Source organism: Bombina bombina, chromosome 6, assembly GCF_027579735.1.
Source record: "Bombina bombina isolate aBomBom1 chromosome 6, aBomBom1.pri, whole genome shotgun sequence".
In the NCBI taxonomy this organism is placed as follows: domain Eukaryota; kingdom Metazoa; phylum Chordata; class Amphibia; order Anura; family Bombinatoridae; genus Bombina; species Bombina bombina.
In genome coordinates this window covers 911,288,275-912,141,235 of record NC_069504.1, presented here as the reverse complement: position 1 = coordinate 912,141,235, position 852,961 = coordinate 911,288,275, and the positions used below count along the sequence as shown (strand labels likewise).

At 37.8% G+C, this 852,961-nt stretch overlaps 1 protein-coding gene across 1 annotated transcript; it reads left to right on the top strand.

The window, feature by feature from the left end:
- Nucleotides 1-40,330: 40,330 nt before the first annotated feature.
- SLC23A1 (solute carrier family 23 member 1) lies at nt 40,331-644,575 on the top strand. Its single transcript, XM_053718546.1, has 15 exons — nt 40,331-40,405; nt 95,013-95,059; nt 249,430-249,543; nt 273,803-273,960; nt 300,963-301,051; nt 417,360-417,427; nt 436,625-436,806; nt 438,475-438,595; nt 441,115-441,271; nt 451,001-451,148; nt 452,999-453,104; nt 480,173-480,302; nt 500,475-500,618; nt 570,360-570,455; nt 644,220-644,575. Exons 2-15 carry the CDS (start codon nt 95,027-95,029, stop codon nt 644,462-644,464), a joined length of 1,791 nt encoding a protein of 596 aa, XP_053574521.1. The 5' UTR covers nt 40,331-40,405; nt 95,013-95,026; the 3' UTR covers nt 644,465-644,575.
- Nucleotides 644,576-852,961: the final 208,386 nt, after the last annotated feature.

Sequence of the window (852,961 nt, the reverse complement as noted above, 5' to 3'; positions counted from 1 at the left end):
GAAGTCTGGCGGTGAAGGTCTTCTTTCAGGCGTCTCCATCATCTTCTATCTTCATCCGGAGCGGTCTTCCCTGATGCGCGGATCCTCAGCGGCGGCGGTCCAAAGTGGCGTGGAGGCTCCTCTTCATCCGATCTCCATCATACACTGAAAATTAAATGCAAGGTACCACATTCAATTTGGGGTACCGTGCATTCCTATTGGCTGAAATTTTGAAATCAGCCAATAGGATTAGAGCTACTGAAATCCTATTGGCTGTTCAAACCAATAAATATGGGGTACTTTGCATTTAATCTTCAGTGTGCGGCAGACAATTGCATGAAGAGGAGCCTCCACGTGGACCGCCGCCGCTGAGGAATGCCACTGAGGATCCGTGCATCGGGGAAACCAACTTCGCTCCTCTGCTCCATGCCGCCTTCGCTCCGGATGAAGATAGAAGATGATGGAGCTGCCTGGAAGAAGACCTTCTGCGCTGGATTTCAATAACTATTTGGGAGTTAGACTTAATTTTTGGTTGTTTTTGTTTTTAAGATTAGGGATTTAAAGGGCTTGTAAAAGAGCTAAATGCCTTTTTAAGGGCAGTAAAATGCCCTTTAAGAACAATGCCCATACAAATGCCCCTTTAGGGGCAATGGGTAGATTAGGTTGTTTAGTGTTAGTTTTTTTACTTTGGGGGGTTTGGTGGGTGGGATATTTTCTGTTGGGGGGGGACTTTTTTAAATGTAAAAGAGCTGTTTAACTTAGGGCAATACCCTACAAAAGGCCCTTTTCAGGGCTATTGGTAGTTTAGAGAAGGGGGTGTTTTTTTAGGGGGGCTTTTTTATTTTCATTGGGATTAGGTTTAATTTTTTTATTTTTGATAATTTTGTTTATTTTTTTCTTTCATTTTAGACTTTTTATTTTTTTTAATTTTAGATTAATTTTTGGTAATTTAATGTTAGGTTTTATTTTTAAATTAATGTTAGGATTTTTTATTGTAATTGTAATTTAGTTTATGTAATTGGGGTTAATTTAGGGAGTGTTATTTTAGGGGGCTCAGTAATTTCTTGTGAGCGGTTATGTGTTTTTTCGTTATTTCGTGCGGGTGGTTGCATTTTTTTTTAAGGCTTCGTTTTCCTACGCTGCATCCAGGTGGATTCTTTTGACTAAGCACACAGCCAACATTCCTTTGAGGATGCGTGCGCAACTGGTGACGGCGAAGGACACGTTACAAACGTGATTATAGTATATATATATATATATATATATATGTCTGTAAAATATATATATATATATATATATATATATATACACACACATTTAAATACTTTTTTGTTTTGTGAAACAGTTAACCAGAGCTCTGAGGACACGAGAGAGAGATTTAGTGGTAGAGAGTCTAGTGTAATAAAGGTTTATTCAGGGTAAGGGAGTTTACAGTAAGAGCTAATATGCTGAGGTTGGAAATTAATAGGGGGGGGGGTGTTCATGCCTTATGGGTTAATTACAGTGTGGGGAGTTCTCAATAAAGGGTGTGGTAGGTTGTACGATGAGTTAATCCAATAGGCAGAGTGTTTTAGAGTTTGAGTAAACATACAAAGGAGAAAGGGTGCTCCAGTGGTGATTAACCGGATAGAAAACATATATTTAAGGGACAGTATACACCAATTTTTATATAAATCTATATAATAGACACTACTATAAAAAATAATATGCACAGAAACTGATAGAAAAATCCAGTATAAAACCTTTTAATAACTTACTTAGAAGCTCCCAGTTTAGCACTGTTGATGAGGTTAGGCTGGAACACCCACTGAAAGAGGCTGGAAAAACAGGAGGAGCAGACACTTTCTTCCTGAAAAGACAGATAACATAGACAGGAGCCAGCAGGAGTCTCTAAACGAGCATATACATCTGACACTTTGAGGCTTGGTTAGGAGTCTGAAAATCATCACAATGTTATTAAAAAATAAGCAAAACTATGCATTGATACAAAACACTCCCAGATAGGGTATATAAATGGATCATCTACAAAAAAATGTATGCAACGGAAAATCTAGTGTACAATGTCCCTTTAAACAAACGTAAACAAACAAGTGTAAAGCACAGGGTAAATTAGCAGCCTCCCAGATGTGCATCACTGAATGCTAGAATATGCCTTACAGAGTGTCTCTAACCTTGTTGTATAAATAGGTTTAGAGTTTATTGCTGGGTTTTGTGGTTAGAATTTATTACAGGGGTCTGGTTGACTTAGAGCACAACCCCAATACAGGAAGTACTTTGTTGCCTGTATTTTATAGGTACAAGTGTTTTGTAATAGATAATGTATATCTATTTCTTTAAGTTGACCTGTGTTGCAACTGGTGTTTTGGTGTAAAAGAAAAAATAATTTATGAGAGCATGTTCACATACTGCAAGACATTGCTTTAAGACAGAGATGACATCAATTAATTAATTTTGTGGTTTCAGTTGAAAGTAATAGAATTGCAGTTCCTTTTGGCTTGTGGATGCCGGGCTATGGTTAGAGTTTTGATCGCTCATTACTGCTGGCAATGGGATTGCTGCAGTACATACTGTAAATGTGTAAAAATGTATGTATAGTGGTCCTCAGTTCTTCAGTACTTTAGTACTACTTGACATTCAGTATCCTATTTGTATATTGATGTTTTAGGTGATTATTTCTATCACTTTGGGCATCACTTCTTATCTTGCTTTTGTGCTTTTATGATGTATTGCTATTATGAAGTGTTATATGACAGCTAGTCCTTGCCCCCACTACCAACTAACTACTATCTCTTATTAGACATAATCATTCCTACAATATTTACTGTACCTTACTATTATGTTTCATAAGGTAGAATGTTTGAATGTGTCACAGACAACAACTACATAATAAATTGCCTCATCAAGGAGAGGGCAAAGAAAGAGGTGTCAAGGATTTTATAAAGATTCTCAGTGAGAATCAATTTAATTACTCCTTCAATGGCTAGTTTCTGGAAGATAGAGTACTTTCTTTGCATGTAAATCTTCTCTATGGAGTTGTGTTGACAGACCATCTTCAAGCATTGCTAGGATAGTTATTTTGCCTTCCCCTGTTTGCCAGGTTACTGTACTCCCTCAAGAGATCCTCTACTGTTAGTTACAGATAGTGGATGGGCTTATGCTGTACCCTGGAGATCCATCTTCTACAAGAGGTATGTGCAGTAGAGTGGGGTTTTACAGAGGGTAAGTACCCAAATCTCATATAGCCCACAGGCTAATTTCTGGTACAGGTAAGGTACACTGGACAGACAGGCCATTTATCCTTGTATCCTATCAAGGAATCTATTAATTAAAGGTATGCACTGGAGGGTTTGTACACTTGTAATACCTGCGCAATGGAAATTGATTGCGAAAAGACCATATCGCGACTTTTAATCTTGCCTACAGTTTGTTGTGGACAGGGCTTGATCTGTGACTCATTTTGGTGAAAGAGGAAGGGGTAAGAACCCTATTGGGGGGAGCAATATAGTACATTTTACCATTATACTGGTCATGGTAATTTTGGGAAAACGGTAATTCTCAGGGGCACCTAGGGTGCTTATAATGGTTTCTTTCTTGGAGGGCCTGAGTTTCTGAAACTTTTATTCCTCATAGATAGTTTTTGCCATGAAATTAGGGGAAGATTTTACGGGGTGGGGAATTCAGTTTAGTTATGGAGCAGCTGCTACCGGACTTACCCCATCTGAGGGCTGTCCCTTAAACATTATGCCACCTATTAAAAAATGTTTGCTATCTAAAGCGATGACTGTGTGCCCACCTGCTCAGCTTTGCAGCACTTGTTTAAGCTCTGTTCAACAATCTCAGTCAGTAGTCCCTAGTATTCCATCTTCTTTAGGTCCACCACCCATATATGTCTCTCAGGGAGGTGTTACAGAATTCGATCCTGTTGCTAAGTCATTTACAATTTGCTATTTCTGATGCTATGACTGCTATTTCCCCTGCAAAGCAAAAGGCTATTTCTTCAGGCGCTTCTACTATGGGTGATACCCTCTCTGGGTCATCAACACTTAGACTTTCTCAGGATCAGATTCCCAAACATTCCTTTTTCTTCTCAGATGGAGAATTTTCTTCTGATGACACATCATCAGATTCTGACATGGAACATGAGGATGTTACTTTTCAGTTGAAAATTTAACATTTATATTATTTGCTTAAGGGGGTTCAGGATTCTAAGGCAGTAGAGGACAAGCCTCTAAAGAAACTTGACGTAATTTTCAAGCCAATGGCTAAGACCAGTGAATCCTTTATGGTTCCTTACCGAGTGTCAGATATTATTTCTAAGCAATGGGAAAAACCAGGAGTTCCGTTTACTTCTACATTTTTTAAGAAACCTTTTCTGATTCCAGAGGCCAATCTGGAAATTTGGGGAACCATTCCAAAAGTAGATGGACAATATCCATTTTAGCTAGAAGAAACACTATCCCTCTAGAGGATATCACTTCATTTAAGGATCCTATGGACAGGAAGCTTGAGGGATACCTCAGAAAAACTTTCTTTCAAGGGTGTCTATTGTTTAAACCAGCAGTAGGTATTGCGGCGCTGGCTGGAGCTGCAGTGTAATGGTGTTACTCTATCTGATGTAGTCTAGGTGGATTCTTCCTTTAAGGATATCCAGGATGCCTCAATATAGCTAACTCTTATCTGTGATGATGTTATTTAGATTGTTTGTATTAATGCTAAGAATACAGCCTTAGCAGTCCTAGCCAGATGGGCACTTTGGTTAAAGCCATGGTCTTCTGACATGGTTTCCCAGACTAGACAATTAACTTTATCTTTTAAAGGAAAGAATTTGTTCGTTCTGGGCCTGGACTCTATTATCTCTATGGTGATGGGGCAAGGGAGCCTTTTTGCCCCAGTATAGAAAGGCTAGACCTAAGGGTAAATCTAGTAGCCTATTTTGTTCCTTTAATCAGAACAAGAACCAGAGATCTTCTTCTTCCCAGAAGGCGGATTCCTCAAAGTCCAACTGGAAGCCTTATCCAGTTTGGTACAAGTCCAAGCAGACAAAGAAGTCTGCTTCAGATGCCAAGCCTGCATGAAGGTACGGCCCCCGATCGGGATTCCTCTTTGGTAGGGGGCAGACTATGTCTTTTCCAAGAGGTCTGGTCTGATTCTTTTCAGGATCCTTCGGTGTTAGAGATCATATCCCAGGGATACAGAATAGGCTTCAGGTCTCGGCCTCCGCGGGAGAGGTTCATTTTGTCTAATGTCTCAGAGACCAGACAAGAGAGCTGCATTTTTTTAATGTGTCAAGGATCTGAGGGACATAGGAGTCAATTTTCCAGTTCCAATGACAGAACAAGGATGGGGGATTTATTCCAATTTGTTCATTGTCCCAAAGAATGAGGGCACGTTAAGACCCATCTTAGATAAAAAGACTCTAAACAGGTTTTTAAGTGTCCCCGCATTCAAAATGGAGACCATCTGGTCTATTCTGCCCCTAGTTCTTCCAGGTCAGTTTATGACAACAGTAGACTTGAAGGACGCATATCTTCATATTCTGATTCACAGGAAACATCAGTTCCTTTGGTTTGCATTTCAGGACAGTCACTTTAAATTTATAGCTTTCCCTTTTGGGCTTGCCATGGCACTTCGCAAAGGTTCTGAGCTGCCTTCTTTCAGTGGAAAGGGCTCAAGGGATTGTGGTAGCTCCTTACTTGGATGATTTATTGGTTTGAGTTCCATCTTTACATTTAGTGACTGTACTAACAGAGAAACTTCTCTAGTGTCTTCGCAGTTATGGTTGGAAGGTTGGAGTTCCATTGAGCAATAATAGATTCAGTAGCTATGAAGCTATTTCTAATGGACCAACGCATTCTTAAACTACTGTCTGCTTGTAGGACTTCAGTCTCTTCCTCTGCCTTCTGTCTCTCAGTGCATAAAGGTAGTGGGTTTGATGGTGGTGGCTTCAGACACTATGCCGTTTGCAAGGTTTCATTTGTAGCCTCTTCAAGTTATGCTGAGACAGTGGAATGGAGATTTCCAATCAGACAACATCACGGCTGTGGCTTACACCCAACACCAAGGAGGTGCTCGCAGTGCGTTAGCTATAAAAGAGGTTTCTCTCATACTGAATTGGGCAGAGATCAATCAATCAATCAATATTCCATCTTAGCCATTCACATTCCAGGGATAGACAACTGGGAAGCAGATTTTAGACCTTACATTCAGGGGAATAGTCCCTCAGTCAAATTCTATTTGATCAGTTGGTGGATCATTGGGGCTGCCCAGAGATGGATCTGATGGCATCTTGACTTAATCAAGTTACCCAGATACGGGTCAAGATCGAGAGATCCTCAGGCAGAGTTGATAGATGCCTTAGCTGCTCCTTGGCCCTATCATTAAGTCTACCTGTTTCCTCCAATTGTTCTCCTTCCCTGAGTCGTGGCTTGGATCAAACAGGAGTATATATTAGCAATTCTAATAGCTCCTGCTTGGCCTTGGAGAATCTTGTAGGCCGATCTGGTGAGGATATCCACTGCGCCTCCATGGTGCCTTCCACAACAGCAGGATCTCTTATCGCGAGGTCCATTCCTTTATCAAAATCTTTAGTCTCTTAGCTTAACTGCCAGGAGATTGAACGGTTAGTTTTTTCTCAGAGGGTTTTTTCTGAGACTGAAATCTAGAGCATGATCTATGCACGTAAGCCTGTGACCAGAAAAATGTACCATAAGGTGTGGAAGGTATATTTTTCTTAGTGCTCTAAGCGGGGCTATTCTTGGCATTCGGTTATAATTCCCCATATGCTACAGTTTCTTCAAGATGGCCTAGATAAGGGCCTCTCGACTAGTTCTATTAAGGGATACCATTATTTTCATCATATCTTATAATTTACTATAAAAACAATTATAAAATTTGAGGAAAAAAACACACTTTTTCTAACTTTGACCCCCAAAATCTTACACATCTACAACCACCAAAAAACACCCATATTAAATAGTTTCTAAATTTTGTCCTGAGTTTAGAAATACCCAATGTTTACATGTTCTTTGCTTTTTTTGCAAGGTATAGGGCCATAAATACAAGTAGAATTTTGCTATTTCCAAACCACTTTTTTTCAAAATTAGTGATATTTACATTGGAACACTGATATCTATCAGGAATCCCTGAATATCCCTTGACATGTATATATTTTTTTTAGAAGACAACACAAAGTATTGATCTAGGCCCATTTTGGTATATTTCATGCCACCATTTCACCACAAACTGCGATCAAATAAAAAGAATTGTTCACTTTTTCACAAATTTTTACAAACTTTAGGTTTCTCACTGAAATTATGGCACAAATGGTTGTAAATGCTTCTCTGGGATCCCATTTGTTCAGTAATAGCAGACTTATATGGCTTTGGCATTGCTTTTTGGTAATTAGAAGGCCGCTAAATGCCACTGCGCACCACATGTGTATTAGGCCCAGCAGTGAAGGGGTTAATTAGGGAGCATGTAGGGAGATTGTAGGATTATTTTTAGCTTTAGTGTAGTGTAGTAGACAGCACAATGTATTGATCTAGGCCCATTTCATGCCACCATTTTACCACCAAATGCGATTAAATAAAAAAAAACTTTACATTTTTCACAATTTTAGGTTTCTCACTGAAATTGTTTACAAATGGCTTGTGCAATTATGGCACAAATGGTTGTAAAAGCTTCTCTGAGATCCCCTTTGTTCAGAAATAGCAGACCTATATGGCTTTGGCGTTGCTTTTTGGTAATTAGAAGGCCGCTAAATGCCACTGCGCATCACAAGTGTATTATGCCCAGCAGTGAAGGGGCTAATTAGGGAGCTTGTAGGGTTAATTTTAGCTTTAGTGTAATGTAGTAGACAACCCAAAGTATTGATCTAGGCCCATTTTGATATATTTCATGCCACCATTTCACCGCCAAATGCGATCAAATAAAAAATACCGTTCACTTTTTTACAAACTTTTTCACAAATTTTAGGTTTCTTACTGAAATTAATTACAAACCGCTTGTGCAATTATGGCACAAATGGTTGTAAATTCTTCTCTGGGATCCCCTTTGTTCAGAAATAGCAGGCATATATGGCTTTGGCGTTGTTTTTTGGTAATTTGAAGGCTGCTAAATGCTGCTGCGCATCACACGTGTATTATGTCTAGAAGTGAAGGGGTTAATTAGGTAGCTTGTAGGGAGCTTGCAGGGTTAATTTAAAGGGACACTGAACCCAAAATTTTTCTTTTGTAATTCAGAAAGAGCATTCAATTTTAAGCAACTTTCTAATTTACTCCTATTATTAATTTTTCTTCGTTCTCTTGCTATCTTTATTTGAAAAAGAAGGCATCTAAGCTTTTTTGGGGTTCAGCACTCTGGACAGCACTTTTTTATTGGTGGATGAATTTATCCACCAATCAGCAAGGACAACCCAGGTTGTTCACCAAAAATGGGCCGGCATCTAAACTTACATTCTTGCATTTCAAATAAAGATACCAAGAGAATGAAGAAAATTTTATAATAGGAGTAAATTAGAAAGTTGCTTAAAATGTCATGCTCTATCTGAATCACGAAAGAAATTTTTTGGTTACAGTGCCCCTTTAAGCTTTAGTGTAGAGATCAGCCTCCCACCTGACACATCACACCCCCTGATCCCTCCCAAACAGCTCTCTTCTCTCCCCCACCCTACAATTGTCCCCGCCATCTTAAGTACTGGCAGAAAGTCTGCCATTACTAAAATAAGTTTGTTTTTTGTTTTATTAAAAACATAATTCTGATATGTAGGACCCCACTTAGCCCCCAACTTCCCTGATCCCCCCCCCCCCAAACAGCTCTCTAACCCTCCCCCTCTACCTTATTGTGCGCCATCATGGGTACTGGCAGCTGTCTGCCAGTACCCAGTTTGAAATAAAATATATATATATATATTTTACTATTTTATTAACAAATTACTCTTTATTTTCAACATCTAGCTCCCCCACTCTCTCCCAGATCCCTTAACTGAAAATTCCCACCCTCCTGAGACCTCTCCCACCTTGTTTGTAACCTTTATTGTGCCATAGTGTAGGGTTCCCATCCGCCCCCGTGTGCGCCCCTCACGCAATCCCGCCCCCCTCCTCCACCGATGGCCGCCCACCCGCCTCCCTGCATCAGCTCCCACCCACCAACGATCACGGCCATCGATGGCCAATGCATAGAGGGCCACAGAGTGGCTCTCTCTGCATCAGACTGGTAGAAAATGTTATTGCAGGATGCCTCAATATCGAGGCATCACTGCAATAACATGAAAGCGTCTGGAAGTGATCAGGATCGCTTCCAACACTTTTAAACACCAACAACGTACAGGGTACGTCCTTGGTTGTTAAGAACCTTTTTTTGTAGAACGTACCCTGTACGTCGGTCCTTAAGGGGTTAAACAACTTTCCAATTTACTTTTATCATCAAATTTTGTTTGTTCTATTGTTATTCTTTGTTAAAAGCTAAACCTAGGTGGGCTCATAATTTCTAAACCATTGACGACAGCCTCTTATCTCAGTGCATTTTGACAGTTTTTCACAGCTAGACAGCGCTAGTTCATGTGTGCTATATAGATAACATTGTGCTCACTCCCATGGAGTTATTTATGTCAGCACTGATTGGCTAAAATGCAAGTCTGTCAAAAGAACTGAAAAAATGGGGCTTCCTGCAGAGGTAAAAAGTATATTAATATAACGTGTTGGTTATGCAAAACTGGGGAATGGGTAATAAAGGAATTATCTATCTTTTTAAACAATAAAGATTCTGAAGTAAACTGTCTGTTTAAGAGAATTGTGTTACAAACAACAGTAGTCAACTGAATTTTTATGATGACTATTATAGCAGTGGGTTCACTAGTGACTTGTACTAAAATTTGGTGTCTCTTGATAATTGTGAATAAGTTATGCATACTAATTAAACTGATGGGCTTACTAGCTAAGCTACAATAGGTAATTCCAGAGATTTTACAGACATTTGAAGAAGTATCTTACTGTAGTGTAATGTTTGTTATGAAAATATGCTTTATTCTTTGTTCTCTTTGCATCCTTTGATACCATCCTCATCACTGCTAAACCATCTGAATGCATTTGTATTTGGGCATGATGGGCATACTGGACATGAATGCTCAATAGCTATATTGTCACTTTTAATATTTGACAACTATTCTTTTTTTTATTATTTAACAATATTTATGTATTGTAAATACACTGTGTCTGGTTTGGTATGATCTTTAAACAAGATGTAATATCTTTTTATACTGGATTTTAACAGTACTGAAACTGTAAAATGTGAACCTACTCCCTTGCAACATTGTATCTGTCTATAATATGTTCAAACGAGAGAGCGCTTTTCTAGTACTTTAAAGTACTTGCGCCTACATTATTGAACTCATGGTAACAAATGTGTGATTACAAGGAATAGACAGCTAAGGGGTTACTGTAGCACTCACTCTCACTCAAACAAGTTTATAATAAAATCATACATACTTTATTATTTATGTTATTTAAAAAAACTGGGATAAATATCCCTAGAAACCTTTAAATTACCCACAACCGTTTCTTAAACTAAAGTTTAAAAAAAATGATGGCTGCCAAACACTCCTCTGTTTCCTGGCCGAGAACTGGAAACATCGGCATCAGGTGGCTGGAGTGAGTGGTTGACCCGTTATCAAAAAGTGCGGAACAAACGCGTTTCAGCTCTATTTTCGCCTTTCTCAATGTTACACTTTTTTGGAAAAATGAATAAGCAGAGGCTTCAGGGTGCAGGACTTAAATACCCATAGACCAAATGCTCTCTACCAATCCGGTACACTTCCGGCGACCTCCGCCCCCATGTTAGCCAATCAGCTTATAGTTCGGCTCACGCCTATCTATATTCGTGTAGTGATTGGGGGGATATTGAGTGATATCGAGCATAGCTATGATTTGCCTGCACTTTGAATTAGAGATAATATGTAGTAAGCATTAATATGAAAAGTATACAATCCATCAAACTGGTGTGGTGACATATTGCAATGCTGTAATCGCTAGACTAGGTAATTCCCTGTAAGGTAATATTTGACATATTAAGCACGATGGATGGGTTACTTACTTATTAGCAAAAAAGAATTCTTGCTTTTTATTGTGACATAGTATTGTACCGGAAGAATGCTGTGCACTAAAGATTAATACTTGTGATTACTTGTACAATCATACTTCGATAATAACTTGGCTAAGTGAATTATTAATACCCTTATACAATCAGTAGATATACTATACAGATAACGGTAAAGACCATTCATAGGGTACTATGCATCAATAGTTCGATAGTTGTGAAGGGTGTATAGATATTGACATAACCATCTATTGATAGATATAATATTTATTTAGCCAGTTGCATCCACATAAAATGTGGTTTGCACTGAACTTATACACACACTCTTATTTAAATGGTATATATCAACTATATAGACTATACGCCTTCATTAATATTAATGTATATTCCACTTATATATCAAGGGACAGTAAAAATACTGCACCAAGATACCTAAAAGTTAGCATCCATCTGCTTAAAATATGTTTTACCAAATAATTATTTACCCACATACCATATGGCAGTGATCAGCTTCCTTAGTGCCAGGTTACAGGTACCAGGTGGGCAATATATGTATGTTCACTTAATAGATCATATTAAAATGCTCACAAATATTTAAATATACACCCAATAATTGTTAAATTCATTCATGCCATTGGGTATAACCAAATTCAGATTGAAAATCCATTTGGTTTCCATCTTTAACAATCTTTGTTCGTTGTCCCCACCCCTTATCCCAGGTTTTAGTTTTTCCAGTCCCCAATATTTCATTACGTTGGTGTTCCCCTTATGAGACATTAGAAAATGTTTGGCTACACTCGTGATTTGTTTCTTCTTTTCTACATCTCTCTGGGCTGTCCTAATATTGCTAAGGTGTTCAGTCATACGTGTGCCCAGGCATCGTGTAGTCATGCCAACGTAGAGTAAATCACAGCTACAGGATATGCAATAAATCACATTAGTGCTTTGACAATTAATATGTTCTTTTATTGCCCATTTTTTGCCAAACCTATCCATTGTATATTCTTTTTTGACCATGTGTTGGCACACCTTACAGTGTCCACATGCGATAGAACCTTTGTGTATAGGATCCCTTTTAGCATTCCTGTCATAGTGACTAGTTACTAACTTGTCATTAAGGTTGCTAGCTCTCCTAGGAGAGCTAGCAACCTTAATGACAAGTTAGTAACTAGTCACTATGACAGGAATGCTAAAAGGGATCCTATACACAAAGGTTCTATCGCATGTGGACACTGTCTCCTAGGAGAGCTAGCAACCTTAATGACAAGTTAGTAACTAGTCACTATGACAGGAATGCTAGAGCTAGCAACCTTAATGACAAGTTAGTAACTAGTCACTATGACAGGAATGCTAAAAGGGATCCTATACACAAAGGTTCTATCGCATGTGGACACTGTAAGGTGTGCCAACACATGGTCAAAAAAGAATATACAATGGATAGGTTTGGCAAAAAATGGGCAATAAAAGAACATATTAATTGTCAAAGCACTAATGTGATTTATTGCATATCCTGTAGCTGTGATTTACTCTACGTTGGCATGACTACACGATGCCTGGGCACACGTATGACTGAACACCTTAGCAATATTAGGACAGCCCAGAGAGATGTAGAAAAGAAGAAACAAATCACGAGTGTAGCCAAACATTTTCTAATGTCTCATAAGGGGAACACCAACGTAATGAAATGTTGGGGACTGGAAAAACTAAAACCTGGGATAAGGGGTGGGGACACCGAACAAAGATTGTTAAAGATGGAAACCAAATGGATTTTCAATCTGAATTCGGTTATACCCAATGGCATGAATGAATTTAACAATTATTGGGTGTATATTTAAATATTTGTGAGCATTTTAATATGATCTATTAAGTGAACATACATATATTGCCCACCTGGTACCTGTAACCTGGCACTAAGGAAGCTGATCACTGCCATATGGAATGTGGGTAAATAATTATTTGGTAAAACATATTTTAAGCAGATGGATGCTAACTTTTAGGTATCTTGGTGCAGTATTTTTACTGTCCCTTGATATATAAGTGGAATATACATTAATATTAATGAAGGCGTATAGTCTATATAGTTGATATATACCATTTAAATGAGTGTGTGTATAAGTTCAGTGCAAACCACATTTTATGTGGATGCAACTGGCTAAATAAATATTATATCTATCAATAGATGGTTATGTCAATATCTATACACCCTTCACAACTATCGAACTATTGATGCATAGTACCCTATGAATGGTCTTTACCGTTATCTGTATAGTATATCTACTGATTGTATAAGGGTATTAATAATTCACTTAGCCAAGTTATTATCGAAGTATGATTGTACAAGTAATCACAAGTATTAATCTTTAGTGCACAGCATTCTTCCGGTACAATACTATGTCACAATAAAAAGCAAGAATTCTTTTTTGCTAATAAGTAAGTAACCCATCCATCGTGCTTAATATGTCAAATATTACCTTACAGGGAATTACCTAGTCTAGCGATTACAGCATTGCAATATGTCACCACACCAGTTTGATGGATTGTATACTTTTCATATTAATGCTTACTACATATTATCTCTAATTCAAAGTGCAGGCAAATCATAGCTATGCTCGATATCACTCGATATTCCCCCAATCACTACACGAATATAGATAGGCGTGAGCCGAACTATAAGCTGATTGGCTAACATGGGGGCGGAGGTCGCCGGAAGTGTCCCGGATTGGTAGAGAGCATTTGGTCTATGGGTATTTAAGTCCTGCACCCTGAAGCCTCTGCTTATTCATTTTTCCAAAAAAGTGTAACATTGAGAAAGGCGAAAATAGAGCCGAAACGCGTTTGTTCCGCACTTTTTGATAACAGGTCGACCACTCACTCCAGCCACCTGATGCCGATGTTTCCAGTTCTCGGCCAGGAAACAGAGGAGTGTTTGGCGGCCATCATTCTTTTTAAACTTTAGTTTAAGAAACAGTTGTGGGTAATTTAAAGGTTTCTAGGGATATTTATCCCAGTTTTTTTAAATAACATAAATAATAAAGTATGTATGATTTTATTATAAACTTGTTTGAGTGAGAGTGAGTGGTGAGAGTGAGTGCTACAGTAACCCCTTAGCTGTCTATTCCTTGTAATTCCTTAAGCTATTTTATAAGGGGTAGCACCGGAATATAACTTATATTCTAGTCTTACCTAGCTTATAGTGTAGTGCCAGTTTTCTTTTTTTGTTCCAAAACAAATGTGTGATCCCATTTAGGAGTTCAATAATGTAGGTGCTTGTGAACATGTTTGGACTTAGTGTGCATAAAGGCACATCCCCTATAAAGACACAGTGACCAAGGTTCAATCTTGTTTGAACATATTCTGCAGATACCATGTTGCAAGGGAATAATTTCATGCATTACAGTTTCAGTACTGTTAAAATCCGGTATAAACATATATCATAAGAACTTCTAATAGAAACCCGTAGTCTCTATTTTGTATTAAGATCATGCCAAACTGGAAACATTGCATTTACAAAAATATTATAAAAACTAAATTTGTCAAATATTAAGTGACACTATAGCTTTTGAGCAATCATGCTCAGTATGCCAAGATACAAATGGCTTTCAGAGGGTTTAGTGGTGGTAAGGATGGATTTAGATTGCAATAAGTTAATCTCAGGAATTTTCCTCACAAGTTTCCACAGTGAACAAAATGTTTAATTCAAAACCAATTTACTGTAACATTAAGTGTGAAAGGGTGTATCAGTTTCAGTTGACCTCCCAGTTTCTGACCTGAAAACAAGTACTTGGCAAATGAAAAGACTTTTCTGTTGAAAAGGCGTTCACAGCTGTGGGCTTTTAACGCATGGATCCATCTTGCATGGTGATAACTTGGAAAAGTCGCTGACCAAGGCCTAGTAGAGGTGGTAAAGTTTGGTTCCAAATAGAATTTAAAGGGATATTCCAGCCAAAATTGGAAACCACAAGGGTGCATTTCGGTATTGAACAGAAGCAATTTTGTAATATACATTCATTAGCAAAAATGCTTCTAATAAAAGCTGTAGCTGTTTCAAAAGTGTATTTAAAGAGACAGTCAACACCAGAATTTTTGTTGTTTTAAAAGATAGATTATCCCTTAATTACCAATTCCCCAGTTTCGCATAACCATCACAGTTATAATTATACACATTTTACCTCTGTAATTACCTTGTATCTAAGCCTTAGCAGACTGTCCCCTTATTTCAGTTCTTTTGACAGACTTGCATTTTAGCCAATCAGAGCTGTCTCCATGGTAAATTCACATGCATGAGCTCAATGTTATCTATATGAAACACGTGAACTAATGCCCTCTAGTGGTGAAAAACTATCAAAATGCATTTAGATTAGAGGCGGCCTTCAATGTCTAAGAAATTAGCATATGAACCTACTAGGTTTAGCTTTCAACTAAGAATACCAAGAGAACAAAGCAAAATTAGTGATAAAAGTAAATTGGAAAGGTGTTTAAAATTACATGCACTATTTGAAACATGAAAGTTATTTTTGGACTTGACTGTCCCTTTAAGTATGCACCGTGCACCAGCATTTTAAACACAGCGTTTGATCGGAGAGCCTAAGGTGCTTGTACCAACTGGTAATGATTCAATTTGTTAATTGCTGACATGATACATGCCCCACTGATTATCTGAGCAACTGCATTATTTAAAATGTGGATGCAGTGACAATATCTAGCAATGAGAAAAATGTTAACACTAAAACAGTGATAACTCTTACTATAAGCATTTTTGCCAGTACATTTATATTGCAAATATGTTTCTATTCAAAGATGTAATAAATTTATGTGCATTTAAATTTTGACTAGAATGTCCCTTTAATGGAGATAAATGCTTTTATCAAACAGTTTTCAAACTTTACCACCTCAGTGGAAACTAGGCCCAATTCGGCTGGAAAGCAAAAAAAACATTTCGGGAGTAAATTGCTTATGGCCTGTTATCAACCCCAATGTTTTTAATCCCTTTCAAGTTAAAGGGACAGTCTACACCAGAATTGTTATTGTTTTAAAAGATAGACAATCCCTTTATTACCCATTCCCCAGTTTTGAATAACCAACACAGTTACATTAATATACTTTTAACCTCTGTGATTATCTTGTATCTAAGCCTCTGCAAACTGCCCCTTTATTTCAGTTCTTTTGACAGACTTGCAGTTTAGACAATAACTGCCTGCTCCCAGATAACTTCACGTGCACGAGCACAGTGTTATCTATATGAAATACGTGAACTAACACCCTCTAGTGGTGAAAAACTGTTCAAATGCATTCTGAAAAGAGGTGGCCTTCAAGGTCTAAGAAATTAGCATATGAACCTCCTAGATTAAGCTTTCAACTAAGAATACCAAGAGAACAAAGCAAAATTGGTGATAAAAGTAAATTGGAAAATTGTTTAAAATGACATGCTCTATCTGAATCATGAAAGTTTATTTTGGCCTAGACTGTCCCTTTAATATAGTTATATGTAAGCAATAGTATGCTAATAAAATGCTGAAACCTAGTAGAGTATTTTATTTTTGCACATTTATGCCCATTTAATTTGAGTAGGTTTAGCCATGCAAATGTTCAATTGAACCATAATAACTATCACATAAGTCAACTATCACCAGAAACTGATTAAGGCTTACAGCTATAGAAATATACACTAGTAAAAAAATAACTTACTGTCACTTTATTTCTTAAAATGGATGTCAAGCAATATTATAATGCTTCTGACAGACTAATTAATTGCATATTTGAAGGGAAAAAAAAAAGGTTTCATATAACAGAAAAAGTTGATGAAAGTATTCTAGTATTTATATGAACTATTTAGCAAATTATGAAGACTTCTATACATCCCTGTGCCTCGAGTTAGCAAATGTAATGATAAATGTGAAAAGGAAAGTGTGAAGGAAAGATAAGTACGTTATAAAATGAGACGGGAAAGGAGAAAAAGTAGTCTGATTTGAGCTGAATATAGTGATACTGAATAGTTGTTTCATTAATAGAAAATTATCCTAAGTATTTATTTGTAAATAAGTAAATATTGTTATTCTAGTATGGACAGCAAATTCCTAGTATGCAAAATGCCAACCTATTGAATAATCATTAATTGTAATGCTTCATGAGTTGTAGAAATGATTTATGTATATTTACCAAATGCCACTCTAGTCTATGTTTAACTTAAAGTGTTATGCATTAATACACCTGTCACTGATAGATATACTGTACATTATATTTGTGCTAGGCACATACAGATAGAAATGCTATTATTTTGTTTAGGGTTTTGTATACTTTGAACGTATCCAGTAGTTTAGTTGTTCCACATTTATTCAATCAATTTGTGACAGAATTTCGTTTGCTATTATTTTTCAAAGGAGAAAACCAGGCATGTTCTCTGGACCACAATTTCAATGCAGTTTCTCCAAATTAAATAAATCTACATTTCATGACCCCTCCAGGACACTTGCAGTCATAAAGTCATTCTTATGAAAGGAATTTGATATTTTGTGGCCAGGAAAAGGTTTTTTTTTTTCTATTATAGGGTTCCAAATAACATTTTACTGCAAATGCAAATCAAAGAACAAATACAAAACAGCACAGTCTTAAAGGGACAGTAACACCTTACAATTGTAATATCAAATGGTTTCTTATGCATAGTTAAACAACTTTGCAATATACTTTCATTATTTTGCCCCCTATTCATATAATTTAACTCTGAAAATTGTGTGTTTTCTTAGTCTGTAGTCTGTGCACATTCCAATGATAACCATGCTACATATCTGTCCCTGATTGTCCTCAGCAAGGAGATTACATAATGAACTGCAAAACAAGCAGTTTTTTTTCCATTGTAATTTGGCAGCCTTGCAGGAACATATTATATTGGCAGAGCTTGACGCTAAATCTTGCTAAATATACACGGCGGAATGAAACGTTTCCTTTCCTTGCTGATTCATGGTCCCGCCTTTCTTCTTTTCTGTAGAATCGGAGCAGCGCTATTTTTAGCTTTGTTGCGTCTGGATATGTGAACCCGCCTCATTCTCCGGCTGCGAACTGAGAGGCGTTCGTGTTTCTGCATGTCTTTAAAAGTTAAGGTTAGCAGCTATGTTTCCTTGCAATATGGTACATAGTAATAACGTTTTATTGAGACAGAAACGCTCCTTTTACCAGCTCAAGGTGTATTACATATTTAAATCCTTAAGTTAAGGGTTTATTAAATAATGTTGTTCTCACTTTTGTGTAGTAAACATCCTGGAGTAATTCCAGAGCAGGCTAGGATGTGGGACCAGATTGTTTATGGCTCTTGAGGACCATATTGTTTTGCTAAACATTTCTGGCCCTCATTTTAAAATATATCTTTTAAAAAAAAATAAGATATTCTTGTTTGAGCCTCTCGTTCTATAAGGAAATGATATCTGGTTAATTTGTCTATGAATTCTGTGCTGCATGATTAGCAAGAGCTATTGATGTACAGATAGGTCTGAGCCTCATGTCTCCTAGGGTAATGCTGTTCAGGCAATGCCACAGCTCTCTACTTAAACGTTCCAAGCCTCTGTGGCATCACATGCAGTGCCCTGTGGTTCCTCTCAATCTCCTTGAGAAGTGTATTTGCCTGCAGATTTCGCAGCTCAGGTATCCTCTGCTGTAACTGCAGCTTTATCTGCTTTTCCTTTTTACAGGAAAACTGCAAGAGGACATTTGAAGATTCAGATAAGGTTTTTGCTCCTCATTCTACTACGCAGATTGGTCTCTCTCTTAAGTCTGGTGAGGAGAATTTGCCAGTAACTTCTGTGGGTCAAATCTCAGATTCGGACAGTATAATTCCTTCATCTGATGCTGAAGTGGTCTCCTTCAGATGTATGCTTGCACACCTTGTGTACTATTAAAGGAGATTTTGGCTACTTGGATGACATTGATACCCCTGTCGTTGTCAACCTTTTGGAAGTTTTGTGAACTTTATCATTTCTATGATGTTCCTACCTATGAGAAAGTGTTTCTAGACGTGCCTTGGATATTCTCTCAGGAATAGGAGAAGCTAGGGATATCTTTCTCCCTGTCTCTCGTCTTTTAAAGGATTTTCCTGTCGCTGACTCCATTAAGATGCACATTGCCCTAAGTAGAAGGGAGCTTCGCTACTATGTTACTATGAGAACTTCGATCCCTATGGTAGCTGCTCCTTTACGGATCCATGGATAAGAAGCTGGAGGTTTAATTGTTTGTTTAGAGCAATGCCTTGTCTTTTTAGACTTGCTGTGCTAGCCGCTGGGTATTGTGGCTGAAATCTTGGTCAGCTGAGAAGCCTACATGTGGCTTAGTGGTACAGCCTAGGCTTTATAGTTCTGCAGTTGCAGGTTCAATATTTTATGTTTCCTCCAAATCCAAGCTTCTGAGTTTCCTTTTAATGATACATTGTTTGGACTTGGTCTGGCAGAATTATCCTCTGACTATACAGGTGAAAAAAGTTTTTTCTACCACACGTCAAGACAGAATAAAGGAACGTTTTCCTTTTCCTCTTTCTGCAGGGTCAATCTTGTCTTTTGGAGTCCAATGTAAAATTTCCTCCCAAGGGCAGATTTCTCCTTCTAGAGTATCTGCAACCCAGGTATGATGAGAGACATTCTTTGAACTGGGTTCAGGACCTTTCTCTCTGGTAGTGATAGCCTGGAAACGGGATCTAGGTATTTACCTCAAGTTTCTCAGGTTCTGACCTTCAAAGTAGTATCCATGTGGTTCAAGAGGGCCTGTTCATAACGAAGATAGACCTGAAGGATGTGTATTTGTTGTTCCCATGATTCAGGATTTTCTCACGTTTCTGAGTTTCGTCATCCTAGAAAGACTTTTAGGTCTTGGGGTATTGTAAGGGTGCTTTTCTGGACAATATATGGTTCAGGGGCCATCCTTCCTTCTAGCAAACTCTCTTTAAAGAGATCCTGTCCAATCTACTTTCCCATGGATGAGAAATGAATCTGGAAAAGGGTTCCTTTGTCCATCTACAAGGATGATTTATTGGGGGACCTTAATAGATTCTCTATCTAGGAGAATATTTCTAACAAGGGTCAGATAAGCAAGGATTTATTCATTTTCTTCTCTCTGCAGTCTACTGTCTAGCCAACAGCAAGCTCTAGTGGTCCGGTAGATAGCTTAGCCATCTTGCAACCAGGAGTTTGGGAGTTTGGATCTAGCTGCAGTTGATTTTACCTTAACTTTTCAGTGACCCAATGTATGGAGGTAATTGGTCTGATGGTTCAATGGACATCATTCCCTTTGCTATTTTTCATCAAATGGAGAACATCAGATCTGTCTTGGAGGATAGATCTAGATCAGTCGACAAGTGACTCTCTCTCATAGTGTTTTTTCAGGAGTATTTGTCTCAGGGCGCGTGCTTCTGGAGACATTCCTGTGTGACGTGACCATGGACACCAACCTGCTGGTCTGTGAAGCAGTCTGGGACTTGTTTAAGGTGCAGGGATTATGGACTCGGAATGTCTGCTCTCCTCTTTAAGATCTTGGAGTTGAGAGCGATTTACAATGCTCTGATGGCTTGTCCTCAGTCGTCCTTAGCTTGGTTTCAGTTGGACAATATCACCTCATTGCCTTACATCAACCATCAGGGAGGAACTCAGAATTCTGAACAGACAGTTATTTCATCCTGGGGAGTGTGCTCTCCATCCGGAGGTGTTCTCTAGGTAAACACTCAAATGGGGGGTTCCAGACATGGCTTCTGAGGACGTTTTCCGCAGAACGCCAAGCTTCCAAGGTTTGGTTCATGGTCAAGTGATCAGCAGAAAGCCCTGATAGATGTTCCGACGGTTTTGTTGGGATTTCAGTCTTGTATTCCTATTTCCTCAGTTTGCTCTCCTTCAACGAGTCATTGCTTGTATCAAACAGGAGAGAGCATCAGTGTTTCTAATAGCCCCTGCATGACCTCACAGAACTAGTGGAAAGGTTGTCTCTCCCACCTTGGAGACTGCCTCTGAGGATGGACCTTCTGATTCAGGGTCTTTTCCTTCATCCAAATCTCATTTCTCTGAAGCTGACTGTTTGGAGATTGAACGCTTAGTTTTGTCTAAGTGTGTGGCAGTTTTTTTCTTCTGAGTCGGTCATTGAGACCATGATCCAGGCTTGCATGCCAGTTACTGGAAAGATTTCCATAAGATATGGCATAAATATCTTTATTGGTGTGAATCCAAGGGTTACTCTTGGAGTAGGGTCAGGATTCCTAGGATTTGTCTTTTCTCCAGGAAGGTCTGGAGTAGGGTTGTCAGTCAATACTCTGAAGGGTCAGATTTCTGCATTCTCTATTTTACTACATAAATGTCTGACAGACGTGCCATATGTGCTATGTTCTTGTCTGGCCCTGGTCAGAATCAGACCTGTGTTTAAGTCTGTTGCTCCTCCTTGGAGCCTTAACCTTGTTCTTAAAGTTTTGCAGCAGGCTCCGTTTGAGCCATTCCATTCCATAGATATTAAGTTGTTATCTTGGAAGTTTTTGTTTTAATATTGATATCTCTTCTGCTCAGAGAGTGTCGGAACTCTCAGCTTGCAGTGTGATTCGCCTTATCTTATCTTTCATGCCGATAAGGCGGTTCTTCATACTAAGTTAAGTTTTCCTTCATAAAGTGGTTTCGGACAGAAATATTAATCAGGAAATTATTGATTCTTCTCTATGTCCTAGTCCTTCTTTTCATAAAGAACGTTTGTTGCACAACTTGTGCGTGCTTTCAAATTTTATTTACAAGCGACTAAGGATTTTCGCCAGTCTTCTGCCCTGTTTGTTTGTTTCTCTGGGAAACGTAAATGTCAAAAAGCTTCTGCTACTTCTCTTTCTCTCTGGTTGAGAAGTATAATTCGTTTTGCTTATGAGACTGCTGATCAGCAGCCTTCTGAGAGAATTACGGCTCATTATATGCGAACTGTCTCTTTTTGGATTTTAAAAGATAAAGCTTCTGTGGAACAGATTTGCAAGGCCACAACTTGGTTCTCTTTGCAAACTCTTCCCAAAATTAACAAATTTGATTATTTTGCCTCGGACGATGCATCGTTTGGGAGTGAGGTTTTTTAAGCTGTGATACCTTCTGTTTAGGTCTGTCTGTCTTGTCTTGGGTATTGGTTCCCAACAGTAATTGATGAAGCTGTGGACTCACCATATCTTAGGAAAGAAAAGAAAATGTATGCTTACCTGATAAATTTATTTATTTCCGGATATGGTGAGTCCACGGCCCTGCATTTATCAGATAAGCATAAATTTTCTTTTTACTAACACAATATTTGTGGTTATTCTTGTCTACTCCAGTAACAACTGATTGGTTCCTCTAAATAAGGGAAGTGGCGATTGGGGTTTTGCTATTGAAAGACAATTGAGGTAAACAAGGTGTTAATATGTTTAATAAATGTTTACACTTGGCTGGTATGTTATTCTAAAGCAAGACACCAGAAATGCTTTAGAATTTCAAAATGTTTAGTGTCACTTTTATATTAAAAAGTTAAAAAGTAAAAAATGTTTGAAAGGAAAGTATTAAGAGCAATTTAATCATATCAAAATAAATTAAATCAACAAAAATTAACCAATCCCATAGCAAAACACAGAACGGATTAATTATCATGAAGATAAAGTGAGTGTGCAAAAAAAGAAGGAGATTCATATTGACTGTTCACCAACCTCCTAAATCCGTATTATCAGGAGTTAAAACACACCTCAGACAAGTCTGTTTCTGAGGCATTTTATATCCGTTTTCCTTTCCTAGAAGACAACTTTATGTCAGAGCTAGACAGGATTGACTAGAACTACTTGCTAGAGGATGGAGGATCCTAATCTGGTGTTTTTCATTCCCAGCCCTCAGGGCACACTAACAGGACAGATTTTAATGATATCTAAATTAGGCATGTGCATTTGGAACATTTTTTTATGAAACAAATGCTGAATATGGCCTCCGCTAGTGGCATTCAACTATTTTCAGAGCCAGATTTGTTCTTATGAAAGTGCAACCCACTAAGATTTTGATTTGCACTGCTATCGCACATTCAGAAGAAGAAATGCCACTGGCGGCGGCCATATTCAGCATTTGTTTCATAACAAATGTTCCAAATGCACATGCCTAATCTGAACTAGAGCCCAGGTGAAATAATCAGTTGATAACCATGGTTACTAACCTGCGCTCACCCATCATTCAATCATTTTACCTCTGCTCTAGATGCCCATTTTTGGTGAACAACCTGGGTTGTCCTTGCTGATTGGTGGATAAATTCATCCACCAATAAAAAGTGCTGTCCAGAGTATGAACCAAAAAAAGCTTAGATGCCTTCATTTTCAAATAAAGATAGCAAGAGACCGAAGAAAATTTGATAATAGGCGTAAATTAGAAAGTTGCTTAAAATTGCATGCTCTTTCTGAATCACGAAAGAAATTTTTTAGGTTCAGTGTCCCTTTAAGTATTTGGAATGTTATAGCTTGTTTTATTTGGAGACACAGCTAGCCACCGTCATTATATTAGTTAGCTGCTCGCTGTTTTCAGTTCTTATCTAAATAACTCTGTTGGAGTCAATTAGGGATATATGTGTGACATGGTAAGGCTTGTAAAGTCTACTATGTACACTGTCAGTTATCATAAACAGAAAGTTCCGACGGTTTTGTTGGGATTTCAGTCTTGTATTCCTATTTCCTCAGTTTGCTCTCCTTCAACGAGTCATTGCTTGTATCAAACAGGAGAGAGCATCAGTGTTTCTAATAGCCCCTGCATGACCTCACAGAACTAGTGGAAAGGTTGTCTCTCCCACCTTGGAGACTGCCTCTGAGGATGGACCTTCTGATTCAGGGTCTTTTCCTTCATCCAAATCTCATTTCTCTGAAGCTGACTGTTTGGAGATTGAACGCTTAGTTTTGTCTAAGTGTGTGGCAGTTTTTTTCTTCTGAGTCGGTCATTGAGACCATGATCCAGGCTTGCATGCCAGTTACTGGAAAGATTTCCATAAGATATGGCATAAATATCTTTATTGGTGTGAATCCAAGGGTTACTCTTGGAGTAGGGTCAGGATTCCTAGGATTTGTCTTTTCTCCAGGAAGGTCTGGAGTAGGGTTGTCAGTCAATACTCTGAAGGGTCAGATTTCTGCATTCTCTATTTTACTACATAAATGTCTGACAGACGTGCCATATGTGCTATGTTCTTGTCTGGCCCTGGTCAGAATCAGACCTGTGTTTAAGTCTGTTGCTCCTCCTTGGAGCCTTAACCTTGTTCTTAAAGTTTTGCAGCAGGCTCCGTTTGAGCCATTCCATTCCATAGATATTAAGTTGTTATCTTGGAAGTTTTTGTTTTAATATTGATATCTCTTCTGCTCAGAGAGTGTCGGAACTCTCAGCTTGCAGTGTGATTCGCCTTATCTTATCTTTCATGCCGATAAGGCGGTTCTTCATACTAAGTTAAGTTTTCCTTCATAAAGTGGTTTCGGACAGAAATATTAATCAGGAAATTATTGATTCTTCTCTATGTCCTAGTCCTTCTTTTCATAAAGAACGTTTGTTGCACAACTTGTGCGTGCTTTCAAATTTTATTTACAAGCGACTAAGGATTTTCGCCAGTCTTCTGCCCTGTTTGTTTGTTTCTCTGGGAAACGTAAATGTCAAAAAGCTTCTGCTACTTCTCTTTCTCTCTGGTTGAGAAGTATAATTCGTTTTGCTTATGAGACTGCTGATCAGCAGCCTTCTGAGAGAATTACAGCTCTTTATATGCGAACTGTCTCTTTTTGGATTTTAAAAGATAAAGCTTCTGTGGAACAGATTTGCAAGGCCACAACTTGGTTCTCTTTGCAAACTCTTTCCAAAATTAACAAATTTGATTATTTTGCCTCGGACGATGCATCGTTTGGGAGTGAGGTTTTTTAAGCTGTGATACCTTCTGTTTAGGTCTGTCTGTCTTGTCTTGGGTATTGGTTCCCAACAGTAATTGATGAAGCTGTGGACTCACCATATCTTAGGAAAGAAAAGAAAATGTATGCTTACCTGATAAATTTATTTATTTCCGGATATGGTGAGTCCACGGCCCTGCATTTATCAGATAAGCATAAATTTTCTTTTTACTAACACAATATTTGTGGTTATTCTTGTCTACTCCAGTAACAACTGATTGGTTCCTCTAAATAAGGGAAGTGGCGATTGGGGTTTGGCTATTGAAAGACAATTGAGGTAAACAAGGTGTTAATATGTTTAATAAATGTTTACACTTGGCTGGTATGTTATTCTAAAGCAAGACACCAGAAATGCTTTAGAATTTCAAAATGTTTAGTGTCACTTTTATATTAAAAAGGTAAAAAGTAAAAAATGTTTGAAAGGAAAGTATTAAGAGCAATTTAATCATATCAAAATAAATTAAATCAACAAAAATTAACCAATCCCATAGCAAAACACAGAACGGATTAATTATCATGAAGATAAAGTGAGTGTGCAAAAAAAGAAGGAGATTCATATTGACTGTTCACCAACCTCCTAAATCCGTATTATCAGGAGTTAAAACACACCTCAGACAAGTCTGTTTCTGAGGCATTTTATATCCGTTTTCCTTTCCTAGAAGACAACTTTATGTCAGAGCTAGACAGGATTGACTAGAACTACTTGCTAGAGGATGGAGGATCCTAATCTGGTGTTTTTCATTCCCAGCCCTCAGGGCACACTAACAGGACAGATTTTAATGATATCTAAATTAGGCATGTGCATTTGGAACATTTTTTTATGAAACAAATGCTGAATATGGCCTCCGCTAGTGGCATTCAACTATTTTCAGAGCCAGATTTGTTCTTATGAAAGTGCAACCCACTAAGATTTTGATTTGCACTGCTATCGCACATTCAGAAGAAGAAATGCCACTGGCGGCGGCCATATTCAGCATTTGTTTCATAACAAATGTTCCAAATGCACATGCCTAATCTGAACTAGAGCCCAGGTGAAATAATCAGTTGATAACCATGGTTACTAACCTGCGCTCACCCATCATTCAATCATTTTACCTCTGCTCTAGATGCCCATTTTTGGTGAACAACCTGGGTTGTCCTTGCTGATTGGTGGATAAATTCATCCACCAATAAAAAGTGCTGTCCAGAGTATGAACCAAAAAAAAGCTTAGATGCCTTCATTTTCAAATAAAGATAGCAAGAGACCGAAGAAAATTTGATAATAGGCGTAAATTAGAAAGTTGCTTAAAATTGCATGCTCTTTCTGAATCACAAAAGAAATTTTTTAGGTTCAGTGTCCCTTTAAGTATTTGGAATGTTATAGCTTGTTTTATTTGGAGACACAGCTAGCCACCGTCGTTATATTAGTTAGCTGCTCGCTGTTTTCAGTTCTTATCTAAATAACTCTGTTGGAGTCAATTAGGGATATATGTGTGACATGGTAAGGCTTGTAAAGTCTACTATGTACACTGTCAGTTATCATAAACAGAAAGATCTTCTGACTTAAATTACAGGAAAAGGGTCAAAATAAAGTGTATTGCATTTTTTTTTTTCTACAAATAAGCATTTATATTACAATCTCAAATTGTGTTTACTGTCCCATTAACTGTTAATTTTTTCTAGGATCCCTTTTCATTACTGATCATCGCTAAGTAGATATCGTGTTACTATTACAGCTTCTTAGAACATCAAGCACAGCTATCTTTTGGGTCCAAAGATTACAGAACATTGATTTATTGTGTAACGCACCCGTCCTCACTTTCATCAAGATGGTTTAGTTGTCAAGAAAATTAGGAAGTTTACATCAGCTCATTTTATACTTCAAATGAGTGAAGCAGAAAAGGCCTCATTGCATGCGGAGGTGCTTGGGAGTCTGTGCTTGTATTGTATACTTTTATATATTTTTATGGCTCATATTACTTCATTGCTTTGTTTAAACAAAAACTGGCAATGCTTAAAATATGCACTTTTAATAGATATTAAACTGAAATCATTTGTAGCATTCATTTTAAAACGCCTATTTAAACATGAAAAAAATGTTAAAGGGACATGAAACCCATTTTTTTTGTTTCTTTTGGGATTCATATAGAACATGCCATTTTAAACAACTTTCTAAATAACTTTTATTATCTAATTTGTTTTGTTCTTTTGGTAGCCATTTTTAAAAGCATACCTAGGTAGGCTCAAGAACAGCAATGCACTACTGGGAGCTAGCTGCTGATTGGTGGCTGCAAACATACTGTATGCCTCTTAGCATTGACTCAGTAAATACATTTAGTTAGCTCTCAGTAGTGCATTGCTGCTCCCTCAACCAAGGATGCCAAGAGAATGAAGCTAATTAGATTATAGGAGTAAATTGGAAAGTTGTTTAAAATCGTATATGTTCTATCTGAACCGTGAAAGAAAAAAATTGTGGTTCCTTTCCCTTTAAGTGAGAGATATTTATTTTTATTTTGCACATCACCAGAAGGTGTGCTGGAAGCAAAGAAAAAATCTACGTTAATGTCCCTGTAAAGTATGGATGTATCTTTTATGCATTTGAAAAAAATAAGAAAATAAACATGATGAAAGCTGTTTACTTTGATATATAAAGTAACAGCATTTTTTTTTATTATTACCAAAGGACTATTTAATTACATATTACACACACCACACAATAGGCAGACACACATACACATCTTATACACAACCACATATACACACATCGCAAGCACTATATACAGACACACCTCATACACACACACACACACTTCACCAGTGCTATATGCAGACACATGTACACATCATACACACAAACACACATTACAAACACTATATGCAGACACACATACACATCATACACACAAAAACACTTACATCACACGCACTATATGCAGACACACAAACATACAGCATAAACACTAAATGCAGACACACATACACATCTTATACACAACCACACACACACATCACAAGCACTATATGTATACACACATACCGCAAGCACTATATGCAGACACACATACACCTCATACACACACACACAACACAAGTGCTATATGCAGACACATGTACACATCATACACACAAACACACATCACAAACACTATATGCAGACACATACACATCATACAAACACATCACAAACTCTATATGCAGACACATACACATCATACACACAAACACACACATCACAAACACTATATGCAGACACACATACACATACACATCACATGCACTATATGCAGACACTCATACACACACACATCACAAACGCTATATGCAGACACGCATACACACACACATCACAAGCACTATATGCAGCCACACATACACACACACATCACAAGCACTATATACAGACACACATGCACATCATACACACAAACACACTTACATCGCAAGCACTATATGCAGACACACGTACACATCATAAACACACACACATCACAAGCACTATATGCAGACGCACTCACACACACGCACATCACAAGCACTATATGCAGACACACGTACACATACACACATCATAAACACTATATGCAGGCACACATACATATCACACACACATCACAAGCACTATATGCAGACACATCATACACACAAACACACTTACATCGTACAGCATAAACACTATATGCAGACACACACATCTTATATACAACCACACACACACATCACAAGCACTATATTATTATTATTATTATTCTTTATTTATAAAGCACCGACAGATTCCGCGGCGCTGTCCATGGGTACAAAGATAAAAGTACAGTACAATACAATATAGAAGACACCAAAGTTTAACAAAACAAATACAGGGGGAATTGAGGGCCCTGTTCCCGTGGGAACTTACAATCTAGATGGGTAGGAGGGTGAGAACCAGGAGGTGGGGACTGCAAAGGTGAGAATGATGTTAGTGTGGAGTTAGATGGGGCAGCAGTTAGAATTAATTTTTTACTGATTTAGAGATAGGCTTCCATGAACAGAAAGGTCTTTAGGGAGCATTTAAATGAGGAAAGGTTAGGGGAAAGTCTAACAGCTCTGGGAAGTGCATTCCAGATGGTTGGTGCTGCACGAGAGAAGTCCTGTAGCCTGGCATGGGAGGAGGTGATGTTAGAAGATGCAAGGAGCAGGTCATTGTTGGATCTTAGGGGGCGGGCTGGAGTATATTTCTTGATGAGTGAGGACAGGTGGGGGGGGGGCTACATTGGTAAGGGCTTTGTAGGTCAGGATGAGAATTTTGAACTTAAATCTGTGGATGGGTAGCCAGTGAAGGGACTCGCAGAGAGGTGCAGCAGATACAGAGCGTCGGGAGAGGTGGATTAGCCTAGCAGAGGCATTTAGGATGGATTGAAGAGGGGAGAGGCAGGAGAGAGGGAGGCCAGTTAGTAGGTTATTACAGTAGTCAAGTCGGGAGATTACCAGGGAGTGGATTAGCTGTTATGTAGTTTCAGCACTCAGAAATGGACGGATTTTGGAGATATTGCGTAGATGGTTGCGACAGGAGGAAGAGAGCAATTGGATGTGGGGAATGAAGGACAGATTGGAGTCAAGTGTAACTCCTAGGACACGGACTTGGGGTGATGGGGAGATAGTGGTATCACCAACAGTGATTGAAAAGTTAAGAACCGGGGTAGAATTAGAGGGGGGGATTAGAAGGAGCTCAGTCTTGGACATATTGATTTTTAGGTGGTGAGAGGCCATCCAAGAAGAAATGCCAGATAAGCAGACACTGATGTGAGCAAGGACAGAAGGAGAGAGTGAAGGGGTGGATACAGAGGCGTAACTAGAAACCACAGGGCCCAGGTGCAAGAATCTAAGAAGGGCCCCCCACCACCCCTCCCCCTCCAAAAAAAGGTGAATTTAATAGATTTTTTTTTTTACATTTAACACAGAAAAAAATGTGAATCAGATTACATGTTTGCAAAACGAGGTACCCTGTGCCCACAGTCTGTGAGATGGTCTGACCCCATATTACTGTATAAATATAGTGACCCTATTTAACCCCCCAGTACTGTATATAGTAAGTTAGTGACAGTCTGTAATCTGCCGGTGAGATGGCTGGCTTGACCCTACCCGCCCAGTACTTTATAAAGTGACCATAGTAGGCAGTGACATGGTCCACCCCCCCATACTATATATAGTGGTACTGTATAATGACACTTTTTACCCCCTGCCCCCCCCCCCCCATGCTGTAGTAACAAGGTCTGTAATTTGCTGGTTCCACAAACATACACAAACATGCATAAATACACACAAAGTCACATACATACACACATAAACACCAATGGGTAAAACAGAAACACTAACCCCTGTAGTCATGTCACATACACACACACACACATAAACACCAATGGGTATAACAGAAACACTAACCCCTGTAGTCATGTCACATTCACATGATATCAGTGCAGGCAGTGGTATGTTAACGTTTTTTATATATAAAAAAAAATTATAAAAAAAAAAATTTTTTTTTAGCTGGGCCCCCACCCTCAGGGGCCCAGTCGCACCTGCGACCTCTGCACCCCCTGTAGTTCCGCCCCTGGGCGGATAGGTAGATCTGGGTATCATCAGCATAGATGTGGTAGTTGAAGCCATAGCTACTGATAAGTTTTCCCAGTGAGGATGTATAAATAGAGAAGAGTAGGGGACCCAGAACAGAGCCTTGAGGTACTCCAACAGACAGAGGCAATGGAGAGGAGTCGCCACCAGCAAAGGAGACAGAAAATGACCTATTAGAGAGATAAGAGTGGATCCAGGAAAGGGCAGTGTCAGAGAGCCCAAAGAAGCTGAGAGTCCATAGGAGAAGGGGATGGTCAACTGTGTCATAGGCAGCAGCAAATCAAGTAAGATAAGTATTGAGTAGTGGCCATTTTTTTTAGCAGAAAGAAGATCATTAGTAACTTTGGTGAGGGCAGTCTCAGTTGAGTGTTGGGAACGGAAGCCAGATTGTAAGGGGTCAAGCAGTGAATTGGAGGACAAGAAGTGGGTTAAGCGATCGAAGACTAGTTTTTCCAGGACTTTTGAAGCTAGCCGAAGCAGTGATATGGGGCGGTAGTTTGCAGGAGAATTGGGGTCGAGGGAGGGTTTTTTGAGGATAGGGGTGACCTTTGCATGTTTAAAGGAAGATGGGAATGAACCGGTAGTAAGGGATAGGTTAAATATGTGAGTGTGTATATGCAGACACACATACACACACACCGCAAGCACTATATGCAGACACACGTACACATCATACACACACATACATCACAAGCACTATGCAGACACACATACACCGCACACACACATCACAAGCACTATATGCAGACATACATACACATCATACACACAAACACACATCACAAACACTATATGCAGCCACACATACACACACACACATCACAAGCACTATATACAGACACACATACACATCATACACACAAAAACACTTACATCGCAAGCACTATATGCAGACACACGTACACATCATACACACACACATCACAAGCACTATATTCAGACACACTCACACACACGCACATCACAAGCACTATATGCAGACACACGTGCACATACACACATCACAAACACTATATGCAGGCACACATACATATCATACACACACATCATAAGCACTATATGCAGACACATCATACACACAAACACACTTACATCACAAGCACTATATGCAGAAACACGTACACATCATACATACAAACACACACCCACATCACAAGCACTATATGCAGACACATCATACACACACACATCACAAGCACTATATGCAGACACATATACACATCATACACACACATCACAAGCATTATATGCAGACACACATACACATCATGCACACAAACACACACACACATTGCAAACACTACCTGTATATGCAGACACACATACACCTCACACACACATCACCAGCGCTATATGCAGACACACGTACACATCATACACACAAACACACATCACAAACACTATATGCAGACACACATACACATCATACACACACATCACAAGCACTATATGCAGACATACGTACACATCATACACACAAACACACACATACTGCAAACACTATCTGTATATGCAGACACACATACTCCTCATACACACACACATCACCAGCGCTAAATGCAGACCCACGTACACATCATACACACAAACACACATCAGAAATACTATATGCAGACACACATACACCTCATACACACACACACACACACACACACATTACCAGCACTATATGCAGACCCACGTACACATCATACACACAAACACACATCACAAACACTATATGCAGACACACATACACATCACAAGCATTTTATGCAGACACATGTACACATCACACACATCACAAGCACTATATGCAGACACACATACACATCATACACACAAACACACACGCTTCACAAGCACTATATGCAGACACACATCATACATACAAACACACACATCTCAAGCACTATATGCAGACACACATCATACATACAAACACACACACACTTCACAAGCACTATATGCAGACACATCATACACACAAACACACACATCACAAGCACTACATGCAGACACATAATAAACACATATCACAATCACTTTATGCAGACACACAAACACACACACACATCACAAGCACTATATGCAGACACACATAACAAGCACTATATGCAGACACACATACACACAAACACTCATTGCAAGCAATATATGCAGACACATACACACAACCACACACACATCACATCCCTCAGCTCTCATAATTTTGTAATATAATACATTATATTCTTTGATGGTGGAACTCAAAGGGACATGAAACCCATTTTTTTTCTTTCATGATTCAGACAGAGAAAGCAATTTTAAACAACTTTCCAATTTACTTATATTATCTAATTTGTTTTGCTCTTTTGGTATCATTTGTTGAAAAGCATACCTAGGTAGGCTCAGGAGCTCCTGATTAGTGTCTGCACATATATGCCTCATGTTATTGGCTCATCCATGTGCATTGCTGTTTCTTTAACAAAAGATGCCAAAAGAATAAAGCAAATTAGATAAAAGAAGTAAATTGGAAAGTTGTTTAAAATTGTATGTTCTATCTGAATCACGAGAAATTTTTTTTTTATTTCATGTCCCTTTAAACTCTGGCATTAAAATGTCTTATTTTGTTTTTCCATTGATAATGAAATATATATATATATATATATATATATTATATTATATTATATTATTATATTAAAAAATAGTAAATTATTAAAGGCCAAGATTATGGGGTCCTACTATTAAAAATAGTGTTCAAAAATATATTCATTATTTTGCTTTATTGCTTGTTTTGAATTAAGCTGTTACTTTTCCTATTTATTTATTTTTTATATTAAATGCCATTTTTAATTTAAGCAGAGTCATTTTAATTAAAATATTTAATGAGTTTGTTCTACCAGTTGCTTCTAAACACTCAGAAAAAAACAACTCTAAATAAACATTGTATGCTTCCTTGTGGTAAACCGGATTAAGAAGTTTTCAAAATATTTTACAGTTATATACTGGAATGTTAATATTCTTAATGCAGTAAGTAAACTCCGCTACTATAGACGTGTGTTTCAAGTGCACTTTTGTATTCATTACAAACAATGTTAATCTATTTTCCAGGATATGAGAGATAATAAAACATGATAACAAGACTCAACAAGTTATTTCATCATATAAAATACAATCTATTAAAGCTCTTATACGTAGACTAGGGAGCTGCACTTCACTAAGAGGTCCTGATTAATTCCTTTATAGTGTTTATATTGTATTATAACTTGAACATTTTTGTTGTAGAAGGGAATCTATTTAGACCTCTGCAAGACATCATTGCACAAGATCTTTAATATTTTTTTATCATTTCTGTTCTGATCAACTATTTACACAACTGAATATCCTGATATGGGCTGCTGATTCAAAAGAGGAAAAAATAAATACATTTCTTACATCATCTGATTTTAAAGGTATGGATATTTTTGTTTATACCATTTCTTGGCTCCTACAGATTTAGATAATGGCTTAAAGGGCCATGATACCCACATTTTTTCTTTCATGATTTAGAAAGAGAATGCATTTTTAAACATCTTTCTAATTTACTTCTATTATCTAATTTGTTTTATTCTCTTGATAGTCTTTGTTGAAAAGCATATCTAGATATGCTTAGTAGCTGCTGATTGGTTGCTGCACATAGAAGCCTCATGTGATTGGCTCAACCATGTGCATTGCTTTTTCTTCAAATAAGGATATCTCAAAATGAAGCAAAATAAATAATAGAAGTAAATTGTAATGTTGTTTAAATTTGTATGTTCTATCTGAATCATGAAAGAAAGATTTTGGGTTTAGTGGCCCTTTAAGTATTTGAAAAACAAAATAAAAATTCTAAATTGTTTTTTGTTGAAGCGCATAAAAAAATGTCTGAAAACATGAGAACAAAGTTTGCATTTGTTTCCGATAAAGCAAGCGCATAAAAATGATCAAAAAGATGAGAAAATAATATCCATGGAAGTCATACTGTGATTTTCTTGTGATATGTTGATAAATTGTTAAATGGCACTTGAAGTTTTATTTGTACATTCTCAGCAATTAACCCCATATTGCAAAAGATCTGCATTCAAAATAAATACTTTTAAAACTTTCAGAAAAAAATGTGCTTTGTTTTGTGTCAATGAGACATACTCATTAAATATCATCATGATCAAAGGGACATGGAATCCAATCATTTTTTTCTTTCATGGTTCAGATAAAACGTGATTTTAAACAGATTTTCAAAGTACTTCTATTATCTAATTTGTTTTGTTATCTTTGTATCCTTTGTTGAAAAGTATACCTAGGTAGGCTCAGGATCTGCCGATTGATGGCTGCACATATATTCCTTATGTTATTGGGTCACCCAATGTATTCAGCTAGCTCCCAATAGTGCATTACTGCTTTTTCAACAAAGGATACCAAGAGAATGAAGCAATGTATGTAATAGCCGTAAATAGGAAAGTTGTTTACATTTGTATGCTCTCTCATTGGTTTTCAAACCTGTCCTCGGGCCTCCCCAACAGGCCAGATTTTCAGGATTACCTTGGAGAGAGCAGGTAAAATAACCACGTTTACTGATCACCTGTTCTCCAGTTCAGATATCCTCAAAATCTGGCCTGTTACGTAGGCCTTAGTTCAGGTTTGAAAACCAGTGCTCTATCTGAATCATGAATGAAACATTTTGGGTTTCATGTCCCTTTAAGTATATTTGCAAAATTGTTTTCTTCTATGTATTAAGCATAATTAAAGGGACAGTTCACCCAAAAACTTTCTCCCCTTTAAATTATTCCCAATGATACTTTTTACCTGCTAGAGTGTATTAAATTGGTTGCAAGTAGCTCCTTTACTCATATTTCAGCATTTGAAATAGCTGATTTAGCTTGTGGTTTCCCAACCTATACTGAAAGTTTTGATACTGGCGTATACGCTATTGACAAGCCTAAGTAAACACAGCCAGCAGAAGAGATTACACCCTCAGTGGGGGGCATGATAGTTAAGTAATAAAATGATAATTTTCCATTGTTCTCTCTATGTATTGAGCTTTGGTGTTCCAGACAATTATAAGATAAGGAAGCAAGTCTGTGTACATGAAAGTGATAACATAATGAGATCTGATATTACCTGAAGCTCAACCCATTGTAATAGGCTGTGGTTTAAAAGCACAAAACCAGCTACTTCATATACACAAATAAACCTGAAAATGCAATTTCTCAAATATTTTATACCCTGCAGTTGGTATAACAAGTCATTTAAAATACATTAATGGAAAAACAATTTTACAGTGTACTGTCCCTTTAACCTAGTTGAAAAATAACATTTTTGCATGTGCATGGCTAAATATCTGTGTGCTCATGCGTGTGCAAACATGCAAGAGGGCACAATACTTTCATTCATTCATATTTTTTGATAGTTTAAACCTTTATTGCTGACCCATTTCACACCTCTGTTCTAAAGCCATATTCACTTATAGGGGCATATTTATGTAAGTGCGAGCAGACATGATACGATGTAGTGTATCATGTCCGCTGCACATCGATAAATGCCAACAGCATATGCTGTCGGCATTAATCATTGCACCAGCAGTTCACCAGAACTGCTTGTGCAATACCGCCCCATGCAGATTCGGGGGTGTATTCGATCGGGTTGATTTCTGTCCGCCACGTCAGAGCAGGCAGACAAGTTATGGAGCAGCGGTCTTTAGACCACTGCTTCATAACTTCTGTTTCCGGCGAGCCTGAAGGCTCTCCGGAAACAAGGGACATCAAGCACAATTCAGAGCTTGATAATTGGGCCCCATAGTATTTAAACACCAATTAAAAGAGCTTTTTCTGTAAAGATAACCACACAAATCATACCTTGATTTTTTTAATGCAGACCAAGCACTTTTGAATAAGTATAGGATATGAATAGGATTTTTTTTTTATTTTGTCACTTATCAATTTATGCTGAAAATGAGTTTGGATAAAATATCTTACCATAAAAATATAAAATATAAAACTAACCACAATTCTGAGTCCCCAAATGGCTCCTTTAGATTTTGATAATGACTAGAGTATTTGAAGTTGAAAGAAAATCTATTCTCTGGTGTGGGGGGGGGGGGGGGTTGAATTCTGGCAAACCGCATAAGCAAAAAAAAAAAGTCTGAAGTGCTTGAGAACAAAGTTCACGTGTGTTTACTACAAAGCAAGCACATATAATAGATTAAAAAGAATGACAAAAAATAATCATATGGTAATGACTCTGACAATATGTACTTTATAAAAAATGTTTTTGTAACTTTTTTTGACAATAGCTCAGCAATATGTTAAAAAGCCACTAAACCCAAAAGCTTTCTTTCATGATTCAGATAGAGAATAGAAATTTAAAAAACATTACAATTTACTTCCATAATTTATTTTGCTTCATTTTTTTAAATATCATTATTTGAAGAAAAAGCAATGCACATGGTGAGCCAATCACATGATGCTTCTATGTGCAGCAACCAATCAGCAGCTAGTGTGCATATCTAGATATGCTTTTCATCAAAGAATATCAAGAGAATAAAACAAATTAGATAATATAAGTAAATTAGAAAGATGTTTAAAATTGCATTCTCTTTCTAAATCATAAAAGAAAAAATGTGGGTGGCATGTCCCTTTAATGAATCGTTATCTGCTAAAGAAACATTGAAGGGACATTGTATTACAAACATTGTATACTGTGGTATTTTAGAGTATGTTGTTTTAGCCCAACTGACATTTTAAGTCTAAGGGCCCCATTTACTAACTGACGAAAACCAACTAAGAAACATGTCTGCCTGTGTAAGTGGGCAGTGGGCAGTGTTTGTTATCTGCCTGCAGTTATCATTGCTTAAAAATATCCTTGTGCGATTGGTTGAATTCAGGGTGCTCGGAGGGGGCAGAGTGGTTACGAAGTAGAGGTTGTATGGTTGCTGCTTCTTAAAGGGATAGTAAACACCAAAAATGTTATTGTTTAAAAAGATAGATAATTCCTTTATTTACCATTCCCCAGTTTTGCATAACCAACACTGTTATAGAAAAATACTCTTTACCTTTGTAATGACCTTGTATCTAAGCTTCTGCTGACTGTCTCCTTATCTCTGATCTTTTGACAAACTTGCATTTCAGACTATTAGTGCTGATGCTTAAATAACTCCACGTGCATGAGCACAATGTTATTTATAAGAAATACATGAAATAACACCCTCTAGCTGTAAAAAAAACATCAAATTCATTCAGAAAAGAGGCGGCCTTCAAAGGCTTAGAAATTAGCACATGAGCCTACCTAGGTTTAGCTTTTAACTAAGAATATCAAGGGAATAAAGAAAATTTGATGATAAAAGTAAGAAAGATGTTTAAAATGACATCATCTATCTGAATCATGAAAGTTTAATTTGGAGTTTACTATCTCTGTGCCTCCAGAGCAGTACTTTAACTTTGCATTTAATACCTTTGTGAAATAGTACATGTTATTTATGCACTAAAATGTTCCTTTAAAGTATGTTTTTTTTATATATCCAGTCTCTCAAAGCAATTATGCACCATATTTCAAAAGATCAGCAGGCCAAGTGAAAAATAAAGTTAGCCTGCAGAAATACCCAGCAATGGCAAAAGGCCACAACACGGTTTTAGGGGTAAAAGTGATTTTGAGTAATTCTCTATGGTATTAACATCCTAAAGAGAGTAACGATTTCCTAAATATTTGAAACGCACACTTTAAAGTCAAAATTAAACTTTCATGATGCAGATAGAGCGTACAATTATAAACAACTTTCAAATGTACTTCAATTAACAAAATGTGCACAGTCTTCTTATATTTACACAATTTGAGCCACTAGCTCCTACTGAGCATGTGCAAGACTTCACAGAATATACATATATGCATTTATGATTGGCTGATTGCTGTCACATGATAAAGGGGGAGTGGAAATTAACATAACTTTGAAATGTGTAAAAAAAAAATCTACTACTCATTTGAAATTCAGATTAAGTGCTATTGCATTGTCTTTTTATCATGTTGGTTATGCAAATAGACTGTATTTACTTTTCCTTTAAGTGTCTACATTTAGCATAAAGTCACCTTTCTAAAACACCAACATGTAGGATTCTATAACTATATTTTTCAATAAAATGATTACTACTAGAAGATTTTATTCACATATTGTACAATATATGCTGAAAATGAGTAGGACTTAAATATCTAACCATAAAAATATAACATGCATTTTAAACTAACCAACATATTGATTTCCTAGACAGGTGACATATCATTTGGCAAATGTATGTATGCGCCTACCCCTGTCAAAGCTTACATAAAGGGATAGGAAACTTGAAAAGGGATAGGAAACTTGAACATTTTCTTTCATGATTTGGATAGAATAAACAGTTTTAAACAACTTTCAAATTTACTTCTATTTACTACGTTCTCTTGTTATCCTTTACTGAACATCAGTGCACTACTGGCAGATAGCTGAACATATCTAGTTAGCAAATCACAAGAGACAAATGTATGAAGGCACCAATCGACAGCTAGCACCCACAAGTGTAGGATATGTGCGTATTCTTTTTCAACAAGGGATACCAGGAGAATAAAACACTACATGGCAGGAAAAAGTGTTGCCACCAAAGCTTTTGCAAATGGATAACATTCTTGCAAAACTGCTACCATATTGTGCTGCAAACACATGCACGGTCCGGAGCTTAAATGATCTGCTTTTCAACAAAGGATACCAAAAGAACAAAGATAATTTGATGATAGAAGTAAATTGGAAAGTTATTATCCTTTGCTGAAGAGATATCGGGGCCTATTTAACAAAGGTCTGTCGGACCTGATCCTACAGTGCGGATCAGGTCCGACAGACCTCGCTGAATGCGGAGAGCAATCGGCTCTCCGTATTCACCATTGCATCAGCAGCTTTTGTGAGCTGCTGGTGCAACGCCGCCCCCTGCAGATTTGCCAGCAGGGGGGTGTCAATCAACCCGATCGTACTCGATCGGGTTGAATTGTGGCAATGTCTGTCTGCCTGCTCCATCCAGGGCTTGATAAATGGGCCATATCATTGCACTACTGGCAGATAGCTGAACATATCTAGTTAGCCAATCACAAATGTGTGCAGGCACCAATCAGCAGCTAGCACCCACAAGCGTATTATATGTGTGTATTCTTTTTCAACAAGGGATAACAAGAGAACAAAGCACATTTAAAAATATAAGTGAATTTAAATGCAATGACATGCTCTATCTGAATCCTGCAAGTTTAATTATGACTTTCCGATCCCTTTGAAGGGAAATGAAACCCAGTTTTTTTTTCTTTTGTTATTCAGAAAAAAGTTTTAAATTTATTATTACATTTGCTTACATCTATGCTTTTCAACAAAGGATACCAAGAGAACAAATACAAATTGATGATAGAAGTAAAATGGAAAGCTGTTTAAAATAACATGCTCCATCTGAATCATGCGGAAAAATATATGGACTTCATGTTCCTTTAAAAAAATAATTTAAGCACAGCCTAACATAAGATAATTGCATCAAAAATCATTGTATGTAGAATTTCACAAAATGCATTTAAACACTCACCCAGTTATCACAGAAACAAGGATGATAAAGGCCTCTATAGGGTTAACAGATGTATCTGTGTTACAGGGGGTTGTTAGAGACCAGAAATAATAAACAATGCCTCCTTACATGAAAACATTAGGCAGGTGATCACTGAGATATAGGAAGCTAACTCACAACACTTACAATGAGTAAGTGCCTCTGGGCAATTCCTTATTCCGTCACATCACCACCCTCGGTTTGGCGACTTCTGTCAGTAATGCCTGTCTGGATCTTCTGCTGAAAAGGGGCACAGTGCCATTGTCCCTGCTCCATAGAAAAAGTAAGCAAGGGCACTATGTTGTCCTGCACCCTTAAAGGGTTAATACTCAGTGTTTCATAGTTTAGCTTGATAACATTGTAAGCTTACTCCTGTAAACCCATCCCTTACTAGCAAGTGAGGTTTTTATGTTAAAGGGACAGTAGAATCAAAATTAAACTTTCATGAGTCACAGCATGCAATTTTATACTACTTTATATTTTCCTTCTGTTATCAAATGTGCTTTGTTCTTTTGGTGTCTTTTATTGTAGAGCAAACTAGGCTCATATGTGCTCAGCAGTGTTCCCTCTAAGGCCAGTTTTGTGTGCGGCCCAGCAGTGAAACAGTTAATTAGGTAACCAAACCCTGCAATTAGCAAACACTGCACAATGCAGATGGCAAGGTATGGTTCTCTTGTTAACTGTTTCACTGCTGGGCTGCACACAAAACTGTCCTTAGATGGAACACTGGTGCTCAGGGGTGTGCATGTCTCTTTAGTACTCTATGGCAGCAGTGTTTTGTAACAATATTTGTAGCTTTGTAATTTTGACTTTACTGCACCTTAAAGAGAAGTAGTCTTCCAAATTGATAATCATCAAAATATCCTTTGCAGTTTTAGTCTATATAGAGAGATTGAAAAGAAATGAGCAAACTGATCATGTAATCAAGTTTAATTTGCAGCTTTGACACATTTAAATGAAAAAATGACTCATTAAAAAGAAGCATGGAATTATTCAAATATCAGTCATGAAGGTCTAGAAATTATTATTCTAAAAATTGTCTCACAAACGTTTCATATTCAGCACTTTGTTATGTATTATACAATATCTGACTCATGCAGTATAGATGATATGCATACAAATGATCAGACAGGCATATCTGTGATCTATCAGATCGACTGGTAAATGTTTCTACGAATTGAATGCCTTGCAAGATTTTTCATAACATGGTCATTTAATACAATTATTACTCCTCTGTACAACTTTAAACATATATTGAGGCTTCTTTTTACTTTTGCTGCATCTAACAGAGCGATATTAAAGTGTATCACAGTTTTTTATGTCTACCGGCTGTGTTACTGTGTTTCAGAATCATTATAGGATTTCTACTGATCAGCCAGTGAGTGGTCTGTCCAAAAGAATGATGTGTACACGAAAAAGTACTTCCTGTTAGTGTCAAAATCAATTGAAACATCTTTAAATTATCAAATTTTTAAGCAAAAATATAGTTTATGTGTCTGTGTGTGTATGTATATATATATATATATATATATATATATATATATATTGTGTCTGTGTGTGTATATACAGTGTATATATATATATATATATATATATATGAGACCAACAATCTCTGGACCTGATTATACACTTATATGAGCTTGTTTCAGAACCCTGAGCCTTAATAGGAAGTTGCCCCCCACTTTGCGGCTATAACATCCGCAACTCTATTTACACAAATTTTTGGACTGTGTCTGTGGGAATTTGTGCCCATTCAGCCAAAAAAACATTTGTGATGTCAGGCACTAATGTTGGACGAGAAGATCTGGCTTGCAATCAGAGTTCCAATTCATCCTAAAAGTGTTAAATGGGGTTGAGGTCAGGACTCTGTGCATGCAACTGGAATGTAACCACCCAGTTGTCTAAACTGCCTTTATATCTTGTAGCATTAAAGGGATATGAAACTAAAACCTTTTATTTTGTGATTCAGACAGAACATATCATTTTAAAAAAAGTTTAAAATGTCCTTCTATTTAACCGTTACCCTGTCTATGATCAACCTTAATAAAAAAAATTATATATCTGAAAAAAAAATCCTTCTATTTCAAATGTGCTTTGTTCCCATGATATTGTTTGCAGAAGAGATACCTAGGTAGCAATTTTTTTTTAAACTTTATTTTAGAAGAAGCATAGGACTGTCACATACCATAAGAAAAAAATGAGACAAGATAAGAATTGTACATGTACAGTGATACATCTCAATGCATTACATGAGTAGTCAGTATATTGATATTTAACCTCACTCCACCATAAGAAGTTAAATACATTGACAGCATGCAAGTCCGACAGCTTCAAAATTTTCTGTTTTAAATAACACAACACACAGTGTACAAATAACCTTAAATAACTCAAAAAAAAAAAAAGAAAGAAACCATTGCGTCCTCTCCTCCCCCGCAACCATCAAAGCAGAAAGGGTAAGTCAGAACCGTCAAATTAGAAAGATGTTTAAATTCACATGCTCTATCTTAATCGTGAAATAATAATTTTTGGTTTCATATTCCTTTAAGATGACCCTTCACCGGAACTCAGGGGCTTAGTCTAAATCGTGAAAAACAGCCCCAGAACCTTATCCCTCCTCCACCAAACTTTAAAATAGGCACTATACATTCTGGTAGATAGCATTCCCCTGGCATCCGCCACAACCAGATTCTTCCATCAGATTGTCAGAGTGTGATTTATCACTCCAGAGAACATTTCCACTGGCGGTGCACATTACAAAACTCTAGCAGACGTTTTGCATTGCGCTTCTTAATGTGAAGCCTGTGCACAGCTGCTTGGCCGTGTAAATTAATTTCATGAAGCTTCTGATGCACAGTTCTTGAGCTGATGTTGCTTACTGAGGCATTTTGGAACTCTGTAATGAGTGACGCAAAAGCTGACAATTAAGTGCTACATGATTCAGCAGACACCCCTTTGTAGCTGGGCTGTTTTTGCTCCTAGACACTTCACAATAATAGCACTAGGGCAGATCTAGTAGAGCATAATTTTTACAAACTTAATAGGGCAAAGGTGTCATCCTATGACAGTGCCACATTTAGATCTTCCAGCATGACCCATTGTACTTAAAGGGACACTGTACTCAAAATTTTTCTTTCGTGATTCAGATTGAGCATGAAATTTTAAGCAACTTTCTAATTTACTCTTATTATCAAATTTTCTTCATTCTCTTGGTATCTTTATTTGAAATGCAAGAATGTAAGTTTAGATGCCGGCCCATTTTTGGTGAACAACCTGGGTTGTCCTTGCTGATTGGTAGATAAATTCATCCACCAATAAAAAAATGCTGGCCAGAGTACTGAAACAAAAAAAAGCTTAGATGCCTTATTTTTCAAATAATGATAGCAAGAGAACAAAGAAAAATTGATAATAGGAGTAAATTAGAAAGTTGCTTAAAATTGCATGCTCTTTCTGAATTACAATAGAAAAAAATTGGGTACAGTGTCTCTTTAAAGTTTCTGTGTGATTGCGTGTATGTGTGTAAATTTGTATGAGGTTTTATTTTACTAATTTGACATCAAAGACACACATGTAACAAGATGTAGATATCTTTTCCATCCACAAAAAATGTTCTACTTATATTTAAGCACAACGTGTCCAGATAAGGTAGAAAAATTAGGTAAAGTGGAAAAAGCATAAAAAATAAAATAGTTTATTTAAATTCCATAAAAAGCGATGACAAGGGGAAAGTAAGAAAATAAAACAATTTGACCGGTTTTGGTCCTTTGACCGTACTCATAGACCATTGTGTTACACGTGTTGTTACTAATTAAAATGGATTAGGACACATTCTGATAGGCTAAAAACAAATCAATCTAGATTAATCCCTTCTACCACTACAGAACAGGTGTTAAATGCCTTATACACCTAACCTTAATTTAACTTTATACATGTAAACCGGAGTGCAAAGTCAAAATACACACAAAAACACATATATAATTTTAGACTAGGCAAATTTTCACATCTTAAAAGTATACATATAACTGCAAAAATTGTATCATCTCTAAGCCTACAAAACCAAAAATAAACATAACGGATTTCACATAAATGGAAATTAATATATACAGAGAAAGTTAGCAAAATTTTTATATATATATATACAGGCAGTCCCCGGGTTACAGACATCCGACTTAAGTACAACTCGTACTTACAAACAGAGAAAATAGAGCTTTATCGACAATCCTTCTTTACAGGATAATCCAAAATACTGAAAATCCAATTGTCACAAGGACAGAAAGTGATGTGAAATTTTCTGAACAGGGGCACAGATAGCAAAACAAACTTTATCCTATGCTATCCAAAACTAAAAAAAATGTTTGGCTAGAGATTCACCTAAAAAAAGTGCCTGTTCCAACTTACATACAAATTCAACTTAAGAACAAACCTCAACTTAAGAACAAACCTCGTAACAAATCGTTCATAACCTGGGGACAGCCTGTATATATATATATATATATATATATATATATATATATATATATATATATCATACTCCACCCATTCAATAAGAGGAATTCATGGAATTAGTGCAGTCTAATATCTGGTCTAGGCATACACCAACTTCAACTTCAGCTTAGATAAGGCTGAGCATTTATGATTGCTGGATATATAGGATAGGTGTTCTTTAATACGTGTGCCAATCTCGCGGGTGGTCCTACCCAAATACTGCCTGTGGCAAAGTGTACATCCAATTAAATCATGAAGGTACTACTACAATTTCTAGAACCCCCAGTGTCAAAAGATTGTCCTGTTCTAGCAGATCTAAAAGAACTGTCAATATTGATGTGGTTACATGATTTGTATATTCTCTCGATCCACCCCATAAAGAGGTTTGCATATGATCGGGCAAATTTTGTCCCCATCGCTATTCCACGTCTCTGGAGATAGAATTGGCCAATGAACAAAAGGAAATTGGGCTCCAAGAGAAAAGAGATAACCCTAATCAAAAATTCTTTAAAGTCTTCACTCATACAGGTATCAAAATCCAAAAATCTCACTTCCTGGATTCCAAAATCATGTGGGACAGAGGAATAAAGGGAGACAACATCTATTGTTAGCCAGCTATAGGAATTATTCCATGTTATTTTGTTCAAAAGTAGCTAAAGCATGTACGCTATCCCTTAGATAACTGGGTAAATTGGTGACTAGAGGTTGCAACTTGCAAATAGTGGTCTACCCAGAGCGACAGAGGCTCCATTAGGGAACCAATCCCTGCCACTACTGGCCTATCTTTTACCTCCTTCAAACTTTTGTGGACCTTTGGAAGGTGGTGAAAGATGGGGATCACTAGATGGTCATCTAAAAGAGAGTTAAATGTGTTTTTGTCAATGAACCCCATCTCTAAACCATCATTCAAGATAGTTCTCAATTCTTTTTTTAATTTAAAAGTAGGGTCACCGTTTAAGCACTGATAGGTAGTATTATCATTAAGCTGGCGTAAAGCCTCACTAATGTATTCATGGTGATCCATAATCACTGTTGTTCCTCCCTTATCTGATTGTCGAATCACAATCTCAGTGTTATGTTGTAAATTCTGAATGGCTTCTTTCTCTTTTAGAGTAAGGTTAGATTTTGTCTTAGTTTCTAATTGTCAATAAGATGAAAACGGTCTGTGTGGTCATCAAGTGGTGCAATTTATTTTGCAAAGTAAACAGCAACACATCATACATGATACAGCAGGTCAGGTAAACATCCTACGTGTTTCATGCCGACAGGCACTTCATCAGGGTTAGTGAATACACTCCTCCTCCTCTACTTTATACTCTGGTAACAATTCACAATTACATTCAGGTGCATGAGTGATACTATGCTTAAAGTGATACATAGACTAGTTTAGTTCGGAACATAGGTACATCATTGAACAGTGCTATGGTGCTCAACACTAATAAAACAAAGCTAGCGTGAAATGCACAAAGCTAGCGTGAAAAACACAAAAACCACTGTTGATAAATAAATACGAAACCTAGCAGGGAGATGTGAATATTAGTGGTAATAGTGATAGAGTCGCACCATATTGCGGCATGGTTCATTTTGCCCATTCAACGATTTCCGTATATGTACATATAACCGTATAATATAAAGTATCAGTTAAGTAAACATATACACAGGGTTAAATAGTCCTTATTACAGCAATAGGATGCAACACATGTATAGATTATAGTAAAGATAAACAATAATAGATCACAATCTTAAATAATAATAATAATAATAATCCATGTTCCAAATGCATAAATGTGAACAAGTCAAAAAGACTAAAAAATTGCATATACGTATCTTAAAGGACAGAAATGCTCTAATTATACTAACAGGACTTGGAGTATATTAAAATAAAAAAAATTACCATCTAGGTAAGCAACAATTGCAGATATGTATAAATACATTGAGTAGGACGTATATGGCAACAATATATTAACTATTATCCATTATTTGGCCAAAGTATACAAAGTATCTTATCATATAACTTTCAATAAGGAAGTACGTTATTCCTATGTTGTACATTCAGATAATAAAGGAATAGATGAATATTGGTCACACGTGAACACCTTGAACACCTTAAATGAACTGTCTTATACCCATGGTTAGGTACTTTATTTACATTTCCATATAGCACACAGTTTAGACTATATTATAGTAAACAGTTAAAAACAGGCATGTGGTACCAATTGTCACAGAGTTGAAAGTTAGAATTTAGGCTATATGGTACCTAGTAAAGCACACTGAAAGTGTACAAAAGCACACGTCACTCTACTTATAAGCTGTAACAACATGTTGCAAACTATATATTATGACTGATTGCAGTCGCAATAGAACCATGTATGTAAATAATACACGATTACTATATGACTTACACACCTGTGTATGTCTTCAAATCCCATACCATATTAATACCTAAAGGAGTTCCTGTCTGGAGCAGATAGATCCAGTAAGCTTCTTTTTGGTTAAGCTTAGCTAGTCTGTCCCCTCCCCTAATATCATTTGGAACACAATCTATGGCCTGGAAAGAGAACATATTGTTCATACTGACCTCTGTATGCATTGCAAAATGTTTGGCAACCTGAGTTTTAGGGGGGTCAGCACCTATTGAACTGATGTGTTCTCTAATGCGATCCTTCAGAAGGCATGTAGTGTGCCCTGTATACTGGTTTAAGCATATCTTACATGTAATTAGATATACCACAAACTTTGAGCTACAAGTAAGATGATAATTGATTTTATATGACTCTCCTGTCACACTAGATCTAAATTCTTTCCCTTTGAAGACATATTCACAGCTCTTACATGGGCGAGTCCCACATTTAAAAAAACCTTTGTCTGGATTTAGCCAGCTTCTATTAGGTCTAACTGGGGTACGGAGATTCCTTCTAACAACGGTTTCTAGTTTTAGTTTTCTAGAAACACACTGTATGCCTTTCTCTGATACTTGTTTACCTATGAGTGGGTCTTTCTCAAGGATAGGCAATGCTCTCTTAACAATATTGCAAATCTGTAGACTTGTGCATGGCCGAAAAATTTGTTTAGTTTCGGTTCGGATCGATTCGGATGTTTTCGAATTTCAGTTCGAATTGATTTGAATTCGGAAAAATTTGAATGAATTTGGTTGGATTTGGTTCGGTTCGATTTGGAAATTCAGAATTTCTGTATTTTTTGGTATTTGTTAGGTGGGATGGGCTGTGTATTAGACTAGTATTATGTACTGTATATTAGTTGCAACCCATAGCAGAGTGATATAACCTAATATACTGTACAATACTAGTGTAATCCATGGCCATCCGAATGTAATGAATAAATCCGAACTCATTCGGATTTATTCGGTAGATTTGGTACTTCCGTAATTCAGAAATTCGAATCTATTCGAATCTCTGAATTAAAGAAATTTGTCCGAATTTCGATTAGTTTCGAATCGAAATGAACGTCTACAAATCTGCCCATATTGTCTAGTGTATGATGTAAGTAACCTAAAAGTATCTTTGGAGTACTGCTTCTGTGACTTACTTTTGTCCTTTAGTAAAGTGGACCTGTCTATCTCATTAACTTTCTCACGTATACTGTCTAGAGTCTCCTCTGGCTCTTAGTTTTTCTGTTAAATCATCAGCCTGCTTATTGTAAACATCCTGTCTTGTGCAATTGCGTTTTAGGCGAATAAATTGTCCCTTTGGAATTGCCTTCCTAAGGTGTGTGGGATGATGTGAATTAGCTCTCAGGATGGTGTTGTCTGATATCTTTTTCCTGTATGTCTGTGTAATAACTGCCCCCAGTGTCAGAATCCTTTGAAAGCAGTATGTCCAAAAAAGGAATTTCTTTGTTTGAAAACTCAAATGTAAATGTTAAATTCTTGTCATTATTATTCATATATTCGACAAAGTCAGAAATCAAACCTTTGTCACCACTCCAAATGAGTAGCAAATTGTCTAAATATTTTGAATAAAATTTAATTCTATCTCTGTATGGATTTGCAGAAGTAAACAATTTATCTATTTCAAAGGTGTTTAAGTACAAGTTTGTATATGAAGGTGCAAATTTTGCACCCATTGCAGTGCCACATTGTTGTACATAAAACTGACCCTCTAAAGAGAAAAAGTTATGAGTGAGTAGAAAATATACAGAATCATAAATGAATTTGATTTAAATCTCGTCAAAATTACTATACAAAGTTAACATCTGTGTCAATTCCTCAATTCCATGGTTGTGAGGTATACATGAGTAAAGTAACGAAACGTCTATAGTAAGAAAGATATCTTGCTCCTGTATAATCATGTCTTTTAGCATAGACAACAGATGTTTGGTATCTCTAATATACCCTGGTAATTGTTTCACTATTGGTTGCAGAATTGAATCCACATAGGCTCCCAACTTCTCACCAAGTGAACCAACCCTTAAGATAATAGGTCTCCCGGGGGCGATACAATGGTCTTATGTATTTTTGGTAAATGCTTGAAAACAGGGACTTGTGGATTATGAACCATAATGAATTTTGCACTCTTCTGTGTAATAAGATATTCATCTTTAGCATAAGTCAGGAACATACTTAACTCCTTTTTGTATTCACATCTCCCTGCTAGATTTCGTATTTATTTATCAACAGTGGTTTTTGTGTTTTTAACGCTAGCTTTGTGCTTTTCATGCTAGATTTGTTTTATTAGTGTTGAGCACCATAGCACTGTTCAATGATGTACCTATGTTCCGAACTAAACTAGTCTATGTATCACTTTAAGCATAGTATCACTCATGCACCTGAATGTAATTGTGAATTGTTACCAGAGTATAAAGTAGAGGAGGAGTGTATTCACTATACCTGATGAAGTGCCTGTTGGCATAAAATGCGTAGGATGTTTACCTGACCTGCGGTATCACGTATGATGTGTTGCTGTTTACTTTGCAAAATAAATTGCACCGCTTGATGATGACCACACAGACCATTTTCATCTTATTGAGTATTACAAGTTTATTGGAGGCTGGGACGCCTCTTCTATGAGTTTGTAGTTGTCGTTTTCTTTTATGCCTGGGAACGACACTTCCAGACAGGTCAGGGGACCGCAGCCGAGTGAAGCGCCAGTGAAAGGAGCCCATGTGGGGCTGTAGGCATCTTCTGCAACAAGGTGGAGCTCGGAGGTATTAACAGACTTACCAAGTAAGTCATGGAAAAAATTTTTCTCTGTTCTCCTGCTATCTTTATTTGAAACAGAAGGCATCTATGCTTTATTTTTGGTTCAGCACTCTGGACAGCACTTTCTTATTGGTGGATGAATTTATCCACCAATCAGCAAGGACAACCCAGGTTGTTCACCAATAATGGGCCGGCATCTAAACTTACATTCTTGCATTTCAAATAAAGATACCAAGACAATGAAGAAAATTTGATAATAGGAGTAAATTAAAAAGTTGTTTAAAATGTCATGCTCTATCTGAATCACACAAGAAATAAATTGGGTTCAGTGTCCCTTTAAGTGCCAGGTACTTGGATAGAATCCATGTATCCCATCTCAACTTCTGTTCTTTCAACTTAAGATGTTCAATATCCTGGAATAAATCCCCTAGTTTGGTATTAGAGTTGTCAGTGTTGAAAACATCATCTAAATCCAATAGGTCAAAGTCATCTTCATCTATTTTCTTAAGGAAGAAGAACTGTTCTGCATGTGGTGGATTATCCATCTTGGAAAAAGTGGCTTATTAGTGATGTCCAGAGAACATAAATAAATGGACAAGTCCCAAATGATAGAGAAGGGTACTAAGGCAAAAGGTATATATATACCATACATATGTATTAAAATGAAACTACTTTTTGGCTTATACTCCACGGAAACCAGGGAAGGAAATCCATATATAAAAATGTAGAAGAAAGTTGGTGTAGAGTTAGGCTAGCGAAATAAATGCAAGGGGGTAATGCAGTTTAAAATGCTAATGAGGACCGTGGATCGACCAATCCTACCACAAACTTTTAGCCAATCCAAAGCAAAACCGTTCCTTATAGCAGGGCATAAATAGTGTTAACTGCCCAAACAAAGACACTGCTGTCCAGATAAGTCACATTTTTAGGGAGGGATCTTGCAGAGTTGATGGATCATTTAAGATAATCTGAGAGCTTTAAAGAATCTGGCCTGTGTGATTTAATGCAGATTCCTTTAAATACCAGTTGTATTAGTTCCCTGACTTTTTTCTAATTTTTACTTAATGTGTACTTTACAACAAATAAAAGAAAAATTAAGTTAAGTACTTAATATTTAATGATACCACTTACTCATTCAATGTAGATATATTATACATCACTATTTAAAATTAATGCAGATCTGCAAACATGTTTTATAAGGAGATGCCACGTCTGATTCATTCCTTACACTCTTCGCTGCACACAGAAGCTTTTATTTGAAAGGCTCAGTGAAACAATACAAAGTTGCTTTCTTGAGGCAAATGTCAGGAACCAACAGATCAATACAAGGGAACTGGCACCTATCCTCAGCTCTTTAAGTGATGGTAAACTTGACATGTTTTAAAATCAGGTCCAGATTCTAAGTAATATTTTACAGGGACTTTAATTGATCACTTTTAATGAAGATGCAATGTATCTTACTTTTTTTTTTTTTTTATAATATTTTTTTTATTGAAGTCATAAATAGATACAGCCAACGAGTATGCCTCAAAACATATACAGAAAAGTGCAAATACAATATTGTTACATAAGTGTTACAAACATAACCCTACAGTTAGGGCTTAATGTATCCAAATAGCACACGCAATGTTATAAAACTTGGGCAGTGTACAGTGTGACTTCAGTTTTATAATAAAGGTAATAACAATAAGACAAAAATTGTCCTTGTCCTCCCTGGACCATATAGAAGGCAAATGCAAGCGTCGACTCTGATACAATTAGGGCCAGGGGGAAATTAGCTTTACTGATTAAAGGGGAGGGGATGCAGCGGGCAAGAGCCGCTCGAAATATAATGGGGGGGGGGGTGGATGGGGGATGGAGGGCGGAGCCAGTCAGGACGGCCATCTTATATTAACTATTATCGGGACACTAAGTGAGTATTAGTTTTAACTGCCAAGTATACTCTTAAAGATATCTAGACAGAGTATAAAGTAGTTATAAATATCGACATAGGAGCATAATGAGGTTAATCTCTAGGCCTGAACTGTAAATCTCCTATGTGTCAAAGATGAGCCCCTCTCCTAGGGGGGTGCCACCTATAGGCGATGCAGGAAAAAGGAGTAGGGATATGACCCGCAGGCAACCAGTACCGGCGGGAAAGGGAGGAGAGAGGCTCAGCATGAACAAATAATGTGCACCAAGAAGATAGACTAGTTTAATCATCTCAGTCCAGATTGGGTCTGTAGATAACCTATAACGACAGTTTATGATCCTTATGAGGACAATAGGTAAAATAGTATATGGAAGAGGGGCTGGTATAAGGGAGAGGCTAAACACCAAAATTATAACTCCTAGAAAACAATGTTAGACATACTCTCTGTAGGTAAATAAAACTAAATCTCAGTTAAAGATGTGAATATCAAACAGTATAGGCATGTAAGCGCCAGATAGAGAAATCGTGCTAAATCAGCTATCGTAAGCACATATATATATATAAGAGCACAACTACTAGACCATATGTGTAATTTTAGAGGTAAGCAGACATTATCAGTGTGACATTATTTCAACAAGCAGAGGTATGTCTAAGCAAGGGAAAATTATCTATAGCTGGCAGCATTGGTAGGAGCGGGTAATACAATCATGTAACTTAAAGCTACCAGAACCTGGTGGAGGAGCAGCGTTGCATATAAATAGAGGGAAAAAAAAAACAGAGATGTGGTACTTTCTTTCAGATTAGAAACATTAAAGCACTAAGAGAACATGGTGTAAACATCGGTGCATTAAACTATACAATAGGAGGTCCATACAAGAGAACACAGAGCTCAGGGATTTAACTTATTAGAGTAGATGGGAGATATGGGGATATGGTGCCAGACCATGTATCTAGTGTGGGATTGTATAGGCAGCAATATGTGAGCACATGGTATGACATGTAAAAAGTTCAGGCATAAACAGCATGCTAGTGGACACTCCTTCATAACTGTACTTTGTTTTAGTATACATCTTACAAAGAGTAACAGTGCAGGATAATTCCCAACAGGGGTATAACATGTGCATATTAATATAACAAGCAATTGGCTGTTATATATAGGCATCACCCAGGCCCAACAATGCTGGAAATATCCTGTGAAGGGAAAACAGATACAAAGCAGACATAAACTAATATTAGATAAACTGAAGCGTGAGGGTTAAAGCTACATCTTAACTAGTTATGTGTCCATACCCCCTGACAATCTAAGGGTCTTAAGTTAATAGCACTAATTTCCCAGATAAATTGAAAAAAAGGAAATGATGTTATGCTGAATATGCTTGTTAAACATTTACAATCATATATGCAATAATTGGTAAATATGAAATATCCTACTATACAAACTCTCCAATACCCAGATTAAATGGAATGCTAAAATTACCAAGATGGGGTATACTGTAGATTCGTCAGAGAGTAGAGTGTTTGCTGTGGTAGCGCATGCTTAGGGAGCTACTCCAAATATATCTTTGCTATCTCCTCTAATCGCAAATATGGTAGGGATGATTTACCAATAGTAGTTAATTTGGGGATGAATATGCTCTAAACAGCCCGGCAAACATATATTCAAGCTATTAATAAGCTGAGACTCTCTCGCATCAAAGATAAATATTAAATATAATGGAGTTTACTAGAGGGTCCAAGTCACCTAAGGTTTGTTTACATGAGGCCATTTACCCCCTGTATGGCATCAAGTCTACCAGGCTGAAATATAGAATAGATACCACAATATAGTACAAAGTGCCATCTCTTTTTAGACAATGATATAGGAGTGTAAACTTGCAAGGAGACCCACAGGCTTAATGTAGGAATAAAACATTACTATATGCAAACATCCAAGGCATAGGAGGGAGAGAGAAGCACCTGTGTACTAGCTTGACATCCCAGGGAATGGGTGAATAACAGGTCTTGTTAACCCTAACTATTAGTGATAAATGGTCTGCGTCTGAAATATACAATTATCTCAGTCTGCCTAATGCTGGAAAAACATAGTATGTTATAGACAGATGTATACATACTGCACCACATCCCTTCTGAATCTTATAATTTAGTGCGAGTGTATAAGAAAGCTGAGAGGTCTGTACTCTCCGAGTTTTCAAAATATCAAATAAGCTAGGAATGTGGTAAGGTCCATGCAGTACACTCAGATCGTCATACAAAGGAGATAAGCTCTTATTATGACACCAAGCACGCATCATTAGCGCAAATGTCCCACATCTGCCCATATAAGAGTAGCATGAGCTTAAGAATTTGACTGCTGTAAAATAAGAGAGGAGGAACATATAACCCACTGTAAATGAAAACATAAAAATAAACATCGGTGTAGGGTCAGATGGGAACAAGATCTGAGAGTAGCGTTTTAGTAATAGGCCCACATCATGGATCCCACAGGGTTCAGTCATATGGCCAGGTAGGAAGACTCAGGAGCTTGTAGAAGGGACTACCATTTGGTGTAAAGGGGGGCCAGTGGAGCACTAAAAAACAAAAAACTGCAGGTATACATCTGTCTTAGGAAAAGTGAACAGAAGATGCGTGGCGTCCCCTCATGTATACTTCAGAAGTCCGGTCATTACAGAAATGGCATATTAGTCAGGGAGAGACCTGAACAATAGAGAGCACAAACAGTCTAACCGACTCCAGTCAGTATGTCAGACACTTGGAGACCACTTCGATCCAGGGAGAAAATCAGTTTATCTAGGATCCTGTCCGGTAGCTGCTACTCGTAGATACAGAGGGACGCGTCCTCAGCTAAAACCTTGATGTCAGCTGAAATCAAGGGCGGGTGAGTGTCGCAACTTGCATACGCTGAATTTCTCTTGTGTGGAGGTAGGTGACCGGCCGTTCCGTGGTCTCCCAACGTGAGCAGGGCTGAACAGATAGCGCAGCTATATCCCCATGGGACCCAGGTGTGACCAAAGAGCTCTGTAGGAATCACTCTCATCGTCGTGGGTATAGTGTCACTGTTTGCGATTCTGTGAGCTGGCGGCAAGGGCTTCTTCTGGCTCCTGATTGCACGGGATGCTCCCTGCTTACTAATTTCCAAAAGGGGTTCCCTCTGCGTAGGCTGATGTATGGTTCTCTGCCGCATTAGACCTTTCGTATCATCCCGAGCAGGGCCATTGTAGAGTGGGTCCCACAGGAACACTGAGTGTTTCAATAATAATAAGGTTGGCCGTAGTCTCCACTATCTGTTCCACCCGTAGAAGGGGTTGCTCCATGCACATGGGGAGTTCTGTAGTACTCAGCCCGGCTTGCATCGTTATCTCCTGCTGCTCCATAGTAATCCTTAAGCTGAGAGATAGATCTTGAAAACTGGCTGATATCTGCAAATTGAGCTCCCTTAGAGCCTCATAGATAGCTGAAGAGACCTCCTCCATACTTGAAACCAAAACTTCGGCAGGCCGCAGAGGCCTGGGAATCTCCTAGCTGGCACTGTTAGTCAGAGGGTGAAACTGGTATAAAAAAATTAAGTAAAGAGGTCTTCTAATAACGTAAAGATAGTTCTGCAGGTTCAGGTTTAGTCTTAGGGCAAATTGTAGAAGATAAGTCCTAATTTATCTTGATATTAGAGAAATTTCAGCAGGAGCTCTCTGGAAACATGTCCGCTCCGTTTGGCTGTTGGCTTCGCACCCTGTAACTTACTTTTTAACTTAGCTGCGCCAATCAAATCTCTCTCGCTGTGGCCAGTAGATGACCTCCTCAATAGAGGGCACTGTTGTCAATTTTTTTTATTTGGCCACCAAAAGATAAATCAGTAACCAAGAAAACAGGATAACTTTAGAGACAGTCCTGGAGTCATTTGCTAATTATCAAACTACTTTAGAAGTAATTTGCACATCATTAGGCTTGTAAAGTCATCAGCAAAGGTAAAATGTCTGGATGATGACTTCAGAATGATTAGCAGATTACCTTACTGATTACTTTACAAGCATGAACAACCAGTGAATTGAATGACTCTAGAGTCATCTCATTTAAATATTTTGGCCTGTGGGCATACTTCAGGATGGCTGCTGATGACTAGTCTGGAGTCATTGATTACTTCAGAATGACTCTAGGAATATCATCCTTTTTGAATAGGGAAATAATAGTGATAATATGCCTGCTGCTCTGTATAATGATTTGGATGATGGATTAATGGACTGACAGACAAGCAAACTGCACTAATAAAAAGGCTCCCCACCATTAGGATTGCACACATTCTGCCATGCATATGCATAGACTGGCTACTATGGGCCCCCTGCACTTGGATCCTGGTGCAACTGCACCTGCTGCACCAATGGTAGTGTGAGCTAATGGTTTGAAATTGTTCTCCAATCGGTGCTCTAGCCACATGGCACTTCATTTTATTTTGGCAGCTAGATTGAAGTGGGCGGCTGGAGCATGAGGTATTAGAATGGCACAGCTAGATTATTAAGTAATTTACAGTGCACCTTTATTAGACTTGATCAATTAAAGTCCATCTAAAATATCACTTACATTCTGCACCTGATTTTAAAACATGTAAAGTTTACCATCACTTTAATGCACTGCTATTAGCATTCTGACCCTTACCTGTCACTCAAGCTGCCAGTAATTTCTGATTGGTCAAGGTAGGCATTCTAAACCAGTGATCTTTAAGAGGGAGACAGAGAAATGCAGTAACATTTACCACTTGAGTACACTCATATTGTTCAATTATATGGTCCCATCCTGCTTGCATATTCTTGCATGCATTTATTTTTTGCATTAGCACCAAAACTCCTGTATGACTTTACCCATATGGCCATATACTGTAGCACAATACATGTGCCCTCATGCAGCAGATGTCTTTGAATCTTTCTGTTAATGTCAGGAAACCCATCATACTATATATTAGGAAGCAAGGGACAGTTAAAAGTTTAGACTCATAAAGGAGCATTAATTCTCTCCTACATTACTAGAATAGAAATGCATAAATAGCTAAGTAAAATCATAGTCACGTTTGGTAGTAAAAATATCCTGTCATAGACTCCTGATTTAGAAACAAGAAGAAAAAGATGTCCTCATCTTTAAAAGTGCGGAATAATTTGTTTTAATTATTACTTGGCTGTTCCGAAGCTAAATAATGGCCACTGTCATTTTTGGCATCACATGACTATGATCAAAACCCTTGTCCTTGCCCTTGTTAAGTCTATTAATAATTCTCTGGATTAAAGGGACTTTGCAGTGTAACATGCACATGCTTTAATTAGCACTTTCTACCCTGGCTTAGTTATAAGGCTGCCACTGCTGATTGGCTCATCAGCCATGTCTTCTCAGACCAGCAGTTCTCTGCGGGCTCCCAAGTGATACAGTATTTTATATGGGCAGTAAAGTCAAAATTAAACTTTGATGATTCTGATAAAGCATGTCATTATAAACAATTTTCCAATTTACTTCTATTATTTAATTTGCTCCTCTGTTGAAAATCATAACTTGTTAGGCTCAGGAGCGGCATTGCACTATGGGTGCTAACTGCTGATAAGAGGCTACATATATGCCTCTTATCATTAGATAACCTGATGTGTTTAGGTACCTCCCAGTAGTGCATTGCTGCTCCTTAAACAAAGGACAGCACCGGAATAAAGAAAATTTGTAAAAAGACAGGCAAAGGGCTTTAACAAAGAGATACATACATATAAATCTTTAAATATGTATATATGTATAAATATGTGTGTATTTATGTATATATATATATATATGTATTTACAGACAAATATATATATATATATATATACATACATATAAACACATAAATACATATGTATACATATAGACATATATATATATAAAAGTGCTTTGAAACCCTTTGCAGTTAAGTAGAGGAAAACGTAAACTAATATTTATCAATATTCATATTTAATAAAGTGTTATACTGTGTATTTACTGTAATTATTTCACATTCCAATGTTCTGCACATAGGGGAATATGTTCTATGTATTTCTAAATAGATATTCATATATATATATATATATATATATATATATATATATATATATATATATATATATATATATATATATATATATATATATATATAAATCTATACCTATATAATATCATCTATATATAGATATATATTGTATCATAAGACATATATAGAAATATGTATTTATGAATAAATAGAACATATTCTTCTATGTGAACGTGAAATGTTCATATTTTTATATCGGGTTTGCGTGTGAGTAGGGCGTTAGGTTTTTCCCACTTTTTTTGCTCTATTTTGTGTTTAAATGCCACATTCATTACACATTCTTTATTCAGAAACCAAATTTTAATTAATCAGTTTGTCTATACACTCATGCCGTTCCAACAGTCTAATAATTATAGAAAAAAAATGCTTATGTATGTGTGTAATTTTATCAAAATATTGTTTATTGCTAACATTTCAAACTCATTATGCAAATTGTATACTTCAAAATGCCATCACCCACCTTTTTCCTTATGTACGCTTGCATAATACATTTCATAATAAAAATGTTTAATTATAGTAAAAATTAAAGGTTAAAAAAGGGTAAACCAAATAAAATAATACCATGTATTCCTTCAAATGTGCTTCAGTCAGTTAGACTTCCTTAAAATAACTCTTTAACCATATTTGCTTTTAGCAGTGTGCATTGCCAAACTTGGCCCTTCTTTATGCTTGGAACATTGCATAGTTTTGACAGTATTGCTCCTAATGAACAGCCCAGTGTTTGTTGTTCCCAGAACCACACATGTCATTGTTTGTGAGAAATGCAGATTATTTTACATTTATGAAGCAACCCACACTGACTAGTGTGCGGTTCTTAGCTTTAAAGAGATGGAAAATATGGTTGTCATTGATTAGCACATGTTTGAGAAGCCAGCAGTTTTTAAACAATACTAGTATACCTTAATTTACTGATACAACATTTTATCTTAAAAATAATAATTTAATATTAAAAGAAAATATGTTTTAATATTTTTTTTTAAAGCAACATTGGTTAAAGCAGTTGGCAGCAGTGTTCCTGCACCTTATGGCAATGCCTCAAAATAAAGGAAAATATTTACTGTAGCTATGTAAACTGTAACTATGTAAATACGTTGTTTTTGTAAAGTTAAAGAGCCATTAAAGTGGTGGTAAAGTTAGAAGAATTGCTTATTATATTTTGAAAGAATTATGTGTGAAATATTATAATTATTCTTTTTTAAATTTTTGCAATGCTTATAAATATTTTAATTTTATTATTATTTTAGATCTACTTCTTAGTCTGCTGTCTGACCCCCAACCCCCCCCCCCCCACCCCGGTTGTGCTATTTTGTTCGTCATGTGATGTTTTTCACTGTCACCCAATCAGTAGCTTTGCCGCACGGCTCACTTTTTCCACAATGCAGGCTAGTCTTACAGTAATATGCATGAGCGAAAGCAGCAAGATTAGTTGCCAGATGCATGCGTTGTATTTATTGGGTGTGCACTTACCTACTACATAGAGATAGATAGATGCTAGGATTGCTCTCTACGTCACTACAATACAGACAAAAAAAAGGATGGGGTAGAGGGAAGAAAAACATTCAGTAATAAAAGAAGTTAATTTTTTAATGTCAAAAATTTTAAATGTAATACAGCGGTTTACTTGTTAATATGATAAAGTTTCTACTTATACATTTATAAACATATATGATTTACCATCACTTTAAGCTCAATATTTAACAACCCATAAATGCCTATATATACATATATAGAGTAATATATATATATTATATATATATGTATCAATTAACAGGTGTTGACAATGACAATATAGAAATCACACCATCAACCTGTTAAAATAGTGACAATTTGACTCAACCATTCTGTTGTGTGTCCCTGTGTGCCACACTGAGCATAAAGAAGATAAAAAGCAGCAAAGCATTGTCTGAGGATTTGAGAACAAAAATTGTGGAAATGTGTGGACAATCTCAAGGTTACAAGTCCATCTCCAGAGATCTTAATGTTCCTGTGTCCACTGTGGGCAACATTGTCAAGAAGTTTACAGCTCATGGAACTGTAGCTAATCTCCCTGGACGTGGATGAAAGAGAACATTTTATCAAAGATTGCAATGAAGGATTGTTCGAATTGTAGATAAAGAACCTTTCAGACAAATTTAAGCTGACCTTCAGGCACAGGGTACAAACGTGTCAGCTCGCACGCAAGGAACACTATGGTAGGAGACCCAGGAAGATCCCACTGCTGAGACAAAAACATAAAAAGCCAGATTGGAGTTTGCCAAAACTTACCTGAGGAAGCCAAAATACTTTTGGGAGAATGTGCTGTGGACAGACGAAACAAAATTACAGCTTTTTGGTAAAGCCCATCATTCTGCTGTTTTCAGAAAAAGAAATTAGGCTTTTAAAGAAAAGAATACAGTCCCTATAGTCAAACATGGTGGATGTTTACTGATGTTGTGGGGTTGCTTTGCTGCTTCAGGCACTGGATGTCTTGACTGTGTGCATGGCATTATAAAATCTGAAGACTACCAAAGAATTCTGTGGTGCAATGTAGGGCCCAGTGTCAAAAAGATGGGTCTCCATCAGAGATCATGGGTCTTACAGCAGGGCAATGACCCAAAGCACACATCAAAAAGCACCCAGAAATGGTTAAAGACAAAGTGCTGGAGAGTACTGAACTGGCCAGCAATGAGTCCAGATCTAAATCCCATAGAGCACATGTGGAGAGATCTCAAAACAGCAGTTGGTAAAAGGAACACTTCCAATCTGAGAGACCTGGAGCAGTTGTCAAAAAAAGAGTGGTCCAAAATTCCAGTAGGGAAACTCATTGATAGTTACAGCAAGTGCTGGATTTCAGTTATTTTTCCCAAGGGGTGTGCTACCAAATATAAAATTGAGAGTGCCAATAATTTCGTCCAGTCCATTTTTGGAATTTTGCGGGGAATGGGTCAAATTTGGCTTTTTTTCTTCACTTTTTTTGTGTCATACCAAAACAAACAAAATAAATAAACCTAAGAATGCCTAAACATTTGTAACTGCAACAATTTTCTTGGCGAAGTGGTGCATTATCTGACAGAAATTCAGGGGTGCCAATATTTTTGGCCATGACTATATATATATATATATATATATATATATATATATATATATATATATATATATATATATATATATATATATATATATATATATATATATATAAAATTATATATGCACTCACCGGCCACTTTAGTAGGTACACCTTGCTAGTACTGGGTTGGACCCCCTTTTGCCTTCAGAACTGCCTTAATTCTTTGTGGTATATATTCAACAAGATGTTGGAAACATTCCTCTGAGATTTTGCTCCATATTGACATGATAGCATCACACAGTTGCTGCAGATTTGTCGGCTGCACATCCATGATGTGAATCTCCCATTCCACCACATCCTAAAGGTGCTCTATTGGATTGAGATCTGGTGACTGTTGAGGCCATTGGAGTACAGTGAACTCATTGTCATGTTCAAGAATCCAGTTTGAGATGATTTGAGCTTTGTGAAATGGTGCATTATCCCGCTGGAAGTAACCATCAGAAGATGGGTACACAGTAGTCATAAAGGTATGGACATGGTCAGCAACAATACTTAGGTAGGTGGTGGTGTTTAAACAATGCTCAATTGGTACTAAGGGGCCCAAAGTGTGCCAAGAAAATATCCCCCACACCATTACACAACCACCACCAGCCTGTACCGTTGATACAAGGCAGGATGGATCCATGCTTTCATGTTGTTTACACCAAGTTCTGACCCTACCATTTGAATGTCGCAGCTGAAATAAAGACTCATCAGACCAGGCAACGTTTTTCTGATCTTGTATTGTCTAATTTTGCTGAGCCTGTGCGAATTGTAGCCTCAGTTTCCTGTTCATAGCTGACAGGAGTGGCACCCGGTGTGGTCTTAGGCTGCTGTAGCCCATCTGCTTCAAGGTTCGACGTGTTATATGTATTCTGCATACCTTGGTTGTAACGAGTGGTTATTTGAGTTACTGTTGCCTTTCTACCATCTCGAACCAGTCTGCCCATTCTCCTCTGACCTCTTACATCAACAAGGCATTTTTGTCCACAGAGCTGCTGCTCACTCAATATTTTCTCTTTTTCGGAACATTCTCTGTAAACATTAGAGATGGTTGTATGTGAAAATCCCAGTAGATCAGCAGTTTTTTAAATACTCAGACCAGCTCGTCTGGCACCAACTAACATGCCACATTCAAAGTCACTTACATCCCCTTTCTTCCCGATTCCGATGCTCGCTTTGAACTTCAGCAAGTCGTCTTCACCATGTCTAGATGCCTAAATTCATTGAGTTGCCATGTGATTAGCTGATTAGCAATTTGTGTTACCAAGCACTGAACAGGTGTACCTAATAATGTGGTCAGTGAGTGTATATATATTTCTTTTTGTATTTATTTTTATATTTGCTGGGTGCATAAAATAGTAAAATTAATCAGTTGGGGGTATACGACTATTATTTCTGAAACATATGCACATTGAGAGAAAATAATGGTGGAATACCAATGGAGCATGAGGCTGCCTAAACAAAATAAAGCAAAGAAATTCTAACACCACATTTAAAAAATAATGTATCTATCTGTCTATATATCCATATGGATATACATATTTATTAAAATATATATATATATATATATATACAGGTAGCCCTCAGTTTATGCCGGGGTTAGGTTCCAGAAAGTAAGGTTGTAAATCGAAACCGTTGTAAATTGAAACCCAGTTTATAATGTAAGTCAATGGGAAGTGAGGGAGATAGGTTCCAGGCCCCTCTCAAAATTGTCATAAGTAACACCTAATACATTATTTTTAAAGCTTTGAAATGAAGACTTTAAATGCTAAACAGCATTATAAACCTAATAAAATAATTACACAACACAGAATATATAATTAAACTAAGTTAAATGAACAAAAACATTTGCTAAACAGCATTGTAAACCTAATAAAATAATCACACAACACAGACTTCACTTGCATTTTTCTGCAAACAGTTCTTTCTATGCATTCCAATCTGGACTGATTTATAGACAGGAAGATCTTGTTCCTTTGAAATCTGGTCAATAGCTCAGGTCTGGTTAAACAGATTCATTTCAGCTTGCTTGGCTTTGCTGCAACACAAGCGGACAGCTCCACCTACTCGCTATTTTAATAAATGCACTGCTTCTCAATGCTTTTCAATAGCAGTCACATGACTGAAAAAAAGGTTGTTATTCTGAAACGGTGTAAATTGAACCATTGTAAAACGAGGGCCACCTGTATGTATATATATATATATATATATATATATACAACAGCATTCAAAAGTTTGGGGTCACTCACTTAGACATTTTCTTATTTACCTTGAAAACATATATAAAATCATGAGTTTGAATAGGAAATATAGCCATTGACAAGGTTAGAAATAATGAATTGAAATATGAAGTGAAATAATAATTGAGTACTTCAAACTTTGCTTTTGTCAAAGAATCCTTCATGTGATCTGAAGAGATTTCACCGCATGCTTCCCACCTCCCACAAGTTGGATTAGCTTGATGGGCACTTCTTACATACCATATGGTCAAACTACTCCCACAAAAGTTCAATAGTGCTGAAATTTGGTGACTGCTTCTTCCCTAAATAGTTCTTGCATATTTTGGAGCTGTGCTTTGGGTCAGCCAAGGGAGGAACAGCTGATTTCCTTACACGGACTGGTCCAGACAGAGATGGCGCTGGAGGATGGCTACCGAGTCATGGCTGGAGGAGGTCTACCCAACAGAGGGCTTTGGCGGCCCTGGATTACTATTTGAAAAGATGCTAAAGGACCCCGACTTTGGGGATAAGATGGACGAAAGACTGGCTGAAATTTGCGAATACCAAGAGAGACTGATGGATCTCTCGGGAGTGCCTTGGCTCGAAGCCGATCTGAATTATATGATTGTCCAGGAATGGGAACTGGAAGTTGCATATGCAGAGCTGCTGGATCCCAACCAGCAATCTGGCTCCAAGCTTATGGTCTTGGACCAGGGGACCACCCTAGAAGAAGCGCTGGCCACAGGGCAGAGAGCCGCCAGCCTCTGTCCAGCACCTGCAACAGCTCCAGGAAACCTGGGAGCGGAGGTAGTCGTCCTCCTTCCCCTTACAGAGAACCTCTTGCAGGTAGAGATGGATGTCAATAACTCTCCCCAGCAGCAGAACCCCTTCCCGGGAGAGGAGACAGTTGGTCTCTCTCCCCAGTGGCAGAGCCAGGAGCCAGGGGAGGAGATAGTTGGTCTCTCTCCCCAGCGGCAGAGCCATCCCCTGGGAGTGGAGGTAGTCGTCCTCCCTCCCCGTAAACAGAACCCCTTCCCGGGAGAGGAGACAGACGGTCTCTCTCCCCAGCGACAGAGCCATCCCCTGGGAGCGGAGGTTGTCATCTTCCCTCCCCATAAACAGAACCCCTTCCCAGGAGAGGAGACAGTCAGTCTCTCTCCCCAGCGGCAGAGCCAGGAGCTGGGAGAGGAGACAGTCAGTCTCTCTCCCCAGCAGCAGAGCCATCCCCTGGGAGTGGAGCTAGTCGTCCTCCCTCCCCGTAAACAGAACCCCTTCCCGGGAGAGGAGACAGTCGGTCTCTCTCCCCAGCAGCAGAGCCAGGAGCCGGGAGAGGAGACAGTCTGTCTCTCTCCCCAGCGGCAGAGCCATCCCCTGGGAGCGGAAGTAGTCGTCCTCCCTCCCTGTAAACAGAACCCCTTCCCGGGAGAGGAGACAGACGGTCTCTCTCCCCAGCAGCAGAGCCAGGAGCCGGGAGAGGAGACAGTCGGTCTCTCTCCCCAGCGGCAGAGCCATCCCCTGGGAGCAGAGGTAGTCGTCCTCTCTCCCCATAAGCAGAACCCCTTTCTGGGAGAGTAGACAGTCGGTCTCTCTCCCCAGCGGCAGATTCATCCTTTGGGAGCGGAGGTAGTCGTCCTCCCTCCCCTTACAGAGAAGCCCTTGCAGGGAGAGATGGGTATCAATATCTCTCCCCAGCGGCCAAATCCCTTTCTGGGAGAAGAGACAGTCGGTCTCTCTCCCCAGAGGCAGATTCATCCTTCAGGAGCGGAGGTAGTCATTCTCCCTCCCCTTACAGAGAAGCCCTTGCAGGGAGAGACGGGTATCGATATCTCTCCCCAGCGGCCGAATCCCTTTCTGGGAGAGGAGACAGTTGGTCTCTCTCCCCAGAGGCAGCACAGTTTCCCATGGAGCGGAGGTAGCAGACCTCCCTCCCCAGCAGTAGATCTCCTTCTCGGGAGAAGAGACAGATGGTCTCTCCCCTCAGTAGCTTGGCAGGGTCTCTAACCTTTTCTTGTCCCGGACTATTTCTCACCGAGGGCAGGTGTTGCATTAGGCAAGGAGGAGAAAATCTTATACAGCTGGTGCCAAGTTTGGGCACCCGAGCTTTGCCTGCCCCACCAAGGAGCAACCTCACCCTCTGGTCTGGGGTGGGTCCACCAGTACTAAACTATCACAGTATCACGGAGAGAGGCAGTGTGGCCCTGGAACTTGAGGACCCTGGAACTTGTGGGACAGCAATTGTTTGGGAGCCAGCCTTGGCATACTTGTTTGGGACGTTGCCTTATGTGACTATCCCTGTGCCCAGGGTGCAGGGTATAAATGCCAGCCGGAACCTCCCAGGATGCCTCAAGCTCTGGAGAGATGGGATCACCTCTCCCAGCAACCGAGAAGTGGAGGGCCACCGTCGGACAGCCCCAAGCTGACCCAATAAGGGTCTAGCCGGGTCTGCCAAACTGGAGGGGGGTAGATGTCATGGATACCAGACAGCTAAGGCTACCCCACCCCCTACAACCTCACCCCTGTTGTTTCTCAGTGGTTTTGGGCTCCTCAGAGCAACCACAATCTCTGGAAGCTTTAATTTGATTGTCTTGTGAAGAGCTGGTGTATGACCAGGAAAACCCTCCTAGGCTGGCCGGGCTCCTGGAACTCCCGGTCAGCCACAGGACAGCAGGACACATGCTAACTTTACCCCTCGTCGCTCCAGAAACCATGTGCCCCAGAGCTCCGCTGTTTTGGGGATTAGTAGCCCCTAGGGAGGACAAGAGGTGGGGGAATTACCGGAGGGGAGCTCCTTTGGGAACTGGGGGTTTTGGACACCCCTATCCCCATAACTTCAACGGACTGTAACTCCGGTCCCCAGAAATGAATCATGCTGATTTTTTGACTGTGGCATCTGGGGACCGAGAGCTTTAAAATGACACCCTGTGTCGCCACTCCACCAGGATCACCCGAAACCGCCACCCCTAAGTATTGGGATTATGTTAGACTGTGACTCCTATGGAGGTGCGGGCTGTCTGGAGGGGCGGGAATGGTGGGAAAATTGTGGGATTGTCCTTTGTGTTATCAAGATAAGCTGTGTGTATAAAAGGAGTGTATGTTTTACAATAAAATCAGTTCTTGTTTAACCTGAATGCTAGTCTGTCTAGTTATTTGGGTGGACTCCAGCTAAAATCACTTTCCTGGGCTACATAGCAGCCTGTTCCAGGCAGAGAAAGGATGATCAGGCAGAGCTACCCAGTCTGGGTAGCTGGAGTCTGCCACAGGGTGGGACCCTGGGTACTGATGCTGTCGGGCATCAGGGGTGGCTATAGGCTGTGGTTACTTGCCAGCTACATAGCTGTAGTCGGCAGGGAGGAAGCAGGACCCCTTTGGCGGAGCTACCCAGTCGAGGTAGCCGGGGTATCCGTCACAGTCTGCATCTCACAAATATTCTTCTTTGTGATCCGAACACCTCAAACTTAGATTTGTCTGTCCATAACACTTTTTCCAATCTTCCTCTGTCCAGTATCTGTGTTCTTTTGCCCATCTTAATCTTTTCTTTTTATTCACCAATCTGAGATATGGCTATTTATTTGAAACTCTGCCTAGAAGGCCAGCCTCCTGGAGTCACCTCTTCACTGTTGATGTTGAGGCTGGAGTTTTGCGGGTACTATTTAATAAAGCTGCCAGTTGAGGACCTGTTAGGCATCTGTTTTTCAAACTAGGCACACTACAGGGAGTGCAGAATTATTAGGCAAGTTGTATTTTTGAGGATTAATTTTATTATTGAACAACAACCATGTTCTCAATGAACCCAAAAAACTCATTAATATCAAAGCTGAATAGTTTTGGAAGTAGTTTTTAGTTTGTTTTTAGTTATAGCTATTTTAGGGGGATATCTGTGTGTGCAGGTGACTATTACTGTGCATAATTATTAGGCAACTTAACAAAAAACAAATATATACCCATTTCAATTATTTATTTTTACCAGTGAAACCAATATAACATCTCATCATTCACAAATATACATTTCTGACATTCAAAAACAAAACAAAAACAAATCAGTGACCAATATAGCCACCTTTCTTTGCAAGGACACTCAAAAGCCTGCCATCCATGGATTCTGTCAGTGTTTTGATCTGTTCACCATCAACATTGCGTGCAGCAGCAACCACAGCCTCCCAGACACTGTTCAGAGAGGTGTACTGTTTTCCCTCCTTGTAAATCTCACATTTGATGATGGACCACAGGTTCTCAATGGGGTTCAGATCAGGTGAACAAGGAGGCCATGTCATTAGATTTTCTTCTTTTATACCCTTTCTTGCCAGCCACGCTGTGGAGTACTTGGACGCGTGTGATGGAGCATTGTCCTGCATGAAAATCATGTTTTTCTTGAAGGATGCAGACTTCTTCCTGTACCACTGCTTGAAGAAGGTGTCTTCCAGAAACTGGAAGTAGGACTGGGAGTTGAGCTTGACCCCATCCTCAACCCGAAAAGGCCCCACAAGCTCATCTTTGATGATACCAGCCCAAACCAGTACTCCACCTCCACCTTGTTGGCGTCTGAGTCGGACTGGAGCTCTCTGCCTTTTACCAATCCAGCCACGGGCCCATCCATCTGGCCCATCAAGACTCACTCTCATTTCATCAGTCCATAAAACCTTAGAAAAATCAGTCTTGAGATATTTCTTGGCCCAGTCTTGATGTTTCAGCTTGTGTGTCTTGTTCAGTGGTGGTCGTCTTTCAGCCTTTCTTACCTTGGCCATGTCTCTGAGTCTTGCACACCTTGTGATTTTGGGCACTCCAGTGATGTTGCAGCTCTGAAATATGGCCAAACTGGTGGCAAGTGGCATCTTGGCAGCTGCACTCTTGACTTTTCTCAGTTCATGGGCAGTTATTTTGCGCCTTGGTTTTTCCACACGCTTCTTGCGACCCTGTTGACTGTTTTGAATGAAACGCTTGATTGTTCAATGATCACGCTTCAGAAGCTTTGCAATTTTAAGAGTGCTGCATCCCTCTGCAAGATATCTCACTATTTTTGACTTTTCTGAGCCTGTCAAGTCCTTCTTTTGACCCATTTTGCCAAAGGAAAGGAAGTTGCCTAATAATTATGCACACCTGATATAGGGTGTTGATGTCATTAGACCACACCCCTTCTCATTACAGAGATGCACATCACCTAATATGCTTAATTGGTAGTAGGCTTTCGAGCCTATACAGCTTAGAGTAAGACAACATGCATAAAGAGGATGATGTGGTCAAAATACTCATTTGCCTAATAATTCTGCACTCCCTGTAATGTATTTGTCCTTTTGCTCAGTGGTGAACCAGGGCCTTCCACTCCTCTTTATATTCGGGTTAGAGACAGTTTGCTCTGTTCTTGGTAATTTCTCTCATGGAATAGCCTTAATTTCTCAGAACAAAAATAGACTGATGAGTTTCAGAAGAAAGTTCTTTGTTTCTGGCCATCTTAAGCCTGCTCCAGATACTCAACTAGTCTAATGAAGGCAAGTTTTATTGCTTCTTTAATCAGCAAAACAGTTTTCAGCTGTGCTAACATAATTGCAAAAGGGTTTTCTAATAATCAATTAGCCTTTTTAAATGATAAACTTGGGTAAGCAAACACAACGTGCCATTGGAACACAGGACAAAAGGTTGCTGATATTGGACCTCTGTATGCCTATGTAGATATCCCAGTAAAAATCAGCCATTTCCAGCTACAATAATCATTTACAGCATTAACAATGTCTACACTGTATTGATGATAAAGTTAATGTTATTTTAATGGAAAAAATAAATTGCTTTCCTTTAGAAAAAACAAGGAAGTTTCTAAGTGACCCCAAACTTTTGAACACTAATGTATATATATTTATTTATTTAAATATAAATAACATTTTCATTTGAGTTAAGAAAAAAAGGTATTTCCACTATTTCTTAACCCACCTTCGACTTTAGCAAACTTTGGCTTAGTGCACCTTCAGGTTAAAGCTTAAGCAAAAGCAAGAACAGTGTTTTGTAGCACGCCCCTTAGAAGTCTATGAGGTGAGGAAGTTAACGTCATAGTAGAGTAGACCCTTTTGTCTGGTGTAGGTTGAATTTAATCTTGACTATTTACATGATAAATTAAATATTTGAAACAAAAATCTCATTTGCAGTCACACCCAGGCAGTGACCCCCTATCCCCTTTGGCCAACCAAGAGAACTGGATTATCCAGAGTAAATGATAAATATATAAATTTAGATGCTAATCACTCAGCACAGCTGATGGAACGTGGATGCAAAGGAATAATCATGAGAAACACACAGAGTGAAAGAATAGGTATGTGCACGAGACGTTGGCCATGTAGTAGCATATGAGAAAACTAAACAGACTTTATAAGTCTTCTGCATAGTATAAGAACCAGGTTATGGAAAGAACACACAATCATGTTGCACTGTTTGGGTCAAAATAAGACTGGGGAGCACATTAAATGGCCACTGAAGTCAAAATTAAAGTTTTATGCTTCAGATAAAGCATGCAGTTTTAAAACAAAACATTCCACTATACTTACATTATCAAAATTGTGGACAAAGGTGCGCATTTTCCCAGGCTCCAGCTTCTACTGATTTTGTGATTGGTTGATGGCTGTCCCATGAAACAGTGTGGAGGTAGAGTTGAGTAAACTTTGAAATTTGCCAGAAAAACTAAAATAAAAGAATGTTCAGGGCTACAGATAATGTATGTCCAAGTGATAGAAACATAGAGAGAGTTTGACAGAAGATAAGAATCATAGACCCATACATTTTGCCAATATTTCCTATACATATGAATCAACCACTGTTTCTAAAAAGAAGTACTTCCTCAAATCTCTTCTAAATCTACTTCAAAGATTGGTAGGAGATTCTGATAGAGTTTAGGTTTTCTATTGTGATGAAGATGCACAAGGAGGCATTCTGGATAAATCCAACATGATTCTACTGGCTAGGTCAATTCACTTATGCAGTAATTGAAGTTAATTTATGTTTTACATTTTTCCCATAAGACCTTTCGACACTTAGTAGAAAAAAACAAAGTTTTTTTCTGCCAGAAGCTTTTTATTTTATTTTTTAATCTAGGAGCCAAATTGAATTTCCATAATGCCATGAAAATGTTAAATTTAATTAAATAACTTACTTTATAGTGGCTGATTTTTAAGTAACAATGTGTTCTGCTTGCTTAACCTCTACTATCTTCCATTTAACGTTTTGAATAATGAAGCAATGTCATTATTCTCTGCTTTTTATTTGTTAATTAACATGTGTTTTTCATTGATTTGAATTCTGAGGCTAGTAGTCCTGCTTTCCTTGAATGATTAATTTTAGTCCTACAGCAACAGAGCAGGTTAGTTCTGTGATTCCTAGAAAATATTTAATATGTAAAAAATTTCTGCACAATGCCTTTTGCGTTTGTTTTCACTCCAAAATGAATGATGTTAATCAACAATACAAAAATTAACAAAATAAGCATATTTATTTTTCTTTTTGTTTAATTTTTAGTTTAATTAAGGGGACAGTCTACACCAGAACTTTTATTGTTTAAAAAGAGAGATAGTCCCTTTATTACCCATTCCCTAATTTTGCATAACCAACACGATTTATATTAAAACACATTTTACCTCTGTGATTACCTTGTATCTAAGCCTCGGCAGACTGCCCCTTTATTTAAGTTCTTTTGACAGACTTGCATTTTAGCCAATCAGTGCTGACTTCTCGGTAACTCCACGTGCATGAGCACAAAGTTATCTATATGGCACACATGAACTAATGCCCTCTAGTTGTGAAAAATGTCTAAATGCTTTCAGATAAGATGCGGTCTTCAAGGGCTAAGAAATTTGCATATGAGCCTTCTAGGTCAAGCTTTCAACTAAGAATACCAAGAGAACAAAGCAAAATTGATGATAAAAGTAAATGGTAAAGTTGTTTAAAATTACATGCCCTATCTGAATCATGAAAGTTTATTTTTGATAAGACTGTCCCTTTAATCCTAAACCTATGTTTATTTTGCTTCTCATCTCTAATGTCCATTATCCCATTAAATATTTGGCAGTTTAAATATAACAATTAAAATGTTTATTTAAAAATATGTTTATTTTCTTAAATATATAAAGGTTATTTGAGGTTTTTTTTTTACTTAAAGGGATATTAAACAATTTGGAGATTGCAATAAAATGTCTCATTCTGTGTAGTAAAATAAATTGCAATACTGTACTTATTTCTTTTTAATGATTCCATTGTTCCCTTTCCTGTAAATGGCAGGCTTTCCAATTCCCATGAGAGTCTAACACTGCTATAATTTACACAGCCATTGCTTTATCACTCTAATAACTAACTTATTTATATATGTTCCTAATTGGTTTCAGCAGAGGAAATACATTAAGTATATTTACAAAGGGCATCTGGGTCACAGCATGGCAGTGCCCATTACTTTTTTTGAAGTCTAATACTTTATAATTATTTCTTCAATATTTAAACAACTGATGACATTTTAGAATATACATATTCATTTTATTCCCTGGCTAATCTTTGGCTGGTAGATGTCATGCAGTCATTAGAGCAATAGATTTGTTTTAATACATTGTAATGGGCACCAGAAGTTAGGGGATTAGTGACTAGAATTCCAGAAATAAGCTTTGGTCATGAGAAATTATACATTTTAGATATGTGTATTTTTAATAAACTTTCATTTAAATTTCAGTTTTCAGTAAAAAATGAACAACTAGTTAAGTGGTAGTTTTCTAAGTCTCCTTATTTGGATTAAATATATGTCACTTTAGCTAACTGGAGAGTCATAGCAACCTTACACAACAATGTATATGCCCCTCCATTAGCCAGCAAATAATCAAAATGCACAAGTAAGCAACAAACTCCAACCTTCTTCATCCCCATCTGTAGAAATAAATTACAATTGCTATCTGAGCGGAAAAAGCAGAGTTCAGGTGGATCCAAAATTACTTACAGGGGCAATATGCGTAGGCAGCATCAATACATGCAACTTATCCTCTTTCAGATGATTTAATGAAGGGCTACTAAAAAACAAATGAGAGCTACCATCTCAAAAGAACTAAGAACTTAAATGTAGAGTTCAATTCTTACAATACTAGTCATATTAGTAAACTATAAAAGAACCCAGGTGCACACACTCTATTGCAACCTCCCACTGAGTCATAACAATCTCCAGCTCATACACCTTTCGACTTACAAACACAAAAGAAGTGACTGCTATCTTTTTATATCAAACTCACACTCATCCAAAAAGATGGATTAAAATGTTATTTATTTCTTATCTTTTCTATTTAGTTATTTATTCAATTATTTTTTAAACCCAACAATTGTTCAGTTTCGTATTTTGAAATAAACCTTGCACATTTTTGTTATCTAAGTGCTATTATCTGGTGCCATCTACTCATTTTACTGTTTTTGTTAATATTTAATAATTGCATTTTCATGCTTTGCTCACAATTTTTTTTTTCAGTTTATTTAATAAAAGTAGATGTTTGTGTGTTATTGCTAAATTATAGGCATGTGCATTCAGACTATTGGAAAGCAATTAGCAATTATGGTGATCACCAGAAGCATTCTGCAAATTCAAATCTTAGTGTGTGAAAATAGCCAAATGCCACTGGCTGTCGCCATATTTGGCATTCATTTGATTCCAAATAGTCCAAATACACATGCCTACTAAATGCTAGATTATGAGTAACATGCTAAATGTTGCGCGCAAGTGAAAAAGGGGTTTTATTGAGGCTCTTTGCGCATGTCGGAAGTAGCGCGTGTATTATGAGTTGAAAGTAAATGCGTGGCTTGAGCACATTTGAATTAAACGCTTTATGTGCACCTCGGGTTAACGCTTGTGCGAAAATGTTTTACTTTTAACTTGTAATACGTGTGCTACCCGATGCGTGCAAAAAGCCTCCATCTAACGGTGTTAACGCACAAGCAGAAATGATAAATAGCGCTCCATTCGTAATCTAGCTCTAATTTAGTTAACTCTCCCTTAACGGAGTTATCCTCTTTTCAAAGTCTGTAGTAAAGACTAAAGTAAACATTATAAAATATTTCTGAATTCTATTACAGTAAAGAATGCTGCAATAAAAAATAATGTGACTAAAACTTATTTTTTACAAAGGATGATGTTTTATTGGCATTATAAAAATAGAGGTGAATAAAGCTGTGACTCCAAATCATATTCATTTAAGGATTTTAAGGGAACATCAATCTGTGCTGGGAATTAATCACTGTTGACAGGAGTTTTTCTGGGTGATTGGAGAATTGTAGATGTAGTAGTAACTATTTATCAAAGGTCAGTAGTGAAGACTACTACACACCTTTAAATTTGATTTCAGCAGTTTGAAAATGAATGAAAAGTCTTTTGAAGGTAAACAAGGCATCTTACATTAAGTCAGACAGCTTACAAAATCAGTGAAAACATAAGCTTACTGCGAGATCATATTGGACTAATCTAGTTAATCTCTTTGATTATCTAACAAACGTCCTAGACCAGGTTCAAGAAGTAAATGTAGTTTAAATATAGGGCGCGATCCGATATAGATCGCAGTTTGCGGCACAAGCGAGGGAACCCGCGTCGCCCGCAGTTTCAGCTCGCAACTTGAGCAATCCCATATATGTCGCCGTCAGATGCTAACGTGCCGTAAGTCTGACAAACCAGCGATGTCCAGAAATCTGCGCAAGTACAAATTTCTGGCGTCGCCAGTGACTTGCGGCACGTTAGAAACTGCCGGCGCCTACAAAACCTGACTAAAGTCTAAATCACCCGCACTGTCTAATACGCCTCCCTAACATAGCCCGACACATCTAACACGCCTCCCTAACATAGCCTGACACGTCTAACCCTCTATCCGCTATCCCCCCTCACTAGCCTAACAATAAAATATGTATTAACCCCTAAACCGCCGCTACCTAATAAAGGTATTAACCCCTAAACCGCCGCCAGCTATATTAAATCTATAACCCCCTAAAGTGAGCCCCTAACACCGCCGCCATCTACCTTACCTACCCCCTAAAGTGAGCCCCTACCCCGCCGCTATTTTAAAATTATTAACCCCTAATCTAATCCCCCTACCCCACCGCCATCTATATTAAATTATTTAACCCCTAAAATACTAAACTATCCCTACCACTAAACCTAAGTCTAACCCTACAAATAGCCCTGAAAAGGGCTTTTTGCATGGCATTGCCCCAAAGTAACAGCTCTTTTGCCAGCCCTTAAAAGGGCTTTTTGCGGGGCATGCCCCAAAGTAACAGCTCTTTTGCCAGCCCTTAAAAGGGCTTTTGGCGGGGCTTTGTCACAAAGTAAACTGCTCTTTTGCCTACAATCTACATCCCCCTACACCGCGGCCACCTATAATAAATGTATTAACCCCTAATCTAATCCCCCTACACCGCCGCCAGCTATATTAACTATATTAACCCTAATTATATTAGGGTTAATATCGTTATTAAATTATATATATATATTAAGTATAATAACCCTATCTAACTCTAACATCCTAACTAAACTCTTATTAAAATAAATCTAATATTAATATTATTAATTAAAATATTCCTATTTAAATCTAAATACTTACCTATAAAATAAACCCTAAGATAGCTACAATGTAATTAATAATTACATTATAGCTATGTTAGGGTTTATATTTATTTTACAGGTAAATTGTTAATTATTTTAACTAGGTATAATAGCTATTAAATAGTTATTAACTATTTAATAGCTACCTAGTTAAAATAATTACCCAATTACCTGTAAAATAAATCCTAACCTAAGTTACAAATACACCTACACTATCAATAAATTAAATAAACTACAAATATCTATCTAAAAATACAATTAAATAAACTAAACTAAATTACAAAAAAAAACAAACACTAAATTACAAAAAATAAAAAAAAGATTACAAGATTTTTAAGCTAATTACACCTATTCTAAGCCCCCTAATAAAATAATAAAGCCCCCCAAAATAAAAAAATTCCCTACCCTATTCTAAATTAAAACAAGTTCAAAGCTCTTTTACCTTACCAGCCCTTAAAAGGGCCTTTTGTGGGGGCATGCCCCAAAGAAAACTGCTCTTTTGCCTGCAAAAAAACCCACAATACCACCCCCCAACATTACAACCCACCACCCACATACCCCTAATCTAACCCAAACCCCCCTTAAATAAACCTAACACTACCCCCCCTGAAGATCTCCCTACCTTGTATTCACCCCGCCGGGCAGAACTCCTCATCCGATCGATGTGTTCCAGCAAGCGGCAGTGAAGTCTTCTTCCATCCGGGCGATGTCTTGAAGCAAGCGGCAGAGAGTCTTCTTCCATCAGCGACGTCTTCAAGCAAATCGGCATCTTCAATCTTCTTACTTCGCTCCTCCGCCGCGGAGCATCCTTCCGGCACGACGACTTCCCGACGAATGAAGTTTCTTTAAATGACGTCATCCAAGATGGCGTCCGTCGAATTCCGATTGGCTGATAGGATTCTATCAGCCAATCGGAATTAAGGTAGAAAAATCTGATTGGCTGATTGAATCAGCCAATCAGATTCAAGTTCAATCTGATTGGCTGATTGGTTCATCTTGGATGACGTCATTTAAAGGTACCTCATTTGTCGTTCAGTCGTCGGCCGGGATGGATGCTCCGCGGTGGCGGAGCGAAGAAAGAAGATTGAAGATGCCACTTCATGGAAGATGCTGCCGGAAGGAAGAAGACTTTGCTGCCGCTTGGAGAAAGACGTTGCCGTGAGGAAGAATTCTTCTTTTTCGCTTGGAGGAAGACGTCGCCGGGAGGAAGAATTCTTCTTTTCCGCTTGGAGGAAGACATCGCCAGAGGAAGAATTCTTCTTTGCCGCTTGGAGGAAGACGTCGCCGGGAGGAAGAATTCTTCTTTTCCGCTTGGAGGAAGACATCGCCGGAGGAAGAATTCTTCTTTGCCGCTTGGAGCAAGACATTGCCTGGATCAGATGAGGAGTTCGGCCCGGTGTGGTGAAGACAAGGTAGGGAGATCTTCAGGGGGGTAGTGTTAGGCTTTTTTAAGGGGGGTTTGGGTGGGTTTAGAATAGGGGTATGTAGGTGGTGGGTTGTAATGGGGGGGGGGTATTGTATATGTTTTTAAATGCAAAAGAGCTGAATTCTTTGGGGCATGCCCCACAAAAGGCCCTTTTAAGGGCTGGTAAGGTAAAGAGCTTTGAACTTTTTTTAATTTAGAATAGGGCAGGGATTTTTTTTTTATTTTGGGGGGCTTTATTATTTTATTAGGGGGCTTAGAATAGGTGTAATTAGCTTAAAAATCTTGTAATCTTTTTTTTTTTTTTGTAATTTAGTGTTTTTTTTTTTGTAATTTAGTTTAGTTAATTTAATTGTATTTTTAGATAGATATTTGTAGTTTATTTAATTTATTGATAGTGTAGGTGTATTTGTAACTTAGGTTAGGATTTATTTTACAGGTAATTGGGTAATTATTTTAACTAGGTAGATATTAAATAGTTAATAACTATTTAATAGCTATTATACCTAGTTAAAATAATTAACAATTTACCTGTAAAATAAATATTAACCCTAACATAGCTACAATGTAATTATTAATTATATTGTAGCTATCTTAGGGTTTATTTTATAGGTAAGTATTTAGATTTAAATAGGAATATTTTAGTTTATAATATGAATTAGATTAATTTAATATTAATTTAGTTAGGGGTGTTAGGGTTAGATAGAGTTAATATAGTTAATATAAATACTATAGTAACTATATTAACTATATTAACCCTAATATAATTAGGGTTAATATAGTTAATATATATAATGTAATAACTATATTAACTATAATATACTTAGGGTTAATATAGATAATATAGCTGGCGGCGGGGTAGGTAGATTAAATTAGGGGTTAATAATTTTAATAGAGATGGCGGCGGTGTAAGGGGCTTACATTAGGGGTTAATAATATTAATATAGCTGGCGGCGGTATAGGGGGATTAGATTAGGGGTTAATAATTTTTATATAGGTGGCGGCAGTGTAAGGGGTCAGATTAGGGGATAGATAAGGTAGATGGCGGCGGTTTTAGGGGCTCACAGTAGGGGGTTAGTTTATGTAGATGGCGGCGGGGTCCGGGAGCGGCAGTTTAGGGGTTAATAACTTTATTAGGGATTTTGGGGGGGATCGCGGTTGACAGGTAGATAGACATTGCGCATGCGTTAGGTGTTAGGTTTATTTTCTAGCTAGTTTAGGGAGTTACGGGGCTCCAATAGTCAGCGTAAGGCTTCTTACGGCTGCTTTTTGTGGCGAGGTGAAAATGGAGTAAGATTTCTCCATTTTCGCCACGTAAGTCCTTACGCTGCATATTGGATACCAAACTGCGCTGGTTTGGTATACCTGCCTATGGCCCAAAAAACTACGAGCGACGGCAGAAATATACGGGCGTAACTTCTAGGTTACGCTGTATATGTGATACCAAACCAGCGTAAATATTGGCGTCGCCGGCTTTTGCGGGCGACGATTTTTATCGGATCGACCCCATATTTAGTAAAACATCACACTGTCTCACACAGCTACATACAGTAATTCATAAACTGGATTACATTAGATTAGACTTAAAGGGATATTCTGGTCAAAATTTAAATGCACATAGATAAATTACATCTTTTAATAGAAATATATTTCCAACATATATTGGGAAAAATGCTTCCAGTGAAAATTATCGGTGTTTCAGTGTTAGCATTTTTATCTGCATGTGCATGTGAAGCATAGCTAGATATTATTATTACACCAGCATTTTAAAAACTGTAGTGGCTCATAGAGCCAGTGGGGCTTGTATCATGTCAGCAATGATGTAAATCGAGTCATTACCATATGATACAGGCACTTTAAGTTCTCTGAGCAAGTGCTGTGCTTAAAATTCTGGTGTGCTGTGCTTAAAATTCTGGTGCTCTGTGCATACTTAAATACACTCTTGAAACAGATACAGCTTTTACTAGAAGCATTTTTGCTAATACATGTTTATTGCAAAAAATGCTTCTATTCAAACGTGAAATGCACCCTTGTTCATTCCAAGTTTGGCTTGAATGCCTTTAAGAATAGTTAACTAGGTAGAACGTTGGTTTAAATGAATATGAAACCCATATTTTTTCCTTCATGATTCAGATATAGCATGCAATTATAAACAATTTTCTAAATTACTCATATTATCAAATTGTCTTTGTTCTCTTAGTATCTTTATTTGAAAAGCAGAAATGTAAGATTAGGATCCAGACCATTTTTGGTTCAGTGCCTTGGTAGTGCTTGCTGATTGGTGGCTAAATGTAAATTAATGGAATAAGTTACTATAGATATATTATATGTCATACTACTAACATAAATGTGTTCTGCAGTGCTATAAGTATTGATGCTCCTAATCTTAAAAAAAATATTTAGTTTGCAAGAACCCAAATATTAATTTTCGACTCACAGTTAGATTCACAAAGATAAACCTCATATCAAGCATGCTTACAGTTTGTTTCAATGCACTTTAAGTCATCACCGTATTTTAATGCTTGAAGTGAAAACAATGCAGTTGACAAATATAGATAACCATTTGGAATTTCTGTGTTGCAGTCTTTAATAGTCTTTGGAATTGGTTACAGCTTTTTCTCTTTCCAGTGATGAGACAAATCTAACACAAACGTAGACAACAAAGAGCGCAGCTTTGATTCAATAATACTTAATATTTATTGATAACATGTGCAATAAACATAAGCACTTACATTAAAAACAGAGGTAATGAGTTTCAGGAATATTCATCTCCCACTAGTCCGGGTAAACCACAGTTGCCATAACAACATTCTAGTTGATAATTGGCTACATATAGGTTAAATAGAAAGGAAATGTCTAACAAATCTTACTATGACTAAGTGTCGCATGGCACGAAACGCGTAAGGATTTGTCCTCTTTTCCTCCAGTACAATGTATTAATTTTGTGAATAAATATGCACGTTTTTTTAACTTTTCAAGTCTCCTGCGTGTAGCCGTTCTTTTCTTGTTTTTGCTCTTTATGGCCTGCTTAGCCATTGTGATGTGTACCATACTACAGGGTTGGTGTATATCGCCGCCTATATTGGCCTAGTTTTTAGTACCTGCCCTTTTCCTATTGGATAAAGATAACGGCCGGATCTAGAGCAATGCTAAGTGTCTCCGTAGGGGTTGACTTTCTGTTGACATGTGAATTGTATTGTCATACAGTACTGTGTAAGTGGATCTTTTACATTACACCTTCGATGTAGGTGGCGATGCTGCTTTGAATATATAGCTGGTACCAGAGCAGCATCACTATCCACTAAAATGTCTGGTAAAATGCCACTTGGCGATGCTGCGTTTAAACAATACTGTCGGTCCTCTTGAATATTTTGCCAGATTTCATAAAATCGCAATGGATCCCTTTTGAATTTCTAGCTGCCTTGTGGCACTTTCAATCATCATGGCCTTAGGATTACAAGAATATATGTGCACAGTATATGAATACATTTGTATCTTCTACAATTAGTTGAAAAAAAAATTTAAAAACTTTTTTAATAGATGTCTTTGTGATTGGTGTTCGCATTTCCTTCAAGTTTTTGTCAAACATGAACATTTTTAGAGTGTAATATATCTATAGTGGCAAAGAAAATGCTGGATAACACACTTTGATAATGCTGAAGCAAACATTTATGTCTATATAATTAAAATTTCTTATTTACTTCAAATAGTGCATCATGTACTAATAATATTTAAGGGAGTTTTTGCTAGATGACACTCTATGACAACGTTGAAGTGATACATTTTGTGATGTTCTTGTAACATATATGTGTACATCTATAAAGGGAATACTTCCAGATTCAACATTTGTTACTTTTGCTGTTACTAAATGAAGTATATAACATTTATTACTTGATAGATTTATATGCCATCTAGATGCACCATATGGTTGTAAAGCAGGTTAACCCATACTCATTATGATATTTATTGTTAGGGAACTATTTATTTGGTTACGTATTTATGTATTTACAACTAATGAATTAGTATTCCTACCCATTTTGCATTCAAGGATTGTGGTCTTTTTCTCTATTGTTAAAATACACTAATGTATTTAAGAAAAAACCCCACTGCTCAACCAACCACACTACAATTAACCACTAACGTGTCGTACTAACCTAACTGTGACTTCCCTACTTCACTTAACCATCCAGACCCTCTACTGCATCTATGCAAATAACTCCCCTAATCATGACTTTCTAATTCTTTAAACTCTTTAAACCACTTGCCCTTCACCACATCTCAGCCCCTAACAGAGACACCCCACTGCACTAACCACTAGAGCTCTCATTACACCTAACCCCTCAACTACTATTCTGTCATCATACCTATTGCCAACCCAAAGGGATCACCAGTAAGGAACTCCAACCCTTATGGCCCCCTCCACTAAATCAGCCCCCACCCTAAGGGTCACCAACTAAAGACCCCCAAAGCAGCAACTCTACTCTAAGGATCTTCCCCTATAAAGGATTCCCATTTTAGGAGACCCCGACTAAAGCAGTCCCTCTCCTTAAAGGGACATTTAACCAACTAATAGTAAGCTGCATGATAATGTACCTTCATATCTGAGAAGAGTTTTGAAATCAATAATTCAGCTTTATTTCGTCAAATCAGAATATTATTTTGTTTTTTCTTTTCATTGATTTCCCTGTCCCCAGAACAAAAGGATCCTTGTTAACCAACCACAAACTAATATATATATATATATATATATATATATATATGTTTAGGAAGATGAGTGTAGGTTTGGCGCTGAAGATCTGCCCTATAGATAATTCCAAACTAGTGTATGACTGGCTGCCTTCGAATGTCTAACCAGTGTGAATTGTGCCCCCAAGTACTCTTCACCTGTTAGATATAAAATAAAGAAAATATATAGGAAAAGGGAAAATGGAATATATTCAAATGGTGCCACACTCTGGAAATAAGCCCAATGTGTAATGTCTAATACAATTGGGAATAAGAGGACTATATAGTATAGTATAGTGTTGGCGCAAAGTGTATAGAGACTAGATAAATATAAGTTTGCTATGTGAATATAAATATAAATATAAGTCTGAACAAGGCAAATGGCAATCCTAGGCAATCTTTTTGGCCTTCTTTGGGCCTCATCAGTGAGGTGCAGTTGCAACGATTTCTATTAAGTATATACCACTGCTTAGTTTTTTTTTATTTATTGCAGTAATGAAACAGACTGTTTAATATCCCTTTAAAATATTGAGTTTAATATTCCTTTAAGGGATCCTCACTAAAGAAGCCCCCAACCACCCTAGGGACCTTTAATTAATATTTGATTCCTTTTGGTAAGTTTCATTCAAATCATCCACTAAGAGTGATCATAGTTCAAATTGAAACAATTTGCATTACAAACAAACCAGTGCTGCAATGGTTAAGGGGTTATGCATACAGACACAAGTAAGGCTGATAGCAGATATTCCAGTGAAAAGGTAAATGTTTTAACTTTTGCTTGTTTTTAAATGTAATAATAACTTTTCCCTCTTGGCTAGTAGCTTCCCTCTTTCTGTTAAACTATATATATATATATATATATATATATATATATATATATATATATATATATATATATATATATATATATATATATATATATATATATATGTGTGTGTGTGTGTGTGTGTGTGTGTATCTATATATCTATAGAGTCATTCTTAAAGTCTCCCACAGTGTTTGTCATTACCACCTCTTGTGGAAGTTTATTCCATGAATCAATCACCCTTTCTGTAAATAAGAGCTTCTGCACTTATATTGTTTATTCTCTGATTCAAGTCCAGTGAGTGCAGATCATTTACACATTTGTTACATATTCTGTTCCTGACACCCTGGCAGCTGCTCTGGAGAGGTGAGAGTGAAAATCCCTGCACATAGACACCCCCCCCCCCCAAATACATTGTGACTAGAAGATTAAAAAAGAACGTATATTTAAGTATATTTTTCAATGAATATTCCAAGATATGTCTCAATAATATTCTCCTATACAAATAAATGATACTAATAATAATTATAATATTGTGTTTTAATGTGTTGTATATATACTTTTAATAAAATAGACAGTAAATTACATCTTATAAAAAGCTTATATTTTCAAGCATCATATACTTGCAACTAACAACACAAGATTCATTTGTATTTACTTGTTGATATTATCACACAGTAAGTACATTTATTGCCAAAATGTTTGTTTTCTACGAGTATTTGATAAACCAACCACTTTTTCTGCTTCTTCCTTTTCATTGATTATAACCCCTGATTTATCTAATGATTTATAGCAGAATGTTGAGCACACAGCTAGATACATAAATAAGTATAATTAAAATAGTTAAATATAAAGGTTTTAGTGACAGTATGTGTCATTGCTTTAATTTACTTTTGTGCTGGCATAGTGTGTTTCAGAATATACTGTGACCTTAGCATTAATGATTAATTGTAATACATCACAAGAACAGTTAACATAAATTGGTTTATATTTACTGAGTCCACTCTTTCGTCTGTGTTTAACTATTAAGTGTACGAAAAAAGTGCACAGAAATATTATGTGCTCAACTAAATTATACTTGTTTATTTTGCACCTTCTCCTTTGTAGTATAATAATCCCAAATTGTTAGGGACTTGTTTTAACAAGGGATTTTATAAAGGTTTCAGTAAATTACTTTCTGCATGTAGTTTTCTAATCTATCTATCTATCTATCTATCTATCTATCTATCTACCTATCTATCTATCTATTCATACATATATACGTGCATATATATATATATATATATATACAAACACATACATATATATCTACCTATATCCTCTACATGTGTGTACTCTCACCTCCAGAAAGATAACTGCCAGGGTGCCACAAAATAATCATTCAAATTATAGGCACTCACTGGGATTTGATCAACAAATAAAAGTCAATCTTTATTCTGTGACGTATTGGGACCAGTGTTCCCTCTAAGGCCAGTTTTGTGTGCAGCCCAGCAGTGAAACAGTTAACAAGAGAACGAAACTTTGCCATCTGCATTGTGCAGTGTTTGCTAATTGCAGGGTGTGGTTACCTAATTAACTGTTTCACTGCTGCGCCGCACACAAAACTGGCCTTAGAGGGAACACTGATTGGGACCAATAGTGCCCCTTCCTCAGACAATTTCAAATGAGATACTAGACACACTTTTAAACATACAAGAAAATGTTGGAACGAAGTTCCACAAAAGAAATACTATATTAGCTCTCTATGCCCAGACTATTTCTCAGGCAGGAACTCGGTGGATAAAATATAACTTTTATTGATCCTTTTAAAAGATGGGCAACAATAAACAAATTAAAATCCTTATCTGAAATTCAGCTGTTAATTCTAAAGTGTCTCCTTATGTCAATAGTACAGCCTTTTAATTCTATACGTAATGTTACAGAGACACTGTGGTTAAAGTATTGAAATGACCGCTTTGTTCACTTTATTATGTGTGGGTTAGGCTGTCACTCTGGTTCAGAATTTGAATCAGAGTTTGATTACTTGGGTATTATTAATGGTATTGTTGGGTTATATACTAAGTGAGACTGGTTGCTGGATATCTCAGTGGGGTTAAGATGTCACTCTGATTCAGATTGTAATCAGAGTTTAATTACTCTGGTATTATTATTGGTGTTATTGGGTCATATGCTTGTTGTACCAGTTAAACCTTTATATTGGTGTTATATTTGCTGCTACTTGTCACTGTCAGCATAGCTGCTAGTTAATAACAGCAATTAGTTCAACACACTATCAACATAGCTGTTGGTTAATAATAGCAATTTATTCAACATACTTTAAACTTATCACTTTCAGCATGACTGTTGGTTAATAACCGTAATTTATTCAACACACTTTAAACGTATCACTTTAAGCATGACTGTTGGTTAATAACCACAATGTATTCAACATACTTTAAACTTGTCACTTTCAGCGTGGCTGCTGGTTAATAACCGCAATTTATTCAACACACTTTAAACATCACTTTCAGCGTGGTTGCAGTGGTCATTAACCGCAATTCATTCAACACACTTTAAATTTATCACTTTCAGCGTGGCTTCTGGTTAATAACAGTAATTTAATGCGAAAATGTTTGAACGTATCACTATCAGCGTGGCTGCTAGTTAATAACAGCTATTAATTCAACAAACTGTAAACTTCTAAATAATCTTGGGCACTATGTGTTGAGGTTATCGGATGACTTCAGTTTATTTACTATTTTTTGGTTTGGTTTGTAAATACCACAATATCATGCAACTTATATTGCTAGACAAAAATGCAAGTTTGCTGTATAGGTATAAGTTTGCAATCTGTGTCGTTACGATACTCCTTATTGATGAATGTCAAATTATTTTCTAGCTTTGTATATGAATTACCCAATATTTTGTACCCTGTGTTCACTAGATAAATATAAGTTTGCTATGTGAATATAAATATAAGTTTGCAGCCTATGTTACTGCGAACACCTATTATTTATAAGTTTCAAAATTAAACTCCAGCTTAGTTCATGCACAACCCGTGTTGCTGGATACATATAAGTTTGCTATTATAAGTATCAGTTGGTTATATAAATGTGAATTTGCAACATATGTTGCTTACAACTATATCAATACCAAGTTAACCCATCTATTTGCTTGCTGCCATCATTGGCGTAGCTGTTGGCTACTATCCGCAATTATATTTAGATAGACTGATTTCAGATACTTTAAAATTACACAAATTGGGACCCCATTGTCCCATAACACCCTCTGACGTGTTTTGCCAAACAAACTTGGCTTTATCAAAAGCGGCGGGCCACCGTGGTGCAGGATACTATCAGAAATGCTTAACAGAAAGAGCCAGCCAATATGTTGATTATAGATTAAGATAATTTGTACATGAATTACCATATTATGTACAAGATACTATGGAAGTATTACAAAAATTGGATAATATCTACATTGATGAGTACACATGGCTGGTCACCACCGATGTGGAGGCCCTATATACTTCTATAGAACATGACAAAGGAATTGAAGCAGTACAGTATTTCCTAAATCAACACTCTGAGGAAAGTGAATTACACAATGAATTTATTATTAACCTATTAAAATTCATATTACAATATAACTTCTTTACTTTCAATAATCAATTCTTCCTACAAACAAGAGGAACGGCAATGGGAACAGCATGTGCCCCAACATACGGGAACCTATTCCTAGGGTGGTGGGAGGCAGAACATGTATTTACGGAAATAAATACAGAATATACAGATAATATACCCCTTTGGCTGAGATTCATAGACGATATATTTTTCATATGGGAAGTGAGCCAGGAAAACTTACTTGAATTTCTAAGTTAATTAAATCAGAACAATTTGAACATTCGTCTAACATCAGAACACAGCCAAAGAGAAATAACCTTCCTAGACTTACAAATAAGTAAAGAACCTGATGGAAGAATCATAACAGATCTATACCGTAAACAACAGCTACAAATAGTACCCTAAAAAGCCTCCCCATAGGAGAATTTTTGAGCGTACGTCGCAATTGAACAGATCTGAAAACCTTCAACAAACGAGCTGAGGAGTTAAAAGAAAGATTACTGAAAAGAGGTTATAGCAAAACTAGTATTAAAAAAGCTAGATCAAGAGCATTTAGAACTTATATTAGAACTAATAGAAGAGAATTATTAACCAAAAAATCCCAAAAAGTGACAATAAAACTAGGTTAATCCTAACATATAATTTGCAGACTCCTCAAATAAAATAAATAATAAACAAGTACTGGCATGTTCTAGTATCAGACCCAAATTTGAAAAATCAATTAGGAGACAAACCAGAAATCAGCTATAGACGCTCTAAAAATATCAAAGACATGATAACAAGAAGTGACTACAGTGTAAAGAAAACAAGTACATCATTATCACCAGGATCATTCAAATGTGGAACCTCTTTCACCTGTCAGTACATAAAGAAAACAAGTACTGTAATGGACAGATTTGGTCGAACTCATACCATCAAAAAATACATAAGTTATAATACGAAGGGAGTAATATATGTATTACAATGTTCATGCCAGAAATACTACATTGGCATGACAACCCATCAACTCCCAGTTAGACTAATGGAACATCTGCAAAATATAAAAAATGCAAGAAAATATATAGCAGATGGCAAAACCATAACTAGTGGGGCATCCCACTTCCTGTCAAAGCATAACTCCAACAAAAAAGACCTTCAATGTTGGGGGATTGAACAGATATCATTGGGGATTAGTGGAGGAGATTTGGAGAAAGCACTCCTCCAATCAGAAGTAAATGGATATATTTACTTAACTCTGTATATCCAAATGGAATCAATGAGAATAATAATTAATATGTCTTTTTATAGACATAAAGATCAGTATAAACTCCTGTATACAAAAAAGTAACTTATGTCTTGAACCTATTATTATAGGAAATATAACTCAAAATTAATCTGAAAAAATAAAGAACAAAAATATGATAACGCAATAGTGAAATACAAAATCAAATAATATATATCTTAACATAAGAATACCCTAAGAAAATATAACAAAGGCCTGAAAATAGTCAGTAGAAAATGAAGTACAATAGGTAATTACCAAATTCATGAATTAGATAAAAATAATACTGAAAGTATAAGGGATAAAACACAAAATGAAGTACATCACTGAAGCAGTAATATTAAGTGAAGCATAAAAGGAAAAAACTAACCCAACAAGGCCACATTTGAATACAGTAAAGCCAATAGATCTCAAGGTACCCATATCAGCTCAGGATCTTAATCTGTGATGTTATCAACTATACCAGCCACTGAGTCAAAAACTCCTCAACTTAGTGAACATAGAAGGAATAATAAATAGTAACAATAAAAGAACAACTTTAAATATAGAGTACAATCCCCAACAGTTAGAATAAGCTAGATGAATTTCATGATATGGAATCATTAAAATTAGTTCCATAAGGAAGAAATAGCAGGTCGGACCTAGAATCACACAAAATTAACACTCACACTAAATTCACAAAGATAAACCTGTACACAAACACAGTTCCTACAAATCAGTAAAACTCATTCACTACTCACATAAAAAGCACATTATTGAACTCCTAAAACATTGGAGAATTATGAAAACACTCACACCTGAAATAACTTGGTATTGATATAGTTGGTTAACTTGGTATTGATATAGTTGTAAGCAACATATGTTGCAAATTCACATTTATACAACCAACCGATACTTATAATAGCAAACTTATATGTATCCAGCAACACGGGTTGCGCATGAACTAAGCTGGAGTTTAATTTTGAAACATAAATAATAGGTGTTCTCAGTAACATAGGCTGCAAACTTATATTTATATTTATATTCACATAGCAAATTTATATTTATCTAGTGAACACGGGGTACGAAATATTCAGTAATTCATATACAAAGCTAGAAAATAATTTGACATTCATCAATGAGTATCGTAACAACACAGATTGCAAACTTATACTTATACCTATACAGCAAACTTGCATATTTTGTCTAGCAATATAAGTTGCGTAATATTGGGGTATTTACAACTTTGGGCAGCGTTTCCACTCTCCTTGATAGCACGGGTCAATTTAATTAAAACTATTATTTTTCCGCGTTTGCTTTACCCATTGCAGAACCTCCCCTTATTTATTGTAAATAAGGATTTGAAACTAATCAATAGGCTATTCTCTAAATTTATTTGGAACAATAAAAAGCCTCGAATCACGCTCAATAGATTAATGCAAAAGAGAGGTGTAGCAGGATTAGCTTTACCCAATCTTCAACTTTATAATGTGGCCACTATGGCTAAAATAGAAATAGATTGGCTTTCTGGATCCAAAATAGTATCTTCTGAAGAGTTGGAAACTTTTTTGATTGCTCCATTTTCATTAAAAGCTATTTTACATATGCAAATACAGAAATTACCGCAGAATGTTAGTTGTCTTATTTCCATTAAAAATGTTGTATATGCTTGGCAAAATTCTGTACTATGTTAAATCTGGAGTACTCCTTCTCTGAATATTTACCTATTCTAGGTAACCCAAGTTTTCTTCCGGGATTATATTATAAAGTATTTAAAGATTGGGCTGGAAAAGGATTACAATATGTAAAGCAACTTCTTGATGGAGATTTTCAAATAATATCAGCTGAAGATATTTTTAGTAAATTTGCAATTCCTAGATCAAATTTGTTTGCCTACTTTCATGTATACAAAAATTCATTGTAGGAGACTCGTCGATCTCTTTGATGTATGATATTATGCTCAATAAGCAGAGTCAGCTTATTTGTGATAATTTATGTAAATTATGGGTCTCAATGATCCCTTCAATAGAACATGAAACATTCATTCAGAGTTTTGATTCAATAAGTAAATGTAAAGTACCAGTTTCTTGGTTTGAATCACATATGAAATTGATTAATAATTTCTATCTTTCACCATGGAGAATATCCAAGATGTATCCCTCTCTGGTTAATTTATGCCCGCGATGTGCACATGGCAGGGCTGATATTCTCCACATGTTTTGGACATGTCCTAAGGTTCGGCAACTTTGGTTAAAAATCATCTTCTGGTTTAATAAGTTATATAAAGTTACAATAGGTCTTTCTGCGGAAGATATTGTTTTTCTTTTTCGATCAAAAGATGTTCTGAACAACAATACCATGAATAGTTTAAATACAATTATTTTGGCAGTTAGATACTGCATACTTAAAAATTGGAAGGACAGACATGTGCCAGGTCTGGCCATGGTGTTTAAAGTCCTGCAAGATCAAATCGTCTTTGAATCATACCACCTATATGATGCCGCTGAGGATAAAATTAAGAAATTTTTATGGAGATGGTCCCCTGTAATATTATCATTTCCAACCCCATTGCAAAAATTGATTCTCTCCCCCTTCTTATTATCAACGAGCTTTGCGGAACTAACTCTATTAAATGTATTTCCACATAGCTGGATTGGGTGATATGGAGGGGAGTGTCGAGGGGTTTGGCAGCGGTGGCGGCATGGGGGGGGGAGGAGGAGGGGAATAGTCAGGTATGTATATATCTATATACAAGTCTATATAATCTTTCTTTTTTTTTTTTTCCTTCTCTCCTTTAGTTTAAAGGAAAATTAATAAATATTATTTAGGAGAAAAGGGAAAGGCAAGGAAGGAAGAAAAGGATAATAAGATTATAGCCATAGGCTAGGCAAGTACTAAGGATTAAAAAAGCTGTTTGGATTCTACATACAGCAATCAGGGCTCTCTGTATATATGAGACGAGGTATCCAGATGGTGTAACTGAAAGATCGATGTCACAATAGATAGGTGTAGGAGCACATACATATATATGAATATTAATGTTTAGTCTTTATACATACGGCATGTACTCATGGTAAATATGTCTTAATAGCATTTAATGGATCTAAAAGTGTCCGTATGGTATTTGAATTATGTTTTGGTTTTCAAGATTTAGTCTCCAAACTCCTAAATGGCGCTGTTTCTTTTGTTTGCTGTATAATGGACTAATTGGTTCTGAATAGAAGATATATTTAGAAAAAAGAAACGAGGTTTTGGTTAACAGTACTAGGAACATGTTTGATCTGTATGCTAATTATATTTTTCTTTTTGAATTACCAGACTAGGTATGCAACTTCAGTTCTTGCTTCTCTTATGTAGAAGAGCATAAATATGTATATTGTATATAATATGTATTTATTTTTTGTTTTTGTTTTTTTGCATTTTCGTTTGTCCTTATGCTATATGTCTAAAAGAAAAAAACCAATAAAAGAATTAAAAAAAAAAAAAAAAAGCCAATAGATCTCAAGGTACCCATATCAGCTCAGGATCTAAATCTGTGATGTTATCAACTATACCAGCCACTGAGTCAAAAACTCCTCAACTTAGTGAACATAGAAGGAATAATAAATAGTAACAATAAAAGAACAACTTTAAATATAGAGTACAATCCCCAACAGTTAGAATAAGCAAGATGAATTTCATGATATGGAATCATTAAAATTAGTTCCATAAGGAAGAAATAGCAGGTCGGACCTAGAATCACACAAAATTAACACTCACACTAAAATCACAAAGATAAACCTGTACACAAACACAGTTCCTACAAATCTGTAAAACTCATTCACTACTCACATAAAAAGCACATTATTGAACTCCTAAAACATTGGAGAATTATGAAAACACTCACACCTGAAATAGCTTGGTATTGATATAGTTGGTTAACTTGGTATTGATATAGTTGTAAGTAACATATGTTGAAAATTCACATTTATATAACCAACCAATACGTATAATAGCAAACTTATATGTATCCAGCAACACGGGTTGCGCATGAACTAAGCTGGAGTTTAATTTTGAAACTTATAAATAATAGGTGTTCTCAGTAACATAGGCTGCAAACTTATATTTATATTTATATTCACATAGCAAATTTATATTTATCTAGTGAACACGGGGTACGAAATATTCAGTAATTCATATACAAAGCTAGAAAATAATTTGACATTCATCAATGAGTATCGTAACAACACAGATTGCAAACTTATACTTATACCTATACAGCAAACTTGCATATTTTGTCTAGCAATATAAGTTGCGTAATATTGGGGTATTTACAAACCAAACTAGAAAATAGTAAATAAACTGAAGTCATACGATAACCTCATCACAAAGTGCCCAAGATTATTTAGAAGTTTACAGTTTGTTGAATTAATTACTGTTATTAACTAGCAGCCACGCTGATAGTGATAAGTTAAAAATTTGTTGCATTAAATTACTGTTTTTAACCAGCAGCCACGCTGAAAGTGATAAATTTAAAGTGTGTTGAATGAATTGCGGTTAATGACCACTGCAACCACGCTGCAAGTGATACGTTTAAAGTGTGTTGAATAAATTACGGTTATTAACCAACAGTCATGCTGAAAGTGATAAGTTTAAAGTATGTTGAATAAATTGCTATTATTAACCAACAGCTACGTTGATAGTGTGTTGAACTAATTGCTGTTATTAACTAGCAGCTATGCTGACAGTGACAAGTAGCAGCAAATATAACACCAATATAAAGGTTTAACTGGTACAACAAGCATATGACCCAATAACACCAATAATAATACCAGAGTAATTAAACTCTGATTACAATCTGAACCAGAGTGACATCTTAACCCCACTGAGATATCCAGCAACCAGTCTCACTTAGTATATAACCCAACAATACCATTAATAATACCCAAGTAATCAAACTCTGATTCAAATTCTGAACGAGAGTGACAGCCTAACCCACACATATAATAAAGTGAACAAAGCGGTCATTTCAATACTTTAACCACAGTGTCTCTGTGACATTACATATAGCATTAAAAGGCTGTACTATTGACATTAGGAGACACTTTAGAATTAACAGCTGAATTTCAGATACGGATTTTAATTTGTTTATTGTTGCCCATCTTTTAAAAGGATCAATAAAAGTTATATTTTATCCACTGAGTTCCTGCCTGAGAAATAGTCTGGGCATAGAGAGCTAATATAGTATTTCTTTTGTGGAACTTCGTTCCAACATTTTCTTGGACGTTGAATGAATACTAGCACCACTCCTCACTATATCTGATACATCAGAGGGAAATAATAATATCCCAAGTTATTCACAATAGAAGAGGAGCATGCTTTTATAGTGCCCTAGTCTAATTTGTGTGTAGAAACACTTCTAAACATGTAGACAAAAACACTAGCCTCAACTGTGCCAATGAAAGCAAAGCGTTTGCAAAGAATCCACCATGTGCATACATTTACCTGAACTCCGCCCTCCTAACATTACACCTATATATTTATCCAACAACTCCTTACAACAAATCAAATCCAGAAAAATAATACTATCAACTGTAATACGTTGCTTAATGCACATCGCCTGCTTACAACCTTATGACTCCTCTGAATACACCTTTTCACGATAGTTTAGAAACATCTCCGTTCTATTTATGTTATAAAGCTGTCGGTTTCAGACATACCTCTAAGGTGTTGCTATGACAACAATATGTAAGCGGCACCATCAGAAGTTAACATAACTTTACTGCTTGTTAACGAAAATTATATTACCAATCGTGATAGATAACTTTAATACACATCACTTACGCTCTGCAAAAACCCCTAAATGCTCTTTTTACCATTTTTGCAAAACATCTCTGCTCTGTTCCTGTTGCAAATGTTGTCAGTTTCAGACACACCCCTAAGGCTTCACTATGGCATCAGGATGTAGGCGGCACCTACAAACTTTCACATGACCAAAACTCACAGTGTTCATCATCAATGATAAATTAATATTGTTTTCCACATATATACTTCACCAACTGCTAACTAGATCCATATGTAAACAATTTAAGATTATTCCCGCTATCGATATTGGTCGCAACTCTATATAGTTTAAACTCTGTATGTCAAAAAAGTGTTTTTGTTATCTCTAATACAATTCACTAATTGAAGTTTCAAGTCGCCTCAAGACCAGTGAGTGCTTATTTTTTAATTATATTGAATATGGTAAAGCACCCTGACAGTTGCAGGAAGTTGGTGAGAGTGCATCTTCATATGGATCTATATATATATATATATATATATATATATATATATATATATATATATATATATATATATATATATATATAATATATATATATATATATATATATATATATATATATATATATATATATATATATATACTGTATATATACAGTATATACAGGGAGTGCAGAATTATTAGGCAAGTTGTATTTTTGAGGATTAATTTTATTATTGAACAACAACCATGTTCTCAATGAACCCAAAAAACTCATTAATATCAAAGCTGAATAGTTTTGGAAGTAGTTTTTAGTTTGTTTTTAGTTATAGCTATTTTAGGGGGATATCTGTGTGTGCAGGTGACTATTACTGTGCATAATTATTAGGCAACTTAACAAAAAAACAAATATATACCCATTTCAATTATTTATTTTTACCAGTGAAACCAATATAACATCTCAACATTCACAAATATACATTTCTGACATTCAAAAACAAAACAAAAACAAATCAGTGACCAATATAGCCACCTTTCTTTGCAAGGACACTCAAAAGCCTGCCATCCATGGATTCTGTCAGTGTTTTGATCTGTTCACCATCAACATTGCATGCAGCAGCAACCACAGCCTCCCAGACACTGTTCAGAGAGGTGTACTGTTTTCCCTCCTTGTAAATCTCACATTTGATGATGGACCACAGGTTCTCAATGGGGTTCAGATCAGGTGAACAAGGAGGCCATGTCATTAGATTTTCTTCTTTTATACCCTTTCTTGCCAGCCACGCTGTGGAGTACTTGGACGCGTGTGATGGAGCATTGTCCTGCATGAAAATCATGTTTTTCTTGAAGGATGCAGACTTCTTCCTGTACCACTGCTTGAAGAAGGTGTCTTCCAGAAACTGGCAGTAGGACTGGGGGTTGAGCTTGACTCCATCCTCAACCCAAAAAGGCCCCACAAGCTCATCTTTGATGATACCAGCCCAAACCAGTACTCCACCTCCACCTTGCTGGCGTCTGAGTCGGACTGGAGCTCTCTGCCCTTTACCAATCCAGCCACGGGCCCATCCATCTGGCCCATCAAGACTCACTCTCATTTCATCAGTCCATAAAACCTTAGAAAAATCAGTCTTGAGATATTTCTTGGCCCAGTCTTGATGTTTCAGCTTGTGTGTCTTGTTCAGTGGTGGTCGTCTTTCAGCCTTTCTTACCTTGGCCATGTCTCTGAGTATTGCACACCTTGTGTTTTTGGGCACTCCAGTGATGTTGCAGCTCTGAAATATGGCCAAACTGGTGGCAAGTGGCATCTTGGCAGCTGCACGCTTGACTTTTCTCAGTTCATGGGCAGTTATTTTGCGCCTTGGTTTTTCCACATGCTTCTTGCGACCCTGTTGACTATTTTGAATGAAACGCTTGATTGTTCGATGATCACGCTTCAGAAGCTTTGTGCTGCATCCCTCTGCAAGATATCTCACTATTTTTGACTTTTCTGAGCCTGTCAAGTCCTTCTTTTGACCCATTTTGCCAAAGGAAAGGAAGTTGCCTAATTATTATGCACACCTGATATAGGGTGTTGATGTCATTAGACCACACCCCTTCTCATTACAGAGATGCACATCACCTAATATGCTTAATTGGTAGTAGGCTTTCGAGCCTATACAGCTTGGAGTAAGACAACATGCATAAAGAGGATGATGTGGTCAAAATACTCATTTGCCTAATAATTCTGCACTCCCTGTATTTATATATATATATTAGAATTCAGAAGTGGTGCACTGCTCACATGGAAAAAAAGCAATAGAGTATAGAAAAATATTCAAATTAAGTATATACAGGGCAGTCTCAAAACTTTGACATAGGATCCCAAGCGAATAAATAAAATAGTAATTTGGAAAGTTATTTAATTTGTTATACTCTTTCTGAATCATAAAAGAAGAACTTGGGTTTCATGTTTGTTTAAGTGGCAGGCCTTTGAATGAGTACTCCTGGCAATTATCAAATTTTGAACATAGAAACAGTATGATACCAAAAACAATAACTAAATAAATAAATAAATAATTACAAAATAGAATATCACAATTAGAATAACAGAAAACACAAGAAATGTATTATTTAAACATACTCAAGGTGTTTTTATGCTTACATATAAAATAAGAAAACATTTACTAGGCTCTCTGTATTATAAACACCACTCAAATGTAGTGTGGTTAATCCATGATCTATAAAGATATCAGAAGCTGAGTCACCAGGAAGAGAAAGGTTTCTTTTAGATTTTTAGTGCTCCGGGTTTATGTGTAATGAAGTATAGCCCTTCACGGAGTTGTGACTCTTATGTGTTACTCTGTTACAGACAAAATTTGAAAGATGAAAATGGTTTCAGAAGATCAGAAGTCCAAGGTAAATTATATTGTTTCTTTATTAGTAGTTTATTTCTTACTATGACTAAAAAATAAATTAATTTCCAAAGATAAAAGTAAAGAATCACAGAGGACTGTATCAGCTCTGTGATCACTTGAATGTTTGTAATCAATAATTAGTATCTATGACAGAAATACTTTGGTAAATTTATTAAACAGATTGTGTATGAGGTTCTTGAGGTTTTTGTTCTTTTGCTTTTTTGCTTTTTCATATTTAGTAATCTATCTAGCTGTATATGATCTATCATCTATCTATCTATCTATCTATCTATCTATCTATGATCTATCTATCTGTCTGTCTGCCATCAATCTATCTTTCTATCTATCTATCTATTTATCTATCTATCTATCTGTCTGTATGTCTGTCTGTCTATCTATCTATGATCTATCTATCTGTCTGTCTGCCATCGATCTATCTTTCTATCTATCTATCTATCTATCTATCTATCTATCTATCTATCTATCTATCTATTTAACTATATAATCTATCTCTATGTAGTTCTATCTTTCTGAGTCTTGAATTTTTTTCTATCTTTTTTCTAATACTTTATAGCCTATGTTAAATAGGTAAAAGATAGACAAATGGATGAATTAGATAAAGATAAATGATAGATAGAAATGTTCACCTTGACAAATTCCAGTTGTGTGGGCACAAATCACGTAGGTTCATTATGTAGTGGGTCTGTTGGCCACTTTTGACTGTATCATACTTCTTTTTATACTTTGTCCAATATAAAAATATTTTTTATATCTCCCATTTTCATTCATGGAATGTAAATTAGAAAGTTAGATAGATATGTTCTATTTTAATGGGATTGTCTACCATGTCAATCCCATTAAAATATTATATTATACAGTAAACACTTGCTAAATTAAGATTTCAATGTGTTTAATATTTTTAGTGATTTATAGTAAATACACTTTTTTAATAAATTAGTTTAAATTGTCCTAAACACTGTCGAAAAAAAAAAGCATTTACGCTATACGGTCTTGCCACTTGGCAGATATGACAGGTCTGGAACCAAACCTTTAATGTGTATGCTCCCTATTTCTTTGATTTATCCAACTTAAGCATTCAAAGGGTTTTCAATGTAGATAATAGCAGAGTCATTGAGAGTTAAGGTAGAAAAGATAAATGGTTTAATACATTACATAAAATCTAATTTTATTAGTACAAGCACTTAAAAAGCTGTTTTCATTAGCAAAGGCATTAAGAATAGAATGATTGCTAAATATGATATTCAATTAAACCATATATAATAACATGGTGCTGATTTATAGATGTCTACAGGTATGTGACAGATTAAATATATACTGTATCTACTTTTATGTACTAAAATAGAAAAGTGTGGGATTGTATTCACATTTTTGTTCATGATATAAAGTTTAAATGATTACCATATTAATCCTGCAGAAAAGCAAGTTAATTGCATTCACTTTTCAAGACAAAGGTTTTGGGTTTTAAATCATTATCTCTTCCTTTTAAAATAGATTCATTAGGGCAGAAACAGTGGAGTAATTTGGAACTTACACATTAATTAGATAGTCAATGATAATGTTTCTAATAAGGGATGACAGATCAGTTGAGGATGATTTTTGTTCAATGTATTGCTTACCAAAGGGTTACCAAATGTTCAGTATTGAACTGGGCAGTCCGGTAATAGAACCACCTGTCCTGTAAACATTTAGAAAAAATTGACATTTTAGTTTCCAGGAATTTAAAAGGCCACTAATCCGTTTTTTATTGTGAATCGATTTGATTGTACTGCACACATAGAAACATAGAATTTGACGGTAGATAAGAACCAAAAAGGCCCATCAATTCTACCCATATTACATGTTAATTTTTCCTTAAGATAACTTTATGCATGTCCCAGGCATTTTTGAATTCCTTTACAGTTTTTGGCCTCTAGTTATCAAGCCGTCAACCGCAAATACGCTGGAATTCCGCAGCGTATTTGTGGCGAGGCTGATTCGCTGTAGTTATCAAGCCCTACAGCCCGGAAAAAGTAGAATATAGTGACGTAACATACGATCCGCCGGACTCAGTCCAACACAGATCGATGGTTACGTCACTACAGATGTTCCGAACGCAAGTTCGGCACAATCTGACTACTTTTGCTAGTTATCAAAGAACTAGCAGGTACGCTCGCCACTATTCCGGGCCAGCGTACCTGGTTTTCAATCCGCCGCCCTAGAGGTGGCGGATCCCATAGGAATCAATGGGAGTCTGACAGCAGCGAGAGCTCATGTTCGCTGCTGTCCGATATCCCATTGATTTCTTTGGGAAGTGTCTGCACCTAACACCCTAACATGTACCCAAGTCTAAACACCTCTAATCTGCCCCCCCTAAACCGCCGCCACCTACTTTATACTTATTAACCCCTAAACCGCCGCTCCCGGACCCCGCCGCCACCCCCCCTACACCGCCGCCACTATATTAAATGAATTAACCCCTAAACCTAAGTCTAACCCTAACACCCCCCTAACATAAATATTATTTAAATTAATCTAAATAAATATTCCTATAATTAAATAAATTATTCCTATTTAAAGCTAAATACTTACCTGTAAAATAAACCCTAAGATAGCTACAATATAATTAATAATTACATTATAGCTATTTTATGGTTTATTTTTATTATACAGGCAACTTTGTATTTATTTTAAATAGGTACAATAGCTATTAAACAGTTATTAACTATTTAATAGCTACCTAGCTAAAATAAATACAAAATTACCTGTAAAATAAATCCTAAACTAAGTTACAATTACACCTAACACTACACTATCATTAAATAAATTAAATTAATTAACTACAATTACCTAACATTAAATAAAATTAACTAAAAATAACTAAAGTACCAAAAAAAACAAACTCTAAATTACAGAAAATAAAAAAATACAAGAATTTTAAACTAATTACACCTAATCTAAGCCCCCTAATAAAATAAAAAGCCCCCCAAAATAATAAAATTCCCTACCCTAAACTAAATTACAAATAGCCCTTAAAAGGGCCTTTTGCGGGGCATTGCCCCAAAGTAATAAGCTCTTTTACCAGCCCTTAAAAGGGCCTTTTGCGGGGCATTGCCCCAAAGTAATCAGCTCTTTTACCTGTAAAAAAAAGAAATACACCCCCCAACATTAAAACCCACCACACCCCTACTCTAAAACCCACCCGATCCCCCCTTAAAAAAACCTAACACTACCCCCTTGAAGATCACCCTACCTTGAGCCGTCTTCACCCAGCCGGGCACAAGCGGTCATCCGATCCGTCCAGAAGTCTTCATCGAATCCGGGCAGAAGAGGTCCTCCAAGCGGCAGATGTCTTCATCCAAGCGGCATCTTCTATCTTCAATCAACCGGAGCGGAGCAATCTTGAATCCAGCCGACGCGGAGCCATCCTCTTCTTCCGATGTCCTAACACTGATTGAAGGTTCCTTTAAATTACGTCATCCAAGATGGCGACCCTCAAATTCTGATTGGCTGATTCTATCAGCCAATCAGAATTAATGTAGGAAAAATCCGTAATCAGCCAATCCAGATTGAAGTTCAATCCGATTGGCTGATTAGATCAGCCAATAGAATGCGAGGTCAATTCTATTGGCTGATCCAATCAGCCAATCGGATTGAACTTCAATCCGATTGTCTGACTACATCAGCCAATCGGATTTTTCCTACCTTAATTCTGATTGGCTGATAGAATCCTATCAGCCAATCGGAATTCGAGGGACGCCATCTTGGATGACGTCATTTAAAGGAACCTTCATTCAGTGTTAGGACATCGGAAAAAAAGGATGGCTCCGCGTCGGCTGGATTCAAGATGGCTCCGCTCCGGTTGATTGAAGATAGAAGATAGAAGACATCTGCCACTTGAAGGACCTCTTCTGCCCGGATTTGATGAAGACTTCTGGACGGATCGGATGACCGCTTGTGCCCGGCTGGGTGAAGACGGCTCAAGGTAGGGTGATCTTCAAGGGGGTAGTGTTAGGTTTTTTTAAGGGGGGATCGGGTGGGTTTTAGAGTAAGGGTGTGTGGGTGGTGGGTTGTAATGTTGGGAGGGTATTGTATTTCTTTTTTAAACAGGTAAAAGAGCTGATTACTTTGGGGCAATGCCCCGCAAAAAGCCCTTTTAAGGGCTGGTAAAAGAGCTGATTACTTTGGGCCAATGCCCCGCAAAAGGCCCTTTTTTTTTTAATAAGTTTTATTGAGGTGTGGAAAACAATTACAAAGCATATGAGAATTTACTAACACAAAAGCAAAAACAATACAAAATGCAGGGAAGTGTGCAAATATAAATGTAGATACAGTGTTCATCCCACACAAGTAAAAATGATATATATATATATATATATATATATATATATGCATTGTCACAACTTCATATGAACCAAAAATAGGCAAACTAATAGAAACCTCATTTTTCATAAAGATATTTACCTCCTAATGTTTGAGTAGGCCACTTTTGGACCCTCTTATAGATTAACGTTTTTTAATGGAGGACTGGTAGGTTGGACTATAGCCACTTTTGGGCCTGAAACTGTAAAAACACAATTATATACAAAGAGGGAAACAGTTTACTGTCACTTATAATGTGCAGGACCAACAATGGAACGATATATCGTACATGGCACATAATAGCAGTTAAAATATTACAAACAACGTGTGTCAACATGAAACTTAATGAATAATACTAGAGTGCTAGGTATAAAGCATGAGCTATGGAGGATCGGTTCAGCCTGTGGCCCCAGAGATAATGCATCATTGCAAAGGGGGCTTCCGCTACAGTCTGCATTAGTGGGGAAAACTTATTTATGCATAGCCCTGTAAATAACAAAAATTCCTAGCATACAAAACGCATGTCAGAACCTGGGGCTTTCTATCATGAATCTGCCAATGTCATGTCCCCAGAGCTGGGTATTAGTAGGTATCTTAAACGCCATTTAGCCCACTCCTACTTTAATAGCAAACATAGCAGCCCCAAGAGTATGAAGGGTGTTGCATGTCCCATCTAGAGTAGTAGGCCCGGCAGAAGACACAGGCAGTCTGGAGGAAAAGATCTGCAAGTGCAGTGCACCAAGTCTCACCATCTTGGGAACAACAGGCGCCCAGGTCAAGTTGCGATTTGGTTCGTGGTAAGTGACACCGCCATCATCGTGTAAATACACAAAGTCCACTTCTGCGTAGGGAGTTATGCAGTGCTGTACACCCAGGAACAGTGGGTCCTCGGGTAGAAGGGCAGCAAGAGGTGACGGGAGCCGTGCGGCCTGCGTGAGCGAATAGGTAGGTGCAATGCCAAAAGCAATTTGATCAAGTCTCTCTCCCCTACCAGCCAACAAGTCTGTTCTCAGCATCGGCGTGTCCACACCGAGTGGCACAACTGGGGTTTCTCTCGGGCACAGCACTCTCATCTTTCCAGCGGCACCCATCAGCAAAGTGCCAGTGTATACTACTGCTCCATATCCAGGTATAAGGCGGCTATTTCCTTGTACGGGGATGACCGCGGATTGCGGCTGCGGGATACTATGGGGAGAGACGGGAGGTACAGGGCTCTGTCTCACTGGGTTTCTTTTCTGCATTTCTAACATGGGCTCCACGGTCCGATCAGCATAGGCCTCTGAGTCCCGATCGCCATCATGGGAGTCACGTGGAGAAGGGTAGTTAGCGTAACACTGCGCAATCAAATTTTTCAGGCCAGCAGAGTGCTTATTGAGCATTTCATATATAGCTTCATCAGACATTCGTATATCGGCCTCCATTGCAACAAAATGTGTAGTCAAGTAGGACTACTCGTAACCCAGTTACCTGGGGGGGGGAAATGTGTGGTAGCTTAAAACACTGCGGCCTCTCAGACAGAGTCGCACTGTTTGGCTAAACAACATAGGCTGAAGACGCAATCCAGAAAGGCTCCTTCACATTACACATATGTCCAATAAAGATATAAGCACCAAACAATCTCAAAAATTCCTTAGGAACCTAAGTAAGGCTCATATATTTCATGAATAGAACAGGAGCTTCTCCAATATGCGTCCTGCCGGTTCAGCTCATCGCTCCGCCCCCGCAAAAGGCCCTTTTAAGGGCTATTTGTAATTTAGTTTAGGGTAGGGAATTTTATTTTCTGTAATTTAGATTTTTTTATTTTTTGTACTTTAGTTATTTTTAGTTAAAGGGCCACTAAACCCAAAATCTTTCTTTCATGATTCAGATAGAGAATAGAAATTTAAACAACATTGCAATTTACTTCCATAATTTATTTTGCTTCATTTTTTAAATATCCTTATTTGAAGAAAAAGCAATGCACATGGTGAGCCAATCACACGATGCTTCTATGTGCAGCAACCAATAAGGAGCTAGTGAGCATATCTAGATATGCTTTTCATCAAAGAATATCAAGAGAATAAAACAAATTAGATAATATAAGTAAACTAGAAAGATGTTTAAAATTGCATTCTCTTTCTAAATCATAAAAGAAAAAATGTGGGTGGCATGTCCCTTTAATTTTATTTAATGTTAGGTAATTGTAGTTAATTAATTTAATTTATTTAATGATAGTGTAGTGTTAGGTGTAATTGTAACTTAGGTTAGGATTTATTTTACAGGTAATTTTGTATTTATTTTAGGTAGGTAGCTATTAAATAGTTAATAACTATTTAATAGCTATTGTACCTAGTTAAAATAAATACAAAGTTGCCTGTAAAATAAAAATAAATCCTGAGATAGCTACAATGTAACTATTAGTTGTATTGTAGCTATCTTAGGGTTTATTTTACAGGTAAGTATTTAGTTTTAAATAGGAATCATTTATTTAATTATAGGAATATTTATTTAGATTAATTTAAATAATATTTATGTTAGGGGGGTTTAGGGTTAGGGTTAGACTTAGGTTTAGGGGTTTATTCATTTAATATAGTGGCGGCGGTGTAGGGGGGGTAGATTAGGGGTTAATCAATGTACTGTAGGTAGCGGCGCTGTAGGGGCGCAGGATAGGGGTTAATAAATGTAATGTAGGTGGCGGAGGGCTCCGGGTGCGGCGGTTTAGGGGTTAAACATTTAATTTATTTGCGGCGGGGTCCGGGATCGGCAGGATAAGGGTTAATAACTTTATTTAGGTGGCGGCGGTATAGGGGGCGGCAGATTAGGGGTTAATAGGTATAATGTAGGTGGCGGTAGGGTCCAGGAGCGGCGGTTTAGGGGTTAATATATTTATTATAGTTGCGGAGGGGTCCCGGAGCGGCAGTTTAGGGGTTAATAAATTTATTTAGGTGCGGTGGGGTCTGTGAGCGGTGGTTTAGGGGGTAAAACAGTATAGTATGGTGTGGGTGCTTAGTGACAGGGTAGCAAGAAAGCTGCGAAGAAGCCGATGAGCAGCGAGATCAATGACTGTCAGTTAACAACAGTCCGCTGCTCATCGCTCCGTACTTGGTGCGCGGCTTCTTGACAGCTTTCTTGATAACTTTGGCGAACGCATTCAGGTCCGCGGCAGCGATGTTAGGCGAGCTTAGGCGGGCGTATTGGGCCGGCGAATGCAGGTAAATACGGAGCTTCATAACTAGAGGCCTTTGTGTTTACCACCTCAAATGGAAGTTTATTCCATGAATCCACCACCCTTTCTGTAAAAAAATGCTTCCTCAAATTTCTCCTGAATCTGCTTACCCTCTAACTTTAGATTGTGACCCCTTATTTTGGCATTTATTTTTTGTGAAAAATGCTTTCAGCTTCTATTTTATTAAGTCCCTTCATATATTTAAAAGTTTCTATCATGTCACCTCTTTCCCTTCTATCCTCTAAACTATACATATTTAGATCATAGAGTCTTTCTTTGTACGTTTTATATTTTAGACCATGTACCATTTTAGTAGCCCTCCTTTGGACAGCTTCTAGTTTATTTATATCTTTCTGATGATATGGTCTCCTGAACCGTACACAAGTGTGCTTGTTTGAATATCAATACTCCCATACATCTGAAAAAACACTTTTAGGCCGCTTGTGGGTGCTGATTTAATCTACCTTTCAGCTGTCCATATTCTGCAGATATATTTTTCTTTCTTTTATTGTGGGTGGTATAGTCAATCAGAGGTCACGCCTCCCACCACATACAGAGAAAGCAGAGCACACGTCTGCACCTCTGCTTTAGAAGCTAAAGGGACATTATACACAAGATTTTTCTTTGCATACATGTTTTGTAGATGATCTATTTATATAGCCCATACAGTTTTGCTTATTTTAAAATAACATTGCTCTGATTTTCAGACTCCTAACCAAGCCCAAAGTTTTAGGAGAATACAGACGTATACCTACTCCAGCTTGCTTCTGTTTGTGTAAAGGGTCTTTTCATATGCAAAGGAAGGGGAGGGGGAGTGTCTGCTATTTCTCACTTGCAGTGGGTGTTCCAGCTAACCTTTTAAACAGAGCTAAACTGGAAGTCTCTAAGTACGTTGTTAAACAGTTTTATACTGGATTTTTATATCAGTATCTGTGCATATTATTCTTTATAGTAGTGTCTATTACATGCAGTTATATGAAAATTGGTGTATACTGTCCCTTTAATGCCTTTGTGTGTGTACTGGAGGAGAAAATCAAGCTTTTGGTATATTACTAGCAGCCTGGGTGGTGAAATGACTGATTTCTTTGTTACCAGATGCCAAGAGGATACAATCATTGCTCAACTGAAAAACAATGAGTAAATATTTACTGAAAGGATATTGCAGGACTTAGAACAAAGTAAATTATATCAAATTACATGTGCCATGCCTATAAAACGGTTACCTAATTTGCATATAAGCACAATTAAGGTGGCACTTCATCATAAACCTATATGGATCAATATATGTATTAAAAAGAACAGTTCCATCTTTAAAATGGATAGCCCATTTTAATGTCTTTCTGTTAAGCAATCGTCAAAAACACTGGAGTATAAAGAGACATAAATGATTAATAATAAAAAGTTAGCACTCCTAACTGACATTAAACAGCTTCAGGATTTATTGGTCTTGAGTTTGCCAATACATTGTATAGAGTTGTTGCACATGTATTTGTCTGGTGCTAGGTCTGCTTTGTGGGCAAAAATGTGCTGCATAGGACTTCAGTCTAGTTTAGTGTCATAACTGTCTGGTATGTGCTCACAACTGTCAAAGGATCATCTGTGGATCTTGTGTAAACTGTTTCAGTGCATACTTCTGTTTCTTCTCTCCTGGTACACCAACTTGGGCTTGTCATCATTCAGTAACAAGACCCCAGCTCATATTTTGTCCAGTCATACCTATGCAATACTACGGACCTCACAGAGGAAGAACATTTAGCCTCTTATCAGATCTGATCTCACCCCAACTTCTCTGCCCAAAAGCGTTCAGTCTGAACAATGCAAGAGCTTTGTTCCTTATATACTTATTAAAATGGTAGGCTTTTGGCTTGGGCCTCACCAATAGCTGATCAAGACTTAGTTACGTAACAGTGATAATTTCATGCAGACCTTCTGAATGGTTTGATTTACCAGAGCACAAAAAGTCAGCAGCATTTTAAACGCCCTGATATAAATCACTTGGACTGTAGAGGTGTACGCAATGTAAATTTAGAACCTTGCCCATTGACTGTTCTCATTTCTGTATTCCAAAAGAGTTTTCACATAAAATCAAATATATGTTCTAACCTTCTGTTACCTACAAAGCAGCCCCCATTACTTATTTAATTGTAAGCCTCCAAGAGAACCTAGAGAACAACCCAGACCCAGGAGATGCTATTGGAGATAGGACACATACCACAACGATTCCCTCATAAAAGCTATTCAGACATAAAAATAATATAAAATAAATGTTAGTTTAATTTGTCATGTGACAACAGAAAACTTCACATCTTAGGGAGTAAAGATGGAGCCACCCTAAGCTTATTGTCTATATTTCCTTAAAAAAATTAAAAAAAGCTCATCTGCTTGTGCAAATGAAAGTCGGGCAGTTGTATCACATTTTCTCTTTCTCTGTCTCTTTATATATTTATCTATCTATATAATTCTTTATCTCTGTGCTTCTCTATTTGTTTCACAGAGAAGAAGCAGAAACCAGATATTGACTCCTTCCCCAATGTGCTTAGATTAATATGGCTGCACCTCACTGACGAGGCCCAATGAAGGCTGAAACCATTGTCTGGGGTTGCTATGTTCCTTGTTAAGAGAGGGATTGCCTGATATTTCGAGGCTGGACTGAATGTTAGGTGGGCCCTAACATTTTTTTGCTCCAGGATCCTCTGTTGAGTAGGTCTGCTACTGAGGCAATCCCTCTCTGAACAAGGAACATGGCAGCCCCAGAAAATAGTTTAGGCCTCTAATAGGCCTTGTCAGTGAGGTGCAGTCACATTCCTCTAAGCACATTGGGCAAGGAGTCCACGTCTGGTTTGCCCTTTTTCCATTAGGGAGACTAAATACATACAGAAAGATAAGTGATCTCTCAGAAACAAACAACAGCTCAATAACTTGTTAGCTTGTTCTATAGCAATTTACCTCCTGGAAGCAGCTTCGTTTAGCCCGATAATGCTTTTCACAGAGAAGAAGGGGAAATGTGCTTAGAGGAATATGGCTGCACCTCACTGACGAGGCCCAATGAAGGTTGAAACCAATGTCTCATTGTTCAGAAAGGGATTGCCTGGTATTTCGAGGCTGGACTGACCTTGATATACTTTGGGAAAGTTCTTCTCTGTAAAAAGCATTATTGAAGCTGTACCCAAGAGGTAAATCGCCATAGAGCAAGCTAACAAGTTATTGAGCTGGTGTTCATTCCTGAGGGAGCGCTTCTCTTTCTGTATGTATTATTCTTCTCTTGCTTTCTGCCCCTTGGCTAACACGTTAATCTGATCCCCACTCCCCAGTTGTTTCTGATGCCGAAAAGGAAAGATTAGTTAAAAGGCTACATGGAACACACATCTTGTACCAGACTGAAAATAGCTGATTGTGAAAAATGTTAAATCAAATTCACCATTAACAATCATAAAACATAATTGCAAAGTATAAAGGTATTTAGACCCATGCATTAAACAAGCTACCCAATTGTTAGAGTATTTAACTTGGGACTAAATGCCTGATAAGCTAAAGCTCTTCACACCGAAAAGATTATCTCATCATTGCTGTGAGGTTCCTCAAATAATTTTAGAAAGGCAAATATTTAGCTTGATAACCGTATGAAGCCCTAAACAAGCAACCAGTCAGGGTGAAACGCGCGTATGAAACGCTGAACGCTAATTCTTACTGAGGGCAACAGCTGAGCCCTTCAGAACCAAGCCGGTCAAATGACAACAAGAAATAACAGTGCATAAGATTGACACACTCGTTGTGGGTATGTAACGAAATACGATGAGGAAAGTGCATGTAAGTATCGATTTGAGCCAGACACAGCGGAAACTACAATCAAGGTAAATTGTTTCTTTGATGGTTACAAATGTTGTCGTAATTTGCCTAGCAAGGTGTGTGGAAGTTCGACTATCCAAAGCCCTAATTCCTTGAGGCACAATACACGGAAACAAGCAGCTATTCAACAGATATAGAAAAGAGGGGGAGACCAATGGCACTACACTTTCACTTAAGGCTAAGCTCAGGATCTCGTTACTGTAGCTACTTCTGGGATAATTTCCAGATGTAATAGTTTATAATACTGGAGTCTGCGGTGCTGTGTACTTAGTTGCAACTTGGAAGACTGAGCGTGGTTAAATTAATAACCACTAAGAGTTGTACACAAATAGCACTCGTGAGCTTTGTGAATGAACTAGAATTAACCACGTATTACAAAAAGACTAATCAGTGATTGAAATGATAACTTTCTCAAGATATACAAAAACTACACTAAATTAAAACTTAACATTTATTGATTAAACAGTGCTAAAATTAGCGGAAAACTACATATAGTTAAAAACACTAGCTCGAGATAGAAACTATGTTTTATTCAACAAAGGACAGTATTTGGGTAGTTAATCTGGGGTCATTAGTAGGTGATGTCTACAACACTGACTTATTGAATATGTTGTCAGTATTAAATAGTCTGCAGAGTCAGTATGTAGAATGTGGGTATGGATAATACCAGGTGTTTTAAAGAACTGTTGTTGTGCGTTGATCTATTAGATTGACTGTTAATAGCAATATCAAAGTCCTTAGAATCTACTAATAGTGGATGGTTTTTAGTGATTAATCCCTATACACCCTAACTTTAGTTATGGCTGTTGAACAATAAGTAATGTGTATCTAATAGTCGAGAGGGTGGTATTCAGTATCTAAATTATTTGGTTGGAATACGCTGTAATGTTATTTTATGTTGTTTCTCCTTTTGTATGTGTCACACTTTCTCTTATTGGAGTGTTACCCAGATTCCAAATAGATTATGTTACACGTTGTTCTAGTTTTTTAATTTTGAAATTTGAAAATTTACTGTATTTGAGATGGACACATACAAGTTTTTTTTATATATTACACTGTGGTTTATTATTGTACTCCACAGATTAGATTTGACAATAAAGTTTTTCTCCCTTTAGCTAATTTATTTGATTCACAGAATTCAGCCACTAAAGGCAAGATAACGTTTAATGTACGTTTCTTTTTTAATATGTATTTCATCAGAGGTGAACAAATATATATACTTAATGTTAGGCAGGGAGATGTTTATGGTTTCTACCTTGTTCTCTAATATATATGTATTTAGAATAATATGGTAAATTTCATTGTAGGTAACACACTCAAATTTCTGGCCCAGTAAGGTGCTGCTACATGATATTGCTTAAGGTGCGTGTCTTTTACCAAGCAAGACTTTTTTTCAACTTGTGTCAATCTTTATCTAGTTGAAATACATAGATAGAGTGTTACACTTTTCTGTTTATATTGTGCTATATTTTTAGCAGACGTGTTCAAATTCTTTGTGACACTCGATGGGTCCTTTTGATTATCTATCCCCTCTTAGTTAAATTTACAGAGTGTTTTCTGTGAAAATAAGACTGTCTAGGTTTGACTACCCACATATATGTTTTTGTTTGACCCCGTTATGTTTGTGGCATGTAATTATAGACTCGGTTTTTGTGTTCACTTGTCCGGTAACGTCCGGTATTTATATGGTTTTTGTTTGGCGCTTTGCTGTTACACTTAAGTCTCCGTTAGTGCCTGTCAGCATCTTAGTAACGGTTAAATATTTAGACAGCAGTGCCTGTATTGTTAGCCTGTCCGGTATGGCTATTGAGTCAGGATTTAGCGCTCATATTATTATATCATTTAACACCGGTGTAACAGTCTGATTTGCCGGTGATAGTAAGGTACTATAGAGCTCCTGAAACAGTCATACCTGTGACTCGGCTAATGTTATTTTGTAAAAATGAAGTGGCTTTTTGTTGTTGGTTAAATTGCCGGGCTGGCAATATTATTCCCCAGCAGTAATTGCAAATTGGGTAGCAGCCACTCTCTAAAAAAGCCGGTCTAATTATATGAGTTCTGGTTCTCCTTTTAATGTATATAATAACGGCTATATCCTAATAGATAGCCTTTATGGTTTTTAACATAGCACTAATCGAAACTAGCAGCTAAAACACAGGAGCTCGCTAAGACTCCTCACCATTTCCCTGAATCCCTAACATGTTTCGCCGTAAACTCCGGCTCCGGAGTTTACGGCGAAACATGTTAGGGATTCAGGGAAATGGTGAGGAGTCTTAGCGAGCTCCTGTGTTTTAGCTGCTAGTTTCGATTAGTGCTATGTTAAAAACCATAAAGGCTATCTATTAGGATATAGCCGTTATTATATACATTAAAAGGAGAACCAGAACTCATATAATTAGACCGGCTTTTTTAGAGAGTGGCTGCTACCCAATTTGCAATTACTGCTGGGGAATAATATTGCCAGCCCGGCAATTTAACCAACAACAAAAAGCCACTTCATTTTTACAAAATAACATTAGCCGAGTCACAGGTATGACTGTTTCAGGAGCTCTATAGTACCTTACTATCACCGGCAAATCAGACTGTTACACCGGTGTTAAATGATATAATAATATGAGCGCTAAATCCTGACTCAATAGCCATACCGGACAGGCTAACAATACAGGCACTGCTGTCTAAATATTTAACCGTTACTAAGATGCTGACAGGCACTAACGGAGACTTAAGTGTAACAGCAAAGCGCCAAACAAAAACCATATAAATACCGGACGTTACCAGACAAGTGAACACAAAAACCGAGTCTATAATTACATGCCACAAACATAACGGGGTCAAACAAAAACATATATGTGGGTAGTCAAACCTAGACAGTCTTATTTTCACAGAAAACACTCTGTAAATTTAACTAAGAGGGTATAGATAATCAAAAGGACCCATCGAGTGTCACAAAGAATTTGAACACGTCTGCTAAAAATATAGCACAATATAAACAGAAAAGTGTAACACTCTATCTATGTATTTCAACTAGATAAAGATTGACACAAGTTGAAAAAAAGTCTTGCTTGGTAAAAGACACGCACCTTAAGCAATATCATGTAGCAGCACCTTACTGGGCCAGAAATTTGAGTGTGTTACCTACAATGAAATTTACCATATTATTCTAAATACATATATATTAGAGAACAAGGTAGAAACCATAAACATCTCCCTGCCTAACATTAAGTATATATATTTGTTCACCTCGGATGAAATACATATTAAAAAAGAAACGTACATTAAACGTTATCTTGCCTTTAGTGGCTGAATTCTGTGAATCAAATAAATTAGCTAAAGGGAGAAAAACTTTATTGTCAAATCTAATCTGTGGAGTACAATAATAAACCACAGTGTAATATATAAAAAAACTTGTATGTGTCCATCTCAAATACAGTAAATTTTCAAATTTCAAAATTAAAAAACTAGAACAACGTGTAACATAATCTATTTGGAATCTGGGTAACACTCCAATAAGAGAAAGTGTGACACATACAAAAGGAGAAACAGCATAAAATAACATTACAACGTATTCCAACCAAATAATTTAGATACTGAATACCACCCTCTCGACTATTAGATACACATTACTTATTGTTCAACAGCCATAACTAAAGTTAGGGTGTATAGGGATTAATCACTAAAAACCATCCACTATTAGTAGATTCTAAGGACTTTGATATTGCTATTAACAGTCAATCCAATAGATCAACGCACAACAACAGTTCTTTAAAACACCTGGTATTATCCATACCCACATTCTACATACTGACTCTGCAGACTATTCAATACTGACAACATATTCAATAAGTCAGTGTTGTAGACATCACCTACTAATGACCCCAGATTAACTACCCAAATACTCTCCTTTGTTGAATAAAACATAGTTTCTATCTCGAGCTAGTGTTTTTAACTATATGTAGTTTTCCGCTAATTTTAGCACTGTTTAATCAATAAATGTTAAGTTTTAATTTAGTATAGTTTTTGTATATCTTGAGAAAGTTATCATTTCAATCACTGATTAGTCTTTTTGTAATACGTGGTTAATTCCAGTTCATTCACAAAGCTCACGAGTGCTATTTGTGTACAACTCTTAGTGGTTATTAATTTAACCACGCTCAGTCTTCCAAGATTCAACAGATATACTCTGCTCATAAACTTACATGCATGAACAATATCAACAAGCATCATTTACAAAATAACCCCTAGAGTGTTCAGTCTCTCCATTTTGCACTTATATTTTTGACGAACATTTTAAGCCCTTTTCTAAACCTCAAACACCAGCATGATGGACTTATGGTATAATACATACATTGGAGATAAATAATTCTTGGAACATAACCATGGTCTTTAACAGCTGAACTTTTAGCTATGAGGAAATAGCGGTTTGTGCACTATCAAGTGGGCCCACGTTCGTTAATTTGTATATATTTAATTGTCTAGAACCAGCTAATAAATCATATGATTATGTAATGATAATTTTCTGTGTATATTTTTCTTCATCATTATGATTATACGATGCTAAACATATTTAATTATTGTATTTATCATTTGCTTAGTGATTAAGGAAAGTAAGCTCTTATAATACACCACTAGTATTGGAATACGAACACTATACTCTGGTGCCGGACAAAGGGCTATTTTCTTCTTTTTTATTTTCATATCTATTTTATATCCCCCCGAGCACATTGTGATCTGATATCAACTTTAAAATCAGATCAATTTAATGAGTCAGTGATATAAAAAATTGGAGGAGTGCGAATCATAATTAGTAAATATATATATATATATATATATATATATATATATATAGATATATTCATGTATATGTTATATATTTTTTGTTAATATCCTGTGATAAGCAGGACTCAGATAAAAATATATTGATTTTTTTTTACAATATGTACAATCTATACATTGAATGTTATTTTATGTTTGAGGGATTATATTAAAGTACAAATAACACATTTGTGCAATGTATCTTCTAAACAGATGCTGTGGAAATGTGTATAATAATAATCCGTGTTTTGTTGTTTGATATGAAGATTAACAGTTCTTGTTTAGTGCTGGAACATATTAAATATGGATTAAAGAGTGGGTTGACGTTGGATGGCCTGTTTTCTGTGCATGATAATTTATAATATTAATGATAGGCGCTGCCTCTATATTTGTATATATTTGTTGATATGTTACTCGTTTATACCTTATGAACATTTTACAGCAGCTCTATGATTTAATAGAACTTTTAGTTTCCCTTCAAAGTAAAATAGCACAGGCAAGCTTTTTTCATTCCTCCCCCAATAGTTATTGAAAATCAGAATACATATGTCTGTATGATAAACAAGGTTATCCACCTCTTGCAATATGTTTTATTCATCATTTAAACAGGATTTTACCTTTGATTTGTTTTTAACTTAATTTGTGAAGGGTCCATTACTTTCCTGTGAAAACTACAGAAGGGGGCGATGGTTTCTACAGGAAGGCAAAGGAGCAGGCTTTCCTTTGATGTGTTGCTAGGAGATATCTGTTCTAGCTGTAGTCAATTTCTTGCCCATGCACAGTAGAGGACTTTTGCCAGGGGAAGGGAATCATGTGACAGTAGAACTTAAAGGGACACTGAACCCAATTTTTTTCTTTTGTGAATCAGATAGAGCATGCAATTTTAAGCAATTTTTAAATTTACTCCTATTATCAATTTTTCTTTGTTCTCTTGCTATCTTTATTTGAAAAAGAAGGCATCTAAGCTAAGGAGCCAACCAATGTTTGGTTCAAAACCCTGGAGAGCACTTGTTTATTGGTGGGTGAATTTATCCACCAATCAGCAAGAACAACCCAGGTTGTTCACCAAAACTTATATTCTTCCTTTTCAAATAAAGATAACAAGAGAATGAAGAAAATGTGATAATAGGAGTAAATTAGAAAGTTGCTTAAAATTGCCAGCTGAATCTGAATTGCGAAAGAAAATTTTTGGGTTCAGTGTCCCATTAATAGTGATGTCGCAAACCTAAAATTTTCAGTTCGCGAACGCGAACGCGAACTTCCGCAAATGTTCGCGAACCGGGCGAACCGCCATAGACTTCAATAGGCAGGCAAATTTTAAAACCCACAGGGACTCTTTCTGGCCACAATAGTGATGGAAAAGTTGTTTCAAGGGGACTAACACCTGGACTGTGGCATGCCGGAGGGGATTCCAAGGCAAAACTCCCATGGAAAATTACATAGTTGATGCAGAGTCTGGTTTTAATCCATAAAGGGCATAAATCACCTACCATTCCTAAATTGTTTGGAATAACGTGCTTTAAAACATCAGGTATGATGTTGTATCGATCAGGTAGTGTAAGGGTTACGCCTGCTTCACAGTGACAGACCAAACTCCCCGTTTAACACACCGCAAACAACCGCAAACAGTCCATTTGCATAACCGCAAACTCCCCATTTGCACAAGGTTGGATACCAAGCTAGCCATGTACCGTTCCTTGTCCTCACTGATGTCATTGAAGGTCTCTTCCTCCACCCAGCCACGTACAACACCAAGGGTCCCCGAAAGGTGACAACAAGCCCCCTGGGATGCCTGCTGTGTTTGCTCTTCCACCTCATCAAAGCCACCTTCCTCCTCTGACTCTTCTTCAGACTCCTCTCTCTGCGTTGCCTCTCTCTGCGTTATTATAAGGTGTGTTAAGTAGTACTATTCCTATCAGTTTTATCCCTGTTATGTGCCTTTTTTTTAGTTTGGTTTTTGAAGCCACAGTGCAGCACCAGAGGCCAGAAAAATTAGGCATGTACACATGCCTGAAAAATTAGGTATTGTTGCAGCCGCTGCTGTAGCAGCGGCCAGAAAAATTGATGTTTGTTTCCCAGGCAGAAAGTGCACTAAAACATTGCGGCTTGACCCCTAGTTGGTGGCGGATAAGTCACGTAAGTCATCCGGCATTCAGAGATAAAATACAGCAGCGTGTGGACCATTTTTAGCCCAAGGCAGCTCATCTCAGCAGGCCTTTTTTAGGACTTAAAAAGCTCTGAATGTCCTCCATCAACAACACGTCTGTAAAGCGTCCTGTCCTTGCCGGCGTAATCGTGGGAGGAGGAGGATTACTTTCACCTCTTCCTCTGTTAGATTCCCGTTGTGCTGTGACATCACCCTTATACGCTGTGTAAAGCATACTTTATAATTTATTTTGGAACTGAGCATCCTTTCTGACTTGCGGTAATTCGGTAACATTTCAGGTACTTTCTGCTTATACCGGGGGTCTAGTAGCGTGGACACCCAGTACAGGTCGTTCTCCTTCAGGCTTTTTATATGAGGGTCCCTCAACAGGCACTGTTACAGAAGCATTAGTTATTTTGTTGTGAAGAAACTTATTTCCCAGCAGCAATGCCTGAACCAGCCAAGCCAGCGCCTAAGAAGGGCTCCAAGAAAACTGTAACAAGTATCATTTCATAAAGGGTTAACTCTGTTCAGTTTTGAGAAAACTATTTTCTGAGGCAGGTTTCCTAGCATATTGTGTACTGTAATTAAGTTTGTGATAAGCATTCACTGCTAGGTGATAAGAAGGACTCAATTGTTTTCTTGTGTGTACTTGTTATCTGCGGTGGCCTGTCCAAGGGCTTTGTCTAAATGTGTGATGGGGGATTTTATGCTTCCCCCCCTGGGAGTGCCCTGTGTGCATGTAACCTAAATAAAAAGCAGGCTGGGCATCCCAGTCCTCAGTTCTTGGTTGTCCCTCAATCGCAGCGTTGACTCGTTTTTGTGGGCAGAAGGGTATCCTAGCTGTACTACAGCTAAGGGGGATTATTCTACATTTGCGAGACTCATATAGAATACTATGGAAAGCAGTTTCTCCCCTCTTCAGCAATAGGAATCCAGGCTACTAAGCGGTCCATCTCTCAGCGAGACTAAGGGTAACCGTAACATTTGGCGGCAGCGGTGGGATTTTTCCTGGATTTCCTAGGAGAGGTACAGAACGGATGGAGAGCGCTTACGAAAAATTGAAGCGTACAACCCTAAAGGATTTACTTGAAAGCAGAGGGGGGTACGCCAGCAACCGGCCGAGGAGAGAGCTGATCGCAGAATTGACCGAACTGGATCAGAGCTTCACAATGGCGGAAACACCGACCACGATTAGTGACGAAAAAACCAGGATTGTTCGGGAGAGGCTCTCACTGTACGGGCCGAACCCCTCCATGGAATTGGTACAGCAGTTGATGGCGGAAGCGGACAAGGATATACGAGAGACTCGAGCCCACGAACTCAACCTAGCGAACGCACACCGCAATGCTGAAGCCCCGCAGGTAATCATCCCTGTCGAAAATGCTGGGAGGCCCAAGATACCCTATGCGGCATTTCGACCCTTCCTAGAGAGCGAGACAGGGATTGATGAATATTTGGCGGACTTCGAAAGGCAATGTGCCCTGCACCAGATTCCCAACAGGGAGTGGCCCACGATATTGTCTGGGAAACTATCCGGGCGAGCCCTGGAAGCCTTTCGTACTCTGGGTGCTGAGGAAGTGACACAGTATGAGCTAGTTAAGGAGACACTGTTGCGACGGTACACAGTAACTCCGGACGCGTATCGCCGACAGTTTCGGGGCACGAAAAAGAAGCCTAACGATACCCATATGGAATGGGCGCACCGAATGCGGAGAGCGGCAAATCACTGGATGAGCGGAAGTAAAGCGGTGACTGGTGAGGAAATTTTACAATTGTTTCTCTTAGAACATTTTTATAATGGCATGGAACAGCAAGGGAAGGAATGGCTGCGAGACAGGCGACCTTCTACCTTAGAAGAAGCAGCCAAATTGGCCGATGAACATTATGACTCCCGTCTTCACGAACCCAGAGAGGTTTACCGTGCACCCCCTCGTGCTGAATTCCGAGCCCCGGTGCCCGCAGGGCCCGCCCGACACTCAGGACCACCCAATAACAGCTCTGAGCGTCCCAGACCGACTTGCCACCGATGCAAGCAACCAGGGCATTTCATGGCTAGCTGCCCCCTTAATACGCACCAGACACCCAGGAATTACAATTACCCCTCTGGGGCATATCGTCCGGCCCGGACCCTCTGTGTTAACCAAGAGGCCCCTATGGAGGAATATTTGGGGCCGCTTCACGAGGCGGACCCTGTATATGCTGCCTCAGATAACCGCCAGCACCATCGGCAGAAGGTATGGCTCGAGGGGCGATCTACCGAGGGATTGAGAGACACAGGGGCTACTATCACGCTGGTACAGAGTCATTTGGTGCCGGAGCACAAGCGATCTGGACAGACTGTGGCCGTTAGAGTGGCGGGGGGGGATGTGTACAAAATTCCAACAGCTAAAGTGCATCTTGATTGGGGAGCGGGAAAGGGGGCTGTGAACGTGGGCATAATGGATAATTTACCTGCCGAAGTACTACTGGGCAATGATTTGGGCCCCATGACTTCTGCCTATGCTCCAGTATGCAACAACGAGGCGGACCCAGTGACTACACGGGCCCAAGCCCGGACGGAGCGAGAACTCTCACCAGTGCGGGAGACACAGGTAAGACCTACCCCGACATTGCCTGACATGTTAGGCCCCATACCCTGGGACACCCCAGATGCTTTCGAGACAGAGTCTAAGACTGACCCGACCTTACAAAAGTACCGGGAACGAGCAGAGACCGGAGGGGGCGGGGCAGATAATGAAACATTCTTATGGGAAAAAGGGAAACTATACCGCTGGACAGAGAAAAGGGGACAGCGTAGGCGACAGCTGGTAGTGCCCCACAAATACCGTCAAGAAATCCTCAAGATAGGCCATGACATCCCCTTAGCAGGCCACCTAGCTGTAACCCGTACCCTACACCGCATTACTCACACGTTCTTTTGGCCAGGGGTACACGCCGACGTTAGAACTTACTGTAACACCTGTGATGTGTGTCAACGAGTAGGAAGGCGAGGCGATCACCCTAAAGCCCATCTAGTAAATATGCCCATTGTAGAGGAACCCTTCAGCCGGGTTGCTATTGACCTAGTGGGACCACTGGCTACCCCTAGTCCCTCCGGTAAGCGCTACATTCTTACCGTAGTGGACTACGCTACCAGGTACCCAGAGGCTGTCGCCCTATCCAACATACAAGCGGATACGGTAGCGAATGCACTAGTACAGGTGTTCTCCCGGGTAGGATTTCCAAAAGAAATCCTATCCGACCGAGGCACCCAATTTACGGCTGAATTGACCCAACAACTCTGGCAGGTTTGCAAAATTAAGTCCCTCCTGAGCTCCCCATACCACCCCCAGACGAACGGGCTGTGTGAGAGGTTCAATGGGACCCTCAAGCAAATGCTCAAGACGTTCACTCAGGAATACCGAGACTGGGAACGCTTCCTGCCGCACCTCCTTTTTGCTTATCGGGAGGTGCCCCAGGAAACGACAGGGTTCTCTCCCTTCGAGTTGCTCTACGGAAGAAAGGTACGGGGACCCCTAAACCTGATCCGGGAGCACTGGGAGGGAGAGATGGAGACTGACGGTGTCCCCATTGTGCCATACGTGCTGGAACTCAGGGACCGAATGGAGCAATTAGCCAAATCCGTGCGGGCTAATCTCCAGTCGGCCCAGAGAAGACAGAAAGTATGGTACGATCGGGGGGCCCGAAAGAGAATCTTTACCATAGGACAAAAGGTGTTAGTACTTAAGCCGGTGAAGACAGACAAATTGCAGGCGTCCTGGCAGGGCCCCTACCAGATCGTAGAGAAAAGGGGAGACACCACTTATGTGATAGCTAGCTGCCACGACAACAATCTTAGAAAGACATTCCATGTAAACATGCTCAAGGAATATTTTGAGCGACCAGAGAACGTGACGGCCGTATGTTGTTCCCCTCAGGAAGGCCCCGACAGTCTACCCATTCCAGACCTATTAGAAAAGAGTCTCCCCACAGGTATAGTGGCTCAGGTTCAGATAGGAGACCGACTTAGCCCCACTGAAAGGGAGCAGCTCAACCAACTCCTACAGTCCAAACACCTCACCTTCTCCCCGAAGCCAGGGTACACTACTTTAACCACCCACCAGGTAGATACTCCGGGACAAGCTCCCTTGCGCCAGGCTCCGTACCGAATCCCCGAAGCAGTTAGGATAGGAATGAAGAAGGAGATCGATGAGATGCTCCAACTCGGGGTAATTGAGCCCTCCGATAGTCCCTGGGCCTCCCCAGTTGTCTTGGTGCCCAAGAAAGATGGGACCACCCGGTTCTGCGTAGACTATCGGAGGCTCAATGAAAAGACCGTGACGGACGCTTACCCTATGCCCAGGGTAGACGAGCTACTCGATCGTATAGCCAGGGGAAATTACCTGACCACTATTGACCTCTGCAAAGGTTACTGGCAGATTCCCCTGGCCCCGGAGGCTATCCCCAAGTCGGCATTCATCACCCCATTCGGCTTATATCAGTTTAGGGTAATGCCGTTTGGGATGAAGAATGCCCCAGCTACATTCCAGCGCTTGGTGGATAGGCTCCTGGATGGCTTCCAGAGTTTTGCTTGCGCCTACCTGGACGACATAGCGATCCACAGTGAGTCATGGGAGGACCACTTAGCTCACATAGGAATGGTTCTGGATCAGATCCGGGCTGCTGGCCTGACTCTGAAGCCAGAAAAATGCCACTTTGGGATGGCCGAGGTACAGTACCTGGGTCACCGGGTGGGGTGTGGAAAGCAGCGACCAGAGCCGGCCAAGATAGAAGCTGTCGCCAATTGGCCCACCCCCATCACTAAGACTCAGGTCCTAGCCTTCCTGGGCACGGCAGGGTACTATAGACGGTTCGTACCAGACTACAGCACACTTGCCAAACCCCTGACTGACTTGACCAAGAAGAACTTACCTCGACAGGTCCTGTGGTCTCCCCACTGTGAAACGGCTTTCCAGGCTCTCAAAAATGCTCTAATTAACGCTCCTGTCTTGGCGGCTCCAGCCCTTAACAAACGTTTTATCGTCCACACAGATGCTTCCATGTTCGGGCTGGGAGCCGTCCTCAGCCAAGTAGGCGAAGATGGAGGGGAGCATCCAGTTGCCTACATCAGCCGGAAGCTCCTGCCCCGCGAAGTCAGCTATGCAGCGGTCGAAAAGGAGTGTTTGGCTTTGGTGTGGGCATTAAAGAAATTGACTCCCTATTTATATGGGCAGGAGTTCACTCTGGTCACCGACCATAACCCGTTGGTGTGGCTGAACCGGGTCTCTGGAGATAATGGCAGGCTATTACGTTGGAGTTTATCGTTGCAACCCTTCAATTTCACCATTACTTACAGACCTGGGAAACAGAATGGCAACGCCGACGGGTTGTCCAGACAAACCGACCTCAGCCCCGCATAACCAGCGGTCTGGACAGCCTTAGTCTGCCCCGAAAAGGGGTCAGACCGTGTCTGCCAGAGTGTTCCACAGAAAGGGAGCACTGTTACAGAAGCATTAGTTATTTTGTTGTGAAGAAACTTATTTCCCAGCAGCAATGCCTGAACCAGCCAAGCCAGCGCCTAAGAAGGGCTCCAAGAAAACTGTAACAAGTATCATTTCATAAAGGGTTAACTCTGTTCAGTTTTGAGAAAACTATTTTCTGAGGCAGGTTTCCTAGCATATTGTGTACTGTAATTAAGTTTGTGATAAGCATTCACTGCTAGGTGATAAGAAGGACTCAATTGTTTTCTTGTGTGTACTTGTTATCTGCGGTGGCCTGTCCAAGGGCTTTGTCTAAATGTGTGATGGGGGATTTTATGCTTCCCCCCCTGGGAGTGCCCTGTGTGCATGTAACCTAAATAAAAAGCAGGCTGGGCATCCCAGTCCTCAGTTCTTGGTTGTCCCTCAATCGCAGCGTTGACTCGTTTTTGTGGGCAGAAGGGTATCCTAGCTGTACTACAGCTAAGGGGGATTATTCTACATTTGCGAGACTCATATAGAATACTATGGAAAGCAGTTTCTCCCCTCTTCAGCAATAGGAATCCAGGCTACTAAGCGGTCCATCTCTCAGCGAGACTAAGGGTAACCGTAACAGGCACGACAGCATGAAAGACCCCATTTGCACAAGGTTGGATGCCGAGCTACTCATGTCCCATTCCTCGTCCTCAGTGATCTCACTGAAGGTATGTTCTTCCCCCCCAGCCACGTACAACACCACGGGTACCAGATAGGTGACAACAAGCACCCTGGGATGCCTGTTGTGGTTGGTCTTCCTCCTCCTCCTCAAAGCCACATTCCTCCTCTGACTCCTCTTCCTCACAATCCTCTTCCAGCGTTGCCGCAGGTCCAGCAAGAGATGCTGATAAGGCTGTTTCTGGTGGTGATGGTGACCACAACCCTTCCTCTTCACGCTCATCTACGGCCTGATCCAGCACTCTTCGCAGGGCACGCTCCAGGAAGAAAACAAATGGTATGATGTCGCTGATGGTGCCTTCGGTGCGACTGACTAGGTTTGTCACCTCCTCAAAAGGACGCATGAGCCCACAGGCATTGCGTATGACCATCCAGTAACGTGGCAAAAACATTCCCAGCTCCGCAGAGGCTGTCCTAGCACCCTGGTCATACAAATAGTCGTTAATGGCTTTTTCTTGTTGGAGCAGGCGGTTGAACATTAGGAGTGTTGAATTCCAACGTGTCGGGCTGTCGCAAATCAAGCGCCTCACTGGCATGTTGTTTCGCCGCTGGATATCTGAAAAGTGCGCCATGGCCGTGTAGGAACGCCTGAAATGGCCACACACCTTCCTGGCCTGCTTCAGGACGTCCTGTAAGCCTGGGTACTTATGCACAAAGCGTTGTACGATCAGATTACACACATGTGCCATGCACGGCACATGTGTAAACTTGCCCAAATTCAATGCCGCCAACAAATTTCTTCCGTTGTCACAAACCACTTTGCCGATCTCCAGTTGGTGCGGAGTCAGCCACTGATCCACCTGTGCGTTCAGGGCGGACAGGAGTGCTGGTCCGGTGTGACTTTCTGCTTTCAGGCAAGTCAACCCCAAGACGGCGTGACATTGCCATATCCGGGATGTGGAATAGTACCTGGGGAGCTGGGGGGGTGCCGTTGATGTGGAGCAAGATGCAGCAGCAGAAGAGGACTCAGCCGAGGAGGTTATGGAAGAGGATGGAGTAGGAGGAGTAGAGGAGGTGGCAGCAGGCCTGCCTGCAAGTCGTGGCGGTGTCACCAACTCCTCTGCAGAGCCACGCATTCCATGCTTGGCAGCCGTCAGCAGGTTTACCCAATGCGCAGTGTAGGTGATATACCTGCCCTGACCATGCTTTGCAGACCAGGAATCAGTGGTCAGATGGACCCTTGCCCCAACACTGTGTGCCAGACATGCCATTACTTCCTTTTTGCACAATTGAGTACAGGTTGGGGATTGCCTTTTGTGCAAAGAAATTTCAGCCGGGTACCTTCCACTGCGGTGTCCCAATAGCTACAAATTTTTTGAACGCCTCAGACTCCACCAGCTTGTATGGTAAAAGCTGGCGGGCTAAGAGTTCAGACAAGTCAGCTGTCAGATGCCGGGCAAGGGGGTGACTTTGTGACATTGGCTTCTTACGCTCAAACATGTCCTTGACAGACACCTGACTGTGGGCAGATGAGCAGGAACTGCTCAAGGCAAGAGACGGAGTGGCGGATGGTTGAGAGGGGGCAAGGAGGACAGCAGTGGTTGATGTGGCTGAAGATGCTGGACCAGGAGGAGGATGGCGGCTTTGAGTTTGTGTGCTGCTTGTACTCATGTGTTGATCCCATAGGCGTTTGTGATGTGCGATCATGTGCCTTCGCAAAGCAGTTGTATCTAGGTGGGTGTTGCACTTCCCACGACTCAGTTTCTTTTGGCACAGGTTGCAAATGGCATCGCTGTTGTCAGAGGCAGACACACAAAAAAATGCCACACTGCTGAGCTCTGCAATGACGGCATTCTGGTGGTGGCAACGGCATGCGTTGATTGGCGTGCTGTCTGGCTTACCCCGGGTGCCGATGCTTGCTGTCTGACTGTGCCATTAGCTCCTTGCGACGACATCCCCCTGCTTCCAACTCGTCTCCTCCTCCTCTCTGTCTCCCCATCTGAACTTTCCCCCTGTTCTTCTTCTCTTCTAGCGGGCAACCACGTGACACCCACGGACGCATCGTCATCATCAACCGCTTCACTTGTATCTGACAACTCAGCAAAGGAAGCAGCAGCGGGTACCACATCATCATCATCATCATCACCCCATACGTCCATGTGTGTAATGCTGCCTGACTGAGACATATCCCTGTTATCTACATACTCTGTCAATAATGGATGCGCATCACTATCACTCATTTCTTCCAACTGATGTGTAAATAACTCCTCTGACAGATCAAGTGAAGTGGCTGTGGTGCTAGTGTTGGTGGTGGTGGCAGGCGGGCGAGGGGTAACTTGAGAGGTGCCCGAAGCTAAGCTGGAGGAGGATGGTGCGTCAAGGTTCCAAGCGGAAGCTGTAGAAGATTGGGTGTCCTGTGTTAGCCAGTCAACTATGTCCTCAGAACTGTTCGAGTTCAGGGTACGTGGCCTCTGAACACTGGGCATTATTCTAAGGCCAAAGGGAATCACAGCACCACGACCACGACGGCCCCTGCGGGGTGGCCTGCCTCTGCCTGTCATTTTTTTTTCGATTAGTGATACTATGCGTATAAGCTACTGTGACAACAGATATGAGTGGCACTGTGCACTGGCAGAAGTTGGCAGAGTAGACACTGTAGGCCTGACACACACGCTTGCAGACAACTAACTGCTATTCAATCTATTACAGTCAAAAAAAAATTTTTTTTAAAATGTACACTACTGTTACCCCAGATATGAGTTGCACTGGTGTGACACTGTGCCCTGGCAGGCACTGAAATGCACACGTGTGAAGGAAACTGACTGCTATTATTTCACAGTCAAAAAAGTGTTGTTTTTTTTAAATGTACACTACTGTTACACCAGATATGAGTTGCACTGGGGTGACACTGTGCCCTGGCAGGCACTGAAACACATACGCGTGAAGGAAACTGACTGCTATTATTTCACAGTCAAAAAAGTGTTGTTTTTTTTAAATGTACACTACTATTACACCAGATATGAGTTGCACTGGGGTGACACTGTGCCCTGGCAGGCACTGAAACACACACATGTGAAGGAAACTGACTGCTATTATTTCACAGTCAAAAAAGTGTTGTTTTTTTTAAATGTACACTACTGTTACACCAGATATGAGTTGCACTGGGGTGACACTGTGCCCTGGCAGGCACTGAAACGCACACGTGTGAAGGAAACTGACTGCTATTATTTCAAAGTCAAAAAATTGTTTTTTTTTTAAAAATGTACACTACTGTTACACCAGATATGAGTTGCACTGGGGTGACACTGTGCCCTGGCAGGCACTGAAACGCACACGTGTGAAGGAAACTGACTGCTATTATTTCACAGTCAAAAAAGTATTTTTTTTTAAATGTACACTACTGTTACACCAGATATGAGTTGCACTGGGGTGACACTGTGCCCTGGCAAGCACTGAAACGCACACGCGTGAAGGAAACTGACTGCTATTATTTCACAGCCAAAAAAGTGTTGTTTTTTTTAAATGTACACTACTGTTACACCAGATATGAGTTGCACTGGGGTGACACTGTGCCCTGGCAGGCACTGAAACACACACATGTGAAGGAAACTGACTGCTATTATTTCACAGTCAAAAAAGTGTTGTTTTTTTTAAATGTACACTACTGTTACACCAGATATGAGTTGCGCCTGGTGTGACACTGTGCCCTGGCAGGCACTGAAACGCACACGTGTGAAGGAAACTGACTGCTATTATTTCACAGTCAAAAAAGTGTTATTTTTTAAGTGTACACTACTGTTACACTAGATATGAGTTGCACTGGGGTGACACTGTGCCGTGGCAGGCACTGAAACGCACACGTGTGAAGGAAACTGACTGCTATTATTTCACAGTCAAAAAAGTGTTGTTTTTTTTTAAATGTACACTACTGTTACACCAGATATGAGTTGCAAAGGGGTGACACTGTGCCCTGGCAGGCACTGAAACGCACACATGTGAAGGAAACTGACTGCTATTATTTCACAGTCAAAAAAGTGTTGTTTTTTTTAAATGTACACTACTGTTACACCAGATATGAGTTGCACTGGGGTGACACTGTGCCCTGGCAGGCACTGAAACGCACACGTGTGAAGGAAACTGACTGCTATTATTTCACAGTCAAAAAAGTGTTGTTGTTTTTTAAATGTACACTACTGTTACACCAGATATGAGTTGCACTGGGGTGACACTGTGCCCTGGCAGGCACTGAAACGCACACGTGTGAAGGAAACTGACTGCTATTATTTCACTGTCAAAAAAAAGTGTTTTTTTTTAAATGTACACTACTGTTACACCAGATATGAGTTGCACTTGGGTGACACTGTGCCCTGGCAGGCACTGAAACACACACGTGTGAAGGAAACTGACTGCTATTATTTCACAGTCAAAAAAGTGTTGTTTTTTTTTAAATGTACACTACTGTTACACCAGATATGAGTTGCACTGGGGTGACACTGTGCCCTGGCAGGCACTGACATGCACACGCGTGAAGGAAACTGACTGCTATTATTTCACAGTCAAAAAAGTGTTTTTTTTTTAAATGTACACTATTGTTACACCAGATATGAGTTGCACTGGGGTGACACTGTGCCCTAGCAGGCACTGAAACACACACGTGTGAAGGAAACTGACTGCTATTATTTCACAGTCAAAAAAGTGTTTTTTTTTTTTAAATGTACACTACTGTTACACCAGATATGAGTTGCACTGGGGTGACACTGTGCCCTGGCAGGCACTGAAACGTACACGTGTGAAGGAAATTGACTGCTATTATTTTACAGTCAAAGAAGTGTTTTTTTTTTTAAATGTACACTACTGTTACACCAGATATGAGTTGCACTGGGGTGACACTGTGCCCTAGCAGGCACTGAAACACACACGTGTGAAGGAAACTGACTGCTATTATTTCACAGTAAAAAAAGTGTTTTTTTTTTTAAATGTACACTACTGTTACACCAGATATGAGTTGCACTGGGGTGACACTGTGCCCTGGCAGGCACTGAAACGCACACGTGTGAAGGAAACTGACTGCTATTATTTCACAGTCAAAGAAGTGTTGTTTTTTTTTAAATGTACACTACTGTTACACCAGATATGAGTTGCGCCTGGGGTGACACTGTGCCCTAGCAGGCACTGAAACGCACACGTGTAAAGGAAACTGACTGCTATTATTTCACAGTCAAAAAAGTGTTATTTTTTTAAGTGTACACTACTGTTACACCAGATATGAGTTGCACTGGGGTGACACTGTGCCCTGGCAGGCACTGAAACGCACACGTGTGAAGGAAACTGACTGCTATTATTTCACAGTCAAAAAAGTGTTGTTTTTTTTAAATGTACACTACTGTTACACCAGATATGAGTTGCACTGGGGTGACACTGTGCCCTGACAGGCACTGAAACGCACACGTGTGAAGGAAACTGACTGCTATTATTTCACAGTCAAAAACGTGTTGTTTTTTTTAAATGTACACTACTGTTACACCAGATATGAGTTGCACTGGGGTGACACTGTGCCCTGGCAGGCACTGAAACGCACACGTGTGATGGAAACTGACTGCTATTATTTCACAGTCAAAGAAGTGTTGTTTTTTTTTAAATGTACACTACTGTTACACCAGATATGAGTTGCGCCTGGGGTGACACTGTGCCCTGGCAGGCACTGAAACGCACACGTGTGAAGGAAACTGACTGCTATTATTTCACAGTCAAAAAAGTGTTATTTTTTTTAAGTGTACACTACTGTTACACCAGATACTGTATGAGTTGCACAGGGGTGACACTGTGCCCTGGCAGGCACTGAAACGCACACGTGTGAAGGAAACTGACTGCTATTATTTCACAGTCAAAAAAGTGTTGTTTTTTTTTTAAATGTACACTACTGTTACACCAGATATGAGTTGCACTTGGGTGACACTGTGCCCTGGCAGGCACTGAAACGCACACGTGTGAAGGAAACTGACTGCTATTATTTCACAGTCAAAAAAAGTTTTTTTTTTTTAAATGTACACTACTGTTACACCAGATATGAGTTGCACTTGGGTGACACTGTGCCTTGGCAGGCACTGAAACGCACACGTGTGAAGGAAACTGACTGCTATTATTTCACAGTCAAAAAAGTGTTTTTTTTTTTTAAATGTACACTACTGTTACACCAGATATGAGTTGCACTGGGGTGACACTGTGCCCTGACAGGCACTGAAACGCACACGTGTGAAGGAAACTGACTGCTATTATTTCACAGTCAAAAAAGTGTTTTTTTTTTTTTAAATGTACACTACTGTTACACCAGATATGAGTTGCACTGGGGTGACACTGTGCCCTGGCAGGCACTGAAACGCACACGTGTGAAGGAAACTGACTGCTATTATTTCACAGTCAAAAAAGTGTTGTTTTTTTTAAATGTACACTACTGTTACACCAGATATGAGTTGCACTGGGGTGACACTGTGCCCTGGCAGGCACTGAAACGCACACGTGTGAAGGAAACTGACTGCTATTATTTCACAGTCAAAAAAGTGTTGTTTTTTTAAAATGTACACTACTGTTACACCAGATTTGAGTTGCACTGGGGTGACACTGTGCCCAGGCAGGCACTGAAACGCACACATGTGAAGGAAACTGACTGCTATTATTTTGCAGTCAAAGAAAGTGTTGTTTTTTTTAAAATGTACACTACTGTTACACCAGATATGAGTTGCGCTGGGGGGACACTGTGCCCTGGCAGGCACTGAAACGCACACGTGTGAAGGAAACTTACTGCTATTATTTCACAGTCAAAAAAGTGTTGTTTTTTTTTTTAATGTACACTACTATTACACCAGATATGAGTTGCACTGGGGTGACACTGTGCCCTGGCAGGCACTGAAACGCACACGTGTGAAGGAATCTGACTGCTATTATTTCACAGTCAAAAAAGTGTTGTTTTTTTTAAATGTACAATACTGTTACACCAGATATGAGTTGCACTGGGGTGACACTGTGCCCTGGCAGGCACTGAAACGCACACGTGTGAAGGAAACTGACTGCTATTATTTCACAGTCAAAAAAGTTTTTTTTTTTTAAATGTACACTACTGTTACACCAGATATGAATTGCACTGGGGTGACACTGTGCCCTGGCAGGCACTGAAACGCACACGTGTGAAGGAAACTGACTGCTATTATTTCACAGTCAAAAAAGTGTTGTTATTTTTTTTAAATGTACACTACTGTTACACCAGATATGAGTTGCACTGGGGTGACACTGTGCCCTGGCAGGCACTGAAACGCACACGTGTGAAGGAAACTGACTGCTATTATTTCACAGTCAAAAAAGTGTTTTTTTTTTAAATGTACACTACTGTTACACCAGATATGAGTTGCACTGGGGTGACACTGTGCCCTGGCAGGCACTGAAACGCACACGTGTGAAGGAAACTGACTGCTATTATTTCACAGTCAAAAAAGTGTTTTTTTTTTTAAATGTACACTACTGTTACACCAGATATGAGTTGCACTGGGGTGACACTGTGCCCTGGCAGGCACTAAAACGCACACGTGTGAAGGAATCTGACTGCTATTATTTCACAGTCAAAAAAGTGTTTTTTTTTTTAAATGTACACTACTGTTACACCAGATATGAGTTGCACTGGGGTGACACTGTGCCCTGGCAGGCACTAAAACGCACACGTGTGAAGGAATCTGACTGCTATTATTTCACAGTCAAAAAAGTGTTGTTTTTTTTAAATGTACACTACTGTTACACCAGATATGAGTTGCACTGGGGTGACACTGTGCCCTGACAGGCACTGAAACGCACACGTGTGAAGGAAATTGACTGCTATTATTTCACACTCAAAAAAGTGTTTTTTTTTTTTAAATGTACACTACTGTTACACCAGATATGAGTTGCACTGGGGTGACACTGTGCCCTGGCAGGCACTGAAACGCACACGTGTGAAGGAAACTGACTGCTATTATTTCACAGTCAAAAAAGTGTTTTTTTTTTTTAAATGTACACTACTGTTACACCAGATGTGAGTTGCACTGGGGTGAGACTGTGCCCTGGCAGGCACTGAAACGCACACGCGTGAAGGAAACTGACTGCTATTATTTCACAGTCAAAAAAGTGTTTTTTTTTTTTTTAAATGTACACTACTGTTACACCAGATATTAGTTGCACTGGGGTGACACTGTGCCCTGGCAGGCACTGAAACGCACACGTGTGAAGGAAACTGACTGCTATTATTTCACAGTCAAAAAAGTGTTGTTTTTTTTAAATGTACACTACTGTTACACCAGATATGAGTTGCACTGGGGTGACACTGTGCCCTGGCAGGCACTGAAACGCACACGTGTGAAGGAAACTGACTGCTATTATTTCACAGTCAAAAAAGTGTTGTTTTTTTAAAATGTACACTACTGTTACACCAGATTTGAGTTGCACTGGGATGACACTGTGCCCTGGCAGGCACTGAAACGCACACGTGTGAAGGAAACTGACTGCTATTATTTCACAGTCAAAGAAAGTGTTGTTTTTTTTTAAATGTACACTACTATTACACCAGATATGAGTTGCACTGGGGTGACACTGTGCCCTGGCAGGCACTGAAACGCACACGTGTGAAGGAAACTGACTGCTATTATTTCACAGTCAAAAAAGTGTTTTTTTTTTTAAATGTACACTACTGTTACACCAGATATGAGTTGCACTGGGGTGACACTGTGCCCTGGCAGGCACTAAAACGCACACGTGTGAAGGAATCTGACTGCTATTATTTCACAGTCAAAAAAGTGTTGTTTTTTTTAAATGTACACTACTGTTACACCAGATATGAGTTGCACTGGGGTGACACTGTGCCCTGACAGGCACTGAAACGCACACGTGTGAAGGAAATTGACTGCTATTATTTCACACTCAAAAAAGTGTTTGTTTTTTTTAAATGTACACTACTGTTACACCAGATATGAGTTGCACTGGGGTGACACTGTGCCCTGGCAGGCACTGAAACGCACACGTGTGAAGGAAACTGACTGCTATTATTTCACAGTCAAAAAAGTGTTTTTTTTTTTTTAAATGTACACTACTGTTACACCAGATGTGAGTTGCACTGGGGTGAGACTGTGCCCTGGCAGGCACTGAAACGCACACGCGTGAAGGAAACTGACTGCTATTATTTCACAGTCAAAAAAGTGTTTTTTTTTTTTTTAAATGTACACTACTGTTACACCAGATATGAGTTGCACTGGGGTGACACTGTGCCCTGGCAGGCACTGAAACGCACACGTGTGAAGGAAACTGACTGCTATTATTTCACAGTCAAAAAAGTGTTGTTTTTTTTAAATGTACACTACTGTTACACCAGATATGAGTTGCACTGGGGTGACACTGTGCCCTGGCAGGCACTGAAACGCACACGTGTGAAGGAAACTGACTGCTATTATTTCACAGTCAAAAAAGTGTTGTTTTTTTAAAATGTACACTACTGTTACACCAGATTTGAGTTGCACTGGGATGACACTGTGCCCTGGCAGGCACTGAAACGCACACGTGTGAAGGAAACTGACTGCTATTATTTCACAGTCAAAGAAAGTGTTGTTTTTTTTTAAATGTACACTACTATTACACCAGATATGAGTTGCACTGGGGTGACACTGTGCCCTGGCAGGCACTGAAACGCACACGTGTGAAGGAAACTGACTGCTATTATTTCACAGTCAAAAAAGTTTTTTTTTTTTTTAAATGTACACTACTGTTACACCAGATATGAGTTGCACTGGGGTGACACTGTGCCCTGGCAGGCACTGAAACGCACACGTGTGAAGGAAACTGACTGCTATTATTTCACAGTCAAAAAAGTGTTTTTTTTTTTAAATGTACACTACTGTTACACCAGATATGAGTTGCACTGGGGTGACACTGTGCCCTGGCAGGCACTAAAACGCACACGTGTGAAGGAATCTGACTGCTATTATTTCACAGTCAAAAAAGTGTTGTTTTTTTTTAAATGTACACTACTGTTACACCAGATATGAGTTGCACTGGGGTGACACTGTGCCCTGACAGGCACTGAAACGCACACGTGTGAAGGAAACTGACTGCTATTATTTCACAGTCAAAAAAGTGTTTGGTTTTTTTTAAATGTACAATACTGTTACACCAGATATGAGTTGCACTGGGGTGACACTGTGCCCTGGCAGGCACTGAAATGCACACGTGTGAAGGAAACTGACTGCTACACCAGATTTGAGTGTTGGCACTTGTCAAGTGGGCACAGTATACGCCGTGAGCCTGACACATACTCTGGCAGGCAGGCAGGCAGGCAGGCAGGCAACTGCAATTAGATTACACAGGAAAAAAAAAGCAGACATGTTCTAGCCGTGAAAAGGGCTTTTTGGGGTGCTGTCCTTACAGCAGAGATCAGATAAGTCCTTCAGGACTGTAGTGGACACTGAATACACTAGCCTAGCTATCGATTTCCCTATTAAATCAGCAGCAGCTATACTGTCCCTCCTCTCACTAAGAATGCAGATTCCGAATGAATCTAAAATGGATGCTGTCCAGGAGGTGGGAGGGTCTGGAAGGGAGGGTCTGCTGCTGATTGGCTGGAATGTGTCTGCTGACTGTGAGGTTTAGGGTCAAAGTTTACTCAATGATGATGAATAGGGGGCGGACCGAACATCGCATATGTTCACCGTTCGCGGCGAACGCGAACATGCTATGTTCGCCGGGAACTATTCGCTGGCGAACTATTCGCGACATCACTACTTTAAGTTTTGTAATGTCTGCTCTCTTATCTAGCTGCAGGCATTGACATTGGTCATTTCTAAGTGCTCATTTATGAAGAAAACCAGTAAGTTATTTGTTGTTGTATAACACTTTTTCTCTCTCTGGGGCTCGCCGGAAACAGCAGTTATGAAGCAGCGGTCTAAAGACTGTTGCTCCATAACTTGTCCGCCTGCTCTGAGACTGCGGACATCAATCAGCCAAATCCTATATGATCGGGCTGATTGACAACCCCTACTAGCGGCCGCGAATCTGCAGGGGGCGGCATTGCACAAACAGTTCACAAGTACTGCTTGTGCCATGATAAATGCCAACAGTGTATGCTGTCTGCATTTATCGATGTGCGGCGGACATGATACGCTACATTGTATCATGTCCATCCGCACTTTAATAAATCGACCCCTCTGTCTCTTTTTCCATTTATCTATCTGTCTGTATATCTATCTATCTATCTATCTATCTATCTATCTATCTATCTATCTATCTATCTATCTATCTATCTATCATCTATCTATCTATCTATCTATCTATCTATCTATCTATCTATCTATCTATCGATCTATATCTCTGTGCTTCTCTATTTATTTCCCTCTATTTCTGTCATTCTTTTTTTTACTAAATACATACAGAAAGAGAAGTGCTCTCTCAAAAACAAACAACAGCTCAATAACTTGTTAGCCTGTTTTATGGCAATTTACAACTCAAGCTTCTTTTAGCCCAATAGTGCTTTTCACAGAGAATCTTTATCAGTCTGATGCTACCTAACACGATTAATCCAGCCCTTAAATACCAGGCAATCCCTCTCTGAACAAGGTACATGGCAACCCCAGACAATGGTTTTAACGCAAACTGTTTCTTTTTATGTTGAAGTTATCATATTTGTTTTTACAAATGGAGAACTGTTTTATATCCCCTTAAGCAGGTAGCTTTGTTTCTGTTTGGTGATGTTGCTTCCTAAATGTCATCCAATATGCAAGAGGTTAATTTTATTATGTTTTTCCCATGTGCACAACTCATGTTACTTTTGAAAGCTTTTTGGAGTACTAGGTAATAAGTCAAAAAGTGATGTCTGTGGTTTTATCAAATCCTCTTAGTGGAATTCAATATGTAAAAAATTTCACTGTAAATGTGTCTTTAAATATTATATATATATGTTTATAAGATTTAAAGTGGTCAGAAAAACAGAATGTTCTCAAACATAGAAATATTGTAGTGTTTAAAGTCTTAACATCAGCAATCTTTAAAGACAAATAATAAACAATGTATAATAATTAACTTTTTATAATATCAAGACACTTAATTGTGTTATTAATTTTATATTCTGTTTATCATATCTAGCTGTGTACAAGGGTCATAGTTTAGAAGTTTGATTTTATCAATATATTTAACTGTTTTATTAACTCAGAAAATATTCAGGTTTATTAAAGGGACAGTCTAGTCAAAATTAAACTCTCTTGATTCAGATAGGGCATGCAATATACTATTTACTTTCATCATCAAATTTACTATGTATTTGGCTCATATGCTAATTTCTAATCCCTTGAAGGCTGCCTCTTATGTCAGTGCATTTTGACAGTTTTCCTCAGCTAGACAGCCGTAGTTCATGCGTTCCATATAGATAACATTGAGCTCACTCCCGTGGAGTTACCTAGAATTCAGCACTGATTGGCTAAAATGCAAGTCTGTCAAAAGAACTGAGATAAGGGGCAGTCTGCAGAGTTTTAGATACAAGGTAATCACAGAAGTAAAAAGCGTAATAATATAACCATGTTGGTTATGCAAAACTGGGGAATGGGTAAAAGGGATTATCTATATTTTTAATCAATGCAAATTCTGTCACCTGAGCTAGTGAGAAACTTTAAACATTTTTACAAAATCCAAATGAAAGCCAAGATATGCAGTGTGAAGCAGACAAATATTGTTTTTTAAATATTACACAAGTATTTCAATATTTAAAATTGTTTAGGGGTGTATCTTAGCCCGAATCTCAATTTAGTAATTATCTGGTAAGTGAAGAACAATGGAGTTATATCTCAGTAATCACAAACCTCTACGACAATGGCAGATGGATTTTCTTTATCTTCAAAGATTATATTTCATACCTACCTTTTTACACTTTGAACACCTTTGCTTGGGAATCCTTCTGCGATTCTGGGGTCTTCCTAAATGCCTTAGGAATCTTACACTCTAGGAGAAGCAGTGGGTCTGTGGAAAGACATACACTTTTACTTTTATGATTCTTCTTACTTATCCTGAACTGACCAAACTGAGACAATACACTGATGGGAGAGATACCTTGACCTTCTAGGAGAGGCTAAAAAATGGTTCCATGAGTTAGCATTTGTCAAAAAGACACTTCATTGTGCCACTCTGTGGGAACTCTACCTATAAAATTAGAGTTAGATGGCACTTAGTCCCCGATATTCAAAACATTGACAGACCGATGAGAAACTGTGCCAAACGGCCGACAAGTGGTTATGTGTCTCCCATAGGCAATAAGAGGGATCGTGGCTTCAGCACTTTCAGTGGGCGGGGGGGTATTTGAAGTGTTCCTACACAGCACAGATAGTGCGCTCACTCACTAACCTAACTGTCACTAAGCCTTCACTACATAACTCACACTGTAAAGTCTAGCCACTGAAATTGTGGCGAGACAAACATGGCTGAAACCCTACAGGTAACCTATACTTCAGAGATTGGAATATACCACACTACTGGTGACGTATCCCAATCAAAATGCAGGTTACTCTACTGGAACATCCAGTTAACTCCCACAGAACGCCTATATCTACATCTTGTTTTCTCTATAACTGACTATTAAAGACAAAAAAAAACCCTTCCTATTATAACTACAGGAGCTATGCCGATACATTTATATACAATGTTTAAATGATATGCATTTTCCTGTATAATGCATAGTAATTTAATCATTGTATAGATTTTAAACATGTTTTTTTAACACTGGAAAAAAAACATGCTTAAAATCTATACAATACTTAAATTAATATGCATTATAAAGGAAAATGCATATCATTTAAACAATATTCATATATATACATGCTGTATATATATATATATATATATATATATATATATATATATACTGCTCCTCTAAGCTATTAAGCCCTTATGTGCCCTCACCCCCAGCACAACCTAACTCTGTATTAACCCCTAATCTTCCATAACCTATTAACCTAACCACCCTTAATCTTTTAACCCCTAAACCGCCACAACCAACCAACGCAAACAACCACCACCCTATTAAACCCTAAACCACCACAACCCCCAATGCAAACTAGCCCTACTCTACTTAAAGGGACAGTCTACACCAAAATTGTTATTGTTTAAAACAATAGATAATGCCTTTACTACCCATATCCCAGCTTTGTACAACCAACATTATATTATTATACTTTATAACATTTAAACCTCTACATTTCTGCCTGTTTCTAAACCACTACAGACAGACTCTTATCACATCCTTTTTTTTTTTTAGTTTTCAAAAGCTTTATTTAGATTCCATGAAAACAGTACATGAAAAAGAAAGAAATGCATTTACAAGAAATAAATAATACTGTTTTGATGGTCCCAGGTACAAGGATCACTAATAGTAACCGGAGACAGGTGTTCCGGAAGCTTGATGAAGAACTGCTTGTATATGCAATGTCTCTGTTATTCAAATGTCTCATGGTATCAAGCAGTAAGTTCATATACGTAGTAAGATAGAAATATCAGCAATGCTCCATATCTTGTTAATTATTATCTGGGTTACATGTGTCTCCAATTGTACAGTTTATAGTTCATCCCAAGGACCCTCATGAATAAATTATAACAGATTGGATATTATACACAATGCTTTATTTTTTTTAGGTGTAATAATGCACCCCAAACATTATACTCACATCCTGGCATGCACCAAACCATCAATGCATGGCAGTCAGTTATAACTAAAGTAAGAAGAAGGGGGGAAGAAAAGAGATAGAGGGGAAAGATATAGTTAGCCAGAGAGGGGGAGAGATGGGGAAGGATGGAGGAAAGGGAACGAGGGAGATGAGAAGAGGGAAAAAAGGGGGGGGGGGGAGAGGGTGCAGTGGCTAGAGTGGGCTACACGTTAGCCTTTAAAATATACTGGGTTTGGGCTTCTATGTGTCCGTGGGGTTCCAGAGTTCTAGCATGTATTCATGGAGTTCTATTTTATCGTCTCTCAGGTATCTAAAGCGTTCCAGTTGTAGGTGTCTATTTTTTTTGTTTTTTCCAGTCATCGAGTGTAGGCACTTTAATAGATTTCCAGTTTTTGGGAATAAGAGATTTAGCACTATTGAGCATTATGTATAAAAGATGTTTTTTGGGTTTATCAGTTATTTTAGGGAGGCCATGGAAAAGTAGGAGACCGGGCCCTCTGTTTAGCGTAATTTGTAATTTAGTGTCTATCACATCCAGAATTCCCTGCAAAAATGGTTTTAATAACCCACAGTGCCACCAAATGTGAGAGAGTATTCCCTGTTCCCCACAGCCTCTCCAAAATCTCCCGTCTGTCTGCTTATATATCTTTTTTATTCTGTTGGGTGTGAGATACCACCGGGAGAGAAATGTGTAGTTAGACTCAAGGAGTCTGGCTGAGACTGAGGCTTTTGTGTGATTAAGAAATATTTTCTTCCATTCCTTATCTGTGGGGTGAGGGGCCAACTCTCTGTTCCACTGTCTGGTGTAAGATGGGAGGGGTATCTCTTTGTGCGATATTAACAAGTGGTACATTATGGATATGAGATGGCCTGGTGTTCTAGGTAGTAAGCAAAGTGTTTTGAGTAAGATTAGTTGTCTAGTTAGGTTTTCTGGTCTTTTGTGTGTTAGCAAAAAATGTTGTAGTTGTAAGTGGAAATTCCAGGAGACCTGAAGACCAGAGCGCTCCAGGTCCTCCTTTTTTGAGAATTCCATCTGACAGCAGTCTATGAAATGTTGTTTGGTCCAGTTGCATTTTTTTTAGGATCAAGTTTTGCGTGTTCGTGAATGGTATGTCCGGGTTCTGAACAAAGGGAGCTAGAGGAGAAGGGTTTGAAGAAATGTAGGGGGATTCTATCAGAGTGTTATCCCATTGTGGGAAGAACTCCCTTAGGAATACATAGGAACTAGAAACTAATGTCTCGATTTAGAGTAAATCTATCCCAAGGATCCCACATTATGAGTTCCAAGTATCGCCCTCCCCACCTGAACCCATGTCTTATCTATTTGGTTGTTGCTCCATTCTATTTGATGTTGAAGGTTTATGGCTCTCATATATGAGTAGATTAGGAACCCTTAAACTGCCCCTCTCTTTCGTTTGATAGAGTGTGCTCCTTGTAATAAGTGGTCTAGCACTTCCCCAAATAAACTCCTCTATGATGCCCTGTAGTTTCTGCAAGTAGTGTGTAGGGAAGGGAATTGGAAGGGTCTGCAGCTAATACAAAACACGGGGAAGAATATTCATTTTAATTATTCCAATTCTTCCTAGCCAAGAAACTTTTTTATTTTTCCACAAGGAAAGGTCGCATGTAATCGAGTTAAGTAGATGTGTGTAGTTAGCTTCAAAAAGAGAATCAGGTGTCGGTGTTATATTGACCCTGAGGTATTTTAGTGTGCAAGTTTGAATGCGTAATTTGCAAATGCTCGAGAGTTGATATAGCTCAGTTTGAGGGAGGTTTATGTTTAAAATTTCTAACTTGGTTTGGTTCAGGTGGAAGTTTTACACTCTGCCATATTCCTCAAACTCCCTTGAAGACTCTGGAAGTGAAACTAAGGGATCTGTTAAGGAGAGCAGGACATCGTCCACATATAAGGACAGCTTGTGTTCTTGATGACCAATCTTAATCCCTGATATTTTCCTATTATCTCTGACTTTCTGTGCCAGCACCTCTATTGTTAATGCAAAAAGTAGTGGCGATAGCAGGCAGCCCTGGCAGTTGCCGTTGCACATTTGGAAGGTGTCATATAGAATATTGTTTATTTTAACCTGCACAGAGGGTGCCGAGTAAAGAGAGAAAACTTTGTTTATGAAATGATGTCCAAAATTCATCTTCGACAGGGTAGCCCTAAGAAGGGTCCAGCTAACCCTGTCAAAGGCTTTCTCAGCATCAGTGGAAACAAGTATGAATGGGATGTTATTACATTGTGCATAGTTCACAAGGAGGGCGGCTTTTATAGTGATCAAACCCCACCTGATCAGGGGATATTAATTTTGGCAAGAATTTGTTTAGTCTGGACGAGAGTATTTTAGCAAAAAATATTAGATCCACATTGAGGAGCGAAATTGGCCTGAAGTTTTCTGGGCTATTTGTTGGTTTGCCGGGTTTTGGGATGGTGGTGATGTGTGCCAGTAGCATAGAGAGAAGGGTAGCATGAGGGAGTCTAAGTATAAGTCAATTGCATGCATAGATGGGTTTATATCTCCTTCCTGTTGGACATCATTGGTACTCTGTATATTATAAAAATTGTGATAATATGCACCTCTGCAATAGCTGGACTATCAGAACATGTGTGGTTGTGTTGATTAATCATAGAGTAGATGTGTGATTTTAGTTGTTTTCTTTTCAAGGCCCTTGCTAATAGTTTGCCTGTTTTTTTTTTGTTTTGTTTTTTAAAATAGTTTTTATTGGTTTTCCAAACAAAATTGACAAAGTAGTATATGACAATTCAGAAATCAAAAAGTAAAGACAGACATTACACATATCATCACTAAGTGACAATGGTTACTAACATGAAATAGAACCGTCCATTGTATTCTTAATATGTTCTTTATAGTCTTTAGTTCCATAAATCTTTTCCTCTTCTGAGGAACTCTTTGGAGGCCACAATGTGCAGTCCTTAATTGTTGCCCCAGAGAGGTATATATATTACAATACTGTCTTATGAGCTGGAAAACCATATTTAACAATTTTAACAACATAGATAAACAAGTAGAATATAATATGAAATGTAGTGTATTGAGTCTGCAACATTTGATGTAATATATAGGATTTGAGATGTTAAGTATAAGTGTAGGAGTAGGGATCCATCCTCATCTTATAAATTATAATGTCCATTTATATCAGTGGGTAGGGATGCTCTATCTCTTTAGCAATTTAACTCTGCAGTATCTATTGATTTTAATATTGTTTGCCAATAGAATCTCACATCCAGGAATATGTCTAATTGATTTCTCCTATAAAACCCATATTGTTCTAAGGGTATAGTATCCGCGATTTTTGATATCCATTGCTGGATTGTGGGTATTGAAGCTGACTTCCAGTGTAATGCGATAAGGGATTTAGGGCTGTTCAACCATATTTTTTATTAAAATAATACGAATTTTGCAGCGACATTTAGGTGTTTGAGTTAATAGGGCCACTGTTGGGGTCAGCATGAATCCTGTACCACCTATTATTTGCAATGTCTGTTCAACCATCTTCCAGAAGGGGGCAATTTTAGGGCAATGCCACCATATATGTGCCATGGTTCCTGTCTCACCACATCCTCTTCAACATACCACAGTGGAAGAGGGGTATATTCTGTGCAGTCTATGCGGGGTAAGATACCAGCGCATAAGAATTTTGAACTTCATTTCAATTATTCGAGTGGAGGTTGAGGATTTACATGTGTTGCTAAAGATTTTCCTCCAAGCTTCTTCTTCTATCTGGAGACCTAGATCTTGTTGCCAGTGTATGGTGTATGTCGGGAGGGAAGCTTGTGTCGCTTTTTCTAAAGCCCTTTTTGCAAGGGAAAGGGTACCCCTAAGGGGTGTGGCCATAAGGCATATATGTTCAAAGGGTGTGGGGGGCCTAGTTAAGTCTTCTTTGTAATGGTTGTTGTGAAGGAAGTGAGTAAGTTGAGAGTATTTTAGCCAAGATGCAAAAGCTCCATTCAACATGGTTGCCATGTCTTGTCTAGATTTGAGTGTACGTTTATCTAGTAAGTTGATAATTGGTATTGACTCTGGTAATTCCCAGGTGACCCTGGTGTTCTGCAGGGGTTCATATCCACCCGTGAGTTCCATATTTGGTGATATTGGGGTGAGTGGGGACTGGGGCGAAGAAAGCTTTGGGTATTTCTGAACTAGATGGTCCCAAGTATCAAATATATGTTTATACAGAGGTGATGTATGGCATATCGCAGATCTTAGGCTCTTAGGTATCCAACATATGGAACCAGGCTTCGGGGCTTTTAGGATCTGAGAGTCCAGTGACACCCAAGCCTTGGCATCTTTTTTCAGGGGCCAGTCAAGTATGTGTTGCAGTGCTATTGAGTGGTAGTAAGATTCCAATTTCGGAACCCCCAAACCCCCCTCTCTCAGTGTTCTGTGCATTGTGGCTGCATTTATACGTGGTTTTATCGTGCCCCAAATGAATGAGTGAATATTCCTTTGCAATTGTGAGAGGTATAATTTAGGTAAAGTGATAGGTACCGTTTGGATGATGTATAATATTTTTGGAAGAATCAACATTTTTATTGCCTGGATTCTACCCCACCACGACAATGGTTTGTCTTTCCAATTTTGAAGGGTGTGTTGTATGGTGGTCTGTAAGGTTCTTTAGTTTGCGTCATATAAATGCGTTTTTTTAGGGGTTAGATAGACTCCTAGGTACTTCAACTGAGAATGTTGTAGTTTATATTGGGATATGGTTTTGAGAGATTGGGATTCTGTCTGTGACATTGACACACTCATGATCTCTGATTTTTTTGTTTATTGATGGAAAAATTGGACAACGCACCAAACATATTGAATTCCTCCATGAGGGCTGGAATTGAGCGTTTGGGTGATGTTAATGTTAGCAGGACATCGTCCGCAAACATTGATAATTTATATTGGTTTGGCCCTATATTTACTCCTGTTATATTTGGGTTAGTGCGAATCTGAGAAGCCAAGACTTCCATGACTAGTACAAATAAGATTGGGGAGAGTGGGCACCCTTGTCTCGTTCCATTGGTGATTGGAAAGCTTTGGGATAGGACTCCGTTTACCTTTACTTTTGCTGATGGGGACATGTATAGTTGAAATATTCTGTTAATCATGGTGCTGCCAAATCCAAATTCTTGTAATGTGTTTCTGAGAAAGTCCCAAGCAACCCTATCAAATGCTTTTTCCGCATCAGTGGAGACCAGGACCATTGGGATTTTATGTGTGTTAACATAATCTATTATGCATGCTGTTCTAATTGTGTTGTCCCTGGTCTCCCTGTGCAGAACGAAGCCCGCTTGATCTAAGTGTACTATAGACGGCAGCACCGAATTAATTCTTTTTGCTAATAGTTTGGCGTATATTTTAATGTCACCATTGAGTAGTGATATTGGTCGGTAATTACTTGGATTTGTCATGAGTTTGCCCTCTTTATGAAGGACAGTAATATGTGCTTCTAGAAGTAATGGAGACAAATGGTTCCCTTCATCTAAGGAGTTGAATAGGTTTGTTAAATGTGGAATTAAAGATTACTGGAATTTTTTGTAATACATGTTTGTTAGGCCATCTGGTCCTGGACTTTTTTGAATGGGGAGACTCTTAATAGCTACAGCTACTTCTTGTTCTAAGAAAGGTTCATCCATGGACTTGGCCAGCAGTTCAGGGATTGTAGGAAGATGTGCCTTTTTAATATATTCTTCTATTAGATTCTGTGTGCGTGTGTTATCTCCCATTGGGAGGTTATACAGTGTTTTGTAATACTTGCTAAAGGAATTTGCTATTTCCTTGCAATCAAAAATTTCTTTATTCGTTTTATCTAGCATTTTGTGTTTGTAATTCTCAAATGTTTTTTTACTCAGGGCTCTAGCTAATAGTGGGCCTGCTCTATTGCCTTCCATAAAATATTTTTTTTTAAGTAATACACTTTTTTATGCGTTTCCTTGGTTAGTAGATTATTTAACTCTTTTCTTGCTTTGACAAGGTTGTTATAGCTATCTGGAGTATCAGGGTTATCCATATGAAGCTTTTCAGCCTCTTTAAGATGTATTAATTGTGTATATTCCTGATTGTATAATTTGTTAAGAAGATCTTTCTGTTTAATGAATTCCCCTCTAATAACAGCTTTGTGGGCTTCCCATATTATAGTGGGGGTGGATTGTGGAGACTGATTGTGTCTAAAATATTCAGATAGGGTTTTTGATATTCTATCAGAAATTTGGGGCTGGAGTAGGAGACTATTGTCCAGTCTCCAACAAAAGTCCTTTATTGGTCTATCCGGCCACTCCAGGGTCAACATGACCGCGGAGTGATCCGACCATAGGGTTGGTGTGATATCTGTATCTCTTGTCAAAGTTAAACCTAGTTGGTCTATACAGATATAGTCCAACCTTGAGTGAGTTCTATTGGGGTTTGAGACAAAGGAATATGTTCTTTGGGTCGGGTGTTGGACTCTCCAGACATCCAGTAGGGAGGTGGATCTAAGACAGTGTGTTATTGTTCTGATGGTGCAATTGGATAGTGAACTTTTGGCTTGGGAGCAGTCTAGTTTGGGATTTAGTGCTACATTGAAATATCCTGCCAATATTGTGGTCCCTTTTGCTACCTCTGGTAGTTTTCCTATAATTTTTTAAAATTTTTTTTGCTTGTCCCTTGCTTAGTGCGTATGCGTTTGCTAATGTAATTGGTCTGTTGTATAGATCTCCCACAAGTATTATATATCTCCCTTCCGGATCAGAGTGTGTGTTGACGTTCTGTAACTGTATAGATTTATGTAGAAGGATCCCCACTCCATTTCTCTTTTTATGAGTGTGAGAACAGAAATGACCCGTTGGGTATTGTTTGGATGCAAATTTGGGTTCTGCTGCAAGTTTAAAGTGGGTTTCCTGAATGAACTAAATTTCACCCTTATGCTTGGTGAACCAGTTAAGTGCCACCGACCTCTTTGTTGGGGAATTCAATCCTTTGGTGTTCTGTGTTAATATTTTAACATTTCTAGTGCCCGTCATTATATTGGTCTGGATCTATACTGTCGTCTGTACACTCTGCTGTTGTGTGGCGCTATGTGTAGTGTCCCATGTAAGAGCCCCTGTACTACCTTATTTGACTCTTGGAGGATTCTGATGGACCCATTAATGTTGTGAACTATCAATTCTACAATAATCCAACAAATGCAGCTTCAGCTAGAGGACTTGGATAATCGGGGATGCCATAGTAACATCAGGATCCGGGGTGTCTCGGAAAAAACTACAACACAACAAATACCGCAATACCAGTTTGCCTGGTTTATCCACAAATTCAAAGTATTTCTTTTGGAGTTTTAGGGCTGTTTTTTGGTGGTCTATGGAGTGTAAGTTTTGTATTTCTTCCCTTGCGTGTTGAAGGTCTGATTTAATTAAAGTGTCAGCGGGCGTTTTTTTATGTTGTGCTTCCAGGTCATGTATCCTGGATAGGAGGGAAGCATATTTAATTGTAGTTTGTTTAGAAAGGAGGGCTTTTTGTTTAATAAGTTCACCTCTGAGTATGCATTTGTGCGCTTCCCAGATAATGTGTCTAGGTGACTCATCTAGGCCATTGTGTTGGAAATATTCCTTGAGCGTGTTTTCTACTTGGGTTTTGATTACCTGATTATTTAGCATGAATTCGTTGGACCTCCATATAAAGGGGGGGACAGGGATAGTGGGCCCTTTTAGCTTACAAATCACAGGGGCGTGGTCAGACCACGTCATGGGGAGTATCTGTGCATTCGTGACCAGGGCCAGGGTAGATTGATCTTTGAGTATATAGTCAATTCTAGTAAAAAGGTTGTGGGGATGTGAGAAAAAGGTATAGTCTCGTCTTGTTGGGTATAGAGTTTGCCATGTATCATGAACTGCTAGTTCCTCAAGTCTGGCATTGCATTGTTTGATTATTTTCTTTGGTATGGATGCTGTGGCTCTTGATGTGTCCAGTTGGGGGTCCAGAGGGAGGTAAAAGTCACCACTGATTATCAGTGCACCTTTTCGCAATTCTAGAATTTTATTTGTGAGAGAAGTCATAAACTTGTTCTGGCGTTGAATTGGGAAATAGGCATTAGCCAACATTACCATTATATTGTGTAGGGTACCCACAATTATTAGGAACCTTCCCTCTGGGTCTCATTCTATATGTGTCGTGAAGAAGGGGGAAGAATGTTTGATCAGTATTCCCACTCCATTTTTTTTCTGACTTCCTGAGGCAAAGTAGGAAGTGGGAAACTTAGAGTTGGGCCACCGTGGTTCTCTGCCCTTCTAAAAGTGGGTTTCCTGAATAAATAGTATATCACAATGTAGCCTGTTAGCATCTCTCAGCAAGTGAGATCTTTTCTCTGGGATATTTAGACCCTTTGTGTTCAGAGTCAACACCGTCAGGTTGTGCATGCTGTGTAGAGGCATTATGGTGTAGGGAGGAGGGGAGAAAAAAAAAGTGGGTGGAAGAAAATAGAAAGAAAGGGTTTGAGAGGGGGGGCAGAGATGGAAAGGAATCATTTGAGAAAATCTGTAATGGTACTCCCGCATGAGTCACATCTTTAAGATTTCTTGCCTTTTGAGAGATTGAGTCCTTGTCCTTATAACTCAGAAACTTGACTATGATGTCCCTCAGGGTCGCTTTAGGAGAGGGTCTTGGTCGTAGGGCCCTGTGCGCCCTTTCTAATGGGACCTCCGGTGAGCATGGCGTACCTTTTATTGTTTGAAATAGGTCTTGTAGGTACCCTTCTAGTGCATCGATTGTGACTGTCTCAGGGACCCCCCTGATCCGCATGTTATTCCTTCTTCCCCTGTTGTCCAGGTCTTCAATCCTGGACAACAAAAACTGTATGTTCCCTTTCTGGTCCTGAATGTGTTGAGAGTTAGTGGTAACATGCTTCTGCAAGAGCAGAGGAGACTATGATCAGCTGAGTCCCAGCTACACGTGGAGTATACCTCCAACGCTCCATAGGCAGCTTGTTTGTTTGTGTCTGCCTGGAGAAGCACCTTCGGAACTGGAGACGCCGGAGACCCCTGAAGGCAATTGCAGGCCGTTTGCCAAGGCCACAACCTGTATTCAGCCTGATAAGTACCGGAGCGCTTGGGGACGCAAAGAATGAAAAAGAACCGGTGAGAGTAAAGAGGCCTAGAGAACTGGAAACAGCTGAGGAGATCTAAGGTATTGAGCTGAGATCTCATACCTCAAAAAGGGGAGCTGTACCGGAACAGATAGGAGGAGTCCAGCCAAACCTGGTTTTGGTGAAGAAGGAGATTTTAGACACTAAAACTACTGCAGAAGAAGTGTCGCAAAGACCACAAGTATACATTTTTTTTTTTCGCTGATAAGCAGTCTTGTCTGGGAGGCTGTCCTGATATTGCCTTAAACGAAACAGTTTGTAAGTTGAGGTTGTAGAGCTTTACCCTCACCATTTATATATCGGGCTGTCAGCTCTGTCTATTTGAGGCTCTTAAGACCATAAAGGGGTGTGTAACAGGAGAGGAAACTACAAAACCCCTCACCACTTGATATATTTGAGACACTAATATCTGGGGGACCTACATCTTTTGGGTAAAAGTTTGCTTTAATACTGAGAAGGAGACATTACATAAGCGAATTCAAGAATCAAGAGCCATTGGAGTTCTTTGTTAAGGGACAGTTATTATAGATAAACTGGACTGCCTTATACCTGGATCTTTTTTTTTTTTTTTTCCTCCTTTTACTCCCTTGTTGTTTATTCCCTTTATGGAAATTTAGATATATTGAGGTGTGAGAGGTTATAACATACTAAGATTTGTTGTATGAAGTTTTTGGTATGATAAGGCCTAAAGGTAGAAAATAAGTGGTGATACTGAAATGTATATAGCATTAAGACTGTTCCATGAAATATGCTATCTGTATTACAAATAGTTAAAGCTGAGATTAACCTAGAAGGCTGATGTAAAATAAATCAATAAATACTCATTCAAAAGGTAGAGAAAGGGAAAGGGAGAGAGAGAATTTTTTCCTCTTGAATATATATGAGTTATATATGGAAATAGAATAAAAGTGTTGCCAAGACCAAACATAATATTTATAGCCTTATAATACGCAGATAAATAATTGTTGTAAATAAAGTTGAGGAATTACTGAAAATTGTATAGGAATTAAAGCAGTTTCTGTTGAACAGATATATATAAATTGAAAGTGACTTGTTGGTACCCTTTTTATACAGGCAATCACAACACTTATTAAACACATTTTATTTTTTTGTTTTCACAATAAATTAATTATTTTTTTTATTTATTTTTTTTTTTTTTCTCACTGTTACCACCACTAACAATATTAACACAATTTAGTCTAAACAAGCAAAGATTATATTTAAAGATAAGGTGAAAGGAAGAGAAAAGAAGGGAGGGGAAAGAAGGGAGGAGTTTAGACTGAATTTATTAATTCTTTATACACTATTTACACACTATCAGAGGGTCTTTTCGAAGATCGCAAGCATCATCACTTATTCACTTTTTTTCCCAGTCCTCACTGTAACACAGTGACACATTCCGAAATATAAAGGCTTATTTTTTTTCACTACCTATGGAAAAGTTCATCACTAATTCTAAAAATAGATCCCCTGCTATGCCTGCTAAAAAGGGTAAAAAACCTAGATCTGTTCTAGATAGCTCGATACAACAAATACACCTATACAAAATCCTGAGGTAAACATAATGTTCAATCAAATAGCTGACCTTATACTCCCCCAGTTCGAATCCCTAAAAAAAGATATAACGGGATTAACGAATGAATTCCGACAATTCTCAAATAGAATTGCTGAGGTAGAAACTAAGGTTTCTGAGCTGGAGGATTATAAAAACACCCAAGAAGTTCAACTCAGAGAATATGACGTTAAGATTAAAACTATGCAATCTAAAATAGAAGATTTGGAAGACAGGTCTCGGCGTAATAACGTCAGGGTGGTAGGACTACCCGAGACTAGAGAGTTTGATGATCTAATAAAATTTGCTTCACAAACGCTCCCTCAACTGCTCGGGATGAATACTCAACCAGAAGGGGTGTTAGTGGAACGGGCCCACAGGACAGGACAGATAAAGAGATTCAGTGATGGGTATAGTAGACCGCGTATAGTGGTCATATGTTATCTTAATTTTCAAGATAAAATTAACATCCTAAGACATTTTAGAAAATTAAATGCACTAATGATAGGTAATACACGCATACATCTTTTTCAAGATTTTTCAATAGAAACCTCTACTAAACGTAAGGAAATGGCTCCTTATTGCACAGCTATTATTAAGGCAGGATATAGAGCTAGAATGAGATACCCTGCACAAATACTGGTTGATCTGGATGATTCAACTCAAATATTTAATAATACATCAGAAGTGAAGCTCTTTTTTCAAAGATATAAAATAGATTTCAATGCTACAGAGAGGAAAAATAGAGCTACTTCCTAGCTATAAAATATTCAGGAGTTAAATTAAGTTCAGTTTAAGGAAGACTGTTCTAGGTATATGGAATGACTGAAATAAGGTTGACAATTGTAATTGTGTGTTTTCATCCTTCCCCCGAAAGGAGGGAGTATGAATTGAATTTTTTAAATATTGTTTATACTTTTAAAGTGCTACAGGTAATTAAAAAGAAGACAAACGTGTTACCTGAATATAAATGTTTTTTACACGGGGAGAGAATTAGCCTCCTTTTTTTTTTTTTTCTCTTCCTTTTCTCCATGCTCCCCCCCCCCCCCCCCCCCCTGTGATAAAAGGTATGAGAATATACAAAACTAGAAATGACTTCTGAGCTCAAACTAATATCATGGAATGTGGGAGGGATAACATCTCCAATTAAAAGAAAGAATGTTTTGAAGCAGCTTAAAAAACAGAAACCCGATTTAATTTTTTGGCAAGAATTGCATTTAAAGGCAACTTAAATTGATAAATTAAAGGTTGGATGGATTGCAGAGGTGCTGGCAACTCCATGCAATAGTAGGAAATGTGGCGTGGCTATTTTATTCCACAAGAACCTTAGTTGTAAGGTTATAAATCAGGAGTTAGATCCATTCGGTAGATATATTGTTATACAAATAGAAGTAAATAATAAACTTTGGACACTTTGTAATTTATATGGACCGAATGAACTTGATGTTCAGTTTTGGAATAAAATTAAGAATAAGCTGATTCCTTATTTGGACTGTAACCTAATGATAGCCGGAGATTTTAACATGACTCAACACCCAGAGATAGACAGGTTCAGATTGAGTTCTCCAAGATATTATGCAAGAGAAGCTAAATTTTTTAGGGACTTTTGTAAAACATTAAACTTAAAAGATATAGGGAGAATACAACATCCTGATATACGTAACTATACATGTGAATCAAAATCACATAAACATTTTTCAAGAATAGATCTATTTCTGCTAGAAGAGAGGCTGCTATCTCTGGATGTTGAGTCTCAAATCTCGGAGATCATTCTGTCGGATCACGCGATAGTGAGTATAAAATTACAGAGTTCTCCCTTAAGGGGTAAGAATAATAAAATTTTTCATTTTCCAAATTATATGTCAAATAATACACAGTTTAGAAATTGGTTGGTGGAAGCTTGGAGAGAATATTATAGAAATAACATGGGGTATTTACACAAAATAGAAACTTTCTGGGAAGCGGGAAAGACCGTCCTGAGAGGTGAGATAAAATCACACATGATTAAGAAAAAAAAGAAATATAAACAACAAGAGACCCAACTTGCTAACCAACTTAAAAATGCATACAGGAGATATTTGAGCGAGCCGAATAATACTCATTGGAATAAATATAAGCAAGCTAAAGAAGCTAGGGAGCTTTTTATGAAGGAAGCCTGGTCATTAGAAGATTTAAAAAAATAGAGCTTTCTATCAAGGATTTCAAGGTACTACTGCCAAGCATTTAGCAAGAATATATAAAATTAGGAAAAATAAAAATATAATAACAAGTATCAGAGATGGAGAGCGAAAATTTACCCAAACTACCAAAATTTGTGATATATTCCATAAATATTATAAAAGAATTTACTCTAAGGTAAAGATAGATGAACTAGAGCAAGATAAGTTCTGGCAGAGTATTAAATTACCAAAAATTACTGAAGATGATTTAATGATGATTAACCAGCCAATAACAATAGAAGAGTGTGAAAAGGCAATCAATGCCATGAAACAGAATAAAGCTCCTGGCCCAGATAGGCTACCTACTGAATTTTATAAAATTTTAATTAAAGAGGTAACAACTACTTTAACCCAATTATTTAACTATTATCTTTGCGAAAGCCAGATGAATTCTTTATATTTTTCAGACTCAATTATAACACTAATATATAAAAAAGGTAAAGATCCAGAAGATCCAGGCGGATATAGACCCATATCCCTCTTAAATAATGATTATAAACTGCTGATGGCAATGCTCGCCCAAAGATTTAAAAAAGTTATTGGAACAATAATTCATAGGGAACAGACAGGATTTATACCAGCAAGAAATGTAGCGCGTAATATTAGGAAAGTATTATTGACTATAGATAATTATTATAATAAAAAAAGAGAGAAAAACAAGATAAAGACAGACCTTGGGTTAATTATGCTAGATGCCGAGAAGGCTTTTGATTCAATTATATGGGAACACCTGTTTCTGACGCTTGAAAATTTTGGGTTTTCCGGTAATATAGTCAATATGCTTAGAAAAATATATAAAAACTCAAGATCGCAAGTATTAGTCAATGGTCTTCTATCACAGTACATTACATTGCAGAGGGGCACGAGGCAAGGATGCCCCTTGTCACCCCTCTTATTCAATGTGTCATTAGAACCATTGGCAATATGGCTTAGACAAGAATTAAAAGGTATAGCTTTGGGAGATCAGAATGCCATCTTATCCCTCTATGCAGACGACCTCATGCTGTACCTAAGTGATACAAGATATAGTATTCCCCAATCTCTTGAGTAAATTAACTGTTTCAGTACTTTCTCTGGCTATAGAATTAACCCGATAAAATCTGAGATCTTGTGGATTCACAAGACTTCGAATAGTAATTTTCTGCATGTCTTTAAAGAAGTGGATAATATGAAATACTTGGGAATTAAAATCTCAAAAAATCCAAGCGAATGGTATAAGCTTAACTTTGAGGATATATTTACTAATATGGCAGATGAGATGAAAAATTGGAAATTATATTATTTATCTATTTCCGCTAAGATTATGCTAATAAAGACAATCTTTTTTCCACGGATCTTGTATCTATTACATAATCTTCCTTTATTTATAACGAAGCAAGATACAAAAAGGTTTTATACAGCATGTTCACTGTTTATTTGGGGAAAGATTCGGCCTAGAATATCGAGGATTAGATCAACACAGTCTAAAAAATATGGGGGATTAGCGCTGCCAAGCATAGAATACTATAACTGGACCTGTATGATAAAATTTGCGGTAGACTGGGTAACAGAAGCAAATTATGTGACTTATCATGATATAGAAACAAAGCTCGTCAAGCCATTTGATTTGAGAGCCTTACTACTTACTACATTGTCCTGTGAAGAAGCTACCAAGCAATATTGCATATAGTTTGACTTTTGTTAACATTATTATTGCTTGGCAGAAGTACTGTAAGGAGCTGGGACACGACCCAAGGTCCTCATATTTGCTTCCCATTAAAGGTAACCCCGACTTTACACCGGGGATTCGGGATTTGGTATTTCTAGAATGGGAAAGGAAGGGACTTGTCTATGTATCCCAACTCTTTCAGGATGATAATAAGACATTACAGCCATTTGAAAATCTCTCTAGTAGATATGCCCTCTCGGCTAAGAATTTTTATTCTTATCTCCAGATAAGGAATTATGCTAGGCAAGTGTACAGAATAAGTGGATTCGAGTGGGGTGCTAAAGAGATTCCTAATGGAATTAAACTGTATGAGATAGGCGAACGATCAACGTCTTATTGGTATAAATCTTTAATTATAAAGTCTGGTCAAAATAATATAAGAGAACTTAAAGAAAATATAATGAAAATAATCCCAAATATAGCAGAGCAGGAGATCGAAAAGAGTATATCTCTTTCATCCCAAGCAACTAGTAATATAAGTTGGCGAGAAGCCCAAATAAAACTACTTAATAATTACTATTTAACTCCATATAGGCTATATAAGATCTCAAAGATTAGACAAACAAGTTGTTGCTTTAAATGTAAAGAAGAAGGGGCCTAGTTATCAAGCCGTCAACCTCAAATACGCTGCGTATTCCGCAGCGTATTTGTGGCGAGGCTGATACGCCTTAGTTATCAAAGGCTCGAGACCGGCAAAAGTAGAATTTTGTGACGTAAGCATCGATCCGCCGGACTCAGTCCGACACAGATCGATTCTTACGTCACTCCAGATGTTCCGCACACAAGTGCGGCACATTCTCACTACTTTTGCTAGCTATCAAAAAACTAGCAGGTACGCTCGGCACTTTTACGGCCCAGCGTACCTGGTTTTCAAAGCGCCAGCCTGGAGGCGGCGGATCCCATAGGAATCAATGGGACTCTGACCATAGCGAAAGTACAAGTTCGCTGCTGACAGACATCCCATTGATTTCTATGGGAGCTGTCTACACCTAACACCCTAACATGTACCCCGAGTCTAAACACCACTAATCTGACCCCCCCTACACCGCGGCAACTAAATAAAGTTATTACCCCCTAAACCGCCGCTCCCGGAGCCCACCGCAAGCTACTCTATACATATTAACCCCTAAACCGCCGCTCCCGGAGCCCACCGCAACTATAATAAATGTATTAACCCCTAAACCGCTGCTCCCTGAACCCGCCGCAACCTATATTAAATGTATTAACCCCTATCCTGCCCCCCCTACACCGTCGCCACCTATAATACATTTATTAACCCCTAATCTGCCCCCCCTACACCGTCGCCACCTATAATAAATTTATTAACCCCTATCCTGCCCCCCACTACGCCGCCGCCACTGTCATAAAATTATTAACCCCTAAACCTAAGTCTAACCCTAACCCTAACGCCCCCTAACTTAAATATTAATTAAATAAATCTAAATAAATTAACTCTTATTAACTAAATGAATCCTATTTAAAACTAAATACTTACCTTTAAAATAAACCCTAATATAGCTACAATATAAATAATAATTATATTCTAGCTATCTTAGGATTTATTTTTATTTTACAGGTACCTTTCAATTTATTTTAACCATGTACAATAGCTATTAAATAGTTATTAACTATTTAATAGCTTACCTAGCTAAAATAAAGAGAAATGTACCTGTGAAATAAATCCTAACCTAAGTTACAATTACACCTAACACTACACTATACTTTAATAAATTATTCCTATTTAAAAATAAATACTTACCTGTAAAATAAACCCTAAGATAGCTACAATGTAATTAATAATTATATTCTAGCTATCTTAGGATTTATATTTATTTTACAGGTAACTTTGTATTTATTTTAGCTAGTTAGAATAGTTATTAAATAGTTATTAACTATTTAATAACTACCTAGCTAAAAGAAATACAAAATTACCTGTAAAATAAATCCTAACTTAAGTTACAATTAAACCTAATACTACACTATCATTAAATTAACTAAATAAACTACCTACAAATAACTACAATGAAATACAATTACATAAACTAACTAAAGTACAAAAAATAAAAAAAGCTAAGTTACAAAAAATAAAAAATTAAGTTACAAACATGTTAAAAATATTACAACAATTTTAAGCTACTTACACCTAATCTAAGCCCCCTAATAAAATAACAAACCCCCCCAAAATAAAAAAAATCCCTACCCTATTCTAAATTACATAAATTTCAAAGCTCTTTTACCTTACCAGCCCTTAAAAGGGCCATTTGTGGGGGCATGCCCCAAAAAGTTCAGCTCTTTTGCCTGTAAAAGAAAAATACAACCCCCCCCCCAACATTAAAACCCACCACCCACATACCCCTAATCTAACCCAAACCCCCCTTACAAAAACCTAACACTAATCCCCTGAAGATCATCCTACCTTGAGTCGTCTTCACTCAGCCGAGCCACCGATGGAACTGAAGAGGACATCCGGAGCGGAAGAAGTTAATCCTCCAAGCGGCGCTGAAGAAATCTTCCATCCGATGAAGTCATCATCCAGGCGGCGCTGAAGAAGTCTTCGATCCGGCCGATGTCATCTTCAAAGAGGCGCTGAAGAGGTCTTCTATCCGGGCGAAGTCATCTTCCAAGCCGGGTCTTGAATCTTCCTTCCGCCGACGCGGAACCACCTTCTTCACCGACGGACTACGACGAATGACGGCTCCTTTAAGGGACGTCATCCAAGATGGCATCCCCTCAATTCCGATTGGCTGATAGGATTCTATCAGCCAATCGGAATTAAGGTAGGAAAATCTGATTGGCTGATGGAATCAGCCAATCAGATTCAAGTTCAATCCGATTGGCTGATCCAATCAGCCAATCAGATTGAGCTCGCATTCTATTGGCTGATCGGAACAGCCAATAGAATGCGAGCTCAATCTGATTGGCTGATTCCATCAGCCAATCAGATTTTCCTACCTTAATTCCGATTGGCTGATAGAATCCTATCAGCCAATCGGAATTGAGGGGACGCCATCTTGGATGACGTCCCTTAAAGGAGCCGTCATTCGTCGTAGTCCGTCGGTGAAGAAGGTGGTTCCGCGTCGGCGGAAGGAAGATTCAAGACCCGGCTTGGAAGATGACTTCGCCCGGATAGAAGACCTCTTCAGCGCCTCTTTGAAGATGACATCGGCCGGATCGAAGACTTCTTCAGCGCCGCCTGGATGATGACTTCATCGGATGGAAGATTTCTTCAGCGCCGCTTGGAGGATTAACTTCTTCCGCTCCGGATGTCCTCTTCAGTTCCATCGGTGGCTCGGCTGAGTGAAGACGACTCAAGGTAGGATGATCTTCAGGGGATTAGTGTTAGGTTTTTGTAAGGGGGGTTTGGGTTAGATTAGGGGTATGTGGGTGGTGGGTTTTAATGTTGGGGGGGGTTGTATTTTTCTTTTACAGGCAAAAGAGCTGAACTTTTTGGGGCATGCCCCCACAAATGGCCCTTTTAAGGGCTGGTAAGGTAAAAGAGCTTTGAAATTTATGTAATTTAGAATAGGGTAGGGATTTTTTTTATTTTGGGGGGGTTTGTTATTTTATTAGGGGGCTTAGATTAGGTGTAAGTAGCTTAAAATTGTTGTAATATTTTTAACATGTTTGTAACTTAATTTTTTATTTTTTGTAACTTAGCTTTTTTTATTTTTTGTACTTTAGTTAGTTTATGTAATTGTATTTAATTGTAGTTTATTTAGTTAATTTAATGATAGTGTAGTATTAGGTTTAATTGTAACTTAAGTTAGGATTTATTTTACAGGTAATTTTATATTTCTTTTAGCTAGGTAGTTATTAAATAGTTAATAACTATTTAATAACTATTCTAACTAGCTAAAATAAATACAAAGTTACCTGTAAAATAAATATAAATCCTAAGATAGCTAGAATATAATTATTAATTACATTGTAGCTATCTTAGGGTTTATTTTACAGGTAAGTATTTATTTTTAAATAGGAATAATTTATTAAAGTATAGTGTAGTGTTAGGTGTAATTGTAACTTAGGTTAGGATTTATTTCACAGGTACATTTCTCTTTATTTTAGCTAGGTAAGCTATTAAATAGTTAATAACTATTTAACAGTTATTGTACATGGTTAAAATAAATTGAAAGGTACCTGTAAAATAAAAATAAATCCTAAGATAGCTAGAATATAATTATTATTTATATTGAAGCTATATTAGGGTTTATTTTAAAGGTAAGTATTTAGTTTTAAATAGGATTCATTTAGTTAATAAGAGTTAATTTATTTAGATTTATTTAATTAATATTTAAGTTAGGGGGGCGTTATGGTTAGGGTTAGACTTAGGTTTAGGGGTTAATCATTTTATTACAGTGGCGGCGGTGTAGTGGGGGGCAGGATAGGGGTTAATAAATTTATTATAGGTTGCGGCGGGTTCATGGAGCGGCGGTTTAGGGGTTAAACTATTTATTTAGTTGCGGAGAGGTGCGGGATCAGCAGGATAGGGGTTAATAATTTTATAATAGAGGGCGACGGTATAGGGGGGGCAGGATAGGGGTTACTAGGTATAATGTAGGTGGCAGCGGTGTCCGGGAGCGGCGGTTTAGGGGTTAATACATTTATCAGAGTTGCGGCAGGGTCTAGGAGCGGCGGTTTAGGGGTTAGTAACTTTATTGAGTTGCGGGGGGCTCCGGGGGTGCCGGTATAGGGGGTAGAACAGTGCAGTTTAGTGTGAGTGCTTAGTGACAGGCTAGCAATAAAGCTGGGAAAAAGCCGAAGAGCAGCGAGATCGGATGAGTGATAACTCTCACAGTCCGCTGCTCATCGCCCCGCGGCTTTTTGACAGCTTTATTTGATAACTTAGGCGTATTTTTTCAGGTCCGCGGCGGCGAAGGTAGGCGAGCTTAGGCGGACGTATTGGGCCGGCGAAGCCAGAAAAGTAGACGGCTTGATAACTAGCCCCCGAAATGGCAGATATTATTCATTGTATATGGGCATGTCCGAAAATTAACCAATATTGGAGAAAAGTTAATTATTGGCTAAATAAATATCTAAAAAAAAAAAATTACTATAACCTTTCGACTGATCCTTATGCTAGACTCAGAAAGGAGAAGTAAAGGAGAACAACTTTTTATCAATTTTAACATAATAGCAGTTAGAAATCAACTACTTAGAGAGTGGAAAACATCAAAGATTCCTACCATCCCCGAACTAGTAAATATACTAACTCTTCAAATGATAATTGAGTCATATGACACTAAATTCAACTCGGAAATACATTTTCGAGCTTTCTTCGCAAAGTGGAAAAAATATATAAGTGCTGCTTGGCCAGCACCACTGCAACACCAATTTATTGCTAGATTCCAGAATTCTTCAATATTTCTTTCCCTAGTACTAGAGAGTGAGTTACCTTATCACTGGATAGATATAACTCAATTTGGGGTTTAATGTACTGACAAGGCTTGTTTTCCAAGGAGCGACCTTTTTTTTTTTTTTTTTTCTCTCCCCGTCTGTAATCGATAGCACTTGTAGAATATACCATGCTAGGTAATTATAATTTAAAATTTTGTCTGTAGTAAACTGTATAATGTGATGTAAAATCTATTCTTGCATGGTACTAATGATAATTAAAGATAATGAAGTAATCTTTGTAATAAGATGATGATAATATGATTTGTATGTTGGAATACTATTATTGTACGGTATTATTCAAGGTAAAAGTGTAATACTGGTAACGAGATTTATTTTTTTATTTTTTTTATTTTATGTTTAATGTTTGTATGAAAAACTTAATAAAAAGAATTTAATAAAAAAAAATAAAAAATACTTCTGCAAGTCCTCATGTTTAAATTCGAGTGTCTGGACTTGCTGGTTGACCTGGTGTAAGTCTTTTTTCAGGTCCCCAAACAGAGATCTCATCTCGGTCAGCACAACATTGATATCAGCTTTTGAAGAAATGGTATTTAGATCTTCTCTGGTTAGTAGCTCTTGTGGTGGTATGTCCGAGACAGATCTCCCATCAGGCACCAATGGTATAGAGGGTGGGGGGTCCATGTCCATCATGTCTGTGGATGGTGTCACCATCATGAGGTAGTTAGTTAGGCTTGCACTTTTAGGGCCCTTTTCTGATTTATTGTTTCTCCTATTAGACATGGTTCCGGTAAGTGTGAATTATTATTATTATTTTTTTGTCAGTTAAGGTCTCCCTATGAGGTTGGTGGCTGCTGCTGATGTGTGATAGCACGTATATAATAAGACCAATTTTGGTGTTTTGTGTGATTGCTCACTGGTCTCTGTTGTGCTTGTTTTAATAATTCCCTTCTGGACCAGCTATGTAGTGTTGACTGGTGTCCTGTACGCCTGTATTTGGGTTCAAAGTTTACAATGTGGGTTTCTGCAGTGTTCCTGCTTGGTTATTTGCAAGTCAGACAGCCTGCCCCAGTCAGATAGACCTTTAGCCCCTGTACTGTGTCTGTTGTGACGCAGGAAGATGTCCTGGGGCCTCTGTATAGGATAGCGTATATTTTGCTAGGGTTTTGTAGACAGTGTGTCCTTTGCCTGGGGGTTTATAAGTGAGAGGACCCCTGGATTTGTAGTAATGTATCTCACAGTCTTTAGTGTGTCCTCAGCGCACGCAGATATCTGGGATGCGGCCCAGCCGTTACTTAGTGTATACGTGCCCCACGTGTAATGGTGGCTGAGGTTCTCTAAATTTATCACTGTGTGACCTCCTGAGCCCTGTACCTAGCTCTCACCTGCCGAATCTGCCTTGTCACGATGTCTGCTATGCAACTCGGTGCTCTGCAGGTTAGCTCTTTATTTTGTTGTCTTTTATTTATTTTTTTTCCTCCACTTTTTTTTTTACTTACTCGGCGGTATCTGCACTTACTTCTAGGCTGGACCGCATATGGATGGTGTTCCGTCTAAGCGCTATTGAGTGCCGATGTCCGTCTCTGTAATCAGCTGTGTCACAGTACGATAACGATCTCCTGTCAGCTGTGGCTGTGATGCGTAGCAGCAGTGGGGAAGTCTTGTGGTCGGCTAGGCCGTAGGCGCCCACGCTATGTAAGGGGTCTCACTATCACTTCTTCCAGCTTTTGATGTATAGCCCCATGTGTCACCATGAGATGCCCAAGTTGTGGATACATTTTAGGCTAGTTAATACCCTGTTGTTTGGCTAAGTTCGGGTGTGGGGCTTGAGAGCCAGGATTTAAGCAGCCATCACCCTGCATGGCTAGGCTCCGCCCCATCACATGCTTTTTTATAAGCTTTTCACAACAAGAGACTGCTAATTCATGTGTGCCATATAGATAACATTGTGCTCACTCCCGTGAAGTTGTGCCGGACACAGCACTAATTGGCTAAAATGCAAGTCAATAGCTAATAAATAAATAGCCATTTGATCAGGGGGCTGTCAGAAGAGGCTTAGATACAAGGTAATCACAAAAGTAAAAAGTATATTAATATAACCATGTTGGCTGTGCAAAACGAGGAAATAGGTAATAAAGGGATTATCTTTCTTTTAAAATAATAACATTTTTGGAGTTGACTGTCCCTTAATCCCCCGCCAAGACCCCTAACCTAACACCCCCTAAGTTAAGCAAAATAACAAACATTAAAATTACACAAAATAAAAAAACATGTTACCAAAAAAATAATAATAAAACACTACCAAAAATAAAACCCGCCAGCCTATCTTAAAACTAAAGCCCACCCAAAAATAAAAAAAACCCAATACTAGCACTAAAACCCACTCTAACAATTTCCCTATGTACCCCTAAACCGGCATAACCCACCACCGCAAACTATGCCTACACTACTTAACCCCTAAATTGCCAATAGTCCATCACAATAAACTTTCTAACCTATTAACCCCTATACTGCCAATAGCACACCACAATAAACTTCCTAACTTATTAACCCCTATATCGCCATAACCCACACTGCCATAACTCCTACACTACTTAACACCTATACTGCCATAACCCCCACTGCAAACTACCCCTAGCCTATTAACCCCTAAACCCCCACTACCCCCAACACAAACAGCCCCTAACTTATTAACCCAAAAAACACCATAATCTCCCATTGCAAACACCCTCTAACCTATTAACCCCACAAACTACCACAATCCCTCACCACAAACACCCCCTAACCTATTAACCCCTAAACCACCACAACCCCCCAACTCAAACACCCCCCAACACAAACTATCCCTACACTACTTAAATACCTAAAAGCTAACCCCTCCTAGACCTATAACCTAACACCCCCTAAATTATAAAAAAATAACAAACTCTAAAATTAAACAAAATAACAAACACTAAAATTACACAAAATAAAAAACATTACCAAAAACAAAAAAAGCATTGCCAACCCCACCATTATGAGTATCCTAAAACTTAAGTCCCCTTAAAAAAAGCCCTATACTAACTCTAAAACCTACTCATTCAAATGCCCTGAGGGTATTTTGTAGGGCATTGTCCTAAAGTGATTTAACTCTTTTACTTTAACTTGGCAAAAAATATTCCTATTCTAAAACCAAAGTAATCCCCCAAACCCCAAATATAAAGCCTACCTTAAAAAAAACCTACTCTAAAAGTTGCCCTAAAAAGGACATTTGGTAGGACATTGCCCTAAAGTGATTATATCTCTTTTGGCCATACAAACAAAATCCCTATTCTTAAAAAAAATCCTATCCTAAAATGAAACCTAAGTTTAAAAAGAAACCCTATTTTAAATAAAGATTGCCCTGAAAAGGGCATTTTGGTTGGGCATTGCCCATAGAAGGGCATTTAATAGGGCCTTGCCCTAAAGTCTAACAGCTCTTTCTCCCAATACAAACCTACAAACCCACCCATTCTAAAAAAAAAATCCTAATCTAAAAGAAAACCATATCCTTAAAAAAAGGTTGCCCTGAAAAACATAATTTATGTAAGAACTTACCTGATAAATTAATTTCTTTCATATTAGCAAGAGTCCATGAGCTAGTGACGTATGGGATATACATTCCTACCAGGAGGGGCAAAGTTTCCCAAACCTCAAAATGCCTATAAATACACCCCTCACCACACCCACAAATCAGTTTAACGTATAGCCAAGAAGTGGGGTGATAAGAAAAATGTGCGAAAGCATAAAAAATAAGTAATTGGAATAATTGTGCTTTATACAAAAAAATCATAACCACCACAAAAAAGGGTGGGCCTCATGGACTCTTGCTAATATGAAAGAAATGAATTTATCAGGTAAGTTCTTACATAAATTATGTTTTCTTTCATGTAATTAGCAAGAGTCCATGAGCTAGTGACATATGGGATAATGACTACCCAAGATGTGGATCTTCCACGCAAGAGTCACTAGAGAGGGAGGGATAAAATAAAGACAGCCAATTCCGCTGAAAAAAATCCACACCCAAAATAAAGTTTAAATCTTATAATGAAAAAAACTGAAATTATAAGCAGAAGAATCAAACTGAAACAGCTGCCTGAAGTACTTTTCTACCAAAAACTGCTTCAGAAGAAGAAAACACATCAAAATGGTAGAATTTAGTAAAAGTATGCAAAGAAGACCAAGTGGCTGCTTTGCAAATCTGATCAACTGAAGCTTCATTCCTATACGCCCAGGAAGTAGAAACTGACCTAGTAGAATGAGCTGTAATCCTTCGAGGCAGAGTTTTACCCGACTCGACATAGGCATGATGAAACAAAGATTTTAACCAAGATGCCAAAGAAATGGCAGAAGCCTTCTGACCTTTCCTAGAACCGGAAAAGATAACAAATAGACTAGAAGTCTTTCGGAAATCCTTAGTAGCTTCAACATAATATTTCAAAGCTCTAACTACATCCAAAGAATGCAACGACTTTTCCTTAGAATTCTTAGGATTAGGACACAATGAAGGAACCACAATTTCTCTACTAATGTTGTTGGAATTCACAACCTTAGGTAAAAATTTAAAAGAAGTTTGCAACACCGCCTTATCCTGATGAAAAATCAGAAAAGGAGACTCACAAGAAAGAGCAGATAATTCAGAAACTCTTCTAGCAGAAGAGATGGCCAAAAGAAACAAAACTTTCCAAGAAAGTAATTTAATGTCCAGCGAATGCATAGGTTCAAACGGAGGAGCTTGAAGAGCCCCCAGAACCAAATTCAAACTCCAAGGAGGAGAAATTGACTTAATAACAGGTTTTATACGAGCCAAAGCTTGTACAAAACAATGAATATCAGGAAGACTAGCAATCTTTCTGTGAAAAAGAACAGAAAGAGCAGAGATTTGACCTTTCAAGGAACTTGCAGACAAACCTTATCCAAACCATCCTGAAGAAACTGTAAAATTCTAGGAATTCTAAAAGAATGCCAAGAAAAAATGATGAGAAAAACACCAAGAAATGTAAATCTTCCAGACTCGATAATATATCTTCCTAGATACAGTTTTACGAGCCTGTAACATAGTATTAATCACAGAGTCAGAGAAACCTCTATGACTGAGAATCAAGTGTTCAATCTCCATACCTTGAAATTTAAGGATTTGAGAAACCTGATGGAAAAAAGGACCTTGCGATAGAAGGTCTGGTCTTAACGGAAGAGTCCACGGTTGGCAAGTGGCCATCCGGACAAGATCCGCATACCAAAACCCGAGAGGCCATGCTGGAGCCACCAGCAGAATAAACGAACGCTCCTTTAGAATCTTGGAAAAAGAACTAGAGGCGGAAAGATATAAGCAGGATAATACTTCCAAGGAAGTGACAATGCATCCACTGCTTCCGGCTGAGGATCCCTGGATCTGGACAGATACCTGGGAAGCTTCTTGTTTAGATGAGAAGCCATCAGATCTATTTCTGGAAGTCCCCATATTTGAACAATCTGAAGAAATACCTCTGGGTGAAGAAACCATTCGCCCGGATGTAGCGTTTGGCGACTGAGATAATCCGCTTCCCAATTGTCTATACCTGGGATATGAACCGCAGAAATTAGACAGGAGCTGGATTCCGCCCATACAAGTATTCGAGAGACTTCTTTCATAGTCAGAGGACTGTGAGTTCCTCCTTGATGATTGACATATGCCACGGTTGTGACATTGTCCGTCTGGAAACAAATGAACGACTCTCTCTTTAGAAGAGGCCACGACTGAAGAGCTCTGAAAATTGCACTGAGTTCCAAAATGTTGATTGGTAATCTCGCCTTCTGAGATTCCCAATCCCCTTGTGCTGTCAGAAACCCCCATACAGCTCCCCAACCTGTCAGACTTGCATCTGTTGAGATCACAGTCTAGGTTGGAAGAACAAAAGAAGCCCCCTGAACTAAACGATGGTGGTCTGTCCACCACGTCAGAGAGTGTCGAACAATCGGTTTTAAAGATTTTAATTGAGATATCTTTGTATAATCCCTGCACCACTGGTTCAGCATACAGAGCTGAAGAGGTCGCATGTGAAAACGAGCAAAGGGGATCACGTCCAATGCAGCAGTCATAAGACCTAGAATTTCCATGCATAAGGCTACCGAAGGGAAAGATTGAGACTGAAGGTTTCGACAAGCTGAAACCAATTTCAGACGCCTCTTGTCCGTCAGAGACAGAATCAAGGACACTGAATCTATCAGGAAACCTAAAAAGGTTACCCTTGTCTGAGGAATCAAACAAACTTTTTGGTAAATTGATCCTCCAACCATGTTCTTGAAGAAACAACACTTATAAAAGACTGGAAAGGTTCTTTCTAGTGAAAATAAGCAAAGGGAATTGAATCCAATGCTGTGGCCATAAGACCTTAAACTTCTATGCATATATAGCAACTGAAGGAAATAATAGAGACTAAAGGAACCGATAGACGGAACCCAATAAAATTATCCCTTGTCTGATAGAGACAAGGACAGTGACACAAACTATCTGGAAACCTAAAAAAGGTGACCCTTGTGTGAGGAATCAAGAGCTTTTGAAAAAAAAAAAGATCCTCTAACTATGTCCTGAAGAGCAAGTAAATCATATGAGATTCCGCATCCTCAGAAAATAATCTGAATGAAAACAGAAAAATGAAAATATGCATTTATTGTATCTAATGAAAACAAATAATGCTATCAATGACCATAAAAAGGCAAAATAGTTTGAATAAAACTCCAAAACCCGGTTCCTCAAAAGGAACTGGAAGAAATACCCCAGAAGATTCCAGGTCTGAGCAGCGCTTGAACCCCATGGGTGCCCAGCCATGCTTCAACAGTACCCAAAATATATAGGACAGAAACACAGTTAAAGAAAGTGTTAGCCTTACTGGAATAAAATCAAAGAAATTTGGACAAAATAAATTTCAAAGAAGCCTTAACCTGCCCCTTACCAGCCAAGCTGGAATACGGCACGAACATCGCAATATTAGGGAGCTGATTTCGAACTCCAATTATAGACATGTTACTTGGGAAAGAACTCAGGAATTTGTTCCTTAATAAGAACAACCAAACCAGTATAAGCTTAAAGTTTTAGTCTTAGAACTCAATCTTGAAGCCCAGAGTAACAGTTAAGAGTTGAATCCAATAAAACAAATAATTGAATATCTTAGAACAAAAGAAATATGGATTTTTTTTTTATTTTTTTTTTAAAAATCACAAAATTCTTCTAGCTAAAAAAGCTAAAGACATGGATTAACCCTCATTTGCGAAAATATTCAATAAAATGAAGACACAAATGAAATTATTAGCATGATAGTCCAGTTTAAAGGTCCAGCCAATACAGTGGACTTGCATAATCAATAAATGCAAAACAACAAGACAAATGCAACAGCACCTAGTCTAGTAAACGTTGTCCCTTTAACAATGCTAAAATAAATCATAATCTGATACTTGATCTTAAAGTAAACAGAGAAAATTAAGCAATTGCAATATCCAAATAAATCACAGGACCAAGAAAAGTACCTGAAACTAAATAATTTTCCATAAATAAAGATACAACTAAAGGAAAATAAATACTATTTTGCTATAGAAAAAATAGCATAATTAGTAGAATTAGAGATAGCCCCAATAAATTGGAGAACCCTCCAAATTGAGTTTAACTGCTGGCAAAGAATATAGTTTAAAACCTTTGAAGAGGAAATAAAAGAAAATTCTCAGCCTATTCCATTCCCTAGTATGGGGAATTTGAAAGAAAACCTCTGAAAACACAGAAGAAATAAATAGGCAGAAATAATGTCAGCTAGTCTTAAAGAACTAGTTACCTTAATATCCAAAATAATCAACACCTTTTCAACAAAGAACAAATGTACTTTAATAATAGAAAAATAATAAAAAAGTAGATTTGTTAGTGTCAATATCTGATGAAGAAAATTTCTGAAAGAGAAAAAAACATCATCAGAGAAGGATAAATCAGTATGTTGTTGGTCATTTGAAACTTCAATAATTAAAAAAGAAGTGAAAAAAGACCTAAAAATTTTATTAGAAGGCACAAAGTCAGACAAAGGCTTTAAAATAGAATCAGAAAAATATTTCTTATAAATCTTCTAAATATTTCTTGTAAGAAAGGAAATATATAAAACATAAATACTAATGGATTCCGTATGTAAAAGTATAACATAATAACTTATTACAAACCATAGCTAAAGATAAACATTTATAACATTTAAAATAAATGAACTTAGCTTTGGTAGAACTGAAACTCAGTTAAGCGTTTTTCCAGAAGTGGCTTCTGATTCAGAGTCAATCTGAGACATCTTGCAATATGTAATAGAAAAAACAACATATAAAGCAAAATTGATCAAATTCCTTAAATGACAGTTTCAGGAATGGGAAAAAAATGCCAATGAACAAGCTTCTAGCAACCAGAAGCAATAAATAATGAGACTTAAATATTGTGGAGACAACAATGACGCTCAAATTTTTTAGCGCCAAAAAAGCTGCCCACATTATTTGGCGCCTAAACGGTAACGCCAACATTTTTTGGCGCAAAAACGTCAAAAAAAATGACGCAACCTCCGGCGACACGTATGACGCCGGAAATGACAAGAAAATTTTTGCGCCAAGAAAGTCTGCGCCAAGAATGACGCAATAAAATGAAGCATTTTCAGCCCCCGCGAGCCTAACAGCCCACAGGAAAAAAAAGTCAAACTTTAAGGTAAGAAAAAATTGAATTATTCATATGCATTATCCCAAATATGAAACTGACTGTCTGAAAATAAGGAACGTTGAACATCCTGAATCAAGGCAAATAAATGTTTAAACACATATATTTAGAACTTTATATAAAAGTGCCCAACCATAGCTTAGAGTGTCACAGAAAATAAGACTTACTTACCCCAGGACACTCATCTACATGTAGTAGAAAGCCAAACCAGTACTGAAACGAGAATCAGTAGAGGTAATGGTATATATAAGAGTATATCGTCGATCTGAAAAGGGAGGTAAGAGATGAATCTCTACGACCGATAACAGAGAACCTATGAAATAGACCCCGTAGAAGGAGATCATTGAATTCAAATAGGCAATACTCTCTTCACATCCCTCTGACATTCACTGCACACTTAGAGGAAAACCGGGCTCCAACCTGCTGCGGAGCGCATATCAACGTAGAATCTAGCACAAACTTACTTCACCACCTCCACAGGAGGCAAAGTTTGTAAAACTGATTTGTGGGTGTGGTGAGGGGTGTATTTATATGCATTTTGAGGTTTGGGAAACTTTGCCCCTCCTGGTAGGAATGTATATCCGATACGTCACTAGCCCATGGACTCTTGCTAATTACATGAAAGAAAGATCCTAATCTAAAAGAAAACCATATCCTTAAAAAAAGGTTGGTCAGAAAAGAGCATTTAGGGCCAGATTATATGTGCGCTGGTATTACAAGTACAGCGCAATGTGGTCGCATTGCGAGGAAGCATAGCGCTCACGAGGGCGCACTTCCATAGGCTCCAATGGGAGTCTCGTTCTGATGCTGTCACAGACAGCATCAGAACCTCACGCAGCGAAGGGGGTAAGCAGCACAGTGATTGGGCAGCAGTTTTAAATATATATGTATATAATTATATATGGCAGGCCCGGGGGTTAACTGCCTGTGACTTTGTAAATAGTGTAGCTTTATGCGAGTGCGATAGCAACCAAAGCTGAGCCTGTTTATGGGTCATGAGATTCGTCCGGTCTGGATGTGCTGTCCTTTCTCCTTGTTTTGCTTCCGCCCAGGGTGATTACAAAAGTCTGTGAACCCTGACTTGTTCTCAGTTTGTTTGATTATTAGCTTGCATTTGTGTGCGTGGCTGCAGTTGTGCGGCTGTATTATAGACTCAGGTATGTGGAAGAGACCTTGACATGGTACCTGGGCTTGTTCCATTTGACCAAATGTCGTAACTAACTCTTCCAGTTTTGCTTTAATCCTAGCTGAAAGCTTGTGAGCGAGTGCTGGACTTTTTATGTGTGTGCTGCAGTATATGATTATATACATATATATTTATTTATGTATATATACACATATTAACACATAAATATAAATGTATATTAGCATACATTTACATTGCGGTCTATGGGAACACACAGTTGTGCCGTTTTGTTTTTTTCTAACACCTCACTCCCACCAACTTTAACCCCAAAATACTGCCTAGTGCAGTAAATTTATTAAAATATAAAGATGCTGACATCTTTATTTTTTTAATAAACTACACCAGACAGTATTAAGGGGGCATTTGGGGCAGTTTTATAAAATTAACCAGAGATCTAATCTCTGGTTAATTTTATAAGTGTTAATTGCTACCTCGAGCTTGCGGTAGCAATAATGAGCCACTTATAATGGCTGGTTAATTATTTCACTCCCACAAACGCTATTTTAGAGCTCCACTTGTAATCTATTGGTGTGTTGGGTTAATAAACTATGCGCTGTGGGGGTAAAAGCTAGGGAGTCTCGAAGAAGTAATCTCACAAACTTCAAAGTGGGGGTAAAATCTGGATTGGATGAGACTCTTAAGCGCTTGTGCTTAATTACCCAATAAGGAAAGATAGTCTTACTATGTAGTTGGATTCAATGAGATCTATTTATTTTTAGAATTATAAATACATACAATAAAATTTAAAACAATAGAAATTGATTCTTAAAACAAATCTAACTGGTTGGCCAACCATACAGTGTGAATAAAATGATATAATATGTTTTCCAATCCCTGTTACTTAGTGTGTTATACAAACATATCTGTATATTTGAATTTTTGAATTTTGGTTTAATTGCAGATATTTTTTATGGATTTGATATAGTGGACTTGTGAAGAAGTATGGTATCCACAAAGAATATTCGCAATATTAATTCTTAATTACCATATTTACCATATTCGTTTGTTTAAAGCTGAACATACATAATTAAAATAGCGTCAATGGTATCAACAATATAATTAAAATAGCGTCAATGGTATCAACAATAGTAACAAATAATAAAAGTGAAACAAAAATAAAGTGATACAGTAAAAATCGTATAAGTTATGAAAGATAAAGTCTTTCTGCCGTGATCGTTAGAGTAATTGTTAATTGCTTTTTGTTAAAAGCGCTGTTGTTAAGTCCTCCGTGGGGATAGTATGTGCGGGCGTGCTGCAACACGTTTTTATCTAATTGCTATATATATTGCGATTATAAGTCACTGTTAAGTAGTTTTGGTTATCTGTCCTTCACATTAACTTCCTTAGTTGGTGTAGGTATAATAAATCTTACCCGTTGTTTCTTTTGGGATACTTTGTTTCTGGTCTAGTTTCTTTTTGTACCCAATTCAATCTTTACTGTGATGAATGTGGATCGGAAGCCGGGATAGCCGCTGCCGGTGTTGTAGTGGTTTCAGTATGTCGAGTTGGTTTGTCTCTGCGATTACACACACTTGAAGAAGTAGATGCTGGGGTATTGTGGTAGTGTGCTTTAACCGTTAATCCTTTTGTCAGATGGCTGGGCTTTTTGCCTGGTTCAGGTTTTCAAAACCTCTTGAATTGTTGCGAATGTGTTCTGTTTAGATCCGTACTCTATTTGTTTCAGAGTATCCGATCTGCAGGTGTCCACAGGTTTCTTTAGGCCCAATTATTAGGTAAGGTATTTCAGTTGTTCTTGGCGGTCCTTTGAAAGGAGGACTAGGTGCTTTGAAGGTTGTTCTTGAACGCTTCAGAATATCTTTCAAGCGTATTTGTTGGTCCGTGGTTTGATGTAGTCTTGGCGGTCCACTTCGAAAGTGGACTATGAAAATGTTCAGTGTAGCAAGGAGTAGGCAACGCGTTTCAGCTGATTAATACAGCCTTTATCAAGCATAAAGATCGGATACTCTGAAACAAATAGAGTACGGATCTAAACAGAACACATTCGCAACAATTCAAGAGGTTTTGAAAACCTGAACCAGGCAAAAAGCCCAGCCATCTGACAAAAGGATTAACGGTTAAAGCACACTACCACAATACCCCAGCATCTACTTCTTCAAGTGTGTGTAATCGCAGAGACAAACCAACTCGACATACTGAAACCACTACAACACCGGCAGCGGCTATCCCGGCTTCCGATCCACATTCATCACAGTAAAGATTGAATTGGGTACAAAAAGAAACTAGACCAGAAACAAAGTATCCCAAAAGAAACAACGGGTAAGATTTATTATACCTACACCAACTAAGGAAGTTAATGTGAAGGACAGATAACCAAAACTACTTAACAGTGACTTATAATCGCAATATATATAGCAATTAGATAAAAACGTGTTGCAGCACGCCCGCACATACTATCCCCACGGAGGACTTAACAACAGCGCTTTTAACAAAAAGCAATTAACAATTACTCTAACGATCACGGCAGAAAGACTTTATCTTTCATAACTTATACGATTTTTACTGTATCACTTTATTTTTGTTTCACTTTTATTATTTGTTACTATTGTTGATACCATTGACGCTATTTTAATTATATTGTTGATACCATTGACGCTATTTTAATTATGTATGTTCAGCTTTAAACAAACGAATATGGTAAATATGGTAATTAAGAATTAATATTGCGAATATTCTTTGTGGATACCATACTTCTTCACAAGTCCACTATATCAAATCCATAAAAAATATCTGCAATTAAACCAAAATTCAAAAATTCAAATATACAGATATGTTTGTATAACACACTAAGTAACAGGGATTGGAAAACATATTATATCATTTTATTCACACTGTATGGTTGGCCAACCAGTTAGATTTGTTTTAAGAATCAATTTCTATTGTTTTAAATTTTATTGTATGTATTTATAATTCTAAAAATAAATAGATCTCATTGAATCCAACTACATAGTAAGACTATCTTTCCTTATTGGGTAATTAAGCACAAGCGCTTAAGAGTCTCATCCAATCCAGATTTTACCTCCACTTGTAATCTAGCCCTTAGTAGGGTATTGCCCTAAAGTGATTACAGCTCTTTTGTAGAAAAAAACTCTAACGTAAAAAAAAAAAAATTCTTAAAAAATTCTAAAACTAAACCCCAAGATTTCTACTCAACCCAACTTGATTCTGGCTCCTACATGATCTGCTCCAGCGGTGCTCCTTTTCATCCATGATGCAGTATTCATCCATCTTCAAGCATCATCATCAATGGTCTTCTTCCACCCTGTCTTCATCCATCTTCCACCCGATGCGTCTTCTGATCTTCTTTTCTTCTTATCTTCTGCTCTTCCGTCCAGCTAAGGGCCTCTTTTTTTATAGGATTTTTTTTAGAATAGGTTTTTTTAATTTTTTACTTAGGCTTTTTCTTTTTAGAATAGGATTTTGTTATGTAAATGATTTTTATCGCTTCAGGGCAATGCCCTACTAAACCTTTTATAGGATAGTTTTTTTTTTTTTTAACTTGGGATTTTTTTAGAATAGGGTTTTTTTATAGGCAAAAGAGCTATAATCCCTTTAGGGCACTGCCCTACCAAAATTCCCTTCTAAGGACAATGCCCGACCAAAATGCCCTTTTCAGGGTATTTTTTCTTTCATACATGTTGTGAGAGTCCATGATCCATTACTCCTGGAAATTATTCTAGGAGGAGGCAGAGATTCGCAAACCCCAAGAACTCTATAAAACTCTCCCACCTCACCAGTCACTCAGTCTTGTCTTTGCCTCAGCTGGAGGTGGTCAAAGAATGAAGGGTTCTCAGATCGCGTTGAGGACCGTTTCACCTTAGAGTACAGTGTTTCTCAGAGGGATATATTTGGAGTATTGGAAGTGTACAGAGCCGAGGCTACTTAATAGTTAAAACTTGAAAATTTGATTCCGTATATTAAAAGTAATAGTACAAAATGATCAGTACACTCATAGTCTATCTTTGAAAAAGCAGAAAGCAAAAAGCGTCACATGGCATGCTGGCTGGGATACAGTGGGATGTGACTGTGAGTGTACTGATCCCTTGGTACTATTAATTTTAATATACAGAATAAAATATACAAGTTTTAACTATTAAGTAGCATCGGTTGTGTACAGGGATAATCTCACACACTAGTGAATAACCTTCAAACCTTTGATGTTTTTGATATTGCTTCGGTCTTGCTACTTGCAAACACTTGGAAGTTTCTGTGGCTTGGGATTGAGCCACTGCAGATATGTTCAGTGAAATGGTACTGTATGGGTGAATCTATCTAGTAGTAATAGGGTACCTCAATATACTCCTATTCCAGTTCCTATGCTGTTATGTTTCAGCACTGGTTTTGGCTTCCTACTGGTTTCCTCCAGTAACAGGTTGCCTTTGGGTAAGTACTATATTTTTATTTGTTTAGAACTATGTGAGCCGTTTAGGTTATCACTATATATATTGTTATATATGTAAATATCCTTGGCACAGTTATTTATATGTAGATATTTGATATTTCCCCTTTATAAATGTTTAATATGTTTATTTTTAATCGCATCATTTTTTTAATGCGCTTCATCGTTTTTCAGTGTTTTTAATTTTTTTATGCAGGTCTGCTTTTGGGTATGTCGGCGTGATAGTGTGCATACTTTTTGGCGGTCTTTTCTATTATATATGACGTAAGCTTGATGAGCGCCTCACTTTATAAGTGTGCTGTCTGGATGCAAGATGAATTTGTCTTGTGTTTTTTTAAATTGTACGTTTTTTTATGAGTTTCTTTCAGAGGGAGTAAGGGCTTTTCTTTCTTCAAGAGCTTTTTAAATGGGGATATTATCATTTAACTTTATGTTTTCTGCATTTAACTTTATTTTAATTTTTTTTTTGCAGTTATAGAGTCTGGTAATTCTGTCCCTAAATCTGCCTTTGAAGCTGGGTCATTTGAACAATTTCCTACCAGTGTTAAATGTTGACATTGTTATATACTAAGGTATTTACAACAGCAATCTCATGCAATAAATATATTAAGGATTTATTGCATTCTGACCTTCTGCTACTACTGTTTTTGCTTCAAAGGGTGTTATTTCACCTTCTGTTTGTTACGTACATGAGGAATATACCAGGTTTTCTTCTGAAAATAAGAATTTCATCCTAGCAACAGTGCTGAAATGATGTTGGCGTAAAAGCTCAATTCAGAAATTACCTTCTACTAGTTTTAAGCCTGCTAAGGTTAATGTTTCTAGTTTTAAGGATGCTGTGTCCTCAGTGTGGGTAGTTTTATATGTTCATCAAGAGTCTTCCTTTGATCTTTTTACTGACATTCTTTTTTTTAATTTCATGTTGAGCATGTTCATTCTATTTTTAAGGGAATTATTTGCTTTCTTACTCACTTTAGAAGTTAAAGGGACACTGAACCCAAATTTTTTCTATGGTGATTCAGATAGAGCATGCAATTTTAAGCAACTTTCTAATTTGCTCCTATTATCAAATTCTTTTCATTCTCTTGGTATCTTTATTTGAAATGCAAGAATGTAAGTTTAGATGCCGGCCCATTTTTGGTGAACACACTGTGTTGTTCTTGCAGATTGGTGGGTAAATTCACATACCAATAAACAAGTGCTTTCCATGGTGCTGAACAAAAAAATAGCTTATATGCCTTTTTTTTTCAAATAAATAAAGCAAGAGAACGAAGAAAAATTGATAATATGAGTAAATTAGAAAGCTGTTTAAAATTTCATGCTCTGTCTGAATCACAAAAGAAAAAAATTGGGTTCAGTGTCCCTTTAATGATCCTAAAGTAGATGGGGATATACATACTGCTTTTTAAACCCTTGGTTAAATCCCTTGGTGTAATTCTTATCCCTGTTGCAGTTTCTGTGATTATATCCAGAAATTGTACTGAACCAGGTATACTTTGTATTCCTTCTACAAGGTTTAAGAATTTGTATCTTTTTCAGGCTTCTCTTTTGAGATTTGGGAAGCTATTCCCAAAGTGGTTGGTGCCATTTTTACTCTACCTAAATGTACTACATTCCTTTGGAAGATAGTTATTCCTTTATGGTCCCTTTAGATAAGAGTTTATAATCCTTCTTTAGCAAGCAAGTTATATTTTCAGTCCAGTAATATAAAATATGCTGATGTGGCTTTTGCTTGTTCTTTTGGTTATATAGGGGCCTATTTAACAAAGGTCTGTCGGACCTGATCCAATCGGCCACCAGCAGGGGGGTGTCAATCAATCCGATCGTATTCGATCGGGTTGAATTGCGGCAATGTCTGTCCGCCTGCTCAGAGCATAACTGGTGTTTCTGGCAAGCCTGCAGGCTCGAATTACAAAAAGATATAGGCACAGTATCATGTAATAGGATTATAGAGGTAGGCCTAGATTTGGAGTTTGGCGGTAGCCGTGAAAACCAGCGTTAGAGGCTCCTAACGCTGGTTTTAGGCTAACTCCGGTATTTGGAGTCACTCAAAAAAGGGTCTAACGCTCACTTTTCAGCCGCGACTTTTCCATACCGCAGATCCCCTTACGTAAATTGCGTATCCTATCTTTTCAATGGGATTTTTCTAACTCCAGTATTTAGAGTCGTGGCTGAAGTGAGCGTTAGAAATCTAACGACAAAACTCCAGCCGCAGGAAAAAAGTCAGTAGTTAAGAGCTTTCTGGGCTAACGCCGGTTCATAAAGCTCTTAACTACTGTACTCTAAAGTACACTAACACCCATAAACTACCTATGTACCCCTAAACCGAGGTCCCCCCACATCGCCGCCACTCGATTAAATTTTTTTAACCCCTAATCTGCCGACCGCCACCTACGTTATACTTATGTACCCCTAATCTGCTGCCCCTAACACCGCCGACCCCTGTATTATATTTATTAACCCCTAATCTGCCCCCCACAACGTCGCCGCCAGCTACCTACAATAATTAACCCCTAATCTGCCGACCGCAAAGCGCCACCACCTACATTATAGCTATGTACCCCTAATCTGCTGCCCCTAACACCGCCGACCCCTATATTATATTTATTAACCCCTAATCTGCCCCCCTCAACGTCGCCTCCACCTGCCTACACTTATTAACCCCTAATCTGCCGAGCGGACCGCACCGCTACTATAATAAAGTTATTAACCCATAATCCGCCTCACTAACCCTATAATAAATAGTATTAACCCCTAATCTGCCCTCCCTAACATCGCCGATATCTAACTTCAATTATTAACCCCTAATCTGCCGACTGGAGCTCACCGCTATTCTAATAAATGTATTAACCCCTAAAGCTAAGTCTAACCCTAACACTAACACCCCCCTAAATTAAATATAATTTTAATCTAACGAAATTAATTAACTCTTATTAAATAAATTATTCCTATTTAAAGCTAAATACTTACCTGTAAAATAAATCCTAATATAGCTACAATAGAATGCGAGCTCAATCTGATTGGCTGATTGGATTCCATCAGCCAATCAGAATATTCCTACCTTAATTCCGATTGGCTGATAGAATCCTATCAACCAATCGGAATTCGAGGGACGCCATCTTGGATGACGTCCCTTAAAGGAACCGTCATTCTTCAGTTGGACGTCGCCGGAAGAAGATGGGTCCGCGGTGGAGGTCTTCAGGATGGAGCCGGTTGTCATCGGATGAAGATAGAAGATGCCGCTTGGATCAAGATGGTTGCTGGTCTGGATCGCCTCTTCTTCCCGGATAGGATGAAGACTTTGGAGCCTCTTCTGGACCTCTTCAGCCACCGGATGATGGATCGCCAGCCCCCGCTTGGGTTGGATGAAGATTTTGGAGCCAGGACGGATCGGTGATACCTGGTGAGGTGAAGACAAGGTAGGATGATCTTCAGGGGCTTAGTGTTAGGTTTATTTAAGGGGGGTTTGGGTTAGATTAGGGGTATGTGGGTGGTGGGTTGTAATGTTGGGGGGGGTATTGTATGTTTTTTTTTTACAGGCAAAAGAGCTGAACTTCTTGGGGCATGCCCCGCAAAGGGCCCTGTTCAGGGCTGGTAAGGTAAAAGAGCTTTGAACTTTATTAATTTAGAATAGGGTAGGGCATTTTTTATTTTGGGGGTCTTTGTTATTTTATTAGGGGGCTTAGAGTAGGTGTAATTAGTTTCAAATTGTTGTAAAATTTTTCTTATGTTTGTAGATATTTTTTTATTTTTTGTAACTTAGTTCTTTTTTATTTTTGTACTTTAGTTTATTTCATTGTAGTTATTTGTAGATATTGTATTTAATTAATTTATTGATAGTGTAGTGTTAGGTATAATTGTAGGTAATTGTAGGTATTTTATTTAATTAATTTAATGATAGTATAGTGTTAGGTTTAATTGTAACTTAGGTTAGGATTTATTTTACAGGTAATGTTGTAATTATTTTAACTAGGTAACTATTAAATAGTTCTTAACTATTTAATAGCTATTGTACCTGGTTAAAATAAATACAAAGTTACCTGTAAAATAAATATTAATCCTAAAATAGCTACAATGTAATTATAATTTATTTTGTAGCTATATTAGGATTTATTTTACAGGTAAGTATTTAGCTTTAAATAGGAATAATTTATTTAATAAGAGTTAATTAATTTCGTTAGATTAAAATTATATTTAACTTAGGGGGGTGTTAGTGTTAGGGTTAGACTTAGCTTTAGGGGTTAATACATTTATTAGAATAGCGGTGAGCTCCGGTCGGCAGATTAGGGGTTAATAAGTGTAGGTAGGTGGAGGCGACGTTGTGGGGAGCAGATTAGGGGTTAATAAATATAATATAGGGGTCGGCGGTGTTAGGGGCAGCAGATTAGGGGTACATAGGGATAATGTAAGTAGCGGCGGTTTACGGAGCGGCAGATTAGGGGTTAAAAAAAATATGCAGGGGTCAGCGATAGCGGGGGCGGCAGAATAGGGGTTAATAAGTGTAAGGTTAGGGGTGTTTAGACTCGGGGTACATGTTAGAGTGTTAGGTGCAGACGTAGGAAGTGTTTACGCATAGCAAACAATGGGGCTGCGTTAGGAGCTGAACGCGGCTTTTTTGCAGGTGTTAGGTTTTTTTTCAGCTCAAACAGCCCCATTGTTTCCTATGGGGGAATCGTGCACGAGCACGTTTTTTAGGCTGGCCGCGTCCGTAAGCAACTCTGGTATCGAGAGTTGAAGTTGCGTTAAAAATGCTCTACGCTCCTTTTTTGGAGCCTAACGCAGCCTTTAGGTGGACTCTCAATACCAGAGTTATTTTTATGGTGCGGCCAGAAAAAAGCCGGCGTTAGCTACGCGGGTCCTTACCGACAAAACTCCAAATCTAGGCCGTAATAAAAACCTCGGTGCTGCCCCTTTAAATAGCATGACTAACAAGGAAAGGGGAGAGAGGAGGGGAACAAAGAGGGGTTTGTTAAGCCCTCTTACATCTATAATATGTATGTTGCTGTATCCAAACAGCTTAAGGATATTGCTAGTCTGTAGTGGTATATATATACATAAAAAATTGAATTTTTATTAAATTTATAACATAAAAAGGTGATCTGTATCACCTAAGTGCCCCACACTAGATATTACCCTCAAGAACACCGTTCAGGCTGCAAGCTATAAAAAAGGCTACCTCCCTGTATTCCTGGCCAATAACTGGAAACATCGGCATCAGGTGTCAGAGGTAGCATATAAAAGCTTTAGCAAGCAGCACATACGGTAAATGCGGGTAACAGATTCATTTTAAAAATTAGAACAGCACAAATGCATTTCGGTCGCTATACGGCCTTTTTCAATGTGATACGATATGTAAAAGTGACAAGCCGAACCTCCGTAATCCAGGCCTTTTAAACCCCTAGTGTGTGGAGCTAAGACCCAATTATCAAGGCGGAAATAGGACCGCCTCTTAGATAGCCAATCATACACGATTTCTTACGTCTTGCCCTAATTGACAAAGAGATCAGTTTCCCGATTGGACGAAGTAGCAGAGAAACATCCTATCACCTATTCTTACCCAAGCAATCATTGCTTCTATATACAAGTCATTCTGTAATCTTGCTATTATTATATCACACTTATACTAGGCAAATATAGTGCACATAAACAATATTTGTTCCTCACGATCCTGAATGTGTATACACCGTCGCACTAATGCCGTAATTTCAAGTGCCGATTACTTCTCTGCATGTATGTTGGCGTTCAAACGTAGGCTGATGCCTGTGCAAACATCGGTTACGCTACATAACATTAGACAGGCAGCTATACATGCCAAATATTCCATATTGTAGGGACAGTCTGATGTTATGTTACAGGCAAATCTAAACTTCTAATATGCAGTTACATACGCTACTTGTTCCGCATTGCGCATTGTGAGGACAGTGTGATGTTTATGAATATGTGTTACGTGATTATAGTACCTTGTATGTTTGGTGATTCCTTGTCATATAGGTTTCTGAGGGTGTAGATGTAATTCTGATTAACCAACTCTTTGCCATCTAACTACACTTTGGGTGGCATGTTAGAAAGATATGATAATAATTGTATATGGGACATGCACATTCAGAATATTATCCATTCAGACATAATCAAAATAATAAATAAAAAAAAAATGTCATAAGGCTCCTTTCTAGCATAGGCTACCCAAACCTTAACCAAACCTTATTGACCTTTTAGTAACACACTTATTTACTATTTATAGTCTGATGGGTGGGCTCATCTCATTTATATCATCAAATGTTAGCTAAATCACAGAGAATTTATTCCTCACTTTAGCATTAGTCCATTTATATGATTATATCTTTAAGATAGCCCTTTCTGTGTTCACATCCCAAAGATTATGGGTATATTAGTTATGCTACTCATTAGTACACATTGGTACTGATCATTAATCCTCATTGCGTTCTAAACCGTCAATCATGATCATACAAATGTATGTCCAAAATTGGTCTGGGATAACTCAATTTAGGGCCATCTGATTGATTGTTTCAAATATTTGTCATATTGTGTTCATTCATTTTTGATATTATCAACCTTAGGCATATTATTGAGTATCTTCCACTAAACATATATTTAAATTAGCATTCTTTACAAATACACCCAAAAATTATTATTTTCATTCATGCCAAATGGCATGACGGAGTTCAATTTAAAAATCCATCCGGCTTCTTTTTTGAGTAAAGCCTGTTCTGTTTCTCCACCCCTAATCCCAGGTTTGATACACTCTAATCCCCAACATTTGAAAGACTTTGTGTTGCAATTATGTTTTTGTAAAAAGTGTCTGGCTACACTGGTGAGTTTCTTGCCTCTCTCCAAAGCCTTAATGGCAGATCTAATATAACTTAGATGTTCCGTCATCCTTGTACCAAGGGACCTTGTAGTCATACCTACATAAATAAGATCACATTCACATGACACACAGCATTTTACGTTAGTGCTCTTACAATTAATGTGGCTGCTGATCATCCACTTTTTGTGGAATCTGTCAAATATGAATTTCTTCTTTGTCATGTCATGTGTGGACATATGTTAAAACCTCCACATGCAATGGATCCTTTATATAGTGGGATTTTTTTTAGCATTTCTGTTAAAATGACTGGTTGTTAAACAGTCACTCAGATTATTTGCCCTTCTATATGTAAATAAGAGTAGTTAAGGAATGACCATGTCTAGTACATCATCAGCTTTCAGAATATGCCAATGTTTTCGAACAATGTTGGAGATTGATTTACTCTGGTTTGTGTATGTAGATATAAACCTAAGGGGGTTTGTGGATTCTTTGTTTCTAGGTTTCAGAAGATCAGACCTATCTCTGCTTAAGACTCTATTGTAAGCTTTTGCCAGAGTTTTCTTAGTATAACCTCTTTGTAATAATCTTGTTCTCAAGGCCTTCGCTGCTTGTATAAAGGACTCTACTGTGGAACAATTCCTTCGAATCCTAAGGTATTCACCTATTGGCAAGCTTTCTATGGTGTTAGGATGGTGGTAACTATCAGCACTCAGTATATTGTTAGATGATGTGGGTTTTCTGTATATGTCTGTTTTCAGACAATTTTCATCCTTCCTGATAGTGATATCTAAGAATTCCACTTTATGCTTGTCACTATTCATGGTGAGAAACAAACCTAAAGGATTCGTATTTAAAGCGGTTATGAACTCGGACAACAGCTCTATAGTCCCCTTCCATACAAAAAAGATGTAATCTATATACCTGGACCAGTGGGTGATGTATTGTGAAAACCGATTCATCATATCATGAAACACTACGGTCTCCTCCCACCAGCCCAGGTATAATTTTGCATAGGTAGGGGTGCAGGATGTCGCCATCGCTGTTCTGCACGTTTGCAGATAAAACTTATAATCAAACCCAAAATAATTGTGTCTTAAGACAAATTCCAATAGCTCTATTAAGAATTCCTTTGTTTCATTGGACATGTATAGCTGCCTGTCTAATGTTATGTAGCGTAACCGATGTTTGCACAGGCATCAGCCTACATTTGAATGCCAACATACATGCAGAGAAGTAATCGGCACTTGAAATTACGGCATTAGTGCGACGGTGTATACACATTCAGGATCGTGAGGAACAAATATTGTTTATGTGCACTATATTTGCCTAGTATGAGTGTGATACAATAATAGCGAGATTACAGAATGACTTGTATATAGAAGCAATGATTGCTTGGGTAAGAATAGGTGATAGGATGTTTCTCTGCTACTCCGTCCAATTGGGAAACTAATCTCTTTGTCAATTAGGGCAAGACATAAGAAATCGTGTATGATTGGCTATCTAAGAGGCATGCCTATTTCCGCCTTGATGATTGGGTCTTAGCTCCACACACTAGGGGTTTAGAAGGCCTGAATTACAGAGGTTCGGCTTGTCACTTTTACATATCGTATCACATTGAAAAAGGCCGTATAGCGGCCGAAATGCATTTGTGCTGTTCTAATTTTTAAAATTAATCTGTTACCCGCATTTACCATATGTGCTGCTTGCTAAAGCTATTATATGCTACCTCTGACACCTGATGCCGATGTTTCCAGTTATCGGCCAGGAATACAGGGAGGTAGCCTTTTTATAGCTTGTTTGCCATGTGCTGCTGGCAGCCATTTTACTCACCTCTCTTGCTGACTCTGGTGCATACTGCATGGTGCTGCTCATTTCCTGCACTTCCTTTTATGGCCCGACTGGTGTACTTCATCTGTGTTAGACAGGATGCAGTCTCAGAATTGTGATGTCATCACTTATTATTTAAAGGACCTCTGTTCAGTATGCTTTGCCCTTGCGTTGTCTCAGACCTGTTTGTGAGAGCTCCTGTGTATTACCTGGCTGTCTGACGTCCCTCCTGGTTCCTGATCCCTGGCTTGTTCCTGACTCTGCTGTTCTCCTTGTTCCTGATTCCGGCTCATCTGACTACTCGCTTTGGCTCCTGACTCGTCTAACTACCAGCTCTGGTTTTGATTCCTGGCTTGTGTGTGATTATTTTTGCACTTCTTGTCTCAGTCTGATTCCTGGCGCCCTGACAGTAGCATTAATACCTCTAGTAATGTCTTCCCAGTATGTTTGCAGAAGGGGGCATGACCACCATATATGGGAAAGAGTACCCATGCCACCATAGTGCCTCCAACACAGAGGGGAGAAGTTTGGGAATATACTATGGAGACGGTGCGGAGTAAGGTACCATCTGGATAGTAGCTTTTAATTCATCTCTGCAAATACTAGTGAAAGGGATGATTTTTTTTGGTTTCTACAAATATAGGGCTCCATTGCGCTTCTGTTAGGGTGGCACCAAGTTCTTCTCCCACTTGGATATGTATGAGGGTTGTTTGGCAGGGAAAGAGCCTTGTAAAAATGTATAAATTATAGAGATGTGGGATCTGTTCAGTGCGGGGGTGATGCAAAGTTTTTCAAAAGGAGAAAGGGGTCTGGTAAGGTCGTCTGTGAAGGGACTATTTATTATGGTGATTCTTAACTGTGATAGGGGAACCATAGATGGAATAGGGGACCCAAAATTTGTGAAATTTCCAGTTGTGAGCGAATTTGGCCTTTATTAAGCGCCATGTGTGCTGGGACATTTGAGGGAGAGTTTGCGACTATCGGGGTTTGTAAGGCGTGTGGTTTTAATAGAAGAGGGTTATTAAGAGTAGGGGTAATGGGAGATGGTATAGTCGAAATCGAATTATCTAAAGTAAGGGTTCTATCCCATACCTTTAATGTAGCGGCCACATAGTAATTTGCGTTAGCTTCTGGGGGTCTATATTTGGCCAGAGTCCAGCATAAGTCTCCGAGGTTATTTCCGCCTGCTAAAGAGGATTCTGATTGTACCCAAGGCTTCTCATGATGAGAGTGTTTCCATGCTACTATACGTGCTAAGTGGACTGCTCTAAAATAGGCAGTGAGATTTGGGGCGCCTAAACCACCATGTTCTCTATCAAGATATAAAGTGTTTTTGGTCACTCTGGTGTGTTTCTGAGCCCAAATAAAGGAATCAAACATTATTTGCTGTTGTATGATATATGAGGGAGGAATATCTAAAGGGAGGACCTGAAACAGGTACAGAAATTTGGGGAAAAGATTCATTTTGAGGACGTTAACACGGCCCATCCAGGAAAGATGTCCTTGCTTATACCATGACTCAAGGGATATTTGGGATTATTTTTGTAGGGGGATATAGTTGAGATCGAACAGGTCAGACTGGGTAGGGGAGATATCTATGCCTAAATAGCATATCTTAGTTGTGATCTGAAAGTGGTATGTGTCGTGAGAAACCCAATATCCTCCTCAGATATATGAAGAGGCATTAATTTAGATTTTTCCATATTAACAGAGAAATTCAAAACTTTCTTATAGCCCTCGAGTTCCGCAAGCAGTGCTAGCAGTGAGGCAGACGGGAACAAATAGTAAATATGATATCGTCCGCATAGAGTAGACATTTTTGTTGGGACTGTCCAAAAGTTATGCCCTCAATTCTATTGTCATTTCTGACCCTAGCCGCCAACACCTCTAAAGACAGGGAGAACAATAAGGGAGAGAGGGGACAACCCTGTCTCGTGCCATTTCTGATCGGGATCTTCTGGGATAGAGTGTTGTTAGTGCAGATTCTAGCGGTTGGGCCGTTATATATATCGCTTTTATGTGGGTAATTAGAATTTCAGAGAAGCCAAATTTTGACAGGGCGGCCCAGAGGAAATCCCAGTCCACCCTGTTGAAGGCCTTTTCCGCATCTGTGGAGAGTAAGTTTAATGGGGTGTTAGTGGAATTGGCAGTGAATATGGTTTGTAGGACACGGATAGTATTGTCCTTGGCCTCTCTGCTGGGGATAAAACCCTCGGTATTAATAAGAGTGGGGAGAATGTTATTAATTCTAGTGGATAACAATTCCGCAAACAGCTTAATATCAAAATCAATCTGGGATATAGGGCAATAGTTAGAGACTTGTTCCTCATTTTTTCCCGGTTTGGGAATAACAGTTATTGTGGCCTCCAATAGAGACTGCGATAGAAGGCAACCCTGGTCAAGAGAGTTGTACATTGTTAGAAGGTGGGGGCTTAGGTGGATTTTAAACAGATGATAGAATTTAGGAGTGAAACCATCTGGACCAGGGGCTTTACCTTGAGGGAGGTTTTTAATAGCTATTAGGATTTCCTGTAGAGTAAAATGTGCGTCCAGGGACTCGCTACTCTCCGCGGTGAGGATGGTGAGTTAGACTTTAGATAGGTAATTATTAATCATAGCAATTTTGGTTTTGGGGCTTGAAGTTGGGAGATTATACAGAGAGGAGTAGTAATTTGCAAATTAGTTGACTATTTACGTATTTTTAGAGAGTGAAAACCAGAAGGGTCTGAAAGCTTCAAAATAAAAGTTTTGTACCTTTTCTCTTTAAGAGATCTGGCCAGTAGACGGCCGGCTTTGTTACTCTCGAAATAGAATTTAGATTTGGTTGTAAGTGCACGCAGGTGGGCATATTTAATTGATTGAGAGCCTCTCTGGCCTGTAGTGACTGCAAGAGGCGTTGTTGGGAAAGGGGGGGTCGTTAAGAACAAATATTGCGCCGCCCTTTGTTTACGCAGTTTGTGTGTATGACTCAATATCACTCCTCTGATGTAGCACTTGTAAGTCTTCCAATTATTAGTGGCCGAGGTAGCATCTGGGTCATTAAAGTTGAAAAATTCAGAAGTTTTTTCAACTATGTCTGTAGTTATAAGTGAGTCTGAGAATATGTGATCGTTAAAGGAACACTCAATCAAAATTAAACTTTCATTATTCAGATAGAGCATGCCATTTTAAACAACTTTCCAATTTACTTCAATTAACAAAATGTGCACAGTCTTTTTATATTTAAACTTTTTGAGTCACCAGCTCCTACTGAGCATGTGCAAGAATAAGTGTGTATGCATTTGTGAATGGCTGATGGCTGTCACATGGTACGTGTATGCATTTGTGAGTGGCTGATGGCTGTCACATGGTACAAGGGGAGTGGACAAAGACATAACTTTTAAAAATTGCATTGTCTTGTTATCTTGCATTTGTTGATTATGTTGACTGGTCCTTTAAGTCTCCAGTGTTGTTGGTGCTGAGGTCTGGAAGACCAAGAGAAGGTGGAGCTGACCATACTGTGATGTGAATAGTCATACATCGAAAGCACTCCAGCTGGAGTGCTTTGGATGTATGACTATTTGGATTAACAAGATTTGGCAAATCTTACTCCGTGCCCCACAAACAGGTGTGCTGTTCTCTTTACTTTTTTGATTTTCCATACTGTGATCTGACCATGTGGTGTGATGTAGTTGAGAATCGATTAATGTTGACAGGGTGTTTTGGTCACAAAGAAGGTAATCTATGCGGGAGTAAGAATGTTGCAGATGAGAGAAAAATGTGAAGTCTTTTGTGGAAGGGTGCGTGATCCTCCAGGTGTCAAAGAAGGGTATTGTCTTTATAGCTTGCCAGTTAGCTTTGATTTGACTATATCTTATATATGATTTACCCTAGGATGTATCAAGTGCCGGATTAATTGGAAAGTTAAAGTCCCCCCCCTAGTATTATTGGGCCTTTGGAGATATCTACAATGTTATTGATTACTGTGCAAAAGAAGGAGGGGGATGGGCGATTAGGAGCATATATGTTGGCCAGAGTTAGGGGTCTGCCATAGTAAAGGCCAACCAGGATCAGTATTCTGCCCTCCTGGTCTTGATATTTTTGTAGGAGAACAAAGGATGCTCCCTTCCTAAAGGAAATACACACTCCGTTATGTTTTGATGGTCCGGAGCTTAGAAAATTTTGCTCATAATAAAAGTGCAAGAGAGTAGGCTCCCTGTTTTTTTAAAGTGTGTCTCTTGGATTATTACAATGTCTATTTGCTTTTTATAGAAATCATGGAATGCTATAGAATGTTTTTGTAGGGCTAATAAACCTTTAACATTTTGTGAAACTTAAAGTGGCTTATCATGTTATGATGCGCCATGGGTGCCTTGATGAGCTGGCAGGTGCTAGGTGTTAGATACGTGTATGAGGAGGCTGGTATGAACTACCACTGCTGCTGTTGGTGTATGCTCTGTACTAAAGAAAAGCACTGTTTGTAGCGAATTAACCAAACAATTAACTTAAACTGAAGAAGAAGAAAGAGTTAGAAGGGGGGGGTTTCAGGATCCGGAAGGGAATTAAGGAGAAAGGGGAGGGGAGAGAAAGGATCTGGCGGAGGTTAGTCTGACTGGAGAATGAGAGAATGGTAAGTAAAATAATAAATAAAACAGAGTGAGGAAGTACGACTCATCGGAGACCCCCCAGCAGGCACAAAAACAGGATTATCAGTTAATGCGCCTTTACAGGAGCTTTGTTTAGGGGGTGGAGGCATATACAGCTGAAAGCATTACATAATGGTAAAACAATGAAAATTACTGTAGTCTGAAGTGTGCACAAAGAGCAGTCCCTATCAACATCAACATTATATGAAACAGCACAAACACAAACAAACAATAAGTGCCCTGTAGGGCACTATGTTTCTACAAACAATTGTAGAAACATAGTGCAGATGAATGCAGTGCAATATGTGTTTCAACAACATTGTTTAGAGACCGCTAACAGATAAGATCTAAACTGATTAATTTGAAATAATCAACATTTGCTTGTAAACATCAAAGTTAACTTATTAGCAAGAAGAGCAACAATTTTAAGAGTTCTTGAGCTAGTTTGGGCGGGTATCACTTTAAATAAGAGCCATTTACAAAATAATTAGTATAGTCTGCAGGGTAATGGCTCCCTATATATGATACTCACTAGATCTGGGAAGAGTAGATCACCTTGCTCAAGATCAGGAGGTAACCAGAAGATTGGAAGGGTCAGGATTCTGTCTCTTTTTGGCTTGTTTGCCAGTAATTTCAGACCACAGTTTCCTTTGTGGTTTTGCAGGCAACGGTGCATTCTTTGACGATGAAGGATACGGCACGTCCGGGAGAGAAAGGTCGAGTTGCTTGCAAAAGTCAGGAATGCTGGCAGAATTGTGGCAGTCGTATTATTTCCCATCTTTAACAACTTGTAGAGAGACGGGGAAGCCCCATCTATAAGGTATCTTTAGTGAGCGGAGATGGTTAGTGAAGAAGGCAAACTCTCTTCTGAGCTGCAGCGTCCATGCGGAGAGATCCTGGTATATTTGGATTTTGGCGTCCATAAAAGAGAAGGATGGCTGTGCTCTGGCAAGCTGGAAGATCCTCTCTCTATCCCTGTAGCTTTGAAAGTACACAATGATGTCTCTAGGAGGCTGGTTATCTTTAGGCTTTGGTCGTAATGCGCGGTGGGCTCTTTCAAGAGGTATCTCCTCCATCACTTGTTGGTTGGTGATGGCCAGCGATTGAAACAAGTTTTGTAAATGATTAGGGATAACCTCTCTGCTCACAGATTCCGGAATCCCCCGGAATCGTAGGTTGTTCCGACGTGCATTGTTTTCTATATCATCCAGTTTGTTTTCTAGTTCCACAATCTGGGCTTGCTGTGTTTCAATGGAGTGGGACATGTCAGACATTTCTTTGGTTAGTTCCTCTCTGTCATCTTCTAGAATTTCTACCCGCTGACCAAGGTCATTTATATCTTTTTTCAAGTCCACACATTCAGATTTGATGCAAGACTTTACTTGATTGATAAGTGCTTCCATTGCCTTTAAAGTCACTGGTTCGTCTGTTGTGCACCCGAGTGAGGTAGGCGAGGTTGTAGGTACCTGAGGGGAGTCTAAGTTATCAGACAAGGATTCGTCATCACTACATATTTGAGAAACTTCTGCTTTCTTCTTTCTGTCTGCACTTTCTAAAAAGGTGTTCACTGAGTTAACAGTGCTACTGGACTTCAGGCCCTTGCCTGGTTTAGAGTTTTGCGGCCTGTGAGCTAAGGCTAGTGTGGAGGGCAAAGGTATTTTAAACGCTGAATGCTTGACCAAAGCCAAGAGTGTAAAGGGAGACTGTGTAATATAAACCAGTAAGGTAGGGTTTGATTTCCCAGGTTATATTTTGTGATTAGTGAGAAATCAGAGGAGTGACCTCTGTCTCTGGTATGGAGGTTCCCTCTGATGTAGATGTTGTATAATAAAGGGTGTTTAATAACTGCAGGGTGGGAGTAAACTGTTTCCTTTTTTAATTTCCTTTTCTTTTCTTCTGCACCCCTGTTCCTTAACAGAAAGGCTGAACAATTAAAACCAGACCTTAATGCAAGGATGAGACATTTAGGTAATAGATTCTGATTGCTTAAATCATATTGTGTGTGCCATAGAAGTTAACCCCACTGGAGGTGTAACCAAGCTGCTTATAAGGTGATAACCACCAAGACATGACAAATGTATCATAAATGCTTTTTCTTTTCTTTTTTTTAAAGACATAGGAGGTGTGTGGCTCTATGATAACTTTGTAAGAGGTGCAATTTCAGCATAACTGGGGGTGCTTGGTGCTGTGTCTAAGGTTCTGAACAATGTATTGACTTATCTGCAGTGAGTTCTTACCCCCCAAGATGGCGACCAGCCAAGAAGATGCGTCATACATTAAGCGGACATAGCGGGCAGATTATGGAGTGTAGTCCTATATCTCCTGAGGAGCTAGATGCCCGGAGCCTCCAAGCTGCTATCCGGTTGGTTTCTTCGACATGCTGGGCTCTGCTGATGAGGGCTGCTGTGCCTTGCTATGCAAGGTCTTTACTGGAGATGCGCCTTGAATGCGGCCTATGTCACGGGTCACATTTAAGTCCAAAGGTGCTTTTTACACAGTAGTGTCAGGATAGTTTGCGGTGGGATGTTGGTGGTTAGGAGGTTAAGTAGTGTCAGGATAGTTTGCGGTGGGATGTTGGCAGTTAGGGGGAAAGTAGTGTAGGGGTAGTTTGCGATGGGGATATTAGCGGTTAGGGGGTTAATAGGTATGGGGTAATTTGCTTTGGGGGTATTGTCAGTTAAGGGGTTCATAGGTTAGGGATAGTTTGCGGTGTGTATTGGCATTTAGGAGTTTAACGGACATTGTGCACTAGATTTTTATTTGCATAAATGTTTTGTAGATAATCCATTTATATAGCAAATTGTAAAAATGTATAGTTTTTGCTTATTTTTAAATAACATTGTGCCTCAAAGTTTTAGATGTATACTGATGTCTACAGACTCCTGGTTGTGTAATAGCTCTTTTCATATGATGGGGAGGGGGGTCTTTCTGTTCCTGCTTTCTCTGCCCCTTTCAGTGGGTTTCCCAGCCTAACCTCATTAACAGTGCTAAACTGGGAGCATCTAAGTAAGTTTTTAAAAAGGTTTTATACTGTATTTTTATATCAGTTTCTGTTCATATTCTTCTCTATAGCAGTGTCTATTACATGCAGTTATATGAAAAATGGTGTATACTATCACTTTAAGTAGTGTAGGGCTAGTTTGGGGTGGGGCATTGGCTGTTAGAGGATCAAGTAGTGTAGGGATATTTTCCGGCTGGGTATTGGTGTCTAGGGGGTTAAGTAGTGTAGGGGTAGTTTGCGATGGGATATTGATGGTTAGGGGGGTTAAAAATTGTAGGAAGGTTTTTGCGGTGGGGGGTGTCAGTTTAGGGATTAATAGGTATGTTTATTAGGTTTGGTGATATATTTAAAAGGGATCCTTTACTTTTACATTGTCAATGTAGGCGGTGATGCTGCTTTGAATATTTCGCCAGCATTGCCACCCATTGGGATGAATAGTAAAACATCTCTTTTGAATATCTCGCTTCCTTGTTGCACTTCCGATCATTGTGGCCTGAGTATTTGTCCTTTAGGGATGCTCTAATTTAACTTAAAGGGACAGTATACACTCATTTTCATATAACTGCATGTAATAGACACTACTATAAAGAATAAGATGCAAAGATACCGATATAAAAATCCAGTATAAAACTGTTTAAAAACTTACTTAGAAGCTTTCAGTTTAGCTTTGTTGAAAAGGTAGTTGGAAAGCCCACTGCAAGTGGCAAATAAGACACTTTCCCCCCCTCCCCCTTCTTTTGCATATGAAAAGACCCTTTACACAAACAGGAGCAAGCTGGAGAAGGTATACATCAGTACTCACATAAAACTTTGGGGCTTGGTTAGGAGTCTGAAAATCTGAGCAATGTTATTTAAAAATAAGCAAAACTAAACATTTTTTTTTTTTAAAAACTTCATGGGCTATATAAATAGATCATCTACAAAACATTTATGCAAAGAAAAAATGGGTGTATAATGTCCCTTTAATTTCAAACAACTCTGTGATTAAACAACTTACAACTACCTTATCCTGTATTTATTATCCATTACAAACATTTTGTTAATTACCTTTGATTATACATGCGTATTTGACAACACTGAGATACTTTAAAGTGCAATAGCGATCAATATTTACCTTTATGTACTGTATGTACTTTGTTTGTAATTGCTACCTATCTCTTTTCTCAGTTTGGGAAATACAAACTTAATATTACTGTGATTCACCTAGGCTGATAAGTGGCCCTGTGACACATTGGATCTCCTTTGTTAACATTTTCTAATATATGTAAATCCAAGAGTGGCCATTTATCCAACAGGAAGATGTTGTACTTTAAAATAGACATTTAAAAATTATTTGTCCTCTTCTCTACAGACTTACCTGGGTTTAGTTTCCTTTGAATTTATTATGTTATAAGAATTGTACTTGAGAATGTAATACATTTCTAAAAACCTCAATAATATTCTATCTATCTATCTATCTATCATCTATCTATCTATCTATCTATCTATCTATCTATCTATCTATCTATCTATCTATCTATCTATATATATATATATATATATATATATATCACACACAGAGAAAGTCCAGCACTCACAAGCTCTAGCTAACATTAAAAGCAAAAATGGAAGGGTAAGTTACCACCCTATGGGCCTTAAACCCAGACCTGTCTGGGGTTAACTGCCTGTGACCCTGGGGACAGCACAGCTTCATGTGAGTGCCATTGAGCACCCAGGGCTGAGCATGTTGCAGGGTCATGGGATGTGTACCCAGTCCATTCTGAGAGTGCAGGCCCCTTCCGTGTTTTGTATAGGTCTAGCGTGATTACATAAGCCTGTGTACCCTTCACTTGTTCCCAGTTTGTTTGATTGAGAGCTTGCATTGTTTGGCTGGTTTAGGGACCCAGGTTTTGGAAGGGACCTTGACGTGGTACCTGGGCTTGTCCCATTTGGCCAGATACGGTAACTAACCCTTACATTTTTGCTTTTAATCTTAGCTGAGAGCTTGTAAGTGAGTGCTGGACTTCCTCTGTGTGTTGTATTAATTTGTTTTGTAATTTTACCTATGGGCCTTGCACCCTGGGGACAGCACAGCTTCCTGTGAGTACCATTGAGCACCCAGGGTTGAGCATGTTGCAGGGTCATGGGATGTGTACCCAGTCCAGTGTGAGTGCAGTCCCCTTCCGTGTTTTATATATATATATATATATATATATATATATATATATACATATATATATATATATATATATATATATATATATACAGTATATATATATATATATATATATATATATATATATATATATATATAGTATTTTCAAAATAGGACTGCACTCGCTGGATTTAAGCCTGTGAGTACCATTGAGCACCCAGGGTTGAGCATGTTGCAGGGTCATGGGATGTGTACCCAGTCCAGTGTGAGTGCAGTCCCCTTCCGTGTTTTATATATATATATATATATATATATACATATATATATATATATATATATATATATATATATATATATATATATATATATATATATATATATATATACAGTATATATATATATATATATATATATATATATATATATATATATATATATATATAGTATTTTCAAAATAGGACTGCACTCGCTGGATTTAAGCATAAAACTTATTTTATTGTGGTAACGTTTCTGAGTCCACAGACTCCTTCCTCAGACCAGTATATTGCAGAGACTGGTATTCCAAAGGACTGGAATAACACTGCTGAGTATGAAGAGTATATATTATGGAAAAAAAATAATATTATTTTCTTTACACATTTAAACAGATTTTATTATTTTCTTTGTTTATAGCCCTTTTAATAGTAATTCAGAGTTTTAACAACTATAGTGCAAAATTATTCCTAACAGTTCAATGTTTATTAGCTCATTTATAGTGATCGACATCCATACACTGCTCAGTAGCCTGAAAGTAGGCAGAAATGTGTTGCAAGGAGTATTTTAATATTTATATGAAAGTTATAGTATGCAATGTGCATGAATTACTTTTTTTATGTTTTAAATTAAACAAATGGGATTAAAACTTTAACTGGATACCATTTGTTTGGTTTTGGTTTAAACACGAGTAGACTACTTATTAGGGGGTCTAGTCATATTCTTGTCATCACAGGATATACATTGTGGTGCCCTAACTTTTGTTTTGCAGTATAAGCCATGAATGCTTTTTAGACCTAGCAACTACCTGAGTAATTTGCTTGAATCATTATTTGTACAGATTATTTCCTTGTTTTTGCTAAATTTGAATGCAATCAATTATTTAATGTGAAGATTAGAATTTAATTTAAATTGTTGATTTAGCTGTAGGTATAATTTTGAGATGGAATACTTTTTCTTCGCCATAAGAATGATTGATTCGGACTGTGTAATTTGAATATACATTTGAAAGTTGCCAACCTTCCTAAAAAAATAAATTAACTGTTTTTCAAGTATTTGTTTATGTTTTTTCTATTTTAAAATAAACTATAAATAAACTAAATAAATCATGATAATTAAACAAGAAATGCATTTAAATTTCAATCACACAAATGAATATTGTATATCACAAATTAATAAATTCGTACACGTTAAATCATGACACTATGTACTTTTGTTGCATCTTTCTTCATTGTTTGGTATGTTGGTATGCTACATATACCACAACAATAGTGACACGCTTTGCAAGTATCTGCCTATTAACTGAAACATTGACACTCAGGAGAGATGATCAAAGAAGTCTCGCCGGTATGGTGAGGCCCTTAAACCAATTTAGAAACACAAATGTTATCTTGAGAAATATTTACTGTATATAGCTATATAGGGGCCTATCTATCAAGCTCTGAATGGAGCTCGAGGCCCCGTGTTTCTGACGAGCCTGCACTCTCGCCAGAAACGGCAGTTATGTAGCAGCGGTCTAAAGAGCGTTGCTTTATAACCCTGTCCGCCTGCTCTGATGTGGCGGACAGGAATTGCCGGAATTCAACCCGATCGAATACGATCAGGTTGATTGACACCTCCCTGCTGGTGCAATGCTGAATACGGAGAGCCGATTGCTCTCCGCATTCAGCGAGGTCTTACGGACCTGATCCGCACTGTCGGATCAGGTCCGCAAGACCTATGATAAATAGGCCTCTATGTGTTCTTTATGCAAAACAGAGACTCCTACATTACAATACAAGGTCTAAAAAAATCCCAAAGATTTCGCGTGATTTCTCTCCATGCTGGTGAGATTTTGAATATTAGGCCCTAAGAGAGAACAAGGTGCTCAGTGGTATATTTGCCTTTTAAGTGCCTAATAATCCACTATCTTTATTTCCAAGTACTATATTTGTGACTTATGACTAAAACTGCTACTTAATATAAAATGGTAAGTCACTTAAAGGAATAACTTTAAACTTTAATGATTCAGTTAGAGCAGCAATTTTAAGAAACTTTCTAATTTACTCCTATTATCAAATTTTCTTTGCTCTCATGGTATCTTTATTCGAATGTAAGGTTAGGAGCCGGGCCATTTTTAGTTCAGCACCTGGGTAGCGCTTGCTAATTGGTGTAGAAAAAATGGGCCGGCACCTAAGCTTACATTCTTGCTTTTTAAAATAAAGATACCAAGAGAACGAAGAAAAATTGATAATAGGAGTAAATTAGAAAGTAGCTTAAAATTGATGCTCTATCTTAACAATGAAAGTTTTATTTGGACTAGGCTATCCCTTTAACATCATTTATTTAAGAAGAAAAACAATTCCCTTTTTCAAGTCTTTTGCTACAGTAAAATCATTAAGAGGTTAGATCTTGTGCATTTTACAATATAATTATGTAGCTATGCTTTGATGGGATACTTATTACTAATATAGGAAACAGTGAATCTGCAGATACAGAAACGGTGGAGCGCAAAGAGAAGGGACAGAGGACGATCTAAGTGCAGATTAAAAGGTTTTCCACTTTATTAACAGATAAAAAGATGTGCACTTACAAGAAGTACCCTCAAACATATGAGATACGTCACAGCATAATACAGATATCCACAGCGTGATGAGAATTTCCAAAATATATTTTGCTACTGAAGACAACGTCTCTTTTTTCCCCCCTTTGTACACAAAATATATCTTAATCCTCCTACAACGAGTTATGGGGTTTCTCTTTATATGATAAATGCCACCTATGAGGCTTTCCCTCAACCCTTTAGTAATGATGACTGTATCAAGATAAAACTAGCTTTTCAAGCTATGGAGGAGGTGCCACTGAGGCAGCGGTAGTGCTAAAAAATGAGCCGGCTATGCATCCATCCCTCAACACAGCTCACCTGCTTCCTCCTTTACGTAAAATGGGCGTGGCCTTACTAATATAACAAGAGTTAGGGCACAATTTATCAAGCTCCGTAACTCGTACGCCTGCTCTGAGGCCGCGGACAGAAATCAACCCGATCTTATACGATCGGGTTGATTGACAACCCCTGCTAGCGGGGTGTCTGCAGGGGGTGCAGAGGGTGCCATTGCACCAGCAGTTCACAAGGACTGCTGGTGCAATGATAAATGCCGACAGCATATGCTGTCAGCATTTATCGATGTGCAGCAGCCATGATACACTACATTGTATCATGTCCACTCGCACATTAATAAATATACCCCTTAAAATCTTCAGAAGAATTATTTCAGATATTTTCAAGAGAAAAGTATTTTCAGAAAAACTGTTATTTAGAATCAGTTTATTCATCTGTATATGCTGTGTGTGTTCAAAGTAGCTAACTAAAAAGGTTTCTCGCTTCAAGATTTTTTTCACTCTAAATATTCAAGGGGATAAAGGGAGACAATAGTCTACTTTTATCTAGGCACTTCTAAAAGGGGACATTTTAAAACATATTACCATTTTTTAATGGATGTTTCTGCATTGAGTAAACAACCTGCAGTCATAGGGGCCTATTTATCAACGCGTCAACTATGTTGCATTTGTCTGCGTCAATAAGCTCACGAGACATCGCTGCCGCAGATCTGAATACGATCTCCTTATTTATAAAAAAAAACCTGTCAAAAACACGCGCGTCAAGTATGGTGCGAAGAGCATTGGACTGGTGTTAACTAACATTCATCAAAGTCGCGGTTATGCAGATTTTATGCAGACTAATACTAACTGTACTTATGAACTTCTGTTATCAAGTATTCCTATGTGCGGTGAACAATACTGATTCTCATAGAAACATAACACCCAAGATAATTCACTGTGTTTAGTTAGCAACATCCTGTTACAATTTGTTATTAACTGAGATTGTTTAGGAAAGTCAATTTTATATTTCAGTCTATTTCAGAATAGCTTTATTTATTGTTTTTATTGTTTATTAATTCTGGGGAGACTTCCCCAAATTTGTGCATAGCTTATGAAATTTCATTATTTATGTATACTCCGTTTTAAGTTTCTACCGAGGGTTTAGTTACAAATAAATTGTATTAATATTTTAAGTTTACTTTGGTTTTTCAATTTTACTTTGGTTTTAGTATTTACTTATCAATTTTTATCAACCCAGGGTCTGGTAACTAATAAATATTCATTAAATTTAACTCTTCACACTATTATGTTTAAACAATCAATTTGAACACTCACACTGTACACGTAATATTTTCAGGTATATCATTTAGATTATCACACGCTATGGCCTCTAGTTATCAATGTCTGTCGGACCTGATCCTACAGTGTGGATCAGGTCTGACAGACATCGCTGAATACGTCGAGCAATACGCTCGCCATATTCAGCATTGCACCAGCAGCTCACAAGAGCTACTGGTGCAACGCCGCCCCCTGCAAACTCGCGGCCAATGGGCCGCCAGCAGGGGGGTATCAATCAACCTGATCGTACTCGATCGGGTTGATTTCCGGCGATGTGTGTCTGCCTGCTCAGAGCAGGCGGACAGGTTATGGAGCAGCGGTCTTTGTGACCGCTGCTTCATAACTGCTGTTTCTGGCGAGCCTACAGGCTCGCCAGAAACACGGGGCATCAAGCTCCATACGGACCTTGATACATATGCCCCTATATACCCAATTTAGCACTTCATGCAACTTACATTTTAGAACTATTGATTTTTACACTCTACTGTACAAGCAGTACATTTAGACACGGAATTCTGAGTATCACTTGTTACATGTTAAGCACCTAATGCACTTTATCAGAACCTTCTGAGATAATTAATCAACACCTCTTGGGTTAAAATATAAATTTGAGATATATCACTGTTTGTATATTTAGTAGTATCTGTATTCACCTTTAATTAACCCTCCTCTATACACAATTTCCAGCTGATAGTTAATTATTCATCAAATGTATTTAGTTTAAGATTCCTTCAGCTTTCTTAGCGCCCTCACTCCCCATACACAATCTATTATGCAGATTTTCCCCAACTTTATTTATACCATTTCATAACTGTTCATGAACAAGCACATTTCTCTAAAGCTAATCTTTTATTTTTCATATGTTAATGTCCAAGAAAACAATATATCATAGAAAGTTATTTTTATATTGATTTGTTATATGATACTTTCACAGAAATTAATGTGTATTTGTATTTCTAGGAGTCATTTTTTATTTATTTTTAAAATTATTATTAATGCTAGAATTTGTACATATATCCTTGCACATACTCGTATATATATATATATATATATATATATATATATATATATATATATATGTGTGTGTGTGTGTGTGTGTGTTATTTCAGAAATCTTTTGCAAACGTATTTACATGTCCCTAAGTTCCTATTTTTGTTCTAAACAATGTTGTCTGTCATATCTCTGTGTTTATACAACTATATGTGTATATTGTAAATGTATTATTATTCTGAGCAGGAATAATTGCGAATATAACATGTAATCAGAGTATCATATGTATTTATTTGCAATCAATGGATATTTTATGTTTAAATCTTTTTAATGTAACAAATTTTTCTTTTCTTTTTCAAACATATTATTACAGACAAAGGTTATGTAGGAGATGTGGTAGTTCCCAGTTTTACACATTACCGTCTGGTAAACATACTTAGTAAGGATGAGCAAAACTTAACAGGTATAGAATACAATACAGCGAATGTCCAAGTAAAATCTAGTATCTTTGAATTCACATACCATGTTCGTTAAGAAAGCAAAAGGAATCTCTGTATCTCTTCTATATTGAGATGATTTCCAACTCCATGTTGTCAACTAAAGACATTAGATTAAACATAACCTTTCCATTTTAACCTTATCTAAACCAGGAGTAAATTAAGAAACTGGAAATGTTCAACATAACATACATAGAAAAATACAATATAACTAAAAAGAGATAAAAAAAAGGGGGGGGATTTGAGACACCGAGATTCTCTAAAGGGTCATCTTGAGAATGTGGAACTGTCTTACACTCTTAAAGGTCAAAAGTCTAGATTACGAGTTTGGCGTTAGGCTTAAAAAGCAGCGTTGGCCGATCCCAATGCTGCTTTTTAACGCCCGCTGGTATTACGAGTCTTGAAGGTACAGGTGTACCGCTCACTTTTTTGGCCAGACTTGTAAATACCCCAAATCCACTTACGTCAATTGCGTATCCTATATTTTCAATGGGAATTGCAAAGCGCTGGTATTACGAGTCTGCCAAAAAGTGAGCGGTACACCCTCTCCTGTCAAGACTGGTACCGCATTTTAAAGTCAGTAGTTAAGAGTTTTACACTACAACGCCATAGCATAAAACTCTTAACTAAAGTGCTAAAAAGTACACTAACACCCATAAACTACCTATTAACCCCTAAAACAGAGCTTTCCAAACTTTTCATGTTGGCGACACACTTTTTAGACCTACATCATTTCGCGACACAGTAATTCAGTTGTACTGGCAAACAGGAGGTTAAACTAACTTGTTTTAAGAGATACGGACACATACAAAAATGATATAATAACGAAATGTATTTACAAGTAACAGTATGTAAGCGTGCAAGAATTAAAAAAAGTTTAATAACACCAACGGCTACTTACTATTTTAATGGGATGTTTGAGGTTGATGGGATGAACACAATTTCAGAATATTTGGTGGAATATTAGATAAAGACACTCACATTTTATCATCAAGCATTTTTAAGCTTCCCCTTCCTATCCATATATCAAGAGCAGGAGCAGCAATGCACTACCGGGAGATAGCTGCAAAAAAAAAACCCCTCTGATTTCAGCTCAGCGTTTAAGCTGCGACCCTCAGTGCTCGGTGAGTCCGATTGACTACTGCCCCACTCACTGACTACACATGCAGTCACAAGCCGATTAAGGAGACTACACATGCAGTCACGAGCCAATTAAGGAGACTACACGTGCAGTCAGGAGCCAATGTGCCACCAAAGGGAATAGTTTCAGTTCCTGTTAAGCTGCGCCCATAGGTTAAGATGATCTGTGACCCCCTAGGTATCAATCACGTGTCAACCATGTGATGTGCGAAGCAGGCAGGCGGAAAGTCAGAAACCAAAAAAAAAAAGAAAAAAAAAATTAAATTTAAAAAAATTTGTGCTGAAGCAGGGACACACCTACACACTGCTGCCGACACACTAGTGTGTCCCGACACACAGTTTGGAAAGCACTGCCCTAAAACAAGGCCCTCCCACATCGCAAACACAAAATACATTTTTAACCTCTAATCTGCTGAACCGGACATCGCCACCACTATAATAAATATATTAACCCCTAAACCGCCGCACTCCAGCCTCACAAACATTAGTTAAATATTATTAACCCCTAATCTGCCGTCCCCAATGTCGCCGCAACCTACCTACACTTATTAACCCCTAATCTGCCGCCCCCAACGTTGCAGCCACTATATTAAATATATTAACCCCTAAACCTAAGACTAACCCTAACCCCCCTATTTAAATAAAAATAAATAAAATTACTATCATTAACTAAATTATTCCTATTTAAAACTAAATACTTACCTATAAAATAAACCCTAAGATAGCTACAATATAACTAATAGTTACATTGTAGCTATCTTAGGGTTTATTTTTATTTTACAGGCAAGTTTGTATTTATTTTAACTAGGTAGAATAGTTATTAAATAGTTATTAAAGGGACATGAAACCCAAACTTTTTCTTTCATGATTAAGTAAGAGCATACAATTATAAACAACTTTCTAATTTACTTCTATTATCTATTTTGCTTCATTCTCTTGATATTCTTTGCTGAAAAGCATATCTAGATATGCTTAGTAGCTGCTGATTGGTAACTGCACATAGATGCCTCCTGTGATTGGTTCACCTTGTGCATTGCTATTTCTTCATTAAAGTATATCTAAAGAATGAAGCAAATTAGATAATAGAAGTAAATTGGAATGTTGTTTAAAATTGTATTCTCTACCTTAATCATGAAAGAAAATGTTTGGGTATAGTGGCCCTTTAACTATTTAATAACTACCTAGCTAAAATAAATACAAAGTTACCTGTAAAATAAAACCTAACCTAAGTTACAATTACACCTAACACTACACTATAATTAAATTAATTCCCTAAATTAAATACAATTAAATAAAATTATCTAAAGTACAAAAAACCCCACTAAATTACAGAAAATAATAAACAAATTACAATATTTTTAAACTAATTACACCTAATCTAATCCCCCGAACAAAATAAAAAATCCCCCCCATAATATAAAAAAGCCCTACCCTACACTAAATTACAAATAGCCCTTAAAAGGGCCTTTTGCGGGGCATCGCCCCAAAGTAATCAACTCTTTTACCTGTAAAAAAAATTACAAATGCCCCCCAACATTAAAACCCACCACCCACACAACCAACCCTACTCTAAAACCCACCGAATACCCCCTTAAAAAAACCTAACACTAACCCCTTGAAGATCACCTTACCGGGAGAAGTCTTCATCCAACCGGGCCGAAGTCCTCAATGAAGCCGGGAGAAGTCTTCATCCAAGCCGGGTGAAGTGGTCCTCCAGATGGGCAGAAGTCTTCATCCAGACGGCATCTTCTATCTTCATCCATCCGGCGCGGAGCGGGTCCATCTTCAAGACATCTGACGCGGAGCATCCTCTTCAATCGACGGCTAACACAGAATAAAGGTACCTTTAAGTGACCTCATCCAAGATGGCGTCCCTTCAATTCCGATTGGCTGATAGAATTCTATAAGCCAATCGGAATTAAGGTAGAAAAAATCCTATTGGCTTATCCAATCAGCCAATAGGATTGAGCTCGCATTCTATTGGCTGATTGCATCAGCCAATAGGATTTTTTCTACCTTAATTCCGATTGGCTGATAGAATTCTATCAGCCAATCGGAATTGAAGGGACGCCATCTTGGATAACGTCACTTAAAGGTACCTTCATTCTTCAGTCGCTGTGGAAAGAAGAGGATGCTCCACGTCGGATGTCTTGAAGATGGACCCGCTCTGCGCCGGATGGATGAAGATAGAAGATGCTGTCTGAATGAAGACTTCTGCCCGTCTGGAGGACCACTTCTGCCCGTCTGGAGGACCACTTCTGCTGGATTCGTTGAGGACTTCGGCCCGATTGGGTGAAGACTTATTTAACTAATGTTTGCGAGGCGGGAGTGCAGCAGTTTAGGGGTTAATATGTTTATTATAGTGGCGGCGACGTTGGGGGCAGCAGATTAGGGGTTAATAAATGTATGTGTGTGGCGGCGACATAGAGGGTGGCAGATTAGGGGTTTATAAATATAATGTAGGTGTGGGCAATGTTGGGGGCAGCAGATTAGGGGTTCATAAGTATAATGTAGGTGGCGGCGTTGTCCGGAGCGGCAGATTAGGGGTTAATAATTATAATGTAGGTGTCGGCGATGTCGGGGGAGGCAGATTAGGGGTTAATAAGTGTAAGATTAGGGGTGTTTAGTCTCGGGGTTCATGTTAGGGTGTTAGGTGTAGACATAAATTTGATTTCCCCATAGGAATCAATGGGGCTGCGTTATTTATTTATTTATAAAATATTTTACCAGGAAGGATACATTGAGATTTCTCTCATTTTCAAGTATGTTCTGGGACCACAAAACATCGCATTGATACAATAATGTACAATAAAATACAAAAACAATAATAATACACAATGGGGCCTAGTTATCAAGCCGTCAACCTCAAATACGCTGGAATTCTGCAGCGTATTTGTGGCGAGGCTGATTCGCCTTAGTTATCAAAGGCTCGAGACTGGCTAAAGTAGAATTTAGTGACGTAAGCTTCGATCCGCCGGACTCAGTCCGACACAGATCGATTCTTACGTCACTCCAGATGTTCCGCACACAAGTGCGGCACAATCTCACTACTTTTGCTAGTTATCAAATGACTAGCAGGTACGCTCAGCACTTTTCCGGCCCAGCGTACCTGGTTTTCAAACCGCCACCCCTGGAGGCGGCGGATCCCATAGGAATCAATTGGAGTCTGACCATAGCGAAAGTTCATGTTCGCTGCTGACAGACATCCCATTGATTCCTATGGGAGCTGTCTGCACCTAACACCCTAACATGTACCCCGAGTCTAAAAACCCCTAATCTGCCCCCCTACACCACCGCAACTAAATAAAATTATTACCCCCTAAACCGCTGCTCCCGGAGCCCACCGCAAGCTACTCTATACATATTAACCCCTAAACCGCCGCTCCCTGACCCAGCCGCAACTATAATAAATGTATTAACCCCTAAACCGCCGCTCCCTGAACCCGTCGCCACCTATAATAAATTTATTAACCCCTAATCTGCCCCCTACACCGTCGCCACCTATAATAAATTTATTAACCCCTATCCTGCCCCCCACTACGCCGCCGCCACTGTAATAAAATGATTAACCCCTAAACCTAAGTCTAACACTAACCCTAACGCCCCCCTAACTTAAATATTAATTAAATAAATCTAAATAATATTTTTATTATTAACTAAATTAATCCTATTTAAAACTAAATACTTACCTGTAAAATAAACCCTAATATAGCTACAATATAAATAATAATTATATTGTAGCTATCTTAGGATTTATATTTATTTTACAGGTAACTTTGTATTTATTTTAGCTAGTTAGAATAGTTATTAAATAGTTATTAACTATTTAATAACTACCTAGCTAGAAGAAATACAAAATTACCTGTAAAATAAATCCTAACCTAAGTTACAATTAAACCTAATACTACACTATCATTAAATTAATTAAATAAACTACCTACAAATAACTACAATTAAATACAATTACATAAACTAACTAAAGTACAAAAAATAAAAAAAGCTGTTACAAAAAATAAAAAAATAAGTTACAAACATTTTAAAAATATTACAACAATTTTAAGCTACTTACACCTAATCTAAGCCCCCTAATAAAATAACAAACCCCCCAAAATAAAAAAATGCCCTACCCTATTCTAAATTAAATAAAGTTCAAAGCTCTTTTACCTTACCAGCCCTTAAAAGGGCCATTTGTGGGGGCATGCCCCAAAAAGTTCAGCTCTTTTGCCTGTAAAAGAAAAATATAACCCCCCCCCCAACATTAAAACCCACCACCCACATACCCCTAATCTAACCCAAACCCCCCTTACAAAAACCTTACACTAATACCCTGAAGATCATCCTACCTTGTCTTCACTCAGCCGAGCAGCGATGGAACCGAAGTGGACATCCGGAGCGGAAGAAGTAAATCCTCCAAGCGGCGCTGAAGAAATCTTCCATCCGATGAAGTCATCATCCAGGCAGCGCTGAAGAAGTCTTTGATCCGGCCAATGTCATCTTCCAAGAGGCGCTGAAGATGTCTTCTATCCGGGCGATGTCATCTTCCAAGCCGGGTCTTGAATCTTCCTCCCGCCAACGCGGAACCTCCTTCTTCACCGACGGACTACGACAAATGAAGGCTCCTTTAAGGGACGTCATCCAAGATGGCGTCCCCTCAATTCCGATTGGCTGATAGGATTCTATCAGCCAATCGGAATTAAGGTAGGAAAAATCTGATTGGCTGATGGAATCAGCCAATCAGATTGAGCTTGCATTCTATTGGCTGATCGGAACCGTGTTAGGTTTTTGTAAGGGGGGTTTGGGTTAGATTAGGGGTATGTGGGTGGTTGGTTTTAATGTTGGGGGGGTTGTATTTTTCTTTTACAGGCAAAAGAGCTGAACTTTTTGGGGCATGCCCCCACAAATGGCCCTTTTAAGGGCTGGTAAGGTAAAAGAGCTTTGAACTTTATTTAATTTAGAATAGGGTAGGGCATTTTTTTATTTTTGGGGGGTTTGTTATTTTATTAGGGGGCTTAGATTAGGTGTAAGTAGCTTAAAATTGTTGTAATATTTTTAAAATGTTTGTATTTATGTTGTACTTATTTTTTTATTTTTTGTAACTTAGCTTTTTTTATTTTTTGTACTTTAGTTAGTTTATGTAATTGTATTAAATTGTAGTTATTTGTAGGTAGTTTATTTAATTAATTTAATGATAGTGTAGTATTAGGTTTAATTGTAACTTAGGTTAGGATTTATTTTACAGGAAATTTTGTATTTCTTTTAGCTAGGTAGTTATTAAATAGTTAATAACTATTTAATAACTATTCTAACTAGCTAAAATAAATACAAAGTTACCTGTAAAATAAATATAAATCCTAAGATAGCTACAATATAATTATTATTTATATTGTAGCTATATTAGGGTTTATTTTACAGGTAAGTATTTAGTTTTAAATAGGAATAATTTATTAAAGTATAGTGTAGTGTTAGGTGTAATTGTAACTTAGGTTAGGATTTATTTTTCAGGTAAATTTCAGTTTATTTTAGCTAGGTAAGCTATTAAATAGTTAATAACTATTTAATAGCTATTGTACCTAGTTAAAATAAATTGAAAGTTGCATGTAAAATAAAAATAAATCCTAAAATAGCTAGAATATAATTATTAATTACATTGTAGCTATATTAGGGTTTATTTTAAAGGTAAGTATTTAGTTTTAAATAGGATTAATTTAGTTAATAATAAAAATATTATTTAGATTTATTTAATTAATATTTAAGTTAGGGGGGCGTTAGGGTTAGTGTTAGACTTTAGGTTTAGGGGTTAATAATTTTATTACAGTGGCTGCGATGTAGTGGGGGGCAGGATAGGGGTTAATAAATTTATTATAGGTGACGACGGTGTAGGGGGGGCAGGATAGGGGTTAATAGGTTTAATATAGGTTGCGGCGGGTTCAGGGAGCGGCGGTTTAGGGGTTAAACTATTTATTTAGTTGCGGCGAGGTGCGGGATCAGCAGGATAGGGGTTAATAATTTTATTATAGAGGGCGACGGTATAGGGGGGGCAGGATAGGGGTTACTAGGTATACTGTAGGTGGCAGCGGTGTCCGGGAGCGGCGGTTTAGGGGTTAATACATTTATCAGAGTTGCGGCAGGGTCTAGGAGCGGCGGTTTAGGGGTTAATACATTTATAAGAGTTGCGGCAGGGTCTAGGAGTGGCGGTTTTGGGGTTAGTAACTTTATTTAGTTGCGGGAGGCTCCGGGGGCGCCGGTATAGGGATAGAACAGTGTAGTTTAGTGTGGTTGCTTAGTGACAGGCTAGCAATAAAGCTGGGAAAAAGCCAAAGAGCAGCGAGATCGGATGAGTGATAACTCTCACAGTCCGCTGCTCATCGTCCGCGGCTTTTTGACAGCTTTATTTGATAACTTAGGCGAACGTATTCAAGGTCCACGGCGGCGAAGATAGGCGAGCTTAGGCAGGCGTATTGGGCCGGCGAAGGCAGAAAAGTAGACGGCTTGATAACTACCCCCCAATATATGCAAACATTTAACATAGAACTGGTAGGAAATATTTAATCAACCATGACAGGCACATTCTGTTTTGAGATATGTAGAGAGGGATCTCTTAAAGGATATTAGGCTTGGGGAAGTTTTTAAAGTGTGAGGGAGGTCATTCCATAATTGTGGTGCTCTGTAGGAAAAGGAGGATCGAGCTGCTTTCTTTTTGTATTGAGGCAGACTAAATAATGTGCTGTTATTGGATCAGAGGTTATAGGAGGTGGGAATAGCATGGCAGAGCATTCTGCTCAGGTAGAGTGGTAGCTTCCCAGAAAGGCTCTTAAACACAAGGCAGGAAAGATGGAGGGTGCGTCTGCATTCCAGCGTCAGCCAGTTTAGTTCTTTTAGCATGTCACAATGGTGGGTCCTGTAGTTACATTGTAGCACAAAGCGGCAGAACAAGTTATACAACGTATTAAGTTTATTAAGATGAGTTTGCGCTGCAGATGCATATACTATGTCCCCATAATCCATGATAGGCATCAACATTTGCTGTACAATCTTATCCTTTACTGTAGGGCTGAGGCAGGATTTGTTTCTGTACAGGGCACCTAGTTTTGGATAAAGTTTAGATGCAAGTTTTTGTATGTGGAGGCCAAAAGATAGATTGGGGTCTAACAACATACCCAAGTATTTAAAAGAGTGGACTGCGGTCAGCGTGCAATTGGATTTTGATTTGATGCGAAGATGGGAATTTTGTAATTTGTGTAATTTAGGTCCCGTTCCAAAGATCATTGTGACAGTTTTGTCAGTATTTAGGAATAGTTTGTTTTTTGAAATCCACTTTTCTACCTCTGTGAACTGGTCTTGGAGCACTGCTTCAAGCTTGACAAATTGGAATTGTTTGCATAGATTACCGTGTCATCTGCGTACATGTGTACAGTTGAGGATTTGCAGACATTAGGCGCATCATTTATAAATAATTTGAATAGTAGGGGGCCGAGAATGGAACCTTGGGGTACACCACACGTGACTGGGAGAGGGAGGAAGTGGCTGTACGCAGAGCTTTACGCTGCTTTTTTGCAGGTGTTAGACATTTTTTCAGCCGGCTCTCCCCGTTGATTCCTATGGGGAAATCGTGCATGAGCATGTTACACCAGCTCACAGCTAACGTAAGCAGCGCTGGTATTGGAGTGCGGTAAGGAGCAGAATGTTGTCTTCTTGTCTGGGTTGTAAAAACCTGTAATACCAGTGCTGTCTATAAGTGAGCGGTGAGCATAAACTGCTCGTTAGCACCGCACAGCTCAAAACGAAAAACTCGTAATCTAGCCGATAGTCTTTTAAATATCTGTGTTTCCCTGTAAAATCCAATAATACCAAACTTTATTGAATGTTTCCTGTGTGTCTAGTATCCCAGCTGCTGATTCATACATCTTGTATGTTGAAGATATCTTATTTCTGTCCATGTAGGTGCCTTTGTTTTCCAATGTCTTTCTATACAAGATCTAGTAACCATGCATAAATATTTTAAGAAAAATGTTGATATATTTGTTATATCTACTTATTGGTTCATTTAGTAAAGCTTGGGATATTGATAACTGTATCTGCTGATCTAGAATTTTCCTAAGTAAGGAAGATAATTTGTCCCATATAGGTTTAATCTGGTCACAGTCCCACCACATATGGCAATATGAGCCTATTGCTCCACAACCTCTATAACATAATCTTTTGTTGGAAGGGGATATATGTGATGTTTTTAGGGGTGTCAGATACCATCAAAATATAGTTTTAACTGTGTTTTCCCTTAAGTCTGCGCTTAATAGACCTTTACAGGCCGAATTAAAGGTATCTTCCAATGCTTGTTTTTCCTTTATTATATTTAATTCAATTTCCCATTTCAAAATTATATTGGATTTTGTCTTATCTGAGACTGATTGAATCGCAGTATAAAGTTTGGAAATAGTTTGTTTAGGTCTGTGTGGGTTTTTCAGTATACGCTCAAGAGTAGTGATTTCGTGGTGTTGTGTTGTTTTTACATATTGTTGAATAGCTGAGGTAAGTTGGAGATATTGGTACCAATGCAGTTTTAGTGAAGATATAATGTCCTGTAATTGAGTGAAAGTCATCGGTTTCCTATTAATTAATACATTGGCCATTCTGTATAACCCCTTATTTGCCCATTTGTCCACTACATTTTGGGTTTCCTTTGGTAATATATCTGAGAAGTGTTGTCAATGAGAGGTGTTGTTTAATTTTAGTCGCAGAAGACCAGATGCGTCTGGTGGACTCTAAAATGGGAGAGTCATAATGTGTCTATCTTTGAATGACTGATCCCTTAATATTTCATCAGAGTGTGATGATCCGTGTAGTTTAGCCTCTAGCTTGGTCCAAAGGACTTCCTCCGAATTTCTCCCTAATAAGGTTGTTTGTGCTAGCCTTGATGCATTGTAGTATTCTACCAAATTTGGAGCTCCCACCCCCCCTAGACTACTATGTCTAGTGATAATAGAGGAATTCTTGCCCTTTTTCCCCCCTGATAAATGTCACTACATCTGATTGTAAGTTTCTAGATCCGCTTTTGGGATTTTAATGGGAAGGGCCCTAAATATTTACAACAAGCGGGGTAGAATATTCATTTTAACTGCAGCTAACCTACCTAACCACAAAAATGTAAAAGTCCTCTTCTTACTTATATCCTTCCTAAGGTGCCATTTGGAAGTAGGATAGAGGGAATGTTTGACATTTTGCTACGTTCTCTTATTTTGTGTGGTAGATATCTGTCTGGCTTGTTTGTGTAGATATAGTATTGTGTTTTAAGTTTCTGTATAGCTCTCATAGATTGAGCGATCAATAGGGCTGTCAGGGATGTTCTTTTAGTTTCTAGGGTCTTTAGAGTACTGGGCCTTTGGGTAAGTTTATGTTGAGATTTCCAACTTCTCTATGTCTTTATGAAGTTGAGCAATGTGGGTTTTTTTGTTGTTTAATTTTAAATGATTTACTCTGAATTAGTAACCCCCTTATGTATGCTTTATGCACCGCCCATGGAGATATTGGGTTGTTAGTGGTTCCTTTATTTGTATCCCAGAATTCAGTTAATGACTTTGTAGTTTTCTCCAGTCTTAATGGATCCTTTAGATATAGGGGGTCAAAGGTCCACGTTTTGGTTCTCTGATTGTCTATAACTCCATTTAAATGTAGGTAGAGGATGGAATGGTCAGACCATACACAGGTATGGATTGTTGAGGCTCTTAATAAGGGTTGTAGGATCTGACTAATATAAATATAGTCTAGTCTAGTGTAGCTTTTATGAACTGTCGAATAAAAAGTTGTGTCCGCAGTATTCCCATAAAGGGTGTACCAAGAGTCTATGGGGCATATTTATCAAGGTCTGGTGGACCTGATCCGACACTGCGGATCAGGTCCGCTAGACCTCGCTGAATACGGCGAGCAATACGCTCGCCGTATTCAGCATTGCACCAGCAGCTCACTGCCGATGGGCCACCAGCAGGGGAGTGTCAATCAACCCGATCGTACTCGATCTGGTTGTATTGTGGTGATGTGTGTCCACTTGCTCAGAGCAGGCGGACAGGTTGCTGTGAGCATTACTGTTAAATGGATTTCCCAGCTATATAAGCTTGAAGCAGCTCAGAGTTGGTCTATATATATCCTCCACCTATTTTTATTCCATCCCAGAACTTCTATTACTAACTTTTATACTTGCAACTCCATTATACGCTATTTTATAAGTTTTCACGCCATGCGTGATTAATTTTGCGGCCTACCATTCCGACCTGTTGCTGTGCATTTTTTTCCCTTTTTTCTTCATCAGTACGGTCCGTTCAGTGTCATGTCCGCTTTCTGTGTCTGCCTCTCCGAGAATTTGGGGACTATTTGTCCGATCTAAACGGCCCTCCTTTCAAGTGCTGAGCTGGGGCTTTAGGCTGCAGGGCTCCGTGAAACGGGCCACAATCTGGTTTGGCGCGCTTATGTCCCTCCGGTGTTTTAGGAGCTCCGTTCCATAGCAGGAGCTAATATCTATCTTTCTCGAGCCTTCCTCTGTGTTCAGCCTGGGATTAAGACCCCAACTCTGGATATATCACTTATTTTTATCTGTGGCAGCTAGGCTCTCAGAGATCAAGCATCCATCTCTGAGCTCGGTTTGGCTCCGTCCCATCAATGGATATTTTAAAGGGATAGGAAAGTAAAAATTTAAGTTGCACTAGTGGAAACTAGCTGCTAATTGGTGCCTGCACACATTTGTCTCTTGTGATTGGCTAAATAGATGTGTTCAGCCAGCTGCCAGTAGTGCAATGCTGTTCCTTCAGCAAAGGATAACAAAGGAATGAAGCAAATTTGCGAATAGAAGGAAATTTGAAAGTGGTTTAAATTTGTATGTTATATCCAAGTCATGAAATAATATTTTGGGGTTTCCTGTCCCTTTAAGAGATGGGCCAGTTTTCTCTCTGCACCTGTCTAACCCCTCCTGATTGCAATCCGTTTTTAAAATCCACCCCTACACAAGTGTTATAATATGGGCTGGCATATAAGATGACATTTCTGAATGAAAAAGAAATTCAAGAGAATGAAGAAATACACTCAAAATAGCATGTCAGTAAAGAGGTGATTTTAATTTCTGCTGTATCTAAATCATTACAGTTTAAAATTAGGTGGGCTATACCTTTGAGCTATCAGCTTAAAGGGATATTCCAGCCAAAATTGAAAACCACGGGCCCGATCCGATATGCAGCGTCGCCCGCAAAAGCCGGCGACCCGAATTTTGCGCGGGTTTGGTATCCTATATACGGCGTAACCTAGAAGTTACGCTCATATATTTCTGCCTTCGCCCGTAGTTTTTTGGGCCATAGGCAGGTATACCAAACCCGAGCAGTTTGGTATCCAATATACAGCGTAAGGACTTAAGTGGCGAAAATGGAGAAATCTTACTCCATTTTCACCTCGCCACAAAATGCAGCCGTAGTAAGCCTTACGCTGTGTATTGGAGCCCCGTAACTCCCTAAACTACCTGCTAAATAAAACCTAACACCTAACCCATGCGCAATGTCTATCTACCTGTCAACCGCGATCTGCTAAATAAAACCTAACATCTAACGCATGCGCAATGTCTATCTACCTGTCAACTGCGATCCCCCACCACAATCCCTAATAAAATATTTAACCCCTAAACCACCGCTCCCGGACCCCGCCACCACCTACATTATAAGTATAACCCCCTAATGTGATCCCCCTACACCGTCGCCAGCTACATTACCTACCCCCTAATGTGAGCCCCTTACACCTCCGCCACCTACATTACCTACCCCCTAATGTGAGCCCCCTACACCACCGCCACCTACATTAACTACCCCCTAATGTGAGCTCCTACCCCGCCGCCAGCTATATTACCTACCCCCTAATGTGAGCTCCTACCCCGCTGAAAGCTATATTAAAATTATTAACCCCTAATTTAATCCCCCTACACCGCCGCCAGCTATATTAATTACATTAACCCCTAATTTAATCCCCCTACCCCGCCGCCAGCTATATTAATTACATTAACCCCTAATTTAATCCCCCTACCCCGCCGCCAGTTATATTAATTACATTAACCCCTAATTTAATCCCCCTACACCGCCGCCAGCTATATTAAATAGATTAACCCCTAATCTAATCCCCCTACACCGCCGCCAGCTATATTAACTATATTAACCCTAATTATATTGGGGTTAATATAGGTAATATAGTTATTATATTATATATATATTAACTATATTAAACCCTAATTATATTAGGGTTAATATAGTTAATATCGTTATTATATTATATATATATTAAGTATAATAACCCTATCTAACTCTAACATCCCTAACTAAATTCTTATTAAAATAAATCTAATTAATATTAATATTATTAATTAAAATATTCCTATTTAAATCTAAATACTTACCTATAAAATAATCCCTAAGATAGCTACAATGTAATTAATAATTACATTGTAGCTATTTTAGGGTTTATATTTATTTTACAGGTAACTTGGTATTTATTTAAACTAGGTACAATAGCTATTAAATAGTTAATAACTATTTAATAGCTACCTAGTTAAAATAATTACCAATTTACCTGTAAAATAAATCCTAACCTAAGTTACAAATACACCTACACTATCAATAAATTAAATAAACTACAAATATCTAAACTAAAATACAATTAAATAAACTAAACTAAATTACAAAAAAACCCCCACTAAATTACAAAAAATAAAAAAAGATTACAAGATTTTTAAGCTAATTACACATATTCTAAGCCCCCTAATAAAATAATAAAGCCCCCCAAAATAAAAAAATGTCCCTACCCTATTCTAAAATACAAAAGTTAACAGCTCTATTACCTTACCAGCCCTTAAAAGGGCCTTTTGCGGGGCATGCCCCAAAGAAATCAGTTCTTTTGCCTGTAAAAACCCCCCACTATACCACCCCCCAACATTACAACCCACCACCCACATACCCCTACTCTAACCCAAACCCTCCTTAAATAAACCTAACACTACCCCCCTGAAGATCTCCCTACCTTGTATTCACCCAGCCGGGCAGAACTCTTCATCCGATCCGGGCGATGTCTTCAATCAAGCGGCAAAGAAGAAGTCTTCCATCCGGCGATGTCTTCAATCAAGGGGCAAAGAAGAGGTCCTCCATCGGGGCGAAGTTTTCTTCCAAGCGGCATCTTCAATCTTCTTTCTTCGCTCCTCCAACGCGGAACATCCATCCGGCACGACGACTTCCCGACGAATGAGGTTCCTTTAAATGACGTCATCCAAGATGGCGTCCATCGAATTCCGATTGGCTGATAGGATTCTATCAGCCAATCGGAATTAAGGTAGAAAAATCTGATTGGCTGATTGAATCAGCCAATCAGATTCAAGTTCAATCCGATTGGCTGATTGTCGGGCTATGTTTGGGAGGCGTGTTAGACAGTACGGGAGATTTAATAACTTAGTCAGATTTTGTAGGCGTCGGCAGTTTCTAAAGTGCCGTAAGTGCCAGAAATTTGTACTTACGCAGATTTCTGGACATCGCTGGTCTATCAGACTTACGGCACTTTAGCATCTGACGGCGCCGTATATATGATAGCTCGAGTTGCAAGCTGAAACTACGGGCGACAGGGGTTCCCTCGCTTGCGCCGCAAACTACGATCTTTATCGGATCGCTCCCCACATGGGTGCATTTCGGTATTGAACAGAAGCAATTTTGTAATATACATGTATTAGCAAAAATGCTTCTAATAAAAGCTATAGCTGTTTCAAAAGTGTATTTAAGTATGCACCGTGCACCAGCATTTTAAACACAGCTCTCGCTCAGAGAGCATAAGGTGCTTGTACCATCTGGTAATGACTCAATTTGTTAAATGCTGACATGATACAAGCCCCGGTAATGATCTGAGCAGCTACATTATTTAAAATGTGGGTGCAGTGACAATATCTAGCTATGCTTCACATGCACGTGCAGAGAAAAATGTTAACACTAAAACGGTTATAACTTTTACTAGAAGAATTTTTGCTAATACCTTTATATTGCAAATATATTTCTATTCAAAGATGTCATTAATCTATGTGCATTTCAATTTTGACTGGAATGTCCCTTTAAGATTCTATTGAATCAAACATCAATTTGAATTTTAAAATCCTTGTCTAAAATATTGGTGCTCGGACAAAATTCCGACGGACAAAATGCCGAAGCACATTCGTCCGTCAGACATATGTCCGAGATACACCGCTTCCGACTGCACGCTGATCAGCACAATCACGCAATCACGTAATTGCGTAATTGTCATCAGTAAAAAAGTGGAGAATTTAAATATATATTGTGGCTACTGAGGTAAAAAAACAACACAAACACTTAAATAAATAAATTAAAAAAACCCATCAAATTAAAAAAATGGAGTTCATAAAGACGTGTAAAGGAGGAAGAAAAATGTTATATGAAGGTTATGCATACATTCTAGACAAAAAAAAAAGAAAATGTAACATATTGGAGATGTGAAAAAAAAGGTTTTTGTGGAGGAAGGCTAAAAACCATTAATGATATAATTGAAAAAGATGCATCAAATCATTCACATCCACCTAATGCATCAAGAATTTTATCTATGAAAACAATTGAAAAAATAAAAGAAGTTGCTAAAAATTCAGAAGAAGTAACATCAAGCATAATACAAAATTGCACATCTAATTTCCCCCTTGAAGCAACAGGAGCTCTACCTAAAAAAGAAACTCTTGCCAGAATGGTACGTCGACATCGAACAACACCAAATGGAAACATTTTAAATGATGATTTAAGAAAAACAACCAGAGGAGAAGATTTCATCATGTACGAAAGTGAACATTTAATCATTCTGTCTACTAAAAAAAATGTATCTTCTTTCAAAAAAACAACACTGGCTCTGTGACGGAACATTTGACTCAGCTCCTTTAGGTTTTCACTTGTATACAATACATGTTTTAATAGAAGATAGCCATACCATACCATTAGTATACTGCATATCAAAAAATCAAAATCAGGAAACTTAATTTAATTTTTAGTATTATAAAAATCCAGATATTAATCCTATATCAATTACTGTAGATTTTGAAAGAGCAGCAATAAATTGCTTGACAACTTTTTTTTACAAAATACAATAATTTATGGATGCTTTTTCCATTTTTCCCAATGCCTGTGGAGAAAAATACAATCTTTGGGCTTAAAAATATGGTATAATAATGAAAAAAATGCTCTGATCATAAAATGCTTAGAAGCATTAGCATTTGTGCCAGTGGAAGATGTAGTTGAAACATTTAATGACTTTGTAAAATCAATAGAAAAACAAAACAGTAACATTTTATCTGAATTTTTAAATTATTTTGAAAAAACCTGGATTGGCAAACTACAACAAGGTACAAGAAGAAAACCTACTTTCGATATTACGATGTGGAACACTTTTGAAAGAACAAAGCTAGGGTTACCTAGAACAAACAACTCTCTAGAAGGATGGCACAGAGCATTTGACCAACGAATGTCTGTAACCCACCCAAGCATTTGCAGACAAGTTTCAAAAATAAGAAAAGAACAAGCAGAATGGGAGTTAACAATTGAAAAAATTGATTCTGGAGTTGAACTGAGAAAACCAAAAAAAAAATATGAAATCATAAACAGGATAATGAAAGTTTTAGAAAAATACAGTGAATACTCAAGATTAGACTTTTTAAAGGCAATAGCACATAATATATAAGATTTACTTAAATAAATCAAGATACATTCGGCCGAGGGCAGATACGATCCAACATTTTCTGTTACAATCAGTTACTCGGGCGCCGCAACCGCCTCTGGGAACCTATCCATGGGTCCCTACCCTCACAATGTACTTTTAACACATAATATAATTATTATAATTATAATATTATATATTATAATTTATATGTTATATATAAGTTGATTTAATTGTCTTTTGTCAGTTCACTATTAAAAATGTTATAAATGTTATATATAAGTTGATTTAATTGTCTTTTGTCAGTCCACTATTAAATTTTTTATAAAACCGTGGTTTTTAAGCTTCATTCCCACCCAGCAGCCGGATAAATGTCTTTCGGAATATTGTCCGTCGGACAAGCGTCAGTCGGATAACAGTCCGGCCACGAAAATATTACACTATGTGTCCTAAAGTCCTAAAATGTTTATCTTTAATACTAATTTCACATATACATACTTTCAAAGTATAATACACAATGTAACAATACATAATGTAACAAATAGCACTTACAAGTTCTGATGAGTGATAGTTTATAATGTGTATTTGAATCAGATTGGCAGATGTCATAAATCATGTGATTATGCATATTCCAATCAAAAGTGGTGGAAAAATTCACTAATGTGTGGGCTATTTAGGAGTTTGTGTCATAATTGGTGCGAAAAGTGTTGAGTTAAATATGGCACGAAGTGGATAGTGGGACCTGTATTGCATGGCTTAAACATGGTGCACATAGATTTTTCACACTAAATAAAAAGGAATAGCTATATTATGTATTTATTTCATTTTTATCTCTATATCTATTAGTGCAACAAGTTTGGGGCAAAACTTTGCCCCAAATATGTAGAAATAATATTGTCCCCTTGTTTTGTAATGAGAGACAAAGTTGTAGCATAATCCATAAGAAGTAATGTATTTTTCATTTGTATCCCTATATCTACTAGTGCACCAAATGTGTAGCAATAATATTGTTTGATTTAGAAAGGGTATACAATTTTAATAAAGTTTCGAAATTACTTTTATTATGTAATATTCTTCATTCTCTTGCAGCATTGAACATAAGCTTTCTATTTTTTCCAACTCCTATTGAGCTCTTTGGCATCTGCAACCTCAAGGGTGGCGGATTGAAAACTAGGTACGCTGATTCGGAAAAGACGCGAGCGTAAATGTAGAATTTTTGATAACTTTGTGAGAGCTTCAAATAGTGTTGAATAGGAGGGCGAATAAACACAATTCTGCTCGAATACCACGGTTTTCAATTTGCCTCGATCTGCATCGGATTGAGATCGTGAGATCGTATTTTACATCACAAATTTCAACATTCGCCGATCTTGACACTTTGATAACTACGGCAGATCAATCTCGCGACAATTACGATGTGGAATTCCAGCGTATTTTCAGTTGACGCTTTGATAAATAGGCCCCATAGGGTGGAGAAAGCCTTGATAAATCGAGCCCAAAGAAGTAGGAGATCTGCTTATCAGCCAGTGAGCAATCAGTTTGTACAGCCCAGCTGTTCATAGACATGCACTTCCTGTTAGACTCACAGTCAAAATTTACAGCATTATCATAACCTTGCTTTCATGTGAGAAATATTTTTACCATATTTAAATTGTACTTTTTTTTATATGCATAATTGACTGTTTTTTGCTTTCTGTGCCTTTAATACATTTTTTTTAATAAACTGCATATTTAAAAGTGCAATATTCATTCTTTTGAAATAGTGAGTGATTTCCTCCTCCCACTGTTATAGTGTTAAGCTTATCAATCTGCATTAAATCTTTCCTTATTTATGAGTAAATAAATAATGTAAAATAGACACATGCAGTTGGACAAATAAAACAAATGTTTCTGTATTCCTTGAATCCATTTGAAAGTACAAAATGTGTGGCCCTTTAAAGGAATTAATGAATGAATGCAGGCAAGCAAATAATCTAGTTGATTCATTCGTGCAGTTAAAACTATTACTGTAAAGGTGGGAAAGTCTAGACACATGTGAACCCTAAAGATGACGGAAGCAATTTCAGCTAGATATTGAGCTAGATTACAAATGACGCGGTAATGTTTGCGCGGGTTGTGAAAAGCAATATCGTGACTGTGCTAACTTGTGCATTTATTACTAGTTACAGGTAAACAGGTGCGCTCAAGTGCTCTTGTCAGGTTAATGCACTGGTTTTCTATCCTGTCCTCATTTACCTCAAAATGGCTTCATATCACAATAGTAATTTATCTGCGAACAGTTATCTTTCAGCTACTGTCCAGCTGTAGGTTGGGAAAAAAAACAATAGCCAATGAGCAGTGCTGGGGTCATGCTTTGCTTTACTGTGATCTCATGAGATTTTACTGATATCTGGTGAGATTTCATTGTATACTTTCTTAAACTAAGTAGGGAAATAACATGACTGTGCCTACACATACCAGATGCAAGCTCCCTTGCAAGTAAAGGGGCCAGCATCCTGATTAGCTGCTTAAAGGCCCTTTATAATGGGATGCAGACTACAATATTCTCTGGAATGAGCACAATTTTCAGATGTATTTTATAACAAAAGCAGAATAAATAGAATGTTAATGTGAATGTTATTTTATTATCTTTTATTAAAAACTAGTTCTAAAGCCCGTTCACGACGGGCTATTTTTTGCAGGGTACAGTGGGTCCCACCCCTTGCGCTCTCTCCCTCCCCCCTCTCTTTTGCTCTCTCTCTCTCCCCCTCTCTTTTGCGCTTTCTCTCCCCCTCTCTTTTGAGCTCTCTCTCCCCCTCTCTTTTGCGCTCTCGGTCCCCCCTCTTTTGCGCTCTCTCTCCCCCCTCTTTTGTGCTCTCTCTCTCCCCCTCTCTTTTGCTCTCTCTCTTTCCCCTCTCTTTTTGCGCTTTCTTTCCCCTCTCTTTGAGCTCTCTCTCTCCACCTCTCTTTTGAGCTCTCTCCCCCCCTCTTTTTGAGCTCTCTCTCTCCCCCTCTCTTTTGTGCTCTCTCCCCCCTCTTTTGCACTCTCTCTCCCCCCTCTTTTGCGCTCTCTCTCTCCCCCCTCTTTTGCGCTCTCTCTTTCCCCCCTCTTTTGCGCTCTCTCTCTATCCCCCCTCTTTTGTGCTCTCTCTCCCCCCCTCTTTGCACTCGCTCTGTCCCCCTCTCTTTGCGCTCTCTCTCCCCCTCTCTTTTGCGCTCTCTCTCTCACCCCTCTCTTTTGCGCTCTCTCTCATCCCTCTCTTTTGCACTCTCTCTCCCCCCTCTCTTTTGCGCTCTCTCTCTCCCCTGTCTCTCTCCCCCTCTCTCTCTCTCCCCCCCTCTCTCTCCCCTCTATCTCTCTCTCTTCCCTCTATCTCTCTCTCTCCCTCTCTCTCTCCCCTCTCTCACCCCTCTCTCATCCCCTCTCTCTCTCCACTCTCTCTCTCCCCTCTCTCTCTCCCCTCTCTCTCTCCCCCTCTCTCTCTCCCCCCCTTCTCTATCTCTCCCCTCTCTCTCTCTCCCCCCTCTATCTCCCCTCTCTCTCTCCTCCCCCCCCTCTCTCTCCCCTCTCTCTCTCTCCCCTCTCTCCTCCCCCCCCCCTCTCTCTCTCTCTCTCTCTCTCCACTCTCTCTCTATCTCTCCCCCTCCCCCTCCCCCTCTCTCTCTCCCCCCTCCCCCTCTCTTTCTCCTCCCCTCTCTCTCTCCCTCCCCCTCCACTCTCTTTCTCCCTCCCCTCTCTCTCTCCCTCCCCCTCCCCTCTCTCTCTCTCACTCCCCCTCCCCTCTCTCTCTCCCTCCCCCTCCCCTCTCTCCCTCCCCTCTCTCTCTCCCCCCTCCTCCCCTCTCTCTCCCCCCCCTCCTGCCCTCTCTCACTCCCCTCCCCCTCACTCTCTCCCTCCCCTCTCTCCCTCCCCCCTCTTTCTCTCCCTCCCTCCCCCCTTTCTCTCCCCTTCCCCCCTCTCTCTCCCTCCCCTCTCTCTCCATCCCCTCTCTCTCTCCCCCCTCCTCCCCTCTCTCTCTCACTCCCCCTCCCCTCTCTCTCCCTCCCTCTTTCTCTCCCTTTCCCCCCTCTCTCTCCCCTCCCACCCCCTCTCTCTCCCTCTCTCTCTCTCCTCCCCTCTCTCCTCCCCCATCTCTCTCTCCCCCTCCCCCTCTCTCTCCCCCCTCCCCCCTCTCTCTCTTCCCCCTCTCTTTTTTTTATCTCTCTCTCCCCTTTGTTTTGCTCTCCCTCCCCCTCTCTTTTGCTGTCTCTCTCCCTCTCTTTTGCTCCCTCTCTCCCTCTCTTTTGCTCCCTCTCTTGTGCTCTCTTGTCTCCCCTCTTGATCTCTCTCCCCCCTCTTGATCTCTCCCTCACCTTTCTTATCTTTTCCCTACCCTCTCTCTCCCCTCTTTGAGCTGTTTGAGCTCTCAGACTAAACAGCCTTTCACGGCCCGCCTGGCCCCGCCTCCTTCACGCTAGGCCACGCCCCTTCACGGGCCCTTCCGCTCGGCCACGCCCACTTCTGCTCGCACTGCAGAGGACTTAGGGACTGTGAGGCCAGGTGTGTTTTGTCCTCGTGCTGTTCTCTACTTGCGCATGACAGCTTCAGACAAACACACTTGGCCTTTTTATAGTATAGGATGATCAGGTTTTCAGTTGAATGTCCCTTCATATTGTATATCAGCTATGACCAAAAGATTGTGGTCACCTAGTGGGCGTCTTACTGGTTCTCAATATATCACAGAGTTTGTTCAATTATTTAAATCTCCCTTTGGACAGTATTGATTATATGGCATCAAATTAAAAACAAGGTGCTTGCACTTAAAGGGACATATTGGTGAAAATCGAGATGCACATAGATGATTTACATCTTTGAACAGAAACATATTTGCAATATACATGTATTTTTAAAAATGCTTCTAGTAAAAGTTATCACTGTTTTAGTGTTAACATTTTTCCCTGCACGTGCACGTGATGCATAGTTCGATATTCTAAGTGCACCAGTATTTCTATTACTGCAGTGCCAGTGGGGCTTGTATCATAAAAGCAATTAACAATTGAGTTATTACCAGATGGTATAAGCACCTTAGACTCTCTGAGCAAGTACTGTATTTAAAATGCTGGTGCACGGTGCATACTTAACTACACTTTTAAAACTTTTACTAGAAGCATGTTTGCTAGTACATGTATATTACAAAAATACTTCTATTCAAAACTGAAATCCATCCATGTGGATTCCAATTTTGTCTGGAATGTACTTTTAAATTCTACATTATAATAATAACAGCAAAGGGACATGAAAACCATGATTTTTCATGATTAAGATAGAGCATACAATTTTAAACAACTTTCCAATTTACTTCAAATTTGCTTCATTCTCTTGGTATCCTTTGTTGAAGGAGCAGCAATGCACTACAGGGGAGCTAAGCTGAACACATTAGGTGACCCAATAATAAGAGACATACATGTGCAGCAACCAATCAGCAGATAGCTCCTAGAAGTGCATTGCTGCTCCTGAACCTACCACGCTATGCTTTTCAACCAAGCACTTTTCCGGCCCAGTATACCTGGTTTTCAATCCGCCGCCCTGGAGGCCGTGGATACCATAGGAATCAATGGGAGTCAGAAAGCAGTGAGAGCTCATGTTGGCTGCTTCCCAATATCCCATTGATTTCTATAGTAATGTATACACCTAACACCCTAACATGTACTCCGAGTCTAAACACCCCTAATCTGCCCCCCCTACACTGCTGCCACCTACATTATACTTATTAACCCCTAAACCACCGTTCCCTGGACCCGACGCAACTCAATAAAGTGGTTTAATCCCTAAACCGCCGCTCCTGGACCCCCGCCGCAACTAAATAAAGTGTTTAAGCCCTAAAGCACCACTCCCAGACCCTGCAGCAACTAAATAAAGTGTTTAACCCCTAAACCGCCACTCCCGGAGCCCACCGCCACCTACATTATACTTATTAACCCATATCTGCCCCCCCTACACCCGCCGCCACCTACATTATATTTATTAACCCCTAATCTGCCCCCCCTACACCGCCGCAACTATATTAAATGTATTAACCCCTAAACCTAACCCTAACCCTAACACCCACTAACTTAAATATAATTGAACTAAATCGAAATAAATTATTCCTATTTAAAAATAAATACTTACCTTAAAAAATAAACCCTAAGATAGCTACAATATAACTAATAGTTACATTGTAGCTAGCTTAGGGATTTATTTTTATTTTACAGGCAACTTTGTATTTATTTTAACTAGGTAGAATAGTTTATTAAATAGTTAAAACTATTTAATAACTTCATAGTTAAAATAAAGACAAATTTACCTGTAAAATAAAACCTAACCTAAGTTAAAATTACACCTAACACTACACTATAATTAAATTCATTACCTACATTAACTACAATTAACTACCATTAAATAAAATTATCTAAAGTACAAAAACAAACACTAAATTACAATGAAACTTTTGTGATTTAGATAGAGCAGACAATTGTAAACTACTTACCATCTTACTTCTATTATTCAATTTACTTTGTACTCTTTGGCCTCTATTTATCAACCTGTCAACTTACCTGCATTTGACGGCACCAATACGCTTGCCTAAGTTTACCTAACATCGCTGCACCGGACCTTAATACGTTCTCCAAAGTTATCAAAAAAGCTGTCAAAAAGCCGCGCACCAACTACGGTGCAATGAGCAGCGGACTATTGTTAACTAACAGTCATCGATCTCGCTGTTCTTCGGCTTTTTTTCAGCTTTCTTGGTACCTCCTGTCACTAAGCACCCACACTATACTATACTGTTTACCCCCCTATACCGTTGCTCCTTGACCCCGCCGCAACTCTAATAAATGTATAAACCCTAAACCGCCGCTCTCGTAGCCCACCACCACCTACATTATGCATATTAACCCCTAATCTTCCGCCGCCCTATACCGCCGCCAACCTACATAAAGTTATTAACCCCTATCCTGCCGCTCCTGGACCCCCGCCGCAAACTAAATAAATTGTTTAACCCCTAAACCACTGCTCCCGGACCCCGCCGCAACTAAATACATTTTTAACCCCTAAACCGCCGCTCACCGGACCCCGCCGCCACCTACATTATATTTATCAACCCCTAATCTGCCCCCCCTACACTGCCGCCACTATATTAAATGTATTAACCCCTAAACCTAAGTCTAACCCTAACCCTAACACCCACTAACTTAAATATAATTTAACTAAATCGAAATAAAATTATTCCTAATTAAAACTAAATACTTACCTATAAAATAACCCTAAGATAGCTACAATATAACTAATAGTTACATTGTAGCTAGCATAGCATTTATTTTTATTTTAGCAGGCAAATTTGTATTTATTTTAACTAGGTAGAATAGTATTAAACAGTTATTAACTATTTAATAACTTCCTAGTTAAAATAAAGACAAATTTACCTGTAAAATAAAACCTAACCTAAGTTACAATTACACCTAACACTACACTATAATTTAAATTAATTACCTACATATAACTACAATTAACTACCATTAAATAATATTATTCTAAAGTACAAAAAAAAACAAACACTAAAATACAGAAAATAATAAAATTATTACAAGTTTTTTTAACTAATTACACCTAATCTAATCCCCCTAATAAAATAACAAAAGACCCCCCAAAATAAATAAAAAGCCCTACCCTACACTAAATTACGAATAGCCCTTAAAGGGGCCTTTTGCGGGGCATTGCCCTAAAGTAATCAGCTCTTTTACCTGTAAAAAAAAGTACAATACCCCCCAAACATTAAAACCCACCACCCACACACCCAACCCTACTCTAAAAACCCACCCAATCCCACCTTAATAAAACCTAACACTAACCCCTTGAAGATCACCCTACCTTGAGAAGTCGACTCTTCACCCAACCGTCGGCCAAAGTCCCTCATGAAGCCGGGCAGGAAGTGGTCCTCCAGACGGGCAGAAGTCTTCATCCAAGCTGGCCAGAAGAGGTCCTCCAGACGGGCAGAAAGTCTTCATCCAAGCTGGCCAGAAGAGGGTCCTCCAGACGGGCAGAAGTCTTCATCCAGACGGCATCTTCTATCTTCATCCATCCGGCGCGGAGCGGGTCCATCTTCAAGACATTCGACACGGTAGCATCCTCTTCCAACGACATCCGATGACTGAATGGACGGTTCCTTTAAATTACGTCATCCAAGATGGCATCCCTTGAATTCCGATTGGCTGATAGGATTCTATCAGCCAATCGGAATTAAGGTAGAAAAAATCCTGTTGGCTGATGCAATCAGCCAATAGGATTGAGCTCGCATTCTATTGGCTGTTCCAATCAGCCAATAGAATGTGAGCTCAATCCTATTGGCTGATTGGATCAGCCAATAGGATTGAACTTCAATCCTATTGGCTGATTGCATCAGCCCAATAGGATTTTTCCTACCTTAATTCCAATTGGCTGATAGAATTCTATCAGCCAATCGGAATTTCAAGGGGACGCCATCTTGGATGAAGTCATTTAAAGGAACGTCGTCATTCAGTCGTCGGATGTCATTGGAAGAGGATTTCTCCGCGACGGATGTCTTGAAGATGGACCCGCTCCGCGCCGGATGGATGAAGATAGAAGATGCCATCTGGATGAAAACTTCTGCCCGTCTGGAGGACCACTTCTGCCCGGCTTCGTGGAGGACTTCGGCCCAGTTGGGTGAAGACTGCTCAAGGTAGGGTGATCTTCAAGGGGTTAGTGTTTAGGTTTTATTAAGGGGGTATTGGGTGGGTTTTAGAGTAGGGCTGGGTGTGTGGGTGGTGGGTTTTAATGTTGGGGGGGTATTGTACTTTTTTTTACAGGTAAAAGAGCTGATTACTTTGGGGGCAATGCCCTGTAAAAGGCCCTTTTAAGGGCTATTCATAATTTAGTATAGGGTAGGGCTTTTTATTATTTTGGGGGGATTTTTATTTTATTAAGGGGATTAGATTAGGTGTAATTAGTTTAAAAAAACTTGTAATAATTTTATTATTTTCTGTATTTTAGTGTTTGTTTTTTTTTGTACTTTAGATAATATTATTTAATGGTAGTTTAATTGTAGTTAATGTAGGTAATTAATTTAATTATAGTGTAGTGTTAGGTGTAATTGTAACTTAGGTTAGGTTTTATTTTACAGGTAAATTTGTCTTTATTTTAACTAGGAAGTTATTAAATAGTTAATAACTGTTTAATAACTATTCTACCTAGTTAAAATAAATACAAATTTGCCTGTAAAATAAAAATAAATGCTATGCTAGCTACAATGTAACTATTAGTTATATTGTAGCTATCTTAGGGTTTATTTTATAAGTAAGTATTTAGTTTTAATTAGGAATAATTTATTTCGATTTAGTTAAATTATATTTAAGTTAATGGGTGTTAGGGTTAGGTGTTAGACTTAGGTTTAGGGGTTAATACATTTAATATAGTGGCTGCAGTGTAGGGGGGGCAGAATAGGGGTTGATAAATATAATGTAGGTGGCGGCGGGGTCCGGGAGCGGCGGTTTAGGGGTTAAAAATGTATTTAGTTGCGGCGGGGTCCGGGAGCAGTGGTTTAGGGGGTTAAACAATTTATTTAGTTGCGGGCGGGGTCCAGGAGCGGCAGGATAGGGGTTAATAACTTTATGTAGGTGGGCGGCGGTATAGGGGGCGGAAGATTAGGGGTTTAATATGCATAATGTAGGTGGTGGTGGGCTTCCGAGAGCGGCGGTTTTAGGGGGTTAATACATTTATTAGAGTTGCGGCGGGGGTCAAGGAGGCAACGGTATAGGGGGTAAACAGTATAGTATAGTGTGGGGTGCTTAGTGACAGGGTACCAAGAAAGCTGAAAAAAAGCCGAAGAACAGCGAGATCGATGACTGTTAGTTAACAATAGTCCGCTGCTCATTGCACCGTAGTTGGTGCGCGGCTTTTTGACAGCTTTTTGATAACTTTGGAGAACGTATTAAGGTCCGGTGCAGCGATGTTAGGTAAACTTAGGCAAGCGTAGTGGTGCCGTCAAATGCAGGTAAGTTGACAGGTTGATAAATAGAGGCCAAAGAGTACAAAGTAAATTGAATAATAGAAGTAAGATGGTAAGTAGTTTACAATTGTCTGCTCTATCTAAATCACAAAAGTTTCATTTGACTTTACTGTCCATTTAAGTTTTATATTATTATGTCTTGAAGCTTATTACAACATTCAGCCTTGCACCATACAGTGGGGCAAAAAAGTATTTAGTCAGTCACCAATTGTGCAAGTTCTCCCACTTAAGAAGATGAGATAGGCCTGTAATTTTCATCATAGGTATACCTCACTATGAGAGACAAAATGTGGAAACAAATCAAGACAATCACATTGTCTGATTTGGAAAGAATTTATTTGCATATTATGGAGGAAAATCAGTATTTGGTCACCTACAAACAAGCAAGATTTCTGGCTCTCACAGACCTGTATCTTCTTCTTTAAGAGGCTCCTCTGTCCTCCATTCATTTACCTGTATTAATGACACCTGTTTGAACTTGTTATCAGTATAAAAGACACCTGTCCACAACCTCAAACAGTCACACTACAAACTCCACTATGGTGAAGACCAAAGAGCTGTTGAAGGACACAGAAACAAAATTGTAGATCTGCACCAGGCTGGGAGACTGAATCTGCAATAGGCAAGCAGATTGGTGTGAAGAAATCAACTGTACGAGCAATAATTAGAAAATGGAAGACATACAGGACCATTGATAATCTCCCTCGATCTGGGCTCCACGCAAGATCTCACCCCGTTGGGTCAAAATGATCACAAGAATGTGATGCAAACATGGGGGGACCTAGTGAATGACCTGCAGAGAGCTGGGACCAATGTAACAAAGGCTACCATCAGTAACACACTACGCCGCCAGGGACCTCAGATTCCTGCAGTGCCAGACGTGTCCCCCAACTTAAGCCAGTACATGTCCGGACCAGTCCTGAAGTATGCTAGAGAGCATTTGGATGATCCAGAAGTGGATTGGGAGAAATGTCATAAGGTCAGATGAAACCAAAATAGAACTGTTTGGTAGAAACACAAATTGTTGTGTTTGGAGGAGAGAGAAATGCTGAGTTGCAACCAAAGAACACCATACCTACTGTGAAGCATGGGGGGTGGCAACATCATGCTTTGGGGCTGTTCTCTGCAAAGGGAACAGGACGACTGATCTGTGTACATGAAAGAATGAATGGGGCCATGTATCGTGAGATTTGAGTGCAAGCCACCTTCCATCAGCAAGGGCATTGAAGATGAAACGTGGCTGGGTCTTTTCAGCATGACAATGATCCCAAACACACCACCCGGGCAACGAAGGAGTGGCTTTGTAAGAAGCATTTCAAGGTCCTGGAGTGGCCTGGGCCAGTCTCCAGATCTCAATCCCATAGAAAAACCTTTGGAGGGAGTTGAAAGTCCTGTGTTGCCCAGACGACAGCCCCCAAAACCTCACTGCTCTAGAGGAGATCTGCATGCAGGAATGGGCCAACATATCAGCAACAGTGTGTGACAACCTTGTGAAGACTTACAGAAAATGTTTGACCTCTGTCATTGCCAACAAAGGATATATAAAAGAAAGTATTGAGATGAACTTTTGATATTGACCAAATACTTAGTTTCCACCATAATTTGCAAATAAATTCTTCCAAATCAGACAATGTGATTGTCTGGATTTGTTTCCACATTTTGTCTCTCATGGTTGAGGGTATACCTATGATGAAAATTACAGGACCTCTATCATCTTCTTAAGTGGAAGAACTTGCACAATTGGTGGCTGACTAAATACTTTTTTGCCCCACTGTACATGCAAGTAGATTACACTGACAAACCTAACAGGCAAGTAGATCCCACCAAACTAATGACTGTTACTTCCTTTTCTATAAGCTGCTTACTGATATATCAGCTCCAGGAACATGCTCAATGTTGTAATATATAAAAAGCAGTAATGTTTGGCCAAACTGTTCAATGTTAAACCCTACTGCTTTTAGTGACCTGTAACTTTGGACTGTGTGGATAAATTTCTTTGAAACTTGGCACCATCATTACTAATCGTAAGTTCTAAAAAACTGAAGTAAATTGGTATTTTCTGAGCTATTAAATGTTAATTAAGTATTTTTTCCCAATCCCTTACAGTAAAAACATTAGCTAAACCTAGAGCAAAGAATGCTGTACCAGTCTAGGAATTTTGGCATGCAGATAGGGCTTTATTATCTAGTAGATGCTTTTTTGTTTTGTAAAAAAATAAAAAATAAAAACAAACAGTGTTTGCTGGGATTTAAAGGGGACATGAAACCCACATTTGTTTTTCATGATTCAGACAGAACATGTGATTTTAATCAAACTTTCCAATGTATTTTCCATTATGTAATTTGTTTCCTTCTCTTAGTTGAAAAGCATATCTAGGTAGTCTCAGAAGCATTACTGAAAGCGAGTGCTGACTGGTGGCTGCACATAAATGCCTCTTTTCATTGGTTCAATAAATGTGTTAAGCTAGCTCCCCATAGTGCATAGATACTCCTTTAACAAAGGATACCAAGAGAATAAAGCACAATTGGTAATAGAAGTAAATAGGAAAGCTATTTAAAAATTACATGCTCTATCTGAATAATTTAAGAAAACTTGTGGGTTTCATCTCCCTTTTAAAGATTTAAAAATATGAAGACAAACTCATCAGAAGCATATAAGCAGTTCATGCAGTACCGATATTTATTATAGGGAACGTTACCTTCCGCAACTCAGCTTCTTAGATCACATCGCTTTAATCCAATGGCTGGTTTGTTTGAAAGCTATTCACCTGGATGTGGTCTTTCGAAAGAACCAAGTTACAAGAGTCCCTGATTGAAAGGAAAACGCTGAGTGTCACGGCAAAAGAAAGCAAGAAGCGATATTAAGCACGGGTGAGATCGTTTTGTAAGTAACTTCAGAACAAGTGTACATGACGATTAAAGTACTAAGGTTTGGCTAAAGGAAGGTGCGGTGAACCGAGCACTTACCAATGGAGGGAATAAAGGCTTCAGGTAGGATGTACTCTTCTCCGTTTGGATTAAAGCGATGTGATCTAAGAAGCTGAGTTGCGGATGGTAACGTTCCCTAGTAATAAATATTGGTACTGCATGAACTGCATATATCTAAGAGAAGTCTGATACTCACAACAGCTGACTGGCTATTGACTGGCGTTTTGTGATCTATTTTGTCTGCCTACTTGCTAATTGGTAATAACTGACACAGTGTGTAGGATATAAACATTTATATCTGGAAATATTCTGGAGGATAACTTGACAGAACTGCTGCATATACTAATTGAACTGGCTCCTATTATATGTAGTGGACATTTTTTTTAAACCAGCATGCTTTTTTTTGTTTTGAGTATCAGCGCGTGATCACTATAAGTCTCCAATACGAACTGCAATATGGCCATTTAGTGTGCACACTAGTTGTTATTGACTTAGATTAGTGATTTCCAGTGTAAGAACGCTTATAGGAGGGTTGTGCTTGCATTAAGAATGACTGCTTTGGGTGTTTGAGTATTGTACGTAAAATGAAGTATCTTTTTACTACACCTGTTCATGCTTATCTTGTTTCAGTTCAGGAGTATAGAATTGTATTAACAAAATAAAAAAAGTCTTTATTGACATTTAAAAGGAGTACTGTATTCCCTGTCTTTTCCTAGGACTGTCTAACAGTTGTAGGTCCTATTTTTCTCTTTCTCTAATAGTATAGAAGGAATATGGAATTTCTGTGCTTATGATTGAGTGGGAACTTAAACTCTGGCATTGACATAGCACATTAACACATTTTGAGCTGTTAGGTTAAAAATAGGTCTCTTTTTATTATTTATATATTTTTGTTATAGGGAGAGTTTTGTAAGAGTCCTTGTAAATTGTTTGCAATTACTGCTGTCATATAGTGCTCTACAAGAGCACGCTCTTTTTTGTATAGGTTTGCTCTTTAACATCAACAGAATAAAGATAATTTGATATAATTAAACTGGAAAGATTCTGTCTGAATCTTTTGAGTTTATTTTTTACATTCATGTCCTTTTAACCAATAAATACAAATTCTTAACAGGATCGTGTTTTATTTGTTCAGACGTTTCATTGTTTAAAAGTGTTATTAGAGATACTGTTCCTGGTTATTGCAACTGGAAACTGATATTTACCAAGTGGTCAAGTTGTTCAATTACATAAACACAAAATCACACAACAACCTATACAAAAAAGGGGCTTCATTTCCTAAACAACTGATGCTTCTTTGCTGTGCAGGGCTTGCCACAAGTTAAGAAGCAATGGTAGTATGACGCTGCTTCTTAACCTCTCCTCCCCTTCAGAGATGGTGGCGACAAAACACCCTAAAACTAGTTCATTTCGTGTGATTGACAGGCTCTGGTCTTGCTCGATTGGTCACACAAGAGTAGGGTAGGAGCTGTACAAGAATTTACTTCTTCAAGTACGTCTACTGCTTTCTCACCCAGAAGATGGGTGGACAGGTACCCTAGCTGGGAACCATGCCGTCCATCATTTTCCCCACCTGCAAATCACAATCTTCTCTGCTTGTGTCTTTGTTTTTTTGTTTTTTGTGTTCCAAAATGCAAATGATAGTTTATATTTATTTAGCCCCTTAATGACCGCGAAGTACCATGTACGATTCTGGTCATTAAGGCTATTCTTGTTTAGAATCGCGTGGGTCCCATGCTATTATACCCTCCCTTCTCCCTTCTTGTCACCAGAAATAGCGCAGGTCTCGTCACTGGCACAATCCCCAATTGCCGCTTGCACAATCCCCATAGAAAGACATTAAGGGGTTAAAACAGCATTTATTACCTTTCTGATTACAGTACTGTACTAGCTTTTTGAGGGTACTATGTATACAAAAGTATTAACAATGATATAAAACTACCTTTAGGTTGCATGTATAAGCTGTATTATGACATGTAAACATTGTCTAAATGGCTTAAAGTGAAAGTAAATCCTAGCGTTTTACAAACGCTAGGATTTACTATTGAAACAAATAAAGGGGACTTTCATTCACGAAGTATAAGATACTTCATGTAGAAACTCCTTTATTGATTCAATCGATCGCCGTTTTTTCGCTGCTACAGCAGCCCACGGCTAAAAATTTTCACCGTTTTCACCTCTTAGCCAATAGCTGTGCGGTAAATCTGGCTTGGCGCTCATGGGAGCCGGATTTACCGCACTGCTATTGGCTAAGAGGTGAAAAAATTTTTTTAGCCGTGCTCTGCTGTAGGAGCTAAGAGTGGCGATCGGTTGATTCAAATAAAGGAGCTTTCTTCATGAAGTATCTTATACTTCATGAATGAAAGTGCCCTTTATTTGTTTCAATAGTTAATCCTAGTGTTTGTAAAATGCTAGGATTTTACTTTCACTTTAAGATATTGTTGATTACCCTTGGTTCCATTACCTCTCCAAACTGTCCAATTTTACAGATGCAAAGATTCCGAAATCCAAACTATTCAGAAATTCAAAACTTTTCCAGTCCCAACCAGTTTGGATAAAGGGGTTTAACTTTTTTATAATTCAATTTAGGCGTACACCTTTTCTATAAATATCCATATGCCATTAGTACTAATCAAATGATTACAATACGGTTTTGTAGATGGCGCTAAAAGCTATGGGAAAAACTAAATACTGCACTACGATCTACTATAAGAATACACTTGAGGCAATCTATAAATATATATAATAATAAACAATTTTATTCAGATGCTAAAAAAGAAAAACAACCACATATAGTAGCACTTTAAAATCTATACGATTCAATCACAACTCATTCAGAAAATAACACTCATTCAAGAAACACTCATTCCAAAAAACAGGTTTTCAACAATTCATGAATTAATATATAGACCCTTTGGTGATATGATAAAATGGAATATAAAAATGATGTATATAAAAAATTGATGTATAACAAATTGCTTAAAAATTGTCTTTTTCAGGTTAATCGGTCTCCAGATAGAGTTTAGAATTTAAACATATATCGGTGTGTTTCTACACACAGATTTCTTTTTGTAAAGAGGGTTTTACCCTTAATTCACACACAGTAGTAGGTGTCTTATTTCTCCAAACAGTCCTTTCTTTAAAGGGGGATTTTTCACAGTCAATTATTTCCTTAAGGGGTTTTCTGTCCACAGTTAATTAACTTTTGCAATTTTGTTTCTATTTGGATACAACTCAGGCAAAGTGCTTAGAGCAGAAGATATTACGATAATGAAGGATAGATACTTTGATGTATGTGCACATATATAACTTAAAAACTTCCGTTGGCAAAAGTTGATGTAGTTATGGTCTTTACCGCCTGGTGTAGCACTTGTCTCCAGGTACAGAGCTCTCACCTGCGATTAGTCCGGGATTTCGGTTTGCGGCTTGTGCTTTCCCCCGGGAGTTTCTCGCGCTGCTAGCAAAGCGCCTGACGTCACCGGGTCCCGATCTGCTTGTCAACTCCTATATGGTGAGTGGAATACTTGCGCAAGTATTATAGATATGTGTCCGTCTCTTCTTCCAATGCCCTTTACTCACTCTCTGCACTTAGTACTTTAGTACGCCCAGAGTGGAGGCAGGTCCGGGCTTATGTTTTCCAATTTCTCCAAATAGATCCACAGTATTTCTACGCGTTTCACCCCTTACAGACGGGCTTTTTCAAGATACTGTGTTTCTGCTCACCTATGCCTTAAATACACCTGTTAACTTCCGGTGGGATCATTAAGATTGACTGTTTCCTTTCTCATTATGTCTCTGTTTCTTTTCGAGTGGCCAACCTCATGTGTTGTTTAACCTCCATGATTATTCTGTGTGTAAAATGTTATTCTATTGCTACTATCGATATTATTCAATAGTAAAAAGGGTCTCCTAAAATGTTGAATCTTAGAATTTCCTCAGTTTATCATTTCTTTTATTAATAACTTAGAAAAGTATATTTACTTAATATCTTCTAAAATTAAATTCAATATAATATATCAAATGACAGGGATGTTAATTATAATAGTATTTATTCTGATCAATGGGGTAATATAGGGCATAACAGGCAATAGCAATAATTTAATAAAATAATTTGATTTATAAAATTAGGATATCAAATATATAAATTATTTAAAAGACTATCAAAAAATTATCAAAAAATTATCAAGAAAAATTTCAAAAAATTCCAAAAAATTTCAAAAAATTAAAATCAAAACGGATCTTATTTCTCTAAAAGAAATTAGTTATAAAAAATTGGTTATAAAAATGGTTATAAAAAAGGTGCAATCTCTATTTCGGAATTCAGTCCATATGGATATAATGCATTAAAAATTATATATCATTTCTGCTTCTTTTCTTAATAGTCTAAGTTTCAATCATACCCCCCCTCTCCAATCCCCTTAACTTTACATAATCCCCAGAATTTAAAATCTTGTAAATTGTTTTTATGTACTTCCCTAAAGTGCTGGTATAGATGAGTTTCTAGTTTCCCCTTCTCTATGTTCCAGAGGTGCTCTCGCATTCTATCTCTGAGCATTCTAGTTGTTTCTCCGATATAGATTAGATTGCATGAACATTGGATAACATAAATCACCCCCCTTACTATTACACCTTATGGTGTCTTTAATTTCAAAATCTATGTTCGTGTTGGGGGACTATAAAATTCTTCTTCTTCGTACTATATTTGCAAGTCCTACAAGTTATACATGGATAAAATCCTTGTAATTCCTTACTCTCCAGGTCTCTATCTACATTCTTCACTAATTTCTTTCTTTTAAATTCGCGTGGTGCTAATATGGATTTTAAATTTTTTGTTTTCCTATATATCACTTTTGGGTATGGTGGGAGTTTATCTCCTAATACCGGATCATTCTTGACAATATGCCAATGCTTTTTTTAAAATCTTTTTGTATGGCGTAATAGTTATCGCTGTATTCCGTCACAAACGGTACATTATAATCTTCTCTTATTTGGGAATTTTTATTTTTATATTCAAGGAGTGAATCCCTATTTGTATTTCTTGCTCTTATTACAGCTTTTTTCACATTATCATCTTTATATCCCCTTTCTTTGAATTTAGTTTCTAAAACTTTTATTGATCTTCAAAATCGGAAATCTCTGTACAATTTTTTCTAATTCTTAGACTTTGACCTATTGGTATATTACTTTTCCATTTAGAGTGATGGCAACTTGTGGCATGTATATAATTATTCGCATCAGTAGATTTAAAATGTGTTTTAGTGACTAGTCTATCTTTATCCACTATTATTTCTAAATCTAAGAATGTTATTACTTCTTTACTAATATGATGTGTGAATGTGAGTCCTCTATCATTACTATTCATTAGCCTAAAGAATTCCTGTAGGCTTTCTTCGTCTCCCCGTCCAGATTATATAGGATATCGTCAATATATCTTTTGAAGAGCACGAGATTCGCACCAAGCCCCCGCATTGGACAAAAAACTCTGTTCCCATTCTCCCATAAAAAGGTTTGCATAGCTCGGTGCGAATCTCGTGCCCATTGCCGTTCCTTCAATTTGCAAAAAATATTTACTATTAAACGAAAAATAATTGTGCTCTAATATAAAGGGAATACATTCTTTCAGAAATCTTTTTGTTCTTTTGACATATTCTTATCTTTCCTTAGGCAGGAATCAATAGCTTCTAATCCGAAATTATGATTAATGTTGGTATATAGGGACATAACGTCACATGTTGCCAATAAATATTCATTTTCCCATTTTATATTTTTTAAAAATCTTAGAACACTAGTGGTGTCCCTTTAGATAGGATTCTAGTTTTTACTACATATTTTTGTAGAAACCTGTCGACGTATTCTGATAAGTTTGCTGTAAGGGGACCCTATCCCAGAGACTATTGGCCTGCCTGGGGGGTTAATTAGACTTTTATGCACTTTTGGTAAAAAGTAAAATATAGCTATTTTTGGGAATAGTGGCATGATATAAGAGTATTCTTTTTCAGTTAGAATTCCTTGTTCTTTTCCTTTTTCTAATATTCTCTTTAGTTTTATCATGTATTTAATTTGTAGGGTCTAGTTCCAATTTCCTATATGTTTTCTTATCGTTTAGCAAACGTTCTGCTTCTCGTATATAGTTTTCTGTGTCCATAAATTACCACACCCTCCCCCCTTGTCCTGCCATTTTTATGGTCACATCCTCATTACTTTGAAGTTCCTTACTATTGCTCTTTCCTGTTTTAGTTAGATTTCTCGGTTGCCCCCCTTCTTAACATCAATCTTTTTTAGGTCTGATAGAACTACTTTCTCGATTGTTCCAAATTACATCCCTTTTCATTTTTAGGGTAGAACTTTGATTTTAGCTTTAAGGTTAGTATGTTCATAATTTCCTCATTCTTTTTGAGATATCTGTTTTTTATATATCTCTCCAATGGGCTTTTTCAGAAAAAATCTTTTTAGGGTTAAAAGTTCCTTACAAATTTTCTTATACTTATATGAGTCTCGAATTTGTTTAAAGTGTTTACTTGGGGCAAAGGGACAGACCCTTTTTTAAAACATTCTCTTCCTCCTTACTTAAAGTTTTTTTTACTTAAATTAAAGATACCATTTTCCCTACTTGTCATCTCTGTCTTTTGGATTCCATTTTTTCGCCTTCCTCCTCTGACTCCTCTATTTGTCTTTTTCCTGCCCTTGCTCCCTTCACCTCTTTTTCTTGTCCTTTTATATTCTTTAGGGATGGACCTTCTCTTGGGGGGTTCTGTCCTAAAAAAGTAAGTTCTTCCTTGGATAACTGTATTTGTTTATCATTCTCTAATGGTGCAAACCTGTTTTGGACTGGAACTGCCCATTGTTTATTTTCCCCACTTATATCCTCTCTATTATTATATTGATGATACCTATCTTGATATACAACCTCTCTATCATTTCTTTTAAAATAACCCATATTTCTTTCATCTCTATTCCTTCTGAAATATCCGCCATTACTATTATAGTAACTATTAGGTTCCCAATTTTCCATTGTAATTGTTTCTCCTACTGTTATAATAATGGCCCCTTTCTTGGACAAATCCCCCCATTGTAATTATAACCTCTATCTTGATTATAATATCCTCTATTCCTACTACTATTATAATAGTTCTGGTGGTTTCCTTGCCATTCTTCCCTTTGATTAAAAAATCTCTTTTGGGGTTGGTATCTTTTATCATTTCTATCCTGGCCTACATTTTCCCTTTTATTCAAATTAGAGGTATTGGTTTGATTTATTTCTACATCCTCTATTATTGTATAGAGGCTTCATTAGTGTCTCTTTCAAATTTTTTATATTTCACTATTAAAATTTCTTTTTTAACATTTTCTAGTCTCTCAATTACTGCTTTTTTGTTTATCTTTAAGGGTTCAGTCTTCATTTATATTTTCAAGTTTATCTTTAATCCCTGTTATTTCATTATCAATTGTGTTCTAAACTCTCATTCCTTGATTTTTTAATTATTCCTATTAATTTTTTAGATGCTTCACTTAGGACCTCATCCCATTCGTTTTGTAGAATCTCACTTAATTCAAAAGTGCATTTCTTTTTAATTTCAAACCTCTGGGTATAATGCTCTTCTCTAAATAACGATCTAAAAAGATCAGCTCCATTTTTTGTCTTAATTCTTTATTTAGTGCTTTCTCTAAATCTCCTACCCATTTTAGCATATCAGCTTTGTTAATTCCTTCATTCGGTTCTGAAAATCTTTCTTTGAAAGTTCAGAAAATAATTTATCTCGATATGAAAAAATATCCATTTAAAAATCCTTGCTGCTATCACACTTTGGAAGAAAAAGGGAACAATTTAAAGATAATAGAGTGTGTGAAGCGCTAAGGCTTAGCCCACCTGGCCAATCTACGAGTAACTGTCTCCTTCCCAGACAGTGAAAACAAACAAATGATTACAATACGGTTTGTAGATGGCGCTAAAAGCTATGGGAAAAACTAAATACTGCACTACGATCTACTATAAGAATACACTTGAGGCAATCTATAAATATATATAATAATATACAATTTTATTCAGATGCTAAAAAAGAAAAACAACCACATATAGTAGCACTTTAAAATCTATACGATTCAATCACAACTCATTCAGAAAATACACTCATTTCAAAAAACACTCATTCCAAAAAACAGGTTTCAACAATTCATGAATTAATATATAGACCCTTTGGTGATATGATAAAATGAATATAAAAATGATGTATATAAAAAATTGATGTATAACAAATTGCTTAAAAATGTCTTTTTCAGGTTAATCGGTCTCCAGGATAGAGTTTAGAATTTAAACATATATCGGGTGTTTCTACACACAGATTTCTTTTGTAAAGAGGGTTTTACCCTTAATTCACACACAGTAGTAGGTGTCTTATTTCTCCAAACAGTCCTTTCTTTAAAGGGGATTTTTCACAGTCAATTATTTCCTTAAGGGGTTTTCTGTCCACAGTTAATTAACTTTTGCAATTTTGTTTCTATTTGATACAACTCAGGCAAAGGTGCTTAGAGCAGAAGATATTACGATAATGAAGGATAGATACTTTGATGTATGTGCACATATATAACTTAAAACTTCCGTTGGCAAAGTTGATGTAGTTATGGTCTTACCGCCTTGGTGTAGCACTTGTCTCCAGGTACAGAGCTCTCACCTGCGGATTAGTCCGGGATTTCGGTTTGCGGCTTGTGCTTTCCCCGGGAGTTCTCTCGCGCTGCTAGCAAAGCGCCTGACGTCACCGGGTCCGATCTGCTTGTCAACTCCTATATGGTGAGTGGAATACTTGCGCAAGTATTATAGATAGTGTCCGTCTCTTCTCCAATGCCCTTTACTCACTCTCTGCACTTAGTACTTTAGTACGCAGAGTGGAGGCAGGTCCGGGCTTATGTTTTCCAATTTCTCCAAATAGATCCACAGTATTTCTAACGCGTTTCACCCCTTACAGACGGGGCTTTTTCAAGATACTGTGTTCTGCTCACCTATGCCTTAAATACACCTGTAACTTCCGGTGGGTCATTAAGATTGACTGTTTCCTTTCTCATTATGTCTCTGTTTCTTTTCGAGTGGCAACCTCATGTGTTGTTTAACCTCCATGATTATTTCTGTGTGTAAAATTTTATTCTATTGCTACTATCGATATTATTCAATAGTAAAAAGGGTCTCCTAAAATGTTGAATCTTAGAATTTTACTATTGAATAATATCGATAGTAGCAATAAAAGAAACAGAGACATAATGAGAAAGGAAACAGTCAATCTTAATGACCCACCGGAAGTTACATGTGTATTTAAGGCATAGGTGAGCAGAACACAGTATCTTGAAAAAGCCCCGTCTGTAAGGGGTGAAACGCGTAGAATACTGTGGATCTATTTGGAGAAATTGGAAAACATAAGCCCGGACCTGCCTCCACTCTGCGTACTAAAGTACTAAGTGCAGAGAGTGAGTAAAGGGCATTGGAGAAGAGACGGACACTATCTATAATACTTGCGCAAGTATTCCACTCACCATATAGGAGTTGACAAGCAGATCGGACCCGGTGACGTCAGGCGCTTTGCTAGCAGCGCGAGAACTCCCGGGGAAAGCACAAGCCGCAAACCGAAATCCCGGACTAATCCGCAGGTGAGAGCTCTGTACCTGGAGACAAGTGCTACACCAAGGCGGTAAGACCATAACTACATCAACTTTGCCAACGGAAGTTTTAAGTTATATATGTGCACATACATCAAAGTATCTATCCTTCATTATCGTAATATCTTCTGCTCTAAGCACCTTTGGCCTGAGTTGTATCAAATAGAAACAAAATTGCAAAAGTTAATTAACTGTGGACAGAAAACCCCTTAAGGAAATAATTGACTGTGAAAAATCCCCTTTAAAGAAAGGACTGTTTGGAGAAATAAGACACCTACTACTGTGTGTGAATTAAGGGTAAAACCCTCTTTACAAAAAGAAATCTGTGTGTAGAAACACCCGATATATGTTTTAATTCTAAACTCTATCTGGAGACCGATTAACCTGAAAAAGACATTTTAAGCAATTTGTTATACATCAATTTTTTATATACATCATTTTTATATTCATTTTATCATATCACCAAAGGGTCTATATATTAATTCATGAATTGTTGAAACCTGTTTTTTGGAATGAGTGTTTTTTTGAATGAGTGTATTTTCTGAATGAGTTGTGATTGAATCGTATAGATTTTAAAAGTGCTACTATATGTGGTTGTTTTTCTTTTTTAGCATCTGAATAAAATTGTTTATTATTATATATATTTATAGATTGCCTCAAGTGTATTCTTATAGTAGATCGTAGTGCAGTATTTAGTTTTTCCCATAGCTTTTAGCGCCATCTACAAACCGTATTGTAATCATTTGTTTGTTTTCACTGTCTGGGAAGGAGACAGTTACTCGTAGATTGGCCAGGTGGGCTAAGCCTTAGCGCTTCACACACTCTATTATCTTTAAATTGTTCCCTTTTTCTTCCAAAGTGTGATAGCAGCAAGGATTTTTAAATGGATATTTTTTTCATATCGAGATAAATTATTTTCTGAACTTTCAAAGAAAGATTTTCAGAAACCGAATGAAGGAATTAACAAAGCTGATATGCTAAAATGGGTAGGAGATTTAGAGAAAAGCACTAAATAAAGAATTAAGACAAAAAATGGAGCTGATCTTTTAGATCGTTATTTAGAGCAGAGCATTATACCCAGAGGTTTGAAATTAAAAAAGAAATGCACTTTTGAATTAAGTGAGATTCTACAAAACGAATGGGATGAGGTCCTAAGTGAAGCATCTAAAAAATTAATAGGAATAATTAAAAAATCAAGGATGAGAGTTTAGAACAAATTGATAATGAAATAACAGGGATTAAAGATAAACTTGAAAATATAAATGAAGACCAAACCCTTAAAGATAATCAAAAAGCAGTAATTGAGAGACTAGAAAATGTAAAAAAGAAATTTAATAGTGAAATATAAAAAATTTGAAAGAGACACTAATGAAGCCTCTAATACAATAATAGAGGGATGTAGAAATAAATCAAACCAATACCTCTAATTTGAATAAAAGGGAAAATGTAGGCCAGGATAGAAATGATAAAAGATACCAACCCCAAAAGAGATTTTTTAATCAAAGGGAAGAATGGCAAGGAAACCACCAGAACTATATTAATAGTAGTAGGAATAGAGGATATTATAATCAAGATAGAGGTTATAATTACAATGGGGGATTTGTCCAAGAAAGGGGCCATTATTATAACCAGTAGGAGAAACAATTACAATGGAAATTGGGAACCTAATAGTTACTATAATAGTAATGGCGGATATTTCAGAGGATAGAGATGAAAGAAATATGGGTTATTTTAAAAGAAATGATAGAGAGGTTGTATATCAAGATAGGTATCATCAATATAATAATAGAGAGGATATAAGTGGGGAAAATAAACAATGGGCAGTTCCAGTCCAAAACAGGTTTGCACCATAGAGAAGTGATAAACAAATACAGTTATCCAAGGAAGAACTTACTTTTTTAGGACAGAACCCCCCAAGAGAAGGTCCATCCCTAAAGAGATATAAAAGGACAAGAAAAAGAGGTGAAGGGAGCAAGGGCAGGAAAAAGACAAATAGAGAGTCAGAGGAGGAAGGCGAAAAAATGGAATCCAAAAGACAGAGATGACAAGTAGGGAAAATGGTATCTTTAATTTAAGTAAAAAAATCTTAAGTAAGGAGTGAAGAGAATGTTTTAAAAAAGGGTCTGTCCTTTGCCCGCAAGTAAACCTTTAAACAAATTCGAGACTCATATAAGTATATAGAAAATTTGTAAGGAATTTAACCCTAAAAAGATTTTTTCTGAAAAACCCATTGGAGAGATATATAAAAACAGATATCTCAAAAAAGAATGAGGAAAATTATGAACATACTAACTTAAAGCTAAAATCAAAGTTCTACCCTAAAAATGATAAGGGATGTAATTTGGAAACATTCGAGAAAGTAGTTCTATCAGACCTAAAAAAGATTGATGTTAAGAAGGGGGGGCATACCGAGAAATCTAACTAAAAAGGAAAGAGCAATAGTAAAGGAACTTCAAAGTAATGAGGATGTGACCATAAAAATGGCAGACAAGGGGGGGAGGTGTGGTAATTATGGACACAGAAAACTATATACGAGAAGGCAGAACGTTGCTAAACGATAAGAAAACATATAGGAAATTGGAACTAGACCCTACAAATAAATACATGATAAAACTAAAGAGAATATTAGAAAAAGGAAAAGAACAAGGAATTCTAACTGGAAAAAGAATACTCTTATATCATGCCACTATTCCCAAAAATAGCTATATTTTACTTTTTACCAAAAGTGCATAAAAGTCTAATTAACCCCCCAGGCAGGCCAATAGTCTCTGGGATAGGGTCCCTTACAGCAAACTTATCAGAATACGTCGACAGGTTTCTACAAAAATATGTAGTAAAACTAGAATCCTATCTAAAGGACACCACTAGGTGTTCTAAGATTTTTAAAAAATATAAAATGGGAAAATGAATATTTATTGGCAACATGTGACGTTATGTCCCTATATACCAACATTAATCATAATTTCGGATTAGAAGCTATTGATTCCTGCCTAAGGAAAGATAAGAATATGTCAAAAGAACAAAAAGAATTTCTGAAAGAATGTATTCGCTTTATATTAGAGCACAATTATTTTTCGTTTAATAGTAAATATTTTTTGCAAATTGAAGGAACGGCAATGGGCACGAGATTCGCACCGAGCTATGCAAACCTTTTTATGGGAGAATGGGAACAGAGTTTTTTGTCCAATGCGGGGCTCGGTGCGAATCTCGTGCTCTTCAAAAGATATATTGACGATATCCTTATAATCTGGAGGGAGACGAAGAGAGCCTACAGGAATTCTTAGGCTAATGAATAGTAATGATAGAGGACTCACATTCACACATCATATTTAGTAAAGAAGTAATAACATTCTTAGATTTAGATATAATAGTGGATAAAGATAGACTAGTCACTAAAACACATTTTAAATCTACTGATGCGAATAATTATATACATGCCACAAGTTGCCATCACTCTAAATGGAAAAGTAATATACCAATAGGTCAAAGTCTAAGAATTAGAAAAAATTGTACAGAGATTTCCGATTTTGAAGATCAAATAAAAGTTTTAGAAACTAAATTCAAAGAAAGGGGATATAAAGATGATAATGTGAAAAAAGCTGTAATAAGAGCAAGAAATACAAATAGGGATTCACTCCTTGAATATAAAAATAAAATTCCCAAATAAGAGAAGATTATAATGTACCGTTTGTGACGGAATACAGCGATAACTATTACGCCATACAAAAGATTTTAAAAAAGCATTGGCATATTGTCAAGAATGATCCGGTATTAGGAGATAAACTCCCACCATACCCAAAAGTGATATATAGGAAAACAAAAAATTTAAAATCCATATTAGCACCAAGCGAATTTAAAAGAAAGAAATTAGTGAAGAATGTAGATAGAGACCTGAGAGGTAAGGAATTACAAGGATTTTATCCATGTATAACTTGTAGGTCTTGCAAATATAGTACGAAGAAGAAGAATTTATAGTCCCCAACACGAACATAGATTTTGAAATTAAAGACACCATAAGGTGTAATAGTAAGGGGGTGATTTATGTTATCCAATGTTCATGCAATCTAATCTATATCGGAGAAACAACTAGAATGCTCAGAGATAGAATGCGAGAGCACCTCTGGAACATAGAGAAGGGGAAACTAGAAACTCATCTATACCAGCACTTTAGGGAAGTACATAAAAACAATTTACAAGATTTTAAATTCTGGGGGATTAATGTAAAGTTAAGGGGGATTGGAGAGGGGGGGATTATGAAACTAGACTATTAAGAAAAGAAGCAGAAATGATATATAATTTTAATGCGTTATATCCATATGGACTGAATTCCGAAATAGAGATTGCACCTTTTTTATAACCATTTTTATAACCAATTTTTATAACTAATTTCTTTTAGAAGAAATAAGATCCGTTTTGATTTTAATTTTTTGAAATTTTTTGGAATTTTTTGAAATTTTTCTGATAATTTTTTGATAATTTTTTGATAGTCCTTTTAAATAATTTATATATTGATATCCTAATTTTATAAATCAAATTATTTTATTAAATTATTGCTATGCCCTGTTATGCCCTATATTACCCATTGATCAGAATAAATACTATTATAATTAACATCCCTGTCATTTGATATATTATATTGAATTTAATTTTAGAAGATATTAAGTAAATATACTTTTCTAAGTTATTAATAAAAGAAATGATAAACTGAGGAAATTCTAAGATTCAACATTTTAGGAGACCCTTTTTACTATTGAATAATATTGATAGTAGCAATAGAATAAAATTTTACACACAGAAATAATCATGGAGGTTAAACAACACATGAGGTTGCCACTCGAAAAGAAACAGAGACACAATGAGAAAGGAAACAGTCAATCTTAATGACCCACCGGAAGTTACAGGTGTATTTAAGGCATAGGTGAGCAGAACACAGTATCTTGAAAAAGCCCCGTCTGTAAGGGGGTGAAACGCGTAGAAAATACTGTGGATCTATTTGGAGAAATTGGAAAACATAAGCCCGGACCTGCCTCCACTCTGCGTACTAAAGTACTAAGTGCAGAGAGTGAGTAAAGGGCATTGGAGAAGAGACGGACACTATCTATAATACTTGCGCAAGTATTCCACTCACCATAATAGGAGTTGACAAGCAGATCGGACCCGGTGACGTCAGGCGCTTTGCTAGCAGCGCGAGAACTCCCGGGGAAAGCACAAGCCGCAAACCGAAATCCCGGACTAATCCGCAGGTGAGAGCTCTGTACCTGGAGACAAGTGCTACACCAAGGCGGTAAGACCATAACTACATCAACTTTGCCAACGGAAGTTTTAAGTTATATATGTGCACATACATCAAAGTATCTATCCTTCATTATCGTAATATCTTCTGCTCTAAGCACCTTTGCCTGAGTTGTATCAAATAGAAACAAAATTGCAAAAGTTAATTAACTGTGGACAGAAAACCCCTTAAGGAAATAATTGACTGTGAAAAATCCCCTTTAAAGAAAGGACTGTTTGGAGAAATAAGACACCTACTACTGTGTGTGAATTAAGGGTAAAACCCTCTTTACAAAAAGAAATCTGTGTGTAGAAACACCCGATATATGTTTAAATTCTAAACTCTATCTGGAGACCGATTAACCTGAAAAAGACATTTTTAAGCAATTTGTTATACATCAATTTTTTATATACATCATTTTTATATTCATTTTATCATATCACCAAAGGGTCTATATATTAATTCATGAATTGTTGAAACCTGTTTTTTGGAATGAGTGTTTTTTGAATGAGTGTATTTTCTGAATGAGTTGTGATTGAATCGTATAGATTTTAAAGTGCTACTATATGTGGTTGTTTTTCTTTTTTAGCATCTGAATAAAATTGTTTATTATTATATATATTTATAGATTGCCTCAAGTGTATTCTTATAGTAGATCGTAGTGCAGTATTTAGTTTTTCCCATAGCTTTTAGCGCCATCTACAAACCGTATTGTAATCATTTGTTTGTTTTCACTGTCTGGGAAGGAGACAGTTACTCGTAGATTGGCCAGGTGGGCTAAGCCTTAGCGCTTCACACACTCTATTATCTTTTAATTAGTACTAATCAAGAAGTGTGCTTGCAGGGCATAAAACGTGCAAGACTTTTAAGGATCTGGTGCCCCATTTGACAGTTGTCAATGTCCTGTTAAATAAACCACAGCCTTTGGGGCCTTTTTATCAAAGGTCTTGCGGACCTGATCAGACAGTGCGGATCAGGTCCGCAAGACCTCGCTGAATGCGGAGAGCAATACGCTCTCTGCATTTAACATTGCACCAGCAGCTCACAAGAGCTGCTGGTGCAACGCCGCCCCCTGCTGACTCGCGGCCACCAGCAGGGAGGTGTCAATCGACCCGATCGTACTCGATCGGGTTGATTTCCGGCGATTCCTGTCCGCCTCATCAGAGCAGGCGGACAGGGTTATGGCCCTTCATCTGCATATCTCTCCAACTGACTGGTTCTTATTTGATTGTCAACTAATTGTTCAGAATGGTTTTGAATATGAAAATCTTATGTATGAAGCAACAAAGGATTATGTAACCAGTTAGTATCTTGTCTTGTGATATTTTTTTGTTGTTGTCATTCTTAGATTCAAATATGTTTTGATGTGTCCCCAGATGATTTCATTGTATTTTGTACATTGTTATACTCTGTTCTCTGCACTTATGCAAGTACGATCACAGGTCCCATGGATGTTTTAGGGGGTTAGATTTGCTCCTTGTATCCAAGTTTAAGCATCCACTTGAGTTATTTTTTTTGCCATTGAGCCACCATTTTAAAATACATGCGGCTCAAATTTACTACCAGCAATTATCTCCAGCAGTACATATTGCCACTGATATTATTTTGTTTGGGGGATATCATTATTTTCCCCCATCTGGAAAATATCCCAAGCTTATTGCATAAGGAATTGAGCTCCTAGTTGCCAGCTATCAAGATTTGCTTTAATCACTCTAGTGTACGGCAAGCAAAAGAAAGAACCAGCTTCATAAAAACAAACAAATATCTAAGACATTTCTTGTTGATCCAAATGATTTATTCATGTTCAGTAGAACTGAATGTTAACTTGAATGCATTTATGCATTTGACTAAATTAACTATTTCCTAATCTGGTTCTACAAACTAATCTATGCCAAATTTTAAGTTTGTCTATTAACCAGAACTGTGCAGGCAATGATCAAGATAGGTGTGTGCTCTTAAACACTTCTACGCAGAATATTAAAGGGACATGAAACACCATTTTTTTATTTTGCGATTCAGATAAACCATACAATTTTGAAAACTTTCTAATTTACTACTTTTATAAAATTTTCTTCATTATCTTGGTATCTCTTTTTGAAAAGCAGGGCCGTAAGCTCAGGAGTGTGCACATGTCTAGAGCTCTATATAGCAGCAATTTTACAAGAATGTTATCCATTGGCAAGAGCACTAGGTGGCAGCACTATTTCCTGCCACATAGTACTCCAGACACCTACCTATGTATCTCTTCAACAAAGAATACCATAGGAAGTAAGCAAATTTGATAATAGAAGTAATTTGGATTTTTTTTTTAAAAAAATTGTATGCTTTGTCTGAATCACAAAACAACATTTTTGGGTTTCATATTCCTTTTAATTCACAGTTATATACTGGTTATTTATATTATCTTCTTCTTACTATTACAGACGTTACTAACCAATCAGCATCATGCAGTGTTGTCTAGGGTTTGGAGATCTGACTTGCTTCTCACTCTCATCTTCTTGGCCAGGGCAAATGCTCTAGCTCAGGACACAACATGTCAAGCAAAGCCTTGGATCCTCACATGACCAGGCCACAACCCTGCCCTTCCTGTCATGGTCCTCGCCATAAAATGGTGGCCCACTGCCCATAAGTTTTATAACCTCCCTATTTCAGAAGGCCTCTGGGAAATATTTAGCTATGTTATTATCTCTTTTTATAATGAGACAACAGATTTGGAAGCACCACACTGGTTCAATACCAGGAAAGACAAACTAGGACAAAATTATTAAAGGATCCTGCTGCAAAGAGGATCTAAGTAGTGATTATAGACAGGAAGTAGTACCGTAGAAAGCCAAATTATAGACAGGAAGTAGTACCGTAGAAAGCCAAATTATAGACAGGAAGTAGTACCGTAGAAAGACAAAAAGTTGTTACATAGTGCAGATCATAAACCACCAAGGAGGAATATGTGGAATATAACAGTACAAATTCACAAAGGTCCAGGCAGTCTGAGCAATCGCAGTGAATCAGCTCACGGATCTCCCCAGAACAGGTCCCGCAATCACCATGTTAAAATAAATGAATATATAGTAGCATACTAGTGACAAATTATGTTGTAAGAGTGCTAGTGGAGGGTAGGCCGGGTATCTTTTTTCTAAATACTGAACTGCTTGTTGCTGGTGGTAACTATTTGCAATGGTCTAGTATGTGCTGTTGATTTCAATTTAGGGGGATCATTAAAGGAATAGTCTAGTCAACTTGGATGATTCAGATAGAGCAGGCAATTTTAAGCAACTTTATAATTTACTCCTATTATCAATTTTGCTTTGTTCTCTTGGTATCATTATTTGAATGTAAGCTTAGGAGCCAGCCCATTTTTGGCTCAGCACCTGGGTAGCACTTTCTGATTGGTGTCTAAATGTAGCCACCAATCAGAAAGACCTACCTGATTCTGAACAAAAAATGGGCCAGCTTCTAAGCTTACATTCAAATAAAGATACCAAGAGAACAAAGAAAAATTGATAATAGAATTCAATTAGAAAGTTGCTTAAAATTGCATGCTCTATCTGAATCATGAGAGTTTAATTTTGATTAGACTATAGCTTTAATAACATTAGATTCCAATCACAATATGATTTACATTTGTTACTAGAGGTATACATTTGTTACTAGAGATATACTTACTTGAATAACATTCAAACCCTTGACAATTTTCTACATATGATCTATGACTCATGATGAATATTTATGGAACAGTGTTATAGGTCATATTCATGTAAAGCCCAGTAAAGATGAAGCACTTTGTTATTGATTAACTGTTAGAAATTTGTCTGTTATTTATTTTTGTTGTTTTTCATTTATTCCTTGTGTGGATCTTGTGATTAAGTGTGGGAAACATTTTTCTCATTAACGGCATTGGCTGTCCTGCTATTCAGGCTGTATTTGAAAGTAAACTTAACCTTTCCTTGGAACTGAAATAGCCTTATGGATCTCTCCCTTTGGGACTTTAATTCCTCATCCTCCTACAGAGCCTCAGTACAGTCTTATGAATCAATGCTTTTTCACACACGCTTGTACTCCAGCTTTGATACTAATAATATGTTATTCTCATGTTGTGTTTTACATATTGTATACTTGAAAATACAATAAATAATAATTAACAAAAAATAAATAAATAAAAATATTTGTTCAAAACACTAGAACACCTAAACACGTTCTCAATACAATAAATAGAGGTCCAATAACTAGATATGTGCAATTCGTTTTGGATCGATTCGGAATTTCGGAAAATTCGGCAAATTCAGAGATTCGGATCGAATTAAAATACTGCCGAATTTACCGAATAAATCCAAATTAGTTCGTATTTATTCGGTAAATTCGGATGGCCATGGATTACACTAGTATTGTACAGTATATTAGGTTATATCACTCTGCTATGGGTTACACCTAATATACAGTACATAATACTAGTCTAATCCCACCTAACACTTACCGAAATTCCGAATTTCCGAACTGAACCGAATCGAACCGAATCCAGCCGAATTTCTTCGAATCTGAATGAATCCGAAACGAATCCGAAACAAATCGATTCAAAATTTTCCGAATTCGAATCGATCCAAACCGAAATTCGAAAAATTCCGAATCGATCCGAACCAAACCAAATTTTTTCGCCATGCACATATCTACCAATGACACATTTTTTATTTTATTGTTTTGAACAAATAAAATATTTTTTTGCAATAAACTTCACAAGGTTAGAAGGTATATTTCTCTGAAGTGGTATGGTTTGAGAGAGGATTTAATACTTTGAATACAGAGATTGAGGGAGAGAGTTCCCCAGGACAGGTATAGAGGCAGTGAAGTCCTGAAGACGGTAGTGTGAGGTGATGATAAGATTTCAGTATTGCAGTTATTTCCTGTAGCTGTAATTCTATCACAAACTTTTCAAATCAGTGACTTAGCAAATGTACTTTCTTCCCCTGCAGTGTATGTGCACCACATCAGACTTTATTTAAATCATTTGTATGATAAAAAGTTCTTATTTCTTATAGCTGAGCAGTGGGAGCTGCAGGAGAAAAATAGTCGTACTTTAGTTTCCTGTTTCATCTTTATTACATTTGTGACTGAACACCTATAAATGTCACTGCTCTATATAATTTAGATGAAGAGGCCAATATTTTAACCAACATTTCAAGTTGTCATAAAGAAAAAACTTATAATGTTCATCTTCATTGCATATTATGCTGCTGTTCTTGATACAGAAAAAAATGAAGTCTGTTGTAGCAAACATTTTGAATTTTAGTCATAAAATACAGATTTGTTTAAACTGTAATTTATTTAAAATAAATGTGATTTTTTTTTTTTTATTAGATATTGCATTTTTGTTTCAAAGGTTACCCACCCTCAAAAGGTGAACTAAAGTAGATTTGCAATTACTTCTAATTACTCTCACATTAAAAGAAAAAACATGGCAATTAGTCATAACTGCCCTGTTATTAGCTCCTGCACATTTGGATTGATAGGACTTTGTAATAGGTTTTTTTCTTTTGTTATAAAAATCCCTTTGCCGAGGCTAGTTTTCTCATTAGACAAGCTGTATCAGTGCTAATGGGTGCCGGAGCTTTTGAATCATTTGTTTTCTGCATTAAAAGGGAAGTTGTATGCAAAAAATATATTATTCATATAAAAAAAAACAGCAACTTGACTTGCTGTTACTTTCTTACCTGATAAAAAATATGTGAAGTAAAAGGTGTTAAAAACAGATCAATATGGAAGTGCCGGTTCATACTTCATACAAATGCTCATTGGCTGAAAGGTACAAATCTCAGTGTGCCAGCAAATGAGCCTTACAGGGATGTACCTATTTGTCAATGAGAATTGGTAGGAAGTACCTGTCAGCCAATGAGCATTAGTAGAAAGTGCATATATGATGGTGATGCATTAAAGGGAAGGTAAATTTAAATTGAAGTGAAAATTATGGTAAATCCAAGTATTTAACAAACGCCCATGGCACAGCGCTCTTTTTTAATGAAGTGGCGTTTCCACCTCTTAACCTATAGCCGTGCGTGTCAGCTGAAATCCTAGCATTGATAAAGGAGAGCTGTGCCACGGGGCAGCCGTAGGCGCTGATTTTAGCGATATACTTCAGCACAGAAAGAGTGAGTTTAGCACCCAATTTTTAGTAATTGATGACGGAAACTTGAGTTTATTATTAGTGATGGTAAATCCTAGCGTTTGTTAAATGCTTGGATTTACCATCACTTTAACTTCAATTTAAATTTAAAGTGATGGTAAATCCTAGTGTTTCAAAAACACTAGGATTTACCATCACTAAAAATAAAGACCACCTTCAGTCATCAGTTTTTTTTAAAAACAAATGATAAAGTTGTTTTATTTCGCCCCGGTTTACTGCTTAGCTAAACTGCTCAGACGGCCCATGGCACTTCTTATTTTTTCAATGAGGTGACGTTTCCACCTCTTAACCAATAGCCATGCAGGCCATTATGCCATTGGCATTATGCTGTAGGCCCACACGGCTATTGGCTAAGAGGTGGAAACTTCACCTCATTGAAAAAAAAAGCAGTGCTGTGAGCTGCGAAGAGCCGCTAGGCTTAGCAATGAAGCTGAAGCAAAATAAAGCCACCTTTTCATCCAACTGATGAATGAAGGAAGCCTTTATTTTTAAATAACTTTACTGCACATGTTAAAATACTGAAAAGCATTTCATTTTAAATTCCTGCAAAATGTCAGGGGTGGTTGTGAGATTTGTAACGTTGTAGTCTAGATGGCTGTAATGTGCTGCCAATTAATAGTTATCATCATAGTGTATTTAGAAAGCAGTAGTGGTCCTATTTCATTTCATTCAAGAACAGTTGGCTCAAAAGATGCAAATGTAAGAAAGAGAGTCAGAGTAAACTGTGTAAACTAGTAGTAAGGACACAAGAAAGAGGCACGTATCTGTTTGTGTTGCTTGGGAGACTTTAAGTTCTCCCTATATTCTCATTGCTAAAAATGTATGTTTCCTCAGCACAACTGCAATGCTCTAGTGCATTTCACAATAAAAACAACATGATTCCTTTTTTCCCTGATGAAAATAATATGTGAGCAATCAATCAGATTTTAAAATGAAAAAAATAGAAGAAACCCCCTTTCTCTTATCCCCCATCTCCTCCCTCCCGCCTACCCCACCCTCCCTCTCACCAACTACTCCTCTTCCCATGGACTTTTTTGCTTCTCCTTACAAGATACAGGGTTCCCTTTGGGGACCCCAAAGAATTAACCATATCGCCCCCTATTACAGTAGCTACAGTAAATGCCCAGGGACTTAATTCCCCTACTAAAAGAAGTATCTTATTTAACTACCTACTAGTGTACAGACTGCAACTAATATTCCTTCAGAAGACGCACTGGGAAAGGGGCTCTAGGCAGCACTGGAGTGCAGTCTATTACCCAGTCTGCGAATGAGCCTCATACTCAGCAAAGAAACGGGGTGTGGCCATACTGGTTCATAGAGATATATGTTGCGCTATTGACCATGTGGAGCGGGACCCAGAGGGTAGATATATCATTGTCATCTGTACTCTAAATGGCATCCTATGTACTTTAGCATCTATATATGCACCTAACATGAAACAAATACCCTTCCTATGAGTCTTCTTGAGACGGTTGGATGAGCTTAAAAGAGGACATCTTCTGATGGGGGAAGACTTAAATTTAGTGTGGGACCCTGCATTAGATAAGAAAGTGATGGGCGCGCACCAAATTGATCGTAATGTGACCACCCATTCTAACGCATTTTGTAAAATTATGTATCAGTACGGACTATATAACATTTGGAGATGCTTAGCCCTGACTGAAAGGGACTAGACACACACCACTCTAAACCACATAATTCAAATGCACATATAGATTATTTCCTGTGTGACTCCGCATATCAAGGTTTGTCCTTGGTCAGACCACTAACTTCTCCCTTCTGCAATCCCCTCAAAGCAGGCCTTCGTGGAAGCTGACGGATTACTGTCTGTCAGAGGTTGAGGTACCCCACCTGGTAGAGACTATACAATATTTCCTGAGAAATAATGACACGGGAGACACAAGTCTGGAGATCTTGTGGGCTGTCCTTAAAGCCTACTTAAGAGGTCATTTTCTAAAAAAAATGCCCAACTGAGATCGAAAACAAAGATCTCGCTAACCAAATTATATGCAGAACTCAGACAATTGGAACTGGCAAATAAGAAAAATCCTAACTCTGCCTCGCTCGCCAGGTGGGGTCCCTCAGAGATGAAATAAATAAGCGTGAACTCTCGTAAATGCAAGCCAACCTATGTCGACTCAGGCAGCTCTATTATTGTAAGGGAAATAAGGCAGATAGACTACTAGCACGTAAACTTAGAGATCGTGTGGTGCAGAGTAGAATCTCAGCAATTAAGATGGTGGTGGGGCTGGTGCGCTCCCCAGAGCCAGAGGAAAGGCATTCGCTAAGTACTATACCTCACTAATCTGGGGGAGGGTACACATAGATCTGGACCTAATAAGGAAATGATACATCAGTTCCTGAAAACTTTGCACCTTCCAACTCTAAATGAAGACTCTGTTGCAGACTTGAGTAACGCCCTTACACTTGAGGAAGTTAACTCAGCCATTCTCACTCTGAATCTGCATAAGGTGCCTGGCCCAGATGGCTTCACAGGGCTGTTCTACCAAACCTTCTTGCAGTTACTGTCGCCCCTACTGCTCTGTCTATATAATGGGGTAGCGGAGTAGGGTACATTCCTTCAAGAATTCCTAGAGGCCAATATCTTGACCATTCCCAAAGAAGGGAAGGACCCCATGTTATGTGGGAGCTACCGACCTATGTCACTCATTAATGTGGATGTGAAAATGTATGCGAAGGTTCTAGCGACTAGATTGGGACGTCACTTACCATCTATAGTCCATCTTGTTCAAGTCGGGTTTGTTAAGGGAAGGCAGGGTACTGATAACACCCGCAGGTTACTTAACATCTTCCTGGAAATGGCTGACATGGGACTGCCCCTTCTCGCGCTGTCATTAGATGCTGAATAGGCGTTTGACAGGGTGGGATGGGAGTAGATATAGAGCAATCGCAGCCTTATAATTTTCGCCGATGGTGGTGATTAAGGACTTGGTTTCTATTCCCCCAGAATCCAGGTACATAATGGAACTAGGCAGAGATGCCCCTTATCCCCACTACTTTTTGCTCTAGTGATAGAGCCACTGGCAGAAGTGAATTGGCAAGACAAGATGATCCAGGGTCTCCAAATCCACGACACATTACAAAAATTTGACCTTAATTAATTAACTTAATAGACTCATTTAGCAAGATCTCAAACTATAAAATTAATGTGACAAAAACAGAGGCCTACCTATTGAACATAGACCAGATGAACAAAGAAGTCTTTGGAAACTATATTCCTTTAAATGGTCGATTAGGGGGATTCGGTACTTGGGGGTGTTCCTGTCCCATAAGAAGGAAATCGTCATCCAAGATAATTATGATGCTCTCTCCAAAGATAAAGATGTAGATAAGATGCTGAAATCTAGAAAGTATGATGAGATTTCCTGGATGGGTAGGATTGCAGCCCTGAAGATGATGATCCTCCCTAAATTGACAAACATCTTTAGGTGTATCCCGATCCCAGTCCCAACACGGAGACTGTGGAAATTTCAGGCACTATTTAACGCCTATGTTTGGAACACTAAGAGACCTAGGGTTTCAGTGACTATATTACAGGCACCTGTTGAAAGGGGAGGACTGGGTCTCCCGAGTGTGCGTTTATATTATGAGGCGGCAATGATCTCTCATGCTTCGGCATGGGGAGGGGACCTTCCACCTACGAGATGGAGGGAATTAGAACAGACATCCTTACTGGCTCCCCCCACATCTGGCTATAAATATTACTGTTTCAAATCAACTGATTAAGGGATGTCAATTGGCCTGGTACAAGCTACGACATAATCCATTGATTGCCCCCCACCCCTCGCCAATACACCCCATCATCGCTTTACTCCAAAGTCTGCCTAATGTGCGGATGCACAGATGGAGATGGGTAGAATTTTCCTGTTTGAATGACTTCTATCTGAACAATCCCCTGCTTACCTATCAGGAAATGGTGAATGGGGTTGATCTCTCCCCTCAGATGCAATTTGAGTTCTTAAGACTACGGTCCCTCATGAAAGCGTGGTGCTTCTTGACAGATAAGATCCGGAGCCCCAACATTTGGGAGATTAGGTGGCAGGCTGGACTCCAATTATATAAGCCTCTCACAACACATTATAAAAGTCTTTTAGGAGAGCCTGTCCTTGTAAAGACGAGACACATGGTTGCATGGGAGATCGAACTGAGACTGATGTACACAACCCAAGAATGGACTAAGGCCATCACAATCACCAAATCAGCACTACATTGTGTGACGATGTACAAGCTTTACTTTAAAATTATTACTAGGTGGCATCTAGTTCCGACACTGTTCCCTGACTGTTCGCCCAAGTCTTGGAGAGACTGTGGGTAGGTGGGCACCCCACTCCACATTGCTCGTGCACCAAGCTTCAGTCACTCTGGACCAAACTCCGTAGTGTGTGCTCTACATTAGGATTACCAGAGGTCAATTCCACAAGCTTGGCTCTTCTGCATCTGGGCATTAAAAAAACTTCCCAAATATAAACTATCTCTACTCCTTTACCTCCTAACTTCGATAAAAATGCTAATAGCCAAGAATTGGAAAAATACATGGCCCCCCCCCCCCCCAAGTGGCAGGGAGTAGTTGAATATCTGAATTACACAAAATCCATGGAAGACTATGTCTTTAGAGTTAGAAAACAATCGACAGAGTTCAGTCAAATCTGGGAACCCTGGTAGACATATCTAATGAGATGAAAAGAATAAGTTGCGATAGATCTGGGATGAGGAACTCGGACAATTCCGCTGGAAACTATAGGATAATTCTAGATAGGACACTCTGATGTTAGTGAAACGGGGTGCCCCCAATTTAGCTTTGAGGAGTGAGATCCCCCCTGCTCCCTACTTTCCTTCTCCCCTCCCCCCTCCCCCTCCTTTTAACATTTTCTACTCCTTCTTTCTCTCCCTTTCTCCCCCTTTATACACTGACGAGTCTAAGAACTAGTAAAGCAAAGTGAGAGAATGGGTCTATAGTTAATTGTTTATTATTGTATCTAAACTATACTGATATGCTAGTGTATCTAGGTATGGCAACATTCGCCACATACCTAAGCCTACTGAATATTCACTTAAACCATATAGGTATGTTGCGAGATCTCTATTATACAAGATGTCGAGTAGAATGCTACAGAATAACATGTCTTCTATATGTAGAATTCCAAACTGTTAAGAAGGTCATGTTCTCTATTCAAAGAATGTACAGGCATATATTTCTGTGATGTCTTTTGATGATTGTCTGTTTCATTGTTACTGCAATATTTACCTACAACAAAATTATTTTTGGGAGAAAAAAAAAAATAGAAGAATAACAGCAGCATTTCACATGGGGTAGAGTAATGATCATCTATTTGTCTCATCTATCTATCTATCTATCTATCTATCTGTCTGTCTGTCTGTCTGTCTGTCTGTCTGTCTGTCTGTCTGTCTGTCTGTCTGTCTATCTATCTATCTATCTATCTATCTATCTATCTAGTGTTTTAGGTGCAGTAGTAGAATTTTTTTTTAAATACAGTGAGTAAATAAATAATGAATTTATATTTTTCTCTGCAAAGTTTACTATTTTAAAGGAGATTCATTTTGAGTTAAATGTTCCATCATGTGTTTGATTTTTGTGTTTGTTTTTTAACTTGTTCCTATTACCTAAATTATCAAATATCTATTTACTTAACAGAAAGAAGATATCCCCACTCCCCAAGAAACAACCATGCATAACACAGAATTTGATATGATTTATAAGATTGAAGATGTTCCACCATGGTATCTTTGCATTTTTCTTGGATTACAGGTAAGTTGCCATTGCATGAATCTATAGATTTTCTAATGTTACTTTCGGATTATGTTTGAATCTAAATCTTTTGTCCACATACGCCTAGATTACGAGTTTTTGTCGGTAAGGCTGTGCGGGGCAAACAAGCCTTTTTTTCTTACCGCTCACTTAAGCCAACGCTGGTATTACAAGTTTTCTTCAAGCCGGCGTTAGCCTCAGAAAAGTGAGCGTTGAGCAAAATTTAGCTCCACATCTCACTGTAATACCAGCGTTGCTTACGGTAGTGTTAAGCTGGCTAAACGTGCTCGTGCACGATTTCCCCATAGGAAACAATGGGGCTGAGCTGGCTGAAAAATAACCTAACACCTGCAAAAAAGCAGCGTTCAGCTCCTAACGCAGCCCCATTGTTTCATATGGGGAAATTAATTTTATGTCTGCACCTAACACCCTAACATGAACCCCGAGTCTAAACACCCCTAACCTTACACTTATTAACCCCTAATCTCCCGCCCCCACTATCACTAACACCTACATTATATTATTAACCCTTAATCTGCTGCTCCGGACAATGCCTCCACCTACATTATACTTATGAACCCCTAATCTACTGCCCCCAACATCGCCGACACCTACATTATAGTTATTAATCCCTAATCTGCCCCCCCAATGTCGCCACAACTATATAAAATTTATTAACCCCTAATCTGCCGCCGCCAACATCGTCGCCACTATAATAAATTTATTACCCCTAAACCTAAGTCTAACCCTAACACCCCTCTAACTTAAATATAATTTAAATACATCTAAATAAATTTACTACAATTAAACAAATTATTCCTATTTAAAACTAAATACTTAACTATAAAATAAACCCTAAGATAGCTACAATATAACTAATAGTTACATTGTAGCTAGCTTAGGATTTATATTTATTTTACAGGCAATTTTGTATTTATTTTAACTAGGTACAATAGTTATTAAATAGTTATTAACTATTTAATAACTTCCTAGTTAAAATAAATACAAATTTACCTGTAAAATAAACCATAACCTAAGTTACAATTACACCTAACACTACACTACAATTAAAATAATTACCTAAACTACATACAATTAATTACAATTAAATTAAATAAACTAAATTGCGGATTTTTTTTTTACAGAAAATAAAAAAAGAATTACAAGAATTTTAAACTAATTACACCTAATCTAATCCCCCTAATAACCCACCCCCCAAAATAATAGAATTCATTACCCTATACTAAATTACAAATAGCCCTTAAAATTGCCTTTTGCGGGGCATTGCCCCAAAGTAATCAGCTCTTTCACCTGTAAAAAAATACAATAACCCCCAACATTAAAACCCACCACCAACACACCTAACCATACTTTAAAACCCACCCAATCCCCCCTTAAAAAAACCTAACACTACCCCCTTGAAGATCACCCTACCTTGAGACGTCTTCACCCAACCGGGCACAAGTGGTCCTCCAGAGGGTCCGAAGTCTTCATCCTATCCGGCCAGAAGAGGACCTCCAGACTGGCATAAGTCTTCATCTAGGTGGCATCTTCTTTCTTCATCCTTCCGGAGCGGTGCGGGTCCATCTTCAAGACATCCGACGTGGAGCATCCTCTTCGGCCGACGACTGAATGACTGGTCCTTTAAGTGACGTCATCCAAGATGGCGTCTCTTGAATTCCGATTGGCTGATAGAATCCTATCAGCCAATCGGATTTAAGGTAGGAAAATCCTATTGGCTGATGCAATCAGCCAGTAGGATTGACCTCAAATTCTTTTGGCTGATTGGAACAGCCAATAGAATGCGAGCTCAATCCTATTGGCTGATTGGATCAGCCAATCAGATTGAACTTAAATCCTATTGGCTGATTGAATCAGCCAATAGGATTTTTCCTACCTTAATTCCGATTGGCTGATAGGATTCTATCAGCCAATCGGAATTCAAGGGACGCCATTTTGGATGACATCACTTAAAGGACCAGTCATTCAGTCATCGGCCGTCGGATGAAGAGGATGCTCCGCGTCGGATATCTTGAAGATGGACCCGCTCCGCTCCGGAATGATGAAGATAGAAGATGCCGCCTGGATGAAGACTTCTGCTAGTCTGGATGTCCTCTTCTGGCTGGATAGGATGAAGACTTCGGACCCTCTGGAGGACCACTTGTGCCCGGCTGGGTGAAGACGTCTCAAGGTAGGATGATCTTCAAGGGGGTAGTGTTAGGTTTTTTAAGGGGGATTGGGTGGGTTTTAGAGTAGGGATGGGTGTGTGGGTGGTGGGTTTTAATGTTGGGGGGTATTGTATTTTTTTTTACAGGTGAAAGAGCTGATTACTTTGGGGAAATGCCCCGCAAAAGGCCCTTTTAAGGGCTATTTGTAATTTAGTATAGGGTAGGGAAATTTATTATTTTGGGGGGCTTTTTTATTTTATTAGGGGGATTAGATTAGGTGTAATTAGTTTAAAATTCTTGTAATTCTTATTTTATTTTCTGTAATTTAATGTTTTTTTATTTCGTAATTTAGTTTATTTAATTTAATTGTAATTAATTGTAGATAGTTTAGGTAATTAGTTTAATTATAGTGTAGTGTTAGGTGTAATTGTAACTTATGTTAGGGTTTATTTTACAGCTACTTTTGTACTTATTTTGGCTAGGTAGTTATTAAATAGTTAATAACTATTTAATAACTATTCTACCTAGTTAAAAAAAAATGCAAAGTTGCCTGTAAAATAAAAATAAACCCTAAGATGGCTTCAATGTAATTATTATTTATATTGTAGCTAACTTAGGGTTTATTTTATAGGTAAGTATTTAGTTTTAAATAGGATTAATTTATTTAATAGTAGTAATTTAATTTTGTTTTATTTTAATTATATTTAAGTTAGGGGGGTTAGGGTTAGATTTAGGGGTTAATAAATTTAATATAGTAGCAACGACGTTGGGGGCGGCAGATTAGGGGTTAATAAATGTATGTAGGTGTTGGCGATGTTAGAGACGGTAGATTAGGGGTTAATAAAATTGAATTAGTGTTTGCGAGCCAGGTGTGCGGCGGTTTAGGGGTTAATACATTTATTAAAGTGGCGGCGATGTCCGGTTGGCAGATTAGTGGTTAAATAATTTTATTATAGTGTTTGCGATGTTGGGGGGGGCTCGGTTTAGGAGTTAATAGGTAGTTTATGGGTGTTAGTGTACTTTGTAGCACTTTAGTTAGGAGCTTTATGTTACGGCGTTAGCCCATAAAACTCTTAACTACTGACTTTTATATGCGGTAGGAGTCTGGACAGAAGAGGGTCTACCGCTCACTTTTTCAGGCGATCGTAATACCGGCGTTAGGCAAATCCCATTAAAAAGATAGGATACGCAATTGACGTAAGGGGATTTGTGGTAAGCTAAAATCGCGGAAAAAAGGTAAACGGTAGACCCTCTCCTGCCTGACTCGTAATACCAGCAGGCATTAAAAAGCAGCATTGGGACCCCTCAACGTTGCTTTTTAAGGCTAACGCAAGACTCGTAATCTAGCCGATAATAAATATAGCGATATGATAATGATATTTATGTTCATTCGTTACTTTGTTTTACAGTAGGCAATATAATCTCTGCCAAGGATGTTCTAACTATGATAGTATGATAAAAGGTACTTACTTTTCCCACCCTAACATGGGTAAGAAATATGAGATCAGGATTTATTTTACCTCTAATAAAGAGTATGCTATATATTTTACAAAGTGTCCATGGAGGATTATCTATGTTGGCAAAACCATTAGGAAGTTACATTTTAACAATCATAAATTCAGGATTAGTGAAATAACAAAACTGGGTGCCCTAGCAGCATATCACTTTATCCAGGTAGGGCGCAATGTAAGCCAATTAATAATTCAGTTTATTGACCAAGTGAAAGGAAGATTTCTGGATCTTTAAATTTGATACACTGTCCCTAAATTACATGAATAAAGAAATAGTCTGGTGTCTTTTTATTGATTTAATGTTGTTAAAGTTATATAAACAGAAAAAGAAAAACAATTTATTATCTGTCACTTAAGCTAATTGCTTCCTTTGTAAATGCATCCATTGTAAATTGGGGTTATATTTATATATATATATATATATATATATATATATATATATATATATATATATATATATATATATATATATATATATATATATATATATATATATATATATATATATATATATAGTTGTATGCAAAAGTTTAGGCACCCCTGACAATTTCCATGATTTTCATTTATAAATAATTGGGTGTTTGGATCAGCAATTTCATTTTGATCTATCAAATAACCGAAGGACACAGCAATATTTCAGTAGTGAAATGAGGTTTATTGGATTAACAGAAAATGTGCAATATGCATCCAAATGAAATTAGACAGGTGCACACATTTGGGCACCCCAACAGAAATATTGCATCAATATTTAGTAGAGCCTCCTTTAGCAGAAATAACAGCCTCTAGACGCTTCCTATAGCCTGTAATGAGTGTCTGGATTCTGGACGAAGGTATTTTGGACCATTCCTCCTTGCAAAACATCTCCAGTTCAGTTAGGTTTGATGGTTGCCGAGCATGGACAGCCCGCTTCAAATCACCCCATAGATTTTCAATGATATTCAGGTCTGCTGACTGGGATGGCCATTCCAGAACATTGTACTTGTTCCTCTGCATAAATGCCAGAGTAGATTTTGAGTAGTGTTTTGGGTTGTTGTCTTGTTGAAATATCCAGCCCTGGCATAACTTCAACTTTGTGACTGATTCCTCAACATTATTCTCAAGTATCTGCTGATATTGAGTGGAATCTATGCGAGCCTCAACTTTAACAAGATTCCCAGTACTGGCACTGGCCACACAGCCCCACAGCATGATGGAACATCCACCAAATTTTACTGTGGGTAGCAAGTGTTTATCTTGGAATGCTGTGTTCTTTTGCCACCATGCATAATGCCCCTTGTTATGACCAAATAACTCAATCTTTGTTTCATCAGTCCACAGCAGCTTCTTCCAAAATTAAGCTGGCTTGTCCAAATGTGCGTTTGCATACCTCAAGCGACTCTGTTTATGGTGTGTGTGCAGAAAAGGCTTCTTCCGCATCACTCTCCCACACAGCTTCTCCTTGTGCAAAGTGTGCTGAATTGTTGAACGATGCACAGTGACACCATCTTCAGCAAGATGATGTTGTAGGTCTTTGGAGGTGGTCTGTGGGCTGTTTCTGACCGTTCTCACTATACTTTGTCTTTGCCTCTCCGATATTTTACTTGGCCGGCCACTTCTGGCCTTAACAAGAACTGTGCTTGTGGTCTTCCATTTCCTCACTATGTTCCTCACAGTGGACGCTGACAGCTTAAATCTCTGAGATAGCTTTTTGCAGCCTTCCCCTAAACCATAATGTTGAACAATGTTTGTTTTCAGGTCATTTGAGAGTTGTTTTGAGGCCCCCATGTTGCCACTCTTCAGAGGAGAGTCAAAGAGAACAACTTGCAATTGGCCACCTTATTATATATCTTTTCTCATGATTGGATGCACCTGTCTATGAAGTTCAAGGCTTAATGGGCTCACCAAACCAATTGTGTTCCAATTAATCAGTGCTAGGTAGTGATGTTGCAAACTTAAAATTTTCCGTTCTCGAACGGCGGACTCAAACTTCCGCAACTGTTCGCGAACAGGCGAACTGGGTGAACTGCCATTGACTTCAATAGGCAGGCTAATTTTAAAACCCACAGGGACTCTTTCTGGCCACAATAGTGATGGAAGAGTTGTTTCAAGGGGACTAACACCTGGACTGTGGCATGCCGGAGGGGGATCCATGGCAAAACTACCACGGAAAGTTACATAGTTGATGCAGAGTCTGGTTTTAATCCACAAAGGGCCTAAATCACATAACATTCCTAAATTGTTTGGAACAACGTGCTTTAAAACATCAGGTATGATGTTGTATCGATCAGGTAGTGTAAGGGTTACGCCCGCTTCACAGTGACAGACCAAACTCCCCGTTTAACGCACCGCAAACAACCGCAAACAGTCCATTTGCACAACCACGAGATTGATAGATTTGATAGATAGATACATAGATTACATAGATCAATAGATGCAATATACATTTGATAGATACCAATTACATAGATCAAAAGATGCAATATACATTTGATAGATACGAATTACATAGATCAAAAGATGCAATTTACATTTGATAGATACGAATTACATAGATCAAAAAGTGCAATATACATTTGATAGATATGAATTACATGGATCAAAAGATGCAATATACATTTGATAGATACAAATTACATAGATCAAAAGATGCAATATACATTTGATAGATATGAATTACATAGATCAATAGATGCAATATACATTTGATAGATACGAATTCCATAGATCAATACATGCAATATACATTTGATAGATACGAATTGCATAGATCAATAGATGCAATATACATTTGATAGATACGAATTCCATAGATCAATAGATGCAATATACATTTGATAGATATGAATTGCATAGATCAATAGATGCAATATACATATGATAGATACGAATTGCATAGGTCAATAGATGCAATATACATTTGATAGATACGATTGATAGTTAGATAGATTTGATAGATAAATAGCTAATTTGAAAGATATATAATTTCCCAGACAGAGAATTACAAAGACGTGCCCATGATAAGGTTACTTCCTTTTGCACAATCAAGTATACCAGTTGCAGAGGTTCTGACCCTGCATTCTGGCTGCACCTCTCCCTGCAAGAGAGATCTGTTACAGAGTCTGTGGGCCTCTATGCAAAGAGCTGGCCTGCCTGAAAGGAGCAGCAAGGCAGATCAAAAGATGCAATATACATTTGATAGGTACGAAAAACATAGATCAAAAGATGCAATATACATTTGATAGATACGAATTACAGAGATCAATAGATGCAATATATATTTGATTGATACGATTGATAGTTATATAATTTCCCTGACAGAGTATAACAATAAAACATGCGGGCTGAGACCCATGGTAAGGTTACTTCCTTTTGCACAATTGAGTACAGGTTGGTGTCCGGGATTGCCTTTTTGTGCTGTCTGATTCTTTCAGTTATACCAGTTGCAGAGGTTCTGACCCTGCATTCTGTTACAGAGTCTGTGGGCCTGCATGCAAAGAGCTGGCCTGCCTGAAAGGAGCAGCAAGGCAGAGGGATCGATTCCTGCCTATAAGAAACCAGAGGGCACGTTACCTGTTGGAAGTGTGCAGTGAGGCAGAGGGATCTATTCCTGCCTAGAAGCAGACAGGCAGAGGGGTCACTACCTGCCTGGGAGCTCACTGAGACCAGCCCAGCTGGGGGAGATACAGCCGCTGGCTTGAACCTGGTCTCAGCCACGATAGCCCTGGTCCCACTATTTGGAGGCATAGGGAGCTATTCCTGCCAAGAAGCAGCCTGGCAGGGGGATTTATTCCTGCCTAGAAGCAGACATGCAGAGGGGACGATACCTGCCAAGAAAGAGCTGCAGGGCAGAGAGGACGCTACCTGACTGGGAGTCCACTGAGACCAGCCCAGCTGGGGGAGATACACCCGCTGGCTTGACCCCCGTCTCAGCAACTATATCTCTGGTCCCACTATCCGGTGGCCACCCCTGGGTTTGGACAGAGGAATGGAGACCCCCTAGTGGAATACCGCTACATGCGGGAGATGGAAAAAGATGTTTGGACACCCAGTACAGGTCGTTCTCCTTCAGCCTTTTTATACTAGGGTTCCCGACCCTCAACAGGCACAACAGCATGAAATACCACATATGCCATCCTTTTGCACAATAGAGTACAGGTATGGTATCGATTTTAGGAACCCGGAGATAATTTTTAGGAACTGGGAGATGGGAAAAGATGCTTGGACACCGCGTACAGGTCGTTCTCCTTCAGCCTTTTTATACTTGTGTCCCTGACCCTCAACAGGCACTACAGCATGAAATACCACATATGCCATCCTTTTGCACAATAGAGTACAGGTATGGCATCGATTTTAGGAACCCGGAGATAATTTTTAGGAACTGGGAGATGGGAAAAGATGCTTGGACACCGCGTACAGGTCGTTCTCCTTCAGCCTTTTTATACTTGTGTCCCTGACCCTCAACAGGCACTACAGCATGAAATACCACATATGCCATCCTTTTGCACAATAGAGTACAGGTATGGCATCGATTTTAGGAACCCGGAGATAATTTTTAGGAACCGGGAGATGGAAAAAGATGCTTGGACACCCAGTACAGGTCGTTCTCCTTCAGCCTTTTTATACTTGGGTCCCCGACCCTCAACAGGCACAACAGCATAAAATACCACATATGCCATCCTTTTGCACAATCGAGTACAGGTATGGCATCGATTTTAGGAACCCGGAGATAATTTTTAGGAACTGGGAGATGGATGCTTGGACACCCAGTACAGGTCGTTCTCCTTCAGCCTTTTTATATGAGGGTCCCCGACCCTCAACAGAAACAACAGCATGAAACACCACATATGCCATCCTTTTGCACAATAGAGTACAGGTATGGCATCGATTTTAGAAACCCGGAGATAATTTTTAGGAACCGGGAGATGGAAAAAGATGCTTGGACACCCAGTACAGGTCGTTCTCCTTCAGCCTTTTTATACTTGGGTCCCCGACCCTCAACAGGCACAACAGCATGAAATACCACATATGCCATCCTTTTGCACAATAGAGTACAGGTATGGCATCGATTTTAGGAACCCGGAGATAATTTTTAGGAACCGGGAGATGGAAAAAGATGCTTGGTCGGTCCTCCTACTTCAAATTTGGGGCACTGCGCGTGCAATGTATTGTGCCACCAGATATGAGTGGTGTGTTAAGTAGTACTATTCTTAACAGTTTAATCACTGTTATGTGCCTTTTTTTTGGTTTGGGTTTTGTAGCCACAGAGGCCAAAAAATTAGGCATGTAAAACTGCCTGAAAAATTAGGTATTGTTGCAGCCGCCAGAAAAATTGATGTTTGTTTAAACAGTTAGAAAGTGCCCTAAAACATTGTGGCTTGAACCCTAGTTGTTGGTGGGTAAGTCACGCAAGTCATCCGCCATTCGAAGATAAAATACAGCAGCGTGTGTACCATTTGTAGCCCAAGGCAGCTCATCTCATCAGGCCTTTTTTACTCTAATGTATCGCACAATGTCAGTCCCTTCGGGATCCATCCCTCATTCATTTTAATAAAGGTGAGATAATCAAGACTTTTTTTTACCTAGGCGACTTCTCTTCTCAGTGACAATACCTCCTGCTGCACTGAAGGTCCTTTCTGACAGGACACTTGAAGCGGGGCAGGCCAGAAGTTCGATTGCAAATTGGGATAACTCAGGCCACAGGTCAAGCCTGCACACCCAGTAGTCAAGGGGTCCATCGCTCCTCAGAGTGTCGAGATCCGCAGTTAATGCTAGGTAGTCTGCTACCTGTCGGTTGAGTCTTTCTCTGAGGCTGGATCCCGAAGGGCTGTGACAATGCATAGGAGTTAAAAAGGTCCGCATGTCCTCCATCAACAACACATTTGGAAAGCGTCCTGTCCTTGCCGGCGTGGTCGTGGGAGGAGGAGGATCACTTTCATCTCTTCCCCTGTTAGATTCCCGTTGTGCTGTTACATCACCCTTATACGCTGTGTAAAGCATACTTTTTAATTTATTTTTGAACTGCTCCATCCTTTACGACTTGCGTGAATTCGGTAACATTTCAGAAACTTTATGCTTATACCGGGGGTCTAGTAGTGTGGACACCCAGTACAGGTCATTCTCCTTCAGCTTTTTTATACGAGGGTCCCTCAACAGGCACGACAGCATGAAAGACCCCATTTGCACAAGGTTGGATGCCAAGCTAATCATGTCCCATTCCTCGTCCTCACTGATATCACTGAAGGTATCTTCTTCCCCCCAGTAACGTACAACACCACGGGTACCAGATAGGTGACAACAACGAGCACCCTGGGATGCCTGTTGTGCTTGGTCTTCCTCCTCCTCCTCCTCAAAGCCACATTCCTCCTCTGACTCCTCTTCCTCACAATCCTCTTCCTGCGTTGCCGCTGGTCCAGCAAGCAATGCTGATAAGGCTGTTTCTGGTGGTGATGGAGACCACAACTCTTCCTCTTCCTATTCACGTTCATCTACGGCCTGATCAAGCACTCTTCGCAGGGCACGCTCCAGGAAGAAAACAAATGGTATGATGTCGCTGATGGTGCCTTCGGTGCGACTGACTAGGTTTGTCACCTCCTCAAAAGGACGCATAAGCCTACAGGCATTGCGCATGAGCATTCAGTAACGTGGCAAAAAAATCCCCAGCTCCTCAGAGGCTGTCCTAGCACTCCGGTCAAACAAATACTTGTTAACAGCTTTTTCTTGTTGTAGCAGGCGATTGAACGTTAGGAGTGTTGAATTCCACCGTGTCGGGCTGTCGCAAATCAAGCGCCTCAATGGCAGGTTGTTTCGCCTCTGGATATCGGACAAGTGCGCAATGGCCATGTAGGAATGCCTGAAATGGCCACACACCTTTCTGGCCTGCTTCAGGATGTCCTGTAAGCCTGGGTACTTATGCACAAAGCGCTCTACAATCAGATTACACACATGTGCCATGCACAGCACATGTGTCAACTTGCCCAATTTCAATGCCGCCACCAAATTACTTCCATTGTCAGAAACAACTTTGCCAATCTCCAGTTGGTGCGGAGTCAGCCACTGATCCACCTGTGCGTTCAGGGCGGACAGGAGTGCTGGTGCGGTGTGACTCTCGGCTTTCAGGCAAGTCAACCCCAAGACGGCGTGACACTGGGATGTTGAATAGTACCTGGGGAGCTGGGGGGGTGCCGTTGATGTGGAGCAAGATGCAGAAGAGGACTCAGCTGAGGAAGAGGTTATGGAAGAGGATGGAGTAGGAGGAGTAGAGGAGGTAGCAGCAGGTCTGCCTGCAAGTTGTGGTGGTGTCACCAAGTCCTCTGCAGAGCCACGTATTCCATGCTTGTCAGCCATCAGCAGGTTTACCCAAAGCGCAGTGTAGGTGATATACCTGCCCTGACCATGCTTTGCAGACCAGCTATCAGTGGTCAGATGGACCCTTGCCCCAACGCTGTGTGCCAGACATGCCATTACTTCCTTTCGCACAATCGAGTACAGGTTGGGGATTGCCTTTTGTGAAAAGAAATTTCATCCGGGTACCTTCCACTGCGGTGTCCCAATAGATACAAATTTTTTGAACGCCTCAGACTCCACCAGCTTGTATGGTAAAAGCTGGTGGGCTAAGAGTTCAGACAAGCCAGCTGTCAGACGCCGGGCAAGGGGGTGACTTTGGGAAATTGACTTCTTACACTCAAACATGTCCTTGACAGACACCTGACTGTGGGAAGATGACCAGGAACTGCTACGTAAGAGAGACTGAGCGGCGGATGGTTGAGAGGTGGCAAGGAGGACAGCAGTGGTTGACGTGGCTGAAGATACTGGACCAGGAGGAGGATGGTGGATTTGAGTTTGTGTGCTGCTTCTACTCATGTGTTCATTCCATCGGCGTTTGTGATGTGAGACCATGTGCCTTCGCAAAGCAGTTGTACCTAGGTGGGTGTTGGACTTCCCACGACTCTTTTGGCACAGGTTGCAAATGGCATCGCTGTTGTCAGAGGCAGACACACAAAAAAAATGCCACACTGCTGAGCTCTGCGATGACGGCATTCTGGTGGTGGCAACAGCATGAGTTGATTGGCGTGCTGTCTGGCTGACCCCAGGTGCCGATGCATGCTGTCTGACTGTGAGCTCCTTGCGATGACCTCCCCCTGCTTCCAACTTGACTCCTCCTCCTCTCTGTCTCCCCATCTGAACTTTCCCCCTCTTCTTCTTCTTCTCTTCTAGCGGGCAGCCACGTGACATCCACGTTAACGCATCATCATCAACCGCTTCACTTGTATCTGACAAATCAACAAAGGAAGTAGCAGCGGGTAAAACATCACCATCATCATCACACCATACGTCCATGTCTGTAATGCTGCCTGACTTAGACATATCACTGTTATCTACATCCTCTGTCAATGATGGTTGCGCATCACTCATTTCTTCCAACTGATGTGTCAATAACTCCTCTGACAGATCAAGTGAAGCGGCTGTGGTGCTAGTGTTGGTGGTGGCGGCAGGCGGGCAAGTGGCACTGGTCACTTAAGAGGTGCCCGCAGCTAAGCTGGAGGTGGATGGTGCGTCAAGGTTAGGAGCGGAAGCTGTAGAAGATTGGGTGTCCTGTGTTAGCCATTCAACTAGGTCCTCCTCAGAACTTTTCGCGTTCATGGCACGTGGCCTCTGAACACTGTGCATAGTTGTAGGGTCAAAGGGAATCACAGCACCACGTCCATGACGGCACCTGCGGGGTGGCCTGCCTCTGCCTGTCATTTTTTTAAAATGTACACTTACACTACTATTAAACAAAATATGAGTGGTGCCACTTGGCAAGTGGGCACAGTATACGCTGTGAGCCTGACACAAAAAAGCAGTCTGATGTTTCACAATCCAAAAAGTTTTTTTTTTAAATGTACACTTACACTAATATTAAACAAGATATAAGTGGTGGCACTGGGCAAGTGGGCACAGTATACGCTGTGAGCTGGACACAAAAAAGCAGACTGATGTTTCACAATCCAAAAAGTTTATTTTTTAAATATTTAAACTACTGTTACAACAAATATGAGTGGTGCCACTAACTTGGCAAGTGGGCCTGCTGGCAGGCAGGCAAATGCAATAAGATTACAATAGCAGACTGATTTTTCACAGTCCAAATTTTTTTTAATTTAAATATTTACACTACTGTTACAACAAATCTGATTGGTGGCACTAGTTGGCAAGTGGGCCTGGCACACACGCTGGCAGGCAGGCAACTTCAATTAGATTACACTAGCAGACTGATGTTTCACAGTCAAAAAAATTTTTTAAAAATATTTACACTACTGTTATAACAAATATGAGTGGTGGCACTAGTTGGCAAGTGGGCCTGGCACACAAGCTGGCAGGCAGGCAACTGCAATTAGATTACACTAGCTGAATGATGTTTCACAGTCAAAAAAGTTTTTTTTTTAAATATTTACACTACTGTTACAACAAATATGAGTGGTGCCACTAACTTGGCAAGTGGGCCTGGCACACATGCTGGCAGGCAGGCAACTTCAATTAGATTACAATAGCAGACTGATGTTTCACAGTCAAAAAAGTTTTTTATTAAATATTTACACTACTGTTATAACAAATATGAGTGGTGGCACTAACTTGGCAAGTGGGCCTGGCACACATGCTGGCAGGCAGGCAACTTCAATTAGATTACAATAGCAGACTGATGTTTCACAGTCAAAAAAGTTTTTTAATTAAATATTTACACTACTGTTATAACAAATATGAGTGGTGGCACTAGTTGGCAAGTGGGCCTGGCACACAAGCTGGCAGGCAGGCAGGCAACTGCAATTAGATTACACTAGCTGAATGATGTTTCACAGTCAAAAAAGTTTTTTTTAAAATATTTACACTACTGTTACAACAAATATGAGTGGTGCCACTAACTTGGCAAGTGGGCCTGGCACACATGCTGGCAGGCAGGCAACTTCAATTAGATTACAATAGCAGACTGATGTTTCACAGTCAAAAAAGTTTTTTTATTAAATATTTACACTACTGTTATAACAAATATGAGTGGTGGCACTAGTTGGCAAGTGGGCCTGGCACATACGCTGGCAGACAGGCAACTGCAATTAAATAACACTAGCAGACTGATGTAAACGTTTTTTTTTTAAAAAAGTTACACTAATGTTACACCAGATATGAGTAGTGGCACTGAGGATGAAAGTAGGCACAGTATATGCTGGGAGCCTGACACACAGGCTGGCACTAGTGGCAGGCTGGCCTGGCAACTGCAATTAAATAACACTAGCAGACTGATGTAAAAGTTTTTTTTTACAAAATTTAAACTAATGTTACACCAGATAGGAGTGGTGGCACTGAGGATGGAAGTAGGCACAGTATATGCTGGGAGCCTGACACACAGGCTGGCACTAGTGGTATGCTGGCCTGGCAACTAAAATTAAATAACAATAGCAGACTGATGTAAAAGTTTTTTTTTTTTTACATTTACACTAATGTTACACCAGATATAAGTGGTGGGAAACAGAGCAATTAGGCACAGTATATGCTGTGGGCCTGACACACAGGCCTGATGGAAAATGAAATTAGATTACACTAGCAAAATGATGTAAAAGTTTAAATTTACACTAATGTTCCCTTAGGCCCTTACACATGCTGGCACTAGTGGCACGCTGGCCTGGCAACTAAAATTAAATAACAATAGCAAACTGATGTAAAAGTAGTTTTTTTTTAAATTTACACTAATGTTCCCTTAGGCCCTTACACAGGCTGGCACTAGTGGCACGCTGGCCTGGCAACTAAAATTAAATAACAATAGCAGACTGATGTAAAAAGTTTTTTTTTTTATTTACACTAATGTTCCCTTAGGCCCTTACACAGGCTGGCACTCGTGGCACGCTGGCCTGGCAACTAAAATTAAATAACAATAGCAGACTGTTGTAAAAGTTTTTTTTTTTTTTTTTTTTTTTAAATTTACACTAATGTTCCCTTAGGCCCTTACACAGGCTGGCACTAGTGGCACGCTGGCCTGGCAACTAAAATTAAATAACAATAGCAGACTGATGTAAAAGTTTTGTTTTTTTTTTAAATTTACACTAATGTTCCCTTAGGCCCTTACACAGGCTGGCACTAGTGGCTCGCTGGCCTGGCAACTAAAATTAAATAACAATAGAGACTGATGTAAAAGGTTTTTTTTTTAAATTTACACTAATGTTCCCTTAGGCCCTTACACAGGCTGGCACTAGTGGCACGCTGGCCTGGCAACTAAAATTAAATAACAATAGCAGACTGATGTAAATGTTTTTTTTTTTTTTAAATTTACACTAATGTTCCCTTAGGCCCTTACACAGGCTGGCACTAGTGGCACGCTGGCCTGGCAACTAAAATTAAATAACACTAGCAGACTGATGTAAAAGTTTTTTTAAAAAAAATTTACACTAATGTTACACCAGATATAAGTGGTGGAAAACAGAGCTATTAATCACAGTATATGATGTGGGCCTGACACACAGGCCTGATGGAAAATGAAATTAGATTACACTAGCAAAATGATGTGAAAGTTTTTTTTTTTAATTTACACTAATGTTAACCAGATATCAGTGGTGGCACAGAATAATTAATCACAGTATATGCTGTGAGCCTCACACACAGGCTGACAGGCAGGCAAATGCAAATAAAATAAAATAAAAAAAAAAAAACGACTGAAGTTCTAGCCCTAAAAAGATGAGTCCTTCAGGACTGTAGTGGACACTGAATACACTAGCCTAGCTATCTATTTCCCTATAAAATCACCAGCAACAGCACTAAACCTCCTCTCAATAAGAATGCAGGATCGTAATGAATCTAAAATGGCTGCTGCCCAGGAGCTGGGAGGGTCTGGGAGGGAGGGGGCGGATCGAACATCGCATATGCGAACGCAAACAAGCTAAGATCACCGGGAACTGTTCTCCGGCGAACAGTTCGTGACATCACTAGTGCTAGGTAGTTCCAGGTATTAAAATCAACAAAATGACAAGGGTGCCCAAATGTATGCACCTGTCTTTTTTTATTACTTAAAAATAAAAAGATCATTTTCATCTATGTGAAGAACATTTGAATGTAAAATATTTATAGCTACCTTTGGATTTAGAGCTGAAGGTCTAACACAGTGTTGGGATATCACGTAATCGATAAGTGTTAGTTTTTTCTTCTTCAGCATGCTCCATTGAAGTCTGAGAGAAAAAGTTAGTGTGGTCATGACATTTGAAGTCCTGCTATTAGTTTGCATCAGGTTTTGCTCTTGAACTTTTGTGTCCACCCTGGAATTAGAGAAGGGAAACACCCTTGTTACTACCCTTGCATTGGAATAAGGATGTTTGTGGCAAATTTGAGACATCTAGTAGGTGTGATCAAATGGTTAGGGAAAGGACATTCTTGTTCAGGTTTAGATTCTCTGAGTGAAACTGTTACATGGTAAATAGGGTCAGGGAGCACAAACCAGCAAGAGCAATGATGGCTTTTATATAATAACAATGCAGGCAACACCAATGGCAGTTCAATGACGATAACACATTTATGAACTGCCTAGTCAAGGCTCAAGAACCACCCACTTCAGTTCACACCATGCTTAGCTCTACTCTTAATCCTACCCTGACTCCATCAGGTGCAACTATGCTCACAAACCTCCCTGACACAGTCCCCCAGTGTAAACTCTAGGACCACCCATGGTCACACATATTAAAATATTAGAAATTCAGATAAAATACCCACAAGGTGACAGTCTTTGCCCCTACCCTATTCGTCCCTCTTAACAAAGTCCTATGTGGGAATTAAAGTAATCACAGTAATTCCACTTTTTATCTCCCTTTTTAAAATTTTCCTGTCCCAAACCTTCCTATTTTGAGTATCATCTGCTAAATATCTTTAAAGGGATATGAAACAAAAAAACTTATTTTGTGAGTCAGACAGATCCTACTATTTTAAAAAAAGTTTCTGACTTACTATCTATTATCAAATTTGTTTTGTTCCCATTATATTCTGTGTTGAAGAGATAACAAGGTAGGCATCTGGAGACCAACATGGCAGGAAATAGTGCTGCCATAGTGCTGCCATCTAGTGGTCTTGCAAATGGATAACATTCTTGCAAAACTGCTGCCATATAGTGCTCCAAAAAATGGTCCGAGTCATATGCAAAAGTCCCTGCTTTTCAAAAAAGATCCAAAGGGAACAAAGAAAACTTGATAATAGAATTAAATTAGAAAGTTGTTTAAAATTGCAGGCTTTATCTGAATCATAAAATAAAAATGGTTAGTAGTCAGCGCCAGGAGAGCAAAGCACACAAACTCACTATAAAAAACGGCCAACTGGTACAGATGAATAAATAAATTATGGGGACATAGGAGCGCCAGCCAAAGGGGGTTTATGTGTGCTGGTGGAAAAGCTGGGCCCAAAGAGATTATCAATATGGGTGTATAATGGCCAAAAAACAACACATAGTACTGTAATACTAAAGAGCATAGAAATAACACATAGTACGTATGAAAAAAGAGGAAAAGAAGCGGTCCCGATATCCAAAATATGTAAAAGAAAAACAGCTTTATTATTCAAGTTAAAAGTTCAACATGGATCACACAGTAGTGATAGGTTTTACGCGTTTCGGCACAGTGCCGTACTCATAAACCTATATAAATGAGGTTTATGAGTACGGCACTGGGCCGAAACGCGTAAAACCTATCACTACTGTGTGATCCATGTTGAACTTTTAACTTGAATAATAAAGCTGTTTTTCTTTTTACATATTTTGGATATCGGGACCGCTTCTTTTCCTCTTTTTTCATATGTGCCTGCAAGGATTACAAGGAATCCTCCACAAGGTTCCCTTTACCCGCAAGTAGATACAGGCAACCCCCGGCGGACTCATTGATTCATTTGCTCCGGAGCTCCGGCTAAGCAGCAGGTACGAGCACTGTATTGGATTGGTTAACCGTTTCTCCATGTGACCCCGCATCTTGACCGCTATTGGCAGATTGGTTCTGTTCGTCAGAAACCCCAGAGGACAACAAAACCAGCGAGAAAGAGAGCTGCCTAATTGGAGTCACTGCAGGAGCAGTACGTTATCGGTGGCGGCCGTAAAGTTTTCATTCCTGCTGGGCATTGAACCACGAGTAGTTGGAGCATCTGGTAGCTTCATTTCCGCGTGTGTGGATACTCGTGAAATTCTACTACGGATAAGAGCGGGTGAGTCTTGACGCCTGAACATATAACTTATATAATATAACTTAAACAAGTTTTGCACGGACATTTAACCATTTAACCATTTGTGCTCGCTAGATTGTCTTTAATACCTATAACGCTTAAGCCTGAATAAATATTAGGGGCTGTGGACTGCCTTTTTCCATATATTATACGGCCATTCACGGGTAAACCACAGAAAAACTTTTGCTATTTTTCTTTAACACATAGTACGGTAATAATAACACATAATACTGTATTAATAAGGAACGAAGAAATAGGGTGAAAAATACAGACAATAAAGAATATATATAAACATATGTTGTATATAAAAACGGTTTTGATCCAAGGAATATATGGAACAAGATAGCTAAAACTATGTGGCAATCTAGCAAAGTTATTCACAATCTAGAGTAAAATGTTTAAAAGAAACGATGAAATACATATGTCAAACATATGACAAAATAAGGGTATAACAACAAAAAAAGAACAATAAAGAAATAAATTATATTAATGAATCTTAGCTCAGATAAAGGGACATCCCATATATAAAGCAACAATATAGTCCCAAAGTCTATACAGTCACAAGGAGTCACAAAGAGTAAGAAAATCCAGTGGAGGTCCAATGAGGAAGGATCCAGAGAAGACAGAGGAAAATACTTTTATCCAGGGTAGGAAAAGCTTTTATCCAAAACTTCTGGTTCCTATTTGTATATGGTGAGTACTTTTCCTTTTAGTTTAGCTAGATTTTTTTATTTTTGTACATCTGTTTGTTTTTTCTTCAACAGGTACCTTTAGATGCTCTTACCCTGAACCAGAAGTTTTGGATAAAAGATTTTCCTCCCCTGGATAAAAGTATTTTCCTCTCTCTTCTCTGGATCCTTCCACATTATACCTCACTGGATTTTCTTACTCTTTGTGACTCCTTGTGACTGTATAGACTTTGGGACTATATTGTTGCTTTATATAAGGGACGTCCCTTTATCTAAGCTCATTAATATCATTTACTTCTTTATTGTTCTTTTGTTGTTATACCCTTATTATGTTTGACATATGTTTTTTACCGTTGCTTTTAAACATTTTAAAAGCAACGTTTTAGCTATCTTGTTCCATATATTCCTTGGATTAAAACCGTTTTTATATACAACATATGTTTTTATATATTCTTTATTCTCTGTATTTTTCTGATTAATACAGTATTATGTGTTATTAATACATTTCTATGTGTTATTTCTACGCTCTTTAGTATTACAGTACTATGTGTTGTTTTTTGGCCATTTTACACCCATAATGATGATCTCTTTGAGCCCAGCTTTTCCACCAGCACACTTAGGCCCCCTTTGGGTGGCGCTCCTATGTCCCCATAATTTATTTACTTTATATGAATCATGTAAGAAAAAATGTGGGTTTCATATCCCTTTAAGATACCCATAATACTACGGGGTAAATTTATTCACTGTAGTGAATCATGTCTGCCCAGTATCGCTAAATTTAACATTGCTCAAGCATTTCTTATGAAATGCTTTTGCAATGCCGCCCCTGCACATTTGCAGCCAATTGGTCACTAGCAGGGGGTGGCAGACCAATTAAGGAGCAACGGTCTTACAATCGCTGCATGAAACCTTGGCCGTAGAAAGCAGCATCCCCTGCTTGATAAATATACCCCTACATATTTTGTTAGTATATAATTTGTGGCATTTGCATTGCTTACATCTGCTGCCTTGCATCTGTATAAAGAAAATGGCTTGTATTTAATTAGTGGGTTCTAAAACTGTGATGCTTTTTGCAATGTAATGTACATTTTGCTTGCAAAAAAAAAAAAAAAGAATATATATATAAATATATATATATATATATATAAATAAAAGGCACTGATCAAGAGTTCAGAACATGAAAGCTGCACAATTATAATGAAAACCCAGAGTTTCTGCACACCTGCTGAGCCTGATGGAGAACTCTGCAGTTCTAGGGCATTTATAATATATAAAACCCATTAATCCAATTAAACATATACTGCTGAATGGATTTTTTCTCTCATATTATTTTTTTCCAGCTCTTATGCTCTTTCATAAAGGTAATAATATGAGTAGCTTTAATTAAACTCTATTTTCTGATAAAAATATACATTTATTGTATTTTAAATTTAAATGATGTTTAATACAACATGACATATGTATTTTGCTGAACAGATTCGTTATTGCATGCAATCTGTGAATGTCTGACTCATTCTCAATCAATAATTGGCGCTTTACTTCTGTGAAAAAAAATAATCAGCAACACTTTATTGTTGTATTTTTTCTATTATTTTGCCAAAGAAAACGTATTGACTAGGAGTGAAGGGGATGTAAGATGGTGAAATTGAGAGATACATACAGTGTGAAAGCTCCTGTCAAGAAAATTAAGGAAACCACAAAGATGGCCTTTTAAATAGTCCACTTCAATGCACTAGAATGCAAGGATTTATTTCCATCAATAAAGCATATAGCGGAATAAGGCTCAAGAGGTGAAAGTATCTCTTGACCGTAAATGAATGCTAAAGAGTATGTGCCAGATGAATTAATGTGGTTTTTTTGTTTTTAACAAGGTCACTTCTAATATGCAACAAAGAATTAAATAAAATTGTTAATTTAAGGTTGTGTAGAAGTGTATGTTTTCCTTTATGAGGAAATCAAGCTTAGTGTTTTTTTGCCTGGAATACCTTGCAAAATTGAGTAGACCATGTTGCAGATCTATTGAGTATTGGATCATTTGTACTTGGGGGAAAAATAAAAGATCTGACCTGGAAGTGGGTTACAATATGTATTTAGTGGATTGGGCTGGATTAAATTGACTGTAGACACCAATTTTCATATAACTGCATGGAATAGACACTACTATAAACAAGAATATGCACAGATACTGATATAAAAATCCAGTATAAAACATTTTACAAACATTCAGCTAGATTACGAGTTTTGAGCGCTATAGGGATTTTAGCGACCACCACAAAAGCGACGTTATTTCACCTCCCTATAGCACTGGTATTACATGTTTTAAAAAAGCATGCTTGTGCGGGCGAAATGGTTGCATTGAGCTCCATACCGCATCGAAAACAAGCGATACTTTGACGTGCTCCTACATAATGTTATTAACTCCTAATCTGCCACCCCCAACATCCCCGCCACCTATATAAAACTATTAACCCCTAATCTGCTGCTCCCGATGTTGCCGCCACTATACTAAAGTTATTAACCCCTAAACCTCTGGCCTCCCACATCACTACCACTAAAAAATTAATTAACCCCTAAACCTAACCATAACCCTAACGTAACCCTAACCCTAACGTAACCCTAAGCCTAACCCTAACACCCACTAACTTTAACATAATAAAAATATAGCTAATTAAATTTACAATTATTAACTAAATAAACCTATTAACCCCTAAACCGCCAGACCCCCCACATTGCAACAAGATAAATTAAACTATATTAACCCCTAAACCTAACCCTAAACCTAACCCTAACCCCTCCTAACTTTAACATAATTAAAATAGAGCTAAACTAAAATTAGAATTATTAACTAAATAATACGTTTTTAAAACTAAATACATACTTACCTGTGAAATAAAACCTAAGCTAGCTACAATATAACTAATAGTTACATTGGTGCTAGATTAGGATTTATTTTTATTGCACAGGTAAATTTGTATTTATTTTAACTAGGTAGACTAGTTAGTAAATAGTTATTAATTATTTACTAACTACCTAGTTAAAATAAATACAAACTTACCTGTGAAATAAAACCTAACTTGCCTTACACTAAACACTAAAATTACTAAAAAATAAAAATAACTAAATTATATAAAAAACAAACACTAAATTACAAAAAATAAGAAACAAATTATCAAAAAAGAATTACACCTAATCTAATAGCCCTATCAAAATAAAAAAACAAAAAACAAAAAAAAAACCAAGCCTACAATAAACTACCAATGGCCCTTAAAAGGGCCTTTTGTGGGGCATTGCCCCAAATAAATCAGCTCTTTTACCTGTAAAAAAAATACAAACACCCCCCCCAACAGTAAAACCCAACTGCCTCACAACCAACCCCCCCAAATAAAACAACTATCTAAAAAAACCTAAGCTCCCCATTGCCCTGAAAAGGGCATGTGTATGGGCATTGCCCTTAAAAGGGCATTTAGCTCTTTTACATGCCCAGACCCTAAACTAAAAATAAAACCCACCCAAAAAAACCCTTAAAAAACCTAACACTAACCCCGATGATCCACTTACAGTTCTTGAAGTCCCGCTTGAAGGATCCATCCAGCCAGCGAAGTCATCATCCATGCGGCAAGAAGTCTTCATCCAGGCTGCCTCTTCTATCTTCATCCATCCGTCGAAGTCCTCATCCAGGCAGCAAGAAGTCTTCATTAAAACGGCATCTTCTATCTTCATCCATCCGGCGCGGAGCGGGCCATTCTGAAGACATCTGGCGCAGAGCATCCTCTTTATACCGTTGCCGCCGTAAACTGGAACTTCAATGCAAGTGACACCATCCAAGATGGCGTCCCTTGCATTCCTATTGGCTGAAAAATTTCAATCAACCAATAGGATTAGAGCTGCTAAAATCCTATTGGCTATTCCAATTAGCCAATAGGATTGAGCTCTCATCCTATTGGCTGTTCCAGTCAGCCAAAAGGATGAGAGCTCAATCCTATTGGCTGATTGGAACAGCCAAAAGGATTTTAGCAGCTCTAATCCTATTGGCTGATTGGAACAACCAATAGGATTTTGCAGCTCTAATCTAAGCCAATAGGAATGCAAAGGATGCCATCTTTGATTGAAGTTCCAGTTTACGGCGACGACCGTATGAAGATTTTGCTCCGCGCCGGATGTCTTCAGGATGGACCCTCTCTGCACCAGACGGATGAAGATACAAGATGCTGTCTGGATGAAGACTTCTTGCCGCCTGGATGAGGACTTCACCGGATGGATGAAGGCCACCTGGATGAAGACTTCTTGCCGCATGGATGATGACTTCGCTCGCTGGATCCTTCAAGTGGGACTTCAAGAACTGTAAGTGGATCATCAGGGGGTTAGTGTTTGTTTTTTTTAAGAGTTTTTTGGGCGTGTTTTATTTTTAATTTAGGGTCTGGGCATATAAAAGAGCTAAATGCCCATTTAAGTGCAATGCCCATACAAATGCCCTTTTCAGGGCAATGGGGAGCTTAGGCTTAGGTTTTATTTAGATAGTTATTTTATTTGGGGCGGTTGGTTGTGGGGGTGGTGGGTTTTACTGTTGGGGGTGTTTGTATTTTTTTACAGGTGAAAGAGCTGATTTCTTTGGGGCAATGCCCCACAAAAAGGCCCTTTTAAGGGCCATTGGTAGTTTATTGTAGGCTAGGTTTTTTTTTTATTTTGGAGGACTTTTATTATAGTGGTGATGATGTCGGGGAGCCGCAAAATAGGGGTTATAACATTTCAATAGTGGTGGCGATTTACGGAACGGCAGATTAGGGGTTAATACATTTATTATAGTGTTTGCGAAGTGGGAGGGCCTCGGTTTAGGGGTTAATAGATAGTTTATGGGTGTTAGTGTACTTTTTAACACTTTAGTTATGAGTTTTATGCTACAGCTTTGTAAAGTAAAACTCATAACTACTGACTTTAGATGACGGTACGGATCTTGTCAGTATGGGGTATACCGCTCACTTTTTGGCCTCCCAGGCAAACTCGTAATACCGGCGCTATGGGAGTCCCATTGACAAGACTTGTAATAGCAACGTTAGGGAAAAAGCAGTGTTATGGGTCATAACGCTGCTTTTTCACTCATAACGTCAAAGTCGTAATATAGCTGTTACTTAGTTTAGAACTGTTGATAAGTTTAGGCTGGGACACCCACTGAAAGGGGCTGGAAAAGCAGGAAAAGCAGACACTCCCCCATCCCTGTCCCCTGCATATGAAAAGACCCTTTACACAACCAGTAGTCTGTAGACATCTGTATACATCTAAAACTTTTAGGGCTTGGTTAAGAGCAAAACTATACATTTTTACAAAAATACTCCCAGATGGGCTTTATAAATGGATCATCTACAAAACACTTAGGCAAAGAAAAATGTAGTGTATAATGTTTCTTTAAGGTTCTTATGTAATACAATGTAACAGTACATAATATAGGATGCAGTGTTAGTTCAATGCAGCAGTCAATATTAGGTCTGGGCTGTTGCTAAGCAGCTGTAATATTGTGTTATGTAACAAACCTACATCTATTGAGTGTGGGTCAAATGAGCTCTTTCTAATTGTTTAATATAAAAACTAATCATAAATTATACATTACTGTGAATACAAATATAAAATATAATACACAATATTGTATTAAATTTCAAAACATCGCTGCTTCTTTTTCATCAATAGTTTAATTTCTGATAATATTTTCCAGCACTACTTGACCTGTTTCAGCGGTACGATCGCTATACCATTCCTTCTAGCCAATGCACTCTGTGTTGGGAATGACCAGTATACTGTGAGCCAACTAATTGGAACAATATTCACTTGTGTGGGAATAACTACATTAATCCAAACAACAGTTGGTGTCAGGTATGTTTTATTCTTTTATTTATGTTTTATATTTCTGTTTCTACATTATTTTCCCTGTAATGTAGTTTTTCATGTGCATAATAAGAAATGTTACCCATAGGAAGCCAATTCAGCTTCTTGCATATTGTCAGTATGAGGCTGATTGCTTGTGCTGCAATGCGAGACTGGTAAAGCACTCAGAACTAGAGTTATATTAAGAAAAGAATCTAGAATATAAATCATCTATAATAAAATATGCTAGAGAAACTACAAGATTTAAACAAGCAAAAACAAATTGTCATTTTGTGAAAATAGCACAACTTTCTGCAACAAAAAGAGCATTAGCTAAGATATGTAAAATACAAACCAAATATCTTTATGTACATTACATTTTATGTTTCATATTGAAAATGGAAAAGGAAATGCATCCTACTAACTGACAAACCTTTCAAGTTTTTAAGAGCATGAATTAAACATTTTTATTTTAAGTAAAAATAACAGAAATGTATCATTGTTATATGGCCTGGGACTCTATTGCTCACTGGCTGATTGATAAAACTCCCACAGAAAATGTTTATTATGGCTAACCATTTAACAAAAAACAAAGCCCTGAAATACAATTAGAAACTTTCACCTAGATTACAAGTTTTGCGCTATAGAGGGTGCGAAACAAATGCTACAAAAGTTGCGTTATTTTACCCTCCATAGTGCTGCAATTTGAGTTTCTAAAAAGCCGCCTTGTGCGTGGGATATGGTGGCGATGAGCTCCATACTGCACAAAATCCAAGGGCTGCTTTGACGTACTCGTGCACGCTTTCCCCATAGACATCAATCGGGAGAAGGTGTTTAAAAAACTAACACCTAATTGCTGAATCTCTTTCGCTGCATAGGATGAAGGCCACGATAGAGGATATAACGATATCCGACCACGCGATTATCTCACTGTCATTCCAGTCTCTAACGAATCAAGTCAAAGGAAATTTTACTGTCGCTTTCCCGCGCTACTTGTATAATAATATCAGATTCGCCTTATGGTTAAAACAGAAATGGAAAGATTATTGCACTCTTAATATATCTTACTATGCAAAAATAGAAATTTTCTGGGAAGCCTCTAAAACATATATAAGAGGAGAAATAAAGGCTTATTTGTGTAAAAAAAGCGTAAAGATAAGTTAAGGGAAAACCAACTGGTTAACCAAGTAAGAAATAGCTATAGAAAATGTCTTGGGGATCCATCTAACGTCCATTGGGAGAATTATTCCAGGGCTAGACAAGAAAGAGAGATTTTCCTCAAACAGAAATCTTTGGAAGAAGAGATAAAATTAAATCTTCGGTATAAAGGACACTATGGTTATTCGGCTAAGCTTCTTGCTAAAATAGTTAAAGGCAGAAAAAAGAAGAACTATATTCTTGCTATTAGGGAAAATGATAAAAGATACACGGAAGGATCAGATATTAGTAAAGCATTATTCGAATACTATCAAAAACTATATACTAAGTGTAGTAATCATGTTCAGAATCAAGAAAATTTTTTGTCACAAATGGATATCCCCAGGATTTCACAGGACTTTTTGGAGAAACTTAATGCCCCTATATCTATAGAAGAGATTGGTGAAGCAATTGAAAAAGCAAAACTGAATAAAGCTGCTGGACCGGATTGCCTACCTGTAGAATACTATAAAATATTGGCAGAAGAGATCAAACCCACATTAGAAAAACTATTCAATAGTTATTTCATAAATAGTAATCCACCGTCAGAATATTTTGCAGCTGCTAATATTTCTCTAATTCTTAAAAAAGACAAAGATGCGGAGGATCCAGCCTCATACAGGCCAATTTCCGTGCTTAACGCGGTTTACAAAATATTGTCTTCTATTTTAGCATCTAGATTAATGTCAGGTCTCAATGAAGTTATACATCCAGACCAGACGGGGTTTATGGTCTCAAGAAATGCATCTAAAAATATCCGGAGAGTGATTACCCTATTAGACTATATGTGGAACATAAGCCAAAAGCCTATGACAGGTAGGCAACCCGGTCATGATTGCGCGCTATTAACACTAGATGCAGTTAAAGCTTTTGACTCTATTGAATGGAAGTATCTATTTGAGATTCTCGGAAAATTTGGGTTCAAAAATCATTTTTTGCGGTTTATCCGTAATATATATCTGTAAGGATTCCGCTTCAGGTTTTACCTATGCCTTTCCCATTCACCTTATGTAAGGATTCCGCTCCATGATTTACCTATGCCTTTTCCATTCACCTGACTTCAGCCTTACCTGTACTTAAGGCATCAGCTGACTGCAGACAGGTGCTTAATTATTAAGTTTCTAGACTAGCTCTGAAGCGTGTCTGTTTTCCACTTGCTGTATGTTTTTTCTGACAACAAACCAGTCTGCTTTTCTTCCAATTACTGAATCAGCTACTACCTTGGGATTACTTATTTTCTACTGCCGGTTCATATGCTCATTTTGCCTACAGAAAGTTTTACAGAGGCGAGTTTTTCTTTTTAGCGTGCACGCTACAACAGAGACTTAATCCATACTGCAGTGTGTTTGCTGCCGTCTCCCTCTGAGTTTCTATCTCATCTGAGCCACTGAAGTGTTTCTCACACACCGGACTTCAATCTCTCTTCCACTGCAACACAGCGCAACTCTTCTACAAACAACCTCCCACGGACTAAGTGCAAGGACATCTCAGAACTAATTCTGCTTCTATTACACACCATCCGGTGACTGGGGGTAAGCGCTGTAGTTACTTTAAGCTGTGCTGTACAAATAAACATTGAACTTTGCTTTTCCCTGCTACTCTACTGACCGCAAGACTATCAGCACATGTGTATACCGTTCTGTGACAAACTAACTAATAGTGTCTAAAACTGAGAGTTACACTTCACACTGAACTGTTATATCTTACTCCAGCACTAATAGCAACACTACCTGCTTTCTGGAACTCTGCTTTTCTTTATCAAGATTTATCGTACTGGGAGCTAGCTGAACACTAAAGATTGTTACCAAGAAATTGATTTAATTTTTTATATTTCTTCTGATGCAGACTTTGTTTATGTCTATACTACTGCTGTGACGTTCAACAGCATATATGTTTTACATCATTCGTTGCCAGACAAGTTTCTGATCTGCAATTCAAATTACTTGAGAATAACAACTTCACTGAAAGCAGCTTGGTCTATGCTGTTCAATAGTCCATTTGCCAAAAGTGATACAATTCATTTATTTTGCATACTCTGCAGTTGTGATCCATCCTCACTCTCTACTAAATCGTTACAGAATAATTAAGCCCTATAAAATATGGATCCAGCAGAATTGCCCCAATTCGTTTACAACCTGTCTAAAAGAGTAGATGAACTCAGTCAAGGCCTTAGAGATCTAAAGGTTGAAAATGAGACTTTAACTAAGATTATAAGAGAGACAACTCCTCCCAAAGCAAAAGCTGCTGAATCTATTGTGGAACCACAGATTGCAGCACCTGATTTGTTCAATGGTGATAGGAGTCTCTATCGCCAATATAGGAATGCCTGCCTCCTCACTTTCGACCTTAAGCCACTCACATATCCTAATGATAAGATTAAAGTGCTCACAATGATTACCTATCTACGGGGTGAACCCCGAATCTGGGCAGACACGCTCTTTGCAACCAACGATCCTATTCTATCATCCCTACAGTCTTTTCTAGCAGTCATGGATGAACTTTATTCAGACTCAAATTTACAATTGACTGCAGAAAGCAAGATGCGGAAACTAAAGCAAGGCAACCGTCCTGTTGAAGTTTATATAACGGAGTTTAAACAACATGCCATTGACTCCCAATGGAACGTGATTGCCTTAAGAAACCAATTTCGCCTAGGACTCTCGGAAGCAGTTAAAGATGAGCTAGCCCGAACTGATCTCCCTGACTCATTAGACGGCCTCATGAAGCTCTCAATGCAAATAGATAGAAGGCTTTGCTAAAGGAAGTCAGAGCGTCAAATTGGGGATTCTTCTTACAAGAAATCTTTCCATCCTCCTCCAACTGCTTCTTCATCAAGTGTGCCTGAACCTATGGATATAGGCTTTATGAGGGGTCCATTGACCTCTGAAGAAAGGTTTAGAAGAAAATCAAAAGGACTGTGTATGTATTGTGGAAGTCCAAATCATCCTATCCGCGAATGCCCCTCCCTACGTAAAAATAAAAATAGTAAGTCTCTCTTACATTTGACTTCAATGATTGAACATGATAAACCAATTCACTGTACTTTAACCCTCTCTTTACAGTGGGACAGCAATCGCATGACGAAAGAAGCTATAATTGACACAGGAGCCCAAGGGAATTACATAGATAAAGCTATTGTTGAAAAAAATAAAATTCCTCTCATCACTAAATTGTCTCCTGTCTCTATACGGGTTGTAGATGGGTCTGAAATTTCTTCTGGTCCTATTACTCAGCATACAATTCCCATTCTGGTATCCACCCTAGGTTCACATCAGGAATACATCACTTTTGATGTTATTACCTCTCCTCTATTCCCCATTGTACTAGGGTTGCAATGGCTTCGTTTACACGAACCTGTGATCAATTGGAGTTCTTTGGAAGTAAAACTTGATTCACCATATTGTCAGCAAACCTGTCTAAATCATTCTGTCCTCTTCCATTTGACAGAAACTCCACACATACCTAAAGTATATGAGAAGTTTGCAGACGTATTCAGTAAGAAGGAAGCTGATACTCTACCTCCTCATCGGTCGTATGACTGTCCGATCGACCTAAAACCTGGTACCACTCCTCCCTACGGTCATCTCTACCCTCTTTGCCAACCCGAGCTTGATCATTTAAAGACGTATTTAGATGAAAACTTAAAAAAAGGTTTTATACGTCCTTCAGTCTCTCCAGCAGCAGCCGGGTTCTTCTTTGTAAGAAACAAAGATAACTCCCTTCGACCAATCATCGACTTCAGGGAACTCAATAAAATCACGATAAAAAACAGGTATCCCCTACCACTCATCCCCGAACTCATTGAACGCCTCCAACATGCCAAAATCTTCACCAAATTAGATCTAAGAGGGGCTTATAACCTTGTCCGCATAAGAGAAGGGGATGAGTGGTTGACTGCTTTTAAGACAAGATACGGCCTGTTTGAGTACCTGGTAATGCCGTTCGGGTTAACTAACGCCCCGGCCACATTCCAGTATTTTATTAACGATATATTTCACGATCTTCTTGATACTTGTGTGGTCGTATACCTGGACGACATTCTAGTGTACTCAAACACGCTTGAAGAACATGTTAAACATGTTAGTTGGATACTTTCCAGGCTCCAAGTTCATAGGCTATATGCAAAGCTAGAAAAGTGTGTATTCCACACCAAAGAAATAGATTTTTTGGGGTACTCCATTGGCCCAAAAGGTATCCAAATGCAGGCTAACAAAGTCGATTCAGTAAAAAACTGGCCACAACCAAAAAATAGGAAGGAACTACAACGTTTCCTCGGGTTTAGCAACTATTATAGAAAGTTTATTAAAAATTTCTCTCAAATTGCTAAACCTCTCACTGTACTCACCAGTTCCAGTACACCTTTCGCCTGGAACTCCAAGGCAACTGAAGCTTTCAACTCATTAAAAAACTCCTTCTGCTCAGCTCCAATACTTCAATTTCCTGACCCTTCTCTCCAATTCATTTTGGAGGTGGATTCTTCCGATTATGCCCTTGGAGCTGTCCTCTCGCAAAGACGCAGTATATCCCAACCACTACATCCAGTAGCTTTCTATTCCAAAATTATTTCTGCACCTGAGATGAACTATGCTGTTGGAGAAAAGGAACTCCTGGCGATTAAACGTGCCTTTGAACATTGGAGGCATCTCCTGGAGGGCACCGTCTTACCAATAATCATCTACACGGATCACCGTAATCTCGAGTTCCTACAGAGGAATAAAACTCTCTCTAGTCGACAGGTAAGATGGAGCCTATACTTCAGCAGGTTTAACTATCAAATCATCTACAGGCCCGGTTCTAAAAATGGAAAGGTGGACGCACTTTCTAGGAAAGACCCTAGACCTCCAAACACTCAGGAATCTACTTCTATCATTCCCCCCGATAGATTTTTGGGTCTACTGTCCACCTTCAAGACGCAACTTCAAACTGCTTTACGGTCAGATCCTCAGTTACCTCAACTCCGACTATCTCGTAGAAACAACCTCTACTATCATGGGACTCTCTCGTATGTCCCCGAGATTCTTAGACCTGCTCTAATTAAACAACATCATGATCCACCTCTCCTTGGACATCCAGGTATTACGAAAACAAAGGAACTTCTCAGCAGATCCTACTGGTGGCCAAATTTGGAAACATCTGTTAAAAACTATATCTCAAACTGCTCCATCTGCATTACTTCCAAAAAGGAAAGGGCCAAGCCATATGGACATCTTCTTCCAATTCAAATACCTGATAGACCTTGGTTACATCTCGGCATGGACTTCATAGTTGAATTACCTGTGAGTTCAGGTTTCAACACCATTCTAGTTGTCACAGACATCCTGACCAAAATGGCTCATTTTATCCCTTTTAACAAACTTCCCACTTCTAGTGAGACAGCACAACTCTTCTTAAATTCGATTGTCAGATACCACGGAATTCCTTCCATCATAACAACTGATAGGGGTACTCAGTTTACCTCGAAGTTCTGGAAAAGTCTTTCTGCTCAACTGAAAATTGATCATCGCCTAAGTACTGCCTTCCATCCACAAACAAATGGCCAAACAGAGAAATTAAATCAATGGCTAGAGCAGTATCTACGCTGTTATTGCTCTTATCAGCAAAATGAATGGTCACAATACCTATATCTGGCCGAATTTGCCTACAATAACTCGGTTAATTCATCCACCAAAGTTTCACCCTTCTTTGCAAACTATGCTTTTCATCCTCATTTCTCCCTGGAACAAACGGATAACCCAAATTCTCCTTCTGTAGATGATCTACTACAGAAGCTCGCCGAAAACTTCCACTTCCTAAAAACAAATATTCTACAGGCTCAGACCTCACAGAAGAAATACTACGACTTACGCAGACGACCATCACCATCTTATGCCATAGGCGATAAAGTTTGGCTTTCGACAAAAAACATCAAAACCCCTGTTCCCAGTAAAAAACTAGCAGGATTATATATCGGACCATTCACTATCACTCACGTTGTTAACCCAAATGCAGTTACTCTGGACCTTCCTAGTTCTATACCCATCCATCCTACTTTCCATGTGTCCCTTCTTAAACCAGTTTCAGATGATCCTTCAGTGAAAACCATTTTACCACCTGTACCTGTACCCCTAGATTCGGACACTTATGAAATTCAAGACCTCCTGGATTCCAGACGGCATAAAGGTGTTTTACAATATCTGGTCAGATGGAAAGGCTACTCACCTGATGATGACACTTGGGAGCCTTATACCAATATAGATGCACCTAGACTCATCTCTCGTTTCCACAGACGTTATCCCCTTAGACCTAAACATCAAGCCGAGGATCGGCTTGCTTGAAGGGGGGCGTATGTAAGGATTCCGCTTCAGTTTTTACCTATGCCTTTCCCATTCACCTTATGTAAGGATTCCGCTCCATGATTTACCTATGCCTTTTCCATTCACCTGACTTCAGCCTTACCTGTACTTAAGGCATCAGCTGACTGCAGACAGGTGCTTAATTATTAAGTTTCTAGACTAGCTCTGAAGCGTGTCTGTTTTCCACTTGCTGTATGTTTTTTCTGACAACAAACCAGTCTGCTTTTCTTCCAATTACTGAATCAGCTACTACCTTGGGATTACTTATTTTCTACTGCCGGTTCATATGCTCATTTTGCCTACAGAAAGTTTTACAGAGGCGAGTTTTTCTTTTTAGCGTGCATGCTACAACAGAGACTTAATCCATACTGCAGTGTGTTTGCTGCCGTCTCCCTCTGAGTTTCTATCTCATCTGAGCCACTGAAGTGTTTCTCACACACCGGACTTCAATCTCTCTTCCACTGCAACACAGCGCAACTCTTCTACAAACAACCTCCCACGGACTAAGTGCAAGGACATCTCAGAACTAATTCTGCTTCTATTACACACCATCCGGTGACTGGGGGTAAGCGCTGTAGTTACTTTAAGCTGTGCTGTACAAATAAACATTGAACTTTGCTTTTCCCTGCTACTCTACTGACCGCAAGACTATCAGCACATGTGTATACCGTTCTGTGACAAACTAACTAATAGTGTCTAAAACTGAGAGTTACACTTCACACTGAACTGTTATATCTTACTCCAGCACGAATAGCAACACTACCTGCTTTCTGGAACTCTGCTTTTCTTTATCAAGATTTATCGTACTGGGAGCTAGCTGAACACTAAAGATTGTTACCAAGAAATTGATTTAATTTTTTATATTTCTTCTGATGCAGACTTTGTTTATGTCTATACTACTGCTGTGACGTTCAACAGCATATATGTTTTACATCATTCGTTGCCAGACAAGTTTCTGATCTGCAATTCAAATTACTTGAGAATAACAACTTCACTGAAAGAAGCTTGGTCTATGCTGTTCAATAGTCCATTTGCCAAAAGTGATACAAATCATTTATTTTGCATACTCTGCAGTTGTGATCCATCCTCACTCTCTACTAAATCGTTACAATATCACTGTCCAATATCATACTTGCTTGTTAATAACAATTTAACTCCAGGGATCAAACTGAAAAAAGGTACTAGGCAAGGCTGCCCGTTATCCCCTCTACTTTTTAATCTAGCATTGGAACCGTTGGCGATAAGATTAAGGGACATTTTAGAAGGGATTACAATTGGTAAGACAGTACTTAAAACCTTTTTATATGCGGATGATATACTTATATGTCTATATAATACACATAGGGCTATTCCCACAGTGATAGATTGCTTTAATTTTTTCAGCTCTTTTTCTGGTTATAAAGTAAATTATATTAAAAGCGAGTTAATGTGGATTCAAAAAACAGGTTGCTCTTCTGCTAATTTCGAGTTTAGAGCGGTGGAGTCTCTTAGATATCTTGGAATCTTCCTTCATAGAAATCCCTTAAAATGGTACGGGCTTAATTTTTATCCTTTACTACAGAAAATGTATTCTGATCTGAAACTCTGGGCTGTGTTCCCGTTATCAATGTCTGCTAGAGTAAACCTTATTAAGACAATAGTCTTTCCTCGGCTTCTGTTCTTGTTTCAAAATCTCCCACTAATCTTAAATAAAAAAGACATACAGAAATTGAACTCCAGTTTCTCTAAATTTATTTGGAATAACAAGAAACCGCGTATTGCAATAGAAAAATTAATGCAACCACGTGAAGCTACTGGGCTAGCATTACCCAATGTGAGACTATATAATTTTGCAGCCTTGAGCAAAATTGCACTGGATTGGCTTATAGAAACTTGTTGGTTTTCAACTCCAGATATAGAGAATGCCCTAGTTGCCCCTTTTTCACTCAAAGCCTTATTACATGTTCAAGCTAAAGAAATTCCGAATAATTTAAAAAGGCTAACGTCTATACAGAATATTATTACTGCATGGCAAAAATTTTGTTCATTAATCAATATAGGCTATTCATATTCAGAATATTTACCCCTAATAGGTAATCCTGAATTTCCTCCTGGATATAACCAGGGGATATATAGAGAGTGGTATAGCAAAAATCTTAAGTCAGTTGGTCAACTTTTTACAGATGAGAGACAAATCATATCTTTTGATAATTTGAAATCCCAGTTCGACTTTTCATTTTATAACATCGAAGAGATGGAGTGGCAGTGAGATGGTCGCCTGGTCGGAGATTAGGTCTGTGATGTTCGTTGCCCGGGTCAAAGCACCCTTAATATCATTACTATATAGTATTATGCTTGCTAAACAAAGTGATCCCTTTTTGGAGAAACTAAGTGTAAAATGGAGATCTTTAATGTTAATTATAGGTCATGACACATTAAGAGATAGCTGTAAATCACTGAATAAATGCTCTATTCCAATAAGCTGGAAAGAAAGCCATATGAAACTTATCAATAATTTTTATTGTACGCCAGGGAAAATGGGTAAAATGTATCCCGGTCAGGACTTCTTCTGTCCAAGATGTACCTTTAGAAGGGCAGATATCTTACATATGTTCTGGCAATGTCCCAGGATCGGTCAATTTTGGAAGAGGGTTGTCTTCTGGATAAATAGACTGTATCAATCCGATATCCATTTAGATGTAGAAGACATTCTATTCCTAACGGATCGTCCCAGGCAAGGAGCAGCCTTACAAAATAAAATCTTAAATACAATTATATTATTGGTTAGATACTTAATTTGAAAAAACTGGAAGTAAAAAAAAATTCCAGGGTTTTCAGTATTCATCAAAATGGTTCAGATGCAGATAACATTTGAATCTTTTCATCTCAGAGAGGCGAACGAATGGTGAATCAAAAATTTTTTACTGGGATGGTTACCAATAATCAAGATATTTTCGGAAGACATACAAAAGACTATACTATACCCATTCTTAAGTTCTGAATGTTTTTATGATTTGGTTCTGTTAGGCGACTTCCCACACGAGTGGGTTTCTAGTCACAGGTAGATCAATCTAAATAGACACGAGAAGTAAATAAGGAAATGGTCATGATAGGTATCCCAGTGGTATGGAGAATGACAGCGGGATGGGGAGGAATGCAGGAGTTGGAGTCCCTTTTCCCTTCTTTTCTTTTTTTTTTCTTTTCCCCTCTCCTCCTTCCTTCCTTATTTCTTTCTTTTTCTTTCCTTTTAATTTTTTGCACAAAATATGCTGCCAAGGTCTAAAGAAGATCTAACTTTAGTTATTGATACATTCGTATGGTAAAATGAATAATTTGGATGAATAATGTAAATATATTATGTCATCTTTGTAGATTGAATATGGTATTTACCAATTTTATTTTGATTGTTAAAGACATTTTATGTTTTCATTTTATTTTGTGTTCTGTCTTTGTAAAATGTCTGAAGTGTAAATTGTAAAATGGTTTTCATGGCAGCATTTAATAAAATAAATAATATATCAAAAAAAAAACTAACACCTGAAGCTCGGAATAGTGATCACCGTAACCAACCCCATTGATGTCATTGGGGAAAAAAATAGTTAAGTTTAAACCTAACACCCTAACATAAACCCCAAGTCTAAACACCCCTAATCTGATGCCCCTGACATCGCCAACACCTAGATAATCTTATGAACCCTTAATCTGCTGCTCCCGACATTGCCGCCAATAATAAAAGTTATTAACCCCTATTCCACCGCTCCCTGACATTGCCGCACTATAATAAAGGAATTAACCCCTGATCTGCTGCTCCCCGACATCGCCGCAACTAAATAAAGTTATTAACCCCTAAACCTCTGGCCTCCCACATAAATAAACCAAGCCCTCCCGCATTGCAAAAAACTAAATTAAACTATTAACCCCTTAACCTAACAACCCCACTAACTTTAAATTAAAATTACAATATCCCTATCTTAAAATAAATAAAAACTTACCTGGGAAATTAAAAAAACCTAACTCTAAAAAAAGACTTCAGAAACTGTAAGTGGATTGTCATGGGTTAATGTTAGGTTTTTTTTTAACTTTTTTTGGGTGGGTTTTTCTTTTTAGATTAGGGTTTGGGCTATTTTAAAAGAGCTAAATGCCCTTTTAAGGGTACTGCCCATACAAATGCCCTTTTCAGGGTAGCTTAGGTTTTTGTTAGAGTTAGGTTTTTTATTTTGAGGGGTTGGTTGGGTGGTGGGTTTTACTGTTGGGGGGTCTTTGTATTTTTTTACAAGGACAAGAGCTGATTTCTTTAGGGCAATGCCCTACAAAAGGCCCTTTTTAAGGGCTTTCAGTAGTTTATTGTAGGCTATTTTTTTGTGTTTTTTTTTGGATAATTTTGTTTGTTATTTTTCGTTAATTTAGTGTTTGTTATTTTTTGTAATTTAGTATTAGTTATTTTTTGTAATTTAGTATTTTTTATTTTTGGAATTTTAGATTTAAATTTTTTAAGTTGTGTTAGTTTTTTTTTTAATGTGTAATTTAGTTTAATTGGTAACTATTTTAATTTTAATATAATAGTTGTTAGGTTAATTTATAGTTTTAAAGGGCCATAATACCCAAATGTTTAAACACTTGAAAGTGATGCAGCATAGCTGTAAAAAGCTGACTAGAAAATATCTCCTGAACATCTCTATGTAAAAAATAAAGATATTTTACCTCAAAAGTTCCTCAGTAGCCACCTCCCATTGTAAAGGATTTCTAAGCAGCATTTTAGTGTGTCTGTCCTAGGACAGCTTAGGGGATGAGCCTTGTGCACTCTCATATTATTTCCCTATTCAGCTTACTATGAAATCGCATGAGAGTTAAGTCAAATCTCATGAGATCACAGTAAAAGAGTTCATGACCTCAGCACTGCTGATGCTGATTGGCTGCTGTTCATTTCTTCATTTATTTATTTTTTTACCTGCAGCTGGGAGCAGCTGAGTATAACTTTTTACACAGAACTTACTCTGCTGAGCTGAGGAGATTGTGAGGTAAAATATCTTCCTTTTTTACATAGAGATGCTCAGGTGATATTTTCCTGTCAGCTTTTTACAGTTATACTGCATCAGTTTCAAGTGATTTAGCATATGAGTATTATGTCCCTTTAACTTAGGTTTTTTTAATTTTACAGGTAAGATTTTATTTATTTTAAGATAGGGATATTGTAATTTTAATTTAAAGTTTGGGGGTTGTTAGGTTTAGGGGTTAATAGTTTAATTTATTTTTTTGCGATGTGGGAGGCTGGCGGTTTAGGGGTTAATAGGTTTATTTAGTGGTGGTGATGTGAGAGGCCAGAGGTTTAGGAGTTAATAACTTTATTTAGTGGTGGCGATGTCGGGGAGTGGCGGAATAGGGGTTAATAACCTTAATTAGTGGCGGTGATGTCAGGAGCGGGAGATTAGGGGTTAATAACTTTATTATAATGTTTGCGATGCGGGAGGGCCTCAGTTTAGGGGTTAATATGTAGTTTATAGGTGTTAGTGCACTTTGTAACATTTTAGTTATGAGTTTTGTGTAACAGTTTTGATGCGCAAAACTCATAACTACTGGTCTCAGATAGCGAAACGGATCATGTCCATATAGGTTGGAACACAAGCATTTTAGCCTCACCACACAACTTGTAATACCAGCGCCATGGAAATCCCACGCAAAAACATCATTTTATTGAGTGCAGGATTGACGTTGCATTACAGGCTAAAATGCTTGCGGTATAGCTATACCGACAAGACTCGTAATGGCTGCGTTACGGTTTTTACGCTGAAATGGCCATTTGTTCAGCATTAAAACCATAACGCATTTAGGTGGAATAGAGAATCTTTTGAGTACAATGGACTCTATTTACTATTGGTCGGATGGACATGATTCGCTACCGCCAATTATGTCTTCCGGACCTTGCTGCGAGAAAACAGCATACACTGTCCACATTTAACATTGATGCTTGTGCAATGCCACCCCCTGCTTGCTGGCTGCCAATCAGTCGCTAGTGGGGGCTGTCAATCATTGTGATTCGTTCTGATCAAGATGATTTCTATCTGCCACCTTTTAGGTGGCGGACAAATGAAGGAGCAGCGGTGTTAAAGGGACACTAAACCCACATTTTTTCTTTAATGATTCAGATAGATAATGCAATTTTAAGCAACTTTCTAATTTACTCCTTCTATCACTTTTTCTTTGTTCTCTTGCTATCTTTATTTAAAAAGCAGGAATTTAATGCTTAGGAGCCAGCCCATTTTAGGTTCAGAACCCTGGAGAGCGCTTGCTTATTGGTGGCTACATTTAGCAAACCAATAAGAAAGCATAACCCAGGTTCTCAACCAAAAATGGGCCGTCTCTTAAACTTTACATTCCTGTTTTTTAAATAAAGATAACAAGAGAACGAAGAAAATGTGATAATAGGAGTAAATTAGAAAGTTGCTTAACATTGCATGCTCTATCTAAATCATGAAAGAAAAAAAAATTGGGGTTTAGTGTCCCTTTAAGACCGCTGCTACCTAACTATAATTTCTGGTGAGTCTGAAATGACGGGCCTCTGAAGCAGCAATCGTTGCTTGGCAAATGGAGTCCAATGTCCCTTTATATTTTGCTAGATATACTTCATTATATGTGTATTTCCGTACACATATTTAAAGCGACAGGAAACCCACATTGTTTTATTTCATGGTAGAGCAGACTGTTTTAAACAACTTTCCAGTTTACTTTTATCATCAGTTTTGCTTAATTCTCTTGGTATCCTTTATTGAAGAATCAGAAATGCACTACTGGGAGCTAGCTGAACATTTTGGTAAGCCAATGATAAAAGGTATATATATGCAGCCAACAATCAGCAGCTAGCTCCCAGTTCCTGAGTCTACCTAGGTATGCTTTTCAACAAATGATACCATGAGAATGAAGTACATTTGATAATAGAAGTAAATTGGAAAGTTGTTTGAATTTAAATGCTCTATTTGAATCATGACATTTTTGGGTTTCCTGTCCCTTTAACTTTCTGCAAGTATCACTTGTTAAAACTGATAGAGTTTTGAATTTATAAGTTTCCACAAAGTCCACTCGAGTTCTAAAAGAGATAAGCATGAAAGTCAGCTCATCAAGTACGGTACGGCATCCACTGATACTGACAGCATACAGAGAATCTGACATCTTCATAAAAAATATGAAATGTGTAATTGTGCTGACAGGATGTGATAGCTATAGCTGAAATTGTCTAAATACTGCATTATGCCAAAATATAATTCATACCACTTCTCCCATAGTAGATTTGCTGTTTTTTCTTCCTGATTTATGTAGCTAATGTTGTCACATTGCCTGTTTGCGTTTTTACATCTTAAAGGGACATGAAACCCAATTTTTTTTCTTTCATGATTTAGAAAGAGCATGCAGTTTTAAACAACTTTCTAATTTACTTCTATTATCTAATTTGCCTCATTCTCTTGATATTCTTAGCTGAAAAGCATATCTAGATAGGCTCAGTAGCTGCTGATTGGTTGCTGCACATAGATGCCTCCTGTGATTGGCTCTCCCATGTGCATTGCTCTTTCTTCAACAAAGGATATCTAAAAAATTAAGCAAATTAGATAATAGAAGTAAATTTGAAAGTTGTTTCAAATTGTATTCTCTGTCTGAATCATAAAAGAAAAAAATTGGGTTTAGTGTCCCTTTAAATCTGCACTACTGGTTTTAGTAGCTAGTGTGTGAGTACAATAAGGGCAAATATATATAGGTTTAAATTAAGAAAGTCTCCCCGGATGGCATTTTATTTTAAAGCTATTGGGAACATGAATACTTTTCCCTGTTACCAACAAATCATTTATTTTCACCAGAGAGAGACTGAATAGAATATATAGATTGGTAAACCGAGGGGTAGTTCTCATGCTGGCTGTTAAATTGAAACCACTACACAAAATAGGGTTACCATTTAAAGGGACATGAAACCCAAAAAATGTATTTTGTGGTTCAGACAGAAGATACAATTTTAAAAAATGTTTCCAATTTTCTTGTATTATCAAATTTGTTAGGTTCCCACGGTATTCTTTGTTGAAGAGATACCTAGTTATGTGTCTAAAACACTGCATGGCACAAATAGTGCTCCCATCTAGTGCTCTTGCAATTGGAAAACATTTCTGCAAAACTGCTGCCATATAGTGATGCAGACATGTGCAGGTTCCTGAAGTTGTTTAACATGACATGCTCTATCAGAATCATAAATTAAAAATGCTGTCTCTTTAACTGACCTTACCATAGTCAGTGCTATTTACTGACAATTGACATATGGGTCACTAAATACTAGTGGTACATAATTGTTTGTCACTAGATTCCCTTACCCAGGTCGCTATAACACTGGATCTTATGTTTCATAGGTACCAGTGTTATAAGCATTACAAAATATATCTGATCGCCAGCCATTGACTGTAGTTGTAACTTCCCAAGCAATTAAGCCAGCTACAAAATTCCCATCACAATCAATTGAAACCAGAGATTTACATGCAATGAATTTTCATTCGCTACAGCCCTTAGCATAATTAACTGCAACTTCTCTAACCCCTTAGAGCAACAAAATAAAATATATACTCCACATAAATTAGCAACCTATAAATGTATTATACCTTATGTATATTCTCTATATATAATGGAATCCGATAAATATATACCCCCCATAAAAATGAAAAACTCTTAGATATTTTACCCCCTTAAATGTATCCCCTATAAACATATCCTCTCTTTAAATGTATACCCCATATAACTTAAACCACCTTAAATATAAATCAGCCTCAAAATATTTAACCTCTTCAAACCTAACAGCCACTCAAAATAACCCTTTAATTAACTAATTATAATTATTTTAATTATCACTGTGAGTGACCTAATCTCTGTAAACAACCAACAAAATGAAAATCCCTCTTCACAACCCCCAACCCCATCCTAAACTAACTAATAAAACATCTAGTACATGGAAAATGATATTAAATGAGATTTACACTTTAAAAAATACATAAAAACTCACCCTGAAATCTTTAGTAGTTTAAGAGTAGCTTCAGGGGCCTTTTTTCAGTTCCAGAGTGTGCTATGGCTCCTCTTTATTAAACATTTGCTATATATAAAGTGGAAAGAAAATGAGCAGGGTAGTTGTCAAGGTTCAGTCCATCCATTTTTCTGATTGGTTAAGGGAATTTACGATAGGGGGTTTAAAGGGGTCAATTGATATGGGGATTAGGAGATTATTTTTTATGAGGGAATGTAGTTAAGGGTTGTTTACTCATATGCAGAAAAAGATATAATGGAGATATAGGAGCCCATTTAACATGCTGCAAATGTAGCAGTTTCCACGCGAGCCGTTAGGCTTGCCTGGAAACATAAGTCAAGAAGCAGCTGTCCGCCACCTCTGAGCCGGCAGACAGCAATCATCCCGATCAGGTATGATAGGAATAATTTACACCCCCCTGCCAGCAGCCGATTGTCCGCGAATGTGCAGGGGACGGCATTGCACTAGCATTTGACTAGAAATGCTTGTGCAATGATAAATGCCGACAGCCTATGCTGTCGGCATTTATTGATGTGGGGCATACATGTTCCGCTACAGCGGATCATGTCCACCCGCACATTGATAAATCGGCCCCATAGTATTAATTGGGATATATTTTAGTGTGACTCATGGTTATTTTTTCACTCAGTAGGGTCAGGGGAGTTAGCAGTTAGGGTTAATTGTGCTTGAGAGTCACATTTAGGTGTTAGGATCCTTTCAGATATTTCACTATCAAACCAATCCTGGCCGGTAGTCTTGTTATCCCGGCGTCAAGTGGAATGATAAGGAAAAATCTATTAGGATAGTAGCGATAGTCCCAGGAGGAAGATGACTATAGTATAAGAGTATAATAAGGAGCTGTATAATAAGGAACTGGATACCAGGAAGAGACCGGGAAGGTCAAAGCAGAGTCGATAAGCCAGGGGTCAAACCAAACAGTCAGAGGAAGCAGAATCAGAATCCAAAAGAGTAGTCAGGGAAATCCAAGGTCAGAACCATTTGGACAACAAACAAGGTGAAATCAGCAGGCAGAAGAATAGTCAAAGGAGGTCCAGGTCACAAGCCAAAGTTCAATATTCAAATATATAGCACAAAACACACCCAGAGATAAACTTAATACAAGTGCAATGAGATAGAGAAACTGAATGGCATTTAAAGGAAAAAGTGCACCAAAGGTGACGCGATACAGCACAGGTGACGAAGTACGTCGCAGGTGACAGGAGGCGGAGCAACCTGGCATCAAAATAATGTAATGGCAACCTGGAGTCATAACAGTACCCCACCCTCAAGATACAGGGCTATTGGGATGGGAACAGTGGAAGGAACGAATCAGCCTAGGAGCATGAACATTGGTAGCAGGTATACAGGTACAATCCACCACCAAATAACCTTTCCAGTCTACCAGATACCACAACTTGGAGCCACAGAGCTTGGTGTCCAGAATACGAGACACTTTTTATTCCTGATGACCATCAACCACAAGAGGAGGAGGACGATGGACTGGACGGGTGTACTGCAAATATATTGCAGGTTTGAGTAACAAGACATGAAAAACAGGGTGTACTCAGAAGGCAGAGGGTAAGGCTAGTTTAAAGGAAACAGGACCCATTTTCTGTAAGACATGGAATGGTCGAACAAACCATGGATTGAGCTTGGCTGAAGGTTGCTTCAACTTCAAATGTCGGGTAGAAAGCCATTCTTTACTGCCAACTCGAGGAAGGACACAAATAGATCTGTGACGATCAGCAAAAGTCTTGGCTTTAGTAAGGGAATGGAGTAAAGACTGACAAATGTTTCACCAGTGTCTGGTGAGAGAGTGTACTCTTTGGGAAGAAGTAGGAACCTCTGAATCCAAATTTACCAGATGAAAGGTTTGAGGTAGATATCCCAAAGCTGCTTAAGCTGGAGCAGTCTTTAGTGAAGCATTCCATTGAGTGTTGTTGGCTAATTCGGCCAGAGGTAACACATAGTGCCAGAGGTAAACTTCCAAAGACTGATTGGTACGCTCAGTGAGTCCATTTGTCTGCGGATGGAATGCTGTGGAAAGAGATAGTAATACTCAGTTTTTTGCAGAAAGATCTCCAGAACATAGCCACAAACTGAGTTCCCCGATCAGAAATTATATCAGTGGGAAGACCATGGTGACGGAGGATATGTTGGATGAAGAGGCCGGATAGTTTCTGTGTTGTAGGTAGACCAGGTAAGGCAATGAAGTGGGCCATACGGAAGAACCGGTCAGCAACTACCCATACAGTAGTATTATCATCTGAAGGAGGCAGATCAGTGATAAAGTCCATAGTTATATGGGTTCAAGGAAGATGAGGAACAGGAAGTGGATGGAGAAGACCTGGAGGTAGTTTTCTGGAGGTCCTATTAGAGTTGCAGACAGAACAAGAAGAAACATATTTTTTGGCATAATTTTGTAACGTCAGCCACCATGCATGCCTTCTCAGCCTCTACAAGGTATATTTGATTCCAGGATGACCAGAGAGTTTGTTGTCATGTGCCGAAGCAAGAAGTGTGACACGTAGCTTCTTAGGTACATAAAGACAATTGGTGGGTAGATGAATGTTAGAGGGAATTTGAGTTTGTGCAGTCCTATGACTCTTGATAGCAAAAGCATCAATATGAGCGATTATTCTATTAGCGCTGTGGAATCTGTTGGCGCTCTACAAATAACCGATAATAATAATAATAATAATTCTATCTGGAGAGATGATGGTCTCGGAAGAAGACATGGTTACTTTAGAAGGGAATTGTCTACATAATGCATCCGCTTTAACATTTTTAGTTCCCCGAACAAAAGACAACACAAAATTGAATCGTGAGAAGAATAACAACCATCTGGCTTGTCGGCATTGAGTCTTTTGGCAGATTGGACATAAATAAGGTTTTTGTGATTAGTGAGAATCACAAAAGGAACTTGAGTCCCCTCTAATAAGTGTCGCCATTCTTCCAATACCATCTTTATGGCTAACAATTCTTTATTTCCCACATCATAGTGTTGTTCAGAAAGGGAAAATTTTCAAGAAAAGAAAGCAACTGTATGTATTCGAGAGGTTTTTGGATCTCTTTGGGAAAGGATTGCACCAGCTCCAACATCAGATGCATCCACTTCTAAGATAAACTGGTTCGCAGGTTTAGGATGATGAAGTACAGGGGAGGAACAAAAGGCCTCTTTAAGGAGTTTGAAAGCTTGGATGGCAGTCTCAGACCAATTATTTACATTGGCACCCTTATGTGTTAGATTGGTAAGAGGGGTACAAATCGAAGCAAAATACTTGATGAACTTTCAGAAGTAATTGGAAAATCCCAAGAACCTCTGTAACTCTTTCCGGGTAGTGGGTTGCGGACAGTTAAGAATGGCAGATAATTTACCAGAATCCATCTCAAATCCTAGTTTTGAAATGATGTAACCCAGGAAAGGGATTTTCATTTGATGAAAGGATTATTTCTTGAACTTGGCAAAAAGATGATTATCCCTGAGTCGTGGAAGGACCAAACGAACATGCTTAATGTGATCCTCTGGGTTGGCAGACAAGATCAGGATATCATCACAAAATTTTGAAAGACTGCTGGCGCTGGGGCATTACATATCCCAAAAGGCATCACAATTACTCATAATGTCCAAACCTGGTATTAAAAGCAGTCTTCCACTCATCTCCTTCTCGGACACTGATCAAGTTATAGACTCCCCTAAAGTCCAATTTTGTGATGATAGAAGACCCTTTCAGATATTCAAACAGTTCAGGTATCTTATTAAGAGCCAGATAGTCGATACAGGGACATAATCCTCCGTCTTTTTTAGAGATGAAGAAGAATCCTGCCGCTACCTGTGAAGAGGATGGATGAATGAAACATCTATCAAGGTTTTCCAAAATATATTGCTCAAGGGCTTTAGTCTCAGGAACAGATAATAAATAAGTCTTACCCTTAGGTAAAGGGGAGCAAGGGAGGAGATCAATAGGACAGTCAAATACCCGATGAGGAGGTAATTCTTCAGCTTTAGATTTGGAGAACACATCATCAAAATCTTTGTAATCTGGAGGTAATTCTGGATGTATGGAGACAGGTTATATTGCAGGAAGATCTTTTGAGTGAAACAGGACTACCATGGTCAATGCACTGTGCACCCCAGGACCGAAGATCTCCAGAAGACCAACAGAAAAGAGGATCATGAGTCTTGAGCCAAGGTAAACCCAAGATTAGTGTGTATCAGGAAGAAGAGACCAGGTTTAAACTCAAGATTTCTTTATGAAGCACTCCTATGGTCAAATGCAAAGGTTTGGTTTCATATTGGATGATGCCAGTACCCAATGGTTGACCATTCCTAAAGGCAAATTATTCATCCATGAAGACTCCTGCAGCTCCTTAATCAATCATGGCTTGTAAGTGAAGGGTAGTAGCATTAAAGTGCAGGGTTACAGGAACAGAAAACATTATTTGGGAAGAGATAGAAGATTTGGTATGGCTTAATTCAGCTCCTCCCACCTGAATTAAGCTTTGTCTTTTTCTGGACGGGTTGGACAATTATGTAAAAGGTAATTTCTTCTGAAATGCAGCTTTTAGTGCTTTGTTATCCCAACCCGTCTCAGCAGCAAGGGTCCAGAAGTCAATAGCATATTGAAATACAGGACAGTTACCCTGTTGAAGATCCAGAATAGATAATTCAGCAGTGACTGTTCTTTCAGCTATATCAAAGACACTCTTTATGGTAGAAAGAAAAGTCTCAAAGTGGTTAAGTACCAGATTGCCTTTCTCAATAAGAGGTGCTACCCAGGTCAGAGCCTTGCCTTTCAGAAGAGAGATTATGAAAAAGACTTTAGTTGAAGAGGATGAAAACACTGAAGTATTACATTTGAAGTGTAGCAGACATTGATTGAGGAAACATCTGCAGTTCTCTGGTTCCCCATTGAATTTATCTGGCAAAGGAAGTTTCAGAGAAAAAGATTCAGTTGCAGAGACAGACTCTCTCCCTGGAGGTACAGGTGCAGAAGTTGGAACTCCAACTGAAGTGAGGGTCTGAGATAGATTCTGAAACAACTTGGAAACCAAATGTTTTAATTGTGCAGCATGATCACCAAGCAACTGACCTTCATGTGTTACAGCTTTAGCCACTTCTTCTGGGCTAGTCATGCCCCTTGTATTCTTTTAAGACCCTTTCAGATATTTCGCTATCAAACCAATCCTTGCCGGTAGTCTTGTTATCCCGGAGTCAAGTGGAGTAATAACGAAAAATCTATTAGGATAGTAGGACCCAGGATGAAAATAACTATAGTATAAGAGTATAATAAGGAGCTGGATACCAGGAAGAGACCGGGAAGGTCAAAGCGGAGTCAACAAGCCAGGGTTCAAACCAAACAGTCACAGGAAGCAGAATCCAAAAGAGAAGGAAATCCAAGGTCAGAACCAATCGGGCAACAAACAAGGTGAAATCAGCAGGCAGAAGAATAGTCAAAGGAGGTCCAGGTCACAAGCCAAAGTTCGATATTCAAATACATAGCACAAAACACACCCAGAGATAAACTCAATACAAGGGCAATGAAATAGAGAAACTGAATGGCATTTAAGGAAATTGCACCAAACGTGAAGGGATACGTCACAGGTGACGCAAACCACCACAGGTGATGAGGTACGCCACAGGTGATGCGAGGAGGAGCAACCTGGTATCAAAATAGTGTCATGGCAATCTGAAGTCATAATATTAGGATTATTTACACCAGGAAGGTTATAGTTAAATTTAATTATGCAGGTTTACTGTTAGGGTAAATTGAGCATGGATGATATTGTTAGAGATAATTGTGCTCAAATTGCAGTTAGGGTAAATGTGAGGTTGTGATTACGGTTCATTTACTGGAGGTTGTGTAATAATTATGTAGCAGAAGAAAGGTTAAGATTAGTTTTAATTGTTCTAGGGGCTGGCCTGGGTTTAAATGTCAGTGAGGGGGTCAGAGGCGGTTAATTTCACGTTGTATAAGAGTTAAGCAGCAGTTGGGGGTCTAAGGAGATTGCCATTATGACTTTTAAAATTGTAGCAACAGGCATGGGATACTGTCACTATATTGTTGTAGCAACAACTATAAAATTAAATGAGTTTGTCACTTGTACAAGCTGTCCCCACCAAGCTGTGTCCAATTTTATAGCAAGTTGGGGTGATAGATCATAAGTTACTCATTAGATCTACAGCTGTGTAGTAGTTGCAAAAGTTTCTGGGCAACTGGGCAAAGAGGGCAACATATATGGCTGCAACCATTAAAGGGACAGTCTACACCTTAGTCATCTTTAAGTCTTACCCTAGATTAAATTGCAAATAACCTCTGGCACCCTTTCTATATCATGCAGCAGGAATGGTAAAAAAGTTATTTTAAAAGTATATTGTTTCTGGCCAAATTGAAATGGCTGCCAAACTCCGCCCACTGATGACATCACAATGTGGACTGCATCTAGGCTCTCTGCTGAATAGCATTGACAGTCTGCTGAATCCAACTAGTTTGGCTTTTTGATTGGACGCCATATGCAGTTTGGATCATGATGCCATTTGTGGGCGGAGTTTGGCAACCATTTCAAAGTGGCCAGAAACTATATTTTTTTTTAAAATAACTTTTTTACTGTTCATATTGCACAATGTAGCAAGAGGTGCAGGAGGCTATTTTAAGCTTAAAGGGAAACTGAACCCAATGTTTTTCTTTTGTGATTCATATAGAGCAAGCAATTTTAAGAAACTTTCTAATTTACTCCTATTATCAATTTTTCTTCGTTCTCTTGCTTTCTTTATTTGAAAAAGAAGATATCTAAGCTAAGGAGCTAGCCAATTTGTGGTTCAGAACCATGGACAGCACTTGTTTATTGGTGCTGTCCAATCAGCAAGGACAACCCAGGTTGTTCACCAAAAATGGGCCGGCATCTAAACTTAAATTCTTGCTTTTCAAATAAAGATACCAAGAGAATAAAGAAAATTTGACAATAGGAGTAAATTAGAAAGATGCTTAAAATTGCATGCTCTATATGAATCATGAAAGAAAAAATTTGGGTACAGTGTTCCTTTAATCTAAGTCAAGACTTTAAGATGACTAAGGTGTAGACTGTCCCTTTCATAACAGTTTTACAATGTGATGTTTATTTCCTAAAGATTTATTATCATTTTTATGTCTTTCCTAAACTCAATCAACAGTACATTACTGTGGCATGATGAAAGAGTTTTTCTGGATAATATCTCTCAGCAAAACAGTTTTAGAATTTGTTATTTTTCCGTTGTAAATATCGGAACACTTTCGACAAGATGCCTTCCAGATTAATAGTGACTGAAATGCCTTCCTCTTTGATTAGTGCATTCAGGCAACAATAATCTTTGTGAATTTCCCAGGTTCCCCCAGTAACAATGCTGAAAGAAACTGGTACAATAGAATTGCTCTTCCTCCTTAGGCAAACAGATTCTATTGAGGCACATCCAAAATAAAATAAATAGTTGAAATCTTTAAGATCTATAACGAGTTTGATCAGCCCTTCCACTATGAAATAACAACTAGGTTGGAGTAGAACTTTTGACCTGTATTATTCCTTGGAACTGTGCGAATGATTTCAATTGGCTATAATTCTTGAATTATATGGAACAATATTTCGCCTTTATCAGATCTTTGGGCAATGTTACAACAACAAAAAAAAAGTTGTTTCAAAGCCATAAAGCAAACTTTTCTTTATAACAACTGACACCAATTTTCTCCACAAATATGATACCACAAAACATGCCTCCTTGCTCCCCGGGGGTCCTTGACCTTTTTCTAAAAGGATTTATTGGATGGTTTCAAGCCTGATTCGTGTTTTTTTATATATATTTTTTCAGCTTAGACTTAAACTTTTTTATGTTGTAGCAAGAAGAAATGCAGAGTCAAACTCTGACACAAATAGATGAGTAACTTCAAATGATATATTCATAGGTCTCTGTTTGAAACCACTATCTGCAGACCATGGGGTAGGATTCAATTCCACATGCAAATCTTTTATCAGAATTTAAAGGTACATAAAGAGTGTTATGTAAAAAGGGCAACGTTTAGAAATATAGCATAATAGCTAAATTCAGCTGTATTGTTTAGGGTTTCTAAATCTGTATTCTTGACTAGACAGGCAGTTGTATAGTTTCAATCAAATGGCACCCATCTGGCTTACAAAATGTTTGTGTACTAATGGCAAACTCGACTTTCCATAATTAAATATAAAGTAACTAGACATAGCCTGTTTTAGCACATCTCTATTTCATGGTAAGTATTGATTTTCTTTTTATGGCATTTAACTTTTATTATGAAAATAAATGTATTATAGAAACACGGACATTGTAATGCAAAAACAACTTTCTCTAACTTGTTTTTACATTAGTGAGCCTAGATAACTAGGTGGGCGTTAAAAACATAGGTCAGGTGACACTCAACAGCTTCAAGGATGTCAGCTGCTGAGGAGGACACAGCCAGTGATTGGCAAGGTCATACTACTGTCCTTTCTGATTGGCTCACAGGCCACTTACTGCTAAGCAGCTTCCAGGCTTGCATATTTGGAGAGGGAGTTTACCTATGTGTTTAAATCTTTTGGGTGCTAAACACATAATTATTTCTGGCCTACTAATGCAAAAATGGCATGCTCTAAAGACATGTCCTTTTTGCATCAGAATGTTTCTTTAGAAAGTATATTTTCATTTGTTAATAACATCTAGGAGAGGTAATTTGTCATAGAATCACTCTGGATAAAAATAGTATCATACTTTATTTTTGTTTGAAATGCAGATTCATTTTAGTATATAAGAGACTCTTGGCACACTGGAGCACTAGTTTGTGGGGCCCAAAGTAAAAAAAAAAAAAGTGTGCCATAATTTTTATGGTCTCAAGAGAAAAGCTGAACTAAATATATGTTACTTAGTTATTGAGCCCCCTTAAAGAAACAGTCAACACCAGAATATTTATTGTTTTAAAATATAGATAATCATTTTATTACCCATTCCCTAGTTTTGCATAACCAACAAACTTTTAGAAATATACTTTTTACCTCTGTGATTATCTTGTATCTAAGCTTCTGCAAACTGCCCCTTATTTCATTCTTTTTGACAGACTTGCATTTTAGCCAATCAGTGCTGGCTCCTAGGAACTCCACGTGCATGAGCACAGTGTTATCTATATGAAACACATGAGCTAACACCCTCTATTGGTGAAAAACTATCAAAATGCCATGAGATGAGAGGCAGCCTTCAGGGCCTAGAAATTAGCATATGAACCTACTAGGTTTAGCTTTAAACTAAGAATACCAAGACAACAAAGCAAAATTGGTGATAGATGTAAATTTGAAAATTGTTTAAAATGACATGCCCTATCCGAATAATGAAAGTTTGTTTTGGACCATGCTGTCTCTTTAAGGGGAGAACAGCAGACAGAGAGCACCCTGCAACATTAGTTAAAGTGATGGTAAATTTTCATTTTAATGAAAATATATTAGAACATTTGTGAACTTTTTTTTAGCTAGGGTTTAACAGATCAATCTTTCTATTACATGTGAACAAACATATATTTTATTGCTGTTAATCATTTTACTGATCCCCCTTCCCTTATCCTGCCTACTTCAAATGTAAAGTTTTTTTTTACTGAGGTGCCATTTGCACCTCTGAACCAATTGACAGTGTTGCTGTACAGCTCTGACATTAAAAAAAGTAGCAAAGCTACGCATGCGCTCTGATGCCGAGGAAATCCTCTGAGCTGGATTGGTCATTGCACTCGTGCACGTAGCACTCGTGTGCATTTTATTCTCAAGGGAATTCTCATTCACTTCACTGCTTCAGATTGAGAACACAATCGCATTGAACAACTGTGAGCTGAGAACGACTGCAGCACAAAGGAAAGATTCCTTAGAGTAAGTTAAAGGGATGGTAAATTTTCATCCATTGAGCCCATGGACATGGGTATTACTGCCTATTTCTCTAGAGTGCACATTGCTGTCTATGTAGATAGTGGTTCCACTCTCAACATAACTGAAAGGGAAAAAGAACACGGAAGAAGATAGTAGGGAAGACCATCTCCACAAGAAAAATTATTTTAAAGAAATGGAAAAAAAAAAAAGATAGAGGTTTGAAATTGCATATGTTCTTATAAAAACTAAAGTTTAAACTGATAATTTACCATCACTTTAAATCTGACCCTGTGGCACTAGAAATGTTTAGGAAATATATTATTTGTGTTTTTAATATCCATAAAATAAAATGCAGTACGTTTGGCTTTTAAAATATTGACCTGTGTCTCCAATGTGTTAGGAAGTTGGCCCTCACTGATCTAAAAGATAAAGATTTATTGCTATTGCAAAAAAAGTAACAATAGGTAATATTTTTTATTTTTTTTTAAAAAACAAATGAACATCATTAAAAAACATTTGATTGTGTTGGAAATATTTTGGAAACATTAATGTAACAAATTTGTTTTGTAACGGTCTAGGCTCCCTCTATTTCAAGCAAGTGCTTTCGCATTTTTGGTTCCTGCTAGAGCAATATTAACACTAGAAAAATGGAAATGCCCTCCGTACGGTAAGCATTTTAGTGATATTTTTGTTTTATGTTTCGACTTTATTATTGCATTGAGTTCATAAACTGTACCAGATCTACATGTATGCACATTATAGCAACTGTGTTTGTCTGTGTATGTTTACATATACACTGGTGTTCAAAAGTTTGGGGTCACTTAGTCATTTCCTTATTTTCCATGAAAACATACATGAAATTAGATTGCATAGGAAATGTAGTCGTTGACAAGGTTAGAAATAAGGAATTTTAATTGAAATAATAATTGTGTCCTTCAAACTTTGCGTTTGTGAAATAATCCTCCTTGTGAAGAAATTACAGCCTTGCAGACCTTTTTCATTCTAGTTGTCAATTTGTTGAGGTAATCTGAAGAGATGTCACCCCATACTTCCTGAAGCACCTCCCACAAGTTTGATGTGCACTTCTTACGTACCATACAGTCAAGCTGCTCCCACAACAGCTCAATAGGGTTGAGATCTGGTGACTGTGCTGTTCACTACATTGAAGACAGAATACCAGCTGACTGCATCTTCCCTAAATAGTTCTTGCATAGTTTGTATCTGTGCTTTGGGTCATTTTCCTGTTGTAGGAGGAAATTGGCTCCAGTGAAGCTCTGTCCACAGTGTATAGCATGGTGTTGCAAAATGGAATGATAGACTTCCTTCTTCAAGGTCCATTTTACCCTGTATAAATCTCCCCCTCTACCAAAGCACCCCCAGACCATCACGTTGCCTCCACCATGCTTGACAGATGGCGTCAATCACTCCTTCAGCATCTTTTCATTTGGTCTGCATCTCATGAATGTTCTTCTTTGTGATTAGCTACACAATCCAAAAAATAGGCAGCACCACCTGAAGTATGCAAAAATCTTCCTTTTAATTACTTCATAAGCAGGAGTAGATATACAAATGACTACGTTTCTGGTTACATACCCTTAGTCATGTCAATTATACATGTGCAAAATAACACCTTTAAATACCTTAACCAGGTGGACTAACTCCTCCCCTTTAACTCTTCCTTCTCTGCTTTACTCTTAGGTCATTAAAGCTCCCTCTGCTAGAAGGAGAGTAATTTTACTATTATATTAAAAACAGACACAAATATATTTAGACATTTGGCAGGTTATCTATTACAAAATTACAACTGAGGCAATATTGTTTTAAAGTATCCTATGCTTAGATCTATTACAAAAATAAACCTAGATCAAAGTCTCTATTCATGCCTTTTGGGCTTAGAGCATCCAAAGTATAAATCCAAAACATTTCTTTTCTTTCTAATAACAGCTCCCTATTACCCCCTCTTCTGGGTATGGGGACCCAGTCTATTATTTGAAGCCTTAACTGGGAAATTCTGTGACCTGCCTCTAGAAAGTGACAGCCACAGGGGCTTCTTTATCACCCCTTCTAATGCTAGATTTGTGTTGCACCATCCTATCTCTTATCCTTTGTGTCGTTTCACCGATATAAATTTTGGCACACAGGCATTTAACCCCTTAAGGACCAGCGACGTACCCTGTATGTCGCTGGCCTTTTTTTGGTACTTGATTGTTTTATAGCGCGGTCTTGCTACCAGCGTTGAGACTGCTCTATTCCACAAAGCCTGCTGGAGGGAGTGCATTAATAGCATGTTCTTGATAGACTTGTGCTAGTATGTCCTGAAAAAACCCTTAACGACCAGTGACATACAGGGTACATTGTGGTCATTAAGGGGTTAATTAGGTATACAACAAATGTAGCATTGCAGGTGAAATACCCATTCATTTTAAACCTTTTACCTGTTATTGGATGAAAAAAAATGTCTCCTTTTGATTATACTGTTACAACTAGAGCAAACCAAACATGGGAAACAGCCCTTCTTTAGTGTACCTAGATAACCAGAAGTGTCTCTCTTTGGACTACCCACATCAGCCCTAACTAACATATCCCTTAAGTTAGATGGACGTGTAAAGTCCGTCATAGGGGGATCCCTAAAGATTATTACTCCAGGATGACAATCCTTAACAATGTGCCAGTGGCATCTGATTATTATTTGTATCTTAGAGCTATTTGTGTTGAATTCTGAGACAAATACCATTCTTTCATCCCTGTCCTTTCTTTTAGTAAGCCCAAGTGCTTTTTGGCATGGAATTCTATTCACTTCTTCTATGTTTACTTTAATCAATTCTGCAGGGTAACCCCTTTCTCGAATGTGGATGCCTTCGTCAGTCAGTCTAGTCTCTACTAATGTATCATCTTTCACAATTCTTTTAACTCGCAACAATTGACTCTTAGGTAAAGATATTTTTAATGAAGGATGATGGGCACTGGTATAATGCAACAAAGTGCTGCGGTCTATTTCTTTGCGAAAAAGATATGTAATAATTATCCATTGTGTTTATACACCTTTGTGTACAAAAAATTAACACTTTCCTCACTCCATGTAAGTGTAAACTTAATGTATCTAGAGTTAAGATTGAGAGTATATAATAATTCTTGTAGGGATCCAATGTCACCCCACCATATGCCAAAGATGTCATCTATATAGCACCACCAGGTGGTACTATATAGATGGAACAATTCTTTTTCAAATACTAGGAACTCTCTCTAGGTACACTGAAATATTAGTGAAAACAGAGTCAGTCCCTGCCACCATTGGGTGACCTGATGGTTTTTAAAGGTTTTTATGGACTTTAGGCAGGGTATAAAACACTGGAATAGTGTACTCATCTTTTATAAGGAATTTCCTTGTTTCTAAATCTATTATGCCATGCCTGAAGCCCTTATCCTTGATATTCTTTATAAGCAGGAGTAGGATAGTTATTTACTAACTACCTAGTTAAAATAAATACAAACTTACCTGTAAAATAAAACCTAACCTGCCTTAAGCTAAAACCTAACATTGCAATAAAATAAAATAAATTAAATTAATAAAATGCAATTATCTAAATTACAAAAAAAAAACCAAAACACTAAATTACACAAAATAAAAAAAATGAAATGATCAAAAATAAGAAAGAATTACTCCTAAACTAATAGCTCTATTAAAATAAAAAAGCCCACCAAAAAAAAAAACAAAAAAAACCCTAGCTTACACTGAACTGCCAATGGCCCATAAAAGGGCCTTTTGCGGGGCATTGCCCCAAAGAAATCAGCTCTTTTACCTGTAAAAAAAAATACAAACACCCCCAACAGTAAAACCCACCACCCACCTAACCAAACCCCCCAAATAAAAAACTATCTAAATAAACCTAAGCTAACCATTGCCCTGAAAAGGTCATTTGGATGGGCATTGCCCTTAAAATGGCATTTAGCTCTTTTGCCATGCCCTGAAAAGGGCAATCAGCTCTTTTACGAAGTGCCCAAACCCTAAGCTAAAAATAAAACTCACCCAAAAAACCCTTAAAAACACTATCCCCCGATGATCCACTTACAGTTTTCAAAGTCTGGACATCCATCCTCATCCAGCCAGCGAAGTCCTCATCGAAGCAGGCAAAAGTCCTCATCGAAGCGGCCAGAAGTCCTCATCCAAACGGCATCTTCTATCTTCATCCAATAGACGCGGAGCGGGTCCATCTTCAAGACAAGAATTAACTTTCCCTTTAAGTGATGTCATCCAAGATGGCGTCCTTTACATTCCGATTGGCTGAGAGAATTCTATCAGCCAATAGGAATTAAAGGTGAAAAAATCCTATTGGCTGTTGCAATAAGCCAATAGGATTGCGCTTTCATCCTATTGGCTGATCCAATCAGCCAATAGGATTGAGCTTGTATTTTATTGGCTGATTGGAATAGCCAACAGAATGCAAGCTCAATCCTATTGGCTGATTTCAACAGCCAATATGATTTTTTCACCTTTAATTCCTATTGGCTGATAGAATTCTATCAGCCAATTGGAATGTAAGTGACACCATCTTGGATGACATCACTTAAAGGGAAACTTCATTCTTCAGCGACCATCGGAAGAAGAGGATGCTCCGCGCCAGATGTCTTGAAGATGTACCCGCTCCGCGCCGGATGGATGAAGATAAAAGATGCCGTCTGGATGAAGACTTCTGGCCGCTTCGATGAGGATTTCTGCTCGCTTTGATGAGGACTTTGCCGGCGGGATGAGGATGGATGTTCGGACTTTGAAAACTGTAAGTGGATCTTCCGGGGTTAGTGTTTTTTTAAGGTTTTTTTGGGTGGGTTTTATTTTCAGTTTAGGTTTTGGGCAATGTAAAAGAGCTAAATGCCCTTTTAAGGGCAATGCCCATCCAAATGCCCTTTTCAGGGCAATGGTTAGCTTAGGTTTATTAAGTTAATTTTTTATTTGGGGGGTTTGGTTGTGGGTGGTGAGTGTTTGTATTGGGGGGTGTTGGGGGGTGTTTGTATGTTTGTCACAGGTAAAAGAGCTGATTTTTTGGGGGCAATGCCCCGCAAAAGGCCCTTTGAAGGGCTATTGGCAGTTTAGTGTAGGCTAGGGTTTTTTTTTTTTTTTTTAAAAGCTTTATTAATCTCAAATAACAATGTTACAGAAACAGATTAAGTACAAAAACCAGGGAGTTATATTGACATGAAATTTGTAAACATCTAGGATCAAGGTCCACTTAGGGTGAGAATGCGTTTTGTATTATAAATAATGAGCCTAGGCTGATAAGTCCCCATGTCCGTGGTTCAGCAACAGGAAAGTCCATGAATATTCTGTTTCTTATGTGATAAAAAGAGAAAAAAAAAACAACAAAGCTTGACATTTTAATAATTTTTAGCGCTATAGGAACAAACATCATCAAGTTCCCTCTTCTTGAAGGAGAGGGAAGGGATACTAGTATGTAAAAAAGTATGTGTTACTATCTGAAACATCACAAGTACACCGAGTGAGAAGAGGGAGGATGGAGGTAAAGAGGGAAAGAGACAGACATTGTGAAGGGTAGAGAGGGGAGAGAAAAAAAACAAAAAAAAACACTTAGCTATATTTCTAAAGGTTCTGAGAGTGGCCCTTGCAGGCAGTGTTCATGTGTTACCAGGGGGTGAGGGGCTCCAAGTGGCCAGCATTAGCTCGTACATGGCCATCTGGTCACTTTTTAGGTAATGCAGTTTTTCCATTAATAAGAGGTCATTGACTGAGGCGCGCCAATCAGATAGAGAGGGGACTACACTAGATTTCCAAAGTTTCAGTATAAGCCTCTTGGCTCCTGTGAGCATGATCAAGAGAAGGGCCCGGGTATGCCCGGTTTTGGTGTCTGGGAGGTGCAGAAAAAGCAGCATCTCGGGAGTGTTTGGTATATCAGTGTTTAGTGTAAGTGTCATTTCCCAGAACACCCCTGTCCAGAAGCTTGTTAGGCTAGGGCATTCCCACCAAATGTGCAGAAGGGTGCCAGGGCCTACACAGCCCCTCCAGCAAGCGGAGCTAGCTGCCGGGAAGAGTAGGTGTAGTCGTGCTGGGGTATAGTACCATCTGGTCAGGAGCTTAAGTTGTATTTCCTGTATCTTGGCAGAAACAGAGGAGCGCTGTGTCAGCTTGAATGATTTAAGCCAGTCCCCCTCTTCTATGGTACTGTTTAATTCCCTAGTCCAAGTCCTAGTGTACGATGGCAATTGTAGATCTGGTGGCATAAGAAGTAGTTTATAAATTTTAGAAATCAAGCTCCTGGGTTGGACCATCCCTACACATAGTGTCTCGAAGGGAGTCAGATCTCTGATGAAGTCAGTTTTATGTTTATGGTGTGTTAGAAAATGATTTAATTGGTGACACCTCAACCAAGACTGAAAGATAGTCCCGTACCGTTCACGCATATCTTGTTGAGTTCGTAGCTTTCCCCCCTCTAACGCAAAGTGCAGAATTCCCTCTCTCAGACTGTATTGAGATCTTAGGCTCTTACTTAAGTCGTAATATGGTAACTCAGGATTATCTATGATAGGTATCATTGGGGAGAAAGGGGAGGACATATGTGTACTGGTAGCAAGTATCCTGTCCCATTCATGTAAGGTTTCCATCGTCAGATGGTATTGCAACAAGGTTTTGGGGCGCCTAGATGCCGGTATCCATGCAAGGGTCCCCACATTATTTGTGGAGAGGATCTGGCCATCCAATCTAACCCATTGCTTCTGTGGAGAATTGTGTGACCACTCAACCAGCCTTTGTAAGATAATGGCCTTCCTATACAAGTTTAGATCAGGGAAACCCAGTCCCCCCTTGTGTCGAGGGAGATACAAAGTTCTCCTAGGTATTCTCGGTTTAACCCCGTCCAAATGAACTGCTCCATAGTTCTCTGTAATTGAGGTAGAAAGTCGGGGGGAAGATGAATAGGGATAGTTTGTATAATATATAGTAGGCGTGGAAGTACGTTCATCTTGATTAAGCCTATTTTTCCCAGGAAAACAGGAAAGGGACTTGTTCCTCCAAGAAGACAAGTCGTCAGTAATATCCTTCCGGATCGATATATAGTTATTTTTAAAAAGATCTGACAGATTTGCCGAAAGGTAGATGCCCAAGTACTTGGAGGCCGCTATAGGGATCCCGTATTCTGCCACAAGGGGGTGAATATGTTCAGGGGGTGTATTTATGTTAAGAAGCTCCGATTTGGTTATGTTAAGGTGGAAGTTTGAGAGTTCCCCGTATTCCCCAATATCCCTCAGCAAGGCAGGGATTGATTCCCTGGCATTTGTGAGGGTGTATAAGACATCGTCCGCGTATAGCGCTTGTTTGTATTCAGAATCGCCAACTTTTATCCCCTCAATTTTAGGGTTATTTCTAATCTTTTGAGCCAAGGCTTCAATTGAAAGGGCAAAGAGTAAAGGGGAGAGGGGACACCCCTGTCGCGTCCCGTTTGTTATTGAGAAGGCCTCCGATAAAGTGCCGTTCACCCTGACCCTAGCGTTAGGGGCTGAGTATAGGGCAAAGGTCATATTGAGGAACGGAGTTCCAAAGTTCATCGCTTTCATGGTCTGACGCAGGAAGAGCCAATCGACCCGGTCGAAGGCCTTCTCTGCGTCAGTTGCGAAGAGAATCAGAGGTGTCCCCTCCACTTGCCCGTGGTTTATTAACTGGATAACCTTATTAGTGTTATCACGTGCTTCTCTACCAGGCATGAAGCCTACCTGGTCTGTTGAGATGAGGCTTGGGAGGAATTTATTTAGACGGTTGGCAAGGATTTTAGCGAGGATCTTAACGTCCAGATTGAGAAGCAATATAGGTCTAAAATTGGCTGGGGAGGTGGGGGGCCTGCCCGGTTTCGGAATGACCGTGATGTGGGCCTCAAGCATCGAACCGGCCAAGGATGGGTTTTCAACCAGGTTGTTAAAAAGAATAAGCGGCAATGGGCTCAGAGTCTCAGAGAAGGTCTTGTAGTATTTAAGCGAGAATCCATCCGGGCTCCTATGATCTCTTCTACGCAGATGGGAGCGTCTAGGCTGTCTCTCTGTGAGTGATCTAGGCGCGGGAGGGAAAGCTTATCCAAGTATTGGTCTATCTTGGTTATTTTAGGAGATACATCTACCAGGTGGCCATGAGAGGGTGCTGCCTGTGTTATATTATACAGCGCTTTATAGTAAGAGTGGAAGGAGTTTGCAATTTGTTTATTCCCTTTCAGGGTCGTACCGTCTGAGTTGTGTATTACTGTCACATCCTTATGGGTAATGATGGGTTAATCCTTTCAGCCTCAGTCTCATTCTGCAACACCTTTATTAGGCACACCTCTGTTTAGTAACATTGCTTGGTATTGAATGTCCTAACTACAGAGATACTAGCCTCTCCGATAACTACGGTTACTTTTGTCCCAACTTAAGCTTTAAGTCTCTTGCTGAGACTTTCTCTGACCTTCCGCATCAGAACTCCTTACTTTCAGCAAGTACCGCTGTACCGGATCCTTCTGTCACCTCTCCCAGCACGGGTTGTTTCCACTCCAGATTCTACACGCTCAGCTGTTTGGCGGGTGACGTCACCGACGGCCGCATCAGATTCATCCGCAACCCCACGCTGCAAACAACTCTCCGGCTGCTCTCTGCTACTTTACACCGCTCTGCTCTGTAACTGTAACATCGCTCTCAGCCACAGGCAACTCTGGTACAACTACTACAATTGGTAACGATCTTTGACTTTTTATTTGTCTCATGTTATTTCAGTAGTATCGCTCACCTTACTTATCAGTATCTACCTTGCTCATCATATCTGTGTGATCACTTACCATTCATCCATTCTATCCACCATGTTGTCTTGCTAGCTTTAGTGTCATCCAGATATTGACACTGAGCTAGTAAATAACTATATTAACATCCTAAGTACTTTATACAGGTGTCAGAACCTACTTGTATATATTTATGCTTGGGATTACACACCTAAATTTAAACAATTTATGATATGAACTGTTACATTACTGAGGCCTATTTCTACTATGTCTAAAAGTAACTTAGTAAATCTACTTATAATAGTAATAACGAGACTTTGTATGTCTGGCTTGTTACAGGAATACCAAGCCCAAAAAAGATATATAGGTGTAATGAATCCTGCAGAGCTCTCTAATTATGTGGTCACTCTAGGCCAAAAGGTGGATCAATTAAATTTAGGCCTAAGAGATTTACAAATAGAAAACCAAACCTTGAAAAATATAATTAAAGAAGGGCTTACCCCAGCACCTCATCACACTGACACTCCACCAGAGCCCCCTGTTAGTCCACCTGATAAGTTTAGTGGTGACAGGAAGCAATTTAGACAGTTCATTAATGCTTGCACTTTATTCTTTACCTTAAAACCAAAAACCTTTGCAACTGACAAAATCAAGGTTTTAACAATGATTTCCTATTTAAGGGGTGAACCCAGGGTTTGGGCAGATTCACTTTACGAACAAAATAGTCCTATGCTAAATTCATTTGATGACTTCCTCAGTTCCTTATCTTCCTTATATGAGGACCCCCATAGACAAAGCACTGCAGAGCACAAACTCAGGAATCTGAAGCAAAATAAAAGAGCTGTGGAAGATTACATTTCTGAGTTTAAAATCTGGCAATTAGATTCAGGCTGGAATCAAGTTTCCCTAAAAAGTCAGTTCAGACTAGGACTCTCAGAACAAATTAAAGATGAATTTGCAAGATTAGACTTACCAGATAATTTGGAAGGTTTAATGCAACTAAGCATAAAGATTGATCACAGAATTAGAGAGAGAAAACAGGAAAAAGTTTCTCATGACACCAATATTAAATACCATGATCCCCGAAGTTCTTTGCAACTAAAGGGTATAGAGGAGCCAATGGATATCGGTGCCATCAAGGGACCTCTCACTTTAGAGGAGAAAAACAGAAGAAGACTTAACCATCTATGCCTATACTGTGCTTCAAAGGAACATGATGTTTCCACTTGCCCAGTACTTAAAAGAACTAAAAAGGGTAAGAACTCTGATACATTGTTAACTTTGAAAATTACCAACTCCCAGGTAACAAACTGTACAATTCCAATCTCTTTGCAGTGGGACCACCGCCGCCTCAGCTCTGAAGCTGTCATTGACTCTGGCGCATATTCCAGTTATATTGATTATGCACTCGTCAAGTTTAATAAAATACCTCTTGTTAAGAAGCAAAAACCTGTTCTGGTGCGCCTTATTGACGGTAAACAACTTGAGTCAGGGCCTATAACACACCAGACAGTTCCCATACTGGTAACAACACATAATAACCACCGCGAGTACATAACTTTTGATGTACTTACTTCACCCATCTATTCTTTAATACTTGGGTTAAAATGGCTTAGGTTACACCAACCCACGATAATATGGGATTCCAACACTGTGCATTTTAACTCCCCATATTGTCAATCTACATGTACACCAAATACACAAATACTGTCAGTCACAGAGGTTCAAATACCACAACAATACAAAGAATTTGAGCAAGTTTTCTGTAAAAGAGAGGCCGAAACTCTCCCTCCACATAGGCCATATGATTGCCCAATAGATTTAATCCCGGGATCAGACATTCCCTATGGCCACATTTTTCCATTATCTGAAAATGAGTTATCTCATTTAAAAACATATATAAACGAAAACTTACGGAAAGGGTTTATAAGACCTTCCACCTCTCCAGCAGGAGCAGGTATCTTTTTTGTTAAAAACAAAGATCATTCCCTGCGTCCCATTGTAGACTATAGGGAATTAAATAAAAGAACTGTTAAAAACCGTTACCCCCTTCCTTTGATTCCGGAGTTAATAGAACATCTTAGGGGAGCATCTATATTTACAAAGCTTGACTTAAGGGGTGCATATAATCTGATAAGAATTAGACCAGGTGATGAATGGCTTACGGCGTTCAGAACCCGTTATGGATTATACGAATACACCGTAATGCCTTTCGGGCTCTGTAATGCCCCTGCTACCTTTCAAAGGTTCATAAATGATATTTTCAGAGATCTACTTGATATGTCAATGGTGATTTACCTAGACGACATATTAATTTATTCATCTAACATCGATGAACACATTAAGTTAGTCAGAACTGTACTATCTAGGCTACAGGCACATCACTTGTACGTGAAACTAGAGAAGTGTATCTTCCATTCTCAGGAGATTACATTTCTGGGATACCACATTACACCACAGGGTATCTCCATGGAAACCGACAAGGTTTCAACTATACTTAACTGGCCAATCCCAAAAACGAAGAAAGACGTTCAGAAGTTTTTAGGTTTTTCTAATTTCTACCGAAAATTTATAAGGAATTTTGCTAGCATAACTAAACCCCTAACAGAACTAACAAAGAACCAAACCCCATTCATATGGTCACAAAACACAAACAAAGTTTTCCAGTATTTGAAAACATGTTTCACTACAGCACCCATACTTTCTTTTCCCAAATCAAACCTCCAATATATTTTAGAGGTTGACGCCTCCCACTACGCTATTGGCGCCATCCTATCCCAACGCCCCTCACCTCAAGAACCCATACACCCTATTGCATTCTATTCTAGAGTTCTAACAGCTTCAGAATTAAATTATCATATTGGAGAGAAGGAGCTACTTGCCATGAAAGCTGCTCTAGAGCATTGGAGGCATCTCCTAGAGGGTACTGACAAACCTATCCAAATTTATACAGATCATAGAAACCTCCAATACCTCAAAACCCATAGGACATTGACTTCTAGACAAGTCAGATGGTGTCTCTTCTTTTCAAGGTTCACATATAACATAACTTATAGACCCGCATCAAAAAATAAAAAAGCTGACATTCTTTCAAGACTACCAGAATTACCTACTGTACAACCACCATATGGAACTATCATTCCAGATCACTGCTTTCAAGAATCACTTGGATTACTATTTAATGAAGGATTTTCCTTCCAAGAACATCAGCAAACTGATATTACACTGCCTCAACACTTGCTAAAAAGAGGTAGTGACGGGTTATACCATAAAGACAATAAAGTATATGTACCTCCTTCTCTAAGAAACTCTATACTTAAAGCCATGCATGATTCAACCTTAACAGGACACCCAGGGGTACAAAGGACCTTAGAACTTACTAAGAGATCTTACTGGTGGCCACATATGTCCACAGATATACAGAAATACATTCAGTCTTGTGACATCTGCACTACCTGCAAGATTGAAAAACACAAGCCGGTTGGATATCTACTCTCCTTACCCATACCTGAAAAACCTTGGACTCATATAGCTGCTGACTTTATAGTCGAGCTACCAAAATCCAGCAATAACACCACCATCATGGTGGTTGTTGATTTGTTCACGAAGATGGCACACTTCATTCCGTTTCACAAACTGCCTACCTCTATGGAATCCGCATCCCTACTTATTGATAATGTCATAAAACTACATGGGCTGCCTCTGTCAATCACCACAGACAGAGGAACGCAATTTACTTCTAGAATGTGGAGAGAACTCTGTAAGGCTCTTTCCATTGAACAACGTTTAAGTACCGCATACCATCCCCAGACTAACGGTCAAACGGAGCGAACGAATCAGTGGTTGGAGGAATATCTTAGATGTTTTGCCACGCAAAATCAAGATAACTGGTCATCACTACTTCCTTTGGCAGAGTTTGCCCATAACAACGCTCATCATTCCACTATCAAGACCACTCCGTTCTTCGCCAACTATGGATTTCATCCACTGTTCCATATCAACCCTCAATATGACAGTCAGTGCCCAGTAGTTAATGACACCACTAACAGTATCGCTGAAACCTTTTCTATTCTTGCCGACAATATCAAAACTGCTCAGGATAGACAGAAAGTTTACTATAATCTTAGGAGAAGACCAGCACCTGAATATATGATTGGAGATCTGGTGTGGCTATCAACGAGGAACCTTCGTCTCAGTACACCCACAAGGAAATTGAATAGGTTCTTTATTGGACCCTTCCCAATAAAAAGGATAATAAACTCCAATGCAGTCACTTTGCAACTTCCCGATGACTATAGGATACACCCCACCTTTCACGTTAACCTGCTAAAGCCGTACAAAGAATTAAGAAATCCGTCTACAAGTTCTACTACTCAGGTCCCTATTATTCCAGATTGTGAATTTGAGGTGGAGAAGATATTAGACTCAAGAAGAGTCTCTGGCCGCTTGCAGTACTTAATACGTTGGAAAGGGTATTCATCTGAAGATGATTCCTGGGAGCCTTCCGTTAACCTGTCCGCCCCAAGACTCATTTCTATCTTCCATCGGCGTAACCCGGACAGGCCACATCCTTGAACCCCAGAGTGGTTCATTTTGGGGGACCCCTCTGTCACATCCTTATGGGTAATGATGGGTTAATCCTTTCAGCCTCAGTCTCATTCTGCAACACCTTTATTAGGCACACCTCTGTTTAGTAACATTGCTTGGTATTGAATGTCCTAACTACAGAGATACTAGCCTCTCCGATAACTACGGTTACTTTTGTCCCAACTTAAGCTTTAAGTCTCTTGCTGAGACTTTCTCTGACCTTCTGCATCAGAACTCCTTACTTTCAGCAAGTACCGCTGTACCGGATCCTTCTGTCACCTCTCCCAGCACGGGTTGTTTCCACTCCAGATTCTACACGCTCAGCTGTTTGGCGGGTGACGTCACCGACGGCCGCATCAGATTCATCCGCAACCCCACGCTGCAAACATCTCTCCGGCTGCTCTCTGCTACTTTACACCGCTCTGCTCTGTAACTGTAACATCGCTCTCAGCCACAGGCAACTCTGGTACAACTACTACAATTGGTAACGATCTTTGACTTTTTATTTGTCTCATGTTATTTCAGTAGTATCGCTCACCTTACTTATCAGTATCTACCTTGCTCATCATATCTGTGTGATCACTTACCATTCATCCATTCTATCCACCATGTTGTCTTGCTAGCTTTAGTGTCATCCAGATATTGACACTGAGCTAGTAAATAACTATATTAACATCCTAAGTACTTTATACAGGTGTCAGAACCTACTTGTATATATTTATGCTTGGGATTACACACCTAAATTTAAACAATTTATGATATGAACTGTTACATTACTGAGGCCTATTTCTACTATGTCTAAAAGTAACTTAGTAAATCTACTTATAATAGTAATAACGAGACTTTGTATGTCTGGCTTGTTACAATTACGTGCACATGAGCTTTGAGTTGTTTTCTGCGAACAGCTCTGGCCAGAAGCCTGCCTGGTTTATTGCCTCCCTCAAAGTATTGCTGTTTAACAGCTAACATCTTTCGTTGGTAGGCCCCCAGCAGAAGTGCATTAAGTTCCTGTCTCGCTACTTCGAGTGCTCCCTTAGTATCAGTATCTAGTGGATTTTTCTTATGTATTTCTTCAAGTTGTGTTATAGTTTGTAGGAATTGGGTGTGCTTTAGTCTATGTTGTTTGTTAAGACGTGCTCTATGCTTGAGGAGTTCTCCTCGGATGACACATTTATGCGCCTCCCAAAAATGTATGAGTGAGGTCTGTGAGGGGTCGTTGTGTGATAAGTAATCGTCTAGGGATTTCTGTATGTCAGATCTGATTATAGGGTCATTCAGTAAGGTCTCGTCTAGTCTCCAAATGTACGATGTTGGTGGGAGGTCTGGCCATAAGATAGAGCAGGTCACTGGGGCGTGGTCCGACCATGTAATGGGGCCAATTGAGCATGAGGTGACCATATCAAGCCCTGAGGGGTCAGTAAAGAAGTAGTCAATACGGGAGTATTTGTTATGAGGTGCAGAGTAATATGTAAAGTCCTTGCTGGATGTGTGTACTGTTCTCCATACATCATGGAGTCGGAGGCTCGAGATCGTGGATTTAACTGATTTAATTATTTTAGGAGAGGTACTAGCTGCACCATTGGATGTGTCTAAGTGAGCGTCCATCGTCAAGTTAAAGTCTCCAGATAGAAACACCGGGCCCCTCGCGAGATCTAGTAGAAGCTTTGAGAGTTTGGTTATAAATAGATGTTGGTCTGTGTTTGGGCTATAGAGGGTGGCTAGGGTAATTGGGTGTTCATATAGTAAACCCGTTATTATTAGGTATATACCTTCTGGATCCCTCTCAACATGCTCAATTTTTAGGGGCAGAGTATGGTGTATCAATACACCCACTCCGCCCTTCTTTGTGGGGCCTGATGCAAAAATAGCGGTGGGGTATTGCGCATTAAACCATTTCGGCTCCCTTCCCTTGCGAAAGTGCGTTTCTTGGAAGAAAAGCACGTGGCTGTATGAGTTTTTAAGGGCTCTAAATGCAATGGATCTCTTACCGGGATTGTTAAGTCCTCTGGCATTGATTGTTGTCATGGTAAGGCCATGGGAGCCAAATCTGCTATGCCGCTGACTCATTCTGGAAGAAAAAAAAAAAAAAAAAAAAGGGGGGGGGGTGAGGTAGAGAGGGGCAGAGAAAGAGAAAAGGGAGAAGAGAAAGAGGAAGTAGCGTAAGAGGCGCTGGAGGGTTTAGAGGAGAGATATGGCCGGGGAGAGAACTAGGTGTACGGATCAATACAGACAATATACAAAATGTGAATCAAGATATCAACATTTTCAAGTATGAAACAATTGAAATGTAACAACAAACAAAATTCAATTGGGGTAGTAACCCTCAGTTAGATACTAAGTAGAATTATGCAAAAAATTCTTGGGATTCTGTGGGCAGTCGTGCCCCAGACCCAAGATAGTTATGAATAATAGCACAGTGCATTGTTTACTAGTGAAACTATTAGAACCAAAATGGAGGAGGTTAATATAGTAGGGGGATGTGGGGAAGAGGAAGGTGTGAGGGAGGTTGAGGGTTAGTATGGGGGGGAGGGACAGGAAGGAGAGGGAGATGGCTGGAACGAATGTAAGCTAATGCAAGATAGAAGGATTCTATAGCACCCACTTAGGGGTATCCCATCTGAGACAAGGATTGGGAAGAAGGGACAGCGTTAGACTGAAACAAACATGATTAACTCTAAAACGGTCCCTAGTTTGTATGATGTAGGAAAATTAGGTGTACAAAGTATGTCACCCCAAACAGCATGTACAGTTAATTAACCTGCTAGGTGAATATAGCGACGTGCAGTAAGGAGTAGAAAAAACATAACACAACATTCCAGTTTTATAATGAACAAACAGTTCCCTTACCCTTGGGATTACTACTTGGATCTCATCCACTATTTTTGTCATGTTGTACAATAGGGTATAAGGGAAAAGAGCCCGAGTGAGGGAGATTAGTTTAAGGGGGGGGGGTTGAAATGGGGAGAGGGAAGGAGGGGAGAGAGGAGGTAGAGAGTTAGTATGGGAGGGGGGGTCAGGGTGGGGAGGGATAAGGAAGGGACAGAGGGGGACAAGTGTAGTATATGGGGACTCCTTTATATCAAGATGGGGCTAGAGGATTGAGATAACAGTAGGGTGGGAGGAACATTTTGAGGCAGAAGCGTTCATGTAATTTTGGTGACCATCCCTGTTTGTAAGATAAGCAAAGATTAGGCACGCTGTGTGTGCGACTCTAGTTAGCGGTTGTAACCGTATAACTTGCTGTGTAAAAATAGTGTCAAACTCTAAAAAGAAAGATTACAAAACAGTATTCCAACTATAAACTAAACATGTAGTTAACTTGCTATTAAGGTTAGAAGATATATCTTGCTCATTACTTTTACTTTACAGTTCTTGAGGGTATACGCTGTGCCCCTCTGTCCAGTGCCCTGTGACAAGAAGGCTCTCAAAAGGGGCAGGCCTCAAGTCCAGTATTCACATGTGGTGCTCGTGAGAAGGATGCGTTTCACAGCATGACTTCTCTCACACCCACTGCCAGGATAATAAAAGGATACGTATGCAGGGAGTTCAAAGGCAAAAGTTAGTGTCTTCTCTAAGCCGCAGCCTCCTCAGTTAAAACCCTGCTCGTGCTAACAGGGAGAGTGTCATCTGAAGAAGGCCTCTTCTTGATATCAGTCCTCTCCGATTGAGAGGTCTGCATAGAAGGCTTGAGTGTCTGCTCCAGGTCTGTATATTGCTGACTTGTTTTGGTGGGTAGCCACGAGTGAGACCGGGAAGCCCCACCGGTATTGGATCTTGTGTGCTCTCAGTTTGGCTGTGATATGACCTAATTCCCTCCTCTTTTGGAGGGTAGTGGGAGACAGATCAGAAAATATCTGCAATTCTTCACCCGCATGCAAAATGGGTTGTTTGGAGCGTGCACATTTAAGGATCTCTTCCTTGTCCTTGAATCTCAAGAACCGGACAATAATGTCTCTAGGGGGGGGCCTTGGGTGGAGGTTTAGCCCTGAGTGCTCTATGTGCACGTTCAAGCGCCATTTCTGGGGAGGATGGTGAGTCCCTTAATGTCCTGAACAAGCTTTGTAGATATCCTTCCAGAGCCGGGGGATGGACGGTTTCAGAGACCCCTCTGATACGCAGGTTGTTCCTGCGGCCTCTATTATCGAGGTCTTCTATCTTATCTGACATCTGTTGGATTAGCTCTGTGTGGTCCTGTACTTCTGTATGTAGCGATTGTAGAGTTGCTGAGTGTGCTGTTTGTGAAGCTTCTACCTTTGTAACCCTGGTATCTAGGGCGTGTATATCTTTCCTTAAGTCGTTAAAGAGGTTTCGCATTTCTTGCACAGCATTTTTAATGTCCTCTTTGGAAGACAGGAGTCGAAGATCTTCTTTTGTAATTAGATTCCTGGCTTGGGGCTCAGGTGCATAGGAAATTTCAGTATGTTCTGTCGGGTCTGCCTCCATTGTTCCTGATGGTAAGGGAGCAGGGTGTTCCACCTGCTTGAGGTACTTGTTGAGAGTGCGCACTGGTGTATTTTTATCTGATTTGTTCTGCTTTTTACAAGGCATACCTCAGGGCACCCAGTATAAATGTATAGGAGATTGCTATATGCAAACCATCAGGGGGTGCTTAGTTAATAGATATCTGTTTTTCTAAGGTTGCAGGGCCCAGGTAGGGGAAAAAGTGTTAATGGCTGATTAGCAAGAGAGTTCAGGTTACCTTTCTTTTATCTTTCCTCCTCCCTTCTCCAACCCTCCCCTCTGTTTGTTGTTCAGGCTGGTCTGCCTGGCTTTAATGCTGAGTGAGTCTATTGCTGTGGCAAACAAGAAAAAAGAAGCTGTGCTGTGCCCCTTCTAGCTGCTAGATGTATAATCACTGATACACAGGTCCTCTACCGATAGGGGTATTAAATGTATTATATTTCTAAGTCAGGCTCCCAACTTGTAGTTAGTTAGGTTACTGTCCTGTGTTAGTGTTCGCTAGTGATGGTATCTCTTTGATGCTGAGTCTCTTTGTCTTTAGGCCCTTATGAATATATTGTAGCGAGACCGGCTGGGCACCTAGGGCTAAGAGTGGCCCCCCGCCGATTCTGTCTAGCTTAGTCCGTGCCCAGCAAGCTATCTGAGGATAACTATCCTATACCCAGCCTCCGGTTAAGAAAATCTTGAAAGACAGAATGCAGCGTGTAGCGTAGCTGGGCCTACGTGCCTTTTGTACAGGGGTTAAGTGACGGGCAGGGCTGTTATCTCAGGATGCTTGTCGGGCCTCCCGGTTCCGTCCCCGCTAGAGAGTGTGAGGTCGTTGTTTCTCCGGATCCGCTGCCTTGTTAGATACGCGGTGCTGAGGGTTTGCCGGCTCGTGTGTTTTCTAGGCCCATCTGCGCGACTCAGGCGCAATAGCACAGCCGCTTCCAGTCACTCCGGTTCAGAGTTGCTCCGGTATAGCCTCCGGCTTTTTTCTTGTAGCAGGTGCGGTGGGGAGTAAGTGCTAGTAAGTTTTACCTCCCTTTGGGTGTTGTTTGAGGGTGCACTATGCCATAATTATTCCCAGTATCAACTGAGGGTTGAGGAGCTCACTCAGAACACCGCCATTCGCCTGCATGGCCAGACTCCGCCCCGTAGGCTAGGGTTTTTTATTTGGGGGGGGGGATTTTTTATTTTGATAGGGCTATTAGATTAGGAGTAATTCGTTTTTATTTTTGATAATAATGGTAATTTTGGTAATAATTGTAAGTTTTATTTAGATTTATTTTAATTATATTTAAGTTAGGGGGTGTTAGGGTTACGTTAGGGTTAGGGTTAGACTTAGGCTTAGGGTTACGTTAGGGTTAGGTTTAGGGGTTAATATATTTATGTAGTAATGCAGGAGGGTGGCGGTTTAGGGGTTAATAAGTTTATTATAGTGGCGACGATGTCGGGGAGCGGCGGAATAGGGGTTAATAATTTTTTTAAGTTGCAGCGATGTCCGTAGCGGCATATTAGGGGTTAATAAATTTATTATAGTGTTTTGATGCGGGAGGGCCTCGGTTTATATGTAGTTTTTGGGTGTTAGTATACTTTTTAACACTTTAGTTATGAGTTTTATGCTACAGCTTTGTAACGTAAAGTTCATAACTACTGACTTTAGATGGCGGTACGAATATTGTGGTTATAGGGTGTACTGCTCACTTTTTAGCCTCCCAGGCAAACTTGTAATACCATCGCTATGGGAGTCCCTTTGAAAAAGGACTTTTTAAAAGTGCAGTACTGACGTTGTGTGACGGCTAAAAAGGTGTGCGGTATACCTATACCTACAAGACTTGTAATAGCGGCATTAGGGAAAGAGCATCGTTATGAAGCATAACGATGCTTTTTCACTCATAACGCAAAACTTGTAATCTAGCAAGTATTGAAACATTCATCTCCTTAGTTAAAGGTGACGTTAAAAATTTAAAGGAACGGAATAAAACGGTGCAAATGAACAACAGGCATAATGGTGAATACTGTGGATAAGGGCTTCAGGCATGGGATAATAGATTAGGAAACAAGGAAATTCCTTATAAAATATGAATACACTATTCCAGTGTTTTATACTCTGCCTAAAGTCCATAAAAACCTTTTCAAACCACCAGGTCACCCAATAGTGGCAGGGACTGACTCTGTATTCACTAATATTTCAGTGTACCTAAATAGAGTTCTTAGGCCTTTTGTCATGCAGTCCTCATCCTATAACAGAGATACTGGTGATTTTTTGCTAAAAATTGAGGAGTTATCATGAAATTATGAAAAATGCATCCTTTACAGTCTTGATATTGTCAGTCTTTAGACATCATTTACCCACACAAGTGGGATAGTTGTCATTAAAGGTGTCCTGGCAGCTAGTAAAAAGTTTACTTTGCAAGAACAACAGTTCCTTACTGAATTATTGGAAATCATTTGATGTTGCAATTATTTTCTGTTTCAGGATACTTTTTACAAACAGCAACAAGGAACAGCTATGGGGTCCAATGTTGCCCCTACATATGCCAACACATATATGAATTGGTAGGAAGAACACTTAGGCCTAGATTTGGAGTTCGGCGGTAGCCGTCAAAACCAGCGTTAGAGGCTCCTAACGCTGGTTTTAGGCTACCGCCGGTATTTGGAGTCAGTGATTAAAGGGTCTAACGCTCACTTTTCAGCCGCGACTTTTCCATACCGCAGATCCCCCTACGCCATTTGCGTATCCTATCTTTTCAATGGGATCTTTCTAACGCTGGTATTTAGAGTCGTTTCTGAAGTGAGCGTTAGAGCTCTAACGACAAAATTCCAGCCGCCTGAAAATAGCAGGAGTTAAGAGCTTTCTGGCTAACGCCGGTTCATAAAGCTCTTAACTACTGTACCCTAAAGTACACTAACACCCATAAACTACCTATGTACCCCTAAACCGAGCTCCCCCCACATCGCCGCCACTCGATTAAAATTTTTAACCCCTAATCTGCCGACCGCCACCTACGTTATACTTATGTACCCCTAATCTGCTGCCCCTAACCCCGCCGACCCCTGTATTACATTTATTAACCCCTAACCTGCCCCCCACAACGTCGCCGCCAGCTACTTAAAATAATTAACCCCTAATCTTCCGACCGCAAAGCGCCGCCACCTACGTTATCCCTATGTACCCCTAATCTGCTACCCCTAACACCGCCGACCCCTATATTATATTTATTAACCCCTAATCTGCCCCCCTCAACGTCGCCGACACCTGCCTACACTTATTAACCCCTAATCTGCCGAGCGGACCTGAGCGCTACTATAATAAAGTTATTAACCCCTAACCCGCCTCACTAACCCTATCATAAATAGTATTAACCCCTAATCTGCCCTCCCTAACATCGCCGACACCTAACTTCAATTATTAACCCCTAATCTGACGACCGGAGCTCACCGCTATTCTAATAAATTGATTAACCCCTAAAGCTAAGTCTAACCCTAACACTAACACCCCCCTAACTTAAATATAATTTACATCTAACGAAATTAATTAACTCTTATTAAATAAATGATTCCTATTTAAAGCTAAATACTTACCTGTAAAATAAATCCTAATATAGCTACAATATAAATTATAATTATATTATAGCTATTTTAGGATTAATATTTATTTTACAGGCAACTTTTTAATTATTTTAACCAGGTACAATAGCTATTAAATAGTTAAGAACTATTTAATAGTTACCTAGTTAAAATAATAACAAATTTACCTGTAAAATAAATCCTAACCTAAGATATAATTAAACCTAACACTACCCTATCAATAAATTAATTAAATAAACTACCTACAATTACCTACAATTAACCTAACACTACACTATCAATAAATTAATTAAACACAATTCCTACAAATAAATACAATTAAATAAACTAGCTAAAGTACAAAAAATAAAAAAGAACTAAGTTACAAAAAATAATAAAATATTTACAAACATAAGAAAAATATTACAACAATTTTAAACTAATTACACCTACTCTAAGCCCCCTAATAAAATAACAAAGCCCCCCCAAAATAAAAAATTCCCTACCCTATTCTAAATTAAAAAAGTTACAAGCTCTTTTACCTTACCAGCCCTGAACAGGGCCCTTTGCGGGGCATGCCCCAAGGATTTCAGCTCTTTCGCCTGTAAAAAAAAACATACCATACCCCCCCCCAACATTACAACCCACCACCCACATACCCCTAATCTAACCCAAACCCCCCTTAAATAAACCTAACACTAAGCCCCTGAAGATCTTCCTACCTTGTCTTCACCATACCAGGTTCACCGATCCGTCCTGGCTCCAACATCTTCATCCAACCCAAGCGGGGGTTGGCGATCCATCATCCGGTGCTGAAGAGGTCCAGAAGAGGCTCCAAAGTCTTCCTCCTATCCGGCAAGAAGAGGACATCCGGACCGGCAAACATCTTCTCCAAGCGGCATCTTCAATCTTCTTCCATCCGGTGCGGAGCGGGTCCATCTTGAAGCAGGCGACGCGGATCCATCCTCTTCTTCCGTTGTCTCCCGACGAATGACGGTTCCTTTAAGGGACGTCATCCAAGATGGCGTCCCTCGAATTCCGATTGGCTGATAGGATTCTATCAGCCAATCGGAATTAAGGTAGGAATTTTCTGATTGGCTGATGGAATCAGCCAATCAGAATCAAGTTCAATCCGATTGGCTGATCCAATCAGCCAATCAGATTGAGCTTGCATTCTATTGGCTGTTCCGATCAGCCAATAGAATGCGAGCTCAATCTGATTGGCTGATTGGATCAGCCAATCGGATTGAACTTGATTCTGATTGGCTGATTCCATCAGCCAATCAGAAAATTCCTACCTTAATTCCGATTGGCTGATAGAATCCTATCAGCCAATCGGAATTCGAGGGACGCCATCTTGGATGACGTCCCTTAAAGGAACCGTCATTCGTCGGGAGACAACGGAAGAAGAGGATGGATCCGCGTCGCCTGCTTCAAGATGGACCCGCTCCGCACCGGATGGAAGAAGATTGAAGATGCCGCTTGGAGAAGATGTTTGCCGGTCCGGATGTCCTCTTCTTGCCGGATAGGAGGAAGACTTTGGAGCCTCTTCTGGACCTCTTCAGCACCGGATGATGGATCGCCAACCCCCGCTTGGGTTGGATGAAGATGTTGGAGCCAGGACGGATCGGTGAACCTGGTATGGTGAAGACAAGGTAGGAAGATCTTCAGGGGCTTAGTGTTAGGTTTATTTAAGGGGGGTTTGGGTTAGATTAGGGGTATGTGGGTGGTGGGTTGTAATGTTGGGGGGGGTATGGTATGTTTTTTTTTACAGGCAAAAGAGCTGAAATCCTTGGGGCATGCCCCGCAAAGGGCCCTGTTCAGGGCTGGTAAGGTAAAAGAGCTTGTAACTTTTTTAATTTAGAATAGGGTAGGGAATTTTTTATTTTGGGGGGCTTTGTTATTTTATTAGGGGGCTTAGAGTAGGTGTAATTAGTTTAAAATTGTTGTAATATTTTTCTTATGTTTGTAAATATTTTATTATTTTTTGTAACTTAGTTCTTTTTTATTTTTTGTACTTTAGCTAGTTTATTTAATTGTATTTATTTGTAGGAATTGTGTTTAATTAATTTATTGATAGTGTAGTGTTAGGTTAATTGTAGGTAATTGTAGGTAGTTTATTTAATTAATTTATTGATAGGGTAGTGTTAGGTTTAATTATATCTTAGGTTAGAATTTATTTTACAGGTAAATTTGTTATTATTTTAACTAGGTAACTATTAAATAGTTCTTAACTATTTAATAGCTATTGTACCTGGTTAAAATCATTAAAAAGTTGCCTGTAAAATAAATATTAATCCTAAAATAGCTATAATATAATTATAATTTATATTGTAGCTATATTAGGATTTATTTTACAGGTAAGTATTTAGCTTTAAATAGGAATCATTTATTTAATAAGAGTTAATTAATTTCGTTAGATGTAAATTATATTTAACTTAGGGGGGTGTTAGTATTAGGGTTAGACTTAGCTTTAGGGGTTAATACATTTATTATAGTAGCGGTGAGGTCCGCTCGGCAGATTAGGGGTTAATAATTGAAGGTAGGTGTCGGCGATGTTAGGGAGGGCAGATTAGGGGTTAATACTATTTATGATAGGGTTAGTGAGGCGGATTAGGGGTTAATAACTTTATTATAGTAGCGCTCAGGTCCGCTCGGCAGATTAGGAGTTAATAAGTGTAGGCAGGTGTCGGCGACGTTGTGGGGGGCAGATTAGGGGTTAAGAAATATAATATAGGGGTCGGCGATGTTAGGGCAGCAGATTAGGGGTACATAGGGATAACGTAGGTTGCGGCGGTTTACGGAGCGGCAGATTAGGGGTTAAAAAAAATATGCAGGTGTCAGCGATAGCGGGGGCGGCAGATTAGGGGTTAATAAGTGTAAGGTTAGGGGTGTTTAGACTTGGGGTACATGTTAGAGTGTTAGGTGCAGACGTAGGAAGTGTTTCCCCATAGGAAACAATGGGGCTGCGTTAGGAGCTGAACGCTGCTTTTTTGCAGGTGTTAGGTTTTTTTTCAGCTCAAACAGCCCCATTGTTTCCTATGGGAGAATCGTGCACGAGCACGTTTTTGAGGCCGGCCGCGTCCGTAAGCAACTCTGGTATCGAGAGTTGCATTTGCGGTAAAAATGCTCTACGCTCCTTTTTTGGAGCCTAACGCAGCATTTGATTAAACTCTCGATATCAGAGTTAAATTTATGGCGCGGCCAGAAAAAAGCCCGCGGAGCGTTAACAGCCCTTTTACCGCCGAACTCCAAATCTAGGCCTTAGTATTTGAAAATGAATCGTTCCATCTATATGGTGCCACCTGGTGTGGCTCTATAGATGACATCTTTGGCATATGATGGGGTGACATTGAATCCCTACAAGAATTTGTACATACTCTCAATCTTAACTCTAGATACATTAAGTTTACACTTACATGGAGTGAGGAAAGTGTTAATTTTTTGGACACAGAGGTATATAAACGCAACAGATCATTATTAACAGATCTTTTTCGCAAAGAAACAGACCGCAACACTTTGTTACATTATACCAGTGCCCACCCTTCTTCATTAAAAAAATCTTTACCTAAGAGTCAATTGTTGCAAGTTAAAAGAATTGTGAAAGATTATACATTAGTAGAGACTAGACTGATTGAGAAAACATAGAAGTGAATAGGATTCCACGCCAAAAAGCGATTGAGCTTACTAAAAGAAAGGACAGGAATGAAAGAATGATATTTGTCTCAGAATTCAATACAAATTGCTCTAAGTTACAAAAAATAATCAGACGCCACTGGCACATTATTAAGGATTGTCATCCTGGAGTAAAAATCTTTGCCAGTGTATACACGTCCTCCTAACTTAAGAGATATGTTATTTAGAGCTGATGTGGGTAGTCTAAAGAGAGACACTACTGGTTATCTAAGTACACTAAAGAAGGGCTGTTTCCCATGTTTGGGTTGCTCTAGTTGTAACAGTGTAATCAAAGGAGACAGTTTAAAAGATTTAAAATTAATGGGTATTTAACCTACAATTTGTTGTATACCTAATTAAATGCCCGTGTGCCAAAATTTATATCGGTGAACCGACACAAAGAATATGAGATAGGATGGTGCAACACAAATCTAGCATTAGAAGGGGTGATAAAGAAGCCCCTGTGGCTGTCACTTTCTAGAGTCAGGTCACAGAATTTCCCAGTTAAGGTTTCAAATAATAGACTGGGTCCCCATACCCGGGAGAAGGGGTAATAGGGAGCTGTTATTAAAAAGAAAAGAAATGTTTTGGATTTATACTTTGGATGCTCTAAGCCCAAAAGGCATGAATGGAGACTTTGATCTAGGTTTATTTTTGTTATAGATCTAAGCATAGGATACTTTAAAACAATATTGCCTCAGTTGTAATTTTGTAATAGATAACCTGCCAAAAGTCTGTATATATTTTTGTATGTTTTAATATAATAGTAAAATTACTCTCCTTCAAGAAGAGGGAGCTTTAATGACCGAGATTTTTGCATACTTCAGGTGGTGCTGCCTATTTTTTGGATTGTGTACCTATTGCTTCAGGTGTTTGCAGTAACCTGCTGGCGTGCACACCTGTCTACTCTTTGTGCTGGATTTCACTGGACATTGCTTCGTTGTGATTAGAACACCTCAAACTTAGATTTGTCTGTCCATAAAACTTTATTGCAATCTTTCACTGTCCAGTGCCTGTGTTATTTTGCCCATCTTATTTTTTTCTTTTTATTAGACAGTCTGAGATGTTTCTTTTTCTTTGCAACTCTGCCTAGAAGGCCAGCATCCCGGAGTTGCCTTTTCATTGTTGACGTTGAGACTGGTGTTTTGCGGGTACTATTTATTGAAGCTGCCAGTTCAGGACCTGTCAGGCATCTTTTTCTCAAACTAGACACTCTTTTGTATTTGTGTTCTTGCTTAGTTGTGCACTGGGGCCTCCCACTCCTCTTTCTTTTCTGGTTAGAGAAAGTTTGTGCTGTTCTGTGAAGGGAGTAGTACACATCATTGTGCAACAATCTTCAATTTATTGGCTATTTCTTGCATAATAGCCTTCATTTCTTAGAACAAGAATAGGCTGATGAGTTTCAGAAGAAATTTCTTTGTTTCTGGGCCTGTAATCGAACCCACAATTGCTTATGCTCCAGATACTCAACTAGTCTAAAGAAGGCCAGTTTTATTGCTTCTTTAATCAGCACAACACTTTTCATCTTTGCTAACATAATTCGAAAAGGATTTTCTAATAATCAATTATCCTTTTTAAATGATAGACTTGGATTAGCAAACACAACATGTCATTGGAAAACAGGACAGATGGTTGCTGGTAATGGGTCTCTGTACGCCTATGTAAATATTCCATTAAAAATCATCAGTTTCCAGCTATAATTGTCATTTACAACATTTACGTATGTCTACACTGTATTTCTGATCAAATTGATGCTATTTTAATGGATAAAAATAGCTTTTCTTTTGAAAACAAGGACATTTCTAAGTGACCTCAAACTTTGAACACTAGTGTATATATATACACACATACATACAGATACACACACACCCATACACACACAGACACACATATGCACACACACATACAGATACACACACACCCATACACATATGGACACGGACTCACACCCATACACATAGACACAGATATGCACACACACATACAGATACGAACACCCCCATACACACACACACATACAGATATACACATACCCATACACACATAGACACACACACATATGTTCACACACACACATACAGATACACACACCCATACACACACAGACACACATATGCACACACACATACAGATACACACGCACCCATACACATATAGACACACACACACCCATACATATATAGACACACACACCCATACACAAATAGACATAGATATGCACAGACGCATACAGATACGAACACCCCCATACACACATAGACACACACACACAGATATACACATACCCATACACACATATACCCACACATATTCACACACACATACAGATACACACACCCATACACACATAGACACACATATAGATACACACACACACCCATACACACATAGACACACATATGCACACACACATACAGATACACACACACACACCTATACACACATAGACACACACACACACAATATGCACACACACACAAGCACACTTTTTTTGACACACCAGAACCATTGATGAAATAGCTGTCTGGTTTTAAACAGTTACAAGAATCTGGAAAGTTATTTTTGACGTATTGATTGATGGACATGGCACTTCTGCTATTTAGTGCCTAAGTGTTGCCTTCTGTATGTAATTTTTTGGGAATTGTACTTTACAGCAAAGTATATAGAACATTATGTGTAAGATGATAGGTAGTATTTTGCAGCATTTATTACCTGCAAGATGGTGCTGTACTTTAGCAGCTGACAACATTGTATCATGAGAAATATGGTCCAGCTAAGAAATGATCTGCTTTGTTTTGTGTTTAGAAAAATAATCTGTAAATGAAATGCAAAATTTGTTAATAATTTTTTTTAATATTTAAATTATTTTTGTAAATCTGATACAATTCTTATTGTGTTTTTGAATAATTGAACAATGTCCAGCATTGCATTCAGTTATCCTAAAGAGACATTTAACACCTTAAGATTATAATATACAGGGTCAGATTATAATATACAGGGCCAGATTATAATATACAGGGGCAGATTACGGGTGGAGCGCAAGCGATAAGGGGTTTATCGTGGATGTTTCTGCTCGTCTGGCTTACCGTGGGTATTACGAGTTGAAAGTAAATGCGATCGCTTGAGCGCAATCATGATTTAAACTAGATTACCGTGTCCTTAGAGCTCTGGTTAACGGTTTTGTGAAACAGAAAAGTTGCACAAAACTCACCCTGACGAAGTGCCTACGGGCAGGAAACGCGGCAGACAGTTTGTATTTCAGGTTCCCTTGAGCCGTATTGTATTCTGCCTTTCTTTTACATGAACTATCAATAAAAGCATACTTTTAATTGCACCATGCTTGCGGTTTATATTGTGTCAATGAAACAGGTAACCCCTTTTTTGTGTATCATTGCTTCATTGCTTTTCCACACCGGAGCTCATGGGAGTGACTCCATACCTGTCAGTTTGACGTCTTCACACGAGAACCCTTCAGCAGTGAACGGGATCAATAACTCAGTTACAAGATACAGAAGGTAACAACTCTGTATGCACTGTTGTTTTACATGTTATTATACATGCTGTTACTCAGTTTCACTGACATTTGGAACTTATTACTAGCAACAGCGATGTACCCTACGTGCTATTATCCTTCATTACAGTCGTAACACCATATGATCAAGGTGTGTTCAACCGCATTGATAATTACTAACGGTTCTCTCATTACTATCACTGTTGCTATTGAATTTATCTCGGGACTTCCTGAGAATAACTTTCTTCACTATTGCAACAGTTTCTGTGCATGATTCCAACTAGCGGCTTGTTTCTCTTGTTTTATAATATACAGGGTCATAGTACGAGTGGAGCGCAAACGTTTGCGCCCAAGCGATAAGGGGTTTATCGTGGGTGTTTCCGCTCGTCGGGCTTACCGCGGGTATTACGAGTTGAAAGTAAATGTGATTGCTTGAGCGCAATCATGATTTACACTAGAATGATTACCGCGTCCTCAGAGCTCTGTTTAACTGTTTCATGAAACAGAAAAGTTGCACAAAACTCATCAAAAATACATTACAAAGTACAGTTACACTCATAATAACACCCTCTAATAAAAATTATTCAAAAAAATATTACACACAAAAGTTATAAGCACTCAAAGATATGAGAGAGAGCAAAGGGCTTTAACATAGAGATACATACATATACATGTCTAAAGATGTCTATGTATGTATATAAGTATATATGTATTTAGAGACATACATTCACCGGCCACTTTATTAGGTACACATTCTTCATGGCATAGATTCCAAAAGGTGTTGGAAACATTCCTCAGACATTTTGATCGATATTGACATAATAGCATCACGCAGTTGCTACAGATTTGTCGACTGCCCATCCATGATGGGAATCTCCTGTTCCACCACATCCTAAAGGTGCTCTATTGGATTGAGATCTTGTGACTGTGGAGGCCATTGGAGTACAGTGAACTCAATGAAGCCGAATTATCAAATGTCTGTCGGACCTGATCCGACAGTGCGGATCAGGTCTGACAGACATCGCTGAATGCAGAGAGCAATACGCTCTCCGTATTCAGCATTGCACCAGTAGCTCACAAGAGCTGCTGGTGCAACACCGCCCCCTGCAGACTCGCCGCCAGCAGGGAGGTGTCAATCAACTTGATCGTACTCGATCGGGTTGAATTGTGGCGATTCCTGTCCACCTCATCAGAGCAGGCGGATACAGTTATGGAGCAGCGGTCTTTAGACCACTGCTCCATAACTTGTGTTTCTGGCGAGTCTGAAGACTCGCCAGAAACACGGGGCCTCAAGCTCCATTCGGAGCTTAATAGATAGGCCCCATTGTCATGTTCAAAAAACCAGTTTGAGATGATTTGAGCTTTCTGACATGGTGCATTATCCTGCTAGAAGTAACCATCAGAAGATGGGTACACTGTAGTCCTAAAGGGATGGACATGGTCAGCAACAATACTCAGGTAGGCCGTGGCGTTTAAATGATGCTCAATTGGTACTAAGGGGCCCAAAGTGTGCCAAGAAAATATCGCTCACACCATTACACCACCACCACCAGCCTGAACCGTTAATAAAAGGCAGGATAGATCCATGCTTCGTGTTGTTTAGGCCAAATTCTGACCTTACAAGCGCAACCTGAGTGCAAAAAGTTCACTTCTAACATAGTTAACGCTTGAGCGGAAGCGTTTAATAGCGCTCCACTTGTAATCTGGCCCACAGTGTTTAGTTTTTGTATAGTAAAAAGGAATGCAACATTATTTTTTATTATTTATTCTGTCCCCTTTTCCCTGTGATTTATGTCTTAAAATTGTGGATTTATGCCTGTTTGGGCCACATATCTGTCCCTAATTAGTTCTACAAAACAAGGCAGAATTTGATGACAAAGTGACAATGGCTACCTGTGTCTACTCCACTAACACGCCCAGGTTGCCAAGTTGGCTTATCCAAATTAGAAGTGTTAGGTGGAGTTTGGCTATTCAAAAACAATTGCAGCAACTTCAGTACTGAAGTGACATACAAGTGAAGCCTTGCAGCCTATGGCTTTATGCTTGGCAGCTTGTGCACAATAACAGTTATCACTAAAGCAGTGAATGATAACTTTTCAAAGAAACCTATTTCCAAACATAAGCAGTTTGCAAAAATGCTTCTAATGGAATTTGAAATGAACAGATGTGCATTTAAATGTTTACCTTTATGCCATTTTACATTTGTGGAATATATATATATATATATATATATATATATATATATATATATATATATATATATATATATATATATATATATATATATATATATATATATAGTTGTGCTCATAAGTTTACGTACCCTGGCAGAATTTATGATTTCTTGACCATTTTTCAGAGAATATGAAGGATAACACAAAAACTTTTCTTTCACTCATGGTTAGTGTTTGGCTGAAGCCATTAATTATCAATCAACTGTGTTTACTCTTTTTAAATCATAATGACAACAGAAACTACCCATGTTCCACTTCTTGATTAGAGTTTGAACACTGCTGATTTGCATTCTAAATTCCTTGGATATCTTTTGTATATCCATTTCCTGTTTTATACAGTTCAACTACCTTTTCCCGCAGATCCTTTGACAATTATTTTGCTTTCCCCATGACTCAGAATCTAGAAACGTCAGTGCAGCACTGGATGAAAGATGCAAGGGTCTGTCAGGAGTCCAGAATAATTACAAGCAAACAGATCACAGGTGAGGATGGTTACCTTTAATAGCCATTCAAACCCCTTTGTGTCAAATGGTGTGCATGTTATCAGGCCAAAATCTCCAGGGTATATAAGCTTTTGATCAGGGTCATTTGGGTAGTTTCAGTTGTCATTATGATTTATAAAGGGTAAACACAGTTGATTGATAATAAATGGCTTCAGCCAAACACTAACCATGAGTGAAAGAAAAGTTTTTGTGTTATCCTTCATATTCTCTGAAAAATGGCCATGAAATCATAATCTCTGCAAGGGTATGTAAACTTATGAGCACAACTGTATATATATATATATATATATATATATATATATAAGTCCATGGCTATTTAACAGAATATATATATATATATATATATATATATATATATATATATATATATATATATATATATATATATATATATATATACAGTATATACACACACACAAACACAGACACACACACTCTAACACACATACACACACACATACACACATAAACAAACACACACACACTCGCAAAAACATACACACACACATACATACACACACATGCACACAAACACCTGTATATCCTATATACAACTGAGTGTGGGATTCATTGCTATTTTTCATTAGGAATGGTATGCACTCAATATTATTAATAACCTTTAGTCCATTTTATGGGTCAAAGAACAGACAAGAGTTTGGGCTACTTCCTAAATCATTCCATCATGTAACAGAACAGGCAAAGTTCCGGGCTATATCTCTAAATCATGTTACATTAGTAGCCCAAATCTTGCCTATTCTATGACCCATGTGATAGAATAAAGGTTATTTTATAATAAAGTGCTGCTAGGGACTAGCATTTGATACAAAATAGGGATTGTGCAGTGAACCATTGCAGCTTGCACATTTTTCCTAAGATGTGAGTGCTGGATCCTATAAACTATGATTATGGACTTATATAAGCATAGCTTTCATTTTCAATTGACATATTTGTAATGTTGTGATATGTATTCAAATACTCCCAGCTGTCACGTGTCACCCACAGATGGTACACAGTGAAAGCACAGGTGGGATACAGCAGATTTTTATTATCATAATTAATAGCTTTTATTTATATTCTGCCATTCTGCACAGATAAGTACAATACTGAAAGGAACAAAAAAACAGAAAAAAATGTACCTGTTAAAAGTCACTTCAATGACAGAGTAAAAAAACACTTTATACACAAAAGGCACAATAATCAGTGCACATCTAAATTGTTAAACACTTAGGACTAGAGTGGAGCCCTAAAAGTTATGCGTGAACGATAATGGGTTTATCGTGACTGTTTGGCCATCAGGTTTTTCACTCGTATTACAAGGTGAAAGTAAATGAGATTGCTTGAGCACAATTGAAGCTGCACACGTCTGATTAGCGTGACCTCAGAGCTAGGGATGGGTGAATGATTTGCAGCATTCAAAAAATGAAATTAATTTTAACACATTTGTTTGCTCGTTTCGAACGTTTGTACAACATTCTGACATTTGTTTTATGTAATTGTATTTTTAAATGTAATATTCAATTTGAATTTTTCTAATAATTTGATTTGAAGTATGCAATATTCAAATTTGAAAAATCTGAATAAATATATTTGTAAAGCATTTCTAACGCTCTCTTTAAATGTAAAATTCTAATTATGCAAATAAAACATTCAAATTGGTATATTTGCATTTATTATTAAAGGGACACTGAACCCAAATTTTTTCTTTCCCCTAAGATCGAGTTTAGTGAAAATAGTGGCGCCTCCTAACCTCTCGATTAACTCGGGAATGAGAGGTAGTGGGTACCTGTTCTTTTTTGTACGCTTGTTTAATTCCCGATAATCTATTATCGTACGTAAAGACCCATCCTTGTTTTTCACAAAAAATATGCCAGCACCGGCAGGGGAGGTGGAGGGCCGAATAAAACCTTTTTTGAGATTGGATTAGAGAGTCATCTTCAAATACGCCCATGTTTTGTATTTTCTACTTATAAGTATGAATTCCTAAGGGATTTTTGCACATCCAGTTCACTTAAATTACGATTTACGCTGTGCATATTTAATATTTATTCCTGTGTAATTTACATACAAATATATATATATACTGTATATATATAATCACTGCTGCAGGAGTGCACTCTCACTTACAGGATCAACAGCCAGGGTGCATGCAAATGAATCCATACTACATAAGGGATAAACCTCCTATTACGTCTTTCCTGTACCCACATGACTTAAATGAAATACCATACTTAACAATAAGTTACATGAAATAAAAACACTTGACAACCAGTTAAATGGGCAAAAGACCGGTCACGGTCACATTTATTAACACATAAGCCTTTAAAACTAGCCCTATGTAAATATGCCAACTAGGCAACCAAAGTACTTCAAATAGGAGAACTGTAACAGTTATTCGCTGGTGGCGGCAATGAACTAGCTAAAATTAACCCCTACTAGCAGACGGTCAGAGCCCTACACGGTGTGTGCAGTGTGGCACGATTGCCACACCCAATTGGCGGGTAGAGAGAGCTGTAAGCTGAAAGAGGTATTTGCCTAAGATTCGTAGGGGGAGGAACCCCTAGGTCGGTACCTAGTGAGTGTCGCCTCCCCCATCCCATGACATCACTCATCTCTCTCCCTGCCCGCTCTCTGGGCCCTGACCGACCACCAGCTAGGGCACATACGACCAGCCCAGTAAGGCGACCCCCCTGGTACGAGTCGTAAAACACGCTCCAAGAGGGTGGAAGACTAAATTACCCCCTGGTCTTAATGAGCTATTCAATTAAACCTACCCACGCCAGGGTGAGCCCTCAACATTACCCTAAGCCGCCACATCTTCATCCAGGGTCGGGTGGGCGGGAAAAATTCTTCCTTGAAGTCTGGAACCATGAACAAAAGAGGGCTGGATTCACTGCAGTCAGGACCTATAAAGGTAAGCAGAAACACCCGCCCCCCTACTTGCAACAATGTAACATCTAGTACCTTCCAGACTTCAACTCAGTTATTCCTTAATTTTGTTACAGGCCCAGTAGAGGGCCCTCCACTTCCAAATAACGTGCTTGTACTCACTGGTCTTTTTTTATAGTGCCTTTACTGTGATGTTTCGGGGAATGAGGAAGGAGAGTCATTCCCCAAAACGCCACAGTAAAGGCACTATAAAAAATACCAGTGAGTGCAAGCTCATTAATTTTAGTATATATATATATATATATATATATATATATATATATATATATATATATATATATATATATATATATATATGAATATATATGTTATTGATGATATTATAGATGTATATGTCTGTGTGCACATTCATATATACATGTACAGTACATACACATATTATGCATATATAAACATATATACATACACACATACAAATATACACACATATATATATATAGATAGATTGATATATAAATAATTAAATAGCTAGATAGATATACTTACACCTTTGAGTCCTTCGCAGTCAAACACCCTGACATATACCTTATCACTTTAATTGTTAGCGTAATGTGTTGCGCTCACATAACTCACAGCAAGTAATCAGAGCAATATTTAGTGTGGCTGCGCTATCCATTGAAAGTATTAGGGGGGCTAAAAAGATGTCGGCCAAACATTCTCTGGTAATTTTTCTACACTATCAATAGTGATTCACTTATAATCTGGGCCTGTATGTTTACAGTTTTGAAAGGTTTTAAACAGCATACCTTGCAAAATACTCTCTCTTCATACTTCTTATTTCACAGCTCACATAACAATTTGCACTGCCAATATCCAGATATATTCTATACTACATGATTCTGCTCAACCAAGTATAAGAATAGGAAGGAAACAGTGGGAATTTGGATATCTAGCTGTTCAGAGAATAATTTACAGGCAATAGAAAAAAAAAAATAAAGAAATAAAAGAAATAAAACAGAAGTTGTAGAATGATAAGCATACGTGGTCCTGGGGTTAGAGGTAGGATACGTTAAATAATCTAGGAGTGTATGGGCTCAAAAATGTAGGCCATGGATAAGTAAGAAAAACAAAGGACTAGATTACAAGTGGGGTGCAATCAATAGCACATGGTACACTATACATATCACAGCCCTGAGCTAAAAAATTTAAATATCTGGTTTTATTACAAGTCAATGTAAGAAAGATTTACCAGAGAATCTTAAAATGGACATTTTTTTAGTGCTTCCTATACTTTTAAAGGATAGCACATATTACAAGAAGTGAGTTGTGTTTTGGGCTTGAATGCAACACATTATAGCATGGGAAAATGTAGTGGAGACCTAAAGAAAAGTGTTAAGGCTTGAATATATGAATACCAAAACACTTATATTAAAATAAAATATTTCATATATATATACACTTACACACACTCACAGAGAGAAGCACACTCACAGGAACGAACAACCGGCTCAATACCATTGTTCGCCTTTTCTATGGCGATTTACCACCTGGGTGCAACTTCTTTTAGCCCAGTAATGCTTTTCACAGAGTAGAACTTTCCCGTAGTATATCAGTCTGATGCCGCCTATTACGGTCTTTCCAACGCTGAAATACCAGGCAATTCCTCTCTGAACAAGGAACACAGCAACCCCAGACAATCGTTTCGGCCTTCATTGGGCCTCGTCAGTGAGGTGTAGCCATATTCCTCTAAGCACACTGAGCAAGGAGTCCACGTCTGGATTCCCCTTTTTCCCATAGGGAGACTAAATACACACAGAGACAAGCACACTCACAGGAACAAACAACCGGCTCAATACCATTGTTAGCCTGTTCTATGGCGATTTACCACCTGGGTGTAGCTTTTTTCAGCCCAGTAATGCTTTTCACAGAGAAGAACTTTCCTGTAGTATACTAGTCTGATCCCGCCTATAATATTTAAGAATAAAATAAAGTTTATTTATTTAAATAAATGTTTAACAGTGATTTAAAGTAATATGGTGTTGTTGGAATGTAAAGGGCTCAAAGTTGTATTTGTATGTTTGTAGATACATGTGTGTATGTTTAAAGGTGTGTGATGTTTTAAATTTGTATCTCAATAGGATATCACAGTTTAAATGTTAGTGAAGAATTCCACCATTTGACCTTCAGATTAGTACACCTTTGGCATAGCACATCTTCTGCTTAGGGCATGTTCAGGTTAGAGCACATTAGGCTTAGCGCACCTTCCAATTAAAGTTAGAATTATAGCCGACTTGAGTTTTTGAGTGCACCCTGATCGAAGTTATCCTACATTTAGATGCTAGCACAACCTAGACTTTTGCTCAACCGCTTATATATTACTTTCAACTTGTAATATGAGCACAAAAATAAAAAATGCAATTGATTTAACTTGAGCCGTGTTAGTAAACAATAGTGCTAATATTTTTGCTCTACACCTGTTATCTAGGCCTAAATGTTTAATATCTACCAACAAATGTAATTGTTATATGTTCAAATTCACTGTATGAATTAAGGTAATTAAGGTACTTTTGCAATCATAGGAGGGCTCTCAGCCATTCAGCATTTTGCAAGATTGTCACTGTTCGACAGCTCTCCACACTGTGCCTCCTGCAACACTCTCTTGGGTTACAATGTCCTGATTCCAAAATGCAATCAGGGACTGTGCGGCTACCCTAAATCCTCACATTGCATGTCCAAACTCTGCCCACTGAATACATGTGACTTAGCACTGCCCATTGTGACTCCACCCACAAAACGCTAACAAGTCTGCTTATGTGTCTCCCTGACACAGCCAAATCCTTCCTTTACAAATGGCATCCAGAAAATGTTGGGACATATGCTTCAATTGTGCTATCAGTTAGAAATTGTCTCTATTAGAAATGTGAATGCTTCCTGTATAAAAAAAAACAAATTTTTTCATAATTATTATATTTTTTGTTTAAAACTTCCTTATAAAATATATTTTTCAAAGGGAAAATATGGTAACCATAGTAATAAATGTCATTATTGATATGCTAGCACTCTTGCTGTCAATTGTCCTTCAAGCAGGTAAAGTTGAATGATCCCTAAAGCCAAGCCATTGTACATTCAATAAGTAATTAGCAGTTAAAAAAAAGATAAAAGATGAAAGTAGGTTGTATATAAATAGCGTACGTGAAGGATGTTACGTGATTGCATATCACATAAGACCTAAAGAATTATAGCTTCCATGACTCCGTTGTGCATAATTTAACCCCTTAAAGACTGGGCATTTCAGACAAAAACTTCCACAAAAGACCAGAACATTTTTGCCATCACTACATTTAATTAGGTAGCTTATAGGGTTAATTTTAGCTTTAGTGTAGAGATCAACCCCCTACTTGACACATCCCACCCCCTGATCCCTCCTTGACACAGCTGAAACAGCTCTCTTCCCTTCCCCACCTCACAATTGTCACCGCCATCTTAAATGCTGGCAGAAAGTCTGCCAGTATAATATATATATATATATATATATATATATATATATATATATATATATATATATAAAATATATATATATATATATATTTCTGCAGGGTAGTATCTTCCTTACCTCCCAACCTCCCTGATCCCCCCCAAACAGCTCTCTAACTCTCCCCCCTCTACCTATTTGCCACCATCTTAGGTACTGGCAGCTGTCTGCCAGTACCCAGTTCGCGGCAAATTAGGCAAAGCATTTAAAAAAATTATAATACCCATTTTTTCTGTAGTGTAGCTGCCCCCTCAATATCCTCCCCCCTCCCCCTCTTAGATCTCTTTCCCTCAACGGATCCCACATAGGATCCCCCTCATTGCCCCTCCTCCCTCCTTCCCACTCACTTTCAGCTTTTTTCTCAATGCCTGCGGTGTGGCGCAGAGGTTCCACCCACTCCCGCCCTCCTCCCGCCCCCTCCAGCAAAGGGCCGCCCACCCATCTCCTTCCTTACCACGGAGTGGCCCTATCTGCATCAGTAAATCTGCAACTCTATTTCTGCAGTGCCCCATTCGTGAGGCAGCCGGAAATAGCACAATCTTTTTAGCGAGATCACGGCAGAGAGAAGACCAGTACTGCAGCGACTTACAGGGTACAGCGCTGGTCATTAAGGGGTTAAAGGGACAGTCTAGTCAAAATTAAACTTTTATGATTCAGATAGGGCATGTTATTTTTAACAACTTTACAATTTACTTTATAAAAATAAAGAAATTATAGTGCAGACTTCACAGGGGCTGCCTCCCATTGAAAGTAATGAAACTCTCTGGGATACAGACTCTCAAAGAAGAGAGTAAATAAATCAGAAGAACATTTGACACCGAAATAAAGTCTCAGTTTGCAGCAACTACTTATTAAATTGAAATGTTTTCACTACAATTTAACTTATATTTGCCTCTAGTTTAGTACATATTACTTTTCTGTCAGTTTAATACAGCTGGTGAGATAAATCTGTGAGACCTGTCAGTGTAAAATGAGAGCTTTAGACACACTTTGTAAACACCTTTGTTCAGCCCAAGACACTTCCCTGTCACAATCTATCCTCTGCTTCCACATCATTATTCATACTGAACATGCCCAAATTGCCAACTCTATAATGAGGCTTGGGGAAGGTGTGTCCACAGAAGAGAATTCACAATAGAGTGAACAACCCCAAAAAGCCATTTTAATAAAAAGTAGAAAAGCTATACTGAAAATACGTTAAAACAAAGTTCACAGCAAATCACATTTAAAATGGATTGCACCAAAGGGAACAGATAGAACTGTCTGTTTCATTCAGTGGAATGTGTTTATAATTAAATCTGCTTTGAACTTTGTTTTTATGGATTTTCAGTAAAGCTTTTCTACTTTTTAGAAAAATTAATAAAAAAAATACAAAAATTGAAAAACATAAATTACGAAAAAGAAACCTAACATTACCCAAAATAAAAAAATCTAACATTACATAAAAATAACTTAACATTACAAATAAAGCTAAGATAACAAAAAATAAAAACCTAACATTACAGAAAATAATGAAATAATCCAAAATAAAAAAGTTATTCCTAATCTAATACCCCCTTAAAAAAAACAACAACTAATCTATAACCTAATCTATAAATAAATTACCAGTAGCCTTAAAAGGGCCTTTTGTAGGGCATTTAACAGCTATTTTTCTCTTTTTTCCCTGTAAAAATAAACAAAGTGCCCGCTAACATTACCTAACAAAGAAAACCAAATCTACCCATTGCACCTAAAAGTACATTTGTATGGGCATTGACCTTAAAAGGGCAATCAATTGTTTTACAGTCCATAAAAATAAAATAAGCCCTAAAAAAACAAAAACTAACACAAACTCCAAAATTGATAAAGTCCGGCGATCCATCTTCTTCCCGGTGGCTAAAGGTCTTCATCCAGGCGGCTCCATCTTTTCCATTGTGGGAACATCTTCTACCTTCTTGGTGGAGGTGCGGAGTGGTTGTCTAAGGAACGGAGCAGTCATTGGGCGTGGAGCAGTCATCGGCGCAGAGCGATCATCGGCGGCGGAATACGTGCACGAGCACACCAAGTCAGAACTTGGATTTTGTGTGGTATGCGGCTTACTGCACCATATCGCACAATAAAAGAAAGTTTTATGGTGACTTGTAATGGTGGCGGAATGGAAATAGCAGTTTGGACCCATTTTGAGTGGTATGTATGCAACGAGTTTACCGCAAAACTAATGCGCTTGGTGTTGGGTAGTTCTAAATCCTACTGGACTGATATATTACTAGGGGTGTGTCAAGTAGATGTACATGTGTGCTGTAAATCTATTCACCTTACTTGAACTCATATATTATTCTTCTTAAATAACATGCCACTGTGTACACTCATTGAGGCCGATTTATGAAAAGTCTTGCGGACCTGATCCGACAGTGTGGATCAGGTCTGCAAGAACTCGCTGAATGCGGAGAGCAATACGCTCTCCGTATTCAGCATTGCACCATCAGCTCACCAATCGTCCGCCAGCAGGGAGGTGTCAATCAACCCGATCGTATTCGATCGGGTTAAATTGCAGCGATTCCTGTCCGCCTCATCAGAGCAGGCGGACAGGGTTATGGAGCAGCCGTCTTTAGACTGCTGCTTCATAACTGCTGTTTCTGGTGAGTCTAAAGACTCGCCAGAAACACGGCCCTTCAAGCTCCATATGGAGTATAATCTTATTGCCCAATATATCCACTGCCTAAACTGGAAAAGGAACATCTAATCACCTGTTTAAAAAGCACCTGTGTATTCCAACTGCAGCACTTTCAATTTTTTACTGCTCTTGAGAAAGACGAGTATATCGTTGAAACGCGTAGAGCCATTCATGAGGGCTTTTAACTTGTCCATAGCGACATATTTTAATAAATGTTTGTTTTTGTAACAAATATCTGTTTGCTGCCTTTTGGAATTCTCACACCGCTATCAGGAGCACTATAGGAGGAGCCGGATTCCGATTATTTCGGAGTGAGTATACTGCACGTTATATATACTGTGAAATACAACACTTTCAGTGTAAATTCTATAATTTGCAGTTGCACCTATATCAGGGGAAATTAGACAGAAATTCCTCAACATATGGTTTATATGTTACACTTAAACGAAGAAGCTGGACTCTGAATTCTTTCAGAGTAAGTATACTGCACTAATTATTTGGTGTTGATCTACACAAATAAAAAGCAAAGTTCTTTAATCCTCAGCTTTAATTGGAACATCAGAAAAGCACTGACCTGCGTCTCTACATCCACTATCCTCTATATCCACAAAAGTTTCCTACACTATCTACTGGTCCACCATTTTCACCTCATCTAAATCTCATAGGTTCATAAATACTAATCTTACAATCAGGGGGAAAGGGTCAGAGAACCGACCTGTTAACATAAATACTGTAAAAAACATCATATACATACATATTAAAACCAATAGATAATGGAAATAAGTACACCATGTGGTACCCTCAGTACAGTAATACATAGTTAGAATGTGGGGTACCAACCTGGGTCCTCTCCAAAACTATTCTCAAAGGAAGGGAATAAGTATGGGTCCAGGTAGTTCCCAAAAATAAGTAATTATTACTATGTTTGTGGGGAGCTACCCGGATCCCACCCAATGTTGTATGGAGACCAACAGTCTTATTGTAAAATAAAACCACAAATGGTACTGGTAGAGTAATCCATATACCTTTGTGTATGTACTAGATGTGTTACTCCCACTCCACTTCTAAGTGGCTGGGCACCAACGGTGCTTAAAGTGAACGTTAAATAATTGTGAGTAGGTGTTTTGAATTCACATGATAATAAGGGAATAGCAATGTGCTAATTGGTGCATTTGGAAGGGACACTATGCTGTCCTGAAACGTCACTGTTTGGAATAAATATATGTCTTTGATGTTGGCTGAAGTCCAGAGAGTGTTTATTGAAGAGTATCTATTTATTTATCTATATATTATAACAGACAGGGTTCTTTAGACCTTGTATTACACCATCTTGAGTCAACAAAACCCACATTTATTTACAAAAATAAATGTATGATTATTTACTGTATAGGTATATATATATATACATATTATATATATATATATATATATATATATATATATATATATATATATATATATATATATATATATATATATATATATTTAAAATACTTAAAACATATTCCCCTATGTGAAGAACATTGGAATATGAAATATTTACAGTATAAACACAGTTATACACCTTATTAAATATGATGCATAAATATAATTTTTAAATTTTTCAGCTACTTGACTGCAAAGGGCTCCAATGCACTCATATATGTCTATATATGTATACATATGTATTGATGTGTTTATATATGTTTATATGTTTGTATTGTGCTCAAGTGAAAGCGTTTACTTTTAACCCATAATATGCATGCAATTTCTGTTGAGTACAAAAAGCAGAAAAAAATCCAATATTGATTGTGTGTAACAGTTAGTGCGCCACTCGTAATCTAGCCCTATGTCAGGTATGTGCCCACATTACACTATAGACCAAATAAATAGCATACTGCACACCCTTATGCAAGGAATGCATTTGTTTCATACTACAGATCACATGTATGGCATCCTTTTTATGTTGAGTATATGTCAACATCAGCATGCAGATAATATTTATAGTCCTTGTTTCCACTAACGTATTGTGTTCCATCATGCTCTCTGCCCATGCATGGTGTTGGTGTATTATTATTATTATTATCGGTTATTTGTAGAGTGCCAACAGATTCCGCAGCGCTATAAGCAAAGGGGAGTACAAAACAATTATAGGGATCAAATGGGTAGAGGGCCCTGCCAAGAGTTGCACTGTTGTAGTCAGCTCTTAAGAAGGTGATCTAAAAACAGCTGGACTCTTAGGCTTACATGCTAAGGGGGTTCAGGGGATAGCAATGGAGGAGAGGAACTGGTATTAGGAAAGGTTAGTGTAGGTTGTATGCATCCCTGAACAGTAGAGTCTTTAGGGAGCACTTGAAGCTTTTAAAACTAGAAGAGAGTCTTGTGGAGCGAGGCAGAGAGTTCCACAAGATGGGAGCCAGTCTAGAGAAGTCCTGTAAACGGGAGTGTGATGAGGTGACAAGAGAGGAGGAGAGTAGGAGGTCGTGAGCAGAGCGAAGGGGATGGTAGGGAGAGTATCTGAAGACAAGGTCTGAGATGTAGGGGGGAGCAGTGCAGTTAAGGGCTTTGTATGTCAGAATGAGAAGAGGAAGCCAGTGAAGGGATTGGCAGAGAGGTGCAGCAGATGAAGAGCGACGTGTAAGGAAAATGAGTCTGGCAGAGGCATTCATTATGGATTGTATAGGAGCTAGGCGGCAGGTGGGGAGACCAGAGAGGACAGAGTTGCAGTAATCAAGGCGGGAAAGAATGAGAGAGTGGATTAAAATCTTAGTTGTGTCTTGTGTAAGGAAGTGTCTAATTTTAGAGATGTTTTATAGGTGGAAGCGGCAGGCTTTAGCCAAGGACTGAATGTGAGGAGTGAAAGAAAGATCTGAGTCAAATGTGACCCTGAGACATCGGGCGTGCGGGGTAGGGGTAATGATGGAGTTGTCTACAGTTATAGAGAGGTTGGGGGTGGAGAGTTTTGAGGAAGGGGGGAAAATAAGGAGCTCAGTTATGGAGAGATTTAGCTTGAGGTAGTGAAAGGACATCCAGTTAGAGATGTGAGAAAAACAGTTAGTGACACGAGTTAGCAAGGAAGGTGTATTGCTTCTGACAACAGTGCAAGGGAATTTGATTGGAGGGTAGAAAGGACAGTTCCATTTAAAAGTAGCAGCGATAATATAGGGAGGAGGAGAGATGAGCTTGGATCCTGTGTCTGCAACATCCATATGATAACAAGATGTTCAGGTTTTAATGTTATTTATAATGTCTCAAAAATTACATCTACACAATAAACCTATTTGTTCTATCAAAGCCATGGTAAATATGGCCCCTTCTGCATTTATTGGGAGCCATGTAAAATGTTTTGATATCAACACATGACAAATGAGCACATGATGTTTGCTTATGTCCCACTCACATTGCCAGAAATGCTACGGTCACATGGTACCTTTACTTTAAGTTGGAATTATGTTTTCTAACTTGCTTCAGATATTTTAAAATATTAATAATGAATTTAATAGTATAATTAGTTTTTGTGCTTCACTAGGCATCGAGATGTCTGCTTCCCACACCTTCAACAATTTTAGCTCATATTTGCTAGTTGACCTAGACCAAATGTGATGATCTACATCCTCCTTATCTGAACCTGAGGCTAACACTCACAGACTTTTTCACCACATAAATGTACAACTGTTTTGTTTTTCAGGCTTACAGAATGCAAAATACGGTGCTTATAAATACTTCTATCACACAGGGAAACAGCAAACTAACTCTCCATGCCAATAAAAATGCTGTATGTGTTGTTGTCATGACAACCAGCTGATGCTCTTAATATAAAGACAATTCAGACTCCTGCCACATTAGCTGCCTCATGGAGCTTCACAAAATCGTAGCAACAGTGAAACAAGTTAGTAAAATGCACACGGGGGATAAAGTAAGTTATGTTAATGTCAAAGTACTAAATTTACAGTAATCGGATTTTCGATGAAGAAGAACTGCGAGTGTTAGCCTCTCTCCTTTCTGTTTAGGGTTGAAAGGAAACTTCTATGTTTTTTGGGTACGCACTATTTTTAGTTAAGACAACTCTCCCTCTTTCTATTTCTCTTTATCAGATCAAAGAAGGAGCTAAGGGAAATGAATAGTGTTAGACCTGCATGTTAAGAAATTAAACACCATAGGAAAATATTAAGTACCTGCTGATGAAGTCTTCAAGTTGGAGGGAAACTGTAAATCTTGCAATTAGCATAACAAGACCATGTTTGCCTTGTATGCAGCATTCCTCTTCATCACATGCTTGCCTTGTATGCAGCATTCCTCCTCATCACATGCTTGCCTTGTATGCAGCATTCCTCTTCACCACGTTTGCCTTGTATCTTGCATTCCTTTTCACCACATTTGCCTTGTATGCTGCATTCCTCTTCATCACATGTTTGCCTTGTATGCAGCATTCCTCTTCATCACATGTTTGCCTTGTATGCAGCATTCCTCTTCATCACATGTTTGCCTTGTATGCAGCATTCCTCTTCATCACATGTTTGCCTTGTATGCAGCATTCCTCTTCACCACGTTTGCCTTGTATCTTGCATTCCTTTTCACCACATTTGCCTTGTATGCTGCATTCCTCTTCATCACGTTTGCCTTGTATCTTGCATTCCTTTTCATAACATGCTTGCCTTGTATGCAGCATTCCTCTTCACCACGTTTGCCTTGTATCTTGCATTCCTTTTCACCACATTTGCCTTGTATGCTGCATTCCTCTTCATCACGTTTGCCTTGTATGCAGTATTCCTTTTCACCACGTTTGCCTTGTATGCAATATTCCTTTTCACCACATATTTGCCTTGTATGCAGTATTCCTTTACACCACGTGTTTGCCTTGTATGTAGTATTCCTTTTCACCACGTATTTGCCTTGTATGCAGTATTCCTTTTCACCACGTGTTTGCTTTGTATGCATTATTCCTTTTCACCACGTGTTTGCTTTGTATGCATTATTCCTTTTCACCACATGTTTGCCTTTTATGCAGCATTCCTCTTCATCACGTTTGCATTGTATGCAGTATTCCTTTTAACCACATGTTTGCCTTGTATGTAGTATTCCTTTTCACCACGTATTTGCCTTGTATGCAGTATTCCTTTTCACCACGTTTGCCTTATATGCAGTATTCCTTTTCACCACATGTTTGCCTTGTATGCAGCATTCTTTTTCACCACATGTTTGCCTTGTATGCAGCATTCCTTTTCACCACATGTTTGCCTTGTATGCAGCATTCCTTTTCACCACATGTTTGCCTTGTATGCAGCATTCCTCTTCATCACGTGTTTGCCTTGTATGCAGTATTCCTCTTCATTAAGTGTTTGCCTTGTATGCAGCATTCCTCTTCATCACGTGTTTGCCTTGTATGCAGCATTCCTCTTCATCACATGTTTGCCTTGTATGTAGCATTTATTTGCATCATGTATTTGGCTTATATGCAGCATTCCTATTTATCACATGCTTGACTTGTATGCAGCATTTATTTTCATCATGTGTTTGGCTTATATGCTGCATTTCTCTTCATCACATGTTTGCCTTGTATGCAGCATTCCTTTTCATCACATTTGGCTTATATGCATCATTTCTTTTCATCATGTTTGCCTTGTATGCAGCATTCCTTTTCACCACGTGTTTACCTTGTATGCAGCATTCGTTTTCACCACATGTTTGCCTTGTTTGCAGCATTTCTCTTCACCATGTGTTTGTCTTGTATGCAGCATTCCTCTTCATCATTGACTATCTCTGAAGAAGCGCATGTGACATGCACGAAACATGCCAGATAGTTTAAGCTGCTTCTGCTAAACTATTACCTGGAAGAATAAAACTCTATTGCACTGGCTAACAGTCTGGATTTGTCCTCCTTTTTTCTTTGCTTGTTTGCCTTGTATGCAGCATTCCTCTTCATCATATGGTTGCCTTGTATGTAGCATTTATTTGCATCATGTATTTGGCTTATATGCAGCATTCCTATTTATCACATGCTTGATTTGCATGCAGCATTTATTTTCATCATGTGTTTGGCTTATATGCTGCATTTCTCTTCATCACGGGCTCGATCCGATAAAAATCGTCACCCGCAAAAGCTGGCGACGCCAATATTTGCGCTGGTTTGGTATCACATATACGGCATAACCTAGAAGTTACGCACGTATATTTCTGCCGTCGCCCGTAGTTTTTTGGGCCATAGGCAGGTATACCAAACCAGCGCAGTTTGGTCTCCAATATACAGCGTAAGGACTTACGTGGCGAAAATGGAGAAATCTTACTTCATTTTCACCTCGCCACAAAAAGCAGCCGTAAGAAGCCTTACGCTGACTATTGGAGCCCCGTAACTCCCTAAACTAGCTGCTAAATAAACCTAACACCTAACGCATGCGCAATGTCTATCTCCCTGTCAACCGCGATCCCCCGCCGCAATCCCTAATAAAGTATTTAACCCCTAAACCGCCGCCATCTACATAAACTAACCCCTTACTGTGAGCCCCTAAAACCGCCACCATCTAACTGATCTATCCCCTAATGTGAACCCCTAAAACCGCCGCCATTTACCTGATCTATCTCCTAATGTGAACCCCTTACACCGCCGCCATCTACCTTATCTATCCCCTAATCTGACCCCTTACACCGCCGCCACCTATATAAAAATTATTAACCCCATAATCTAATCCCCCTATACCGCCGCCAGCTATATTAATATTATTAACCCCTAATCTAATCCCCCTAAAATAATTATCTCTATTACCGGCCCTTAAAAGGGCCTTTTGCGGGGCTTTGCCCCAAAGTAAACAGCTCTTTTGCCCTATAACCTGCCCTCCCTACACCGCCGCCACCTATATTAATAGTATTAACCCCTAATGTAAGCCCCTTACACCGCCGCCATCTATATTAAAATTATTAACCCCTAATTTAATCTACCTACCCCGCCGCCAGCTATATTATCTATATTAACCCTAAGTATATTATAGTTAATATAGTTATTACATTATATATATTAACTATATTAACCCTAATTATATTAGGGTTAATATAGTTAATATAGTTACTATAGTATTTATATTAACTATATTAACTCTATCTAACCCTAACACCCCTAACTAAATTCTTATTAAATAAATCTAATTAATATTATTAATTAAAATATTCCTATTTAAATCTAAATACTTACCTATAAAATAAACCCTAAGATAGCTACAATATAATTAATAATTACATTGTAGCTATGTTAGGGTTTATATTTATTTTACAGGTAAATTGTTAATTATTTTAACTAGGTATAATAGCTATTAAATAGTTATTAACTATTTAATAGCTACCTAGTTAAAATAATTACCCAATTACCTGTAAAATACACCTACACTATCAATAAATTAAATAAACTACAAATATCTATCTAAAAATACAATTAAATAAACTAAATTACAAAAAAAAACAAACACTAAATTACAAAAAATAAATAAAAGATTACAAGATTTTTAAGCTAATTACACCTATTCTAAGCCCCCTAATAAAATAATAAAGCCCCCCAAAATAAAAAAAATGTCCCTACCCTATTCTAAATTAAAAAAAGTTCAAAGCTCTTTTACCTTACCAGCCCTTAAAAGGGCTTTTTGCGGGGCATGCCCCAAAGAAAACTGCTCTTTTGCCTGAAAAAAAAAACACAATACCACCCCCCAACATTACAACCCACCACCCACATACCCCTAATCTAACCCAAACCCCCCTTAAATAAACCTAACACTACCCCCCTGAAGATCTCCCTACCTTATCTTCACCATGACGGGCCGAACTCCTCATCCGATCCGGGTGATGTCTATCCAAGCGGCAAAGAAGAAGTCTTCATCCCGGCGATGTTTTTATCCAAGCGGCAGCAAAGTCTTCTTCCATCCGGCAGCATCTTCCATCAAGCGGCATCTTCAATCTTCTTTCGTCGCTCCACCGACGCGTAGCATCCATCCCGGCCGACGACTGAACGACGAATGAGGTACCTTTAAATGACGTCATCCAAGATGGCGTCTGTCGAATTCCGATTGGCTGATAGGATTCTATCAGCCAATCGGCATTAAGGTAGAAAAATCTGATTGGCTGATTGAATCAGCCAATCAGATTCAAGTTCAATCTGATTGGCTGAACCAATCAGCCAATCAGATTGAGCTTGCATTCTATCAGCCAATCGGAATTCGACGGACGCCATCTTGGATGACGTCATTTAAAGGTACCTCATTCGTCGTTCAGTCGTCGGCCGGGATGGATGCTCCGCGTCGGTGGAGCGACGAAAGAAGATTGAAGATGCCGCTTGATGGAAGATGCTGCCGGATGGAAGAAGACTTTGCTGCCGCTTGGATAAAAACATCGCCGGGATGAAGACTTCTTCTTTGCCGCTTGGATAGACATCACCCGGATCGGATGAGGAGTTCGGCCCGGCGTGGTGAAGATAAGGTAGGGAGATCTTCAGGGGGGTACTGTTAGGTTTATTTAAGGGGGGTTTGTGTTAGATTAGGGGTATGTGGGTGGTGGGTTGTAATGTTGGGGGGTGGTATTGTGTTTTTTTTTCAGGCAAAAGAGCAGTTTTCTTTGGGGCATGCCCCGCAAAAAGCCCTTTTAAGGGCTGGTAAGGTAAAAGAGCTTTGAACTTTTTTTAATTTAGAATAGGGTAGGGAATTTTTTTTATTTTGGGGGGCTTTATTATTTTATTAGGGGGCTTAGAATATGTGTAATTAGCTTAAAAATCTTGTAATCTTTTTTTTTATTTTTTGTAATTTAGTGTTTTGTTTTTTTTGTAATTTAGTTTAGTTTATTTAATTGTATTTTTAGATAGATATTTGTAGTTTATTTAATTTATTGATAGTGTAGGTGTATTTGTAACTTAGGTTAGGATTTATTTTACAGGTAATTGGGTAATTATTTTAACTAGGTAGCTATTAAATAGTTAATAACTATTTAATAGCTATTATACCTAGTTAAAATAATTAACAATTTACCTGTAAAATAAATATAAACCCTAACATAGCTACAATGTAATTATTAATTATATTGTAGCTATCTTAGGGTTTATTTTATAGGTAAGTATTTAGATTTAAATAGGAATATTTTAATTAATAATATTATTATTAGATTTATTTTAATAAGAGTTTAGTTAGGGATGTTAGAGTTAGATAGGGTTATTATACTTAATATATATATATAATATAATAACGATATTAACCCTAATATAATTAGGGTTAATATAGTTAATATATATAATATAATAACTATATTAACCCTAATATAATTAGGGTTAATATAGTTAATATAGCTGGCGGCGGTGTAGGGGGATTAGATTGGGGTTAATACATTTATTATAGGTGGCCGCGGTGTAGGGGGATGTAGATTGTAGGCAAAAGAGCAGTTTACTTTGTGACAAAGCCCCGCCAAAAACCCTTTTAAGGGCTGGTAAAAGAGCTGAATTCTTTGGGGCATGCCCCGCAAAAAGCCTTTTTAAGGGCTGGCAAAAGAGCTGTTACTTTGGGTCACTGCCACGCAAAAAGCCCTTTTCAGGGCTATTTGTAGGGTTAGACTTAGGTTTAGTGGTAGGGATAGTTTAGTATTTTAGGGGTTAAATAATTTAATATAGATGGCGGCGGGGTAGGGGGATTAAATTAGGGGTTAATAATTTTAAAATAGATGGCGGCGGGGTAGAGGCTCACTTTAGGGGGTAGGTAAGGTAGATGTCGGCGGGGTAGGGGCTCACTTTAGGGGGTTATAGATTTAATATAGCTGGTGGCGGGGTCCGGGAGCGGCGGTTTAGGGGTTAATACATTTTTTATTGTTAGGATAGTGAGGGGGGATAGCGGATAGAGGGTTATACGTGTCGGGCTATGTTAGGGAGGCGTGTTATACATGTCGGGCTATGTTAGGGAGGCGTGTTAGACAGTGCGGGTGATTTAGACTTTAGTCAGGTTTTGTAGGCGCCGGCAGTTTCTAACGTGGCGTAAGTCACTGGCGACGCCAGAAATTTGTACTTGCGCAGATTTCTGGACATCGCTGGTTTATCCGACTTACGGCACGTTAGCATCTGACGGCGCCGCATATTGGATAGTTCGAGATGCGAGCTGAAACTGCGGGCGACGCGGGTTCCCTCGCTTGGGCCGCAAACTACGCCGTATATCGGATCGCGCCCTATATGTTTGCCTTGTATGCAGCATTCCTTTTCATCACATTTGGCTTATAGATATAATTTCTTTTCACCACGTGTTTACCTTGTATGCAGCATTCTTTTTCACCACGTTTGCCTTGCATGCAGCATTTCTCTTCATCATGTGTTTGTCTTGTATGCAGCATTATTCTTCATCACATGTTTGTCTTGTATGCAGCATTCCTTTTCACCATGTGTTTGCCTTGTATGCAGAATTCCTCTTCATCACATTTTTGCCTTGTATGCAGCATTCCTTATCACCACGTGTTTGCCTTTTATGCAGCATTCCTCTTCATCTTGTGTTTGCCTTGTATGCAGCATTCCTCTTGATCACATGCTTGACTTGTATGCAGCATTTATTTTGATCATGTGTTTGGCTTATATGCAGCATTTCTCTTCACCACCTGTTTGCCTTGTATGCAGTAGACATGTGCACAGCGGAAAAATTTGTTTCAGTTCGTTTCGGACCAATTCGGATTTTTTCAAAGTTCATTTTGGATCGATTCTCATTCGGATAAATTCAGATGTATTTGTTTTGGATTCATTCGGATTTCACCATGTGTTTACCTTCTATGTAGCACTCATCTGCATCACGTTTGTGTTGTATACAGCATTCCTTTTAACCACATGTTTACTTGCATGCAGCATTCCTTTTCACCACGTGTTTGCCTTGTATGCAGCATTCCTCTTCATCACATGTTTGTGTTGTAATCAGTATTCCTTTTCACCACATGTTTGCCTTGTATGCAGCATTCCTTTTCATCACGTGTTTGAATTATAAGCAGAATTCCTTTTCACCACATGTTTGCCTTGTATGCAGCATTCCTCTTCATCATATGTTTGTGTTGTATGCAGCATTTCTTTCCACCACATGTTTGCCTTGCATTCAGCATTCCTTTTCACCACGTGTTTACCTTGTATGTAGCATTCCTTTTCACCACGTGTTTGCCTTTTATGCAGCAATCCTTTTCACCACATGCTTACCTTGTGTGCAGCATTCCTCTTCATCACATGTTTGTGTTGTATGCAGCATTCCTTTTCACCACATGGTTGCCTTGTATGCAGCATTCCTTTTCACCATGTGTTTGAATTATATGCAGCATTCCTTTTCACCATGTGTTTACCTTGTATGCAGCACTCCTCTTCATCACATGTTTGTGTTGTATGCAGCATTCCTTTTCATCACATGTTTACCTTGCATGAAGCATTCCTTTTCACCACATGTTTGCCTTGTATGCAGCATTCCTCTTCATCACATGTTTGTGTTGTATGCAGCATTTCTTTTCACCACGTTTGCCTTGCATGTAGCATTCCTTTTCACCAAGTGTTTGCCTTGTATGCAGGCTATGCAGCATTCCTTTTCACCACGTGTTTGCCTTGTATGCAGCATTTTTTTTTACCTCATCTTTGGCTTACATGCAGCATTCCTTTTCACCACGTGTTTGAATTATATGCAGCAATCCTCTTCACCACGTGCTTGCCTTGTATGCAGCATTCCTCTTCATCACATATTTGTGTTGTATGCAGCATTCCTTTCCACCACATGTTTGCCTTGCATGCAGCATTCCTTTTTACCACGTGTTTACCTTGTATGCAGCTTTCCTTTTCACCATGTGTTTGCCTTTTATGCAGCATTTCTTTTCAACTTGTGTTTGCCTTGTATGCAGCATTCCTCTTTACCACATGTTTGAATTATATGCAGCATTTATTTTTATCATGTTTGCTTTGTACGTAGCATTCCTCCTCATCACATGTGCAGATGGGAAGCACAGTAAAGGAGTTCTATGGGCTTCTGCAATTCCTTGACCTTTTCAGCTATTGGTAATTCTATCTGTGCTTATAAAGAAAAATGTAAATTTTAAATATTATTTAGTTTCTTGCTGAAATTAGTCACCTTTACTTTGATAGTTCAAGCCCATTATTCTTCCTTTGAAATAGGGTCTACAAGATGTATGCATTTATCTTTTGTTTAAGTAAAGGAACATAAAAGTATAATAATTACTAGGATATATATCCACACCATGGTTCTCAATAGACGTTTAATTTAAGAAATGAAGGTATTAGTCTGTTTTTCAATACAATTACAGCACCATCCTGGTGCTTATCTCAGAGCACAGGGAGCCACTGATTGGAGCAAACATATATGCCTACCTATAACCAATGTGCATGCACGAAATGTGTGCACCAATGAGAAAATGCATATATATTGCACTAGGAGAATATAAATAGTACCACTATTAAAAGGTAAGGTAGCTCAACACTGCAAGGTACTTCCTTGCCCAAAATTAATGTTGCATTTCTTTGTTTTCACTAGTCACACTAAACAATAATTATCACACATTTGCTTAAAACTTCAACACTACTTAAAAAAATATAACATTTGATTTACTCTTCAAGTTGTAAACAATAATTATCCCACATTTGCTTAAAATTCAGACACTGCTAAGTGATTTATAACATTTGATTTACTTTTCAAGTTGTGCCGGCTAACATCATAATTTCTTAAGTGTCAGAGTTTGATGGATTTTTCTTCTTCAAAATGACACATTTTTATAAACTTTCTGCATAATTATTTTAGCTTTTATTAGCCCTCCCACAGAAGCTATATGAGGCAGATTTACAGTTGCAAGAAAAAGTATGTGAACCCTTTGGAATGATATGGATTTCTGCACAAATTGGTCATAAAATGTGATCTGATCATCATCTAAGTCACAACAATAGACAATCACAGTCTGCTTAAACTAATAACACACAAAGAATGAAATGTTGCCATGTTTTTATTGAACACGCCATGTAAACATTCACAGTGCAGGTGGAAAAAGTCTGTGAACCCCTAGACTAATGACATCTCCAAGAGCTAATTGGAGTGAGATGTCAGCCAACTAGAGTCCAATCAATGAGATGAGATTGGAGGTGTTGGTTACAGCTGCCCTGCCCTATAAAAAACACACACCAGTTCTGGGTTTGCTTTTCACAAGAAGCACTGCCTGATGTGAATGATGCCTCAAACAAAAGAGCTCTCAAAAGACCTACGATTAAGAATTGTTGACTTGCATAAAGCTGGAAAGGGTTATAAAAGTATCTCCAAAAGCCTTGCTGTTCATCAGTCCACGGTAAGACAAATTGTCTATAAATGGAGAAAGTTCGGCACTGCTGCTACTCTCCCTAGAAGTGGCCGTCCTGTAAAGATGACTGCAAGAGCACAGCGCAGACTGCTCAATGAGGTGAAGAAGAATCCTAGAGTGTCAGCTAAAGACTTACAAAAGTCACTGGCAAATGCTAAAATCCCTGTTAGCGAATCTACAATACGTAAAACACTAAACAAGAATGGATTTCATGGGAGGATACCACAGAGGAAGCCACTGCTGTCCAAACAAAACATTGCTGCACGTTTACAGTTTGCACAAGAGCACCTGGATGTTCCACAGCAGTACTGGCAAAATATTCTGTGGACAGATGAAACCAAAGTTGAGTTGTTTGGAAGAAACACACAACACTATGTGTGGTGAAAAAGAGGCACAGCACACCAACATCAAAACCTCATCCCAACTGTGAAGTATGGTGGTGGGGGCATCATGGTTTGGGGCTGCTTTGCTGCATCAGGGTCTGGACGGATTGCTATCATCGAAGGAAAAATGAATTCCCAAGTTTATCAAGACATTTTGCAGGAGAACTTAAGGCCATCTGTCTACCAGTTGAAGCTCAACAGAAGATGGGTGTTGCAACAGGACAATGACCCAAAGCATAGAAGTAAATCAACAACAGAATGGCTTAAACAGAAGAAAATACGCCTTCTGAAGTGGCCCAGTCAGAGTCTTGACCTCAACCCGATTGAGATGCTGTGGCATGACCTCAAGAAAGTGATTCACACCAGACATCCCAAGAATATTGCTGAACTGAAACAGTTCTGTAAAGAGGAATGGTCAAGAATTACTCCTGACCATTGTGCACGTCTGATTTGCAACTACAGGAAACTTTTGGTTGAAGTTATTGCTGCCAAAGGAGGTTCAACCAGTTATTAAATCCAAGGGTTCACAGACTTTTTCCACCTACACTGTGAATGTTTACATGGTGTGTTCAATAAAAACAGGGCAACATTTAATTCTTTGTGTGTTATTAGTTTAAGCAGACTGTGATTGTCTATTGTTGTGACTTAGATGATGATCAGATCACATTTTATGACCAATTTGTGCAGAAATCCATATCATTGCACAGGGTTCACATACTTTTTCTTGTAACTGTAAAGGCAAGTGCATATTGATCACTCTCTCCCTGCCAGTTTTAGCAACCTCAAAACAACAGGGTAGATACGTCTTTCAAAAAACGATATGTCTTTCAAAAAAAGATATGTCTTTCAAAAAAAGATATGTCTTTCAAAAAAGGATATGTTTCTCAAAAAAAGATATGTCTTCCAAATAAGGATGTGTTTTTGATATTATCATATTTCTATAGTATTTCACTTCAATATTTTTTAGAGTTAACCATACTCACGACTTAATCACCACTAAAAAAGTTTTTTGTTGCAAATACGTACTGCTAGTGGTTTTTATATATATATATATATATATATATATATATATATATATATATATATATATATATATATATATATATATTCATATTTTTCCATAATCTTTCATGGAAATATTTCATGTACAATTTTTTGTATTATCTCTGGTATATAGATCTACTGCACAATCTAAATGCTTTTTCTCCAATCCTCATTAGTTCTAACATTCATCAAAATAGAACAAAATGTTGAGGTATTTATAAACATATAATGAATGTTGATTAAACTGTGAAAAATCATGGTAAAACCCAGTCATATGACTTTCTCTCATCTAATCACATGACTTTCTCTCATCTAATCACATGACCCTCTCTGATCCAATCACAGAGAACCACAGTGTATTTAAATTCATGAAAGACCATAATGAGCATCTTGATAAAGGCCTGACTAGGCTGAAACACGTAGAAATTTGCTCATAACTTGTGAAATTAAGTAGTAGGTAAGGTGGTTGAGACCAACTCTAATTCACAGAGTTGTTTTTTTCCTGGAAATACCATCATACCCATGATCTACTTTCTTCTGCCCAGCACTGGAATCTGAATAATATGGACACTGTTACAAACTTCACTTGCAATACAACTGCTTGACTTACATATGCGGTAGGTGCGGTGCATTGAGCCTCTTTAATATATGAATTGACTCTATATGCGTAATTCCCACCCATGACCCACATTTGTTAAAAGCAGACTGATTCATTTTTACTTCAAAGAAACGAAGTCTGTCATTGCTTATCATTACTCCTGCACTTTGACCTCCTGACCGGAACTGGTCCACAGCACGGGACATCCCGCAAATACGGCTGTGAATGTGTCTTTGAAATTTAACTCACAGTCATTGGATACAAGCCAGAAGATTCTTGCAAGTTTTTTGCTGTTTTAAAAACAACGCAGAGGGAATTTTCCAAGTCATACCTGCATTCATATAAACAGCTGGATCAGACACTCTAATCACTGGCCTGATTGTGAAAGTACGGTAACATTGACTCTGTTTAAATTTTAAATTTTAACATTGTGTTACTTTGCAACATATTATTATTTTTATAGTTACTTACAGCACTACACACTGATGTTTTATATTTTATGTTGATTCTCATCCTATTTTAATTGTACTATTTTACTTTGTAACAGATGCCGGCATCGCTTATTGTAATACAATTATAAACAAATATAAACTTTTTTATTATACTCTTGTGTAATCCACATTCCTTATATAGTTCTTTACCTCTCATATGCTGTTTTGTACAGCACATTCCCATATCCCCTTGTTCTTTTTCTATTTTGGTTTGATGTTAGGAGGTACACTTACCTTTTGGGAACAGCATTTGAGATTTGAGCGTTGTATCTTATACCTACCCTGTTGTTTTGATTAACTTTTACCTCCAGTTGTAAGATCCACTCACTTAGATTAACTACGCTTATACACGCAATTTTGCACCGCAAGGTTTGACTTCACATTTGAACATTTTTTCACTTTCTCAGGTGGTAATGCTTTACACCTATCTTTATATATTGTTAATACACCCTGTATACACTACATTGATTTTTCAGATATAGACATTCACTATGGATATCTTTGCTCAAAGAGAGATTATTCTTAAAAATATTGCTTCAAACACAAAACTCACTACAAACGATCTTTTAGAAATTGATAATATCGAAGATTTATACTATGATCTTGAGAAAAATCTCCTTAAAGAAATTAAATATGTTCTTGAGATGAAATACACGCAAAATTATATAGATCAAAAAATGGTACCAAGAGGCCTTAGATTAAAAAAGAACTGTACATTCACTTTACCTGAAATATTGTCTAAGGAATGGTATGAGGTGTTGGAAGTAGCCTCTACAAACTTGATGAAAATAATCATCAAGGCTAGACAAATGCAACTAACGGAAATTAAAAAAGAGATAGATATTTCTAAAAATAAACTGACAAGCTTAGAAACTAACGAGGAAGATAAAAACATCCAATTAGAAATTGTTAAAAGACTCTCCGAACATAGGGAAACCATTATCATACAAAAAAATTCAAAATTTAATAGGGATTTAGAAGACTATAGAAAAGATGAGGAAGAGATAACACAAATCCCACTAATGATATAAGTGACGTTGTGCAAAACTTTAGAAAAGAACCAGCACAAATATTTAGCAAAAGCGGCAATAATCCCAACACCAAAATACATAACTCTACTAATAAGAAAGACAAAAAAATCTCACTTAAATAGGGGACAGTCCCACTACTACCAATCTTACACAAATAAGGAGAATATACAGAGAGATGATAACAGAGAGACATTCTTTTAAAGATCATTCTGATCAACAATACATATCACCCGTTATAAGAGAACCATACCAAAGAAGAGGCGCCCAAAATTTTGAAGAAATTAATTTTCACCATAACAGATCACCTTACGTATCCCATTACAATGATTCCAGAAATTTCAGGAATTACAATAGAAATTTCCATCCACAACACCAATATGACCAACAATATTATGATAATAGAAATAGATTCCAATACAGGAACAATTATGACAATAGGCAAAACAGAAACTTCTATGATCATCATATTGAAAGCCGTGAACATTTTCACAATGAGAACCAAAATTGGAGAATACCACTGAAAAATAGATTCTCAGCATTACAACACACACCATACCAGAACAAAAATAAGACTCATTTCAACAGTAGGAATCCTAACACCGGTAAACAAACAGAAATGATTCATAATCCACCTTTTTTAGGGGAATCCCCCGCAAGAGCGGGGACCTCAAAAGAACATATAGAACCAATAAAACCACAAAGAAATTTTCAAAACAAAAGAAGGCTAGAGGTAGAAGAGGGAGAAGAACCTCTAAACAAAACATTCAGAAAATAGAACCCAAAAATACTGGTATCTTTAACATAAGTAAAATTACCCTAGATGAAAAACAAGAAAAGGTCCTAAGTAAAGGGTTATCCTTTGCTCCCTCTTGCAAATTGAACAAATTCGAGACTCTGATAAACATCAATCAATACATCCGTAAATTGACACTAAAAAGATATTTCATCAAGATCCCTTTACAAAATAAAACTTTTTCAACAAACGATAGTTTTGTTCACACAAATTTTAAGAAAAAATCAGATTTTTTTCCAACAAATGAAAAGAGTGAACATATAAAACTTTTCGAACAAAACATCAAAAAAGATCTAGATTCAATAAACGAAAACAAATATTTCAAAAATAATCTCAGTAAAGGAGAAATTACAGTTATAAATAATCTGAAAAATAATAAAGATATAACAGTAAAACCAGCTGACAAAGGGGGGCATTGTAATAATGGACACCAGTTATTATATAGAGGAATCAAACAGACTTCTACACGATACATCAACATACAAAAGACTCAAAATGAATCCCCTGAGTAAACAAGAACAAGAATTGAGCAGTATTTTAAAAGAGGCCAAAACTCTAGGAATTATAAGCAATTCCGAATTTGATTTTCTATCTGTAACCCATCCTAAATTTCCTACCTTCTATTTTCTCCCAAAAATCCATAAAAATCTCACAAACCCTCCAGGCTGCCCCATTATTTCAGGGATTGAATCCATTTCATCCAATGTCTCACAATATGTTGACTTCTTTTTACAAAAATACGTCGTAGATTTACCATCATACCTAAAGGTAAGGTGGTTGAGACCAACTCTAATTCACAGAGTTGTTTTTTTCCTGGAAATACCATCATACCCATGATCTACTTTCTTCTGTCCAGCACTGGAATCTGAATAATATGGACACTGTTACAAACTTCACTTGCAATATAACTGCTTGACTTACATATGTGGTAGGTGTGGTGCATTGAGCCTCTTTAATATATGAATTGACTCTATATGCGTAATTCCCACCCATGACCCACATTTGTTAAAAGCAGTCTGATTCATTTTTACTTCAAAGAAACGAAGTCTGTCGTTGCTTATCATTACTCCTGCACTTTGACCTCCTGACCGGAACTGGTCCACAGCACGGGACATCCCGCAAATACGGCTGTGAATGTGTCTGAAATTTAACTCACAGTCATTGGATACAAGCCAGAAGATTCTTGCAAGTTTTTTGCTGTTTTAAAAACAATGCAGAGGGAATTTTCCAAGTCATACCTGCATTCATATAAACAGCTGGATCAGACACTCTAATCACTGGCCTGATTGTGAAAGGACGGTAACATTGACTCTGTTTAAATTTTAAATTTTAACATTGTGTTACTTTGCAACATATTATTATTTTTATAGTTACTTACAGCACTACACACTGATGTTTTATATTTTATGTTGATTGTTATCCTATTTTAATTGTACTATTTTACTTTGTAACAGATGCCGGCATCGCTTATTGTAATACAATTATAAACAAATATAAACTTTTTTATTATACTCTTGTGTAATCCACATTCCTTATATAGTTCTTTACCTCTCATATGCTGTTTTGTACAGCGCGTTCCCATATCCCCTTGTTCTTTTTCAGTTTTAGCAACCTGCTTGGTGAGGAATCATGGGGGGATCATGTGTGATATATATACAGTATATACAGTATATATAGATATGTATGTATGTATGTAGAGCCGCTAGTGTTCTGGGAAGGCACCTACCACATCTTTAGTCTTCCATCAGATTTACAGATAGTGAAGCAAAATGTTTTTATACTCAAGAGAACACATGTCCACTGTTTCCGAGTCCAGTGGTGGTGTGCTTTACACCACTCCAGCTGACACCTAGCGTTATGCATATTGATGTGAGGCTTGTGAACAACTGCTTGGCCATGGAAACCATGATAATTCTGATGCACATTTCTTGTGCTAATATTGCTTCCAGAAACCCTTTTGAACTCTTTAGTGAGTGATGCAACATATGATTTCTCCATACAACAAGCTTCAACACTTGTCTGTCCTGCTCTGTAAGTTTGCGTGGTCTGCCACTTTGTTGCTGAGCTATTGTTGCTCGTATAGACACTTCCAATTCAAATTATTGGTACTTACAGTTGACCTGACAGACATAGTAGGGCAGTAATTTCACAAACTAACTAGAGGCAAAGCTGGCATCCTATGACAGTGTCACATTGAATATCACTGAACTCTTTAGTATGACCCAATGTTTGTCTATGGAGATTTCATGGCTGTGTGCTAGATTATTTAGCAATTGATGTGGCTTGAACATCTGAACTTAATAATGAGTATGGTGTCCACATAATTTTAGCCATACTTTATATATATATATATATATATATATATATATATATATATATATATATATATATTCAGTTGCAAGAAAAAGTATGTGAACCCTTTGGAATGATATGGATTTCTGCACAAATTGGTCATAAAAGGTGATCTAATCATCATCTAAGTCACAACAATAGACAATCACAGTCTGCTTAAACTAATAACACACAAAGAATGAAATGTTGCCATGTTTTTATTGAACACACCATGTAAACATTCACAGTGCAGGTGGAAAAAGTATGTGAACCCTTGGATTTAATAACTGGTTGAACCTCCTTTGGCAGCAATAACTTCAACCAAACGTTTCCTGTAGTTGCAGATCAGACGTGCACAACGGAGTAATTCTTGACCATTCCTCTTTACAGAACTGTTTCAGTTCAGCAATATTTTTGGGATGTCTGATGTGAATCGCTTTCTTGAGGTCATGCCACAGCATCTCAATCGGGTTGAGGTCAGGACTCTGACTGGGCCACTTCAGAAGGCGTATTTTCTTCTGTTTAAGCCATTCTGTTGTTGATTTACTTCTATGCTTTGGGTCATTGTCCTGTTGCAACACCCATCTTCTGTTGAGCTTCAGCTGGTAGACAGATGGCCTTAAGTTTTCCTGCAAAATGTCTTGATAAACTTGGGAATTCATTTTTCCTTCGATGATAGCAATCCGTCCAGGCCCTGACCCAGCAAAGCAGCCCCAAACCATGATGCCCCCACCATCATACTTCACAGTTGGGATGAGGTTTTGATGTTGGTGTGCTGTGCATCTTTTTCGCCACACATACTGTTGTGTGTTTCTTCCAAACAACTCAACTTTGGTTTCATCTGTCCACAGAATATTTTGCCAGTACTGCTGTGGAACATTGAGGTGCTCTTGTGCAAACTGTAAACGTGCAGCAATGTTTTGTTTGGACAGCAGTGGCTTCCTCTTTGGTATCCTTCCATGAAATCCATTCTTGTTTAGTGTTTTACGTATTGTAGATTCGCTAACAGGGATGTTAGCATTTGCCAGTGACTTTTGTAAGTCTTTAGCTGACACTCTAGGATTCTTCTTCACCTCATTGAGCAGTCTGCGCTGTGCTCTTGCAGTCATCTTTACTGGACGGCCACTTCTAGGGAGAGTAGCAGCAGTGCTGAACTTTCTCCATTTATAGACAATTTGTCTTACCGTGGACTGATGAACAGCAAGGATTTTGAAGATACTTTTATAACCCTTTCCAGCTTTATGCAAGTCAACAATTCTTAATCGTAGGTCTTCTGAGAGCTCTTTTGTGCGAGGCATCATTCATATCAGGCAATGCTTCTTGTGAAAAGCAAACCCAGAACTGGTGTGTGTTTTTTATAGGGCAGGGCAGCTGTAACCAACATCTCCAATCTCATCTCATTGATTGGACTCCAGTTGGCTGAAATCTCACTCCAATTAGCTCTTGGAGATGTCATTAGTCTAGGGTTTCACATACTTTTTCCACCTGCACTGTGAATGTTTACATGGTGTGTTCAAAAAAAACATGGCAACATTTCATTCTTTGTGTGTTATTACTTTAAGCAGACTGTGATTGTCTATTGTTGTGACTTAGATGATAATCAGATCACATTTTATGACCAATTTGTGCAGAAATCCATATCATTCCAAAGGGTTCACATACTTTTTCTTGCAACTGTATATATATAAGATCCAAAGGTCATAGGTTAAAATCTCGGCAGGGCCGACTCAGCCCTTCATCCTTTCCGAGGTCGATAAAATGAGTACCAGTAAATTGGGTAATAATAACAACTATTACTAATCAGCTGCCAATTTGGTTAATTCCGCACTGAAAAAAGTGCTCTAAGTCCCACTGGGAGAAAGGCGCTATATAAATACTAGTTACTATTATTATAGTTATTATATTTAATTAATAATAAATAAAATAAAACTTTTTTATTAAATTAAAACTATCATCTCTAATCATCTCCACCAAGTATAACATATTTCCCAGTGGACATTTAGGGCCAGATTACAAGTGGAGCGGTATTTAATGCTCCCGTTCCTGTGCTAACTTCCCTAAAAGTAAACTTTTTGCGTGCGTCAGGGAGCTATCAAATTACATAAGTTGAAAGTAAACTGTTTTTGTACTACCTCTATGAGCACAAAAAGCCAAAGTTAGGATGTTGCGCGCACGTTTACGTATTCCAACATAGAAGTCAATGGAGCAAAAAAAGTGAAATAACCCCACTCTACTTGCATGAAACCTAATCGCATATTCTCAAGTGTGCTAACCTGACATGTAAATATGAATATTTCACATTTCAATGTTCTTCACATAGCAGAATATCGACCAGATTACGAGTCTTGCGTTATGAGCTGTGCGGTATTAACGTGCAGTTTTTTCTCACCGCTCACTTACCTACAGCGCTGGTATTACGGGTTTTTACAAACCCGGCGATAAAAGAAAAAAAGTAAGTGTAGAGCAATATTGAACTCCACACTGCACTCCAATACCAGCGCTGCTTAAGTCAGCGGTGAGCTGGTTGTACGTGCTCGTGCACGATTTCCCCATACAAATCAATGGGGAGAGCCGGCTGAGAAAAAGTCTAACACCTGCAAAAAAGCAGCGTAAATCTCAGTAACGCAGCCCCATTGATTCCTATGGGGAAATAAAATGTATGTTTACACCTAACACCCTAACATGAACCCCGTGTCTAAACACCCCATATCTTACATTTGTTGCATTTTTTTAAACAAAATAACTGTTGGTTTGTATCTATTTTTTTTTTTTCTTGTTTCCTGTGTGGGTAATTAGGGGTGGGATCTTTTTCAGATGTTTGGGCCTAGCTAGATTATAAATTTAGCACATTTACTCTGGGAGCTTGCTCTTTCAGGCTTGCTGTATTGATTCTCTGTTAAAGTAAGATTGTCTGTTTAAGTATTATAGTTAGCTAACAAAGCTAATTCATAAATATTTTGCTTTGCAAGGGTTGCATTTTTTAAAACAAAATAACTGTTGGTTTGTATCTAATTTTTTTTTTTCTTGTTTCCTGTGTGGGTAATTAGGGGTGGGATCTTTTTCAGATGTTTGGGCCTAGCTAGATTATAAATTTAGCACATTTACTCTGGGAGCTTGCTCTTTCAGGCTTGCTGTATTGATTCTCTGTTAAAGTAAGATAGTCTTTTTAAGTATTATAGTTAGCTAACAAAGCTAATTCATAAATATTTTGCTTTGCAAGGGTTGCATTTTTTAAAACAAAATAACTGTTGGTTTGTATCTAAATTTTTTTTTTTCTTGTTTCCTGTGTGGGTAATTAGGGGTGGGATTTTTTTCAGATGTTTGGGCCTAGCTAGATTATAAATTTAGCACATTTACTCTGGGAGCTTGCTCTTGCAGGCTTGCTGTATTGATTCTCTGTTAAAGTAAGATTGTCTGTTTAAGTATTATAGTTAGCTAACAAAGCTAATTCATAAATATTTTGCTTTGCAAGGGTTGCATTTTTTAAAACAAAATAACTGTTGGTTTGTATCTAAATTTTTTTTTTTTTCTTGTTTCCTGTGTGGGTAATTAGGGGTGGGATTTTTTTCAGATGTTTGGGCCTAGCTAGATTATAAATTTAGCACATTTACTCTGGGAGCTTGCTTTTTCAGGCTTGCTGTATTGATTCTCTGTTAAAGTAAGATTGTCTAAGTATTATAGTTAGCTAACAAAGCTAATTCATAAATATTTTGCTTTGCAAGGGTTGCATTTTTTAAAACAAAATAACTGTTGGTTTGTATCTAATTTTTTTTTTTTTTCTTGTTTCCTGTGTGGGTAATTAGGAGTGGGATTTTTTTCAGATGTTTGGGCCTAGCTAGATTATAAATTTAGCACATTTACTCTGGGAGCTTGCTCTTTCAGGCTTGCTGTATTGATTCTCTGTTAAAGTAAGATTGTCTAAGTATTATAGTTAGCTAACAAAGCTAATTCATAAATATTTTGCTTTGCAAGGGTTGCATTTTTTAAAACAAAATAACTGTTGGTTTGCATCTAATTTTTTTTTTTTTCTTGTTTCCTGTGTGGGTAATTAGGGGTGGGATTTTTTTCAGATGTTTGGGCCTAGCTAGATTATAAATTTAGCACATTTACTCTGGGAGCTTGCTCTTTCAGGCTTGCTGTATTGATTCTCTGTTAAAGTAAGATTGTCTAAGTATTATAGTTAGCTAACCAAGGTAGTTAGGCAAACAAGGTTTTGGGGTAACCAAGGGGAAATATATTTTATACTTTTAAGTTAAACCTTTTATTAAGAATGTGTGAGAATCTCATTCAGTGTACAGCTTGCCACATGTTTGCATCACTGGAGCAGCCGCTTCTGGGATTATATGTTTGTGGCAAGTGTGAGCATATTGTCTCTTTAGAAACTCGTATTGGGGATCTGGAGGAACGAATTGCAACACTGCATGAAATTCAGACACTTGAAAGGGAAATGGATAGGACTGAGCTGGTTGTTAATGGTTCCAGTAGTGGGAATGGGGAGGATTCAGATGAGGAGACTCCAGGATGTAGCTGGGTCACAGTCAGAGGGCAAAGTAAAGGTAAGCGGAAGAGACAGGCCAGTTCTGAGCTGGTACACCCCAATAGATTTGCCAGATTAAGTGAAGATGTTGGGGATATCGGTTCAGGGGTGGCAGTGTCAGAGAGGGCTGTGTTGCCTAGTAGAAGTGAACAGTCCTTTAGCTGTGGAAGAGGAGCATACTATGGTGGGCAGTCCTTCAGTCATGGAAGAGGGGCATACAAGTCAGGGCCAGAAGCAGATGTTGGTGGTAGGAGACTCTATTATTAGGAAGGTTGATAGGGTAATTTGTCATCCAGACCCTTTACATAGAACAGTTTGCTGTCTTCCAGGGGCTGGTGTTAGGCATATTGTGGAGCGTATTGATAGATTGTTAGAGGGATATGGGTTTGATCCTGCAGTCATGGTGCATATTGGTACTAATGAAGGAATCGGTGGGAGATGGAGAGTCCTAAAAAATGACTTCAGGGAGTTAGGTAGCAAGCTTAAAGCAAGGACCTCCAAAGTCATATTTTCTGAGATATTACCAGTGCCGTGTGCTAATTCAGTAAGGCAGAAGGAGTTAAGGTCTGTTAATTCATGGCTAAAAACATGGTGTAAAAATGAGGGGTTTGACTTTTTAGAACACTGGGCTGATTTTTCACTAGGGTACAATTTGTACAGTAAGGATAGATTGCACCTGAATGACATGGGTGCAGGTGTGTTGGAGGAAAGGATGGTAGCACGTTTAGAGAACCTTTTAAACTAGGCAAAGGGGGGGAGGGTCAGTTAGAACAAAATAGAACAGAGAGATCAGTCTGTGAATATGACAATCCCTTAATATCTCAAGGAAGGGATGACTTAAGAAATGTCACATTAGAAAATATAGAGTAAAGCACACCAAGTAGCAGCAGAAAGCACATGAAAATTAAATGTATCACAACAAATGCAAGAAGCATGACAGGTAAAATGGGGGAGCTGACGCTCTTAGTTGCAGAAGAGGACTATGACGTTATCAGTATAACTGAAACTTGGTGGGATGATTCACATGACTGGGCAGTTAACTTAGAGGGGTATACATTATTTAGGAGGGACAGGAATAATAAAAGGGGTGGAGGAATCTGCATGTATATTAAACCTAACCTTAAACCTACAATAAGGGAAGATATTTATGATACAAGTGACAATGTAGAGACCCTGTGGGTTGAAATAAAGGGTGGGGGGAAAAATCCTAAAAAAATATTACTAGGAACATGCTACAAGCCTCCAAACATTAGTGACCAGGAGGAAACTCAACTACTTATCCAAATAGGTAAGGCTGCTAATAACAGTGCTGTAATTATGGGAGATTTTAACTACCCTGATATAAACTGGGCCAATGAAACTAGTAATTCAGCTAAGGGGGATAGATTTTTAAATGTTCTCAGGGATAACTTCTTGTCACAATTAATAGAGGAGCCAACTATGAGTAAAGCTATATTGGATTTAGTGCTATAAAACAATACAGATATAATATCAAACATAGAAGTTAAAGAACATTTGGGTAACAGTGATCATAACATGGTCACATTTGAAATCTATTTTCAAATGCAGTGTTTTAAAGGCTTAACTAAGACTTTTAATTTCAAGAAAGCAAAATTCAACGATTTAAGGAAATCATTAAATAATATAAATTGGGACAATGAATTTTCTAATAAAAATACAGAGAATAAATGGATAATATTTAAAAATGTGTTAAATAAATATACATATCAACACATACCATATGGTTATAAAAATAAAAATAAAAAAACAAAGCCGTTATGGCTAAATAAAAATGTGTTAAGAGAAATTAGGAAAAAACGTAGGGCATTTAAATTATTAAAAGAAAATAGTACAGACTCAGCATACAATATTTATAAGGAATGTAACAAAGCATGCAAAAAAGCAATCAAATAAGCCAAAATTGAAAATGAAAAATTAATTGCCAAGGATTCTAAGTCTAACCCTAAAAGGTTCTTTAAGTACATAAATAGCAAAAAATCTAAGAAGGATAATATAGGTACATTAAAATGCGTGGAGGGTAGCATGATAAATAATGACAGGGAGAAGGCTGAGGTACTAAACCAGTTTTTTTCTTCAGTATACACAAGAGAGGAACCATTGAATCATACTTTGGAACAGAATAGAACATGCCAGTCCATACCACTAACTGGGTTTTGTTTAGAGGATATCAGGAAAAAACTGGAAAATATTAAGGTAAATAAAACTCCAGGCCCAGATGGAATACACCCAAGGATGTTAAGGGAACTTAGCACTGTTATAGACAAACCTTTACTCTTAATTTTTCAAGACTCATTATCCTCAGGCATGGTACCCCAGGATTGGCGTAAAGCTGATGTGGTGCCACTCTTCAAAAAGGGAAGCAGGGATGATCCAGGAAGCTATAGACCAGTTAGTCTGACATCAATAGTGGGGAAGATATTTGAAGGGATTATAAGGGATTATATTGATGAGCATTTTCGTGTAAACAAGATTATGAGTTCTAATCAGCATGGCTTTAGGAGAAATAGATCATGTCAAACTAATCTAATTAGATTCTACGAGGAAGTAAGTAAAAATATAGATAAAGGGGAATCAGTTGATGTGATATACTTAGATTTTGCAAAGGCATTTGATACAGTGCCACATGAGAGATTAATGCACAAAATTAAGGGACTGGGAATAGCTGAAAATGTTAGCTCATGGATAAATAACTGGATAAAAGATAGGGAGCAACGAGTAATAGTAAATGGATCATACTCAGATTGGACAAAGGTAATCAGTGGCATCCCCCAGGGATCAGTACTGGTCCCTGTTCTTTTTAATATTTTTATAATTGACTTGGAGCAAGGATTAAATAGCGACATCTCTATTTTTGCAGATGATACTAAGTTAAGTAAGGTCATAAGGTCAGAGCAGGACGAACTCTCTTTACAAAGGGATTTGCTAAAATTAGAACTATGGGCAAGTGAATGGAAAATGAGATTTAACACGGAAAAATGCAAGGTTCTACATTTTGGAAGTAAAAATAAGCAGGCTACGTATTTTTTAAATGGGACAAGACTTAGCCAAACACAGGAGGAAAGGGATTTGGGAGTAGTAATAGATAACAAGCTAAAGATGGGTGCACAATGCAGGGCAGTGGCTTCAAAGGCTAATAAGATACTAGCATGTATTAAAAGAGGCATTGATTCAAGGGAGGAAAGCATAATTCTGTCATTATATAAAGCCCTGGTAAGACCTCACCTTGAGTTTGGAGTGCAGTTCTGGGGACCAATTGCTAAAAAAGATATTGCAGAACTAGAAAAAGTTCAGAGAAGGGCCACAAAGCTAATAAGGGGATTGGAGAAATTAACCTATGAGGAGAGGCTAGCCAAACTGGGTCTGTTTTCTTTAGAAAAAAGGCGCTTGAGAGGTGACATGATTACTTTATATAAATATATTCAAGGCCCATATACAGAGATGGCAGAAGCTCTGTTTATTCCAAGAAAATTGTTTCTGACAAGAGGTCATAATTTAAGGTTGGAGGAAAGGAGATTTAATCTCCTGCAACGGAAATGTTTTTTCACTGTAAGAGCAATAAAATTGTGGAACTCATTACCAAAGGAGGTAGTGAATGCCAATACCATAGATACATTTAAAAATAGTCTGGATAAATTTCTGTATATAAACAAAATTCATGGTTATGATTGCTAGTATTAAATGGGTCACATTTTAATGGGGTTATTTAAGCTTAACTGGAGCTTTTTGTAAGTATTTTAGATTTGTATAGGTTGAACTCGATGGACTTCAGTCTTTTTTCAACCTTATCTATTATGTTACTATGTTACTTTCTGCAGATATTGTTTTGTTTGCTGTATTTATGAGCCTTGAGACAGAACTGGACTAAAGAGGCCTGTAGCGGCGGCATTCATACAGGCAGCATTCCCCCCCCCCCCCCGGCCTCCGGGGTGTTTTTCCAGAACTGGTTACTGTGACTAACAAGATTTATCTTCAAACAGAAAGAGGAGAATATATATAAAGTAATTCCTAAAAGGAAGAACTAAGAGGATGCGCTAATAAACACAGATGAATTGATGTAACCTGTTAATATGTGCCCACAGAGACAAAAGGGCTATTAATGGGTGTAAATAACAGTGATAAAAAACAGGTGTGAGTAATCAAATGTAAATGAACAGGTGTAAATAATAAAAATCATGAAAAGGACAATTGATCAACAATGCATAAGGTATATAAAACAATAAATCAAAGTGATAAAAATTCAAAGTTCGTATCAATGTCCAAACAAAATATGTTTTGACGGAATATCCAAATCAAGAGCATAAAGGATATAGTGATGCTATAGTGCTTAAGTGCTTGGCATGCTCCACTTGTGTCCACGGTGTGGTGGGTCAAGGTGTCTAGGATAAAGCATAAACAAGGGGCGCCAACATAGTGTAAATCGTATACACACAAAGATTAGTGATAAGATGTACAGTAAACTACTCACAAAAGAGAGTAAAAAAAAGTAAAAAAAGGAGTGGCACCTTAAATCAATAGGGTGCAAACAGGCAGGCTGACATTCTTAACCAGCAGTCAGTACGCTTGAGGTCTCACCCAGGGGACCCGTGGAATCTGGACGGGTGGCTGGTGATCTTTAGGGCCAATAGCCGGATGTGTGCTCAGGAAGCTGGTATGTTCTCCCCCACTCTGCTCACACGATCAAGATCCGTTTCAAAAACCTGACAGTGTCAGCACACAAGTTCAGTAGTCGGTATCTTTTCAAAGGACAAAGAAACCACAGAAAAACCGGGTTGTGGTTTAAAACAAGTAGTGTTTTATTTGCAACGTGTTTCTCAGTCTGTTCAAGACCGTTTCATCAGGCATAATCAGATGTAATGGTGAATCCTATTTAAACCCACAGTGACCCGGAATTGAAATAGAGGTCACCTCTATCTAACATGTTACAATCCACTGTCTAATTCAATACATTGTAAAAATTTGTTTGAGCGTTTTCTGTGGCCACATTGGGTTATAAAAAATGAAAATAAAATATGTCATAAAAATATACATCATAATTATATATAACATATATAACAATGCTAATAGCAAATGATATTGACATAGTTAAAATAACACCAAAGATTGACAGTAATTTAGGTATCTGCTAAAAATGTATTATTACTCCAGAGTCTAAGATATCTATTTGCGCTTGTTTCTAACAAAAATACCTGTCGAAGACAAATTATATAATACTAAGAATACTAAAATACTAAAATACTATCCTAAAGTTTGACCTAACGTGATGGCTGAAAAAATATATATATATTGGCTGGACTAGAACCAGAAACCTGGTGTATGCTAGGCAATTGACATGCCAAAAAGGCTATTTATATGCCACGTAAAAACTTGTAAAAAGTGATATATAATTAAGAAACTATTATATTATAAGTGCCAGTCTGTGTGGCAACCTGTATCTAGAATGTAGTGTAATAATTCTTCAAACTTTATTGTTAAAGATGCATCAATGGAGGAGTGCAATGAAGTAACCAATGGAGGAATATAATGAATAAAAAGTATGTACTTGGGTAGATGCAGCATATATTGAATTCTGTTTAGTCTAACACAATGGTAAATAAATTATATGTATTTGAAACTTGGTCTCAAAATAGTTGAACTGGGCTAGACTCAAACTCGAGACCTTATGTGTGTGGGGCAAGCGGTGTACCAGTGTAGCTATCTAGGCTGACATGTGTGATTGCTGTGTAAAGGGAAATCTAACATCTAGTGTGTCAGTAGCAAGCTGAGGATGATAGGAATGTGTAAAGCGTGTCTAGAATGACGTATATGAGTGCTGTGTGAATGGATAATATGAGGAATCTAGTGTATCAGTGGTGGGCTAAAAGTGATGAGAGTGTGTGATTGTGAAATTAATAAAAGTAATGGTGTACAATAAAGTGAACCTACATCTGATGTTAATGTCATGAGGCATAATTATAAAATCTTGTGTTATATGGTGAACCTAAGTGCATAAAAATAATGCCTAAAATATAAAGATATGAGTGAAAAATCGGATCCTAAGATGAGTATTCGTCAAAAACTGTTAGATATCCTGAAATGAATGTTCGTCAGTGACTACAAAGGAACCTATTGTCATAACACCCGAAATATTGAATGATTAAATGAATAATAATATATATGAAAAATTAGAATATCACCAAGTGATAGTGAGTATTTAAATACAGTGTACTTTGGGTGTCCTAAAACGTGTTTTCAGATTATAAAAATCAATATAATATAATATAAATAGGGAATGCTTTCTATATATGCAGTGATGAAAATTATGTGAAGGCTGCCAAATCCACATTTGCATTTAAACCTAGTGGATACAATGTTTTAAGCTTATGTATCCAATAAGTTTCAAGCTGTCTAAGTTTGATCAAATGGTCATAATCTGTTGATGGAGGTACATGATCAATTGGAATGATGTTAGAAATATCTGATCTACCATCATGAAACATTTCACAATGGTTAGGGACACTACGATTGATTTTAGTTTTTTAACAATTTTTGCAATTTTGGTGGTGTTCACCCCAACGGGTGCGTAAATTTCTAATAGTACGCCCTATGTACTGGACCCCACAAATGCAATTTAGAAGGTAGACTATATATTTAGATTAACAATTAAGGCGATGTGAAATTTGGTAAGTTAAACCAGTAGTGTTGGATTTGAATGATTTTTGGGAGGTTGTAAACTTGCACATATTGCAACCTCTTTTCCCACATTTGTATGATCCGTGGGGTGTAAGGAATTTTTTGGGGGTTTTTGTTTGTTTTTTATATTAAATTGGCAATGTTTCACTCTTATACTTGGTGCGAATTTGTTCCTTAGAGTTGGTGCCCGTCTGTAGACAATTTTTGGTCTCTCACCAACTATATTTTTTAAAAAGGGATCTTTTTGGATAATGTTCCAATGTTTATTTAATATATTACAAATTTTACTGTGATTATTATTATATTGTGTAATGAAAAGTGGTTCACTTTCCACGTTGGTTCTGGTAATTTTTGTATGATTAGTGGTACCATTTTTAATTTTTTCAAAAAAGAGATCTAAATTGCGTGCTTTATATAGACATTGATTTAATAGATCTGTGGTATAACCTTTGTCTACAAAGCGTTGGTATAAAACCATACTTTGGGTATCAAAAGTATCTAGATTGGAACAGTTCCTGCGGATTCTTTTAAATTGACTGAATGGAATATTTATTTTCCACCCAATGTAATGGTTGCTAGAATAGTCTAGATAGCTGTTGCTATCAACCTTTTTAAAAAAAGGTTTGAGAAATGATATTCCTTTTATTGTCCCAACTCAATAATAGATCTAAATATTCTATTGAAAGTTCCTGTATATTTGCTGTAAAGGTTAGACCCATATGGTTATGGTTAAGATGTTCTAATGTATTGGCTAGCGTGATATTCCCTCTCAAAATAAAGATAAGGTCATCGATATAATGGCCATAGTATACCAGGTTCGCCCAAAAGTTTGAGGAATATATGTATTGATCTTCAAAAATTCCCATAAGCAAAATTAGCAAAACTTGGGGCGAACCTGGTACCCACGGCCGTTCCCTTGATCTGCAGAAAAAACTTATCTTGAAAAATAAAATAATTGTGTTTAAGAATTTTAAGAACTTTAGGATAGTATTTTAGTATTTTAGTATTCTTAGTATTATATAATTTGTCAGGTATTTTTGTCAGAAACAAGCGCAAATAGATATCTTAGACCCTGGAGTAATAATATATTTTTAGCAGCTACCTAAATTACTGTCAATCTTTGGTGTTATTTTAACTATGTCAATATAATTTGCTATTAGCATCGTTATATATGTTATATATGATAAAGCATAAACAAGGGGCGCCAACATAGTGTAAAACGTTTATACACAAAGAATTGTGAAAGAAATGTGCGATGTACTACTCACAAAAGAGGTGGCACCTTAAATCAATAAAGTGCAAACAGGCAGGCTGACATTAATAACCAGCAGTCAGCACGCTGGAGGTCTCACCCAGGAGAACAGCAAAGTCTGCACGGTTAGAAGACGGCACTGGTGATTCCCTTAGACCGGCGGCCAGATAGAGAGCCCTGAAGACAGATATATTCTCCACCGCTCTGCTCACGATCAGAATTGTTTCACAAAGCTGACAATATCAGCGCACACGTTCAGGAAAAAGTGTCTTTTTCAGCAAGACAAAGAGACCAAGAAATAACCGGGTGGAGGTTTAAAACAAGGTTTAATTTGCAACGCGTTTCTCAGTCTAAACAAGACCATTTCATCAGGTCTAAGGGAATCACCAGTGCCGTCTTCTAACCGTGCAGACTTTGCTGTTCTCCTGGGTGAGACCTCCAGCATGCTGACTGGTGGTTATTAACGTCAGCCTGCTTGTTTGCACTTTATTGATTTAAGGTGCCACCTCTTTTGTGAGTAGTACATCACACATTTCTTTCACAATTCTTTGTGTATAAACGTTTTACACTATGTTGGCGCCCCTTGTTTATGCTTTATCCTAGACACCTGACCCACCACACCGTGGATACAAGTGGAGCACGCCAAGTATCTAAGCAATAGAACTTTTATATCCTTTATTCCAGATTTGGACATTTGTTTTGAATGGACACTGACATGAACTATTACATTGTTTTATTTTCATTACACATTGTATTATTTTATTTTTGATTGATTCCATTTATCTTTAGCACTATCTATATATTTATTTGCCTTGATATCACTACACTGTATGACTTAATGCTTATAGATTGATTTTTTCACTTATTGTTATCACTATAATGATTTAGTACAGTTTTGCTATTAGATTTTTTAACAGGCTATACCAATTACTTCAAGTTTAATAGCGCATCCTCTCAGTTCTTCCCTTTAGGAATTACTTTACAACACATGTTATATATGATTATGATGTATATTTTTATGACATATTTTATTTTCATTTTTTATAACCCAATGTGGTCACAGAAAACTCTCAAACCAATTTTTACAATGTATTGAATTAGACAGTGGATTGTAGCATGTTAGATAGAGTTGACCTCTATATCAATTCCGGGTCACTTGTGGGTTTAAATAGGATTCACCATTACATCTGATTATGCCTGATGAAACGGTCTTGAACAGACTGAGAAACGCGTTGCAAATTAAACACTACTTGTTTTAAACCACAACCCGGTTTTTCTGTGGTTTCTTTGTCCTTTGAAAAGATACCGACTACTGAACTTGTGTGCTGACACTGTCAGGTTTTTTAAACAGATCTCGATCGTGTGAGCAGAGTGGGGGAGAACATACCAGCTTCCTGAGCACACATCCGGCTATTGGCCCTAAAGATCACCAGTGCTACCCTCCAGTCGCCCGTCCAGATTCCACGGGTCCCCTGGGTGAGACCTCCAGCGTACTGACTGCTGGTTAAGAATGTCAGCCTGCCTGTTTGTACCCTATTGATTTAAGGTGCCACTCCTTTTGTGAGAAAGAGGAGAACACACAGGCAACCATGTGGATTTATAATCAACCGGACATAATAGACCTCCGGTTCGCAAAAATAGAGGCCATGCTGCAAACCATACTAGACAAGATGCCCTCAGAGCAGGACTTACAAAAACTCATAAAAAAATTACCATCTACAAAAACTGAGGAATCAGTCCCACTACGCCACATCAATAACGGCTCAAATCCGACAATATGGCCAGGAGAAGAGGACCAGACTACCAAGCTGACAGACGGAGAATCTATACCTCTAGAATGGAAACATTGCCATCTTTTCCCTAAAATGGCGCCTCTGATAGCACAAAGGAAATCGAAGGCGAAAAGTACACCCACAACTCCAGTGGATTTTGCTGCCTGTATACGGGAAGAGTCATATGTCACCTTATCAACCCTGGACTTTATGGGACTAAACCCAAAGAATACAACCCTGTTGAATCCAAAAATCTTTGGAGCTTCATATAATTTTAAACATGGGGAGGGAGCTCCGCCACTGTCAGCGCTCTTGGGGGACCTTGGGGGGGGGGGGTTCTCTGAGTGTGACGAGCGCAGGAGAGACATACTTTCCATCAATCCTCGTATCTCCAGGAGACGTTAAAAATTATATGATACAAATAGAAAGAGGGCACCACATAGCGTGATAACGTTTCACAAATTTAATTGTGGACTGAAAGGTAATGCGCTTACCATAATCTGTGGCACTGTGCTGTGACCAGTGCAATATCGCCTGCTAGCACTTAGTCAGTGGCTAGTACACTGCAGATGGATACGCCTCCTGAGAATTTCCCCTTTTGGTGAAGGTTCTGGGAACACTCGTAGCCGTAGATTACTTCGTTTAAAAAAACAGGAACAGTCTATTTAATTAATGTGCTTAGCAGCACTGTGATAAAACGAGGTGAACAACTTCCAAAGTTAAAAAATGAACAAGCTTTATTATGACGTGTTTCTCAACCACCAAGGGTTGTTTCATCAGATACAAAGCGGATAAAATTAGTTACAAATCGTAACAATATATACACATTTGTTTGATTTAAAACGGAAGTTGTCACTACAAGTTCTAACCAATAAAATCACCTAAAATATTCAGCTGCGGTGCCGAACTGGGCTCACAGCTGTTACAATCAGAACCACAATCAATCAATGTTATACATAAATAAATGAAACAAATAAATATTTGTAAACATATGTTATAGAAATCAGCTGACGAGTCTACATGCATACAATTTAATCGTTCCATTTTGGTATATATTGTTTTCTGAAATATGGCCACTAACATACACTATGATCAGATATATAGCATTGCACAGCTTATACACACATAGTGCTTGACAAATCATCCATTTTTCTTTTGTATGCTCTTTTCTTGTATACGCCAAGATACACATAGGGTACATGCACTCTTGGCATATGTGCACATATGTGAGAATGTTTATAAATACTTTGAATTTACAATTCCATATTTTTTTTTCGCATTATAGTCAAAATGAAATAAGCACACATTTATGTTTACTTCTTTTAGTTTTGGGTATACACACTGTATGCGTATGACAACTGACATGGCAATCTTTAGTTGAATATTATATATACACCTCTACGTTCATGAAGTTTATCCAAACACATATCAAAACTAGTATGAAGGGCTAAAAATGTATTATTCATTTTTTATACACACCATATAGAATAACTAAATATACTGAATTTGCTAATGTTCTATAGGGACCAAAGGTTGAAAATTAGATTAAAACGATTCAAATGTTTCAAAATAAGAGTAAAAATTAGGTATAAATCCGAAGAGATCAGATAACTTCAAATTACATTTCAGAGATGTTGTACTAATATCTCTGACTGAAATCCAAAAACCGCCAAGAACGATATACAAAAATTAGGACATTTTGAGTTAATATCTTCATAAGAATATAGAAATTAACACAACTATTACCAAAATAATAAAGGATTAGTTATGATATAGGCACATTTATATGCATATGATTACAAGCAAAATCAGATGTGATTTCACTCATCAAAAACAGCTGAAACCATTTTGACATTCCTACATAAAAAAATTTAAAAAAGAAAAAAACAAAGTGACAACATTATAGAGAGGTTAATATTATTATATATATGGCAAAATTAATATGGCACCTTCACTCTAACGATAGGAATGAGTGAAGTAACAATAATCACAAACAGGTTAAAATCAAACAATCATCATAGACAGGTTAAAACCATATTATTATAGACAGGTCAAAACCATACAACCATTATGGATAGGTTAAAATTATCATGGCATTTCTATACAAATGACTGAACTGAGAAAAATGACTGAACTTAGAAATATGACTCGTAGACATAATCATCATAGACAGGTTAGATAATATACTTTTTCAGCAACACTGATATGTATTAAAGGTTAGTTTGCGATTTTGGTTTTTATGTGATCTGTCTTATTTTATTGTAGGTATAATGTAAAATCCATGTTTTATATGTAACAGCTACGAGCCTGTGATGACTCGTCAGCTGATTTCTATAACATATGTTTACAAATATTTATTTGGAGTTTCATTTATTTATGTATAACATTGATTGATTGTGGTTCTGATTGTAACAGCTGTGAGCCCAGTTCGGCATCGCAGCTGAATATTTTAGGTGATTTTATTGGTTAGAACTTGTAGTGACAACTTCTGTTTTAAATCAAACAAATGTGTATATATTGTTACGATTTGTAACTAATTTTATCCGCTTTGTATCTGATGAAACGACCCTTGGTGATTGAGAAACGCGTCATAATAAAGCTTGTTCATTTTTTAACTTTGGAAGTTGTTCACCTCGTTTTATCACAGTGCTGCTAAGCACATTAATTAAACAGACTGTTCCTGTTTTTTTAAACGAAGTAATCTACGGCTACGAGTGTTCCCAGAACCTTCACCAAAAGGGGAAATTCTCAGGAGGCGTATCCATCTGCAGTGTACTAGCCACTGACTAAGTGCTAGCAGGCGATATTGCACTGGTCACAGCACAGTGCTACAGATTATGGTAAGCGCATTACCTTTCAGTCCACAATTACATTGGTGAAACTTTATCACGCTATGTGGCGCCCTCTTTCTATTTGTATCTTTTAACAGTGCTATCCCCGCTCTCTGGGACCAGGAGGAGCTGCCTTTGCAAAAGAACTATCGGCTGAGAAAACACCATAAGAACATTAGCTGTTACGGCTAGATTCTGAGAGCCGAATATGGTAGTTCTGTCTCATAACACATTCATCTGCTATATACTATATTTCATAAATACATTTTCTTCACAGCGCACCTTTATATATATCCCCCTCTGGGATATTATAGTTAAAGATCATATGACTGGGCTAACTGAAACACGCTGTATATGGCCGGCTTATGATCCTTCTGGGAACTCACTAAGGGCAACCAAATTAGAACCCACACCTCGGTCTGTTGCTTGGCTTCAGCAGAGAACCTATAACGGAACTCCTAAACCTACACCATACCAGGAGACAAAACCTTATGGTTGAACTAGCATGTATCACAATATCACTGTGAAGTTGCCGGTAAACGTTAAACACATAGTTTTAATGTTATGTTGGACTATCTGTTCTTCTTTGTTCCCTACCCACAAAGCGCTTAAATTACATACATGTTTTGTATTTTCTCTTTTCTCTTTTTTTCCCCCCTTCTTTTTAACGTATTTCTGCAAATGGTTAAATAAGGGCGAGCCAGTATGCCTACATCATTTTATTTAGATAAGTTTACCAATATAATGTAGGTAATGTATGCATTGCTGTCACAATGCTTATTATGATTTTTACGTATAAGTTGATATGAGAAACGGTGTCAGGGTGTCACTACTGTATGCTGTGTTGGGACATCACGGGACTCTCCTCTGGGGCTAACGGCCTAAGCCGTGGGGGACATAAAAGATAGTAACATGTTAATGACGCTTATCAAATCTTGCTAAATTGAGATCTCCACACATAGCATTCTGATGCCAACAATAGTATAATACAAACAAAAACAAAGACATGAACACACCTACTCTACATATAAGCCCAGAAGTTATACTCATATTAAGCTTTCACCACTGCTTATGACCACCGGATCAGTATATATATTCCTGCGTGGTACAATAGTAAATATGATTTAAGAGACATAGAAATTTGCCTGAAAATCTTTATTTCTCCTTTGATCGTTGTGATCATATTAGATAAACCACTAGGTATTTTTAAAGTTAAACAGCATTGTTATAAAGCTCCCATATGGTGCCAGTTCTGGTTAATTTATCCTTATTTTAAAATGTTATTAACTAGCTATATTGTTTTAGGATACACTTGTTTGTTTATGTGTTTAAAACTATCATTAACCCCTGTTTATAAGGAATTTATAATACTAAGGTCCATAAGTGACCTACTCAAAGTTGGGGGTAGAAAAACATGAGGAAAGATAATGAGTGAAGAAATTTTCTATGTATGTTTATGCATGTCAAATATGGTGATAATATTTAAAGCCTTGACTGCTAAACATGATGTATTAATATGTGACATTATATGAACCTCACTTATTTCTTTATGCATGTAAACTTTTTTATCCTCAATAAAAACATTTAAATAATAAAAAAAAACATGACCCCCCCCCCAAAAAAAAAACCTAACACTAACCCCCTGAAGATCACCCTACCTTGAGACGTCTTCACTCAACCGGGCCTAAGTCCTCAACGAAGCCGGGCGAAGTCTTCATCCAACCGGGCAGAAGAGGTCCTCCAGATGGGCAGAAGTCTTCATCCAGGCGGCATCTTCTATCTTCATCCATCCGACGAAGAGCGGCTCCATTTTGAAGACATCCAACGCGGAGCATCCATCCAGACCGACGACTACCCGACGAATGAATATTCCTTTAAATGACATCATCTAAGATGGCATCCCTTGAATTCCGATTGGCTGATAGAATTCTATCTGCCAATCGGAATTAAGGTAGGAAAAATCCTATTGGCTGATGCAAACAGCCAATAGGATTGAAGTTCAATCCTATTGGCTGATCCAATCAGTCAATAGGATTGAGCTCGCATTCTATTAGCTTAAATGACGTCATCCAAGATGGCGTCCCTTGAATTCCGATTGGCTGATAGAATTCTATCTGCCAATCGGAATTAAGGTAGGAAAAATACTATTGGCTGATGCAATCAGCCAATAGGATTGAAGTTCAATCCTATTGGCTGATCCAATCAGTCAATAGGATTGAGCTCATATTCTATTAGCTGTTCCAATCAGCCAATAGAATGCAAGCTCAATCCTATTGGCTGATTGCATCAGCCAATAGGATTTTTCCTACCTTAATTCTGATTGGTTGATAGAATTCTAACCCCTAATTCTCACCTGTGACCTGTTTGCTTGCAATTAGTGTGTGTGTATAAAAGGTCAATGAGTTTCTGGACTCCTGACAGACCCTTGCATCTTTCATCCAGTGCTGCACTGATGATTCTGGATTCTGAGTCATGGGGAAAGCAAAAGAATTGTCAAAGGATCTGCGGGAAAAGGTAGTTTAACTGTATAAAACAGGAAAGGGATATAAAAATATATACAATGAAGTGAGAATGCAAATCAGCAGTGTTCAAACTATAATCAAGAAGTGGAAAATGAGGGGTTCTGTTGAAACCAAACCACGGTCAGGTAGACCAAATAAAATTTCAGTCAGGAAAATTGTTCGGGATGCAAAGACAAACCCACAAATAACTTCAGGGGAAATACAGGACTCATGTGGTGTGGCTGTTTCAAGATGCACAATAAGGAGGCACTTGAAGAAAGATGGGCTGCATGGTCGAGTCGCCAGAAGAAAGCCATTACTATACAAATGCCACAAAGTATCCCATTTACAATACGCCAAACAGCACAGAGACAAGCCTCAAACCTTCTGGTGCAAAGTCATTTGGAGTGATGAGACCAAAGTTAAGCTTTTTGGCCACAACCATAAATGCTACATTTGGAGAGGAGTCAACAAGGCCTATGATGAAAGGTACACCATTCCTACTGTGAAACACGGAGGTGGATCGCTGATGTTTTCGGGATGTGTGAGCTACAAAGGCACAGGAAATTTGGTCAGAATTGATGGCAAGATGAATGTAGTATGTTATCAAACAGAACCCCTCATTTTCCACTTCTTGATTAGAGTTTAAACACTGCTGATTTGCATTCTCAACTCCTTGGATATCTTTTTATATCCATTTCCTGTTTTATACAGTTCAACTACCTTTTCTTGCAGATCCTTTGACAATTCTTTTGCTTTCCCCATGACTCAGAATCCAGAAACGTCAGTACAGCACTGGATGAAAGATGCAAGGGTCTGTCAGGAGTCCAGAAACTCATTGACCTTTTATACACACACACTAATTACAAGCAAACAGATCACAGGTGAGGATGGTTACCTTTAATAGCCATTCAAACCCCTTTGTGTTAACTTGTGTGCATGTTATCAGGCCAAAATCACCAGGGTATGTAAACTTTTGATAAGGGTCACTTGGGTAGTTTCTGTTGTCATTATGATTTTAAAAGAGTAAGCAAAGTTGATTGATAATAAATGGCTTCAGCCAAACACTAACCATGAGTGAAAGAAAAGTTTTTGTGTTATCATTCATATTCTCTGAAAAATGGCCAAGAAATCATAAATTCGGCCAGGGTATGTAAACTTATGAGCACAACTGTGTATATATATATATATATATATATATATATATATATATATATATATATATATATAGGCACACACACACATATATAAATGTGCGCACAAACACACACACATATATATGTATATACTGTATATATATATATGCACACACATATACAGTATATATATATATATATATATATATATATATATATGAACATCCACCAAATTTTACTGTGGGTAGCAAGTGTTTGTCTTGGAACGCTGTGTTCTTTTGCCGCCATGCATAACGCCCCTTGTTATGACCAAATAACTCAATCTTTGTTTCATCAGTCCAGAGCACCTTCTTCCAAAATGAAGCTGGCTTGTCCAAATGTACGTTTGCATACCTCAAGCGACTCTGTTTGTGGAGTGTCTGCAGAAAAGGCTTCTTCCGCATCACTCTCCCATACAGCTTCTCCTTGTGCAAAGTGCACTAAATTGTTGAACAATGCACAGTGACACCATCTGTAGCAAGATGATGTTGTAGGTCTTTGGAGGTGGTCTGTGTGCTGTTTTTGACCGTTCTCACCATCCTTTGCTTTTGCATCTCCAATATTTTACTTGACCTTCCACTTCTGGCCTTAACAAGAACTGTGCCTGTGGTCTTCCATTTCCTCATTATGTTCCTCACAGTGGACACTGACAGCTTAAATCTCTGCAATAGCTTTTTATAGTCTTCCCCTAAACCATAATGTTGAACAATCTTTGTTTTCAGGTAATTTGAGAGTTGTTTTGAGGCCCCCATGGTGCCACACTTCAGAGGAAAGTCAAAGAGAACAACAACTTGCAATTGGCCACCTTAAATGCCTTTTCTCATGATTGGATGCACCTGTCTATGAAGTTTAAGGCTTAATGGGCTCACCAAACCAATTGTGTGTTCCAATTAATCAGTGCTAGGTAGTTACAGGTATTCAAATCAACAAAATGACAAGGGTGCCCAAATATATGCACCTGTCTAATTTAATTTTTAAGCATATTGCACATTTTCTGTTAATCCAGTAAACCTCATTTCACTACTGAAATATTACTGTGTCCTTCAGTTATTTGATCGATCAAAATGAAATTGCTGATCCAAACACCCAATTATTTATAAATTAAAATCATGAAAATGATGGGGTGCCTAAACTTTTGCATACGACTGTATATATGTATATATATATATATATATATATATATATATATATATATATATATATATATACAGTATATATACAGCGCTCAGCATAAATGAGTACACCCCTTTTGGAAAGTAAGATTTGAATCAATATCTCAATGAATACAAGAACAATTTCCAGAATTTTGACAAAACTGAGTTTTATAGAACATTTGTTTAGCTCATTACATGAAAGTAAGGTTAATAATATAACTTAGATTCCAAAATCTTCAGGTTTCCTCAAAGTAGGTGATGCACAAATGAATACACCCCACAACAAAAACTACTTAATCTAGTATTTTGTATATAAAATGTATGAGAAACTGCATTTTCAGGTTTATTTGTGTATATGAAGTAGCTGGTTTTGTGTTTTTAAACCAAAGCCTATTATAATGGGTTAAGCTTGAGGTAATATCATATCTCATTATGTTATCACTTTGTGTACGCACAATTGCTTCCTTATCTTATATTTGTCTGGAAAACTAAAGCTCAATACATAGAGAGAACAATGGAAAATGATCATGTTATTACTTAACTTTCCTGCACCCCACTGGGAGTATCATTTCTTCTTCTGGCTGTGTTTACTTAGGCTATTCAATAGCTGAGACTCAAGTATCAAAACTTTCAGTATAGGTTGGGATACCACAAGCTAAATCAGCTATTTCAAAGGTCAAAATAGGGGGTAAAGGAGCTACTTGTAAACAATGTAATACACTCCAGCAGGTAAAATGGATCATTGGGAACAATTTTAATGGGAGAAAAATGTCTGGGTGAATAAAGTAAATCAAATAATCTTATGTTAACAATAAAAAAATTCCTTATTTTAAAAGTTTGTTAGACTTTTAAGCTATATTCAACACAAATGGATGTTAATCTTGAGATACTATTATCAGTACCTTATTTCACACTGAAATTAAACAAGAGGTACTTTATAACTCCCAGAGGGAAATTCCCATGAGAGATTGAAACAGACGCTCGTCTCGTGGCATATCTTGTCTGGCTGTTTTCACACACTGAGCTCTACAGAAGATAATAAGTAATAGCTTACAAAATAATCAGTAGTTCCAGTTCCCTCTGTTATTTTGTATTTGTATATCAGATGAACAACAGAGGTACAGTGATATTATTAGTTCACTCTATCAGATAGTAATAAGTAACAGCACACACTTTACTGTAAATAGCCTATTCCGTATTAGAGTTACAGCCTTTTCTGTTTCTTAGTTTTGTATATTGTGTAGACAGCATACGTCCTGTGGTTAAACTTTGGCAATGTATTTGCATGCGCTGTCTCGGTCCAGAGCTCATCAGCTACCATATAATTTGGATTGTCAAAAATTATTATAGAAATCGATAAACAACCATTTAGTGTGGGCGTCAAGTGTGTAAACAAACAATGACAAATTCTTCTATGTGTTTTGTTTTCGTTTTGCCTTTATCACGATCTAAACATCCAATATATATATATATGTGTATATGATTTAGTGGTTAAAAAAAGGAATGGTTTAATTTTATTATTCTTAAGACCTGCTCTCTTATCAATCAGTGCAAAAAAATAAAAAATATAAAAAAAATCATAAACATTTAGGATAAACATTCATATTGATCCATTTACAGCAAAAAAAGTACACAATAATATACAAAATTATTTAGTGAAACTAAAACAGCAAAAACTAAAACTAAAAAATATAAAATGAATGACTTATTCCTAGACGCTGCATGACATAGGTGTCAAGGACCATTAATATAAATAGATTTTCTTATTATAATGGATTAAGATCCAGTTTAGTTTTCAAGCCTGCTGGGGTGAGAGTGCTGAACTTGTTAATTATTTCAGCCTCTATTTGCAATAATTTTGTTTCCGGGTTCCCCCTCTATTTTTGTTTATTTTCTTCAGCTCTCAACATTTCAGACAATCTGCTTTATGGACATGACATTCTTTAAAATGTTTTGGCAATAGATGTTCAGTTACCCCATTTTGGGCTATATTACAAGTGGAATGCAAAAATATTAGCAATATAGTTAATGTTAAAGGGACAGTCAAGTCAAAATGAAACTTTAATGATTCAGATAGGGAATGACATTTTAAACAACTATTTTTTGTATTTGTTTTGTTTTTAAATTTTATCATCAAATTTGCTTTGTTCTCTTGGTATTCTTTGTTAAAAACTAAATCTAAGTAGGTCCATCATAAATTGATATCTAAGCCCAGAGGCGTAACTAGAAACTTCAGGGCCCCGGTGCAAGAATCTATAAAGAGCCCCCCCCCAGGTCATAGACATTTATAAGGACCCACAGTCACCTATCTGCACACACACATATGGCTTTTGCGATATAGGTATAGAAAAATTAGGCTAATTTATTAGTAACAACTTTTTAACACTTTACAATTTTAAAACTCACTGAGAATTGAAGCCTTGTGTCTTTCACAGGGTTAAGTTCTCCCTAGTGCCATAATGGATAGTGGCTGCTTCCCTCAGTGATGGCAGAGTGCAGAGATTTAATGGGAAATCCTGAGAAGGCAGTCAATCAATTAAGAGCTCAGCCATCGACATATTTATAGGAGCTCAGGAATTTTTTAGCCTTTGCAGAGACTACACGTGCAGTTAGGAGCCAATTAGATCTATAGCTAAGTGTGTGCTGAAGACAGCTAGGCCCCCAGTGATGGGGGTGGGGTTCCATGGCCTAGTATCAGTCGTGACCTCTGCATCCCCAGTAGTTACGCCCCTGTTTAAGCCGTTTAAGGCCGCCTCTTATCTCAGTGCATTTTGACAGTTTTTCACAGTTAGACAGTGCTAGTTTGTTTTTGTGTGTGCCATATTTATATAACAGTGCGCTCACTCCCTTGGAGTTACCTAGGAGTCAGCACTGATTGGCTGAAATGCAAATCTGTCAAAAGAACTGAGATAAGGGGCAGAGGCTTAGATACAAGGTAATCACAGAGGTAAAAAGTATATTAATATAGCCGTGTTGCTTATACAAAACTGGGGAATGGGTTATAAAGAAAAAATCTATCTTTTAAACAAGAAGACTACCGCCTTTAAATCAATATCGCTCCTGTTCTTGCACTCGTATTACAAGTCAAAAGTAAAATGCTAGCGTGTGAGGGAAAGACTCAGGCGTGCTAACATCTGGAGGTCAGACAGTGTGGCCGTGCTTACTCTGTTTCCCTGTAGACTTCTATGGGGCATGCAACATAAACCTCTTCTGGCTTTTGCTTGCTAACCTAACGCTAGGATAACTGCGCTACAGCCAAAGGTGCATTAAGAAATACCTAAATTGCCTATGTTCTTCACTCAGAGGAAAATGTTATTTTGAATTTTAAATACATATTTTGAGTATATATATATATATATATATATATATATATATATATATACCTATATGAATATGTGTATATATATATATATATATATATATATATATATATACACACACACATATATATTGTGTATGTAAATGTATATATACAGTATATATATATATATATACTAAAAAATAAAAACACAATTTTCTTCTAAGTTAAAGGGACAGTCTAAACCAGAATTTGTATTGTTTAAAAAGATAGATAATCCCTTTATTACCCATTCCCCAGTTTTGCATAACCAACACAGTTATATTAATACACTTTTTACCTCTGTGATTACCTTGTATCTGCCCCCTTATTTCAGTTCTTTTGACAGACATCCATTTTAGCCATCAGAGCTGGCTCACTGGAACTCCACATGCGTGAGCACAGTGTTATCTATATGACACACAGGAACTAACACCCTCTAGTGGTGAAAAACTGTCAAAATGCCCTGAGAGAAGAGGCGGCCTTCAAGGGCTTAGAAATTAGCACATGAACCTCACAGATTTAGCTTTCAACTAAGAATACCAAAAGAACAAAGCAAAATTGGTGATAAAAGTAAATTGGAAAATTGTTTAAAATTGCATTCTTTATCTGAATTATGAAAGTTTATTTTGGACTAGACTGTCCCGTTAAGTACAAACCTATTTCAAAAATGTCTATTAAAATAAAAAAAACAGTTAGAGTGAAATTAAAAGTTGCACCAGACACAAGAGAAATACATTAAAATAAAGTGTTAAACTCCTTTATATACTATCTAATAAAAAGTATTTATATAGATATTAAAAAAGTTATAAGGGTTAAAAGGTATATGGAATATGACAATGTATTTGAATGGAAAGGGCTATAATATGTATATGCATGCATATAATGTATGTATGTATATATACATACAGTATGTATATATGTGTACTGTATACATCTGTATTTATGTTTATATATATTTATACATATAAACACACAGAGAAAATCCAGCACTCACTTACAAGCTCTCAGCTAAGATGTAAAAGCAAAAATGGAAAGGTTAGTTACCGCATCTGGCCAAATGGGACAAGTCCAGGTACCACGTCAAGGTCCTTTCCAATACCTGGGACCCTTAAACAGCCCCACACAATGCAAGCTTTCAAATCCAAACAAACTGTGAACAAGGGAAGGGAGCACAGGCTTATGTAATCACCCTAGAATATACAAAACACAGAAGGGGACTGCACTCTCATACCGGACCGGTTACACATCCCATGACCCTGCAACATGCTCAGCCCTGGGTGCTCACTGGCACTCACAGGAAGATGTGCTGTTCCCAGAGTCACAGGCAGTTAACCCCAGACAGGTCTGGTTGCAAGAACCATAGGGAAAATGAAAAAACAAATTAATACAACACACAGAGAAAGTCTAGCACTCACTTACAAGCTCTCAGCTAAGATTTAAAAGCAAAAATGGAAAGGTTAGTTACTGCATCTGGCCAAATGGAACAAGCCCAGGTACCACATCATGGTCCTTTCCAATACCTGGGACCCTAAAACAGCCACACAATGCAAGCACTCAAATCCAAACAAACTGGGAACAAGGGAAGAGTGCACAGGCTTCTGTAATCACCCTAGACATATACAAAACAAGGAAGGGGACTACACTCTCATACCGGACCGGGTACACATTCCATGACCCTACAACATGCTCAGCCCTGGGTGCTCACTGGCACTCACAGGAAGCTGTGCTGTTCCCAGAGTCACAGGCAGTTAACCCCAGACAGGTCTGGGTGCAAGAACCATAGGGGAAATGACAAAACAAATTAATACAACACACAGAGAAAGTCCAGCACTCACTTTCAAGCTATCAGCTAAGATTTAAAAGCAAAAATGGAAAGGTTAGTTACTGCATCTGGCCAAATGGGACAAGCCCAGGTACCACGTCAAGGTCCTTTCCAATCCCTGGGACCTTAAAACAGCCACACAATGCAAACTCTCAAATCCAAACAAACTGGGAACAAGGGAAAGGTGCACAGGCTTATGCAATCACCCTAGAATATACAAAACACGGAAGGGGACTGCACTCTCATACCGGACCGGTTACACATCCTGTGACCCTGCAACATGCTCAGCCCTGGGTGCTCACTGGCACTCACAGGAAGCTGTGCTGTCCCCAGAGTCACAGGCAGTTAACCCCAGACAGGTCTGGGTGCAAGAACCATGTATTTATTTACATTTACATTATGTATTTACATATATACACATAAACACATATATACAAATTTATATTTACTTTGGAGCCCTTTCCACACAAATACCTGAAAACGGTAAAATAATTTTTAATTAATTTTAATATTTAATAATGTATTTTATGGGGATGTACTGTAAATATTTTACATTACAATGTTCTTCACATCGAAATAAATGTTCTATGTATTTTTAAATAGATATTCTTATAATGTCTGTTTATACCTGTACCTATATATATTCATATAGATATATAAAGATATAAATTTAAAAAAAAAATCATTATATACATATATATATATATATATATATATATATATATATATATATAAACATATATTTAAATATAAATAGAGCATGTTCTTCTATGTGAAGATCATTTTAATGTAAAATATTCATAACTACCTTGGGGTTAGCACAGTTGGTCTAATGCATGTCGGGTTAATGCAGGAGTGATAAGTGTTTTTTTTTAGTGTGCGTGCTCTATTCTATGGGGAGAAGATGTGTAACGTGGTCACAATATCTAAAGTACTGAAGCTAGCTCGCATCGGCTTTCACTTGCATGCAATTTATTTTTAACTTGTAATACTCATGATGACCTCTGCGAGCGAAAGCGCTAAATAGTGCACCATTTGTAATCTGGCCCATATTTGTTTAATTTCTGACTCACACAAATTTAGATCAGTCAGAAATAAGGTACTGATAATAGTGTCAAAAAGAGATGGATTACACTGTTGCGCTAGAAGAGTGTAGCTTAATAAGCAACGATAGGCAGAATATTACAGAATTAAAACAATATATGATAACATGATTAAATTAATCATTTTAATTTTGTAATATTCTGTCTATAGTTGCTAATTAAGCTACACTCTTGTAGCACAACAGTGTAATCCATCTCTTTTTTAGATCATTATTGTTATACATGTGATAGAGGTTTAGGGATCATCTGTTTTTTACTAGTTTGCTTTTAGCTACAAATCTACAGTGTTTGTGTGGTATATACCATTAAAAAACTTGATGAATACCGGATTTGGGGATTTGTATATGTATTTTAAAAGTTTATCATGTTTTGATGGTATATACCACACAAACAAATGTCTGTAGGTTTGTCAATCTTGTGACACTATAATCAGTACCTTATTTCTCACTGATCTACGTTTGTGTGAGTCAGAAATGATAAAACATATAATTTATGGGTCAGATTACAAGTGGTGCACTATTTAGCACTTTCGCTGGCACACAAACACTGCCAGAAGTAAACTTTTAAGGCGCACAGGTCAGCATTTATAATTTGGCCCATTGTGTGAGACAATAAATCATGGCAGGTCATATTTACAAGTAAGAAGAGGCTTTACAGGAATGAATGTATGAACCAGAATAGATATATATGCAATAGACTCATTTATATTAGCAGTACTGTTTCAGGCAGGATACGCTCATTCTCAATATCCTTCTAAAGGGTTCTGCATGTATAAACTCTCTAATGCTACACCTTGCTCCAGTCTCTCCATTATTCTCTTCTCTGTTTAGTCAGGTAAGGCTGTAATCTCATTTATACAGTGTGTGGTCATTGTGTATGCTGTGCAGTGTAGCAAGGTGTCAGTAATATCCATAGAATGTTGCCTGTATGTTTCCCTTGCATAATGGTGAGCCTAATAACTAAGAAATAATGTACAAATGCATGTTTCAATGGACATGAAACTCAAAACTTTTTTTTCATGATTCAGATAAGACATGGGATTTGAAATAGCTTTCCAGTTTACTTCTATTATCAATTTTGCTTCATTCTCTTGGTATCTATTGTTGAAGGAGTAGCTATGAACTACTACTGAGATCTAGTTAAACACATCAGGTAAATTAATATAAAGAGACTTTTGTGTGCAGCCACCAATCAGCAGCTATCTCCCAATAATGCATTGTTGCTCCTAAACCTACCTAGGTTGGTTTTTCTACTAAAGATACCAAGAAAATGAAGCAAATTAGATTATAGATGTAAATTGGAAAGTTGCTTAAAATCGTGTGCTCTTTTTAAATCATTAAAGACAAATGTGGGGTTTTGTATCCCTTTAATTAAATATGAGTTTCAATATCAATATATGTTTATATTTCAAAAAAAGTTGAAACCTACTAAGCATTGCAAAATATTTGTTGGGATCATGTGGAACTACGATATGATTTGATATTTGGGTATTATTGGACTCATTTAACTATTTGTGGGACCTTTTTACTTTATTAACTCATCTATAGCTGTCCGTATCTGGCCTTAGCAGAGGAGATAAGAAAAGAGAATGTGCTTTCTCCAACATTGATGTGTCCGGTCCACGGCGTCATCCTTACTTGTGGGATATTCTCTTCCCCAACAGGAAATGGCAAAGAGTCCCAGCAAAGCTGGCCATATAGTCCCTCCTAGGCTCCGCCCACCCCAGTCATTCTCTTTGCCGTTGCACAGGCAACATCTCCACGGAGATGGTTAAGAGTTTTTTTGGTGTTTAAATGTAGTTTTTATTCTTCTATCAAGTGTTTGTTATTTTAAAATAGTGCTGGTATGTACTATTTACTCTGAAACAGAAAAGGATGAAGATTTCTGTTTGTGAGAGGAAGATGATTTTAGCAGACAGTAACTAAAATCGATTGCTGTTTCCACATAGGACTGTTGAGATGAAGTAACTTCAGTTGGGGGAAGCAGTTAGCAGACTTTTCTGCTTAAGGTATGACTAGCCATATTTCTAACAAGACCATGTAATGCTGGAAGGCTGTCATTTCCCCTCATGGGGACCGGTAAGCCATTTTCTTAGTCAAACAAACAGAATAAAGGGCTTATTATGGGCTAAAAAACTGGTAGACATTTTTATGGACTAAATCGATTGCTTTATTTGGGCATTTTATTCATATTTATGCTGACAATTTGCATTTATAAACTTGGGGAACGTTTATTAAATGGCAGGCACTGTGTTAGACACCTTTTCCAGTCAGGGGGCCTTCCTAGTTGTAGACTGAGCCTCATTTTCGCGCCATTACTGCGCAGTTGTTTTTTGAGAACAGGGCATGCAGATGCATGTGTGAGGATCTAAAAATTGCTGGAAAAGCTTCTAGAAGGCGTCAATTGGTATCGTATTCCCCTCTGGGGTGCATGGAAGTAGTAGGGTTGATGGTTGCAGCAATGGACATAGTTCCTTTTGCACGAATTCATCTAAGACCATTACAACTGTGCATGCTCAAACAGTGGAATGGGGACTATACAGACTTGTCTCAGATGATTCAAGTAGATCAGAAGACCAGAGATTCACTCCGTTGGTGGCTGACCCTGGACCATCTGTCCCAGGGAATGAGCTTCCGCAGACCAGAGTGGGTCATTGTCACGACCGACGCCAGTCTAGTGGGCTGGGGTGCGGTCTGGGAATCCCTGAAAGCTCAGGGTCTATGGTCTCGGGAAGAGTCTCTTCTCCCGATAAACATTCTGGAACTGAGAGCGATATTCAATGCTCTCAGGGCTTGGCCTCAGCTAGCAAAGGCCAGATTCATAAGGTTCCAATCAGACAACATGACGACCGTTGCGTATATCAATCATCAGGGGGGAACAAGGAGTTCCCTGGCGATGAAAGAAGTGACCAAAATAATTCAATGGGCAGAGGATCACTCCTGCCACCTGTCTGCGATCCACATCCCAGGTGTGGAAAACTGGGAGGCGGATTTTCTGAGTCGTCAGACATTCCATCCGGGGGAGTGGGAACTCCATCCGGAGATCTTTGCCCAAATAACTCAATTATGGGGCATTCCAGACATGGATCTGATGGCGTCTCGTCAGAACTTCAAGGTTCCTTGCTACGGGTCCAGATCCAGGGATCCCAAGGCGACTCTAGTAGATGCACTAGTAGCACCTTGGACCTTCAACCTAGCTTATGTATTTCCACTGTTTCCTCTCATTCCCAGGCTGGTAGCCAGGATCAATCAGGAGAGGGCCTCGGTGATCTTGATAGCTCCTGCGTGGCCACGCAGGACTTGGTATGCAGACCTGGTGAATATGTCATCGGCTCCACCATCGAAGCTACCTTTGAGACAGGACCTTCTTGTTCAGGGTCCATTCGAACATACAAATCTGGTCTCCCTCCAGCTGACGGCTTGGAGATTGAATGCTTGATTCTATCGAAGCGTGGGTTTTCAGATTCTGTGATAGATACTCTGGTTCAGGCCAGAAAACCGGTAACTAGAAAGATTTACCATAAAATATGGAAAAGATATATCTGTTGGTGTGAATCCAAAGGATTCCCATGGAATAAGATAAAAATTCCTAAGATTCTCTCCTTTCTACAAGAAGGTTTGGAGAAAGGATTATCTGCAAGTTCTCTAAAGGGACAGATCTCTGCTTTATCTGTCTTACTACATAAAAGACTGGCAGCTGTGCCAGATGTTCAAGCATTTGTTCAGGCTCTGGTTAGGATCAAGCCTGTTTACAGACCTTTGACTCCTCCCTGGAGTCTAAATCTAGTTCTTTCAGTTCTTCAAGGGGTTCCGTTTGAACCTTTACGTTCCATAGATATTAAGTTACTATCTTGGAAAGTTTTGTTTTTGGTTGCAATTTCTTCTGCTAGAAGAGTTTCAGAGTTATCTGCTCTGCAGTGTTCTCCGCCCTATCTGGTGTTCCATGCAGATAAGGTGGTTTTGCGTACTAAGCCTGGTTTTCTTCCTAAGGTTGTTTCTAACAAAAATATTAACCAGAAGATAGTTGTACCTTCTTTGTGTCCGAATCCAGTTTCAAAGAAGGAACGTTTGTTACACAATTTGGACGTAGTCCGTGCTCTAAAATTCTATTTAGAGGCTACAAAAGATTTCAGACAAACATCTTCCTTGTTTGTTGTTTATTCTGGTAAAAGGAGAGGTCAAAAAGCGACTTCTACCTCTTTCCTTTTGGCTTAAAAGCATCATCCGATTGGCTTATGAGACTGCCGGACGGCAGCCTCCTGAAAGAATCACAGCTCACTCCACTAGGGCTGTGGCTTCCACATGGGCCTTCAAGAACGAGGCTTCTGTTGACCAGATATGTAAGGCAGCGACTTGGTCTTCACTGCACACTTTTGCCAAATTTTACAAATTTGATACTTTTGCTTCTTCGGAGGCTATTTTTGGGAGAAAGGTTTTGCAAGCTGTGGTGCCTTCCGTTTAGGTAACCTGATTTGCTCCCTCCCTTCCGTGTCCTAAAGCTTTGGTATTGGTTCCCACAAGTAAGGATGACGCCGTGGACCGGACACACCAATGTTGGAGAAAACAGAATTTATGCTTACCTGATAAATTACTTTCTCCAACGGTGTGTCCGGTCCACGGCCCGCCCTGGTTTTTTAATCAGGTCTGATGAATTATTTTCTCTAACTACAGTCACCACGGTACCATATGGTTTCTCCAATATATATTTCCTCCTGTCCGTCGGTCGAATGACTGGGGTAGGCGGAGCCTAGGAGGGACTATATGGCCAGCTTTGCTGGGACTCTTTGCCATTTCCTGTTGGGGAAGAGAATATCCCACAAGTAAGGATGACGCCGTGGACCGGACACACCGTTGGAGAAAGTAATTTATCAGGTAAGCATAAATTCTGTTTTTAACTCTAAGGAATCTTATGCTAAAACATGTCAGAGCCTATTACTGTAAAGAGACATAGTGGCATATTTATCAAAGTGTAGCGTATCATGTCCGCTGCACAAGCAGCTCACCAGAACTGCTTGTGCGATACCGCGCCCTGCAGCTTCGCGGGCCAATCAGCCGCTAGCAGGTGGTGTCAATCAACCCAATCGTATTTGATCGGGTTAATTTCTGTCGCCGCCTCAGAGCAAGTGGCCAAGTTGTGGAGCAGCGGTCTTTAGAAGGCTCGCGGGAAACAAGGGGCATCAAGCTCCATTCATTTATTTCTTGAATATTTAAACAACAAATATGATTTAAAAAATATATCTGCATGTTATTCATTATATACATTTTTTTAAAGGATTGTGTTTGACCGCTTAGATTTTAATGTCCATTTATGTAAAAATCTTCAAAAGTAAAAAATATATATTAAACATAGAAACATAGATATTGACGGCAGATAAGAGCCATAGGCCCAGCAAGTCTGCCCGATATTACCTAACAGTATAAACTTATCTAGTTTGTAGGATAGCCTTATGCTTGTCCCATGCATTTTTAAAGTCCCCCACAGTGTTTGTTGCTACTACCTCTTGAGGAAGTTTATTCCATAAATCAATCACTCTTTCTGTAAAGAAGTGCTTCCTCAAATTACTCCTGAATCTACTATCCTTTAGCTTGAGATCATGACCCTTTGTTCTTGAATTTTCCATTTTATGTAAAATACCCACAGCCTCAGTTTTACTAAGCCCTTTGAAAAAGCAATAATATTAAATTATAAGGGAGGATGGAACCTAAATTTTTTCTTTTATGATTCAGATGGAGTGTAAAATTTAAATGATTTTTTTATATATTACTATTTTCTAATAGACATGTGCAACGCTAAAAAATTTGTTTAGTTTCGTTTTCATTAGTTAAATAAATAATTTTGTTTTCGGGAAATTATTTATGTTCCGTTAAATCGTTATTTTGGATCCATTCATTATTTCGGATCCGTTTGTTATTCATATTCATTATTCTATTCTAAAGTTTCCAATAGAATAATGAATATGAATAAAGAATGGATCAGAAATCACGAATGGATCCGAAAAACTAATTTGCCGGAACAAAATTATCTAAACCGCCGGTCCCCGACACTAAATAAAGCTATTAACCCCTGAACCGCTGCCCCACACATTGCCAACACTAACTAAACCTATTAACCCCTAAACCGCTGCCCCCCCAGATCGCCAACACTAACTAAACCTATTGACCTCTAAACCGCTGTTCCCCAACATCGCCAACACTAAATAAAGCTATTAACCCCTAAACCGCCGGTCCCCTACACTAAAAAAGCTATTAACCCCTAAACCACTGTCCCCCCACATTGCCAACACTTACTAAATCTATTTACCCATAAACCACCGCCCCCTACATTGCCAACACTAACTAAACCTATTAACCTCTTAACCGCCGTTCCCCTACACTAAACAAAGCTATTAACCCCTAAACCACCGCCCCCCACATCGCCAACACTAACTAAACCTATTAACCCCTAAACCGCCGCCCCTACATCCCCAACACTAACTAAACCTATTAACCTCTAAATCACCATTCCCTGACATCGCTAACACTAACTAAACCTATTAACCCCTAAACCGCCGTCCCCACATCGCCAACACTAGCTAAACCTATTAACCTCTAAACCGCCGCCCTCCCACATCGCCAACATTAACTAAACCTATTAATCTCTAAACTGCCACCCCCCCACATTGCCAACACTAACTAACCTATTAACCTCTAAACCGCCGCCTCCCCACATCTCCAAAACTATATAAACATATTAACCCCTAAACCGCGTCCCCCCACATAGCAAACACTAAATAAAATAATTAACCTCTAAACCGCCATCCCCCCACATCGCAACTAGTTAATTAAACTATTAACCCCTAAACCTAACACCCCCTAACTTTAGCATAATTAAAATAGACCTAAAGTAAAGTTACAATTATTAAAGGGATATTCCAGCCAAAATTGGAAACCACATGGGTGCATTTCTGTATTGAACATAAGCAATTTTGTAATATACATGTGTTAGCAAAAATACTTCTAATAAAAGCTATAGATGTTTCAAAAGTGTATTTAAGTATGCACCGTGCACCAGCATTTTAAACACAACACTTGTTCGGAGAGCCTATGGTGCTTGTACCATCTGGTAATTACTTAATTTGTTAATTGCTGACATGATACAAGACCCATTGATGATCTGAGCAGCTGCATTATTTAAAATGTGGGTGCAGTGAAAATATCTAGCTATGCTTCACATGCACATGCAGAGAAAAATGTTAACACTAAAACGTTTTTTTTTTTCTGTAGTGCAGCGGTTCCCACCCGCTCCCTCCCCGTGCACGCGCCCATCCGCCACCTCCTGGGGACCACGCCCCCGATCCCGCCCTCCTCTTAGTCATAAAATCCATCGATGGCCGCCCACCCACCTCCCACTTTGGCTCCCACCCACCAACGATTTTCGGCCATCGATGTCCGGTGCAGAGAGGGCCACAGAGTGCTCTCTCTGCACCGGAGGGGTAAGAAGTGTTATTGCAGGATGCCTCGATATCGAGGCATCACTGCAATAACCGGAAGGGGGCTGGAAGCGATCAGGATTGCTTCCAGCTGCTTTAAACCCCAATGTTGTACAGGGTACGTCGCTGGTCTTTAAAGACCAGCTTGTGAAAGATGTACCCTGTACGACATGAGTCGTTAAGGGGTTAATTATGTTAAAGTTAGGGGGCTAATAGTTTAGGTTAGCTAGTTGCGATGTGGGGGGATGGCGGTTTAGAGGTTAATTATTTTATTTAGTGTTTGCAATGTGGGGGGATGGCGGTTTAGGGTTAATAGGTTTATTTAGTTTTGGCGATGTGGGAAAACAGCGGTTTAGAGGTTAATAGCTTTAGTTACTGTCAGAGATGTCGGGGAATGGTGGTTTAGAGGTTAATAGGTTTAGTTACTGTCAGCGATGTGGGGGGCGGCGGTTTAGAGGTTAATAGGTTAGCTAGTGTTGGCAATGTGGGGGGCGGCAGTTTTGAGGTTAATAGGTTTAGTTAGTTTCTGAAATGTCGGGGAATGGCGGTTTAGAGGTTAATAGGTTTAGTTAGTGTTGGCAATGTGGGGGCGGCGGTTTAGGGGTTAATAGGTTTAGTTAGTGTGGGCGATATCAGGGAACGGCGCTTTAGAGGCTAATAGGTTTAGTTAGTGTTGGCGATGTCGGGGAACGGCAGTTTAGGGGTTAATAGGTTTAGTTATTGTTGGCAATATTGGGGGTGGCGGTTTAAGGGTTAATAGGTTTAGTTTGTGTCGGCGATGTCGGGGGCGGCAATTTAGTTGTTAATAGCTTTATTTAGTGTTTTAGTTAGTGTTGGTGACGTGGGTTTAGTTGTTAATAGCTTTATTTAGTGTTTTAGTTAGTGTTGGTGATGTGGGGGGGGCGTTGGTTTAGAAGTTAATAGGTTTAGTTAGTGTTGGCAATGTGGGGGGACGGTGGTTTAGGGGTTAATAGCTTTATTTAGTGTTTTAGTTAGTGTTTGGCAATGTTTGGGAACTGTGGTTTAGATAAACAATGAAAAATTCCGAATATGAATAAAGAATTGATCAGAAAATTCGGAAACTGATTTATTCATTTTCGGAATTTTCGTTATGGTGCCGATTCGGAAATTCAGATTCATCCGAATCGGCCAAAATTCGTCTGAAAACGAAATTTGTTCGAAACAAATTGCACATGTCTATTTTCTAATTTAGTTAGTTCTCTTGGTAGGAGCATGCATGTGCCAGTAGCACTTAAGTACAGCACTTTTGTTTGACATATATTGTTTCAGCCATGTGCATGATACCTACCTAGGTATGCTAGTCAACATAAAATACCATAAGAACAAAAAATAATTTATAATCGAAGAACTGGAAACGTATAACGTATATAAAATGTCAGTTCTAGAAAACACCCAGGGGCAAAATAAGTGCATAAGCAGACACAGTCTCTCACACTGATTAGGTGCAAGATAATCACAAACAGAAAAATAACACTCAGGAAAAAGGAATATCTGGACTTGTAGGTAGCAGTCTGGAGATAGGTGATGAGCAGTTGTCAGGGCAAGGGTTATTAATAATAAAAAAAACAAAGAGAGGGTATAGTGGGAATCAATGCTTAACATAGAAGCTGTATTAGTCAGGCATGTGTAAGTATCATACTCGCAGTAGCCTATGTAGATGAGATGAGTTTTTTTTGGTGCAGACCCATAAACAATAATGTGATCAAAAATATAATAAAGGTAGAAGAAGATTGACTCATGCTTAAGTCAACCTATAAAAGGCAGGGAATTCAGCATTCTTTTATGAAAATTAAACAGCTTCAGAGAACTTATACAAGATAATTGTTTATTGAGTATCCAAAAAATGTAAACAACCAGAGAGCCACAGCGTTAGGAAAAGAAGCCTGGTAATCTAGAGCTCTGTATCCACTCCTGACCGGTCCTAGTTTTAACTATATGTGTTGTATGTCCTTATATAGCTTTAATGATTTTTAAATGATGTATGTTATACTGATGCATACTAGATTGACAGGTTTCTTTTACTAAGACTGTGGCTCTCTGTTTTTTTTACATTTTTGGATACTCTGAAGCTGCTTAATTTTTTTATAAAAGAATGCTGAATTTGCTGTCTTTTATAGGTTGACTTTAGCATGAGTCAATCTTCTTCTACCTTTACTTTTTTTATCAGTTTATTAGTAATAAATGGCAAAATCAGAATCCAGAAGAGTTGTCAGGAGAGCCTGACCTTAATAACATGTAAACAGGAACCAAGCAAAATTGTTATCCTAAAGAACAGGTAGGAATCAGCAACAGGCAGTAGTCACAAACTAGCACCAAACTTAGGGATAATTCAGAATGTGACAGCAGGTCAAGTAGAAGCTAATACACAGGTCAGGATTAGGGATGGGCAAATGTTTCGCCACATTCGAAAAATGAAACTAATTTTAACACATTAATTCGTTCGAATCGAATTTCGAATGTTTACATAACATTCTAACATTCGGTTTTTGAATGTTCGGTTTCAAATTTTACGATTACATTAGAAAATATTTGTGTCGAAAAATTCAAATTTATATATTTGTAATAGTATTTCTAATGCTTTCTTTAAATGTAATATTCAAATTATGCAATATTCGAATTCGAAAAATTCGAATTTATATATTTGTAATAGTATTTCTATAATGCTTTATTTAAATGTAATATTCGAATTATGCAATATTCAAATTCGAAAAATTCAAATTTATATGTTTGTAATAGTATTTCTATAATTCTTTCTTTAAATGTAATATTAAAATTATGCAAAATTTGATCAAAATAGAAACATTCGAATTGATATATTGGTATCTATTATGTATCAATTTACTAGATTCCCTACCACACGAACTATTGAACTTCGTTCTAACATTCAAATTTAGAAATGTACACATTCGCCCATCCCTAGTCAGGATAACAGTCAATTACACACCCAAAACGCTCAATCAATGGGCCAAGATGGCTTCCAAAAGCTACAATAAAAAAAATACATGACTAACGATAAGTGAGACACGCATAACTAAGTTTAGGCCTACATACTGTAACACTGAAAATATAATTATAAGTTAAAAAGTCTATCTGACTAGTTTATTATCCAAGTGGGAAATGTTCTATTTAGCCAAATCTCCAAATATAACTAAGCAGGTAATACAAAGTCATGAGGTAGTAGCGGTTGAATTAACCCAAATAATATTTTTGAAATGTAGATTTTATGCAGCACTGTAAAACCAGAAAGGTTGAAGGCGTAGGAGGTAGTGCAGAAAAGCTGAATACATTTTAGCTTTTTCCAATCTCTCATACTCATTCAGGGGATTGATATACACCTTTGTACATAATTACAACGTTACATTATATGGTAACATAAATTATGAACATGCAGTACATAATGTAGGGTAAATCAATAAACAAATGATATTGTTTTATAAATAATCTGTCTTTTATTGGTTATACTGACTTTAGTTCTGAAGCATATTCTTGAGATGTTTTCTCATCATACACATAAACTGAACCAGATTCACAAAAAGATTATTTTTCAATGTCAATAACAAAGAACAGATAAAAGAGAAATATCAGAAAATGTCTAGCAACAGTAGTTAAAGTCTTGAAAAGCTGAACTTGACATTTTAGATATTTCTAGCGTGCTCAAGGACAAAGTATGTCAGTTCTCTGGAAGTCATCCAGACATAAATCTTTTTTAAAGTACATTTTGTAAAAGTACATATTTAAGCAGCATTTCTTTTAAAACTTTGCAAGATTTTGGCCACTTATCAGCAATCAGTGAATTTGAAACTTGCATATGTCGAACTTATTACACATTTAAAAAAGATTCTAAAAAAAAAGTGCTTTAGATATGTTTTGCATCGTTAGTGTATGATAAATGTAAATTAATACCAATTTACCTATTTTGACCAAATTTTAAAATAGTAATTTATTTGAATAGAAGTCAATCAAATATTGATATGATATTTTTCTGCTAACAGGGCATGTCGTGTTGCTATTTTATTAAATAAGGATCTTGAGTATAATATTTTAAATATAGAATTATACCCAGACTCCAGATATATACTACTTCAAATACAAATAAAAAATATGACATTCACATTTTGTAATATATACGGGCCAAATAAATTTACTGTTAAATTCTGGGAGAAGCTCAAAATAAAAGTATTTCCTTTTATTAAGGAGAACTTTTTTATGGGTAGAGATTTCAACATGACCAGATATATGTTCAACATATGTCCAGAACTAGATAGATTATCTGATAAGAATCTCAAAGATTATAAGAAAAGTTCAAAATATTTTCATAAATTTTGCCACAAACTTCAATTGCAGGATAATTCGCAGATGAAAAATGCTGATTTGCAGCTATATTCCTGTGAATCTACTAGCTCACAGAACATTTTCCAGAATTGATATTTTTCTAGTCTCAGAATCTTTATCCATTCTCCGGATGGATGTAAGAATTGGGGAGATTTTGATATTGGACCATGCGATCATTTCACTCTCATTTCCCTCTTTAGTTAGGATGAAAGATAAACCACAAACCCTATTTTTTCACCTTATCTTCTTAATAACCCCAGGTTCTCTTTTTGGCTTAAACAGAAATGGAAGGACTATTGTACTTTTAATGTAACCTATTTCAATAAAATTGAAACTTTTTGGGAGGCTTCTAAAGCAGTACTTCGTGGAGAAATTATGGTATACTTGAATATTTTGAATAAAAAGAATAGAGCGCTAGAAATGCAGCTAGCAAATCAGGTCAGGAACGTATTTAGAAGATACTGTACTGACCGATCCATAGTAAATTGGAATAAATATAGTCAGCAAAAATCATTAGAAGAAGAGTTATAAATTAACTTACATTTTAGAGGCTTTCATGGTTGCTAGGCAAAATGTCTTGCTAAACTTGTTAAAAATAGAAAGAAGAAAAATGTTATACAGTGGGGCAAAAAAGTATTTAGTCAGCCATCAATTGTGCAAGTTCTCCCACTTAAGAAGATGAGAGAGGCCTGTAATTTTCATCATAAGTATATCTCAACTATGAGAGACAAAATGTGGAAACAAATCCAGACAATCACATTGTCTGATTTGGAAAGAATTTATTTGCAAATTATGGTGGAAAATAAGTATTTGGTCAATATCAAAAGTTCATCTCAATACTTTGTTATATATCCTTTGTTAGCATTGACAGAGGTCAAACATTTTCTGTAAGTCTTCACAAGGTTGTCACACACTGTTGCTGGTATGTTGGCCCATTCCTGCATGCAGATCTCCTCTAGAGCAGTGATGTTTTGGGGCTGTCGCTGGGCAACACAGACTTTCAACTCCCTCCAAAGGTTTCTATGGGGTTGAGATCTGGAGACTGGCTAGGCCACTCCAGGACCTTTAAATGCCGCTTACGAAGCCACTCCTTCATTGCCTGGGCGGTGTGTTTGGGATCATTGTCATGCTGAAAGACCCAGCCATGTTTCATCTTCAATGCCCTTGCTGATGGAAGGAGGTTTGAACTCAAAATCTCACGATACATGGCCCCATTCATTCTTTCATGTACATGGATCAGTCATCCTGTTCCCTTTACAGAGAAACAGCCCCAATGCATGATGTTGCCACCCTCATGCTTCATAGTAGGTATGGTGTTCTTTGGTTGCAACTCAGCATTCTCCCTCCTCCAAACACGACGAGTTGTGTTTCTACCAAGCAGTTCTACTTTGGTTTCATCTGACCATATGACATTCTCCCAATCTGCTTCTGGATCATCCAAATGCTCTCTAGCATACTTCAGATGGGCCCGGACATGTACTGACTTAAGCAGGGGGACACGTCTGGCACTGCAGGATCTGAGTCTCTTGCGGTGTAGTGTGTTACTGATGGTAAATTTTGTTACATTGGTCCCAGCTCTCTGCAGGTCATTCACTAGGTCCCCCCATGTGGTTCTGGGATGTTTGCTCACCGTTCTTGTGATCATTTTGACCCCACAGGGTGAGATCTTGCGTGGAGCCCCAGATCGAGGGAGATTATCAGTGGTCTTGTATGTCTTCCATTTTCTAATTATTGCTCCCACAGTTGATTTCTTCACACCAAGCTGCTTGCCTATTGCAGATTCAATCTTCCCAGCCTGGTGCAGGTCTACAGTTTTGTTTCTGGTGTCCTTCGACAGCTCTTTCGTCTTCACCATAGTGGAGTTTGGAGTGTGACTGTTTGAGGTTGTGAACAGGTATATTTTATACTAATAACAAGTTCAAACAGGTGCTATTAATACAGGTAAAAAGTGGAGGACAGAGGAGCCTCTTAAAGAAGAAGATACAGGTCTGTGAGAGGCAGAAATCTTGCTTGTTTGTAGGTGACCAAATATTTATTTTCCACCATAATATGCAAATAAATTCTTTACAAATCAGACAATGTGATTGTCTGGATTTGTTTCCACATTTTGTCTCTCATAGTTGAGTTATACCTATGATGAAAATTACAGGCCTCTCTCATCTTCTTAAGTGGGAGAACTTGCACAATTGGTGGCTGACTAAAGACTTTTTTGCCCCACTGTACCAGTCGTTAAAACATGAGACAAGCGAGTTACGGATAATGGAGAAATTAGTAATGTATTTTTTACTTATTATAAACAGCTCTATTCAGAGCTAGATATTAATATTCATAAACAGGATCATTTCTGGTCAAAAGTTAAGCTGCCAAGTTGTCTGATGAGGAGTTGGCTAGTCTTAATGCCCCTATTACTAGGGAGGAGATTAGTAAAGCTATAGATAAATCTAAATTAAATAAAGCAGCCTGACCGGATTGTTTGCCTGCAGAATATTATAGAATCCTAGCGGTAGAACTTATTCCTTCTCTTGAAAAACTTTTTAACGGCTATTTAATCTCTGAGGATCCAATATCTGCTTATTTCTCGGCAGCAAATATCTCCCTGATCCATAAGAAAGGGAAAAATCCTGAAGATCCTGCCTCGTACAGGCCTATTTTGGTGCTTAACTCAAACTATAAAACCCTAGTGTCTATTATTACCTTAAGACTCTCCTCCTGCTTAGACAATCTTATTCATCCTGATCAGACGGATCTTATGCAATCCAGGAACTCTGCAAATAATTTACATGGAGTAATCTCATTTTTGGACTATATTTGGAACATAAAACAACGCCAGAAAAAAGCACCCTGCAGGATATGGCAATTCTGACTTTAGATGTGGCTAAGGCTTTCCATTATATCTCATGGGGATACCTGTTCAAGGCTCTAGAGAATTTTGGCTTCAGGAACTAATTTGTTCAATTTATTCACAAAGTTTATTATAATCCAATGTCTTTTCTTCTTATTAATGGATCTTTATCACCTAAAAGTATGCTTGGTAGAGGCACTATACAGGGCTGTCCTTTATCACCCCTTCTTTTCAACATTGCCCTGGAGCCATTGGCTATTAGGTTAAGAGATATCTTAACGGGTAAAACCAGTGGCCCGCAACAGTTTAAAACCTTATTGTATGCAGATGACCTTCTACTTTTTCTTAATAATACTCAACAATCTATACCTTCTATTCTTCAGTGCCTTGACGAGTTTAGCTCTTTCTCGGGCTACAAGGTAAACTTAGAAAAAAGTGAACTTATGTGGGTTATTAAAAATACTACAAGTTCTCTAACACATCCGTTCAGAATTGTTGATGCTATTAACTATTTAGGTATATAATTACATAAAAATCCTAAAAACTGGTATAAAGCTAATTTCTGGCATTCTATTTCAAAAGGTCAAATCTGATCTTGAACTATGGGCCTCTTTTCCTTATCTATTACAGCTCGGGTTAATTTAATTAAAACTATTATCTTCCCACGGTTATTCTATCTTCTTCAAAATCTACTATTATTTGTAATAAATAAAGATTTAAGGAAGCTTTATTCATGGTTCTCGAAATTCATCTGGAAAGATAAGAAATCCCATATTTCTGTATATAGATTAATGCAAAAATGTGGAACAGCTGGGCTAGCTCTTCCTAATCTGAGGTTATATAACTAGGCTGCTATCAATTGATTGGATCACTGAGACTATTATAGTCTTTTCTGTGGATATTGAAACACATTTTATTTTTCAATTTTCTTTAAATGCCTTATTGCATTGTATCCCATGGAAAATACCATGCCAAGTCGGTTTTCTTATTTTAATTAAAATATTGTCCTAGTCTGGCATAAGTTTTGTGCAGTATTAGAGGTTGACTATATATCAGAATTTCTGCCCTTAAGGGGTAACCCACAATTCTCCCCAGGAATCAACCAAAACGTTTTCAAATGCTGGGCTGAAAAAGGCCTTACATTTTTCAGTCAAATGTTGAACGAAAATTCACAGATTTGACCCTTTGAATCATTAGCCCAGCAGTATAAGGTGTCTTGAATGAATCAGTTTTCCTATCTCCAAGTACATCATTTTATCTTATCTCAAAATTGGGATTCCCTCCTTTCAAACGCATAGTCTCATATTAAAATATGTATACAAAATTTTAAAGCTGGTAAGGCCTCAATCTCCCTCATGTATGACATCATGCTCACTAAACAAAGCCTACCATATCTTGAGAGGCTGCGTAATACATGGATAGCTGTTTTTCCTCCAATAGACTCAGATAAAATTAAACTAAGCTTTGTTGCCCTTACAAAATTGGAAATTTCAATGAGCTGGAAGGACTTGCATAGGGAACTTAATAATAATTATTATTTATCTCCAATTAAAATTTCTAAAATATATTTAATAGATTCAGCTGTCTGTCCCTGCTGTGCCCATCCTAAGGCGGATGTACTACATATGTTTTGGTTCTGTCCTAAAATTAATCAATTATGGTTGAAAGTTAAATTTTGGTTTAATAAACTTTTTAATGTGACCATTCATTCCTCTTCAGAAGATATTGTCTGGTTATTTGTTCAGAATCCTAGAAAAAGGGCTCAGGTAAATATTTTAAAGAAAAGAAAGTTATATACCACACGGGGGGTGGAGGGGCGGGTTATCGTTTTTTTCTATTTTCTTTTTTCCCCATCAACAGAAGTTGAGACTCTGCGGAGGATCTTTCCCTATCTTTTTCCCTTTTTTTTGTTGTTTTTCTCTTTGTTTCTATTAAAATTTAAAATCCCCAACAATTTAACTTTGATAGATGCCGATATGGAATTTATTGTGTTATGCATCTATTTTTCTTTGCTTATATAATATCTATGCAATGATTTGTCTGACAGTATATTTGTATTACACGACAAGTAATCTTTTGTTGAACTTTTGTTATTTTTCATCATGAGTTATCTTAACACCCTGCGTGGTGCTTTGGCTATTGAGTTGCCATATTCTGCTTACATTGTTGGACATAAATAAAAGCTTTTAAAAAAAAAATGTGCTATTAAAAATGTTGCAAACACTACTGCCAGATTTCAAGACACAGGCACACTCCTGAGCTCAACTAGGATTACTTTTTAATAAAGGACACAAAAGAACTAAGCAAAACTGATAACAGAAGTAAATTATTACTCAATGTAGCTCGCTCCTGGTCTGGTCTGGTGGCGGGAGCAAGCTACATTGAGTTTAATAGTGCAATCTGGCTGGCTAGGACTAGACAGCATGCCACGATGCACTTCTGAAAAGACCAGACCCACTCAGTAGATCCAGGAGCAGTGTTCTACAAAATTCTACTTTGGCATAAGTTTTTTTTTAAAATACTTTAAAGTATAAAGTTGGCACTAAATTAATGTTATATAATTCTGCACTACCCTTTAATTTTGACTTTACTTTCCCTTTAATGAGAATAGAATGCCTAATGTGTTTGAATGCAATTTTTTACTTCACTAATAAGATCAATTCATGAAGTGTGCAATTTCCTTAAAATTTAACATACTTTTTATATTGATATTTCTAATATGCCAAACACTTAATTGTGATCATAATTAAGCAGGATGATTTTAGTTACAGTTATTTTTTTATTAAACCAGGAAACTATCTTGTTTATAATCCATGTAGAAAATAAACTTTAAAAAGAGCCAATTTATGCTGCTCAAATCAGTCAAGGATGTGTTTTTAAGATGTCAAGACTGTTGAAATAGAAAAAAAGTCTAAAAATCCTGGGAAAATTTGCCAAAAGAAAATGTTTTCTGGTAGAAAATGTAATAAAATGTTTTCTGAAATACCAGTATCATCAACATGTCTCAAAGCAAAGTCTTAATGAATATAGCATGCAATGTAATGGTGTGGGCTATGAGGCCTACCAGAAAACCACAAGATATCCAGCTTTTCGAATGAGCTTTAAATATATATCTATATATTTTTATTGAGGTTTGCAGTATAAGACATTACAGGTAAACGGTAAGATATAACAAAAGTATTATAGCATAACAATATCATATATACACTTTTACAACAAAGATAATTAAAGGGACATAATGCTCATATTCTAAATCACTTGAAACTGATGCAGTATAACTGTAAAAAGCTGACAAGAAAATATCACCTGAGCATCTCTATGTAAAAAAGGAAGATATTTTACCTCACAATCTCCTCAGCTCAGCAGAGTAAGTTCTGTGTAAAAAGTTATACTCAACTGCTCCCAGCTGCAGGTAAAAAAATTTTTAAAAAATGAAGAAATGAACAGCAGCCAATCAGCATCAGCAGTGCTGAGGTCATGAACTTTTACTGTGATCTCATGAGATTTGACTTAACTCTCATGAGATTTCATTGTAAACTTCCTTTACCTGATTGGTGAAATAAGATGAGAGTACACGATGCTCATCCCTTCAGATGTCCCAGGACAGACACACTAAAATGCTGCTTAGAAATGCTTTACAATGGGAGGTGGCTACTGAGGAACTTTTGAGGTAAAATATCTTTCTTTTTTACATAGAGATGTTCAGGTGATATTTTCTAGTCAGCTTTTTACAGCTATGCTGCATCACTTTCAAGTGTTTAAACATTTGGGTATTATGGCCCTTTAAGAAAATAGACATATAGAACCTATACAATTGCAAGCAGCGTAAAGAGACAGCATACAACAATTTTCATTTTACTCCATGTAATAGGCACTACTATAAAGAATAATATGCACAGATACTGATCTAAAAATCCAGTTTAAAACTTACTTAGAAGCTCCCAGTTTAGCACTGTTGAAAAGGTTAGCTTTGACACCCACTGCAAGTTATTCTATAGCAGAAACATAAGACACTCCCCCCCCCCCTTCCTCTGCATATGAAAAGTCTCTTTACACAAACAGGAGCAAACTGGAGTAGGTATATATCAGTGTTCTCCTAAAACTATGGGGCTTGGTTAGGAGTCTTAAAAATAAGCAAAACTATACATTGTTGTTTTTTTTTTTTTTTAAAAAAAAGCTTTATATGCTATATAAATGGATCATCTACAAAACATTTATGCAAAGAAAAATCTAGTGTATAATGTTCCTTTATGCTTATTCTAACATGTTGTTTTTAGCCTGTAACACTCAGGTGACATTTGACTTGTAAACCTTAGATTCTTTATATTTTAAAACTGTAATGGAACCTTCTAATTGGCATTATGGGCTACTGTTGGACCCCAACTTATCTCAATTTGAAATCTACAGAAGGCAAATTAAAATTAGGGGACCTCTTTCGGATTCCAACTTTATATGAAATCTCAAAATGTTACTTATACACTAGCTCAGTATGGCTATGGAAAATATATATAAAAATAATCTTTAAATGTGAGAGAAGGGCCACTATTCGATCCTCATATTAACAGTTAGCACATCCCCAATCTTATCTGAAACTGAATAAAAAGAGAGGAACATCCCCTAACTAAGGAAACTAGAGGCCACTTTTCGACTTTTTAACTCAGAAATTAAATGTATAATAAGGGATAATGAGAGGTACAGAAATACTACTTTTGGACCAATTATAGCACCAAGTGGAATAACATATTAAATAAATAAATAACAAAAAACAATATAACAAATAACAAAAAAAACGGACTGTCTACATTTAGAACTGTAAGTCAACTAAGAAGTATCAACAGATGAGCCCAATTCTCCAAAAAGTGAGGGTAACCATCTCATGTAAGGCTAAGCAAGAAAATTTAAGATAATAGATTATTGGGTTAAGCACTGAATAACTGAGAAACTATATGCTCCAGTGAGTACTCCTCAAAGGGCTAAATAAATATACTTGTAAAATATAGGTGTGAACAGATAAGCAAATAGATATGTGGTAACACTCTCTTAACCCCAACTAATACACAAGTGTTGCTTTATGCATATCTAAGTAAATACATGTAGTGCAACTGTTAACAGTGGTTGTAAACAGTGAAAGATCAAGAGACTAATAGGTGTACTATATAGATAAGTGAACTGGCAGGTTGACTACATAGGTAAGCTTCCAAAGATCTACAATAGCAAATATACTTAAATATGACAGGACAGCAGAAGCTTACTTATCTCAGAGAAAGAATACCATCAAAAAGGTTCATACAAACAGTAGTAATTCCATATTATCATTGTAAACAGTAAGGTATATACACTATAAAACATCATGGTTCAAAGAAAAAACAATAACATACGTTACCACCTAAAGCAGATGAAAATGTGATATTAATAGCAGAAAACATAATAAATGAGAGCAGACTAGGGCTCTCCTGTAAACATACTGATACATATAGGTAAACTCTAGAATTTTAACTACCTGTGGTATCAGAGCAAATTGCAGTGTTGTCACTAGAACAAAAAAATAATACAATATTTAGAGTAGAAATGACCATGTTCTATCTGTATAGAGCCACGCACTGCATGTCAATGTCTAAGTGTCCTTTGTTTTCCGGGTATTCAGCAGTCCTGAGGATAATCATTGCAACCGAGCAGCAGGTGTCAGACCATAGAGAGAATTTTGGAACCATAGAAGGGGAAAGTGACAGAATGGGCATAAAGTCCCAACCCCATATAAGGTCCCCAGATCACCCCACACCCGTCCGTCTAACCAGCACAATATTTTTTAATAGCCTGACCTTGATCCCAGGACAAACTTATGCAGTCTGTGGGAAGGCCAAGCTGGATAATAATGTTAAGAAGGTGTCCCATCCCAAATCTGCAGTTCCCGTAAATCCAATTCAGGGGAGATATGAAAGATAGAGAACATCTTGAGCTCCTCATCCTCTGACTGCTTTCTATGTGTAGCTCTAGTCCTGCCCACAGACAAGCACCATTTTCCACATTTAACTTATTTAATTACTTCAGAAAATTCAAACTTGTTTTTTTTTTTTTGTTTGGGTTTCAAGGCTTTCTAAGTATTTTCACTGCAAATTTAAACAACCGGTTAAATATATTTGCCAGTATGTATGCAAAAATATTATTGTTGTGTCATATGGTAGACAAAGAAAAAAATATTTGTAGTGATTATCTTAAAAGGACACTAAAACCAATTTATTTTTTTCATAATTCAGATAGAGCATGCAATTTTAAGCAACTTTCTAATTTACTCCTATTATCAAATGTTCTTCGTTCTCTTGATAGTTTTATTTTAAAAGCAGGAATGTAAATCTTAGGAGCCGGCCCATTTTAGTTTCAGCACCCTGGATAGCGCTTGCTTATTGGTGGTTTCATTTAGCCACCAATAAGCAAGCGTAACCCAGGCTCTGAACTAAAAATGGGTCGGCTCCTAAGCTTAACATCCCTGCTTTTTTTTAAAATAAAGATAGCAAGAGAACGAAGAAAATTGATAATAGGAGTAAATTAGAAATTTGGGTTTAGTATCCTTTTAATCAGTAAATCAATGTCCTAAATGCTGTTAAATGTCACTGTTAGACATTAAATGTATCACCTGTTCCAGTACCAGACATTTCAGAATTGTTGCACCAAAGTCATAATGGAACTTTTATTTTAACTTAAACCTGGGTTGAAATATCTTGTGACCTAAAAAAGATAGTATGTTGGGCTATCACTTTTTGTTTCCTAGCATGTGTTGTGTACGGCTACAACTTTAAAGGGACACTGAACCCAATTTGTTTCTTTCATGATTCAGATAAAGCATGCAATTATAAGCAACTTTCTAATTTACTTCTATTATCAATTTTTCTTTGTTCTCTTGCTATCTTTATTTGAAAAATAAGGCATCTAAGCTAAGGAGCCAGCAAATTTTGATTCAGAATCATGGACAGCACTTTTTTATTGGTGCTGTCCAATCAGCAAAGACAACCCAGGTTGTTTACCAAAATGGGCCGGCATCTAAACTAACATTCTTGCTTTTCAAATAAACATACCAAGAGAATAAAGAAAATTTCATAAAAGGAGTTAATTAGAAAGTTGCTTATAATTGCATGCTCTATCTGAATCAAGAAAGAAAAAATTTGGCTTCAGTGTCCCTTTAATGAAAGCACAAGGTGGAGGTGCTTAAAGCATCTACATTCATTTAGCAGTTGTATAATTACTTAATATAAATTGGGATGGAGATTGTGGTGAAGTGGTCAAACATCAATTCTTTAACATTTAACATTCATATGTTCCCCTTATAAGTTTAGTATCTTGCTTATTATTAAATGGACCACACTTCTTAGTTTTCAGCCTTTGCCGTCAAGGACCGATAACTTGTTGGTTTGTTAAATAATGTCTATTTTGGATCACAGGTAGATTATCACAAAGATTTAGCCAGGGATTATCTCACATACAAATTCAACCTATTAGTTGCCCATGCTTAGGCCTCTATTTAACAAAGTCTGGCGGATCTGATCCGACAGTGCGGATCAGATCCGCCAGACCTCGCTGAATACGGAGAGCAATACGCTCTCCGTATTCAGCATTGCACCAGCAGCTCACAAGAGCTGCTGGTGCAAAGCCAACCCCTGCAGACTCGCGGCTAATGGGCCGCCAGCAGGGAGGTGTCAATCAACCCGATCGTACTCGATAGGGTTGATTTCCAGCGATGTCTGTCCGCCTGCTCAGAGCAGGCGGACAGGTTATGGAGCAGTGGTCTTTGTGACCGCTGCTTCATAACTGCTGTTTCTGGCGACTCACCAGAAACACGGGCCGTCAAGCTCCTTTTGGAGCTTGATAGATACGCCCCTTAAAGTGGCATTCCAGCCAAAATTGGAATCCACATGGATGCATATAAGTAAGTTTGAATATAAGTATATTTTGTAATATAACTGTATTAGCAAAAATGCTTCTTCTAAAAGCTATAACTCAGACATCCTCAAACTTGGCCCTCTAGAGGTTTTGGAACTACATTTCCCATGATGCTCAGCCAGCTGATATGCTGGCTGAGCATCATGGGAAATGTCATTCCAAAACCTCTGGAGGGCCAAGTTTGAGGCTGTCTGCTATAACTGTTTCAAAAATATATTTAAGTATGCACCAACATTTTAAACACAGCACTTGCTCAGAGCGCTAAAGGTTCTTGTACCATCTGGTGATTACTCAATTTGTTAAATCCTGACATAATGCAAGCCCCCTGGATCTCTGAGCAGCTGCAGTATTTAAAATGCTGGTGCACTGAGAATAGCTAGCTATGTTTCACAAGCACGTGCAGAGAAAAATGTTAACACTAAAACAGCGATAACTTTTACTAGAAACATTTTTGCCATTACATGCAAAAATGTTTTTTTTTTTTAACTTTCTTGACACTGTGTTAGCCAAAAAATAAGATTAAAAATTAGATGAAAAAAATAATAATAACTACAAAGGGTAAGTGATATGAAGGGGGTATGTGAACTATATTTGCTAAAAAACAGACGCTGCCTCCCTTACTAGTGGGGTTTTCTAACAACAAACATTCACAAGGTATGATTTGGAAAAAAAGGAAGATCTTGTGAAGGGGGTGCCTACGGCGATCTGATTAAAAACTTGGAAGTATAAATATTTGAGTATATGAGAATAATATTATATAGCCTAACAGGTAACTCTAAGAGTTCCCCAGAAGAAAATTGACTAATTTATTTTTATCGCATCGTAACCCTTTTCTTCGAATTTATTGGCCAGGATTTTGGATTGTTCCTCATAGTTGGATAGGTTAGAGCAATTTTTTCTTACTCTTAACAGTTGTCATGGTGACAACTCCTATAGTCAATATAATTGTTGGAGTCAACTTTTTTAAAATATGTTTTAGTTTCTATCTGTTCGTTAATAATTTCTATCTCTATATCAAGAATATTAATTTTTTTTGTTTATTAAATTCATGTGTAAAATTTAGACCAAATCTGTTTGTATTTAAATCCTCAATAAATAATTCAAGGAGTTCTGTATCACCTCTCCATATGAGGAACATGTCATCAATGTAACGTTTGTAGACACATAATACAGGCATTTTATAATTATATGTAAGTGATACCTTTATTGGCTAAGGAAAAAGGATTTTTTTTTTGCAAGCTTTCAAAGCACTATGACTATTTCATCAGGCATCAATACATGTCAATACATGTATATTACAAATATGTTTCTATTCAAAAATGTAATTAATCTATGTGCATTTAAATTTTCACCTTTAATTGAGTTAATTTGTATGAACCTGCATTTTTATTAAAGGTTTAAATTAATCTTTCTAACTATCTATAATTTATTTATTTTAGGACTGTTGCATACAAATTTTAGTTAAAATTTTCCAATGGCCTCTATGGAAGGGCAAAAGTTTGTAAATATAATTTAATATTTTTTCCCTTGTAACAACAGTATAAAACCACTCCAGCTGAACCTCTTTGTTCTACAAATAATTAACAAAGTATATTTTTTTATATGATATAAACACCTTGAGATTTATATATAAAATGTTTAGTTATAAGTAATGACACATTTTCAAATATATATTTCAAACAAGTCACTGCAGGGAAAGTGCACAATAGTTCTAATCTTGATTGGACAGAAAAACTAGAAATATATATGAACAAAAATGTAATTAATCTGTCAAGTATAACACTTGATAAATCACAAGAAATGTTGCTATCTAAGGGTCTGAATTTTGTGCCTTCAAATCAATTTAATCTTTTTTGAGACAGTATAAGATGTCAATCAATTTGTGCACAAGATTACTTTGCGCAAACATTTTTTAGTTACAATTGATATGGAGACACAAAATAAAGGAACCAATCAGGGACGTACACAATCGGAGGGATGTAAAAAACTAACTTTTTCTGATTGGTGTACAGTTGCAGATTTGCAACAAATGTCTAGAGATAATGTGTCAGATATTAACAATGAGGGTGATAAAATTGGGTCAGAAGCAAAAACTTAAAGACAAGGAAGAAAAGTAATTTTTACCCAGTTCACACAAGATCAAAAGTCCTTTACATATTTGAGAAAACAGCAGAGGACAAGCTGAGAACTCTGAATGATAAGAGTAAAAAGAAAAAGAAATGCACATATTCAAATCTAACACCTAAAGAAAAATGAGCACTAAAAAGGTTAGGTAAAGATGAAAATATAACGATAAGGCCTTCTGATAAAGGAGGAAATGTTGTGGTCTTTAACATCACTGATTACATAGAGGAAGCAGAAAGACAACTAAAGGACACTGAGGTATATACTAAATTAAAAGACAATCAAACACAAACATATAGAAAGGAATTGTTTTGTATAGTATAAATGGCAAAATATAACATTATCATCAATACATCTACATATGATAGACTTATACCCCAGTTCCCAGTGACACCGGTTTTTCACTATTTTCCAAAAATCCACAAAGACCCACTCTTTCCCCCAGGCCATCCCATAATTGCCATCAATAGATTCCCTCAATGAATCACTGTCAGAGTTAGTGGATACTAACTTGCAGCCCTTAGTCAGGGACTTACCAAGTTATATAGAGGACACAACTGATTTACTTACTAAGCTAACAAATCTTGAATGGAAATCTACTTATAGATTTTTGGCAGTAGATGTATCATCATTATATACTTCCATTTTACACGATAAGGGCATGATTGCTATGGAGAACATGTTTGATATATATGGCCATTTTGAACCTATTACCAAGCAGGTTTTACTTAATGCAATAGAAAATGTACTGACTCATACCTTTTTCATGTTTCAGAGGGATTTCTATCTGCAGAGATAGGGGACAGCGATGGGGGCAAAATTTGCCCCCTCGTATGCTAATCTCTTCATGGGATGGTGGGAGCTGTCCCATGTCTATGCAGATCTGAATCCATTCAAAAACAGAATCATACAATATTATTGCTATATTGATGACCTTCTTTTCATCTTTGATGGAGACAATAATATGGCCAATGACTTTTGTAATTACCTGAATCAAAATGGATGGAGGATCTCATTCATAGGAGAAAACAACTCAGAGTCCAATCATTTTTTGGATATACAAATAATGGGTGATGTTGTTAGTGGTCAAATTGATACCATGCTCTATAGGAAACCCACAGCGGGAAATACAATTTTACAGTTTGATTCTTGCCATCCTAAACATGTAGTCAGAGGAATCTTCAAAGGGGAATATATCAGAGCAAGAAGAAATTGTACTAAGGAAGAGGATTATCAAAAACAAGCACAAGTCATTTCAAATAGACTGAAAGACAAAGGATATCAAGAAGCAATGCTCGAGAAAGTAAGAAATGATGTAGAACTCATTCCTAGGAGAGATTTACTCAGGTATAAACAATGCATAGAAAGAGATTCATTACCACTTAGAGTGACGAATATCACAAAATATGCAATATTATTAAGGAATAACTTCTTATATTGCGCACAGATCCAATTATCAAAGAAATTGTAGAAAAAGGGTTGTGATTTTGTCACTAGAAAAGGTAAAACATTGGCAAACTTTTTGTCTCCTTCTGATTTGCCATCAAAATCCAACATTAGTTGGCTTAAAAAGAAGAAAGGTTTTTCAAATGTAGACGTCCTATCTGCAAAACATGTTTTCATGTTACAGAAGGTAGTAAATTTAACTCTAGCAGCACAGGACATGAACATGACATTCATTTCTTCATAAATTGCTCAACTTCACATGTTTATTTACTTACATGTCAGATCTGCTTAAAACAATATACAGGGGAAACTAAGCGACCTCTAAAAGATAGGTTTCTCCAACACTTAAGATCTATAGAGGATGACGAATCAGATACACCTAGCAAGGCACTTCAAAGAACTACATAATGCTGATGTCTTGAAACTAACCATACAGGGCATAGATCATGTGCCGGTATGAAAGAGAGGAGGTGATAGAGAGAATAAACTTAACAAGCGAGAGATCTATTGGATGTTTAAACTAAAAACTTACAGTCCTCAGGGACTGAATATGAGAAGGGAGTTAGATTTATTTACATGATCTTTTTATTCTCTCTTTCTCTCTCCATATTTTACAAACATGGATATGTTGTTGGCTTCACAATATAAATGTGTCAGTTCATAGTTACATTGATTTTCACTTTATTATTTTAGACTAATATCAAAGGTGTTAACACATGATTTTCTATGAAGAAACTAATCTCTTTATTATATTGCTATATTAATCAGATACTTTAAAGCGTTAGCACTTTTTTCTCTCCCCCTCTTTTGATGAGCTAGCATGTATTTAAAACTGTGTTAAATATAATACAGATAATCTTGATACCTATCAACACATTCTTTGATAAGGGAAATATAAAATATATTTACCAATATTGTAACCGACAGCAGACTAATGACTAGATAGAATTACAATATGTTTCCTAGCTTTTTGCCCGCTTTTTGGCATTTCTAATATAATGAGATGTATTGCTTTAAGAGAATTTTGAATAAATAGAGATGTGTTAAGGTAGACTAACATGCAGTAATCAAGTGTGCATGCACGAAACGCGTTTGCAGGTGTATCTGTTCACACACACTGTGATTTGATAATATGGATGCCGTATATCGTTTGTGCTTTTAAATGGATTAAATAAAGCATTGGATTTTATGTCATGTTTGGAGCATTTCTGGAAACAGTTTGCTTCATGTTCTGGTATTTGCATTTGTTCTGGTATTTGCAAATATATATATATATACAACATATAAAGGTGTCTACCTGTACTTGCACCTGTCATTTGGCCGTTTGGCTGAACTAAAGAATTAAAGATTCTTATATCAAGTTTGCTGTCTCCGGGTCTCCTCCTTCATTTCCCCTGGTGGGACTTACCCTTTCCTATATATATATATATATATATATATATATATATATATATATATATATATATATATATATATATATATATATATATATATATATAATATATATTATTTTGATTTATTTTCATGTATTTTAGCTCTGAAAATTAAGGATTTTCGAATTCTCAGAACTTGAATTTCACCCTGATGACTTCTCATTCATAATATCTCTTAATGGCTTTAACAAATAACAGCTGCAAAACAATACACTTAGTGCTAACATTATGACCGTGGCTCCTCCAAATAGTTGTTTGGAATTTTGTTATTGAAAAGCAGTAGCAGAAAAAAAGATGTTAATTTGTTTTAAAAATGTTTAGATGTGGCTTATATGTTATTCTATAGCAAGACAAAACAAAATGTTTTGTAATAACATGGTGTTAATTGTCCATTTAAAAATTTAGCAATTACAACAGCTATAAAAGATAGAAATATTTAAGTTGTCAAATTTTTCATTGCTTCAGTTTTTCAGCAATTTTACACCTTAAATCATTATTAATTAAAATGGACATGATGACTATTTCAAAATTAAGAAGTGTGTTTACAATGAAGTTAATATACAGTACATGAAAATGTGATAGAAGAAACATAGATTGTGATAGCAAAATAGAACAAGAAGGGCTTATTGAGTCCAATTTTCCTTTTGAAGAGTGATACCAATCATTTTTTTTGACAACCAGTTCACTTTTACTAGAAGAGGCTATTTTTAAACTCTTTTTGAGTTGGCATTCAAAGTTACAACATAAAATATTTAAAGAAATAAAATTGTACCGAGCATTTTCTGAATGCGTTTGCTAAGCTCACAAAAATATCTATAAATCCCATAGTTCAGTATTTTTCACTTACCAGTTTTCCAGTGTATTAAGTTATAACTTTTTAAAATGAATTGTCTTCATATAGAAGAGATATATGGAAATGGAACAGCACCATTCAACACCACACATATTTGGCAACCAAGAATGAGAGAGGTAAGGTTATTTAAGTTTTATTCTATTTAATATTTCAGCAGATAATTAAATCCATATGACATTATTGGGGGGAGGTAATATATATATATTTGTTTTCATTTTAAAAAAAGGGGTTTATTGAAACCCAATTTTTATGTGAGTCAGTTCAGCTACATTTTCTTATATTAAATAAACAAGTTATTTATTTTAAATGTATTCTGTATAGAACCATTTCTTTACAACAGCCTTAAAACACTTGAACTTTCTCAGCCTTAAAATTGCTTCTGTTATTAAATTTACATATTTAAAAGTTAAGACCCTTGCATGAGAGAAAATCAGGAGCATGTACTTGTCTTGAGCACTATGTGTGCTGTATATATGCATATATATATATATATATATATATATATATATATATATATATATATATATATATATATATATATATATATATATATATATATATATATATATATATATATAGAGAGAGAGAGAGAGAGAGAGAGAGAGAGAGAGAGAGAGAAAGTTAGTTCTCTCCCTGGTCTTATCAAGTAAATCAAAACTTTATTCCTTTCAGGTTGGTGTAATGAAGGGGTGAACACCCCAAAGCATCACTAAGGAATAAAGTTTGTATACACTTGATAAGACCAGTGAGTGCTTCGTCTAACTAACTCTGTGATTTCCTCTTAGCACCCTGGCATGTGTTTTAGCTGTTAGTGAGAGTGCACCTATCTCTACAATATATACAGTATATATATATATATATATATATATATATATATATATATATATATATATATATATATATATATATATATATATATATATACATACAGTAGCAGAGATGTGCACTCTCACTTCCGTATCGTCTAGTGGGTGCTAGTGGGTAATGGTAATAGCAATGAAAGAAACTTGCAATTGCTGGTACTTTTCAACATTCTTTACTGTGACAATGTAACATTTCGGGGATAATATATCTATAATATAACGTTACATTGTCACAATAAAGATTGTTGAAAAGTACCAGCGAGTGCAAGTTTCTTTCATTGCTATATATATATTAGGCAAGTGAATTCATTTTGTTATGAATGCAGATTCCTTAACAGAACACGGATATTCGTTTAGTTTTCAGAAACAAATATCTAACCGAATGCACCACGAAATTAAAAGAAAACAAATAAAATAAAATACTGTCTAAATTTGTCATCATTCATTTGTAACCTGAGGGGTTACAAATATTTACCTATAGCGCGCTGGAGAGCAGTGCTGATCTGACCCTTCATCACAGAGCCCCAGGCCATACTAATAGGAGGTTTAGTACACTGTAAGCCTCCTATTAGCACGGCCTGGGGCACTGTGATGAAGGGTCAGGATAAGCCCAACTCTCCAGCACGCAAAAGGTACGTATTTAACACTACAGGTGAACTTATTCCCCTATAGCTTAAGAAGCATTTACATTTGTTTAACAAAAATAAATGCACAAGCAACTAATATTCTGCTGATCTATAATATAGGGTTGTTAATATGACATCTAAATTGTGGAAGTTTAATTTTGCCTTGTCCATTTAAATGGAAAGCAGCAGCTGATAAATAATCTATTACTATATTTATTGATTTTGGAAAGGTAAATGGTTGGGCTGGCACTAATAGGACAATAACCTTAGCCTCTTTGCACTGCTATCTCTTAAATACTACAATATCCCTTAAGCCTATTCTTCTTGGCCGTTGGGCTTCCCAACTCATTTAGTTGCTGTTGCTAAGCAATACTACTTAGTCCTACCCCTTGTATGTTGTATCAAGAAGCAGCAACAATCTATATGCTAAATACAGCATTAGATATTAAGGTTAATCTGTTAGAACATTTTATTATTTAACTATTGTTTGTATATAACTATATGTTTAGACCCTGCAAATAATTTAAACACAAAGTTAAAGGCACCTCCAGAACAACAAATCACTACTGAGACCTAGCTGATCACATCTGCTAAGCCAATGAAAACAAGCATATTCAGGTAGCTACCGATCATCAGCTAAAGGTTCATTTTGAATGTCATGCCCCTTGAATAGAGAAGAGAATTGACTCATCATTTTGAAAGTTAATAATAAAAGGACAAGGATTGAGGAGAAATGTGATTTTCATAAAACTCTTAGTAACACCAACCACCACTGATATCTTGCATTTCAGCCACTGCTCGCGCATCCAAATTATACTGTGTGAAACTGTAGTACAGTTAGTTGATTAACCAACTGAGCCATCTCACAATATCCTTTAATAAATCACATATATAATTACATAGAAAGTTGGGTTATTTATGCACATTAAAACAACATTACTGTTGGCAGCTTGCTTGCTTTATTTGTAATGAATAATTTGACCTATATATTCTGGTAATTTATTTTATTTTGTGTAATACCATGTTGATTGTAAACAGTTTTTTTAAATAATTTAATTGGAAACAATTTACTTCATTTTTGTGGTGGTTGATGTATGATTAAAAGAAAAAAGAGGCACGGAGCCAAAGATTTTATATTTCCTATATCAATAACTGTTTCTATGGCTACAGTGAAGTGAATACAAGTTTTAAAAGCAAGTTCAAACTGAGTAGAGCGACTGCAATAAGCGGCACTGGTGCATCTCAGTTGTATGGAAGTGATACAAATAAAGCTACACTTCATGGGCTTTTATAGCCTATCTCATAACTGCTGGAGACAACGGTACTTACTAGACATGTGCATTTTTTTTTGTTAAGAATGCAAATTCGTTTACGAAACACAGATATGCGTGTCATTTTTCGTGAAAAAATACCCAAACAAATGCTCCATGAAATTTAAAGAAAACAAAGAAATAGTGACAAAATTTGTCAGTATTCATTCCTTTCCTTTAGATCTACCTTCCCCCCTCAGAAAATTCATATTTCTCCTTCCCTTCTACCTTCCCCCCTCTACAACACACATGAACTTTATTCCTATCTCACATCCCTCAGCCCGCCATGCTTTACTAATCAAAAACTTAAACACTCACATAAGACACATTCTCATCTCCTTTCACTCACCATATTTCTTCTTCTTGCAGCTGGGAATGTCTCGCCTAACCCAGGTCCACCCCAAATGACACCTCATACACCTTGCACATGAAACCCTCTAAACCTCATTAACTGCACCTCTATTACTACACCCCAATTCTCGTGTGCCCTTTGGAATGCACGCTCGGTATGCAATAAGCTTACATCTATTCACGACCTATTTATTTCACGTTCACTTAACCTGTTAGCCCTCACTGAAACTTGGCTCTCCTCCTCTAACACAACTGCTGTAGCCTCTCTGTCCTATGGCGGCCTGCACTTCAGTCACACTCCCAAGCCTGGAGACAAACAAGGAGGAGGAGGAGTAGGAATTCTCCTGTCTCCACACAGTACCTTTCACTGCATTCCTTCACCCCCTTCTCTTTCCTTCTCATCTTTTGAAGTTCACGCTATCCGCCTCTTCTCCCCTATAGCTCTTCGTGTTGCAGTTATCTATCGGCCCCCTGGCCCAGCATCACAATTTCTGGACCACTTTGAAGCCTGGCTTCCACATTTTCTCTCTTCTAATGTCCCTTCTCTCATCTTAGGGGACTTCAACATACCCCTTGATAAGCCTAACACGCCTGCTGCCTCTAAACTTCTATCCCTTACCACCTCTTTAGGCCTGTCCCAGTCCCAGTGCACAACATCTCCAACACACGGTGACCATAGACCTGGTCTTCACAAATCTCTGTGCTGTTTCCAACTCTCTTAACTTCCCCTTTCCTCTCCCACCATCTATTAACATTCTCTCTCACTCTACCTGCTACATCTTTGCAAGCCCCCAAAAAACTGTTACCTCACAGGAATTTAAATGACTTGGATCTCACAGACTTTTCCACTCAACTGAGTCCTCTGCTCTCTGACATTTCATCCCTCTCTTGCCCAACCCTCGTGAGTCTACAGTATAATTCGGCACTAAAATCAACACTTGACAAAACTGCACCCTCCACTCTTCGACGTACATCAATCACTCGACGGCAACCGTGGCACACTAAACAGACCAGATATCTTCAGCGATGCTCACGGGCCGCTGAACGGCAGTGGAGGAAATCACGCACCTTTGCTGATTTCCAACATTATAAATTCACCCTTAAGTCCTACAACTCTGCGCTCAGCCTTGCAAAACAAGTCTATTTCTCCTCCCTCGTGTCATCTCACACATCCAACCCCAGAAAACTGTTCTCAACCTTTAACTCCCTTCTACGTCCGCCTGCCCCCCCGCCCACTACCAACCTCACTGCTCAAATTATTGCTGATCACTTCAAAAATAAAATTGACACCATTAGAAAAGAGATCTGCACCTTGCACCCCGCAAACCCAGCGATCCTACCCACCCCTTCTATTAACAAAAATCTATGCTATTTCCCTCCTGTAACAGAGGAATAAGTCTCTGCACTCCTATCCTCGGCTCATCTCACAACCTGCCCACTTGACCCTATTCCTTCACGACTTATTCCCCTTCTCTCTGCTTCACTAACCCCTACCCTAACTCATCTCTTTAACCAATCCCTCACTGCTGGCACATTTCCTGACACATTCAAGCATGCGTCAATCATACCAATCCAAAAAAAGCCCTCGCTTTACCCCTCCACGCCTTCTAACTATTGACCGGTCTCCTTACTTCCCTTTGCTTCAAAATTATTGGAACGACTAGTCTATAATTGGCTAACTCAATTTCTCACAACTAACTCCTTACTTGATCCACTACAATCTGGTTTCCGCCCTAAACACTCAACAGAAATCGCTCTTGCTAAAGTAACAAATGACCTGTTATCAGCCAAAGCAAAAGGCCATTACTCATTACTAATTCTTCTTGACCTGTCCGCAGCTTTTGACACAGTTGACCATCCTAAAAATACTACATTCATTTGGCATCCGAGACACAGCCCTCTCCTGGTTTGCATCATATCTTTCAAACCGCTCGTTTTCAGTTTCCTTTAACAACATATCTTGTGATCCTATGCCTCTTTCAGTTGGAGTACCGCAAGGCTCTGTCTTGGGTCCCTTGCTTTTCTCTCTTTATACATCCTGCCTTGGAAAACTTATAGCCTCCTTTGGATTCCAGTACCACCTATATGCTGATGATACCCAAATCTATCTTTCCTCTCCTGATATCTCTCCCTCTTTACTCAACCAGATTTCTGACTGCCTCTCTGCAATTTTCTCTTGGATGTCTTCACACTACCTCCAACTCAATCTGTCCAAAACTGAGCTGCTTCTTATTCCCCCCTTTTCAAGACATCCGACACCTGACATTTCTCTGATGGTTGGAGACTCTTTTCTCAACACCTCACCCCAGGTCCGCTGCCTTGGGGTCACACTAGACTCAGAACTCACATTCAACCCACATATACAAACGCTTACCAAATCCTGCCGGTCACACCTACGCAACATTTCCAGAATTCGTCCCTTCCTTACTCAAAATACTACAAAAATACTTATTCATTCCCTCATCCTGTCACGCATTGATTATTGCAATCTACTCTTAAATGGCCTTCCAAAACACCGCCTCTCCTCCCTCCAATCTATTATGAATGCTTCTGCTAGACTCATCCACCTAAGTCGACGATCTACATCAGCTGCTCCGCTCTGCCAGTCTCTACACTTGCTCCCCATACACTCCAGAATACAATTTAAAGTATTAGCCCTAACCTACAAAGCACTCAACAGTCTAACTCCCAACTATATCTCCTCTCTCATCGTGAAATACTCCCCATCCCGTCCTCTTCGATCAAACTCTGACCTACGTCTCTACACTCCTGTTATCTCTACATCCCACTCCCGCCTCCAAGACTTCGCACGTGCTGCCCCTGTCCTCTGGAACTCTCTACCCCGCTCCATCAGACTGTCTCCAACCTTGTATAGCTTCAGAAGATCCTTGAAAACCCACCTATTCAGAGAGGCTTACCATCTCTCCTCCATCCCACATCCGAACCAAGCTAATACATGTACATGAACTGCCTTACTCACTGCTGCAAATACAACCGATGTAACAAGCTACCCCAACCTTATGTCTCTGCACCCTAAACCTATAAACTGTGAGCTCTCCGGAGCAGGGCCCTCTTCCTCCTGTGCTAAATTTGTTTAGTCTTGTTATGTTTTGTATTGTATCACAGATCTTTGTCATTGTATACCCCCATCGTTGTACCCAGTGCTACGGAATTTGGCGGCGCTATACAAATAAATGATAATAATAATAATAATCAGCGGTCGCCAACCAGTGGTCCATGGACCATTTGTGGTCCACGAGGAGATGTTGGTGGTCCTTGACACCATCAAGCAGGAATTAATCTCCTCTGCACTGCATCTCCCTACAGTGCCTGGCTGGACATCAGTGAAAACTGACAGAGGAGGAGTTAAATTACAATCTCCCTACGCACATTGCGTAGTACTGCGCAACTTGCGTAGCTAGATTCTATTTTTAACTCCTCCCGCTCAGCATGCTGCTCAGAGGAAGATGCTTCCATTCTAAAGCCAGCAGAGGTTGGTATAGTATCGGCTTGAAATAGTGGAATTAAAGTATATAAAAAAAGAAAATATCTTTAAAAAAAAAATCTCTCATATTTCATTTATTTTCTTCCATTTACCTGTCTCTTTGTAGTAGTTCTCCTAATTCCTTCAGATGGACTTACATCACTGTTTGTCTTCCTTCCCTCCATCTTCTTTTTTTTTTATATTAAATATTAATTATTTTTCATTCTAATAATTTACCCACGCACAAAGCCATTCCACCTTAATTTCCAGTAATTTCCATCCAGCAGATCAGCCATATCCCACCAGTATTATAGTTATTGCCAGTAACATCAGTCGTAGTTAGCTCACATCCATATTGAGAGCTTTCTGATATAAAATTAATTTATGACTCCAATGTCTGTCCATGATCATAAGTAGTTTTGAATAATTCCTAACTGGGGAGGTGACTTGGAAGTCTTGTGGTCCTTTAAAACATAATTATTTTTTTCCCACTTTCTGCCTCTCTGTTTCCAGCTCAAAAGTTGGCACTCACCCTTCATCTGTCATTAAGTTAATTCCAAAAATTAATTCTTAAAAATGTGTAAATATATACATAATGTAAACTTAGCTATGTTTATACTAGTTATGTACAGTATGTGTGTATGTATGTACTGTATATATACACATTATAGAGGTTTGTACCGTTTTTAAAAAAAAAATCATAGTGACGTCTCTTATCTTCACACAGAGAAGCCGCTCTTTGCTTTGAGAGCTGTGATTCAATGCACCAGATCGGGTGAGGCTGTCAGCACTACAGACAGCACGGTACATATCTTCAGCGAGATGCTACCTACCACACTTTGTAAAAATAAAAAGCAGGCAAGACGCTCACTTGGCTTTTGTTTACTAAGAGACTTACTCAGTAATCTTTTGGTCACTTATTTGAGGAAGGCTGGTATAGGATGACTCTATGTCTAGCAACTAGATCTGTTGGAGGGTACATTGGCATCATTTTCAGTGACCTCTCCTTCGTTACAGCTTAGGTTCGCTTAGAATGAAAGACAATGTTTCCTGGGAACTCTACTAATCTAAATTTCAACAAATGTAGCTTGTATTGCTCTGTCTGCATACCTTTGAAATAATGTTTGGGTTATTTTTTTTTTCTATATTATATATAATTTGCAATCTAAAATTTCAGGATCGCATTATGTGTTTAGCATAACTCTTTTTACAGGTAATGTTTCTACTTAGATTGAGACTCTGTGTAAGCCTGTGCAGCTATTGCTAATACCCCTATTCGCTTTATACAGTATTAATGTCAATAGGCTCTATAAGCTCATAACAGGTTTAGTCATTTTTCTTAGCATTTAATACTTGCTGAAGTACCTCCATTAGGTATACTTGTATTCTAATATATTTCTTTTACAGGTGAAAGAGTTTATTATCATAATGGAAGTGGGCAGTAGCCTACTATGAACGTTAAATTTATCACTAGGGATTACCTCTTTATTAACACTGCACACCCACCCTTGGGTATTGGACCCATGCCTAAAGGGTAACATAAATCTTTGTAAATATCCCATGATATTGGCGTGTCTACGTTATACTATTGTATACCTGTATAATACAGATCTGACTGTTATGATATTTTTTCCCCTCCTGTATTATACCCTGTTTCACATTTCAAGCTGATAGGCTTTTTTTTTTTTCAGAAGCCCTCAGAAATAGTATTGAGCCTCACTCTCGCAAGATAAAATATTCTCTTTGGCTCACTCTGATGTAAAATAATCTCCATTAGATTCCATTATTGCATATATTTAACTCTACTTTATATACTACGAGCAAATTTTTTCATTTTTTTTTATTTTACCCTATATACTTCAGTAATCACTGACGGCCATTAATTGCCATCTTTAAGCAACAGAACTCATAATCGCACACCTTTTTCACGCTTCCGGTAATACTGAGCACTGTATTATATTTACTTGTCTTGCAAGCTTGTTAGCTAAAAGGATGTCTTCCATTTCTTTGTTATTTAACCGATGTAATGGAATCATAGGTCTGTCATATTTTATGTATATTACAATATTACACTCTGCAAACGCTAGGTGTCACATTTAGTATAAGTACCCCTATTAAGCCTCTATCTGTCCTCCCCTTACTATCTTAAAACACTAAGGGATTATACAGGCAAACATTAATAGATTTTGCAGATATGTTGTAAATTTCATAACAACGCATATTCAAGCATTTAGTATAAAAGGGCCCTGCTAGTATTTAGGTTTGACACCCATGTGGCACCATGATGTCGATAAGTGTATATAGAGACATCATATAGAAGAGAAGAAGGCTGTCTTGTACCGACTGCTTACTTAACTCACCTCCTCCCCCCCCCCCCCGCGACTTAATGTAGGTCCCCGGGGGGTAATATTATATTAGACATTCACCCAACCTGGTGAATTTTTTCTGCGGTATTAACCCGCTACCTTCTACCTATTTAGGCTTATAAATCATGCCCATGAGGGGCTATATATCACTAACCTTTTACCTATATAGGTCTATAAATCATGCCCATGAGGGGCTATATATCACTAACCTTTTACCTATATAGGTCTATAAATCATGCCCATGAGGGGCTATATATCACTAACCTTTTACCTATATAGGTCTATAAATCATGCCCATGAGGGGCTATATATCACTCACCTTTTACCTATATAGGTCTATAAATCATGCCCATGAGGGGCTATATATCACTAACCTTTTACCTATATAGGTCTATAAATCATGCCCATGAGGGGCTATATATCACTAACCTTTTACCTATATAGGTCTATAAATCATGCCCATGAGGGGCTATATATCACTAACCTTTTACCTATATAGGTCTATAAATCATGCTCATGAGGGGCTATATATCACTAACCTTTTACCTATATAGGTCTATAAATCATGCCCATGAGGGGCTATATATCACTAACCTTTTACCTATATAGGTCTATAAATCATGCTCATGAGGGGCTATATATCACTAACCTTTTACCTATATAGGTCTATAAATCATGCTCATGAGGGGCTATATATCACTAACCTTTTACCTATATAGGTCTATAAATCATGCCCATGAGGGGCTATATATTACTAACCTTTTACCTATATAGGTCTATAAATCATGCTCATGAGGGGCTATATATCACTAACCTTTTACCTATATAGGTCTATAAATCATGCTCATGAGGGGCTATATATCACTAACCTTTTACCTATTTAGGCTTATAAATCATGCTCATGAGGGGCTATATATCACTAACCTTTTACCTATTTAGGCTTATAAATCATGCTCATGAGGGGCTATATATCACTAACCTTTTACCTATTTAGGCTTATAAATCATGCCCATGAGGGGCTATATATCACTAACCTTTTACCTATATAGGTCTATAAATCATGCCCATGAGGGGCTATATATCACTAACCTTTTACCTATATAGGTCTATAAATCATGCTCATGAGGGGCTATATATCACTAACCTTTTACCTATTTAGGCTTATAAATCATGCCCATGAGGGGCTATATATCACTAACCTTTTACCTATTTAGGCTTATAAATCATGCCCATGAGGGGCTATATATCACTAACCTTTTACCTATTTAGGCTTATAAATCATGCTCATGAGGGGCTATATATCACTAACCTTTTACCTATTTAGGCTTATAAATCATGCCCATGAGGGGCTATATATCACTAACCTTTTACCTATATAGGTCTATAAATCATGCCCATGAGGGGCTATATATCACGAACCTTTTACCTATATAGGTCTATAAATCATGCTCATGAGGGGCTATATATCACTAACCTTTTACCTATTTAGGCTTATAAATCATGCCCATGAGGGGCTATATATCACTAACCTTTTACCTATTTAGGCTTATAAATCATGCCCATGAGGGGCTATATATCACTAACCTTTTACCTATATAGGTCTATAAATCATGCCCATGAGGGGCTATATATCACTAACCTTTTACCTATATAGGTCTATAAATCATGCCCATGAGGGGCTATATATCACTAACCTTTTACCTATATAGGTCTATAAATCATGCTCATGAGGGGCTATATATCACTAACCTTTTACCTATTTAGGCTTATAAATCATGCCCATGAGGGGCTATATATCACTAACCTTTTACCTATTTAGGCTTATAAATCATGCCCATGAGGGGCTATATATCACTAACCTTTTACCTATATAGGTCTATAAATCATGCCCATGAGGGGCTATATATCACTAACCTTTTACCTATATAGGTCTATAAATCATGCCCATGAGGGGCTATATATCACTAACCTTTTACCTATATAGGTCTATAAATCATGCCCATGAGGGGCTATATATCACTAACCTTTTACCTATATAGGTCTATAAATCATGCCCATGAGGGGCTATATATCACTAACCTTTTACCTATATAGGTCTATAAATCATGCCCATGAGGGGCTATATATCACTAACCTTTTACCTATTTAGGCTTATAAATCATGCCCATGAGGGGCTATATATCACTAAACTTTTACCTATATAGGTCTATAAATCATGCCCATGAGGGGCTATATATCACTAACCTTTTACCTATATAGGTCTATAAATCATGCCCATGAGGGGCTATATATCACTAACCTTTTACCTATATAGGTCTATAAATCATGCCCATGAGGGGCTATATATCACTAACCTTTTACCTATATAGGTCTATAAATCATGCCCATGAGGGGCTATATATTACTAACCTTTTACCTATATAGGTCTATAAATCATGCCCATGAGGGGCTATATATCACTAACCTTTTACCTATATAGGTCTATAAATCATGCCCATGAGGGGCTATATATCACTAACCTTTTACCTATATAGGTCTATAAATCATGCTCATGAGGGGCTATATATCACTAACCTTTTACCTATATAGGTCTATAAATCATGCCCATGAGGGGCTATATATCACTAACCTTTTACCTATATAGGTCTATAAATCATGCCCATGAGGGGCTATATATCACTAAACTTTTACCTATATAGGTCTATAAATCATGCTCATGAGGGGCTATATATCACTAACCTTTTACCTATATAGGTCTATAAATCATGCCCATGAGGGGCTATATATCACTAACCTTTTACCTATATAGGTCTATAAATCATGCCCATGAGGGGCTATATATCACTAACCTTTTACCTATATAGGTCTATAAATCATGCCCATGAGGGGCTATATATCACTAACCTTTTACCTATATAGGTCTATAAATCATGCCCATGAGGGACTATATATTACTAACCTTTTACCTATATAGGTCTATAAATCATGCCCATGAGGGGCTATATATCACTAACCTTTTACCTATATAGGTCTATAAATCATGCCCATGAGGGGCTATATATCACTAACCTTTTACCTATATAGGTCTATAAATCATGCCCATGAGGGGCTATATATTACTAACCTTTTACCTATATAGGTCTATAAATCATGCCCATGAGGGGCTATATATCACTAACCTTTTACCTATATAGGTCTATAAATCATGCCCATGAGGGGCTATATATCACTAACCTTTTACCTATATAGGTCTATAAATCATGCCCATGAGGGGCTATATATCACTAACCTTTTACCTATATAGGTCTATAAATCATGCCCATGAGGGGCTATATATCACTAACCTTTTACCTATATAGGTCTATAAATCATGCCCATGAGGGGCTATATATCACTAACCTTTTACCTATATAGGTCTATAAATCATGCTCATGAGGGGCTATATATCACTAACCTTTTACCTATATAGGTCTATAAATCATGCTCATGAGGGGCTATATATCACTAACCTTTTACCTATATAGGTCTATAAATCATGCCCATGAGGGGCTATATATCACTAACCTTTTACCTATATAGGTCTATAAATCATGCCCATGAGGGGCTATATATCACTAACCTTTTACCTATATAGGTCTATAAATCATGCCCATGAGGAGCTATATATCATTAGTCAGATTTTGCACAAAATAAATAAAACTTTAAGGTATCATTGTAAATCTTATAATGTATATATCCGAGGTATGCTAGTAATACGGTAGGATATACCTGTTTTCAATGTGTCTATTATGATTTACTTCTATTATCAGCCGTGTTCACTCTGTAATAACTTGTTTTTTTCCTTTTTTTGTTTATATGTGGCTTTTGTTATGCTACTTACCTTAATAAAAACCTTTGATTATAAAAAATAAAAAAAAAATCATGTTAGTGGTCCACGGGATTCAAAATTGTGAGTTTACTGGTCCCTGAGGTCCGAAAGGTTGGCAACCCCTGCTTTAGATCATTGTTTCTATTATAGGTAAACCAGTGCACAGATGAAATAACCATCTGATGGTTGAGAGCAGGTTAGTAGCCACGGTGTTACTGATTAGCTGATTACTTCACCTGTGCACTGGTTCAGTTATAATGAAAACCTTGCCTGTTGGGGGTACTTGCATACTGCGGTTGAGAAACACTGCTTTAGATTACCTTAGGGTTTGGAAATACCTCTAGCGTGCAGGAGAGCCGCACTAATCCCGATCCATTTTCACAGAACCCCAGGTCATGCTAATAGAAGGTTTAGCAAGGCAGATCCCAGAACCTGCACTAAAGGCGAAGGTCCTTTAGCGCAGGCCCTGGGATCCGCCACACAAATCCTCCTAGCACGGCCCTGGGATCCACTGCACTAATCCTCCTCCTTTTTCACCTGTAGCAACGGAAAATTTACATTTGTTTAACGAAAACAAATGTTCCGCAAACAGTCAGTATTTTTTTAGTTTAAACCCAAAACAAATAACGAATAGCACAGCAGCTAAATATTCTAAATATTTGGTCTGAAAGATTTGTCCTAACCAATTTCTTCACCTATGTGCACAAATGTCCCCAAATCTGTTTTATAAAATAACACCTTAGAAACAATGTTAATGTTGGGTTTGCGCACATAAAAATATGTGATTGGGCTTGCGCACGAATTGAGTGTTTTTTCCACTTTTTTTGCTCCATTAACTTTTATGGCGAAATAGGTTATTGCCTGAGTTCAAGAGTGATAACTTTTTACTTTCAACTTGTTATACAAGCGCAACCCAACGGTCGCAAAAAGTTTACTTCTAACGCAATTAACGCTCTTGCAAGAGCATTAATTAGTGCTCTACTTGTAATCTGGCCCCTTGTGTGTATCATTATACATACAGGCATCAGATGTACAGTGTTCACTGCCCATATACCATGAAGCTGGGCGAACCTTGTCCGCACTGGCCTTAGTACATAGGACCCTATCAGTTAAAGAACCATTAAATATGGATTAATTGTAAAATATATAAGTGCAAAATAAAACACAATGCAATAGCACTTGCTTTGAATTGTAAATGAGAAGTAGATTTGTTGTGAGAAATTTAAAAATGTACTTCAATTTGCCAGCTCACTGCATCATGTGACAGCTGTCGGCCTGTCACAGACTCATATACATAGCCATAGTAGTAGTAGCTGGTGCCTCAGAAAGTGCTCATATAAAAATGCTGTGCATAATTTGATAATGGAAATAAATTGGAAAGTTTGTTAAAACTGCATGCTCTGTCTGAATCATTAAAGTTAATTTTGACTTTAGTGTCTATTTAAGCTCCGTTATAATAGATAACATTGTGATACTGGTTATGCAAGAACTAGCAATGATTTGCTACAATGCAAGATTGAAAATAGCACTGAAATAAGGGGCAGTCTGCAGTGGCTTAAATACAATGTAATCACAGAGGAAAATTATATTAAAGGAACAGTTTACTCAAACATTTTCTTACCTTTAATTTGTTCCCAATTATCTACTTTACTGCTGGAGTATATTATTATACCTACAAGCTCAACCCATTTTATTAGGTTGTGGCTTCAAAACACAAAATCAGCTAATTCATATACACAAATAAGCCTTAAAGGGACAGTATACACCAATTTTCACATAACTTCATGTAATAGAAACTACTATAAATAATAATATGCACAGGTACTGATATAAAAATCCAGTATAAAACTGTTTAAAAACTTACTTAGAAGCATCCAGTTTTGCTCTGTTTAAAATGTTACTGGAACACCCACTTCAAGTGGGAAATATCAGACACTCCCCCTCCTCGCATATAAAAAGACCCTTTACAGAAACAGAAGCAAGCTGGAGTAGGTATACGTCGGTTTTCTCCTAAAACATTTGGGCTTGGTTAGGTGTCTGAAAAGCAGAGCAATGTTATTTAAAAATAAGCAAAACTATACATTTAAAAAAACAAACTTTATGGGCTATATAAATAGATCATCTACAAAACATTTATGCAAAGCAAAAACGAGTGTATAATGTCCCTTAAAAAAAAGCAAATCTCAAAAATGTTATACTCTGCAGCAGGTAAAAAAAGTAATTGGAAACACATTAAGGCAAAAACAATGTTATAGTATACTGTCCCTTTAATATAACAGTCGGCTAGATTACAAGTTTTTGTTGGTAATGGTGTGCGGTGCTAACGAGCATTTTTTTCTCACCGTTCACTTAAGACAACGCTGGTAGTTTTCTGCAAGCCAGCGTTAGCCTCAGCAAAGTGAGCGTTGAGCAAAATTTAGCTGCACATCTCACTTCAATACCAGCGTTGCTTAAGTCAGCGGTGAGCTGGCTGAACGTGCTTGTGCACGATTTCCCCATAGGAAACAATGGGGCTGAGCTGGCTGAAAAAAAAAACACCTGCAAAAAAGCAACGATCAGCTCCTAACGCAGCCCCCTTGTTTCCTATGGGGAAATAAAAGTTATGTCTACACCTAACACCCTAACATGAACCCCGAGTCTAAACACCCCTAATCGTACACTTATTAACCCCTAATCTGCCACCCCTGACATCGTCGCCACCTACATAATATTATTAAACCCTAATCTGCCGCTCCGGACACCGCCGCCACCTACATTATACTTATGAACCCCAAATCTGATGCCCCCAAAATTGCTGCAACTATATTAAATTTATTAACCCCTAATCTGCCGCCGCCAACGTCGCCGCCACTATAATAAATTTATTAACCCCTAAACCTAAGTCTAACCCTAACACACCCTAACTTAAATATAATTTCAATACATCTAAATAAATTTACTAGAATTAAATAAATTATTACTATTTAAAACTAAACACTTACCTGTAAAATAAACCCTAAGCTAGGTACAATATAACTAATAATTACATTGTAGCTATCTCAGGGTTTATTTTTATTTTACAGGCAACTTTGTATTTATTTTAACTAGGTACAATAGCTATTAAATAGTTATTAACTATTTAATAATTACCTTGTTAAAATAAAGAAAATTTACCTGTAAAATAAACCCTAACCTAAGTTACAATTACACCTAACACTACACTATCATTAAATTAATCACCTAAACTACCTACAATTAATTACAATTAAATTAAATAAACTAAATTACACAAAAAAACAAACACTAAATTACAGAAAATAAAAATGAAATTACAATGTTTTAAACTAATTACACCTAATCTAATCCCCCTAATAAAATAAAAAGCCCCCCAAAATAATAAAATTCCCTACCCTATACTAAATTACAAATAACCCTTAAAAGGGCCTTTTGCGGGGCATTGCCCCAAAGTAATCAGCTCTTTTACCTGTAAAAAAAAAAATACAATACCCCCCAACATTAAAACCCACCACCCACACACCCAACCCTACTCTAAAACCCACCCAATCCCCCCTTAATAAAACCTAACACTACCCCCTTGAAGATCACCCTACCTTGAGATGTCTTCACCCAGCCGGGCACAAGTGGACCTCCAGAGGGGCAGAAGTCTTCATCCGATCTGGCCAGAAGAGGACATCCAGACCGGCAGAAGTCTTCATCCAGACTGCATCTTCTATCTTGTTCCATCCGGAGCGGATCGGGTCCATCTTGAAAAAATCCGGCGCAGAGCATCCTCTTCCATCCGATGGCGACTGAAGAATGAAGGTTCCTTTAAGTGATGGCGTTCCTTCAATTCCGGTTGACTGATAGAATCCTATCAGCCAATCGGAATTAAGGTAGGAAAAATCCTATTGGCTGACCCAATCAGCCAATAGGATTGAGCTCGCATTGTATTGGCTGTTCCAATCAGCCAATAGAATGCGAGCTCAATTCTATTGGCTGATTGCATCAGCCAATAGGATTTTTCCTACCTTAATTCCGATTGGCTGATAGGATTCTATCAGCCAATCGGAATTGAAGGGACGTCATCTTGGATGACGTCACTTAAAGGAACCTTCATTCTTCAGTTGCCGTTGAATGGAAGAGGATGCTACGCGTCGGATGTCTTCAAAATGGACCCGCTCCGGATGGAAGCAGATAGAAGATGCCGCCTGGATGAAGACTTCTGCCGGTCTAGATCTCCTCTTCTGGCCGGATCGGATGAAGACTACTGCCCCTCTGGAGGTCCACTTGTGCCCGGCTGGGTGAAGACGTCTCAAGGTAGGGTGATCTTCAAGGGGGTAGTGTTAGGTTTTATTAAGGGGGGATTGGGTGGGTTTTAGAGTAGGGTTGGGTGTGTGGGTGGTGGGTTTTATTGTTGGGGGGTATTGTATTTTTTTTTTGCAGGTAAAAGAGCTGATTACTTTGGGGCAATGCCCCACAAAAGGCCCTTTTAAGGGCTATTTGTAATTTAATTAATAATTTTATTATTTTGGGGGGCTTTTTTATTTTATTAGGGGGATTAGATTAGGTGTAATTAGTTTAAAAATGTTAATATTACTGGAATTTAGTGTTTTTTTTCTCGTAATTTAGTTTATTTAATTTAATTGTAATTAATTATAGTTAGTTTAGGTAATTATTTTCATTATAGTGTAGTGTTAGGTGTAATTGTAACTTAGGTTAGGGTTTATTTTACAGGTGAATTTGTACTTATTTTAACTAGGTAGTTATTAAATAGTTAATAACGATTTAATAACTATTGTACCTAGTTAAAATAAATACAAAGTTGCCTGTAAAATAAAAATAAATCCTAAAATGGCTACAATGTAACTATTAGTTATATTGTAGCTAGCTTAGGGTTTATTTACAGGTAAGTATTTAGTTTTAAATAGGAATAATTTAGTTAATTATAGTAAATTTATTTAGATGTATTTAAATTATATTTAAGTTAGGGGGTGTTAGGGTTAGACTTAGGTTTAGGGGTTAATACATTTAATATAGTTGTGGCGATGTTGGTGCGGCAGATTATGGGTTAATAAATGTAGGTAGGTGTTGGCGATGTTAGGGACGGCAGATTAGGGGTTAATAAAATGTAGCTAGTGTTTGCAAGGCAGGAGTGCGGTGGTTTAGGGGTTAATATATTTATTAAAGTGGCGGCGATGTCCGGTCGGCAGATTAGGGGTTAAACATTTTAGTTAAGTGTTTGCGATGTGGGGGGGCGGCTCCGTTTAGGGGTCAATAGGTAGTTTATGGGTGTTAGTGTACTTTTAGCACTTTAGTTAAGAGTTTTATGTTACAGCGTTAGCCCATAAAACTCTTAACTACTGACTTTTAAATGCGGTAGGAGTCTTGACAGGAGAGGGTGTACCGCTCACTTTTTCCAGCAATCGTAATACCGGCATTAGGAAAATCCCATTAAAAGATAGGATATGCAATTGACATAAGGGGATTTGCGGTATGCTAAAATCGTGGAAAAAAAGTGAGCAGTACACCTGTACCTGCCAGACTCATAATACCAGCTTGCGTTAAAAAGCAGCGTTGGGACCCCTCAATGCTGCTTTTTAAGTCTAACGCAAGACTCGTAATCTAGGCGAGTGTTTATTATGCAAAACTGGGGAATGGGTAATAAAGGGATTATATAATTTTTTTCAACAATTACAATTTTTATGTAGACTGTAATTACTAGATATGTGCGATTCGTTTCGGATTGATTCGGAAATTCGGCAAATTCGGCGATTCGAATCGAACCGAATTTCCGAATTAAAATACTGCAGAATTACCGAATAAATCCGAATTACTTCGGATTTATTCGGTAAATTTGGATGGCCATGGATTACACTAGTATTGTACAGTATAAATCTAATCCCACCTAACACTTACCGAAATTCCGAACCGAACCGAATTCAGCCGAATTTAGTACATAATACTAGTCTAATCCCACCTAACACTTACTGAAATTCCGAATTTCCGAACCGAATCGAACCGAATCCAGCTGAATTTATTCGAATCCCAATGAATCCGAAACAAAGCCGAACCGAATTTATTCGAATCCGAATGAATCCGAAACAAATCCGAACCGAATCAATTAAAATTTTTCTGAATTCGAATCGCTCCGAACCGAAATTCAAAAAAATCTGAATCGATCCGAACCGAACCAAATTTTTTCGCCATGCACATGTCTAGTAATTAGTTGTACCTATCACTATCATAAATTGTTTGTTAAACAAAGTTTGTAATCATGCCCTGTCTACCACTGTTGATATTGATAATGTAAAAGGAAATTCTAATTTAGGAAGGTAGATGTGAGAAGTTGAGAAGAAGTTAAATTGCAAACTATACTGTCCAATGGTTGTATTTTTAATTTTTACTTTTTAACTTTTACTTCCATATTTGAACATCTACAAAACTATTTGGTTCTCCTAATAACTAGATACAAGGTGCAATCATCGTCTCAAGTATAGTGGAAGTAATCATAGGACTTGTCGGTCTCCCAGGAGCTCTGCTCAGGTTTATTGGACCTCTCACTGTGGCACCAACGATTTCTTTAATAGGACTTTCTGTGTTTGAAGCTGCTGGGGAACGAGCAGGATCACATTGGGGCATTTCAATACTGTAAGTGTCAGGCTTTTTTTTTTCTTGTTAATTCTATTTACTCCGCACAGTTGAGCACATACAGAAGAGTAACACTAAGGTCAAAGTGTTGTCTAAAAGAGAGACACAAAAACAGTGATAGAGATAAACAGTAAAAAAAAATACTTTTGTTTTCCAGTTTATGCTTCAAAGGGACACTGAACCCAATTTTTTTCGTTCATGATTCAGATAGAGCATGAAATTTTAAGCAACTTTCTAATTTACTCCTATTATCAATTTGTCTTTGTTCTCTTTCTATCTTTATTTTAAAAGCAGGAATGTCAATCTTAGCAGCCAGCCCATTTTAGGCTCAGCACCATAGATAGTGCTTGCTTATTGGATGCTTCCATTTACCGACTAATAAGCAAGCATAACCCAGCCAACCAAAAATGGGCTGGCTCCTATGCATCACATTCCTGCTTTTTAAATAAAGATAGCAAGAGAACAAAGAAAAATTGATAATAGGAGTAAATTAGAAAATTTCTTAAAATGGCATGCTCTATCTGAATCATGAAAGAAAAAAAAAATAGGTTTAGTGTCCCTTTAACTTGCATATGAAACATTTGTGCATCAAACTCTTATTATTGTCAAACATATGAGTTATATGTTATATAGATACACATGTCAATAGCATCATGCAGGAACTGTTTTTACTATTAAATATTCTCTTATCATACACAGAACTTGTTAGATTTGTTATCTCTGTACATCATATTTTCACTATAAACACTTTGAGATTGTAATATAAAATGCTGAATTAATCATAGTAAAATAACTTTGCATTATACCTTCATTATTATTATTTTTTGCCACACTTTATAAAAATGGTGGATTTTCCACTCATGAAAAATGAAAGAGGACATGGCAGGCTTTACAAGCTTAACTGTGCCAAATATAGCTCCACAGTGTGCAGTTTCTTATCTTTTTTTGTGTTGAAGCCAAACAATAGAGATTTTCTTAAAACAATGGCAAGTACTGTGTTCTCCAAAATCAAGTCCAGATTGGCTCTATTTGATAAGGAAAGGGATGGGTGAAGTTTGAAAATAAAAAAATAATGACAGCAAACAAGGTGTTCTAAAATTGTTTAGAATCTACTAATATGTTAATGTATTAGAATGCTGCAGAAAAATGTTGTAATTACAAGGTATTTAATGTCCCTTTAAAGGGACAGCCAACAGAAAAAGTGTTATTGCTTAAAAAGATAGATAATGCCTTTATTACCCATTCCCCAGCTTTGCAAAACCAACATGGTTTATATTGACATACTTTATAACCTTTAAAACTTTACATTTCTGTCTGTTTCTAAGTCCCTAAAGACAGCCCCATGATCACATGCCCATGGATTCTAACAACACAGCACTAATTGGCTTAAATGCAAGTCAATAGATAGTCATGTGATCAGGGGCCTTCAGAAGATGCTTAGATTCAAGGTAATCACAGAGGTATAAATTATATTAATATAACCCTGTTTTCTCTACAAAACTGGGGAATGGGTAATAAAGGGATTATCTATCTTTTAAAAGAATAACAAAATATTGAGTTGACTGTCCCTTTAACCTTTTTTGCCCTTATCACCAGTCTATCATGAAAAATGTTTTGTTAGTGTTTGTATATTCTCTCTCACATAACATATATTTGTATTTTTTATAGGACATTGGTCTTGATAATATTGTTTGCGCAATACCTGCGCAATGTACCTTTCTTCTTTCCTGGTTACAAATTTGGGAAGGGATTCAAGATGTACAAAGTACAAATATTCAAAATGTTTCCGGTAAGAAATCTAAAGAAACACAGCTAAAGTTTAGACTAATTTTATAAATAGGGGTCTGCTCTTTCCACGTGAGGATCAATTCTAGACATTAAGGGGAAGGTGAAGAAGTGATAAACTGTAAATAAAACAAAATGCTTTATCTCACGTGGAGTCCTAAAAGGTAAAATAAGTAAGGAAGTAAAATTGTTATTGTTTTTAATGGAAGCCAAGTAGGCCTGTGCATTTGGATAATTTGTGATGATCCGAATGCTGAAGAAAGCGTCCCCTCACAGTATTCGGCTCTTTTCGAAAGCTGGATTTCTTCTTGTGAAAGTGCAAGACACTGAGATCTGGATTTGTACAGATCTTAGAGTGTTGCAATTTCACAAGAAGCAATCCGGTTTCAAAAAGAGCTGAATTCTTTGAGTGGCCGCCTTCTTTCGCATTCGGATCATCACAAATTATCCAAACGCACATGCCTTGAAGCCACACTTATTATTATTATTAGCCTTCCTAAAAGGACGCAAGTTGATATTTTTTTCCTTTTTTGTTTCATCTTAAAGATAAGATATATTTCAGTATTTTAAAAAAAACTAATAAAAACATAAAAAATATGCATTTTTCCTGTACAAAATAAACCAATGTTTCATTGCTATTCTTTCAGAGGTTTGTCCCTCTCCACCGGTAAAGCAGTGGTAGTTTTCCTTATCAGCCAGGGAGGAATTCCCAGTCCAAAATGATGATCTTCCTGGAGTCATTCAGAAGTAACCAATGACTCCAGAGTAGTTATCAGAAGCCATCCTGAAGTATGCCCACAGGCTGAAATATTTAAATGAGATGACTCTAGAGTCATTCACTGGCTGTTCATGTTTGTTAAGTAATCAGTAAGGTAATCTTCTAATCATTCTGAAGTCATCACCTACAATTTTTTACCTTAGATGATAACTTTACAAGCCTGAAGATGTCTGATTTCACTTCTAAAGTAGCTTGATGATCATCAAATGACTGGATGCAGTATTTGCTTTTAATTTACATTATATTGATAACCAAATGTTAAAGCAGCATAGCTGTAAGAATGTGACTAGAAAACATCAGTTGAACATCTCTATGAAAAAAGGAAAACATTTTACCTCAAAATTTCCTCGGTAGCAACAGCCCATTGTAAAGCGACTTTAAGATAGCCAATCAGGATTCTCTCCTGGGACTTGCAAGGGAACATGCATCTGGCATGTGCAGGCACAGTCATGTTATTTCCCTCCTCAATTTAAGGAAGTTTACAATGAAATCTTGTGAAATTTGAAAGAAATCTTATGAGATCACAGTAAAGCACAGTAAAACAAAGTGTGACCTCAGCATGCTGAAACCGAGTGGCTGTTTACTCCCCCAACATGCAATTGACAGTAGCTGAAGAATAACTGTTCACCGAGCACTTACTTTAGTGAGTTGAAGAAAATTTGATGTAAAATATCTTCCTTGTTTACAGTTACTCTGCATCTTTTAAATGATTTAGCATAAGAGTATTTTATCCCTTTAAATAGTTGATAAAATTAATTTTGACATATGTAAATTCTGTTCTTACTTAAACACGACAAAAAAATAAATAAAAAAAATATTCAGTTTAATTTTCCTTTAAAGGAACATGTAGAACTTTGAACTTTGCAAAGACAGTCCCTCTCATTTATACCTGTCCCTAATTGCCTTCGGCAAATGAGAGTATTTTAAAAGGTACTGCAAACAGTGCAAATGTTGCCATCAGTTCTCCAGTAACACGTTTGGATTGGCTCCCCCAAATAAGGCAAATGTTGGGAGTTTGCTCATTGAAAACAGCTAGAGCAAAGAATGTGTTAATGTATTTAGAAAATGTTCATATTTAACTGCTATGTTAATTTATTACAAAACTGCAAAAAAACAAACAATCTTTAATTATGTACCCAAATACGAATTTTAAGATTAATAGACACATCAGGCCCCAGACCAGATGCATGCCACTTTCAGTCCCCTTAAGACAGCCAATAACTTGCATCAGAGCCCAGGATAGGCTCATGATTCCAGCAGTTCTTTAATTGTAGCTTTTCGGACCAAGTCAGAGCAGGTGTTATTCTTGGTTTCCCTTATCTTAAGCTGTCCTGTCTGATGTATTGATCCTGGTGTAGTATGCTGTTTCACATGAGAAAACCATATATGGGACAGCAGCCAAGTAGAAAGGAGCTGCCACTGCCTTACTACTGACTGATTAGCACGAGGTCAGCAGTAACCATGCCCTATCCCCGCAAGTTTAATAGTGATGGTGTGCCTGTAGACTCATCTAAAATTCGAACTGCAGACTGGGTAAAATCTAGTGAAGAGTCAGGGACTGCACAAGCAAACTTCTTAGCAAATTTAGGACTATCATTATGATACCAACAAAGAACTAATATCAAATCAAAAGTGGTGATTTCTGAATTGTCTGTGTGTTTTTTTACAGTTGAATTTAAGTGCTCTGTTTGTCTCTACCCTGCTGCATATACAAATATGAGCATATTATATTTTTACTTTTTTAGATTATCATGGCTATTATGGTGGTGTGGTTGCTATGCTACATTCTGACACTTACCAGTGTATTTCCAGCAGACAAAGGAACCTATGGTTTTGAAGCCAGAACAGATGCAAGGGGTGAAATAATGACCAATGCCCCATGGTTTCGATTCCCATATCCATGTATGTATATCTATAAAGCTTTATTATTTTTGAACTTTGATTCATGGTTACAAAAACACGACACAATGACCTATATATATAGATGCTTGAGAGGTTGTCTAGGGGCATTGTTGTTAAAGTTGAGATCCTGTCTGAAATTCATTGAGCATTGCTCCACTTATATTATCCACAGTTTCATTAGTTGGTGTTTTTTCCATTAACATTTATGGTCGTGTGAGGTGCCCAATACATAAAATCTTGCACATCAAATGGGAACTGGCAACAATGAGGTAAAACAAGAATTGCAATTGTAACACTTATGAAGCATGCTTGTAAAAGGGTTTATATAAACATGTGTAATTGTAAAACATTCACGTCTGCTTTGTTATGGTAAATAAGTCTCTGTTGATTAAACAAAATGTGTCTTAGGTTGCTGGCCGGTGCCTTATGAGGCATTCTAGTGAAGAGGATTTTTCACATATACTTAGGCCCAGAGTTCTGAATTCAGAAAAACTCCATTGACCTTCGGAACTATATTGTCTCGCAGTAGCATCTCAAAGCTGATGTGGTTGTATCTTTTCTTTTTCTTGTTTTCAAATTTGTCACCAGCCATTTGCCTCATTTGGATGAATCAATCCAGGCTTGAGTCTACAGACAACAATGCTAGCCAGGGTATCGGCTGAAGAATATGTAGCAGTGTTAGCCTTGATAACTCAGAAGGAGCATTTGAAGTTCTGAGAACTTTTTTAAGGGGTAAATTATATAAAAAGAGGGCAAAATAATCATAAACATGTATATTTAAATCTGAAGGTGTTTACTATCCCTTTAATGAGTTATTTAACTTACCCTTTATGTAAAATGTGGGAAACTCTACTAAACATTGATACAGAGACATATTTCAAAGAGTTGCTTCGTACAAAGGTATGTCTAACTAATACAAACATATCAATATGTTTTTTTCACCAAATATTTTTTTTTCCAAGTAAAAATTGGACGTCATTCTTTTAACTATCATGTTTTGCTCTCAGGAATTTAATCAAAATGGGAATGTTATAATCAATTTGAGCTAAACCACAAAACACAAACAGCTAGATTACGAGTTTTGCGTTAGGCTTAAAAAGCAGCGTCGGCCGGTCCCAACGCTGCTTTTTAACGCCCGCTGGTATTACGAGTCTTGCAGGTACAGGTGTACCGCTTACTTTTTGGGCCAGACTCGGAAATACCGCAAATCCACTAACGTCAATTGCGTATCCCCTTTTTTCAATGGGACTTGCATAGTGCCGGTATTACGAGTCTGCCAAAAAGTGAGCGGTACACCCTCTCCTGTCAAGCCTGGTACCGCATTTAAAAGTCAGTAGTTAAGAGTTTTACACTACAACGCTGTAGCATAAAACTCTTAACTAAAGTGCTAAAAAGTACACTAACACCCATAAACTATCTATTAACCCCTAAACTGAGGCCCCCCACATCGCAAACACTTAAAAAAAAAAATTTAACCCCTAATCTGCTGAACCGGACATCGCCACAACTATAATATATATATATATATATATATATATATATATATATATATATATATATAATATATTAACTCCCGCCTCACAAACACTAGTTAAATTTTATTAACCCCTAATCTGCCGCCCCCTACGTCGCCGCCACTATATTAAAGTTATTTACCCCTAAATCTAAGTCTAACCCTAACCCCCTAACGTAAATATAATTTAAATAAATCTAAATAAAATTCCTATCATTAACTAAATTATTCCTATTTAAAACTAAATACTTACCTGTAAAATAAACCCTAAGCTAGCTACAATATAACTAATAATTACATTGTAGCTAGTTTAGGGTTTATTTTTATTTTACAGGCAAGTTTGTATTTATTTTTCAACTAGGTAGAATAGTTATTAAATAGTTATTAACTATTTAATAACCACCTAGCTAAAATAAATACAAAAGTACCTGTTAAATAAAACCTAACCTAAGTTACAATTACACCTAACACTACACTATAATTAAATTAATTCCCTAATTTAAATAAAATTATCTAAAGTACAAAAACCCCCCCACTAAATTAAAAAAAAAAGAAAATAATAAACAAATTACAAGATTTTTAAACTAATTACACCTAATCTAATCCCCCTAACAAAATAAAAAGCCCCCCCAAAATAAAAAAAGCCCTACCCTACACTAAATTACAAATAGCCCTTAAAAGGGCCTTTTGCGGGGCATTGCCCCAAAGTAATCAGCTCTTTTACCTGTAAAAAAATTGCAAATCCCCCCCCAACATTAAAACCCACCACCCACACAACCAACCCTACTCTAAAACCTACCGAATCCCCCCCTTAAAAAAACACTAACCCCCTGAAGATCACCCTATCGGGAGATATCTTCATGCAAACAGGCAGAAGTGGTCCTCCAGACGGGCAGAATTCTTCATCCAAGCCGGGCAGAAGTGGTCCTCCAGATGGGCAGAAGTCTTCATCCAGAGGGCATCTTCTATCTTCATTCATCCGGCGTGGAGCGGTTACATCTTCAAGACATCCGATGCGGAGCATCCTCTTCTTTCCACGGCTACGACTGAATGAAGGTTCCTTTAAATGACGTCATCCAAGATGGCGTCCCTTCAATTCCGATTGGCTGATAGAATTCTATCAGCCAATCAGAATTAAGGTAGAAAAATTAAGGTAGAAAAATTAAGGTAGAAAAATTAAGGTAGAAAAAATCCTATTGGCTGATGCAATCAGCCAATAGGATTGAGCTGGCATTCTATTGGCTGTTCCAATCAGCCAATAGAATGCAAGCTCAATCCTATTGGCTGATTGGATCAGCCAATAGGATTGAACTTTAATCCTATTGGCTGATTGCATCAGCCAATATGATTTTTCCTACCTTAATTCCGTTTGGCTGATAGAATTCTATCAGTTAATCGGAATTGAAGGGACGCCATCTTTGATGACATCATTTAAAGGAACCTTCATTCAGTCATAGCCATGGAAAGAAGAGGATGCTCCGCGTCGGATGTCTTGAAGATGGACCCGCTCCGCGCTGGATGGATAAACATAGAAGATGCCGTCTGGATGAAGACTTCTGCCCGTCTGGAGGACCACTTCTGCCTGGCTTGGATGAAGACTTCTGCCCATCTGGAGGACCACTTCTGCCCGGTTGGACGAAGACGTCTCCCGGTAGGGTGATCTTCAGGGGGTTAGTGTTAGGTTTTTTTAAGGGGGGATTGGGTGGGTTTTAGAGTAGGGTTGGTTGTGTGGGTTTTAATGCTGGGCGGGGATTTGTAATTTTTTTTACAGGTAAAAGAGCTGATTACTTTGGGGCAATGCCCCGCAAAAGGCCCTTTTAAGGGCTATTTGTAATTTAGTGTAGGGTAGGGCTTTTTTTTTTATTTTGGGAGGGCTTTTTTATTTTGTTAGGGGGATTAGATTAGGTGTAGTTAGTTTAAAAATCTTGTAATTTGTTTATTATTTTCTGTAATTTAGTGTTTGGTTTTTTTTGTACTTTAGATAATTTAATTTAATTTAGGGAATTAATTTAATTATAGGTTAGTGTTAGGTGCAATTGTAACTTAGGTTAGGTTTTATTTTACAGGTACTTTTGTATTTATTTTAGCTAGGTGGTTATTACATAGTTAATAACTATTTAATAACTATTGTACTTAGTTAAAATAAATACAAACTTGCCTGTAAAATAAAAATAAACCCTAAGCTAGCTACAATGTAACTATTAGCTAGCTTAGGGTTTATTTTATAGGTAAGTATTTAGTTTTAAATAGGAATAATTTAGTTAATGATAGTAATTTTATTTAGATTTATTTAAATTATATTTAAGTTAGGGGGTGTTAGGGTTAGACTTAGGTTTAGGGGTTAATAACTTTAATATAGTGGGGGCGGCAGATTAGGGATTAATAAGTGTAGGTAGGTTGCGGCGACATTGGAGGCGGCAGATTAGGGGTTAATAAATATAATGTAGGTGTCGGCGATGTTGGGGGTAGCAGATTAGGGGTTCATAAGTATAATGTAGGTGTCTGCGGCGTCCGGAGCGGCAGATTAGGGGTTAATAATATAATGTATGTGTTGGTGATGTCGGGGGCGGCAGATTAGGGGTTATTAAGTGTAAGATTAGGGGTGTTTAAACTCGGGGTTCATGTTAGGGTGTTAGGTGTAGACATAAATGTATTTTCCCCATAGGAATCAATGGGGCTGCGTTAGGAGCTTTACGCTGCTTTTTTGCAGGTGGGGAAATCGTGCACTAGCACGTTCAGCTAGCTCACCACTAACGTAAGCAGCGCTGGTATTGAAGTGAGATGTGGAGCTAAATTTTGCTCTACGATCACTTTTTTGCGGTTAACGCCGGGTTTGTAAAAACCTGTAATACCAGCGCTGTCTGTAAGTGAGCGGTGAGCATAAACTGCTCGTTACGTTAGCACCGCACAGCTTCTAACGCAAAACTCGTAATCTAGCCGAAAGAAAATACTACATTGAAAATCTAAATGGTTCTGCACTGAACACGGAGAGACCAAATGCAAAAAAAGAAATAAATAGAAAATGTACTTTTAAAAATAGACCAATGTCAAAATAGGCTTTTTGGATAAACATATAAATGTACTGCTTATGGCATAAGTTAATTTGGTGTTATTTAAGAAAAGAAAACTCAAGGCATTTATTCTGTTAAAAATAGAATAATATGAGTTTTCTAAATGTCATTCCTTCCAGATACCTCTGCAGTACAAACATGTGACAAAATTAATTAGGAAAAAGAATATTTTACAGGCTGTGTCTAAAATAAAATCTATTTAAACTGAAATTCAGTGACAGATAATCACAATCTGACGCATTTCGTACTGAGATGTTTACATCCTTTATACTTCCTCTTTGGAATGAACTGCATTGTATTGCGATTATTAGAAATGTGCATTTGAGCTTTGGATGATTGCAAATTCGTACAAATTTAGCTGATTCATTGAGTCGTTTGATATATGAACAGCCAAATGCATTATTGTCCAAAATGGATGAAACACAAATTATTGTTTTACATAATCGATTTGTTCATTCGTTCATGCCATTTGTGTTCATTCGTTCATGCCATTTGGCACCAAAAAAGGTGCAGGAAAAGGGAGGAGTTATATTGTTTTGTCAATAAGCTCCTTTGTTTGTAATAATTTACACGGCGTCTGAGCATTAGACTTATGCGCAATCAAAAAATGTGGTTCGCTTTGTTTCGTTTCGGGCCGTAAAAAACATTTGGAATGGGTCGGTAATTCGGTTTCGGAATTTATTCGTAACGTTCTGAATTTTGAAATTCGGATGCATTTGAAACCGTTTTTATTATTATAATTATTATTAATGTCAGACCGAATCTTTGTTATGGACCGAATCGTTATTTCTAACTAATGTTCCGGCAATTGCCGAAACAAAATTATTTTAAACCGCCGCCACCCACGCCGCCACTAAATAAAGCTATTAACCCCTAAATCCCCATCCCCCTACATCACTAACACTACCTAAACCTATTAACCCCTAAACCGCTGCCCCCCACATCGCCGACACTAAATAACAAAACAAAGTTATTAACCCCGAAACCGCAGTTCCCTGACATCGCCGACACAAACTAAACCTATTAACCCTTAAACTACACCCCCCAGATCGCCAACACTACCTAAACCTATTAACTCCTACCCGCCGTTCTTAAACATCACCAATACGAAATAAATCACTAAATAAAGTATTAACCCCTAAACCGCCATTCCCAGACATCGCCGACAGGTCTAGCACTAACTTAAACTATTAACCCCTAAACCGCACCCCCCCCACATCGCCAACTCTACCTAAACCTATTAACCCCTAAAGCACAGTTCCCCAACATCGCTAACACTAACTAAGCCTATTAACCTCTAAACCGCAGTTCCCCGACATCGCCAACACTAACTAAACCTATTAATCCCTAAATCCCCCCCCAGATCGCCAACACTAACTAAACTTATTAATTAACCCCTAAACCGCCGGCCCCCACATCGCAACAATCTAAATTAAACTATATTAACCCCTAAACCTAACCCTAAACCTAACCCTAAACCTAACACCCCCTAACTTTAACATAATTTAAATAGACCTAAATTAAAGTTTAAATTATTAACTAAATAATACCTATTTAAATCTAAATACAAAGTAACTTACCTATGAAATAAAACCTAAGCTAGCTACTCTATAACGAATAGTTATATTGTAGCTAGCTTAGGTTTTATTTTTATTTCACAGGTAAGTTTGTATTTATTTTAACTAGGTAGACTATTTAGTAAAACATAGTTATTAACTATTTACTAACTACCTAGTTAAAATAAATATAAACTTACCTGTGAAATAAAAATAAAACCTAAGCTGCCTTACACTAAAACCTACCATTATAAAATAAAAAACCTACCATTACAAAAAATAAACACTAAAATTACAAAAAAATAAAAAAAACTACTATTACAAAAAATAACAAACGAAATTATCCAAAACAATTAAAATGATTCCTATTCTAATACCCCTTTTTTTTTTTTTTTCTAAAAAAAGGATCTTTTGTAGGGCATTGTCCTAAAGTTAACAGCTCTTTTGCAAAAAAAAAAAAGAAAATCAAACCCACAAAATAAAAATAAAGTTAAACCTAATCTACCCATTGCCCTTAAAAGGGCATTCAGCTCTTTTACTGCCCTTAAAAGGGCATTCAGCTCTTTTAAGAGTGCCCACCCTAATCTAAAAAAAACCCCACCCCAAAATAAAAAAAAAAAACATTACACAAAATAAAAAACGAATTATCAAAAATAATAAAAAATATTCCTATTCTAATACCCATTAAAAAAAACAACCCAAAATAAAAAACCTAATCTAGAATAAACTACCGATAGCCCTTAAAAGGGCATTTTGTAGGGCATTGCCCTAATTTAAACAGCTCTTTTGCTCAGAAATAAATACAAAGACCTACTAACAAACCCCCACCCCCCAAACCCACAAAATAAAAAATAACTATCTAAAAAACCTAATCTACCCATTGCCCTGAAAAGGGCATTTGTAAGGGCATTGCCCTGAAAAGGGCATTTGTATGGGCATTTCCCTGAAAAGGGCATTTGTATGGGCATTGCCCTGAAAAGGGCATACAGCTCTTTTAAGAGTGCCCACCCTAATCTAAAAAAAAAACACCCAAAAAAACCTTAAAAAACACTAACCACTCTTTAGGTACTCACAGTTGTTGAAGTTCCTCTTGAATGATCTTCATCCTGGTGACTCCATCTTCATCCAGGTGGCTACATCTCATCCAGGTGGCATCTTCATCCAGGCGGCTCCATCTTCATCCATCGTAGGACTGGCATCTTCTTCATCCCTGCGGAGGCGGAACGGCGATGCGTGGAGACGGAGGTCCAGGCCGAAGTCCGGGTGGAGGTCCAAGGCGGAGGTCCAGGTGGAGGTCCATCGATCCGGCGTGGAGGTCCTCTTCATGTGATCGTCCGCCGCACACTGAGAATTGAAATGCAAGGTACCCCTTTTATACTGGGGGTACCATTGCATTCCTATTGGCTGAAAAATTTGAATCAGCCATTAGGAATTAGGGCTGCTAAAATCCTATCGGCTGTTCAAATCAGCCAATAGGATTTAAGCAGCTCTCATTCTAATTTGTGGAAGTGGGTGGAATAAACATGCTGTAAATACAGGTTCAAATTACATTTTAAGAGTTCTAACTCACTTATTATTATTAAGAACAGTATATGTAGACACAAACATTGATTATTTTTATTGTTTCCTAACAGCATAGTTTCTATTTTTATTATTATTATTTTTTAGTTGAGAACAGACATATTATGATTCAGTCCTAATCATTTTTTAAAAACTTTCCCACTTATCAGATCAATTAGAACTCACCAGCTCAAGTACAGTCCCATTTTCCAATACCATGGAGTTTGTAAAATAAAGATTTTAAATGTTGTTATTCCTTGGTGAAAATGTGTTTACAAATTTGATCTAAAATTTGAACATAGCTGATACAAAAAATCTAGCTAGCATTGAGTGTAGAATTCTATTAGAACTGTATTAGAACTTAATAAATTGAGCCATAAAGACTAAAATATTTAATGCCACCTTTATTTTTACATTTAAGGGACAGTAAATACAAAACCAAATCCCCCCTCAAAAAATGTTTTGTTAATATAGTAAACATTTTGCAGTGTGCATTAATCAATTGAATTTGGGGTCTTTCCACTTTCCCAAGAGAGGCATTGGTATAGGCATGTTCACAGAACATAACAAATTTGCTTTTGACATGAAAACAATATTTAGCTTATTTCAAGTGGTTGTTCACTACGCTTGTTTTTTTTTATTAACAGAAATTCCTTAATCCCTTATTTACTATGGTGGACATCTTTAGGGCACGAGAAGAGCAGCTGGAAAGCAGTTTAACCTTAAATAAAGTAAAATTAGTTGTATGAGCTACTGCTACAAGCTAGCAGTAGCAACACAAAATAATCTTTTTTTTTTATTTATTTTTTTAAATATCTTTTTATCTTTTTTTTTTGTGGCGGGGGAGGGGGGTGTCAGGTCTGGCCAAGAAACAAAAGTGAAGCGCTTACATACTTATTGGCTGACGCAGGAATCAATCAACTGAAAAGGATATTCCTAGACATAGTTACTGAATAGTGTAAATTAGAACTTTTGAATAATTTCCCACCCAAAGAAAAGCCTTACCTGTTTTTAACCAAGTGAATGATGGAACATTTTTATTTGCTGCACCATCATGTATTCCATTATTTTTTCATTAAAATGTTTGTAAAGAAATTAGTGATTTTTTTTTTACTTTCATCCAAATCTGAAGGCACATGTCTACTGAAGTATAGTTTACACCTTGCTTAACTTACTGTATATAAAACAATACTTCACAAAACAGTTACAAGAAAAATAACTCTTTTCCATGATAGCCTACTGAGGTAGCCTCATGTCTCTTGAGCATTATATGTTAACAGTGTTTATATTGATATTTGTAACAATGTTATACATTCATTGCATTGTCTTGACTGATATGAGATATGCAACTTTTACTTAGCTTTTTGCTGTATTTATGGGGCTACTCTGGATTTGCAAAATCCAACAAAATAAAAATAATTCCTCCTATTTTGTGTTTTTTGTGTCTGTTTCTTTGGTTTTTTTTTTAGTTTTCTAAAATGCAAATACTAGTCAATATTTATTTAAAATGACTATTAGCTTCCTGATTGTAGTAGTGTACTAACATTTTGAGAGCACTATGTATACGAAAGCGTTACAAATGATATAAAACTAACTTTAGGTTACATGTATAAGCAGTATAATGGCAAGTAAATATTGCCGAAATGACATAAGATAATATTTTGTACACTTGGTCTCATCCCTTTTCAAAAACTGTCCCATTTTATAGACACAAATAAAATATACAACTAAAATACAGCAGTTTGGATAAAGGGTTTTGTACCTGTAGTGCCTAATTATTGTTTTATATAACTCCTACATATAAAATACGTTTAGGCCTTTTTAATGTAAAACCTCTAAATGTGTGTGTAAGTGTTTTCTTGCATTTGTAATAAAAACTCTTATGTAAAAGCTTTTTCTGGTGCTATAGCACAAATACTTTATTGACCATTTTTAAACAGAAATTACAAAATGGAAAATATGTTGAGGTTATTTTACTGGCATTAAAGACATCATGTTTAAAATCGTTATATTATTATTTATTTTACAGGTCAGTGGGGACTGCCTACTATAACAATAGCAGGTGTTTTAGGAATGTTTAGTGCAACATTGGCTGGAATTATAGAATCTATGGGTGATTATTATGCCTGCGCACGGCTATCAGGTGCTCCTCCGCCACCTGTCCATGCAATTAATAGGTACAGTTTTTTATTTTATTACATTTTTTTTTTAAATGTACAAATTTCTTAAAAACAGACACAATGTTCTCAAATTTAATTGTTTCTATAAAACCAAAATGCATCCAAAATGCATATTGATTAACTTGCCTTTTAAGATATTTTAAACAAATGTAAATTACTATTTTGTTAACTTCATTAAAATACAGATGGATTTAATGAGCAATGAAAGATTAAACTGAACCAATTAAAAAGTTGACTGCTTTATAGACGACTGTGAAAGAGGAGCCAAAAAGTGCTTCAGTCAAAAAGAACAGAAAATAGTAACATAAAAATAATATATATATCAGTGACAAAGGAAGAATAATGTAAAATAAAAAATAATAATAATAATGTGGTTGTTGTCATGGCGATTTAATTGCTTTCACTATTGTTTTTTTGTTTTTTTTTCACTTTTTCTTAAATTAATTTATGTAGCAGCTCGTTGCTCTAAGGTCCATTTTGTGCATGTTTTATCCTGATTATTAGAGCTGGAATTCAAAGTCTATTTACTTAGGTACATAATAACAATGAAGGATGTTTCTTATGGTTGCTGTCTCAATTAAGCTTGTTTTATACTCGGACAAATCAGTACTTTAAGGCTGAATTTATTTTGAGCTTGGCAAGCAACACAACAGAGGCTCCAAGGGTAATTTATCAAAGGGAATTTAAAGTGGAGCTAGTTAGATAAAAATCATTCTGCTTTACATCCCATGTTATTTAATGAAAGGTACATATCAAAGAAAGTTCTATTTTCTTCAATTTTGTAAACAGCCACTACAAAATTCCACTGTGTAATAAAGGACATGGAGTTAACTCCCTTTAATCATTAGACTGTTCTGCCTCTATGAGGGGAGTCAAATTAACATTACTAATTATGTTATTTCAATTTCATCACATAAGGCTGGAGTTATTTAAAGCAGGTGGTTTTGACTGAACTTGTATTTTGCTCTTCCATGAGCTCTTCATAAAAGGTGACATCCTTTACACCAACACTGGGGAAAAAATTAGATGACAAAGATTGTAACCTGGCAATATGAGATGAGATAAAAATATATATTTCAGAGGAAATTGCCATGTTGAAATAGGAACAACAATAATCTTGTAAATGTGGAGGTGCTTTCAGGAAACATTAAGAACGATTTAAAGAAAATAATACAGAATAGGACATATAAAATTAACCATATTTCGCTTATAAAGAATACCTTTAAGTGATATACTATGTTATTAATGTGTGCCATTCTAAAATTCTTTAATAAAATAAATTAACTGCTTTTTTTATTTGATAATTATAAAAAAACGCCAGCAAATGTTCAATAGGTTTAGAGAACAGAAACTATGAATAATGACATTTATCAGAATGATATGGAAACTGCAACATTTTAATAACAGTTTTTAATATTTTGACAGTAAATATCTGTTAAAAAAACCAAAACATTTTAAGCAACTAACAAACAAAATAAAATAGTGAAATCATAAAAAGGAAATGAAAAAACAAACAGTTTTTTTCTGCTGAATAATAAATCTGTGGTTATCTAGCTGGAAAAAAATGAATCTGATTACTGCAGAAAACAATTATATTCTGCAGGCATTTTCCAAAGCCAGTGATTATACAACAGCATCAAACACATAGATTTCTATATATTTATTGAAATAATTAATATCCTCTTTGGAAAAGAAATACTTTATTGCAATAGAGATTCAAAACTGCTAATTAAATATGAAATGCATCTTTAGGCGTACATTACGTGTCAAAACGTTATTTGTGTGATGCATATCTTACAAAATAATATAGGGTAAAGCTTACAAAAGCTAACATTCTTTTTTTCCAGGGGAATATTTATTGAAGGTGTTTGCTGTATTATTGCTGGACTGCTTGGAACAGGAAATGGTTCTACATCTTCAAGTCCAAACATAGGAGTTTTAGGAATAACCAAGGTATGTTTAATATTATTATTATTATACTTTATTTATGGAGCAACAACAATGATTATACAATATTTTTAAGAGATAGGATGACATTTATCAAACAAATACAGGAGGTATTCAGGGCCCTATTCCTGTGGGAACTTACAATCTAGAATGGTAGGAGAGTGAGAAACAGGAGATTGGGACTGCAAGAGTGATGTTAGAATGATGTTAATACAGAGTTAGATGAAGGCAATTATTAGGGAAGTGGAATTCATTTGTTGCTGAGTTGGGTGGTAGGCTTCCTTGAAGAAAAATGTCTTTAGAGAGCGTTTAAAGGAGAATAGATCAGGGTAATGTCGGACAGCGTGAAGAAGTGCATTCCAGTTAGTTGGTGCTGCATGAGAGAAGTTCTGCAGTCTAGAATGGGAAGAGGTGATGGTAGAAGTTGCAAGCAGCAGGTCATTGTTGGACCTTAGGGGGCAGCCTGGACTATATTTATTAGTGAGGACAGGTAATGGGGAGCAGTGTTGGTAAGGACTTTGTAGGTCAGGGTTCAAATTCATTATTTAATTCTGCTGTGGATGGGGAGTCAGTTAAGGGACTCAACGAAAGGTATTGCAGGTACAGAATGGCAGGAAAGGTAGAATAGCCTGCCATTTGTTGCTTGGTAATGTCAGCACTCAGAAATTGAAGAATTTTTTATATATTATGCAGGTGTTTGCAACAGGATGAAGAGAGCAATTTGATGTGGGGGATGAAGGACAGATTGGAGTCAAGTGTAATTCTTAGGCAGCAGACTTGGGGTGAAGGAGAGATAGTGATGCCAACAACAGTGATAGAAAAGAAAAGTCAGACATTGGAGTAGAGCTAGAGGGGGATTAGAAGAAGCTCAATCTTTGCTAAATTAATCTTTATGTGGTTAGCGGCCATCCAGGAACAAATGCCAGCTAAGCAGTCGCTGACATGACAAAGGTCGGAGGGAGAGAGAGCATGGGGTGGAGAGGTAGATCTGAGTATTATCAGCATAGAGGTGATATTTTAAGCCATAGCTGTTGATAAGTTTGACCAGTGAAGAAGTATAAATAGAGAAGAGTAGAGGTCCCAGGACAGACCCTTGAGTTACTACAACCAACAGAGGCATTGAAGAAGAGGAGATGCCAGCAAATGACACAGACAAGGACCGGTTAGAGAGATAAGAGTGAAACCAAGAGAGCGGGTGTCACAGAGACCAAGAGAGCTGAGAGTCTGTAGGAGAATGGGGTGGTCAATGTTGTTAATGGCAGCTGAGAGGGTAATTAAGATAAGTATAGAGTAATGGGGGTTATTTTTAGCAGAAATAAGATTGTTAGTGATAGCCAGATTGCAGGGGGTCAAGCAAGGAGTTAGTGAGCAGGAATTGGGTTAGGTGGTCAAAAGCATGTTGAATTTTGAAGTTATTGGAAGTAGTGATATTGGATGGTAGTTTGCAGGAGAGTGAGGCTCAAGGGAGGGTTTTTTGAGGATGCGGGTGACCTTTGCAAGCTTGGAAGAAGATGGGAATGAACCAGTAGAAAGGGATAGGTTGAATATGTGAGTAATAGCTAGAGTGAGTGTGGAAGACAGAGAAGGTATTAGATGTAAAGGGATAGGATCGAGCGGGCAGGTATTGAGACAAGAGGAAGACAATAAGGAACCAGCTTCATTCTCAGTGGGGAAGATGCAGATAGTGGCACAGGGGTGGAGATTGAAGATTGTAGTCATTTGTTAGGATGGTGCATCAGATATCATGTGTTTTGAAAGTAGAGAAGAGACGTTTAGGGTTTGAGGAATGAGTAGATATGAAAAGTATGTTTACTTGGCTAAGTGAAGGGCAGATGTGTAAGTATAAAGAATTAACTTATAGTGGAGGAAATCAGAGGTAGGAGAATAGAGTGTCTGTCATGGTGAGTAGGGAATAGGGTGGACTTTGAGAGACCAAAGGAGTGAGAGAAGTTTACTGGCAGCAGGGGCAGATGGGTTATCAATTGGGATGTTGAAGTCCCCAAGAATTAAGAGCAGGTATATAAGAAATGAGAAAGTGAGGAAGCCAGGTTGCAAAGTTGTCAAGGAATTTGGAGGTTGGTCCAGGAGGGTGATAGATAACTGCCACTCTGAGGGAGAAGGGGGAGAACAGGTGAATGCAGTTAACTTCAAAGGAGGAAAATGAGAGTGATGGTATCGGAGGGTGGTACTGGTACTGATAGGAGCAGGAGGGGAGAGCAGGATTCCAACACCATCACCATGTCTCTCACCTGGCCTAGGGGTATAGCTAAAGTGCAGAAATCCATGTGTGAGAGCAGCAATGGAAGCAGTGTCAGAAGAAGATAGCCAAGTTTCAGTAATTACTAGAAGATTGAAAGCGTTAGAAACAAACAGGTCATAAGTTTGTTGCAGACAGAGCAACCATTCCAGAGAGTACAAGAAAATAAAGGGAATACATTCTGTAGGTTTATGTAGATGAGATTGTTAGGATTGCAGTGCCTAGAGTGTGGAATTTATACAAAATTCTCCATTAAAGTTTTTATATGGATTTTCTTTTCTCTGATATCTACTTGTTGTGATATTGTTTAGTATTTATATGGACTTTTGCTACATGTAATAGGAATAAACATCTTGAAGCATTTAGATTTCTCTCAATTACTTGCATGTATCCCTTCCTGTTGGCATTGGTTCTGTTCATATCGGATTGGGGTAGCATTTTAGAATGGCGAACTAATGCTGCAAGGGTCTGGCCACTACAAACCTCACATCCCCAACTTGATGTTTTCTTGCAGAATTTACCATCTCTCTAGGGAATAAATCAATTAAAAAAAGAATAGGAATAAGAGCTCCTAAAGAAAATAGAAATCCTGCTGATTCTCAGTGATCCCCTCTAGATCCAGATAAATAACAGAGATAAACAGGTAGAAGCAGCGCTAAAAAAACAGGTAGAAGCAGCGCTATTGAAGGACAAACAGCTAGATTACAAGTCTGTGCGTTCATCTTTTAATACTGAAAATATGGTATTTTCAGCATTGAAACAGCAATGCAGCCATTACGAGTCTTGTCGGTATAGGTATACCGCAAGCCTTTTAGCCTGTAACGCAACGTCAGTACCGCACTCTTAAAAATTATGTTTTTTAATGGGATTCCCATAGCACTGGTTTTACGAGTTTTGCGTTCTGGCGAAAAAAAACGGCGTTACAGCCTTAAACGACAAGATCTGTACCTCTATCTAAAAGGATGTAATATTTGTATCTGTAGCATAAAACTCAGAACTAACATGCTACAAAGTACACTAACAACCATAAACTACCTATTTACCCCTAAACTGAGGCCCTCCTGCATCGCAAACACTATATTAAACTTTTAACCCCTAATCTGCCGCTCCCGACATCGCTGCCACTATTATTTTTTATTAACCCCTATTCCGCCGCTCCCCGACATCGGCACCACTATAATAAAGTTATTAACCCCTAAACCACCGCTCCCCTGCATCGCAAACACTATTTAAATATTATTAACCCCTAATCTGCCGTCCGCCCACATCGCCCCCACTATACTAAAGTTATTAAGCCCTACACCGCTGCCACTATAATAAACCTATTAACCCCTAAACCGCAAGCCCCCATGATGAAATATACTAAAGTAAACTATTAACCTTTAAACCGAAAGCCCCCCACATCACAATAAACTAAATTAAACTAGTAACCCCTAAACCTAACGCCCCCCCTAATTTTAGATTAAAATTACAATTTCCCTATCTTAAATTAAATTAAAACTTACCTGTCAAATAAAAAAACTAAGTTTAAACTAACAATTAAACTAATATAATTATTAAACTAAAATTAAACTAACTACCAATTAAATTAAACTAAACTACACATTAAAAAAATCCTAACACTACTCTAAAAATTACAAACGATCTAAATACAGAAAATAACAAACACTAAAGTACGAAAAATAACAAACAAAATTATCAAAAAATAAAAAAGAATTACACCTAATCTAATAGCCCTATCAAAATAAAAAAGCCCACCCAAAATAAAAAAACCTAGCCTACAATAAACTACCAATAGCCCTTAAAAGGGCCTTTTGTAGGGCATTGCCCTAAGTTAAACAGCTCTTTTACCTGTAAAAAAAAATACAAAGACCCCCCACAACAGTAAAACTCACCACCCAACTAACCCCCCAAAATAAAAATCTAACTCTAACAAAAACCTAAGCTATCCATTGCACTGAAAAGGACTTTGGACGGGCATTGCCCTTAAAAGGGCATTTAGCTCTTTTACATGTCCAAACCCTAAACTAAAAGATCCACTTACAGTTTTTAAGTCCCGCTTGAACGATCTTCATCCATGCGGCGAGAAGTCTTTATCCAGGCAGCCTCTTTAATCTTCATCCCGGTGGCGAAGTCCTCATCCAAGCGGCGAGAAGTCTTCATCCAGACAGCCTCTTCAATCTTCATCATGGCGGCATCTTCTATTTTGATCCCGGTGATGCGGAGCAGGTCTACCCTGAAGACATCCAGCGGGGAGCATCCTCTTCATACGGTCGCCGCCATACACTGAATCTTTAATGCAAGGTACACGATTCAAGATGGCATCCATTGCATTCCTATTGGCTGAAAAATATGAATCGGCCAATAGGAATTAGAGTTGCTAAAATCCTATTGGCTGTTCAAATCAGCCAATAGGATTTAAGCAGCTCTCATTCTATTGGCTGATTCGAATCATCCAATAGAATGAGAGCTGCTTAAATCAGTTTTATTTTGGGGTGTTTTTTTTAAAATGAATATTAGAATAGTAATAATTTTTATTATTTTTGATAATTTGTTATTTTGTGTAATGTATTTTTTTCATTTTGGGATGGGTTTTTATTTTTAGATTAGGGCTTGGGCAGCAAAAGAGCTAAATGCCCTTTTAAGGGCAATGCCCACACAAATGCCCTTTTCAGGGCAATGGGTAGATTAGGTTTTACTTTGTTTCTTTTGTGGGTTTGGGGGGTGCGGGTTTTGTATACTGTTAGGGGATGTTTGTTTTTTTGGAGCAAAAGAGCTGTTAAATTTAGAACAATGTTTGTTATTTTTTGTAATGGTAGATTTTTTATGTTTTGTAATTTTAGTGTTTGTTATTTTTTGTAATGGTAGGTTTTAGTGTAAGACAGAGTTAGGTTTATTTCACAGGTAAGTTTGCATTTATTTTAACTAGGTAGTCTACCTAGTTAAAATAAATACAAACTTACCTGTGAAATAAAAATAAAACCTAAGCTAGCTACAATATAACTATTAGTTATATTGTAGCTAGCTTAGGTTTTATTTCACAGGTAAGTATTTAGTTTTAAATATGTATTATTTAGTTAATATTTGTAACTTTAATTTAGCTCTATTTAAATTATGTTAAAGTTAGGGGGTGTTAGGGTTACGGTTAGGGTTACGTTAGGAATAGGTTTAGGGGTTAATATAGTTTAATTTAGGTTGTTGCGATGTGGGGGGCTGGTGGTTTAGGGGTTAATAGGTTTATTTAGTGGAAGTGATGTGGGAGGCCAGAGGTTTAGGGGTTAATAACTTTATTTAGTTACAGCAATGTCGGGGAGCGCCGGAATAGGGGTTAATAACTATAATATAGTGGCAGCGATGTTGGGGTGGGGGGGAATATGGGTTAATAACTTTATTTAGGTGTCGACAATATCGGGAGCGGCAGATTAGAGGTTAATAACATTGAGTAGGTGTCGGTGATGTTAGGAGCAGCACATTAGGGGTGTTTAGACTTGGGGATTATGTTAGGGTGTTAGGTTTAAACGTAACTTTTCTTTTCCCTATAGATTTCAATGGGGCTGCGTTACGGAGCTTTTCATTCTGAGATCGCAGGGGACTTTTTTCTGACCCGCTCTCCCCATTGATGTCTATGGGGAAAGCGTGCACGAGCACGTCAAAACAGAGCTTGCCGTCCCAGTGGATTAGCGTGCTAGGAGTATGCTTGTTGTTTTAAATTAGTCATTAAATACTTTTATACTAGTTATTTAGTCTTGTAAATTAATTATTTGCTTCTACCTGTTTATTTGTCGTCTCTATAGGGGACACTATTTTCTATTGCTTGCAAGAACAGACAAATAATGTGTCTGGGTACTTACATGTAGCCATGCAAGTGTATTGTATTCAAAACATACTTTACTCCAGCATGTGTCTTTGTGGCTGATTTGTTATGCATGCAGACACTTTTGATCTGTTCATAGGGTCTCCTTAAGTGCAATCTAGATGGTGCTTTTGTTGCTTTTACCTTTAATAAAATGTATTGTATGCATTATGGGAGCCTTAAGAAGGAGAATATCAAAGTATTGAATATAATACAATTTTTTAATACCTGGTGTGCTAATCAGTTGAAAGTTCAGAGAAGAGTCATCTATCATTTTCCCCCCAATTATATTTACGACTGAATTGTCACCAACATGCTATCTGGCTAGTTTAGGATTCTGTTTGTAGTTTAATTCAAACAAATAGTTAACTGAGGCAAATGGATAACCAATCTCTAGGGATATCATAAAGTGATTGACCTGTGGATTTCTTCCTCCTAAATTTTTGAAATATTTGGGGTGATCAAAATGTTTCCCAATGATGAGTTTCAAATTTCAAATTAGTATAGACATATATGTATATATATTTCTGTGACAGGCAGCTCTGGTCAGGGCAGGAGTGGGTCGGTAGATCAGCAGGGCTTCCAATCATACCTCCTCCATGCCGAGGTGTAAGAGGAGCAGCATACCACTAAAAATATATTGGCGCAGAGGGTAGGAGAACATGCAGGCACCAAGGTGGAAATGGGATTCATTGTCACCAATGGAGCACCCAATATGGTGAAGACTTTGTATGCGGGTCACTTTTTCAGTGTATGTTTTTTGGCTCACATCATCCACCTAGTGGTAAAGTCTGCTATCCCTGAAGGCAACTCTAGTTTACTAAGGTGGAACTTGACTTTGGATATGCTGGAACGTATCTTAGAGCAGCAGTGGGCTTGCCATGCTATGGCTTTTGATCAATACATTGGAATCGGGAATCCATAAGGCAGAGATAAGTTGACCATGATTGGTCATTTAGTGGAAAGCATAAGCCTTTAAGGGATGTGACCGTGAACTTGAGCCAAAACACTGCCATTCTGGGTCAAATCATGCCCTTTTTCACTCACCTGCGGAGCAAGATGGATGCCTTCCGGGAAAATCGTGAAGTATCCTGGTGGGGTACTAAGCAGTGAGGTAGCAGCACTTGTCAGGAGGCTGAAGGAGCAGAATAAAGGTTGCATGTGGGAGCATCTTGAGAAATGCCCTGAACTGATGCTTATCCAATAATTAAGGGGAAAATAGCACTCTGAAATAATAACCTGCCAACTTGGAGGGACAAACTGATTCACAGGGTTTGTGCAGTCCAACAAAAAGAGGGCATGCTAGGGAGAAGTGTAGCAGCAGGAGGCAGATATTATTTTTCCATCTCCTACAAACAGCTGTAGCAGCAGCTCAACACAACTAATTGTTGCCACTGTGTTTTGGTTAGAGGCAGTAGACTGTTTTGTGGGACCCCAGGTGGGACCTCAGGGCTCTAGGCACCTGTTAAACTCCTCTTCCCCTGTCTATAGGTGTACCGTTATGGTTTATGTACTGCCAGGCATAGCTACCTAGTTCATTAACTCTGATGCTGCCACCACTCATCTATCATCAATGACAAATAAAACACCCATATTTGTATTCTGCAGTCCCTCTAGTACAGCAATGCCTATCCCCAGCCCGCCCCCCCCCCCCTCCTGTACAGGGGTCCTGGATTTTTGTTTTTTTACAGGGCCAAAAATGGGGCCTGCCTATTTATATGGAAATTCAAAAAATTGAGTTTCAGGGCATATGTCACTTTTAAGGCAGTAAGGCAGCCTAGGAATGAAAATTGTCCCATGATGGCATACCGTTTGTAAAAGTAGACAACCCAGGGTATTCCAAAGTGAGTATGTCCAGTTCTTTTTTGTTGCACTTCGTGACAAAACCCAGCCAAATGTAGGGCTAGATTTTAAGTGGAGCTCTATTTAGCACTCTTGCTTGTGCATTAACTTTGCTAGACGAAGGCTTTTTGCGCGTGTCAGGGTTGCCTTCGAATTACAAGTTAAAAGTAAAACATTTTTGCGTGAGTGTAAACCTGACACAAGCAAAATAATTATCGCAATCTCCCATATAAGTCAATGGAGTGTAAAACTGCAAAAAAACACCCATACTCGTGTGCTAACCTGACCGCATATATTCAAGAGTGCTAAACCCGACATGAAATATTAATATTTCACATTCTAATGTTCTTCACATAGCAGAATATGTTCTATTTATTCTTAAATACATGTTTCTATATATACAGTATATCTGTATATAACAGCATCAGATATACTGTATATCAATATATATATATATATATACATACAGAACTATGTATTTAATAATAAAAAGTACATTATTTTCTATGTGAAGAAGAGGATTGTAAAATATGCGTTTTCGCGCATTTTGTTTAACAAATTAATGTTGTGTTAGCGCACATTCAAATTTAGTAATCTTAATGGGACATGAAACTCAAAAAATTTATTTTTTTATATAGAAAGAGCATGCAATTCAACATTACTTTCTTCTCTTGATATACTTTGCTGAAAACCATATCTAGATAGGATCATTAGCTGCTGATTGGTGGCTGCACATAGATGCCTCGCATGATTGGCTCACCCATGTGCATTGCTATTTCTTCAACAAATGATATCTAAAGCACTAAGCAAATTAGATAATAGAAGTAATATATGATGTTGTTCAAAATTGTTTTCTCTATCTGAATCATGAAAGAAAAAAAAAATTATAAAAATTATTACAAATGATTAAACATACTGTAAAATATTCTAAATAATACATAGAATATATCTATATATTTCACAGTATGCTTAATAATTTTTAATAATCTTTATTCATTTTTTCAAATATTTTATATCTAATATGTCAATAACACGCATTAAGATTACTGAGTTTTCATGTTTGCTAACCCGAACGCATTAAGATCTAAATCGTAAAACAAGATGCACAAAGCGCATATTTTACATTACTATGCTCTCCACATAGAAACTAATGTACTTTTTATTATTAAATATATATTTCTATATATATCTGATACTGTTCATGTAAAATACATATCTATACCTACATATCTATAGGAATAGCTATACAGGTAAAGTTTTCTATACACATATATACATAAATATGTATTTACAATGAAAAGGATATTATCCTGTAAGTGAAGAACATTTGAATGTTAAATATGTACAGTAAATATACAGTAAAACACATAAATACATGAATGCATCTGTACACACATATACATATCTATATTTAGACATGTGTATCTATATATCTCTATGTTAAAGCCATTTGCAAGCCTTTTTTTCCGCTCTAACACCGAGACCTCATATCTTTGAGCCCTTATAAATTTTTAATGCAATTTTTTAAAGTATTTTTTTATCAGACAGTGTTAATACAGTTAGTGTAACTGTACTATTAAAGGCACAGTCAACACCAGAATTTTTGTTGTTTAAAAAGATAGACAATCCCTTTATTTCTCATTTCCCAATTTTGCATAACCAACACAGTTATTATAATACACATTTTACCTCTGTAATTACCTTAAATCTATGCCTCTGCAGACTGCCCCCTTATTTCAGTTCTTTTGACAGACTTGCATTTTAGCCAATCAGTGCTCACTCCTAGGTAACTTCACGTGCGTGAGCTCAATGTTATCTATATGAAACACATGAACTAACGCCCTCTAGTGGTGAAAAACTGTCAAAATTCAGATTAGAGGCGGCCTTCAAAGTCTAAGAAATTAGCATATGAAACCTCCTAGGTTTAGCTTTTAGCTAAGAATACCAAGAGAACAAAGCAAAATTGGACAGTTGTTTAAAATTACATGCCCTATTTGAATCATGAAAGGTTTTTTTGGACTTGACTGTCTCTTTAAAGGTATTTTTGGTGTTTTTGTGCCACTTTTTTGTCTCGCGTAACAGGTAACTTGAGCTCTGAAGTTGTCTTGCGTAACAGATAACTTGAGCTCTGAAGTCGAGCTAACTTGACGCGTGCAAAGAGCAGCGATATACAGCTTGCACGACAGTTAGCACTCAACTCTAGCCCTTAGTGGTCATCATCCTTATTATATGTTTTACTGCTATAAAACACCAATATTTGTGTTAAGTGAAGTCCCACAAGTTAAATGATACTGCCCCGTGTACAGGATGTATGCGATTATGGAAAGTTCAAAGGATAAATATGGGGCATGCCCATTTCAGTCTTCATACATGAAAATTTGACACATGGATTTTCTGGGTCTACGTTGCATTTGAAGCAGTATGGCAGCCCAGGGATCAAAATTACTACAAAACAAATAAAGAAGTACTGATCCCAGTATAAAAAGCTGCGATCACATCTTAACAGCACTAAAGTTTTTTTTTCTTTTGGGGGGGGGGGGTTTGTACACTAAAAGTAAAACAAAAGAATAATTAACAGATCAGGCTGATGAGACAGAACACTCAGATCAGACTGATCACAGAAAAAAGGGCTAAATTACAAGTTGTGCTCTAACCTTTTGCAGTCAAGCGATATAAGAATATCACAGGTGCATTCCTTTGTGCGCATATTACAAGTTAAAAGTAAACACGTTCGCTTGAGTGCAATTGAATTTAATGTGTGTTGGGTTGACGTGACTGAAGACCTCACATAAAGGGTTAGGGCTAAAATAAAAGTTGCACTAAACATAACATAAATACGGACTTCCAGTGGGCAGCGTTTGAAAATGGCCACAGATTCTTGAAGATCCGTGTAGCTTGCGGAAAAAGTGACTATATACTTAGCCATCTTCACATCCCTTGGCAAAAACTTGTGCACAGAAACTTTCCTGGATTAAGGCATACAACCCATTGGCCGCCGAGAAGCAAGTTAAAGTAGGAAAAGACATTTAGCGCTGTGACAGACTTTCTACCGCCACGTGGTATATAGTTTTACCTGTACAATGGAAGCACTCACTACTGGAGAATCGGATACAGCCATCCATATATTGGCTGAAATAAAAGCCTTTTTCATGCCTAGGCTGGATCTACTTCAATCCTCTCTGTGCAGAAATGAAAATAACAGAACAACCTCTCCAGCTGGAGAGAATCATTTCAAGTCATCCTGGTCATATCTGGCAAACCATGACGAAAGATGCTGCATCCCACCCATGTGAGACAGAGAGCGGTCTCATAGATCTAGCTTTTGCGCAAATGAGAGCAGTAACGGAGATACCAACGATAAACACAACTCCCTTATATCTACAGTTACTGAAACCTGCCGCAGATCCATATTGTGAATCAAATTGAGGCTTACTGCTGTCCCCCTTACCCTCTCTGGCGCATATGTCAGCTGGATTGAGCAGTGAAGAGAATATTGCCTATTAAACCCCCAACCCCATAAACCGTACCAAGAACTCCTTTGTCTCGCAACATCTGCCTATTATTAAACAGGGAGACCGACAAGACTACCATCCTGATACAATTAACCTTATATCTACACCACTTACCATCAAACCTGAAGTGACATGGAGCGGTTTCTGCAGAGCCGCTACAGGACACTCTATGTTGGCACATGTACACATTAAGAAAAATGGAAGATCCGAATTCTATCTGGCACACCTATAAATACCCAAAGTCACAGGACAGTCCCCACGATAAGGGCGCATTAAAATACGACTGCAGAGAAAGGGGTATTGGCTGACCGATTGCTTGATTGACTCGACTGCAGGCTAGTTTATTGCTTCGATTATCTGCTGCTTTGAAACGCCCGCGAACACTGTTTTTGTCTTTTACCGGGGTATATCCCAGAGTTTGAGCCTCTGTTTGTAACTAGCATACGTTTGATTGTTTTATGTTATAAGACTTTCTTTAATTAATATTCATTGTCTTGAGGTAATAGGGGGTCCCTTTGCATGTTTGTTATATGTAGTGCTCTGGTACGATCTGCTTTATACCCCTTGTGGCAATATTATGTTCTCACTTGCTTACCATGTATATAGATCTGCCCCAATGACAATCTTTTTGATTTTACCGATATAAATTACAAGTTAAGCCTTCATCTTCCTACTATAACCGCACTTGTAAATTTAAGAACACTGATGTTCCCTTTTAATCATTTTCTCAATTTTTTATGATTTAAAAGGTTAGTAATATTCTTAAAACTCTAGCTATTTCTCCCATATCACAGTCTGAAATACACATACTCGCACCACACTTTTACATGGGTCACTCTACCTCTTTCAAACCTTCCAAGTACTCTCCATCCTAATCTACACTATTTCAGACAACATCTCAAGTGACTTGATTTCTGGGCTTCAGAGAGGATTTCCCATGCAACATTCATATAAAAATCTGGAGAATTTTTTTCTAATATCCATCATAAAAAGCAAACAATAGCTATTTTGAATCTTACTATGAGGTTCTAGCAGGGCCACGCAGGCTTCTTATGGAATATGCGTAGGGTATTTTAATTGTTTTGTTTAGTTTTTGTTTAGTTTGTATTTTTAGTTTAATTAAGTTTAAAAATTAGAGAGTTTGGTTAATAACTAATGAGAAAACCTTGGTATCTATATGCAATAAATATATATTTTTATACATTATCATATACCCTTCTTTCTTTATTTAAATTGTCACATATCCTGGAAATGTACCTCTTCTTGCACACAATTGTACCACAAGCTAGCAACTAACGTCTCCTATTTTCATTAGTTGAGTACCAAGTGCTTTAATGATAATGTCTATTTTAAATGTATTAAGTGTGACTTTAAACATTGTCGAAATATCTGTTTGTAATTGTCTACGTATTATATGCCTGAACTCTCTTCAATAAAAAGAATTTAGAAAAAAAACATAACATAAATACATTAACATAAACAGTTACACTTATATAAACACTATCTGATAAAAGTGAGACATATAAATATTAATACAAAATATTGATAAGGATTCAAAGGTATATGGTATATTACCATGCATTTGACTGCAAAGGGCTATAATATACATATATGTATATGTTTAGTTTAATACTTCTATATATGTATATATGTTTTTTACTGTGTATTTACTGTAAATATTTCACATTCTAATGTTCTTCACATATAGGAAAATGTTATTTTTATTTAAAATAAATATTTCTATAAGGATGGATTTGATTTAATTTAAATTGATTTAAACCATGATTTAAATCACTAGTCAGTAAGACTGATTTAAATCGATTTAAATCATGGTTTCCATTTTAAGAATAATATATGGCTAGATTCCAAGTGAAGTGCTAAATATCACTTGCATGCAAGCGATACTAGCACTCCACTTTGTAATACCAGCATATGATAATATGCGCTGGTATTACAAGTAAATCACAATGCGAACGCGAGCATTGCGCTCACGAGAGCATGTTTCCATAGGCTCCTATGGGAGTCTCGTTCTAATGCCGACACACAGTTGCCATAGACCGCAATGTAAAGGCACTTTTCAGTGCCGTTTTTTTTCTAACACCCCACTCCCACCAACTTTAAAGCCCCAAAACTGCCCAATGCAGTTTTTTTTTATTAAAAAAAATGCTAAATTTTTTTAAAATAAAAAAATAAAATGCCCTCTATTTTGAGGGCATTTGGGACACTTTTGGAAAATTAAGCAGAGATCGGATTTCTGGTTAATTTTCTGAGCGTTAATTGCTACTGCGACCTTGCAGTAGCAACAACCAGCCATTTGTAATGGCTGGTTAATTATCAGTAATTAATTATCTGCAATTATGTGGGAGTGCGATAATTTAGTGCTCCACTTGTAATCTAGCCTTTAATGGGTTACTCATTCATATGTGATCAGATTTTCACCTGTACTTTATTGGAAGGAGAAAAATAATTATTACATTAATAATAATAATTGAAATAGTTTTATTTAACTAAAATAATATTATTTCTTTCATGTAATTAGCAAGAGTCCATGAGCTAGTGACGTATGGGATATACATTCCTACCAGGAGGGGCAAAGTTTCCCAAACCTCAAAATGCCTATAAATACACCCCTCACCACACCCACAAATCAGTTTTACAAACTTTGCCTCCTATGGAGGTGGTGAAGTAAGTTTGTGCTAGATTCTACGTTGATATGCGCTCCGCAGCAGGTTGGAGCCCTGTTTTCCTCTCAGCGTGCAGTGAATGTCAAAGGGATGTGAGGAGAGTATTGCCTGTTTGAATTCAATGATCTCCTTCTACGGGGTCTATTTCATGGGTTCTCTGTTATCGGTCGTAGAGATTCATCTCTTACCTCCCTTTTCAGATCGACGATATACTCTTATATTTATACCATTACCTCTGCTGATTTTCGTTTCAGTACTGGTTTGGCTTTCTACAACATGTAGATGAGTGTCCTGGGGTAAGTAAGTCTTATTTTCTGTGACACTCTAAAGCTATGGTTGGGCACTTTTTTATAAAGTTCTAAATATATGTATTCAAACATTTATTTGCCTTGACTCAGGATGTTCAACATTTCCTTATTTCAGACAGTCAGTTTCATATTTGGGATAATGCATTTGAATATATCATTTTTATCTTACCTTAAAAATTTGACTTTTTCCCTGTGGGCTATTAGGCTCGTGGGGGCTGAAAATGCTTCATTTTATTGCGTCATTCTTGGCGCGGACTTTCTTGGCGCGAAATTTTTTTTCTATTTCAGGCGTCATACGTGTCGCCGGAAGTTGCGTCATTTTTTACGTTTTTCGCGCCAAAAATGTCGGCATTCCGGATGTGGCGTCATTTTTGGCGCTAATAGCATTTAGGCGCCAAATAATGTGGGCGTCAATTTTGTCTCCACTTATTTAAGTCTCATTATTTGTTGCTTCTGGTTGCTAGAAGCTTGTTCACTGGCATTTTTTCCCATTCCTGAAACTGTCATTTAAGGAATTTGATCAATTTTGCTTTATATGTTGTTTTTTCTATTACATATTGCAAGATGTCCCACGTTGCAACTGAGTCAGAAGATACTACTGGAAAATCGCTGCCTGGTGCTGGAACTACGAAAGCTAAGTGTATTTGCTGTAAACTTTTGGTAGTTGTTCCTCCAGCTGTTGTTTGTATTAAATGTCATGACAAACTTGTTAATGCAGAAAATATTTCCTTTAGTAAAGTACCATTACCTGTTGCAGTTCCATCAACATCTAATGTTCAGAGTGTTCCTGATAACATAAGAGATTTTGTTTCTGAATCCATTAAGAAGGCTATGTCTGTTATTCCTCCTTCTGGTAAACATAAAAAGTCTTTTAAAACTTCTCTTTATACAGATGAATTTTTAAATGAACATCATCATTCTGATTCTAATGATTCTTCTGATACAGAGGATTCTGTCTCAGAGGTTGATGCTGATAAATCGTCATATTTATTTAAAATGGAATTTATCCGTTCTTTACTTAAAGAAGTCCTAATTGCATTAGAAATTGAGGATTCTGGTCCTCTTGATACTAAATCTAAACGTTTAGACAAGGTCTTTAGATCTCCTGTGGTTATTCCAGAAGTTTTTCCTGTTCCTGGTGCTATTTCTGAAGTAATTTCCAGAGAATGGAATAATTTGGGTAATTCATTTACTCCTTCTAAACGTTTTAAGCAATTATATCCTGTACCGTCCGACAGATTAGAGTTTTGGGACAAAATCCCTAAAGTTGATGGGGCTATTTCTACCCTTGCTAAACGTACTACTATTCCTACGGCAGATGGTACTTCCTTTAAGGATCCTTTAGATAGGAAAATTGAATCCTTTCTAAGAAAAGCTTATCTGTGTTCAGGTAATCTTCTTAGACCTGCTATATCATTGGCTGATGTTGCTGCAGCTTCAACTTTTTGGTTGGAAACTTTAGCGCAACAAGTAACAGATCATGATTCTCATAATATTATTATTCTTCTTCAACATGCTAATAATTTTATCTGTGATGCCATTTTTGATATTATCAGAGTTGATGTCAGGTTTATGTCTCTAGCTATTTTAGCTAGAAGAGCTTTATGGCTTAAAACTTGGAATGCTGATATGTCTTCTAAATCGACTCTACTTTCCCTTTCTTTCCAGGGTAATAAATTATTTGGTTCTCAGTTGGATTCTATTATCTCAACTGTTACTGGTGGGAAAGGAACTTTTTTACCACAGGATAAAAAATCTTAAGGTAAAAACAGGGCTAATAATCGTTTTCGTTCCTTTCATTTCAACAAAGAACAAAAGCCTGATCCTTCATCCTCAGGAGCAGTTTCAGTTTGGAAACCATCTCCAGTCTGGAATAAATCCAAGCCTTCTAGAAAAGCAAAGCCAGCTTCTAAGTCCACATGAAGGTGCGGCCCTCATTCCAGCTCAGCTGGTAGGGGGCAGATTGCGTTTTTTCAAAGAAATTTGGATCAATTCTGTTCACAATCTTTGGATTCAGAACATTGTTTCAGAAGGGAACAGAATTGGTTTCAAGATAAGACCTCCTGCAAAGAGATTTTTTCTTTCCCGTGTCCCAGTAAACCCAGTGAAAGCTCAAGCATTTCTGAAATGTGTTTCAGATCTAGAGTTGGCTGGAGTAATTATGCCAGTTCCAGTTTTGGAACAGAGGCTGGGGTTTTATTCGAATCTCTTCATTGTACCCAAGAAGGAGAATTCCTTCAGACCAGTTCTGGATCTAAAAATATTGAATCGTTATGTAAGGATACCAACATTCAAAATGGTAACTGTAAGGACTATCTTGCCTTTTGTTCAGCAAGGGCATTATATGTCTACAATAGATTTACAGGATGCATATCTGCATATTCCGATTCATCCAGCTCACTATCAGTTCCTGAGATTCTCTTTCCTGGACAAGCATTACCAGTTTGTGGCTCTGCCATTTGGCCTAGCTACAGCTCCAAGAATTTTTACAAAGGTTCTCGGTGCCCTTCTGTCTGTAATCAGAGAACAGGGTATTGTGGTATTTCCTTATTTGGACGATATCTTGGTACTTGCTCAGTCTTCACATTTAGCAGAATCTCATACGAATCGACTTTTGTTGTTTCTTCAAGATCATGGTTGGAGGATCAATTCACTAAAAAGTTCATTGATTCCTCAGACAAGGGTAACCTTTTTAGGTTTCCAGATAGATTCAGTGTCCATGACTCTATCTTTGACAGACAAGAGACGTCTAAAATTGATTTCAGCTTGTCGAAACCTTCAGTCACAATCATTCCCTTCGGTAGCCTTATGCATGGAAATTCTAGGTCTTATGACTGCTGCATCGGACGCGATCCCCTTTGCTCGTTTTCACATGCGACCTCTTCAGCTCTGTATGCTGAACCAATGGTGCAGGGATTACACAAAGATATCTCAATTAATATCTTTAAAACCGATTGTCCGACATTCTCTGACGTGGTGGACAGATCACCATCGTTTAATTCAGGGGGCTTCTTTTGTTCTTCCGACCTGGACTATAATCTCAACAGATCCCAGTCTTACAGGTTGGGGAGCTGTGTGGGGGTCTCTGATGGCACAAGGGGTTTGGGAATCTCAGGAGGTGAGATTACCGATCAATATTTTGGAACTCCATGCAATTTTCAGAGCTCTTCAGTCTTGGCCTCTTCTGAAGAGAGAGTCGTTCATTTGTTTTCAGACAGACAATGTCACAACTGTGGCATACATCAATCATCAAGGAGGGACTCACAGTCCTCTGGCTATGAAAGAAGTATCTCGAATTCTGGTTTGGGCGGAATCCAGCTCCTGTCTAATCTCTGCGGTTCATATCCCAGGTATAGACAATTGGGAAGCGGATTATCTCAGTCGCCAAACGTTGCATCTGGGCGAATGGTCTCTTCACCCAGAGGTATTTCTTCAGATTGTTCAAATGTGGGAACTCCCAGAAATAGATCTGATGGCTTCTCATCTAAACAAGAAACTTCCCAGGTATCTGTCCAGATCCCGGGATCCTCAGGCGGAGGCAGTGGATGCATTATCACTTCCTTGGAAGTATCATCCTGCCTATATCTTTCCGCCTCTAGTTCTTCTTCCAAGAGTAATCTCCAAGATTCTGAAGGAATGCTCGTTTGTTCTACTGGTAGCTCCAGCATGGCCTCACAGGTTTTGGTATGCGGATCTTGTCCGGATGGCCTCTTGCCAGCCGTGGACTCTTCCGTTAAGACCAGACCTTCTGTCGCAAGGTCCTTTCTTCCATCAGGATCTCAAATCCTTAAATTTAAAGGTATGAAGATTGAACGCTTGATTCTTGGTCAAAGAGGTTTCTCTGACTCTGTGATTAATACTATGTTACAGGCTCGTAAATCTGTATCTAGAGAGATATATTATAGAGTCTGGAAGACTTATATTTCTTGGTGTCTTTCTCATCATTTTTCCTGGCATTCTTTTAGAATTCCGAGAATTTTACAGTTTCTTCAGGATGGTTTAGATAAAGGTTTATCCGCAAGTTCCTTGAAAGGACAAATCTCTGCTCTTTCTGTTCTTTTTCACAGAAAGATTGCTAATCTTCCTGATATTCATTGTTTTGTACAAGCTTTGGTTCATATAAAACCTGTCATTAAGTCTATTTCTCCTCCTTGGAGTTTGAATTTGGTTCTGGGGGCTCTTCAAGCTCCTCCTTTTGAACCCATGCATTCATTGGACATTAAATTACTTTCTTGGAAAGTTTTGTTCCTTTTGGCCATCTCTTCTGCCAGAAGAGTCTCTGAATTATCTGCTCTTTCTTGTGAGTCTCCTTTTCTGATTTTTCATCAGGATAAGGCGGTGTTGCAAACTTCTTTTGAATTTTTACCTAAGGTTGTGAATTCCAACAACATTAGTAGAGAAATTGTGGTTCCTTCATTATGTCCTAATCCTAAGAATTCTAAGGAGAAATCGTTGCATTCTTTGGATGTTGTTAGAGCTTTGAAATATTATGTTGAGGCTACTAAGTCTTTCCGAAAGACTTCTAGTCTATTTGTCATCTTTTCCGGTTCTAGAAAAGGTCAGAAATCTTCTGCCATTTCTTTGGCATCTTGGTTGAAATCCTTAATTCACCATGCTTATGTCGAGTCGGGTAAAACTCCACCTCAAAGGATTACAGCTCATTCTACTAGGTCAGTTTCTACTTCCTGGGCGTTTAGGAATGAGACTTCGGTTGATCAGATTTGCAAAGCAGCAACTTGGTCCTCTTTGCATACTTTTACTAAATTCTACCATTTTGATGTGTTTTCTTCTTCTGAAGCAGTTTTTGGTAGAAAAGTACTTCAGGCAGCGGTTTCAGTTTGAATCTTCTGCTTATGTTTTCATTAAACTTTATTTTGGGTGTGGATTATTTTCAGCAGGAATTGGCTGTCTTTATTTTATCCCTTCCTCTCTAGTGACTCTTGCGTGGAAAGATCCACATCTTGGGTAGTCATTATCCCATATGTCACTAGCTCATGGACTCTTGCTAATTACATGAAAGAAAACATAATTTATGTAAGAACTTACCTGATAAATTCATTTCTTTCATATTAGCAAGAGTCCATGAGGCCCACCCTTTTTGGTGGTTATGATTTTTTTGTATAAAGCACAACTATTCCAATTCCTTATTTTATATGCTTTCGCACTTTTTTTATCACCCCACTTCTTGGCTATTCGTTAAACTGATTTGTGGGTGTGGTGAGGGGTGTATTTATAGGCATTTTGAGGTTTGGGAAACTTTGCCCCTCCGGGTAGGAATGTATATCCCATACGTCACTAGCTCATGGACTCTTGCTAATATGAAAGAAATGAGTTTATCAGGTAAGTTCTTACATAAATTATGTTTTTTTAATTTTTAATGCTTGCCCCTCCCTCCTCACACTTTGGTCCTTGTGTAGATCTATTCCACTCCAAACAATCTTCTATTCCGTGAACTTCTTGAAACATAGTATGGGTTAATTCTATGTACATAGATTTGCAGGGGAGCAATGGCATTAAAGGGACAGTAAAGTAAAAAATGCACTTTAATGTTTCAGAAATAACATGCAATTTTTTAAAAAATTTCCAATTGACCTTTCAAATTTGCTTTGTTCCCTTGGTATTCATTGTTGAAAATCCTGCATAGGTAGGCTCAGAAGCAATGCACTATTGTGTTGTGAGTTAGCTGCTTGTCACTGTCTCACCCAATGTATTCAGCTAGGCACTATTAGAGCATTGCTAACCTTCAACAAAGGATTCCAAGAGAATGAAGCAACTCTGATAATAGAAGTAAATCTGAAATGTGAAAATTGTATGCTCTATCTGAAGCTCAAAAGTTATCTTTCATGATTATGTCCCTTTAAGGTCTATTTATCAAAATTTATTTTCATTTTGTAGCATTTTGCTGTGAAGAAGGGGCATGTTATTTTTGCAAAACCAATAATATGTGAGGATATCTTCAAGATAGAAAAATTGTCCAAAATTATATGACAGAAACCACTGGGAGAGCCTGACATTGTGAATGAATTAATGGAATTAATTAACAACAACAAAAACATTACAGCCATGAATATACAGCATCTTGTTATATAATTAAGAACTAATCTATATATTACAGGATGAATAACCATTGGATTATAATGTATTTTAAAGGGACAGTCTACAATAGAATTTTTATTGTTTTGAAAGATAGATAATCCCTTTATTACCCATTCCCCAGTTTTGCATAGCAAACAGAGTTATATTAATATACTTTTTGCCTCTGTGATTACCTTCTATCTAAGCATCTTCTGACAGTCCCCTGATCACATGACTTTTTATTTATTTATTATCTATTGACTATGATTTAGTACTGTGTTGTGCTTACTCTTAAATAACTCCACGGGCGTGAGCACAATGTTATCTATCTGGCCCACATGAACTAGCACTCTCCTGTTGTGAAAAGTAAATAAAAAAGCATGTGATAAGAGGCTGACTATAGTGACTTAGAAACAGGCAGACATTTAGAGGTATAAATGTTATAAAGTATATTATTATAACAATGTTGGTTGTGCAAAGCTGGGGAATGGGTAGTAAAGGTGTTATCTATCTTTTTAAACAATAACAATGTTAGTGTTGACTGTCCCTTTAAATAGAAACTATCTTTAGATAGATTTGTCCTCAAAAAGCATTTTATTTAAAAAAAAAAATACTATTTAAATAAAAAACATTCTGATTTAAATACAAAAATCAATATTCTTTGATTTTTTACCATCCTGATATATATATATATATATATATATATATACCTGTATATCTATTCCTAGGTATACATATTTATTTTATGTTAACATTATCAGATATACAGTATATCGACTACTGCAATTATGTTCTCTCTGGTCTCCCTAGCTGTCACCTAGCTTCTTTACAATCCATAATGAACACCTCTGCCAGGCTCATCTTCCTTACACGTTGCTCTTCATCTGCTGCACCTATTGCCAATCCCTTCACTGGCTTCCTCTTGCCTCCAGGATTAAACACAAAATTATCACTCTGACATACAAAGCCCTCCACTGCACTGCTCCCCCCTATATCTCAGACCTTGAGGCATATTTATCAAATGTCTGTCGGACCTGATTCGACAGTGCGGATCAGGTCCGACATACATAGCTGAATGCAGAGAGCAATACGCTCTCCATATTCAGCATTGCACCAGCAGCTCTTGTGAGCTGCTGTTGCAACGCCGCCCCCTACAGATTCGCGGCCAATCGGCCGCCAGCAGGGGGGTGTCAATCAACCCGATCGTACTCAATCGGGTTGAATTGTAGCAATGTCTGTCCACCTGCTCAGAGCAGGCGGACAGGGTTATGGGGCAGCGGTCTTTAGATTCATAACTGGTGTTTCAGGCGAGTTTGAAGACTCACCAGAAACACAGACCCTCAAGCTCCATTCTGAGCTTGATAAATGGGCCTCCTTGTCTCCACATACTCTCCCTCCCGTCCCATTCGCTCTGCTCATGACCTCCTCCTCTCCTCCTCTATTTTTACCTCCTTACATCCCGTTTACAGGACTTTTCCAGACTGGCTCCCATCTTGTGGAACCCTCTGCCTTTCTCCACAAGACTCTTCCCTAGTTTTGAAAGCTTCAAGTGCTCCCTAAAGACTATACTGTTCAGGGATGCATACAACCTACGCTAACCTTTCTTTATACCAGTTCCTCTCCTCCATTGCTATCCCCTGAACCCCCTTAGCATGTAAGCCTAAGAGTCCAGCTGTTTGTAGATCACCTTCTTAAGAGCTGACTACAACAGTGCGACTCTTGGCAGGGCCCTCTACCCATTTGATCCCTATAAAAGTTTCCTTGTATACCGCCTATGTTTATAGCACTGCAGAATCTGTTGGTGCTCTACAAATAACCAATAATAATAAAAAAATTATATATATATATATATATATATATATATATATATATATTATAATAAAAATTAAGTGTCGGATTAGAGCACATGAAGAGTTAGTTATCTTAATGCGGGTTATTGAAATATTAAATATAAAGTATTGTAAATAATATTAATAATAATTAGTAGTAATAATTATAGATACTGTAAGATATAAAATAATATGGAATATTTAGAATTTGGTTTAGTACATCTATAATAATTATTTACAGTACATTATTTTTTAATATTTTTCAATAGTTTATATTTAATACAAATATAACACGCCTTAAGATAACTCATATCGTGTTAGCGTACATGAGGAATTAATATACTCCTGTCGGGATTTATGTGCAAACCTGACATGAGTGCATTATTTCTTCATATGCGCTAACACAACATGAGTTGTCTTAAGGAGCATTATTTATTTATTAAATGCAAAATATTAATAAATAATGTAAATAATTATTATAGATGTATTAAAAATTCTAAATAATGCATAGAATATATGTACAATAAAAATAATATTTTCTTGTATGTCAAGAACAATGTAATGTGAAATATTAATAATTCGGTATTGCGTGCAAGCGATAAGTGTTAGGTTTTTTTTCTTTTACGCTCTCCATTGAAGTCCTAAAGTTAGCCAAAAGATTACTTCTAGTGATGCTTATGCTTGAGCGGGAGCGCTAAATAGCACACCTCTTTTAATCTAGCCCAAAGTGCGGTGATCAGAAACTGCATGAATGGGTTATAAACCTAAATATTTTTAAAATTTAGCGAGCCTGAAGCCAAGAGTTATGAAACAGCCGTCATCAGACTGCTGCTTCTTAACCTATTACGCTCATTATTAAGAGGCTTATCTCAATTGACCCCAGACTTTTCTGATCGGGGAGATTGACAGCCTTTGTTCCCAAGCGATTGGCTGCATGTGAGAAGTGGGCAGCCTTGCAAACTTCATGTAGTGTGCTATGGTAAATGCAGGCAGTGTATTGCCCCTGTCTGCCTGGTCTTTGATAAATCTGAGCCAAAGTATTCATATTTGTATTACATTAATGGATTAAATGGTGATATTGGTTTGGGATACATAACATTCACTGTTGGTTATATCTGTAGATATAGTGTTATCATTGTTATTGGAAATTTAGAATAGAGTAATTTTGTAGGGATCAGTGAAATGTAATTTGTATTTGATAATAATTGAAATGACTTTTCAAGGCTTCTGTGACTAGACCATGTTATGAAATAGCTTTAGTTTATATTTTAATCAACGTTTTTTAACTCACTTTATTGTTTTTAGTAGTATAGAATATATAGTATAAATAATATTAAGAGAATGAAGCAAATTAGATAATAGAAGTAAATTGGAAAGTTGTTTAAAATTGCATGTTCTTTCTAAATCATGAAAGCAAAAATGTGGGTTTCATATCCCTTTAAGAGTAAATCTATACCACTGCATTTGTTCTGATGAAGGGACAAGGGACCAACATGTCTTCCTTTCTGACTCCATGATCCAATAAGGATATTCAGCACAACAAACAGACTGAGAACCTGGACACTCTGGGAATGGTTCAAAAGTATTACTCTTAAATGGAAATTTTATTAAAAAATTTAAAACAATACCCATGACTGAAGGACATAGGAATTAAAATACATCAAATGTATTAATATATATATATATACATGTATATATATATATATATATATATATATATATATATATATATATATATATATATATATATATATATATATTAACGCCAGGCTTTCAGATGTCAAGACTCTGGCTTTATAAAACACTATGAGGAGGTGTGAAGCTACAAAATAATCTAGCCATCCATTCTACTGTTTTCACACCGTCACCCATGCCTACAACACCTGAAGGCAACATTCTTGGGAAACTATTGATAAGGACAGACTGTGTTAATCCAATTACTTGGAAACTGTATTTTATTTATGTACAGCTGTCTCTTTCAGACAGCTTTTATTTAATTCTGAAAAAGAGACCTGTGAGGTCTGGACAGTTTATGGATTACAAACCTTGATTTGGTTGGTCCATTAAAATGTATCACAATCTATTAAAAGGGACATATAAATTCAGAATAAACTTTATTAGGCCTCTCAAGATCCAGCAAGTAAAAAGACTGTTTATTTGGTTATTGAGAAACTCCTGGACTGGAGGGTCATCCGCCTGGTTCCTCCATCAGAAAGGAGTTGGGGGTTTTAATACCAATCTCTTGTTTGTTTGTTAGTTAGCTTGTTTGCTTGTTTTCCTAAAGAAAAGTACTGATAACAGTCCCCAAAATATTTTGTAAGAAACTTACAGAAAGGTTGTTGAACATGTCGGAGCTTTTTTGTTTATCATAAGATCTACTGTACAACTTTTAATTAGTCATTTATTACAGGTATTAAAAATGCAGTTAAAAACAAAACAAGAAAATAAGACAGAACAAAGTATTACTGTATTTATATTATATCATTTAACATAATTATCAGTAAAAACATAAAACAGAAATCAACAAACAGAAACATTTGCAAAAGGCATTTCCAATCAAATTTAGTTCAGTAACAGCTTGTAACTTAACAGCCTGAAAAATTATTACAAATATTTACATGAAATGAATGAGTACACAAACATCTGTTACCAAAAATACTTTGGGGTCCATTCCAATCCATTAAAGGTGCTTCACACAATCATCGAATTTACATTAGGTATATTCCATTAATTTGCATTTTGCTTTCTAGTGGCTTTGCAGAATAAACTCCAATAATGTTCTTTCACTGAGAGATCCCCATCAGCAGTATTCCGATCCATTAGAAAGCACGATTTGTGTGTTTTTTTTTCACACAATTCCTGTACTTTTTAAATTTTATCAGTCATAATTTCTAAGAAAAAAAATGTTGGCCTGTTATGAACACCATATTTTCACAGCTTTAAATATTATTTTTTATCTGTGCTTGTTCAGATCACTTGTTAACAAACATGATTGTTTACTGGTCATCGGAAAATATAGCTCAAATAACATTTTTAAAATATAAAAACTGGTTGTAACCAAAATATTATTGTTATTTATAAAAAATAATAACACTAGAGAGGTGTTTTTATTTATTTGATAATCATATTCTACTAGGATCAAATTAGTTTATGAACATAATCAATCACCTCTTATTTTCTTATTGTGAGGATGTTAAGGTGTGTGCAACTCAGAATGCAGGAGCAAATACACACAACAATGAAAAGACTTTTTGAAAGCTTTACTGATAGATAAGCAAAAGAACAGTTGGTAGTTCAGATTGAAGATCACAGAAACAGCACGTTTGAACATAGGCCCAATGCAGAACATTAGCTTACAATACACATTGAAAATACTTTAAGTAGCCTGCAGTAACAAAGTCCAATTGGCACTGGTGCTTTAATTGAACTGGTAAGGGTGAGGTTGTCACATAATACCTGGTAGGTACAGCAGACACAGCTAGTGAGAAGAAAGCAGACACAGGTTTCTCAGTAGGCACGGGATACCCAGCAGGTACTGTTGGTGAGACTGTTACGGGATACCAGATAGGTACAGCAGGCACAGCTGGTTTGAGGAAGGCTGTCACTAGTATGACACAGGTTTCTCAGCAGGCACAGGATACCCAGCGGTTCTGTTGATGAGACTGTCATGGGATTCCAGGTAGGTACAGCAGGGCAGCTGGTTTGAGGAAGGCTGTCACTGGTATAGCATAGCAGACAGAGGTTTCTCAGCAGGCACAGAATACCCAGTGGGTTCTGTTGGTGAGACTGTTATGGGATACTAGATAGGTACTGTTTCAGGAACAAGGTCAGCATACTCAGGCAAGTCTGCTTGGCTTTCAGGAACCAGGTGAGCATTCATAGGAGCAAGGTAAGTAAGCTTGGTCTCTGGAACAAGGTGAGCATACACAGGTATCAAGTAAATATGTTTGGTCTCTGGAACAAGGTGAGCATACGCAGGTACAAGGTAAGTATGCTTGGTCTCATCTGATTATTGTTCATTTTACCTCGTTTGTGATTAAGCCTTTGCTACTGCACTTTTTGGGGTCTCTGGGTTATTGATTTTTTTTAATTCTTAAAATGTTATTATCTCAAGGCCCACGAGGTCTTAAACTGAATAAAACATTTAAAATCATAAGTTTAAAATAAAACATATCAATATTAAACACAGACATTTATGTTAACAATTAAACATTTGGAGGTGTAAACAAGTTAGTTATAAGCTTATTCAAACCTATATGAAACAGATATTAAATTCAAATTAAACTTTCATGAATCAGAGAGAGCATGTCATTTTAAACAACTTTACATAATACTTCTATAATTTTATTTGCTTTGTTCTATTGGTATCCGTTGTTGAAAATCATACCTCATTAGGCTCAGGAGCAGCAATGCTCTACTGGAAGCTAGCTGCTGATTGGTGGTTGCACATACTGGATATACCTCTTGTAATTGGCACACTAGATTTCTTCAGCTTACTCACAACAGTAGTGCACTGCTTCTCCTTCAACAAATGTTACTGTAGACTGAAGAAAATGTGAGAATAGAAGTAAATTGGAAAGTTGTTTAAAATAGCAGGTCAGTATTTCAAATGAAATATTCTGAATAACATTTTCACAGTAACATTATAAAAGGATAACAATGAATACAAGAACACTTGCAATATGATCAATACAGTTTTCATTATTCTTTTCAGGTTGGCAGCAGAAGAGTTGTGCAATATGGTGCTGGAATCATGTTTATTTTAGGAACAGTAGGAAAATTCACTGCTCTCTTCGCATCCATCCCTGATCCTATCCTTGGTGGAATGTTTTGTACATTATTTGGTAAGACACAATTTAGTGCATAATTTACTGCATTATAGCTTATTTCCCACCTCAATATCTAGCGCTTCGGAATCTGTTGGCGCTCTACAAATAACCGATAATAATAATAAATAATAATAATATACATAAATCCAGCATTTTTTTATGTTGTCATGAAAATGTGGCCTCTTTAGGTTATATATAAAATATTGGCATATTGCAGTGGATATCTATCATTAAAATAGTAATATAAAATGTAAATATATATATATATATATATATATATATATAAAACATTATGAGGCCTCTGCAAAATTATCAGTTTTACTATTTATTTGTATGTGTTTGAGTAAAATTAAACATTTTTTTATATTCTATAAACTAAAGACAACATTTCTCCCAAGTTCCATATAAAAATATTGTCATTTAGAGCATTTTCAGACCTCAATTAATGCAAAGAAAACAAGTTTATGTTCATTTTTAATTAACACAATACTAATGTTTTAAAGGACCAGTCAACACAGTAGATTTGCATAATCAACAAATGCAAGATAACAAGAAAATGTAATAGCACTTAGTTTGAACTTCAAATGAGTAGTAGATTTTTTTTCTGACAATTTTAAAAGTTATGTCTTTTTTCCACTCCCCCTGTACCATGTGACAGCCATCAGCCAATCACAAATGCATACATATAGCATGTGACAGTCATCAGCCATTCACAAATGCATACACACTTATTCTTGCACATGCTCAGTAGGAGCTGGTGACTCAAAACGTTTAAATATAAAAAGAATGTGCACATTTTGTTAATGGAAGTAAATTGGAAAGTTGTTTAAAATGGCATGCTCAATCTGAATAATGAAAGTTTAATTTTGATTGAATTAAAATATAAATATCAGATGCGCCCTCTAAATTAGCTATAAAAATATTGCCAGTGTTAAAGTAATGTGCACTGCAATTTTGCGATGTCTGTGTGATGCTTCAAAAAATTGCTATAATGTGTATCAAAATATTAAATTCTATTAAATATCGTAACAATCTATAAAATGTTACTTTAAATTAATAGATGTGGATAATTATATTCATAATATGACCATCTCATATACTGTTTTAACAAAGATAGTCCACACTCTAGGAGATATTTCACAGATCTCCAGGCAGCAAACTCATTCCAGATCGATGTTGGCAGTCGTAGGTTCTGTTAAAAAGAAAAAGAGAAGAGGCGCCAAATGGTGTGTATCGTTTGAACTACAGAAGGCCAAGCCCCCAAATGAATCTTACTTACAAGATTTCCAGCACTTGAGAAGTGCCACATATGCCTTCTGAACTATTTGCAGCCGTCCAGCTAGCTGAATTGAGGCCAATGTTGCTTCAGTATTAAGCTGTGCAAGACAAAATCACAAAAGTGCCACAATAGTGTGTATCAGTGAGAACACTAACAAATGCGCAAATATTGAAATGTACTCACGAGATGTAGGGCACTTGAGAAGTGCCACAAAGACCTTCTGTGCACTTATCAGCTGTCCAGATCACTGTGTTCACAGGTAATCCTCTGGGCTAAAGCGTTAGATTCACAATGGCTCCAAAAAGCAATTTGGGATTCAACCTCCAATCAACTTAGTGGTTGATACAGCCGTAGGAAGAGTGCCTGATGTACATTTCACCTGGCTTGGCTTTCTCAAAGCCTTTGAGAAAGCCAAGCCAGGTGAAATGTACATCAGGCACTCTTCCTACGGCTGTATCAACCACTAAGTTGATTGGAGGTTGAATCCCAAATTGCTTTTTGGAGCCATTGTGAATCTAACGCTTTAGCCCAGAGGATTACCTGTGAACACAGTGATCTGGACAGCTGATAAGTGCACAGAAGGTCTTTGTGGCACTTCTCAAGTGCCCTACATCTCGTGAGTACATTTCAATATTTGCGCATTTGTTAGTGTTCTCACTGATACACACTATTGTGGCACTTTTGTGATTTTGTCTTGCACAGCTTAATACTGAAGCAACATTGGCCTCAATTCAGCTAGCTGGACGGCTGCAAATAGTTCAGAAGGCATATGTGGCACTTCTCAAGTGCTGGAAATCTTGTAAGTAAGATTCATTTGGGGGCTTGGCCTTCTGTAGTTCAAACGATACACACCATTTGGCGCCTCTTCTCTTTTTCTTTTTAATTTTGATTGAGTGTCCCTTTAACTTAGGAAGAGTTCAGAAATAATTTATATTATATTATTATTATTATATTTGGTGGAATAACCCTGAGTTTCAATGACAGCTTTCAAGAGTCTTGGCATGCTCTACACCAGTCTTTCACATTGCTGTCGGGTGACTTTAAGCCACTCCTTTTGCAAAAATCCAAGCAGCTTGACTATGTTTGATGGCTTGTGACCATCCATCTTCCTCTTGACCACACAGAGGTTTTCAATGGGGGTTATATCTGGAGATTGGGCTGGCCATTACAGGGTCTTGATTTGGTGGTCCTCCATCCACACCTTGATTGACCTGGCTGTGTCACATAGAGCATTGTCCTGCTGGAAAAAACAATCCTCAGAGTTGGGGAACATTGAACTCATCAAAGAAGATGGCCTTGAATCAGGCAGATGTATCTTTGTAAAGGACGCATGAATCAAGCCACCTATAAGGTAATCCTGGAAAAAAACTTGCTTCCTTCTGCTCTGACAATGTTCTCCAACTCTTATGATTGGTTTTGGGCTTGCCTCGACAGATGAACCCTATTGAAAACCTCTGGAATGTGATCAAGAGGAAGATGGATGGTCACAAACAAAGCCACACTGCTTGAATGTTTGCACCAGGATTGGCATAAAGTCACCAAGCAGCAATGTGAAAGACTGGTGGAGAGCATGCCAAGCCTCATGAAAGCTGTGATTGAAAATCAGGGTTATATAAACCTATTTGCTGAGCACATATATAACTTCTAAAAGGCATTTAAAGAGCAAGACTCAGAAAATAAATATATAATATTTGACCATTAAAGAAAACTGTAAATATATGTGAACAACGAAAAAAATAGTAGCGGCTTCACATGTCCTTGTGGCTTAGTCAGATAAGATGATTGTTCATATAACCAAGGTTACTCGAAAAAGGGTTACAAATCAAGACCCTAGGAGCAACATCACAACTGATATAGTGAAAAAACTTGACAATGAAAACATAGATACTTTTCCATGACATTTTTTTTTAGACAGTTTTGTATGCTAGCCAGTACTTGGTACTTGGTACATTTTCAAGTGAAAAATCATGACTACATCTGAGCAGTAGTATTGACTACTCATTTGTTAAAAAATACTGCCTAAATAGTACAGTTTTCGTGTAAATATTTTTTTTAAAAAAAAATCATCCGCTGTAATGCCTCTTTATCATTAAAAATCTTAATGTGCCATCTCTGACTAAAATGGGAGTCCCTGGGGTATCAGACGATTCTATATATATATATATATATATATATATATATATATATATATATATATATATATATATATATATATATATATATATATATATGTGTATATATATATATATATATATATATATATATATAAAAACATTGGTACACATTTATGTAGGTACTTGTGTTTATTAATTGCAGTGTAATGATCATTTTGTATAGATAGTGGAATTTAAATGTATCCCCTGGCAACACTATCAAAGATCATGGTTGGTGCCCCCTGATAGTTGTGTAAGAAGGCAGAAATATGGTAATAATGTGCAACAACAGGAATTCTAAACAAGTTAAAAAAATCCATGACTTTAGGGAACCATCAGTATTGTTTGTTTGTCACATTATATTGACATACACACTATTATTGAAGTTTTGGATTATAGCTACCTGCTAAGATAAAACATCAGTTTCCCTGTAGCAAAAAACATTGTGAACTGTGATAGTTATTTAGGATAGCAAGAATAGTCAAAATATTGCATCTATAAAATGTTTCAGAGCAGATTATAATTTCTCAAGTATTTACCCATTTCTTGTATTCACGTTTAAGTACCTAAAATTCATTTTGAAAAAAGATTGTTAGAGATTACATTTTTATCTTAAAAGCTCATATTTGATTCTTGATTAATATAATATTCTGTATTTTATTTTATTTCTTTTCATTTCTAATTACTTTATACAGCATGTTGTGAAGCTGATTTTAGCAAATGTTTTATTTTGTATTACTTTGAATGTAGTTAAAATATATTATATAAAGGGTGATTGCACAGTTACAGCTTGTTCATTATTTTAATATCTATTTAGTTATTTTTTTCTTATACCACAACATAAGTCAAAATAACACACACAGCCTTTAAAAAGTGGAGATACAAACATAGCACAACCAATGTCAAAGCCCTGCTCTTGTTCTTTTGCACTTTTTGTTTTTTTATTTATTTTTATTATTCTAAGTCGTTTTCATCTTGTTTTATGGGTTTGTCTTATCTCTTTCTTTTTTATATTTACTTTTGAGTCTCCTATTTGTAAAATCATCATCAGCTAGTGCCTCAGTTCTGAACCCAAGGTCATACATAGAGCACACTTATTGGCTAGTATCCAGTAGAAGGTGTTGAATTCCATAAGACGTTAACAAAGTGAAGGCCCCTGAGAGGTCTCTCTCTTTATGGAAGTGACAGATGTTTTTATATAACACCCTATGTAGTTGTTCTTAACATTAATGTAAATATTCTTAACAGCATTTATCTGTAAATTATGGAGTGTTAAATAAAGCAAAGTCATTTCTTCATTGCAGGATGTCAAATTAAATAAAATTTATTAGGGGGATGCTAAACTGTAGGATCTTAGTTTTATACACACATTTTACTTGAATACATTTGTGTCACAGATGCGAAGGTGCATCAAACATCTATTAAGTGTAATTTCTATACACACTGTAATTTATTCAATCCTAATTCCTATGGTTGCCTAAAGAGCAATCCACACAATAATAGATGGAGGATTAAATTATATTTGATCAGAGAAGAGTGATGCCTGGGAATTGCAGTTTTTCACAGGGGTGTTCATATTGCAGTTGTAAAATTTTAAATGTTTTTATAAGATGATTATAAAAAGTATGCATTAATGTTTCTTAACTATATATTCTATCAAATAAATTACTATGGCAATTATAATTGTTACCAGACTTTGCTATTGAGGTAGATCATATACTCTTATACCCTTCCATATAGCTGACTAGAAAATATTACCTAAACATCTCTGTGTAAAAAAGGAAGATATTTTACCTCAAAATTTTCTAAGTATTCACACCCCATTGTAAAGGACTTTAAGCAGCAAATCAATATGTATGTCCCGGGACAGGCAAGGGAGCGTGTTTCATGCACACTCATCTTATTTCCCTATTCAGTTTAAGGAAGTTTACTATGAAATCTCATGAGAGTTAAGTGAAATCTCATGAGATCATAGTAAAAGAGTTCATGACCTCAGCACTGCTGATGCCGATTGGCTGCAGTTCATGTCTTCCTTTTTTCTTTTTTTTTAAACCTGCAGCTGGGCAGTAACTGAAAGATAAATGTTTACACAGCAGTTACTCTGCTAAACTGAGGAAATTGTGAGGTAAATTATCTTCTTTTTTTACATAGAGATGCTCAGGTAATATTTTCCTGTCAGCTTTTTACAGTTATACTGCATTCGTTTCAAGTGATTTAGCAAATGCGTATTATGTCCCTTTAACTATTGTTTTTCAGGCGAGTGTAAGATGCTGGGGCTCTTAGGCAGCTATCACTGCTTAGTAAATATAGCCCCATATACATTTTAGCTTGAGAGCTGTTTATATAGCTAAGCAGGTTTGTATATGTGAGTGAGACACACACACGTGATTTTTAGTGATTTCTCTCCATGCCAGTGAGTTAGGGCCTGATAATCAAATACTCTCTGGCATGGAGAGAAATTATGCAAAATATTTGGGATTTTTTATATTGTAATGTATGTGCCTCTGCTTCACATTCAGAACCCTGCGTAGCAGGATAAATAGCTCTTAAAGGGCCACTAAACCCAAAATCTTTCTTTCATGATTCAGATAGAGAATACAAATTTAAACAACATTACAATTTACTTCTATTATTTATTTTGATTCATTTTTTAGATATCCTTAGTTAAAGAAAAAGCAATGCACATGGGTGAGCCAATAACACGAAGCTTCTATGTGCAGCAACCAATCAGCAGCTACTGAGCATATTCTATCAGCAAAGAATATCAAGAGAATAAAACACATTAGATTATAGAAGTAAATTTGAAAGATGTTTAAAATTACATTCTCTTTCTAAATCATGAAATAAAAAAATGTGGGTTTCATGTCCCTTTAAGCTAAAATTTGCATTTCTAATATTCTTTGAGGGACCTCGCAGAATTGATGAGACGTCTTAGATCATCTCATCTAAGCAGAGAGCTTAGATCATTCGGCCCTTAGACTGAAATGTAAATCAGTAGTAGATTTTTTTGTGGATACATTTCAAAGTTACTTTCATTTTCCATGGCCTCTGTATTATGTAACAGTCATCAACCAATCACAAAATGCATATACATATATACTGTGAACTCTTACACATGCTCAGTAGGAGCTGATGCCTCAGAAAGGGTGCATATAAAAAGATTGTGCACATTTTAATAATGAAAGTAGATTGCAAAGCTTATTAATGTTTTTTTTATCTGATTCATTAAAGTTTAATTTTGACTTTAGTTTATGAAGAGCATATTAAAAGTCAGAAATCACAAATACAACCTGGAAAGCAAAATCTCAAACTTTTTGCAACAGAAAAAATGCTAATCCGGCTCCTGTGTCACAAGAATTTACTTAATTTCTTCTGGAATTTAGTGAGTTTGAGAGATTTTATATATTTTTTTTTCTATTCACACATATTTACATTAGAGATGAGAAAAATATGTGAAACACTTATTTTAAAATAGTTTGTGCTATCTGAATTATTTTCATTTTGATTTAAAGGGATGGTCTTGTCAAAATTGAACTCTCATGATTCAGATAGGGCATGCAATTTGAAACAACTTTCCAATTCACTTTTATCATCAGATTTGCTTTGATCTCTTGGTATTCTTAGTTGAAAGCTAAACCAAGGTAAGCTCATATGCTAATTTCTAAGGCCTTGAAGGCCGCCCCTTATCTCAATGCATTTAACAGTTTTTCACAGCTAGAGAGCATTAGGTCATGTGTGCCACATAGATAACATTGTGCTCACTCCTGTGGAGAGGGCACTGATTGGCTAAAATGCAAGTCTGTCAAAAGTACTGAAATAAGTCGGCAGTCTGCAAAGGCATAGATACATGGTAATCACAGAGGTAAAAAGGATATTAATATAACATGGGGAATGGGTAATAAAGGGATTATCTATCTTTTTAAACAATACAAATTCTTGAGTAGACAGTTCCTTTAATTAAGTGGCCCTTTAAAATGTAGGCTATTGATTATGGGAGCATGCGACCCCTGGGAACTTTTGAAGAACCACATTTTAAATGTGCCCAAGACAAACAGGGTTACTTTAGAAACCATCCTGGAGTAATTTGAGGACCATCAAACTCATTTGCTCATCACCAGACATCATCAGGCTTCTAAAGTCATCAGCTAAGGTAAAAAATTCTTGGTGATGACTTTAGAATGAATAGCAGATTACCTTACTGATTACTTCACAAGCATGAACAGCCAGTGAATGACTCTAGAGCATTGGTTTTCAAACCTGTATTCAGGCCTCCCCAACAGGCCAGGTTTTCAGGATTACCTTGGCAGAGAACAGGTAAAATAACCATGTTTACTAATCAACTGATTATTTCACCTGTGTTCCAGTTAAAATTTCCTTAAAATGTGGCCTGTTAGGGAGGCCTGAGGACAAGTTTAAAAACCAGTGCTCTAGAGTCATCGCATTTAAATATTTCCGCCTATGGCCATACTTCAGGATGGCTTCTGATGTCTAGTCTGGAGACATTGATTACTTCAGGATGACTTCAGGAAGATCATCATTTTTTTAACTACGGTGCTACACCCTGCATTAGTCTAGGCTAGTTTATAGAAGAAAAAGGACCACAATATGGTTCCCCAGAGAAGTAGCATGTGCTGTAAAGAGAACAAGATAGATGTTGAATTCAAGTAAACAGCTCATTTTGAATACTAAGGCATAATCTTGTTTAGCAGTATAAGGTAGACATAGTAAGACTAAAGACAGTTGAAGGTAAAGTGGTAGGAGACAGTTACTTACTTCTGCTCTGTCTTCTCATTTCAGTTTGTGAAGATAACTCAATTAACAGGGGCTTCTATACATGGTGTTGTGGCTAGTCATTTTCTTTCTACAGAAGCTAAAGTTTTTTTGGCATTATCAAAAATAATGTAATAATTATTACATAATAATAAGTAATCTTGCTCAGCATAATGGCAAGATTACTTTATGAGCAGCCTATGATGTGACAGCGCTTTATTGCTATGATTTGATGCACACCAGATTGGTGTAATGTTTCTACTTTTGAAATAGCTCTCTTGTATAGACTCTCCCATATTAGGCATGTATGTCACATGGGGTTGTATTAGAATCCTATGCTGACAAGGGTACATAGTATAGACCACTGGTAAAATGTGGTTATGCACATACTGTTATACTTAGTAGGTTTTCACATTGGATATAATCTGGATGTTTGGTGACATATCATAATGGGCTAATTTGTCTGTTTGGACACGATTAGTAATGAACATGGCAATATATTGATAACTATATAATGTGTTTCAATCTGGCCTAGGTAGGGTTCCCTGTGAGGGAGTGATTGCTCTAGTTTATTTTCCTTGACTTTTAAAATGTTGGGCTCATGTTTGAGCTATATTACTGATTTCTGTGGTGGAGGGATGTCACTGTTATTAATTATGTCAATGTGTGTCATGTATTGTTTGTTGTAGTGTCCTCCTAGATTCCATTTGTATGTTTTGTTCTTTTTGCAGATCATATCTGTCTTGAAGAAGGCCCATGATGGGGTCGAAACGTCAACATTTGTTTTACTTTTTAGTTCAATTGGAAATAAAATTACATTGTTGTGTTTTATAAAAGTCCTGTGAGTGCCCTCCTTCAATAATAAGCTTTTTTATATATATATATATATATATATATATATATATATATATATATATATATATATATATATATATATATATATATATATATATACAAAAAATATATATTAGTGGGAGGGGAGAGATAATATTTATACTACTGATTGCAATAGTATAAACAATTTGATGCAGTCACATCTGTTGGTGCAGACCCTTATAAATTTAAATATGTATAACCTTGTTAAGAAAGATAAAGTTATGAAATTTCGACAAATACCATAAAAAAGTAAGGGATATCAGCACTCTTTTGTTGAGAAAAGTCATATAAATTTATTTCAGAGAAAGATCTTACAAACAGCGGACCCCTGTCTCATCAATGAGCAGAAAACCTGCACGTAATGAAAACACATTAAAATAGATGCCTAACACATAGTTGACTGGCCAGTCATATCTAACGTTAACCCAATCAGATTTTAGTACCTCATATAACAGACAGCTTTATATAAAAAATGCAATTACGTCTGCTCTCAAATATGCTATCTAATGAAAGCAGCAATATATAAATACATAGTAGCAAATATATAAATGTATCTCTATAACAATGTAGCATAAAACTAGAGACACTGAACAAATTGTAACTGCCGCTGGCTTGCTCAACTAGGTTAACAAGATATGACAGTCCCACAGATATGTAGCAAGTAATCACTGTGAAAGTCTTTTCGAACTTCCCATGCTAGCATAACTGAAGTAATGGATATATGCACACACTTAGCACCATTGTGGAAACAAGCATGTCCCGTAAAAAAGATACAGCAAACAGTTATCTTCAATATTTCTTATCCATATTGCTCTCAACTTTGAAGTTACTGGCAAGAAATACTGAAGATAACTGTTTGCTGTATCATTTTTACGGGACATGCTTGTTTCCACAATGGTGCTAAGTGTGTGCATATATCCATTACTTCAGTTATGCTAGCATGGGAAGTTCGAAAAGACTTTCACAGTGATTACTTGCTACATATCTGTGGGACTGTCATATCTTGTTAGTGTCCACCAAAGAAAACAAGTGAGAGCGCTAGTATAAAAATAAAATATAACCTTTATTGGTATATATAAAATAAAGTAGGACAACACAGTGTCAAAAAGAGACAATATGGGGCACCTCTGGCTGGCAGGCTTACGCGTTTCGGCATAGCCGTAATCATAGCATACTGAAGCCAGCCACAGGTGTTCCTTATGTACATAAGTAAGAACAACCTCATTGGCTAAAAGCATATTGAGAAACAACACGCCCTGAGTTTATTTTAACCCCATACATACTGGTTGTGAACTAAAGATAGCAGAGCAACAAGAGGTCATGAATCCATTATTTGTACATATATTATTCCTCGTATTAACAAATAAGTAAATGAAATAAACACCATGTTTGAATACTATTATCTACATTGCATTTGTTTGACCTAGGTATTCTTTAACAAAGCCATGATGATATAAATTATAACTTAAGGTCTAACAAGTGGCAAAGAGTATTTTATTTTTCAAATGCTTACTTTACTGGATTTGTAGTTGTGTATCACACATGAGAGTAAGGGCCACTTATTCAGGCTTCTAGTAACCTATTACACAACTATGCGTTCATGTATACCGCTTAATCGTTTAGACCCACTCTCTGTGATAAATAACAAAACAACAAAACAACAAAAACAAAACAAAATAAGTTGAAAAATTATCTCTATGTATTGATGTTTGAGATATACATATATATAGAGACACAATCTCCTATTTTCTTGATCAGAGGAATGACATATGTCTTTGAAAATCTACAACAACCTATATTCTAAGAGATGGAATAGTTAGTAGTTATATCTCTAGAATGAAAATGTGATATGTACATATATACAAGTACGTGTAGTGTTTGAGATGATTGTTTATTTAATTAAATTAAATTAAATTAAATATGAGCAACAGTGAGAGTAATCCTGAGGAATATAATTGTATAGGCATAGCATGGAATGAAACATTCATTCCTATTCCCAGTAATTTATAAGATCAAACTCCGAGTTCAATCCTTTTGGGACTCTGGTTTCCATCTTAAAAATCCCCAGCATCTCTCTTTTAGAGAGTGCTACTTCACGATCACCCCCTCTTCTCGGTCTAGGTACCATATCAATAGGTTGCCAAGAAAAACAAGTCAGATCTTGTCCGTGGATTTGTGCGAAGTGATGTACTATAGGAGTAGTAGCCTTGCCCACTCTAATGGTGGACAGGTGCTTTCTAATCCTACTTCTGATGTCTTTTGTAGTGAGCCCAATGTATTGTTTTCCACATCTAGTGCAAGTAATGCAATAGATCACGAAGGTAGATGTACAATTTAGGCAGAAATTTATTTCATAGGAGATACCCGTCACAGTGGAGCAAAATTGTTCTGACACAGTCAGATATTCACATGCCCCACATCTAGAGCTACCACATTTGTAGGACCCTTTGCTAGTTAACCAAGCACTTCCTTGTGAAATGGATTTCGGTAGGACAGTTGGAGACAAGATATTTCCTATAGTTTTATTGCGTCTATAGGAACATCTAAGTCCTCCTTCTACGCATTGTATTAATCTATCATCTGCCACCAGCATATTAAAATGATGTTTTACAATATTACAGACCTCTTCATACTGGTCGCTGTAGTCTGTCACAAAGGTTACCCCTTTCATGGGGTCCTTAGTTTTTCGATCTTTTTCTTTTAAAAGATCTTGTCTGTTCAGATTCCCAACTTCTCTCTGGGCCCTATTTACCACCTTTTTTGGATAGCCTCTCTGTAGGAGGCGTTTTTTAACTTCCATCATCTGTATCTCACCTTCTCTGGTGTCAGAGCAATTACGTTTTGCCCTCATAAGTTGACCTTTCGCTATGCCATACGGAACATGCTTAGGGTGGCAGCTCTTGGCATGCAACAAAGAGTTGCCTGAGATAGGTTTTCTGTACAGACATGTTTTTACTGAGCCTTGAGTGCTACCACTTAAAACTACATCCAGATAGTTAATCTGAGTCTGTTGAATCTCACTCGTAAATTTAAGGCCTATGTCATTGACATTCAGCCCTTCAATGAATGTTTTCAGGTCATCATAGTCACCGTGCCATATGATAATCAGATCATCGATAAAACGACGATAGAAAACAATACAATTACGTAATAGGTTTCTATCTCCAAAGATGTGGGACAGCTCCCACCAACCCATAAGGAGGTTGGCATAGGAGGGGGCAAACTTAGCCCCCATCGCCGTCCCACATCTCTGGAGATAAAAAACACCCTGAAACTCAAAAAAGTTGTGAGTCAATAAAAACTCAGTCACCTGCAAAATATACTGTTGGAAATCTGTCGTGAAAGAGGACCAATTCTTTAAAAAAAATGATACAGCTTCCAATCCTTTGGAATGTGGAATGGTAGAATAAAGTGCTGTAACATCAATGGTTGCCCATAGATGTACCCCTTCCTGCCATTTAATGTCCTGTACCAAATTCATTAAATGCTTGGTATCTTTGAGAAAACTGGGGAGTGATTCCACAAATGGATGTAGGATCATATCCAACCATTGGGACAGATGTTCAAAAAGAGACCCTATACCACTTACTATTGGACGTCCTCTGACATCCTGTAAGGACTTGTGCACCTTTGGGAGGTGATGGAAAACAGGAGTAACCGGATGTTCAACGTATAGGTATGACATAGTCTCTTTGTCAATAAAGCCATTTTCCATCCCTTCATCCAAAAGATGCAATAGTTCTCTCTGAAAACGGAAGGTTGGATCGGTTGGTAGCACTGAATAGCAGCAATCATCGTCTAATTGACGCAGTGCTTCGTTTATATAATCAATTCTATTCAGTACTACCACCGAGCCACCTTTGTCCGCATTTTTTACCACAATATTCTGGTTATTAGCCAAAGAGGAAAGGGCTTCCCTTTCAGCTCTACCCAAATTATCATATCTCTGTTTTGAAGACTTTGATAATGTTCTTAGATCACTCTCCACTCTTTTATAGAAGTTTTCAATAACTGTTCCCCTACTGTGTATGGGGTAAAATTTGGATGGCGATTTAAGACTTTTCACTTTATTTGTGCTGAGTCTGGCCCCTGACTGATTACCTTCTATAAAAAGAGTGTTGAGTGAAATCAAATCACAAGAGTCAGGAAACGAAAGGTCAGTGTTAAGATTAGTGGTAACCCACTGTGTATCCCGACCTTCATCTGGTGGTACTACATCTCCACCTGAAAAATGACCCTTCAAAGTAACATTGCGGATTAGACGATTTACATCAATTACAGTTTTAAAGAGATTGAAGCTCGTAGATGGCACAAATCCCAATCCCAGGCTCAGTACATATATCTGAGTCTCAGACAATGTTTCATCTGAAAGATTAATTACACATGTTACTTGTACTTCGTGTCCTTCCTTGTCTCTCTCAGTTTGTACCCTCTTTTTGCCTGTCCCATAGCCCCTCCCCTGTCGGGGTTGCTCTGGGGCAAGGAAAAAACCTGCTGTACTTGTTCATGTCCAATATCAGGGTTAGCGGGTAAAGCTGACCTCATGGTGTTAGCCATGGTGTTAGCCACAATTACATCTCTTTGGGATACTGCTGGCTCACTGGCTTTATATTTAGTGTTAGTTTCCCTTTGTTTTGTTGCAGGATCTACCTCTGATGTTCTATTGTATGTGGGTGCACTGTATACTATTCCCTCAGTTTGTTTATGTTTGAGGATTCCTTTCTGTGGTATAAATTCATCCCCACTAGTGCTGTCCCCTGATTCTGCCTCAGTGTCTGAAAATGTTACTTGTGACTGTCTTCTCCCTCTTCTATTGCGTCTTCCCCTATTGCGGTTCTGTTGCCTACGAACTTGTGTCCGTCTAGATCTATTCCACACATACACTGAATCAGTGTCATAGTCAGTCTGATCTCGAATATACTTATTGTGTTTAGTGTTGATAATAGTTCTTTTTGCTTCTGCTATAGTGTCTCGTAATACAGTGTCAAATCGACCATAATCTAGATCCTCTTTTCTAGAATTAAGTTCCATTTGTATCTCGCATATGTTATCTCTAACTGTAGACAATAGTTTTGATTTGTAATCACATAATAATATCATAAGCCTCACAGAACATTCCGTTAGTATTGAGTTCCAAGCTTTTATAAAATCAGTATCATTAGTATCAAAAGTGGGGTACTTATTTACCCTTAACCCCCTAGGGACAATACATAATTCAACATATTTATTCATAGACCAAATGTCCCATTGAAGTTTTATTTCCCTGATTTTCAGCTTCTCCATATCCTCAAAAAGTTCTCCTAGTGAGGAATAGGCTTTATCCGTTGAAAAAATTCTTGATAGCTCTGTATCAGGTTCACCCCCAGTCTCTATAGGTTGCAATGAAAAGTACTGTGATACTATTTGATCGTCCATAACAAGATTGTTACCCTGCATGTTGGGAATAGGTCTCTCTAGCGCCACCTGGAACGCTTAATATTATACCAAAGACACAAAGTGAGAAAACCTAATACCCAACAGGAATTAAACAACGTCCCATCTTAGGTATACTGCACAAAACAGGAGCAATTTACGCAAACAGTCTCAGGTTGTGGACAGATGTCGAAATGAAGTTCAGGCAATGAGGTAGTGGTGCGTGATACAGGAATATGCAGATATATATATATATAGAATGATACAGTCTCACCTCAGTTTTATGAGATTCACACAGTATTCCGCTGTTTTTCCTTTTCTGGTCACAGAATTACCACTGGGTTTCTGCACATTCGCACCCACCAGAGGGGGGGGGGCGTGTACAGTGCTGTATCAGTTATAGTCCACAAAACGTTCCGTAAATCTTTACACTCACTTGCCGCTTGCCGAGTACTCAGCCGATTCACTCCTTCTGAGGATCAGAGGCCTACCGCCCACCAGGGGGCGTGTCCAGGAATCTACCGGACGATCCTCCAATCCGAGTGCTCGACTGATTTTCGTCACACCCGTTGTCCACCAATCCCGGGACTGCAGTCTGGAACCATAGGAATCCTCCGTTCAGGTAGACGGAACTTTAGCACCGAACCGGCTTCTCACAAAAGAATACCTAGGTCAAACAAATGCAATGTAGATAATAGTATTCAAACATGGTGTTTATTTCATTTACTTATTTGTTAATACGAGGAATAATATATGTACAAATAATGGATTCATGACCTCTTGTTGCTCTGCTATCTTTAGTTCACAACCAGTATGTATGGGGTTAAAATAAACTCAGGGCGTGTTGTTTCTCAATATGCTTTTAGCCAATGAGGTTGTTCTTACTTATGTACATAAGGAACACCTGTGGCTGGCTTCAGTATGCTATGATTACGGCTATGCCGAAACGCGTAAGCCTGCCAGCCAGAGGTGCCCCATATTGTCTCTTTTTGACACTGTGTTGTCCTACTTTATTTTATATATACCAATAAAGGTTATATTTTATTTTTATACTAGCGCTCTCACTTGTTTTCTTTGGTGGACTTTATACTTTAGCCTGGAGAGCGTTAGTTCCCTGCCTCGTCCACTTCTCTGCTTCCTTGGGAGCAATTACCGGAACTGTTTTGGTCTGCATTGGACAAGCGGCAGCTGGGATATCCCATTACCACACATGTGAGAAGCCGGTTCGGTGCTAAAGTTCCGTCTACCTGAACGGAGGATTCCTATGGTTCCAGACTGCAGTCCCGGGATTGGTGGACAACGGGTGTGACGAAAATCAGTCGAGCACTCGGATTGGAGGATCGTCCGGTAGATTCCTGGACACGCCCCCTGGTGGGCGGTAGGCCTCTGATCCTCAGAAGGAGTGAATCGGCTGAGTACTCGGCAAGCGGCAAGTGAGTGTAAAGATTTACGGAACGTTTTGTGGACTATAACTGATACAGCACTGTACACGCCCCCCCCCCTCTGGTGGGTGCGAATGTGCAGAAACCCAGCGGTAATTCTGTGACCAGAAAAGGAAAAACAGCGGAATACTGTGTGAATCTCATAAAACTGAGGTGAGACTGTATCATTCTATATATATATATATCTGCATATTCCTGTATCACGCACCACTACCTCATTGCCTGAACTTCATTTCGACATCTGTCCACAACCTGAGACTGTTTGCGTAAATTGCTCCTGTTTTGTGCAGTATACCTAAGATGGGACGTTGTTTAATTCCTGTTGGGTATTAGGTTTTCTCACTTTGTGTCTTTGGTGTCATATCTTGTTAACCTAGTTGAGCAAGCCAGCGGCAGTTACAATTTGTTCAGTGTCTCTAGTTTTATGCTACATTGTTATAGAGATACATTTATATATTTGCTACTATGTATTTATATATTGCTGCTTTCATTAGATAGCATATTTGAGAGCAGACGTAATTGCATTTTTTATATAAAGCTGTCTGTTATATGAGGTACTAAAATCTGATTGGGTTAACGTTAGATATGACTGGCCAGTCAACTATGTGTTAGGCATCTATTTTAATGTGTTTTCATTACGTGCAGGTTTTCTGCTCATTGATGAGACAGGGGTCCGCTGTTTGTAGGATCTTTCTCTGAAATAAATTTATATGACTTTTCTCAACAAAAGAGTGCTGATATCCCTTACTTTTTTATGGTATTTGTCGAAATTTCATAACTTTTTCTTTCTTAACAAGGTTATACATATATATATATATATATATATATATATATATATATATATATATATATATATATATATATATATATATACAGGGAGTGCAGAATTATTAGGCAAGTTGTATTTTTGAGGATTAATTTTATTATTGAACAACAACCATGTTCTCAATGAACCCAAAAAACTCATTAATATCAAAGCTGAATATTTTTGGAAGTAGTTTTTAGTTTGTTTTTAGTTTTAGCTATTTTAGGGGGATATCTGTGTGTGCAGGTGACTATTACTGTGCATAATTATTAGGCAACTTAACAAAAAACAAATATATACCCATTTCAATTATTTATTTTTACCAGTGAAACCAATATAACATCTCAACATTCACAAATATACATTTCTGACATTCAAAAACAAAACAAAAACAAATTAGTGACCAATATAGCCACCTTTCTTTGCAAGGACACTCAAAAGCCTGCCATCCATGGATTCTGTCAGTGTTTTGATCTGTTCACCATCAACATTACGTGCAGCAGCAACCACAGCCTCCCAGACACTGTTCAGAGAGGTGTACTGTTTTCCATCCTTGTAAATCTCACATTTGATGATGGACCACAGGTTCTCAATGGGGTTCAGATCAGGTGAACAAGGAGGCCATGTCATTAGATTTTCTTCTTTTATACCCTTTCTTGCCAGCCACGCTGTGGAGAACTTGGACGCGTGTGATGGAGCATTGTCCTGCATGAAAATTATGTTTTTCTTGAAGGATGCAGACTTCTTCCTGTACCACTGCTTGAAGAAGGTGTCTTCCAGAAACTGGCAGTAGGACTGGGAGTTGAGTTTGACTCCATCCTCAACCTGAAAAGGCCCCACAAGCTCATCTTTGATGATACCAGCCCAAACCAGTACTCCACCTCCACCTTGCTGGCGTCTGAGTCGGACTGGAGCTCTCTGCCCTTTACCAATCCAGCCACGGGCCCATCCATCTGGCCCATCAAGACTCACTCTCATTTCATCAGTCCATAAAACCTTAGAAAAATCAGTCTTGAGATATTTCTTGGCCCAGTCTTGACGTTTCAGCTTGTGTGTCTTGTTCAGTAGTGGTCGTCTTTCAGCCTTTCTTACCTTGGCCATGTCTCTGAGTATTGCACACCTTGTGCTTTTGGGCACTCCAGTGATGTTGCAGCTCTGAAATATGGCCAAACTGGTGGCAAGTGGCATCTTGGCAGCTGCACGCTTGACTTTTCTCAGTTCATGGGCAGTTATTTTGCGCCTTGGTTTTTCCACACGCTTCTTGCGACCCTGTTGACTATTTTGAATGAAACGCTTGATTGTTCGATGATCACGCTTCAGAAGCTTTGCAATTTTAAGAGTGCTGCATCCCTCTGCAAGATATCTCACTATTTTTGACTTTTCTGAGCCTGTCAAGTCCTTCTTTTGACCCATTTTGCCAAAGGAAAGGAAGTTGCCTAATAATTATGCACACCTGATATAGGGTGTTGATGTCATTAGACCACACCCCTTCTCATTACAGAGATGCACATCACCTAATATGCTTAATTGGTAGTAGGCTTTCGAGCCTATACAGCTTGGAGTAAGACAACATGCATAAAGAGGATGATGTGGTCAAAATACTCATTTGCCTAATAATTCTGCACTCCCTGTGTGTATATATATATATATATATATATATATATATATATATATATATATATATATATATATATATATATATATATAATGTTTTTTTGGTAAAATATATATATAGATAAATAGATAGATAGATAACTAGTTAGATAGATAGATATAATTATATATAGGTAAAGCTATATAGGGCTTTATATAGGAATATCTATTTAAAAATAATTAGAACATACTCCACTATGTGAAGAACATTGGAATGTAAAATATTTAAATTACATACACGGTTTTAATTAAATATTAATTTTGCATAACTTTGATTTTTATTACATACATGTTTATTTGTATACATGTTTTTTGTGTTAATATACTGTATGTATATATGTATGTAAATACATATATATGTGAAAAAGGGGGGATAGGGAGAAGCGCTCCTATAAGAAGAGCTGATTATCAAAAAGGGGCAAAAGTTGTAAATCTGTCAAGACACTATTTAATGAAAAGTATTATATTACAGGAATGCATATAGAAAATGTATGTATAAGAAGAAAACAGTCTATATTTATAGGCTAATACAAGATCAATACTTATGTATGGTGAATAAAAATAAGATGCTGGCATCAGACTAATGAGCATAAAAACATATATTTTTCTTCGCCGTATCCCCCCCTTTTCACATTTCTATTTAATTCACCTTAAGGGGATTTATGTGTATGTTTTGGGATTAGCTTTGATTATCTCATAGGAACCTTTCACAGCATCTTCCCTTCTACCTGTAAATACATATATACACATATAAATACATAAATACACATATAAATACATAAATACATATATACACATATAAATACATAAATACATATATACACATATAAATACATAAATACACATATACACACATAAATACATAAATACACATATAAATACATATATACACATATAAATACATAAATACACATATACACACATAAATACATAAATACACATATAAATACATAAATACATATATACACATATAAATACATAAATACATATATACACATATAAATACATAAATACATACTGTATGTACTCACATTTGGGATGTGGGATAAACCCCTTTTCGCTTACGTGCAACAGTTTGCACGCCACTCATAGAGGCCAATTTATGAAAGATCTTGTGGACCTGATCCGACAGTGCGGATCAGGTCAGCAAGACCTCGCTGAATGCGGAGAGCAATACGCTCTCCGTATTCAGCATTGCACCAGCAGCTCACAAGAGCTGCTGGTGCAACGCTGCCCCCTGCAGACTCGCGGCCAATGGGCCGCCAGCAGGGAGGTGTCAATCAAACCGATCGTACTCGATCGGGTTGAATTGCGGCAATTCCTGTCCGCCTCATCAGAGCAGGCGGACAGGGTTATGGAGCAGCAGTCTTTAGACCACTGCTTCATAACTGGTGTTTCTGGTGAGTCTGAAGACTCGCCAGAAACATGGCCCTTTCGGAGCTTGATAATTGGGCCTCAGTATCTAGCCCTTAGTATGCAAAAAAAAGCATTGAAAGTTGAATGGGTCATTGGAATTATTTCAATTTTAAATTTTGTAAACTATACAGCAGGGCTGCAGATGAATGATTGGTTACATAGACAGGGATATTAGTTCCAGAAAAAAATGGGGTTCTTATGCAACTTTATAGATCACAAGTTAGGACTCACCTGGAATACTGGTGCAGTTTTGTTACTATTTGCCATACAGTCTTTAGCAGCAATAGTTTATATAAAGTGTATCAGCAATGACATAATTACAATATATTACTTTGTTGAAAAATAAAATTAAGATTGACATATTTTATTATTTATTTACAGGAATGATAACAGCTATCGGTCTCTCCAATCTACAGTTTGTTGATATGAATTCTTCTCGGAATTTGTTTGTTTTGGGGTTTTCTTTATTTTTTGGTTTAGCATTGCCAAACTTCTTAGACTCAAATCCCAACTACATTAAAACAGGTACGTTTGGTTTAATAAGTACTGAACTTGTACATTAATTGATAAAGCCAATATACATCTGTAAACAGTTATGTCTACAATGAAATCTATTTCTATCTTTCAAAAGCAGGTTTATATTTTTATTTATGTATTTATTTTGCAGTCATCGTACTAAATAAGAAACTTTTAGTAATGTAGTTAATATCACACATGCGCAATACATCTAACATAATTTAATCTCAAAAGTCTCAATTGTCTATGTAATTTGACTTAAAGGGACAGTATACTGTAAAATAGTTTTTCCCTTAATGTGTTTACAATTGCTTTTTTTACCAACTGCAGAGTAAAAATGTATGAAAATTAGCTTTTTAAGGTTTATTTCTGTATATTAAAGCTCTGATTTTGTGTTTTGAAGCCACAGCCTAATAAAATGGGTTGAGCTTGTAGGTATAATCAGATCTCATTACTGTATCACATTGTGCACATATACCTGCTTCTTTATCTTATAGCTGTCCTTAAAACAATCACCAATACTTTGAGAGAACAATGGAAAATCAACATTTTATTACCTTATCTCTGCTTTATCACACTGGGAGTGTAATTTCTTCTGCTGGCTGCGTTTACAAAGCTTATCTATAGCTGGTACGCGCGGCCACAAACTTTCAGAATAGGTGGGGATACCACATGCTAAATTAGCAATTTCAAATGCCAATATAAGGGTAAAGGAGCTACTTGTAAAGAATTTAATACACTCCAGCAGGTAAAGTGGATCATTGGGAACAAATTAAAGGGGAGAAAATCTTTGAGTAAACTGTCCCTTTAAAGAAGCCCATAGAAAAATCTTACTCAAAAGAACCAGTGTAACATTTCAATACTGTTGTCTTACAGAAATCACCTCTATTCAGTCACAATGTCCTTACCATTGTAGGGTGGGCATCATAAGTATAGGGATAGTAAGATCTTAAAAGCAGTCATGCTAATGGAAGTCTTATAGCTCATTGTTCTTACCAATACAAACATCATTGCTTCTTAGGGCTTCTTAATATATTATGTAAGAAAAGGAGTTAATCTGTGAAATATGATACATACATAGTAACATAAAAGATGATGTTGAAAAAGACAGAAGCCCAACAAGTTCTATCTATACAAATCTTACCTAATTAACAGTAAAGAAGGTACCAATTGAAGTTACCTTAATACAATTAGAAGCCAACCTATTTAACACAAGCAGTCATATCCCTGAATTCTGTTTTAGCCAAAAATGTATCCAACCCTTTTTGAAATGTATCTCATCTATTGGCTCTCACTACCTCCTTAGGCAATAGTAAAAAAAAAAAAATCAATGACAATAGCAAAAGAGGAAAGTTCCAAAGTTCCCCAGCATAAATATTTATATAATTTCCCAACATGCACTCGCTACATTCACTAATCTATGTATAAATTGGAATGTTAACTCCATCTAAATTGTCTCAGTGCTCCCTACCTTATGGTTCTAGCAATTACATTTGGACACCATAGTTTTAATAAATCTTTATTTTGTTAAAAACCGCTATATATTATAAAGTGTTATTTAATCTTTATTGAACACCCTAATACTTTGGACTTGAAATTGCAAATAAAAAAGAAATATAACTAATTGCTGGTTAATCATTTAAATGAAGAGAAAGGTGTATACTCCAATCTGTCAGAAGAGCTGTAAAAAGTTAATGGTGGGCTTTAGTAGAGTTTTCAAATTTGACACCATTCAAATGCAATTTAATATCGTTCATTGAGAAATATTGACAGTGCTATTCTAATCAATAAGATAGATCTTTTCAAGCTGCTTTCAAAGTATTTTTGCAGTTTTCTATTTCAGCAGCATTCTATATTGATTTGCATATCTTGGCTATTTGTGTAGATTTTTAGTTCTTGCAAATGCATTGCTCAGTTCATATTTAAATAATAAAAAAAATATTACTCAGATAACACTTTTAAACTATGAAATGTGTATGGAATTAAAACACAGTAATTTCAATGTTCATTTGTAAAGGTAAATATAAGCTTGACTTTTATAAACATGTTAATTATACAAATAGTGACTCACAGGCACTGACTATGTCTCTGAATCAGCAAAACCCTGCACAACAAAATATTAGTTTTCAACATTTTTAATATTTGTTTAGTCTTTTTGATATTAATAATGGCTTTCTAACCACCACACTTCAGTGCAGATAAAAATCAAGGACCTTAGTACTGCATATTATTTTAGTGATAGGTAACAGCTCCATTTTGACTGTGGACAAACTCACTTATAACAGCCTGCCTGTCTTCAATCCTAATTGGGTAATTAGATTAACTAACCAGCATTACCTCCATTTTTCCATTCATAGGAGGAAACCCCTAATATGGATGATGATACAGGGGACCTGCTATTAGAAAGTTATTCTGCTGGATTCAAAAGTAACTGGCTTGTGGGTTTAAAGCAGACATCCTCAAATTTGGCCCTCCAGAGGTTTTGGAACTACATTACCCATGATGCTCAGCCAGCTGGTATGCTGGCTGAGCATCATGGGAAATTTAGTTCCAAAACCTCTAAAGGGCCAAGTTTGAGGATGTCTGGTTTAAAGGAACATGAAACCCATATTGCTTCTTTCATGATTTAGAAAGAACATGCAATTGTAAATAACTTTATAATTTACTTCTATTATCTAATTTGCTTCATTCTCTTGACACCCTTTGCTGAAAAGCATATAAAGGTAGGCTTAGTAGCTGCTGATTGGTGGCTGCACATAGATGCCTTGTGTGATTGGCTCACCCATATGCATTGCTATTTCTTCAACAAAGCATAGCTAAAGAATTCAGCAAATTAGATAATAGAAATATATTGGAATGTTTAAAATTGTATCCTCTATCTGAATCATGAAAGAAATGTTTTTGGGTTTAATGTCCCTTTAATTAGTGTTTTTTTTCTGACCAAATTTTTTGAGGGGAGTGGAGTTAATTTTTTAGAATAGTTTAGATTTTAGATGTTTTGCAATGAGGGAGGTATCACATAGTAGTGGTAGCGATCATTTGGGCAGACTTAAAGGGGTGTTTCTTCCAGTGGGGGCATTGTATGGGGGTATTTAGATTAAAGACGGTATTCTGCACTGGATGGGGATAATTTAGAGGGCTCTATTAAAATTAAGGGAGGGTTAAAGAATTTTTTTTATCAACTCTTGCCATGTGGGGCCTGTATGGGGAATATAAAAGAGAGTATCATGCATTGGAGGGAAGTTTGGCATTAGGATAAAGGGTGAGGGTAACAAATATTTTATCAACTCAAACTTGGACCTCATAATATCTAATAAATAATTAATGTAATCATACATCTACTAGCCCAAACCATACATCACCCACAACAGCATCCAGCACAGTATAGTTATTTACGTACCAAACAATAATAACCCTTTGTGTTACTAAGAAAGCTTATGCCTTTGTATCTTTAAATATATTTACTCTACTAATAACTGTTTGAGAAATAAAAATGTGTTTTTCTGTCTAATAAAACGCACAATATGCTCGTGGATCTGAGCAAAATTAATTTTCAGACTCTAATTAATGTTGCCTTGCTAAACATAAGATCATTTTTTCTTTCAACATTGTTTTGATTTTATAAGTATCTTATTTTAATTACTTATTACTTATTCCTTTTTTTTGAGGTTCTACATATATATTAATGTTTTTAGCCCTCTTTGGCTGATGTCTACTAATTTGAACTTATTTTGTTAAAGAAGGATTACTAGCATTATCCTAATGTTTCAGCCATTTTGCAACCAGTGCATGCTCTGTAAGTTGATCTAAAATGCTACTAAAGCAATTAAGCACTGCTTATTTAATCAAAAATATTTTAAAATGAGTAATATCTCCCCATTATTTTGAATGCCCTTAGTAATAATGATTGGAAGAAGCACATGAATACTTTAATAATGTTGGAGGGAATGCTGTCTCCTTTTTATATTTATTATTGCACATTAAAGGGCCATTATAGTAAAAAAAAAAATGCTCTAATTTTTACTTTGTAATAGAACATGTAATATTAAGGCTATCCACCCTGCACTACTGTGTATTTAACCCCGGCAAAGGGGTTAAACACACAATAGAAGTTACACTCAGAATGGAGCAGAAACCACTGCTGATAAAAGTCTTCAGTGTGCACTTCCAATTCTCACCGAAAAGGGGGGGGGGGGAGATAATAATACTATACTGCAAAGTTGTTGTTTTTTACTATGCATAGTAAATTATTTCATATAATCTCATATCTTATTGTCCTTTTATGAAATGGAAATAGCAATATGCTAAACAGTTCTTTAGAACTTTGTGTCTGCTGATGCAAAAAAAAAACAAACAAAAAAAAAAAAAGAAAAATAAATTAATTAAAATAATGTCAAACTTGATAAGGATATACAAACAGGGTCACATGATGCGTTAACTAGCAGTTCTGTTTACATGCCTAGGAGGAAGTAACACATTTTAAAGAATAAACTATGTCACCCTTAAACAGGAGTGATTAAAAATTACTGAATGAGAAGCCTTATTTGTACTGTATTATCAAGGAACATTTGAAGAGACTTTAGCCATTTAACTGTGTATGACAACCACATGTCACCATCGAGGGGGGCCCTATTGGAGCTCATCACCCCCTGCCCCTGCAGTTACAGGCCCATACGAGGTGGCTGAGGTTAGGACATCCCCTCGGAAATCTGGCAATGCTGGTGACACCACCAACATGAAGCCAGGAAGTGCTTCCTAGAGCTTAAAAGAGATGGATGATGGGTAAGCATTCAAACCCCTTGATCTCAGCTCTTTTAAGCTCTATAAATCCCCAAGACCCGTTGGTACTGGCACTCACATAGCGCACAGATATTAGCATGAACATGTACACATTATTATCATAACCTGAGGACATAGTTGCATGCACCAGATAATGCTACATACAATTTTAGGCACTTTGACACATTTACAGTAAAATTGAGGTTCTGTCTCAATCTCTGGCCCTCATTCTCAGCAGGCTCTTAGATGATCAGGAACATTTCTGAAGCTGAGGAGCTAATTTTCAGACGTTTCTGAGCTTCCTTCTGAGCAGACCTCAGGGAGTTATTTTTCTTTTCCCTCACAGGGCTAGATTAAAGATGGAGTGCAATCGTTTGTGTGAGAAGCGCAAACGCGATCATGAGATTGTGGTATATTTTGAACTCAACTCTATTTACAAGTGGCGCTCTGTTTAAATAACTGCAATATTAATTTGAGCAAACTTGCGGTAATTTACGTTCCCCATATTTTCTATGGTCGCCATTGAGCATCAATGTGCACTTGGATAACAAGTTGCGATCACTCAAATGCAATCAGATTTTACTTTCAAACTTTTTGCATAAACTCAAAGCTCATGTAAAGAGTTTGGGCTTTAAAGAAATTTGCAGTAAGAACCCCTATACCACCACATGGCCCACCGCTAATTACCCCGCTACACTATTAACCCCTAAACTGCCACATAACCCACTGCAAATTACACCGCTACACTATTAGCCCCTAAACCGCCACATAGCCCACCACAAATTACCCCGCTACACTATCAACCCCCTAACAGCTAATTGCTCCATTGCTAAATGCCCCAAACAATTAAACCCCCTTACCACTGCAACCCCCACTGCAAAATACCCCCCAACACCTCTAATCAAATTTACAAAAAATAAAAAAAACTACTATTACAAAAAAATAAAAAATAAACTACCATTACAAAAAATAAAAAAAACTACCATTACATCAAATATAAAAAACCATTACCAAAAATAAAAACCCAAACTTATCCTAAATATAAAGTCCCCTTAAAAAAGCTCACCCCCTCAAAAAAACCTAAACTAACACTAAATTGCATCTGCGATTTAGCTCTTTTGGCAAAAAAACAAAAAAACCCTACCGCAGAAGCGAGCTGCATTGAATGTTATGGCGCGGTTGGGCCGGGCTGTGACTAAACAGCTGGCCCGATGCGCTCTGAGGGAAAACCAGACCCGCTCAGTAGAGCACAGAGGGCGGGTCTGGAAAACCCTCTTCTTTTTATAAAAAATCACCAGATATTTTATGTAATAAAAAACTAGCACTAATATAATGTTATATAATTCTGCACTATGTGCAGAATTATATAACATTATTTTTTAGGTTTACTGGCCCTTTAAGATTCTATCCTAGTGTGTTTATTGCTGGTGAAATAAACTTCAGAAGCTGTGTCTGTCCTGGAATCCTGCTTCTTTTCCATCAGTAGCTCACTGCATTGGCAACCCATTTTATCTGTTTAGGTGCAATCAGTGGTTAGAGATTATCTGCAATTGTTTTAGCAGATTACTCTTTATTTGTCTTTTTTTTCTTGTAGAGTGTAAGGAGTCTAGTATCCAGTCTAGAGGATAGGTTACCAGTTTTTGTTTTGAATTTGTGTGGTTCTTCAAGCTTTTTTTAATCATGGTCCCTCTTGAAAGTTTTATCTTTGTGTTTTTGTAAGCCTCATTGGCCTCTTCATCTGTGGTCAGACCACTTATTTAAAGGTTTGTTTTTTTTCCCATCCAGATCTCAAGTCACTGAACTTGATGTCATGGAAATTGATTGCTAGATCCTTAGACAGAGGTTTCTGTATTTAAAACCCTGATTCCGGCTTGTAAGCCTGTAACTAAGAAAATCTGGAAGGTTTTGTACTTTGTACTTTGTACTTTTTTTCAGAATTTCTAGGATTCTGCAGTTTTTGCAGGATGGTCTAGATTATAGTCTATCTGCCAGTTCTCTAATGGGGCAGTTTTTCTGCTTTTACAGTTTTGTTCATCATAAAGATTACTAATCATACAAATGTTCACTGTTTTGTTCAGTCTCTGGTTCATATTAACCTGTTATTAAGCCTATTTCTCCTCCATAGAATCCTTTTCTGGTGTTAAAGGTATTGCAGGTTCCTCCTTTCTCAAACTATGCATAGACTGGTCATGTATCTACTTTCTTTCCTAAGGTGGTTTCTTCAGATAAAATTAGCTGAGAGATTGTTGTTCCTTCTTTGAGTCCTTTTTCTAGGTATGCTTCAGAGAGATCTTTGCATTACTTGGATATTGTTTGGACACTTGAATATTTCATTGCTGCTACTAGGATTTTAGACAAACTTTTAGTTTGTTCTTCTTTCTGATCCTATGACTGTTTCTTTAGCTTTGTTTTTCAAAGCTTTTTTGGAGGCAGGTCTGCCCCCTCTGCAGCAGATTTCTGCTCCTTCTACTAGTTCAGTTGCAACTTCTTGGACTTTCAAGAATAAGACTTTAGTTGATCTTAATTATTAGGTAGTTATTTGGTCTTTGTTTACTTTATCTACATTTTCCATTTTGAGCCTTTGGTAGAAAATTTCTTCAGGCAGTTGTCTCAGTTTGATTTTTTTGCCTGTTTGCTTTTTTATGTATATATATCATTAAAATGAGTAATATTTATTTGAGGTTGTGGATTTAATTTCTCAGTGAAAAATATGTTTTTTAAATCTCTCCCTTTCAGTTATTACTCATGGACTCCACGGCTTGGGTATTAGTTCCCAGGAGTAATGGATCATGGACTCTCACCACCTGTATATAAAAAAAAAAACATAATTTATACTTACCTGGTAAATTATTTTCTTTCATGGTGGTGAGAGTCCATGAGACCCCAACCTTGTTTTTCTGGGATTAGTTTTTTGTTAAGCACATCTTTTTTACCCTGCTCTTTTTATGGCTCTTATTGTTTTTTCTTACTTCACTTGCTTGGCTATATGTTAGACTAAGGTATGTGTGAGGTAGGAGGGGTTTTATAGAGCTATTGGGGTTTGGCACTTTTTGCCTCCTCCTAGTGAAGAGAAGGGTAATTCCCATAAGTAATGTATCATGGACTCTCACCACCATAAACAAATGAATTTTTCAGGTAAGTATAAATTCGTTTTGTTTGCAAAATGTGGTAAAATGGCCCCTTCCCAGCCACCCAGACAAATCAAACTCACCACACATGAATAGAGGTGTATACGTGTAATCAGCCACTAAACATCCACAAAAACCACATTCTGATACTTGTCCCCTGTGTAAAACACTTTTTCACAAAATGTGAAAGAACGGCATCTTCTAAGCAAACCAGATAGATCAAATTTACCAGCCACACATGACTAAATGTGATAAATGTAATCATCCACAATACACCCACAGAAGCCATGTTCCTATACATGTTAACACTGTAATACACTTTTTTGCAAAATTTGACGGAATGGCACCTTCCAAGCAACATAGACAGACCAAATTCACCAACCACACATGGCTAGATGTTATAAGTGTAATCAACCACAAACTATCCATGGGAACCGCATGACCATAACTCGTTCTGGCCTGTAATGTGGTGGCCAGCCACATAGACAGACCAAATTCACCAACCACACATGGCTAGATGTTATAAGTGTAATCAACCACAAACTATCCATGGGAACCGCATGACCATAACTCGTTTTGGCCTGTAATATGCTTTTTAGTAATGTGGTGGCCAGCCACATAGACAGACCAAATTCAGAAGCCACACATGCATAGCATATTACAGGCCAGAACGGGTATCAAAATGTCGTTTCCATTGATGATTTATGGCTGATTACCCTTTTCACTTCCCTCATGCAAATATTTGATATATTAGGCATTAATTTCTAGAGAAATAGTAAGATAATTGATGGCATTTTTATCAACATGTCACATTAAAATTAAGACATGTCATATGAAAGTGTGTTTTATATGCCAAAATATTTTCAGAGGCTTATTGGTAAAGAAAATAATATACATACGTCATACATATGCGTATGTCATACCCTTCATTATATTATTAGATTACATTTAATTATGCTAACATGCTTTTTACAGATCTAAATAAGATCTGAAGAAGCAAAATTACTTTTCATAATATACAGTATTAGGAAACAAAGCACGCCTGTCAGCTTTACAATACTGTCAATTCAACTATCATATCAGTTAAAGTTCATATTTCCTGTTATATTTCAATTTCACATTCTTTGACTTTCTCAACGTTTTCTAAATTTCTACTTATTGTTTTTAATATTGCTTTAACATAGATAGATTGCTAAACTTAATAATGTTAAACCGTGACATATCTCTCAGGGTTAGTCATTGTCCTTTAAACATTCTTATGTAGTACTTAAAAAATTGTTTAAATTAGCAGGTGGTTATATTTTCATTTGTTGACATTTAAAATGTGAAACATTATCTATTGCCTTAGCTGCTCCTATGCTATTTTCAGCTGCATATCCTGAGGTACATTGTTAGTCCCTGTTTAAATGTAATTTAATTTAAACAATGAAAATAATTATCCGAAAATCAAACAGTTTTACACATTTTCCAATCTGGGGAATGGAAAGCTGATTACTTGAATGCAGTCATTTATAGAATTTTAACTAAAAAAATGTTTAAATTGTATGAGTTTTCAACTAGTAGGGTATATTAAGATTACATGAATAGAAAAGGTTATTGCGTGAAAAGTTCAAGTGACAGATGTGAAGCTGGATGAAGAATTGGAAAGTGAAAAATGTAATATGATGTGTGTTGTGGGTGCAAGGGGATAAATACCGTACCTGGATGGTAATAATTGTGTGAGTGTAGTGAGTGATTGGAAGAAAATAGTACACTGAAATAAAAAATACACTGAAATAAAAAATGGAGTTGTATGAAATCTAATGTACTGTAAAAATTGCCATACTCTGTTAGTACTCCTTACGTTAAAGGGACACTCAGGTTTTATTAAATTTTCATGATTCAGATACAGCATGTAATTTTAAACAACTTTCCAATTTACTTTCATTAAAAAAAATGTGCACAGTCTTTTATATTTACACTGAGCATGTGCAAGCACTCAGACTATACGTATATGCATTTGTGATTGGCTGATTGCTATCACATGGTACAGGGGGAGTGAAAATATACATAACTTTGAAATGTGTTAGAAAAGAATCTACTACTCATTTGAAATTCAGAGTAAATGCTATTGTATTGTCTTGTTATCTTGCATTTGTTGATTATGCAAATCTGCTGTGTTTAGTGGTCCTTTAAGAAAAAGTGTCATTTCTATGAGGGTAAGACAAAATAAATAAATAAATAAATAAAAAAAAAGGAGAAATAATAATAGAAGAATTCTATGTTTGTTATTTGTGTAGTCACAGTGTTGTTACCGTGCTGTTACAGTGTGATTACCGTGTTGTTATCGTGCTGTTACCGTGTTATTACAGTGTTGTTACTGTGTTGTTATCATGTTGTTACAGTGTTGTTACTGTGTTGTTACAGTGTTGCTACTGTGTTATTACAGTAGTCACAAAGTAAAAAAGAGAGGACAGTTACCAAAAACGTAACGCTGACCAAGGCTACACTTATGGAAAAATCTGCGCTTTATTACAAAAGGAAATATATAAGCAGAAGTGGAATATTGTTTCCCACTCCAGAGCCTAAAAAACAAACACACTCGACAAAAAATAAAATCACACACATGATATGTCCGGCATATGTACCAGAGCTACAACCAGAAACTAGACAGTTGATGATCCCCTGCAAGCTTGCAAAACTAAAGCCTGCCAGCTACTATGCAAATATGCTCCAATGGAGGTGCATTAAGAATACAATAACATGATGGCCACAGAGTTCAAAGTTTGTTAAGAGCCGTGAGTATTGGCTAAACCGGGCACTCAAGCGTTCTTAGACATGCACCGGTAGCACAGGGGACTTTTGGAGTGATGAGAAAAACATTCTCTATGGGGCCTATTTAACAAATGTCTTGCGGGCCTGATCCGACAGTGCGAATAAGGTCCACAAGACATCGCTGAATGCGGAGAGCAATACGCTCTCCGTATTCAGCATTGCACCAGCAGCTCACAAGAGCTGCTGGTGCAACGCCGCCACCTTGCAGACTCGCGGCCAATGGGCCGCCAGCAGGGGGGTGTCAATCAACCCAATCGTACTCGATCGGGTTGAATTCCAGCGAGCAGGTGGACAGGGTTATGGAGCAGCAGTCTTTGTGACCGCTGCTCCATAACTTGTGTTTCTGGCGAGTCTGAAGAATCGCCAGAAACATGGGCCGTCAAGCTCCGTTCGGAGCTTGATAGATAGGCCCCCATGTGTCCGGATTCCGGAACCAATGTTGCCAAGCAAACTACAGTCTGTTATAATGCAAATCTCACTGTACGGTTTCTGTGCATATAGTCCCAAAATATAAGTAACAAAATAACAATGTGTAATTCATTGTCATATCTAAGTAAGCCCTGGATCCAACCCTTTGTGGGAGGGGTGAAACGCGTTATGGTTTGGAGTGGAAAGACGTAGTTGTTACATCTGACACAGCTAAGAGCTGCTACACTGGAAGAACAAGGTGGGGGGTTTTCAAACAAGATGCCGCCTGACCCAATATCAAACTACCACACACAGGAGAAGGTATTCCATTTTACCACCTACACAGTGGACAATTTTTTGTGACTATTGATTTTTGTGACTATTGATTTTTGGGACTGCTAGCACCGTTGGTAGCGCATTAGAGGTAATCAGGTTCACCTTATTTTTATTAGTTTTTCTGTGTTATTACAGTGTTGTTACTGTGTTGTTACCGTGTTGTTAGTGTTGTTACTGTGTGGTTTCTGTGTTGTTACTGTGTGGTTTCTGTGTTGTTACTGTGTTGTTTCTGTGTTGTTACTGTGTTATTGTTACAGTGTTATTGTGTTTTTACTGTGTTATTACTGTGTTATTACAGTGTTGTTACTGCGTTGTTACAGTGTTGATACTGTATTGTTTTAGTGTTGTTGGGCTCATTGAAGCTTGAACCTTTTTTGCCCTGTTATTGCTTTAAATGCATAACAGTAAAATGTAACTTTTTATGAATTCACAGTTTTCAAGCTATATTCCTAGTTGGCAAGGAACGTGTGTATATATATATATATATATACGTATATATAAAAATATTTAAATATATATGTGTGTGTGTGTATCAGGCTATGACTACGGCTGTGTAAGCCGAAACGTGTAGGCCATCCAGTGCTACTCCAGTGTGTTTGTGTGCATGTTCAGCAGTTTGCTGCAGTACTCCATTAGACTGTTTTTTAGTCGCAATTAAATAAAGAGACTTTATTTTATTTTACAAAGTTTGGCAAATATTCCTTTTATTGATTTGTGTGTGTATATACATACGAATGTATGTGTTTTATTATATATACCTATACCTGCATATCTATAGATATATATAGGTAGAGATATGTATTTTATATGAACAGTATCATATATATATAGAAATAAAGAAAAAATTGTTACAAAGTCTGTAACAAAAAAAGAGTGCTTTATCCCTACAATTGTATAGGATAAATTCTCTCTGAATAATACAGGAACGATTGTTTAACCATTCATACAATGAGGCCTATTTATCATATGTCTGTCGGACCTGATCCAACAGTGCGGATCAGGTCCGACAGACATCGCTGAAGGCAGAGAGCAATACGCTCTCCGTATTCAGCATTGCACCAGCAGCTCACAAGAGCCTGGTAAATGGGTCTCTTTATCTTTATTGGTTTAACTATTCAATCATACATGTTTTAAAACACTTAAACTATCTAGATATCAAAATATAGCATAGGTGTGTGAATAATTCCTTTGAGAATCATGTATCTAGATGTGAAACATTGTAATTGGTTTGTATAATATCAAACAGTCAGATACAAACAATATCTTTTGTAGCCGGCTGTTAATAAATTCAGAAATAACGTTGTAACAAGAGGACATGTTAATATGTGGTGATGTCAGATTACAAGATTAAAGCTATCTAGCTAATACTCTATCTGTAATTATAAAGTCCTTGTGTATACAGTTAATTTTAGCACAGCTGTTCAGTGTAATAGATTCTGTCTGCTTAAGCCCCTTCTATAGCGGGGGCTAGATTAATGTTAACTGACTTGTTTCACTATCATAGCATAACGTCTGATCCCAGAATATAACATACATTTATTACTGTGTTGTTACTGTGTTGTTTCTGTGTTGTTACTGTGTTATTGTTACAGTGTTATTGTGTTTTTACTGTGTTATTACTGTGTTATTACAATGTTGTTACAGCGTTGTTACAGTGTTGATACTGTATTGTTTTAGTGTTGTCGGGCTCATTGAAGCCTGAACCTTTTTTGCCCTGTTATTGCTTTAAATGCATAACAGTAAAATGTAACTTTTTATGAATTCACAGTTTTCCAGCTATATCCCTAGTTGGCAAGGAACGTGTGTGTGTGTGTGTGTGTATATATATATATATATATATATATATATATATATATATATATATATATATATATATATATATATATATATATATATACGTATATATAAAAATAATTAAATATATATGTGTGTGTGTGTATCAGGCTATGACTATGGCTGTGTAAATCGAAACGTGTAGGCCATCCAGTTCTACTCCAGCGTGTTTGTGTGCATGTTCAGCAGTTTGCTGCAGTACTCCATTAGACTGTTTTTTAGTCGCAATTAAATAAAGAGACTTTATTTTATTTTACAAAGTTTGGCAAATATTCCTTTTATTGATTTGTGTGTGTATATACATACAAATGTATGTGTTTTATTATATATACCTATACCTGCATATCTATAGATATATATAGGTAGAGATATGTATTTTATATGAACAGTATCATATATATATATATAAATATAGAAAAAATTGTTACAAAGTCTGTAACAAAAGAGTGCTTTACCCCTACAATTGTATAGGATAAATTCTCTCTGAATAATACAGGAACGATTGTTTAACCATTCATACAATGAGGCCTATTTATCATATGTCTGTCGGACCTGATCCAACAGTGCGGATCAGGTCCGACAGACATCGCTGAATGCAGAGAGCAATACGCTCTCCGTATTCAGCATTGCACCAGCAGCTCACAAGAGCCTGGTAAATGGGCCTCTTTATCTTTATTGGTTTAACTATTCAATCATACATGTTTTAAAACACTTAAACTATCTAGATATCAAAATATAGCATAGGTGTGTGAATAATTCCTTTGAGAATCCTGTATCTAGATGTGAAACATTGTAATTGGTTTGTATAATATCAAACAGTCAGATACACACAATATCTTTTGTAGCCGGCTGTTAATAAATTCAGAAATAACGTTGTAACAAGAGGACATGTTAATATGTGGTGATGTCAGATTACAAGATTAAAGCTATCTAGCTAATACTCTATCTGTAATTATAAAGTCCTTGAGTACACAGTTAATTTTAGCACAGCTGTTCAGTGTAATAGATTCTGTCTGCTTAAGCCCCTTCTATAGCGGGGGGGCTAGATTAACGTTAACTGACTTGTTTCACTATCATAGCATAACGTCTGATCCCAGAATATAACATACATTTATAAGCTATTGGCACAAATATTGCTATCAACAATTATCATGGAGAGTAAACGGTTAAAAAAATGAGAGTATGTACTCTTTGAAGCCAGACCCCTGTATCTAGATGTGAAACATTGTAATTGGTTTGTATAATATCAAGCAGTCAGATACAAGCTTTCGGCTAGATTACGAGTTGTGCGTTAGGGTTTAAAAGCAGCGTTAAGAGGTCCTAACGCTGCTTTTTAATGCCTGCTTGTATTACGTGTCTTGAAATGACAGGTGTACCGCTCACTTTTTTGATCAGACTCGAAAATACCGCAAATCCACTTACGAAAATTGCGTATCCTATATTTTCTATGGGACTTGCATAGCGCCGGTATTGCTAGTCTAATGAAAAGTGAGTGGGACAGCCTCTCCTGTCAAGACTGATACCGCATTTAAAAGTCAGTAGTTAAGAGTTTTATGGGCTAACACCGTAACATAAAAATCTTAACTAAAGTGCTAAAAAGTACACTAACACCCATAAACTACCTATTAACCCCATAACTGAGCCCCCCCCACATCGCAAACACTAAATAAAGATGTTTAACCCCTAATCTGCCGAACCAGACATCGCCGGCACTATAAAAAATATATTAACCCCTAAACCGCCGCCCTCCCGCATCGCAAACACTAGTTTAGTTTTATTAACCCTTAATCTGCCATCCCTAACATTGCCGACACCTACCTACATTTATTAACCCCTAATCTGCTGCCCCCAATGTCGCCGCAACTATATTAAATGTATTAACCCCTAAACCTAAGTCTAACCCTAACCCTAACACCCCCCTAACTTAAATATAATTTAAATACATCAAAATAAAATAACTATCATTAACTAAATTATTCCTATTTAAAACTAAATACTTACCTATAAAATAAACCCTAAAATATCTACAATATAACTAATAGTTACATTGTATCTAGTTTAGGATTTATTTTTATTTTACAGGCAACTTTGAATTTTTTTTTAACTAGGTACAATAGTTATTAAATAGTTATTAACTATTTAATAGCTACCTAGTTAAAATAAATTAAAATTTTCCTGTAAAATAAATCCTAGCCTAAGTTACAATTACACCTAACACTACACTACAATTAAATTCATAACCTAAACTAAATACAATTAAATACAATTTTAAAAAATTATCTAAAGTACGAAAAACCCCCCACTAAATTACAGAAAATAATAAAATATTTACATTTTTTAAACTAATTACATCTAATCTAATCCCCTAATAAAATTACCCACCAAAATAATAAAAAGCCTTACCCTATACTAAATTACAAATAGCCCTTAAAAGGCATGCGGACATTGCCCCAAAGTAATCAGCTCTTTCACCTGTAAAAAAAAGTACAATACCCCCCCAACATTAAAACCCACCACCCACACATCCAGCTTTACTCTAAAACCCACCCAATACCCCCTTAATAAAACCTAACACTAACCCCTTGAAGATCACACTACCTTGCGAAGTCTTCACCCAGTCGGGCCGAAGTCATCAACGAAGCCGGGCAAAGTGGTCCTCCAGATGGGCAGAAGTCTTCATCGAAGCCGGGCAGAAGAGGTCCTCCAGATGGGCAAAAGTCTTCATCCAGGCGGCATCTTCTATCTTCTATCTTCATCCATCCGGCGCGGAGAATTCTATCAGCCAATCGGACTTAAGGTAGGAAAAATCCTATTGGCTGATGCAATCAGCCAATAGGATTGCAGTTCAATCCTTTTGGCTGATCTAATCGGCCAATAGGATTGAGCTGGCATTCTTTCGGCTGATTGGCCAATCGGAATTTAAGGGACGCCATCTTGGATGACGTCATTTAAAGGAACCTTCATGCTTCAGTTGGACTTCGTTGGAAGAGGATGCTCTGCGTCGGATGTCTTGAATATGGAGCCGCTCCGTGCCGGATGGATGAAGATAGAAGATGCCGCCCGTCTGGAGGACCACTTCGCCCGGCTTCATTGATGACTTCGGCCCGGCTGGGTGAAGACTTCTCAAGGTAGTGTGATCTTCAAGGGGTTAGTGTTAGGTTTTATTAAGGGGGTATTGGGTGGGTTTTAGAGTAAAGCTGGATGTGTGGGTGGTGGGTTTTAATGTTGGGTGGGTATTGTACTTTTTTTTACAGGTAAAAGAGCTGATTACTTTGGGGCAATGCCCGCATGCCTTTTAAGGGCTATTTGTAATTTAGTATAGGGTAGGGCTTTTTATTATTTTGGGGGGCTTTTTTATTTTATTAGGGGAATTAGATTAGGTGTAATTAGTTTAAAAAATTGTAAATATTTTATTATTTTCTGTAATTTAGTGGGGGTTTTTTTCATACTTTAGATATTTTTTTAAAATTGTATTTAATTGTATTTAGTTTAGGTAATTAATTTAATTATAGTGTAGTGTTAGGTGTAATTGTAACTTAGGTTAGGATTTATTTTACAGGTAAATGTGAATTTATTTTAACTAGGTAGCTATTAAATAGTTAATAACTATTTAATAACTATTGTACCTAGTTAAAATAAATACAAAGTTGCCTGTAAAATAAAAATAAATCCTAAGCTAGATACAATGTAACTATTAGTTATATTGTAGCTAGCTTATGGTTTATTTTATAGGTAAGTATTTAGTTTTAAATAGGAATAATTTAGTTAATGATAGTTATTTTATTTCGATTTATTTAAATTATATTTAAGTTAGGGGGTGTTAGGGTTAGGGTTAGACTAGGTTTAGGGGTTAATAACTTTATTATAGTGGCTGCGAAATTGGGGGAGACAGATTAGGGGTTAATAAGTGTAGGTAGATGGCGGCGACATTGGGGGCGTCAGATTAGGGTTAATAAATAATGTAAGTTGCGGCGATGTTGGGGGCAGCAGATTAGGGATTTATAAGTATAATGTAGGTGGCGGCGGTGTCCGGAGTGGCAGATTAGGGGTTAATAATATTATGCAGGTGTCGGCGATGTCGGGGGCGGCAGATTAAGAGTTAATAAGTGTAAGATTAGGGGTGTTTAGACTTGGGGTTCATGTTAGGGTGTTAGTTGTAGACATAAAATGTGTTTCCCCATAGGAATCAATGGGGCTGCGTTAAGAGCTGAACGCTGCTTTTTTGCAGGGTTTTTTTTCAGCCGGCTCTCCCCCATAGATTCCTATGGGGAAATCATGCACGAGCGCTGGTGTTGAGGTGAGATGTGGAGCTAAATTTTGCTCTCCGCTCACTTTTCTGTGACTAACGCCGGGTTTCTAAAAGCCCGTAATACCAGCGCTGTCTGTAAGTGAGCGGTGAGCATAAACAGCTCGTTAGCACCGCACCCCTGTTAATGCAAAACTCGTAATCTAGGTGTTTATCTTTTGTAGCTGGCTATTAATAAATTCTGAAATAACGTTGTAACAAGAGGACCTGTTAATATGTGGGATGTCAGATTACGAGATTAAAGCTATCTAGCTAATACTCTATCTGTAATTAAATAGACCTTGCTTATACAGTTAACTTTAGCACAGCTGTTCAGTGTCATAGATTCTGTCTCTTAAGCCCATTCTATAGCAGGGGCTAGATTCACGTTTAACTGACTGGTTTCACTATCATAGCATAACGTCTGATCTCAGAATATAACACACATTTTCAAACTATTGGGAAAAATTATTGCAATCAACAATTATCATGGAGAGCAAGCAGTTAAAAAACGAGAGTATGTACTCTCTGAAAGTCAGACCCCTGACACGTGTTTCGCTCACGCTTCCTCAGAGGGGTTAAATGCCGGTTGTTTGGTAAATCTATTTACCTGTTCATAAATCCCACCTTATGTGTGGGATTGGATGATCATGAGGGATTATCTTGATTCTGATTGGTAGGATTGCATGTCAATCATGTTTAGGCATCAAATGGGGATACATTTTTCATTTGAAGCCTTATGCTATACTCTGTTACATGTTGCAAACTTATGCATGTTGGTTACTATAATATATGTTACTTTATCAGGAAGTTCTTTATTTTGCTGCAAATGAATAGGTTCTAAATGTTCTTATTGTACATACTTTCACTTGTTGTGTGTACTTTGTTTTATACCACAGAGACATTATTTGGTAATAGGACCATATGCAGGGTTTTTGATCTATTTATTACCGGTTAGTATTACAATGAAAATATTAAATATATTAGTAGCATAACAATACTGACAGATGCTTTAATGATAGAAGCAAGATTACGCAGAACACTGTGTATACTATTTCTGACCTATTTTAATAGAGTGTCATTGGGGTATGGTGTCTATTAATGTTAGTATTTCTCTAGCGTTAAATGGGTTATAAAATTCTAGGGTGATAGATACCAGTAATGTTTTGAAGTGGAAAGTAGTTTAATTTGGTTCACATTTGGTGCGTGTAAATTCTAAGGGTGCAGGTATAGATGTTTCTAAATATTATGCGGAAGTCCGTTTCTTTGAATTTTTTACTTAAAAGTGTGTTGAAAAGAAGAGTGGTTGTGTGCACATATAGTTAAAGAGATAGGTCACATAAATAAAAATTATCTTAATAAAGTGAAGTGGATGTAAAGTATATGAAAAACTAACACCTAGATTATGAGTTTTGCGTTATGGTTTTAATGCTGAAAAATGGCTATTTCAGCGTAAAAACAGTAACGCAGCCATTACGAGTCTTGTCGGTATAGCTATACCGCAAGCATTTTAGCCTGTAACACAAGGTCAATCCCGCACTCAAACAAATGACATTTTTGCGTGGGATTTCCATAGCGCCGGTATTACAGGTTGTGCTGTGAGGATAAAATGCTTGTGTTCCAGCCTATACCGACACGATCCATTCTGCTATCTGAAAGCAGTAGTTATGAGTTTTGAGCAACACAAATGTTTCACAAAACTCATAACTGAAATGTTACAAAGTACACTAACACCCATAAACTACCTATTAACCCCTATTAAAATCAGCCAATAGGATTTCAGTAGCTCTCATCCTATTTGCTGATTTGAATTTAAAAAATCAAATCATCCAATAGGAATGCAAGGGAAGCCATTTTGAAAAGGCTCCCTTGCTTTTAAAATTCAGTGTACGGCGGTGACCGTATGAAGAGGACGCTCCACACCGGATCTCTTCAAGGATGGACACTCTCCGCGCCGCAGGGACGAAGATAGAAGACACCACCGGGATGAAGATAGAAGATGCCGCCTGGATGAAGATAGAAGATGCCATCTGGATGGATGAAGACCTCCAAGCCTGAATGAAGACTTCTCACCACCTGGATGTCCGGATTACAGAAACTGAAAGTGGATCGTCGGAGGTTAGTGTTTTTTAGGTGGGGTTTTTTTTTAGATTAGGGTTTGAGCTATTTAAAAAGAGCTGAATGCTATTTTAAGGGCAATGTAAACGAGCTGAATGCCCTTTTAAGGGCAATGCCCATACAAATGCCCTTTTCAGGGCAATGGTTAGCTGGTTGGGTGGTGGGTTTTACTGTTGGGGGTCATTGTATTTTTTTACAGGTAAAAGAGCTGTTTTCTTTAGGGCAATGCCCCACAAAAGACCCTTTTAAGGGCTATTGGTAAGTTATTGTAGGATAGGGTTTTTTTATTTTGGGGGTGCTCTTTTATTTTTATAGGGCTATTAGAATAGGTGTAATTGTTTTCGTTTTGGATAATTCCGTTTATTATTTTTCGTAATTTAGTGTTTGTTTAATTTTTTTTTTTTAGTAGTGTTAGTTTTTTTTTTAATGTGTAATTTAGTTTATTTAAAGGGACAGTCAACACCAGAATTTTTGTTGTTTAAAAAGAAAGATAATCCCTTTATTACTCATTCCCCAGTTTTGCATAACCAACACTGTGATAGAAATACACTTTTTACCTCTGTGATTACCTTGTATCTAAGCCTCTGCAAACTGCCCCCTTATTTCAGTTCTTTTGACAGACATCCATTTTAGCCAATCAGTGCTCATTCCTGGGTAACTTCACGTGCATGAGCTCAATGTTATCTATATGAAACTCATGAACTAATGCCCTCTAGTGGTCAAAATGCATTCAGATTAGAGGCAGTCTTCAAGGTCTAAGAAATTAGCATATGAACCTCCTAGTTTTAGCTTTCAACTAAGAATACCAAGAGAACAAAGCAAAATTGGTGATAAAAGTAAATTGGAAAGTTGTTTAAAATTACATGCCCTATTTGAATCATGAAAGTTTTTTTTTGGACTTGACTGTCCCTTTAATTAGTAGTAATTTTAGCATAACAGTTTAGTATAACAGTTATGTTAGGTTAATTGTTAGTTTAAATTTAGTTTTTTTAAATTTCACAGGTACATTTTTATTTATTTTAAGATAGGGATATTGTCATTTTAATTTAAAGTTAGGGGGTTGTTAGGTTTAGGGGTTAATAGTTTAATTTAATTGTTTGATATGTGGGTGTTTGCGATTTAGGGGTTAAAGTCCAAGAAGTATGGCAGCAATCAGTTGTTTAAGAAATTGTTTTTATTTGGAGCACAGCAAACAAAGCAGCGACGTTTCGGGAACTTCCTCCCTTTGTCAAGCATGCGATTTAGGGGTTAATAGGTATATTTAGTGGCGGTGATGTGGGAGGCCAGAGGGGTTAATAACTTTATTTTAGACTTGGGGTTTATGTCAGGGTGTAACTTTTTTCCCAATATACATCAATGGGGTTGCGTTACGGTGATCGCCATTCCGCACTTCAGGTGTTAGTTTTTGATGTCTATAGGGGAAAGCGTGCACGAGCACATATTCCCAGCCCTTGGATTTTGTGCGGTATGGAGCTTATTGCCACCATATTGCACGCACAAGGCAGCTTTTCAGAATCTTGTAATGGCAGCCCTATGGAGGGTGAAATAACTCAACTTTTGTTGCATTCGTTTCGCACCCTCTATAGCGCAAAACTCGTAATCTAGGCGTAAGTGATTGAGTGTCACAAATTAATTGCATTATTAAATGTTGTGTATTGTTGCTTACAAAGTAACAAAGTAATTAATACAAATAATTATTAAGTGAATAGGTGAAAAGTGCCTTGGAAAGGGATGAAATCCTTAATCAAACATTATTAAGTAAGTAGTAATGAGCTGCGGTCAATGTGCAAAGTATATATATATATATATATATATATATATATACAAAGTAATTGTTATATTCATTGAGTCCTTTTGGTTGTATGGAGTCTAATAGATATATCCATCTACATTCTGACTTTAAAAGTGCTTCTTCCAGATTTCCTTCTCTTATGCCCAGAGAGATTTTCTGTATCATGGAAAATCAATAATCCAAATTTGTGAATTTTTAGAAAATGTTGTGCCACTGATGTGATAGGTTTACCTTTTGATACATCCTTTGTGGCATTTTTGATGTTATTGGCATGCTCCAAAATTCTTACTCTGGCATAGCGGGTTGTCATGCCTACGTAAACTTTCTTGCATGTCGACCGCCATGTATAATGCTTTGTTTGATTATAGTTACATACGTACATGCTGAACATGATCCACATGGATACATTCCTGGGTCTTTTGGTGTTTTCTTTGGGATATGAATGTAGTGGCTTTGAACCAATTGGTCTTTTAGATTTCTGGGTCTTTTGTACCCTGTTGTTATTTTATGCCCTATCATAGGTGCAAGTGTGGTATCATTTTGTAGTATGTGCCCATTTGTATTATCTGTTGCATTTGTAGATTGTATGTGGTAATTAATCTTGGACATGTTTCTGTTTGATTTTTGGCTTTAGGTTTTAATACGTTGTTTCTATCTTGTTTTAAAGCTGCCGTTCTGGCTGATTTCACTGATCGTTTACTATATCCTCTTTGGATTAGTCTTTCCATCATTTCAGTGCTTTCTTGTAAATATGTTTGTACATTGGAGCAATTTCTTCCCAGTCTTATGAATTCCCCTTGGAGTATTGCTTTGAGCGTACTTGGAGGGTGGGCACTGGTATGGTGCAATAAGGTAATTGTAGATGTTTCTTTTTGATACATTTTTGTGTCAATGCTGCCATCTTCATTTTTTCCGATGGTAAGATCTAAGAAATTCACAGTATTTAAATCTGCTTGATATGTCAGTTTGATATTTTTCTCAGTGATATTAAATATTTGTATGAATTTTTCCAATTCTGTTTTTGTGCCTTTCCATAGGAAGAGCACATTATTAATATATTATTTGCTTTGTATAGCGATCCATTTCCCCAGTAAATACATTAAAGGATTTCCAAAATCCAAGAAACAGATTTGCATATATTTTTTTTTTACATTTAACACAGAAAAAAAATGTGAATCAGATTACAAGTCTGCAAAAGGAGGTACCCTGTGCCCACAGTCTGTGAGATGGTCTAACCCCTTTTACTGTATACAGTGACACTGTTTAACCCACCAATACTGTATATAGTAAGTCAGTGACAGTCTGTAATCTGCCGGTGAGATGGCTGGCCTGACCCTACCCACCCCAGTACTTTATAAAGTGACCACAGTAGTCTGTGACATTGTCCAGCCCCCCCGCGCTGTATATAGTGGTACTGTATAGACTGACACTGTTTACTCACCGCCCCCATGCTGTAGTAACATGGTCTGTAATTTGCTGGTTCCACAAACATACACATATACATGCATACATACACACACTCACACACACACACATGCATAAATACACACACAGTCACATACATGCATACATTCACACACACTCACACACACACACACACATGCATAAATACACACACAGTCACATACATACATACACACACACATAAACACCAATGTAGTCAGAGACACTAGTGAAGCATCACGTCACACTCACATGATATCAGCAGTGGCAGGTCAACGTTTTTTATTGTAAAAAAAAATTAAATTTTTTTTAGCTGGGCCCCCACCCTTTAGTTATGGATTTTGTGTACCAAAAACGTTTCACAAAACTCATAACTAAAGTGTTACAAAGTACACTAACACCCATAAACTACCTATTAACCCATAAACCGCCACCCTCCCACATCACAAACACTATTTAAACTTATTAACCCCTGATCTGCTGCCCACCCACATTGCGACTATTAAATAAACCTATTAACCCCTAATCTGCCGCCCACCCACATCGCCAACAATATTAACCTCTGAATCTCCAGCCCCCCACATCATAACTACTAAACCTATTAACCCCTAGACTGCCCCCCCCCCCCCACATTGCAAAACACTAAATTAAACTATTAACCCCTAAACCTATTAACCCTAAAAACTTACCTGTGAAATAAAAATAAACCTATTAATAAACTATAAATTAACCTTACATAACTATTCTAATAAAATAAAAAATACTACCAATTAAAAACCTAAATTACAAATTTAAAAAACCTAACACTACGAAAAAAAATAAAAAATCTAAAATTACAAAAAATAATAAACACTAAATTACGAAAAATAAAAACACTCATCTTACAAAAAATAATAAACAAAATTATCAAAAATAAAAACAATCAAACCTAATCTAATAGCCCTATAAAAATAAACAAGCCCCCCAAAATAAAAACACTACCTAACCTACAATAAACTACCAAGAGCCCTTAAAAGGGCCTTTTGTAGGACATTGTCCTACGTTATACAGGTCTTTTACCTGTAAAAAAATACAAAGTCCCCCCAACAGTAAAACCCTCCACCCAACCAACCCCCCAAAATAAAAAAACCTAACTCTAAAAAATCCTAAACAAAAACTAACACTAACCCCATAAGATCTACTCACATTTCCTGAAGTCTGGACATCCATCTTCATCCAGGTGGCGAGAAGTCTTCATCCAGGCAGCGACACCTTCATCTCGGAAATCTTCTATCTTCACCCCGGCGGCGCAGAGGGGAGCTATCCTGGAAGTGGATCCCATCCTGCACAGAGCATCCTCTTCATGCGGTCACCGCCGTACACTGAAGTTGAATGCAAGGTAGCCATTTTAAAATGGAGTACCTTGCATTCCTATTGGCTGATTTGATTCTTCAAATTCAAATCAGCCAATAGGATGAGAGCTTCTGAAATCTTATGAGCTTTATGTTATGGTGTTAGATTTTTCCCCATTGACATCAATGGGGTTGCGTTACGTAGATTTTTCATTCCACACTTCAGGTGTAAAAATTTTTTCTAGCACTCTATCCCCATTAATGTCTATGGAGGAAAGCGTGCACGAGCACGTCAAATCACAAAGAGGCTTTTAAGTAACTTGTAATGGCAGCGCTATGGTGAGTGAAATAACCCATTTTTTGGGGCGTTAGTTTTGCACCCTGTTTAGCTCTCGTAATCTAGGCAATAGTTAGGTATTCTCTTACGGCTAGATTTAGAGTTTGGCGTTAGCCATCAAAACCAGCGTTAGAGGCTCCTAACGCTGGTTTTTACCGCCCGCTGGTATTTGGAGTCAGTCAGGAAAGGGTCTAACGCTCACTTTGCAGCCACAACTTTTCCATACCGCAGATCCCCCCCCTATTTGCGTATCCTATCTTTTCAATGGGATCTTTCTAACGCCGGTATTTAGAGTCGTGGCTGAAGGGAGCGTTAGAAATCTAACGACAAAACTCCAGCCGCAGAAAAAACCCAGGAGTTAAGAGCTTTCTGGGCTAACACCGGTTCATAAAGCTCTTAACTACTGTGCTCTAAAGTACACTAACACCCATAAGCTACCTATGTACCCCTAAACCGAAGCCCCCCCACATCGCCGCCACTCTATTAAATTTTTTTAACTCCTAATCTGCCGACCGCACACTGCTGCCACCTACGTTATCCCTATGTACCCCTAATCTGCTGCCCCTAACATCGCCGACCCCTATATTATATTTATTAACCCCTAATCTGCCGCCCCCGCTATCGCTGACACCTGCATATTTTTTAACCCCTAATCTGCCGCTCCGTACACCACTGCAACCTACATTATACCTATGTACCCCTAATCTGCTGCCCCTAACACAGCCGACCCCTATATTATATTTATTAACCCCTAATCTGCCGCCCCCAACGTGGCCTCCACCTACCTACAATTATTAACCCCTAATCTGCCGACCGGACCACACCGCTACTATAATAAATGTATTAACCCCTAAAGCTAAGTCTAACCCTAACACTAACACCCCCTAACTTAAATATAATTTAAATCTAACGAAATAAATTAACACTTATTAAATAAATTATTCCTATTTAAAGCTAAATACTTCACTTGTAAAATAAACCCTAATATAGCTACAATATAAATTATAATTATATTGTAGCTATTTTAGGATTAATATTTATTTTACAGGCAACTTTGTAATTATTTGAACCAGGTACAATAGCTATTAAATAGTTAATAACTATTTAATAGTTACCTAGTTAAAATAATTACAAAATTACCTGTAAAATAAATCCTAACCTAAGATATAATTAAACCTAACACTACACTATCAATAAATAAATTAAATAAAATACCTACAATTATCTACAATTAAACCTAACACTACACTATCAATAAATAAATTAAATAAACTACCTACAATTATCTACAATTAAACCTAACACTACACTATCAATAAATTAATTAAATACAATACCTACAAATAAATACAATGAAATAAACTAACTAAAGTGCAAAAAATAAAAAAAGAACTAAGTTACAAAACATAAAAAAATATTTACAAACATTAGAAAAATATTACAACAATTTTAAACTAATTACACCTACTCTAAGCCCCCTAATAAAATAACAAAGACCCCCAAAATAAAAAATGCCCTACCCTATTCTAAAATTAAAATAGAAAAGCTCTTTTACCTTACCAGCCCTGAAAATGGGCCCTTTGTGGGGCATGCCCCAAAGAATTCAGCTCTTTTGCCTGTAAAAAAAAACATAAATACCCCCCCAACATTACAACCCACCACCCACATACCCCTAATCTAACCCAAACCCCCCTTAAATAAACCTAACACTAAGCCCCTGAAGATCTCCCTACCCTTGTCTTCACCACGCCGGGTTCACCGATCGATCCAGAAGAGCCTCCGATGTCCTTGATCCAAGCCCAGCAGGGGGCTGAAGATGTCCATGATCCGGGCTGAAGTCTTCATCCAAGCGGGGAGCTGAAGAGGTCCATGATCCGACTGAAGTCTTCTATCAAGCGGCATCTTCAATCTTCTTTCTTTCCGGATCCATGTAGTTCTCCCGCCGACGCGGGACATCCATCTTCAACCGACGACTTCCCGATGAATGACGGTTCCTTTAGGGACGTCATCCAAGATGGCGTCCCCTCGAATTCCTATCGGAATTAAGGTAGGAAAATCTGATTGGCTGATGGAATCAGCCAATCAGATTCAAGTTCAATCCGATTTGCTGATCCGATCAGCCAATCAGATTGAGCTCGCATTCTATTGGCCTTTTCTTATTTAATTTTAGAATAGGGTAGGGCATTTTTTTTATTTTCGGGGTCTATTGTATTTTATTTAGGGGCTTAGAGTAGGTGTAATTTGTTTAAAATTGTTGTAATATTTTTCTAATGTTTGTAAATATTTTATTTATTTTTTGTAACTTATGTTCTTTTTTTATTTTTTGTACTTTAATTAGTTTATTTAATTGTATTTATTTTGTAGGTATTGAATTTAATTAATTTATTGATAGTGTAGTGTTAGGTTTAATTGTAGATAATTGTAGGTAGTTTAATTTATTTATTGATAGTGTAGTGTTAGGTTTAATTGTAACTTAGGTTAGGATTTATTTTAGAGGTAATTTTGTAATTATTCTAACTAGTAGCTATTAAATAGTTATTAAACTATTTAATAGCTATTGTACCCTGTTTAAAATAAATACTAAGTTGCCTGTAAATAAATATTAATCCTAAAATAGCTACAATATAATTATAATTTATATTGTAGCTATATTAGGGATTTATTTTACAGGTAAGTATTTAGCTGTAAATAGGAATAATTTATTTAATAAGAGTTAATTTATTTTGTTAGATTTAAATTATATTTAACTTAGGGGGGGTGTTAGTGTTAGGGTTAGACTTAGCTTTAGGGGTTAATACATTTATTAGAGTAGTGGTGCGGTGCGATCGGCAGATTAGGGGTTAATTATTGTAGGTAGGTGGAGGCGACGTTGAGGGTGGCAGATTAAGGGTTAAAAATATAATATAGGGTCGGCGGTGTTAGGGGCAGCAGATTAGGGGTACATAGGGATAACGTAGGTGTGCGGCGGGTGTACGGAGCGGCAGATTAGGGGTTAAAAATAATATGCAGCAGTCAGCGATAGCAGGGGCGGCAGATTAGGGGTTAATAAGTGTAAGGTTAGGGGTGTTTAGACTCGGGGTTCATGTTAGGGTGTAAGGTGCAGACTTAGGAAGTGTTTCCCCATAGGAAACAATGGGGCTGCGTTAGGAGCTGAACGCTGCTTTTTTGCAGGTGTTAGGTTTTTTTTCAGCTCAAACAAGCCCCATTGTTTTCCTATGGGGGAATCGTGCACGAGCACGTTTTTTAAAGCTGGCCGCGTCACGTAAGCACCGCTGGTATTTAGAGTTGCTAGTGGCGGTATATAATGCTCTACGCTCCCCTTTTTGGAGCCTAACGCACTGAAAACGCAGCCATTTCTGTGAACTCTAAATACCAGCGATATTTAAAAGGTGCGGGGAAAAAAAAAGCATGCGTTAGCTACGCGGGGTCGTTACCGACAAAACTCTAAATCTAGCCGTTAGCATCAAATCTATGTATTTACTAGCTAGTTCAGTTAAGTTTGCATTTCATGATACTATGGGCCTTCCTGCTGGCTCAGATAAGGTTTTATGTACTTTTGGTATGAAGTAGATTGTGGCCATATTTGGATTGGTTTTCATAAGATAATGTTTCTCTGTTTTTGTAATAATACCTTCTTTCTAAATTTTTAGTACCATTTTGTTGTATTGTTCAGTATATGTTTCATGTGGATTGAACATTAATTGTTTATAGCATGTTGTATTATTCAGTTGTTTTAGTGCTTCTGCTAAATATTTGTCCTTAGGCCATAGAACAATATTTCTGCCCTTATCAGATGGATTTATCACTACATCTGACCATGTTTTGATTTCCTCAAGTGCTTTTATTTCTGGTTGGGAAATATTGCTTTGCCCTCTGATTGATGGTAGTTTTTCAATCTGGTTACATACAATTTTGCAAAATGTTTGAACTTCTGGGGAATGGTTGGAGATGGCACAATTTTTTATTTGGGTTTTATACTTTCTCACCACATAGCTGAGATAGTGTTAGAGATTTTATCTGTGTTGGGCAGATTTTCATTTGCCAATTCTCCTAGATCCTGTATGGATGATAATTCTTCATCACTCCAAATTTGGTCATTTTTTTCAGCATAGAACTTTTTTTAACAATAGTTTTCTACAGAAAAGGTGTACATCTTTGATAAAATCAAATTTGTTTAATCTGTTGGTTGGACAAAATGTTAAACCTTTAGAGAGAATGTTATGGTGCTCTGAGGTTAGAGTATGTTGAGACAGATTTATAACTCTTAGTTGTTGGTTCTGATTTTGGAGAATGGACTCATTTCCTTCTTTCTGGCAGATTGTCTGACAGGCCCCTGATTTTTGCGCTTGTCTCTCCTGGTAGCATTGGGAGTTTGATGTATTAAGTTCTGTGTTAGACTTGTATGTGGTCTGGGGTTTATTAATAGTTTTGCATTTGGGCCTGACTCTAAAAAAGACAACATACTGGTCTGTACTGTGGGTACTGATACGTTGGGATTTGTGACTTGTGGTTTATTATATATATATATATATATATATATATATATATACAGATATATATATACAGCCAAAAAAAAAAAAAAAGAGGTATATGCACTCTCACCAAATACCATCAACTGCCAGGGTGCTCTGTGGGGAAATTCATCAGCAAACTCAAAAAAAGCACTCACTGGTCTTCAGATAACATATCCAAATAGAATTTATTAGTGACGTTTCGGGACAGATAGCATCCCTTCCTCTGACCAACAGAAACTGCAAACAAACAAACAAACAAACTAATAAAGGCCTGTTAAACCCTCCCCTAAAGAGGCCACCAATGAATGGAGGCCGTGTGCAAACATATCAGGACTGTACCAATAGACAGAAAATGTGCTATAGAATAAATATCTAGTGTCAAAAATAAAGCTCGTGTGGCAACTGTATATCACTAATAAATTCTATTTGGATATGTTATCTGAAGACCAGTGAGTGTTTTTTTTTTTTAGTTTGCTGATATATATATATATATATATATATATATATATATATAGTATATATATATATATATATATATATATACAGTATATATATATATGGGCTTAAGCTAAAGTTAACTGTGTAAGCAAGAACTTTATAGTTACAGATAGAGTATTAGCTAGATAGCTTTAATCTCATAATCTGACATCCTACATATTAACAGGTCCTCTTGTTACAACGTTATTTCTAAATGTATTAATAGCCGGCTACAACAGATATTGTTTGTATCTGACTGCTTGATATTATACAAACCAATTACAATGTTTCACATCTAGATACATCTCAGAAAAAATATTCACACACCTATGCTATATAGTGATATCTAGAGAGTTGAAGTGTTTTTAAACATGTATGATTGAATAGTTAAACCAATAAAGATAAAGTATGAATGGTTAAACAATCGTTGGGTTAAGCACTTTTTTTTGTTACAGACTTTGTAACTCATTTTTCTATAAGTCTCCTTAGTGCTATATTGCCCACCTAATAGGTGCTTGTTGATTACAAAAATATATGGCATCTATAGGTACTTACCATTAGAACTACTTTACCTAACATCTTGTTACTATAATATATAGAAATATATATTTCATAATAAAACGTACATGTTAAGAACATAGGAATGTAAAATATGCGTATTGCGCATTGTGTTTCTTAACACGGTTGGGTTAGTGCACATGAAAACGTAGTATTCTTAAGGTGCGTTATTGAAATATTACATATATACAATATTTGTAAAATTAATAAAAATTATTAAACATATTGTAAAATATTCTAAATAATCAATAGAATATATATATTTATTTTACAGTCTGTTTAATCATTTGTAATATAAATATTTTTTTTACATTTTGGGCTAGGTTTGGCGCTCGCCCATAAACGGGAAAATTCACCCGTTTACAGGCATGTGATAAATAACCAGCCATTACAAGTCAGACTCTGGTTAAATTTTAGTGCCGAGAAGGATTGTCCCTCTACTGTAAGTACTGTTACCTTATTTATTCTCTTGTTCTGGGATATTTCCTTATCCTTCCACTTGACGCCTAGATAAGAAGACTACTGGCCAAGTTTGGTCTGATAGGGAAATATCCCATGATCATTACAGTCTGAGATTACATGAAGAGACAGAAGCAACACGAGGCTGCTAAAAACACAAGACTGTGGTTAGTTCTACAAGATGTTTGGAACAACAACAAAAACTGTGTGCAAGTGTACCTAGAAGAACTAGTGCTTTTTTTAAGGCAAAGGGTGGATATACCAAATATTGATTTTATTTAGATTTTTACTCTGTCTACTCACTTTGCATTTCGTTAATTGATAAAAAAAAAATGAACTATTAACAATTCTATTTCTTAAAGCATTCTTACTTTGCAGCATTATTTCATATCTTCCCAAAACTTTTGCACCGATGACCACTTTTTCTTACACAGCAGAAAGCAGCGCCTAAAAGACTCTATGGCAGCATTTGATGCTTAAAGGAACAGTTTGCACCTTATTCATCTTAAAGTCTTACCTTAGATTAAGCTTCAAATAGCCTCCACCAACTGATGACATTATGATCCCAATCACAAAAGGCTCACTAGTTGGATTCAACAGACTATCAATGCTATTCATCAGAATGCATAGATGCAGCCCAGATCGTGATGTCATCGATGGGTGGAGCTTGGCAGAAATTTCAAATTGGCCAGAAGCAATATTCATTTTAAAATAACTTTTTTACCATTCCTGCTGCATGATATAGAAAGGGGTGCAGGAGACTATTTGCATCTTAATCTACTGTAAGAAGACTAAGGTGTCCCTTTTCTAAAAAAAAATATTTATTCATAGCCAAGTGATCATGATACAAAACCAATGCCTCACAGGGCCACACAAAATTTATACAGTCAGATCATGTTTACATTCACATTTAAACAGAAAATAAACCGCTGTACATTAGTATTTTTACATCACCTTGCTAGAATGTTATATTATATCTCAAAAATAACAAAAATAATAAAAATAATTACAGGTAAGTAACCTTCTACAAAAACATAATGTATATAGCTGTTTTATTTTCGGACAATACCAAAAGCAATGAAGTAGGTTCGCTGCAGGAGTGACATTTATAACAATAATCTTGTGACCATATAGCTAATCTTTTCAGTATTCTTAAGGTATATTATTGATTAAGTGTTTAGGGAAATAAAAATTGCTTATTGCTTCCATTGGTACAGGTCTAGGCTCAATATCTAAAGAAATTATAGCGTGGTCAGTTAGGACAATATCATTTATCTGAGCCCTAATTCCAATTTTAAGGAGGGAGTTAGAGACTAAAAAGAGATCAATCCGAGAGAAGGATCTATAGGACCTAGATTCACATGTATAAGATTTGATATCTGGATGCAGAATACGCCATATATCATGCAAGTTTAAATGTTTGCATATTTGTGAAAAGATTTTTGATTTTTGTGGTGCTGGGGAGGTCTGCCGAGGTGAGAATCTATCGAGCAGTAATATAGGGGTTAGATTGAAATCTCCTGCTAAAATTAAATTCTGATCTATATTTTGAGAAAGTTTAATAATAATTAAGTCCCAAAAATCCTGATCTGGGCTATTAGGGCCATATACATTACAAAATATGTAATTTACTCGGGCTATCTCAACGCGCAAAATGATCCATCTCTCATGTGGGTCCGTTTGTACATTCAAAATATTATAAGTTAGTTTTTTATTAAATAAAAAAGCAACTCCTTTCTTCCTCTTAGAGCAATCAGAGGCAATACCCTTACCTACCCATTTACATTTACATTTATTAACCTCTTCCATTTTTAAGTGTCTCCTGCAGCAGAAATATATCAGGATTATACTTAGCTAATTGTCTAATAATTAGTTTTCTTTTAAGAGGTGAAGTAACCCCACCTACATTCCATGAAATGCATTATCCTTCGTCATATAACATTTTTAATATTTTGAGATTAAATGCAATATTACTATGTATGGTGCGACGGGGGAGGGAAAACAGGAGGAGGGGGAGCGACAGAGAAAAGAAAAAAAAAAAGGGGGAGGGATCTCTCCAACACTCCAGGCATTGCCCCTGCTATATCTCTAATTAACATAAAAACAGCATATATAAAAAGAACAACTTCAAAAAACATAAACAGTTTTTACCTCTGCAAACTTTTCCTTGTTTATAAAACAATTTAGCTTGTGTATTTTTTGTAGAGGTACTAATGTAGTCTTACTCCTAGCAAAAAACAAATTAAAACACAAAAACCCATATCACTATTGTAGATAGAGCATAGCACATACATTATGTTTTACCCCAAAACAGGGGAGAAACAAAAAATAATGAAAAAAAAAAAAAAAAGAGCATACAATTCTATCAGTGTATATTTTTTTTTTACAAAATTCCCTGGCTTCTTCCTCATTATTAAGAGTGGTATTGCCATCCTGTTCCTCAATTATCACTTCAGCAGGGTACAGAAGTCTAGCCTTAAAGGGACACTGTACCCAAATTTATTATTTTGTGAATCAGATACAGCATGCAATTTTAAGCAACTTTCTAATTTACTACTATTATCAATTTCTCTTCGTTCTCTTGCTATCTTTATATGAAAAAGAAGGCATCTAAGCTTTTTTCTAGGTTCAGAACTCTGGACAGCAGTTTTTGATTGGTGGATGCATTTATCCACCAATCAGCAAGGACAACCTAGGTTGTTCACCAAAAATGGGCCGCCATCTAAACTTACATTCTTGCATTTCAAATAAAGATACCAAGAGAATAAAGAACATTTGAAAATAGGAGTAAATTAGAAAGTTGATTAAAATTGCATGCTCTATCTGAATCAGAAAAGAAAATATTTGGGTACAGTGTCCCTTTAAAACCTGCCTTGATCAGCTTTGTGCAATGGGGGGGCTAATTCTTTCCTTTTAAATGAAGTTTCACTAGAGTAATCCTGAAATATTAATATCTTAGATTGCCCTATATATAAATTATCCATCTTCCTATAGAGACGTAGGATGTTCATCTTATCTTGATAATTTAAAAACTTAACCATAACAGGTTGATTGTGGTTCCTTCCTCTAGTACCATACCTAATGGGTCCCGAACTATGAGCCCTTACAACTAATATTGGCAAATCTTTTTGTAACATACCAACAGCTAAGGGAAGTGTTGTACTAGTAAAAGACAGCAAGTCGGGGTAGTCTCCATTATCAGGCAGACCTATAATTTTAAGGTTATTTCGCCGTAAAGGGTCTTCTAACTCATGAACTTTCTCTTGTAGCATATTAAGAACTTTACCTTGACCATCTATAATGTGTTCTTGTTTGTATAGCTGTCCCTTTAATGCATGGAGCCCTTAGAGTTAAATAATAATTTGTTCTTTACTGGTTTTGCCAATTCATATTCCCTCATTCTATTTGGCAACATCCATTCAAGCCTGTAACAAACTGGAATTTTTCTTATTCACATATATAAATATACAGCAATAGCATACAATGGACTTCATCTACTATTCAGTTTCTTAAAATCCAACAGTCCATCATTTTCAAGTGTCTAGAGTACAGCTGATTTTTTTTCCTTCGGAAGTAATGCTGATTGCCCAGCATAATGGAAAACGTGCACTAGAGAACTTCAGCATACATATTTAAACCTATTTTTTATTTTTATTATTTTTTTCCGACATAAAGAAAATAAGCTTAGCAGTTAACGAAATATTTTGAGAAGCAGACTTTCTTAAAAAAATAATTTTATTGTATTTGTATTGTTAGTATGGTTGAAAATACTTAAGCATTACTGAAACCAATTTCACTTCCTAATAACTGGAGGTATCAGTAGATAATGATATAAAATTGTACTCAGTTCAATTCTTCTTTGAGTTTTTTTTTTTCTCAATCAATGGGAAAGTAACTTTTAACAGAACGCCTCTGGTTGCTTATTGAAACTGATTTTTTTTTTTTGCTATACTTTGCCTTTGTGGGCTTGCAAGAACAGTCTGTTTATGAGAACTATAATTGTACATGATTACATGAAATGCATGAGTAGCTTATTTCACCACCAACAAAACCCTAATGTTTTCCCATCTTCTACTTCATGGAAACATTATAATTAAGCTTGACCTTGCTACATTCTGAGCCTTCTGGGGTTTATTAGATTTTATGTGCTCCTTGGTGCCAAGATGATCAAAATGTGATGCTGAAAAATGTTTTTGCACAATAAATGAACTTCATATCACTTTATGTTTTATTTTCTTAAAGGGGCACTGGCCTGAATTCACTAAAGCTTGAGCTAATGAGAGATCAGATTACAGGTTTACATAAAGGGACATTTCACATCAAAATCAGTGTATTTCATTTGGCACTCTATATTTTTGGATCATAAACTGCAGCAGACAAAAAGAATGTTAATATTAGCCAATTTACAGGCAATATTTTGTCCTTTTTTTGTACATAGAGCTACATTTTGGAATCTAATTTCTAAAACCCACAATTTTATTTGGTATTGTATATGATGTAAAGTGGTCACACAATGCTTTACATTCTTGGGGGGATATTTATCAAAGGTCTGGCGGATCTGATCCGACAGTGCGGATCAGGTCCGCCAGACCTCGCTGAATGCGGAGAGCAATGCACTCTCCGTATTCAGCATTGCACCAGCAGCTCTTGTGAGCCGCTGGTGCAACGCTGCCCCCTGAAGACTGGGGCCAATCGTCTGCCAGCAGGGGGTGTCAATCAACCCAATTGTACTCGATCGGTTTGAATTGCGGCAATGTCTGTCCGCCTGCTTAGAGCAGGCGGACAGGTTATAGAGCAGCGGTCGTTAGATCACTGCTTCATAACTTGTGTTTCTGGCGAGTCTGCAGGCTCCATCCGGTGCTTGATAAATGGGCCCCTTGTTGTAAAGGTGAGAACATGATCAAATTAAGAGATCATTGAGCATAGCTTGACCTATATTTTCCAGCAATTTGTTAGTGGGTGTTCCTACAATTAACATAAATAGCTGTGTGAAACGCCTAATACAGCAAAGTAGAACCACTAGCATTGTGGAAAAACAATAAATACAACTGCAACACTTAAGAACGTTTACAAAGGTCAGATTACATGTGGAGAGCTATTTGGCACTTCCACTTGAGTGTAAACTTTTCTAGAAGTAAGCGTTTAGCGTCCGTTATGTTGCACACGTATTAAAAGTTGAAAGTAAAATGTTTGTGTGCAAGTGAAACCCCAACATGTAATAACCAAATATTGTGACCGCGTTAACGTATTGTCCCTATAGAAGTCAATGGAGAGCACCTACTGCACGCTAACCTGACGAGAGTTAATCATATTTCACATTCCAGTGTTCTTCAAATACAGAAAAATTTCATTTTTATTGTAAATACACATTTCTTATATATATTTTTATATACCTATACCTGTATATTTGTTCCTATAGATATATATATATATATATATATATATTACATTAACATTATATATAGAAATATATATTTAATATTAAATATAAAAAAAATTCTATGTGAAGAACATGCGTATTGCGCTTGGCATTTTGCAATTTAGGTGTAACACAGTGTCGGGTTAGTACTCATGAAGAATTGCTAACCTCAGTGCAAGTTATTAAAATATTTCATGTAAAATAATAAAAATGATAATAATTATTAGAAAATATAGATCTGTAAAAATATGTATATATTCAAAGGATTATTTAGCTTTTTTATACTTTCTATAATTTGTAATTATTATAATTTTTTTTTAATACTTTACATTTCAAAAATGAGATGTAAGATTAGCAAATCTTCATGTGCGCTAACCCGATACCACTATACCTAAAGCGTGAGCCCCTTACGCATTACAAATATTTTACATTCCTATTTTCTTCACATAAAAAATGTGCGCTCCGCTAACCCAACACCGTTATGACTAAAGAGCGAACCCCTATGCACATTACAGATATTTTACATTCCCGTTTTCTTCACATAGAAAAAAAAAATAGTTTTTATTATTAAATATATATTTCTATATATATGATAATGTTAATGTAAAATATATATCTATACCTATATATCCATAGGAATAGATATACAGGTATAGGTTTATACACACACAAACATATATATATTTTTATATATATATATATATATATATATATATATATATATTTATATATATATATATATGTGTGTATTTACAATATAAATGACAAAATCCTGTAAATGAAGAACATTGGAATGTTAAATATGTACAGTAAATATACAATAAAACACATAAATACATCTATACATACACACACATATATATTTTATTTATTTACATACAAATATTTAGACATGTATGTGTATGTATATTTACAATATAGCCCTTTACAGTCAAACACCTTGTTATATACCTTTTAACCGTTATAACTTTTTGAATTTTTTTATATGAATCATATTTATCAGATAGGGTTTATATAAATGTAACTGTAATTTGAGACATATTTAAGTTGTGTTTTATACAACTTTTTTAACGCACTACCCTTTATGCGAGGGTTTGAGTCGCGCTAATCCGACAAGAGCAAAATGAGATTACGCTCTTGCGATCACGTACACTTTCACCTTGTAACACGCGCAGTATTTTGGACGAGTGCAAAATCCTTAGATTGCTTGCATGCAACAGTTAGCATGCCACTTGTAATCTAGCCCAAAACGTTTTATGTAATGTAATTGTAAAATACTCATAAATCTGTTTTGTTACATTAAAGTAGTCTCTCTGGAAAGAATGAAAGGTGTCTCCATCAGCCACCCATGGGCATTCTGGAGCACTCTATAGATAAGGTCATCTACACCCCAGTTCAGTATGATGAATTCAATAGTGCTCCTCTTTTTTATATTTTTGAGTGAAATGTTATATAGAGAGAATTTTTTTTGTTTTAATTTGTTTGTTCTCTCTTTTTTGGAAAAGGGCAGGTACCAGGTACTAATCTCTTTGAAACTTCGCTATTTTAAAATTGAGATGTTTTGACAAAGATTTTTCCGTGGATATGAGTTTCACTTTGTTTCGACTTTGTTGTCGGGGTATCTGAGTCTAATAAAAAAGCTTTTCAAAAGATCTAGCATCAAAAATTCTCATAGAACTTCATTATGTATTTTGTAGAAAAATGTCTTGGTAGCATTTCCTGCAGTATTAGAACATACCTCAATGATTGCGATTAAAAAGAAAGTTCTATGTAAGCATTTGATAGAATGTTTGAAAATGTATCTAAAATTGTAAAATAAGTAGAGGGTTAATTGTGTTAAAAGCAGTTTTGATTTGTATTTGCTTCTAAGACTTTGCCAGTGCAGGGCAGTGCCAGGTAGTGTCAATAGTTTTAAAAAAAGCCTGGGGATTTCATCCCACAGCTACATTCAACAGCCTCTTCACAGAATTCTGCCTAAGGCTTTCCCAAACACAGCAATGAATAAAAGAAGCTTTAAAGTTAGTTCTGAAATGTACAGCAGTGTATTTAAAATATTATTAGAATTTTTTTTGCAATAAATATATATGTTTCCAAAAATACTTCTTAAAATAGTAACTTGTGACAAGCTGCAGTTACGGCAGAAAACCCTCTTTTGACATATTCTTATATTAAAGAGACATTAAACTAAGGGCTAGAATACGAGTGGAGCGTTTTTAACGCCCCCGCTTGAGCGTTAACTGTGCTAGAAGTAAGCTTTTTGCGCTAATCGGGTTGTATTTGTATTATGAGTTGAAAGTAAACTGTTTTCCCTCTCACGCTGACTCAACAAACACAAAACCCGAACTTAGAATATTGCGGGCACATTCATAGATGTCAATGGAGCAAAAAAGTGGAAAAAAACCCCTAACAACTTACTCACACGCAAACCCAATCACATATTCTCATGTGCGCTAACCTGACATGAGAATATGTTCTATTTATTCATAAATACATATTTCTATATATATATTATGGTATTTTGGTACAATATATATATATATATATATATATATATATATATATATATATATATATATATATATATATATATATATATATATATGTATATGTATATATATATATATATATATATATATATATATAGACATATAGATAGATAGATAGATAGATAGATAGATAGATGATAGATAGACAGTAGATAGTGCACTCCCACTTGCAAAATTCTTAAACACCAAGGTGCATATGTGGTTTAATAGAAAAATCTTTAATTCGTTGTGACGTTTCGGGGGATTCACCCCTTCCTCAGACTGAGTCGTCTGAGGAAGGGATGAATGCCCCAAAAAGTCACAAAAAATGAAAAATTTCTGTGTTGTAAATCCAGAAAGTGCATACATTGAACTTATATATATATATATATGTGTGTGTGTGTTACGGTAAAGCTAGAAATCCTAGGATTACCCAGTGGCTGTGGGTAAAGCCCAATGTGAGATCATATCCTAGGATTACGCTAACGCTTCTGGATAAAGATAATAAAATCATACATTGGGCTTTACCCAGGTAATGCTAGGAGATTAATACTAGGAAAACAACACAAGAGAACTTTCCTGATGTATATCAATCTGATCCTGCCTAGTAAGGTCAGTCCAGTGCCAAAATGCCAGGTAATTCTCCTCTGAACAAGGAACCTGACAACCTCAGACAATTGTTTTTGCTTTTATTGGCCTCGTCAGTGAGGTGCAGCCATATTCCTCTAAGCACATTGAGCAAAGAGTCCAAGTCTGGTTTCCCCATTCGCCCTAGAGAGACTTCCCCAGGGTCATAATACAAATGCATGCAGAAAGAGAAGCTCTCTACCAGGAACGAACAACAACTCAGTAGCTTATTCTACGGCAAGTTACTACCTAGGAGCAGCATCTTATAGCCCAATTATATATATATATATATTTATATATCTAAACATGTGTGTGTGTGTGTGTGTGTATATATATATATATATTTATATATCTAAACGTGTGTGTGTGTGTGTGTATATATATATATATATTTATATATCTAAACGTGTGTGTGTGTGTGTATATATATATATATATTTATATATCTAAACATGTGTGTGTGTGTGTGTGTGTGTGTATATATATATATTTACATGGGTATTTATGTATTTATTTATCTATATATGTATATACATACATATATACACATATGAACACATATATACACATGTATATACATATATACACTTTGAAGTCCTTCCCAGACAAATATCTTTAAACATGAAAATTAATATTTATTCAATCTTAATATTTTGTATTATGTTTTAGTGTTTTTAATGTAAATATTTCACATTCCAATGTTCTTCACATAGAAGAAAATGTTCTTTGTATTTTTAAATATATATATATATATATATATATATATATATAGAGAGAGAGAGAGAGAGAGAGAGAGAGAGATAGATAGATAGATAGATAGATAGATAGATAGATAGATAGATAGATAGATAGATAGATAGATAGATAGATATAAAAAAAGCATTTTCTTCTATGTGAATAACATTGGAATGGGAAATATTCATAACTCACTTCCGGTTATGTGCAGTTGGTCTAACACGGTGTTGGATTAACACGAGAACGATAAGTATTAGGTTGTTGAAGACTATGAGGAGAAGTTTACGCAGTCGCAATATCCGAAGTCCTGAAGTCAGCGCACATTGGGTTTCGCTTGCACTACCTTTTTACTTTCAATTTGTAATACGCATTCTACAAGCGCACCACTTGTAATCTTGCCCTGTATATACTTTTTCTACTATGATCTTTCTCATAGGTAAACCCCCATCCCAAATACAATCCATGACTTTATCCTTCTTACTAAAAAATGTTCTATAGAAACAAAAAATGTTTTCAAGAAATTAAAAATATCATAATGTTTTCCTTTCATGAAGTCCAGTTGTAGAATTTATATTCTTTGACGTCTTCCAGACTGCAGCACCACTATCTCTGTTTCTAGATTCCTACTGTCTTCTGCTTCTTCTTTATTGTGGTCTCCTCTAGTTAAAGAAATATTCCTAGACATTTAAGGTCCAATCGATTGACTGATTGAATTTAGCCTGTGATGGCTGCGAGTTAATTCAGGCCATTCGCATATGAATTAGTAGATCAATAAAGATAAAGAGTTAATGTTAACATGATGGATGTCTTTATTCGTTTTTGAAATTATGCATATTTATTAAGATAAAAGCTTTTGAAGCATTTAAACCATGCTTACAAATAACATTAAATATCAAATTATGTATAGAGATTTCTCTCAATATAATGTTTCAGTTCATTCAAATAAATGGTGTGTATTTGTTAAATAAGTCAGTTCTTAAAACAAGACCAAACACAATAGGTGTTTTGTAAACTGGAATTCAAGAATATTTTTGCTTTGTTGTATTCCATGTTAAATGGTTGGAAATGATGAGAGCCTAGTGTATGTTCATTTTTTCCTTGCTGTGGAAGTGAAAGCAATATTAGAGGGGAGAGAAAAGAGAATAAGAACATTATAGGCAGATGGAGCAAGCTGACGGAAGGGCATGGATAGTAGCATAAGAGATAAAAATTGTATTATATATATATATATATATATATATATATATATATATATATATACTGTATATACTGTGCTTAGAAAGAAAATGAAATAAGCACTGCAGTCTCAGTATAGCTACAGAAATAGCTTGCGATAAGAGTATAGAGACAGGATTGTAAAACGAAGCTGCCTCTTAATCACATGCTTTTTTATTTGCTTTTCACAACAGGAGACTGCTAGTTCATGTGGGCCATATAGATAACAGTGTGATCAAGCCCAAGGAGTTATTTAAGATTTAGCACAACACAGCATTAAATGAAGGCAATAGATAATAAATAGTCACAGTCATGTGATCAGGGGGCTGTCAGAAGAGGCTTAGATACAAGGTAATCACACAGGTAAAAAGTGTATTAATAAAACTGTGTTAGTTATGCAAAACTGAGGAATGGGTAATAAAGGGATCATCTATCTTTTAAAACAGTGTTTCCCAACCGCGGTCCTCAAGTACCCCAACAGGCCTGGTTTTCATTATAGCTGAACCACTGCACAGGTGAAGTAATCAGCTGATCAGTAACCAAACTGCTCTCATTCATCATCTGATTATTTCACCTGTGCTCTAGTTCAGCTATAATGAAAACCAGGACTGTTGGGGGTACTTGAGGACTGCGGTTTGTAAACACTATTTTAAAACAATAACAATTCTATTGCAGACTGTCCCTTTAAGTGGTGGTTTGGCTTATTATAAGATGGATCTCTGTTTGAACTGATTAAGATAGAGCATGCAATCCTAAGCAACTTTCTAATTTACTCCTATTATCAATTATTCTTCTTTCTCTTGGTATCTTTATTTGAAAAAGCAAGAATGCACGCTTAGGAGCCGTTCCATTTTTGGTTCAGAATCTGGGTAGCACTTGCTGATTGGTGTCTAAATGTAGCCACCAATCAGCAAATGCTACCCAGGTGCTGAATCAAAAATGGGCTGGCTCCTAAGCTTACATTCAAATAAAGATACCAAAAGAATGAAGAAGAATTGATACTAGGAATAAATTAAAAAGTTGTTTAAAATTGCTGCTATATCTGAATCATGAAAGTTTAATTTTGACTAGACTATTTCTTTAATGAAAACACCCATCAACTCTACTCAAGAGCTGTTATAATGATTTTGCTTTATTAAATGACAGGAAAATTGGTTCCAGAGTGAATATTGTACCAATTAAGATAGAACAATTTTGAATTAAGTTTTCATAATCTTGCAGGTCTGTTCTTCAAGTGTCAGTGTTATGTTAACAGATATTACAAGAGCCAACAGCCATTTTATTGTCATTTTAATATAAAACAAAGAACCAGGTAGTAATTTAGCAAAATCTACGAATTTATAAACATTGTTCAGATATTAAAATATTTAATAATTATAAGCTCATAAAATGTGTTCTATAATCACAGACTAATTAATTTATTAGCAAAATAGACTCCACCTGGCTTGCAGATATGAAAATAAGACAACAAACGTACATTTTATTGTCCTCCTTCTTACCAAGCTGGATCGGTTTATGATTGGTTTCAGTATCTTAAGTTTAGTGACTTCTGCTCCCTAACTTGTTCGCCACCTTTTAGGTGGCGGGCTGCAATCATCTCGATCCAATCGGGATGATTGACACCCCCTGCTATTGGCTGATTGGCCGCGAATGTGCAGGGGGCAGCATTGCACAAGCATTTAACTAGAAATGCTTGTGCAATAATAAATGCTGACAGCGTATGCTGTCGGCATTTAGCGATGTTGAGCGGACATGATTCGCTGTCCGTCATTTTATAAATCTAGCCCCAGGTATGTGTATTTGCTTAAATTGTATAACATTTATAAAATCTTAAAAGGTTACATGATTGCTTATAAATGTGATCTGTAATTAAACATGGCTTTATTAATGTGTACTTTGTGTCCCTTTTAAATATTTTATTAAATAATTGCTTTAGTACATCTCACTATTTCTATTTGCTATTACTGAGTCTTCTTCGGTTTCTATAAATAATCCTGGTTCTCTATATATTATCTTGAATAATATGTTTGCACTACTGTGTAGCATCAGTTTTAAGTTCAAACAAAAGTTATGCTTTGAATATTTCAACACATTTGGCATTATTTTTAATAAAAAAAAAAATCTCTGTTGCTTCAATAAGGCAAATTAACACTATATTCTTGTGAATAAAGAGTGGCAAGCAAAGAAAATTTAATTTACAGAAAACAGTTAAGTCTACTAATAAAGAACTCAGATACAGTAATTGCCCTCACTGACAGTGACATTGACAACTCTGTTGCTACTAACAACATCTGCACAGCAATATCACTGTCAGCTGTTATACTATAGCAGAGTAGTCTTCCCCCTTACATTGGTGGAATTGAGAATGTCATGGGGGGGGGGACCATGGGGGGACTTTGGGCAAGTCATGGGCAGAGTCGAAAAGTCCATGGTTTCACTTTGGAAACAAGGACTTTTACACTCAAGGGAAGGCTACAGGAGGGACAGTAGATAGAGCTCCCAAATAGTGACAATCCTGCAATATGTCTAAATACACTGTGTATGTATATATATATATATATATATATATATATATATATATATATATATATATATATATATATATATATATATATATATATATATATATTTCTAATAGCAACAATACCTTGCAATTTATTTTTTTTAAATACTGTATATAATTTTTGTTTGAGGTTCAGTTCAAGGCATACACATCATAAATGTCAATATAAAATACAAAGACAATAAAATATGTTTCAAGGTATACAACCAGTAAGAAAGAAAAAATAAAGGATATACATTACATGTTTATATGACAAATTTCAGAAATATTAATATACATATCACTTGCCAGTCATTCCACATACCTTCTAAAGGACATATGAGGCCACTCTTGAACCTCCCACTAAAATGGAAAACATAAATCTATAGAAGGTACTTTTGAATAATAAAGAGACCACTTTTGGGTCTCAAATGGTGAACCTCCTTTTTCATTTTTTTGTACTATATATAAGAAACTCTTATGGACTGTAACAAGTAAACACAATTCAAACTTATAGGTCATCAAAGAACAAACGTGTATATAAAAAACAAACAAACAAACAAACAGAAAACAGATATTTCCAGCAAAATATAGGGGATAATACATATTAAAATAATATAGTGTAGGAACATGACCATATCGAATCTTGTCTTATCATAGTTATAGCAGTTTAGGAATGCTGATATAGTAAAGGAATCAACATCTCTCTTGGATCACAATATGGGCATCAGTGGAGCAGAGTATAAATTGCAGAATGGAGAAACCATAGAGGGTTGCTTATGGGTTAATAGGAAAAATCTGAACCACTAGTCTTTACTAAGGGGTTGTCATGAGGATAAGTTTGGCAATAACAATAGTATAGATTTCAATATGCATCCAGATATATGCTTCCTCGCGGTATTAAGCTTAGACTAGCACATTAAAAGCAGGAGAATAAGAATATACAAAAGTCTAATAACCATGTAGTCCAACCTACAGGCGGATGAATAACTATCTGCTCACAGTCTAATGTAAGTCTCCATTAACATTGACCCAAGCCCAACAGATTATGTATATATGATGATGTATATATATGATATAACACTGTATATTGACTTCCAAATGATGAACAAAAACAACTAGTATATTTTTGGATCTGGACATGCTCAAGTAGCTCAGCAATAACTCCTGAACCCAACTTGGAATATGCATTGTAATGTGTAAATATAGTATAAATATGTTAAACTTATCAAATACCAGATATTATAAAGTGGCTGTGGGCATATATATATATATATATATATATATATAGAAGGGTCTCATATGAGGGTAAAGCGAATATGGTATATAATCCTATGTTCTCCTGATGATATCTAGATGGAGATGCTACCCCTGTGCTATATGTATCTTAGAAAGCAAACATTAAAAACTGACAACTCCACTACACATAAAATTACATCACAGTATTAGAGTAGGTTAAACAAAAGGGATATCTGTATTAGGGTCCAAATAAACACATTAATGGCCAGGGCATTGAAATAAGAGATAGGCATATGTAATATTTAAACCTCATAATATACCCAAAACATTTCAAACTGCCCTATACGGTATTGAACTACGATGGTAAAGAGAATACAGTTAATGTTAGGAGAGGGAAAGGAAATCATAAAACATAACTCTGTCGAGATTAGTCCCTTCAAGTCCATATAGTAAGACTGTCATTTAACTCCTTTAATTAAGTTGGGATCAGTCATCTTAGTGAATATGGGTGGCATGTAAAAAGTTAGTAAAGTTATAGTGCTTAACAAATCTGACGCCAGTTGATAAAGAACAGGGTCCTTTTACTGCATAGGACTCATCTAGCGCCCTGCTTCACATACATTAAACAGATAAACCTTTTTAGCCATGGTTTATATCAGTTCAAATCAGAACAATAGAATGATCAATCACAGTGCCTTGTATAATTTTACATAGATTTGACATGGAACATATATAAAGAAAAATAAAAATAATAAATATAAAGGAGTCTGAAATATCCAAGTGCCGATAGTGACACGGAGTTAGGACTGTAGCATAGCCTGATTCCTCCAGCTTATGGTAATACACTTTAGGCATCAGACCTCTCATCGTCATATGTACAAACCGCAAAAAAAAATGGGCTGGGAACATTTTGAACAAACAGGCTAACCAACTCCAGTCTTTGTAGAAGTGAGGACTTGTGTTGGAACTGTTGGTTTTAGGAAAAAACAGCAAAGCCGCTTCTGCAGGCTGAGGCTTTTCTTTGTGTTGAACCACCGGAGTACTTCAGGAGCATGTTGTCTCTTAACCAAGACCGCTGGGGTGGTTAGCAAAGTCGGGAGCCTTCGTAGGGGTTGAGCTTTGCATCAGGGTTCAGGTCAGTTCCTCTGGTATTCCTGGTATCCATCTCACTTGACTGATCTCGAGGGTTCCACAAGGTCGACAACCAGGTCACTCCAAGAATCATTGGAGATAGGTATTAATCTTTGGGGTCTAAAATCACTATCGCTCATGTCATATTCATTGTAAGATCTTTCCGAGAACTGTTCATGAGAGTATGCAGTAGTGTGTAGGAACGCAAACTCCAGAGTCTTATTAAATGCAGCTTGATAGCCATCTAAAAGGTCGCTTATCTCTCTGATAATTGTGGTGGCAAACTCCATGTGTTAGGTTTATGCAGTGAGTTTGTAAAGATGATTTTGAGATTTTGCTTCGTAACCCAGTTTTCCTGGGGTGGGGGGGTGTAAAGGCAGCAGCCCCAGCTACTCAGATGGTCGGCCTCATAATATATGGCAATCACTTTGTGGCTTAACTGAAGAGCATCGGCAGTCAGCGATCTCGAAGTGGATCCTCAAGCACCCCAAATCTCTTCAGGGAATTGCAGAGTGCATGCACACTTTTAGAGGAATATTTTGAAAAAATAACTCTTAGAAATTAGAAAGTCAGGAGCTCCACATAGATGCATCCTGTTGCTTCAGCTATAGGCTCCGCCCCCCCATCCAAGACCATGCAATTTTAAACAAATTTCTAATTTACATCTATTATCTAATTTGATTTGTTCTCTTGCTATCCAGTATTGAAAAAGGCGTCAGAAGCAGCAGCAGTGGAGGGTATCTGCACGCATCCAAATATATTTATATATATATATATATTATATATTTAAAACAAAGTGTATGGATATATGTATATATAGATAGAGAGATAGATATATATATAGATAGATAGAGAGATATAGATATATATATATATGTATATATATTTATTTTAGTTTATATTCTATATATATATATAGCATATATATATATATTATATATATATATTATATATATATATATATATAATATCATATCAGTCTTATGTAACTATTCTAGACACTAGAGTCGAAAAAATATTAGTTGCATCCGTCTAGGTTTTTTTTCACATAGAACTTTGTCTTACCTTAGTGCTATTCACTAGGCATCCATGCAGGAGTACTAGATGGCTGCCTCCACACTGACAATGTGAGTGAGTCAATAAATTGACACTCTGGTTGCCCGGCATGCAGCTAGATGCATCATAGTCCCACTCACACAGGACTCCCAGACAGCCCTGATTCTCCACCTGGCCCCCCCGGGTAGCGTGCCAATATTGCCAGCGGCGCGCCTGAAAAGGGACTTGCCTCTCTGTAAAAGCCCACGCTCACTGTACTGCGTCTGCACCAGGCTTTTAGAATTTAAAATAAATAATAATAATATTATGATGTGTACTGCGATGGGGGGCGGGACAGACACCAGCAGCAGAGGTAGCAGAAACAGCAGCATCAGCAGTCACCAGCTCGGCAAGTAAAATGTACTCACAAGCAACTCACTACTTGTCTAGCTGCTGCAACTGACTGCTGAAAGTTCTTCATGTCTACTGCTGGGCGATGCCTATGACTTCTGAATTCTGGGGATGGATGGGTCCCCTTGTGTGACAGGCATGGATGATATTCACGCAGCATTCTGCTATAGCCTGGCTGTGTGTGTCTCTGATCCTCCAGCACAAGGCCTGAGCTGGAAGATCAGAGTCGCACATAGCCAGGCTATAGTGCGAGGCTGAGTGTGCTGCACCCGCCGAGAGCCAGCTCTGTCCAGTGCCCACACTCGCACTCCTCATCCAGGTAGCAGCCTTGCAAGGTGGGACTGTGGATCATGATGTAGCCATGGAAATGTGCCTGCAGCAGAGCAGCATCCCATGAAGAAAGAAAAAAAAAGTACCTCCCGGGCCCGGTCACAGTTGCAACCTCTGCATCCCTGTTAGTTCAGTCACTGTCTTCTATCTTGTGACCTGGACCTGCTTCATTAAATTGCCTGTTTTGACCCCCAGCCCAACCCCCTTTACCACAGTCACCCCTTTAAACCTGATTCCTTTTCTCTACTTGATATCTTAAATATACTCAGCCAACTACTTCCAGTGGGCTAATTTTTGATAGTCAGCCACTAATATCCTGTTAAAGCATCATAGAAATCAAAACTTTCATGATTCAGATAGTGCCTATGATTTTAACACACTTTCCAATTTACTTCTATTTTCATTACCTATTGCTATTGGTTTCTTGGTTGAAACTTAGCCCCTTTCCATGAGGGCGTACTGGTGTAGACATAAACATTCTCTAGAGCCTACTCCAGTATGTTCTAATGGAAAAGAGTTAAAGGGACAGTCTACACCAGAATATGTATTGCTTTAAAAGATCGATAATCTCTTTATTACCCATTCCCTAGTTTTGCATAACCAACACAGTTATATTAATACACTTTTTACCTCTGTGATTATCTTGTATCTAAACCTCTGCAAACTGCCCCTTATTCAGTTTTTTTGACAGACTTTGCATTTTAGCTAATCAGTGCTGGCTCCTGGCTCCTAGGAACTCCAAGTGCATGAGCACAGTTATCTATATGAAACACAACTAACACCCTCTATTGGTGAAAAAACTGTCAAAATGCCTTGAACTAAGAGGCAACTTTCAAGGGCTTAGAAAATTAGCATATGAAACCTCCTAGATTTAGATTTCAACGTAAGAATACAAGAGAACAAAGCAAAATTGGTGATAGAAGTAAATTGGAAAATTGTTTAAAATTACATGCCCTATCTGAATAATGAAAGTTTGTTTTGGACTAGACTGTCCCTTTAAGTTTCAACAACTAGACCAAGAGCTAAATTTGGTAACAGACATAAAACTGAAACATTTTTAAAATTGTATTCTCTATCTGAATCATAAAAAAGTTTAATTTTTACTTTTGTTTCCATATTTAGATCTGGATGTATAGCTTATAACTTTCTCTCAAAAACCTCTGTCCCCATATTTTGGGAAACATTTCTCTAGGTTCTTAAAAATCTTTGATGTCAATCACAATCTATCGGCTACAGATTCCCAAAAATGAATTGGGAAGCCAAGTTTCTTAAGTGATCACAATGCAATATTGTATCAACATTTAAAAACCCGCCCCCGTGAAGGCATTTTTTAAACAGAAAAGACTCACAAAAAGGACTTTTTGAGTCTTAATTGCCTGTTTTCTAAATAGGAGTTGGAACTTGGTCTCCCAAAAACTGTCACATTCACACCTCTTAAGGTTACAGCAAAGTTTTATTCATGGAACCCCTTTGTTCAATCATCAAGGAAAATACTCATTTACATGTGTGACATTCAACTATTGTCATCACAAGACACAATGCCAAATATATCTTGGTGGGATAGGCAGACTTTTATAGACACTTATTAACCGTGTAATCTGGAACGAGCATTTGTAACCGTAAGTTCAATAACAGATGCACTGTCATGAACGAGTTTGAACTTAGCTGCAGCTCATCCCCTTTAAAAACACGATCATGATTGCTCAATCTCATGTAAGGGTCTATTAGAAAGAACCTAAGCAGCAACAAAGCGGGTCAAGATTTACATTTTTAAATAAGTGAAAATCCTGTAAAAAAATATATATGTATTTTAAGTGTTTTACATAGAAACTCACAATCCGATTTTGTGTATAGTTTATGCTAAAATGGAAGTGGGCCTTTAACAAACACTAGAATAAATCTAGCAAAACAAAGAAAAGTGCACAGTCTGCCCATACCAGCAACCTAACAGATGCATTAGATGGGTTAGCAGTGGTGCAAATGGAAACGGATTACAATGGGTAACTATGAAATCCTGGATTTTTTCGATCTCTCTGTAAAAACCTGATGTTAAACCCTTTTGCTACCAGAAATTTCAAAGGAAAACGTATCCAAGTACAGAAGAATTTTTAGCATTTATGCTATCACTCTATAAACAGAAATATAACCTTTATTTGGAATTACCAATGAAAACTATATATACTTTTAAAGGAAACAACCTAATGTATTATTCTAGGCCCATTATGATATATTTGATGCCACTATTTACAATATGTATACACAATTACTGCAGTCATAAGACATGGTTGTAATAGTTACTCTGGGATCACCTTTTTTCAGAAATAGGCTGCTAATTTCAGCTGTCCAGGACATTTCTGAAAATCACAGTAGTGAAAGGGTTAATCAGATTTTTTAAGATTAATGTTTGCGCTAGTGTAGGGATTACCTTCTCACCTGACACCTCCCACCCCCTGATCCCTCCCAAATGGTTCTCTTCCCTCCACACCCAACTGGTCACCACCATCATAGGCACTGGCACACAGTCTGCCAGTATGCAGTTTAGGGATTTTTTTGTGTTTAGTATTTAAGTAGTTTATTTTTATTTTCTGCAGTGTAAGTTTCTTTTCTCGGGAGTAGGTTGAATCACTGCTGGGTGAAGTTGATTATTTTAAAAGTTGTTATATTTTAAACTAAAAAGATGTGAAGAGCATAGGCATGTAAAGTATTCCTAACTCACTTCAGGTTTAGCTCAGTTTGTCTAATGGAGTGTTGGGTTAGCGTGCGAGAGATAGCTGTTCGTTGTTTCTAGCATGCCCCATAGACTATTGGGAGAAGATGCGCTGTTGGGGTATCCGAAGTCTTAAAGTTAGCGCGCTTAAGTCTTTCGCTCTTGCGCTACATGCTAAATTTTAACTTTCAACTTGTATTACTCATGCTAATGCAGCTGCGATAATTTTTTACTTTGAGCGCAGTTAGAACGCAAGTGGAAAAAAATAGCATGCATCTTGTAATCTTGCTCAATATGAGCAAAATAGATTGAAACTAAGGTTAAAATATATTTTCATTACACCTGACCAATATTTCCAGTGTGTGTCTTTTTTCTTTTCTTTTATATCCTTTTTGAAAGAAAGTGTGTTTTTAAAAAATGATATAACAACTTAAAACGTGTACAATTCAACTATAGTTGTCAGGTTAAAAGTGGAAAAGTAACACTTTACTTTATAAATCCTGTACAGACATCAATAGAAACCCTGATGAACAAAGATCAGGCACATAGAAAAAATCTCCCCAGGGAAAAGGATTTCATTATAAAGTATTCTGACTCTTGTAATATGATCAGTCATCAACGTAAACTAAAAATAACTGATTCATTGTATATCTATAGTAGCACAATGTTAACTGTGATTATAGTATTATATTGAATAGGGAGTGGATCTTTTATCTTAAGCATTAGCACCAAATATTATTTCTTAAAACAATGAGAACTAATCCAGCATTCATACATTTTGACAAAGGAACAGTTATTAAAGTGGTAATCTTTACATGTTTTAAAATATGATATTTTACATGGACTTTAATTGATCACTTCTAAAACAGATAAACTGTAATGTACTTTTTAATCTAGCTTTGCCATTGTAATACCCTGTGCTCTGGCCGTTCACTTCAAAACTCTTTTTTTTGTTGAGCTAACAGTTTGAACTGTTGTTCAATCTCTAGCTACAGAAAAAAAGTGCCATAAGGCTAGAGCACCAATTGGATAACAGTTTTAAACCATTAGCTCAACAAAAAAAATGAGTTTTTAAGTGGGCAGCAAGAGTGTGCGGTATTAGAATGGCATTGCTAGATTAAAAAGTAAATTACAGCGAATCTTCATTACAGTGATCAATTAAATTCCATCTAAACTATTGCTTAGATTCCAGACCTGATTTTATAACATGTAAAGTTTACCATCACTTTAATTTAATTAATATCATATTTTTATATATTTTGTTAGGCTGTATTTATGATGCTTCAAAAATACCCCCAAAAAAGTTTTAGATCCCATGCCTGTAAACAAAAATTATGCTAATATTTAGATTGTAATGATTATGGCTAAGAATTATAATAAAGAGACATAAAAATGCAAAAAGCAAAACCTGTAATATGTTGGAGTGTTTTATTATTGCACTATGCAATTAGGTTAAACACATAGGGCTAGATTACAAGTGCTTTTGCTAGAGCACTAACTGCGCTAGAAGTAAACCATTTGCAATCGTCGGGTTGCGCTGGTATTATGAGTTGAAAGTAAAAAGTTATTACTCCAGCGCTAACCCGACAAGCGCAAAAAGCCAAACTTACACTATCGCATGCGCGGTAACCTTTTCCCCCTACTCGCGCGCTATCCCGATCACTATAAACCCCTACTCTAATAACCCCTAAACCGCCACATAGCTCACCACAAAGTCCACACTACACTATTAATCCCTAAACCACCAGCCCCCCAATGCAAAGTAAAACACTACACTATTGACCCCTAAACTGCCAGCCCCCAACGCAAAGTAAAACACTACACTACTAACTCCTAAACTGCCAGAAATAGCCCACTAACATCTAATATATATACTGTATATTATGTTTTTCTTCACAATGAAACTGTGACAAGAGGGCGGAACAAATCTTAATGAATTCTGCTATTCTCGAGTGGTAATGTATCAAGTATCACAAATGGCTTTTGCTCTATTATTGGGCGTCTCATGTTTTAAAGTGCTTGAAAGTCTTATTTTCCACGTTGGCATATTTTTGCACTTCTCATGTTTGGTTGAAAATCATATCCATTTCTGCTTTTCCCTTTCCGTAAATTAGTTCTAGATAACATTATGAGAGATCATGTAAGGCCGTTGTTTGAATGAAGCCTAACTTGCTTTGATGCTGTTAGTTTACTTTTCTATTAAAATAAAAGTAAAATATATATATTTTTCCTAATAAACTAGCAATATCAATGCATAATATGCATGCAAATATCTATTTCCTCTCATTTTGAGTAATTTTATACTCATAATTTTTCTCTACAATCATAAATGAGCATTGTGACATCCATATTTTAAGTTCTGATCATGTTTAAAACAAAAAAAATGTGTTTATTGACACGAGAACTGTGCATTTGCAAAATAGCTTGAAAAATGCCATGAAAACAGCCAAGATATCACCAGAACAGTCTAAAATGTGTTTTTAAGATGTTAATCTTGTTGAATTTGAAATGCAGGTGTTGATATGTCTCTATTGAACTGTCCCTCTTGCCAAGAAATCCAGCTAAGTGGTTTATCTCTAGGTTTTCAAATTACTTGTATGATTTTGAATCTGATGGATACGAATAGACTCCACTATATGCAAATAAGAAACAGACAACAGGACTCATGTAAATCTTTGGCTTGAGTCAGGGTATTTAATCTAAAACATAAAATGAACATAATAGGCAAATGCAATACACTTATATCAGCATTCATTCTTTCTCTGCAATATTCAGAAGTTAAAATAAATAAACACGTGTTTTTTATCTGCCTCGGGTGTGGCTGTGATAAACATGGAGGTGTAGTTAGAGTGAGAAAAGTGTGTGTAGAAAACTGTTTTCTTCCCCTTTTATTATGGATATATGGTTTGAACACCAGGAGTCTTCAGTTTTTCTTACTATATAACAGACAGTAATAAAAATAAGCTTATACATTTAAGGATAGATTACAAGTGGAGCGCTAATTTATTTAGTTTGCCCGTTTGCGGGCGTGGAATAAATAACCAGCCATTACAAGTGGCAGGTTATTGCTACCATGAGCTTGCGGTAGCAATAAGCGCTCAGAAAATTAACCAGAGATCAGATCTCTGGTTAATTTGATAAATGTGCCCAAATGCCCCCAAAATACAGTGTAGTGTAATTTGTTAAAAAAGGAAAATCATAGCATTTTTATTTTTTGAAAAAATAACTGCACTAGGCAGTATTTTGGGCGTAAAGTTTGCAGGGGTGGGGTGTTACAAAAAAAAAGGCACTGAGAAGTGCCTTTACATTGCGGTCTATGGGAACTGTGTGTTCCCAGTAAATATATATGTACAGTAAATGCTTATATACATATATATGTATGTGTTAATATGTGTGTATATACACATATTAACACATAAATATATATGCATATAATCTCATATATTTAATATTACTGCCATCGCTGCACTACTTACCCTCTTTGCTGCGTTTAGGTTCTGTGCCATCTCTGATAGCATCAGATCGAGGCTTCCATTGGAGCATATGGAAGTTCGCTTTCATGATCGCAAGACTTCCCAGCAATGCAAATGCAAGCTCGTGTTCGCATTGCTGTCAATTTGTTATACCAGTGCACATTAGCAGTGTCTTAAATTAAAAACAGGTGGACGTGGCCTAAGAGGATACGTGTGTGGTCTTACACGGCATATGGAAACAAGCGGTTTGATTGATAACACAATAGATACACAATAACAATATCAGCATTAAATGTAATTTATTGTAGCACGTTCATAGTGCAATAGAAATGGCACAATATGTTATATGCAAGTAATAGCTAATAGCTGACAGAATTATCAAGATAACAATTTTTACTGAATAGAGATATACTGAAGAGATATTACTACATAGTTTAAACGCTTGTGACTTATCCCCTTACCATACATCTGCTAATAAGTAGTCATAACAATATTGAATACAACACCATATATAAGGTTATATGTAACAAGATATAGGAGGAATTAATACCTCATCCTCATGATTGATCTGATTGGTGGTATGCAACATATGTATATATGAAAATATATGTATGACTCATTAGCAATTTACACTTGTTGTGCAGTGCTGTGTGTATCTGATTTTGTGTGAAACTTTTATCTAGTTAGAAATCGGCTGACTTTGTTCATCAAAGCAGTACGCAGGTAGGAGGTCGCCTTTGAGCGCATAGTGTGCCTGCATTCTGATATGGATATGAATAAGATTGAACAAGTTTCTGAATGATACTGTGAGATACAGGTAACCGGTACACCTATTCCCTATACCAATCACATATAGCTATATAGCTGATAACCCACACTACCTTCAGGCTCACATGGCCCTCATGTTTTTAATTTAAGACACTGCTGATGGAATATTGATTTATAAGAAGTTTTGAAGTGCACATAGCCAACTCTAAGATTCCAGATTGGTGTCTGAATCACTGTATTGTCTATTCACATATATGTTTAATAAAGTGTAAAAGTTTTAACCCCATATATAGTTGATAAGTTAGTGTCTAATTCTACACTTGGCTTGAATGCCACAAATCCTCGATAGTTCCCTAATCTCCCAATATAAGGTATATATAAGCGACAGCAAACACTTTGGCCTCTATTTATCACACTATTTTCAAAAAGAGGACTTCTCCATAGATCATGAGATGCCGGAATTTAAAATTGCACCATCACCTCAACTCAACCTCACCCCATGCTCTCGAACTACTAATTGCACAAGCTATGAGTAGTAAAAAAGACAATTTGCAAGAAAATTGTGGGTTTTCCAAATTGCCGTGAACATTAAAAAAGTATAATCCAGACTTCAGAAGCCAGGCCCTGCCACATTCTATTCAGTTATTGCTGAATCAAGGTAGTAGCAAATGTATATCTGTTCACAACATTGTGAAGAGATCTTTTGCAATGTACTTTTTAATAGCTAAAAAATATACGGCTAGATTACGAGTTGTGCGTTAGGCTTAAAAAGCAGTGTTGGCCGGTCCCAACGCTGCTTTTTAACACCCGCTAGTATTACGAGTCTTGAAGGTACAGGTGTACCGCTCACTTTTTTGGCCAGACTTGGAAATACCGCAAATCCACTTACGTAAATTGCGTATCCTATTTTTTTAATGGGACTTGCATAGCGCCGGTATTACGAGTCTGCCAAAAAGTGAGCGGTAGACCCTCTCGTGTCAACACTGGTACCGCATTTTAAAGTCAGTAGTTAAGAGTTTTACACTACAACGCCGTAGCATAAAACTCTTAAAGTGCTAAAAAGTACACTAACACCCATAAACTACCTATTAACCCCTAAACCGCAAACACTAAAATTTTTAACCTCTAATCTGCCGAATCAGACATCGCCGCCACTATAATAAATATATTAACCCCCAAACCGCCGCACTCCCGCATCACAAACATTAGTTAAATATTATTAACCCCTAATCTGCCGGCCCTAACATCGACGCCACCTACCTACATTTATTAACCCCTAATCTGCCGCCCCCAACGTCATCGCCACTATATTAAAGTTATTAACCCCTAAACCTAAGTCTAACCCTAACCCTAACACCCCCTAACTTAAATATAATTTAAATAAATATAAATAAAATTACTATTATTAATTACATTATTCCTATTTAAAATTAAATATTTACCTATAAAATAAACCCTAAGCTAGCTACAATATAACTAATAGTTACATTGTATCTATCTTAGGGTTTATTTTTATTTTACAGGCAAGTTTGTATTTATTTTAACTAGGTACAATAGTTATTAAATAGTTATTAACTATTTAATAACTACCTAGTTAAAATAAATAAAAAAGTACCTGTAAAATAAAACCTAACCTAAGTTACAATTACACCTACAATTAAATTATTTCCCTAAATTAAATACATTTAAATACAATTAAATTAAATTATCTAAAGTACAAAAAAACAAAACACTAAATTACAGAAAAAAATAAACAAATTACTAGATTTTTAAACTAATGACACCTAATCTAATCCCCCTAACAAAATAAAAAAAGCCCCCCTAAAATAAAAAAAAGCCCTACCCTACACTAAATTACAAATAGCCCTTAAAAGGGCCTTTTGCTGGGCATTGCCCCAAAGTAATCAGCTCTTTTACCTGTAAAAAAAATTACAAATCCCCCAATATTAAAACCCACCACCCACACAACCAACCCTACTCTAAAACCCACCCAACACCCCCTTAAAAAAACCTAACACTAACCCCTTGAAGATCACCTTACCAGGAGAAGTCTTCATCCAACCGGGCCGAAGTACTCAACGAAGCCGGGAGAAGTCTTCATCCAAGCCGGGCGAAGTGGTCCTCCAGACGGGCAGAAGTCTTCATCCAGATGGCATCTTCTATCTTCATCCATCTGGCACGGAGCGGGTCCATCTTCAAGACATCCGACGCGGAGCATCCTCTTCAATCGACGGCTAACACAGAATGAAGGTACCTTTAAGTGATGTCATCCAAGATGGCGTCCCTTCAATTCCGATTGGCTGATAGAATTCTGATAGAGTTATTGATTGTTCATGTTAACTGGAAATGTTTTTCCCCCCCCCCCCGCTGCCCCCCCCCCTCCCTGAAATCACATGTACAGGTACTAGCTAACCCGAGAGTCCACTCTAATTGCACTGACCACATGATGTAAGTCTTTTTTTATGAAACCATTACTATGTGAACTGAATTGTTGTCATATCATGTACACTGTTTTCCCTTCTTGTTATCATTGAACTGGGTCCTGCTACCCAGACAAAGGGTTCTGTTATCGTTATCGTTGTTGTTGTTATTGATTGTTCCTGTTACTGGGAATGCTCTGGTTCCCCCCCTCCCCCCCCTCCCAGCTGGTTCCTCCCCCCCCAGCTACCCCCCTCCTCTCCCTCCCACCTCTCCCCCCCCCCCTCTCTCCCCTTTTACAAAAATTTCTGTAACCACCTGGATGGGTGTTAGCTGCTGCGAGAATCTGGTTAAATTGCACTGACCACATGATGTAAGTCTCTTTCTGTGAAGCCACTGCTGTGTAAACTGAATTGTTGCCATATCATGAACCCTGTTTTCTTTTTGCTGTGGCCCACCCATTTTGGTCATCAATAAATAAAGATATTTAAAAAAAACCAAAATAAAAACCTAACACTAACCCCTCGAAGATCACCTTACCGGGAGAAGTCTTCATTCAACCGGGCCGAAGTCCTCAACAAAGCCGGGAGAAGTCTTCATCCAAGCCGGGCGAAGTGGTCCTCCAGACTGGCAGAAGTCTTCATCCAGATGGCATTTTCTATCTTCATCTATCCGGCGCGGAGCAGGTCCATCTTCAAGACATCCAATGCAGAGCATCCTCTTCAATTGATGGCTAACACAGAATGAAGGTACCTTTAAGTGACGTCATCCAAGATGGCGTCCCTTCAATTCCTTAATCGGAATTAAGGTAGAAAAAATCCTATTGGCTGATGCAATCAGCCAATAGGATTGAAGTTCAATCCTATTGGCTGATCCAATCAGCCAATAGAATGTAAGCTCAATCCTATTGGCTGATTGGATCAGCCAATAGGATTAAACTTCAATTCTATTGGCTGATTGCATCAGCCAATAGGATTTTTTCTACCTTAATTCTGATTGGCTGGTACCTTCATTCTGTGTTAGCCATCAATTGAAGAGGATGCTCTGCATTGGATGTCTTGAAGATGGACCTGCTCCGCGCCGGATAGATGAAGATAGAAAATGCCATCTGGATGAAGAATTCTGCCAGTCTGGAGGACCACTTCACCCGGCTTGGATGAAGACTTCTCCCGGCTTTGTTGAGGACTTCGGCCCGGTTGGATGAAGACTTCTCCCGGTAAGGTGATCTTCGAGGGGTTAGTGTTAGGTTTTTATTTTGGTTATTTTTTAATATCTTTATTTATTGATGACCAAAATGGGTGGGCCACAGCAAAAAGAAAACAGGGTTCATGATATGGCAACAATTCAGTTTACACAGCAGTGGCTTCACAGAAAGAGACTTACATCATGTGGTCAGTGCAATTTAACCAGATTCTCGCAGCAGCTAACACCCATCCAGGTGGTTACAGAAATTTTTGTAAAAGGGGAGAGAGGGGTGGGAGGGAGAGGAGGGGGGTAGCTAGGGGGCGGAGGACCCAGCTGGGAGGGGGGGGATGGGGGGGGGACCAGAGCATTCCCAGTAACAGGAACAATCAATAACAACAACGATAACAGAACCCTTTGTCTGGGTAGCAGGACCCAGTTCAATGATAACAAGAAGGGAAAACAGTGTACATGATATGACAACAATTCAGTTCACATAGTAATGGTTTGTAAAAACCCGTAATACCAGCGCTGTCTGTAAGTGAGCGGTGAGCATGAACTACTCGTTAGCACCGCACAGCCTCTAACGCAAAACTCATAATCTTGGTGATACTTTGCACAAATAAAGAAACTTTGTTTATTTTAGTTTTTTTGTTTTTTGATTGATTTCAAATAAAAATACAGGCATTCAAAACATGTTGTACATATACATAAAAGAAAATGTCAGATTGTGATTAAAATAGAGATAAGAAATATAAAAAATATATATAAAAAGAGTAAAATAAACTGAAAAAAATATTATAAAACATTGAGGTATGTAACAGTTTTACATTCAGTACAGGCTCATATACTGTATGTATCTGATATTTTAAAATAATAAGAACTCGTTAAAGAATCAGAAAAAAAAAATATTGATCCCAACAGGTAAAATAAATGCTGCATTTAAGCACAAATAGAAAAATACTAAACTTTCTTCCTAGGACTTGTGTTTTCCACAATCAGCGTATTAATTCCTCACAGGAGATAAAGGCCTAAAATATATCCATTGTTAAGGCATTCAGATCTATCTGGTAGTGAGATAGTTAAAATTTTGATTTGACTAAAGAGAACATTTTATTTGAGCTCAAGTCTTTGCATTAAGACTTCTGAGCAGTAGTTATTAACATTTAAAAGGATGCACATTTAAATTCTATATACTATTAGTTAAATTACCCTAAGCTTTTAGCATTGATGTGCTTTGATTACTATACCAATTACTTTTTGAATTCACTTAGACAAGGTAATTAATCTCAAACTTTTATCAAGTTTTTTTTAAAAATTTTAATAATTTTTATTGAGGGTTGAGAAATGCGTACAGATATAGGTTCAATGAATAGATAGATAAATTATACAATCAATCAGCATTTTCCATGACAATACAAAAAAATCCAAGTGAATAATCTCAGCTAGTACATGGAAATATGAAATATAGTCATACAGTTAACTACCTAAATAGTACCTTAAAGGGACATGAAACCCAAATTTTTTCTTTCATGATTTAGAAAGAGCATACAATTATAAACAACTTTCTAATTTACTTCTATTATCTAATTTGCTTCATTCTCTTGACATTCTTTGCTGAAAAGCATATCTAGATATGCTTAGTAGCTGCTGATTGGTAGCTGCACATAGATGCCTCCTGTGATTGGTTCACCATGTGCATTGCTATTTCTTCATTAAAGTATATCTAAAGAATGAAGCAAATTAGGTAATAAAAGTAAATTGGAATGTTGTTTAAAATTGTATTCTCTACCTTAATCATGAAAGAAAATGTTTGGGTATAGTGTCCCTTTAAATATAAACCAAAAGGACTCGTCCCTGAGCCCTCATTTTATACTTTTAGTTAGTTTGAGTATATGCAGTGTTGTGGGGAACCATTTTGTTAACCGTGGTAGACTGCCACATTGGGCACAATATAACACGAAAGTGACTCCCAAAGAATAGGGATTGTATCGTAAAGGGCATATAGGGTTGTCTACACATTAAGTAGGGTTTTAGGTGTGAAAAATGAGAGATGTTTCTGCAGAAGATTCTCCAAATCTATACATTCAGGCTTTAGGGGGTTGTATTAATAAAGAGCTCTGTGCATGTGCTAGTCTTTAGACAATTACTTATAGTCTATAGCATAGGAAGTCTCAGGATGTGGGACTAAGGACGTGCCACCCCGGCCGCAGGTGACACATCGACAGTAAGTAATGGTCTCAAGTATACATAAAATTGTGCACACGAGTCTCTAAATAGAGCTCAGAACTTCTTTCCTATGTGTAGCTTGAGCTCAAAATATATCTCTGCACTTACGAAGAGCGACTGTAGCCAATAATTCTGTCTATCTCTTGTGGGAGTTAGCTGTGATCTTTACTGGCATCACTACCAGCAGAATATGTGCTTATCTATATATAAAAAGAACCTGAGGTTGGCAGTATATTTACTTAGTGTCCACCTATAGGTATAACTATGAATAAATGAAATAAGTAAAACATCAAACACTTCTAGTAACTTAAGAAAGACATTATCTACATGAGAATAACCGTATACATATACACATTAATCATGAGGTATATATTGTGTCAATTTAGTAGAGCTCAGTATAAGCTATATTTAAAACTATATTAGATATACTAGAGCCTGCTGGGTGTGGGCAACACAGAGGGGGAAATTAAATAGTGGAGTAACAGAAGCCCAAGATGGAGACATTAAATGTGTGGTTAGAAACTTACGCCTAGATTTAGAGTTTTGCGGCCAAAGGGGTGCGTTAGCTACGCGTGTTTTTTTTCCCCCGCACCTTTTAAACAACGCTGGTATTTAGAGTTGTCTGAAGGGCTGCGTTAGGAGCGTACAGGGATATTTACCGCCACTGCAACTCTCAATACCAGCGTTGCTTACGGATGCGGCCAGCTTCAAAAACATGCTCGTGCACGATTCCCCCATAGGAAACAATGGGGCAGTTTGAGCTGAAAAAAAACCTAACACCTGCAAAAAAGCAGCGTTCAGCTCCTAACGCAGCCCCATTGTTTCCTATGGGGAAACACTCTCTAAGTCTGCACCTAAAACCCTAACATGTACCCCGAGTCTAAACACCCCTAGCCTTACACTTATTAACCCCTAATCTGCCGCCCCCGCTATCGCTGACCCCTGCATATTATTTTTAACCCCTAATCTGCCACTCCGTACACCGCCGCAACCTACATTATCCCTATGTACCCCTAATCTGCTGCCCCTAACACCGCCGACCCCTATATTATATTTATTAACCCTTAATCTGCCGCCCCCAACGTCGCCGCCACCTACCTACAATTATTAACCCCTAATCTGCCGACCGGACCTCACCGCTACTCTAATAAATGTATTAACCCCTAAAGCTAACCCTAACACCCCCCTAAATTAAATATAATTTTATTCTAACGAAATAAAATAATTCTTATCAAATAAATTAATCCTATTTAAATCTAAATACTTACCTGTAAAATAAACCCTAATATAGCTACAATATAACCAATAATTATATTGTAGCTATTTTAGGATTAATATTTATTTTACAGGCAACTTTGTATTTATTTTAAACCGGTACAATAGCTATTAAATAGTTAATAACTATTTAATAGTTACCTAGTTAAAATAATTACAAAATTAACTGTAAAATAAATCCTAACCTAAGTTACAATTAAACCTAACACTACACTATCAATAAATTAATTAAATAAACTACCTACAATTATCTACAATTAAATCAACTAAACTAAATTACCAAAAAAACAAACACTAAATTACAAAAACAAACACTAAATTACAAAAAATAAAAAAAGATTACAAGAATTTTGAACTAATTACACCTACTCTAAACCCCCTAAAAAAATAACAAAGCCTCCCAAAATAATAAAATGCCCTACCCTATTCTAAAATAAAAAAATTAAAGCTCTTTTACCTTACCAGCCCTTAAAAGGGCCTTTTGCGGGGCATGCCCCAAAGAAAACAGCTCTTTTGCATTTAAATAAACATACAATACCCCCCCCAACATTACAACCCACCACCCACATACCCCTAATCTAACCCAAACCCCCCTTAAAAAACGTAACACTAAGCCCCTGAAGATCTTCCTACCTTGTCTTCACCACGCCGGGTATCACCGATCCATCCAGAAGAGGGTCCGAAGTCTTCATCCTATCCAGCAAGAAGAGGTCCAGAAGAGGCTCCGAAGTCTTCATCCTATCTGGCAAGAAGAGGAGATCCGGACCGGCAAACATCTTCATCCAAGCAGCATCTTCTAACTTCTTCCATCCGGCGCGGAGTGGGATCATCTTGAAGCAGCCGACGCGGATCCATCCTCTACTAATGACGTCCTGAGTCTGAATGAAGGTTCCTTTAAATGACGTCATCTATTGGCTGATCGGAACAGCCAATAGAATGCAAGCTCAATCTGATTGGCTGATTGGATCAGCCAATCGAATTGAACTTGAATCTGATTGGCTGATTCAATCAGCCAATCAGATTTTTCATACCTTAATTCCGATTGGCTGATAGAATCCTATCAGCCAATCGGTATTCGAGGGATGCCATCTTGGATGACGTCATTTAAAGGAACCTTCATTCGGACTTAGGACATCGTTAGAAGAGGATGATTCCGCGTCGGCTGCTTCAAGATGGTCCCACTCCGCGCAGGATGGAAGAAGATAGAAGATGCCGCTTGGATGAAGATGTTTGCCGGTCCGGATCTCCTCTTCTTGCAGGATAGGATGAAGAGTTCGGAGCCTCTTCTGGACCTCTTCTTGCCGGATAGGATGAAGACTTCTGACCCTCTTCTGGACGGATCGGTGATACCCGGCGTGGTGAAGACAAGGTAGGAAGATCTTCAGGGGCTTAGTGTTAGGTTTTTAAGGGGGGTTTGGGTTAGATTAGGGGTATGTGGGTGGTGGGTTGTAATGTTGGGGGGGGCATTGTATGTTTATTTAAATGCAAAAGAGCTGTTTTCTTTGGGGCATGCCCCGCAAAAGGCCCTTTTAAGGGCTGGTAAGGTAAAAGAGCTTTAAAAATTTTATTTTAGAATAGGGTAGGGCATTTTTTTTATTTTGGGGGGCTTTGTTATTTTTTTAGGGGGCTTAGAGTAGGTTTAATTAGTTTAAAATTCTTGTAATCTTTTTTTATTTTTTGTAATTTAGTGTTTGTTTTTTTTGTAATTTAGTGTTTGTTTTTTTTGGTAATTTAGTTTAGTTGATTTAATTGTAGATAATTGTAGGTAGTTTATTAAATTAATTTATTGATAGTGTAGTGTTAGGTTTAATTGTAACTTAGGTTAGGATTTATTTTACAGGTAATTTTGTAATTATTTTAACTAGGTAACTATTAAATAGTTATTAACTATTTAATAGCTATTCTACCTGGTTAAAATAAATACAAAGTTGCCTGTAAAATAAATATTAATCCTAAAATAGCTACAATATAATTATTATTTATATTGTAGCTATATTAGGGTTTATTTTACAGGTAAGTATTTAGATTTAAATAGGATTAATTTATTTAATAAGATTTATTTTATTTCGTTAGATTTAAATTATATTTAATTTAGGGGGGTGTTAGGGTTAGGGTTAGACTTAGCTTTAGGGGTTAATACATTTATTATAGTAGCAGCGAGGTCCGGTCAGCAGATTAGGGGTTAATAATTGCAGGTAGGTAGCGGCGACGTTGGGGGGGCAGATTAGGGGGTAATAAATATTATGTAGGGGTCGGCGATGTTAGGGGCAGCAGATTCGGGGTACATAGGGATAATGTAGGTTTCGGCGTTGTGCGGTCGGCAGATTAGGGGTTAAAAAATTTAATAGAGTGGCGGCGATGTGTGGGGGGCCTCGGTTTAGGGGTGAATAGGTAGTTTATGGGTGTTAGTGTACTTTAGAGCACAGTAGCTAAGAGCTTTATGAACCGGCGTTAGCCCAGAAAGCTCTTAACTCCTGGCTTTTTTCTGCGGCTGGAGTCTTGTCGTTAGATTTCTAACGCTCACTTCAGCCAAGACTCTAAATACCGGCGTTAGAAAGATCCCATTGAAAAGATAGGATACGCAATTGACGTAAGGGGATCTGCGGTATGGAAAAGTCGCGGCTGGAAAGTGAGCGTTAGACCCTTACCTACAAGACTCTAAATACCAGCGGTAGACCAAAACCAGCGTTAGGACCCCCTAATGCTGCTTTTGACGGCTAATGCAGAACTCTAAATCTAGGCGTTATATATATTTGACACTTAGCAGGAATATGGTGTTTGAGCAATTGTGTTATAGGGGTTTGTTTGGCAAATTATGAATACTTTTAGTCACAGTCCTCAGAACTATAGTAGTTTGGTAGCAATATAACTAGTGTGCAAACATCAACTATGTGTCAGATATGCTATCTTCATGAAGTTAATGTTCCATTAGACTGATTTTACTTCCTGTGGCTTTGGGAACACAGTATGTGGAGAGCAGCTTTTCTCCTTAGCTGAAACAGATGTGAACGTTAGTTGGGGTTTGATAACTGCCCTCTCCTCTGGGCCAGCATGGCACTATATGAAAAGCAAGGCAGTCCCGGTTTTCCTGTCATTATTACCCCACACAATGACGATCGGTTCTTGGTGTTCTAAGGCATGCGAAAGGGGGATGTATTGTCCGTGGATCAAATCCCGCTGACCCCTGGGAGGCTAGTTTATTCATGGGAGTGTGAGGCGGACTGTATGTTCCATATGCTAAGAAACTGTGTTTTATGTCCCTTTAACCACGTCAGTCCATTAATAAGTTCTTCTGCCTGTTTTGTTTAACATGTTTATTGGTGATGTTGGAAGTGGGCTCCACAGGAAAGTGTACTTGTTCGCTGATGATACAAACATTTGTAACAGAGTTGATGTTCCAGGAGGAGTGGATCAAAAGAGCAGTGATATTAAAAAGCTGGAGGACTAGGCAAATGAATGGGATCTAAAATTGAATATTGCCAAGAGCAAATTTATGCATATAGGATCAAAAAACCCAAAGGCCAAATACTATTACAAGTGTCCCACTCGATACCCCCTACATATGTAGCTAAATGGGAAAAAGACTTAGAAGTCGCCCCGGACCCATCAGATTGAAATATCATCTTTCACCAGATGACAAAAGCTTCATCATCGATTTCGGTGTTGGAAATGAATATCAAACTGCTAAGCAGGTGGTACTACACACCAGTTCGATTACACCACCTATTCCCCAACACGACCACCATGTGCTGGAGAGGCTGTGGAGAGTCGGCCACTTTTGCACATATTTGGTGGACTTGCCCGACAGTATCATCCTTCTGGTGCTCCCTCAGACCAGAGATTGAAAAAGCTATGGGTGCACCACTTCCGTTTACACCATGGGTTTTTCTTTTCAACAAATTCCCCAAAATTTCATGCAAACTAAAACAAACACTCCTCACAATCATGATCAACTCTGCAAAAAGACTAATCCCGCTTAATTGGAAAAAATCAGACCTGCCATCCCCAGCAGTCTGGAAATCCAAGGTGACACATTATCTCCAGTTAGAGAAATATCATTATACCAGCACCAGGCGAGTAGAAGAATTCCATAATATATTATTTCTTTGGGAGGAATATATTAACAGCCAATAGCAACCCACCCCCTTGCCCAACCCTATCAATTGACCATAAGAATGCAATCTCGCATGCAATATCCCTACACTTAGACTCTAAAAATACTCACAACACAGGGTTAACTTATGATAGTCAGAAGGAGGTCATAGACATTCCCACAATGGTCTTTTTCATCACTAACGTATCCATTGTATACTTTTATTTTTGAGCATCAGCTGATTGGTACCTGCTGCCTAACCCAGTAATAATAATCAACCTCGAGTCCTACTGTTATAAACCTAATTGTCTAATTGTAACTGATAATTATCTATTGTAACATCTGATGTTAATTTAAAAGTTTTTCTAATGCTTTTCTATGTATATTTTGGAATTATCTCAATAAAAGAATTTAAACTTAAAAACAAAACCAAAAAAAAAACCCCCAAAGGCCAATTATAGTCTCAATGGTACAATACTTACTGTAAGTAAAGAGGAATGGGACTTGGGAATTATTATTTCAGATTATTTAAAATTTGGTAGACAATGCAGCAGTGCAGTCTGTAAGGCCATTCAAATACTTAGTTGCAAAGGGAGAAGTATTAGTACCAGAAATAGCAAGGTTCTTATGCCACTTTACAGATTGCTAGTTAGGCCTCATCTGGAATTTTGTGTACAGTTCTGGAGACTAAAGGGCCTATTTATTAATGTGCGAGCGCACATTATACAATGTAGCGTATATCATGTCTGCCGCACATACGCTGTCAGCATTTATCATTACCCAAGCAGTTCTTGTGAACTGCTTGTGCTTTGCCGCCCCCTGCAGATTTGCCGCTAGCATGGGGGGTGACAATGAGCCCGATCGTATAGGATCGGGCTTTTTGATGTCCGCGGCCTCAGAGCAGGTGGACAAGTTATGGAGCAGCGTTCTTTACACCACTGCTGTTACCAGCGAGCCTGAAGGCTCGCGCAGAGACAGGGGCATCGAGCTCCATTCGGAGCTTGATAATTCGGCCCCTAAATCTCAAGAAAGATTATAAATAAATTAGAAACTGTCCAAAGAAGGGCTACTAAAATGATACGCAGTCTAAAATATAAAACATACCAAGAAAAACTCTATAATATGTATAGTTTAGAGGAAAGAAGGGAAAGGGGCAACATGTTAGAAACCTTCAAATATATGCCACAAAAAAAAAGAAATACCAAAACAAGGGGGTCACAATCTTAAGTTAGAGGGTAGCAGAGTCAGGAAAAATGTGAGGAAGCAGAAAGGGTTGTGGATTCATGGTATAAACTTATAAATTGGTGGTAAACACAGGGATAATAAAATAATTTAAAAATGCTTGGATATGCATAAGGCTATCATAGGAAACCTGTAAGTTGTAATATGAATAGACTTGATGGGTCTCTTGGTTCTTATTTACCATCAAATTCTATCGCCTAGATTTAGAGTTTTGTCGGTAAAGACCCGAGGTGCTAACTCGGCTTTTTTTTCCAGCGCACCCTTAAGACAACGCTGGTATTTAGAGTTGTCTGAATGGCTGCGTTAGCCTCAGAAAAGTGAGCGTTGAGCAAAATTTAGTTCCACTTCAACCCTCAATACCAGCGTTGCCTATGGTAGCGGTAAGCTGGAAAAACGTGCTTGTGCACGTGAGCTGGCTGAGAAAAAACCTAACACCTGCAAAAAAGCAGTGTTCAGCTCCTAACGCAGCCCCATTGTTTCCTATCGGGAAACACTCTCTAAGTCTACACCTAACACCCTAACATGAACCCCGAGTCTAAGCACCCCTAACCTTACACTTATTAACCCCTAATCTGCTGCCCCCGCTATCACTGACACCTACATTATATTATTAACCCCTAGTCTGCCGCTCCGGACACCGCTGCAACCTACATTATCCCTATGAACCCCTAATCGACTGCCCCTAACATCGCCGACACCTACATTATATTTATTAACCCCTAATCTGCCCCCCCCTAACGTCGCCGCCACCTACCTACACTTATTAACCCCTAATCTGCCGACCGGACCTCGCCGCCACTATAATAAATGTATTAACCCCTAAATCGCCATACTCCCGCCTCGCAAACACTATAATAAATTTTATTAACCCCTAATCTGCCCCACCTAACATTGCCGCCACCTAGCTACAAATATTAACCCCTAATCTGCCTCCCCCACCGTCGCCGCTTCTATAATAAAGTTATTAACCCCTAAACCTAAATCTAACCCTAACCCTAACACCCCCCCTAACTTAAATATAATTTAAATCAATCTAAATAAATTTACTATAATTAAATAAATGATTCCTATAAAATAAACCCTAATATAGCTACAATATAACTATTAGTTACATTGTAGCTATTTTTGGATTTATATTTATTTTACAGACAACTTTGTATTTATTTTAACTAGGTACAATAGCTATTATATAGTTAATAACTATTTAATAGCTACCTAGTTAAAATAATTACAAAATTACCTGTAAAATAAATCCTAACCTAAGTTACAAATACACCTAACACTACACTATCAATAAATTAATTAAATATATTAACTACAATTATCTAAACTAAAATACAATTAAATAAACTAATCTATAATACAAAAAAACAAACACTAAATTACAGAAAATAAAAAAATTACAAGAAGTTTAAACTAATTATACCTAATCTAAGCCCCCTAATAAAATAAAAAAGCCCCCCAAAATAATAAAATGCCCTACCCTATTCTAAATTACAAAGTAATCAGCTCTTTTACCAGCCCTTAAAAGGGCCTTTTTGCGGGGCATTGCCCCAAAGTAATCAGCTCTTTTACCTGTAAATAAAAATACAACCCCCCAACATTAAAACCCACCACCACATACCCCTACTCAAACCCCCCTTATATAAACCTAACACTAACACCCTGAAGATCTCCCTACCTTGAGTTGTCTTCACCCAGCCGAGCCAAATTCTTCATCCAAGTGGAGCAACAATAGGTCCTCCATCCAGTAGAAGTCTTCATCCAAGCGGGGCAAGAAGAGGTCCTCCATCGGGTAGAAGTCTTCATCTAAGTGGGGCAAGAAGAGGTCCTCCATCCGGTAGAAGTCTTCATCCAAGCGGGGTCTTCTGTCTTCATCCATCCGGAGCGGAGCCATCTTCCATACAGCCAACGCGGAGCCATCCTCTTCAACCGACGGACTAACGACAAATGATGGTTCCTTTAAGGGACGTCATCCAAGATGGCGTCCCTCGAATTCCGATTGGCTGATAGGATTCTATCAGCCAATCGGAATTAAGGTAAGAAAAATCTGTTTGGCTGATTCAATCAGCCAATCAGATTGAAGTTCAATCCGATTGGCTGATCCAATCAGCCAATCGGATTGACCTTGCATTCTATTGGCTGATCGGAACAGCCAATAGAATGCGAGGTCAATAAATTTCCACTAAATAGAATTGTGTGAATTAGTTATTTTGCCTGTAGCATAAAACTATGGCAAGCATGGCATTTTAAAACAAGTCTTGGGGGTCAGAGGAACACATGCCAAGATATGTAAATCCAAATGGCTAAAACAGCTGAGTCTATAAGAATCTGAGACTTTAAACTTAGCATATTAATTGCGATAACTTGTATTGACCATCTGATATCTTGCTTCTGAAATACTATACATGATCCTAAAAGAACTTCACTTTATTATTTTCTGGTCTTCTATTCCTTTAGTTCAGATATCTATATAAATGCTGAAACATCGCTGTCATTTATTGAAATATGAGCTTAATAAATTGTATTATATATTTCACAGGTGTGATTGAATTGGATCAAATACTTACTGTGCTGCTAACTACCGAAATGTTTGTGGGTGGCTGTATTGCATTTTTTCTGGACAACACCATGCCAGGTATTTTTATTTATTTTGTTTATATATATTTTCTTTGCTAATAGTGCCTGCCAAAATATAAGATTCTAAAAATGTACGAAACCGTCTAGATAATAAAATGTTTTAGCTGTGTTTTGGGAAAATATAATGAGAGCCCATGTCAAAAGGAATAGATATGATAGATAATATAAATATGTGGTTTTTAAACTTCTTGAGAATGTTACACAGATCATGTTTCTATGACAACCATTCATATGCAAAATAAAGAAACTTAATCAGTCCAACAAGCGGCAAGCAACAGAGGCACTTGCCTTGGGCACAAAAAAGAAGGGGGCGCAGACAACACTACCTGAAAATATAGAAGAATCTAGTAAAAGTCTGAAGGATTTGCATTTTAAGTCATTGCTTCATATCAAATAACCATGCATACTGATAATATATTAAATGGGATTTTAAAACATTTTGGGTATAGTTTTCAAATTTTATCTAGAGTACAAAAATATATTTTCGCTACAAGGTCTTTTATTCTCGTTTTGTTTGATCTAAAGTAACCTCTGATTGCAAAGCAATGATTTATAACTGAAAAGCGTTATTTATCATACATTTTGTAGTTAATAGCTGGGTTTGTGATAGGGACTTTCTCTATCTCAGCTACATCTGCAATATGTGAAACATCATTTTCTGTGTGTTATCATTTTGTCAATATTACAGATCATGCTGACAAAATATGTGCAAGAATCATAGAGAAAACAGCTTTGGCATCTTGTCTTTGCAGGTGTTTGCATAATTATGTTCCTTTCAGCAAAATCTATACATGAAAACCTTGATTGATTTAAATTATTCACCACTGTGGTGAATCAATTTGCAGTAACCCTTAAAAGTCACCAGCTACACTCTGATTAGGTCTCATTAATCTTTATTATTACAGTTTATTTATGAGTTGCATAGTATTGCATAGCAGAATGCCACCAAGCTGTATAACCATGCCCCCCCCCCCCCCCCCCCCCCGCCAGCCAATCGATTTGAGCTCACTATGTGAAAACATTCCATGCATCTTAGGTGATGTATGACTTCATGTTCTATGTTATTCCATATACTTAGTTGCCATTTGAATTAGTTAACTTGTGAGTTAGGTAATTCATATTTTTGTGTTTGATTATGACAGGGTGAATAGTGCACAAAAATACATTTTAATTAGTTAATCCTCAATTAATTATTAAGTCAATACAGGGGAACTTTTATTCAAATTGTGCTTCTCTGTGTCATTTTTATGAGAAGGCTTTTGTTTTTACATCGTCTTTTTTTTTTTTTTTTTTTTTTTTACACAATTGAATCTGTTTTTGGGGATTTACTGTTTCATGTTATGGGGCCTTTATATATCATCATTTCTGTTTGTTTGCTACCAACATTTTTAGGTAGTTCTGACTGGCTGTGCTTTGGTGGGTTTTTTTGGACTTTGCATCTACCATCCAGTTTTGCTCCTACTGTTCAAAAAGTGTTTAAACATTACTTGGACTCTTATCACTCTTTTGGATCATGACGTACTCCCTCTCTGCTATTTCCCTTGTGGCTTTGGCTTGTCTGAAGACACACTTTTTCTTCTCCTTTTGTACCTACAAAGACTATTATACACAGGACAGTGTCAACTGTAGGTTATATTCAAGGCTTCACTCATAGGGCTCGATTTATCAAGCCATGTCAGACAGAAGTGTACATATGTGCCTATCTGCCCCAGCTCGCCTCTGATAGGCAAAAATCCGCCCCTGCCCGCGCAAAAGCCAATCACGCACGGGCAGGAGCTGTCAATCTCCCCAGTCAGATGAGACCAGAGAATTTGAAATTCTCCACCTAAGAGGTGGAGAAGAGGCTAGGAAGCAGCAGTCTGGTGACCACTGCTTGATAAATACTGACTGCAGGCATAGCGAGGCGAAGGGCTTGTTAAATCGAGCCCATACTATTCATTATTGAACCTTTGAGGGCTTTTCCTGGACCAATATTTGCTATGTAGCCTGATAGTATGGACGGGCTATTTTGGACCCCACTGAATTTTAACACCTTGAGCGCTAACGATGCTGCTGAGCCATCGCAAAGTTTCCCCCTCAGGTGCTAACGACGGCTCAGCCGTCACTAGCACTCCTCCACCTTTGTGGAGTTCTGGAGACCTCCATCCACTTCCACCCCTGCAATCTGGCCTGTATAGTGACAAACATTGTCGGGGCTTCACGTTTTGTGAAGTTACGTCACTCACAATGACGCAATGACGTCACTGCGCAACTTTATTTAAAACTGACCCACAGCTACAGACCTCCATGACCCACCATTGGAAAGGTAATCGTCTACCCTTTCCAATGGTATAAGTTTTGGGAGTGTACAGTAAAAAATAAAAAAGTAAAAAAAAATATATATATATTTAAAAAAGTGGAAAAAAAGGAATTTGGGGTCTCTAAAGGCACATAAATAAAAATAAAAATTGCCTAGAGACCCCCAAAATACATGTTTAAAAAATAAATATTGGTTTAAGTATTATAGCTAAATGATCACCGTGGTAACTTACCGCAGTGATCACCTAGCTGAGAAATATCGCATTCCCTTTTACAATACGGACCAATATTATATTTGTAATCCCATGATCACCTGGATAATATGGTTACAAATTAATAAATGGTAGATGAATGCTATTTAAAAAAAAATAAATATATATATATATATTTATAATCAGTCTTTTAGCGTGCAGGGAAGATGAGTAAAACACCCTCTTTACGCAGCTCTCTCCATCTTTCAAAACTTCTGGAGTTTTTTGCAATAAAAATTATATATTTTCTAGCAACAATTCCTTTAAAAATATCTATTTATTTTGTAAAGAGAATTAAAAAAAAAAAAAAAAAAATAGTCTTTTAACTTTACCGGGTTATGTCTGCAATCAGACAGCTGTAGCCACCTGGGAAATTAAGATACATTAAATAAACTATATATTATTGAAAAGTACACCCTTTGGCGCATCAAATGGGGACTACATTTATTGCTAGCACAAAAATAGACAATGTAATAATAAGTAGAATATGGCTCTTTGCTAAAAATAAATATTTTTTTTATGCAAAGCACCATATTCCATTAATTGTTGCGCACCTCAATTATGTGCTAGAGATACATGTAGCCCCTCATTTGATGCGCCAAAGGGTGTACTTTCTACAAATGTGTACTTTGTGTACCATTTTTTAATTTTCCAAGTGGCTAGAACTGTTTAATTGCAGACATGGCAATCTTGAAATCATCTTACAAAAATAGCCATTTAACTATTATGGGTTACTGTATATCTGCAATCAGACAGCTGTAGAAACCTGGGAAACTAAAATACATTGAATAAAGAACACATTTTTGGAAAGTACACCCCTTGGTGCATCAAATAAGGGGCTACACGAATTGCTAGCACAAAAATAGACAATTTAAAAATAATAAGTGGAATATGGGTCTTTGCTTAGAATTTTTTTTTTTTTTTTAGCAATGCAACTTATTCCATGGGGCCGATTTATCAAAGTCTGGCGGACATGATACGCTGTAGCCTATCATGTCTGCCAGACATCACTGAATGCCGAAAGCATACGCTGTCAGCATTTAACATTGCAAAAGCAGTTCTAGTGGACTGCTTGTGCAATGCCTCCCCCTGCAGATTCGCGGCCGCTAACAGGGGGTGTCATTCACCCCAATCGTATAGGATCGGACGAATTGATATCCGCAGCCTCAGAGGCAGAGGACCAGTTAAGGAGCAGCGGTCTTAAGACTTCATAACTTCTGTTTCCGGCGAGCCTAAAGGCTCCCCCGGAAACAGAGGCATCAGGCGCCATTCGGCCCTTGAAAAACCGGCCCCTATTAATTGCTGCACACCCCAAATTCATGCCAGAAATGCTTGTAGCCCCTCATTTGATGGGGTGTACTTTCTGCAAATGTGTGCTTTGTGTACCCCATTTTAATTTCTAAGGTGGCTAGAACTGTTTAATTGCTAAAAACAGTACAGTAAATTCTAAGATGCTGTTTTGATAATTTATCAAATTGACATGCCTGCAATAAAACAGTGGAAAAAAACAGTGAAATGTTCTTAATTTCTGCTTATTTCAGACAGGTTACCTGCTACAAATATTTATCCACACAGGTTTTGATGATAGAGCTTAAAAAAATAAAATTACATACTATTATTTATTGTCAGGAGTAAAAAAAATACACTTTTTTTAAATTTTTTAAACCTGATGATACAAACACATATAATAATGGTATATTTTGAATCTGCAGAGTCTGCTGAAAAAAACAATATATAGTTTATATAGTTTATTTGCACAAACTTTACTTCTAAAAGTGTTTAAATTCTCATTTCTACAACCATTAATACACAGCAAGAACAAGTAATTAGCTCAACCTGTTCCACTGATTTTTATAGCTGAAAACGATGACAACACTATGGATTTTTAAACAAGTGTTACCTATATTTTAGGAATCAGTTGCATCTATTTTCTGTATCCTAGGCTAAAGCCAACATTTTTGCTGGGTGTGCTACTTGGTTTTATTTTGGGCCTCTATCAAGTGTCAGAGCAGTAAAAGAAAAATTAGGAGGCAAAACAGTCCAAAACAAAAAGTAGAATTTAGATTAATACCAACCAGTATCCCACCCAGAGCCCAAAGACCAAACATTTTCCAGTTTGCAGTAAATACAAAATAAGCTGGAATTTTTTCACTATAATTTATCTTGCATTTGCTTCTAGTTTAATACACATTACATTTGCCTACAGCTAGTGAGATAAATCAGTGAGTTCTCCAGGTAAAATACTTAGAGAATATCATGAGAGTTGTATAAGACATACTAGTCATTTTTTGCTATTATAATGGAGAGAAAAAAGGCAATTAGCAAAGGATGACAGGCTGCTATTATAACCCTTAAAAGTGTAGGTCTTCTATTTATGCAAATTGCTAAGAAAGCCAAGGTGTCAGTGAATACAGTTTACTAGAAAATCAAAAGGCATTTGGAAACTGAAGGAATCTTTAACAGGAAGACAACTAGCAGATCCAAAGCATTAACAGAATCAGAAATGAAGTGTCAAATAATCAACAGCTTGCATAATCGGCAACTCACAGGACAACAACTTTAAGTGCAGCTTAAAATTGATTAAAGCAAGCAAGTTTCACTTTCAATTCACTCTCAAGAGTTTGAGCTGCAAGCTTGACAGGTCAAGTTGCAGTAAGAAAGCCATTGCTGAAATGGAAAAGTAAGAAAAAGGCTTTCCTGGGAAAAAAAAAAAGCACTGCCAGTGGACTACTGAAAAGTGGAAGAAGGTCTTATGGACAGATGAATCAAAAAGGCCGAATTATCAAATGTCTGTTGGACCTGATCTGACAGTGCGGATCAGGTCCGACAGACATCGCTTAATGCGGAGAGCAATACGCTCTCCGTATTTAGCATTGCACCAGCAGCTCACAAGAGCTGCTGGTGCAACTCCCCCCCCCCCTGCAGACTTGCGGCCAATCGGTTGCCAGCAGGGAGGTGTCAATCAACCTAATCATACTCGATCAGGTTGAATTGTGGCGATTCCTGTCCGCCTCATCAGAGCAGGCGGACAGAGTTATGGAGCAGCGGTCTTTAGACAGCTGCTTCATAACTGCTGTTTCTAGTGAGCCTGCAGGCTCATCAGAAACACGGGGCCTCAAGCTCCATTCGGAGCTTGATAGATAGACCCCAAAATCTTCATTATATAATGCTGGGTTTTAGTACATTATCAAAAAGGCGAAAGGATGGTTTCTCATTGTGGGACACCAACTGTCAAAAATGGAGGAGGAAGCATTTTGGTCTGGGACTCTTGCTGGATCCAGAGTTGGTGATTTGTACATGGTGAGGAGCACCCTGAACAAAAAAAGACTACTATAAGATTGTTCAATGGCATGCAATACCCTCTAGTATAAACCTAGTTGGTCAGAGGTTCATCCTACAGCAAGATAATAATCCAAAGCTTACCTCCAGATTATGGGGTCTATTTAAGAAGCAGCAGATGCTGCCTCCGACCCACTCCGCTTCAGTTCCGGCTAAAGCAGAAGTTAAGAAGCAGAGGTACTAAAACTGCTGCTCCTTAACTTTTCCGCCACCTCTGAGGTGACGGACAGCAATCCGCCCGATCGAATATGATCGCGCTGATTGACACCCCCTGCTAGCAGCCAATTGGCTGTGAATCTGCAGGGGGTGGTAATGCACCAGTAGTTCACAAGAACTGCTGGTGCAATGATAAATGCTGACAGCGTATGCGTATCGGATCATGTCCGTCTGCACATTAATAAATGGACTCCTATGTCATAACTACATTAGAAGACAAGAACAAGATGTTGGCTTTAAATCATGGAATGGACAGCACCAGTCTCTATAATTTAACGCCATTGAACTGATTTGGGATGAACTGGACTGAAGGGTAAAAGCAAAGCAACCTACAAGTATAACACATCTGTGGGAACTTCTGCAATACTAGATTTATATTGAAGAAAGTGTGTTTGGCTGTTATATCTGCAAAAGGTGGCTACATTGAGGAGTCCAAAATTAAGATTCCATTTTGTTAGCGGTAATGATTCCATAACCATCACCCCTATATGATCTTGTAGGACATCCCATTAAAAAACAGTAGACATTAATTTGGAGCCCCCCCCCCTTCGGCTATAACAGTCCACACTCTTCTGGGAAAGCTTTCCTACAAGATTTTTTGATAAGGCATGGATGTTGGAGGAGAAGGTTTGGCTCATAATTAGCATTCCTATTCATCCCAAAAGGTTAAGGTAAGGGCTCTGTGGATGTCACTCAAGTTCCTCCACACTAAACTCATCAAACCGTGCCTTCATGGGCCTAACTTTGTGCACAGAGGCACAGACATGCTGGAGCAGGATAGTGCCTTCAACCAAATTATTGCCACAAAGTGGAAGCACCCAATTGTCTAAATTGTTTTTGTATCCTGTAGCATTAAGATGACCCTTCACTGGAACTAATGGGCCTGGCCCAAACCCTGAAAAACAACCCCAGACTATTATTCCTACACCACCAATTTTTGCAGAAGGCACTATGCATTCTGGTAGGTAGTGGTATCCTGTCATCCATCATACCCAGATTCACTGCAGATAGCGAAGCGTGATATATCACTTTAGAGAACATGTTTCCATTGCTGCAGAGTATATCGTCTGTGTGCTTTACAACACTCCAGCCTTTACTTGGCATTATGAGATTTGTGTACAGCTGCTCAGTTATTAAATTCTATTTATTGAAGCATCCAGTGCAAAGTTTTTTGTGCGGATGTTGCTTCCAGAGACAGTTTGGAACTCTGTACTGAACGATGCAACAGATAATAGGCAATTTCTATGTGCTACACATTTCAGAATTTGTGTGGCTTACCACTACATGAATGGGCTGTTGTTGCTCCTGCATGCTTACAGTTGACAAGGGAAGATCTTTTAGGGTAGAAATTTCACAAAGGGACTTGTGACAAAGGTGGCATCATTTGACAGTGCCATGTTTAAAAACAGTGAGCTCTTTAGTACAACTCATTGTACTGTCAATTTATATGCTAAACGGGCCCTTTTACTGATAAGCCTATGAGTTGACTGAAAAGAGCAAGGGACTAGAAAATGTCTTCACCAACCCATTCCTGTTAGTCTAAGATATTGAGGCCCATTTATCAAGCTATGTATGGAGCTTGTGGGCCCATGTTTCTGGCAATCCTTCAGACTCACCAGAAATAGCAGTTATGAAGCAGCTGTCTAAAGACCGCTGCTCCATAACCCTGTCCGCCTGCTCTGAGGAGGCGGAAAGGAATCACCACAATTCAACCCGATCGAGTACGATCGGGTTGGTTGACACCTCCCTACTGGCGGCCGATTGGCTGCGAGTCTACAGGGGGCGGCGCTGCACCAGCATCTCTTGTGAGCTGCTGGTGCAATGCTGAATACGAAGAGCGTATTGCATTCAGCGAGGTCTTGCGGACCTGATCCGCACTGTCGGATCAGGTCCGCAAAACTTTGATAAATAGGCCTCCTTGGCTTTAATCATCCTTGAGCAGTTCATATAGAACAAGAAAACCTAGATGGATTTATACATTTTCTCTATTTTCAATTTCCTCAAATTAGTTAAGCAAAATACCTAGGCAATGTGTTATGGGCCCTATGGGCCTACTGCCATAAGCTTGTCTGTGTTCTACCTCAGATAAACGTAATTTCACCATCTGACCTTTCCTCACTAGCACACACTGGCCAACTTACTTTTTAAAATATGGGCCTCTGACACTGACTGAATCCCTCTCACTCTGCCTCTTTGCACTCTGTTGCCAAGCCCTCATACCAGATGTCCAACTGATATATGATTGAGTGTGGACAAACTTGCTGAGGCTGCACTGATTAAAGATTAAATAAACATATCCTATAGTCTGTAAGGCTAAAGCACCAGAGGTCAGAGTAAGAACAAGTCTCATAGTCATATACAAGTTGGCCCTATGTGTAATAAAACAGTTCTGCTATTTACTTAGCACTAACATCTTGCAACTGCAATGACTTGAAATGCACTTGTTATAGCTACATTTTGTATTGTATACTCTTTATATATTAATCAAATTTAAATAAAGAGTACAATCTATTTTGTAAGAACATATAATACACAATCCAGTTGATATTATATGACATTGATGTTCTTTACCACATTCTCCAGATAAATATGTATATTTCAATCTTTATCTTTTTATCCATGAAGTTATTATACAGCCATGATTGATATGCTATAAGTGAGATTTTAATTGTGCTGTACCATTACATTTGAAACAAGGAAGAGTGTGTGTTAAGCATCAGTTGAATGTGAGAGAATATTTCATTTAAAAACAAGAAAGACCACCAAGAAAAACTAACATTCTGAGTATGTATAAGATCAATATTGAGAAAAGTCATGATAACAACCAAGGCATGACTTGCGAAAAGCCAAAATTATTTTTCAAGAAGTCAAGGCTGTTTAAATAAAATAGCTCTGAAATCTAATGTAAATGTGCTTTAAAGGAGTTTCTGATGGTTTGAAATAGCACTGTTAAATTGTGTCTAAGCAAAGCATTGGGATATTTAGCATGGAACATGGACTTAAAAGTGCAAAAAAATGCTCTAATGTTTTAAAGCATTTTATTATAGTTCTATTGCTTGCATATAACTATCAGCTAGATTACGAGTTTTTTGTTTTGAGCTGTGCGGTGGTAACGAGCAGTTTTGTCTCACCACTCACTTACCTACCGCGCTGGTATTACAAGTTACAAACCCATTGTTAAAAGACAAGAAGTGAAAGTTGAGCAAAATCTTGCTCATTACCGCACTCCAATACCAGCGCTGCTTAAGTCAGCGGTGAGCTGGTCGTACATGCTCATGCATGATTTCCCCATAGGTATCAACGGGGAGAGCCGGCTGAGAAAAAGTGTAACACTTGCCAAAAAGCAGCGTAAAACTCAGTAACGCAGCCCCATTGATTCATATGGGGGAAAAAAAATTATGTCTACACCTAACACCCTAACATGAACCCCAAGTCTAAACACCCCTAATCTTATACTTATTAACCCCCTAATCTGCTGCCCCCTACATCGCCGACACCTCCATTATATTTATTAACCCCTAATCTGCTGCCCCTAATGTCGCCACCACCTACCTACACTTATTAACCCCTAATCTGCCGCCCCCAATGTTGCTGCCACTATAATAAACATATTAACCCCTCAACCGCCACACTCCCGCCTCGCAAACATTAGTTAAATATTATTATCCCCTAATCTGCTGTCAATAACATCGCCGCCACCTATCTACACTTATTAACCCCTAATCTGCTGCCCCCAACGTCGCCGCCACTATACTAAATGTATTAACCCCTAAACCTAAGTCTAACCCTAACACCCCCTAACTTAAATATAATTACAATAAATCTAAATAAAAATTCCTATCATTACCTAAATTATTCCTATTTAAAACTAAATACTTACCTATAAAATAAACCCTAAGATAGCTACAATATAACTAATATAATATAATCAGAAAAGGAGATAAAAGAAGGCGCCAACATAGTGCGATTACCAGTGAGATGGGACACGCAGTGCAAGTAAAATCAAATACTCACAGGATAACAGACACTTGAGAAGTGTCACAAAAGCATCCTGGACCCTCTGAGTCGTCCAGCTGACTCCCACTCCACTGTGGTAATGAAACCGCTCGTCACTGCCAATCAAGGTAGCTACGCTGGTGGTCTCAGATCCGCTTTTTGTCTTGGCTGCAGTCAGTGTTGCAAAAGGGACTGGCTAAAAATCCACTCGATCCAGGATGTAGCAGTTCAAATCAGTATACTCCAAAGAGGAGTAAAACAGCCGGGCAAAGGTAGAAAAGAAAGTTCGTGGCTACAATCTTAAAATATGTAAGACTTTAGTGCCATTAAAGTCTTACATATTTTAAGATTGTAGCCACGAACTTTCTTTTCTACCTTTGGTAATATTTGATTTGCCAATTTACAACTAATATCAAATTTGCCCGGCTGTTTTACTCCTCTTTGGAGTATACTGATTTGAACTGCTACATCCTGGATCGAGTGGATTTTTAGCCAGTCCCTTTTGCAACACTGACTGCAGCCAAGACAAAAAGCGGATCTGAGACCACCAGCGTAGCTACCTTGATTGGCAGTGACGAGCGGTTTCATTACCACAGTGGAGTGGGAGTCAGCTGGACGACTCAGAGGGTCCAGGATGCTTTTGTGACACTTCTCAAGTGTCTGTTATCCTGTGAGTATTTGATTTTACTTGCACTGCGTGTCCCATCTCACTGGTAATCGCACTATGTTGGCGCCTTCTTTTATCTCCTTTTCTGTTTAGTATCTACCCCCCCTGGGCCACCAACAGGGATCGTTTGAAGAAGTGCTTGCCTCATGTGATTTGGAGAATAAACCCATTACATTTATAACCTCAAGAACTTTGTTTTTTGGGACGATATCACTATATCATTGTGTCTATTAGTGACCATTGTTTTGCATTTTAATGTTAGTACCCCTTTTATGCTAAGGAGTATATTGATATGACCATATTAATCCACCAGCATTCAATGTTATCTGAGTGTTTACTTAGGAATCACTTTAAATTAATTTTATTTTTTCAACCAACACTATTTTGATTGTCTTTTCACAAACACTTTACAATTCATTGTATTAGTGTCAGTAACTTCTTGACCGCTGGCGCACTAATTATATTTTTTATATATAATATAATATAATCGCCTATGAGATTCCAGTAGTACATTGCTGCTCCTGACTGTAGGCTAGCTTGTCAATAAAGAATTCAATGAGAGAAAAGTACAGAAGTAAAAGAAAAAATTCTATAAACATTGCATGCTCTTTGTGAACCATGGGAGTTTAATTATAAGTTTCCTATACCTCTTGTAATTGATTGGGATAGACCATACAGAACAACCGAAGATATTCCACCACAAATGATTGATTAATGAACACAACAATCTAAAGAATTATTTAACTACCCATGTAAGTTTTCCTGGATTTCCTCTGATTTGGCTCAAATAAGCAAATGACTTTAGGAAAATGTGTAATTCTCCTGCACATTCCCATACAAGCATACAGTGTTTCTGTAATGAATAAGTTATTGAGGCGAGAAAATAGAGTGTCAAACTTTGGTGCGTCATATTTGCTCCAGTGAAACAGCAATAATTTCTTAGCTACAGGATACCATAGCTGAAGGCTTAATTTTGTATTATACATTTTTTATATGGGTGTATGTTCTTCAAATTTGCATTTTCACAACAAATGATCTTGAATTTTCATCTGAGTCTGTTTCCAGTAAAATATGTCTAAATATGAAAAGGATAAGATGTTAGAAAATGCATAAGTACTGAATTATTCCAAAACATCCTCATCCATATGTTATTGTGTACAAATGAAACATGTTCTGCATTTATCCATAATTACTTGTTAAACTAAATAGAAATTGATTTAAATAAACAAGTAGGAACCATTTTCTCAGGGTCATAGTCCCTTTCACAGGGTTTCTGTAATTTTTAAGACACCAACATAACAAATGCAGTTCCCCAAGCAGGCATTAAAATTTGCTTTTAAAGTAACCATCTGTTATATCCTAATATCCATTGTAGCTTAGATGATATTTTTATTTAATTATTCAAAGATCTGATTAGTTGCATAGATTTAAATACATTTTTGTAGACAAATATTATTTCAAACTATGCAAATTAAGTTCGTTTGTATGTAAATTTGTAGTGAAATTCCAGTTAATATTTATGATAAATCTGTTTTTTTATATTTATTTATATGAACTATCGTTGGTTATTATATAGCTTATTTTAACTTAACATTAAAAAGAATTAGTCAGAGCTCTAAGTGACCCCTCTTTTACTATGGCAGCTTTAGACCATGAAAAGCAAAACTAAGACCACACTGAACACAGATTTAGAGAGAAGATTAAAAAAGGGGAGACCCCTATATAAAAGTTGTGTTATGGTAAAGCCTTCTTATGTTATCAGTTCCAATAGCATATGATCAACACTGGTGGGCTGGTACCAAAACAATCCATAAGAAGGCATGGAAGGGGAAAAACAAATCTTTGCACTTAGGACTCTGGAATTTTCTCCCAAGAAATAAAATGAGCATAGAAGTATCTTAATTACACTCCTTTTATAATCAGAGGAACAGAAACACAAGCCTAGTGAAATGTCTTTTATTTTCTATAACATTTAGTAAAATATACCCAAACCTAAAATAAGTTTAGAGAAAGAAATGTGAAATGTGAATTGGCAAAGTAAAAGTGGTTGTGTCTTGCCAGAAGGACAGAGAATCTGAAAATCATGACTATCCTGAAGCCAGAAGTCTTCTGATTCTTTTGTCTAATCTTCTGAATCACTCAAGAAGGCTAAGCAATGCAAGAGTTAAATTCAAAGGAAACATCAGTCCATCTACTGAAAGTTCTAATGAATCACGGATATTGTCATTATTTGTCGATACATTGTAGTTTTTCTGTGATGCCAGAAAACATAAAAGTTAAGAAAACATCATTACAAGTAATTATACTTCCTATGTTTGGTAGTGTTTAAGGGACATGAAACCCAAAACTTTTCTTTCATGATTCAGATAGAGCATGCAGTTTTAAAAAAAAAATTCTAATTTACTTCCATTATCAATTTTTCTTTGTTCCCTTGGTATCTTTTGTTGAAAAGCAGGGATGTATGCTTAGGAGCCAACCCATTTCTGGAGCACTATATGGCAGCAGTTTTACAAGAATGTTCTTTATTTACAAGAGCACTAGATGGCAGAACTATTTCCTGCCATGTAGATCTCTAAACACCTACCTAGGAATCTCTTCAACACAGGATATCATGGGAGCAAAACAAATTTGATAAGAGAAGAAAATTGGAAAGAAAGTTTTTGAATTTCATATCCCTTTAATTGAAGAGACTGTGTTGGTCTGTGTCTCTTTCCCATTAGTTGATATAGTCTATAGCTGGCTTGTTGTTGGATTGAATCTTGTAGATTACTGAAACAAACAGGATTTCAGGCAAAGTGGATCCAACTACCCTGGAGAACAGTCTATTTGCAGTACCTTTAGAATGTTAGCTCTTCTAAGTATAAATTTACAGTTCTTATTTCTCTATCCTCTCAACTGATAAATAGGCCACTTATGGTAATGATATAGAATGGGGTATTATCTTCTCTGAACTTTCCCTGTTTAATGCAGTGTTGAATGCTGGTAGAAATTAATGATGATGATGATGATGATGATGATGATAATAATATTAATAACATTTGCTTTTTCATGTCACTGACTGAGATTGCACTACTGGTGCTGTAATGGTCTCATGTTAATCCTGCTGAAAAGTTTAACTCCAGAGTTACTTCCATCAATCAAATAGCTGACATTATATTCCTCGCAGAAGGACATTGCTTTGTGCTTCATGTTTGCTTCCATGGTTTCAGAAAATTTCCTGTAAAACTCTTGTCTGATATTATGCAGGGTTATTCTTGTTTGATGGTTCAAGAGAGCTTTTAGCTGAAACTGAACTACCAATCATAGCTCTAAAGAGCCTGAAATATATTGAGGCCATTTGCCGCTTATTTAAAAAAAGCATTTACCAGGATATCACCAAGATATTAGTGTTACTGATATACACTCTGATCTGATTTTACTAAGAACGTATCATGTGCCCTAAACGGATTATTAAATATGTAACTATTATTAATAGTAAGTAAAAGTAAAATTGATCCAAATTAAGTAATCTGCAATTATCTGTACAGAATCAGATCAAATATTGATAAGTATAATTCACATTTATGGTATTCAAAAACAGAACCTTTTGCAGAAAAAGAATGATTCAACAGAATAATCTTTACCATGTAAACTATTTCACTTTTAGTTCCCGATGATCAAAGCATCATCAAAGTGTCGACATATTCAAAAGGGATCTATTGGGGGATCAAGATTGCCTGTGAATTTTTCAAAAGAGGTCAAATCAGTGTTTGAAGACAGTTTCGCAGAGAGGCATTTTACTATACATCTCTGTGGGTGGCGATGCTTTTCTGATACTGGTGATATTTTCTAAACAGCATCGCCACCTACATTGAAGGTTTAATGTAAATTATCCCTTTAGACAGTATTGCATGGCAATATTATTTATATGTGCAATATTGAAACTAGGAGCTAGGTATATTTTACATGAATATACGTTTCGCCGGTGACAACCCGGATTTCTCAAGAGTGACTCTTGAGAAAGCTGGGTTGTCACCAGCGAAACGCGTTGAGCTCTTTTGGTCATCCTGTGGACCCGTAGCACTATCTGGAAGGACGTCCAGTGACGTGTGCTGTCAATTACAGGGAGTGCAGAATTATTAGGCAAGTTGTATTTTTGAGGATTAATTTTATTATTGAACAACAACCATGTTCTCAATGAACCCAAAAAACTCATTAATATTTTTGGAAGTAGTTTTTAGTTTGTTTTTAGTTTTAGCTATTTTAGGGGGATATCTGTGTGTGCAGGTGACTATTACTGTGCATAATTATTAGGCAACTTAACAAAAAACAAATATATACCCATTTCAATTATTTATTTTTACCAGTGAAACCAATATAACATCTCAACATTCACAAATATACATTTCTGACATTCAAAAACAAAACAAAAACAAATCAGTGACCAATATAGCCACCTTTCTTTGCAAGGACACTCAAAAGCCTGCCATCCATGGATTCTGTCAGTGTTTTGATCTGTTCACCATCAACATTGCGTGCAGCAGCAACCACAGCCTCCCAGACACTGTTCAGAGAGGTGTACTGTTTTCCCTCCTTGTAAATCTCACATTTGATGATGGACCACAGGTTCTCAATGGGGTTCAGATCAGGTGAACAAGGAGGCCATGTCATTAGATTTTCTTCTTTTATACCCTTTCTTGCCAGTCACGCTGTGGAGTACTTGGACGCGTGTGATGGAGCATTGTCCTGCATGAAAATCATGTTTTTCTTGAAGGATGCAGACTTTTTCCTGTACCACTGCTTGAAGGTGTCTTCCAGAAACTGGCAGTAGGACTGGGAGTTGAGCTTGACTCCATCCTCAACCCGAAAAGGCCCCACAAGCTAATCTTTGATGATACCAGCCCAAACCAGTACTCCACCTCCACCTTGCTGGCGTCTGAGTCGGACTGGAGCTCTCTGCCCTTTACCAATCCAGCCACGGGCCCATCCATCTGGCCCATCAAGACTCACTCTCATTTCATCAGTCCATAAAACCTTAGAAAAATCAGTCTTGAGATATTTCTTGGCCCAGTCTTGATGTTTCAGCTTGTGTGTCTTGTTCAGTGGTGGTCGTCTTTCAGCCTTTCTTACCTTGACCATGTCTCTGAGTATTGCACACCTTGTGCTTTTGGGCACTCCAGTGATGTTGCAGCTCTGAACTATGGCCAAACTGGTGGCAAGTGGCATCTTGGCAGCTGCACGCTTGACTTTTCTCAGTTCATGGGCAGTTATTTTGCGCCTTGGTTTTTCCACACGCTTCTTGCGACCCTGTTAACTATTTTGAATGAAACGCTTGATTGTTCGATGATCACGCTTCAGAAGCTTTGCAATTTTAAGAGTGCTGCATCCCTCTGCAAGATATCTCACTATTTTTGACTTTTCTGAGCCTGTCAAGTCCTTCTTTTGACCCATTTTGCCAAAGGAAAGGAAGTTGCCTAATAATTATGCACACCTGATATAGGGTGTTGATGTCATTAGACCACACCCCTTCTCATTACAGAGATGCACATCACCTAATATGCTTAATTGGTAGTAGGCTTTCGAGCCTATACAGCTTGGAGTAAGACAACATGCATAAAGAGGATGTGGTCAAAATACTCATTTGCCTAATAATTCTGCACTCCCTGTATATGCCGAAAAAAACAGCCATGTTCTTTTGAATTTGTGGAACACTGATGGTTTCTTCATTGCTACGGACGCCGCCACGCTACCAACTTGGATTACAACTTTACCTTATCTTGAGGCTTGTTTTTATCCTTGCTCTAGTAAGTTGCATTACTAGTGTGTGTCATCTTTCACCCATTAAAATTTTTTACCTTGAGTCGGAGGTGCGCTGTCTTCCTTTCTCTCTTGCAATGTTTATTATATGTATTTATTGTACAATAGTAAAACTAGGAGCTAGGTATATTTTTCATGTATATAGGTTTTATTAAATGTATTTATTGTACAATAGTGAAACTAGGAGATAAGTATATTTTGCATGTATATACAATGTTTTATTATATGTATTTTTTGTATAATGCTGCAATAGTTATTTTAATTATGGTTGTGATTTTGAGAATCGTGTATTTTGCTTTTGCCATGTTTTTTCTTTTTTTTTTTTAAGAAAGAAGATTAAGGGCTAGAATAGATCATCCAAGATGGCATCCCTTTACATTCCGATTGGCTGATAGAATTCTATCAGCCAATAGGAATTAAGGGGGGGAAATCCTATTGACTGTTGCAATCAGCCAATAGGATTGAGCTTTCAATCTATTGGCTGATCCAATTAGCCAATAGGATTGAGCTCGCATTCTATTGGCTGATTTCCCCCTTAATTCCGATTGGCTGATAGAATTCTATCAGCCAATCTGAATGTAAGGGACGCCATCTTAGATGACGTCATTTAAAGGGAAACTTCATTCTTTAAGATTCGTCATAAGAAGAGGATGCTCTGCGCCGGATGTCTTGAAGATGGAGCCGCTCCGTGCCGGATGGATGAAGATAGAAGATGCCGTCTGGATGAAGACTTCTGCCCACTTGGATGAAGACTTCAGCCCACTTGGATGAAGACCTCTGCCGACTTCGATGAGGACTTCTGCCACTTGGATGAGGATGGATGTCTGGTCTTCGAAAACTGTAAGTGGATCTTCGGGGGTTAGTGTTAGGTTTTTTTTAAGGGTTTATTGGGTGGGTTTTAATTTTAGCTTAGGGACTTTGGGCAGTAAAAGAGCTAAATGCCCTTTTAAGGGCAATGCCCATACAAATGCCCTTTTCAGGGCAATGGGGAGCTTAGGTTTTTTTTACGTAGATTTTTATTTGGGGGGGTTGGTTGTGTGGGTGGTGGGTTTTACTGTTGAGGGGGTGCTTGTATTTTTTTTTTTACAGGTAAAAGAGCTGATTTCTTTGGGGCAATGCCCCACAAAAGGCCCTGGTAGTTTATTGTAGACTAGGGTTTTTTTATTTTGGGGGGGCTTTTTTATTTTGATAGGGATTTTTTATTTTGATAGGGCTATTAAATTTGGTGTAATTAGTTTAAATATTTGATCATTTCTTTTTTTATTTTGTGTAATTAAGTGTTTTTTATTTTTTGTAACTTAGTTGTTATTTTTTTGTAATTTAGTAATTTTTAATTGTAGATTTAAATAATTTGAGTAGGATTATGTTTTTAAATATGTAATATAGTTAGTTTAATTTGCAGTTTAATGTAATTTTAGTATAATAGTTAGGGTAGGTTAATTAATAGTTTAATATAGTTTAATGAATTTTAGTATAATAGTTAGGGTAGGTTAATTAATAGTTTTATATAGTTTAATGTAATTGTAGTATAATAGGGTAGGTTAATAAATAGTTTTATATAGTTTATTTTAATTCTACAGGTAAGTTTAAATGTATTATAAGATAGGGATGAGGTAATTATAATGTAAAGTTAGCGAGTTGTTAGGTTTAGGGGTTAATAGCTTAATTTAGTTTATGGCGACGTGGGGGGCTGGCAGTTTAGGGGTTAATAGGTTTAGTAAGTGGTAGTGATGTGGGAGGCCAGGGGTTTAGGGGTTAATACATTTATTTAGGTTGCAGCGGGGTCCGGGAGCGGCGGGATAGGGGTTAATACTTTTATTTAGTTGCGGCAGGGTACGGGAGCAGCGGGATAGGGGTTAATACATTTATTTAGTTGTGGAGGGGTCCGGGAGCAGCGGGATAGGGGTTAATAACTTTATTTAGTTGCAGTGGGGTCCGGGAGCGGTGGGATAGGGGTTAATAGCTTTATTAAAGTTGCGTGGGCTCCGAGAGCGGCGGCATACGGGTTAAACATTTTAGTATACTGGAGGTGTTTAGTGACTTTATAAATAAAGTTGGGAAAAAGCCGAAAAGCAGCGAGATCGATGACTGTTAGTTAACAACAGTCCGCTGCTCATCGCCCCGTACTTGGTGTGCGGCTTTTTGCCTGCTTTTTTAATAAATATGGAGATTGTATTCAGGTCTGCGGCCGCGATGTTAGGCGAGCCTATTGGTGCCGGCGAATGCAGCATAGTTGACGGCTTGATAGATAGGCCTCTTAGTATTGGCACTGAAAATGTTTTCCACTGTAAAAGAATCTACCTTTTACTTTAAAGGGATAGTCAACACCAGAATTTTTGTTGTTTAAAAAAATAGATAATCCCTTTATTACCCATTCCCCAGTTTTGCAAAACCAACACAGTTATGATAATACACGTTTTACCTCTGTAATTACCTTGTATCTATGCCTCTGCAAACTGCCCCCTTATTTCAGTTGTTTTGACAGACTTGCATTTTAGCCAATACGTGCTGACTCCTAGGTAACTTCACGTGCATGAGCTCAATGTTATCTATATCACATACATGAACTAACGCCCTCTAGTGGTGAAAACTGTCAAATGCATTCAGATTAGAGGCGACCTTCAAGTTCTAAGAAATTAGCATAGAAGCCTACCTAGTTTTAGCTTTCTACTAAGAATACCAAGATAACAAAGCAAAATTGGTGATAAAAGTAAATTGCAAAGTTGTTTAAAATTGCATGCCCAATTTGAATCATGAAAGTTTATTTTGGATTTGTCTGTCCCTTTAAGGTCCAATATTTTAAAGTTTCTACTTTAATAATATTTATCTTGTTCTTTATGAAAAACATATTTTAAAACCTTTATACTTCTCAAACCATGAATAAAAAAATGATTCTGTTGAAGATTTGCTCCTGCAGGAGAAACCTCTGTGGGATTCAGAGGAGCCAAATTAAGATGTGCATTAAATCCTTTGAATCATGAGGATAAAAGGAAACAAAATGTTTACATCTGTACAAAGGCTGTTATCTAATATGACAAAACACCAAAATACAAGTATTCCTGTGCACACAATCAACCAGCTGTACACAAGTACTGTTCTAACAGAGAAATAAGCACAGCATAACAAAAGGTAGACAGGAAGGGATATGCGTTACAGAAGAACCCTTTCTCTCTCCATTAAAATGATATGAAACCATGTTCTTTTATGACTCAGAGCATACAATTTAAACAAAAGTTTCCAGTTTGCTTCCATTATCAAATTTGCTTTGTTCAAATGGTATTTTGTGTTGAAGAGATACCTACAGGTAGGTAGATGTCTGGCTGTTAATATTGCTCTCATATTTTGCAAATGGGTAACATTCTGACAAAGCTGCTTCCATATAGTTCTTCAGACACGTGTGTGCTATTGAGCTTTTACCTCCCTGCTTTTTTTAACAGAAGATACCAAGATAATAAAGAAATTGTGGTAATAGAAGTAAATTAGAAAGTTGTTCAACATTTTGTGCTGTGTCTGAATCATGAAAAAAATGGCTTTAATGTCCTTTTAAGAGCCACATTAGGGAACATACAATTTACAAGTAAGCTTGGTGTGTAAATGGCGCATGATCTCAGGCCAATATTCTCCAATGAAAAGCATGGCTTAGCTAACTATAAAACATGGCAGTCTGTAGGTACACTAACCCCCAGTGCACATGTTTTTAAATTGTAAAGATACAAAAAACAGAGGTGGTGTAGGAGCTACCTAGTATGGTCTTAACTATAAATCCCTATAGGATTATCACTTGATAATGGCTATAGTTATAATGCGCATATAGAGATGGCACAGATAAAGTATGGCCATGAAAAACCCAAATCTTCCTAAATAATGGGTAAGGTTAAAGCGGCTATACTTAGGCTACATATATCGGTGTGTTTCGTTGTCTTCTGGGGTGCACAGACTCCGATGGAGAGGGATCCAGAGAAAAGGAAAAAAAACGCTCACTGTCCGTGAAGGAGTGCCTTGCTGAGATGTATTCATGAAGGATAACGTCAGGTCATGTGACTAGATTACGTGGTCCGCTGTTTTCCAAATGACACTGTGTATCTACCGTTGTAACAGAATGTCTCTTGGAACAGAGTTTGTTAATATATACGAATGGTTAGATACAAAGATTCTTGCAGCTTTTCTTGCAACTTTAAAACAGGTGAAGTGCAGACAGTGACATTTATAATACTGTTATAACCAATCAGGTGATAAAGATCGATCAGGAATTATTCATATAGTTTGTTCGGTAGAAATTTAAAACAAACGATAAACCTGAGTCGCCTTGAACACAGAATGGATGAAGAACTACACACATAAACAGGAATTATTAATATGTCTACACTCTTAGGAAGGATATAGAGATAGAGATGAGCCTGTATGTTGTGTGAGTGAGTAGAAACCCACAATAAAATAACCAGAGGTAGTAAGCACAATTTACGCGTTTCGGCAGACAAAACTGCCTTTATCAAGATGCTTACTACAAACAACCTCTGTTTTTTATAGGGAACATCCTCAAAGCAAAGGAAGATGATTTGTGAATTATATTGGCCAATAGGGTAGGTGGGAGTGAAACATTACACAATTTGACTGTTTCATATATTAGATCTGCAAATGTTTGTTAAAGGTATATTGATTCAGTAAGCAGGGACATCATAAAAAACTGTTATAATTAAACATAATATCATTACATGCGCTGCTATATATAGCTTGACATAATATAAATAAAAATAAATAAAACAGGCAGTATCTGAACCTTTATAGATATATGCGTGGAATACGATCGTGAACCAATCAGAACAAGCATAGTATAGAAGATTAACCGTTAAGTATGCAGTTTAAAATGATCCACGACATCACATATACTGTCATATTTATGTCAGTTTCTTTGTTAACACCAATCTTGGGATCACTTGGAGAAAATCTATTTATTCTTATGTGAGGATATTTAAATGAACAAGCGGTTCTTGGAGTAAGAAAAAAATGACATATTAACAAGGTATTATATATAATAAATACTGACACAATGTCAGAAAATCACAAGAATAAAACAACAAAAATATATACTGATAGTATCTGGGATGATACAATAATCCTTATGGCCATCTATTACCAGTTATGGATAATGGCAAAAAGCATAATAATGTAATATACAAATGAATTTCATTATGATACTGAGTGGTGTATCTGTGTGTACAAATACTGGATTGAAAATTATTAATATCAAAATATATATAAAAGTGGAAATATATCGAATTATTTTATATTCACTAGCTCACAATGTGTTATAATAAATCCCTATATTATTCTAAACTATAAAACGTGATATTGGTGCTCATCTTAATTGCAGATTTAGACAATAAATAAAGTGCATAGGGTTCATCAAAAAAAGAGGAATCCTATAAATTGTAAGTAGAAATATAGTGCTAGAAGAAAATTATTTAAAATGTTATTAAAATAGTGTGCTTAAATCAAAATAACTATTAAGTCCATGAGGGTGTAGTGTCTGAAAAATGAAAATAAGCTCAGCTTCTTTTTTGACAAGAATTTTTTCAACGTTGCCTCCCCTAATATTGGGTTGAATTTTAAGAATTCCCCAAAATTGAAAACAGCCTAAACTCCTTGGTGTATATCTGTAAAATGTTGATAGAGTACTGTCTTATTTGTTTTATATTCTATATTCCAAATGTGTTCCCTGGAATCCCTGATTCTATCTCTCAGAAAACGACTCGTTTGCCCTATGTATATTAAATTACATGAGCATTTAATACAGTATATGACGTTGGAATCATTACATTTAATGATATTCCTAATTGTGAAAATATATTGTTCATTAGTAAAAACTATTTTTTTTAATTTTACTACTCGATTTACAAGATTTACATGTATGACAAATAATTTTTCTTTTTTTAGATCTCTCACCCGTGTCACTAACTGTCTTTCTCACATCTCCAACTGGATGTCCTCTCACTACCTCAAGCTAAATCTCTCCAAAACTGAGCTCCTTATTTTCCCCCTTCTTCAAAACTCTCCACCCCCAATCTCTCTATAACTGTCGACAACTCCATCATTACCCCTACCCCGCATGCCCGATGTCTCGGGGTCACATTTGACTCAGATCTTTCTTTCACTCCTCACATTCAGTCTTTGGCTAAAGCCTGCCGCTTCCACCTTAAAAACATCTCTAAAATTAGACACTTCCTTACACAAGACACAACTAAGATTTTAATCCACTCTCTCATCCTCTCCCGCCTCGATTACTGCAACTCTGTCCTCTCTGGTCTCCCCACCTACTGTCTAGCTCCTTTGCAATCCTTAATGAACGCCTCTGCCAGACTCATCTTCCTTACAAGTCGCTCTTCATCCGCTGCACCTCTCTGCCAATCTCTTCACTGGCTTCCTCTTGCCTCTAGGAACAAACACAAAATTCTCACTCTGACATACAAAGCCCTCAACTGCACTGCTCCCCCCTATATCTCAGACCTTGTCTCCAGATACTCTCCCTCCCGTCCCCTTCGCTCTGCTTACGACCTCCTACTCTCCTCCTCTCTTGTCACCTCATCCCACTCCCGTTTACAGGACTTCTACAGACTGGCTCCCATCTTGTGGAACTCTCTGCCTCACTCCACAAGACTCTCCTCTAGTTTTAAAAGCTTCAAGTGCTCCCTAAAGACTCTACTGTTCAGGGATGCATACAACCTACGCTAACCTTTCTTTATACCAGTTCCTCTCCTCCATTGCTATCCCCTGAACCCCCTTAGCATGTAAGCTTAAGAGTCCAGCTGTTTGTTGATCACCTTCTCAAGAGCTGACTACAACAGTGCAACTCTTGGCAGGGCCCTCTACCCATTTGATCCCTATAACAGTTTTTTTGTAATCCGCCTTTGTTAATAGCGCTGCGGAATCTGTTGGTGCTCTACAAATAACCGATAATAATAATAATCTCTATCAACCAAATTACCTATGGAATTTTTGCTCCCAGCTATGCAAATCTTTTTATGGGCTCCTTTGAAAGAAACAGTTCTTTGAAAGAAACAGTTCTAAAGTTTCTTTGTATCCTCTCCAGATCAGGAAGATATCATCAATATATCTTTTATAGAGCACAAGGTTCGCTCCCCACTGTTCATTGGCCAGTGAGTGTTTTGTTTTTTTTCCTTTCCTCTGGATCCCTCTCCATCTGAGTCTGTGCATAGCAGAAGACAACAAAACACACCAATATATGTAGCCTAAGTATCGCCACTTTAACCTTACCCACTATTTAGGAAGATTTGGGTTTTTCACGGCCATACTTTATCTGTGCCATCTCTATATGCGCATTATAACTATAGCCATTATCAAGTGATAACTTATTTTATATGTATTGAATGGTTTTTACTTGTCATTATTAGACCCTTTTTTTATAGATACTCTGCTCTTGGGTCTACTATATTACTTTTAGATGCCGGCATCATTGTATTATATTACATTTTTATATTTGTACTATTAGATCAGTTTTTTAAATCTTTTACATCAATCTTGGGTATTTAATTGTTTCTGCCCTTTATCTGACACATTAGTTTGTATCCTGTTTAAACGCTTTTTTTAATGTTTATTTAAATTGTAAAGTAAAAGCTTTATTTTAACTGTTATTAGCCCTACAGTTCATTAAAGGGATACTAAACCCAATTTTTTTTCTTTCATGATTCACATAGAGCAATTTTAAGCAACTTTCTAATTGTCTCCTATTATCACATTTTCTTTGATCTCTCTTGCTATCTTTATTTAAAAATCAGGAATGTAAAGCTTAGGAGTCAGCCCATTTTAGGTTCAGCCTCCTGGATAGCGCTTGCTTATTGGTGACTTCATTCAACCAACCAATAAGCAAGCGTAACCCAGGTGCTGAACCAAAAATGGGCCGACTCCTAAGCTTTAAATTCTTGCTTTTTAAAAAAAGATAGCAAGAGAATGAAGAAAAATTGATAATAGGAGTAAATTAGAAAGTTACTTAAAATGGCATGCTCTGAAAAGGGTAGTACGTTAAAAAAGTTGCACTAAGCTGGAGATCCGGTGGGAGGAGCACAGGTGCAAGGTCAGGTAGACACCTGCTCCACATTACCTGAACAAGCTATTGGCAGAGGGAATGCGTGCCGAACACCCTAGACCTTGGGCAGCTTGACAAAGCCAGTTACATACGGCTACCGGTTCTCCTATACTGAACCCACATCAAGTACATGGGATATCTGGCTGAACTTTAAGCCATAAACTTGAAAAAGTGAAGAAAGAGACTTAAAAAACAACAATAGGCTCTGTCCTAAATAATATCCCAGGGTACAGAGAAACACTCCTGCAGACTCAGAAGTCTAAATATCAGCAAAGGGCAAAACACAGAGGAAAACCCCGCCGCCAGGACCCCGCCCTCAGGCTGCACCTGGCGTGATTAACCTGGAGCCTGACTGGATGCGGTCAGGCAACCGAGTCTAAGCGCTAGGAGTGGCCGGGAGCGGACCGAGGCTGACCGCTGTTAGCGGAGCTTGAGAGACTGGCTGGAAACGGACCGGAGTGAACGGCTGCAAACGGAGGTGCAGAGACAAGCTAGATGGTGGTCCCCAAGCCTGCAGACGCAAACGGCATTTTTGTGTTTTTTTTCTCTGGCGGCCTGGATCCATCAGAGCAGAGAAAATAGCGATGACGACCAACTAAGAGCCGGACACATAAGCGGCAGCAAACAAGTACTCTGGTGGATGAGTATACCTGGTGTGAGAGGAGGGTAGCAACCGTGGAGTCTAAAGTAGCAACGTCTACAAACACTTCTTAGGCCCCTGACTGAAGCCAAAGCTTTCCTTACATACCAGCAGGATCCACCTGGTGCAAGGGTGGATATACTTCAATCCTCCACTCCGGAGATCAAAAGCAGGGATATTGCTTATTCTTACCGCCGGTGCTCCCCCCCCCACCGATGCTGCGAGAGGGGGACCCGGCTATTTGTTTAACCCACGTTGGAATCCTGCTTCCCCCTCCTTGAAGTAAAAAACTACTTCTCATCATAAAGTTCCCCACGGACAGGGGTCAGGTACTTTCTTTGTTACTAACATAGGGAAAGAAGGGAAGAAGGGGGAAAGGGAAAGAAAAATAGAGATAACAAAACTGGAGACATTAGTTTAATCTAAGTAAAAGCTATCCCCCGGATATATGGACATTGTTATACAAAATTGACGGCTGTTCTGTTTTATTCTTATTTTGTTTTTTTGTTTTTTGTTTTTTTTTCTCTTCTGATACAAACAGAGATATATGCAACATCATGAGAACAGATAAATGTTTCATTATTTGACACCCGGTGTTTAACAAATATAAGTTAATTAATATTAAGCAAACAGTCTGCTTATCCCATAAAAGGTTGCTCTTTAAAGTATTATGGTTATAAAAGAAAAACTAATTTAATATTTCCTAGATTGTCCCACAAGCTCCTTCAGCTAAACATATAACCTTAGGACTTGGTACAGAAACGTTATCTTTTTCAGCTTGTGAAAAATATTCTAATTAGACAAGTGCCCTGGTAATAGGATGTGTGGCTGGATGAGGGAACTAGAAGGGATAAGATAAAAAATAAAGTCCATAATTGTAACCAATCTCAAGTAAAACCATATGTATATATGTGCATACATTGAGTTTGCTACCTGACTATTTATAGAGATATAATAGTTTGCTTACCATATAAATGTTTGCTTATCAAGTTGTCTTTGTCATATGAGTGTGTACAAAAGGGAAAAAACTAATTCAATACCTCCTAGAGTATTCTACAAACTCCTTCAGTTAAACATATAGCCTTAGGATTGGGCACAGAGACGCTACATTTGCAGCTTGTGAAAAAGATCTTTACTAGACAAGCGCACTGCTAGTAAGATATATGACTAGCTGAAGGAATTAAAAGGGATAAGATAATAAACCAACGTCTATAATTGTAATCAACCTCAAGCAAAATCACATGTATTTATATGTATATACTGAATTTGTCAACTAACTATTTATAGAGAAATAATATAATATATACTAAGAGTATCAATATAATCTTGTACAACTGATACCCCCTATTTAGTGTTCTACTTTGCCTAAATATACGTAAAACCTATCTAGCATGAACTAATCCATATAAAGAGGCTTCTACATTTTCTAGGTCTCATTTGTAACACAATTTGAATAACAGGAATATAATTCTCACACTAGCGATAGAAACTTCATACTCAACCTTCAACACTAGATCAGAGGAAAACTAACTAATTCAACATAGATTTATAGAGAGGAAAGTAGGAGAAAGGAAAAAGGAAAGAATAAGAAAGCAAGATAAGGAGCATTTAATATATTCACTCTTTCACATTATTATTTATTATTTATTATTTTTGGCACACCCCCTTCCCACACAACACGCACTTCCCTTTTTCCCTTTTTTATAATTTATGCACAACTATTAATATATGGATAAATTTTTTCTCACAAACACTAAAACTCCCCCCACCAACATGGCTGGGAGGCAGAGAGACAAAAGAAATAAAAACACAGTAGAGACCACAGTAGACACTCTCACTGTTAGCCCAAATGCCCCACAGATCAATGAACCATTAAATTTACAAGCATTAGTCACAAGCATATCGGAGGCCCTGACTCCAAAATTTGATCTCCTAAGAAGCGAAATCAAACAGGACATAAATACACTCACAGAAGAAATCCGTCAGTTCTCTAATAGATTAATAGAAGCAGAACAAAGGATTTCAGACTTGGAAGACAACACATTAATTCATAATACAAAAATAGACACAATGAATGATAAACTTATGAAAATACAGACAAAGTTAGAAGATTTAGAGAATCGTGCTAGACGTAACAACTTCAGAGTAATAGGAGTGCCCGAACTGAAGCAATACGAAGATTTAGATAAACTGTTAACTATAACATTGCCACAGTTGCTACAAATTCCACAAACACACCCAAGGATAGTGCTCGAAAGAGCTCATAGAATAGGATGGCAAAAATCAAGCAGGGAAGAGGCTAGACCCAGACCAATAATAGCCAAAGTATTAAACTATCAAGACAAATTGCTAATATTACAATACTTTAAAAAAAATCAGCCTATAATGCTGGGAGAGACAAAAATAATGATTTTTCAGGATTTTTCTGCAGAGACCTCTGCTAAAAGAAGGGAATTAGCCCCTTTATGCACTAAATTGATAAATCGGGGACATAGTGCTACTATTGCATACCCAGCAAGACTGAGAATAACAATGAATAATGAGACACAATTTTTTGATTCTGCGAGAGAAGCAGAGAAATATGTTACCCAGCAGTTAACTACAGAACAGGACAGGACTTAAATTCAATGCCTATTCCAACATACAATAAGGAATATGATGTAGAATGGCTAGAATTACAAAAAAGTTAAGGGCCCTAGCTGGGACACAAACTATGAAGTATATTAATAATCCCATAAAAGAAGGGGAAGTTAAATGGGGGGGTTGTTTTTTTTTTTTTTTTTTTTTTTTTCTCTCCCTTCTCCTTCTCGCTCCCTTCCTATCATAGATGATGACTAACATGGCACAAGGCCTCAAGATGGCTTCTTGGAATATCGGGGGCCTAACATCACCTATTAAACGTAAAACTATAATCACTTACTTAAAAAAGAAAAATATAGACATTGCTTTCATACAGGAAACTCACTTAAAAATAGAAGAAGTCTCTAAATTAAAAAGTTCTTGGGTTAAAGAAGTCTTGGCCTCACCCAGCATTCAACGTAAGGGGGGAGTGGCAATATTATTAGGGAAAAAATTGAAATATCAAATTAATCATATAAATTCAGATCCGGAGGGGAGATTTCTAATGGCAAAAATTAAAATAAATACAACATTATATACATTATGCAATATTTATGCCCCCAACATCTTTAGTTCTTCCTTCTGGGACACTCTTCAAGCTAATATAATGACCTATACAGAAGGATTCTTAATTCTAGGAGGGGACTTTAACATGTCGCCTCAATACCCTTTAGACAGGTTAAGACACAAAAGCCCCCCCATCAGAACTAAAAGGGATAACTTAGAAACTAAAATGTTCTTAAAACTCTTTCGAAATCTTAGGGTTAGAGATATCTGGAGACTACAAAATCCAGATTCCAGGAATTTTACGTGTTTGTCCAAAGCTCATAAGTCACTCTCAAGGATTGACTTATTTCTTATAGATGAAAGACTTTGTAAATTTAGACCTACGGCAGAAATCCTTTCTATATGCATTTCGGATCATGCTCCAATTTTGTTAGAATTTAATGCTATTAATCACACCCCAAAACATTCAAGATTCTTTTTTCCCAATTATTTAGCGGCAGACCTCAAATTTAAGAACTGGCTTAATAACAAATTCCAAGAATTTATTTCTTTTAATAAAGAATATATAAATCGACCCATTATCCTATGGGAAACTGCAAAAGCAGTATTAAGAGGAGAAATCCTAGCCTATACAATAAACAGAACGAAGAAATTTAAAACTCAGGAAAGGGAAATGTTGAAATCCATATCTAATACATATAATTCATATCTCCTAGAAAAAACAGCAAGAAATTGGTCACGATACGTACAAGCACTAAAAGTAAGAGACTCCTCTTTGCTATTTAAGTCCACTCAGAGAGACTTAAAATTTCAATCCCGACTCTATAGATATGGGAGTAAAACGGGAAAACTTCTTGCCAACTTAGTAAAAAGGGAGAAACAACCCCCAAATATAGACTCATTAAAGAAAGACGATAGAATTATAACGGCATCAGATGAACTTTTACAACATTTTTCCGATTATTATCAAGATTTATATTCTTTAAAAAGTTCAAATTCTAAGGAACGGGAAAATTTTTGGAGTAAAATTACAACTGAAGTCGTGCCCCCAGAGTTAATCGATGCTCTAAATTCTCCCATAATGGAAACTGAAATATCTAAGGCAATACAAAATCTTTCCTTCAATAAATCTCCAGCCCCGGATGGGCTACCGAATGAATTTTATAAAATACTTTCACCAAATCTCCTACCATACTTATCCTTATTATATAATGATATCTATATAAAGAACAATACCCCACCACCTAGCTTTACGGCCTCATATACTACTTTAATACTTAAACCCGGGAAGGAGCCAGATAAGAAAGAATCTTATAGGCCAATCGCACTACTAAATGTAGACTATAAAATTATGACATCAATCTTAGCCTCCAGGTTACAAATACTACTTCCTAAAATTATTCATAAAGATCAGGCAGGGTTTATGTCTAAACGAAACTCATCAGCAAAGATAAGAGAACTCTTCCTAACCATAGATTATCATTGGGCCAAAGAAGAGGTCGAGAGGGATAGAGAGGGTGACACTCCTGACTCCGCAATTATATCAGTCGATGCAGAGAAAGCTTTCGACTCAGTCCATTTTGACCATTTGTTAAATTCTCTGCAGCAATTTGGTTTTCATGGAAACTTTCTTAACATCATCCATAATATATACAAAAATGCTTCTACTAAACTCTTAGTCAATGGACTAATTTCCTCAAACATCTTTCTCAAAAGGGGAACTCGTCAGGGGTGTCCTCTCTCCCCTCTGCTCTTTAATATTTCTATCGAACCATTATATTTATTAGGCAACATATTAATGGCATTAAAGTGGGTAAGAAAGAAATGAAAATTGCACTATACGCTGATGACATCTTAATATACATTTCAAATACTTCTGTGAATATACCTAAAATAGTCTCTATCATTAAAAAATTTGGCTCCTTCTTGGGATATAGAGTAAACACCTCTAAAACTGAATTACTATGGATCAAAAAAACTAAAGATTCAATGCTTAACATCCCATTTAAAATAGTGACTAACTCATTTAAATACCTGGGTATTTCGGTTTCCTCAAATCCTAATGAATGGTATAATCTTAACATACCACCAGTTTTGAACAGTGTCAAAGATAATTTGAAAAATTGGCAGAATCTCCCGCTCTCCCTCTCAGGTCGAATAGCTTTGTTTAAAATGATTAGCCTTCCTAAAATATTATACATTTTACAAAATACCCCCTTGATTATCAAAGGAAAAGACATTTTGACGTTTAATATAGCATTAAGAAAATTCATTTGGCAAGATAAAAAACCCAGGATCTCCCTAACTAAATTATCACTTCCCAGAGAATACGCGGGACTAGCTCTCCCTGATATTAAATTATACAATTATGTATATCAGATCCGTCTGATTTTAGACTGGATTGTAGAGAGAAACTATGTCACTGACAATGAACTCGAAAAAAATGCAATATTTCCATATAATCCGGTGGCAATTATCCATTGTACCCCATGCATCGTACCTAAAGAGGTGAAAAAAATGAGTTCCTTGTTTAACCCACTTAAGATCTGGTGGAAAGTATGTAAATTATTAAACATAGAATATACTGGGTCTAGAATTACCCCAATAACGGGGAATCCACAATTCCAAGCTGGAATTCAATCGCCTCTCTTTTCAAGATGGGAAGCTTTGGGTCTTAATAAAATTTCTCAACTACTTGACTTTGACAGGAAATGTATAAAAACTTTTTGCTCTTTAAGAGAAGAGTTTAATATCCCACATAAGGAGTTCTTCGCTTATTTGCAGGCAAGACATTTAGCCTTAAGTTTAACATACAAAATAGGGTGGAATTGGACACTTGGACCCATAGAAAAATGGTTAATTTTAGCCAAAAATGGCATATTGTCTATATCGACTAGTTACCTAGATTTGGTTTCCATAAAGGGAGACACAAATCTGGATAATATACTTATCAAATGGGCACCGACACTCCCACAAGATTACAGAGACATTGGAGTGCTTCGATTTTCAATATCAGAGGTCTCAAGAGTTACCCTTTCATCTACATGGAGAGAAACCCATGTAAAATTGTTATTAGAAACATTCTTTACCCCTGAAAAAGGTTTTAAATGTGGGAGCCCTGATTTTACTACATGTCCAAGATGTTCTTTGCCTTTAGCAAATACTATCCATATGATGTGGGAATGCCCTATCATCCAGCAATTTTGGCTAAAAATACAATACTGGCTGGGGGTAATAGGAGCCTCCCCTCCAATATTTTCAACATTACACATAATATTTCTTTGGAAAGATCCGCAGGAGAGGCTCATGAACACTAAGATTGTAAATTTAGCTATTTTGGCAGCAAGATACTTAATTCTTAAGAAATGGAAAAATAGGACACCCCCCAGTATCCAGGAGCTCAAAAACTGTCTTAAAAAGCAGTGTATACTTGAGCAGATAGATACGGATTTAAATAATGAAAATAGCGTAACAAGATTTTTCAGAAAATGGTCAATCTTTATTAAATCCTTTTCCTTAAGTGAAATAGAATACCTAATCTATCCGTTCCGAAACACAGAGTTAGTGTTACTAGGGATATGGTAATTTGATGGAGAGAGAGAGGAGGGAGGGAAGAGGGAAGAGAGGAGATGAAATAAGCCCTTCCCCCCCCCCCCCTTTTTTTTTTTTTTTTTTTTGTTCCCCCATCTGTTGTTGTTGTATTTCTTCACAAATTGTTCAGTTCAAAATAGGGAAGTGGGAACACTATGAGGGGTAAGAGAGAGTAAGAGGGAGAGGAAGGAAGTGTAGAAGGAGGAGGGACGAAATCGGAAAGAGGTAAGAAGAGGAGGAGGAAGAGGAAAATGATTCTTCTAGGGCTCAATAGGGAAACAAAGAGAGAAAGTATCAGTTGAGGAAGAATCAATCTATTGTTTATTTTTTGATCAGTAACAAAAATTAGACACATAATGTTTAATGGTTTATGAATTGATATTATATAATGTACAGAAATTGTTTATTTTTAAATTCGGAGCTGTGTCTCCAAGACAATGACAAGAACAATCTGGAGCTGTGTCTCCATAATTTATAATTTTTGCCTATTTTGCTAATTACTTTCTTTTCTGTATGTATTGACTGAAAATGTGAAAAATAAATATTTAAAAAAAAAAAAATGGCATGCTCTATCTGAATCATTAAATAAAACATTTGGATTTAGTATCACTTTAACTTTATTTTTTTTTCAATGTCCAATAATTCCTTAGGACATCCCATGCACTGTATGTGAAGTGGCCTGAATCTGTAACCCCAGCTAGACATAACAGATGATGTCAGTAAAGAAATGTCAAATGTAACTTCTGTTGACTTTGCTACAGTGTTTTTTTGCCAAAAGATTAAATAATATATCTGTAAATTATAATGTGCAAATATGAGTAAGCAATCTTATCCCTCCCATACAGTTGCAACAAGGAGCTTAATAATAAAATTAACTGTCTTGCTTAGGATACTGGGGATAAAAAATCTTATTTTTATTAGAAAGTTAGACAAGCTAAACAACAAACTATGCAACCAATAGAAAAAATATATTAGTCTGCTGACAAATCTGACTTCTATAAAGTTGAACGTCAATTGCCTTCTGGGGTTAGATTTAGAGAAAAGCTACTATTGCTTTATAGATCATTTTTTTCTGGTCATTGAATTGCATTGTTTGGAGGTGATTAAGACTCAGAGCAATCAGTAACACCAACACGACAAAAAGTTTATTCTTAGCATCTTCACCATTATTTAAGGTTTGGGGTTAATGCAGTGTTCAAGCAAAATAAGTTCCGCACATGCATACAACCAGTTTAACAAATTACTTGAATGAGAGATTGATCTGAAACATAAATATATTTAGTTAGAAACTCTTAGGGCCAGATTACAAGTGGCACACTATTTTTTTTCCAGCTCAGACACTTACTGCACTCAAAGTAAAAAATTAGCACGGCCAGTTAAGAATGCTTATTACCAAGTTAAAAGTAAAAAGGTAGCACGCGAGTGAAAGACTCATGTGTGCTAACTTCAGGACTTCAGATATTGCAAATAAATCCTTATTAGTTATTGTTTGTGCGCTAACCCAACACTGCACTAGACCAACTACGCTAAAGCTGAAGTTGCATTAGGAATACGTGACATTCCTATGTTCTTTACATAGAATAAAATGTTCTTTTTATTTTTAGAGAGAAACTTCTATATGAAATATATATATATATATATATATATATATACCTATTTATCTATATGAATATACAGACAAATATAGATAGATGATAGATAGATAGATAGATAGATAGATAGATAGATAGATAGATAGATAGATAGATATAGGTATATATTGTATATACAGATATTTTATATGTAGAAATATATATGCTTCTTTATATCATATCTGTAAACCCAAGCCCAATACTTAGAACAATTGAAAATTAACATTTTATTGCTTATCTCTTCTACTTCCTACTGGGAGCTGAATTTCTTCTGCTGGCTATGTTTACACAGGTTTTCTTAACCTATGCTTGAAGGGACAGGAAAGTCCAAATTAAACTTTTATGATTCAGATAGGGCATGCAAATTTAAACAGCTTTCCAATTTACTTTTATCATCAAATTGGCTTTGTTCTCTTGGTAGTCTTTGCTGAATGATTGACTTAGGTAGACTCACATGCTGATTTCTAATCCCTTGAAGGCTATCTCTTATCTCAGTGCATTGTCTTAGCTTTTCACAGCTAGACATTGCTAGTTTTTATGTGCCATATAGATAACATTGTGCTCACTCCCGTGGAGTTATGCATGAGTCAGCACTAGTTGGCTATAAGGCAAGTTTGTAAAAAGTACTGAGGTAAAAAGTGTATTAATATAACAGTCTTAGTTATGCAAAACTGGGGAGTGGATAATAAAGGCATTATCTATCTTTTTAAACAAATTCCATTTAAGTAAAAGGAGCTATTTGTAAAAAAAAATTATACACTCCAGCAGGTAAAATGAATCACTAGAAACAAGTTAAAGTGGAAAAATATTTAGGGTAACCTGTCCCTTTAAGAGCTTCTCTCATTTACAGTATACGCAAATTATGACCCTTGGACATTTGTCTCCATAAGGGTGATAGGGAAAACCTACAAAATGTAATTACATGTGAAAAGGGCGTTTTTTCAGCAGACACAATGGATTTAAAAAAATATATATATCAGTTAATTTTAAAGGGTATAACAGTTAGTCACAAGAATGCATATGCAAATTAAAATATTTAATAAGAGTATTTATAAAAAAGAATAGCAGCAAATATGACATGCACTTAAAATGAATCAGGGACGTCTCCCTTAAATTTCGCTAGCTTTGAAATATTAAAACAAATAAGTCCCAAAAAATAAAAGTTAGAAGCCACCATAGTTAATTATCCAGACAAGTTGTTGTCAATGTTTTCCTTTATACATTACGGCTCAAATATGCCAAATACATAAACCGCTGTATCAGCGTAATTGCACTGTTCCAATAATCTCTTCACCAGCTTTACTGGTCTTTAGAAACTGAGCCGTATCGGCTAAACAGGGTAAAGAAAACTGCTTAACATTACCTCACCACGGTATGTGTCAACCACGCCAAGACTGTAATCCCTCCTTGAAAGGTAAAAGAAGCAGCTCCTCTCAGTGTTATTCGCTCTTCGAGTAGGGATTTCCTGCTGCTCTGTTTGAGTCACCTGTGTGTGTGATTGGAAATGTGGCCGACCGACCACCTGACCCTTAGATGTCCTCTGATTGGTCAAAAGTAGTTCTTCCAGTTTAAGGCATGTTTTGAAGTTATATGTCACAGACTTGACAGATACTGGCTTTCAATTGTCACAGTGGCACCCCACAGTCCTTGACACGTTTCGCCTGTTTTGTAGGGGTTTATCAAGATGCAGTACTGTGTATGGGGCCAGCCATTTATAGTACTTGGGTTCCTGTGAATGGTTGCCGGTTTAAAGGTGGATTAGGAAAATACATTGTTTACTAGTTTTAAGGTGGTATAGATTGATCATCTCTCATATTCCTGTTTACCATAGAGTGCACAAACATTTATAAACATTATGCTCAAAGTACTTAACAAAAAAATCTAAAAATATGAAAATATATATATATACATAAACAACATAGAAAGACAGATGCGCCACATGGCCCAATATTGTAGGGTACAATTGGAATGTTATGTGTGACAGATACACTCACATTTGGTAGAGCACCCCTAGTGGTGCAGAAGGAGCGGTCTGGGATCAATAACAGTCACCCAGAAGATTGGCCTCCAGAGGATGTTTGATGGTCTGTAGATAATAATAAAAGAAACCAAGGTGCCTATATGGCCTAGTACTGTTTACATAAGTGGAGTGGAATATAAAGTAGATAGATTGCACTCACATTTGGTGAAGCATCTCCCTTGATGCAATAGAGGCAAGCTGGGATCAATATAGTCACCTAGTAAACTAATCCCCAGGTTGTCAGGAACTTTCAGCAGTCCAAAATATAGAGGTCCAGAATAACAAAGTATGGCTGCAAGTGGTAAGTATATAAAAAACTTACTTTATTTAAAATAGTAAAACACTTAGCAACGCGTTTCTCAGCCAACCAGTGGCTGTTTCATCAGGCTTAAGATGAAACGGCTGAGAAACGCGTCTAATTTAATCAACTAAAGTGGCTTCTAACTTTTATTTTTTTGGGACTTATTTGTTTTAATATTTCAAAGCTAGCGAAATTTAAGGGAGACGTCCCTGAATCATTTTAAGTGCATGTCATATTTGCTGCTACTCTTTTTTTTATAAATACTCTTATTAAATATTTTAATTTGCATATGCATTCTTGTGACTAACTGTTATACCCTTTAAAATTAACTGATATATTTTTTTTTAAAATCCATTGTGTCTGCTGAAAAAGCACCCTTTTCACTTGTAATTACATTTTGCCTGTTTTGTGTTTTAAGCTAGTGAGGAGCTTATTAGGAAAGAGGCTTGACACCCTCTGCGCCTCCACTTTTATCATTTTACTTGATGGGGAAAACCTGATATGGACTCTTTGTTCCTTCTTGGCTGCATATCTCTAATGAGGCCCATAAAGCACCTACAGGAGCAGGGGTTGTGGGTATATGATAAATCTATATCCATTGTTTAACGCATATGTATTGTATAGTATAATGTTAGAATATGTAAATAAACCTTAGGCGTGATTATACAAATCTTGTATTGTGTCCTTACTAATAATATTGAGCATGTGATTGTGTGTTTGCAATATGTGATTGTGTGATCGTGTTTTACTTATAATAATGCAATTGCAGTGTAGCAAATATTACTATATATATATATATATAGAGATGATAGTAATATAAAACACGTTTGCTACAGTGGGATTGCAATATTCTAAGTAAGACATGATTGCAATAATATGACGTATCCGTGGGGGTTTCATGGGCGCTCATTTATAATAAACTGTATTTTAATAAGGAAACATCTCTGTAGGTTTCCAATATTCCAAACACTCGGCCAGATTAAAAGTTTTGCGTTAGAGGCTATGCGGTGCTAACGAGCAGTTTTCTCTCACCGCTCACTTACCTGCATCGCTGGTATTACAGGTTTTTACAAACCCGGCATTAAAAGGCAAGAAGTTAGCGTTGAGCAAAATTGTGCTCCTTACCGCACTCCAATACCAGCGCTGCTTAAGTCAGAGGTGAGCTGGTTGTACGTGCTTGTGCACAATTTCCCCATAGGAATCAATGGGGAGAGTCGGCTGAAAAAAAGTCTAACACCTGCAAAAAAGCAGCTAAAACTCAGTAACACAGCCCAATTGATTCCTATGGGGAAACACATTTTTTGTTTACACCTAATACCCTAACATGAACCCTGAGTCTAAACACCCCTAATCTTACACTTATTAACCCCTAATCTGCTGCCCCCAACATCGCCGACACCTACATTATTTTGATTAACCCCTAATCTGCCGCCCCCAACATCGTCAGCACCTACATTATACTTATTAACCCCTAATCTACCGCTCCGGACATCGCCGCCACTATAATAAACATATTAACCCCTAAACTGCGGCAGTCCCGCCTCGCAAACATTAGTTAAATATTATTAACCCCTAATCTGCCGTCTCTAACATCGCCGCCACTTACCTACATTTATTAACCCCTAATCTGCCGCCCCCAACGTCGCCGCCACTATACTAAATGTATTAACCCCTAAACCTAAGTCTAACCCTAACCCTAACACCCCCTAACTTAAATATAATTACAATAAATCTAAATATAAATTTATATTATTAACTAAATAATTTCTATTTAAAACTAAATACCTATAAAATAAAGCCTAAGCTAGCTACAATATAACTCATAGTTACATTGTAGTTAGCTTAGGGTTTATTTTTATTTTACAGGCACGTTTGTATTTATTTTAACTAGGTAGAATAGTTATTAAATAGTTATTAACTATTTAATCACTACCTAGCTAAAATGAATACAAATTTACCTGTAAAATAAAACCTAACCTAAGTTACAATAACACCTAACACTACACTACAATTAAATAAATTAACTAAATTAAAAACAATTAAATAAATTAAATTAGCTAAATCACAAAAAAAACAAACACTAAATTACAGAAAATAGTAAACAAATTACAAGATATTTAAAATAATTACACCTAATCTAATAGCCCTATCAAAATAAAAAAGTCCCCCCCCCAAAAAAAATAAAAAAAAACCCTAGCCTAAACTAAACTACCAATAGCCTTTGAGAGGGCCTTTTGCGGGGCATTGCCCCAAAGAAATCAGCTCTTTTACCTGTAAAAAAAATACAAACAACTCCCCCAACAGTAAAACCCACCACCCACATAACCAACCCCCCAAATAAAATACTAACTAAAAAAAACTAAGCTCCCTATTGCCCTGAAAAGGGCATTTGGATGGGCATTGCCCTTAAAAGGGCAGTTAGCTCTTTTGCGGCCCAAGCTCTAACCTAAAAATAAAACCCACCCAATACACCCTTAAAACAACCTTACACTAACTCCCTGAAGATTGACTTACTGTTTTGAAGACCGGACATCCATCCTCAAGGAAGCGGCAGAAGTCTTCATCCAACCGGGCCGAAGTCCTCAACGAGGCCGGGAGAAGTCTTCATCCAAGCCGGGCAAAGTGGTCCTCCAGACAGTCAAAAGTCTTCATCCAGATGGCATCTTCTATCTTCATCCATGCAACGCGGAGCGGCTCCATCTTCAAGACATCCGACGCAGAGCATCCTCTTCATCCGGAGTCTTCTTACTGAATTATGGTTCCGTTAAGGGATTTCATCCAAGATGGCGTTCCTAAGATTCCGATTGGCTGATAGAATTCTATCAGCCAATCGGAATTAAGGTAGAAAAAATCCTATTGGCTGATGCAATCAATTAGGGGTTAAACATTTTATTTTAGTGTTTGCGATGTGGGAGGGCCTCGGTTTAGGGGTTAATAGGTAGTTTATGGGTGTTAGTGTACTTTTTAGCACTTTAGTTATGAGTTTTATGTTACGACGTTGTACCATAAAACTCTTAACTACTGACTTTAAAATGCGTTAGGGATCTTGGAGGTAGAGGGTGTACCGCTCATTTTTTGGACTCCCAGGACAGACTCGTAATACCGGCGCTATGGAAGTCCCATAGAAAAAAGACTTTACAAAGTTTACGTAAGTCGTTTTGTGTTAAGGCCAAAGAAGTGTGCGGTGCCCCTAAACCTGCAAGACTTGTAATAGCAGCGGTAGTGAAAAAGCAGTGTTAGGACCTGTTAACGCTGCTTTTTCTGCCTAACGCACAACTCGTAATCTAGCCGACTGTCCTTTATTTTAGCTATATATTTTCAGCCATCTCAGTCTCGCCAGCTTTTCATGTGGCGCTATTTCCCAGTGTGATGAATCTAGTGAACGCACCATGAAAAGGAATTTACAAATGCATATTTTGAAGTGTTATTACACAGAAAATATTTTATATCCTATAGGAGACACATCACCACTCGTCGGCACATTGAGGTTCAGCCCACTTTTTTAGAATCTGGCGAACTGAAACAGAAAATTTCTCGTTGGTCTGACAATGTTTTCAATATCAAGGCCTCAGAGAGGGATTTCCTGTGACTATAGTTCAACAAAGTTCTCCTCTGCGAACAGTAGAATTGGACTAAAACATGCTGCTCTTGGAATGGGGAGTAACCTTAAAGAGACAGTCAGCACTAAAATTGTTATTGTTTAAAAAGTAGCTTTGCACAACCAGAATTGTTATATTTATATACTTTATAACCTTTAAACCACTAAATTTCTGCCTGTTTCTAAGCCACCACAGACAGCCTATTAATCACATATGAATAGAATAGAATAGAATATGAGAAATATGTGGAGAAAATCACATCAAAATGGAAAGACATGTATTTTCCCGACCTGAACCCACAGATTATCTTAAAAAGTATAGGAAGGATTGAGAAGGCTACGTTAGCAGCAACACTACGTGAACAACATATTAAAATTATATGGATGACATATATTACACCTGAAATAATGTCTAAATGGGGGAAGGCTCACAACGGATATAAATGTAAAAAATGCAGTGGAATTAAAGCTAACTTGATCCACTGCATATGGACATGCCCCAAATTACAGCGATTTTGGAAAATGGTAACATATTGGGCTAATAAAATATGCAGTGAACAATTGGTATTACAAGCAGATCATGTTATATTCCTGAATTTTAAAAAAACTGAAGTTATACACTGTAAACTTTTCTTCTCAATGCTAATTATAATAAGTAGGAATCTCATCCTAAAGGGGTGGAAGAATGAACGAGCACCAACATTGAATGCCTTAAAAAATATAGTGCATAAACAATTCTTGATTGAACAACATGATATCTGGTATAATTTGGAGGTAAATGTAGAAAAGTTCTTTGAAAAATGGAAATTCTGGATTAAGATACAGGATAGGGATACACAAAGTGAACTAATTACTAGGTTTGAAAATACCACCTACATAATGGAGAGTAGGCTTAGAGAAGAGTGGCTATGAACTACATAGGGAGAAGGGGAGAAGCTAATTTAATAAGAACGTGACCCTATCCCCCCTCTGGTACTCTCTCCTATCTTAAGATAAGGCTTAATTAATGATAAGAAAGGTGGAAAATAATTTGAAAGTTATGCTATAACAATGTTTCGCTATTGAAAAGTCTGTAAAATACATGATAAAATATTGATAGAAAATATAATAGAAAAGAAAGCGTAAGGTATAATTTAGAATTAGACATTATAATGATCAAGTGATGTTTAGAAACTGTTTATTTTCAGCCTGGAGCTGTGTCTCCAAGATAAGGTCAGAACAAATTGGAGCTGTGTCTCCACAATTTATGTCTATTTTTGTTATTTATCTTCTTTTCTGTGTGTATTGATTGAAAATATGAAAAACAATAAAAAGGAAAAAAACGTAAATCACATGCTTTGTTATTTGCTTTTCACAACAGGAAACTGCTAGTTCATGTGGGCCATATAGATAACATTGTGCTCACGCCCGTGGGTTCTGCACAAGGCAACTAAAATGCAAGTCAATAGATAATAAATAAAAAGCCATGTGATCAGGGGGCTGTCAGAAGAGGCTTAGACACAAAGATACAAAGTAATCACAGAGGTAAAAAGTATATTAATATAATCGTGTTGGCTATGCAAAACTGGGCAATGGGTAATAAAGGGATTATCTATCTTTTTAAACAATAAAACATTTTTGAGTTGACTGTCCCTTTAACCTTATAATACAATATTTAAGCTGCGTTCATTTCCTGGCTGAACAATACTATTTTTCAGTATGTTCTAATATTAGCAGCCTTGAAAATACAAAATTCAAATGAACTTTGTTTGAAATACCTTTCTTTCATGTAATTGGCAAGAGCCCATGAGCTAGTGACGTATGGGATATACATTCCTACCAGGAGGGGCAAAGTTTCCCAAACCTCAAAATGCCTATCAATACACCCCCCACCACACCCACAATTCAGTTTTACAAACTTTGCCTCCTATGGAGGTGGGATGGGAAACTTGTATCTTATCTAAGGAAAATTAATTTATTTTCAGGTCCTTTTCTCAGGCCTGCAATTTCTTTGGCTGATGTTGCAGCTGTATTAACTTTTTTCTTGGAGATTTAGCGCAACAATAATTTGATTCTGGTTTATCTAGTATTGTTCGCTTACTGCAACATACTAATCAGTTCTGATGCCATTTTTTTATATCATCAAGATTGATGTTTGATCTATGTCTTTAGCTATTTTTTAGCTACAAGAGTTTTGAGGCTTAAATCTTGGAATGCTGATATGACTTAAGTCTAGATTGCTATCTCTTTCTTTCCAAGGTAATAAGAGACCTAAGGGTAAATATAGAGCTTCTAAATCGTTTTCGTTCTTTTTGTCAAATAAGGAACAAAAACCTAATCCTTCCCTATGGAAACCTTCATTATATGGAATAAATCCAACCCATTTAAGAAACCAGAAGCCAGCCCTAAGTCCGCATGAAGGTGCGACTCTCATTCCAGCTCAGCTGGTAGGGGCAGATTAGGGTTTTTTTCAAGAATGTTTTGGATAAATTTGGTCCAAAATCATTGGTTTCAGAATATTGTCTCTAAGGGGTTTCGAATAGGATTCTGAGTAAATCCTCCTGTGAGAAGATTTTTTCTCTCACGCAATCCAGTTAAAGCTCAGGCTTTCCTGAAGTGTGTTTCAGACCTGGAGTTTCAGAAGGAAATTTCTTTCAGACCAATTCTGGATCTGAAAATTTTGAATCTGTTCTGCCTTTTATTCAGCAAGAATGTTATAAGTCCACAATGGATTGCAGGATGTATACCTTCATATTCCGATTCATTCAGTTCATTATCAGTTCCTGAGATTCTCTTTTCTAGACAAGCATTACCAATTGATTGCTTTTCCATTTGGTCTAGCAAACCGCTCAAAGAATCTTTTTTTAAAGGCTCTTGGTGCCCTGCTTTATGGAAACCAGAAAGCAGGCTATCGCGGTGTTTCCTCATTTGGACGATATCTTGGTACTAGCTCAGTCTTTCCGATCTGCAGAATCTCACACTAATCAACTAGTGTTGTTTTTTTTTAGGAAACATGGTTGGAGGATCAATTTTCCAAAAAGTTTCTTGATTCCTCAGACAAGGGTCACCTTTTTAGGTTTCCAGATAGGTTCAGTGTCCATGACTCTGTCTCTAACAGACAAGAGACGTTTGAAAGTGGTTGCAGCCTGTCAGCACCTTCAGTCTCAGTCATTCCCTTCAGTGGTTATGTGCATGGAAAATTTAGGTTTCATGACTGCAGCATTGGACGCGATTCCCTTTGCTCGTTCTCACATGAGACCTCTCCAGCTTTGTTTGCTGAATCCATAGTGCAGGGATTATACAAAGATATTTCAATTAATATCCTTAAATTCCAATGTTTGATACTCTCTGACGTGGTGGTAAATCACCAGCGTTTAGTTCAAGGGGCTTCTTGTTTGGCTAACCTGGGCTATGATCTTTACAGATGCAAGTATTTCAGGTTGGGGAGCTGTTTGGGGATCTCTGACAGCACACAGGGTTTGGAAATCTCAAGAGGCGAGATTATCAATCAATATTTTATATCTCCGTGCAATTCTCAGACCTCTTCAGTATTGGCCTCTGTTGAAGAGAGAACTGTTCATTTAACAGACAATATGACATACAGTGGCATTTGTTAATCAGCAGGGTGGGACTCACAGTCCACAAGCTATGAAGAAGTATCGCGGATACTTGCTTGGGCATTTCTGTGGACATTTCTGTGGTGCATTTCCCAGGTATAGACATTGGGAGGCGGATTATCTTAGCCGTCAGACTTTTCATTCTGGGGAGTTGCTCCTTCCAGATGTGTTTTCTCAAATTGTTCAGATATGGGATCTTCTACAGATAGATCTGATGGCCTCTCATCTAAACAAGAGACTTCCCAGATGCCTGTCCAGGTTCAGGGTTTTTCAGGCGGAAGCAGTGGGTGTGCTGAAACTTCCTTGGTGTTATCAACCTGCTTATATTTTACCGCTTCTAGTTCTTCCAAGAATGATCTTCAGAATCATCATGGAACTATCGTTTGTGTTGCTGGTGGCTCCAGCATGGCCTCACAGGTTTTGGTATGTGGGTCTTGTTCGGATGTCCAGCTGCCAACCTTGGCCACTTCTGTTAAGGCCAGACCTACTGTCTCAAGGTCCGTTTTTCCATCTGATTTTCAAATCATTAAATTTTAAGGTATAGGAATTGATCGCTTAGTGCTAAGTCATAGAGGTTTCTCTGACTCAGTGATTAATACTATGTTATAAGCTCGTAAATCTGTCTCTTGAAAGATTTATTATCGAGTTTGGAAGACATTTCATGGTGTTCTTCTCATAAATTCTTATGGCATTCTTTTAGAGTTGCAAGAATTTTACAGTTTCTTCAGGATGGTTTGGATAAGGTTTTGTCTGCAAGTTCCTTGAAGGGACAAATCTCTGCTCTTTCTGTTTTATTCACAGAAAGATTGCTAATCTTCCTGATATTCACTGTTTTGTTCAGGCTTTAGTTCGTATTAAGTCTGTCATTTTAATCAATTTCTCCTCCTTGGAGTCTTTAATTTGGTTTTGAAAGCTTTACAGGCTCCTCCGTTTGAGCCTATGCATTCTCTGGACATTAAATTACTTTCTTGGAAAGTATTGTTCCTTTTGGCCATCTCTGAATTTTCTGCTCTTTCTTGTGAGTTTCCTTTTCTGATTTTTCATCAGGATAAGGCGGTTTTGTGGACTCCAACAACATTAGTTGAGAAATTGTTGTCCCTTCTTTGTGTCCTAATCCTAAGAATTTTCTGGAGAGATCCTTACATTCTTTGGATGTGGTAAGAGCTTTGAAATTTTATGTTGAAGCTACTAAGTTTTCAGGAAGACTTCTAGTCTATTTGTTATCTTTTCTAGTTTTAGGAAAGGTCAGAAGGCTTCTGTCATTTATTTGGCATCTTGGTTAAAGCTTTTGATTCATCATGCCTATTTGGAGTCGGGTAATTCCCTGCCTCAGAGGATTATGGCTCATTCTACTAGGTTAGTTTCCACTTCCTGGGCTTTTAAGAATGAAGCTTCTGTTGATCAGATTTGCAAAGCAGCAACTTGGTCTTCTTTGCATACTTTTACTAAATTGTACCATTTTGATGTTTTCTTTTCTTCAGAAGCAGTTTTTGGTAGAAAAGTTCTTCAGGCAGCTGTTTCAGTTTGATTCTTCTGCTTATAATTTTGGTTTTGTTCATTATAAAGATTAAAACTTTTGATTTGGGTTGTGTATTAATTTTACAGCGGAATTGGCTGTCTTTATTCTTATCCCTCCTTCTCTAGTGACTCTTGCGTGGAGTGCCACATCTTGGGTATTTGCTATCCCATACGTCACTAGCTCATGGACTCTTGCCAATTACATGAAAGAAAACATAATTTATGTAAGAATTTACCTGATAAATTCATTTCTTTCATATTGGCAAGAGTCCATGAGACCCACCCTTTTTGTGGTGGTTATGATTTTTTTGTATAAAGCACAATTATTCCAATTCCTTGTTGATGCTTTCACTCCTTTCTTATCACCCCACTTCTTGGCTATTCGTTAAACTGAATTGTGGGTGTTGTGGTAGGAATGTTTATCCCATACGTCACTAGCTCATGGACTCTTGCCAATATGAAAGAAATGAATTTATCAGGTAAATTCTTACATAAATTATGTTTTTCAGTTTGCAGTATTTTTTAATTTCAATAATTAGGGTGTAAACTTGTTCTGTGTAACTGTATAATAACGTTTAAATAATTATTGTTATATCTCTATTCAAAAGCTGACATGAATACAGAACTTAATTAAAAATTATCTCTCATTTTTGCACTTTATAAATAACTGAAGTTAATTGGTTAATTTTTATGTGTAGTTTTAGTGTTTAATTAACATTTTTAATTCAATTAAGAAATGTAATCTAAGGACGAAGTAATTTCTTGTACACTTCTCACTCATACGAAACACTATCCTGCAGGTTAGGTGATGCATGTAAATTAGACACTTTGCAAATTCAATCAGATTATTATTGCTTAGTTTTATGCGAAGTTTCTGGATTTAAAAACTGGAAAAAGCTCAACAAACATAAAATGCAAATAATAATATTACTCTAATTATATATGGCGATAAGCCCCCATTTGTGGTATCGTAACACCTTGCATGAAGACAACATGACACTTGTATTCCAAAAGTCTAGACATTTATAAGAAAATCCTTGATTGTTTTATGGATTTTCTGGACATTTAAAATGATATAACCTTAGAGGGACATGAAACCCATGTATTCCGATTGAGCATACAATTTAAACAACTTTACTTATATTATCCTTTATTGGTATCCTTTATTAAAGGATCAGCATTTCACTACTGGGAGCTAGCTGAACACATCGGTTAAGTCAATGACAAGAGTCATATTTGTGCAGCCTCCAATCAGAAGTTAGCTCCTTGTAGTGCATTGCTGCTCCTGATGACACCTAGGTATGCTTTTCAACAAAGGATACCAAAGTAGATAATATAAGTAAATTGAATAGGTGTTTAAAATGGTATGTTCTTTCTGAATCATGAAAGTTTAATCTTGATTTTACTGTATCTTTAAAAATACATAAAAGTTATAAAAGGAAATGCTCTTATCTGTTACTGCATGTTATTATCACACTATTGCTTTTATATATATATAGGCCCCTATTTAACATAGGTCTGTCGGACCTGATACAACAGTGCGGATCAGGTCCGACAGACCTCGCTGAATGTGGAGAGCAATACGCTCTCCGTATTCAGCATTGCACCAGCAGCTCTTGTGAACTGCTGGTGCAACGCCACACCCTGCAGATTTGCGGCCAATCGGCCGACAGCAGCGGGTGTCAATCAACCCGATCGTACTTGATCGGGTTGAATTGCGGCAATGTCTGTCCGCCTCCTCAGAGCAGGCAGACAGGTTATGGAGCAGCGGTCTTTAGACTGCGGCTTCACAACTGGTGTTTCTGGCGAGCCTGCAGGCTCGCCAGAAACATGGGCCCTGAAGCTCCATCCGGAGCTTGATAAATGGGCCCCATAGAGTTAAACATATGGGGCCTGAATAAAAGTTGTGCTAAAAATGAGTGCGGCTGGATTAGCATGCGTATTCGAAAGTAAAACGTTAGTGCGCAAGTGAAAAACTCAGACATGCTAACTTCAGGACTTTGGATATCAACGCTGCTCTAACTCTTTCTCCCCATAGATTTCTATGGCGGTGCTGAAACATTCTTATTCATTATTTCTTGCATGCTAACCCGACACTGCGCTACAGCCAAAAGGTGCATTAGGAACACTTAAAATTACTATGTTCTTCACATAGAAGAAAAGGTTATTTTTATTTTTAAACATATATGTCTATATATAATCGATTATGTTTAGGAGAGAGAGCGAGAGATTATACAGGGATTATTATGATATTGCACATTTAAAGGTATTTGACTGAGAAGGGCTAAAATCTGTGTGTATGTATATATATATATATATATATATATATATATATATATATATATGTGTGTGTGTATGTGTATGCATGTGTATTTATATGTTTATGTATTTATGTATGTAGGTATGTCTGTGTGCACATAAATATTTACACATATATATATAACCATATATACACACACATATACACCTATTTAGCAATGGAGCCCTTTTCAGACTAACACCTTGCCATATCTCTTTATATCCTTTTAATCATTTTTATGAATTATATTTTTTATTAGAAAGTGTATATATGAGTGTAATACTTTCTTTTAATATATAGGGCCACATTACAAGTGGAGCACTAAATATAGCTTTCATGAAAGCGATATTTGCACTCCACAATGTAGTACCAGTGCATTCTAATGTGCGCTGGTATTACAAGTTGTCAGCAATGCGAACGCGAGCTCGCGTTAACATTACTGGGAAGCATTGCGCTCACAAGAGGGCGCTTCCATAGGCTCCAATGGAAGATTTGTTGTGATGCCGTCAAAGACGGCATCAGAACCTAAGTGCTGTGAAGGGGGTAAGTAATGCAGCGATGGCAGCAAATATAAATATTGCTGCTGGAGATATGTACATATGTGTTTAAACAAAGGATGCAAAAAGAACAAGGTGAATTTAATAATGGAGGTATATAAAAATTATTATAAATACTGTAAACTATTTATATATATATATATATATACTCTAGGTTATTTAGAATATTCTACAATACAGCACAGCATAATAATATTTAATCATTTTATTATTTTATATTTAATATTTTAATGACGTGCATTGAAGTTAGCAATTCTTTATGTGTGCTAACCTGACCACATTAGACCTAATTATGTTACATACGCTGACTTGGAGCCTTGCATTTGGAGTTTGAGCGCTACTTGAACTTTGTGTTGTTGTATATCTCTTATGTTTGGGGCGTGTACAGCAGTCTCGCCTGGAGTAGCAGCCAATCCGCTGGCCGTATACAAGGGGTGTGTCCCCGCCCATTCTCCATAGTGCCGGGTCTGGATCTATGCACCGGACTTATCTGAAGAGCGCACATTACAGTGATTTGCGACTATATGTTATAACATTGTAATGTGAACTATTCATAACTGCTGTCGGGATAGCTCGTGATCAATAGGTGTTTTTTTTCGCCGCTTTCCATATGCAGAGAAGTTAATGCAGTCGTGATGGTTGGTTAGAGCGCGTCTGGTTTCGCTTGTTTGCAAACTTTTTACTTTCAACTCGTAATACATGCGCTACCTGACGTGTGCAAAAAGCCTCCCTCTAACAAAGTTTACACTTGATTAGGAGCACTAAATAGCACTCCACTCATAATCTAGCCCGTAATGTGTAAATATAGGCTGTTTTTGATAGCAGTGCCACATTACCACCGCCCTGAACATACATTTGAGGCGAATGTGCATAAATGAGTGGCAATAGCTCAAAGACTGCTCAAAAGTGTCTGTGTCCATGTAAGCTTAAAACCTATAAATATTGCATTTGTTCCATGCCTATGACTGCCTGTGTCATGGTCTTTCTCATGTAATACTGTGTCATACCTGACCCAGTGTTACCATTAAACCATACTATTTCCAATGCCAACCTGTTACATACCCTTATCCCACCCTAACCTCTGTTGTATCCCAGTCTGCCATGCATCAACCCCAAGCTAACCTAATGTTTGTACTTCCCTTCCCAATTTCAATATCTTGTGCTCAGTACACGTTTAACCTGTAAACAGTTTTTGGGATATGATAGATATGATTACTGTCTTGTTACTGACTTGTATCATGTTATGAAATGTGTGATGTGGTTTCATGGGCCACAGATAATTAATAAACTCAATTTAGTAAGAGCAGGTATGATACATTGGGGATGCATATAATGTTGGAACTCATATAGACCTAGAACCTATCTTTCCCAAAGAGATGCACTACTATCTCTAACAGCCAATGGGTTTAAAAGTTGTAGTAGGTGATTATGCTTTAAAGGGACAGTCTACACCAGAATTTTTATTGTTTATAAAGATAGATAATCCCTGTATTACCCATTCCCCAGTTTTACATAACCAACACAGTTATATTAATATATATTTCACCTCTGTGATTACCTTCTATCTTAGTCTCTGCAGACTGCCCCCTTATCTCAGTGCTTTTGACCGACATGCAAGTTAGCCAATCAGTGCAGGCTCCTAAATAACTCCACGGGAATGAGCATAATTTTATCTAAATGACACACATGAACTAGTACTGTCTAACTGAAAAACTTTCAAAATGCTCTGAGCTAAGAGGCGGTTTTCAACGGTTTAGAAATCAGTTTGAGGCTACCTAGGTTTAGCTTTTCAAAAATACCACCAAGGGAACAAAGGAAATGTTGATGATAAAAGTCAATTGGAAAGTTATTTAAAATGTAATGCCCTATCTAAATCATGAAAGATTAATTTTGACTAGACTGTCCCTTTAAGCCCTTGCCCCTAGTCATCCCAAATGTTATAAATGTGTTGTTAAATATAAAATTAACAAACCCAGTCTTGAATCACTGGTTCGATTGGCTACAAAATTAAAGCAAGTGGAAGTGCCACTCCCAGTGCCAACAGAGAGATGAAATTCCTTAACATAAATGATATGCAACGGCAGTTTCCTATTGAGTGCTATGACTAGAGCTGAAATAATCATCCAAGGATAATGTTGGGGTTGAGTTGGTTCGTCAGTGCACCCTATATGCTGGCAATGTAAGGGAATGCCTTTCACTCAGGACCGGGGAGATAGGTTCAGGGAGGGAACAGCCCTTAAGGGCTACATCTGGGGTCTTGAACCATTTAAACTTACATTAGAGCAGCTGTACTTAAAGGGAGCGTAAGCATAGAAATGAACTGCAAATTGATCAATGCTTCTTTTATTATCCTTCCAGGTTGTGTACAGCCAATTAAATGCCGTATCATTCAATTAAAAAAAAGGCACAGCATGCCGCCACACCTTTGCTTTAGAAACTTGATGCCTGTAAATGATAGGTCAACTTGTGCTACAACATCAGGGATTTTATTGGCTTTACCACTCATTGACACATAACTCAAAACTATTTATCAATTAGACGATTAAAACCAAGTTGAATAAAAATGTTATTACAATAAAAATACAAAACTATATGAATAAATGTGATAGAGTAGTAAACAAATGATAAACTGCCTAATTACAAATCACTTAAACTTCCAATAAAGTAGTTATATTCAAAAGCCCAAATAGAAACTTCTTATCTTTAAATATGGTGAAACGTCTGCTTAAAAAGATTAAAAGGCAACAATGGTGCAGTATAGTCAAAAATAAAACAACGTATGCTCCTCTGCTACTGGTTCTACTCACAATCACCTAGATTACGAGTTTTGAGCGCTATAAGGAAAGTAAAGAACGCAACAAAAGTTGTGTTATTTAACCCTCTATAGCGCTGCTATTACAAGTTTTAAAAAACCTGGCTTGTGCGGGCGATATGGCTGCATTGAACTCCATACCGCACACAAAAAAAGCACTGTGTTTGACGTGCTTGTGCACGTTTTCCCCATAGACATCAATGGGGAGAGCCAGCTAAAAAAAAACTAACACCTGCAATCGTGGAAACAAAAGCTCTGTAATGCCTGCCTACAGTTATTAACCCATAATCTGCCGCTCACAATATCGCCGACACATAAATAAAATTATTAACCCCTAATCTGCCCCTCTCGATATTGCCACCACTCTACTAAATTTATTAACCCCTATTCCGCTGCACCCCAACATCGCTGCCACTATATTAAAGTTATTAACCCCTACTCTGCCACTCCCCAACATCGCTGCAACTAAATAAAGTTATTAACCCCTAAACCTCTGGCCTCCCACATCACTAACACTAAATAAACCTATTAACCCTTAAAACGCCAAACAACCTAAATTAAATTATATTAACCCCTAAACCTAATGATAACCCTATTGTAATCCTAATCCTAAACCTAACCCTAACACCCCCTAACTTTAACATAATTAACATAAATCTAAATTAAATTTAAAATTATTAACTAAATAATTCCTCTTTAAAACTGAATACATACTTACCTGTGAAATAAAACCTAAGCTAGCTACAATATAACTAATAGTTTTATTTTTATTTCACAGGTAAGTTTGTATTTTATTTAACTAGGTAGACTAGTTAGTAAATAGTTATTAACTATTTACTAACTACCTAGTTAAAATAAATACAAACTTACCTGTGAAATAAAGCCTAACCTGCCTTACACTAAAACCTGTAAAAGTGAAGTAAAAACTAAAATCTATAAAACAAATAAGGGACGTCTCCCAATCTAAAAAAGAGAAGGAAAAACTAAAATGCAAATTTTCCACTGTTTATGGATATATGTGACAAGTAATACTCACAGCCTAAAAAATATATATATCTAAGCAGCTTATCACAATGTATCAGAAAGATATAATTTCAATAAAAACAATATAGCAATTTCCCACAGCAAGTTTCTTAGTCGGTGGTGTCCTTTTTTGGCTTATACTCAGAAAAGGAAGTCTCAAGATGTCAGGGGAAGGCCACTTTCAACCTTATAAGAAAGGGAATTTTGTATAACACAGTTCTTATTGTGTTGGCAATTCACAAACTCCTCAGGCGGATATACACCGCTCTCTTTTCAAATATGGCAGTTCACAGTCCCCTCGGCATCTTAACCGCGTCCAGGGGGATAATGTAGGAGGATGTATATTTCAGGATTTTCACCTTTACAGCAGATTTATGAGCCCAGAGGGATTCTATGTGAGATAGAGAAAGGTACCTTACTTTGGTTGCGAAAGCTTTTAGGTGGTGCTTATGCTTCTCTTCCTCGTTCAATCCATTTTAAACTGTGTGAGGTAGTTGGTCTGCAGGGCTCCGGTGGTGAATTAATAGATAAACCAAATAGACCAGAAACAGAAACTGTTTAGGGTGGTGACCCTGCAACTCCAGGGTCACCACCCTAAACAGTTTCTGGTCTATTTGGTTTATCTATTAACTCGCCACCAGAGCCCTGCAGACCAACTACATCAACTAGTTATGAGCTTTATGTTACAGCTTTGCAGCGTAAAACTCATAACTACTGACTTTAGATGGCAGTTGTGGCGGATACCCTGGCTACCCCGACTGGGTAGCTCCACCAAACGGGTCCTGCTTCCTCCTTTCCGACTGCAGCTATGTAGCTGGCAAGTGACCACAACCTGTAGCCACCCCTGATGCCTGACAGACCAGTATTCAGGGTCCCACCCTGTGGCAGACTCCAGCTACCCAGACTGGGTAGCTCTACCTGAGGGTCCTTCCTCTGCCTGGTACAGGCTGCTATGTAGCCCAGGAAAGTGATTCTAGCAGGAGCCCATTTAAATGACTAGACAGACTAGCATTCAGGTGAAATAAGAACTGATTTTATTGAAAACACACACTCCTTTTATACACACATCTCATCTTGATAAGACAAAGGACAATCCCACAATTTTCCCGCCATTCCCGCCCCTCCAGACAGCCCGGCACCTCCATAGGAGCCACAGTCCCACATAATCCCAGTATTTAGAGGTGGCGGTTTCAGAGTGATTCCGGTGGAGCGGCGGCACTTCCAGGGTGTCATTTTACAGCTCTCAGTCCTCAGATGCCACAGTCCAAAAATCAGCATGATTCGTTACTGTAGACCGGAGTTACAGTCCGTTGAAATTATGGGGGGTAGGGGTGTCCAAAACCCCCAGTTCCAAAAGGAGGTCCCCTCCGATAATACCCCCAGCTCTTGTCCTACCTAGGGGCTACCAATCCCCAAAAGAGCGGAGCTCTGGAGCAAAGGGCTGCTGGAGCTACCAGGGGTAAATTTAGCTGGTGTCCTGCTGACCTGTGGCCAACCGGGAGTTCCAGGAGCCCGGCCAGCCTAGGAGGAGATAGGCGGGTGTCTGTTGTAAGGCAGCTGACTGGGAGTTCCAGGAGCCCGTCTAGCCTAGGAGGGTATTCCTGGTCATACACCAGCTCTTCACAAGACAAGCAAACAAAAGCTTCCAGAGATTGTGGTTGATCTGAGGAGCCACAAACCACTGAGAAACAACAGGGGTGAGGTTGTAGGGGGGATGGGGGGTAGCCTTAGCTGTCTGGTATTCATGACATCTCCCCCCTCCAGTTCAGCAGACCCGGCTAGACCCTTAACGGGTCGGCCTGGGGCTGTCCAACGGTGGCCCTCAACTTCTCGGTTGCTGGGAGAGGTTATCCCATCTCTCCTGAGCTTGGGGTATCCTGGGGGGTTCCTGCTGGCATTTATACCCTGCGCCCTGGGTGCAGGGATAGTCACATAATGCAATGTCCCAAACAAGTTTGCTAAGTCCGGCTCCCAAACAATTGCTGTCCCACAAGTTCCAGTGACCTTAAGTTCCATGGCCACACTGCCTCTCTCTGTGACACTCTGCTTAGTACCAGCTGACCCACCCACAAACAAAGCCAGTGCCGGTTTCCAAGCATTATTCCCACCCCAGACCGGAGGGGGAGGTTGCTCCTTGGTGGGACAGGCAAAGCTTGGGTGCCCATACATGTGGCACCAACTGTATAAGCTTTTATCTTCCTTGTCCAATGCAACGCCTGCCCCGGTGAGAAATACTCCGGGACAAGAAAATAATAGAGACCCTGCCAAGCTACTGAGGGGAGAGAAGGTGATCTACCACTGGGGAGGGAGGTCTGCTACCTCCGCTCCATGGGAAACTGTGCTGCCACTGGGGAGGGAGACCGGCTGTCTCTGCTCCCTGTACGGATTTCTGCCGCTGGGGAGACCAACTGTCTCCTCTACCAGAAAGGGATTCGGCCACTGGGGAGAGATATCGATACCCGTCTCTCCCTGCAAGGGTTTCTCTGTAAGGGGAGGGAGGACGACTACCTCCACTCACGAAGGATGGATCTGCCGCTGGGGAGATAGACCAACTGTCTCCTCTCCCTGCTCCTGGCTCTGCCGCTGGGGAGAGAGACCGACTGTCTCCTCTCCCGGGAAGGGGTTCTGCTGCTGGGGAGAGTTATCGACATCCATCTCTCCCTGCAAGGGGTTCTCTGTAAGGGGAGGGAGACTGACTACCTCCACTCCCAGGGGATGGCTCTGCCACTGAGGAGAGAGACCGACTGTCTCATCTCCCGGGAAGGGGTTCTGCTGCTGGGGAGAGTTATCGACATCCATCTCTCCCTGCAAGGGGTTCTCTGTAAGGGGAGGGAGACTGACTACCTCCACTCCCAGGGGATGGCTCTGCCACTGAGGAGAGAGACCGACTGTCTCATCTCCCAGCTCCTGGCTCTGCCGCTGGGAAGAGAGACAGACTGTCTCCTCTCCAAGGAAGGGGTTCTGCTGCTGGGGAGAGTTATCGACATCCATCTCTCCCTGCAAGGGGTTCTCTGTAAGGGGAGGGAGACTGACTACCTCCACTCCCAGGGGATGGCTCTGCCACTGAGGAGAGAGACCGACTGTCTCGTCTCCCAGCTCCTGGATCTGTCGCTGGGGAGATAGACCGACTGTCTCCTCTCCCTGCTCCTGGCTCTGCCGCTGGGGAGAGAGACCGACTGTCTCCTCTCCCAGGAAGGGGTTCTGCATACGGGGAGGAAGAATGACTACCTCCGCTCCCAGGGGATGGCTCTGCCGCTGGGGAGGGAGACCGACTGTCTCCTCTCCCGGGAAGGGGTTCTGCTGCTGGGGGGAGTTATCAACATCTATCTCTCCCTGCAAGTGGTTCTCTGTAAGGGGAGGGAGGACAAATACCTCCACTCCCAGGGGATGGCTCTGCCGCTGGGGAGAGAGACCGACTGTCTCCTCTCCCAGGAAGGGGTTCTGCATACGGGGAGGGAGGACGACTACATCCGCTCCCAGGGGATGGCTCTGCCACTGGGAAGAGAGACCGACTGTCTCCTCTCCCTGTACCTGGCTCTGCCACTGGGGAGAGAGACCGACTGTCTCCTCTCCCTGGTTTCCTGGAGCCATTACAAGTGCTGGGCAGAGGCCGGCAGCTCTCTGCCCTGTTGCCAGCGCTTCTGCTGGGGTTGCCCCATGGTCCAAGACCATAAGCTCGAAGCCAGACTGCTGATCAGGATCCAGCAGCCCTGGTTCCCTTTTTCTTGGTTGCCCCTCTTCCATGGTCAAGCTCCATTAATACCAGAGGGCTGCACCCCAGATCTGTATACCCTTGGCATGCTGCTCAACGAGGTCTAGCAGCCTCTTGTATTCTTTGACCAGTGCCGCTTCCTGGTCAATTATAAAATCCAGATCGTCTAGCAGCCAGGTTTCCTCCAAGAGATCCAGCAGTTCCTCTTGGAGCCCAGAGATATCCTGCAGACCCTGGTCCGTCTTGCTCCCAAACTGTGGGTCCTCTGTCCTTTTTGCAAACAGTAATCCAGGGCCACCAAAGCCAAAGCCCTCTGTGGGGGAGCCATCCTCCAGTCATGGCTGCACTTGCATAAAGAGCCAATGGAGGGCCCGGTAGCTGTCCTCCACCCACATCTCTTGCTGGACCAGTCTATATAGAACAGATAGCCATTCTTTCTTTGGCTGTTCTCCCAGGAAAGGCACTCGCAAGTCTCACCGGACCGAGTACCTCTCATTATTTATGGGGAGGACCTTTCCATCATTCCGTTCCTGTTGAAGAGCCTCCCCGCAGAGCTCTCGGAGGGCAAGGTTCCTCCATCCCAGAACTTCCTGTTCCGAACAAGGATCTTTTGTTCTGGTCAGCATCTTTTGTATTCTCCATAGGAACTCTGCCTCCATATTTACCGGCTACTGTAGTGCTTCTCCTCTGTCAGCAGGAACTTTGTAAAAGAAGCAAATCCCACCGCTGCCAGCCAATGTGGCAGATACCCCGGCTACCCTGACTGGGTAGCTCCGCCAAATGGGTCCTGCTACCTCCCTGCCGACTGCAGCTATGTAGCTGGCAATTGACCACATCCTGTAGCCACCCCTGATGACCGACAGCACCAGTATTCAGGGTCCCACACTGTGGCAGACTCGGGCTACCCAGACTGGGTAGCTCTACCTGAGGGTCCTTCCTCTGCCTGGAACAGGCTGCTATGTAGCCCAGGAAAGTGATTCTAGCAGGAGCCCACCTAAATGACTAGACAGACTAGCATTCAGGTGAAATAAGAACTGATTTTATTGAAAACACACACTCCTTTTATGCACACATCTCATCTTGATAAGACAAAGGACAATCCCACAATTTTCCCGCCATTCCTGCCTCTCTAGACATAGGAGCCACAGTCCCACATAATCCCAGTACCTAGGGGTGGCGGTTTCATTGTGATCCCGGTGGAGCAGTGTCATTTTAAAGCTCTCGGTCCCCAGATGACACAGTCCAAAAATCAGCATGATTCATTACAGGGGACCAAAGTTACAGTCCGTTGAAGTTATGGGGGGTAGGGGTGTCCAAAACCCACAGTTCCAAAAGGAGCTCCACTCCGATAATTTCCCCAGCTCTTGTCCTCTCTAGGGGCTACCAATCCCCAAAAGAGCAGAGCTCTGGGGCAAAGGGCTGCTGGAGCGACCAGGGGTAAATTAAGCGGGTGTCCTGCTGTCCTGTGGCCGACCGGGAGTTCCAGGAGCCCGGTCAGCCTAGGAGGAGATAGGCGGGTGTCCATTGTGAGGCAGCCGACTGGGAGTTCCAGGAGCCCGGCTAGCCTAGGAAGGTTTTCCTGGTCATACACCAGCTCAAGACAAGCAAACAAAAGCTTCCAGAGATTGTGGTTGCTCTGAGGAGCCCAAAACCACTGAGAAACAACAGGGGTGAGGTTGTACGGGTGGTGAGGGGTAGCCTTAGCTGTCTGGTATCCGTGACAGCGGTACGGATCTTGATGTTTTAGTCTGTAACGCTCGCTTTTAGCCAGAACGCAAAACTCGTAATACCGGCCCTATGGGAATCCCATTAAAAAACGTAATTTTTAGGAGTGAGGCACTGACATTGTGTCACAGGCTAAAAGACTTGCGGTACAGCTATACCGACAAGACTTGTAATGGCTGCGTTGGGGAAAATTATGCATTATGGGCCACAATGCTGCTATTTGACTCATAACGCACAACTCATAATCTAGGTGAGTGAGAGGAGCTAACAATAGCTTAATTCAGACAGCAATTGTATGGTTACTGGCTGACACACAAAGCCACAGTCATCAGTCAGATGTTGTGCTTGTAAAGGACAGAGAAAAAGGACACAACAGTGCAATATTGTTCGTTATACTATTCTAATGTAACCTTTTTTGCCAATTTAGGGATAGATTACAAGTGATGCGCTAAGATTAGCACACGCGATATTGAAATATTGTGCCCACGCTAACTTTCCACGGTTAGCCAAGGGTTAGGGCTAAATAAAAAGTTGCACCAAACATAACATATATACCTTAAAATAAAGTGTTACACTCATATATACACTATCTAATAAAAGAAAATCATATAAATATTAAACAAAAGTTATAAGGGTTAAAAGGTATACGGCATATGACAAAGTATTTAAATGGAAATGGCTATATATATATATATATATATATATATATATATACTGTATACTAACAATAGTATTAAGCCAGTTGTTCGTTCCTGTGAGTGTGCTTCTCTCTGTGTGTATTTAGTCTCCCTATGGGAAACCAGACGTGGACTCCTTGCTCAGTGTGCTTAGAGGAATATGGCTACACCTCACCGACAAGGCCCAATGAAGGCTGAAACGATCATCTTGGGTTGCTGTGTTCCTTGTTCAGAGAGGAATTGCCTGGTATTTCGGCACTGGACTGACTGTAATAGGATCAGACTGATATACTACAGGAACGTTCTTCTCTGTGAAAAGCATTACTGGGCTAAAAGAAGCTGCACCCACGTGGTAAATCGCCATAGAACAGGCTAACAATAGTATTGAGCCAGTTGTTCATTCCTGTGAGTGTGCTTCTCTGTGTGTGTGTGTGTGTATATATATATATATATATATATATAAGTTGATTGGAGTAGCCGTGTTAATCCAGAGATTTAGATATCAAAATAACAAGAGCAATGATACTTTTTTATTGAACTAACTATACATTTATAAGATGACAAGCTTTCGGAAGATGTATTGACCAATTGGTCAGTATTGCTTCAGACTTGAAAAAGGAAGACGATCTTCCGAAAGCTTGTCATCTTATAAATGTATAGTTAGTCCAATAAAAAAGTATCATTGCTCAATGCAATACTCTTTTTATTTTGATATACAGTGTGTATATGTGTGTGTATATATATATATATATATATATATATATATATATATATATATATACAGGGAGTGCAGAATTATTAGGCAAATGAGTATTTTGACCACATCATCCTCTTTATGCATGTTGTCTTACTCCAAGCTGTATAGGCTCGAAAGCCTACTACCAATTAAGCATATTAGGTGATGTGCATCTCTGTAATGAGAAGGGGTGTGGTCTAATGACATCAACACCCTATATCAGGTGTGCATAATTATTAGGCAACTTCCTTTCCTTTGGCAAAATGGGTCAAAAGAAGGACTTGACAGGCTCAGAAAAGTCAAAAATAGTGAGATATCTTGCAGAGGGATGCTGTACTCTTAAAATTGCACAGCTTCTGAAGCGTGATCATTGAACAATCAAACATTTCATTCAAAATAGTCAACAGGGTCGCAAGAAGCATGTGGAAAAACCAAGGTGCAAAATAACTGCCCATGAACTGTGAAAAGTCAAGCGTGCAGCTGCCAAGATGCCACTTGCCACCAGTTTGGCCATATTTCAGAGCTGCAACATCACTGGAGTGCCCAAAAGCACAAGGTGTGCAATACTCAGAGACATGGCCAAGGTAAGAAAGGCTGAAAGACGACCACCACTGAACAAGACACACAAGCTGAAACGTCAAGACTGGGCCAAGAAATATCTCAAGACTGATTTTACTAAGGTTTTATGGACTGATGAAATGAGAGTGAGTCTTGATGGGCCAGATGGATGGGCCCGTGGCTGGATTGGTAAAGGGCAGAGAGCTCCAGTCCGACTCAGACGCCAGCAAGGTGGAGGTGGAGTACTGGTTTGGGCTGGTATCCTCAAAGATGAGCTTGTGGGGCCTTTTTGAAAAGTTTTTGGGTTGAGGATGGAGTCAAGCTCAACTCCCAGTCCTACTGCCAGTTTCTGGAAGACACCTTCTTCAAGCAGTGGTACAGGAAGAAGTCTACATCCTTCAAGAAAAACATGATTTTCATGCAGGACAATGCTCCATCACACGCGTCCAAGTACTCCACAGCGTGGCTGGCAAGAAAGGGTATAAAAGAAGAAAATCTAATGACATGGCCTCCTTGTTCACCTGATCTGAACACCATTGAGAACCTGTGGTCCATCATCAAATGTGAGATTTACAAGGAGGGAAAACAGTGCACCTCTCTGAATAGTGTCTGGGAGGCTGTGGTTGCTGCTGCAATCAATGTTGATGGTGAACAGATCAAAACACTGACAGAATCCATGGATGGCAGGCTTTTGAGTGTCCTTGCAAAGAAAGGTGGCTATATTGGTCACTGATTTGTTTTTGTTTTGTTTTTGAATGTCAGAAATGTATATTTTTGAATGTTGAGATGTTATATTGGTTTCACTGGTAAAAATAAATAATTGAAATGGGTATATATTTGTTTTTTGTTAAGTTGCCTAATAATTATGCACAGTAATAGTCACCTGCACACACAAATATCCCCCTAAAATAGCTATAACTAAAAACAAACTAAAAACTACTTCCAAAACTATTCAGCTTTGATATTAATGAGTTTTTTTGGTTCATTGAGAACATGGTTGTTGTTCAATAATAAAATTAATCCTCAAAAATACAACTTGCCTAATAATTCTGCACTCCCTGTATATATATATATATATATATATATATATATATATATATATACACATACGTATACCTGTACATGTCTAAATATGTTTATGCATGTATACATATGTATAATTGTGTATTTATGTTTAAATGTATATATATTATATCTATACATATTTACACATATGTGTATATACTTTGGAGCCCTTTCCACTCAAATACCTGAAAACAAGAAAAATCTTTTTTATTCAGTTGTAATATTTAATAATGTGTTTTACTTTGTACGCTCTGTAAATATTTTACATTTCAATGTTCTTCATATATATATAATTTATAATAATATATTAGAACCTAAGCTCAGCGAAGGGGGTAAGTAGCGCAGCGATGGTAGCAAATATAAATATAAATGTATTATATTATATACATAGATATGTATGTGTTAACCCCTTAATGACCACAGCACTTTTCCATTTTCTGTCCGTTTGGGACCAAGGCTATTTTTACATTTCTGCGGTGTTTGTGTTTAGCTGTAATTTTCCTCTTACTCATTTACTGTACCCACACATATTATATACCGTTTTTCTCGCCATTAAATGGACTTTCTAAAGATACCATTATTTTCATCATATCTTATCATTTACTATAAAAAAAAATATAAAATATGAGGAAAAAATCGAAAAAAACACATTTTTTCTAACTTTGACCCCCAAAATCTGTTACATATCTACAACCACCAAAAAACACCCATGCTAAATAGTTTCAAAATTTTATCCTGAGTTTAGAAATACCAAATGTTTACATGTTCTTTGCTTTTTTTGTAACTTATAGGGCCATAAATACAAGTAGCACTTTGCTATTTCCAAACCATTTTTTTTCAAAATTAGTGCTAGTTACATTAGAACACTAATATCTTTCAGGAATCTCTGAATATCCATTGACATGTATATATTTTTTTTTAGTAGACAACCCAAAGTATTGATCTAGGCCCATTTTGGTATATTTCATGCCACCATTTTACCGCCAAATGCGATCAAATACAAAAAATCGTTCACTTTTTTACAAATTTTTTACAAACTTTTGGTTTCTCACTGAAATTATTTGCAAACCGCTTGTGCAATTATGGCATAAATGGTTGTAAATTCTTCTCTGGGATCCCCTTTGTTCAGAAATAGCAGACATATATGGCTTTAGCATTGCTTTTTGGTAATTAGAAGGCCGCTAAATGCCACTGCGCACCACACGTGTATTATGCCCAGCAATGAAGGGGTTAATTAGGGAGCATGTAGGGAGCATTTTGGGGTAATTTTAGCTTTAGTGTAGTGTAGTAGACAACCCCAACTATTGATCTAGGCCCATTTTGGTATATTTCATGCCACCATTTCACCGCCAAATGCAATCAAATAAAAAAAAAAACGTTAACTTTTTCACAATTTTAGGTTTCTCACTGAAATCATTTACAAACAGCTTATGCAATTATGGCACAAATGGTTGTAAATGTTTCTCTGGGATCCCCTTTGTTCAGAAATAGCAGACATATATGGCTTTGGCGATGCTTTTTGGTAATTAGAAGGCCGCTAAATGCTGCTGCGCATCACGCGTGTATTATGTCTAGCAGTGAAGGGGTTAATTATGTAGCTTGTAGGGAACTTGCAGGGTTAATTTTAGCTTTAGTGTAGAGCTCAGCCTCCCACCTGAAACATCAGACCCCCTGATGCCTCCCAAATAGCTCTCTTCCCTCCCCCACCCCACAATTGTCCCCGCCATCTTAAGTACTGGCAGAAACTCTGCCAGTACTAAAATAAAAGGTATATTTGGGCTTTTTTGAGTTTTTTTTTTAGCATATTTACATATGCTGCTGTGTAGGATCCCCCCTTAGCCCCCAACCTCACAAACAGCTCTCTAACCCTCCCCCTCTGCCTTAATGGGCGCCATCTTGGGTACTGGCAGCTGTCTGCCAGTACCCAGTTTAGAACAAAAATGTGCTTTTTTTTTAAGAAAAATCCCTTTTTCTGTAGTGTAGCTCCCCCCACACCCAAGAACAACCCCCCACCCCTCCAAGATCCCTTTTACTGAAGTTTATTTGTTTTTTAATTTGTCCCTTTTCCCCCACAGTTACAATCTAATTTTCTGTAGTATAGCGGTTCCCACCCGCTCCCGCCCCGTGCACGCACCCGCCCGCCACCCTCTGTGCATGCGCGCGCGCCCGTGCGCGCCCCCGTCAGCTCCGGCCCCGATCCCGCCCCCCTCCACCTTATACGGCCCATCGATGGCCGCCCACCCGCCTCCCAAGTCAGCTCCCACCCACCAACGTTACCGGCCACCGATGTCCGGTGCAGAGAGGGCCACAGAGTGGCTCTCTCTGCATCGGATGGCCATGCAGGGTTATTGCAGGATGCCTCCATATCGAGGCATCACTGCAATAACCGGAAAGCAGCTGGAAGCGAGCAGGATCGCTTCCAGCTGCTTTCCACACTGAGGACGTGCAGGGTACGTTCTCAGGCATTAACTGCCTTTTTTCTGAGGACGTACCCTGCACGTCCTCAGTCGTTAAGGGGTTAATGTGCGTGTATATGTATATATGTATATATATGTATATATGTGTGTGTGTATTTGTGTATGTACGTATATATGTACTGTATGTGTGTATTTATGTGTGCACTGTGACAAAAACATACCTCTCCTTGGGATTTTGTCCCGGGAACAGCTTTAGCACACAATCTCTTGAGCAGAAAAGTACTCCGCACATACTGGTTTAGATGTAAAATCATTGGCATGTTTATTCACAGACAATTTGTTCAATAGCACTTCTTAAACTAAATAAAGCAGTCTTGATTAAAGTTGTGTGCCTTTTCCATAGCAACTGCAACATTACAAAGCAATATCGAACTTACAGGCCTAGAACCTCTATACAGCAGTTCAGCTCAAGCACATATTCTGTCTCTCTCTTATACAGGTTCTCTATAGCAGCCCCAGCAAACACTATTTAACAAGAGCTAGTTGACAATAATTAGCTTATGGGAAAACTTGAACTGGATTCCTCACCTGAAATTCTCTGCCACATTCAAACTATGGAGTGGATTACCTGCCCATAATACACAATTAGTAGCACATTTTCAATTCCAACAAGAACGTTGTAAAATTTGTGGGGAAACAACATAGGTTCCATTAGAAACAATCCCCTTAGCTCGTTCATAATACATACATATAAACTCAAATATTAACATATATACATACACAGATACAAATATAAACATAGATACATACACAGATACAAATATAAACATATATACATACACAGATACAAATATAAACATATATACATACACAGATACAAATATTAACATATATACATACACAGATACAAATATAAACATATATACATACACAGATACAAATATAAACACACACACATATTTATATATATATATATTTTATATATATATATATATATATCTATATATATATATATATATATATATATATATATATATATATATATATATATATATATATATATATTGATATATACAACTTTGAGTCCTTCCCTGTCAGATACCTTTTTTTTTTTTTTTTTTTTTAATAGTGTTTTTATTCAAGAGTTTGCAAATCCATAACATAACAATTGGGGACTCGCAGGACCCCTTTTTTTTCAACATAATAAATAAATAGAATAATGGGTCATCAGACCCTACACAGAAAAATTCTGCACATTTGTAAGAAAAAACAACTGAGACAAACAAGCAGGAGGAATCCGTTCGGATTTAGTTGTAGTAAGTTAACCTCACCCCGTACAGAGATAATGTGCAAGTGATTTCTCGCTCGGGTGAGCGGATCTGTGGTAACACAATAGGGCACTGCAACTCAGATATTTCGAGTGTAGAGAAAAGAAAGGAATGGGGGGGGGAAGGGGGGGCACATGTATGTGGGGCGAGGTGGGGGGGTATATTATAGTCAGTACTTTTAGATGCTGCGCGCGTTATCCATCAGGATAGTCAGAACATTAACTGTCAGTTTGGGCATCATTCGCCAGGACTTGTGGGTGCCACAGCGTATCATGGTTGTTCTTCCAATCAGCCCAAGCCATTTCAAACAGGTCAGATCTGTTCAGATCGAAATATATCGCCTTTTCCATAGTGTACAAATAGGCCATTGTGTGGATGATATCCTGCCAGCTAGGAGGAGCAGCTCTCTTCCAAGCCCGGGCTATATTAGTTTTAATTGAGGCCAAGAGATAAACACCTGGGAAGGACATGAAGACCTAGATGTAGGAGGGCAAGCGCTGGACCAGCAGGCATTCTAAAGCCGTACTCAGCAAGGGTACGTATTCTCCTTTCCCACAAGGGTCTGATGATGGGACACTCCCACCATATGTGTAGCATACTACCATGGAGGCCACAACCCCTCCAACATAATGGAGACGTTCCTGGAAACATTTTGGACAAATGTGTAGGGACATAGTACCAATGTGAGAGAACTTTGTAGTATGTCTCAAACATTGTTACACAATGTAGAGTCTTCTTAGTCAGCTGGATAGCTCTTTGCCAGGAGTCGGTAGAGATTTCAATACAGAGAAGGGAGTCCCATCGGAGAAGATGCGGGGCCAGAGTGGGCGGGGAGGGGCCATCCAGGAGGGCATAATGCCTTGACAGTGGCCTGACAAGTCTGCGTCCCCCTTGCCAGGTAGATTCCCAAGGGGTAGAGGGACGGGAAATGGACGGAAGGAAGCCCCAGCTTCGTAAGAAGCTTTGGATACTAGTAATTTCGAAGGTAAGGAACTTAGGGGTGGCCACTTGCTGATTCAACTGCTTTAGCGGTATAAATTCATCCGGCTGCGTGGTGGACCAAAAGTCCGAGACTTTAGTAACCCCTAATCGGGCCCACGTGTTCGGGTGAGTGTCAGGTAAGCCCGTAAGTAGTCCAGCTACCAAAGTTATAGGAGAGGGATGGGGAGCGATGAGCTGGCGATGTCTAAGCCTATCCCAGACTGATAGACACTCCAGAATGACCAGATTACTAATGGCCATCGTTCTGCGGCTATGTGGTGGAATCCATAGAACATCCCGAAGGAGAACATTGGATGGCAGTGACGCCTGCTCAAGTTCTCTCCACCTGTCGTGAGACTGGAGGACTCCCCATTGGGAGATGTGCGTTAGCATAGCTCCTTCATAATATTTCACTACTGACGGTGATGCGAGTCCGCCTGAGGACACAGGGAATTGTAAAGTCCTGTGAGCAATTCTGGGGGTCTTGCCTTGCCAGATGAACTTTGTGATTTCACTTTGAAATTGGAGGAGGAGATGCGTAGGGACTCTAAGTGTTAGACAACGGAATAGATATGTCAATTTGGGGAGGAAAGACATTTTTAGCGATGCTATTCTTCCCATCCATGAAATGGACTTATGGTCCCATGTGTTTTTTAAGTTACGTAGTTCCGTCAGTAAGGGGGAGTAATTATCCTTTATCATTTGTTGGGCGTTAGGAGACAATTTTACTCCTAAATGGGTAATCCGCTCGGTCAACCACTTAAAATTGTATTTGTCTTTCAAGGCATGAATGTAGGGTTGCGGGTATCCCCACCAAAAGATTACGGTCTTATGCGAGTTGAGTTTATAGAAGGAGAGATTTCCGAATATCTTCAAAGTCTCTAGCAGTCTAGGGATAGCCCTGGCAGGGTCTGTAGTAAATATGGTGACATCGTCTGCAAACAATGCGATTTTATGCAGAGTGCCCGAAAGTCTGATCCCTAGAAGGGATATGTCCGAACGGATCGTTGCGGCCAGGGGCTCAATCGCTAAGGCGAACAGCAGGGGCGAAAGTGGGCATCCCTGTCTGGTGCCGTTCGTTATGTTAAACGGTGGGGTTCGGAATCCCAAGCCTCTAACAAATGCCGTTGGAGCCGAGTATAAAGCTTTGATGGCCACACAGATTTCGGGTGGGAAATTAAACGCTTGTAATGTTTCCCACAAGTATTCCCACCTGACCCGATCAAAGGCCTTCTCAGCATCTAGAGAGATGACTGAGAAGGGCTTATTCATCTTAGTTGATTCGCTCATGATGTTAATGTCTGGTGTTGTCCGGACTCTCTCTGTTATAGATGAATCCTACCTGATCAGGGCTAATTAGATCTGGTAACAATTTACCAATACGGGTAGCTAATATCTTGGAGTAAATCTTGATATCTATGTTGATCAGGGAAATCGGTCTGTAGTTTAAACAGAGAGACGGGTCCTTGCCCGGTTTGGGTATCGTGACAATAGCAGCCTGCAGGAACTCTTCTTTGAGAGATCCATCTCTGCTTGCTAAGTCAAAAAACCTAAGTAGGTATGGTGCTAGTTCATTAATATACTGTTTGTAGAACTGGGCAGGGAACCCATCTGGGCCTGGAGCTTTAAGATGCTTTAAGCGCTTAATGGTCTGCTTGATTTCGAGCAGCGAGATTGGTAAGGTGAGCGCTGTTTGTTGCTCTAACGTGAGCGCGGGCAAATTCAGGGTGGATAAATATTTTTTGATTTCGGGCATGGAGGACGGTTCCAGACATTCTGCAGTGCCAATGTTATACAGTTTGGAATAGTAATCTGCAAAGCTTTCACCTATGAGGGATGGCTTGTTGTGCAGCCTATTATTGTGGAGGATTTGTGAGATACGGGTTGCACTATGTTTATTTCGTAATTTGGTGGCTAAAAGCGTATCAGCCTTGTTTCCTTTATGATAGAAGAGCTGTTTTAGTTTGGAAAGGGCACATTGAGTGCGCTTTAACTCCAATTGATTTATCCTGACTATTCTAATTTCCTCTGTCAGTGCTGATGAAGGAGAGGCCCGATTGCAGGTTTCCAGGGACCTGAGCTTGGAATGCGCCTGTGCAAGAGTTAAACCAGCCCGTTTCCTCAGGAGGCTCTGTTTGCAGATTATGAGTCCTCGAGCCATTGCCTTGTCATTTTGGCTAAGCAATTCAGATAGGTCATGTCTCAATTCCTCTCTAAAGGCGATATCTGTCAGGATGTGACGTGGGAGTCTCCAATCTGCCCAAGGAAATGGCTTGTCTGTGGGGTGCAAATCAGTTAAAATTAAGTCGTGATCTGACCAGGAACTTAGAGCAATCTCCGACCGTATGACGGAGTCCAAGGACTCCGTTTGACAAAACATGTGATCTAGCCGAGAGTAAGTTCTATGAGGATGTGAGTAATGGGTATAGTCTCTTTCCCTTGTGTGTAAGGATCTCCACACATCAAAATATCCATAATGAGACATTACACTCCGGAACTTAGCGGAGGTACTAAGCGCCTGGGGGTTGATCTTACCAGGAGTCATGGCTTTACGGTCTAAGGAGGGATCCCAAGTCATGTTGAAGTCGCCCGCCAAAATAACTCGTCCTTGTCTGTACTGATCCACTAGTTGAAGGATTTTGCGGAGGCATACGGGTTGATGGGAGTTAGGGAGATATATGGATACTAGTGTATGCAGTATGTGATTTAGCTTACAGATTAAAATAGTGTATCTGGCCTGTGGGTCTCTAAAAGCTTGAATGAGTTTGTAAGCTACTCTGCGATGTAAGAGTATGGCCGTGCCTCTAGCTTTTTTAGTGAAGGGGGAGTAGTCAGGTATCCAGTAGGAGCGGGATTGAAAGCGTTGTGGGGAATCTAGTTTCCAATGTGTCTCTTGTATAAAAGCAACATCGGGATTGTGGTGTTGGAGTTCCCTGGCCAGAAGACTTCGTTTGTGGGGAGAGTTAAGGCCTCTCGCATTGTGGGTAAGAAATCTAATTCGGTTTGTCATTGTCGTGGTGTGGGAAGGGAAGGGGAGGGGAACAGTAAAAGTGCAGTTGTTTAAGAGATTCTGGATAAGTTATAGATCCTGCAGATTTGTGTTGGGCTGTGGGGTGGAAATAGTCCACCTAGTTGGAACCCTGGTGTGGGCTACTTGTATAGGGGGGGGAGCTATGTGAGTAGGGGCCGGGTTATCTGGCCCCACTCCATCAAACAGTAAAATAAATCTTGTGTGTATCTATATTGTGGGGGCATCTAATTAACGATGCCCTGGTGATAGGGCGTTTGGTTTGTGTATGTCTATGGTTTGGAGGTATCCAATTAGTGGTGCCCTAGTGAAGTAGTGTAGAAACATAAATCAAAACAATAAAACATTAGCCAACAAGAACTATAACATCGATAACTTTAACATCATCATTGTCGGTTTTTCCCCAGCAGAGTAAAACGCTCAACCTGCACTAGGGTGACCCCTTATGACAATTGGTGTAACATTGCCTGCTATAAGAAGGTTAACATCAATGAATCAGACATCTAGAGACATCAACAGTCACTTGGTTTCAATTAGGATATAACAGAAGGCTATAAACTGGGTTTTTTTTTTTTTCTTTATTTTTTTTTCTTTTCTTTATTTTGGGCCCAATCAGACACTTCATATGTCAGGGGTTCTTTCCACAGCTATGCTGGGGAGAAAGAGCAAAAAGCAACAGAAGTTTAAAGAAAGAGCAAAGTTATCATCTGGCCTTGTCTAATAATCAGGGTAGAGCCTCTGAGGGTACCTGAGAGTCCTGCGCTGTTTGGGTTTTTAGTCTTTTAGCACGTTGGTCTTTAGGAGGTCAGTCAGGTGCCGTGGCCCTCAGTCTTGCTTTGACAGGAGCTGGTTCCAATGTGCTGCCCTTTGTGAGGCTCCATTGTGCTAGTAAAGTGGAGCCTTGAGCCAATGATGATATAGTGTGAGTTTGGTTCTCTTTAGTGATAATCAGCTTGGCTGGATAGCCCCATCGGTATTTAAGACCTGCTTTTTTCAGCTCAGAAGTGACTGGTTGGTATAGCCTGCGACTTTGTAGAGTGTGAGCCGAAAGATCAGGTAACAGTTGAAGATTTTGAAATTTTTCTGCCAAAGGTTGTTTACGGAAGGCAGCCTGCATGAGCTTATCTTTGAAGAGGAAGCTGTGAAAGCAAACAATGACGTCTCAGGGTTTGTCTTGCGAGACAGATCTTGGACGTAGGGCTCTGTGAGCTCTCTCCATCGTGGTGGTCATACCTTCAGTGGTGTCCAACATATTATTAAAAAGCTCCGATAAGTAGCTCTGCAGGTCCGCGGGCGAGACATCTTCTGGAATGCCCCGGAATCTAATGTTATTCCGCCGGGCACGATCTTCGACATCCGCCAGTTTGAATTCAAGTTGGCTCAACTGATCAGCCAGCGACTCAGAGTACGCAAGTAAGTTTGTCTGGTCAGTGGCGATGTCATCTTGGCGTCTTTCTAGAGAGTCAACTCTATCTCCGATTTCTCCTATATCCTTCTTGAGCTCTGCATGGCTCCTTTGGATTTCCTTTGTGATGGAGCGCGTTTGCTGCGCAAACATTTTTTTAAGAGTTTCCTCCATGATATAATGCTGAGATCTGGAAAGTGGGGTAGCATCAGGTAGGGACCTGTCTTCTACCGATTCTGGTTCACTAAGATCATCATGTGAATCCTCTTCCGGTCTTCTGACTGACTGAGTAAAATGGTCCAAGACTGTTTTCTTAGTTGGACCAGGCATTCTAGGCTGTCGCCTAGCGGTGTGTGGCATTTTCACTGTAGCTAAGCGACCGTTTGGTCACCCGAGGGGCAATCCTAAAATCAAGATATTAAACAGACGAGGCAATGTATGGCTAAGTTAGATTGACAAAACTAGTTATGTTACATTAATGCACATTAGTTACACTTACAAACGAGAATGAGCTTGCACCTAGGGAGTGAGGCCTAGAAGTTCCATTCGGCTCCTACCCCCTCATTTTAAGGATCAAAACCAGACTAAATCACTACCTGCAGAGGAGAAGGTAGAGGCAATCGCCACACAGGGGCAGGATCCCGCCGGAACTCCCCAGCACAGGTTGAGCAAAGTGAATACTGATACCCACACACCCCCAACTGGCCTAGGAACAGTGGATACGACCCGAAGGAAGGGAAAAAGGGAAGGGGAAGTGACCAACTCAGACAAGCTGAGCCGGAAAGGGGGAGCCAGTTGGTGGTCTTCCCACAGCAGATACCAAGGGAGTGTAGTTGCAGTTACCAAAGTTTACTTAAGTAAATCAACCGTGACCCGTAGTACACAAAATTACAATTTCAACACCTTTATGATAAGGAATGGGAAGAGAGAAATGATAAAGCAGGAGTGGATTGAATGCAACCTGTTGGGGGGAAAATTGGTTAACAAAGCAAACCTATAAGATAACACTCCACTTTGAGTTAGGGACTCAAAGACACACAAGCTGTCGCAGCAGCCAAAAATACCAAGTAGTGTATCAGATTAGTGTAGATGCAAAGTGCACCTAGATTGTGTAAGTTTATAGTCAGTGGCTCCTGTATATAAGGTAAAGGTTTGGTGCAGTTTTGATGCCTCTTAATAGGTTGTACTTATGCACACAAGGTCTTTGGGGTATTAGTGTAGGTACAAGTAACACAGGTGGGATTATGATGGCCAAACTCCAAATATCCTGTGTCTCAGTCACTGTGTCTCTGTTCAGAGGCTGCTACTCTCCCAGGGCAGGGAGTCTAATAGAAGGGCTGACAGGAAAATTGTAGCTAGCGGTTAGTTTAATGGGAAGTTGTGTCCAGACTGTTTATGCAGGAGGATATGTTAGAGTGGTAAGGGCCCTCTTAATACCTTAGACCTCTTGAAGTAAACTTCGAGCGTATAGGTGGCAGAGCTAATCTGCCTAGTCTCTCAGTATAGTGGCCCTGGTGTAGGTGTCTAGTGCCTGTGTGGGCCCAGGAGCGGGTAACAGTTAGTCTCACCTTCCACTGTGGATCAGCGCTGCGTCTACCGGTCTTTGCTACCAGGCGATGTGTCCCGGGTGAACAGGCAGAACTCCACCAGGTCTCAAGACAGCAGGTGTCGACTCCAGAGCGGAGCCCCGACCCTCCGGAGTCTGTCCGGACACCTGATTCAGAGGCCTCACCTCCAGCAGCGCCCGCAACGGGCGGAACCTTCAGACACCAAGGCAGCGAAGATGTAGCTAGGAAAGCTGGTCCTCAGAGGTGTCCTACAGCAGCAGGTATGGTTATCCCCTCAAGTCGCCAGTGTGGGTTGAGCCGCGGGATGGGAAGAAGGCCTCGGCAATATGGCGGGTTTGCGCGCCTAAAATTATGCCTGAGCGCGAGACCCCTCGATGACGGGCAATGGATGCGGGCACAAGAGACACGGGCTGGGGGAGGGTATGCTCGCCTCTCAGACTGGCAATCCTAGGTAACAGGCAAGATGCGGTGTGACCGGCACCGGGGGTCAATTTTTTAATCTCCAGGGGATTGAAGATCTTATGTACCAAGTCGGGTCTCCGACTCTCCAGAGCCAGCACCAAACCCTCCGGTGAGATAAGGCGGCTGTCAGTTCAGCGTAGTCCCCGCAGGCTAGAGACTATTTGAGGATGTCCACTTTCAGGGCAGCTGAGGGTTACTCGGTCAGTATATGATAGGTCAGAATTGCCCTTAAAAACAGATCTTCGTTAGCTTATATAGTCACTTTTATAAAGCAAAAGGCAGGAGCTCTCTCCCTGCACGTCCGCTCCCGTTGGCAGCTAGCTCCGCCCCGTCAGATACCTTTTTATATACAATATCCATTTGAAGCACTTTTTTGTCATTTATTTAAATAATAAACTTATATTTTACATTTAATATGTAATACTTTATTTTAATGTTTCACATGTATTTTGTTTTTGTTATACTTTTCGTGCAGCCCTAACACTTTACATCAGGTCTTAAAGGGACATTGAACCACATAAAATGATTTCATGATTCAGATAGAGAATACAATTTTTAAAAAGTTTCCAATTCACTTCTATTATCAAATTTATTTAATTCTCATGTTATTCTTTGTTGAATAGATACCTAGGTAGGTAGCGTGCACATGGCTGAAGCCCTACATGACAGGAAATAGTGCTGCCATCTAGTGCTCCTGATAATGTATAACATTGTTGCAAAACTGCTCCTATATTGTGCTGCAGACACGTGCACACTCTTGATCTTATGTTTCTGCTTTTCAAATAAGGAAAACAAGAAAACTAAGACAATATGATAATAGAAGTAAATTAGAAAGTTGTTTAAAATGTGATGTTCTATCTAAATCATGAAAGAAAAAAATTTGGTTTTATGGTCTCTTTAATTCCCAATAACTTCTTTAGCGCTGTTGTGTGCTGCACTCAAGCACATCAATTAAAGGGACACTAAACCCAATTTTTTTTTCTTTCATGATTCAGATAGAGCATGGAATTTTAAGCAACTTTCTAATTTATTCCTATTAATCAATTTTTCTTCGTTCTTTTGTTATCTTTATTTGAAAAAGAAGGCATCTAAACAAAGGAGCTAATCTTAGTGCAGCACTGCGATATTGATAGCGCACCCTGCGCCACTTGTAATCTAGGTCAAAGGTCAAACCATTGTACTGTGTAGAGTAACAGCTTTATGTAATGTAAACCACTGCACTATGTGGAGTTCTGCCTAAATGTGAGTTACATTTCTGTTCTGTTTGTATTACTGTCAAAATAAAAATATTAAATCACTGTATGTTGTTAGTTAATGGCACAAAGGGGTTAAAACACTATCTACTGTGTATATTAAAAGCAGAAAGGAGTTAATGATTAACTGTTGCGTTGTAAGAAACTACAATAAATTAAATACAATATATATGTGCTCCTGATGCATTACAGAACATAAATACACAACATATAGATAGATAGATATATAGATAGATAGATGATAGACAGACAGGCAGAAAGACAAAGAGCTAGATAGAGAGCTAGACAGATAGATTGATGACAGACAGATAGATAGATAGATAGATAGATAGATAGATAGATGATTGATCGATAGATTATATAAATAGATAGATTATATAAATAGTTAGATAATGGATAGATATACAGATAGATGATAGATAGATAGATAGATAGATAGATATATGACAGACAGAGAGACAGATAGATAGATAGATAGATAGATAGATAGATAGATAGATAGATAGACAGATGATTGATCGATAGATTATATAAGTAGATAGATTATATAAATAGATAGATAATAGATAGATATACAGACAGATAGATAGATAGATTATGGACAGACAGGCAGAAAGACAAAGAGCTAGAAAGAGAGCTAGACAGAAAGATTGATGATAGACAGATAGATAGATAGATAGATAGATAGATAGATGATAGACAGATGATAGATAGATGATAGATAAATAGATAGATACATAGATACATAGAGAGATACATAGAAAGATAGACAGACAGACAGACAGACAGACAGATAGACAGATAGATAGATAGATAGATAGATAGATAGATAGATAGATAGATAGATAGATAGATAGATAGATAGACAGAAAGACAGACAGGCAGATAGATAGATAGATAGATAGATAGATAGATAGATAGATAGATAGATAGATAGATAGATAGATAGATGATAGATAGATAGATAGATAGATAGATAGATAGATGATAGATAGATAAAGTATGTATTAGCACCTAACCTTAAATGATACTTAATATTCACAGCCACCCTTGCATATTATATGTGCTCATATCTAGCTTGAATGCATAAGGCAGAATGTCAGATTACAGAATCTGTGTCACTGAGGTCAAAAATTGCTTTGCAGAAAGCAAAATCGGAGTTGACCTTACAGTGTGCCCTTGGCAGCTGTCCATCTTACTGTTGCTTAAAGGAAATTGCAGCAGATAATTCCCTTGTAAGTGAATCAAGAAAAATGCTTATTTATAGCACAAGATAATGTCCCTGTTGGAAACTTGCTTCTAGGTGCTCTTGAGATAAATTACTGTAAGCAGAAAAGGCAAGAAAGATAAAGTTATGGAATGTTTACCCATGACAGTAACACATCATTATCTGAATCTAAATACATCATTATCTATAAATTAATATTTTTGCAACAGTTTAATCTAAAATTCCAATATTTATCTTGTACAGGTACCCAGGAAGAAAGAGGTTTAGTACAATGGAAACAGGGTGCACATGCAAACAGCGAAACATCTGAAGATCTGAGAAGCTATGATTTTCCTTGTGGAATGAACTTAATTAAATCTGTACGCTATTTTAAATTTATCCCAATTTGTCCACATTTCAAGGGATTCAAGCGCTCAGTATGTGAATCTAATAACAATAACATTCCTACTGACAATAAGGACAATATTTCTATGTGCACAAAAGTTTAAAGAAAAATATTTTTTCTTTGAATTCACAATTCTGAAGGAACATTATGAAATAAAAAGAAATACCTGAAGGTTTTATTAACAAACAACTGTTAAGTATAAATTAAAACCAGACTTGACAATATGAAAAAGTAAGATAAAATTGTATTATTGTTGAAAAATAAATAATAGTTTTTAATTTAGTAATATATAACATTTAAGGAAATTATGTATATAATGTTTTTGGATACTATCATAATAAATCATAAATTGTTCTAATACAAACATAAAAAATGACGTCTTTTTTACATGCTAAATATATTTGCATTCATGATTATAACTACATTGTTGAACCGCATTATACAAAGAAGAACAGTGTGTTGGAGACTCTGGCAATCAACTGATAAATGAGTCTGGAATACAAACGTTCATGAATAAACAGCCATTAAGATGGAGAAAAAAAAGTCAAAAGATGTATTGACTGGATGTGACCCATCTTGAGTTATAACTAGTGTGTCTCAGCATTAATCCTGGAAGAAAATATTGATGGTATAAATCAGCACTAATATTTTGAAACCAAAAGATTATCTCCTACTGTTGTAGCAGTAACTATCACTAGTTCAATTAACTCATGATTCATTCAACTTCAAAAACAGATGTGTATTTACAAGAGAGGTAAATCTAACTGGACCAATAAGAATCACAAAGCAAAAGTCACCACATAGCATATCACAAGGAGATAATTGGGTCCCCAAAACTGATGTAGAGATAGACAGACAGACAATATGTGTACCAATAATTAGCACAAAACAATATCACAATCAATTGTATGAACTCTGACCAAATATTACTATATCTTTAGAACTAGAATACAGGAGAAAAGCATTTATCTTGGGCTGACATTGCTTCACTCCAATTTACCATATTTAGCTTTAGAAATGTCATGCAAATATATTAAAGGGACAGTCAAGTCATAATTAGACATTAAGGAATTAGAGAATAAAATTTTAAACAACTTTACATTTTATTTCTATTATTTAATTTGCTTCCTTCTCTTGTTATCTTTTGCTGAAAGGTTTATGTAGTAAAGCTCAGGAGCAGCAAATAACCTAGGTTCTATTTGCTGATTGGTGGCTGCATATATATACTGATTGTCAATTTGTCATTGGCTCATAAATGTGTTCAGTTAGAAACCAGTAGTGCATTGCAGCTCCTTCCACAACGCATACCAAGAGACTGAAGCAAATTTGATAAAATACGTAAACTGGAAAGTTGTTTAAAATTGTATGTTCTACCTAAATCATGAAATAAACATTTTGGGTTTCATGTCCTTTAAGCCTGTGCATTTGGAGGTTCCAGATGTCTCCGAAAGCGGAAGAAGCCGGTAGCTCGCTGCATTTGGCTCTTTATGGAGTCAGATTTTTGCTTGTGAAAGTGCAACACACAAGCATTTGGATTTGCAAAGATCTTAGTGTGTTTTTCACTTTAACAAGGAGAAATCCGGTTCAGAAATAAAAAATTAATGCCGCAAGCAGCCACCATCTTCCGCATTTGGAGTCATGCAAAACCTCGGAATGCAAAGTATACATATGTGATGAATGCCATTTTTGTTCAAGGTATTTCTCAATATCTCGCTCAGGCTCTACAAATTATATAGCAAGGGAGCATTTAGTGCTCTCCATGGCAACTTCAGATTCAGATGTTGTGTTCCTGCATTCCTAAATCTCTCATGATATTGTCCTAAAGTCCATTTAATTATTCAAATACTAATTTTACTAGGAGTTTTCAAGACATTGTTTGAGAGTTACTCTCAAACTATTTTTTGTTGAAGCATAACTATTTTGAGTTTGAAAATACATTTAACCTCCAAAGATGTTGGACAGATTTGGAGGTGAAGGTTGTCCGCTCCTTCACCTTTTCTAAGGATTGTGGGTCCCACATCTTTAGAGATGAAAACATTGACAAATAATATATCATTTTTTTCAAACTTTTTATTGCCAATTTAGGGCCAGATCACTAGAAGCGCACTAACAGTTATGCGCAAGCAAAAAGGTGCTTATAACGGAGTTGGCGCACGTTGAGTTTAGCGCTCATATTACAAGTTGAAAGTAAATGCAAACATGTGAGCGCAATTGCGATTTAAAAGTACAAAAAAGTTCAAAGGTACCATAGATATGAGGTCTCAGGTGTTAGAAAAAAAAATGGACTGCAAAGTGCTTTAACATAGTGATACATATATATCTAAATATCAATATGTATTGCATATATATATATATATATGTTTATATATGTGTACATATGTATTTATGTATTTATATGTATATACGTATTTAGAGACATATATACACAGATAAACACACAAATACACATGTAAACATTTATATAAGTGCATTAGAAACCTTTGCAATTAAGTAGATGAAAACATATACAATCATATATAAGCAATATTCATTTTTTAATAAACTGTTATAGTGTGTATTCACTGTAAATATTTCACATTCCAATGTTCTGCCAATAGCAGAATATGTACTATGCATTTTTAAATAGATATTCCTAAATATATATGTATATATATATATATATATATATATACCTATATATATTCATACATAGATATAGGTATATATATATATATATATATATATATATATATATATATATATATATATATATATATATATATATATATATATGTGTGTGTGTGTGTGTATTTAAGAATAAAAATAACATATTCTGCAATGTGAAGAACATTGGAATGTGAAATATTCATATTTTCATGTTGGGTCAGCTCACTTGAGAATATGTGATAGGGTTTAAGTGCATATCTTAACCAGAATCTTTTGCTGTATTGGAAACAATGTATCTAGAGGTTTAATGTGGGGAAAAAAGTTGTTTTTTTTACTTGTCCAGATTTGTTAATAAGCTACATAATGAGTTATTATCCCTACATTTTGTCCTTAAGGAGAGAATTTTAATCTCACTGTTTGCCTCCACATAATTTTAAAAGTTGTAGATATATATAGGAATATATATTTACAATAAAAATAATATTGTTTACAAATAACAATGGAAAGTTAAATATGTACATTAAATATACAGTAAAACACATAAATACATATATGCATACATACATATATTTATGAATATATGTGTGTATTAGTACTGCGCTGGCCACAGATAAGAGATATCAAACCCTACTATATACTATTTAGACATGTATATGTATAACCCTTTGCAGTCAAGCACCTTATCATATACCATATACATTTGAGCCCTTATATCTTTTTTTTTCTTCTTTTTTTTTTAATATTTATATGAATATTTTTATCAGACAGTGTTTATGAGTGTAACTTTCATTTTCAATGTAGTTATGTTGTGTTTAGTGCAACTTTTTTTTTTTAACGCACTACCCTTTACCCAAGGTTTTCAGTCGCATTAACCCAATGAGTAAAAAATGTGATTGTGATCTCGCAATCGCTTTTACTTTCAACTTGTTATACAAATCCTATTTCTGTTGCTTGCAAAAAGCCGGTATCGCTTGCACACAACAGTTAGAGCACCACTTGTAATCTATCTAGCATCTATTCTGGCACAAGAATAAAGGAAAATCAAGAATTATACACATTCTGCTGCACCAATGGTAGTTCTGCCGCTGGATATATATGTGTAATACTTGTAATCTAGCACTTATACAGTATAGAAAACCAATCTCAGGTAATATGCTACCTCAGATATCCATGCTGTTGCAAAGACTCAGTATGCAAAACTTTATCAATGAAGCTTTCAGGAAACCGGCTGAACACTTAAAGGCTCACTTAATACAGTAGAAATGAATAACTGACACATACACAATAAAAAGACAATACAATAGCACTTACTTTAAATTTGAAATGAGCAATAGAATTGTTTCTGACAAATTTCAAAGTTAATCTAATTTCCCCTCCTCCTTTATCATGTGACAGCCATTAGACAATCACAAAATGCATATATGTAGATACTGTGCACTTTTGCACATGCTCAGTAGAAGTTGTAGCCTCAGAAAGTGTGTATATAAAAGGAATGTGCATGTTTTGATAATGGAAATATATTGGAATTTTTTTTTATTTTTTTTTTATTGCATGCTTTATCTAAATTGTAAAATATTAATGACTGTAGTGGCCATTTTTAACTGAATGGTTGAGAGGCAAAGAGAGGGTGTTTTATCTAAAGCTAGGGAGGAGACAATTAATGGTAATACACTACATCTTTTGAGAACAATATAATAGGATCCATTTTGTGACAGAGAACAGTAAGCAGAACTATATCTGTAAAGTATTGTGCAAACAATTTTCCATTTTGTCAGCTGACAATAAATTAGTAGAAGTGGTACAGAATGTTTTCTAGATGTTCATTTAGAAAAAAATAGATCAAAAGTGAATGATAAAAATATACCTAGTGATACATTTTGTGAACATTTCTTAAAGGGACAATGAAGTCAAAATTAAACTTTCATGATTAATGCAATTTTAATTAACTTTCCAATTTACTTCCATTAGCTAATTTACTTTGTACTCTTGGTATTCTTTGTTGAAAAGCATACCTAGGTAAACTCAAGAGCAAAAATCCACTACTGGAAGCTAGCTTGCAATGGGTGGCAGCTGCATATTTATTTATTTTGTTATAGGCTCACCTGATATGTTCAGCTAGCTCCCAGTAGTGCATCATTGTTCTTTCAACAAGATACCAAGAAAATGAAGCTAATTTGATAATAGGCGTAAAATAGAAAGTTGTTTACAATAGTAAGCTTTTTCTGAATTATAAAAGCAAAATGTTGGGTTTCATGTTCCTTTTTATACAGTATATAAAATGTTTATAGTTTAAATATTATTTTTGTGTATCTTTAAATAGAAATCACAATTATTACATTAGCATTAGTAAATGAGTGTGAACCAATATGATAGGAGTGTGCTTTTTTTAAAATTGTGGACAATGACTATAATGTGTAGGCTAAGATTACGGCATGTAAGACGAAACAGCAGCCATTCACTGTTCCGTTTTGTGTGTGTTGGTGTTAACATTGTGTGCACTTTTTAACTAAATTTAAATAAATTGGAAGATTTTAATTGTTCTATTACTGCCTACATCTTATATTATTGCATTAATGTTAATGTAAAATAAGCTTAATTCAAAAGAGTTTACTGTGGAGGAGGAAAGAGCCCATTGGCACTTACAGACCAGGTGATTTGTGACATCCTGTTGCGGAAAGATGAGCCTCTGGCATCGGCATTCTTGTAAGTTATTATTATTATCATTTATTTGTATAGCGCCGCTAAATTCCGTAGCGCTGGGTACAGTGATAGCTGTATACAATGAAAAGGATATGTGATAAAATACAAAACATAACAAAACTAAATAAATCTAGAACAGGAGGAAGAGGGTCCTACTCTGGAGAGCTCAGTCTACAGGTTTAGTGTGCAGAGATATAAGGTTGGGGGGTAGCTTGTCACATTGGTTGTATTTGCAGCAGTGAGTCAGGCAGTTCATGTATTAGTTTGGTTAGGATGAGAGATGGAGGAGAGATGGTAAGCCTCTCTGAATAGGTGGGTTTTCAAGGAGCGTCTGAAGCTAAACAAGGTTGGAGACAGTCTTATAGAGCAGGGTAGAGAGTTCCAGAGGACAGGAGCAGCAAGTGCAGAGTCTTGGAGATGGGAGTGTGATGTAGAGATAACAGGAGTGGAGAGGTTGATCGAAGAGGACAGAATGGGGAATATTTCACGATGAGAGAGGAAATATAGTTGGGAGTTAGTCTGTTGAGTGATTTGTAAGTTAGGGTTAATACTTTAAATTGTATTCTTATGGGGAGCCAGTGTAGAGACTGGCTAAGCGGAGCAACTGATGTAGATCTACGACTTATGTGGATGAGTCTAGCAGAAGCATTCATAATAGATTGGAGGGAGGAGAGGTGGTGTTTTGGAAAGCCATTTAAAAGTAGATTGCAATTATCAATGCGTGATAAAATGAGGCAATGAAAAAAAAAAAGTATTTTTGTAGCTTTTTGAGTAAGGAAGGGAATAATTCTAGAAATGCTACATAGGTGTGAACGGCGGGATTTAGTAAGTGCTTGTATATGTGGGTTGAATGTAAGTTCTGAGTCAAGTGTAACCCCAAGATAGTGGACCTGGGGTGAGGTGTTGAGAATAGAGTCTCTAACCGTCAGAGAAATGTCAGGTGTTGGATGTCTCAAAGAGGGGGGGAATAAGAAGCAGCTCAGTTTTGGACAGATTGAGTTGGAGGTAGTGTGAAGAAATCCAAGAGGAGAATGCAGAGAGGCAGTTAGAAATCTGGTTGAGTAAAGAGGGAGAGATATCAGGAGAGGAAAGATAGATTTGGGTATCATCAGCATATAAGTGGTACTGGAATCCAAAGGGAGAGAGAAAAGCAAGGGACCGAAGACAGAGCGTTGCGGTACTCCAACTAGAATCACAAGATATGTTGTTAAAGGAAACTGAAAACTAGCATTTTGAGAGATATGAGGCAAACCAGGAGAGGGCTGTGTCTCGGATGCCAAATTAATGTAGTATTTTTAAGAGGAGAGGATGGTCCACTGTGTCAAAGGCAGCAGACAGGTCAAGAAGAATTAGTAAGGAGTAGTAGCCTTTTGCTTTAGCTGATAACAGGTCATTTGTTACTTTAGTAAGAACGGTTTCTGTTGAGTGTTTAGGGCAGAAACCAGATTGTAGTGGATCAAGTAAGGAGTTAGTTGTGAGAAATTGAGTTAGCTGATTATAGACCAGTCATTCCAATAATTTTGAAGAAAGGGAAGTAAGGAGACTGGTGGATAGTTAGAAGGGGTGGACGGGTCAACGGCTATTTTAGGATTGGTATGATTGACACATGCTTTACTGTATCAGGAAATGTGCCAGCAGTGAGAGATTGGTTAAAGAGATGAGTTAGGGTAGGGGTTAGTATAGCAGAGAGAGAGGGAAGAAGTTGTGAAAGAATAAGGTCAAGTGTGCAGGTTGGGAGATGAGTCAAGGATAGGAGTACAGAGACTTCTTCCTCTGTTACAGGAGGGAAGTAGCATAGAGTTTTGTTAATAGAAGGGTGGGTATGATTGCTGGGTTTGAGGGGTGTGAGGGGTGTGAGGTGCAGATATCTTTTTTAATGTTGTCAATTTTATTTTTGAAGTGATCAGCAATAATCTGAGCAGTGAGGTTGGTAGTGAGCTGGGGTGCAAGCGGACATAGAAGTGAGTTAAAGGTTGAGAACACATTTCTGGGGTTGGATGCATCAGATGATACAAGGGAGGAGAAATAGACTTGTTTGGCCAGGCTAAGCGCAGAGTTGTAGAACTTAAGGATGAATTTATAATGCCGGAAATCAGCACAGGTGCGTGATTTCCTCCACTGCAGTTCAGCAGCCTGTGACATCGCTGAAGATATCTGGTCTGTTTGATGTGCGACGGTTGCTGTCGAGTGATTGGTGTACGTCAAAGAGTGGAGGGTGTAGCTTTGTCCAGTGTTGATTTTAGTGCCAAATTATACTGTAAAGCTACAAGGTTTGGGCAAGAGATGGATGAAATGTTGGAGAGGAGAGGATTTAGTTAAGTGGAAAAGTCTGTGAGATCCAAGTAATTTAAATTCCTGAAAGGTAGCAGTTTTTTGGGGACTTGCAAAGATGTAGTAGCTAGAGTAAGAGAGAAAGTTAGTAGATGGTGGTCAGAGAGAGGAAATGGGAAGTTAAGGAAGTTGGAAACAGCACAGAGATTAGTGAAGACTAAGTCTATGGAGTTGCCCTCACAGTGGGTTGGAGATGTTGTCCACTTGGACAGACCAAAAGAGGTGGTAAGGGATAGAAGTTTAGAGGCAGCAGGCATGTTAGAATTATCAACGGGTATATTGATGTCCCCTAAAATGAGAGAAGGGACATTACAAGAGAGAAAATGTGGAAGCCAGGCTTCAAAGTGGTCCAGAAATTGTGATGCTGGTGCCAGGGGGCCGATAAAAAAACCTGTAATACGAAGAGCTACAGGGGAAAAGATGCGGATAGCATGAACTTCAAAAGGTGAGAAGCAAAGAGAGGGGGGTGAAGGAATGCAGTGAAAGGTACTGTGTGGAGTCTTACTCCCCCTCCTTGTTTGTCTCCTGGCCTGGGAGTGTGACTGAAGTGCAGGCCGCCATAGGACAAAGAGGCTACAGCAGTTGTGTTAGAGGAGGAAAGCCAAGTTTCAGTGAGGGCTAACAGGTTAAGTGAACGTGAAATGAATAGGTTGTGAATAGATGTAAGCTTATTGCATACAGAGCGTGCATTCCAAAAGGGCATAAGAGAATTGGGTTGTACTAACAGAGGTGCAGTTAATGAGGTTTAGAGGGTTGCGTGGACAAGGTGTATGAGGTGTCATTTGGGGTAGTGAACTGAGGGAAGCAGAGGGTGGAACTGGGTTAGGTGAGACATCCCAAGCTGCAAGAAGAAGAAATATGGTGAGCGAAAGGAGATGAGAATGTGTCTTATGCGAGTGTTTAAGTTTAGAATCAGTGAAGCATGGCTGGGTGAGAGATGTGAGATAGGAATAGAGTTCATGTGTGTTGTAGAGGGGGGAAGGTAGGAGAGAAGGAGAAATATGATATGTCTGAGTGTTGTTTGTGAAAGGAAGAGCTGTGACTTTAAGGAGAAGGGAAGAAAAGGTTAAGGCAGACATTAGAAAGTGTAGCATGTTTGCAGTTCATTTAGGGAGATTTAAATGCACTTGTTTCTGTGTTGTCCACTCCTTTGTCTAACTCCTTGTTATAACTCCCTACACTTATGAACTAACACACTTAGAGAACTCCTTGTTATAACTCCCTACACTTATGAACTAACACAATAAAGAACTCATTGTTATAACTCCCTACATTTATGAACTAACACACTTACAGCTAGATTACGAGTTAAGCGTTATGAGTCAAATAGCAGCGATATGGCCCTTAATGCATCATTTTCCCTAACGCAGCCATTACAAGTTTCCGTAGCACCACAAAAATCCCCATCTACGTTCAAATCCATAACACTCTCCCAGACCAGTAGTTAGTGATATACCGCTACCATAAACATTCACAAATCACTTCAAAAATATTATACTTACACTCATACAAACACTGTTCAAATTTTAATTTTAAATTATTTAAAAAAAAATATATATATATATATATAACGGATAAAAAAAAACAAGAAAAAAATGCACACAAACCCATTTTACATTGACTTAAAATAGACATACATGAACATACACTCATTTAGCTACATCTACATACAAATATCATCACATACATACAGTAATCGATACATACAAATATACAGCACATTACGTACACAAAACAATTTTTTAATATGAAATTAACATGATTTCGGTACTTTTTCTCAGAATGACATGACGTCACTCACTTTACGCTCCACAGAAGTGTTGGAAGTTTTTTTTCTTTCAATTTCTAACCTCCATTGACTTCTACGTGGAATACGTGCTCGTGCACATGCCTGGCCTCTTTCCATAATGGAACTGTTATAATTGTGGCGCTAATTCATTCATTCTTGCGTTGGTCCCGCAATGACAAATAGATCAAGAAATATGCTATTTGACTCTAGAGTTATGTGTTTTACTTGCATGAACATCACAACAACATCAAATTCTTTTAGGAAATGACATTACATCAACTATAAATCATGATCAATTCTATCATCACCAATATGAAATCTGTTTCAAGAATTAACTCATATTTAAACGGACATAAAAAATACTTGTCTCATTTACGACTATTATAGCATTTCATTTATTCTATTCATATGCTTTGATGAACAGCATATCTAGATAGGCTCACCAGATGATGATTGATGCCTGCACATAGATGCCTTTTGTCATTGCCTCACACATGTTCATTGCTATTTATTTAACAAACCATATATAAACAATGAACCCATTTACATCATACAAGTACATTGGAAGATTGTTTAACAACTTCTCTCTCTGAATCATGAAAGATAAATTGTGGCTTTAGTGTCCCTTTAACATCACGATTTACACATAATATACCATTAGGAATTCCGTAAAATAATAAGATATCATTAGTAAATATTATAGTTGCTTTTTTGGAAGGAACAACAATGCTATACTGCTTTATATAAATGAACATATGTGGGAGAGACTCACAATACATACATGTACATAACACGCATCCCACAACAACATAACACACATTTATCTTTTTAATCATCACACAATAAGAATGTGGCAAAATACAACAATAGAACGAAGATTTGGAAACTAGACAGGCATGTAGCTAATATGATGACATTATTCTAAGCTTCAACCATACAGATTCCAGCATTAGGACTGTACCGCCCCTTTCATCAGTTTCTCACTCAATATTACATAGACATAGATGAGAGGTTTGGAAGATCTTCATTATAATTGCAATTTCAATCGGACACGTAAAATATTGAAATCTCGACAATCACTTATATATATATTATAGATGTCAGCCGTTACTTTATCGTTTTGCAACAATATTGCAGCAAAATTGATCAAGCAGATTATATGCTATGTCTATGCACACATTATACACATGTATGCACTTTCAATCATGTTAGCGTGGACATGTGGTTTTTAATATAAGATTGCGTTTACTAAGTATTTGTTATGCATATGAACAAATATCACGAAGATGCACTGTATATGTTACATTTTACACTTCACATTACGATTTATTGGAGAAAAACAAAATTTCAGCAAACACAATAAGAAACGCCCACTTTGAAAGCATTCGTGCCTATAGGGGTATATTTCTGGGTTGTCCCAGGGTACCTTTTCTGTGTTTTTTGACAAGTTTCTGAACGCCATGATATGAATTAGTAGGCTTTACATAGGATTCCCTCAAAATGAGGACGATTGGAGGCGACTCAAGAGGGAATTATATGCAATAGCTGAAATGCCCAATGTTTTGGGAGAAATAGATTGCACCCATATTGCGCTGTGGGCTCCAGCAGAAGAGGGCCCCTACCGAAATCGGAAAACACTTTCATAGTTTGAACGTGCAGATCATTTGTGACGCATGGATGAGAATTATGCAGGTGTGTGTGAATTTTGGGGGGCCAGTCATGATGCCCGTATCCTCAGGTAGTCGTCACTCTGGCGGCAGTTTGAGGTCAGACAGTTTCCCCATGGGTGGCTCGTTGGTGAGTACTTGTGCACAGCATGGTTAAGAAGTTAGACAATTACCACTGTAATGTTTGCTAACAGTTGTGTTTGTGTAATGTGAAAAATGTGCAGATATAGGATGCACTTTAACCATTTATTTGTCTCTTTTAGTAAATGTCTAGTTTTAGTAAAAAATGCATATGTAGCAGGTCATAGCTTAAATGTGCAGATATAGGATGCGATTTAACAATTTATTTGTCTCTTTCAGCAAATGTCTAGTTTTAGCGAAAAACGCGTAGTGATGTGGGAGACCAGAGGTTTAGGGGTTAATACATTTATTTAGTGGTGGCGGGGTCCGGGAGCAGCGGGATAGGGGTTAATACATTTATTTAGGTGGCGGCAGGGTCCGGGAGCGGCGGGATAGGAGTTAATAACTTTATATAGGTGGCGGCAGGGTACAGGAACGGCGGGATAGGGGTAAACATTTTAGTATAGTGGCGGCGTTTAGTGACAGGGTATAAATAAAGTTGGTAAAAAGACGAATAGATGCGAGATTTATGACTGCTAGTTAACAACAGTCAGATGCTCATCGCCCCGTACTTGGTGCGTGGCTTTTTGCTGGCTTTTTTTTATAAATATGGAGATCGTATTCAGATCTGCGGCCACGATGTTAGGCGATGTTAAGCGAGCGTATTGGTGCCGTTGAATTCAAGAAAGTTGACGGCTTGATAGATATCCCCCATAGGATGTGATTTAATCATTTATTTGTCTTTCAGCAAATGTCTAGTTTTAGAAACAAACAGATATATAGCAGGTCATAGTTTAAATGTGAAGATATAGGCCCCTATTTATCAAGGTCTGGTGGACCTGATCCGACAGTGTGGATCAGGCCCGCCAGAACTCGCTGAATGCGGCGAGCAATACGCTTGCCGTATTCAGCATTGCACCAGCAGCTCACAAGAGCTGCTGGTGCAACACCGTCCCCTGCAGACTCGCGGACAATTGGCCACCAGCAGGGGGGTGTCAATCAACCCTATCGTACTTGTTCAGCTTGATTTACGACAATGTCTGTCCGCCTGCTCAGAGCAGTCGGACAGGTTATGGAGCAGCGGTCTTTGTGACCGCTGCTTCATAACTGCTGAAACACGAGGCATCAAGCTCCATTCGGAGCTTGATAAATATGCCCCATTGGTTGCGATTTAACCATTTATTTGTCTCTTTCTGCAAATGTCTAGTTTTAGCTCCAAACAGATATGTAGCAGGTCATAGCTTAAATGTGCAGATATAGGATGCGCTTTAACCATTTATTTTTTTCTCTTTCAGCAAATGTCTAGTTTTAGTGAAAAACGCATATGTAGCAGGTCATAGCTTAAATGTGCAGGTATAGGATGCGATTTAATCATTTATTTGTCTTTCAGCAAATGTCTAGTTTTTGCGAAAAAAAGCATATAAAGCAGGTGATAGCTTAAATGTACAGATGTAGGATGTGATTTAACCATTTATTTGTATTTCAGCAAATGTCTAGTTTTAGAAACAAACAGATATGTAGCAGGTCATAGCTTAAATGTGCAGATAAAGGATGTGCTTTAACCATTTATTTGTCTCTTTCAGCAAATGTCTAGTTTTAGAAACAAACAGATATGTAGCAGGTCATAGCTTAAATGTGCAGATATAGGATGTGATTTAACCATTTATTTTTCTCTTTCAGCAAATGTCTAGTTTTAGCAAAAAACAGATATGTAGCAGGTCATAGCTTAATTGTGCAGATATAGGATGCAATTTAACCATTTATTTGTCTTTCAGCAAATGTCTAGTTTAGGCGTTGTATCATTTTACTATTTTTTAAATGTATTTTTTCATATAAATTTTAATTATTTATAGGTGATTCGGGTTACATGAGCCGGCCTTAGATCACTACACCAGTACGTAACCCAGCTGACGAGGCCCAGGTGCTCTACAATCAGGCACACAAGCAGACTAGGGCTGTAGTGGAGCAGATGTTTGGGCTCCTCAAAATGCATATGAGATGCCTAGATAGGTCTGGAGGAGCCCTCCAATACAGCCCTAGTAAAGTGGCGAAGATCGTTATAGCGTGCAGCATCCTTCATAACATAGCTCAGCAGGCTGGGATGCTGCAGGCCGTCCAGGCGCTCTGAGCCCTCCTCCAAGATGAGGAGGATGACACAGTTTTAGAGGAGCCATTCCGGGATGAGGGGGTCAATGTCAGAGCCAACATCATAAACCACCACTTCAGATGGTAAATATTATGTTATATAGGAGCATTGCGAATATGTGAGACTTTGAGTAAAATGCAAGAGAAATTGTGCGAACATGTTAGGATTGTTCAAGAAATGATTATATGATTTATATGATCATAGGTAATTTATGCATCATTTGATTCTGGCATTGGCTCCTGTCCTGTAATGACTTTGTCACCTGATTTTTAAAGACAACATCAGATGGTAAGCATACACAATGTATGGACCGAGACTGTAGTGGGGATTTTGCACAATGATCCATCATATGGCATACAATTAGTTTACATGTATTTAGTTTAAACATGATTAGATTTTAGATATTCTGAAAGGTATAAATGCCACAGATAGCAGATAACGGGATACTCTGAAGCACATAGATTTGACAAAGTCATACATCAGAGGTTAAGTATGGACAATGTATGTGACTTTGCTTCACAATTTAATGTTATAACATAACACAAAAGAGGCTCCATACGCTTAGTAAGCTATTGATATAAATATTTTAGAAAATAGTTAGGGGGAGGGATGCAGAACTATGTACCATTTTAGATTTGATCTACACTTTATTTTCCAATAGGGAGGTTGACTTAATCTACAGACTGAAAGTGAAGAATACCTATGTGATCATGTCTGTAGCATTGTCTTTCAACTGTGCTGACTTCGAAAAACATACAAAGACAAGTTCACATGGTGAGTGTATACAATGTATCGACCGAGACTGGGGGGGGGGGTATGCCCAATGATCCATCATATGGCATACAATTAGTTTACATGTAGTATTTAGTTTAGATATTATTAGATTTTAGATATTCTGAAAGTGATAAATGCCACAGATAGCAAATAAAGGAATACTGTGAAACGCATAGAATTGACAAAGTCATACATCAGAGGTTAAGTATTGACAATGTATGTGAGTCAGCTTCACAATTTATTGTTATAACATAACACAAAAGAGGCTACATATGCTTAGTAAGCTATTGAAATACATATTTTAGGAAATAGTTAGTGTTAGTGGGAGGGATGCAGAATTATGTACTATTTTATTAGAGATTTAATTTACACTTTATTTTCCATTAGGGAGATTGACTTAATCTACAGACTGAAAGTAAAGAATACCAGACTGAAAGTGAAGAATATCAATGTGATCATGTCTGTGGCATTGTCTTTCAACTGTGCTGACTTTGAAAACCATACAAAGACATGTTCACATGGTAAGTGTACACAATTGTCTGGAAAAAGACTGGGGGGATGCAGGATACATCCTATGGGAAACACTTATGTTTCCTCATTTCTTTTAGATGGTATTTCACAATCCTCTATTTGGAAAGTGATGAATGTGACACATAATGAAGATAAACTGATATTTTGATTAGAATCGACATTTAAAGATCATACATCCAGGTTAGTTTGCACAATGCATGCTATTGGTAAGAATCATAGGAGGAACCATGTGAAAATAGTTCATAATATATTCAATGTGTCTGACATTTTTCACCATGTCCTTTTTTTTAAAGACATTTATTAAATATATATTCCCCCTACTTTGTGCTAGAGAGGACCCAGATTGTGACTGATCATACAGATAAAGGGAAACATTTCATAGGTGACATTTAGGTATATTAGTTTTTAAAGGGACAGGAAATATTACATTCAATTATGTCCCTCTGTAATGTCCCTTTAAGACATTCCACTCAATTCCTCCTGCCTATAATACCACTCCCCTTTCTTCACATCATAGCTTGATTATTTTGTGCTTAGCCTGTTGTGTTCAACTTGTCCACAGCAGCCACTTTCAAGTCTGACCTCTAATTCAAGTGCTTATTTATTTAAGCAATCTCTATAGTTATTTACTGCTGTGTTACCTTGCTACTTTTTCAACTGTGAAGGATTCTTACTTTGGAACCTGCTTCTCTGCTTCAAGCAGCTCAGCCTACTGGATCTTTTTCCTATTGAATTCCTACGCTGCATCAAGTTCCGGCCACAAGGATCACTTCCTCATTTTTGCTCACTTGCTGCTTACACTGCCTGCAAAGCTCTCATCTGTTCCTCCCAGACCTAACAGCAACCTTTCCTACCAAGTTGTAAGTAGATTGTTATCTAAACATTGTTCACTGCTCTGAAAACCGGATCCAGTCCTTTCTTCATCTGCAACTAAGGTACAAACATTCATTAATTATTTATGCCATATCCTCCACCTTTTACAGGCATAACAAGCAGTTATAACCTATCTGTTTGCTTAAGCTGCATATTTAATCCATTGACTCAGTAATCACTTATGAACTCTCTTTATTGACCAAGTGAAATTCATTACCTGTGACTGTTAACCTAACAACTCCTGTTTATAGTTGCATGAGATTTCTAAAGGCATAGATTGTGATATTAACTATATCTTGTCTGCTATCCATTATGTCTTATTAACTTGCTGGCACAGTTTTTACCAGTTGTTACAGAATAACATTCTGGTTTCTTGTCCAGCTACATTTACAGCCTTACATAATAATCAAGCCTATAAAGTTAAAGTTATATAGCATAATGGATCCACAGGCAGTTAAAGCAGAGTTTGACACGCTCAATCAGAAAGTTGATTTTCTAGCAAGAGGGCTCACAGAACTTCAGGCAGAGAATGCTGCACTGAAAAATGTACTTAAAGGTATTGTTGCCCCAAAATCTCCAGACCCTCCAGAACCTTTAATTAACCCACCTGCTGTTTTTTCTGGTAAAAGATCTAACTTCAGAGGTTTTAAAAACGCCTGTTACCTACTGTTTTCAATGAAGCCAAGAACTTACTCCACAGAGAAAATAAAGGTTTGCACTGCCATATCCTATCATGCAGGTGAACCCAGGGCGTGGGCTAACCGCTTTTTTGAGACACAAAGTCAGTTGTTAGACTCACTAGATCAATTTTTTGCTGCAATGGCATCCCTTTATGAAGACAGCAATACTCAAATAAACGCAGAAACAAAACTAAGAGCATTAAAACAAGGAAAACGTCCTGTGGAGGACTTTATAATAGAGTTCCAAATGTGGGCCACAGACACATTATGGAATGATATCACCTTGAGAAACCAGTTCAGACTGGGACTTAATAAAGGATGAAATATCCAGACTTGATATGCCAGAAACTCTGACTGGACTTATTAAATTAGCAACTACACTGGACCGCAGACTTAGGGAACGCCATTCAGAAAGACTGACTGCAGAGACCACTTTAAAGAGACTCTCACCTATTTACACAGAAAGAGCATCCCATTTCCCCACACCAATGGAGATTGGTGTAATTAAAGACCCACTAACCTCAGAGGAGAAAAATAGAAAACGCAACTCCAATTTGTGCCTCTATTGTGCCAGTAGAGACCACCCAGTAGCAACATGTCCCATACTACAGAGATCAAGGAAGGGTAAGCCATTACATTTATGCAATACCTCCCTATATAAAAACAACAATGCACTCACACTGATTTTATCTTTACAGTGGGATCGACTTCAAATCAAGACTGAGGCCATTGTTGATTCAGGGGCGTATGGGTGTTTTATGGATGCCACTTTTGTTAGTGCTAATAAAATACTGTGTGTTACAAAGCAAAAACCTCTGTTCATTTATTGATTACAGAGCTCTGAATGCAGTAACTGTAAAAAACCGTTATCCACTCCCACTCATCCCTGAACTTTAGAACGTCTCAATAGTGCAACTATTTTCACCAAATTATATCTGAAGGGGGTATATAATTTGATAAGAATTAAAGACGGGGATGAGTGGAAAACTGCATTCAGGACAAGATATGGCCTATTTGAGTATAAGGTCATGCCTTTCTGCCTTTTTAATGCCCCTGCCCCTTTCCAACATTTTATAAATTAGATATTTAAAGACCTCATTGACGTGTGTGTTATAATCTACCTGGATGATATTTTGATTTATTCTCGGACTACATCAGATCACATTAAACATGTTAGGTGGGTTTTGACAAGATTGCGTGAAAACAGGTTATTTGCTAAACTTGAAAAATGCCTTTTTCATGTCCATGAGATAAAGTTTCTTGGATACATAGTAACACCAGATCAAATCCGAATGGAATCAGATAAGTTATCTGTGATAAAGGATTGGCCAAGACCCACTAATGTGAAATCCTTACAGAGATTTCTGGGTTTTACAAATTTCTATCGCAAATTTATTCATAATTTTTAAACAATTGTTAAACCCCTAACCAGCTTAACCAGCAAAAATACTAAGTTTACCTGGTCTCCTCACGCAGAGGAAACTTTCCTCTTATTAAAAGATAGATTCATCTCTGCTCCTATATTGAATATACCTGACCATACTTGTCAGTTTATAGTTGAAGCAGATGCCTCAGACACTGGAATTGGGGCAGTTCTTTCTCAAAAGTCTAAATTAGACAATATACAACATCCCATAGCCTATTACTCCAGAACCTTACAACCAGATGAAGCTAATTACTCCATGGGGGACAAGGAATTGTTAGCTGTCAAATCAGCACTAGAAGTATGGAGGCATATATTAGAGGGCACAAAGACTCCTTTTATAATATATACAGACCATAAAAACCTACAATATTTACGCCAAAGTAAAACTCTCTCCTCCCGTCAAGTGCGATGGAGTTTATTTTTGGACAGGTTTAACTTCCTGATTACTTATAGACCTGGAAGTTTAAACACAAAAGCAGACGCGTTGTCCCGCATCCATGAACAAAGCTTAAGGCCAGATCAAAATATGCATTTAATACCCCCACATAAGATAATAGGTCAGTTAACTTAACAATATTTGAGCATGACATTATCAGAGCACTCCAAACAGATGACCTACCTAACGATAGCCATCTAATAAAAGAAAATACTGGACTTTACACTTACCATAAAAAGTTATACATTCCAAAACAATTACCGAATTTTATCCTAAACCACTACCATGACAACCCATTATCAGGCCATCCAGGTATACATAAAACCAAAGAACTACTTTGCAGGGATTTCTGGTGGCCCAAAATATCAGATTCTGTACAGGATTATGTCAATTCCTGTGATGTTTGTGCCAGAAATAAAGTTGAAAGAAAGAAACCCATTGGATATCTTAATCCCTTACCTATACCAAAAATTCCATGGTCACTGATTTCTATGGATTTCATAGTGGAACTACCTTTATCTCAAAACCATAATACCATTATGGTCGTGGTCGATCATTTGACCAAGTTGGCCCATTTCGTTCCCTTAAAATCACTTCCCACCGCAACAGAGACTGCACAAGCTTTCATTAACAACATTGTGCGCTTACATGGCATACCGCGGTCCATCATTAAGGATCGCGGTACTCAGTTCACCTCTCATTTTTGGAAAACTCTTTGTACCAGTTTACGTATTCAACCAAGGCTAACCTCATCTTACCATCTGCAGGCAAATGGTCTCATAGAAAGAGTGAATGGCTTACTTGAGCAATATTTACGTTGTTATATCACTCACCTACAGGACGATTGGATCTCTCTCCTTCCCTTGGCAGAGTATTCCTATAACAACTCAATTTCATCCTCCACTAAGGTAACACCTTTTTATGCTACTTATGGCTACCATCCTCAATCCATTCTACTATCACCAGCTAGAAGGGCATCCCCTTCAGCTTCAACATACTTAACCAATTTACAAAACACTTTGACTTTACTAAAAGAACATTTAAACACTGCTAAAGTCGGGCAAAAACTTTATTATGATTTGAGACACAGGCCGTGTCCTGATTACAAACTGGGAGATCGAGTCTGGCTTTCCACCAAATACCTGAAACCGGCAGTGCCCTCCAAGAAGCTGGGCAGTCAATTCATTGGTCCATTCCCCATTGTTCGAATTCTAAGTCCGACGTCTGTTACCGTGGACTTCCCAAGACATTTCAGAATTCACCCCACATTTCATGTTTCGCTTCTGAAGCCCTATATCTCGAGCGCATCACGTTCACATCCCCAGGCACCTCCACCGCCCGTACAGTTGGATGGTCAGGAAGAGTTTGAGCTTGAAACCATCTTGGACTCCAGAATCTCTCGTGGACGTCTGGAGTACCTCCTCCGTTGGAAGGGTTATGGTCCTGAGGAAGATTCTTGGGTACCTCGCTCCCATGTTCATGCTCCTCAGCTGCTGAGGGCTTTCCATCTCCGTTATCCTGATAAACCTTCTACTGCATCCTCAGAGAGGATGTCCTGAGTGGGGGGATATGTAATGTCCCTTTAAGACATTCCACTCAATTCCTCCTGACTATAAAACCACTCCCCTTTCTTCAAATCATTGCTTGATTATTTTGTGCTTAGCCTGTTGTGTTCAACTTGTCCACAGCAGGCAGCCACTTTCAAGTGTGACCTCTAATTCAAGTGCTTATTTTATTTAAGCAATCTCTATAGTTATTTACTGCTGTGTTACCTTGCTACTTTTTCAACTGTGAAGGATTCTTACTTTGGAACCTGCTTCTCTGCTTCAAGCAGCTCAGCATACTGGATCTTTTTCCTTTTGGATTCCTACGCCGCATCAAGTTCCGGCCGCAAGAATCACTTCCTCATTTTTGCTCACTTGATGCTCACACTGTCTGCAAAGCTCTCATCTGTTCCTCCCAGACCTAACAGCAACCTTTCCTACCAAGTTGTAAGTAGATTGTTATCTAAACATTGTTCACTGCTCTGAAAACCGGATCCAGTCCTTTCTTCATCTGCAACTAAGGTACAAACATTCATTAACTATTTATGCCATATCCTCCACCTTTTACAGGCATAACAAGCTGTTATAACCTATCTGTTTGCTTAAGCTGCATATTTAATCCATTGACTCAGTAATCACTTATGAACTCTCTTTATTGACCAAGTGAAATTCATTACCTGTGACTGTTAACCTAACAACTCCTGTTTATAGTTGCATGAGATTTCTAAAGGCACAGATTGTGATATTAACTATATCTTGTCTGCTATCCATTATGTCTTATTAACTTGCTGGCACAGTTTTTACCAGTTGTTACAGAATAACATTCTGGTTTCTTGTCCAGCTACATTTACAGCCTTACACCCTCATACAATTGAATAATTATGAATTTTAGCACAAAATAGGATATTAGGAATTATTTTGTCTAATTTTAAATGTTAATATGTAAGTAAACTCTTGATTAAACAATTTATTGTGATTAATTTTAAATTATGTATATATACAGATATCCAGTCGGAACCTGACTTTATTATCGGAACAAACAATAAATGTTAGAGCATAGACAGAATATGGCTTTACAATTATTATACTTACAGAATATTTTTTTAGTCATGTGCTATGAAATAACATAATTGCTTTTAGATTCTAATAATTTTAATTTATTTTACATATTTTCAATTTTGATGAATTCCCAAAAGAATATTGTTTTATTGTTAGAATCTAATTTTTTTTAAAACAAAAATATTTTTACGTACTATATATTCTTTTATTTTTTTAATTACATCTTTTATAATATATATATATATATATATATATATATATATATATATATATATATATATATATATATATATATATATATATATATTCTCTATCCAAGTAAAATAATAACAAATAAATCCTTCTAATATTAGGACATGTCAAGAAAAGATGAGTCCCATGACTGGTTGTTAAAGTATTTATTTTACAAGCACATGCCTGATGTTAAATATTTTTATTTAAAATATCAACACAGCTTAAGCAGATAATGAGTATTAAAGTCTTGTATTTTACAAAAGTTAATGTGGAGTTAGATACAGCCATATCATTTTTGGTTGTGTGATTTAGAGATGTACAAATCATAAAATGTTAATGACGAGACTATGCAGTATAAAGACTACATAACAACTTTGTTTATGTCACTTTCAAGAAATGAATAGGGTGAACTTGTTAGATTAAAGTGTCAGTGTAGTTTAATTTTATATTCACATTCTAATATCTATCATTAATTTTTTTGGAAAACTTTAATATATTCTTAAAAAATATAGCTTAGTTATTATGTTATCATTATTTGCAAGGTTACCAAGGTAGATTAAATGATCTTTAAAGAAAACATGATAGCTAAGTTTATTTTCACATTTAGACAGAGCTAGTTATTGTAAGCCATATTGATGACTTTTTACTCTAGTGGAGTCATTTGAAGGGACAGTTAACTCCTAGATATTTCAAAATATAGTTTCTCACAATTATCCTCTTTACCTGCTGGAGTGTATAAAATTGTTTACAAGTATTTCCGTTACCCTTAATTTTGATTTAAAAAAAGTTTATATCTCCTATGGCATCTCCACCTATCCATAATGTTTTTGGCCTTAAGGCAAAGCTGTGTAAACACAGCCATCATAAGATATTAAACTCCCAGTGGGGAATACAATATATAAGGTAATACAATGATTGAACAGGAGAGGCTAGATTATGAAGAAGTGTAGTGATCTGGTCCAACTTAGATTCTAGGGATTGCAGGTGTGTAGCATGAGTTCCAAGAAGCTGTTCTTGTAGGGTCATGGCCCTGGATAACTCAGCGGGATCCATATTATGGCCCGTTTGTTATGTCAGGTAAGGTGAAGTCCCGAATCAGACCCAAATATTAGAATGATAATTAACAACACACTAGCACACTGAGTATAAACCAGGACCTAACCCCATGACAGCCTCACTGGAAAAGACTAATACAAGGTGAGATGCTACTCACATAATCCAAGTAATACCACAAAGATGCTTGATTGAAGTTAAGGGGTCAGGATTAAACGTAGTCAGGCAGGCAAGGATTTCGTATTGGTAAATCAGGCAACAAAATATCCTCAGGTTTGAAGGGGTTAAACAGAGATGTGGTCAGGCAAGCAAAGTTTGTTAACAGTAAATCAGGCAACAAAGTATCCTCAGGTTTGAAAGGGGTTAAACAGAGACGGGGTCAGGCAAGCAAAGTTTGTTAACAGTAAATCAGGCAGCAAAGTATCCTCAGGTTTGAATGGGTTAAACAGAGACTTGGTCAGGTAAGCAAAGTTTGTTAACAGTAAATCAGGCAGCAAAGTATCCTCAGGTTTGAAAGGGTTAAAGAGAGACGTGGTCAGGCAAGCAAAGTTTGTTAACAGTAAATCAGGGAGCAAAGTATCCTCAGGTTTGAAGGGGTTAAACAGAGACTTGGTCAGGCAAGCAAAGTTTGTTAACAGTAAATCAGGCAGCAAAGTAGCCTCAGGTTTGAAAGAGTTAAACAGAAACGTGGTCAGGCAAGCAAAAGTTTGTTAACAGTAAATCAGGCAGCAAAGTATCCTCAGGTTTGAAGGGGTTAAACAGAGACATGGTCAGGCAAGCAAAGTTTGTTAACAGAATATCAGGCAACAAAGTATCAAAATGAGTACTCACAAAGCCACAGCAAGGAAAAACAAACGGCATCAGGTGAAGGACACGCTGGAATTTGAACCTGGAGTGATGTCAGCAGAATGGGACGGCTTCAGGGAGCATGTCAGCAGAGTAAGACAGCTTCAGAGGCAAAGAATGTTGCTAAGCAATGCAGCAACAGAGCCTCAGAAGCGAGGAGCATGACAAATAAATTCACCTTGATCTATATTAACATAGATCCTCTAATTAGATTTCAAGTATATTTAAAAAGAAGAAACCGAATTCCATTGTAATCAAAATCACAATTTATTAGTATTCCAAGATATTCCTCAGAATCTTGTTATCTTTGAATGTCATCTTTGGGTCTTGCCCATTTTTAATTCAGCACCTGGGTAGTGCTTGACAGTTGGTGGCTACATTTAGAAAACACTAACACATTTTTACACATGTGCATAATATATAAATATCCATCTCATATGCTTTGGTATTTTATTCTTATCATTAAGAGAGAAGGGTATTTGAATATTCATGAGGAGAGAAGGAAATTATATATTTGATTGAAATTACATGCTCTATCCGATTTATTACATCAACATATGGAATAGACTATACCTTTAGAGTGACATTCTCAAATTTTGATATTGAATTTATCTAAAGATACAAAATATCTTTATTAATCATTACACTGTTTTGATGAAACAATACTGTGATTTAAATCACATCTTTCACTCTCGGATTACCTTTATAGATAATCATATTCAAACAGCACCATGATGACATAGTTTAAAATATATCTTATGTCTTGCATTGTGATCAATATGTGTTGTGTCAAAAAACAGATTATTGTACATTATACAAATTTATATAAATGTGCCATATGTATTATGCTCTAGTTGTCACCAGTTGTTATTCAAAGTGTTAATTGTCTGTCTGGAATTATTTTGAAACAGGGACCAATAGTTGTTTTTAGATATGCCATAGGTTAATATGATAAGAATTGGATGTCTAATATTTTAAGAAATATGACATACGTGAAAGACATAATTTTCTTTCCACTCACCTTGATAAACTAATGAATTTAATTTTCATATTAGTGGTCTAGTCTTCACATTTCAAAATATATTATTTTAAATAGTTTAGAATAATTTTATTTTATAATACCAAATGTGTATATTTAAAGCTGATGTACAAATTGTGTTACATAATATTTATTTATATCATTAATAGTTGTGTTTAATCTGACAAGATCAGAGGGATCCAGCACTGATGCAGACCTGCCTTTGCAGGATGCTGGTAAGTCCATTTACTCATTCATACATCATTAAAGGTATCTTTTGCAAAAATATTCGAATCATGATTATGATGAAGCATTCCATTTGAATAAAACTTAAAATGCACTCCTCTAATTTATATATATATATATATATATATATATATATATATATATATATATATGTATTCTATTAGTGTATTTTACCGTGCATCTTAAATCTGTTTAACTGCACACCTAAGCTGTGGACTAGATACTAATGTGATGGCTTTTCTTCAAATCCAAATTTCTCAAGGTAATTCTGAATGCATTTACATAATGTTGAAAAAAGTGTAATTGCGTTAGTCATATCCCTAATTTATTTTGTGTGTGAATGGGTTATGAGGTGGATGTAAAGAGATTATTAAATGAGTTTACCATCAGATGAGAAGTGCAGATTCCCGGTATCAATTCCTTCTTCGATACCGACTATGGCCACCTCGGAGATGTTTGGACGCAGCATGTCCTCCCAGCGGCTGTATACAAATGTCTGTTCCGGCCCACCCCCAGTCCCTGCATGGTATTCCCTCTCCCCTGAAATCTTCTTTTTAAGTTCTCTTCTGCAGTCCCGGTAGCAGGGCTGCATTGTTTTGACATCCCTCCTGAACTCCCCCAATGCGTTGAAGGCATCCCTGATCTCCAGCCACAACTTTTTCTTCTCTGAAGGGGTGGCCTTCAGTACCTGCAGCCTCCTAGCACTCTCCATATAGGCTGCTATAAGGGCCTCCTTCTCCACCCTCTGCCTGGGCTTCCCCTGTGATGTGAGCCTCTGTTCTCTGGACTGTAATGCGCCCTGTCTGCGCTCCTGCCCTACACCACTGGGCGACCCCAACCTGACCTCTCCCCCTTCCTCTCCCCATTCTTCTCTAGTTCATCTCCCCTTCCTCTCCCCCTTCCTCTCCCCCTCCCTGTCCCTCTCTCCTGCCTAATCTCCTCCCTAACCTCCTCCATAACCTCCTCCCTAACCTGCTCCCTAACCTGCTGACTAACCTGCTGCCTAATAAGCTCTAAGAGCTCCTCGCTGATCTCCTGCCTTGGCTCTCCCCTAGGCCTCCTTCCCACCATATTCTTTCAAAATGTGAAAGTGCACAAATGAAAGGGTCAAAATAATTAAATAAAAGTAAAAAGTGTTCAAACTGTGAATGGTATAAAAAAAATAGGATAAGGGGTATTAATAAACAGACAAACATATAAAAAAGGAGTAAATGAGGGTATGCAAACAATAAGTTGGTGTAAATCAAACCAAATCTAACTATGGGATGGGTACGGGATTAAAGGGAATGGGGTATGGAGTGTATGTGTGTTTATGTAGTGTTACTGATATGTGTATGTATGTATTGAATGTGTTTGCGTGTAAATGTGTTTGTGTAAGTAATGTACAAGAAAAACAGTACTCGCACACTCACCCAGACAAACTCTCTCTCACTAACTCACTCTCTCTCTCACTAACTTTCTCTCTCTCTCTCTCTCTCTCTCTCTCTCACTAACTCTCACTCTCCCTCACTAACTATTACTCTCTCTCACTAACTAACTCTCTCTCATTTACTAACTAACTCGCTAACTCTCTAAAACCTCCAACGCCTAGACCTGCACCTATCTCCAAAAAGCAATATAGTCAAGGAAGCCATGTTTCTAGCGTGCTTATATACCCTATGTAAATGGTTAATGATGTACCGGTTTGCAAAGTAAACAAGGTCTCTTTTACTAGCTAACTCGCTAATTCTCTGAAACCTCCAATGCCTAGACTTGCACCTATATCCAAAAAGCAATACAGTCAAGGAAGCCATGTTTATAGTGTGCTTATATACCCTATGTAAATAGTTAATGATGTACCGGTTTGCAAAGTAAACGAGGTCCAGGTGTGCTTTAGTGAAGATTTGTATGTGTGCACTGTGGAGTAGTTGTTTTAATTTGCACGTGCTCATATTGAGTTTCTAAATGCACATTTGTATTTCTGTAATGTGTATAATGCGATGATCTCATAGTGATCTTTTTGCATAACATTCTTCTAATTTAGTATCTCAAAATCTAAAAAAATTCATGATTTAAATAGGGCATGTAATTTTAAACAACTTTCCAATTTACTTTTATTACCAATTTTGCTTTGTTCTCTTTGTATTCTTAGTTGAAAGCTAAATCTAGGAGGTATATATGCTAATTTCTTAGACCTTGAAGGCCACCTCTAATCTGAAGGCATTTTGACAGTTTTTCACCACTAGAGGGTGTTAGTTCATGTGTTTCATATAGATAACATTGAGCTCAGGCACGTGAAGCTCCTAGGAGCAAGCACTGATTGGCTAAAAATGCAAGTCTGTCAAAATAACTGAAATAAGGGGGCAGTTTGCAGAACCATAGATACAAGGTAATCACAGAGGTAAAAAGTATATTATTATAACTGTGTTGGTTATGCAAAATTGGGGAATGGGTACTAAAGGGATTATCTACCTTTTTAAACAACAAAAAGTCTGGTGTTTACTGTCCCTTTAAGTGTTGTAAATGTTTATTTTGAATAATGTTTCCTAATCGCCAATGCAAATGTTTTGTTTGTGTATCAATGTGCAATTCTTTTTTCATGTTGCTTTGTTCCGTGATGCAGATCGCAACGTATTTTCCTAATCCTCGTTTAGTGTAAATGTTGTTGAGTATTTGTTGTAAAGGATTATGAATGTTGAATGCGTATGTGCTATGTTGTTTGAGCGATTGTTGTTGTTACATTTGATCTGATTATTTTTATTGTCTATTATGTTGTATGTATAATATGACAGAGCAGTGTGTAGTTCTCTCGATATTGAGTGTTAGATAAAAAATCTGTCTATTTTTCAGTTTGATCTCTATGGGAGAATCAATTACGCGTCCGTGATTACGCTAGTGAAATAAACGCGGTACTCGTGTTACCGCGATGCGTAACGAGGTTGTTTTCAGACTCGTAATACCTACGTTATTAAGAGTGCACAATGAAAATAACGCAAGCGCTATTTACGAACAGCCATTACGCCATAACTTGTAATCTAGCTCTTAGAGAACTTCTTGTTATAACTCCCTACACTTATGAACTAACACACTTAGAGAACTCCTTGTTATAACTCCCTACACTTATGAACTAACACTTATGAACTAACACACTTACAGCTAGATTACGAGTTTTATGTTATGAGTGAAAAATCATCGTTATGCTTTATAACAATGCTTTTTCCCTAATGCCGCTATTACAAGTCTTGCAGGTATAGGTGTACCGCACACCTTTTTGGCCGGCACACAACGTCAGTACCGCACTTTTAAAAAAGTCCTTTTTCAATGGGACTTTCATAGCGCCGGTATTACAAGTTTGCCTGGGAGGCCACAAAGTGAGCGGTACACTCTATGACCACAAGATATGTGCCGCCATCTAAAGTCAGTAGTTATGAGTTTTACGTTACAAAGCTGTAGCATAAAACTCATAACTAAAGTGTTAAAAAGTACACTAACACCTATAAACTACCTATTAACCCCTAAACTGAGGACCTCCCGCACCACAAACACTAAAATAAATTAATTAACCCCTAATATGCCTCTCCGGACATCACCGCCACTATAATAAACTTATTAACCCATAAACCACCGCTCTCCCGCATCACTACATAAATATATTAACCCCTAAACCTAACCCTAATGTAAAAAAAAACCTAGCCTACACTAAACTGCCAATAGTCCTTAAAAGGGCCTTTTGCGGGACATTGCCCCAAAGAAATCAGCTCTTTTACCTGTAAAAAAAAAATACAAACAACCCCCAACAGTAAACCCACCCCCCACACAACCAAACCCCGCAAATAAAATTCTATCTAAATAAGCCTAAGATAATCATTGCCCTGAAAAGGGCATTTGGATGGGCATTGCCCTTAAAAGGGCATTTAGCTCTTTTACATTGCCCAAAACCCTACTCTAAAAATAAAACCCACCCAATAAACCCTTAAAAAACCTAACACTAACCCCCGACGATCCACTTACAGTTTTCGAAGACCGGACATCCTTCCTCATCCAGGCGGCAGAAGTCTTCATCCAAGCGGGCAGAAGTCCTCATCGAAGCCGGCAAAAGTCTTCATCCAAGCGGGCAGAAGTCTTCATCCACATGGTATCTTCTATCTTCTTCAATCCATCCGGCGCGGAGCGGGTCCATCTTCAAGACATCTGGCACGGAGCATCCTCTTCTTCCGATGGTCGCTGAAGAATGAAGTTTCCCTTTAAGTGACATCATCCAAGATGGTGTCCCTTACATTCCGATTGGCTGATAGAATTCTATCAGCCAATAGGAATTAAAGGTGAAAAAATCCTATTGGCTGATTGGATCAGCCAATAGGATGAAAGCTCGATCCTATTGGCTGATTGCAACAGCCAATAGAATTTTTTCACCTTTAATTCCTATTGACTGCTAGAATTCTATCAGCCAATCGGAATGTAAGGGACACCATCTTGGATGACGTCACTTGAAGGGAAACTTCATTCTTCAGCAACCATCGGAAGAAGAGGATGCTCCGGCCCGGATGTCTTGAAGATGGACCCGCTCCGTGCCGAATGGATGAAGATAGAAGATGCCGTCTGGATGAAGACTTCTGCCAGCTTGGATGAAGACTTCTGCCTGCTTGGATGAAGACTTCTGACGCCTGGATAAGGATGGATGTCTGGTCTTCGAAAACTGTAAGTGGATCATCGGGGGTTAGTGTTAGGTTTTTTTAAGGGTTTATTGGGTGGGTTTTATTTTTAGAGTAGGGTTTTGGGCAATGTAAAAGAGCTAAATGCCCTTTTAAGGGCAAGCCCATCCAAATGCCCTTTTTTACAGGTAAAAGAGCTTTTAAGGGCCATTGGTAGTTTAGTGTAGGCTAGGGTTTTTTTATTTTGGGTGGGCTTTTTTATTTTTGATAGAGCTATTAGATTAGGAGTAATTCGTTTTTATTTTTGATAATTTCGTGTTTTTTTGGTGTAATTTAGTGGGTGGGTTTGTGTAATTTAGATAATTGTATTTTATTAATTTAATTTATTTTATTTAGTTGTAATGTTAGGTTTTATTGTAAGTGTAATGAGGCTGAAAGTTGTTGGAACACAATTGCAGATATTGGTTTTTGAAAATATTTAGGATGTATCTCCTGCCAGTATGATAACACTATGGATTAATGTAGTGATATCAACTTGAGGTAGGAGAAAGAGTTAATGGTGGTATATATCCAAAGAATGGTTAACTCTCTGGCATGAGTATTATTTGGAATTGGATTTTCGTAAAGGATAAGAGATATACTATTGAAATGTCTGTAATTGAAAGACGGCAAAAACAACTGACTTGATGAACTGGTGTTATTCAGAGATACAGGTAGCGTCTTCACTGCATACAGAGAAACAGTAGACAAAGTCTGTCAGCACAGAAGAGGTTATGCTCTTAGAGAGTAGATGCGGTCAGAGACAAAACCGGAGGATTTGTGAGAAGCAGGAACTTGCCTTTCCTTTTGCGAGTATCTCCTCTATACAGATTGGAGTGGAAAACACTCAGCAAGTGTAAAGTTTAGAAAGGGGAGGAGTTTTCCTCTGCAAACCGGAGCCGTTGTATACACGAGCTGAGGATTTGTTTTATGCTCATTAGGTAGCGTGTTGGTCTTAATCCAGTAGATAGCTGAGAGCTGAAGACAAGGATGGTCTCTGCAATCTGGAGGTGAAGCTTTCAGTTACGATAAATTAGTAGAGAACAGCCAGTAGCTGGTGAGGAGTGGGAACAGAGTATCAGTGAATCCCCAAAACAGGAGTTTCGGAAGACACAGTGTTGCAATTTGACTGTGTGGTCTTTTGAGAAAAAACAGTAGTAAGGTACAAACGTAAGAAAATATATTCCAATAGTTATGAGCTCAATAGCAGCTGCTGTAGGTACTTCAACAAACAAAATACTAAGCACTGATGGTTGGGAAGGAGGTGCATTTAATGGTTTTGTGGGCAGGGCTCATGAGTCATAGAGGTCTAAGATAAAGGTACAAACACACAAGGCAGGACTCTGACAGTAAGGCAGGTTAGGTTTTATTTTACAGGTAACTTTGTATTTATTTTAACTAGGTAGTTATTAAAAAGTTACTAACTATTTACTAACTAGTCTACCTAGTTAAAATAAATAAAAACTTACCTGTGAAATAAAAATAAAACCTAAGATAGCTACAATATAACTATTAGTTATATTGTAGCTAGCTTAGGTTTTATTTTACAGGTAAGTATTTAGTTTAAATAGGAATTATTTAGATAATAATTGTAAGTTTAATTTAGATTTATTTTAATTATATTTAAGTTGGGGGGGTTAGGGTTAGACTTAGGTTTAGGGTTACGTTAGGGTTAGGGTTATACTTAGAGTTACGTTAGGAGTAGGGTTAGGGTTAGGTTTAGGGGTTAATATATTTATTTAGTGTTAGTGATGTAGGAGGCCAGAGCTTTAGGGGTTAATAACTTTAGTATAGTGGCAGCGGCAGATTAGGGGTTAATAACTGTAATGTAGGTGGCTAGCTATATCGGGAGCGGCAGATTAGGGGTAAATAGTTTTATTTAGGTGGTGGCGATGTTAGGGGCAGCAGATTAGGGGTTAATAACATTTATGTAGGTTGCGGCGATGTCGGGGGCAGCAGATTAGGGGTGTTTAGACATGGTTTTTATGTTAGGGTGTTAGGTTTAAAAGTAACTTTTTCTTTCCCCATAGACATCAATGGGGCTGCGTTACGGAGCTTTTGTTTCCGCGATCGCAGGTGTTAGGCTTATTTTTAGCCGACTCTCCTCATTAATGTCTATGGGGAAATTGTGCACGAGCACGTCAAAACAGCGCTTGTATTTGGGTGAGGTATGGAGCTGAACGCCACCATATCGCCCGCACAAGACGGGTTTTACAAAACCCGTAATAGCAGCGCTATAGGGAGGTTAAATACCAAGACTTTTGTGGCGGTCGTTAATTTCCCTATAGCACTTAAAACTCGTAATCTAGCTGCTTGAGAACTCATTGTTATAACTCCCTACACTTATGAACTAACACACTTAGAGAACTCCTTGTTATAACTCTCTACACTTATGAACTAATACACTTAGAGAACTCCTTGTTATAACTTCCTACACTTATGAACTAACACACTTAGAGAACTCCTTGTTAGAGAACACCTTGTTATAGCTCTCTACACTTACTTCTCTAACACACTTAGAGAACTCCTTGTTATAACTCCCAACACTTATGAACTAACACACTTAGAGAACTCCTTGTTATAGCTCACTACACTTATGAACTAACACACTTAGAGAACTCCTTGTTATAACTCCTTACACTTATGAACTAACACACTTAGAGAACTCCTTGTTATAACTCCTTACACTTATGAACTAACACACTTAGAGAACTCCTTGTTAAAACTCACTACACTTATGAACTAACACACTTAGAGAACTCCTTGTTATAGCTCTCTACACTTATGAACTAACACACTTAGAGAACTCCTTGTTATAGCTCTCTACACTTATGAACCAAAACACTTAGAGAACTCCTTGTTATAACTCCTTACACTTATGAACTAACACACTTAGAGAACTCCTTGTTATAGCTCTCTACACTTATGAACTAACACACTTAGGCCTAGATTTGGAGTTCGGCGGTAAAAGGGCTGCTAACGCTCCGCGGGCTTTTTTCTGGCCGCACCATAAATTTAACTCTGGTATCGAGAGTTTAATCAAATGCTGCGTTAGGCTCCAAAAAAGGAGCGTAGAGCATTTTTACCGCAAATGCAACTCTCGATACCAGAGTTGCTTACGGACGCGGCCGGCCTCAAAAACGTGCTCGTGCACGATTCCCCCATAGGAAACAATGGGGCTGTTTGAGCTGAAAAAAAACCTAACACCTGCAAAAAAGCAGCGTTCAGCTCCTAACGCAGCCCCATTGTTTCCTATGGGGAAACACTTCCTACGTCTGCACCTAACACTCTAACATGTACCCCGAGTCTAAACACCCCTAACCTTACACTTATTAACCCCTAATCTGCCGCCCCCGCTATCGCTGACCCCTGCATATTTTTTTAAACCCCTAATCTGCCGCTCCGTAAACCGCCGCCACCTACGTTATCCCTATGTACCCCTAATCTGCTACCCCTAACACCGCCGACCCCTATATTATATTTATTAACCCCTAACCTGCCCCCCACAACGTCGCCGACACCTGCCTACACTTATTAACCCCTAATCTGCCGAGCGGACCTGAGCGCTACTATAATAAAGTTATTAACCCCTAATCCGCCTCACTAACCCTATCATAAATAGTATTAACCCCTAATCTGCCCTCCCTAACATCGCCGACACCTAACTTCAATTATTAACCCCTAATCTGCCGACCGGAGCTCACCGCTATTCTAATAAATGTATTAACCCCTAAAGCTAAGTCTAACCCTAACACTAACACCCCCCTAACTTAAATATAATTTTTATCTAACGAAATAAATTAACTATTATTAAATAACTTATTCCTATTTAAAGCTAAATACTTACCTGTAAAATAAATCCTAATATAGCTACAATATAAATTATAATTATATTATAGCTATTTTAGGATTAATATTTATTTTACAGGCAACTTTGTAATTATTTTAACCAGGTAAAATAGCTATTAAATAGTTAAGAACTATTTAATAGTTACCTAGTTAAAATAATAACAAATTTACCTGTAAAATAAATCCTAACCTAAGTTATAATTAAACCTAACACTACCCTATCAATAAAATAATTAAAAAAACTACCTACAATTACCTACAATTAACCTAACACTACACTATCAATAAATTAATTAAACACAATTCCTACAAATAAATACAATTAAATAAACTAGCTAAAGTACAAAAAATAAAAAAGAACTAAGTTACAGAAAATAAAAAAATATTTACAAACATAAGAAAAATATTACAACAATTTTAAACTAATTACACCTACTCTAAGCCCCCTAATAAAATAACAAAGCCCCCCAAAATAAAAAATTCCCTACCCTATTCTAAATTAAAAAAGTTACAAGCTCTTTTACCTTACCAGCCCTGAACAGGGCCCTTTGCGGGGCATGCCCCAAGAATTTCAGCTCTTTTGCCTGTAAAAAAAAACATACAATACCCCCCCCAACATTACAACCCACCACCCACATACCCCTAATCTAACCCAAACCCCCCTTAAATAAACCTAACACTAATCCCCTGAAGATCTTCCTACCTTGTCTTCACCATCCAGGTATCACCGATCCGTCCTGGCTCCAAGATCTTCATCCAACCCAAGCGGGGGTTGGCGATCCATAATCCGGTGCTGAAGAGGTCCAGAAGAGGCTCCAAAGTCTTCCTCCTATCCGGCAAGAAGAGGACATCCGGACCGGCAAACATCTTCTCCAAGCGGCATCTTCGATCTTCTTCCATCCGGAGCGAAGTGGCAGGATCCTGAAGACCTCCAGCGCGGAACATCCATCTGGACCGACGACTGAACGACGAATGACTGTTCCTTTAAGGGACGTCATCCAAGATGGCGTCCCTCGAATTCCGATTGGCTGATAGGATTCTATCAGCCAATCGGAATTAAGGTAGGAATTTTCTGATTGGCTGATGGAATCAGCCAATCAGAATCAAGTTCAATCCGATTGGCTGATCCAATCAGCCAATCAGATTGAGCTCGCATTCTATTGGCTGTTCCGATCAGCCAATAGAATGCGAGCTCAATCTGATTGGCTGATTGGATCGGCCAATCGGATTGAACTAGATTCTGATTGGCTGATTCCATCAGCCAATCAGAAAATTCCTACCTTAATTCCGATTGGCTGATAGAATCCTATCAGCCAATCGGAATTCGAGGGACGCCATCTTGGATGACGTCCCTTAAAGGAACAGTCATTCGTCGTTCAGTCGTCGGTCCGGATGGATGTTCCGCGCTGGAGGTCTTCAGGATCCTGCCACTTCGCTCCGGATGGAAGAAGATCGAAGATGCCGCTTGGAGAAGATGTTTGCCGGTCCGGATGTCCTCTTCTTGCCGGATAGGAGGAAGACTTTGGAGCCTCTTCTGGACCTCTTCAGCACCGGATTATGGATCGCCAACCCCCGCTTGGGTTGGATGAAGATCTTGGAGCCAGGACGGATCGGTGATACCTGGATGGTGAAGACAAGGTAGGAAGATCTTCAGGGGATTAGTGTTAGGTTTATTTAAGGGGGGTTTGGGTTAGATTAGGGGTATGTGGGTGGTGGGTTGTAATGTTGGGGGGGGGGTATTGTATGTTTTTTTTTACAGGCAAAAGAGCTGAAATTCTTGGGGCATGCCCCGCAAAGGGCCCTGTTCAGGGCTGGTAAGGTAAAAGAGCTTGTAACTTTTTTAATTTAGAATAGGGTAGGGATTTTTTTATTTTGGGGGGCTTTGTTATTTTATTAGGGGGCTTAGAGTAGGTGTAATTAGTTTAAAATTGTTGTAATATTTTTCTTATGTTTGTAAATATTTTTTTATTTTCTGTAATTTAGTTCTTTTTTATTTTTTGTACTTTAGCTAGTTTATTTAATTGTAGGAATTGTGTTTAATTAATTTATTGATAGTGTAGTGTTAGGTTAATTGTAGGTAATTGTAGATAGTTTATTTAATTATTTTATTGATAGGGTAGTGTTAGGTTTAATTATAACTTAGGTTAGGATTTATTTTACAGGTAAATTTGTTATTATTTTAACTAGGTAACTATTAAATAGTTCTTAACTATTTAATAGCTATTTTACCTGGTTAAAATAATTACAAAGTTGCCTGTAAAATAAATATTAATCCTAAAATAGCTATAATATAATTATAATTTATATTGTAGCTATATTAGGATTTATTTTACAGGTAAGTATTTAGCTTTAAATAGGAATAAGTTATTTAATAAGAGTTAATTTATTTCGTTAGATAAAAATTATATTTAAGTTAGGGGGGTGTTAGTGTTAGGGTTAGACTTAGCTTTAGGGGTTAATACATTTATTAGAATAGCGGTGAGCTCCGGTCGGCAGATTAGGGGTTAATAATTGAAGTTAGGTGTCGGCGATGTTAGGGAGGGCAGATTAGGGGTTAATACTATTTATGATAGGGTTAGTGAGGCGGATTAGGGGTTAATACATTTATTATAGTAGCGCTCAGGTCCGCTCGGCAGATTAGGGGTTAATAAGTGTAGGCAGGTGTCGGCGACGTTGAGGGGGGCAGATTAGGGGTTAATAAATATAATATAGGGGTCGGCGATGTTAGGGGCAGCAGATTAGGGGTACATAGGGATAACGTAGGTGGCGGCGATTTGCGGTCGGAAGATTAGGGGTTAATTATTTTAAGTAGCTGGCGGCGACGTTGTGGGGGGCAAGTTAGGGGTTAATAAATGTAATACAGGGGTCGGCGGGGTTAGGGGCAGCAGATTAGGGGTACATAAGTATAACGTAGGTGGCGGTCGGCAGATTAGGGGTTAAAAATTTTAATCGAGTGGCGGCGATGTGGGGGGACCTCGGTTTAGGGGTACATAGGTAGTTTATGGGTGTTAGTGTACTTTAGGGTACAGTAGTTAAGAGCTTTATAAACCGGCGTTAGCCAGAAAGCTCTTAACTCCTGCTATTTTCAGGCGGCTGGAATCTTGTCGTTAGAGCTCTAACGCTCACTTCAGAAACGACTCTAAATACCAGCGTTAGAAAGATCCCATTGAAAAGATAGGCTACGCAAATGGCGTAGGGGGATCTGCGGTATGGAAAAGTCGCGGCTGAAAAGTGAGCGTTAGACCCTTTAATCACTGACTCCAAATACCAGCGGGCGGCCAAAACCAGCGTTAGGAGCCTCTAACGCTGGTTTTGACGGCTACCGCCGAACTCCAAATCTAGGCCTTAGAGAACTCCTTGTTATAGCTCTCTACACTTATGAACTAACACACTTCGATAACTTACATGCTGCACTGATCTGACAAGCAAGCTTGATGTAACATTTAAAGGTATAAATATTTAGAAGAGAAAAAGAACAGAGGCATTAATTCGGCACACTTGGGGGATTGTCTTCTCATACATGAAGGGTAGGTGATTCAATTGTATTGAGAAATGAATTAATTAAAACTTAACATTTATTGTGTAATTTGATAAAATAATCCCAGTGTTGTGGACCATGCCACTTTTAATTTAAAATGTTTCATCAAGTAGTGTTAGAATCAAAAAGAAAATTACTGTAAGAAAAATAAAGTATTAAAGAAAATAGCACTGTATGCTCTCTAATAGAGGAGTAACCTCCTATCAACCACAAAATTAAGTAGAAGTATATTTAGTCAGGGTAAATAACTAAAGCTTCGCTATAGATTCTGTCTATAACTGCAGCAGGCTCAGAGGTTAGTGTGGGAGATGTTACTATTACAGGATATACGTCTATTGCCTGTGATTACTGATCCAGAGATTATCTGTCTCCACACTCCCCTTATCGCCAACTAAGCTGCACATATTCACCTAAGTAGGTGCCCAAATCAAGGGCCAACAAATTGCCAGTAGTTATCAAGATTTCAAAATTAAATTATACCCCGTTTACTATACTTTAAAACCAATTACAAGAGAGCAGCAGTGCAAACGGCCTAACGCGCATTTTGCATACGCTTTATCAGAGCCTTTGATAAAAATGTTGGATTTCATATTCCTTTAATGCAGTATTTAAATCGTTTATAGTTTAAAAATTAATTTTGTGAGTCTTTAAATAGAAATCACAATTATTACATTAGCATTAGTAACTGAGTGTGGGCCAATATGATAGGAGTGTGCTTTTTTAAATTGTGGACAATGACTATAATGTGTAGGCTAAGATTACAACATGTAAGACGAAACAGCAGCCATTCACTGTTCCGTTTTATGTGTGTTGGTGTTCACATAATGTGCACTTTTTAACTAAATTTAAAAAATTGGAAGATTTGAATTGGTCTGTTACTGCCTACATCTTATATTATTGCATTAATGTTCATGCAAAATGGGCTTAGTACAAAATTGTTTACTGTAGAGGAGGAAAGAGCCCATTGGCACTTACAGACCAGGTGATTTGTGACATCCTGTTGCGGAAAGATGAGCCTCTGGCATCGTCATTCTTGTAAGTTGGATCAACACAGCAGATGGAGGGACTACACTGAGTTGGATTTAGTACTGGATTTGTCTGTTTTAACAAGCAAGGTACAGCTTCAGGAAATATACAGCAGTAACCTTTATGACAAATATTTTTTGGATTGATACTCTAAAGAAGATACTGGACATGTGCGATTCGATTCGGTCCGAATCGAAATTCGGACGAATTTGTCGAATTCAGAGATTCGGATCGATTCGAATTTCCGAATTGCGGTAGTGCCAAATCTACCGAATAAATTCGAATCGATTCGAATTTATTCGGTAGATTCGGGTGGCGGTGTATTACACTAGTATTGTACAGTATACTAGTGTAATACACAGCACATCCCACTTAACCCCTTAAGGACACAGCCATTTTTCAATTTCTTTCCCTTAAGGACCAGGGCTATTTTTACATTTCTGCGGTGTTTGTGTTTAGCTGTAATTTTCCTCTTACTCATTTACTGTACCCACACATATTATATACCGTTTTTCTCGCCATTAAATGGACTTTCTAAAGATACCATTATTTTCATCATATCTTATAATTTACTATAAAAAAAAATATAAAATATGAGAAAAAAATGAAAAAAAACACACTTTTTCTAACTTTGACCCCCAAAATCTGTTACATATCTACAACCACCAAAAAACACCCATGCTAAATAGTTTCTAAATTTTGTCCTGAGTTTAGAAATACCCAATATTTACATGTTCTTCACGTTTTTCGCAAGTTATAGGGCAATAAGTACAAGTAGCACTTTGCTATTTCCAAACCACTTTTTTTCAAAATTAGCGCTAGTTACATTGGGACACTGATATTTTTCAGGAATCCCTGAATATCCCTTGACATGTATATATATATTTTTTAGAAGACATCCCAAAGTAATGATCTAGGCCCATTTTGGTATATTTCATGCCACCATTTCACCGCCAAATGAGATCAAATAAAGAAAAAATTCACTTTTTCATAATTTTTTTCACAAACTTTAGGTTTCTCACTGAAATTATTTGCAAACAACTTGTGCAATTATGGCATAAATGGTTGTAAACGCTTCTCTGGGATCCCCTTTGTTCATAAATAGCAGACATATATGGCTTTGGCATTGCTTTTTGGTAATTAGAAGGCCACTAAATGCCACTGCGCACCACACATGTATTATGCCCAGCAGTGAAGGGGTTAATTAGGGAGCATGTAGGGAGCTTCTAGGGTTAATTTTAGCTTTAGTGTAGTGTAGTAGACAACCCCAAGTATTGATCTAGGCCCATCTTGGTATATTTCATGCCACCATGTCACCGCCAAATGCGATCAAATAAAAAAAAATGTTACATTTTTTACAATTTTAGGTTTCTCACTGAAATTATTTACAAACAACTTGTGCAATTATGGCATAAATGGTTGTAAATGCTTCTATGGGATCCCCTTTGTTCAGAAATAGCAGATATTTATGGCTTTTATGTTGCTTTTTGGTAATTAGAAGGCTGTTAAATGCTGCTGCGCATCACACGTGTATTATGCCCAGCAGTGCAGGGGTTAATTAGATAGCTTGTAGGGAGCTTGCAGGGTTAATTTTAGCTTTAGTGTAGAGATCAGCCTCCCACCTGAGAGATCCCACCCCCTGATCCCTCCCAAACATCTCTCTTCCCTCCCCCACCCCACAATTGTCCCCGCCATCTTAAGTACTGGCAGAAACTCTGCCAGTACTAAAATAAAAGGCTTTTTTTTTTTTTAATGAATTTTTTTAAAAAAAAATATCTGTTTAGCTGTGATGGACCCCCCCCCCTTAGCCCCTAACCTCTCTGATCCCCCCCAAACAGCTCTATAACACTTGCCCACATCCTATTTGCTGCCATCTTGGGTACTGGCAGCTGTCTGCCAGTACCCAATTTGGCTCAAAAAAATGTTTTTTTTATTTTTTTGCATGTAATTAAAAGTTTTCTGTAGTGTAGCTGCCCCCCCCAATACCCTCCTCCCTCTCCCCCTCCCAGATCCTCTCTCCCCCCCTCCCTCTCCCTCACTCCCATTCATAAATTCATTGGTGGCAGTGGCTGTTACGCGATCGCGCGCACATATGCGCGCGCACGCGCGCTCCCTGCAGGCCCCCGCACGCTCCCTGCAGGCCCCCGCACGCTCCCGGCACCCGGCGGGCACATTGCACATTCAGGAACCGGATGCCGGGTAGCGATGGGCCGCCCACCCGCCTCCCTGCAGCTGCTCCCACCCACCAACGATCGGGCCCATCGCTACCGGTGCAGAGACGGCCACATCGGTTTTGGAAAAAAGATATTGCAGTGATGCCTCAATGTCGAGGCATCACAGCAATACCTTGAAAGCGTCTGGAAGCGATCAGGATCGCTTCCAGCCGCTTCAAACCCTGATGTCGTACAGGGTACGTCGCTGGTCTTTAAAGACCAGGTTGTGTGCGACGTACCCTGTACGACATGTGTCGTTAAGGGGTTAACACTGACCGAAATTCCGAATCGAACCAAATCGAATTTTTCACGAATCCGAAAGAATCCGAATGAATCCGAAACAAATTCATTTGATTTCTTCCGAATTCGAAACGATCCGAACCGAAATTCAAATCGGTCCGAATCGATCCAAACCGAACCAAATTTTTCGAAGCTGCACATGTCTAGAAGATACTTTGGATTATATATATATATATGGTCTTAAGAAGTGCCAGTGTAACAGGAGGCATAATTTGCTGTAATTGTGCTGTGTTGTATCTACAGTTTTATTGAACAACTTTAGATTCCTCCTCTTCTGCAGAAGTCTGTCCACTGTGATGTAGATAACCGTTCACTAGCATTTTACTAGCTTTTGTTAGGGGTTTCTGCGGTATCAGTGTGATTGATTCTAAAGTGAGAAAGAAGCCTTATAAATAACATCAGGGGCCCAGAAACAAAGATGAAACAAATAAACCATAGCTCAGTACTATATAAATAACTTCAAAACAGCTGCCATGGGTTTTATGCACTCACAAAACTACTACTGAAGGTTCTCACAAAAACTTTTTTTCTGATTGCTTATAGGACACATTTTCTTTTCATAAAGGGACAGTCTATTGAGTGAGCACAATCTAAATGGCACACATGAATTAGCGCTGTCTAGCTGTGAAAAAATGTAAAGATGGAATTAGCATATGAGGCTACCTAGAATGCCCTTTTAAATTCCTATGTTATAAAAAGGAAAAGACACAACAGTACTGCAATAATGTTAGACATTTGCTGTATTACGATTTTGATTAGAAGTTGCAAAATATAATTTAGGTCAAATGTTTATCACCACCCTCAACCATATTTTAAAAAAAAAGCCAGATACAGCTCAACGTGTTTCTGCAGAAAACCTGCCTTCCTCAGGACATCAATTTTTTAACAATTTAAACCCACAAGGGACCTTTAATATATACCTCAATTAAAATAAACAAGCCATCAATGAACTTTAAAAAGGTTAAAGGGACATAATACTCATATGCTAAATCACTTGAAACTGATGCAGTATAACTGTAAAAAGCTGACAGGAAAATATCACCTGAGCATCTCTATGTAAAAAAGGAAGATATTTTACCTCACAATCTCCTCAGCTCAGCAGAGTAAGTTCTGTGTAAAAAGTTATACTTCACCTGCTCCCAGCTACAGGTAAAAAAAAAAAAAAATGAAGAAATGAACAGCAGCCAATCAGCATCAGCAGTGCTGAGGTCATGAACTTTTACTGTGATCTCATGAGATTTGACTTGACTCTCATGAGATTTCATTGTAAACTTCCTTTACCTGATTGGTGAAATAATATGAGAGTGCACAAGGCTCATCCCTTCAGCTGTCCTTGGACAGACATACTAATATGCTGCTTAGAAATCCTTTACAATGGGATGTGGCTACTGAGGAACTTTTGAGGTAAAATATCTTTCTTTTTTACATAGAGATGTTCAGGAGATATTTTCTAGTCAGCTTTTTACAGCTATGCTGCATCACTTTCAAGTGTTTAAACATTTGGGTATTCTGGCCCTTTAAATGCAAGAAGGGAATCAATGCAAATAAACAACACAAACCCTCCAAAAAAAAAACCTCATACAAATTATTTTAAAAAGTTCTAAAATAAAAAAGTAATAAATAAAATGAATTATTACGCCACTTTCTAAATGATTTTACATTTATGCTAGTGCAATATTCCAGTTTTTACTCAATAATAAACACATTAGAGTAAATTGCTCTTGAGGGAAATCCATCCCGCAAGTATCTGTGCAATCATAAGTTCTCGATGCAATGTAGCTACTAGAGCTGAAAGAAAACAGCGTCTCCCATTGTGACGTTACCAGAAACCTAACGGTTTTTCACATTAAACAAATGCAAATCACTAATGTGCAATCTCTGTCTCTTACAGTTATGCGAGAATGCAGTTTCAATGGTAGAAATGGTGACTTTTTACAAAACATGTTTTACAGTGTGAGAGATATCTAAAAGCCCATTTTTGTAAACGGGAAAAGCCACTGTCATTTTTGTTATGTAAGATCTTAACCAAAAGGGACAGTGTACCCTAATTTGCTCTCCACTGATCCATTTTACCTGTTGGAGTGTAATTAAAGGGACATGAAATGCAGAATTTTTCTTTCATTAATCAGATGGAGCATACAATTCTAAACAAATGTTTAATTTACTTCTATTATCTAATTTGCTTAATTCTCTTGCTATTCTTTGTTGAAGAAACCACTGTGCACATGGTTGAGCCAATAACATGAGTCATATATGTACAGCCACCAGTCAGCAACTCCTAAGCCTTCTTTTCAATAAAGGATACCAAAAGAACAAAACAAATCAGAAAATAGAAGTAACATGGAAAGTTGTTTAAAATTGCAAGCTCTCTATAAATCATGAAAAAAATATTGGCTTTTATGTCCCTTTAAATTGTTTACATATTGCTTTATTAACATCATTTCAGCATTTAAAGTAGCTAATTTTCCCTGTGGTATCCCTACCTATACTGAAAGTTTCTATACTTAAATACAGACAGTGGGAACCTAGCCAGCAGATGAAATTACACCCCCAGCGTGGGTTAGGAGAGATAAGTAATAAGTTGTACATTTTTCATTGTTCTCTCTTTAAGGGCCTGCTTGGAGAGAAATTGTTGTGTAGTATTCACAGGTGCTGATATATAAGTAGCGGACATACTTAACAGAGGGCCCTGGTGCAAATATTTTTTGCCCCCCTAAAAAAGTAGTATAATGCTGCTCTGTATAATGATTTTAAGAATAGATAGATGGACCTGCAATCTGCACTAATAAAAGTCTTCCCTGCATTAGAATTGTACATAGTCTGCACATGCCTATTTATAGACTGGTTGATATGGCCCCCTCAGTACCTGGGCCCTGGTGCCACCGCACCTGCTGCACCAATGGTAGTTACGCCCCTGCATTGAATGCTCAAAGAAAAGGGTGGAACTCTCAGCACTGCAAGATCTCTCTCATTTCTATAGGTGAAGGAGAGACAAACCCAGTGCAATATAGCTCTGTATGATGTGAGAGTTTTTTTTTACAATTAGCAGTCTTGGGGGTTAGCAATTAGGAAGAAATAAACCGCCGCTCCCGGAGCCCGCTGCAACAAAATAAAATTATTAACCCTTAAACCGCCACTCCCGAAGTCCACCGCCACCTACATTATACTTATTAACCCCTAATCTGCCGCCACCTACACCGCCGCCACCTACATTATATTTATTAACCCCTAATCTGCCCCCCCTACACCACAGCCACCTACCTACATGCAATCAGCCAATAGGATTGAAGTTCAACCTATTGGCTGATGTAATCAGCCAATAGGATTGAGCTTGCATTCTATTGGCTGATTGGAACAGCCAATAGAATGCAAGCTCAATCCTATTGGCTGATTGCATCAGCCAATAGGATTTTTCCTACCCTAATTCCGATTGGTTGATTCTATCTTGGTTAAAGGAACATTCATTCAGCAAGAAGACGTCAAAAGAAGAGGACGCTCTGCGTCGGATGTCTTGAAGATGGAGCTACTCTGCGCCGGATGGATGAAGATAGAAGATGCCGCCTGGATGAAGACTTCTGCCACTCTGGAGGACCACTTCTGCCCATCTGGAGGACCACTTCTGCCGGCTTTGTGGAGGACTTCGGCCTGGTTGGGTGAAGACTAGTGATGTCGCGAACCTAAAATTTTAAGTTCGCGAACAGCGAACGCGAACTTCCGCAAATGTTCACGAACCGGGCGAACCACCATAGACTTCAATAGGAAGGCGAACTTTAAAACCCACAGGGACTCTTTCTGGCCACAATAGTGATGGAAAAGTTGTTTCAAGGGGACTAAAACCTGGACTGTGGCATGCCGGAGGGGGATCCATGGCAAAACTCCCATGGAAAATTACATAGTTGATGCAGAGTCTGGTTTTAATCCATAAAGGGCATAAATCACCTAACATTCCTAAATTGTTTGGAATAACGTGCTTTAAAACATCAGGTATGATGTTGTATCGATCAGGTAGTATAAGGGTTACGCCCGCTTCACAGTGACAGACCAAACTCCCCTTTTAACACACCGCAAACAACCACAAACAGTCCATTTGCACAACCGCAAACTCCCCATTTGCACAAGGTTGGACCTGAGCTCTGCAATGATGGCATTCTGGTGGTGGCAACAGCAAGCATTGATTGGCGTGCTGTCTGGCTGACCCCGGGTGCCGATGCATGCTGTCTGACTGTGCCACTAGCTCCTTGCGACAACCTCCCCCTGCTTCCAACTCGTCTCCTCCTCCTCTCTGTCTCCCCATCTAAACTTTCCCCCTGTTCTTCTTCTCTTCTAGCGGGCACCCACATGACGCATCGTCATCATCAACCACTTCACTTGTAGCTGACAACTCAGCAAAGGAAGCAGCAGTGGGTACAACATCATCATCATCATCACACCGTACGTCCATGTGTGTAATGCTGCCTGACTGAGACATATCCCTGTTATCTACATCCTCTGGCAATAATGGTTGCGCATCACTCATTTCTTCCAACTGATGTGTAAATTACCCCTCTGACAGATCAAGTGAAGCGGCTGTGGTGCTAGTGTTGGTGGTGGCGGCAGGCGGGCGAGTGGTAACTTGAGAGGTGCCCCGAAGCTAAGCTGGAGGAGGATGGTGCGTTAAGGTTCCGAGCGGAAGCTGTAGAAGATTGGGTGTCCTGTGTTAGCCAGTCAACTATGTCCTCAGAACTTTTTGAGTTCAGGGTACGTGGCCTCTGAACACTGGGCATTATTCTAGGGCCAAAGGAAATCACAGCACCACGACCACGACGGTCCCTGCGGGGTGGCCTGCCTCTGCCTGTCATTTTGTTTCGATTAGTGGTACTATGCATGCAAGCTACTGTGACAACAGATATGAGTGGCACTGTGCACTGGCAGAAGTTGGCAGAGTAGACGCTGTAGGCCTGACACACACGCTTGCAGACAACTAACTGCTATTCAATCTATTACAGTCAAAAAAAAATTTTTTTTAAATGTGCACTACTGTTACACCAAATATGAGTTACACCAGATATGCACTGGTGTGACACTGTGCCCTGGCAGGCCCTGAAACGCACACGTGTGAAGGAAACTGACTGCTATTATTTCATAGTCAAATTTCTAGTTTTTTTTTAATGTACACTACTGTTACACCAGATATGAGTTGCACTGGTGTGACACTGTGCCCTGGCAGGCACTGAAACGCACACGTGTGAAGGAAACTGACTGCTATTATTTCACAGTCAAATTTCTAGTTTTTTTTTTAACCCCTTAATGACCGAGGACGTATGCCATACGTCCTCAGAAAAAATACAGTTAATGCCTGAGGACGTATGGCGTATGTCCTCGGTTTGGAAAGCAGCTGGAAGCGACCTGATTGCTTCCAGCTGCTTTCCATTTATTGCAGGATGCCTCGATGCCTCAGGTTGTCTACTACACTACACTAAAGCTAAAATTAACCATACAAGCTCCCTACAAGCACCCTAATTAACCCCTGCACTGCTGAGAATAATACACGTGTGGTGCGCAGCGGCATTTAGCGGCCTTCTAATTACCAAAAAGCAATGCCAAAGCCATATATGTCTGCTATTTCTGAAAAAAGGGGATCCCAGAGAAGCATTTACTACCATTTGTGCCATAATTGCACAAAATGTTTGTAAATGATTTCAGTGAGAAACCTAAAATTTGGAAAAATTTAAGTTTTTTTTTAATTTGATCGCATTTGGCGGTGAAATGGTGGCATGAAATATACCAAGATGGGCCTAGATCAATACTTTTGGTTGTCTACTACACTACGCTAAAGCTAAAATTACCCCAAAAAGCTCCCTACATGCTCCCTAATTAACCCCTTCACTGCTGGACATAATACACTTGTGGTGCGCAGTGGCAATTAGCGGCCTTCTAATTATCAAAAAGCAACGTCAAAGCCATATATGTCTGCTATTTCTGAACAAAGGGGATCCTAGAGAAAAATGTACAACCATTTATGCCATAATTGCACAAGCTATTTGTAAATAATTTCAGTGAGAAACCGAAAGTTTGTGAAAAAATTTGTGAAAAAGTGAACAATTTTTTTTATTTGATCGCATTTGGTGGTGAAATAGTGGCATGAAATATACCAAAATGGGCCTAGATCAATACTTTAGGATGTCTTCTAAAAAAAATATACACATGTCAATGGCTATTCAGGGATTCCTGACAGATATCAGTGTTCCAATGTAACTAGCGCTAATTTTGAAAAAAAAAAAATGGTTTGGAAATAGCAAAGTGCTACTTGTATTTATGGCCCTATAACTTGCAAAAAAAGCAAAGAACATGTAAACATTGGGTATTTCTAAACTCAGGACAAAATTTAGAAACTATTTAGCATGGGTGTTTTTTGGTATTTGTAGATGAGTAACAGATTTTTGGGGTTAAAGTTAGGAAAAGTGTGTTTTTTTCCATTTTTTCCACATATTTTATAATTTTTTTATAGTAAATTATAGGATATGATGAAAATAATGGTATCTTTAGAAAGTCCATTTAATGGCTAGAAAAACGGTATATAATATGTGTGGGTACAGTAAACTAGTAAGAGGAAAATTACAGCTAAACACAAACACAGCAGAAATGTAAAAATAGCCCTGGTCCCAAACGGACAGAAAATGGAAAAGTGCTGTGGTCATTAAGGGGTTTAATGTACACTACTGTTACACCAGATATGAGTTGCACTGCGGTGACACTGTGCCCTGGCAGGCACTGAAACGCACATGTGTGAAGGAAACTGACTGCTATTATTTCACAGTCAAAAAAGTGTTGTTTTTTTTAAATGTACACTACTGTTACACCAGATATGAGTGGTGGCACTGGGCAAGTGGGCACAGTATACACTTTGAGCCTGATACACACGCTGGCAGGCAGGCAACTGCATTTAGATTACACAGAAAAAAAAAAAAAAAAGCAGACATGTTCTAGCAGAGATCAGATGAGTCCTTCAGGACTGTAGTGGACACTGAATACACTAGCCTAGCTATCGATTTCCCTATTAAATCAGCAGCAGCTACACTGTCCCTCCTCTCACTAAGAATGCAGCTTCCGAATGAATCTAAAATGGATGCTGTCCAGGAGGTGGGAGAGTCTGGGAGGGAGGGTCTGCTGATTGGCTGGAATGTGTCTGCTGACTGTGAGGTACAGGGTCAAAGTTTACTCAATGATGACGAATAGGGGGCGGACCGCACATCGCATATGTTTGCCGTTCGCAGCGAACATGCTATGTTCGCCGGGAACTATTCGCCGGCGAACTATTCGTGACATCACTAGTGAAGACTTCTCAAGGTAGCGTGATCTTCAAGGGGTTAGTGTTAGGTTTTTTTAAGGGGGGATTGGGTGGGTTTTAGAGCAGGGTTGGTTGTGTGGGTGGTGGGTTTTAATGTTGGGGGGGTTGCAATTTTCTTTTTACAGGTAAAAGAGCTGATTACTTTGGGGCAATGCTCCGCAAAAGGCCCTTTTAAGGGCTATTTGTAATTTAGTATAGGGTAGGGCTTTTTATTATTTTGGGGGGCTTTTTTATTTTATTAGGGGGAATAGATTAGGTGTACGGTAATTAGTTTAAAAAACTTGTAATTATTTTATTATTTTCTGTAATTTAGTGTTGTTGTTTTTTTGTACTTTAGATAATTTTTTGTAATTGTATTTAATTGTATTTAGTTTAGGGAATTAATTTAATTATAGTGTAGTGTTAGGTGTAATTGTAACGTAGGTTAGGTTTTATTTCACAGGTATATTTGTCTTTATTTTAACTAGGTATTTATTAAATAGTTAATAACTACTTAATAACTATTCTATCTAGTTAAAATAAATACAAAGTTGGCTGTAAAATAAAAATAAACCCTAAGCTAGCTACAATGCAACTATTAGTTATTTTGTAGCTATCTTAGGGTTTATTTTACAGGTAAGTATTTAGTTTTAAATAGGAATTATTTAGTTAATGATAGTAATATTTATTTAGATATATTTAAATTATATTTGTTAGGGGGTGTTAGGGTTAGGGTTAGACTTAGGTTTAGTGGTTAATAAATGTAATATAGTGTCGGCGACGTTGGGGGCGGCAGATTAGGGCTTAATAAATGTAGGTAGGTGGCGGCGGTGTAGGGGGGGCAGATTAGGGGTTAATAAATATAATGTAGGTGGCTGCGGTGTAGGGGACGGAATATTAGGGGTTAATAAGTATAATGTAGGTGGCGGTGGGCTCCTGGAGCGGCGGTTTGGGGTTAATAAATGTATTTAGTTGCGGTGGGCTCCGGGAGCGGCGGTTTAGGGGTTAATAACTTTTATTTAGGTGGCGGCGGTGTTGGGACAGCAGATTAGGGGTTAATAAGTATAAAGTAGGTGGCGGCGATGTAGGGCGGGGGCAGATTAGGGGTGTTTAGACTCGGGGTACATATTAGGTTTTTAGGTGTAAACATACCCATAGGAATCAATGGGATATCGGGCAGGAGCGAACATAAGCTTTCGCTGCTTTCCGACTCCCATTGATTCCTATGAGATCCACCGCCTCCAGGGCGGCGGATTGAAAACCAGGTACACTGGGCCGGAATCGTGCAGAGCGTACCTGGTAGACTTTTGATAACTTCCAAAAGTAGTCAGATTGTGCCGAACTTGCGTTCGGAACATCTGTAGTGATGTAAGCATCGATCTGTGTCAGACTGAGTCCGGCGGATCGTATGTTACGTCACCAAATTCTACTTTTGCCTGTTTGTAGGGTTTGATAACTAAGGCGAATCAGGCTCGCCACAAATACGTTGCGGAATTCCAGCGTATTTGCGGTTGACGGCTTGATAAATAGATGCCATAGACATTTAATGGGAGTTTCATAGGCATTCCATGGGAGTAACCTGAGTTTTAACCCCTTAGTGACCAGAGCACTTTTTCATTTGTTGACCGTTTGGGACCAAGGCTATTTTTACATTTTTGCGGTGTTTGTGTTTAGCTGTAATTTTCCTCTTACTCATTTACTGTACCCACACATATTATATACCGTTTTTCTCACCATTAAATAGACTTTCTAAAGATATCATTATTTTCATAATATCTTATAATTTACTTTAAAAAAATATAAAATATGAGGGAAAAAATAAAAAATAAAATATTTTTTTAAACTTTGACCCCCAAAATCTGTTACACATCTGCAACCACCAAAAAACACCCATGCTAAATAGTTTCTAAATTTTGTCCTGAGTTTAGAAATACCCAATGTTTACATGTTCTTTGCTTTTTTTGCAAGTTATAGGGCAATAAATACAAGTAGTACTTTGCTATTTCCAAACCACATTTTTTCAAAATTAGCGCTAGTTACATTGGGACACTGATATCTTTCAGGAATCCCTAAATATCCCTTGACATGTGTATATGTTTTTTTATAAGACATCCCAAAGTATTGATCTAGGCCCATTTTGGTATATTTCATGCCACCATTTCACCGCCAAATGAGATCAAATAAAAAAAATCGTTCACTTTTTCACAATTTTTTTCACAAACTTTAGGGTTCTCCCTAAAATTATTTACAAACAGCTTGTGCAATTATGGCACAAATGGTTGTAAATGCTTTTCTGGTATCCCCTTTGTTCAGAAATAGCAGACATATATGGCTTTGGCGTTGCTTTTTGGTAATTAGAAGGCTGCTAAATGCCGCTGCGCATCCCATGTATATTATGTCTAGCATGGAAGGGGTTAATTAGGTAGCTTGTAGGGAACCTGCAGGGTTAATTTTAGCTTTAGTGTAGAGATCAGCCTCCCACCTGACCCATCCCACCCCCTGATCCCTCCCAAACAGCTCTCTTCCCTCCCCCACCCCACAATTGTCTGCCAGTACTAAAATAAAAGTTTTTTTTAAGGGGGGTTAGGTTTTTTTGCTTTTGTTTTTAAATTGTTCTGCTGTGTAGGACCCCCCCTTAGCCCCCAACCTCCCTGATCCCGCCCCCAAACAGCTCTTTAATCCTCCCCCCTGCCTTATTGTGCTATTTTTATTTTATTTTATTAAAATTAAAGTATTGCTTTATTTCTGTAGTGTAGCTGCCCCCCCTCTCCCAGATCCCTTAATTTTAAAATCCCACCCTCCCCAATCCTCTCTCCCACCCTCACATCTACAGCATATTTATGCTGTTTGTAGTTAACTCACGTGCACGCGCGCCCACGTGTACGTGCACGCACACCCCCGTGCACGCCCATGCACCTGCACGCGATCCCTTCCCCCTCCTCTACAGATGATCACCCACCCGCCTCATTGGATGAGCTCCCACCCACCAACGATAACAGCCATCGATAGCCGATGCCGAAAGGGCCACAGAGTGTCTCTCTCTGCATCGGATGGCTAAAAACAGTTATTGCAGGATGCCTCAATATCGAGGCATCACTGCAATAACATGAAAGCAGCTGGAAATGATCAGAATCGCTTCCACTGCTTTCAAAGACCAACGACGTTTTGGGGTACGTCCTTGGTCGTTAACTGCATTTTTTTGCAGGACGTACCCCATACGTCGTTGGTCGTTAAGGGCTTAATGAGGAAACATTGCAGAGAGTTTCTAATTTTAAAAGCACTGTCCTCCATATTAGATGCTTCTTTTCAACCATATCAGTCTAGTCAGCTTTTCAGTGGCGAGAATTTCTATTGTGAGAAATCAAGTGTAGAGTGAAACTTAATTTACATATTCAATATCTGAAGTGTTACTACACAGAAATGATGTTTTGTTTTAGTGAACACATAGGGGCTGATTTTTCGAAGTCTGGCAGACATGATACTCTGTAGTGTATCATGTCAGCCAGACATCGCTGAATGCCAACAGCATACACTGTTGGCATTTTACATTGCACAAGCAGTTCTAGTGAACAGCTTGTGCAATGCCGCCCCTTGAGCAGGGGGTGTCAATCAACCTGATTTATAACTGCTTTATAACTGCTGTTTCTGGCGAGCCTGAAGGCTTGCACAGAAACAGGGGCATCAGGAGCCATTTGGCCCTTGATAAATTGGCCCCACAGTCTATGTTGTGTAAACATACTTTAAATACAGCCCTCCGCCGAGATCAGAGATGACTGGTGACGTTGTCGGACTTTTGCTGAAACTGCGATCCTTATTATTTCTTATGGGAGACACATTGCCACTCATCAGAACAGAGAGGGTAAACCCACTTTCTTTTAAAATATTGCCGGACAAATGGATTGAGAGACTGGTGAGGCCAAAAATGGCAATTTCTCATGGGTCTAATGCTGCTTTTATTATAAGGGCCTATATGGGAAGTATAAACATACTAAACTATTTAATCTTAAAATTGGAACGTTTCTGCATGTAACGTGCTTTCTTTTAAATTATTTTATTTTTTTATTTCGTATCTGTTGTATACTGAGATTCCTCATATGTGTAATATTAGTATTCTCTGTTAATACTGAGTAAAATCGCACAGAAATGGAAAATGATACATTTCAGTCAATTTTATTAAAACTTTGAGTTTTATACTATCTGTACGTACTACAAGCATAGTGTATGTACTACAGTCTGTCTGAGAGGTCTATAATTAATGTATTTTATTATTACAAACTACAAAGTATTTATGAAAAACAACTATAAAACTTTTGCAGATCAAAGTTTCTTATTTTATTTTAGTCACATGAAAGTCAGAAATCTCAGTTACCATTTTTTTCTTTTTACTGAGATCATCAAGAAGTGCCACAGTTGTTTAACTACCATAGGAACAAGCTCAATACTATAAGAGATATGCACTGACCTGTCACATCAACGAGTCACAACAAAGAATTCACACATGAAGACAAGCAGAAATGAATCTGACTCCTGCTTACTAAATATTATTATTAAAAACTAAAAGCAATAATGAAAGACAAATGAAAACAAATAGATGAAGAAGAAAAAAAGAAACTATGTGAGACTGCTTCTTGTAATAAAAATAAAAATAGCAAATATAATAAAAGCTTGCCTATTATTTAATTCTAAAAAAAATATGAAATATTTTCTGAGATATGTTAAATAAAGAAAAATTAGGGCAGTTGGGTGCAAGCGATATCGGGTTTTGTGCTGTTCTGAAAAAGTGCGCATATTAGTTGAAAGTAAAAGCAATTGCAAAAGCGTAACTCCCTTTTACGTTCGTCAGGTTAGCGTGACTGAAACCCTTGCATAAAGGGTAGTGTATTATAAAAAGGTTTACACTCATATAAACACTATCTGATAAAAAATTATTCACATAAATATAAAAAAATGTACAAAGGTTAAAAGGTATATAGTATATGACAAGTTATTTGACCTCAAAGGGCTATATTGTATATATACATACTTATACATGTCTAAATATGTGGATGTATGTGTATATATAAAAAATCTAAATAATCCATAGTATATATATATATTTATTTATTTTTATTTTTTACTGTAACTATATTTTCTAATAATTATTATTTCAATAATGCAATGTAAGGTTAGTAATTCTTCATGTGCGCTAACCCAGAACTGTGATTTAGGTCTAATGTGGTGTGGGTTTAGCACATATGAAGAATTACTAACCTCAATGCACGTTATTGAAATATTACATATAAAATAGTTAAAATATATTAATAAAAAGTATTATAGATGTAACGCTCGTGGGATACTCCTCTATCAGACCAAACTCGGCCAGTAGTCTTGTTTGGCAACAGTAAAGCAGTCCAGCAGATTGAGGGTTAAGGCCGGTAGAGTAGTCAGACAGGCAGGTTCAGCAATATAAATCAATACAGCAGTTAAGGGTTAAGACAGGTAGAGTAGTCAGACAGGCAGGTTCAGCATTAGTATTCAATCCAGCAGTTAAGGGTTAAGGCATGTAGAGTAGTCAGACAGGCAGGTTCAGCAACAGTAATCAATCCAGCAGTTTAAGGGTTAAGGCAGGAGAGTAGTGAGGCAGGCACGTTCAGTAACGTTATTTTGGCACTTAGAAAGAACGATCTGTCACACCCAGGAGTACACAAAGTAACACCTATACTTGGGCAGTGACAGATCATTTGTGGAAAGTTTAAATAGGCGCAGGATTCGCACCACTGTGATCTGGCCGGTATCAGGAGTGTGCGGCGATGACGTCAGCGCTGCATGCATCTGAGCCGACACTGCCCCTAGCAATGGCTAGAGCAGCCCAGTAAGACATAGCCCCCCTCTCAAGGGTTCCCTCCGGGAACCAAAGTCGGCCTCAAAGTATGAGCAGCATGGAATCTGGAGACCAGAGATGGACCATGCACATCACAGGCAGGAATCCAGGCACTATCTGCCACGGAGTAACCCTTCCAATGAATTGGATACTGCAGTTGTCTGCGCCTGTATCTAGAGTCCAGGATCTTAGCTACCTCATATTCGGGGTCATCACGGACCAGGAGCGGAGGAGGAGGAGCCGGGTATATCTATTCTTGATGTAAGGTTTAAGTAGTGAGATATGGAAGACTGGATATATGCGTAGGGTTTTTGGCAAGGCCACTTTGTAGGCAACAGGAGACAGTCTTTTTAAGACCTTGTAAGGACCAATAAACCTAGGCCTCAATTTGTGACAGGGTTGGGACTAATATGTCGAGTAGAGATCCAAACACGTTCAGCCACTGGAATGGCATGTACAGAAGCCTTATCACGATCAGCAAACTTCTTATATCTGAAGACAGCAGAACGCAACTGAGAGCGAATACGTTGCCAGTGAGTGGTGAGTTCAGTGACGTGTCGGTCTGCGGCAGGGACTCCAATGGACTGAGCTGAAAGAGGGAAGACAAGAGTTTGATACCCTGCTGCGGCTTGAAATGGAGAACATCGAAGAGAAGAGTGCCAATGAGTGTTTCTTGCCAGCTCAGCTAGCGGTATCAACTCAGACCAGTTGCTATGGAAAACGTTGACAACGGCTCTAAGGTAGGCTTTAAGATCCTGGTTTGCTCTCTCAGTTAGTCCATTGGTCTGAGGATGGTAGCCAGACAACAAGGAAACAGTGGTTCCATTCAACTTACAAAAGGCTCTCCAGAAGGCAGAGATGAACTGTGGACCTCTGTCGGAAACAATATTCACAGGAAGGCTATGAAGTCGTACCACATGCAAGAGGAAAAGGGATGATAATTCTTGCGCAGAAGGCAGTTTGGTTAGGGGTACGAAGTGAGCCAGTCTGGAAAAGCGGTCCACCACAACCCAGATAACTGTATGGTGGTGGGAAGAAGGAAGGTCCACAATGAAGTCCATTGTTATGTGTGTCCATGGTTGTTTGGGAATGGACAATGGTTGGAGCAAGCCAGGAGGCAAAGATCGAGGAGTCTTGTTGGCAGCACAAATTGTACAGGCTTTTACATAATCCTGAGCGTCAGACTTCATAGTAGGCCACCAAACATGTTGGGAAATTTGCTTGAAAGTTCTAGTCGAACCAGGATGTCCTGAGTGTTTGCTATCATGAGCCCAGGCTAGCACAGAGATACGCAGGTTCAGGGGTACAAAGAGGATATCGGAGGTCATGGGGGCACCAGGAGGTTTACTAGACTGAGCACGTTGCAATCTTTGCAGAAGGGTGGTATTGAGTTGAGCAACCACACAGGAGGGGGGTATGATGTGTTCAATAGGAGCTTCTGTGGAATCACTTGAGTGAGGGAACTGACGGGAAAGGGCCTTCTTGTTCTTGGTCCCAGGAAGATAAGAGACCACAAAGTTAAAACAGGCAAAGAACAAGGCCCACCTGGTCTGTCGAGGATTGAGTCTGATCGATGAGCAGTCTCTAGGTAGGTCAGATTCTTGTGGTCGGTGAGAATCTGAATAGGATTGGCGAAGTCCTCAAACCAATGATGCCATTCAGTCAAGGCCATCTTAATGGCTAAGAGTTCACGATTACCCACATCGTAGTTCCTCTCAGCAGGAGTAAAGCGTTTAGAGAAAAAGGCTACAGGGTGTGACTTGGAAGTCAAAGGGTCCCTTTGGGTAAGAACTGCTCCAGCCCTTATCTCAGAGGCATCAACCTCTTAAGTGAACTGTAGGTCAGGATCAGGATGTCGGAGCACAGGAGCTGAACAGAAAGCCTTTTTCAGATAAGAGAAGGCATTTATGGCCTCAGGAGCTCAATGTTTATAGTCTTTGTTCCGTTTTGTCAATTCAGTTAGAGGAGCAACTGTTTGAGAAAAGTTCTTTATAAACTTGTGGTAATAATTGGAGAATCCCAAGAACCTCTGGAATTCCTTTAAAGAGGTAGGTTGCGGCCATTCGAGTACTGCTGTGAGTTTAGCAGGATCCATGACAAAACCCTCCTTCAAAATGACATAACCAAGGAATTGGATCTGAACTTGATCAAACTCACACTTTTCTAGCTTGACTACCAAAGAATTGTCTTTGAGATGAAGAAGCACCTGTATCACGTGCCTATGATGCTCCTCTAAAGTGCAAGAGAAAACAAGGATATCATCCAGATAGATGATGACAGTGCAGTTGAGGAGGTCACGGAAGACATCGTTGACAAATGCCTGGAAGATTGCATGGACATTACACAACCCAAAGGGCATTACATGGTATTCATAATGCCCAGATCTTGTCTTAAAGGCGGTCTTCCATTCCTGGCCTGGATAGATGTGAATCAGATTGTATGCCCCATGTAAGTCCAATTTGGTGAAAAAGCGAGCATCCTGGAGTGAGTCGTACCGTTCAGTGATCAATGGTATGGGATAGCGATTCTTGATGGTTATGTTGTTCAAGGCCCTGTAGTCAATGCAGGGTCTGAGCCCACCGTCCTTCTTACTAACAAAAAAAAAGCCAGCCCCAGCAGGAGAGGAGGAAGGTCGAATTAAACCTTTAGCTAGGTTCTCTTGGATGTTCTCCTCCATGGATTTGGTTTCAGTCTTGGAGAGTGGATAAGTCCTCCCTTTAGGAAGTGGGGCTCCGGGAAAGAGGTCATAAGGACGGTGGGGTGGCAGCACGTCGGCTGCTTTTTTCTCAAACACATCCGCGAAGTCTGTGTATACTGAAGGAAGGTTTGAAGGAGTCTGTATACTGGCTATGGGAATATGGGGCAGAGGAGTGACTTTAGCAAGGCAGGAGTGGTAACAGGAGGTGCTCCAGGAGGCCAGTTGTCCCTCAGCCCAGTCAAACTGTACCCGAAACCAAGGAAGACCAAGGATGACAGGCTGTGCTGAGGAATGAATTACCTCAAACTGCAGCTGATCAGTGTGGAGGATTCCCACAGTCAGGGTCAGGGGTTCTGACTCAAAATATATCACGCCAGAACCAAGGGGGGTGCCATCCAGGGTAGTTATTTTGAGACAATGTATTTTCTGCAGAAGAGGCAAACCAGCTCGAATCATAAAATGGTGATCCAGGAAGTTTCCAGCTGCCTCTGAATCAATGAAGGCTTGAGTGTGGACAGTATTCTAAAGGAAGGTAAAGGGTAACAGGTACCAGGATCTGAGAGGAGTGAGGGGATTTAGTTGAGATTATGCTTAGAGGTACCCCAGTGTTATCCCCTAAGCATTGGCTTTTCCCGGCTGAATGTCACAGTCCTTTAGTTGGTGGGTGTTAGATTCACAATAAAAACATAGTCTCAGTCTCCATCTTCGCTGCCTTTCAGACTCTGAAGGTTTGAAGGAGGAGATATCCATGGGTTCCTCTACTGAGGTAACTGGAGCTGCTGAAGGGGTAGCGGATGCTGCCGAAACTGGGCGCATAAGAGGACGGGAGGGAAGGACCCTCCTTGTTCTGTCTCTCTCGGCTTGTCTTTCCTGAAAGCTAGAGTCCAGATTGATACAAAGTGCTATAAAGTCATCCAAAGAAGAAGGAATATCACGATAAGTGAGTTCATCTTTGATGCGTTCATGGAGACCCCTCCTAACGGCTGCCTTAAGAGCACTGCCATCCCAAGTGGTGCCAAGGTGCGGAACTCAATGGCAAATTGTGCCACAGTTTTATTGCCCTGGCGGAGATCCAGGATAGAATATTCCGCAGCAGAGGTACGGTCAGAAGTCCCAAACACAGAAGATAAAGTAGAAATGAACTCATTAGCATCATGCAGGAGTGTAGCGTTCTGTTCCAAAAGGGGAGAGACCCAGGCTAGGGCCTTGTCCTTTAGCAAGGAAATGAAAAAGGTGACCCTTGACTGATGAGACTGAAAGGTGTGAGGATCATTGTGGAAGTGCAGCCTGCATTGGTTTAGAAAGCCCCTGCAATCAGTAGTACCTTCATACTTGTCAGGCAAGGATATCCGGGATATACTTCCAGAAGCAGAGGAAGAAGTCATAGTACTAGGAGTAGGGGCCGGTGGTGTAGTAACAGGAGCGGCATCCCTCGCTGCAACTAGTAAGGAGAGTTGAGCGGTAATAGCCTCTAACTTGGAATCCATATTCTGCAACTTTGTGGTATGGGTTCCCAACATCTGTCCCTGAAAATAAACAGCTCATGCCACCTCATCTGGCTGCATGGCCCAAGTATAATGTAACGCTCATGGGATACTCCTCTATCAGACCAAACTCGGCCAGTAGTCTTGTTATCCCGGCGTCAAGCCGGAATTATAGGGAATATCCCAGAGCAGAGAAAGTTAGTGAGATGAGGAAGGCGGCACTCACCACAGGCAGGACAGTCCCCAGCGGCAACAGCAGAGCAGTCCAAGGATGAACCACTAGAATGGTCAGGCAGGCATGGTTTGGCAACAGTAAGCAGTCCAGCAGATTGAGGGTTAAGGCAGGTAGAGTAGTCAGACAGGCAGGTTCAGCAAAAGTAATCAATCCAGCAGTTAAGGGTTAAGGCAGGTAGAGTAGTCAGACAGGCAGGTTCAGCAACAGTAATCAATCCAGCAGTTTAAGGGTGAAGGCAGGAGAGTAGTGAGGCAGGCAGGTTTAGTAACGGTATTTAGGCACTTAGAAAGAACGATCTGTCACACCCAGGAGTACACAAAGTAACACCTATACTTGGGCAATGACAGATTGTTTGTTTAAATAGGCGCAGGATTAGCGCCACTGAGATCTGACCAGCATCAGTAGCGTGCGGCAATGATGTCAGTGCCGCACGCATCTGAGCCGACACTCACTGCCTCTGGCAACGAGCAGGGAAGGAGACGCTGGGCCCCTAGCAACAGCTAGAGTGGTGCGGCGTGACAATAGAAACTGTACAAAAGCATACATACTCTATGGATTATTTCTATCTATTTCCAGTATGTGTAATAATTTGAAATAATTTGTATTATTATTTTTGTTATAATATTTTATATTTAATAATTCAATAATGTGCATTAGAGAGATGCAACTGCACCTCACTGATAAGGCCCACAGAAAGCAGACATGATCGTCTGGGGTTGTTGTTTCTCTTGTTCAGAGAATTGCCTGGTATTTCGACACTGGACTGTCATTGGGCAGGGTCAGACTGATATGCTATAGGATATTTTTCTCTGTGAGAAGGCATAGTGTGCTAAAAGAGTATGCACCCTGAGTGGCACTAAAAATGAACAGGCATGGAAGTTTTTCTAGCTTTTGTTCTGTCTCAGCTAAGTGCATCTCTCTCTCTTTTTATATATATAATTAATTGTAGGGGCAGGGAGAGGGTGTAGTCCTGTGTTATAATCTATACACAAATGGTTAAAATTATTTACCTTATTGAAAGGAGTATTGGTGCAGACCCTAAAAAATAACTTTTAACCTTTAAAAAAGAGAGATAAATAAAAGCGCTATGATTAAACCTCTTTCCTTAAGTAAGGGAAATCAGCACTCTTTTAGAATTAAACCATAAGTTATTTTATTGTTCATAAACATGCATCTCCCAGACACAAGTGAATTCCCATGTGAAATTGGAACCAATATATCTATACCTGTACATATAAGTAAATCTACGTGCTTATTGAAAACATTTACTTAAACAGTATACACATAAGTGCAATACTAAACATGTCCCTTTAAGACCTTATAGCATATAGGCACATATCATAAAATAGGCACATATCATCCATTGCTCATACCGGATTGTTAACCTCAGTTCTTAATCATGGTTAGTTCATCATCCATAAAGATAACATTTATAAAGTATATTGGGATTGTCCACCCTGTGTGTTTTAACAAAACATAGCAGTTATATTCAAACTGTATTGAGCCAATTCCACAGCTCCCTTAAATACTTTATCATCAGCGGCGAAACTACAGGGGGTGCAGAGGTCGCAATTGCGACTGGGCCCTCAAGGGTGGGGGCCCAGCTTAAAAAAAAAAAAAATGTTGACCTGCCACTGCCTGCACTGATATCATGTGCGAGTGACATGATGCTTCACTAGTGTCTCTGACTACAAGGGTTAGTCTTTCTGTTTTACCCATAGGTGTTTATGTGTGTGTATTTATGCATGTATGTGTGTGTGTATGTTTGTGGAACCAGCAAATTACAGACCTTGTTACTACAGCAAGGGGGGCGGGGGTAAACAGTGTCACTATACAGTACCACTATATACAGTACGGGGGGACTGGACCATGTCACAGACTACTGCGGTCACTTTATAAAGTACTGGGACGGGTAGGGTCAGGCCAGCCATCTCACCGGCAGATTACAGACTGTGTCTCTGACTCACTATATACAGTATAGGTGGGTTAAACAGTTTCACTATATACAATAATAGGGGGTCAGACCATCTCACAGACTGTGGGCACAGGGTACCTCTTTTTGCAGACATGTAATCTGGTTCACATTTTTTTTCTGTGTTAAATCAAATTCACTTTTTTTGGGGGGGGTGGAGGGATGGGGGGGCCTTCTTAGATTCTTGCACATGGGCCCTGTGAATTCTAGTTACACCTATGTTTATCATTAATCAGAGCTGTTTAACACACTGACATGTTACTTCCAATGGGCTGTTACAAACTTTGCTTGCAGGCTTACAAAGTGCAGCCAGTGACTGCAGTACACAACTGCTCTTAAGGTCAAGCTGCACCTGCTAGCCTTCCTCCTCTTACCGGATCAGCGGCTACTCAGACCATCAGTAGCTTAGCCAAAAAGCTCCGCTCTCATGATAAACAGTCTCCCTGCTTCTCACACATGCAGGTCTTTCCAGCGTGCTCTTAGGTCTGATGTCTCCGCCCTCTGCTCACTGCAACCAGGTGTAGGGTTTCCAAGCAGGCATATGATACAGTCCGGGGGAGTTTCAATAGAAATTCAAAACCCAATTTTTCTTTGCTTTTAAGGCTATTTTAGCATGTCGGGGCTGCCTTCCTCGGCTTCTAAATAGGATCATGCTGTGTTTCGAAGCAACATCGAGAGCGGAGCTTTTTGGAGATCTTAGCTACTGATGGTCTGAGTAACCGCTGATCCGGTAAGAGGAGGAAGGCTAGCAGGTGCAGCTTGACCTTAAGAGCAGTTTTGTACTGCGGTCACTGACTGCACTTTGTAAGCCTGCAAGCAAAGTTTGTAACAGCCCATTGGAAGTAACATGTCAGAGTGTGTTAAACAGCTCTGATTAATGATAAAGCATTTAAGGGAGCTGTGGAATTGGCTCAATACAGTTTGAATATAACTGTTATGTTTTGTTAAAACACACAGGATGGACAATCCCAATATACTTTATCTTTTTGGATGATGAACTAACCTTGCTTAAGAACTGAGGTTAACAATCCGGTATGAGCAATGGACGATAATGTGCCTATTTAAATATGCTATAAGGCCTTAAAGGGACATGTTTAGTATTTCACTTATGTGTAAAGTGCTTAAGTAAATGGTTTTAATAAGCACCTAGATTTACTTATATGTATAGATATATTGGTTCCAATTTCACAGGGGAATTCACTTGTGTCTGGGAGATGCATGTTTATGAACAATAAAATAACTTATGGTTTAATGCTAAAAGAGTGCTGATTTCCCTTACTTTAGGAAAGAGGTTTAATCATACCTCTTTCATTTATCTCTCTTTTTTAAAGGTTAAAAAAAAATAAAAAAAAATAAAAATATATATATATATATATATATATATACAGTATTGTGCAAAAGTCTTAGGCCACCATTAGATTTGTTGTTTTAGCAATGGTATAATATATATCATATTTTCTCAGTCTGTTTATTAGAATACAACCAAAAAATATAGGATATTTGTATCCAGTATTAAAAAACAGAAAAAAATCTGAAAAAAACAGCTTCTATAGGCTAAAGTGGCAAGGATTTAGTGTGACTTCCCCTTGCACTTGAGCAATAGCAGGAACCTAGCTCTCGTAAACCTAAATGGAATGGAACCCTAATAAATGTCATTGTTAAAACCTGTATTTGTCCTACTATTTCATGTCAAAATGACTGCTGTGAAAAAGGTCTATTAAACCAGGTTTGTGCAAGACATGCTTGATCATTCCATAAACATGTGGCATGAGTTTAATTCATTGGAAGATTGCTAATAAGACCAACTTTCAATAACATCATTCCATTCAAAATGCCAAAGATAACAGAATTTGACAGACATAAAATACCAGCAAGGCCACTCTCAAAGGGAAATCAGCAAAAAAACTGGATACTAAAGATGTGGCACGGCCGGGCTGATTGATCATTATTCCTCTTGATAAAGCCTGGCCATGGACCTGGGAGAAATGCGTAGAGGTATTCAGAGTGTAGCACTTGTCAATCACGTGACCACAACCTCAGTTGCAATCCGGAAGCTCTGGGGTGTTTAGCATCCATAAAGGAGATTCTGTCAGCTGTACTCCTGACTGCCATGAGAACATATGTATCATTTGAATGCGTCATTTTAACTGACATTGTGTAAGTACAACTTTAAACTTGCTTGTATTTGGATTGTATCTTGAATCTTTCTTTTGCGCCCTGTCTTTTTCTCTTTACGTTATATGCTCTATTGAACCTGAGTCGAGGACAAGAAAGCTCAACTAAAAAGAGGCAGCATTTGGGATTCAAGAATGATTAACTTTTCCTTATGTTAACTGTGAGAAACGGCACTGAGGTTCTTTCATTTGATCTCATCAAGGATAAGGTACTGTTTGTGGAACTTTTCTTGTACTGGATACCACCACAGGAACTATGATTACCGTGCTGTCTATATAAAGGATTAACATTTGTTTATGAGACGTTTTTTTATAAACACTTGTGTGTGGATATTTAGGGTATAATTGTAATTTGTGTTCATATTCACAGACACAGTGCAGAATCGTTTTTTTGTTTGAAGTTTTTCGTCATATTTAAAATAGACATGCTATACATATTATTAATTAATTAATAAAATCACATATTGCTGATTTAACTTTAACACACAATATATTATAGGATTTTTTTGTATTGTTATTATATAAGCAAATGTTCTAGATAGAAACAGTTTAATACTTTCCTATTTACACAAACTATTTATTATTATTTTTTTATATTTTATAATAAAATCTACCTTGTATTTTCATTTTTAGACTTAATATGACAAGCTTTATCATAATGTTTCTTTTTTTCTAAATGTATCACATATTGCTGATTTAACTTTAACACACAATATATTATAGGATTTTTTTGTACTGTTATTATATAAGCAAATGTTCTTAGATACACTTTAATACTTTACCATTTACACAAACTATTTATTATTTTTTTTATATTTTATAATAAAATCTACCTTATATTTTCCTTTTTAGACATAATTAATATGAAAAGCTTTATCATAATTTTTATTTTTTTCTAAATTTATTTATCCATGAATATGAAACATAATAGAATTAAGAGTTCTACACTGTTTTTTTTTTTCACTGTATTTTTTTTAAGGCATGACAAATCTGAGAGATGTTGATGAGCCTTTGATGTGAAAATTTCAGTGAATATCTCATATAGTCATGGTCGCCATGGCAAAGGAATGACCGTGACACCTACATGGCATCAAAGTGTGACTGTAAATCTGTTTTCCTTTGACTAAATAAAGCAAAGTTAATGTAGTGGTCATTATAAAAGCTTTGGTTGTAATACTAAATGAGCTTTATTTAGAACCTCTCAGAACCTGATTAGAAAAATTACATTTAAAATATAGATATAATATTGAATTGATTATTTATGTTTGAATATATTTTTTTATTATGAGCTGTTTATGTATATGATTATCTATAAGCAAAATATCTTATTAAGTGTATTTTTTTTTAGATATGCCTTTTTTAGAGGAGTGGGAGTTACTTTTATGTGGTTGCAGTTTTGGAGAAAAAGAGCTAAATCGCTTTAGGGCAATGCCCTACAAAAACCTTTAGTGTTAGTATAAGGTATTTTTAGGGGGTTTAAGGGGGGGCTTTAGTTTTAGAATAGGCATAACTGTTTTTTTGGTTTTTTTTTTGGTATTTTTTTATTTTTCTGTAATGTTAGTTCCCCCCCGTAATGGTAAGGTTTATTATATAATGGTAGTTTTTTTTTAATGTAATGGTAGTTTTTTTTATTTATGTAATGTTAGTTTAGGGGGTAGTTTGCAATGTGGATATGTGGTGGGTTAGGGGTTCATGTGCAGTCCAGAACATTTAGTTTCAAATTAAATTTTCATTTCGGATATTTGAGGAAATTTGTTTCCTTGAATATTTGGTGGCTGCACTTTTCAGTTTTCATTTAGTTTAAAACTAAATTAAAATCCAATTTTCATTAAACATTTACATTGGTTTTTGTTAAGCAAATGCAAATGTTTCAAAGCTACAGGTGAAAAGTTTACCTGTAGCTACAAATACTTACCTTAACGTGCTCTGTTGAGCGCGCTAACCCGATCCTCTTCTTGCCAGAGCCCTGGCCATGCTATAACCAGGCTTAACACTCTCAGTTCCCAGGACCTGCAGATCCTTGGAGCAGAGCATGCTAAGCCCCCTGTTAGTGCGGCTGGGGCTCTGGCAAGAAGAGGATTGGGTTAGTGCACTCTCCAGCATGTTAAGGTATTTAACCCTTAAAAAAACAAATTAAAGAAAACAAATGAAGTCTGATGAATTTTGTCAGTATTTTTAGCTTTCTTTCATTTTCGTTGGTGCATTCATTCGGATTTTCATTTTTGTTTACGAAAACAAAAATCCCATTTTTGTGACGAATATGCATTAGTCTGAAAACATCTCTAGTTACTAGTGTTGCGAAGCAGTTTGTGATGTTGGGGTGTGGTGTTTTAGAGGTTAATAGTGTAGCTGGGCAGTTTACAATGTAAGGATGTGGCAGTTTAGGGGTTAATAGTGTAGTGGGGCCATTTACTATATAGGGGTCCATTTATTAAGCAGCGGATGCTGATTCGAAGCCCCATTGTTTCAGGTCTGTCATAAGACCGCTGCTCCTTAACTTCCTTTTAGGTGGTGAATTGAAATCTTCCTGATCTGATACATTCTGGATGATTGACGGCCCCTGCTAGCAGCCGATTGGCTGCCAGTGAGCAGAGGTCGCATTGCACAAGCATTGCACAGCGTATGCTGTCGGCATTGAGCAAGTTTGAGCTACATGTCTCATGATCATGTCTGCTCAACCTTTGTTAAATCTACTCCAAGGAGTGTGGCAGTTTAGACGTTAATTGTGTAGTGGGACATTTTACAATGTGGTGGTGCAGCAATTTAGGGGTTAATTGTGAAGCAGGGCTGTTTGCGATGTGGGGTGTGGGGGTTTAGGGGTTAATAGTATAGTTTAGTGCGGGAACGTTAAATAATGCTCCACTTGAAATCTGGCCCTTAATCTGTTGTAGTTTCTTCTACCATTTATAGGGTTAAGCACAATATTGCTCTTGTTTTCTGAACTATTGTCTGTGTGTATTGATAGTGTAAAAATGCTTTTTATTGATTTCTTTTTTTACTTGAATTGATAGAGCACCTAGTTTTTCTGTTTTGTGATGTTGCTTCCTATTGTTATCCAATGTGGCAGTAATTTAGTGTGTTTTGCTTATGTCCAAAATCAATGTTAAATTCAAATACTTTTTGTGGTACTCGTTTGTGCGCTGGTTCAATTGCGCTCATATTACAAGTTGAGAGCAATCACGTGAGCGCAATCGCGATTTACGCTAGAATCATTACCGTGATCTCAGAGCTGTGGTTAACTGTTACGCAAGTCAAAAAAGTGTCACAAGTAAACCAAAAATACATTACAAAGTACAGTTACACTTATAATAACACTGTCTGATAAAAATAATTTAAAAAAAATTGCACCCAAAAGTTATAAGAGCTCAAAGATATGAGGTCTCAGGCAAAGAGCTTTAACATAGAGATTCATACATATACATGTCTACAGATGTAAATGTATGTATATATATATATATGTATATATATATACATATATATATATATATATATTTATTTATATTTATATGTGTGTACATATGTGTTTATGTATTTATATGTCTATATATGTATTTACATTCTGTATATATAAATGCATATGTATATGTGCATTGGAGCCATTTGCCGTTAAGTAGAAGAAAACATGTAAAAGCATATTTATGCAATATTCATATTTTTATGTCGGGTACATGGAAATAAATATGCGATTGGGTATGCACATATTATAATATGCGTTTCTCCATTGACTTCTATAGGGGGATAGGTTATATTTGTGTGATAGTCTTATTGCGCTAGAAGTAAGCTTGTTGGGTTAGCGCAAGTGCGATATCTTTAACTTTCCACCCATAATACCAGTGCAACCCGACAAGTGCAAAAAGTTTACTTCCAGCGCAATTGGCATTTTAGTGGAAGCACAAAATACTGCTCTACTTGTAATCTAGATCTATATTTCTATGATCCCTGGTGTTATTTCTGAGAAATTTCAACATGAAGGGATTGTTTTTTTCAAGGCTGGTGAATGAAGAAAGGAGAGTATTATTATATTAGATTTACTTTTTTAACAAGGGATAATCCATATTTAGCCTCTTATATTTAGTTCACTCTTTATCTACCTTGCATGACATGAGCCCTGATTTGCTTAAATTGACCTCATTAGTGAGGTATAGTCTGCCTGTTAGTTCTCCAATTAGGGGAAATCATTGGATAAATCTAAGTAATATAACCCTTGTCTTAAACTGGTCAAATAGAAGACGTGTCTGTCGTCTCTGATTTTATGAGAAATAAGTGTACATTTTGAATTTGTGTTTAAAGACCAGACTAATTTATTAAGGCAGTACTTTTAACCTTTAGAAAACAAGTCAAGAGCCTTAATTCAGTGCTTGTTTGGTCAGAGGATTTTTTTTTCCCCCTTAAGGGCTAGATTACAAGTAGAGTGCTAGTTTGACGTGTGGCCATAAATGGGCATGTAAAATAACCAGCCATTACGAGTGGCTGGTTAATGCTATCGCAAGCTTGCGGTAGAAATTTGCGCTCTGAAAATTTACCTCTGGTTAATTTAAAAAATGTCCCCCAATTGCCCCCAAAATAAAGTGTGAGGTTCCTTTTTTAAAATAAAAAAAATGAAGCATCTTTATTTTATTTATTTTTTTAATGAATTGAGCAAAGCAGTTTTAAGGGGTCAAAGTGAGCGGATGTGGTTGTTAGAAAAAAAACGTTACTGAAAAATGTTTTCACTTTGCGGTCTATGGTAACTGTGTTAAAACTGTAAATATAAATGTATATGCTTATATACATATATATTTATGTGTTAATATGTGAATATACACATATAAACATATAAATTACATATGTATATATTCATATAAAGGTATATTTAAACTTTGCTGCCCACCGCTGCATTATTTACCCCCTTCGCAGCTCTAGGTTCTCTGCCGTAAATATCGGCATGAGAATCAGGCTCCTATTGGAGCCTTTGGAAGTGAGCTCACGTGAGCGCAAAGCTTCCATGCTATGCCAAATTGGTCGCATTTGCATTGCCCTCCGCTTCAAATACCAGCACAATATTTGTTGATATATTTTTTTACCAATATAGCTGAATTAATTTAGCATTAATTCTATTTTCTTACTATAAACCCTACATTATATAATATATTGATAATATTTAGGCCCAGATTATTAGTGGAGCGGTATTCTGTGCTCGCTTTTGATCGTTAAAACCACTATTAGTAACATTTTTTGTGCTCAGAGATGCACACTAGTATTACGAGTTGAAAGTAAAAAGTTTGCAGTCTCACGTTGAGAAGTCGTGAACGCAACATCGCATTCCCTCATAGACCTCAATGGAATCAAAAAAGTTTAAAAAAACCACGGTTAATTAAACATAAGAAGAGAATATTGTATATTTTATAATCCAATGTTCTGCACATAGAAGAATATGTTCTATTTATTCCTAAAGAGATATTTAAATATATATATGCTGTTTTTTGCACAAATATATATTTTTACCTATATATACATGATTATATATAGAACTAAACAACTAGAAAAACTAATTGTATGAGAAATACAATAGGATTTACAGCAGAGATTGCCACAGATTGTTTATCATATAAACTCCAAAAAAATGGATTTCAGATAGATTTTATATTTTTATAAAAGTTCCATAACATTCATACCTTATAATCTTTATTAAATAAACTAGGAACCAACATTCACACAGTGGTAGCGGTTAGAAAATTAAAAACACTTAAACCCATTCATGCATATTAGTTATATATAGATATATGGATCAACATGGGCATACTTGTAATTATATAAAAGTAAGCTAAGCCCTTACAATCCGAGGGCTATATTAACTTTTAACTATTAGTCTAAAGTAGGCACCATGAATGACCCGTTTTTTGTCATTTTTGCACTAGGGTAAGCAGTTAAAAACGGCAGACAGGAGAGACACTCCTGCTGGACCCCTGACGCGCGTTTCACAGAAACGCGCGTCAGGGGTCCAGCAGGAGTGTCTCTCCTGTCTGCCGTTTTTAACTGCTTACCCTAGTGCAAAAATTATACAAACTTTTTGACAAAAAACGGGTCATTCATGGTGCCTACTTTAGACTAATAGTTAAAAGTTAATATAGCCCTCGGATTGTAAGGGCTTAGCTTACTTTTATATAATTACAAGTATGCCCATGTTGATCCATATATCTATATATAACTAATATGCATGAATGGGTTTAAGTGTTTTTAATTTTCTAACCGCTACCACTGTGTGAATGTTGGTTCCTAGTTTATTTAATAAAGATTATAAGGTATGAATGTTATGGAACTTTTATAAAAATATAAAATCTATCTGAAATCCATTTTTTTGGAGTTTATATGATACCAATCTGTGGCAATCTCTGCTGTAAATCCTATTGTATTTCTCATACAATTAGTTTTTCTAGTTGTTTAGTTCTGTTCTCTGAGATCCCACAACAGATACAGTTCCCAGTTAACAATAATTATTATAACATATATATATATATATCAAATATATGTATTCAAATATAAATAAAGGGACTATATCTGTCATTACTTAACTCCATCCCCCCACCACCTTTACTCTAATGATTATATATAGGTATAGAAATATACAGTTATATATAGGAATATCTATTTAAAAATACATAGAACATATTCCGCTATGTGCAGAACATTAGAATGTATAATATTTACAATAAATACACAGTTAAACTGTTTATTAAATATGAATATTGCATATATATGATTTTACATGTTTTTATCTACTTGACTGCAAAGGGCTCCAATGCATTTATATATGTCTTTATGTATATGTATGTGTTTATACGTATATATATATATATATATATATATATATATATATATATATATATATATATATATATATATTTATATGTCTGTAAATACATATATACACCCATATAAATACATAAATACATCTGCACACACACACACATATATATATATATATATATAGATAGATAGATAGATAGATAGATAGATATACATATATTCATATTTAGACATGTGTATGTGTGTATCTCTTTGTTAAAGCCTTTTGAGCCCTTATAACTTTTTTTGCTATATTGTTTTTCAATAATTTTTATTAGATAGTGTTATTATGAGTGTAACTGTACATTTAAATGTCTTTTGATGTGTTTTGTGACACTTTTTTGACTGCCGTAACAGTTAACCAGAGCTTTGAGATTGTGGTAATCCTTCTAGCATAAATCGTGATTTCGCTCATGCATTTGCATATCCTTTAAACTTGTAATACGAGCGGAATTTAACTTGTGAGCAAATAGTCATGAAAACCCGATATTGTTTGCGTGCAAACTATAGCGCTCCACTCATAATCTGGCCCTTAATGATGGCCAATGTCTTAACAAATGGGGTCCACAGATCAATATTTGAAAGTTTTAAGGGCAGAGCATTCATTTATATCTATTAAAGGAACAGTCTACTGCAGAATTTATATTGTTTAAAAAGATGGATAATTCCTTTATCACCCATTCCCCAGTTTTACCTAACCAACACGGTTATATTGATACACGTTTTACCTCTGTGATTACCTTGTATCTAAGTGAAAAGAGGGTCTTTACTTCTGGACTGCAGCAGTACCAAACACTTGTGGGTACCAAGTTAGTTCAACAATGGCTTAACAGACCTCACAGGGATATAGGTGTCAGAGTCACAACCTCAAATATCATGTCCATAGCTCTCTCTGAGAGAATAAGTGATTGAGTTATATACAGTTCGGGAGTAAGGTTGAGACATCAAGTGTTAAAAAGTCCAGTGTAAAAAGCACAGTCTTTGGCCCATAGTTATTAAGGTCTGGCGGACCTGATCCGACACTGCAGATCAGGTCCGCCAGACCTCGCTGAATACGGCGAGCAATGCTGGTGCAACGCCGCCCCCTGCAGACTCTCGGCCGCCAGCAGGGGGTTGTCAACAACCCGATCGTACTCGATCGGGTTGATTTCCGGCGATGTCTGTCCGCCTGCTCAGAGCAGGCGGACAGGTTATGGAGCAGCGGTCTTTGTTCGGAACTTGATACATATGCCCCTTTAGGTAGTGTCAAACCCACCACACTGACATGTACAAATTCAACTCACTCAGTCTGTGTTAAAGCACAGTCACAGAAATACCTGCCGGGATTGGTAGAGCGCTCGGTCTTAGAGGTGACAGCAATAATCTGTCCCTCTACCCCTTCGTCAAGCCGCTCACCTTCTATTCTCCTCCATCGATTCGTGTAGTGCAATCCGCTCTTCGGCGTCTTCTGTGCCGGTTACATAACACTCCCTTACTCCCTGCTATGTCCCTCATTGGTCCGTTGTAAGCCAGCTGATACCTTGTATCTAAGCCTCTGCAGACTGTCCCCTTATTTCAGTTCTTTTGACAGACTTGTATTTTAGCCAATCAGTGCAGACACATAAATGCCTCCCAGTGAGCACAATATTATCTATATGGCACACATGAACTGGCACTGTCTCATGCTGTGAAAAACTATCAAATTCGAGGGCTTATAAATTAGCATATTATTTTACCTAGGTTTAGCTTTCAACAAAGAATACTAAGAGAACAAAGCTAACTTGAATGTAAATGTAAATTGGAAAGGTGTAAAATTGCATGCTCTATCATGATAGTTTAATTTTGACTCGACTGTTCCTTTAAGCAAACAAATAATATGTTTTTTTAAAATGTCCAGTGGCACAGATTCAGATTGAGATAAGATAGCAGGGTACCCTCTGAATGCTGTTCTTTTATCCAAAGGGGTTTTTCAATTGTGGTCACTCAGAATGCCTGTGGCCACAATCATTATGGCACGCATTGTTAGTTTTTTTTTTTTCTTAGGATACATTACGTAGGGCTAGATTACAAGTGGAGCAGTAATTGCTTCTCCCGCTCGCACGCTAACTCCGCTCAACTTCTGCTCTTTGCCCGAGTCGGGTAGCAAGTTGAAAGTAAATATTTATTGCTTGCAGAATATCGCGATCAAATTAATGTACTCTCCCACTGACTTCAATAGAGAGAAAAGTGGAAAAAAAAACACCCATACTTGTGCGCTAAGCCGAATCACCATAAGCCCTCTACATATACACATATTTATGAATAAATAGAACATTTTCTTTTATGTGGAGAACATTGGAATGTGAAATGTTCATATTTTCATGTCGGGTTAGCGTACTTGAGAATATGCGATCGGGTTTGCGCGAGGTTGGGGTGTTGGTGTTGTTTTCATTGGGTTAGAGCGCAAGTGAAAAAAGTTTACTTTCAACCATAATATGAGGGCAACCTAACGAGTGCAAAAAGCTTACTTCTAGCGCAATTAACGCTCGAGCGGGAGAGTTAATTAGCGCTCCACTTGTAATCTGGCCGATATTGGAGGTTGAAATATATCAATACCATGTCATAAACATATTATTTATCATTGTTAAAGAATATATTCCATACTCCATTTTGTTATTTGTTCCAGAAAAATTTAAGTCTTTGTAAAAAAAACATCTCTAGCTCTTCCTGCATGTAAAAGTGATTTCTGTAACTTTGGACTATATTTAAAACCTCATCGCTTACAACTTTTACAATTTATAGTATGAGAACTGTGAAAATCCTGTTTGAGAATGAGAAAAGTTTATCTATGAGAAGATTACTTCCTGCACTGTTCTTCTTGTTTTTAGATGAAAACCTCACCCAAATGTTTTAATCAATCATGGAAAACATTTAAAAAATTCATATAAAAACAAAATTTATGCTTACATGATAAATTTCTTTCTTTCCGGACATGCAGAGTCCACAATGTCATTCCAATTACTAGTGGGATAATCATTCCTGGTTGGTAGGGGGAGGCAAAGAGCACCCCAACAGAGCTGTTAAGTTTAACTTTCCTTACCCATAACCCCCAGTCATTCAGCCAAAGGGAAATGGAAAAAGAAGATAATACAAAGGTGTAGAGTTACCTGAGGTTTAACAAAAAATACTGTCTTATTTAAGGGAGGGGTCGTGGGCTCTCCATGTCCGTAAAGAAATGTATCAGGTAAGCATACATTTTGTTTTCTTTCCTATGACATGGAGATTCCACAACATCATTCCAATTACTAGTTGGAACCACCACCCAAGCTAGAAGACACGGAATGAACAGGGAGGGAGAAAAAGGCAGGAGGACCTAAACAGAAAGCAGCACCGCTTGAAGAACCTTTCTCCCAAAAGAAGCTTCAGCTGAGGCAAAAGTATCAAATTTGTAGAATTTGGAAAAAAGTATGCAGAGAGGACCATGTTGCTGCCTTGTAAATCTTAATTAATTCTCTTAATAGGCTGCTGACCAGCAGTCTCATAAGCAAAACGAATCATACTTCTCAACCATATAGAAAGAGAAGTAGAAGTGGCCTTCTGACCTTTATGCTTTACAGAGAAACAAACAGGGCAGAAGACTGACGAAAATCTTTAGTAGCCTGCAGGTAAGATTATAGAGCATGCACAACATCCAAGTTCTGCAAAAGACGTTCCTTATTAGAAGAAGGATTAGGACAAATAGAAGGAACAATGATTTCTTGATTAATGTTTCGATCCAAAACCACCTTAGGAAGAAAACCCAATTTAGTACGAAGGACCGCCTTATCTGCATGAAAAATAAGGTAAGGGGAATTGTACTGTAGAGCCAAGAGTTCAGAAACTCTACGAGCAGAAGAAATAGCAACAAGAAACAAAACTTTCCAAGATAATAACTTAATATCTATAGAATGCATTGGCTCAAACTGAGCCTGCTGCAAAACTTTGAGAACAAGGTTCAAGCTACAAGGAGAAGCAACAGGTTTAAACACAGGCCTGATTCTGACCAGGGCCTGAAAAAAAGATTGAACATCTGGCACATCTGCCTGATGTTTGTGTAAAAGAATAGACAGTGCAGAAATCTGACCCTTCAGAGAACTGACTAACAAGCCCTTCTCCAAACCTTCCTGGAGAAAAGACAAAATTCTTGGAATCCTAACCCTGCTCCAAGAGAAACCCTTCGATATACACCAATATAGGTATTTGCGCCATACCTTATGGTAAATCTTACGGGTAACTGGCTTGCGAGCCTGAAGCATGGTATCAATGACCGATTCTGAAAACCCACGCTTAGTCAAAACTAAGCGTTCAATCTCCAAGCAGTCAGCTTCAGAGAAACTAGATTTGGATGGAGGAAAGGACCCTGTGTTAGAAGGTCTTTCCTCAGAGGTAACCTCCAAGGTGGACAAGATGACATCTTCACCAGGTCCGCAAACTAGATCCTGCGAGGCAATACAGGAGCTATTAGAATTACAGACGCCCTCTCCTGCTTGATATGAGCAATAACTCATGGAAGGAGAGCAAACGGAGGAAACAGGTATACTAGACCGAAATCCTAATGAACCGCCAGAGCATCTATCAGGACTGCCTGAGGATCTCTTGACCGTGAACTGTAGCTTGGAAGCTTGGCGTTCTGGCGAGATGCCATCAGATCCAACTCTGGAACCCCCCCACCTGAGGGATACCCTGGTGAACACTTGCGGGTGGAGAGCCCACTCCCCAGGATGAAAGGTCTGTCTGCTCAGAAAATCCGCCTCCCAGTTGTTCCCTCCTGGAATGTGGATGGCAGAGAGGAGACAATCATGAGCTTCCACCCACTGTATAATGTGCGTCACATCCTTCATAGCAAGGGAACTCCAAGTTCCTCCCTGGTGGCTGAAGTAAGCCACTGAGGTGATGTTGTCTGACTGGAATCTGATAAACTGGGCTAAAGACAGTTGAGGCCAAGCTATCAAGGTCATGAAGATTGCTCTCAACTCTAAGATGTTTATGGGAAAGGAGGACTCCTCCCGAGTCCACAGGCCCTGAGCTTTTAACAAGCCCCAAACTGCTCCCCAGCCTAACAGACTGGTGTCAGTGGTCACAATCACCCAGGAGGGACTCAGGAAGCATGTGCCCTGAGACAGATGATCCTGTGAAACCCACCATGAGAGAGAGTCTCAATGGTCTCTGTTCCATTGACTGAGCATGCATAGTTGCAGAGATCTCAGATGAAACTAAGCAAAAGGAATGATGTCCATGGAAGACCAATTACCTCCATGCATTGAACCACCAATGGACGGACAGTAGACTGGAGAGAGAGAGACATGAATTGAGGAGTTTTGATTTTCTGACATCTGTCAGAAAAATCTTCATGGATAGGGAATCTATGATGGTCCATAAAAAAACCCCTTGTAGTTGGAACAAGGGAACTCTTCTCCAGATTCACTTTCCACCCATGGGAACGTAGAAAAGACAACAAGATCTCTGTATGAGAGTTTGCTAGATGAAAAGAAGACGCTTGAACCAAGATGTCATCCAAGTAAGGCGCCACCGCAATCCCCTGAGTCCTGACTACTGCCAAAAGAGCCCCTAGAACCTTTATGAAAATTCTTGGAGCTGTGGCAAGGCCAAATGGAAGAGCAACACATTGAAAGTGCTTGTCGAGAAAAGCGAATCTCAGGAACTTGTAATGATCCCTGTGCATAGGAACATGCATATATGCGTATTTCAGGTCTATGGTCGTCATGAACTGACCCTCTTGGACCAAAGGAAGAATGGAACGAATGGGAGGACAAGTCTTGAATCCTATTTTGTAAACCTGAGATACTATGTCCACAGCCCAAGGATCTGGGACATTGCGTATCCAAGCTTGGCAAAAAAAAGGAAAGTCTTCCCCCACTTGATCCCATACTGGACCAGGGGGGGACCCTTCATGCTGATTTAGCCTCAGATGAAGGCTTCTTTGACTGCTTTCCCTTATTCCAAGGACTTGGACTGCTCCGGCTTGGAGGAGGAAGAGGTGGACAGCTAAGCCAGACATCTTGACTCCCAGTTTAATGACTTGCATGTTGGCATCAGAGATAAAGGAATTGGTCAACTTGAGAGCATCGATGCTATCTTGGATTGCTTCTAACGAAGCCTCCTCTAAAATCAGCTCAGACAAAGCATCACACCAATAAGATGCTGTGCTTGCTACTGTATCAATACAAACAGCAGGTTGCCATTGTAATACCTGATGAACATAAATTTTCTTTAAATAAGCCTCCAGCTTTTTATCCATGGGATCCTTAAAAGAACAGCTACCCTCTATAGGAATTGTGGTTCTCTTGGCCAGTGTAGAAATAGCTGCTTCCTCCTTAGGCACAGTGCACCATGAGTCCTGAATGGATTCAGCAACCGGAAACATATTTTTAAAAAACGGAGAAGGGGAAAAGGGTATCCCTGGTTTATCCCATTCCTGTGAAATTATCTCCGACACATGGTCTGGAACAGGAAATACTTCCATGGAAGAAGGAACATCATAGTATTTATTAAGCTTACTAGACTTTATAAGGTTGACAGCGACAGAAGAGTCGGAGTCGTCAAAAGTAGCCAGTACCTCCTTTAGAAGTAAAGGTGTTCAAGCTTAAATCTGAAATTTACTTCTTCAGAATCAGTCCGAGGATTTACACTGTCAGAATCTGAGATTTCACCTTCAGAAGCTACCGAGGTATCCTCCTCATTAGACTTATGAGGGATGTCAACCATCACTGGAACAGACACCTTACTAGCAGAAATATGCTTAGATTTCCTCTTGAGCTTACCCGCAATGGAAAAAGCAGATAAGGCCGCAGACACCGCAGAAGATATCTGTGCAACAAAATCTACAGGCAAATACATGCCTTCAGGAGGCTGAGGGGAACCGCAGGGCACTGTATGTGAAACCATTGAGGCTTGGGACTATTGAGGAGAAAGCTGTGGCATATCCTGAACAACATTCTCCTGAGAGACAGTAGGCTTAGAAGGGAGTAATTTATCTTTAAGTTTTAGAGTTCTAGCTTAACATGAGGAACAAAACTGCACAGGCAAAACAATTTGGGCGTCTAAACATAATAAACATTTATCAAATGAAACAGGCTCCTGTTCCGAGTCCATGGCTAAGATATTGCCCCAAAAATAGAAGAAATTGAAATGAACTGTCACTTTAAGAAGGAACTGTAATTCTTCAAAGCACAAAAATGCTAAATGTGTAGAAATAAAGAAAACAAAAAAATACACCTCTACACCTCAGTCAGACTGAGGTGCCCTACCATAACCACTAGAAGCTGAAACAACCAAATGAAGAGCTCCAACAAGGTCTCCACAACTGCCACACATGAGAACTCACTGAGAATGACAACGCTCCGTTCAGCGTCCAAACGGAAGAGCAGGCAGTCACGTGAGCGGCAGCACAAGAAACTGGGCAAAAAATAAAAGTGTGCGATAGTAAAAATCAGCAGAGAATAACGGTTACGATCTGGCAATACAAGAAGCCCATAAGAAATAAATAATAATAATAAAAAACACATTAAAAACACTTTGTCCTTAACACTTCAATAAAAAATAAGGAAACCCTTCAGCCAGAGGAAACATCCTATAGCAAATAGGGGAAGAATTAACCCCTTAGTCTCCCTCACATACTGATAGTGCCTGCACACTGCCCCAATAAATCCTTGACAAAGGATTAAATAAGTCCCAAATTTATAATAATGCAGAGATAAACTCCTGAAAGTGCAAGTCTCCAATACCTAGAAGACAATAGCCCTTACCTGCATATCCAGCTGTTGGGCAGGAAGACAGCTTACAAGGTGTGAAAAGACACATACTCCTATCAGAGACCTGTAGAAAAAGAAAGAACAGAGTAACCAACTCTGGCTTTCTATAACAGGGAGTAACAATGTTAGAAGCAAGGCAAAGACAACCTAACCGCCTTCTAACTGCTAAAAGAAACTACTGCCCTTACTCAAGAGATTGACGTGGACACAGCTAAACCCCAATCCTTGCTTGCAGGGGAAAATACCTAAAAAGGAATAAATATCTTCAGACACCAACTTTGCACGTCCTCCATTGACAGAGGCAAAGTGAATGACGGGGGTTATGGGTAAGGGAAGTGACACTTAACAGTTTTGCTATGGTACTCTTTGCCTTCTCCTGCTAGCCAGGAGTGAATATCCCACTAGTAATTGGGATGATGTTGTGGACTCTCCATGTCATAGGAAAGAAATATAAATACCAAATAACAATATAGGGCTAGATTATGAGTAGAGTGGTAATTACCGCTCCCACTCGCACGCTAACACCGCTCAACTTCACCTCTTTTTTTGAGGGGGTGGTGGGGGGTTAATGGTTGAAGATTGTAGATTTTTTTTTTTTCCAGAAAAAGAGCTAATACACTTTAGGGAAATGCCCTACAAAAGGCCATTTTTTGTAGTTTACTGTAGTGTTAGCATAGGTTTTTTTATTTTGGGGTTGGATTTTTTTTGTGTGGTAATTTGTTTGTTATTTTGTGTAATGGTATTTATTTTTTATTTTTTTGTAATGGTATGTTTTGTTTTTTTAAGTACTGGTAGTTTTTCTGTTTAAGTAATGGTATTTTTATTTTTATTTTTTAGTAATGTAATGTTAGTTTATTTTGTTGTAAAGGTAAGGTTTTATTTTTTTTTAATTTTGAGGTAACGGGGGGTGTTAGGTTAGGGGGTTTAAATGTTAGTGGTTACTTTGCGGTGGGGTGTGTGGCGGTTTAGGGGCTAATAGTGTATAAGGGTAGTTTGCAATGTTGCAATGTGGTGGTTTAGGGGTTAAAAGTGTAGTCGTTAGGCAACCTTTAAGTTCAGGCAAAAAGTTTGAGCGGTAACTTTACTTTCAACTTGTAATACGAGTGCACATTACCACATTACCATTCAACGCCGCTGCTAGCTGAGGCTGTCAATCATCCCGATCTTAGCGGGATGATTTCAATCCGCCACCTAAAAGGTGGCAGACAGGTTAAGGAGCAGCAGTCTTCAACTGCTTCATAAATGGAGCCCTAAGTGTGAAATGGATAAAATTAATAGTTTACGACAGGCAATTATTTATTAACTGCATCTATGTAAATGCAGCATTAATATTCTTGTACTTAAAGGCACAGTCTACACCAACATTTTTACTGTTTAAAAAGATTGATAATTCCTTTATTACCATTCCCCAGTTTTGCATAACCAAGATGGTTATACTAATACACTTTTTTACCTCTGTGATAACCTTGTATCTAAGCCTCTGCTGACTGCCCCCTTATCGCAGTTCTTTTGACAAACATGCATTTTAGCCAATCTGTGCTGACTGCACAGGTGTGAGCACAGGTAGCCTTCAAAGGGGTTAAAAATTAGCATATGAGCCTACCTAGGTTTAGCTTTCCACAAAGAATACCAAGAAAACAAAGCACATTTGAAAATAAAAGTAAAATGTAAAGCTGTTTAAAATTGCATGCCCTATCTGAATCATGAAAGTTTAATTTTGACATGACTGTCCCTTTAATCAGTCTTTTCTTGTCAGCACCCTCTCCACCAGTAGCACAGCGCCAATTGCCCTTAACAGTCGTGGATCGTTAGTAGCATGCACAAAAAAATACAGCACTTTTACTTTCAATTTACATTTAAGCAACTTTTATTGAACTTTTTTTTTGAGGCTGTTCTTTAATAAATATAATACAACATTTTTAGCACAATGTCCCTTTAAAAAGAAAAAATATATTAAAAGTATCAGATGTTGTGATGAGAGTGAGACCCCAATTTGTGAATACCTTGAATAGTTTAATTTTAAACATTGTAAAAAAACTAAATTGTTTTATTTATTTTTTGTATCTGAAAAATTGAAAATGAACATTTAAAAAAAAACAAAAAAACGTATGGCTAATGATTAAGCAAAAAAAATATTTTACCATTCTGGGAACTTATTATGTGAAACTGAGGTAAGGTCATGTTAATCACAAGTAGAAAAACCACCTGCTGGATTGAGTTCTCTATGGTTGATGATTCCAAATCCATCCATGGGGAACTTTAAATGAGGATAATTGTATCCTTAAATGACCATAGCAAGTTCCTTCTGCACAAGAAAATATATTTTCATATCCCAGCCTGTTACAATTTACATAAAAAGCTGTGAAGAATTGCCTTGAGCATGAAACGCGTAAATCTTGGCACTGGTTTAGCCTTGTTTTAAGCCTAGATGCTCAGTAATTGATGAGTTTTATACTTTGAAGGCAAGTAGAAAGCTGTGGGTTTTATTTACTTGTTACACATAAATTAATTATGTCCTGGAGAAAAAGATCTATAGGGTCCCTTTTTTTTCTTTTTATAAATTTGACAAAAGAAATGTCAATTATCTTTATTGAACTCCATAAGTTATCTAAAAAATTAAAATTTATGACTGTGAGAATACAGGTCTAAAATCCTAAAATTTATAATAAGCATTTTTTTATTACTTTGATAGGAAATGTATGTATTCACAATCACCATTTATATCATTACTTAGATATAAGGTACCTGTGTGAATACAAATTTAATTATGGATTAGAGGATATTGTCACAACTATGTTTCTCTATAGTTGTGGCTGGCACATAAATATGGTAATGAATAAACAGAGATATGAAACTGATTGAGAGTAAGATGAAATAAAATTATATCTGAATACAAAGAATTCAATTGGTGGTTCTATGTAAAAATGTTCAAGTGAGGCCTGATAAAAGATGTTAATATGACCACAGAACTAAATGACAATGGCGTTTTGTACTTCTGTATTTTCAGTAATGCATTACCTTTAGATTAAGTCCAAGCATGCTTATTTTAATAAACGTTGGTGCACATACCTTGAATGTAAGGTTATAGTTTATAAGTGACAGCGTGTCTTACTTGGTATATGGAGTTCAGTGCGGCAAAATGAGGAGACAGGAGAGCAGCGTCTGAAGTCTGCAGCGTGTGAGCGACTCTGGCGTGCTGCGCAGTGTGTTTCAGGAAATAGGTGATGACGTCAGCTCCAGTCTGTGCGTCCGCTTCTAAGTTGAAGTGTGAAGAGCTGCAGCTAAACACAGCTGCTGAGAAAATTAGGTAGAACTCTCCTTCTTGTTAGTAGATAAATTAAATAGATATGTTTAATCCTTTAGGATAAAGAGGATTATGCAGCATAAGACAAATATTGAAAGAGATAGGTTAAGCTCAATAATAAAGCTCTTGGCTTAAAATACTAATAGAAAACAAAGAGACACATTTGTAGTCTCTATAGCTCTTTAATAATCAAGCAATGTCTTATGGGTAGAGTGAGTTTAAATAGGATACGTGTGGGGAGGAGAACTTGTCTTAAAGGCACAGTGAAATGGGTATTGCTGACAGATCCCCCCATTCAAGAGGCCCTCAGGGAAAGCGAACATGAAAGTCCTTCAACAAATCAGGTGCATTTAAATCACGGAGAGGAACCCATGAATTTTCATCATCTCCATAATCCTTCCAATGTACTAAGTATTCAAGGGTTTTTCTACGAAATCTAGAATCCAAAATCCCATCAACTTCGTAATCCAGAGGATCGGTTAAAGAAAGATGGGAAGTGTCAGTGGACGGGAGCGTGGTCCCCAGATATGGCTTTACCAATGACACATGGAATGAGGGATGAATTCTCATGGTGGGAGGTAATTTCAAAGTCACTGCATTTTCATTTATTACCTTGAGTATTGGGAACGGTCCAATATATTGATCAGCAAGTTTTTTGCTTGGTACAGGTAATCTAAAAGTTTCCATAACATCTTTCAAAGAGTCAGTGTAATTGGAAACTGACGGAGAATGAGAACAAGTAATAGTATTTGGATATGTAAGTGGATGAAATCCGTAAGTTGCATAAAAAGGAGAAACTTTTGTTGAAGTATTGATCGAATTGTTATAGGCAAATTCCGCGTTAGGCAACCAATCAAACCAATCATCTTGTTGAGATGATATGAAACATCTCAAGTACTGTTCAAGAGTTTGATTCAAACGCTCCGTTTGACCATTTGACTGTGGATGAAATGCAGTCGTTAGTCTGAGCGTGATTTGGTTTCTCCAAAATTTTGGTTTCTACAAAATTTTGACGTGAACTGACTTCCTCGATCAGTTACAATGGATGCTGGTAAACCATGTAGTTTAACTACATGACTATGGAAGTATTTTGCGGTAGTAAAAGCAGTTGGTGTTCTTTTTAATGGGATAAAATGGGCCATCTTAGTTAAATGGTCTACTACAACCATTATGGTGTTATGACCATTTGAGATGGGTAAATCTACAATAAAGTCAATTCCAATCATATCCCAAGGTTTTATAGGTATTGGTAATGGTGTCAAGAGACCATAGGGCTTGTGGTGTTCTTTCTTTTTCTTAGCGCAGATGTTACAATTCATCACGTAAGAATGAATGGAAGTTTTCATCTGAGGCCACCAGTATTCCCTGCCTATTAGTTCGGCTGTTTTTTCAATGCCTGGATGACCAGCTAGAGGGGAATCATGATGTTGATGAATGATCTGGTTCCTTAAAGTTGGTGGGACATAAATCAACCCATTATTCATAAATAATCCAGATTCAGAGTCTGGAGTACAAATAGGTGGGATTTGATGATCCAAATGTTGAGCTTGGTAGATGTCAGATGTCTCTAGAACTGTAGCTGCAATGATTTTAGTTGGTGGAATGATGTATGTGTTAGTTTGAGACTCTTCTGAAGTTTCAAAAGAACGAGATAAAGCATCAGCTTTTTCATTTTTTGTACCTGGTATATGAGTTAGTAAAAAATTAAACCTATCCAAGAAAAGAGCCCATCGTACCTGTCTTGAAGATAAGGTTTTATTTTTCTTCAAATATTGAAGATTTTTATGATCTGTGAAAACTTGGAAAGGGATTGTAGTCCCCTCCAAGAGATGTCGCCAATGTTCCATTGCTGATTTCATGGCTAGTAATTCCTTATCGCCTATTGAATAATTTGTTTCTGCAGCAGTTAATCGTCGAGAGTAATAAGCGATTGGATAAAGTTGATTATCATGTTTACCTGGTTGCATTAATATAGCACCAATTCCAACATTTGAGGCATCTACCTCCAATGTGTACGGCAAATCTGGATCAGGTATTCTTAAAATTGGTGCTGTTGTAAATTTTTCCTTTAAATCATGAAAGGCTCGCTCAGCGCTGGAATCCCAAACAAATTTTTGTTTTCCTGTCAAACGTGTTAATGGTTGTACTATGGTGGAATATTGATTAATGAACTTCCTATAAAAGTTTGAGAAACCTAAAAATCGTTGTAAAGATTTCAAAGTAGTAGGTGTTTGCCAATTGATTATGGCCGTTACCTTTTCTTGGTCCATTTGTATGCCATTGGGAGAAATTATATACCCCAAAAATTTAATAGTGTCTTTATGGAACTGACATTTTTCCATTTTGGCGTACAATTGATGTTCTCGAAGAGTCGAGAGAACCCATCTTACATGTTTTCTGTGGTCCTCTAATGTTTTAGAATAGATGAGGATATCATCTAGGTAAACGATAACGCACACATCCATGAGTTCTTTAAAGATCTCATTTATGAAGAACTGGAATGTGGCGGGGGCGTTTGTCAAACCAAAAGGCATAACATTATATTGGAATAGCCCATATCTAGTTTTGAAAGCTGTCTTCCACTCATCTCCAGATTTCATACGTATTAAATTGTATGCACCTTTTAGATCTAACTTGGTGAAGATGTTTGCACCTGTTAGTCGTTCAATTATTTCCGGGATGAGTGGTAATGGATATCTATTTTTTATGGTGACTGCGTTTAGGGCTCGATAATCAATTATTGGTCTGAGTGTGCCATCTTTATTTGTAACAAAAAAAATAGCTGATGCAACTGGTGATGATGATGGGGATATAAAACCTTTTCTTAGGTTTTCATCCAAATATTCTCTTAGATGTTTTAATTATTTTTGTGAGAGGGGGAATATTTTTCCAGATGGTATCTCTATCCCTGGTTTAGTGTCAATTGGGCAATCAAAATGCCTATGAGGTGGGAGAGATTCAGCGTTTTTGAGATTAAACACATCATTAAAATCATGATATTCATTTGGTAATGTAGAACTTATGTGTCCTATGTTGACATAAGGGTAACATGTTTTTTGACAATATTGTGAAGTGAAAGTGATTTTATTTTGTGTCCAGTCTATGGATGGGTTATGTTTTTGTAACCATGGTAACCAAAGTACTATAGGGTGAATTGAACTAGGAATAATGTCAAATGTAAGAAACTCTTTGTGTCCATCAGGTGTGATGGTTAATAGTGGAATTGTGTGGTGAGTGATAGGTCCTTTTAAAATATGTGTACCATCAATTACCCTTACAAAGACAGGAGAGGTTTTCTGCAGAATAGGTATTTTATTTTGTTTAACTAATGATTCAACAAGAAATAAACCATCAGCTCCGGAATCAATAATGGCTTTGTTCTGTAGTTGCTGACTGTCCCACTGTAAAGACAATATTAGTGACAGGTATGGTGTGTTTTTAGATTTTTCACATGAACAATTGAATGATAACTTACCCTTCTTTTGACGGGAAAGAATTGGACATGTGGCAACATCATGATCTTTGTTTGCGCAGTAAAGGCAAAGATTAGCTAACCTTCTTCTTTGTTTTTCTTCCAAACTAAGAGGTCCGCGAATGGTACCTATTTCCATTGGAATGGGAATAGTTTGGGTTTTTTCTTGGTAAGTTTGGAAAGATCTTTTGGGAGTGGTTTCATAAAAGTGTTTTTCAGTTTTCCTTTCGCGATACCTTCTATCCATTGCTATGCATAATTTAATTAATGCATCCAAGCTTTCAGGAAAATCCACTCTTGACAGTTCATCTTTTAAATGTTCAGACAAACCTAGGCGGAACTGGTTTTTCAGGCTAACTGAATTCCACTCTGAATCGGTTGCCCATAACTGGAAATCAGATATGTAAACCTCCACGGGTCTTTTTCCCTGTTTAAGGGATCTTAATCTATTTTCAGCGGTTTGCTGTTTATTAATATCATCGTATAGTATAGCCATTGTTTGAAAAAAGTTCTCAAGGGAATTTAGAATGGGATCTTCTGATTCAAGGAATCTATCTGCCCACGCTCTGGGTTCTCCAGTGAGATAAGAGATAGCTGTATATACTTTAATCTTGTCAGAACGGTAGGTTCATGGTTTTAGGGTGAATAGAAGTATACATGCATTTTTATATTCACGAAATTTCGTGCGGTCTCCAGCAAAAGGAGTAGGAGGATTAACCTGTGGTTCAGGTGTCTCATTCGTTTTTTGGGATACTACTATTTTCATTTTTTAATTCAGTTAGTCCTTGAGCCAAAATTTCCACTTTTTGATTAAGTGTGGTGATCTGGTTGGCCATTTCTATTGGATCCATGTTGTACCTAAAAATATGTGTCAGAGTATAAATGTTTTTTAAGGCTTGATTATTCTGTGAGAATACAGGTCTAAAATCCTAAAATTTATAATAAGCATTTTTTTATTACTTTGATAGGAAATGTATGTATTCACAATCACCATTTATATCATTACTTAGATATAAGGTACCTGTGTGAATACAAATTTAATTATGGATTAGAGGATATTGTCACAACTATGTTTCTCTATAGTTGTGGCTGACACATAAATATGGTAATGAATAAACAGAGATATGAAACTGATTGAGAGTAAGATGAAATAAAATTATATCTGAATACAAAGAATTCAATTGGTGGTTCTATGTAAAAATGTTCAAGTGAGGCCTGATAAAAGATGTTAATATGACCACAGAACTAAATGACAATGGCGTTTTGTACTTCTGTATTTTCAGTAATGCATTACCTTTAGATTAAGTCCAAGCATGCTTATTTTAATAAACGTTGGTGCACATACCTTGAATGTAAGGTTATAGTTTGTAAGTGACAGCGTGTCTTACTTGGTATATGGAGTTCAGTGCGGCAAAATGAGGAGACAGGAGAGCAGCGTCTGAAGTCTGCAGCGTGTGAGCGACTCTGGCGTGCTGCGCAGTGTGTTTCAGGAAATAGGTGATGACGTCAGCTCCAGTCTGTGCGTCCGCTTCTAAGTTGAAGTGTGAAGAGCTGCAGCTAAACACATCTGCTGAGAAAATTAGGTAGAACTCTCCTTCTTGTTAGTAGATAAATTAAATAGATATGTTTAATCCTTTAGGATAAAGAGGATTATGCAGCATAAGAAAAATATTGAAAGAGATAGGTTAAGCTCAATTATAAAGCTCTTGGCTTAAAATACTAATAGAAAACAAAGAGACACATTTGTAGTCTCTATAGCTCTTTAATAATCAAGCAATGTCTTATGGGTAGAGTGAGTTTAAATAGGATACGTGTGGGGAGGAGAACTTGTCTTAAAGGCACAGTGAAATGGGTATTGCTGACAATGACTAACTGCATACATCTCCTAAAAAGACATACTTTAATTTATTAGAAGTGTCCATTAATCTGGGTTTTAAATTCTTTATTTTGTAACTACACAGCACTATTTTTTTCTCTTTAAAAAGTTTATTTAATGTTAAAATATTTTCTTTTTAATGTCTGATAGAGCATTTCAGTGTTTATTTAAATTCTACTGTTTACTTCACGATGAAAAAAATGTTTGTGTTTGAACAACAATTTGGTAATTTGTCAGTCTTTTTGGGGCTAGATTACGAGTGGAGCGGTAGTTTATTTCTCCCACTCACAAGTTAATTCTGCTAGACTTCGGCTTTTTGCACGCTTTGGGTTGCACGCACATTACAAGTTGAAAGTAAAAAGTTTTCGCTTGTGCGCTAACCCGACTCAAACAAAAAAGCTGAACTGTACTTATCGTGACAAAGTTAACGTATTCCCCCATAGAAGTCAATATAACGCGAAAAGTGGAAATAAATTGGAAAAGTGCAAACCTGATCGCATTATATTACACATTCCAATGTTCTTCACATAGCAGAATATACTCTATTCTTAAATATACAGTGGATATAAAAATTCTACACACCCCTGTTAAAATGTCAGGTTTCTGTGATGTAAAAAATGAGACAAAGATAAATTATTTCAGAACTTTTTCCACCTTTAAATGTGACCTATAAACTGTACAACTCAATTGAAAAACAAACTGAAATCTTTTAGGTAAAGGGAAATAAAAATAAAAAACTAAAATAATATGGTTGCATAAGTGTGAACACCCTTAAACTAATACTTTATCAAAGCACCTTTTGATTTTATTACAGCACTCAGTCTTTTTGGGTATGAGTTTTTCAGCATGGCACATCTTGACTTGGCAAGATTTGCCCACTCTTCTTTGCAAAAACACTCTAAATCTGTCAGAATGCGAGGGCATCTCCTGTGCACAGCCCTCTTCAGATCACCCCACAGATTTTCAATCGGATTCAGGTCTGGGCTCTGGCTGGGCTAACCCAAAACTTTAATCTTCTTCTGGTGAAGCCATTCATTTGTTGATTTGGATGTATGCTTTGGGTCGTTGTCATGCTGAAAGATGAAGTTCCTCTTCATGTTCAGCTTTCTAGCAGAAGCCTGAAGGTTTTGTGCCAATATTGTCTGGTATTTGGAACTGTTCATTATTCCCTCTACCTTGACTAAGGCCCCAGTTCCAGCTGAAGAAAAACAGCCCCAAAGCATGATGCTGCCACCACCATGCTTCACTGTGGGTATGGTGTTCTTTTGGTGATATGCAGTGTTGTTTTTGCGCCAAACATATCTTTTGGAATTATGGCCAAAAAGTTCAACTTTGGTTTCCTCAGACCAGAACACCTTTTGCAACATGCTTTTGGGAAACTTCAGATGTGTTTTTGTAAAATTTAGCCGGGCTTGGATGTTTTTTTGTAAGAAAAGACTTCTGTCTTGCCACTCTACCCTATAGCCCAGACATATGAAGAATACGTAAGATTGTTGTCACATGTACCACACAGCCAGTACTTGCCATATATTCCTGCAGCTCCTTTAATGTTGCTGTAGGCCTCTTGGCAGCCTCCCAGACCAGTTTCCTTCTCGTATTTTCATCAATTTTGGAGGGACATCCAGTTCTTAGTAACGTCACTGTTGCACCATATTTTCTTCACTTGATGATGACTGTCTTCACTGTGTTCCATGGTACATCTAATGCCTTGGAAATTCTTTTGTATCCTTCTCCTGACTGATACCTTTTAACAATGAGATCCCTCTGATGCTTTAGAAGCTCTCTGCGGACCATGGCTTTTGCTGTAGGATGCAACTAATAAAATGTCAGGAAAGACCTACTAGAACAGCTGAACTTTATTTGGGGTTAATCAGAGGCACTTTAAATGATGTCAGGTGTGTACTGACTCCTATTTAAGATGATTTTGAATGTGATTGCTTAATTCTGAACACAGCTACATCCCCAGTTATAAAAGGGTGTTCACACTTATGCAACCATATTATTTTATTATTTTATTTTTATTTCCCTTTACCTAAAAGATTTCAGTTTGTTTTTCAATTGAGTTCTACAGTTTATAGTTCACATTAAAGGTGGAAAAAGTTCTGAAATGATTTATCTTTGTCTTTTTTTTACATCCCAGAAACCTGACATTTTAACAGGGGTGTGTAGACTTTTTATATCCACTGTGTATATATATATATATATATATATATATATATATATATATATATGATGTTTTTTTGGTAAAATATATATCTATAACTATATATACCGTATATATATATATATATATATATATATATATATATATATATATATATATATATATATATATATATATATATATATACAGGGCTTTTTTGTAGGGGTACCCTCTGCCAACTCATAATAGGTAATATTTGTAATCATCATGTAAATAATCTAGTTTTCACAAGTAGGGGTTGCAAAATACATCAAAGTTGCTGAGCAGAAGTTATCAATCATTGTAGTATGCAAAAAAAATCTTGATTCTGAGGTCAATAAATACAAACTTTCTTTAATAAATTCCAATCGGATAAAAATTTGACCTTTTCAGGACTATGCTGGATGTAAACAGACTGATCAGAAATCTCACCCTGAGAAAATATTTTCAGGGTGAAACTAAGAATAGAGCTGACGGCTCTGAAGCAACAGACTGGGTTCATCGTGGTCCTGAAAATATACCCTCCCTGGATTTTTCTGAAGCATGTGACGTGATTACATTACAGGGTCTGGATAGGAATGGGGATACACCTGGTACACATAATACTATAAAGAGTTTTAGTGGCTTTAGGAAACAGTCAAAGTTATATTCTATACAGACACATGGTCCTATTTTAGAAACTTTCTATAGGAGAGTCGAACAGGACCTTACACAGGTATCCTTTACTAAAGGGAGTAGTAAGAACATTAAATCCAACATGTCAAGTAAGGAACGACAAGCACTTTTTGAGCTCCAAGTTAATAAAAATCTTGTGATCCGTTCAGCGGATAAGGGAGGATCAATGGTCGTCCTTGACAGGAGTACATATGTCAGTGAAGCCCATAGACAATTGCATGACACTAACAATTACATGAGATTGGATCGGGATCCCACTAGGATTTTCCAAAGGGAACTCAGGGCACTTTTGGATGATGGTGAGGATGGGCATTTTGATCTAGCCACATTTGAGTTTCTGTATATAGAACATACGGTGGTGCCCATCTTCCACCATCTTCCAAAGGTGCGTAAAACTTTGATTAATGTACAGGGTCACCCCATTGTAAGTGGCATTGGGTCCCTTCTCTAACACCTGTCACAGTAGCTAGATGCCATATTGTATCCCTTTGTGGTTACCTTAAAGAGTCATCTTAAAGACACTAAAGATCTACTCAGTCTTATGTAGGATTTCAGATGGAATACACAGGACTATAGGTGGTTGACGGTGGACGTGGTGGTTCTCTATTCTTCTATCCCACATGAAGAGGGTTTGAAGGCCATTGGCATCTTTCTAAACAATTTTTCAACCTTTGATAATGATTTTGTGGGATATATTTTGAGAGTCACCCGTTTCATACTCACCCACAATTATTTTTGTTTTGAGGAGACTTTTTATCTCCAGAAATGTGGGACAGCTATGGGGACGAAGTTTGTGCCCTCATACGCCAACCTCTTTATGGATTGGTGGGAGCTGCCCCACATCTATGGAGATGATAACAATCACAAAGAATATATCGCCTTTTATAGGCGTTATATAGATCACCTTTTTGTTTGGCGGGGTTCGGATAGTCTCTTGGCTGAATTCTTGAACAGATTGAATGAGAATACTGTTGGTCTACATTTCACACGAGACACATGCTAGAATCATTAATTTTTTAGATCTCACTTTGACTGCCAATGATGGGGGTCATGTCCTTAGCAGTATTTACAGGAAGCCAATCACTAAGAACACTTTGCTTCATGCCAAAAGCTGCCACCCCAAACAAGTACCCTTGGCATAGCCAAGGGTGAACTTATAAGAATAAAGAGGAACTGTACAGAAGAGTCTACCTATCGAGAACAGAGCCAGGATATGAGAATGAGGTTACAGCAAAGGGGTTATCCAAAGTATGTGATAGACCGAGCACAATCTCAGGTAGACAGACTAGATCAGGGGTGTCCAAACTTTGCTCTCCAGAGGTTTTGGAACTACATTTCCCATGATGCTCAGCCAGCATTTTATCTAGCTGAGCATCATGGGAAATGTAGTTCCAAAACCTCTCGAGAGCAAAGTTTGGACACCCCTGGACTAGATAGAAACACTTTGCTTAGAGGCTCCAAGCAGTTGGATACTACAAAACAAGACAGTGTTACCTTTGTTACAGATTTCAGTACAGAGTATAAAGACATTTGCAATATTGTAAACAAACATTTTCGTCTTTTATCGGCAGACGATAGACTAGAAGTTTGTGTAGATAAGGGCTTGCGTTGTTCCTATACAAAAAGTAAAACTATAGGCAATGTCTTAACTGTACATTCTCCTATGTTATCTATCTACTCACGTGCACAGAATGCCACCTCCAGTACGTGGGTCTCACCACTACTGAGGTGAACATTAGGATACGAAACCATCTGTCCACCATTAAAATTGGTGAAGCTACCACTAACTTAATGAAGCATTTTAAGTATGCACATAACAAGAGCAGTGTAACTTTGAGGTGGCAAGCTATTGAATGGGTTAAAATTCCCTTACGTGGAGGTGATAGAGATCAAATCTTAGGCAAACGCGAGATGTTTTGGATTTTTAGACTTCAGACCAGAGTACCCAGAGGTCTCAATTCAGAATATGACCTCATTAATTACTGGAAATAAGGTTCCAGCAATTAGTCCATATCTACACACACTCTTTACATTTCCTCTTCTTCTACATATTATTGGTTTGGCACTTACGCACTAATTTTTACGTTGTTTCTATGATGCTAGTTTGTAATTATATGTGTGTGCATCCAATTAATGCATCTATGTAGTACTTAGGGGTCTGCTTACACCTTAGCTATGTCTGAGAATAGGACACTTGTTTTGTTTTGTAGGTGTTTTATCACATTTTATACCCTCCATTTGAAGCATTCTTATGTATGAATATACATTTATATACTTACAGCCTTGGTATATTAGGCACTAATGCATATATTACACACAGATTTGTGAATGCATCTGAGTAATGCATCTATGCAGCATTTTAGGAGGTCTATTTATAAATACATCTACGCTATGTCCCTAAATAAGATACTTTTACATTTAGGAGGTGTCTTAGTTCACACTTTAGAATACGAGTTAACTAATGAACTAATATATAAGTACATACGAATAACATCTATTTTGATACACCAAGCATTGACGCACATGTAACATTAATTTAGGAAATATATATTTTTGCATCCTCTATATATTGTAGGTGACGTAATTTGATATCGACCTTGGTATATAATATTTAATAATATTTCGTAATTTTTCCTATTCTTAATTTTTCAATTTATTTGCAATGTGCCCAATACAGCAATTCAATTAATTTATTATCTTTTAATAACATTTAAGTCTGTATTTTCTATTTGCTTTTGGTATTGATAGTAGTATATATATATATATATATATATATATATATATATATATTAGTTAGGATCCATGGGCCCGATCCGATATGCAGCGTCACCCACAAAAGCCGGCGACGCCAAATTTTGCGCTGGTTTGGTATCCTATATACGGCGTAACCTAGAATTTACGCTCGTATATTTCTGCCTTCTCCCGTAGTTTTTTGGGCCATAGGCAGGTATACCAAACCAGCGCAGTTTGGTATCCAATATACAGCGTAAGGACTTACGTTGCGAAAATGGAGAAATCTTACTCCATTTTCACCTCGCCAAAAAATGCAGCCGTAGTAAGCCTTACGCTGTGTATTGGAGCCCCGTAACTCCCTAGACTACCTGCTAAATAAAACCTAACACCTAACGCATGCGCAATGTCTATCTATCTGTCAACCGCGATCCCCCGCCGCAATCCCTAATAAAGTATTTAACCCCTAAACCGCCACTCCCGGACCCCGCCGCCACCTATATTAAAAGTATAACCCCCTAATGTGATCCCCCTACACCGTCGCAAGCTACCTTACCTACCCCCTAAAGTGAGCCCCTACCCCGCCGCCATCTACCTTACCTACCCCCTAAAGTGAGCCCCTACCCCGCCGCCATCTACCTTACCTACCCCCTAAAGTGAGCCCCTACCCCGCCGCCATCTACCTTACCTACCCCCTAAAGTGAGCCCCTACCCCGCCTCCATCTACCTTACCTACCCCCTAAAGTGAGCCCCTACCCCACCGCCATCTATCTTACCTACCCCCTAAAGTGAGCCCCTACCCCGCCTCCATCTACCTTACCTACCCCCTAAAGTGAGCCCCTACACCGCCGCCATCTACCTTACCTACCCCCTAAAGTGAGCCCCTACCCCGCCGCCATCCATTTTAAAAATATTAACCCCTAATTTAATCCCCCTACACCGCCGCCGCCTATATTAAACACATTAACCCCTAATCTAATCCCCCTACAACGCCGCCAGCTATATTAACTATATTAACCCTAATTATATTAGGGTTAATATAGTTAATATAGTTATTATATTATATATATTAACTATATTAACCCTAATTATATTAGGGTTAATATAGTTAATATCGTTATTATTTTATATATATATTAGGTATAATAACCCTATCTAACTCTAACATCCCTAACTAAATTCTTATTAAAATAAATCTAATTAATATTAATATTATTAATTAAAATATTCCTATTTAAATCTAAATACTTACCTATAAAATAAACCCTAAGATAGCTACAATGTAATTAATAATTACATTGTAGCTGTTTTAGGGTTTATATTTATTTTACAGGTAACTTGGCATTTATTTTAACTAGGTACAATAGCTATTAAATAGTTAATAACTATTTAATAGCTACCTAGTTAAAATAATTACCAATTTACCTGTAAAATAAATCCTAACCTAAGTTACAAATACACCTACACTATCAATAAATTAAATAAACTACAAATATCTAAACTAAAATACAATAAAATAAACTAAACTAAATTACAAAAAAAAAAAAATATTACAAGATTTTTAAGCTAATTACACCTATTCTAAGCCCCCTAATAAAATAATAAAGCCCCCCAAAATAAAAAAATTTCCCTACCCTATTCTAAATTAAAAAAGTTCACAGCTCTTTTACCTTACCAGCCCTTAAAAGGGCCTTTTGCGGGGCATGCCCCAAAGAATTCAGCTCTTTTGCATTTAAATAAACATACAATACCCCCCCAACATTACAACCCACCACCCACATACCCCTATTCTAAACCCACCCAAACCCCCCTTAAAAAAACCTAACACTACCCCCCTGAAGATCTCCCTACCTTGTCTTCATCCAGCCGGGCAGAACTCTTCATCCGATCCGGGCGATGTCCAATCAAGCAGCAGAGAAGTCTTCTTCCATCCGGGTGATGTCTTCAATCAATAGGCAGTGAAGTCTTCTTCCATCCGGGCGATGTCCTCAATCAAGCGGCAGTGAAGTCTTCTTCCATCTGGCGATGTCTTCAAGCAAAGCGGCATCTTCTGAACGAGGAATGAGGTACCTTTAAATGACGTCATCCAAGATGGCGTCCGTCGAATTCCGATTGGCTGATAGGATTTAAGGTAGAAAAATCTGATTGGCTGATTGAATCAGCCAATCAGATTCAAGTTCAATCCGATTGGCTTGTTTCCCTAGAGGGACTTTGTAATTATTGCACAAGAGAGAAGGGTGTTTCATTCCTCATTGGATTTTTTCTATAGTGCACTATACACAACCACATTTCTCTAAAATTATATATAGGTATATATATATATATATATATATATATATAGGTATATATATATATATATATATATATATATATATATATATATATATACAGATTTATATAGGAATATCTATTTAAAAATACTAAGAACATAGTCCCCTATGTCATGACCAATCACTGACAACACTACCACTAATTGGCTTAGTCCCAGAACTGGATGCTTTAAATGTGGCCATGTACCATGCAAGGCCTGCTCCTGCATATCTGTTACTGATACATTTTCCTCTAGTGTTACAAAACAAGTTTTCCAAATTAAAGATAGAATTGACTGTAACTCTAAATTTATTATTTATTTAGTTAATTGCCTTCATTGTACTAAACAATATGTAGGGATCACGACTCGACCCTTTAAGGATAGAGTATGTGAACATTTAAGATCCCTGCAGGATAAAGAACCCAAAACACCTGTAGCGAAACACTTCAGACTTCATGGTATTGGACCAAAGTATTTTTCCTGTGTTGGTATTGATATTATCAAAAAGCATCCAAGAGGGGGCGATAGAGAAAAGTGTCTGAGAAAAAAAGAGATCTTTTGGATAGTTAAGTTACATACTAGAACTCCAGAGGGAATGAATAAAAGAATGGATGTAGACCTATTTGTAGAATGAATGTAGACATCATCCATTTCCCATCTGGAAATGCAGAAATAAGGGGCTTATTTGTTAACTAGATTGTCATATCTATCTTTATATTTGTATTTATCATTGGACCTATTTTTAGGAAAATTAATCCTTGAATCTTCCTTCTATTTCTTCTCCTTGACTAAAGATGTGTTACCAATTAAATGTCTACTTAGAGAAGATTTAGTTATACTAATCTGTTCTTTTGGTTCCTCTTTTTTATTGCTCAAATGTACCTATTTTTATGGTTTCATTTATACTTATTTTTTGTTATTATTTTGTAGTATCTCTCTCTATAGTGCATATGGAGAAAACATATTTTTTGTTTTCAAGTGTATATATATTTTTATCTCGTTTAACACTTTTTATTTTCCTAAACTAATGGTTTGATTTATATTGATGGAACATAATGACTATTGGGACACTAAATAACCTTTATAGTTTAATTATATACTACCTTAGGTTTATCTAAATGTGTATATTTTGGATGTCCTATGGTTATTGTATTATGTATGTATGTTCTTATATATATGGTCCTTTATTGCATTGTTTCTTGCGTTTGTATTGACATATATGTACACACTTTTATTTTTGTGTTTACATATATATATTTTGTTTTCAAACGAATTGTTTTATTTATTTTGTAAAAAAATGTCTTTTATTATCTCATTTTTTTTTATCTAGAAGTTGATGTGAATGCATATTTGGATGTATTAACTTAATTTAATACATATTTACAAACGTATTTGTGAGAGATATTAAGCCTCTATGCTTACCGTTGGTACACTCAGGTGGACTAAGTATTAGAATTAACAGTTCATGATTAGCATCTGTTTCTTTACTACCTGATTGGCTGATGGTTCGCTTATAGGCTTTGGCTTTGCTCTGAGATCGTTACCTCTGATGAAGCGCATGTGCGCATGCGCGAAACGCGTCAGGTGTATTCTAGGTTACACACCTTACTATGAGCAACATTGCTGAATAAACTTTCTTTGCACAAGTTCCATGAGTCCGGAGTTCCTGTTTTTTCCTCCTTTGGATGTTTGGAGTCTTTTATATATATATATATATATATATATATATATATATATATATATATATATATATAGGTATATATATATATATATATATATACAGATTTATATAGGAATATCTATTTAAAAATACTAAGAACATAGTCCCCTATGTGAAAAACATTGGAATGTGAAATATTTACAGTAAATACACTATTAAACTCTTTATTAAATATAATTTTTCATGTTTTCAGCTACTTTTTTTTTTCTAACACCTGAGACATATTTTTGAGCCCTTATAACTTTTTATTGCAATTTTTAAAATATTTTTTAGTAGATAGTGTTATTATGAATGTAACTGTACTTTTAAATCTATTTTTGATGTGTTTTGTGCCACTTTTTAGACGAGCATAGCAATTAACCAGGGCTCTGAAGTCACTCTATCCTGACGCGCGTTAAATTCGATTGCGCTAGATCGAATGTGTTTATTTTCAAATTGTAGTAAGAGCACTACTTCTGTCATCCGTAAAGAATCATGATAAACCCCTTATCACTTGCAGGCAACAGTTGGTGCGCCACTCGTAATCTAGCCCTTTAAAGGGCATATAAACATATTTTTGTTTTGCAATAATTTAACATGCCAGCTGAGTATAAAAACTTTCTAAAAATGTGTGATCAAATTTATTTTCAATAGTCAAACACACAATCCAGACCTCTTACTGCAGTAGACAAGGCTAACATACTTACTTAGGAAAGGATGTATAGCTGGGTTAGGCATGAAAAGTCTTCAATTCTTAGAACTGAAAGAAAATTGTGCAAAATAAATAAGAAAAATTATTGCAAATATTTTTTATTATTATTTATTTACGCTTAATTTTATACTTTAAATCACAATGTCAAAGGGTTTTGTGTCACTTAATGACCTGATTTCTTTTAACTGTTTTATTTATATGCTCCCATTTAAAGGAAAATGCAAATCAGTAATATACTGGAGCTCTATGCAAAGTGCATCATATAAAATAAATGTAGCCTTTTTATGTTATATAGGTGATGAGTGCACGTGTCTAGTGTGATTACACAGGTGTTGATTGCTAATTATGTTTTGTGTACATACCTCCCAACATTTCCCTGAGGGTTTCCAGAATAGGGAGGTAAGAGGCACTTGTCGGAGGTGGCTCACTGGTATTTTATGGGCGGGGCTACATCAGGAGGGGTAATTATCAGTTGTACCATGATTGCGGTGGGTGTGTCATATTCAGGGCTGGGTGGAGTTTGGGTGTGCCATGGGCTGGACAAGGGCAGTCCCTATAAACATTTGTTCTGACTGGGGAAACTGCGTGAGGTACAGCAGATAGACCTCCCATTACTATACCACAAGATCCATGATGGTTAAGCGGTATGGGTGTATGGTAAAGATAACCACCTGTGTTACTGCTAATATTGGCACCGCTCACATGCACATGCTAATGAACTCAGCAGTGTCAATAAGTAAAAAGCATATGTTTTTTTCTAACACTGCATTGGAGACAGTACAACCTCAGCATACCACCAACATTTAATGTTTCTTTAAGAGGATGGATAGTTCAGGCCTTGGCTTTCATCCAATAATCAGCAGTTGGTAAACAGTTACTATTGATTATTTTGGGTACTTATTTTATTGACCTTGAAAGGATAAAATGCTAGGTTGGTCATGCTGGGATTTGAAACAGCAACTTCTAGAAAAGAAGCTGGTTGACTAAAGTGGAAACAATAAACACAATTATTTCCTTTGTTCTGGCCACCAAAAGACAAATCAAATATAAATGAGCTCCTGTACTGATCAAGAATTGATTGTGGAATGTTGTAGGGTCAAGGTTATGAATCAAACTATCTAGTCTCTCTGAGGTCAGTGGAAATGTTGGAGTTAAATTACAGGGAAAACAGGTAAAGTTAATAATAAAAGTATATTGCAAAATACTTACTATAAACATTTTAAAAAAGTAATTATGGGGAATGAAATGGTTTACAGTATGATACTATTTTTGACTTTAAAATAAAACTTAACAATTATTTCACAAGAATAAAAGTGACAATGTTTCGGTGCTCCATTTGCACATTTGTGAAATGTCATAAAGGGTTCACAATGTATGAACCTAAAAGCAGTTAACTTAGTACTAGAATACCCTAGTTAAATACCAGTTCAGTCGGCGTTGCCGCTCCCACACCGTTGACTATCAGTGACATCATCATTGGTGGACACAACGTGACGCGTCACCAGCATTGGGCATACATTTGCTATTGTCAGGCATGCATTAGCTGTTTTCATAGTAGACAATGAAAACAAACAAGTACCATTGTTAGACTATTGTTAGTCAGACAGGGCAACGAACCCTTAATCAAATAGATCGATATGGGCATATCTCAACGTATTTTTCTAGTGTATGTGCATCTGGCAAGACAGCGTTATCCAAACATTTTTTTATATTATTGCGCTCAGATTGTCAAATGGTGTTTCACCGTTGTCATGGTAACCTCCATAAATAAAGGAGGCAGTAGCCTATGTGAGCACAATATCCTTGCTATACACCATCCATCAAAATGTGACTTGCCTTCATAGTGTATCAAAACAGATGTAATATAGAAGACACACTTACGTGTAAAAGCAATACTATTACTGCAGTACCTCAATCTCACAAGGTATTAAATACTCATGGCTATATTACATACAAAAATAAAAAAATATATACATATATTATTTTTATTATTATACTTTATTTATGAAGGGCCAACATATTTCGCAGCACTGTCCATGGGTACAATTAATTTAAATAAAACAATGATATAAAACTTGTAAGAGACAGGACAAAATGTACAAACACATTCAGGAGGAATTGAGGCCCTATTACCATGGGAACATACAATCTAGAAGGGTAGGAGGAGGTTGAGAAACAGGAGGTGAGGACTGGAAGATTGAAAAAGATGTTAATGCAGAGTTAGATGATGGAAGTGAAGTTAATTTATTATTGAGTTGGGTGGTTGGCTTCTCTGAACAAAAATACATATACATACACATATATGTATACTGTACATACTGTATATACATATTTATGATGGACACAGACAAATGCAACTATGTGAATGATATAAATGCCATCTATATTGCACAAAGATCACCCCTAAACCCAAAAGGGCAAGACGAAGTGGATACAAATCGCAAAAGACAACAGAAAAGACAACAGAAAAGACAACAGAAAAAATAAATAAATATTGTATTCAATTTTAGTAGCGGGCCTCTTAGTGAACAGAAACATCTGTTCAAAACCGTGGCTTGTCATTTGTGCCTACCCTTAAAAATGATATGTTCGACAAAACTGTTGATATTTATAAGCTTCATAGGCAATTGAAACTAAAAGATAATTTTAGGGATAATGCACTGGGGACACTGTCAGTGTTTAATAAACGCTCTGATTTTGAGCCTCCGAAAAGAAATAATAGACCACTGCCTGGGTCATTCAGGTGAGGTGACCAACCCCCAGGTGTAATTGTATATATGTGTCTAGTTAACATTTAACTTGTTTTCAATTTCAGGATAACTATTTGACTACATCTTGGATTGTTGTAAGGTTTTTTGAGGCTTTGTTTATGCCTTATATTAGCTGAATAAATGTGTAATCTCCCCCTTTCTTTTGCGCTTTATCCCCTCTCTCTTTTGCTCTCTCTCCCTTCCCTCTCTTTTGCTCTCTCTGTCCCCCCTCTCTTTTGCTCTCTCTCCCCCCTCTCTTGTGCATTCTCTCCCTCCCCCTCTTTTGCTCTCTCTCTCCCCTCTCTTTTGCTCTCTCTCCCCTCCCTTTTGCTCTCTCTCTCCCCCCTCTCCTTTTCTTTCTCTCCCTCTCTTTTGCTCTCTCTCTTCCCCCTCTCTTTTGCTCTCTCTCTCCCCCTCTTTTGCTCTCTCTCTTTCCCCCTCTATTTTCTCTCTCCCCCTCTCTTTTGCTCTCTTTCTCCCCCCTCTCTTTTGCTCTCTCTTCCCTCTATTTTGCTCTTTCCCCTTTCTTTTGCTCTTTCCCCTCACTTTTGCTCTTTCCCCTCTCTTTTGCTCCCTCTCCCCTCTCTTTTGCTATTTCCCATCTCTTTTGCTCTCTCTCCCCTCTCTATTGATCTGTCTCTCTGCCCCTCTCTTTTGCTCTCTCTACCCCCTCTCTCCCCCTCTCTTTTGCTCTCTCTCCCCCCTTTCTTTGCGCTCACTCCCCTCTCTCTTTTGCTCTCTCTCCCCTCTCTCTTTTGCGCTCTCTCTCCCCCCTCTCTTTTGCTCTCTCTCTCTCTCCCCCCTCTCTTTTGCTCTCTCTCCCCTCTCTTTTGAGCTCTCTCTCCCCCTCTCTTTTTTGTGCTCTCTGCCCCCTCTCTTTTGTGCTCTCTCCCCCCTCTCTTTTGTGCTCTCTCTCCCCCCTCTCTTTTGCTCTCTCTCCCCCCTCTCATTTGCTCTCTCTCCCCCATCTTTTTCTCTCCCCCCTCTCTTTTGCTCTCTCCCCCTCTCTTTTGCTCTCTCCCGCCCTCTCTCTTTCCCCCTCTCCCCCTCTCTTTTGCTCTCTCTCCCCTCCTCTCTTTTGCTCTTTCTCTCCCCCTTTCTTTTGCTCTCTCCCCCTTTCTTTTGCGCTCTATCCCCTTTCTCTTTTGCTCTCTCTCCCTTCCCCTCTTTTGCTCTCTCTCCCCTCTCTTTTGCTTTATCTGTCCCCCCTCCTTTTGCTCTCTCTCTCTACAACAATAGTTAAAGTATTTCCCACATCACAAGTTACTTAGTTCAAGGATCAAAATATATTGTTAGCATTTAATACCAATGTCTACAGTAATCTCTGAAATGAGACTTGTGTTATTGATCTAATAATTCAATGGGGTTGTATATGTATGACCTTCTCTTGTATTTGAGATATTATGTGTGTACAGATACATCTGTGAGAAGTTGGCTCAATTTAAGATCTATTGACTTAGTAATACTGTCTTTAACTAAGCTTCGGTATGAAAATACTTGGTCACTTTCACATAGTGTTATACTTTAACAATTATTAAATAGCGTATATTCACACTCTGATCATTCGTATTTCTCCTTTTTAGACCTGAAAATTAGGAAGCACAGAAAGAACTTAGTCACTGAGGTCTATAAAAAGGACACAGCGACTTTTACATGCCGAGAGCCATCACCCCAGGGCACTCAATGATGCCATACTGTTGGGGCAGTTCCTAAGATTAAAGAGGAACTGCTCCACGGAGGAATACTTTTAAAAGAATGCGGAGGACATGGCACCTAGGTTTAAAGCCAGAGGCTACTCCAATAGGCAGGTGAAAAAAGCTTGGACACCTGCTAGAAAAAGTTCTAGACAAGAAATGCTGTTTGGTACAAAATCAAAGAAGGATGATGACACAGTTAGGGTCATCACCAGGTATAATAGTCATTGGGATAAGATTAGAACAATATTAAAAAGGAATTGGTATATCTTACAAGCAGATAATTACTTAGATGGGATTATCTCTGACTACCCCCAAATAACAGCAAAAAGGGCATTGAGCCTTAAAGATTCCTTTTTCCATAGTGAGTATATAAGAGGCACCCCCCTAAAAAATTGGTTGACAAGTAGTCGGCCTAGGACAGGTAGTCAGCCTGTGGGAGATGTGTGTACTGCAGCCATATGATGCGAACTAAAACGTTCTATACATACGTAGACCATCTTTTTAAAATAAAACAATGGATTAACTGCAATTCCACAGGGGTGATTTACCTTTTATCCTATTCATGCCCGCTTTTTTACGTCAGAAAAACGACAAGAGAGTTAAAAGATAAAGTGAGAGAACATAGGTATGATATCTAAACATGCAAATATAGACCGCCCATAGGGAGACACTTCGCAGAAAACATGGATCCAACTCTGATGAATTAACAATTATAGACATCAAACAGGTTAAGCTTAAGAGGAGAGGAGGTAACATTGATAGAATTCTGCTTCAGAAAGAGTCCAAATAGATGTATGTGTTAAACGCGCTATCACCAAATGGCTTAAATGAGAAGCTAGAGTTTGCAAGTTTTTTGTAATCCGGAAAAATCTTGTAACCTACCTACCAGAATAAAGGGCTTATTACTGAATGCCAGACACTGGTCAAATAGGAACATGTATTTTATTCCACTGGAAACAGTGCAGCAATACATAAACTCAGGCAACATTATGCAACAATATGTTATAATGTTGCTAATTTGTTAATTCATGAAAATTGCCTAATATTCTATTATGTATGTACATTCATTTTTTGTTGTATATAGTTGTTTTAACAGATTAAAGTATGTAAAGAAGTATAAAAATATGAAGTACTGGTGTAACGGTCTTTTCCTCACTATTTGCCATGTTACACAGCAGAGTGCATGAATTTTAACTCCACCTTCTTGGCAGAGTTGCAAGTTGGCTATAAAAGCCAAGAGAGTGAATTAAATTGCTATCTGATGAAGCCCCAAAGACGGCCCATTGAGGGGAGGGGCGAAATGCGTCATCAACTCAGCAATTGATACTCACCTGGGAGCTGGGAGCTGTTTGGTAAAGGTGAACCAAGCCCTCCATGCGGTGTTTGTGCATCAAGTGAGTGAAACCTATACTCGCAAATGGATGCTGGAGATGAGCCAAATCGCTGCTGTGAAGGATCACACTTGTAATAAAGAAAGACACAGCGCAAGTGGTTATTTACACAGTCCAGATAAGAGGGTCCCGAGATAGACCTCAAGGAAGGAGGCTATGGGGTAACTTTGCCCATTTACAGAGGAAGCTGTAAATATAAAGCTTTATCTGTGCTGCACAGGAACTGTCTGTATACTTTTCCATTTGGATTGGAGCGTGCGGTTGCACTAAGTGCTCCTTATACCTACCAACACCTTATCCTAGTTTTCTGTCTATATTTGGGACATTTTGAAGGAGCGTGCCAAGACACTTATGTGCTCCAAGTATATAACATCATACACAGTTCATTTGATCTTTTGTGTATATACCGTATATATTATGTTTCTCCCAATTTTCAGGCATGTTAAAATGGCTTATGTTATGTTTAAGGTATATAAAATACAACAGACATCTGTTTAGAAAAACCTTTGCTTATCAAGTGTATCCTTTGTTTTTGTACCAGCTACACAGTTGCACTCTATAAAGCGATATTCCACTGGGTTTCCAAAGCTGTAAATAAAGTATGTTGTTTTTGGTGCAGCCTGTGTCACACTTTGGCTTTTGTTAAATAGTTTCATTAGCCCTTTCTTTTTATGGTATATATTTATAATATTTTGTGACTGCTTGCACATTTACTTCTGGTGTCATTCACCAAAACCCATATTTTGAGTGCCACCACCCCCAACAATTAGTTTTATTTATATATATATATATATATATATATATATATATATATATATATATATATATATATATACATATATATATATATATATATATACATATATATATATATATATATATATACAGGTATACACAGCAGAGTGTGTGAATTTTAACTCCACCTTATTGGTAGAGTTGCAAGTTGGCTATAAAAGCCAAGAGAGTGAATTAAATTGCTATCTGATGAAGCCCCCAAGACGGCCCATTGAGGGGAGGGGCGAAACGCGTCATCAACTCTGCAATTGATACTCACCTGGGAGCTGGGAGCTGTTTGGTAAAGGTGAACCAAGCCCTCCATGCGGTGTTTGTGCATCAAGTGAGTGAAACCTATACTCGCAAACGGATGCTGGAGATGAGCCAAATCGCTGCTGTGAAGGATCACACTTGTAATAAGGAAAGACACAGCGCAAGTGGTAATTTACACAGTCCGGATAAGAGGGTCCCGAGATAGACCTCAAGGAAGGAGGCTATGGGGTAACTTTGCCCATTTACAGAGGAAGCTGTAAATATAAAGCTTTATCTGTGCTGCACAGGAACTGTCTGTATACTTTTCCATTTGGATTGGAGCGTGCGGTTGCACTAAGTGCTCCTTATACCTACCAACACCTTATCCTAGTTTTCTGTCTATATTTGGGACATTTTGAAGGAGCGTGCCAAGGCACTTATGTGCTCCAAGTATATAACATCATACACAGTTCATTTGATCTTGTGTGTATATACCGTATATATTATGTTTCTCCCAATTTTCAGGCATGTTAAAATGGCTTATGTTATGTTTATGGTATATAAAATACAACAGACATCTGTTTAGAAAAACCTTTGCTTATCAAGTGTATCCTTTGTTTTTGTACCAGCTACACAGTTGCACTCTATAAAGTGATATTCCACTGGGTTTCCAAAGCTGTAAATAAAGTATGTTGTTTTTGGTGCAGCCTGTGTCACACTTTGGCTTTTGTTAAATAGTTTCATTAGCCCTTTCTTTTTATGGTATATATTTATAATATTTTGTGACTGCTTGCACATTTACCTCTGGTGTCATTCACCAAAACCCATATTTTGAGTGCCACCACCCCCAACAATTAGTTTTATCTTTATATATATATATATATATATATATATATATATATATATATATATATATATATATATATATATATATATATATATACATATATATATATATATATACATATATATATATATATATATATACATATATACATATATATATATACATATATATATATATATATATATATATATATATATATATATATATATATATATATATATATACAGGTATACACAGCAGAGTGTGTGAATTTTAACTCCACCTTATTGGCAGAGTTGCAAGTTGGCTATAAAAGCCAAGAGAGTGAATTAAATTGCTATCTGATGAAGCCCCAAAGACGGCCCATTGAGGGGAGGGGCGAAACGCGTCATCAACTCTGCAATTGATACTCACCTGGGAGCTGGGAGCTGTTTGGTAAAGGTGAACCAAGCCCTCCATGCGGTGTTTGTGCATCAAGTGAGTGAAACCTATATTCGCAAACGGATGCTGGAGATGAGCCAAATCGCTGCTGTGAAGGATCACACTTGTAATAAGGAAAGACACAGCGCAAGTGGTAATTTACACAGTCCGGATAAGAGGGTCCCGAGATAGACCTCAAGGAAGGAGGCTATGGGGTAACTTTGCCCATTTACAGAGGAAGCTGTAAATATAAAGCTTTATCTGTGCTGCACAGGAACTGTCTGTATACTTTTCCATTTGGATTGGAGCGTGCGGTTGCACTAAGTGCTCCTTATACCTACCAACACCTTATCCTAGTTTTCTGTCTATATTTGGGACATTTTGAAGGAGCGTGCCAAGGCACTTATGTGCTCCAAGTATATAACATCATACACAGTTCATTTGATCTTGTGTGTATATACCGTATATATTATGTTTCTCCCAATTTTCAGGCATGTTAAAATGGCTTATGTTATGTTTAAGGTATATAAAATACAACAGACATCTGTTTAGAAAAACCTTTGCTTTATCAAGTGTATCCTTTGTTTTTGTATCAGCTACACAGTTGCACTCTATAAAGCGATATTCCACTGGGTTTCCAAAGCTGTAAATAAAGTATGTTGTTTTTGGTGCAGCCTGTGTCACACTTTGGCTTTTGTTAAATAGTTTCATTATCCCTTTCTTTTTATGGTATATATTTATAATATTTTGTGACTGCTTGCACATTTACTTCTGGTGTCATTCACCAAAACCATATTTTGAGTGCCATCACCCCCAACAATTAGTTTTATTTTTATATATATATATATATATATATATATATATATATATATATATATATATATATATATATATATATATACAGGTATACCCCGCTCATACAGCGGGTTAGGGACCGGAGCCCCGCTGTAAAATGAAAACCGCCTTAAAGTTAAACAAGGCAGTTTTAGCTTTCTTTTCACTTGCCAGTGTGTTTAAAAAGTTAAAAACATGTTTGAACTAACTTATATTAGGGGTGCAATAGTGCTACGTTTAGTTTAACACTAGCACAGCACAGTATTCAATTAGTATTCAATAAATACTGTACCTGTAAAATAGTGACAATTACTGTAGTACAATTTGCCAGACTATATCACTGAGACCACAGATTGCACTGTAATGCTGTAAACAGAGTGAACTAATCATAACAAAATGGTGCCAGTCACTTTTCTCACAATCTCATGACGATTACTGCACTGTTTCAAAATCCTTGGAGGTTAAACTTCCGCTCAACAAAGCGCTGTATTAGCGAAGCGCTGTAAAGTGAAGTGCTGTAAAGTGAGGTATACTTGTGTATATATATATATATATATATATATATATACAGTATATGTATATATATATATATATATACAAACACTGTATATATATATATATATATATATATATATATATATAATATTCCAAATGGATCCCACACTCACTATTACAACGCAGCTTCCGGGGTGCACTTTAAATAAATGATACAGAAATAAAGCAAGAAAGGCACTCTCCGTGTTAATCACCAAACTTTACTTTAGGTGAACGTTTTCGGTGTTGCCACCGTCCTCAGACCTTACCGTAAGGTCTGAGGACGGTGGCAACACCGAAAACGTTCACCTAAAGTAAAGTTTGGTGATTAACACGGAGAGTGCCTTTCTTGCTTTATTTCTATATATATATATATATATATATATATATATATATATATATATATATATATATATATATATACAGGGAGTGCAGAATTATTAGGCAAATGAGTATTTTGACCACATCATCCTCTTTATGCATGTTGTCTTACTCCAAGCTGTATAGGCTCGAAAGCCTACTACCAATTAAGCATATTAGGTGATGTGCATCTCTGTAATGAGAAGGGGTGTGATCTAATGACATCAACACCCTATATCAGGTGTGCATAATTATTAGGCAACTTCCTTTCCTTTGGCAAAATGGGTCAAAAGAAGGACTTGACAGGCTCAGAAAAGTCAAAAATAGTGAGATATCTTGCAGAGGGATGCAGCACTCTTAAAATTGCAAAGCTTCTGAAGCGTGATCATCGAACAATCAAGCGTTTCATTCAAAATAGTCAACAGGGTCGCAAGAAGAGTGTGGAAAAACCAAGGCGCAAAATAACTGCCCATGAACTGAGAAAAGTCAAGCGTGCAGCTGCCAAGATGCCACTTGCCACCAGTTTGGCCATATTTCAGAGCAGCAACATCACTGGAGTGCCCAAAAGCACAAGGTGTGCAATACTCAGAGACATGGCCAAGGTAAGAAAGGCTGAAAGACGACCACCACTGAACAAGACACACAAGCTGAAACGTCAAGACTGGGCCAAGAAATATCTCAAGACTGATTTTTCTAAGGTTTTATGGACTGATGAAATGAGAGTGAGTCTTGATGGGCCAGATGGATGGGCCCATGGCTGGATTGGTAAAGGGCAGAGAGCTCCAGTCCGACTCAGACGCCAGCAAGGTGGAGGTGGAGTACTGGTTTGGGCTGGTATCATCAAAGATGAGCTTGTGGGGCCATTTCGGGTTGAGGATGGAGTCAAGCTCAACTCCCAGTCCTACTGCCAGTTTCTGGAAGACACCTTCTTCAAGCAGTGGTACAGGAAGAAGTCTGCATCCTTCAAGAAAAACATGATTTTCATGCAGGACAATGCTCCATCACACGCGTCCAAATACTCCACAGCGTGGCTGGCAAGAAAGGGTATAAAAGAAGAAAATCTAATGACATGGCCTCCTTGTTCACCTGATCTGAACCCCATTGAGAACCTGTGGTCCATCATCAAATGTGAGATTTACAAGGAGGGAAAACAGTACACCTCTCTGAACAGTGTCTGGGAGGCTGTGGTTGCTGCTGCACGCAATGTTGATGGTGAACAGATCAAAACACTGACAGAATCCATGGATGGCAGGCTTTTGAGTGTCCTTGCAAAGAAAGGTGGCTATATTGGTCACTGATTTGTTTTTGTTTTGTTTTTGAATGTCAGAAATGTATATTTGTGAATGTTGAGATGTTATATTGGTTTCACTGGTAAAAATAAATAATTGAAATGGGTATATATTTGTTTTTTGTTAAGTTGCCTAATAATTATGCACAGTAATAGTCACCTGCACACACAGATATCCCCCTAAAATAGCTAAAACTAAAAACAAACTAAAAACTACTTCCAAAAATATTCAGCTTTGATATTAATGAGTTTTTTGGGTTCATTGAGAACATGGTTGTTGTTCAATAATAAAATTAATCCTCAAAAATACAACTTGCCTAATAATTCTGCACTCCCTGTATATATATATATATATATGTGATAAATAAAGAAAAGTTCCAACGAAGCCAAAGTGATGATAAAATCAGTTCACTTTATTCCATAAAAAAGTAATAGGAGATACAAAACCATGTGGTTAGGTAGTTAGCATAGTAAAGTCTGACCGGTTTCGGTCATATTGACCTTAATCATAGAATAGCACCTGTAGGGAGGTGCTCCCTTTTATGCTGAACACACAATGATTTAATTGGTTAAAAACAAATGCCAACATTTAACCCTTTAGAGACTTACAATGATTAACATATACATATTATACAAAGTATTTAAATTTCAATCAAACAATGTTGATAATAGGCTTTAGAAGACAACCCAGAGTTATATTAGCATTAGACATGTGCACGGCTAAAAAATTTGGTTCGTTTTCGGTTCGGATCGATTCAGACTTTTCGAATTTTGTTTCGGATCGAATCGGATTCGGCAAAATTTGAATAAATTTGTTTCGGATTTATTCGGATCCGAATAAATTCGTTTCGGATTTATTCGGATTCGGCTGAATTCGGTTCTATTCGGTTCTGAAATTCGGTATGTTTTAGTACACTAAGTCATTAACACCCATAAACTACCTATGAACCACTAAACCGAGGCCCCCCCACATCGCAAACCCTATAATAACATTATTTAACCCCTAATCTGCCGATCGGATATCGCTGCAAACTACATTATAGCTATTAACCCCTAATCTGCTGTCCCTAACACCGCCGACCCCTACATTATAGTTATTAACCCCTAATCTGCCCCCCCAACATTGCCGCAATCTAACTACAAGTATTAACCCCTAATCTGCCGACCCGATATCGCCGCCGCCTACATTATAGATATTAACCCCTAATCTGGTGTCCCTAACACCGCCGACCCCTACATTATAGTTATTAACCCCTAATCTGCCCCCCCCAACGTCGCCGCAATCTAACTACAAGTATTAACCCCTAATCTGCCGACCCGATATTGCCGCCGCCTACATTATAGCTATTAACCCCTAATCTGGTGTCCCTAACATCGCCGACCCCTACATTATAGTTATTAACCCCTAATCTGCCCCCCCCACGTCGCCGCAATCTAACTACAAGTATTAACCCCTAATCTGCCGACCCGATATCGCCGCCTACATTATAGCTATTAACCCCTAATCTGGTGTCCCTAACACCGCCGACCCCTACATTATAGTTATTAACCCCTAATCTGCCCCCCCCACGTCGCCACAATCTAACTACAAGTATTAACCCCTAATCTGCCGACCGCAAATCGCCGCCACTATAATAAATGTATTAACCCCTAAACCGCCGCACTCCCACCTCGCAAACACTATAATACATTTTATTAACCCCTAATCTGCCCTCCCTAACATCGCCGCCACCTACCTACAATTATTAACCCCTAATCTCCCGCCCCCAACGTCGCCGCTACTATAATAAGGTTATTAACCCCTAAACCTAAGTCTAACCCTAACACTAACACCCCCTAACTTAAATATAATTTAAATAAAACGAAATAAGTTTACTATAGTTAAATAAATGAATCCTATTTAAAACTAAAGACTTAACTGTAAAATAAACCCTAAGATAGCTGCAATATAACTAATAGTTACATTGTAGCTATTTTAGGATTTATTTTTATTTTACAGGCAACTTTGTATTTATTTTAACTAGGTACAATAGTTATTAAATAGTTAATAACTATTTAATAACTACCTAGCTAAAATAAATACAAATTTACCTGTAAAATAAATCCTAACCTAAGTTACAATTACACCTAACACTACACTATCATTAAATTAATTAAATAAATGAATCATATTTAAAACTAAATACTTACCTGTAAAATAAACCCTAATATAGCTGCAATATAACTAATAGTTACATTGTAGCTATTTTAGCATTTATATTTATTTTACAGGCAACTTTGTATTTATTTTAACTAGGTACAATAGCTATTAAATAGTTATTGACTAATTAATAGCTACCTAGTTAAAATAATTACAAAATTACCTGTAAAATAAATCCTAACCTAAGTTACAATTAAACCTAACACTACATCTACAATTAAATAAACTAAAGTACAAAACCCCCCCACTAAATTACAAAAACAAACAAACACTAAATTACAAAAAATAAAAAAATTACAAGAATTTTAAACTAATTACACCTAATCTAAGCCCCCTAATAAAATAACAAAGCCCCCCAAAATAAAAAAAAATGCCCTACCCTATACTAAATTACAAAAGTTAACAGCTCTATTACCTTACCAGCCCTGAACAGGGCCCTTTGCGGGGCATGCCCCGAAGAAAACAGCTCTTTTGCCTGTAAAAAAAAAACACAACCCCCCCCCACATTACAACCCACCACCCACATACCCCTACTCTAACCCAAACCCCCCTTAAATAAACCTAACACTACCCCCCTGAAGATCTCCCTACCTTGAGTCGTGTTCACCCAGCCGGGCCGAAGTCTTCATCCGATGGGGCAGAAGAGGACATCCAGACCGGCAGAAGTCTTCATCCAAGCGGGGCAAGAAGAGGTCTTCCATCCATCATACAAGTACCAAAATACAAACAAACACTAAATTACCAAAAATAATAAAATATTACAATAATTTTAAACTAATTACACCTAATCTAAGCCCCCTACTAGCTATTAATATAGCTACAATATAACTAATAATTACATTGTAGCTATTTTAGGATTTATATTTATTTTACAGGCAACTTTGTATTTATTTTAACTAGGTACAATAGTTATTAAATAGTTAATAACTATTTAATAACTACCTAGCTAAAATAAATACAAATTTACCTGTAAAATAAATCATAACCTAAGTTACAATTACACCTAACACTACACTATCATTAAATTAACTAAATAAATGAATCCTATATAAAACTAAAGACTTACCTGTAAAATAAACCCTAATATAGCTGCAATATAACTAATAGTTACATTGTAGCTATTTTAGCATTTATTTTTATTGTACAGGCAACTTTGTATTTATTTTAACTAGGTTCAATAGCTATTAAATAGATATTGACTATTTAATAGCTACCTAGTTAAAATAATTACAAAATTACCTGTAAAATAAATCCTAATCTAAGTTACAATTAAACCTAACACTACACTATCATTAAATAAATTAACTACAAGTACCTACAATTAAATACAATTAAATAAACTAAACTAAAGTACAAAAACCCCCCCACTAAATTACAAAAAATAAAAAAATATTACAAGAATTTTAAACTAATTACACCTAATCTAAGCCCCCTAATAAAATAACAAAGCCCCCCAAAATAAAAAAATGCCCTACCCTATACTAAATTACAAAAGTTAACAGCTCTATTACCTTACCAGCCCTTAAAAGGGCCTTTTGCGGGGTCATGCCCCAAAGAAAACAGCTCTTTTGCCTGTAAAAAAAAACACAATACCCCCCCACATTACAACCCAACACCCACATACCCCTACTCAAACCCAAACCCCCCTTAAATAAACCTAACACTACCCCCCTGAAGATCTCCCTTCACCAAGCCGGGCCGAAGTCTTCATCCGATGGGGCAGAAGAGGACATCCAGACCGGCAGAAGTCTTCATCCAAGCGGGGCAAGAAGAGGTCTTCCATCCATCAGAAAAGTACAAAAAAACAAACAAACACTAAATTACCAAAAATAATAAAATATTACAATAATTTTAAACTAATTACACCTAATCTAAGCCCCCTACTAGCTATTAATATAGCTACAATATAACTAATAGTTACATTGTAGCTATTTTAGGATTTATATTTATTTTACAGGCAACTTTGTATTTATTTTAACTAGGTACAATAGCTATTAAATAGTTAATAACTATTTAATAACTACCTAGCTAAAATAAATACAAATTTACCTGTAAAATAAATCCTAACCTAAGTTACAATTACACCTAACACTACACTGTCATTAAATTAACTAAATAAATGAATCCTATATAAAACTAAAGACTTACCTGTAAAATAAACCCTAATATAGCTACAATATAACTAATAGTTACATTGTAGCTATTTTAGCATTTATATTTATTGTACAGGCAACTTTCTATTTATTTTAACTAGCTTCAATAGCTATTAAATAGATATTGACTATTTAATAGCTACCTAGTTAAAATAATTACAAAATTACCTGTAAAATAAATCCTAACCTAAGTTACAATTAAACCTAACACTACACTATCATTAAATAAATTAACTACAAGTACCTACAATTAAATACAATTAAATAAACTAAACTAAAGTACAACCCCCCCCCACTAAATTACAAAAAATAAAAAAAATTACAAGAATTTTAAACTAATTACACCTAATCTAAGCCCCCTAATAAAATAACAAAGCCCCCCAAAATAATAAAATGCCCTACCCTATACTAAATTACAAAAGTAATCAGCTCTATTACCTTACCAGCCCTTAAAAGGGCCTTTTGCGGGGGCATGCCCCATAGAAAACAGCTCTTTTGCCTGTAAAAAAAAACACAATACCCCCCCCACATTACAACCCACCACCCACATACCCCTACTCTAACCCAAACCCCCCTTAAATAAACCTAACACTACCCCCCTGAAGATCTCCCTACCGTGTCTTCACCCAGCGGGCCGAAGTCTTCATCCGATCGGGCAGAAGAGGACATCCAGACCGGCAGAAGTCTTCATCCAAGCGGGGCAAGAAGAGGTCTTCCATCCATCAGAAGTCTTGATCCAGGCGGCATCTTCTCTGTTCATCCATCCGGAGCGGAGCGGCAGCATCCTGAAGACATCCCACGCAGAGCATCCTCTTCTTTCTTGATCCGACGACTAAATGACTGTACCTTTAAGTGACGTCATCCAAGATGGCGTCCCTTGAATTCCGATTGGCTGATAGGATTCTATCAGCCAATCGGAATTAAGGTAGGAAAAATCTGATTGGCTGATTCAATCAGCCAATCAGATTCAAGTTCAATCCGATTGGCTGATCCAATCAGCCAATCAGATTGACCTCGCATTCTATTGGCTGATCGGAACAGCAAGCATCCTGAAGACATCCCACGCAGAGCATCCTCTTCTTTCTTGATCCGACGACTAAATGACTGTACCTTTAAGTGACGTCATCCAAGATGGCGTCCCTTGAATTCCGATTGGCTGATAGGATTCTATCAGCCAATCGGAATTAAGGTAGGAAAAATCTGATTGGCTGATTCAATCAGCCAATCAGATTCAAGTTCAATCCGATTGGCTGATCCAATCAGCCAATCAGATTGACCTCGCATTCTATTGGCTGATCGGAACAGCAAATAGAATGCGAGGTCAATCTGATTGGCTGATTGGATCAGCCAATCGGATTGAACTTGAATCTGATTGGCTGATTGAATCAGCCAATCAGATTTTTCCTACCTTAATTCCGATTGGCTGATAGAATCCTATCAGCCAATCGGAATTCAAGGGACGCCATCTTGGATGACGTCACTTAAAGGTATAGTCACTTAGTCGTCGGATCAAGAAAGAAGAGGATGCTCTGCGTGGGATGTCTTCAGGATGCTGCCACTCCGCTCCGGATGGATGAACAGAGAAGATGCCGCCTGGATCAAGACTTCTGATGGATGGAAGACCTCTTCTTGCCCCGCTTGGATGAAGACTTCTGCCGGTCTGGATGTCCTCTTCTGCCCGATCGGATGAAGACTTCGGCCCGCTGGGTGAACACGACTCAAGGTAGGGAGATCTTCAGGGGGGTAGTGTTAGGTTTATTTAAGGGGGGTTTGGGTTAGAGTAGGGGTATGTGGGTGGTGGGTTGTAATGTGGGGGGGTATTGTGTTTTTTTTTTACAGGCAAAAGAGCTGTTTTCTTTGGGGCATGCCCCCGCAAAAGGCCCTTTTAAGGGCTGGTAAGGTAATAGAGCTGTTAACTTTTGTAATTTAGTATAGAGTAGGGCATTTTTTTTATTTTGGGGGGCTTTGTTATTTTATTAGGGGGCTTAGATTAGGTGTAATTAGTTTAAAATTCTTGTAATTTTTTTATTTTTTGTAATTTAGTGTTTGTTTCTTTGTACTTTAGTTTAGTTTATTTCATTGTATTTAATTGTAGGTACTTGTAGTTAATTTATTTAATGATAGTGTAGTGTTAGGTTTAATTGTAACTTAGGTTAGGATTTATTTTACAGGTAATTTTGTAATTATTTTAACTAGGTAGCTATTAAACAGTAAATATCTATTTAATAGCTATTGTACCTAGTTAAAATAAATACAAAGTTGCCTGTAAAATAAATATAAATGCTAAAATAGCTACAATGTAACTATTAGTTATATTGTAGCTATATTAGGGTTTATTTTACAGGTAAGTCTTTAGTTTTATATAGGATTCATTTATTTAGTTAATTTAATGACAGTGTAGTGTTAGGTGTAATTGTAACTTAGGTTAGGATTTATTTTACAGGTAAATTTGTATTTATTTTAGCTAGGTAGTTATTAAATAGTTATTAACTATTTAATAGCTATTGTACCTAGTTAAAATAAATACAAAGTTGCCTGTAAAATAAATATAAATCCTAAAATAGCTACAATGTAACTATTAGTTATATTGTAGCTATATTAATAGCTAGTAGGGGGCTTAGATTAGGTGTAATTAGTTTAAAATTATTGTAATATTTTATTATTTTTGGTAATTTAGGCCTAGATTTGGAGTTCGGCGGTAGCCGTCAAAACCAGCATTAGAGGCTCCTAACGCTGGTTTTGGGCGCCCGCTGGTATTTGGAGTCAGTGATTAAAGGGTCTAACGCTCACTTTTCAGCCGCGACTTTTCCATACCGCAGATCCCCCTACGCCATTTGCGTAGCCTATCTTTTCAATGGGATCTTTCTAACGCTGGTATTTAGAGTCGTTTCTGAAGTGAGCGTTAGAGCTCTAACGACAATATTCCAGCCGCCTGAAAATAGCAGGAGTTAAGAGCTTTCTGGCTAACGCCGGTTCATAAAGCTCTTAACTACTGTACCCTAAAGTACACTAACACCCATAAACTACCTATGTACCCCTAAACCGAGGTCCCCCCACACCGCCGCCACTCGATTAAAATTTTTAACCCCTAATCTGCCGACCGCCACCTACGTTATATTTATGTACCCCTAATCTGCTGCCCCTAACCCCGCCGACCCCTGTATTACATTTATTAACCCCTAACTTGCCCCCCACAACGTCGCCGCCAGCTACTTAAAATAATTAACCCCTAATCTTCCGACCGCAAATCGCCGCCACCTACGTTATCCCTATGTACCCCTAATCTGCTGCCCCTAACATCGCCGACCCCTATATTATATTTATTAACCCCTAATCTGCCCCCCTCAACGTCGCCGACACCTGCCTACACTTATTAACCCCTAATCTGCCGAGCGGACCTGAGCACTACTATAATAAATGTATTAACCCCTAATCCGCCTCACTAACCCTATCATAAATAGTATTAACCCCTAATCTGCCCTCCCTAACATCGCCGACACCTAACTTCAATTATTAACCCCTAATCTGCCGACCGGAGCTCACCGCTATTCTAATAAATGTATTAACCCCTAAAGCTAATTCTAACCCTAACACTAACACCCCCCTAAATTAAATATAATTTAAATCTAACGAAATAAATTAACTCTTATTAAATAAATTATTCCTATTTAAAGCTAAATACTTACCTGTAAAATAAATCCTAATATAGCTACAATATAAATTATAATTATATTATAGCTATTTTAGGATTAATATTTATTTTACAGGCAACTTTGTAATTATTTTAACCAGGTACAATAGCTATTAAATAGTTAATAACTATTTAATAGTTACCTAGTTAAAATAATAACAAATTTACCTGTAAAATAAATCCTAACCTAAGTTATAATTAAACCTAACACTACACTATCAATAAAATAATTAAATAAACTACCTACAATTACCTACAATTAACCTAACACTACACTATCAATAAATTAATTAAACACAATTCCTACAAATAAATACAATTAAATAAACTAGCTAAAGTACAAAAAATAAAAAAGAACTAAGTTACAGAAAATAAAAAAATATTTACAAACATAAGAAAAATATTACAACAATTTTAAACTAATTACACCTACTCTAAGCCCCCTAATAAAATAACAAAGCCCCCCAAAATAAAAAATTCCCTACCCTATTCTAAATTAAAAAAGTTACAAGCTCTTTTACCTTACCAGCCCTGAACAGGGCCCTTTGCGGGGCATGCCCCAAGAATTTCAGCTCTTTTGCCTGTAAAAAAAAACATACAATACCCCCCCCCAACATTACAACCCACCACCCACATACCCCTAATCTAACCCAAACCCCCTTAAAGAAACCTAACACTAAGCCCCTGAAGATCTTCCTACCTTGTCTTCACCATACCAGGTTCACCGATCCGTCCTGGCTCCAACATCTTCATCCAACCCAAGCGGGGGTTGGCGATCCATAATCCGGTCCAGAAGAGGCTCCAAAGTCTTCCTCCTATCCGGCAAGAAGAGGACATCCGGACCGGCAAACATCTTCTCCAAGCAGCATCTTCGATCTTCTTCCATCCGGAGCGAAGCGGCAGGATCCTGAAGACATCCAGCGCGGAACATCCATCCGGACCGACGACTGAACGACGAATGACTGTTCCTTTAAGGGACGTCATCCAAGATGGCGTTCCTCGAATTCCGATTGGCTGATAGGATTCTATCAGCCAATCAGAATTAAGGTAGGAATTTTCTGATTGGCTGATGGAATCAGCCAATCAGAATCAAGTTCAATCCGATTGGCTGATCCAATCAGCCAATCAGATTGAGCTCGCATTCTATTGGCTGTTCCGATCAGCCAATAGAATGCGAGCTCAATCTGATTGGCTGATTGGATCGGCCAATCGGATTGAACTAGATTCTGATTGGCTGATTCCATCAGCCAATCAGAAAATTCCTACCTTAATTCCGATTGGCTGATAGAATCCTATCAGCCAATCGGAATTCGAGGGACGCCATCTTGGATGACGTCCCTTAAAGGAACAGTCATTCGTCGTTCAGTCGTCGGTCCGGATGGATGTTCCGCGCTGGATGTCTTCAGGATCCTGCCGCTTCGCTCCGGATGGAAGAAGATCGAAGATGCCGCTTGGAGAAGATGTTTGCCGGTCCGGATGTCCTCTTCTTGCCGGATAGGAGGAAGACTTTGGAGCCTCTTCTGGACCGGATTATGGATCGCCAACCCCCGCTTGGGTTGGATGAAGATGTTGGAGCCAGGACGGATCGGTGATACCTGGATGGTGAAGACAAGGTAGGAAGATCTTCAGGGGCTTAGTGTTAGGTTTATTTAAGGGGGGTTTGGGTTAGATTAGGGGTATGTGGGTGGTGGGTTGTAATGTTGGGGGGGGGGGGTATTGTATGTTTTTTTTTACAGGCAAAAGAGCTGAACTTCTTGGGGCATGCCCCGCAAAGGGCCCTGTTCAGGGCTGGTAAGGTAAAAGAGCTTGTAACTTTTTTAATTTAGAATAGGGTAGGGAATTTTTTATTTTGGGGGTCTTTGTTATTTTATTAGGGGGCTTAGAGTAGGTGTAATTAGTTTAAAATTGTTGTAATATTTTTCTTATGTTTGTAAATATTTTTTTATTTTCTGTAACTTAGTTCTTTTTTATTTTTTGTACTTTAGCTAGTTTATTTAATTGTATTTATTTGTAGGAATTGTGTTTAATTAATTTATTGATAGTGTAGTGTTAGGTTAATTGTAGGTAATTGTAGGTAGTTTATTTAATTATTTTATTGATAGGGTAGTGTTAGGTTTAATTATAACTTAGGTTAGGATTTATTTTACAGGTAAATTTGTTATTATTTTAACTAGGTAACTATTAAATAGTTGTTAACTATTTAATAGCTATTGTACCTGGTTAAAATAATTACAAAGTTGCCTGTAAAATAAATATTAATCCTAAAATAGCTATAATATAATTATAATTTATATTGTAGCTATATTAGGGTTTATTTTACAGGTAAGTATTTAGCTTTAAGTAGAAATAAGTTATTTAATAAGAGTTAATTTATTTCGTTAGATAAATATTATATTTAACTTAGGGGGGTGTTAGTGTTAGGGTTAGACTTAGCTTTAGGGGTTAATCCATTTATTAGAATAGCGGTGAGCTCCGATCGGAAGATTAGGGGTTAATAATTGAAGTTAGGTGTCGGCGATGTTAGGGAGGGCAGATTAGGGGTTAATACTATTTATGATAGGGTTAGTGAGGCGGATTAGGGGTTAATAACTTTATTATAGTAGCGCTCAGGTCCGCTCGGCAGATTAGGGGTTAATAAGTGTAGGCAGGTGGAGGCGACGTTGTGGGGGGCAGGTTAGGGGTTAATAAATATAATATAGGGGTCGGCAGTGTTAGGGGTAGCAGATTAGGGGTACATAGGGATAACGTAGGTGGCGGCGGTTTACGGAGCGGCAGATTAGGGGTTTAAAAAAATATGCAGGGGTCAGCGATAGCGGGGGCGGCAGATTAGAGGTTAATAAGTGTAAGGTTAGGGGTGTTTAGACTCGGGGTACATGTTAGAGTGTTAGGTGCAGACGTAGGAAGTGTTTCCCCATAGGAAACAATGGGGCTGCGTTAGGAGCTGAACGCTGCTTTTTTGCAGGTGTTAGTTTTTTTTTCAGCTCAAACAGCCCCATTGTTTCCTATGGGGGAATCGTGCACAAGCACGTTTTTGAGGCCGGCCGCGTCCGTAAGCAACTCTGGTATCGAGAGTTGCATTTGCGGTAAAAATGCTCTACGCTCCTTTTTTGGAGCCTAACGCAGCATTTGTTTGAACTCTCGATACCAGAGTTAATTTTATGGTGCAGCCAGAAAAAAGCCCGCGGAGCGTTAACAGCCCTTTTACCGCCGAACTCCAAATCTAGGCCTTAGTGTTTGTTTGTTTTTTTGTACTTTTCTGATGGATGGAAGACCTCTTCTTGCCCCGCTTGGATGAAGACTTCTGCTGGTCTGGATGTCCTCTTCTGCCCCATCGGATGAAGACTTCGGCCCGGCTTGGTGAACACGACTCAAGGTAGGAAGATCTTCAGGGGGGTAGTGTTAGGTTTATTTAAGGGGGGTTTGGGTTAGAGTAGGGGTATGTGGGTGTTGGGTTGTAATGTGGGGGGGTATTGTGTTTTTTTTTTACAGGCAAAAGAGCTGTTTTCTTTGGGGCATGCCCCCGCAAAAGGCCCTTTTAAGGGCTGGTAAGGTAATAGAGCTGTTAACTTTTGTAATTTAGTATAGAGTAGGGCATTTTTTTTATTTTGGGGGGCTTTGTTATTTTATTAGGGGGCTTAGATTAAGTGTAATTAGTTTAAAATTCTTGTAATATTTTTTTATTTTTTGTAATTTAGTGGGGGGGTTTTTGTACTTTAGTTTAGTTTATTTAATTGTATTTAATTGTAGGTACTTGTAGTTAATTTATTTAATGATAGTGTAGTGTTAGGTTTAATTGTAACTTAGGTTAGGATTTATTTTACAGGTAATTTTGTAATTATTTTAACTAGGTAGCTATTAAATAGTCAATATCTATTTAATAGCTATTGAACCTAGTTAAAATAAATACAAAGTTGCCTGTACAATAAATATAAATGCTAAAATAGCTACAATGTAACTATTAGTTATATTGCAGCTATATTAGGGTTTATTTTACAGGTAAGTCTTTAGTTTTATATAGGATTCATCTATTTAGTTAATTTAATGATAGTGTAGTGTTAGGTGTAATTGTAACTTAGGTTATGATTTATTTTACAGGTAAATTTGTATTTATTTTAGCTAGGTAGTTATTAAATAGTTATTAACTATTTAATAACTATTGTACCTAGTTAAAATAAATACAAAGTTGCCTGTAAAATAAATATAAATCCTAAAATAGCTACAATGTAACTATTAGTTATATTGTAGCTATTTTAATAGCTAGTAGGGGGCTTAGATTAGGTGTAATTAGTTTAAAATTATTGTAATATTTTATTATTTTTGGTAATTTAGTGTTTGTTTGTATTTTGGTACTTGTATGATGGATGGAAGACCTCTTCTTGCCCCGCTTGGATGAAGACTTCTGCCGGTCTGGATGTCCTCTTCTGCCCCATCGGATGAAGACTTCGGCCCGGCTGGGTGAACACGACTCAGGGTAGGGAGATCTTCAGGGGGGTAGTGTTAGGTTTATTTAAGGGGGGTTTGGGTTAGAGTAGGGGTATGTGGGTGGTGGGTTGTAATGTGGGGGGGGATTGTGTTTTTTTTTTTACAGGCAAAAGAGCTGTTTTCTTTGGGGCATGCCCCGCAAAGGGCCCTGTTCAGGGCTGGTAAGGTAATAGAGCTGTTAACTTTTGTAATTTAGTATAGGGTAGGGCATTTTTTTTTATTTTGGGGGGCTTTGTTATTTTATTAGGGGGCTTAGATTAGGTGTAATTAGTTTAAAATTCTTGTAATATTTTTTTATTTTTTGTAATTTAGTGGGGGGTTTTTTGTAATTTAGTGGGGGGGTTTTGTACTTTAGTTTATTTAATTGTAGATAATTGTAGGTACTTGTAGTTAATTTATTTAATGATAGTGTAGTGTTAGGTTTAATTGTAACTTAGGTTAGGATTTATTTTACAGGTAATTTTGTAATTATTTTAACTAGGTAGCTATTAATTAGTCAATAACTATTTAATAGCTATTGTACCTAGTTAAAATAAATACAAAGTTGCCTGTAAAATAAATATAAATGCTAAAATAGCTACAATGTAACTATTAGTTATATTGCAGCTATATTAGGGTTTATTTTACAGGTAAGTATTTAGTTTTAAATATGATTCATTTATTTAATTAATTAAATGATAGTGTAGTGTTAGGTGTAATTGTAACTTAGGTTAGGATTTATTTTACAGGTAAATTTGTATTTATTTTAGCTAGGTAGTTATTAAATAGTTATTAACTATTTAATAACTATTGTACCTAGTTAAAATAAATACAAGTTGCCTGTAAAATAAAAATAAATCCTAAAATAGCTACAATGTAACTATTAGTTATATTGCAGCTATCTTAGGGTTTATTTTACAGGTAAGTCTTTAGTTTTAAATAGGATTAATTTATTTAACTATAGTAAACTTATTTCGTTTTATTTAAATTATATTTAAGTTAGGGGTTTTAGTGTTAGGGTTAGACTTAGGTTTTGGGGTTAATAACCTTATTATAGTAGCGGCGACGTTGGGGGCGGGAGATTAGGGGTTAATAATTGTAGGTAGGTGGCGGCGATGTTAGGGAGGGCAGATTAGGGGTTAATAAAATGTATTATAGTGTTTGCGAGGCGGGAGTGCGGCGGTTTAGGGGTTAATACATTTATTATAGTGGCGGCGATTTGCGGTCGGCAGATTAGGGGTTAATACTTGTAGTTAGATTGTGGCGACGTGGGGGGGGCAGATTAGGGGTTAATAACTATAATGTAGGGGTCGGCGGTGTTAGGGACACCAGATTAGGGGTTAATAGCTATAATGTAGGTGGCAGCGATATCGGGTTGGCAGATTAGGGGTTAATACTTGTAGTTAGATTGCGGCGACGTTGACGGGGGGCAGATTAGGGGTTAATATCTATAATGTAGGGGTCGGCGGTGTTAGGGACACCAGATTAGGGGTTAATAGCTATAATGTAGGCGGCGGCGATATCGGGTCGGCAGATTAGGGGTTAATACTTGTAGTTAGATTGCGGCAACGTTGGGGGGGCAGATTAGGGGTTAATAACTATAATGTAGGGGTCGGCGGTGTTAGGGACAGCAGATTAGGGGTTAATAGCTATAATGTAGGTGGCGGCGATATTCGGTCGGCAGATTAGGGGTTAATAAAATAATGCAGGTGTCAGCGATAGCGGGGGCGGCAGATTAGGGGTTAATAAGTGTTAGATTAGGGGTGTTTAGAGACTCGGGGTACATGTTAGGGTGTTAGGTGCAGACTTAGTCTTTCCCCATAGGAAACAATGGGGCTGCGGTGTTAGTTTTTTTTCAGCCGAAACTCCCATTGTTTCTATGGGGAAATGCCGAATCTTAACGAGCTAATTCGGATTTATTCTGAGATACGGCAGCTATTTCGGATTCATTCGGTAGATTCGGAAGTATTTTAATTCGGAAATCTGAATCGATCCGAATCTCCGAATTTACAGAATTTTCCGAATTTCCGAATAAATCCGAAACAAACCGCACATGTCTAATTAGCATTGAAACTGGAGAATAAATATGTATATAACATAAAGACATATATGAATACATGTGTATGCATGCGCAAAACACAAGTGCCAACATAAGCACACCTATACACAAACATATATGTACATATATATATAAGTGTGCTGGCAGATGCAAATATATGCAAAAAGATTTACGCAATACATACACATATATGGTCATGAATGAACAAAGATTTATAATGTAGATAAATATCAATAAACAGTAGGCAGGGATAAGCAAAAAGAAATAGAGGAAAACAGATGGATCTCTACATACATATAGACAAACACATATATACACACATATATATATAAATATGTATATACATATCCATACACATACATATAGAAGGACTTAAAAGTCACTAGAAATGATACATCAAACATTGGTTATTAGGCACCTATTGTCTGTGTAGAGAAAACACCCTCAGAAGGTAAACATCCAAGATAATAATAATAACACATGAAAAAGATATACCTATAGTTAGTCTAAAGAAGGAGTATATATATATAGTTTAATCTACTCTTAAAACACTATCGAAACGTACATTAAGATAAAGAGTTAAAGAGGCCTATATAAAGAGACCCTTAAAGGTATACCTTAAATAACTGGTGAGTGTAATAATCCTAGGAATTAGTAATATATGATAGTATTCATGAAATATCTCCCTTACAAGATGATATCAAATCTGAGTGGTCTGAAGGAAAAGTAATTGTTATTTTAATTATAAAGTCTATATGACATGAATAATTTCTGCCAGAAATTGATAATATAATTCTCTGAATTAAAACCCAATGGCACTAAACATCTGGTTTTAAAAATCCAGTATATTTCTTGTTTACAGAGTATAGACAACTTGTCTCCACCTCTAGGTGGTACTTTTACTTGTTCAATAGCCTGCCATTTAAAATGAGTCACATCTTGATGGTGGCAGTCTATAAAATGTGAGGAGAGTGCTGAGCATCTGCGTTTGCTCGTAATGTAAGACAGATGTTCTCTGATTCATTTACCAACCTCTCTAGTGGTTCTCCCTGTATATTGTTTTCTACATTGGGTGCACTCAATGATATAAATGACAAAGGTGCTTTTGCAGTTTATGCATCCCTTAGTATCATACTGTTCTCCTGTAACATGGGATCTAAATGTATTAGAAATACTTAGATGATCACATGATGTGCAGGTTTTTCGGCCACATTTATAGGTGCCATTGTGCCTCATCCAGGATGACCCAGAGGTTAAATCAGTCCTTAGCATGCTTGGTGCAAGGATATTGCCCAAGGTAACATTCCTTTTAGGAACGAAAATGCAACCTTGTTCAATAGTCTGTCTAAGACCTTTATCTCCCATCAATATGGGAAGATTTTTCTTAACTATTTTACATACATCATCATATTGATTTGAATATGATGTGATAAATTTTGGTTTAGACATATTTCGATTACTTCCATTTTCCTCGGGCTTGCCCCTGCTATTAAGCAGGTGGGTTCTATCAATTTCTTTGCTAGAAAAATAAGCTTTGTTGATGGTACTCTTTGGATAACCTCTCTTAAACATCCGTGTTCTCAGATCTCTGCTCTCAGACCGAAAGGTACTTTCCTGGGAACAGTTTTGTTTCGCTCGTAAAAATTGACTTTTAGCAATGCCTTTGAATACATGCTGTGGATGACAGCTGCGGGCATGCAAAAGACTGTTGCCAGAGATGGGCTTGCGGTAGAGAGCAGAGTTCACTTTATTATACTTGGCATCCCCTGAGAGGGTAACATCCAAAAAGTTAATCTTTGTTTTATGCCATTCATAAGTGAATTGCAATCCCACATTGTTAGTGTTTAAAATGGCAACAAAGTCACTGGCCTTCTGTGCATCAGATGACCAAACTAGCAATAGGTCATCTATGAATCTGACATATTGAACAATATGTTCAGAGGGGGCGCCACTACCTCCGTAGATGTGGCACCTCTCCCACCAATCCATAAAGAGGTTGGCGTAAGAGGGGGCAAACTTTGCCCCCATAGCGGTGCCACATCTCTGGAGGTAGTAGCGACCCTGGAACATGAAAAAATTGTGTTCCAGTAAAAATTGAACGATTCTCACTATCAGTTTTTTTGATTCGGATGACAGATCAGTAAACAAGTCAAGAAACAATTCCACTGCATATAGACCATGGACATGTGGAATGGAGGAGTACAGGGACACCACGTCGATGGTGAGCCAACTGTACTCCTCCCTCCACGCCAGGAGCTCCATAATTTGTAAGACATGTGATGTGTCTCTAACATAACTAGGTAATAGATGTACTAGTGGCTGTAGGTAATCATCAACCCACTTAGATAGAGGCTCCAATAAGGAACCTATACCAGCCACTATTGGTCTACCCTTAATGTTGATTAGGCTTTTATGAACCTTTGGGAGGTGGTGGAAGATGGGTGTCACTGGATCTGAGACTAGGCAAAGCCTAGCAGTATCCTGATCCATGAGACCCTCCTCCACCACCTCATCCAAAAGATAAGACAATTCTCGTGTAAATGCTGCAGTTGGATTAAAGGAAAGGACAGAATAAGTGTTAGTATCACCAAGTTGTCTTAAAGCATCCTGATTATAGTCCACCGTGTCTATAACCACCACACTTCCTCCTTTATCAGATTGCCTGATCACTATTTTATCATTCTTTTGTAGATTTAGTAGGGCTTCTCTCTGTTTAAACGAGAGATTTGATGGACCGGGGTCCAATGAGTTTGAAAGATCAGTAAGGTCTTCAACTACCCTTTCATGAAATAATTCAAGTAATTTGCCCCTAGCCTATGTCGGATAAAATTGTGACTTGTCTTTAAGTTTAGGTTTAATTCTTGAGATCTGGGCTTGTTCATAATCCAAATTTTCACTATCTAGATCTTCAAGAGTGACTATGGCACATGAGTCTGCAAAGGAAACATTTTTTGCGACACTTGAATCGATAGATGGAATATCACTGTCCTCAGTTCTCAATTGATCAGAATTTTGAAAAAACTTTCTAAGTGTTAAATTCCTGATTAGTTTGTTAAGGTCAAGGATGGTTTGGAACAAATTAAACTTCCTAGAGGGTACAAAGCCCAAACCCAAGTTAAGTAAGCTAGTTTCCTCTTCAGTCAAATTATAAGAGGAAATGTTTATCACCATGTTTACTGGTATTTCTTTGTTTTGGTTTGTTTCCCCCTCAGGGTATATCTCATCTGCTGTGTATTTGTCTGTATGTTTGTCTCCTCTATGGATCCTCCTCCCCCCTGAAATTGTTTCGGGACCTCCTGAAAAACCTGTGGGTTAGTGTTAGCCTTAGCTGATTGGGCATGGGTTGCTATAGGACCATTAGTTTTAGGTCTGGTTCCTTGACTGGGGTGTCCCTTTAGGATGCCCTTTTGTGTATTAGTACTCACCATTAATTTAGGTATAGTAATATTTGTGTCTGTTTCAGAATTGGAATCATCTCCCCCTGAGGTACCTTCAAAACTAGATGCGAATCTATCCTCATCGTTGAAATCATTATCAGAATCAGAAAATGTGACCTTTTTGAGATTACTTGCTGAGTCTAGACCCGCATCTTGGTTTGACTGTTGTCTACGTCTATGGTACCTCCTTTGTTTGTTCTTATTTTTATTATTTTTATTTGGCTTATTGCTAAACTGTGGTTTCTCACTATCATCTTGGTTATACCAGATCTTACTGCGTTGTTTGCGTCTCCAGACATAAACAATATCCAGTGAGTAATCCTTTTGGTCTCTTAGAAACTTGGTATGCTTTGTTTGTATTACCAGTTTCTTGGATTCCTCCATGGTTTGTTTAAAAATCTGATCAAACTTAGCATAGATTTCACAGCTACTAAATTTAGACATTTCTGTTTCAATATTTACAATCTTTTGTTTAACATCACACAGCAATATTTCTTTGTATTCAATAAGAAGTGCAATAAGCTTAAGTGAGCAATCAGTCAGGGCTTGATTCCACCTATCAATAAATGATTGATCTTTGATATCATAGGTGGGAAATTTATTAAGTCTCAGTCCCCTGGGGATCATCTTTAGGGCTAAATACTTCGTCAGTATCCACTTGTCCCATTTTAATCTTTGTTCCTTCTGTTTTAGGTATTCATAGTCCTGATATAAATCTCCAAGTTTAACATTAGGTGCATAATTAAACACATCTTCCAGATCAAGACTGTCCAGATTGTCTTCATCTATGTCTTTAAATGAGTAAGTGTTGTCATGATTAGGTAAATCCTCCATACTTGGTGGAATTAAGGTAGCAATAATAAATAGTCCAAAAAATGGTAATAATAATCAGCTACCTAAGCAAAAAAGTTATAACATGCAGTCTGTGGGCATATCATTAATCAACATATAATCCAGTAAATAGAGATATAGAATAGAGATATGTATATATATATATATATATTGGTTGTTATATATATATATACATACACACACTATATATTATATATTATTATTATTATTAGTTACTTTAACACCTTAACGTCTGAGGACGGGCCAGGCACGTCCTCCAAAAAATGGTTGTTAACGACCAAGGACGTGCCTGGCACGTCCTCAGGGGTTTTAAGTGCTGGAAGTGATCATGATCGATTCCAGTCGCTCTCAGGGTATTGCAGCGATGCCTCTATATTGAGGCATCGTGCAACACCCTCTGGTGCCAATCGTTGGTGGTGTGAGAGGGATAGGACGGAGGCGGGTGGACGGCACATCACTGGTAGGGGCGGGAGGGGGTGTGGGAGGATGCGGGAGTGGGGTGGGACCGCTACGCTACGGAAAAAATTGATATATAGTGAGTGGGAAGGAGTGAGAGGGGGATAAGAGTTGGGAAAGGGATCTGGGATGGGGAGGGGTAGGGTATTGAAGGGGGGGAAGCTACACTACAGAAAAGAATGTGTTTATTACATTTTTTTTTTAAATTGAGCCTAATTTTACTGCAATCTGGGTACTGGCAGACAGCTGCCAGTACCTAAGATAGAGGCAAATAGGTAGAAGGGGGAGAGTTAGAGAGTTGTTTGGGGGATCAGGGAGGTTGGGGGGTAAGGGGGATATTACACAGCAGAAACTATGTAAAAAAAATAAAAATGATAAAAAAAGCCTTTTATTTTAGTACTGGCGGACTTTCTGCCAGTACTTAAGATGGGGGTGACCATTGTGGGGTGAGGGAGGGAAGAGAGCTATTTGAGAGGGATTAGTGAGGGATCAGGGGGTGGGATCAGTCAGTTGGGAGGGTAATCTATACACTAAATCTAAAATTAACTCTACAAGCTACCTAATTAACCCCTTCACTGCTGGGCATAATACAAGTGTGGTGCACAGCTGCATTTAGTGGCCTTCTAATTACCAAAAAGCAATGCCAATGCCATATATGTCTGCTATTTCTGAACAAAGGGGATCCCAGAGAAGCATTTACAACCATTCGTGCCATAATTGCACATGCTGTTTGTAAATAATTTCAGTGAGAAATCTAAAGTTTGTGAAAAAGTTAACAATTTTCTTTATTTGATCGCATTTGGTGGTGAAATGGTGGTATGAAATATACCACAAAGGGCCTAGATCAATACTTTGGGTTGTCTACAAAAAGAAATATATACATGTGGATGGTTATTCAGGTATTCCTGACAGATATCAGTGTTCCAATGTAACTTTCGCTAATTTTGAAAAAAAATGGTTTGGAAATAGCAAAGTGCTACTTGTACTTATTGCCTTATAACTTGCAAAAAAGCATAGAACATGTACACATTGGGTATTTATAAACTCAGGACAAAATTTAGAAACTATTTAGCATGGGTGTTTTTTGGTGGTTATAGATGCGTAAGCAATTTTGGGGGGGGTCAAATTTCGAAAAATATTTTATAATTTTTTTTTATATTAAATTATATGATATGATGAAAATAATGATATCTTTAGAAAGTCCATTTAATGGCGAGAAAAACAGTGTATAATGTGTGGGTACAGTAAATGAGTAAGAAGAAAATTACAGCTAAACACAAACACCGCAGAAATGTAAAAACAGCCCTGGTCTGGTCCCTAAGGGGTTAAAGCACCAACAGACTACAGTGCTATACAAAGTAAAGTACATTCATGGGGTGCATTACAATACATACACTAACAAGTACAGTAGGGTGGGTTACATTAGTGAGAGTACATCACCGCAGTAGTTAAATTGACAAAGGTAAACAAGAGGAGAGGAATGCCCCACCCTTGAGCGCAATCAATGAAAGGAACACTTGTTCAAAGTAGCCTAGAAGGAGAAAGGCTCTCAAGCTTACAATCTAAAGGACAGGGAGGGACACAAAAGATGTGAGGGAGAAAATTCAGAAATGTGGTTATAGTAAATTTTGAGTTAGAAAGAAATCTGTAGATGAGTGGAATATGCAAAGTGCAGAATGATATTACATTAAAAATGCAGGGAGCAATATAGCTGCATAAAGAAAAGTAGGAAAAGTGAAGAAGATATGTGGCAGAATGTGCAGTTAATCCTTCATTGTATGTATGTATGTATATATAGCAATAGAAAAAACAAGGTGCAGACGACTTCTCCAATTCCAAAACTTGATTTATTTCAGGTATAAAAAATAATCCATGAATGCATGATCAAAGAGCAAATCTCACAATACCAGCATAAACTTGAAAAAAACTGCTGCTGACATGTTTCGCCAGTCAAGGCGTAATCATAGCTACAGGTAAAATCCCTGCTTACCTATTTAAGGCAACTGGGAGAACTCAATTGGTTAAAATTTAATTGACATGCTGTGCTGCAATGGGTGTTTAACCCTGTATTCACTGTAAACATAAAATCCCTTTGTTTCACAATTTATAAGTTCCTATCCACATAAATTTAACAATAATTAGTAAATTTGCAACTTTGTGCATATATACAAATATATGGTTTAGAACGTAATTGGGACAAATTGAGACACACTTATTTCTCACTAGACAAAGTTAATATTAAAGCTGCTAACTACATAATATATTTCCTAATCTAATGAAACTAATCTATGGTTATCATTTTATGATTTATATGTCATAAATATATAAGTTCATATATACTAATACATAGGACATCTGGACCACAGGTAAAGTAGCAAGCATTCAATGCATGTGCACACACTTAAAGAAAAGTGCACAAGACCTGCTTCAGAGCTCTGTATAAAACAACCAATTAGGACCCAAGTATATCTAGAAACAGAAAAAAAAATTATCTAAAAAAATGTTTATAAAAATTTGAAGATATAAGTAAAAGTCTATCTCTAATCCTATAAAAAGGTCTATCTCTAATCCTATAAGAAAAGGAGGTACAATAAGGCACAATGTGTAATTCTTACTGCGAAAGAGGGAGATTCACAGACTCCAAGAAATGATTTCCAAAAGTTTATTAAATCATATTCGGAATTCAGACTCAAGGGTACTCGGGTCTGAAGTTTAAAGATCCAGTACATCTCCCTCTTTCGCAGCAATTGATCACGGTCACCTCCTCTAGGAGGGCAATACACTCTTTCTATAGCTTGCCATTTTAGGCTGCTAATGTCTTTATTGTGACAACGTAAAAAGTGTCTGACCAATTGTGTGCTGGCCTCTCCTGCTTGGATGGTGGACAAATGGTTGCGAATACGAACCCTCACTTCATTTGTGGTTAAGCCTACATACTGTAGATTGAAAAGTGTGCAGGTAAGTAAGTAAACAACATAAGTGGAGGTACATTTCAGACAACTGTTAATGGGAAAAGTATCACCAGTAACTTCTGATTTAAAAATATTTGATACCATAATATACTCACATACCCGACATTTTTGTCTGCATTTAAACAAGCCTTTATGAACCAACCACAAACTGGTGGGTCTGTTCAATTCAGGCAACAATGAAGGTGACAGTACATTAGCTAAAGTCTTAACTCTTCTGTATGAGCATTGATACACCCTTCCAATTTATCATCTGCTGAAAGAAAATTAAAGTGTTTTTTAACAATTTTACATATTTGGGTATATTGTGAACTGGAGTCAGTCACAAAAGTTACACCTTGGAAGTGTGCATCAGAGCTGGTTTTTACTTTTGAATATTCCTGAATTAAAGTATTTCTGTCGATGTTCTGAACCTGTTGTTGTGCTTTGCGAACAATTTGATTGGAATAGCCTCGTTTTTTCATTCTGTTACTAAGTTCTAATGATTGTTCACGGTAAGTGTGATCTGAAGTGCAGTTTCTTTTGACCCTAACAAATTGTCCCTTCGCAACTGCGAAGGGAACATGCCAAGGGTGACAGCTATTGGCAGCTGTAGGTTTTCTATAGACCTTACTGATGATCTTTCCTTGTTCCGTTCATTCTAAGGAAATATCCAGAAAATCAATGGTGTTGTTACGTAACTCAAAAGGGAATTTGATGCCAACATCATTGTTATTTAAAAAGGCAACAAATTCTGAGAAGTCTGAGTTCCCGCCCATCCAAATGAAGAGGAGGTCATCAATATAACGTCCATAACACTGGATCATATTCCTGTGGGAGTTACTATCTCCATAGATGTGGGACAGCTCTCACCAACCCATAAAAAGGTTGGCATAGGAGGGGGCAAACTTAGCCCCCATAGCTGTCCCACATCTCTGAAGATAGAACTCCACCTCAAATTTAAAATAGTTATGGGTAAGCAGGAACCTCAGCACCCTCAGAATATATTTTTGAAAGTCCACACTAAAATCAGAATAGTTTTTTTTGTTGTTTTTTTTAATTGAAGTTCCACAAAACAAAAAGAGTATAGAATACAACATTTGCCCATTCATAAGATTAACATTAGAGTACAACACGCAAAATTGTGACATACATTTTATCTATGTGGCTAGTAGAGGAATAACTGTACTAGGTATCGAGTTGAGTCATAAGTTTTAGGGCTTACAGAGATAATTATGATAATAATAATATGAAAAGGCCAGCCTTAGCAAATAGAAACCTATATTGGGTCTAGAGAGGTGTCAAGTATAAGCTTGGGCGAACTAAGGTGAAACTTCATTTTATATTTTAATGGTTGAAATCTGATCTCCACACCACTAACATGAATAAAATGGGAATTTCTGCAGTGATGTGGGGAATTAGCATTTAGAATGACCTCCAGTGGGTCGTAAAGAACAGGAAAGAAGAGGGATTGCAGTGGGCAAGAGCCACTCGAATTGTGGTGGGGGAGGGAAGGGGGAGGAAAAAAGGAGGGAGGGCGGAGCCGACCTTGATAGGGCTGCGGTATGGGCTTATTTATAGAACTATGTATGCCATAGATGTACAAAGCAATGACTAAAGTAGGGAACTATGTGAGAGATCTTGTGTGCTGTGTGTGTCTATGGAGCGAGAGTATGTATATCAATGGAAGCTTGGGGGGGGAGAGGTCAGAGCATTCCATTTATTCCCTAGGGGAGGTTATATTGTATAGCATAGGACGGGAATATTGATATGGGGGTACTACGTCCTATATATCAGGGATTAATTAGCAGTGGGGGTTATCCTTTATATTTTAGTATAGAAATTGAGGATATAAGCGTTGAGATCCCTCTGCGACTATAATGGGCTAGTGCTCTTCCATATGGTGACAGTGCCTATCAGATACAACTGCATAGGAAAAAATAATATGCGTAACCCCTCAGTTCATATATATGAAGTGCTCTAGCGTGAAGCAAGGCATGACAGCAACTATTAATAAATGTTCAGTACCCCAAACTACATATCAAGCTAACCAAGCAACAAACTGTTGAATATATATATATGAGCTAATTAACAAACTTAGCTGCCATACTAGTAGTACTTATGGAACTAGTAAATTAACTCGGAGATTGGACCTCCACAATAGGAAATTTGCTGCCAGTATAGAATTATAGGGTTATTATAGCAATAAGCTATATGGAACATATCAACACCATGACATGTAACATTAAGAAAGGTAACCACTTGTAATATATATATGTTAGAAATATATGACTGATTGGGGTGCTTACTAATTTATATTTGGGTTTCTGGGCGGTGTAAGACTATAGGGAATGAGACATGCTTATATGTTAGGGGAGTTTAGGTAGGGTCTCTAACATCTAAGCATACAGCCTGGTGTTAAACTAGTTAGGGCTCCTTTAGTATGTAAGAATGTGACATGGGCTAGCACATGCACACACATAAACAATGCAGGTCTTTAGCATGAACTGCCAAAGCTGCTATAATATATACACTGGTCATAGTTATAAAAGTCTATGAAGTGAGATAAGGAGTGGTTGCAATACAAAATTACTAACAACAGTGACATAAAAAGATTGACAGGGAGATAAAGGTTAATTATTACTTTGTCGGGACAGGGTAAGCTATCATAACGCTGTAGCCTAGCGTATGAGTACTAAATCTGCATCTCCTCAATCATTTGCGAGGAGAGTGTATTCTCATGTAAGGGAGACATATAATACCCAGGTCGCTATGGATAACATGCTTAGTGAGTTATGATGCGACGTGAGATTTTCCCCTCATAGCGTATTGAGTGTAAACATCTTACTATAGAGGAGTTACATTTGGAATAACTTTTAACACAAAAGCATAAATAGGTAGATATATGGATTACCTATATAACATAGATAGCTACTTGCTACATGAGTGGTGAGAAAGTATATGGAAGGAGCATGCAAAAGTACTCTTGTCCCTTGTACATAGGTAGTAAGGCTCAAGCATTAGCATTATAACACAGATAATTAATAGCAAGATAAGTGGCTAGATTTCTGCAACCAAGTTTAACAATGTGCAAAATAACAATTGGCTTTTTAGTTGTCTCATGAGTCTATCTACTTCTGTTAAATAGGGGTTACAAATTGGATGGATTTAGCAGGAGTTAAGCCATAGGGGAGAGTTCTATACACCTTAACCCAGGTCCGGTATCATGAGGGCTGAATGAAAACCATAGAGATCCCTAGTAAACATAATAGAAAGGTGCAAATATATTTCCCTGAGGCTGCAGATCAGTTAATAGTCCGTGCATACATATGTTTGTGCATCATACCCAGGGGTCTTCATCAGCATATGTATGAGGAATCTATATATATATGCAGTCATTTCCTATATGCTTATATGTGCTGTCACCAGTAATAAGAACACTCCAAAGTCCCTGGAAACCAGGGAGGAGGCCCCTGTGGAAGTATAAGTGTCTTCTCTAGCCTACTCCAATTTTGTCAACAGTCCGGTAACTTCGGCTAGTCTCTGGGTGGGCTCCGCTAGGGGAGTGAGGCATCTGCGAGAGGAAGTGATGGCGGGCATTTCGTTCGTTACCGGGGAGATCTTTTGTACCATGTGCGCTCAAAAACCCGGGAGCCATTTCTAGTGAAGGAGGTGAGTTGCATCGGATCAGGGCAGGCACAATTTTAATAGCGGAGTGTAACTCTGACATGAAGGAGTTTGCTGGGGGTACAGACTGTGGCTCTATGGGAGTAGCGGAGGGAGGTCCGGCTATAGTCCGGGATTTCCCAGTGTCGCAGCATGTGTTACCTTGTGAGCGTATACCTGCTAAGTTCCCCATCCGTCTCAATGGAGCTGACTTGTCATTAGGCTGTTGCATGGATGCAATCAAGTCTGAGAGGCTCCCCTCTGAGTTTGCTATGATTCCCTTGTAAGTCTCAAGCTCCGCAGAGGCTACTGTTATCAGGGGGTGATCGGCCTCTGTCAGTGTCTCCTGGGGGCCGATCCGGATCTTTAGGTGAAAGTGTTCCTCTGCGGGTTGTCTGAGAGCCACTGGAGTTTGGCGGCAAAAGGTTACAAATTCTCGCTTGAGATCCCAGAAGTGCCTGTCCAGGTTAGTTGATAAAGCTTCTAAGGCACTTATAATTGCCACCATCTCCATAATGCGTATGCTGTGTGTAGTCCACAAGATGGCCGCTACAGAGTTGCTTCTGGCCAGCTCCTCCTACAGATATCAGGGTTTATGGTCTCTCCTGGGGCTAAAATAAAGTTCATCTGACTCGGTGGGGCTCCTTAATTGCCCAGACGTATTAGCTGTTAGTAATCGGATATACCGAGCAGTCAAATAGAATGCTTTAAGTCTATGAATTACAGGAGCTGAATGAAAGTGCGACCGCTCGGCTGCTAGGCTAGTTCTGCCCCCCCAAAATCAGAATAGTTTTTAAGAAAAAATGACACAGCTTCCAAACCTTCTTGATGTGGAATCGAAGAATATAGCACAACCACATCAATGGTGGCCCATCGGTATGAACCAAAGTTCCAATTCTTCGATTCAAGTAACTCAATCACATGCTTAGTATCGCTAAGATAACTACGTAGTGACAGTACAAATGGTTGAAGGATTCCATCCATCCATTGTGACACATGTTCCGTCAAAGAACCAATCCCACTAACAATGGGGCGTTCTTTCACTTCTGTAAGTGATTTATGTATCTTTGGAGATGGTGGAAGATGGGCACTATTGGGTGATCAACACATAAAAACTCAAAAGTATCAGAGTCAAAGTGCCCATCCTCCAAACCATCATCCAAGATGCCCAAAAGTTCTTGTTTATACACATGAGTGGGGTCAGCAGGCAAAGGGGTGTAATTTTCAGTGTTCTGAAGTTGACGAAGAGCTTCATGAACATAATCAGTTCTATTAAGAACCAGGATAGAGCCACCCTTGTCTGCTGAGCGCACAACAATATCTTCCCTAGTTCTGAGTTCTTCCAGGGCCAATTTCTGTTCTCTAGTTAAATTAGAGTCGATCTTATTTTCAGCTGTTTTCAATGCTGATAGATCACGTTCAACCCTCTTAAAAATGTTTCCAATACTTGGCCTCTAGTATGTATAGGGTAGAAATCAGAGGGATTCTTAAAGCTACCACAAGAGTTAACATTGTTGAGCTTAGTGTCCAGACTGCCCTCTCTCAATAAATGCTCTAATGTGAGAGTGTCACAGACCTCACTAAATGTTTGTTTATGTCTTGCATCATTCAGTGTAGGCGATACTAATATACTAATATACTAATATACCGCACGTGTTGGAGACTAACAAATCAGATTATCCTTGATAAAATTTCTTTAAAGTGATATTTCTTATCAATTTATTGACATCCAAAAGTGTTTTAAAAATATCAAAATTGCTAGTAGGAGAAAAATTTAAACCAAAGCTGAGTACAGATAGCTGGGTTGGGGTAAGTATGTATCTCGACAAATTCATAACATTATCAGTTATTTGTACTTCTGTTGTCCCCTGTTCCCTCTGTTGCCTCTGTTGCCTCTCAATTGATAACAGTCTTGTCTCTGTTGTTTCCCTAGTCCTATCCCTGTTTTCTGGGGAGGGAGACAAAAAACCTGAGCCAAATTCTATTTATCTTCATTTGTAGCATGGGGCCCTGTGTCTGTGCACCCACTGTGTCTGTTACATAAATGTATTTTGAATCCACAGCAATAGAGACAGGATTAGAATATTTTGGTCTAACCACCTGCACTTGGGATGTACCCTGAAGATTACTCATTTGTGGTTGAATATATATGTTTTTATGATATCCTTATGGGGTTCCTCACCTCCTGAAGCCACAGTGTCCTCTCCTGACTCAATCTCACTATCTGAGTATGTGACCTTCTTTTGGTTAGTTTTAGCATTTTGTTGCTGTTTGTTGCTATTTTTGTTATTGTTAGAGGTTTGATTCTGTCGTATATTTCTAGATCTACTTCTATTGCGTCTAGAGTTACCCCTATCAGGGCATTTCCAAATATACACACTGTTATTAGTGTAATCGGATTGATCTCTGATAAATTTTGTGTGTTTGGTCTCTAAAACGGTCTGTTTTACTTCTGCCACACCACTTTTGATTATAGCATCAAATTTAGGAAAATTGATGTCAGTTAACCTGTTATTCATTTCAGCTTGTAAAAGACCAATTTCTTCTCTAACATTATTTAACAAATGCAATTTGTAAGAATTTAACAACATCATTAAGCGAATAGAACATTCTGATAAAGCATCATTCCAAGAATTAATTAAATCAACATCAGAAACATCAAAAGTAGGAAATTTGTTAATACGCAAGCCACGAGGAATGATTTTAAATTTGGCATAAGTTTCCATTGTCCAAATGTCCCACTGCAATTTTATGTTCCCTTATTAGTAGTTTTTCCATCTCTTCAAAAAGGCCAGAGAGAGAATAATTAGCTTTATCAGTAGAAAAAACCTTTGTTATATCTGTGTCTGAACTGTCCCTTGCTGAAAGAGGCATTAATTAATAAAATTGTGAGATTTCCATGATAAGTAATGGTAAGTCCCTTAAGGTAAGCTGAAAGGGTTAACTGTGAAAAACGGTGCAAACACCAAACACCAAAAAATAATATAAGTGAAAGAAAATCACAGTGTTACTCAGCAACCTATTATGGTATAATGTCACATAACATAAATGTGCCAATGATTAAACACATAAAGTCCCCAGTTGAACGGAAATGGAGCACTCCTATGTGTGCAATCCAAAAATACAGTTCAAGTGTTGGATCAATTGAAAAGTGGTGTCACTCCATCACGCCAATATGACCACATGAACAGATGAACAGGCAAACGTCAGGAAATTACTTGAGCTTATAGCCCAAGATGTTTTAACCAATGAGAGGTACCGTAAAATCCCAGCTACGGTTTCATGTGAATGTCTTTACAAATAGCGGTAATATACTTCGCTTGTGTAATGGTCAGACAATGTGACCCTCACTCACCATAACAGGCGACCTCCAATGCGATACGGCTATACCGTCAGGAAAACAGTAGACGTCCTGTGTGCTGTTAATAGAAACCTCCGTCTGTGAGGAATGCGGTATCTTCGGCGTCCTACCTGTGCAGGGGGAGTGACACACACCTCGTGATCCCGGAAACCAATCCGATCCATTCAACTCGTCTGTCCGACTCGGCCAGTGGAAGGGAGCCATCTACAGTCACCAGTATGTGCGGGACTCCAGGAACTCGCCTGTATGTATATACAGGCGTACATCAGAGATATTGCGGGTTTGATTCAATACCACCGCAATAAAGTGAATAGAGAAATAAAGTGAGTCACACTATTTCCAGTGCATATAGAAGTTATATTTGCACTATACTGTAGTCTATTAAGTGTGCAATAGCATTATGCCTAAAAAAATGTATGTACATATATATGCGTGTGTATGTATTTATGTGCAATGAATGTAGGTTGGTCTTTTTATGTGCAGACTGTATAGATTTGAACAAATATGGTTGAAGTACAAACGTAATAAGGTAACACTGTCACTTATGCTTCCACAAGCCAGATACCTCGCAGAGTACTAAATATTCAGCGTCAAATACAAAAAATCACAGAAGCAACACAATAGACTCTGCAGGAAAGTAAAACACAGGAATTATACCTTGGCAGGCACTGTATGTGCACACATAATTATACATACTTAAGTAAAGTCTTGGCAGAGTGGTTGGAATGTGTCCATGCCTTGTGCAAACCATATTGTGGGTACCTATAATCAGAGAAAAGTAAGGTCCACGACTATTTTATGAAGTTACAATATATCTTACAAATATTTGTATTACGTACCTAAAAAAATTGACTATAAAAACACTTGTACATTTACATAATAAACCTGCAACAAAATGTACCCAGGACTTGCAACTCTTATAAATAAATATGAAATGTATGAAAAAATGTTTTTACAAAATTATATATAATAACTCTTGATTTTGCTCAGAATTAATTTGATTCTTGAACATTCACTTTCATGTTAAAGGGCTCATTTTTGTTGGGAGAAAATGATAATAGTGGTTGTTATTAAAGTTCTCTTTTTTTTTCTTAATGGTAGCCATAGCTACTGCAGATTGCTTGTGTTTACAAATGAAAAATAAATGAATCCCTTATTTCTATACTACTTGTACTTAAAAGTGTTTCTGACTGTGATATGAATTGTTAAAACATATTACGTGCTAATGTTACTTACTCTCATCATTTTACTAAGCAGCAAGTCCTATGTTTTTTTTTATATGTACACCAAAAAAATCAATAATGCTTTTTTCTTTTTTTCTTTTATCAGCTTTTTTGAGAAGTGCCTTATGGCTCTTAGCGGGCACATTTTTAGTAAATATAGACAAAAGGGTCAATATTCTTCACTTAGATGCTCCTGTATCTCTACACAATAATCATACACCTAGATTTAGAGTTTTGCGTTAGAAGGGGTGCATTAGCTACGCGTGTTTTTTTTCCCCCGCACCTTTTAAATAACGCTGGTATTGAGAGTTCTCTGAAGGGCTGCGTTAGGCTCCAAAAAGGGAGCGTAGAGCATAATTTACCGCCACTTCAACTCTCAATACCAGCGTTGCTTACAGACGCGGCCAACACCTGCAAAAAAGCAGCGTTCAGCTCCTAACGCAGCCCCATTGTTTCCTATGGGGAAACACTTCCTAAGTCTGCACCTAACACCCTAACATGTACCCCGAGACTAAACACCCCTAACCTTACACTTATTAACCTCTAATCTGCCGCCCCCCGCTATCGCTGACCCCTGCATTTTATTATTAACCCCTAATCTGCCGCTCCATACTACGCCGCAACCTACATTATCCCAATGTACCCCTAATCTGCTGCCCCTAACATCGCCGACCCCTATATTTAATACCCCCTAATCTGCCCCCCCCAATGTCGCCGCTACCTACCTACACTTATTAACCCCTAATCTGCCGACCGGACCTCGCCGCCACTATAATAAATGTATTAACCCCTAAACCGCCTCACTCCCGCCTCAAAAACCCTATAATAAATAGTATTAACCCCTAATCTGCCCTCCCTAACATCGCCGACATCTAACTTCAAGTATTAACCCCTAATCTGCCGACCGGACCTTGCCGCTACTATAATAAATATATTAACCCCTAAAGCTAAGTCTAACCCTAACACTAACACCCCCTAAATTAAATATAATTTAAATCTAACTAAATAAATTAACTCTTATTAAATAAATTAATCCTATTTAAAGCTAAATACTTACCTGTAAAATAAACCCTAATATAGCTACAATATAACTAATAATTATATTGTAGCTATTTTAGGATTTATATTTATTTTACAGGCAACTTTGTATTTATTTTAACTAGGTACAATAGCTATTAAATAGTTAATAACTATTGAATAGCTACCTAGTTAAAATAATTACAAAATTACCTGTAAAATAAATCCTAACCTAAGTTACAATTAAACCTAACACTACACTATAAATAAATTAATTAACTAAACTATCTACAATTATCTACAATTAAATCAACTAAACTAAATTACAAAAACAAACACTAAATTACAAAAAATAAAAAAAGATTACAAGAATTTTAAACTAATTACACCTACTCTAAGCCCCCTAAAAAAATAACAAAGCCCCCCAAAATAAAAAAATGCCCTACCCTATTCTAAAATAAAAAGTTAACAGCTCTTTTACCTTACCAGCCCTTAAAAGGGCCTTTTGCGGGGCATGCCCCAAAGAAAACAACTCTTTTGCATTTTAAAAAAACATACAATACCCCCCCCCAACATTACAACCCACCACCCACATACCCCTAATCTAACCCAAACCCCCCTTAAAAAAACTAACACTAAGCCCCTGAAGATCTCCCTACCTTATCTTTACCACGCTGGGTATCACCGAACCGTCCAGAAGAGGGTCCGAAGTCTTCATCCTATCTGGCAAGAAGAGGTCCAGAAGAGGGTCCGAAGTCTTCATCCTATTCGGCAAGAAGAGGACATCCGGACCGGTAGACATGTTCATCCAGGCGGCGTCTTCTATCTTCATCCATCCTGCGCGGAGCGGGACCATCTTGAAGCAGCCGACACGGATCCATCCTCTTCTTCCAGCGACTCCCGACGAATGAAGGTTCCTTTAAGTGACGTCATCCAAGATGGCGTCCCTCGAATTCTGATTGGCTGATAGGATTCTATCAGCCAATCGGAATTAAGGTAGGAAAAATCTGATTGGCTGATTGAATCAGCCAATCAGATTGAGCTCGCATTCTATTGGCTGATCGGAACAGCCAATAGAATGCAAGCTCAATCTGATTTGCTGATTGGATCAGCCAATCGGATTGAACTTGAATCTGATTGGCTGATTTAATCAGCCAATCAGATTTTTCCTACCTTAATTCCGATTGGCTGATAGAATCCTATCAGCCATTTGGAATTCGAGGGACACCATCTTGGATGACGATACTTAAAGAAACCTTCATTCGTGGGGAGTCACCGGAAGAGGATGGATCCGCGTTGGCTGCTTCAAGATGGTCCCGCTCCACGACGGATGGATGAAGATAGAAGCCGCCGCCTGGATGAAGATGTCTACCGGTCCGGTACTAGTAACGCTGGTTTGGACGGATAACGCAGAACTCTAAATCTAGGCGATATTTTTTTTAAAAAAATACTTTAAAAATATATCTTTTGTTTTAAGTATAACTAAAACAGAATTCAAATACGAACTCCCATTACTTAATATGTACACTAAAATGATTAATAGGCCAAAGAAATACCTTGTACAAAATCAGCATTATTTAATTTGCTAAGCTTCATGTAAATATTACTAATTGATATCTCACAATAAAAAAAAAAGTTTTAAATAATTAAAACGTGTAGCAAATTTGTACTTTGATTTAAAAATTATAATATATTCATGAAAATATGTCACGTATATTTCAGAATACCACACTTACGCTTATGAATGTTACCAAAATGTTCATAAATCACATCTATAATCAATAGAAGTTCACTTACATTTGCTCTAGTCTTGATTGTATCTGTTCTATTGATTCGTGGGATCTTCTCCAGTTTACTAAAAGAGCTGTAACAGGGACTTTTTGAGCTTGAGGCTACTCAGATTATTTACATCAAAAGTAAATCAAGAGTAGAATCCACTTTAACATTTTTATTAAATTGTATGGCCCACGTGTTATTGCACTGCTGTATACCTGATATAGGTACTGTATATGAGTGAAATATAGCTGAGCAAAGCAAATGCACTGCTGACCTGCTGTATGCACTTGGCACACACCAGACATGAGTTTATTAATGATTAATGATCCACCAATTCAATATCAGTAGCCTGTTGAGGGGTATCATCTCCTACAGTGTATATGCTTAGCTTTTAGAAAATCTGTTTTTCACATATTTTTGTAATGGCTTCCCATTACTTTGTTCTTTCAATAGCTTTCAAATTTGGTGCATTGAGAATCCTCAACAATATTCTAATACAGCAAAAAACACCCCTGGCTTTACAGTACAAAATAATAAATATTTTGCATAGAAACTCATAGTAGCCATTGTGTTTTCAGTTCACGCCATAATGGAAATGGTGAATTAACAAACAATAGAATTAAATATTCTTTAATTATATTCTAAAAGTTGCAAAACAACCATACAGGAATAGAAAAAGAGTAAAAAATCTGCCCATCCTGACAACCTAAAAGATGCATTTAGATGGGTTAGCAGTGGTGCGGATGGAAACAGATTGTATTAGTTAACTATGACACTCATGACTAAGCTATCTCATTTAAAATCCTAATTTTAATAATGCCAGTACTGTTAGTGACAATCATGACAGTGCAAGCGAGATTTGGTGTGTTGAAGTGAGTCTTCCTTAGCTGTTCAGGATATCACACAGACAACACATATACATAATAAGGTAATACAGGGCTGCAGATGTATGCAGTAACACACATACAAAAAAGCCCCTAGTAGGTGCTCTCTATACATTAAAACATAACAATAAAAACCAGAAACAAAAAAGTAATGTCCAAAAAATTTGATACACATTGGGAATCTTCCAGGGACCAATGGGGCTCAGGCTGCACTTTGTTGTTAGAGTGGTCAACTTCTCTGGGAATGATGATCTGAAACACAACACAAAGGTGCCAAATAGTCTAGTAAAGTTTTGACAGTCAAATATTAACAAAAAATGTAACAACTCACAAGTAGACAGCACCTCATAGATGCTTGATAGATGTGCTGGAGCTTCTTAGTTGTCCATATAACTAAAATTGGGTGAAGCAGGAGCTTGGTGTAAGGTGACTCTCCACTCCTATAGGGGAAAGACAAAAACACATGGCCCAGTACAGCAAAAACTTCAAAGAATAATTGTATGGAATCAAATACACTTTAAAAGCGATTGCACCCAAGTGATGCTAAAACAACAGGCCGAAACTTTGCAGCCGTGGATACAGGAACTTGGTGGATACAGGAGCTTGTCCCAAGGAAATACAAATTTAAAAATAACAGATGAAAGCGCGTGTAGATAAAAAACTTTAATTAAAAAATAGTGACACGTTTCTCAGTCTCTCCAGAACTGTTTCTTCAGGCTAATACAAACAAATCCAAAAACACTTGCAGTTAAAAACCCTAAGCTCTCCAATGATAGGTTGTGTGGATTATAGTATCCACCTGGGCCTTCAGCTAGTAAACATAGAGGCCACATAATAAACAAATGTATTAGTTGTTACAAGTGCATAATGTAACATTATCATAAAAACAATAAATACTGTTAAGATCAACACATAAAAATAAAAATACACTTGTTGTGCCCTAATAGAACAATACAATGCTGATGATAAACAGGTGCTTGTGATGAAATGCTGTGTTGTGAATAAAAATAATAAGCAATAAATCAAATGAATCACATACCATCTACAATCGTTCATAATTCAATAAACCTCATAATAATATTGTAGAGAAGAGGATAAACCGAGAAGGACCGCCTATCGATAACAAAACTGGATGCGTCATACCAAATTCACAGTGCATTGATACTCCCCCCTAGATCTGTCACTGGGAGTCTAGCCAATCAATAGTTAGGAGAGACGAAAAACGTCATGTATCCATAGCACCGCGAAAACTGCATGTCAATCAAAATGGGAAAAACGGTCCGACCCGGCATCTCCGCTCCTTCAATATAAAAAAGAACTTGTGATATATGACAATAATTACAATGATTTGTATAATAAATATAAACTTATGTGATTACATTAGTGACAATGATGGCACTAATAGTATCAACAATCTGGCCATCTAGGTAACCTAAAAGATGCATTTAAATGGGTTAGCAGTGGTGTGGATGGAAACAGATTCCAATAGTTAACTCTGAAAGTCGTGATTTTGCAATCTCCTGTAAAAACCTGATTTTAATAACATCTGTACTGTTTGTGTGAGTGAGGAATATAATCAAATATGAAATATAAAATTATGCTAGGCATCCTGAAGTGAGTTTTCCTGCAGATAACCATAGCTGTATATGATATCACATAGTCTTTATATTTACATTCTATTGTATATCTCCTTATACATATGTAAATGTGTACCCTGTTGATTTTATAAAGCCTCTCCAATAGGGTTGAATTGAGCTTTAATTAATCAGTTCCACATATGTTGACAAACCTCTAAAATGTCTCCAGTCGCCACTTCAGAGTGTTTAACATAGGTACAATGTAAAAGACTGTTTGTAAATAGCAGCGAAAAGGTCTAACATTTGCCCAAAATTGTCCTATCAAGTGCCTTGAGGCACTGAATTCGATAAGTCAATATTAGGCTCAAAAAGTAGTTGAAAAGTGAGCAAAAAACATCTCATACGGTAAATAGGGCAAGAATCAGCCGAAATTGCGTTATTGCGTAGACTTTACTGCCCAAAAAACAGCCACAAATGCAGCTCTCGATAGATTGTGCCTATATTACAGTTTAACTCCCTTTTACATATTTATCTCACTATATATGCATACCTTTTGCAATTTAGTGATTAATATTTTTTTTTTTTTTTTTTTTTTTTTTTTTTTTTTGTTAAATAAATTTTTATTGATGTAATTGGTACAGAACCACAAAACAGAACAGTTACATATGACATATTAGTCAACAAATACAATCAAACGTTCAAAGGTAATAATGGCATTCAAAGAAAATCGTTTTACACAGCTCAATGTTCTAGCTCAAAGGTTGGTCATACGTCAGTTGTGTATTTGGATTTTATAGGTGTTGTGTACTGGTCTGTCATAGGGAAAAATTTAGCTTCTTTTTTAGCATTGTGGGTATCATATGGCCATGGAAGCCATACATATTGAACCTGGCAGTTAGGGGGAGTAGAATGCAAGACTTACATAGTACGCGTGCTTGAGAGCAAAACAGATAGGGATAGATACCTGCCTCTCTTAGGAGGGGGGAGAAGAGTGCTGGGGAGGGAGTAGGGGCATCAGAAGGGGGAGAAAAAGGAGGCGGGGGGAGGGGAAGAGCAGTGAGGAGTACCTCCGGCCTGACATAGTGTGGCGCCTCTTCTAGGGAGGCAGATAAGACAGCCACTAGTGGGACATTAGAACTGATAAGGGAGGGAGCATCATGCTGTCGGCTTTAGATAGGTCTCCCATGGAACCCAGACTAGGGAAAAGACATCTGATTGATTCCTGGTCCGGAAGACATAGTCTTCCATTGTCTTTACGTATTGCAAGTAGTCAACAACTGCCTGCCATCTTGGAGGCTGTTGTTTCTTCCAATTCCTGGCGATTAGCATCTTGACTGATGTCAATAGATAGATTAAGAAATATCTTTTGTGCTTTGGCAGTTTTTTAACTCCCAGATGTAAGAGAGCTAGGCTCGGAGTGTCTGGGGTCGGGAGTTCCAAGGCCTTACAGACCTCACTGGCTTTCGACCAAAGTGGTCGGAGCTTGCTACATGACCACCACACATGGAGCGGAGTGCCTGTCTCTCCACACTCTCTCCAACATAATGGAGAATGCTCAGGATACAGGGTCTGAAGTTTGGTCGGGACCAGATGCCATCTGGTTATAATCTTGAAGTAGAGTTCATACATTGTAGCGCAATGCAGTGCAGATTTAGTCAGTTTTATTGCTTTAGTCCAGTCGAGCTCCGTAAAGGCGAGTCTCAATTCTGCCTCCCAGGATGCCATATGTCTGGTTTTCACCAGAGTGGGAGGCCCCAAGAGGGATCGGTAGTGTGCCGTAAGAGGTTTGCACAGTTGGAGGTTTGCCTTCCATCTCATCTCCCAGATAGTTGGAGCCCTGATTTTTTCAACCAGGAATCCCCAGGACTTCATCAAGGATCTCAGCCTCATAAAGTCAAATTTCAGGGTGTCAGGAATGTCAAATTTAGCGATCATATCTTGAGGCAAGAGGAGATTCTCACCCCGGTAGAAATCACTCAGAGAGGTGATCTCCAGGGCCTTCCAGGGGGCGAGCCGAATATTTGGGAGCCCCTGAAGGAGTGAGACAACAGAATGTATGGGTGAGGGATGTGGGGCTATCAATTGGTGGTGTCTGAGGCGGAACCAAACTGCTTGACAGTCTTTGATGAGATGATTGGAGATCGGTATCTGCGCAGCCAAGTGAGGCGGAACCCACAACAGATCCGAGAGGTCGACATAAGCGGGGAGTGATGCTTGTTCCAGCTCCCTCCATCTGGTAGGGGGCAGGGCAGGTCCCCACGCCGAGACGTGCGAGATCATAGCCGCTTGATGGTATAATTTAACATTGGGTAGCCCCAGCCCACCTCTGTCTACAGGGGCCTGAAGCGTGGCCGCGGCCACTCTCTGCCGCTTATTGTCCCAAACATAGGCATTGAATGCTGTTTGGAAGCCTCGTAGAATTCTTTCCGGGACTGAGATGGGGATACAGCGCATAAAATAGGTTAATTTGGGGAGGATCATCATCTTTAGAGCGGCAATTCTGCCCATCCAGGAGATTTCCTCATATTTTTTAGATTTCAGTCTCGCCTCGGTTTCCCGCAGGAGGACAGAGTAGTTCGCCTGCAACACCTTGTTCCTGTCATGAGACAGGAAGACCCCCAGATGTCTGATCCCATCTGTTGACCACCTGAACGAATAGTGTCGCTTGAGGTATCTTTGGTCCGATTGCTCGATGTGAATCATGTAGGCCTCTGTTTTGGTCACATTGACCTTGTAATTCGAAATGTCACTAAAAACGTCAATAACCTCAAAAAGGTAGGGAAGTGACTCCACTGGGTTGGTGAGGAAGAGAGTGAGATCATCGGCAAAAAGTGCCAATTTCTGTAGCGTGTCATGTATCTGAAGGCCCTGAACCCTAGGGTTTCCTCTAATGGCCTCCGCGAGAGGCTCCATAACCAATGCGAAAAGGAGCGGAGACAAGGGGCACCCCTGCCTGGTTCCATTTCTGATCTCAATTTTTGGAGAACAGAAACCCATACCTTTAATCACAGCCGTCGGGGAAGCATATAGGGCGGCTATAGCTGTACGGAACGACTCAGGAATCCCAAAGCGTTCTAAGGTGCAAAACATATAATCCCACCCCACCCTGTCAAACGCTTTTTCCGCGTCCATAGACAGGGTGAGGAGAGGTAGCCCCATATCAGCTGTTTCCGTGAATATGTTCAGTAGTCTACGAGTGTTATCTGTACCTTGCCTCCCTTGCACAAATCCCACCTGGTCCAAATGGACCAGGGAGGGCAGGTGCTTTCCGAGCCTAGTCGCGAGGACTTTAGCATAGATTTTCACGTCCACGTTAATAAGAGAGATGGGCCGATAGCTCTCGCAGAGCGTCAGGTCCTTCCCCTCCTTGGGTATAGTCAAGATAGTGGCTTCCAAGAATTCGGGGAGAAATGCTCCTTCCCTACCGACCTCATCGAAAAGACGAAGCAAAATAGGCGACAGTAGGTGGGCAAAGGTACGGTAGAAGAGGCCCGTGTATCCATCCGGACCTGGAGCCTTATGCGGCTTTAAGGTCAGAATGGCTGTTTTGACCTCTTCCAAAGTGATTGGGGCAGTTAAGTCTTCCGCCAAGTTGTCTCCCAGAGTAGGGAGGTCTAACCGTGCCAAAAACAGTTGGGCAGCCTTTCTGCGGGTTTCGACCCCGGAGGGGTCGTTGTTAAGGGTATATAGGGCAGTATAGTAGTCGGCAAACGCCTTCCCTATACTCTTTGGCGAGCGAACTACACCTGTCTTCGTAGAGATTGCGGGGATTCTAGCTTGAACCGCTCGATCTCTGAGTTTACGAGCCAGCAACCTATCGGCCTTATTGCCTTTGTAGTAATAGACCTGCCGGAGTCGAAGTAGGTTTGCCTGAACTCGTAATTGCTCTCTCCTGGCAATTTCATCTCTGATGGCACCGACTCGGACGCCCAAGGTGGGGTTGGGGGTATGTTTGTTAGTCAATTCAGATTGTCTCAGTTCCGCATATAGTTTAGCGAGGGAAGCTTTATTTTTAGTTTTTTGTAGTGCACTTTTTTTAATAAAGTGACCTCTGAGGTAGGCTTTAAGTGTAGCCCACAGGGTTCCCTGGCTCGTGTCGCCCGTATCATTGTGTCTCAGAAAGTCTGAGATTGTCTCCACTAGTTGTGGGATTTCCCCCTCAGCCAGGAAATGATCAGATAACTTCCAGGAGGGTCTACAATCCGGAAGGTGCAGATTGGTACACCCCACGCAGACAAGGTCATGATCCGACCAGGTGCATGGTCTTATTCGTGGGGCGCAGAATTGATCTAAAGTCCAGGAGTCACACAGGAGGTAGTCAATCCTGGAGTAGGAGTTATGTGGTTTGGAGAAATGGGAATAATCCCTTTCAGACGGTGCAAGACAGCGCCAGATATCATAGAGGCCATGTTGGTACATGAGTTTGCGCAGCGCGTTGGACTGGGTATTAAGGTTTCGGTCAGAGGGGCAAGCTTTTGGAGTTTTTTTATCTAAAGTAGGGTCCCAAACCAGATTGAGGTCTCCCCCTATCAATAGGTGTCCCCTTCTAACTTCCCCTAGTCTCCCTAGGAAGTGTCTCAGGAATGGGATCTGTTTGGTGTTTGGGGTGTAGATGGAGGCTAGGGTGTAAAGGATTCCATTCAATGTGCAAATTAGGATCACATATCTACCCTCAGGGTCACGGTCTACATATTCTATAGTACAGGAGATGTCTCTGTGGATCAGGATTGCTACCCCTCTCTTTTTCTCTGAAAAGGAAGCTGTTTCGCAAACAGGGTAGTGCAATGGGTTGCGGAATGGCTTAGATTTGGTGTCCCAATGGGTCTCCTGGAGAAACACAATATGTAGTTTGTGGGAGTTAAGGCAGTTAGAGAGAAGGCTACGTTTAGTGGGAGAGTTCAAGCCCTGGGCATTGAGGGTAGCTACAGTTAGGGGCGCCATAAGTTGTAAGGGTTTAATATCGCTAGTAGGACAAAGCGGGGTAGGTGAGGGGTGCTTGCCTAGGGGGCCGAGAAGGGGAGGAGTGGAGTGAAGAAGGCAGGAGTGAATCTGACCGCTCTCAGGTAACTATATAGGATGAATGAAAACTGTCAGGTTATTTATCGATGTGTAAGTTACACTATCGCTATGAGTGCTCCTACAGGGAAATGTAAGAGATCACAACTGTCAAGGAGGGGGGGAGGCCAGCATGTGGAGCCTGGCCCCAGTCAGTCATTCTGTGTCATGTGTCAAGTGCCCATTAAGGGGAGGGTTCTCCAGTTGGTGTCCTGCGTATCATCACCTATATGTTACTTGGTAGAGAAGTCTTGACAGGTACACAGCTTAACATACATAAGCATTATCACGTTTCAGCAAGGTTAAATACATCTAGTGAAATTTAAGTGATACCTTAAACTATTAGATATCTGGTGGAGCAGACAACAATATTTAGCAAATAAGCTAGTTAATCAATTTTTATCTTACAACTCTTAGCTCACCAGCCTATTAACCGGTAACATTTATTTATATCATGAGAACTGGCCTCAGGTTACACACTGTAAAACATTTCAATGAAACATTACCTAAGAACGATGGGACTTGGGTACCACAGGAGAGGTAGTTACAGCAAGATGCATATCCATTCTATAAACAGGTTTCTTAACTTTGTAAAATATAAACAAACAGTAGTTACTAACAATAACAATGCTAAAACACATCAACTCCTGCATATTCCTCTGCGCTAAGAAGAAAACATATACTAAGCAGAGAGAAGAAGGATTTAAGGAGAACCATAAAACGGTAGGAAATGAGAACATCCATGTTAGATCCTTAAGAGGACCGTAATGGAAGCTGATCCCTTATGGAACATCTAGAACCCTAAGGGGGAACAGGGAGCTTCATAGCCCTGTGATTGGTGAGCAATATTGAGCTAGGTGGGATCATGTTGCGCCTGGACCAGTGGAGGCACTGTCTGGGGGCGTGCGGTTTTCTGCGCGCTGTGGAGGTTTCTTCTGGGAGTTTCCCGCTCTTTGAGGGAGAGGTCGCCACGCTGGGGCTGATGCCCTCAATCCCCTGTCTGGGTCTTTAGGCTGCTGAGATTCAGGCGGGTCCGGCGGCAGGAGGTCCCATTTTTGCATGAGTTCTCTGGCTTGTTGCGGAGAGGAGACTGTGTATTGATGGCCTTCTTTGGTGATATGCAGCTTGACGGGGAACCCCCACCGATATTTGATGGCTTTGTCTCTCATTAGCTTGGTGTAGGGTTGATAGTGACGTCGTAATTGAAGGGTATGTGGTGAGAGATCTTGGTAGATCTGTACCTCTGAATATTGACCGGGAAGGGATCTTCCCCCCGCAAGAGCTCGAAGGAGTTTGTCTCTGAAGGTGTAATAGTGCAGGCGGGCTATGACGTCACGTGGCTTATCACCATCGCTGGATCTGGGTCTCAGTGCTCTATGTGCCCGATCTATCAACCTTTCTTGACCGTCTTCTGGGCCTAAGATCTCGGTGAACATTTCTCTGAGGTATTTCTCTAGGTCTTGTGGGGAGATCGTCTCAGGGATACCCTTCACCCGGATATTATTGCGTCGGGTACGATCTTCTAAGTCCGCCAATTTGACTTCAAGGTCTGAAATTTGCTCAGCTAAGCATTGAGAGTACCCAAGCAAGTTTGAATGATCAATCATCAGGTCCTCCTGTTTGCGCTCAATTATGTCAGTACGCTCACCTATGGAGGCTATGTCACGTTTCAAGTCCGCATGGCTCTTTTCAAATTTTTTAGTTAGAGAGTCATGGTGCGAGGCCAGGAGCGTAGTGATAGAGTCCATAAGATTGTTATTAACCTCCTTGTCAGCACGCAGTGAACGCCCCACAGACCGGGCTAAGGCCGATTCACTGGTGGTCTCAGCTGAGCTACTAGCATCTGTAAGTTCCTCATCTGAGGCAGCTTGAGATCTGGGGAGAGGGTTGCTGAAATGATCCACCACTGTACGCTTAGGGGTATTTAAGGGCTTCTGTTTTCTTTTGAATGTTTGAGGCATTTTGCTAATCTGTATGGGTTCTCAGATAGGGTTATGGGCATGTGACAACACTATAGGGATCAGCTGTTATCTGGCTGACTGGGGCCTTGGCATAAGAGAGTAACCTACATATCTTTAGGGTGCATCACAACAAGGTGAAATGGTTAGACTTAGACTTGCTGGGTGAGCTATCTCCTGATCACCAGGGCCCCCACTCGACTCAGGGAAAGGGGATACGACCCGAAGGAAGGGAAAAGGGGAAAGGGAAGTGACCAGCCTAGACAAGCTAGGCCGGAAAGGGCGAGTCTTGAAGGGTCCCTGCCTTAAAAAAACAAGAACCAGATAACAGTAACAAGTAAGATAGCAATGGCGGAAGCCTGTCAAGAAATAAAGGCGGTTAGGCAGACAGTGACAATACAATTATAAATGGTCTCTCAATAGCACACTAAATCTAGCGGTTTAAAGACAGCACTAACACATAACTTCAAATCAGTATCTACGTATGTTCTTACAGGAACTGTCAGCTCTGTTAGGAAAAAGCGTCGGTTAGTAGAGAAACCACAAATAGCAAACAAGTGAGACAATACACTTCGTGCCTAACGCTCGAAGACAATAACGCTGACGCAGCAGCTTTACAGAAAATGACTGGCAGCTGTTAAAATAAACTTTATAGACACCCTATATAAGATAAACTGTCACTATTAAACCCTCCTGTTAATCTAAGATCTCAGCAGATCCCCCTGTGCGCTGTGGGAATGGGCCGCTTTCAGTATCAGAGTGGCCAGGGGTTTGGTGCAGCTGTGATGAGAATACTTTATTCAGTGTCAGTCCCAACCTATTACTGAATAGCACCTATAGAGGATTCCTGGTGGGGAGCAGTGAATATGCAAAAGATCAAATATGTGTCTGTATGTGGTTATCTTCACTGATTGCTGAGGGAATACAGTCTAATTTCAATAGGATGAGGACCTTAAGCAAAAAAGAGATAGTCCCTGCTTGTCTCTCTCTCCACAGCGTGATCCAGACCTCTACAGATCTCTTTGATAAGAGAGCAGTGGATCTCTGTTATGCAAATAGGTGGGTATACAGAGTTATGTTCACAGAATATAGAGGGGACAGAGTCCAATTCCAAATACAGGACAGTGAGAGAAAATGTAGTGTATTTGCAGCACTTTGGCTGTGGGGGTTAAGGCCTCATAGGCAGAGCAACGGCTGCACAGGTTCACAAGCCAAAATTAGGGAAAGAGGATAGTCTGGCAGTCCTATGTGCTCTTACCCTGTTAGTGGACCGGTGATCCGCTGTGTGTGGCTACGCCAATGCAGCAGTGAAAATCTCTCCTTCCTTTTATCTCTGTTCTCCGGTTATTGCAGGGGAGGGGGGCTCTCAGGCCCAAGATGGCGGATGTTCGCGCCTTTTTCCTTTTGATTGAAGAACAGGGGGGCCCAGCAGAGGCACCGGTCCCCAATTTGTCCAAAAGCTCCTCTGAACTGGCGGCTGCAGAAAGGGAGTATGAGGTGAGTACTCCGCCGCTGCAGTTGAAGTCACCGCAATCGTCGGGGCCTCCCGGTACTTCCCAGCAGGCTCAGGTAATTGGCAGTCTCCCGCAGTCAGGTAGTTCTTGTGATAGCGCGCTCCGGAGCGGATCCCCGGCCCTCCGGAGCGGCGATGAGCTGGTGTAGTTAGCAGCAGGCAGAGGGAGGCAGCGGATCCCAGCAGACCCTCCGGAGCGGAGCCCCGACCCTCCGGAGTAGTGGATGCTGCTGCAGGCTGGGGTGGGAATGAAGTCCGGGGTTCGCCAGGAAAAGTCCTTGTTGTCTGGATCAGCGGCAGTCAGTAAAAGGCTGCTGAGGAGAAACAGGCAGTTCTGGATGATAGTAAGGGGACCCGGAGTGGATCCCCAACCCTCCGGGTGGGAGTCAAAGTAAGCCTGTTCTCTCCTCAAGTGCAGAAGGCCCCGCACACAGCACAGCAGTTGCTCCGCTCCTGGGAGCCGTCTGGGTCGGGTAGAAGAGATGAAAAGACCCCTTTAGTATAGGTATAGAGTTCACCTCTAAGGGCACACAATAAGTTACTTTTGTATTAGTAAAAACTATTTTAAATAGCTGTTCTTGATTGTTAGGCTCAGGAGCTCTGCACCAGCACGTCTAGTCAGCTCAGTGGCTAGCTCCGCCCCCCTTAGTGATTAATATTAATATATACTATACATATTTTGTAAAAAATTTTTACTTTAATGCCTCTTGACATATATTTTAATGTAATGTTAAAATAATCAGCCATGAAAGCTATTTACCAAGCAACACAATTTCCAGTACCCAACATGTTTTAAGCTTGTAGGTCTTCACAAAAGGATACTTGCTTCATCACACTAAATAATTGACTGTATAAATCATCATTGCTGTGTATACTAATTAAATAATGTGTTGAATAAAAAAACAAAAACAATTACAAAATAAATTGAAAAGAAAGTAAATTGTCTGTGTCTGTGCAGAAAGTGCAGGTTTGGCACCCTAAGACATGAAGGCTTTATAAATCAAGTGAAAAATTGTTTCTGTGGACAATTACTTATTTTGCAAGTCAATGGTAGCATATCATGTAATTACATACATTTTTCACTGTACCTTATTCAAACTGTTTTAATATTATTTGTCCTATAACAATTGTATAGCTAGCTGTACAAGCTCAGTTGTATGTCACTGTATATGCTTTAGGATCATACAGGTTTAATGAGTGAAATGATACATATTATTAAACGAAAAATAGCTGAAAGTATAAGCTTTGGAGTCTTACGTGATCATTTGCTCCTTGTTTGGAACCCTTACAAAAAAGAAATATGTTTTTAGTTAAAGACTTTAAATAAAGCTATCATATAGTGGCAAACAGAAAAAAGATAGAGTGGAATAGACATTTGCAGTATTTTTGTCAGCAGCAGTTTTTTCTTCTTCTTGGCTCTTTGCAGTATTTAAGTCATGTTCTAAAATCAAACTATACATCATATAGTTCAAAGAAGGCACGTGCATTCCTCTTCATACAAATGCGTATTCATTTAAATTTTGGCCCATTCGTTCATATAACAAGTATATGAATGGAAAGAGGACCGAAATAGCCGAATGTAACAAAATTGTTCATGCTTAGTCGTCGCATTTGTTTAGTTTTTGTACGGCAGAGAACACAGGAAAGGTGGATGGAGCTGAGATCATTTCACAAATCAACTCATTCATTGAAGTGATGTACAGGGGTCTGACCAATCCTGAGAGAGCCTTACTAAATGATTAATATAAGGCTAGCAAGTCAGGCATTAACTGCCCACAGGCATGTCTGATCCACTTATAACCTAGCATAGGGAGGTGGTAGTCTAAAAGCTGTGACACACTGCAAGTGGAGCGACGCGCAGCGAGTAGATGCGGCTGTTCACGCTCAGTGTGTCCTGCCTTTTCATCTCTGAGCACTCTGCTGCATCAGGTCGCGTAGCTGAGCGCTCAGAGATGAAATATTTGTTCTTCAGAAGCAATGCAATGCGGAGCGAAGCACCTGCTTTGCCTCGTGCCGCATCGCTTGCAGTGTGTCACAGCCTTAAGTGAACATCAACCATCTGTAATTACTTTTACTTCAGCTTCTGAACAGTGAAGTGGTGTGTCTCTGTCAGCTACGTGTGCTGTATTTTTTTTGGAAAAAACCCTTTCGGCTAGATTACGAGTTTTTGTCGGTAAGGCTGTGCGGTGCTAACAAGCCTTTTTTTCTTACAGCTTACTTAAGCCAACGCTGGTATTACAAGTTTTCTCACTGTAATACCAGCATTGCTTACGGTAGTGGTAAGCTGGCAAAATGTGCTTGTGCACGATTTCCCCATAGGAAACAATGGGGCTGAGCTGTCTGAAAAAAAAACTAACACCTGCAAAAAAGTAGCGTTCAGCTCCTAACGCAGCCCCATTGTTTCTATGGGGAAATTAATTTTATGTCTGCACCTAACACCCTAACATGAACCCCGAGTCTAAACACCCCTAATCTTACTAACCCCTAAACCTAAGTCTAACCCTAACACCCCCCTAACTTAAATATATTTCATATACATCTAAATAAATTTACTACAATTAAATAAATTATTCCTATTTAAAACTAAATACTTACCGATAAAATAAACCCTAAGCTAGCTACAATATAACTAATAGTTACATTGTAGCTATCTCAGGGTTTATTTTTAGTTTACAGGCAACTTTTTATTTATTTTAAATAGATACAATAGTTATTAAATAGTTATTAACTATTTAATAACTTCCTAGTTAAAATAAATACAAATTTACCTGTAAAATAAATCCTAACCTAAATTACAATTACACCTAACACTACACTACACTATCATTAAATTAATTACATAAATTACCTACAATTAACTACAATTAAATTAAATAAACTAAAGTACAAAAAAACACTAAATTACAGAAAATAAAAAAAGAATTACATTTTTTTTAAACTAATTACACCTAATCTAATCCCCCTAATAAAATAAAAAAGCCCCCCAAAATAATAAAATTCCCTACCCTATACTAAATTACAAATAGCCCTTAAAAGGGCCTTTTGTGGGGCATTGCCCCAAACTAATCAGCTCTTTTACCTGTAAAAAAAAAAAAAATACAATACCCCCCAACATTAAAACCCACCACCCACACACCCAACCCTACTCTAAAACCCACCCAATCCCCCTTAAAAAAAACTAACACTACCCCCTTGAAGATCACCCTACCTTGAGCCGTCTTCACCCAGCCGGGCACAAGTGGACATCCAGAGGGGCAGAAGTCTTCATCCGATCCAGCCAGAAGAGGTCCTCCAAGAGGCAGAAGTCTTCATCCAGGTGGCATCTTCTATCTTCTTCCATCCGGAGAGGAGCGGGTCCATCTTGAAGACATTCGGTGCAAAGCATCCTCTTCCATCCAACGGCGACTGAAGAATGAAGGTTCCTTTAAGTGACATCATCCAAGATGGCGTCCCTTCAATTCTGATTGGCTGATAGAATGACTGATAGAATCCAATCAGCCAATCTGAATTAAGGTTGGAAAAATCCTATTGGCTGATGCAATCAGCCAATAGGATTGATCTCACATTCTATTGGCTGTTCCAATCAGCCAATAGAATGCAAGCTAAATCCTATTGGCTGATTGGGTCAGCCAATAGGATTGAACTTCAATCCTATTGGCTGATTGGATAAGCCTACCTTAATTCTATCAGCCAATCGGAATTGAAGGGACGCCATCTTGGATGACATCAGTTAAAGGAAACTTCATTCTTCAGTCACCGTCGGATGGAAGAGGATGCTCCACATCGGATGTCTTCAAGATGGACCCGCTCCGCTCCAGATGGAAGAAGATAGAAGATCCCGCCTGGATAAAGACTTCTGCCGCTTGGAGGACCTCTTCTGGCCGGATCGGATGAAGACTTCTGCCCCTCTGAACGTCCACTTGTGCCCGGCTGGGTGAAGACGGCTCAAGGTAGGGTGATCTTCAAGGGGGTAGTGTTAGGTTTTTTTAAGGGGAAATTGGGTGGGTTTTAGAGTAGGGTTGGGTGTGTGGGTGGTGGGTTTTAATGTTGGGCGGGTATTGTATTCTTTTTACAGGAAAAAGAGCTGATTACTTTAGGGCAATGCCCCACAAAAGGCCCTTTTAAGGGCTATTTGTAATTTTGTATAGGGTAGGGAATTTTATTATTTTGGGGGCTTTTTTATTTTATTAGAGGTATTAGATTAGGTGTAATTAGTTTAAAAAAATTGTAATTCTTTTTTTATTTTCTGTAATTTAGTGTTTGTTTTTTGTACTTTAGTTTATTTAATTTAATTGTATTTAATTGTAGTTAATTGTAGGTAAATTAATTAATTTAATGATAGTGTAGTGTTAGGTGTAATTGTAATTTAGGTTAGGATTTATTTTACAGGTAAATTTGTACTTATTTTAACTAGGAAGTTATTAAATAGTTAATAACTATTTAATAACTTTTGTACCTAGTTAAAATAAATACAAAGTTGCTTGTAAAATAAAAATAAACCCTAAGATAGCTACAATGTAACTATTAGTTATATTGTAGCTAGCTTAGGGTTTATTTCATTGGTAAGTATTTAGTTTTAAATAGGATTAATTTATTTAATAGTAGTAAATTTATTTAGTTTTATTTAAATTATATTTAAGTTAGGGGGTGTTAGGGTTAGGGTTATACTTAGGTTTAGGGGTTAATAAAATTAATATAGTAGCGGCAACGTTGGGGCGGCAGATTAGGGGTTAATAAATGTAGGTAGGTGTCGGCGATGTTAGGGATGGCAGATTAGGGGTTAATAAAATTTAACTAGTGTTTGTGAGGCGGGAGTGTGGCGGTTTAGGGGTTAATACATTTATTACAGTGGTGGCGGTGTCCGTTCGGCTGATTAGGGGTTAAACATTTTAGTTGTGTTTCCGATGTGGGGGGGCTCGGTTTAGGGGTTAATAGGTAGTTTATGGGTGTTAGTGTACTTTTAAGCACTTTAGTTAAGTGCTTTATGTTCCGGCGTTAGCCCATAAAACTCTTAACTACTGACTTTTAAATGCGGTAGGAGTCTTGCCAGGAGAGGGTCTACCGCTCACTTTTTCAGGCGATCGTAATACCGGCATTATGAAAATCCCATTAAAAAGATAGGATACGCAATTGACGTAAGGGGATTTGCGGTATGCTAAAATCGCGGAAAAAAAGTGAGCGGTAGACCCTCTCCTGCCTGACTCGTAATACCAGTGGGTGTTAAAAAGCAGCATTGGGACCCCTCAACGCTGCTTTTTAAGGCTAATGCAAGACTCGTAATCTAGCCGTTTGTTTGCAGTATAACTCTACAGTTATACTTACAGTATAATCTAGCAGTGCAGTATAACTCCACATACTGCATTATTTTTCACTCTGGGTTTTATTTATAATTTTTCTTTACTAGTTTAGTGTTAAAGAGTTGTAGCTTAATATATATTGCAGTGTTAGGTAGGTTTGCTGCATTTGTTGGGGAAAAATGTTTTCATTTAAACCCTGTGTGTGCAAAATCAGTTTATTTCTTAAAGTGAGTGCATCACACTTGCTGCATATTTATATTGCAGTGGGGCATTGATAGAACTGGTAGGTCTCCTGCCTTTTTTGGGGGTGGCATTTTAATTAAACCCTAAATGAGGCTGCTCCCAGGTGGTAAATCGCCAAAGAACAAGCTACTGAGCTGTTGTTTATTCCTAGTTGGGAGCACTTCTCTTTCTGTATTGATTTGCAATATGACCCTCAGGAAGTCACCCTAAAGGTTATGGGGGAAACCAGACTTGGAATCCTTGCCCAATGTGCTTAGAGGAATGATAACCGCTGCTTCATAAATATGGACTGCAGTTTCTCTTGTGAGAACTTGCAGTCGAAGGAAGGAGAAGGCAGGCGAAGCCTTTGATAAATCAACCCCATAGTGCAAAACTATAAATTAAATAATAAGCTCCAAATACAAAATAAAGGCTGAGCAGATATTTAAAATACTTAATACATAAACTTGAGCAGCAATACCGCGCCTTTTTCAAACATGAATACAAAAAAATAAAAAAATAAAACTCAATTGAATTTCATTAACAAATAAATAGTGCAAGTAGAAACAGACTTAGAAAATTAGTCTCCTTATAGTTCGTATTAAAAGTTAGGTCCAATTGCAGAGTAATTCACAATCTGTAGATGCTTCCGGCCCTTCTAAAGTCGCTCAGCCTGAACTCCTAAGGGAGCCGACATCAGATTGTCAAGTACGGCAACTCATCTGGACCATCTAATTGAGACCATATTTGTTATTATGGTAGGGGCACCATGAATACCTAACAGTTTTCTACAAGCTCTCTATAGCACCATACTAGTTAAAGTAGTTACGCTGCATACCTTTTCACTTGGGTGTAAAATATATAACAATAATTTATTATAATAGTTATTCTCAGTGACTGTCTATTACACACAGTGCACCAATTTCAGAATCTTTAGCAATTATAAAATAGTGCTCTGAATTTTTTTTTAAAGTAAATGTTTGTTATTTAGGAAAGAGACATAAAAAAACTGCTATACATTGTGAAATTGCATATTTTAAATGAAACAAAAAATAAATTTAGACTACAATGTCCCTTTAACCATTTTGGGTGAAAGTCGTTTATAGAACATCTTACACATTTCAGGCAATACCTCAGTACCTAGGAATATTTAATGCATAAACTAACACACGTCTCCATTACTATTCCACAAATACTTTTTTTTAAGGACGTCTGGGAACCATAACCATAGCTGTCATCTACTATTGATAGCACTAGATATGAGGTCTAAAAATATTCCAAACTACATTATAAAATGCTTTCATTGGAATGTGATGTTCTGTTGTTCCCAATATTAATCACAAAGCTTTATGGAAATGGAATGTTACGACATTCTTCACAATCCTTTACAAGTGCAGTGAAAAGCACATGTGCCCTATTTATATAGCCAATTTGTGCCAAGCACTTTAGTATACACATGTGAGCCAAGGAATGTTACATTAAAATGCAGACATGATCATCAAATCATATAGCGTATACCTTGGACGCCTATTTAAAGCCACTTGAGAAAATCTTTAGCTACTGTAAAAATGCCATTGTTTTTTAAAAGACCATTAATGTACGACGGAGTCTAACAGTATGACATGGGCTATCAAAAACGATGCTGTTCTTTCCATTTCAGATCTGTTTTCCAGACACAGGAGGACACAGACGGATAATCAGCGAACAGATTGTTCTGAGGATTTAATGCAAGCCTGGGGCACTGTGTTCTTTTGAGAGCAGTTAGGCATATATACCACGGGCTACAGAAAGCTCATTGTATGGCTAATGTGATGCATGTAAATGGAGAATGAAATCTGAGAGACACAGGTATACACTTTAGACTTGCAGCATGACTGCTGGATTGAATTTAAGATATCGGTGTCTAAAATGTGATTAACTCCTAGAAGCATTTTAGCCTCATTGAGGTGCATATGACATGCACGTAAGCACTTGAGGAGTTTACTAATTTATCAGATATTATTTACCACAGTTTTATTCAGGAATTGTGAATTATTATCCCTGTATTTCAAAAGGGATCCATTTATATCATAACAATTTAATAAAATACACCTAAATAAAACATGCAACAAAACTTTAAAAAAGAGCCATTTAAATGTATTTTGAAAAGAGCAGGAAATGCATGTTTGTGCACAACACACCTCAGTATGGGCTAGATTGCGAATAGGGTTTATCGCAGCTCCTTGTGCACGTCGGAAGTGACACGCGTATATCAAGTTGAAAGTAAATGCGTTGAATATAACACGCGACGGGATAGTTCAACTTCAGAACTCTGGCTAAATGTTACGTTTGACTAAAGAGTGGAAAAAAAACATCAAAAATACATTTAAAAGTACAGTTACAATCATAATAACACTGTCTGATAAAAAATTATTTAAAAATGTATTAAAATGTTATAAGGGCTCAAAGATATGAGGTCTCAGGTGTCTGAAAAAAGGCCTGTAAAGGCCTTTAACATAGAGATATATACATACTGTCATGTATATGTATGTATATGTTTATTTGTATGTACATATGTATTTATGTATTTAAATGTGTATTTATTAGACATGTCTAATTTGTTTCGGCCGAATTTCTTTTTCAGACGAATTTTGGCTGATTCAAAGATTCGAATTAATCCGAATTTCCAAATCGGCACCATAACTAAAATTCAGAAAAATTCAGAAAATAAATAAATCAGTTTCTGAATTTTTGGATCCATTCCTTATTTATATTCAGAATTTTTCATTGTTTTAATCTAAACCACAGTTCCCCGACATCGCCGTCACTAACTAAATCACTAAATAAAGCTATTAACCCCTAAACCGCCGTTTCCTGACATTGCCAACACTAACTAAAACTATTAACCCCTAAACCACAGTTCCCCAACATCGCCGACACTAACTAAACATTTTAACTCCTAATACACCGTTCCCAAATATTGCCAACACTAACTAAACCTATTAACCCCTAAACCACCGTTCCCAAACATCGCCAACACTAACTAAACCTATTTATCCCTAAACCGCAGTTCCCCGACATCGCCAACACTAACTAAAACTCAAAATAAACCTATTAACCCCTAAACCGCATTTCCCAAACATCGCCAATACTAACTAAACCTATTAACCCATTAAACCGCAGTTCCCCCGACATCGCCGACACTAACTAAACCAATTAACCCCTAAACCGCCGTACACCCACATCATCAACACTAACTAAAACACTAAATAAACCTATTAACCCCTAAACCGCCATACACCCACATCGACAACACTAACTAAAACACTAAAAAAACCTATTAACCCCTAAACTGCCACCCGCCACATCGCCAACACTAACTAAACCTATTAACCCCTAAACCGCTGCCCGTCACATCGTAACAACCTAAACTAAACTATATTAACCCCTAGACCTAACACCCCCTAACTTTAACATAATTAAAATAGACCTAAATTAAATTTAAAATTATTAACTAACTACCTATTTAAAAATAAATACAAATTTACATGTGAAATAAAAATAAAACCTAAGCTAGCTACAATATAACTATTTACTAACTACCTAGTTAAAATAAATACAAACTTACCTGTGAAATAAAAATAAAACTTAAAGGGACACTGAACCCAAATTTTTTCTTTCATGATTCAGATAGAGCATGCAATTTTAAGCCACTTTCTAATTTACTCTTATTATCAATTTTTCTTCGTTCTCTTGCTATCTTTATTTTAAAAAGAAGACATCTAAGCTTTTTTTTTAATTCAGAACTATGGACAGCACTTTTTTATTGGTGGATGAGTTTATCCACCAATCAGCAAGAACAACCCAGGTTGATCACCAAAAATGGGCCGGCATCTAAACTTACTTTCTTGCATTTCAAATAAAGATACCAAGAGAATGAAGAAAATTTGATAATAGGAGTAAATTAGAAAGTTGCTTAAAATGTCATACTCTATCTGAATCACGAAAGAAAAAATTTGGGTACAGTGTCCCTTTAAGCTTAAACTAAAAAAAAACTAACATTACTAAAAATAAAAAACCTAAGATTACTAAAATATTAAAACTACAATTACAAAAAAATAAATAAAAAAAACTACCATTACAAAAAATAACAAATGAAATTATCCAAAACAAAAAAAATGATTCCTATTCTAATACCCTGTTTTTTTGGGGTTTTTTTAAAAACACCCCAAAATAAAAAAAACCTAATCTATAATAAACTACCAAGGGCCCTTAAAAGGGTCTTTTGTAGGGCATTGCCCTAAAGTTAACAGCTCTTTTGCTAAAAAAATTACAACAAACCCCCAACCCCCCAAACCCACAAAATAAAAAAACCTAACTAAAAAAATCCTAATCTACCCATTGCCCTAAAAAGGGCATTTGTGTGGGCATTGCCCTTAAAAAGCCCATTAAAATAAAAAAACCTAATCTAAACCCCCCCAAAAAAAATACCTAACAGTATCGCTAAAATCGGTACAGTTGCTGAAGTTTGGCGAAAGATCTTCATCCAAGCGGTAAAGCATCTTCATCCAGGTGGCTCCATCTGTATCCATCGCAGGACCGGAATCTTCTATCTTCATCCCAGCAGAGACAGAGTAATCAGTGGATGCGCAGAGGCGAAGGTCCAGGCATAGGTTCAGTCAGAGTTCTATTGGTCCGACGTGGAGGTCCTCTTCCTGCGATCGACCACCGCACACTGAAGATTGAATGCAAGGTACCCCTTTTATATTGGGGTACCGTTGCATTCCTATTGGCTGAAAAATTCAAATCAGTCAATAGGAATGAGTGCTGCTTAAATCCTATTGGCTGATTTGAACAGCCAATAGGATTTAAGCAGCTCTCATTCCTATTGGCTGATTGAAATCAGCCAATAGGATTAAATGCAATTGTGTTTGCATGCGAGTAAGGGTGTTAGGTTTGCTTTTCACGCTCCATTGAAGTATATTGGAGAATGAAAGTGGAAAAACACCCTTACTTGCGTGCAAACCTGATTGCATTCTCTTAAGTGTGCTAAACCTGATATGAAATATTAATATTTCACATTCCAATGTTCTTCACGTAGAAGAATATGTTCTGTTTATTCATAAATACATATTTCTATATATTTAATTTTTATTTGGTAAAATATATATCTATACCTATATATAGATGATTAGATAAAGGAATAGATATATACAGATATATATAGGAATATGTATTTAAAAATACTAAGAACATATTCCCCTATGTACAGAACATTGGAATGTGAAATATATACAGTACACACACAGTAGAATACTTTATTAAATATGTATATTGCATAAATATGCTTGTACATGTTTTCAGTCACTTGACTACAAAGGGCTCCAATGTACTTAATATGTGTATATATGTCTGAAATGCATACAGTATATACACATATAAATACATATGTACACATATATAAATGTATACTAACATAAATACATATATTTATACATGTATATGTATGTATCTCTATGTTACAGCCCATTGCAGTCATTTTTTGTTTCTAACACCTGAGACCTTATTTATTTGAGCCCCTATAACTTTTTAATGCAATTTTATTAAAAAAAATAATTTTTATAAGATGATGTATTTTGTGAAACTTTTTATTTCAGTGTAACAGTTAACCAGAGCTCTGAAGTCGCGCTAACCTGCGTTAAATTAAATTGTGCTCAAGCGAACGTGTTTACTTTCAACTCGTTATACGCATGCTACTTCTGATGCAAAGAGCTGCGATAAACCCCTTTTCACTTGCGTGCAACACTTAGTGCATCACTCGTAATCAAGCTGATACTGAGTTGTGTTGTACACAAACATGAATTTCCTGCTCTTTTCAATATACATTTAAATGGATCCTTTTTTTAAAGTTTTGTTACATGTTTATTTGCAGCATTTTTCTGTGTATTAAATGGCTTATGATAAAACTGAATCCCTTTTGAATCTGCAGTCGAGCAAACGCATTTCCTTTCAACTTGTAATACGCTCGCTACTTCCAACGTGTGCTAACACCCGATAAACTCTTAATCACTTGCGCACTACTTATAATCTTGCCCGAAATGTGGGTACATATGTACAGTAGCTGAATGGTGTTTCTCTTATAAAACATACATTATGGGTGTGTTCAAGTGGTTCAACCGTACCCCAAAAGTAGGCAAGTACTGAGTGCATGACTATAATCATTATAAATGGGACCCCAGGAACTCCCTCTTAATGACATAAAATGCATTTACTGGTCACACCAGCTTCCTTACAGTCTAAGGGATATGACTAAACTTAAAGCATAATGACTACGGTTAACAGAGTAGAGTAAAATAAAGATATGTTGCATTTAAAGGGACATTGTAGAGGAAATAAAAAGTGTGTTTATTTTCATTTACTGTTTGTGTCCTCTCAGTATGACTCCAGAGACCGATATCCATACCTCCCTACATCTCCCATAGACTATGAGAAGAGTTGGCTTAGTAACAACAATCTGAGAAGGAGCCAAATCACACCTGGGTCAGAGTTGAGCAGAGTACTGTGAGGGAACCTGGCTTGGTGGGAGTTATGGCAGGGCTACTGTGACATATTACAAAATGGAGGACAGTAGTGATGTCTGCATATTGATATAATCTAAATGACCAGGAGCAAGCAGTAAATGTGCATGCAAGCAGGGTATAACTATCATTAAAGCAGATATTGTTTTTAATAGAAGCATTTTTGCTGAAAGTGGTGGTATATCCTAGTGTTTCAAAAATACTAGCACTTTAAATAAAGGCGACCTTCATTCACGAGTTCAAAAAAAGTTGCGTGGAAGCTACCTTTATTTTTCTGTGGCTTCACTGTTAACCTAATCGTCTCCGGCTGCCCACAGCAAAAGTGTTTTGTTTTTCAATGAGGTGACGTTTCCACCTCTTAGTCAATACCTGCGCTAGCATAAAGGAACAGTGCTGTACAGCTATTGGCTAAGAGGTGGAAATGTCACCTCACTGAAGATAAATACTTTTGCTGTGAGCGGCCAGTGTTGCATATGTTAGCAGTGAAGCCAAAGCAAATAAAAGTGCATTTTAAGTAGGGATGTCACGAATAGTTCGCCGGCGAATAGTTCCCGGCGAACATAGCTTGTTTGCGTTCGCCGCGGCGGGCGAACATATACGATGTTCGAACCGCCCCCTATTCATCATCATTAAGTAAACTTTGACACTGTATCTCACAGTCTGCAGACACATCAGACACATTTCAGTCAATCAGCAGCAGACACTCCCTCCCAGACCCTCCAAGCTCCTGGGCAGCAGCCATTTTAGATTCATTCTGATCCTGCATTCTTAGTGAGAGGAGGGATAGTGTAGCTGCTGCTGATTTTATAGGGAAATTGATAGCTAGGCTAGTGTATTACAGTCCTGAATGACTCATCTGATCTCTGCTGTAAGAACAGCACCCCAAAAAGCCCTTTTTAGGGCTAGAACATCTTTTTTTTTTTTTTGCCTGTGTAATTTTGACTGTGAAACATCAGTCTGCTAGTGTAATCTAATTGCAGTTGCCTGCCTGCCAGCGTGTGTGCCAGGCCCACTTGCCAACTAGTGCCACCACTCATATCTGTTGTAACAGTATTGTAAATTTAAAAAAAAAAACTTTTTTGACTGTGAAACATCAGTCTGCTAGTGTAATCTAATTCCAGTTGCCTGCCTGCCAGTGTGTGTGCCAGGCCCACTTGCTAAGTGCCACCACTCATATCTGTTGTAACAGTAGTGTAAATTTTTTAAAAAAAACTTTTTTGACTGTGAAACATCAGTCTGCTAGTGTAATCTAATTGCAGTTGCCTGCCTGCCTGCCAGCGTGTGTGCCAGGCTCACTTGCCAACTAGTGCCACCACTCATATCTGTTGTAACAGTAGTGTAAATATTTTTTAAAAAAACTTATTTGACTGTGAAACATCAGTCTGCTAGTGTAATCTAATTGCAGTTGCCTGCCTGCCTGCCAGCATGTGTGCCAGACCCACTTGCCAACTAGTGCCACCACTTATATCTGTTGTAACAGTAGTGTAAATTAAAAAAAAAATATTTTTGACTGTGAAACATCAGTCTGCTAGTGTAATCTAATTGCAGTTGCCTGCCTGCCAGCGTGTGTGCCAGGCCCACTTGCCAACTAGTGCCACCACTCATATCTGTTGTAACAGTAGTGTAAATTTAAAAAAAAAACTATTTTGACTTTGAAAAATCAGTCTGCTAGTGTAATCTAATAGCAGTTGCCTGCCTGCCAGTGTGTGTGCCAGGCCCACTTGCCAACTAGTGCCACCACTCATATCTGTTGTAACAGTAGTGTAAAAATTTTTTAAAAAAAACTTTTTTGACTGTGAAACATCAGTCTGCTAGTGTAATCTAATAGCAGTTGCCTGCCTGCCAGCATGTGTGCCAGACCCACTTGCCAACTAGTGCCACCACTTATATCTGTTGTAACAGTAGTGTAAATTAAAAAAAAAATATTTTTGACTGTGAAACATCAGTCTGCTAGTGTAATCTAATTGCAGTTGCCTGCCTGCCAACGTGTGTGCCAGGCCCACTTGCCAACTAGTGCCACCACTCATATCTGTTGTAACAGTAGTGTAAATTTTTTAAAAAAACTATTTTGACTTTGAAAAATCAGTCTGCTAGTGTAATCTAATAGCAGTTGCCTGCCTGCCTGCCAGTGTGTGTGCCAGGCCCACTTGCCAACTAGTGCCACCACTCATATCTGTTGTAACAGTAGTGTAAATTTTTTTAAGAAAACATTTTTTTGACTGTGAAACATCAGTCTGCTAGTGTAATCTTATAGCAGTTGTCTGCCTGCCAGCGTGTGTGCCAGGCCCACTTGCCAACTAGTGCCACCACTCATATCTGTTGTAACAGTAGTGTAAATTTTTTTAAAAAAAAACTTTTTTGACTGTGAAACATCAGTCTGCTAGTGTAATCTAATTGCAGTTGCCTGCCTGCCGGCGTGTGTGCCAGGCCCACTTGCCAACTAGTGCCACCACTCATTTCTGTTGTAACAGTAGTGTAAATTTTTTTTAAAAAAAAACTTTTTTGACTGTGAAACATCAGTCTGCTAGTGTAATCTAATTGCAGTTGCCTGCCTGCCAACTAGTGCCACCACTCATATCTGTTGTAACAGTAGTGTAAATTTTTTTAAAAAAAACTTTTTTGACTTTGAAACATCAGTCTGCTAGTGTAATCTAATAGCAGTTGCCTGCTTGCCAGCGTGTGTGCCAGGCCCACTTGCCAACTAGTGCCACCACTCATATCTGTTGTAACAGTAGTGTAAATTTTGTAAAAAAAAAATTTTTGGCTATGAAACATCAGTCTGCTAGTGTAATCTAATAGCAGTTGCCTGCCTGCCAGCGTGTGTGCCAGGCCCACTTGCCAACTAGTGCCACCACTCATATCTGTTGTAACAGTAGTGTAAACATTTTTTAAAAAAACTTTTTTGACTGTGAAACATCAGTCTGCTAGTGTAATCTAATTGCAGTTGCCTGCCTGCCAGCATGTGTGCCAGGCCCACTTGCCAACTAGTGCCACCACTCATATCTGTTGTAACAGTAGTGTAAATTAAAAAAAAAAACTTTTTGAGTGTGAAACATCAGTCTGCTAGTGTAATCTAATAGCAGTGTCCTGCCTGCCAGCGTGTGTGCCAGGCCCACTTGCCAACTGGTGCCACCACTCATATCTGTTGTAACAGTAGTGTACATTTTTAAAAAAAAACTTTTTTAACTGTGAAACATCAGTCTGCTAGTGTAATCTAATAGCAGTTGCCTGCCTGCCAGCGTGTGTGCCAGACCTACTTGCCAACTAGTGCCACCACTCATATCTGTTGTAACAGTAGTGTAAATTTTTTTAAAAAAAACTTTTTTGACTGTGAAACATCAGTCTGCTAGTGTAATCTAATTGCAGTTGCCTGCCTGCCAGCGTGTGTGCCAGGCCCACTTGCCAACTAGTGCCACCACTCATATCTGTTGTAACAGTAGTGTAAATTTTAAAAAAAAAACTTTTTTAACTGTGAAACCTCAATCTGCTAGTGTAATCTAATAGCAGTTGCCTGCCTGCCAGCGTGTGTGCCAGACCTACTTGCCAACTAGTGCCACCACTCATATCTGTTGTAACAGTAGTGTAAATTTAAAAAAAAAAAACTTTTTTTGACTGTGAAACATCAGTCTGCTAGTGTAATCTAATAGTAGTTGCAGGCCTGCCAGCGTGTGTGCCAGGTCTACTTGCCAACTAGTGCCACCACTCATATCTGTTGTAACAGTAGTGTAAATTTTTAAAAAAAAACTTTTTTAACTGTGAAACGTCAATCTGCTAGTGTAATCTAATAGCAGTTGCCTGCCTGCCAGCGTGTGTGCCAGACCTACTTGCCAACTAGTGCCACCACTCATATCTGTTGTAACAGTAGTGTAAATTTAAAAAAAAAAACTTTTTTTGACTGTGAAACATCAGTCTGCTAGTGTAATCTAATTGCAGTTGCCTGCCTGCCAGCATGTGTGCCAGGCTCACAGCGTATACTATGCCCACTTGCCCAGTGCCACCACTCATATCTTGTTTAATAGTAGTGTAAGTGTACATTTAAAAAAATAAAAACTTTTTGGACTGTGAAACATCAGTCTGCTTTTTTGTGTCAGGCTCACAGTGTATACTGTGCCCACTTGCCCAGTGCCACCACTCATATCTTGTTTAATAGCAGTGTAAGTGCACATTTAAAAAAAATGTCAGGCAGAGGCAGGCCACCCCGCAGGTGCCGTTGTGGTCGTGGTGCTGTGATTCCCTTTGGCCGTAGAATAATGCCCAGTGTTCAGAGGCCATGTCCCATGAACTCGAAAAGTTCTGAGGAGGACATAGTTGACTTTTTAACACAGGACACCCAATCTTCTATAGCTTCCGCTCCGAACCATGACGCACTATCCTCCTCCAGCTTATCTTTGGGCACCTCTCAAGTTACCACCACTCGCCCGCCTGCCGCCAACACCAACACTAGCATCACAGCCACTTCACTTGATGTGTCAGAGGAGTTTTTTACACATCAGTTGGAAGAAATGAGTGATGCGCAACCATCATTGACAGAGGATGTAGATAACAGTAAAATGTCTCAGTAAGGCAGCATTACAGACATGGACGTATGGTGTGATGGTGATGATGTTGTACCCGCTGCTGCTTCCTTTGTTGATTTGTCAGATACAAGTGAAGCGGTTGATGATGACGATGCGTCCGTGGATGTCACATGGGTGCCCGCTAGAAGAGAAGAAGAACAGGGGGAAAGTTCAGATGGGGAGACAGAGAGGAGGAGACGAGTTGGAAGCAGGGGGAGGTTGTCGCAAGGAGCTAGTGGCACAGTCAGACAGCATGCATCGGCACCCGGGGTCAGCCAGACAGCACGCCAATCAACGCATGTTGTTGCCAGCACCAGAATGACGTCATCGCAGAGCTCAGCAGTGTAGCATTTTTTTGTGTATCTGCCTCTGACAACAGCAATGCCATTTGCAACCTGTACCAAAAGAAACTGAGTCGTGGGAACACCCACCTAGGTACAACTGCTTTGCGAAGGCACATGATCGCACATCACAAACGTCTATGGGATCAAGACATGAGTAGAAGCAGCACACAAACTCAAAGCCGCCATCCTCCTCCTGGTTCAGCATCTTCAGCCACGTCAACCACTGCTGTCCTCCTTGCCCCCTCTCAACCATCCGCCACTCCGTCTCTCTTCTGGAGCAGTTCCTGCTCATCTGCCCACAGTCAGGTGTCTGTCAAGGACATGTTTGAGCGTAAGAAGCCAATGTCACAAAGTCACCCCCTTGCCCGGCGTCTGACAGCTGGCTTGTCTGAACTCTTAGCCCGCCAGCTTTTACCATACAAGCTGGTGGAGTCTGAGACGTTCAAAAAATTTGTAGCTATTGGGACACCACAGAGGAAGGTACCCGGCCGAAATTTCTTTTCACAAAAGGCAATCCCCAACCTATACTCGATTGTGTGAAAGGAAGTAATGGCATGTCTGGCACACAGTGTTGGGGCAAGGGTCCATATGACCACTGATAGCTGGTCTGCAAAGCATGGTCAGGGCAGGTATATCACCTACACTGTGCATTGGGTAAACCTGCTGACGGCTGCCAAGCATGGAATGCGTGGCTCTGCAGAGGAGGAGTTGGTGATACCGCCACGACTTGCAGGCAGGCCTGCTGCCACCTCCTCTACTCCGCCTACTCCATCCTCTTCCATAACCTCCTCGGCTGAGTCCTCTTCTGCTGCTGCATCTTGCTCCACATCAACGGCACCCCCACAGCTCCGCAGGTACTATTCCACATCCCGGACACGGCAGTGTCACGCCGTTTGGGGTTGACTTGTCTGAAAGCAGAGAGTCACACTGGACCAGCACTCCTGTCCGCCCTGAACGCACAGGTGGATAAGTGGCTCACTCCGCACCAACTGGAGATTGGCAAAGTGGTTTCTGACAACGGAAGTAATTTGGTGGCGGCATTGAAATTGGGAAAGTTGACACATGTGCCGTGCATGGCACATGTGTGTAATCTGATCGTACAACGCTTTGTGCATAAGTACCCAGGCTTACAGGACATCCTGAAGCAGGCCAGGAAGGTGTGTGGCCATTTGAGGCGTTCCTACACGGCCATGTCGCACTTTTCCGATATCCAGCAGCGAAACAACATGCTAGTGAGGCGCTTGATTTGCGACAGCCCGACACGTTGGAATTCAACACTCCTAATGTTCGACCGCCTGCTCCAACACGATAAAGCCGTTAACGAGTATTTTTATGACCGGGGTGCTAGGACAGCCTCTGCGGAGCTGGGAATTTTTTTGCCACGTTACTGGGCGCTCATGCGCAATGCCTGTAGGCTCATGCATCCTTTTGAGGAGGTGACAAACCTAGTCAGTCGCACCGAAGGCACCATCAGCGACATCATACCATTTGTTTTCTTCCTGGAGCGTGCCCTGCGAAGAGTGCTGGATCAAGCCGTAGATGAGCATGAAGAGGAAGAGTTGTGGTCACCATCACCACCAGAAACTGCCTTTGAGGAGGAGGAGGAAGACCAACCACAACAGGCATCCCAGGGTGCTAGTTGTCACCTATCTGGTACCCATGGTGTTGTACGTGGCTGGGGGGAAGTAGATACCTTCAGTGACATCACTGAGGACGAGGAACGGTACATGACTAGCTCGGCATCCAACCTTGTGCAAATGGGGTCTTTCATGCTGTCGTGCCTGTTGAGGGACCCTCGTATAAAAAAGCTGAAGGAGAACAACCTGTACTGGGTGTCCACGCTACTAGACCCCGGTATAAGCATAAAGTGCCAGAAATGTTACCGAATTACAACAAGTCGGAAAGGATGCAGCATTTCCAAAATAAATTAAAAAGTATGCTTTACACAGCGTATAAGGGCGATGTCACAGCACAACATGAATCTAACAGGGGAAGAGCTGAAAGTAATCCTCTGACTCCCACAAACACGCCGGCAAGGACAGGATGCTTTACATACAGACGTGTTGTTGATGGAGGACATGCAGAGCTTTTTAACTCCTATGCATAGCCACAGCACTTCGAGGTTCACCCTCAGAGAACGACTCGACCAACAGGTAGCAGACTACCTCGCCTTAACTGCAGATCTCGACACTCTGAGGAGCGATGAACCCATTGACTACTGGGTGTGCAGGCTTGACCTGTGGCCTGAGCTATCCCAATTTGCAATAGAACTTCTGGCCTTCCCCGCTTCAAGTGTCCTGTCAGAAAGGACCTTCAGTGCAGCAGGAGGTATTGTCACTGAGAAGAGAAGTTGTCTAGGTCAAAAACGTCTAGATTACCTCACCTTTATTAAGATGAATAAGGGATGGATCCCGAAGAGACTGACATTGGGTGATACATTTGAGTAAAAAAGGCCTGATGACATTAGCTACCTTGGGCTAAAAATGGTCCACACGCTGCTGTATTTTATCTTCAAATGCCGGATGACTTGTGTGACTTATCCGCCACCAACTAGGGTTCAAGCCGCAATGTTTTAGGGCGCTTTCTGTCTGGGAAAAAAACATCAATTTTTCTGGCCGCTGCTACACTTAACAGGATTAAACTGATAGGAATAGTACTACTTAACACACCACTCCTATCTGGTGGCACATTAGATTGCACGCGCAGTGCCCCAAATTTGAAGTAGGAGGACCGACCAGTGGAAGGTACCCGGCCAAAATTTCTTTGCACAAAAGGCAATCCCCAACCTGTACTCGATTGTGCAAAAGGAAGTAACCTTACCATGGGTCTCAGACCGCACGTCTATCTATCTATCAAATCTATCTATCTCGTGGCCGGACTGTTTTGTGACAGCCACTTGTGTTTCGGCCAAATATCCGTCGGCTAAAAGTCCGGCCACGATTGCACGCGCAGTGCCCCAAATTTGAAGTAGGAGGACCGACCAAGCATCTTTTTCCATGTCCCGGTTCCTAAAATCCATGCCATATACACCTCCCCTGGCGCCGCAACTGCCTCTGGGAACCTTACCATGGGTCCCAGTCCACACGTCTTGTAATTCTCTGTCTGGGAAATTATATATTTATCAAATCTATCTATTTATCTATCAAATTTATCTAACTATCAATCATATCTATCAATTGTATATTGCATCTATTGATCTATGTAATCTATGTATCTATCTATCAAATCTTTCTATCTCGTGGCCGGACTGTTTTGTGACAGCCACTTGTGTTTCGGACAAATGTCCATCGGCTAAAAGTCTGGCCACGATTGCACGTGCACTGCCCCAAATTTTTTTTAAACTAATAAATGAAGGTCACCTTTATTTTTAGTGCTGCTAAATTGTTGTATTTTTGAAACGCTAGAATTTACCATTACTTGCATAGAACATATTGCAAAATGATTCTAATAAAAGTTGAAATGCACTGAAATATTTGCTTTTCAGTGTTGATTTGACTGACCTTTTTGTTGTATGTGGTCTAGTAGGGGGTGTTTAGTGCTAGGAGGAGGTTTCACAATTAAAATAGTGATAAAGGGGTCAGGTTAGCAATTAGGGTGAGTGGGAAGGTAAAGGCATTACATGTGTTTTCTGTGGTTGGGGATTGGTTCAGTTGTTAGAGGTATATGTAGTTGGGGGAGGTTGTGGTCAGAGTTAAATGTGGTAGGGAATAAGACAGGCAGAAGTTGCAGTTAATATTAGCAGCTTTTATGTTTTATTAGCTCAGCTTGATGCAGCAGAAACTGATTCATTTTTCTCTGTATCCCTTAAGAATCTGCAGTAAAAGTAATTTTCAGTATGTTATCAGACAACAGATATCTCTTTCACCATGTAATGATTCCATGCTGCATATAATGTAGCATTTTCCACAAAAGCTCCAGTCTGGTCAAGTAGAAAGCCAAGATACAGCATTTCAGTAATGTGATGACATTTTAACCTAGGTACATTTCTATTTCCAGCACAATATACATGTTGGCATTTTATAAATCAAATATAATAAGTGCTGTGTATTGCTGGGTTTTATTAAGTTCACCAGGTCATTTTATCATAAGCAACATATGCTGCTCTTGGGAATCAATTTTAAAGGGACATTCAATGTATTAATACAATTATCTAATTTGTTAAAGCATTTTATTTTTACACTAATGCTCACTGGTAACAATCGGCTAGATTACGAGTCTTGCGTTAGGCTTAAAAAGCAGCGTTGGCCGGTCCTAACGCTGCTTTTTAACACCCGCTGGTATTACGAGTCTTGCAGGTACAGGTGTACCGCTCACTTTTTTGGCCAGACGTGGAAATACCGCAAATCCACTTACGTCAATTCCATATCCTCTTTTTTCAATGGGACTTGCTTAGCGCCGGTATTACGAGTCTGCCAAAAAGTGAGCGGTAGACCCTCTCCTGTCAACACTGGTACCACATTTTAAAGTCATTAGTTAAGAGTTTTATACTACAGCGCTGTAGCATAAAACTCTTAAGTAAAGTGCTAAAAAGTACACACCCATAAACTACCTATTAACCCCTAAACCGAGGCCCCCCCACATCGCAAACACTAAAATTAAATTTTTAACTCCTAATCTGCCGAACCGGACATCGTCGCCACTATCATAAATATATTAAGCCCTAAACCGCCACACTCCCGCCTCGCAAACATTAGTTAAATATTATTAACCCCTAATCTGCCATCCCTAACATCGCCGACACCTACCTACATTTATTAACCCCTAATCTGCTGCTCCCAATGTCGCCGCCACTATACTAAAGTTATTAACCCCTAAATTTAAGTCTAACCCTAACCCCCCCTAACTTAAATATAATTTAAATAAATCTAAATAAAATTCCTATCATTAACTAAATAATTCCTATTTAAAACTTAATACTTACCTATAAAATAAACCCTAAGCTAGGTACAATATAACTAATAGTTACATTGTAGCTAGTTTAGGATTTATTTTTATTTTACAGGCAAGTTTGTATTTATTTTAACTAGGTACAATAGTTATTAAATAGTTATTAACTATTTAATAACTACCTAGCTAAAATAAATACGTTACCTGTAAAATAAAACCCAACCTAAGTTACAATTACACCTAACACTACGCTATAATTAAATTAATTCCCTAAATTAAATACAATTAAATCAATTCAATTAAATTATCTAAAGTACAAAAAAAACAAAACACTAAATTACAGAAAATAATAAACAAATTACAAGATTTTTAAACTAATTACACCTAATCTAATCCCCCTAACAAAATAAAAAAGCCCCCCCCCCCAAAAATAAAAAAGCCCTACCCTACACTAAATTACAAATAGCCCTTAAAAGGGCCTTTTGCGGGTCATTGCCCCAAAGTAATTAGCTCTCTTACCTGTAAAAAAAATTACAAATTCCCCCCAACATTAAAACCCACCACTCACACAACCAACCCTACTCTAAAACCCACTCAATGCCCCCTTAAAAAACCTAACATTAACCCCTTGAAGATCACCTTACCGGGAGAAGTCTTCAACCAACCAGACCGAAGTCCTCAATGAAGCCGGGAAAAGTCTTCATCCAAGCCGGGCGAAGTCTTCATCCAGACGGCATCTTCTATCTTCATCCATACGGCGCGGAGCGGGTCCATCTTCAAGACATCCGACACGGAGCATCCTCTTCAATTGACGGCTAACACAGAATGAAGGTACCTTTAAGTGAAGTCATCCAAGATGGCGTCCCTTCAATTCCAATTGGCTGATAGAATTCTATCAGCCAATCGGAATTAAGGTAGAAAAAATCCTATTGGCTGATGCAATCAGCCAATAGGATTGAAGTTCAATCCTATTGGCTAATCCAATCAGCCAATAGAATGTGAGCTCAATCCTTTTTCTTTCTCTTTTTTAAAAAAAAAAAAACTTTATTTATAACACAAAAAAATAACAGTTCATGAATTGCACTGTTAACTCATTTACAGAATAAAATAAAGCACAGAGACAGTGAAAAAAAAGAAAAAAATATAATATACCAAAATACATAGTTGTCACTGGATGTCGCAACAGAGTTACCGCATACACATATCAATACACTGGTTATGCTGAATATGAGGTAACAGTAATAGAACGCAGCCTCAGGTACAAGTAGCTGATTAAAACACACTCTTCCCTTAATTCTTCCTTTCTCCTCTTTTTTTCCCTTTCTTTTTTTTAAAAACAAAGCAAAACATTTTTTAATGTATTACCCCCAAATAATTCTGCCTACCTAGACAAACCAGCCAAGTAGAGGCACACATTAAGCACTCAGCCAAAATAACAATTGGACACAAAACAAGAACCAAACAACAAAAAAACAACCACAACAACAACAACCAAAAAAAAAAGGGAAAGGAGAAGCTCCCTCACACCCCACCGAATCAGCCAATAGGATTTTTTCTACATTAATTCTGATTGGCTGATAGAATTCTATCAGCCAATCGGAATTGAAAAAAACGCCATCTTGGATGACGTTACTTAAAGATACCTTCATTCTGTGTTAGCCGTCGATTGAAGAGGATGTTCCGCGTTGGATGTATTGAAGATCAGCCAATTGGATTTTTTCAACCTTAATTCCGATTGGCTGAATTTTATCAGCCAATCGGAATTGTAAGATCGCCATCTTGGATGACGTCACTTAAAGGAACCGTCATTTAGTAAGAAGACTTCGATGGAAGAGGATGCTCCACACCGGATGTCTTGAAGATGGACCCGCTCCACGTCGGATGGATGAAGATAAAAGATGCCGTCTGGATGAAGACTTCTGCCCGTCTGGAGGACCACTTTGCCTGGCATGGATGAAGACTTCTCCCGGCTTTGTTGAGGACTTCGGCCCAGTTGGGTGAAGACTTCTCCCGGTAAGGTGATCTTCAAGGTTTAGTGTTAGGTTTTTTTAAGGGGTATTGGGTGGGTTTTAGAGTAGGGTTGTATGTGTGGGTGGTGAGTTTTAATGTTGGGGGGGATTTGTACTTTTTTTTACAGGTAAAAAAGCTGATTACCTTGGGGCAATGCCCCGCAAAAGGCCCTTTTAAGGGCTATTTGTAATTTATTGTAGGGTAGGGCTTTTTTTATTTTGGGGGGCTTTTTTATTTTGTTAGGGGGATTAGATTAGGTATAATTAGTTTAAAAATCTTGTAATTTGTTTATTATTTTCTGTAATTTAGTGGGGGGGGTTGTACTTTAGATAATTTTATATAATTGTATTTAATTGTATTTAATTTAGGGAATTAATTTAATTATAGTGTAGTGTTAAGTGTAATTGTAACTTAGGTTAGGTTTTATTTTACAGGTAATTTTGTATTTATTTTAGCTAGGTAGTTAGTAAATAGTTATTAACTATTTAGTAACTATTCTACCTAGTTAAAATAAATACAAACTTGCCTGTAAAATAAAAATAAACCCTAAGATAGATACAATGTAACTATTAGTTATATTGTAGCTATCTTCGGGTTTATTTTATAGGTAAGAATTTAGTTAATTATAGTAATTTTATTTAGATTTATTTTAATTATATTTAAGTTAGGGGATGTTAGGTTTAGGGTTAGACTTAGGTTTAGGGGTTAATAACTTTAATATAGTGGCGGCGACATTGGGGGTGGCAGATTAGGGGTTAATAAATGTAGGTAGGTGGCGTCAATGTTAGGGCCGGCAGATCAGGGGTTAATAATATTTAACTAATGTTTGCGAGGCGGGAGTGTGGCGGTTTAGGGGTTAATATGTTTATTATAGTGGCAGCGACGTTGGGGGCAGCAGATTAGGGGTTAATAAATTTAGGTAGGTGGTGGCAACATTGGGGCAGCAGATAAGGGGTTAATAAATATAATGTAGGTGTCTGTGATGTTGGGGGCAGCAGATTAGGAGTTCATAAGTACAGGGAGTGCAGAATTATTAGGCAAATGAGTATTTTGACCACATCATCCTCTTTATGCATGTTGTCTTACTCCAAGCTGTATAGGCTCGAAAGCCTACTACCAATTAAGCATATTAGGTGATGTGCATCTCTGTAATGAGAAGGGGTGTGGTCTAATGACATCAACACCCTATATCAGGTGTGCATAATTATTAGGCAACTTCCTTTCCTTTGGCAAAATGGGTCAAAAGAAGGACTTGACAGGCTCAGAAAAGTCAAAAATAGTGAGATATCTTGCAGAGGGATGCAGCACTCTTAAAATTGCAAAGCTTCTGAAGCGTGATCATCGAACAATCAAGCGTTTCATTCAAAATAGTCAACAGGGTCGCAAGAAGCGTGTGGAAAAACCAAGGCGCAAAATAACTGCCCATGAACTGAGAAAAGTCAAGCGTGCAGCTGCCAAGATGCCACTTGCCACCAGTTTGGCCATATTTCAGAGCTGCAACATCACTGGAGTGCCCAAAAGCACAAGGTGTGCAATACTCAGAGACATGGCCAAGGTAAGAAAGGCTGAAAGACGACCACCACTGAACAAGACACACAAGCTGAAACGTCAAGACTGGGCCAAGAAATATCTCAAGACTGATTTTTCTAAGGTTTTATGGACTGATGGAATGAGAGTGAGTCTTGATGGGCCCGTGGCTGGATTGGTAAAGGGCAGAGAGCTCCAGTCCGACTCAGACGCCAGCAAGCTGGAGGGGGAGTACTGGTTTGGGCTGGTATCATCAAAGATGAGCTTGTGGGGCCTTTTCGGGTTGAGGATGGAGTCAAGCTCAACTCCCACCTTCAAGCAGTGGTACAGGAAGAAGTCTGCATCCTTCAAGAAAAACATAATTTTCATGCAGGACAATGCTCCATCACACGCGTCCAAGTACTCCACAGCGTGGCTGGCAAGAAAGGGTATAAAAGAAGAAAATCTAATGACATGGCCTCCTTGTTCACCTGATCTGAACCCCATTGAGAACCTGTGGTCCATCATCAAATGTGAGATTTACAAGGAGGGAAAACAGTACACCTCTCTGAACAGTGTCTGGGAGGCTGTGGTTGCTGCTGCACGCAATGTTGATGGTGAACAGATCAAAACGAAAAGATGTTTTTTGTTAAGTTGCCTAATAATTATGCACAGTAATAGTCACCTGCATACACAGATATCCCCCTAAAATAGCTATAACTAAAAACAAACTAAAAACTACTTCCAAAACTATTCAGCTTTGATATTAATGAGTTTTTTGGGTTCATTGAGAACATGGTTGTTGTTCAATAATAAAATTAATCCTCAAAAATACAACTTGCCTAATAATTCTGCACTCTCTGTATAATGTAGTTGAGGGCGGTATCTGTAGCGGCAGATTAGGGGTTAATAATATAATGTAGGTGTCAGCGATGTTGGGGCAGCAGATTAGGGGTTCATAAGCATAATGTAGGTGGCGGTGGTGTCTGGGGCGGCAGATTAGTGGTTAATAAGTGTAAGATTAGGGGTGTTTAGACTCGGGCTTCATGTTAGGGTGTTAGGTGTAGACATAAAATGTATTTCGACATAGGAATCAATGGAGCTGCGTTAAGGAGCTTTACTCTGCTTTTTGGCAGGTGTTACACTTTTTTTCAGCCGGCTCTCCCCGTTGATTCCTATGGGGAAATTGTGCACGAGCATGTTACACCAACGTAAGCAGCGCTGGTATTGGAGTGCGGTAAGGAGCAAAATTTTGCTCAACGCTCACTTCTTGTCTGGGTTGTAAAAACTTGTAATACCAGCACTGTCTGTAAGTGAGCGGTGAGCATAAACTGCTCGTTAGCACCGCACAGCCTCTAACGCAAAACTCGTAATCTAGGTGATGGTATTTAACCCCCAGAAAAAAAAGTTTCAACACATATTTAACAAGTTGCATAACACAGAAGCATTTAGGCTGATCCTGAGTAGAACACGGATGGTGATTGGCCAATACGTAAGTATGCTGCTTCTGCACAGAAATAGAAATGCACATAGAACTCCTCCAAGAGTTTAATAATGTTTAAGGCTTTTGCTGTGGTTAAACACAAAGGGCAAGACTGCAAGTAGCACGCTAACTACATTTTTCACTCACTCGATAACTGCGCTAAAAGTAAAATATCTGGGTTAGCGTGTGTATTACAAGTTAAAAGTAAAACATTAGAGTGTGAGCAAAACACTGATGTGTGCTAACTTTAGGACTTTGGATATCTTCTCCCATAGACTTCAATTGAGAGCACTGTTAAAAAAAAAAATGAACACATCGCTCGCGCAATAACCCTGCACCGCATTGGACCAACTGCGCTAATGCTGATGGTAGTTATAAATATTTTACATTCCAGTGTTCTTCAAATAGAAGAAAATTTTATTTTTATTTTTTAAATATTATATATATATATACAGTATATATGATTTTTAGTAAAATATTTATCTATACCTATATATTTATATGAATATAAACAGGTATGAATATTCGGTGCCTGCACTATTCGGTATTCGTTTAATTTATTTTAAACTAAACAAATACTGTACTTTAGTTAAACATTTACATTTGTTTTCTTTTAAACTAATGTAAATGTGTCAAAGCTACAATACTAACCTTAACGTGCTTTGGAAATCACGCTAACCCAATTCTCTTCTTCTCAGAACCCCCGGCTGCTCTGGCGGGACACTGAACCCAATTTTTTTCTTTCATGATTTATATAGAGCATGCAATTTTAAGCAACTGTATAACTTACTCCTGTTATCATTTTTTCCCCCGCTCTTTTGCTATCTTTATTTGAAAAAGCCGGAATCTAAGCTAAGGAGCCGGCCCATTTTTGGTTCAGTACCCGGGATAGCACTTGCTGATTGATTGCTACATCTAGCCACCAATCAGCAAGTGCAACCCAGGTACTGGGTTAGATTCCTGCTTTTTCAAATAAAGATAGCAAGAGAACAAAGACAAACTGGTAATAGGAGTAAGCTAGAAAGTTTATTAAAATTGCATGCTCTATCTGAATCATGAAAGAAAAAAATGTGGGTTTAGTATCCTTTTTAACCCCTTCACAACTGAGGATGTGCCAGGAACGTCCTAAAAAAACCAATACCCTTAACGACCAAGGACGTTCCTGGCACGTCCTCTGGGGATTTAAGCGGTAGAAGCAATAGTGATCGCTTCCAGCCGCTTTCAAGATATTGCAGTGATGCCTCGATATTGAGGCATCACCGCAATACCTTTTTTTGCACACAGATGCGGAGAGGGCCACTCTGTGGCCCTCTCTGCATCGCCAAGCGATGGTGCTGATTATTGGTTTGTGGGAGCAGCTGCAGGGAGGCAGGTGGGCGGCCCATCGCTGGCTAACTTCTGGCCAGCAGTGTTGGATCAGTCTCCGGTGCATGTGGGAGTGCGCACGGGGGTGGGGGCATGTGTGTGCGCATGCACGCACGCTCGCTCGCGAGATCTGCACTTATGTGCATTGTAGTCTTGGTGGGAGTGGTGGTGCGAGCGGGTGTTGGTAGAGGGAGGGGGTAAATTATGTTTTAAAAAAGGGATCTAGGAGGGAGAGGGGTGGGGGGTATTGAGGGGGCAGCTACACTACAGAAAAATAAATATTTATATAAGTAATGGGCACATTATTTTGAAAAGTGGTACTGGCAGCAAATAGTGAGAGGGGGAGGGTTAGAGAGCTGTTTGGGGGGGGGCTCTGGGAGGTTGGGTGGTAAGGGGGGATCTTACACTGCAGAAAATATATAATAAAAAAACAAAAACAAAAAACACAAACTTCTTTTTTTATACTGGCAGACTTTCTGCCAGTACTTAAGATGGCAGGGACAATTGTGGGGTGGGGGTGGGAAGAGAGCTGTTTGGGAGGGATCAGGGGGTCGGATGTGTCAGGTGGGACGCTTATCTCTACACTAAAGCTAAAATTAATGCTTCAAGCTTCCTACAAGCTACCTATTTAACCCCGTTACTGCAGGGCATAATACAAGTGTGGTGCGCAGTGGCATTTAGCGGCCTTCTAATTTCCAAAAAAACAATGCTAAAGCCATATATGTCTGCTATTTCTGAACAAAGGGGATCCCAGAGAAGCATTTACAACCATTTGTGCCATAATTGCACAAGCTGTTTGTAAATGATTTCAGTGAGAAACCTAAAGTTTCTGAAAAAGTAAACGTTTTTTTTTATTTGATCGCATTTGGCAGTTAAATGGTGGAATGAAATATACCAAAATGGGCCTAGATTAAAACTTTGGGTTGTCTACTACACTACAGTAAAGCTAAAATTAACCCTACAAGCTCCCTACAAGCTACCTATTTAACCCTGTTACTGCTGTGCATAATACAAGTGTGGAGCGCAGTGGCATTTAGCGGCCTTCTAATTACCAAAAAGTAATGCCAGAGCCATAAATGTCTGCTATTTCTGAACAAAGGGGATCCCAGAGAAGCATTTACAACCATCTGTCCCATAATTGCACAAGCTGTTTGTAAATAATTTCAGTGAGAAACCAAAAGTTTGTGAAAAAGTTTGTAAAAAAGTGAACGATATTTTTTATTTGATCGCTATTGGCAGTGAAATGGTGTCATGAAATATACCAAAATGGGCCTAGATCAATACTTTGGGTGTCTACTAAAAATATGAAGGGTTATTCAGGGATTCCTGACAGATATCAGTGTTAAAATGTAACACACAAATTTTGAAAAAAAAAAAATGGTTTGGAAATAGCAAAATGCTACTTGTACGTATTGCCCTATAACTTGCAAAAAAAGCAAAGAACATGTAAACATTAGGTATTTCTAAGCTCAGAACAATATGTAGAAATTATTTAGCATGGTTGTTTTTTGGTGGTTGTAGATATGTTACAGATTTTGGGGGTCAAAGTTAGAAAAAGTGTGTGTTTTTTCCCATTTTTTCATCATATTTTATAAAAAAAAATTATAGCAAATTATAAGATATTCTGAAAATAATTGTACCTTTAGAAAGTCCATTTAATGGCGAGAAAAACAGTATATAATATGTGTGGGTACAGTAAATGAGTAAAAGGAAAATTACAGCTAAACACAAACACAGCAGAAATGTAAAAATAGCCTTGGTCCCAAACGGTCATGAAAGGGAAAAGTGGTCTGGTCACAAAGGGGTTAACAATCTCAGTTCCCAGGACTTGCACTAACTAAGCCTCCTCTTAACACGGTCTGTAAACATGTTCTCCATTGTGCGTTAAGGTAAGTATTAACCCCTTAAAAAAAAAATTAAGGAAGCTAGTGAATACTGACAATTTCCATCTGTATTTTTTGTTTTTTTTCTAATTTTCTTTGTGCATTCATTGGGATATTCAACATCTCTAATATTTACAAATATAAACATATAAATTCACATATGTACAAACATAACATACACAAAAAAGTTCACAATACAAAGAACGAATTGTTGAAAATCCTGGCGAGTGTTCTTCTGCATTGACTTTATACTCTCAGACCTTGCAGTTTTGCTTTTAATTTTAGCTAAGTACTTGCAGGTATTAGACTTCCTCTGTGTATATATATATATATATATATATATATATATATATATATATACATAGCCCTTTCTAGTCAAATACCTTGCAATATATCATAACTCTTTTAATTCTTATAAAAAATATTATTAATATTTATAAAAAATATTTTTTTGCAGAAAGTGTATAAATGAGTGTAATAGTTTATTTTATTGTGTTTTTTATGTGTTTGGTTAAATCATTTTCTAAAAAATTCTCGAGTGCCCATGGTACCTTTTTTAACAAATTGTAAAGGGGCATTAAAGAAACATATATTACTTCTTTTAATTATAATTTAATAGTGTATATATCAACAATTACAGTTTGATTTCTGTTATATAGCATGATTCATAAAAATAGGTTAAAAATTTTAAAGGGACAGCAAAATTAAACTTTCATGATTCAGATAGGGCATGTAATTTTTTTTTTTTTAAATATTTATTTTTCACATTTTCAGTCAATACATACAGAAAAGAAAATAATTAGCAAAATAGACATAAATTGTAGAGACGCAGCTCCAGTTTGTCATTGTCTTGGAGACACAGCTCCAAATTTGAAAATAAACAATTTCTGAACATAACTTGATCAGTGTAATGTCTTATTCTATATTTACATTTGACTTTCATAACTAGCTACCTCTATAACCATAATGAACCAGAACATATATAAATAAATAAAAAAATAGATAACCCCTCTCCCCTGAGCTCCTGCTCCCCACCAGCCCCACCGATAATATACTGCTTGATAATTATGATTCTTCCCGACTGCCTCTCCTATTATCCCTCTACTGTTGTGGGAGCTCTCCTAATATTAGGAGCGACAATGTTATTGATTTCTGAGAAGGGGTTATAAATTGGATCTAATAAGGGCCCTATATCTAAGAACAATCTGTAGACTAATTCTGATAATACCATTTACAAGAATTTAAACTAAATAATAACCTTTTGACCCTTGTGGGTCCTCTATTTCAACTATCTTATCTTGGCCCGTTGTTATATTCTGAGTAATTTTACCTATATAGTTCCGTAATCTGTTACTTAACTATTATTTGGTTACATTTGCAATTCAGCTACTCCCTTGCAGGCGCTCGGAAAATTAATTATGATTAGTATAAACCGGAAGGAGGGGGGATGGGCAACCCAGGGAGGGGCACGGGGGAAGGGGGAAGGGGACGAGAGGGAGAGAAAAAAAAAAAAAAGGAAAAATGATTCTTGGAAGAGAGAAGGTAGTTTAGTTGTTACTTTCTCTTCACATCTTCATTTTCAGTGTCTTTACCAAATTCCTAGGAGAACTATATCTGAGTTCCTAAATGGATAAATTAAATGATCTATTTCTTCTTTTGGAAGGGTCTTTATAAATGCTGCCCATTTTTGGAAAAATATCTTGTGGTTCAAATAGTTTTGAGTCATACTGTTCTAAGATGCATTGCTTTTTTATGCAATTTATAATTTCTGATATGCTAGGGGTTGAAGTTTCCTTCCATTTTTTAAACAGTAAATATCTTGCTGCTAATATAGTAATATTAACAATAAATTCTTTATCTAAAGAAGGTCCTTCTTCTGTTCTAAGAAATATTATTTTTATATATGAGAGCGCAACATGGGTAATACCTATTCTCCTATCAAACCAAAATTCCACCTTCTTCCACATAGCTCTAACCTTTGGGCATTCCCATAGCATATGCTTAAGATTAGCTGCAACAAGTGAGCATTTTGAACATTTATTAAATTGAATATTCCCCCATCTATATCCCTTTTCCGGGGTAATATATGTCATATATAGTAGTTTCAGGTGTGACTCCCTCCATGTAGAGGAAAGTGTTGTCTGTTTAACGATTGATATGGATACTTGGGAGAATCCCTCATCTAGTCGAAGTGGGTCTATAATTGAATTCCATTTCAGTTCTATTTTTGTTATATTAGTTGGTCCTTTATTTGCATTGAGTAATTGATAGCAAGGAGAGATAGACATCTGGCATTTTTTAACCAGCCATTTCTCTAATGATCCTAACGACCAATTCCAGCCTGATGTACTAGTTAACTTCCAAGTATAATGTCTTAACTGAAGGTAGATAAAAAAATCTTTTTGTGGGATATTAAATTCACTCCTAAGATCATTAAATGATTTAATGCAGTTCCCTGTTGTATCTATTAATTGTGCTACCCTTTCGAGTCCTTTTGTCTGCCATCTTTGGAGGGGTGATATTTGTAATCCTAATTCAAACTGCGGGTTACCCATTAGGGGTAAGTAATTTGAGATTTTTTCATTAACTTTTAATAGGTTGCAGATCTTTAGCCACGCTTTTATTGGAACAATAATAAAGTGAAATTTCTTAATCTCTCTTGGTATATCAGTGATTTTATTATGAATTAACGCTGTAGGGAGATAGGGGAAGGTTATACTCCTCTCTAAGTCATTGTCTGTTACGTAATCTTTACAATGAATCCAATCTGTTACTATACGGGCTAAAAAGACAAGATTATATAAACATAGATCAGGTAAGGCACATCCTCCATATTTTATAGGAAGGGACAATTTTTCAAGAGCAATTCTAGGTTTCTTGCCATGCCATATACATTTTCTAAGTGATATGTTTAAGAGTCTTAAATCTTTTTGCTTTAATAGGATCGGTATATTCTGACATATGTAAAGGATTTTTGGCAATAGTATCATTTTGTATAAAGCAATTCGGCCAGAAAGAGAGATGGGAAGGTTCTGCCAATTCTTCAATGTATTTCTAGTAGTTTCTAAGATTGGAGAAATGTTGAGAGAATACCACTGTTCTGGATTTGAGGAAATTATAATACCTAGGTATTTAAATGAATCAGTTGCAATCTTAAGCGGAATATTTTCTATAGGTTGTTTCGGGTGAGTTAACCAATACAGCTCAGACTTATTAGTATTTATCCTATATCCCAAGAAGGAGCTAAACTGTGATATAATAGACAATAATTTGGGGATATTTCTCTGGATATTACTCATATATATTAGGATGTCATCCGCATATAATGAGATTTTCAATTCCTTTTTCCTTATTTTAATTCCTTCAATGTCCTGCCTAATTAAGATTGCTAGTGGTTCAATTGCCATATTGAAAAGCAATGGGGAAAGAGGGCAGCCTTGCCTTGTGCCCTTCGCAAGATGTATATCTATTGATTGCCTTGTATTAACTAACAGCTTCGTGTGTGCTTTCTTATAGAGATTATCAATAAATTTAGGAAATTGTCCTTTGAACCCGAATTGAGATAGTGTATGTAGTAAATGGTCATGATGAATCGAGTCGAATGCCTTTTCGGCATCGACTGAGATTATTGCTTTGTCTGAGTCATTTTGTTCACCACCTTGGGCTTGGGTCGGCTCTATTTTAACATAGTCAATAGTAAGAAATAATTTGCGGGTTTTAGCTGAAGAATTTCTATTTGTCAGAAATCCTGCTTGACTTTTGTGTATTATGTGTGAAAGAGGAGCTTGTAATCTCTGTGCTAGTATGGATGTCAACAGTTTATAATCTACATTTAGTAGAGCAATAGGTCTATATGATTCTTTTTGAGATTTATCTTTGCCAGGTTTTAAGATAAGAGTTGTATAAGAAGCTGAAAAACTGGCTGGTGGTGGGCTGCCCTCTTTATACAAATCATTAAATAGTTTTGTTAAGTATGGAACTATAGCCGGCGACAATAGTTTGTAAAATTCGCCGTGCAAGGCATCTGGGCCTGACGCTTTGTTGATAGGCAGATCCTCTATACCCTTCTTAACTTCTAGTTCTGTAATGGGAAGGTTGATTAATTCATTCATTTCTTCTGAAATTTTTAAGTATGAAATTTTTTTCCAAAAGTCTTCTCTTTCAGAATTATTTGACGGGTTTGAAGAGTAAAGGTCTTGATAATATTTTACCATTATGTTTAAGATCTCTTCTGACTCTGAGACTAATTTATCATTATTCTGAATAAATTCAATTGGAGTATTCCCTTTGTCTTGTTTAACTAATCTGGAAAGTAATTTTCCTGCCTTATTCCCGTATTTATATAATTGTGATTGAAGTCTTAATTCCTGTTGTGTGGCTTTATGTAATAGAAGAGAATCTCTATCTTTTTTTGCTTGTGCGTATATATTCCAGGTTCGAGCTGTTTTATTGACTATATAATTATTGTAAGCATTTGATAAGGATTTCATAATGATTTCTTCTCTTTTTTTGTACAACTTAGTTCTGTTAATATTATAAGCCAGTATCTCTCCCCTCATAACTGCCTTTGCAGTTTCCCAGAATAGCATTGGGCGATCTTCATATTCCCTATTAAAATGAGCATATTCTTCAAATTTTAAGTTTACTATCGTTTTAAATTCTGGGTCTGAAGCAAGATGTTGAGGGAAAAAAAATCGATTATTTCTAAAATAAGCATTTTGTGAATATATTTCAAGTGTTATTGGGGCATGATCCGAGATAGTAATTGGCAAGATACTGGCCTTAATTTGTAAATTCAATAATTTCTCATCTACTAAGAATAAGTCAATTCTCGTAAGAGATTTGTGAGCCTTTGATAGACAGGTAAAGTTTCTACTCTCTGGGTTTTGGGATCTCCATATATCTTTTATTCTTAGATTATTAAATAATTTATTAAAAAATTTGGCTTCTAAATTATCTTTTTTTGTTTTCAGTGTTTTAAGATTGTGTCTAAGTTTGTCTAAGGCATAATTAGGTGACATATTAAAGTCTCCTCCAATAATTAACATCCCTTCTATCTTGGAAAGAATCTTATTTTGTAAAGTCTCCCAAAAAGCATAATCAATAATATTTGGAGCATACAAATTACAAAGTGTATACACAGAATTACCATGTTTTATTTTTACAATTAAAAACCTTCCCTCTGGATCAGATTCAATAACCGTAGTTGTTGCCTTTATTTTTTTACCTATTAGAATTGCTACCCCCCGTTTCCTTCCTAGTGCTGGAGTAGCTATAACTTCTTTCACCCACAATTTTTTTAATTTAAGAACTTCTTCTAATTTTATATGGGTTTCTTGAAGAAGAGCAATATCTACCTTCAGCTTTTTAAGATGTGAGATAATTGTATTCCTTTTTATTGGGGACGTAAGGCCACCAATATTCCAAGAAATCATTTTACAGTCATTTACTGTCATTTTTAATTAAAACAGGCATAATACCCAAAAAATAAAAACAAGACCAACAAGGGAGGGAGAAAAACAAAAAACAAAAAAAAAAAACACATACACCCCTCTCGACTCCCTCCCCCCCGGGCCCCCCCCCATCCCCCCCAACCCTGTCGTAATTGGTTTCCTGCAAGCTAGACCTCTATAAGATAACCTAATAACCAAGGTATCTCTTATCACGGTATCTACCCTATTTACAGACTGGATATTCATTATACATCTTATATAACAATTGTTCGCGTTAATGTTTTACTTATAATTTTAGTTACTATTTCAGTTTTTACCTTATACTTAGGGAACAGTTTGTTTTCAGATTTTACCTTGTGCTTGGGGAGCAATTTGTTTTATATATTTCTCAGCTTCTTTAGCTGTCTCAAAAAATTGCACTTCGTTGTTTATTGTTATTTTAAGTTTAGTTGGATATATTAGAGTAGCTTGATATCCCTGGTTTATCAAGCGTGTACAGATTGGTGCTAATTCTCTCCTTTTAGCTGTAGTTTCCGCTGAAAAGTCCTGGAAAAGCATAATTTTGGTGCTGCCCAGCGTAATGGGTTGCTTTTGTCTAAAGTGTTGGAGCAGGGTAAGTTTATCTTGGTAATTGAGTAGTTTAGCTATAATGGGTCTAGGTCGATCTTTACCTCTTTCCGAATCATACCATCCTAACCTGTGAGCTCTTTCAACTATTATACGTGGATATGGTTGGGGCATCTGCAAAAGTTGTGGAATAGTTTCTGTAATTAATTTATTTAAATCCTCATACTGTTTATTTTCAGGAATACCTATTATTCTAATATTATTTCTTCTTGCCCGTTTTTCTAGATCTTCTATTTTTAATTGCATTTTCAGTACTTTAGCGTTTATTTCGTCTAGACTAGAGTTCTGGTTCAGGGTGGTATCTTCTAAGTCAGAGATTCTCTGCTCTGCCTCAGAGATTCTTTTAGAGAACTGTTGTACTTCTTTAGTTAAGGAATTGATATCATGCTTAATTTCTTCTTTCAACTGCTCAAACTTAGGGGAGAGGGCTTCTGAAATTTTGGTAACTAATGTCTGTATATCTAATTGTTCATTTACATTTAGTGGACTAATTGGGCGAGATTCTGCTACCATATCTTGCATGTTCTTATTTTTCCTCTCTCTTTGTTTTGTTGCCATTGCTGAGGGAGAAGTTCTGGCTTGTGCAGTGATATATTTATCCATAGATTGTGTAAAATTCTGTATCTGTGTCGTGGATTAAGTGATAGGGTTTAATAAAGGGGGAAGGAAAGGAATTTTCCAATCCCCATGTGTAAGTGAGGGAGAAGAAGAAAAAAAAAAAAAAAAAAAAAAAATGGAAAAAAAGTGGGAAGAGTGAGTGAGGGGAGGAGAATATCACGTGAATAAGTGACAGTGAGTATAGTGCTGTGTTGTATTGCTTGAAGAATTGCAATTAAGAATTAAAGAGGAAAGGAAAGCAAGGGAGGAAACAAACAAAAAAAAAAGGGGGGATTAGGAATCAATCCGTGTATTTCAGAACATCTCAGTTATGGAATTTTCATGTTAATTGGGGATATTTCTAAATCAAGATATATTATTATCTTTTTCTTTTTCCCCTTGTTTCCCTTTCTTTCCCTTTCCTTACTCTTATTTTTTTTTAATATGTGGTGGTAGCAGAATTGCCCTTTTTCCCCTTCTTTCTTTCTATGTCCTTCCAAAATCCTGCAGAGATCTAGTTAGGCTATGCAATATATTCAATTAAGGAGTACCCAATTTAGTATATTTTCGGAATATTTATAAGAAACTTGTAAGAAATACTATTAACAATTTACCTCTATAGAGCAGAGAACTGCTTCAGTCAATCCTGATAATCACAGTACTAAGCTGTTATCTGCTCAATTTCTGTTAGACCTAGTCTTTGTAAGCACTTTTAATTAATTAGGAATTCCTGGTGGAATTTCTCTTTCTTTCTTTTCCTCTCCCTCCACCCTGCCTTTTAAAAAATAAAAGGAAGAGAAAAAAAAAGATTTTTTTTTTTTTTTTTTAATTTATAAATTCCCTTAGGCAATTTTTCAACCTGGCAATATATTAATGTGCTCTTTAATTTTAACACCAAAGTGCAAAATTAAGATTTTGAGCTTAGGTATAATTAATACTCAAAATATATACTGCCCCAGCACTTTCTATTACGAATCAAAACTAATTAAGATCAGAAGCATACAGAGAAAGTGTATTTAAATTTAATAAATAAAGAAGACAAGAATATATTTATACGACGGCCTAATGTTAATTTTCAGCCCTTTTTAGTATATTTTTCACTTTAACTAGGGCGTAGTCAATAAGGCAATATAATTTTGATTTTATTCCATTAGGTGTGCATGCAATACTATTCCCTTTGCCACTATGTTTAAAAAAGGATCTCGTATAATTAAATCAGTTTATACACCTGTATTTCTGTCTCACTATGTAACAAAAAACTTATTAAAAAAAAATATATATATATATAAGAGGTGATATTAACCCTTAGATTTAGCAGTTTAAATCAGTGAGTCCTTGGCTCAATTATACATACTTCAATTATTTTTGCTCAATTAACCAGATATAACAAAAATAGGATTCTGATATATCATTTTTGCCTATTATTCATTGAGTTCTATACACCTAGGAAATTAGTAGTTAAAGATCTAATATTAATAACAAGCATCTCCTAGTATAGCAAAAATACAATTTCTCTTTTTATATTCAGCAACTGTTGCTTTAAAAAGTATGTATCAGTCTCACACACATAGGATAAGTTAAAAAAAAAAAAAAAAAAAAAAAAAAACCATACAATCAAAGAAAAAGAACAGCCACTGGCCAAACTGTTACTGAACTTAGTTAAGATTCACTAAGACACTTATGAATCATATATTATTAAGCATAAACAATTTTTTCCTTCAAGCTCACTTAGTCATTTATGTTCATTTATGGGGAAACCGTGTCTTAAGAGAGTTTATTTTAAACTTCACATAGATCCTTTAGTATTCCCCAGCTTATGAGCCAGCAATAAGTTCAGAGTCACTTATATAGTAAGAAATGGAAGCCTAAATCAGTCCGGCTACTGAAAAAAAATATATAAGAGGTTACCCAAGGAGCCTGGATTCCGAATTAGTACCTGTCCCAGTTCACAGGACCTCTTGTTCCCTGGAAGCCGATTCTGCTGGAGGGTAATCTTCAATTTGAAGCCAGGGCTCCCCCACGCAGCATCGGTGGGGGGGAGCGAGACAAGATCAAGCCTCTTCTGATTCCGGCAGATAACGCCGGTCCTGCACAGCAAGGATCCACTCAGCAAAGGGCCGCCAGCAGCGCCATTAGGACTCACACGCAGCCTCCGTCCAAACCGGGGAGGACCGCCCGTCTCGGTCACGTGGAGGCTCCCAGTCTCAGAGCCAATACCAACGATGTTCCGCAGGAGCGACCAGGGAGCAACACCAATCACCGGAGCAGAACTTGCCTAGGCAGCGCCGTAATAGGTAAAGTCAAGTCTCAAAAATTCCTCTCCCCTTGCTTCACTGAATAATGCTTCAGCATGTGACTCAAGCCACTGCTGCTCTCCCCTTCACGCAGCACCGGTGGGAAGGGGGGGAACAGGTAAGATACAGGGGGGGGATAAGGAGCAGATTTTTTGGTCAGTCCCTTGAATTGCTGCTAATAGCAGCTTAGTGAGATGGAATACCACTATTGGAGTGCTGGAAGTATGTGGTAACTACTTAGAAAGAGCCACCCTAGGACCAGGGTTTGAAGCACAGGGTTTCCTGCCAGTAGCTCTTACAGGGAGCCAGAGAACAAGTGTTGCATGTCCTTGCACTTGTGCTCCTCCCACCAGCTTCCTCCTTCCTCTGGAGCATGCAATTTTTTCTAGGGCATGTCATTTTAAGCAACTTTGCAATTTATGTTTATCATCAAATTTGCTTTGCTCTTTTGGTATTCTTTGTTGAAAGTAAAAACCTAGTTAGGCTCATATGCTAATTTCTAATCCCTTGAAGGACACCTCTTATCTGTGTGCATTTTGACAGTTTTTCACTGCTAGACAGCGCTAGTTTATGTGTTTCTTAAAGATGACATTCTGCACTGAAATAAGGGGGCAGTCTACAGAGGCTTAGATACAAGGTAATCACAGAGATAAAACGTATATTAATATAATAGTGTTGGTTATGCAAAACTGGGGAATGGGTAATAAAGGTAATATCTATCTTTTTTAAACAATAACAATTCTGGAGAAGACTGTCCCTTTAACTTAAAGTAAACATAAAAATGTGTTAAAAATTAGCACTTAGAAATTCTCAGTATAGGCACTGTGTTAAGTATAACCCACTGTTTAATGTTTTTTTATTACAAGAATTAAAAACAGACTGTTTTATATCCCTTTAAAAATAGATTAAATTCCAAGCCCAAAGATTTTGTAAAGCAGCCACACATTTCTGAGGTCACCTACATGGCACATTTGCCTTATGGTTCTTTTACTGAAGTGATTAATTATATATATATATATATATATATATATATATATATATATATATATATATATATATATATATATATATATATATATATATATATATATATATATATATATATATCAATCAATGATTTTAATAGGGGGCATAGTTAAACTCAAAACTCACTTTGAATCCTCTCCAGTTAAAAGGAGAATGTTCTTATTCTTTTATAATCTGGTTCACAACAATTTAAAGGTTCTCTGCTATTTAAATTTAATTTAAAAATAATCTTTCCTTAAAAAAAGAAAAGCTGATAATAAAGCATTTAATAGAAAGTGAGAATTTAGTCAACAGCAGGCTGATTAGAGTTAAATGTACTTTTTATTAAAAATGGAGGATTATGTTAATAATAAGCAGAAAAGCTTTTAAGGGATTCAAATTAAAATAGTGAATTAAACTGAAATCCTGTGTGTGCATTTTTGTCAAAATGAAATTCTTCCAAAATTTGTCTTTTACTCAATAGAGCATATGAAAAAAAGGAAAACTTCATGCTATAAACTTGGATTGATTGTCATTATGATACCAGCTCATTAAAGGGCATAAAAGTCATCATTATGTTGGGTATGATCAGCATTAGCAAAAGGCACAGTGACTCATTTTAGAAGTCATTTATTTGGAGTCTTCTTTTCTATACTCCTAAAGTCATATCTAGGATTATACATACATGATAACTGTACTTAATACGATATCCTTGCACTCAAAGAAGCGGTAAACAATTTTCAAAACAGCAACTTCTTTATTTCCATATTAAAACAAAGTTTCAAGTGAAATGAAAAGCCAAACGCGTTTCGTCAGTTAAGACATAACTTTCTCAATGGCTCCATAGTCTGCAGTGCCTGCACAGGTGATTTATGAAGGAATAGGTAATAATAATCCATCCTCCATATTTTATCATCAAAATATTGTGATTATACAGAAATATTATTTTTGTATAAGTATCTATAAGAAACAAATTGACTCTTGACATCCAATTGTTCTGCAGTGTTTTGGGCACGAGTGAGTTAAAGAAAAATATGGAGGAGGGATTACCTATTCCTTCATAAATCACCTGTGCAGGCACTGAAGACTAAGGAGAAATTGAACTAACTGTCCAAGCCCCCCCGGTACAGGCATTCCTCCTGTTGAAGGCCCCGGTGCAGACATTCCTCCTGTCCTAGGCCCCGGTGCAGGCATTACTCCTATCATTGGTCCCAATGTGGTCATTCCTCCTGCCCTAGCCCCTGTTTCAGGTATTTGTCTTGTCCAAGGCCTTGGTGCAGGTATTTCTACTGTCTAAGGTCCCAGTGTGGGCATTCCTTTCATCCAAGGGCGTTGCTGGCATTGCTCCTGTTCAAGGCCCCAGTGCGGGTACTCCTCCTGTCCAAGGTCCAAGTGTGGGCATTCCTCCTCTCCTAGGCCCTGGTGTGGGTACTCCGCATGTGTTAGACCACGATGTGGGAACTGCCAAGTCCTCTGTTTCCTGCCAAGTCCTGTGTCCTGTAAAGAAAGGTGTCCACAGCATAAGCTTCCAAATCTTTTCTTTATTTAGGGAAGGATTCAAAGGTACAAAAATAGCAGTAACGTTTCAGGTTATACACCCTTAGTCATACAATGTAATACTGTTCACAAACTCTCTGTTTTGTAGCCACACAGGTTACATAATTAACATACACCTGTAGGTGTTTAATCAATTATAATACATGTTAAAGCCAGGTAACCACTCACCTACCCCATCTAATGGTAAATCCTGAGTACTACAAGCTCAATTTATCAAATAGAAAATATATACAAAAAAGCAGTTTAAAAACATTAAGAAAAATACCTTTTTTACACTGTACTGAATTGAATGAACTACATAAATACTGATACATCATAATCTTTATTCATTCCAAAAGGCCTCATTGAGTTAAGTGTAGGTATCCAAAACAATTCTTTTCTTTTTTATAATAATTCCCTATTGCCCCCTCTTCTAGGCAGTTTAATGTGATCAATGATCTGCCATCTTAACTGGCTGATAGAGTGCCCTGCTTCCAGGAAATGAAATGAAACAGGCGCATCTTTATTATTGCGCCTAATGTTTTATTAATGTTCATTGATACGGTCACGTATCTTCCTTGTAATCTCTCCTAAATAAATCTTGGAATACGGGCACTTTATCAGATAAATCACATAACTTGAATTGCAAGTAAAGAAATCTCTAATATTATACAATTTACCAGTTCTAGGGTGTACAAACTTATCTCCTTTAATTAAAGAATTACAATTAGAGCATCCCAAACAGGGATAGCAACCCAAATTTTTCTTGGTTATGTAGCCTGTTTCCATTTTAGACTGGCTACCTATATCAGCTTTTGTAAGAATATCTTTAATATTATGATTTATTTTGTATGCCATCATAGGAGGGTCTTTAAAGCAGGGTAGGTCTTTGTTGCAGTCTCTAAGTATGTGCCAATGTTTCTTTATGATTCTACTCAATTTCTTACTGTGGCTACTATACTTAGAGACAAACACCAAACGATCATCCTTATCTTGAATTTTTGCCCGTGAAAGCAGCTCAGATCTTTTATTTGATTTACCTTAGTAATTTCTTGGTTTATTAATTCCCCAGGATATCCTCTGTCCAATTTTTTTTTACCCATATCATGTAGTCTGTCTGTAGTGTTTCCCTCCATATTAACAATCCTTTTTACCCTTATTAACTGATTCCTGGGTAAGGATTTCAAAAGATTAGGGGGGTGAAAACTTATGAAGTGTAAAAGATTATTTTTGTCAGTAGATTTAATATGTATATCACATTCTAACCAGTTTTTGGCAGTATTCTTAAATACCTTAGTGTCTAAAAAGACTACAGAAACATCATGCCAGTTTAAAGTAAACTTTATACCATTTACTGCCTAATTTAGATCTGTCACAAACTGCAACAGGGTATCTAGGTTCCCCCCCCCCCCCCATACCCCAAACACATCATCTATGAAACGCCACCATGTGGCTCCATATTGTAAGAACAATTCATGTTCATATACAAACTTCTCTTCAAAGTTTCCCATAAATATGTTGGCGTATGAGGGGGCAACATTCGATCCCATGGCCGTACCCTGGGTTTGGAGATACCAAGTATCCCTAAACAAGAAATAGTTACAAAATAAGATCAATCTCAATAGCTCTTCTAAGAATAATATCTATTCAATACTGTAGATGTTTGTGTTTAACAGGACTTTTTTAATACACCCAATACCACTCTCATGTTTGATAGAGGTGTAAAGACTTTGAACATCTAGTGTGTAGAGTATATACTTATCTGTGCTTAGCTCAAGATTGTTCATTTTTTTGATAAAGTCTCCAGTATCTTTAATATAGGAAGATAATCTTTCCACATGAGGTTGGAGAATTTTATTAAGAAATGTTGCTATATTTGATAATATGGATTCTGTACTGGCTATTATAGGACGCCCTGGAGGGTTATTGGTATTTTTGTGAATTTTGGGTGATGTATAAAATACAGGGATAATGGGGTAATCAATTATTCAATATTCTCTTAGTTCAGAATCAATCAATCCTAATTTAACTGCATTTGCTAATACATTTTTTATTTCTTTTTGTATATTGTGCTTAGGGTCATAATTTAAGATTGAATAAACCTGTATATCTCCTAATTGATTCATACATTCTTGCATGTAATTCCCTTCATTTTGTACAACCGTAGCCCCGCCCTTATCTGCAGCCTTCAAAATTACCGTTTTTTCTTTTAACCTTTTTAATGCATTAAATTCATCCTTACTCAAATTCTGTGCTACAATAGGCTTACACTTAAGTTGTGTTTTAAGTATCCCAAAGTCATTTAATACTAAATTAGTAAAGATCTCAATTGAGTTGTTGTTATGTGGAGGCATAAACTTGCTTTTCTTTTTTAATCCTAATTTTTTAGCCAAAAATACATTACTCACTTGTTGATGCTGCACACTTACGGCTAGATTACGAGTTTTGCGTTAGGCTTAAAAAGCAGCGCAAAACTCGAGTCTTGAAGGTACAGGTGTACCGCTCACTTTTTTGGCCAGACTTGGAAATACCGCAAACCCACTTACATAAATTGTGTATCCTCTTTTTTCAATGGGACTTGCATAGCGCGCTGGTATTACGAGTCTGACAAGAAGTGAGCGGTAGACCCTCTCCTTTCAAGACTGGTACCACATTTTAAAGTCAGTAGTTAAGAGTTTTACACTACAACGCCGAAGCATAAAACTCTTAACTAAAGTACTAAAAAGTACACTAACACCCATAAACTACATATTAAACCCTAAACCGAGGCCCTCCCACATGGCAAACACTAAAATAAAAATTTTAACCCCTAATCTGCCAAACCGGACATCGCCGCCACTATAATAAATATATTAACCCTTAAACCGCCGCACTCCCGCCTTGCAAACATTAGTTAAATATTATTAACACCTAATCTGCCGTCCCTAACATCGCCGACACCTACCATACACCTAGATTACGAGTTTTGCGTTAGAGGCTATGCGGTGCTAACGAGCAGTTTATGCTCACCGCTCACTTACATACAACACTGTTATTACAGGTTTTTACAAACCCGGCGCTAGCCGCAAAAAAGTGAGCGAAGAGCAAAATTTTGCTCCACATCTCACCTCAATACCAGCGCTACTTACATTAGCGGTGAGCTGTTAAAACGTGCTCGTGCATGATTTCCCCATAGGAATCAATGGGGGAGAGCCTGCTGAAAAAACCCCTGTAAAAAGCAGCGTAAAACACCTGTAAAAAAGCAGCGTAAAGCTCCTAACGCAGCCCCTTTGATTCCTATGGGGAAACACATTTTATGTCTACACCTAACACCCTAACATGAACCCCGAGTCTAAACACCCCTAATCTAACACTTATTAACCCCTAATCTGCCACTCCTGACATCTGCATTATATTATTAACCCCTAATCTGCCGCTCCGGACACCGCCGCCACCTACATTATACTTATGAACCCCTAATCTGCTACTCCCAAAATCGCCGACACCTACATTTTATTTATTAACCCCTAATCTGCCGCCCCCTATTTCGCCACTACCTACCTACATTTATTAACCCCTAATCTGCCGCCCCCAACATCGCCACCACTATACTAAAGTTATTAACCCCTAAATCTAAGTCTAACCCTAAGCCCCCTCATTTAAATTTAATTTTAATAAATCTAAATAAAATTCCTATCATTAAAGGGACAGTCTAGGCCAAAATAAACTTTCATGATTCAGATAGAGCATGTAATTTTAAACAATTTTCCAATTTACTTTTATCACCAATTTTGCTTTGTTTTCTTGGTATTCTTAGTTGAAGCTTAACCTAGGAGGTTCATATGCTAATTTCTTAGACCTTGAAGCCCACCTCTTTCAGATTGCATTTTAACAGTTTTTCACCACTAGAGGGTGTTAGTTCACATATTTCATATAGATAACACTGTGCTCGTGCACGTGAAGTAATCTGGGAGCAGGCACTGATTGGCTAGACTGCAAGTCTGTCAAAAGAACTGAAAAAGGGGCAGTTTGCAGAGGCTTAGATACAAGATAATCACAGAGGTTAAAAGTATATTATTATAACTGTGTTGGTTATGCAAAACTGGGAAATGGGTAATAAAGGGATTATCTATCTTTTAAAACAATAAAAATTCTGGTGTAGACTGTCCCTTTAACTAAATTATTCCTATTTAAAACTAAATACTTACCTATAAAATAAACCCTAAAATAGCTACAATATAACTAATTGTTACATTGTATCTAGTTTAGGGTTTATTTTAATTTTACAGGCAAGTTTGTATTTATTTTACCTAGGTACAATAGTTACTAAATAGTTATTAACTATTTAATAAACTACCTAGCTAAAATAAATACAAAAGTACATGTAAAATAAAACCTAACCTAAGTTACACTAACACCTAACACTACACTATAAATGAATTTCCTACATTAAATACAATTAAATACAATTAAATAAAATTAGCTAAAGTACAAAAAAATACACTAAATTACAGAAAATAATAAACAAATTACAAGATTTTTAAACTAATTACACCTATCTAATCCCCCTAACAAAATAAAAAAGCCCCCCAAAATAAAAAAGGCCCTACCCTACACTAATTTACAAATAGCCCTTAAAAGGGCCTTTTGCGGTGGCATTGCCCCAAAGTAATCAGCTCTTTTATCTGTAAAAAAAATTACAAATCCCCCCCCCAACATTAAAACCCACCACCCACACAACCAACCCTACTCTAAAACACACTCAATACCCCCTTAAAAAAACCTAACACTAACCCCTTGAAGATCACCTTACCGGGAGAAGTCTTCATCCAACCGGGCTGAAGTCTTCAAAGGACTTCAAAGGACTTAAAGGAACCTTCATTCTTGAGTCGCCGTGGAAAGAAGAGGATGCTTCACGTCGGATGTCTTGAAGATGGACCCGCTCCGCGCCGGATGGATGAAGATAGAAGATGCCGTCTGGATGAAGACTTCTGCCCGTCTGGAGGACCACTTCTGCCGAATTCGTTGAGGACTTCGGTCCGGTTGGATGAAGACTTCTCCTGGTAAGGTGATCTTCAAGGGGTTAGTGTTAGTTTTTTTTTTAAGGGGGTATTGGGTGGGTTTTAGAGTAGGGTTGGTTGTGTGGGTGGTGGGTTTTAATGTTGGGGGGGATTTGTAATATTTTTACAGGTAAAAGAGCTGATTACCTTGGGGCAATGCCCTGCAAAAGGCCCTTTTAAGGGTTATTTGTAATTTAGTGTAGGGTAGGGCTTTTTTATTTTGGGGGGGCTTTTTTATTTTGTTAGGGGGATTAGAATAGGTGTAATTAGTTTAAAAATCTTGTAATTTGTTTATTATTTTCTGTACTTTAGTGGGGGGGTTTTGTACTTTAGCTCATTTTATTTAATTATATTTAATTGTATTTAATGTAGGGAATTAATTTAATTATAGTGTAGTGTTAGGTGTAATTGTAACTTAGGTTAGGTTTTATTTTACAGGTACTTTTGTATTTATTTTAGCTAGGTAGTTTATTAAATAGTTAATAACTATTTAGTAACTATTCTACCTAGTTAAAATAAATACAAACTTGCTTGTAAAATAAAAATAAACCCTAAACTAGATACAATGTAACTATTAGTTATATTGTAGCTAGTTTAGGGTTTATTTTATAGGTAAGTATTTAGTTTTAAATAGGAATAATTTAGTTAATTTTAGTAATTTTATTTAGATTTATTTAAATTATATTTAAGTTAGGGGGGTTAGGGTTAGACTTAGGTTTAGGGGTTAATATGTTTATTATAGTGGCGGCAACGTTGGGGCGGTAGATTAGGGGTTAATAATATTTAACTAATGTTTGCAAGGTGGGAATGCGGCGGTTTAGGGTTTAATATGTTTATTATAGTGGCGGCGACGTTGGGGGCAGCAGATTAGGGGTTAATAAATGTAGGTAGGTGGCGGCGACATTGGGGGCAGCAGATTAGGGGTTAATAAATATAATGTAGATGTCGGTGATGTTGGAGGCAGCAGATTAGGAGTTCATAAGTATAATATAGGTGGCGGCGGTGTCCGGAGCGGCAGATTAGGGGTTAATAACATAATGTAGGTTGCGGCGATGTCGGGGCAGCAGATTAGGGGTTAATAAGTGTAAGATTAGGGGTGTTTAGACTCGGGGTTCATGTTAGGGTGTTAGGTGTAGACATAAAATATATTTCCCCATATGAATCAATGGGGCTGCGTTAAGGAGCTTTACGCTGCTTTTTTGCAGGTGTTAGACTTTTTTTCAGCTGGCTCTCCCCATTGATTCCTATGGGAAAATCATGCACGAGCACGTTACACCAGCTCACTGCTAACGTTAGCAGCGATGGTATTGGAGTGCGGTAAGGAGCAAAATTTTGCTCAACGCTCATTTCTTGTCCTTTTTGTAAAAACCTGTAATACCAGTGCTGTCTGTAAGTGAGCGGTGAGCATAAACTGCTCGTTAGCACCACACAGCCTGTAAGGCCGAACTCGTAATCTAGCCTTTAGTTTATTCATGTTACCAAAATGTCCCTTTAAACCCAAAGTTCTAAAGAATCGATATAAATCCATCTCCAATTCAAAGGTATCAGTCCTTGTGGTAGGGCAAAAGGAGAGTCCCTTATTAAGTAGGCTCAGTTCATCAATGCTCAACTCTATCCCTGAGGGATTAACAACAAGTGTCTCACTCGGCATGTTACCTGTTAGCGGATCTTGTTGCATGTCTTCATTCCGCCTCCGCTGTGTGGTGTAAATTTCTTCTTTGGGTGGATTACCCGTTCTGCTCCTCCGATGTTTCCTCCCTCCCTGGTGTCGCTTCCTCCACTGGTGTCCTCGGAAAAAGACTCCCCTTAGGTTTTTAAAACTTATGTTCCCGGCTCTATTCCGCCATCTTCTCCAGGGTCTGCGATCACCGGAAGGGACGTCACACGGTGTCCCAGTTTCAGAGTTCCACCAATGGTAAACATTACCTTGTAGGTAATCCTGTTCGTCTCTTGCAAATTTCATTTTCTTGAATTCTTTTATATCCTTCTTAATTGTGGCAATCAGTTCATCTGCGTCTTTTAGTGTTTTATCAAATGCCTCTGCTGATGATATTTTGCGGAGCTCCTCTTTAGTTTGCTTGATAGAGATGTCCTCCACTGTTAATACTATTAAATTGTATGAACATTTATTCAGTATTCGTTTGAATTTGTCACAATATTCTTTATTTTGTGTCATCAATGTTGGTCTAATATTCATTCTTAGTCCCCTAGGGATCCTCTTTAGTCTGTGGTATTCTGCTAATGTACTAACTACATGTAGATCCCATGCTACATTTTGCTTCATGATTTTGACATACAACTTGTTATAGTCTTCCACAGGTAAGCTCTGAAGAAAATCTCTAGATCCCTTTATAAGGGTTATGATCCTTGCTGCTTCCAACTCAGTGTACATAAATACACTTGAATCATCTGTCCCCATGTCTGTTTCTTCATCCAAACTAAAGAGGAGCTCCACAAATATCATCAGAAGAGGTGTTTGATAAAACACTAAAAGACACAGATGAACTGATTGCCACAATTAAGAAGGATATACAAGAACGCAAGAAAAATAAATTTGCAAGAGACAAACAGGATTACCTACAAGGTAATGTTTACCTTTGGTGGAACTCTGAAACTGGGACACCGTGTGATGTCAATTCCGGTGATCGCAGACCCTGGAGGAGATGGTAGAATAGAGCCGGGAACACAAGTTTCAATACCTCAGGGGAGTCTTTTTCCGAGGACACCAGTGGAGGAAGCGACACCGGGGAGGGAGGAAACACCAGAGGAGCAGAACTACTGACTTTACAATGCGTTACGAATCTTGCGGGATAGGCTGTACCGCTCACTTTTTGGCCTCCAAAAAAAAAGCTTGTAATACCGGCGCTATGGAAGTCCCATTGAAAAAAGACTATACGCAAATTGCGTAAGTTGATTTGCGGTAAGGCCAAAAAGGTGTGCGGGACAGCATAATAGCAGCGGTAATAAAAAAAGCAGTGTTATGAGCCTTAACGCTGCTTTTTTACTCATAACGCAAAACTTATAATCTAGCCGTAGGATTGTTGATTCATATCCATTATCCCACTATCTGTAGTGTGTAAGTATCCAATATAGGGCTTACAACCTCAGTTATAATTTATAGAGTTTTACCATATTTCAGTCAAGAGACACCTTGTTGTTTTAATGTTTTATTAGCACATAGATCCATGTGTTTTATTATAATTACTTGACTATTAGAATTCCTCGCTATTTTTATGATACATCTATTGTAATAAATTTGTGTATGCACTTTTTATACATATCCATGTATTTTTATAATTTTTATTATTTTGAGAAACTTCCAATTCATTTACCTCAGTTACCTTAGCCTCTCTGTAGAGGCGCTCTGGACACACCTCTTATTATAAGTCTTCCTTTCTAGTTAGCTAGGTAACTATTTGTTCAGAGCTATAGGTACTTTATTTTCTTTTCCTTGACCCTTGGTCTCCCATCCTTTAATGAATCTAGTAGAACTGCCACAGAATAGATAAATGATTAGTCATACAGGTCTACTGTTGAATAGTAGCACAAAGCTGCCTGTTTGCATCATTTTAATGGTGGAAGCATTTGCTGATTTCTATAAGCTTGGGTTATTTTGGTACAGGAGTTTATTATTTATGTAGGTAGTATATAACCTGAAATTGATTGGAAGAAACACATACTAATGTATTTGACACAGAACTTACATGTGCATTCTGACAGATTTTTTAACTTAAACGTTGTCCTAAATTCACTAAGAAGGGTTCCATTAAAGGTTTGTGAATTTGTTCCACAAAATAAAAACTAGAGATTTTCTTATTTATTCTCAAGTGTACTCAATGGTCTACAGAGGATGAACGCACTCTTCTCAGTTAATTTTTATAAAAGTGCACATTTCCCATCTAATAAAGAAAAGTAAATGCATACATAATCTCTATGTTTATTGAAGAATTTTGTTATTTTTGTCCATGTTAACCTTTTTGAGGGTTTATGTAAAATAAAGGCCAATAATCTTGAAAGCCAATATTGCTAATTTTCTAACCTTTGCATTGTATTATTAAATTGTATTTAGTAATATTAAAAAATAAGACTCACCCACGCTGCAGATAAATTGTATTCAGAATAGTTTAATATCTATTTATAAAATCAAAATTTATTCCTTTTAACCTTGTTTTTTTATTTAAAGGGCACACCTTCAGTATCAGATATTTATAAAACTCACTTAACCTCTTAAGGACATATGACGGAATTTTTCCGTCATAAAACAATTGAGCAAACTGAAAGCTGTGTCCTTAAAGGGTTAAAAATCAAAAATGTATTATATTTAAATATTTTTCAAAATATATAGTTTTTCCTACAGAGGCTTTAATTAGTAAATTATTTTAGATGCCAATAAATGCCATATGGGTTCCAGTAATCATAGCAAAAGCTGGATGAATACTGTCCATTATGTAGACTTTGGAGAAATTGTAATTTCTTTTTTCATGGTTTATGATATCAATTTATCACATCAATCTTTTCAGACAGGCGCAATCACTTCAGCATTTAGCTTTTATCATTTTGTTTAATGTATTTAATTCTAATGTAACACATAAATGCATTTAAAAAAAAAAAAGCATTTAATTTATAACTCAATTTTCTTTTAACAAATTCTTGTTCATCAAAAGTTTTTTTTTTTTTCCTACAGAGGCAAAAGATTTAAGAACATTTTAGTACTTAGTGCAGTGACTCATAAAAAAGCCATTTTGAACAGATTTCTTGGTTTGATTATTAACTAAAAGTTGTTTGCAATGTGGCACTCAGTTTATGTATTATTAGATTTTCCACATAATTATGCAATCTGTTTTCATCTACACTTGACATTGCATTTTCCTGCTATTTCTATGATTATTTAAATATTTATTTTGGCTTTGTGCCAGTGATAGTTTATTATCTATTTATACATATATGTAAATGCTGTAAACATGTTCAGAAAATAGAGATTTAGAAAGTGAAGCTATTTTAAATGGCCTCTATTTACAAATAAACATGAACAATTGTCTGTGCTCTGAATTTATTATATCAAACATATGGGCAACCTCATAAACAAATAAATAAATAAAAAATTCTCTGATCCCTGCTTCAAACTTGGCACCCATTCTAATCAATTAGCAGAGCAATGTAAAAAGCATAGTATGCATGTTTGGATTATTTTTGGCTTTAATTTTTAAACTCATTCAAAGCTATTAGATAAGTTGCCATCTGAATTAGTAAAACCATCAACATTTTGTAGATAACATCATAGAGTAAGATGGATAAATATGTCAAAAATATAAGAAACAGGCATTTCACGGGTTATTTAAATATGTTATCTGTGGTTTTCACTGAAACAAAAGATAGGTAGCCAAAGACAAAGCAAAAAATCTCAGCTAGCATAGAAAAATATTGTTAGTTGGTTAAATATTAGTGATCACTGCCTAATTTGTCTGAATATTTTTTTCCCCTCTTAATCAATATAATAATTAGAATATCAATTTATGATATGCATGAGATTAAAACATGTCATACAGTTTTGAGAAATGAAAGGTAAAGTATTTCAACAGCAAACTTTTCATTTCAACCATTAATTATCATTCTGATGATAATATTTAAGTTATGTACAGGTTCCATAGTTTAAAAGTGTGATTTGAGCAATATATATATACAGGTAGCCCTCAGTTTACGCCGGGGTTAGGTTCCAGAAGGAATGGTTGTAAATCGAAACCGTTGTAAATTGAAACCCAGTTTATGATATAAGTCAATGGGAAGTGAGAGAGTTAGGTTCCAGGCCCCTCTCAAAATTGTCATAAGTAACACCTAATACATTATTTTTAAAGCTTTGAAATGAAGACTTTAAATGCTAAACAGCATTATAAACCTAATAAAATAATCACACAACACAGACTTCACTTGCATTTTCCTGCAAACAGTTCTTTCTATGCATTCCAATCTGGACTGATTTATAGACAGGAAGATCTTGTTCCTTTGAAATCTGCTTGATAGCTCAGGTCTGGTTAAACTGATTAATTTCAGCTTGCTTGGCTTTGCGGAAACGCAAGCGGACAGCGCCACCTACTGGCTATTTTAATAAATGCACTGCTTTTCAATGCTTTTCAATAGCAGTCACATGACTGGGGGAAAAGGTTGTTATTCTGAAACGGTGTAAATTGAACCGTTGTAAAACGAGGGCCACCTGTATATTTATTTTTTTATTAAAATAGGAAACAAACATGTTTAAGAACAGGTGAAATGAGTAACCACAATAAACAAATTGACTTTATATAGATTAAGACTATTGAAAAAGATAATTATTATTATATTCATTTAAAATGCTCCAACAAATTAAAGAGTGCAATATAAGGGGTACAATCTGGGAATAACTACAGGGGTCTCAGCTGAGATGGGGTCCAGTGGTTCTGGGTTCTGCCGATCCACTCCTACAATACCTTGGTCTTGATGTCTTACTGAAAAATACATAGGAGAAAAGACTCAAAAGTCACTGTTTTGTGCAAGCTTTGTTTGCCAAGTGCAATCCCATATGGGTGGAACTAATTACAGAATCTGTGAAGATATTAGCTCTATCCGTCTGCAGCTCACCAGAGGCCCGGTGATCAAAAGCTTGCCGGCTTGGAAAGAAATCACACAAAATCATCCAGTCTATTTTTTTAGCATTATATTGTAACGTAGATGTCTCTCCTTCACATTTAATACCCTTCATAGCAAGATAAACAGCTCTAAAGTAACATTTGACTTTATAACATTTTTTGAAGGACCTTGCAGTACTAATCGGACCTCTTTGACCATCTTGCCAGTAGTTTGACGTTAGGCGAGGCCCTTAAAAAAATTTAGAAACACAAATTTTAATGTGAGACATGATTATGTTGTTACGTTGTTCTTTATCTGAAACAGAGACTCCTACGTTAGGTTTTGAAGATCAGGCCCTCAGAGAGAAAGTGTTTAGTGTGATATCACCTGCCATTAAAACCTATATTCTTATCTGAATAGCAAAGAGTAACCAATCAGAAAAGTTAAACCATCAGTGATTTTTGAAACATTTTTGTTGGTATAAGAAACTGTTGGGAATGATGGTAACTGCTTCATATGACACTATTTTCTTTATCCTGATTGAATCATATTGCATTGAAGGTAGATGCAATAATTATATTTTATAACAGGAGCTGTTACATTTATTTTATATTGTTTTAGCGTATTAAAAGTCTTTTATTCTCTTGCCATAAAACTATTTGTGATTTAACAACCAATGGGTGCATTTTCTGTAGTAAACAAAATATGTAGAAGTAAATATTCGGGCCAGATTGCGAGTGGACCACAAACTTTTGTGCCCGGACGATAAGGGGTTTATTATCACAAGTGTTTGTACTCTTAGTGCTTTTTGCTCGTATTACATGTTAAAAGTAAAATCAATTGCTTGAGCGCAATCACGATTTACTCTAGAATGATTACAGCGACTTCATAGCTCTGGTTAATTGTTTCGTGAAACTAAAAAGTTGAACAAAACACATCAAAATACATTACAAAGTATACTTACACTCATAATAACACCATATAATAAAAATTATTTGCAAAAAATATTGCACAAAAAAGTTATACGAGCTTAAAGATATGAGGTCTAAGGTATTAGGAAAAATAAAGGCAGGCAAAGGGCTTTAACATAGACCTACATATACATATATACATATGTGTGTACATATGTATTTATATGTGTGTTTATGTATTTACAGACATAAATACACATAAATACATATATACGTATATCAACATTTGCAATCAAATAGAGGGAAAATGCAAAGCATATTTATACAATATTCATATTTAATAAAGGTTTTAACTATGTATTTAATGTAAATATTTCACATTTCAATGTTCTTTATATAATCATGTAGAGTATATATATAGGTATAGATATATATTGTACCGAAATACCATTAGATATATGTAGAAATATTTATTTATAAATAAATAGAACATATTAGAATGTGAAATATTCATACTTTCATGTTGGGTTAGCGCAAATGAGAATATGCGATTTCGTTTTGCGTGAGAGTGGGGTGTTAGGTTTTGTGTTATTTTCTCTTTTTTTCTCCATTGAGTTCTATGGGGGAAACGTGAATGTGCACACGATATTCTAACTTCAGCTTTTTGCACTAATCGGGTTAGCGCAAGAGCAAAAACAGTTTACTTTCAACTCGAAATATTAGCGCAACCCGATGAGCACAAAAAGCTTACTTCTAACGCAATTAATGCTCAAGCGGAAGCAGGGGCAGAACTACAGGGGGTGCAGAGGTCGCAACTGCGACTGGGCCCCTGAGGGTGGGGGCACAGCTTAATTTTTTATTTTTTTTCCCCGATAAAACATTGACCTGCCACTGCCACTGCCTGCACAGATATCATGTGAGTGTGACGTGATGCTTCACTAGTGTCTCTGACTACAGGGGTTAGTGTTTCTGTTTTACCCATTGGTGTTTATGTGTGTGGTGTGTATGTGTGTATGTACTGTATGTATGTGACTGTGTGTGTATTTATGCATGTATAAGTGTGTATGTTTGTGGAAGCAGCAAATTACAGACCTTGTTATTACAGCATGGAGGGGCGGGGGTAAACAGTGTCACTATACAGTACCACTATATATATAGTACGTGGAGGCTGGACCATGTCACAGATTACTGTGGTCACTTTATAAAGTAATGGGGCAGGTAGGGTCAGGTCAGCTGTGTCACTGACTCACTATATACAGTACTGGGGGGTTAAACAGTGTCACTATATACAGTAATAGGGGGTCAGACCATCTCACAGACTGTGGGCACAGGGTACCTCCTTTTGCAGACATGTATCATAAGCTAATTCTCTTAATATAGATTATTATTTAGTTATTTGAGTTTTTTTAGATATTCCTGTTTACCAACTCAAAAGGTATGAATGAGATGGTCTTAAAGGAATAGCAAGTTATTGTCAATTAGTTATTCTCACAGATAATATCAAGTAAAAATGAGAATCTAATGAACTTAATCAAAGTGTTTAAATTAAACTAATTTTGTGGTTAAATATAGGAAGTCTCTCCTCAGTTTTTGTAGCAGTTATTATCCAAAAAGTTGCACACAAATACAGAGGAACCGTTACTGCAGGTTTAGTATTCACACAGAGAATAATAATTTACTAGAGATTTCTCAGGTAAGTAATGTTCACGCAGTCATTAAGTTAATAAAGATACAATATACTTGCGGATAGTGAGAGCTCAAATGTCCTATATCAACCTGGTGACACCAAAGTTTTAACGGAATCAGATGAGTGAGGATTCAGCGTTCAGTAATGCTGCACGCTTGTGGAAGTGTGCTGTGCGGAGCAGCGATGATTCCTTGACGGCTTCAGATGGCGTCAGCTCTCCGGTCAGATGATTTTAACAGACAGAGGTAGGTAACGCTTTCGTTAGAAAGGTGCAATCTGAATATAGTCCAAGATAATGATCCTTAGATCGAAGAAGCTTGAAAGAGACTCAAGGCTTATTAAATCCTAGAGGAGAACTAGCCTGAAAAACAAGTACTCAAACTAACTCTTGCTAATAATCAAGCAGTTAGTAAGTGTTACAACTCCTCCTTATTTAGGTAAGAAAAAATGGGTGGAAATTTCTACTTAAAGGAAGAGTGGACCATGACAACATGTAATCTTATTCACATTTTTTTTCTGTGTTAAATGTAAAAAATAAAAAAGATATGTATCAAATTCAACTTTTTTTTTTTTTGGGGGGGGGACCTTCTTAGATTCTTGTACCTGGGCCGGAAGTGTTAATTTGTGCTTCAATCATATACTTTCCCTCTGTATTTTGTCTAACACAAAAAAAGCAAATGTTTTTTAGACTTAGATATGTTAATAAAAAAGTAAACTGTTAAGCTGCTATAGGTTGTGAATGTAGGGTGTAATTAGGGATACTACACTCTTACTCTCCTAGCTAATCACAAGATAGAGTGTGCTAACCTCATAAAGTACACTCTTAGATTCAAAAGAAGGTGTGTGGGAGGGATAGCGCTAACGAATAGCTGAGAGCCGAAAAGTCTGACAAAAAGTCTGACAAAAACTCATATGAGATAGTACATCAATATATAAGAAAATTGTAGGCAAAATATGTGAACATATGTAAATAAGTTGAAGAAAAAATGAATATAATGTTAAAATGATGTGGTTAATTTCCATTAAGGTTCCATAGTATTCACATCTATGGGTCAGGTGCTAACTTTAATGGAGTAAGGATTTGTATATTTTAAGAAACCTCTTAGAGTGTGATCTGAAATTTTACATTATGTCTATGTACAGCATAACCAAGTCTAGTTTAAGAAATTGCTCAGCTTCAGACTCTTATGATAATACCTATTATTATTCAAGTATACTGATTGATAACGTAGCTTTTATGGTGCTTCAGTATATGGGTGTTAGTGGTACTTTGGGAGGGGTGCTCTTGAAATGAAAATGGTGGCAGCAGACTTTCAAGTCTAGTTACATTGTTGGGTACAATAATTAAAAACAGGACAAGGTCTCAGCAATTTCTCAGTGAAGTTAACAAGTTACATACTGTATACTGGAAATCCTCACAATAACCAGGTTTCCTAATAAATAGAATAGCCACATATTAGAATGGAAAGTCCAAAAAGGAGCATATTTAAAAATCCAACTTTTTCTAATGGTTGTGCATTATCACAAACGTGTTTATAATTTAAAATGGTTTTTCTTAACTGTTTTGAGTATTATAACAACAGAAAATAAGGAAAAAATTATATTAGAAGTAAATTAAACAGTTGTTTAAAAATGATCGCTGTATCTGAAAGGAAACTTTTGGGTTTCATGTCTCATTAATCAAAGTGCAGATTCTTGTTTTTTTCATTTGTGATTTTAAAAATGGTGACAATTATAAACTGCTTTTGATCAATTAAAAAATTGAATATATTTTTAAATAATGCAATTTGTTAGTGGTCAAAACTCTAAATATATACTTGATTGAGGCCACCTCATGATAATTTTAATAGCAAACTTCCAACCAATATTTTTCTCTGATTAAAGAACAAGAAAGCTATTTTGCATTCTGTTCAGACCTGTGAGAAAACTTTCAACTTGCCCACACCGATATTACATGACTTATTTAATGTAGCAAATAATTCAGATTTACATTTTACCTTTTTAAATTTGTATCCCTACATGTATTGCTATACACAATGTCATATTTAAAGTGAATAATGCTCTAATTTTTTTAGTAAAATGTATTAGCCAATGGAATCTGAGTTTTATTTAGTGTAGATTTCATATTTTATTTTTGTATAGCAGTGTCTGTACGGATATGAATCTAAATAGCTACAATTTAAATTTGTATTCTTTGCTATGTAACATACAAAATACAAAGTTTAAATGAATAACACATATTCTTTCAGTACTATATTTTATAGTGTTTGTGTTGTCATCCAGATATGTAGTATATGTTCCAAAGCAAACCACTGAGCTTTATTGAAAG

Excerpts from the sequence above, each read along its gene's own strand:
- SLC23A1 (XM_053718546.1), top strand. The coding sequence starts at position 95,027 with ATGAAAATGGTTTCAGAAGATCAGAAGTCCAAG. Across the intron at positions 95,060-249,429 it reads CAGAAGATCAGAAGTCCAAG|AAAGAAGATATCCCCACTCC; the intron begins GTAAATTATATT and ends TTTACTTAACAG. Across the intron at positions 301,052-417,359 it reads ATGGAAATGCCCTCCGTACG|AAGAGATATATGGAAATGGA; the intron begins GTAAGCATTTTA and ends GTCTTCATATAG.